The sequence below is a fragment of the Coturnix japonica genome, chromosome 2 (assembly GCF_054131305.1).
Source record: "Coturnix japonica strain WE chromosome 2, WE-NBRP24, whole genome shotgun sequence".
Lineage (NCBI taxonomy): Eukaryota > Metazoa > Chordata > Aves > Galliformes > Phasianidae > Coturnix > Coturnix japonica.
The window spans coordinates 104,300,766-105,443,355 of record NC_140664.1 but is presented as its reverse complement, the minus strand read 5'-3'; the positions used below and the strand labels follow the sequence as shown (position 1 = coordinate 105,443,355).

The following is a 1,142,590-nucleotide window of genomic DNA, read 5'->3' as shown; positions in this document are numbered from 1 at the left end:
TGAAATAAAAGAATGGGTGGTGGTTGTTTACGCGGATGCCCAAAATGATCTGGAAATGAGTTTAACTAAATCAAAGATAACACGTTAAGACTTTACGTAACCTGTTTGGAAACGTAATGTTAGTCACTTAAAAGATCCCTTTTCCTCTGCTGTGCTTAAAGCATGGCTGAGTCCTGAGTGTCCAGAGGGTGAGTGAGCAAGCCAGACTTGTGTGGCCCAGCCCCTGCAGACCACAGGTGACGTCTGTCCCAGCAGACCTGGCCAGGAACTGGTCATCTCCATTCCTTCCATCTCCACAATTTAAGCTAATTCCAACTGGTTTCACTTGTTGGCCCACACTCCCTTGGCTCAGGGGTCAGCCTCGCTGACAATGGGTAGTTAGCAGAGGTGTTCTGTATTTGGACTGGTACGTAGCTGAATCAAGGCCTTCCCTGGTGAAAGGAAGCAAAGCTGAAGAGGAGGAACAGCCAATTCTTCATTGTAAAGCTGCAGCAAACAGGTGAACCTGCTGCCCTGAAGCCGCCCTGCTTCCCAGGCACATGGGCAGATTCTGTGCACGCAGTCTGCCGGGTGGGGAGAACCACGAGTACACGTGTACTGTAGGAAATGAGTGAGGAGGGAGTGTTGTTCTGCAGCTGGGGATGATGACTATTACTGGCCAGGCTGGGGGAGGTCGTGCTGTAGTGCTTACTCAGCTGCAGTGTTGCAACGGAGGCAATTGTATGTTTCTAGCAGGGCATTACAGGGGCTTGCTCATTCCTAATTGCTCTCTTATCTGACTTGGTGGCCACAGCAGTCCAAACTGTGTTGAGCAAAGCACGTAAACAGTTTCATCTAGCTTCATTATGGAGCTAGGAATACTTGCTTAATTTTCAGTGGATTGTACTGTTGCTCTGGCATTAGTAATGCTGACAGAGTTTATTTGCCAGGATTCAGGAAGAGCAATGCTATAAGCACACAGCCTAATTGTGATCATTAAGCACACTATTTAGCAGTTATGATATGACAGAGCAAATATTGCTTGTGGTTTTGCTGACTCACAACGAAATTCTCAATATTTGTTCAAAGCAACATTAATCTCATGGTAAATTAAGGAACTGGGTACTTCAGTTTGCTCTCTTTCCCCGCTCCTGCCTTCAAATGCAAAGAAAAACTGCTATCAGTGTATTAAGGTTGTTAGAGGCCAAAAGCTGCCCCCTCGCTCTGTGAACAGCCACTCATTGTCCCTTTATAGTCAGTTTTATTTGGTTTGCTAACAGGCTGACCTGGAATAAGTGCCATGGATCTGAAGGGTTGCTTCCCTCTGTGGTTGTACCTGGGGACAGTCTAAGCCCCTGCCGAAGAGGTGAGACCCTGCCTCTTTCCCACCCTCTCCTCCCCTCCTCAGCCTTGTTGCAAAGCAGCTCTCGTCATTAAGTGCTTTTTAAGGCTTTACCACCAGTGACTTTTTCAAGCCAAGTCCACGAGAAGGAAGAATAGCTCTTAGCCATAAGCTTGCTGATTTATTGCTGAATGGGATTATTGCTTTAAGTGAAACCGCGTGAAGTGAAAGGCGTAGAAAGGATTTAGGCTGCACCTGGCTACAGCAGACAGCATTAAGAGGAGCTTAGTTATCGCAGTTATTCCCTTTGCTCTTCCTTCCAGGCAAGGGAAACGTTGATTTGTTCTGGGACTGGGAGAGTTTGCTCGCTAGGAAGGTGAATGGCTCAAGCAGTGTTTTCCGATCTGTCACAGTCACTTCCCACAGTCTCACTTTCTCAGCCCTTGCCCATTGCTGCGCTGCTTCTGTTTCCACTTGTCTTTGCTCCAGGAGGTCCATTTTGTTTCCCAAGACGATAACTGTTACCTACAAATAAAACCACGGGGTGAGCTTTGCGCAAAGAGCATCCACCATTCACAGTGCCTTTAAACAAACAGCAGGCACGCAGCAACACAGTCCAGGCCTGCTCTTTAACTTAGAACAGGCACAAGGCAAGCTGCGTATGATTTGAAAGAGTAGGGTCTGGGGTTCAAACCTGCCTTGTCTACTTGTGGCCTGGAAGCTGCTGTAATCATAAGATATGCAAGATTTAGCCCACAGGCCGCTTAAAAGGAAGCCGTACCTAAAAGAGCAGAAGTTAAACAGTCCTATTCTCCACTTACTTTGCAATTGAGCTGCCCTAGAGAAATAACACGAGCGTGGCATCTGAGTCAGTCAGAGCTGTGGATGCTTGAGAAATGAAAACAGTATATGGCAGCAGGGAAGGCCTGGGTACAAGGGTTTTGCTCAGCCTGTTTGTGTCCCAGCCCCAGGCAGCAGGTGCAGACATCCCTGGGGGCTGCCGCTGCCTCTCCTCCAGCCAGCACTGAATGTAGTCCCTTACAGCTACCATTCCTGCTTGGTTTAAATTAACCCCTTCTAAAAATGTTTTAACAGCATCAGTCAATGGGGGAAATCATGCCTGTATTTATAGTGCAAAGTCCTTACTTGAACTCTGGTCTCATCTCTGCACTGCATGGTGGTTTGACAAGCCAGAAGGAAGTCCTCTCCCCATGACTGGGCTTTTGGCCATGGTCACACCCCCTGGCCCTTTCCTACTCATCAGGCTGCCTCTGGGATGTCTCCTGTCTAGCTAGAGATGTTTGTCTTGTTCTTGTGAGCTCTGAGGCTCCCTTTCCTTCCTACGGCCTCCCATACTGTTTGAGTAGGCATTTTCCCCTCTGTAAGAAGGAGAGAATGTACTTTTACCAACTGAATTTTTCCTATGGTCAAACTCTGCCGTTGTGAAAGAACACAATCTCCATTCAGAACAAAAACTGGCCATGCTTTAAGGAGTGTGCTGAGGAGAGGCAGGAGGCTGCCACCTGTGCTTTCCATCCCCATGTGGCTGTATGGCACAGGGCTGTGCTGCTTGGCGGGGCAAAGGCTCGCCAGCTCAGTGGCATCACAGATGGAGATGCATCCTGAATCTGGCTATGGCTGCAGAGACCTTAATGCTGCTGGTGCTTCCTTATGGACTCTTGATTTCACCTTCAGAGAGTATTTTGTATGCAATAGAAACTGGAGGAATAAAACTGACTGAGTACTGCCCAAGAGACTTTGGAAAGTCTCTCCCTACCATTACCCAATTAATTCCTCATGCGCTTCTTTTCTTTTTCTAAACAGCATAAAATAGACATTTGGAGAGCTGTAGGCTAAAGACATTTAGCAGGGAAAGCTACTGGAGAACACAAAGATTCTGTAAGAAAAGCCATAATGCTAATGCCACATGCAAGTTATATTTGTTTAGCTAAGCTGGAACGCTGTCAGCTGAAAACACTAGCTGCTTTCTGAGGGAAAATAGAGCAGTCATTTCACACAATTGAATTGATTCAATATGGTTGTTAAGATACATTAAAGTCGCTTTGCCAATTGACTAATATCTGGGAAACCCACTGTCAATTACACTAGTTTGTAAGCCATCAAGTGTGTGAATACTAAACAAACAGAAATAATGCCCTCCGTTACATTATGCTGTGCACTTGACTTCCCATGTATAATACCTAAGGAAAAAGAAACCATAAGAACTGCACTGCTGTATGGTTTACAGACCATATGGTTTATTAGTCATAAGCGTCCAACCTGATGCATTCAGCTAACTGGATTTTAGGTGCAGTAGAGGAAGTAAGAAGGAAACAACAACACTTTCCTTGTTTGAGTTGCACAGCATGTGAATGAAGCTTCCCCAGCATGAGAAGGCTCCCTCTGGCTGGATTGCCCAAGGCTGTGGGTATGTTTGTTTTCCTTTCTATGCAAGTTTTACAGAGTCCAACCTTACGCTTTGTAACATTACTTCCTAGCAGTGATACACCAGTAAGCCGAGCAGCTAGGGCACCATGACACCATGCTTTTACCTCCTTCTTGTCTCTGAAGATATCAATCTCTTTTTTGAGCTGTTCAACTCTCTGGAAGGCTTCGAGGCTGGTGATGGCATACACGAGAATGAAGCCATCGGCAACAGAGAAGTAGTGCTTTGGCAGCTCTACGCCCTCCTGCAGACCCCTGGTGTCATACAGCCGCAGCTGCTCCTTCACACCTCGGTCCGTCTCCACCGATGCCAAGTACACGTCTTCCATTGTGGCACCCTCTTCTAAACCTGTTTTAGAACAAGCAGGAAGAGTCAGCTGGTGTAAGCCCAGCACCGCTATAACAAATGCTTGTGGTGCGGCAGAACTTTACCCTGCAATAGCTTTCAGCTCATATTTTTTCCAGGTTGATTTGACCTGCATTCGACCTCATTGTCATGCAAGGGTTGTATCCATAGATCACCTCGCCAGCTATTTACAGCAGCGACACTATGTAAATACAACCATCTCAAATACAAGCCCGTAAAATTAATCTATATGACACGTAAGCACAGGATGTGATAAGATATATGGCTCTTCCCCCAGGTTTCCCTAACTCCAACCACCCAGTGTACCAGCTGTGTGCCAAACACACTGCACACGGGCCTGCCCAAACGTACCCTTAGGGAAGAGCAGCCAAGGAACACCTGAGAGGCAAGTACTGACATCTTGAGCCTGCTCCTCCGCTTCGTGCTGGGCTGGATTGCACTGCAGAAGCAGGAGCCAAAGGAGCAGTTCTGGAAATGAACATGCCTTGGTGGTACAACTAACCAACAAGTGAAACCAAGCCCGACAGGGGAGAGGATGTTTGTATGCAAGCAAAGCTGTGTGCTATATTTACCCAAACACATAGTGAGCTTTTTTCATCCCTTAGGGATTTAACATGACTCAGATTTGCTAATAGGAGAGAGCTCATTTACTGCAGGGTAAGAGCAAGCACGAGGTATCAAGCTCCCATATATATCACCTGCTCCATGGTAACTATCTGCATACTAGCTCTCCTTCCTTCCCTTCCCCATGGTAAATGGGAGGTAATATGAGGTACCTTACTCTGAATTAATTAAAACCTTACAGACCCAAAAACACATGGATCTCCTTAGCTTTGTGGTCACCCTGGCTGCGGGTCCATATGGCGGCACGTACCAACACAGTGCATGATGCAGCTGGGTTACTTTTCAGGGTTAGTTTGAAGAATCCACATAAACCCTCTGCGTATTTTTGCCTCAACTGCATTCCTATACACAGGGACCGTTTGCTGGTGCAGGGCTACAGTAATGAGTACCGCATTGTTCCCTTTGTCTGCCAAAAGGGGACCATATTAGTGCATTGTTTAAGCAAACACCAGGGATTATGTGGCCTGTGAAAATAAGGGTTTTGCTATATTCAGTGACAGCATTCAAAATACTCTGCATTGACAAACAAGCTAAAGAATTCCACCCACGCGCATCATTTCCCATGATATATGCAGCATTCCTGAGCAGGAAAGTGGCACAAGCTGTTCTCTCTGCCCCTCTTTGTGCAGCCTGCCTAGATCAAAACTCTTATTAGGTTCGCAAGCAATGAATTTATTTTGCCTCCAAATATAGCCATGCTAGCATGCAAGAGCACAACTAAGAGCAGAACAAAACAAAGGTTAATAGAAACAGAAAGGGTGAGCACACTGCGCAGCTGGAGAATGTGTTACAAGGGCATTTTTAAAGACGAAAGTAGGTCTTCTGGATATAGCGCTATTTTTTCTTGCTCTGCTTCATCTCATTGTACAGACGGGTCAAGGAAGAATCTAGCATCAGTAAATACCGCTTTGGCAAGGAATGAACCATAAGTACCTGCGTTTTCTTTTTAGAAAGCCATCAATAACGTTGGGCGGGTTTTTATCACCTCAACACTGCGCTGTAATTCAGCAGGCTTTAATATATCCGCATTCTCCCGTGACAGTCTCTTCCTAACGGCATTAAAAGTAGCAGTGGAAATTATGTCTTTTAACATCCTCCTTGAAAATGAAGAGGAAAAATTAAGACCTGTAAAGCAAGTCAGCAGAACAGAGCAACAAATTTGGATGTTAAATGGCAGAGCGGGGGATGGGACGGAAGGAGCTGGAATTTGTGCATCGGGATCAGCTTCCAGAGGTGAAATTTCACCTGCGCACGGAGGAGGAGGAAGCACTGCAAGTAGGTTACTCAACAAACACAGTTTTCAGTCGCACCCGTGTCACTTTGTTCTAGGCTTTACTTCTAAAGCCCAGACTGTGTGTTAGCCAAATCCTGCTGACGCCGCTATCTGCACTTCTGGTTAGCACATCCCATCCCAACACTTTCCTGACCTCCATTCAGACATGTGTTGGGCAAGCTGTTGTATGAGCAGCACATCCGATGAGGGAAGCCCGGTGCCTGGCACCATCTCCCCCACCACTCTGCAGACTTCGCGGGCATCCCCTGCCATCCTGCCCCGCTGCCAGGGGGGAAGGCAGCTCTGCCACCGGTTTTCCTAAACTTACTGAAACAGATTTGTAAGTATCCACTGTTGTGATGCAGATGAATGGGCAGATGGAACCAGCTTTGAGGTTTGGAAGCCATGGGATTTAGCTGCTAGTTAGGTACTGGTCCCACCTACCAGAGCCATGCTTTCTAACCTTCTGTTACATAAGCTTGGCTTCATTTTCATGCAGTCCTAAAAGCCAAAGCTGACTTCATCCCTATTTATTTAAGAAACAAAGTTCTATGTATGCTTCACTTGGTTTATGGACTCCCACATCTTTGAGCTGTGAAAGCCTTTCAGCCAAAACCCCAGGTCCCCCAAGTTGAGACCTGACAAGGCAGATTCTCTCTGATTGTGGGTTCTAACCAGTACCATACAGTTTTGATTCCCAGCTACCTAGATGACTTGAAGCAGCTGGTCATGAGCAACCTGGCCACACAGCCATACAGCCATAAGGAAAACTGTTTTCTTTTGGAAGAATTCTCACCTCCTCCCCTTTAGCTGATCAGCTTCACCACAGGTTGAGGTACCAGAGGCATACCCAAGGCAGAATACTACTTTCTAAGCCCTCACTGAGCAGAGGCACTGCTGAAGGAAAAGCACCTTCCTTCTTTGCAGACACACTGAGCTAGAGCTGTGCAGGTAACTTCCCTTGGGACACACATTGCCAGGTACCACTGATGTTAGGTGGGACCAGCTTCCTTTGCCAGCCGAGGACTAACCTCATCCTTTTCCTGACACCCAAACTGCCTGTCCCCTGACACAGCTCCATGCCGTTCCCTTGGACCCTGTTGCTGTCACACAGAGCAGAGCTCAGCGCTGCCCTCCCTTCCCTGTGAGAGCTGCAGACATAAGGTCTCCCCTAAGCTCCTCTGCTCTGGGCTGAGCAAACCCAGGGAGCTCAGCCACTCCTCAAACATCTTGTCTTCCAGACCCTTCCCCATCACTGCAGCCCTCCTCTGGACACTCACTAATAGTTTAATGTCCTTTGCAGTAGTGCTAGCTGCTGACCAAGTAGGGTCTTCATCCATGACAAGTCAGGGAACAAGCCCAAGGAGCAAACTTTCCTAGGAAAAACCCTGCAGTGCTGCTGGGCCTGCAGCACCATTTTCAATTCAAAGCCAGGAGCACGGGCTCAAAGCCAAGGCTCAGTATAGCAGTGTGAAACCTCGGAGGACACTAATCACTTCCTGCAGCAGCTGTGCCACCACTCCTTTATGAAGGCAACCCGCAGCAGGATCACTAGCACTGACAGGCTTGTGGCTGGAAGCGATGACAGAGCCATGGGGAAAGAAAGCAAAGCTCCTGGGAGAGGAGGGGAAGGTCTGTGCTGCTCAGTGCTAAGCCAGGCAGAGCATCAGGGCGTGAGCGGGGACATGCACATGGCCTTGCCCGTTATGTCAGCGAGCATCCTGCTGTTACGCAATGCCACACTCAGGAGCAGCCAGAAATAGCTGCTGGGGCTCAGCACGGGGAGCAGCGGAGGGCAGCAGGGATAGCACAGCACTGAGGGTCACCTGGCAGGGCAGGTGAGAGGAGGGACAAGGGAAAGCTCACAGCCTGCAGGTACTGCAGCTCATACTGAGAGCTGCAGGAAGCTGTGCAGGATGCTGGTAGCATGCTGGAAGCAGGTGTTGCTGCAGCACTAAGGGAAATCCTCCTTTGAAACAACGGTATTAGCACACAGCTCAGTGTCACGCTTTGCAAGCAAATTCCTCCCATCCATGCATTTTAGAGGCACGATGCCTGCCAAGCAGACAGCTATAAATCCTAGTATTTATCCAGCAGCTCAGCCCAGCATTGCATTTACCAGCCTAGAGAACAGATACTGGACACCCTCTGTCAAAGCCCTGAGATCCCCCCGTGCAGGTACCATTTGCTGCCCTTCATTTGATACCTGGGGGGAGTGGTTCCATGCTCCCCCTGTGTAGTCCCCAGAGCCCAGAGAGGGACCTAAAACAGAACTGTTTTCCTTTCCAGCACTGATTAACCGTGAGCCATAACCAAACCAAGTAAAGTTCTAAGAAGGTGTGACAGAAGTCTAAGCAGTCTCTCTTCTTATATCTATTTACCTTTCAGGCACCAGAAGCACCTGAGGCACTGCTACAGGCTGCCCTGAGAGGCTGTGGATGCCCCATCCCTGGAGAAACCCAAGACCAGGTTGGATGGGGCCCCGGGCAGCCTGAGCTGGTGGGTGACAGCCCCACAGCATGGAGATGGAACTGGGTGGGCTAAAGGTGCCTTCCAGCCTGAGCCATTCTGTGGTTCTGTGACTCTGATCTTTCAAGGAACAACATATTTCTTGTTTGCGGTCTCCTTGTGCAAATGGGCAGCGAGCACAGAGTCTGCTTATGTGCCTGTTTCTATTTAAGCTCTCCTGTAGTTTGGAACTGGGAACACCACAAAAGGGCTCTTCCAAACCACTTCTGGAAGGCATGAGTGGCCTACGAGTCCCAGAGAAGGCCCTGAGATGAGCTGAGGCCACACTCTTGCTCAGTGAGTGTCCCTGGGTCACCACTTCTGTGTCCACACACGACGTTCTGCTCAAGGAATCGATCCACAAACAAACAAATAAATGAATAAAAGAAAGGTAAAACCACCTCACCGACAGTGTGCTTTCCATAGAGAAGCTGCTCCAAAATGGCAGTTTTCCCCACAGCCGCCATTCCGCAGACCACCACCTTGTAGCCCTTCCCCATCGTCCGCAGGCCAGTAGGCGCTTGTCCGAACGCAGCCGTGTGATGGGTCTGGTAGTGGCGGGGATGAGTGTGGGACACACACAAACACACACACATATACACACACACATGGAGGTTCTTGGCCTGCACAGACAGCTGGGAGGCACTGCGGTCAGAAGCACTGGGCAGACAGCGCTAAGGCTTCGGGGTCTGTGTGCAGGCAGGCAGCCTGCGTAATGCAGCCGGCTCTTGCAGGGCCAGTGACATCAGTGAGATGCTGGGATCTGAGGGGCACATTGCTGGGAGCAAAGCCGGCCCTGCAGGGCACACGTTGAGGGCAGGAAGGGGCTGGCTGCGGCCAGGGAAGGCCTAGATGTCACTGTGCTCCTCACTGAGCCCCGCGTGCACCCAGATCACTGCAGCCCCGGGCCGGGCCCAGCAGCAGGGCCGGGGTAGACACAGGCAGAGCGAGGCTGCCAGCCTGCGGGCTCGGGACAGGGGCTGAGGAGCCAAGATTCTCCCTTGGGATGCTTTATGTCATTGTAGGATTTGCCCTCTTTATTCTTAGGAACCCTCTCGCTTTCTTTTTAGGATTCACTCTTCCCACAGGGGCTCTCAGAAGGGCTCTCACAGGGTTGTTCCATGCACTGTCCATACCCCGCCCCCATCCCCCGGCCATTCCCGCCCCCTCCCCCGTCCCCATCCGTCCCCCCGCCCCGCACCTGACTCACCGTCCCACGCCGCCCATGGAGCCGCCCCGGACACTCCCCCGCCGCTCATTGGCTGACACGGGGCGGCTGCGGGGCGGATGAGCCCCCACGGGACTACGTTACCCATGAGGCGCCGGGGCCGCCGCCGGAAGCGCGGTGCCGCCGCAAGGGGTTGTGGGTGGCGGCCTTCTTCCTTTCCGGCGTTGGGCGCCATCGGTCCCGGTATGTCCGCGTCGCGCTGTGTCTCCATCCGCCGCCATCCCCGTTCCCCGCTACCCGTCCGCCCGCATCGCTGCCCGCACTGAGCGCTGCGGCCATTGCCGAGCGGGATAAGGCCCATTCGGAGGGCGGGCGAGCGGCGGGGCCCGGCTGGATGATGTGGGGCCTGTGGCAGCGCCTCGCAGTACGGCTTGATCAAGGGCTGCGGGCGGGAGAAGCTTTGATGGGGAGGGACGGGGCTGCGAGGGACACGAAGATGATCAGGGGCTGGAGCACCTCCACTACGAGGGCAGGCTGAGGGAGTTGGGTTTGTTCAGCCTGGAGAAGAGAAGGTTGCGGGGTGACCTCATTGCAGCCTTTCAGTACCTGAAGGGAACTTACTCCCAGGAGGGGAGTAAACTCTTCGAAAGGGCTGACAATAGCAGGACACGGGGAAATGGTTTTAAGTTAAAAGAGGGAAAATTTAGGTTGGATGTTAGGGGGAAGTTCTTCACTAGGAGAGTGGTTAGGCCCTGGAACAGGCTGCCCAGGGAGGTTGTGGATGCCCCGTCCTTGGAGGTGTTCAAGGCCAGGTTGGACGGGGCCCTGGGCAACCTGATCTGGTAAATGTGTATGTTTGGTGGCCCTGCCAGGCAGGGGGGTTGGAACTACATGATCCTTGAGGTCCCTTCCAACCTGGGTCATTCTGTGATTCTGTGAGGGTGGTCAGGACGCGGGTCTGGATGGAGCAATGGGTGTGAACCTTAGCAATGGGTCTGCTGTGATGCAGCACCGAAACATGATGGCTGTTACAGCTGGGATCATTGACAGGGAAGAGCACGGGGTGCTTTTCGCACGAGGAACGTTTTGTTTGTTAGTTTTTCATTGTGATTTGAGTTGTAGTTTGATGGTGTTGACTTATATCTGCCAGCTGCTGGAATCTTGAGTATTTCAGGGCTCCAAGGAGATCCTGGAGGTCCTTAAACCATCTTAATAGTAAAGATTAGGCCACTCACAGTCACATTCCTCTTCAAAGAGCTCCATTTGACATGGGTCAGGTGCTGACTCTCCATTCTGACCATGGCTGCAGTTCACGAGGCAGCAGCTCCTCAGCCAGGGAGTTCGACACAATTTACATGTTCTTTAAGAAAATGAAATAAGTTCTTCACTCAGGGCTGTGAGTCCCTGACACAGCTGCACAAAGAGGCCATGGATGTCCCATACCTTGAGGTGTTGGAGGCCGGGTTGTATAGAGCTCTCTGGTGGGTGGCAGTCCTGCCCATGGCAGTGGGGTTGGACATAGATGGGCTTTAGGGTGCCTTCCAACCCACAGCATTCTATGGAATGGATGAAAGTTACTGACAGTTGTGACTGCCATGTGTCTCATTGCAGGCTGCTAAATGTGAGCCGTATTGCCAAGTGCACTCATGATTCCGAAAAGCGTATTATGCACCTGTGGTGTTGCATGTATGGTTTAGTGAATCACACAGAATCACAGAATGACCCGGGTTGGAAGGGACCTCGAGGATCATGTAGTTCCAACCCCCCTGCCTGGCAGGGCCACCAAACATGCACATTTACTAGATCAGGTTGCCCAGGGCCCCATCCAATCTGGTCTTGAACACCTCCAAGGACGGGGCATCCAAGTGAAGTATCTTTTTATTGGAGGCCATGCAGTTCTGCAGCCAGATTTACTGCCCTTTTTCTCACTGATCTCTTGTCTCAGCAGGTAACCAAACATGGGTGCCTACAAGTACATCCAGGAGCTGTGGAGGAAGAAGCAGTCAGATGTGATGCGTTTCCTCCTCCGTGTCCGCTGCTGGCAGTACCGCCAGCTGTCGGCTTTGCATCGCGCTCCCCGGCCAACCAGGCCAGACAAAGCTCGCAGGCTGGGATATAAGGCCAAGCAAGGTAATGACACAAGGAGATATGAAGAGTGCCTTATGTAGAGTGACCGTGGTTTTGTCAACTTGCTTCCTTCTGTAACTGATAGTAGAATGACCAAATGAGAAGCTTGAATGTCCTGGAAAAGCCTGAAGTGTCCTGAATTAAATAAACCTATAAGTATGTTCAATTAGTAGCAGTGCCCACAGCCCAAAACTGTATTCCATGTAATTTGAGTTAATGTCCCCTGTGACCAATTAGGCAGATGAAGATCAAGTGGATTCAGGCTGTAATTCTCCTTGTGCTGCCTTATTATGGCAACGCTGACCAGTGTCTTTAGTAGGCTAAGTTTGGAGCAAAGGGCTTTCTTCTTCAGGCCAGACTTTGTCACAAGTGACTTGATAACTGACTGTGCTTGAGCAGATACAGGTACTTAGTTTCTCTGATCATTAAGAAACAGTTACTGATTAGAGAAACAAACTAGCTGAGGGAAAGTGGTCATCCATCTGTAACTTAAGCAAATCCTTGAAGCAAGTCACCCTGCTTGTTCGCTGTTATAATGTAGAAATAAAGAGTATAAGCTTCTGTTCCTGCTTGTGAGGTTTGCTTCATTTCCTCACATTTCAGTAGTGTTTATGGGTAACTTGTGCTTCAGTGCTTTTGAATGGTGCATTTACTGCATGGCCCTTCAGTTTTGGGGTGATTTTATTGCTTTCTGGAGATGAGGGGTTGGGGGGGATTTTTGTTGTGTTATGGCATTGGTGTTATTAGTTTATATGGAAATGCAGAATGGAAAGGTGCTGTAAGCTTTGGTTTGGATCTAAAGAAGTCCTGACAACCATACATCACTCTACTCATTTATAATGGAAGTAACACAAATGTTCTGTGCTAACGACTTAAGAGCTGTACATTTCACTGGAGATAAGTATAAAGTATAAAGATAAGTATAAACTGCTTTATTGCAGCATTTCATGCAGAGCTTTTGGGGTTGGAAGTTCAACGTGATCATGCAGGTTGCCTTAGCATAACGTGTGCTTGCTACACTAATATGGCCATTTCTTCTAGGTTATGTTATCTACCGTGTCCGTGTTCGCCGTGGTGGTCGCAAGCGCCCTGTCCCAAAAGGTGCAACCTATGGGAAGCCTGTGCATCATGGTGTCAACCAGCTGAAGTTTGCCCGCAGCCTTCAGTCTGTAGCAGAGGTGATTGTTTTGGTTATTGCTCGGAAAACTGGGGTTATGGGGGTCACACTTAGTCTGTAAAAGTGGAAAATGCTTTGTGACCAAACAGTAACCATTCTGTAACGTATTAGGTAGAAAGTCTCAAATATTGATGGCAGGAGAGCACCAGAATATCTTGAAAAGCTGTATTGAGACAGATGAGAGAAACCTATCACACTCTGCACGTATGGGATGTGGAAAGAGCCACTGAGGTGGTTTGTTGAAGTTGCTGAGGTTATGCCTCTCAGAAGCATGCTGCAATACTTAGAATGAAAGACATATGACTGACAAAGGCCTGAAAAACAAAGGGCTGGGGATGAGAAACTGGAATTCAAATATGCTGAACTGTGTGGCTGCAGTCACCGCTAAATCCCGCCTTTGTGTTCCCCACCATGTTGTGTGTGTTACCAGCTTCAGACAATGAGCCCTTCACAAAACACGGCTAAATTCCTGTCTTAAAGACTGTAGCACCTGTTTGTATAGTAGGAGTGCTGAGCAGCGTGCTTAGCTGTATCATACTATCTGAAAACAGCATGACCGAGGTGTATTGAGGTTAAAAATACCTCTGGTAGCTCATAAGCTTGAAGATTGGGAGTTCAGATTGTTAAACTATGTTGCTACCTGCTAAAATAAAGTGGAGACTTTCCATCCAGGAGAAGTTTTAAGTTTCCTAACGCCGCAGTTGTACATCTTGTGTAGGGAAAGAAACCAAAATGCAAGAGCAGTACTGATCAGCACTGCCTGAAAGGGGCATTGTAAAGGCAATGAGCATTCCCAGTTGTCGCACATCTCTAAGCAGATGGCTTCTCCCAGAACCAAAGAGCAAGTGTCAGGAAGTTGCATACAGGGTGGTTATAGCATTCATTTCCTTTTTATTTATTAACAAAAGTGATGAGTTTTAATTAAAAAAGCTCTATTTGAGTACTCACGGTGTGCTCTTCATATATGCTATTCCCAAATGTCTGGTGACTGCTTGGTTGTGGTGACAGCTCATGCAAAGAGGTGGTTGGCCCTTTGATTTTAGTCCGAACAGTTGTGAATCTGGCTTGTGTTCTCCTAGAAAGCTTCTATTCTTCAGGTAAAACTGTTCTAGAAGTGCCAAACCTTGATTGTCACTGTCATCCCCACATAGGAGCTAGCTGATGGGGATTGGTCACCATCAAATTGGTTCAAAATGTGTCACTGGACTTACTCGCTAGAAGAACTTGAAGAAAATACATGATATATGTGAGAAGTTGTAAGCTGATGGACATCTGTAGTAATAGGTTTGGGATAGAGGCTGGATGGATCTATAGTGATGATGATAATGTCCTAGGGTGAAAAAGGAGGTCATGACAGGAGAGGCAGATGGAGTTCTGTAACTCAACTTATTTCCTGCTTTGCATCCTAAACAAGGGCTGTTTCTTTCCAACCACAGCCAAGAATTGGAATAGCATATTGAAGGCTTCGTACAGCAACTGTTCCTCTTTTTTCTTATCAATACGGGCTTCTGCCCTGCAGGCCTTTTTCCTTTATAACTTTGGACATTCAGATTGATTGGTCTTTTGCAATTTTCACAAGTGTTCCACGGCCCCAAGTGTGGCTCATGATCTTAAGTTTTAACTCTGCATTTACTCCCGGGGCTTTTCTGCATGTGGAAGAGTTCTTTATTTTGCCAACCAAATGCATTCATTTAAAACCCGTCTCACTTAAGAATCCCAGCAGCCTTTTTTCAATACAGCGTTTCTTTAAACGTGACTTTTTCAGGTGTTTTTGTTGCCAGAGACCGTGTGGTTTTTATCAGGAGAGCGTTTAGCTCAGAGCAAATGAAAAATGCTAGAAAACAAAATAAGGTTTGGGTTATATATATCGTTCTGCATGAAGAGCGCCCCTGTTTCCATGCTTGTACAGCATTTGGCATTTCTTTTTCTCCTGTAGGAGCGTGCTGGCCGTCACTGTGGGGCTCTGAGAGTCTTGAACTCCTACTGGGTGGGTGAAGATTCCACTTACAAGTTTTTCGAGGTGATCCTGATCGATCCCTTCCACAAGGCCATCCGGCGCAACCCCGATACCCAATGGATCACCAAGCCCGTTCACAAGCACAGAGAGATGCGTGGGCTGACGTCAGCCGGGAGGAAGAGCCGCGGTCTTGGCAAGGGCCACAAATTCCATCACACCATTGGTGGCTCACGTCGTGCCGCCTGGAGAAGGCGTAATACCCTGCAGCTGCACCGCTACCGCTAATTCTTGTAAACACAACGGTCTAATAAAGCTGATGTGGGTTGTCGAATTGAACCAGTGCTTCTGCTTCTTGCTTTATGTGGAGAAGTGTGGGATTCTCCAGAATTTCACTTTGTTTTTATATATTGAAAGGTGTTTTGAAAATGTGATGTGGTTTTTGAGAGGATTCTAGACCACAAACGTTGACTGTGATGGGCTTTGCTTTTGGTGAGACTGAAAAGATAGGTGCAGTGTGAGTTGAAATCCTGATCCACATCCCTGTTCTGGTGGCTTGAGTGTATTTCTTCACCGTCCCTTGAAGGGTGTTACTGTGTCCTGTGTTAAAACTGAAGGCCTGCTTTGATCGTGTACAATGAGATGTAAACTAGAAGTGCTGGTTTCTTTTTTATAGATGATTAAATATTAATGACGATTAGATCTTACTAGTTCTGTTTGGGTTTGCTTTTTTGTCTTCAGCATGAAACCAGGTCTTGAGCCCGTTTGCCTGCAAACGTAGGCTAAACCAACAAAGCACTGAGTGAAATGGAGCAGCTCACTGTTCATTGAGGCCGTGTTTTACTATTTACTGTAACAAAGGTATTCATTTGCACAGTATTCCAGGACACTCACCTTGTATTGGAGACAGTGTCTTAGCTCTGACTTGTGGTATAAAAAACAATATTTTTCTGCAGGAGCTGCATTTAGTTTGCCTCTGCATGGGTAGGTGATAGAAACAATTGCATTGGGATGATGTTTAAAGAATATTTTCTATGAAAATACAATCACCAAGGTTGGGGGAAAGACCCACAGCATCACCCGGTCCAACCATCCACCCGTCACCAATAGTTCTCACTAAACCATGTCCCTCAACACAACGTCCAGATGTTCCTTGAACACCTGTGGGGTTGGTGACTCCAGCACCTCCCCAGGCAGCCCATTCCACTGCCTGACCACTTTCTTTCAGGCTGCCATTGGGTAGTGATGGGAGTCAGGCTTGATAGAAGACCAGAGGAGCTTGTAATTTGCCAGGGTTTCAAACTGGGTTGTGTGGAAAAGAATGAAAAATAATAATTTCAACTGAGAAATTAAAGTACTTCCTCATTTGCTGTTTGATTTAGTTCTTAACAGGAGGGCTATAATCTGAAGATGAGATTTCTTGAGATGAGATGCAATCCTTTCATCCTGTTCTCTTTGGCTCAAGCAAACAAAAACTTGTTATGCTAAAAAGTGCTATCTGCTCCTTTAAAGACAGGAGTTTGTTATTAATACTGATTTTGTTTTTTTACCTTTTCTGTGATGAAGGAACTAATCGTCAAATTCAGTGAATGAGGTCTCCATTGAGCACAATGGGAGTGAACTATGGAGAGGGAACTGGTGCTTCCTTGTTGCTTAAGGTATAAGGGCTGAAGTGGTACAAGGCCAACATCTTATTTTAAGGTAACAGCTTTGGATTCAGTGATATTCATCTGATGCTTGTCAGGCTGTTCAGTGGCCCTTGCTATGGATGGGGAAGATGGTACCAGATGTCAGAGCCATTGGCACTAATGCTGTATCATCTGCTAGAGTGCAAAATTGCATGTGCAAGGGATGTTGTCTTGAGATAAACTCGCCTTTTCCCTCACCGTCTTGTAGCTTCTTTAACTTCAAACTAGAGGGGAAAATACCATCCTCTTCAGGGAGTTCATTGTATTCTGCCAGTAAAGATGTAGGTGAAAGGGCATAACATGTACCAGACAGGCCAAATAATTTGAAACAGATGGTGGTATTTTCAATGGGAGGTCGGGGTACGTACAGCTCATCTCAGGGCTCCCTTAGCATCTCCTCACGCTGGAAGTTTCTTAGCTCTGTTTAACTTAGTGTTTGGGGTTGGAAGGAGTGGGGAATTGCAGCATGGCATTCGTGTGAAGAGGAAAGGCAAATGATCATCTTAATTAAAATATATTTTAAAAAGGCAAAAAAAAATCAAGGGAAATGTTGTTTTGAGGGGTTGGCAGCTTCAGAATTCAGGCTTGGAGAGGAGAGGTTACGTGATTTCTGCCTTTGCTAACTGCTGCCTTTTTTTGAACCTGCTATATAAGCTCAACAGAGTGCAAATCTCTGTTCCTCCTGAGTTCCAGCTGAGGCTTAGCAGTTGTCCCAGCCAGAGGCAGCCTCTCGAGTCCAGCCCTCCTTAAACTTGAGTCTGCTTGGAACACATGCTGAGCTGTAGCTTGGTGAGGGTGGCAAGGGAAGAGGAAGCTTCAGGAATTTCACTTAAGCATCAAGGTATCCTATAATTGATTTCCAAACCATCTTCTCTGTGCTTGCTGGACCGCTTATTTCTTGCTCTGAACGGGCATGTTTTAGATGTAATTGAAAGAGCTGTCTCTTTCCCAGGCAGGACAAAATGAGTATCACAGCTACACTGCATAGAAACGGGGCTGCATGCCAACAGCCTATTTCAGCGTGATGTCAGGTGCTGATGGAAATGGTCAACTGTAAGCCTTACTAGACAGTGGATCTCGCATCTGTGCAGCCATGTGGATTAACTAATTAGCATTCAGTAGATGTTCAGGAGATGGTGAGGATCTGACCATTTTTTTCAGCTGCCGTTCAACATTAATTCTGTCCTCCTAGGGGGCAGGATGCATTAAAGCAGACTGTGTAATTTAGCATGTTCTCTAAGTAAATAAGCTGTAAACTCCTTTCCATGTGGCTCATAGAGGTGTGCTTGTCACTTGGCAACACCAGCTAAGTTGAAAAGGGCAGATCATACTAATCAACAGCAAGCGTAATTGTTTCCATACATTGTCTGCAGCTCTGGGAGTCTTTCAGCTGTACAGCAGTCACACAGCTGTGCATGGCAGAAGGCCTGGATGATTCTGACATGTCTCAAGGCATGGACTGCTGGGTGCTGCCTGCGTTAGGCACGGGTGCTGGCAGAGGGGCAGTCAGCTCCCTGCAGCAGCAGGTCCTTGAATGTCACCACTGATGTTGTGTGGGTCTTAAAGTGAAGCAATTAGCAGCAGAGGAGAGTGGTGTCTGGACTTGCTGACTTATCTCTGACCTTGAAATGCAGTGGTTGTTCAGCAGTCTCAATCCAGTGAAAACTGTGTGAGCAGTCTTATCCACCTGTGAATCAAAAAGCTGGGCTGAAAATCAAGCCTAATCCCTTCACCTGCATACTCACTCTCCAAGACGGCAAAAAAACCCTTTTTTGCTCTCAAATGGCTCTTTTCTTGTGTAGCACATATAGGCATTATTCTGAGAATGTCATGCCAGAGTACCCAGCGTCCTGGAAATGCTGCTTTGGCCACACACACACACAAAAAGATGATTTGGAATTGAACTGGTCACTGTTTTCTGTGCCTCTGAAAAACAACCGGTGTTTTGATCCAGTCCTCTCAAGTAATTGCTTGAAATCTATACACGTGTAAGAGGATGGTGAGCCCGTGGGCTGTTCTTATCTTCATATGTCAAGGTTCTGAATCAGCCCCCATTTAATAATTACACACAAGAGTGTGTAGGTTGCAAAGCCTTGCTCCCCGAAGTTAGGAAGTGCTTGGGCTATGTTGCTTATGCAACATCTAATTTGATGTCTCTCATGCTCCAACGTAACGCGCCAGAAGAGGCCCCTAGGGAAGCTAGGATGGGCACCCAGTTCTTCTTGTCACTGCCTGAACTTTGAAAGAGCATTCTTTTCTTTGGTATCGAGTGATATCCAATGATATCATATAATTAAAGGCTCTTTTGTAATGAAGATGACATTTAATCTCATTCAGTGCCATCACCTCTCCATCATTCAGAGAAAATGCAGAGCTGGGGTATCCTGGTGAACAGGGTGCTCAGTGGGAGACAATGACTGACTACAGACCGGCTCTGTTAAGATCAATACTGACTTCAAGTGCTCTCAGATCAAAGGTAGCCCCCTCGAGGCTTCCAATGCTGCCTGCCTGGCACCAGGCTTCAGAAAATACAGCTAACGTGCTGTTAACCAAGCAGACTCCTTGGGTTGTGCACCCACATCATTGCTGTGGAAGGGCTGCAGGGGCACACCTGTGGACTCTTACTCAAGGCTCTTCTCATGTGAGCTGAGATGTTCCCTTGGAAGAAGAATTAAGATGAACACGAACAAAAATAACAAAGAAGGAGGTCAGGCCAGCTGGCTTGCTGGTGCTGTAGCAGGAGGCACAGCTGGCTGGGGTCGGTCCACCAGCCCTGCCACTGCTACCCCAGCCATGGCTGAGTAGGGGTGCACCTTGCAGGCTGAAGCAGCAGCCAGCAAGCTTGGCATGGTGCAATGCCCACAGGACAAACCTGGCCAGACTCCGCTTTCCTCAGAGAAGCAGAAGGTTAGTATGTCCGTAGTTTTAGTCTGCGCATGAACCCAAAGCAGAAGGATGGTTCTTGGCTGGTGCTAAGAAATGCACTGTGAAATGCACACCTTGCAATGATCGACCCTGCTTTCCAGGCCTCATCGTGTGTCACAGCCAAAACAGCAGATGCAAATTGAGGCCTTCATACACTGTATTGCATTCACACATGTAATGAAAATGAGTTACCATCCCAGTAGAGCTCACACGCTAAGTGTAGGAAGTAGCTCATTAGTCCGGTGTTCACTCATTCATTTATTCATACATTTTTCTTCCAGCATTGTTTTAAAGTGACTATCAAGCAATTATCCGGATCTTTTCCTTGTACGAGAATTGTGGCCATTCAGCTCATCCACAGTTACAAACCACCTGTCTCTCCCATGGTTTCATTGTTAGTCAGATGAGTTTAGATAGTGGGTTACACAACCTTTATAAACCACCGCATAGATGATGTGTTTTGAGCTTTCTGCCTTCAGCTCATCCAGAGCTATATATAAATGTGACGTCTTTGCTGTGCCGTTTACAAGTATTTGCACGGTGGTTTTGTCAACGTGTGGTCAAACAACGTCATAGTAAAAATTCTAAGTAGAAAATCTCATCTTATTTTCATGTTGCTTACAATGTACTGCTGCAGCGTTCAGTGGAGAACATTTGCTTACAGTCTTTTGGCAGAAGACACAAAAGAAGGTTCGGCTACACGGTAAAATCCAAGGACGGGGATAAGCATGTCAGCAACTAGAAGTCTAGGAGAAGAGGTAGAAATAAAAGGAACCTTCTTGATTTGCATAGATTCATGCGTTCATTATTTATTCCAAATATATGATTCAATCGATGCTATTTAATCTGTAGTATCCAGATGGAAAACATATGGTATGCAGAAGTTCTCTGTTCTCCAGGGATCACAGAATCACAGAATGACCCGGGTTGGAAGGGACCTCAAGGATCATGTAGTTCCAACCCCCCTGCCTGGCAGGGCCACCAAACATACACCTTTACTAGATCAGGTTGCCCAGGGCCCCGTCCAACCTGGTCTTGAACACCTCCAAGGACGGGGCATCCACAACCTCCCTGGGCAGCCTGTTCCAGGGCCTAACCACTCTCCTAGTGAAGAACTTCCCCCTAACATTCAACCATGGATGGTCCTCTAGGCCTGGGGCTGAAGACTTTAAAGTATCTTCCTAATAAATCGGCTGACCTTCCAGCAGTGCCATCATAGTGTGTGCCATCCCGGCAATGCTCGTCACTGATTTTAAGAAAAATCCTATAAAAATAAGGAACTAAGAGACTGAGTAATGAGCTGCAGAACTGGGGCTTCGTCCAGATCACAAGGAACACAGAGAATTGATGTGTTTTGCAAGTGAAGTCATATTAATTGTATTACAGGTTGGATATTGGCTGGTACAACCCTTTTGTAGGAACTCCGTGACAACAGAAACAGCTGAAGTTGTGTTGTGCATAGAGGCAAGGGGCACCAGGGAAGGGACTACCTTTTGTCTTTCCCCTCCTTGCCCCTTGAAGAGCTTCTATCCGTGGACTAGCTCCCAGCACCTAGGAGCCGACCTAACCTCACCAGCCTCATTCCTCCTGGCTTTATCACAGCTGCTGAGTCAGTTCTTTGGGGTTATTTTGGCGGTGATGCTCAGGATGAGTGAGATTGCCAAAGCTGCACTCAGTCGGTTTTGTGAAAAATAAGCTCCTCAGCTTTGTGTGCCCAAGCTTTGATGGCAGCATTGAGCCCAGCAAGGAGGAGAGGCCAGGCCACAGCAGCTCAAGCTGGACTGCTCTGAAGCAGGGGATCTCCTCACCCAAAGTCAGAGCCAGTGTGCTGCATCCTGCTGAGAGCTGTCAGCCAGGCTCAGATAACCACTTGGCATTGCCTCAAAGGAAAGAAAGAGACATGAGCTAATGAAGCCTCTCGTACTAGTGACGTGTGGCATGGGGGATACAGTGCTCAATGGTGCCCAGCCCCCACCAAGCAGGTCACTCCAGTGGCTGAGTAACAGCAGGGTGTCCTTCTGACAGGAGCCAGCGATAGGTACATCAGTATAGAGCAGATCTGGTTCTGTGTGTGCCATCTCAGGCTCTCTAAATAGCAGGGAGAGGAGTTCCTTGCCCATGGGCATTGTGCTGTTGTTCTCAGCACCCACACCAGGCCCTCCGTGAGAATGGCACCAGGAGAGCAGTGAGCCCAGCACCACCAGCAGCTCTCCCGGTGTCCAGCTCAGCACGAGGCAGGCTGCATCCGGGCACGGGATGGCATCTGAAGGTGGATGAGGAGCAAATGACTTCCCTGAGTCATCCGTGTCTCCTGTAATTTGAAATGGGAAATGGAAACACAGCCTGTTTTGATGGTCTGCTCCTGGAAGCTCACTGAGCGAGAGACTTTCCGGATGACTCAGAGCAAGACGACTGCTGGCTGAGAACTGCTGCATCAAGGATTTGGCAGGATTATATAATGAGCAGCTGTCCTCCTCCACCGATTATGTGCCTGCTCTGCAAGATTTATGCTTACAATTGACCGTTTTTGAGGAGCTGCAATAAAACACAATGGCAAATGTCTGGAGGCATTCTGAGATGCAGCTGAGCTCCTGCCAGGAACAGACCTATCAGTTGTTTCTGGACGTTGTACTGCAGTTGTTCAGCAAGAGCAGATAATATTTTCCTGCTTGCTTCATGATGCCACACAGTCCTTCAAGACAGTCCTGCTCACATAGCTCTATCCAGCTGAAGTACTACTGGAGCTCTTACTGTGGCATACTGTAGAGAGTCACACATGAAGCTAGCAGCTCGTTCTGACTAGCAGCCTGTCTGACTTCATTCACGAGGCTGATCACATCCAGCTCTGTTCCCATCCCATCAGACATGGATGTCCCTTAGGAGGAACATCGCTGCATCAGGGGTGATCTGGGTGATCTGTGAGGCAGAGAGACCCTGAGAGTATCATTTTGGTCTGACACTGGCACTGTATGATTATAACCCTTTTCCTTTCAATGGAGTTATTCCAGATTTACCTGGAATCTAAGTTATATTAAGAAGAAGGGTTTTGTGCTGCAAAACAGTTTGGATACCAAAGGTTTTTAGCAAGGTTTCTCCCTCACTATGTATGCCTTGCACAGGATTTTATGGAAAACTACATTTGTTTTAACGATCAAGTTTTATAGCTGGAAGCAATTTTCTTTAGTGTAGCATTTCAGAAGCCCTTTAAGGCCAGCAATATTTCATTGAAAGCCTGAAGAGTGAGAACCACCGCATGACTTTATCATGTATAAAGCTTATTATCTGACATAATTTGGTGCATAGCAGGCTTATTTATTTAAAAGGTCGCACAATCGTATTTCACCACTGGTAATGGCATTTTTATCCATTTAATAGGTTTATCCTAAAGCATATTTATACCGAACACATTTTATTCTGAAGCCAGTTAATAACTTTAACTCTTTGGAGCCTAGCAGAACATAGGAGATGGCACTTTGGAAATGAAATTTCATCACTTGGGCTTAATCCACGAGGATGCGAGGTCTGACTGGCTCTTTCATGCTGCCCCTCCTGAAGCAACCCAGCACCTTGTAGCACCTTCTGACCTCCAACCTGGGGCTGGGCTCAGGGAAACTCTGTGCTACAACTACGAAGCTGTCCTGGCCCTTAAGTCACAAGCTACGCTTTGGGTACTTTTGTGGAGTAATTCTCTGGGCCAGCACATGCTTTGGTTTATTCCCAAGTGAGATGTTATTGTTTTGTCTGGATGTAAAAAGGCAGCGCTCTCCCTCTGGAGCAATGGTACTTGCAACAAAAGGGCTGGTCACTGTGACTCTATGTCTCAGAGCTTCAGTGAGAGCAAAGGGCAGCTTTCTGTGCATCCTTAGCACAATCCACTCTGCTTGCCTTCCAAAAATTGTGAGTGGCCCAATCAAGCCATAAATACTCCCATCCTCATTTCATTAGCTGGTGGTTTCCCCTCTGGTTAAGCAGATGGTGCACCAGCAGATTAGACAGTTTATAGCACAGAAGGAAAAGGTAAACAGTGATATTATGACCATACATTACGGGCTTCGTTAATGCAAGTTCACGGAATCATAGGATCATGGAATCATAGGGGTTGGGAGGGATTTCTGCAGGTCATCTAGTCCAGCTCCCTGCTCAGGCAGGTTTCCTGGCCCAGGTTGCACAGGAAAGCACCCTGTGACGGTTGGTCTTTCTGGAATAAATGTTCAGGCCCTCACCTTTGATTAAAATCTGTTTCCCACAGTTAGAACCAGCCTAGAAGCCCCTTGTTTTACCCATTTCTGTGAGCAAAAAGCATACCTGCAATAATACTCGGTCAGACAGGAGAGCATAAGTGTTGGGCGCTTCAGGCCATAACCCAGCTGCTAAGAAGCTGAATCAGGAAGAAAGTTGTCCTATGGGCAAATTAGCATTTAACCAGCTATTATGAGCTCTTATATCCTCCTCCAACCCTCTGATACTTGGCTCAGAGGGACAGGATGTGTGAGCGGGTGAACAAGCTGTGAGCCAGTTCCTCTCTCTCAGTTATACTTAGCTCCATGACTACCCTGCTCCTGGTACCCGAGCTGGTTGCTCTCGTGCCATGCAGGCATGCCCTTAATGGGTAGGCTCTAACCGCTCTATATTTAGCTTTTGTTTCTTCCCAAAGCATTCTGCACATATTCAGCCCGTTCAGGGATGCAGTGATAAGCTGAAGACCCCCCGGGACCTCCTTGCTGGGGTTTCACTTCTAGAGAGGAGACAAAAAATGCAACCAGCTGAACAGTGAGATGCACACGTGGAATGGAGGTGGGAAATAAGTAGGGCAAGGGGTCAGGATGCACTGTGTAGGGCTGAACAATCGATAGGAAAATTTCCACTGGCTTCCAGAGGCTGGGATTCATTAGGAGAGTTATTTATATCACTAATGTGGGAAAGAAGTCAGGGCCGTAGCTGTCATCACAGCAGCTATCAGTGAGCAGCATGTAAGCTGCTAAGACAGAGAGGAAACCTTTGCTTTAAAGAAGCTGTAGGTGCAGGGGTGATGCCTCAGCCAGGGGAAGCAGCCTGCCTGCATGCATTGAGTGCAGGCAGTTCTGTGCCCTGTTCTGTGCCCTTCACTTACAAGAAAGACACTGAGGCCATGGAGTGTGTCCAGAGAAGAGCAATAAAGGTGTGAGAGGACTGGAGCACAAGGCTTAGGGGGAGCAGCTGAGGGAGCTGGGATTGTTCAGTCTGAAGAAGAGGAGGCTCAGGGGAAACCTGATTGCTCTCTACAACTGCCTGAAAGGAGGCTGCAGTGAGGTGGGGTTGGCCTCTTCTCCCAGGTAACGGTGATAGGATGAGAAGGAATGGCCTCAAGTTGTATCAGGAGTGGTTCAGGTTGAATATCGGGAAACAATTCTTCTCAGAGTGGCGATGCATCAGAAGAGGCTGCACAGAGAGGCCTCCATCCTTGGAGGTGTTCAAGGACTGTGGCACTGAGGGACATGGCCACGGGGCATGGTGAGGATGGGTCAATGTCTGGACTAGATAGACGGCCTTAGAGATCTTTCCAACCTCGGTGATTCCACAGCTCTGTGATTCTGTGCGCTGCTTCCACCCGCAGCCGTGGAGCACAAGATCAGCACAGACAGCACTGTGCTGCAGCACCTCAGGGCACAAAGGGACAGAGAGTTTTGTACGGGGCAAGACAACTTGCCCTATAACTAAACTGATGGTGATAAGCTGCGAGTTAGCAGGGAAGAGTCGGGAGCTCCTGTAAAGGTGGATTTGCTCCAGCAAGGCGGGAGGCGGCTGGGATTGCTCTGAGGTGACAGAAACAAACAGAGGATGCTGGGGGTGCTGAGGTTGCTGAGGAGGGATGCTGCCCTCGGCACTCTTCATGTCAACGTACTTTTCCTCTTTGCAAAGCGCGGTGCTCAGCTGCTGAGGCACCAGGCCCACCTGGACCCACCCGCCCTATAAGGAGCCCCCGGTGCCCGCTCCGGAGCCGGGAGGGCCTCCCCACACGGGCAGGAAGGGGCGGCTCCGCGCGATCCGAGCACCGGCCGTGCCGAGGGAAGGAGCCGCGGGAGCACAGCCGAGATTCGCCCCGTGCCGCCGTCCCGTCCTGCCGCCATTAACCCCCCCGCTGTGCCGCCTCCTGTCCCCGCGTCACCCCGCGCCCCCCCGCCACCCGCACGCGCCCGCCGCACGTGAGCGCCGCCGCCCCGCACCGCGCGGAAAGTGTGTCACTGGGTGAGGGGGGCGGGAGGGGCGGAGCGGGGCGGGGCCTGGCGGGGGCGGGCCGGGCTGTGCCGCACTGTGTGTGCGCCCGGCCGCCAGCTTTTGTTGGAACGGGGACGGCGCCGCGCGGGCACGGCCCGGGGAGGCTCTGACAGGAGCGGAGCAGCGGCGGGCAGCGGGAGCGTATGGAGCGCATGGAGCGCATGTAGCGCGGCGGAGGGCAGCGCGGAACACGGCGGCGCCTTACGGCCGAACGGCGCCATGGAAGTCAGCGCGGGTGAGCGGGGCGCCGGGGGACGGCGGTGGAGGGGGGGCGCGGGGACGCGGGGCGCTGGGGGGGGCGGCGGTGCCGGGCGCGGCCCCGACCCCCGGTTGGTTGTGCGGCAGCGCGGCCGCCTCACATGGCCCCGCCGGCCGGGCCATGTGCGCGCTGTGTTTACGTTCCGCGCGGCGTGCGCAACCATTGGCCGTGCGGGGCGGTGACGCGGGCATTGCATAATAGCGACGGGCGGCGGCGCGGGGCGGCGGGCGGCGCGGACACGTGAGGCGGGAGGGAGGAGGAGGAGGAGGAGGCCGCCGTTTGGGTGACCTACATTCGGGGCGGCGGCGGGGCGCGGGGGGACACGTGGGGCTGCGGCGGCCCCGGCCCCGCCCCGACCCGGGGTGAGCGGAGGAGAGCGGAGCCCAGCCGAGCCGAGCGGCGGGGGGGCCGCACGCGCGCGGCCGTGTGCTCGGCGGGGCGGCCCGCGCGCCCCTCACGTGGCCCGGCCCGGTGCCGTTGCGCGGGGGAGGCGTTGTGTAACGTGGCCGTGCCCGGCTCTAACGGGGCCGCCGAGCCGCGTCCGGAGCGGAGCCGGGCGCTGCGGGGCCAACGCGGCTCCTGGAGGGTGCTGGAATTCCCTGCGCGCCCGGCAGCGCCGCTGTCCGCGTTGTTGGGGCCCGTGCTGAGCGCCAGCACGGTGCAGAGGGACACGATTCGCTGTGAGGCTGAACGCGCCCCGACGGGCTGCGGGGCTGCGGGTCCCCCCGTGGGCTGGAGGGGTGTGAGGCTGCACCGAGGATCACGGCGATCACGGCTGCGGGGTGGCCGCGCTGTTGGTCAGCTGTGAAGGACGCTGGGAGCCGGGCACAAATGGGCTGTGCTGCTGGGATAGCCGGGATGGCGGGGCCTCCAGCTGTCTGGGAAACCACAGTGATGTCGGAACAGCCCGGCTCCCTGGAGCTCCTCAGGCTTCTGAACAACAAGGGATAAAGAGGAGCCCTGTCATCGGTGTGCTCCTTCTGTGCCCTCCCGTGACATCCCTCGGGGAAGCCTGTCTCTTTCTGTTACCCGGGGTTTGGTGGCACTGGGCTCATTGCAGAGAGGCGTCGCTTCCTGCAGGAGATAAGGCTGGCGCCCGTGTCTACCTGCCTGCACCCGTGTGTCCCTGGCACCTCCTGCCCCGTGGCACCATGAGCCTGAGCCTGGCTGCCTGCTGCCCTGCCTGGGGTGCTCCCAGAGCACCTGCCTGGGGATGGCTGCAGGGCTGAGGAGCAGGAGGAACAGCAGGCACAGTTGTCAGGTGGCTGCCTGGGTTGACCCCTGCTCATTAAGTGGCACATGGGATGTGAGGCCTTTGGTAGGGAAAGCGAACTGTTAGAGGGGGAACAGGCTGGCAAGACTGGCATCAGAATGCTGAGAGGGCTGTTGGAACACTCCATTGCTTTTATCAACATTTCTTACCACAAACACCAGCTCTTCCTGGGATCCTGGGACTGTATAACAGTGCAGCAGCTTTGGGCTGTGGGGAGGGAGGCTGGTGGAAGGGCTGATGCACAGACCCCTGACTGCCTCTGTTCCTTGGGCAGGGGCTCCGCTGGCACAGATGTCTCTTTCCTTTGAATAAAGTCAGTGTGTGGCCGTTGTTGCAGTTCTCCATTCTTCCTGTTGTGTGGCACTCCTTGCTCCAGTGTGATGAGTTTTCTCTGCAGGGAGGACACCTAGATCAGTATGGAACCGAGGAGATAGAATCGTGGAACTGTTTGAGTTGGAAGGGACCTTTAAAAGCCATCTACTCCCATTCCCCTATAGTGTACAGGGACACCTACAGCTAGATAGGTTGCTCAGAGCCTGGTCCAGCCTGACCTTGCTGGCTGTCATTTGTTTAAACAGTTGCATGGCTTTTGCTGCTGGGCTTGTGTGTGTGAAATATCAAGTGCTTCTGAACTGACGTTTGAAATAATGAGTCTTAGTGACAAACTCAGGTGAAGTGAAAACAATTCTCATCTTAACAAGCGAGAAAAAAGAGCAGAGCTGCTTCCATGTCTGCCTGAGGACAAAAAGCTGTTTCATCCTCAAGTGTCAGCCTGCAAGCAGTCTCTGTCCTCCTGTATCCTGTGCAGAGCAAGCAGCTGGAGTTCCTTTGCTGCTAGAAGTGCTGCAAGAGCTTGCAGTAGGACACATGACATTAAATAGGCTAACCAGGCTGCAGTGCTGTTTCTTTCCTTTGCCTGCTTCTTCCCTTCTGCATCGTGAGCACCTCCCAGCCCTTCCTTTCTGTGCCTCTGGCTTGCAGCCTGTGTGCTCTGCCCTATTTCTGTCCCTAACCCAGCCTGTTTGCTTTCTGATCTGCAGCGATGTAAGATCGTGTCTTCTCCCCAGCCTCCACGTGCGCTCCAGACAAGGTCTGCTCATAGGGCACCCGGGGAACCCCCCTCCCTGGGCCTCGTGCCCTGTCCCCGTTGCCTGTCCTGCCCGCTCGCTGCTCCGCCTGTCGCTTTATCTAATCTCAACCCGAGGGTGGCTGCTGCAGCAGGGAGGCGGATGGGTGAGATCTGGAGGTCAGTCCGCTGCACACGGATGGGGAGGAAGGAGCACGAGGGAGCGCTGGAAAGGAGTGCGTCCAGGAACACGTGACAGCCGGGTCTGGCGGTGCTGGGTCATGGCGTGGCTCACATGGCCGTGGTGCATGTCTGCTTGTTATGTCACTACATGCCGCCTTTTTTTCTTGCCTTAGGGGGTGTGATAGCTTACATCAGCTCCTCGAGCTCAGCATCTAGCCCAGCCTCATGTCACAGCGAGAGCTCAGACAGCGGTTTCCAGTCATCCTCTTCGCCTGTACCATCTTCTCCGAACAGCTCCTCCTCGGAAAGCAGCTGCAATGGTCGGAGCAGCGAGGGGTCCGATGGGGCACCAAAGAGTGAGCGGCTAGAGGAGACTGTTAAACCCAGCCAGTCGGGTGTTGCTGGCTTGACAAAAGGCCATAACGGAGTCACAAGTATGTCTGGTGCCTGTTTGTGAAACTACTGTTTTCCCCCCTTTACATCCCTACAGTGTGGATCTATACGTTCTACTCATTACAAGCAGCTCCTCTCTGTGGCTTCCTCTGACAGCATGTACCAAAGTCTTGTCTTTTTTTTTTTTTTTCATTTTTTAATGTTTGTGTTATATGTATGGTACAGTACTACCATACAAGTGCTGGTAGACGAGAGGGTCTCCTTGCTGCTGGATCAGACAGGCCATAAATACAGTCCTGCTCTACTGCCAGTTTTCACTAATGAGAATTGATCTTAATAAAAACTGAACCCTCGCTTAAAAAGATGTGATGAAGTAATCTTGTGTCACCTTAAAGTCTTTTAATAATGGGATGATAGTTGTGATTGGAGGCTGCCCGAAGGAGTATTTATGGAGCTGTCTTGCAAATCTGGCTTCCTTTTTATTTTTTATACTCCCACCTTTGCCCGCTGATTTTCCATCCCCCTGAATTTCTCTGAGGAACAAAATGAATGAATTACCAGTGTTTGCTCATAAGCTGGAACTAAAGGGTAGCCTCGCAAAATGTGTTTAGCAGTGCAGCTACCACTATTTGCTTTATATTATCTCTGTTCATCAGAAAAGACGACAACAAGGAAATATATTGGATTGGCTTTGGAAGGGCAGGGCTCAGCATTTATTGAGTGTTCCTACAAACACTCAGCTGGAGTTCAGACTGGACTTTTGGAAGCTGGATTCTTTAACCGGCTAAATTGTTTTATTGCTTTGAATTGATAGGAAACTATAATTGGTATACAACAGTTCTACCTCAAAAACGTGTCATGTTTTTTCCCTTTCTTCTCATGTTACTACACTAACTTCTTACTAAGAGCCTTTACTTGCCCTTAAATGTACTGGCAACTAGGTTGTTGCTATAAGCAGAGGTTCCTGAAGATGAAAGCTGCTGTAGACTGTAGGTGTATAGGTAGGTCATGGGTTTAGCTCAGTATCAGTTACATGAAATATGGAAAATCTGTGGTTTGGTTCTTTTTCAAAACCATACGAGGAAATAAATTCTCTTCACAAGTGAAACCCAGGTGTGAAAGAAATTTGCTTTTCTGATAGAACACGGTTCTGCTGGAGTAATTCCAACTGTGTCTGTTACTCAGCGTTAAGGTAACTTTGTGCTTATTGAAGTCATTGGTAAAGCTCCCGTTTGCTTTGGTAAAAACAGTGTTAGGCCACTGCTAAGGATCCGCAAAGATTCTTTATTGGTAAACTGAATTAAAATGAGGCAGAAACTTGGAAAGCCAACCCGTAAATGTTTGCAGAGTTAAGAAGGTATTTTCAGATTGGAGCGTGTGAGGGAAGATGTCTGCTCTCAGCTGAGGAAACTGCAGCCATTATATTTGCTTCCTTGTCCTGATGGAAAGACAGATTGAGCCAAAGCTTCGGTGGCCTAGTTACCTAAATGATCCTTTTAAAATGCTAAGTGTAAGCAGACTCTTTTTCTACAAATGCGTACAGTGCTACAGTGATTCAAAGTCCAGTGAATACACGCTTTCTCCCTGTTCTGTTGAGTGCTTCATGGTTGTTTGCTTTTTTTCTTCCCCCCCTTCCGGTACCTTCTGAACTGTTCAAGGTTTTCATACTTTTTTGCTTTCTGTTGATCGTTCTCTGTGTTTGGTTTTTGTATTTTTTTTTTTTTTTTTTGTGCATTCAACTGAGCTGATGCATTTTGCTGTTAGTCCAGGTTTTAAAAAGCTGGAAGTGTGTTCCTGCAGTTGTCACTGACTTTCTGTATCCTTGAATGTTCTGTTCTGATTCTAGAATTCAATGGAATGGTTCTTCTTTGCAAGGTCTGTGGAGATGTTGCTTCAGGATTTCATTATGGTGTTCATGCCTGTGAGGGCTGCAAGGTGAGGTATATTTCTTCTCATCTTCCTGCTGGTACAGGGCATTTCCTCAAGGTTTTTTCCTCAAGGGAAAAGCAGCGATAATGCTGAAAATCATAAAGCGTAGCTGTGCTTCTCTGTTAAATCTGAGAATTTTCTAGCAGTGGACGAGCCACTCAGTGATTCACAGTGTTTTCCAAGCTCCAAGCTCTGCAGTACTTTGTGTTCTCACTCTTTACCCAGTATTGCCTGACATGGAGTGCATGGCAAAGAACAAGAACTGGAGACAGGTGGTAAGGACCGTGTCAGCCAAGACATGACTGTTAACTGCATTAGGAGATAGTGGGTATGTGAGTTGTAACCTGGGATGACACAGAACAAAACAGCTTTGGAAAGGCAGTTCTTTTACCATGGGAATAAAACCAAAACTGGATGCTCATGCATCAAGAGAGATATATTTTCCGATACTGTAATGCTGCAGATGTTGTGTTCCATGATGGAGTTTGTCAGTTTTGGGCTAGAAGCTGTATAAGAATTACCTCCTGAATGTAGTATGGTGCAGTGAGATAGTCTCCATAGTCTGGAAACAGAACTGAAATTAAAGAAACTGATTCTGGCTTTCACCTTTGTGTTTGATGTCATAGGAGTTTGAGGACATATCTCATAAACAGGCAGTACAGCAATGAAAGTAAGGTATTTAGCTTTTAGATGTTGACTATGCAGGAAGCACCTTAGCATCTCCTGTAGGTAGAAATCGTAACTAGTTTACTTTATATGCGGATCACACACTGAAGGGAAGTAAGTCATTAGGAATAGCAAGGTTCTTTTAAATTCACTTAGGGCTGCTGGCCTGAAGCAGCTGATGAGGTGAGGTGAAGTTCTCTGTGCTTACAGAGGGGTGTATCTTGGCAGGAGGGTTTGACATGCTCTGTAATAAAAACTGTGGGGGTTTTGTTGCTTGTTTACAGGGTTTTTTCAGAAGAAGCATTCAGCAAAACATCCAGTATAAGAAGTGCTTGAAGAATAACAACTGCTCTATAATGAGAATGAATAGAAACAGATGCCAGCAGTGTCGTTTCAAAAAGTGTCTGTCTGTTGGAATGTCAAGAGATGGTACGTTCCTGAACTGTGCATCAGTCCTCTGCGAGTTAATACGCTGCCCACCACAAAACTCATTGCTAAGAGTCTTAATGACAGAAATGCTGCTGATCATATTATCAGGGGCAGATTCCCTATCAAAGCGCACTTAGATCAGTTTGCCACCTTGCCCTGTAAGTTTCCTGACCTGGTAATGTAATACCAGCCAAAGAACCCTCCTCCCTTCCCTGGGGATTGACAGAGCGAGGTGTGCTACAGTGGTCTTTTAGGGATGCAGATATAACAGGAGTCTTGACCTTGTTTTACTGAGGTAATATTTTAACCCATATCCTTCCTGAATCCTGGCAAGATTCTTTGCTGGCATTATTGTTTTCAACAGGAAATTCTGCCTGGGCAGGATGTTTGTTTCTTTGTTTTTTAACTAAATGGGACAGCTTTTTAGTATGAGTTGGACCAGGTCCATTGGAGTTCAGGTAGTTGGGATAGGCTAAGAGTAACCATTATGGAGGTGAAGGTGTCGGTTTTGGGAGCATAGGTCAAGCATATATCTGTATTATTCTTCTTATTTTTCTTGAGGGGGTGGGGAGGAAGGGATAATGCTGAGCTGAGTGTCTGGTCACCTTGCTGGCTGTCTGCTCCTCCTGACCTATTTTTGGTAAGTGTAGTTTGTCAGTCTGCTGCAACTTACTGATATCAAACAGAACTCTGTCTTCTGGGCCACTTTTTGGTTTAGTCTGGATTTTTATTTCACAAGAACTAGGAATCTTGGACTGTTAATAATTTAGTGGGTGGAGTGTTTAAAACTTATTTAAAGTAATTGTTCTGAGTTCTTGTGCACAGGAGTTATTTCATCCCCTGGGCGCCTGTTTGTGCACAAGGTTGCACCTGCTTTAATGAAAGGGGTTTACTTACTTTAATGAGGGACTACTGTATGAATGTAATTGCATCAGTCAAAACTGGTTATAAGCCCTTGTAAGGCTGTGGTTGGATAGGGTGGCAAAGGCAGTTGTAGGTTTCCCAGTTCAGGGTCAAATGTGCTGCAGCCACAGTGATGCCCGTCCCCTTGCAGCAGAAAATGTCCTTGTCAAGGCAAAGTTATCAGGAAAGTTTGCCCAGGTAAGCTCAATTCAGCATCAATTCTCTTCGTTGTTTTTGCAAGTTGGATAACTAGACCATAAGGAATTGTCTTGTCGGATCTACATTCAAATACTGTATGAACCGTGCTTAAATTGAGCTGATTGTCAGCACACAGAATTGTTCTCATTTAATTGATCCAGTCTTAAAGCCTGCCATTTAATTAACCAGCACAACTGTGTGTGTAGTCCTTGGGTTTGTAACAAAAGGGGAAAAGGCTTGACAGATTGTGCTTTATAGCTGCTTTCTTTCTGAACATAAACAGCAGCATATAATTCATATCTCATGCCTGTCCTGTGCCCAGGAGCTCTTTGATTTCAGCGGTAATACTCCTTTTGTAGTGTTAGTGAGATCAGTAAAAGCCCTTAAAACAGCGTTATTGGTTGGGGTGTGTGTGTTTTCCATTTTGGTTTGATGGCTGTGCCTGTTCTAACACTTTCAGGATTGACTTAAACTTTTTGTTTCTCCTTGGTAGCTGTTCGATTTGGCCGCATTCCTAAACGTGAAAAGCAGCGGATGCTGATTGAAATGCAGAGTGCCATGAAAACCATGATGAACAGTCAGTTCAGCGGTCACTTACCCAATGAAGCGTTAGCCGAACATCAAGATCAAGCACCTCAAGAAGACCTTTCCTCTAAACCCAAACAAGAGCGGGAAACCCTCAAAAGCCCTTCTCCTCCTCCTAGCTCTGACATGGCTAAGGAAGAGGTGATTGGTATGGTCACTAGGGCCCACAAAGATACTTTCATGTACAACCAAGAACAGTCTCAAAACCCAGCAGACATGATGCAGTCCCAGAGTGGGGAGAGGGTGTCAAAGAACACTGAACAATACATGTTGAGCAGCGAGCACTGTGTTAGCGGGCTCAGTGGCCCTCAGTACCCTGAAAGTGAGCAACACCTAGGCGGACAGTACAAAGGGAGAAGCACAATGCATTATCCAAGTGGGCACGCCATATGTTTCACAAATGGCCACTGCATGAACTTCGCCAACGGTTACACTCAGCGACTGTGCGATAGAATCCCAGAAGATGTCTTTTCTTCAAACAGAAATACCACTTATTCATGCAGCACTGGAGGAAGAATGCATCTGGTATATTGACCTTATATTTCACTTGGTGAAAGGCTTAGTGGTGTTTGTTTTTTTTTTTAAACCTCAAATACTAATACTTCACAATAGATTCAGCTGTGCCCTTTTAAGTCAGTGAAGCTGCACGCAATTAATTGGCATCACTGCTGGAGCTTGACATAATCGTACAAGTTTAATAGCATGACCTGTGATGAGGGAGAGCAATGGCTCCAGTTGTGTACAGGATTTGAAATGAGACAAGTGATGGAGTTTCTTGACTCAGTTTCTGGCCAGCTGTAAATAGACTAATATCAGAGGGTACTGCTTGAAGAAAAGTCAATTTATTTTTTTTTCTAACTGCTTTAAGAATGAAAATGGTTGTTATGAGTTTGTAAGTTCCCTTCTTCTGTGAAACCTTCTGAAGACTTCATTTTAAAGTAATCTACACAGTCAGATATGCTGTATTTTCTGTAAAGGTATTGCAAACAAATTTCTGCAGTGAAACATCAGGGCTAGGATTTGAAGTTAGTCAAGCTGTGCACCTTGCTATTGTAATCTAAAATCTCTTCTTGGGTAGGCAGTGTGTTATTTATTCATTATGGGAATGAGCTTAGTTCACTATAGGCCATGTAACATAGGGGTTCAGTGGGCATCCACAGGCTGAGCATCCGTCTCCTTTAGAACATCTTCAAATCTGAACAGAGGCAGAAGGAAGATACGCTGCTAAGCCACTTGAGAGAAGTTCAGGATATTCATAGTACTTGCACAGGGGAGGCTCTGAATACGCTTCTGGGTAGACCATTTTCTAACTCGGTTCTTAAGAAAAACTATTCTTGTTTTATTGCATTTCCTTAACAAAGGTCCCTCCCCTTTACATTGCACCTGCTGTTTCTCTGCTATCCAGGTGACTGGTTCTTTAAGTCTTTAAAATAGATTGTCCTTCTCTTTATCATTGGAACTGCCTGGGAAGAGGGAACATCCTTGTGCTCATCCTGCATTGCTGGTGAGAAGTGCAGACCGCTGGACTTCATGAAGTGGTTGAATCCAGTCTTTTTCTTCCTCCTAGTATGTAAAGGTTGTTCACAGGTGCTTGTGAGCCTCTGGAAAAACCTCCATATTATAAAGGTTGTTTGTTTTCAGGCAGGATTTTGGTGTTTCTCTGTCTACTGCATATGTGGACCATCTCTAGCAGGCTCTGACCTCTAATTGCAGACTCTGGGCACTGCACCACAGCAAATAACAATAATTCCCAACCTTTCTTCCTTGCAGGGAAAGTATTTGGAGTCATTACAACGGCATTCTTGGCACTCCTAAGAAGCAGAGGTTAAACCTGTCAGCGTGGGCAGGCAGGGAGTGGCTGTGCCTGCAGAGACCCAACCAGTCAGTTTGACCTGTGTATAGCAGCTGCAGGGAGGTTTAACATAGCCTGCAATGAGGAAACAAAACCGAGTCAAATGGAGAACTGCACTCTCCCACTGCACCCCTGACATTAACAGAAGTTTTGCCAGAGAATTCAGTGAGAGCAGGATCTGACCAAAATGAGTCAGTAGCTGCAAGGGAGTGTGATTTGTCTCTGAAACAGTACAGAGACACATTTTGGGCATGGTGTTTTTTGTTTTGCTTTCTTTGCTTGTTGACATTTCCAATGTGCTCATGCACATGTGTGCACACACAAACAGAAAAGCACTGCTTATAGTTGTTCTTGAAAAAGCTTCTCTCAGAAGAGCTTGTGATTGCGCGAGCAGCAAAACTTCCTCCATCAGAATGACATCCAGGTAGATCTTTCTGAAGAGAACTTGGAACTTTTGTTGATGATCCATCCTGGTGTGCTGAACCTAATCTTAAGTGAGCACTACATTTGTAACAGTAACTGCATGAAGTTCAGCAGTGGTTACTGTCGGCTTTGCTTCTGACTGTATGCCAAGATCTTTTGTCAGAAGTATTTCCAGATGAAAAGCAGTTTTATTTTGGTTCAGGATGATTTTCAGTTTATCAAAAAGGTCCTCTTCCAGCCTAGAGGTAAAAGTTGGATTCTGGGGGTTGTCCTCAGGAATACAGCATTCTGTATCACAAGTGAACCAAGAAATCTGCAGTTTTCTTGACTGCCTTTCAGGGGAAAGTGAAAGGCGAGAGCTTTCTGCATGTTGAATGCCCACTTAGTAACTGATACTTGGTGGGAGGAAGTACAGAAATATCTATCTTTATCTTGGTTTTCCTGCTCTGATGCCATATACACCCAGTGCACTATTGAGCATATTCTTGTAGCAGATCTTAGGATGTCAGAACCAAAGAATTGCTGGACAAATTCAAGATGCCCTGCAAGCAGTAAAACTTTGAGCAATTACTGTTCCATTGTTCTATCCTTGCTTTGATGATATGATGTAGGGTTTCCCATACCATTTGGTATGCTTCTGAAGAATACTTAAAGGAATTCTTGTCCTCGGTGGCAGGTAAAGTAAGGCTTAAAAGCTTTAAACTTTGATACGAGATGTAAGTTTTGTAAAGCAGAAATGAAAATCTCTCAGAGCATCTCTTTGCAAGGGGAGTGTTCTGGAAGTCGGCTTTGATGAATGTGTTGATCTCATTAGATGTGTTCAGACTTTCCTACAAAAAGTTAATGTACGTTTATTTAATAGAGAGCATTTTGTCATCTTCTGATTGAGCAAAACTGGAATACAAGTTCCTTGGTCTTTCCTCAGTGGTACAATTAAAAGCAAACACATAGGGTGGGAAGGTTGTTCTGGTAAGGAAGGTGTAAGCCTGTGACTCAGGAAACCATAGCTCAGTTCCTTGCTCTGTTGTTGACATCTTGGTCACCTTGACTGAATCACTTGAAGTGCCTGTAAAACAAGAAAGATCTACGAGAATGAACATAGTAGTGATGGGGAGATTACAGGTGATTTTTGAAATCATGATGAATTGCAAGGTTATATTGATAATACAAGTTAGAGAAATCCAGATATCAGCTATGAGTGAGATCAGGAAGAATAACACAACTTCAGTTCTCCAAGGTCTTTAAACAATGTTTAGAAACACTCTGCTAAGGACTTCCCAAGTTTGTGTCTTTTAGGGGGGATTGGTTGGTGGTTTTTTTTGGTTGCCTTCTGTTGTTTTTTAAGGAAGAGGGGCAAACATTGCTTAGGGAGTTGACTGAGGAATACTGTTGTGTGTTTTTTCTAATCTCTGTGAATCATTGTGAAGCTTTCTTGGAGAATAAATCTACTTCTTTCAACAGTTCTTCACTATTTGGAACGATATCTTTATGAGTTGTTCTCTCCGTGTGTTTTGTAAACATTAGGTCTGCCCAATGAGTAAGACTCCCCACGTGGACCCAAACAAGTCTGGCCATGAAGTCTGGGAAGAGTTCTCGCTGAGCTTTACTCCTGCAGTGAAAGAAGTGGTGGAGTTTGCCAAGCGCATCCCAGGGTTCCGAGATCTCACACAACATGACCAGGTTAACCTTCTGAAGGCTGGGACCTTTGAGGTGAGACCACTGTGTATTGCAGACTTGACAAGCTGTCAGTTTGACCTCCTTAAGAAAAAAAATAAATAAAACTGTGTTGAATCAGGTAATAATTTTTTTTTTAATGGATGCTCTGAGTTTTCCTTAAGCTGATGGTGTCCAGTGCTGTCCAGTCAGATGATGAGCTATCCTTGTTCCAGCTATGTTCGAAGTACTCAGTCCTTCTATCATTCCTGCTTCCCTGGGCATTAATAAACAGTTAATGAGGAGCATTTATGTTTTGTGTAGCAGCAGTTGATTTGATAGCTACTTTTGCTTAGCCTGTAGAGGAGCAGGCTGCATCTGGAAGGGTGGATAGTTTAGAAAGCCATCAATTGACTTAACGATTCTATAGAGGAATATTTTAATCAGTCTCCATGTCCTTCATTCTTCCACTGCATTCCATGCCAATGCCAGGGCATCCATCTTCATCCACAAGTCTTTGCAATTGGGGATTGCTGAAGCTTCCATAATCTGCCAAGGCACGAACACTTATAACTGTTAACTGCTGATAACTGCTGCAGTTCTGCAGGTACCATGTACCAGCTGCAGCCTGACTTACTGTAGGCTTCAATCCTACCAGGTCCTCATGCTTAATTTCACCGACGTGCAGTTGTTACATATATGTGAATTAGTGGTCTTAAACTGGAAATGATGCCAGAGGGCTTTGTGCTGTTATATAATTAGTGACCTTCGTGAAGGGAACCATTACTTAGGGATCTAGTTGCTGTTCCAGACTCTATTGTCTATTTGACAAAGTTCACATTTTATAAGTACATAAATGAGAATTCAGTTACAGAGATAAGTCTCAAGTATTTGATGTTACTGTGCTTTCCTGAATGAGTTGGGTTTGGTGATGCTTTTGCTCTCGTTTACTTGATTTAATCTTTCAAAGAAGATTACTAGATTTTGCATTTACCTGAACCAAAGACATTTCTCTTTTTATGGGTTAGGTCTCTTACACAGCTTAGTTGTAAAATGGATAATTGTTGGGTTGGAAGGTACAAAATAGACTGGAAAATTTGGTGCTTGAAGTGTGTCAGTTTCTCTGTTTATTCCATTTAGCTGTTGTGTGTTTGGCTTTTTTTTATTAGCTGTTGGATTCATCATTCACTTTTAATGTGAATCTAAAACTCTTCTCTAGCTAGGAGCAGTGTTTTTACTACTTCAGCCTCAGCTGTGCTGTTAACACAGAAATGTTGGTTCCTTCCTCTGCAAAGTTGGGATACTGTCCAGTGCCTTCAAAGAAAGTGGAAAATCAGGCTTGAACTGTTCATGTAACTTAAAGCCAAACTAATATTTTGCAAGTAAAATGTTTTGTCTTGGCACTTCTTCATCTCAGGCTCTTCTAAGCCTTATTTCATATGCCTTTTAGCCTGTTTCAAGAACTGCTGATAAGAAGGTTTTTATATCCAGGGGAATTAATTCACTCATCTATAAGGAAAAATTAATTATTACTGTTAGTGAGCTGGTACCTGGAGTTAAAAGCCTATGTGGCATTTTAGCAAGAGAGAAAAAATCAAAAACATTGCCCAGCAATTTAAAAACAAAAGGATAAATGAAACCATTTCAGTAGAGGCAAAAGCATCTTCAAAGCCTGGTGTCTACAAGGTCACTTTTGTCTTCTGGGTAACTCAGCTATAGGATACCCTTGTCTGCATGTTGATAGAAAAACCTGAGTAAAACTATTGCTGCCAAGCCTATTTTGGCTTCCCCAGGCACTAGTGTGTGGCTGTCTTGGCACTGTGCTTAACAGCAGCTCATATTTGAGGAATGCTTCATCATTTGAAGATGAGAAGGTGCATGGAAACAATGTGGGTGCAGAAGCAACGTAGCTATATATATTCACATGCATGTAACTAAAATTCCGCCTTAGAACTGGGAGTGTTGTGGAGCTTAGTATATCGTAGTGGCATTTGCCTGGCTTTGTGTGGGAGTTCAGGAGAGTAGCAGTGAGCCTGAAGTGGGGACCTCAGCTGAACTTGAACTGGTGCTGCCCTGCCTAAAATGTAATTAATACTAGAAGAGTGAGCCCCTTGGATCCACTGGGCTAGTAGCTCAGTTGATGTACATACAGATGCTTGGCAGTTTGGCTGCAGGTGGGAGGGAAGTGAGCAAGTGCTCGACTGTGTGGAGTTTTAATGTGCTTATATTGCTACGATTAGGTGAGAGGATTCATCAGGTATGTCCTCGACATGTACGAGTTGGAGTCTGGCTTGAGATGGAACAGGAAGAATTAATCATGTGCTTTATTGTAGTCTAAACTATTCTTCCTTGAGTTAGAATTGCATCATTGAAACTTCTTTGTGAGGGTTTTGCCCTACTACAAATCACAAAGTTTTATGGGCTTCAGTTTTGAAGACTAGTGTTAATTCCAGTTGCTCATTATTTGAAGTTAGTGATTCATGTTTCTAAAGCCCTGTTCTTTAAGAGGAATAGCATTTTGAACTGAAGAGCTGAGTTTACATGGGTTCCTGCTAATGCGTGAGTTCAGCTTTGTTTGTCTGCAATTCCAGTCTCCTTTTGTTGTATTTTGAGGGCTTCCATATAGCCTAGGTTACTGCTCCCTGTAGTAAATGCCATCAAAAGACATACAGCTTAGGTGACTAAGGTGAATAATATATAGTGCTCACGTGTCGATCCAGATTGCTGCATGTCATTTGGCTGTTTAAATTTAGCAGCAGGTCATGTAACGTGCATGAATGATGTGTGAATTCTCCAATTTCTTCTTTTTTTTCTGAACCCTCCTGTTTTTTAAGCTTGTCAGAGGCTCTAGTGTTTGCTGAAAACCCAGTTTTTCTCATTCGTAGTAAATGTCATTTAAATCAATGCAGTTATTTAGTGTAAGAAAGAAAAGATGGCATGCCAAGAGCTTACAGCAAATCTGAAGTTTCAGCTAGTGTGAGTTGGTTCACTTTCTGCAAATAAGAAGCCTGTTGTGTGCAACTTAAACCTTGAAAATGTAAATGAGGTTGTTGAACATGAGCAAATGAAACTTTACAAGCCATTCCACAGGGAAACATTTCACAATACGGCTGAGAAAACCACAAGAGAAATTTCAGCCCAGAGGGGTAAGTTCAGCATATGTCAACTGCTCCAGCCCAGGTGCTTGTACCAAAGGAGTATTTCGAGCTGCAGCTACAGACCAGGTGCTGTTTCAAGCCCTGCTTTCTTAGCCTTTTGAAGGCTGTACGTGCGGCTCCTTTCTACCAGAGCTCATTAACATTCCTGTGGAAACAGTGATGCAGCATGGTACTTTCCTAAAGAATGCCTAGTGGGCCAGATCACCAGGTGGTGTAAATCAGCATTGTTTCAATGGAGTTGCTCCAGTTTACACCAAGCGAGAATCTGGTTCAATACCTTTACTTTGCCGCTCATTAAGCGTGGCCAAGAAAACAGTTCTAATGCTCTGTGTGCCTTTGGCTGTTCAGCTGCTTAAGCAAGTTGTCCTAGTGGCATATTTATGAATGGCATCGTCTTTGTGGCTCAAGCTGTCTAATGCTTAAATTTTGATTTCCCTCCCTTTCGTGTTCTATAGCCCCTTCTCTGTCTGTTCCCTATTTTATTTTTTTGCTTGTTTCTCTAATACAACTGGGGCAGAGCTTGCACTGTTTTCTGCAGCTTGATGGCTTGCTAAGAGTTTCTATACAGAATGCTTGTACAGCGATTGATAAGAATGAAAGTTTGAATTATGTTAAATTGCTTAATTCTTCTTTCTCTAGAAATCCACTTATATTTCTCTGCTTTTTATTTTTTCTTCCACCAGGTTTTAATGGTACGGTTTGCATCTTTGTTTGACGCAAGGGAGCGTACTGTCACCTTCCTCAGTGGAAAGAAGTACAGTGTGGATGACTTGCATTCAATGGGAGCTGGTGATCTACTCAATTCCATGTTTGAATTTAGTGAGAAACTAAATGCCCTGCAACTTAGTGATGAGGAGATGAGTTTATTTACAGCAGTTGTCCTGGTATCTGCTGGTAAGGAGAGAAAATTAAATTTACATCTTTGCTAAATTTTGAATATGATTCTCTACTAAAATATTTCTGTATATGGTATATCTGTAAATGGCATATATTACTTCAAGTATGAGTCGGATCTAGTAGGTTTCACACTACTAGACTAGCAGCCTGTAATTTACTTTCCTACACATCTGTTACATCTAATACTGTCTTTTGGAAAAATGTGGCCAAAGGCTTATGCTTTCCTGCTTCTTTCTGTGGAATTTAAAAATGCATCTCATAGCTGCCCAGTGACTATATAGAAGCTACTTGTCTGACTCTTCTAAGTTTCACAGGGCGCAATCAATGAAATTAGTCCTGACTTGGACAGCCTAAGTCTTGGGATAAAGCGGTATTTTTACTTCCAAGTACGGTCATTGAAGTCTACTGCGTATCTTACTTAAGTCTTAAATCCAACAGTTTGATCTCTGCCTATGTCAGCATAAAGCCCTATTAATGCGCATCGTGACTTCTTAGAGCTAAAGGTCTGCCAATCCACTAACATCTCCACCGGCCTCATATCTTCTTTCAGTCCCTGGATAGATGGAGCACCCTGGTCCAGATTCAAAGGATTAAGCACTTACTTCTGCAGTATTATGTAAAGGCTCACAATTAGGCACATTAGCTCTGCATATGATGCCTGGAGTACAAGATGTAGAATCCATGCTTGCTGGATAAGGAGCTCTCTAGAGGTTGCTAGCAGGAGTGCTGGCAGTGCCTATTTCTTACACAAAAAGTCGATGTCTGGGACCACCTATTTACCTCCTGAGCAAGTGCTCTTCAACATGAGTCCTTTAGATCAGTGTCTCTGTTATCAGTGAGGGATGCTACAGGCTCAACGATGGTGCATAGGAACACAAGATCTCTGTAAACAGGGTGGGACAGTTCAATCTAGTAGTTTTATACACAGCCTAAATGAAATTTGATAGCAAAGGATGGAATGCAGCTGTGGCCTCTTTGCTTGTATGCAGGGGTGATGAGCAGTGGGTGGTAGGGAATCTGCAAGCTTCAAAGCCAGAAGGAAGGGCAGTGTGAAGGAAGTGTGGCACTGTAGTCTGTTAGTAAAAATGTTCAGGTAGCAGAGAGAAATTGGGATTTCAGTGGCTTTTCCAGACTCTGCTTTACTTTTTTTTTTTAATTTCCCAAAAATAAATTGGCAAGAACCGAAGACAAGCTTCAAAACAAGGAGTGAGAACTAGGCCTCCTCCCTCCTTGTGCAATGTCATAACTAGGCCGCAGCTGTTCTTCCTGTTGTTCAGCTGCAGGGCCCTAGAATACCATAAGCTCTGGACTGTCTGTTTTGAATATGATTGGCTCTATCTGCTGTTAGACTCTGTGTTAAAAGCACACTTCTCTGCCTTTCTCCAGCTTTTTAAGCCCTGCTTCATGCTCTTGCTGGCACCCAATAGAGCTTAGCTTAGAGACAGTACCTAGCTGGAACATTTCTAATTTCTATTAGAAATTAATTCTGTTTTTGCTGTGGAGGCTAGCTTCAGACTGCACTGAGCAAGGGATCTGGAGTGAAAAAGGCCAATTAAAAAAAAAAAGCTATTTATAAGACTTTTTTGAAGCCAGCAACAGCGCTGCTCTTGTGCTGCAGGCCTGGCAGCTTGTGGGTGGGCTGCTGAGCAAGCAGGAGTGGAGCTGGCACATTAGCGGCAGTTTAAACACCCTGTGAACATGCCATCACCTGCCCTCGACCTTGGCACCTGGTGGTAAGCTTTAAATAGCCTTGGGGAGGAAGGTAGCTTCTACCCACAGAGCACACCAGGTGAGTGACTATCGTTGCTGCCCACTGAGAACAGGAAAGTTCAGTGAGTGAACACAGCCTGCACTGCCCATAGGGTGCTGCGGCTGTGGATGTCAGAGGTGGGTCAAGTGGTGAGGAGTGTAAGTGTTGTTCCTCTTTGCTCAGGAGACCGGCTTTCCTCTTGGCAGCCTTTGAGACCTCAGGCCTAAACATGGTCTTCACTGGACAGCAGGCTTCTTCCAAGAAGACTGTGGCGACCCAGATGGAGGGCCTGCCCAGAAATGTGGCTGCTCAGGTCTCCATTTGGATGGAGCTGGTTGGATGAGCTGCTCTCCAGGTGGATGAGCTGCTCAGCCTGGTAGTGGAGCTCAAGGAGGAGGTGCAGAGGCTAATGACCATCAGGGTGTGTGAGCAGGAGGCTGACTGATGGAGTGACTTGCTGGTGTGCCAGAGGGAAGGGTGCCAGGGAGATAGCCCCAGAAAAATGGTTGACCCCCTGCCCTGTCACAGTCAGACAGTTGGAAGGGAGTTCAATGTCACAGGAGTCCCCCCTGCCTGCTTACCCTGGTTTCCCCAGCTCCCACTAAGGAACAGGTTTGAGATGCTGGAAATTGAAGGGGATGTGAGGGAGGAGGTGATGGAAGATCTGCCTAGGAGGGAGCCTAAGGTGAGGCAATCACCCTCACGCCTTGAGACTGCCTCTGTCAGGAAAGAAAGGTGGTTGTGGGAGGTGACTCCCTTCTCAGAGGATTGGAGGGCCCCATACACAGACCAGACTTGAGCTGTCGGGAAGTGTGCTGCCTTCCTGGGCCCGGGTCAGGGACATAACTACAAAACTCTCAAAGCTGGTTAAGTTCACTGATTACTTTCCACTACTCATAGTTCAGGTGGGCAGTGATGAAATAGCTCAGAGAAGCCTGTGAACTATGCAAAGAGATTTCAGGGGTTTAGGGCATTTAGTTCAAGGAATGGGAGCACAAGTGATTTTTTTGTTCTAATACCTTCAGGGGCAGTGAAGGACATAGAACAGGCTTGGAAAGCACAAGTAATGAATAATTGGCTCAGAGGCTGGCGTTGAGGAAGAAACTTTGGGTTCTCTGATCATGAAGTGGTTTACTTGCCCCCTGGTGTGTTGACCATTAATGGTACCCACCTATCCCAAAGGGGGAAACAACTCCTAGTGCAGGAGCTAGCAGGGCTTATTGAAAGAGCTTTAAAGTAACTGTGATTGGGGAAGGGGACAAAACAGGGCTCACCTGAGATGATCCTTGGGGAATGATGATTGAGCTGGGAGTGAGGCACATGACTTGGCTGAAGCGTGTCCACACCAGTGCATGCAGCATAGGCAACAAGCAGGTGGAACTGGAAGCCATTGTGTGGTAGGCTAACTATGACATAGTTGCTATTACCAGAAGGTGGTGGGACCACTCCCGTGACTGGAGTGCTGTGATGGATGGCCACAAGTTCTTCAAAAGGTAGACAAGGAAGGAAGGGTGGTGGTTTGGCTCTTTATATTAAAAAGTATTTTGATGTTGAAGAGCTTGGTGTTGGGAATGATAAAGTTGAGTGTCTATAGATAAGAATTGGAGGGAGACAGTTACAGAGCTCCTCCTCCTCCATCTGGACTGCCAGAAGTCCATGGGAACAGACAGGCTCCACCCTTGGGTGCTGAGGGAGCTGGTGGGGATGATTGCTGAGTTGCTCTCCACAATCTGCCAGCTCCTGGTTATCTGGAGAGGTCCCAGAGAATTGGAGGCTTGCTGATGTGATTCCAATCTACAAGAACCATAAGGAGGATCTGGGAAGCTAAGGCCTGTCAGCCTGATCTCGGTACCAGGGAAAGTTATAGAGCAACTCAGAGTTTTTATAAAGGACAGCTTTAATTATCCTTAATATTTGGGCCCAAACCTACCACGTTTCAGGCTCAGTGGTAACCTTGACCGTCACTGCCAGTTCAGAACATGCAAAAAATGCAATGATTTTCTGACATTACAATGTAGCTTGCGATAAAACGAAAATGATTGTAATCATAACTTGGACAAATAAGCGAGCAAGCTTCACAGGTGAGCAAATGCCTAAAAAGTGCCCCCTGACAGAGCTCATAGAAAAGGAAGGACCTTGTGGCATTCCTGGGGAAGATACCTGCCAGCAGTAGAAGGGGCTCAGAGATTGTGGGCACGTGCTGATTAAGAGAATATTTAAAACCAGATCCTGTGCATCCTATCCCTCAAGCAAAAGCATGGAGTCATTTGCCATAATGTGGGGAAGGAGCTCAATTACAGAAGGAAAGAGAGATGAAGTATAACATTAGAGAGAACGTGGAGATGCAAGCAAAGGGGAAAAAAGCTGTAGCTGGAAGAACAGAAAGTAGAAGAGTAAGGCTGTTGAGATTTTTTCACCTAAGAATGAGTGTTACAAAGAAAATGAAAAGGAGGATAGTAGTCAAGATGCACATAATTTCCAGAAGCAGACAGGAGTCTGTGATTGTTGAGTGCTGTTTGAGTGATCCAATATGAAATACTGTACTGCACGACTTAAGGTATCTTTGAAGAAGACTTAACTTTTGCTTATAAAAATATCAGCAGGGAAAAAAGAAATACTCATAAGCCTATAAACAGTGCTAGCAGGGAGAAAGCTTGTCAGAAGTATCTCTACATGATGCTGGATGAATGGATACTTTGCCTATGGCTTCAGTTAGCTGGAATTGTTGAAGATGGAGGGGAAATTGCATGATGGATCATTGGTGCTGAAGAAAGAGGAAGCAAAGCAGGAAGAATGTTGTTTGTGTGGGTCTAGTGATCAGATAATCTTTCAGCTGTGGGTGATGAAAAGGAAATGCACACCCTGTATTATTCTTTTATTTGGATAGTACTGAGGGAAAAACTTCAGCTGACCACAACCAGAAGTAGTCTGAAGAGGGGGAAGAAAGACTTGAGTTAATTGAGCAGAGGAGACTACAGCAAGTGACCCAGGGGAGGCTGGACTGCCTTTACCTCCCTGCTGAGGTGAGGGAGCTGTGGTTGCACAGAATTATTGAGAAAAGTCACCTGGTGATCTTCGTTCAGAGATTTTCATCCCTGCTCAGGTATAGAGCAAAGCCTGAGGTTTTGCAGAGGTGGTCAAGTTGGAGTAGTTTGCTTAACAAAGGCAAAGAAGCTTTTTTTGGCTCAGTATTCCCATACATTCTCTTTTGAAGAGCAACCATCAAACTAATAGGCAGTTCTTACAGAAGAATGGAATGAATGTTTATAATCATGTTTAGATATTAATTAGGGTTCGTAATTCTTAGAACAAAAGGTTCTGGAATGATCTTTCTACAGGAAAAGAAAAAAAGACAAGTTAACCGCTTTTAGATGGATTAAGTGGGCTGTATAATGCTACTTCCCATAATGTTAGGGAACAGTACTGAATAGTCAAGAAGGACTTTGTGGACTCTTCACCTGAGAAGTCCAGTCAGATTGACACTGACAGCATAACGATGGTGTTCCCACCCTGACTGTATGATCTGACTTGGTTCTACTCCAGAAAGCTGTTGTAATACTGCATCCCAGTTCTGTGTCCCAGTGTTTAACTACATGTATGCACTGAAGCACATTTCTGGTCATGTCTGTCATTTGTGTATGTATGTATCCTGCTAAATTTACTTGGGATTTAAGAACAGCTGGCTACAGCTTAAGAAAAACAACGAAAAATCAACTATTGTGCATGATTAGGCAAGTCTCCACCTAAGGAAAACAAGCATATACTAAAATATTGCTTTCTTGAAAGAGATGCTTTAGGTGCAAGTTGAGTGCAGCCTGTAAAAATGCAATATTGATTGATGTTGAAATTCCTCCTCTTTTATTAGGATTTTTTTGGGGGGGTGCATTATGTTTCATTGTAATTCCTTGTGGAACACTGTCAGAGTTGGTGCTCAGTCACATTAAGTCGTATACCTTCTATGCCCTGTGGAGTCCTGTTAGGCAAAAACAAGTTTGACTTGTCCTGAGTGGGATTTCCATATCCAAATAGAGCTCTGCGTCCAGCCTTGAGAAGCACTTGAAAGGTCTACTTCCAAGTGCTCTGTGTCCCTTCTTTGTACTGAAAGTTGTGATTCAGCAGAACATTTAAGTACATGCTTCAGTATGTCCTTTTCCGGCAGCATAGGTAAGTGAACAGAAAAGGTGACTGAATATGCCAGTTCAGCATGAGATGAATACTTTGCAAAGCTGATACTAAATGATGTTTAAGAAGATTTCTGGCATTTGAGTTTGAAACTTGTGGCATAAATATGTATTTTTCTGTTCTAATGAATTAGATTTTAATGTGGCTTTGTATTGCAAACTACATCTGTTCAGTTTTTTGTCTCTTCTTTTTTCTTTTCTCTTGTCTACCCTCTCTTCTTTAGATCGCTCTGGAATAGAAAATGTCAATTCTGTGGAGGCACTTCAGGAGACACTAATCCGTGCATTAAGGACCTTAATCATGAAAAATCACCCAAACGAAGCCTCTATTTTCACAAAACTTCTTTTGAAGTTACCTGACTTGCGTTCCTTAAACAACATGCACTCTGAAGAACTCTTAGCCTTCAAAGTTCACCCATAGGCCTTTAGGTTTCATTTGTACTTGGACTTGCCTCGTGTTAAACTGTTTCGTGCTATAATACGTATTTATACAGTTGTACCACTTGCTGGAGAGAGAGTTCACAGACTGTGAGCAATTGATAGCTGTTCCATAACCATGCAATAATGCTTCAGCAGGTGCTTTCAGCTAACATCAGTGCAGCATTCAGAGTCCTCCAAGACATCCAGACCCGGCTGTGCTGCACTTCCATAGAAGAGGTTGCAATGAGCCTGAGTAAATATGAACTGTTCTTTCACTTAGAAAAAGAACCACCACTGCCCTCTCATGTAAACTGAATGCAGAATAGCTACGTGTGTACATATGGAATGTGGAATGGGGGGAACAATCCTGTGTTAATAGGAAAATCAAAGAGCTGATTTAATTGGTCTTTCCCTTATCTAATATATGTACGTCTGTGTCTCTTGGTAATTCACTCATGGTTTCACTGTTGTTATTCCATTAAACCTGATGGAATGATTTCAGCCTGCACCAACTCTTCACTGAGTGTGTTCATGCCATGTGTATATAATATAAATAGCTAAGTAATGGGTGTTTATGACTATAAAGTACAGAGTTGTGTGTATATATGTGTATGTATATAAATAGTTCTATACATAAAGTATACATATAATTTCTTCACAATATTTTAAACTGTGAAGGAATTTAAACTTACAAAAGAAGGTGATCTATGGAAAGAACCAAATAGATGCACTTTGCATTTTGCTGAACTAATAATCTGAGCATTTCTAATTTTTAGAAAACATCAAATTTGCATTAATAAGCTGTGTTTGTTAATTTGGAAAAAAAACAACATAGAGTGGCACCAAAGGGGCAGAGTCAGATTCAACTTCTGGAATGGCTTCTAGAGAACCGTCAATGGAGATGACAGTTCATGGCACTACTGAGGTTGGCTGTCCGTGGCCACTGAGGTTCGTACACTCTGTTAATGTTTAAAGAAGCACCAGATGCTCTTCAAAAACTTCAGCACAGCCGGAAAGAAACTATCAGATGAATAATAGCATTTGAAGAAAAAAATATGTTCTAATGCTTACCCATAGTTGCATTTGGGTGTGTGTGTGTGTGTTCTGTGACCATTTATTTCTTACCGTGTGTCATTTTGCTGCTTCATCGCTAAATGAGAATTTAATATAGGAATGGGAGATTCCCTGTGTCTCTTCACAATCCAGGCTTTGTGGTTCCCATGCCTGTTATTCTGGAGCTCTCCACTTCTGTGTGTGCGTATGTGTGTATGTGCAAGGAAGGTGCACTGGATGGTCTGGATATTTTTCTTAAAAAAAACCAAAACATACAAAAAAAACAACCCACAACCCCCCAGATGAGACTTTTTGTTCATGCCAGTAGCAAACTGCAAAGCAGATCCTTGAGATTCTGCTGTTTTTTTTCCATCTAGGAAAGCAGTTGTCCATGGGTTTTCGCCATTTGTAGCAGGACCTGATGCCAGAAAAGAGATTAAAACAAGTCAAAGCAGTTGTGTTAAGTACTTGTGTTAGTTTTGCTAACATGGGAAGAAGATGCTCTGTTACTCTTGTGTTTAGTTAGCCTACCTGAGAGAGAAACCCTCGGGGCTAAACTAAGCCATACTAAATGTCTGGTGATGTCTAGATGTGTGCATTAGCTCAGGCTGTAAGCCAGGAAGCCCTCTGACTGCAGGAGTCCTGCTGGCCATGCAGGAGCAGCTCTTGAGCAGCAGTGAGAGATAGGAACCCTTGCTGCTGCAGCAGGCCTGGAGGAGCTGCAGACCTCCCTCCATCTCCCCAGGAGCATGAGGAGCAGCTCAGGCCCCCACTCTTGGTTGGTCATCCTCGGACTGGGATTTCTGCTCAGAAGTCGGTAAGCGTTCTTCCCAAAGGATGGGGAGCAGATGGGGGCAGGTGCTGAGTGAGAGGGAACTGAAGGCAACCAGCTTCAGCCTTGGCTAAATCAGAGGAGCGCGCCTTCACCCCTCCTCAGCTGCTGCAGGGAGTGTTGTTCCGCTTCACGCTGCCTGAACCACTGGATGATAGCCCCCTAATACCTGTAGATTGCTATCCAAATATGCTACCAGGGCATATTGTCCTAATATCTGTTAACAGTCTGCATCCTACCAGTATTACTTGTATGAGAGCTTTACTGAGTTACGCATCGAACCATTCAGACTTCAGAAAGGACACAGTTGTGTCTTGTATCATCTAGGAGCTGGAATGACTTTGTAGGCCCATTTCAAATGCAGAAAGTAAAGTTAACCCTTGGTTGTTTGGGGAAGGAAGGAGGCTTCTCACAGAGGTTGCCACCCTACAACTGTGTTCTCTTTAGTTTTGTTTTCTTTTCTTAAAACTGTATTATTAAGCCTTTAGGAATGTATAACCAGGACTGAGTAATTACCGCTTATTAAATTTTTAGTTAGAATGACCATTTATGCCTATAGATAGATAATTGAACTTGTACAACTTCATTTGATATAAATCTTCCTCTACATAATGGAAAAAACTCATGTAACAGAAAGAAGCCCCAAACAGATTGACTGAATGCAAAAGCTGATAGAAGTACTGTTCAAAAGTGACCTGCGTACTGCAAACCCTAGCTGGACTCTTAGAAGCAAATCAGAACTCCTTGTATTAGCCATGTATCGTGAGCTCTTCTTTTCCTGTGTCACTGGTTATACACTTGTTAAATGCTGAGATAATAGACTTCATGGCAGGCATTTGAGTACTGTAGATTGGGTCATCGCTGAAAGATTAATGTACTGTATGACTTCAATGAAATTTTTATTCTTGATTTTATTCTTGATTTTTGTTCTCGTTTTAAAAGATTAAATATGGGCATTATGTCAGCAAGCTGAAGCTGTGTTTGTGTTCTTTGTACGGAGTCAGGAGGGAAGGATAACACGTGGGGATGAGCAAAGCGGTGACGGGCATCAGCTGCTGCAGGGCACAGAAGCTGGGCATCTCTCCTGTGGTGCAGCTTGTCTGTACCCTGTCAGTGCAGCTGGGTGCTGGATGGGGTTTGCTGCCTTCACTACTAACAGCCTTGGCTGAGCTATTTCATTAAAATAGGCAGCGATGTGAACACCCTCACTGCATTTCAAGAATATGGCTTCAGAACTCTAAAAGAGGCCTGGTGGAGTTTTTGGGAAGGAGGGTCCTTAAGCAAGATTGGAAGAGAGCTGGGTGGAAAACGGCATATGAAGGCAAAGGTTTTTGCTTTTTTTCCAGCTTGATTTTCTTGTTGGAAGCATTTGCTGCGTTAGAAGGTAAAAAGCTTTTCTAGGAAACGTATTTTAAAGAAAACAACATCCCAAAGCTAAAGCTTCCAACTAATGATACTGGGAAAAATATGACAGCAAAAAAAAACCCCACAACTTAACTTTTTTTTTTTTCTTTGCATGCTTTTGGTGGAGGCTTTTGTGCCTCCCCTGGCAGCTGCCATGAGCAGGGCTGGGAGCTGGGAGATCAGGCTTCAGGGCGGGGTGGCTCCTGGCTGCCCATAGCTCATGAGGGGAGTTGCTGCTGTGTATCTGCCCTCACCACCCTGCCCGGCTGCTGCGCACTCTATGAGGAAATGGTGGATTTTTGCAAAGAAACAAAGGAATTAGTGTGGCGATGTGAAAGTACAGAGAGAGGAGGGTGCGGACAAGTCATTGCCTCATCCTGCGGCCTGTGAAGGACTAGCTGTACACGGGCAGGAGGGAATGATCATTAACTGAACCGCAGAGCGCTTTGATTCCAGAAACAGCTTGTACCAGGAAATAATCAGAGCTTCCTTTTCCTTGATGAGAGCAGCAGGCAGCTCCCAGGGCTTTAATCCCTACGTGCCTTTTTTTGTTGTTGTTTTACAGTTGAGGCGTGGAGTGGGGAGGAAAGGGGACAGCACTGCCCAGCCCAGGGCTGCCACTGCTGGCAGTGGGCGGCTTGGGAGAACCCTGTGGGGAGCTGCCCTCATGGGGCAGAAACGTTGGTCAAGGACAGAGAGCGTCTGGAGGGCAAGGTGTGTGAGGAGCAGCTTGAGCTCTCTGGGTTTGCTCAGCGCAAAGCAGAGCAGCTGAGGGGAGGCCTGATGGCAGCTGCAGCTCTCAGGGTGTGGACGGGCAGTGCTGAGCTCTGCTCTCTGTGACAACATCAGGGCCTGATGGAACAGCATGGAACTGAGTCAAGGGAGTGGCACCTGGGGGTGAGGGAAAGGGTCTGCACCACAGGGCAGTGGGCGCAGCACTGAGCTTTGCGGAGTGCAAGGAGTGTTTGGACAGTGCTGTCAGACATATGGTCTGATTTTTATGTGGTCCTCTGTGGATCAGGAGTTGGACTCTGTGACCATTATGGGTCCCTTCCAGTTCAGCGTATTCTATGATTCTCTGACTCTATGTCACAGTGGTGTTAGCAGTGAGAGAGAGGCACAGAGCTGGTGTTACAGAATCACAGAATCACAGAATCACAGAATTACCTGGGTTGGAAGGGACCTCAAGGATCATGTAGCTCCAACCCCCCTGCCCAGCAGGGCCACCAAACATACACCTTTACTAGATCAGGTTGCCCAGGGCCCCGTCCAACCTGGCCTTGAACACCTCCAAGGACGGGGCATCCACAACCTCACTGGGCAGCCTGTTCCAGGACCTAACCACTCTTCTAGTAAAGAACTTTCCCCTAACATCCAACCTAAATCTTCCCTCCTTCAACTTAAAACCATTTCCCCGTGTCCTGCTGTTATCAGCCCTTTCGAAGAGTTTACTCCCTTCCTGGGAGTAAGTTCCCTTCAGGTACTGAAAGGCTGCAATGAGGTCACCCCGCAACCTTCTCTTCTCCAAGCTGAACAAACCCAACTCCCTGAGCCTGTCCTCATAGGGGAGGTGCTCCAGCCCCCTGATCATCTTTGTGGCCCTCCTCTGGACCCTTTCCAAAATCTCTATATCTTTTTTGTACTGAGGGCTCCACACCTGGACACAGTACTCCAGATGGGGCCTCACAAGAGCAGAGTAGAGAGGGACGATCACCTCCCTATCCCTGCTGACCACCCCTCTCCTGATGGAGCCCAGGATCCCATTTGCTTTCCGGGCTGCCAGAGCGCACTGCTGGCTCATGTTAAGTTTCTCATCTATCAGGACCCCTAGGTCTTTTTCTGCCGAGCTGCTCTCAAGGACAACTCCTCCCAGGCTGTACAGGTGCCTGGGGTTCTTCCGGCCCAAGTGCAAAACCTTGCACTTTGCCGTGTTGAACCTCATTAGGTTCACCCGAGCCCAGCTTTCCAGCCTGTCAAGGTCCCTCTGAATGGCATCCGTTCCCTCCACCGTATCGACTGCACCACTCAGCTTGGTGTCATCAGCAAACTTGCTGAGGGTGCACTCCATTCCCTCATCGATGTCATTAATAAAGATGTTAAAGAGCACCGGTCCCAAGACAGACCCTTGAGGGACACCGCTCGTTACCGGCCTCCACCTGGACATAGAGCCATTGACCACCACCCTCTGTCTGCGGCCTTTCAACCAATTGCTTATCCATCTAGTTGTCCACCCATCAAATCCACCTCCCTCCAATTTGGAGATGAGGATGTGATGGGGGACCATGTCAAAGGCCTTGCTCAGGTCCAGGTAAATGACATCGGTCGCCTTCCCTTCGTCCACCAACGCCGTCACTCCATCATAGAAGGCCACAAGATTAGTTAAGCATGACCTTCCCCTGGTGAAGCCATGCTGGCTGTCTCGGATCACATGCTCGTTCTTTATGTGATCAAGCATGTTGTCCAGGAGGATCTGTTCCATAATCTTCCCAGGCACGGAGGTGAGACTCACCGGCCTGTAGTTCCCCGGGTCCTCCCTGCTCCCCTTCTTGTAAATGGGAGTGACGTGACCCTTCCTCCAATCATCCGGGACCTCACCTGACAGCCATGACTTCTCAAATATGATGGAGAGCGGCTCAGCAACCACCTCAGCCAGCTCCTTCAGGACCCTGGGATGCACGCCATCCGGCCCCATAGACTTATACTCATTCAGTCTAAGGAGGCACTCTCGGACTTGCTCTACCCTTACAGTGGGGAGGGATTTACCTCCTTGGTCCCCACATAGAGGTATGGGGGTGCAAGACTTAGGGACGTGAAAAAGACTAGAATCCTGGCCACCAGTGAAGACCGAGGTGAAGAACTCATTCAGCACCTCAGCTTTCTCTTCATCTGTTGAAGCCATTTCTCCTTTTAAATTTACCAGAGTAGGTATGCCCATTTTGGCCTGTCTCTTCTGGCCAATGTACCTGTAGAAAGTTTTCTTATTGTTTTTGGTGTTGGTGGGGCCCTCGTGGTTATCAGGAACAAATGGCTCTGTTGGCTCCAACAAAGCACTGCTTTGTGCAGCTGCTGCTCTGCAATATCGGGGCCTTCATGGAGCAGTGGAGATCTGTTGTAGGCATGCACACATCCCAGCACCTCTGGTTTAATGGCGGAGGGCTGAGCTTCTGCAGCTCTGACTATGGCAATGAAATGACGGGTGCCTGGAGCGAGCTGTGTGGCTGTGCTGCCATGGCACAAACTGCTCTGTTCTCTGGGACGGCCTTTTACTTTTGGCTGGAGGAGGAACCTCGGGTGGCTTCTGCTAAAACAAATGCTGCTTTGTTTTTTGTTTACTTCAACAGAGGTATTCACAGTGATGGTTTATAAGCCGGGACTGCAATGATCGCACCCCTTTGTGCCAGGCACAGTCTCAGCTGCTGACACACCCTGAGGGCCGCCCCAGGCTGACAAGGAGCCGGCTCCTTCCCTGTGCAGTCCCACAACAGGGAGGATCGGACAAATTTACATCCCCCTTGGCCCTCTTCTCCCTCCCACTGTGGGCCAAACGCGGTGCAGAAGCCCTGGGAAGCAGCCCAAGTCCAAGCACTGACATTCAGGTGGGTGACTGCTTATCTGCACAACGCTCTGGGACAGAGAACCTCCTGGACAAGTGGCCCTTAACGTATGTGCTGGGGCGCCTGGAGGCAGATGGAATAAGCTGTGTAACCCTGCTTTGTTTCCACAAGTTCCTGTGTCGGCTCAGCCCAGGCTCACGGCTCCAGGAGCTCTGTGAGCAGCTGGGCTCCAACGAAGGCCGTGTCATTGCCAGCGCAGCGGGCAGGGGGCACTCGGGCTCCGGGATCACGGCCGGCAGCAGCCGCGGTGCGGTGACGGCGGCAGGGAGGGCTGGGATGGGCTGGTGGAGGCATGGGGAGGAGGGAGCTCTGAGCCCCTGCTGGGCACAGCTGGCAGTGGGGCATGTGGGATGGGCCTGTGGGGCTGCATCTCTATCTTTAATGAAGGCCCCCACCTTTCCACCACCCTTTAGAATAGCTGAAGGCTGATGGAGTAGGTAGCTCTCTTTTGTACTTAGTGTGTCTGGGAAGCCCAGGTAAGCAGCCAGAAGTGTTTTGTTAAACACAAAGTGATTGAGAAGTGTCAAGGGATGCAGGGTACAGGATAAGTGTCCTGGGAGCAGGACAGCCCATGGCTGACAGCTCTATACAGCTTTAGTCTGCCTCAGTTAAATCAATCATTTGAGTTTCTCTAGCTGTTCATACCAGATTGCTGTAGTAGGCAACTCCAGGGTTATCTGTTTGGGTGGGTGGCGAGAACCCACTTCTGCAGCAGGAAGCTCCTGCCAAGACAGCAGATTCAAATTATGACCAGCTTCTAAAGAACATTTCTAAGTGGTTCTGCAGGACAAGTTTTGTGTTTAAAACCTTCAGGCTTGATCTGTTGCTGCTTGGGAAACCTAGCTTACTTTCTTCCTTGTTTGCTTACAAACCTGATTCAGTGCTGAGTTGAGCAGTAGCAGCAGATAGAAATGTCCTTCCAAGCAGCCAGGAAGGCTTTTCTTACAGGGAGTGGAGGGGCAGTGCTGAGCTCTGCTCTCTGTGACAGCAGCAGGGCCCAAAGGAATGACATGGAGCTGTGTCAGGGAAGGAGCAACTGGGGGTGAGGGAAAGGTTCTGCACCAGTGGGTGGTGAGCATGGAACGGGCTGCCCAGGGCAGTGGGCACAGCACTGAGCTTTGCAGAGTTCAAGGGGTGTTTGGACTGTGTTCTGTCATGTGGTCTGATTTTTGTGTGGTCCTGTGTGGATCAGGAGTTGGACTCAATGATCCCTGAGGGTCCCTTCCAACTTAGGATATTCTATGAGTCTGTTCTGTGATTCAGACACTCTAGTTTGTCCCCAGGGTCTGACATTCAGTAATGGTTTTAATGACAATACAGCATATGCAAGTGTGAGCAAGGTCACATCTTCAGAAAGAAATAATAATTATTGAGGCTGGGAAAGTACTGGGTAAGATTTAAAGGGGCTGTCAGCAATGCATTGTTGGGCTGAAGGATATAATGGTGCAGTGGGCAGCCTCTATGGGAGCACTGCCAGCCCGTCTCTGCTGTGGCATCTCCAGCTGCAGTGGTGTCTGCTCAGGGCTGAAGAAGACTTGTCGTCTCTGCTGCTGGCGTGTGGCTGGGCAACAGCATCCCAAACTGAGCATCAGGAGCTGTTATCTGAGGTTAGCAAGGGGATCATTTAAATTCATACTTAATGAATGAAATCACCAAAGGTTCAGCAAGTATGGGTTCTCCAGCTGTGCTGCAGTGAATCACGGCCTCATATCCTCATTCTGTGCCTGACAGAGATTTTACATCAACAGGAAGGGTTTTACTCCATCACCCTAAAGCCACTGTGGACTACCTCAGACATTTCAACGCCCTCAGAGCTGGACAGCCAAGTCAGGGAGAGGATGCTCGGCTATTTAGCAATGTGTGGATGTGGCAATAGGGTTGTATAAGGACAAGAATTTCTGTCATACTGTTATCATCAGTGTAATAGAAAGGAAGATCTAGTCAATCAAATCTAGTCGTGATTATGACCGTAATTCTTGTTCAGCCAAAACAAACACTGAGGACAAGTTATTCAAGAGCCCTTGACAATGGCAAAGAAGTGCTAGCTTTATTTTTTGGCTGCTACTCTCATTAATTAACATGACTTGTGCTTCCATTGTGATGAGAAGCACTTCAGAAAGAAGCCAAATGTAAACATAAAAATTAACAGTGAAGTGAGATGAAGCCAGAAAATGGTGGATGGGGGAAACAGCTAAGCTTTCCCACACTATCACTTCATTGTATTGTATTTTTTTATTCAGCCCTTGCCTTCACAGATCATAAATCCCCAGAGAAGAGAAAACTTTACTGTTGAGGCTGTTAATGTCAATAAAGCTTTGTGAATGGTGCCCCCAGCAACATATCTGGAGAGCTGGGGCAAAGGAACAAAAAATACACACCTGACGGCTCAGATTTAAAGCTCTTCAAAGGTAGCTCTTTTCTCTGAACCTTCTGAAACCACAAAACTGCACAGGAATACTATTTATGTACAGTTCAAAAGCATCCAAATCTCTCTTCAGACTCCAAAGGATGCTACTGGAATGCCACACATCACTTAAACCCATGACACAGCTGCATGGGCCCATGAGGCACCTGCCCCTTGGCATCCCTCCTAGGCAGTAGCTGGAACCTCAGCAATGGAACTCCTCCAGAAAGCCGTCTTCTTAAAAACGTTCCCTGTAGCACTGGAGTATGGCACCCTGAAGTCATGCAAATGACTCACATCATCCTTATCAAGAGAGAAGGTAAATAACGTTTAACGTGGGGCCTAAAGACTTAAAATTGTAACTCATTAACTTCCTCTTCCTTTCAGCTAAGGCATATATTTCCTTTTTGATAAAAAGAGTTTTAGAATCATAGGATGACTTGGGTTGGAAGGGACATCAAGGATCATCAAGTTCCAGCCCCCTGCCACAGGCAGGGTTGCCAACCCCTAGATCAAGTACTAGATCAGATTGCCCAGGGCCCCATCCAGTCTGACCTTAAACACCTCTAGGAATGGGACAAACACAGCCTCTCTGGGAAACCTCTTCCAGCACCTCTCCACTTTCTCACTTCCCCCTGACATCCGATCTAAATCTCCTCTCTCTCCCTTGTCCTGTCACTTTCTGCCCTTATAAAAAGTTGATTTCCCTCATGTTTATAAACTCCCTTTAAATACTGGAAGAGCACAATTATGTCTCCCTGTAGTCTTATCTTTTCCAGGCTGAACAAGCCCAGTTCCTTCGGCCTGTCTTGACAGAAGAGATGCTCCAGGTGCTCCAGACCAGCCCTCTGGTCATCTCTGTGGCCCTTCTCTGGATGCTCTCCAAAAGCTCCACATCTTTCTTGTGTTGAGGGCCCCAGACCTGGACACAGTACTCCAGCTGGGGTCTCACACAGACAGAATGGAGGGAGGCAGTCACCTCCCTCACTCTGCTGACCACCTCTTATGATAAAACTCAGGATACTGTTGGCCTTCTGGTCTGCAGGTACATGCTGCTGACCTACATTAAGTCAATGAGGACCCATAAGCCTTTCTCAGCAGAGCTGCTCTCAAGGACTCCTCCACATATCTATACATATCTGGAATAATCTTGACCCAGGTGACAAACCTTGCACTATGCTTTGTTGAAGTCCAGGTAGATGACATCAGTTGTCTTCCCTTTGCTCACCAGTGCCGACACTCTGTCATGGAAGGCTACCAGATTGGTCAGGGGCTGCAAAAGTGTTGACAGTATTTAGCTATGACTTCCTGCACTCCTTGCATTACTGCAATGTGGGCATTCAATCACTCTCTCACTTCTCTCCCTCTCATGTGGAAGCCTTTCGGTTGGAGAAGCTCTAAGCTCCTCTTACACAACAAAGGGGAACAAGGCCTCTCTGCTATCTTGAGGCCTCTTAACAGGCACTCAGGAGTTCTCTCCTTCTCTTCGAAACACCCAGATTCAGAAGTTGTTGATGGGAGAAGAGGATAAAAACCAATACCTGCAAAAGCGCACATAAAGAGCATTACTGCAAGCACCTCAAGGAGCCCTTCTGTAACTTGACCTGTGAAAGCAAAGCATCAAATGTAGCAGAGACAAAAGAAAACCTGTTCCACACAGCTTGCTCCTGGCAACAAGATGTGCCCTTAACACTGGGGTACACTGAGATAGGTGAACTACAGAGGTCAGGATGCACTTGTCTGCTGCAGACATGGCAAAGTGGCTGGAGCACACAGACCAGAGCACTCTGCCTGGACAACAGCGGCCTTTTCCATTTCACTGCTTCTGTTTCTGTGTCAGAAGAACAGTCCTCACCAGCACAACACCTGTGCTTGCCAGAAGGAGAAATCCTGACCTCACAGAGACTGTTAATTGAATTCTGCTCAATTAATTCTATTAACACTTTGTAGACTCAGACTTAAGTCTACAGGTGACAATGTTCCACCATGATGATCCTTTCTGACCAGGAGCCATGCAAAACCTTGTAGTGCTGTGTGTGCTGCTGTTAATTGCCCTGTCAGGACACCTAGAAAAGCCTGATAAAAAGAACTGGGTTTAAGCCTCCATCTAGAGGAATTCTTTCAAAGCAGAAAACCTGATTCAGAGGACTACAGGGGGCTTTCCTAACAGAGTTATATCCAAAGAGTGATATGCAGTTTGACACACATAGAAGAGATTGGTCTGTCCTACATTGCTCTTAAAGGTGTAAATAGTGCTCTCAGTATAATGCTGTTTCTACATTATCACTGCTCCAGGAAGGCAGGGATATGTTACTTCGTTTCTGCAGGCAGTTTATCTCAAGACACATGCCCAAGATCCAGCAGAGAAACCCCGGATAAGGTGAGAATTTACTTTATGTTTCCTGAATTCCAGTTCCCACCATCATCTCTTTCCTATCTCAATTTGAAATAATGCCAAACAGAGTTGACACCCAAATGGCCACCATAACATGTCACAGAGGTCAAGGGGAGACAAGGGACAGGTGGGGAAGAGGTAGTGTAGGCTTCACCTCCTACTGTGCCTCAGATGAGCAGAGAAGCTGCCCACAGGTGCTCTGGGAGAAGGTTCTCTTGGGTTTGTCAAGGCACATGGGCAGCATGAAGAATACAGGAAGAAACCCCTATGCAAGGGATCTCCCACTGAACCACAATTCTAGGCTCCCATTTACAAACAATATATGTGAGGCAGGACAGTCCCACCTTGCCATCCAATGCTTATTTAGGGGCAAGTGAGGGAATGAACATCAACTCTCCGAACATGGAGTGCTTTGAGGGGTGGGCATGATCCAGGGTGCAGTAATCAATGCGTATTCAGCATGTGGAATGCTGCATTACTGATGTGCTCAGCTGAAGATTTTGTGGTGTAGAATACATCACTTTTTTAGCTCTCTGGTACTTTTTGTTACTGGCACGGGGAAAACTCTATTTAAAATAGAATTTGTGATACCAAAAGATTGCTAGGAGGTAGCAGAGGGATAACCCTGAGCAGGTGATTTCTAAATTCTTTTCTTCATATAGTCTGGCAAGCTCCCTCTCAGGGTTTGCTGTAGTTTAGATCATCTTTGGTTGCTAATATTGATCTAGGGAGAAAGAAATAAAAACTATCTGAGCTTCTCTAGAATCCACAGAGGAATACTTGAATCCCAGTGGCCCTCTCTAAAAGCTGATTGCTTTCCCCATTATGCCTTGGTTGAAAACCAAGAAACATTCCAAATTGAGTTGGGAAAATACGTGCAACATTTTGAAGCAGGGCAATCAACCTGTTATGAAGGAGGTAACTAACATTTGAATCATGAATGCTGGTAGGCTGATGTTAGAATGATAAGGAGATGCTGATGCTGTCAGGCTTGGAACAGATACAAACACAGTGATGCTGGGGTGCTTGATTTGTCCATCTTGGGTGTTCTCTTGCTGGCCAGGGAATGCACCCCAGGCCTCCTGGCTGTGGAAATGTGTGGTATCATCAGAATAACAGGTTTGGCTCATTGTCCTGCTCCAGGCTGAAAGGGATAAAGGGCAGGTACCACGAACAACTGGGATTACATCATTTACATCTGTTACCTCTTTTCCCATGTCCTGATCCTCCCTTTCTCCACCCGAGTCTCCTCCCTAATAAACAAGTTGTCCCATATTTCTTTATTCCCCTCAATCCAAGTTTGGTTGCACCTGTACCCAAATTCTGTGTTTAATAACGAGATGTTGGTAATCTTGACTTGATGTGACATGGCTGACACGGTTACACAGGTGCTATGGGCCTTACGTGATTCCACTCCCAAGAAGGTCCCTAACAACCCCTTCCAAATGTCTTTGAAGTCTGGTTATCCCTCACTTAACTCAGTTCATAGCCATCTGTGGAATCCAGCCATTCCTCATGGCACTATACACAACTTTTGTTGTCATCTCATGCTGGTACCTGTCATTGTTTGGCAATTGCTTGTGTCACATCCAGTGGTTTCTTGTGTCCTGTTCAGTCAGCTCAGAGACAGATTGGGATGTAGTGATCTGTCTGCATCCTTAACGAAGCACCGCATGATTTTCAGGCAGCCCACGATGTGCTGAAGGAACTATGGAATGATCCAAAAAATGTCTGAACCTTTCAGAGGCTCTGACATGAACTCAGGCACACTGAGAACCATAGCCAGGTTGCATTTCTCAGCAGGCAGATAGTTCTCTGCATTTGTTTATTGGTACATCTGTCACAAAAGCTATAGTTCATGCTACAGATGTGCACAACCAACATGAACACCATAACGAACCAAGCATTACACGTGAGGAGATCATTTTGAACAACAGCAGTGCAAATGCTCTGTCCCATAGCTGCCATGGTCTGATCAAACACCTCGACATGAATCACAGTCTCAGGCCAAGGGCAAAGTCAGGGTTCAGTAACATTCATACTTTTACTTCCTTTGGCTTTCTACAAAAGCAGCAGAGAAATTCTCATTTGTGACAATGTAAATTTTTGCTAGTGCAGATTGTCTCCATTCTTCACAGGGGACTGGGCTGTACCAGCAACATCCTCTCTCTTACCAAACCTTGGCACTTGGCCTCTGACCCAAATGTAGGAGTATCCCTTTGCTAAGGAAAATGTCCAGGAGTCAGGGTGTGCAGGTGGGTAAGGTGTAGGAAGAAGCCTAACTGGCCAGCACAGGAAAGTGTCTCCCCTACAAATAAATCTGCAAAATGTTCACAGTGAGCAGGAGGAAAGTGTTTCATCTGCATCAGATTCACCACATGAAGGATTCCTCCCATCTCATAGTTGACTGTTACAAATAACACGAACCTATCGGAGCTCACCAATGGAAATCAAACATCTTCTATGTCTCTTCCTGAAGATCAGAAAAAGGGAGAAAAAAAGATACAGAATCACAGAATCACAGAATTACCCGGGTTGGAAGGGACCTCAAGGATCATGTAGTTCCAACCCCCCTGCCTAGCAGGGCCACCAAACATACACCTTTACTAGATCAGGTTGCCCAGGGCCCCGTCCAACCTGGCCTTGAACACCTCCAAGGACGGGGCATCCACAACCTCACTGGGCAGCCTGTTCCAGGACCTAACCACTCTTCTAGTAAAGAACTTTCCCCTAACATCCAACCTAAATCTTCCCTCCTTCAACTTAAAACCATTTCCCCTAGTCCTGCTATTATCAGCCCTTTCGAAGAGTTTACTCCCTTCCTGGGAGTAAGTTCCCTTCAGGTATTACAGGTATTACATTTTCTTCACTTCCTTAGTAAAAGCAGGGGAATGCAAAAGTAGTCCTGATGGTGTTGCAGGGTTTGACTTGCTGGTCCAGTTGAGTAGACATACAGTGCTGCAGTTGCTGGCTCATTAAACTGATGCTGAAACCTGACTTGTTTGTCTGGCCTCTTGTCCTGACCTGGACACCTATCTTGTTATGGGATCACCCAATTGAAGCTCTTACTGGCATTTCTTTTCATACTAAAGGGAAAAAAATAATAAGAAAAAATGGAGTAGGTAGCTGGCATTGTTCTGAAGCTGAAAACATCGCCATCATCCCCTGGTAGAGAACAAACGTGTAGGAATAATGGAATGTGTAGGTGCATTCAGCTATCTGAGGCCAAGGCCAGAGGCAAATCAGATCAAATCAGCATAGCGAGAAATGTGACGAAGTGTAATTAACACCGAATGATGCCATAATGTCACCACTGATTGAATAGAACTTCATGTAAAATAAAATAGAGAGGGATTCTACGCCAGTACGTACTCCGGAGTGGTCTCTCTGTGCCCTTTCCCTCTGAGCCTGCTCAGCAGCCAGATCCCAGCCACTGCTGCAGGGCACCAACAGATGCTTTGGCTCTCTGACTGCTGCCCAAGGCTGGCTTGTATTGCCATTTGTGTTTCCCAGATTCTGGAGAGTGAGAAGGATAAACTAAATCCACTGTGCTTGTTTTCATTCTAAGGATTACCTGGACCACTTGAAGTCCTTGTGAATGTTGAATTGCTCTACCCTGGGCACACACTGTATCTGATCCTTGTGTTCTAACAATGCTCTTTCCTCTTCCTCTCCTTCATCACTCTCTACTATTTTCATATCTTCATCTCCTTGAAAAGACTTGACACAGCCTATGATATTTTGTATTGGTGTGGGTTTTTTTTTCAGGTCTTTGGCTCATTTTTTTTTTAGCCATTTTCCTGTTCTCTGCCTTAGTGTGGAGAGTCTCTGAGGTTTCACTTTGGTTTCCAGATTTAGACAATGTTTGTTTGGTCAGGCATTGGAATGGGCTGCCCAGGGAGGTGGTGGAGTCACCATCCCTGAGGTTTTCAAGAAACATTTAGCTGCTGTTTTGAGGGATATGGTTTAGTGGGAAATACTGGTGGTAGGTGGATGGTTGGACCAGATGATCTTGGAGGTATTTTCCAACCTTGGTGATTCTATGATTCTATGATTCTTTCCTTCCCTTTTTAATATACATATCCAGGACTCTTACAGCTCCAATAAAATGAACTTTTTCCTCTCTGCTCAACGTTGTCTCTCTTCTCCAAACTCATACAATATCTTTACACATGCAATCAGATATGCATTCTCATCTCCATTTGAAATATCACATCAGGCAGTGAGCATTGCTTCCTCTAAAAGGTGAGAAGAGAGATACCAAAAACTGATCTTATTGGCAACTGTGCAGCATTCCTCTGAACAGAAGCATTCAAAGCTGTGCTTTCTTCCACATCCACTCAGGTAGCCTCTTGCAAGTTCAGATTCCACTGGCATTTGGTAAGTGATATGTTTATGGTTTTGCTTTTGAATTGTATAGGCCTTTTAACATATATATATATATATATATATATGTATATATATGTGTGTGTGTGTGTGTGTGTGTGTGTGTGTATATGTATATATATGAGATGCAGCCCACTGTAAAATGGGGAAGTAGAGAAAGGTGGTGACTATGCATATCCTCTCAAACCCTTGGACAGCCCAGTTTATGAGCAGAAGTGGCCAGAGGCACAAGTCACTTCCCACTTATATTTTCTACAGTACACTTTTCTTCACAAGGAGGTGATCCCTGCCCCTCTACTCTGCGCTGAGGCCTTACCTGGAATACTGTGTCCAGATGTGGAGTCCTCAGTACTGGAGAAGCATAAACCTGATGGAGTGTGTCCAGAGGAGGGCACCAAAATGATCTATGTGATGTGACACCTCTTCTACAAGGACAGGCTGAGAGCTGGGGCTGCTCCAGGTAGACTTGATAGTGACCTTTCAGTACAAGAAAGAAGGGAATAAAGTCTTTAGCAGGGTTTTTAGCTTCTGAGATAGGACAGGCAGAAATTATTTCAAACTAAGAAGTTTAGATTGGATGTAGGAAAAAAGGTTTTTTTGTGATAGCTTTAGTGAAGCACTGGAACAGGTTGCCCCAAGATGTGGTGGAGGAGTGGCCCTTAGAGATGTTCAAGGTCAGACTGGATGGGGATCTGTGCAACCTGAAATAGCTGTAGATGTCCCTGTAGCTATAGATGTCCCTGTTTGTTGCAAGGGAGATAGACTAGAGGACCTTTAAAGGTCCCTTCCATCTCAACTCCTAGACTTCCACATTCAACTTCCTTCTGCTTAGAAGATTCTGTTGTTCTATCAGGTGTCTCTGAATGGTCCAAGTCAGATCTATCAAGCACATTCTAAGTTTTTGTCTTTGAATAGTAACCCCCAGCAGATGTGCTTTTTAGTAAGGGATTAACCAACCTCTGCTCTTAGCTTGAAAAAAGCATTTTCCAGTTCAGACACTGCATTGTCCAGATGAAAAATCTGATGCACGCCTCTGTAATTGAAAGGAAAAAAAAAGAAAAAGCAATTGGAAGCAACTAATATAGTCGTTGTTTAACCGGTCCTCCAGAAAGCAGCTTGTAAGTAGACCTGACAGAGAATTCCACTAAACTGCAGTTGGAAATTCTAGCTGCAGGCCACGTCTATTTTCCTGAATAAGTTTTCTAAATCTTTTACTTTGTAACAGCTGTTGACTACATAAACGCTAATTGCACCGCTAAACAACAGCCGTCTCTTTTGAACTGTTTGGTACATAATGAAAATAGACTGCAGAGATAGGAAAACAGTCTTCAAATCTTCTATTCTGCTCACAATTCAATTCAAAAGGTTTATCCTTTAGTGACATTAATGTATACTTTTGATAATAGGTGAAAATTACTTCACAATTACTTCGAAAGCAGTAATTATGTCGTAAAGACTATACCTAACTTCTACTTAGACTTGTTTTCTTTTGTCTGGACCCATTCTCACTGAGGAAATGATATTGTCAGACTACTGGCGGATCTCTGAAACAAAATGAGAAGGCTCATTTCTATTGCTATCAGCCTCCATTTCTCTTTCTTTTTGCTGGAGTATTTCTCCATCAGCATGTTTGAGAAAGTCCTTGAAAGTAAAAAGCAGAATTTAATGAATGACAGTATTTCCAGGACAGCAATCAGTTTCAACAGCATGAAATTCCTTTGCTTTTCCAGTCAGAAAAATAAATGTACTTCATGGATCTTTTCAAATGTAACTGCAGGTCTCTAAAATCATCTAGTTGACTAATAGTTCCATTAGACTAGTTTTTCTAGCCAAACAGTGTTTGCTCTAACCAAAATAATAATTTTCCCAATAAACTTTGCCTCATTTACAGCTAACACATTTTGCATTTGGCCAACCAGCCATTAGTGGTTTCTAGCAATGCTGATAAGGTCTTTTAGCTATTACTCATCCATGTGCTTGACACGAATGTACTGACTATGATTAAATGAACTGTATTTGGTTTCTTTCTTTTTTTTTTTTCCATCCAAAAGTCATTCCTTTAAATGACCCCTTCTTTTCCTGTGTACCTAACAAGGTAAAATAACTTCTTATCACTTTATTTTTACTTCTGCTTTTGGTGGCACTGACAAATGTTATTACAGCCCTCAAACACTGAGTTTTGTTTCTAAACACCTATGTTCTATTTTCTGATAATCTCTTCTTTGCTTAAACTATTAAGAAATTGTGCTTATTTCTACGTTACTTATATCTTAAAACATTTGTGTTTCTTTCTTACCATGTTAACTTATAGGCAGTCTACTTCCTCTTTATTATCTGGTACTATTTATAATGTCTCCTCGAATCACAGAATCACCAAAGTTGGAAAAGACCTCCAAGATCATCTAGTCTTGCCTAGTAAGTGAATCTTTCTTGCTCATGCACGTTTTACTGTAATCAAATTCGTGTTTTTGTCTATGAAGATTGATGCAGCATGATGTCTCGGTTAGTTTATCACACATAGGTGTATCCCTGTGGCAAAACAGTTGTTACAGTGACTAGAGTTGGAGGATTAAAAAATGCAATCTCAGGTCAGGTTTGACCTCACATCAATGAGGCATGTGGACAGAGTTGCATCACATGTGTATATGACGTTAGAGGAGTCAGAGCTGTGGTTGTGGGAGCATTCTAGGCTCTTCTCATTGGATTTTCTATCTGGGTGTGGTGCTACGTATTCTTATCCAACACGTTGTGTTAGAGGGCTATCTAATAGGATTTTAAGGTTGATTTTCCCATCTAAGCTAGCAGTTGGATCTGGAATACCTTATGTGATATTAGTTGCTTGCTTTGGTTGATTCCATGATCTAAGTCTTCAAACAAGAGGATCTATAATATTTTTATTAGATTTTTGTAAAACAAATCAATAATCCAGTCCTTGGTAGAAAATAGGTTTGGACTGACCAACTTCATCAAAGGAGCAACTTAAATGACTTTGCCAGATCAGACAATTACACCCACTGTGTTTGCTTTTGTGAAGTCACTTTCAGTCATGCCCACTGATCACGCAAGGAACCGCTAGGGCAGAATGGCTGCCATGTTTGTGGACCCAGACTAAGTTCGTGTTGTTGCAGCAGAGCCCCGTAGTCAGCCCCTGCATGAGGCAACTGTGTGGTGATGATGTAAAACCATGAGTGTAGCTCAGCTTGGTTGGAAGGGTAGATTTAACCTGTATTTCACTACTTCTATCAAAGCAACAGGTGGGTTGAAAACTATGATGGTATGAGAAGGTGTGTAGTGTGAGAATGGAGGAAAAAAGTGAATATAAGATGTCATGTAGGGTAGCAAATAGAATTACACTACAAAATATCCTCTTTGTTCCTATCCTTTGGATAGAAGTAGAGACTGGTTAGTGAATGGCTTTCTGGGCTGTTGTGCTTTCAGTCACCTTTGGAGTCATAGAATGTTGTTTTAGCTCCTCCTGCTGAAATTTTTATAAATAGGCATCTTCCTGTTTTTCACTTTCAATGAAATACTTTTGAATATTCAGAAATGAACCTGCACACAGTATATAAGAGAAGCAAACAAGCATGAGTTACATGAAGATGAGCCAACATATGTCTTGTTAAGGTAACATTCATGTGCTTTAAATCGTCACCGCTGCGTTAAATATAACACTATCTTCTTGATGTGGAGATTTGTTTTGAAACATTTCCAGTTATTCATTAGAGTAAATAAGCAGGTAAAATATTAATCAATACTTTGATAGATTTATGGATGAAAGTCTTCTAAAGCAGTCTGCTTCATTGCCTCATACAGAATTTGTCCCCGGCCTTCAGCCTCCTCACTCTTTTCTTTTAGAGCTCCTTTTCTCTCAAAAACGGTTATGTATGAAATAATAGATGTGAGAACATCCATCTTCCTGGCTGTATGTTAACAAGCTTTTCCACTTCGTTTGAGTCTTTTAAAGCATGTTCTTTCAGACTTGTATAGTGACCACGTCGTGTGGTTGTTTCTACACTCTCCTCATGTTCCCATCACATTTCTAGAGATACAGTGGATCTTGCCCATCATCTGGTGCATTCAGAACATTCTGGAAAACATTTTGCTTCTCTGAAACCCTTCTACCCCACTGTGATATGTTCCAGAGGTATTAACTGTTGTAATGACAAACAACTTGGTCACTTCTGTAGAACGGTATTCAGTATTGTCCAACATAAATGGAGAAAAATAAATAGTTCACAGCTCCGTAGCACCTTCATTTACAGCCTAAACCACAGCAAAATAATCTGGAGGGTTGAATGCTTCAATTTCTTCAATTTCTTCAATTTCAACAATGAAGAGTTGAAAGCTTTTCAACGAGATACCATCGTTAGTTACTGCCTTATTGCAAAGTCTAGGGTCAGATCTGTGCAATCTTCGCTCCAGGTGTAGACTAGCAATAACAGCAATTGTCACTTGGTGGAGCCAGATCACTCCGCAAATGGAAAGTGCCTTAAAAGTGTCTTGCGAAAAGGTCTCGATTTGTGAAGAATTGTGTTGAGAAAGAAAGCTGGGCATTGGGGGACTTAAATCCTTTGCGAAACAACAATATTTCGCCCTTTTCCCTGTAGTTAGTCTGGCGTAGGAGAAGTAAAGCTCTTATCAGCTGAGGGAATGCTGTTTGGTTGGAAAAGGGTAGCAGTGCAGTATTGATGCGTTTGGTAATCTATGTGCAACTGTGTGAGGTGCAACCAAAGCTGTCACTTTTCGGTTGTGTATTCTTTAAAGGAGCTCAGATGACTGATGCTAAACTGTGCCAGTTTACATCAATCACAAGTCTTTAGAGACTTTTGACTCTTCTTCTCACCTCTCTCTTAGATTTTCTTTATGAAAGAGAAATAACCTAATTTATTTACAGTGTTAAACAGTGTATCCTAAGAGGAAAAAAAATGAGAGGGTCCCAAACTATAAACACCTTCTTTATACTCTTCTGATATGAACAACTCATTCCTCACAGTATGTTTCTCTCCTTTCCTGACTGTCTGTTTGGGGTATTTTAATTAAAGAGGTGTTATTATTAGAAGCTCCTCTGGCTTCTGATTCTGTGCTATATTTACTGTAAATGCTGTAACAGAGCTCAGGCAATTTACATCTTTGTCTTCAGTGAGCAGGAGGGTATAGATTCTCTCTGGCATTTTTGTATCTTCTCATTACACAGATTTTCTTTGTACTGAATTGCTCCAAACCAGACAGATAATGCTAGAAGGAGGGTCTGCTTTTGAGGACATGTGCTGACTGGAGCTTAAATGAAGTCTTACCTATTCTTTCCATATATTTTTTAGATCCACCAGATCCCACGTGTTGGGAAAAGACTGTTAGTTTGCTCCAGCTAAGTGCTTTTTTCAAAATATACTGAAAACCATGAGAAGAAAGCCCTTTTTTGGTCAGTGACTCTACAAGCCAGAAGAGGCAAGTTGGCTTAGTCTGATGCCAGCAACAAGATGCCCAGCATCCTGGTCCCATGTGTTGTATGGCTGGACTCAGCTCTCATACCCACCTGGATGTGCATTTCCTTCCATAACTTGCTGGATCAGATGGAAGCTGAGGTTTTCACATTCTCAAGATACTGGCAAGCCTGGCACTGAGTCTGGTTCTAACAGGTTCTGTCCTATTATACAGAAGGGTGAGAAAGAATAGGAGGAAATTCTTGTGTTACAGCTTTGCAGATTTAAAGTATGAAAGTCCATTAAGGATGTTATTAAATTCTACCTAAGATTTCTCAGATGAGAGTTAATTTTCTCAATTATTTCTACATAAATCCCACTCTTCCTAGGTGGATGAGAACAGAATAATAAACTGTATGTGATGAACAATGTAGTGTATTACTACAGGCAGTAGCAGGACTTTTAATGTGGAGTTAATAGCTTTAGCATTATGCCTGTCAAGAAAAGCACATACATATCACAGAAGTTACATCTACATGTATGGAATACATCACATACTTTAGAAAAGCAGAATAAGAGAGAATAAATTGAACTAAGGGAAATAAAGATGTGATCTTCCCATGTCTAGAAGGGCAGCATGGGCTCTCTAAATGCTGTGAGATAGAGTAGGGGCAGGAAGAAAATTGAAAATTGGCGTCCACGATGGCAAAGACAAGCTGGGACTTAGTATTCTCAGCTAGAATGTTTGTAGTTTGCTCCCTCTTGATGTGTGGCTTGGGCTGAGGAAGGGGCTGGGATCTGGGCCTTGGGTGAGAAGGGCAGCCCCTCAAATAGCTGTGAGAGCAGGAAGGATCAGAGAGCTGGAGCTGGAGATGTTTCTTATTTGACCTTGGCCTGTTTGGGATCCTGCATTTCTGAGGAAGGTGGTTGTGTCTTGATGTCAATCTGAGTTGTAAATTTGGTAAAGGAAGAGATGATGAGCTATGTTTATGCATGATCTCATGCAGGGAGCACAGCAGGATGTATTACAGGAGCTCCAGGCTGTCTCTGTCTCCGTTTCCTGGGTGCAGTAATAGATGAGGACAGTGCTGCCAGGCCATGCAGGATATGGAGCTCTGAGCTCAGGTGGGCTCTTCCAAAGGACAGTAGAGCTCAAACTTGGCTGTGTGCTTCAGCTTTCCTACTGACTTTGGGGATCTTCAAGCATCCAGGCATCTGCTTAGCTTTAGGGATATAGTCTGGAGAAGAGGAGGCTTAGAGAAGACCTTGTGGCTCTCACGGCTACGTGAAAGGATGTTGCGGTAAAGTGGGGATTGGCCCCTTCTCCTGGATAACTAGCAATAGGACTAGAGGGAATGGCCTCAAATTGTGCCAGGGGAGGTTCAGGTTGTACATTAGGAAATACTTCTTATCTGAGAGAGTGGTCAGGCACTGGAATGGGCTGTTCAGGGAGGTGGTGGAGTCACCAACCCTGGAGGTGTTCAAGGAAGGAGTAGATTTTGTACTGAGGGACATGGTTTAGTGGGAAACATTGGTGATGGGTGGACAATTGGACTGGATGATCTTGGAGGTATTCTCCAACTTTGGTGATTCTATTCTATGATTCTACTCAATTCTGTTCTATGTCCTGAGAGGACACAGCAATGACTGGAGCTGTGGCAGGCATCTGAGGTCTGCTCCTATTTCTGGAGAGCCTGTCTGGCACTTGAAGACAGTAACTGGACACTTTTTTTTTGCTTTTATGGCTCACTTTGCTGTTTTTCAAGCTTCCGAGGCAGTATGAAACTCGGCATTTAATTGAGTTCCTCAGTTTGGAGCTCTCATCATATATCACACTTTTTGCACAGTCACAGGATTTCAGATTTCCCCCATTGAAGGGCAAAGCACACATTTAGCTGGATTGCTTCACTCTTTGTTTGAAAAAATTGATCTCATGTCTTCTTCTTCTCTGAACTTTTATTCCTTTTATAACCCTCAAGTCAACATTTAGCATTTTCCAATCAGTGAATCCTTTTTAAATTGAGTGTTCTGGATTCCTGTGGTGGAAGAGTTTCCTGTTTTTCACTTCATGGGGTTTTCAGCTCTCTGGTCCTTTTTTGCTGTTGGTTTGGGCAAAATTCGTCTGTGAAAATGGCAGCATTCCTTGCAAAACTTGTGAAAAACCGAAGACTTTGCAGAGGAAGGCAGAAGGGTAAGTTTGAGTGGTTAATTTCTAAATCCCAGTCAACATATATTTTGGCATATATCCTTGTCCTGGGATCTGCTGTAGTTTCAATTAGCTGGATTTTTCCTCTTTCTGTGACTTTTGTAGTCTTGGCAAAAGGCTTTGGGCAAGAAGGTGGCTGAAGAAAAATCTTTCACTTCCCCTCTCTCCTACAGTTTCTCTCAGAAATGTCAGCGTGCTCTACCAGCGTGTGGAGCGAGTGCTGCGTCCCTTCTTTCCTGCACAGAACAGTTATTAAAACAGCTCCAAGGCTTGGATCTTACTGTCAGTGGTCAGTGACTTTATGCACAACTTACGTCTGATGCCCTACTTCCAGGGCAGGAAAAAAAATGGAAGAATTCAGTACAAACCACTCAGGATTTGTTCTGGGGATGCCACAGAAGCTCAGAAGGAAGGCAACAAGCAGATTTCTCAATACAATAATATTACATCAACTGCTAAAATTAAGATCAAGCAAATTAAAGCTCTGAATATGCTCTTGTGTTCAGTGCTCAACTACTTTAAATTTGGTCCAAGAATAATGCAGTCCTGAGCCATCCCACAGCTCGCAACAGCAGAGGAGAGGTTTTCCTAATTGGTCGTGAGCTTTTGCAACTGCAAAAATCTCACCCCACTTGTTCTCACCGAGAATGTAACTTTGTGTGGTGTAATACTTGTAGGGGGCAGATGCATTGTAGAGAGCTCCAGCATACTCTCAGAAGAGCCCTCACTCCAGGGAGGTGGTGCAGTCACTGCCCTGGAGGTCTTCAAGAACCACATAGATATGGCACTAAGGGACGTGGTTAGTGGGCATGGAGGGGATGGGCTGACAGTTGTTCTAGGTGATCTTAGAGGCCTTTTCCAACCTTAATGGTTCCATGATTCTAAGAGTCTATAAGACCTCAGCCCCTGACCTCTGGTAAGGGCAGGAGTTACTGCTGCCTGCAAAAAGAAGGAAAACGCCTGGGGTTTCTGCTGTGCGTACGTGAAGGTTGCAGGAGCGATGGCCAACTGGTAGTGCAGGGAAGTGTTCCCTTCAATAATTGAACAACCTGTCTGCTTGAAAAATGCCTCGACTGGGAGGAGAGATCTTTGTCTGCAGTAGACGCACCACAAACCAACAGCAGCTGAGGGGGATTCACCAGTGGAAGTCGAACATCTCCTGAGTCTTTTCTGAAGCCCAGAGAAAGGAAGATTTTTTTGCTTCCTTTCATGTCAATGACAAAAATACCCCTAGGGAGGGGTAAACATGCAGAAAATAACTGAAAAACCTGGCTTATTTGTTCAGCTGGTTGCTCTGTCCCAGGCAACTCCTGATTAAAATCCCCTGTACAGCATTCTTTCTTATCATAAATAAATAAATCTGTTTGTTAGCTTTGTCTTGGAGCTGAAACATTGTCATCATTCTCAGCTCAGGAAAAAATATGTGGGAAAAACAAAGTGTGGAGGTGCACTCAACTGCCCAAAGCCTGGAGGCAAATCAGATCAGCAAAGCTAGAAATGTGTCAAGGTGTGGTTAATGCTGAATGATGCCTTAAGTTCATTTTTCTGCACTTCGATTTAAAGTGAAATTGAGAGGGGTCCCACCCCAGTACCTGGGTGGTCTGGAGAAATCCTGGGCACCTGAAATGAGTATCCAGCCCCAGAATAATATTCATTCAAAGGGCAATCAGAAGAGTTTTAGTCTGTTTTATCAGGGTTGGCTGTTAGGGTGATGGATCAGGTCGGTTTGGGTTTTTAGCCCAGTGCTCCATCCGAAGTTACCACACAATCACAGTGTCTGCAGTGAGCTCAGAGCCCTCAGTCTATTTTGGAATGGCTTCTTCCTTTGAACTGACACTCCCCACAGGGGGCTGGCAGCACCACTCACACCTTGGGAGCACTGCTGACAGGAGCACAGACAAGTGGATGATGCAAAGATTTGTAACAACCATTGACTCATTTTTATCCTACTCTCCTGAGAAACAGTACTTGTTACCTGAGCTTTGCACAAAGGGTTCAGAGGCAGCAGCTCTGTTCCTGCTGTCACCATCCATTTTCTCCAGACTCATGTTGGTGATGGTGTTTCCAGCCCTGTACCTGTAAGCCTGGTGAGGAGAAGTCTGCTCTGGTGCCCCTCTTCCCATCTCTGGTGTCAGCATGACTTTCAGGGATGGTTCATGCCTCTGGGCTATGTTTATTCTGCACACACACAGAGATGTTGGCAATTTCTCTGGCTCAGCTGTCTATCCAGAGGGTGCTGATGTACTTTCTGCCATCCCCGGACACTCTCATGGAGCTCCTGGGCATCATGACAGCTTCACAGGCATCCAGCACTCCTCCATGTCTGCTACATGCCTCACATCCCCAGTATCTCAAGGCACACATGGAGCACAGGGCCCTGTCTCCACCCATCGGCACAGTGCAGGCCAACAGCAGGCCCCTGGCCGCTGATGTATTGGTCCTCCCTTGCTAACAGGCAGTCTCACATTGACTTTGGTGGAACAACTATGACTTGCTGAGCTGGATACCAGCTGTGCTCTGCTCTGTGGGGCCAGGCTGCATCTGTGTGGACATGAGCAGAAGAGCAAAGGCAAATTTGGTGCCTTGGGGAGCTCAGCAATGTATTTGCCATGTATTGCTTCATAGCCAAAGCGTGTCTGGTGAGGGGGATGTGATGCACATGGAGGAAACGCCCAGATGTGTGGTAAAAAACAATCACCAGGCTTCAGCCATGTAGGGTGTCTGTTGCTCATGCTCACCATTCCAGGCACGGAATTTATTTCTGCAGTAGAGCAACAGAACACTTTCTTCTGCATTTTGTGAAAGCAACTGATGGGATCTGCGAGCTCTCGTACATCCCAGGAGTAAGGAACAATCTTACCATGCCCAGAACCTGGACCTCACCTGACTTCAGGCTGCACAGGATTTGTTCTCTAACACTGTAATGCAAAAGTGCTTCTGCAAGAGGTTTACAACCCCAAATAAAGTAGGTGGAAGCAAGTTAGCACTCAGTTTAATAGAGAGGTACTCATGCTACTGGCTGGTCGGTCTCATCCAAGTTCTTGGTACTGGTGGCAGCTGACTGGTACAGTGTTTGCCCTGGGATTACCCCTGGCAAATATCAGCAGCAGCAGGCTGCCAAGATGTCTCTTTCACCCCCTTAATACTGTGGCCATATGGATCAAAGTGGGAGACTATAAAGCATCACATATGAGAGTAACCAGAGTCACAGACTCTGCATATACTGCATATAATACGAATTCTTTCTCATAGGCAACTCATCTGTTCAGGCTGTGATGTGCATTTTTTCCACACGCTCATCTATCACTCCCCACTTTGTGATAGAATGAGGCCACGCAGCGTCTCAGTACAATTCACCCTCAAAAGTGGGTTCCAGCCTGAAGCACTCACCTGTAGCTGAGTGGTGCCAAACCAGGAAGCGAGGACTGACCCTTCAGCATCTCCTAGCCTCACAGCTCTGCCTCAACACAGCCCCTGGCTAATGAGGCCCCACTGCAGGCTGTGCTCAGAGACACTGCCCAAGCTGCAAGACGCAGGACTCGCATTGTCACAGGCGGCCCTTTGCAGTGTGCTAAGCACTGAGCCATGGTGCGAGGTTAGCTTGCATTATTTTTTGTGCTTCCCAGATTCTAGAGGGATAGAATGGCAGCCTAAAGCCACTATGCATACTTTCATCCAAAGCAAGCAAACCTAGGATTGCTTGGGACCACACCAAGTCCTTGTGTGTGTTGAATTGCTCTCCTCAGGTATGCACTTTGTCTGATCTTTGCGTTCTCCTAACAGCTTTTCTTCCTTTCCTTCATTGGCCTCCACTGTTTTTAGATCTTCATCTACTTGCCAGGACTTGCCGCAGCCTCAGATATTTATATTGGTGCTTTTTTTTTTTTTCAGGTCTTCAGCTCCTTGTTTTCCTGTTCCATAAGTGGAGAGTCTGTCTCTGATGTTTCACTTTTGGACGTGCTTTCAGCATTTGACAACTGCTTTGGTAACCTTTAGACATACATTCAGGTATGCACAGCATGCACAGACTCTCATTTCCGTATCACCATTGCAGCAGCTGGCGAAGCTTGCTGCCCTCATACTTATTCCAGCAAAGAAAACTTCCTCACTTTCGCTGCTACCACTGAACAGGGAAATATGAAGGGCCTTACAGCTACAAAGCACTTTTTTCTCCCTTTATGTGCTGTTTTCTTGCCGAGTTTGCAACACTGTTTTTTGCTTCTTGCAACTCAGAATTCCTGCTCAGGTGGACACTGCTCTGATCTACTTCTATTCCCCATCATCCACTCACGCCATCTCTTGTGTATTCAGATTCCACTGACAATTGGGGTAGGACTCTGTCATAGTTTTTGCTGGAGTCTCTGTTAGTTGTTATTGCTGTTGTTGTTTTTAAACAGTGTTTTCCAAGTAAAACCCACATACAGACTGACCCACCTTCCCTGTGAAATCCACCCTGGTTCTGTACATCAGTGCTGAACTTGTATCACCTTTCCAGGCCTTTGGCTTCCCAAAGCACCCAAAGGTCAGGGTGAGATTTCTGTCTCCTTTGGGCACCTCACAAATATTTTACTATTACTTGTGTGAAGTCGGTGAACCTGCAGGCACTCTGAGTATAAACACTTACTTTTTCATCACTGGTGCTATTGGGCATAGCACACCGCACACACAACCATGAGGGTAAGATTCAGGTATTTAATGTTGGACTTGTAAATCCATGCTGGGATTTATGATGCATGGCCCATTTTTCAAGGGGAGAGCAGTCTCACCCACTGCTGCCACAAGGCAGAATATGGTGCAGCTGTGCGCAGAAGGGCTCAGGGTGCACAGGGTGGCTCACAGCAGCCCGCTCTGGTCACAGTCATTCTGGCAGTGCCTGCTGCTCACCGTCAAGAACCACCTTTTATTTTGCCCTCTGCAATGATGTGCACATACTGGAGCAAACACAGCTGACAGACTTCAGCTCCTCTCCACAGGACCACAAACCATTTCTGGGTGAGCACGGCCTCTATCACCACTGCCAACAATGAGGCCTGAGGACATCACAGCCAACAGTGTGAGGTCTGCAGCAGCAGAATTCCTTCTTCCCTCCAGCCAGCAACTGTGCTGCAGCAAATCAGTGCCTCACTCCACGGCGGGACCGAGCAGCCCACAGCTCCCACATCCTCAGCACAGCAACCCGCCCTGGGGCTTTGGCAGCACTTCCACAGGTGCTTTAAGGGATTTAATTTAGGGAGAACGTGGATTCATTGCTTTCCCCCAGGCTCTTCAGCATGAGCCTCGGCCCTGGAAGGCAGGCTGCATTCCCACAGGTTGTAGTGCCCAGCGCCTTCCCTTTGGGACACGCCAAGTAGCCACTGTGGATCTGGGGTCCAGGCCTTGCTTTACCTGCTGAGGGAGTGAAAGAACCCTTGAGACCACCACAAAGGAGCATGAGAGCAGAGGGAAGATTTGACCAAGGAGATCTCCAACAGGCAGCGGACTGAGGTATGGAATATGTGAAAAGACGGGAAGACTATTTCTCTTGTCACGGCAGCCCCATCTAGACTGGGAACAAACACAGACAGAAAGGGCGTTCCCTCAAGAACTGTAATTGAATGAGACGTAAATCACGGCTCACCAAAGTGAGTTAGGTTTGGCTGATGTACAGAGCTGGGAAGTGAAAGTCACTGGCTGGGTGCCCAAGGGAGGGGAGGAGATTGGGCACGAGATAGGCAGCGAAGGGGTGCAGACGGATAGAAATGTGAGCAAGTCAGTGCCAACACAACACATCGCCCTGGGCCCTACTTCTGCCATGCCAGCATTGTGAGGTGTGCGGCAGAACTGAATACACAGCCTGGAACGAAGAGAAGGAGAGACCAGGACCACCGTTCAGTTATAAGCTTTTTCTTTTTTAGAATTGAAGCTTACACAGTTATCTATGCCCACTATATTCATAATTACATTTTAATATCTGCATACAAAAGCTATGTAAAAATTATTTTCTTCCCCCAAATATACAAATTTTCTCTTTAGATAGTTTAAAACATTTGTGATCACAGATTTTTAATATATTTTAGGCTGAAAAAATATTACCAATCTAGCATAACTCTTAACACTGCTTGCAAAAAAATACATCATCCAAGGTAATTTTTTTGTACTGTACTGCGTGACGTTTGCCTTACCCTCAGGGCACGAAACCGGTATAAAAAATAATGAACCAAATAAGCAAAACCCACAAACCTCACAGACAAAGTAAGAAGTCCTCCCACCTAACTTGATAAAAACAACCAACCAACCAACCCAAGCCACCCTTCTCTTAAAAAAATAAAAGCCTGAATAACTAACGTGATGTATTCGTGAGCAAACTCAAACTGAAGAGTGCTAAGGAAGTAGGAAAAGAGCAAAAGAAATGACAGTATGTCAGCTAGTTCATGCCCTGATACTATCTCCACCAACATTAAATGTGTAATTAAATAAAGTGTCCTTTAATGTTTTACATTGTGCTCAGTAATTTACATGAACTTAATCTACACCCGGGTGCTGATGTAGATTTACATTTGATTGTCTTGTGCATAAACAAGGTCAGCTTTTGAAGAAGGTAAACTGTGCAATGGACGGTCACAAACAACTCATTACCTGCACAATATTGCTTTTTGAAGGCGACATCAGTCAATGTGGATACACACAAACAATGCATACTCTTTGCATTTGCTAACATCTATACGACACACTAAAACTTCGTGGTAAGGCCAAACCTTTTTATTTTTCTATTTTTTTTTTGTTTGTTTTTAATTTTAAAGCAAAAATATACCGTAGTAAAAAAATGTGCTCACATTGTTTTTGAGTCCTTAAGTGGAAAATAAACCTCTATCACACTAGAATAAAATTTCTCTCTATAAAATTTAAATACGGATCACTTCGTCGCTCTATCAAAAGGAAACGTCTGGCAATCATTTCCAGATGATCACAACAAGACATGTCAAGAGGTCCTACTGCCTCTTCCTTGGAGAAAAGATAAACGTTCAACTCTTCCGACTGCTCTCACAGTGAGAGGTGCACGTTCCTTGGTTGTGGATTTTGATTCAGTCAATGAAAAAGGTTTAGCCTTAGGAATGCTGGCTACGTCTCAAAACCATAGGACTGATTTTTATAGTTTATGATTCATGCAGCAAAAAGTCAATATGACACATACAGGTTAGAGTTCCATAGCATAAAAATGCATTGCTAGCAATGACATGCTCTGCTTGTGATCAACAGCCTTGTCTTGGCAGATTTCGGATACAGCTGATCGTTCCGGACAGGTTTTTTTTTCCACTTTCCAATGCCTGCCTCTGAAGAAGCAGCATTTTGCTCAAAAATGGTTGTGGATCTCGGAGGTCTAACTCTAACGCCTACATTTTGGCAGAGTGTAAACAAGAATCATTATTATGCATGTTATATGTCGTCATAAAAATCATAACTTAACTGAGATGACACAAGAAATGAGTATCTAAATGCATACATTACTTGGGGCAAAACTGTGAACGATGACAATCGAGTTTGATAGGAAGCATCTCCTATGCAAGACCCACGTGTAGACCACAAAGCAAAAACAAAGGTTATGTGGCACCATCAGAAACAAGACCCTGAACCGCAGTGAGAAGTGCTGTTTGTTGTTTCTCTCTGTACAGGTCCTACAGACTGGCTGACCAGTGCCTGCCACTCAGATGGTAAATCCAGTGGCTCAGTCCTACGGTGACCTGAGTCATGGCAGAACAAAGGTCCTCATTCACCAGAAAGAGCCTTTTTCAGCATCCTCACAGATTCTAGTTTTGCTCTCACAGTCACGTAAATAAGGAGTCAGACTGAGGAAGTCAATGAAGACACACAGAGTAAGACTGGTAGGAGAAGAGAGGTCATTACATGTCAGACTAAGAGCTTGGTCTTAGTACTCTGCTGAGGAATGCTACCAATCCCCCTTGGTTAGTCAAAACCAGACTCCAATATAATCTAAAAAGCTAGAAAAGCACACTGATACTATCCTTACAGCTTAAAGGACTGCTGAACCTCTCCAAGTTGGTTTGCCTAATTGCTCATCTGCAACCATCTAACAAAGGATGCTTGTTGTTCTGAATCCTGATTAGCTGCATCCCCAAGATGCTTCAGTACCAGGAAGTCAGGCCGTGAGCCTGGATGCCTAACAGCAGCTGACATGCCTGAGTTCAGACATCCATTTGTGTAGGCTGTGTTTCAAAACTTCTTGACCTGCTACAGTAACCTTGGCATACAAATTCCTGTATGAGCAATGATTTTTGCAGCAGCCTGCACAAAGTGTTTGTTCTCAGCGCTACCTCAAGCTGCAGTTCTACCCAACGTGTTGTGAGTTTCTTCACCTCTTGCTGCTTCCCCATGTCGATCCAGTAACTCTCGTATTTTTTTCTAAATTCTGATCTTTATTTTTTGATTAATGCAGTCCCGACACTCCCAAGTGTTCAAAAGCCAGTAGTGTGGGCCCCAGTAGTTAAAGGCAGCAAAAAGTCACTACTGAGTATTGACTTCCAACCTCAACATTTAGGCTGCTGATTTTCTTTATAACCCAGAGGATGAGAAATGTTGACCTTAATGAGAGACTGAGCCTCTCAGGCAGCAGTGTGACTCTAAGAAACTGAGATTCTGAGCAATACATAAAATATGGTGGAGGCTGTAGTGAGGTCGCTGTGAATACTACCAGGAGAAAGTGACTTTCTCCTTGTCCTCATCCACAGCACAGCTACAATGTTTTTACACTACCTCAAGCTCACATTTAGCAAATAGATGAGATACTCAGGTTGGTTTCAGAAGGAACTCCGTGATTCTGGGAGTACAAACCTCCAAAAGATATCTTCTTCTTGAGAGCCATTTGCATACAGATGCTGTTTTTTTGCTTTCCCGTATACTACCAGTGCCCTACCAAGCCACCCTCAAATCAGATGTCTAATACACTTCACTTACTGCAGATGCTGTTCATCTGAGACTGTGCAGAACTGAATATATGTGAGCTTTTCTTGTCGTGTGATCTCTTGTTCCAGAGGCTAGAATGTTTCCTGATCCTTGTCCCCAAGATGCAGTGCTCTACATGGAATCCATGTAGCTTGCACACGTTTTGATATTGAGCAAATAGAGCCAGCCCACAATGGGGGTTCTTCAATTTCAGCAAGCATTTAAAGGCTTATTTCCAAAGGCCTGTCTACTTGGTACCTGCAAAAAGCCCTCAACATCCCATTGTGTTTTATATTCTCATGAAATTACAGGCATAACCCCCAAGGAATAACATCAACACTCAACACTCACCATGGGTACATCATATGATATCAAAGAGCAGGCACAACAAGATTCCATATCCCTGACAATAGAGCCAATAGCACTCCAAACACTTCATCAGTGTTAAAGGGAAACAGAGGTGAAAAGAATTTCATCCCTGGCACAAAGATACTGTGCTCCACCTATATATTTTCCTGAGTATTGTGATCTTATGAGGGAACAAACATATAATGTATGGGTTTGGACACGGGGCATGAGCTTTGAAAATCAACACATTAGTTGTAGCAGTGCCCACTGAGTTGCCAGGCAAATGTATCAATGAATAACAGAGACAGAAACTGGTACAAATGAATGCACAACACAAAAGAATGTGGGATCTGAGGAAGTGCAAAACAGGTCTCTTGAGTTTCCAGGAAGAACAGAAGAATGCTTTTGATGTATCATACAAATTCAGAGAATGGTTTAATATCAAGTTTATAAAATACAGGGACAACAACCCTGAATAGTGATGGATAACAGAAAGGAATCACTCTCTATCAATAAAGCCCTCATTACAGGCTTCAAACATTCCAGCATCACTGAGTACTGACTTGCAGATTTTGGCAGCTGGACTTCGTATCTTTCAGCTCAGTTCCTGCTAGTGCAGTTAGTGGAAATAAATTACGTGAAGGAATCAAGTAAGAAACTAGCCAAACAAAACACATACACACACTGAGGAGGGAGAACCTAGCTGATCAACACACATACACACACAGGAGAGGGTGAGAGAAGGAAAGAGAGAGAGATGATAAAAACATGGAAATATGTTTAAGACATCTGCTGAAGATTCATAATTATATATATATAAAATTATATATATACGTGCATATAAACTTTATATATATATATAAAACAAAAGATTACTGCCAAGCAATACTATTTGTACTACTGGGACAAAGCTGTACAGTCTTGAGTGACATCAATAGCACAGTTGGTTTCTGTTCTCTCTGACGGTCATCCCATAGGTTTCATTCATTCACATCCCTGAATAAGTCGTAGGAAATACTGCTATTCTGACAAACAGCCGACTTCTTCAGAGCACTGAATTTACCGCAAACCTCAGAAAAAGCAGACTTCCCTACTCAGGAAAAAGCACATCAGAGGATCAAATCTCCCTCCTTCCCCCAGCAGAGCTTCCAGTGAAGTTACCTGGAGTAGTAAGAACTGAACAATCTTACTTTCTGTACACATGGAAAAAAAATGACTCAGTCCCTTCCCTCACTTTGCATACACTAAGTACTTGATTTATGGGGCACCGTTAAACTGCATCCATTGGAACGATCCAAAGATAATGATGGGATCATGACAATGATGGTCCTAGATCCTAAGGGTGATCGTTACGATAGAAACAACCACAAAGACTAGATATTTCATCTCACGAAACGGTCACTAGTACCCTGCAAAGTGAGGTAACAGCAGACAGAATTGCCAGGATCAAATTATCAATTGCTGTTTTAACTTGGAGGCCAATTTATTTTCTGCCACTTTGATTTATCTCCCTTATTTTCCAAGCAATGATGCATGTGAGCTGGTGACCACGTAAGTGCTGGTGAATGAAACTGGTCTGTTTCTATTTCACTGTTAAGCTGTCAAAGCATTCACATCAAAGGACTGAAGAACAAATTGCAATAGTCACAAGTACCAGCAGAAAGGGATGTTTTCATCCATGTGTATACAACTGCCCCCAGCAACCCCAAAGAAAAACTCAAACGAAAGCCCAACCCCACCTCAAGAATCAGAAGAAAACAAAAGAACAAACAGGTTTGAGAAGAGCTGGGCAATGGAATGAAATGACAGCCAGTAGTGCGACAGGGGTGCAGAGGACCGCTCCAGTCTCTCTAGTCCTCAAACACCTCCAGGAACAACGGAGGGAAGAGTTCTGTGGGGCACTCCACCTTCATGTGCAGGAAGCGGCTGGCATGGCAGGCTCCAATCATTCGCAGATCTGTCACTTTCATCAGCAGTTTTGGCCAAAAATGTGCAACATGGTGTTTTCTGTAGTTAATGTAGTGTTCAAATGCCAGGAGGAAACCCTCTTGACATTTTTCTATCCTCTCGACGCAAACAAGGCCTGGGCGATCTGCAAATACAAAGAAACAGAATTATGTTTAAAATTCATTTACTTTATGGAATATCTGATCATAAGTTAGGAAAAATAGAATTATTCTGTTGTAAGAAAATGAATCTGGCTCTGGCACAAACAATTTCTTTGACCCTGAGCATATCGCTTGCGTGTGCCTCAATATTATCCCCAGTAAAACAAGAAGATAACCCCTTCCTTCTTCATCCTTTGTTTTTTTTACCCATTTAGAAGATAGCTGTTTGGGAACTGTTTCCTCGCAGTGACTGGAGCAGCACATTCTTGATCTTGAGGCTTCTATCTATATCTTACCATAAAGCAACTAATAAATAGAAAATGTCCCTGTCAGATACTTGCAGTTCTTTCCTATCCTTTCCACCACAGTCTGGCCAAGGCTTTGATTAGTCTTTGACCCACAGATGAGTATTGAAGGAATTTGTTACAGAGCACCATGGAACAACAAAAGCCACAAGTTAGGCAGACTGTCTGAACTGGGTCCCACGTGAGTGCTGGAAAAGCTTCTTTCACAGGTCACTCTTCAGGAGACATTTCAGGACAGCTGGTCATCTGAAATGCCTTCTGAGGCTCTCAGTTATGTACAACTGTGTGGGGAACTACAAAAATCAGAATGTTTTGACTGGGAAAGCCAAGAGTTGAGTTGAGATGAATGTGGAAACCTTTCTGCCACAGACACAGTTAATCCTTGTTAATCACTGTCTGTGTACTGTTATCCAGTGCTCAATCTTCAAAATGGTCTTAAAACAAAACCCTTCTGAATCTGCCACTGCCCAAGAATGGAATTTCCTCTTTGGGCTGGCACAATCAATAGCGTAAAGGACCAAGGGGCAAATGTGGTCACCCCTTCCCTCCCCTTACAGGCAGGACGTGACAAGTTGAAGCATATTTGAAAACATATTTCATCTGAGAAGGAAATAAATTGTTTGGAAATGATATGAAATGGTCTGTGCTGCTCCTGTATGACATCACTGAGAGACCAGCTAAAACGGTCCCAGTGTAAGGCAGCTCTCAAATGCCACGTAGCAAACAGTGGTTATTTCATCAGGAAAACAACAAAGGTTGAACTATACATGTGAGACTGCTGGAAATGTGTGTAAACTGTACTTCTCACCCAGTGCATGACAGTATATAGAGGGAATGGGAACTTAATTGTAAGGAAAACTGTATCTAAATAACTAGTTTTTCAGTCAAGGCAAAATGGCTCTAAACAAGATCTTTCTGATTTCTGTTTGATGATCCCCCCCTGCCTCCTTGTTAAGTCACTAAACTGAGCAAGATGTACTACCAGTGCCACTTCTATGCTTGCCTCTCTGATTTGTTTTTCCCACCTGCTCACCAAACTGATTTGACAATGCATCAGGATTTTGAAAGAGAATTTCATTTGCGTTACTCCATTTAGCAACACGAGATCTAATATGTCCTATTTCTTCTGAAGAGAGATTTCTGACGAAGCCTGAAGTGTTTCAAAATGGTTGGGATCCCAATATATTTCTGTTCTCACCTGACGACATGAGCAGAACAGCCTGGAGAAGGGCAACCTCGGTGTCATCCAGGTTAAATGAAGAAAGAGACATGCCCAGGTCAAAAATGGCATCAGACACTACGCCGAGACCCCCATTTTTCAGCTGGCCCCTTGTCACGGCCATCTCCCCATTTAGCGTTAAAGTCTCACTCTCGGGGTCATAGCGAACTGCTGCTCGGAGGGACATTATCTCCATACAGCAGCCTTTCAGAAGGATGATCTGGTCTTCACATGGCAGCTGCAGCAATTATAAATGGCAAAGAAAAAGAAGTGTTTTTCAAACTGAGATGGTTTATAACTACAATAAATCCATGATCATGAATTCATGGTGAACAGCCCAGGACACTACCTAGCAAAGTACAGTCATCCTGGAAACATATCACTTACCAGCTAGTTCTTGTGCACAGCACAAAAGCCCAAGACTCACATTCCTGCTTTCAAAAGTCCTGGCAGGCCAACATCCCCACATATCCTTAGGAAATCTAGTGATGACTCAGCTGCAGGGAAGTGGCCCTGGGCAAGATATTCACAGCAAACCAAAGTAGTGCAGGTGCTCAGGAGAAGTGGCCCAGCCTTCCAGTTCCATGGGATCTCTTAATTCATGGCAACATTACAGAATTAAGTCCAGTAAACCTAAAGGACATAGCTTCCTGTTTGCAAACCTTTCACAAGGTGTGGAGAATGAGGCAGACCTGTCAGTTGCCAGGCTAGTGGTAACACACACTGTCAGCTTTGTCTTGTATAAGGGTAGCTGAACCAAGATGGCTGAAATCGTCACTGTTCTCAGCTGTTTACCCTTCTCTCTTCCACTCCTGAGCTCTCTCAGCTTACAGCTTGGCATAACCTGCAATTGGGACTGGTAAAGGTATCAGCCATCCCAGTTAGATGCACTGTCAGCTATGCTTGATTTTCACCTGACCAGAGACGAAGAAAGATGCTTGAGAGAGCCCATCAGAGTAGACTGCTTTTTAAATAAACAAAATGAAATATATATATATATCATATTTCACACACGTATATATATTTCATATATATATTTCATATTATATATATATATTTCATATATATTTCATATATATATATATTTCATATATATATATTTCATATATATTTCATACATATATATATATATATTTTTTTTCATAATATATTAATCTAAAAGACACACGTCAATCAGTAGAGCATATGTTGTAAATTCTCTGTCCATTTTAAACAACAGACAACTTATTAGGTACGTTTAGCCTATGACAACTGATCTCCATAGACTCTCTATATTACTGTTGGATGGACAAAAAACAATCTATGGTGTAGGTCCAGCTTTTATGCTGGTGCGTAATTGTGGTCTTCAGGGCATATGGCAAAACTCATCTCCTTCATACTTCAAAAAAAGTGGTAAGCTGTCCAAATTGGCAGATGTAGGTTCTGTTTCTGTAAAGCATGTCTTTATGTTTACATAGGTAATCCAACGATAGCAAAAAGAAAAAAAAAAAACAAAACAACCCACCAACACCATTTTGTCATTAAATGATCAGCAAAACATCACATACATAGAAAAGTGATTCCAGTTTCTTTGGATCATTATTATATCTACATAAATTGCAATTAGAAATTAGAAATAAAATAAAAACAAACCCATAACAGTAAAAACAATCATTATAATTTTATGTGGCAACTTGCATTCACAAAGTAATTACTCTTATTTGGTGTAAAACCATGTAGGGTGGATGCCATAAAATTACCTGACACGAGTGGAAAGTCTGTTAGAGAACAGTTTTAGGCACAAAGACAGCAAAGCTGTTGAATCATGCAGCTATTTTTCCAGCAATGACAACTTCAGGTGTAAAGTGTTTGATACATAAGAAAAATGACTCATCCTGTTCAGGGCAATCACTCTGTTGGAGGATCATACTCAGTTCAGCAGTACAGTATAGAAGGCTGCACAAGCAGTGGCAGTCTTGCTACCAGTGACAAAGCCACTGTGACTCTGAGATTGAAGTAAGAAAGGAATACAGTAAGAAATAAATAACTCAAGAAAGATACCTGAGAGCAGCCATGAGAGATAAAGAAAAGGCAGTGACAGAGAAAAAGTCAGCATAAAAAAAGAATCATAGAATCGTTCAGAAATGAAAAAGGGGAGAAGAAAGGAAGGGACCTGGAAGAATTGGTTGATGCGATTGCCAAGCCACTCTCCATCATATTTGTAAAGGCATGGAATCATATTTGTAAAGACACGGCTCTCAGACAAAGTCCCCTGTGACCGGGAAAAGGGAGGCATTGTTCCCATGTACAAGAAAGGGAGGAAGACACAGGGTACTACAGGTAGGTAAGCCTCATGTCTGTTCCTTGACACATAGTGGAAGAGATGGAAGGGATGTTAAAACACATGCAAGAAGAGGCGGTTTGAGGCAGCCAGCCCAACTTCAGAATTGAGATCATATCTGAATGCTGTGTAGGTCCCGTGGGAGAAAGGAGGCTTTTTATTTTTCTTATAAACACAGCCCGCACAGTATTCCTTCTAAGAAAAATATATGGATTAGAAAACAGATGTATGAAACAAAGTTAACAAGACAGTGCCCTCTGAAAAAAGAGCAAACATTTGTCATTTTCTTTATGCTGCAGTGGGAACTGTATGACAACTCAGGACAGCTGTCCTATCCCTTTCCATTCACAATGAGTTGTCCTTCTCTGCTGTCAAACCTTGCTGTGTACGGGTGTCAGGTTTACACAGCGGTTCAGCTGTAAACAAAGCCTATCCGAGCTGAACTGTGCAGCCTACAGAGGTGATGCCAAACAACTCCTTGACTTCTTCAGCCATGCTTCCTGTTCAGCTCTGACACAAGTGGGCCCACGGTAGCCAGGAGGGGTAGAAGATGTCAGATGGGCACTGCAGTCTATGTGTGACTGGCAAAGCCTTCTAAATTGAAAAGACTACCTTGTTATGCCAGTGCAACTTCCCACCAACAAACACCAAATCAGAAGAGACAGTTTCCCTCAGACATTGGATGCTGCAGGGGCTTCCTGATCTATGGATACGTTCCTTGTACTTTAAAGTCCTCATGCTTGGTCACTATTTCATGCTCTGGTGGAGCCAATGTTAAGGTTAGCCAGAGAAAGCTATTTACACTACGGCAACTATTGATATTTACCACTTTTTGCTCTGTAGATGCTAAGGGATGCTAAGACCATTAGCTGACATAACTCTCCTTGAATGACCTTAAAGAAAAGCTGTCAACCACAGAAGAGGAAAACACTACTTAGACATCTTTCCTGGCTGACTGTGTGTAAGAGGGAAAAACAGTCCTCGTCCTCGGGAGCCCACTGAACTCCCCAAACATAGTCACACTCCAGCAGAAGCAGGTGCTTCTCTGCAGTGTGGGAAGGAATTCAGGTATCCTTCCACAGCTGGATTAAGAATAAATCTGAATTAAAACTCCAACGATTGTGGATATTAAGGGACCCACAAGACTTAAAATTATTAAAATTATTAAATCTGAGATACTATTTCAGTTATATTCAGGCTGCAGTTACGATAATGTTTTTTAATCTGGGGAAAAAAAAAAAAATCATCAGCCATTGCTTCTGCTCCTCCAATAAAAATGTGGCTTTGCTGTAAATGAAATCAGCCTACAGCCTCTCTACTCTTAATGTGCATCCAAGCTTATTTCAGTCTATTTAGAGTATATTTTACATGTGAATACCTACCTGGAATGACACCGTATTATTTTATGCACTCCCTCCTATTAAGGAAAAACATGCCTAGGGAAAACAATGAAGCAAGTGTCACTCCTGGGTAGGGATGCATTCCTGAATTTGGAGCATTTATTACTGCACAGATCCAACTCCACAACAGTACACCTGTCAAGGAGCTGGGAAGTGCAGAAAGAAGCCTGTGCTAAAATATCTGATTAAGCATATAACATATAACTTTAGATGGTCTCTTTTTGTTCATTGCTCTGCTCAAGGCTACCTCTGAAGCCACTTTCAGGTCTCTAGTGAATTGTGATGAGTTCCAGATGAACAAAATCAGGAGTCTGGCTGTCATGGGATAAAGAGAAGTCATAAAAATACCAATGATTCTAATCCAGTTTTTTCTGATTTTAAACACAGTGATTTTTGGTGTTTTTTTTTTGTATGATTCTTCTTTTTACAGTTCTTTGCCAGAATTTTGAATACAGCATAACCACAGCTTAGTAAATGAGAAACGCAAGGAGTTTGTCTTACCTCACAAAACATAGGCAACTTTTTGGCAAAATCCACCACTCTTGTAATCGCTGGTGTGATAATTTTTGTAAACTGGCTGAAGGCTTCTAAATCCACTTTCCCCCCTTCTGGGGCATTGACTATTGGTGCTTGCCCAATATCTTCTGGCTAAGGATATAAACAAAGATATTTGAAGGAACAATCTATCTTACAGAGAGCGTTTGACATTCTAACAAATTCTGTTTGGCTCACGCTACAATCACAAACGATAACGATACTATCTGCTTTTAAGTGATGATCCATTATGCCACAAAAAGTGAATTCTGTGAAAGAGAAGATCGCACACAGAAATGAGGGTCTGGTGCACCACTATCCGTGCTGTGTGGACAGCTGCATTAGAGGCACAAGTAGTCTCTTCCTTGTGCCTCCTTCCGTATACTTTGTGGGTGTGGCTCATGTGGGGTATTTTTTGGTTAAAAATATAGGCCTGATCTTGCTTCTTACAGTGATGAGAACTCCCAGGCTGGTCTAAAAGCAAAGGGAGCTGAGGTGACTCACTACCCCCAGAATATTCTCAGAGCTTTGCAGTACAAGGCAATTTAACCCACTCCAAGTTCTGAAATCCTCCCCAGAGCAGATTTCCTGGTATCACTGAGCTCCAGACAATTGCCAAGGCCTGTTTCCAAAGCAAGGCTAAAACAACAGATGACTAAGAACAAGCAAACACAAAGCTTGTCTGGATAAAATGACTAGAATTCGAGCTTGTCTGGGTAAAATTCTTGTTGAAAATCACCTTCTGTGTGATTTCAAATCAAGGCTTCTCCAAGTGAGAAAAAAAATCCAATTTTCAAGCTTTCTACAGGAACACAGAATGTAATAGGTATGATCAATATACACAACGAGTATTTTTTATTCCAACTGCATTTCAACTGGCTCACCTGATTCTATGACAGTTTGTCAATGTTACCGTGTGTTTTTAAAAGAGACATATCAAAGCTGTTCCTCTGTTTGCTAAGTGCAGCTTTGCAGCTATAAAATACCTGCCAAACAGTATGCAGGAATTCCATTTTGTTCATGTTAGACAGTTAAAAACTGGGTAAGACTCAGAGAAGAATGCCTTTTAAAGTGATGGATTTCATGACATTCATGTAAGGGCACTTAAACAGGAGAGGTGCTGAAACTGCTGTTGATAATGAAAACTTGTGTTCAATATTTTTTTAAAGCAACACATCAGAGAAGTGCCTTCCCTATCTTTGTCACCAATCTGAATCCAAACCTAACTTCTTTTATGAAAAAACTCAGCAGTGAGCTAATAAAACAAGCACCAATTGTAGAAGAACAATGAAGAGGACTGGGCTCAATTATCTAGGAGTTCCTCCTGCTAAAAAGCTGAAATAATCCCAGTTTTAGGCTGACCCTCCCCATCCCTGAATCTTGGGAAACTAAACCACATTGTCTGTGTGCTCATGATAAACAATCTTCATCGCTTCCAAGCACGAAGACCCAAAGCAAAAGCCACACATAACAGTGCGTGTGCTAGCTACAAAAAGAGAGAACACAGAATTGCCATGGGAAAGCCAGAAGAATTCAGGATGACTAGCTAAAACCAACACACTCCAGAAAGGCAAGCTGCTGGAAAGCCCTTGCCACCTATCTCACCTCAATAGGGAAAAACCATCCAGACCTCCAGGGAGCTCCCACTATTGAAAAATCAGCCTCAGCTGCCACAGGGCCGACCCCCTGCTGCTGGGGCATGCAGTCAGCTTCTCTTGCTCTCCAACAGCTTCTGGCATGGAGCTTTCAAAGCCCTCGGCCTGAAGTTGTCAGGCCATCCTGGACTTTCCCTTCTGTGCTCACTGCAAGGTGTCAGTGAGCTCCCTACACTTACCTTGAAACTGTAGGGCTTCACACGTGAGCCCTGAAAAAAAGCAAGGAGGCCCTAGAGCGCTGAGAGCAGTTTGACCTGGTCTAGGAACCAGCTGAGGAAATCACAGCTGGCTTCTGAGCTGCCCGTTACAGCTGCCACCCCTGCCTTTGCCCTATCTGACTCCTTTCCCAGTAGTCTTGTCCTCACATCACCTCATGCCCCCCTTTTTACTCTAAAGCAAGTGACACCAAAATCAAATAGTACTGAGTAATCAAATATGCTAGCACAGCTGATGTTACAGTTTCAGTTTCTTGGCCTGTTAAAAAGAAATGCAGCAAACCTTGCTTTGCGGGAAAACTGGAAATTTCTCTTTTGCTTCTTGCCAGCAGCCACTGGTTGCGTGTTCTTGACTGCACACTACTGTGAATGTGTGGCCATTCGTATAGAAATTGCTACTAGAATTAACAGAACTTTATAAAAGGGATAAGCTGCTTGAATCCAAAACTTATCTTAGCCATTTAACAGGGGGTCATGATTTCTATGGTGGATTAGGCAGTAGGAGCCTACGCTTGAAAAAAAAATGGATATTTTCTATTTGATTTGCTATATACAGACTGTTAAGCATGCCTGTGAATTCCTGACATGTAGTCTATAATACCTCTTCTGTGCTGCCTAAACATCCCATATTCTGCACAGATTTTCCTTAAAAACTGAGTTAGGAAAATAAAGAAAACAACCCCACACATTCTTTTTCCTAAGCTTAAGCATCACAAATCACCACGCATTTTCCTTAGCAATGCTCTGGAAATTCACGATTTGCAAACCTGCAATACTACAGTTCAAATACCGTCCTGCTTTCATTTAAATTTATTTTTTCTAGTCAAATTTAATTAATGTTTCCCCTTTGGAACAAGGAAACAAGAAGTACGAGTTATTAATTAAAAATGTCAGCTTCCAATTGAAATTTGTTATTGTTTTCAACATTTAACATACTTTGTATGCTAGTCCCTAAAAAGACAACGAATACTACGTATCATAAATAAATAAAAGATGTATTATACATCATAGATGGATATTGCTGTTAAACAGGAGAGAGTCATTTTTCCCCACTTTTTCTTACCAAAGAACATTAAAAATACCCAGCTAGGTAAGCCTTAACTCATCAGAAAGCTATTTATCTGTTAAATACCCGGTCTGATCAAATATTGAGAATCAGCCAAGAATCAACAATCATCAATTTTTCATATAAATCAAAACACTGGCACATACACCAGTGGTTGCAATGCTGGGCAGGGACTTCAGAAGAAATGAAGGAACTTGACTTCAAGAGCAGTGTGAATGTCTGCAGCCCCTACCAGAAATTTCCTTTTCTGCTTCCAGTGGCTTCCTTGTGCATTGGTGGCCACATGTGCTTCAGTGACAATTTTGATCAGCTCCCATTCCTCATCTGTTGGTTCAGGCTTGTGACCAATTGTTTTCTGCAGCTCCTCCCGACGCCTCTTCTCTCGATTTTCTTCTATCAGCTTCCTCTTTGCCAGCCGCTTGCTGTCATCCAACACCACTAGCAAGGATAAGAGCATACAAAAACGGCAGGAAGTTATTGAAATTGTCTGAACTTTGGTCTTTCCTATCTATACCAGATGTACTAATTGATTACCAACACCTTAACCAATCATAGAATGGTTTGGGTTGGAAGGGATTTTAAAGATCATCTAGTGCACCACACTGCCGTGGGCAGGGCTGCCACCCACCAGCTCAGTCTGCCCAGGTCCCCATCCAACCTGGCCTTGAAAGCCTCCACAGATGAGGCATCCACAGTTTCTCTGTGCAGTCTGTGTCAAGGCTTCACCACTCTCCCACTGAAGAACTTATTCCTTATATTCATTCTAAATCTCTTTTGGTTTGAAGTCAATATCCCTCATAAAAAGTTGGTCTCCCTTCTGTTTATAAGCTCCTTTTAAGTACTGGAAGACCACAATGAGGTCTCCTGGGAACCTTATTTTCTCCAGACTGAACAAGACCAGCTCCCTCAACCTTCTTCCATAAGAGGTGCTCCAGCCCTCTGATCATCTTAGTGACCCTTCTCTAGACGTGTTCCAAAGGCTCAGTGTCTTCCCTGCACTGGGGGCCCCAGGCCTCAATGCAGTACTCCAGATGGGGCCTCACGGGGGCAGAGCAGTGAAAGACAATCCCCTCCCTCTGCTGGCCATCCCTCTCCTGATGCAACCCAGGATACGTCTGGCTTTCTGGGCTGCATGCACACACTACCAGTTCACACCCAATTTTTCATCCACCAGAATCTCCAAGTCTTTCTCTGCAGTGTTGCCCTGAATATATTCATTCCTCAGTCTGTACTGATGTCTGGAAATAGCTGGCTTGTCTTCCAGTCTCAGTGACAGCTCCTCTGACACACCTGTATGTGCATTCTACAGACACCACTTTATGGTACCATAAAGTGCAACTGCTGGTCAGAATCAGACTCAGACAAACTTCTCATTCTGTGCAGCTCCTAAATGGCTGATGCTCAGTATTGCCTGATGCATCAGCGTGGGCTGGATTTGAACTGATGATCCAGAGTCATTCCATTCCCTCTCTTTAAGTACCATCTGCCTTTAATGAAACTGTTTCACTTCTTCTGTTTCATTTTATACACAAAATGCCACACGTTACATTGCAAGTGAAAAATGCTAAGTTGGAATATTTTTATTTTCCTGATTGGGTCTGGTTTTGGTTTTGGTCTTTATTTATTTATTTATTTGCAGAGGATTACAATGGCAACAACCATTAACATCAATGCACAGGGGGATTTACATGAGTTCCTCTCATTGCACTAATTGAAGTTATTGGTGTAAATCCCTGTGCAGTGGCAGGAAAAGAAGATCCCTAAGGGTTAATCTTACAGCCATATGTTCTAGCTCTTTAGAATGAGAGTCAAATTATTTGCAGATAACTTCTTCAGGGCTAAAAATAAAACAAACAACTGCAGGATGACTCATACAACGGCATTCAGTTTCACATCCTCCAGAATTTTCTAAACAAGATGTTGTTTTTTTTTCCAAGCAAAGTGTCCATCCAGATGCATTCCTCCCTCCTTTCCTCCTAAGAGTTAACATTCCTATTGTTACTCAGTCCAGAAAGGCCAGGAGAAGGTGCAGCTTGGTAAAGCGTAAACAAAATATTACAGCGTTCAGAAGTGGGTTGATGCAATGAGCATAATTCTCCAGAACAAATGGTTAAAAACAAAAGACGCTGTCAGTTCCATTCTTTTTTAACAATCTTCACCAACCAACGTACTTTAAGCAAATAAATACATATTAAAAAAAAAAGAGAGAGAGAGAAAATGAAGAAAAAGAGAAAAATATACTTACAATCTGTTGCCATGCCAACAAAGATACATTTTTTGAAGCGACATTCCTGGCACTGATTTCTTGTTACTTTGTCTATCACACATTTTCCTTCATATTTACAGGAATAGGTTGGATGGAGGTTTTTCTGAATGGTTCTTCTGAAAAATCCCTAAGTGCGATAAATAAATACATTGGGAAACAGAACTACTGCGTATTTTTTTCAAATTGGTGGCCAATTTGGTTTGGTAGAAACGTACCTAAGTAAGCAGCATAAAATACTCCATTAAACTCTCAAAGAGAACAAAACAGACTTATAGATTATGGCATTTTCTCAGATTCAAGAAACATTTCCTCCTTAAAAATTAAAACATACAGACCCCTGAGATAGGTAAAAGCGTAAGGAAAGCTGTCTTGAGGAAAAAGATACTGATTACGTGTTTTCTTCAAGTCCTGCATTTCCATGCATAAATTTTATTGTTGATTGGAACTAGAGTTTATTTTGAGCCCCTTTTTAAATTACAGTGATTTCAAAGGGAGGCATATGTGTACTCTTAATTAAAGGACAGCCTCTGCTAAGGGCAAAAATGGTGGCGTATAACTAAGTGTAAGTAGAGGGCAAAGAATGAGCAGTTTTACTCGTGCCCTTCCTCTAAAGTGAAATAACCAACCAATCAAATCTGGGCAAGACTATGAATTCTGCAGTCAAACACAATTCACTCAACTTCTCAGTTGGGCCCTAAATAATGGATCCATAATTCTGAAAAAATATGCATTTCTGAGAAAAGGAATTCCTATTTCCCATAAGCATCTATATTCAAAACAAACATCACCAACAAAGAGCTCTCTATGTATATTCTATCTACCTACAATAATATACATACAGCCAATTGCAGTTGACAGGAGGTCAGATCCTCAGCTCACACCAAGTACTGTAGCTCCACTGAAGTCTCAGATTTGAGCACACCACACACCCTGGCCTTACGTAAAGAAATCAGATACAGCTTCTCTCCCAACACTGTAGACCTAATCCTGATATAAATTTCGACATGAGTTCTCTCACAGACTTTGGCAAGTGCTGGATGAAGTTCCCAAGAGCAACACAGTATGAACCAGACAGATTGATAAGGGCAGAAATTTACTTCACTTACCACCACTGTTTAAGACTGCCTACACTTAGCAACACAGTTTGGAACTACCTTGACAGAAAGAACACGCTGAGATACCAGTCCTGTTGACTGGGGCCACAGTGAATAGCTTTGGTTTCATTGAAAACAATGGTAAAGTTCAAGTGAGATGGGATTTTATCTAACATACACTCTCTTCAGCTTGGATTTTAGTTACTGAACATCTTTTCACTTCACTAAGCAAGAAGTCTCTTTTTAATCATATTAAATAACACAGTGTAAAATCTTACAGCAGTGATATATTTCAACACAGAACATTTAATTAAGACATACAGATAAATCTGCATTTCAGCTTGATCTCCCAACACCTTCAAATACAGTGAAGCACATTCTCATTAGAATTTTATCTTACAGAAACCACCTTGAGCTAAGGGTAGAATTCTTTCTTCCTTCATAAAAAAAGACCTAATATCTCAAACTGAGCAGCATAAAGCATGGATATGAGTATTTATAAGAGTGGTATCTGTGGGGTTGAGTCAAAATCCAGGAAGTCAATGGTAAGATGTTCTTATGTGGAGTCTGGATCTTGAATTCTCATCCTCCCAGCTGGACTTGGATCTACTCTCTACCCTGTGTAGAGCATTACCAGTAAAAGAAAACATATTTTATTGTACATTTTATCTACTTTCCTAAATTCCTTTACATTTTAGTAATAGATCAGTGGGTCCAACTTGGAGAAATATTTCAGTGACATCAGAATTTATTTATGTTTAAGTAATAGAATCATAGATTGGCTTGGGTTGGAGAAGACCTTAAAGACTGCCTAGCATCTGTCACCCTGCCTTGGGCAGAGTTGTCACCTACTGGATAGGTGGCTGGGGCCCCATCCAACTTGGTCTTGAACTCATCCAGGAATGAGGTATCCACAACCTTTTGAGGCAACCTCTTCCAGTGCCTCACTACCAGCCGTGTTAAAAAAAAAATTTCCACTGATATCTACATCTTCTCTTTTTTCAGTTTAAACCCATTCCCCATGTTTCTATCAATATGAGACAGCGGGTTCCTTTCTGTTTGTATGCTCCCATCAAGAACTAGAAGGCAGCTATTTGGTCTCCCCAGAGATACCTTCTCTCCAGACTGAATAAGAAGTTCAGCTTCCCGAACTTCCCCAGCTCCACAGGAGTGGTGCTCTAGTTCTTTAATCACCTTCATGGCTCTCCCCTGCAACTGTTCCAACTACTACATGTCTTTCTCATGTTGGGGGTAAGCCTGGATGCAGTATTCCAGATGGAATCTCAAGAGGGCACAGTAGAGGAGGGAATCAACTTTTTTGCTGGCTTCCCCTTTTTTGATGCAGCCCAGGATATTGTTGGCCATGCAGACTGCAAGCACATACGTTCAGCTCATATTCAGTTTTTCAACAATCAGAACCCCCAAGGCCTCTTCAGGGCTGCTCTTAATGAGTTCTTCCAGCTTGTACACATATCTGGGATTGCACTGATGCAAGTGCCCACTTCTCAAGCCTGTCCAGGCTCCTTTGGATGGCATCCCTTCCTTCTGTTATATTTACTGCACCACACAGCTTTCAATGTGCTGAAGACTTGCAGAAGGTGCACTCAATTCCACTACCCAGGTCACTGACAAAGATGCTGAAGATTATTGTTCCCAAGACAGATCCACAGGGGATACCACTTGTCTTTGGACTCTACCTGGACACAGATCTGTTGACACAGACCCCTGGCTACAACCATACAACCAATTCCTTATCAAGTGAATAGTCCACCCTTCAAATCCATACCTTTCCAATTTAGAGATATGAATGTGATGTGGGACTGTATCAAACGCCTTGCAGAAGTCCAGGTGGATGACATCAATCACTTTTTCTTTATCTACTGATGCTGTCTCCTCATTCTAGAAGGCCACCAGATTGGACAGACATGATCTGGCTTTAGTGAAGCTGTGCTGGCTGTCTCAGATAATCTCTTCTTCTTGCATGTGTCTTAACATCTCTTCCAGGAGAATCTGTTCATTGATATTCTCAGGAACAGATGTGAGGCTCATTGGCTTGCTGTTCCCTGGGTCTTCCTTTCTTCTTTTCTTAAAAATTGGAGATATGTCTCTCTTTTTCCATTCCCGAGGCTTTACATGAGAGCCATGACTTTTCAGATATGATGGAGAGTGGCCTAGTTCCTTCAAGCCTCTGGGATAAATGTCACCAGGCCCCACAGACATTCAGTCTCATCAGGTGGTCTTGATATTGCTCTTTGATTACAGAGGGATGGATTTTTCTACCCTAACCTTGCCTAGAGGCTCAGGGACTTGAGAGAAGTGGAAAGCCTGACTGCCAATGAAGCCTGAGTCAAAGAACTTGCTGAGTACCTCTGCTTTCTCCATGTCTGTTGTTAGCAGTTTACCCTTCTCATTTATCAGAGGGGAGTCCTGGCCTGTCCTTGGTCTATTTCTGTCAACCAATGTACCTCTTCTAATTTTTCACATCCCTAGCCAGTTTCAGTTCCAACTATGCCTTTGTTTTCCTGATCCAGTCTCTGTATGACCAGATTACATGCATGTATTCTTCCCAGACCACATATTCCTACTTCCATTGCTCATTCATTTCCTTCTTATCCCTCAGTTTGACCAGCAGATTCATGCTCAGCCATACCAGTTACAAAATACAAAATTAGTTTCCAGTGGAAGCAATCAGTAAATGCCAAATTTTTGAGAACTGATTACACGCAACTTTGCTAATAATAATTCATACAACTCAAAATACTTATGCAGATCCTCCAGAATGTGAGTAGAAATTGTCCACACAAAAGAGCTGTCAAATCATCTTGTACAGTTAATAACTTTGCAAAAATAACAGAAAATACAGTCTGGAAGCTTTCTGTAAGTTGGGAGAAAAAAATTAATTTCTTGTTGCAGATTGTCAACTTGGTTCTTTGTGCGTAAAAGCATTATTTTAAATTGTACATCAGAAGATATAAGTAGATCTGTTATACTATATTTTACAATAGCTGGGGGGCATAAATAATAAATACTTCTATTAGAATAACAACAACAAAAAAAAATCTAAGCAGGAAATACGGCAAGAAATACTACTGTTCAGCTGGGAGCAGAAGCTATTTCATAATGCCACACTATTGCTTACTTGTCATTGTATCTGAATTAAGCTATATTACTGAGTTTCATGTGTTGTTATTATCTGGTATATGTGATGTAAATGTGTAAAAATCACTTGTTTGGTTCCACAATTTTTCTCACATATAAATATTTTTTAATAAATATGTATGTGTATAAAACTGTGATGAATATTACTACAAACCTCCTACACACAGGATATTTAAGTCTTTGCACATCTCATCAGTGTATGAAAGTGCAATGCTGTGCAACAGAAGGAATTACTTCAATACTGTTACTGTGATGTGGGGATCTAATACCAACACAAATCCAACATTTCATATTCAAATATTCCTGACTTTGGAAACTAACGAAATATGACTTTTGTGGTTCAGTCCCATGACACTAGTGCATGACATGTGTGGTTCTATTTGTTTAGAAAAACATTTCTTTTTCTGCAGGAAAGAATAGCTTTCTTACAGGATCTCAAGCCACACAGGCAAATTTATGGCAGTGAAATCACGCAAAATGTGCCTGATCGTGTTATTCATTTATGCTTTTCATTTACTTGCCCAAAGCAATTTTTTTTTTTCCATTTTTCATGTAGCTTTAGAGATGAAAAAGACTGAAACCATATTTTAATATGGTTAAGTTAAAGAAATAAAAAAAAAAGAATTAAATCTGTTTTAACTTTGTGTTGATGCTTCCTGAAGTGATGGATGTTACTGCTGTATGAGCATGTGGAAAAGATTTTTGGTTTTTGTTCTTTGCAGTGATAATGAGATACACTGGAACACTGTTAATCACCACAGACTCGTCATGGCCATAGGCAGAATCTCATCTATTGCATAAAGAGTTTCATTGAAGTTCTTGGGAGGATGCTGATGTACACTGGCTGAGAACACGGTCAGAAAAAAACATTAAAAAGGGACTGAAAAAGCTAACAGTTAAAAACAAAAGATCGAAATTCCCTGTCTTCTTTTCAGAAGCAAACACTGCAAAAATCAACTATGTTCCCTTATGTATATGTAGATCAGCAGCACAGCCAGATATGGCTTATCATCAGAACTGGATGTTCTTATTTGCTTCTAATCTGTCTTTGTTTTATTTGATAGTACAGTTCAGGAAGTCTGTATAAATGGAGAAGCTCGAGAGCTTTTTCTGATTCCCACTTTCCCACTATGCCATTTACCTTGCAACCTTCACAAGTGATGCAGCGATAATGATATCCAGTGGCTTTGTCCCCACATACTACACATAGCTCATCCTTGTCTAAGTAGCTGGGTATATACCCTGAAAAGAAAAAGAGGATGTGGCATGTAAACTCTATATAAAATGATACATTTGATATAAAAATACTGTATTCAGATTCACTGCAAATATTGTCTACTAGCCTCACACTTCTCAACTCTCTGGATTTCCTGAATAAAAAGCTCACGCTAACAATATCACAGAAGTATTTAAACATTGTATGCTACATCTTTTACTTTTCAGATTGTTTCAACACTAGCTGGTCACGAGGGAACAGGCACAACATGACTGCTTTCTACTGAAAGGAAATAATAGCTCAGAAAAAGAAATACATTTATTTTTATAGCACTGGCTTTGACATGAAAAATTAAATAACAGCAAAACATACAGTCCATTTCACTTTTCTGTTTCAGAGAAAAAACTGATGTGCTTGTACTCTGAGATAAGATGCCAAGTTGCAAAGTGACTCTGGGACATGCTAGTAAGGAATATTTACTGACAGTGCATTTGTTTCAAAACAGCTCTGAAGATGTGGTTGAGAAGTACCAACAAGAGATCACAAAAGCTGCATTGATCATACCTTACCTGGGTGTGTTCCACTGTTGCATTTAATATAGCTTAAATTTAGGGCAAAATACGTGGGCATTCAAATATGTGTGTGTGTACATATATGTGTGAGAATGACATTTTCTCTTCTGAAGTGGTTCATCAGACACCTAATGAGTGAAATCAAATATTTCTACTACAAAAAACTGTCAGGAATGCTTGGTTCTTTCTCACTACACCATTTGTTTTGACAATATAAACATATTTTTGCTCTTATGTAAAAAACAACAACAAAAACCCAGAACAGTTCTGATGACAACCAATGTAATTCTGAGCCAAAGAGAACTTTCAAATGTAGTAAAATACAAAGCTTTCAAAGTTCGTGTTCCCATAATTTATGATTCAATTGAATTATGGTACATATTTTTTCTCTGTACACAAAGGTCTAAGATTCATTTTGAGAGGAGAGAGGAAGGGCAGCTATTAACCCTTTACAATTCTTGAGGTACAGTAAGTACTTCAGAGAATGACCGAGAGGCTGAGGCTGGAAGGCACCTCTAGAGATCTCCTGGTCCACCAGGGACACCATGGGTCAGGGTCATGTCTGGTTGGGTTCTGACTGCCCCTATGGATGGAGACTCCATAACTCCTGCTAGCAATCTGTGCCCTCACAGTAAAATAAGATTCTCTTATTCACTCAGCCCTGTCAAGCATTTTTACACATGGCTAGGATTCCAGTGAACGTTCTCTGTTCCAGGCCAACCAGTCCCAGCACTCCCAGTCTCTCCTCTTATGTCAGACTCTCCAGCCTTTTCTCCACCTTTGTGTCCTTTCACTGGACTTGTCCCACACTGTCCACATCTGTCCCACCTCTCTGAGTACAGACTCGATCCCAGCAATGCAAGTACACCTCAGCAGTGTAGAGCAGAGGGGAGGTTCACCTCCCTCATCCTGCTGGTGATGACGCTCCTAACTGAGACTAAGATGTTGCTGGTCTTCCTTACCTCAAGGGCATTCTTCTGGCTCACATTCAGTTTGTTGCCCACCAGGAATTCCCAAGTACTTTTCTGCAAATCCCCTCCTAGCCATCAGGCATCCAGCCTTTATTGATGTATTTATTCTTCTACAGGTGGAGGAACTTCTATGTCCTTTTGATGGACCTCAACAGATTTCTCAGTCATTTCTACAGCCTCTGAATGGCAGCACACCCACCTAGGGCATCAGCCATCCTTCCCAGCCTTGCATCATCTACAAACTAGCTGAGTGCAATTTATAAGTACAGTGTGGGACAGCCCTTTGGATGCTGCTGACTGTGACATTATCCGTTCCATTGCCTCGCTGTGACACATTAAACCAGGCTCAAAGTTTGCTGCCCTGCCATTGGCACAGCTTGGTGCAGCTTGGGGACTCGCAGGGAGACCAACCAGCACAAGGACTCAAGCACCAGCAGGCTGTCAGAGGATGCTGCCAGGGGAATGGCCGTCATCTTCCTGTGACTAAAACCCAGAGAATAAGCTCAGTAACAGGCGGCTTAAAGGAGAGTGCTTTTGTAGGACTACACTTGCTACAGGTTCTCCAGAAAGGAAAGCCCTCATCAGACAGGAAATACTTGAAATTAATTCAGCTTAAATTAAATGAACTTTCCAGGGCTCATCTGGAGAAAGGAGGATGAAACAAAGCAGGAAGTAATTGTAATGCCTACATTATATTTTTGAGCATAATTATAAGAACTTAAAATTACAGGAAATAAATACACCTCTTAGGTAACACTGGGAAACAGAACACAGGTGCCTCCATGACCGATTTACTAATACTCCTACTGGAATCTGAAGGGAGACTGGGGAACAAGCAGAGAGATCTTCCGAGGTACCATATCTGTCTACAGTATGGCAAAATACTAGACTCACATTTAGGTTATATTTCTATATTATAAACTTGAGTAAAGACTGGTGGACACATGGATCTGGTTCCTGACCTTGAGGGAAGAGAGACAGCAGGGTTTCGGTTCTAATTTACATCATGACTGCTAACGGACATTATGCCAGTGGAGGATTAGCAGAGGCTATTATCCCCGTCCTGCCCCCCTTTTGCTCACACAACACACACTGCATGCAGCTGACACAGGAGGAAGCAGGGTCAGCAAAAGGATATGGGATTTTGTACCAAATTTTTTGTCACAGTTAATGACTTCTAGTAACTGCTATTCATAAAAGGCAGACTTAGTTTATCATAGGTTATGCCCTCTAAAATTCAGCATCGCCAGCTTTTGCTTCCTTCTAAATTAAATGCCTTGATATTTCATTAAGCATATAATCTGGTTAGCACTGCTCATGTAATGGCAGCTTTGTTCTATTGGAATAGCAGGAGATGACTTGTGTAAACTGCTTCCTTAAATATATCCAGCAGCCTGCACATGTGACCAGTGATGTCCATCCTCTTCTTGGAGTTTCAGGACTTTATCCTGCTCAGGAAACAGTCCTCATTCTGGCTGGAAAGAAATCCTCTACAGGCACTCCAAGTTAGAAATTAAAAATGGAATCCCTATATGTAAGCACATTCCTAATTGTTCTTTCATCAGCAGTATTAAGTAACTGAAGTAGAACTGTTCAACACTTCTACAGGATTGTCCCTGTGTCACATGAAAAACACATACCCTGCCCTCTTTCACTGACTCAGAGGGGAACAGGAACATGGAAAGAAAAGCTTCATCCCAAGAAATCACTGGCAATAAAAGTACTCAATAAGCACCTTCTTATTTTTTCTTTAAAAAGATTGATGCTTCAGACAAGCAGACCACACCAGGAGGGATAAGGGAAAATAAGCTCTTGCAAACTGTAACATCCACTGTAAATGATACCTAGTATTTGCAGTTCCTGAGTAGATAGCAATTAGCTAAAAGAATCATTCAAGAGCAATGCTGATATCACTGAACTGTACAGTAACAACCAATTTTGTTCCCTTGTCTTCCAAGCCTTAAGAAGGACATGGACTTGTTGTCTGTAGAGATAGGACGAAGGGAAATGGCTGTAAACTGAAACAGGGTAGACTTAGGTAAAATATTAGCAATACACTGTTTACTGTGAGAGTAGTGAGGCCCTAGCACAGGCTACTCAGAGAAGCTGTGGATGCTCCACCCCTGGTGGTGCTCAAGGTCAGGTTGGATGGGGCCCTGGGCAGCCTGATCTGGTGGGTGGCAGCCCTGCTCACAGCAGGGGCTGGAACTGGTTGGGCTTTAAGTTCCTTTCCAATCCAAGCCATTCTGTGGTTCTAAAATACTATGCTGTGTTTGGATTTTCATTTGGTACACCCAGTTTGATCCTCAAAGTTAAGCACTGAGATTGACTTGACATCACTGTTCACTGTTGATCTTTGCTTTGAATGGAGATCAACTATGAACAACTTTGATCTGTCTTGTCTACGGTTTCTTCTACAGCCTAAGGCAGCTCCTTTGCTTTCCAGACTTTGGCCTACCAGCCTGCCCAATCTTACCTTCTTGGCAAGGCTAAATGCTCAACAGGACCAGCTGCCCCTATCCTGGAAGAGAATGTTGAGTATGTTGTATAATCCGCTGAGTTTTGATGGCGATCTGCGGTAACTTTAAAATTGCAGTTGTAGCCTGTAACACTCCCTGTACTGGTATGGCAAGAAACAATTTCCTTCTGCAGGAAAACGTTCTACAAATGTAAGGGCAGATGAAGACCTGCTAACCTATCCAGTTATCCAACACAGTCTGTACCTTTAACACTGTATGCCTACATTCTCATCTGTAGGAGTGACACCTCAATGCACAGTGTAACATATTGGTAGGACTCAAAAGAGACAATGCATGGCTATTCCTGCCCACCTGCAGCAAGCCAAAGAAAGGCTATTTAAATGAAAACAACCCCTGAAAAACAGTAATGCATTTTTTCTTTGTATGCTGTACATATTAGACAAGCATATTTTGAGAAAAGCAAAAAGCAAACGTCAATTTTGTTGAAGAACTGTTGCACAGACTTCCCACTTCAACTCTCTGCATGTATACTCAATATGAACTTAGGAATCAAACTGGGATCAAACTGTGATTGACTGTCCAACAGGGATACGTGAGATTGACACCAACAAAAAGTGTTTATAAACCAGATGCTATCTGGCTTGCTCCTGATCCTTCAAAGGCTTATTCCTTTCAAGCAGGGAAAGCCATTTTTGCAATTGCAGAACACTTGTGTTTTAAGACCATTACGCAGTATTTTTTCACTGTACATTGGCACAGTCACGTAATAAATGTACTCCCTGAAATCTTTTTTTCTTCATGCAACCCATGTGACTGGAGACCACTCAAGAAAATGAGGAATTCACATTTATTCCTAAGCTCGTATTCACTTACTAGACACTGCTGTATGAAAATGCATAAGAAGAAATTAATTACTACCTTGGGAATCCTGAACCGCATTAGAATTGAAAAGAAAATTTATACTGCTATAATGTTAATTTTATAGTCATATTGTTACGCCTCGCAAAGCATAAGAAAAACACAAGAACCATCCAGTTATCATCCTTGGTATACTTGTGTAGAAGTCTACAGAACGTCTATTGGACAAAGCACAGAGCCAAGTCAGAAAAAGCATACTCCATTCTTGTTTGTTTGTACAATCATTGTTATTCATCTGAAAGGCTGTGCTGATACACTGATCTTTATTTGCCACCTTCTTTAATTTATTCCTCCTGAGAAAAATTGCTTAGCTCTCCACAGGAAATGTTGTTAAAGAGATTCTCTCTTTCTGACTTTTCTTGTCAGCTAGCTGGCTTTCTTGTTCACAATTTTATTAACATTCTTTGATTTATCAAATTACTAAAATTTGGCAAGAGATTTTGCAAAGACAGTAGGAACAACTTGTCCTACAGCCTCTCTTTTCTGAGTGACTTTCCTAAATATTAGCCAGCTCTTTGGGTTGAGTTAGAATCCTTGTCAATGGAGCCCAAACCCTGCCATCACTTGAACTGCTGTGATCAGTACAGCAGTTGCACCCATTACAAGCTATATGTACAAAATACACTACTGTATGTAACACTTGAGTGTTGGACCATTCAATTTTTTTCCCCCAAAAATTATTAAAGTGGTTTTAGAGAACATGGCATAGTATAATAAACAATTGATTTATCTAGAAATCACAGCGAACATCAGTTTTACTACTGATGCAAAAGCAAAGCATGACAGAATTTACTCTCCCATCCTTCATTTTGTTGTGCAAAGGTTAGAGTAAATGAGGTGAAAAAGCATTTTCCACTGACATTTTTCTTAAAAAAGAAAGAGATACAATTCCAACTGCATAATAATTTGCTGAAATAGATGCCAATTCTCTGATCACAGCTGCTTCTTTATTTGGGTGGTCAAGAGAGAAATTAATCATTCTTAACCTCAAAATAATTGTTAGCATAGTTACTCTCCTGTAGGAGCCAAAGATGAAAAGAACTCACTCTCTCTGTAACTTCATTATACGTACACTTGCACCCATGCTGATTAAGAAGACATTTTTACATAACCTCCATGTTGTGTTTTCTGAGGTATTCAAGAGTACCCTGGTGTTTTCACACTGCTAATAACACAGTCTGGACTAATTCAGAAGCATAAGCTAGCAGTCGTTTCCTTAGCTGCATACAAACTTCCTGAGAAAATACAAAGGGAAATAACAATGACAATTGCAGTAACAACAATAACTTTCAAACCCTATCCGCCACTATACCAAGAGCACTCATAAATATCTCAGTAACCTCACCTGGGGAAAAAAAAGTGGCCAACAGGGCTAAGTACTGACAGTGCTATTACACAACTCAAGAATCTGAGCCTGCAGATCAGTATTTTTCAGGGCAGTTTCCAGTTACTTCTGGCCTCCTCCACAGTGCCTGAGGTTAAAGCCTAAATTCACAGACAGCAGCCAGCATCTTTTGTTAACTTTGTCTGTGAAATGACTCTGTGCAAAGGGAAGTGAAATCCAACCCTCAGCCCACACTCAACTTTGCAGACCTATTTTTCATGTTGCCAAAATATTGCTCATGAAGCAAACGTGGGGATACAGAGGATGCTGGGACTCTGTAAACAGCTCTTTCGCACTTTGCAGACTGCGCTACTTTCTACTTTCAAACTACTCACTGTTCCCCTTATGTGACACCTTATTGGGGTCTTTTGTTCTTATTTTTTGAAGCTACTTCGGGAATTCTTTTAAAGTGACATTAACACAGAGAAATAATTAAATTCCCCTTTAGAAATGTTAACTTCCTCAGCATGAAATGCTGGTGTTTCTTTCTGCTTCTCAGATGGAAAGGAAGACTTTAAACATCTAAAAAACTAACAAAAGTTTTGATATGAAAAGCCTCCATGTGCTACTGTAAAGTACAATCTGATTTGAACAGCTGGAATCTTATTGAGATTACTACAAATTTCAGGGGACTAACAGAAATACCAAATGCAACAATCAGGACCCCTCATGGACACCTGCTTAGGGACTTAATTTTGCTTTAATGGGCTTTTACTGAGGCTTCTCTTAACAAACTCCCTCTTCGCCCCTCAAAATCAATTCTGGATCAATACAGGCACACATGCCCTGTATGTAGCCTTCTGTTCTTATGACGGGATTAAAAGACTCGTTAGTTTTATGACAGCTTGGTTAAAAGATGGAAATTGTAACAAACAACAACAACAACAAAAACAACACACAAAAAAAGAGATAGAGAAGATGCACATGTCCCACAGTGTTTATATCTGTCCTGCTTAACAAACTCAGCACTTACAAAGGTCTGACAGAAGGTACGCAACTCTGTATTGTCACAGCAATGCGGCTCTAAGGAGTCCCAAAGAACGGCACTCAGTCTCTGTGGATGATCAATTAAAAGCCTGCTAGAGAGTCGCCTTCCATCAAAATTCACTGCATTTTTAGGGAGACCAAACTAGTAGCAAACATGGGCAGACCAGCAGTTTTAGAGAATAACTCTGTTCCTTTAACCAAACAAGTAAAAAACTTTGAGCAGAGCATGAATAGTATGAGATATCTGAGTACTGAAATAACTTATTTAAAGCTCTGATATATGTATATCAGATACTATTTAAGAACCTTTAGCACTATGAAGAATATGTTTCTTAAATAACTTCGCAATAGTAGGACTATTTTCTTTAAGTTGATTCTGTGCAGGTTTTATTTTTTTTTAACCATTCCCAAGACACAAAAAAAGTCCATAAAGAGTTGTAAGTTCATTAGTTAATTCCCAATAGTAAGCAGACTTAAACAGCATTCAAAATGCTGAACAATACAAAAACATGCATTATCCACAGCTATTCTACCTATAATTTGCTCATCTTACAGCTTCCAGACATAGGATGTTTTAAAAAAATATTTCCTGCATTCTGAACTGCAATGCTGTTCAAATAATAAAACTAAGAAGACATTTTTCTACCAAATATACAGATTTACTGCAGCGAGCACTGCATGAAGGAAAATACTTCAGATTTTTGTATTATTAACAACATCAACCGGTCTACTTTTGACTACAGAGCCACTTTAAAAATAGTAAATAGTGTTTTATCTACCCAGCTAGTTATACTGCATTCATTTCGATTTTGGATAACTACATACAGGAAATCTGGTCTTAATAGAAAAAGGACATTATGTTGCTACAACAGACTGTGTATGTTTATTCTTTAATTATGTGACTGTACGAAAACAAAAGGATGTATATTCTCTGTTCATCAGTTTGCTTGTCTGACTTCAAAACAAACAACACTGAAAAGATTTTCAAGCGTTTGTTGGTATTTTGGGCTCTTTCCGAGAAGGGATACCTGCTCTGATTATATGAAACTAAAACAAGGAAATCTAAAAGCAAGTAACGATTCAATCCTAAGAGAGCTGATGCTGCACTGATATTCTCTATCACAAACATATTGTCTATATCAACTTTTTGGATGCAGAATAGTCATTGTTGCACAGAGGTATGCTTGAATTCTCATTCTTTTTTGCTTTGCACAATCAGAAAGTATATGGTTTTCATTTAAAAGAGTCACTCTACCAAATGCATTCATTTTTCCCACACGTATTTACAGTTCTATTTTCAACATACTTTGCCTGAGTTGCTAAGTAAACAGAGTTCACATTTACTGGCAACAAGGACTCACACAAACCGTATGCAACTAGAAAACACAGCTTTAGATGAAGAATATATAGCGACGACATTTCAGACGAGAAACTTTCTTATCTAGCTCACTGCTAAATAGTACATGAACTTAATTGCCAGAAAAAGCAGAAAGCAAGCAATAGAACTGAAAATGTCTTATACAGATTAAGAAAAAGTGCTTGGAAATCCTCATCGCTCATAGAAAACCTTACAATCACCTAGCAACCTCTGTTACTGCTGCTTTCAATTTTGAACAGGCAGCCTTCACATTCAAAGATGTATCTGAGCCAACTGATGCAACTGTAAGTTTAAAGCAAAACAAAAACATAAACAGAGATTTTTTTTGTTGTTATTTAAATAAATTGCCCCTACCTTTCTTCTGAGAGTACGATGGCGACTGCACTTGAGAAAAAGTAGGTTTTTCTTCGGTGAAATATTCAGGTTGGTTGTACTGATTCAGGGCCATGTCCATGTCAGAGTACTCGCTTTTAAACACGTTTCCAGGGTAACTACAGGTATAAGGCTGATTCACCGCCCAGGCCTGTTCCATATATATGTTGTTACTGTGCAGGACCTGAGCATCACAACTGCTGTAACCCTGATTATCTTCGATATATGTGCAATAATCAGTGGACTGCATGTAGCAATTGCTACCAGCAGCTGGGTGCACTTCATATATTTCTTGCATACAGTAGTTCATTTTGTTAGCCTATCTCAGCTCCTACTTTACGTACGCACACACACACACACAGGCATGCATACACATGGGACGGGAAAGGAGCACTGAATATACAACACCGACAAAGTCGACAGCAAAACAGCCCTTTTTACTTTGGAGCGGCACCCGATGTGCTAAAATCCTATTTATACTGGGATGGCTTCTGAACTCCCCTGCCAGTCAAACATATTGGGAAGCAGATTTATGACAGTCAAAGGTCTTAATCTGTGACTGTAAGTTAATTCCAAGGGAAGATGGCAGACAGGTAGCAATGAGCACCAGACAAAGAAGCGACGTCCCGACAACCCTCCTGTTCCACTGTTTGTAATAATCATTTTATAAACCGTTTTCAGCCCTTCCCAATATGATTAGAAAATGATTACTAAGGCAAGGACACAGTTATGTCACTGTAGTTGTCAACTTAAGTGTGAAGCATTATAAAGACTGCTTAAGAACTCCCAGAGGGGACATGCTGAAAATCCTAAAATCAATAATCCTGTTTTTCAGCATTAAACCACAGAAAATCCAATAGTGCTGTGCTGATGACCCAAACAGAAGTCTAGTTTTACAAAATTTAGCAACTTAATCTGTCATCAGCTTTATTGATTTTGTTTTACAGAATTACATGCATGAATCTCCCCAGCCTTCCACACGCGGACAATCCTCCCTATTGCCTGGTAATGCATTTACGGGAAAGCAGCTTTTTTAAACTTCAGTGATTTGTGGAGGTAATTTCTATTGAGTTCAACAGGTGGGAAACTTCAAAATATTATCAGTTAATCAGCAAAAGGAACTCTGCTTAAACCTCATCAATAAGCTAATTGTTTGGCTATTTTGCTTTGTTATCTTTTATGTTTCGGTAAAGAAGCACTTTCAGAAACCCGTCTTTGTGACAACATACAGATGAGAGTACGGAGAGATTTTTGCTTGTTTTGGTTCATGTATGAGCTGTGAACCTTTAAATGCTACTACAACAAATACTACGTGCTCTTACAATTGCCAACCATATCCCAAACATCATTGCAATTACTGTATGTAGTTTAAACAGCCATTCCTTTTTTCATTCAGAAGACACTGCTTCATTTTTAGCTCAAACTAGCTGCCTTTTGTCTTTTTTTGTCTTTTTTTTGTCTTTTTTTGTCTTTTTTTGTCTTTTTTTGTCTTTTTTTTCACTAGGCAAAACACGTTTTCTTTACAGCACAGCTGAAATGCAGTAAAAGTTGTGAAGTCAGAAATAAGATGGCATCTCTTTTCAATGTCAGTACTTATTATTATGAAGCAGAAATAGTGGTTTGACAATGAGGTCTCAGCTTTGCTATTTCACTCATTTTAAACAATGCACAAGATTGCCAAAACAACCCTGTAGATTGGCCCTTATAATATGAGATTTTAAGAATACATCTAACAGACTAAATCAAGATACACCTTAAATGGTCCTCACTAGTTCTCTTAAATACAGAAGAATTGGGCATGACAAGTATACATTTCTCCTTACCCACACTGTTAAATGTTTTAGACTACCGTGAAGAGCCCACAGAGAAATGGTCTCCCTTCCAACACATACGCAAACTAACTCAGTTGAGAGAGAAGCATTGCCTGTCAGTATTTAACATCCAGGCTGAACAGAACTCAAGCTTCTGAAGATGAGAGAAGTCATTGTTTATGCTCGGAATACTTTTAACTATGAAAGAAGCATTCCTCATTAACACATCCACAAATAGTTCTACATTAAAGAAGTTGAAATGTACTCTATCAAGATTAGTTCTACAGAAGTCTAACTTCTAATGAAGCTACTTCCAAAACAAACTTTTTCTGATAAAACTGATAATTTAAAATAACAGTTTACTTCACTAAAAGCACTAACAGTAAAATCCCAGAAGTAAGGCACTGGTGAACTCACATTCTCCGTACTCTTTTTAACACAGACTGAACTCAAACAGAGTTGTGAAGCAGTGCAACGAAGCTCACATAGAAAATTTCATTTGAGTTCCAGTTTATGATCCAGATTTTACAAACAGTGAAATTGTCTATGATAAAAAGCATGTTTCTGGCAGGACCTGATTTCTCTAGAATGGATGTTCAGCATTTCCTATAAAAACATGCCTTTGTTTCCTTAGAAAATATGTAATAGCTGTTTACGTAGAAACCATCTAACCATGCCCATTTATGTGATCAGCTGGTAATTCTGTACTACATACAAATGTGATGCATACAACCTGCCAAGCTTACTTCTCCATGCTTCCCAGAAAGAAAACATTCCACAAGTGAGGCTGCACAAAGGTAAGGCTGTATTTTACAGGACAGCAGAGCAGAACGCTTAAGAAATTTTTGCGCCATCCAGAAAAACCTTTTGAGGACTGAACTTCAAGTTCTCAGTGGGCATTTCTTCCCTTGTGGATTTGTTCTACCAGATGAAGCAACATGTTCTTCTTCTTTGTTCTTCCCTTTCATTGTTATAGGTTTGTTACTGAAAAACTAAACAGAATTGCGACCGTAGGCAGACAGAGCCATCCCAGCCAGGATTAAACCTGAGGATACAGTATCATGATGTGGCACAGTCTGTGAATTTCATTCTGTTCCAGGATCAATTCCTCAAAACATTTGTTTTTTGTTTTCTGTTGCTCTGTCAATAATATTTGAAGTGTGTCACATGTGCCACTTTTCACAGAGTGGCTGTAATATCAGAAGGAAATTAATTTAAAAGAAATTGCAAAGAACGAAGAGAAAAAGCAAAGGGGATGGATCAGAGTCTTTCCTTACCAAGAAAGAAAAAAGAAAAAAAAGAGAGAATGATAAACATTGCCAGGGAATTAGGTTTCTACCTGTAATGTGCTAACATTGAAAAGGTTTATAGAACTGTGGATTGCTGTTCCCTTGGAAACAAATCAGTTCAAAAACACTGTAAAGATTTAACATCACCATTTAAAACTGAAATATTCCTATAATATTTTCATGTTACTCTCAGGGTCCAATCCTGCAGGCCCCTTTCATGCATTACTTTGAATTAAATCATCTGATAAAAATGCAGTCAGACAGGTCTTTTCAAAAGTCTGAAACTAGAGTAGAAAACAATATTTACAACTGTTCTTCATCTTGCATTCTGATTTGAACATTAGAGTCTTAAAACATGTCAAGTTGAGCTTTCACTTCTTTCAGCAGTGTAGTATCACATTTAGAATTTTCTTAGTTCACAGGTGTCTGCTTTTGGTAACACACGGAAATTGACTGCTAATGGAACAAAACCTCAGCTGCAAGCAGAGGGCAACGGTAGAACCTTTGACATACTGGCAGAAGACGATTCGAGATATGAATCTTAGAAAGAAGTTGGAGGTGTCGGTTCATTGTATCAAAAAAGAAAAATATTAATGCTAAACCCGAACCCTGAATGCCCCAAATGTATTGAGATACTCACCTGATGTAAATCAGAAGTAAGTGCAGTGCAGTCAGCGATGTTACTGTGGCTGAGCAGAACTACACAGCCTCGCGGCATATGCCTGAAGGGAGGCTTCTGCAGGCAGACTGCCCTACAGTACATCACGCTGCTCTCCACAGACTCATGTTTTACAGTCTCAGCCTAAAAACTTTAATTATGAACAAACAAATGCCCCAACAAGCTGCACTTCTCTGGTGACTGAACTCAGTTACCAAAATATCAAAATGAACTCTCAGAAGTTTTAAGGAAAAACGATGTTCCTGTGGATGACACTCAGAATGGAATACCCCAAACAGCTGAGATCCTGAACACAGAAAAAAACACCAATGCTCAATGTAAACCATCCCATCTTGAACCACCACTTCCTGTGGGACTGTGGCACACTACCCACAGGAGTCACCTTCACCTCATCGCTCCTAAACTGCGCTCCCTGCTCTACCGCAGGGACTATCTCAAGGCAGGGCTGCTATGCTCCAATTCCAGATATTCAGCATATGTAGCAGGTACTGTAGAGCATTCAGATTGTTCAGGGTTCTGCAGGACCAAATTCAGGATCGTACCGTGGCTCTGTTTATACTTTATGCACACAGATGGAAAAAACTGAACTATTTAGTCACAAAGAGCTTTGCACATTGGAGTATGTTGATGCAAGGATTAACCGTACCTTTCTAATTCTGTTATCTATGTTCATATTACCAGTACCTAGTTTTTAATATACATCTTTACATGTTACAAAATAAACTGCATTTCCTATTTGTAATTTGCCTTGCCTGCATTCTCTCAGTTACTTCTAATGAAGGTTATGTGAGAAAAAAAAAATCAGATCACTGCTTTCCAAGACGAATGCAAAACTGACTTCCAGGACTCCTAGTGCTTGACGCGGAACACATCCCAGTCTGTTACTTCTGCAACACATCAAATGTCAAAATTCAGCTATCTTCTTGCCCACAAATTACAGCCATGAGTTAATGTATAGCTTTGCACTACATTACAATTCATGTACTTTACACTCTGTGACCAGAGAAGACTCAAAATGATGCTTCAAAAAATACAACTTGCAAACTTCTTGTTTGCGGAAGCTGGGTATCTGCTTATTGAACTAGTTCTGACCCTCATAGATAACATTACAAACCTAGACAGAACAACTCAAACTTCAGAATCCAAAATGATACCAAACACAAGAACAGAAAAGGAACCCTATACAATATTTATCTTATTTTGAATACTCTACTTCTGACTGAGTCAAAAGGTATGTAAAACTATGCAATTTTATTGCTGTAAAATTACAATTTGATGGTTCAGAGAGAGTGTCTCAATGGAATCAAAGGCACTAAAATTGTCATTTTGTCTACCCTGCATTTGTAATGCCAGGCAAATAGAGTACAGGGAAAAAGAGCTGAAACTTTCTGGCATAAGAGTTCCTTTGTGTTTGGAACAGATACAGCAAGCTTCAAACTAGCTGCCTCTGGCTTAAACCCGATGAAGTGCTCACTTACACAACATACGTCTCTTTTCTCAACACGTGTCAGTTTACTCCTTCTCAAAAACTGCTTCACTCACAAAAGGTGCTACAGCTTGCTTAGGACACACCACTAGATTTGGAGGTGACTCACAAAATACCGGATCGATATGCCTTTCCTTTAAATACTTCAGATTCATTAGCCTGTTTTGGGTAACAAAGAATGTCATAGTTTGTATTTAAATTTCAGATTCACTAGAAATCCAGCCCTTCCTTAAAATATTTGACATCTTGAATTTGGCATCAAATGAAGAGAACAGAGCCTGCTTTTTCATGACCAAGAATCTTCCAGGTTTTGCTGTGCTTTTCTTACACTATGAATAGAGTAGAGTAGAATGGGATGGAACATAACTTCCTTGCACCCTTTATGACATGTAGAAGTAGTAGCTGTCTTTCCAGAAGGGATTTGTTCCTCATGATGTATGCCAAAAACCTGTCTAACAAAGTCCTTAAATAGTGTTGGACAACTTTTAAGATAGTGTCTGAATAAATATTGCTAAAAGCAATCATAGGCCTGTGACCCAGACAACCCAATTTGTTAAGTCTCCCCATATCTCATAATTGGAAGACCCTGTTAGCAGACATCACTTAATTTTGGGGCTTATCTCGCGAGAAAGTAACTGCCCGCGCTTAAAATGCAAACCTTTTCTGAGTCATTCCATTCCCCAGCTCCACAAGAAAAATTTGAAATAAAAAGCTCAGTTTGTTCAAAAATAAAACAGAACTGAAAAGCAGCTAATACAGCTTGACACAACATGATTAAGAGACTCTTGGTTGGGACCGTCTGGGTTTTGGCAGCCTCCTGACAGCCCCAAGTAAGACGTTAAAGCGATCAACACCTGACATCTGTTAGCAAGGAGGCATTCTGAGGTGAAGAGCAACTAAATCTAAAGAAATCAGGTACTTAGACCAGTTTAACTTTTTCATGAGGTGATATCCTTCCTGACACTGTAATCTTTCTTCCTGGAGTGACGCAAGACTTAAAACAAAACAACTTGTAGTCCCTCCCTTCCTCCCAATATGCAGCATTTATCTCTTAGGCAAAGAAGAACAGAGAACGATTTATCCCACTTTAAAAAGGAATAAAATAAACGTAAGCACTAAATTTATGCTAATATCTAAACTGCAATTCCCAAAAAGAATTTCCTCAATGTTGCTCTAGCATGAACAAAAAAAGCTATCTGAAAGAGGATGGTGATTTTTTTCTCATTACGGAATCAAAGAATATTCAGAAGCTGCATTTATCTGAGTTCTTAATGTGCAGTTACTGAAGCTTTGAGGGATGGTTAATAACGAGAAAGAAGAAAAGGCAAACAGCACAGTCAGGTGAGAGATGAATGCTCTGAGAGTAGTAAACAAGTGCTTTACTTTGTCTACGCTTTTTTAAGGCATTAAGGGAGTGCTTTATTCAAAAAGTCCAGGTTCAAAAAAGACAATCTGCTTATCACCACAGAGAGAGAAATAAAGTTTTAAAGGGCTAAAGGAATATAAATGATTTTAAACTAGATAACAAATTAGACAAAACCCCAGTAAGTATTTATCACATTGTCACTAGGGCTCCCTGCAAAGCCAACAAGTTATGTCAAAAGGAATACTAAAAATCACAATTATCCGTGACGCAAAACACAGCAAAATAGTAACAAGAAAACTCTCCCCACATAATAATGCTATTATCAATGGCCAATCTCTCAAATGTAAACAAAGATATAACTGCCTTTTTCCTTTTAATACACTGTTTGCTGTGCTTTGCATAGTAAAGCCAGTTACCTTTATATTTTTTTTCTTCTTTTTGATATTCCTGGGAACTTGATAGGACTTGAAAGTTTGCTTTTGCATGGCCTGGCTGGAAAATTGTGCTAGTCCAAGTTGAAGCACGCCGACACTGTGAGAGTTGCTGTCCATTCCTCTGGATACCATCACTTTTGGAGAACCTTTTCCTAAACAAATCGCTTTCTGCTATGCCCACTACATTCCACTTCGGATTTTTTTCAGGAGGGTGAATCAGCCTGTGCCATGACAAGAGGCCACTTTCTGGATGGCTGGCAAATATAGTTGGGCTACAGACTGTTGGCATTGCCAGAATCTTGCTCAGGTGTGGAGTTTTGGAAAGCAAGTTCTTCCCCAGCTCTCCTGCTGGCGCGGTACTCTCATCCACTTGGCTGCACCGGTACAACGCAGAGCCTCTCAGCCATGCCCATTCAGCCACCATAGTTCCCCTCCGGTACAATTAAATATAAAACATTCCCATCTGTGAAGCCTAAAGAAGCAGACAGATCTATGTGGACTAACACTAGATGTTACTTTCACAACTCCACAACCATGACACGGGGCCCTGGGCAAGTTACCACCAATTTATTGCCCTGCTCATATGATCATTTGAGGTCTTGTAGGTCGAGGCTGGTCGTGAACAATTTTCAGATACTTAAAACACAAAACATCACGGATTCAGCCTTGTTTGACTTTGCTCTTATCGTAGGCTGACCTGAGGGACACTCTGTTACCTAAGTGTGACATTCTTATGTGGGCATGCTTAGCAGTTCCGCTTTTGCTACCTACTGCCTTTCTCTAGTTGTGGCCACACTGGAGTACCAGACACTAATTTTATCACAGGAGTTCAGACGTGTGGGTCCAGTGTCAGTCAGAAAAGGGACTAAGGCAGCATGACTTGACCTAGTTGGTCAAAATACTTAGGTGAATTTATTTATCCCTTCATATAGAAGGGACTGAGATACCACTAATTGATAAATCTGTGAAGATAAATATAACCCCATCTTCTATTTTTGGGAAGCAAAATTATATGCTATAAGAATTACACATTTAAAGAAATTTATACGACGTGCATCAAAACTCAAATTCAAGACAGTTTTCCAAATGGCATTTAGTAAATAGTAAATTCCAGTTATTTAACAACTAATATGCACTGTGGTTTTAATCACAATAAGATTCTGTTATTTTATTGAACCTGAGTAAATTTCACGTACGTTTCACTTCACAAAGTCATTCATTTACATATTAAAAACACTTGCATGCCAGATTAGTTATTTCCTGATAATAATCTACAGAAATAACTAGATTTCAGTTACCAGATCTATCATACCATTACTATTTTTGAAAGATTTGCCCTAAGAGTTAAGTCAAACATTACTAACATAGGGCATATTTAGTTATAGTTAATATTAATTTCTGGTATTCTATATTAATTCCTGCTCACATTTATAGCTTTGCTCAGTGTATATTCACTTTTTTTTTTTTTTCGTTTTTTTTTTTTTCTTTTCTTTTTTTTTTTTTTTTCTGGTGGCATAAACTCACCTGATATTTTAAGTTTAAGGTGTGCTCCCTCTACCCACTTTATCTCAGTTGGACTTTAATAGCACAGATTTGTCTGAGACACTGTCTGGCATCACAGCACTCAGCGTATCAGACATGTCCAGACAACGACTGAATTTGATCATACCCACTTTCTTCAGACTTGTTTTTCTTAGTAAAATTAAAGACTGACTTTAACTGCAGGCAATATGGTAAGAGTATATCACTCGTAGGTGGACAACTAAATTTAAAATAGAATAGTGAATACAATCCAGAAAATAATAGGCAATTGAAAACAAATTGGCATACTTTTTTTTCTATATTCTTTTTTTTTCCAGTTTTAACACTTTTCTGTCTTCTAGACTCCATAATAAGCTCAGACTCAGACAGAGAGATTGGATTATTCTGGTAAAACCCTCCAGGAGCTGCACGGAATTTCCCTGTAAGATCTGAATCTAACTTGGCCATTCATTCTTCTCGGCATGGAGAAGAACCATGCACTGTAACCCACCTTTCCACAGACAATGGCAACAGCAGATAAGGGATCCTTCAACACAACTCTGCTCTCCTCATTTTCCATCATGTTCTAATTATCTCCCTGCAGAACTAGTGCTGTCTCTTTATATAAATCTGGGAGACAAGTGCAATATGCATGTAACAGATAAAGTAAGTTCTATAGTTCACTCATAACTAACTAGATATTTCTGTGTTCTGTGAGATTCTCAAGACCACTGACCCCACATAACCCTACACCTTATTTAAAAAAGTGATTAGCTATATCCTCTGTTACTCAGTTGTTGCTATTATTACTGGAAAAGAGATCAATGATTCATAACCCAGGCTGTTCAATCTTGTTTTGTTAGGCAAAACTTCCTACATCTTCTTCTCTGCTTTATTATTAAAGGCCATCTTTGCTGTTTTTTAGCCTGTGTTATTAGTCTTTGCCTTACCTTTGATTTTAATTAAAGACACACACTCATCACAATGGTACATCTTTCCTAAGGATTCTAAGAGGATGTCAAATGAGATTTACAGGTTTTTAAATACAGCAAGAAAGTTGAAGGCCCTCCTTAGCTTAAAAAAGAGCATTAAAACAAGTTTGCTAATTACTGCATTTGCAAATATCTCTGGGATTTTTCAAATTGACACATTTCAACTATGAGAATAAACAGATTATGTTACAGCTCCCATCATTCAGAATTTGCCCAGGCAGTTTCTCAAAGGCTAACCCCTTTCAAGCTGCTTTGTCTATTCTTTCCTTTTAGCTCCCTCTGAAATTTGTCTCACTATTTTGACTCCTATGTTAGCTACAGTTTATTTAATTTTACAAGTCTCCATTGTATTTGTCAAATTCGCCCCAGTCATCAGGGACATTCCACATTCACATTTATCTAGAAGACAACTAAGCAGTAAGGAACTGAGGGATCTCACATTGTATCTCTTTTTCCTATACTTCTGTGGTGCAGAAGATATGCATGTCCTAGTTTACCATTTAGCTTATTAAATTCTTAAATTACAATTTTACTACAGGACTATATTATTTATTCTACTTTTCCTTCCACACATCTTGCTTGATTTTTCCTAAAGCTGTGTTTTGTTGTTTTTCTTTTGTTCGCTTGTTTGTTGTTTTGCAACAGAGGGCAGTTTAAATCTTCTACATCTGATCTTGATTTTGTCAAACCAAAAATCTTTATAAAGGATGATCATGTAATTTGTAAAAGCTCCCTGACTGCATGAGAATTATCTCTCTCCCGACCCCTAGCCACTGTTAAAATGGCCCTAATCAAAGTAGAAAGCAGCACAGCCTATTGGGATGAATCATGACTAAAACCAGAGGCCCTATTTCAGAATGAAGAGAGACTAATAAGAAGGGCCTAGAGCTTTTCTTGTCTATGATAGTAAAGGAATCATCAAGTAATTTCAGAGGTTGAAATTATCACTGTAGTGATAATTGGCAAACAGTCAACAGTGAAAAAACAAATTGTCAAGATCCCATCAGTGTTTTTAAAGATAAGTCTGTTTTACAGAAGAGACAGAATTTTAACAGATGAAGGGCCTTCTGAGCTGAACAAGTACAGGCTAGAAGAATTCCTCAGAAATTATTTACTACAGGCCAAGCTAAAGACACCTAATGGATGAATCTGAAGGTTGGCCAGTTCACAGCTAGGCAATGCTGACTGAATGGCAGTACATAACACACTATGAAAACAGTGAAATAACTCCTTTCTTTCCATCTATTTCTCACCTATTATCTGCCCAGAGTTACTTTATATTCAAATACTGCCTCAGCTTGTAAGCATTTCAAGTTGTAGTTCATAAGAATTACAGCGATAGGTGAACATACAAGTAGTCTCTGAATTGTCACTACCTTACCTGACTGGAAAACAAAAGATTAACAAAGGTTTACCTATTCTCACATCTGAAATCTAATGAAAACTGAGCAGCAAGTGCAACAGCGTGCTTGCTGTTTTTTTTAAATGTAGAACTATACAAGCATCTAAGGACATGGAAGTGGGCTGGTTTCAGGGAGATCAACTAAGGCAAATGTAATCAGGATTAGGACTAGGGGGTGCACAATAGGTTGATCAAGCAGCCTAGATTTGTGTGGACCCAGTCCAATAGCACTAAATGATATTTTTAACTAATGACTTAATACAAAAATAAACAAACAAAAGCTACAATTAAAGGACATCACCCCCTTCAGGCAAAATTAAAATGAGATTCTTACTTTGTACAAGCATTTTAAAGCACAGAGTAACAAAACCTAAGAGCATACAAAGTTGACATATGCTTGTACTGGGAATGATAAAACTGTCTGTGCCAGACAGGACAAAGGTTTCATTTCCTCATGTTGCTGTTGCATCAGTTCACAGCATTTTCTTTCCTTTGTTCCCATTCATTCCCTTTCCTTCTCTTTTCTCCTAAATAACACCATAACATCCTATTCACCCTTACAAACACCTGAGCTACTCACAGTGGAGTTTCCCAGTTTTTAAACCAGGTCCACGAGACTCCTGAGTAAGAGGAAGGATGGGGCCAGATTCTTATTCATAAATCGCAACCCATGCTACCATACAATATGCTAAAGAACTGAGAACAAGTGATTTTGTATTAATTTTAATATGTAAGAATAAAATGGTAAGAGAAAAACATACCTTGAGTGACAAAGGGCTCTAAGCAGAAGGTGGAATTAGTGACATCTACTGAAACCAGCAGGTATTGTCAGCATCTCAGATATGTTTGTATGTCTACTTGACCAAGAAAACAGTGCAAGGATAACTTAATCCCAGACTGTTACACTGTCACTCCCTTCAGCAGTGACAATATTATAACATGCATAAATGTTACATAGTAATATGAAATACTGGTACATACTAAATACTAAACATTTTACAATGCACTTTTGAATATAGTGTATTTCAAAGATTTTCCAACAAGTGTTTGGACAAATATTAAATCACTGTGAAAGAGTAAGGATACATAACTGTTGCAACATGTTCTTAGTGTGTAAGAACAGAGAACATTGAGGAACATGCACTGTGAAATGTAATAGCTTTATCCTGGTTCTTGCTGACAGCAATCACAATGAGCTCTGCAGTGTGAACCAGTGTTAACCATGTTTTAAATACGCACTGGATTTCTATTAACTAGCAAAGTAAAACCAGGCATACTTTTGTCTCATCAAGAACCTGGGATTCAAGTTACACTTGGACACATGATGGAACTGGGAAACTGGCATTAAGCAATGCAGTCATGTAGATGTTACATGCATGTGGCCCTTTCTTAGTTCTGTACATCACAGGGAATATAGTCTTTCTGGGAATGAGGCGTATCAGAACATGCCAGCCAGTGCTTGAACCACAGGGCTTGTGGTACTACTGTTCTCCAACAGCAGCCACTGCTGGATGGATACCTGGGGGCATAGTAAGGACAAATGAACTGAATGGGAGCTCTCACTGCCAGATGTCCAGTCACTGCTGGCCCAAGGGAGTGCCTGAGGCCCTGCAGCCTATCTACACACAGTAGCACCCGAGGGATCTCTCTCTGAATTCTAGCCCAGTCTCACAGAACCACAGAATCACAGAATGACCCGGGTTGGAAGGGACCTCAAGGATCATGTAGTTCCAACCCCCCTGCCTGGCAGGGCCACCAAACATACACATTTACTAGATCAGGTTGCCCAGGGCCCCGTCCAACCTGGTCTTGAACACCTCCAAGGACGGGGCATCCACAACCTCCTTGGGCAGCCTGTTCCAGGGCCTAACCACTCTCCTAGTAAAGAAGTAACTAACCTAGTTACCACTAGGTTACCTAACCACTCTCCTAGTAAAGTCTCCCCCATGTATATTTCATCCACTCACATCTCTGCCAAGGAGGTGTTCCAGTGTCCATCTCTTACATACAGAACCACCCCTCTGTTTTGAACCAGAATCAATTTGTTGTCAAAACAGTGATCTGTTTCTCCAGGACTCATTTTGAAGACCACTGATTGTGTGAATATGGGCATGTTGTTGATTATTACCTTCTTCATATTACACTGCGTAATTGTTTTCAGTAATTCTCGCAATTGCCTGGAAATCTACTAATTATTTATTGCCTGAGAAAGGAAAATACCATTTACAGATTAAGGATAAAATAGCATAAAATATTCCTTTTTAAATGTATAATTGCAATGGAACCATTTGGGAAACCAAATTGCCCTTCAACTCACCCCCCACACTGTTGGAAAATCCTGATATACTCAGAGCTGCTTTGGCCACAAACCCTCAAATCCATTCACATGATATCTCCTCTGTCCCACCCTGGATCTTCAATCCCTGTACACTGATGAATGAGCACTGTTCAATAACAGCAAATACTGGGGAAACATGTGCCTGATTGAAGCTCTTTTTTTCCCACTGTGAGGAAATAGTTGAAGTTATTTTACTTCTGGAATACTTAAGGAAACTTAGTATCTTGAAATAGGACCTCCTGTTTAAGGACAATCATATGGGCAATATTCAGTTAAAAAGAAGGGTACTAAAACCAGCAGTCTTGACAAGCACATGTTTTAGAAAGACAAAAAAAACAAACCAACACAAACTAATATAAGTTTCCCAAATAATGCAAAGAAAGACATCCTCAGAAAGAAAAACAAAGTGGGATGGGAGTTCTTTAAAACCTGAAACAAACTCAAGTTTGGTAAAAGCCTAAAAGAAATTATTTTCAGACAAGTGATTACATACACAATAAAGCAGAAATCTGACTTTAAACATTCATCTTAGATTATGTAAAATGCTGTAGCAAATCCATTTTAAAGAACATCAGAAACGCATTTAGGGAATGTAAAAGGCTGTTGGTGATTTCTGAGTTTTGTTTGTTTGTTTTTGTTCTTTTGTTGTTGTTATTTAAAGTGGAAATAACTGGTAAATACCTGATTGGATAGTAGCTCCCCATAGCTCACAAGCAGCTTTACACTTGGCATAAAAACAAATATGCTCCTCTCTACATATCAGACTACATAGGGCACAGAGCGTGAGCTCACTCTTCTGGCGCAGACAGAAGAAATGAAGAGCAGCCTGTGGTCAGCCTAATGAAGAACAAAAAGTGGCAGGCTGCTGCTCCAGTAGCAAGCACAGCAAACAAGTATTTTATTTTATAGGTTAGTGGAGAAGGGTTAGAAAAAAGAAAATTATTATTATTATTATTATTATTATTATTTTTATTAACTACTTTAGTAGGCTGCTTCCCGCAAAATCAACACGTATGTTATATATTGACAACACCGTTCACCCCCTTTAACTGATGGCAGCAATATAACATACAGCATTACACAGTCTAGGAATGATAATCAAAATTTCAGTCTGCTGCCATCAGAAATACATTCAGAGAGATGTGTTAACAAAAAGAACCTTCTCTGGTTAAAATACAATTACTATAGAAATGGGCTAAGTATACTTGTGGATTATGTAAAAAATAGAAAAGGGAAAAGTATCAGGGCTAACACAATGAAGCATACTTAAGAAAATGGCTAGCAGATGTTGCAAAGCTAAAATAAATGCATGTTTGCTTTCTCTGTTCATTGTGAAATTTAACCAGACCTGAATGCTTTAAAAAATGCATGCAGCTTTTCCAGAAAATACAGCAGGTATCCATGAGTTGTAAGTAACAAACTTAAATATCTTTAGAAACACGCAGAGGTAAGATCTACACATTTACATGAAGAAAAAACACTCCTTAAGGGAGCCATCTTTATGCCCTCGTGATGAGAATGAAAACCCTAACACATTATTACACATTATTAGGGAATTGAATGAACATCAAAACACTACAAAATGTCACACAGGCAGACGACTTGCTTTCAAAACTTTTTTAAAGCATGTAAAATATTAAAGTTGAAAATGTAGAAGTTAAAATTAAGCCAGAATGTCTGTAACCCAGAACTTTCTAAGTGTGATATATTTAACTGCATATTCAAAAATACGTTTCTAAGTAATAAGAGCCGTCATGGAATGATTCATAGCTTCATGCAAAAACATCCCACAATATAAATCTTGTTAACCTTTTGCAAATCCCCAAATGCTCATTACAAAGCTGCTGAATCCCAGTTTAACAAAACCTTATATTAAAATATTTGCTGTCCTTCTAGAAAGTCCATTACTTAAAAGAAATAGTACAGTTGGATTTTATCGTGGTCCAGTGGAAGTGTCAGACATATCTTAAATTATATTATCCTAGGAAAATCATTATGGAAGTTCAGAAGAAATAATTTCACAGCTGAGGTTACTCAATAAACTGCTGTCCTTCCAAATTAACAGCAAGTTTACAGGGTAATTAGCATTGCTGTGAAAAGATTCATGAGGAAAACATGATACATTTCCTACTCTATTATTTTTCCCAGTTCTTGGAAACTACATACAGCACCTTCATAGGTACTGCTCTTCAAATAGATTTGTCTGCATAAGGGCTGGCTAATTTTCTTCTTTAAATGAGCAACCTGTTAGAAGAAACGTTGCATATTACATCCTGCTTATTGAAAACATTAATTTTTGACATTTAAATTATATTCCCTAATGTAAGAACTTAATTTTATTATAACTCCTATCTTGATCTAACTTTACAGCCATTACCAAACAGAACGCTGTGAATATTTGAGAGTAGAAGCACAGTGTTTGGGTCTATTAAAGAACACAAATCACACTCCGAGCAAAATCAGAGGAAAATTCTGGCCTTGGTGAAGCTACTGAAATAAGTACTGCAGACTTCATGAAAACCACTACTCTGCTCATTATAATTTTCATCTACAATGAAAGGGAAAAAGATTTACAGAATTCTACAAATAGTGCTTTCTGAGTTTTAGACCCTGTTCTTGAATTCCTTCTTCAGTTCGCACTCCAGTAAGGGGCAGTTCTGTCTTAGGGCTCAGAATCTTGGGAGAGATGAGACAAAGCTGCCTTCAGAGACTGTGAGTAAATAATAACACTACAGGCAGAAGCTTCACTGGAGTGTTTGGATAGCAGGAACTTTGTTATGAACCGTACTGTACATTTATTTGAAACTACTGTATAATACCAAAGCAAAAATACTATTTTCCAGATTCAAAAATGTCCTATTCCATTGTGCAAATGAATGGAAGAAAGAACAGTAGTTCTCTCTGAATTAAGACTGATATTTAAATACTTATGGCTTTTTTCTTCCCCCAGGTATTACTCCATGAACAGTAATTGCTCATGTCATCTGTAAAGCTGCTGATGAACTCTGGGAGTGCTACCACCGCACAGGCATTTCACAGTTACTTCCATTAAAAAAACCCAACACACTTAAGTCTTTTAGTTCTCAAAACACATTACTGCTGGTCTTCAAAAGCATCACATTTGCTACAGCATTCATCAGAACAGACTATTAATATTAAAAAAAGAAACTGTTACAAAATAGGGAAACTATACTCCCAGAATTTGCTTTGTTACACTTATGTATGTGACCACTTGTCAGAAAACAGCTTATTTTAGGGATTACCAAGCTTCAGTTTATGAGAACAGAATGTCTCTGATTTAGTACTCAACTGCAAGATGTACGTTATGTCCAGCTCTTCCCCCTCCTCAGAATAATCCTTTTATCTCAGTGTTTGGCCATCATCGCAGTCACGTACACATAAAACTGCTTGGGCAACTTCTAGCCCTCAGAGCTGGCATAGCTGCAGAAGTGCACTGAGAAGCACAGTGTTTACAAAGCCCTCCGGTCCTGCTTTTCACTTGTCACTTCTGATGTCATCAAGTACACAACATTAAGTGCTCATTAACTCCATCTGCGTTTGTGCGAACTCTAATTTGATTGCATTCTGAGAAAAAGCAAATGTAGTTCAGACTTCGTTAACTGAGTATTTATTTTTTAGTTTATTTTTGCATGAAAAAAAAGCATCTGGTACATTTTTTCCACTTTTTTTTTTTTTTTTTTTTTTTTTCATTCACTGTTAAGCAACAGCTTCTTTCTTCTGAAATCCTTCTACGTTATCTGCAACTTAAATTCCCAAAACAATTTTGGAAACCTAACTGTCTCCTTACTTAAAGCCCTCTGCACATACAAATACAGACGTGTGCCAGAAAACAATCAGACCAATAAATACTTTTAAAGTCAAAATATGCAGAATATTTTTCCTGTGGCAACTGCGAAAAGGAGCAAAGCTCAGCTTTATTAGCAAGGGCCAAATTACACAATCTTCTGCCCTAAGAAGTTCAGCAGATTGCACAAGAAACTGGAGGCTTTGGGGCAGTGCCTACAAGAGAAAAATCCTTACTGCAATAAGAAATATGACATGGGCAGAGCAATCATCTGTCAAAAATCTGAATAATACAGCCCATTATTTTATGCAACTGGTTTTGTTTCGGATGTGATTTTTCTCTCATATTGCAGTAACAAAATCTGAGCTTTCTTTTCCATCCATTAGAGAAGGACTGGCTTTGGAGGGTGGTATTTATGCAGATTTTATAGTTTGAAAGCTTTTTTTTAAAATTTCAACTATGTTTCTTTTCACATTCATTCTCATGTAGGAAATTTCATTCGTATAATCAGAAACAGGAAATATAAACTGCTCATAATGAAAAGTGCCGGACATCTACAGCTGTACCAATTGCCATCTTCTACAATTAATCTTTATTTTTTTCCAAACCATGATTATTTTCTTTACGCATATTGGTGCTACTCACTTCCTTCTAATGAAATGCAGGCCCTTCCATTACTCTCTGAGTTTCTTCCATGAGCTTAACAGACCTGCCCTGCAATGGCGAAGTCCAGAGGACGGACTTGGTCTGCCAGCAGGAATATGCTGCAAAGCCCCACCCCAAAGGAAGACACACCCCAAACCACTAAGGAGAAGATAAAGAAGGTACACTGCTTTTCCATTGCCAACACAAAGCATTAGATGCTAATCACTCCCTCTAAAGGCACGGCAAAATTAAGCCCTGTAGTAAAAGGTCAAAAAAACATAACAGGGGACAGAAGAGAGTACGTGACAGAATTGATGAGACTGAGTTACATGTCAGTGCTTCACATTGTTCCTGAAATAGGTATTTGTTAGATGAAATTGCTCTGACAGCAAGGATACCAATTCCCTCCAACCCTCACACAGTGTGATGTTACCCGGAGCTTGGCACACCTATCACAGCTCAGGTAACTACTCCACCAAAAGCCTCAGCTCCATCTGCTTCCAACTTATATTCATCCATGCCTAAATTCTGGTTGAAACATCAGCAAAGACTCCATAAAACCAGAAGTCAAATATCATCTCTGCATGTTTTCAAATTATTCATTTTACTACAAAAACATCCATTTAAATGATATTTTGTTTTCACCATAAATTTTACTCTGCTTCTCATATCTACGACCCAAAACTCAAAAGACCAACTCAGTTGCTGAATAAAAGCTGTTACCATTTTCTGGTCAGTACAAAAGGAGAGCAATGGAGAGATTATTCCATCTGCTCAGCCAGTAAAAATAAGCTATTCCTTGAATAGGAATTTGGCCTTGTTTGTGATGAGTTTCTCTATGTAATACACAGTACATTTTACAGAGAGGCTTTAGAGGTCCCAGTTATGCATATTTCAAGAGATTAATGTCATTGACAAACAGTATCAGCAGAACATTCTCTTTTCTTACGCAAATAATAAAACAGCCTGAAAGTTTTAACTCCTCTGTATGACCTCCATGTAATAACGGCATCTTTGCAGACACACCATTCCTGGATTAGAATACATCATTTATTTTAAACATGAGTCATGTATAGCCTTCAAATGCTTCACAACTGACAGGGCCAAGAAGGTGAAGAGGACTTAAAATGGTTAATGGTTATTTCAATTTGGATCTTTTGCCCACCTGCACCCTTGGTCAATCATTACCTAAAGAGTACTTGGCAATCTGCCTAAAACCAATTGGATCTTCTCACTTTGAACGTCAGAAGATACATTCCTGTTACAAAATAACTTAAGCCAATATACTCAGCAGACATGGCCACTGTACTAGCAGTTTTAGCAGGAGAGTTGAAGTTCCGGTGTTTGTTTACAACAAAACAAAACTTGGTGGATGAAGGAAAACAGAGGAGGATAAGAGTCTTGAGGAAAAGATGTTGGGGATGATTACTGCGTGTCCTAGAACTCTATGCTGTGAACAGAGGATAAACCTTAAATTCTCAGCATTCCCAGCAATGCATTCATAACTCGTGAAGCACAATTTTGTAGTAAATATTGAATAATAACAACTCCAGCAAAGAGGGAAATACTGTATATATGCTCTTATGGATTATGGTTACCTGACATACTGCTGAGAGTTACAGATATGTAATCATTCTTGTTCTTCTTCTGTCACCACTGCCACCTGATAAGAAAAAAGAAAAAAAAAAATCCCACATGTAATACATCCATAAACACAAACCAGCAGAACACAGTCAGTATTTAAACAGAATGGAATATTTTGGATCTTGAATACCGTGCCAGAGCCCAGCAGACTGGAAGAGCTGTGGGCAACTTCGCTTCAGAAGCAAGGTCAGAATGCTGACAGCAGCAGAAAAAAATGCTTCTGCTCCTTTGTGGATCACTTTCCCCTGACTTTTTGTAGGAGTTATTCAGGATTAATATGTAACTTCAGAAACCGTAAGAAAAAATATTGCATTCCTGATGATACATGTGGATTATTTTCATGTTTAGTAACAACGTAGCATTCAAAGGAATTACAAATTCTCTGCTGACAGTTACACTGATTCTTCCTCAAGTCGTCTGAAACACAGAAACCCTTTAACTTTTACAAAGTCTTGAGATACACATCAGTCATTTTACTCATTAGGTAGAATGGTAGCTTATGTGTGTACTCCTGATGTTCTAACAGGAATTTTCAAATGATGTTTAAACAAGTTAGCACTGCAGAGAATCAGTGTTTCTGAATGAAACATGCCAACAATATGCCTAAGCACTGCCCTCATAGCTGCTCTTTGGTGACAATGTACGAATCCAGATTGTCCTCAGAGGTGTCTTATTTACTCATGACCAGAAATGAGAAATGTCTCCTTAGTAGGAATAATGGTTATGGGACGACAGTTGGACTAGATGATCTTGTAGGTTCTTTCCAACCTTGTGATTCCATGATGATTCTATACTTTTCCCTATTGATACATAAACCATCATTGTTCAATGCAGTGGTGCCATTCTGAGAACCCTCTTAGGGTATTATGTAGGTCAATCCAAAAGTAACACTTCCCATTTATTTCCATGGAAACTACAACAAAGAGCACAATAACACTATTTGATATAGCAGATTCTCAGCTACAAACAACTGTTCTTCAACACAGTCACCACCATCAGCCAACTCACACAGATGAGCTGATTGAGATGTTCTTCATTTCGTGGTGTGTCAGCTGTGTGAACGACACGTTACACATGGCTTGTGTATCGCAACTGAAACGCACTATCCACCATCTCGTTGTGTTTGCATCCACTGTTTGGTCTCAGCAAGTGTCAACGAGTATCAATCAGTACCATTTCTTTTTTCACATGGAAGAATTCAGTTCCGCACCTCTGCTTCACTGCACTCCCAAGTCAGACACCTTTGTGTCAGTCTGCCCCTCTGCTGCCATCTGCCACACAGCAACAACCTGTAACAGAATTCTGGTGGGAGGATTCAACCTCTACTGCCATACCACCACCACCACCACATGACCCTGACATCATGGGCCAATGGAACAAAATGACATTACTTTTGGAGCAGCCCTCAGAGAACTGCAGCAGTAAGGATCTGGATTTGTTATCTGGAAGCAATGTTTTTAATATTTAGAATGGTAAAATTGTTTGAATTGGAAAGGACCTTTAAATGTCATCTTGCTGCAATGAACAGGGACACCTACAGTTAGATCAGTGTGCTCAGAGCCCTGTCCTTCCTGACCTTGAATGTCTCCAGGGGCAGGGCATCCACCACCTCTCAGGGCAATCTGTTCCAGTGCTTCACTACCCTTAGTGTAAAAAACTTCTTCCTTATGACCAATCTGAATCTCTCCTATTCTAGTTTAAAACCATTTCCCTTTGTCCTACCACAACAGACCCTGATAAAGAGTCTGTTCCCTTCTTTCTTACAGCCTCCCATTATATGTGGAGAGGTTGCTCTCCAGTCTCCCCAGAGCCTTCTGTTCTCCAGGCCTAACAGCCCCAGTTCCCTCAGCCTTTCCTCCTTGCAGGGGAGTATCATTTCTGTGGTCCACCTCTGGACACACTCCAACAGGTCCACATCTCTCCTGTACTAAGGGCTCCACATCCAGACACAGTGCTCCAGGTGAGGTCTCACCAGTGCAGAGCAGAAGGGCAGGATCACTTCCCTCGACCTGCTGATCATGCTTCCTTTGATACAGCCCAGCATACAGCCGGCTTCATGGGCTGCAAGGATGCATTGGTGGCTCACGTCCAGCTTGCCATCCATCAGTATATCAAAGTCTTTTCAGCATGGCTGTGCTCAAGCCTTTCATCCCTCAGCTTGCATTGACAATGAGGAGTCACTGCAACCCAGCTGTGAGACCTTGCACTTGGATCTGCTGAATCTCAGCATGTTCTTCTGGGCCCACTTCTCGAGCCTATCTAGGTCCCTCTGAGTTGCATCACTTCGTGTTGGCATAGAAGTGACATTTTATATGGGAAATAAAATCCTTCTTTGCTTGTCCTGATCAATACTTAAACACTCTGCACTTTGGTCTTTATTTCTCTCTTATCAGTGCCACCATGTTTCTTCTCAGCTCCCTTCACATCAGGAGCATTTCCCTTCCTTGTCCCTGAAATAGTGTTCCACCAACAGCTGGCTGTGAAAGGACATCGAGTGCATCTGCTCTATTTCGGCACAGGCTACGAAACCAGAATTAGAAAGCAGGTGAACGACGGGGATCGCATGTATCACATAATTAATGTATCTGGGACGCAGCCCTCCGGTTTCACCTCAGCTCATCAGCCCCAACTGCACGGCCCGAAAACCCTGCGGGCAGCTCCGCCGCGCCCCGGACATCTGCGGCATTACAGCCGCTCGTCACACACCCTGCGGAACGACCATCTACTTTCCCTCCCCGCTCCTCGACGCGGGGGAAGGCCGTGCTCTGGAGCCTCCACGGGCCGGGTGCCGGGAAGAGCCTCGTCCCGCCCGACATGGGGCTTCCTCACACCCCCTCGGCCTCCCCGGAGCGGCCCGGCCTTGCGGCGCAGTGCTGTGGTGCCCCCAGGCGGCCGCACGGGAGCAGCCCGCGACCCCTCGGTGCCGGCGGGCTCAGACCTCGACCCGCGTCCGTCAACCCCGCCCTGCTCAACCTCGGCAGCTTTTCTTGATTATCATTGTGATTATGGTGATTATTCCCTTCCCCTCACCCCCCCCCCCATTCAATCCAGCCCTCTGAATTAACATCTCTCTTATCTCCTCTGTAACGTTTTCCCTATCTCTTCCATCGCTTCGTGCCTCATTACATTAATTGGGCAGATCTGGTAAATCTTCAAGCGAAATGAATTGCTGCTCCAAGACTTAACATTGCTTCGTGATTCAGAAAACAACAACAATAAAAACAAACCAAAAAAGCCCAAACAAGCCAAAAACAAACCAAGCAACAACAACAAACAAATAAAAAACCCACAAACCTTCACGTTCTCTGTGTCTGCAAAGCAAGTGCAAAGTACAGCCTATGGAAAGTTTTACAGCAGAAACTGCTACAATGTCCTCCGGCGTACATGCTGTAATGTGTTTTTATCTCCTTGTCTTTTCTTCCACAGAAACTACTCAAGACTCCACCAGAGCTCGTCTCAGAAATACAGCATCTCCTTCAGCTCTTAGGGGAAAAGCAAATACTCTGCTTGGTATTTGCCATCTACAAACAGCACCACCAGAGGCAATAAAACAAGAGTTTTCTTTGCTACTGACACCTCGTGGAACTTCATAATCCCCTACAACCTGTCAATCAAAAGAGAAAAGGGGATACAAATTTAGCTCAGCCCTCCAGTTATAATCAGCCTCTTCCCCATCCCATGTCATGGGACCCCAGGAACCTCAACAATAAACCGGTTCCCAGAATTTAATTGTGGTTTGGTGACTCACTGACACATAAGCACTCTTGAAGTAAACAATTCAGTGTTTCATTCTGGCCCTCTTGTAAATAATTAGCTACTAATCCCAAAATTATTAGTTTTGCGCCAATCTATTTAAAAAAGAGAGAGAGAGAAAAAAGGAGAAATATAAAATTCCTCAATGAATTCTGTATAAAGAGAAGAATTTGAGCCCTGCTGGGAGCTCTGCCATTTCCCTCACGGGACCAGGATTTGGCATGGAGGAAGCTGCCACTTGTGTAAAAAGTCTAATTACGAAACTACCGTAGGAAAAGACAGCCCTTTGTTTAAAGTGCTACACCAACACATCTGGCTTTGGCACAGTCTTCCCGCATCCCGCAGCTCGAAATGGAGAGCGCAGATCCTTTCTGTGCCTACTGTTTATGATTAAAATAATCCTCCATTCTGGTATCCAAAACCTGGGCTACCCTCTGAGGGCCCAGCCTGGCGTGCTGCTCTATGTCAGCAGCAGGAGTAGGCTGCATCTACGTTAATTACAGCAGTCGCCTCTTACAGGCATCGATATGGAAGGCAGTGGTGGAAATCATATTCTTTTTCAATGTCTGTGATGGGACACGAGTGGGAAGGAGACAGATGAGTCACCACATCAGGCCAATAATACCTGTGAATCTTTGCAAACTTTGCAGATGAAGTTTTTCTCTTGCCAGAAGTGACACAACTTTTATGTGGGAGCTTTGCTACCATCAGATCAGTGTTCATTAGATTATCCTTTATGTGCAGAGCACTTGCCTGCTCACAAGGAGCTGGCCAAGGTCTCATGGCTCTGACTCATGAGCTCCGAGAAGCAGGAGGAGCTCCAAAGGCTGCCTCATGAGGCACCTATGTACCCTGGAGGCCAAACAGCAGAGCCACAGGCCAGGCAGTGTTCTCCTGCTCAAATCAAATCTCCAAATCAAAGAATACCTGTCTTTGGGATCTTCTTCTCTGGCCTGAAAAGGTCATACCTGGAATTAATTCTCAGGCTTCGGTCTTCAATTCAGCAATGGTGTCAAGCCGTTTTGCAAATTACTACACTTACTTTCTTCTCCCACAATGAAAGGTGATTAACCAATTAACACTAATCACTGTGGTTAAGCATCCTCCCACTCTCACCAAGCACCACCTCCTCCATACAAACTCACTGCATTAACCAATGAGCACATAAAAGGACTGCATCCTCACACTATCACTTCAGATGAAGATTGTCTTTGCTTCTCTCTATCAGGCCATAGGCACAGTAATACTATGCATTGAATCCTGGATTCTGTACACATCACAGACCATATGCTGCTTGGTAAGCCTCAGACCTTCTTTCCATGTGGTCCTTCCTATTTGGCCAAGGCAATAAAGGGAGACTGGCACTGTTTCTGCTCATCTCTTTTCAAGACAGGTGAGAGCCAAAGCTGGAAAAGGGGGTTTTTGTGTCTCTCAGAAGCACTGACAAGCCACCCAACTCCTAACCCTTAACTGGGACCATCCCTTGGTGTACCTTTTAAAAAGGGAAGACCATGGTGTGACATAGCACATCCACACAGATGCCTCCTGTTACTGAATTCATACCACTCTGTATTTCTGACTCTTCCCAAAAGGTGAGGAATAAGGGTGTAGATTGAGACAACAGGGAGCATAAGCCTCTGGGCAATGAAAGAGAACTGACAAAAATGGAAGGGGCAGACGATCCTTGAAGGTGTGAGGCAGTACTGACGGTATGTGGGAGAACATGGTGTGTATCTGATGGCTAGAAGACAACGAGGAAATGGGAGACAGCAGAAGAAGTAGGGACTGTGAACATGGTAAGCAGAATGATAAACAGTGTCAACTGCTGGGAGAGAAAATAGTGCAGAGGACATGAGCACTACTCTCTAAGGGAGAGTCATTTCTTTTTTCTGAAAACATCTTCCACTGACTCTTGAATCTGGAAGTTTAAGTTGAAGCTTATTTCCTCCAAAGGTTAAAAAAGAAGAAAAAGAAAAGAGAGGGAAAGAAGAAAGAAAAGCAACTTTCTAATTTCTGTCACATTCATCCATTTTTTTGGAAGCTAGCTTTAGTATTTTTTGCAGGCAGCATCACTACAGTACCTGAGGGCATCAGGCCGATCACATGGACACAAGACCAGGCCTTACTTTTGGGAAAAACAGTGTGAAAACTGGCCAGTAAAGGGAGAACGAAACCCTTGCTAAACCTCAAATACCTTAGTAATAACACGAGTAATGGCCAAAGGCAGTAGATTTAACATCCTGACCTGACCTGAGGATAGGACAAAGGACATCAGAGCCTTCTTTGGGATATGGCCATGAAGTGAAAAAACTAGCAATGCCACATCAGAGAAATGACCAGGTAGCCTCTAGGCTGTGTTTGTACCAAACCGAACCTTTAAATGTTTTCAATATTTAGCAGGAAAGCAAAAGCACTATTTTGGAGCATATTCATACAGAGAATTTCTAGTGAAACATATTCAGTGGAGACTGTACTAGGCTATGACAGAACGTGGTACATATATAATAAGCAAGCTGTATAAAATACACTGAACAACTGCACATCACATGAAAAATAAAAACTTATGTAGTTTGAGATATGTTTAATGAAAAGCCCCCATCAGAACTGGCTTGCAGGCACAATCTTAAAAGCAGGCTGACTCATGCTTTTTATTGCTAGATTAGTTCAACCCACAAGGACATAAAAAATGCTGAAATGCTTAATCAAAAGGCAAGGAACTACTAAGTTTCCCGATATGAACATTCAGTAGTTCTGTGTGATCCTTTTGTCCTCACACAGACCTCACAGTGGCTCAGATTTGTTACTGTTCAAGCCCAGAACTTCCTGTTTTAACTTGCTTCTTGAACACTCCAAAAATTGCAAAGCGCAAATAGCTCTGCAACAGTCAGGATCAGAACATAATATGGTATGTGCTCAGTGCTAGGCAGGCTTCAGCAGCTATTTTACAGCATAAAAGCCAGAAAATTATTATATGCAAGCAATGAGCCTGATAAGTTGTAATTGTAACCTTGGTGTTTTGCAGGTTTTTGAAAGCACTTGGGCTTCAGTGAGCAAAACTGTGGGATGAAAACGTTAATTCAATGGATAAAATCATTCCTTCTGTAGTCCAGCACTGGTGGGACCCCAGGTCTGGAACACCATTTGCAGAACAGATTGAATGATAAAACCATTGGGCTGAACATTACCTGCAGGAAATGGAGTTGTCCCTGGAAGTGTTCAAGGCCAGCCTGGATGAGGCCATGGGCAACCTGATCTGATCTAGAGGCTGCCAACCACTGCCCATGGCAGGGGGTTGGAATTAGATATTTTTGAGGTCCCCTCCAGCCCAAGATGATCTACAATTCTATGATTACAAAATGCAGTACTGCAAGTAAATATTGTTTTTATGGTTTCAACACAACTTCAAGTCTTACTGTATTTAGGTAAATGCATCTTTTTTTTTATAAAACAACAGAAAATACAGGAATTATTTTTGCCTTGACAAAAAAGGAAGGTGCAGAATGGTGTTAGTAATGCAAGGAGCTCCCCAGCAGTCAGGTCACAGCAAAAAAAAATCAGTTTCACAAGAGATTTGTCAAAATGCATCATCAAAACAACACAGGAGAATAGTACAGCATTACCTTTAACCCACTTAAGCATCAAGCATAAAACTGTGTATGCGACGCTTCTCTCACTCTGTATTTGTTGAAATGAAACATCATCTAACTGTGCACAGTTTCTCCATCATTTGTAAATGATGATCAACACGTGGAGCCATGGCCTTTCCCTGTGATGCATACACCCAAAGAAATCTGAGTGTAATCTGCTTAGGACTGTGTCAGATCAGTGAGTGCAGTGTCCCCTTTGCTTTACGTCAAGCCTGGCAGAGACGTCAGCAATCTCACTACTTCACATCACTTTGGCCTACTGCATGTGTACACAGGAGGGCATGCGAGGAGCACAGAACTGGCAGCAGTTCTCTAGCCACTGGCCTGATAACCAATGCTGTGCTCTCACAAGCCAGCTCTCTTACAGCTTAGCTCTTCTTGAAGGAGATCCGTGTCTCTGATGAGGGTATCAGCAATGAAGTTGCATGAATGTCTTTATATGGCGTACAGGAACTACACACAGCACTAAAACCCTGCACACACTTTTGCTGTTGTTTGCAGTGGGGGTGAAGAAGACCTAGTATGACAGGCAGTGAAGTGCAAAACTTCAAGGGAAAAAAGAACGTATTTGGAGCATTAGTGCCAAATATTCCTCGTGGAGCTTCTTAATATGAAGTGGTACAGTGGAAGCTGCAACTGAGTTGCAAAAGCTGATCCATAATTGCTCATAAGGAGAGATTTAGCCTTAACACAGAAAGGCCTCCGCAACCTTGTTATAAACATCCAAGTGAGCAAGGGTACTGCAGGGCTATTGATAACAGAAAAGCAAAAGTGATTGCATAAAAGGTTTCATATTCAAGCAGTTATTCCTGTGTTTTTGGAGAGCCTTACAGACACTTCATGGCTTATGTTTGTTCTCCTGTGCATGGGAGTTTCATTTCGACAACAGCTTTGACATAAAGCTTTTCTTCTTTTTCTTGTTCTGTTAGTTCAGGAAATCGTAGCTCCCACCCAAATTTCAACAAGGGACAATTTATCTTTGATGCTAATTTCTCTTATTACTCATTTTGAAGTGTGTATTGCACAGTTGTCTTGAATGACCCAGCAAACCTCCATAACCAATTAACTGAAGATAAGCCCAAAGATACTGAATTTTGAAGACTTTTGTTGGAACTGGTGTTTTTCCACCATCAACATGATGGTAGTTAAGAAAAACGTTTTCTGAAGGTCAGGAGGGAAGGTACCTTAATGAATTTTGTTAACACAAATGAATTGTGTCAATGCACCATATATGTACTGTGTCTAAAAAGTAAAAAGAATAAAATAAAATCAATGAAGCAGAAATGAGTTCATTGCAAACACAAATGTCACTCTCCTGAATGGGGATAAGCATTATCCTCAGGACTGATAATGGCATTTGTTTGAGCTATTTCAGGGGTTCAGATACAAACAGTAGAATTAATGCAGCTTCAGGCACTCTGTTTTTCTTAACCACAGCTTCAGAGGGTTCTTAGTTTCAAAAAGAAATTCTGAATACTGTAAAAATCATTGTCTGTATTGCAGTCCTTCAGTTACAGTTACGCAGACATACAGAATTCTGCAGAAACCTTTGGAAAGTTGATCAGAGATGTGGTCAGAGATATAGGTTTAGCCCCACTGGAGTTTGCATATCGCACTAGTTGAGTTTCCAAACACAAATCCTTATGTCCTAAAAACTGATAGCCAAACTGCAAAACCATTGAGTTCTGCAATGTCCAACATGGATTCCAGACCTGAAATGTATGGCTTAAATTCAATTGTAAGTGGAAACCACCATAAAGAATCTTATTTCCAACAAAATTAAGGTAACAGATGAGTTAGCTGTTTTCTGAAATACATATCCCTAACCAGCAAAGCCAATGCTACGGAGATAAGGACAAGCTAAAAAAACTACCCAGATCATTTCCCAACCTCTAAAGTCAAATAAGTGGTCCTGGAGTGTTCATCTGCCAGTGCAGTAAGAGCTCAAAAGAAGCGGGCATTAGACATAAGCTCAAAGTATGCTCTGCACCTGAAGAGGACCATGCAGTGCTGGATCGGTGCACTAGGGCCCTGTGTCAAGCAGCAAGGCATGGCATGGGCACAAAAAGAATCAATCACAGAAAATGGGAGACAGACAAAGTTAAAAGACTGAGAGGCTGGACAGACGTATCAGTTCAAAGTTAACTGTAACTTGGCAGGAAAGTGAGCAAACGATAACCCTGTTCAAAAGAGAGCAAGGACTGGTGGAAGAATGAGACTTATGGGAAAATCAGTTAACTTATGCTAATGGTTACTGGTGGACATGTAATTAGGTTAGAGGGCAGCTATATTTAAAAAGTATTCTTGCCTGGTTTTAATTGATATTTTGAAATGGAGAAGCCCATATTGCTATTTCTGAGGTTTACCCAAAGCTTATTTTTCAAAAGAAAAAATTCCATGACTTCAGTAATAATTAGACTCAAGTTGGAGAAACTTTTCTGCAAACATTCCCTCTGAAAATTCAAAATACAAAACATATGTTTCAAACATACATAAATATATTTGTAATTATTACAGATAAATAAAGAGTTTCAAGTTACCTGGCAATAAGCTGGTGGTCATAAAATACGACTGTATTAGAACTATATAAATGCCCATTTACTCATGGTTTTGGGCAAAGGAGACTCATGGAGAGAAAGAATAATACTTGTGAAAATGAAGCAAAAGCTCTTATTTTGCTCATTTTAACAGAATACCGCTTGCATCCTCTATACCGGGGTGCAGCACTGCATGAAGTTAAATGATTTCAGCTGAGAATTTTCACAGGTCAGAAGTTGCCCTGCTCAAAGTCCTGTCCCTTTTTATCCTCACTTTTTGAGAACAAACACATGATGGCACCTTTCCAACTAAATAATTCACTCATTTAAATCAGGCAGTTTCCTATGAGGTGTGCTCTAATCTCTACCACTCTTCATACCATTTTTATTGACTTCACTGGGGCCCTGGTGTGGACAGCAGTTTTACCAATGTCACTTCACCTCTGAAAAGCGAATGTCTTAGCATGGCACAGAAACGTTATGGGTGCAAACCTACTTTTGGGTACGAACTGGAAACAAACCACACAGCTTCAGTGCTAACAATGGCCTTTCAGTATGTCTGATAAAATAGAGATATTTTTTAAGCCTATATTCTTGTTTGCTGCCTCATTTACAGCTAACAATAGTACAATCAGGCCCAGAAATTAAAAGAAAAAGTTTAATTGCTGATGATTTTGCTATCTGTCCCAAGCACACAACAAAAGTCCACAACCTTTTAACCTTTTCCATCCTATTTGCTAATTACTTATTTTGTAATTAACCCATTATGCATCTGTCATTGTATTTTAAATTAAATCACTTTAATTGCTACTAAGTAGGGTCTATTTGGTTCCTGGTACGGTTGCATGGGGTCATGAATGGGGAGCTGTTGAAACACTGAGTTACAGGTGGCTCTCTGCAAAACTGCTGAAGTTGCTTAAGATAAAGACGAGTTAAGCTGCTTTCCTTAGGTGATCTGATTTTAATGTCTAATGGCATATTTCTAAAGAGGAAAAGTTTACTGCGAATACTGCTTTTATTCCTCACACATACGTCACATTGAGCACTTCATTTTTGTTTTGCAGGAAAAAAAAAAAAAAAAAAGAAAAGGAAAAGTAAGTAAAATATGATTCATGATAACTTCTTCCAGTATTTGGATTCTCAAATGCCCAAGAAAGATACTGAAGAATGCATGTGGCATCCTCTATAGAATGGTGGTATCAGTGAGTAAGATCAGTTTTCCCTTTAATACTAACCAAAGTCAAGAACCTAGTAACAATGCTTTGGACATGAATATATATTTCCAGTAAGAATTGAAGCCCACAACTTTGCCAAGCATTTGTTTGACTGGTAGTTACATTTAGGTAAATTAAGTCCACATAAATGAAAGCTGGTTTATTTCGTAAGCTCCACAACCCATGCAGACTTTGTTCTGAGAATTCATTAACAATATTAAAATCCATGATTAGCCGAGATGTTAAACATTTGCTTGCTCCTACCAGAATAAAGTAAGTACATGAAAAGGAGCATAACCTACATAACCCTTCCAAAAGGCGATCTCTGACCAGTGAGGAAGCTGCAATTAAACTTTTAAGCTTCCTAGGTCATTTCTGCATTTTTACCACCAACTCTCTCAAAGCATCGTGCATGGCTGGGTGCTTATGGTACATGTGCAACATTTTGTTGCTGCCAAATGTGTGCTGCTGCTTCCATTCTGATGAGCAACTTCTCAGCTCCATGGGCAGCACATGGGGCTTGCCTTGTCACGATCCTTTTCTCATCATTGTGCCATACTTCAGCAGAGCAACCCATATTGGCATTCCCACTGCTAGCACTGCAAGAGCAGACTTGTAGGTGCAGAGGAAGAAGGTTAGGTACAGCAGAATGATGCAGAGGGGAACGGGAAGCAAAGCGGAGACTTTCAGACTTTGAATGAGGAGCCTTTGGAGAATCTTCTTGTCATCACAGTCTGTCAGAGGAACACCATCAAAAGCTCAATAAATGGATAAACTTGTACAGAGCCAAATGATGATATTAGAAAGCTGATAAGTGATTAGAGAAGGGGAACAGAGGCAAAGATGCATCCATGGAATTAAATTACAAACCAGATACAACTGACAGCTCTATTCTGAATATCCTTAATATGTTGTATGACTCATCTTGATCCTCTCAGCAGGCATTCTAGAAGTTCTAGAACACCAATACAGAAAACCCAAATTATAGATGACAACAACTTGAGAATCACACAGCTCTGAGGGTGACCTGTGTATAGATGCAGAGATAGACTCATGCTGGAGAGAACCCAAAAACAGCCCCAAGCCTATGGGAGAATGGCAGGGAAAGAATGAGGCAGGGTATATGCAGTTGTAAAGCTGTATTCTGCACCACTTACTTCACTTGAGGTTTCAGGGCGACATTTGTACCTCTTTTGCTTTTCTTGGTTTGCCAACCATTGGCTTGGTACCCTCAAATCTTCCCAGTTTCACCATCACTTGCATTCAGCCCCCAAAAGAGGTAATGTGCTGGGACCTCAGAAACTTATCAAAGCACTAATTAAAGTTCCTCAAAGGGCAGGAGGAGATACATATGGAAACAGCATCCTTCCAGTGTACTGAGTAAAACCATAGTATAAGCAGACATGCCAAAAGTTACGTGGTGGAAAGCTCATCTTCCCATCCCACTAAGCTAATTAAATTGTGAATACAACCCTGCCCCAGTGCTTCATAATGCCTGTATGACTGAGGTCACACGAAGGTATCAGCCTGAACTTCTCTGTTCTCCTGAGTTTGTGGAATGGAAAAATTTCTCGTAAAGCACAGTTTCTTCTCTCCCTTTCCTCCCTGCCTGAATTTTTCTCCTGCTTTCCACTCCGCCTTCATCTTCTCCTGTTCTAGTTTCTAGCTGTGTTTGTATGAACATGCAGACAGGAAAACTGCATTTCATTCTGAAGGAAATTAGACCTATGTGCTTTCTGGCCCATTCAAATACCAAACATCAAAGTTACAGCCCTGATTACTCAATCTTTGTCTACTGCTCTTGTGTATCTATCTGCCATTTGAAGAACAAAGCCAAAGTGAACACAGATGCTATAAGGGTCAATCATTCAAAGAAAACTCAACTTTATAATACTAAACTTAGCTGGCTTTCAAATGCTAGAAGGAAGACACTGAATCTGACCCAGGCTGGAGCCTTGAGAGCTAGGCAGCAATTAAAATGGTGTGTGTGAGAAGCATATTGGGCAGATTGAAAACCCAGCAGCGCAGAGTATTGGGCAGATTAAAAAAAAACAAACAAAACAACAAAAAACTATTTCAGAATTTTCTGTTATAAAGTTCTATGAAAATGTGTTGCACAAAACAAGATGGAAATCACTGCTTTCTCAGTAGATATCATTCCTCCATTTAGTGTCATCTCTGTTTAACTAACATGGAGTTTGATTTTAGCCAGGCACTCAGAGATAGCTTTTATGCCGCTTGTTTCAGAAGGAGATGCAGAATGGGATGTTGTCCTTGCGCTGCTGATAACCAGGCTTCTCCTGATTTATCTCAGCAGCATCACACGGATACTGAAAAGGATAGCAGAAATGATCCCACAAGAGATATGGCTGACGGAAAGCATGTGAATTACCTGGACCCATGCTAAAAACATATGAGAGACATCTTTATTCTTTCACTTTCCACAGTGTCTTGAGCAGTAAAATGTTGAAAGTGTCAAATATGATGCAGCAATGCAAATTAAGGATGCAGACATCCTCCCATCCTGTGCCGGGAAGAAGCTAATCTATCAGAACAATTTCAGAGTGAATCAGTTTCATAATTATTAATATATGGATCTAATCTACATTCAATTCTGTCCAAATTACCTTCTGCTGAAAGAACAAGTTCTGTGTAATGAAAAGAAACAAATGAAGCTCAGAGAAAAATAATTAAAGCCGGCAGTTGGAACGGGAATTGGAATCAGCACGTCTTCATGTTCCGTGTTGAAAATATACTCTTACAGTAACCCGGCTTCCTCACCCATAGGTGGAGATGATAATACTCATCTAAGTTCCAAGAGTATGCCGCAAAGATCTACAGATAAGCCATCAGAACTGCTATTATTAATACTATATATAGCTGACATGCAAATTGAAAACAAACAAACAAACGAAAAACCCAACTTCAAAGCAGTTTCACAGACTGCACTTCTGGTGTACTCTCTTTTGGAGACTTGTTCTATAGGTTTCAGAAAAGGGAGAAATTATTCTTTATTTATTTACTGCATTTGGGCATCTCTTTTGCTATTTTTTCTTTTACAGCTTATTAGTTTTATGGTATTTTGTTCTCTTTATGATGTGGAAACGCAGTAGCACAGTGATTCAATGAACACCAGTTTTACCAACCAGCCAGATTTAACAGGCTATTTCTTGTTGTATCCTATAAACACAAGGAGCAGCCAATCTGATATTTAATGATACAAACCATAAGCAGAGGTACTGCTTTGTGCCAAGATGCAATACGTGGCGATTGCAAAATCTTACAGAGAAATTTACTTGAGAAAAAAAAATAGAAAAATACAGCATGGAGTTTCTGAGTTGTTCTTCTGTGGGTATCAAAAACAACTATCGTTAGTATGAGAAACAGATAAATAGATTAATTAGAAAGCTTCCAAAGGTTTTAGCAGAATGAAAGAAAACTTCTTGTCCTTTTAATCTATGGGAAGAATCTGTAATTAATTGTACCTTTTATGGGAAAACTTTATCAGAAAAAGATTCATATTTTCTTGTTCTGCTGTCTGCTAAGCTAAGAGACTTTGGTATGAACAACAAAGCAGTCTGATTATAGGGTAAGCACTAAATCTGCTACTATCTAAAAGATGAGTATTTTTCAGATTCTTAAACGTTTTTCAACAACTTCATGAAGTTCTTTATAATGACACAAAATCAGATTTTCTTTGACGTATCCTAACCAAATTATAACCTACTCTGTTAGCTTTTTTAGTACCTCTTAAGAGGAGGTAGTTGTTGGTTTGTTTTTTTTTTTCCTCCTTAAAAACATCTTTGTACTACTCTCAGAAGAGAGATTTTTCTACCATTAGGATTTTCTGAACTGGCATAAAAAGTACAACTTTATAGTCCAGGGTATGTGCTGCAGTGCTGTCCTTGCTCACATTCAGAGACAATAAATAGAAACAAGAAAAGTCTTAAAAATTCGACATGAAAAAGCGGAGTTGCCAGTAATGACCTGGTTCACAGCTCCTAAGTGCTGGAAGTGGACAGTACTGGATCACTGGAAATCTTTTAATGATACAGAAATCTGTCCCCTCCTGTATCAGTATCATCCATTAACTTGTTGGAATTCACAGCCACATAGATCTTTATTTCTGAGCTACTATGTTAAAAAGCTATAGGCAAAACATGCGTTTCTCTTCCAGTTTTCTTATTTCACTGATATCCTTTGATTACATTTTACATGTATCTTCATCTCAGTTTTATTCGTCCCTGCACTTTTTGTAGACATGTACTACAACCCTACAGAGTTGTACAAACAAATACTCTTTCATGCTCCAGGACAGATTTAAGCTGTCACTGTCAGCACCAGGATATCTGTCAGTATTAGCCATCCTGCCAGCTTTAAGATAATAAGAGAAATGATAAGAGTCTGTTCTAAGGCCCATAGAATCACAGAGTGTCTATTGACATCAGCTATTTTGTACCACATTCTTCTAGCATGGATTAGGGCACAAAGAGTAGCTCCTCATGCCAAATTCCATACTTAATTCTTCACATGCACTCAGCTTTATTGAGCAGACTCAATGAAGTCTACTGGGACCACCATTCCTGCAACCTTTGTACAACTTCTACCTTACTTTATGAAGTCTATCTGGGCAAGTAGCCAGGCCTTCATATTTTACAAAGGAAAGCCTCTTCCTCTGCCAGTTTGAGTTCACTCCTTTCCTTCATTCCTATTTACTGTACTTCCTTTACCAGGTTCAGAGAGGTTGGTTCTTTGTTGGAAATTTACTCTTTGGAAACAATAAAACTGGTAGCAACGTGACTTTGTCAAAATTGAGCCCAAAATATTTGTCCACAGGAATACATCATTAGAGACATTATCTCTGCAGACAAAACAGCCTGCCTGCTGAGCACCACAGCCCAGCTCTCCTCTGACAGCCTGCCAGCTGGGCTCATGCCTGCTTTCAGGCAGACTGAAAATGGGTCACATGGCAGCCAGCAATATTCCATCCTCTGCCCTCCCAATCCCATTGCCATGTCCAAGGATTGTCCAGAAAAATGGTAGATGCCTCATATTGGAGATGTTCATGGCCAGGTTGAATGGAGCCCTGAGTAGGTGGCAGCCCTGCCCATGGCAGTGAGGTTGGAACTACATGATCTTTAAGGTCCTTTCTAACCCGTGCCATTCTGGGATTTTATGATATAAGGCCACAGTTACCTAAGTAATGGTGTCCGAAATATAATCTGAGAGCTGCCATGGTGCTCAAACCAGTCCTGACAACACCAACCCCTTCCTGACTTCTTCCAGGTGTGCACAGCAGCAGCAGAAGCCCTCTCACACCAACCCTGCATCATTTTCCCAAATAGCTGCAGCTAAATCATCAGAGATGGTGGTACTTCGACACTGGCATAGCTTCATATATATTAGCAACTTTGCCAGGATAATTCCACTGGCTAGATGGGGAAGATTATTTTTCTATGCCCCTACACAACATATATACACTGTCAAAATCATCAAAAGCCACTTCATTGCTTGCCCAGTCACAAAGGAGTTAGAGCCTGCGAATTAAGTAAGTGGCAGAGTGAAGAATGAAATTGAATTGCACATATTTCCTCACAAAAATGCTGCATGAAACAACTGCATTCCTGTATTCAAACATTATATTTCTGTGGTAGTAGGGAGTGAAAAAGAGAAGTCTCTTCCTTTCAAATGCTGTTTTTTCCACTAGCACTTTTTAAATTAGATCTTTTTCCAGCTGGTTTCATGCAGATAGGTTTTTCCTTACAAATATTAGTCTTTACATACTGCACAAATTAAAAGAGTGCACAATGTATTGTCCTCAGAGATAGACAAAACCCACCACCAATTCCAAATGTTGGCTGCCAGTGCTGATCGGTAAAAACAACCATGGCTTAATATACAGCTGAGTGCCAGCCGGGCTTCTGGGTTTTTTATTTCAAAGATGAAGTGAGATAACCAAGAAGAAAATGCATTTGTCTACGAGAGCCAACAACCTCCAAAATAAGAGGGGAGTCCTACAACTCTCAACTGAACATAGATAAGAAGAAGGAAAAGGGGATATTTGAATAAGGAGAAGCCTTAATAAAATCCAGAGACCAGTCTGCTGAATGACATCTGATTGGCTCCAAACCAAGACATTAACTGTGGATATAAACCCGGAAACTTCACTAAATAGATGGTCTCTTACTCACCATGGGGTGTTTACAAAAAGCAATTCCATTTTCCCAGAGACCATGACTGAGCAGCGCAGCACCTCCTGCATTCATATCACATTTACATTTCCAACAGAGCAAAGCAATGATGAATGCTACAGATGCAAAGAACTGCACAAAGACATGCAACACTGGAGAATCTAGTCACTCCTAAGAAGGATCTGGGATAACGGATGTTCACAGTTGCCAGCATTTTCTGTAGGTTTAGCAGCCCACTAGGATATTTAAACAATACAATACATTTCTTTTTTAAACACACTGTCATGAGGAGCAGTATTTTATACATAGTTCAATTGTAATAATATTCTGAACTGCAAAGGAAAAAACTCCATTTGCTGGGATTTGTGCATCAATGAAAAAGTCAATAGTTTGGAAGCAAATCAATGTACACACAGTGTCAAATGTCTCACTTACAAGCTAAATTAAGTAAGATCTATATGCAGTTCTTCATTGCTGCACTGTGAGGAAAACTTCTGACACACAGGTAGAACAATCTTTATTTCTCATTAGAAACCACTGAATTCCAAACAGCTTTTAAAAATTTATAAAAAAAATGAGATGGGAAGAAGTTGTACTGACTCCAGTTTAAAAACCAACATGATGGCTGGTGTGACTGCCCATCAGAAACTGAGATTCACAACTGGAATACTCTGACTCTGCCAAAAGCACAAACAGACAAGCAGCCTGACCCTGTTCCCCTTTATCTTGAGAGAACTTCTACTCACTGTTTATATTCTTTCACAGGAAAGCAGAAAGCTCAAGGCAGCAGGCAAGGTAGGCAGCAGCCTGGAGCCAAAAGCTGCCTACACCCAGGAGAAGATGGAGCAAGGCATTCATTTGCAATTCCACAGCCCTTCCTAGCGTGTCTCACTCACTCGCTGAGACAAAGGCCTTCATCCGAAACTTGACATGGATAAGAACAGGCATAAATTACAAGTCTAAACTGTTCTGGAATTGGATAGCTGATTCCTGAAACATTCTTACAAATCTGTATTACTGTGTAATTCAACTCCTGAATAAATCTATGCTTTCACAAAGTGACTGAATCAACCCTTACTTCAGGCAGGGGAATATTTGTTTCTCTCAGTACACTTTCCATCCTGTTTTTAAAATTCATGTAAGGCTCTAGGCTGATTTCTGTTCCATCCTGCACAGATTTCTCCCAGACAAGACTGACATTTTTTTCTTTGCAGTTATAGGGAATATTTAATATATATAAAGAGAACAGCAGCTTCAGCTGGGATCCTGAGAGACCTTGCCCTGGGCAATGCTACCTATCTGTTAAGGAGGTGCAAAACCAGAGCTCACATCAGAGAGGAGATGAGGGACTACAGGTGGGAAGTGTCAGAGCTACCTCCATCCTGCAATGCACATGACACTTCCTTCTGGTTTTGGGAGACAGGGTCTGACCTGACTTAGCTGGCCCCAGAAGTAATGCTGTGGATGCAAATCCTGAGACATGGAAGGAGCAGTCCACTCGAAATCATTAGCCAATAAGCAGGACTTGGCTTCAATTCTTGCCAGTGTATTTCTCCTGTGGGCAGTTGGACCAGATCTATGTCTAAGTGCCATAAACTGACTTTCATACTCTGAGGAACAGGTGCCACAGAGCAGAGCTTCCATTCCTTTACCTACAAAGGACTCTTGCACTGTACTCAGCATTCTGAGCTCCAAAGTTACTGCCTCCTCCTTGAAAGAATACAGAATACAGCTTATTTCTATTTGATAAGAGTTGCTTCGTTCCGTCTGTGTACAAACTCCTAAAATTTTACCTTCCTGGTCTTCTGTAAGAGTCAGGAAATAATAATACAAAAGAAATCAGTGGGTGTTTTTAAACATTTTAGTTGCCAAAGTATGATTTGAATGCTTACAATCTGTGATTCACCTCAAATGAGTTTCTCTATGTCCTTGACATTTAAAGATTTCCCAAAAGACTACACTCCCTTACAGCTGTTTGTATCACCAAATCCAAAAAATCAAATCAGTATCTGGCATAAGCAAATTCTTAGTCAGAAACCATAGCAAGTGTCATCAGCTTTCCAAGGAAAGGTATACAGAAAGCAAAGTTCACCAGTAAGGAGGGAAACTTCAGAGGAATCCACTGATCAGAAAGCGTTAGTATCACATTCAGCATTTTCATGCAATAATATGTTTCTGTTTGACAACAGCAGGAAAAAAAAACAACACAAAAACAGAATGACAAAGATGTCACAAAAGTACCATCAAGGAGCCCAGCTAAGAAAAAATATTCTTGGATGCTGTCATGAGAACTGGGAATATTTTTAGAGGGAAGCATTCCAGTCTGCTTTCTTAAATGTGAATACTTGCCCAAAATAAAGGCAATAGCAGATTCCCCCTTTGTGGCTTCAGTCTTTCAGCAGTGGTCAGTCTATCATCACTTGCACGAACTCTAGCTTGCAAATAGAAGCCTTAAATTTTTGCATACTTCTATAGCTAGTTGCAAAGGATTTCAGTACAATGCCACACTACTGAGAATGTGCCAACACACTCCATCTTTCTCTACATTGCCATTACAAGTCAGCCTGCTGTTAAGGAAATCTGAGTTAATCTTGCGAATATTTTGTGCTGTGTCATGTGCTGCTTATTAGGAGCTGCGGGCAACCAGACAGTCTCAGCTGGTCAGCTGCAGGAGCTGCAGAAGTCTTCCCCATCTCTTTGGTGGCAAAGATGCCAAGTCTGCCACTATCTCAGTTCTCTTCAGGAGAAACAAAGCAGAAAGCACTAATTACATAAGGTGCCATGGTGGGCAGTACAGCAAATGTCATTCAGAATGAACAGTCGAGCGTGAAGGACAGAAAGTTTGCTTTCTCTTTCCAAGAAACACAGTAGAAAGTTGAACGCTGGATACCCTCTCTGAAGTAGTACAATCTGAGTGCATTTTTTCCCAATTTATGTATAGCAATGAAACACCCTTAAGCCTTCCATTAGGAACTTATTTGCATCAGGCTGTCACTATTCCAACAAACCTAAAGTTCTCAATGCAGACATCAGCTAACATGCAGCAGCAGATCTCCTTCACCAGGCCATATGGACGTTCTAGTGGGCTGGGTACCACTGCAACTAATTCACAAGCAGGGTTTACAGTAAGTGGTTTTGGGGGCAAGCGAAGTAGTGGAGGACAGAAATGTTTTAAAAAAGGTTTTCGCCTGACAAGGCTTTATATAAATTCCAGTATAGTACAGGTTACCAATCAAGACTACAGCAAATGTCTTACATGAGACAAATCACACACTTCACCGCACAGGACCAAAGGAGACTTGCTTCTTGGTGGATGTCTCCTGTAAATCAAATGTTAGCATCAAACTCCACACTTACCCTAAGCAATTTCTTCTATTGCTCATCTCTTTCTTCAGTTACAGCCTTTCCCCCCCAATATGGAGTTTTCCTGCTGCAAATTCAGCTCTTGGTATTCTGCTGTATTTATGAACAGTGCTGGCCTTCTCTCTCCTTCACAGCTAATTATTGTGCATTTATAGAGAAAAAATATCACGGTCTTTCAAACATTCTTCCTGAAGAACAACAGCTGTACTTCTCTATCTCTTTACTCAGAACTCCACTTTCCTAAGCCTTCAGTATTTCTTGCTGCTATCATGTAGCCACTTCTACTTCTCCCTACTTCTCCAGCCAGGATATCAGCAGGGAAGCATCACGATGTGCATGTCTTCGAGCTATTACTGAAAGCAACCTATACATTAATCATACTGGATAATTTCCTCTGGAGTAAGCCCGTTTCCTTCAGTTCAAATCAAACTATGCTGAGATTACTCTGAAAAAAGAAGTGTCCCTTTATATAGTACCTCTGGAGTAGCTCTGTCTCATGTATTTATTGACATTTCCAAATTAATTTCTGGTTGCACTCCTTAGTCAATACGTGCACACGCACCAACTTACACATTCCTCCATTTTAGACTTGGTGCCTAGATCCATACTGTAGTAGATAGTTAGACTTCTAGCAGTTCTGCATTTAGTGAAGGCTACTGAAAGCAGAAGGAGAATGTCAGTGACAATTTCTGAAAGTAAGACCTACCTTTGGATCATTTTTTTCCAGCTACCTAGAAAGCAAATGACATATTTTTATTCTAATAATGGATCAGATATCATTATTCAAGAAAGAATATATTTAAGTGAAGTCCTAAATGTTACTTTATGAGAATAACCAACACATCACAGCCACAGTTTTCATTCACAGCACTGTAAAAGGTCAGCATGCAAATGCCGTATGCTAAAAACGGATCTGCTCTGCGTAATGCCCAATAAACTTAATGAAACTAAATCCTGAAGACAAAGTTAATCTTTTTGTTTTACCTCTGATATTTTGAGTTTGTTCTATAGACTAAGGCTTGATTCAAAATGTCAGAGGAAAAAAGAAGAGAAATTAAGTAATGCAAAAATAACATTTTCTTTCATTACGCACAGTCTATTTATACAGTAGCTATCTCCACACTACTTTTTCCAGGAAAAGCACCAAAATGATGAGCAAAATGTATCCTGCTTTTTTTTTTCTTTTTTTTTTTTTCCCTTCTTTTTTCAACTTCAGTCTTGTTCTATTTCAATTTGAGTAATTTGAGTATGTATGCAACCCATTACATGAACATTACAGCAATGTTATCATGATATACCCTCCTTTCTGCCAGGCAAGAAATAAGCCTTTAAGCCATCTGAAAGCAACTACAGGATTTTGAAGAGTAGTTTCACCAGCATAACCTCTAAACCTTTGTGGCTGACACACAGAATTTTGCCATTTTATTTTTAGTAAAAACGGGTCACATCAAAGATAGAATAAAATATAAAGCTGTTGAAATGATCCAAACACCACTGAGTCCATAAACACAAGATTAAAACATATTTTTTTTTCTATTAAACACTTAGAAAGGGGGGAAATCATTAAGCAGAGTATGAATGCCCAACTTAATGTGCAGGTTTGAAACCAGAACAACTGAGATACACACACACGACATGTAACAACTGTTGTATCTGAAAAGTACCTCTGGCAAAGTAATTTGTTACATCTCTGCGCTTAACATTTACAGGCACAAGTTCTGCCGGGTTATACTACTCCTCAGTGAAAGGAATAAATACAGGATTTGATCAGTATAATAGCTGTATGCACAGACATCTGAATACCCCCGTTCAAGAAGCCCTTTGAGACTACCACATCCTGGAATAAAACTTAATGGAAGACACAGTACAGCAAAGTACATACAACTGTAGCCAGCCAAACTATCCTTATTTACTAAAGATGGCTTCTGCTATGCATGAAGTTATTTCTATCCATAATTCCTGTAATTCCATCTGTATGAGACTTCATACAGATAAGGCTTTATTTATTAGATATCTTTTTCATATTTTTCTTTGTTATTCACCAGTAAAATTAACTGCCACTCTTCAGTATTACAGGAGTTTTAGATCATGGTAAAGCAAGGTTCATCTATGGTTTGAATATACTGTGTTCTCCCACACGCCTTTACAGAGGGTGTTTTACTGAAAGATGTTGCATGTGCCCTGATGTTACAGACAAAATTCCCATAGGTCAAAAGGGACAAAGATCCCATCAACTGAATGCAGTCATATGCAGACAGAAATATGGAGAATCTGGCACTTTCCTTTACTCCCTTCCTAAAAATTTCCAGCGCTTGTTTATGACCTTTGATAGGCACTCAGCTGTTACTTTTATGCAATCATCTGTTAAACACTAGCACCTTTCCCTGACTGCTAGCTCACCGGCCATGACCCTAACTCTTCTCTGTGTAAAAACCTTATTTACTTTCACTGAGTTTCCTTTGTCATCTCAGTACACAGTCACACTGTCAAATCCCTTTGCAACAGACCTTCCTGGCTGATGCTAGGGATGTTGGAAGGTGTTACTCCTCCAATCTGACCTTCTTCCATAAGCCAAACAACACAGACTCTTGGACAGTTGCCGGCAGGACTTCACTGGTAACTTCCCCCAATTGTAAACCTTGACAACTTCCTCCCCTTGGCTTCCTAATGTACAACCTGCTGAAAATTTGCAGCAGGAGCTTCCCTTTCATTTTACTTCTGTATGAGCCTTAAAGAAACTTACTGAAAGCTTTTGGAAACTAAAATAGATAAGTGGATTCCATTTTTTTCCCTAAAATCTTTTTCTCTCTTGCAGAACCAAGACTCGATTGGCTGAGAGAGAAGAAATGGTTAAGAATTATGGACTTTTTACTTTTTAAAGACCATTATCTCCCCTATCCACTTCTTACATGCTTCTTTCTCCAGTGAAATAGAAATTAATGGGGGAAGGGAAAGAGGAGAAAGCCATCACTGTGGTAAAGGGAGCCTTCTTGGAGTTCATGGGGAAGGAAGCCAATGAGCCTCAAGCAGAGCTGCCCAAAATGAAGGCTTCCAAGATGATGGATGACTTCAAACCTTTGGGGGACTGGGAAGGAAAACTGAATGTCTTCAGAAAACAAGGCATTGAGGAACTCTCTCCCTGAGACTAGCAGAGACTTATCTCACTGGAGAAGCTTTGAATTGAACCTTTCATTCAGTGAATGGTAGTTTTCCATTCAAAATTTCAACCCAGGGCTCCTAGCTAGTCCAGCTACCAGAGCTAAGATGCTGCACTTTGTGCTCTTTCACAGTATTAAAGCTGTACTGCCATACTTCATGACACTGGGGCTGAAGGTATAGGCTGATGATTTAATATTGTGTTTTAACTGTAATGTCTGAAGAATTTTGGCTGGCTGGTAAAGAGGATAGTAGACAAAAGCCAAAGCACAGTTACTCACACCTTGTTTTATGGCTTGGTTTTCCTCATGTTATGACATGAGATGTAAGAAACACAGTACAGAGGTTTCTATCAGCTAGAGCAGATAAATGCATGATCCCTTACAGAAACAAAGTCTATAGTGATATCCCAACGAACATTGCTGTATTTATCTTTGAGACGCCTCTAAGTATTCAAATATATTCATAGGCACACATATATGCCTACACAGAGAAAAACAGAAAAAGCTTACGTTAGTCTAGACAATAATTGCAATATACTGAAAATAGTTCAGTTGTAACATACCACGTACAACTAGAATGTCTTTTAAAATGTGATTACATTGTTACAGTTCAACATTCGACCAAACTATACACAAATGAGCTACAGCTTACTTACAAGGGTAATTTTTTTCCCTACTGTTTTTCATTGTTACTATTTTGCAAAATAATTCCTATAGATCAAGGTAGCAAGAAATACTTGAAAGCAAGGAAGTAGGAGCCAAAGCTACTGTTTCTAAAGCTGTTTCCCAAGGAAAAGCCAGTTATTCCCAGTGTTCTAATGCTGGCAGTCTGTTACTTTTCCTCAAACATCCCAAATCTGATAAAAATAACAAGCTCTAAGAATATTCAGGTCTAGAAACATATGCTACACACAAATTCTACTGTAAAATAGCCTTCCTTAATATTATACGTTTTCAAAGAAAGCCAAGGCAAATCAAAGCAGAAACGTGGAAGGGTAGCAGCAGAGGGAAAAGCTTCCACAACTTGAACTATCATTCACTCCAGAATTTTGCAAAAACCCATAAATAGGTAAGACAGTGAATGAGAACATGTGAAGGAGATGAAAAATGAACAGTGCAGTTCTCATGAGCCAGAATTAATCATTGCTCTTTCTTTTGAAAAAGAGCATTCCAAAAAAGCATCACCAAAATGTAAGTAAGACACCACAACAGAAAGACATATTATGTACCAACAAATAGGAAGTGTTTGAAGAGGCATCACAAAAACTGCACTGCAGACTTGAAATAGATATTTAATCCCACAGCAGACAATCCTTGGTTTAACTGGGTACAAAGAAGGGTGGCTTAGATGTCAGTTTGTCCACAGTCAGCTCACAAAAACAAGAATTTGCTTTCATTTTTTTGCTGCTGCTGTTAAAAAAACCAACACAGCAAAACAGAAGAAATGAGTTTTCCTCTTTCTGTACATCAAGGAATATCTTTGCTGTGTTAACTTGAAAGAACTTTTCATTCTAAATCTCTGAGTTTTCACACATAAATATCAGAGAGGCAATACAGATAAAAATGAACCTGGCTTAGCCCTGCCAGGGCACAGCACAGATAGCAAGTTAACATTTCCCTCACCAAATCACAGCATATTAAGTTTTGTTACATTCTTTGAAACATCAATTTTTAATTCTCTCATCACATCCTTTACTACTCTCACCTAATTTGAGGGCAATAGGTTACAGTAACTTTTATTGCTGCAGTGGACATTTTTCTTTTTTAAGTGTGGGCTTTTATGTTATGCCAAAATTGCCTGAAGTGCATACGAATACGGTGGGAGGTTTTTGTTGTTGTTTTTTAAGAATGTGTGTACATTCAAATGAACAATTTTGCTTTCTGCTTGGATGCTCAACAAGCAGCATTTCTGTGCATGTCAGCATCTCACTATTGTTCCTGTCCGTACCCACCGCATCTGTTTCACAGAAGTCACATTTCTCCCAGTCTACATCATGTTAGGTGTTGCAGGCAAACATCCCAAGGAACCGAGGAGGGTTTAAGGGCCTGCCCTACTCATCCCATGGCAGAGTTCTGCCCCATGCGGAAGGCAGCAGCGGCATGAACCCAGCTCAGCATGGGCTTTGCCTTTCCCTGCCTGGCTGGCTCTTGGCTCTGGCAAAAGGGAGCCCACAAGAGAACTGCTGCCTTCCAACAAGCTTTCTGAATGCTGTATCTTGAAAAGCAGAAAGAGCATGTTTAGGAACTGATCAATTGGCTGCTGCTGAGCCTGCAGAGGAGTGAGGGAGAAAAAGCAGAGAGGACTCACCAAGATGCATCCTCACGTAGGGAGCAGGGCTTTTGTAGGACCCCTCGACAGTCTGAAGCCAATATGCTTTTTCTCTGGTATTGGCCTTTCTCAGTCCCCCTCACTTCTAATTTCCCCATTTAAGGCAGAAAATAACAAGGCAGAAGATGCCAAGAGACTTTCATGACATAAACAATAAGGCCTTCCTGAGCCAACATTTCCTTTAAAAAAACTTGCCAATAAAGCTCCTGGAGGCCAGTGAGAGAAAGAAATGCCGAAACAGCCGTGACATGAACTTGGCATATTTTCTGACTCACTCACTTCCCTTGAGACAATCCCGCCAAGAGAATGCTGAAGGATAATGGGAAAAGAAAATTTCTTCCTCTGCAGAGGACCATGGCTACCCGTGCTATAGAAGAAAACTGCCAATTAACTTTATTTCTGTTTACCTACAGGCGCGCTCACGCAGCCATCTCGGCTGGCATGTTTCCTGACTCACACGCTTGCGTTCGTGCATTGATCTCACAATTCTCATGTCTGGAAAAGAGGCTTCTTTTTTTTTTTTTTCTTTAAATACTAGAGAATCCCTGACTCCAAATAATTTCTGCAGAGCTGAAAAAATGATCAATAATTTACAGACAAATGGTCGACTTTTTCATATTACATCCAATTTTCCTTTTCCCTTATCCCTGCTATTTAGACTTCTGTAGAGAATCACAGAATGGCTTAAGTTGGAAGGGAACTTAAAGCCCACCCAGTTCCAACCCCTTGCCGTGGGCAGGGCTGCTACCCACCAGATCATGCTGCCCATGGCCCCATCCAACCTGGCCTTGAGCACCTCCAGGGATGAAGTACACACTCACTCACTGCTCGGGTGAGGCTGTCCCTTGTCCGTAGCAGAATTTTCTCACTGCAGGGGGAGATGTTGATTACAGGTCTCAGCGCTGCAGTGGCAAAACAGCTTATCTTCCTTTTCCTCACACTCAGTGGCAGGGACTGAGTGAAGGCTCAGCCATCCAGTCACACAGATATTTAGTTCTGCTGCAATGTGAGTTCGTGCTCCCAAGAAGGCAGCTGGTGCTGCCAGGCACTCCTCGCTCAGTGGAGGTTGTTGTTGTTTCTGAGGTTTCTCTGGTTTTGCATTCAACTTCTTAGATTAGCATCAGAGTATCGCATATCAAAATAACCACTAGTGAGGATTTGCTGGCCGGCTCACAAGTGAGGGTTCACCGTACCTACACCTGCATAATTTCACTGCAATGTAGTCTGTACCTCCTACTTTCTAATTTCTAGTAACTTTCTTGTTGCTTTAGCACTTCACCTTATATCGGGGCTCAGGAGCCTCCTGATGCTCCCTTAGGAGCCTGCTGACCACTGAAGACAATTACACCTATGTTACCTTTCCTCTCAGCACAAGGGAACTGCTCTTCTGATGGCACTGCTCTATCCTCCCGAGAATCTGCTGATACAGCAACAATATCTAGAGTCCACTGTTGTGTTGCTATTTTTGTATGGACAGCTAGTGTGGTTCTTCTTGCAAAGTAATATACTATGCTTTAATATATATAATCAACACTGCAAGCTCTCTACTAGCTCACCTTTTCTCCTGCTAAGCGCCTTGTCAATGTGCACATGTACTGCAAGCCTTTTTTTCCTCATTCATTTTTTCCTGTCCACTGGATAAGCTAACACTGGCTTGTTTTAGGTTTGTTTTCATCAAAACCTGAGAAAAGAGGTGTTTTTTGTAATGACACGGCAGCAAGCTGCCTGTGGTTGGTTGGCAAACTCTGAAATTCAGGGCTGGGGCAGAAATATTCAGGAGTCAAAAAAAGCTGACTTGCTCAAGAAATTAAAGCCCTTCTGACAATCTTCCAACGAACCCCTGAGGAAAAGGGAGGGAACCAGAGAGACTCAAGGAAAATGGATGGGAGCCCAGCGTGGAGATTCAAGCCAGAGCAGTTCCCGGCCAAGAAGGAAGGCTGGCAAGTAGACAAATACAGGCTTTCATAGGCAGCATTGTAAACAAGACATTAAAAATATTAATCCATTTAGATTTCAAGCACCAAGATGAGATTTACTTAAGAAGCAGAATTTTGCTGCTAATGGCTCCTCAAACATTTCAGCTGAATGTCAAAACTTTTGCTCAGCTGTATCAAGTGAAAACACCCGGAGCTGTTGACACTCTAATATTCAAACAGGCATTCGTATGGTAGAGCTGGAAAAACACAGGGGATGGCAAAGGAACACTTCAGCCTTGGGCGAAAACTCAAGCCCTCAAAAGGAAACTGCATTCACAAATTATTTTTACCTTCATTTCTGCACCAAAATAATAAACCGAAGGAGTGAGATGGTTTCTCAAAGCCAAACTTCCTTTCAGAAATCTTTTCAAATAAAGTGTAAATTACTTCTGACAAAATACTTTGTTTTCAAGTAGGAACAGACGCCTAGAACAGAATGTCTTTTTGTGTGAAAGAAAGTTCAAGCAGACTTTGAACACCTTGGACTTCTTTTCATTTTAAAAAGAAGTTTTTTCTCTCCTAAAGGAGCCATTACATTTTTTTCCATTAGTAAAGGCACACTTACTCGATCATTTAGAGTATTCCAATGTTTTTAATGTATTAGACAAGACATCTCCATACAAAGTAAAAAGGCATTCAGGACAATCCTGAATCCATGCTTCCTACCACTGTACAGGAGGCCTGAAATACATAACACGAGTGCATGTTTTTGCTGAACATGGTAAATGTTTAGTCAACTCAAGCCTGTCATGGCCAAAGAACCCATAAGTTGTCTTCTACAAGCTGGTGTAATGAGGGGTAAGCATGTTACAGGAGATTACATGGCACAAAGCATAAAGCAAGTGCCTTGACCCAAGAGAAAAATGGGGGCTGCAGTTGCTATAAAAGGCTGAGTATCTGAGAGACTCAGGAATTGAATGGTTAAATGAAAGTCCAGTACTTCTTGACTCAACCAGGCTGCCCTTCATCCAAGCCTCTACGCAAAGGAGGTCCTCTTCCCTCTCAGTAGCACCAATGAACATTTTAAATGACATGCACTGAGAGAACAAGATATTTCAAAGCACTAAAAACATTCTAAAGGAGAAGCTAAAATTCTCCATTATCTTTAGTTGCTTAAAGAAGCACTAACTTAGTTAAAAGGATAGAAGAAAATCCCATGGCTTGCAACCTAAGACATAGTGCACAGCCCTCAGAATGTGACTTCTTATCAGGTTCCTTAAAAAGAAGAATGAAATGAAAAAAAAATAAAAAAGCCACTAAGCTCTTTTCCCTACTTATATCTTCAGCCACCCATAAACTTATCTCAAACTTTCCACAGCATCTGAAATGGAAGATCTGAGCAAAGGAAAACCTCAAAGCACAGAGTTGAAGGAGGAATAGCTTCATTCTGGTTAGGAGTGCAAAGAGAAATTGATTAAAGTTTAAAGAACCTAAAATTTTATAACATTTTAAAGATTCAAATGCAAATGTAAGTAGCAACATATGAATTATAGAAATACTGTAGCACTGCTGATCTCATGAATCATACTGTGAAACGTGCTTTCTGCACTCTTAGTGCAACCAGAATGAAATACTGGCTTCTCAGATATCTTGAAGCAATACACAAATAGCACATTTAATAAAATGCCTAAGTTATTAAAATTAATACTATATCAGATATATCAGTTTCAAAATGTTCTAGCTGCAGATACCTGCATTAAAGCTGCTTGCCCTTTACATACCACAACCAGCACAGCTTCACGGTCTGGGGAGCCCTGATCATCCTATGAAAGGAGCAGCCCGGAGCAGAATGCTGCTTGGCAAACAGGAGTTCACATGCTGAAGCTGCAATATTATCCTGGCTTCCCTACACATTAAGCGTAGGACTACGTTCAAAGTAAACATGTGGTCATAATTAAATAATAATTATGACTAACATTTGTGTAACACCATTCATCCACAGAGTTTAAAGCACCAGGTAAATCTACAAACAATAGGCCTAATCCTGCACCCTTTACTCAAATAAAACCCTTCAGCCCAAATGGCCTACATAGATCTTGTCTACACACACTTAATTGCTCTCAATTAACTTCAATTCATAACAGTCTTTCCAGCCTGTCTTGATCCCATTTAGCTTGATTCACCCACGATCTGCCACGGGTGAATGCTGCTCCTCCATTCTCGCTGATTTGAAATCCCTATTACAAATCCTTTCCTTAACAGATCCCACAGTGCTTTTTCAAACTTCAGCACTTCACGTGCATCTTCCACATTTCTAATGAGACAAATATTTCTTTGAAGATGAGGATATGCATTTCATCACAGTACTTAAAGGACTGATCATCATCCAGACTTGCATCCATAAGCTCAAGATGTACAATTTCTATTCTCATACCTAAATCACACAAATAGCCTTCTTCATGCAACACACACTTCAGAATAAAACCACAGGAAATGGTTAAGAACAGGGGAAAATTCTGCAGTTTCTAAAAATATAACATATTTGGAAGCAGACATTATACAATTATTTTTATGCATCTGTGGTACAAATGATGTCTGTTTCAGACAACCAAAGTTTCTAAATGAGTTCGAAGTCGAGAAGAACTCATAGACCTTCTGACATTTTGGTGTCAGTCTGCCGTGACAGTTGGGGAACTGGAGAGCACGATCATCTCAGTCAGATCTCATTTTGGCTCTGCTATGGACAGTTACTGTTTTGCTTCAGCCACAGCATCTGTGAACCAAGCCAGGCCATGCCCCCTTTAGATGGATGCAACTCTTTATGGCCCTCTGAAGATAAATACTGCTTACTAGTACTAGCTATTATTCACCTTTTATCTTTTTTTCCTGTCTATCTTAAATTTTGCAAAGAAGGCTACTGCTACATCTCACTCACACCTTGATACGGTATATACTTCCTGCCAATTCTCATCTTTCCTTGCAAGAAGTATGCTCTTATTTGTATTCCATGCAACTCTGGCATGGCAGACATCTGAAAAGACTGATTTCAGCAATGGACAAAAGCACTGCGACTGTCAGCAAAGCTCACACTAGGGCAACAGTGAGATAAGGTTTTCCCCATAAAATCTAGTGATAGGGTTATGCATTTCTTGGCTTTTCTCATTCAGGAAAACAAACAAACAAACAAACAAAAAAACCTGCAGTAATTGTGTTAACTAGACACCACGTAGTCAAATCTTATAAGAATCTAATGGCATAACAACAATCCTTATTGTAGAAAAAATCCCTGAAGAGTCTCCACAACTACATACACAGAGCATAAAGGTTTTTTATGAAGTCATAGAAGGTTCAAGGCTGCTCGCTAATCTGGACACAGCTGTCCATGTTCACCACTAACACCTAAAGTTCTGCACTCTTCATCCTGTATAGGGGTAGTGCCTACGGACTTTACATGATGTACAAGACTACAAAGAAAGTGACACTCAGCTCTGCCTCTGAGCACAGCTATAATGCAGGAGAACTTGTCCATAGGAAAAGGCCAATCACACTACGCTCCAATGTAACTCATGGTGCACCACTCAGCACTGCAACAATCTGTGCAGGGCTTTCCTAGGGCCGTCTCACAGGCTGAGGTTCAGCTTGGAGGGCTGAGAAGCTACCTGAAGTGAAAATAAACAGTATATTAAATGCAGGCACACAGGGCAAACATGCTTGGTCATTCAGCTTTCCAGAGCTGCTTCTCAGTAGAAGGTAATGATCAGATTTGATGCAAAACTGAGACAGTCCATGCCTATAACTAGTGGTTGTAACAGGTATTTGCTTAGGAAGTTTCTGTGTTTAATGCTGGAAATGCAGAATCAAATCTGCTTGAATACACAAGGCATATTCATCAAAACAGCCATCAGTTCTAGTTTATTTATTACATTAGGCTACAAGCTGCACCAGCTCAGGTGTGCTCCTGATAGGAAAAGCAGCAGCCCAGAGCATGAGTGCCATTTCAGGCATGTTAGCTGAATGCCCCTGAGTCAGAGCTGAATGCAAATGCATCTAGAGAGGATACAAATAATGTCCAGGAACAGAAAGCAAGTCAAAACTTTTTCCACATCCAATTAGGACAAACAAAAGCACATACTTCAATTCTTCTTTCATTTGAAAACAGACCCCCCTCATAACTGCAACTGCATCTCACTGTCTCTCTCATCATTTATTTATTATATGATTCACTTATATACATACCTTAGTTTTAACTGAGTTTACCATACCATTGACTTTAAATTTTAATGTGCTGCTATTTTAGGGCTGATATTTCCCCAATGTTGCAGTACTCCAAATCTGTGCAAGCACCATGGATTCTGAACAATCCCATAGTATGAGTTTCTGACATCATGTAAATCCAGTCCAATAAAAATGCAACTAATATCAAAAATTTTTTCAGATCTGATAAAAATGCTTTTAACATTGAATTTAACAGTTGCATTTAACAGTGAATAACAGGAGAGTGACTTCTATCTGTTTGAGAGAGAGGACTGTGTAAAACACAGGCCAGATTCTGCTGAGATCCTTCTGTTAGCCTACTCACAATCATGGATACATTTTTTTTAATGGATGTTGCGACAGAATTAAGAGTTAAGATATGAGCTCAATTCAGCTGTCCCCACAGGGCCACAGGTATCCATGATGTGAGAATCATGAGACAAACAATGATACTTTCATACTACACAAGCTTTTGAGTTTGTCCTCTTCCTGGAATACACTCCTGCAGCAGTCAAGCAAAAAAAAATCTGACCAGAATCTTCAGGTAGTTTCTACCATGCTAGGGTATACCAGAAGTCATTGGCAATTCTTTGCTATCTGTCCTTGAAATGCTGCATATATAGTGACACCTTGGGCCTTTAAACTCAAAACTTTTATTTAGGACAACCTGATGAGGCTCTTTCTCCTTGGAGGGATGTATTTTGACTTGAAGCTTAAAATAAACTTTCTTTCCACTGATAATTCTTTTTTTTTTTTAAAAAAATACATTTCCTCATCCTAAAAAGGAAAAATGAACTTCGGGCTAAATTTCTATGTAAGCTGTAAAGTGTGATGCAACTACGTTACAGCTGCATCACCTTCTAACAAGCGTAATGAAGCAGTGGGAGGGTGTTTTCTGAAGGGAGGAAAGTCCTAGGAAACAAAACGCTCTTAGTAGAATGCTGAATGGTTTCATTGAGTATTTTTAGTCTGGCCTCTTGAGATGCTCTGCAAACATTTGCAAAACTATAAAACAGAGCCAGGCTTATGTCACTATCTTTGGTACAAATAACTTGTGAGGAACTACTTTGTTCTGGCAAAGGGATATATCAAGAGAGGATGCGTGAACTGGCTTGTTTTCTTTTGGATTAGCGTTGTTTGTCAACTGAAGGCTGCCTTTATAAGGAAAGAGCAAGGTGCCAAGAAGTACATTCTGCCATGCCAAAATTAGAGGGAGGAGTTCAGAAACAGGCTTTTATTACTTAATTACTTTTATCAAACAACACAGATCAACTAACAGGAGATAACTAATAGGAAAAAGGGGTCTAATGAAAAAGTAAGTTATCAGCTGGATCCTCTCCAGAAAACAATTATCTCTAAGTAAACAAGTGCTGCGGTTGGGAGGTCAGACACACAGGGCAAGGAATGGAGTTCTTCTCAGGATACCGGCCTTCAACTGAGATGAAAAATGGGGAGCTGAAGAAAGCAGTGGCACTGAGAAAAAAGGAAGGCACCTGTTATTGAAGAAGCTAGTATTTTTAGACAGATTTATTCCTATTTATACTATAGATATCCTACAAGTCTGCTTTGTCACTTCTGTGTTTTGTTTTTTTAAAACACAAATCAAATACAGAATAGTATCTCTATTCAAAATGAAAATTAGGACTACAGTAAGAACAGCCATGTTCACTTGCTCCAGAACAAATAATCAGAATTACATTTTCTAGCAAGCAAAGAAAATGGATGCTCACAGGTCATGTTTTATCTTGACTGTTCTTGTAATAATGGAAGGGATGATAAAAAGCAATGATGATACTCAGCTTTACCCAGAACAGCTAGATGTGGTATCTGAAAGGTATTTCAAATATGTTTATGTTGCTTTTTCATCATTTTTCCTATTGTATGATGTAAACCAGTCAGACAATGTGGCCCACATTCAGATTACATCAACTTTCAATTCTCAATCTGAACAATACTTTCAAGGTTTTCATTTTTACTTATCTTCTATACATCTAAAAACATGCAAAACCTAATTATTTTAGCTAGTAAAATGACACCAGACACATGTAACAGCGTGAAGGCATTTAATAAGTATTGCTGGGGAAAAAATAAATAAATCCCAAATAAGGATTTAATTGACTAAAGATCTGTGCCCCCCAGCAGCTTGAAGATAAACAACATCCATTTTTATAAATGATCTTTGAGAATTATGAGTGATGCAACCAAAGAATTGTATTATGCTATTCTTTCCCTGCACTCTCTTCCTCCATCCTCCATCATCAGTTAATCTGAAAACAGATGGGGTACAGAAATTATGGGAAAACGCTCCATCTATTGGGATCCACAGCTTGCTGCAGAACAGGGAAAATAAACAAGGAAGTTTATTTCAAGTAATGTATGTAATAATAGCAATTCTGTGGTAAGAAATGACAGAAACAAAACTAATGAAGAAACCTGAAAACTAGCCACTGTAATTGAAAATACCAACCACTGTTATCCCAAAACTATGCTGAGAATAGGCATAAGATTTACGAGGCCTTGGCACGGTGCAGGGCTGGGTAATACTGCTGGGAAGTGCTGATCCACTGCCAGGATGCCTTTTTCTTCATGGAAGGACTGAGCTAAGTATGAAGTTCTCATTAGGACAAATTGTCTACACGGCCCCACACCTTACTGACAGCATCTGCTGAGACAGGGACCTCATCCTTGAGTGGCCTCTTGTGTCCAGGGTATCATAGCCCTTCTCCATTTGGCTGCAAGTAGAAACAGATATCACCACCCTCCTGTGTCTAAATGGAATCAGGTCTGATAATGGATTTGGGGGCTCTGCAATAAGAGAGACGTGGAAAAAAATAAAGAGCACAGTATTGGAACACAAATGAATGATCTCACACAGGCACAAATAGAAAGCAGGTTTAGCCATGGAATGAAATAACCAGAGAATGAACTTCTTCCATCTGCCATCTACCTTTAAGGCCCTGCAAATGGAAAGACTTCAAGATTCACGGCCTTTGTAAGTCTCTAAGTGATTCTGTGAGGAGCAAAATTCTCTGCCAGAAGCAGCCCCAGCCTTCATTTTCCTCCAGTCAACTCTTTGCTAGCAAACCTCAGGCACTTGTGCTCTCCAGACCTGCACATGGATGAGGTAACTGATCACAACTGACACACGTGATGCAAATCTCAATTCATGTATCAGCTTTTCCCCACTGCATGATCCTTTATTCCCACAGAACAATGCAGGACTCCTGTTTTCTTCTCTCCCTGCCCCACCACCTCCTTGTTCTTCCTTCCATCACTTCCCATCACACCAGGGCTGACTGCAAGACGTAGTGTCTTCCTACTGGGGCAGAATGCTGCTGAGCTCTGCCCACTTGGAAAGCCTACTGGGGAAGGAAAACTTTGGCAAAGCTACTATTCTGTGCTAGGACAGTGAGTAAAACCAGAGAAGCACCCACCATTTTCACTATAACAATCAAGAAATCCAGTGACATACTTTTCCTCTCTATATAGAAGTTCTGTTGCCAACAAACTCTAGCTGCTCATCTTTATAAAGGGTTTCCATCAGGCTTTGATCATATGTGCTGAGCAATGATGACGAATCTCCAAATACTCTGCTAACTTTTATTCTTTTAATCCTTTCCCTTATGTGCCCTAACCAGCAAATATCAACCTGAGAACCAAGTAGGACAGGTTTCTGGAATCATGTCCCAGATCTAGTTATTCAGTGCTGGGCAATGATTTAATGGGTTTGATCAGATCAACCACAGTACCCAGCTCTACTGATGACACTGTGAGAAAAGTCCCCATGAATGGGTGTACATCACAGCTGCAGTGAGAGCAAGGCACTTGGGAGGAGGGTTATCTGTGCTCAAGCTGCAACTAACACACAGATTCATATGGTCCTTTCCAAAAGGAGAAGTTGTCATAAGGCAACAAATGCCTTTTTGTTTTGGACCAGCTTATTGTTTAAGACACACACAGGAAAAAAGAAAAAGGACTTTTTGAAATTAACAGTGAATGATTATGTGAGGCAAACGTAATGAAAACACAGCACAGTCTCTTAGCTAGGGTAGAAAATACTCAGCCAAACCCTTCCTCTGCCTCCTGCTGAGAACAGCAAAATATGGAAATAACCAAATTATGCCATTAGAAGAATGCAGACAGAAAGCTTTCTGATTAGCTATCACTTTCCTGAAACATAAATTGCAATACAGCTTTCCGTGTCATAATAACATTTCAGTTACCAACTTTTACGTGACAAATTCACTGTACATTTTTGAGGATGGTCAAACATTTTATAATTATTCTATTACGTCTAGAAGTAACATTTGTAAAGGACACTGAGATTTGGTCCCCAGTTGTCAAGTATAAAACTTACCCCAAACCAACAGCTGGTAGCCAATTAACAGATCTAGCAATGTACAATTAGCTGCAGTCATATCATGACAGAGGGATTCTTGAGCAAAAGAGGACGACTGAATTAAATGATAGGAATTTGAGCAGAAGCCATTGGATAAGGTTGTGTGCTGTTTGCATGTATGCTGAAAAGGTTTTCTTTCAAATTCAGTTCACATAGATGGGAACTGTAATACAGCCCATTACCAAGGATTATCCATTGCTTCCCATAAGATCCAATTTTCACTTGCTTACAGTTCCACCAGACTAATTGTTTGGGCTGAAACATTCCATGTTGGATCTGTGCCTCATGCTATTTTATTTTATTTTTTTTTCTAACACCAGCCAAAACTGTTCAATGATTTCCAAGATAAAAGCCAGGAAAAAAAGACACTGTTTTACAGCAAGAAAACAATATCTGGTAGCCCCTCCTTCAAGAATCCCAATATCCTCCTTGTTTTAAACAGGGAATATACGTTCTTTGGTCAGGGAGGTATCTTTTGCCAGACCAGTTGAAGCCAGTTAAAACCTGGTGTTACTTCAAAGCTCCACAAAGTTGGTGAGAGGTGCTGAGTCTACTTACAAAGAAAACCAAGATAAGGATCCGCTGAAGATGTGGGTAAAATGAAAAGGTTTTGATTAGCTGACTGAAGTGACTTGGAGAGCTGCAGCCTGCTGCAGGCAATGCCAGGATGCAGTGGGCCTGAGCTCTGACCTCTGGCAGAGGAGCAGGGTGAGATCTCAGCCTCAGCAACGAAGGGCTTCTGAAAGTTTTCACCAATTCCTGCAGTGAATTTTGTGTTATAGCAGACAGGAATAGCAAGGGTTAGTTGACTGTTTACCTCTCTGGCATTGGTTGTTCAGTGCTCACGTACCTACACTGTGGTCCTGAAGTAAAACAGGACAAAACAGGGCAGATGAACATCTGTGATTGTAGGCTCAAAAAAGGTACCAAGACATAATACTTAGAAGTATGCATAGAAATGAATTAATTTTCAAAAACTGCCATTGATAGTAGCATTTCTTTTTTTTCCCCCCCTTCTATCTTCATTTCGTGTTCTATGTCACTTATTTCTTCTCTTTTAGCAGTGGAAACCACATTGCACAACTATCTGGTTATACAACAACTCAGTCTAAAGATCGAAGAAAGGGAATGCTAGCTGAGAAGCTGGACCCCTCTTTTGTTTCTACCCTGTTTGTTATCATTTATTCTGGCAGATATAAACTTCCATTCCCATTACGACAATACTGTTGTCATTGATTACATGCTTATTAATGCCAACTTCCCTGCAACAAAGAAAATCATCTCCTCTCAGGAGAAAGATGATTTGCAATTTCAGAATAATTGCAGTGTCTCTTAAGTAGATCCAATTTTAAAAGGACAAAGTACATCTTGTTTCACAAGGATGGCAGAATCATTACACAGCACAGTGCTACAGACTTTGCAGAATACAAATATTTCCATAGAGACAGAAGAAAAGGAAATCTAATTCTGCCCGAATTATTATTTTTCTAAGTACTGAAGAAGCATATTGAGATTCTACGCATCTCAGAAGACAAATATATAAAAACAAGACATTCAGAAAAGTAAGGCCCATGAATAATCTTCCTATGTTGTTTTCCTGCTTGACTTTCACATAAGTAGACAGCATTTTAAGTATTTTGGTGGTGAAAAGGAACACAACAATAACTTCATTTGTGTAGCACCCAAAGTGATATATTTATCCAAGACATATTCCTTATTCCCCAGCCTTGTTCCTCCAGTACGTAAATTTGCTCTAAGGAGTGCTGCCCAACATGGCACAAGCTTCCTGTAATGGGGTAGCAGAGTGCCCCAGTGGTACAGAGCTTTTTCTCACTCTCAGTTCTGCTGCATTCAGTCCTAACACTTGTCATTGACATCTGTTTCTTCTCTATGAAAATTAGCTCTAGAACTAGCAGGCGAATCAAGAAAAAACACAAAATTGATTCTACTGCTACTATTTGAATCATACCTGATCCAGCTGCTAAACGCTCTATTAGAGACTTGCTAGATCTGGCCCAGAAGTGACCATCAACAAATGATGACAAAAAATGTGTTGATACACATAAAGTGAAAGGAATTGCCTCAGAAAAGCAACACAAAGCACCAAGTGAATTGGAAACGGTGAATTGAAAGGCAGAGGGCATGCACTGAAGCTCTTTCATGCTCTTTCAAGCAGTACATGGTAACAACCAAAACATGCTGCCACAGAGCGAGCCCAAACGCTCCTCCAGCACAAAATCCCATCCTCCTGTCTCCCCTCTGCTCCTTCTATCATTACAGGGATGAAAGAAATTCATAAACTGCAACTCCAAGTCTAATACTGCCTTGGCCAGAATTCAAGCTCAATAATTAATTACATTCTGCTTGTCCAAATTCCCACAGTAGGTTGACAAAGGGAAATAACTCTTCTTTTCCCCTCTGAGACGAAGTTTTTATATGGCTAATGGAGACAATATTCTACCTTGGAGAGAGCTGGCAGGTGAACTGGAGAGAAATAAGAGGTATGTATAATATTTGGGTAAGATGACAGCAGCAGATTAGAAGAGAATAATATTGCATTAAGTTTGAAGATTATGTCAACCCAAGAGCTAAATCATTGTTCTCTAATTACATTTTTCGTAAGGGAATAAAAGCACAGACGATCACACAGGACAGGTAGCTGTCAGGACTTGGTGTCTACAGGACTGTAACACAGACTGAATGACTTGGGATAGCAAGCTATTGAGACAAGCCAGAACTCGTTGTGAAGGATGATAAATCTATGAGGCAAAATATATTTAAACGTAGCACCAGACTGTCACAAGGCACAGAAAGCATCCAAACCTCTTATGCCTAAAGAACATGGAGAATTAAAACTATGCTATGTCCTTAGCCGCAAAACAAAACAGTACAGGTTGATAGATGGATACTACAGCCTTAAATAGCATTCTCTCAAGGTCTTATTTGTAGTATATTGCACGTGTATTTCTAAAGGACTTAATTAGCTTCTTTCCCTTCTGGAACCAGTAAAATAAATGAATAAATAAATGAAACCGAAGGCAAGGTGAGTGTGAAAGGTCTTGCTAACAGTACATTTATTTTGCAGTGACAAAAGCTGGCACACCGTTCTCTGAAAACTCCCTTTGTATTCAAATACTTGCACTGCTCCTTCCTAACTTCAGTCTGCCGTATTTGCTGCCTGTGCTGCTCTTTAAAGGACGGCCTACACCTGCAGCCCAGAGGCTGCATGTGTGCAAGCATTAACATATTAATAAATAGTGACAAACTACTTTTTGTATTAACCAGATTACTACGGAGAAGACAGACCCAAGATATTGCCAAAACTACAGGACTGCTCTCCATGAACCAGATGGTAACTTTCAATCCTCTGTTTCTATTTAGTTTTGGTGCCTAAAACCTTCCTCTATTCTAAATCAAAAGCAGGGTGATTTAAATCCTCCTTCTCTTGAAAGCTAGTGTTGGAACAATTAATTCAACTGTGTTCCAATTGTTCATTCATTCCACTCGTTTCTGATTTGCAAGGCTTGATGCTCCCACATTTTTCTTCAAATAAAGTCCAAGATACTTACAAGCACATCATCCAGTGCCTTCTGCACATATGTTCTCATGCACCCTCTGTGTGCAGCGCTTAGATTTACTGCAATAAACTCAGGGCTTTACTGCAATGAATTCAACACACCTGGAGTCTGCGTCACCTTCTCCACGTCAACAGCACATCACAATAACTGTGCAGAGACTCAGCAGAACAGCTCAGGTAGAAGGATTAGTACTGTGGACTGCACTACAAATCAGTCATCTTTAGTGGCAAATATATGTACATATATTGGCTGAGAGAAAATTATAATCAGTTTTCTGAGCATGGAAATGGTAAACAGTATTATTGGGAATGCTTCAAATGTATGTCTGCAGGCTCCTCACAACACACAGCTAAGAGAACTACAAATAAAAGACCATCACTGCACCAGGACACATAAAAGAGGTGCTTTATTTGAAATGGCTTTCCCACTTTGAAGAGGATTCATGTCTATTTTAGACAATGCACTGAACTACCCCACACTCCCACCTGTCATCTCAAACACACTCCATGAAATTTACACTTCTAAACTCAGGATAATCAAAGCAGCTTGAAAATAAAATGAAAAGGCTGTTAATTTACTGAGGATCTGGCTGGTTATCCCCATCAGCACGAAGGCAGGTCACAGTAGCCATCTCAAACTCCCTTGTACCAAGGACATGTGGAAAAATGCCTTTACTTGGAGGGTTACATGGCACCAGAAAACAGGGTGCCCACAGGGGTTGTCGAATCTCCTTCTTTGGAGATATTCAAAACCTGCCTGGATGCTTTCCTGTGTGCCTACTGTATGGAGCCTGCTTTACCAGGGGGCTGGGTTAGACGATGGCCAGAGGTCTCTTCTGACCCCTATGATTCTGTGGTAAAGAGTGCTCAAGTGCAAACATGCATTTTCAAGGCATGTGCACAAAGTAAAATATCCCATACAAAGGAAGAAGGACTGGTCTGGTCACATCCAGATAGCCTTTCATAAGTGTTGGACTTCTCAAGATTTAGCATTTAAAAGGACGGATAGTCTTGCTATTTAATGTATTGCACAGGCCACATCCCTTAAATAAACCACTCATGCATATGTCATGAACATACAGATAAAACATAGATGTAACTAGATAAACCAATACTAAATATATCAATATACAGCTATAGTAAATACTCATGCACACATACAAATCAACTCATCTACAACTTCAGCACATTTTCCTTAGTAGCAAAATGCCTTTAAAGAAAATCTCAAAGGGATGGAGAATCAGGGGCTTTGTAGTGGTTCCCTATACATCTTCGACATTTTTGGTCACAGCTGCTAGCTCTTCCCAGTGCTGGAGGCAATCCCTGGAGCAACTCAGCTGCTTAGCAAGCAGAGTCCAAACTACCAAATACCACTCAAGTCTTAGAACTTCTGCTAACTAGAAAACGCAACATGAATGCTGTCAAGTAACGCCTGATTTTTTAATTGAGTAGCAGTAACCATGTTGGGCAAATGCTATAGCCTCCATTTCCCAGCTGTTCATGAGCTTTAGAAAATATTCAACAAACATCCTCTACCTTTCTCCTGGGATTCCAAATGAGTTTGATGATAATCAACTCAATGGAGCTTTAACCTAAAATAAGGATGGAGATCTCAAAATTTCATAAAAATTTATTAAAAATGTCATAGTGCTACTGATGAAACACATTGCAGTAAATTGGCCAGTCCATTTCTCCAAGATTTCCAGAGTATCTGAAACAATGATGGACCTCAGTAATTTAACTAGCAATAGTCTGATGTAAGTGATATGCATGGGTTTAAAAAGCTTTCTTGATCTTGAAGAGCAGACTGAAATGTCACCTGGAAAAGGGACTCTTCAGTAGTATAACCCTGCTGATTATTTCCATTTACTAAATTTATTTTTAATGTGTATGATTCAATCTCTGTTTCCTCATTACGGCTATGGACAATAGCTGGTTACCTTAAGCGCTTGGTTATCACTGTGAGTAAGAAGTGAATGAGATTTGCAGATTTCAGCTGAAAAAGAGTGATAAAAATATACAAATATCTGTATCAAGAACAATTCAAACAGAAAATCTGAAGAGCCTCGCAAACAGTGGAATCAGTACCTTATCAAGTTACTGTACATTAAATATATTACATAAATGTCACTTATATTTTGTTTTGTTGGCATGGTTTTAAATGATCTGTTCAAATTTATCAGCAGAACTAGATTTATTACACACATGTAGACACCTGCTTTATAAACCAGATAAACTGCGCCAGAACAACCATGCTGGAATCCTCTGGCTTTCATCCAAGAAGAAATTCATTACAAACTTCTCCGAAACTCCCTAAGAATCTTCAATTTTATAATGAGGAGACCATCAGTCAAACTAAAGGACATTTTAGCATTTGCTCATCTTCATGTTAAATAGGATAGGCAAAAATACTAAGTTTTGGTCACCCGAAAGACAAAACGAATGCCAAGTTTTCACCTCTACTGAGAAGAGGCTGATATATTTTCTGTCTATATTGTCCCCTGTAGAATAGATATATATGCCATATGACATTGGAAAAAGTCAAAGGCTTGAAGGCGAAAAAAACAACAAACCAAAAAAATGAAATTAAGATACCAAGATAAATTTCAATGATGTAATGACCTTACTCTGCTCCCTATTTCCATACAGCTTCTCAGCACTCTTTAGTGGTTAACTTCCATACAAGACAATCTTTTGCAGCCACTGCCGGAGACCAAATGGGACCTCCTGTGACATCTTACAGCATCACTGGCCATCAGTATACTGGCAGCTAAACTGAAACACCAGTTATATCCCAACACATGAGACTGCTGTCACTCAAAGGCACTCTTCATGGTTCAGATTTGTTGCTCATGAGCCTTCTATATTAGGAGTCTAATTGGGGAAAAAAAATAGTAAAAAAAAATAAATGTGGTGGTGTCATATTAAAAATAACCTCTGAGAACTCCACACACTGTACTACTCAATGAAAGGATGCTTCCAAAAGGTTTTTGCTCCTCTACCTACCAAGCTATCTATTTTGACTGCGGCACACCTTGGTACTGCAATAAACAGAGTGGCCAGTATCAATGCAAGTTCAATAAAACAATAAAACAAATGTTTTAAGTTCAAAAATCTGTATTCAGTTTGCTTTTATTCATCGTTGTGAAGACTTCTAACAGGTAAAACTTTGATTCAGGCCATCTCTACCATGTACAGATTTCAAGGTCTTCTTCAACTCTGAAGGTTAGTTACTCCTGCTCTACACCCAACCTCTCAAACTAAGACAAAGATAGCCCATTAAATTTCCAGGGATACATATGTACAGAATACCTTCAAACACTGTTTCCAGGCCAAACTACTTGGAAAAGCCTCTCCTTATATTCAGAGCTTTAGGATTTCACAAATGTGATATACAAGTACGGTACTGATACTTGTTCAAAGTCAGTTGTCCAGAAAGGGGCACACAGGGAAAAAAAGCATTGGTATAGCATGGTGTAATGGACTTTATATAGAACAATGGCCAACAATGATGCCAGTTATCCAGACAGCGCCAACAATACTGAGTACTGAGCAATTGTATTCCTCTGTAGCTCATGAACATGGAAATACATTCCCATTCTGACTAAGCAAGAAGATTTACTATTTTTCAAACACAGTGCTAAGTGGAATAATAGACAAATTCTTTCTTGGGGAAAGAGTCGTTTCCAGAGGACTTGAGAATAAAGACATCAGTAGACAAGTATTTTGTCTCTGTGTACAAGAGACATAAAGTACAGACAAAGGTAGGAAGGAAGTGAAGACACTCAGGAGACACTGTTATTGCAGGACATTAACATAAAAGATTTTAATAAAAGATAATTAAAACTAATAAAAGATAAAAAAAACTAAGAGAGGAAGATACTTTTGAGTAAAGTGCTGCTTGAAGTATACTTGTAGTTGAAAACCAAGAAAGTTCTTAAAAGTTTATGAAAAATGTTTCAGGGTGGTTTTGTGCCTTTCATTTTACTTTATTATTGTTATTATTTTAAATAATGCCGCATTAAAGATATAATCCCTCTTCCCTCAACAGTCAGGAAGACCTTAGAAGCAAATTTTGATAAGCTACCTACCTTATAGCACAAGATGATGACCGGTATATATTGACTACTGAATGCGTCACAGATAGTAATGACTTTCATCTAGCAATGAAATGCTTCAGCCTTAGGCAAACTGAGATTTCCTGCTTTACAGTGCTCACAGGGGAAAGAATTATCACATTTCTCAAGATAAATATTTCAAAGTTCAGTCGAGAGCTTTACTTAGATTTTGGACATAATGTTTTCTTTTACTTGAAGGGCTAATTTATCTTATTTTCCTCCTTATTCTCACTTGTTAAGGCTGTGTGTTTAGGTCCCATGTCTTTTTTGTCTGGGACTTGAAAAATAAAAAAATGTTTTGATAATAAAAATAAACAGATTATTTTGGAATGCTACAATGACAGAATAAAACAGTAGCATTATTAATAAATTTAACAGTTCATAGCCACAAGCTTAAGGATTATCATCGTCTGGTCTAGCTTGAGCTGACAAGTAGGATAACAACCCATTTCATTTTTGAATGGCACTGCCAAGCAATTTTGAGAAAATGTTTTTATGGGACTATTCATTTTTAAGAGTTTTGTGGAAACTGGAAATGGAAGGATTTTATTTTCAGCATTTCTGCTCTTGTTGTAAACATGTAGTAATTGTTTAGTGGTTCTGCTGAAAAGAGTTTAACATCTGGTACTTGCTGTAAAACTATAAACACAAGAGAGCTATCTGGACCTTACAAAACACAAGAAGAAATAAGAAAACCTAAATCTAATACATAGCAACTCCAAGGTGATTTTTTTCCTAGCTCTTTGCTTCCAGCTTTCATGTATCACTAGAGCTGCAATACACCTATGACTCATTTTGCACTTTCACAAACAGAACAGAGTGTCAAAAGTCAGCGCTTGATATTGTTTGTGGCATCAGTAATGGTCATAACCAACATCAAAGTCTTTGGGCTTCCTCAAGCACAGCACAGGAAAAAAAGCAAACTATTATACTAAGTAGGTAAGTTCTGATCGCAAGCGAAGTTTGTAATGCTTTCATAGAAATTATTTCTCCACAAAACAAGTGGAATTTTTTCTTTTTAGAAAAGACTGCCATATGAAGGAGTTCACTGAGAACACGACCCTGAAGTTTATTTGGTTCTTCCTTTCCATCAAAAATCAGTCTTTTGCACTAAATAAAAAGATAGCACTATATTAACTTTGCATTAACTTTACATTAACCTTATATTAACTATTATATTTGCTAAAGCCTGCTGAGCTACGTGTAGTGCACTGGATCTGCCTCTTCTGAGCCATCCATGAGAGGCATGCAATTCTGACAAACATGAACAGTGAACTGTCACTCCAAGATACTTGAAAAATCAGCAAAAAGCACCACATTTCCAATGACATCTGAGAAATTTCACATGGTCTCAGCCAACTCACACGCACACATGGTCTAAATCTAGATGAAAAGTCTGCAATTTAAAGAGCCCTGATCTAGATCTGAGAAGACAGTAATCTGTAAGCACCCATCTTTTTTCACTGTTTAGGGCAAACAATTCTGAAAGGTTCCTACCCATTTAATCTCATTTCCAAGAGAGCGACTCTCAAGATTTATTCCTGTTCCAGTATATTAGATTTGACTTGCTAAGATGACAGTGAAAGCGCTTTTGCCAGCTGCAACTGAAATGGCTAAAATCCAAACACCTCTGGAGATCATCAATCTCATGGTAAAAACAAATAAGTAAATAAATATAATTAAATACTTATATTTGATTACCTTCCAAGTGTCTCAGGAGTAACAGTTGTTTTATTACTTGCTATAGGATAGGAAACACTACACAAAATTACAACTTACACAAGGCAGTGGGCTTCAGACCACTGCAATTAATAAAGAAAATTGTGCAATTGCCTGTAGAAATGCAGGCAGATAGTATAATGTAACATCAGCTCACTGATGTATAATTTGAACATTGTTCATTCAAAAGAGATCTGTCAGGATGCCTCATACCACCCAGAAGAGTCAAACACTTTATTCCTTCTGTCAAACAATTAACTGCTGCTTTTTCTTTCATTGAAAGTGAGCGCATAAATATTATGCTAACTTGGAACAAAATCACCTGAAATTCAGATTTATATTTGGGCTGAAACTCCATACCTAAATAGATAACCTAAACAATGTCTTAATTTAGAATATTTAACTGGGGGGGGGGGGGGGGGGGGGAAAGACAAACCAACCATAGTACATTTTTTGCTCCTGCAATGCTTGTACTGAGCCTATTTTGAGTCTTGTTCACCTTATATGAGGCAGCAGGGTTTCAAACAAAACCATATGGAAATCTATGATTTCCAAGGATAAAATCTGGCAAGAAAGTCTTAAAACCAAAAGGACAGTTTCAGCTGCAGTCATGCTTTTTAGGAATGGAACTGGATCTGCAGGATAAATAAGTGGTAGGACAACAAAGCAGCACCTCTCTGCCTCCTGTCCCCAGGCCACCTCTGCTCCTGCCCACCAGCCACAAACCAAAGCACTTCCAATCTGATGCCTGAACCCACACAATCTAACAGCTGTAATTGCCCTCTCCCAGTTTCCAGCCTCAACACACAGCAGATCGGTCTGCAGATCCTCCCATGCCTATGCTGGCCTTAGTCAGCCAAAATAAGTGGTGACTTTTCTCCTTCCCTCATGTCTCACTGCATTTGCGAATGTGGGGAAAGGCAGGAAGAGGAAGGGGCAGATTAACTTCAGCATGCTCACACACATACAGGATTATATTAATGCCTACTTATGGGTGTACAGTATATCTAAAATTAGATTTACAAATAAGAGGTGTCTATGTATTCAGAAATGAAAGCTGGAATTATGAATCCACAGGCTATGCTGCCTTGCCTAATGGCTAGAAGTTTTGCTCCTGTTCACATGGGGTAATCCTGGAGAAATGCAGCACATATTGACGTTCACTGGCTGACTTGACCCAGTATGTTGGGTGAATCCAAGGATGCCCCCTTAAACCACCATCAGCAACACCTGATGCTCAAGAAGTAAAGAGAAGATGTTCATCTTACAAGTAACAGAGATGCTTCTGTATAATTCTGTAAAATAATACTTCCCCGCGGAAGTATTAGCAGATTATCTTTCCGCTTACGAGCAAGTTTAACAACGAAGAATTTAAAGAATTGTGGAAGTTTCAGACTAACGTTTCTTTGTGTTGATGCATAACATAACATCCAATTAAAATTGCCAACAAAGTCTTAAGTACCAAAACGCAGCAAAATGTCCCCAAACTAAATGAAACAAAAATAAATATATGGAGTTATGATGAGATTTCTTAACTCCTGTCATTAGCTGTGTTAAGATCTGTAGCATATTTGGGGTATTAAGTAGAAAATGGTTTTATTTACGTGTAAAAAGTTTGGGACTTGCCTCATGTGACCTCTCTGGCACACCACCAAAGCTTCGCTCTTGCTGACATTTAATCTGAGCGTAATCCCCGAAATCTCCGTGCCATTGCTGGGCTGCGTGGGAATGACTCCCTGACAACGTACACAGAACTGTATTGCAAATTTTGTTTTCAGCTCATGGCTGTTCACTTTCCCCTTCCAGACACTGCAAATTACGTTTTCTGAATATAAGATAATAAGATGACAGTCCCTTTATTGGTTACAGGGCCATATAGGAACTAAAAAGAAAAGCAAGCCCAACCCTTCTTATTTCAGTTGTTTTTCTACTGGTGTCTACCATATTTTTAAGCGAACAAGCTCTAAAAAGCAAATAAAATTCAGCAGCTGATGAACACCCCAGGCAATGGGCTGAAGTGGCTCAAACAGCCTCACCAGTTCTACACAGGAGCAGGACCACACTGTAGCAGAGGAATGAGGGCTCCAGCTGGGGGTATTTGCACTTGACTGCGGTCTTCTGAATGAGCAATTGCCATTACAAAAAAGCATACACTTAAAGAGCCTTTTCTTATTCAAGAATGTCTCTGATCTCTGAGGCCGACTTCATTTTTGTCACGAACACTGAAAAATTGCGGTGTCCAAGATTTCCACATCTGTGACTTTTGGCATTTGTGCGAGGGTAAGGACTGAAAAACTGGTGTTTAAACAACACTAAAGAAACTGAAGGAACACAGTAATTTGTAAAGTGCAGAAAAGCCCCACAATCATTTCAAGAAGATGAATCTCTCACTTTTTTCTGTGCGTTCAGCATTTGCTAAGTATATTTTCCCTGATTTCAGAAAGGAGTGAGTTAGCCAAAGCAGAGCTGACTTGATGGTTGTTAACGCAGGTCCTACAGAGGGAGGTCATACAGCAGCATGCTGCATGTTTTTTTATGGGGTAACCTCCCCACTATCTGGATCCTTTATTCACTGACAGTTTAAATGTCATTACACTTCATCTGAGCTAGCAGAGGTCCATCTACCTTCACCATGGTCTAATTTCTGTCTATAGAAAAGCCTGGCTCTTATTGAGATTTCTCACCTCCTGAGTGATCCCAATATTTGCCCCTCTGTATGTAAAGTCAGTAAACACAATCACAGAATCATAGAATCTTACAATACCCCCAGTTGGAAGGGACCCATAAGGATCATTGAGTCCAACTCCTGGCTTCATGCAGGATCACCCAAAAATCAGATCGTATATCTGAGAGCATTGTCAAGATGCTTCTTGAACATTGGCAGGCTTGTGGCTGTGACCATTGCCCTGGGGAGCCAGTTCAAGGGCTCAATCACCACAGAATCACAAAGGTTGGAAAAGACCTCTAAGACCATCGAGTCCAACTATCAAGCCATGTCCATCATGCTGACTAAGTCCCTCAGTGCCACATCTACACATTTCTTGAACACTTCCAGTTATGGTGACTCAACCACCTCCCTGGGCAGCCTGTTCCAGTGCCTTTCACTCCTTCTGAGAAGAAATGTTTCCTAGCATCCAACCTGAATTTTCTCTGGCACAACTTAAGGCCATTATCTCTCATCCTATCACCAGTTACACAGGAGAAGTCAATTCCCACCTTGCTACACCTCCTTTTAGGCAGTTAGAGAATTATCAGGTTTCCCCTGAGCCTCCCCTTCTCCAGATTGAGCAATCCTAGTTCCCTCAGCTGCTCCCCATAAAACTTGTGCTCCAGACCCTTCACAGCTTCACTGCCCTTCTCCAGGGCGTCAATGTCTTTCTTGCAGTGAGAGGCCCAAAACTGAACACAATACTTGAGGCTTGGCCTCACCAGGGTAAAGACAATCACATCCCTGATCCTGAAACCCTCCTGATGAAGAGTTTTTTCCAATATCCAACCTGTACATCCCCTATCACAGACTCATACCATTCCATCAGGTCCTATCACTGGTCACCAGAGACAGGAGATCAGCACCTGCCCCTCTGCCCCCCTTTTTAGTTAACAATAAAGATTGGTCTCATCATTCATAATTGATTAAGTAAAGGGTAAAAGAATGACAGAAAGTAATTTTCATTTTTTAACTCTTAGTTTAGAGCAAAAAGCTCACCATCATCAGTACAGCAGGTTCCTTAGCTGGTGCATTAATCTCTTCTCACAAGGACATTTCTTACACAGAGGTGATCAAGACAGCAAAGGCCACAATTCTGTGGGAAAAGAGAAAGAGCTCCGAAGCATTCATAAAGAATGTAAAGTGTTATTACCTCTAATTTATCCCTAATGCCAATCTCTTCATACATATCATACATACATACATATATATTCTATTTCAAAGGTATAGTTTTGGGTTGACATGCAGGAGACCTCTCCATTCTTCTGCTGTTAAGAAAACTAGCTCAACAGGAAAAATAGGAGCTCCATTACTTCCTACAGCTGAGCAGCCTGATGCAAGCAATAGCCACTTAAGTTACTGGGGAGAGAAATTAATTAAGAAACATGTTTTGAGCTGGCTTCAGCCAGGTACACTGCCACTATTAACCAGTGGCTGCTCTAACAAGACTTTAGGAAGTGTCCCATGGGAGATACAGATCCATGAGAACAATGAAAAGCCCTCAACCCCATGTCAAAGAGGGGAGAAATCATTGCAGCTTTACGATGAACCTGTTTAGGTGTTCTGGCATCAGCCTACCAGCACAGAAGCCCACAGAGCCGGGCAGGGTTTGTTGCAGAGCTGGCCTTCCAGGGGCTGTATGTCACATCTCTCAACGAGTCTTCACAGCACTGCAGCTGCCCCACCAGCCCCACCACTGCAGCCAGGCTTGTCCAGTTTTGCAGCTGGCATCACTAAAGGCTACAAGAACGTGTGGCTAGCACAATCCCCTCCAGACTGACTTTTCAGTTTCTTCAGCTAATAAATACCAACAGCAGTACATATGCTGGCATCAGCTGTGAACAGTTTATACATACCTGGCTCTGTGCCTCTTTAAAGCTCTTCTTAAAAATTTCTGCATGATGATTGCTATAATGCTCTCACCAACCTCAGAAGAAAACTATTTACCAGACTAGCTTGCAAAAACCTCATTTCACTAGTACCAGCACAGCAAAATCCTCCCCACAATAACAGCGCTGTACACAAAGCATCACAATGAAGAAGAGCTCTGCTGGTTTGCTCACTGACTCAGCAGTGGGTTCTTGAATGGCTGTTTCAGAGGCACCAGAAACTAGTTCAGGAGCTTCAATCTTGATGCTAAATACACGCTCACTGTGCAGCCAGTCCTACTGTTTTCCAGACAACAGCCTACAGCTACCAGTGATGCATAGCCTAGCAGCTGACACGTACTACCTAAATGAAAAATCATTTTCAGCGCTGACTGATGGAGAATCTGGTTTCAGTAATTGCAAAAGACTACCGTATGTGTAGGAATAGCCTGTATAAGCAAATTTTTGAAGAACATATTCACCTGTGGTGCTCAGAAATTAAATGATGCCTTCCAAAAGAGAATCACAGAGGTCTTAACAAACCAGAAATACCATAGAGACAAGGCAATAATTCCTATTTCCATGTACATTGTTTCCATCCAAGCCTGAAGAATGAACTTATGAGTGTAAAGTTCAAAAAAATCCACATATCCAAACAAACATATGATCTTTGCAAGCAGTTATAATGGCCCTGTGGGACAAATAAATACAAGCATACCAGAAAAGGAATTATTTATCACAGTTGCTGCAGTGGGCCTTTGACAGCACTTGTACTTCTGCTGGCAGGTTAGCTGCAGTATGGAAGACCACACTCTTGGAAACTCACTCAAACTCACAGGGCTTTTGTTGTGTTGCTACTTTGACAGAAAGCCTAAGTTGTGTTCCTCATCTAACTCCTCTTCAAAGAGGTAAGATTTTAGTGCTGTGAAAGTGGTGAAAGCAGGCCTCAGCAGATGGCCGACGGGAGGAGGCGGCGTGGGCCAATGCTGATGCTGATAGCAGCACTTGCAATGCAGCTAGGAAGCAGAAGCTTGCATTTTACCATCCTTCTCCAGTGCTAACCCTGAGGAGACTCCAGTCTCTTATATAAAATGCACCAAGATCCAGTAGTTCAGGGGACTCAACCAGCTCCAGGCCTTCAGTCTGAGCTCTGGTGCCTGCCACAACATAGTCACTGTCTCCATAAGGCCTGCAGAGAACAGTCCCCCTCCCACACCAGAGGCATCCGCAGTGAATGTGCTAGTTGGTATGGGTCAAAACCTTGCCAATGAGTGTGCTAGAAATTAAACAATACGGATGATCATAATACAATCCTCAAATACCACTCCTGTCCCTTTTCATTTACTGGTGCAGACAAAGCCCCAGTGAAGCGGATCTTTTCAATCCCATTGCTGCAATTAAAATACAAACATCAGGAACAGTGCAGTACAGCAGGAACAAAGACCCAAATTTTCATCCCATAGCCACAAGATGATCCTACTACCACCAGAAGAAAGCAGGAAGCACAAATAACACAAATAACTTCTGAACACAAAGTCAAATGCTTCTCAGAAAGTGAAGGAGCCAGAAGATGAGTGCTACAATAGATAGCAAAGCACTGGCAAAGAAGAAGTGTGAAATGGATGCTTTCCAGCATTCAGTTTAGGAAGACAAACATTGTTTCAGAAATTCACTGTAGTCCTGCTTATGTTCCAAGCTCCTTAATTCATGCCAAAGGGCTTGGACTTTCTGAACATCCTGTTCTGTTTCCCCCACCACTGGTCTGACTCCTCTGTGTTAAATGTCTTTATTTCAGAGTCCTATTTTCTATCATTTTACTCCAGACTCCGTGTTCTGTAGGTTTTGCATTTTACTTCTGGGTAAGAGTGAAGACAAGCAGATTAATGAGAAGTCTGAGCAGCACATTAAGCTATACCTATTTTAAGAGCCTTCTCCAGTTAGCATCCCAAGGCACAGTACAAAAATTAAACTACACAAATCACATTTAAAACTAACAAAAAGCTCACAGATGCTGGCATGCCTTGAAGCATAAATACAAAGATCAGTGATTAAATGTTTCAATGATTCTCCAAAGTCTCGAAGCCACATGAACACAGACCATTTTACCTGTCATTACTAGGACACGTTAGCAACCAGATCAGATGTGAAGTCAAGGCATCTTTATGACAGCTTGCTGGGAGGAAAAACACCCCCCTGACAAGGAAAGGAAAGGGCTTTGGTGTATGAGCAGCAGCTGGCTGTTCCAGGGATTTCCTGACTGAAGGCAGTGCACTCTGCACCTCCCAGACACAGCTGCAGAACATACTCCTGCTCCTTTCTCTGCCTTGCTACAGCTGCAAGGACTTGAGTGGTCTCATGAAGGGAACTACAGTAGCAAAGGCTCAGGCAGGAACAGCAATGTTATCCCTCATCATGATGCATAGGCCCCAGATGCCTGCTCCTGGGGCTTCACAAACAGCACAAGAAAAGGTTTCAGCATGCCTATCAGTGGCCCAAGCTTACCCATATATACAGGCACACTCCTGGTGGCTAGGGTGAGGTGGCACAGACCAAGGCATTTATCTTGGTAAAAGAGAATCGCTGCTGCTCCAAACTGTGAGAGAGACTGCAGCTGCTGCTGTTGATATGAACACAAAAGTAGCCTACTTACTTACTAATGTTCTGCCATAAGACTTCCCATCTTGCTTCCTTCCTCCCCACAGCGACACTGGAGGCTGAGATCAAAGCACATAGCTGGAGATACAAAGAACCAACTGTGACCTTATTTGCTTTTATTAACTTCATTTTTACACTGTCCACCTATGGCACCCTCACAGCCGTGGGGCAAGGCAAAAGCTCCTGCGGAAACTTCAGACTTTATCAATTCCAGAAGCCACCTCCAGAACCTCCCATTAATGAGCACGGGTGACCCTACACTCAACCTAGTACTCACCAGGAGCTCTGGTTGATTATTCCTATCTCCATCTCCAGAGCCCCCAGGCCCCTCTATATGACCCTCTGTGGGATTATTCCAGGGTGGATCCTCACTCCCAGATCCCACACTGCACACTCTGCTGTCTGGTAAACATGAATTCTGTGTGAAACTGCCATGTAACTACTTCATCTTACCCTGCTAGAGTTAGTGCTAAAACTAGTGGGGCGGTTTTATCTCAGAGGTTCATCAGCAGCAGATGTGTTGAGCAGTCTATTGCCTGGAGTTTATGCCAACCCCTAGCACTTCTTAGGAAACTGGGATGGGCAGCTGGTGTTTTCAAGGACTATAAACACAACAGAGAGCTATGAGTAACTTTCCAAATTATTTTTTTCCAGTCTTAAAAGTCATCCCCTTTACTGTCTCTTCCCAATTTCTTGTTTGTCTCAAAGATCCACCCTGCACTGCTACCACACTTCCAACCCTATGGGAAGGTCCTGAAAAGTGAGGAGGGATGCACAGTTTTGGAACAAGGCAACCTCAGTTCAAATGCAGTAGTGTTTAAAGTACTCCATAGATAACTAGCTGGTCCTTGGTCAGACTCACTTACCTTTCTCCATTCTGAACAAATAGTTCAGGATAAAAGGACAAAGTAACTCATCAGCCATCCCTTTAAGTAATGTTGGAACATTGGCTTTGGCCTGCAACATTACCAAACAGCAGTGTGGTTCATAGTAGATTGGAATCTACCTTAGAATTAAGTATATGCTAACACAGACTCACACACAAAAGAAAAATGATGTCAGGTCCAAGAACCATTAAAACTTTACCTGGTTCAGATCTTTTTCATGAGCAGCTGAGCCGATCAACAGAACCTAGAATTTGTGGAGCTGATTTGTGGACCAACAAAAATAAATAAACGGATAAATACCTGACATAGTGAAATTTGTGAAGATTACTGACCTTAGTAAGTTAGAGAAAACCAGACCTGTAAACTTATGAGAAGGACATGGAATAGTATTAGCATAAGAAGAACAAGAAGTTCTCAGTAATGCTGGAATCACATTTTGAAACCAACTGAAGAATATGTATGTGAAATCGACCAACCAGAAAAAGATGATGGGATAAAATGGGTTTCATTCTACACTGATGCTTCAATAAAGGAAGGACAAGATTTAAATCTCACACTGCTCAAGCAAGGAACACTTTCCTCACCAGCTGGCTCAAAAATTACTTGGATTCCAGAGTGGTCTTCTAATCACCAATAGGAAAGCTGAGAAACTATTTTAAGTAAGCATCACTAAAAATAAAATGGGAGATGCCATGAAAGGAAAAAGAAAGTGGTCAATGATAAATACAGTATGAAGATGTCACTATTTATATTTTTAAGGCTATTTATATTTGAAATATTTCCCTTTGAAACACTGACAAGGCAGGCTTCCACACTGATCAGTCTCACTCAACTGAACAGTATTTATAGAAACATGTAAAGGCCAAGAGAAACAGAAAAGACATTCAAATTACTTTCTGTCACAATTTGGCGTTGTTATTATCACCTCACACGCAAGTTCAGCCACATATAAACAAACCATTACACAACACTATTCTGCTGCATATTTTGAATGATCTACACAAAATTCTGCTCCATCAAATACTACACTATGAAAAAAACCTACCACTTCAGTTTGACTCAGTCTTACATTGCCTGGAGGTAAGCTCTTGCAGATAGACCTGCTGTTTGGGCTTGATTTCTCAAAGACCTGAACACCTTATGTCATTCAGGATATCTGTGACAGTAAGACCATGAAGTTCCTATACAAAACCAGCTCACTGCAGCACAGATCAGAACAGCAGTGCTGAAGCAGAAAGGATCTGTGGGAGTAGGATATCTGGTGAGAGGATGATGATGATGGAGAACCACTGAAACATCCCTCACCGTCCATTTCCAATGAAGCTGCATTTGGCTCTTTAGAAACTATCTGAAGATATTTGAAGAAACACAGCTCCTCTTGTGTATCTCTGAAGGTTATCAGAAAAAAGTCTGTGCTTCTGCTTAAGAACACACCCCATTCTGAAAATACCAAGAGACCCATGCTGCTCCTCCAGTGACTTAGATGACTGAACTTAGTTTCAGTGTCAACTGACTACTTTCTGCTAGAAGCTTGTTACTCATAGGTTTGTTCATGTGTCAGCACCATTCAGGTATATTAGCTAGCCTGTCTCCCTAGCAGTCCCTTCCCTGACGTATTTATTATCTCAGCATGTCTCAGCTTTCACTTTGCCAGCCTGTTCAGCCACAACAGCAGCTTTCAGAAATGCTCTTCTTTCTGTGCCTGTTCTAGTTCTAAGTTGTCTTAACTTCAAACTCCAGAGCTATACACAGTGAAACACCTGAAATTTCATTCTGTATATATATATATTTTTAATGACAGCAAAACTTCCATGTCTCCACTATCTTCATCTTATCCTCACTCTGGTCTAAATCTATAATTACCCTTTCAGTGACCACACTGCTCACCTACTTCAGTCTGGAGATTCCATTTGTTTTCGTACAAGTTTTAAATATTTTTTATAATATATATATATATATTTCCACTTTTAAAGATCAAGGCTTTTTACTCCAGCCAATTTAACTACCTACCAGTTTCAGTAATTGTTTAATTAATTTCACGCTTTGCTCTTCTGTAAGAAAGAGCTTTATTTTTGGACTTACTGCTTATAATAGTATTAATTTATATGGAAACAAATTCACTTTTCATACAAGCTTATTTTCAATAACCAGATCTTCTATACCGTCCTCTTGCTACATCAGAATGAAATCTAAGAGAGCATTTCCACATCTCAGTTCAGTAACTTTTAAAAGAAATCCTATTTATTCACGGTCACAATTTGCACCTAAGGTAGTCGGTGTCCAAAGTTTCCAAAAACTGCCTCTACTGAAGGGAGCCATTTACATCTCTATTTCTGCAAGCACAACAAACATGCCCAAGGTGGCAGAGGCCAACTGGCACAGAAAGGTGCCATGCTATTAAATTCTCTCATCCTTCAAAACAAGGTGATTGCTTCCAAACTTCCTGTTTGGAATAATCCCAAGGTTACTTTCAAACTTTACCTGGGAATAATTCAGGTGAGTTCCTGTATGTATAAGCCAAAACTGTGCCAGGAACAGTTAACGGTAGATACAATTGATTTTCAGAGTCTGGGAATGCTTCCTAGCGCTATTTAATTTACCAGTACAGACACGGCTGTTGTAGCTGTTGTACGATATTAATATGATATGATATATGATAAACTTAGATATTAAGAGGTTATTACCCACGACCCTAAGTTTTTCATAGCTGTTCGTAGATTTTCATTAGCTTGTTATTTTCTCACCTTTCTTCTAAGGGATCAAAATAATTTAGGTGATAATACACCAGCCACACCTTTTAGAAGAGCTTTTCTCTGGCTTGGCACATTAATCTTCATTCTGTTCTGCTGAGATCTTTGTTTCAACATTCTTCTTTAGGAGTTTCTCAGCTTTAGGTTCATACAGCGTTTCTTTGCTTCCAGAAAACAGAACATTGCTGAGCTCTGTTGACAGATCTTTCTTTCCACCTAAAGAAAACAGTCTTCACACATACACATCTGTGCCTCCCTCATACTGCTATGAATTAAAGATAATCATGTTTTTATTTGTTTTGGCTTTTTTTCCTACTTTTTCCCTGTTGCAACTCAATCATTTTCTAACTATTCCCTCCCTTCAGTTCTTTAATAGTACAGTTGTTCCTCCTCAGCCTCAAGTCTCCTCTCTATATTGCCTTTATTTTCTTCATGGTGCCAGCTTCCTGCTTTGTAGTCACCTTATTCTGACTTTTAATCCTGAGAGCTCCTTCATAACAAACATATTTCTCCACCACCAAATAGTGTCTGCCCCTACACTGTAAGTTCATGTTCCACACAGACCTCCCACTTCCAACTGCATTTTTTCTATACAGTTATGTATTCAGACCATCTCAACTGCTTTTCCTCTTCCCTCACTTCTTCAGCTCACTGTCTCTAGCTGAATCTAGACTACATGGATATTCCCTCCCCTGAGTTCCGTCAGCTGACATTTCTATGTAAAAATAGATCCTATAAGGTAACACTGAAGAAAGTCCATATCCTTCTGTTCCTGCATCCAGTTTCACTGTCTTCTTTGCTATCCTTCACTCAGTGCTGCATCACTGCACATCCTTCCTTGACTCTGCCTTCAAGGAAAAAGAAAAGGCCCAGAAAAAAAACGACACAAACACTGAGTTGTCATTAAGTGCCAGATGCTTTCTCTGGCCACTGACTTTCTAAACTTTTGGCCTAAGGGCAGTTAGGTGCCCAGCCTAAACTAAGCTCACTTAAGTGAAAGGTTTTGGTTGTGACCAAAGGCAAAATATATCTTTCATATCCTTCAGCTAGAAGAATATTAATCCACAGACAACTGCAAATAGGTTCCACAAACTGCAAGACAAAATATGTAAATAGAAGCAAAAGGAAAAGCAGGTAAAGTAATTGATATATAAGGAAGGAATTTCTGAATGTAAAACATTACGACTACTTAAAGAAAACCTGATCCCCACCTGGAATCTATGTCCAGGTCTGGGACCTCCAGAACAGGAAAGATGTGGAGCAGCTGGAGCAGGTCCAGAGCAGGGCCATGAAGATGAGCAGAGGGGCTGCGGATCCTCCAATATGAAGAAAGGTTGAAGGAGCTGAGCTTGTACAGACTGGAGAAGAGAAGGCCCTGAAGAAACCTCAGTTGCAGCCATCCAGTACTTGAAAGGAGCTAATAAGCAGGAGGGAAACCTATTTGTTATACGGTCTGATAGTGATAAGGGCAATGGCTTAGAACTAAAGGAGGGAAAATTTAGGTTAGATGTTAGGAAGAAATTCTTTACTTGGAGGTGAGGCCCTGGCACAGCTGCCCAGAGAAGCTGTGGATGCCCCATCCCTGGAGGAGTTCAAGGCCAGGCTGGATGAAGCCCTGAGCAGCAGCCCTGCACAAGGCATGGGGTTGGGGCTGGGTGGGCTCTAAGGTCCCATCCAACCATTCTATGGTTCTATGATCCATCCTAAATAGAAGAAAATGAAAGAAGCAGTAGTAGGAACTTCATGTCAGAGGTTAAAAATTCCATAGTCTTCATTTTCTACTAAGGGGCTAATTACCAATTGTTACCCCATCATGCTTGTGGAACAAAAAATAAGTTTATGTGAACTCTAGATACAGACCATGCCTACTTGAATTTTCTGCAAAACTGGAAGCAATTGCAGAAGCACATAGCTAAAAATAAAACACAATTTAAGAACTTAACAAAAACGTCTTTATGCAGATTGGAGTACTGACTACAATCTCTTATCACTCCTATCAGTGTGAAATCATACTAAGAAATGCACCATATAATCTAAACTGCCATTTACTGGCCTTTTCCCTTGAAACAATACGGAGTTTACAGAACAACTAATAAGGGCAGATTTTTAAAGGACATACAAACTTTCAAAAAGAACTACAGAGTATCATCTTAAATGTCCATTGAAGGGCCACAAAGATGATAAAGGTCCTGGATTACCTCCCCTGCAAGGAAAGGCTGAGTAACCTGGGGCTGTTCAGCCTTGAGAAAAGAAGACTGAGAAGGAATCTTATTAATGTTTATAAATATCTTATATGTGGGAGACAAATGGAGATGGCCAACCCCTTTTCAGTGGTCTGTGAGGGCAGGACAAGGGAAACAGCCATAAACTGGAGCATACAAAGTTCTGCACCAATACACGAAGGAACTTCTTCACAGTAGGGCGATGGAGCACTGAAATGGGCTGCCCTGAGAAGTTGTTGATTCTCCTTCTCTGGAGATATTCAAGATCTGTCTGGATGCCTAATTGTGCAGCTTTATATGGGAGCCTGCTTTGGCAGGGGGGCTGGACTTGATTATCTCTGAAGGTCCCTTCCAGCCCCTATAATTCTTTGATTCTGTGACCTCTTATGAACCTTATGACTATATAATAAAAGCAGCACTTCTATTTGAAAATTGAGAGTCTACAAATTTCACTTTCAGCACAAGGCTTTCCACATGTATACAAGAAGACAGTGAAATGGAGGAAAGCCTCCTGACCACAGCACTTAGGTTCATCTCCAGAACTTAAAATCCAGCAATGCTGATAAATAAATAAGACACAGTGAGAAGCAAACAGAAAAAGAGTGCCAGCTGCTTTCATGTAAACAAGCATCCAGGCATCAAATTTAATTGTTAGTAACTGGGAAGACTTTCAAAGGCACAAATGGACAAGTTCAAAAGATTTTCAAGGCTGGCCTAAATCACTTATTTGTTTCTGTAAATCTGTAACTCCTGAAAATTACAAAATCTCCTTCACTGTCGTTACAGATTTTGGAACACGTACTCACTATAAATACCATACTAATTATAATTAATTACGTCAATTTCCTCTCATGGCTTCTGCTGCAATTTTCCTAAAATGAAGCAGGCCAAGAACACATCCAAACACACACCTCCTTCACAAGGCCACCAAACACAGTGCTATGTTCTGGCCTACTGGCCTCAGCGAGCTGCTGCCTGGAACCCATTTAGGACACCAGTGAAAAGGAGAGTGAAGGTTTTTTTTTTAATTTTTCTTTGGATTCACCATAAAACCACCATGCAAACTGAAGCTGCTTGACATTTCTTGCCAGAAACATCCCTGAGAATTGAGCAGCGCATGACCAGTCAGGCTGGAGGTATAGCCAGTCTTACACTTCCCCTGACTGCAATGGCTTTGTTGCAGCAGCTGGAGAAAGCCCATTAACACCTTTCCAGCAGATCACGTTTGCTGGTGACCCCTACAACAAAGTGCAACGTGGAGACTGACTGAAGGATCCTGGCCAAAAATTAAAAAAAAGGAATCTTTTAGTTGGCTTTAAATTGGAGCCCTTCTTTCCATTAACAATGCAGACGGAGGTGCAGTCTTTGGCTCTGACTGCTGCTGCAATGAATGTTTTTTAAAAGATATTATTTCTAAACATACTTTTAAAGCATATTTCTGAAAAAAAAAAAAGAAAAGAAAAGAAAAGGTATATCAGAGTGAAAGCCTACATCTTTAATTCTACAATCAATATAACATTTAGAGATGAATCAAAGTGTAATCCTTTCACAGTTCCTTCTTAAAATTCAGAAATCTTCCTCTGAATTCCCAGTGTGGCTTTGACTTGCTCTCTACACTAGTTCTTTGCCAGAGGTGCTATATAATTGTTTATGTCTCATCTAACCTGAGGTGGAAACAGAAATTCAATAAATAAATATGCAAATATCTGCTAGCGATTTGTACTTGCAAATTATAATACAAATATTTATTATTGTCCTACTTAAGAAGTTCCCAGAGACATATTTCAAGCTACAGATTAAATGCCAATAGGATTTTATTTCCTAAGAACCAACAGGGAAGTGCTGATAAACCATGTAACGAAATTTATGAACAAGATTCCAAAGATAAAACCTTTTGTTAAGAAAAATATTTGAAGAAGTACACCTAACAGGGCAATCTGAATGCCTATGTCAGTACTCAACTACTTGCGACATATTTACACCAAGGAAAAGCATTTTTCCCACCAGTGGAAGAACTGAATTGTGTAGAGTAAAGGGAAAGGAAAAAAAGGCATTGTGAAAGGGCTCTTTCACCATCCTAGTCAAAGTGGATGTCTCAAAATACATCAGCTGGACAAAGAGAAAATACAAAAAGATGATTAAAGATAGTGTATCTTCACCTAGCAATTGGTACGTATGTGTTCCAGCCAGAGAAAACACTGGGAAAGCTACTGGAGGAGTTTTCCTTTGGCTTGGGGAACAGATGAGCAAGAGTTCTCCTAAGGCACTGCTTTACAAAGCCAAAAGCTGTTAAATTCAGTGGTGGCTAAAGCAAGTTTCAACTCAGTCAACTCCAGCCTCTGTGGACAGAGCCAAGCTGCAGTAGAACAACATTTAGGGGAAACGAGAGAGAGAGGAAGGGAGAAAACATACCTTACAATTTTATCCTAAGGAAGCTCACAGAGCTGCCTTGACCAAGTCAGAAGACAGAGGTGAGGATCCTTCTGCTCATATGGTGCTCACTTCCAGCAGCGCTGATCTCAGAGTGGTATTTTACAGGGTTTATTCAATTGAGTTTCCAATTCCAAAAGACATGTGATGCTTTATTTGGAAAATCACAGCATTTACTGTCCCTGGGGATGGCTTTTCCAGTCCAATGAATCTACTCTCTCCTGACATGCATTCTTTCTCAGTTTATCTAATTTTTCCTATATTCCAGTTTACCATCCCAAGCAACTCTAACTGGTGCATTTTGATCAAAGCACTCCTGTGGCATTGCTTTCTTTGCGCCATTATCCTACATGAAATCCCTCTCATCATCTGTCCTTGCACTGTCCTTTGCATCCATAATTCATTTTCTCAGAATTTCAGTTAAATCATATAAAATAATGCAAAGAGTAGGGGAAAGTTTAAAAAGCCAATGAAGTGAAAAACTTGCTCAAATTAAGAACAGCAGCTACAGACTGTTTTCTGGTCAGTTGTGCGGCTCTATCTCATTACATAAGCATGTGTGTAAAATTATTTTGCAACTTCAAATAACTCTCATTTGTTTAATTTCCACCTAATTTAAGAATTAGCTTGAGCAAAATGTACTGGCATTCTAAGGAAGAGGGAAAGTTACAAGAACCTCAAAGGTTTCAATACAGTGGCCGAGATGCTCCATCAATCAACCAAATACAAAGATTTCATAAGAATAATGATTTTGCCATAAGAACACAATCTCCCATATCTCTAGAAGTGCAGTGCTAAAGAACATCTGCATTGTGGCTACTTATTAGGAAATCTCGATGTGCTCTCAGTGTCGTCATATTTTAACGTGGCTTTACAATGAATGTTTTATTGCCATACTTGCCTCTCCATCTGATAAACCCACTCTGCAATTGTCAGAAACAAGGCGCTCTGAATCAGCCACCACTGGGGGTGAAACTAACAGAGTGTAAGGTTAATGTGTTAATACAAAGGAAGCCAGAAGTGTCAAAACTTGTCACATCTGCTCAATAGGATTCTCTCTCTTAGTACCACACATCTATTACCATTAAAGGGCTAAGACATGTTTTAATCCAGCTTCCTCACAGTCAGCACAAATTCAGTACCTTGTTTCTGTGGTAACAGCCAGACGTGGCAGAGTGTTCTCTTTGGTTTCTGGATGACCTCTGTGAGCACGTGCTGCCTTTCCATGATATGCCCACACATCTGAAGTGCAAGTTCAGAATGTACAACTTCCCTCCTTGAAACCTTTTTGTTTTTCTTTTCTTTTTTCCCCTGTGCTTATTAAATCAAAGAAGGGATGTTTGGTTTTTAAATTAATTTGCTAAAGGACAATCAGGGAAAGATGCTGATGACTAGAAGGATGGGAGTGAGCATCTAACAGATCAGAAGAGAGCATTAATGGGCAGACGGGTCTGGAAGGTTTTCTTAAATGCAAGCATGACTGCCTCAAGCCTGATTCATTACAAATACAGGCCTGCCCGTCATGTGCCAGGGGAAGAGCTGTTAGGCTTTGTTGAGGGTACTGCAAACTACTGTTCTGCAGATGAAGGGAAAATGGCAGCAGTTCATGTTTACAGGAAAAATACAGAGCACTCTGCTCAGTTTTGGTCCCTCTGCAAACAAAACCATCCCCAGTTAAACAAATAAACAAAACAAAAAATCCCAACACACAGAAACAAATGGAGAACTTTAAATCTTTGTCTTCTGTTCTGCCCAATTAAAGCCATGGGAGCTGAAGCTCCATTTCCAATGCATTTACCAGCACCCATAGCCCACCGTGAGACCCTGTGGGGGCCAAACTCCGCTCTTTGCAGAACAGCTGGGATCAGACACACTCTGCACACAATAACCTGCAAGTGGGGCCTCTGAATACAGAGCTCACTATATCACGTGAGATCAAGGAAGCAGGAAGGAGTCAGAAAATGCAGCCCCCAGGAGCCCCTGGCCCCTCCACTTCAGGCTTGGGGAGGTAGCTTTGCAACTGAAAAGAAAAGCACTGGAGGCTGTATTTATGTTTGGGATTTTTGCAATGCAATTTTAACTGATCCAGTTCATCACACAACCCAAATCAATCAAACAGGCATGCTGGCTTTCAGCTTGGTTTACATTTATCTTTCCTTCTGGCTGGCTGCACCTAAATTTCATTTTCAGAAACTCCAGGATATGCACACATTTTACTTTGAACTTCTTGCTAGACTGCTTTTGCACTTACTTGAGTGAAAAGTCAGAACTTCTACATCTCTCACTGCCTGAGGGAACCAAAAATATTAGTGCTGATTAAATATTTATTTTGCAGAAACATGAAATCTATCATGCTACAGAAAACTATTTTGAATGATACTTCTTCAGCAAGGCTGGGACTTATGGCTTTTTTTCTTACTAAGTTACATATTCAATAGAAATACAGCTGGGCCAAAAAAACTCTGTTTTATTTTGGCAAAGCATCAGACAGTATCTTCTGGTTTGCCAACACAGGCAGAATCTTGTCTAGCTGTGGGATGCTCTTGGGTTTACTATTAGCAAAACTATTAAGAAGCACTGAGAAGTTCCAGTCCCTTTTACTTATCCTTAGTCAAATCTCATTAGTTTGCAAGCTCTCAATTTGCACCAAAACACAGCAGTCTTTTCTCACCTCTCAGGGAAAATTTAATAGCAGTGTTAAGTCTCATGTTACTAGGACTTCATTACTTTTACAAGATTTGCTAAATAATTAAAATGCACTTGTCAAATAAGTGATTAGAGAACATTTTGTGCTTCAGCATCAGGGTTTTTTTTTTCTGTCTGTTTACCTTGACTGTCAAAACTGAATAATTCACACTGAGTCTCCAAAACAACACTATAAACAACCACAACTCTAAAGCTGGAGAGGGGGAGAGCTGTGGGACTCAGAGAACAAGTGTATATAGGATGTGATTAAAGAAAGAATGCTGGATTAAATCTGCGGATGAGGAAATTGAAACAACAGAGCTTGCTCCAAAGATGCTGTTGAACAAGAATGACCTAAAAGAAGATCTAGACAACACTATTTACATCTGCAGTAGCTTCTATCAGGTTTTCTGTGGAGTCTCAGATCCTAAAAGTGGGCAGAAAGGCAGGGAATGGGTGCATGCTGTGTAGACAGAACAGGACTAATGATTTTCAGACACCATCGACTTTCTCTAACTCTGATTACCTTCTTAGTCATTATTCTGTAACAAGCTGCACATTTGAATGGATACTACAGAGAACAGACTACATTCTCATATACTTTTACATTAATATATTTATCCTGTGCTTTGCCTAGTGCTACTAAGCATAATACAGTAATCTGAACTATCCTGTAATAAAAAGAATCCCTCTGGGCTGAAGTAGAGTCACAGAATCATAGAATCACAGAATATCCCAAGTCAGAAGGGATCCATGAGGATCATCGAGTGTAACTCCTGGCTCTACACACATCCACACAAAAATCAGACCATACTGACAGCACTATCCAAACACCCTTTGAAATCTGCAAAGCTCAGTGCTGTGCCCACTGCTCTGGGCAGCCTGTTCCATGCCCACCACCCTCTGGTGCAGACCCTGTTCCTGACACCCAGCTGCCCCTCCCCTGGCACAGCTCTGTGCTGTTCCCTCGGACCCTGTCGCTGTCACACAGAGCAGAGCTCAGCACTGCCCCTCTGCACCCCGTGAGAGCGGCAGCTGCCATCAGGCCTCCCCTCAGCTCCTCTACTCTGGACCGAATAGACCTAGGATTCTCAGCTGCTCCTCATACACCTTGCCCTCCAGAGCCTTTTCCATCTTCATAGCCCTCCTCTGAACACTCTTTAATAGTTTTATGTCCTTTTTGCACAGTATGAACAGAGTGGGAGAGTCCCTTCCCTTGACCTGCTAGCAGGACATGCTTGATGCACCTCAGGATACAAGTAGGGGGGCTGCTACCATGTGAAATGGCAAACATAGAAATATCAGATGAGTAATCTCCAGCAAAAAAGGTCATTTCCAAATGCCACAAGACAAAAATGATTTCTGACCCAATGCCCATTGCTCCACCTGTCCCTCTTTTCCATGAGCAGGTTTTAGGAGATCAGCCCCAGTCAGCTGGATGACCCATAGGATCAAAAGGAGCAGCTGGATCCAAGTGGACTGCAGGATGTCTCTCCCAACAGGGGAATTTATCTGCCCAGCCAGCTTTTCAGAAGCAGCTCAGAGGGTGCTCAAAGTAATGCACCTTCCAGATGTGAATCCATTCTGCTAGCAGCTACATGTATGCTGTACCAGCCTGTCATCATGGGAGCCACATCTGTCCTCCCAGTGCAGCAACCAGCAGCAGGACCCCGGTGCCTTGGGATTTTAACACCATCTCTGTGTTCATGTTGCACTCCATCACTGCCACAGTCACACAGTCTGCTACTTCTAAATGCACTATTCACCAAAAGCCACGTTTCCATTAGGTGGAAGAGAACGTTCCCGATGCTCCCGCTCTCTCACGGCATCTGAATTTCCCTGAATCGACACTTTTGGCAGAGTTACGTAACAGCGAGCACAGCACGCTTAACTCTGATCCAAGCAGACACTGCGAGCACAGTCTGAGCACCAGGGTACTTCTTTACACTGAACTGTGCTCTAACCCGGCCTGTGAATTACAAATAAAAGGGGTACATTTACTCCTTGGAACAGAACATCAAGCTACCCAGACAAAACTGGAGATTCTTGTCCAGGGGTTATTAAGTAAACAAGGTACAGGACACAACATTCAATACTTTTTAAATGCAGTAAAACTGGGCTTTTAATGCAAGCACAGTTATTCAAAATAAATACAAAATTCTGGGCTAGCATTGCATTGGAATGGAGCCAGAGGAACTCCCCAGGCCTCAACACAACTCCTCTTCTGTCATCTGGAGTGCTTCCACAGTGTTGCCTGAACCAAATGAAATGCCACAGAATCTCCCAGTGATACCCCAAATTTATTCTACAGCCTCATCTATCACTGTCCAGTTGAGGAGCTTCTTCTGTGGTATAGAAGACTGCTTTCTTTTACACTAAATGACTTAGCCACGAGCTTTCACACAGAAGAAGACAGCAGCATTTTGATGCCTCAAATCCATTTGCTAATGGAGACAGTAATTTTGTTCCACGGCACAACCTCCTCCCCTCCTTTTCAGAACCGAGGTATCCAGTAAGAATGACTCTGTGGCAGCAAAGGAGAAATGTGAATAAAGACATCCTGAAGCCTGCTTCGAAATGCTCTCCATAGCCAGTATCATGGCTATCGGGAACTTGTGAAAACCGTAGGTATGTAATAGAATTTCAAGACAGATTATGCCCATGTAAGCAAGCGTAGCCTCCATGTGCAGGAACACAGACTTACTCATCCCAGCCACCTTATTTTGGGTTATCAAACCCAAGGATATTTCTCTTCTCCATTTTTGCTCTTCTGTGGTTTTAATCTAATAATTTTCCTGATTCTACTTTAAACTGCAGGTATTGAAGTCAGCCTCCACCAGAGAGACCTGAATGACCAGGAAGGAGATGTGCTTTTCTCCTCAGTGTAACTGTAACCCAACTGCATTACTCCAGGCACCCATGTGCCAGCACTGCACCAGACTGCCCTGTCTGCTTCTGTTAAAACTAATAGGGGATGGTTGCCATCACTCTGACTGTTCCACAGCCACATACAGAACAAATATAGGTGTTATTCCAGGAAGGGAAAGCAGCAGGGATATTCAGAGTGCAGGAAGAAAAGAGGTATGTGGTGCCAGCCACCTGTCTGCAAGCCAGCTATCACCTGTGTTGGAACACATATTCTTCTGCTATCCCTGGCTTCATCCTTGAATCACCCTGGTAAACTCTAGTTTCCAAAGGTTTTACAGAACTGCTTTTTTGCTAGTTTTTAAATGGAGGCAGAAATACATGAAAATGCTTCTAAGCGGTTTTTTACAATCTCACATGGTCAACGCGATAGTTTTATTATATTCTGTTTTATTATATTCTGCATTCCTGTAACAGATGCTGTGCTATACAGGTGCAGTAGGACGATGCCATTCTGGTCTCAACATTTTTTCCATTTGTAGTATTTTGTGTATTAATTGCCAATTAATTTTGGGTGATACAAAGTAAAGCAAAGTTAAAAAACAAAGTTTAAAGGTTAAGCAAAGCAACAAAAAGGAGTCAGGGCTATCCTTATTCAGCACATTGTTTTAAGTTCTTCTAATGTAAGACTAGTTTTTGATCAACCATTTTCAAGTATTTCCCCTGAAAAAGATCTGTTGTCTACTTCCCAGTAAAATAAGGATGCACTTCCCTGCAACAAATGGGAACTGAAAGACAAGTATCCTCCACACTCTCAATATCCTATGCAGAGCAAACAGCAAACACACAAGCTACTTCTTATCTTGCTCTTTCTACTCATATGGATATTAAGATTTCAAATGCAGCCCTTGACTATAGAAAATCCCGTGGTAAAGATGACATGCTCACAGATATCTGAAGAGAACTGGCCTTCCAGTACTTGCAGGGAGCTTATAAACAGGAATGGGAATGACTGTGTACACGCTAGTGACAGGACAAGGGGAAATGGTTTTAAACTAAGACGGGAGATTTAGGTTAGATGTTAGGAGGAAGTTTTTCACACAGAGGGTGGTGACACACTGGAACAGGTTGCCCACAGAGATTGTGGATTCCCCATCCCTGGAGGCATTCAAGGCCAGGCTGGATGTGGCTCTGGACAGCCTGGTCTATTGGCTGGCCACCCTGCACATAGCAGGGGGGTTGAATCTAGATGATCTTTGAGGTCCTTTTCAACCCAAGCCATTCTATGATTCTATGAAAATTCTGAATTTAAGAAGGATTTCAGTTATATGACAGAAAGAATTCAATAATCATCACATATAAATAACAGCTTTTCAGTGATCTTAATACAAATGCAATCCACTAAGGAAGTCTGGTGAAATTTATAAGATGTATGTAGAAAAACATGCCTGTGGACCAAACAGTAAAAGAAACTGGTTCATCACCACCATGTATCAGTGCAGACAAAAAACCTGCCAATTCAGTGGTGGTGTACCCACTGCTAAGCTTCTTCACCAGTCTGCTCAAAGACTTTTCAGCCTTTCCACGGTTCCTGGTAAGTCACCACTGAAACAAGAGAGAGCTGCTCCAGTGGTGATTTTGGAAATTCTGCGGCTGCTTGTACCACATAAGAGCCTTTGTTCATGGATATGTGGATTTAGAAGGCCTGAAGGAACTATTATGGTAATCTGGTCTGACTTCCTGCTTGGCACAGGCCATAATACCTCACGCAGCAATTTCTTTACAAAGCACAAGAACTTGTAACTCTACTAGAAGATATCTCAGAAGGAGATCTAATCTTGATTTAATTACTCTAAGTGATCTACCACATTCCTTTCTAAGCTTTTCCAATGGTTAATTACACCTACGGTATCACATTTCCAATGTGAACTTGCTTATCTTGCTGTGTTTTTGTCTGTTGGAGCCCTATCCTATCTCCCTACATAGATATTTTTAGATACTAACCACATCACACCTCAAAATTCTCTGACTTGAAATAAATAGTTTCCCTACTGCTTGGCAAATCAAAACAGAGATTCCTGAATCCAACGCACACAGCTGCTGGGGGGTTAGTGTTCCTGGTGGTATTAAAGAGAGCTTTTGACTAGATAGATTTGAAAAGTCAATTCAAGTACAAGGAGAAGGCATTGAAGATCTTTAAGAAACTTTCCCTGCAGTAACATGTTTATAAAACCTAGAAATTTGGGACAAATAGAACTGCAATCTGGAGAGTTTCCTCTATACTCAATTGATAATTGCAAGCTCCAACCAGATCGCTAGTTACTGCAGCTAATTCATAAAGTAATTGATGGCTTGTGGCAGGTGGTTTTCTCCTACTCATATGTCAAAATCACATAAAAATTCTGTTAATGGTATGAACCAGTACTTCTGCAGGCACTGGCAAGGCAGGAATCTAGGAGTGAGCAATATGTACCCTGAACTACTTCCAGTTGTGACTCCGGGAAAGAAAACACATAAATTTCCACTACTGCTGTCATGCCGTATTACCTAGGCATATTACTTGGAAGTTTACATTACTGTAGCATACAGAGGCTCCTCATAAGGCTCTCCTGTGTTAGGTGATCAACTGAAAACAGAGCGAGCTTAATTCATTTTTGCAACATTTGCTCAGCCCTCATACGGATGAATCCAGGTAAAGAGACAGGAGGACTTGTGTGCTCTCTAGAACATAGAAATTGATGAGATCAGTGTACAAAGACTGCTCAGAATGAGAACTGCTTCTGGAATTTACCGAATCCCTGTACTACCCATGTGATTCTCAACACATTATTAAGTTCCATAACTGACTGTATGCCAGAAGGGCTTTCAGTCCTTTGCACTGGTTTGGAGCAGAACAGCAGCATCTTTCTGTCTCTCAGATGTATTATATTTGCATACACCTTCGTAACTGCAAATACATGCACACAGACATATACTTTATGCACTAATACAGAGCAGGAATATCCAAACCTAGGTTGTCTGCTATTTACCACACCACTTAAAAATTTTCCACAACAAAAAATGTGGTATGACACCTCATTATTTTTTCACAACACTTCTGTTTTTTCCCATTAATATTTCACATCTCTACTCACTTGTGGTTTCAAACAGTTTCCATTCCGCACAGCCTAACTGTTTTCTAGTCTTCTTCTTCTCTATTCCAAGGATGCCCCTCTATAAATCAGGAACACATTTTATACAGATGTATCACGTTTTACTGCTTTAAGACTTCAGTGATTTAAAATTTCTTCCTTTTCATTGCACTTCTGTTAGGAAAGAGTTGGACTTGAAATAGGTGCACAGAATCCAGATAAGAAATCCAAAGGCTTTTACTTGAACAACCAATAAAAAGCAAATCTGACAGATATGGCCAGAAGGGAAAACGATTACAGATACAACACCTTCCTTCCTCAGTATTTCAAGTATGGCCACAAAAACTAAGAAATCACCTGAAAAACAGTGACTGAAAAGTAACTATGTATTTCTGTTCTTCTCCAAAGGAGTTCATGCTGTCAGAACAACCTGCTGTCACACACCTGGTTATTTGACATTTCTATTTCGTGGCATAAGCGTACAGTATTCTGGATGATGCAACAAATGATTGTCAGTATCCTTACTGCTGATGAAATAAATGAAGATTAAAACTCCATTTTTGTAACACCTCTTCTAGCTGGTAATGTACAGGAAGAGCACTTTCAGGTTTTGCTTATCAGCAAGTGTATACAGTGTCTTCTTCCAGAACGCAGCCTGAATCATTTTGCATAGAAGAGAGTAAAATACTCCTAGAAGAGTTTGCTCCTTCTTTACAGACCCATTTATTTGACTGTAACTCATAAACTCTCAACACTACAACTCATAAACTAAAAATTTGGTATAAAGTTACTTATTTTATCAGTATGTACATCGACGTTTAATTTTCAAACTGCGAGAGTTTTCCTTACAACATCTAAATTGACTGAGTAGTGAAATAATAGTCTGATGAAAAATAACTGTCTGTAAATTTTCCATAGGCAAAAAGACATTTCCAAATCGATGCAGGTGATTTATTGTGCTTAAAAGATGAAATATTGGCTCAGTAAGAGTGGTGAGGCACTGGAATGGGCTGCACAGGGAAGTGGATGAGGAGCTACGAGATATGGTTTAGTGGATTGTGGTAGCAAGGGTAATGGGAGGACGGTTGGACTAGATGATCTTGTAGGTCCTTTCCAGCTTTGTGATTCTATGATTCTATGACTCTATATGATGGAGTCACCATCCCTGGAATTGTTTAAGGAAAGAGTAGATGTAATACTTAGGGACATGGTTTATAGTGGGCAGTACTGGTGGTAGGTGGATGGTTGGGCTATATGGTTAAGATCATCTGTCTTTTCCAACCTTAATGATTTTGTGATTCCATGAAATATTGTTTGATTCATGCCACAATGTTATCTTTCCTTTTTAGTTTGTTTAAACATTCTGTAACTAGGATGTCATTGGAAATGAGAAAATGGAAAATCACCTGTGTTTAACTTGAATATTTTACTGAAGTGGAATAAAGAAGTCTTACCTTACTAGAGCTTCATTTTCTGTTCTCTCACTGAAAAGAGTAAAGAAATCTGTATTAAAGATCCATGTGGTAAAAAGGTACTCTATTTCAGTTTAACACAAAAGTTGTGGGTGTCTTTTAATATAACGGAAACAAATTTCCATTATTTTGGAATGTTAATCATTCTCAGCACTTTGGAAGGGAAGCGTTTTGTTTATTTGTTTGCAATCTTGGCTAGCCATTGTTTCACAACAAGCATTTCAAATATTTGGGAAACAAAAATTCAAACAATTGATCTAGTCAATTCACTGCCCAAACTGCGGGTTAGTCATGCTTTGCAGGTTTGTTTTCACTGCAAGCAGAACTTTATGATCGGTATTTGTAGTATTTGTATTGCTGCTACTTTCATTTGACAGTGATATTGTTTCTTGTGAGACAAACACTCAAAGCCTGGAAATGGTTTAATTATTTGTTTCTTTTAAATAAGGTAGGTTCTGCTCCATCCCAAAACAGGCATCAGTTGGAAAAGAATAAAAAATCAGTCCATTTCATTAAACATCTCCTTCAGCTAATCCACTCTAAATGACACACGTGCCAACAGCTTCCCAATGTACATCATGAAATCCCCCAAAATGTAACCCATGACGCTATGCTGAAGAAGTTCCAGCATGACTCAGAACAACTGATGGATTTTGAGGCCTGCAAAAATAATACTTCATTTACTTGTGACTTGTTCTATTCTTTACAACCAATGAGAACTACTTACATGTATCAATATTACAGGTGGGAATCAGATTCTGGTAACTCTGAAGTAAATAGTAATTTCTGCCACAAACATGTATATGCAAGAAATGAATCACATTATCTGATTTCATTTTCTAAATCAGCACAATATGCAGCATAGAGAGCAAAAAGTCGAGTCTAGTGAAATGACTAGTAAATGGTATTTGTAGAAAAGGAGAGAAAATCACGAAGACAAAGGGTCTCAGCCTCTGGCACCTTCTGTACAGTTCCCTATCCATCAAACAATACATCTACAATTTCATGGATGAAGGGAAATCTGAAGATAACTCATTACTCTTTGTCAGTGACTAACTCAAAGCTTGGCCTCTAACCACTGGATCTGTGCAATGATTGAAGATAAATTTCTCAGCTCTACAATTAAAATTCTACTCTGGAGAGAGAAAGAAGTGTCAATAATGATGTCTTCTAAGAATGGCTGTGAATCTGTCAGTCTAAGACCAGTGTCAGGGATGTCATCTGCCATTCCAAGAAGTGCATGTCACCAATGACTTAGTTTTTAGAAAAACGCTGTGGGAAATATGATATATCCTGAATGTACATTGAGTAGGTGGAGGCTGCCAAGCTTCAAGCTGTGTAATGTACTTGATTTGTACTGGCATCCTGAAGAATCCCCTCTTTCCATAACTTAGATATGTTCAGCCAGTAATTTGAGACCAAATATGAGCCTATCTCAGAAACAGCAGAGTTAAAAAGAGACATTTCTGAAGTGCAGAAGTTCATTAAACTAAACATCCATTTTGTGAAAAAGGCGTGGGATCTCTGACTTCTAGGCATCAGCTCATCAGAGCTGACATTTACAAAGTCTGATTTACTACAGTTGAGCATCTGCACACGTATACCTTTAAAGGAAGAGGAGTAACTGTAAGTTCATTTTATCACTCAGTGAAATATATAATATCTCATAGATTTAATTTTCTACATCTCCTTCTGACAATCATCTAGTAAAACATGCAGATTACTTCACGCTTACCAATCTGGCTTCAGGTCACCATTAGAGATAACTTAAGAAAGATTTTACATACATTACAGGAATAAAGGGACAGGGCCAGTGGGCATTGTATCACTGGATAATATGCAGGGTTTCAATAGGATTGAATGGGATTTATTACAACACGAGCCAAATCCTTCTTACCTTTTCTCACGCAGAACATCCATTGAAGCTAGACAGAGTGCAATTGAGGACATCTTACATCTGGTTCATTACTCACCTGTCCCTAAACTACACTGGTCCACAGCACAAAGTTTATGGGATCAGCATGTGACTTTGTGGACAAAGAAAAGAATATCTTTCAGAATGGTCTGCTTTAACCACAAAGCAGGTTCAGAGGCAAGTCTGAAGAAGACGAGAAGTCATTTTGGACCTGTGACAAGATCCACAGCTTCTGAGGCAAAATATTTCTATGCTTGAAACACTCACAGTGCAGATTGCTTTGAAGCATATTTAACTTATCCTATGTATTTTTAAAAGAAGAATGAAATCTGACTGGTGAGTTTTATGACACCCAAAAGAAAAAAAAATACATCCTAGCATGCTTAATGAAACATTTTGCATAAGCTTATCTTATCTGATCTAGCTGTTGATAACAAGGCAGCCTATAATGATGCCGTGAGCATCTCCCATCATATGTTCTCACGGCTCTCTGGAGGTTGTCAAAAAAAGGGTGGATGTGGCACTGAGGAACATAGTTCAGTGGGAATGATGGTTTGGGGTCACTGGTTGGACTGGATGATCTTTGTGGTCTTTTCAAGACTTAATGATTCCATGATTCAGTTATTTTGTGACAATACCTGCTTAGCTTGATGTCAGTAGACATTTGACCGAATGGACCATGCCCCAGAGAAATAAAGGCATGATACCACACTCCCTCAGGTAGAAGGGAGCTTCTCTCCATCTTCACATGCTCTGTTTCTATCCAAGCAGAAAGAACCTTCACCCCAGTGTGCCCCAAACCACCTTGGTGTTCCTTGCAGGAGACCTGTAGGGATTCCTGCCTTACCTGTCTCTGACACTCTGGCAGTATTTCATGTGGGCTCTCAGCATCCATGTTAAAAATACAACATTTCCTGTCAAATTTCATGCTTAATGACTTGCTTGCTTAGACAAAGGGGAAGATCTATACCAAGAAAAGATTTTGATAGCAATATTGATATGTCTCCTTGTTCTAAGTATGTCAATTTACAGTAAAAACTGTACTTGTTGCCTGTCACCAACTGTATTGACTTTGGATGTACTCTGAAGGGTTTCTAATAGACTGTCTCAAAAGAAAATCAATATCATTATGATAAATAAAGTAGACATCAATCCATGCTCAGTGACATAAGGCTCTGTAATTTCAACAGTTCTTGCAAGCTCCATCTTTCTCAGAACTACTCCTTATTAATTTTATAAATACTAAAACTAACACTGAAAAACCTTAATGACAGAATCTGCTTTAATAATGAACTTTGCTACTGATACTGTGCCTAAGTCTTCTCTCAAAAGATCAACTCCAGTCAAAACACAGAAAATTAACACTGCCAAACTGACTGAACAGCAGAATTAATGTAGAGGAAAATTTCCTTCTTTACTATGATTAGATGCCCAGGTCAGACGTTAGGAAATACTTCTCCAAGAGAGTGGTCAGGCCCTGGGATTGGGCTGCCCAGGCAGGTGGTGGAGTCACCATCCCTGGAGGTGTTCAAGACAAAGATGCTGTACTGAGGGACATGGTTCAGTGGGAAATACTGGTGATAGGCAGACAGTTGTACTGGATGATCTTAGAGGTCTTTTCCAACCTTGGTGATTCTATGAGTTTGTGAAAACATTTCACAGAATGGAAATGTATGCATTAAAGTATTCTTTCCTGTTTCAACCATTTTTATTTTACCTTTTCTGTTGCATATTGTTGAGTAGATATTGCAAAGCTGAAGCTATGGAAACATTTTACCGTGAAGCAATGCATAGTTTTGATCCCTATAATGAATACACCCGAACACCTAAAACAAATTCTTTCCAAATGATTCAGTACTTATCCAGTACACAGTAGGACAAAAGGCATCCAGGTGCACTTCATCAAATTTAGATATAAATGATATATTCTGCCTAAGTCTTTGAACATTTATAGGGATGAGGGCACTCCTTTCTCTCTTATACATTTATCCTTATCCAACAAAATCCCATTAATCCTATTACAAATTACTTTTAGGCTCCTGAAATCCTTCACAGATCTTTTCAATTACAGAGAAACACCTAGGTAAAAAATTATTAAGTTAACAAAAGATCCAAACACAAACTCACCATCACCCCAGACTTTGCTTCAGTTTACTTCTATGGTCCCTGCAGGATGTTTTGATACTCAGAGTTCCACAAGGAGACTGAATGAGCAAAGCATCTACCATGTCCTTTTTCACAAAATTCCTAAGGAGGCTGATTGAGCCTGGAAAGGCCACTGATTTCTCACTCCAGAAGAGTCGAGGAAGAAAAAAGAAAGTGGTGGGGGATGAAGAATCCCGAGCAGAAGATAAATTAATTCCCAAAGACATTCCATTAAGTTTAGCTTTCAGTTCTATACTACAGCAACTCCCACTATGAATAAAAACACCTAAGAACTGAAAAACAAATAACAACAACAAAAAAATACATGGATAATCTCACAAACCTCCTTCAGAAAGTTTTTCCTCTACAGGCACAGAAAAGTAATGTAATCCTTACTGTCCACTGCTCTTGACTCAAGGCCATCTGATTTCACAGTTCTAACAGTCACAGTAGTTAGCAAGTTGTGCATACACTTTGTAGAGAGAAAAGCCATGACTGCAGCATGCCGAAGTCTGAACGGTGACAGGCACTTTCATTTCTGGAATTCTACACAACACTTTGAATTGCTTGGTGTTTCCTTAGTGTGAGTCAGTCTCTGTGGGTATGGGAAGGCAGTAGATGTGCCTGTTTGCACAGCCTGCAACATACAGATGCATCCTGAGAATGTTTACTCCCAGTGCAATGCTAATCATAATTACCATGCTGGTATATGTTATCTGCAGGATAAAAGGCTAGAAGAAAGCCCATGTTTAGATTGGACAGCAAAGACAAGATCATAGCTGGAAGGCAGACAACACATAAAACAGCTCCATGTAAGGCATATGTACAGATTAAAAATTAACCATCATTGCCAAAAAAAACCTGAATGCAACCCCACCCATAGCTATAGATGCTTACACATAATCACTAACTGCAAGAGAAACACCAAGTCCCTGTTCTGATTCCCTACCAGCACAGACGGGCATTGAGCTTCCACTTCAAGCTCATTCCTCTCCCCAAGAACACCAAGCATGAGCCTCTTTCTTCAGTCACCATTTATGACTGCTTTTGATGACTGGCTGCCACCAAAATGATAGAATTCAGTGATTTGCAAGCCAGTTCTCCTCCTGGGTCTGAAGAAGACAACTTTAAGCCAGGTACTTTGACCTAGTAGTTCAGAGGTGAAATAACGAGGAACCAAAAATTACCACTGCTGTCGTCACTGTTACTGTTATTGCCTGAGACCATCCAAAACAGCCAACATTTCACAGCTACTTTACTGGTGAAGATACAGAAGTGCAATGAAAGAGCTGTCTAGAAGCTATTGTCCTCTCCAGTACATGGTGAATCCACAGACTGTAAAGTCCATAGTCCTGCTTTCACAGCATTTCAATTACAAATCTCCGTTTTAATGAAAAATTAACAAGATCAAAAGATATGTTGGCTAATAAGCCTTCAAGCTCAGTTACAGTAAATTGTGTTTCTATTATAAACATAAACATCACAGTGTTCCTAGACAAGGATAAATTGATTTATTTTTAGAATAAAAATTGTATTTAAAAAAATTCTTTCAAATCCACACATTTTTCTACTCTTTTTACAGATTCTGTTATTTGTGTCACTTAATAGAAAGGCTAACGTGTTACTCTCAGGTGGGACTTTCATGAAACTCAACACAGCTAAGCAGATCTCAGATAAAGGCAGCTGTTCTCTCTGTGCATAACTTAGTCATATGCCATAAACCAGCTCTCCTTCTGAAAGATACTTTTCTAAGGATGTCATCCCTGCAAGGCCCAACCCAGGGCTACCAAAGACATGGCCGTGATTCATGTAATAAATGTAATTCATGTAATAAAAAGTAACCTTCCATTCAGCCTAGACTTAAAAACCTGGCCTAGGCTCAAGAATCCCATTAAGAAATGCATCAAGGTGATGAGAACAATCCTTTGGGCATGTTTTTGAACTATCAGTGTTCATTGCTTTCCTGACTATTGCCCCAAATGGCACAGATCTGACTTCAGGCTTTCAATGCATGACAGTGGTGAAATGTAAAGTTTGGGAGACTGTATGGGTACCCATCCCACATGTGTTTAACCATGCACTGCAGTTAATGGTGGAAGAGGCCACTTCTGAGACAGGTGGTGCACATAACAGCCTGGGATTCCACCATCAGCTTACTGAAGAGAAACCCAGAGAGCAGATGGGCTGAGACAGCCAAATCATGGCAAGACAAATTTCATCCTTAGGTTCAAAATAGATGCCCCATTTTAATCATTGTGAGTTTGGGTAAAAAACAAACTATTGCAGAATTAAGACTGGGACCTTCAAACCCTTGATCAGAAAGCACAGATGTTTCTGCTTATAAGCTCCCTACTGTAAGGAGAACAATTAAGGTTGGTTTATTTGTCCTTGGTTTCTCTCCTCTGAAATGGAGATGGCTGGAACCTTCAAGAATGAATGAACAGTAAATGCCGCTGCCCAACATCCGCAGCCAGTGAAGGTCACTACAGAGTCCTGGAATGAAACATGACGTGCCTCACCACAACATCTTCTCCAGGATGCCTGTCCCAGTCCAACATGTTACAAAGCCTGAAATTTGGCAGCCTCTACCTACTCAATGTGCATTCAGGATATATCATATTTCCCACAGTGTTTTCCTAAAAACTAAGTCAGTGGTGACATGCACTCCTTGGAATGGCAGATGACATCCCTGACATCAGTACACTGTAATGCAGCTCTTACAGTAATTCCCGTTCAAAATCAAAGCAAAAAAAAAAGCATTATGAAAGTAGAGGTTTAATGTGTTTTTAAAGAAAAGGAGAAGAAAACAAAGTACAACGAATTAGCCCTTAGCACATTAACTGCTTTAAGATCCCAATGAACTTTTGGTTGATAAATTCCTTTCTTCAGTTTTCTCTACTGGTATGGCACATGCCCTGATTAATTCCCCTGTATAGCACATGTCCCAGTGCAACTCAGAGCCATGGCCATAGGCTGCACGCCTTGAGTGAGCAACAAGTCCCTTCAGCTTTGCTCACAGCTTGGAAGCTACAAAAAAACCCCTAAGATTTCATAAATAAAATGCTAATCTGTCATGCAAAAGTGCAAAGCAAGTTTAAAGTAGAGGGCTGCTGCTTCTTGTTTACGGCACACCAACAATTTTTAGAAGGCCAGCAATTCTGCAGGGATGTGTTTCTCAAAAAGTACGTTTGGCTGCCTTTATAAGAAATAGACAATGAAACTGCCATTCCTCAATAGTATTTTGGAAAACGTCTCCCTATGCGCAACACACACAGCACATTAGTCAGCTGCCTAACTTCTCTTCGTTTTTGGAGAGCTGGTGGAAGGCGCTGTTACGGACAATGAAATCATTTGCTAGTGATAACCAACTATGAGTAAATTCAAAACATTGCTTAGTCAAGACTCTGGCTAAGCTAACAGGATGAAAGCCCTAAGAAACGATACTTGCTTTATTTTCTGGAGCTAAGGTCAGTCACGGTGAAGCTCCACTGCTTTTTTAAAGGGTGGAACTGAGCTAAACTCTGATTAAGAGACAAACGGACAGATTTAAACATTAGTTTACAAAGTAATGTAAATTTGATACATACGTAGGCATGTATCAAAACCATTCTATTGCAATAGCCTTTTGCGTTTATTTCTACCCAGGGAGATCGGGAAAAATTCTACCCAAGTACTCACATTGAAAACTACAGCCATCCGCACCGAAAACTTCTAACTGCTGGAATAGCAGAAAAGTGACATTTTTTACATTTTGGATGCTCCACAAAAAAATTTAATCTACATTTCTGTATTTTTAGATAGACAATGCCATTGGAATGTTGTTATTTCTTTCCTCCAGTGTATCGCAGTAATACCAGCTGCCAGGTTTATGAGGTATTTGCAGCTGTAACTCAACAGACAAATCCTTTGTTACTAATAGAGAACAAACAGAGGGGATTTACAAAGCTGTAATTACACTGAGAGGGTTTATGCACAAGGATGTATTAAAGGAAATGTTATAAGCAAAAATCATATCTTAAAGAAATCCTCTGAGTATTATCATCGTTTATGCTACAGATCCTTTTATGACATTGCCATAAAAGGGGTTTTAAGTGCATGCCATCCTTTAAAGGATGCCTGCAGGCTCTTACATGGTCCCTTAAGAAGGCTGGATTTGGTACCATGTACCTGTTTCAGTTAGTACTCAGTGACAGCAGAGCAGAGCAAGCTTTGAAATCACAAAGTCAAGACAATCTTAGAACAAAGAATCAATAAGGTTGGAAAAGACCACTAAGACCATCTAGCCCAACTGTGATGTATCCCCACCACGCCCACTAACCAAGTCCAAGTAACACATTTCTTGAACACCTCTAGGGAAAGTGACTCCACCACCTCCCTGTGCCGCCTATTACAGCATCTCACCATATTTTCTGAGAAGAAATTCTTCCAAATATCCAACCTGAGCCTCTCCTGGCACAACTTAAAGCCATTACTTCTCATTCCATCTCTGTTACCTGGGAGAAGAGGCTGGCCTCTACCTTGTCACAATCTCCTTTTCACATCATGGTCATCTTAGAGAGTGATAAGGTCTCCCCTGAGCCTCCTCCTCTCCAGAAATCTTAATAAATTTTAATAAAGTTATACTGAGATCCTTTTGATCTTACTGGCTTACTCCTAAAATTACTAAAAATGGGAGAATCTGACCGTCATTCAAGAAACAATATAATAACCTGTAGTCACTTCCCCAAACCTCTAAGATCAGTGATTCATGGCCCTAGTTCAAACTTTGTAAGTAATTAATTACTGGTAGACAGTATCATAAGACTTAGGCACTAGATTTTTACCCTTCAACACTCAAAGCAATTACTAATGCTATACGTGATAAAAAAGTCTCTTCAGCAAATGCATCAGAAGAACAGTATGATGAAGCAGCTGGATGTTGCAGTTAAATTACAACAGAGGAGAGATCCACGTTTTAACTTTGCAAACCAGATAAGCTTTTCTTTCATATAACATTTCAACTTATTTATTTATTTATTTACTTTTTTAGTTTCAGGCTTAATTTACAACACTGGTATTTGGGATTGTTCATAAGGACTATGTAATGGAAAAACCCTACAACGTATATGAATCATGCTTTTGTTTTGTTCTACTGTGGTTCCAATAGTTCACCATTAATTAGATCCAGCAACAACATCTCATTGTGCAGAAGACATATACTCTGTTTTAATGAAAATCTTGGACTGCAGTTTGGATGGCATCTTTAACAACTTGGACAGAATATCTGGTGGTTTCCTCACCGATGAAGAATCAAAACAATTAACTATGAGCATGTCTTCCGCTGAATGCTGACAGCTATAATCAGGTTATTCTGACAAATGTCTATCTATTACATGGAATTATTTTAGATTTCCTTGTATTTTTTACACAATTTCTTCCTTCAGAACAATAATGAAATGTAAGCTTGTCACACAGGATGTATCCATGGTGAACTCCTAAATCACTTTTGGATTATTCATTTTATGCTATCTTGAAAGACACGCTGTAAACACGGAAGATGACTGCACTAGCCCCATCTACTTAAAATCAGATCCCTCCTTTATGATTTTCAAATGCTTTTTAAACAAGTTAGCACTGCAATGAAACAGTGTTTCTGAATGAAACATGTCAACATGACAGTGCATAAGAAACTGCCCTCGTAGCTGCTCTCTGGTGACAATGTACGGATCCAGGATATCCTCAGAGGTATTTACTGACGACATGACGTGAGTAATGCCTCCTTGGTAGGAATAAACACTGCTCTGCTTTTCCCTGTTGATACATAAACTGTTGTTCAATGGCACTCATGATTGCCGTGCTGCTGTTCTGAGGTTTTACGTGTGTCACTCCAAAAGTAATGCCTTCTATTTATTTTCATGGAAACTACAACAGATATGAAGAGCACAATAACATTGTTTGATAGAACATATTCCCAGCTACAAAGCACTATTTTTCAGCACAGTTACCACCACTAGCTATGCATTTTGGCCTGCCATGAACAAGAGCCCGCATGCTGCACTCATAAATACCTGCAGCTGTGGAGGTGATCCACTGTCACTGTTGCAGCTGCTGAAACTACCCACCACCTCACTGTACTCACATCCACTGTCTGGTTTTCAGAAAAGTTCCAACAAGTGCTGGTGAATGCTAGTGGGTGCTATCTTTTCCGCATGGAGGAATTCAATGCCACTCCTTTGCTTCATCCACACTTCCATGTCTGACACCATTTTGCCGAGTGCCCCTCTGCTGCCATCTGTCACATGGTAACAGAATGGAACAGAATACTGTTGGGAAGGCTCAGCCTCTACTGCCATACCACCAACACCCGCCTCTGACATCATGGGCCAACGTAATAAAATAGGAGGCACTATGTTCCATACAGCCCTACATGTTGCTCCCCATTCCTCACATGCCGCTCTATCTAACATCCTGAATCCACTGCTTCCTGATCATATGCAGCACTGCCACTACTGACAGCCAAAGGAGGAAGAGCCACTACATCATTCAGTGCTGTCAGGCCTGCAGCCAGAATCGTCCGGAGTTTGGGAAACCAAGACCACAATAGCTCATGGCTGTGCAACTACACCATCTGTCAGATCGTAGCATAAAAATGAACTACATCTAATATACTGTCTAGCTATCAGTTACTCCTTTTTGCCTTCCCTGTACAATAACACAGACAATAATGCAGTTGTTTTATAATAAAATACATTACATAATAAGCTATAATACAATCACATCACATTGTGTTATGTAATTACAAGTATATGCACTCATTTGTTTGCTTTTAATCTTTTTCAAATAATGAAAAGCATTCAATCACAGTCTGAAATGAAACCCAATAAGCTATATTTGCACATAACACAATATCGGAGTAGTGATCTTGGATGTCTGGGCATTTCACAGACAAACCAAAATATCTGTAGTGGAACCCTGTTTCCAGTAAGAACTGAATACCATCTTTCAGATGTTTTATGTTACACACTCTAAGATGGACTCAGGCCAAGTCATGACTCACGACTCACTTTCAAAGATTTGAGATCCTGTATTTGGTGTTGAAAAACAGCAAAATAAAGTAATCCTGTAACTATTATCAGAGGGGCATCATAATTTAGAGAAAAAGAAAAGCCCACTTTCCTTATTTGTTTGTTTTCCCTAAGACAAAACGGAATGGCAGAAAAGATTTTCCATTGAAAAAGTAGGAAAGAAGACACAAGCAGCAACACAAAAAACAAGCCTCTGCCTTACTTAGGGAAATATTACAGCTTTCTCACAATTAAACACTTTCTGCCTGTATTTTAGAAGAAAAGAAAACAAAACAGCAGTCAAATAAAAGCTCACCTACTTTACAACAAGGTGCTACATATGCTTCATCAAGCACTGTGCCTCTGGGAGTTCAAACCAAATAGATCATATTTTTACCACTGCATACCAATGCTGAGGGTCAAAATCTCCAAAGAGCACTCAGCAGCAGTATCATAAGCAGCAGTTTGCCTTGTGAGGCTTCAAGGACTGACATTTCAAAACTCACATTCTACACTGCTCGAATTTGCTTCTGTTGCACAGCAGCAAATTCTGCACTCGTGCTCAAATGAAAAAGGAAAACCAAGAGGAAAGCAACACACACCTTCTATATTGGTCATTCTAGTGAGTACCATGAGTGGTTGACAGACATAGGCTTTTCCAAGAACAACAACAAAAAAGAATAAGACATCATTGCAGCTGAAATAGTGTTGGTTTAATGCTGCAGCATGGAAGACAGCAGCTCCATAAGCCAGCACAGCAAAAATAATAAAGTTAGTAGACAAGCGTTTAGTGCAATTTTTATGATCTGCACTGACATTTCCCGCTTTGCATTCTCTATGCCAACAGTTAAACTTTCACTTTTATACAGTATACTGTGTGTCTCTGACAAAGAGGGCAGGGTGCTTCATCAGCTTACGCTCCATTTTTAAGCTACTCTAGCAGCAAAAGAGGCAAGAATTATCAGACACCTTGTGTTCTTTCTAGAACTGCTGTCTTCTGCTGTTCTGTGTCTACGCTGCTATGCAGTCCTTAACTCAGTGGTTTTCAGCAGGGACTGTTATTCATTTATTTAGCAGGGCTCATATTTTAAGTCTAAGAACCTCTTTGAGCAGTTTAACCCTTCACATAGAACAGTTTAAAAAGTAAAGAAAAATACAGGAAATTCCAATGAGTTGGGTCAATACCTTTTGCTTGTATAATCCTACAATACGTCTTCTAAATTTAAGAAAAACAAGGAAATCAGTAGGACACCACAGTTTTTTGCAACAAACCATGCACCATGAAGAATGCGAGAACATCCAGAGAATGCCATCTAATACATCCTAATAAGCAAGGCGTCTGCCTTGCCTTGGATTTCCGTTGGATACGATGCCTGACTCTTTGGGGCACGATCAGATTCCTAACCTCGATAATTTTTGGCAGTATGGCTGCAAAGATAACTTCTCACCTGTGAAGAGCCTGAGCCTTGATTCAGAGACTTCAAAGAAACCCCACGATGCCCCATTCACTGGTGTGGAACCTTCGCAGCCCCAGTTGCATGCAGAAAGACTCAAAATGGCATTCAGCAGTAGATACAGAGGTCAGAAATAGCAGAACAGGTAAAGACAGACCTGCTCTGTTGAAAATTCAGCTTATAACCCCAAGATACATATATTAATAGTTAATTCCTTCCCAATCTTTCTGTCCATCTACCCACCATTATCCACCTCAGCGTTGCCACAGGCTAAATCTGATAACCTAATCCTAACCCTTTCAAGATAGCCAGCTCTGACAGACTTAATTGTTTTTGGTAGACAAATAAAGCTCTCTAAGTGCCAACAAGTCTGCATATTTCAGAGTTAGCACTCAAAGAAGCACATGAGAAAAATGTAGTGATTTTGCAAGGTGAGTTCATCAGGGCTACACACAGAGCACACAGCATCAACAGATCTCATCAATCAGAAACACCTGAGCACAAGAAAGAGACATGAAGCATAAAAGAAATGAAACCTTCAGAAACAACGAGTTCTGGACAAACTGATTAGGCCACAGTGGATGAATGAGTTATACAGGAGATGCTTTACAGTGCAGATGTGCTCAGCATGTTTGTGATTTCTCTTAAAAAGAACCATCCTGCATTTCCCTGCTAATAGCAGACAGCTCATGTCACATCTGCCTCCCCACACAGTGTATTCCATCATTAATGACACTGCTGCTAGCAGACAGCTCACTCCTCCCAGCACATCTCACCTCCACTGAGGTGCCCCATGCCAGGCTACCAGCCTGCAGCCTCCTCTGCCCAAGTCCTGCCCACACCACACAAGCAGACAAGCACAGACGGCACTGCGGGGCTTGCCACGAGACCTGGGCCCATGGAACTGGCACCAGACTGCCCTTCAGCCCCAAACTCCTCTCCTGAGCAGACACCAGGCGTTTTCTGAACCCCACTGCTAGCGCTGCCATGTGCTCTGTAGGCAAAGTGACAAGGTGCTCCCATCATGAAGCACCACTGACATTTCCCCATCTAATTACTTAGTTTTACCCAGTTTTACAGCCCAGATGTCATACAGCAAAGAAGTTTATATGCTTAACTGGGATGCCTCCTTATAAAAAGAATTATACCGAAAAACTTCAATTCAGAATTAACAAAGCCTCCAGTCCTTTCTACAGAGGCTTTCAGAGCTCTGTAAACAGAAGAGAGTTTTCCATTTTTCAGGCTGTGCACAGGGAAGGGCTTCCCATGAGGTGATTTTGAAATTCGTGGTCAAAGGTTAACTTGGTTTGTAACTTCAAAGTGCAGAAAATAGTGGAGACTGAAAGAATACAGGGGCAAGGGCTGCCCTAAACACAAAGCTCCGACGGCATATTACAAACCTGAGCCCAGCCCATGTGTGTCTATGAAGCTGCTCCCTGCGCTTGCCCAACTCTTTGTTTCACCAAGAAGAGAAATGAAAAAGTCTAAGAGTTTAAAACATAACCACATTTTTCTGGCTCGTGGCACAGAAGAAGGAAAGGCAGTTTCATTAATTAAGATCTGAACTACTGCTCTGCCTCCAGTTTTTCTTGATGTTGCTAGATATTTGAAAATACAGTGCTCACTCACTGGAGGGTGCAGTTCCCGCAGGGCAGGGAGTAATGGTTTTACTCTTCCTCCAGCACTGGCAGCAGCGTGTTGGACTGGAAAACGAACCTCTACTTCCTATCTATTGTTACAACCAGTTTATCCATTATCTGCTTGATTCTTACCCCCTCATGTATGACAGAAGCAAAGCACTCTCAGTGCAATGCTGAAATACATTTGAGAGACTCCCGTCAACTCTGCCATCCAAGGATGGGATTTGTCCCTGAACAGCAACTCTGTCATCCATAGGAAAAAAATCATGAGTTAAATCTTGTCACTTCTCTTATAAACAGGCGACAAAACGAGAGAACATTGCAGGGAATTATTCAAAATCTAAACTGAGAATATTGCTTTAAGGAAAGTAAGTGGTACTAGACACAAATTATTACATCATTTTCTTTTTATTTGCTGTTTTGTGTGTGTTCGTTAACTGAAACAACTTTAGAATACCAACTAAACACGGTCCTGACATTTTAGACACAAGATAGAAAACTGTACTATTACATCTGCATCTACTTGGCTGTAGACCTTAAATCTTACATGTTACTGACTTGTTTTATTTGCAGGCTTTCTGTTTTCTCTAAATACAACCATTATTTGGGTATCTAGCAACTAGCTGTGTATGACGAGGTGATGTGTGCTGTAGCAGTGACAGCTGGCAGGGACTTTTGAATGGAAGGGTCCCTACTGATACACACGCAGCTCTGTGTTAGCACTCACAAGATGCACTATTTACTAAAGATGATTACCCATGAGTAAATAATGAGTCATGATACTCTTAAAAAAAGCAAACACGCAGAGTTAAAGAATAATTTCCAATGTGGGTAAACAGACAGAGCTGCAAACTGAATCACCCCCATGCGTTATTTTCACAATAAAGTGTTAAAAATTATAAAAGCTATAGAAAATAACCAAATCAGATGAAAATGAGATAGAACATCTTGGAAGGAATCTTTTCATATGTCTGCAAAGCATAGTTTATGGCCAAATTAAAACATAAATACAATCTGAAACATATGCAGGAGCCAATGGAAGAACGGCTCTTATTTGGTTGACACAACACAAACACTCCATGACCATTTCATCATTCTCAGTGGGTTACCATACTTACTAACGACAACATAGAGGCAGTGGTGCTTTCACCCCTTTCTCCACTGTGTATTTCTCCTCGCATATTGGTCCCAGAAAGTAGTCTCCCGTGCTTTGACCAATCTACAACCTACGTATTATAATACCTACCAATATACATCCTACACAGTCCGAGTTTTCAAAATGATGAAGAGAAGAAGAAAAGAACCACACAGCCAGTGCAATGGGCAACCACAGGTGGGATCACACAACCTGTCCTACAAGTTTCTTAAATTACCCACACTTGCACTTCTGAACCAGGGTCATATGTGTACGTAATACATAGTTCTAGGAGGTACAGCTCATTTTGTGGCTGACTGATAGTTGCTAAGACCACTGAATAGGCACCGAGTAGCTTTCCCTGCCAACAGTCTTAGCAGAAAAGATGACACTTCTTCCCCAATAGTCCTCAAAACTGAAAGTACTGCCATAAAGAAAAGAAGGAGGAAGAGATGAGTGTAGGCTGAGCAGTTCAACTAGAAAAAAAGACCCCTTTAGGGCACTTAACTGTCACAGTTTAAAGCTCAAAGGGAAAATGAAATAACATCTAAAATGCCTCATAGTTCTTACAAGATTATACACATCTACATTAGGCAAATACAACAGAATGACATTTTTTGTTCCGCATTATTGCAAATGTTTTTTGTTAAGAAAATTACAAAACTAAAAATAGGAAATACTTCACCATATTTCCTTTTATTTCTTTTCATACCGTAAATAGTTTGTTTTCTCACTGTTGTTATACTGCACTTAAATGAGGTCACAGGCATTGTCTTGCGCTCAGCAGACATAACACTGAAACACATCACAACTATCAAAATAATCACACCAGAGGGAACTTCAGTAGCTGCCTATCGCTCCTCCTATCAAAGCAGTTCATACCATACAGCTGCTGCTGCTTTACACAACTGAGATTTAAAGGCTTCCTATCGATCCTTTCCAAGGTAACAGCACCGTCACAGACCAAAGTCTTATTTCCATTCCTTCCAATAAGAGATCACAGTACTAAAACTAAAAAGCACTTTCACTTTTTACAGTTACTCTTTACAAATATTTGCAGGCAATTAAGATGTGTTGCCAACATAATTGCACAGGTACCTTTTCATCTTTACCAGTGCCATTTTCCTTTCACTCCCTCTATTTTTCCAGCTCTTCCTTGAACTCTCTCCTATTTAATCTGTTCTGGTCAGAAAAAAAAAAAAAAAGAAAAAAAAAAAGCCAATAAATCGTGAGGAGTACGGAACAGGGAACGCGGTGTTCTAAAACTGGTCCTGTGTGAGACACAGGGAAATGGTACAAAGCTGAGAAAAGCTGTGATCTGCGCTGAGTGACATCATGACCTCTATTTACAGCCATAAATCTTATCAGCGAAGAGACAGTGTTCTGCATAACAGCGCATTGCTTCATTTTTCTTTTTTTCTTTTTTTTTCCTTTCTGTTTAATAAACCACGCCAGTTTTTGCTTTTCTGATTCTAGTTATGTCCTCCACTTCGATACTTGGATGAATGTTTCCTATCATCTGCCCAAGCAGAGAACCAGATTTTACTGTCCATGCAACCAGTTCAAAGCAGCTAACCTGTTATGGAAACATCAAAGCCGGGGCGTACTCATGATCTTCCCATTTCCAATGCTAACCAAAGTGATAATCTTGTTCCTCATTAACAATAGGTAATTCAGCAGATAGCTGAATTTCAGAATAACTTTGGGCAGAAAATGAAATTTACTGATTCAAAAATATAAGGCATTTACTGAGAAATTCAGTTATTGATCTGTAAAATATTCAAAAGATATTAAAAAAAAATAAGTCCAAAATAGAACAATACGCTGATTTGATAGTTTTTGTTACATTTGTCAGATTCCTTAATGTTTATTAGAAGATACCGGCTTGGATTAAAAAGGGAGGAGCATGAGTTGCTCTCACTGAGTGGCTAAGTGACATGTAAAGGTGCAAAATGGACTCTTGAGTTTTCACAATCTTCCACCATGTTTTTCATAAAGATAGCAGCAAACAAGAAACGCACCAAAATTCACTAATGAGATTCCACACTCCCTCATCAGAAAAACCTACAAATGATATAGAAAAAATCTGATGAAAAACCAACAGGAATTTGATATAGATTTAATCCTTAAATCAAGATATTAGGCTTAACATATATACAAATGCAGATGGTGAGGTATAATGATTCCAAATTTAGTACTGTAGATAAAATGATTTCTAGCTTAAATCACACTGTAGCAGATCATTTCCCTCACAAAACTTTGGAAAACATTAAGCATCCACTCAGCCTACTTTTATTTTCACCTTTCTCAGTTTTCAGGCTGTAGGAACCACCAAAGCCAATCTCAGCCCTAACTCTTATACTGACTTTCATTTTTGGGTCCCAACCCAACTTCAGGTACTGCAGGAATTTGTACATTTATTTAAAGATGATGCATAAAGCAGATTAAAAAATCATTGTTATTTTTCCTGACTGAACACTCTGGGGCACCATTTGAAGTGGTGATCTGTCTTTGATGCTCACCGAGATTTTTTCACTTTGAAATTAGATACAAATTTCATCCCGTTGCCAACATTAACAGTTAACTCACTCACTATTAGGAACATTATTGAAGAATGTATCTTATGAGAATTAACAGTAAAATATCTCCAAGTCTGTGGGAATCTGCTGGATACATCCTCATAGCTGAGATTTACCATTCTGAGGTTGTACACAACGGGCATAGCACCAGCCATCATTTTTTTCTGACCTGATCGAAAAGCATCTATCTAAAATTTTAAAAGGTATACAACAAACACGAAGCTCCAAAGATTATCCTCAATTAGTGATAAGCTCTCTTAAAAACTGAGCTCATTAAAAGCAAGTATTTTAACTATAACTTATGATCTGCCCATCTGCTTTTCCCACTTAGCCCTTCTCTCCAGATGAGAAAACAGGTGAGGTCTTCAATTACTCATACATCGCTCTATAGTTTTGCCCACACCCTTCTTCCTCTTACACCATTACCTGAGTGTTGTGAAACTTGGATCTCCTAGCAGAGATTGCAGCATTTAACCTCACACGGCAATAGGAAAATTTCAGACCTATTCCATCTGAAGCCTTGCAACATCTGATGAGCTGAATCTCTCAGATTCCTTTTGCATGCTGCTCTGAGTTTAAATACTTTTTCTCACAAAGACAAGAAAATGATATTGAGGTTTTCACACTCTTTTAGATTAGATTACATTACAAAGCAAACAGTAATACTGTATCACTATCATCTCCTAAAAATGGTCTGGCTTAGGGCTGCATAAGGCTCATGGTGCATTTGCTACTTTCCAGCTACCTGTGTTCACAGATGGCATTGATTTCAAGAGATCTTTGCAAAACTATGGGATGCTCCACTCACCCAAAGGTATTTAAAGGAGCAAGACCTAAAGAATTATTGACAAGATTAGGCACGACATATCAGGAAATCTTCAGAAACAAAACATTTACATTAAAAAAATCAGACTGTAGATTTGATCTTGTAGGTCTGCATTTACATGAGTGGTAAAGGTCTTTCTTTACATACCTTTCTTGTACTATCAATTCATTAATTCAGCTGCAGAGCTATGATAATCAACATGGACTACACCTCTGTCTACACAGATACTTTCTGAAGAGACTGAACTCAAGTTATAACTTGGAGTGGAGCTGAACACCATGAAGAGGAGCCCAAGCCTTACATCTTACTGCATGTTACACTTGCCCAGACAGCAAGCAACATCCTATCAACAATTCATTTCCCCTTTACCTTCCACCTCCAAGGTGAACTTACATTACCAGCATGAATATTACCTGCTGCTTGTGGATGATCTCAAGCTATAGGCAGAGGTAAGGAGATGTCTAGTAAATGCCTTATCTGCCCGCCAGCATCCACATGGTCCCCACAGGGCTGCCTCACTAAAAGGTGTGGTAATAAGAGAGGGAAGATTGTCTACTCGAATTCAGGTTCTGCAGGTGAAATTCCACCACTTTCTTGCTTTCAGAATTTGGATTTCTCACTGGAGAGAGACACGTAATCCAAGAAAAAAACCTCTGGCAAAGTTCTGGAAGCCAATCTGGACAGCAAAGGTCAAGGGAGAAGAGAGGGCAATGGTTCACAGAGTAGTTTGCTTATGTAAATTTAGCTTTTTACACTTACTTGCATTCCTGTGAGCAAAGCATGATCAAAAAACTATTCCCAAGCTCAGTCAAGTTCTGGCTACTTCTTATGCCAGTATGAGTCTTTATATGGGATCAAAGGCATTAATCTTGAACACCGGCCCCATATGTGCAAAGGCAAGAAAATTCTGGTTCTAAGTTTTAAATAAGCTGGCAGCTTCTGCATGTGCACGGAAAATGTGTGTAGGACACTTCTCACAATTATACAGCAGCTCAAGTTGTTTGCTTCAACAGAAGTGGTAAGATGTGCTGTTGTTTTGGTGTGAATGCATAAGATTTTTATCGACTCCCTGAATTTATTAGAGGCAGACCTGTAACACTGACCTATTTAAAACTGTTTCTTACTTCACTCATCTCTAACCACGTGACCTGAGCTTCCTCATATCAAACTGTCCATCTCAGGACACAATTCTCAGAAAGTTTCAGTTACAGAATGGCTGTAATTGGAAGGCACCACTGGAGACCATCGAGTCAAGCACCCTTCTCATTCCCCTCATGCTCAGACTACTTCCAGTTGTACTTTTTAATAACTTCAAGGATGGTGATAGCACAAGCTGAAGGAGCTACAAGTGCTAGTCAAAGTGATTCTGGTATTTCTGCAGAAGTAGCCAAATGAAAAGCTGAGTTTCTGTTTTGTTTTGGTTTTATTTTTTATCTATGTGAAGAACTTCAGACTCTTTCAACCACTCTAATTCTGCTATTCCTTGAAGCAGAGCTTGTAATTTGGCAAGTAGAGCCCTTACGTCAAGAATTAACCTCCTCCTTTCCCTGAGAAGATCTGCTCAGAATGGGAAAATGATGGAGGCAGGCTTGCCGAACTTTGTGTTCCATAGAAACTCTTCCAGTATTTGAAAAACAAACACCCTTTTCATTCAGTTTCTCAAATTTAACAGCTGTCTGGCATTCCAGAAGATCTGAAGACATCTGAAAATAGAATAAAGGATGCTATTTGTTATATGTATGTTTCTCCACACTTATAGCACCATGTTATTTAACGGGTGCTGCAAGGACGGTCCAAGGTATGGCCCCGACTGGGCCTGCCTACGGAGAGACTGGCGTCACGTGCAGAAAGCCAGTGCCTTCACAGCTAGCCAGACACTTGCCTGCCCTATGAAGCCCTTCATGCAAATGTAAATGGACCAAAGAGAGGTATAGCCTGGGGCAGACTGGAGAAAGCCTGCTTGTCCCCCCACTCTTGACAGGCCAGAAGCGTGGCCCAGACACAATGCTTCATCTAATTCATGCCGTCTGGTTTAGAGTTATGAAAGCCCCTCACCAACAGAAGTACTGCCAAGGTCTGGACATGAGGCACCAACCCTGATTGTATCTCTTGAAAAACATAAAAGAAGGTCTTAATAATGTGGAACAGGATTGATCACACCCATGTTTGACCATATATGGAGAACACAAGCAGCAGGCAGAGCCATGCCTCAGCCCACAGCATCTCACCCACACCTAACTGCCTAGCACAGGAAGCACTGAGCAAAATCCAAGAGCTTTTTGATGCAAAGCCTCTTGAAAGCATCACAGCAGCAGACCTCTCCATCTCTCAAATCACAGTCCCACCATCCACTGTCTGAAAGGTATGGTCAGAGCAGCTGCAAGGACATTCCTTGCATCCTACCAGGAGAAAGGCAGCAGGAAGCATCTGTCTTCCCCAGGCAGAGGATGAAAGCAAGAGTGCATTCCAGGAAGCAAGAGCCAGCACTGCGCTGACAAAGCCATCTCCAGGTTCTCCCACAGCTCACTGGAGGGGTAGATGCAGCTGTTGACTTGAAAAAGAGGATTCTCATATTTCTGAGAGAATCACCATTTTCACCAGAGTCTCATTTCATGTCCCAGTGGTCACATACACATACAGCATAACTGCAGAGTGCAGGGTCTGGTGACAAAAAGCGACAGGACTGGGGACAAAAAATACCCACCAGAATCAGAAGCCAAATACTCAGTAATACAAAAAGATGAGAAAACAAAAGATTAGGGTCTGGCCAGCACAAGCAGAAGTCCTGGCATCACTTCATGCCTGTTGGTGGAAACAAGGCCCTGTCAAAGAGAGCCAGGCAGCAAATGACTCCTGGAACAGTAACACCACTCTGCCAACAGCAGGAGCATGGCAGCTGCACTCAGCACCTGGCAGATCCAGCACCACAGCAACTGACAGCACATCCTATGGGGAAATGAGGTTGAGGGTGGCACGTCTCTGCGTGGGACTCTTCAAGGAAGGGGAGCATCTCTACAGACCCTGTTGAATTCCTGGCAAAAGAAGACAGTGAGGAGTATCCATGGCAGGGGGCTTTGTGTTTAAAAAAGAGAAGTGGACAGTTTACACCTGAATGCTGAATTGGAGAATAAGGTCTGATACTTTCATGGTGCACATTTCCCAAGTGTGCACCATTTTCAACACAAAAGTTACAATAATCAGTGACAAATTACAGTTATATGTTTCAATTTGCAGACACATACTCCATGCTCATCATATTCTCATCATATTCTCCCGAGTCAACAACATTCCCTGGCATCTAATGTTGAGAAGTTTGATAATTTCAAAGAAAGTCAATGGGATCTATAGTTTTCAAACACAACTATTTCTACATACTGTTAAGCAACCTGAATAATGAAGCTGTACTGTCCATGAACCTTAATTTACCTGCATGTACTCAAAGATATCAGAATTAAGGCTATAAAACTTATCTTAATTCTGGCATTGCTTTTCCTCAGTGCTTGACATTATAACCTTAATAATCAGCAACTTACGCAGTTAAACAGGTGACCCAAGTCATCTGGCTCAGACAAGCTGTTTAATTCTAGTCACATACAACACTTCAATAACCCAAATCACTTCAGCAAGTCACATCAGCCAAAGGGTACAACATAACTTATGTACAGTTCAACACTCCGTGTGAAGTACTTCATGTTCCGGTTACAATTTTCTCTATATTTGAAGAAATAAAATCATACATTAATATTTAATGAAAGCAGTTATTTTTCTTCAAAATGAAATTTGTCATAAATGTCACACAGACTAATACTCTTTTTAATGCACGTGTGTATGTATATTTCTGCATATACACAAATAGGACTGTACAGAATCTTTCTTATCTAACCGGATGATGCGTATCACCTCATCTTTTTTTCAGAGAACAAGCACAGTATGGAAAGTAAGACATCTGACTTAAAGAAGGTTCAGGATAAACTATTCCATCTCCTGAAGCCATAAACAAAGTTACTTGAACCCTCATACTATATATGAGGCTACAGCTCCTAACAACACTGAAGGAGTATCTTCAATTTATTATTGCTTATTCTTCTTCTAGGTAGGAAACCAAGCAGCAGTACCTGCTGATATATAGCTTGGCTAGAACATGTGGCAAGTAGCTGGCACAACTGAGTTAAAAGAAATGATGCGAAGACATACTGCAGATTTAACAATTACACTAAGGAAGGACAAGGTGCAAGACCAACAAGATAGAAGAAAGACGTGAAGGTCTGCATGAGAAACGAAAAGGCTCAGAGTTTAAGAACCCTGTATGGCTGTAGGGACTGCAAGGAAACATGACACGCCACACAAGGAAGCAGTCTTGCAGTGGTGATAAAAGCAGCTTTTCTTACCCACAGAAATTCATTTTTATTAGTATTTGCAGTATGGTTCATCCATATGCATGCCACTATAATATGAATTATCGAGTGATTGTTCAGTGATCCAGGTACTTTTTTAGTTGGAAAGTACTTCCAACTTTCCTCAATGAGTGCCTTCATTTTTCCACACCAAAGTTGTTCCAAAGCACATCCTACAGTTGGGTAATGGCGCCATACCTGCGTGTTACAGCTCACTCCTACCAACTCCCATGAAGTAATCCAGAAGGCATTCAAACATCACTGTTAAAATAGGCAAAAATATTTAGTAGGTGAGGAGGATTAATGATCTTCTCTCCAAGATGAAAGGGTATGCATTGTGAATGCCTACATGTAAGTATGTGCACTAAATTCACTCTCGCCTCATTCAGCACAAGAAAGACTCGCACTTTGACTTGAAATTCACTTGAGAAGACATTGAACTCCTTGCCCCATTTTCTACCTTCCTACTACACAGCTTGACAATCGGTCCTTTTATTTCTTCCAATGGAAAACAGAACCCTAATTTATTGGGTTAAGTTCACCAGAGGACACAGAATGACTCTATAATCTAGAACGATTACACTGCTTTCATACATATAATCTAATTATAGCATAAGAGTATTTGCCATTTTGGTTCATCAGTAAAAATTCGTACAGTTCTGTATATATAAGACACCTGAAGTTGCATAGTAATTTTCTAAACTGCAGTTTATTCCCTTATTCTTTGACTGTTTTATTGGTATGCATTTCACAGGACCCTCAGTTTCCCATAAGCTACAATAGAACAGAAGAAAATGAGACTTTAATGATTAAAAGCATTCAGAATTGGATACAAAATTTAATACTAAAGTTTAAAAAAGGCATTTCATATGCTCACAATTTCATCCTGCCTACTTGCATGCTATTACATGCATCCTGGCGATGTGACCATAAACTGAAAAGGTTAAGAGCAGCACCACAGAGCTTTTTCAATCAGTCATTTTACTTGCATTGTACCCCTACCACAAAAAAAGAAAAAAAAAGAAAAAAAAAAAAAAAAGATTAAAGTGAAGTTGTGATGAGTACTGGAAACGATGCTGTTCACATGTTGTGAATTACATGAGAGAAACAACTTATGCAAGATTCATTGACTTCATTCAAAATGTCCTCTCGGACCACAAACAGCTGATGAAATAACAGTGAAAAAATACTATTCTTTAAACTTTGCACAGAAAGTAAGTTTATTTACAGCCTGCATTTCATTTTCATAACAAAGCTTCTTGTAATACATGTGTTACTTGTTTAGTTGTCCATGTAAAATATGTAAAATGCCAACTCATCCCAGAGAAGACAGAGTGCTTCTACTCGACACAATGACAAGTTCCAAAAGCATCAAAAGCAACACTACCACACTAATGGCCATGTTGACTATTCTGCTCACCTCTTTGACAGGTTAAATTAGCCCAGGCAAACTGCCAAACTCACACACCTAAACTGTATTTCCCACTAAAGATTACCTCAAAGTCTCACAGGCCTTTCTTCAGGTTAGCAGATATAAGAAGGAATATTTATTCATCTGAATGGGGCCGCATAGGAGAGAGTCAAGGAGTGCACACAGAACTCCTTCTAAAGTCTGAAAAGGAGGGAATAAAGAACAGTGTAAACAATGGGAAATTTTTTCCTGACTGATCCTATCTGTCAGAATTGGATCCCGACTGTACCCTCCAGAATCCAGCACGTGTGGCCAATGCATGTGTGTTCCACCTCGCCTCACAAGGGCAGAAGGGCAGACAGCTCTCAGCAGAACTTCTTCCCTTCCTCCACCTACCAGACCCTCACCCATTTTTGAAATCTAGCACACTACAAGGCAAGACATTAGGAGTTAAGTTGGATATTAGAAAAAATTTCTTCTCAGAAGGACCAGTGAGGCAGTGAAGTCACCACCCCTGGAGGTGTTCAAGAAACGTGTAGATGTGGCACTGAGGGACATGGCTCAGTGGGCATAGTGCAGTTAGGCTGATGGCTGGACTTGATGGTCTTCATTGTCTTTCCAACCTTAACAATTCTATGATTCTATGAAATGTTCATCTCTGCATTTCTGCTCTTGTGCCCTGTAGTACAGCTCTGCCCTATGCTTTGACAGGGATCTCCCATTAAATAGCAAATTAGTTTCACTGAAAGAATAAGTGCTTCCCAAGTCCGACAAGGAAATGCAAGACAGAAGGATGTATAAAAATTGTGCTACCTTCCTTCTAATACCTTCCCTCATCCCACACTGTTTATTCAAGTTTCTTTCATATTCATGCCTCTTTTGCCTTCCTCAGCTTTTAGTCATAAGCAAACCCCAGATCAGTAAACCAGAATATCACGGAGAAGAGATAACGAGCTCCAGAATTTCCATTCCCAGCAAGCCAAAACTCCTGGACTCACCCTTCCTGTAGCAAATGAGATTCTTGCTGGAGGATGTCCTGCCTCAAAATCAGGTGGCTTTGTTGAGGTTTTATCTTAACCCCCTTCCAAATAGAATCAAATTTCAAGACAGGCTACACTAGACAATGAACTGCCAACTCGCATGATTTACGTTCAGTAATCCTCCTCCTCCCTGCTTTTCTCGTGGCTTGGTTTTTACATATAGCCAAGAGGAAAAATGCTGCTCATCATCAACAACAGGGAAGCAAGAAGGATGTCTGTCTACCACAGGTATGTGTTATTCTGCGAGCTTCTGTAAGGAGCACCCTATCTGTTACTACTAATAACTCTCTCCCCCTCACCTCAAAGAAAGAAAGAAAAAAGCAAACAACAACATACCGAACAGGGGCAGTGCAGCATGCACGTCACAGAAAGGACATCTCAGGTCTTCGGGTGCCCTACTGCCACAAACTCTTTGAAACATCCCTAAAAAAGCTGTCCTCAGGGCAGGCAACCATCAGCGCAAACAGAACTGCTTAGAAGTCCCCTGTTTGGGGGGGGAATTTGGAAAAGGAATACACAGTGTTCTCGCGTGCATAGAGATGACTGTATAATAAAATGACACCTCATCATTTGAAAAAGTGAACCAAATCAGCACTGTGTAGCAAACAGAAAGACCATTCCCACACAGGAAAAGAGGAAAGCACGGTAATTTTCTCATTACATAATGACTTTGATAAGCAAAGAATTCCAGAAGCACGGAAAGTTGAGAGTAGCCATGCTGTGCTTGCTCATACCGGCTGGATCCAAACCCAATGAATTCTCGAGGGGTTTTCCATCGGCTCTAGCAGACGCTGGTTCGAGCTGTCTCAGCTCCCCATTAGAAGCTGATGCGGATACAGTTAAATCCTCCCTCCTTCAGTACAGAGTCATCACTTTGATTCCTCCGGGACCACTGTGTGGTGGAGACCTCAGTTTCACAATGGGTCCGTCAGGACCAGGTTGTTCCATAGCACATAGCACTAATAGCACATAACAACTAAGTGCACAACCTCACCCAAAGGTCATCGACCGACAGAAAGCTGCGCCTGACTGAAGGGTCCGGCACTGATAGGAAGGGTGATGTGAGCCGGTTAGCAGGGGAAAAAAAAAGCCCGGAGAGGAAGGAAGTAGGCATATCCAGTTTCACAGAACGTTTGTTGTTGTCCCTTAACAGCTGTTCTGGGAGAAAACGAAGGGTTGTACTCTGCAGTGACTTAGTGCAGCTCCTGCTCACCACCAGGTCACTTTTTATAGGCTATACATTTAATGTATCGATACTACACAGTAAGGGACAGAGCTCACACCACCCACTGTATGGCAATACTAACTAATAGGGACACATCAATCGTAATACAGTCTCCTGATAATTACCTCTTTGCTATGGAAATATCTCATGAAGAACAAGCCATTTGCTCTGGTTTTTACCCTCAAATTTTGTCTGCTCAGAAGCTGAGCCGGGAAAACGGGAACCAGAGAGTCGAGTCAACTGCCAGCTGCCTCAACAGACAAGCGGCACCGAAACGTAAAAGGAAAACAAATCCGTTTATGAAAAGATGCAGCCTATAGATTACGCAGACACGTCTTTCTGACAGCCCGGCGCTGTAGCCACGAGCCCAGCACGCTGCCTGGGCTGGCAGATGGCTCCGCTCCGATGTACGAGCTCTGAGCTCCGCGGCCGGAGCGAGGCGCGGACCCTGCTGCTGTCCCCGAGCCGATTCGAGCCGCCCCGCTCCCGGCATCGCTCCGCACGCAGGTGCCGCTCAGCCGCCGCCCTGCCCGCACCGCCGCTCTCCTCTACCGGCTCCGCGCGCCCACCGCAGCCCGCGCCCTCCCCTCCCGTTTGTAGATAACAATTAACGCGTCGTGCTCTCCGCTGCGCGGGCGCCTGTTTGTTGTTGCGTTAGAAAGTCAAACGCAACTTCGGCAGATAAACTTCGGGAGCGAAGCGCGCTGCCGCCAGCCCCCGCGCAGGAGCGGCGCACCGCACCGCGCCGGCCCCGACCCCGCCCGCCGCCCCCGCCGCCCCGACGGGCGCTGCCGGACGGGCACCGGGGGCCGCCCGACACAGCGCCCGGACGGCGCGGGGAAGCGCTGCCGGGCGGCGACTCACCGTGCCCGGAGCCTCCCGCCGCTCCCCGCTCCCGGCCGCCGTCTGCCTGCGGACGTGACCCGGATTCCCCCCGCCCGCGCCGCCTCCCGCGAGGCCGCGCACCGCCGCGCTGCGCCCCCCGGCCCCACCCGCTCCGCTCACCTCCGGCAGCGGCCACCGCCGCTCCTCGCCCGCCGTCGGTCCCGGCGCCGTGCGGAGCGCGTTACGCAACGCGGCCCCTCCGCGCCGCGGAGAGGGTCGCCGGGAGGCGGGCGCGGGGCGGGGGGAAGCGCGGCTCGGCAGACGGCGGCTCCGGCACCGCCGCCGCTCGCAGCGCCGGACCGGGGCTGCCCCGGGTCACCGCCCTCCGGGAGCACCGCCGGGCTCGCGGGCCGCGGGGATCTCGGTGCCGAGGGAGGGGGAATCCCGCGCCCGGAGCTCGGCCCGGAGCCGTCCTCGCGGCTCGGCACGGGCACGGGGAAAGGAAGATCGCCGCGATCAGAGGCTTTCCCGTGGGCACCGACGCTGTGCCTCAGCCCCGCCGCGGGCACCGGGGTCAGCGCAGCGCTCTCGGCTCCCAGGGCCGCAGCCGGCACACGCCCGCCGGCATCGGCCAGGGCAGCGGCGTGGGCAGAGCGCTGCGGGATCCCCGCGCTGCCCAGCACTTGTTCTGGGGAACCGTCCCTGGGCACAGCGCTGGGAAATCGGCGGGTGACGGGCCCTGCCCTACACGGCTGGTGCTTAGAAGTGCACCACTGACGGCTGTCCTCGCTGGTCGTGGGGCACGCACTGGTTTGGTTTCAGTCACGCTGGGATGGGTGGCAGCGCATCCCCACCACCAGGCTCTAATGCACGAGGTGGGAAGGGAAGGAGAATCACCTCGAGCCTCGCAGACAGCTGTCGGCTCAAGCAAGGCAACATGCAAGCAAGGAAGATGGCGTCTGGAGGCACAGGCGCGAAGGCAGCAGCTACCTGAAAGAGTACGATCAGATTGTTTTTCCTCCAGGAATTACAGGAATATTAAACCATCCCTGCAGTTGTAAATCATTTAATGCAAATCATTTAATCCAAACAGAATTTTTACAGGCTCATGAGGCTCACTCATTTTGCCAAGAGTGAGTCATGTACAAATAAAATGAAACCAACAAAGAACTCTCATACCATGTGTATGTGGGTGATCCTTTGAAAAACTGGTAATTATTTTTTAACTCTGCTGCAGCCAGGAGGACAGGTCTGGGAAGGAAGGGTGAGAGGATGCTGAGCTGCAGCCCCTCGGCTCGTGGCTTCCCATTGCCCTGAGCAGAACAGTGGGGCCATGCTGGCCAGCAGTGACCATGGCCTCAGAGGCCCCCAGACGGCCCAACCTCAAACCAAACTGTGCACTGCCGTACTGCGCAATCAAAAGACTTGTAAAAAATGGAAATAATGTTAAGTGATTAATACTTAGTAGAAGAATGCAGTAGGCAGTTAATCCCTCACTTGAGGGTTAGTTAAGGACGTGAGTTAAACTTCATTCTTCCCTCAGCATGTCATAAATATCTGCTGCTAAACACAGGGCACCCAACCAGCCAGCGGGGTGGTGATGCACGGCTCTGAAATGACTGAAATGTGGGGACACGGGGTCATGTGATGGTGATCAGCTTCAAATGTGTCATCAAACCTGGCACACGGAACCACCCCCGTACCGCCATCCACTGACAGAAGCTCAGGTACGTACGGACACCCGATAGCTCAATGCTGACATGGGTCCTTGTGCCACTCCCCACCAAATATGAGACACCGGCAGGAAGGCACACATCACAGTGTCCCAAAGGGCTGGCCAGCCACCGACTTCACATTCAACACAAGAAATATGTCCACCACTGAGGTGGTGAAGTCACCATCCCTGGAGGTGTTCAAAAAACATGTAGATATGGCACTTAGCGATATGGTTCAGTGGGCATGGTGGTGATGGGTTGGCAGTTGGACTAGGGGATCTTAGTGGTCTTTTCCAACTGTAATGATTCTGTGAGTCTATGACTTTCTATTGAACTCTGATGCCACACACAACACCGTTTGCTACACTGTCCCTTCCTGATGTCCCAGCCCTGGGCACTTAAGTGCCCTCAAGGAACTTCAGCTTGCCCTCTTGCTACCAGGATGTCTCTTTGGATAGGCAAGCTGCACCAGCCATGCATTCACATAAACTGCACATACACGGATATGCTTTTCTTAGGCACAAAACATCTGTCTGATGGGAATTTAACATAGCTACTGCACACATCAAGGACCAGCAGTGAGCACTAAAGAGGGAAACAGAACCATGCAGCTCATGTGGCCAAGAAAGCAGTGACAGCATTATCCTCCTCCCTTGAAACAGATTTGAGGTCATCTGCAGGCACTCCCACTGCATCAGCTGCCCATGGATCGTGGTTTGTTCACAAACACAAGAGTCATGAATTTCCTTCAGTTTAAAAGCAAAAGCCAACCTCTTTACATGACTAGGAGCCAGAGAGCATCTAACATAATCCAGCTCCAAAGTGAACTAGAAGAGGATCCATAAATCTTTCAAGGCATAAGACTCAGTATTTTTTTCATTTTAACAAAAAGAGAGAAGTTGACACATTGGTGGATTTCAGCTTTGTTGTTGTTGTTGTTCTCAATTTATTTTTCCTCATTACTACTTTTTGCCTGGCTTCCAGCCAACAACATATCAACACAGTGGGGTGGGTGGGCAGGGGAGAACAACAGTCCAGCTGATCCTCCCAGTGGTAATGAATGTCTTGCATCTCCCATCAACTTACACATTCCCTCCTTGCTGATTATTTTCCTTGTTTTTCCCTGTGGGTATTTGAATTTACGCTGCCCGCTTAGCAGATCTGTTCATATACAAATGCGTTTGTCTTTCTCAGAAATGTTACAATCTTCACGTGTTTTGTTTTGATGTTTTTTGGGGGAGAGGAGCCACTCATTTGTTTATACACATCAGTCAGATAGCACAGACCAATACAACATCAGCTAAGGAAGCAGCTGAATCACATGGCCGCATAGCACACATCATCTGGTGGGCAGAGGAGCCCCCAGCCACTTGCCCATGGAGAGTCTTACAAACGTGCCATTTTTCCTACTGTTTGCAGTTTCCCAAGCTGCTAATTTCCCCAAGCCTCTGAAATAATGTGTCACAGTGCACAAGAACACACGGATTGAGGATGAGAAGAGTTACAGTAAGACAGCCAATGGTCAGTAGTTTAAGACTGCTGTGGAGTCTCGCGATTAAACAAGACCCTCATCTTCTGGGAATATAATAATCATAATAAAAATAAAAATAAATTAAAAAAAATCCAAAATGTTTCACTTAAAAACCCTTATGGTAAATGTGGAAATCAGGGAAGCATGCATGTCCTTTTTCATGCTTCCAGACTAGCAGCTGTGACTCAGCACAGCAAAAAGCATTTTGTGTGTGTCCCTCTTTACACCATAAATGACCAGTGTTTTTCCATACCTCAAAACTACCTGGCAAGATGCAAATACAGTAACTGTAGAGTAACTCCAATTTATTATTAATGATAGCTGAGACCAGTCTGTTCTAAATGCCATGCACGGCTTCAAAACTTAGTGGCAGCTGAAGGCATTTGGCCAACAACCTACAGACTTTGTTGGGGGCAAGTATCCATTTACTGTAAAAATATGATATTAAACCACTAATACAACACATTGTTTAATATTTTCCATCTTATCATACAATATAACAATCTCTATCTGTTTCAAGACTTCTGGGGAACCTAAAAATACCCTCATGTAATACTTTGTATTCTATTTTTTTTATTTTTTTTTTTTTTCCAGACATCTAATTCCATTCTATTATCAGAACTGAGGGGGAATCACAGTGGATGTGTGAGAACAGAAGAGGCATGTATGAAAATCCAGGGAAACCAGAAAGAAAAATAAATAACGAAGAGGAAAGCAAGAGAGAGAAACAAACCTAGAGGCACAATCTAACCTCCAACGCACAGTTCATATCACTGCATATTTCAACAAATATCCGTTTTTGATCTTGCATGAAAAATACAGCTCGGAATTTTTTCCAAGTTATGCAGGGATGCAAATGGCACCACAGGACATCAGTGCTTGGTCCACAAAACCAAATGAACGAGGGGAAAAAAAAAAAAAAAAAAAAAAAAAAAAAAAAGTGAACGGAAAGAAAAACAGCAAGATTAAGTTATCAACAAAAAAAAATTAAAAAAATAATAAAAAAAAAATTGAAGATCTGCATTTCTAAACTGCAATAACAAAGTCTTTGAGAAGACAGACTGAGCCCTCCTACACTGAAACAGGCTTCCAGACTAAATAGGGATTTGTGGATATTCTTCCTTTTATTGCAAAAGCTGTTTTACTATAAAAGACTGTCTGGACTGTCATCAAAGGATGATGTGGAGGTTCAGGAAAGTTCAGAACGGATCAGAAAATTTATGGTCGATAAGTCTATCAATGGTGAGTAAACATGATGATGCAATCCCGTGAAATCTCTGGCTCAGGAAATTCCCATAACCCCTGACTGCCAGAAGTTAGGAAATTCTACACTTATCCCATTTCTTCCAGTCTTTTAGTAAGCATCCTCTATTTGTTAGCATCAGTCGAAGGCAGCTGGGCTAGATGGGCTGCTGGAATAAATAAAAGCGGTGATTCATACTTCTTATCTTCTGACAAGATAATCAAGGTCATTCTTGTCATATTCTGCTGCCGCCTGTGATGAAAATTTTTATGATCAGTGGCTCCAAATCTCATGAAAATGGCAGTGGGCCTAGTTTGGATTTCATACAAATACACAACAGGGGCTGTAATAACATTAATGGAAAAAAATAGACGACGAGTGACAGACTTAGTTTGGATGTGTAGCTTTCTTTTCATACTGAATGGAACACAGGGTGAGACTGGGACAGTAGTGAGGACATCCTGTCAGGCAATAGAAAGCTCCATTTAAGTGACCCGCAGAAATGTCTCTAGTTTGGAACAGGTGTGACACCACCACAGCTTTCCACAGAGCTCTGTTTTGATGATGGATACAGGACATCTCTTTTAGGAAAAATCAGAGTGAGCATGAAGGTAGCTCTGTAGGAGGCAGAGTAGTAAGATGGCCTGTATTCTCACTCAGACCAGATCCTGTGTCCCAAACCACTGTGGTTCCTGTTAAAAGATTAGGGCTTGGAAAGACTCTGGCAGTTGTGATAGTGATAGTTGGGTTACTTTGAGGGAAAGTTAAAACCCACAGGGCAGAGATTTGATTTTGGAGGCCTGACAGAAGCAAGAGTTTACCAAGTTCTCTTGCTCCTAATGGAGGGCCATACAGACCTCAAGTAGCAGGTGGGTGGGTAGGAGGATTAAGCAAGGGAATGTGCAGATCACTGCATTCTAAATCAACTTGTTATTTGTAATTAACAGTGGAAAATATACATATGCCACAAAACATAGCATAAAAGTGTTACAAACTACAAATGAAGATTCTATCTTTCTACTCAGAACAAAACTTATAAGTGTAGTGTCTCTTCCTTGGACATCAGGACATCTGCCCATTTCAGTAACTAAAAACATAAAGTATTGCACTGTCATCTTTCTGTTTTGCTGTCTTTTGCTTTAGCAATATTTTATTAAGCTTTATCTTAGCAGGCCTGAACATGAACCAAATGAGCTCACTTTCTCTTTTTTCATCCTGAATCCACTCATAGTTGGATATTTGGAATAATTTAGACATGTATAGTTTTCATCAAAGCGTTTTCATTCCCAAGTTCTCTTCAAAGGTATGGCAGATAAATATTACCACGGTGCTAGCAGAAATGCTACAATGGCATAGTACCATAATTCTATTACTTTAGGGTGCACGTTGCCATTTTTTACTGCAGGCGTAGCACATAGCTTAGTATGAGTAGATATACCTGATCAGTGTGATGTGCAGCACTGGTACAATTCCAGCAGTCTTATTTCAGTAAACATCGACTGAAGCAAGATTTGCCTCCTGATTTACAAGAGGAAGGTGTCTTCTGAGTGTCATTACAACCTTCATGTAGTGATACTTATGCTAATAGTGCTTGAAAAAAGCAGCAGTTCCTTCCCCTAGAGCACCTGATCTGCCAGGAATCCTCAAGAGGTGCTTTGGAGGCCAGTTTGAAAGCTCTTGCTGTAGAACCTGCAGAGGAGGAGTCCTATTTGAGTCAGACCTCTGGTTCTTCTAGTGACCTTAAGCAATACAAGCTTGCTTAGAGCATTTGCAGTGTTATCAAAAGTGCATCAATCTTTGAAGAGGGAAGTACTTCAGAAAAGGCACTTGTTTTACTCCTACAGAATAAGTACAGCAAGTCATCACACAGCAGTTTGTGTACTCATCTTGGTAGAAACCACTGCCAGAACAGTGGCATTAAGGAGGCATGAAAAAATGACAGATGTAATCATTTGCACTCTGAATTCACTATGCAAAAAAGAGCATAAATGTAATTTGAGGACACACTTTTTATAGTTCCCTGGTTTGCCAAAACACAAAATCACGAACATTAAAGAGCTACATATGACCCAAATGCAGTGAGCAGTAGTATATAGCCACCTACAGATCCTACCTGGTGCGCTCAGACTCACAGCTACGAACTCTTGAAACAAATTAGAAACTGGAGCAACTGTAACAGCTGGAAATCTCATTTCTTTAGGATACGTTTGAATGAGCAGAACATGAACAAACAAGCAATGGGCGAGATAAGTAGCTAATTCCAACATGTAGGAACCTCCTGCTTGTTAATGTATCAAGTAGAATATCCAGCCCAATTTCTTCAGAAGAAACTTTCTGTCAAATCTATACTTGCGTACCAAGGCTACAGACAAATTAGAAATGCACCAAAACAGGCTGAACAACTTGCACTCGGTCTTTTAATTATCTCCATAAAAATGAGAACTCGAGGAGGAGTTGAGGATGATTAGAAACTGATGATGGCATGTGCTGCTTGCTTTTCCTCCCTCCCAACACATCATTTCTTCCCATTCACTAGTCTTTCAGGCTACACAACAGCGGTTACTTGTTCTTTCTGAAGACTTCTAGAGAGCTGGTGCTTACACTTTTAGCACCATGAAGAGCAAACAAACTTCTTTGAAGTAGTCTTACCTGCTAAAACCACTTCTTAATGGTCTAACGATCTTTTAAAAACAACACCTTGAATTTTGCCAACAGTGTCGTTACAGAGCAGAATGAAGAAAAGTTTTTCTCAATCCTGGCTGTAGAATTCCCAGTACAGTGTAATAATCATCAGAAGGGAGGAGATTCTCTAAAAAGAAATGTATGTTTATTGTTCATTGCAGTGCCATTTTTCATAATTCAGTGCTGAAAATGCCCATTGATAAAATAGCACTCATTATAACAATTCCAGTTCAAAAATTGCTCTTTTGGAACTCTAATAGATCCTCCAAATGAGCCTTAGTAGTCATTGATGGAAAACTGGCAAAATCCTGGCCTGTACTTTGGCAAACATTCAAAATGTCCAATTAGGTCAAATCAAGAAAGCTCTAGAAACCAATTACAGAAGCACTTGAAAGCCAAAAAAACACAACAACAAACCACCACCAAAAAAAAAAAAACAACCCTTGCAACAACTGCAGCATTATAGGAATGAAAAAGCAGCAATCCACCACCTCACTCATAAGCTGTGTATGAACCTGAGGTACCACCTCCATAGAAATGTAAGAAATAGCCACTCCTTGAACCACATCAGTCAATCCTATATTTGCTCACAGGTTTTCTGTGTTAGTGTCATGGATGTCATTGGGCAGCTCACCATAAGGAATGGTGCCAGCCAGGTCCTTAGAGTCAAGTGAACACTGGTTTACCTTCAACATTTTTCTACACAGCTCATCTTCAGCGCTCTAATTTCACAGGTATATGAAGTCTTCCCATTGTCATGAGTTTCATGAGTTCTGTGTACTCCACCAACATGTTTGTACATTAACACATATGTTGACAACATGATAAAATTAATCCTGGCAACAACAACAAAAGTTACCTTTATCTAACTTCCCAAGAATTTGATCTTTGCTTCTGCAGGATTACTGCAAGTACAGCGATAGGTTCTGGTGGGCTGCTTGAGGTGAGTGTTGCTGCCAGCCCTAATCCCACCACCCACAGTTATGAATTAATTAGGACTTGAAGGTGCCAGAGGGAGGCAAACAACACAAAAATAGCATTGTAATCGACTGTAAACAATAATTAAAATTCTGCATTATGTTTAGCATCTGCACATTTCTAGACTTACTGCAGTGAGTGACTCCACATCTAATGAAAACATACAGCTCAATCCCAGAAGACTGGGCAGATCTCAGATCCTAAGTACATCTCCTATCATAACTCAAAACAGTAGGTAAGTCGTGCATCCTTACTGCGAAAACTAATAATTAAAGATTCAACAACTGGCATGGTAAAAGAACCGAAATCCATCTACCCCGGCCAGACTGAAGAACAAAACATTCATCCACAGTAACAACTTAATTTTCCATTCCAGATGTGCTCTCATTCTGCAGTTTCACACCACAATGGCCCCACTTTAATATGCTTATTTATTTATTTAAATCTAAATTTATCTATTTCGAAAGTTTACTATTCATTTGTTTATTTACAGTTATTTACAGTTCCCTTCCTTCCTTTCTTTCTTTCTTTCTTTCTTTCTTTCTTTCTTTCTTTCTTTCTTTCTTTCTTTCTTTCTTTCTTTCTTTCTTTCTTTCTTTCTTTCTTTCTTTCTTTCTTTCTTTCTTTCTTTCTTTCTTTCTTTCTTTCTTTCTTTTTAACTCATCTTTTAAAATTAACCTGCCACTGTACTAACAAAATTAAGGTTACTTCTCACATTACTTCTGACTCCAAACTCCATTAATTTACAATGTCAACACAGACCTCTCTAAACTTCTTACTGATTTCACTTCTCTCTGCCATCCAGCCCTCAGCTGGCCAGGTAACAAACTGGACCTTATCAGTTCATCTCCACATCAAGTGCTGTATTCCCTGCACTCATGTTGGAAGCAGTCACTTGTCATCCAGAAGTCATATTTCTTAACAAAAATCTCCTTACCTTCATCAGGAGGATGGGCAAACTTCCTGAAGTTTGACTTTACTGTGAGCTTGACCAAAGGTAACCACGAGGACCTCCAGTAACCTAAAGAAAAACAACTCTGAAATAACCACACAGTTTGTGTTCTGTCATTTCCCAGGGATGGCGACACCAAACCTCTTAACATTTATTCGGCACAGCCAACATGAGAATTTACAAAAGAAAGACAATCGCTTTCGTAACTCCATTTACATAAGGCATTCCAATTTACAGCCCCCAATATCTTTTTTAAATTACAGCCAACGCATGGCAGACAATTGCAGCATGCTAACTAATATGCTGAAAGCTTTGTGTGGATCCTTCTTCTCCCTCCTGTTATTTGTTTACTAATCCATTAATATAGCAATCACAACATGTTTGGAAGATATGATGTATTTCCAACCCTCTTCCAGCTCATGTTTCATAGGTTCCTCAGGTTTCATAGGTTTCTCCCTGACATGCTAACTGCTAGGTACAGAAGATCAACTGATTAGAAATTATGTAATTAATGTTTTCAGTTTAATGCTTTTTTACAAAAAAAATCAAGTTTAAGAAACGTAATGGAAGTATCGGGAACTTCAGAAAAGCAGCCTGCTGTGCATTCAGGAAGCCAAGCCCAGAACTAAATGTAAAGCCACCTTTGGATGCACCCTGATGAAAGAATACTTTTTGTTATCAACGGCTGCCATTTTCAGGACTGATGGCAAATACAGCTAAATTGCTTTGTCGACCTGGAAAGTGTAGGAAGCTTACTACGGGTATCTTGCTTTTCTCATTTTATTTATTTTTGCCTTTCCTTTAACCGTTTATATTCATGACTTCCGTGCTTCAACACTTGGTTTTCTCCTTAAAAGTTTTCCTCACGTTTTCCTTTTCTTTTGAAACATTATTCAGTATCAAGCAGGTTTTTCTGGCTTCATCATTTCCAGCTCCTGGACGGGCAGCCTTCAGTGCATTTGAGAATTTCTTAGGTTTCTCCAGAGCATCTTCATTTACACAGAAAACAAAAGAGGAAGATTCAGGGCCTTCCCAGCACCCACACATGAGGCCTACAGCTCCCCAGGGCAGGAGATTTGCGACACTCCATCCCAGCAGAAGTCTCAAAGCTGCCTGCAGCAATGTGGCCACCTGCTGACTTCCTGCATCCCACTCCCATTCCACCATGCTTCTCCACAATTTTTCTATGAGCAGTCCCTCTTCTGGGGCATTACTGGGGCTGACCTCAGCTCTACACAACTGCTGGAATGTAGAATGTAATGGAAGCCAACATCTTCCCTTAGTCTCAGCAGCTTGCTGAGTAATACAAACCTGCCACTGCTTTTGTTTGGCTCCTCTATTGCCAGCCAACCAACTCAAATACAACCTTGTGAATACTTCCATCTTATCTGGAGCACTTCAACTTCTTTTTAACCAAATGTTTCCATCATTGACATTTCTTTGGATTTCACTTTTTTAACCAACCCTTTTTTCTCTGAAGTTCCCCATTTCAGTTTGCTTCATAAACTCAAAGCAATGTTGCAGGTTCCCATTCTTTCTTTCTTTCCAGTAGGCCTCGTTCTTAAGAGATTTCCTTTTTATACCTGAGACAATGTTTTTTCTCATTTCTCCAGTAACTCCTGATACATTTTCCCAGCCTTTTTTGTTTATTTTTTCTTTTTTTTTCTTTTTATTTTTTAACTAACAATGACTTCTCCTTTGTCCTGCTCAAGCTTTTTGTCAACTGATCAGTTTCAGTTCACATGAGAAGCTGTGAATTTTCATCTTATCTGTACTGATACAATGAAAGAGACCAAGACCTTACTCTTGTGCACATCCCATTCTGCTTTGAATTCCTAACCAAGTCTTGCTCTTTTTGGAAACCTTGCTTCTCTAGACCCTACTAACTTTTATTTAGTGACAGCATCTTTCTTTCCTTTTGCTACTCATTCAGTGTCAGCAACTCCATGCAGTCTTTTCTTTCAGGCACACTTTGTTTCTAGGGAAATGAGATCCCTGCTGGGTGGAACTTCTCCCTTTCCATCAAGGCCTTCCCACCCCTTCCTGCTCGCATACCACCAGCTGAGCACACCTTCCTCCTGCCATGGCAGCAGTCAGCCAAGCACACAGGGTGGCATTCACACCCCAAAATGGCACAACTTCCTCACAAGAACTTTACTCCCCAGGTTGTAGGGCTGATGTGCAAGCTACATTTTTTCCCAGATATGCTTTCATAGTATCACGGAATCATTAAGTTTGGGATAAGGTCACTAAGAACATTTATTCCAACTGTCAACTCAACCCCATCATGTCCCTCAGTGCCACATTTACACATTTCTTGAACACCTCCAGGGATGTTAACTCCACTGATGCCTCTGAAACACTCAGAAGAAATGTTTCTTAATATCCAACTTGTACCTCCCCTGGTGCAACATAAGGCCATTCCCTCTTGTCCTATTGCTTGTTACCTGGGAGAAGAAGTAAGGTCTACCCTGAGCCTCCTTTTCTCCAGATGAAACAATCCCAGTTCCTTCAGCTGCTCCCCGTAAGACTTGTGCAACAGATCCCTCACAGCTTCATTGCCCTTCTCTGGACACACTCCAGGACCTCAGTGTCTTTTCATGTAGTGAAGGGACCAAAACTGAACGCAGTACTTGAAGTGCAGCCCCACCACTGCCAAGTACAGGTGGACAGTCACCTCCCTGCTTCTGCTGACTGCATTCATTCTGATACAAGCCAGGCTGCCATTGGCCTTCTTGGCCACCTGGACACATGGCTGGCTCAAAAGTCTGACAAAATTAAATGGATCTCTGGTTCGCTACTGCATCCCTGTAAGCAGGGCCAGCCCTGCCCTTCCTGCAGGCAGCAGCACTTTAGCTGTGGTTTCACTGAGAAGAGGCCCTGCCCTGTGGGAAGAAGGCACAAGGCCAGCAGCCACCTGTTGCCCTGGGCCTCGGGTTGGGTTCCTCCATGCTGTTGCATTCCCCCATCCCTCTCTGCCTCGAGGCCCTGTCCCAGCACACACTGACAACTGTGTGTCACTGCTACGAAGCACTCAGTAGCCTTGACCAGGAGGTCAGTAGTGACCACTGGTTTTAAAACATCGGTCAATCTGCCTTTCCAGTCACACGCACCGTGAACAGGCAGAGTTAGGGCACACACAAGGAGCAGCTCACAACTTGTATCCCCACGTGCATGTGCTGACAGGCTGATAGCTCACATCAGCGACCCCCGGGCTGTCAGCGCAGCATCCCCATAGGCGCCAGGGTAGGGACAGCGGTCCGGAGCGCTGCCGCACGGCACTGGGACGGACCCGGCCGAAGCCCCGGGCACGTCCTCGGGCCGTCTGCTCCCATAGACATCCATCCGGGGGGCGGACGGGGGAGGAGAGGAGGACGCAGAGGAGGACGCGACCCGACGGCAGAAGGGTGACCCCGCGACCCCGCGCAGCCCCGCCGTCCCCCCACCCCGGCCCCCTCCGTCTCCCGGCTGCGCTCGACCGCGGGCCCCGCCCGACCCCTCCGCCCCGGGGCTCCCCCTGCCCCTCCGCCGCCGCCGCGAGCGGGAGGACGCGGGCAGTCTCACCTGCCACCGGCGAGCGCCGAGCGGGAGGCGCCGGGGCGGCTGCGGCGCTTCCTGCGGCGGGAGGCGGGCGCTGTCCCCGGCTGACCCCGCGGGAGGCAACGCGGGGGGAGCGGAGCGGGAGGCGGCGCGGCGGCCGGGCGGGAGGCGGGCGGGGCCGGGCGCCCGGTGGCTGTCATGGCAGCGCGGCCTGGAGCGGCGCGGAGCCCCGAGGGGAAAGGGGGACCGGGGGACAGCGCGAGCGGCGGCGGAAGCGCTGCGGCTGGGAGAGGGGTGGCAGAGCGGCACTGCGGAGCGCTGCCGGCTCTGCTGCACCGCAGGGCATGGCGTTGCGTAAGAGCAGAGCGCGGTCCTTCGGCAGGGAGCTCTCGGGCACGGCACGGCGCTCTGCCCTGCTTACTTCGCATCCCTGCGCACCGGCTGAGCTCTGCCGCAGCCGAAATACACGCACGTCGGGCTCACAGGTTTCAACCGGCTTTGGAAATTCAGCTTCTTTATGTTCGCGACTTCCTTAGCGGTATGTTCGGCATGTAACGAGAAACGAAAGAAAAAGAGAGAAGGGCGAGGCGGGGCTGAGCTGTCACCGCGCTGCCTGCCCTGGGAGAACGCACGGAGCGCCCGCCTGCCTGCGGCAAAGGGATGCCATTAGCATGACCAGGCGGTGTAGTAACGGCACAGCTGAGAGCGAAGCGCATTTCCAAGGTGGTAAAACGATTAAAATGCCATTCTAGTTAGTATCCGAACCTCCCGAGCGCTGCTCCCTAATAGCGCCGTCCTGCTCTGAAAGTACAATCCACGCTTGCTGTGTTTGCAGCATCCCAGGCTCAGCTGACACGTAAAGATGTTGGCACTCAGTTTCCATCCTGCAAAAACATCCCTGCTGCTCAGCCATCAGAACAGTTATCTAAGTACGGTGTGCTGGAATACTCTCAACTCTGGCTTCTCATAGGCACCATTTAGTTATTACTACACAAACACCGTACAACATCTTTACAACCCAGCTAAAACTTAATATTCATTTTAAACTAGATTTAATTCAATTACATAACTGAATGAATGACAGCAAAACTCAACAAATATCAACTGATTTCAGCAGGAAATAGCACAAGCAGGCAGCCAAGATTCTCCATTAAGATCAGAGAACCTCAGAACCACAAAACGGTTTGGGAAAGAAAGGACCTTAAAGCCCATCCAGTTCCACCCCCTGCCATGGACTGGGCTGCCACCCATCAGCTCAGGCTGCCCAGGGCCCCATCCAACCCAGCCTTTAGCACCTCCAGGGATGGGGCACCCACAGCTTCTCTAGGCAGCAGTGCCAGGGCCTCACCATCCTCTGAGTGAAAAATTCCCCCCGACATCCAATTATCTGATACTTTGGTCCTGACTCTAGGAAGCACATTGCAGGGAGCCTCCGCTAACTGTTGGATTTGAAAGTCACCATACTCAGCAGTTGCCTGGAAAAGTTTCAGTGTCTTCTAAAGCCACAAGGAAGGACTGTTCTTGCACTGGCAAAATCAAAAATTGCACACTTTTAAATATCTGAAGGTAATGAGCTGCTAAATTCTCTATATTTAAACAAATTTTCAGTTTTTCACCTAGTATAAATTTGTAAGATGTGATTGAACTGCCTGCATCTCTTACACCATCACTTCCCATACCCAGCGGGGCTGGTTGCTCCACATAGGAGAAGCTTTGTAGGCCAGGACTGAAACAAGTCAGCAGAAGAGCTGATGAGACTGCACTGTTCCTTAGCAAAAGATGAGGGGAGGAGTAGTGCTAAGATTAAAAATAAAGAAATAAATAAATAAAAATCAGTGATGAAGGAGAAAGGTGATGAGGAATAAGGACAAAAAGGACATCTTGATGTAGGAGGGGAGGGGAAGCAGCTGGGCACTGAGATGAGGTGAACGAGCCAGGAGCAGCAGCAATTCTGGTGACCATCAGGGTAATGGATGACATTGTTTTTAAGGCCTCTCTGGAGATACATCTTAAAGGTTTTGGACTTTGTGGCATCATTTGCTTCAACCCAGAAGCAAGTAAACACATCTGACCTCAGAAAGGGTGGTCAGGCACTGGAATGGGCTGCCCAGGGAGGTGGTGGAGTCACTGACCCCGGGGTGTTCAAGGAAAGATTGGATGTTGTGTTGAGGGACATGGTTTAGTGGGAGCTGTTGGTAATAGGTGAACGGTTGGACTGGATGATCTTTTAGGGCTTTTCCAACCTCGGTGATTCTATGATTGTCTGTATTGTTTCATCAGCGGGGCAGTTGTGTGTTTCTGTACCAGAGATCTATCCGGAGGAAAGGACACATCCAGCTGGAACTGGGAAGTACTTGGGAGTAGATGAAGCCCACTGTGTTTGTAGAGAAAGGCAATAGCAGATAACCAGTTCCTAATTACCCAAAAAAGGGTGATGGCCATAATCCAGTTAAATAAAGATTTGCCTACTCATTGCAAGGATCAGAGCTTGCCAAATATTGCAAGAGGAGGAAACTCCGGGTAGAGATCCTTCTGTTGTGGCAGCCAGCCCTTAAATGAGATTAGGTGAATTGCTTTCACCTGTGCTCCCAGGGCTGGCTGTGTCCCCTCACCAGGCGCTCAGTTATTGGTTCAGGCCGTGACTTAGCAATTCCCGTATAGCGTTGAAAAACAGTGTCTGGAGGAGAGCCTAAAGCTGCGCTACTCATGCTCCCTTAAAGACTGTTGCAATACGTTCTATAGTGCCACGATGATTTCTTTAAAGAATAGAAATATAAATGACCAAAAGCCCATCTGTGTATTTTCATGGGAAAAAAAAATAAAAATAAAATAACATGTACATATATATATATGGTTTCCTATTAATTTCTCACACGTCTAAGTAAGACCCGGCTACGCACTTCCCGGCAGCGCCCAGCAGCGGCTGCAGCCGGCGGCGGAGCTGTCCGTGGTCACGGCCGCCAGCGGCGCTGAGGGGCGGCACGGCCCGGGGGAGGGTCCCTTCCAGCGCTCCCTGCATACAAATACTTCTGAGTACGTTTCGACCGCTGTAATTTCTTCCTTCTCGTTATGAACGCATATCCCAGATACAGCCTCTTTTCCTTCTTCTTCTTCTCCTTTTTTGTTTTTGGGAGGAGAGGTGTTTCATCAGGTTTCCTGCACAACTGCCTATACTTTTGGTAGATTTCCAGCTTTCACATCCATCTGTCAAGTTGAAAATAACATGAATTGAATATTCAGTTTGTTCCTGAAAGTGAAGACTTTCAGGGACTGAATCTTATTTAAGCAGATAAATGCGGTTACTGCCTTGCCAATTTATGACATTATTTCCTTCGAGATGTCCCCACTGGCTCACACAGTACTGCCAAGGTATTCAGGTTGACTCATCTCTTATTCTCCTTTACCTTGTAAAGCAGTGCTGGAATTTTACACTTTTTGCTGGAATACTCTTTACATATGACTGTTAACCCTATGTTTATGTGTAGCCTTTTAGTTCACCTCTTCAGACAGTCCCACATCTTGTCTGAGTGGACATTTAAGACCTGTGTTACTGGCAAAATAAAATCACAGCATTCTCTGTTGAGCCCAGTTATCCACACCTTCTGATAGTGAACAGGTGGAAAAGCCAAAGCATTTGATGGTTTGGCACTGTCAGCTTTTGTGGATCAGCCCTCATGTGCAAGAACTTTGGCATCTCTTTGTTCACAGAAACCTTGCTCAGTGTTAATAATCAAGCAGAATATTTTGTCTCTTTTTGCTCATGCTTAATCTGTGCATGCTGCACCTGGGTATAAAGCTGTGTTGATAGTAATTACTTTCCTTGACAAAACACATCGCTTCAAGATTCAACAAAACAAATAATGGTAGAGACTGTCAAATGCTACAGTGATGTGTGTGGTTCATATTAGCGAGTTTTTGCTATTCAGACTTCTGCCCTTGATTGCTACACAATGTAAGAAGTTAGAGTAATGGTAGATTATTAGAAAAATGCTATGTGCCAGAAACTGAGCAAGAGAAATGCCCCCCTTGGCACTTGCAAAACTTATATGCTGCAGATGATGCAGATGCTGGTGTACAATGGCTAGCGGAACGAGCTTTAAACACATTTGCTTTAAACCAGAAGAGACTGTCATGCAACAATCCTTTGAGTAAATTGTGTTTACAGTCTAGCACAACTCTATCCAGATCAATGCTTCCTCCATGAGTTTTGCTTCAGCCAGCTCACTATACACCGAGGTCTATCCACAAAGAAATAAAGGGACAGACAAATGGATCACTTAAAGATTATCCTGGCACCAATACTCAGAGAAAAAGAAAAAAAAGAAGAAAAAAAAAGAAAGATTTTAAGAGCTGAACATTTCAGAAAGAGGTAAGCTCTCAATGTTGCAGACATTCCTATTGAATGAAAAGGAAGTGGTCTGCATGGACAGCTCCTGTCTTCATATGGCTGCACTGCTCTCTGGTGTGTGGCCCTCACCCTCTACCAGCAACATAGCTCTGCTGGAGCCATTCCCCCTGGCCCAAGCCCAGTACTTCTCGCCTTCCTAGTTAATTCTCTGTGTGAGTCCTGGGTGAAATCTGCAAGAAGAGCTGTTGTAAGGCTAAGACCTAAGTGATCTCCTGCTTGTGCACATCTGCTCATGTATTGAAACATGGATTTCAGAGAATAAATAAGTGTGATGTTTCTAATAGGTACAGTTCAAGCATAAGTGATTCAATTACTTCTTTCTGATCCAAAATGAACTGAAAAATTCCTTGGTTATCATTTTTGTCAAGGGGCATTACTGTTTTAAAATCAGTGCCAGACATGTAGTGGTCAAAATGGCAATTTTGTTCAAGATTTCTTCCATGGTAATCTGCTGGCATACGTGTTCAGAGTGCCCATATGGCACACTTCCATATGCTGCCACATTTTAACCAAAGCATAGATATATTTCTTTTTCTAATTCTGCAGAAAAATTAAGGCAGAAAGCCTTACAGAAAAAACTCATTTCACATATAGGTGAGGAATTCACTTCAGAGAAGACATTATTTTCTTACTCATGGGTAGGGAACAGATTCCTCAGTAACAGGAAGAAAGAGTAAGAAAAAAGAAAAACAACAACAAGAGACATTCTTTTGTTTGGTTATATTCTCTGCCTGCATTAAATGACCCAAGTAATGAGTAGAGAATGATTTAGATCCAGTAGTACACAACCGTGTTAGGTCAGTAACTGCTCGCTGCTGGCCGACAGTGTGAACTGCCCATGAGCAAAAATGTGCTGCCATTTCAGAACATTTTTTAGACTTAGCTATGGAAATATCTCCTAGAACAGATTCCTTTGCTACACAACAATTAACACCAAGAGCTTAAAAATGCAGAGAGGCTTGATGTGTTTTTTGAGAGCTCAAATGCCTCCGGGGTTGGTCAATGAAGCATGAACGGCTGATGTAAGATTCTGTCAATACTACTTGAAGATAACTTAAAAACAAACAAACAGAAAATTACTTCTGAGAGCTTTCAAAATGTACTTCTGGCTAAAATAGCTTTACCTGAGTGTATTTCCTACCTCTTCTATTTGCTGCCCTGATTTGCTGTGAGCTTCTAAATTTGCAAATTCCAAAGGGCATGAGCTATGACCGGGTTTGCATCACACCCAGCTCAGAAGAAATACACCTAGGACTGGAAAGCAGCATTTCTTATGGATAATGAAAAAGAAATTGAAAACAAACAAACAAACAAAAACAACAGAGAGAGAAACTTGATTAATCACATCTTAAAACCTGGTACAGAGAATGGGTAGGTGTCCTGGTCCAGTGATCCCTGTGTTTTGAAGAATGGACTTTGAATAGGCACCAAGGATCATGGTGACACTGCAAGTCTACAGTGGGAATGTGGTCCCATTTGGGCATGTGCCAAGGTAATCTCAGTGTAGTGTGCATAGAGAGATTCTGGGGACAAAAAGGTTTTTCTATAACACACTGTTCAGGACTCTTCTTTTGGTTTAGGTCACCTCTCACAAATCTACCTTTTGTGTTACTATTTTTATGGGATACATGGACAATTAGTAAATGTTTCCATGGCAATTCATCGACAGTTTCTCCAAGACAGATTTTAGCACTCATAGACAAAGACTCTGTTCTTCCTTTCTATTTTTAAACTATTTTTAAGGCTAACCAAGTAGGATCATGTAGGAGTATGTTCTGCTACAGTAACAATACCACTGTGAGGATATGTAGGGATTTCCAAGTTAAAAGTATACTATTAATACTTTCAACATACATGTTAAAGACACATTCACATGAGACTGGGGTATACCTAAATCAGGTTGGTTTTTTTTTTGTTTTGTTTTGTTTTGTTTTTTTCCTGCTGTAGACAGAGAATCAGCTTGTGTTCTTCTCCCAGCTGAAGCCACAGTCAGAATAAAGCTGAGGAAGGATTCAAGACTTTCTGACAGTGGTCAACACTAGTGTCAACCTCTTCACCTCTTCTGGAGGTTTGTCTCAAGGTTGATTCTGGTGTGGTGCCCAAGCTGGAAGCAGACTGCTCCACGGCTGCGTTTAATCTCATGCCTGCACTCTTGGATCCTGCTTGGAGCTATGCCACAGATGTCCTGCACTTGGCTTTCTGACTTCTTCATTTTGACCCCAATCTTGATCCTGGCCTGCTAACTTGACATCTGTGCTTGGCTTCAGACTTACCTAATCATCAAGAGTTTGCCTGGCAAAGTGGCGACTGTCACCTCACTCAGGGACTGTGGGATCAATTCCCTTACTGGTCAAGCCCCTGCCCAGCCAGCCTTGCTGTTACTCTTGCCTCACATCTCTTCTGCATTTGTGGAGCTCATCATCACTATGCCCTGATGCCTCTTGGACCAAACAAAGCCCTTGGCAAAATACCCTCATAATGGTGCAAAACTGCTCCATTAAATTGTCTTAGGGTTAGGGAGACAGTGAAAATGTAAATGTAATTGGTTCAATCATTCCCCAAAACTGTTATCTGTTTACACTGAGAAAGGAAGGCTGACAGTGGACTAACAAGAAAATTAGCACCTCAAGATGTCCTAATCATATCGTAGGTGATATCTTCTTGCATGTGCCAGGACTGGAGTTCTACTGCAAGAGAGGTCTGTGATACAAAAAAAAAAAAAAATAAAAAAATTCTCAAACCTTCAAAATAAGGTTAAATTTTGGAGCTTCAGAAACGATTAACAGTGCAAACCCTGGCACAGCTGGGAATGGACTCAAATAGCTGAAGAGCTATGGATTGGTCATTTAACACCTTTCATTTCAGACAGCCAACATACAGCGAGCTGCTGTGCAGATAGACTTAGTTTTCACTTTTGAAGAGCAGTTGGACAGTATACAGGAAAAGTCTTGGAAATGAGAACTGCAAAAACAAAGAAACAAAAGAAACACATGCTAAGCAGTTTAATAGGGGTCGGGGGAAAGAGCCTGATCATTCCTCTTCCAGTGAAATGGACATCCCTTTGTGCAAGGAGAAAGGGAAGAACTGCTGATACTTATTGCAAAGTGAAATTCTGGCAGTCTAACCTATGTTTATGACCCATTAATAATTTTCTCTGTGAGCAACTCAATAAAGGGAGCAAATAGCAGGGGGCATTCATAAAATGCCATCCACAGCTCAACACTTTAATCAAAGTTTCAATCCTATTCATAAATCATTCGAGTATTAATGTATAAATGTACAAAGCTAGTTTACCATGTTACCTTTCTAACCATCATATTACCTAAGCTTGCTTTTTTTTTCTTATAAGTAAGATATAACATTTTGCAAATACTGTATATTATAAACAGTTCTCCTTGACCATCCTGCAAATGTTAATCATATAATCTGAAAACAGCAGCTCTTTCTCAGCTCATCGTATGATGTGTTTTCCAGAACCACTGCATTTATTTTTTTTACAGTTCAGTGGACTCTGAAAACATCCAGAAGAGTCATTGCTCTCCCAGGTTGTGGGTGTGTTACACTTCCACATATGATCAGCTCATGCTGGCACCATAGGCTCAGTGTTCAGGGAAGCTGAAGCACAGCAGCAGGGTATCTTGCAAGCAATCAGGTGACAGACCTTGCTGTTCTGAAGAAAATCCTAATTTTGACGAGTCTTAAAAGTAACTAAAAAAAATACGAACCATTCCACATTTTTGAAACATGGAATCTTTTTATTCTCTGTGAAAAATAACTTCTGTTGCAAAACTGGTGATGCCACTTCTAGTAGGAGCTGTTGCAGTGCAAAGACATTTGTGCAACAGTGAGTTCCCACCTGAAGCCTTACAGCAAAAACGAGGAGTCTTAGACTTGTTTGCACAGCCTATTCATCTTCTCAGAACATCTCTTTGACTCTACATTTGCCCTTGTAGAACTTCATCTGCCCACCTCTCTCTGACAATAAACGGAGCTGAGGCTGTTTACTCACTTCAACAGAACCATTTGAATGTAACAGGTAAAAGACAGTAAACAAAGCTAATTCAATACATTTAAGTGCAACATCACTATAGTGCTAAAGCCTAATAGACAAAGTAGAGGATTGAGAAAGCAACTTAATGTTCTGCATTAGGTACGTAACAAAGACTGCTGAAACAATTTGAATTTTCTGAAGTTCAAACCTACTTCTAACAAACTCAGAGTGGTAAGAAAGAGAAACAAAGTCAGTTCTGGCATCTGATATCTCACTTATCAGTAATAAAATAAACCATTGTAAACAGTCATGAACACCTTAAAACAAAATACACAAGTACAAACAGAGCATCTGACAGGGTGGAAAGAAAAGAAATTACATAATAATTTCAACACGCAATTCTCAGATTAGATCTGCATGATACACTGCTGTTATTTTTTCACAGTAATAAACAAAGGTTGGTACTGACAGCAGATGCTATTCCTCAGTATTCAATATAATACTGCAATTCGCTGCTGCTGCATCTCCAAATTACTGAAGGTATTACCAAGAAAGCTGCTACAGAGGAAAGAAAAAAGATGGAAGGAATATTATTGCTTCTATGCTAAGCTGCTGTGAAGGCAGCCTTCTCAGTAGTGACCAAAGATAAAAACAATTAGGTAGTTTTTGCCATTCAATTCCTGTGATGTTTGTTTTAAATACATAACACTTTGGTGTCTGTGTATGTTTTGTTCTCAAGTATGGGCTAAACAGATGCGTAGTGAAAAAATAGACTGACTTCACGTTGACTTCAACAGATTTGAATTTTACCCAAATGTTCTTAACTGTGTGCGTCCCTCTGAAAGAGCACTACTGACATTCCATTTCTTCCTCTCAATATTGCGAGCAGAAGTGTGGAGAGCAGGATAAATTTCAATCCCATTAGAGTCAGCAACACACCTCCAGCTAATTTACATGTGCAGAACACAAACATATGGCTAAGTTAGAAACAGAGGAAGATAAGGAAATGCTCTCTCTCTGGATGGAACCAGGATGCATGGGCAGTGCCCAACTTGCCCATGCAATTCTCTGCTCTAGTGCCACCGTGGTCCTGAGGAACTGCTCCTTCTTCCTCCAGAACAAGGGTTCCCACCTCACAGAGCTGGTGGCTGCCAGCTGTGGGCACAGAGATGAGGAGGGAGCCAAATATAGGGTACCAAAGCAGGTACTGATGGCTGTGGAGAACCGTGCAGAGGCGAGGAGAGCAAGAGTGGCCTCTTTATCTCAGCTGGCTTGTAAGTCACGTCTTGCACATAAACATTCTGGAAGATGTCCAGTTGGAGAACTGGGTTGATATATTTTAATACCACTATTTTTAGGTTATATGAGAGAAGGCTGCTGGGAGACTAAGTTTAAAACAAATGGTAGGTTGCTTCTTTCTGTTGCAGGCACAGAGCTGTGTCACGACTGAAAAAGAAACATGTGTTTGAGAGATTTCTTGAACTCCTGCACGGTGGTTAATTTTTCAGCAGTTCTTTTAATGGATATGTGAGCATAATACAGCAGAATCCACAAAGTCAGCTCTCACCATCAGTTCCTCAGTATGATTCTGGAGAAAATCCCATCTCTCTTCCCAATGTTTTAATTTTTAGCTGTGTTCCTTCCCTATCATTCTGGTCAGATTTTGAATGAATTGCAGATTTTGAATCAGATTTTTGAAACAGTCTACAGAAGCACTGCTTTTTGAACCATGCTTGTATAACTCTGCATCTGACTAACCTGCTGAATTCCTAGTCCCAACAGACATGCAGAAATGACCCACTTTCAGCGGTGCTCTACCTTCTATAAACAGAAGTCCTATTATATGTTATATGTATTATATGTATATACTTACATACATAAGTTTTCATGACAAGACACAAGCAGTCCTCAGCTGCCTCTTGATAACCTCTAATTATTTTGTTGTGCTGGAATGAAGCTTTTTTTATTATTATTATTTCTCAGAGCAATGGAAAGAAAATAAATAAATGTAATTGAAGTAGATTGGAATGCTTGATGGCTTAGGATTTAAAATCCAAAGCCAGCTCACTTACACGTGGCTAATCACTCTTGGTTTATGATGGACTATGGAAAACTATAAAGTTCTCCTACTGTTCCCAGTGGCCAGATATTCATATCCCAGCCCCACCAGCATATCTGAATTACTAGCATGCGTTTTGGCAATCAGCAAAAAAACACTGCAGTACTGAACGTGTGCCAACACGTATGCATAACATGAGCCAATACTGCAGGAAAATTCAGGTCCAACCTTGCTGAGTGGACATCTAACTACGGAGTTTGAGGAGTAGAAAGGGGGAAAGGAGAGAAGGGTGGACTCTGCCCTTTCAAGGTAGGGCACCTTCTCATCGGAACCTGCAGAAGTTTGGACATTATTCTTGCAGCCTTGGGTCAAGTGTCTTCTCAGATAATGATTTATGTAGATTTGGGAGTTATTTTTCATCCCTGTTAGCTCTGCGTAGCTAAGCCAGCCAGAGGAAGTAGAATGGATTCTGTTATTTATTCTGTACAACATCAGACATACACATGCTGCATGCATGCCGAGCTACTGAACTCTATCTGACCACCTAGTGTTACTGATGGCAGAGCTGGCCTGCTGGTGACAACACGCTGGAAAAAAAAAAGAAAAACAAGAGAAAGAATCCAAGCTAACAGAGCCAGGTTTTGGCAGCCTAATACATTAGGAGAAGGAAGATGGCTTTTTATTTTCCACTTGTAAAATCAGATACAATTTGTCTGGAACAAATCAGAACAACATAAAAATGTAACATGGCTGTGTCATTTTTCTAGCACCACTTTTTAGAAAGTAGGTTTGTAATTTAAGGCACTGTGTAGTGCCTGGGACAAGCTCCATCCAAATCAACAGGAGCTTCTTCTGATTTTTATGGAAATTAGTTTAGGATGCTGGAAACCCACTTCGCTGCCAACCACAAAAGCTCAGGAGTACAAAGTCTTATTGATCTGGTTATCAGTTGAAGCTTTATTTATTAATCTCCTTACACAGATTTGTGGGAACACGGTGGGAGAAAGAGTTAGATGGGGAAGAAGTGTTTAGCTGTGCAGTAAATACAAATAAGAAGATAAACTTAAGCCTCTAAATGAGTCCTGCTGAGTGGGAGGGATGCTGCGCTGCTCCTCACGCACACAGCAGCCTGTGGTTGTTGCACTGAATAGAAGCCTTGTACCTGAAGGAAAATTGGCTTTGAAAAGCAACTAGTCAGATCCAAACAAATTATTTTAGTAAACGGAGGTGTTTTGTCCTTTGTATTCTGAGGAAAAAGCATCTGCCATGGCTGCTTTTTACGAACCTGTTTGTCAATTAAAAAAAACATGTGCACTGATAGATGTTATAATTTCATAACTTTTGCCACATGAGTACTTTACTCTTTGGGACACTGAGCCCCTCAGCCTGCCAGCAGCACACTGAGTTGGACAGGTTACTGAGCAGTGACCCAAGGGAGAAATGTAACTGCGTTAATAAAGACAGTGGCTAAGGAGATCTGGCAATAATTTATCTGGCAAGAGTTTATTAATCGAAATACAAGCCACATCATCAGTGATTCCTCACGCTATTTTTCCAACAAGATAGCAGAATAATATCAAACAAACAAAAAAGCAAGAAAAAACTTCAAAATTTTAGCTTTCTTTGGAAAGAACATTTCTTTTACTGACTATGTCTCTTGGGTTTAAAGAATTTAATAAAGAAGGATGAGGGCTATCCTCAGTAATGGATTTTAAAACATAACCCTCTTAGAAGCAGACAATGTAAAATAGCTATTACAACAGCAAACATCAGAGAACACTCTGTACTAGAAGGAAATTTACAAGTCAGAGTTAAGCTCAACAGAACAACCATAAAGCCAATATCCAAGTCACTCTCTGTTGTATAACGGGAATATAATTAAAGAGATGAAATCCCACAGATGTGCAGTATCTTCCTTTAAAGTTGCTGTATTTCAAAACCAGGCATCTCATAAAAAATACTTTAGTTCCATGTTAAATGTATTAAGGGTGTTTTTTATTGTTGGGTTTGTATGTTTGTTTGTTTGTGGAGTTTATTTCACTTTAAAATATATGGTAATTTTAGGCTTAGGTTGGGTTGGGATTTTTTCTTCAGGGACAGACTAGTACCTGTGCCTAATAACCATGCCTGCAGTGGTTTCAGCACTAGGCAGCTGAAGCTGGGCACTCCTCCCCAGCCAGCTCCACACCTCATCTTGCCCGTGGGGGGCCAAGAGCCAGGGCCACTGAATATTCTCTGTAGTTGTAGCAGACGGCATAGGAAAAACATGAAAGTTTCCCTGATAAGATCTATACCTGGAGGTGTTCAAGTAGTGTGTAGATGTGGCACTGAGAGCCATGGTTCAGTGGGCATGATGGAGATGGGCTGATGGTTGGACTATATGATCTTAGAGGTATTTTCCAACCTTAATGGTTCCACAATTCTATGGTTTGCCGCTTTCCTCAATAATTCGGACCAAATTTGGCCAGCCTATTCTGTACGGCATATACTATAAGAAATGAGATTTCTCTCATGCTTAAACTACAATTTAGCCATTGAATTAAGCACTAGATACCACTAAAGGGTTGAACATTTCCAGTACTCCATAATTATTCACAGGAGCAAGCCACTGAATTGGATTAGAGTTAGGCTGTGTTCCTCATTTCCATCTGAAGCTCTGCTATAAAGGGATTCTTGGAGTGTGCTGTATCTTGAAAAACAGAACAAACAGGATTTGGCTCAGGCTACTTCAGAGCTAGTACTGAATTTGCAATTGAAGAGAAATCCAACGGTAATCAATGTCATTAACAAAAAACAAAAAAAGAAAAGGTTTACATGTTTTATATTTGCCCTATGATATATTTAATTGCATTTTACCCATCAGAGCACATAAGAGGAAAGCCCACAAATGAACTCAACAATCAAAGGAACTACAGAAAAAATGTTTCAATGCACATTTTTTCCCTTTGTAAACATTTGCAAAATAAATCTGTCCTAAGCTTCACTGTATCAAATGTTTAACTTTTTTTTTCTAACATTGTTTTATCCTTCCTGCTTCTGAAGCAAAAAGTCTTTGTGATGCTCTGCAATGAGTCTGTGTCTAGGGCCAAAAAGAATGATCTGGAATTCATCCAGAAAAGCACCTCCTTCCTCAAGATCTGGGTCAGTAATAATTATGAATTGCAATTGTCATATAGTAACTCAGCATGGGCTACAATATTTATTATTAATGTCATGATACATTTGTGTGATTCCTACATTCTGTGTACAGGAAAGATTGAAGAAATCATCTGCCCAAATTCATTAAACAGTAAACTTTTATTCTAATATATTCATTTTCTTCACTTACAACTACGTATGTAGAAATCTAACCATCTGATTCCCCAGCAGCATGATTCATTTGACAGATCTAATAACTGGTAAGTGTAAGATTTCATCATACCTTGTAATTTTGTTTGTGGGACTTGGCAGGGAGTTTTCATGCACTGAATTTGGAATGTATCAGTTATTCCACTTCAGTGTTTAAGTATGACACAAGGGAAATAAAAAGTTGTGAGAGAAAAGTGCAAATGGAGACACTGACCAAGCAAGACCATGTTGGGTTTGTCAAGGAGTCCAAGAGGGTGATAGCCTTCTTCACAGTGCCCCATGCAGTAGTCACTCCTGGACTGCTCACAGAGGGAACGACCTTCATGGTCTCCCTACCTACTGGGTTGCATACAGCCTCAACCAGACTCTCACAGGAAGCAGCCTGGGACTCTTCATGCCCATGTTACTGTCCTAATAGACAATCAGTGTGTATTAGGTGCTCACAGGATCTGATGAGGAGTATAGCTTACTGATTTTCTTTCTTTTCCCTCCTATCATTAAAGAGAGACTGTACTGACATCTCTGCTCATGAACGTTTTGCCTAAAAAAAGTTTACATATTGGTAAAACTTCAGTTTTACAGAAGGATGGCAAAACACAATGGAAAAAATAAAACAGGTTTTTCTCAGTATCACAATGAGCTCATTTCTGCCCAAGGAAAACTGAGAGGAATTCTGTTGATTTAAATAGAAACAGGATCAGGCCCTTTCTCCCAAGGATTTATTTAGAGCCTAGAAAAAAATGACTAGAGAATGCTATTACTAATATTTTAATATTTCTGTTGATATTTGTACAGATGCTTATAGGGAGATGTAAAAGGAATTTACTTACAGAAATTAAAAATAGGTGGATCATTTATAAATGACAAAAGGAGGTATAAGGCAATCTAATTATTGCATAAGAAAAACCAGCAGGAAATACTTAAGCATCGCAGAACATATTTCAAACAATTTGATTTGGCAACAGCATGAGAACTTAAGAGACTGCAGAAAGGTGAGAGATGCATCTTTCCAGTGGCGGCATGTCTGAACCCCAGCATTCAGGTTCTCCTGTCTCCCATATCAGAGGTGGGACTCAGGAGCAAAGCAGTACTTTTCCATTTCATTACCTCCCATCTTGTTTTCACAGCAACCTCAGCACTGGGTCCAATGACCATGTGCCTGTATATCAGCCACTTTTTTTTTTTTTCTTTTCTTTTTTTTTTTTTTCCCTGAAGATCGCTCATGGGATATCCATGACCTATATCCAGATTCTGGAAACTGAAAGCTTTCAGTCAGTATGGAACACAATCAAGAAGTGAGAGATCCTTACATTCTTTGGGGGACTAAATGTATCCTGACTGCCTTCACAGTGAACAGTTTTCCATGGATGCTGATGACTGATCCAGCTCACCACACAATGTAAAAACTTAACTGCCTTTCTAGCAATAGAAATAGAAAAGTGATTTTCTCAATAGCTTAGTCTGAGACTGATTGTGAAAGCCAGCATCATTACAAGGTTTGTGAAATGTTTGATTTAAAATATTTCTGAGGAGGTTAGTGCATGACTGCTGAACTCTTGGATAATGCCAGTTTGATCCAGGGATTTGAAATATGCAGACACATTTATTACTAGATGTTTCAATCACAGAGATAGTAGCCTATCATTAGAATATTTACAAACTCTTGCAAAGCTGAGAAATATGATACTTAAAATTCTTATTACATGAGTAATCGAGGGAGTTACAATTTTTTTAAAAATTTATTTATGGGTAACATCCTGTCAGCATTGGAGTCGGTAGAAGGTATTCTATGGAATTACCTTCAACACTGTGCTACAGAATATGCTGCTACGTGTTTAATGCCAACAATGAACAGTAGCTAATGAGACGTTTTGATAGCTGGCAGTGCTTAAGTGATCTACAAAATCTGAATGTGTGCTCAGCACGGTAAGGAGTTCTCTCTGTCTGATTTCATATGATATGTGACACAGGGAACTGCCCTTTCTGAGTCTACTTCATATTCATTCCATCATATTTCTCTCTAAAGTACATGAAATAAAATACTTTTTCTTCCAGCTGGCAGAAGGATTCATTGCAACCAGCCAAAATTATGAATTTCTTAATTATAATGAAAGAACTTGTAGGGAAGACTAAGCTAGGTGTGATGGTATCAGAATGATCTTCTTAAGAATCTGTGTGAAGTAAATATATTTGGATGGGGACTGTTAGAATCCAGTAGGCTTAGTGTAGGAGGACAGTGACATTACAGATTGTTCAAGTCAACAACTTCCCAAGCTGTCATAGCCTTACTCATTCTGAAGAGGACAGATATCTTTCACTGTTGAAGGTTTAATCCTATCAGAAGATAGACAAGAATTTCTTATTTAATGTACCAGAGTTATTTTTTCTGGCTCCTGTTTTCATAAATTTTAATTAAAATTAAGAAATGGAAGAAACATGGCTTGCAGCTATAAGCAATTCAAGTGTATGAAATTTCACTAGACAATCAGCAAAGAAAGCAATGTTTTTATATCCTTTCAGAGTAATTCAGAAATACCACGTATTTATTCAGTTATGGGCCATCACATAACACAATCTGGAGTTGTTAAATACTGGGTGGCAAATCTTCATACGTCTTTATTGGGCCACATTTGCAGATGGCAAATTGAAGGCTTAATTCAGCAAATCTTACTGATGGAAGTAATTCTGATTTTTGCATGTCTTCTCATGGTTTTCAAACTCCCTATTATCTTGAATGTTTCTATTGCCCTCTGTAGTACTAACTGAGAGAGTAGAATTACCAGTATCAGTCCAGATGTCATAAACTGACTATGTAAATAAGCAGTCGTTGATTGCTTAAAGGATATGTGTTAAAAGATTGTTCATTGGCACCAGAATTATTCCCTATTGTTTTTTTAGTTTCCCTGTGGCAAAGCTTATGGAGTTCTTTGTCTTCCTACCCTAAAGAGCCTAAAATTTATGTGTAGGAGAAAAAAAAAAAAAGAACATATGCCTAGAATAAACAGGATTATATATAGTTACCACAGAAAAGACAGGATAGACTAAGAAACAATAAGACTAAGTTAACTGAGGCTGTATATCCAACACAAGCACTGGTAGTGAGATTAATCTCACCTACCTTTAGATGTGTAAAAGTTAAGCATTCATTTTTTGTCATTTAGGTTGTTGCTGCAGTCCAAGGAGAAAGACAGTTATAAGAAATGATCCATCCATCTGACATATTTTAAGGTGTGGTAACATCCATTGACTGCAGGAGGCACCTAGATAGCTAGTCTACATTTACCACTTAAATGTCTTTTAGATGGCTAGATTAGGTAAAAGAACCCAGCCAAACTGCTTTGCAAATATCACCTATGTGTGAAGGTGAGTTTTAAGAGAAGATTTAAGGACAGTAAATTCAGTTAGACAAGAAAGAAATTGTGAATGTTGTATTAGTGGTCCATAGGTCAGAGCTGAAATATACAAAGTGTGTTTTCATTATCTGATTCCCCATCCATTCTTGCAATTCCAGACATATTATTTTGGCTTTTAAACTTTCTGTGTGCAAGGGAAGAAAACTTGGGCCATTTAATGAAACAGTAAAACTGAAGTCAAGGTGCTGGCAAATGCTCAGCACGAACAGCTTTTTCTGTATAATTATATAGGAGACAATGCATCATGAGTAGATTTTAAAAATGTTTTAGGTGTAAATGAAAGCAGGTAAAGTCAGAAAGTACCAGAACTGCAGTAGATAAACAATACTTCCAAAAAAACAACAGTTTTCAGAAATGTCGATGGATTTCACAGGTCTCCACATTGCTAACAAAATAATCACTGCCTCTTTGAGAAATTTATCAAAAATAATTCTTGCATGATGTCTTTGAGCTCTTGTAGTCATAACTTATATGGAAAAAAATATATGGATAAACACAAAAAAAGTATGTGAGATCTATTATGTACTACATTTAAAGGAAGAAAAAATAACTGCTTAAGTTATACATTGTTTTGTCAGCTGAGATGTATTTGTACTCCCATTACTTGGTTTAGTATTTTTGCAGTTTACTTGGTGCACGTAAAAAATCCTTAGAAGGAGTAATTTAAATAAAGAAACATAAGATTTGATGTACTTTAAAGGAAATAGTAATTCATAACTATTATTATCATTTGTATTATATACATAATGATTTAAAAATACCATCGTATTTTATGAAACGTTTACAGCAAGGAGCCAGTCCTGGAGGCTATGGACTCAGCAAGAGAGCAGATAAATCAAAAGAAAGAGGACTGCCAAACTTGTATGTGACATTGAAATGATCCTGGACACCCTTCAGGTCTTAAATCTGCTTTTGCACTTCCAGATGCATCTTGATATTAAAATGGTTCCTATAAATCTTTCTCTCAGTGTCAACTTTTAATAGTACTGAAGAATAATAACTTTATGTCAATCCATAAAATGCTACAGACACAAGTCCTGTAATTTTTTCCACTTTCACTTTCACTCCAGAGCTGATAAAAACATCTATCACACAAATCACACAAGCTCCAAAGCCTGGGTGACTGGTAACAAATATTCAGACAGAAGTTGGTGAGGAAAGAAAAAAGCCTTCAGTAGTCTGATGCCTTCTTAATCTAATGACACACTTAATTTGATTCCAGACACGTCTTCAAATTAGACATAACAACTGCGTCTACTATTAACAGTATTTGTTTATTCTGTTAAAAATGTACTGACTGTTGCTATCGTCAAATTTGCCTGTCAAAATTGGTAGTGAAGCACTTTGCCTTGCTGCAATTTCAGAACAGTGTTGTCCCAGCTTAGAAAAACGTACTATAATTATCCTTGAGGAACAGCCAATTTTCTTGCTAGTTTAACTCTAGCTCAGATGCTTGTGGCACAAATGAGGAACCTGAACTCCTTCTCCATTCCAATGTCATGAAAAAATAAATGAAGAACTCATATATTAGGCAAAGGCAGCCTTGGTCAGTTATGTGTATCATCACCTAAAAAAACAGAGCAAGGCGAAAAGCAAGGTCTGTCCACCACAAAGTCAGGAATTTGCTGACTTTTTTCCAGATTAGAAAGAAAACAATACTTGGAAAGAGCTAATTTGATAAGCAGCCCTCTGATGCTCTCCCTCAAGCAACCTTGAGCTCTTCAAGGAATGGGCTGGAAAAGCACAGGATCACAGAACTGTAGGAGCTGGAAGGGACTCCTGGAGATCCCCCAGTGCAACTCCCTGCTAAAGCAGGTGCCTGTCAGTAAGTTGCACAGGAAAGCGTGCAGGTGGGTTTTGCGTATTTCCAGAGAACAAGACTCCACAGTCTCACTGGACAGGCTGTTCCAGTGCTCCAATCACCCTCATAGTAAATAAGTTTTTCATCATGTTTGTATGGAACTTCCATGTTCCAGTTCGCGTCCATTGCTCGTTCTTCTGTTGCTGGGCACTACTGTAGAGAGTCTGGCTCCTCTCTCCTTTAAATACTCGTAAGCATGGATAAAATGTCCTCTCAGTCATCTCCAGCCTTTCCTCTTAAGTGAGATGCTTCAGGCCCCTGATCATCTTTGAGGCCCTCTGCTGGACTCTCTCCAGTAGTTCCATTAGCAGGTTGCAAGGCTCACTTGAGAGTTAGCATTACACAAATGATATTAGAAGTCAGACGTAGCCTATGGTAACACAGAACTAGTCAGCAGAGGCTGATTCCTTGTGGCAGTGGGATGGACCCTTGTCAGTGAGGTCCATGTACTGCCTGCCTCATTGCCAACCTGGACACAGCCATCTTCTGCCATGTCCTCACATCAGCAGCCTTCTCTATTTTCCCATCTATTCTTCAGCTAGCAGGTAAAGTCTCCTCCTGAGGTAGTGGGCATGGATGTAATATTCAAAATGAAAGAAGCCTGAACTGTGACAGGAAAAGATTTATGTGAGCCACTGCTTGGGACTGGGCACAGGCAAGCTGCATGAGGAGACACGAGCAAGGACCAGGGTGTAGACAGAAGGAGGAAGAAAGCCCAGAGAGAGAGAAGATAAGCAACACAGTTACACAGTTCCTCAAATAGCACCAGAAAACAAGTGCTGGACACAGCAAAAGAGAAGCTCCTTCCCAGATTCAGTGTCATTCACTTAGGGCAATCGCAACATGAGCTACAACCTGCTGCCTGAACTTTCATACCAAAAAATTCCATGGGAAAAAGAACAGTAGATCCCTGTGTACATCTGAACTTTTATGTGTGTTTTTGCTGCTCGTGAAGCAGAGAAAATCTTCAATGGCTTTTAAAAATGAATATTTTTGACTCTTGTGCTTGGTTTTCACGGTGTTATATATTGCTAAGTAGCAGGCACAGGTAAGCCCACAGATCTGTTCTTCTTGACTATTGTGGCCTCACCTGTATCCTCTGTATCACAGAACTGATCACTACTATACCCATCACAGGTAGGTGAAAAGTTTCCCGGTTCAGTATTTATTCCACATGCAAGATTTTTTCAATTATCTTTTTTTCCATGGGGTCCCTCTACAGACCTGCACACATAGATTGAGAGAATATTCTGGGGTGGGCGCTGGTGCCCTACATGACTGCAGCACCACCAGATGTTAAAGCAATACCACAGCTGGGCCATGAGGATGATTTTGCTGATAGCAAAGCTCTACTTTTTGCACGTGGGCTTGTTGCCATAATACCTGATTACTCTGGAATGCTGTGGGTTAGGTACAAGTGCTCAGAGAAAACATGACAAAAACCCATATGTACTCATTAGTGAAAAAGATCATCATGACAGATTGTAGTCCATATGTGGAAATTCTTTCTGGTAATCTTGCTATTTACAGAACACACGATAAATCTATCGTTTTCTGTCAACAAGTTTCATCTCAAATAATATCTTCTAAATCATAACGACATGATAAAAAGGTTATTTTGTTTATATTTATTCCAGTAGGTGTGATCTGACAGAAATGTATAGTGCTATATTTGCTGCTTTAGCTTTAGTGTATTTCTTTATATCACAGAGAAACATAGATATTGCAATACTGGTTGGAACCAACAGAAATTAAACAGGACAGTGTAACCGATGCCTCTAATTGATGTCACGAAGATCAGAAAATTCAGTATACTTCAGAAATTCGCCTCCAGCAGTTTTCTAATCTACTGTATGTGGGAAAAGGAAAGTATTTATTAGTAAATCAAAGAAGCCAATTAAATCTTGCAATGCAAATGCTAGAATTTACTTATATTTAATTAAACCTTACTGTATAATTTTAATTACATTATTTATTTTCAAAATATTAGTAATATTGAAATATTAGTCAAATAATTCATGCTTGACATTTGAACATTTTAGAAGTGAAATACTTACACAGAAAAGTTTCATTTAGGGGATCTGAATAGTAAGAAGACATAGCTGAAATGTGTGCAGTCTGGAAAGCAGATGACCTTATTTCAGTGGGCTTTTTTTTTGTTTCTTTTAAGTGCTGGGATGTTCAACAAAAAATGTTAAATGGAAATTTCTTAAAATAGTCATTTTCTTAATTTCTTAAAATAGAATCATTTTCCTGTAATCTTTCCTGAGGCAGAACCTTAACTGAGTTGAAGACATGCACAATCTGTTCCAGAATTCACGTAATCAGTGGAAACGCTTCCATTTACTTCAGGGAATTTTAGAGAAGGAAAGTATTAAAAAGTAGAAGACTGCTCTGTCACGTATTTGGACATCACATCTTTGTAACTGTGTCAGATCTATTCCCAACTCCAGCACAGATTATTGCACATGATATTCAGATACCCAAATTTCCTCTTCAGACAGAAACAAGGAAACAATACCTGAAGCAGATAATAAGCAAAAAAAATTTTTTTTTCCAGATGCATTTACTGAAAAAAAAAAAAAAAGAAAAGAAAAAAGAAAGTGAATAAACTGAATTTGTGTGGTTCTGTGGCACTGCCTTACAGAACTCTTTATCTTATGGGAGCAACTTTCCTTCAGGGAGCTTGAAAGATACCGCAGTGACAGGAAGGAATATACCTGTATCCACACTGAAACTGTGGGTAATGATTATTTACTAAGGATTTTGTACGGGAAGAAAACACAAACAAATCCACATTGAATACAATGGGCAAATTGCTGTATTTTTCCGAAGTGACAAATCCAGAAATGTGGCTGCCCTGTGTATTTGATTATCAGCGTGTGCCTTTCAAAGACATGACCTATTTTTCTTCTAAACAGACAAGAATTTGGAGAAGCTCCGTCCTTATCGGTTTTCTTTTACTTTCTATTTAGTGTACTTGGATAAATACATAAATAAAACAACCGATTACCAAGAAGTGATTTTATTTAACTTTCACTAAAGTTCTCAGAAAAGCACCTAAGCAATATCAAGGATAATGTAACCATATTACTTAATGTGCCTCTAACACAAGAATTCATTGTTTTCTGGATGAATGTATTTATCTGTTGTAATAAATCACTTTTTTTATATTACCAAATAAGTATTTATGGCACCGTTAATTATGTAGTTTGGCTGCGGGCATTTTTACATGAGCTGTAGAGATCTGTGAAAACAGCAAAGAACTATATTAAACATACATTCTTTGTAAAGCACCTGTTAGTAATTCCAATTTTTTTATGCGATACTCCAAAAGGACTCGATGTGCACTTTTAGCCTCCATTTTTATGGAAAACTCTCTGACAATAGCAGCTCACTGCATGAAGCAAAGCAAAATGCTCTGCCTGTTTGGGAATGCTTACATACGGGTTCTTGTTACACCAGCAGAGTATTTTTACTGATACTTACTACTGGTTTAGAAACAGGGCTGGATTTTAGGAAAAATATCCTACTTGATCACAGTAATGGCAGTAAATACAGCAGAAGAAGACAAAAGGGATGTGACAGTTGACAGAATTTGGTCTCATGGTACTTCAGAATTTCTTGTACATTCGAAGACGCAGCTCATGAATTATTATTTTTGCTTTTTAATTTTAACAATTTTTGGCTTTGAAGAGATCCTGTATTTCAAGTTGAATGATCAAACACTGCCAGACAGTTTTCTGGCCAAAGTTGTCTTTGAGGAACAACTGACAGATACGTACTGTCACTGTCTTACCACTGACTAGCAAAAAATTACTAAGTATTTTCAGGAGACTCTTTGATCTTATTAGTTATGAAATAATCCCAAAGTTCTTTGTACAGAATTACTGCAATTTATTGGAGTTTAATTTGAATAAGGACTGATGTCACATTTATTTCTCCCACGGTGAAATCTACAAGTTGGGTTATTGGATGTAATTTCCTCTGTATTGCCCTCGGAAATCAGAGCAAAGTATTAAAATACAGAAATAAAAATAAATTTGTATCAAGGTGGGGGTTTCTTTTTCTTTTTCTTTTCCTTTTCTTTTTCTTTTTCTTTTCCTTTTCCTTTTTCTTTTCCTTTTCCTTTTCCTTTTCCTTTTCTTTTTCTTTTTCTTTTTCTTTTTCTTTTTCTTTTTCTTTTTCTTTTTCTTTTTCTTTTTCTTTTTCTTTTTCTTTTTCTTTTTCTTTTCCTTTTCCTTTTCCTTTTCCTTTTTCTTTTTCTTTTTCTTTTCCTTTTCCTTTTTCTTTTCCTTTTCCTTTTCCTTTTCCTTTTCCTTTTCTTTTTCTTTTTCTTTTTCTTTTTCTTTTTCTTTTTCTTTTTCTTTTTCTTTTTCTTTTTCTTTTTCTTTTTCTTTTTCTTTTTCTTTTTCTTTTTCTTTTTCTTTTTTTTTTTCCCGATGTGTCAAAGAAGAAATAAGGGTCAGAGAGTCCATGGAGCCATTACTGCTGTGGTTTTAATGAGGAAATGGATGCTTGGATGAGAGGTGACCAAAGCAGAGGCTCTGCCTGGAAGGGTTACCACGGCTAATCACTGTGACTCAGATTGCTCTGTGATGAGGGCAGCCTGTGATGTTTGCCTGGGAAACCAGGCAGGCAGGAAGGGTAGGAGTATTTCACACAAGTTGGCTGTTTTTGCATTTCTTTTATCTTGTCCATGATCAGCTACTAAGTGACTGTTATGTATGTGTGGTTTTTTAAACATCCTATTTTGCAGCTAGTACTAATTCAGCCTTAGTAATGTTTTGTTTGGCTGTGATTCACTTTGAACAAAGCCTTTCAGGAAACCCCTCCAAGCAGCTGTTTTGTTCTGAAGCTTTCTGGTACCAGACTCAAAATCCCAGGCAAGTTTCTTTTATTAAATTATTGAAAGATATTTATGAAATTCCAGTATCTGACAAGGATGGGTACAACTTAAGTTGGATATGAGAATGCTACTAAATATTTCTGATGATGTTCATCAGCAAAACTTGTAGTGAGAAATGAATCCCTTGAGCAATCCCAAAGCTGTAAAATGCACATTCCTTCTATCTGTCATCTTTTTTACTTGGCTCCACTGAAATCAAGACTTTCACTGACCTTACTTGGCCCTATATGTTACAACAAAGACACGATGTTTTGATTTCAATGCACTTGGATGACCTAGGGCTCAAGATTTCTACTTGGAATCTCCATTGTTGGGTTTTGCCTGGTCAGTCCGGATCCCTAAAATTACTGGTGTTTTCCAGAAGGAATCCATTATTTTAAAGATGTTAGTTATCTATCAATAAGAATATGTATAAATCAAAGCAAATGTACATTCTGATTAATATGTCTCAACACATTACACAGGAAATATAGTGGGTGTCCCTTAGTGATAAGATAATATAGTTAATATTACTCACACAAACCACCTGACAGAGGAAAGAGTCTGTGTAACTTTGCCAGACTTACACAAACTTAAGGAAATATCTGGGTTTAAATTTGCATAAAGAAAATTAAATTAAGAAAATTCACTGAGAATCCAATAAAAAAACCAACTGTGCTGTATTCTGTACAAAAAGGAAGAGATTGTTATGCAGACAATAGCATTATCTCTTGAATGCTACAGAGGTCTCTTTTCTAGGAGCCGCATTCTTCAGCTTGAAAAGTTACATGTAAAGTTTTCTCAGACAGTTTCAGAGGAGCATCTCCAGGGAAAAACAAAATGGACTTTTTCACACCTCGGTTCCTTTTTCATGAAGAAAAGATTTTTCAGACCTATGAAGTTATGTCAAAATTCAGGGATTTTTTTTCCCATTGCTTTCAGACAAGATGCAAACAACCAGCTGCATTTTCTTACTCACAACAACTACTATGTGTATTTGTAACAACAAAGACTACAGCCTTACGGAGACATGAACAAAGCCTACACATAACCTTGTCAACAGTCTTACTTTGCCATCAGTTGTATTTGAGAAAAAATTAATTTACCTTCTTTATCTGAACATTATGAGAAAGTAATAGGTATCCCTCCAGATTATACTGAAGCAACTTTCCACTGTTGGTTTGAATTTGAAATCCATTCATATCCTTCTCCCTTATTTCTGAAATTTTGGCTGCCTTATTTTATTTAAAGAACGGGGCTAGTATTTGAGGGCAAAAGTATTAGCTTCCCGCCTGGAAAAATTCAGACAAGGACCAGATCTTCATCTGGTGTTAATGAATCTTGAGGTTTCAGTTTCAGAGAAATAAAGTGATATTAACCAGATGAGGATTTGGCTCATGCTCTTTTGTACATTAGCTTGTCATCCATTATTTGAAACTTTCCCAAACATTTTTGTTGATCCACAATGGCTTCTTCTATCATACTTGAATTTGCACACTCCTTTGGCTTTGCTTAAAAGAAGGCTCTGTAATATGGTAGGAAGTTTAGCCTTAGTTTGAGCAGTAATGTGAACTGAAGAATCCTGAGAAGTGTTATTGGACTTCTTTGTCTATACTATGGAATTCTCTACTCTCATGAACCTCAACATAATGACCACGCAGTAGGAAAGGAGAAAATAGGTATGTATCACCTTTGTTCCTCTTGTAATCTGAGGGCTCCCTTATCAAATCCAAAGCTGCTATAAAGACTATGTGGAGCACAATAGTGCCCAGACTCATCCACGTGCTTTGTGCTACTAAGCCAGGGGACAGAGGAGATGCCAGCAACTAAGGCTGCTTTTATCTCCATGGACCAATTTGAGAGCAGGCAAAGTACCAGTTATCAGCCTTAGATGAATCATGCTTCTGAAGCAACATGAAGACTACAGATCACAGAAGATCCAGTTCATAAAGATGGCAATGACAACAAATGGCAAATGTCAGCAAAGAATTTTTTCACTAACCATCAACCCACCTGACAGTTATGAAACAACTTCTTACTGACTTAGTTTTTTATTTACAAGCTCAAGATCAAAGTTTGCTTTCTGGATGTCAGCAAAGTATTTAAGAGTTTTATCGACATGAGATTAAATGCTGTTTTGCCACTTATTCAGATCATTTCAAGATAAGATGAAGTCTTCTATCAGCCATAGATATCAAAACCAGTAACTGTATCATCTTCCCACCATCAGATTCTAAAAAACAGACGTACCCAGTCTACAAGGTCCTTATTCATTTTCTGTATTGTGCATTCTTTATGTCTTTATTAAGTACATTTAGAACTGTATTTAATACAGTTCTACGAAAATATACCATGTCTGCATAGTTGCTGTGCAAAGCACAGGATTAGACCAGTTTTTAAGACACTGACATTAATAATGCTGTGAACAATATGCAACACATTCTGAGGCAAAATGTCACTTAGAGGAAGGTGGAGAATGTTCTAGATGCCAAGATGCAGATAATTAATTTATTTTTTTTTTCCCTAAACAATGGTAAGAAGAGCAATGTGATGTCAAGTTTTTTTGTTGTTTCTTTTTTAGTTATGGGTTGTTCTTCTTTTGGTGGGTAAGTACTGATAAATGAGGAGAAAGCAAGCAAAAAGCAACTGTCCAGAGACTGGGGTAAAAAAAGCTTCCCATCTTCATCATGAAAAATTGAATAGCCACAGACAGGAACTGTCTGGGAGGAAGTAGGCATTTTCCTTTAAACAGCAAAAGAAAATAAGCTTGTTGAATAAAATGAACTGGCAAAATGCTGCATTCATGCCTTCCACTGGAGGCTGCTGTCAAACATATCAAAGATCTTTCCCAGGGACCATTTGTGTGAGCAAAACCAGACATGCACAGCACACATTGAAAAATCTGGTGGCCTACTGCTTTGTAACATCAACAGCAGCAGCAGCAGAGTTGGCCCAGTAGCTTCTATGTGCAGATGGTGATCTAGACTACAGCTGTCTCCTGGGGTTCTTCTCTGTTTTCTGCTCCCTGCACTGGGGACATGGTTCTGTACTCCAGCTTGAAGTACTGTGACAGTGGGTGTGTAGCCACACAGGTAGCCTTTCCTGGCCTGGGGAATGGATAGCTCAGATACTTCACCGTCACCCACACTCTCTTCTAGTCATGGAGACTTAATGATAACGAGGCTTAAAAAATTCATATATATATTGTAACACAAAGTTGCAAGAAAATAAAAGCCCTTCTGCCCTACTCAACAGCATAATTTAACCATGATTTTTGGTGTCTCTTCTATAGTTCTTTTCAAGTGTCCTACATATGATGTGTCCCAGATTTTGTAGCAAAATCATGCGTCCCACTGCCCTGAACTTTTGTTACTTCAGTTTTCATTGATTTCCATTTTTATTTCTTTGGATACAGCCTTTTAGATAGAAATGCAGCTTATTCTCTCTGGACAGCATCTTGAGCACATTACTGTTATTTCTCCTCAGTTCACCAAAACCACCAGTGAGTCTACAACCCATCTGTGTGATTACCTAATTGCTATTGCTGCTTTTCCTAGGGCTGAGTCTTTGAGCTGCCTGGAGGCAAAAAACCCGCTCTCCTCCCCTTAAGCCCACTGCTGGGTGGCTCCCTACTCCTCTTTTACAACTGAGAATCAGACAGAGCTGCTAGTACACTCAAAAGATTACACAAAACAAATGTTACATCTATATTTTCATGGGAACACTTCATCATACAGCTTTGTGTGGAAAACACAAGGCATGGCTCTACGGCAAATGTCAGACTTGGTCACAGGGGCCAGTTCAAGCATGAAGACTTGAGTCACTTTCTGGTCACTGCTTTTCCTGAGGCCAAAGGCAGCTACAAGCTCAATGCGCACGTGTTGGCTGGGCACCTGCAGTGAGACAGGGTGGCTGCAGGCCCTGTCACTTAGGCTGCACACATCTGCAATAGCAACTTCTCCTCTCCTGCTTTTACCACTATTTCTGTTGGACCGAAAGGATACAAAACCAATTAGTAAAGTTATTTATTTATTTATCTATCTATCTATTTATTTATTTATTTAATGGCAGGAATACTATTCTAGACAAAAAACTGAAGTGAAAGGTGGAATGCGGAAGCATGCAAGGGGCCTGTCTTCCATTCCCATGTCCTACCAAGGTGATCTTTGCTGCCTCTTTACAGAGAAGACCCTAAGGGAGGTGACCGTTCTCTCTCCTATTGGGGTTATCCAGAGCAGGGAACAGCTGTACTGTGGTCAGTGTGGGGCCTCCCCCCGCAAAAGGGGAAGTGCATGTTATCTCCAGCCTTTGCTTTCTCTCGCACACAGATGTCCCACAAATGGCATCCTGGATTACCTGTCTAAAGCTACTACAGATCCCAGGGTGCTGCAAGATGGCTGGTGCCTGTGAGAGAGTGAGGGGGGAGCAAAGGAGGCTTGGCTCTGTTAGGTGAAGTGCTGGCTCAGTTCTGGTGACAGCAAATGTCTGTCTCTTCTTCTAACCACTAAACATCACTGCTTTTGGCCAAGTGACTATAGAAGCAAGAATCTTTAACCAAAACTCATATTTCTTTCCAAAGTTTCCACTGGACTGGTTTACACATCTTTTGCTCATTTTTAAGGGTGGGGAAAATCCCTCAGTGTAGTCAGTGATGACTGCTAGAGGAGACTGATGCCATTTGCATGCCTTATTGCCAACAGCAAGCACTGAAAGTCATGAATAAGAGCCCAAACATCACAAGCCTGCCTAAAAAATTTAAAGTAATAATAAAATTTAAAATAACATTTTTAAATTGCAAAGTGATGTTCTTCTCATTACACTTCAGATGTTGGAAATTTGGGTTCATTTTTTTCCACTCCTTTTCCACCATCTCACAGCCTGGAAACACTTTGCAGAAATGAAAGCTGAGATTTACGCACTTCTGACTGCTGGTACATTGCAGCTTCTATTCAGTCTCACGATAAAGCCTTGAGAGCTGACAATGCCATGCAAATTACTTTTTAAATAATTATTTTAAGCTTACAAACAAAAAATGGGAAATAAATCCAATAGCGTCATTTCTTAGCATCTTTAAATAATGAAACTATTTACCATACATAATAAATGATATATTCAGCAACAGAAGACTTGACATGGAGTTTTGTATTTCTATAGCCTGCCATAGCAGTGGGAAGTAAAAACATGGGTTATTTAATTCTGAATTTCTCATGATAGATGTGTTTACAAGAGACCAAAGAGGTATCCAAAGCCTTGTTTTCACATACAAAATAACATGCATGCCCATAAAAAGGCAGCAGCAGAGCAAGAGATCTTTCCAGAAAGGAGGTTGGTTTTCTCACTATTGTGAATACAATACTTAGAGCAAGAACTGGAGCTCTTGCACTTTCTAACCAACATATTCACATTTGTAAACAGTACTACATTCACAAGTTTTAGTTGTCCTTAAGTAACAAATTCCAGAACTGTAAACTGCTGTTCATATTAGAAATGGTACTTTTAGTGTCTCATTTTGATTATGTTTGTATCTTCTCTCCATTTCACATCTTCTAAAAATGCAGACTTTCCTTCACTACTCTGAATTTGCAATAGCAAATAGCACTCCATTCTTTTTAATTCTACCCTGGAAAAGTCCCAGGAAATCTGGTTCTTATTCATTCTAAACAATCTGGTTCAGGATTGTCTATTAAGAATGACTAACTTCTCTCAAACTGTCAATAGCAACATTGAATCTTCTTGCTGTTCTACTGAAAGACTTGCCTAGGTCTTAAGAAACTCCACTTAATTTCCAGTTTCCAGTTCTAAATGGCTCCACTGTGGTTCTCAGTTGGAACTTTGTCACCCTCTAGTGTCACGACAATGGAAGTGAGAAGAAAAAAGGTATAAAAGTGTGAAGATTATCTAAAAGATACCCACAGAGACCTAGTACTGTGGCTACTAAGATAACTAGGATACAAACAATAGCCATATTGACAATAGTCATGTTATTGCCATGTACTCATAAAAGTGTCAGCTTCTGGTGTGGATTACAGGGCCAATGAGGACTGAGTAGCAAGCCCTGGGCAGTATTTCACAATATATAAGTGGCCAAGCACAGAAGTCTGTGAAACCTCTTCTTGTGTTTACTTATCTGTGGCTCACAACATTTTTGAAAAGGAAACGTTTTTGCATATGAAAGCCAGTCGACCATATCCAGAAGACTTCTGCCAGTGCTGACTCATATGATCTCCACTGGAGGTTGCAGATTATAATCTTCATACTGGCCAAACACTTGTCTTCTAGTACAGCGTAATGCTGTTCAGTCCAGGTTAGGTGAAAGTAAATTAAACCCTACTTTTCCCTTGGTCTCCCACAGTAACAGGTGACAAACAGAATTCCCAAGGTGCCACAGCACATCTGTTTCCTTCTACTGCTTCATCTCTGATCTCAGCAAAATCATCTGAACTCTTGGAACCCTATGCCAACATTCATGCCTTCTCTCAGGTTCTCAAACTACACCTCTCCCATGCTCACTCCATACATATTCTTTGTGGTGTTGACTTTTCTCACTGTCATTTTTCACTATTGCTCCTGCTTCCTTTCATGCTGCAGTGAAATTTCGCCTTCTAAGTCCATTACCTGGCTTCTACAGTGCTGCCCTCTCCTTTTTGTAAGCAAAGTAAGATTTCTAGTTAAAAGACTGGAGCTGCATAAGGTGAGCCAGAAGTTCAAGTCCAGTGAGTTAATCATCCCAGAAGTTTCAGCCTGATCCTGGGCTGCTGTTGTTTTGTTTTAATCTATCTTTAAATTGCATATGTATTTCCTGTTTGTCACTGAACATTTGCCACATTTCACCATAGAAATGTTCCACTGATCAACACAGTAGTTTGTCCAGCTCTTTGTGATCCTTCAGATGAAAGAAAAAATGATATAATGTACATCATTTACAGTAAGGACCTGGGAAAATCTACAATATATCGATCATCTCCTACTGAATAATTCACTGTGTAAAAGTGTTTCAGGCAAATGATCGAGTAATAGGTCACTTTTTTTTTTTTTTTTTTTTTTTTTTTTTTTTTTAATATTGAATGATTATGCTTAAAGTACGTTTTTGGATCTTGGTTTTTAGAAACACAAGCACCATTCAGTTAATCCACATCTGGTATGCAGTATATAATGCTGAATGCTTTACTCAGAGTCATGCCAAAATTTTAAGTGATCGACAGAAATAGTGTCTGCAAAGTGAATATATGAGAACATAAATTATAGTGACAAAAGACTGGAAATTTAAGATGCCGAACACAGAATCCAAATAAAATTGATATATAGAGGATCTGCACTCCAGGGGTCAAGAAACCAATTCACATAGTTTTGACACACTAGGCAGGGGCTTCCCATAGAGGGCAATTGAAACTTTGCAGGATCAGGACCAAAGAGAAAGAATTATCCGTGTTTTTAAAAGTGTAGATGAAACTCATGCATTTGGCAGTCTAACAAAACGTTGATAGATGAATGGATCAGAATTTTTCACAGCGTTGTATTAATTCTATTGCTGTTTACACTGCGCTAATTTTAAAATGGTAAACTCATATTTAAAAAGAGGTGGTACTGATAGCATCAGCTATAAATAAGTTTGTTTGACACTTTCTGTGTCAAGCATCCTATATTCTGTTGCTATAACTCAGCAGTACATTGACTATTTGCTATTTTTATGTTGAAATTTCACATCTTATTTTATTCTATGCGGTCACACATACCTGCTGGAAATCACCTTTCCTTTCTTTCTCCTTCTTCCCTCACTTACTCTTTCTGTCTCTCCTCATGTTTTTCCAAAGCCAGGGCCAGATTACACAGGCTTATATTTGCTCACCACCTTTTCTCTTTCCCTACTTTACTCCTCAGAGAAGTGAACTGAGATTTGTAAGGGGACAGGTTTTGTGTCGTGAATATGCCCTTTCCTGTGCTTAAATGAGAAGCTCAGCAAGCTTAACCAGGGTCCAAGACTTCAAAAGACGTCTATATCAGTGCTCAGGAGGGACTGACTTGCTAATGCTTTGTGGCTGGAACTCCAAAAGGCGCAATGACATTCTCAGCCAGGAGTGACAGAACTTTTCCTACCAATAGCTGCATTTCTGCAATGTTACTGATTAAGACCAAGAACTTATTTTATCTGGGCTTTTAGTCCTCCTCCCCTTCCCTCCCCTCCCCTTCCCTTTTCTCCTTTCTGTTACAGGTAGAGGATGGAGCTGCAGGTTACAAATGGATATGTATGTAATACATGAGGATAATATTGGGAAAACACGATAGAAAGAACAGAAAGTTTGTGGAAAGAAAGAAAAACTGGCTCAAGAATTTATGATGGATAGACAGTAGGAGGGAGGGTCAGGGATGAGAGAGGGAAGAACTAATGATAAAACAAGGGATTTAGTGGTGACATCAAGACTGGACCCAGAATTCTGAGTAGGATATGCCACAGAAACAATGGAAGGAATTATAAATCTCTGGGAAACCATTATTTGTGAGTACATAGCAGTACTCGTTAGTCTCTTCCAAACTTCACAGATTTTATTAGGACTCATCACATTCTCGCAAATCCTTGAGTCACATGTTAGGTCACACACTCAACACTAGAATTCAAGTGACCGTGGACATGGTTAAAATTTTTCTTCCTGTTTTACCCTTGAATTCACCCTTTGGCCCAAGGAAAGTACACTGAGTCAAGTACAATCTGGGAACTGCAAGTTCCAGTTTCATATGCAAGTAATGTTTGTTACTGTTGTTGTTACTGGGTCTTTTCCTCAGCAAGCCAGCCACATTACAACTAACATTGCTTTGTACTTTTGTTGTGTACAGAAATACCCTGCAGAGACGTGTAACAAGATTTTTACTGATGCAGCATGTAATTACAACACACAAAAAAAGCATAACTTCTTGGATGCCAGTTCTCAAAAAATTACTTGCAAGATTTTTTGTGTGTGTACATAACTCTTTTAACTCAGAAACACTGGCCCAGCAAAAGCTCTAGTTTGCAAGCCAGCAACGTTTTGAACAATACCTATAAGTTCAAATGGCTGGTTGAAAGTAGGTGAAAGATTCTGAATAGCCATGAACCTAAGAAAGAAGACATTTAGTACTTGGCAAGACTAAGTCCTCTGTGTGTAGCTTGGACAACGCTGGAAATCAATGCATCCTGGATCCTATCCCTCTGCAGTAACAACAAATTACATCACACTGCCTGCTCAATCATTTTACAGTGCTAAGCTAATTTTTGGTTTATGCAAGCAGAGTTCCCAGAGTTAGCTGTCTTTCCACCACCTTCACACCACAGCCAAGTATCTCCTCCCACCACCAAGCATCACAAGAGTGTATAATACATGCAAGGCTGTGCTCTCCCAGCTTTCTCCCCACTGGACATGCAATTAACATCCTTAAAATCTAGCACGTTTAAAACCCCATCAGCACTGCCTGAATTCTTTAGTAGCTGCCTAAGATTAGAAAAGGAAAAGTAACCTCATTTATACTAGTTAAATTAAAAATAGTGGTTATGCTGTGACAATAGCAGCAAGGGAAATCCCAGTTGGTCTTTTGGAACATTTCAGGCTTCCTGCTTCATTGCTTCTGCTCTAGTATACTCAGTTACATAACCCAGTGAACAGCACTGACATACTCAACTCAGCAGGAACGTTGCCAAAAATATTTGGTCTATTGAACACCCTTGGTATACAGCCTGAAGACTTTTGTGACTCTCCTTCATATGAACTTCAGCTTTAAATGGCAAAGAAGTGTTTGTGCTGCTCTCCCTTGAGAAACCTATATTTACTTCTATGAAGCCATCAATATTAATGTTCACGCAGCATTAAGAAAAGCTGTTTTTCTTTTCCCCTTATAGTCCCAAACATGAATGAGAAAGTAACTTTGTAATCAACATCTACTCAGAACTTCTTGTTTCAATCCCTTGTTTCTCCCTATCTCTTTGTGGGGTACTTTTGTTTTGTTTTTTTGATTGCTGGTCTCTATCTTCACTTTTCTTTCTAATATTTCTTTCAAATATTTAGGTGGCCTTCTTAGCCTTGTGCTTCCACCAAGAAGGGAGGAGAAGAACACTTTGAAGCGAATGCATTCAAGACTCTGGAAGGTGCACGTACCCTATAAAATCTTCCAGAACTACAACCATTATTCTGTTCAACACAGCTACTCACTAGAGCAGGGCTCCCACAGACTTACAGGTTCTTTCTTCCTTCTCTTCTGAACTATAGGAAAATGCATTTTCCAGAAAAGATCTCTTAAGCTTCATCCAAGCAGAGTTTGTGTTTCACTGGAGACTGATTGTTCTACATCAGTCTAATGACAGAATTTTCTACATTTTCCAGTACAAAGTTTTAACTGCAATATTTTTGCAGACAGTTCCTATTTAAAAAAATAATCAAGCAGAGAAAGCTGTTTTACTCTCACATAATACTTTTTAAGGAACTCAGAAAATTTAGAAACTAACCTATCTTTTATGAGTTCTACCAATGCCCACAGAATGACTTTCATGTAAGTATTGTATTCAACTTGCTGTGGCTGCTTCATGGCAGCTGGGAATAAGTGCAGCTGACAGCCAGCTTGTGTCAGCAAGCTGGGAAGGGCCTTGGTCCAAGCTATACGATGAAGGCATGTCTATGTAGTCAGGTGGAGACAGTTGTGGAACAGCTTAGCTCATTTTCTAAGCTGCAAAATGGAAGATAGGTTCAGTCCAAAGACTGTTTGGACATGCTAATGTGGAACTGTGCCCAAGCTAATAAGTTCTGCTCAGAGGCAGGTTATTCTTTTACATAAGTTGGCTGGTCCCTTATTTGGTGAGGTATATATGCTACAGCTTGAAATAACACAGTTCAGCCTTTAGCATGAATGTTGATTGCTTGAAAAAGTCTGCTCAGAAAGCCAGACCTTCTTCTCCTTTTTCTTGTTCACCATTCTGAAGATCCCAGGAAATTTGTCAACTAATATAGGATTATACACAAAATACATAACTTTTGCTTGTGTGTGTGTGTGTGTGGCAGAAGCTAAACTGAAATTAAGATGCTAAATATCTTAAAGGTTTCTCTTTCATACTCATGCTGTCTTTCACTTAGCAAAACCAAGCGAAAGCAGAGGGAACTTCTAACCATTCTCTCTTGTTACATTATGGCAGCAATGTATTTTACAACACATTTGGGGTTTATCATTTTTTAAGTTAAATATTACAGTCTTGAACTAACATGTCTAAAACGGTTTCTGGGCTATGCAGAACTTCATGATCCCTGCACATATATACATGCATACATATATCCTGATTAAAACATCTTGCAGGCTACATCTTACAGTGTTTAGTACTTTGTCTTTACAAAATATGTTTAGTACCTTAAAAAGTAAATGCATCCAGATACGGAGCCCTTGGTTGAGGAGAGACATGGACTGGTTGGAGTGTACCCAGAGTAGGGCCACAGAAATGATACAAGTGATGGAACGTCTCTCCTATGAGGACAGGCTGAGAAAGCTGGTGCTGTTTGGAATTGAGAAGAGGGAGACCGGGGAGCTCCAGGGAGACCTAAGAGTGACCTTTCAGTGTTTAAAGGGGGGCTTTAAGAAGGAAGGGGATTGACTCTTCGGCAGGATCTGTAGTGATAGGACAAGGGGAAATGGTTTCAAGCTAAAAGAGGGGAGATTTAGACTGGATATAAGGAAAAAGATTTTTTGTGATAAAGAGGCATTCAAAGTCAGCCTGAATGGGGCCCTGAGCAACCTGATCTAGCTGTACATGCCCCTGTTCATAGCAGAGGAGTTGGAGTAGGTGACCTTTAAAGGTCCCTGCCAGCTCAAACAATTCTATGACTCTATGCAGAGACATATTGTGGGAAAAAAATGATACTGAAATTGTAAAAGTTGTTTTCACTGCAGAGCTAAATTGCAGTCCACATTGCATGACTGACTCCTGCACTCTCTTGAACAAAAACTTCCATACAAAAAACACAGAAATGCCTCAACAAATAACTGAAAGCTGTAGCACAGTGGATTCTGGTGCTTAACAAATTTAAATGCTCCCTGTCTCTAGTGGACTTCCACACAAACTGATGAGTATAATTCAGTACTGGCACACTGTAGACCTGGATTGTACTTCATGATGGGAAAAAACCTGTGACAGGACCCAATTCTGTTGTATATAGAAGGAATACAGGCAGCTCCCTTATGCCCAATACTTGCCTACAGTTCACAAATCTCAGCTGGGATGCATCCCATCCAGCAATAACAATTCACATTTTAATGAAAGAATTATGTGTATTCACCTGGGATAGTGACAAGTTTTGACTTAGATATGACTATTGCAAAAAGGAGTGGTAAAACTGAAAAGTGCAACCAACAGAGAGAGACTCCTTCCTTGGGGGCACACAACCCACCATTCCCCCAGGCCTACAGACTCCATTCCACAGCAGAGCACCCTGAAGCTAAAGTCTGTCTGTCATGAACAGCAGACGCTCACGCTTGTTTATGCTCAACTGACATAGAGTTTGGCTGTGTATCTAATGTCCTTTTGTCCTTATTGCCTTTTTCAAATCTCCATAAAGTGGGAGCTACTGCTGAGACAATGACTGCTGTGCCACGGCAACCCCTTTCAGAACAGATATGTTCTTATATTGTGAACACATGAATTAGTTTTCTCTCCATTAAATGTTCTCCTCGGATTACTTCTTCTGTGTTTGTTTCCTTTTTCTAATAATCTATGTGACCTTTGCAGATCCAGATTATCCCATGGCAGTGAGTTCCACAGTTTTGTAACCAATGTATGAAAAACTACTCGCTTCCCTTGATTTTGATCCTATCACCCATAAATGGCATTTTGGGCAAGCCAGCTTTTAAACTGTGAAAGACAGGAAAGAACTACTCCATATTCATTCCTTTTATGCCACCACTGGTTTTATGTTATATTGCCAACAGTTTTTTCATACCCAATTTGAAGCACCCTGAACTTATTCATTTTCTTCTTTTGTGGAGCCACTCCTTATTTTTGTTCGTATGTATTTTTATTATCAGAACACTTCCCACTTCCACAAGCTTATTTTTCTTTTATAAAAGCATAGCCAGAATAATGCAGTTTTCAAAATATGAATCAAATTTATAAATCTGGATCTAGAAACTGCCTCATAGCTATAATTGCATGATGATTTCTGTGTTATTCTCCATTTCCTTCTTCTAATACTTTGTTTGTTTGCCATTGCTGAGCAGTAATCTAACATTTGCATACAGTATCACTCCAGGAACTCAGGCACCTCCTTCTGTAGTTGTTATGACTTATTCAGAGTTGCATTTGTATAATTAGAATGAGGACTTTTTTCCCCTATGGGCGTTATCTTGCATTTAACATTGAATTTCTTCTACCATTAAATGCCAAATTGCTCTGTATTGAGAGAAATTTCTGCACCCCATTGTAACTGGGGTTTGATTTGCATCATCTACTGATCTTCACTCCTCACCATTTACTTCTTTTCATTAATTTACTACATTTAAAACTCAAAGTGTAACCTGTCATAGGTCTGAGCGTACAACCTTGAAGAGCACCTCAAAGTCAAATAACTCCCCTGTGAAAGAGGAACGCAACCAATTCATTCTCTACCCTGATTTCTGAAGTCTATCTTTCAACTGTATATTAATGCCTGAGAAAAAGTGCCATGTCTGATGCTTGCTTTCTTTAGCACACTCTGGTGAATGACCTTGCTGAACATTTTTGTAGATGCACCTACACTGGATTAACCAAATAATTATCATTCAGTTTGCATTCTGATCCTTTCAAAGAACTGTGCTTATTTGTACTTCATACCATACCTTTGCATAAGCTTTATAAACTTTTTCCTCTCATATCACGGTTACCTCTAAATCTGCTCATTTTTCATCAGTCAGTATCAGCTTACTCTGTGCAAAGCTCAGGCCTATTGGTATATAATTCCCGAGATCCCCTGAATTTAAAAACAAAAGCAATGTCATATTTGTCACATTCCATTCCATTGGAACAGAGGCCAAACTAAGTGTTGAGTTACATCACAGTTAATAATTTGTCACATATATCAGGCTTCCTTTAGAAGTGTTTTGAGAACCTGATCTAATCTAGGTGATTTGTTACCATTTGGTTCTATCTAATCTGAAATTGCTTCTCTGACACTTCAATTTGAGATAATTTCTTTGACTTGGCCCCATAAAAAAGGTTTTGCTGTGGAGACCTGCCTAAGCTTGCCCACGGTGATCTTTAATGTGAAAAATTTATTTTGCATTTTTGCTTTAGGCTTATCTTCTTTAAACGTTCCTTTTATATTCCAAACATTATAGAATGCCTATAAAGTGTCTGGCACAACTCACGCTTCTGATGTGTTTGGAGAAAGTTTTCATATTCATTCTTATGCTTATCACAAGTTATTCCTGAAAATATTTTTGGCCCACTTTATAAGGAGTTTATATTAAATGTGGAAGAGTTTCTGTTCTTTTCTGCTTTTCTCATTTCAACGTGATTTCCACTTTTTGAAGACCGTCTTTTATTTCTAACAGCCTCTTTCACATTTCTGTTTAATCATGCCAGCTTTCTGTGTGCGTGTGGTCCTTTTAAAGTCTCTTCTAATAAGGAGTAAAGGTTTGCTCTCAGTCTTCAGAACAGTATCTTTAAACAATCAGCATACCACCTGCAAACTTTTTACCCTTTTGGCTTCTCCTTTTAATTCCTTTATAATAGCCATGATTTGCATATTTCAATAATATACTTGATAGCCTAATAATATACAGGAGACACATATGCTTTGATACTGTCTTCTGGTTTCTAGGCAAATCCTCATAAGGTAGGAATTTCTTTTATATTATGATTCCTAATAACATCTGCGTGTTGTTAGCTTCCCTCAGCCCCCTGCTTTATTTCTCAGAGGAATTCAACAACTTATTGATAAAACAAGTATCAATCAAATCTCAGATAATACAACACACGGCAAACCACCCTCCTGCTGCTCTGAACCCTACAAAGTAGGTTGGCAGAGCCAGGCCTGATGTAGGCTTTCTCATAGGGCTCACAAAGAGCACTGTGAATGCAAGCACAGGCCTAGAAAGCAAGGGTGGAGTGCTTGAGCCCCCACCTTCCACTGATGTCTGCCACTGGGCACAGCTTTATATCAATGCAAGTTTACAGTTAGCTGCACAGTGGGGTTTTTTGGGTGTACAGGGGGAAAAATTAAAATGTTAGATAACTCAGTGGTGCTGGACCCCTGGCATTACCAAGTACAGTCCAGAGAGGTTCATTTCAAGAAAAGTAGCATCAGCTGAAGCAAATAAATAAAAAGAAGGTGAGATCACAAAACTGACTATCACCTAGTGAATTCTTATGGGTTTGCTAGGGAAAACAAAACAACTTCAGATCATGAAGTCTTACAAAGAGCTCCTGCTGAATGTGGGTCACATCCAGATTTCAAGACATTATTTTCTCTCCCAAATAACTTTAAAGACCAGTAAAATTAATAAATGACCATATAGTCAGGTAAAATTTTGATATAAGAGAGCTGCATGCATACTAGTAATAAAGGGACAGAAGAAAATGGAAATGCAAACAGAAATTCAGCAACAGGAGTGTTCATCACCCTCGTCGTGGGCATGTCAAACATTTTCTCTCCTGCACTGCCACCCGGTGGTACACTATACAAAAAGCTGGTTCTCATCCAACTGATTTTAGCAGCGCTTGTGCTAGGAAGACTTCTAACCTCCAATTCTGTTTCTCACAGCTTACCACGATGAAGTGTTTGGAATGGCTTGATTGCTGTTTTTCTAGCCATAGGTGTTTTTAATTCTAGTGTACATTATATTTGAATTGTACCTATGTTTATTATTTCAAAAGCTTTGCTTCCTTAGGGCTTAGTCTTCATATGCACACAATCACCACATTAAATAATGAAGTTATGTTCTTTTAGGAAAATACGTGAAATCTTTTTTGCATTGGTAGTTACTAATTTTCTTTTTTCCCATCCAACAAAAAAAAAAAAAAACCTCTATAAAAAGGAAAAATAAATGGTACATTTCAATTTGTAGAAAATAATCCTTGTCACAAAAAAACTTATGGGAAAAATGCCTTTTTGGAGGTGAGACCATAGCTCATAAAGTTTTCTTCCCTTCTGGTGGAAACAGGAAAGGAAATGTTTGTCTTGCTTGCTGTAGAAGAAAATGCATTACATCTCCGGGAGCAACTTACACCTGCCATCTTGTCTCTGGCTGACTCTCGCTCCAGATGTACGGCAGCAATCAAGAAGAGAGCTTGAGGAAGTCTCAAGAGACCAATAAAGTCAACAAAATGGCTTATGACCTCTTTTTTGTTCAATATTTCATGACGTATAAAGAAAATAACAAAGCACTGAGGTTTTCCATTTGATTTTCCATTTAAAAGATAGATACTGCAAGAGTGTAAGGTTTATCACATCAGGGAAATGGGAGAAGTGTAATTCAGTTGAGATGTTTTTCAGCTCAGGCTGTTTTCAGCCCTTTAGATTGTTCCTTTATTTTTGTACAACTAATTCACGTATCTGGAAAGGAAAGTTCAATATCCCTGTTTATCTTGACAAGGAGAATAGAGAACACTCTCACCTCAGATCTCTGGGTAATCTACATGTCTGCCATGACAACAAAGCAAAATAAGCCTTGAAATTTTAATGTAAATAATGAGGTAGGTGGGAATACTTTAACAAAATGATACTGTTTAAATCAAAGCTTTTGTTGTTGCTGTGAAAATCCAAGTAGTTCAGCTAATCACATTATTTTATCACTGCCACATTTAGGGTCCGTATGTTATTATCAGTGAAAATGCTGTAGGGTAATACAGGGTTAGTACAGCCTCAGCCTAAATTGGCTTTTGTGTCAGATTACAAATTATCTAGAAAGTGAACTGTCTCAGCCTCATCTTGTTCAATTCCTTACACTCCCATTTAATCCAACTTATATTCTGAACAGGATATTCTGCTTCTGTCTTGTGTACCTAATGCTTTTGAGTTCAAAATCTTTCTGTGGGAGCTGCTCGGTGTGTCTCTTCTGCCTAATTTAACTGTAGTTTATATGGCTATAAGATAAAGATATTTTATACCTCACTAGCCAACTGTAAACTATTACAGTAAATCGTGTTATTTTCACAAGTTTGGTAACAAGTGCTAGCTGGCATTATAAGTGTGGAAGTAACACTTTTATTTCCACTTTCCTGCTTTCATCATTCACATTTATATCTTCAGGGGAAGAAGGATACTTGATGTCACATTGAGGAGTGTCTCTCTACAGCATTTAATTCCTGGGCTGGGAAAAAAATATTGCCTAAATACAAAAGGTCACAATTAAAGTCTCCAGTATAAATGTACCACTCCCAATTCCTCTGTTTTATTAAGCCTTAACAGCATCTGACTGAAACAGAACACTGTCCTGAGGCCACAAGGAACATTTTCTCAAGCACTGCTTAAGTCTGTTTTTTCTTTGTTTTCCTTCAGTTGCTTTTTTGAACTACTACAGCAATGAGGAGAGGAGCTGTGTGCTTGTACCTAGCACTCACCTACTCACATTTACACCAGCAGCTAGTTACAGAATGATTTAGGTGAAAGTTATATAATTGCAACAAACCCACACTTAGACCTGGCTGTGTTTCTAGGCCTGAGAAGTATTTTTAAGTAAATAAAAAACAAAATGCAGAGCAGATTCTACTAAGGAAGAGAAATGGAGAATACACTATGAAAGGAAGGAAAGGCAATTCCTTGTTGTTTCCTACCACATTTGTGATACAGTTTCTCCAGCAAAGAGTCACAACATTTATTTTAACACAAAGGGGACAAATTGCATTTTCTATCTTAAACCTGCTTCCTTCAACTTTGATGAGCTTAACTGTGTTTGGTATGCTAAGCCCTCTTTTTGCTGCTAAAAACCAAGAGCTGATCATTCTGCAGGTGGGATATTCTCTCACTTCTTGGGTGTTCCAAGAATGCTCAGTGCAAAATGGTACTTCCATGAATATCTGAAAACAAATCAATGGTTCTGATTCATCTCAATGGCATTTGGAGTAAGCAGGCCTATAGTCAGAATAAAGGATAAACAGAATGTAGACAGTTGTCTCACAACAAAAATTTTGTTCTTGAAACAAAACCGAGGCTTGGAATTTGCTGTCAGTGTCACTCAGAATAATATCTTTTGGAAATAAACCTTGGCAAAAACACTCCTGAATCTAATATAATTCTACTACTAAATTCCAAACAATATGCTCCATCTTTTGAGAGGTGCCAGAGCTCTGTTGCTTTCCATACACAAAGAGAAAGCAGCTCCCAAAAAGCTATCAGACTGAAGCACAGACGGTGAATGCAGCGTATTTGTGGGGTGCTTGGAGACAAATGAGATTTGGTGTAGTGGTGACTCATTTAATTGCACAGCTATCACAAGATAATGTGATAGTATTAACATAAGTAACTACGTGCTACAATTATTCCTCTCACAGCATCGTATGTTAGCATTTATGATAGTGTTCACCACTTCCAGCTCATAAAACAAATCCTGAAAGTGTTCTCACTGAGATTACTTTGAAAGTATTCTGAATGAGCTATTAGGTTTTGTTTGTGCTTGGTGCAGAGCTAGTGGTCACTCATAGGTAGGCGTAGGCAGCACGGTGCCCAGAGCTTGCAGCAATGGCAGTTCCAGTCCGCCAAGTGGGAAGTCTCAAAGCAGGCATTCCCAGGCAACAGCACACACCAACAGTGGAGCACTGCCAGAATGCAAAAATGTAAAAGGAGGTGAGCTGAACTGCAGCTCTTGGCCGTACGGATTTTGAAAGCTGGGCTCTCTTCAAGAAGACAGGGAACATCTGACTGCTGAATGCTGCTGGTGTCTGGGGAATCTATGTGTGTCAAATGAGCAAATGAGGCACAGTTACATCCTGATTACAGAGCAAAGTGTGTAGGGTGGGGAATGCTGGTTTTGCATTAATTGCACTTTCTGTGCATCTTACAGTCTCTCTCAAGGAAAGTAACAGAACAGAGAAAAGAGCAGTAGCAGAGCTGAAAAAATTATGACAAGCAGAGCAACAGCAAGTAACAGTAGATGGCAACAAAGTATCTCCTGCATTTTCTTGGTTTTAACAGCAACTGCTGCCTTGATTTCTTATTTTTCCTATTTTGTAAGACTTCAAGCACAGTCTTCCTTCTGTGTCACTTGGTCACTTGGTCTCATTATCAAAGACTAAATTCTGCTCAACTCCATGCGCCAGTTAGGGAGATAGCAGCACAGTGATGTAAATGATGAACACAGGGCTTGTGATACAGCAATGGGGTAGGAGGCATTTGCTAATGGGGATGAAAGCTCATCTCCATATGCAGACCCCTCTCTGCACCTGACTCCATGCAGTGGCTGTGCCCTGTGATACAGCCCACAGGGAAGTGAGATGGACACAGCTGTCACATTGGGGTTGTGTCCCTGAGTTTTTAATACCAATTTTTATTGACTTCACATCTGAAGTCAAGCACTCTCTTGAGCCTCCTGACAGTAACTTTTATTCACCAGCTATGGACTTCAGCTGTATCTGATGGAGATACAGAGGCCATAAAGATGTTATGTTCCTGCGGGTATCAAGAAAATAGGTGGCTACATGTAGAAGAATCCCATCAGAGCACTTAAGAGAGAATACACGGAGCACGAGTTTCTTCTTTATCACACACTAGTGAAATTGCATGGAAAGTCTGAGTGCACAAAACCCTCACCTTGTCATGGACACTGCAGAATCCAGCCAGGAAGCACAGCCAGAAGCCCTGAGCTTCTCTCTGCCTACACAATTAGCTGTGCAAAGAAGCTGTTTTCAGCCCAGCAGGCTATACTGTTTTGATCACTCGCTGGCTGCTATCCCACTAATTGAGTAACAACAGATAGAAGATCCTCTGATGACATTCATTGCATCCAACTCGATAATAGCCAAGGGTTCATCAAAATAGTCACAGTGAAGAACACCCAGGCAAATCATTTCTAAGCTGGATAGGTAGCAAAAGATCCTGGTATAACAGAAAAGCACAGTGGTTATGGCTGGGTTTGGCCTAATTTTGGTGATGTGTGTGTTTTGATTACATTTTTTTTAAACACTCTTCATTCACTCTATGATTTATAGTAGGTCCTAACCCATGTCTTCACCTTCCTAAAATGACATCTGAATGGTGATATTACAAATTTAAACAAGCAGTCATGTGTAAATCAGTTAATAGAGCATCCCCTTTGGTAGTTTGGCATGCATTATTCAGCTCTGGGTATCTTCTTTTTCCCCTGTGGGCTGCAGCCATGATTAAAATGTTACTTTAATATGAATGTCTCCACAGAGACAAAGACGGATTTAATATATAATGGATTCTCTCTCACCAAGCTATTAGACAAGAAAGTTACCTCAGCATGAAGATTTCATTACATCTCAACAAAGGTACTCCATTGCCATCTCAAAGATTCCACCAGGCCCAGATGGATTAAAGCTCAGAATCTCTTCAGAGAATATTCTCTTAAAAGTAAATACATAAATAAATCCAAAAACATAACAAGGTGACCTCCTTTTTTGTTTAAGTTTCCTGTGGAGGTGGCTGTCAATGCACATACATAAGTTTTTAGAAAAATTCAGTCTATTGGTCTGGTGTGTTTCTATATATATATAGTCTGGTATGGTATAAAGTCTGCAAGAGCACTGTACACAGTGCAGTTCAATGTGAAGTTCTCAACTGCATATTTTATTAAAGAGGTCACTGTGGTCCACTGGGCAGAGCTCCCTTTTAGAGCACCAGATGACTCAGAGGTGTTGGGGTCATCACAACACAGTATTTAGAAGAGGAATTTGGACCACATGGTTCCAGATCTCAGCTTGTATTTTGGTACTTTCTGCACAAGTAATAAACTACATTCCACCAGTACTGCCCATGGACACTGCCTACGGAGATGTTTCAGACACACTGTGGTTATATTAACTACAATCCTAGCAGTGGGAGATGACAGTTAAATAGAAATAAATCTCCATATATTGCCACTCAGGTTTAAGCATAGCTGTTTTCTTAATCTAACCAGAGGAAAAATACATCCATGTCCATGTTCGTTTCTAAAGAAACAGGCAACAATAGACATCAGTGAGCAGAGCAGCCTTAGGAGCTGTCCCAAGCTGCAGAAACTCATCACCTCCTTGTCTCTGAAGAAACTCCTGCCTACACTACCACTGCACACAAAAGAGACTGATTTTTCATTGGTGCAAGTAGAAGTCAAGGTCATTCTCTCCAAACAGCATCAGTACAAACAGCTCTAGATTAGAGCAAGCAAATGCAAGTACGACTGTTTAATTCCTTGAATTCCAGGTTTCTTCCTAACTCTCCCATTAGTCCTTGCAGCGGTGCAATTACAGCAAATTCACAGTGTCTACAGTTTTGACAGTAAATTATTACACAGCTGATTACTAAGCACACATATTTATGTGTGATGGTCACACAGGCATTCCCTAGGACTTCTCTTTAACTATCTTTAAATACTCCAGTGTCTGTCAGAATTGCTGATGTCTGTAGAGATCATATATGAAGCATAAAAAATATACAATAGGAAAGCAGTATTTACAAAGCAGTGTTTACAAAGCAGTCTTACAAATTCAAGTACAAAATGATCTATGAAAACTCTAAAAAACATATTGAATTATAATGGGTGAAGTTCTTTGAATTGTATAGCATGCAACATCAAACACCTTTATTGCATTTTTTTTTTTGCTGAGGATGAAAACTATGTAAGAAAAAAATCAATCTCAAAAATAAGAAAGTTAGATAATCAAGGCTTTAGGAGATTTTGCAACTGTATATTACCTAGGCAAATAAAGGAGGTCGAATACAGCTGCGGTTGTTTTTATTTTCACTGTATGTTAAATATGAGACTTTTCTTTCTTAGATCTGAAGTTAAAAGGCTGTGAGTGGAGCCAAACTAATACCTGAGATGATTTCCCTGTTACCAAATACACTTGATCTGGGTTTGCTTTCCATGGGCTTCTGTCAGTGCTTTAGTAAACAGGTGTACTGGAAGATGGCAGGGGAACATTTTGAACTCAAAATAAGGTAGAATTTGCATTTCTGTCTGGGTCCAAAAATTTTTACTTAGAAGAGACAATACAGAACCACATGAATGAAGCATGTAATCAAAATAAGCAAAACTGACTCCAAATACATAAAATTTGATCTGCAGGTGTTGTTGATGAGTCTAACAATACATAGTTCTGGTCTGCTTACACACAGTAAACGAGTACAGAGATGGAGACAAGGGCAAAGTTCAGCAGTGCATAGTTGTAGAAATAGATCTGCAGAGAAAATGCATTAGTCAAAAAGTTGTGCTACAGATGAAACACAGCTCAGTTATTTATCCAGATTTGTATTGCAAGCAATATTGCAGAGGCCCATGAGCAGTCCAGAAATAGTCCCCCAGCTAAACCAGGGAGAGATCCAGATTAGCATAACCACTATACAGTTAGCAAACAGCATGTGTGATACAGTTGAAAGATAAACAGTGTGTGAGACTGGAACTAGCAGTCTGTGGGACACCATGGGGCACCTGTGGGCAAGTGTCCTGGGGTCTCTGGGGTTGAGGCAGACTAGCAGGAAAAATGGATTAAATGTAAGGGTAGATGTGAACTTGGGGATGGTATCAAGGTTTATAGAGCTCTCTGAGTGACTACAGATAGAGATTTAAAAACTAATGCATTCTCCATTCATTTTGTTCCATTATAAAACAAGAGTATCTATGGAGATAAATGCATATTGTTCTTACATAACTTTCTGACTAAAGCATTCTCCACTACGGCTGGAGAGAAAACAGATCAGTAGCTTTAAGTAATAATATCCTGAGCTCCAACAACATGGTCCTTTCAGGGAAGTAAAGAATATAGCCAGGATTATTGCACAATACCTAGGAATAGTTCGGTGATTTCTCTAGACTATAAGCTCTGTTTCCACCCACAAAAAAAAAAAGAACTCTTCATGTCAGTGGTAATATGATTGCCCAGAAATACCCTTGTTCTCATCCCATTTTGTTTTACTGTAAATGTTGCTAAAGAAAGAAGAAATCAAGTAATTTTCATCTGAAAGGATATTAAATGCATGACCCTTCATTTGTCAGAATTACTAATACCAACAGCAGCCCAGCTGGATTTCCTCTGTTCCCAGAGGAAGACTAAAATTAGGATGAATTAGATCTCTTCCATACCATTGTACCACTTCTGCCTGTAGGAGGACGTGGGAGGAAAACTGTTAATGCTGAGGCCAATTTATTGTTTATGTCATATATTTGCATGCTTAATTAATGTAATTTACCAGCAGCTACAGAAATTTACACAGAATCGCAACACTGCCATTTCTGTAGCTAGAACCTCCAGGAGAAAAACATCGTCTTCTCATACCCCACTATATCAACAATAGCAATTTCCAAGTTTTATTAATTTATTCTACTTTTGGAATTAGTAACCAGGCAATAATTATTTAAATAGGGAAAAAGAGATTATAATGAGGCTCAGACTCAGGCGGATGGAAAACAGTCCTTGTTCCCACTGAGCAAAACATGAGTAGGTCTGTTTTCTGGGCATGCCCTGGAAAACAATATTGCACTGTGCAAAGAAGCCGTTTTGGTGTTACTGGCTCTATTGAAGAAAAAAAATAAACAAAAACCCACAAAAAATACCTCATTTTCTAAAAACAACACGATGTGAAAGAATTTCCTAGTACAAAAACTCCCAGACAAAGACCCAATAATGGAAGCTGTGACAGGGCTTTGCAAAACAAGCCCAGTGTGTGCAGCACTAGAACGAAGCGCGCGATGATTAGACTTCTGAATAATCAGGCAAACAGCCCGCACTGTAACAAGCACTGTTTATGGGGCTGAAGCAAACACCGACAAGTTTCATTCACATGCCTCAGTAAGCGCAAAAACACTTGTAACAAGGAGCCTTGCAGACTGAGCAATTAGGGCTGTGGAAGCAGCCTCTGCCCTAGGAAGCTCACAAGCTCACTGAGAGGCACTGAGTGCTCAGCCAAGCCGGGATGCGTGAGGGATGGCTCAGAGCTCCCAGACAGGCAACAATGGCAAGAGCGGCCCTGACTGCGGCCACGGCTCCCATCCAGCTGCATCAGCAAAATGTGCCCCAAAGGTCTGAGCTGAATTACATAAAAGTCATGCAAAAGAAAGCCCCACAGAAAGTAGCACCGAACATCAGAGAGTTTCTAAAGCTGTTGCAGAAGGTATAGTTTCAGTAAACAGCACTTTGTTGGCCTTATGACAAAACTGTAATATAAACTATCCCAGCTGCAGCAGCTGAGACACAGGTTTGTGCTTGTAGTAAAAGTGGATGCACTGGGCATTACGTGGATCTAGAAGTATGCGTATCATGTTGATCCCCTCACAGATATGTTTACTCTGTGTAAATACAGACCCACTGCACTGCTTCTCAGATCCTTCTGTGCCACACTTCTTTTAAGAACGAAATTATTCTCAGCACAACCTCTTCAGGGTTTTGCTTTATGGAAGGCTATCACCTAATAGGGCTGCAGCCACCGAAGTGTTACTGTGGTACAGCTGCCAGAACACTTCCCATTTCTTGGGGTCACTGCCGGTACCTGGGTCTCTCCATAGTCCCACAGGGTTTTAATGCCTTTGGCTAGCTGGACTTGGTCCCACCACACTCCAAGGGAAAGGCTCACCCTGGTCCTAGGACAGGTCCTGAGCTGGAGCACATGCGGAGTAGGAGCACTGAGCTGTCCAAGCTGACAACTCTCCTATGCAAGAAACACATCATGCTCCCAGGTTGAGCTAAAGAAAACCCTACAATCATTTCTGCTTCGATACTTCTGTCATGGCTGATTGCAGTAAAAAGCTCCTTTTCTAGGTCATGGACTTCATGGGCTGCAAATGACCTATGACCCTTTTCTAGGGCCACCTTCTTTGGATCACTTGCTCTCTTCTTGTAGGGTCTTTTTACAGAAGAGACTACAGGGATAAGCTACACTAACTACACTAGCAAAGCTTCAGACAATATTAAATTAATGTCCTGAAATGCACATAGCTTTTTACATCTTACACGTTGTAATAAAATTGATTGTTCCTATGGTGTACAGTGTCATCCTTTTACTACCAACTCCTGTTTCCGAAGCCCCAGCTGCTCTGACATCTTCAGATCAGCCTGCAGCTTGTGGCTGACCTCCTTACACTTATGGCTTGGCATCTTGTGTGAATTTGACTGTGTCAGAGATCACACGATACAGGAAGACACAAACAGCTGTGCAGAGACGCCTGCTCTTTGTTCCCTGTTTTAACATCGCTGAGTCCAAAAGGACTGGGAAATCCTGAATGAACACAGACTGCAGTTAGCTGGAACAACCATCACTATTGTGCTTGCTTCATCTTTGTGACAGAATCAGTGTCACGTGTCTCGGGAAGGTGCTCTGCTGAGCACCAGGCAATCTGTGGGTCAAAAACGATTGCTGTATGTCAGAAGTGGGAGACCCCATGCCTGTGGACTAGACAAAATTGTTTGCTGCTTAGGAGATGCTACTGGAATTCAATAATTGTTTCTGAAAGGAAATTGTATATTCTAAACACAACCAAATCAAATAATACTGGTTTACAATTAACCCACTTTCTTTCGTCACTATATGTTTGTGTTTCTGTACCCAGTTTCTGTGCTAGTCAAGACTCGTTTCTCATGAAAATCACTACACTTTGTGACTCCTGCTTCTCCTGTGTATAATTACACAAGAATTTGAAGTTAAGTTTACAATTCCCCCTTAGGGATCGAAGGCTAGATCTGTTGTTACAACTGAACTGTTGGCCTAAGAGAAACATTAACCCCCTACCTGCAAACTCTGTCATTTCAATCATTCCAGAATATTATATATGTGGATTTATGTCTTCAAACCATTAAATATTGTTCTTTACTACAAGACTATCAGGAACGGTCAAGCAAACAGCAGACCATTCAGCTATGGTTCTGAATTGTTGATACTTTCTATTCAACTTCAAGGATGTATTTTTTTTCTTTCATGTAAACAATTAATAAGAATATTTAACAATCAATCAGCTCACTGTAGTTTACTGCACCTACATTGTGTAAGATTGGTGCTTATTTCCAAAAATGACATTGCCAGAAGATGGCACCTGCTATACATATTTGATGCTGTTAAAACAACAAAACTGTGTAGGCTGCCATAAAACAGAGGGGACACATCAGTGATTTTGCTCACTTGGTATTTCAGGGTTTAGAGAGTGGAGGACATATCCATGATGCAGTGACACTCAGTGACATTTATAAAAGCTGAATTTAGACACAATCTTAAATACAATCATGATAAAAATCAAACTTTGGTGAACAATTATGGGGTATTACAGAACAATCATTGCCTTTAATCCATAGCTATTTGATTATTGAATAACTATAGTTAGATAGTTAACCATGCATAACTTAACTTATAACTATATATAACTATGGTTACATAGTTATTGAATTCCTTCTGTCCCCACTCACAATTATCTGCTGACTTTTCCCAGTTTATAGTGATGTGCATGTTGGAAATACTTCTTTTTTAATTTTTTTTCCTTCAGAGCAGCTAGAGTGACAAAAGGAAGAAAGAAGAAAAATGAAAAGATTAAAAGTGTCAGGAACCTTAACATGATCATTTTTACTTCACTCAGTCACGCAAAAGGAAGAAGTGGAGGATTCTTTAGAATGAATCTTTCCATCGGTACCAAATACCCATGGATCATATTCAATTATTTCTGCAGGTGGGCTGCAATCTCTGAAATTTGTACAAATATTTTCATTTTGACACTAATTTTTTAACATTTAGGGGATACTTCAACTTGGAGAGTGAAGCTTTTATTGCATAGAAAGATTAATTGACTGTTTCTGGAAAACTCTGAGTTAGCAGGGAGACAGAGGCATTCCAGGATGTCAGCATCTGTGAGATTTGAGGTGAAGCTACAGGAATTAATGACTTCCCTGTTTGCTTGTGTGTGTCCTGCATACTGGTAAGAGCTTTCAGTAAAAGAGAGGGCCATGGGCAGGTCAGGAGGCTTTGGGAAATACAGTTCTTGCTAAGTGCTATTGGGAGGGAAGAAGAGCTATAAATCAATCTTTTGGGGATACCTTGAGATCTGTGAGTTTTTTCTTGCAGAGATGCAGATGCTCAAATGACTCAGTCTGTTATTCACCTTCTGGGAAAGCAGAAATCCACTAGTAATATTTTCTAAGCTATTTTTTCCCCTTAAATCTAAGTATTTCCTAAATCATTATATTCAGAGCAAAAGTATCAAATAGTGGTGGAGATTTTTTGGGACTTGGTTGGACTGTACAATTTAAATGTCAAGCCAACAGGCATTAAGTCTGGAAGGTCTTGTGTTACACAGGAGGTTCAGGAATAAAGGCATGTCAAACCCTCTTTGTCAGCTGCAAATTTTTAAAAACAAGAGAAAGTTACAATAAATGGTTCTTCACTGTCTGCTGCTGTTGCAGTCCTCAATCAGTAACTCAATCTCTCCATTTTATAGAATCATTAAGGTTTAAAAGACCACTAAGATAATCTATTCCAACCATCAAATGGTTCATACTTCTGAACCATTGTTCTCCCAGATCCAGACATGAAGCTACCACTGCCTCCAGGGCTTTGGAATCATCATATACATATACTTGATTATTAATTTCTGCTTATGTTCTAAGGCTTGGTGCGATCTTTTCAGGTTTGCTGGGTTTTTGCACTACTATTTCAAAAGTTTTCATACAGTCAGAATTAGAATTTTGTGTTACTTCTATTAAAATAGTAATTAATTCCTTTTAAGTCACTACTTCTAGATGCTGGCATTTTCTCACTACATTAGGACAACTACTTCAACGGAAAAGACCTGAGGCTCTTTTTTAATGCAAGGAAAATCTGTGAACTAACAGTCAAAAGAGTTTTCATTAGAATCCATGTATATTAAGAGGCTAAAACATTCAAATTAGTAGACAAGGCAATCTTCCTAGGGGGGAAACAACAACACAAACATTCATGCTATGAGAAGCATATAAACATGGGAAAATACTGGAGGTTTAGCTTTAACAATATACTGAAAATAAACAAAATGTCAGTGGTGAGTATCTGAAAATACTGAGCCATTTATAAGCCTCTCCAGTAGCACTATAGACTTAGATACCACATCAGAATAGCACAGAATGTGAAGTCATGTAGTTTAACACTGTATTTGGAAGGTCTCATGCGTAATTCCTACCAGACTTTGCTCAAGATTACACAGATGATTAGCAATTAGGTCAAAAAATTGTACAAATATTTTGATTTCCTGTCCCCCAAGTCACTTATTAAATCACTGTTACTTCTACAACTAATGGCATTTTGCTTTTGTCTCTTCCATTTACAAGCCTTCCAGTATGGGTACCTGTCTACTGCTTCTACTTTTTCCCCTGGGAAATTGAGATTCATCTCAAGCAATGTAACTACTTGTGAGCAGTTTAAGAAGTAACACTGAATCCCGGTTTCCAGTCCAGTAACTGTTGCAATTAAATGATCACTGAGGCAGGCAGGAATCCTAACAGGCCTTCAACCTTTTCTTACAGCAGAAAGAAGAAATACCAGAGCAGATTTCTTTACATTTCTATTTCATGTGTAGATGTGCATTCACGTACTTATCTTTGGGCATAAGGTTCAATCTCCTTAAAAAAATAGCTCCAGTGCCCTTGATGTAAAGAGATCTTTAACTAGTTACTTCAAGTGCTAATCAGAATACTTAAGTGTTAACTCATTATTAAAACTATAACCAGGTCTTTATTGTCATTGTAATCAACGGTTTCTTTCTACACCAAACAGACAAACAATTTGCATATTCATAAAACTCAGTGGGTGCTCTTCTAAAAGTCAACCCAGTTTAATAAACATAACAAAAACTAGTTTATTAAAGGCAAACTAAAGCTGGGGAGTAACAACTGAAAATTCACCCTGGTTTATATTGTTGGGTTACTTCATCAAGGATTATTTCTCAAAACAAGTCCACAAGACTTCTAAACAACAGTCCCAATGTGTGATGGGGAAATGTGAACACCAGAGTGATAATCACTGTGTCATTTATAAGTAATGTTCTGTAGAGTAGCTCACTTACAACAAGCCAAGTGCTCTTGGAGACAGTGGTTTAACTACCTCCACAGGTCAGGAGTTTCCTATAGGAATGTCATATTTTAAATGTAATAAATCTCTGCATTAGTCTTTAATTACTGATAAGAGGGAAGGTCCTCTCACAGATTAATGTCTAGATAAATAGCTAACAAGACCAAGCATGAATTGCAGATCTACAGTGGAAGAAGTCTCCATGTGGGAGCTTCTTAAGGATCTGTACTTCTCATTATTTTTTTGGAAAACAGTATGAATCTGGAATGAATAAAATTGCAGGTGATACTATGTTATCTAAAATGGTTAAAAATAAAGCTGAATGTGAAATTTATAGAAAGTTATAGAAAGATTTTGCAGTCCTGAGTAACCAGATAACTAAACTGCAGATGAATCACAGTTTCTGACAATATGAGAACTAGCAGGCATGGAATGAAATTACCAGGTGACAAACAAAACAAGTGAAATACTTTTTCACAAAGCATTTCAGTAAAATATGGAATGTACTCCTACAGTAAAATACAGACAGCAAAATACAAAAGGCATCAAAGAGTGATATGTTAAATTCATGGAAGATAAGAACTTTGGTGCATAGGCTGCCAGGCAAACAGTGCATTGTGAAATAGAATGAATCACCCTGAGATCCTGAATCATGATGATTGGCTCCATATCACTGAAGGTGTTTGAGCTATGGACCACACTGACCATGTAATGTTCCAAACTCCACAGAATGCCATTATGAGTGTTGCTTTTGCTTAAAATATGAGTGAATCAGTAGTGCTCCTACCATTACCAGCTTAGGCTACAAAAAGGTAGTCCTGTCCTCTACACCACAAAATGCCCATATTCCTCTCATACCTTGAAGATCAAGTAGAAGTGGACACTCTGAAATGTAACACTGCAATCTAGAGGTTACAGCAACTCACTATATTTAACACCTCTGGGTTAAAAACCTGGCTCCGTAGGAGCTATGGCAGATTGACTCACATCCGGCTCCTAAAACCTGGGACCCTAAAAATAACATTCTGGCTGTATACTTTTCACAGCCACATAAAACACACATTGGCTTTCATTATTCACTAGCACTTGGGCAGGATTTTATACTAAGAGGTTTCCTACTTCCTGAAACGGCCTCTGTCTGGTGTGATTCACAGAGACCTTTTTCTTTCTATCAATTCATGTTCTTGAGGCCTCTGCTACGGTTTTTATTTTCACATGCACTGTGGGAGGGCAGATTATGGCATACAATTTGTTGTGGAGGGAGACTCCAGCAGAAGTGAGCCCAGTCCCTGACAGGGGCTTCTTGCCTGTCTTGGGAGCATGAGCTGGAACCTCAGCCTGTTACACAGTTTCTCTGATTCTACGCTGTTCTTGAAGCCATCACACCGGCCGGTGGGGTAGCTTTTAATGTGAGAGCATTGCACAACCTTGTGATGTGACATACTAAGAAGCTATAATTTTCATATTGTATCTCCTTACCAATTGTAAATCAGTCATTTTAAGGATGCTTTCCATTCTTGCTTCCCTTCAGGCATCTCTTATTTCTCTCTGGAAAAAGAAAAGATGTAGTTTATAGCTAACTGCAGGACTGAAATGACATATATAATAGCAACAGCAGGCAACAAATGTGTCCCTAAAGTGGCAATATGGTGCCTTTTGTTTTGTTTTAAGACTTTGGAGTGAAAAGCAATTTGTCTTTCTGAGCCTTTACTTGAATAGTTACTGAAATTTAGAAGATGAAGTTATGCATGTTCAGCATAGTCTGACCTCGGACCTTTGAAAACTGAACGACAGAACATGACAATCAAGAAAATATACTATTTATTATGCATAGGGTTATTGGCATTAGAGGTTAATAATAGTTTTTACTTTAATTTTCTCCTTGCAGTCCTATCCTGTCATGAAGACAAAACAAACACATTCTGATCACCAAATATTCTATATAAATCTGAATTCTGCCATATCATGTGGGAACAAACACAGCCTGAGTGTAACCATTTTGCTAGTGGGAAAAAAAGGTGATTTAGAATTTCTAAATATAATCATAGAATATAATGGTTTATAATATGATAAGATCCAACTCTTGTGTAGCTCTTTAAAGAACTGGTGTTGCCCCTCTGCCCACACATGTAACACACCTCACTTTTTCATATCTCTGCAGGTGTGAGGATGCAGCAAGCAGGAAATGGAAGAGCACAAGGTGTTTGATGCTCCCAAGATCTCTCTTCCCTTCCCTTCTACTGAACTCAGTGAGCCTCTCACAGGGACAGGTGTGGGGAAGAGGATAGGGGACAAGACAGCTGAGCACCTGCAGCACTCACTGACTTCAGCTGCAGTTGCATGAGCTCACATTTCTAACATCGTGGTGCCAGGAAAACTGATGCCACAGTGCAGACCTCACTGGCGGCTGATCTGAAGAAGGGATGTCTGTCTGCATACCTTCTTGCTGGGAATTTAAGCAGAGGCACACCAGAACCCTGGCAGAGATCTCCTGGCAATGGATGGGGCAAGAGGTGCAGCAAGCAACACTGATAGCTGTGAGCCACACTTCGTAGCTTTTGCCCATGGCTCACTTGGCAGCCTCTCTCCTGCTTACTCCTTTCAATGACTCCAATTTCACTTTTCTCCCTCCCTCCCTCCCTCCCTCCCTCTCTCCCTCCCTCCCTCCCTCCCTCCCTCCCTCCTTCTTTTCCTTTTCCTTTTTCTTTTTCCTTTTCCTTTTTCCTTTTTCCTTTTCCTTTTTCCTTTTCCTTTTTCCTTCCCTTTTTCCTTCCCTTCCCTTCCCTTCCCTTCCCTTCCCTTCCCTTCCCTTCCCTTCCCTTCCCTTCCCTTCCCTTCCCTTCCCTTCCCTTCCCTTCCCTTCCCTTCCCTTCCCTTCCCTTCCCTTCCCTTCCCTTCCTTTCCCTTCCCTTTCTTTTCCTTTTTTGTTCCAAACTTCTAAATGCCTCCTTACAACTCCTTTTACTTCTTAAAAGAAAAGTCTGGGGTGATCAAGCTGGGTTTTGTGTGCTATTTTTAAACATACACCAAAGTTTCAGCAGTGTCATGGGCGACATTTTATCAAACTTATTAAGTAAGCTGATTTGGTTTTATTTGTGTTTTCTTAGGGGGACAACTCTCATTAACCAAAGTGCAAAAATTGAAATTAAAACAATAAAATCAACATGAAAACCTCATTAAAATTAATCCCTGAATACAATATTTTGTGATATAAGATCATTTCAACATTTATCATTATCTTGGGCTCCACATGCTTTCAATACTAAACTTCAATAAGATGGAGTCAAATTTAAGAATACACATCAGCATTTCAGATTAAGATGACTTAGGCAGATGACGTTATTCCTGAGCCAAATATTCTAAGTGAAAGAAATTACAGGTAAGGGTTATACTCCCTATATTTTAAAGGCAAAAATGTGTAAACCATGCATTTAAACCACTTTACTTTTGTCCTTCTTTTCTGGCACAAGGCTACTCAGCCTGCTATCAAAATATTTATCATATGTGGTCTAAGTAAGACTAAACTGATGTATGCTAGAGGGAGTAGCCTAAAAACCATCACAGCTTGATGTCAGTTCTTTTAAGATATGCTGGGTGGAGGTTCTCACTGCCAGAAGGCTGAAGGCAACAAGGCAGCAGGAAAACAAGTATGTCGAGCACAGGGCAAAGAGGGAGATCTCCTCTGGTGGTTTCCATGGCAATCAGACAAGCCGAGCAGTTTGCACACCCGGCTCTGGTAAGGGGAGCATCTCCTGCTGAGCCTGCACTTCACACCTTCGCTTGGCACTCCTTCAGCTTGCTTAGGATGCAGCTGCCAGAGGCATCTCCCCCACATCCTAAGTAGCTTGCATGTATCATTGTATTGTGTCCTGTCACCTGTCATGGTGACATCTAGAGTCCCCCATTAGGATTCATACAGATCTAGACATACGTGATTGCCCAAATTCTCACACCTGTCTGCAGCTAACATAGCACAGCAAAATTCAAAACTGTAACAAATAGCCTTAGAAAAAAGTACTGTAGGTCTTACATTTCCATTCAAATTACATGAGCAGTTTGCTATGAAGCGCAAGTATTTTTTATTTTCTTCTGGAACAAAGTTCAAGCATTTCTACTACCTGTGTGTAACATAAATCACATTGTCAGCATTTATACAAGTTTTGGATATGATTTTAAGCGATCTTTTTTACTTAAAATTACTTCAGTAGGTTCTACAAATATCAGTTCTTTACATGAGCTTTCTCACAGGCTCAAGAAGATTACAAGATTATTATGGCATAAATGTATGGGTAATATATTAATGCTTTGCTGTCATTTCACTCAAGATTGTAAACTACTTACTGACCTTTGCAATACAAATAAATGAAAGAAAATTCTGATAGTTTGGATTTCTTGGGATAGTATTCTGTGGAAAATACACCAGTGGGTCACTTAGTTTGCATAAGAAATCACAGAAATATTAAAGTAAAACCACTGCTGCGTTTCTTAGTGTATTACCGTATTACAAGGCTTTCAATAGATGATCTTTCCCATGTTCTTAGACAACCTTGACCTTCAGTTCTTAGCGAGGTGAATAATATTACATCACATCTAAAGAGAACAGTGTAATCATCTTTTCTATTTGCAGCACTAAGACAGTCAACAGTATTTGATACAATCAGCATGTGTCTTGATACCGAAGGCACATGGTGACAAGTCTAACTGAATGTAGTTATTTGGCTGTCATGAAATGCACCTTATGGTGATAAACTTCAGCCATAAAATTGGAAGACTATCACATAAACATGTTTCATGAAGAAATACACTAGCAGAATTCACTGCTAGTTTATAGTTGGAAAACTGTGTTCTATTTATTATGCTGCAATTTTTACAGTACGTCAGGTTGGAAAACTCATTATATTTTACAATGAAGTAATTACTGGGTGTTGATTCTTCTCCTTCAACCAACGGGTCTATCTAATTAGTGTACAATGAATTGAAATACTGCGATTAAGGATGTGTGAAAGTATGCTACAATTGGATGCAGCTTCAGTGTGCTTAGAAGCTGGGGGAATTCAACAGCTGTCCCTGCATTGTATGCCTAGGGTAGGTGCCTCTTGGGCCAGTGCTCATGGGGAAACTTCCTCTGCTTTGCATCCCCTCCTCCATAAACATATCCTAACAGAGACACTACAATAAGCACAGGAAGGCAGTTCATTTCACACTTGTGCGTATTAAAACTTAAACTTGGTAGAGAAACAGCATTTTCTTTTCATTACTTATCAGATTTTTTATCTTTTAGATAAATTTGTTCTCCCTGTAGTCTTAAAGGATATGTTGTTCATAACGCTCAAGCTATAAAACTACCCAAAACAATAGCTTCAATAAACTCAGAGACATTGTCTTATCTTCAGCATAAGTCAGACTCACTACTGAGAAATCTTTCCAGACTGGTATTTTATTGGTTATGGGAGAAGTTCTGAGGCACAAGGAGCAGGAAGGTTTCTCAGTCCTACTGAAAGTCAACAAGAATTGGAGGCTTCCCTCCATCTGCATTTTTGAAGATCTCTACTGTGTCAGTCAGCTGCCTGTGAATGAGACTGAAATACGGGGTTACAATTACACTAGATTAACCATCCAGCCTCTAGCAGTAATGGGATGTGGATATAACTGTGCTTGTAAAACATTCCCCGAAAGAGATGTGGCCATCTGTATAGGCGGTGTTCATCTGATCTTTTTGCCCAGATGAACAGTGGAGCAGAAATGGTCTTCAGGGATATTCCCAATGCAATGGATTAGAACACATTTGCTCTGCTCTACCTTGAAATCTGTAAACTGGGCAGCAAACATTAAAGTAGAGATATTCTGGAATGGCAGCAGAAGAAAAAGACTGATGCAAGCTTTGCTTTAACTATTCAAGTAGCAAAGTAGTTCCCTTTGGGCCATTGTAGCTCAACATAACTAAATCTCAGATGCCGTTCACATATCTGCTAGAAGAAGAGGAAACAAATAGATAATCCTGACTTTTTTTTCAGATCAGAGAGGTTGTCTTTCTCTCAAAGTTATTTAATCTTTTCAGAACTTCTGTCACCGTTCACAGCATTAGATAGCCTCAGATAATACCTCACTTTTAAGTAAGACTTGTCCACTATTAACATTACTAGGTTAATTCAACAGGCAAAGAAAAGTAATAGCCAAGTTTCAAAGAAGCAGGGAATGTTTTTATAGGCCTACTAGATCTACACATTTGCTAACCCCACTGGAGCTACTGAAGCTCAACAGATGTGATTAATACAACTAAAATGAAGCTTCTCCAGCCTTAACTTTGACATTGTTGTGTTATTCCTTGCTAAAAACCAGATGCTATTAAGTGAATAAAAATTATTTTTCTGATTTCAGAGAGTTCAAGCAGTATTTTCTGTTGCCAAGAAAGGAAAAAAATGAAACCTCATGTTGGCAATACTTTAGAAAATTTAACGAATTTTAACGAAGAACTGTTAAAAAAAATAAATTGTAATTTCAAAACTGCTAAGAAGATTATTTTTCCTCAGGCATTTTCTTTTCTTTATTATTGATTCATATCTTGTTATTAGCATGCCAAAATCCCTTCCCATTTTGTACAGATAACTATTGAGATAACGTATCTATGTTGAAATGAAGTTCTGCATTTTGACTGCTCGTATTTGAAAAATGTGCATCAGCTTTCATTTAAAAAAATAGAAAATTGAATGTGCTGTTGTTCACAAAGTGGGCAAAATCTTCTGTTTCATTTATGTCCTATGATATATATTAAAAAAAAATCAGACTGAAAAAGTGTAAGAAAAATTATACTACAAGACAGCATGACTATAGATAAGGGTTTCAGAAATATGATATTTCTCTCATAGAACTGCATACATTCACATGGAGTAAGTCATTAGAAAATGACAGATAAACACCAGGACAGAGATCACTGGGGAATTATGGTAAATTTCTTGTTCTCCTGATCATTAATCAAGAGATACAGGTGTTGTAGATCTCCTGAGATAGGGGAATCCTGCGTTGATGCCTCTGCTCCACAAATTATTTATGTGTTCTTGTGTTACAACCTTTCTGTTCTACTGTAGATTTGAAGCATTCCCTATGGTTAGTTAGAATAAATGAAACATCAATAGATTGAAAAATCTGCACACATTAAAACAGTGGTTGGACAGGGCAATGTAAGACCATACATCTGCTAAGAGAACATGATAAGCATCAGAAAGTATTTTTTGTACACTCCCTACTAAGCCAAGTGAAAGGTTTTCCTAGGTAATGATATAGCAGCTTGGCAGGGCTTTTTTTAAGTGGGCTTTAGTATTTCAGAAAGATTTTTGAATTTTGGCTTTCAATTAATCCATAGTCCTAGGGGCATTAATTATAAATATGAAACGAATGTACATTTAACAGATAGGTCAGGACACAGTTTGAATATTTTAAGTATGAAATTTTAAGATAAAGTCTAGACCTGGTTAAAGATAAAAAACAAACACGATTAAATGACCAAATCTCATCATGGTGGTAGATTAACTGCCCCAGGGGTTTCTTATGATGTGCCACAATGCTAAATGAGTTCATTAATAATTTGGAAATGGGAAAGGACAGCATGGCAACAAAGACTTAGCTGTATAGGTGTACAAGAACTGAAAATGACTGTAGAGAATATTAAAGAAACTTAAATAAGACAGACAGGTGAAAAGTCAGTATGATAACAGAGATTCAAAATCAGGCTGCAAAGATAAATAAAATCTAAAGGAGACCTGGGACATTACTATATACAGATCAATATGCAAACACTGTCCAAAAAAAAAATAAAATTAAAAAAAAAAAAATATCAGATTTGGACCATGCAAAGGGATGGAATGATCAAGAAAGTTGAGATCACTGTAACATCAGTATATATACAGCAGTACAGCATGGGGTACCACATGCCCAAAAGGGTGCTCAAGGGGAAAGGAAAGAATTTTCCCAGAGAGGTGGAGTGCGATGATAGAAATTGATACCTTACAAACAGAAATCTGTGCAATAATGTGTGTTCTAGACCAGGCATTTAGCAACCCTCACCTTTTTTCTTTTCTTTTTTTTTTTTTTTTTTTGTGAAGTGAAAGAGGCATTCAGCATAATAAATAAAAAGAAAGTTCAATACATTTTTAGGCCATTTCAGCTGTGAAATTCCCTGACACAGAAATTCATTGACACTAAGAATTCAATACGATAAAAGGACTGAATAATCATATAGATATCAAGAATATATGGACCTATCATAATTATTGATTAAAAAAAACAGATAAATAGCTGTTGTATAACATTTACTAGCTGTGAGGTTTTTATAGCTTCCCCTGAAACTCCTTGTGCTAGGCATATCACTTGGACAACAGATGCTGAAGAGTCACTTGCATCTCTGAGGTTGACACAGAAAAAACACTTTTAGTCATGACAAAACATAATAACAGTAGCAACAAAAATGTACCAAGCTACCCAACTTCATCTTTAAAACTAACTTTTGTGCTTATGCCTAGCTAAACGCAGACATGTAATCATAAATTAACAAAATGCCACCTCCTTTTGGCAGGAATATCCGCAGCTACAAATGCAGTCAATAATCATGCCAATCCTGCTTTTTTTTTTTTTTTTCTTTTTTTTCTTTTCTGAATTTATAATTTCTAAGTTAGTTTTTGTAGGCACTCATGCAGGTGTGCTCACACATGGGCACAGGCATGCATGTGTTCTCACAATTTTCACCTTGCATGGTGGAGGCTGAAAGGGATGGTGGGGCTGTGGGAAACATGGCCTGCACCTGTAGGGTGGGGGGGACAGACAGGGAGGTGGTCTTCTAAATGTCTGCAAGACCTCCCTGTGAGAATGGGCCTGAGGGGAAATCCCCAGGTGGGAATTGGCCCTCAGCCTGCCTACGGAGAGCAGGCAGCTGGCCAGCACGGTCAGCATCTCCCCAGTAAGCTGACAGCTGGGCTGGAGAGAAAGACTAATAGGAAAGCTCTTTATTCTCCAGTGCAGAGTGTGACTTCTCGTATATTGAGATACTGAGGTGCTCAAAACCAATAAATGCTTTTATGCGAGTAGAACCAGCAGGTTGTTGGCCTGTGGGAGGCAGAAGCCTTCCCTGCCACAGCTGGCATTGCTACTTTTTCATATTAAAAAGAGTTTCCAATGACATTTTGCTGAACATACGTTTCACATAAACCAAAGTGGGGACAGATGACAGTGTTAGGTGAGGAGGCAATGTTTCCTCAATATTGTACTTTGTGGGTTTTTTTTTTTTTGACACAGCTACTTCCTTGAGAGGCTCCAACCTGTCAGCAGTGTGAAAATGTCTTCTGTTCACGTCTCAGAAAAAGATGCACAGCTGAATCGAAGAATGACTGCGTAAGTAATTTTATTTTTTATGATTTGGGCCCCAAAAGGCCTTAAACTGTCAGATTTATTGTCTATCCAACTTTATGACTTTCAGTTGTATTTATTCTCTGATATTTACCATCGAATGTATCTACACGAGCTCCAGTTTGTAGGCTTTCACACTGCTAAATCATTTCTTAAGCTTTAGATGTAGTTTCTGCTCAGCATCAGTCCCCTGAGATATACCATTAACATGAATCATTTCTGAAAGTACGTCGTGCAATTTGAACTTCTTGTTGAGTCAATCATTCACTCTGATCGAATGAAGTGATGACCTTCACAGAAGAAGCGTAACACAGCTACATATCCCAGGACCCTCTTCACTACTGTCAGTCATGTCTGCTTTTGGAGCTCATGCAGACTTAATCATGGTACAAAAATAGGCTGAAGATTATTTTCCTTTATGTGGTTAGGTCAGCAGAGCTTTAAATAAAGGACTGAAAACAAAGCCCCGCTATTGAGTCACAGAGAGCACTCTATTTCATGAACATTGTTTCCACAGTGGACTTCAAGAAAAATTTAAGTTGCACTTTGGCCAGTTTGTTTCATTTTCCTCAATGCCCATCAAATAAAATCTTTTTTAGCCATTACAGCAGATAGTTTTAGGTCCTCTTAGGCAGTGAGCATAGATTTGCAATAGTACCTGGGCGTATCCCTCCACTGATTCTGTGAATCTGGACTTAAAGCCTGGATCCCACAGATCTAAACTTGCAACCTGGGATATAAGCATAACATGATCAGCCGATTACTTTGATGACTGTTTAAATTATGCTTTAGCAGAACTGCCTTTGTAGCAGCCGATGCTATCCTAAATTAGCACCTATTCCTATAAGACTACTTGAAAGTTAGAATACCAGATAAAAAAAAAAAAAATAGTTTTGCTGTTAAAGACACGGACTTTTATAACTAGTTTCATGTTGGATGTCCTTTGGGATCTTGGATTTATCATTCAACCTTCCAGTATATCAGCTCTTTCTTCTGTAGATTAGCCTAATTATATGTTCCTGCTTTATAAAATCAATGGGAGGCCTAATTCAGCTTCATTCAGCCTGGTTCATTCATTAATGATTTAAAGTGCTTGGAAATTACTGAGAGTAAAGGAGCATAAAAGGAAGAGTAAATTAAATAAAGATATTCTAGTAAAAGGAAATAAAAAGAAAATGGTGACAGTTCCACCCACTTTCACAAAGTTATATTTTCCTGCTCCTTGTGTGTTGCATTCTTCAATATAAAATATTACAGATATTCTCTTTTTCATTTGGCAAGCAGCCAAAGTTTGGGGATGCTCTTTTCCATTTGTGAATATATAATTTTCTTCTTAAGATAATCTGATTTATAATAGCAATTATCTGCATCCTAAGCAGAATTTCTGCTGATAAAATACTCAATTTCAACAAATAGTGCAGCAAGACAAAATATTCAGATCATATTTGTGTAAGTTCACATTTGCTCTTCAAAGTTTATCAGGCACTGCAATAATGTCTAGATTTGCATCTCTGCAAGAAGAAACTAACCTGTTTCTTACTGAGATTTACCTGTTGCATTCATAGGCTCAACAGAAGTAAGGCAAAAGGAACACACGGCCTAATGGCCCTACATAAAATTTCAGTTTATTTTGTCTCCTAACATGATATTTTATCCACCTCATTTGAAATGATTATGAGGAAGAAACACAAAAAAAGCTCTAAAATGGCAATTACTGAGTACTTATTCTCAGTTTCTTCTGCTGAATAATGTAAGACAACACAAGAGTTCTGAAGTTCAAATTTTGAGGAAAATATATTATTAATGGGAATCTGCATAATCCTATTAGTTGCATAGTTGGAAAAGCTGGTAATATTCATGCAAATTCATGTTACTGACAATTAAACACTAATATGCTACAACTGAATTTGGAAACATATTTTCTACTGTACGGATGATGTAATAGTGAAAAAAAATAAGATGGATGATAAAGAAAAATAATTGACATGGCATTTAAAGTAATGAAGTGAGTGATGTTTCTAGTAGGAAATACTATGCCCAAAGGTAAAGATTTAGAATTGAGAATGTTATCCTGTTCATTCCTCACTGTGCAAAGTAATTGTATAGATATGTCCACTGTGTTATGTCCATTGTACAGATATGTCCACTATCATACATACTGTTTATATCCATAAGCAATTTCATTTTTTTCTAGTACATATTAAAATGAAGGAATATTCTTTCTACATGTTCACTTACGACTATGGCATTTAAAGGTCATCGTGAAAAGCATCTTTCAGGCACCTACTATCAACAGCAACCTCTCAGAGTATTGACTGATAATGATTATGTATTGTTATAAGCATTTTCTGTCAAATAGAAATAAATGTTTTTCATATTGTTCCCTGCAACGTAGACAAATTGAAAAAGATAAGATTTTCAGTGTTTATTCTACTGTCTGCTCATTTATGTGAGCAGCCCCTTTAGAATTTAATCTCTACAGCAATATTTTCTTTATAGATATTACAACCTTGAGTTGAGATTTTAACATCAAAACCAGTAAATTCTAGTGTTCAGAACTGACAACAGTGATAATAACAAAACATCCCTAAGGCTGTGTGGCAGCTAAGATTTCTGAAAGTAACAAAATATATAACAAATCATCATAGACAATTGTCTCCTTCAATTTCATGAGCCTCTGTTATCATATTTTCAGACTGCCCATTGAAACTAAGAGGAAGCACAAGAGAGCTAATTGATAGCAGCTACTTTGGGGTGAAAAGGAAAACTGAAGCACAATCCAACAAGTGTAGGAAGATGCTGATTTACTGTTATGCTGGAGGTTGGCTGGTTCCCAGAGAATGTCTTTGATCTTCTGGCCATCGCAAACCTTATGGGACCTGTAGGTGTAATTGCTACTTTCAAGTGAGGCTAAATCAGGAAACAGCCACGTTATTCTTTATTTTGGAATAATATCAGTCTGTGTCCAAACCACAGAGTAGCACACAAGGCTTGGCTAAGCACCGAGCTGTGAGGGTTGAGGGTGTACTTTTTTCTTTTGTAGTAGAAAGTAAAAGGTGATTAACTACCAGCACGTCAGTGATCAAGGTTACTAGTAATCCCACAAACATTTGCATTGGCAGTTCAGAGTGGACTAACTGCATCATAGGCAAGACTGAAGCAGGCCACAGAAACAAGTGGAAAGGAGCAAAAAGTGGAAGGATGCTTTTAAACTGGCATTGCTTCTGGAACTACAGACTTAGTTTTTCCAGGGGTCTGAACAGAAATACAGAGACTGGGTTGTTGTTCTAATGTATTTGTAAATAGTTGTGAGTCAGACACCACCACCACCATGAAGGCAGCAGGAAGCCCAGAGGGTAGCAAAGGAATCACAGCAGCATGGCTAAAGAACAATATTTTGGAGTAAGCTACTGAGTAGAAAGATCTGGAATTATGATTAGGGATTATGTACAGTCTCCTGTTGATTGATTCCTAATGTGTTCAGGCAAGCAAGAATTGATGACTATTCTCTGAGGATAAACAGAAATATGAGGCAAATTTCTAATTATATTTCATTTCTTCTGCTGCTGGAAACAACTCATAAAACTCTAAGAATTTAATAGCTACTTAGCCTAAAAGATTTCCATTATTACATGCAGCAGAACTGACAAAGAAAGTTAGCCCAAGGAAGCAGCTTCATTATTAATTACAGTAATTATTTATGATGTTTTTGTTAAGCAGTGACAGTGCACTTAGGACTGCATATAGCCTGAACCAAATGCCTGAAGGATGCTATGATGGAAAGCAGGTGCTGACCATATGCATCTCGTGTCTTCAGTGGATACTGAAAGTGTTGACAATGGACCCTAAGCTGAAAAGGAAGCTATTCATACAATGATAGAAGATGCTTAATACCTTGGAATACTTATATTGTTATAATATCTAATTGTTACAAAGTCTGAGTGCTTCATAATCATGTATTCTTACAAACAGCTGTATTAATAAATACATGAGGAATTAGAGACCTGAGGTTTAAATCCAACTCCCTGCAGTCCCAATAGATTCAACACATTTTTAGGTCAGATAAGCTCATTCCTGTTTCTTTCCCAGCACTGTAACCCCCCCTTCTCATCCTATCTTTTCCCAAACCCTTTCAACAGGCTGCCTACCTGCTTGACCAGGACTCTTGTTGCTGCAGTGCTGTAACTGAACTCTAAAACTGATGTCAATTGAACTGTTATTCATGTACTGGGAAACAGTGGAATAACCAATTAATTTACTGATCTACTCCTCATCTAAAAGGGTTACATAGATTTTGTTAAATGCTGGGGTTGTGACAGTGTTTCTTATTTCAGTGAATTAACAAAGTGAAGTTTCTGGAAGACCTGAAGAAGCAATTTGAATTATCAGAGGATCAGAACTGGAAGGAAATTCCACACTAAATAGATTGGTAGGAGAAATAAAGTATAATTACAGATACTGGAAAAGACTGCAAAAGTTTTATTTAGGATGTCTGAGAATTGCAAAGGCCATATTCAGTTTCCACAGGCAATGAAAGAAGGACATACAAGAAAAAAATGTGTGTTAATACAATAAATAGCTTTTTCACAGGCTCAGATGCACAGCTGACTTACCCCAACTGATTGAGATACTTTATCTCAGCTGAGACATGATAACTGACTATGTGCATACTTTTCACTCATGGGAAGCATAAAGTAGAATGAGATAATATGTTCAACCCTTTTTAAGACCTCTGATACAGATTTTCAGCAGGGTAAGGATATGCTTATGGTCATATAATCAGCAGTTCTTTAAGTCATCATAAATCTGTTGTCTGTTTACATGCTAACACACAGAGGCATGGGCACATCTAGTTCTGCTGTTTGCTCTCTTCAGAACATGGGGCTTTGCAGCCTCACCTTTCTTTAGCATAAGCATTGAAAAGGAACATTTTGATCAATGATTTATATAAATAAACTTACTTTGGGCATCCAGAGAAAAACAAGTGGAGTGGAATCAAATGTAATGAGTACTAAACAGAGAGCTCCCTGATGTGTTAGGCCTTGAACTGCCCTGGAGAGGCAAAATGCCTCAGAGCTTTTCTGCTCAGTAGTCTGTGATGGCTGAACACCATCAAACTACCAAGGGAGGAGCAAGCGCCAACATTTTCATTGGCACTAGTGCATTCCACATGCATATTCACAGTGACTGCCATATGCAAAAGATAAATCCAGCATCAATACTGTTTTTTTTTTTTGAAAGGCCTACTGGACAAGATAAATTAAATACACACTGCAGCATTCTTTCTGAATTCACATAATAGGGGAATTTCAAAAACTGTAACATTGCCTCTGTTACCAAGGATTTGTAACCCATAATTACATTGATACATGTGCTATGTCAGCAACAGCAGTGAAATTCACAGTATTTTTTATGTGAAATGTACTGTTTTATTGCATTAATTCACATTTAATGTGTACACAGTAATAACCATAAAGTATGATAACCAAAGTTATATATTTTCTTCAGAACCTTCATTTAGAGAGCTTTCAAAAGAGTCCAAGGAAATTAAAATATCAGCCAGTTTACCTGCAGGATATAGAGGCAAAGCAGAAAGCACTATAATTTCTTTTACAAGCAGCCCCTTACTCACAAAATGCCTCCACCTCTGACTGATAAAATACAATAGTCATAATGCTTGTACATATTGTTAAAACTGCTGTGCACAAAACCAAGATTTTAGAACTAAAGAAAAATACATCACTGGAGTAAGTGTGTTACTCATAGCACGCTGAGGAAAGGAGAGATGTAACGAAGGTATGAAATTCCAGAATTCCTTCTCAACAGCATACAGAGATGGCACCCATAAGGAGGGGTGTCACACTCAGTTAGTGAACACTGCTCTCCTCAGTAAGAAGGAGTTTAAGCAAATGTATAGGCACTAAATGGAGCCAAAGTCCTGAAATCCTTTCTTTTGGGAAGAGAAACAGAAGTAATAGTGGGTATGGATGATTTAAAAGGAAGGGATATATTTTAATATTTCTTTTATCTAATTCTGCTAGCTGTCAGAGCTACATTACACTGGCACTGATCTAAGCTCAACCACAAACTCATTTTCATTATTAAAAAAAAAAATAGTAGGACTACAATGCAGTTCAAGGACTGTACGCTCATTAGGCAAAGAAACAAAATCAGTTATAGCTTTTCCAGACATTGGCCAAAACTTTGGGTAGAAATAGCACAGTAATTAACGCTTCCCTACAGACATAAAGTGAATTTTCAGGGATTTCCTTGTCATTTAAATTTAATTACACATGTTAAAAAATAAAAAAAAATTTAAAAAGTGAGAAGTTAAATAGTTCAGTAATAACTCAACATAAGATTTATAGTAGGTGTAGGACCAAGAAGCTGAGGAAAAGAATAGATACCACTGGAATTTGAAAGATAAAAGAAACCTTGGATAGATTATGATTCATGAGTTGGATGGATTTACTTAAAATGACAGAAGCACACAGAACTTGATGGCAAGAAACAGGCATAATCAGAGCAGGCTTTTATCAGCTTTGGTTTGCCAGAACTTTGTGCCAGTAGCTGTCACAGATCAGAAATAAGAGTTCAGATTTCTCTCTATTGCAACAAAGTATTCAGTAAAAACAGTGCCTTTTTGCCTTTCAGTACCTCAACATTTAAGACTGGCATAAATAGAGGAGCTGACTTGGAACAGAAGTAAAGTAGCTTCCCTCCTGACTGTGAAAAAGACCAAATCTGAAACAAGAAAAGGGTTTCACAGCAACCTCTTTCTAGGTTTTTAGATTTACATCTAAAAATGCACTTAGCTGTATCAGAGAATCCCTATCACATCACATGAGTGGCTATATGTCAGACACTGTACCAGAATTAAATGTGCGTTTCATTTGGAGGAAATTTCTGTGATCTGTTAGCATTCTCAGCTTCTCCCTCTCTCTTTCTCTCTGCTTATCATAACCAGTCCTTAAATCATAGTTTTAATTTGGAATTTCTCAAATAACTGCCAGGTTCAAAGCTTTTTCTGTGCATCAGTACACGGTGCTGTGATGCCTGTGATGACCGAATGGGATTCCTGGTAAAATATGCCAGTGAAGATTTATGTCCATTGGCACAAAACATCAGCAGGAAGCACTTAGTACAAGGCTGTAGGGCAATGACATGGATAAACTCCTGAGCAAAGCACTGAGATCTCTTCTGCTTTCAGAGCAGACTCTTGATTCTCTTTGGAGTTTGTTAGTCACCCTTGTGTTCAGCTGATTAAATTTGGTAGTAGACATCTTGCAGATTATATTGACAGCTATTCCTGCTTACATCTTAAAAGGCAAAAGGTTGAAGAGTCTGAGTTGACATGATATGACAAATGGAAAAATTAAATGCACCTCTGTGCAGGACTTACATTCATCTCCTGTTCACCCTTTGGCATTTTGACTGTGTTTGAGACCGGAAGTCAAACGAATGGATGACATTTGATTTTGCTAAGATAGCTGTGTTATCAGTGATTTATAGCTGAATTCCTTCATAAGCACACAAATTAGCAGGGAAGGTGGAAGTTGGCCAGTCAGAAGATTTGTAGAGTTCTTGATTCTCAGTGGTAATTCCATTGAAAAGTAAATCATAGAAGCCATAAATTTAAAACAACTAAGAAGGCGGGAAGCAGACAAAATAAAAGACTGTTTGAAAATGACCACACAGTGCACATGTCTGCAGCTAGAGCAACAGACACTGTCTAGGTGTATCTGCAGATTTAGGATCTGATTCTCATATTACTCCTACTTCAGTATAAATCAGATAAGCAGATCAATTGAACTTATCAAAGTTAGGTCAAATAAATAAATAAATAAATAAAAAGCAGAATAAAACCAAGCTTAGAATTTAAATGTCGATACGTATGTGGTCAATTTATTGGAGTGTTAGATAGCAAGAGTCAATATCAATGTATATTGTTTTTTTAATAGACTTTTTCTATTGCAAATGATAGTATGTTGACTTCTTGAAAACGTTTGTTTACCTAAAAGCTGTTAGTTCTGGGCACATTATTTGTAGGTATCAGAAATGACTGTGGAATAGCTGCTCAGAGAACACTGTATTCCTTCATAGAATACTCTAAAATTCTTCACATTTATTATCATTATAGAAAGGGAAAATGATACAGATTTGCCACAGTAACAAATTATTTCAGAATAAAAACAACATAAAATGATGAATCAGTGAAAGAAAAATTGAAAGGAGTAATTAGTGGGATAAAATACTTGCAGGTTACAAGGGAGATCACCTAGAGCTTTTTCATGTTAGAGATACAGAAAAAAACATACATGAATATTAAAAACATAAATTAGAAAGAAAAGCAACTGACTATTGGAGGGAAAAATTGGGAGTTATATCCAAGCAAACAGAATAGAAAGGAGTAAAAGCTGAAGCAGCCTAAGTGTAGTAAAGACACCATATGACAGGCCAGAAGGGATTTGAAGGAGTAACAGTAAGGACAAGTAACCTATTAATAAAACTTTTCTCAAACATACAGTTACCAGAGAGCCTGACAAAGAGTCAGATGGGACCAATAGACAATTAAGGTATGAAAGGAGCATTCAAGGAAGATGAGGCTATTGCAGGAAAGCTAAATTAATTTATTGCATCAGTGTTCATTACAGAAGAGAATGAGGTTTTGATATCAGTCATTCCTTATGGGAGATAAGGCTGAAGAACTGGCTCAAATTCAAGTGTCAATAGAAAAGGCTTTAGAGCAAATTGACACACTGAACAGTAAGAAATCTCCAGGAACAGATGGTGTTCACTGAAGATTTATAACAAATACAAAATCGCTAAACTGCTAACTGTAGTGTCTAACCTATTGCCAGAGGAACAGAAGGTGCGAAATGTGACACCAGTCTTTATGAAGGACTCCAGAGAGATCTCGGGCTTATAGACGGTAAGCCTGATTTCTGTACAGGCAAAATGGCAGCACTGTGATAAAGGATGAGATTAATAGATGCCTGGACAAATGCAACACATTGCTTAATGCAGTTTCTGCTGGGGGACAATGTTCCTTAGAAAGGTATTTGAATTTTTTTAAAGTGTCAACAAACGTGGATTATAGTGATCCCAATGCTAGAAGGTATTTCAATTTTTAGAAGGCTTTTGACACATTTCCTCATTATACTCTTCTACATAATAAATTACCATGAAATTAATGGGAAGTTGTTGCCACATGTTACTAATGACTTAAAGGCAGATGTCAAAGCATAGCTGTAAGTGATCAGCTTTCTAAACTAACAGGTTTCCTAAATACAAGTATTGGGATTTAGGCTGTTCATCATTCACCTTTACTGCTTGGGAGAGGAGCTGCCTGGGATATAAGACAGCAGGAACTTCTAGATCTCACTGGAAAAGACTGTAGAATAAAATGCAAAGAAAATTCAGAATCAGCACGGGTAGAATAATGCATTTAGAGGAAATCATTCCTAATTGGAAATAATATGGACTCCAAACAAACAAGGCATGTTCTGGATGGTGAGCAGAGGCTACCGGGGCTCATTCTGTAGGATCACCAACCACAGGTTCACAGATGTAAACTGGAGTGTTGGGACTTAGAAAAGGAACTGAGAAGAAGGAAGAAAACTTCTTAATAAAACTCACACGCAACAGGTTAAACATTGAAAGCAGCTCTGGTGACACTTCCAAAAACCTTTCAGAAGAACTAGAAGCAAAGACAGCAATAATCTTGGTATTGCATACTTAGGAATTAATTGGAAGCAATACACACTAAAGCTTTTTTTTGTGCTGTACTGCAACAGTGTGACTTTAGCAGTGAACTGAGGTGTAACTTTGAATCCTGAATACTTGCCTTTTTATCCGCTGCTTTCAATATTTAAATTTATTATGTTCCCAACTGAAGAAAGGTTTTTTCATTATGTTTTTACTTCTACTACTTGCTCTCATTTCCTCAAAGGTGTGGAGTGATAAGAGCCCTTCTGCATATCTTTTATGATCAAATGAGTTCAGCATCTCTTTGACTGAGCACATACAATTTGTATGTCTACAAGCCACATAAATGTTTAAAGTAAGTTAAAGAGCTGAAGAGCACATTGTGTAGACTTAGAAATGCCTGAAACTGGTTAAAGAGGTAAATCAGGCAGGAGCTGTATTTGTTCACAACAGACATGATGCAACCAGAGACAGCAACACAAGAGAGAGAAGGTGCCAATGAATTTGCTGCAATTCCTCAGGACTTAAATGGCTAAGAAACTGTATCTTCCACACTTGCTAATGGTTAATTCTAATGAGCAAGAAACAAGGTTAGCAAATTTGTTTCCTTATCTGACTCTAATTCCCAAATTCATGTTTGATAAATGAGAATGGCTTAATTTTTGAAAATGTGTCTCACAAGTACATAGTTTCTCCCTCAGACCAAAGCTCCTCTCTTAATTTGGCTGTCAGGCAGTTTTCTTTGCAGCTTCTCCTTTGTTTGGATCCTCTACTTTAGTTCAGCCCCTGTAAAAGAATAAAAGATATGCTCTAGCTTTTCCTCTATTCAGGGTGGAGATAAGAGGATATAAAGAGAATCCTTAACGTTTGTCAAAAAACTGTAGAAGTTTTGGCATAACATAGACACAAATGCAGAAGTGCAGAGACCACAAATCCCATTAAGGGAATATTGTGAATGCAAGTAGTAGAAGCCCCTTTCATGCAGCACCTTCCTGAAAGAGCTTCAGATCTTGTAGCGCTGTTCTGAAAAGAAACAGTTCCTAACACTTCAACTACCTCACTAAAAGCTATTTGCCTACTCATGGATTAATTCTGTAATTACCGACTGACACAATAGGCAAGAAAATTATGCTGTTTTCCTGACCTACGTCTGCTTTGCAAAGCTAGGGTAAATTCTGCCATATGTCCACAGAAATGATGTGCTCTGCAGTTACAGGCAGTTGTGGTGGGTACAGCACAGCAACTAAGAGGATCGCAGCCTGGCAGCACTAATCTCATTTCATACTGCTCTGTAAAACAGTGTGTAAAATGTGTGTAAAACTCTAAGGAAGCCCTTTCAAGGACAGGCTGGATGTTACTCTGGGCAGCCTGGTCTGACAGTTGGTGACCCTGCACATAACAGGGAAGCTAAAACTAGATGAGCATTGTGGTCCCCTTCAACCCAGGCCATTCCATGATTCTATTATTCTGTGAACTGCTTCTATAGTCTACAGAGAAGGACAGAGCCCCCCATAGGGAGATTAATCCACTTTTTTTAGACACAATTAAGAATGGGATTAATTGGACTCTGTATAAATTGATCTGTTTCTCTCTGTTAGGTATAAGAAGAAGCCTAGATGAGGGGTTTGCATCATGTGTCTTACTTAGAGACAATTAGATGAGATGAATCCTATTCCCCAATTTAAAGAAAGAGCATAGCCTGTATCATGGAAATTGCTGTGAGTAGAGCTGATAGGGTTTGTACCTTAGACTCTGGCATTCTCAGATGATCCTAGATAAAGCATGAATAGCAGTGTTTTGTAAAAAGAAGATGTAACGGTATAGCATAAATGCTGAATACAAACTGAATGGTCTCAGAAATAAGGCTGCTGTAAAAAGCAGTTCAATTCAGTGAGGAGCCCAAAGGTAGCAATCACAGAGTACTTTAGTTCTTCACTTCAACAGTTATGTGAAGGTAACACTGCTACCTTCCTTATCTCTTCCTGCTCAAAAGTTACTGTGACATAATGACTACGGTAGGTGGCTCAGCAGAAGTTGTACATGAGCATCTGAAAAAACAGATGATCCCCCTTATTCTAAATTCTGCTTTTCAGGAACTTTCCCAAAATCTGAAACATGTTTAGCAGATAGGAAATAAACTATGCCATAGTCTGAGGAATTAGTAAAAATCTAACTGCTGAGAGAAGCGCAGGAGCTGCATCTTATTTTAGCTTATGGAGAGCAAAAACAATCCCTAATTCCACATCTTCACTAAGCTTTAGGTTTCAGTGCCAATAAACTGTGAAAATGAGTGCAATGAAGTTCAATTTAAAAATAAACAGTATGCAAAATATGCATGGCGGTGTACCATAAATATAACATCTACTATGAGATTTACACTTCGGAACTGTGCACTTGACAAACGTTTTTCATTCTTGCTTGCAACTGATACCCAAGTATGTTTTCTGAATGTATTTTGGTCTCAAGGAAGCACAGTGCCATGTCCTATTACGTTCCACATGCAAGCAGTTATAAGATTATATGCCAGCCACCAGCATTGTACAAGTCAACAGTGATTTACCATAGATACATTTGCCTCTTGATGAATATTTCTAAGATTATACAGCTGTTGTTTATCAAGTATCATTTATAAAGCATTACATGACAGTAAGCGATAAAGAATGCATGTGCAAGCTTGTAAAATGAAACATAATGCTTGGTAATTTAAAAAATATATTCATTGTAGATTTAATTGTTGAATAGTTATGTTGATTTATACCACACGCGAATGGAGACTTTATGATTCACAGTGACTTAGCAGACAGTGAACTTCCTTGCATCACTAAAATTGGTTTATGGGATTGAGTTGCAAAAAATGTTAAGTGTGTTCTTAGGGTTCAGTCCTGTGGTCTCTGCACTTGAAATTTTGCACTACTCTCAGTGATATGTATTCAATAGGAACACCACTGTAATCAACCCCGTGAGCCTGACTAATCCTGGATGGTTATGAGATAGGCAGTCACAGACTTGTGTTAAATCAGGTAGTAACACTAGTCCTGTTTCTGACAGGTCTGTGAGAATTTCTTCAGAAAATTATTTTGTAGTTAAAAGTACAGCCAACTGATAACCAAACTTTTTTCAGGAACTCACAGTTTTAGTTAAATCAAATCATTTATAAGCAAAAATTTAAATAGCGGGAGAAAATTAATGGAACAAACAAAATAATGATTTAGTGATTGTGATACATTTGTGCATCATCTCTACTTTGTACTATGAGTTGGACTCCTCAAAGAGATGGGAACTCCCAGAACTGCCATACTATGTCAAGGCAAGACATTGCTGATGTCAAACTGACGTACCATGAGAGAAACAATCCAATCTCATTGATAGATCAGGGTTACTCAAGCTTAGTGCTCATAAAACCCTTGAGACAGTGTGGTAGTTTTTCCAATCAATTATTTTCAGTCAAAAAGTCTTTTATTTTTGATTTTTTTTAATAAGATATCTACATTTCTGAAGGACCTCTGATGAAAGTCCACTTCCTGACTATCTCTGACGTTGCTGTTGGCAGTCCTAGCTGGGAAGCCTGGGGCTATTTGGGAATGGAGAATGTCTTCCTTAGCTATTCCATGAAAAAACTGATTCAGTAACTTGTCTGTCTCAACTCACAGAAGACTTCAGTCTCAAAGTCTGCACTCTTCCTAAATGATAAACTCAGTAAATGAGCAGTAAATGTTGTTTCTTTAAAAAATTAAAAAGTGGGTCTGACAAGGGTAGTGAGCCAAGAATAATCCAAGAATGTCAGATCCCAGGTGAGCGTATAAATGGATGCAGTTCATCACAGTGCCTGTCTACCTTTTATTCTCGTAAGGAAGCAGTAAAAGAAAACCTGTTAGTTTTCTGAATGAGCGAGCAGTAGTCTTGTAAAATGTGTGTAACCACTTGCATGCAGAGAATAGTAAGTATACACTGCATTCATGCATATGCTTTTGTCATATGTTTGCACCCCTGGGATTGTAAAAAAAAACAACACCCAACACAATATTATTCTAAATACTCAAAGTTAATGCACAGTTATTACTTACTGAATGCTCGTAATATAACTTTAATGTAAAATACAGCCATGTGAAGAGTGAAATCCTTGCAGCATACATGGGCAGGATTACTGGAGTTTTCTATTTTGTCAGTTTGTAATCTACCTGCTTTTGACCATTTCTTTCAGATATGAGGAATTCTTCATAGAGAATCTGCATAGTTGTGGATCTTTCTTTTGTGTATTTATTTTGGAAGATTAGGTGTGTATTTACACTCAGACATTTGAAAAATACCAATGCTCCGGATCAGCCCACAAACCAACTACTGAGTGAATGTAACACTCCTTTCCTATAAATGTGTTAGATGATGAATATTTGGCTCACATCTCACAGGAATATGTTGAATAGAAAAATCAGAAGTCCAGGAATTCAATTATTATGATAGTCCAATTAACCTCTATTGAACAGATGTAGAAATTATACCTAATTATACATGTAGCTGTGACTTCAGACATGGACCTCTGCCCACCAAGGACTAATCTGAGATCACTGAATTCATTTCACTTCAGACCTTTGCTCTCTGGAATGAGTCTACGGTAAGTGATTTCACCATTAAATATCCCTCTAGCATCATAATCTTTCTAAAAGTCTGCTCAGTGCTCCATTTTGTAGTAAGAAACTTAATGCAAAATCCCCAAGTGTTATCACAGAAATTCTAAGGGAAAGGTCACCGATAAAAAGGTTTTCTTAACGTGAGCTTTGCTGAGTATTGCTGTAAGCCTACCTCATTTTGGCTCCACAGACTTAGACCATAATGCATGAATTTGTACCTCAAAATTTAATACACCCTTATCTGGTTCATGAGAAAAAATTTTAAATTTATTCCTTAGCATGAAGGCCTAGTGTAAGGTTGTATTCTGAGAACCTAGGTTGTATACATGCTATGAGATTTCTCTCTAAAAAATGGTATTTTCTCTGAGCAGAAAGTATATTTCTTTAGGGTTCAGCAAGTTCCTTAATTTATAGCAGCCTTTTCTTTGCACAGCCATAACAAAGCTTTGTCATCAGTTACACAACCACGAATACAAATTCTGCACTAATATATTCTAAGAAAATATGGCCTGTAATGTCTGTGCAATGTAATCCTTACTGTGCTCATACTAAGACTATTGAAGAAAAAATGAGCGCAGAGTTTAAAGTAAAGTAGTGGTTCTTTCCCCCATAAACATTTACCTTTACCACCATCATAATTATATTGATTATGCACCTACTGCATCCACTTTCTCATGCTATCATCACTCTTTTCTATTTTTCCATGACATTTCTTTATGTTGTAGAGATTGCCTGCTCTGATTTTCTTGCTTTCTTCAGTTATTTTAATGAATACCCTCATTTTCTCACAGCAGCCAATTTCCAGAGGGAGTTTGTGAGCTGATATCCAGGGAGAATATCCCGAAATATTCAGCATTACCTTCTAAGAATGACATCCACTGTTTTGTTCTAACTTGAAACCTTGTTGATACATAAAAACTTCTGTCATATACCTAGATTCTTTGTCAGGTGCTCACTTTCAACAGCATCTATCTTTTCCACCTGAAATTCTGGCAAATATCACTTAATGGAGCACATTCCCATAGAAATCCTCTTTTTATTTTTTATTTTTTATTTTTTATTTTTTCCTGGATCTGTGCACATTGGATTTCCCATAGTTTTAACATTTTGTTGTCGCTGTCCATTTCTCCTGCCTTTGAAGTTTCTTGCTTATTTTGGTTTCTTTTGGCAAGTACCATCTACCTTAGACAAGCAAACCAACAAGCAAAATAGAGTGGAAGAGATGGGGAAACAGATGCTCTTCTGTGACAATGCTGTATCTATACAGGGTCTCACAGGTCACTTCCTTATCACTGCCAGCATTTCACTGGAGGAGGAATCTATTCTCATTGGTAAAGTAAGCTACTGTTAATGGGTCTAAGTGTTTACCTTGAACTAAAGAAAGGACAGCCTAAGTACATTGCCTAAATTTGTACCTCTGAAGTAGAGTTACAGGAAAATTAATATTTTTTCAATAATTAATAAAAAAGTGTAATGTCTTTCAGTCTTTTCTACTGTGTAGTCATTTTAATGAGACTGTTTATCAGACCATTTTCTTTTCTACATGTGAATGCACTGAACACCTTACTTATGTTCATTGCAGGATAATAACTTAGTGGAAAGCCAAGCAATTCCAGCTTTTGAACACTGGGAAGTTTTAATGTAATTATGGCTTCTTTTAGAACAATAAACTGCTTGGAAATATGGAAAAACTGCAGAGTGGATAGCTACTTGAATATTGCTGCTATGATTGCTTTTCCCATAATGTATCTCTTTTAAATAACGAAGCTTCATTATTGGCATGATAATCTAGTAAGACATTAAACTTCAAGCCTGTTAACAGGGACGATATTGTCTCATACTATACATAAGCTACAGTTTATGCATTGCATTTTGTAATTTGCAATTATTGTCTTCTATTGTCTACAGGCAATTACATTTACAGTAAGCAGGTTGTAACAACTGTACTAAGGCAGCTTTGCTTCCTATAAGCTTGTGTCCTACATCTTCTCCAAAATCACCCCCTCTGGCCAGGTTTCCTCTTACACAAACTCTTCTGTCTTTGTCCCTGCAGTTTCGTCTGCTTGAATTTACAGCCTTCAACCACAACACACTCTTATTCTTCTCATATCATTAGCTCATTCCCTACAAAACTTCCCTGATGTGTCTATCAGTGCTTCGGCTCCCCCCTGTGCCTTGCTTGTATGCTTTGTTTATGCTGCCAGGTGAAGCAGAGACTGTGAAATGCTGGCTGGCATTTGCTGGCTGCCTTGGCTGGGCACTGGGCACACGTGCCACTAATCTCATGTGGGCTGGCTTCCCAAACCCCAGCAGCAGCCTCTAGGCTCGTAAAATGCCTAACAACCTCTGTCTTTGACATGTCTAACAGATTTCACTTAAGTTGGCCAACAGATTAAAAAATTAGCAAGGAAGGAGTGCTGGCAATAAGGCAGTGCAGCCGAGTCAGGTTTGTATGTGGAGAAAATTCAGCTAAAAGTGCCTAAATGTCACTTTAATGATTGTGAATTAAGATGTGAAGCGTGAAATGGAGAAGGAGGAGGGGTTTTTTGTTGTTAAAGATGCAGTGAAAACTTACATATCCAGTGTGGTCAAGATCTGCTCCCCAGAAGATTCATGACTGCTCTACTGCCTGCCGTCCTGCCTGGAAATTCAGGATATAAACTTCTGAAATCTCCCTTATTTTTTTTTTTTCCTCAGCTGAGGAATTCTAAAGACATTTTCTCTGGTGTAGAATAAACCCAAATGGAGAAGACTAAATGATAAAGACAGCACTTCCCATTAATTTGTAAATGTAAAAATACAAGACTGCAGAGTTGCCTTGAGCTCTTACGGTCCTGGAGGTTTGGTAGGCTGAGCATGAAGCACATTTTGTGGCTGTTAGAACTAAAACACCGTGGGAAGGCAGATAAATTGCTAGTTGCACAGTCCAGAACTTTCAAACATAACGGGATAAATATTCAAATAACTTGTCTGTACACAGCATTGTGTTTGAACCTCCTCGCAAATAGGTTCTCTCTTTCTGAGTCAAACACACAAATGTTTTATGCAGACACATCAGTTACTGTTGCAGTTGGACTTTTTGAGGACAAATGCATATCATAAAGCCATTTTTATACATGGCACTTTTACTAGCATCGTCTCAGCAGAGGCCTAGAATTGTATAAGCGTGAAAATTGAGGTGCCTTCTTATTCAGAATGGTGCTCGCTCATCCTTGGCCAGGGTTGAACGAAGCGGGCTCAGAGAAGCATGCACTGCCAATAGTACTGAAACTGACTATGGATAAACAAAGGATTTTTGTTTTCAGATGTTTGCTACCCAACAGAGTCCAAATGAGGGGAAAATGCCATCATAGTGGGCCATTTGTGCTGTTGTTGCAAGTCTCCAAAATGTTACAGTATTTCCCCAAGTCCTAGGGTAACAACCATTATTCTATATAATCCCTATCACAACTGTATTGCAGAAGCTGCTGCATCGTAAACTTGACACTCTGAGGGCAAGTAAGTCAAACTCAAATGGGACAGAAAATAACCTTTGATAAAACATGAGAGAAATGAAAATTATCCATGATTTATTACATACCAGAACAATAAATAATAAATTCCTTGAAAATATTCCAAGGCCGATGACCACTCAGGTCAGGACCTTCCTGTGCTATGGGCTGTAAAAGCATTTAGCAGATGACTGTTCTTTCCCCAAAGAGCAGGACTTAAGCAAATGAACCAGTCAGTCCAGGGAAAAAGAGAAAGACATAATGCCACTGAAGGGGGCAGATTAATGAGAAATAATAACCAACTTCCAACACAAGTAGTTCTGACCAAAATTATTCTTTAGTGCACTTGAAAGCCAAGTGCTGCAAGTTCATGCTTGCGCTTGGAACTTGTCAGGGAAACAAGTTTCAGACTCACATCACGAGCATATTGGAACAAAAGAAGAAAATAAATAAAATTAATCTTGTGTGTATAAATTATTCCAAAAAGTATTTTCTATGTTTACATAAAATTATTAAACAATTGATACAAAAATTAACTTTGATCACAAATGTCAGTGATGACCATAAAGAGAGAAGGCTGGTCGTAGCACGTTGTGTTCCCCCCCCCCTTTTTTTTTAATTCACTTTAATTTAAATGGTGCCCTGATGATCAGACTATTTGCATTCAGCTTATTCTGATTTTTTTTTTGTGGATGAGGTATTGATTTTTATCAGTGGCAAACCATGGCACAAAACAATAATAAGCAGTAAAAGAAAACACCTGAATAATGTTCATTTAAAATGGAAATGTGAGTTAAATAGGGTGATGACAAAAGCTAGCTGGGAAGCAGATGATCGGGTTAAAATGAGAGCTGTCCAGAACAGAAGAGGGAGCTCCCTGCACAGCCCCAGAACATGGCAAAGGGTAGGAAGGGGTGGGAAAAGTGGGGAAGGTGGGATGTTGCTCTTAGATGGTGCACATGCCTTCCCCTTCACTCCAATTCCTCATGGTGATTCAATACCACAGCAGAGCACTCCAAAGCACACTGTAGTCAGAAAGGAGCAATGGATGGAATTCTATGCTTGTCAGCTCTAGCTGTCAGAGGGGGATCTTCTTGTGTTAGGAGGGCACGTTTCATGCAACACGTCTGTTTCTTCCAGTCTCTGCACAGACACCTAACACTCTTGGAAAAATCTTACAGCATAAATAATAAGTATTGACTGTAGTTATGACAATCAGGAATGCAGACTGAAAGCTTGACATAAAACACTGATTTTAATTACAAGACTCTAAGTGACTTCTTTGGGTGGCAAGAAACAGTGGCAACCTGATTCTGCAAACATCCTTTAAGTAACTGTTAACCCTATACATCACTCTTTCTTATTTTAATAAGCTGTTCCACGTGACTAAGAAAGCAGTCAAAGGTTAACAGAGATAAATAGCTGTGTTTTATCCTTCACAGATAAACAATTATGCCTAAGGTCTCTATTACAGAAGCCCTGGTGGTCTTGTTTGTTTTATTACTTGTTTATATAGCTCAGGAGATAATTATTTCCAAACAAGCATAAAAGAATGACATACTCGAGTCAGAGTGATCCTATCAAAAGATGTTCAGAATGCATTCAATTGCTCAACATACATTTGAGTCCAAGTTAGACCCATTAAAGGCTTGAATCAAGTGCCATGACACAGGTGTTGAGTGCCATATGAGATGCCCGAGGGTATCCTGCCAAAACACGAACTACCACTCCAAGGACTAGGATCCTATGTGTTCAGCCCATGAATCATGGCCTTCATTCAGCAGTGTCTGCAGGACTGCGTACAAATCTGAAGCAGATCTTCTGATGAAACAAAGATTTGCAGCAGCAGCAGAGCTATGGCATGTTTATCAGTCAAGGATCTGCCTAATCTTTTCTCCAATTAATGCCACCCACATACAGCTTATCCAAGCATTTGTTAGATGATAGAAGAACATAGGCCACTCTTAGCTCTATATTACAAAAAACATTTGCTGCTAATTTGTAAGGTCCAGGGGAAGATAAGCGCCCTATATGCAATCATGCAGCGATCAACTTGTAGAAAGACTATAGAATGTATCTGTGCAAATAAGACACCAAAAATATCCTTCTATATTGTACTCCATCTTGTCCTCTTAAGGAGTCAGGTTACACAAACACCATTTTATGAGTGATTGCAGGACTGAATACCTGTCCTAGTGGCTAAATGTACACATAAACACTGCAGATTTGAACTTCTACATGTGCTGGTACTCCTCTCTTATATTCAACCTTCCATTATTTACTGTAGCATAATTGCACTTTCCTGTTTTACTCTCAGGTGGACAAATTCTTCTATTTTTTCTTCTCCTGATATCCTGTGCTTGGGATGCTCTCATCTGACCTGTATATCAGTCCACCTTCTGAAACACTGTCCCAGATCACTGACATAGAAGCCTTCTGTATCTGGCACCTGAGCAGGTGTACAGGTCCTTACAAGTTTTTTGATCTCAGGATGCATTAACCTCAATTTGTCAGAACTGTATTGGATTGTTGAGGGCTGAATGGTACAGTATAAACAGATGACACAGACACCTTTATAACACAGACTTATTGTTCTTCTCTGATCAGAACTCTAAACATAGATCACCAGTGTGATTATGCAATACATCCCTTCCATTACTTGTGGGACAGATGCTAGTTCATACTTGTCTGTAGATGTCTAAACTTTGCCTTATAACACCCATTCAGGTTCCTCTGCCAGAACACACAGCTTGTAAGACCAAACTGCAGTGTTTCATCAATGTGCATGTAACTACACTGTTTCATACTACCAGCAGAACTTACATTTACTCATTTTTTTCTGCTAAATCAGTAGGCATTATAATACATGTGCTCTGTAGGTTCCATACCCACCGTGATCAGCCTCAAGGACCTCTTCAAGAACGAAATACTATGGTATATGGTTCAAAGAAATGCTCCACTTTTATAGCCCAATGCAATTCTCCATCACTTAATTTGTGACTCCCAAGTAGCACTGACCTGTGCCTACAAGGCACATCAATTCTTCCAAGAAAAGATCTAGCAGAAATCTTGGAGGAATTATGTTATCAGAAATGTAAAGACAAACCCAGAAATGTAAATACAGCTTGATTTAGATGTAACCTGTATTTTCGTTCTTTCCCTAGGCAAACCAAATTTCTCCTTATAAGCAAAGTCCATAATGTGTTAGCTGGATTTCCTATATAATTACCTCCACGGGAGGAAGAACCTTTCTGCTTTATACATCAAGTTTCCAGCTCATTATCACAGACTATATGTCAAGATGATGTGATTCCTTACAAATCAGCATTGTTTTCTACATTTTTACATCCTAACTCCTTAAAGACCTTTATAGCCCCTCATACTCCCACCCAACAGTCCACCTACGTTCTTTGTATTGTTTTATCATTACACTTGCTACCTAACACTCCCTACCAATCCATCATGGGGACTACCTTGTGGAGTGCCTCTTTAAACGTGATGCACCTAATTATCTCTCCCAATCTTCTCATTATCATTGAAGAAAACTCTCAGGTAACAAATGGGTTAGTTGTTCGAACTCCTTCCTTATCTTTTATGCATGCTCTTGTTAAGTCATTATGTGTTGCAGTAGAGGTGGTGTTAATATATCAGTTATACTGGTTGGATTTTTTCACCAGCTTATTTTCTTTTATCATGCATTCAGAAGTCATGGCACCCATACGTTGCTCAGTACAATTCCCATTGAAATAACAGCAGACCAGTTGATAGGCAGAAACCTGAAGGAGTCCCAGCTGCAGACAATCTTACAATCTTGGCTGCCATCATCATTTATTATTGCACGATGGCCTGATTGCACCACTACATTTATTTCTCATCTCCAAAGATGTACTATCATCTCTGCTACCTAGTGAGCATAGCAGAGACAAAATTCATGTTCTGAACTCTACCCATAGACTCTACATTCCCTCTTAAGGAATCTTTGTAGAAAAATATGAATATCGCTAGGGATTGAGTTTCTATTATTAAGATTTGGGGATTCATATCATGTTCTTAGGTGAGTGCTGACATCTAATGCTCATTTATGTGTGGAGAAATCCCCCCAAGCACTGTAGGATTCTGGATTTCTCTTGTCTGTTGTCTAATGTTTCAAATCCTGCAGGACATTTTTTGTGCTTTTTTTTCAGCACGTGATGCCTTTCATTAAGGAAAGTCATTTTTGATTCCGAGTCTCAAGCATTTTTCATTTTTATATGAGCTGATGTCTCCAAACAATACTATAATAGATAACCAGGAGGCTCTTTGTGTCACTTTGTTTTAATAGCTGTTGATGTTGGCCCTAGTCGATCAGCACGTGCTATTTTCCCCATTTAAGCTTCCTTCTGTATAGGCAAATTTGTATCAGGCAGAAATTATTGCCTCCATGTAGCCAAGAAACGTTATCCGGACTGAGATCTTCCCAAGAATCATAATCTCTCTGACCTCTTAGGTCTACATCAAGTAATCTGGACATGAAACTCCTTTAAGGTTTTATTCAGCTCAGCAGTCTCTCCAAGTGTATGTCTGCATGTGAGGCTGGCAATTAAAAGCTGCTACTTTCAAGTTTGTAAATACACAGATCAAAGCACTGTAGACTTATCCATCATGTTATTGACCTTCAACACCAGACTGTAAAATTATCTGTATTAAGTTGCCCATCAACTGGCTTTTCATAAGAGGCTTGCTCAGTGTTGGCACAATTTCCTCTTTGCTACTAAATTCATATTGGTGCAAAAGTCATCAAGGAATCTCCTGAGCAAAAAGTAGGGAAATTGAAGTTCATCTGCTCAGTGTACACAAGTATAAACTTTCCTTTCAATATCAAGAGACTGCACAAATGTTTTCAAAGCTGCATCTGATCACAGGACTCAGCACAGTCTTTGCTGTGTCAGAAACATTTCTTTGGTCCAGAGCATTTTGAAATGCTTTGTTTTGACCATTTTTTTTCCAGTCCCAGGTGACTTTTCTAAAAATAAATCTGGGCTGTATGCCTGGAAATTGGCTAATGGTAGAGAAACTGATAAATAGAAAATGACCAGAAAATTCACTTTCAACATTCACCTCGCTCTATTTTCTTTCCTCTTTATACTTTAAAGTAGGAGTTTGACTGATCTTTCATGAACTATAGGGAAAATAGGAGAATTTTGAATATTCAACCCTCTCCTGTGAAGATTTAACAAGCACAGTCATTTCACTTGAAGATGGGAAGCAAGTACGAAAGGATTACAGAGTTCTTTGGATGATTTAAGGAAGTTCGCCCTACTTAATAGGATAGTTAGCCCTTCTGCTACTTGAACTGGAGGACAGAGAGAGAGAAGAAAGAAAAAGTATCCAGTGATCCTTAGGGAGCTACTAAGAAATCAATAAAATGCTCAAGAGGTTCCTCTAAGATTTGAAAGAAAGCAAACTTCTGGAAAAAAATAAGGCCCCGAGAGGAAATCTCTTATGTCAGCCCAGATGACAGCAGCATTGATGTCAGACTCCTCTGATCTCAACACCTAACTTCTTAATGGGAGAATTATGGAATGGGAAAAGAAAAATGTATGCTTTACTTGGGTATGCTAAGGATAGAATCATGATGAGAGCTTTACAACTATACATGTCCAGCTCCTACTTACCATCGCAGTTACATGTTGTAGACCAAAGTGAATGGAGCTGTGATGGCCAACATGCTTCCTGTGGGCAACAGGGTTCGCCTCATGGTGTTCCTGACACCACCACCTGGTATTTCATCTTGCAGGACCTCTGCCTCCTGAGCTCCACCTCCTTCCTCACCTCAGGACCATCAGGAAGAACAGCCTTCTAGGATTCCCCCAGACCAGAGTGAAGGGCCGGTGTCAAAGCCAAGCTACCATGTGATTAATGGACGAACTGACCTCCTGACCTTCAAGAAGACATTCAGGAGAGTGGCATCCAGGGAGGAGGAGCCCACTGTGGGCAGCTTAGGTTGCCTGGCTTTGTCGAGGCATGGCACCCTTGCCAAGAAAAAAGGCATGTGGGAAAGATGGCTGTAGGCATTTTAAATAAGAAAAGAGAACAGTGCCTGAGCTTTGAAAACTGATTAAGCAAGTAGAACACAGAGCTGAGTCACTCTGTATTTGTCTCTGCCTGTGAATATGCACATATATAGATATGTATTTTTGTGAGCATGTGCGTGTGTTTGAGTGAGGATATGCAAAAAAGAGGCATACGGTTCCAAAAGCCACTGCAATAACGACTTGAGAGCTGAAGCTGTCACATCATATGAAACAGACCCGGAGAACACGTGAAGGCGCAGTCATAGATATTTTAAAACTTCTCTTCAGCATTTCGCTCACATTTGGTAGCATTTAAACACGATATCCTTCATAGCTGCTTTTGGTTTTGTTTTTTTTTTCCTTGAAATCACCACCACCCTTTTGAAGCAACGTTTGATGAAAATGCAATAACTCTTGGCTAAAAAAAGGTATTTTTTTTATCTCCCAAAGTCACATCATTCGGCTTTGCACGGTGAAAGAAAATGCTGATGGTTTTTTTTTCTGAATAAAAGAAGGATTAGGAAGATTAAAACGCACACCACTGGACTTTCTGAGGAAGGCTTGAGTATGACAGACTCTTCTGCACAGCTCTGCTTCGCGGATCACAGCTGACTCTATTCTTGTCTTCACTTAGGAGTAGTTCAGAGAGATGCCAGGTCCAGATCCCCCGTATTGAGCTTTTTTTTTTTTTTTTTTTTTTAATGTAAGACTGCAGTAAAAAGGACACTGGAAACAGAACGCTACTGAGTGAATGATCAAATTTTATGTTAATTATTTATTTTTGTTATTACAGCCAGATGTTGCCTCGGGAAGTGGAAACAAGAAGTCAGGAACTGACAGCTTAATAATTAAATTGGGAAAGTTGGCAGGCCTCCCACTACTTCCTCTCGTATGCCGCATCTCCGAATGAAGGCGAGCGGTACCCCAGTGGCGCTCCTTGTGAACCGGCTCATCCATTACTCTGTAATGATTTTCCATCGAGGCAGGAGCGAAGCACAAGGCCTATTACACAGGCTACATAAAGTTAAAAAAGCATTAGGAATAAAATGTTCAGCGCAGCTTTTACCAACACTTCTACACAAGACTGCCTAATGCTGACGTGTGTTTATTACACTTAATAACGTTTACATAACTCCTCCAGCTCCTTATAGCTGTCACAAATATGAGCGGTGCGCTCTGGTTCGTGTTTGTCTCTATAGGACTTTGCAGTCCCCACATGAGATGGGGAGGATGGAGGCAGAAGGTCCCAGCAGCACAACTCGACCCAACACCTTTTCTCCCTCTTTGGGGATTCCTTCCACAACTGAACTGTCCATGCTGCAGGCCCCACTGCTTGACTAAGTACAGAGTTGTGCATAGTGGCATCAGAATTGAAGGTGCCTATGCTGTGGCTACAGCTGTTTGAGTCTGGGATGGGAGCGTGCTGAGGGACAAACTTCATCCATTAGCTGCATGCAGTGCAGTAAGAACACAAAGTGTGGAGGTTGTGGCAGCTGTGGCGGGTTGGGCCGCGTGTGGTACAACGAGCTCCGTAACTCGGTGTGTCCGCGCATCTCACGGGACCCCTCCATCCTTCGAGGGGGCAAAATGGCGGAGAGCACCTTCTCCCTCAGCGCCCCCCACACTCCGAGCGCGGCAAGGGGGCGCGCGAGCCCCCGGCGGCTCCACCAGGGGGCGGGCCGGGGCGGGGCGGGGCGGGCCGGGGGGGGCCGAGGCTGCCGCCGCCGCTGCCGGCTACACTGGTGGGGCGGCGGCGGGAGCGGGCGGCCGCGGAGGTAACGGGGGGCCGGCGGATCGGAGCGGCTCGCGTCCTGCCCCGGGGGGGAACGGAGCGGAGCGGGGCGCGGTGCGGCGCCGCGCGTCCTGGGCGCCGTGGGAAGTTGGCTGCGGGCGCTCGGCTCTGCGTGCCCCGCTGGCGGCTGTAAGTCAGAGCGAGCGCCGCGCTGCTCCGCTCCGCCCGTCCGCCCGCAGACAAAAGCGCGGCCGGAGCGTCCTCGGTGCGGGAACGTGGAGCCGGGAGTGGGAAGCGCCGAACTGCGCTCGGGACTCTGACGGGGCAGAGCGTGGGGCGGAATAGCGCTGTGCCGCTCAGTACCTCTGTGCTGCTCAATATCAATGTGCCGCTCGTGTCCGCCGCCGGTACCGCGGCACGAGCGGGGAGTTATTTCGGTGGGAAGACACTTGGTTTGTTCAGAACCGGTTCCGTCTCGGTAGCGTTCGCTGCGAAAGTGACTGGAGCGACAGGGGAGCATCCCGAGGTGCGCCAAGCAGCCCGCTGCTACATCTGTCCTGGGGCCGAGGGGGCGGGTGCCGGTGTGTGCGGGGCCGGTGTGTGCGGGGCCGGTGTGTGCGGGGCCGGTGCTGCATCGCTGCGGGCTTGGGGTCTGCGGCGGAGTTGCGCTGATTTGCTTGTCGGTGAGGTTCGGCCTTTGGCTGAGGTGTGCTTCGGTGCTTTTTAGCAAGGTACCCGCGGAACGTGAAGTGCACGGAGCCAACTTGGCTGCGGCGCGTGTGATGCTGAAAGCACTTTCCCTTGGCGCTTTGAAGAGAGACAGAAATAACAGTCCAGATCTTGAGAAGAAAATATTTAGAGGCGCGACGCAAAATGCTGCTGTTTGAACGGTGCCCGCCAGGGTCGAGGGAAATCCAGAAGAAAGAAAAAGTTGCTCGTAAAAGTGCGGCGTTTCTCGTTTTCTCTTAACGAGAATGCTGGTTTTGATTTAAAATATTGATTAAATCTGTTCAGTGTGAAGCAAGCCCTGGGTGAGAGCTTGATGTGTCAGCATCTGTTTGCATCTGATTTTAACGATCAGAGGAGGTTGATGCTCTGCCTGTGTAGGTGAGGTAGCACAGAAGTAGGTTTTGCTGAATGAAGGGCTGCGGGAAAGGTCTCTGTTAGGATGTTAGTTCAGAGAGAGCAATTGCCCAATATATAGCCTGCCTCAGTCCTGGCTGTCATTATTCTGTACTTGAGCGTGTTTGTGAGCAGTGCAGCCTCCAGCTGCAGAGCAGATGCTGTGTTTTGGGGCACTGTGTCCTGTCGGTTCCCTCCTGTGCCTTCTTGCAGAGCTGAGGCCTTGTGGCCCACTGTCAGGCTGGTTTGCCCTAACAGCAGCGTGAGAAAGCATCTCCATCCCACCTTAAAACCTGGTTCTTTGGAGATTAGTTGAATATTAGGAAAAACTTATTCTTAGAAAGAGTGGTGAGGCAGTGGCACAGGCTGCCCATGGAGGTTGTGGAGTCACCTTCTCTGGAGGTGTTGAAGAACCATGTGTATGTGGCATGGAAGGAGACATGAGCACTTAAAGGGCATGATGGTGGTGGACTGATGGTTGGACTAGATGATCTTAGAGATCTTGTGCAATGGTGAAGCTTCTGTGATGCCACCCACAGCTGCTTCACTGTGATGCCTTGGTATTCTGCTGAAGTAGCTTTATGTGTATCTCTGTAGTAAAAGGGATTTACTGTCACAAGAATGCTGTCCTGTGCTGTCCTGTTCCAGGACAGTAGAGCTCTCATGTGAGCAAGGTGTACTAGACTCAATATTTTCTCACATCTCCACATGTGTGTGGAATGAACTAATAAAGTATTCTGTCAAATTCCCTGTTATGAGTTACCCATGGATGTGCAGGGCAGGAGCCTAGGCCAGATCTGCCTGAAGGAGGTCATCAGCTTCACAGTTTTAAATGCATGGATATGGTGGGAAAAGTCCCTGCTGACTTCTGTGCATTCACACGTGTAAAACCAGAGTGACGAGGAGGTTCAATTGGTTTTGTGCTAAAACTTGTATTCCTTGCATGAAATACCAGTGTTTTCAAGCCAAAGATATAATTTTCCACTACTTTACACCCTAGGACATGACTCTCCAGCATTCATTACTGGCAATGCTTTAAAAAGCTGCTGCTTCTCTGTGGGGTGCAGAACAAAGTCAGGCTGGTGTTCATTTGCCAGCAGTTGTGGGGTACTTTTGTCATGGTGGAAGCTTCTTCTAATGCTGCTCAGCCAGCAGCTACTTGCATAGAACATTACTATGTTTGTGCTTGTTCAGTAACCTGTTGGCTAACTGGTGTCCTGTGGCACTGAATCTCCTGAGTTACCTGCTTTGTATCTGTTGTCTCTCAATATCACTGATGCTCTACTTGTTTATATATTAGTGACAACAGTTACTGAAATACCCTGATACAGCTTAGCTAATCTTAATTATAATATTAACGGGGTTTATTACAAATGTATATTTTAAGTACAAACTAATGTTAAAGCTTAGGCAAAACGTATGAAAGAAGTAATGTCAAGTTTTGCTTCTTTGTGGGTTGTGTGTTCCAATTAAATATTCAATGCCATAGGAGATGGCCTTTATGTGTCCCAAGGTAGTGATGAGATGACAGTTAAATCTTATTTCCCTCCTTCAAAGCAACGTGCAATATGCCACTTGCTACCATAGTGGGAAAACTTGAAGTGTTCAAGAGTCATTTGACTTTTTCTTCTCTGTAATCTACAGTTTAGTTCATATTCATGGAAATATGTTGGAAAATGCTGGATGTGAAGGAGGTACATGAGAAAGGCCTGTGCTGGAAAAAGTGATCATGTAAAAAAGAAAACGTAGAGCATGTATAGAATGTATTCCTTTACCTACAAGGAGTACACTCTTTAGGAGCTGCTTATATTAGTGAAGGCAAAAATACTTCACTTTTATTATATATTTATTTATTTTGCTAAAGTAATACTTTGGGGATATTGAGTATATCTTTTACATCAGCCTAATCTTTCTTTGCTGTTCTGTCTTCTCGTGTGCTGATGCAGTGAGATGGTTGTTGTCACCTTTAATTAGTCATACATGTTTTTGTATACAAATACAGAAAGATATATGCAAAAAACTAATTGTATTCACGACAAACTTGTGAGGCAACAGGCCTTCTTATTCCTCGTGTCTAATTTATGACTTTTCTGCAGTTCTGACCTTCTCAGATCAAAATTAAAATAATTTAGATGTAATTAAAGCGTGCCAGTATAAATGAACTTACTGATGAAATGCATGTGACCTCATTCAGTTTTCCTTTTCACTACATTTTTTGGACTACCTTTGTTTTTAATACAGTGTACAAGCTGTTGCTGATTAGCGTGGCACTCTGGGGGTGGTCTTTGTAAGCTAAATGGGGAGGGTAGGGTAGAGGGGAAAGAAGAATTACCTGGGGAAGTTCTAGCTTGAAAGCTTTGAACATGAGTGGGTTTTGTCCCTCTCACTGGACCATCAGTGGCAGCACCTTTCTGGGTGCTGTGCAGGACACCCAGCCTACACCAGGCATGGTGTGGCTGCAGGGGCATTTCTTGACAGAGTTTCTAGGTTCCCTCTTGCTTCCAGTACTGTGGATCTCTCTGGGTTGGTGACCTGGGCTGGGGACAGGTCAGCTGCATCACAGGTCTGGGAACATGTGCATTTCCCACACTACAGCAGGTTAGTGGAAGATGTACTATGCTACCACTGTCACAGAATCACAGAATTGTAGGGGTTGGAAGGGACCTCTAGAGATCATCAAGTCCAACCCCCCTGCCAAAGCAGGCTCCCTACACCACGTCACACAGGTAGGCGTCCAGGCGGGTCTTAAATATCTCCAGAGAAGGAGACTCCACCACCTCCCTGGGCAGCCTGTTCCAGTGCTTCGTCACCCTCAACGTAAAGAAGTTCTTGCACACATTCGTGTGGAACTTCCTATGCTGAAGTTTCATCCCATTACCCCTAGTCCTGTCCCCACTCACTACTGAAAAGAGACCAGCCTCGCCACTATGGCCCCCACACCTCAGGTATTTATAAACCTGGATCAAAGCCGCTGTCAAACAGCTCTGCTGTCCTTGCTGTTGCTTTTCTGTCAGGGATGCAGAATATTACAGTCTCTCATGCCTGTTATTGGTAGTAAGTTGGTGAAAGCTTACTTTGGATGTGTCTGCATTATGCAGAGCTCCTGCCCTGTAGTCACAAACAAATAGAGCTGTGTGTGTAAATATTCTCCTACATATATTTCTCTATGCTAGAACGTACTTAATGCTGTTGGATGGAACTTACGCAGCTGCTACGGTACTTGCACAACGTAGGCTGCTGAAGATCCAAGGCTCAAGTGCTTGGTGGTGGTCAGGATTCTGATGATTTTAGCTCTTATCTGGGCAGATATGAAAAGGTTGCTCCCTGCGGCAGCAATATGTACCATAGTAATAGAAGACAAGCTTTAAATAAATGATAAATTGAATCTTTATTAAACCCATTCTTCCATATGGGGAGCATCTTCTGGCTGTGCAGAAAGCTGCCTTCCTTGGATCTGAATGAAATCTGGTGCATCCCTTGTAAGAGCACTCTTTGTGCTGCCAGGCACAATTTGCGTGGCAAACTGCAGTCCAGTCCAGGTAACACTGTCTTCCTTTCCCACATCTCCTTGCTTTCAAATCTGTTTCAACTTATGTCCGGCTTGTCTGTGGATACCTTGGATTCAGTGCTGCCAAATGAGTGGTGTACACTTGCTTGTATCATCATCCCATCTCAAAATAATAATGTTAAGAAGTGTTCCTCTGTAAGTGGGCGCACGTTCTCCTATGGCACTGCTACACGTAAATACATTAACATTAAATTCTATTCAGAAATCTTATTTCTTGGTAATAACTAATAATAAAGTTCTGCCTTTCAAAGCTTTCTATCTGGAGTTCAAAGAAAAGTCAAAGGAAGTTACAGATCATATGTTTTTTATTTTTTTTCTTGGGGTCAACTGCAGGAAGTTGTATACATTCTAAACCACATTCAGTTTTCTTGAAGTGCAGATATTGCTTTGTTCAGTCACCATAAAAAAATACATAAAAAATGCTATTCCACAGTGATCTGTGATTAGAGGATCGGAGGTGCTGCTCAGGAAGCAATGCTTTCTCCTGTTTAATGCTCTGTGTTGTTCCTGTGAGGTAGATCCCAGAAGGACGTACTCTGGGATGAGAAGGTATGGCAGCAGGTGACTCATAGGGCGATGCAGTCTGATCAGAGTGAAGTATGTGAAAGGCTATGTGGCATATTTCCACAAATAGTTAAATAATTCTAACTTAGAGCAGCCACTTTGTTTCAGCTATCAGTAATGTTAATATTTCAATTAAAATATTTCCCTTTCAAGAAAGAAAAACTTACTGGAAAAAAGAAGAGATCAGTTTTCAGGTTTACTGTATCTTCAGATTGGGCCTTATCCTTTCTCAGGCCAAGTTTTGGCTGATGTCAGTAGCTGTAAGGTCACATTCCATTTCTTTCTAAGCTTTTCACAGAGAATATCTGCTGCAGCATTAGCTTCTTGTTTCTATTGTAGTGGTGCCCAAGGGATATTTGGTAATCACATTTTTATTTTTTAAATCTTTACTTTTATGAAGGGGAAGCATAAAAATGAGAGAATACTGTGATGCAACAGGGTGTTGAGTAGGAATCATCAGTGCTCTTGCAGTGGAGCCTAGTACATGCTGAGTTGTTCTTACCTGAAGGCATCAGCCATTCCTTGTGATGTGGCTCTTCTGGGCATAGTGCTGTATTGGCCCCAGCATAACAAAAGGTAGGGGTGAACAGAAGAGAGCCCAAAGGAGGGCTGCCCATGCAACTGGTTTCTTGAGCCTGTGACACACAAAAAGCTGTGGGACCCAATGCAATGCAATGGAAAGTACAACGGTGACAACAGGGCAGCAAAATTCTCAAGCAACAGTTTACTCAAATGTGACAGCAGGAGATGCAAAAATAAAGGAAAGAAGCTGCTTACCTTCAGAAGGCCCCACATCCTCAGGAATCTTCAGCAAGATACTCTTGCTTCCACTACTAACCCTTAAATGAGGTCTGGGAAGGGATGGCTCCTCACTCCATTTCTTCCGGTCGTTCAGGTGCATTGAATGCACCTGAGCTCCCCTGGATTGCCCCTGCCTTCTGTCTAGGTGCTTAGTCACTCGTTCAAGCTGTGACTTAGCATTTCCACTACACCTGGGTTACCTAGTCTGGAGAATGGAAGGTGTAAGTTGCCTGCAGTCTTCTGTATCTTAGCGGGCTGCAATCAAAAGGAGCGTGTTCAAATGCAGCCCTGTAGGGTAAGTGCTTCTACAGGGATCTGCTGCTACCAATGGTCTCCATCTTGCTGCTGGGCTGGGGGTATCTCTGAAAAAATAAAAGTAATGCTTTTCTGACAGTACGCTCAGCTGTGCTTTGTGTTCTTCAAAAGTGGCAAGGTGTGTATCGTGTTCTGGATTTGAAGCCTGTTGTGGTTTGGTGGAATAAAAATGCCTTTTTTTGGAATGGCTAATGGAGATCTCCAAATGATTGTTGACGTTCTTAGGCCTGATGGGAGGAGAGTATCCTCACTCTTCTCTTGTAAGGGCACTCTGTGGTATCGCGTTGGCCATTTGTTGTTTGTAACATCCATGCTTGAAAATAAGCCAGGCTGTTTTTCTGAAACTGTCTTTTCCTCAGAGGTTACGATGATCTCACTGGAAATGCCTGCAGCTTTGGCCCTAAGAGTGCAGTGTTTCCTGCACTCAGGATGACCAAATAATGTATGCTTTGTGAATGGTAATTCATTTAGTGTTGGTCTTTCAAGCAGTGTCTCACTCTGAATATGGAATAACACAAGCTGTGTACATTGGGGCCTGTGTGTTGGAATGAGAAGATTTACCAGTGGAGAACAAGTTAATTTGTCATCCTGTGTCTGTGCAAACTTGCTTACAGGTGGGAGGAGGAAGGAGGAGTTAATCCCCAGCTAAATGCTGGTGCCTCCAAAGACAACTTATGGTTTTTGGTGTTTTTTTGTGTTTTTTTTTTTTTTTTCATTAATGACGATGCTTTTTCCAGTACCTGAGGTAAAGGTGGTTACTGTGATGTAGACTCAGAAGTTAAGAGCGTTTCAGAAAGGCTGCCAGAGATGGAATAAGCAGTCTGCGGTAGTCTAAGTAGATAACATCAGTCTCAGCTGCTGTGCATTCCCTGCGGGCTAGACTGCATGGCCTTTCTGCTGAGGTACTGTGGGCTTATGTAAAGCTGGAGGGACTGCTGTTGGCTTGTGCAGGGGCATGGGCCTCAGCAGCTTCTGTCTTAGCAGTATGCATTTTCTAGCATGGAGGTTTTCAACCCTAAGACAAACTCCCAAAAGAACTGGAGGATGACTTAGTAATTGAGTAATATAAGCAGTTTTAATTCCCTTTTAGCATCTCTGTGCGTTTGAATCATACTTAGGATGTGTTTTCCAGCATTGTACACATTTAAAAGAGTCAGGCGTTTTCCTCTCTTTTAAGCTAAATGCTGAAAGATGTTAAGCTATTGTCAATGGAATCTTAAGAAGAAGGCCAAAAATCACTGGGTCCAGATTAGAAACATGGGAGCACCATTGTTAGTTCTAGTGGAGTTGAAGTACAGAAATTGCCTTGCTGCTAGAGCAGTTCTTGGGTGTTCTGCTTTGGATTTTACAGGCCAGGTAACTGGTCAATCTTGTTGAATATATATCTTTGATTTCTCAATTAAAGAAGCCATTAGAGAAGTATTTACAAAGTAATATTATGAGTACTAAAGGCTGGACGGGGAGAGCACTTTATTAGTTCAGTTCTCATTGTTTTGTAGTGCTGCTGCTGTGTAAGGGAAGTACCGTATTGTCTTCTCTGGCTATTTTCTGCATTTTTGCCTGGCCATGGACAGAGTTTTCCATTTTTTTTTTTTTTTCCCCTGAAGATTTTTATCTTTTTTTCCTTCTCCCCTTGATATTTTTCTTGTCCTGTTTTTCTTGCTGGGTAGAAGCAGGTTGACAGGAGTGGTGCCTTCTTGGATCTGAAGGATTGGTAGAAGCCACATAATTGAAAACACATCCATTTTTAAAAAGAGCTTAGAGTTTTGTTATGTTGATGGTTCAGCTGCTGAATGTTTCAGCTGTTTTCGCAGCTGGTTGTTTTCCTTTGTTTATTTGTTTTCAATTCCCCAAAACTTAAGTTGAGTAAACTGGGGGAAGTTGGTTACATGTGCTCAGTGTTACTGCGCTTCTGACCAGCCCTGCAACTCTTAAATGCTAACTGAGAGTTTTGGTGTGAATACCTGCTTTTTCCTTGTGTTGGGACTGAGAAGCGTGTTTGCATTGTGATCTCTTGGAGCATTCAGTGGGAGCAGGAGCCTGAGATGTCTATACCCAAAGACTTCAATGAAGCAAGACTGGTTTATGATTTATTGTTTGTTCATGCTGGAGCTAGTATTAGATGTTTCCTTATTTTTTCTGTGTATCAGTCATTGTTCTAGTGATGAGTATGTGGCATTATTCTTTCAAATCTATTTTTCACTGCTCGTTCCCATTTTCTTCCAGGATGTCGAACTGGCTTAGGTCTTTGAAAACTACCCCACTGTCAAGCTCCCTCTGAGTTGCTTCCAGTCCTCAGGAGTGAAGGTAGAATTAAGGGGGTAAGTTAAAAATCCACTCACGGAATCCAAAGAAATTAAGGATTGTAGTTAGTTCCTTTTCCTTTGCATGGCTGTCTCCAGTTCCTTTTTACCTTGGAGATGCTTGGTCCATGACAACAGGCTATCTGTAATAGAGAAGGGGAAATCTAAGGGTGGGAGTGACTCTGAAAATACGGTAAAAACTTAATGAATGGAGCACTTACTGGGAAAATACCAATGTAGACTATATCAGGTAAGCACTTTAAAAGTGAAAAGTGCCCCCCTGTTGGTTTGTTCTCCTTTTAACTGTTCTCTTTGAAAAAATCTAATTGGAATCACAGTTGAGCTACAGTGATAAAATATGTTTTTGATAGATAAAGTGGAAATAATACACGCTTCTCAATTGGGAATGTTGCTGGAAATGGTAGGTGCATGTAGAAATACAACACAAATTCCCGTTTCTTTTTTCATCCTAAGGGCAAAGTACCCTTGGTGCAAAGCCCATGGGACCTATATAGTCATTAGCAGATGGAGAGGAACATTAATCTTCTACCCAGAAACCTTCCCCAGCTCATAAAGGAGGGAGCATCTCTGTTGTGAGAATTGCTAGTAGTTGCATTAAATGTGTTTAAAATCACAGTGCCAGCCACTCTTGCTGCTCATTGTTGTGTTTGTTTGCTCTAAGTCTCTAGATTTCACTTTTTCTATCCATATGTTGTGGAATAGTGGCAGTATTTCTGCTTCTCAAGATGTGGGCACAAGCTTCTTCCAGCCCTTTTAAAATCTTCCTCTTGCCATAAGCAGTAGAGTACATTAAGATACTTAAAGTATGTTGTGGGTTTTTTTTTTTTTGTTTTTTTTTTGATAGCGGAAACGTATAATTTTTTCTGTGTCATTCAGTGTTTCTTATTTGGCAGCAAGCTAGGAGACAGTCATTGTTAATGAGGTATCTCAGCAGCACATTTTTATGGGAGTGTAGTTTAAGGTTAGGAGTATGTCCAGCATCCAAACTGCCTAGTGAGTATTCTGTGTTTGGAAACAAATGCCAGCTGGCAGTGGTTGAGGAGTGCATGCTTATTCTGCTCATGATAGCCAAAACATGCTCCTCGCTGTGTGCTTTTGGCAGCTTTACATTGGCAATATGTCTCAAATGCCACTTGCATGTCCTCCTTTCTTCCTCATAAGTGTGTCCCATAAGGCGTGATTTAGCCTAAATAAAAGTATGCCTCTGTTAGAGTCAGTAACATATGGAAAGAGACTGGTTCAAAAATCAGAGTCTTTCTGAAACACCTGTAGTACATTATTTCCACTGTGGAAATAAAAAGGTAATGATTGTGTCTTGCTATCCTCAGTAGCAAATTGGCCTTAAATTCCTGAAGATTAGATGATTGCTATGGCACTAATTTTTAGACAAACTGCGTGGAGGGGGAGGGAGAAAGCAATATATTTTCATGTGAATAGTGGGTGGAGTTTCACTCATAATGTAGCTGTGTATTGAGATTATTTGATGCCTTATCTAACCACGTATATGATTGAAATATTAATTACAATTTTAGGATCTGGGTACAATCATCTCACGTATTTCTAACTATTTCCTGATTCTATGAACTTGTTTTAAGTCAATGAATATCCCAAATATGTTACATTTTATTGACAAATACTTGATTGTATATGTGAGCAGCCTGACTTTTACAATTATAGCGAATGTGCTTTGCTGAAGTATTTGAAGCAGCTGGTGAGTTGTGGTACATGGGGTATGAGTTCTTAAGAAACTGAAGGTAAACAATTCCAGTCTACATTCCTGTGCTGTTTTTATCTCCAGCAGCAGTATAACAGGTAAACAAAAAACAAAACACACCCAACCCTCCCCTCAAAAAATTTAACAATGAAGCTTTTCAATCGAGTACCCCAACAAGTGCATTTAAAGTCAGATCCACCCTAGGGTAAGTAACTGGTGTCTAGAAATTGAACTTAAATACATAAATATTTCTAAATCCCAAATTGCTTTTTCTTTGAGATGATTTTACACCTCCTTTGTTTGCAGTGGATGTTGATATTTGGCGGTATGGTAGTTCTCAGGCAATTGAAATACCTTTCTCCTCTACTAAAGCAATGAACTTCTGTTAAGATCTGATCAGGCACGGAAGTTTAAAAGTCAGTTACACTTCTTTGAAGTCCCTTAGGAAGGAACTGACGCCTTGTCCAAATCACGAGCCTTCTCAACACTGGGATCACACAGTCACTGAGGAGGGAAAAGAGCAATCTCTGTCAGGAAAAATGCTAGTTTTGTGGGCACTGTGCTCCTGCATTTCTGTTGAAGCTTGCTTTCAGGGACAGATTAGATGATCTAGTTGCCTGTTCTCCTGACAGAGTAAAAACCAGTCTGCATTTCCCAGTCAGGAGTAGGAGAGTGAAATAAGAAGGAAGGCCTTACTGTGATCCCTACCTCAAACTCATGCGCTTGCCTAAGCAGCCTGATACCTCTATCACTTTATTTTCTCTGGCAAGAAGTTGCTTTCAACAGCTGCTCCAGATGGGTACAGGTCTCCTTGTAAATTCTGTGCTGTACCTGTCAGCTCACGATTTTTTGGATATTCAAAGAGATGGGCACTGATGTTCAGGTAATTGCTTGTCCCACAGTGATTTTGAGAATCAAGTCTTGCTGGGAGTTGAGTTGAAATAATACTGTTGCACGCTGCTGATTCATGCTGTAAAAAATACCTGGGGTATGACATGCAAAAAAAAAAAAAAAGTATTTTGGAAAGTAGGTTGCAAAGCTAAATCCTCAGAAGTTACGAAACATCAGATCTATGTTATTTTCTTCAAGCCTATAACTGGTGCAGGAAGATAGGTCTTGCAACCGTAATTTCATCATATCCTTCCAACTGGGCACCTGAGTGAGATAATAATTATACTGCAGGGGGAAAAAAGTGTCATGGTTGCAGTATGTCGTAAATAGCATGTTAGTATCCGTGTCTGAGGAAAAACAAGTTTTGTAGGAGGCTGATCATATAAGTTGATGTTGAGGTATTTGTGTAGGGGATGAACACAATTGGTTTAACAGAATTTAAATTCCACTTTGGCTTACACATTTGCATTATGTAAACTTAATAGAGAATCAGATCTGCAGTAAGTGACTGTGTAATGTTATTGATTTGAGTGAAGTTTTTCCCACTTAGGCTAGTGTTGAATTCTACCTCTAGTCAAAAAGTTTTATGAAAGTTCTACCAATGCATTTCTGTTTCAGAACAGCTTTGGGGGCTTGCCAGCAGTGTTATTTCTTCTGCATTATAGGAGCAGCTCTAGTTACATGCCAAAGTAATATGGTCTTATTTTTAAACTGAAAAATAAATGAGACCTATGTAGAAATGGAAACTTGTTGAATGCCAGATTCTGACCACACTATTCCCATTGGAAAGAACCAGTAGGACCGCTTGTGCAATCTTCTATCTTACAGCATTAAGAGGTTCAGAATGTGGGAAACACTGGAAAAAATGAGCACAAGAAAAGAAAGAAACTTGCCAATGTCCATGTCCTTTCAAATGAGTTCTTATGGAGTAATTGCTGAGATACATTTTATTTAGATATCAAATTTAATGAGTCTTGTTAGAGCCAGCCAGTCTGCAGTTAATAAGTGGTACTCTGTGGAAAAAAGGCAGAAAAAAAGTTTGGATACTTAAAAAAACAACAGTGTGATTATGTTATGAATATATAAAAAACAAAACAAAAAACAGCTCACCTTTGGCCTGTTTTCCTAAAACAGTGAGGCTCTTGAGTTTGAAGGTTCTGTCTGTCAGGCTTCTTCCCTTCTCATTTTCCTTGATGTTGAAACTCTTTGTTAAATCTAAGCAGGATTTTAAAAAGTTAGTTGTAGTAACGTTGGAGGCAAAATAGAGGGAGAAGTGTGAGGATGAGAAATACAGTGCTAAGTGTACCTTCTTCAGATGCTAACCCAATTAAAAATAAAAGTTTCAGATACTTCGCCATCGTCAGTGTACAAGCATATTCATTAAGGACTTTGATGGGAGACCCTAGTGACTTCAGGCAGTCGCTGAGTTTCAGTTTATGTGAATCGGGTATCGTCATTCCACCATAAATGGAAAGCAGATATTTGCATTATTAATCCCAAAGACTTCCTGAGTAGATCTCGCCTTGAGTCTCAACTTGGTCTTGTGTTGGAGTCTTCAGGGCAGTTAGAGGGATTAGTGTAACTGAACTGAGCTTTACAAGTGTGTGAGTGATAATAAAAGAGATGGCAGTTGCTGTTGTATCATTTTAGACGTATATTCAGCCAGGTAGTATTAGATTAGAAAAAAGCCTGGTGAAGCCCAAAATGCTCACTAGTTTGTTCAGTTTGATATCCCATCAGGCATCTGTAGTTTGCTAACCTGTAGCTTAACGATAGTGTATTGCCTTGCACAGTTCCTCTTGCATTTGACATTAAATTGTTTTGTAGACTGGTATAGCTGGGTGCTTTTAACACTCCTGACAAACAGGTTTTTATCAGCATTTCTCAGTGATGATTCATGAGCAGCTTTATTAGCAGCTCCTCTGCTAGGGAATGTGTAGTACTTGAGGCCCAATTTACTAATTCATAGGCTTGCAACATAGATGCTGTTCTGGTGTACTGCCCTTCCAAACCTGTTGTCAGTAGCAAACTGTTGATCAGGGGTTAAAAGCCTTTCGCCAGCTTTGTTGTATATGGAACTAAAGCTCTTGCATGAGGAAGTGAATGAGTCTTGAGCAGAGCTTAGTTCTTTTTAATCTGGGAGGTGGAAATGATGAATTTACATGCTGTGCTAGTATCCTATTAGCTTAGATGGTAAACTTTATTGGGTGGGCCTCCAGCTTTTTAGGTTTATGCTGCTTTGGGGGCTGGAGTTGCAGTACTTGCTTCCACTTATAATTGTCTATCTCTACTGCTATTTCAATTCCTAAGATGGATCTTCACCTTGTACTTAAAATGAATTAATAGTCTTCTGTAGGCCATGGTCAGGTGTAGGAAACTTCACAGTAGACAAAGATGGAACACGCCACAAATTGAATTTCCTCCTTCTGAAGCCTAAAATGATCCTGTCTTTACAGTTATTGAAAGATGACAAAGATTAAGGGTTTAAAAAGGTAGACACAAAGCTCCCCTGACTGTATATGGTGCATAACTCCTATCTGAATCTTTACAAATATCCTTAATAATTTACTTTGTGTATGTGGTAGGTGTTTAAGGAGGTGCCAGAGAAGCTACTTGTTTCTGCTCAAGTCTGTAATTATAAATACACTGACTTTTGTATGAGAAACATCAGACAATAAGTCTTGGTGATGGTTAAGTTAATTCACTTTTAGAAGTTCAATAATTCATCTATGAAGTGTCAGCAGCTGGCTCTTGTTAATGGTAAGCCTTTCATTTCTGTTAAATCAATTGTGAATAATAGAATCCTTCAGAGAAAAATGATGAGGTAAGAATTGATTTCCAAATTGGGTGCCTGATATTGGAGCATTAATAAAATCTGGAGCAAGCAGGCAACTAGTACCTAGTACACTCTGATCACCTAAGTAGTAATCAGAGAAAATCAATGGTTTTTGTGTATGGTGCTAGATCTGTTAGCGTTCCATCTGTCACCATTCATCATTGTGTCTATAATTTTATTTTATAATTGTTTTGATTTTTTTTCTTTTTCTTTTTTTTTTTCCTTAATAGTATGCATTGAATCAAGCACTTACTGTCAAGCTGCTGTGAAAAGGAAGTGGCTTTGTCATATCCGCTACTATTTGCTCCCTGTCTGTTATTATTCAGGGATATATTCATGGCTTTTAATAGTGATGGTCAAAGTAGTGTTTACGTTTTAATAAATTTAATTTTTTAGGGGGGTTTGTAGTACTTTGTGTAGAATCCTCCATTATAATCTCTCTCTAAGTTGTAGATATCATATTCATAACACTCTTAATATGTCTTCCTCTGCAAAATCAGTGGGAGATTTGATGGTAGAACATCCGACCGAGGCATAGTAGGCCATAGGTGTTTGTGTATGGGATGCCTGTACGACTTCTACCTTCAGCCTTCATGTCAGTGAACGTTACAGAAGTGTGTATTAAATAACTCTTTGTTTTTTAATCTCTTACTGAAGTCTGGATTCAGTAGATTGATTTTGTTGTAGTCAATTTATTTATTTATTTATTTATATATTTTGGTGCTGGTAGGAGCTGTCTTTTTCTGTCCAGGATTGTCCTTACTAACAATCCAGTTTTATTAAAGCTGTATTGAGTTTGTACGGAAAACCACATACAATCACATCCACTTCCTGTTGAAGTCAATGGGAGTTTAGGCTAAAACCGGACCAGGATTTGGCCCATAAAGCATAGCAAGAAAAATTAACAGATGTAATAAAACTCTTAAGGCAAATAAAATGTTCTAGCAGGTGTTCATAAATGTGCTTAATGCTCATAGACTCTGTTAAATGTTAATGCTAAGGTCCTGCAGAAGCTGCACATAAGGACTGTGAGAAGGAAGCAAATGTCTGTTAAATGTGCTGTGCAATATTGTAGCAAAGGTGGGTGGCAGTGCAATGCCATGCTACCTATTAGACTGAAATATGAAAGCTATTAAGGATTCTGCTGAATTTTCATTTTGTGAAGGAGTAGTTTTCGAGAGTGAACATATCATATAAAAAAACCATGTGTTGTGCAAAACTAGAAGTGTCTTTGTCGGTGTATGCAGTTTTCTTGGATGTATACAGAGCTTATTAAGGACAACTAATAATGTACAATATTAACAATAAATTGGATGTAAGACAATACCTGAAGGGAAAATAGCAGATGGAAGGCAGTTGTATTTCTTTTAATATATTTCATTTTCCTTGAAACAGTTGTTTTTGTTTTTCTTTTTTGTCACTTAAGCTCATTTGTGGGCAGAAGTGCTAGCATAGTCTTAAACATGTTTTAGAGGCTAATAAGCATTGGTGGGATTTTAAATTTAGATCTGTCCTACTCTTAATATTTTTTTTCAATCAATCATCTGACCATTGAGGCACTTGTCAGATAAATTGGGTCGGCACAGTACGGTCCGTTTTTAATTTCCAGGAGCTTTTTGGTCTTCCTCAGCCCAGATTTGTAGGGAAGCATCTTATGGCTTTTTCAGCAGGTTTTGCAGCATGTCCTCAAAAGCAAGTGGCTTGCACTGGCCTTGATTTCTTCTAATAGTTAATTTCATTAGGATTCAGGTCAAACCCCGGAACAAAATAAGTCCATGTGTACGAGAGTCAGTTCCTAAAATGACACCGTGAATGTGGCAGTCATTGTTAGAATGTGTTTTGTTGGTGTTTGATTGACTGTGTTATCATCTCATCAATGCTCAGTCATTGTGTTGGAGGATAAAAGCAACCGCATATTACAAAGATACTCTCTTTCCCAGTTAACATCTTAATTTTCTGTTCTAAAAGAGTGCATTAGGCAGTCAGTTTAGCTTGGAAAACCATAAGATTGCTGAGCGAGGGAGGGTCTTTCACACGACATTTAAATTTATCAAGTTACAAACTGCTCTTCTATCACATGCTGCTATTAAAATGTCCAGATAATGCCAGAAATACTCTTCCAGTCTTGCCTTAGTCTTGTCCTCAAGTGTTTGTACTCAGCAGTGGCAGTGCTGGCGTATTTTTAGCTGATGGGGATCTTAAAATTTGCTGCAGTCCCCCTTGTACAAAGGATGTAAGTACTCATGCACAGCGAATTCACATTGCTTTGTGAATGAAATTGCAGGACTAGCAGGATGGTGAGACCTCTCTGCTTTTCCCTCTCCAGTAATGCTGTGCTACAGTGCTTATGGGTTTTCAGATCAAAGCTGAGAATCAACAAGGAGATTGGAAGCTTCAACACATAGAAGGGTATCTCTTATTGTAATTATTCCAGGGCAAGGAGGCCTTATGGGCAGGGAGAGGAAGGGGGGCAGGGGAGACACCTAATTTTAATCAAGTGGAAAATAATGTCAGTACTTTTCTTGTAAGTTGTGGCGCTTCTAGAATAGTGATATTCATGCAGAACTTTTAATACTTGCAATACATTACAAATGCATTGTGTGAGAATTAAATGTTAATTGAGGCCATTATTTTATGAGTGGACTATTTATATAGTAAAGTTATTTGAAGTAATGGGCCGTGAATGCATTTTGTTTATTAACTTCACTAGTGCTCATTCTTCTGTATCTCTTCTATCACAGAGCAGCACTTTGAAATGGAAGGCTATCCAGTGACATTAAGACCTGCAAAATGCAAAGCGTGTTACTTCTGAGTAGTGTTTGGGTTGATTTCAATCTGTTTAAGTCCATACAGTCGAAGCTGCTGGAAAATTGAGCTTTGGGGTGTCTTCCCATCTGAGAAGAAAAAAGATGCAAACAAGAAACTTTTTTTTATTATTTATATTTATATATTTTTTTTCTTTTCCAGTATTTAATATTGAATTGATTCAGGTATCTAAATGGTCTCCATTTTAAAAATGGGAAACTGAGGTAAGGGAAGTCGTTTACTCATGCTTTGTGTGGCACTAGGAAGGACTGTCTGTCAGAGTAGGAAATGGAGATGCCCTAAATGTCAGACCAACCCCATAACTCTCTCTTTGCTTTTCTAAAATGTCTTTCAGAAATGTATAGCACAATATAGATTTTGTGGAGTTTCCATATGACAACGACTTCAGGCCCTGAGGGTGTGAATTCCCACAATTTGTATACATTCATTGCCCTTTGAAGTTCAGAGTGCTCTATCTGTTATTAAATCTGGAGAAGAGAAAATGTCAAGCCAACATACTTGTAATAATATTTTGGATTTCCTACTTTAATTGTTTAACAAAATTAATATGAACATTTTAGCTATGAAGTTGGACAGCTGCAGCAGGATGTGATTTAATTGGTGCTTCTTCTTTCAACACATTCTGGCAACCTTTACAATATGCAAGTGTTATAAAATTCCCATTTATCTGTCATGCAGCTTTCCCACACTTCCCTTATTTCCAGTTATTTATCCATTGTTTTTTAAAAGGCTAAGCTCAAATTGCTCTTCGGTTCTTGGCTATGATAAAATGCAATTCAAGGCAAAATCATTGCATGCCTTATTCTGTCTCATTAAAGATGCTTGGACTTGTGCATGAGTGGTGGTTACCCTACAGGCTGCAGAACCATGTGATGCAGTGTGTAACCATACTGCCCCTTTTCCAATACATCACATCTTGCCATGGCTTGTACTTTAGGAGACTATTTTTGCAGTTCAGTCTTTTTGCTTGTAGTGTCTGAACTCTGTTCCAAGTAGTTTTAAACATGTAAGAAAGTGCTAGGAAGTTGCCTGCGTATTCACGCCAAACTCTCATTTTCTAGTAAAAACTGTTGTTTTTCTTTTTTTTTCTGACCTGCTACATGCATATGACATTTTGTAACATTTTTCTTTCTTTGATGTCTAACAGTACATTTAGGCTGTGGACATTTGAGCATTTCCAAATGAGTCATCTGAAAGAGCCATCTGTTTACCAGAGGGGAGGTTTGTATTTATATAACAGTTGCATGTTAATAAGCAGTAATGTGGAAGGAAGTATATAGAGGCTGTATATGACAGTTTAATGAGGTTTAAATACCATTGGGTTTAGCTGGCTTTTATGGCAGTCTGTAGTGCTCTCTTAGAGCAAGGCTAGAGTCTCGCGTGCAATTTGGGACAGAGCAGTTAGGAGGGCAGTCATCACAGTGAAGTCCTGATGCTGTTGCTTGCTGAGTGTGCCAGCACAACCTTGCTAGGGCACGTATGGTCTCCCTAATTGATTACAAAATTGACTGTAGTCTGTTTTTTTGTAGATGTTGGTTTCTACCCCTTGGTGATGGTGCAGTGTCCAGACTCCCTTAGCTGGGAAGTCTTAGAAAACTTCTGCAGGCCACTTGGTACAGAGTCTAGAAACAGCTTGAATGCTGTGATAAATGATAACTTCAAAACAAAGCCAAAAGGAAGTCAACAACAAATTGTGTATGTGAGTGCTGAATGAAGTAAAGGTTGTAAAGATTAAAGTAATTCATTCTGAGTGACTTTAACAAAAAGGCAGTTTCTATCATTACAAAAGAGGAATACCTAATAAACTAACCTCCTAAAGATAAAAGCTGTCAAGCACAAAACCATATTACACCAGATACCAATTACTGTGGTTTCTTAATGTGCTTGGTTTTTGTTTTTACATTTATTAAATATTTAGAAGTTCAACTGTAGATATTTTTAATCAAAATCAGAATTTTTTTACAAAATGGGTGATTGCATCATTTGCACATTTATATTGTAAGACATTTTAACGATATAAGCATTTTTTCATTTAGACAGCAACCATAATAAATTGAAATAAAATTCAGCCTTGATTGATGTTCTGTGTGTCATGTACAGGGCAAGTCCCATCTATTAAATGTGGTTTGCCAAGGCAGCAATATTAGTAGCATTTGAATGTTTTTCTTATTAAGGAGAAAAATGGTCAGCAACATCAATACCGTCTTCTCCAAAGACCATGGTAAATGGAAACTGCCTGCAGCACATTTGAATTCCTCACTGTATTTGGGATGAAGGTAGGATGCAGGCAGTGAATTTTTTTTTTTAAATTAGGATAGACTATTACAGTTCTTAGGATGAAAGAGAGAGGCTGATTACAACATAATGGAGTGTACCATATTCATCTCTTTGAAATATGACCTCACTCGGCCTTTTCCATTTTACAATCGATTCTCTCATTCCCTTAATGAACCTATGCGTTCATGAGTCTTCCTTGGAAGTATGCACATGAAGTATTACAGTAGCAAAGAGTAATTGTCTGACAAGCAAGTGCAAGTAAAGTGTCTCTCTTGTAGTCTTGTTCAATAACATTATGGACCGTTAATGCATCACATCAGGTACCATATTGTTTTGTTAAAAATTATGCAGCTGTATTTTTCTGAGTAGTTCATGGTTTTTCTGAATTGATAGCTTGAGAAACCTGGTTTGGCATCATCTGGCTTTATTTCTTTACAGAAAAGTATGTATGTGCAAGGCAAGAGCTATTAGAAAGGTGCTCTTAAAAAGTCAGTGCTCAGTTACCAGGTGTAGAAATTGAATACACTGTAATAATATGTGAAGGAGAAGAGAAAAAAAGAAAGTATAAAATTATGTAGGGAGTCACTGAAGGTACCGTTACTTGGAAGATGCAGTTTTGAAAGTATCAAATAAATACCAAATATGTGGCTTTCTTCTCTACAAGTATTAACATCTTTTGGCTATTGACGTGATTGGATGTAATAAGTGAAAACTGTTGGTTATTCTGTATGTATTTTTATTTAAACACAGTTTATATGTAACTATAATATAAAATATTTACATATGTATTTAAGCTATATATGCACACATTTATTGTCTACGCATAGCTGCTAACTGCCTGTTGACCTTTTCAGTTTGCTGCAAAATACAGAGCCTCCTGTTGGGCCATACTCACAAATGCAAAACAACAAGGATTGGCACACAAGCATGGAACTCACTCTGTTAACAACTAGGAAATCTTAGGAGTAGGGGATGTTGGGCAGATCCCTTCTCGCCCCAGGCTCGTCCTAGTAACAGAACTGCCTAGAAGATCGAGCTGTGATGGAAAGTACACAGGAGTGGTGGCAAAACCTTATGGAAAGGCACCAAGACTAAACCACAAGCGAAATGCGCTGAACTCAGAAAATTTGCAGAAGTTTCGCAGCCTTTGTTATAACAGTTCCATTGAAATTCTAAGTGTTTGATGTATCATCACCAGCACTGATTGAGTAGAAATGACCTGAGCTCAAAGAGAAGCAACAGCCTTTTTGGTTATGTCAAAAACATAACTCCTCGTGTCTGAAAGCAGAGGTTTTTGCTTTCACAAGTTCTTCAGGTTCATGCATTTTCAAGTTTTTTATGTGTCAGTTACAGCACAGAGAAATAGTTAATTTCTTGAATTTTGAAGTGCAAATTGAGGTGGTTAAGTAGTACCATTCCAATAGCAACTTTGATCACTGAAAATGGCATGTAATTGGTGAATTGTTTCCTAAAATCTGAGGGGACAACTTGCAGTTGTGAGATGGTAGTCTACTGATGAAAGGAAACTATATTCTTGCTCTCAGCTCTCAAGAAGTAACTTTGTATTCCTCTTCTAAAACACTTTATTCGAATTTGCTTTTTGTAAGATGTAGGCCATGACATCCTGAAGTGCTTGAGTTCCTGGGCTGTTTTGTTTACTTAATTTCAGTAATGTGTGGTTTATTACTTATTAAAGTTCTGATACTTTATAGCTGATAACAGGTATTGGAAAGGTGAAATGTATACCTTCTTTGGGTATATTCAGATGTTGCTTATACAGCTTTAAAGATCAATGCTATTTTTGCTTTGAAAAGCTGTTTCTAAAGGTAGAAATGACCATCTGATACTGTGCTTTTAGAGAGAAAAGATTCCCATAGGAGTATTTCTGAATCACTGGTTCTAGTGATTTAATATGGAGGTACAGTAGCTGAAATGAACAAGGACAAAATGTTCTTGAAAGAGCTGGAAGAAGTTATAAACAACAATAACAAAAACATCTGAAGAAGATCATTTAAAAAAACATCGAGAAAGGAATCTAAATGTAATATTTTTCTGCAGTAAAATTGTCTGACCCATTGAAGCAATTTCTTCCTAAAGCCTGACTACAACTTAGTGTACCAAAGAACACTAAAATCCCAAAAATTGAAGTTCAAAAAAGCATATAAGATGTGTAAAAATGATGCAGTTTTGTGAGGGGCAGATGTGAGCTTGTTTATTTTTATTTTTATTTTCAGGATTTAGAAGTTATACAGTTGCCTTTTGGAACAAAAATCTTTTGAACAACAGAAATCAGTTTGACTACTATGTACTATTTCAGGCTGTATTGCTGCTCTAGTTTTGGATTGCCCCACCATGGACAGGGAAGGAAGATGTACCTGTTGGTGGTAAGAACAGATAAACAGGATTAAGTGAAGTATTTGAGAATTTGATGAATCACATCTGAGCATAATTTCTTTTTTTTCCTGGGTTTTATTGCTGCCTATTGTAATATTACACACTATTTTGTATAGGATCTCTTGCAATAGGAAGTGTTCGTTGGATTCCATTTTCCCTGCTCAGAGAGGAGCCTTCCTAGGAAGAGCAGTTGTGCAAGATCATGGAATCGTAGAATGGTTTGGGTTGGAAGGGACATTTAAGATCACCTGGTTCCAACCCCTCTGCAATAGTCAGGGATACCTTCCTTCTAGACCAGGTTGCTCGAAGTCTCTTTCAGCCTGGCTTTGAACGTTTCCAGGGAAGGGGCATCCACAACCTGTCTGGGCAACCTGTTCCAGTATCTCACTGCCCTCACAGTGAAGACTTTTTCCTAATATCTAGTCTAAGTCTACCCTCTTCCAGTTAAAAGCTGTTTCCCCTCATCTTGATGCTATCTGCCCTTATGAAGAGTTCCTCCCCATCTTTCCTTCAGGCACTGGAAGGCCACTGTAAGGTCTCCTTGGAACCTTCTCTTCTACAGGCTGAAGAGCTCCAGCTCTCATCCTGCCCTTATAGAAGTGGTGCTCCAGCCCTCTGATCATCTTCATGGTGCTTCTCTGGACCTGCTCTAACAACTCCGTGCCCTCATGTTGAACCTTTCATCAGTCATCACTCCCAAATCCTTCAAGCCCTTCTCTGCCCAGCCTGTATCTGTGCTTGGGATTGCCCTGACGAAGGTACAGGGCCTTGCACTTGGCCTTGTTGAACAGTCAAATCTGTATTCCAATTTGGAGAGAAGGATGTTGTGAGGTACCATGTTAAAGACCTTACTGAAGTTGAGTTAGATGACATCAGTGGCTCTTCCCTTGTCCACTGATGCATTGAAACCACTGTAGAAGGCCACTAGTTTGCTTGAGCAGGATTTGCCCTTGGTGAAGCCATGCTGGTTCTCCTCTATCACCTCCTTGCCTTCCACGTATCTTAGCATAGCTTCTAGTTGGATCTGTTCCATGATCTTCCCAGGCACAGAGGTGAGACTGACAGGTTAGTAGTTCCCGGGGTCATCCTTTTTACCCTTGTAAAAAATTTATTTTTTTAAAGAAAAAGCAGATCATTTTTAAATTAAAAGATTCCTGTTTAGTAGTTGCCATGGGTTTACATTGTGATGCTTTATAACAGGAATGATACACTACACTGTTTAGGAAAATTCAGAAGAAATATGAGAAGAAAAAGTGGATGAACAGAAGTGTGTGGTGGCATTAGAAGGATTTTTTTATAACAAGGTACTGTAAGCGTTAGGACTAGCTTAGGTTAGAGGATGAGCAGTCAGTGGGCTGTGTGTATGTTTAAATAAATCATGTGCTTTAACTTACAGCAAGAACAAAGCACTACACTGAAAGGCAATAAACTGAGATAACTAATTGAAACAGAGTTAGCTTTTCTTAATGTATTCAATACATAATTCATTTTGGGAATTTGTACCTTAGTCTAAATACATAAATTAAAAAACAGAATAACAGACATTTAAACGTGCGAGTAGAACTTAGATGTTATTGTAAATCGGGCTAATACTCTCTATGTCCCTATCCCCCATTCAAGGCATAGAGATAGGAAAGAAACACTGTAGGCAGGTCACTGTGGACTTGTGCATTATAATATATATTGTGGTATGTGTCCCTATTCAGGCCAGAGGTTAGGTTGGACAGATCATAAATCTCTTTACTCTGTCTGTCTGCTTTGATTCTCACTTTTTTCCCAAGATTCTTACATTTTTGTGCATCTCCAGTGCAAGAAAGTGTGTAATTCTTTTGTGATTACTGAAGTCTCAAGGTTCTCAGAATTTAAAAGGGAAGAAATGGCAAAAAATAAAGGCAATTCTTTTTTTGCGTCCCCATTCACAGGAGATGAGTTATTTCTGAATAAAGAAGATCTCTGATAAATATCTAGTGATATGCATTTGTCTAATTGAGAGAGTATTCATGGAAGTGCCCTCAAGAAAAAGCAGATTTTGAGTAACACCGAGTAGCATGTTCAATCAAGAATTCACTGCACAGTTGTTAAAAGTATATTACGGACTCGAGCATGTACTCAACTGTATGCACATATTAGCTGAGTATGGAATTTCTTTTCCCACAAAAAAACTGACGCTGATTTGGAGAAGCCTTAAATCCCAGACTGTGCTGTAGCTCGTATATTCTTCTGAAACAAAGTAAATGTGTGGAACTTATTCAAGTCCGCTAGCTGTTATGAATATATATGCTTCTCCTAGGGCAATGAGCGCAAGTAGCTACTGCCCATTCATAAATATCCTTGTTCTTCCAATATGTAATGGGACTCAAAAGACATTGCTGTTCTCAGGGCTAGGGCTGCATTTGCAGTGAAACGGCATATATTGTATAGTTATAGTTTATTACATTTGTTTTTGTTATGGCTTCTTCTGGGTAATCAGAGTTTCAGCTACAAGTCCCTTTATTTGGAAAATGCAATGCTTGTACAGAGGAACCTGAGTTTTCACAAGGAAAAAGCAGAGTTGGAAACAAACGATTGCAGTAAAAGTGATACAGAAATTTGTTGAGGGTGGAAGTTGAGGTGTATGTCCTTCCTTAAGGTAATGTTCCCATAAATTCCTCCATAGCTTTTCATCAATGTACTGGGCTTACAGCTTTTTGAGTGTTGGGGGATCTTACATTCAGATGGGGTGGAACTGCCTTAAACAGACATCCCACTTTCATCTTGAAAATAGCTGGAAATTAGGTGATACCTAATTCTCCTGCTTATCCAGTGCCAAAGCGGGGTTTTCAACTTGAGTATGAAAGCCAAGTCTGACTCCAGTTGTGTCTGTTTCCTGTCCCTATGTTCATAAATAAGTACAGAACTGGACTTGCAGTGAGCTGATGTTGCTAGACCCAGCCCTGGGGTTGATTAGCTTAGCAGCGTGCTTTGTGAGCTTACAGCCTTTCTGTACACTGCCTTCTTTTAACTTTTATACACATAGAGTATTTTTGTCCTCAGAAGTGACCACGGGTTGAAAACTGTAAAAACAGAAGGATGATACCATGAGAGGTTATGGGCCACATTCTCCCGCACGCATGTGTAGCTTTTAGTATTAAGGGAAGCTGTGCTCACACTGAGGATAGAGCTTTCTGTTAATATCCAGGAGCCAATCAAGGAGAACTTTTTGTATGTAGATAGATAGAAGAAGCCTCCTGCTGCTTCCAGAGAAATTCCTTCTGCAAAGCACAGTGCTGAACAATCTTACCTCTCAGTCTCTGCATTACCAGGGTTTATTGCTTGTGCCGTTGCGTTTGCTGAGACTCGTGAAAATTCAGTGCTGTTTCAGACGGGATGGTGGCACTTTAAAAGGCAGTGTGCTGTGCTGGGTCTCTACAGACCTAAACCTCAGCTGGCTTGGTTGAGTAATTTCCCAGCACAAGCTGCTGCTGGGCAGCCCCTGCAGCTGAGAGCAGGAGTGGTGAGGGCTGTGCCTCAGGGGCAGTGAGAGTGTGGCATGAAGGCTGCATGACAGACCTTCCTGGGGAGTGCAGTCGTTCCTGCCTCATCCTACTGTGTGCTTGGTGCACAACGCTTCTGCTTACTCTGCAGCCACTGTTGGTGCTGTAGTGTATCAGTGAGGTTCTCTTTCTCATTGGAACTGTAATAAGCATTTTAGTATAACGTTTTTTGAAAAACAAAACAACAACAACAAAAAAAGACACCAAAAAAGCCTTCATAATTTAACTTGTTTTGAAGATATTGGTCTTCAAGAATCGATCGATTCATTTCGGAAAACTTTTTTTATTGGCACATGGAAGTATTTTAAAGAAAGTCCAATGGCATAAATGGTTCATACCAGTAAAACTATCGGAGGGGCGCTTTGGGAATTCCTTTCTCTTTGAGGAAATTTCAGTGAAGGTTGTTGCAAACACTGGTGCTGTTTGCTGGAGAAAGTCAGGTATAGAATGCCAGAAATGGGATCTGCCCGAAGAATGGGAAAAAAATGCAAGTGTGGGTTTGATGTTGCAGCAGGAATATAGATCCTGCTGCAGAGAGCTTACAGATGGAAATAATTTTAAGCTCACGCATTCCTCCTTGGTTTTAACAGAACTAAAAAAGGGCCAGCTATACCTGCACTCCTGGCTGTGGCCAGAGTACAGTGGTTGTCACAATGAAGTGCTGCAAACCCAGAGGGACTGAGGTGGGACTCAGTGACTGCAGCCGGAGCATGAGTGATGAGCAGAAGGAGGGAGCTCAGCTGGGCATGGAATGGGTTGTACCAGGTGAGGATATCAGCTCTGGGTCAAGGATATGGCTCAGGCCTTGCACCATAGTACTACAGCTGTGCAGGCAAATAGTGATGTGTAGGAAAGCAAAAGAGAAAGCTCAAGGCTGTTTGTGTTGTTCAGGCTGCCACTGAATGCCTACGTAGACTTCTGCTGCTGTTATTTCTAAGATGTGCTTCTGCTCTGGAAACTTTGTGTTGCATAAAACATATGTAGCTTTGTCTTGCTTGTTCATTAATCACTTCCATCACTGCAAATAGGAAACATTACAAGGTTTTTGATTTTGGCCTGCTAGCTGTACAGTTATTTTCATGCATGAGTTCTGTTGGCTGTACTTATCTGGGTATGTGAAGTCACCAACGTAAGGTCAGGTTTGCAGGGCTTTGTAACCCCGAGGGAAGCTGGAGATCATTTCAGCAAATGGGGATTCAAGACTGTATGCAGTAATGAAGAATGCCCCAAATTTCCTGAGAAGTTCATTTTTGTATTATGCTATTGTATTACATAATATGTAATATACAGAAATTCCTTTTTATTGTTGGTGTTGTGAATATGAAAATTATGTTCCCATTACACTGACAAGTATCTTTGAATTATCATAATCTGACTACAGCTTCCTGTAGTATTTCCTTATACTGTTAAACTTTTTTTCCCTTTGTTTTAAATATTCAGTGTTTTAAAGTTAAATTTTAAGGTATTTTGAGGTGGTATGTTCTTCTCTAAATGGAATGAATTTGTGTAGTGATTTAAATAATCAGAAGGTTGACTTCATGCATTCTGAAATAGGCAGTAACACAGCTAATTAAATAATCGTCATGTAGACTGGGCTATCCATAATGTCCCGTGATTTGCGTGTCAAATGTATGCAAGCTATTTGATAATGGGAAGTAATGATGAATCAGGAGAATTGAAAGGATATAACAACTGGAAGAAATGTAATCTGAGCTGAACAAGCTCCTTTAGCTTATAGAGCCAGATTTGAAAATACGAGAATTCAATTTCATGTGTTTATTTTAAGTGACTTGGAGCATCAGCATTCGCAGTTACTGGTAATTCTGCTCCTGTTTTGGATTTCAGGGTGCAATCTGAAAAATTCTTTATTCCTCTTTGTATTTTAGGAGTGGAACGAAGACAGTCATTGACTATCTGCACTGAGTGCCTCGCTCTGAGTATTACATTCATCCATATATAATACATAACCTATGTATATGGATGAATTAAATATATATAACATTGTATAATATTAAATAGTAATAATATATGTATTTATTATTTTAATAATGTATAATTACATGATTTTCCTTTAATTTAGAAACCTTGCTAGGTCTGGTTCTCACATTTGTGTTAAAGGCATTTTGTTCTACTCTTGACATCTTCGCAGTGCAAAGATCTTAATGATCCTTTCTTCTACTGTTGTGATTTTGGATAAGGTTTTAGGTTGCAATTGCTTTTGTGCTTTGTCTCTTTTAAAGAACAATTTGATTGCAGAAAGGATGCACATCGTTCATTTACTAGGAGGCTAATGTTGCTTTTTCTTTGCAAAAATGTCATTTGTGTCACAGCATATTGTGCTCTTAAGTAATATCTAATTCTTTGACCTCAGTTTAACATGCCTTGCCAATTGTTCATTAACTCCCGTGTTCAAGTAGAGGCAGTTTTTTGCTGTGTGGATACTGGGAAAAGCATCTAATAGAATTGAGATAGGTTTCAAAATTACAGTAACCTGTGTATTTGTTTCCTATTATCCCATTTCTTTTAATAACGCCAATTAATGTGATACAGCTTAAAAGGTGAGTCAGGAATTGAAGTGAGGGGTGAGAAGAGCTGAGGAGAAAGTAAGAATGAGTCTTTGAAATGCATGTACTAAGAAAATAAAAGGTTGAAAGTTGTATCACTTTACCGCACAATTACTCTCATTTATTCAGTAATTAAGTACAAGTATGAACATTTTGGGTGTGTTTCATTTCTTGTCACAGCAGACCGACATTCACATTCAGCTGTTGTACAGCCCTTTGGTAGAACAGCGGTAGTCGTTTGAGAAAAAACTGAGTTGTCTGAACAAGTTAAGGCATCTTAACACATTCCTTCTTCCACCTTTGAAACCTGTGAGAGACAGATCAGACAGAACTTTCAACAGCCAACACTCTGCAAGGAGGATCTGGATTAAAAAGGGGTTTAACTTGAGAACAGCTAGAAGAAAAAGGAAGGCCCCATGTACTTCATCGCGGTAAGGGAAAAGTGGATTACGCGGATTTTTTTTCAAAACCACCGTCAGTGGTTTTACTTTTCTTTTTTTTCCTTCTCTAAATAGTGCTGTTCTCCAGACTTAATGGCTGTGAATATGTAAGCTATGTACATTGCGAATTAGTTTTGCTGTTACACACACGGCAGTCAATTCAGGTATCTTTAAATCATGTGAAAGTCAGTCAGGATTCATGGAGAAATTGTCAACACTTGCAGTGCTACAGAAACTCTGTTGGTGTTCAGCTCATCGTTATCACTGGAAGATCTTTGTGTTCCTTGTGGTGTTTTATCTTGATCTGTATGACTGGTTAGATAACGATTCATTAATAAAGTATCAGGCACAACTGTTGGTCCTGAAGACTTATCTTCTGGGTGGTGAGATAACCTGGTGCAGATACGTAGCCAGGGGCTCTCATTCTCTCCTTGCTTACTCCTCATGTCAACTGGAGTCAGCCAGTTCCCAGGGATGGTGACATGCTTGAGTTAGAGACAAATTTCCTAGTCAGAAACTGGTGAAGAAGACTGAAAACAGTTCAGGGATGGTTAGAGATGAAATGGTTTCCCCTCTGGAAAAGTAATTGGAGTGGGCTGCTTGAAAGTGTTCGTTGATAGCAGGCAATGTGTTATTTGCTGGAGATGCTATGGAGGTGACCCTGTCCAGAGGGCAGCTGAAGTTTTTAGAAGGATATGAATTAATGGGATCTACCATGAAGCTGTATTCAGACCTGTGTGTTCACCATAACTGGCACTGTAGTGGTGGGTTTTGGTTTTATCTACTGTATGGATTTCCACTGCCTTCTAAAATCTTGATAAAGTTGTGGCCACAGAACTCTGTGAAACCTGTTCTGGTTTGTACTCGCCCTGGAAGATACATACAGAACAGAGTAACCCTACCCTTCATGTGAGCCCGTCTTCTGGGCTAAGCAAGCACACCTTGCTGTCCTTGTAGGTAGGATGTGCATACTTAATTCTTTTCCCTTATTGAAATACATGTCCCTTTTGGTTTGACAGCTTTCCAAAGAATATTTTAGATTTCCCACACTGATTGTAGGCCATATGTTTGTGCTAATTATATAAATGAGACATCATAGAATTGTGACGTGCTTAAATGTTCAAGTGCTGTAAAGAATTACACAAATGAATGCTAGCTTGGGTAAGTACTGGAAGAACTGCAGAATGTGAGCAGGTAGCAGCTTGGCATGGCTGTCCATTGGCTTTTATCTGTCTTAGGGTGGTGAGGCACTGGCACAAGCTGCCCAGAGAAGTTGTGAATGCCCCATCTCTGCAGACATTAAAGACCAGATTGGATGGGCCCTGGCACCCCTGCCCATGGCACTGGTTTTAAACTTGGTGGGCCTTAAGTTCCCCTCCAACCCAAACCGTTCTGTGTTTCTATGATCTGCCTGCAAGAAGCTGCTGAAGGTTTGAAGGTTTTTTTCAGAAAACTTTAAGCTGCCATAGTGCAGGGAAAAAAAATATCCTTTTTGCACCTATGGTTATGCCAGAGATTGATTCTGTGTTAAATCACATGAAGCAAATAGTTGGGAGGTGAGAGCTGAAACTGAAAGCTCATGCACTGAGGAAGGGATTGTGTAAGGTGTTTTTCATTAAAATTAATGGGGCAGAGTGCTGAGTGTTATCTGTGAAGTTGTTTTTTCTTGCTAATTCTATATTTATTCAAAATATTAAAATCCAGTGAATGATATTAATACCATTTTTTAATTTTTATCACTCCAAAACCGTGATGCAAACAATAGTAACACAGAAAGTATATTGCTCAAAAGTTTTGGCTTAGCTAAAAATGAAATATGTATGCAGGCTACGCATGCTGGCCTGGTAAGCCAAAATTATGTCTGGTGTAAGCTATTTCTGTACATTTAGCTTTAATGCTGATGCATATTTAATTGCTTGGCCTGCTTTCCCCACAGCAAGATGTGGCTGTCTTCCACTGAAGTCAGCGCCTGAGTTCTGCAGCGGCCCAGTTTGGTGCCTGCGCTTTGCCGCCGCGGGCAGCAGCGCAATTCTCTCGGCAGAAACCAGAAAATCCCCTCTGCTTTTAAAGAGGTGTTCCTATGCAGGGGTTCTCTGTGGGACTGTAAATGGCGGAATTTATAGTTTCAGTGGCAGTAGCTGCAATTTCTTTTCTGTGCTGGAAACGGGGTTATGCTGTGTTATTCGCTTGGGTACATAGTCTTCAACACATTAGATTTATATTGCTTATCTACTTAAACAAGCCTAGAAGAGCATTTCCTTAATGTATGAAATTGTTTCATAGTTAATTACTGGATTTTGGATTTGGATTTTTGGATTTTTGTTTCATTGTGAAGTTAGGAGCAAGTAGATGTGGAATGATTCATGCTACTCTGTTAGTTTATACTGTCCTGTCAACTAAAGCATTACTTTGATGCTTTGATGGTTGAACTAGATGATCTTGGAGGTCTTGTCCAACCTTGGTGATTCTATGACTTTATGCTGGAGATACTAGAAAACCTTACTGTTCTGTTGGGCTTGTGTTGTGTTGTGGTAATTTGCATAATACTATAAGTTCTTATTACTTTATCAAAGGATAGCAGATTGTTTTCATTTTAAATGAAGAAATCCCTTCAGATTATACATTTTCTGCTCAGCTGCAGATTAATGGAGTTTTTTTTCCAGTCACAATTGTAGGGTATACTGCCAGAAGACAATCTGTTCCCTCTGTGCCTCAGTCATGCTTATTACCTTTATTTTATTATATACATTGAGCCTGTGAAATGATTTCTTAGCTGTACTTAGAGATAATTTGTGTAGCCAGCAAAATTACTGTTCCCGCCCTCAGGATCAATTTGTAACTTGCTTTTATATAAATATTATGTGCCATACTTTAATATTGTTCATAGTCCAGAAGATATGTTTGCTGATGAGACTTAAGAAGCAAATTGAAAACGTGGAGTATGGAGTTTGAGGGAAAAGGTACTTCATTGGCCATGAGCTCCTGCTGCTGTCCTTTCTTTAGCAGGATTGCCAATGCCTGAAAAGCTTATTTTTGTGAGAGGGAAATTCTGGTTTTAGTATGGATATTTGTAAAATGTGTTCTACTTTTTGGGGGAGAGAGCAGTCATACAATGGGAATTTTGTGAACTTGGACTAGCAATTAAAAAATCAAGAAACCAAAACCTCTGATTAGAAAGACTCACAGGAGAGTGAATGGGAGAGCAAAATGAGAAGCTGGAGATATTGGTGGATATCCAGGGAAAGAGGCAAAGAAGGGGAAAACAGACTGACACGATATTAAAGAAGGTAGAAGGAAAGAAGGAAAGGTCAGAATACGGAACAAAAATGAGTTGTTCTTTTCCTCTCCTGTCACCTATGCCAGAAAACTAGTTTACTAGAATGAGATCATGAAAGAACTGAATACTGCACCTTAGAGGTGTCTTAACATCTTTATGTCATCTGCTTATGTACATTTACTTAGGTTACCAAGGAGATACTCACTTGCACTTAATTATTTCATTACTATCTTTCAACTTTACGCTGAGTAAAACTATCATCAGAGCCTCAACAGTGCACTCCTTTAGGAGCTACATGTAATATCTGAGTGGGAAGAGAGGGTATACGGAGAGAAACCTGATGTCTGATAGCCCTGTCATTAGGTTGCCATGCATCATTCCTACCTCACTTTTTCCTGTGTCTTTTCACAGTACCTGCTGAGTGGATGTCAGATTTTGAAGCACTGGCGTATGGGAACATCAGCCTTTACTTACCTGGGCTAGAATAACTTTTGTAGCTGTTGGAGTCAGAATCTAGAGGGATAAGCACAGTGCTGCATGCCACCAATTGATGGCTCAAAATAAGATACAATGAAAAATCTTAAGTATGTGTTGCTCCCGGGGAGGTTCAAGTTGAATTTCTTCTCCGACAGATTGGTGAGGCAGTGGCACAGGCTGCCCAGGGTGGTGGTGCAGTCATTGTCCCTGGAGGTGTTTCAGAACTCTGTGAATGTGGCACTGAGGGACTTGGTTAATGAACGTGGTGGGAATGGGTTGGTGGTTGGACTAGATGGTTTTAGAGGTCTTTTCCAACTATAAAGAATCTGTGATTCTATGTGTTTGTTTGTTTTTTATCATTAGCTTTGTTATGAATAAAAACAATTTCCCAGTATTGTATTTGAGAAATGAACAAGATCTCCAAGGCCTTATTTGATAATAATAAAAAAGCAGTATGATATTTTTATCCGTGTGACTTTCCTTTCAGTTACTTTTAGATGCTGTACTACAGATTTCAAGACAGACTCACCCTGTATAATGCTCTAACAGATACAAGGGAGCCTGAAAGTCATCAAAAGTTCCACTCCTTAATGCATGCTGGAATGATACGAAATCTGTGTTGTTCGGTACTGTAAGTCCCACTAGCCTTATAAATATTTGTGGCTTTGATTTCTGTTTAATGTAAAGATTCCTTATACTCTTTGGCAGCATAAGTGAGCCTTTAACTAGGTGTGATTGTAACTTGAACCTTGGAAGCATATAACAGAGGCCCTCGGGTGGGATCAGAGCCGCTGTGCAGATATGGGTTGGGCAGCATTTTGCGGGCAGCTCAAGCAAGGTCTGGCCTGCAGTGCTCCAGCCCAGATTCTTTTCTTCTCTCTGCTTTTTTTTTTTTTTTGTTGGGCACAAGGATCTTGTTTGTTCAGATTCAGGAGCTGCTGTGTTTGGTTGGACCACATGTAGGGAACTGAAAAAGCAGTGTCCTGGGCACCTCTTTACTCTCCATCTGCTGGCCTTCTTGCTGCTGCCATGGGCTGAGCTCTGCTTCTCCTCAGCTCTCTGGGGCTTTCTGCTGTAAGACACGAACTATCCGTAGATATATTGTGCCCATTATAATTGGTTTAATTCTTGGGACTGGGGATAACATCTTTAGCCTGTTGGTTACACTTTAAGATGATTGGTGTAATTTCCTTTTTATATAATGCTCCTTTTTTGTTTACAGGTGTTTATATTTTGTTATGCTATCAGATAGCGCATGCTCTGTGTTATGAAGAGTAATTTGTTCAAATAGATGGGATTTTGCCTTCTAATGGACTGAAGACAAAAGGAGGGAGAATTCACAGATTTAAAACAAATTTATGTTTCAGTCTCATGAACAAAATCATGGAATTGTAGTGCTTGGAAGGAACCTTTGGAGATTATCCAGCCCAAACCCCTGTTCCCTATAGCAGGTCACACTGGGAGGCATTCAGACAAGTCTTGAATATCTTCAGAGAAGGAGACTCTACAACCTCTCTCAGCACCCCATTTCAGTGCTCCATCATTCTGACAGTAAATAAGTTTCTCCTTGTATTAGTGTGGAGCTTTCTGTGTTCCAGGTTCTCTTTGTTGCCCCTTGTTATATTGGTGCTCAGCATCAAAAAGTCTTAACTGTACAGTCCTAGTAGAGTGCTGGTAGTTTCCCAGTAAACTTGTTTTCCCTGTAGGATGTGCTAATTACTGCATGCTTGCTTTACAGTACATTTAGGACTGAGAGTTGTTGCAGTTTACTAAAAATTACTTCTACCCTTGGTACTCATCCTGAAAAGCATGTGGTTCAGTGCTATTTAGTGTTCTACATGCTTCAAAACCTACATATTTGTTCTCATTATGGTAGTCTTCAGTGAATGTCTTGTTGACCCATTGGTCTTGTCTGAAATCTTTGAGATTAATACTTCATTTTAACTGTGGGTTTTCAAAGAACTTGAATCTTTGAGCTGGTACTTTGCTTTTAAACCAGTACAAGCAATTCAGCATGCATCCAGAAAGTGCTTTACTGGAACTTTCAGGTGGTGAGCTATGTTAAAAGCAAGACTTTTGAGTATTAACATGTAGTAATTGCAATTACAGTTTAAACTCCTTTGTTAGCTATCTGTTCTTGTGAGAAAGTACCACAGTGCAAGTTGTCTTCCATGAGATATGATATCTCTACATTTTTTTCTCCTAAAATTAGTGTTTTACAATGAAGTATTCTTCCAGGCTGGTCAAGATTTCTCTTTCCTATAAAACTGCATAAAGCCCAGTCCTCTTGCATGGGTACAATGCCTTTTGCTCTCATTTCTTTCTCTGTAAAATGAGGACAAGTGCACCTAGGAGGATTGATGGACATGAGGATGGGAAGCCAGGACAGAATAGACAGGCAGAGTTGGTGCCCACTGGAGCCAGTTCCTGTCTTGCATTGGAGCCTGTAGTAGCTGTGTGTGCTCTGAGAGGAGATCCACATGCACAGCTTGCCCAGAAAGCATCACCTTCCCATCTGGTTATAGTCCAGAGGGTGACAGCATGGTAGGTGACTGTTGTCACTTAACAGAAAATTCTTCACTGAAACCAAAGAATCAGCCCAGCTACTGACCCAGGTGATAGAATAGATCTGATAGAAATCCTGTTTGTCATTGAAAAAAATCAAGAAAACCTATCAGAAAATAAAATACCAGAGGGGCACTGTCACCTGAGATTAAAAAGTTAAGTGCTAAGAAATAAGAAAATAACAGATTTAAGATATCAGCAACTTGAATTCAGTGCACGTGAGTAGTGTTACTGTTTGCAGCTGTAACAAGTAATAACTTGTTAAAATACCCAGTGGACTGGATGCTTCACTGTAGTTCATCCAGAATATTCAGCACTTTTTCTTCACTTCAGCTTCTCTAGCAAGACCCCATCTTGCTTATAGTCCTGTATTTATTTCATAAGTGGAATAGGCTTCAGCTGTTGGCAGTGCTTGGATAGTTAAGCAGAGTTTAGTACATCTAAGTGTGAAGTTAGGAACTGGGTTTATGAGTGTTTTGGTAGCTGATAAATGCTATTGCTGGACAGGCACAAAGAAAGCTCACAGACAGTCACGCAGGACCTTCTGCAGATTCGCCAGCTGCTTGTGGTTAAGAGTGGGGAGAAGTGCTGTACTCTGCCATACCTGTCAGCTTTTTTTTCTTTTGGCTTCTGTAATTAATTTATAATGATGTTAGCTTCATTTATAAGGATCCTGCCATGCTGAGCTTTAAAATAATTCTAGGGTTATCTTATTGGCAGGATTTTTTTTGTAGCCTTGCTCTATTCCATTGATTTACTGTTCAGTTGTTGGTATAGACTCAGAAATACACTGCTTCTACCACACAGCAGAATTCCCATATGTAGAACTGTACCTAATTGGATATCTTTTATATATTTTCATTGATTTTCATTATTCTGGGTAGATTTACAGATTCCAAGCATAAGCACGCTGAGCTGTAAGGTTTGGTATGGACTAAGGTGTGTGAAGAAGGTACATTTTTTCAGAGGTTTGTTACAACCCAAATGCTGAATTTGCAAGGAAAGCTACACAGCTGCAGGAACAGCCTTTACTGTTGTTAGTGCATGAGTGAAGCACCAGACTGTAAAGTCTGCTTCTTGACTGAAGTCCCCTGGCATCTCAGTAATAACAATAAATAAATAATAACAGCTGTAGGGTGGCGTGGAGACGGGGGATCATGTGTGTGTTTGTGTATTTGTGTGCATGATAAAATCTGTGTATTCAAAGATTGACTTGTCCATTGAGGCTCTCTGTTTTTGGTTTGTTGGTGTTTTTTTTTTTTGATGTGGAACAAGCCTTCGATTTCTTGTAGAAATCCAAAATTAATCCAGCGTTTCCTTTTCAACCTGAGGCGTGAGTTTAAAAGGTGGTTACTTACAAATCTTGAAGGAAAATGACCCCACTTATGCACAGGTAGCAAAAAGAAAATGTCTGTTTTTTGAGCATTCTGAAAGCTAATTAATCTCTGTACCACAGGCTTCGTTTGGTTACCTTTAATGCTGAAAAATTCCAGTTTCTTATATTTTATACCTAAACACAAATTTTGAAACCTAAATGCAATTACGGTGCTCAATAACAACGTTAAATATCAAACAAATGTAAGCAGTTCATATAAATATTAAATACCTTGGCTGGTGTACAAACTTGCAGTGATGCGTACTTACTGCAGTACATTGATCTATTCTGAATGGTTCTTGTTTGTTCATCAGTGAGGAAGTGTTGAGTGTATATGTGAGGACTGGTTAAGCCATAGACATTTTAAAAGGAAATGTGTATTTAACTATGGGGTGAATGGCATTTTTTGAAATAACAAAACAGGCTGCCCAGTTTATAAGAATAGAAAGTGAATTTAACATGGTGTTTGTATCTTGCCTTTCCTTTTAAGAAATGTGAATGATGTTTTTGCGTATCTCATTTGTGACTGGTTTGATGAATGACTGCTGATGAATTAAAACCCCTGTGGATTTAGTTGTTGTAAATCATCTTCTGGGGAGCCTTGACCAGCAGAGGGCTTCTGTCCCTGGGAAATGATCCTGGCTGGGCAGTGTGAGTGCCGGGGCTCCAAGTGGTCACATGCTGTGCTGGGTTCTGTCCCGTTCTCCTGCATGCTGCCTGGTTCTGTGCACCCTCAGGTGTACATGGTGCATAGTGATCTCTGTAGGGCTGGGAAATGCAGTCTGCCTACAGGTGCCCAGCTGTAGAGCTGCAGAGGTGTAAATGTGGGGGCAAGGCAGGAGGGAGGGATGCTTCTAGTCTACACTGTTTGGAGTCTACACTGTGGGATAAAATGCAGCATTGAGGGCTGGTTATGAAGAAATCTCTCTGGTTTTATTCTGTTCCTTCTGCTGTGGCACAGAGCAGCATCTGATAAATTCTCGCTTTGTTATAATGTGTGTCTTCAGTCATGTGGAAGGTTTGTGAACGTGGTTGTGCTCGGGCACGTTTCTTTAATGACAGGAGAACTGATCTTATTTGCCCATAGAAATGTATTTTGAATCCATCTTGCTGCCTCATTACAGAATATGCTTCCTGACACATTGTTTTGTGTTTTACCTGGCAGGCATTAGTCTTTCTCAGGACTACGTTTCACATTCTTTTTATCTGCTTTATCTAGAACTCTCCTCTGTGGCTTACTCCGGCCACGGGGCACCAGGCAGCCCTAAGTCAAATATTGCCACGTCTACCCCTCTCCTCCAAGCGCTGTTATCCCAGCTGGGTGCCGTGAGCCACCCTCTCATAACCAGGCCTTTCCATGGGGTGACTGGCAGCATATGGAGGGACAGCCCCTTTTGGACGCATTTGGTTAAAAAGATAGTGTTTGTTCTGCGTTTCCATGTTCAGCAGTGCCTTTCATTTCCTCGGTAGAATTGGAAGATAATAGGATTTTAAAGGGTGAGTAATTGACTGACGACCACGTCCAGCCACAGCATTTTTCTTCATACTGCGTGGCCTCTGTGCTGAGGTGAGGCGCAGCCGCGCTCCTGATTTCCACAGCTCAGTGCTCTGAGTCCTGCAGTGGTGTGGGGAGAACAGGCGTGCAACCATTTGGGTGGCTCTTCTTCTTCTCCACCTGCACTCTGTGTCAGAAGGATGGCCTGTGCCGTTCACATTGCATGGAGTGAATGCAGATTTGATTTTGCTTCCATCACCGACCTGAAATTTGTTGATAATCCAAAATGTTTTACTATTATCTCATTCTGGGTGGTTTTTTTTTTCTTTGTGTGGATACTGGTGTTAATTGCTGGTGACTGCACTGCAGGAGGATTAAGGCTGGAGGTTACAGAGGCTCGGGAGCACACTGCCAAATGTGGGCGTTTACAGCCAAGGGAAGCCTGGGGACTTGCAGGGAAGATGGCAGTAGCAGTTTAAAGCTTTGGTCATCTCAGGAGAGGGTTTGCAAGAAAGAGTCAAATGTTTTAATCACTCAGGAGGGAGCAAAAGAATACTTGTCTCTTTTTTTTTAAAATTTTTTTTATTTTTATTTTTTTATGAGCATCTATTTTTTATTAGACCATAGTGGCTGTTTTCCTGTTCTCATTTCATCCTTTCTACTTTCTAGCTTTTTCTCCCCACCATGCTTCCCTCCTTCTCTCCCTCCTCTCTACTGATTCTCATGTGGGGCTTTCACAGACCATGCCCACTTGATGAGCCTTTCCTTACCACTCCCCTTCTAATTCTCCAGGAGGGCTCAGTGGGCAGTGACTCACTTCTTGTCTCCATGGATGGAGATTCGGGATGCGCATGCCTGCAGGTACTGTCCTGCAGCTGTGGACAAAGGGCTCATTTATGGAGAAACAGGGGAGCTGAGGACATCAGCACCCACTGGCCTTTGAGTGTGCCAAGGATGTGCAAATGTGTAGCAGTTCTGGTGCCTAAACTTCTTAGAAACTGTCCTCAGATTTAGGTTAGATGTTAGGAGGGAATTCTTCATTCAGAGGATGATTAAGGCCCTGGCATTCAAGGCTAAGTTGGAAGGGGCCCTAGGCCCTGATCTGGTGGGTGGCAGCCCTGCTCACAGCAAAGGTGGTGGATCCAGATGGGCTTTAAGGCCCCTTCCAACCCAAACCATTCTATGATTCTTCCCTTAGTCTGCTGTGGATTTTAAAGATCATACTGATGGTGTATGCATTAGTGTTACGTAAAGTTCTTGCATATTAAATGCAATGTAAATAGACTGTGCCTCTTCAGAAGTAATGTACAATAAACAAAAGCACTTGCAGCTGAATATTTTAGTGTTTTGGTAGAAAAGAATCTGAAAGCACATTTTTGTAAAAATGCATGATAATGAATGAAGTTTGTTCTCTTTGCATCCCTTACTTCGGTGAGTTACTTGCTCAGTTTAAAAGGTCAAATAAATTAAAGGACAAATTAATGTTAACATGTTGGTGAACTACTTACTGGCTTTAATTGTAACTGTAAAAGCAGACACCCAGAGGCAGATTTAAGCAGGAGCAACTAACATTGTTATGATAGCCTCAGGAAGCAAGTGTAACAGACAGGATGTTTTGTAATAAAACTGTAAAACAATTAAAATAGCTGCACAAAGCATGCTGCTTTTTAGCTGTCCAAAGGAAAGGCTGTGAAGAGAATGTCAGCCAGCCACAGCATCACAGTTGTTATAAATTGCCATCTACTTTTGGAAGGGGCAAAAGATGGATAACAAAGTCGACAAGTAAATACATGCTACATAAATATGCATAAATCCATTACCATCTGCCACATTGTCCAATTTGACTGGGTTGTCTTTCTGTGTCTACCACATAAATCAGTTTAAAGCAGTTTCCCTCAAGCAATATTTTCAGTAATGAATGGGTGAAAGATCTGCATTCTTGGGTAGTGACTGTAGTTCTGGTATATAACATAGAAAATAGCTTATTTACAATTTTCTCCAAAAAGAAAAAAAAAAAGAAAAAAAAAAAAGAAAAAAAAAAAAGAAAGCTGCAGTCAAAAGATTTATTTGGCAATGCAGCTACTAAACTTTGCATGAGTCTTTGGAAGCCAAGCCAGGAAGTTAAATTATCAGGCATTTTGCTTGGCTAGGAATTTTTACTGTTTTGTTTTACGCAGTCACTACTGCAGACAGTAAGTAAAGATTAGAAACATCATTCTCGAAAAGTACTGTTTTTGTGTCCTAGCATTATGAGCATTTTAAACAAGTTTTTTGTACAGTTTCATTTCTTGCTAGGTAAGCAGACATAGCTCACAGCTCACTGTTTATTCTTTGTGTCACTGCCATGATATGTCTCAGTTTAAGTCTTAAGTAATTTTATTTTTCTGCCCTGTCCATGCGTAGCACACTAGCATTTAATCTTAAATCCAGATGTGGCCTCTGTCTTTTTAGATACAGCTTGTACCATTTTCCTACATCCTGTTCTGGATTTCTCCTAATAGCTACACGTATAGCATCGCTGTGCTCTGCTACACATTCGTCTGGTCTTCGTTTCTGCTACGCAGAGTCTGCCTTACACTGTTCTGGCAATGAAATGGGGCCTCGGTGAGAATGAGACTAAAGACCCAGCTGTCTTGTCTTATTTTTTATGACTTACCAAATAGATTGCATTCAGGATGGATCATTATTATTGTTTTTAATGTAAGAAATGTGCATTATAATTTGCTTGATTGTTCAGCTATTTATAGATTCAGTCTCTTCTAGTGAATCTTTTCACATGTATTTATGTGCCTTTTTTTTTTCCCCTCTGCAATTTAAAGATTTGTAATTGCTATTGGAAGACTTAATGTTGTGTGATTAAGTATATATGTGTTAAGACTTTACATCAAGATAATCTTTCTAGTAAGAAGTTTTACTATTAAAGTGCTCATTCAGGATGGAAAAAGACAAGATGGATTTTCTTTAGCATTCTTAAAATCAGCTGGCACAAATTTATATACAGAACAGTCAGATAACCCATCTACTCTCTGCAGGTATTTGCCTCCAGTAAGTCAAAAGGTGAAAAATCTAAAACATGTGTCTGGTACTTCTGTGGAGCTTTGTACATCCCTTCAGTGTTGTTAAAACTATTTGGTAGGAGTTCTTTAGTTGGTTAGAAATCTAACTGCAGACTTCTGTTTTTCTACAATCATGGGCTCACAGTTCCATTTTATTAGTGAGTGCATTGTTAGTGAAAGGAATGTGTAGGTAGTACTGAAAGAATTTTTTTCTTTGTGGTAAAGATTTTATAGCATTAGAAAAAATAGCTCCTAACAAAAAATGAACAAACAAACAAAAAAAGAGGAAAAAAACCTAAAAACAGCTTTACCTCTCAATTCAACTCATGGAAGAAATTTAATGTTAAAGCTACGAACAGGTCCACTTGGGAAAGGGAGCGTGAGTTGAACTTGTTTATCTTTGCATTAGCTTCTAAGCACTAGGCATCTCCCACAAGCTGGTTGCCCAACCTTTAGCTCTGTCACTGAGGAAAAGGTGTCCCTGGGGAAGGAATCATCTCATCTCAAGAAAAGTCTCTGGGAATGGTGGGATGCATTTCTCATTGGTGGCATCCTGGCTGGATGCTGCGGTGGGAGCTGACAATTTTGACTAACTTGTAGCGCCAAATTGAATGAATCCCATCCTGAACAATAAGAGCCTCCATACCCAGTGTTTTGCTTTTTTTTTCTTCTCTGTGTGATCGCTGTGATCTGTATGATATTTGTGAGGCAGAGAGAACAGTGTGCTTATGATTTAAAAAAATCTATATTTTTTTATAAGTAGAATATTTCACAGTATGCCAATTTGCACGTGTGTTTAGTACTACTGGATCTTCTGTTTTCTTTATCAAGTCACTGATACATGAAATAACAGACCAAAGCATAAAGGGTTTCTTGAGAATGGCCCTTTCCTGGTATAAGACTGTTCTTTCATCAGTTCTGTATGTTAGCGGGTTTCCTTTAGCATGTTGTGTGTGTTTGGAGGAGAGAAGATAGACTTGCATATCAGGGCAGGAAACCCTCCTTCTATTTCCAGATCTGCCACAGGCTTCCTGTACAGCTGAGGAACTGATCCCACTGACCTGAGCTGAGCTGTTAGGTTTTGATTTTGTGGGTGGGTTTTTTATTTGCCTTTTTTTTTGTTTGTTTGTTTACAGTAAATATAAAGAAAAGTTGTTTTCATTTAATGCAGTGCTTTCTTTACCAGTATTCTTGTCCATAAGATCAATACTTACCTTTCTAGCAAGATCTTTAATGAATTAAATTTCTGACCGGCTACAGCTGTTCCCACGTAGGATGCTGTATGCGTCTGGAAAATATTTCATGCCTGTTACTGCACTATTAATCCTTGAGCAAGACTTGAAGAAATTTGCACAGGGTACTTACCTCTGAAGCTGTCGTGCTCCCTGGCCTTGATAACAAAGTAAAGAGGTAAAACCCTCCCTAGAAATGAGGCAATTTGTTATTATTTTCCAGTGGCGGTGGCAGGAAATAGGGACAAAACAATTGCTCTGAAAACAATCTGAATGTTGCTCCAGACAAATAAAAGACTGAGGCAGTGGCTGACCTCTCCTGACAAACAACTGGAGCCAAAAATGGCCACCAAGTTGTCGCTTAAGGACTTAATGGAGGAGATCTTTCAAATCAGAGAAACAGTAAACAAGGTAGATGGAGCTTTTACAGAGGTTAAAATTGAGATAGCTCAAATGAAAGCTGGGCTAAATGAAATTAAAGAAAAGGTGAATCAACAGCTCCGCGTGTGTGAGGATGAATTGCTTACGTTAAAAGAGACTTCTAATCAAATCAAGTTTCTGGAATGATCTTGGAAGAATCAAGAGAATGAAAGGAGGAAAATCAAATTTGAGACTGGGTACCTAGAAAAGGCTTGAGGGACATCACCCAGAGGGGGGTTTTGAAAATATTGCACTGGAGCTGATAAAAGTGAGCGCTGAGAGGTCTTTGAAGTGGAAAGGTTACACCTGTGCTTCCTTGGATGTGTGCAGTAGATGTCAGCCTTTTATATTCAGAATGTTGCTCTCTTCTCATCTGCCGCAGATGATAGTGGCAAAGTTTCCTGCTGTTAGTTTTCAGATCATTCTCACTAGATCTTAGCTTGACGCAGGCTATCCGCAATTGACAGTTTTACAGCCTCCGTGAGTGTGGGACCTGATTTATAACGCCCTCATAAAATGGGGAGAGGTTATTGAATGACAATGCAGCAATAACAGGATGGGCCAGTCAGGCAGTACCATTTCCCTACCTACCAGACGTGAATGCAAAGGCATTTTGTTTTGCAGAAACATGCTGGCTTCTAAAATGTGGTGACCTACTTAGGAATTACTGTGATCGATAGGCTAGATTATCTGTGTGCTATTTTAAGAAATACTGGGAAAGAGGATGTGGGAGGGTATTCCTCTGGTAATTTTCCAGATTTGGTGCTGCTTCTGCCATTGAGGTGAAATACGAACAAAGAGTTTGTTCTAGAATTGAGCCTGAAGTTCTTAGTTTGCAACAAAGTAGGACAAATGCACCAATAATGAGAATGGGAATGAACATTTTTTGCAATGCTGCAGAAATTCGGGCAATATGGAAGGCAAGAAAAAAGTGTGGTGAAAGTGTAAGATTATGGTGAAATTAGCATCTGTGTTGTTAATTTGAACTCACCACCAGTTGTCATCCTGCTAAGGATACATAATTCAGGATAAAGGAGTTTAATATGAGCGTTTTGTGCTTTTTTTCCTCCTTATAGATTTTTGAATGTATGCAAGACTCTTTGTTATTCCCCATTTCTAATGTGTTTCCTTTTAAATATTCTCTTAGTCCATTTTTGCTGTTATTTACAGCAGTAATTTTTTATTTTACTTTTCTACCAGTTTGAACTAAAGTGGGTAAACTGGTTAAGAAAAAGCAAACAGTGATTAAAACTTCTAGCAGTAGCTACCAAAATTATGAATATGTCATTAACGTGGTTTCAGTTTTTGTGTTCATCTTTGCTTCTCTTGGCCAAAGTCTGACTGTTCTCTAGAAAATCTATAGTCATCTTACTTTTAGATTGTCTTTTTTTTTGTGTGTGTGTGTGGTTTTCCTTTTGTGGTTTGGTTGTTGGGTTTTTTTTGGCCACTTCTGGCCAAATGTAACTGCAGATTCCTTTAGATTTTGAGTGCTGAGATAGATGAAACATTTGAATTTCTTGGTGCTGGCTAATCACTTGCAGCTAAATTGGATTCTTGGTGAGGTAGTATTTTATACATCGAGAAGTGAAAGTCCTCAAGTGGCGAAGAATGCAAAAAGCAACAGTCTGGGAGGAGCTGATACTTGCCCTGTTTCTCTTTTCACAGTCATTATTGTGTCTTCCAACAAACCGGTAAGAATAATGAGACCTTTTAGTGCCATTGCTGAACAGGAGCCTACTGGTAAGGATTTTCCCCAGTGAATCAAATTGAGAGCCTAGCTTGCGGATTAGCAGTTGGGAGATCTGTTGTTGGTAAATGTGCCAATTTGGATGGCTAAGTGAGAGTTTAGCCCTTTTTTACAGAACCCCAATCCATTAATTTGGTTAATATGAGGGTTGTAAATATTCCCTGCTGGAGATTCTGATGGGCTTTTGTGTTACACAGCTGGAACCCTGGAGAAGTTGAGTGAGGCATCAGAATTTTCCTTTCAGCATCTTCTGATAAAAATGTACCTTTGGCAGTTAACTGCGGTGAAATTGAACTGTGAGACTGAAGAAAATAGTCTTCAAATATTTGTCTAGATTGGTTTGTTTCAGTGAACAGATACACAGTGTATTGTGTTTTTGGGGGAGTGCACTAAAATCTTATGCTTACAAAACCGAAGACTTCACAAACTTCACTCTTTTAAAAGGGTCATAGGAAAGATCAGTGCATTTCTAGGTCTCCATTTGTAGGAATGGTCTCGTAATAGAGTTTTTCTGTTTGTATCATTCCCCCTGCTCTTACTTGCAGAGCATGCAGTCTCTTGAGTGCCTTGAGAATTGACTTCAATCAAAATGTTTTTCTTTGCAGTTAACTGGCTTCCAAGTTAGTGTTCCATCTTAGGCCAGAAATAGATTTAGGAACATCTCTTTGATTTACAGAGTTCTGGATATGCACCATAGTTGAAGTATTGCAAGGAAGTTCAGTTTTCTGAAAATAAAATAATAGTGTAGGATTTCTTCACCTGAATCTTGACTGTAACAGACAAAACATGATTGCATGGTAGACAGAAATTTACCATTGTGGTTCCACTCTAACTTTGCAGGCAAATTACCCTGTATCTACCTGTCTGTGAGCTATGTGAGAGATTGTATATAAAAATATATATATCTGTGTTACATAGTCTTTATTAATGCTTGGATTATAGCTAAATCCTGGGAACTGTTGTAGCCAAAAGTGTAAGTGGATAGATGGTGGTGTTATTTGGTTTTGCTTCTTTGCTAGCCATTGCCATGAAAACAGCAACTGTTCAGATCTTTATATAAATGAATTAAATACCATGTTTTTAACTTAGATAAACCGTGTTCAGGCTACATTACTGTACATATAGCTCTTTCTGTTGGCTATATTCTAGAACATTTGGGAAGACACTGTTACAGTGGCTAGATCAGTTTTTGAAATAAAATTCCTAGGTTTCAGTCAGTGTCACAGTAGTTCCTATTTAGTATAGTTATGTCCAGGAAAATAATGCATTCATGAGCAGTTGGTGTGGAAATGCTTTTCACTGTGTGGTCTGAGCTGCAAGATGAGTTATTTCAAAGGTGCTTTCTTTGGGGTGTTGCAGATGATGTTGCCAATTCTATGCAAACAGTTGGAGCAGTCTCCCTTATTTTTCTAGTTCCTTGCTGTGAGCTGTGGTTAACCATAGCTCAGGAGGTAATCACAGGCTTCAGTGATTCAGCTATGCACCAGTAGTCCCAGAATAATGATGTGATGGGAAAAGATGGCTCTTCTTCACAGCCAAAAGAGAAGAGTTTTCTTCTAACGCTCAGACACTGTAAGACCATGAGGCAAAGCCTCAAATATGGTCTTGGCATTAGCTTCATAAGGTAGACATGTCTTAACAATAGGTCTCTCCAACACTGATGCTCTGGAGAAAACGCTTGGTGGTCTGCACCAAGTACCTTGGCACCAGTAGTTCAAATGCCCTCAGTCCAAGAAGCACTGAGAACCCCATCAGTTCTCGATGGAAAATGCAAGTGGAATCTGACAGCCACTTAGGAACAGTGAGTGGTTGCTTACTTTATGTCACTGACTTAATTTCTATCTGGTGAATGAGCAGAATGTCGATGAAGCTGTTGAAGGTACTGTGTCCCACTTGTCCCTCTTATAGTGGTCATGAAGGCTCCTCAAATATGAATATATGCCAATATAGTTTTTCCAAAGTAATTAACAAATTTTCACCCAGATATACCAACAAAAGCATCTACACGGACAGCAGATCTTAAGAAAACTGAGTATGTAGCTATTCCCTGGATGTGTCTAAAAACCGTTTGGATGTGGTGCTCAGGGACGTGATTGAGCAAAGGGTTGTTAGTTAGAGTAGTATGGTTAAGTCATGGTTGGGCTTGATGATCTTTAAGGTCTTTTTCAAGCTGAGTGATTCTATGATTCTTTGTGTTGTGCTCTTTTCAGTGGTACAACTGACTCATTTTGTGGCACAAGTAATATAATCTACAGGAGACAATGTAAAATTATATTTAATGTACTGTAGTGAGTGTGTAGACTTTAAAACAAAAACCATATATATTTTCTCCTTCAGAATGCTGCAAAATGACTGCTTGAAAAATATTTGTTTTGTGGGGGGTTTATCAGGGGCTTTCAGGAAAAGACAATAACTGCTTGTGTTGGAGGATGTCACTGCATTATGTCTTATGCCAAGATAAGGGGAATCACTTTTAAGCATGGATACTGTAGAAATAGAGGTTAAAAAAATAGTTAAAAGCACGCTGTCATGAGGGAATGACTGCTGTTGCGTTTTCTGATTTTGTTTCAGATAGATGATCTAGTTTTGCAGACACAGATGAAGTGCCAAATTCACCAAAGACACAGATGAATTTAAAATATTTTTTAAAGTCTTCTATTATATTCTACAGTGTCAAACTGAATAGAGGAATCCTGTCAAAGCACACAGGACTGTGTTTCTGCATATTTTTTTTTAAAGCAGACTTTATTTGTGTTTCAAATTCACACTATAATTTTTTGTTTTTCCAGTCCTGCTTTTCAGTATGGCACCATTGCTAGGTACTTCACAATGTAGAGACAACAGCTGTGTTAATTAAGTAGATATGTCACAGCACTGAAGCCAGTGCCTGCTGCCATTGTGCATAGGCAGCCAAGAGCTACAGCAAATAGAGCTTCGCAGCAGGATCTGTAATGTAATACCAGTTGTAGTAAAAACAAACAAAGAAGTTATGGTATAAAAAATAGGACAAAGGATTATGCTTTGAGGGCATTAATTGCAAGTAAATGCAAAAGATGTGAATTATGCATTCTTGATACCATGATGCAGTTATTACTGATTATGATAAATCAATAAACAGCATTGCAGGTAGATGTCAGCAATCTCACTGTAGGGTTTGTGCAAGATTTTCTTTCCTTGTAACTCTGTGGATCTCCCTTCCTCTCCAATCTCTTTTTTTTTAATTTAATTTAATATTTTTTTTATTTTTTAATTTGATATTTAGAGGTTCAATATGTGAAAAAGATTCTTTATTATTCTCATAAGGCAACTTGTTAATCATCTCTAGTGTCTGGACCAAAGTTAGTGACATGGTGCTTGTGTCTTCCTATCTGTGGAGGGTTATAATGGGCTATACAGAGGCCCTAGTTCCTCCCTAAACTGCAGGCAGAAGTTGCAGTGTGTTTCACATCTGCTGTGCTCTTCTCAAAGCAATGTATATTTCAGTGACTGGCAAAATGCTGCTGTTTTTTTTTAAACGTGGGACGTGCTTTCACAAAGGTTCATGTTAGCTCTAACTACTGAGGACAAACTGTTCTTCAATGGCTTAGGTTCGTTTCAGACCCAGCAATGCAGATGTGCTGTAGCAGTGGAGGCGAGGTGATCTCTGTGAGTATGATGGAAATTGTTGGTAGAATGCAGTTGTTTTTTCCCACAAAAGGATCAAAGCTCTGCCTACAGCTGCTGGGAGGGCTACTGAGGACAGGAGTAAAAGCCAAACCTCCAGAAAGGATGGGAACAGAGTAAATCCCAACACAAGCTTCTCTGTGGTTATGAGGCTGACTGGCAGGTTTCCAGGTAGCAGATGGTGCCAGCAACATTTCGTTGTTTGTTTGTGAGCCACTTGCAGCATTGCAGAGGAAAGGCAGTGTGTGGCTGTTCAAAATGGCAGTACCGCCGTGGCAGCAAATGGAAAGAGCTGTGGCTTCTTCACAGCAGTCGCTGCGACGTTACATCTTAAAAATAATTCTTGGCACTCGCTGTTTGAACTAGCATTAACCTGCTTGTCTTAGAAAGTAATGAAAAAGCTATATAAACATCATTAATGCTCTAATAAATTGTTCAGAGTTGTACAATAATATGGAGCTATTATTTTAAAATCAAACCCTACTGTGCGTGATGTGGGGATTCCTGAAGCATGTGGAGCTGTCAAACACCGAATCTCCAGATACCTTTAGAGAATCTCTGTGTAAATGGATGGAAAGCCAAATTAGAAATCTGGTTGCTGAGTCGTCTTAGCTATGGAGCTGTGTGGGTTGGCAAAAAACATTACATTTGATTTTATGAAGTACCTGGAAGTCATGACTTTTTGGGGTGCTTTTCCTGCCATGTGTGATGGAAAGCAGAGGGTGAGAGATAAGAATTCTTTCACCAGGCTTTTTGGTACAGAGCATTGTTCTTGTGCAAGGTCGCCATGTCTCTCATAATTATAATAATAGTTCTCTGCTGACTCACTGTCTCATTTTCATTTATGCACCTCTTCTTTAGTTCAGTGTGTGAAAAGCATAAAATTGCAAAAAATACTCTTTTAATTAGCTGCAGAAATACTTGCACTTACCTCTGTTTTGAGGTGCAGTATAATCTTGATGCTGTGACTTTTGTCTTCTGCTTGGTGATCTCTTATTTTTGCCATAGTTACTGTCATACCTAAGCTGCAAGCTCTGCATAGGTGACTCTGTGCGTTTTGCAAAGCAGCCTTCAAGTTTTTTTCACATGCTGAGGCAGATTGTGCGTTCTCTGTAGCAAAAAGAACCACATAAAACAACCAGCTCTTAGCTGGCCCTCACGTCTTGCAGACTTAAAACTTGTTATGCTTTAATTCAATGCCATGATGAATTTTTAGCAGTTCCCATTTATGATTACTTTTTCCAAGTAAGTAAGAGGTCTTTGCCCTTCTACCTTTACAGCTGCTTTACTGGGAGATACTCTTGAATTTCTTTGACATGTAACACAGTTTGTGATTATATGAACTTGGATAGGGTGAGGAGAGACAGAAAGAGAAGAGGCAGGTGTTCTTTATCTGTGAGCAATTTCTATTTCTGGAGAAGGGCAGCATTTTAAATTAACATTTTCTAACATGGGCTTTAGTATTATTGCAGGCGTTGTAGATTTCACTAGGCTTCAAGTTTATCTTTTTTTTTCTCACCCTCAGTTCAGATCTGTAGCAAACTTTAGTGTACTGTCCTACACGTTATACTGAGTTGTGTCTTTGGAGATGTGATACAGCTGGAGATTATTCAGTGTGACAACACTTAACCTAACATAATTCAGTTCAGTGCACTGAGAAGTAGAATGATGTATGTATTTTTTTTTCCTAGAATGGGTGCCCATCCATTGTCACTCTAGTTACTGCAGATTATCAGATAGGAGCATGAGAATATAGAAGTTGCCGTGCCGGATCAAACCAGTGGTCTGTCTGAGTCGTTGCCCTTTCTCTCCAGACAGACTGGAAGCTGGGTATTTCAGTCAAAGGTGTAGAGAGCCCTGCAATAAACTTTGAATCATCTTTCACATTGCAGTATCTTCTCAATCCCCTTTATTAGACTTTGGTCTGTGCCATGAAGCAAAATGACTTAAATCCCTTCTGTTTTTTAAATCCCCTCTGATATAACACTTGATTTTCAAGTTATCTGCCTACACCTTATCTGAATCCTGCTGTTCTTTTCATATCAGTGTGGTGTGGTAGCAATGACTTCCACAAATGAATTATATGTTATAAATAGGGATGTTGAATGTATCTTGCCTTGTTTTGCAAACCTCAAACGTGCCTTCTAGGAGGCATCTCATGTTCAAACTGAAAAGATTCCCATCAGCATCTCCAGTCTCTGCAGGGCTCTTCCTATGCCTGTATTAAGTTCAGCAACTTTTCATTTATGTATCTCGCTTTTGTCACAAGAATAGATCACACTATTTCATATATAGCTTGTACAGTCATTTTGTATGGAAGCAATACTTCTATAACACTTTAATGTTGATATGAGGAATTAAGGGGAAAAGAGAGATGCTTATACTCATGATTATCTTTCTAATTTGTTTGATTTCAGATACCTGAAAATGGAGCTAGAATTATTACTACAATGAGGGATTGGTTCTTAAACGTATGTCAAACCTACACAGCATTACTGAGAGTCGCTTTCATTTTAATGGCAATTTTGCCTTTTAAGTTAGGATTTCTGTAGATTAATTTGTGCACTCCTTAAATTAACACTTTTTCTTCCTGCTCTTAATCAACTCAGTGAAGTTCATGTGGGATTGAAAACTATACTTAATGTAAACCTGACTCAGTAGTTTCCTTCTTCAGCAAGCTCAGCATCCTTAATTCAGTGGATGTGCTTTTGTAAGGATTATAAGTCTGTGCTTTTGTCTCTTGATGTTCCTTCCACTCAAAGGTTTTCAGCAAATAATGCTCTGTAGATTTTTCTTCTATCCCTCTTTCGTTTGTCTCATAAACCCACATTTTCTAAAATTAATCAAGAACTGGTAGTCTGTTATTCATTTGCATGTATACTGAAATGCCATCCCTCAGAATGTCTGGAGATAGCAGGAACTCCTTATGGTACCACTTCAATCTGGTGGTTGATAGTAGTGCCCTTGAATGCAGCTACACCGGTGTGGTGAGCTCTTAAATTCACTGCGTGCACTCAGCATTGTAGTGTAAGGCCTAAAACAATCACATGAGTAACAGTATGTAGACTTTTAACAAAAGCATTCAGTTTATGATGAGCCATGATGAATTCATTTGTTGGCTGTGGATGGTTTATTTTGTAATGAAATGTTTGACCTGTAAATCTGGCTGCAACTTTGCTGTGTTCTTTCTCCACAAAAGTGGCAGCATCCACTGTCCACTTTCTTGGACTCTGAAATAAATAATGAAAACAACCATAAACACAGGATTTGATATTGATTTTCTGGAGTTTAAGATAATCTGAGGTCTTTGGAGATCAGTATCCTTTACTGTGTCATACACATATGTATGCTGCTGCTATAAAAATAAATAACTGAAGCTCTTTAAGGTCTAGTTTGTGAAAAAGATGAAACATTTATTGGCCACTATATTTTGAACATTGTATTTCTGAAGCTGAATTTGATGCTTTGCGTCCCATAAAATAAAAATGATGAGATTGAAGTCAGTAATCAAAAGAAAAGGGCTCTGTGTGCCAGTCTGTCGCTGGAATACATGAGGCTGGTTGAACCGAGCTTTCTTTCTAATATACTTCTGTAAATTTTTAATGATGGCTAATGAATCAAAAGTTGAGAGACCTTGGAGATGAGTTTTACCAGAGATTTGTTTTTCCATTTTGGCATGAATCTCCTGGATCCCTCTGCTCACAGCCTGTCTGTGAGATGTGGCATGGAGCTGTCTGCTCTCCGCACAGTGCTTTGCGTGCCTTCAGTACACACTTGGGTAGGGTTTGGTGCTGCTCCTTCTGCGCTTTTCACATTGCGAGATGTTACGAAGGCACACAGGAACAAAACGCTGCTTGGTTTTTATTTTGTTAGGAACAGTGGGGAGCTCTCAGGGAGGCAGAGCCCTGCAGCCCTGCTCGCTCAGCCCGAAGCTGTCCCACCAGGTGCCGCTGTAAGGCAGATCTGTGGTGAGACAGACGTACAGCGGACACACGGCTTCTGATTAATGCATAGAAAAAGGCAAAGGAAATTGCAGCCTGCACCCTGTGACCTGACCGAGCCATTGTAAGTCATCGAGGAAGCCTTGATGAATCAGGAGCAATCTCCTAAATATCAGAGGGCGATGTGGCTCTGCGGAATATCGTACCTACTGCGATACAGATTTCTGCAGTGTGGCCGTATTACAGCATTAATTTGAAAGGAGAGGGAAGGGGAACTTAGGAGTCAAACTGCAGAAATAAAAATGATTCAGAGGGAAGCGGCTGAGCAGCTTACAGTTAGTTTTGCCTCTCCAAGTAGCTGATGGATGCCAGCAGGCATGTTGGTATGTCGTGTCCCTGCCTGCTCCAAGCACGGTGGTCCCCTTACACAACAGACCCTGCTGGTGGCACCTTGGAGTGGCATTTTGGCAAGAAGGGAAATGTGTGAGGGAAAATCATGATTTAAATGGAAAGTGAGCTTTCTGTCAGCCACCCAAATGGAAGTTAATTGTGCCATGAATTAGGTAACCCAGATTACTCCTGCTGGTGGATCCTCCAAGTCAGCACGCTGTGTAGCAGAACAGGACAGGATTGTATGATGCTTCATAGAACAGCATGCAGGTACGAAGTGTGGGAGGGAAACCTCCCAGTGCTAGATTTAAGTGGCCAAATATAGGAAAAAAAGAAGGTGATGGTGAGTGTATTGTAAGAATTGACTGCTATATTGTTTGTGGATTGCTGGGTTGTTCCCACACTCTTTCAGTTGAATGGTGTCCAATAAGGTAATGAGAAATAAGGCAACAGATATATTAGCGGACCCCAACTCAGTACCAGGGCTCCTATTTTCTTATACACAAATATTTCAGCTACTGTTCCTGGAGAACCCAGAAAGAATTAGATTCTTGCTGGGAAAGACAGCATGTTCAGGGTAAAACGTCTCAATTTCCCCAGCTTTCAACTCTGTATCCCACCCAGAAAGATATAAAGATACAGTATTTTCTTTGATTCCCATGTAAGGTTGATTTCATGACTGTGTCTAGCACTTTGCTTCTTCTTTTCATCAGTTTATAATGACATGAGGCTTCTCCAGTTTACTGTGCACAGTAGAAGAACCAAAACTTAAGAGGTGATTATGTGAAAACTCAGCTAGACTCATCAACTAGATTCATCAGCTATTCTTATGGTGTGGTGTTCTGTTGCTGAGGTGTGTTTGTATAATTCTTCTCAAATTTTTGCTAAAAGATACTGCTGTATTTCTTTGAATAGAAGGATGTGATTCAAATTGAATGGAAACAGGATTTGAGAAAGATGATAATTGTTGAAGTCATTATTCACTGGTGGATATAAAGGGCAGAAAGTGCCTGAAAACTTGTGTTGAGATGGAAGAATCCTTAGGCAGAACAGCTTTCTGATACTTGTTTTTCTGCCTTCCTCTTCCCCAGTCAGAGATAGTAGAGCCACAGTAATAGCAGCCTTGGAATATTGTTGTTGGGGATTGTTAGAAAAAATATTTTTCAGATGTTTCAGAAGATATTTTAGAACCACCTCTTCCACTCATTCATCTTATCTGACAAAGAAATGAAAGGTATTTGATTTCATCTTTCAAAATAAGTTATACAGACTAGCTAATAATACCATCTTCACAACTTGTATGCTAAATGAAACAAGATTTACTGTGTTTATTTATTCCAAACAGCTTCAAATGTTATAGAGCCCTATGTAGGAGGGGATAATACTCAGTCCCAGTATTGTTTTCTTTTATGTTTTTTAAATAGACTTACACTACTGGCATTGTATACTAGTGTGGCCTGCATACGCTTTATGTGCCAGACAATTGCACTTGAGGCTGTAAGCCTACATGTTGCATTTCTTCTGGCAATTATATTGGAAACACAGTATTTTGACAAAATTATTCACGATGTACAACCCTATCAGTACAATCCTGGCTGCCTGAGTGTAGACAGTTTACATTCATAGAGTTGGAAGGTCTAACGTGGTATAAGTAATTGGATTGTTGAATGCTTGAAATAGCTCTGACTGGGATATTTGGGCCAGATCTTCTTTTGACTGACTTAGCACAATATTCAGATCATTGTATTTCAGTAGGCACGCTGTGCATGAAAGTGTGCAGTATACGTGAATGAATGAAGTCTCGTGAGTAAACTTTATTAAACTTTATCCTGGAAAGTTAATGGTGGGATCTGGCTGAAGTTAAAAGTGAGCTTTGTTGCCCAAAGCAAAACTACTTTGAACCTAAATATATGTGATATATTCTGATTAGCAGTTGAGATTTATAGGGTATTTTAATCTATTAATTATAATTATGATGTTAATTTATTATTTTTTTAACTTAACAATTGCAACAGCTTCTTTAGCCTTTTCTGCTCTTCTAGCCGTATCAAAATACACTGAAATTGGGAATTCATGACTGCACCCAGACATCTGGAGCCAGAGGGTCAGCTGGCATGAGGTGAATTCGAGCAGACTTCTTGAAGTCAGTGGAGTTACTCTGATTTACACCTTCTGAGGATCTTCCCTATGAGATCAGTGGCTCTCCAGACTTACGTATTCTGGGTCAAATTTAGTGAACCTGGAAGAGTCAGAGGGCTTTAGAGGAGAGTACTGTTTCTTTTAAAGATTGATCGGACCTTACTCTATGCTGAGTGCTCCCCATAGTCTATTTAGTGGGGGGCATTCATTCCATATTTCTGGGATTAATTCAGTTTTGCTTTCAACTCTGAGTTTTTTCTTCTAAGAAATCAGATGGCTTTATAGTAATTCCCTGCTGACCTCTAAATCCTTAAATCTCCTTCCTGTTTCTCACTTCTTTAAAGTATTAAGTGTTACTCAATAAAGTAGAAGTTAGCGTGTCTGGCTCTGTGTGTTTAATTTCACTCTGTTAAGCCTAAATGATTTTAAAATCTTTGTATTTCAAAACAGCTGTATTTTGCACAACACACTACCAGACATAGTGGTAAGCTAGGTTGACATTTGTTGGCTTCCATCTACTTTGAGTACCTCAAAATATTATAACCCAAATGTAAAATTGCATCTTCCTGCAATGCTGCAGAAGCTTGGCCATGGAGAATCTCCAGGCTAATGAACTTTGTCTGAAGATATTTGCTTTTCCAGCTGCTGAACTTGAAAATTGAAAGTGTGAGCTCCTAGTATATAGGTCCCTAACCTATAGTAAACCATCCTTATAATTCAGGCAGACGAAAGGAGAACATAGTAATGCCTGTAGCACATTGCTTGTACAGTATGTGTGCTGTACTTTGTGGGACCGTAGACTTGCTGAAGAGTCTCACATGAGATTAACTTGTGGTGCTGTGTTTTAGCACATGCAGCTGCATCCATTTAGGACTTATACAGCTGCGATATGGCCAAGTACCAGGCAAAAGCAAAAGTTCATGTGTCTGGACTAGAGCCTCACTTTATTACAGAGGGTCTGTAGTGGACAAAGTCAGGGACTTTCTGCATGTTGTGTGTTAAACCTGGTAGCCTCTCACTGGCGTGCTTTTGGGAAAAGCTGAGAGAGTCATTGGTGAATCCATTGGTCTCAGATATATTGACTGAGGTCATGGAAAAGATTATCTGCTCTGAGCAGCATCTCTTATTTTTTCTACCAATTAACTTAGGCTGTGTGAAAAAGTGACTTAAAGGCCACCGCTTAGAACAGAAAGAGAAGAGCTTTGTTTTAAATGGGTGTATTTTCTTAGGAAAATACTCATGGGAGTTTTTGCACTGGCAAGGCTATTGAGTATGCACATGAAATTGTTTTTTTTTTAAATAGTTACATATGAAGCTGACAATATCTCTGTCTTCTGAGCTCACAAGTCTGAACTATCTGGTATGTTATGGGATATGTCATAGAGTTTAAACTAAGCAATCTAATAGGTTATTTACTGGGAAATGTGCGTTAGTGGGAATATTAATGTGCTCTTAATATTGAAACCAGGTTTGACAATGTTTATGTAGCCCATGGGCTGAACAATGGTGCTAGTATGAAAGAGGCGGATTGTTGAGCTGAAAGGATAGTTGAAGCTCATCAAGTTTGTACTGCTGACATGAATGTTTTATGTTCTCAGTGTTTCTAGGACTGCAGCTCGATGTAGGATTATGATCATTCTTGATCATTTGTGTCTTTGTAAGAAAATAAAACTGCATAAAATAGCTAAAATGCAAGGTAGCTCTTTATTGCATAAAGACCAATTAGAACATAGTTTATTGCCCACCAGAGATTTAAAAAGACAAACGTTTCAATAAAAAGATTCTTGATCAACAAAATGTGAAAGGACTTAGCAATTTTAGTTCACTGGGATTTGGCTGATGTAACTGTCCTCATTTCAGAGCCGAGCATAAATCCTTTACATCGATGTACAGGCTTCAGTTTCTGTTGCATGAAGACATCTCTTGGTTGGGTGGGTGGGGGTGGAGGGGCAGAGCACTGCCCTGCAAGAGGAGTATGGGTCTTCCTGTGCTCAGCTGTGCCTGGCTGTGGTGAGCATGGAGGAAGGGCAGCAGCACAGATAGTTTGCAGTTGCTTCACTCTCTTGATCATAAAGCCATAGAGAGGAAAATAAGAGAAGTGAAGGTTTGGACACCATAGTTACTACTGATTTGACTAACTGCCATGACTTGATTCCATTATCAGACTTTTGCACTGGTTTGTTTATTTGTTTCTTTTTCCCCAAGGCAGAAATGTCTTCTACTGAATTTATTTGCAATGTTTTGTTTTGAAACGGTAAAACTGATCTCATTTATGATTTTTATCTTGGCCACCCGTCATGTCAGAGCCCAGCCCAGTGCTTTAAAGCAAATCCAGCATAGCTTGCTCTATTGATTGCTGCAAGAGTTCCATCTTTCTCTCATTCAAGCGTGTTTACTTTGCAATTTAAAGATCAAACTTTGGAAAAGTAGGTTTAGTTATTAATAAATAATAATATATATATATTTAAACACACTAAAAATTCTGAATGAATATTCTAAAAGAACATGCATGACAGTGATGAGGAATAGGAATCCAAGAGTCTGGGAGCTCCTTTTGTTTCCCACCCACTCCCCCAGCACTAGAGTGACACAAATTCACTTATGCACACGCACATTTACACACAAATAAACGGATGAATAGATAGTGTAGATGGAATGAAAGAACCCTGCTATTTCAGATTGAAGTGCCTGCCACTGACATTAATTTAGATGTAGTATTAGGGAGCCTCTTAAAGGTCAGGTTTCCCCTGGAGCGTTAGTTTACCCTGGACGTTTTTACAGATGATGTGCTAAAGATGTAATGCATCTAATAACTACATCTTGGCTTCATCTACTTGATTCATCAAATACCTTCCTGCTCAATACTGAGTTTTCAATGACATGTTATATGTGAAATATTAGAAGACATGTTAATATTGTGTCAATTACAACAGAATATTTTGTTTGGAGGTAGGTAAAAAGAGGAGGGGGAGAGCACAGCTCATTTATTGCATGATGCTAGTGCTGAAAGTATGTTGTTCAATTAAGGGAAGATGGTTATGAATGGCAGCTGCCCTTTCCTGAGGAGGTGGCAGGCTCAGATGCCTGCTACTTAGTGCTTCTACTCTGTGTACAGCATGATTGCTACCCATGGAGGTGGTTTTATCACGTTGTCTGTAAAACCTGCTGTATACCCCCAGATAATGTTTCCTGGAGGCCTGCAAAGCAGTAGTTAGGTAAATACATTGTTATCACAATGTTGGAGCCTCATTTTTGCAGTTACACTGTGATCTCCTCATAGTATACACATATGATCCATTTTAAGGGTCTTTTAACTTGACTGGGAAGTTAGTAATTGACCAGAAATGAGACTAAGGCAGCCGTGAAGTTAATACTTCTGTCTTTCCTATTCGATAAGTCTGTTTTTACAGTGTAATGCTTTCATTGTTCTGTATGCCCAACTCTTGGCATTTGGAACATTATACGAAGTTGAGAAGAGCAAAAGATGATTTTTAGAAACAAACTGCATCTGGAGTTAGTTGGATTAGAGTGGTGTGTGCCAAAGGGCAGGGCAGTGGTGCAGTTGCAGAGTCATGCATTCACCTCTCCGTCAATGTGGTAAGTTGCCCGTCTCTAAAATGGCTTTTAAGGGCAGCTTGGGATTGAAAACAAACATACAAACAGAAAATGCGCTCACCCAGCTTTGAAATCTTCATATGAAAATGAAACACGGGTGTGAGATATTCCTACTTCACCACAAGAAATTGTTTTTTTCTATATAACAGAGCTATGCTGTGCATTTCTGCAATGCTGGCCAGGGTGTGAGGCTGCCGAGGTGCTAGAGCAGTGCTGGGTGAGGAAGAGGACTGCATTGGGAGCTGCTGGTGAATGGGCTCTCTGTTCTTCTGAATTGTGGGTCTGTTACTCAGTTAGGAGCCCTATCCCTAAATGGGGCTTACTTTTTTTGATGATTTCCCACCAGCCATCTGATTTTCCTTGCACCCAATAGTGGTGGCATAATGTGGAATTACGGTTTCGTACTTTGAAAAGTACCCATACCAGATGCATTTACTTTAGTTTGGGTGGAAGACTGGGCTGTGTGTTCTTTGTCCAAACTTTGTTCTTAAACTCAGAAGTAAAGCACAGCCTCGCCTTTGTGGGTTTTTTTTTCTTCTTTTTCCTAGAACTGCCTTTTGTATGTATTGGCAGAAAAATGGCATTGCTCTTAAGGATCTTAAAGTCAATTCTGCCTCAGCAGCCTGGGAGCTGCTGTTACATTAAGGAAAAAAAGCATTTAAATATTGAAACAGTTTCTAAAGCAAAGAGGTTTGAATTTATGATTGATTTCGAAGTGATCTGTGTTTAAACTTTGAATGGGAATAAAATAGTGTCTTGTTCAAATATTGAACTAGCTTTAAAGTTAAATGGCTCGAACACAGAACTCTCTCATGGGAAATGGTATTCTTGTTTCTGCCTCTAAGTTCTCTTGCACATTGTCCTGTATCTCCCTGTACTCATACTGCAGCATTTGCCTGGGCTGCGCTAAGAAGCATTCTGGTATGATTTTGTTAGTGGATTAAAAAAAGAAAAAAACACGTACAAAATACGTTGGAAAAAAAATGAAGAGCGGCAGCTATTATGCTGGAAATTCAGCAGGGCGATGTAAGCGAAGACTTAGGATAGCTTTTTAAAGCAGAAGAGCGGAGAGAGAAAAGAATTAAAAAACACTGACATAGAGATGTGGTCACCGAGGTATGGCATGATGAGAGAGAACTATGTAATTGGGGGAGATTAGTCTCTGGAGCTTGGCTGATAAACTGATGAACAAACCATTACCTATTATTGCTCACCAAACTCCTCTTAATATTTTGGGGGGCGGGGGGACAGTTATTCCTTATTGACTAGCATGCTTCAGTAGTTATTATTTTGTGACTCATAGGAGAGGCCCGTGGTTATATTTTATAACACGTGCTGTCAGCTCCTTAATTTGTCTTTGTGTTTGGATGTATTTGGTTCTCTGGCTTGGCTTTCACATTTGGCCATATAATGCCTAATGAAAATCTTACATCAGGAGCAGTGAGGGCTGCCTTCAAGGACTGGATAAATCGTGGCATGAGTAATGTGTGCGCCGTTGTCTTACTGACCATAACATTAAGGTTCCTTGTATATTTTATAGCTAAAATGGCTTTTCTGTTTCCTAACACTTGAGGGCATAATTACTTCAACTGACTAATTGAGTTGATAGCCACTTTTGCATATTCTCAGAGCACATTTTTCTTTAGTGTGGGGTCACACAATGGATTGATGTATCACTGGTACTGCTGTTAGCCTAACCCAGTCTGCTCGCAGTTTGTTGTCATTTGAGAAGGAGAGGCTGCAGATAAGCTGCCACTACTGCTGTTTCCATCCCAATATAACCCATGGAGCACGAACCTGATTTATGATGGCTGGAGATTTCCTGTAGCTGGGAAGTCTCAATGGCAAAACAAGTGCATTGTATGCATGTATTCATGTGGTTGCAAACAAGGGAGGTTCAAGGTAAACCATGTATGCAGGTAATAGTGTGACAGATGACCTCAGCGTTGATCCAGGTTTCATGAACACACAGTGGAATGTGACCTTTTTCTTCCTTTTTTTTTTCTTTTTCTTAATTTTTTATGCTGCTGTGAATTTAATCCCCTGAAAGAAAACCTACATTTTTCAGAAAGGAAAATGTTCTTTTTTTGTTTGTTTGTTTGTTTGGTTGGTTGGTTTTTGGGGGGGAGGAGGGTGGAAGGAGGACAGTTGTATTATAGGAATGACTTTCAGTAATATCATTTCATAAATCAACTACAACTAGTTTTAAGGACTTGAAACACATTATAAGAATGGTGCTTTTTTTGAATATTACTGTTTTTGAAAAACCACTAGAGAATTGGCAGAAGCTTTTCTGGAACTCAAATTGATGCAGACATAACTGAGAAATGATGATAAATGTAGAAATAAGGATAACTGATATATTCCAACAGGTAGATGAATTACAGTCAGTGGAGACTATCTAATCGAACGCTACTGTTTGGCCCCTTACTCCCAAATTTTAATAAACAAGAGATATGGATGCAAGCTTTCCTAGAGAGAGTCATGTGCTGCACAGTGACCCTCCATGTGGGTCAAGAGGCATTTCAACTTGGCTACCTGAGGTTTTGGGGCAGGATGGGAAGTAAAAGATTTTGGCCCCATAGGAAGGTTGGTAATTACTGCTATGTGATAAATAGAAATTTTGAATTTTCTGCATTAGAACTGTGTTTTCTCATGCTGTTGGCACTGAATGGCACTTTCCTGAAGACAAAGCTTTCTATAAAGTCATTAAAAGAGAAGAGGAAAAAAAAAACAACAGAAGACCAACAAATGGTTGGCTGAATGGCTAAATTCCTGTGTGGCTGGAAAAAGTACAACAAATGGCTAAGAAGCTTAAATCAATTCTGAATTTTTCTACTGTGCCTGATAAGACCTTTTAAATAGACAATTTTTTTTTAATTAATTAATTTTTTTTTTTTTTGTAGAAGGGTAAAGAGAGATTAAACTCTGTCTTTTTGCTTGCTCACAAGCAAAGGCTTGTAGTAAAGGAGGGGGGCTGTGATGACTGATAGACAATGTCAAGTGCCAAAATTTCACTTTTCTTCTTTAGTTTTTGAGATCCTGTTTTTTCTACTGCAGGTCGTATTTCCTCTGGTTCTTTGGCGTTCAGGACCTTGCCCGGCTCTCATCTTGGGTATGTGACTGTTATCTTTCCTTTGCCTCCTTTTATCATGAACTCTGGTACACTCAGGGTAGGCCTACCCGAAGCTCAAAAATGAGGATTAGGACTTCTCCTTTACTGGCAATTCTGTAAGATCAGCAGAGAGGCTTTGCCAGTGTAGGCTCTCTTGGGTAAGTGCCTCCACCTAGCTGTGAATGATGTGGAATGTCCTTGCGTGTAGGAAAATGCTGGTGTTTGGCTCCTAAACTCAGGAGCAGGACTGCATCCAGATGAAGTCAGAGATGAGTTGGCCTACAAGGAACTTGGCACTGGCACTACAGTGTCTTGATTTTTCCAGTAGTTTTGCATCACAAGAGTGCTTTTTCATTGGATTGGAGAATAGTAGTCACTAAAACAAAAAATACTGTTATTTTCATGTGCTTATTCTTTTTTTTTTTAACTGTGAAGGACCTTGGAAACACTCACCTTTATTATGTTCTGTAGACTCTGAAAGAGTCACTGGACCGTAAGCCCCATTTACTGTTCGTAGGTTTTGTTATCTGTTGTAGCCTCCATTGAATTTAGTGAAATTTATCCCTTGCAGATTTTACCTTGAGATGTATGTTTGCACATCTGTATGTATATACATGTGTATTTGCGTGTGAGCCCATGGACATAAGGTAGTATGTGCACACACGCTCATAAGAATATGGAAATAGAAATATATTGAAAACAACCCAGTGTCTGGAAGACTCTTAAATATATGAGGAGTAACATGAGACTCCCAAAAGGTTCCCGTTAGGGACATTCTACAAAAAAAGTCAGCGCAGCAGTTCTTGAAAGAGTATCGGCTATGCTGAGCATGCTCATGAAACCCGGAGAGTGCTCCTGAGCCACGCACAGCCATGCCACATATGTCATTGGGTGTTTTTGGAGTTCTTTCCTGGCTGAGAATCAAATTTGGAAAAGCAAATCCATTTGAGATAAAGATGGTAGAAAATTGCTTTAATGAAGTCTCAGAAAGGAAAGCAAAAACTTAGAAATATGATGACAAAAATGATGTATAGTTTATGCAACCTTAATTTCACCTCAGTTAAGCTTTTCTTTTTCTTTTCTTTCTTTCCTTCTTTCTTTCTTTCTTTTTTTTTTTTTTTTTTTTTTTTTTTTTTTTTTTTTCAGGGGACGGGATATATAAAATAAAGTATTGTATGGATGAGTGTAATCCACTGAATGGTTTATGGACACACTCCTCCAGGGAGTGTTATAAGTTCACCACCGAGTGCTAGATTTTGCATTTGGGTCTCTGATTTAACTGCTAGAGGTGTAAAAACTGATACATCAAGCCAACTCCCTACTGGTTACACATCTGAGACTCAAGTGCTTCATTTGTTACTTTTAAAGCTGTAGTAAATAATTTTAAACGCACAAGATCAGTTTGCTGGGTTGTTCTTTTGTTTTTTGGCTTTTTTTTTTCTTTTTTTTTCTTTTCATTTTTTTTTTGGAAGGATTATTGTTTCCAATAAATGACGACAAATCTAAACCAAATGAAACATTGTGATATCAGTAGAAATTATTACATTGGCTCCAAATCCGTTTGTTTGAAACAGTAGCTGTAAGGGACTTGTATATTTTGGTAACTTTACTGACTTTTGTTCTTCTGTCTCTTTTTGGGGGTCAGCCATCACAAATGCAGAAGCTATGCAGATCTGGAGATATGGTGCTTTTTGTTGGATGAGGAGGATGGGTTAAATTAATAATCATCTAATATGTAGGCTGCTGGCAGCACCTTTGGTGCTTCAGCAGAATCACAGCGCAGCTGCAAAAGCAGTAACAGATTGTAGTGTTTGAGGCCAGTGATAGTGATTGGTGTTAGCTATTATTATTGACAAAAATATTTGTTTTTTTGCTGTGTCCTGCAGCGTGGCTTATGCTTCGTTAGAAGTCTGTACATAGTAGACCTAGGAAGTGTGTAATGTAAGTGATGAGCTTGATGCACAGGTGAGGGGAGAACATGGTGCTAGAGAAAGAGCTTTTGCTAAGAAAGGATAGTAAGAAGTACGTATATAGAATAAATGCAGATGTTTACTTCATGTATTTATGTGTCTTAAAGTAACCTTTTATTTTAAGATGTTTGAGGGCAGTGTGAGGTGTGTGAGGGAGCGCGTGTGTCTTTGGAGGCAGCACTGCAGGTTGGATGTGCAGAGACCTCCTGTATGCTTTCTAGTTGTCTGAGTTTATGTGATAACATAGATTGAAGTGAAGAAAAATTGTGGGGGAATAAGGCTTATGATGTTTACTGTCATCTCCTGGGTGGAAGAAAAGGAAGCAATGCACAAACAGTGAAAAAATCTCTCTGACAGGAGCCTGGATTAGAGATGCATGAAGGTAGGTCAGCACAGTGCTGGAAGCTTGTGCTTCACGGAGCATCCCTGCTCTTACAGGGCACTGAAATCTAACAAACTTCTCAGCACCCACTGTGGAACGATTTTCCTCCCTCCAATCCTGTGGGATGGCTGCTGCAGCACTTCACCCTTTGGAGTGCTAGAGATGTGTCTGTAAATTCCAGTCTAAATGAATTTATGGCTAATTCTTAATCATCTGTTCTTATGCCAAATTTGTCTTTCAACTCAAATGACTTATCTGCTTCTGTGTTGCTTATTTCTTCTCCAGTCCCCTTACAATTACACTGAAATTACATTCCTTCAAAATAGGTTATAAAACCTTGCATAATATTTGGGCCAGACTGACGGCTCAGTAGCTCACTTGTAGATTCCTCCCCCATTCTTAAAGACAGACATCAGGTTTGCTGCTTCTGTACTCATTCATGGAATCTCTGACTGAAGAGATTTATTAAAACTAAGTTTTCAGTAAGTTGAAGTAAGAGGACAAATCTTGTTGCATTCTCTTAGTTCTACATGTATATACAATTTGAATTTTAGACCACTTTTGTTAGGTTTGCATCCTTTGTCTGGAAACACGGAGAAGATCTTAGGAAATGTGCATTTGTAGCCATTGTTTTTGTCACGTTGTTTGGTGACAGATGACATTCAGTGTTACGGCTTAGCTTGAAAAGAAGGAATGTTTCTCAGCTTCATGTTGGGATGCTCTTCTGAACTTTGGAGAAGGTAAGGAACTGAAGGGAGGCAGGGGAAATCTTTAGAGTAGAAAGCAAACATCAAGGGAAATAACACTGAGAAAGTTGAAGAAAACAATCATTACATATTATGATTTTCTGCAACATTTTTAATTCCCGAAACTGCAAGTAGTGATAAGAAAATTCCCTCTCGTCTTCTACTGACAAAAAGCCAACGTTATAGCTCTGAACATTTATACGTAAATTGAACTGCAGGTGCACTTTTGCAAGGGGAAAAGAAAACAAACAGAAAAATTCTGTGGAGACAACACAAAATTGATATATTTTCCTGAAGTAGTGTGGGATAACTCCTCAGGTCATCTTTTCATCTAAACGGTGGTTATTCAGTTTTCCCAAGTGAAGAACACTTTGATTCTGCTGGCCGTGTGTCGCATGCAAAACAATTGATTAGGATATAGTTTCCAATTTTTATTTTTTTTTCTTCAGCGAGAGTATTTTTTTTCCCAGTGCCCTGGAAGATTACTGAATAGAGGTATTATTGCAGTCAGTGTGTCATTTTACTGTACTTCAGTTCATTTAGTCCCAGGTGTACTACGTGTGTGTTCAGTCTAAGGGAGGGCATGGGAGCCTTGCCAAGCCCTTCAGTTATTCTTGGCTCGTAGCCTAAGCACTACATTTTTCTAACTTATGAAATGAATTTCAACTTGTAACCCGTGGCACTTTCAAGGTCATGATTGGAAGGTGTCAGGTGTGCTTTAAGAATAGCTCAGCAAGGAAAGGATCTATTTTAAAAGTTTCTTCTTTTCTTTCTCTCTTTCTTTCTTTTCTTTTTTTTTTTTCCTTAAATAATTGCTGGCTAACAAATAGCCCAGAAAGCAAACTAGGCTGAACTCTTCAACACCTCTCCAAATTCAACAAAACTGACATTTATAGCTTTATTGTAGCAGAGACATGGCATTTGGATTCAGATTGTTTGGACTGCGGAGTGTCAGTATAAATAGCTATGATTGACTTTTGTATGGAGCACATCTGGAAGCAATTTATGGCATTCCAGCTAGATTAAAGCATGTTTTAAAGGCATTTCACCAGTCTTTTTTTCCTCTTTTTTTTTTCCTTTTTTTTTTTTTTTTTTTTTCCTGGCTATGGTGAATAAAGTTTCAAAGACGATTTAGCTGCTGTTTCTGTTAATGCGGACCATAGTGAAGTCAAGTTAAGGGCAACTGGGGAAAATGGCACTTTTGTTTGTTTTTGTTTGTTTTGCTTTGTTTCCCAGAATAGAAAAACACTGAAGTGAGTGTTACTGGAACTGCATTCTCTGCTGGAAGGTAAGATGGGGCATTTGACACCAGGCAGCTTGCACACTGAAAGCCAGTGAATGAAACAGTTAAGGCACTGGAAGTACTGACTTAGGAGAACAAATGTGAAAGGTTTAAATATTTGCTTACGGTGACTGAAATGGTGGGACATAAGAACCAGCTAGCTGTTTCTGAAGTATATAGATGCCAAAAAAAGAGGAGAGAAAACTCATTTGGCATTGACCCATTGAGTCAGAATTGGGATAATCTGAGCAAAGTGAACATACGGAACGTGAAGCTGAATGGGAAAAGTTCACCTAAAAAGGCTTTTGTACTGTGACACAGAGGTGAACCCAGTGCTAAGTGAGCTTGTGCTGCAAGGTGTACCTGTGTTAGCTGCATTTCTAACTCTGTCTCAGCAGTAGACCTGCCTGCTCACCTGAGCTGGCTCATCTAAACCTGATCTGGAAGCATGTCTCACCTCTGGTTGCTTTCCAGATATTCCATAAGTAATAGCTCCTTAGACCACATTTGCTTGCTCTTGCAGGCGAAGGAAACAGTACACACTGTCTGAATCAATCCCTCATATCTTTGACCACTGCTGTGAAAGTAGGAACCCCTTTGAGTCTAGCTTGAATAAAGTATGTAGGATGATAAAAAGGGGAAACAAGAAAATTGGCTCTGAAACCACTGGTAGATTAAGTATAGTTTTAGATGAATCTAGGGGAAGACCGTGATGTGTTGGTAGGGGCTGTCTGGCATGAGGATAAATCAAGAAAAGAAAAGAATTGTAGAAGTCACAGAGGTCAGATATTACTTTGGCAGCCAACTCAGTGACAACAGTGCTTGGTAGATAATTTTTTTCTAAATGCTGTAACTTAATTTTTTACTACACTTCTGGCCTACCTTATGGCAAATACAGGGCTCTCTTTATATTATGACAAATTTAATTTTATTTTACTTTATTTCATTCTAGTCTTAATAAATCCCACTTCTAATTAGACCATATGAGTCTTGAACTGCCCTCTAGGAATTTTATGCAGACTACAGGGGAGAGGTTAAACAATACTCAGCCTTCAAGATGTGGCAATGAAAATGAGCTCCTGAAGCTTAACCCACTTGGATTATTTCCCAGCCAAGACAGGACACAGACAGAATGCAGGAAAGAATTCCGGTGCTGCAGGAGGGTCGGCAGTCTGGCAGGTGTGTGGTTCTGGTAGGACTGAGCCTGAGTTCACTGAAATGTTGCATATATGTAAAGAGCATGTGTTAGTGTTTTTGGTATGTACTGAGAAAAGCAGCCCTTGGAAAAGAAATGTATTTTGAAATACATCTTCTAAGAATCCATCTGTTTTTGAAGACACAAAGCAGGTGGACTTTCTTTCTGCTCTGGTTTTGTTGTTAGGCAGAGAGTATCTATGCCATTTTGAGCATTGCTTTGGCTCACTTTTATGTTTAGGACCAGAAGCCCAAACTGCTTGAGATTTTGCATCTGAATAATTTGCTGTGAAGTTCTGTGCTGTGACAGTGTGCCTTGCGCTTCAGAATCTGAACTTTATTTGTTAAAGTAAATGTCTTTCTGGCTCACTTACTTGCGAAGACGAACACAATGCTTGAAGCCAGAGGTGCTAAACTAACGAGCCGTGTTCCTGGCTTTTCACACAGCCTGGAGCGTCTGGCTTCAGCTGCTCTGTCCCCGTTCACGTGGAAGCTCTCAGTTGGTGAAGCTGATGGTTCTGCTGCTCGTTGCACATAGTAGAAACATAATCACTATTGGGGGCTTTCCTCAGGCACACAAAATGGTGGTCTTTCAGGTGCTCCCCTTGGAGGTGTGTTGCAGAGGGAAAGTACACTGGTGCGTACCCACACAAATACAGAAGAGTCACATCAGCTTACTGTAGCTTGTCTTTTTTATTTTCCTATCTCCCTCATCTCAAGAGGAGATAAAGACTTTTTTGGACAAGAGTGGAAAGTTCTTATAGAAAAAAGAGATGTTAATTCATAAGAAATTCATGGGTTTTTTTAGTCTGAGGGCATGCATGTAAGCTGGCATGCTTGATAGCCCCTGTGTGCTGATGGTGGGGATTGGGCTGGAGCCATGGCTCCCCAGAGCTGTGCACAAAACTTACTTTCTTTTTCTGGTCAAAGGAAGAGGAGAGATGCATTGCAGCTGGGTGCTGCTCAGTAGAGCGCACCCTCTGGTCCCCTGGGGTGAGCTGTTACAGTCAGCCTGATGTGCCTCTCCCACTGCCACATTTAATGTCTAGTTATATCTACCAGTCTATTACTGGTAATTACAACATAGCTGTTGTACTATGTAGATACTGTAGATACTTGGTCACTCCTGACAGCTGGAAGGAGGCTTTGCTGGACTTGCAGACATGTCCAGCTACATGAAGTTTTCACCACTTTATCTTCCAAAGTGCCTGCAAAGCTTGGGTTTTATTTAGAGATGCTGGCATCTAACCTGTTCCAGCACCCTGATTCTTCTGCAAACCTGGCTTTTGGCAGCTCTTCTTTCTACTGACTTAAAGGTTTGAAGTGAAACAAGCTTTTCCCCCCCATGGCAGTCCGTGCTGCTACAGATCCTACAAATCCCATCTCTGTTGTGGAAGATGAGTTAACAGAGAGCCAGAAACACCTAAAAAAGTGTTTTTCTCCTCTTCCCAGCCATGCTGCTTTCACCCACAGCACTTCCAGGCGGCCTGTAGGGCTGAGCCACACAGCTAGAGCTGTATTTGGACCCAGGCCCCGACAGAAAACACACAGAAAATGACTGTAATTGGTTTATGCTGCTTGATTAATTTATTACTTATTTCCTGACAAGTTCATTGAAATGTAATTTTCTGAGTGGTGATAATATCCACAGAATAAAATATGGAGGATGGACAAGTTCAGAATACTAAATCACAAGCGGTATTGTTGCAGTGAGACTTTGTTAGGCTTTTCATTAGAGATTGCATTCTGTTATTATATGGCATCATTAGTTATGCTGATTGAGGCAGGGAAACTTTAATGACTGCTGCGTTAGGCCTTGGAAACATATTTTAACTTAGTGGTGTAGAGTACAGAAAGTAATTGCTGGAGCTGTATTAGCAGGATTGATAGAGGCACCTTCGGCTCTATTACTCTCGTATGTGGAGAGCCTGGAGATTGTTCTTGTTACGGGCTGTAGTTGACTTTCCTGGTGCTTTTGTTTCTGAAGGTTTAGAGCATACACTTTTGATTCTTCCTGATAGCTTTCTTCTTTCAATGCTCAATTCACACGCTGCCTTGCGAGTGCACTGTGTCATTACTAGCTGTCCTGGAACGTTCACAAGCTGTCATTGTGTAATGTAATTATTTAGCAGTCTCATAAAATGTGTATCTGGTCATCTCTTATCAGGCTCATTTAAACAAAGATATTTAAAATTGACATTCTTCCACAAGCGTCCAATTTACAAATAGCAATAAACATCCCAGGCAGTGTGCCAGAGACACCTCGGAGGCTGTAACCTGACGCTGCGTGGAGCGGATGAGGACTGTGACAATTCCATGCTTTTTTAATAATTAAAACATTGAACTGCTCTTGTACCCGATCCAAACCAGTGTCGGTGGTGAGTTGGAGTTTTGTCACTGGCTCTGATCTTTAAATCAGACTCTTTACGGCTGCAGAGCTACCTGAGGCCTGGTGTCAGCGCACCAGCAGCATCTGAACTGTTTCCTGCTTGTGTTTTCTTCATAGTAATTTTCTTTGAGATTGAAATTGATGTGCCAAAACATGTTATTTTATACATGCCTAAGTCAACAGGAAGTATTATTTAGTGTGTATTAACGGAACAGCAACATTTATAAATGTAAATTTTGTCTGTTCACCAGTAGAAAGTGTAATGCAAATTAGAAGCAACATTTTATAAGTAAGTAGTTGACAAGAGGTATGGAAATTCGCTTAATAACAGGCAGGTTGGTTGTTTTTTTTCAGTATTTCAAAGAGACTGTTTATAATGTCAGCCAAAAAGAGGGAGGCAATAGACTTACAGCAGAAAGCAGTATAAATTACAGCGACGATGATGATTACCCATTTCACTGACAGGCATGGGTAATGTTTTATTTGTGTTTGAACTGAAGGAGTTTGATGGTGTATTTTAGAAATAGATAATGAAGAATTAATTGTTTCTTTATTAATATTAGTGACGTTTAATGGTAATATATCCTCTCGCTCTTAGAATGGATGTGTGGGTGACATTGTTCAGAAGTGCTTTCCAATTATTTTAACAGAAACCATATGTACAGAGGGGAGGCGAAGTGCAGGATATCAAGTCTAGGTTATTGATGCTATGCAGACTTTATAGACTTTCTCATTTTGTTTTTAATTAAAGTTTCAGTGCAGTAGAATCCTTTAAAGTAAATTAAAATTAATCATTGGTAGGTAAAGCTGCTCTGTGGGGAGCATAAAGCCGCCAAAACTGTTTTTCATATTGTGCATATATTGATCGATCAGTCAATATTAATTGATTTATATGTAAGCGTGCCATGAGAACTATTTGTGAAACTTAAAAAATACTAGATGTGAATCCTATTAGGGCAACAGTTATTTTGTCATGGGTGTCAATCAATAAATACTTAAGTGGATTACAGATTTAAGATGATTGTCCTGGTTCAACTCTGTGATTGCATTTCAAAAATGGTTTTGCTGTCTTTCAAAGGAAATTTTAGGCCCTTTCCTTTTTGTTAATGTCTCACTGTTCCTTTCTACAGTGATGAACATTGAGATCATTGATATTAAATGCTACATGAAAATTAATGTTAAAACTTCTTTTCATACCCATGTATGAAACTTATTGTCCAGTACATCTTTATTTTAATTAAGATCTTTATTTTCCTCTGGATGAGATTCCCTTTAAATGTAGTAGTAGAACAAGTTAACTTTTTGGTAATTCAATGGTATGTGATAAAATATTGTGAATTCCTATGAAGGAAGAGTCTCAGATTTTATTTAGATAAAAATCCTAATGACATTAGAAGAAGAAATCCTGATACTGTTGAAATCGTTGTAAAATATCCTGTTGAGTTCAATGGCATTAGCAGTTTCACCTTAGGAGTTTTGTTGAAAGGAAGGGTAACATGTTAGGAATTAAGATAAGGCAATCAGGGCATTAAACTTCCTTAGAACCTTTTGCAAATCCAAACCATATTTCTTCAGCTTCAGCTCTCTGGATGTAAAATGGGCATGATAATTTCTTACGTCATAGGAGAAAAGTTACGAATTAAAAGCTGACAACTTTTTTTCAGGGTCATGCGAGTTCAAAATCATGCAAGTATGTAGGCGGAGTCAACAAATATCCGCTGCCTTGGTACCAAGATGTTGTAGAAACTGCATGTGCCATCCGGATAACTGCGTGGTTGTTGGAAAACTAGAAGAAAAATAAAAAAGAAGCAACTTTCCGCCTAGGAAATTGTCATGAACTTCACTGAGTGACACAATTTAAGTATGTAGCGAGACATGGTAAATACTTGCTAGGTGACAGCACCTTCTGTGTATTTTTCACATTTGTACACTCTGCTGACAAGAAGGGTGAACAGATGATGAGCTAGTTCAAGTATGTGCTAAACTTTAAGCCTATACCTAAGCTGTGCATTTGATGGCATACTTGCCTGATCCGAGAGCCAGCAGCCCTGGTCAGTGAGCAGGAACTAAAGAGAACCTAGCCACAAGAAGACATAAGGACTCAGCAGGCAACACTTCTCCGTAGAAGACCTAAGTTGTAAGGTGAAAAAGAATTTCACTGTGCAAGTATGGTTTTTCTTTGTCATATTTATAAAGCTCTCTCCGGGAATAGTAAAATACCTCCTTTTTGTTCATGCACCTGTGAGAGGTTTAGCCCAGGATAGACAGCCTGAGCGCTGTGGGGGTTTCAGGTTTTGTGGTAATGAAAAACAGATAATCTGCGCAGTTTTGTAAAAACATGAAGGGCATGCAGATGGCGTGTGAATGAGTGAGTTGGTCTGACGGTATTTTAAACGACACAAAAAGAATAAAATAATCTTTTACTTTCTCTTGTCAACCATTTATTGGGCACTAAGAACAATTAAATATGGGAAATAAAATCGATTGGCCTTTTAAGTAATCGATGTGAACTTCTGTACTAAATTACCAAAGAATAAAAATATACTGTGTCATCAGTCTTTAAATGCCTCCCCCATTAAAAGGTTGTGCACCAGCCTCTGATCCCTAATCCTCTGGATTATTAGTGTTACTTTCTTTTTTTTTCCATTTTTTATCGGACACTGGAAGTCTGTTTCCACATCCATCAAATTAGTGCACGGTCTTAAGAAAACAAGCTAGATGACTGTCTTAGTTCAAAGTGAAAAGGAACATGATTCTTTCTGTCTACATTGACTCTATGTCACATGCCTGGATGTTTAATATTTTAAGTGGTTTTATGTAAAGAGGAAGTTTTTCCACCCTGACTTTCTCAGTGTGTCAGATGCCCATCAGAACAAGGTTATGAATCCAGGTTTGACCCCATTCCCCTGTCTCCAAGAAGCTGGGGGCAGAGGAGTTGGTTGCTTCACTGGTCACAGAGGGGAGTCCAGGAACCAGAGCAGGCATCTCAGCAAGAGGTTTTCCATCCTGCATGCATCTACCGCTGCGTGACCCAGCTACTTGGATCCTCGGTGAACTACGGGATGATGGGTCACAGCACTGCAAGGAGCAAATCTTCAGCCTTAGTGAGATCTAGGTGACTTGCAAGTATGCTGCTGCTGGTTGGTTGAAATCATGTTTTGCAAGCCAACAGCTCACATCAAGTTTTTTATTTTTATTTTTGGGTGTTTTTAAACAGCTGAGTGTTGCTTAAATATTTTGTAGCTTTCCACATCTATTTCTATCCAGTTATCCTATTGCAGCAGTATCAGCAGCAGAGTGAGCTGATCAATGCGTGCATCTCATGCTGAGCCATGGTACGGAGCTGCTCTGCAGAGGGATTTGAGGGAGGTCACAGTCTCCTCCAGAAAAACCTTTCTTTGTGCAGCCACCTAAGTGTCAAGGGGAGTCTTCTGTTGTACAGGAAACCCATTTTCACCATAGTGGACAGTACAGGAGAGCGAATTGCACATTTAGGATAGGCATGGCAGAAGGTAAATCTGCTGTTGTATTTCTGGCTTCCAGAAAGTAGATGCTGGTGATGGTATTCTTTATAGAGACCCATGTGCTATCTATACCTGTTTCTGCCTTTGGGCTGTGTGTAGAAGTTTTGAGCTATAGCCCTAATTTTGGATGAAACTGTCCTCAAGTTCATTTTTCTGGGGAGCTGGGATTCGTAGCCCTTCTGCTGTCTGCCTTGGTACCTCAACCGTTTTTGTGCCCATCGCTTATTTCCCTTTTCACCAGCAAACATGCTTGACTCTAGTAGGTACTGAGTTGGCATCCATGAACCTAGGTCCTGCTACATAGGTGTCTTTTTAGCGACTGCAGTGGGCTTTGTGATGGGCTGGTGCTGAGGTGCTTTGCAGTAATTGCTCAGAATCCATCAATTCATCTGGTATTTATTTTGGTGTCCTTAACAATGCTGATCTCATGTCATATTTATGTGACTGTTCATACGAATTTCTCTATAGGCTTTTCACTGTAATTTGTAATGGTTTAACAGGAGCATTGCCCCCAAACCATTTTGCTCAGAGGGAAATCTGGAATTGTCTCACCACTGTTTTAAGCATAGCAGGTTTGTCTGTCAGGAAAATTCTTCACTGAAGCACTGACCTTGATGTGAGAAGCAGATGTCATAATGAAATCAGACTATGAAGGAAAAGAAGTTTGGTTTTAGCATCTAAGAAGTGAAAAAGTAGGAGACAAACTATGTTGAAGTTCTTACAAAGATGCTAGCAAAATAGTTATAAATCTATATAATTCACTTCTAAAAGGTATCTCACTTACTTATCATTTCATCATCCACGTTCTGAATTATAATGTAAGACATTGCCTTTCTTGTCTACCTCCTGGTATTTCCGTAGGTCGATGACTTGATGGTAAGTAATATTTCAGAAATTTTGCAGGCTAAGAGGCTAAGCAGTTGTAATGCCTGTCACAACTTCCCCGTCTATTTTACTTTCCTTTTAATGACAACAAATTGTTTCAGTTTTGCTTATGAGAGATTTAAATGAAATATTCTAAGAACTCTCTCAAAATACATATAGTAATATTTTCATGTTATTTTCTAGACCATTTTTAAACACACGTGAGGCACTTCTGGAAATTCAAAACTGCCCCTTTTCCTGTTGCTCGTACTTTTATCTATTTATATGGAAACTTGTAATTCATGTGTTGCATTATCCAAGTATCATTCCTCTAAGTCTTCTGGGCTGTATATTGTTTATTTCAGTTTTTCATTTAACTCAAGTTTGGGATCACAGTCTGTGGACTGTATGCACTGACTGGTTAAAGCTTGGTGCTGGTGTAACCAGAGAGAAAATTCCAGCTGACTGCAGCTGAATCAGGACACTTCCCTCTCTCCTCGTCCCTCATACAATGGAGTCTTAAATAGGGCCTGACACTAAGTCTCTTAAAGTCAGTTCAGAGGCTGACATTGACTTGAGTATGTTTTCCATCAGACCAATAATGGACTGTTTGTTTTAGGCACTTTCTTTCCTTCGTGCAGGCATCACTATAAATGGATTTTTTCTATAAATAGAAGTATTACCTGCCTGATATGCTTTTCCCTTGTAGTTTGACAGCCTTGTGGTATAGAACAACTCAGAGCCCAGTGGTTTCTATTGTATGATGCCTATTTTTCTTCATTTTCTGCTGTCTGAAGCACTCCAGTGTCCTTTATGTTCTGTTGCTTGCACTTTAATTTTCTCCAAAATAATAATTATAGGAAACAAAAGGTGTGCTTAAAGAGGAGACTTACTTCAGCTTTGGGTGTATCTTGTCTGAAACTATGTCAGGATCTTATTTGGAAGTCTACCAATGGCAAACCATTTTCTGCTTCGCTGTTGTTTTGTTCCATGTCTGATTTCTGCCCATTGCCTCATTGCTTGGGGATATCTTTTTTTTTCCCAGGGCTGTTCTGCTCATGGAGGTTTCATCACTCCACATTCCTCTACAGAAGTTTCTTCCATCCATCACTGGTCTCTAGTAGGGTGACCCAGAGGTCCAGACTACTGTTGTAGATGTTTTGTACCCTCCAAGCCAAATCTTATCTTTCTCTCTTGCTTGGTGATAACAAAGAAAAGTGGTAAAATTGCAGTTGTGTGTTAAGATCCTGGTGTACAGTATACCATCACCTACATAAATCATAGATAGTTGATAGTAACTTTCTTTTTTCCTGAACTTTGAGGCACAGAGGCACGGGTAGGTTCTGGACATAATTAAACATAACCCTGTTTGCTCTGGGTGGGCTTTTGTGCCACCTGAAAGCCTTGACTTCATCTCTGGCTCTAAGGATTTCCCATACCATGGGCCTGAGCTGAATTGCTCTACGGTATGTGTGAGAAGTTTGCTTGCAAATCTGCAAGTACCTCAATTTCTTCTGGTTCAGTCACACTGTAGTCAAGAGCTGTTACTGAAAATCACATCAGTTTTTCCCCAGGCAAGTTACTTAAGCTGCTTTTGGTGTGCAATTAAACACTGCTAAAATCAAGTGATGTGATATTTATATTATGCTGCTCTTGTGCTGCTACTAACTATAAATCATGTTAAACATGTTTTACAAAAGAAAATTATCTAAAAGAGCATTTCTAGAGCTGCTAAGTAATGCCAGAATTTGTATTTGTAATGAAGATAAATAGCCCCGTGCTGATTAGAAGACTGAATGTACATGTTAGCAAGGGCTGAGACATCGCAGCTCGATCCTCTCAGTGGCATGATTCAGTATTTAGTATTCTCCCATGCATGTGGTGGGGTTGTGAAAGTCTCTTTTCCCAAAAGCCTGACAAGTATTTGTAGGCACCGCTGGTGTTATTGGAGTTGACAGGAAGTAGTAACTTTTCAAATACTTAATATTTTAGATGTTTTTAATTTGTCCCTGTTTCTTAGAAAGGCTAAAGAAGCTGGCAAATGATGCAGACGTGTTAACGCTTCATCCAGAGTCCAGGAAAAACCCAGTACAAGTTGTAAGCTGGCTTTCACGTACTCAGTTGCAGTCAAGGCTGTTCCCTGCATTAGCAGTCCTTAGCTCAACTCCCCTGGCTCCTGCCTCAGCAGTAAGTCACTGCTGTGATGATGTGCCTCAGTGATTTTACTGTCTATGAAATAGAGACCATCTTCATATGAACCTCTAGGGGTTCTTTGTAATAATATTGTATTTTTTAAAAATGGCAGTACCACTCTACATAATCTCCACTAATCGGTACATAAACCCTGTTTGGCAGTTTAAACTGTATGCACAAAATATGAGATTTGGCTCTGCTTATTCCAATAGTTAAAAGCTTTACTGTGGTGCAAAATGCTTACTTAATTGTTTTTAAGCACAGCACATAGGCTTGCCTCTTTGTATGCCAGATACACGGTTTTGTGTCGTGGCATCTCTGAGCGAGCAAAACCTTGGCTAAATGAAAGGATTACTTTCTGAAATAAAGCCTTGTTCCAGAGGGTTTGCATAAACTAATCTCCTCTGTCCTTTGGAGTTGATCGAATACAAATTCTGTATCCATTATTCCAGCATTTTCACCAAGTAATCTTGTGTCTGGAGCCAGTTTTCATCTATTATTAATATAGCCTTGATGGATGGGTTTATTTTCTACCTACGTATGTCAAAAATGTATTCTTTTAAGCAAGTTACCCTGCTCCTTCTTTCCCCATAAATAAAAGCACTTTCATTAATCTGCTTTTAGAAGCCCGAAATGAGAAGTTTCTCTTCCTGTGACCAAGTAATTATAGGTGCACTGTGGATTAAATAACCCACTGGAAAACTTCCTTTCCTCCACAGCATGGCTGGGAAGGACTTTGAGAATGAGTCTTGTGTATTCAAGTCTTTGTGCTATGGGAAAATGCAGAAAAAAGCCAGAGGGAGGTTGTAAAAAGAGGTTATTCTTCACTGCTTGGCCATTTTTGCCCTCCATGTTGTTGTTGGCATTTGTAGTGGATGAGGGAGTTGCATGGTGCCACTGCTATGTACAGCAGTTCTTCTAGCTTTGGGATTTTAGATGCTTCTCTTAAATATCTTTAAGTAAAATATAACTTCAAAAACACTAGCTTCTTTACTATGAAAAAGAAAAGTAGCCCTCCAGAGTTTCCACCATTCTCCTTCAGAAATCAGGATTGCCAGAGGCTTTCTTTTTTCTTTCTTTTTAATTAATTAATTTATTTTTACCTGGAGGAACATACTTGAATTTTCTAGAAACTGATTTTCCTCCCTTTTCACCAGCTCTTTTTCACCTGACTTTTTTTGTACAGAAGTTTTTTTGTGGTGGTGTTTTTTTTCCCCACTGAGGCAGGGTTACACAAAGGCAGCTGCCTCCCATCTCCTGAGAGGCCAGCTGCCCCCACTTACTGGTGGAGCTGTACCTTACCCAGGCACTATTCATCTTATAAACACTTGCTTTCATCAGTCTGCTTTCATCATGCTGCCATGTCTGATGCATCTCAGGGCTTGTTCGATTCCAGGTGACCGCCCCCAATGGTGTCAGACCTGAGGTAGCTGAAGGTGGAGCTGTGTTCCTTCTTGCTCAAGAAGTACCGTTACAGTATAAGTTCTCCAGGAGGTATCTCAGAGCACTGAAATGTGGGCATTAGTGGGACTTTGTACCCAGAGTGCTCAGGACAGCTTTCTGAAAGCACACATCTCTTTCCACCCACTAGTTAGGGAGGCAGTGCTCTCACCTGTGACATTAAAGTTATATAGATGTTATCATCTTTTCTTAACGACTGCAGAGTGAGACCCCCGGGCAAGGTTTGGCATCATTTTGATGATTGACCAAGATGTAATAAATAGTGCTTTGATATCACTGAGAGCAAATTTGCTTTTCACTCTTTGGATATCTCCCATAGACGACTGCTTTCCTGCTAATTACTGCATGTTCTGCTCCTTGATTTGTGGTATACTATTAATGTGCACAGCTGCAGCTTTTGTAGATGGTCCTTTCTGTATCAAATCTTGTAAAGATTTTGTTTTTATTAAAGAAATTGCGCATTAACATGTGGTCTGGCTGGCAAATAGCAAATCTTCAGAGAGAAAACAAGAAATGTTTTGGAGTTCTTCCCCCATCTGCCCTGGACAAGCCAAATGTCATTGGATTAATCCCATAAATATGTTTCACATCTGTGAATTACCAGACTCCTAACAGTTACCTGCCCTGTACTGTATCTTGCCAGTAATTCAGATGGTAGTGAGTGAGTATGTGTAAAAATAATTAATCGCTCTGTTGATTCCTGTTCTGAGTGATGACACTACAGAATAAGGCTAAGTAGAACTTGCTTTTTGTCCTGCCTCCTCAGATGATTTACACTACAAGGCAATTCTCATTAAGGAAGTCGATCAAATAGTTTGGTTTATAGAAAGCTCACTCACAGCTGGTAAGGATCACGCACAGAAAACCCAATGGTTGTTTTCATGTGTTTAGATCTCTAAAAGCCATTAAATAGACTTAAACTATGTTTTGGATGCTCTCTTTGTAATTAATACATAATACGGATAACAATAGAAATAAAGGACTGCTCATCTTGCTGTCAGAACCGTTCATGGCAATGCGATTAGCATGAAGCATTTCCAGTTTTACATGTAGAAACTGGGACTGGCCTTGCAGCATGCTTCAAGCACTCACAAATGTAGAGCTCGATAGCCAAGCATCTGATAGATCGCCACATTGAGACTGGAAGGGAGAACACCCTGTCAGCAACTCCATCTGCTTCACACTGAGAGATTTCTTGCTTAGGACTGCTGACTGGTTGTGTGGAAGGGCACTGAGGGAGAGAAGCAGGCAGAAGAAAAGGAAAGAGGAACAGCAGTGCTACAACTGTTCAGCAGTATGCCAAGAGCATGATATTTTGTTTGAAAATTTCCTGGCAGCCAGCACAGGTGCAGCTTCTGTGCAGCTGGGGTTGCACCTGATACACCAACTCTGTAAGCAGCAGCACTCTGCTCCTCCGTGCAGGTGTGTTACAGCAGTCTGGTGCTGGGTGGTGAGGAACAGCTGCAGTGAAGTTTGGATGGGAAAGAGAGCATTATGTCATGCATGTGGGGAAAAAAAAGTTGGCTTTGATGCTTGTTGGGCACTGTGGAGCAGTGTCATCCCACCCTGTTTTGTAACTGTATAGAAGGACTACACAGTGTTTCTGAAGGTGTTCTTCCAACCCAAAACTTGGAGCTGTTTTGTTTAGTCCAGATCTGTCAATGCAGTCATCATCCACTCCTCAACTGTATGTGTTTTTTTTTCCCCTATTGTAAATACATTTTATAAAGGTGCAATTCAATGTATAATGCCTCTTAAGCCAAGGGTTCAGCCATAGGAAAGAATCATTTTTGTGTGAGTCCGAATGAGAATCTTTAGAGATCAGATCATATTGAGTGGGAATTACATAGAGATGAGATCTAACTTCTGAGTATGTACTTCTCCTTGGAGGTACTAAACAAACAGGAGTATATTAGTGCCTGTTTCAGATTCATGCAGGGAGGAAAGGAAGGGCTATAAATGACAATTAATGAAGTAGAGAGGAAACTATTTTTCCCACAAATATTAACTGATAATTCAAGTTCAAGGGTTTCGATTTATGGCACCTGGTGACTAAGACACTTGTTTTTCTTTACTGAAGTATAAACTGCTTTCCTTGCTTGAGAAGCATCCTGTTTTGTTCTGGCTGAAGTGTGTTTCGAACCTGTTTTCACCCTGAGGACTCACTCTGCCTTCATAAATTCTGTTCTGCACCAACTGCAGATGTTGAGGTTGGTGTCACAGCGGTGAGGATGTTTTCTTTTTTTTGTATCTCCCTTTGCCATTCAAGCTTCTATGTTTATTTTTAAACCCTTCCTTCATGGTATTTTCCGCAGGGGAGAAATGACCACCTCTCTTGCGAAATTCTGTTCTCACACTGCTTTGTGAGTCTGTATTATTAATTTTTTTTATTGTATACTGTGAAAATACTGCAGGCATTTTCTTCTCTAAGAGGACAAACTTCTCTCCCAGATGACCTCTCTTCTTGTCCAACACGACACTACCTTGCTATGTGATTTCCTGTGGATGAAGAAGATGAATATCAATGAAATGAATATGAATGAAAACAATACAGGAGAGATCTTTTTGTCTTGCATTTTCATTTAACACCAGCTACTCTGCAGAACAGCGTGCATGAGTAAAAATTAACTTTCAGTTTTTAACAGTATGTGGGGAGGGGCACAGAAATGAAATGATGGCAAAAACCCATTTGGGGTCTGCCCAGTGCCTTGCAGGGTAGGTCGAGCTGGTTAGTGCAGAAGCTGACTACTTGCATCTGTAAATGTGGATGCCCAGTTATGCACTCATCAGGGATGGACTGGGCTTAAATCTTCATATCAGCAGACAAATAAATAAAGCTGTGGTTAGCAGCTAAATGTCTTAGATGTCTGTTAGCTAAGGCTGAAAACACAAGCTGAATTCCCGCTTTTGGAATGATGTTGGGAATGGTGCAATATGCCTGTACTAGACTGGTCTGTTTGTATGCTAAATACTACTCACATCTGCTGTGGCTGCAGTTACAGCAACCTGTTAGATTGTTTAGAAAGTCTAAAAAAAGAGAGGATGTTGGTTTCCTTTGGATGATCTGCATTAAAAATAGTAGTGTCCCTACAGTGATTCTCTTTTTAGTACAGAAATTCTTCTATTACAGGAGGTCCTTTTGTGCCAGACAGTGCACAAATATCATATAGCAAATAGCATCTGTGCTCAGAGAGATTCCATTGTCAATAGACAAGGCATGCTTTGGAAGAAGGAACTCTTGATTCTTTCTTGGACTGAATAAATATGTGATGGCAACAAGCACCTTACTGGGGCAGAGTTATTTTTTACTTTTGTGGGATTTTTGAGTCTGCAGTTATGTTGCAACAAAGAGAAAAAGTGAAATTCGGAGAAGCAACTGTGAAAGCATTGCTTGTTGACACAAAGAGAAAATCCTAGAGCAGTGTGCTGGGAAGTTGGGAGAGGACAGAGGAGGGCAGGAGATGAGAGGGAGAGCAAACTGATGAGGCAGCCAGTGGGCATGGGGAAAGAGAATGAGAGGGAAAGCAGAGGTGAGCTTGTCTTGAACAGAAGAAGATCAAGAGTTTTACTTCATATTTTGCTGGATTCATATTCAGGGGGGTACTTTGCTGAATGCAAGGTACAACTTTTTTCATTTAAATAATGATTTACTGATCACTAAAACTAATGCTTAAACAAAACTAATCCCAGTAAGTGAAATCCATTATTAGAGTACATCTACATTGATTGTCATGCTAGATCTTTATCCTCTCCCAAGTGTAGGATGGCACATTATCTCAGCCTTCTTCAGACTGATGGTTAATCCATAGTCTTTTGCTGCCTCAGCACACAGGTTGGTGATGAACTTGAGGTAGATGGGAATATTGAAGTTGAGTCCTCTACATAAAGAAGCTTATGTTGGTTAGCTCTGTGGAGGCTTTTAATTTTCTTAAGTGAAAATAGCTTGCCAAATGTTTGATAGAAATATTCCTGGCATCTGTACTGCAAAAAGAAGCCCAAGCAGAGGCCAAAACACAACAGTCTGTATTAAGCAATAAAAGAGGAAGCATTATCAGTTATCCCATTGGGCTTGCCATATTTCGTAATCCATCTCATTCTGTAAATAGATTTAAAAAAACAAAATGCTGACCACAAAACATGCTACCAGGATTGTTGATCTGTGAGCAGACGGCTTGCATGACTTTCTTCAGACGTAGCTTTCCATAATTCATGTAGACTTCCAGTAGCTGCTAAAAAGTGTGTAGATGCATCTTCTTTTCCTGTCATATCACTTGGTCTGAACACCAGATATAACACTGTTCTGTAGGTACCTTACAGCTAGCTTATACGGCAAGCCAAAAACTATGCTTCCAGCATTTCAGCATCATGAAATTTGTCCAATGAGATTTTTGGGTGTTTTCTTCCATTTACATTTAGTAATGCTAGCAATGCAACTGAGAACACACTTCCCAGAAAAAGGTATGCTGACTGTTGTATATATTTGGCACTGTGGTCTTGTGGTGCTTCTGCTTTTAGTTTTCTCCAGAATCTGTCAGTGGTACAATCACATTTTCCTGCCAAAGAAGCTAATGGTCATCTGTGGAGGACTTTGTTCCAGTTGTTTGTTAGGAATTTAAGTAAGCAAAGAGCTAAATTGTCCTTTGAGTCAAGATGGGATTTCAGTGGACTGTTACTGTAAGTAAGAGAAGAATTTGCCTGGGTACACTCAGGGGAAGAGTTTGTAGTCAGTACCATTACTAATCTGTAGAGAACAGAGTATCGGCGTAGTGGTGGTCTACTAAATCTACTGAGTATTAAGTATGTGTAAATGTAACATTAGTAATGATAGGCGTCTATGTAGGAGTGCCTTTTTTCCACGATTTTGTAACTTTTCTTGAGGTCTTGTAGTGAGCTTTGAATGTACAGATGCAAACAGTAATGTTTGGTGTTTTGGTGTTTGCAAATAGAATTAAATTCTGTTGTATTATTGAAGTAAATTCTAAAGGACACTCTTGAAATTGGCTGTCTGAGACACTGTATGCTGCACCTTAACAGCACTGTTCCTTTAAAAATATTTAGAGTACATTTCCCTGTGAAAGTAGTTTATAATATGAAGCTGGAAAAATGGTTATACTTCACATTTGATTTTTGCATATTTTCCATCCTCAGAAAATGAGGTGATGCTTCATTAAAATGAAGTCAGATTATCTAGACATTAGGTGTAAATGTTCGCAATATGTTTAAATAGCATTTTAGCTTAGAAGGATACAATATTTTAACAGAAGACTGAGTTGCTGTCTCTGCTATTATCAGTTATCTGTAAGTACATTTAGCTCTTATAAGATGCTATACTTGAATATAACTCACCTTTCTTTTAGTCAGATCAATGTGAAATAATGTGAAATGATCTATTTTCAGCATACTAATGTAGAAAGAGAACTTAGTGCTGGCTAAGGATGAGAGTATTGAGAAGGTTTAGAATGTGTACGTGGGATAGCTTCATGCCTGCTCTTGATCTTGTCAAAGATCAGAGAATACTGAATAGAAAACAAAAGGGATGGCCTAGGCTGACCAAAATTGTGGATGCTGTTGTAAACAAATGTCACTAAAAATTGTGCCGCAGAAAATAATGGCAGCCCCTGTTTTCTCTGCTACTGGGAAGGAACTTTGCTGTGATGGATGGGAATCTGATTTGGATGGATTATGCTGATGGTCTGGTCATCAACTTTTTTGTTGTTCTTGTTGCTTGTAAAGTACAGATCAGCATTTTACTGTATAAGCTACTCAGAAACAGCTTGACACGCATTCATATTTAGTGCTATCAAAATGACACTTCAGCTTATGTAAACTTACATGCTTATTACTTATGTCTCCCAAGATAATTGTTCGCTAAACAAGGCAAATGTAAACAGGAGGCTATTTTTTCAGAAAGTTGCTCCTTCAGCTTCCTGTCCATCCCAAAGGTCAAATCCTTTTTTGTGAGACCAAAAACAGCTGCTGACGCAGTGGTGACAGTGAAGAACGACAATATTATGATCTATGACATGGTTAAGAACTTGAAGTTAAAGGTTGTAACAGAGAAACATCCTTTCAGCATGTTTCTGGAAACCTTAATAAGAAGCAAAAGAAAATGCTTTTGGAATTTGCTCTCAGAAAGAGGTTTAGAATCCTTATTTCTTCGCATTTTATTCTTTAATCACTCTTTCCCATGGAGTTCTGCATCTGATAGCACTCATTTGTATTGCTCACATTTTACAAAATGTCTGAAGTATTTAATAAAGCTGTGCTGCAGCAGAATCTGAGCTGCTGAGCAGTGTTATCTTTAGTTCTGTTCATAACACCACTGTGGGGTGCAAAGCGCTATTAACGTTTTGCAGCACGCAGAGACATGCATATGCTTGGTAGAATGCTGATGGTGGTGGAGTGATTGAACCCCGGTCTTTGCCTCTGATTATCTCCCACCAGCTTCATCCTTCAGCTTTACTGCTCAGAGAGATTCCAAGCTGTAGGAGTGTTTGGGATGGAAGCCCACGCTGGAAGTGCAGTGGCCAAGGTGCAACTGTTTTTTGGTCTAGTGGCTGAAATATGGTGGGGAGCAGAGGGGCAGCACTGATCTCTGCTCTCTGGTGACAGTGACAGGAACTGAGGGAACAGCATGGAGCTGTGTCAGGGGAGGAGCAGGCTGGGTGTTAGGAAAAGGTTATTCACAGAGGGTGGTCAGGCACTGGTGCAGGCTCCCCTGGGCTGTGGTTGTGCTGCTGGAGTTCAAGGAGCATTTGGACAGTGTTCTCAGACGGAATGTTTGACTGTTGGACAGGCCTGTATGGAGCTGGGACTCGATGCTTGTGGGTTCCTTCCAATTGGGATATTCTGTAGTTCTATGAATAGTCTTAGTATCACTGTTGTGAGGAAGGTTGCTGAAGGGGAAATGAAATCACACAGCAAGAGCTTTTCACTGATGAGGTCTGGCCAGAGATTTTCCAGGCTGACCATAGAGCAGATACTTGTGGTGCTCAAGCTTCAGTGTCTGCACTGCGGTCTTCCTCAGCTCTCAAATTAATTTCCTATTTGCGCAGGAGAACTGTACCAATTTCTTGTGTTTACTCATTACTGTCTGTTTGTTCGTTTGTCATGGAGCTGAGGGAAGTTTGTTAAGCATCAGGATTATTTTGTTTTTAGCTTCTGATGGCCTGGGTGCCACAGTTCTAAATTATTCACTGGGCAGTTTCTGTTGGGTTTTAAGAATCCTTTAATTAATTCTCTCCAGCTTCCCTCCCATCTTTTCTCTTTTATTTCTTTCCATTTCTTGAATTTCAAAGATGTTTGTCTGAATAGGCCATTAATTAATTAAAACAAAGAAGCTTTTTCAGTGTGTTGATTATTTTCATAAGAGTTAAGAAAAAGAAGGTGACCCGCCAGGTCCTGGAAGGAGAATCAGTTTAGCTAGAGTCAGAAACTGGTGTCATCTGATGGTAAAATCTTGTGTTATGCATAGCTCTAAATGGAGAATGCTGAGCACTCCTGGTGTTTTAGATGGGGACAAAGGGGATGCTCACTGGTAGCTGAGGGAAGCAGGTAACTGGCTTTATTACAGTGGTCATGTTCAAGGACAGGAGAGCCTTTTTCCATCAGACAAGAAATATGTTTGTTTTACATGGGAAACTTCTAGGAAGAATGCAGATAAAAGAGAACAGGAGCCTGTGTAAGAAATAACAGTGTCAGAAAAGAAAAATAGGGATTTCCTGGGAGAACGTATTTACAGAACTGTTACAGTAAGAAAGAGAGCAAAATTGTGGACGATGTTTCCTTTTACTTTTCCAAGTTATTTGTAAGTGTGCTCTTTTTGACAAAGTCAGCTGAATTTCCTGGTGCTAAACCAATACTTAAGACTCAAAGACTGGCTACAACCAAACCTTTTGAAGTAGGGAACCAGCTAGTGATACAGCTGCCTCAGTGAGGTGTGCTGCTAAGGCTAGAGGACCTCAAAAGAAAGAGTCAGCTAATTCTCAGTAGAGGGTAGCAATGGCAGGTAAAAACATTGTCAGTTAAAACATATTTTATCATGATTACCGCAGAACTCATTATTATGATTAAAGATGTACTAGCCATGACATGCCAGTTCCATGCTGGTAGCAGAAAATACCTGCTGTTTGTAGGTTATTATCAACCTCCTTTGAAGAAAATCAGTCTTTACATTTGCAATGCAATGAAACCCCAGGCATTTCTTTCCATCTTTAATTTAAGCATGTTTTTCAAATGCAGATACCCAGCTGCAGTAAGCAGCATAATACTTGTCTCACCAGCACATGGGTAGGTGGGTTTATCACGCTTTATGGCATCCTACAAAGCAAAAAAAAGGAGTGTTTTGTTGTCGGTGATATTGTTGTTTTTCTTTAATGGAATCTGCATGTTAGCATTTGGGGCTTTTTGTAATACCTGTTGAAATTCTAGTGTTAGATGGACAACAACAAAAAAAAGGAGAAAGAATTGATAGTGGTGCTTCCCAGAATGCTCCATGATATTTTGAACCGTAATTGTAAATACCATTTCAAATGTTACATGGTACAATATATAGCATTAGGGGAAATTGTTACCATGAAAAAAAGTCACTAACAGCTGTTTCAAAGTCATTGGTTTTAAACTGCAGTTTATCTATTATAGAGTGTCATGGGAAAATGACAAAAATGCAAGTAAAATGCAAGTTCAGATATGACTAGACCCATTCCAGAGTTTATTGTAAGTGTTTGAAGCAGTTATTTTCATGGAGAATCATATGTTAAATACTAGTTTCAGTAATCTCAAGTTACTTGCACAGGTAGGTACTGTGCAAATACTGAAATAACTGCTTTGCCAGTGAAATAGCAGATATATGTTTCCTCCTATCTTTATTATTTTTAAAATAATTCAGTATATGAGCAGTCTTAGCACTCTAATGTGAGCATTGCCATGCTGGGGATTTTATTTTTCCTGAGAAGAAAACAAGCATTGTGATTCAAAGGGAGCTGATACCTCTGGCTTTTATGACCAACCATTGTACTGCCATGAACACATCTCTGAACTTTGGTGGTACTGAGCATAAATGTTACAGGTAAAGAAAGCTGGCAGCTGTATATTTATGAATGTGCTTAATGTGCTAACTACAGAAACTCCAAGAGTTTGGCTTATGCCTATTGCTTCACATAACATTGAATCACAATTTATATTGCTCTTTACAAAGTGCTTTAGTTGTTTGGGGTTGGTTGTTTTTTTTTTGAAAGAAAAAAAATATAAAAATTTCACCAAATTTCTCCTTACCAGCTGATGTAAATGCAGATTTCTATCTCCATTTTTTTTCCTGTGCCTCTTGCTGTTGCAGCTTACCTTGGATGGCAGGTTATTGGTTACTGCCTACGGGAGCCTTTTCCATGAGCTAATTTAGCTGTCAGTCTGAAATTGGTAAAAAGGATGAAAGATGGATCATAGGCCTGGGGCATGCCTAGACCAATATCTAGCATATCTCTATCTGGAAGTACGCTTATTAAAACAGATTTAAGAAATATTTTTCCCAATCTTGCATTGCCATCATTTCATCCAGCTAAGAAAAACATTTTCACAGTGACACTGCTGATTCTTTGGCAGCTCGTTTTTTTGGTTTTGTTTTGTTTTGTTTTGTTTTTTGAGAGGGAGAAAACAGTATTTAGATACAAGATCAATAGAAAAACAAATAGACTGTTATATTCCCTGGAGAAACCCCTAGAGAGAAGACAGATGCACAGAAATTTAATATTCTTGTAGGCAAAAATCACAAACACAGGGGTTCTGTTCAGCTGAAATGAACTGTGCTAAATGTGTATGAAATAAACATTAAAAATGAGTAACAAATAGAAAAGAACAACAGAAAACCAACGCAGGAAAGCTTTCAGGCTAGCCTGTTTCAGTTGCTGTCTTGATGAGGTGCTGTGTTTGAATTTGTGGCCCCTTTGAAAAGTCATTTGGTAACTACAAAAAAAATGTTTATCTTAAAATTGTATCACTCAGGCATAACTTCATGTAGAGAGTGAAAAGAAGCTTTCTTTTCGTCTGCTCTTTTCAGATGAACTCATTCATTCAGTAAGTTCATACAGAGAACTATGTATTTAATATTGCCTCATTTTTGTAATGATTCTATTCTTCTGCATAGAATCATAGAATGGTTTGGGTTGGAAGGGACCTTTAAGATCAACTAGTTCCAACTCCCCTGTTATAGGTAGGGACATCTCCTTCTAGACCAGGTGGCCTGAAGACTCATCCAGCCTGGCCTTGAGTTCTTCTGGCATGGCCTTGAATGCTTCCACAACCTCACTGGGCAATCTGTTTCAGTACCACTCTCACAGTAAAGAATTTCTTCCTAATGTCTTGTCTAAGTCTACCCTTGAGCTTCTTGTTTTAGAAAGTGGGTATGCGCTCCTTTTCCACAATAATTTATAAAGAAAATAAGGAAAATATCAGTATAATTTTCAATGAAAAGTTAAGTGTACCTCTCCACATTCTGTTGTTGTAAGTCAGATCTTGTATCTGTTTGATGAAGGGGTTTTATGGTTTGGTGGCATTAGTAGTAGCCATTTGTATGGCCAGTCCAGCCTAAGAGCCGTTAAAGGCCCATCTGTGCAAGCCCAGAGGAGCTCAGGGGCAAAAGGGTGGTGGGGAGTCCAATCTGTGGAATTTGAGGGTGGGATGCCCTGCTAAGGCCCTTACCAGGGAGGTCCCACCAGGAAAGCCTCAGCACCATGGTCAAGTTGTGACACCTATCATCAAGGTGAGTCAAAGCTCGAGCACCTTTGGCTGCACAGTGGTATGGGATGCTTTAGTGGGTACAGGGGAAAGGCATTTTGGAATTATGCAGGAGTTATTATGGGATGTTTGAGTGAAACATTATAAGTGTAACACAGGAAAGTCTACCAGTGTACTGTAGGTGAAACTTCAGGCTCAGTGTTATCAGTGTAATCCTGCCAATATTGCTTGCCCAGCAAAATTTTCGTATGTTGGGAAATGAACATTTTTTTTCCAGTCAAATTTCACAGAGAGGAACGCACTTGTAGAGTCCCCCTCTGTGTGTGGTAACATGGTAGGGATTCTAGATCTGTGTGTCTGAGGGCTGCGAATTTGTGGTGTCCACTGAGAACTGTGTAAGACATGTCATTCCTAAAGAGCTGAACAAAGTGGAAAGTGGAAACACTGACACACTGGGTGTGTTGTACATGCCACAAGAAGTTGAAATCTCAGTGCAAGAAAGTATTATTTATTAAAAATATCAAAATTACTCAGAAGTGAAGGGTTATAAACTTAACTGAGAAAATATGTGATTTAATTTTAGTACCAGAAACTAAGAAAGAAGAATAGATCCTTCCTGTGTGTTTTTATATATTTTGGCAAATGTCTTTATTAGTGTGTAAATACACAGTAAGAGAGGTCCATTAGTATGAGCATATGAGCTTGTGGGCACCAAATTTTGTTGTTATTTGAAGGTAGTCCTTTCATGAAAAATCATGTCAGTTCCCTGAAAGATGGGATATGTAAAACTAGGAGAGTGCCTTTAAAAAACCTCTTGCATAAACATCTTTATTTCATTTTCTCCAGATTCAGAAATCTGGAAAAAAGGTAGTGCTAAAAGGTGGAGTATTACTAAATATTAATCACTGCATACCTGCAAAGCCCCTTTGAAGTTGATGTAAAAATTACGATCAGTTAAGAAAACTGAGGTTTATCCAGAATAAACAAAGCTAGGATATGCAAAAGAAAAAACGGGTATGTACTGATTTGTACTGTTTTTGGAGACACAGATCATCAAGAGTTTTGTTTGGCTGCCGGAGTATATAGACTTTCAGTATTAGAGTTTTGAACTGGGTGGTATAGAGCTCGCAGCACAGTTAAGATTAGAGCTCAAGACATCATTGTCACTTCTTTGTTTGCTAGTCATTTAGGTTTGTACAGAAGAAAAGGAGGAAAAAGCCTGTTTGCTTAGCCCAGAGCAGAGGAGCTGATGGAGGCCTGATGGCGGCTGCAGCTCCTCATGGGAGCGGAGGTGCAGCACTGAGCTCTGCTCTGTGTGACAGTGACAGGGCCTGAGGGAACAGGATGGAGCTGTGCCAGGGGAGGGGGCAGCTGGGGGTCAGGGCAGGGTCTGCACCACAGGGTGGTGGGCATGGAATGGGCTGCACAGGGCAGTGGGCACAGCACTGAGCTGCCAGAGTTCAAGGAGCATTTGGACAGTGCTGTCAGACACAAGGTTGTACTGTTGGGTGCTCCTGCATGGAGCCGGGACTCAACGATTCCAACTTGGGATATTCTGCGATTCTGTTCTGTGTTACAAACCTGCAAGGCACATATAACTATTTCAGATTTTTCTGGGAATTGCTCATTCCCTCTTCTGTGTGGTGGTCCACATATCTATACATGTCAGTGCCTTTGATTTGCTTCTGAGAGGGATGCCCCTATTACAAATTCTGTACAGTGATGCTGCAAAGATGGAAATAACTTGAACCTAACAATGGAAAACAAGAAAAAGCAATAGCGATACAGAAAATAAAGGCTTCTGAAGATATTAAGAGCTTCCCATCGCTGGTAGTATTTAAGAGCATCTTAGACAAATGTCTGTCAGGCCTGATGCTGCTATATCACTCTCCTGGGATGAGATAACCACTGGCAGTTCAGTCTCATCCTCATATACCGTGTTATGTGTGAAGTTCCCCATTATGTTACGTATTACGTCAGTATCATACTACAACTGCCTCATGAATCATTAGGCTTGGCCATCTCTTAAGAGGGCATGTTGAGTAAGGATTCCACCACTGTGCTTTTCCGGATTTTCAGGAATGATTCCTTGGAAAGCATTTTTTTTCCAATAAAGAAGGAATGATTTGGCAGACAGACTCTGGCATTGCTTACTGTCTCTTGGAGGTGGGGCTGATCATCCTTTGTCTCATTAGCCCCTAAGAAGCCTTAAAACCATAATCAGTGGTGATTTTACACAACTCAGAATGCATCAGGCCAGTTTCAAGAGGTATTTGAAGAAAAAACAGGAGCTTGTGTCTATGTTAATGTAGGTCGGGACATATTTCTTACATGAAGTCTGTTCCTCAAGCTATCTGTGGAAAGAACAGCCATGTTGTGTCAGGCCAGAGATTTGTCTAGCCCGGTATCCTGTTGCCAGCAGTGTCCAGAAATGAATTCCTGGGAAAGAATACAAAAGTAGAGCAAGTATATAGCAACGCGTCCCTAACTCAGTGCTGTTGCTTCCAGTGCGGTGTGATTCTGTGCTTCTCCTGATCGTTTCCAGAAGACCTCAAGGAGCCCTCCCATCCAGGTAGGAAGGCAGCCTCTACAGGCACCCCTCTCAGTACCTTCACTGCTGGGGGGATAGTAAATCTGTGCATAGTAGTGATATGGTGCTATCTGTCTAAGCATTATGCTCTTACTCCTTTTAAAAGGGCCATTTTTAACCAGGTAGCATACCCGTGGGTCTAGACAACAGAAAGTTTTGCCTAACTATATTTTATGCGAGACCATCCTTGGTATGAGATGCACTATCTGGCAGAGAAATTGTGCCATTCTCTAGATTTTATGTGTTCATGTTCATGCAAGCAGAGGCACTGTAGCACAGGAACAGACCCACAAAAATACAATATAAGATTAAGGCTTCTCTCACAGGAAGGTGGGGTAGTCCTGAAGGTGCTTGTCTGCAGCTGTGCAGCATTAGTTAAAACTGTCAGGAGCTGGTGTTTCTCAGACATCTGAGGAGTTCAAAGTCTAGCTGAAAATCCCACAACTTCCTAAAACATCTCTTCCTTCAGTGAAAAACAGGCTCTATGTTAAATGCATTCTTCAGTCAGGACTGGGTGCAGTAGCAATTGTCAGCTGATTTTTTGTTTTCTTTTTTGGATAGTGTTTACTTGCATTTTGACTGATATTATATTCTTTGGCTTTCCAAACATTTCTGTATTTTGAGTGGGGTTTTAAATGCCTGAAAAAAAAGGGGAACACAACCCCTTGCAGGTGATTCGTGTTATCCGGAAGGGAAGAGATGCATGAAGAGAGATGCTAAGGTTTTTTTGTTTTTGTGTTCCCTACTGTTTTTTTTCTACTATCTTGTTCGAAAGCAGATTGTGTGTGAAGGGTATTTAAAAATATCTAAACCGATCAAAATCATCTATGGCACAGAGGCAGAAATAGCCAGGAAAGCAAACAGACCGGAGATGAAAAATGGATGAGGTAGACATACCAGCATTTCATGAAAGAGAGAGCTTAAGACTAAAAGCCAAGAAACACAAATACAGAGAGTTAAAGTACAGATACTTTATGATTCACATTACTATATTCAATTAACTATGATATAGAATTGCGTGATTTTTTTTTTTCTTTAAAAAGAGAAATCCATCTCCTTGCTTATTTTTCCACTTGCCGCTTTCTGTTTAAGTTAATTCAGCAGTAATTGGATACACTGTGTCTAATTCCTAATAAATCAACAGAACTTTATAGTGATATTGACAGTGGCTCTGCTAACCCCATTGTTTCTATCAAGAGTTTTATTCTGCCTCAAAACAATTTGCAGTGAACGCCCTTGTTTGTTTGCCACACTAGTCTTTGTTCTGGCTGAAAACTTTGATTTATAACTGTATATAATTGATGGCTGTGGGGTAGGTGGACTATAGCCATTGCTCCTCCTCTTTTAATCTAGCTTTGCGTAGAAATCCATGTAGTGGAGCATTCTCAAGGGAACCAGGCTGGGAAATTTTCCGTATACCCAATGGGAGGCCATTAATCATAGTGAAGAGTCTCTTACTGGCTGCAAGCATGTTTGTGAAAGTAAGGAAAACAAAAGTGGACCACCTCAAAATGACTTATCAAGAGAATAGATGCTAAAGCCAATGTATTCATTGTGATACATCAAAAAATAAGTAGTTTGGGCATTGCTATTTACACTGAAGCATATTTATTCAGATGCATCTGGTACTTTGAAAAAGATATTTTATACACTCATAAAACAGGATAATTGTTGGTGTTAGAGATCAGACTCCTAGGAGGAAGAAATAAAAGACCTGATCACTGTTGTTGTTTTGAGAGACACGCTTTTAAGGCAACAGATAAAAATGCCAAAAAGCATTTACTGAACACATGTCAGAGCCAAGCCGGTGAAAGAAACATTCTAAAATTCTAAGCTCTGCAGTGAGATTTTGATGAATATTTAACACCAAAAGAGAAAAAAATCCTTAGGAGAGTTAGCAGATAGTTTTTCCCTGCAGTTTGACGACACCCAGTGTTCTGGCTGTGACCCGGCTGAGGGGAGGGAGCGTGTGCTTACCTTGCAGCCTGTGCAGCCGCTTGAGGGGGGCACTTGAGTGCTGGGTGGGAGCCCCACAGACCTGCCATCGGGTTTGGGGTCCTGGTGTTCCTGTAGGTTCTGCTGGTTTCTTGTGTTCTTTGTAAAACTCTGCTTCTCAGCGGCAAATCTGATGGGTTCCAGTTGTGACTGCTCGGAAGATATTTTTACAGCAAAGTGATTGCGTTAGGATTTGAGTATAACTAAGTTGGATTCCAGATGGACTTTCAAGAGGTATTTTTGTGATTAGAAATTTCTGCCCAGCAGGGAGAAATAAAGGAAGTAAAGAGGTGCTCATATGCAGTTTTTAAGCACTGACATTTTGGACCTTTTCCCATATAAATAACCGTAAAGTATAGGAAAAGAGATATTGTAGTACAACGTAACAACATTAACTTTATTTACTAGTTGTTTTTTGTTTTTATTTTTACTTTAATGACTAAATTTAATGTGGGCCAATGTAATGCTGTGTTTTATTTTCTCATGAATCCAGGATACAGCAGCATGCTTAAATCAGTTATGTTACCTCACTAAAGTACTTGGAGCGATGCTTCCTACTGAACGAGTCCAGCCCATGTACTTTTAAAGGACTGCAAAAATTCATGAATAATTTCCATGCCTAAATATGAAAAATACTGGAATTAGTACTTTCATAAACCAAAATGTACTGTTTGGGGAATCTGATAATGTAGGATGGAATTGAAGTATTTTCTCCAATATGTAGAACAGTAAAACTGCAGGTTGTACTGGCAAGGTAGTTAAGAAGTTAAAAGTAGCATTGCGTGCAGTAATTAAGGTCTTAATGCAACATACAGATACAAGAACAGAGGCGGAAGGACCAGCGTTCATCCTAAAATGTTAAGTTATTAATTTCAACAAAATTTAAGGAAATGGAGAGTAAGGGATAAGAGGCTGACTTACATTGGGTATTTTTTGAAGATGAAGAATTAAAAAATATAATATCCTGTGACTAAAAGGGGAAAATAATCTTGGTGTTTTGTTTCCACTATTTATGGAAAGGGATTAATTTCTGCTGTACGTTCTGCAGTTTCCAGTATTTTCATCCTCCCATGTTTATTCAAAACTCTTATACATATTAGTATGACTTCATTTTCCTCAAATACTAATATGAAATCAAAATACGGTGTGTGTCCCAAAGACTTATATTCCAACTTGACATACAGCACATGTTAAGATGATGTTTTTTCAAGTTAAGCATATGCTTAAGTTGCTCTCAGCAGTGATGTTCCTCTGAGCTGTAACTTAGACCCCAGAGTACTTTCTTAAGTTACAGCCTCATCAAGCCGAATGCTATCTGCTATTTTTAATGGTGCTCCACATGTGGATATAATGCTGCCTCCAATCTTAAATCCCTTTTAATTACTGCTCCTTCACTTGTTTTCTTGTTTCCTGGCATGGTGGAAATCCAAGTGAAATGAAGTCCAGGCAGGCTTAAGTGTTCATCTTAACTATTCATCTTAGCTTTCATTATTGTTATGTTTATGCAGAGTTTTATTAGACTCATGGGATCAAAATGTATTCCCTTAGTTTTACAAAAAATGAATAGCCTTTGTACGTCCTTCACATTTAAAGTAAACAGAGCGAGTTTTTTAAAGTGTTTTTTTCAACAACTAAAACACTGTCTCATATTCCACATATAAATCATAATTTCATTATCAACAGAGTGAGGTCCAAAGCAATATATACGTATAGCTGAATGATGAGAGTGGCGTTCGTGTGTAAAATGTATTCCCTTGCCCAAGCAAACACTTCATAACAACTTGTGTGAAAAGGTGTATTTAAAAAACGAAGACTTAAAGCATGTTCCTTATAAATTACATGGAATGCAGTTTTTGTAAAATATGAAGCTTACTGGATATGATCCAGAGCAGCTGAACTATGTTAAAAGGCATAATAAACAGTCATAGCTTTGCATGCAGTTATTTAATTGGCAAATAGATTTTTCTATCACTGTCACTGGCAATAGCAGCCATTTGATACCTGGGCTTGGATTAAATGTTTCATCAGTAGTGCCTATTTAAGGATCTTTATGGAACAACAAGTTAGTCCCCTGGGCAAGCCCATGTCAACTGCAATAAAGAGATCCACACAGTGAACGAGATGTATTTTTGCAGGATTTACAGGGAGGCTGAGATTCTCTTTTCTGTCTCAATGCTTTCAAGGGCTGCTTCCCATTTTGTTTAAGAATGGTGTCTGTTGATGGCAAATAGTGAATACCGGGCATTGCATATCCAAAGGATTTTACTATTTTCTTGTGCAAATGGATTTATGAGCGGTTATCGTCTTTCTGCAAATAGGTGAGTCTCCGATACAAACAGATGTTGCAGGATTTAGGTTGGTTTGATATTCCAGCAAATATACTGCATCTCGACTAAACCCACTGGTAATCCAAGAAACTGTTGGGTTTTTTCCCTCCCTCATTCTGAAAAAAAATCCCCCAAAAGCCCCCAAGATCATCCCCCTCTCACTCCTAATGCCGGGAAAATGTAATGTCTGTGGATTTCAAAATTGCTTTACTTTATTTAGTTCACAGTCTTGCTCCCGGGGTGCTCATAAGATCTGTGCATGTAGTTAATCCTTGCTGCAATATTTTATAATTGGTGCATATAATGTGTACATTTGTCATTTTATAGCGTAATGGTTGGATTTAAAAGCATTTTTAAAGTTAATTTTGAATGTGCATTTATGTTTGTCGTGGAACCTGAATCTGTGCTTCTTAGCAGTTAGATTAATTTTTCCCTGTTGATTTTAATTTCAGCCTTTTGTTTTAATATTTGTCTTGCAGAGATTCTTAAAAAAAAAAAAAAAAAAAGTGAAAATGTCTATAGCTAGATTGCACCTTTTATTTGTTTTCATGTCTGTGTAAGCATGTGAGGCATGAATTTATATCTCAGCTGTTCATTGGCATCTTTTTGATCTGAACTGATGATACTGTGTCTAACCTCCTTAGCTACGTTACTGCTTTCTAAGGTTGAAAAGTGGAGAGCGAATGCCTCTGAGGTTGAATTAAATGAGCCATTTGCAACAGATGCAAACTCCGGTGAATAAGCATCTCTCAGGCTCACTTGAAATGGTTCAAACTTTTGTTCACTCGCTGTTCTCCAGTGGGAAGCAAAATGTGAATATTACCATTATTTAAAGAATTGTTTCCAGGATTCTGGCGAGAATTCGACTTGTACAAGTACACACACTTGGCAGCTGGTGTTCTGAAGTAGTTTTATTATATATGGATATATACTCACACATGCATATAATGTTTTTGTGTATATATTCATACACTTTGTATATTTTGATACATATTCATATATCAATTAGTGTTTTTCTCGTTCTCTTTGTTTTTACTTAGCCTCTCCACTGAGTTTTTTCACTGTGTTTTAATCATACATAGGCAAAGCAAATCCCTCAGGTAAGTAACTTGTAAAGATAGAGTTTCAGAGTCAGATCCCTTTGTACAAGGTTTTCTGCACCCACTGGTATTACAAAAATGCTTCTAAGCAGTCATGTTTTATTTTCCACCCCTAGAAGCTATTTAGAGTATTGTCACTGTAAAAAGAGTATACCCCTAAATGTGCACTTAGAGTTGTTCCTGTATGATTTTCTCTATGCAAAGGGAAGCAAGTGAGCAGGTGCACCTCCTTCTCTCCCCTTAGCTCATCTTGGTCCCCATTACTCCCTGCATCATCTTGAAGAACCGACAGGCAGTATTAACTCAAATCATGCATATAGGATATATGGTCATGTGTTTAGATGATTAATGTAGTGCTGTTCTGACTTTCATAGTTTACTTCATGTGTGGTTCTCTTTGTGCTATACTTTGCAGTAAATAATATGTGTTTTCATGATAGAAACATTGCCTGTAAAACACATCTTTCTGTCCCGCTTAGGGACCACAAACTGGAAAGACCTCTAAAGAAGGAGTTAGTTTTTATGTAGGACCTACAAAGATGAATTCCCTTCATGCCTGCAGAACTGCCATTGTGACTGTAGTTGTGGAAGATGAGCAACAGCTGGTGTGGCAGTTAAACAGAACCGAACCAATTGTTTCTGGTTTGATCCCAAAGTGCAAACACACCCGGTAAGAAAGCTGTTACTCTGTCCTCAAAATCAAGTGCTCAGGGCCCTGTCCTCCTAGAGGCATGGAGGGAATCATCAAACTCATCAGCTACTGGATAGACTGGAGGTAGAGGTCACTTTGTTTATTGATAAATCGTCAAAAATAATGCATGGAAAAAAGGCGCTTGTGGCTAATTGATGCGTGTCTGTGTTCTTCAAACCTCAGATTTCTTTGCCTTTATGATTCTGTGGTGATTGGTTCAAGTTGGAAGAGGTTTGTGTTACAGCAAGAATGTTTTTAGAGCCAAGCTGTTTTAGGCTTTGAACATCTCTGAAGACGTTTGCAGTCACAGAAGAAATAATACCAAGTCCTTGTCATAATGACCAAAAAGATCTGTCCTGTCTGTTATTCCTTACCAAGCATGCACATCCGCCATTGCTCTGTACGCTCCCCTGTAGATTGGTCGTGCCTTCCTCTGTGCCTGGGGGAGGCCTGAGCTGCATATCAATGTATGTGATAGTTCAGCCTTGTAACCTGGAGCGTGATGACTGCTAATGTGTTTGTTGGGGAGGTTTTTCTGCTTGTACAGATTAATGATCCGATTCGGAAGCTGCTCTACATGCTGGACTCCTGCTGATTTCTGTTTGTGCAGAGCTGCTATGGAAGCTAACTTTGAGCATATATCCTGGCATAATTTATTCAGGGTCCAGCCCTAGTGCCTTGTTGGATTTCAAATAATAAACTGGCCCTTGCACAAAATCTCACTGTCTCTCTCTTCTTGAAGCAAAACATTTTCTTGCCTGCTGGAGGAGCTGTGTCTTGAGCTTTGGGAGCATGGATAGACACCCCTGCAGAGACCTGGTCCTGCCCATGGAGCTTGTTGCATTGACATAGAGGTGGGGGCTAAGCACTGGCTTCTCTGTAGGCTGTTGTGTTACAAAACAGGGTACTTATGGTATTTTTAAGAAAATTCTGGCATTTCCTCTGTAAATTTATTACAGCTTTAATTTGAATAGGAGTTCACGTCAGATGCATGGCCTTGCTTTAATTTTCAATAAAACGGAGTTCACTCTTGGCTAGATGAAGAGTAGTATGAATTTTATGTAGGCACCATGCTGTGGATCTGGCAATACTCATCACTCTGAATTTCCTTGATACTCAGCAACTGAGGGGCCTGTTCCCCATGTTGAGGCCTCCATTTTCCACCCAGCTGGCTGTTGGTGAGCTGCCTTGTATATCCCCTTGGCTTTCAGGGGCAGTCATGTGATGGGTCACTTCTGCTTGAGGAAACAGTAGTCCTGCCTGTAGATGAACCATGAGTAGCTGTGCATGTGTTGACTCTTCATCTGCATCTTCTAGGGCTTCTCTATCCAATCCCATCCTCAGCTATATGTAGGTGTCCGAGTGTCTGAGTTCCATACCACTCTGTGACTTAGTGTACAATTTTTACTGTCAAAAATCCTGATTTTCTGTCTTGTAGAAGTAATAGTAATACTGAAGATTGTTAGAAATTTAGTTTTCTAAGAATTTAAAGATGCTATTTCTAAGCAAGTTGAACTACAATATATTTCAACTTAAATCTTTTCTGGCTTCTAGCCAGGACACTCTTGAGGAAGAATTCTTCCTCACAGAAGGTGGTTGTTTGAAGTGCCTGGGAGATTTGTAACGTTAGAAGTAGCCAAGGTGAGGATGGATTAGTAGGCAGAGTGCAGGTGTGTGTTAAATGCAATTTATCACATGGATACCACCCCAAGGTATGTGGGTAGATGGATGGGTTGAGAGATGCCTACCTAAAGCTTTAGCTTGCTCAGTCAACACTTAATTCAGTAGATTTTCACAGTTCTCACTGCTTCTAACAGCATTAGCGGGGTCATAGTTTCACACAGATTAGCTATTCTTGAACAGTTTTTCCATTGTGTTAGGTGCAGGCAAGTTTCTCTACAGGCTCATTCAAGCATGCATGCCTTTTCTTCCCTTCTAGTTTTTGCAAGCAACATTCCTTTTGTGAGCGCTGAAAGGTTATCACTGCCTGGTAGTATTGTGATTTCTCATACGGGATTTCAGAAAGAGACATGGACAACCTTGTGCTCCATGCATACATTTATTGAGAAAACTTATGCTGTGAAAATCCTAGTGTGTTTACATTACCATTTTCCAGCAGCACAATTAGGTTTGGATTTTATGTGTTTATTAGTGTAACTGTTGAAACTTCAGTAGGTTTATTTGTCATGAAGTCCTTAAGACTGAGATATCTGATCTTGTGACTTGCTTTTGGCTTTGTACTGTCTCCCAAGAATATTTTTTTGCTTTATCAGCAGACACTTCAAAGTCAGTATCTTTTCAGATGTGAGAAGTAACAGCAATAAACCGTATTAGCAAATGCTCCAACAAGCTTCTTCTGTTTCCTTAAACTTTATGCTTAATAGTTGCTAATAAATAATCACTTTTCATCAAAATAATTGGTAAAGAACAGTGGTTTTTAAGACTTCAGTGCGCTAAAACTGCATGGGTCTGCTCGGTCAACTGTATTATAGATAGTGTTTGTCTGCAAAATGAAATTAAACAAGAAGAGTTCAAATATGAGTTGAAAATACAGAGAAAGTCTAAAGAAAAGTGACTGTGATTTTGAAATGACACTGTGTCCTCTTGGTTATTGATGGGTCTTGTTTAATGCCAATAGAAAAGCTTCACTGTGTGTAGCTGGTCTGAGATTTTACTGTAATGGGTGTGGTTACAGAGATCTGATATTTTACTTTGATACCTGAAACCAGAAGAAAAAATGTGGTTTCTTTTTCAGTTGCCATGTAGAATCTACCTCTGTTCTTTTCCAAAGTTCATTTCATCCCTCAGAGCAGAGTTGAAAAATCAAATACCAAATCTGATACGCTTGCATTCCATGTGGAAAAGAAAGCTTGGATCTGGAGTAGTTTCTGCCTCTGAATAAATAGAGCCTACTTTTCAAACAAACCCGTGCTGATTAATAATGCATTTCTATATTCTTCCAAAGTAAATTTTGCATAAGGCCTATGAGAAAACACATGAAACTTAGTGATCCAAAGAGAGTTTTAATTTTAGTTAATGTGAACTTGGAATGTAGGGAGTTGGTGCTGTACTAGAACAGTAAAGAATCTGCATCTGCTGCTGTATATGGGAACTGCTGCTTTTTGCACAACTTTTGTTTGGTTCATTTTTGCTCTTCCAAGAAAATAAATGAAGCCCAAATCTTCAGTTCTTCTTTTTCTTTTCTTCCTAAGCAATACACCTTTTGTATGAAAAGAAAAAAATACGATATTTATTTTTCCAAACAATAAGCCATGAATGTGTGTTGTTTAAGATACATTGTCAAAGTGCATTTCTCTTTGTACCAGCATATTTCTTGAGCCAGACACAAAGCCCGTGCAAGCAAATGGGCATGGGTTAGGGCTTAGGCATTGTGGGAATACTGAGTTATGATGGTCTCCATTGGGAACTTACATGTCTGCTGAAATTCTGTACTTTGAGCACAGTGTTGTCGTTGGCTCCATAGAGTCCTGATTTTGTTTCTTTGGATGTAGGCATGCATCCACTATGAGAATGCAGTGGAAAGGAAAGTGAGTTCAGATGAGTGAGATAATGTGGTGACAGCATTGGGGTAGTAGGAAGAAAAAGGAGTACTTTGAAGCAGATGTAAACAGTTAAAAATGAATACATTTGCACATTGTGATTTTTCACGGTTGGTCTGATGATAAGAATGCTAAATGCAGTACATGGTGGTCATTTCTTTTAATGCTTGCAGCACTGGCCTTAGCAGAAGTGAGGAATTGTTTTGCAACTCTTTGTACAGCAGTTTGTCAAGCTTGACCATGCTTTGTGTTTATCCAGGAATTATTGCAGTGTAACAAAAGGTGAAATTTTTGTTATGATGTGTAATCAGTTCATCTGGTGGCTGGTGGCTCAAGCTATGCAGAGGCGCAGTTAAGACATTGCTTTCCTCGTGTCTGTTCGCATTAGTTGTACATCCAGCTGCTTTGCTTCAGCTAGTGCCCAGTTCTGCTGCGCGCAAAACAGTAAATCATGGCTAATACACAGCAATTTGTTAATGTGACGACGTACAGAAATATAACAGTATATATAGGGCTATGGTTTTTACATGGTAATGAGCTCTCCACTCGGTTCCTTATTGTATAATTCTTCCCTATTGCCTTTCTTTGATGGAAGTGCTCGGTTCGCAGCTTCTACTGTGTGGAAGGTCCCCATGGAGACCACACGCTGCCTGCACCTCCTTTTTTTTTAGCTAATAAGAGCCTAGGTGTTGCAGAGGCTTCTCTGAGATATGTTGTAAGTTGCCACTGAAATGGATACTTGGCTAGATTAACTACTGTAAAAAAATAGTGGAAGAATGAGAAGAGAGACCTATTTATGATACTGTGAGATTTACCAGCATACTTCAAAGAAATATATTTTTGCCTGGTGAGGATGCTGTCTGTCCTATTTGCATTATTTTTCTTCCTGCCTAGAATTGCTTTCTTTTGTTAAAGAAGGATGCTGTACCTGCATTATTGACTGGTGAGGTATCCAAGTGCTAAGTTTGCAGTTTCTATGAGAGCTGTTTGGTGCTGATTACATCCAGTTCAATCTGTTTTGTAACTTTGTCTCCTTTCCTATTTGTATGCCTTTATTTATAAATATCTTTTTTGTACTCCTTTTGTATTCCTGGCTCATAAAATCACAGCCAGAAGTACAAGCTTTATGACTATAAAACAAGTCATGCCTACCTCGTAGACTGTGTCATCTGCTGTGATGTTGTATTCTATGTATTATCAATTTTACTGTAAGAGGAAAATTAGAGCATGCATTTTCCACATGAAGAAATCAAATGTAATCTAAATGCAAACCACAGGTTTTATTGCACAGTAATATTTGATAGCACTGCTATTACTAATCCCAGCATGACAAGAAACACAGCATAGTTATGAAGTTCACAGCACTCATTTTTTAATGGTCTTCTTTTGGTTAGGAAAGCTGCAAAGCCAGGATGGATTATTCACTGGTTGTAGTCTCAGACTTGAAGAAATGTTATACCGTATGTTTTACCAACAATTTCAGGTATGAGGAGAATAGGTATGCCTCATAATTTCCGTGAAAACATTACATAGTAAAATTACAGTGAGATAAATAGAGTATATTCTGTATTATAAGTACTTTTGTTTCTAATAGCATATTCCATTGGAAATATCACTTTTTTATGTATTTAACGTTTTAACAACAATAATCAAAGAAATAAAAGACAAACTGTTGCATTACAGTAGGCCGCACACACCTCCCAGGTGTGAAGCACACTGATACTTGCCTGGTAGGTTATACAAAGCAATTAAGATGAAAGTGAATGGGCCTCTTTCAGTGCCCTTGCTAAATGTGTCACTTTATTGAAGCAGGGAATGTTTTTAGTCAGGTTGAGTAGAAGTGCCAGTGCTGACTATGTCATGCAGTGACCTAGGAGTATTAGACAAGCATGCTGTTCGGGAGTATTGGGTACTAACTGGTGCTGTCCAGCTCAGATTATATTGTGCTTTCTTGAGATGTGTAAATTTTCCATGACATCTACTGAACATTGAATATCTGGGCATGCAGCCTGCAAAGGCTAAGTTGGGCATAGCTGTGATTAGATCAGTTGCAATTAAAAGGGCATTTAGTTCTTAAGTTTTCTTAAGTTTTCTGTTTCATTCCCAGAAGAACGCTTGCTTTGTGTAGTTTTTCTCCTAGTGTATTGTCTTCTCATTGAGTCTGTCTATACTTTCTGTAGTATATATATAACTGTATGTATATATATGTAGAAAACTGAATTAATCCAGCTTTGGGGAAAAGTACACAACCCATGTATATAGTAGGCCAGGCTACATAATTATAATAGTCTTTTGCTGAACAATGTATAGGAAATGTTAGCTATCCCACAGTTATAGTGCCTTTCCATCTAGTTAGCGTTTTCTTGCCTTTTCATTACTCAGTTTCTGTCTGGACATCCAGTCATGTTCTTGTTAAAGGGATATTAGCAAGATACCTGGAAGGAATTGGCTTGCTTAAACGATATACACTGTAATTTAAGATAAAATAAATCAAATTCAGAAGTAATATCACTGGTACTTATGTACATGCTACTTTGTGTTTGATCATATCTCCTTGGTTCAGTGTTATTTATTGTTGGTGATCATGTTTTGTCTGTTTTATCTCATTTTCTCTGCCAGCAGTTTTGCCTCTGTCCACATTCAGTTGTCTCAATTAATAATGCTTTTAGTTCATTGATTTTATATTCCAGGTGGCTGAACTAAAGCTGGCCAACTTACTTTGTACAGTTTTCCTAAATTCTACTTTTAGGCATTCTTTTCTTCTTCTGAAAGGGAACTAAAAAACTTGAATTACCTCTGATAACAGCATCTCATTGGAAGACAAAGAGATTTTTTGAGAATTAAGTAAGTTCTATTCATTCCATTAGAACTCCTTCTACTTCCAAAAGAGCTCTTCATTTTTAAGTAAGCTGTGGTTGTGTCTTGCTCTTTTGGATGCAATTATAAAACTTGCATTTTGATCGTACTGATAAAGCTGAAATGATGAATTGCAGTCTTTTTGTCTTTTTATTTTTCTTTTTTGTTAGCTTGTATTATTAGCGTTCCAGATTAAACCAGAGAAAACTGAGACCATGTGTGCATGATTTGTGTGTTCTGTGTGATGAGCGTAAGCTACACTGTGGATTTTAGGTCTTCCTTAGATGGCTTTTTTGTTTGTTCCTGGAAAGTTGAGATTTCTAAAATATTTCATAAGAGGCTGCTAAAAATGCTGCTGTAGACATCATCAGGTAGAGCACCACCTCCAGTGATTCCCTGGGTTACTCTTTAGTCATGGCAACCTCTACTTCCCCTAAATATGCTTTCAGTTTGAAAAGTCAGCTGACCATGCAGCTTGATTTGTACCCTTCTGTACTCGTTTTTATTGGCATATCCTGAAATATATTACCTTCATATTGACCTTGTGGTGGTAGGCAATTGTGGGAGCGGGTCCCTAGACCCTGAGAAAGTAAGGTAAAATGCGCACATTTACTAGTTATGCTGATTTTCAATGTGATTTATTTTATCTGAAGTTATGTTATATAATGTTGTTCAATTAACTCAAGGCATATTTTCAGAGCCATCATCTCTTTTACAAAGCGTAGAGATAACTACTTGTGCTTTAACTTTTCAGTTGTCTTCTGTCACCTTCAAAGACAATTTTGCCTAATCTGGGCTTGTGTAGTCTTTTTTTTTTTCTTTTTCTTTTTTTTTATTTAACAGTTCTATGTATTCTGGGTCTCTTGGATTAAAGGGAGAAGAGAACAGAGCATTTGGCAATGTCATAATACCAATCTTTATTTCATTTCATGATTAACATTTTGAAGATAAGTTCAGCGGGCGGTGATTGGAATCAGCTGAGGATGTCCGGGGTACAAGAGGAAGCAATGCTTGATTATAGCAGTTTACAGTTTTACAGTTAAAGATATGAAAAAAACACAAATAGTACCTTTGGGATATGAAATATAATGGAAGTGTGGTTATTAAAAACTAGATATAATGTACACTAGTTATTACCTATTACTGTAAATCACCATTAGATGGAAGAAACATATCAGACAGATAAAGTAGCCCTCTTGGAATATGCTGCCTTATTTTTCAGTGGATTTTTTTTTTTTTTTTTTCTTCTTAGGCATTGAATTGATTTGGGGTGTGGAATTCATTTAGGAGCAGGTATATTGCCCTTTTCTAAATGGCTATTGAAATGAAGTTGTTATCTGTTCTAAACTGTAAGGCATGCTTCCCAGTACCCCCAGGAAAACTGCTTAAAGAAGCAATTGTGTGGACCAAATACTAATAGATATTAGTTAATGATGTTGCTGGCCTTCACTTTTTCACTTATCTTCAAATGGATGTGCATGTTGATCTTCATTTCACAAATGGAAAAACTGAGTCATGCAGAGTTCATATGACTTTCCTGAAGTCACTAGCAATTCACTGTCAGATCTGAAGATAGAACATATGCCTTATGTGGTTATGTATGCTTTCACAGTGTGTAACTAAGTCCTTTTGGTTTGCTAATGCTTTTCAAAGAGATAAACGACTTTACAACTTTCTAAGTGACAGAAGTTTCCGTGATACCTGCTGGAACCCTGTCCATCATCAAAAACCTTGCTTTTACTGACGCTCTGATCAGTTGGGGGTCTTGATGTTCCAATTTCTGTTGTGAGTGAAAGTGGATGAAAGCTAAGTCTGGTTCATATTAAACATAGGTATTAGAATCATGTCAGTGCCATCGCTGTCTTCCATTTTCCTATGGGTTACCTGACAGAAGTCTTAGAGTCTACAATGTGATGTTTGTCCCATGGATTAGGGAGGACAAGGCTAGCATAAGTAGAGCACCCAATTTCAGCCAGTGACTTTACATAAATCTGTTGTGACTCCAGCTTCATAGTGATGCTCACAGTCAGCTATTATGTCAAGAGTTTTCTTTGATCTGCTAAGTAAATACACATTAATTAGATTAATTAAAGAAGATAATTAGAGGCAAAGATCAAGAAAATGTTGGCAATCCTAGCAAGCGCAGCAATAATTTTTTACAGTATTATCAGCTGGAGAAGGAAGATTCTAGGAACAAAGATGCACAAAACAGGAAAAATGAAATGCATCTGTTGTGGGTGAGACTGGTCTAACAGCCAAATGCCCACCCAGCTGCTCACTCACTCATTTCTCCTGTGAGACAGGTGGAAAAAAGAGGGGAGGTGAGAAGACTCATGGTTTGAGATTATTATAGCCATAAATTTTTGAGTTTGAGGCTATGAGGTTAGTGGGATACATAAGCAAGGATCGGATTTCTTCCAAATGCTCTGAGTTTGCTCATATAACCATGGGAAAATGCATGCTCCAAGGACATGAAGTGTGTAAAACACAGCTATTTGCACACAGGTTTTCATGTCAGACTTCTCTTTGTGGCCCAGATCTCGGATCACTATAGAGTAGACAAGAATGTAGGAAAGAAGCCATTGGGCCTTGGTTATGAAGGAACAGACTGGGCTCTGTACCTCACCACTGTGTGAAAAGTCCCCTTACCTGTATTAATAGCAAGGTCATTTGTAACATCCTTCTTAATAAAGTATGTTTCATTAAGCATGTTTTCTGTTTCAGTCTGAGTTTTCTGGGAGTAGGTCATCTGCTGGATTATGGACTCTCCAAAGTCCCTTGGCTTTGGGCACTCCAGTAATTTTACTGTTTGCTTACTTTTGTGCCTTTGTTTCTAAACACAGTAGTCTTTATGTCTGGCGTGTATAATGTGCCTGCTCAGAGAGGTTGTGGAGTCTCCTCTGGAGATATTCATAACTCGCCTGAATGTTTTCTTCTGCAGCCTACTCTGGGTTACATTCTTTAGCAGGGAGGGTTGGACTAGATGGTCTCCAGAAGTCCCTTCCAACTTCTGTGTCTCTGTGACAAACAGCAGTGCACAAAGAGGAGCCATTCATGGCACGGAAATGGGGCAGAAAGCATTGAGTGAGTTGAACAGGAACAAATTGCCCACGATGACTGGAGTACACTCTAGGAGTACACTCTAGGAGTCTCTGGGAAGTGAATAAGAAAATGGCAAGATCAGAATCTCTCTGAAATGTCATATGATGTAATGGTGGAAGAACTGTGGGTGGCTGGAGAGAGACTAGGTTTGGAGAGTACTGGGTTTTATTGTCAAGTGAGGGAGTACTCGTTTCTAAGAAGAAAGGCAAAGGTGAAATTGGTAGAGACATTTTAATTAGTTTATGTGCCAGTGGAGTTTTTGTTTGTTTGTAATGAATATCTTATTCATGACATGGTTATAGAAAGGCCAGTGTTTGGGCAGCTAGCGAGAGAAAGCAGTGGAAAAACCCTATTACTTATTTCAAGGCACTTACTTAATTAAAATACAAAACAGGCAATATGGTCTCTGGATTTATTTTTCCCATGTAGTCTGTAAGCAATAAGCTGAAACTGCAGAACAGAGAAGTGCACTTGTACCTCTTGTCAAGACCTTTGAGCTTCTTCGTTTTCTCTGAGATAGAAGTAATTCAGATCCAATGGTATGATGCTGTGAGCCTGTTGTCTGGTAGTGGAAGTGACTAACCACAGCTAGGAATAACCTCCCTTGGGTAGTCCTTAAATCCCACTGGGGATAATCAGTCTTGAAGTTCATTAGCCCGCCAGTGCCTCTTTTCATGTCTTTTTGAGGTGAGATGCAGGCATAGGTTCCTCTTTCCTCATTAACACCTAAGAAAGTTAGAGCTGTTTGCCTATTCTCTGAAATATGGTGATATTCTTATGCAGAGAATATCTGCTCTGTAAGTCAAACAGTTTTTCCTGCTGTACAACCCTATGAGCTATTTCATTTCAGTTTTTCTTAAGTTTTCTTTGTTGAACTCTCTTCATGGAAGCTGCAGTTGCAAGGATTACTTAACTGGGTGTTTGCAGCTCTGGTTCATACCAGCTGTTGGTAGCAGAACAAGGTTACAGCAAGAGCGTATGGATCAGCACTGGCCGTCCCTCCCTGTCCTCCCCTCCTTCCCCAGCTCCATGGCATGGCTTTCCAGACAAGCTCACCTCTTAAAAGTAATACAAACAATGATAGTTGCTGCATTATGGCTCTAAATGTTTATCTTGTAATTAACAGATCCAAAAAAAAGTTTCATTAGTTAGTAGGTTCAAAATAAATATTAAATCAACATTTAAAATTGAAAATAAATAACTTATTATTATTATTTTTTTTAACCCATAGCTCTGTTTGCCTTGGTGAAATGTAAAATATTTCCATCCTGTAAACAAACCATAAAACATTTAGACTTTCTGCAATTATTTTGTGGCCTGTATTTATAATAGAAGAACCCAGAGCTTCTTTTAAAGTCTGAGAAAAAGCTGTTCCTGGCTGAACACTTCTGAAATGGATTTGTATAAAATCCATTTCTCCATAAACAATTAATTAAAACGCAGTGCAACCAGTCTGTAAAGGAACTCTTGGGACACTTGGAAGCATGTGGTTGTGATATAAACTGAGGCTAAAATGGTGGATTCACCGTGTCTGAGGAACTAAACTCTCTTGTGAAACAGCGTGTGTTCTAAAGATGTATGCAAGGTCAAATCTGTCTTGGAGGACTGCATGAGGCCTGTGGCTTCAGGTGTGTTTTTAGAGGCCTGCCCCCACTCCCTGCAGCTGCTGCCTGCTCTGGGGCTGTAGGGCCCTGCGGGCAGGCACAGCTTGTCACTGTATGCTGGAGGTCACTGAATTATAGAATAGCTTAGGTTGGAGAGGACCTTAAAATTATCGAGTTCCAACCCTCCTGCTTTGGGCAGGGACACCTCCCAGCAGATCATGCTGCCCAAGGCCCCATCCAACCCAGCCCTGAGTGCCTCCAGGGATGGGGCACCCACAGCATCTCTGGGCAGCTGTGCCAAGGCCTCACTGTCCTCTGAGTAAGAAATTTCCTCCTATAGACTGGCTTTGGTTTCTCAGCAGATTTTCACCAAGGCAGTTTGGTGCTCTGGAGAAAGGAGGCCATGAGGAGAAAGGAGATGTATCATGGAGCTTTTCATCAGCCTAATTCTGCCAACTGGATTCTGGAAGCTGCCTAAACTATGAGCAAAAGTGTGTGCTGAATGAATGCGTTTCTTAAGGTTGCAGCTATGTTTGGCTGTCAGTCACTGCTGGGTTTCTTAATATCCTTATGTTAATTGCTGTAAAAAAACAACTGTTATTATCAGAGGAGACGGGATTAAACAGTCACAGAAGGGCGAGTGTCTTCAAAAGCTGTGTGCTGGAAGTAAATGTATGGCTTCCAGAAGTTATCCTTCCTGAACTGTGGCACAAACAGAGGAGTGCGTGTCATTGTCTCTCTGTAACATTTCACATGTTTTTAGGTACTGGTTTCCATTAATGAGCTTTTGTATTCTCTCTGCTAATTTGATGTATGTTTTTCTCTATCCTTTTGATTGTGAATTCAAGCTTGTAGGGGGGACTTATGCTGGTTTTACTGTTAGCTGCTGAAACGATACTGTTCAGAAAACCTGCAGGGTTTGTTGATTACTTTTGGTTTTATGTTAGGTTTTTTTTTCTCTTTGTTTATTTATTTTTTTTTCAGCTTTGTACTCCTTGCTGTATTTGACTTCTTCATAGGAAAAATTATGGGAAAAGTGATTTTAATGTTTGCTGAAAGACCTTATTCCTGCTTGGGCTGTGAACTCTGACTCAGCGCAGCCACTGTAAGGGTGAGGTGGCTAATGTTTAATCAAGAGGCCCTTTGTTTAAAATACTGATTGTCCTTTGAAATGCAGAAGGCTTTAATCAACACAAAAATCTTCCCAAAATTCCAGATGAGCTTACAGCTCCCAAAACCCAGCGTTCCCTGTCACCTCCCTACATCTCCTTGTGCTCTGGTCCTCAGAACCACCCAGCCAGTTTGACGCAGTGCCCTGCAGCACCCAAGGCACAAAATCCCCATCCCCTTTCTTTCACAGACCCATACAGAAAGCCTGAGGTGTGTACTGAAATCAAGCCACTTTTCTACTGCATACTTTCTTTTTTTTCCTTCTTTTTTTTGTGAGTGTGTGTGAAGAAAGGAGGTCTATAAGAAGGCTTAACAATGCGCTTACTGTTCTGTCAGAGGCTGCCTGACTACATCTTGTTTTATTTGGCCATCGCTGAATGGCAGTTTCATTTATGTTTTGGATGTTTGGCAGATATTTTATCTTTGTCAAACTTCACTTTTCACATTTGTTTAGATTACGTGTCACAACGCTTTTCATTTTTTCAGACTGAGGATTTCAGTTGGCCTGATGTTACTCAGAAGTGGACGGTGTTTCTGGCATTTTGAGCTTGCCTCTAACATGTCGTCCCTCTGAGTTGCCCCAGTGTAGTCTGTTGATTCATACTCACTTTTTCACACCTTTCCCTTTGCTGGGAATAATATTACTATTCTGAGCCTCTGACTGCATTGATGGTGACATAAAAATCTCCTAAATCCTGTGAATAATAGCAAGAGATTATAGCAACATGTGTGAAAAATTGAATTCATCCATTTTGTTGCTTGCCTTGTCCATAAGACATAATCATGCTGCATGTGTTTGGAGATTAGGAGCATCTTTCCTCACCATTCTGCCTGAGAGGTGATAGTGTTTACTTTTAGTATCTGTGAGGAAGTTCTTCAGATGTTCAGCAGTGCTTATCTGAGCCATCACTCCCTGAAAACACCAGGAGCCTGAGCCATGGGTTCCTTACACAATGTTTTGCCAGATGCTTTCAGCTCCACGGTATCTCTTTGATATTTGTGTGGGGCAGATCATATAAGAACATGAGCTTGGTCACAGACCTGTGCAATGCCTCTTTTCTGCCTGTGCAATGTAACCTTTGCGTTCATTTGATTTGGAAGGAATTATGGTGGGAGAAGAGGAAAATACCACAAAGGCTCCCAGGTTCTTTATCAGTTATTTCTGTTCATGAATTCAGCCTTCAGTCCAAATCTTAAGTAATGACCAGATTCTTACAGTTTCTGCCTTGCCTTTTGGCTCTCTATAAATGGAACTGAATGGGAGAAACTGAATGGGAGAATGGAATTTAAAAATGAGATTGGGAAACTTGAGGTATGATATTCACGTTATCCTGATAAGAAATAAAAACATATTTTCCCACGTAGCCATTCTACAGGTGTTCTGCCACAACTGATTTCAAAGGGCTGATTTGCTCACACTAGTCTTATTCACAGCAATAGCAAATTGCCATCATCCAACTGTATGAATTAATGCACTTTTCAAATAAGTTTTGAAATTTGGAGGTCATATTACTGAGTAGCAAATGCTTTGCTTCAACAAAGAACAGTTTACCAAAAGTAATGTAATTGCTGAAATAGTTTAGATTAATCCTTGCCCAGGTTCTGTTCATTTCCATGCTTAAGCTGACTTGGGCATCAAGACATATGGACATAAAATGCGTGAAGAAATTAACAAAAATTGCCAATGTTCAGCCTTCTCCAAAATCAGGAGCCTGCGGATTTCAGGCGGCATGGATGTACCACAAGTGAACCTAAAGCCACCCAGAGGTCAGGCAGTGGGGCAGGCTCTCTGAGGACTCCTCATCCCTGCTGCCCTCAGCCACCCCATTAGCTGCTTCCTGCAGACCAGTGGAGAGGGTGGCAAGCAGACTGGTAATGGCTTGGTGTTTACAGAGCGTAAGTGTTTAAGTGCAGAGTTTAGGCAGCTTGGGTCCATGCTGTTCCTCTTCTGCCTTCATTTGTAACCTGGCACAGTGTTTGTCTGGGGAGTTAATGGAATTCTCTTTGTAGTGTTTGTCTGTCAGCTGCCATTATTAATTGATGCAATTGTTTCTTTGCTAATATTTACTTAGGATTTTAGCATGGAAGTGACTATACATATACAGATAATTCTAGTGCAGTCTTAGAAGGAAGTCAGTGCCTTAATCAGAGAAAGGACTTGCTACTCTTGACTTGTTATTCAAGAACTGGGATTTTTATGTGTTTTTTTTTCTGCCCTGAAAAGTGTTTACCCTGAAATCTAAGGAAGTTGTTAACTAGGTGGGTAACATTTGAAGAAATATTTACAAGCAATTAAGATGGACGAATGAATTTGACAAAGAAACTAATATTTATCCTGAAGGAAACCTGACACATCCGAGAGAGAGGGAGGAAGAGGTAATGTGGAGATACTTCTGCCTTCTCAAACCATCTCTTGTGCTTCTGAAGAGCCACTGCAGTGTGCTCTGTTGAGGAGGAACTGAGTACCAGAGACTTTTGAAGAAAGTGAGTTATTTACACTTAACTTCTCTTTACCGTGCTGCACTAGATCCTATAGCTACACAGAACCATGCAGGGAAAATGGGAATGATTTAAAAACAGCAGAATATTATTTTAAGCAGTGCATTGGTTATGTTGGAAAGTCAGAGCCTCTGTATTTTTAAGGATTAAAAACATGCGGAATTGAGATGCAGAAGATATCCACAATGCTTGAGTATTATTTAGCGTTATTCGTATTATTTGGTCTAGTAAAAACAAACAAAAAGACTGAGAGGAGATCTCTTGTTACAGAGTATAAGCCATCCAGTAGATGGGAGCTGGAAAGAAATTTTATGGGAAAGTTTTTCTGTAATTGCTTTCCTAGAGATTTCTTCATCCTTTCCCCAAAGCATTTGATACTGGCTGCTGTCAAATGAGAGGTTACTGAGCTAAATGGACTATTAATCTGACCCAGTACAGCAATTCCTGTGTTCCTGTGTTTACAAGCAGACTTTGTCTGCTGAGGGTTGTCTCCCTGGAATAAACCATCCATTGGAGGCTAAGGAAAGGGAACTGCCCAGAAGCTTTTATGCTGTTGCTATGTAATTTTGTATGTTGTTTTGAAAAAGGGTATCCTTGATTTTTTTTTTTTTTTTTTTTTTTTTTTTTTTTTTTCCTTTTATGTGTGTGCATGTTTTAAATTACAAAATTTAGCTTTCTCTTTAAAGGTTTTGCTATTCAGTAATATTCAACATGGAGTAATGTTGCTATTTAGAATTATGTGCTTTTAAGAATTGAGGGACAAGGTATCCTTGGTGGGATGGTGTTGACTGGTTGCTCTCATCACTAATTGCCAGACGTTCTAGCAGCTCTTTTTTTTCCTCACAAGTAGAGAGAGGAAAGTGTGCTCTTGTTGGCGGTGGTGTTCAGTGTAGGCTATGTTCCATTGAACCCAACTTTCTACCTTCATCCATTTTTAATAGAGGGCATTTTGTATTGCTTGTCCCAAAGAGGTTCAGTGAGTGGCCTGCCTTTACAGTGAGGTACATCAGGTGCAGTTGTAATGCTGGGGAATGGCGTGTGTGGAGTCGCTGTGCAAATCTTACATTGGATTTCCTTATTTTCTTAAGGCTTAGCAATGTACAAGGCAGTCAAGCTGTTTAATTCAGATCTTTTTAGCACGTCAAACAATATTGTCTCATGTAGATAACTTTCAGTTCTTTTTACTGCTCTAAGAGGTACATGAGAGACATAGGATACAAGTGTGCTTTGTTTCACCCAGAAAAATGTGAACTTCATATGGGGAGAATGTGTTTCATTTCCTTACCATGTGTCAACAACTGAATCCTAAACCTGTGTTTATCAGATGCAGAACTGTTTCTGAAGGATTATCACTAAATCAAATGCTAGACTGGAATTTAAGGTCTTGCTAAAGTATTTCTCAAATTTTCTTATTCTTCTTACAGGCCATTTGGTCTTTGATGCTGAGATCTGGCATTCAGCGGCTCTATTTCTGACTTCATCTTTGTACAAGAAAATAAATATTTCTCCTTTTCAAAACCTTTATACTCTGATAGTGAAGACAATACACCCAACTTGTTGGTTGTATTTTATTTTTGTTGTTGTTTTTTGCTTTTCTTTTTTTTTAAGGCTCATCATTATTGTGCAAATGCATGCAGAAAAAGAAATTGTCTTAGCTCACACATGGTAAAATCAGTGTAACCAAATTACTGTAGCTATAAAATGTGTTAAAAGAAGGAGATCCTATTGCTTTCTGTAACATGTAGCCTCCCATTATTATTTTAGGAGCATGTCTCTTCATCTGGTTAATATATGCTAAAAGTTAAGGCACGTGCCTTTGACAAAGGAAGAGTTAGAGCGGTTACATGAATATGAGGCCTAACCTGTGTCATAAATGTGACAATTCATACAAAGGGATGACTTAGAAGGTGTGTTTTTTTTTCTCAAATTCCTAAATCTCAATCTTATCTCTCAGTACATTAGAACAAATCAACATTTTTCTTGGAACCTTCCTTTCATTTGGAACCTTCCTTTCATGTGTCACTCGGATGGGTATGTTGCTTGTAATACATCCTTGAATTTCTTAGTATTGCACACGGTTTAGTTGCTTTCATTTTAAGTAATTACTTTAAGTAGACTGGAGTGTCTTTTCAGATCACTGTCGCTGTTCCTCTCTGATTGCACACATGAGCTTTGTATTCAGGAAAAGAGTCTTCACGTCTGTCATCAAAGTGCGCCATAAGGACCATACCCTGCATGCTTGTTTTTCACAGAATCATAAAATCATTAAGGTTGGAAAAGACCTGTAAGGTGATCTAGTCCAACCATCCACCTACCACCGATACTGCCTACTAAACCATGTTCCTGAGTCCACATCTACGTGTTTCTTCAACACTTTCAGGGACGGTGACTCTCCTTGCATTTTTGCTCTCTTTGCTGTCTGCTTGGGCACAAGGCACAGTGTAGCTCCCTTCTCACCAGTGCAGAGTGCCCACAATCATGGACTTCACGTTTGGAAACAGAAAACTTCTTCTTTGGATCTGTATGAGCAAAGTATCCACCAGAACCACTGCTTATATAAAGCAAGCTGGAGATCTTATAGAACTTAGTTCTATGCAGTTAGAGTAACAGTGGGCATACTAGGGATGTGGCTGAACCAACAGTGATCATCTGTGACTGGACACAGTGCTTGAGGATTTGTTGGCCTGATAATAATCACAAGTGGATTCTGGATGGCTTTGTCTTACTTGCAAAGGTCTTTCTCTTTTTTCTCTTCCTCTTCCTCTTCTTTTTTCTCTTTTTATCTTTTTCTGGTAAGGGAGTAACCTATTTTCTCAGTCAGTGAATGCAGCTTTTGAAGAAACTTCAGGTGCTGTTAGGAAGGTGCTCCCTGCTGTGACATGTCTGCTTTGACATTCCTAGTTCAAAGATACGCTCTACTTGGCCACTGGTATTTGCATGGTTAAGTCAGATTGTCTTATCAGCCTTGGGCACCCAGCTGTGCTTCCCAGCTCCACAGCCTCTGCTGTGTCCTTTGCAGTATGCAAGACTGCTAGACCCTGGCTTGTGAGTGCTGCTGTCCTGAAAATCTTGTGGGGAGAGCCTTGATAAGGTCACTCTGGCAGAGAGCTGCTGCAGGGGGAGGGTGATGACCAGACAGGGCATAAGGTGGTATGGAAAGCGTACCTGTCTGGCTGCGGTACAGAGGATAGCCTGAGGTCTGAACAAGAGTAGCAGTCAGCATCATATACAGCAGGCTGGTGCTGCACCATGTGGCAAGCATGAAGGAGAGATGCAGCAGGGATTGTAGTGTTCATACCAGCAGGTGGGTTTTGCAGAGTGCTCTTTGCCAGCCTCCACCTGTGACAGGTAGGATGCTCCTTTCTTTTCTCAGGAGCATCACCTGGTTTTCCAACCTGAACATGACAGAGTGGGGAAGCTGCCCAACCATTTCCCATTTTACTGAGCTATAGATTTATTATTCCCAGGAGAACCCTTAGAACTGCATTCCATATTACCAACAAAGCACTGTCATCCCTTGACAACAGTAGCCACGTTTTCACATCTTGCCTGGCACAATGTAGCCTTTTGGTCCATGGCTGGGTCCCATGGTGACACTGCAGTAAGAGTTCCTGAAACTCATACACTAAGGCACTACTGCATTCACTTACAGGAGGAATAGTTCCACGTTTCATTTTCACGCATGAGGACTGGCAGCTTCAGATCTCCTGCCATTCAGACCTAAAATCCAAGTTATGGTTTGATAGTTAGGAAATGCAGGAAAATGTGGGCCTAAGCTTTGCTTCAGCTGCAGTTCCTCATGGCGTAATTATTACAGTTAACTTCTTGAATGCTTTCAGAATTAATGATTTTTAATACATTACTTAGCCAGTCAAGCTGAAAGATCAGTGTTCCAGATGTACTGGGAGGCTAAGTGCTGCCCTGTTGAGTCTTTGATTTGGGCTGAGGTTAAACTGATTATGGCTAAATGGCTTTAAAATGACAGTAGGTTTGGTCGGATCTAAATTCCGCATGGTGGCATATTACTAGACTGCATCCCTAAGAGTCTACATGGAACTTCTTCATCTGCACTGAATATGAAGTAATTCAGGCTAGTGTACTTACCAGTGGAAAGCTGCCTAGCAGCTAGCAGTGGAAAGATGCTTTCAGAAGTGAGCAACTGCTGTGAATTCACACTCTTTTTCTGCAAGAATACCTTTGCTCTGTGTTTGAAGTACTGCTTTACACTGGTGGTGGTGGCATGTATGACAAAAGTCTTCTTGACTTTTTTTGGTGCTTAGGCTCCTGCATGGTTGCTTTTGAAAGTGAAAAGTAAGGTCATAGTTCACATTGGTCTTTCTCATAATGTTATCCATCTGTCCAGCACCTCTCTCAGAATAATTCTGGGACATAGATCTTCTAAATGTGTTAGGATGTGGAAAAGATGTGCTGTTTTTGTGGCTACCATGATTGATTGTTGCACCTCTGTCCTTATGACCTGACTGATAAGATTTTGCAACATTTTCAAGTGATTCAGATGACAAATCCAAAAGTGCTTACATGAGCAATGTTATCTCAGCATATTAATGGCATTTTGCAGTTGCCTTATTGGCTCCCTGTTAAGCAAAATACTGACAATAAAAAAGCTATTTTTGCTTTGCCATCCACTCTATAGCTTTGTCCCCTCCTAGCTAATGGCTGTGCTTGTTCCTAATTTTGCTGCCCTATTGTTCCTGTGACAGGGAGCTACAGAGAATAGAGGCTCTAATATAAACGTTCATAATCTCCACCAGCCCTCTGGCATATTCTACTGACCCTAAGGGAGTCTTACTGGGAATATATTGGAACGTCTGATATGTAGTAAGTGAAGGCTTAGGGACCTGAAGTAGGCAACAGAAATTTTGTCTTCTGCGTAAAGTAGGACTGAAGACTCTAATAACTCAGAGGAATTACAGAACCTTTCAGCAGGCACGCTGTTAGACTTGCCGTATATAACAAAAGATGATAAATTATGTGTGTGAGATTATTCTCTGTTAGCACAGTGTCTGCACTTCTGTGCTACTAAGATGACAGATGGCCTTCGAGTCCAACAGACAGAGTTCACAACCAATGCTTGAATCCTGTTTTTCCCTCGTTCCACCTTCCTCACTTGACAAAGGGGTACAGCAAGGACCTAAACTGCCCTTGCTCTGAGGAAGCAGAAATTCCAGATTTGTAGTGCAAAGAAATTAGACTGCTGACAGATTGCACTTTCATCCTGAACATGGTGTCTTGTGTCCTAGCTGTGGGATCGAGAGCCCTAGATTATCCTTTCACATCCTTTAGCACATCCCTGACGTAAACTTCCATCACGTTTCTCAGAGACCCACCTGAATAAAATATATTCATCTTTTGAGTGAATTCACTTTCTTTACTTAACAATCAGTTAAATTGCTCAAAATAGGAAAATTTTCTTTGTGGTATGTACAGAGTAGACTCTTGCAGGATCCTTGTCTGTTTTGCATATAAAGTCAACTGTGCTGAACTGAAACAATCCTCCACTGCAGCACATATTTTGCAAATGAAATGGTGTTTATTTCCTTCTTTATCTCCTTTGACCTGCGAGTTCCGTTCTCTGTTCTACTAAAGAATCCCTGCATGAGTCCATGCAGAAAATGACTAATCAGCTAATCTGAGGAAAAGATTTGATGTGATGTTTTGCTTTATTATGCTGATGCTGCTAAGACCAGGACTTCTCAGGACCTGGGAAGATACCCATAAGGGTGAATGGACGGAATAGTCCATGCTGCAGTGAACATCATGACCACATAGCATTGGCCTCCCAAAGAGATCTGCTTCTTTGTCAAGGAGCTGCCCTCCAAAGTTGCTTTTCTCTTCAGCTTCTAAGCAGATGAAGTACTCTGTTCTTTAATGATTCCCAGGCCCCCATCATTTACTAGGGATCTTCATTCCGTCACCAAAACAATAACATCACTTGACCCCTCTTACTAATCTCAGAGGCCTCTTAAAGGTTGTAAACAGTCAGTAGAAGTCCTGTTTAGCAGTTGCAATGATGGAAAGTGCTGTTTTTGCCATTGGTCATCATGACACGTTACCCATTACCTACCAGATTGAGGATAGGCATTCCGAAAGTATGACTGGGAATCTTCAGATGCATTCTCAGTGTCCTCCTAGCCCTAACACCATTTGGAGGTGACTTAAATACTTGTAAACATCTCCATGTCACATAATATTGGATAATGTTACTGAACATAGTCAACAGGGTGGGTTTTTCCTTGCTTACTCAGCCTTCTGCATTTGCTCAGTCTACCTTTCCCTCTTTCTAAGAGTCCTTCTGGCAGAACCTTGCTTTGGCTGGAGATCAATATGTTACTATCTTGAGGTTCCTTGTAACACAAGTTAAAGAATCATTAGATGCCAGTTAAGGAGAAGACCTTTAATAGAAGATTTTTCTGTCGGGCAATAAATGTGTCTTATTCTGTACTCAACTGGAGGTCATGCGTGCTGCCTTTCTTTTACAAACAATAAAGAATAAAGTTGGCTTTAGATGCTACTTGTCAGCATATAGATGCTTAGCAGTTTGTTGGGGCTCATCACAGCTCATCCTTTCTGTCTGTGGTTCTTTTTCTCTGCCTTGACTGACTGATAAAGGAAAGTCCAAGGGTTTAGGTTACTTGGTCACAGAAACAATGATTTTACTCTTCATGGATTGCAACTTCACAGAGAGGTAGGTTGGATCAAAATAGTGTGCTTGGACAGATGGGATGGTAAAGGATGGTTTGGGTCAAAAAGCTCAGTCTGATTTTTCTGAACTGTAGGAAAAAGGAGCAAATGAAGCATGAAAACGTGGTTAGAGAACACGATTAAAAGCAGTAGGAAGAGCTGCTTGGATGAAAAACCCTATATTTGACTTCCTAGTTACATATGACTTGAGTGAACAGCATGGGCATGTGCTACTTAAATTGTGGATCATCCGTGTTATCTGTTTGGGATAAGTGATGTATTTTTTCCTTCAGTTTTTGGAATTAACGAAGAAAACATGTTCAGCCTAGAAAAACAAATAAGTTTTGTCTGGAAGGTCTCCAGTCTCCTAAAGTGTTGTAGCCCATGGAGTAACTTCTTATCTAGGGTATTCTCAATGTGAAATTACTGTTTTTCGTCTTTAAAAGCCACAGTAAGGACCAACAGAGGTGACTATGTAAAAACAGAAATTTGGATCACAGTGAATAAGCAATTCTGAATGGTAAGAAATCACTTCTAATATTGAAGAGGGAAATGGGTATAAAAGTTCATTTTAACTCGAGGAGCAGTAGAAGTTCAGTTCCCCTCCTTTTGGTTTCCATAAATAAAAGAGAACAACTTCTCTTGACAGTCAGTTGGGATTTTTGAATGTGGCAGAATTAAGTAAGGAATGCATTTAGTTTCAAAGCGGAGTACCCTATATGCCAGCACAAAATGTATTCAAAGCTCCTCGAATTCTCTGTAGGGAACCGTAAGAGTCCCTTATAGAGATGATTGAAAGTCACTGCGCAGGAAATCAACTTCTCATCCTGTACATAAACATGAGCCAATTCTACCATATCTGGGTCTCAGGGCAGTACACACAGTAAATTGTTAACCCCACCACCTGACCTAACCATTTATCTTCTCAGCATAGTTTTGGCAACTGCTGAGTAATGAAAGAAACATGGAATGCAGATAGTTTTGGAAAAAAAAAAAAAAGAGAGAGAGAAAGAAAAAGAAAAAATACCAACCCTCTGTTACAAACAGCCCTTTAAACAGCAAACAACAGGAGAGAACGAGAAATTGCATGATGCGATGGGAGGATCTGAAATGTGGTTAGTATAGAACAGAATTAATATCTCTGTAGAATAACAGACATAAGAAACATGGATTTTCTATCCTTCACATGTCCTCGTTATGCTAGCATTGTGCTAGCACTAATAAATTAATAAATCCCCTGGACCTTTGTGAGAAAAGATTTCCAAGTGTAAGCCGTGTGTTTTTAATGCTGTATGTTACACATGAAGGTTGGCTGAAATAGGTTATTCTGCTTATAGAGTATTGTTCCCACATGAGGATTCAGGCTATGTACTCACAGCTGCTGCACTCCAACATGGACTCTCAGTTCCACTGAAATCAATAGCTGGCACAGCAGGGTACTGTTGTGTGGTGTGTAAATAAATGGGTGTCATTGTGTCTCCTACTTTTTTTTCCCCCTTTTCAGATTTAGATTCCCTTTTTTTTCAGGGTTTCATCAGTGTGTGTTTGCAATGCAGGCAATAATAAGCAGAGCTGCTTAGGGAAAAAGAAGCTTTATCTTCCTTTTTTTTTTTTCCCCCCTTTTTATACTTCCCCATAGGATTTTTCAAATAAACAACAATTTCATTAATGATGTTAATTATCTCCTAACAGTCTCAGTCAGGAAAAAACAAAACAGAAACCTATTTTGCACGTGTCACTTTTATGACAAAAAGGAATTTGCAGTTGGGCAACTGTAGACAGCCATCTCAGATGCCAAGACGTAGGAGAAGTGTCGTAATCGTAGCGTCTTCATTTGTTACGATTTATCTTCCCTCCCCCATGGGGTCTTGCACCTTTAGTGGAAAATATATGGCAACTGGAGATGTAGGAGCTACAGCTCCGCTGTTCCATAAACTGACTTTGAAGTTCTGTTTCATGCATTTTCTTTTTTATTCCTGCATCTGGTCATATAGAGTGGTTTACTTTTTTTGGCTGCAGACGAGGCAGATACAAAATGCAGATGTTGTTCTTCTGACTTAAGCTGCTATTTTAAACTTTTTGGCCATCAGCTGAAAATTTTAGGGCTCAGTTGTTTATTTGCTTATCATCAAAGTGGTTTTTGTCATATAATTCATATGCAAGTATTAGCTTTCTATGTGTACTTTCGGAGTTTGAGATTAACAGTATGGTCTTTTTTTTTCCTCTCTCTTTTTTTTTTGAACTGGCATATTCTTTTCATTAATAATATAGCAGAATATGTTATGCTTCAGAGACCTTTTATTTGCCAAAAAAACAAAACTAAACCAAACTCCAAAACCCTGTCACATTGTGCTGTAGTACTTTCCCTTTAAGAAAAGCATATCTCTCTCCAGATGCCTGCATCTCTTTGATACAGAAGGGTACACTAAGTTCCATCTATAAACAGAATCCACTAATTAAGAGTAATTGCTTAGGAGATTGGTACAGACTATTCAGAATCAGATGCATGTTCCTCTCAGATATCCATTAGCCCCTAATAAGATAATGCAGATGTGCCAGTCTGTTTCCTGTTTCCTTCTATTGTACCTTTATTGCCATATATGGACCAATGGGATGGGCTGAACAATAAGTGGATGTCCTTTTGCTCCCTGAACAGTTCTCAAAGGAATGTTTGTTATTAGATTGCTTTTTCTGTTTAGTTTCACATCACTATGCTAATAAAGGAAACATAACACTCCAAAGGCTTTTTTACTTCTGCCACTGTAACTAGTTTATTGTTTAATTAAATCTCTTTGTATAGGCAAGAAAACAAAATGCAACATCCCACGGTTGACAGTGACTTGTGAAAAGCTGAATCTGCTCCTTTTCCAAGTTAAATTTTCCACTCGTTTTTAGTAGTTTAAAACCAGCAGGGTGATCATGTTACTGTATCTGACTGATTTACACTCAACTCTCGCTAAATTTGCTGAGTTATTCACTACTACTCAATGCAGTGTCATCAGCTTGCATAATAGAGAGCATATGCATAATCAGGGAATTCAATATGAACTACAAACTATACATTAAATGTAGTAAGTATTCTTGGGACTATTGTATCTTGACTTGTTTTGAAAACAACATTAAAATATGCCTCAAAATTGCCCAATAAATAAGGACTTGGTCAACTCTGTCCCTTGGGAAAATATGCAGTATCTTGTTGAGGGTTTTCATGCAAAATTTCTTTGGGACTGTTTTTGTTGCTGAGAAAGGAGCAACTTGCCTCTTCCAGCGCACTGGCCAGGCTGCCCTCACAGTCAAGAGGTTCCTGTTGTAGGATTCAGCCAAAGATTTAAGAGAGGAGATTTTGGCGTTGGCAAGAAAACGGGAAGTGAACTTAGAAGAGACTTCCTCCATGACCCTGTAAACTTCAGGGATATCTACACACGGCTGGGCAGGCTCAGAGCAGCAAATTAGCCAGGGCTGAGCTCGGTGCTGTGGCAGGCGTGGCTGCCTGCAGCACCAGGCACAGTGTGCCCAAGTGTCCACGTGTCCCTTCTGTGATTGGGATTTCATTCCTCTGTTGTAAAGGAAGAGTGGCACTGGTTCCATGTGAGAACAGTGTCAGGATGGTGAATTTAGCTTAAGGATTGCTAAGAAGTTTCAGTCACGGATATCTTAGAATGACTTGCAGATTTTCAAATGTTGCTTCAGGTGGAGCAAAACTCTGCTGATCTTTTCAGAAAGGAAAGGAAGAAAAAGAAAAAAGGCAAAAATCCAGTTTTACTTGTAATACAGCTTAATTCCATGATATGGACAGTGAGAACAGAGGAGTATGGATGTGGTTAGCCTTCAAAGAAACTTTCCTGTATGATCCATTTGGCTATAGCAGGGGCTTTGGAACTAGATGATCTTAAAGATACCTTCCAAGCCATATTATTCTATAGTCCTGTGGTCCTTTTCCATGTGCTGTTTGTATGATGGACCTGACTGTGTAGCAAGTGACAACAAGGGAAGGCCTGCCAAAGCTGGTGCTGATAGTGTCTTACAGTGCTCTGCTTTGTGGCTCATATTTAGCTGAGGAAAAGAAGTTTTTTCACCCTGAATCCATCTACAGCCCAGACAGATGGTTGGTGTCAAATGATAGGATCTTTGTCAGTAAACCAAGAAGTGTGAGCATCTGAATCCAGTGATGTGAACAAAGGCTTTCTTTAGGATCTTCAGGCTTTCCTTGAGAGATGTTGAACTGGCATGAATGGGTACAGCTGTTTTCTGGGCTTCATGTAGCAAGTTCTACTTTCTAGTGTGCCCTGCTATGCAGCAATGGAGGTGATCGATCTGTAACCTCTTTTATCAGAGCCAGTGACTTGAAATCCATTGGTAAGCTGAGAAGAACATTTGCTTCTTTGTAGGAATTGCGTTACTAGAATGTTGGCTTTTGTCCATGGTTTCCACATTGGCCATCTTATAGATGTTCAATCACAGAAACATTTGTAATATCCTGCTGCTTGTAGGAAACACTGTTCAGAGTCAAATGATGCACTGTTTAGAGTGTTGTACCTTTTACTGTCTCCCCTCTCTGCCTTTACCTGAGAGGAGACCAAAGGAATGAGTTCTGAGTGTTGATGTCCTTCATGCCGATCTGCAGGAAGTTTCATTCCACAAAGGCTAAAATGAAGGTGACTTTACACCTCACATGAAATAAAAAGTATGTTACATAAATCTATAGATTGATAAAGCAGAAAGTTAGCTGTTGTGTTCCACTTTGTGCTGTTAGTAAGTCATCATATTTTGGCTGTTGAGATTCCCTCACAAGCAGTTCCTGGCTTCACCCACCTCTAGGCACATGGTCCTGGATATCAGGGTGACAGACACAGCTCCCAGGAGCTGTGTGCTGACGTGGTATGTGTTGTTACACTCTCATCCCTTCACATGTCTGTCTCCATTAACATTAAAGGTATTTTGTGCATAATTTACACTGTTATCAAATACTTACAACTACATTCCTGTTATCCCCAAGCAGTCTGTACTCAGCACAAATTGCTTTCTGAAAACATGCACAGCTGGTAACCTTTCCTGGTATTCCTCACAGAGCAGAAACACTCCACTGCTCTGTGACAGGCAAACATATGCATTCGTGGTTTTTTTTTTTCTCTTTTATTTTTTCCTTGCTTATTTGAATTCTTACTGACAAATGGCAGACTGAGTAGCAGCAGTGATAGTAAACACTGTGTTGTCACTGCTTCCCTCCCTTGGCACTGCTTTTGGTTGTGACCTTGACAAGTCGTTTCACCTCAGTGCCTTAATTTTTCCACTTCAGAATTGTCTTGCCTTTTCCTTTAGGTTATATTCTAAGAACTATAAATAAAAATGCCATATAGGGGTTGAATGCTGCTGCCGTTCACTTACCATAGCAGATGTAAGGGTGTAACATGTTCTCCTTAGAAAACCACCTTTCGGCGGCTCTGGACTGCCTCGGTTTGGGGTAGCTAGGTTTGCCTTATGGCACCTACTGCCATCCTCCAGCAGCATGTGTTGCGACAGCCTGGTGGCTCCTGCTGTAGGAAAGTGCTCAGGAGACAAGAGCTGCGCTCACTGACTTCTGACTGAAGCACTGCACAAAGAAGTAACCAAGCAGTGGTCACACTATAGAGTGGTTACAGCATTTCCACCAGCTCCCCATGCCACCAGCAGAACTTACTAGAGTTGCACGATCAGATTGTTTCTGAAAAGAGACAAGGTCTGCAGTATGTGAAGCTAAACTGCTCTTGTTGGGAACAAGTTTAACCGTTTGATATAGCAGAGACTGAGAAAAAGAGGACCCTTCAGTAGGGGCTGCTGTTTGGATGAAACCTTGAGGAAGATATGTGTAGCTTTGGCAGACTTTGAAGGTGGTGCTCATGAGAACAGGAGAGATTCACTGGGGCAGTGTGTGGCCATCAGGTCCCTCACACACTCTGCCTATGAGATAGATAACACATTTTGGATTCTTCCTGCAGAGCAGAATCAAGAAAAGCAAAAACAAGAGCAAAAATACTCACAACATCCAGAATGTGTGCTGGTGGATCTGTTTTGACAGCTTTTGGCATGTTTACCTTACCTAGGTAGTTAGCCCGCTTTCTAAAATTGTTTTCCTCAGTACCCTAAGTTGCAAGAAAAGAGGAGCAGTAGCCTGTGAAACACAGGGTTATTAATTTTGCCTTGTAAACATAACTGGTGGAAGAAAAGCACTAAAATAAATTACCCATTAAATGGGAGGGTAGTGTAAATAGCTTCATGGCGCACCACCACTGATTAGATGATATAGCTTATGAACAGTTGGTTCAGTCTTTGGAGGAAGTAGAGGACAGAAACCACTGACACATGGAATGGGGAGGTAAGGCAGTGAAGGGGCTATGAAAAGCATTAAGAACAGGAGACACTGATGGAAAGTTCTATTTTATTTATTTATTTGGTAATAGAAGAAATCTACTCCCCTAAAATAAAGAGCGAGTGATCAGTGAGATCATTTTAGTGGTGATAAGACAATCTAACTGTCTTTTGTGAGAACAACCATTGGTAAACCAATTAGTGTTTTAACAACCTGATACCAAATTACCCAGATCACTCACACCCTGTGTGAGAGCTGAGACCTGGCATTGAAGCAGAGCACAGAGCTTCCTCAGTGTAATTCATTGTGTTACTGGGAAACTAAAAGCTTTCATGTACATGAGAAATTTTTTAGAAGCTGTTCTCTCTCCTCTAGTATCAATATTTCAGGCATTTATTTATGCATAAGTTTTAAAACTGGCTGCTTCCAAAACAAGACTGTATCTGTCCAGAAATTGCTTCTGATGTAAAATATTGGATAGAGAAATCAAGTTAATGGATGTTCTGCTATTAGCTTCAATGAAATAAGAATTTTACCTGCAGGTAACCATGAAGCTAATATTATAGGACACTAACAAATAGGTAATTGTAAATAAGTATCTGTAGTAGCAGAGTCGGAGGTAAGAGAGTTTTCTGTGGCTAAAAATATAAAATGCATTTTATCATCAATATTTTGTTTTCTTCTTTCTACAGACTCTATCATCATGCATCTGTAGAGAGCAACTGTCCTCACAGAAAAACATTGGAATAAACAACTGAACTGTGGTCTGAGACATGAACTAAGACAACTATCTGTCCACAGTCTTCAGAGAAGGAATGTCTGGAAAAGAGAACAGTAGGAAGCAGCAATGAAATATAGGACGGGATTGATCTAGTGAATTGCCTCCTCATCATCACACAGTCCAGCTCAAGCCACACCTGCTGGCTTGACAGCCCTGTCCATTCACAGGTTCAAGTATCTGCTTGCTGGCCTGGAGTGATGCAACATATTATTTATACACTGTGAGCTATTAACATGACAACCAGCAGCCGCACATGTCCAGTGCCGGCAGTGAATGGACATATGACTCACTACCCAGCAGCTCCATACCCGTTACTTTTTCCTCCAGTCATCGGTGGACTGTCACTGCCTTCCCTTCATGGACTCCAGAGTCACCCACCAACGAGCGGATGCAGCACCCCATCACCTGCAAGTAAGTGCTCAGTATTATAGCTTTTATTGACCACTTTTCTTTTAGCGAAGGCCAATCTAGTTCATTCTGCCCATGTTTCATTTATTATTTTCATTATTTTATTTGGGCAAAGAGGGTCCATTTCTTCTGAAATATCATTTTCACTTAATCTTGCTTTTGTAGAAATAAACATGTAACTAAATGTGATACCAGAGCACTGGAAACCGAGGGTGATAAAACTTACTATGGATTTTGACATATATTAGCACCTTGGCTGCAGAAACTCATGTTGTGTTTATAGAAGGTCCACATAATTAGCCATTGCGTATTGATTAACAATGATTCCTCAGTACAGAATTCCCTTCTGTGGCACTGTAATTATTACCGCTTATGTTTTTGTTTAGTTAGTAACTACTTCCCTCCTGGACAGCTTGTGAAGAACTGTTCTTGTGAAGCTCGTTGGGTGGCAGCCCAACAGACAGCTGGCAGCTGCAGCCTGCTCATGGCCATAGAGTTAATACTTCAACCTGTGGTTGTATTTCGGTGCACCACTCTCACATTTGCAGCACTGCTGAGTGTGTTAGCTGGGTAAGGTTTTTTTGTTTGGTTCTTTTTTTGTGGTTTTTGTTTAATCACTTTGATTCTTGCTCGGACTAAGTTTTATTTATCTTTAAGTGGCTCCAAACACAGTTGGCCCAATTAAATAAACTCTTCGAGTAGCATCACATAGACGAGATGCTTTTCTAGAGATCTTTGCGATGAATGACTGAATGGTGAGGAAACCTACAGTGCAAACAGCTTTGCAGGTCAGTTGTGAAGATGTTTGTCTAAATACTGTGATTGCCCAAAAAGGTCTTGAACAGCAAATTTGCAGTACTGCACTTTCTACTTAAGGTGAAAGAGACTTGTAGCTGTAATACAAATAGACCTTTCAGTAGAAAGCACACAAACCTAGAACTCCAAACATGAATAGGAAACCACAGTGAAGAAAAAGCTTTTGAAGAGTAAAGCGGTGGGGTTTTGTGCTGCCTAATGCTAATTCTGGCTTTGTGTCTCACATACACATAGCTGAAAACTGGTCAGTCTTGACTAAAGTCTTTTGTAGCTTTTTTTTTCCCCAGCTGATGCAAGCAATTTTCATGCATTCACATGTGGGAATAGGTGTAATCTGGTCTGGCCTTTATTTACCCTGTTTTATTGTGCCAAGTATATTTTTTATTGGAGGTGAAAAACAAAACATCTTGAGATACGAGGTCTACAAATAACTGACTTTCCAATCTTTCCAGACATTATCCTAGTTACTTTTCAGAATTCTATAATATGAATTTATCTCCTCATTTTACTAGAACATTCACCTTTTTCAGAAATAACATTTGGTATGAACAGAAACCTTTATTTGAGGTGCATTTGTAAATGCCGAGTGTTTATGATCAAATATGCTGGGTTTTCTTTTCCATCAGTTGTTCGTGTGGAATTAAGACTGAGTGGCAGGTGAGTTACTAATGAGCAATAGAACAGTTAGTGTTCAAACTGTGAAAAAAAAGTTGTATTAAGTCTGAATTTCTGTGGTTATGCAAAATAAGAGCCTAATTCTGGAGTTTTGGGGTCTGTATCTTTGTCTGCTGGTTGTAGCATCTTCAGAGCAGTGCTTTTGCAGAGGTGCTTTGCAGCACTGATTTGCAGCCCTGACTGAGCATGAAAGTCTGGCAGCTGGAAGGCTTAATTTGAGGCAACATGTTTGTATCTATGAGCTAAAAATTCATGATATTGGGAAGGGTGACTTGAATTAGAATTTCATCTCAGCCCCCTGCAGGATGACTTTTCTGTCTGTGTTACTCTATTTGCTTACGTTTGGCAATGACAGTCTCTTTTGTCTCTAAACCTGTAGACTTCTGATTTTAACATTCAGGGTTGATACCACTAGAATTATAGAGGCTGATTATAGGGACTTAGAAGCAAGAAAGTTGAGCTTTGGGTTATAGTTTGGTCATTTTTGTTGTTCTTTTTTTTCATTGTGGACACGTTGAGTGTGATTTTATCATTTTGCAATGAAGCCACTTTATAGTCAGAGGTCAGTGTGATTGAACTTATTCTGGATAGTGGGAAAATATAGCTCTTCCTTGAAAAGACAGAAAAAATCAGAATTTGGCCAAACACACACACTGTATATGCTTTAAGCTGTTGTACTTTTTATCTTTCATACTCTTTCCATTCATGCTAAATCCAACAGAAATGATTTTATGTGCTAGGAATGCTATAAAGATCTCTCTACTGTTTTTTAAAACAATGCAGCTTAACGGTTCTTTTAAGTTACAGTCATTTAAACCTTCACATAATTATTCTGTTCTATTTTAGTCTGTCTTTATTTCAGACTTGGTTATATCAGAAGGTTGGCTTAGTCTATATTTGGATTAGCTACCTCCAGTCTTACTGAACAGAAAGCAACATTTTAGGTGTGTTAATTTTGTGAGCACTGGTAACTTAGAGGAAGAGTTTGAGACAGTGATTTAGTTTCATTGATGTTAATAATGGTGTTGCTTCTGTGACCTATGACATGACTTCTGTTTTTATACTGAGATACATAGTGCAAAATACTTAATAATTAGAGGGTTGGTCACGGTGCTAAAGAGGTCATAGATGAAAAAAAACGTCACTTTTAAGCATACATGAACTGTGCATTAGCACTGAATGAGTAAAAGGAGACCACGGTTGAAATCGTTACTTCTGCAAGTCCAATTGATTTACCTAGCACTGTACTTGCCCCATACGGCACAAAGGTGACGTTTTAACTACTGAGATCAGATGGTGCTCAGGTTCTGCACTGGCAGTGATAATGAAGAATCTCTTGTATATTAAAAATAAATAAAATAATAATAATTAGCAAAGATTGTATGGGAGGATTATTACTTAGCTTACATTTAGAAATGCTATTTTCTGCTTCAGTGAGTGGATTGTGTAATGCTTGGACCTGATTCCTTTAAAAACCCCTGCAGGTATTGTCTGGGGATATTCTCTCTAGAGCTGATTCAAATCCTGGCAAAAAGGAAAGATGAAGGTGAGGCCTTTCTGTGCTTTCTGGACGATGCCACAGCCTGTCCTGTTTAGATTGCTGCTGGACTCCAGGAACTGCACTCCATGGGCTTTGCATGGCTTGCAACAGGAAAACGACAAAACTGTGAAATTCTTGGGGGAGGGGGAATAGATAATTTTTTTTCAAGGATTGTAGCACAATATTTTATTAAAGTAAAAGCTGCTTTACTGAGGTTCAGGTGAGTAGATGTGATGTTGACACACACAGGCAGTTCTCTGTTGTTCCTGGAAGAAGTGCCCCCTCCTGCCATCATGAGACCAAGCACTGGTAATGCTGTTGCCAATATCAGCTTAGGAAGAGTTTATCTTCTTCATAAAACATGTTGTGGGTATAAGCACAGCTTCGAATCTCCAGGAAAAGAATAAGTATACAAAAATAGAATAAAAAAAAAAAAAATAAAAAAAAGAAATACCTTAAAAAAGAGTCTCTCACCAAGTGAAGGACCACCCAAAATTTGAGAAAGTATGTAGAAGCTGTGAAAATAGGTGTGGTCTATCTCCCCATTTGAGAACCAAGAAAGAGAATGTTGTCTTTGTGTTATGACTAGTGGGGCCACAGAGCATGCAGAAGTGTTGAAATTTTGCAGGTGAATCACAGCATACGAAAGATGAAGCTTTTCTGTCCATTGGTACAGTGTGTTTTAAGATCTGTTGCTGTAATGTTCCTCTGCCAAAGAGGTCAGATTGTTCTGGTTTAACCCAGTTGAAGACTAACACAGGCCAAGGCAGTTTTGGAGCTACAGGGAGGACTGGATGTGGGAGGAAATTAGTTGCTCACTCAGACACCTATCTGTCTCAGTGTGAGCTTGAACACCATCCTACATTCAGCCTGCTTAAAGCCAAATGGTGTGAGTTGGAGGCCTTGGCATGGGGAGGAAAAAGATTAGTCTGAGCTAATACTGTGATTTACATAATCCCCAAGAGTGTCCTGAATGAAATTAAAGTAGAGCCTGGACAGCAAAAACGGTGGGAGCCACTAAATAATAAAACACCTTGGCTGGCAACGGTTCCCTTTCTGCTTGGTTTGAGCATCCTGCTTCCTGCATCCTGCCTGCCCTGGGTGATGCTTATAGTCTGTGGCATTCAGTGGGAGCAAGCCTTGGTCCTCAGGCTGCAGGTGGGAGCCTTTGAGATCTCTGTATTCTCCATCATTTATTGCCAGGAGAAAATAGGAGTATCTTGGTAAGGGGGCAGAGAAGGGCGGTGAGACAAGAATGTCCTGAAATTTATATAAACTGAGTAAGATTGCTTCATCCAGATAGTATTAAAAATAACTTAAAAAAACAAAAAATAAAATTAAAAAAACACCTGAAAGCGTTATTTAGAGGGCTTCTGGGATGTCAAGAAAAAAAATCAGCACTAAGGTCACTTGTATTTTAGACAAGCTTTCTGTACTGTGCAGCCTAGGGTGCTTTAAAAGTGCACTGTAAAGAATAAAGGGCTTTTTGTTCTGTTTTATCTAAGTATTTTACGTATGTGTGTAGGTATGTGTGGAAAGTAAAGTCACCTCAGAATCCGGAAGAGGTAGACAAAGAACTAACAATGGCATTACTTTTTGGATAATGCTTTGTAAATAATAATTCTTATATTTACATTTCTTGTGTATATTTAATAGCCAGTATTTCATCTGAGACATTTCAGACATACTCAGGCCAGACAGATTGTGGTTTTAAGCATTGTTTTTCCTTCCATTACTGTTGGTTGTTTACCACGTGAACTCCAACTTAGAGATTGTTTGTTGTTTTTTTTTTTCCTTGGGATATGGATTTTCCACTGGTATCGTTAAAAGTCCAGTCAAATCCAGTGTTGCTGGTGTAGTATTGGAGGATATTTTTGCCAGCCCCACCCGTTGTAGGAATTCATTTGCTTTTCCAGTTCTGTTGTTAATCATTATATTGACACAGAAAGTCCTCCCAAAAGCACTCTTTGGCAGATTGCATTAAATATGAATAGCAGATATTCATTACGATGTGTTGCCCCCAAGAGAACTCTAAACTATCTGCACTACTCATGAACAGGCAAATACACTAATTCTCCAGCTATTCAAATTATTTTCAAATAGTTTACTGTCTCTCTAATAAAAACAAGAATGTCTCTGTTTCCCTTAATTGCTTAGAAGGTCAAGGACTCCCACATCTCACTTTACTTCACCAAATGGGGAACATTTCTGTTGGAGGTTGGGGTATGGTTAAGACATGATGGATTTTCTTCATTAGGCACAGTTACGGAGGCAAGTGCTGTTTGTAATGGACTTAAAAATAAGAAAGAATACTCTTTTAAACTCTGAAATAATAATACTTGAATTAGAAAAAAATACACGAATTAACTTTTTAAAGAACTTCTCTTTCTTGATTACATCACTGAGCTTTTTGAAGTCTTCTAAGTTTTATGTGGCTGTCCCTTTTTTTTCCATTTCCCCCTCCTAGTCCTGTCTCTGTTGAGGCTTTCTGCATAGTCATTTACACATCTTCAATTAACAGGTTGACTTTAAAGGCTTCTTTACTTGTTCAGTACATGTGTTACACATCTTTATGGAAAAGAGAGAACATGTGTTTGCATTCTGAGAGAGGGAGATAAACAGAATATGAATATCAGATTTCTTAGCTACAGCCAAGGTTGCCTCATGCTGGCAAATCTGAGGAGAAATGTCCAGATGATCCCCTGCAGATATCATTCATGATCTTAGAAACCGTCATTGCTTTTCAGATCTTCAGTTTATTTTATTGCTGTTTTTTGTTTTTCTTCTGGTTGGTCGCTTTCTGTAGCACAAAAGCATCCACGCTGCTTTGGTCAATAAGGCTATATTACATTGTCGTTTTCTGATTGCAGTTAATCTGAAATTATCAACAATTTAATTGTATTTATCAAGTGTGTTAGAACTTCTTTCTGTAGTCCTGCTGCTTTCAGAAGTGAATGGGAGCACCGCTGGGCTCGGACAGTGGGTAACTCATTCTGTAATGCTGCCCTGTCTAGGTGAATCCTCGGCACTGTGTGGATGCCCTCTTCTGTGGGTTTTAGTAGGCGGTGTGCACATCTGAAATAAATCAGTTCTGGGTGTGTAAAGGCAGGAATTTGCTTCTTGGGAGGAAACTGAATTTCGAGGTTGTCTACCTCCCTACACTCATACAGGGAGCGGATCATGTAACTCTGGCATGTGCTTCGTAATTGCTCTGTGCATCTCTTGTAGATTTGCTGCGGTCTGAAAGAGCCTAGCATTTGGAAGTTGAATAGGACCTGTCAGAGAAATGCTCCTTCCCTTATTATGGGCCCCGGAGCAAGGAAATTCCCCAGCAAAATGCTGTCTTACCTAAGGTTGGAAATATGTTTCTGTGGAGTATTGCTAATGACCTTTTTCCTTTGCTGTTGCCCAACGAAAATAACACCCTGTCCCTCCCAGGGCTGGAAAACTAGTGAGGAGCAGCAAAGGGCTAGTTCCAGTCCTCACTGCTTGGGTGCGCTGGGGACCATGCTGTTGCATAGTGGGGCCTACTTCCTCTCTCCTGTCTCACATGGGATTTACACCCTCCACCCATGTGCATTCGTACATATGAAATGAGTGGTTGATCTCTCAGAAGGAGTGTAATGGCAAACTTCAGGTTTGGTAACAGCTGGAAGTTTGAAGAGTGTGTGTTGCATTTCCAGTCCAAATTGATAGGTGTGATTTTCTGAAACTGTTTATGCTGTGTCCAAAAGACACGTCACTGCGGACTATTTGTAAATCACTTTTTTTAGTGCTAGCCTTGATATGGTTATTCCTCCTTTACTTATTTTTGGGTTGCTATTTCATGTTATGCTTTTATCAGCATTTAATTGCAAAGATTGACTTAAGGGCAGTTTTCCATCAGGAGAGACATTTTTTTTCCACGTCTAGAGTTCTTCTTTTTTGCCTGTGCAAGGAATATTGGGAACAACTTGTTTTATGTAGATCTTTCAGCTGTATCAATGACACCATGTTTCCCATTTAAAATGATAAATACCCACCATATCTGTTGAATCCTGAAAGAGTAGGGAATCCTTTTTCCCTTCCTTTGTCCTTCAGCACACTGTTTCCTTTCTTACTGCCCAGAATAGGCCTACATCAGTAATATTCATAAATGATTTACAAAAGTAATTCCTGTGTAATAGCTTGGGACGTCAAGATTTTATGATGCTGCCAGATGTGCTATCAAACAAAATTATCTGGTTCAAAAAACTTGTGATAAATCTAGTCAGAGCAAATTCCCCCAGGCAAACTCACCCTCTACAAAAGTAACTATGTCTCATAAAATTGTTAGGTTCTCCTTTACCACATGTTTGAAATCAGACTTAGAGGAAAAGTTTTATTCATGTGCAGAATTGCAATTGGGATAAACCAACAAACAGGAAGGACTGGCCATAGCAGAAAACTCCTTTCCTTTCAAAACACTATGCATGTTCAGAGGAAATGTCAGAGTAAATATGAGAAATATTCAGAAAACTCAAATGAGCATCTCTAAGATACTCAACTGTTTCATCTGGGTAATGCATTTTTAGATAGTGGCCATACCCTACGTATAATAGGCCAGATATTTTCAGTGGCTGGCCTGCTTGCCACTCCTCTGGGTTTGTAGCTGTGTCTGAGCACCTTGATGTAGTGCATTGAGCAACATATCTCATGTCTGACATGTGTATGTTCTTTGATATGCTCCTGTAGGGGGACTGTGCTATCAATGGGGAACACATTTTGGTGAGGAGTTTGCGTTTTGAAAGAGGGGGTATGTTGGTTGCAGTCCTGGCATTTGTGCTCTGTAAGTATAGGTACTGCTGGAGAAAGCTTGCCAAAGAAATGCGCCTGTGGCTTTCTCAGTCTCATTTGTAGTGGTGCTTGCTTCTCAGGAGAGCCTCCAAGGAAATCCAGCCACTTGGGAGGAGGAACTGAAAGTCCCAGCTGAGAGTTTTTACAGGAGAAGAACTGAGTTCAGGTGATGGAATTACGACTGGAAGGGAGGAAGAACTTTGTTCCGTGCTTCAGGGAGAAGGTGGATCTGGAGCACTTATTTTATTCCATGGTTCTGGGAAATATGCTCCAGCACCTGGAATTAGTTTGAGATGTTTATGGAATCCATGTGCAGCCTGCTGCTACATAACATGTTTGCTTACAGTTTAAATTTAGATAGAAAGCAATTAATGCATGCAAACAATAGGAGTGAACCTCCAGGTAGAGCTTGTTTGCTCTTCTTCAATGTTGAAGATCAGTCAGGTATAGATTTGACTTCAGCATTAGTTTTCCTCAGTTTCATATGTTTAAATCTGGCCTAGAATTTGCACTAATGCTCATGCAGACTTTTTAAAAGAAGTCTGAACTGCAAGAAATACAGACACAACATGTTTCAAACTACTGTATCATATTTTCCACTGTGTATTTGGAAGTAGGGGGAAGGATGTTCTAATCCTACACACTCCAGGGGAGGAAGGTGATGTCTTGCCATCCGGTCTGCACCACCCACAGATGCTACTACAACGTTCTCCACAAGAATTGGCTCCACTGTATTATTTATTTGTGGGAGAAAAGGCTCAGCTCTCTTTGATTGAAGATTGAAAGTACCAGAGACAAAAGAATCACAGAATCTCAGAATCTTTTGGAGTTGGAAGGGACCTTAAAGGTCATCTAATATAACTCAACTGCAATGAACATGGATACCTACAGCTAGATCAGGTAGCTCAGAGCCTCACAGAGCCTGATCTTGAATGTCTTCAGCCAGGGAAGTAGCTTCCACGATCTCTCTGAGCAACCTGTTCCACTGCCTCACCTCCCTTATTGTGAAAATCTTCCTTATATCAAATAGTTTGAAACTATTTTCCATTGTACTCTCACAACAGATTCTGACAAAAGAGTCTGTCGTCTTCTTTCTCATAGCCTCCTTTTAGATACTGAAAGGCCACTCTCAGGTCACCCTGGAGCTTTCTCTTGTCCGGGATGTACAGCCCCAGCTCCCTCAGCCTGTCCTCGTAGGGAAAGTCTTCCATCACTTGGATCATATTTGTGGCTTTTTTCTGGAAGTGCTCCAACAGGTCCACATCTCTACTGTACTGAGGACTCCATGTCTGGATGCAGTACTCCAGGTGAAGTCTCACCAGTGCAAAGTAGAAGGGCAGATCACCTCCCTTAACTTGCTGGCCATGCTTCTTTTGATGCAGCCCAGGATACAGTTGACCTTCTGGGCTGTGAGGGAATGTTGCTGGCACATGTCTAGCTTTCCATCCACCAGTACTCCCAAGTTCTTTTCAGTGGGGCTGTGCTCTATACTTACACTCCCAAGCTTTTTCTGACAGTAGGAGTTGCCTTGACTGAAGTGCAGGACCTTGCTCCTGGATTTGTTAAACCTCATGAGGCTCACCTGGGCCCACTGCTTGAGCCTGTCTAGATCAAGTGTTGCCCTGTCACAGTCAGTAGAAAATACTGTGCAGTTTCCTGTGTAGTGTGATTTCATTTGGGTACCACTAGCAGAGCTAGAGGGAATCCCTGCTGTTTCTGTGCCTATTCTGTTCTTTATGCTTGTTTCTTCCAACCAGTAAGCAGTACGTGCTTGCTTGTAATGATCCTGCAGAGAGATGCACAGTTGTCTGCTGTCCTGAAACAAGACCATATTGTAAATCTACGGTCTTTGGAAGAATTCACCTGCATACCAACATTACCTGAAAGCTATTGGTGAAGACATTTGGTGGGAAATTGAACTGTATCATGTAAACAATTCTGTTTATTATATATTGCTTTCACATAGCAATTCAAGGATCAAGAGTTGTGTTATTTGAGAAATTAAGTCCTGTGAGAATCATTACAAGTACAGAAATAGTGATGTCATTGCAAAATTAACTAGCTATAAACCCACGAGGTGACATATCAATTCATAAAGGGAATAGCAAAACATAATGCAGGGCACATCTGCTGCTCCGATTCATGCACAACTATAAGCCTATTGGTATCTGCAGACCACTTGAAATTGAACATCTGTTAGAAGCACTTGAAAAAGCAGCATGAGAAGCTGTACACCTTGCAAAGCATTTTGCTGTTGGTAACATCATCATTTTGATTGCATATTCTTGCAGAAACTGTTTTTAAGTCCCCTTCTAGATCTTCCTGGCATTGTTTCTTAAATAGCGACAGCATGAGTAACTGTAAAAATAACATGGACTTTTCTAAGGACTTTCCTAACATTTTTATTACTTTTTATTTATTATACTGCTGCAATACACAAACTGCTAGAGAGTTTCCAAACAAAGAGGGAGATACAATCTCTGTTCCAAGTAGTTTGGAATAAAAAAAAATAAGACAGACGTACAAAGAGAAAGGGAAAAGGATGCGACTTCTGAGCCAAACGATTGAGGTGAAGGAAGGCTCACATCCTAGAATGCAAATCTGGTCTTGGTGCTTTTTAAAGAAATGATTGAATGCTTAAAACCAGGGCAGACTCTGGAGGCTGACGTGATTTTTGTAAAGAGCAAGAGTAAGATGCCGCAACTTGCTTCACAAAGCCCGCATGGGCAGTCGGTGATCGATTAAGTATTGTAATTGAACTGCAATTGAACTGTGTCCTCTTAACTCTTAACTAAGCCAGTCAGTTTGACAGTATGTTTCCCCTAGCTGCACGGTCTAGCAGAGTCCACCTAATTGGCAATTTTCTTCTGTTTAACAAAAACAGAAATATAGCTAAACCACAAAGAAAAAGATTTCGCTATTGATTAACAGTGGTTGGTTTTGCTAAGTAATCTGACAGACATTTGGAACACATCAACTGTCTCATACCGCTGTAGCCAAACATCTTGGAGCACGATTTGCTCTCCTCCACTTTTATTACTTGCAGAAGAAGCAAGCTCTGCCAGGATGTTATTTGAAGGGATGTCTGCCATTTTAATATGTAGTTGCTTGGACAAAACTTGGTGGAAACATATTGCAGTATCTTTGATTTTGCAAAAAGGTAACCGTATTTGTTTACAGTAAAAAATATGAATCGTTGCTAGATTTGGGAAAGTAAATTAAAATATATGGCACAAGTCACAAAAAATGCACCACTTTGTTGAACTCCGCAAGTATTGAAATGTTATATGGGAAATACCCCGGTTTCACCTTTTTTTCAATAACCAAATAATTTTAACTTGCTGTCCAAGACATAGCTGAAGTGTTCTATAGCAAAGGTGAAAGTCTAAATGGATCAGTCCATTGACAGTGCAAATATAGGAAAAGTCACTCCTAACGGCAGTTTAAAATGGGCTTCTGCCAAATCTATGTCAAAATCATAAAGCACTCTACAGATGTGTTGTTACGTTTCTAACACTGATGAAAATATACAGCGGTCAACTCCAAATTTGCCAAGGTCATCAGCTGTACAGAGGATGACTATTTGCACTTAGAAATGTGAGATATGTGCATTTCTTTTCTAAGTTGTCACTTACTACTCACTACTAATCATTTCTGGGCTGTGATACTTTTTTTGATGCCCAGAAGTCTCCATTGCTGTAGTCCTAATGTGAAAGCAAGGAAAATATAAGAAATGCATGTCCATGCTAAGTAGATGCTTTCTTTTGGAACAGAACATTTAAGAAGGTCTAAACAGTGTTATTAAAACTGTTCTCCTGAAGTTCTGCTTGTGCAGTGACTCCGTGATATTAGTGTCTCTGTACTCGTGTCTGCTTAGATTTGGGAAAAATGCTGATCCTTGTCAACTGTCTGATGGTCCAGAAAGAGGGGAACCATTGATCTAGCATGTATCTCTGAAGTCAGGCAGACTTGTGTCCATGGATTTGTGCCTGGGACACTAGCCTGTTAGAACAAGCATGAAAAATGGTTTCTGTCAGAACAAAGTGCCCTTTTTTCTTAGGAAGGACTACTTTTCCTTATCTTTTTCCCCAGAATGCTTATCTTACCTGACCTCATTTCAGAATATCTTGTACTGTACAAGGCACAATTATGGTTCTGATCAAAACTGTGTAGTACAATATTTATCTTAGGATGAACGCGGATTTCACGAGTTTAGAACTAAACAAAGGGCAAACTTCTTCCTGAGCCCATTAATCTCTTTAAACAAAATTATTCCCCATATCATTTGGAAGCACTTGTACACTTGTGGCAATGCATGCATGCACAGAGAGTGAAGAAAACCCTACTGCTGTGCTGGATTGCTCTTCCTGTGAGCATCACTGGCTGCAGAGCAACTGGGGCTGCAGCGAACCAGGTCCATCCTGTAGATGTCCACCATGGGTCTCTTTAGAACAACCTTTGACTGGCCACCTGTGATATTTTGTTTGTGTGTGTGCATGTTCAAATGTGTTTTTAATAACTTATTTTCTAAAACATGGAGCTTGCTGGTTAGAAGCATGCACTTTTTTCCCCAATTTTCTGAGCCTGTTTTTTGTTGGAGCACAGGCACCAGGAGAACAGGGGAAAGGGGTGAAGGAAAGCAGTCAATGCCTCTAGGAGAATTGCTGGTATTTCTGAGGGACAGAGGGAACAGACTTCACCTGTGGCATAAATTTGTTATAGATTCCCTTTAAGATCAGGAAATGAGTACAGTCAGCGCTTCATAATTAACTGTGAGCGGAAAATCTCTGGAGATGGCTAAAACAGATTTGTCCACTTACAGAAGAAACGCCATGACTTAACAGGTGTATAGTGCCTGTAATATGCTACTTAGGAGTTCTTCAGGCTCTGCTGCAAACAAAATATTATCCGACTATAATAACATTGTGAACCCAAAGACCTTAACTGGTTTCATTATCAAGTGAGCGCCTTAGGGGAAATACACAGATGGAAAGACATTCCTTTCAGTTGGTATAATGCTCCTGTGCCAGAGAATTTATGACCAGAATGTAGTTGGCCTCTACATGGGCGCGTTGTGGAGGAAATGCATGAATCCATTCTGGTCTTTTTTTTTTTCTTTTCTATTTTTTCCAGCTTCCTTAAGGGCTGAGTTTTCACTGCCTGCTCCAGGCTCTGGGACAGCAGAGCTGCTTCCTTTGTGTGGGCTGTGCTTTCCCCTTCTTGCTGCATTGGTCATGCAGAGCATGCTGCCTTCTGACCCCTCTACCCTGATGAGTAGGCTCATGCCACTCTCCAAGGCATTATGATGCTTGTCTGGAATAATCTTGTTCATATAAATTCATTTATCTCAGCATGTCTTGGAGGTTAAACAAAGCTGGGAGACTGATGAGAAATAGTCTTCTAAAACAGTGCTTTTCTTTGCTGGTGCAAATGGAACTGGGTAAAAGATGGGAACTGGAAAGATCAGATCTCTGTTCTCAACCTGTTTGTTAACTGGCTGGAGATAGTATCTACGAGGCAGAGCTCTGTAGCTCAGGCAGTCTGAAAGGCTACACATGAAGAAAAAGATCGGATATATTAACTCATCATTTAGATAGCTGGGATGGCTGTACTCACTCTGATTCATTAAATATCCTGTGGTTTCTCAATTACAGTTGTCAGGAGAAAGTTATGAAAGCCAGTATTTTTCTTTCTGAATTTATGAGCAGATAAGCTTATGTTCCCCAGAGAGTCTGGGCTGTCCATCATGGATGGTTGTTATTGAGGAGAACCTGGGAGCCGAACCTGCGAAGCGCATTCAGCAGTTGTCTAAAATACCGCTGTTACTCAGAACTGAGTAAATCCACGAATTTGGAGATTGCAGGCAGAATATCTGATATTTTTTTGTGTGCATCTATGGACCCTTGGTCAAGAAGTACCCCAAAGTTACTGAAAAGAAAACTAAATAATAATGAAATTGTGGTTCAGTTGTAAATGTTAATGGTTTTGCAAGAGACTCAAGGGGGAGTTCTTCTCTTAACCAAACTGGCTTGTTTGTTCGTTGTTTATGTATCAATTTACCATCTCTTTGAACATCATATATAGCTTAACAGTGAATAGTTCACAAATCTAAAAATGTTGCCCTCTAGTCAGTGATGCTGATCACGGTGCAGAGATCTTTTCAGTTTTCATACAGATGAAATAGCTCTGTTTTTCAGAAAAGGCCAGAAAAAAAACCTCACTGGAATCTTTCCTTTCTGGCAAAACTATCTGTTTGTTTCTTTTTCTGAGTCTGGTTCATAGAAACAGCCGAATGAAACTGATTTCATTGAAGTTACTGACTAAAAGTAAAGGGCCAACCTCTTCCCCCAGCTTCATTTTCCTTGGAACAGACATTTGACATGGAATACTTGGCTCAAATATTTTTATCATAGCTGCAAGCTACCAAGCAGCCTCCTAGCATGGCAGCTGCAGGCGAGCATAAAGATAAGTGACCTCGGCAGCCCTCTCTGCAGCAGCTTCTCCTAGTCTGAAGATGTTATGCACAGGTGTAAAAATGCGATGCCAAAGTAAATCGTGATATTAGCACACTGTATGATGTATCCTGTAATTAACAGCACTCACCTGTGTGTTGGTGTTTCTCTGACCATGCCATCCTTTATGCTGTGTGTATCTGAGGATCTAATCCATCTCAGCCTTGGACACCCCGAGCTGCAAATGAAGTCAGAGAGCTGCAGGCGCACAGCTCCTGGCAGGATTATGCACCCAGTGAGCTATTGCTCTCATTATGTTGCACTGTAATATATCATCAGTGCAAAACATCATCCTAATGATGCATTAGTGTAATACATCATCAAGGGAGTCCCACTAGTAATGTATTACTCAAAGTATGGTGCTACTCAGTAAGAAAATCATCTTGCAGTCCTTGTGTTGTTTCAAAACAGCATCAGCAAAGGCAAAACATGTTGGTAAAGATGGATGTGGCTTCCTGGTTTCATAACTATGTAATGGAGGTACCTTCTGTACACTCTGACTGTGTGATTGTATTTTTAAGGATGTGTATTTGGCCTGTCTTTGGTTGCATTACTGTTTGAAAGTAGCAGGAATTGATTCTTTAGATTGATGACCGGGGGGCTTGAATAGAAAGTTGTAAATCTCTCCTCCAGAGTGCCTGTCACATAATTCTTGGTGATGGTGGAAGGGATCTTATGAAAACATGGTGCCAAAATTTGCAGTTTTAAGGATTTTTCCATTGTCATCTTGATGCACCTTCAAGTTTCAGTCACATGCACTGAGATAAATATGTTTAAAAAACACTCTTTCAAAAATTAAACCTTCCCATTTTCCTTATCAACTCATTGATTTTATTTGGTCTGCAAGATCCTATGGCAAACAGTCCTTCCCCCAGGAGTTGTCTCAAGTGCAGGATTTACTTCAGCGTGCAAGGGAATTGGATGAATTTGCTCATGCCTTTGAATCATGGCAGTGATACTGCAGGATACACAGCACAGGTTGTGTCAGTTCCAGGCACTGCCACATGGCGAAAAGTGGTCCAAGGCATGTATCACAAGGACCATGCTACTTCATAGGACACTCAGTGAAACAGCAGTGAGGTTGGAGAAAGAATTAGCTATGAAACAGAGATTTCCAAAACATGACTTTGTATGTGGCTTGTGTTTTCTGGAGTAGTTTTAAGTGCATCCCTCTCACAGGTGCAAAATAAGTAGACTGTAAGTTGAGAGCCTGAGTGTCACTGTATTCTCAAGTATGCATTGCTGGATAAGCGGATCCCTTTAGGGACCCTATTTTTATTGCTGCAAAGCTGCACACATAGTGTTTTAAGCAGCAAAACAAAAACCCAACAAAACCTCCCCAGTCACAGGAAAACCTCAGCAAAAGCAAAGAACATTTCTTGAGAAGGTCAAGCAAAATTTGGCCTCCCTTTGCTTTTTTTCTTGTTCTCTTGTATTACCATATAACTACTGGACTGAGTGGTAGGATTGCAGCCCTCTCAGGATTTGAGCATCAACCATTATTTTATTTTATTTTATTTTATTTTATTTTATTTTATTTTATTTTATTTTATTTTATTTTATTTTATTTTTTCTCTCTGTAAGTCTCTTCTAAGATCTTTACCAAATGCTTCTGCCTGCATACCTATGTCAGTGAGGTATGACTACAGCACTGTATTCACATGAGCACCTAGTGAGCCTCTGTTATTGCAGCAAAATGGTGGGGTTTGCTCCTATAGCTTGTTTCATTCATTCATGATGTTTTTTCTGTACTGATTCAAACCATGCACGTGTTGGTATAACACTAGGAGCACTTTGCTGGCGTCATTATTCTTTTACTGGTTAAGTGCTCTATGGGCTTATTTAGGCAGCAAAAGCAGTACCCCAAGCCAAAAGAACTCCAGTTGTAACTTTCTTGAAGCCTTATTTGGGCAAAATATGAATGGCTCTAAAAGACAGTAACTAATTTATTTCTTTAAGTGGTGTTAGGTTAAGATCATCATCACAAATCACACCGTCCTTAATGTTAGAGTCCCCGTTAGTGCTGTAACACAAATCTGCTCTTTATGAAGCTTTCTTGGAGCTCCCAGAGGTCCCGGCTCACTCTCCAGGAGAACAAGGCACTTGCTGTCCCAGCATAGGCTCACCATGGTAAGGAACGGGCAGCTGGAGGAAGAAGACTGACTGTGTATCTGTAGAAGCAAGAAGTCTGGTTGCTCTCTCCCTGGTGCCAGCTGTGTGAAAATTTGTTTTTAAACTAAAACAAAGACTGGACTTGCTGTGTGCAAGAAATAAGCAAAATTCGATAAAACTAATGGCTGTTTGTCAAGAAAACAGGAGGTAGAAGGCACTGTTGACTTAATGAGTTGATCGTGACGCTGTTCAAAGCTACTCTGAAATCAGGATTTCTCTCCCAGCCTGCCTGAATTACACCCTAACACATATTTTTCAGCAACAAAAATAACAAAGTTGATAACGTGATTTGGCTGCTGCTTTGTTCTCTACCTTAGAAGTAGCTGCTCAGCTCATGCATTGGATCATCCTTATTCCAGAAACACTGCCCTTCCCTGTGTGCGCAGGTAGTGCAGTGAATCAGGCATTGCTGCAAGAACTGTTTGCAAAGTGAAGTCTTTCTGGCAAATCCTACCAGCTGATTGCATTGTTGTGGATGACAGGTTATTACGTTAATAGATTATTAAACTGTGCGTACTCACTTTAACCTTCTGTGAACTTTGTTCTTGTGTTTTGGAAGGAATTAACTACATCCAAATTACTGCTGAGCAGTCAATCAGCGGTGTGTGAGTGTTTTCCACCTTACCAGAGTGTCCTGCCACACTGTGCTGTGCTTTGTTCTTTCACCAGGTTGCACTGTGACTCAGACACAGATGTGACATGTCAGAAACAATGTGATGTGACACGTCCAACAAAAAATACCAGTTAAGAGTTACGTGGATAGTTTCAGTGCACTCTGTTCATGGATTATTCGCTGCCCATTCATGTGCTGATAAAGGGTCCGATAGTTTTCAGCATGCTAGCTGGTAAATGAAGGGGAAAAAATAAGCCAAAAAGCAAAGCAAGAATAAGAAACACCCTCCTCCTCCAAACTCACTTTGGTGCCTTCAGCTCCTGAGCTGTACTCTGTGGTTCCAGCTGGTGGTATTTGAAATCTGTAAGTTAATTAGAAGGAGAAATTTCTGTAGCTAGCAATGTAGATATTCTGGGGGGAAAAAAAACCAAAAAAAAACACCATTGCCCCAGGGGAGGGATGATATTTGAGCAGATTTATAGTGCTCTGAGTGTGCATATGAATGAGATGATGGCCGTCAGTGCAGCTCACTGCTGTGGGGAGCTGTCAGCTTTGCTCTGGTGTAGGGAGATCCAGGGAATGAAGCAGTAGAATCAAAGGGAAAATAAAGACACGATTGGTTTTGCAGTGTGTTTTTAAAAATCCTCAAGTACTTGAAAAAAGACTCTCTTTTCCTTTGGAGGGTAAGGGAAGGAACGAATATTCCATGTAGACAAGCAACACTGATCAAAATCTGCTAACCTGGAGGAGAATCTCCATGCACGTGGCAAAGGGAGCGCCAAAGCCCTGTCTACTTCTTGGGTTTCCATAGAACCCACTTGAACAGAGCTTAGAGGATCCTGGCTTGTTCTGTTCTGGCCAAAGAGTGTTTGCAAGTGTGGCTTGTTCTGATGCATGTGGGAACACTGGTGTGGCATGGGACAGCAGAAGCATGCTGAGAGCCTCAGCCTGGCCAGAACATGGGATGCACGCTTAGCTCGTCCTGCTCAGTGTGCTGCAATAGTTTGCTGCCCCCTCAGCTGACGTGTAGTTCCCTGCCATTTTTGCATTGTACCCTGGGAAGCAGGCAGGTTCCCTGGATGTTCCACTGTGCCAGCTGCAGTCACACGTGGTGGCAGGCAGCAACAAACCTCCGCATGCATGTGGGAATGCACTGCTGCCTTGCTTCCTGAGAGATATAGTTACAACCTGCTTAGTAATTACCTTCAGAAGGACTGCATTTTCTTTGTAGACACTCCAAGGAATATAAAGCTTGTTGGCCAGCATTTTAAAAAATGGCTTTTGTATCTATTCCTTTCAATTCTTCAGTCTTTCTCCCAGCTTGAATAAGTCTCTATACCTTGCTAATTGCAACACGTTTTCTGTACCACTTGAATGGTAGGCAGCACATTTTTAACCTTGCCTTCCAGAGACATTTGGTGTCATGTGATGCACACGTTGAGGAACAGTTTTGTGTTGCTAAACTCTGTCATTCAAAGGCCCTTCTGTTTTTTAAATATTTGTCAGAGCAGCCTGCTGTCATTTACAGTGGGTCTTTATTGAAGTCATTAAACGGAAAGTTTAAGATTAATTCCCTTTCAGGGCAAGAGGAGGAGGATAAATAACTAGTCCTGCTTGGTGTTCATCCTTAATGACTTCAGCACAGTGTGAAAGAGTAAACAGTTTTGACAAAAGATGTAATTGATTGTTTAGGTTTGACTGATCACTCAAAAATGCAGCGTGTCCTCATTCAGAAGATGCTCTGTAAGGTAATGAATGTGATACTGTTGGAAAACAGCGGCTGCTATAGCTTCTTGGGTTGAGCAAGGATGAGGCTTTGTGCTGAGGCTGTGTGGGTGAGCAGGGTGGTGAAGGGAGCTGAGACAGACTAATGACAAAGTTAAGCATTATGGTTATTCATAGGCTTTCTGCATTCTGCAGCTGACACTTCTATCTCCTCCTTGCATCCTTGGATACCTCATGGGTATATTTGTTCTCTTCACATCATGTCGAGGTATAACCTTGTATTTTTCCTTCCTCTTTTCTTGTAGGATTTTTTTTTTTTCCTAAATGCTTCTCTTTCGTCCTGTAAACTGCTGTTCTGCATGCTGATTTGCCATGATTTCCTTGTCAGAAACATGGGTGATGAGCAGTTCAGCAATGTTTTTAGAGGTGAGGTAACTTGTTTTTCTCTGTCTTTAGAAGAGTGCTGCGTATCCACAAAGGGAGTGTGCAGCAGTGAAGAAAGAAAATGCAGAAGTGCATGAAAGACTGATGAATGAAAAGGCCTGAGAATACAAGTGCTTGTCAGTTACATTCATGGCTTAGGAAGACAGTAGAATCATAGAATCACAGGGTTGGAAAGGACCTACAAGATCATCTAGTCCAACTGTCCTCCCATTACCGTAGCTACAGCAAACCACTAAACCATATCTTGGAGCTCCTCATCCAGACCCACATTGTGGGTGCATAAAGATGGAACATATGTTGTTGTTTTAGGGTCTTTGAAAGAATACAGGACTGTTTGAAATAGAGGCTAGCACATTCCCATTTTGGCTTTCTAATGCCAGTTGTGATTCTCTTGGGCTTAATTTATTCTTTCATCCCCTATCTCATGAAAGGATATGTGGAGCACCTGCAAAGGACCTCAGGGAAGGACTTAACAATTATCCGAGCAATGGTATCCATTACATGTTTAGGTGATAGGCTGAAAAGTACACATGAGAATTTTCGTGAAAAATTAAAGCAATGCAGTTATTAAATAGCCTGTTATATTTTTGTTGCTATACATTTTGTCTCATAGCATATTTTTGAAGCAAAGGAGATTTGATACTCTGGGAGTGGCTGAGGGTAGTAGAATTATCAGTCAATGATGTGGAGCAACATCATAAAAGCTGTCCAGGATCAAGGGTTCTCATAGTTGAAACAGGTGTTAAGGGCCCACTTTCCTGGGTGATCAAAACCAGGCTGTGTAGCTGTGTTTAGAGAGGAGCTCCTTCTGGAAACTGACTGTCTAGGGGGTGCTGATGTCTCTGTGTTAGAAGACAAAATAAATTACAGAGTTTTCATGAATGAGAAGGCTCAACAGATCAAGTAAATTTTCTGGAAAAGAAAGTTGAGGGTACAAACTACTCTGAGCTTCCTCACCAGTCAGTACATGCACATACATAGTATTTGTCTTCATTATGGATAGAGATTACATTCTGTGGCTAAGAGTATGTTGATGCCTTAGGCAAAGGATTGTCAAAAGCAAGCTTCCATGTGTAGTGTGTTGGAGGGGCACTGTCAATACCCTGCAGTTTGTAGCATCAGCACTTATGCCCGATTAGCTGCATCATCTTAGTGCATGTTGCGTTGTCTGTCCCAGTGCCTTCTCCTCCTGATCATTACTTCCGAACCTTAAAATCTGGACCATGAAAAGTGTTCAGATAAAAAGACTGGTATTAGAGGAGACAGGGTGAAAAGTGTTATTTATCTGTTTGCGTTTCCTTTTCTTTCATTGGTGTGTTCATTCACTTCTACTCAAGCTTTCATTGCTGCACAGAGCTGGGATTCTTCCTGCGGATGATGTGAAGTGTTGCCAATCTTTTCAACAAAGTTAGACTTACACTTATTGCTCTTTCAAAATATGACAAGGTACCCAGAACACGGGGGGTTATTTTTGCTCTCTTCTGTGTCATTTCCAACTGGTTGAGTTTCTTTTTAAAAAGTGGGTTCCAGAAATCTCAGTGTTGCTTCATTAACATTGTTTACAGCCACTGGGTACTTTCTGCTGCAGTTTCCATATGTGAAAGATGGTAGTCTCTGTGACTGGATTGCATTGTAATTATACATTGAACTCATCAGCTGTGATGACCACTGATCTGTTTAAGTCACAGCTTTCCAAGGACATCCTATGTCTTTTCCGACTGACATATTTTTTATTTCTAGATGTGTGAGCTGGAATGAGATGATTCTGAGATGCTGCTTATTTGAAGTTTATCTTACTTTACCAGTTGTTGTAGCTTACTTCCTAGAACTGATCTATTTTCTTACCCAGTGCCATTCCTGTATCAGTGACATTATTACTAACTTTATCCCCTGATTACTGATAGAATTTGGGCATCATTGGATTGAGACCAAATCCATGCGGAATTGCCTTAGAAATGTCTGTAATTACTGATAGTTCCCCATTTACAATTACTTTTTGAGATAGGTCAGCCAGCTTTTAATCTATTTTTTCTCCATTGATTATGTCCACTGATAATTTTTAATTGGAATGTCATGTAAAACTAATTTAAATGCCTGACAGTAGTCCAAGTGTGTTATTTCTCCAATAGTTTTTCCAACCATGCTTCTAATGATATCTAGTTTATGTGATAAGACTTCTTTTCCATAATACTGTGTTGATTTTCATTAGTTATTCTACCTCCCGTAATTCTTTACTAATTGCATTTTTCAACAGCTTTTCTATTATTTTTGCTTGAAATCAATACTGAGCTGGCTTCTCTATAAACACCTAGCTCATCCTGCTTGCCCTCTGAAAATATTGGCAGAAAATCAGCTTTTTCAGTTCTTTGAAACTTTCCCCCCTCACTCCTGGGAAACTGGATGGGTTGGCAGACAAACTGGAATTGTGTCCTTCCACACCCTCCAAGAGCTCTGTCCCCTCACGAGGACCTTCCCCATGGAAGCATTCTCAGTGGGAAGTACAGAAAGCAGAAGTGCAGCTATGGGAAGGAGAACCATCACCTGCAGGAAATCACTTCACTCGAGTTTTAGTAGCAATGCGTGTGCAAAGCAGTAGTAAAGGAGTATGTTATGATAATAATCCATACATTCATTAGCATTATGATGCTTTCAATCTTAGAAACCCGATAACTTCTTTGAAAAGTCATGCAAAGCATATAGGATAAGAGAAAGGATAGAGAACAACCAATATAAAGTCACACAGCCTTGCCCACTGGCGTATGAAAGCTAGTACAGTAAAGAGCATGCTTTCATGTGGATAAGAGTGATTTCCATGATGAAAGAGGAAACGAGACTAGAAAATGTGTGGGCTTTGATGTCAATACATTTCTGTATTTGGCTTGAGGAAAACTTGTGTAGAATTTGACACATTCTTTTAAGTTGATTGGAAATTTGTCCTCCACCTTATTTTGAGAGCAATTCTGAACTGGCCCATAATTGTCAAAGTGAAAAAAAGGAAATGCTATCGTCTCTACTATTATGGCTTAAAGCACTTTTTCAATTAAATTATCATTAGGGTTACATCATGAAAGGTATCAACATAATCCATTTAAGTATATCTTATAAGGCTCTTTACTCCCAAGAAAAATCTCCTGTCTTTCAGGTACCAAAGTTAGAGGAATTAATCAATCATGGACTCCAGGGGAAAATTCAGCCTTGATGCAACTCAGTTGTAGGCATTCATTTATATCATGGTTTGGTGTCTTCTTTGCCTGTGTAAGGATTTTGTATTTATATTATCACAGGGCTTTCGTGCAGCTCTTTCATCAGGCTATTACTACAAACACAGTAAGTACTTAATATATCAGTGTTCCTCGCGATTTTGGATTCTATTTGATTGAATGTTTTTACTTTAGCTGGGAAGTAATTTTTGCCTGGAGGAAACAATTGGGAGAAGAGACATTTTGGAAAATCAGGAAGCAAAGGAGTGATAAAAATGCATTTCTGAGCACAGTGAATAATTAATTTACTCTGTTACAGATTAAGAACATATATTGTACATTATCAAATACTTTCTCTTATTTTCCTAAGACCTTTGTGGGACAACCAATACTGATGTGCACTGACTGGGAGCCTCAAACACATACATTTTTGTTTTCAGAATACTAAAGTGTGACGAGGAGCTTAATTGTCTCCATGTTTGGGGAATGAGGCACAGAGAGACTTAAATATAAAAACAAAAACCACCAAAGTCTTGTTTTTAATGTTGTGTTTGGAAGGCATTCAAACTCATGTGGAGTTTCTCACTGGAAGGGAAGCTGGGAGCTGCATGAGGCCTCGAGCAGCAGCACTGAGATTTCCAGCCCTGTGAAAGAATAGACTTTCTCTTTTCTTTCCCCACCTTTTATTTTTTCCCCCCTTTCCCTTCCCCTGCTCCCCATCAATAAGGTAGCACTCCTTCCATGCGGGAAATCATTGCCAAGCACTTCCCAATGACAGAAGGTGGTTCTGCAGCAGCTGGCCCAGAATTTCCCAGTAGAGATGGGTTGTTGTCATCTGTTGCCCTTACTGTCTTCATTATATACTGTTCTAGATAGCGTAAGCTTGTCTGCGTTTCAGGGATTTGAATGTATGGATAGGACACAGTTTCAAAGTGTGGCTATTTATGTATTTGTTTCAGCTGTGTAAGGTTATCCATCAAAAGTGGAAAGGTTTTTGATAGACTTTATCTTCATGTACAGCACAAGTACAGTATGTTTTGGTTCTTCCTGCATCATCGTTATTATTATTTTTAATAGAGGCAAGCTGCCAAATAAAAGCCAAAACAAATCAAAACCTCTATGATTTCCTGATGCAAAATAACATTTCCAGTTTCAGAGAACAAATGTTTAATCAGTGAGCATCATGCAATCATGGAAGAGGAGAGCTAACATTCTTACCTTAGAAAATATGTGTTACTGGTGGTGGCCTAGAGCTATGACAGTGTTCCTGGTACTACTGGGGAAAAAGGTTGTCAGAGCACAGCAGCTCTACACTTGGTGAGAGCAGGTTTGGCCTTAAAACAGGCGGTATTCTGAGTAATGCTGAGTGTTTAAAGCTGCTGACTTGTAACTTTATAGATTTAAGGTTAATGTCCAGCAAATGATGATGGATAGACTATCTTTGGAAGTGGGAGGTATGCTTTAACACAAGAACCTGCTTCCCACAGGAGGCAAGAATTGCTACTGTGGTACAATCCACATTCAGACCAGACTGCAGCTCCCTACTTTAGTTATCATTACTTATCATCTCCTCCTTCCTTGTCCCAAAGTCCACAGCACATTCTGTCCAGACACACAAGTCTTGCTCAGCAATGTCTGATAATTTGAATGTGTATTTTCACCATTGTCTATAAATTACATCAAGATCCTCTTGGCTTGCCCTATTTACCTGAAGGAATAAGAAGTGAGGGTATTGGGGTCAGCATGGTCAGTGGGTGCTGATGAGCATCCTGCTGTTGTGTGTGCAGCCCAGCAGTCCTCCTCCTGAAAGTTACCAGCTGAGTGAAGGAGGATGCCAGCAGCGTTCGGCGCGCTCCTCATTCCAACTTCATCTGTGTATTTATCTCTCAGAAACACCCCAGTCTTTTGCGAAACTGTGTAAGCTTAATTTTGAGTCTGTGGCTGATCATTCCCTCTGTTTGAAGTAAGCTGGTCTCTTGGGGTGGCCGGCATCCTGCAGTGAGGAGATGGAAGTGAGAGATCTGCTAAATCTGCTGCTGCTTAGAGTCTCTGTCTTTGATACTGTCTCTAGAGACTGCACTGATCTCTCCTTTTCAGTCAACAGTCTGCATCCTTGCTGTGGTTTTGATAGGAGATTCCTTTAAGGCATTTTGTACTGACAAGGTTATTTTTTCTGTGCATGTGCTGTAGAATTTCACAAAAACCTTCAAAGAAGAGCTTTCTTTTTTTTTTTTCACTCCACATTTGAGTTGAGTTCACAGTTGTTCAGCTTCTTTGTAAAACTACCAAGACAGAAATGATATGAGAGACTTAATTAACAGTAAGTTAAGATGAAAGATGCGTGTTGTTTTTCTGCTGCAGTTACACAATATTTTTAATAGATATCCATGTATGTTGCAAAGTGACAGCTAGTAGAGCTGTCTGCTTTTTGCCAAACACAACCCCTGGTGAGTGCTGGCATGTGGCGTTTGATTCGTGTGTTAAAAGAAGAACCAGTGTGCTGCACAGGATTGCTGCCTTTGCAAACTTCTGCCTTTGTTTATGAATGAGATCATAGGTGTTGAAAACTCCAGTAAACCCTTTTTTTCAACAATTTTCAAATTCTCCTTTGTTGCCAAGCCTGGGAATGCACTTTCCCTGTTCCCCTCACCTTTTTGAAAGGTTTTCTTTCTCAAAAAAAGACAAGAAAAATCAAAGATGCAGAATCCTTTACTGACTGTTTTTCAACTAGAATTCCAGTGAGAAGAGTCTGTAGCGTCTTTGTCACAAGTAGGTAATTTACTTGGCTTTTAAGGAGAATCTTAGTATTTTTGCCTGAAGTAAGACTCTGGTTTGTGGTTTTGCTGAAATTTTTTGCGATTTAGATCTGTGATATGGTCACGTTCTAGCTCTGTTTACAAAGACTTGTGTTAATTCGCCAGATCTCTTTTGAAGTTGTTAGATTTCCTCCATTATGGGTAAGACCCAATAATGACTATTCTAATGTGCTAATTAAATTAATTTATTGATCTACCTTTGACTTAGAGAAGAAAATCCAAACAAGGAGCTGTGGCATGTGTTGTGGAGGCATGTGTCAAAGCAAGCCCCTGCTTTGATATGTCAACAATAGAGGATAAGCTGCTCTGCGTGAGGTTTCATTTCAGCATAGCTCAGAGTGGTAATGCAGATGAGTACATTAATCTCTTTAACTATTCAGAAATGAAAGATCAGGTACAATAACTTATTATTTATTGCCTTTCCAACATGTCTATTCCATAAGATTCGCCATTAAAATTAAAATATAGGCGCTTCAACAGCTAGTTTAAGAGAGTCTGTGACTTTGCTGTAAGGTGCCAGAGCATTTGTCACTGTAGTTTCCAGCAAGTTTCCTGCCACCCTGTGTCCCCTGCTGACTGAGCAGCACAGAGTTTACGCTGAAATGCGGCACCTGGTTATTTAAGAGCACCCAAGGGCAGGGTTCGGCAGCAGACAGGGAAGTGAGGCACACACAGCATCACTGAGCCACTGACAGCAAGAACAGGCAGCAGACACGATTCCGTTCATCCCTGCTGTGCAGCAGTTTCCCTGAATCAAATGGGAGCAGTTGTTTCGGTGCATAAATAAATTCATGTGTTTCTCATTTCTTTTCTTCAGTAAACAACTGACATTTATTTTTGTGGTCTTGCAGAGAGCTTCCCAAACCCACTGCTCTGTTCAGCAATGAAATCAGAATTAGGTGCGGAGGCAGTTTGATAGCTATTTGTGCCTCAAGGAGGCTTTTGTGTGTAATACTTTTACCGTGAGTGGGACAATAACTGCTATTCATTGTGCAGAACAGGTTTATACGCATAACTTCAATTTCATGTTTATTACAGATTTAGGCCTAATCTTTCATTATATATTTAAGTCAAAATTATCCTTAAGGTTCTTGGAAACAAAACGAGAAGCTAAAGGCAGACTCTGTAGCGTACTTAACTGTCCACGGTGTGCTGGAATGTAGCTCTGCTGACTATTGATTGATTTATTTCACTGCACATGAATGTGCCAACTCGGATCAAGCCATACTGCTTTAAATACCATATGAACACACAGCCCGGGCTTTGAGAGTTCAAACTTTAATCAGAGGAGACGGGCAGACAGGAAGAGTGGAGGTACTGGAGAGGGGAGGCATGATGATTGAGTTCCTGTGCCCAGAGTAATGTATGGAAGCCATGTCAGGGCTAGAAGCCAAACCCAGGTATCCCCAGCTCTGCTCCAGGGTGGGAGGATGGAGGCTCACTCAGCCTCCCTGCCCCACTGGCTTCCTTCCCTGTGCTCAGCCACAGCAGCCTCTCTCCCGTCTAACTCTGCAAAGAAAGTTTGATAAAACACACGTGGTATTTCCTAGGCCAGAACCAGACCTACCCTTCACCAGGTGTTTGGAAAACAAACCATAAAAATGGATTTGAGAGAGCCCTTTTGTTTTCAAGGAGAACCTCTTCCAAGTTCCCTCTTGGAAATGACAGCTGGAGGATGGATGCTACTTTTTCCTGCCAGGCCATTGTTATCTCCCTCTGCTTCCTCTGCAGTACCACTTTCCCAAATTTAAAGAAGGAGAGAAGTCAGTTTTCTGCAATGTGCTGTTCATCTGTTGGTGGTTATGCTATGCTGGCGTTAAGCAAACTAGATACTAAAATAACTGATGTTTATATATAGGTCTGTTTTTATATATAGATCCCTGTATAACTCTCCTTCTTGAGCTGCCCTTTTATTCCAAATGGCTTTGAAATTCAATTTATCTTTAATTAGAACACATGTATAAATCCAGGATTAAGGGTGAGGAGTTCCACTGTTCACTTGACTTTTTTTTTTTTTTTTTTTTTTTAATTTATACTTTCTTTAATGGGATTTGTGGGTAGTCAGCACTGTTCAAGATTTTGTTCCTGTTGATTCCTTTCTTCCAGTGTATAAAAACTTGTCTATCAGATAAAGGGCTTTTAATTTCTTTTTTTTTTCTTTTTAGCTGTCTGTTGAGGTATGTGCCCAGAGGGGTCGGGTTATGTGGAGGTTGCTGTCACCTCCCTCTCTGTGCAGCGAGGCTTTCCTCAGCCAGGAGGAAGCTCACCGCAAAGACAAGCTGGCATTTAACCCTCAGACCTCAAGTCACAGAATCACAGAATTGCAAGGGTTGGAAGGGACTCCTGGAGATCATGTAGTCCAACCTCATTCTAAAGCAGGTGCCCTAGAGCAGTATTGGCATCCAGGCAGGCGTGCATCCAGCACAAGCCCTGAGAGCTGGACCTGCCCATCAGGTGCACGCTGCCAGGCCTGTCAGGTGGCCTTAGATGTGTTTCACCAGTGAAACCCTGGGCTGCTTAAATTTAGCTGTGAATAATCTGGCAAGGATATTGGAAAAAAAAAAAAAAATACAGCTGACAACCTCTCTGTTATCTGAAATCTAATATTTCACCTCTCCATCACACTCCTGCTCTGGCAACAGGAGGTGATGATCTGTGAGAGCCTCTGAGAGCTGAGCCACGAGAAGGGCCATGAGGTCGAGATAGGGGCCCCAGGTCATGGGAACCTCCTAGACACTGCTGGGGTCTGGATTAGCCAGTAATAGCTGGAGTTGGGCTGGGTTAGTGTAAGATCCCGCACGCAGGATGGGCATGACCCAAGGCCTTGTTTGGATGCACATTTGTGTCTCACAGCCTCTGGACCCATAAAAGGTGTAGTTGGTACTGGTTTGGGGTGTCAGCTGTGCAGAAAATGGGATGGGTCAGAACTGCAGGGCTTCGTCTCCTCTTTTGCCCTAGGCCTAAGAACAGGGCCATCACACTCTTTTTTTTTTCCCCTTTCTTTTGCATGTTCATGCTGCATCCCCCTGAGAAACACCGAGCTTGGTGGTTGATGGGTCGCATCCATACTTGGAGTTTTGCTTCATGTTCTCTCGCCTCCTGTGAACTCCAACAGATTAAATTCTCATGAAAGAGCTGTTGTTAAGCTCCCGCTTTCTTCAAAAAACAGTCAACAAGCAACCTGATCATAGAGTGGGCACGGGTAGAGTCTGCTAACAAAGTCAGCGCAGCAGCTGAGGGCTGCAGGAGTCAGGCCTCTCTCCAAAGGGAGAGCGGGACTCTTCTCCAAACCCAGACCTCCTGCACTTGCCAGTATTTGTTTCCTTTCTGATTAGAGACACACTGACTAAACCAGATAATGTTCTGTTTGGTGTTTTTGCTGCCAGCCTGCCATTTGTTGATGAAGCATTGGCATGATGAGCAGCTGCAGGTCAGATTTGTTGCCGGGCTCCCTGAAGTCTGCAGCTGCTAAAAATAAACATTTTGCACAGGTGGAGGCTTTGGCTGGGATTGTGGTTTGGCTTAATTCACAAAGTTTGGGATCTTTTCTGAGGTATGTAAATCGCATTAGAAATATTTGGCAAGGCAAGTCAGTGCCTGAACATAAAGGAATTCCACCTGAGAATCTGGAGCAGCTATGATGGGCGTTCTGGCACCACAGTGGCTGTCTGAACTCAGCACTGTCTTCCATATTATTCTGTTTTCATTCGTCCTGATAAAACACTGTCTTTTTCTGAAAAAAAGAAATGTTTATAGGGGTTGTACTTGGTCATTCAGATTCACTGATTGGCTACCAGCCTATTTGTATGCTTATCCTGCACTCCCTGCCCTGCTATTTGAGCATCTAGCTGCACTGATGGTATCAGCAACAGAACTACTTGCCACAGCAAACACATAAACATAAAAATTAGCAGTTGGAGGCAGAAGGTTGAGGTAGAGCTGCCATCCAGGTCAGTGAAGAGAGAAGGATCATCACTGCAGATCAGGGGAGAGTTCAAGGCAGCCACGAGGAAGGGATGGATGAGTGCCAGACCACCAAACTTTTACCTGGATTTTTAGGCACCAACGGTGCAGCCCTTGTAAAATAAGCACCTGAGTTCTGTGTGCTGGAAAGAAAAAGGAGCTTTTGAAAAACTGGAAATGGGATTGCCATTAGGCAGCTAACATTTAAGCTAGATTTAATGGATAGTGCTTGTGTGTAGTATTCCTGTGCAAGAAAGTCCACCTAAATTAGGTGAATTGGATCTCACTTTCTGTTATCTGATGGGGAGATGATCCATGAGCTTGTAGAGACCAGAAATAGATGAAAAATGATACGTCTTGTTCCCCTTGCTCCCTACCTCTGAGCCAACGACTCCTTGTCCAGAGGCACCTTTGCATATTACATTCCTGGGTCCCTAGAGTTGGTCAGGGCCTCTATTCTTACACTGAACTTTCATATATTTTAAAGTGTATCAGATCAGGCTCACACCATTTCAATAAATACATGCTGTAGAATTCAGCATAAGGTAGATATCCAAACTAAGCCCCTCACTCCCAGTAGCAGCCGGCAGCATAGATAAAGAGTGATTGAAAAAGTTCCTGAAATTTCTTACACTTTTAGATAAATAAATAGGGGCATGTGGAAACTTCAGGTTCCTTCCAGCACTGAGAATTCAACGTATTCTATTACAAATAAAAATTCAAAGAAATCTCATTTTGTCTCGTTACTACAAAATGAAATAAAGCCATTCACCTTTAAGAAGCAGGCTTCTAGGAACATGGATCTGATTCATTTGTGTTTGTGAAATGGCATGTTCAGCGTGAGATTTTATAGCCAGTTTAATAAGAAAGAAAAAATATACCTTGAAATACTTTTTATTATATTTCCTTATGTTATGGCTTTGTTCCGAGAGCTTTCTCTCCTTGCTACCTGACTGCACACTGCGTTTCATTGTTCAATAATCCAGTCCAGCTGTTCCAGCTGTTAAATATTCAAGCAAATACTGAGTGTTTTTCTTAACAATTCATTTGTATTTGGTTACCTTATTCCAGTGCAGATTAGCTACTGAATAACCAGGAGTTGGAATAAGAGCTTGTAATTTTAGATGCTTCCATATGTACTTGGCTTAACACATTATTCTTCCTCAAAGACGGTACTCATAGGTATTTTATATGAATATTTTTCTAAAGTCTTAACTTCTGGATACTTTTTGTTTTAAGACTCATCTGTACCTTCAGCTAGTACCTAATTGACACCACTTGCTCTCTGATATTCTACTGTTTGAACAGACTTTGCAAGAACAGTATTGCTTATTAATTTAGAGAACCACTGAAATTCTGCTGTATTTAAACTTTGTGGGGGAAATCATGCGAATTCTGTGCTTTAAACCCAAGGATGGAAATTGCTCTTGGATTGTTTTTTGTTTTTTTTTTCCTAGTTGCATTGTACACTCTCCTGAAGCTGTAAAGGATTTAGTGTTTATTTGATTTTCTCTCTCATTAGTAGTAAAAATTCTTATTAAACAATTCTGGTTCTTCTTTTACAGCCTTAAAGAGAAGTAATTCTCTACAGTACAGCTGTGGCACGGCTGCGATAGCATCTCCTCTCCATGATGTTTCTGTGTCCTTGAGCATTTCCTGTGTTTTCTAGGAGCTGCTTTGCTTGCAGCCAGACAAGCCAGTCTGGAGAGCCTGGCAGCTCCATGCCGCTGGGATGCTTCACTGTAAAGCCTGGCTTTACTAAATCTGACCACATTCTAACCACTCTGTATTTGCTACTGTGTTGTCCAGTGTGTGTATTTATGTGTGCTACAGAGAGCATGCTGTCATTAAGGTGAGAACAAATTGCGTAGAGTTAATTTGTTGAAAAAATCAGTTTCGGTTGAAGTGAAAGAAAAAAAGAAATAACTCAGTAATCTGGGTCGTATTTATGTAAATAATTCTTTCATTTGGGGGAAAGAAAAAGAGCTTGTACTCTCTGAGCTAGCAGGCTTGTTTTCCTCTGAAGGTTAAAACTGATCTTTAGGAGGGAAAGCGCACCCCCTGAGGAGGAGGTGTTTTTCACAGGTTTATTGAAGGGTTCATGGGAGATGAGCCAAAGCTTGCTCCGTTCTCCTGTGTTCCCCATTACTCTGTGGTTGCAGTAGTAACCTGGCACGTCACAGACTGAAGTTTAAATTGGAGATTTTAGCAGATGTTTCTGGCTGAGTGCTCTAAGCATGAGGTATTTTCATTTATGTCTGACTCCTCTTGAAGTTGTATTAAACTTTTAAATTCTCATTGGCCAAAATAATGTAGGAATTAGTATAAAGCCTAAGAAGTGTGTGCTTCCTGACAGAGAGATGGGATATTTGGATTTATCCACAGAAGTTAAAAGACTTTATATTGTATTACAATTGTTCTGTTTTACACCTGGCTGCTGAAAGTAGTCCTTGCAGTAGGCCTTTCTTACTATAACCTTCATAAATGTTCACCTTTGTAGGTGAGCTACTATGTTTGAGATAAGACTTTTGTATTTGGATGTAACTGTGCCTTTTCACGCTCTGTAATAATTCACATTCAAATGAGATGTGGAGGTGGTAGCTCTCCAGGGCAGCACATGAGCCATCACACCAGTGCCCCCAGCACATCTGCCCATGCTGCTGGGAACAAAAATTGAGGGGCTGTCCACCTGTCAGGCAAAGTCTTTGTCATCGTTCCTCAACTCGCCTCTTGTTTACTTCAGCAGTTGCATGTTAGAGAAGAAAGAACTTAAAGACCGTGTCATCTTTTTTAGGGCTGGTTTGGATCCAAGATCATGCAAAATATCTACAGGGAGATTTCCGTTACTTTCATACTAAGGCTATAGAAATTTCGTAAGTCTTAAGGCTTGTCTCATGTCAATAGAAAGGGGAGGAAAATATTCACTTGGTACAGTTCCTAGCATCATTACCTCAATAGTAGACTTCATACAGCCAGAAGAAAGAAAGAGCAAATACTTTCTGCATTGCCTGTGACATGGTAGTGCAGGAAACATATTGCAATATGGCAGTGTCAGAGTGGCTTTGCCGGTTCAGACTGAAGGTCCGTCTGGCCCAGCAATTTGTCTTCCACAGTGACCACAAGCAGACACCTAAGAAAGAATAGGGAAAGGAGGAATCAATTTGTTTATGATCTGAATTTAAACCCTGGAGAATTGCCGCTGCCACTGAATGTACATGAGGATTTCAGATAGTCTCAGTCGCTGGGAAGAGTGGGATGCAGAGTGGGTGTCCTGTCTGCATTCATTCTCTCCAGCATCTTTCTTAAGTAATTTGCTCTTATGGTTACAATAGCATTTTTTAAAATTATATTTATTTTTTTACCAGAAATCCCCACTGGATGCTTAGTAAAATATTTTTGTTGCAGTGTTGACAGTGGTGCTGGAAATGCTAATTGAAACTGCTCCCTGCTCTCAGAAGCCATTTTGTTCCCCACGCTGATTGAATTTGCTTGAAGCAGGTTTAATTAAGGTGGTGTTGAAAACCATCATTTGAGTAGGGTCTCATGCATGCTGGTGTGCCTCCATGTTAATAGTATTGGTTCCTGGAATTAAAATGGAAGGACTTTGCATGGTTTCTTATATGGCTCACTTGTTGAGGGAGGATTTCTAGGGCCTCAATATTTATGGGCCAATTTGTATTATTGGTGCCGACCGTGGCAGACTTCAAAGTGTTTTGATTTACTTTGTAGCAGGAATGGCTTGTTCATTTACAGTAGGTATATAAATGGAAGGGAAGACCACTGAATAAATAGAACAGCAAGAAAAGATTGCTTAGTAGCTTTTGTATCCCAATAGACAAGAAAATATTAGACAAGTTTCCAGTGCAGATGAGCCATTTCCTGATGTGAATAAATATTTCTCCCTTGCAGTGAAGTAGAACTGTAGGCTGACCCATGGCTCTCAGAAGGGGCTGAATCAGCACCACAGGTCCCCAAAGCCTGGGCTTTCTGAACAGCTTCCAGCCCAGCAATACTACTGCATTAGCTCCCACCTTCCCTTTTGCCCAGTTCAGTCTTTATGAATTACCTGAGAAATAGAATAATTTTAAATGCTTGAGTATTTTTATTTTTTCCAGGGTAAAACCTGTACTGTTAAATCCATTATGGTTGTTAGAGCTATGACAGCTGGAAAGTGGGATATAGCCCATAACTTCGTGTGTGCTCTCAAATGCCAAAGGCATTTAAAAATCTAGACATTTGATTTCCTCCATACTTGTAGGTGTCAGTCAGCCATGTATTTTCTGAGTCTTACTTCCATGTGTAGGTACAGAGGAGCACTGTGGGCAGAAAACACACCTTTGTTAAGAGATTCTCATCCAGTGGAGACCGGTCCCTCATTTCACTGAATGGATGAATGAGCCCACAGATCAGGCCAAGAAATACTAAGCAGGACCTTGTATGATGCTACAGGGCAGAAACTGAGAAATTTCTTAAACTATACCTAGAAAGTATATTTTTACAAAATATGTGACGTTAGTTATCAGCGTAACCAATGCAGTTCATTGCAACTTCCTCGTGCAATTAGTTTGATGAAAAAATTGTGCGTACCTCAGTGTGATCCTGGGTGACAGCCTTGGGTTCAGTTGTGATTTTCCTGTGGCACTGTATCGGCTCTACAACTGTTTACAAGTAGTTGTTGGACAGACCTTGATGATGGTAATAACGTGTGCATGTAGTTGCTAATTCAATTAGTATGTGCTGGGCTTTGAGCAGTTAGTGCTGAGCCAGTGCCGAAATGCAGAACAACAGAAGAATGCCAAGTTACTGGACAGTTACTATGCAAACAAAAATATGTTATGAAATATAAAGCTGACATCTTGCTGGAACAGAAGCAAGCTGTGCTAGCAGCGTTACTGGAAGTTTGGAGATGTGTTTATGATTCCGCGCCTGTATTGCATGGAAACTACCTGAAACCACAAACATTGCAAAAGTGACTGTGAAATGTTGACAAGCAGCAGTCCCCCAGTGCAAAAGGTTTAGTGCCCAAGCAAGTGAAGATGGAAGAAGCTAAGTCAGAAATCAGAACTGTAGCTCTTGACCTTAACAGATAACTTAAGCTGATGTTGGAAGTAAGTGCTCTCTCGTGGGTTCAGTGTCAGGTCTGGAAAGTAGGACTCCCGTTCTGTTTTTAATGTTTTTTTTGTAGGATCTTTAGTCATCCAGTCTGGAATATAGATTATTCTTTCTCTGTATACCTCACTTGAATTTAAAATGGAGATTGCACTTCTTAGATGATCTGCATGAGTCTAATGTAAGCATCCTGATTGAAATCAACCATCCCAAGGCAAAACAGAAGTGCAAAATGATACCATATTCTGTGTTACTGTCCTGTAATCTGATGCAAACTAAAATCTGCCAGGAACAATATATTTATGCTCAGTCATCTCTCTTTGTTTTTGTTTGTTTTTGTTTTGCTTTTTCTTGTGTTGTTTTGTTTTTTGGTTTTGGTGGTTTGTTGTTTTTTTTTTGGACACTAATAAAACACTTCATTCTGAAAAGGCAAAGAGATCCAATTACTTCTAAGAGGTTCTGCCTCTCCAGCAAGCTGCATTTCCTTCTGTGTGAAATTCTGTTGTCTCCTCCTACCTCTTTTCTTTCTAATGCCCCACTCTCCTTGTCATTGTAAGGAAATGACCCTTTGTCTCATGCAGCTCACATTCTTGAATTCACTCACTGCCTGACTGATTAGCCAAGGACACACTCGGCCAAAGTACTGGTCGTGTAGCTCTTTTGCCAGACAGCTCGTTCAAAAACACTTCAGAAGAAAGAGGAGAGTGGGAAGAAACCCACTTGCCAGTTTAAGGACAAAGCTTGTTTGCTATTAAAACTTCTACAGTCAGCAAAAGCAAAAGCAGTACCGACTGCAAAACTGCATTTGCATTTATAGTACAAATATGAAAAATGAACTCTAGCATGAACATGTCCTTAAAGAGATTATAAATCCACTCTCTTGACTCAAATGCAGTGCGGTGTTTTGATTGTTATATCTGGGTATGTTGCACTTGAAAGCATGGTATATGGAGTACTTGGAAGACACTGAAGTAAAGATTTTGCAGTAAAAATTATTTTACAGTGGAAGATGCGGTAATGATAGCAGCTCTGCTACTATCCCAATGCTGTCTTGTTTTGTTAGATATCTGTAAAGTTTGGCATGCGGTGGGTTAATAATTAGATACTCTTTGTGTATAGTTCAAGTGAAGGCCACCAGCTATGACTTCACTTTGGCTGGGGTTTCCCTGTAATCCATTTAGCAAATTAAAGAGATTACTTTGATTGGTGCCATTATCTCCTATTCTCTTGCGGTTGAACCACTTAACCTGTGCTTAATTGAAAGAGATAGAGAGGGTACAGTAACAAATACAATCAAATGAAAGGGGCAATAGGATCTGTAGGCCAAACAAATGATCAGCACTAGGCTAACAATAGCAGATTAGAGGTGAGATCAATTAATTAGAAGCTATTGTAGGCGTTGGGTGGCTGCCAAGCTTTCTAATAGCCTAAGCCATCATGCCGTTCTGTTTAGGAGGATTTTAATGACTGGGAGTTGATGTGGTTATTTCAATAATTACCTATTTTAATAATTACTTCATTAGAATATGAAACATATTATTCGGCAGGCTTGGTGGGAAAGATAGTTTTATGAGCAGTACACCTGGAGCTAGGGACGTGGCCATGCTGGTGCAAGTTGTGCCCCGTCACCTCGACATACTGGAGCTGCCAGCAGGAAGGTCATGGCTGTCCTCAGGGCACAGCCCCAGGAGACATGGACCACCAACCCCAGGACATTTTTTGGAAGTGCTGTCTGCGTGCACTCGACTGAGGAGGGCCCAGACCTCTTCTGAAGCTCAGCAACTGCTGACATGGGGCAGGTTTAGCTTTTTCGGGAGATGGCTTCTTGAGAGCCTGCCCCCTGAGGCCTGTCTCTCAGCATCCACGTCCTTGGGGCCAGCCCTGGGTGAGTGCAGCAGGAGCAGGAGGGCAGAGGAGCCATGGCTGACTGTGTCCTTGCCCCCTTCAGCAAGAGCAGAAGTAGTGGCTGGAGGATCCAAAAGTGCACAAATGTTGTCTGCTGTGAGACGAGGTGTTTCCTCAGCTAACACAGGAGTGTCACTCCTTTGCACTTCAACCTGGTGAGACTGGAATGCTCTTAGTCTTCGTTCAGCCTTTCAGGGTTATCCTGTGCATACACAGTGTGTGGAAGTGATGTTGTCAAAGAATTAACATCAAAGTATCGAATGTTACAATTTATTAGGATCATCCTGCATGCTGGAATTAGGCTGTTAGTGCACAACATGCTTTTCATGTGTAGCTGCACGTCATTTTTGAAGTTCTTTTTTGGGAGTCACTGAGCTTTGTTTTAGAGGCACTTGAGGATGTGAAATCTTCTAAGTTTTTGAGGGAGAAGGAAATTGCAATGAAATGAGTACCATTTACAGCCATGCATGGTGTAAGTACAATGGCAGCTTTACACCTTGTTGTGTGTGCTACTTCCTTTTATTTTTGTTTGTAATTATTTTTTTGCCACACACTATAGAAGGCAAATTTTGACTCTCCTGAGACTAATATTTGTGTACTTCAGAGTAAAATTTGGCTAAAAGTTAATGTTTGAATGCATCAGCTTTACACTAAATGTAATTTGTTTCATTTGTTTTGGAAAATGGACATGGATAACATTTTCCAGGGCATTTGAGTGACTTGGAAGCAAAATTTCAACTAATGCTTTTTGTTACAGAATTTTTGGGGCTGGTATAAGTGATAATTTTATCTGGATAGGAACTGTGCCAAGAAGTGTAAAGATATTTGGATTATTATTTTTTTATACATATAGCTTTAATTTGCGTTGCTTATGTTTCTGCAAAATGGCTCTTGTTTTGCAAGTGTGCATGAGTAGCGTTTGATGTGAAGGGGAATGCCAGATTCCCTAAGGATTAACATGTGAGAAAAGCCTGTAATAGAATAATAGCCAGTGCTGCTCGGAATTTGGACAACACTGAGTGGCAGATGCATACAGAGATAAAGAGGAGTGCATAGTCTCCAGGAAATACAAATTCTGGTCATATCATTACCCAGTGGTAATGGAGTCATAATGAAGAAAATGAGCGACTGGCATTTTGGTAGTGACAGAGGAGGCTGCACGCTTGAGGTTGTGAGTTAAGCACTCAAATGTCTGGGTGTTTTCCAAACTATACAACCCGTTTGGAATGCTCTGTCATTAATCTCCAGATGTGCGAGAGGATATCACAGAAATAGCCTTTCTGTGCCATTTTCCATCTCTGATCTTGATCAGAAACAAGTAAAATGCACATGCTTATGATAAAATACAATCTTTTTTTTTTTTTTTTTTTTTTTAGTATAACTGAATTTATTATAAACTCGGTTCAGATCGGTTTTGTCCAAAGAGTCGGTGAAGTCACCCTCTTTATTTTCCAATGTGAACTGCCCACGATTCCATGATCCTTTTAAGGAAGAAGTCTAGTCAGTAAAGAACATAATATTTCTGTAGGGCCTTGGTTCCTCAGAGGCGCAAGATATGTCTGCACTGACACACAAAGTAGATGTACTAAAGTAAACGAGACAACTGAAAGTAATAAGCAATCAAACAGGTTCTTAAATCTCGTGATACTTATGCATTTGGCACTGTCTGTCCTAATTAATTCAGCACAAGACCACTTGTGTTTTGATATTGATATTTTTCATAGCTAGAATCTATGTTTCTAAGCAAATTTTCTGAACAAACACACATGCTGTATGAATGATTTATTTTGGAAAATAAGATCTAAGACTTTTAACCTGGATGAAGTGATTTCTTCTAAATGAGTTGTATGCTGAACTGGCATCAGAGCCGAATATCCTCTTACTCCAAGAGATACTAACCCCCCAGGGCAGCATTCAGGTCATTAGCAGGTCAGTTTAGGAAAGCATATACTATTGCTGCCTCCATCCGTCCTGGGCTGAAGATAAACATAAGACTCCAGTTTCCATTGTTACCAGACCAGGAACCTTCACAGGCCATAAGAGCAGCTTAACAATTGTAAAAGTACAACATTTGTGAGTTTAAAAGCCTTAGAGGTTTTATCAATGATGGAAAATATCATACTTTTGGTGGATTTACAAAAGAACGCATAAATCAAATCCTTTGTGTGCCATCAGAATTTTATATGCAAATATCTACTTACATACTTTAAAAGAAGTATGTATGTATGAAGAACAAATAATCCATAGTGGAACAGTATGTTCAAGATTTATCAGCATGAATTTAAGATGGACTGCAGTCTAAGGTTACTCACTAAAAGGACAAGTAATCTGGCCATACCAACTGTATGCCAATAAACTTGCTGTATAGCACTGTCCTCTATTCATTTATATGCCATATGGGTTATAGGAATGGTACTTAAGAATATTTTGGAGGGTTTTAAGTTTTATTGTATCTTATTTTTCATGGTCCTTCTCCTGCAAAGTGAGGAGGTATGCTTATTAAACAGCTAAACACCTTTAGAAATGACCTAAGGACTTTCCTTTTGCAAGGATTGATATTAAAACTTGTAAGGTTGAACTGGTGGACATTCTGGAACCTTGGTGCTTGCCTGTGGAATTGAAGTCAATCATTAAACTTGTTGGGTTGTGAAGAATGCAGATTTCCAAAGCTGCCCCTTTTTGCATAGAGCAGGGAGATGTGCTCTTTCCCCACCCTCATTGCTGTTAATGGAATAAAGCGTGCACCTACTGAAAGGGCTCTAACTGCATTGCAAATATGGAGGACTCAGAGTTAACAGGCAGAAGTTAGAGGATGTGTACAGTAAACTCATATACTGTGTGACTTAGCAGCTTACCTTGTAGGTATTACTGCTGTGTTGTGTCTGAGTATACATATGATAAAGGGCAATACGTAACATGCTGCAACTTATGGAATAGCAGAGGTTAAGGGATCTGTTTAAATGCTGTTTTCTGCACTATTTAGGACCTTTCTGCTTTTGGGCATATCCTTGTGCATTTAGAGACTGAAGATCTAACATCGGTATTGGTTTAGTGCCAGGCCTTATGTGATGCCACTTGCTCTTACCTGCTCTTGCAGAAGATGTGGGTGCATTCTTACATGCACAGGTGCAGAGGGATGTTGTCTACAATGTGTTTTTAATAGCAGTATTTCTGCCTCGAGTTTTTTTCCTCCCAGACTGACATCACCAAGCAATAGGTGTGTATTTGAGAGATAGAAATGGAAATGTTTTATTATTTTTAAAAAATCTGTTAGTAATCTGGGCTGAAATCCTACCCTGTGGACATCAGTGACGAAAAAACCTATTACTTCATCAGGGCCAGGATCTCAGTATTTGTGCTTTTCGTGTTTATAAGATTCATGGAAAAGCCAAGTTCAACGCCAAAAACACATGCAAAATATAAAAACAAAATGCCGACATGCAGACTTTCAATAAAACAGGCTTTAATAAGTTACTGTCCAATCTGGATGACAGATATTGTGTAATACTACTTTAATGGTCAAATCTGCCATCATCATGATTTGGAGTTCAGGAAGGAGATGGTCAAAGTATTGCCAGTGATTTTAATGTAAAAAATAAATAACAGGAAGTAAAAGAAATGTGTCAAGAGCAGGCTGAGCCAGAGTTCAGCAGCAGAGCGTAATGGATTTGATCGCTTCTGCTTTCCTTAGGAGGAGTCACTGTGTGTAAAGTATTTGGAGATAATCTGAGTAGAAGGGCTACAGCCAAAGTCCTGTATTTCTTTTTCCAAGTCTCTGATGCAGAACATTCTTAGTTCCTTCACTGCCCCTTGAATTCAAATCCTGGCTTTGCTAGTCCAAATAAAATATAAATCCAGGATATATTTCAGTCCCATCTGTACGTGCTGGGTGATGTACAACAGGTGGAATCCATTTACTGTATAATTACTAGGATGCAAACAACCACGAGCTTTACAAGGAAGTCATCTCTCTTCATCACAGTTCTGGTGTTAGGGCTGTATTTGTTCCTAATAATCAGCAAACTTCCAAAAGACCCACAATGAAATAACTCGGAGCACTCTTCCCAAAAGCCATGTGTTTAAACAATGAAAGATTTGCTGTCCTTTCAAGCAGAAATTAAAACAAATCCTTTGAAGATTACTGCAATTATCCCACTCCCTTCCCTCTTTCAAATGTAAGCAACCTTTTGCAGCTTTGTCTTTCGAGAGAGAGGTGAGCTGACACCAGACCTTCTTGATGACAACTTCATGTCATTGAAGTCAAACGTTGTTTAATTTAGGCTGGGTGTGCATGAGGAAGGTGTTGTGTTTCTGTGAGCCTTACCAGCCCGGCTGGTCTCTTCTCCCAAGAGGAGCTGGGAGCTGTTAGCCGAGAAGATTGGCTGTGCCTAGGAGTGCCTGACAAGGCAAATGCATGGGGTGCGCTGCTCCCAGAGGGCTCTGTGTGGGACTGCCCCTTCCCAGGCCACACCATCCTATGCCCTCTTATTTCTTCTGTAAAATATGTGGAGTCTGCATGCTTTAATTTCTTGTTTTGTTTGGCCTCCACTGTCAACTGATGTAAAATTTTTAATAGTGTGGTGCTAGTAATGCAGAAGATGTTGATAGCTCTGTGTCAGTTCTATTTCACTGCGCTCTGTCAAAATTTGTTACTTTAATCAAATCACTGGTTTATGAAATACAGATTCCTTTCTGATAAGGTATGCCAATGAAAATTTCTTGTTGAAATCCAGGAGGCGCATAGGAATAATTGAATTTTTTCCATTTTAAGTACTATAAGAGTTATACTTCTGTTTCTGATTTTCTCCTTGTCTTCTTCTCTTCTGTATATGTGATATTTTATCTGTAAATGCAAAGTACCAAAGAAAAGCTGGCATACTCCAAATTTTTCTGTTTCATTCTCTGGACTTGAAGCATACTCTGCTTTGCAGATTGGACGTTCTCCCCCAGGCTTCTGTCTGTAGAGAATCTCCTCAGCCTCTAATTGTGTTGCCTTCTTCTCTTCCAGGAGTCCGTTTGCATACAGCTACTTTTTCATGCAGTTTAGGCAGAAGACTTGTACTTATAGAGCAGCATTTCTCAGACTGGGTCTTGGATCACTGATGACCTACTGACACACCAAAAGTTTTCCTTCTGACCCAGCATAACATGTTTTTTTCTCAGCTGTACACTCTCCAGGTTGTTTTGTTGCTCATTGCAGAATGATTTTACAACAGCATTGTTCATGCTGAAGAATATTTTTCTTAGTGAATATGTTGTGTGCTTTTGAGAAAAAAAAAAAAGAAAGAAAAGATGCCCCTGCAGTGCTGTGAGGTGATGTACAGGAATCCCTCTAATCAGTAATTACCTGCAGAATAAGAAGTGTATCGGTAACAAAATATAACAGAGCTGAAGCAGCTCACTGTGATTTTCTCAGGTTGTAAAATATTCACAGCTGTATTAATAAATAGTAATAATTTCTACCATATTCACTTCAAATTCTTCGAGAGCCCTAAATCTGGTCTGGAAGTTTGACAGATGCAGTACGTTTGCGCAGCGGATTTTGCCTACTGTGGCTCCCTGTCCTCTGAGTACAGATAAGAAAGACCTGTGAGATTGTTAAATGGGAGCTTCACCTGCCAGTCTGTACTGCGGGATCTCTATAGCAACCAAACATAAATCAAGAAAATGGCCCCTTTTGTAAGTTGGTTAATAGGCACAACATGCTTCTTTAGAAAATCCAACTATTCTTTCAATAGACTTTGATTGAAAGTCAGCCTTTTCTACAGACACATTCACATTCACATCTAGTAGCAGCTTGTATGGCTGTCCAAGGTCTAATTTATTACCCTTTAAAGATTGGGCAAAGAAAAAATGGTTCTCGGAACAATGTTTACATTCAGAGGCATAAGCACAGTGCCACAAAAGAGCATCCTTTTGTTCTAAACCCAGAATATTAATCTTTAACCTACTACTTATTTCAACTCCCCCTGCTTTTATTTGGTTAGCCACATTCTTCCCTTGTAATTGAAATCTTAACGATTTAATACCTTATTTATTAGCGGTGGTGGGAGAACAGATTTCTGTGCTGTTGTTTCTCCTAAATGTTGATATGTATTGATACATTCCTCAGGCTCTTCTGCTAGCCCTGTAAGCCTCTGTTTCTGAAAAGGTTTCTGATAGTGGAGACGGGCTCTTTGACTTCTAGCATTTCTGACACAAAATTTTGGTATGTTAGGCAGGGCATTCCGGTGTGATCTTCCTATTTAATTTAGGGCAGTTGTGTGCTAGCAGCGTTTGTAAGAGAGACTGCACTTGGACCCTCATAAATACCACAGGGAAGCATGCAAATGCTATCCAGAAAAGAAGAAATTAAATGTAGAGGTGCTTTTATGAGAGGGCTGGAGTTGACTCAATAGCCAAAAGATAGATTTTCCTTCGTAGGAGAAGGAAAACATTGCAATTCCCCTTTTCCACTCTGGCTGTGAAAATAAAACTACATGTGGTTCAAACTCATTGCAACAGGAATTAACCCCTTTCCTTTCAACTAAGACAGCAAGCATGGAAGAAGCCACGAGTGGATTCTGTGCCTGCAGCTCGGTGTATGCAGTTGTAGCACCTTGGTCAGGTCAGATCGGGCAGCATATGAAGAAGGGATGCTCTGGTAGGTTTCCATTGGCATAGTCCAGTCCCTGGGCTGCAGGGGATTCCTCTCAGGACAGAGGCAGAGAAGGGGAATGGATCATTTCAGGGCAAGAGGGATCAGGCAATGCTGTCATCTTCTGAAAGCAGGCTGGAGAGATGAAGAACAAGGGGATGAAGTGCTTGAAGAGAGCAAACTGGAAGCTTTGTGCAGCAGTGGTGCCCCTCCAGAGCCTCCTGAAACAGACACTTCTAAGCGCTCATTGCCACAGATGCGTATGCATATGCACAGCACACAGCAAAGTTACTGCTGCCTGCTTCAGGCAGAGGCCCAACACAGAACTTGGCTACTTGGTCAGATTTTCTTCTAAAAGTTTTGCCAAAGTGTGGAAAGTTGCATGTGAAGCTATCAGCTTGTGGGTGATGTGCCTGTCCCTTCTGGATTTAGTGCATGATGTTATCTGGAGCCATCAAATAGCATCCAGTGATGTAACCAAGCATGTGCCAGTCATCAACAAGTACCAGAGTAATTTTCATCCCTCTTGTTACTTTTTCCGTGCAAAAATATTATGTGTGTTCACTTCATTGTATTAAAAGATTGGTATGCGATATTGGCCCTGGATGTCCTTACATCATTAATTTCATCACTAATATCATAGCAGATGTTGTCACATGGTCAAGAAAACTGTAGGAAGAGAGCAACACCACTCAACGTTGTGCCACACGGAAAATGATAACAGCTATGGGCTGCTTCAGAGTAATAGACATATGGGGGATATTTCCTGCCATATTGAGGGAGCTTTCATTTCAACTTTGGTACTGCCTACCTGGAACACAGTGTGGCAGAAAGGGTGGTCTGCTTTGTGCTTTTAAAAATCTTGTTCTTCAGAAGCAGCTACAATTCCGAGAGACTGGTCAAGTGTGTTTGTCTGAAGGAGATCAGAAATCCCTTTCAGAAACCATTTGTTTTTGTATTTTACATATTAAAACCAACACCTTGCTATACCTACGTGGCCTCCTGGGAGGGTGGATAACGCAGATCCTCACACCTTAGGGCAACAAGCTCCTGGCATGAAACTCCATTAAATCAGCAGTTGACACATTCTGCATTTGTTTCTGCATTTTGTTTTGCCCTGTGGAGAGTGTGTTACAGCAGTCTAATTCTGAGTTGACAAAAATGTGGATAAACTGTGACAAGGTTTGCATGGAAGGGAATAGGTCATGCCCTTTTCACCAGTCTTGAGCAGAGGAAGTGCTCGTGGGCATGACCGCTCCGTAGGTACGCAGGAGTCGTCTGCAACCTAATATACTGATTTTTAATCTCTTAGGAACTGACATCTTGTTTTATTAGTGGTAACGACATAATTTTCCCCAGCTTTTCCAACTGTTTTCTTCATCTACACTGCTAAGATTATCTCAGTCTCATCTAGACTCAGAAACAGAGTCCCAGATTAAGAAGATGACGTGAAAAACGGGGTTTGAAAGTAAAGCACAACCATAAAGCATTTCTGATTCTTTTGTACTTCTGAAGCTTCCCAGTGAAAGTAATATTTTGTACCTAATTTTTTTTTAATGCTCCAGTCTGGTCCCACATGTGGGATTAATTAGACAAGACAAATGGCTACAAGGAAACTCATCTCTTTCTGGGAGGTTGTTTTCTGATGTTGTCATCCCATTATTTCCACTTTTCAGTTGCTTGTTTGAATGAGTGATGGACTCAATCGCTTCTTATGTTTGATAGGCAAATACAGCACTCCACTTCGCTAGTGTGTGTATGTGTGTGCCTATGATAAACATTCATTTTTAATTTACTTTGTTTACCTTGAGAGCCTGCCAAGAAGTGATTCAGATATTCCAGTGCAAAGGGTTTTTCTATTGTGATGTAGGACAAAGGAGTGTTGAGCATATGCTCTTTCTTCAAAGAAAAAAGAATATTATTTATTTGTGCAGCTACAAGAGTGCTGGTTTTCCTATGTAAACACTTGCTTGATTTTGTTTGTCACAGAGTCTACAAAATCTTTTGTGTTTGAAAAGTTTTGCTGTACAATTACAGGGCAGTTCAGCACAGCGTGCTAACGCCGTTGCTCTCTGCATATTGCTGCGCACTGAGTATTACAGTTTTCATCCATCTCATGCTGGCAGCAGTTTGCTTTGGGGTAAACACTTTCCTAAGGGACTAATTCATGAAAAAAAAGCCTTTTGCAACAATGTTCAGTCCTGCAAACAGCTGCATGTCTTGCTGTTGCCTCAAAAGGCAATACTGAACTCCTTGAGGGCTGCCTTTTGTGTTTGGGTGAGAATTTAGGAAGGGCTCTCTGCCCAGCTGGAGATGTATCTTGATGTCACTGGGACACAGGAGGTGAACTGAATGTTTTGTACATGGGCAAGCAGTGGGACTTGAGAAGGTTACAGATTTAGGGACATTTGCACAGCAAGTCTGCCTGAAGCCTTATCAATGAATGGTGTTTGCAGTGCTTCTGTGCTATTCTAATGTGGAGCCTCCTCAGCATTGCAGACCCAGGTTCTTTCTGTCCAGAGTTTATTTTGAACATTTTTCATGTAAAACATGTTTCGGACCATGTTTCTCTAAATAGCCTTTTTATTTATTTATTTATTTAATTTTCTGGAAATGAGAAGCAAATCCTTTCTTGTCTTGCATTCCATTGTGTACCTGGGGGAGGAAAAACAACCCTCCTCAGAGTCATTTAAAAGTTGACTTTAACGTGACCATTGAAAGTATCCTGCAGTAGTACAGCTTAGTTGCTTGCTATTGCTGAGAGAAGGAAGTAATCTTTGCTTGGAGAGCGTGGAAATTGATATCACTAATGCCTGATACCAATATTTATTTAGAAGACAAAGGTTGTCTGGGTGACATTAAATCTCCCAGTTGTATACCAGAGTGGCAATGGCATTGCATTGCCTGGAAGCCAGTCAGGGTGAAGCAAAGCAACAATACTTCTTAATAAAATCTCCTGACTATAAAGACTTTCCTGATGTAAAGACTTATGAAATGATGGCAATAAAAATAATACATACACTGGAAAATAAATTTGGTGCCACAGCCAATCCCGCTATCGTTTTATGTGATTATGACATTCATCGACTTCAGTCAGAAGTTCGAATTTGGGCTGATGGTTGTTCCTTTTTGCCTGACACAGGCCTGGCTTTACACTGCAGATTGCTTCTTTGCACTTTCCCTTGGCTTATCTACCCAGGAGGTGATACAGCAGATTAGTAATGTTTAGTCAGACTGAAGAAAGGCTTCCTTAGTGTATTGGATAATAGGTTTTTCAAAAAAGATTAATTTCACCTTTATCTGGTGAAGTTGTATGAAAACCTTTATTTGAATGGTGCGTAGAGTCTTTATGAACTGTCCCCAAGTGTCCATTAAAAACTGTCATTACGATTTGTTCAGCACAATTAAGGAAGAAGGTTTCTCTGAAAATTAAAGAAATGTACTGTTCAGTAACTGTAGGGCCACTGTAGTTACTTTAACGTGCTACAAACGAAGTGATGGATGGAGTGAGATGGTGACATCTTTTCCTTTACATTGATTGGAGAGAATTTTTATATAAAGTCTCCATTAAGGTAGGCACTGAAACAAGAGCTGCTGGAGAACTGGAGAATGCAGGTAATTTTGAGACAAGAGTTTAAAACATGTACGCCAAAGACGTGAGTGTTGAGTCTTAGACTGAGAGTGAGAGCCTGATCTGCAAAAATACAGCAGTTCACTTTTGGTCTGTTCTTCTCATACGCTGAGATTTTGTAAAGCTGCAATATGCTGCTGTGGCCAACCACAGGCTGCAGTTTGGAGTTAAGTTTAGTAAATTTTCCTTGGAACATTTGCTCAATAGCAATTATTGTTTAAGTAGGAGGGTGATAATCAGAAAGATACAACCAGGTAAAATTTTGATATATTTTCTTCAGATAAACCAGAAGTATCTAAAACAAAAATCCATGACTAAATTAACAATGAAGTGAAGAATTATGTACTTACCGTGTTTTGCTGGGAAGCCCTAAGATTCCCATAGGTGATTCACTCAGCTGAATATCAGCAAATCCATAACATAAATTTCAAGTCTATTCTACACTGAAGAGGTGAGGATAATTAATTACCGCTGCTGTTCTGTTTTCTCATTGCTCAGTTAATCACCTTCCTTTCCTTCTTTCTTTTTTTAATGTAACGTATCACTGTAGTTACAAGTCAAATAAAATCCGTTATCTATAAATGACCTATCTTAGCATATACTGTTGAGGATTATTTTGAAGGTCCTATATGCATCTTGTTCTTCCTACTTTTTAAGCATATTTATAATATCAAAAATTATTTCTGCAATCTTAGTTACTGTAATACAGGTTTTCAAATACATAAATGTTTTTAGAGGTGGCACTGTTAGAGTCATGACCATCTAAGGAAAAATGAGTTCAAATTTGCACAGTTTTTTTGTTGTGTGATATTGTTTGCCTTCCAGAAGCATTAATGGTGGTGGATGCAGAAGAATTTAAGGTGAAGCTTACTGCCACTAGTGTGGGAGAATGTTCTGAAGGTAGTGCGTTCTGAGCTGCAATTTGTCACATGTGCATCCCTGACCAAGAGTAAATCCTCTGGAAGAATGGTCAAGCCTTTCCTTGATTGTTTTCAGTTTGTGAAGGAGAGTACTTTCTGTTCCAGTTTTAGGAGACATGAAGTACAAAGAAGTTCTTCTTTTGCTGCATTAAAAAATGAACTGGCACAACAGCAGATAGGTTGGAATATTTTGCCATTTAAAAGTCTTGTGATAATAACTTGTCCATAGTGATAAATGCAGTAGTCACATGTGAATATCTCCAGTGCTCCTGAAGCTACCTATTACTTCCATCTCTCTGAAGTCCATGCTAGAAGAAGGTCTGGGCTTGGTACAATGCACAGAGGTGGGAGGAAAGCACCTCATCCCTCCTGCTATCACAAAGGGCTTTGTCAGAGAACAGCTCGTGGCATGGTGCTGGGGTGCACCCCCACCTGATCCTACAGCAAGGGATGCTGGCACTGGCTGGAGCCTGGCTGCATGTGTGGCAGGGCCAGGTAAAAGTTGAATTCTGCTCTGGCTTTAAAATAATAAAAGTAATGAGAAAAATGTGTGGATAAATCGTGTCATTAGAAGTTAATTAGAGAAATGTGGGTAATATTACACCCACAGCTCTGGATGCTGAGTGATACTAAAGCAGATGTTTCACTCAGGGGACGCGTAGAGGAAGGCTAAAAACTGATTAGTTAAGGAGAAACCACAGTAAGTTTAGTATAAATCGCTACCAAAAATAAATTTGTTGCAAATGTTTATTTTGCTTGATTGCCTTTGATATGTGTGTACTTGTTAGGGAAGGGGAAAGGAGTTGCCTGCAAGGAATTAGGAAAGTGACATGGCAGGGGAATTAGCCTGCCTCAGATCCCCGTCCTAATGGCTCCAGCTCCCTTTTGGTGCAGCCCTGGCTGCACATCTGGCCGCCAACTTGGGCGGCTGCTTCTCATTAGCGCTCTGGCCCCATTGCTAGAGGGAGTGAGCACCCAGCAAGTCCTCTGCCTGGCCTCTGGTCAGAGTGGGGCCGAGTCCAAAGGTGAAAAACACTTTCTGACTGCCTGAAACTGCTTTTTAAAATTATTTTTAAGCCATTCTTCTTGCAAGAGATGTGCAGAGAGGAAAACAAAAGAGGGATGACACAGTGCACGATGCACTGTGGTCATTTTCCAGGCCGGACCCTGTGAGAGACAGCTTTGTTGGCCGTGCAGCACGGGAAGGAGCCGACAACAGATTTACTGTGGAGATGACTTAGCAGCCTCCTCGCAGCGTTATGAAAGGAGTTTAAATGTTTACGTTGCCCCCTCCTCCACATACAATAAATTGTTACCCCAAACAATCGAGAATAAAGCTGGGAAAAGCCCTGGGTCCTTCTCAGGAAGCGGCAGGGCGGCCGTGGTGCGCAGGAGCGGGAGGGCTGTGTTGGTGGGGCCGGAGGGAGGCTGGCGGGCGGCCTGCCCCGCAGGAAGGCCACGCGTTCCTGTCCTCTCGGTGAACCTGCCCGAGAGGAGCGCGGGAGTTATTGGGTAATCAGAGCTTGTCAGCACCTTGGTTATGCAGCGCGGCGCGATCCGATAATGTGAATGGAACCTGTAATAGCGCTGATGAAAAGCACGCCGGTTTGAAAAGGGCCGTGAATGATTTTTTTGTTCATTTTCTGTTTACATGCGATGCGTTATTGATGTCGTTACCTGCTGATACGCTGGCTTGTTTCTTGGAAAAACTGGGGATTATTCATTATTTTAAAAAAGACGGGCAGAGAAAGGAAGGGAGGGAGGGAAAGAGTGAAAGAAAGAGCCCTGTTACGTGAAGAAAATTGCATTCGAATGCTGCAACTGAAACATATTGATTTTCTGGCACAGACTTTTTAGATTAAAAATGCCAATACTAAATCCTTTCATGACCTATAGTTCATATGAAGTTCACGTGTCATTTACTATTATTCTGGAAAAAGCAGAATCTTTAATGAAAACACGATTTGAAGGAGTGCTTTGCCATCCCATCATTTGCATGCGGTAGTAATAATACTTGATTAAGGGCTAAACATGCTACCAGGGCGGAGGTTTACGTTTTTTTTTTCTTTTTGGTAAATTGAAGTCCATTTATCTTTTTTAATTGCTTGCTTATGTTTACCCTCATCTTGAGCTTTACATTCCCTTTCTTTTTCTTTCTTTTTCTTTCTTTTATTCACTCTTTGTGTGACGATAGGCAATCAAAGAAACTCATTTTTCCCACTGCTAAGCACAAGGATCCCGCCTCAGATTTTATGGCATTCAGGGGATCAATGAGTCAAAATGCTATTTTGATCTGCAGTACTGCAAACATTTCTAGTATAAATTCCCAGAGATGACCCTGACTTCTCTGGCCGTTTCTACCCTTTCCTAATAGAGACTTTAAAGGTACTGATGTTGTGCTAACGTCAGATTGTAAAATTTAAGGCCAAATTCCTGGCTCAGGTGATTTCAAACCCTTGGCTATTTCCTGCTTCTAACATGTCTATATTGCATTTCAGTGTCTTTAAAGAGGACCTTCCCCTCGGGAGGGGTGCTGGGAACAGGGATGGGGTTGCTGTGGCCTCCCTGTCCCCATCAGCGCTGAAGGATATGTCCATCTCTATTCACTTCTCCCTCACTTCAGTCTGTGTTGGGCTCATGCACACTTCTGAGTGAGAGCTTCTTCACACAGGAGCTCCTTTTCTATTTCACTCCAAACTCATGTAACGCCATATTGCATGTGGCTGTAGTCACTCAACCAGGCTCAGGATAGCGTATTTATCATCATTCAGTGCACTATGGATCTTACTCAGGAAAGCTGTTGAGCACTTCCTTATTTAAAGAGGGGCAGAGGAAATCTGGGTGATAAACGTATTTACTTTTCCACAGGTTTGTTTGCCAGCCGGGCTCGCAGGAAGTTACTCTTTAAATGTGATCAATAGACTGTTTCTCTGGGAAGGCAGAGGAGAGGGCCTGGGTGCGGCAAACACTGGTGAGAGGGACTGGGCATTGGGGCCTCTTTGCCTTTCCCACCATTCTTCCATAGCTTGCACACTGATTAAAGTCCCTGTGGATACTCTGGGAGAGTGAAAGGCTCATCTGAGGCACTGGAAGAGAGGAACGGAGTTGCTGTAGGACATGTCTATCTGTAAAATGTCAGAACATGTTTTTCTCACTGCATACTTTATGGAAAAATTCCCAGTGTTTGCTTTCTTTTGAGGATCTTTAGAATGCTTAGGCTTTGGGCTGGAGCTTGTATAGATCCTGAAGGTTCCTGTTCACTCTGAGGAATGTTTAATGAAGAAAACTTCTCCCACTGTAAGGAACTGGGAGCATTTCGGGTGTCTTGGCAGCTTTACCTGGTAGATAAGGCTGTTCAAGCTTCTTGGCTTCCAGTCATGACTTTTGGGAGAACTTCCAACCTGAAGAGCAAAAAACATCTCTGTTTTAAAACTGTGCTGGTTTAAGCTGGGACAGAATTCATTTATTTTCTTCATAGTATCAGGTATGATGCTGTGTTTTGGCTGCAAGAGGAAAGCAACATTAACACACCAGTGTTTTAGTTGTTGCTGAGCAGAGCCAAGGCTGTTTCAGTTTCTCAACTTCTCATACTGTCCTACCAGTGAGGGGGACTGAGGGGCTTCGAGGAACTGGGAGGAGACAGAAGCAGGACAGCTGACCTAAAGTGGCCACAGGGATATTCTACACTATGTGACATCATGCAAAAACAAACAAAAAACCAACAACAACCAAAAAAACAGTTTGAAAGACTCTGAGGATTTGGCCTGGGAAGCAGCCATTGCTTGGACACTGGCTGGGCATCGTTAGGTGGTGAGCAACTGCTTGTGCATCACTTCTTTTTTATACATATGTGTACATATATGCATATGTTATTGTCATTACTAATATATTTTTTCTTTTTCTGTCTTAGTAAATAACTTTTATCATGATTCAGGAGTTCTACTTTGTTGAGGTGTTGTTTGGTTTTTTTTTCCGATTTTCTCCCCCATCCCACTGAGAGGGGGAGGAAGGTGAGCAAACAACTCTGTGGTGTCAGGTTAGACCACAGCAAAAATATACAATGTTTGTACATGAATACAATCAATACTTCTCACTAGTAAGCTCATTTGCTAAATGCTTGGTATTCTTGCATGCAATTAATATCGTGGAGCCCTATTGTGGTGCCTTGGACTATATTCCTTCTCATACCTCACTGTGGGTAGGCTTCTCTCCAGCCTGCAGCTTGACAACAGGCTTGAGTGGGGTGGCAGCAGCTGAGCAGGCATTTGCATGTCATGAGGTATAGCTAGTAGGATGTGAGGCTCAGCAAAGGCAAGGGCCTACCTGGGAGCCAGCATGGCAGCATGCTTGCCTTTCCTTGCCATGGTGGCAACCAGGCCTCCAAGTGGCCCTGTCCTTATTTAGTGTGGGCAACCCTGGCCCAAGGACAACACACACTTTGTCTGCCTTTGATCAAAGCATGTTATGTGACCAGTTTTTGTTGCAATTGCTTTCATCTACCTCTTCCATTTGTTCTCCCAGGGAGGGACAAGAAAGAGGGGGAGCACCACTTGATCAGCTTGTGCTCTGTGAACGTACCCAGAACAGAACAATGTTTTTCTTGGCAGGACTCTGCAATGGCTGCCATGACTCGGGAGTGATCAGGAGTCCTCAGTGTGCACCATTGTCTATTTTAGTGCCAGATCTGGGAAAAAAAATCAAATAAATGCACATTGAGGATGTCAGATACAGGTTACACTTAATTAGTTATTGTGTTCTCCTGCTTATGTTACCACATTGTTGTAATTTCTTGGACACTGAAAACAGAAAAATGTTGCAATTAGCTGCATTCAGACGTTTCAGAAGTTATACAGAGACATAGAGTAGCTTTTCTGCAACATGAGATAGGGGTATTAAGTCTCACTGCCTTCGGACTGGTCCAGAGCTAGGAAAAATGGTTCTGCTGCAGCAGAAAGGGCAACTTCTATCTCTCACTGAATTGTGGAAAGATAGAGGCCTTGCTGCTCCTGAGCCTACCAGCAGCGCAAGTGTGAGCGTGACACTTGAGGGGAGCACATCACACTCGGACTGCTTTCTGCGTGCTGGCAGCTCGCAGACGTGACTTGCTAGCTTCAGCCCTGACAGGGAGGCAGAGCACAGCAGAGATGGGGAAGAAACTCAAGTTCATCTGCAGTTTGCCTCTGAGGCTCCTGTCCTACTTTAGACGGAAATTTGCAGTGACTTGGTTAGATGCACACCTTTCGTTTCTCCTTTCTGCTCCTGTATCTCACATGTGGCTGAACACAAGAGGCATAGGGAGCAAGGCAAGAGCAGGCAAGCAGAGAGTCTCATGTCCTTTGCACTCCCAGCTGCTTACTAGAGCTCTCTGCCCAACCCCTGTGGTGAAAGGTTATTGCTGGGATTTGAATTCTTCTTTTAATATATACAGATTTTTGCTATGTATTTATAAAGAAGGGATTATTTATTCAACAGTGAATGTTACATAAAATGTTTACTTTCTCTTCCAAAGCACAATCATTACGTTGTTCTTTTCTTGGTGGCACCGCCACAGCTTTTGTCAGTCAGAGGTTTCTAAATAAAAATAGATTAGCCAGGTAGAGCATATCTGGTCTATTGGGAAATAGGAAGAACATTTAAACTAGGACTGAGATTTCTTGAATTCATCCTGCTGTTTAATGCTATAGCTTTTCTGCTAGAAAGTAAAATATGGAGACATCAATGGAAAGCAGGCTTCTGTCTTTAGTCTCTTCAGATACCCGTTATTTTTCTGAATGTATTTCATGCTTTTGAGCTAAAGCAAAATTTCATGTTGAAATTGTTGGAAGTAACCTGGATGTTTTCCTGTATTTCAGTAAAGTTTTGTGCAAGGCACTGGAATGACAGCTGGGGACTGTGCCACTTTGCCCCTCAGCCTCCATCTAGGCCAGCAGGATGGCTTTCAGAAGCTGTGCAAATGACTGAACTCAATGTCTAGCCTTGATATTTGGCCTCCATGGAAAAAAAAAAAAAAAAAAAAAAAAAAAGAAAATGATGTAAATAGACCTCCGGATAAAGCTCATGTAACAGAATAATTGGGAAACGGGAGATCCAGTGTGCGTATCTGCAGAGGCGGCTAATATGCCCCCTAGGAAATTAATTAAGAAATGTAAGTTAATACTAATTATTTTGGAAGCATCACAGAGAAACTGAGTGTTATAGAGAATTAAAAGTAATAGGTAAGAGCAGCTACACCAGAGGCATCTACTTCTGAGTGTAATTTATGTTACAGGCAGTAAAAGCAGGAAAATACGTGGAGAGTAATGGAATTTATGAAGTAAGCAGCATGGCTTTATGAATACAAAGACGCACTTGTGAAATTTGTGCATAGTATACCTCAGTGTTTCATACAGATGATGTCTGATGGCCCCTTGTGCCCTGCTTCTCCTGTGCTGGGCCAGTGACTGGCCCTGATCCGCTGAGACCAGTGGTCTGTGGTGCTGTGTGCTCCTGGTAAAAACAACCATGTGCTTCAGCACGCTCTTACTTCTTAATGCTTGGAGAGCATTGATTCTGAACAATGCTAAATTGTGTTTTCAAATCTTTGGGATTTTCTTCTTGGTTGGGAGTCAGGAAGTTGCCAATGGCATGTGTGGAGACATTACGTCTGGAGAACTAAGAGACAAAGAGGCTTTTCCCATGGTCGTTGGTGAGCCCAAAGCTGAGAAGGCACCAGGATGGTTTGGTTGTGTTGTGTAAACTTCACTAAAAAATGTAGAAAAAGGCTGGAAGGATTCTGGAGAATATTTAAGAACCCCAAACTGGCTAACTAGACAGCCAGCCATGAAGAGCTCTATTTAAATGTGTAAGTAGGATGTAAACGCCAGGAAAATATAGGAAATTTCTATATGATAGGAAGGTAATCTTACCAGTAATCATAGAATAATATCTTAATGGTCACTGGCATATAAGCATAACACCCTCTCCCCTGTAAGTAGGGCACATTAAGCTATCTGAAGTATAGAGAGGAGCCTCTCATTTTCCTCTGTTGCTTGTTTATTCCAGGACAGTTATCATCCTCCCTAATTTTTATTTAAAGTTCACAGCAGTCTATTCAGCTAGTGCAGTTTTAGGTTAAGCATATTTTATCCATAATTGCTATATTTGGTTCTCAAGTTATTATTGCAGTTCCTTGGGGTACATTTAAATCCACCTTATTGTAATAGATTATGGAATATAGTGGCTAATGTGTCTAATGTAAAATAAATGACTGTAATGATTTATGATCCAGCACTTCAGTTTTATTGAACATAAGGATCATTGTACTAAAATGGATGGTGTATTGCTGGTTTAGCATAAAATACTGAATAACATATTCAAGAAAATGAATGGATTGGCCAGTTCATAATATTCTGCCCCTTCAGCTGAGAGGTCTTTAATAAGCAAGAGTGTCATTACACTTGAAAATGTATGTGTAGGTAATCCATTATCTAGAACAATGACAGTGATCGGATGAAGCTCATATTAGAGAAGGGCCTCCTTACAGAGAAATACATGGCCCTGCTGTGTCTGCCAGAGGCTGATGAGGGGGCTGTTTCTGTTTTTTGTTGCAGCCTTATTTAGAGTAGTTGAATTTATAAGTCTGCATATATTTGAAGATAAATCTGGAGGGGGTTATAGAGCACTTTTAAAGGTGGGAAGGAATGTCACAAGGCTGTGATTTGCACAGGCTCACACTGAAGTGCATCTTCTCTGATCCTTATTACCATAAGCTGCATGTACTTGTATGATAAATATTTCAGCTCTTCATTTTTATCCCATTTGAAGGCCGGTATAAATTATATTTTTGCATGCACCTTGCTACTGTTTACATCCAGGTTTAGTAGTGTCATCTCCTGCTAAATGTCAGGAAGATGGATGGGTGTCATAAGGGATGGTACTACTGGGAATATTACTGTAAGTGGGTGTTCTGCTTGCTTCAGTGTCACCAGAAGCACTCGCTTGTGGACACTCACAGCCAACAGTGTCCTGACTTAAACTCTAGATTTCCTGGGGTAAAGGCTCAACTTGTCAACTCCCTGACCTTGAAAAAGAAGAAGGTTTCATTGGTCAAGAGAAGAAATTAGTAGAAGTTGTAACATGGACAGAATACTTGAATTTTTATCTGATTAATGCACTTCTCTAAAAATGAGGAAACAAAGCTAAAAATATGGGGAAAAAATATGAAGACAGATAACGCTGTTTTTAAAAACATATTCCAAGGAAACTGTTAAAGGAACATAAATGGTTGTACATCTAAGTACTTTCACAGAGCTGACAACACCTTTTCCTGCAGTCAAAATAAGACAGCAGATTATAAAAGACTGGCTTCCAGCAACTTGCTTATAATATTTATTTTTTTTAGTAAAGATCACATTTTGTTATGCATTGGAGAGAGAAAAAGAAATAATACATTTTGGGGATGTTATCCTGAGGTAACTCTTAATTCATTTTCTTAAGAGAGCTTGGATAAAGCTGAAAGAAAGAAACTGAAGGCAAATATGCATTCATTATATCCATGGTAAATGTGAATGAAGAGCTCCTGTTGATATATTTACAGCTTCAAGTATCTTAAAATAAGCTTGGTCAAAGTACAAGAGTTCTTTTAGAGTAGTTGCAGACAAGTTATCTCTCCATTTAAACAAGATTTCACTGGCATTTTCAGTGGGAAGGAGTTTGATGTTGTTTTGCCATTTATTACTAGCTTTTTCTGTGAGTAAGCACATCCATTGGCAGCCATGCAGGGAGACTTTGAAAAGGCTTCAAACTTACTTTGGCAAAACTGAAACACCTATAGTTGCAAAAACACATACTTAAAATTTTTATGCACCCAAAACCATTCAGGCTGGTTTCGACATGTACTTGGATGCTGTTTTATAGCTGAGCTGTTTCAAGTTACTTATTTCTTATATCTCAATCAGCTTTATAAGTAGATCAGTTGTACCTGCACGCACAGAATATCCCAATCCAGCTGTGCTTACACTTGTGAGGGAAGCACAAATTGTATCAATAGCTGTGGGGCTGTTCTGCTGCCTCAGTGCAGTTTGGGTGAGCGGGCTCCCCACTGTATTTTAGTTAGTCCTATGATTTTGATGGTAACAAAGGTAGGGGTGTTACTTCGTATTTAACCATGCCATTGAAGTTTCCTTGTCTTCTTAAGGTTGGTAAGACATATGTATTGAGCAAGGAGAATCAGAGTAGCTGGAAAGAATGTTGAGAAAATTACCTCCTCATTGATGGTGAGCTTGAGGTCTTTTTAGTGCCAGCACAGCATAATAATGTGTGTAGCTCTGTTTTAGTGGCCTAAATTGGCTTCAGTATAGGTACTCCATAACTTTTAAAACTAAACATTATCCCACTGGTTGCTCTCGCATAGTGACTCAGTCTGTGCAAAGAGCATGGCTGAGTTTCATTGCATGCTCACACACATAACCCTGTAAAGCCTTGTCCATCACTGGGATCTGCCACGGGGGTAGGTTGGGTAGGAGTAGTTCAGGCTCTGAAGCCAAGTTTCTCTTCATTCCTGAAAGCCCTTTGAATCTTTCCTCTGCTTTGGGCATCTGGTTTTCACATCGCAATTACTTCAGCCCATAAGCATCCATAAGAATTTTAAATAAAATATCACTGCTAACCAGCTCCACAGGGGAAAACAGGCACTTTGCTCACAAATGGGCACATTGTTGAAGCCGAAGAAAAGGGGGTTTCTTTCACACTGGGTTACATCGCTGAGCACGAGCCAAATGACTGAGAATGGTGAGAGCTGTTATAGGAACAAGTTTATGCGCTGTAAATGCAGGAAACGTCATTGCTAATGGTGCACATCTGATGCGTATTCAGGCCTTAAATCTGGCATTTCAGGAGGAGGAATGGACCAAGAGATACCTTGGGAGCTGTGGGCATTGCGCTTCAGGAAGGCAGAGGTGACTCTCAGGCATGACCTGCAGGACTTGGTGGGTCAAAAGGAACCTTTCTGACACGTCTGAAAAGGCCAACATGAATGCTTGTATTTACCTCACCTAGATTTAGGTAGACACCTCTAAAAAGTATACACTGAGCACTTAGAGGGTGCTCGACCTGACAAGCCTTAGGTGCCTGTCTAGACAGGATGATACAGTGAACCTACTTGATATGTGAAGAACTTTTTTGGCTAGACTTCCAACTTCTAACTGCTCAGGTTAGGGCGCATAACTTCACTCTCTTTGTGGTTATTGGTGCGTATCTAACAGATCTCAGTAAATGCGCATAGAATAAATTACAATTAAGAGTATCTGCACATACTTATGGTTTTGAACTCTTAATGAGACCCTCCCAAAGGCAAGTAGTGTCACCTGCCTAGTGAAGGTTGGTGACATTCTGTGTATGTCTTATCTATCTATCCATATATCATGTTTTTGCATGTCCATTATAGAATTTCTCTGCTAGCTTGTTTTTCATTTTAATAAGCTTAATGTGTTCTAAGTTTACTATTCTGGATGAATACAGAGCCCTGGTCTTCCTGTCCACCCCAATGCCAGTCATGTTCTCCCAAAGGACACGTTTTCTCTGCAGATTCTGTTGTCTGGATGACATCTGTCCTGGCTCACAGTCCCGGCAGCACTCCAGCTCCGGGAAGGACAGACTGTGGGGAGCTGAGTTGCTGCCCTGCTGACCTGGGCTGTGCTTGCTGAAGGGAGGCAGCAGCTCTTCCTCACCTCCATGCTTTCTGACACAATATCAACAAGATTTTATAAGGTAAACACTGAAATTTCCCAAATTCTCACACTCCACAATTGCTACACACTTTGCCTTCACATTCGGAGATGGTTCTGATCAGATCAGTGCATTTTCCATCACACTCAACTGAGGAAAATAAAACCAGAGCAATGTTGTGTGCATACACAGGAATTGCTCATGGCTTCGTGGTGCAGATGAGAGCTTGGTAGGTCTCTGTTACTTCTCTGCATGGCTTTATTTCAGGCTGGTTGGGTGCTCACCTCCAAGACCTGGCTGGGTCTTTTCCAGGATGCAGAGCGCCGTGCAAACATGGAGTTAAACAGTTCCACATTCCTGAGTAGAACAAGAATGTTTTCACAGTGCAATCTGCTCTGTGTGAATTACACAAGTTTATTTTTTCAGGACGAACTCCTTGGACAGTTTTTTTGTTTGCTTGTTTTTTAAAGAGGAGATGATATGCAGTGAAAATATCTACTGGAGTAACCAACTATGTTGTTGTTAGAGCACGACTGGGAAAATTTAGGTTAAAAAGTCTGTCGACTGTTGAGGAAGAACAGTCACAAAAGATTTGTGATGTTTTTTCCTTCTTGTTCAGCAAGGAAGTGCATCTGAGATAAATACACACAGGGGTCCCCGGTGCCAGTTGCCATTGGCATTTCCTGCTGCAGGCATGGTGGGCAGTGGGCATACCATCCTTCATTTCAGGGGTGAGCAAATCCACGCTTCACTTTGTGTGCTGCAGCTCACAACGGAGGTGGAATAATTCCTACCTTGGTGAATGTTTTTTGCCTGCACTGGTGTTGTTTTTGGGATCAGATGAAAGTGAATGCGTATTAAGGACAAAGCCTACTGAGTCTGTCCACTGGGATAGGAGCCCAGGGTACGTCTGCAACCACATGCTGTTGTTGCTGGGGCTCTGCCAGTGAAGGAACTGTGTGTCACTCAGGTTCCTTAAATATGTTTTCCAAACAAGATTTATTTGCAAGTTAAAAACAAAAAAAAAATGTTTTACATAAAGCAAAATGTTAGTTTTTATGTATTTCTGGCAACGAGACCAAGAAAAGTGAGCAGTTCTGTGGTCTCTTGCACAACAAGGACACAGACCTTTTAGAAGGGGTTCAGCAGAGGCCATGAGGATGATTAGAGGGCAGAGCACCTCTCCTATGAAGACAGGCTGAGGGAGCTGGGGTTGTGTAACATGGAGAAGAGGTGAATAGCTTGTGTATGCAACCAGTTGTACTGAGGCATAGCTTAGGTCCACACATGCTCAGAGGCAGTGTGAACCTGACGTGCAACTGATTCCAGAGAAATGGGTGGTCACTGTTGGGGACCTCAGGTCCCATAGTGAGAGAAGCCAGCAATGTGTTCGTGCCAGCTCCAGGCCAGATGGCTCTAATCTCACTATCTTCCTTTGGATTGGCTTCCCAGACAAACAGCAGGAGGGGAGGAGAAGATAGAAAGAAGATATAGGTAGCAATATGTGAGAGCCAGGGACTGTTCAAAATCCATGTGAGAAATACCAAGCTGTGGTATGTTCCATGGATGGCAAAGATGACAGAGGTCTGGGCCTCAGAGTCAGTTTCTTGTAGGTATTTTCATTTCCTGTTCTGCCAAGGGAGAAGTGTAGGAGAGTTGTCTTAACCTTCTCTTGAGAAGGAGTGAGTGAAGGAAGCTTAAATATACTTACATGAGAATGCAGGAGCTCTTTCTTTAGGGACTGTCTTGTGTATCACATGTCAAATCCCCTGTATTCCGTTCCTGTCCTTCAGCTAAGGGTTTTGTGTGCTGTCTCTTTAACCAGACCAGTCTACTGCAAGAACTGGCAGAAAATAAATGAGTTATATTGTGTATGATAATCTTTTCTACATTAAACTTAATATACATTTTTGAGGCAATGGCAGAAAATGTGGAGAATCTACACTCTGTAACTTTTATACATTAAGAAACAAAACAAAACAAACAAACAAAAAAACCCTTTGTAATTCCAGGCAGTACCATGGACAATATAGAGATGTACAAATAAAAATAATTAATTGCATGAGATGTGTTAGATGAGCTTTCATGTACAGAGGCAACATAATGCGAACATTTGATTTTGATGCATTATATAGCAAAACACACTGTCTTAAGCAGATGCTTACGTAAAAAACAACTTGTGGTGAATATTAGTTTCTATTCCAGATCAGCACATGCTTTACATTTCACTGTGGAAGCAAATGGTCTTTAGAATAATTTACATATCTGTAGGGTATCTTCACTAGGTTAGGTTGTTTTAAATGTAAAACTTGTTAGCAGACTTTTGCGAGTGCATGATCTAGTGGTAGTGATTTATTTATTTCTCTTTAAAACAAAAGTGAGAAGTTATGAATGCTTGGTGCTTTCCACACATTAAAACTGGAACAATCTAAATGTTATGCAGTACAAGACTGCAAGTCTGCTGTGCAATAGGAGAAGGGGTGTCAGCTAGAAGCAGACATTGAGAGGGGAAGACTGAAAGAGCCTGACTTGTTTAGTCTAGCAAAATGAAGGCTGAGCAGCAATACAGCATGCACTAAGTACACCAGAGGGGAAGGCTGCTGGATGCGGAAGGAATTAGCTAAGCCCAGAGGACAGTGTTTGCACAAGAGTAACTGGGTATGCACAGGTCAAAAAATAAATAGAGTTTATAAATGAAAGGAGTGCTTTCCTGACCAGCAGAGGAATGAGTTTGCAATTCAGCCTCCTGGAATCAGCTGCAGGGGCATAGCTTCTTGTGTTTTGTGAATGGGCATTAAAAACAAGATTTCCTTGCAAAGATGGTACTTGGAGTCTATAATCTAGCATCTCCTATATGGTCCTGTAAACCCATGAGTGCTTTGTTGCATGTATTGTGTTAGGGCACACAAATATACATAAAATCATAGAACCATAGGATCTTTAAGGTTGAAAAAGACCCCTAAGATCATCTAGTCCAACTATCCACCTACCACCAATGTTGCCCACTAAACTATGTTCTTCAGTACCACATCTGCATATTTCTTGGACAATAACTCAACTACCTCCCTGGACAGCCTGTTTCTGCCTGACCACTCTTTTGAAGAATATTTTTTTCCTAATATCCCCTGGTGCAACTTGAGGCCATTCCCTCTCGTCCTATCACTGTTATCTGGGAGAAGAGGATGAGCCCCCACCTCAACACAACCTTCTTTCAGCAAGTTGTAGAGAGCAGTAAGATCTTCCCTCAGCCTTCTCTTCTTCAGACTAAATAATCCCAGTTTCCTTAGCTGCTCTCTATAAGACTCCTGTCTTCTCACCAGCTTTGTTGCCCTTTTCTGGATACACTCCAGAATCTTGATGTCTTTGCTGTATTGAGGGGCCCTAAACGGAATGCAGGACTCAAGTTGTGGCCTCACCAGAGCTGGTTACAGAAGGACAATCACCTCCCTGCTGCTGCTGGCTTCACTATTTCTGTTACAAGACAGGATGTCATTGGCATTCTTAGCCGCCTGGGCTCACTGCTGGCTCATGTTCAACCACGTGCTGACCAATACCCCCAGATACTATTCCTCTGCACAGTCTTCCAGGCTCTGTGCCCCAAGCCTGTAGTTTTGTGTTGGTTGTTGTGGCCAAAGTGCAAGGCCTGGTCTAGTTGAATTTTATCCGATTGGCCTTAGCGCAGCAATCCAGCCTGTACAGATCCAACGTAGGATATCTTCTCATAAAACTTAAGGTTCAAGGAGAAGAGCAAGTCCTTGGAATATACTTTTTTTGTTGTTATTATTTTTGAGGAATAGGTGTTTTTTTCCTCCAGAGGTAGCTTTAGCCTTTTGGAGGAGGAAGTTGCAGATGGAAGAGGGAGATGTCCTCTGCTAATGACATAGATGAGGCTATGTGTGTTGTGTGCGGGTTTGTGTGGGGGTGAAAGCAATTTTTACTGTAAGGTTGTGCTCCTCTGTAGCTTTGGACTGTTTTGTTCTCCAGTGTCTTACATACAGTGCAGAAACACCAGCTGCTGAGAGTGGGGAATGTTCTCAACCATTCAAGTGGTAATGAGCACCAGAGGCTGCTGATGGAGGCATGGCTGGTCTGTGGCATAAGTTTTTTTCACAGTGATGTGTGGATAAATCCAGAGATATCATAGCACCTCCTCTTCTTGTTTCCATGCAACTATTCTGAGCTGAATGGCCTAAGTTATGGTCCCAGTTACCTAAAGGTTAATGCCTGTGCTTCAATGATGGAGCTACTAGGGTTTCCCCACCTCCACCCCTGCATAGCACCAAGAGTGCTCAGTTTTCAAATACAGAAATCTGTCTTTAAGAAATATGAAGTATTCTGAAGAACATCAGTGGAATCAAACTACTCGTGCATGTAGAAATACTGTTTTTGCTTTTACTAAAGAAGACATCAAGGATATTTGCATTGCATCATGGTGTAATATTTAGACTATCTTGTAAATTCAACTTGTGATACATGGTTGTCATTGGGAGGTTCTGCAGGACATTTGACTTTGCCACCAGGGTCCCATTCTTTTTACCAAGTCAATTACACTTGAGTTCTTAGGGAAAACTGGAGTGATTTCTTTCAAAGGTGGAGTGAACGTGTGGAGATGGACTGCAGAGAACAAAGGTAGAAAGAGTTGCAGCGTGTCAGGTCCCACTCTGCTTGCTGTATCATGTTTTACTGGGGCGTCTGGTATTGCTGTGTACATGATGAGCATATCTGAATTAGGCGAAGTTGTGATGTATTGATTTCTATTACATATGACGTAAACAGTAGATGAAACATTCAAACTGTTGCTTTTCTACCAAAATATGTGTTTCCTGTGTTCCAAGAATTTGTATCATCTTTATAAAATATAATAAAAGTAATAAATAGTTCGGATTTTTTTTTTTGTTTTGTTTTGTTTTTAATGTGCTCTATCACAAAGACAAGCTGAATGACATACAAATAATAAGGAAAGACTTGTAGGGCTAAAACGCTAACCATATTTTTTCTCAGCCATATCAGTGGAGAGTCAATGGCAATTTTCAAAGCAGTCAGAGAGCTACCAACATTTTTCTTCAAAAGGGCAGAATTTGACTTTTACCCTTTACCAGGGCATTTATGTCGCCTGTCTGAGGAATCTTCACTTTGTCTGGAATCAGAAGGGGCACTGTGTGGACTAATGTTGATGTCATTTCTCGGTTGAAACTTGTTCTGTCTAAAATATTAGAGCCCAGACATCTTCACAGCAGAAAAACAAGTGAAAATACCTAGCTTTATTTATGACTGCTCAGTTGCATTCAGTGTCTCAGTTTTTACAAATAATTTCCAGATACTTCAACAAAAACATACTCTGTAAAGGTCAAGCTCTGAATGATGCTTGCTTGGTATCATATGCGTGATTCTATACATTTACATATACAGTGACCCGAATGTAACCTCGGAAAAGATAGTAAAGCACTGTGATAGGCACTGCTTGCACAAGGATTGCATTTGACATGGTATTTCATAGATCACTGCAAACTATGGGAGCCGCTAATTTTCTGTGGTTATCTAGAAAGATAAAACCTGTAGCTTCCCTACCACCCCAGGCTGTCTAGTTGCAGCTGGTTAGTATGGGATGCCAGTATTATACAACATGGGTAAACTTTACAGTGACAAATGACTTAGAGCCATTTTCAAGGTGACATTTTGATCAGGGAGCTTGTGCCAAGTGTTTTCTATTAAGCATTTCATTTCACTGCATGGTTAATCAGCAAAAGATTCTTCCAAAAATCCATTATGTCATATGTAATATGTCAGGACCGTTTTTCCTTGTTGAAAATGAAGGAGGACTCACAAATGCTTGAAAACTAACAAATCTTATTTCTGTTATAAAGATTTAAAAGTAGAAAATATAATAAAGCAAACATATAGCTTTGCTTTTGACCTTGTTCAGAAGTTGTTTAGATGAGAAACCAAAAATGTAAAGGTTTACACTGCTTGACATCTTATTCATTAAGCAAATTATTTCAATAGCAATACTAGCCTGTGTATTTTTAGGATATTTCATAAAATCAGTATTAACTGTGTGTGTCTTTTGAAGCTATAATAGGTCTGGGTCATTTTATATGACTGCAAAAACCTTTTGGTATATAGACCAAATCCTTAGAATGTTTTTCTTTCTCATGCAAACCTTTTTCTACATTTAGAAGGCTCAAGTACTAAGGGGACCTGCAAGGTTTTATCACAACTTTTTTTTCTTTTTTGTGAAATAGATGAATTTTATTCATGGCCACTAAAAAAAAACACTTCTCTTTCAAGTTAGCGCAGTCAGTGTCTTTTTGCTTGAGACTTTTTCTTGACTAGTTGTTTCTGACAGTGCTACATATGCATCTTGTTTGCTTAAGGCAGGAGGTAGGCTGAAACTTTGGTTTCCTCTTTCTGACTGTGTCAGTAAGGATATCTTACAATTTCCAACTTGCAAGCTTTTCACTTGGGCTAAATTCCTTTGAAATCTTTGAGAAATGTACAGTCCTTGAATTTGTTTATAACCATCTGTTCTCCCAGTTTGAATGCTGTTAACTGTTCAAGTAACAAGCAACTGGATAGACTGACAATTTGTGAAATGGGGATACAGAATACTCAGTCTTTAAACCTCACCCATCCCACTGTGTACTATTTGATCTGGATGGCAAAAGGAGCTTCTGCCTCAGGAAATTCCACACACCTAGTAGATGCTCTGGTGTCTTCTGAGACCTGGACAGAACCAGGTGCTTCTCAACAGTAGTTTAGCCTCACTGCTGAAGGCACATGGTGCTTCAAATCCATTGCTGTAACATCTGTTCTCCTATGTGTTCCCCAAATGTCACCTTTTTCCTTGTATCACGGCATCTGTTCTCTCTGAGATCTTTGACTGACATAACCAAGATACCTGAGCTCCCACACAGAGCAATCTTGAGTGCTGACATGGCTCCATCAATTGGGTAACCTAGGAGTCACTCATACTTAGTTGATGCTACTATGGTCTTATTTGCAGGGTTGGCTTCACCTCAAGTTCTCTTTGCAGTTTTGGGCACCACAATATAGGTTATAAAGCTTTTAGCATACAGTCTCTGGTAATGAAGAATAAAAGCCAAAGGCAGAAGTTTCAGGCCTGTTGATTTGGGAGCTTGGGAAAGACCAGCATGGGGAGGGACAACAAGCTCAACTGCGTCATCAATAACAGACAATTTCTTTTCTAAATATCACAACAGGTTGCGTGCTTACTCTTTTCTCTGCAGCCTGCACTATGGGAGCTGCTTCAGCAGGGGGTTGGACTAGATGATCTCCAGAGGTCCCTTCTGACCCCCGTGATTCTGTGATTCTGTTAAACAGGAAAGTTTATCAGTGAAATGCCAAGTAAAAAAAAAAAAAGGGAAGGAGGATAGTGACTTGGAGGAAAGGAAATCTAGGGATGCACTTCTTTTTATCCTTGCTCATGGCTAACAATTTTTCACCTACCAACAAAAGTGCCTACGGCATATACCCTCTTGTTTGGCAAATGGCGGAAAAGGGCATGTTCATACACTCACTTATCATTTGTTTCCTCCTTATAAATCAGATGTTTTCATTTCTTGGTAAAGGTATTACTGTATATCTCCTCAAATACCATTACTGAGATACCTTAATTGATGCAGGTGATAATTCTGTCTGAGCCTGGTAGGGTGAATGAGAAATCTTACTGCAGTCTGCAAAGGTAAGTAGCAATTCACCTTCCTCCCTTCTGAGCAGTAAGCAGGAAAACATACACTCGCATCCACCAAAATGTTGTTTCCATAATATCCCTGTCTCTGTTCTCAAGGATAAGATTTGTTTCTTTCTGGGGATACCAGAAAAGCATTGGCCATATAGATAGTTGTATTTGAAGGTTAGGATTCCATTTCTGTAAGAGAAGTGAAAGAGGTTTCACTGAGTAGGAAAGTGAGTAGGTACTGCGAAAATAAAATAAAATGGGGAATTAAGGAGCTGCTTTGGGTATATGATTGATTATTACTAATTTTTGCAGCTATGAGCAAGAAACCCTTTTCTTGAGCCTGAGAGAGAATAGGGATTGAGCAGTTCACGCTGTAATAAATAATAGATTTTCAGCAGCTTTACCAGGGAAGGATAAAATATATGTACATGATGGCTAGATAAAAACCTCTATTAACCAGATCAGATGTTAATGAACTTTTATTTCTGTATTCGTAAATAAACATAAAAGCATAAAGACGTTTTCTTGTGTTGACCAATGTATCTTCTAAACTATATGGAGGGAGAGGCATGTGAAGAGTGTGTCAGTAGGATGAGATGGTGGGTGTGAAGAGCACAGATGGATAATCAACCATGATGCTTATCTTTAAGGGAAAGTATAATGTACTCATTAACTTATTGTTATCCACATTTTTTAATTATATTGTACGCGTTATAGAGGCTGTTGTTACTGACAACTTATAGAAGAATATATTTGAAACAGCTTCAACCTTTAAGACATGTAAACTTTTAATTCAGTAACCTGTATTTGATTATTTTTATTTTTATTTTTTAATAAATCTATATTCTGGGCTTTAAAATAGTACTCAGATTGTTGAAAACATCTTTTATGGTTCATGTGAGTTTTTGCCTTTTACTTCATCGTTGTTTTTTCTTTCTCTTGGAAAAGTAAAACTTGTATTACTGTTCTTGTTATATAGATGGTTGATTCGTTTCCACATGTCTGGAACTGATTTTGTTCTCTGTGTTTTTAATGGAGCTGAAGTGAATGCAGCTCTTTGTTTAACTTTCTTTTTGTGCCACAATATCTGTAGGTGACAGAAAAATGTAGAGCTTCTGTGGCACTTCACAAACATTAACTCACTGACCATGACTAGCTTTGGAGCCATTTTAGTGTTGTTTTTTGCCTTCATTTGGCACTTAACTCAGGCTTGGTCCAGATGTGTTTAGGGACTGTTTGATATCTGATAGAAATGTAGCCCTGCTGTATAAGCCTACATAACCAATATTTTCACTAACATTATCGGCCGTGATTCTAGTGTCTGCTCTGTATCTCTTGCTTTCACAGTACTGATTTCCCACTAGTTTCTCCTTTGCAAGCAATACTCAAAGGACCTCCATTCCCATCATCTGCCTCTCCACCCTTCCACCCCACAGCGTACCTCTTAGATGACACAATTTCTAAAAATTACATTTAAAAATAGCACTGTGTTAATAAATATATTTTATTAGGAGAACACATTCAAGCATGTGGAATTTGAAGCCTCAGTGCTTGCCAAACAACTGTTTTTCACTCATCTCCTTGGCACCAAAACTCTGAGACAAAGGCTGCCTTCTGCAGGTTGCTGGATGGTGTCAGAGGGGATGCTAGGAGGAGGCCAGTGTTGCTGTTTGTGTAGTATTTGCTATGAGAACTGTGTTCTGGACATTCCTCAGTGACATGAGCTATACCTTCTTTCCATGTCATCCTCCTCATCCACCTCTCCTTCTGTTGTTCTTTCCCCTGCCTTTCCCTACTTCTCTGTGCTTCTCCACTCTGTTCCTGTTCCCATTCAAACCTTTCTGACTTGATCTTTCATCTGATTCTGCCATTAGTTTCCTTACTCTCTTTTTTCCAGGACCTCTGGCTTCCAGTGACAGCTCCACTGTCACTATGGGTTTAGTCTGTCTGCCCTAAGTCAGCAGCACAGATGCCTTTACAGCAGTTCTTGGATGCACATGGAAAGTGTAGGGAAAAAAACAAAAACACTTCAGTTTCCCTTTTAAGAGCAATTAAATTCAATTGCAGGGGACAAGTGGTGTCTTGTAATGCTCTGCTTCTTTGTAGTGATGTTAGGGGCTTCACAGAGACAATATGAGAACTTCTGGCCTGCCTGATTGCCTCTCTAAAATAACTCCCTTTAGAAACCTTGCTGGTTGTTATCCCATGGGCTGTAGGCCTGTCAGTACTAACATGAGATGGCTCGTGGTCTCTGAGGACACTTTGTGATTCTCCCAGTTGCAAGCACTGTGCCGTCCCTCAGAATGCTGAAAGCTGAACAGTGGATATTTCCTTCTCCATTAGCTGAAGGTGGTTGTGATTCTTTGCTTCTTCTGGTATCCTTTTCCACCTGATTGTCCTTTTCTACAAAGGCTCTTGAGCATTTGTCAACTGAAGAAAGAAACAGCAAATTTTCTTAGCAGGTTCATTTGCCTGTGGCTGATGGAGTGATAGGTGCTCTTCATTTTTGCTGAGTTTCATGGAATCATAGAATGGCTTGAGTTGGAAGGGACCCCAAGGATCATCAGGTTCCAACCTGCCTGCCACAGACAGGGTTGCCAACCACTAGATCAAATAATAGACCAGATTGCCCAGGGCACTGTCAAACCTGGACTTAAACACCTCCAGGGACGGAGCATTCACAACCTCTCTGGGCAACCTGTTCCAGTACCTCACCACTATTTCCTTATATATTGGGGTTTGGGGCCAGGAGCCTCTTGTGTTTGCTGATCCAACTTCTTCTTCCGCTTTGCAGTCCCAAGCAGTCTCAGATCACCACACTGTGCTGACACACAACTCTCTGACACAGCCTCAGCATCCTCCATGTGCTTGCCCAAGATCAACGTCTGTGTTCTGCCGTGCTTCATTTTTTCACTCTCTTCCCTGTGTATATATTCTAGAGTTTCCTTAATGGACCGTTTCCCCACAAACACTTGAGAAGATGGGCGGTTGAAGGACTGTTTGGACTTTTTGAGTAATGTTGTTATGAGCTTGGCTATACTCTCCCATAGTAAAAACTGCTGTCCACTGTGTTTAAAGGCTTGGGCCTGCTGGGGAACATCTGATTTATTAATAGCCTCTTTTCAGTTTCCTTCTCATCTTAAGAAGATATAAGCAGGTAATTAGCTAGTTGCCAAGAAGACGGTGGAAATAAACTTTAAAATTCCTCCTTGTAAAATGATTTATTTAACAGTTTTATTCTGACACGTGTATTTTATTCTTTCATCATCTGTTCATGGCTGTGAAACAGGCCAGGTCTGTTCATCTTTCCCTGTTAAATTTTAGAGCGACAATCTTCTATGTTTTTGTTTTCCCTTTTGTTGCCACATGTGAGTGTTTATTTTGGCTTTCTGGTAGGCACTTAATTAGATTGTAACCGATTTTGCACTAAAGATGAATGTTCAGTTCTCTTTTGGTTCTGTCTAGATTGTTCTGGCTTCTGGAAGGAATCAATATTCAGAAATGCATCGAACTGCTTTGCTACAGTTTCCTTCAGAGACATTATTTATATTTGATCATTAGTGTCCATTGCACAGGGTGATAGAAGCATTCAAGTCCTGCTCCTTCTAAGGATGTTGTTTTGGACTGGAGTTTTGATATCCGCAGAAATCTCCACTTGAATGGTGATTTAAAAACAAAACAAAAAAGTTGTTTTGTCAGGACTCTTCCAAACTCCTTCCATTCCCTTTCATCCTTCCTGACAGTTTCCTTTGATGGTAATTCTATTTTTCCAGTTCCCAAAGCTCATAATCTCAAAGTCTTCTTTTAGTCTGAGCCTTCTTCGAAAGCTCATGTTAATCAGATTATTTGTGAAACAGCCTTAGTATCGCCTCCAGTAATCTTTATAGGTACCAAATGACCTATCCTTTTTGTCAGAAACTTATGCTAGGTGTACAGCTCTCTTGAATCACCATTTATCATCTACAGGCTCCCTTATTTCTGCTTCATTTGAGCATTTTCAGTTTGTATCGGTTTCATTTGTCTTTCAGATCATCAGGATCTCTAAACATCTTTCTCCTCTGCTGAAACAGACACAGTGGTGTTTGAAGAAAAAGATTAATGTATGTAACTCATCACTTTCCACTTTCATTCACTGTGAGAGCGAGACCATGACATGAGTTCACCAAAAAGAAAAATCTCTTCCTTAAAACTGGAGCCTGGGAAGCCCTGCATTTGAAGGTCCAAAGCCTCACATCTACAATTACAGAGAAAGCCAGAGGGATTTACAGTAAATATCTGGTTTTGCATGCAGAACTGCTGACAAACAGGCCTCCTTTTGATAGATGGATTCATTATCACTTTCTAATTACAAGCAGATTTCCAGGTGTGTTCAGCATGTTATAAATGAAACCTGTCTATTGTTATACAGTGGTGGCCTCTGGGTCAGCTGTAAAGAATCTATAGCTCCTCTTCTGTCATTGGACCAAATTAATCAGATGTATTTTTAACAGATAACCTTTGCAAAAGTGACTGATTAATCACTTGGTAATGCTGACTGCTATCAAGTTCATCATCTCCAAATAAAGGAAGGAACCCAGCAAGCCTACAATATGTCAAAGGCATCAGTCTCAGTGTGTTAAAATACTTTCAGGGCCAGATGCTACTCTTCTGAAGGAAAAGAAATCTGCTGCATCAAATATGTACATTTGCCTGCATCTGTGGGTCAGATTCTGTGCTCATTGAAGGCTTTCAGGCTAGATAGGCTCGTGGTCAAACACAGCCCCATGTGTCTACATCTGAGGACAGAATTTGATCACTACAAAGTAATATAATTTCCACCAGATTCTGTCATTTGATTTTTCAAACAATTATTTATTTTTTGGAACTGTGCTTTTAAGAGGGTATTGAAAGCTGAACACATCAGTCAAACACAGCCAGTCGCTATCTAGTCCCGTATCCAGGGATAGATTTAAGTGTGATTTGCTGTGTTCCAGTCGCTTCTTTTGAAGATGAAACAGCCTGTCTTTTAATTTTGTACTGAAGAATATGCTTGACATCTTTCATGCTGAGATTAGGTTAGCCGAGGCATACTCTCGCTTACGCTGGAAAATGAAACAAGTTCCTAATTGTCGAAAGATTAATCTTTGGCAGTCATCCAGGGCAATATTTGCTGTAGCAACTTGGTATCCATCACAGTTAGGGACCAAAGGTCTTGTCATATATGTATTCCTTGCAGCAGTGCCGGTGCAGGGCAGCACAGCCTGGCTACCCTGGGCTGTTAGTCTCTCAGAAACCCTATCCATTCCTCAGTTAGTGCCCTCGCAGAGGTCGTGGTGTCTGATGACTGGGCTGCTTCTACAGATGGAAATACGAAGCTCAGGGATATAAAAAAAAAAAAAAAGGAAAAAAACGAAGGTATTTTGTGCACAGCAGTGTTTCTTGTTAGAGGCTTCACAGTCTACTAGAAGTTTGGTCCATCAATACTAATACCATTAATATTACTGAAATGTGAAAGCTTTTTTTCCCCTGTGATAATCACTGTTTTATGTAGGGATGCTGCCCCCCGTATCCCTCTTTCTGTGTAGGCAACCTCTGTTGTGCTTTGAGTGATGGCTTACATGCAGCTGTAGGAAATTCTTTGAAACAGTGATTCAGAACACTGTCTTGTTCAATTCAGTATTTGCCGACACTGATGCTGTGTACCCTTTGACTTTCCAGATTGCAAGCTGTCAGGAAATTGCATATGGTTTTCAATTTGCATGGCAGAAAATAGTGCAGAAATCTGGGTCTGCTGCAGGATAGAAAAGGCAGTTGGTTGAGAGAAGGTTTAAAAAATGGGGTACAGCTTTGTTTTCATTGTCTCCCATTCTGCACTGCCGTGGCAAGTGGGAGTATGGGGTGCACGTGAGAACAGGACTTGACCCATCATCACCAGTGAGCCTCTGTCCATTTTGTGCTTTGTGGGCCCAGGGAAAAGGGGCACATTGCCACAATGTTCTGGCGTGCTTGAGCCTATATTTGGATCTCTGATTTAAAGCTGACAGATGTATAAAATCATATGTAGCCAGGAAACTCCCCAGCGAGGACACAGCTGCATATATCGATGAGTCAAAGTTATTCCAGTTAAGGTTGGCATTAATTTATATGTGGCAAATTCCCTCCAGATCGACATTCCTGGTAGTGTAATATCACTGAGTGTGCTTTTGGGCTCATTCCACCCGCTCTGGATCAAACCATGTGCTGTTTGGATGTGAATGAAGATGATTTGTAAACCTGAAGAGCTGCTTTTCTCAGGACCTGGGACAATGCCATCATGCTCTCATTTAGATGTGGCAGCTGTTGACAGTTACTTAATCTTATAAATAAAATAAAGCCAAATTTCCACAAACTGAATCTGCCTCTATCTCATGGCCTCCTGCAATGCAATAAATGAATGGCATATTTTTGTTTCTCAGGAATCTCCCTTTATAACCCACTATACTGCTTGATTATTTCCTCCGTGTTGTACAGGAAACTGTGAGTAAGTGATTAATAACCTGCCTCAGTTTTACTTTCCCCTCTTGCTGCTGCCTTGTCATGAAATAATGTGACCCACAGATGTCTGAGCGAAGCAATGCATTGTGTTAATGACAGATGCTGCTGGGGCTTGCTCAGTGAAAGCGAGCTATCAGCAGTGGTAGAAGCTCAGGTATTCCTGCTACTTTGATCATCTTTTTTCTCTCGCATAAATTTAAAGCATGCCGAAGTCTCCAACAAAGCACAACATACATAACCATTGTGAAAAACACAGTACCGGCCCCTGAGGCTCTGGAGGGAGCTAGGAAGAAGTTTTGCTGAAGAAATAGGTAGAGCTAGCACTAAAAATTAGCATTTGCTAGCTGTAAGGATAGCAGGAGGTGCACCGTATATGTAAGCGCTTACCTTCTTTTTTACTGAGAAGATGATGATGGAAAATAGGGCCTTTGCACTTAAACAAATGAAAACTATCAGTCATATGTAATTGTATAAAGTATATCACCCTTCACAGTGTTTAATGTCTGGAGTAGGTGAGTGATGGAAATTAAAATCTCAGAGCTAGTTTTATTAGGATTTAGTTAGGAGGCTGGTGCATGGGGATAGCTGATGAGCATATTTCCCAGCAGTGGCACTCACAGAGTAGCGGATATCCAGACTGACATTCATTTTCACAAAGAATGAGAGTAGACTGAAGCAAATTACAAGCTGATTGAATCTTTTAAGAATTGCTAATCGTTTCTCCAGTCAGTCTATAATACGCTCTTCAAGCATCAGTTAATGCACAGGCATCCACTGGGCTTGTTGCTGGAGTGAGAGGCAGCCCTGGTGTGCTGCACTGTGCATGGAATCGTGTCTTGTTGCCTGGTCAATGATAGAATAGTTCCCTATCATTTTGTTTCAACTTTTTAAAATAACAAGAATAAAATGCTTATAATTATGACAAGGAAAACCAAAGCTGAGATGTAATTCTGCAATGGAAGGAGTTACAGCGCTCTGCAACCCTAGTTTCCTGCTATGGTTTGTACAATCCAATCCTTAATAGAAGTAGCCAAGGTCCCACTCTCTTTTTTGTTTCCAAAATAGTGTTTTTTGTTTTTTTTTTTTAAAGCCCTTAGCTTGGGGGTATGGAAGATGAACTGCTTCTGTGTTCCTTCCTCTCACCCTTATCTTAAAGCATACTATTTTCTTGCGGAAAATAATGGTAAAGAGTTAACATCAAGGACTTCAGCAAAACCACCAACAAAATACCCCACAATCCTGTTCTAAAGAGGTTTCTATAGAACATCTGATTTAGGCATGGCAATTACAAAGAAGCTCAAGTGGTCTCCATTTGAAATTGCAAATGTACCACATTGTATTATCACAAGAATTCGCATGCAAGAACAGTTTGCAGATGGTTTGCATTGGCATACTTTATGTAAACGCTCTAGGGAACAGATGGCATCATGGGTTCTTGTGGCAAATGTGAATTTATAGCACTCACAACATGCTAAAGTCTTTTGCTTGTAGCTGAAAAGCAACAAAAATGAAGTGTAAGTTCAGATCTGTAAATCAGCTTGCCAGTGCCTTGGCCACTGTAGCTGTGGATAACATTTAGTTTAGTCGTTATTGCAGAATTTGGGTTCTTTTATTTGCCTTCTATTTGCAGTTGGGTGCGAGTGCATGCAGCATGTGCATATGTTTATTTGAGTACACATATGCAGCTTTTAAATTATTGGACTGACATCATGTAGCAATCAGGAAGTTGAGGTCTCAACCATCATTTAATTCGAACTTTTTGATCTTTTTTTATCTAAAATCAGATGCATGTAATTCCAGCTTCCTTTGCATGCGTAGGTTGTACCGGGTACAGTAATTGATTTTAAAATGATGGCTTTGGCAAATATTGTTAGAAGGGGTAAAAATAACAGTCTATGTCAGAAGTGTGAATTGCTGATCTCTTGGTCATTTTCTAGGTGAGTATATAGAGGGAAGAACATTGGGGTATGTTAGCATTAGAAGTAACAAGTCCTCCTTTTTTGGATTTGCTTTGGAATCAGCATTTTCTGTAAAAGTGAAGTGCTATCTAAGAAGCTTGAGCTGTGGAAAAGAGGCAGAAGTAGGTAAACAAGCAAAGGATTCACTGAATTCCTTTGGAACTGTTACATTGAATTCAGAATACAATTATTATTGTGGTATATTCCCTAATTATTAAGATGCTTGTAAAAATTGATTTTATGTAAACACAGCTCGTTCTGAAACAGCCAGGTCTTTGCAGTGAACATAAGTTGTTTAAAATTTATTGACCTGTCGTTCACATGTGTTACTTTACTAGCACTTAATGGTCTGTTTAGATAGTCTTGGTGTGTATGAACTCCCAGTGCGCTACTCCAAGCACCACACGTTGACAGGTAGCTGCCATGTAGATAAAATAAGGGGCCCTACTCCAAAGCATACAGGGACACACAATCATTAGTTATTTTCTAATCTAAAGCAGGGAGTTCCTCAGCAGCCAGAGGAAAAGAAGTACTCTGTCTTTGCATTATCTCTGCAGCCGAGACCAGCCCTGAGTCCTGAACCAATATGCGGAGAGGCCAAAAGCAAACAAACAGGAAATCCAGCACTGCCCTGAATGCAATTGATTTAAGCAGCTATAGCTCTCCAGGTTTCTTTTTAAATGTGTCACGCAGACAATATGCAAGATTAGAAGCTTAACTTGGTCTTTAAAACTCTCCTGAAAGATTAAAGACTGATAATGCAAAGGTAAATTGCTTTTGTAGTAGATAGGAATCACCATTAAAAACAAAAACAAAAACAAAGAAACAAAAACGCATCAAGAAGCCATGTTAAACCCTTCTGCACTGTTCTATCCTATTTATAAACAAAACAGTCCAAAAAGAAAAATAACAACAAAAAATAGCACTGCTTCTTACAATGTCCTTCTTCATCTACTCAAACCTAATTGCTATTCTTTTTTATTTTTATTTTTATTTTTAGGGCTCTCATTCTGTGAGTTGAGTTTTTGCTTATTTTTTTATCCTTTAGGTCTCATGAAAAAGTGATATGCATGATAATTTCTAGATCTCTGTAGCCCAAATTAAACGAGCTTTGTTACTGGGTTTTCATTTTTATGAAGTATCTCCAGAGACCCCATTTTTCTGGTAGTTTTTTCTCATTGTGGACCAGCAACAATGTTATCTAATTTGATGCAGGCAGAAGGTGCATCCCTAAAAGTCACTACTAGAGTGTCATCTATCCTGCCCACCTTAGTGGTTATCAATGTATATATGCAGTATGGACACTGAGCAACCATAAAGCTATTTATTTTAACTTTAAGTGCTTGGTTTGAAAATGGTGGTCGAAATTCATACTAATTCTATATCTTACCATCTAAAAGCCTACTCTCAAAATGTTTGCAACACAGGGAATTAAACAGCAAATCCTCATAGGCTAGTACAGAAATGTATGTGTAATGTTGTTATCTTAATTCATATATGCATTTGCATATTCATTTTCCTGCTTTTGTGTTTGGCCAAATACTGCTATATTTGACTATCAGTAATTCAGAGCTGCTGTTATTTCCAGTGGGTTTACATCTATGTAACTTGATATGACATCTGCAGTATGAATCAGAAAAAATCAGTATCGAGTTTCATTTGCTGTGACAATAAAGATGTTTGTCCATCCACTTTTCAGACTCCAGACTTCCCTATAGACTGAGCACTTCCATTATTCCCAACTCATAAAAACAACAACAACAACACAGCTCTTAAATCTTTTGCTCCTGTGGAAATTACCCTGGCTTTGAAAGCATATGAACTTAAAACACAAATATCAATGAAAAATGATTTAAAAAATGAAGGAATCCTGCACATATAGCTCTACTGTTATTTATTTTTGTCAGTACCGCAGAACTGCAGATTTTCTTACTAATCATGCACTAAAATTGACCATTAAGACTTTAAACAAGCAGGGATATCTGAACATAATGTATCAACAATGGAAATGTCATGTAGGCTCAAGAGATTATGTATTTGGAGATCAGAATCCATTTCACGAAAGTGATTACAAACCTTTACTTGAAAAAAGATCTGCTAGATGACTCCACTGCACTCCTGAAAATTCTGGCATTTTTGTACTTAACTTTTGTGTTATTTTTTATAGTTTTTGCCCTAGGAGCAGCATGGTTAGCTCAAGAGAGTGTTTAAGCCAGGATTGTCAACCTCCAGAGCTGCCTTGGTTTGAGTGCTTGTATTTAGTGATAAAGTATTTGCCATCAATCTTGTTCACCTGCAGGTCTCACTTTAATGTACTGAACATGAGAAATCCTGAGAAAGATAAGGAAGCTACAACAGCACTCTGACAGCTTTAGGTGCAGAGATTTTCCTGTTAGAATTACCTTTCACTAAAGGCACACAGTTGTTACTGATTACAGTAGCTTTTTCCTCTTTGAATATCAGGTAAGTGGTAAAGTTGATTTTTTAAGGTTTCTACTCTGGGATGAGACCATTAAAAGGATTTCCTTCTCTTGGCTGTAGCTCTCAGCTCTACGCCCTCATGCTGTGCTGCATTCCATGTTGTCCCAGGGAGTAAAAGGGTAAGTCCAAGGACTGCCTGGCCTGGGGTCTCTTCACTGATGCTGGGAGGTAAACCTTCATACCATCTGCATGGGACCGTACTTCTTCCCTTCTGGCATTTTCAGAACAAAGGGCATTCAGGATGGGGAAACTTATCTAGAGGTGTAGTTCCAGAAGTACATAAGCAGGTGTGTGTGTCTTGTCTGGATAACCAGCATCCTTGTGCTCGTGAAATTCTCCTATCCTTATTAACAGAGAACATTCAGGGCAGGGTAAGGAGTGGATACCAGGCATGTGAAAAAAGTTGCTGTTCTGGCTAAAGTTTTTCCTTTAGCTAGAAAAAGGCAAGGTTAATGACAACTGTGGTGACTAATGATTAGACACAATTGGGAGCCAACTGATGAGGAAAGATGGGCTAGGATCCTCACAGACAATAGTGTGTTACTGGTGTGATAACCATGGATATTTTGGTTAAATGTCACACTTAGTTGTAGGGGAAATTTAGCATTTCTTAATTTCCAGGATGTAATTCTTATTCTCCTTGATGAGAAATAAGCAAACATTTCACTGTATTAAAAACACTAATGTGCCCTTTTTAATGAAGTTAGTAAAGCATGACAAGCTTGGCTCCAATTCAGTGTGCCAGTGGGAACACTGAGAGACATTCTGTGATTCCAGTTAAACTCCAGATAGGTGACCAGAATTCCCATGTTATAAACTGTCCTATTCATGTGCTATAAGTATATTTTCTAAATCTTTGTAAGAACATAATCAAAACAGCCGTTGCATCACTGCTACATAAGTTGAGGGCATTTGGGAAGTATAGACAGCGAACAACAAGATCCTTTCTACCTTTAATCAGATCTGTGTCAGTAGCTGAACACAAGAAGAGGATGATGCCTCTTAGGGCACTGTCATCTTGCCAATATACCCAAATATTTTGCAATGCAAAATGCCATAAGTAGAATGGACTGGAAACTTTCAGAAATTTTTGGATAGGTCCTCAGGATTCCGCATCAGATTCCTTGGGTAGGTCAAATGAAGAGATGAAAATACTGCATGTCATTAATCAAAGAGCCATTTCTTCAAACTGAATGATTCCAGAGATGGCAAAGAGCACTTATGAATACAGGTACAGTCAAGAGGGAGAGCTGGTTTTGTACACAGACCTTCCGAAATTTATGTGTAAGACTTTGAGCTAGGATAATGTTTGAACACAGGTTCCCAATATGATCTCAAGATCAGCAGTGTTGCAGAATGGTGGCTCTAACTTGGCTAATGCCAGGGCTGATAGACAAGACAGGCAGTCTTTGATAAAATGCCAGCATATATCTGCATGTATTTTCTTGCAAAGTAGGGCTATGGCAGTGCGGAACAGTGAATAGAAAATAAATGTATTTTTTGCCTATCCTCATGTGTCTATTGCCATATGGTTACTCATAGTTTAGAACTAGGCCTAGTGTATTCACATAAGCTTTGAGCATGCTGTCATGGTCACGACTTCAGTTCTAGAGGGGGAGGATGTGGAGCATGGACATACCACCTTTAATAATATTCATGTTTTCCTACGTATTTAGAGATACTTATGTCTGTTGTTAGATTCAAATCCCACATCTATAAGCTTTTTATTAATTTTTTACTGGAAAAAATTTCTTCCCACACTGAAGGCCTTTTTACTATAAATAAATGGTTCTGGTTCCATTGACAGGACCTTATTAGCAGCATTCAGGAAGCCTCCTGACAGAAAAACCATGAGCCCTGAAGCTGTAGCTTTAGGTATATAGTCATTCTTTGCTCCCCCTCCATCATTTTCAGGCCTATAAGATCTTCCCCTGTGCTGTTTTTAGGATTATGTTTGTTAAGGATAGTAAACTGAGGGATAAATCAAAGGGATTTTGTGATCATCAAGATTTACAATCATCACTATATTACATACTTGAGTAGGGTTAAAATAACAATTCAGTTTTAATTTAAAGAGAGATGGGGGAGAGTATAAAGAATACTATTTTCTTGTAGTTATCTAGTAAAACCACAATGTGCAGGGTAGAACAGAGCGGGCAATAATTAGTAAGGCATACAGACTTTCCTGTATCAGGGCATTTGCAGTACATTTGTGACGCCTCTTTTGCAGGTTCTGAATTCATTCTTGTACTTATGACTTCCCAGAAGGTAAAATAAATCATAACACTGGCATACAAATTAAAGTACTTAATTATAGTAATTTAGAGTATTTCTTCCTTATCCTTTACTTTCTTAGTCTTTCAGCATGCCAGTCTGGTCATGTCTAAGGCCGTCCTTCTTAATCCTGAAAAATGAATTCTTCTTAAATGAAAACTAAGATCCTCACTTGACTGCTGAAGCTTATGAAAAGAGAAGAAGCTTTTTTTAAGTCTCACCGTGAAGTTGAGCAATTTGGCAAAACTATTTAAGATTATTCACGTATTTTAAAGTCTTTCTTTAAGGGAGCGTGAGGGTGTAAGAGGCAGAGCTTTAACAAAAGCCTTTCATTTAAAATCATTGCAACATCCACTGTAAATCAGCTTTGCAAGAGCCATCGCATATCCTCTTCTTTGCCATTATGACCCATGGCAGGAGCTCCGGTGAAGCAGAAGACTTTGTCATGGCAGAGGTGCAGTTCAACTTCACTTCCCAGTCTAGCATGTATTACAGAATCACAGAGGCACCAAATCATAGAGGTTGGAAGGGTCCTCTGGAGATCTAATCCAACCACCCTGCTAAACTGAGATCCCTGTAATAGGATGTCAATCTACCGGCTGTTTTCCTACTTGTCATCTTTTCTTCCTCTTTTAGTTGGGCATGCATTTGAAGTTAGTTTTAAAGGAATAAAATTACACCCCTTTATTTAAATAGCAGCTGTCAAAGCATGATATTCTGTTCTAGAAAAGTAAGCAAAATTTAAAAAAAGTTCATCCCCTTGTTTGCTATCTTGAAATTGCAGGGACGTGGGTTTGGTAAACCCCTTTTTTTATGAGTAGTGATTAAATGGGAAAAAATTCTGCCAGGAGCATAAAACCTCGAAGTTACTGTCACAATTGTGTTGCTTACTAAAGCCGTGTAATAGGTTTGTGAGAGAGACCTTCAGAAGAGAGAAATGTGTCTGTATCTTTCAGTGGGTAATCGGACTAGGAAAGCCATGCCTTAAATCCTTATGGTCTTTACTTGGCATCAGCCCTGTCTCCCCAGCTCCTACTCAGGCTCACACAAAAGGTTGTTTTGTTTTGTTTTTGCAAAGAGTGAAATAAAATCTTAACTGTGTTTTTCTTTTTAATATCGGGAGCATAATGAGGTTGCTGAAGTATAGGAAAGCCAACCAGTAAGCCTGGGATATCTCTCATTTCTTTAACAGCCACAGAGTGTGTGCAGCTGAGAGCTGCCAGTTGGATCTTAGCAGAGGAGAAACCACTTTAGTTTATTTGGTTTGTATATGGAATAACATTTTTCTTGCCTTGGAATACTTGTTTGTCATCACTCGCCCTTTGTGTTTATGTTCTGCTTAGAAATAGTCTCTGTGCTGTATATGCATTTGCCAGGATGTGCACATAAACAATGTTCCATTATGGTGTGTTCTGCATACTTCTTATTTACACCATATACGTCCAGCAGTAAACACATTTGAGAATGACAGAGAGCAAACTTTTCTAGGCCCCTTTTTTCAGTTAGTCCAGACTTTCTGCCATATGCTTACTGAGGTCCCACTTCTATTCATGTTTTTATTAGGTAGAAAAAAAAGTGTCCAGACTTCCAACAAAGCAGCTTTTGTGTTCTCTGTCAAAAAAAATCTTCTCCTATGAAATGTTGATAGAAGTACCCAGAGCCCTTGGGGGTGGGGGGCAGATCTGAATAGCCCCATGGTTAACACACAGGAGAGGGAAGCAGGAGAGCTGGGGTGCGATTTTAGCTTCTTGCATGCTGTTAATGAATATCGCTTAACACTCTCTTTCTTTAGTTTTCCATTTGGCAACCAGAGGTCATAGCCCTCTTCCTGGAGCCTGTTACGAAGACTACACTTTTAAAGTGTAAAATGCTTTTGGAGTTTTATCTGGAAGACACAAAAGAAGCAAAATACTGTTCAGTGTAGCATAAAATGGAAGTTTGACTTAGAATATGCGCTGTTAGTAAAACTACAGGAGCATGGTAAAAAGTTTTACAGTGGCATAAATCATTTTTAGTGACTCTGTACTTGAAAATGGTCAGATTAGATCTTTTTCTCATTGATTTTGTATTTGGTTAATGATTCCAGTCCTGAGATCTTAAAGCCGTGTAAGATGTAAAAGATACGGGAAAATATCTTTAACCTCTAGATTTAAACTATGTGTTTCTTCTGACATTGAAATACTGCAATGACCTGGTAATGTTTTTCAGTGTTTTAATTTTTGCTGATGTACAAAAATATCACAGAAGAGCTGATTCGTAATTATTACACATGGTATTGCATAAATTTCTTCCTAATTAAAAAGCTTCTAAATTCTGAATAATCAATTTATGAAGGCATGTGGTTTTGACAAATTATACATTTAATTTCTAAGGATTTATTAGACATTTGACCTGCAGGTAGTTAATTATGGGTATAGTACTGATGCGGTAATACTGGAGATTGATATAGTGATACAGTTACAAATTTATTTTGATATGTCCTACCTTAGTAGTAATGAGACATTGGAATACACCTATATTTTCTACTGTCTTGCTCATTATGCAGGAAAGCATTAGTTTAATGAAGGGTACAAATATTTGAGAGGTGTCAAGTAGCATTTGTACAAGAAGGTATTTTCAACAGAGTATGACCATATTGAATCTAGTCCTTTGGGTTCAAAACTTTCCATTTAGAGACCAAGTTTCCAGTAGTGCCAGTGGTAGTTTTAACTTCACAAATATAGAAAAATATAGACTGTTTTCTTAATCCAGTATTAGAAATGGATTCTTATTAATTAATTTTTAACCAGAAAATATTTTAAGCACCTGTTTTTGAACTAGCCTCTCTTACACTATATTGATTACCTGAGTTTTATGGAGAGAGCAACTGAAATGTTCAAGAGGAGCTTTCAAATTACCCACATGTGAAACTAAATTAAATAATGAATATAACTTAAGATGCTATCTATCTGTTCTATCTATATTTATAAGCAGTCTATGAGGACCAAACAGAGAAAATACAGATGAACTTTTAGTGTTTGAAATGGTTAGAAAAGGAATGTCTTAAACATATCTGTAAGTTCTTTTGCTAATATACTGTGGTTATGTACTATTTCAAAGCAGTGAAGACAAAAAGAAACTTTAAAATGATTCTCTGTGTATGTGAAAACAAGAATTGAGATACAGAGTTTGCACCTATTGTGACCAGAAGAAAGTCAGAAATAAGTGTTTATCAGTCTGATCATTTATTTTCTCCATTGGAAGCCCTAGTGAATCCATTTCCTAATGTTATACAGCTGTGGCTCACAGTGGAGAAGTGTAATCACACAATGCATGCCTTGAGTGAGGACATTTTCCTTTCCAGGTCCCCCTGTCCATCCCACTCTTTCAAAAGGGAGGGAGAACCAACAGGTTTGAAATGCGAGATTTAAAGAGAGTGCTTTAGGAGTCTGTTGTCTGAGCTTTCAACATTTCTAGAATCAAACTCTGTTATCCTCGATAACCAAGAGAATGGCACTATCATCACAGTTGTTTGTATATCCTACTTAATGTTTATATTTAATGCATGTATGCTTACATTTGCACTTAGGTTTAATGCATAAATACATAAACTTAATGCACTTATTTTAATGAGAACTGAGAATCTCATGTAATTACTCGATGGCAGTAAATAGAAAAATTTACTAAACAACTAATATCATGAAATTTGCAGTTTTTTAGCAGTTCACAGTGGTCATTGTACAGTTTGGGATGAAAGCAATACATTCTGTGATGGTGAAAAATTCCCATATAGATTACTTAAGTTTTATCTACATCAGCTCAGGATTTTTTAATGCTTCAATAATTATCCTCACAGAAGTTGATGAGCAGGCAGAATTTAGGTGATAGAAACTACTGGTGCTTGTAAATGCAGTCCATATAGGACCCCCACAGAGTAAGCATGAACAATATTATGAAAAGTATGTTCTATGTTTCCTATACATCACAACATCCAGTTATATTAAATATAATTCAATCTGATCTAAACTCCCTTTCTTGTCTGTTTGTTGTGCCGTGGGTATCCCATGGTGAGTTAGATAGTTTTGCTTTTACTCTAGTAGCATTAAACTCATTTTTTCCAAATATTTTTGGCAAGCCTACAGAATTATTTTGAAGCAGAAGGAGGAAAAGATGTTTTGAATCATGTCAAATACAGTTACTGGGAAAGGGTTAATCTGCCCTCAGGAGTTGCTATGTAACTGAGTCCTGCTGGGAGAGTCAGGGTTCCAGCCAATGAGGCTCAGATCGACAATACAAAGCATCTATCTTCTGTTTCTTACATGTTGTCAGTTATTGGACATTTTCTGAACTAGAATTACACTTTAGCTCCTTTCATACTCTCCTGCAGAGTCTTAAATAATTGTATTCTGCACCAAAGCCAGAAAATAACAGTACAAAGGCATGTATTGTACTGAAAATGTTACTTTTAGACAACTTTTGAGTTGTGTGTAGAAAAATCTGCCTTGCATCAAAACTTGAAGATTCATAGAAGATGGTACTTCCAAAAGAACTTCTCTTTTGATTCTCAGGAAAACCTTCTCCCACCTTTATGTTCTCACCTGTGTACGCAGCCTTCAGTGTATATTTTGTGCAGAAATGGTAACTAAACATCTGAACCTTAAGCTGTTCCTTCCTGCCTAAGATATTTCAAGAAGCCAGTATTCATTTTCTCTGTGTCCTGATTAGACTCTCTCTTTAGCTCTTCCTCTTCTTAGGGTCACTCAAGGCTTAAGAGCTGAAGCATGAAGTTTTCTCCTTCAGAAGAGCCAGGTGTGTTTTCTTAAAGTTCTGCAGCTCAAGGAAAGCCCCTGTGATTGCACCAGCATATTTGTATGGAAGAGGTGGAACGTCTGAGTTTTTTGTTGTTTTTCTCTTTCTTTTTTCCTGGAGGAGATCCACCTAAAATCTCTTTGAAGTCTACTGATAAGATGACGGGGAGACTAAGCCTGTAAAAACACTACTTAGAAATCTTTGCTTCGGCTGCCGGGTTCTGATAGGAAGAAAAAGAGTGGAATGGTATTTGTCAACATGTCATTGAATTCTCAATATGTTTTACACTTCACTTGGATCTTTGTGCCTCATTTTTTCCAGTGAGGTTCTGCCTGATAACTTGTGTTGGCAAAGCTCATGGCCTTTCTTACATGCTTACGCAGTTCTGTCTCCGAGTGACATAATGTTCCAGTATTGTTCATCTAGCAGAATAGGCTTAAGCATCAGCAATGAGCATTTGTACTCCTAGTAAGTCTGGTTCTATTAAAAACAAATAAATTAATGAGTTTTAGACAAATTTAGGGATCCAGCAAATGTGACTTTCTGACATCTTCAAGTGACACATACTTGCTAACTTGTTATTTAGGATCTTGGTGAAAATAACATGATATGTAACAAGATTATATAACATGAAAAGATGGAGCGTTTATCAGAATTGGGAGTGTTCATATGCCTTCTGTAACTAAACCTTCTGTGGACTGTGGCTTGTTTCCCTATCCATTTTTTTATATGGCTCCTTGAAAAAGTCAGGCCACAGCTCTGTCTCTTGGCATGTCCTTTAGACTACTTAATGCTGAAGACAGAATGGATGGATGCAGTAAGGGCTAGACCTCAGAGCCATCTTGGGGAGGGAAAGGGATTCCTTCCATACCTTTTTCTTTGTACAGCTCTGTGTAAAGGCAGGCAAAGTCTGTTCTTCTGATAGCCTACAGCTGATAAGAGTATGTGGAAGATAAATGTAGCATGGATGAGAAGGCTGTTCTTAAGGAGGTTTGTCCAAAACTACAGATGGATTAATAGGAATGAGTTTGTTTTCTTTTTCAGTGCAGCAGCAAGGTTTAAGGAGAACTATTTAATCAGAAGTAGGCTTGAGATATCAAAATGAAGGATTTGGGTCTGTCTTAGGCAAAGCAGATCTGATAGCTTTATATACCTGTCAAGCCACACATGTATTAGGTTCTTAAAAACCACCTTGAATATTTTCCACTACATATGGTCCCAGAAGTGAAAAGAAAAATGATATTGCACAAGGACTGAAACAATGTGCTGTTGACCACCAGTCTTCAACTGCACCCCAGTGCTGTTTATTTAAACGCACACACACACACACACACATATATATATATATTTCAGTTATGATTTCCTGAGCATGCCCATAATCTACACATTCAGTCTCTTCTATTCGTTTCTGTGGGCATCTTGCTAACTATGTGTATGGGAATTTGAGGGTCTCTTTAGCCACTATGGGACTAGCTTAATCAATCTGGTTGAGACCAAGCAGGTTTTTTTTGTGAATTGTGAACTTAAATTGCAGAGGTCAAGTAGAATTTGAGGAATGCGCCAAAGTACAACTTGATTGCTGTATTCTAACGGAGTCTGAAAATCAGAAAGCACCTTTGCAATGTTTTGGACTTGATATCATTTATGCTGCCATTGCTTGAACATAATGCAAGTCCAGCTTAATTTTTGCTGTCTGCTGAGATCTTATCTGTGTTTGAACGTTAATGTTGATAAAACAAGGGAGGGTAAGGAAATGGTCTTTCCTCATCTGAAAGAGTTGTACCTGCAACAACCTAATTATGGACACAGTTGGTGTACCATAATAGGGATGCACAGAATCCCTTACCTACTCAGCAGTAGTTACTCTGTGATAACCTGCTCGTAAAACTGGCCGAACTAGCAGAGTTTACTTATCAGACCGCCCCAATGTAGTTAACATGATAACAGTGTTCCTGAGAGGATGTGTGTCCTCAGTTAATTTGCGCAGTATTGATGACACATACCCTACAAAGGGAAATAGAAGCCAGTTTTCCAAATAGTGACCACTTTTCCTTGGTGATTCCACATCATTTACAAAAAACAAACAAACAAACAAACAAACAAACAAAACAAAACAAAAACCAATCATACATGCTGTTCCCCAGTCTGTTTCCTTTCCAGACAGAAAGTACAACTCCACAATAAAACAAAGGTGCAATTGTGGCAGTACCTTAGAGCAACAGGCAGGCTAGAGGTGTATGCTTGACCATCATTACTAGGGCCATTCAGACTGTATCACCAAGTTGTCATTGCTGTCCTTGTACCTGCTAGGTAGGTAGGTATACCAACACATTTCCCTGTTATTTCCTCCTTAATTTTGCTGCTTGAGATACCCCCAGGTAGGATATTGGACTATTCTTTCAGTATTTGATGTGGGCATGATGGGGAGCTAGCTATGCAGATGTTGAATTGTCAGGAATTGTCCCTGTTCTTTGCAGGGGAGTTGAACTAGATGACCTTTAAAGGTCTCTTCCAACTCTTAAGGATTCTGTGATTCTGTGAATCAGTGTTAGGCTGCCAAACTGTGGTTCTATTCTTTTTTATACTAGCAACAAAATCCAGTCCATCTACGATGAGGTTTTATGTGACCAGAACTCTGTGCAAGCACATTTCTGCTATTTGTGGGCATCTGGAATCACCCTGTATAGGTTAACCCTGCAGCAGTGCATGAACACAAGTCCCAAATGTTACTTAAGTCAGCCTTAAACATTAGTTCAGCCTCAACATTATTTATATTCACATCATGAAGTGCCATTCAGGGTATCAGGACATCAGGAGATATTATACTTTTGTCAGGTAACTTTTCATTTTTTCCTCTTTTAAAAGGTCAGATACAAAATAAATGCTCAAATAAATTTTTGGAACCTTTTAATATCTATCTTTAAATGAGCTTTGTGCACTTTTGTCTTCTGCCAACCATGCACACAATCAGCATACGGGAAACTATTGTTAGAAGCATTAACATTCAATATTTCAACTTACTCTTCTACTTCTTACCTCTTGCTTCTTCTTGGAGTTTATAGATCTCCCAGCCCTCGTTCTCCCTGGATTATATAATGCAGTGTATCAGTGCCATGCATGGCACCGTAGTTACCTCAGCATTTCCATTATGACTTTCTGTTTTGAGGGATTTATAAGCTAGCAGTAAAAATGTCTTTCTTGGCAAAACCCTGAAACAACAGTTTCTGGTCATTTAAAAAGAAAGCAAAATGAAACCATCCTTTTTTCCTTCTTTTCCTGGCAACCATTTAGCATGGTGTTTGCAGGATCTCCCGAGCAGCAAACATGAAGAAGGCTATTCAGTATGCAGCCAATTTTAAATGTAATAATACTTTCTCTTTTTATATCTTTCAAAAATGCATGTCATCCAGCCTTTGGGCTGATGATGTCATTGCCTGTTTGCCAGCCTTTCTGGAACCGGCAGCAGTCGGCCTTTGGGGCCTCAGGGAGGTGCGGCTTGGGCTGTGTTTTCCTTTCCTTGCAACATGGATGAGTTCTGCAGTGTTCTAAAAAAAGTATTTATCCCTCTTGGTTCACTAAAGTCTAATGACTTACTGTCTCCTTTTGTGTCACAGAGCTACAGATTTATCACAATCTAAAAAAAAAACCCACATTGGATATATATGAATATCTAGAATATTATTAATAAAAACAAATTTGAAAAGGATAATAAATCTCATGTTATAATGTGTAAGTGATTTTCTGTTAGAGAAGAGGCTGTCAAGGGACCTGTGGGTGAGTTACACTTTGCCAATCACTATGGATTCCTGTGTTTTCCTTAGGAAGATCTAGTCATTCTTAGAAATGTGCTGCTGAACCAGATACACTTCCAGTTCTATCAGCCAGGGCAGTTCTGTTTCCCTGGCTTTGGGCCAAAGGAATGTAAACTGCAGAGTGGATTCTAAGAAACATGGTAGCCTGCTCCAGTTTGTGAGATGAATTACTTTTACTTTAAATTACTTTAAGTTAAGCAGTCAGCTTTAAAGGCATCTTTACAATTACATATCCACTGATTAAAACAGAGAAAAAGCCTTTATCCCTCATAGGTGACGTGCAGGCTGGTTGTATGCCCAACTTCTGGATGTGGAGCTGATTAACTCCATTTTTCCCATCTGAAATCAAATATTGTTGTGCACTGAATACTCTTTCGCCAGTTGCTGCTACGTTTCAGGCCTGAAGTAATTCTTCCTGTTACATGCAAATTCCTGTCTCAGTCATTGTGCACAGTAGCGTACAACAGTGACAAGAAGCTCCTTTTTGACTTAATTTTGCTGTACTTCATGGTTGTCCATGCCATTTGTGTCATTTTGTGCCAGTAATTTTACTGGTTTAATTTTCTTGTGGGCCATTCTTGCTCAGGATGGATCTCCATTCCCTCAGAACAGCCTTGGAGTTTTAAATATTCAGCATTCTCCTGTGTCCCAGCAAGTTTTTTTTCCTTACAATCTTTTAACATCATTCTTGTGCTTGAGATTGGAGGAAAACATCCTACAACATTAATATATATATACATATGCATGTAGTGTTAGGGGGATTCATTTTTTCAGGTGTGAAACTCTGTATCACCAGTTGTAGAGGGAGAAAAAAGAAAATACAAAGTCAAAGCTGACAAGTACTGTTTCATATTAACATCTATTCTCAATGAAGAGGTAAAAATCAAAGCCCCTGTGTGTGAGGCAGGGTTAGTGAACTGCCAGTGATTCTCCCAGCAACTGACACAAAGGAATCTGTGAGTATCAAAGCTGAGGCAGCAAGCTTAGTGTCAGCTCTTGCCTAGGGAGTAGAAGAAAACATTACTTTGTCTCTGCTTTCACTGCTTAAACACACACATCATTCACTAGTAACCATTTACTCTGCTGTCAAAACTGTTTCAAGAGAGTGCTACATTTGATTAATAGTAAAATGCATGCATGCAAAAAAAACGTATGCCTCCCCTGAGGTACTCGTTTTAGAGATTTTTTGCATGTACTTCTTAATTTTTCCATGCCGTAAATATGCCTGCAATACTCCAAGAGTACTGTGTTGCTTGTAGTAAAGCCCTTTTTATTTAGAAAGCCTAGTGCGCTAACCCTAATTCTAGTTAATGCCCTTTCTCATTGAGGCATGTTACAGCATCCTCAGACTCTCGTGCTGAAGAAAAAGTGACCAGCACAAACGTGTGTAGCACATGATTCATAGTGCTTCTCTCCGAATTGTCCAGTGGGTAATTGCAGTACAAAAACCAGAGAAACAGATGTAGACCCTAAACCTTGGCTGTAAATTTTTGTTTTATGATTATGGGTTTCAAATGTGCTATGTCACACTGACAAATATACAGTAACACCAAAGGAAATAGATTTCTGACTTGAACTTTTGCTTTTTATTTCGCTTATGGCTAAGAATATGTTTATTGTAAAGTTTCTGCCATTGCAGTCTGAGAGAAAACAGATCAAAGCGGCGATGTGAAATCATGATTTCTTTGCATGGATAAAAGGGAAGATATCAGAGCGAAGTTTCCTGCTTGCTGCACCTCCGTATGAGCTGGGTAGACATTTAAAATATGTGGCATTACTTAAAGTTTCATTACGTTTGAATTAGAGGGCTATTAGTTATCACAATAATTGTGGTTAGTCCTGATCTCAATTAGGAAATACCCACCGCTTTATGAGTGTAGCTTTTCCTGATACTCTGTTTAAAAAACCGCAAGTATCATGCTATTTCAAAGTGAAATACGAGATACATCAATTACCGTATTGTAGAAAGAGCATGTGAGCAAATGATGAGACTATTTGAAGAATTCATTAATTACATGTGGTTTTTGTAATAAGTGTAAGCATTAGCACAACTATTATTCGTAATAAAACATGATGAGCTACCTGGCTCATTTAGATACGGTGTGAAAAAGCAATCTTTTTCAATTCAAACGCAGCTACGCTTGACTTCCTGACGTTTACTTTCAGAAGTTGCCAGTCTGCGTTTTGCAGCAAAACGGGCAGGTTTTATTTGTAAATTCGGTTTTAGAAGACTGGTAATGGAATAAACAGAAAAGTGAATTTCTGTTTGTATGATTTCATTTATTTTAACTCACACGGGCAATATGTTTTTCTTGGCTTCAGCTTAAACTGTTCCAAGAGCCCTGGTCTGCACAAAATGCTATTTTCTCTCTAAATCAGAGACTGACAAAACATACTGTGTTTTGTATGATCCCTTCAAGTTATTTTTGTGATGACACACTGCATATTCCAAACTTCTCGTGCATGCTGTATCATTTGGTTAGAAAATGCTGCCTTCTAATTTAGCTCTGTTACTCAAAACAAACCAAATTGCAGCAATATAGCCAGCTGAGATTGTAGAGGAAATTTAACCACTTTTTCACTTGTCATTTTACTACGGAGAATTCTGCTTGCTGGGCTGAAATGGTTTAAACAAGCTTTTCCTAAAAGATGACTTTTTTGGATAAACATGTGCTGTGCATAATTTTCAGATTACTGAGTGTCAGGGACTTAATCGGCCTGAGGACTTTCCAGCATGGGGGAGGACATCCTGACAAACTTAGAAAGTCCTTAAAAACACAGTGTTAAACGGCAGTTTTGTCACTCTTCTACCTAGAGGGAAGGTGGAAAGAGATGCTGCCTGCTGCAGGGACAGCTCGAGTTCTGCCATCCGAGGGGGAAAAAAATGTTAAGAAAGCTTTTGTTTTTATCTCTTCCAGATTACAACAGGTCTTTCTCTGGCTGCTTGTTTGCAATATGGATGTATCAGTTTCAAGGGAGCAAGTGTGTGGGGGTCGTCTTTGTTTTTTATTTAAATTCTTGAACCTTTGTGAAAAGTTTTGTTAATACAATCTACAGGCATTGTCACAGAGCTCTCAGTTCATCAAAGGACTTTTTGTAGGGAGGACATCACATCCATTAAACTGGTTGCACAGGTCCCAGAGTGAATCTCTCTCCAGTATTTCTTTACAGTCCTCAATTGTGTGCCTTTACCCTGAACAGTGTCCCCTGCTCTGCCAGGCTCGGATTTTGGGATTTGAGAAAACATGCAGTAATGGAGTGTTTCATTTTCCAGTTTTCCAACCTGAGCTAGCTTTTGATTTTCATGAAATACTGAGAAGCCACACAAGTGACTGCAGGGGAGAAGGGAGGGATGGCTGAAAAGCAGAGAAAGGAATCTTGCCTCTCCTGGAACCAGGCTCCTTTGTGCCTCTGGAAATCTCACCCTGGGCTCCTCAGGGCTGTGCACACTCACTCTGCCAGATACTTGGCACATTCACTGAAAGTAAAAGCATATATGTGGTCATTTAGCTTGTGTCCTTTCCAGTAGGGCAGAGGGAGTGCTTCCAGGCTCCTCAATGTTATTTTCCACTTTTAAAGTGTCTGTAGGAATAAGGTCTCTATGGAGTCTCTTTGGAAGCAAGACTTTGCAGAGGGTGATTATTTACAGAAGGCGGCTTTGCGCTGGCTTGATGCAAAGGGTAGGCCAGAAAAGAGCCATGCACACAGTGCTGGCTAAGGCTGGCCCTGGCAAGGCTGTGCAACCCATCATGGGACCACAAGGGAGGGATGCCAGAAATGCTGCTGTGTCGGTGTTGGGGTGGGTCTCTAGCCACGAATTGAAGGCAGGGGTAGCCCTGTGCCTTCAAAATGTTGGTGAGGGATGACATGGCAGCCTCTGCAGTGCACGGGTGTGAGGGACAGCTGGGTGCTCTGCCTGGGGGCATCTGTGGCCTCCTCTTATCAATATCTGTGGGGAGCAGGATGAGAACCGGGTAGGTCCGGACCCCACAAAGAAGCCCATTGCCTTTTTCCCCTCTCACCCTCCTGGTAGCTGGGGCTCATTAGCTGTGTGAAAGCTGATACAGCCCCTCCGGGGCCAGGCGAGCCAGCCCTGCCCCTCTCAGCTAATCAGAGACAGGCAAGACCTGGGATGGCGGCAGCCAGGATGGGAGAGGAGGGAGTTGCCTCCTGTCCCAGGCTGGGCTGTGGTCTCACTGTTCTGCACCTACATTGGCATACTGCAGGGACAAACCCCAGCCCAGTGGGCAAGCCTGGGAGCACCGAGAAGCATGGCCTGGCTCCTCTGCAGTTGTAACACACTGATGCTTGTTTTGGGAGTGAGAAAAGTGCTGGTGAGGAGAGAAGGGGACCTGCAGACCCCACTATGTCAGGGATGGGCGCAGCAAGAGTAGGGCTGTGCCAGTCATCCCTCTGCGGGCAGCACCAAGCGGTGGTGCCTCTCCGGGGTGAGGCGGCTCCGTGCTGCCCCAAAGCTCGGGTGATGCCTGTGGCTGTGGCTCTGCTGCAGCAGCAGACGCCTGGGCGTTGCTCATGGACTCTCCAGGGGAGCAAAGGAATGTGGCGGGGGGAGAAGGGAGCGGGGAGGGGGCACAGAAGTTTCAGCAAATTGAGCTGAGATGCGCAAACCCCCGCTCGCAGCAACCACCTAAAGCGGTGCTATGCAAACAGCCTCCCAGCCAGCACAGGGCCTGTTTCTATTCCCGGCGTGATTCTCCTCCTCCTGATTTTTTTAATTTTTATTTTTTATTTAATTTATTTATTTTTTCTTCGCCTCCTCACTCTCTTTTGCCAGCCCCAACAAAGCGGGGCGACCCAGGGAGGGCCGCGCTCGCCCTCACCGCCCGCTGCCTGCTCGCTGCCGGGCTGCTGGGAGTTTTTAAGCCGTGTGAGAATCCTGGGAGCTGGTGATGTCAGACGCCTGGGTCATTTGAAGGTTAGCAGCCTGGGAAGGGTTCACAGAAAGTTCACTCGCATATATTAGGCAATTCAATCTTTCATTCTGTGTGACACAAGTAGTAGGAAGTGAGCTGTTCAGAGGCAGAAGGATCTATTCATGGCTGAGGGGGATCCAGAGGTCTTACCGGAGCTGTTTCAACCCCGGGACTCGGCCGTCCGCACCGCGCGAGGAGCTGCAGGCAGCCGGCAAGAGTCTGAGGAGCAGGACTGGTTCTAGAGAGATTTTGGGGGATATTGAACGGAGCTAAAACTTGGAATGCGGCTTGTTTCCCCCCATCTTGCTGGATTGGCTGGGCAGCCTGGAAAATGGTAAATGATCATTTGGATCAATTACAGGCTTTTAGCTGTGTTGTCTGTCATAATTCATGATTCTGGTCTGGGAAAAAGACCAACAGCCTACGTGCCAAAAAAGGGGCAGAGTTTGATGGAGTTGGGTGTACTTTTATGTGCCATTTTCCTCCACACCTAGAGGAAAGCACTTTTGCAGGCATTCTGTACAGGGGGAATCATGTTTGACTGTATGGATGTTCTAGCAGTGAGCCCTGCTCAGATGCTGGATTTCTACACTGCGAGTCCGTCTTCCTGCATGCTCCAAGAGAAGGCTCTCAAAGCATGCTTCAGTGGATTGGCACAAACAGAGTGGCAACACCGGCACAGTGCTCAATGTAGGTCCCAACTGTTCTTTTTCCACTTTAAAGCAATTATTATTATTTGCATGTATGTAAAAAAGTACTTTTAATTAAGTGCAGGGGTGATGAGGGGTGGGGTGGGGGGGTGGGGGGGCGGGGGTGATTTCTGTGCAGAATGTGCTTTGCAAGCCTTTTTTTCTCCTTTGGCCAGGAGGGAAAAAGAAAAGAAAGCGCTGAGCTGTTTTCTGTTTATCCCTTTCTTATGTAGTATATTGATCCTTACAACAGTTCTGAAGCCAAGAAGGAACACATAAAATTGTAATATTATACAACACTTGTAAAACTCCAGCAAGGGAAGGATGAATTTACACAGCATCTCCGTAGTAGTTTTTTGTTGTTTCTTTTTTTCTTTGCTTCCTTAATCTAATTTTGCACCACGTTTGATAATCTGGATGCTTGTTGTCTTGAAGTGCATTTCTGCAGAGCAGCCAAGCAATTAAAATGCTGCTCTATGCAGTTCTTACAAAGCCATTGAATTGCACTGTGTAGGTGCCATTCCAAAAATCAGACAGTAGTTTTAAGTTCCTGAAGAAAAGGCAATATTTCTTTGTACTGACCTTGCTGCCACCTTTCTTCTTCACTTTGTTGCTCTAAGAAGTTGCTGTTTTGCTAGAAAACTACTCACTGTGAGCACCCTTTGAGTTTAGCCATCAATTATTTCTATACCTTGAGATTCAGGCAGTGTTACACCAGTAATGGAGGAAGAAGAGTTAGTGGTGGGACAGTTAAGAAAACATGTTATTATGTTAGAGAGTCTTGATTTTGTGCTGAAATACATAGGTAATAAACTGATAGTATTTTAACTCCACAATTTCAAGTTTGAGAAAGAAGTGCCAGAAAGCATCCCCTTATACTCTGCATAAAAGCTTGCAGGATGCTTCACTGCTCTGACGGTGATTTAGATAAATGACTTGGCTATCTATCAAAATGTTTTTAGCACGCTCTCAGGCACTCCAGTACACCATTAACTGTCTGATTGTTTGAAATTTTTGTTTTGCAGTGTGTTAAAAAGTTGCCTGGAATTAGAATAGTTCTCCCTCCAACACGGTTAATCTGAAGGCAGGGGGGATGGGATTGAAAAATAAATTTAACAAATGGTCGATGAAGTAATGCGTTTTTCACTCTTCTCAAAAGTTTTCAGTCAGCAAATGACATTTGTGTGGGTTGAGTAAGGAAAACAGAACTGCAGAAATCAATGACTACCAGCCTACGACACTGCAAATATTTTGATGTCTTTACAATTAAAATTAGACTGTGAAGTTCAGTATGGGATGTTTATTTTCTCCACGCTGATCTCAAAATGCTTCAAACGAGATATGAAACAAAGCTCTTTCTTCAACATAATGTTACTAGCTGTGGGCAAGCTTCAGTTAGAGAGGAAAAAACAAACAAACAGATTTTTCACTAAAAATGTGGGGTTTTTTTCTGCTATGGAAGGAACTTTCCTATAACTTCAGCAGCGATATCATGGAAACTCAGAATTAAACTTTCCTGAAGTAGGAGGAATAAGCTATCATAAAAAGCCTTCATTTGCAAAATAATCTTAAGTAACTTCTGGTTTAAAAAATCTCTAGTTCATTCTCTTTTGTTTTGTTAATAACTAGAGGCACGATTCTTAAGAACAAAATATATGATGTTTGTTCTTGGACAAGTTAAACATGGGATTACCCTTATCGGAATGGAATGAGTGGTAAATATGTCATTTGCTTAGGGCCTGCGATAAGAGACAAGTGTTGATAACAGCAAAGTTTAGCTAGTCAGAGAAACTAATATTAACATGAGCAAATAGAAAACTACAAGGCAAATGCATTCAGGAATCCAGACTCCTAACTTTCTGAGGAATGGGATTAATCTTCACTGCATGGGAATCTGAAGTCAGGCTGAAACCTGAATTATAATCCGGTGGCTGTAATTTGAACTGCGAAATTTAATGGTATGTGAATATGGAAAAGCAATTGAGTTAGTTAGTCTAAATGAAGAATTATGTTTTACTTCTAGAGCAAGTGGTGATTTTAATTTTGGAAAAAAAAGTAAGTACTTTATGCGTGTGGGTAAATATATGTATGCGGATTATAGAATAATACAATTCTGTCAGTGTGTAAGGTTTGATGTTGTATCTCCTGAAAACGAGGTCAAAAACCAGATTTTTTTTTTGCGGTACAGAAAACTTTCAGTGGTTTAAAGGTTGCTCTAGTAATTACAAATACAAGGATAACAGTGGTTAATTTGAACTGAAGTGTTTCCTGATTCTCCCTTTTTATGAAGACCTCGGTGATTTAATGAAATGTAATCATAGCCAAATTTTGAAATTATTAGACATGTAATAGGCTTTTTTTTTTTTTCTTAGTCTGGTTTGTTGTTTTATTTTTGGCTCTCCCATAAAAGCAGTACACCTGCAGCCATAGCTTTAGGCCTGAGAAATATTGCTTTGATAGGGATGTGATTGCAGAGTAAAAGGTAAATGGTTGTTAAGGGAATAATACCTGAACAGTGCAGCCTCAGAACAGCCCAGCAACAATCCCAGCATCAAGGTTTCAGCTGAAATATTCGCAAAATTGGCTATCGCAGAGGTTAAGGCAGAACGCTGTGGGTCTCCAACTTCAGCACATCTTCAGGATGTTAATCCCGTTACAATTCACTAAGCCAACGCACTCCTGCAGCATCACGAATTTTGTAGTCCACAAGGGTCTGCAAAGTGAAGCAGAGGGTAAGATGCAACCCAAACATGACCTTAACTTGTGTGGCATTTTTTCCCTCCCCCTGTGGGAGGAAAAGCATGCTACGGGTCTGCAACCCAAACGCTAGCCACTGTGTACTGTAAGATGTGCTACGAGCACACACAAATTGTATACATTTGTGTGCTCACACATGTTTATATTTTATCTGATGCTTCTTACCTTGTTGTAGGCTTAAAGAGAAGTTATTTATTTACAAAGGAAATTGTGGACTCAAGGATGACACTAGAACTGACTGTGGTTTTAATCATAAGTAATTCTTCTTTTCTCCTAAGATAAAAATCAGGTTGATAAAATCAAATTAGTGGAGAACAGTTCTTAAGAGGACAAAAATGACTGAAGTTAAGATAGCAGGAAAGATTAATTTATACTTCAAGACAGATGGAATTTTTTGCTCCCTTATTGTGTAGTAACAATTACCAAGAGAAAGCAAGTAACTTTTGGTGCAATGCAAGCTAACTCAGTAGTGCGGAAATAGGAATGGGACAAGCCCTAAGAGGGAATGAGCTCTGCGAGGCAGAGGGATTTTCCTTCAGCCTTGGAAAGGCATTAAAAAAAAAGTCTTAATTAGTCTTCATTAATTAAAGAAGTAAAAAACAAATGAGAAGGCCCAAAGCCAGAATAAGTTTGCTTGGTAGTATGTAGTGTTTTAGCTGATACTATCATGAAATAGTACTACCTGCTGGGTTTTGCCGCGTTTAGAAGACTACGGAGTATGAGGAAGACGAAAGTTAGAAAGATGGCAACAGAGTGCGGCATGATGTGGGCACTCCTGGGGCATGCAGTTGTTGTTTGTGTCCTCTGGGAAGTGTTCATGGAGAGATCTAGAAGGTATTAACTTCCAGAAAGTTTGTGAAGATGGAAATCCACAAGGCATGCCTTTTACTTCTGAATTCCGGATTATTGAGGCGTTTGGGTCGGGTTCATGTTCCCTGCAAGCACTGGGAGTACTGGAAACATCTGCGCTCGACAGCAAAAAAAAAAAAAAAAAGTGCAGGACTGTTTCTTTCATCTTTCTGAATTTAAAAACAAACATTTTGAAGTAAGGACTTGTAATCTGCATTCCCAGGTATCAAATTGCTGCAGGTGTGTTTGCTAGTGCCCAAAAGGCAAGATCTGTTTGAACCAGGTTATTTTCTTTAAAGTTCATGTATAAACTTTACATTGTAATCATTAGGAGCGATATGCTTAGGAATAGAGGTTTTATTTAATTTTTTGTACTTGTGGCTTAATGCCCTGAAATATGTGATGAGAAGTATTTGTTTCTGATCCTCTTCAATGCGCAGATTTTCTCACTCAAAGTGTCACAGGGGGATATTTTTCTTCCAAATGAATTGAAATGAGAGCAACCGATCCTCTACGTAGGCTCTGATCTAGGTCGCCCGATTCATCTGCTGGTGCAGGAAAACTCTAATGGACGTACACTGCTGTCAAAAACTCCTGCAGATAAAAATGATGAGAGGCATTCGCTGGTGAAGCCGGGGTGGGATAAGCTTGGAGGAAAAGCAATGTATCTTTGGGTGACTCCCTGCTTGCCTAATGCGTCTGTGCAGTGAAGGTGTAACTTGTCAGAACAAAGCTAGCCTGCTGCAGCGCTGCCTCGCAGAGGTTACGCTGAAGTTAAGGAGTTGAAAGGGAGAGATAATGTTTCAGACGGCCAAGTTAGTCATCCTCACATCCAGCTAAATCCCCACTTACTGCTGAGCGCGCTTCCCAGAGCCGTGGGTTTGCTAAGTGTGCCAGTGTTGTGCCTGCACGGCCGCCAGCGCCACAGCCAGGCTGGGGGCTTTGCCTGGTTGTGTGTGGGGAGCCGGGCAGTCTGCTGGGGCAAGTTGGGCCCGCATGGTCCACAGTGCTCTGATCTAATTCACACACCGCCCCGCACACTGCTGAATTGCTGTGACTGTGCTGCGCAACCTGCAGGGTTTGGGGGGCCTGTTTGTGAAAGAGATGCCGTGCTGGAAAGGGCCGTGGCTGTCAGCCTGTCCCATTGAAACCTTAAGGGCGAGTGGGACTGCAGTGAGTTCTCAGGTCCTTCTGGCCATGGGGGCCAGCACTGGAGCTTGTGTGAGTGGAGGGCCCGTCCCTCACCCCTTCCCTGCTGTCTACCCTGGCAAGGGATCCCACAGTGGGTGGCTCCCACCCCGGTGAGGCAGCGGTGTGCAGCCCCATGAGGAAGGATATCGGTGGATGTATAAAATGGCCAAAGAACTTCAATAAATAGACTTTATCCTTCAGGATCCACGGATCCTGGCAGCAGCTGCAAGGGAGGGTGGGGTTGTACTTTTCCCCTTCCTGTACTTGGACACTTTTGATTATCCAGACTTTCTGGGACTGAGCAGGGCTGCCTAATAACAAAGCCTGAATAATATAATTACCTAAATAGGCCTATTGTCCTTTTCAAGTTACTGCACTGTGAAAACCTTAAACTTTATAACTGGAAATGTTACACGTAGCGCATAGATAGCTAAATGGCTGTTGCAGGGAGAAGATCCCCTTCCCTTGTTTCTTACTGCTGTGTGGTTGAGAAGCTGATTATCTGCCTGCCGCCTATTGATGTTTACTCCTTTTGGAAAGCAAATATTTTAGCCCCTTCTGGCAGGGTAAACTGCCAAAAGTAATAGGGCTGGAAATACAAAGCTATGATTGATTTCGACCTTTGCTCACGTGCATGAAGTCTGTCCTCATGCAGTGTGACCCATGCCACTTCGTGCTGAAATCCAAGCCCTTTCAAACCAAATGGAACCATGAAAATAGAAGCCATAAAATGCTCCAAACTCTTCTAAAATAACAGAATAATCATCTCCTCTGTACTGCAAGAAAAAGTATAACAGGAGGGCAGCAAAACTGGGTTTTAGTAGCAGGCGAACCAAGAGTAATGTCTTCCGTCTGCTGCTGCCTTTTTATGAGAACCATATTCTAGGTACAAAATAAACAAACTGATACGATGTGGGAATGAATCTTCTGCATATTCTTTTGGTCACCGTAATCTCAGCTATTCCTCCTAATCATGGTCAGTAAACAACCATCATCCAGAAACGTGGATTTGAAATTATCTTTTTTAAAAATAATCTCATGTTTGGGATTTTATTAATCCGTCGCTGCATGAGCAAACGTGTTTCAAAAGTTAAGAATGTCAGAAACAGTAGCCTGAAGTTAGCATCCTAAATCCACATTTCATGGCTTCATTTCCAAAAATGCAGAGAATCTAAGAGCTCCCTCAGCACTTTTAAAAACAGGCCACGTATTGAAATGACCAGATATTGTCTAGAACTTTTATTTAATGTGAAAAATTTTAGAGGATTTTTCCACTTCACCTCAGCTACATGAAAAAGCAATTAAACGACAGAGTTCACAACACTGAGTGGAAATAGAGACGCTTACAGGGACAAAGCAGGACTTGTTTTAAACAGCATATTACTCTTTTTCTGTAAATTTACAAGTGGAGTTTTCAGAATTGAACTACTGAAGTACTAGGCTAGGGTTTGGGTTTTTTTTTCCCTGTGTATTTTGCCTGTCTTGCTTATTTCTCTGATTCTCTATTTGCTTCCATGCATATGAGTGGACTTTTTCTCAGCTTCAGTCTTCTCCTCCTGATTTAGGTTTTAATAGTTAAATGATCTTCATTTTCTCACCTATCATTTGCAACTGCTCTGTGTTGTTTTCCCAGTGACAGCGAATTGATGTGGTTGTGTTCGCTGCAGATTTTGCTTTTTCTAGGGAGGGGTGAGGAATCCAGCTTCCTTCAGTTCATTTTAGTGATCTGAATAGGAGCAGAGAGCTTGCATCATGTGATGGGGCAGCTCACGGCAGATCACCAGCATGGGGTCCGTGTGTGAGAACTTCTGTTGTACATGACAATCTGATAAGGATATCATGTGGTTTAGGAACACATTCCCACAATGTTAACTTCTTTGTCCTTTTATTCAGGAGTGGGTAAGGAAAAACGTAACAAACTGATGCCAGCTCTTATATAACTGACCCCACTTTCTTTTAGCATTCTGTTTGAGTTTTACAGCTTCTTCAAATACTTTTGTTGAGAGATGGAAATACAATCCAGCAAGTCTGTGTAAAGAATCCTGGACACAGAGTATATAATATACCTTCTGTTCCCCTTGGACAAGGTGATTTTTCTTTCCCCTGCTTATGCCGTATATAAACGGAATATTATAAAACTATGTAAGTCAAATATATACACGCAAGTGACACTTGTATAGGTTTAATAGGTTAAAGCTTGAGTGAGTATTTATAAATTCTCAAAGTGCTCTGGATCTTCACCGCTAAGGACATGGTGTTAAAGTCCATCCATAGTTTGGAGGGATTTCCGCTTCGTGCACTTTCAGTGACTTAGACTTTACCCTTTAAGTGCATCCCCTAAGATAAAGAGCGGAGAAATGTCTCACAACAAAGACTTTTTTTAGCACCGCTTTGTTTCATTTAATGATTAGGAGGATGTCTTTCCACTGAACCATAATACTTTTCTCTCGGCTCACATTGTATTTTTAGCAAGGATCTTTGAACAATAACAAGACAAATTAAGTGTATCTTTGTCTTTTAGAGCCTTATCTTGTGAGCCCCTTCAGTGCACTCAGCGCTCCACCCTTGAATTTAATAGGAGTTTCAGACACAGGGTGCTTCTGTGACTGAGCCTTTAACATGTTTATGTACCATTGCTTTACTGAAATACTAGTAAATGCTGATGCCATTGTGCTGGATATTCAGCAGGAGGAACAGCCAGCACTGCTTTTCTTCTTAGGAATAAAATAAAATAAAATAAAATAAAATAAAATAAAATAAAATAAAATAAAATAAAATAAAATAAAATAAAATAATAAGAATTATTCTCCTTTTGAGCTCCACAGCAGGGATGTGGAGCAGCTGACTGAGTTGCCCAGTGCTGCACCAAGCAGAGACAAATGCTGCCATTAGATCCAACTCAGGTTTGCATCAGTGGGTGCTTCAATGCTGGAAAGCTATTTGTGCCCATAATGCACTCAGAATGGAAGAAATGGTTCAGTCAGGAAAAAACAACAACAGTGATGTGAAACAAAAAATCTCTTCGAATTCTGTCATTTCTTCTGTCTGAACACAGCTTGTGGTGAAACACGCACCATTATAGTGATGTTCACAGCATTTTGTTACTTCTCTGCCAGCCTGTTGGCAGCACACAAGCCCATCACAAAGAGGTTTATCTCTCTTTGCCTCTATGGTAGCACTTGCCTGTCATCTTCCAGTCTTGCACCAAAGCCTCTCCTCTGCCAGCTGGAGACCAGTGTTAGGAAGTTTTACTGGATCCTGTGTGATAAACAGACCAAACAGGGCCTGAGATGATTTAAGGTGGTGCCAGCCTCCTCCCAGCCCTGCTCCTCTGCTCCTCACCTCACACCAGAAAAGCCACCAGGAAGGCCAACATTGTCTTTCCAAGACTGAACGTTCACTCGAACAGGAAGGAAGAGGACTTGGAAAACTGTGTAACAGTGCCATCTGGCGATACCTGCCCAAACCTTGCTGCTCCCAGGCACTGCCTTTGGTCGGGGGCTTTTCCCCAGGCTCAGGGAAACGCTTGTGAGCCCCACAGCTTGTCTGTGCTTTCTGCACAACTCCTAACAACGGTTAACCTGGTCAGAGGTACTATCTTCTCAACAAACCTTCCAGAAAACACTAATCCATCAACCTGCATTTTTGGCTTGGGGTGTGAATCAATGGCCTGGCTCGCAGTCTTGCACGTGTTTGCTTCTTATTGTTAGGATCTGCTCCTCGGGGGACTTTGTTTGTTTGCTTTTAAACAGTGCTTCATACTTGTTTATCTCAACCTTTGATTTGAGGGGATTTTTCTTCTTCCTTCACTCCATCCTTCAGACTGTTCCTTTGCATTGCTTTGCTGTTTGGTTTGCTTTTTTCATTCTTTTGTGGAGAAAAAAATGATGAGTTACTGGATTGATGTATGTCAGATCCTCCTTTGGGGCTGGCTGGGAACCCTTGGAGACCTGCCTTTTCTACAAACACTCCCATTTTCACTTCACGCTTTGAACACCAAGCCTTAAGATGTGGAATGAATGTTGGCAAATCACCTATGTCTCTCAGGTGTTTGTGCAAAGTATCTTTGATGAGGGGGTTGATAGGAGGATGTTCTTTTCTCAAATCCTCGTTTGGCAGTGAACCTCAACTTTCCTTTCTCCATTTTGAGAGCACATTCCAGCTGTGTGTTTCTAGTTGCACGTACTGTCACAGGCTGTGTGGGTTAGGTATGTGAGCTGTTTGCCTTTCTACGTTTTGCATGCATTGCCACATTCACTTCTTTGAGATCCTGGCAGAAAGGAGCCATTATCTTTCTCAAGTTTTGCAATGAAGCTGTCAGCTGACTGCAAGAAGTCTGAGCTGACTCACATCCTTCCCTGTTTCTTCCTTATCCAAATCCTTTTATTTCCCTGTGTTTTGAATAGATCCTTCAGAACTTCATGGGTGAAGTATGAGCTTCATGTTGGGAGGGACTGTATGTCTGGGTGCTATTAGAGAAAACAGCTCTACCTCACTCTGAAATGGAGCCCAGTATGAAAGGTGCAACTGCTCAACATTGCTGTTTTCACCTTTACTAAAATGTCAAAGCAAGGCTTACTTACAGAATTTTACACCGACACTGCCCAGTAATAGCATGTCTGTTACGCTTCTGCTACGCTTAATTTCTTTACAGAGAAAGAAAACGCTCTGACCAAAGGAGGTGAGGAAGGAGTGACACAATTAGATGAGATTAAATCAGAGTATCAGGTTTCCTGAAACAGATATTTGGCTCTTTACCAACCGTCTTTTACCCCATTTTTCAAATAAACACATATTTTCACGTGATAACTCTATCTGAAATATTAATGCTTCCAGGGCTGCATTACCTTTGTTTGTTCATCAAAGTCCATTACTATGGGAAGGCTGCTGTTCCTTAGGCTGTTTCAGCTTCAAAAGAATTTTAGGGCCTGGTCTATTGGAAAGCTTGGGGGTATAATTAGTGAAAATGGAAATAGATGCAAGAGAAATTTAGTTCCTGATGTTTTAATTTAGTGTAGTACTGCCATGTGTTGTTGAAGAGGATTCTTAAAGGCAAACATAATTATTTCATTATGGTCTTCAGAACGCTTTCATTGGTCTTAATGACAAGAAGCTGCATAAGGAGTCATACATTTTAATTAGACCTTCTTATATTTACATCAGATAAATAACAAATAATTGATGAAAAACAAGTCTTCTGAATGGATGACTTCACACAGAGCTCTGGTTACAGTTTAATGATAAAACATTTCTCTTATTGCTTTGCATTTTAATTATCTAGAATTATTGCTCTTGCAGAAATCCCAAAATACTGTTATTTCCGTGCATTTCATTAGATTCACAACAAATTTCTATGAATCTCAAGCTAAGAGAAAAGGTGTTTTCCTATGTAAACCACTTACAATCCATTTCCAGCTTTCTTTGTTGTTGTGGTCGTGGACTCTTCAGGAAAAGCCAGTAGGAGGATGAATCAGACTATTTCATTCATCTTCGGTTCCCTACGCAGGAGCAAGCCCTGCCATTATTAGCAACCCAGAACTCCTTTTGAGGTCAAGTGACCGTGGACTTTTCTAAGGAAAAATGTGTTGCCTTTTTCTCACCAGCTTAGCTGAACGTGGTATGCTTAAATAGTTTCCTTTTTTTCGGAAAATCTTATCATTGTCCCTTTATAATGTGTGCATTGGGTACATTGAAATTACTCATATATTTTTAAATATTCTTTACCCTCTCCCATATTGGGAACTTTATAATACAAGGATAAATGTTTAGTGTTGTTGCTTGCAAGAGTCTGTTGTGTTTTATACGCTCCCTAACGTTTCATTTTTGTAACAAAACATATTTGACATGATTCATTCCTGAGAGTATACAGAACACTAATTGTTGTTATTGATTTTAAATTTTGCAACCATTACAAGTAAGCCAGATGAGTGGCAGATAAAGAGTAATAATCCATGGAGTTCTGGAAGTGTTTCATGTTTGTCTGTAGTACTTTACGTGATCAATAGTAAGTGCCCCATTGAAACTAACTGCTGTATCAAATAACAGTAAATCAAATGAATGTGCTTACAGATTATTTATTGAAAGCTTTAATTGTTCACTGGGGCCCTGCTTATCTGAGGAAACAATAGAACTTAGTGATCAGACAAACTGGTTTGCAAATGCTGGGGACGCCATCAAACAGCGGGATATCCCTTCTGCCTGGGGAGGTGTGGGAGTTTGCCTAAATGTGACCCTGTCCCACCAGCACTGCCTGTATACAGGGACTGCCCGTACTGGTTGATCCCAGAGTAAATTAGCCAGAGAAAAGTCTTTTCAAAGAGGGTCTCCTTCTTTCACAGGGAGCTCTTATAAAATCTCTTTGGATAACATGCCTGGTGGGTTCCATGTGTGGAAAAAGCACTTGTACAATTTCCCAAAATTTCCAAAGGAATATGTATGTAGTGACAAACTACACAAGATCTGATCTTAGAAGGGGAAGTGGAGAGAAATCACAAGAAACCTATTGTGTGAAAAGCTTAAGTAGGTATAAAGTACAGTTTTGGGCAACTGTAAGCTGCTGCACAGCTAGCTGTCAAGACATTTACAAATACTAAGGAATGGGGAAAAAAAGAACTGTTTCTTGCTAACAGCTCTGTGCTGTAGCAGTGTTGTACTTACTCCTTAAAATGACTGCTCTGCCTTGTGCCATGCACTATGAATTACCAGTGCCACAGGCTAGAGGTTTTCTGGACCTTAGGGTAAAAGAGGTAGTTCTCCAGACAGTTTCACTATGCTATCCCCAGTTTTTTTGTGCAGCCTCAGTATGTTGTCAATTACACTTTGCTATGGCTTCAGAATCCTTTCAGTGTCTGCTGAGATACTAACGCTGTCCTGCAAATTCGGGAAGATGGCATGGAAAGAATTTACATTAAATGGCATATCTTTCCAACCATGACAACTGGAAAAGTGTTTGTACAAATAAGCTTAATTTCTACAGAAAACGATGGCCCAAATCCCTCAAATATGGCAAGAAAAGTGTTTTCCTTGAGACTGCTTATTCTGTGAAACATACTTATATGCATATGTATAATGCTGGATAATCGCATTATGGACATTAAAAAATGATTAAAGCACAGTAGTCAAAGGTCTTCTAGAACTGAAACTCACTTGGAAAAAGTAATTTCCTATTTTCAAAGTGTAAGTTTTTCTTTAAGTTTTTTGAATTCACGTGTTGAATTTGCTTCTAGGTGGGTCAGGATTGAATGTTGCCTGTCTTGCTCTTTGGAGTTCTTCCTGTTATCAAATATTTCCTTTATGTCATATACTGTTTAAAGTGCAGTTGACATCTTCCCTGTTTATAAGTCTGGAATAATGCAGTAAAGCATGGCCAGAGTAGCTGGGCAAAAAAAAAACCCTAAATCAGGGCTGAAGGTGGGTATTGAACAGGAAACACCAAGCGACTGGGAAACACTACTAGCACAAGTCTGTTCATCAGCATTACAGTGTGTGCATATCTTTTTCTCTTCTGAGTGAGGATGGTACTCACAGATGGCAGAGGTAAAATTATGAGCGTTCCTCGCTCTAAGGGATTAATAGGAAAATCCACCACAGGTAGAGAGTAAGAGAAAAGAATATTGGAAAATGAGCTCTTCAGTCACGGTTCTCATCTAGGCTCCGGTCTCTGGTGAATTTCTTATTTTATTGATCTTTTATCTTCCAGGCAGAGTACAGATCTGCTCACAGTGTTGTTACCTTTTTGCTCTGAGGCACCAAGCCCCTTCCTAGCTTTTAGCTTCTGTGGCACCAACTGCCAGGGGGACGTAGTGATGCTTTCCAGGTTAGCTGCACCAAGGGAAAGTAAATCCCACCTATAAACATCCAAAGGGAGAGAGATATAAAGCAGCATGTAAACACAATGATGAGGATACTGATTTTCAAAGAGAAGAAAAGCAGTGCTGTCTTAGATTGTCACAGTATCTTCCCCACAATGTTATCATCTTTTGTCTAGCAGGCATTCAGTTGAGAAATACTGCAATTCTGCTCAGGCGAGCATTACAGCTTGATAAAGTGTGTATTTCATTTTCTCCCCTCAACAGATATTAGTGATACTCAGTTCTTAAATATTCCATGAACTTGAATTTCTCATGTCAGCATAGGAAGTGTTGAGGTGTGCTGCTTTTAGTAGAGCACTGGCCTGATCTGGCTGAGGAGACAGAGTTTGTCCCTGTTATGGTGTGTGTATGTGCGTTGGAAGATGTCAGTAAGGTTAAGATTTCATCTGACTGCCCTTCTTGTTGCAGTGATGAAGTGATGAAAGCCATTTTTTACAGTTTTATGTCATGTCTAAGTGGAAATAATGTATTGTTTTAATTAAACCCCCACAGCTGTAGCAGTGTAGCAATGTGGGTGCAATTAGGCTAGTGTTAAAAATAGTCTTATGAAGTCTTTACAGTTACTAGGGAGAAAAGCTAGATGTATGTAATAGACCTGTGAAAGCACAGGTACCCCAGAGACTAACAGCAATAATGCCAAGAGCATGGGAGATGTTTCCTGGGACACCTCCTTGCTTTAGAACTACCTTTCAAACAGGTTACCTTTCTCGGTTTGCTCTGTCTTGTCCTCTGTAGGAGGCTGCTGTTCCACTGCAAGAGGAAACGCACAGCTCCATTTCACAGCCCCAAGCATCACCATCCTCAGCAAATGGCCCTGGTTTTGCAGAGGTCATTGCAGAGAAGCTGGACACATGTTCCTCCCTCTGCTCTGCTGGAGGGCTGGGAAGCTGCAGCCCTGCAATTGGGCTGTGGGTGGCTGCTTCTTGGGGTTTGCTGGTTCAGCAGATTCATACTTGAAGAAGAAACATACCTCTGAGCGGCATCATGCCAAAAAATCTGCAGCAAGGGCCCAAGAGTGAGATCTCAAGCAGTGAGATAAGCTTAATAATTGTCTGATGCCTTGTAAAAGGAGGCGAGGGACTGTGTGATGAGACTGTCAAAGAAAATAAAGGGTAGGCTTCCTTTTCTAAGGATATCAAAACTCAGAATTAGCAGAGCAATAAGTGCCTTCTAAAGTGAAAGCTGGAAACAATACATTTTTAATAAAATGGGCAGTTACTCTAATTGCTGAACCCCTACTGTTCAATTTCTTTTAGTGCCCTTATTCATTAAATGCAGCATACTTATACTTATTATTTACAGATGTATGCGTTTTAACTTGTTTATAGAAACCATGCTTTCCAGAGAGTAGTGGCTGGTATAATACTAATTTCTAAGTGTTTATTGCTGCCTATAATATGCCATTTTTAAAACAATTAAAAATACCGTTTGAGCTCATCATCGGAGTCAACCCCAAACTGCCCATGAAAACTGAAATATTAGTGCCGTGTTCTGCCTCAAAGGTTATGGGCTGTTTGTAGCAGATTGATAGCGGGCCCATTAGAGAAGAGTTCACCTGTTCTTAAGGACTTCAAGCTCAGCAGTCCAGCTTCTAGATATTATCGTAATATAACCCATTTAAACATATGTGATAGAGTTCATAATTGCCCTTGTAAATGGGAATAGAAAGGAGGGTACATAAATCAATTAGTGATATCCAGCAGTGTGGCTGTAATACAAATTAATTGGGATGATAAGCATTTTAACTGGACTGTACTCACTTGAAATAGTTTCGATCAATGAATTGGCTCTTGCTGAGTCACTCTATTAATTTTAAGATCTAAAAATACCTGAAGATCAAAATGGCCTAAATTGATGGTCCTAGAGTTTGAGAAATAAAATTACATGTAGAATACTGCATAGCCAGTTGGTTTTAGGGCATCGGCAAGCAGAGCACAACAGTTTCATTATGTCTGTGTGGTACTGAACAACTGTATAAAAGTAGTACATGATTAAAGATATGAAAACACTCATTTTCTTGCTGGATTCAAGCCACAGCAAAAAAAAATAAAAAATAAAAAATCATGATAAATAGTGCCATAAGAACACGCTGAATATATAGAAAATAAATTTATTTGGCAGATGCAGTAACACTGAAACCTAATACCAACTTGGATAAGAGGCCAGCTTTCTGGAATGAAATCATTCCTTCGTTCCTGTAGTATAATGCTCTGGATTATTCAGTTTGGATGCTTGAAAAGATTGGAAGGTAAAAGAAAAGTGCTCAAAGTACTGTAAAGCTTTTGATAACTGTAAATGAGGACTTTATGACTTAGTAAAATATCTGGATGTGTATAGAGATTGCAGTAACGATTTCGTTATCCTTGCAATTTTTATTTATTATTGAAGAGACTGGATTTGAGCTTTCTCCATTTTATATGTTTACAAATCAAGGGTACTTCTTGGAATTGGTGTGTTAATGGCACTGTAAAACTGGTCTGAAGAAAAGAATCTCACCTCTGCTATTTTTAAGTGTTTTATCCCTCACAGTGTGACTTTTTCTGGTTATTGATCCTGCAGGGAAAACATGCTAAATTTGTGACACAGTTTTATCAATAGGTCACAGAAAGAGGCTCTGTTTTCATAAATAAAGAGGCCTGAGTCCTTGCCCTTTCTAAGCCATTGCAGCTGCTTTGCCTGTGCTGCTTTGCTCCAGATGAGGATCTGACCTTGGGAATTCACTGGGAAAGCCAGCAGAGCCCCACTTGTAAGAAAAGCTCATTTTCAAAGGAAAATGGAGCTTCGCACAAATGGGAGCATGATTGTCTTTGGTAAAGAAGATCCTATTTTTCACTTTTACAGTGATATGAAAAATTCACTCCAGATTGATGGAATTCTGCATGGTAGTGGCCAGGCGGAAAATCACCGACCTGAAAAAAACATGGAGCTAGCATCTTTTGGATGTTTTCCTTCAGTTTTCCATACGATTTGTTTTTCTCCCTGTAACATGTTTTCCTTTTCATAAGGTAGGCTCTTAATACAAACTGATGAGCTGTTGCCCTGTAAGCTCCACCATGCCCACAGCCCCTCTGGCCATCCTGTCTGCATGTTTGCTTTCACCCCCGCTCTCCCAGAAACACCTCCTGGTGTCTGTCCAACCATTTATTTAGCGAAAGACACTCCTGTTCTCAGTTCCTAGCGCATCATTAAGTCTGTCCTGAGAGTAGCACTGGTGTAACCAGATGTAGTTCTTGCCTCTAATACGATTAATCATAGCAAGCTTCCACCTACAGTTGTCAAGTGTAAACGTGTCTCTGTAGCTACCCATATGGATAAAACCAAATGTACAACTCTGTGCTGACACAAATGTTAAAAAATACAGACCCCAGAACAGTATCATTTTCTTTGAGGAAGTCAGGTGAACATAAATCTGCTGTATTAGATAGACCCAATTCCCCATATTTTTAGTGGATGCAGGACTTGAGAATCAGGCTTTGCAAAGCTGGCAGTTCTGGAGTAGAAGCTGCTCTTGTTTGAGAAGACCATGCTGAGCAAACCTACAAAGCTTGAATGATCTCCTACAGCATGGCTGCATCCTCCTTGCTGTCCTGCTCACTGCAATTAATGTGTGTGTGGAGTAATTTTGTAGTTGCTAGAAGTCCTGACTTTCCTGGGAGAAGCACTAGAGGTGCATGCAGTCACAGCTCACCTCCAGAACACTTTCAGGGCATGATGTGCAGCATTTTCAGGAAAAGGTTTTTATTTAGAAATATATGGTTGGGCAAATTGGTGATTTCCAGACCAGATGAGCTCAGTATGTAGCAGACACTTTTCTTCTATCCTGGTAGATTCAAGTTTATGTCTTGTTGGTAGATGAGTCTCCTGGTGGCTTGGACAGTAGAGCCATGTGTACAGATTGTTGTGTCAGCTTCTATTGTTGCTTCTGCCTGTGTGGGGACAAAGCACCAAAGCATGGGGGTTGCTGAGTAATAACCATGTTTGGGGACAAGAATCAGGAGGTGAAGGGCACAAACAAATGCATCAGGCACTATCTGAACATAAGAAAAACACCTTGGTGAGGGATGACTAAGCTCTGGCATGGGCTGTCCAGAGAGTTTGCCTCTTGGAGGTAATCAGAAGCTGCTGGGACATGGTCCTGGTCAATCTGCTCTGAGTGTCCCTGCTTTAGCAGGGGTTGGGCCTGATGGGAGCCAATGGTCCCTTCCCACCTCAGCCAATCTGTGATTCTCTCAGGACAGACCGCTTGCTGCTAGAACTTTCCTGCGTAGTTGAATATGTGGTGTGGTCATTTTGCTGAAAGTTGATTGTCAGTTGTCTGTGGAAGTCACCAAGTGTAGATGAGCCTCTCACCAGCCTCCCGGAGCTCCTGCCAGCAGTATTGGTGGCTCTTGCAGACAGAGGGCCTCTAATATTGCAGCTGGCTGCTGAGTGGGATGCATGCTCAGACTTGGGAACTGGGCAGTGCCTCAGAGGTGTCCCCTGTTAGAGCTACTGCGCACTGATTTAATTAAGTTCCCTGCTCTGTGTTGTATGCCATCTGTAACTTGGGGCAAGATATGTAAGGCTGCATTTGAAAGGCAGTGTGAGAACTACAGTTAGTTGGGATCTTGGTTGCTGTTGAAAATTCTAGTTGGGTACTGCTTGCATTTTTTCCAGGAGTTCAAGACTTAGGCAAATCAAGCTGTTAGGCTGTCAGTGCTTCTGTTTCCTATCTCTGAAGTAAAAGGAATAGCCTTTTCCTTATCCCACTTGGGTGTTACAAAGATAAACATATGAGTGCTCATGGGATATTCAAGTACTGGAGCATCAGAGACCATGCCTGTAGATTAGATATGTAGCGCAGAGCAGGGTCTCATGCCGCTAAATATGGCAGGGTCAGGAGTACTGCAGGCCTTGCTGTGTGCCAGCGGGTGGGTGGAGGGGGCAGATCTGTGCAGCAGTGTTGCTTGGGAAGGCCACTGGCATGTGGGGCCCTTGGAGGGTATATGGCACTGTGAAGTCAGGTAACTCAATCTGCTTGCTTAACAAATGGATTAATTAAGAGACCAGACTATTTGTGGTGGAACAGAAAAGGGTATTGTCAAAACACACCCATCTTTCACTGGGCAACCAAGAGAAGATGTTTGTGGGAATACTGAATCTGTTCAGCAAATGAAAAAAGGAGTATGCTGTTGAGGAACAGAAATTGCATTAGACTGGAAAAAAAGGATAAGCAACTGGTAGACTGTCTTGCTTTCTGATTTACTGCAACCAAATCCAGATAGCTCTACTGTGTTGGTAGTAAGAAGCTGAATTTTACGTTTTGGCCCTAATCAACTGACACAAATAAAGACGTCAGCTATCCTGCTGTCATAAGACTGAGACCAGTATCCACTGACTCCATTGACTTAAGTTACTTTACTCTGCTGGTTAATATTACACATCTGCAATTGAAACCTTGCAATTTTGTTGATGAAAGGCCAACCAGTGGCCTGCCCCAAAGCAGCCTGAAGTCTAAACACTTGAGATGCAGAAGTGTAGGGGGAAGCAAATACTGTCTTGATTGTGTGCTTGTCTACAGTGGAGCACAGCCAAATTTGTAGCTGGAACTTCATTAGGGTAAGAATATCAAAGCATGCGCTTAACTACTCCTTGTACTTGCTAGGCTGGGGACAGAGTTCAGCAGGACCACTCTTCTCCCAGCTGTGGCTGGACAGGAGCCAGCTGTCCTATCACTGCTTTACTGACAAAAGTCCTAACAGCAAAAGCACTTCAGCTTTAGAGATTTCTGCCAAGTGGGCTGCCCCTATCAGGGCTTGCACCTTATCTGAGATAGATGTTGGCAGCAGGAGCTGTGCCATAGGAATGGCTCTGAAAATGACCTCGGCTGAGGCACCTTCTGGGTGACCTTGTGGTGGTTTGTCTATTAGTTAGAACTTGCAACTTGGACTTTTGATCTCCACAAGCTCTACTTCTTGTAAGCTTGGTTGTTTTTTAAGTAAGTTGTGTTGTAGGATTCCCAAACTGTACACAGTAATCTTGGCTTTTTAAATAGCGAAGAGATTATTTGGGATTCGGCACCCTCAAGTAAAAGCCCAATCATAAAGTACAGACTTTTGATGTCCCTGTTGGAAAAGACCCTTTTTCATAGTAAAACCAAACCTGAAGAGTTGGATGTTTTTTTGTCTTTCAAGGCCAGAACGTGCCTATTAAGACCTAGACTGTCCTGTAGAGTTGAGCTATGGCTTGATTAAAATTTAAGCTGGAAAAATTGTAATGAGGAATTAAAGTAGAATAACTTACATTTTAACATCATGGATTTAAGACAGATGTGCAGAGTTAGCAAGACACGAGTAATGAAAAAGAAACCCTAAAATGTGAAAGACATTTTCTTAAGTACTTCTGAAAACTCTGATAGTAATATCTCAATCTGGAGTTATTGTGACAGCCTATGTTTTATAATCCAGGTATGTTGTGTTCTCTCTAATGAGAAACATTCCTTCCTCAACCTCAGTGCATACCTAGCCATACAGGGGAAGATTTTTGATTGTGGTTTGGATGTGACAGTTTGGTAACTCAATGCAAGTTGATCAGCATTTGGCATGTTGTTTCCCCTAAGCCTTTTCCTTACTTCCAGCCCTCAGCCCACTCAACCTCCCTGCACTCAACCTCCCTGCAGTAAATTCTCATGTAGAACAGCGATCAAGTACAGAGATGTCAATAAAGTGAAATAGTACCTCGACTTCTTTGCTTTTGCTGTTTGCTTTGAAAGAGAGAAAATCAGTGTCTTCACGCAAAGCGAAGACTTTGTTTTCGTCTTTCTGTTGTCTCTGATCTGCACCTGTTGTATATATGGTAAAAATATCTGGGACTTATAACCCAGCAACAGTCCGCAGCCAGAGTCATGTGTGACCGGGTCAAACACACACTCGCTGGAGGGTCATGGCCAGGTTACTAAGTCAAGGCTGGCAAGTCTCCACCATAATGTTTTCTTTCTCTCGCACTTTTTTTTTCTCCCCTCTTGTCTGTCTTCCAAACAACAGTTTAAAAAAAAAACACCCTCGTAACAATGCAAACTATTTAAGCATGACAAATTCAAAGAGGTTTTTTATTAAAAAAAAATTGGGGCAGGGGGTTGAGTCAATGATATTTTGGATTTAATTTTATAGTATAGTTTTATGTGGCACATGAAAGAGAGAAATTTGTATTGAAACAATTGAGACCCGCTTTCCCAGTTCCTGGCTCTTTCCTGGAAGATGATTAAAAGCAGACTTTTTTTTTTTCCAGACTAGACATAAAAATTAAATGATCTACAGTATATAGTTATTTTTTCAAATGTTTGGAGGCTTATAAATAACTTCTACAATCAAATGCACACATACAAGCAGCAGAGAATCTGGTTCTAATTACTTGTACTTTAGTTGAACTTTGGCGTTTCCTTTGACTTTCTGCCTAATGTATGTGAGCTGTGTGCCTTGCACTCCTGCAGAGAATTCATAAAAAAAAAAAAAAAAGAAGAAGAAGAATTAAAAAAAAAAGCAAAAAATCCAGACTCTTGTTGGTGCCAACAAAAATGAGGGTTAACAGAATGTTTTGACCAAATGCAACACTTTGCTATTCACCCTAATTAGCTGAAATTGCTGCTTCCCACCAGGGACCCTGAGCTCAGTATTCACAATTCCCTTGAGGCTATCCAGGAAATGCCATTTGCTTTACAACTTCTTATTCTTTTAAGACTCAACTGTCCAAAGTGTGTGCTAACATACTAGCTTAATAATCGAGGTTCTTGGTGAAACGAAAGGCATTTCATAATGCCTGCTTCTACTTGGTCACAAAGTGAAATACCTCTATCTGTCAACATGGTTTAGCTGGCAGTAAATTAGCTCTCACAAAGCACGCTGTGCTTTTCAAGATCTTATCTGCCACTTTATCTAACCTTTAGAAATATTTCAGACATCTTAGGAATGGTGAAGTGACCTATTGTTTGCCAGCCCCTGTGTGCTTGGGCAGCATTCAGGTGTTCTGCGCTGGGCTGGGGCTCTGTTTTCTCAGGTGGGTGATGTCACAGCCCACAGGATGAGGCTGCAGGGCATCAGAAGAAGATGATTTGACTGAACTGTTCCTAAAATTCTAAGACTTCTTGAAAAAATTCCAAACTTTGACTTTTTGGAAATGTCATCCGTGTCCCCCTCTCCGTTTCTTTTTTTGTTTGTTTGTTTTTGGTTTTGTTTTTTTTTTAGCTTTCATGTGCAGACAGGCATAGATGAAAATCAGTTTTGCTGCTGGTCTTCCAGTAGCCTTTCATGTGACAGAAAAGTAGCGCTCAAAACCCAGTGAGCTTCAGTTACTACAAGCTTCTGCACCTGATTTCTGCATTTCCTCGCTGTCAGTACATACATTTTCAAATACAGATTTTAAAAGCCTATATCCAAGGAAGAACAGTGAGTCAGAAGCCAACTAGGAGTAGAGTTTGTGTAAGCAGAGTTGGAGCCTGCTCCAGAAACCTCATATATCTTGCCTAGGACCAAACGTTCCCAAACTCTCCAGGCAGTTGTTCATCTGACACAAGTACTTTATCAAATAGGTTCAGCTTTTCCAGTAGTATATCTATCCGAGTGTTTTGGGGTGCATCTTCTGGTTTTCCCTGGGCTTTTCACTCTCATTTTCAAGTTTTCCAAAAAAAATGTAAATCTGCAATGGCGCCTTCAGATAGTCAGTTGTTGGCCACTTTTTCTTTCTTCCTTTGTGGACTGAGCTGGTTGCTTTATCTCTTCTGACCAACCCAGGTTGCTGGTGCTTGGCCAGTGACTGACAGACCTGCACTGTACATATGGCTTACGCTCTGAACATCACTATTAGGTGCTGAAGCTTGTTTACAATGAGGTTGTTGAAAAAACAGAAGTGTATCGGCATTATTCCTCGTAGGCTGCTTTTCACAAACCAAAATCACAGAAGGATTGCGGGAGTGTGGTTGTTTTATTGAATGACACAACTTTGTTTTCCCAAGGGAAGCCTAAAAACCGCCTTTCAGACTGTCTGGGAGAATTGAATGAGCTAATACAAAACACATTGTCTGCTGATATTAGAGTTTTAAACTAAAATTTTATCATTCTGAGACTGATTGGAAACCACTATAATACTTGTGCTAGCGTGAAATAAGACGCAGAATGTTTGAGGACTCTCAAGGGCATTTGATGAATCTAACTTTAATTTAGAAGTACTAATAGATTATTGATTTAAGCAGGATGACTGTGCAGAAATCAATAACGGAGCACTCCGTGTCTCTCTTAAATACCAAAAATTACTATTGAGAAGAAATGATTGTTCTCACTTCTTTTTTCATTAACAAAAAATCTCATTAAAATTTTCTTGGGCCAGTAGGAAGCTGTAGGTACTTGATTTGTCAAGGTTCAGCATGTTTAATGCTGAGACAGTTAAGTATAGTTCTGGACATTGTTTTAACATTATGATTTATTGAGCCACGTGTTATTTTACTTTTCTGTTTTTTCCACACAAACCTTCCTATTGTTACATATATAAATAAATTTGTCTTGTTGAAAAGATACTTCTGTGCTTAGAATCAGTGCCCTTAACACTTCACTCCAGCGTTTATTTTCTTCTAAAAAATGTGTCCTTGAAGTTGATAGTAGTTTAACCCAAGTAAAAATGGTAGAAATTGTCCCTTCCCTAAAGAGTAATCGGAAGTTGTATCACATGCTGTGATCCTCTCTGAATTTTGAAGAACACGAGTTGACAATGAATCATAGGTTTAATACGAATGTATCATCTCAGTAATCTGAAAAATATCATGTACAGTAAATCTTGTCTCGGATTTTCCATTGAGTAATATTCTTTAGGGCCTGCTGTTAGTGCTCTGGAGATTTAGCTGTGCAGATAGTGCCTAATATTTCTGGATAGATCTGAGTTCACAGATTCTGTCATTTCTGTGTATCTGTTGAAAAGTTGGAGGGATTTATTTGAGGAGCAGCAGAACAGCTAGGTGAAACATGAAAATGTATTGCACATCTACAATAAATGTGAGGAATGATGACAGCATATCACAGAAAACTAATGCAGATGTTCCGAAAAGATCTAGTTCACGTGTCTTATCTCACATCGTAGAGCTTTCATGTCCTCTCACCGAAAAGGATGACTGGCTCTCTAGCAAGTTCAAAACAAATGGCTATCCAGAAATATTAAGGCAATAAAGGACATGGGGTCATAATATCTAATAGCTTTTTCTTAGAGAGGTTTCCTGATGTTACCAATTGTAGAGTTGATAAGGAAGTGTTCCTGGATTGTGCTGGTTTTACTGATGAACAACAACAAAAATTTCTTATCCAGATAATTTTCACTTCAGATCTTATTCATTCACCTCCTCATATACGTCCTGATCCATTTTTGTATCTTTTTGTGGCAGAATTGCACATGGGAAATGTTACCTTTTGTAGACAATTGCAAAAGATATAAGAGTTCCTCCAAGACTAGCGGTGGATTGGAAGCATTCATGCCACAGTTTTCCATTTAAGTTTGATGTTCAGAGTACACACACGGATCTCATGTAATTCAGTATGCTAAATATAAAATTCAAGCCCAAGTCTTTCCATTTCTGGGGCCTTGTAAGATAATTAAGCTGCATATCTGAAGTGAGATGAAGCTTGTTTGGTAGCTGGAACATGACACTTTGCATCCCAGATAGTTTAAAATACACTGTTGAGTGTGCAGCGTATAGTTCTGTCACTATTTGTCTTTTTTTTTGTTTCTAGTTTTTTACTCAGCAAAGACAGATATGGGACAGTTTGATCGTAGTAATACAGTAAATGACTGATTATTTGAAATTCATAAATGAGTCATTCATTTATATTCCTTTTTTTTTTCTTTTTAGCAGTTGAAACTCAGAGCACCAGTTCTGAGGAACTTGTTCCAAGCCCTCCTTCACCTCTTCCACCCCCGCGTGTTTACAAGCCCTGTTTTGTCTGTCAAGACAAATCATCTGGATATCACTATGGTGTCAGTGCTTGTGAGGGATGTAAGGTAAGTGCCACTGTCTCCCTTTCTTTTTATAGTAATGCATTTTGGTTTTGGGAGGGGCTAGGCAATGAAGTTGCTTGTGTGAATTAATTCTGATCCTTGAGTAAAGCCAAATAAATGACCATCGTTCCTGGAATTCTTTTCCTCTGTAACTCCTGCCAATGTACGTCTTTCAGGGGGTTCCATAAGCACTGACTAACATCAGAATGTGGTTGCAGATGCAGAGTTAATCAAATAAAAAGTGATAATGCTGTAAGGCTCTTCATTATCCATTTATAACTGTACCTTGAGAACTCATATGGTCACTGTCTGCTCTGAGCCTTGCTTTTTCTGTGAGAGAAGGACTTGATTATCTGGAAATTTTTGGCAGTGTCTAACTAACTAATTTCAAATCAAATTGGGAGTTTGAAGATTAGCAGAATGGCATTCACAAAATGTAATCTGGCAGTGCTGGCACATCTACTAGCTACTTTCTAGTCCCATGATTGTCAGAGTATGAATGAATGTTCCGTAGGATGCAGTAATATGATATGCAATTCCAAAGTAGAGGATATATTTAAAGATGAGATACATATCAGAGAAGCAATATCAATGAAACCATGTATATATGGTGTAGTTAAATGAATACACAGTGAACGGCATGTGTGCAAGGAAAAATGTAGTGCAAAAAGTGATTAAGAAAAGATATGTCACAAGTGGTCTCGTGGTTGTCTTTTTTAGTTATGGTACCCTGACATGATGTTCTTTTCTAATAACTAGACATAATATCTGTACTTTTAATCCTTCAGATTAGAATAGTTATCTAGTGCTTAGTGCATTGAAGATCCTAAGGCTTAATGAAAATGATAGCTGTGTACATGTTAATAAAGTTACTAGAATAAGTAGTATAAGATGTTTTGCTGGTTTATTTGTATCAAGAATAATAACACCTTCAGATACTGTGCAGTTAGTTAGGCATTTTTACTTTATCCTTTCAACCTGCAACGTCTTCCATGCCACTGGCCTTTTGTAGTGACATTAAATATATCATAGTTCTGGGTTTGTGTCTTTAGGCAGAAAACTATTGGATGAGAATCTGGTTTTCCCTCTGTTTTATAACCTCAGATACTGAGACATTGAAAGTAACCACTGAAATACATTTCTGCTTTAGAATATCTTTTTCATATTGAAGAATAACCTTCATATTGAGGTTTTCCTTGGATATTATCTGTATCTGTTTCTTTTACATGCCACAGAACTATTGAATTATGAGAAAAGCTATGGTAAGAATATGACCCACCTGATTTCATTTAATGGGGGGGTCTCATCATACACAGATGCTAACACACAAATGTTGGTGTCATTTGCTCACCTTCAGATTTACTCTAAGCACAAGTGTAATTGCAGACTGTGGCAGAAAGGTCACGCGTTCATAAGACTTGATTAGTTTTAAAAAATACACTAGGATATACGGTGGGGCTTTTATTGGCATACTGCAAAGTGTTTTCGTAAATAATTAAGACCACACTTGTCAAAATACATGAAGAAATCCTTCTTGTAAGGTAGTAGCTGTTATTCACTGCCATTCACCAACAAAATTGTGTTCATTTATTTACTAATTTGTAGAATGGAATAATTCAGCAGTTAGCAGTAGATGTAGGTTTTTTCAGTGCTTTTTTTCTTTCTTTCTTTCTTTCCTTTTTTTTTTTTTTTTTTTTTAAGAGATGAATTACATATAAAGCCTCCAAGTGTACAAGAAACAAATAGGATTCCAAATCAGTAATGTGACTGCTTAAGACTGTTAATATTTGGATTAGCTGACACTAGCTCTTCAACATGTGTGACTAGGATTTTAGAAGTTTGTGCCACTTTTTGAATCACCTTCCTTTAGTGAATGCCAAGGGCTGGCAAATAACATGGTGAGCCAGCCAATGGGCAGTCAAGTGCTGTGTTTGCTGTTCAGAGCTGTTTGAGCTTTCAGATCAACAGAAGGGATGTGCTAGATAACAGCAGAAGAGATGCAGATGCAGAGCAGCAGAAATGTTTATGCTGACAGTTTCTACTTTTTTCTCCAAAGAACATCACTCTTTTAGAGTCCTTTTAGACTGCTTAGTTTATTTTCCTTTAGCTTTGCTCTGTTTGCTCCTGTACCTCGCGAAAGCTGCCTCCTTGCAGCTTTCTAACCACCGAAGCTCCCACCTGTACCCAAGTCTACCTTCACCCTCCGTTCCAGCTGTCAGTCCTGTCTTCTCACTTCTCTTTGCCCTTGTGCAAAAATCTATCCAGTTACTTTGTGAGTTTCAATAAATGCTTATAATTGACCATCACTGTTGGAGAAGTCTCATTTTCTATGGATCTCTGTTTTTCAGTTGGTTAACCCTGGTTTATTGGAAAGTACAAGTTCCACTGGAGGCTTCTGCTCAGCACAGTGTTGTAGTTTCACACTGCTTCTCTGATAAGTCAGAAAATAATAATAAGAATTCATGTTATAGCCGTTCTTCTCATTAACAAACACATACATTTTTTTTTTCCTTTTCCTGAACACATATTTCTATGCACTTTCAAAAGGACTTCATTTTCTTGCAAATATTTACAGTATTTGCAATTTCACTGCAGTTGACCAACATTTCAAAATATGATGGGACATGGAGATGTAACCTTACTTACTGATCGCTGTGTTACATTTCTTTCTGCACCTGATTTACTAGACTTTACCTTCATTTGATTTTTCCTCTTGCATTGGACTTTCCTCTTATCTGAGATCCTTTTCTCAAGCCCTTTTGCTTCCTGACTTACTTACCTTTCCTTTCAAATTCCTGGCAGTCTTGTTTCTCCTGGGAAATACAAATAGAAAACTCCTCTCATACAGTATTTCTCTCTAATTGGGGCCCTGTTCCTTTTGTTTTTCTGTGATAGCTCTCCCTTAGTTTTCTTCTGGTTTTCTGTCTGCTCCTCCTTTGCCTTTCTGCTCTGAGTTGCTGTGAAGCTGCCGTCAACATAATCATTAGCATCTCCTTCTATTGCAAAGAGACAGCTTTCTGTCCTTGAGATTTTGGGTTTATTATTACCTTTGGTTCAGCAGCCTTTCATTTTCTTGGTTTTCAGGGCTCTCTTTACAGTCTCCTCTTACTTAGTTTACTGTTTATTTAATGGCACACCCCTCCCCACTCCCCCCAAAATTACTTTTATCCATTTGCTGATGCTGTTCCCTGAGGTTCAGTTCCTTAATTTTCTGTCCCAAAAGCATCAGATACTGAACTGTTTTATAGTAGTCCAGTGCCCTGTGAGCCAAAAGCAGTATTCTTCTAATGAAGGGCGTGTACTCAACAGAGACCCTTCTAGCCATGAGCCTTTGGAGAGCTGTAACTGGCCATTATGACATTGAGATGCTCCATTGGAGAACAAGGGAAACATTACAGTGGAAACTTTAAACTTCTCTTGGCTGTCACGTGCCCATGGATAATTTCCTAAGCTACTCCCCGCTCTACCTTCTTCCCTTACTGTCTGTACCTGTTGTGGCTCTTGCTTTGCTGACTGCTGCTGCAGATGCAGATTTCCATCTCTGTTTTTCAGACATCATGTCATGATATTTCTGATCTGCTCTGTAACTCACACAACACATTGTCCTACTTGTCGCAGGATCTACACTCAGCTGAGTGTCACAGTGCAAAAGGCTGATGTGCACTGTAGCCTGCTAATGGCTTTGTATATATTGAAATCTCAAAATCAAGCCTATCTTCACAGTGCTCTTGTGTTCTGTAGAAATTCCAGAGCCAACCCATCATTTTATGTGTAAAATACAACACATTTACAATATTAAACTTATTTACAGCTTTTCCATTTTGTAAACTGTCAGGCATTTCAGAGGCGTGTTTTGGAATTTGTGTGCTTTATGACCTCAGTCGAAGACTTCTAAAATCTTTCTTTTTTCCTGGTCTCTGAGTGTTGCTAGATAGCATGCAAACAAATTCCATACAAAATGAGCAACTTGGATTTATCCAGCTGGTACAAGTGGTTATAGGGCTGCCACTGAATGCTCAACTCTTTGGGCCTAACTTTACTCGTCATTGTAGCTGGGTTTGCAAAAAGAGAGATTGAGTGTGGTGGGATGGTTTCTCATACAATGCCATCATTGTGTGGGCAATGAGGAGAAGCCGATGTTCTGGCAAATTCAGCTGTCTCCTAAAGCCTTGTCCCTTGTTCTGAGCATTTAAAAGACAGCATTCCTCTGCTGGCAGCCCTGCCTGGATTTCTGGTTTGAATTCAGTGAGCAGCAAAGATACCCAGAGGAGTTCCGAAGAGAAAAGAATGCAATAAGACAGAAGGTTTATGGTCCAACAGTTTTGCCTGAACGATCAAGGTGCCACTCTGCCCATTGCTGGTGCTAACACCAAAAATGGACAAAAATGCAGAAAAAACTAATTATCTTCTGAGTGTTCACAGACTATCTTTTATCGTAAAAGAATAACATCAGAATCTTCATAAGAAAATGCACCTAATGTAGGATCATTAAATTAAAAGGGTAGCCACCATATTTTTGGGGGTCTTTAGCTATGACTCCTTCCTGACTCAAACGCTTATTTTTTTTTTAATTGCAAAGATTTAAAGCAGTTTGGAGAATAGCCATTGATATAAACTGTGAAATTTAGGTCAATAATTCTGTAGGACTAACTTAAAAAAAAAAAAAAGATAAGGCACACATATGAGGGAAGGGAAGGGAAGGGAAGGGAAGGGAAGGGAAGGGAAGGGAAGGGAAGGGAAGGGAAGGGAAGGGAAGGGAAGGGAAGGGAAGGGAAGGGAAGGGAAGGGAAGGGAAGGGAAGGGAAGGGAAGGGAAGGGAAGGGAAGGGAAGGGAAGGGAAGGGAAGGGAAAAAACTTAAACAGTTTTTGCTTTACCCAAATTTGCTGATCCATGTGGGAGAAAAGCTGTCACACTGTTAGTCCTTCACTACTTGCATACCAGTGCACTGGGAGTTAGCCCCATCACTCAGCTGGGCGACCAAAATCAGTTACCTAACTTGGAAGGTTTAGCTCTGATTCTCTCCTGTCAGTGGAGAGAGAGAACTTCCTCTGCTGAGTCATTCAGAGCATCTAAATTAGATCTGCACTGAAGCAGCCTGTCCCCATGAGCCACTTGGTTAGGTACCCAAATAATAAGTTGTATCTTATTATCCAGGATGTCCTCCATGGTTTTGTCCCTCTGGACTCTCAGACTGTTGTGGTTTCCCTGCTGCAGTCCATGAATCTATGGCCATTGTGGGTCAGCAACTAATGTACAAAATTATACAGACTGAAAGTGGAAAGTGTTTTGATTTGATTTATTTAGAGTTGAGTGGCAAGGATATGCTTTAGTCTGCAGGAAATGCTGATGAGTGGCCTAAAATATTTTAGGGACTGTTGTATCAGTGTTCTGTTTATGGAACAGTATCCTTCAAGACAGATGCCTTTTTCTTTTAGTAATGCCTATTGCATCATATGAGGACAGATGTGCATTATTTTAGGCAGTTCTGGTACTGTAGAGAGATCTTAAGCAGCATTTCTTTTGATATCCACACTTCTGCACATGTTAGCTTCCAGCTATAATGTAATCACATTTTTGCTTGTATTTATGCCCCTTTACTGGAAATTAAGGATCCAGACATCAAATTTTCTGAGTTACCTAGCACTAAAAATAAAAACAAACATCTTAAAATGAGTTTGCCAATGTTCTATAATTTGCTTGTGTTTTGTTTTTTCTCCTGGTATGTTGTAATCACCTACAAATGAAAGAAAGAGTAAGAAACAGAAAGTTGAAAGTGCTTTTTTTCTAAGCCTCAAATGTTTGATTACAGAAAGCATATGATTTGTATCAGGGAAAGAAGTAATATTGTTTGCAGTAATGCTATTGTAAAAGCTTCCATCAGTTCAAAGAAAAATATAGATCAGCTTGAATGATCAAGCTGTATTCGTCTCCATTTAAGCTGCATTAGTAAGTGACAGTGCAGGCAGTAGAGATGCATGCTGTCACTCATGCACAGCTATGAAAAATTCCTCAAATCATGGAAAATTGCTCCTAGTTTTAGCTATATCAACTATCATTTTCAGAAGATGAAAAATGTATTTTGAGTTATGTTTCTGCATACTGTTAATACCAACTGATCCTAAACCCTGAGCACTTTGCAGCATAGCAATGCTCAGAGCTATTTGTTTGCAGTAGGCAGTGCCAGTTGCAAGAAGCAGGACCATGTGCAAGAAGATGCTGAAGGAGTTGCAAGTGATATAAATGCAGTACCTGGAGTTTAGGCATAAAAAGGACAGGATCAGGTACAAATGTTTTGTGCTACCATATATTTTAAAATCCTTTTCTGGCTTCTGTGAATGACACAAAAAGAAGAAAAAATAATACTAATTGCCAACCATGACAGATGAGAAAAATTATACATAGAGTATTTGAATGTTGTATTTGATTTCCAGTGCTTTGGGTTCGAGTCATGGATTATATGTCTGACGCTCTGCTGCACTGGGTACCAGTTATCCTCAGTCACAGACCAGAGGTTCATGTTAAGCTGTGAGAATATAGTTGTTTTTACTAATTATTTTAATTCGTTTCTGGCAGCGATGCTGATGCTATAAAAGTGCAGAGATTATCCCAAATTAGTTTATAACTGTGTTAACCATGCTGTTCCAGTTATTTGCTAGCATGAGGGCTAATGTCCTGTGGAAACAGGAATTGGAAGCTACTCTCTTATTTGGCATAAGCTGTCACAATAGTGACATGCAATCATTTGGACTATGTCTTGCACTCTTTTTCCATGCAAAATTCCTGTCCTAGTTGATGAAGTCAATAAAAGGAGAACAGCATCTGACTCTTCAAAATGTGGTAAATTAAATGGCTCCAGACAGAGTCTGGGGCATTGCTTTGAAATTCTGCATACCCCAAAGGACTTTGGCTGAGCCAACCAGCACGCCTGCTGGTTACAACTTGGCAAGCCATCCTTTGGCCATCTCCAGTAACAGGTCTGGATAGTTGTAGAAGCCAGAATGGTTAGCTGCTGTGGGTGAGGACTGTTCTGTTATATATCTATGGCTCTCTCCTGGAGTATTCCTTAACAGAAATGTAGCCTTTATGCGTGCTGACCTTGGCACATCTTTTCGTAGGTTCTTTGTCCCGTCTAGAACAGCTACAAATTGTTATTAAACACAAACTGTCAAGTCTTACTCTTCCATCAGTGTCTGTTCCTTTCCATACCCAAAAATCCATACCATAAAAAGAAGAAATTTGAAATCTGTATGCACATATGCCTTTTACTGTGATCGACTCATAGCTGAGGTAGGTACTGAAACCCCATGAGTGTGTTTATCACATTTCTGGCCATCCTTTACTGCCAGTGGCTCTTTGGCTTACTAGGATATGGCTGAGAGCTGAAGCTCACACCAGGCTCATAGCCTATACCTGGCTTCCAACAACTACAACCAAATTAAGTAAATTAAATGTAGGTGTAAAAGTACTGTCTATGCAAATCACATCACGACATATTGACAGGAAGTGTCAGCAGCAGGTGGGCTGTGATTTGATCTGGTATGACTTCTTTCTAAGGAAGTCCGGCAATTTTTATGCAACCAGTACAGGGTGTGTTTTTCTGTAAGTAGAGTCTAATGGATTTTACTTTTGCATTTTCCTTCACTAGAGTGGGGGAAAAATGTGTTCTCACCATCTTAATCTGCTTCATAACTCTCCTTTAATTTAGGAACAACATGTGGCCTTGAATTATAGATGTGGAGTACAGGCTGTCCTGTGCTCGCCCAGAAATTTGTTACAGTGTGGAAAATAAATCAGTTTTTCACCATATGCAACACAACATTTTATACTGTTCTCTTTAAAAGTATTATTTACAGAGGTAATGCAGCTGATAAGGGAATATGCGTATATGAGTAAGCATCCCAAAAATGAAATATTTTGAGAATTTCTATTAACAGCAACAGCCTTTTGGTTTTTGCAGTATGCCACATTATTTATTTATGCTTACTGAGCAGCAAGCACAGACTTGTAAAATTACAGTGAACTAGATTTCACTTTTTAATTTGGAACTTTCAAAAATGAAATTGCATAATGAGACATTGATAGAGAAGGAGAGACAAGCAATCAATCTGTTGAATTTAGTTTTGGTAGCTTGCTGAAGCCCACAGTAAAGTGCATTGCTTTCCAGTGTTTTCTCTGGAATAAGTGGGGAGATTAGAAGAGTTTGCTGAGTTTGGCTCTGGCTGAGTGTTGACTTCAGCATTGGTGAGGTGGTTGGGGTCACTGTTCTGCTTGCTTTAAGCAACTTTTTAAGCTGCTGTTTACATTTTTCTTACCAAGTATACTTAAAGATTTTCTGATTGGCGCGTCTTAGAAAGAGAATTAAATCCAAAATGAATGGGTTTCGTAAGTGTACCAAATGGGATTATTTGTTATCTAATTCTGTTTACTTACGTGTTAAATATACATCCAGATGCTCTTAGTTTGCTCCTTACTGAGTTTATTTTGAAAGATATGCCTATCTGTATTTTCTGGTTATTGTAAACCATCACCCTGTCCATAAGCAGTCAGGTTCCCAGTTTGCAGCAGTGCTCTGACCGGCCTCAGAAAGTGACCTTCCATTGCTCTCTGCGCTTACTAACTGACCCGCTAATGGAAACAGAGGGTCTTTCTAATCCCGAATGAAGTGTTTCTTTGAGGAAATTTCCTAAAGGGGTATTTTCTTTAGCCTCTACTGGGAATGGAGTGCAGTTGAATTTTCAGCCTGGATCCCAGAGCTGCTCAGCTTTGCAGAGCTTTGTGAAATTGCAGTCTTGTTCTATCCCGGGAAAGCCAACAGGATGTGGTTTTCCAAGATTTGGTGTTTACAGTAAAGGAAGCTTTATGAGTCCTGTAAGTTGTCTGTTGCATACATTCTACTCTTTCACCTCCCCAGAATCCATTACTGAAAAAAAACTGTTCTAAATTTTCTATTATCAGAAGCTGCTAAAGTTTAAGATCACAGCCATGCAGCTTTCTTTGCTTCTCTGGATCTTCATACTGCTACAGTCCTTAAGTATCAGTGCTTCATTTCTTGAGTTCACTGTAAACTACATACACAGACACTGTGCCCCTTACATTTTATGTTATTTTGGTCATTTCACATGGACTTTCCATACACAGGACTCACTTGTCAATGTGACATCTGAGATGCAGCTCAATGCACCGCAGAAAAAAACTTGTAGCGTTAAAGAAGTCACACATACAATTCTGTAACTGGGTATATTGATATAGTCAATGTTTAATTCAGATATTACTGCAGCTGCTCTGCCAAATATTCATGATCTCTACTCATAAACCCTTCTTTCCTTCAATAATACATAGCAGTTGCAGTTTTGACAGATCAGTAGACAGCTGAGAAGTAGGAACAGGTTTTTGCCTATAAAGTCCCTTATGATTTCACATGTCCATGCTTAAAATTTCTCATTTAATATATTTCAGTGGGAAAAGTTACGATGCAATAAAAACTATATCATAATACCTGTGTTTAAAGGGGAAAAGGTATATTGACTCTGGATCCCGTGTCCAGAATAACGGATACATAAATTGCTAGGTGAGAAGGCAGACTAGAATTGTGCCAAAAGCCACAGGTTTGAGGGGCTGTAGCTACAGCCAACCCTTGGGACTGCTGTTCCCTTCCAGCCCCGGGGCCATGTTGGGCCCAGCAGGCTGCCTGCCATGGGCTGCAGCAGGGCTTGTGAAGTGCTTATGGAGGAAGTTTGCTCCTGCTTCAGACTTCCTTTAATAGTGATGATTGGATGGGACTCTTCAGTGTCAGCTGCAACCAGTTCCTTGTCCCTCAGTCCATGTTCTTACCAAGTAAATTGGAGATTTGTAACTCTGGTATAACACTGTGCTGATTGCTGTGAGTGCCCTGGCTGATTGCTCTTGGATTGAGTCTTCGCAGTAAAGAAGAGGGTTCTCCCATCTCCAGGGTACTTGGCTTCATGTTGAGCTCTGTATGTATGATAAATGCATGCAAATGGTGAGGATATCTCTTCAGAGTGTTCAGTGACCCTCGTGTGCTTTCTGCTGGTACAAAAGTGTGGCCACATTCCACATTTAGGAACTTTGAAGCAGAAGATTTTAGGGTATATTCTGCAGCCCAGCACTTACGATCTTACAGTTTACCCTTGGTGATGCACAGCAACTGTGACATGTACTTTCAGGAAAAAAATATACATATATGAAAAAAAAAAAACCAACTAATTATTATTTTCATGGCAAGAGAGAGAGCATTAAGTGAGCTGGAGAGATGTAAGAGCAGCACCCAGGAGCCACATGGATGAGCTTCCTAAAAAGACTTTTTATCTTGCTCTATTCCATGTGATTTTTGTAAATTGAAAGAATGATCGTCTTGTGATTATAGAAGCTCTCTGTTTGAGTCTGGCAGGGGAGGCAGAAAACAGGAAAAGATCTTGCTAAGATTTTCCTGTGTTAGATTAATCAGCCGCAGTCCATTCGCTCGCCTCCCAAAGGTCGTGTTTTCTCGTTGACAGAGCACTCTGAACTGCCCTGTTCCAGCCAGGGCTCGCTCTCACATCCCTGTGTTCCTGAACAAACAGCAATGCCCAATTTGGGCACAGTGGAGGTGGTGTGGACCCTTCTTTTCCAGCATCTCAGCATCATTTATTCCACTTTTTGTACAACATGATGCCTGTCTGTGGTTAGCATGTGAATCCTCATCCCCACAGCATGGATGAGATAGCCAGTTGTTTCCACTGCCCTGCACTTGCACAGAGGGGATTCATCCACCTTCCTCAGACTCTTTTTCCATACTGCCATCACTAGCTTGTATGCTGCCATCCAGCACCAGCAGTGCAGATTCTGCTCACAGTGATCGCCTGACTCCATTTTCTGCTCAGTGTAATGAAGAAATAGGTGGCAGCCGCACTGTGGAGTGTGCACATACTCTGAGCACATTAGGAGCAGCAGAGGCATATGCCCCCCATGTTGCCCTTAGACCTGGTGGCTTTGCAAGGCTGTTCCAGCTCCAACTCATCTCTCTGCTGTCGCCTTCAGTAATGAGTTTCAGCTGCCGTGTGGAAAGGTAATTTTCCTTCACTACTGCCAGTACTGAAGAGCCAGACTTAAATATTTCTGGGTGTTTACTTGAACTCTACTTTCTAGTCTCCAGGCAGCTGAGTTTTGCTAAACTCTGCATTTTACAAAGTTTTAGAGGGTCATTCTGCATTAGCAGAGTTTGTTTCCAAATGTGGGTGAAGCAGCAAGTACAAGATACTGCCAGCCAGGTTTCAGGGCATTTCATGCATTGTATTTGTTTAGAGATCAGTTGTCAAAACTGCTTGCAGAAGAAATGGTGAGGAGATAATGACCACGTGCTGATGAGCCATTCAGATGGATGCATGGAAAACTGACCAAGAAGCATAATGTTCAAGACATCTGCTTCACTTTGGCGTATTTACATCTTTGTCATTTCTTCTGAATGTTTTTGCTTTGTTTTCATATGTCCTTCCTTGGAAACTCATTAAAACTCCTCTCAGGACAAAGCCGATAGAAAGCTGCTGGGTATGAAGGATAGAGGCAAGCTGCATGGGCAGCCTGCAGCAGGTGCACCCAGGGTGGTGCAGCTGGACCAGGGGCAAATTTAGGCTGGAGCATTCAACTTCAGATGGGTGAAGTCTGCTTGAAGCCTGGAAGGCCAGCAGTATCCTGGGCTGCATCAAAAGAGGGGTGGCTGGTAGGGACAGGAAGGGGATTGTCCCTCTCTGCTCTACCCTTTTAAGTCCCCATCTGGAGTACTGCATTCAGGTCTGGGATCCCCTGCCCACGAATAATGTGGAGCTGATGGAGGGAGGGAAGGGCCACAAAGTTGATCAGAGGGCTGGAGCACCTCTCTTAACAAAGAAAGGCTGAGGAACATGATCTTGTTCAGTCTGGAGAAGACATCAAGAAGAGTCTTTGCAATACTCAAAGAAAAGTTAGAAACAGTAGGGAAAATGGCTTTTTACATCATCTGATAGTGATAGGACAAGGGAGAATGGTTTCAAACTAAAAGATTTAGGTTAGATGTTAGGGGAATTTTTTTTTACTCAGAAGGTGTTGAGGCACTGGAACAGATTGCCCAAACCTGTGGATGCTCCATCCCTGGAGGGGTTCAAGGCCAGACTGGATGTGGCTCTGGACAACCTGAGCTGGTAGACGACAACCCTGCGCACTGTGGAGGGGGAGAAACTGTATGATCTTTAGGTCCCTTCCGACCCAAGCCACTTTATGCTTTTGTGGTTCTGTGATTTCAGGTGGCATAGAAGGGCAGAGATTATTCCTTTTCTTTCTGATTGGCAATTAGTGAAAGTCCCCATATCTATAAATAACTGCAATGCCAAGTATGGGTGGGAATGCTGAGAGCCTTCTTGGTTAAGTCTGGAAGGGGAGGAGGAGGCAGGAGCCCACCCATGCGGGGAATTTCCTTGCAACATGCACATACCTCTTTTCTCCCATGTAGGTTTTTGTCTGAGCTTGCCCTTTCTTCACATACTTCCATCTCTGCCAGCAGGTAAATGGAGTGCTTGATCCTGAGAAACACTTATAAGTAACTGCAGCATAGTAATTGCACAGCTGACATGAGCCTTTTCCTTGTCCTTTGCACTGCAGGACTCTGCATGTCACCGCACGAGTAGAGCTTGGTGGGGATTTTTTTCAGTTGTTTTTACCGAGGGGACTGCTGTTTTGTTAGGCTGGCTGCTGCTTAAATTCTTCTCTTTGTATTCTATTCAAGAAACGCCATGTATGTCTAGGAAAAATGTGACCTTGTTCTTGAAAGATGGTTTCCCCTGCTCCCACTACCCCCGAACCATACACAGATAAAACAGAGACCTGAATTAAGAGAATAAACCAAAATCTGTCATACGTTTGCGGGATAACTACTTAGAAAGTCTTTCCTGATACTGTGCTTCCATACAAGGGTTTGGAAAAGTGTCATTCTTTACCAAGAAATACTACGCTTAATTAATTCTTGTTCCTAGGAGGTCAACCTGGGGCACTCATTATTGTCTTAATTGGTGGTATAAATCCTGAGGCACTGAAGGGGAAGGGGGGGGGAAGAAAAAAAAGATGAGTACTTAACAACACATATATCCTTTTGGATAAGTGCTAGCCAGTTGTACGACCATCCGAGTGATATTTTATGGTTCTATTGGGTTAGGGGTCTGGTCCTCCACAAATTAGGTTGAGGGAAATTGATTTGCATAAACAAAAACAGAAGAAAGTAGCAAAGTGCTATAATTAATTCCTGAGTTCTGCACTGAACCGTGTGAAGTAACTCAGTGCTCTGCCACTCAGAAAAATGTTTCTTTGATCTCCTCTTACTCATATCAAATTATATTCATTACACTTCCCATCTGGAGTTTCCTAGCAGGCCAAAAATCATCCCACAGACATTACGGAAAGGAAGTTAACTGTAACTTTTTAATTGTATACATTTCATCTTTTTTTTAACATTTGAAGAAAGCAGATGGAAGTGCATACAGCTCTTTCCTCTCTTTCAGTTGCTGAAGTGGAGAAGCAGAAAACCTAAGCAGTTCTTTCCCCTTTACTTATTGTTCCAAGGTGATGACTGTTCTGTCTGGAGACTTTGACATGTTTGCTAAAAAGGTCAGGAGTTCAATGAAAATCGAAGTCGTGGAGAAATCCGTGGGTAGGCTTATGGATACCGTTGTACCCTTGCTGGCTGCAGCTTGCAGCCGAATGAATGAACCGCGCACGCTTCACGGCAGATCACTCTCCTTTACACTCCTTGCCTGTGTTGGAGGTCACACTGTCAGGAGCTGCTTTCTGCTAGTGGAAGTGTTTCAGACTCACTGAACATCTCTCATCTGCCTGTCCCTGTCCACCAAGGCCTTTTCACTTTCTAAGAAATGAGGGAACCCTAAAGCCTTTTCTATTTGTATAAACATAATGAAAAAGAGAATAACCATTTTTCCCCCTCTGGTATTTGCTCATAGGCCCACAAGTGTGTATTCCTGTATGTTAGTGCCTCAGGTTCTGTTAGTCAAAAAAATCCCTACTTCAAGTAGCAAATGTTGCTTTTTCCTTTGGCTGCAGAAGGTTATGACTGCTCCTCATCTGCAGAATAAGTGGCTAGATAAAGTGATACTTGAATTCCTGCTGAAAAAAAACAACCAGGACCATATAATACAGCACACTCCCACTGCGGGCTGGCATGGAAACTGTGTCCAGCCCCTTTTCTGCCAGCCAGCTATGTTTACTAGGTGTTCCCTACAAGCTATGGACATGGAACAGTGTTTATTCATGTTTCCGCAGAGATCTGGCTGTCCTACCCTGACATACATAATCAGCACAATTTCTGGGCTTCCTGGCAGCAAGCCTTCCTCTACTTATTGTTGTAGCTGCTTCCATTTTGTGCAGGCGCTGGTTTCCAGCCACAATATCAGACAATTAATTTGTTTATTCTAAAAGCCGTGACTTCCAGAGCATGATAGACAGTGCAGACATCCCGGAAAAGTGCTGTGCAGCTAAGAATTTGCTCATTTTAGCTTCCTTTTAGATAGCTGCTTTTGCAGCTTTCATTATTTGTGGGATCTCGTGTTCTTGTTGCAGCCATTTTACAGCCTTTTATACAGTACAGAATCACTTAACAGCATATGCTGTGTTTTTTTAGGTCTTTCATAAGCCTTCCTATGCAGCTCTACTAATGGGACTGCGTGTTATCAAGGCCTTTCAGAGCAATTAGTGCTTATTAACTACTAAAAAATTGTGTTTTCTCTGCCCTAACCTGCCCACCGATCCTACAAGAAAGGTGGGTTTTGTTCCTTGGCTGCTGCCTCTTGTAATAAAAATACTGCAAATCAAATTCAGTTCCTGAATATACCTGTGCAATTCCCTGTACGTAAAGCAAAGTTCTTTTGTGCAGATATGATCACTGGGAGCTTAAATGTCTTTGCTGATGCTTCAGAGGCAGCAGGAACTTTGTCCTTCTTACCTATTTTTCAGTCACCCACTTTTTACTTAACCATTTTTACCTGTTTCACAGGGCTGGCAAGGATAGAGGGTTACTTGAATGACTAGGATAAATAGATTGAAAAGAAGCTATGTATCACAAACAAGTTTATTCTGTGAAAATGTACATATTTACATGTCCCCTGTGTCACGGTTAAGCTGGTAGCAGAAGTTTCAGGTATGTCCTGAGCTGGGTTTTCCCGTCTGAGTTTATGAATGACTGATAACACAGAAAAGCCTTTCCTATTCCTTTGTTTCTTTTAGGGTAAAGTATCAGTACACTTCATTCAGAAGCTCATTTTGCAAATTTACCAAAGAATAGCCTCTAAATCTGCAGGAGTCATAGCAGGCTGGCTGTATTTGGGGGTAATCAAAGCTGAACCAGATGAACTGAGCAGGCTGTTTAAACAGATTGAGCTAGCAATAGCCCTCCTCTGCTGATTACCCTATCGCTTGCAGTGCAGTTTTTCAACTTGTAAGCTTGCTGTATCTGTGAATAAGAGTTGGCATGCTCTCTGCTGCCAAAATATTTTTAAGAAGCTGTTGAGACCAAATGATCCATTCACGTGATATGCTTAAATTCAGCTTTCAGTCATGTGACTTGCTGAAATCAACTGGACAGTGAAGGACAGACATGGGTATAGATTCCCTATCAGTTAGGTAAGAGTAGCAGTTCATGCTAACAATTCTGTAAGACTTTATCTGTTTGAATATTTAACATCGTTTTCAGGGCTTATCCTTAAGCCTTCCTTTGTGTTCAGATAACCAGTGGCATGATGGCATTCCAAACAGAGTCAAAATGGTTAATGTTCTCTGCAGGCAGTGCTGCTCTGTATGGAGCTCTTTAATTTTTGACACACTAACAGATAACTACAAAAATATGTGGCGAATGGGCTAGAGTGGTTTTTTTTTTGGCATTGTTTTGAAGTTGCATTGACTAAATCTGTTATCTAGTTTTAAGCAATAGGCCTAGTAAACTGGGTTTATTTGCTGCTCGGTACATATGGTTTCACGTATCCCTCTCTGCTTTCAGTGCAGCAGATAAGATATCAACACAATTAAAAGTGAAAAATAATCTGTCTGCTCTGCCAGTGGTGAATGCTCAGAGAACACACGCTGATACAATAGATTTCTGAATAATTTATACTCAGCATTTTTTCCTTGCGCTGGGTAAATGAGGACGCCTAATGTGGCATGGTCAGAGTGATACTCTATCTGTCATCCATTAAGATAACAAGATTGGTGGGCCTGGGAGGAGCACGGCATGGTGTGCGGAAAAGATGAGATTAAAAATTGAAATATCTGTCCAAAATGCTTTGTGTAAGGGCTGCCAGTAACTGCAGCTCAGAAGAACAGAATTAATTCAAAAGTGTGATTTTTCTGAAGCTTTTTTTTTTTTTTTTGTCTTTCTGAAAATAAAAACACAAATTCTATGCTCCTTTCAAAAGTTGCAGATAAAAGGAATATTAGAGCAAATCACTGCTCCTGATAGGTCTTGGTAGGTTCCTATACTTGAAATTCAAGCACTTTGTAGGTGCTGTCAAAACCAATTATGTATCACAGTAACGTTTTATGTCTCACAGAAGCCTTTTGTCTTTATATTCATAACACATTTTAAATTACAAAGAATCATCTGTGCTCGTTTTTTTGGCACAGGAGTGTCTCATCTCCCATCACAGGGTGTTAATTTGGAAGAGATGCTCAAATATTTGCCTAAAAAATTGTGCGTGTAAATATTGATCAGAACAAATTCCTTTTGAGGCGAATGTATTTATTCTCCAAAAACCCAGAGGCACTTGAAGTCCATTGATATACAAACAATGACTGTATGGTTTGCTGTCTCCAAAATTTCTGACATCTTAAGGTTAGGTTGCATTCAGACTTTCTGTTGTGTTTTTTAAAGATACTGTTTCAGTCGTGTCACTTGACAAAAAGTAGACTCATTTCCAACTTTGCTATTGTAGGGTGGTGAGGCGCTGGCACAGGCTGCTGGGAGAAGCTGTGGGTGCCCCATCTTTGTAGACAATCAAGGCCAGGCTGGATGGGGCCCTGGGCAGCATGATCTAGTGGATGGCAGCCCTGCCCACAGCGGGGGGTTGGAACTACCTGATCTTTAAGGTCCCTTCCAACCCAAGCCATCCTGTGGTTCTAGAGTTCTTAGCGAACATAGAGCAAACAAGCTGGATATAAGCAGTACTGGGTGGTGTCAGCCTCCCACCTTAATCTGACAGGGAGCCTGAAGAACTGTGCACACGGTGTGCAGGTCCCTGCTATTTGGAAGGCAGCCATGGTGTGGTTTACTTGGGCTTCTCTGTACTGCAGGGCAGCAGGTTCCCAGACGGCCCATTACAGTGTCCCACAGCGAAGTGAAGCAACAGAAGTGAAGTGTAGGTACCTATGCAGGGGCAAAGGCAGCCTCCTGTCCTGTTTCATTCCCACTCTTGCTGCAGTCTGTGAAATGGGATCAGCAGAAAGCCACACTGCCACGGGCAGTTTGTCACATCCTCAGTGGGGCAATGAGTCAAATACTTTGGGGATGAGGAGGAGCCACAGTCAAGTGCAAACCTGTCACATACCCGCTGGGGGATATGCTCAGCATCAATTGTACTTAGGTTTTGTTTAGCGCAGTGCAAGCAAGCAGAGCAATGAAGTGGTGCAGCCCTTTAGTTTTGGAGGCAAGCAGCCATTTTTCACAGTTGCTGGCAGACTGCCTTCCTGTTGTGTCCAGGACCTGTGTGCAAATCACCATCTTCTGTGCTCATCCCAGAAGCCTTAGGCTGGCCCCATGTGTGCACTATCTCAGATGCCTGGAGTGTGTCTGCTTGTGTTTATGGCCAATACCATAAACCCGACACTTGAGGTGAGACAAACAGGAGGGAGAAAAAAAGTCCCCAAAGTTCTGAGCAGGTTTCTGGCATAGCGGTTTTCCTTGTGAGCTATCCTCAGATCTGGGAAACTATCAGGGCATGACCCTGCTGGGCTGTGTGCCACCCCACACTTGTGTCCTCACAGTGCAAGGCTTGTAGAGGCGGCTCTTAAAACCAAGCTGCAGAGCTACATAAAAGCTGCTTGCCATTTTGTACTTGAAGAATGGCCTATTGCTCCCTGTTTTATGGTTTTGTTTTGTCTTTCATATGCAAAGATACAAAAAAGTATTTATAATCTGCACATTTTCCATAGTGCATGTCCAGACAGTTCAGATCTTTTTAGCGACAGACTGCTGAGGTTTCAAGATGATCTTGCCACAAATAAAAGTAAAAATGGTATTCCACTGTTGTCTTGCAGAAAAGTACCTAAGGATTGTGTCTCTGAGAAACAGGTCCTTAGTTTTGAGCATAAACACTTTACAGCTTTTTTAAAATTAAAGCTTTTACGTTATCAAATTCACTTTTCCTTCTGTTTTGTGAGTAAGCCCAGGAGGAACATCAGATGCAGGTGAAAGAGTTTGTAAAACAGCAGTCTAAGCTTCCACAATACTCTCTTCTAAATCTTTCATTCTGTGTAGGATATTTCCTGGAGAGCTTAGGATCTTGAAGAAACTCTCAATTTCAACCCGGATATCTGTTTTTTCTGTGTTTGTTCTCTTAAGCCTTTTATATTAGTAATGAGTTCATGAATCCTTTATGCTTGTCATCTGCAGAAGTCAGATCGCCTTTTTCTGTTTGGCTTTGTGGTCAACTCTGTGTGCTAAGGACTGAAGTAGCCTTCTCTATTTTCCTTCGTGATGGGTTGTAATTAGACCCTAGGTTAAAAGAGCCTGTGTCTAAATATGAGAACAAATGATCACTCAGTGGATCACATGAACCTCTGACTATACTGGATGAGGTACAGGTATATTTGGGGGAACTCGTTCACCCTTTTCTGTGTATTGAGTGACACTTTTGACTTCTGAATTTTGAGTAGTTCCTCTCTCAGTAAACCTGAAGTAGCTTGAGCGTGGATGACTGACAGCTGATGCCCAAAGGAACATGCAGGCAACAGGGAGGCTCTGGGAGCTGCTTATATTAAATTACTCCAGTTGTTCAGTGTGGTGAGACAGTTGATGCACAACTGTTATATTTGTTCTTTTCAGGCCTTTCTGCTTCCTGCCATGTCAGGCTGATGTTAGGAGTTTTATTTGGTCAGCGGCGTTTAGGAATGGATTAAACCAGAATGACTTCAGAGCAAGTTTCCAGTCTGGGCTTACCCTGCCTCCTGCCACCTAAGATATGGTGACCAAGTAAGCCTCATGGAGACCCTTGAATCAAGACAGTTCACAGCTTCTCTCTGTTGAACTCAACGGTAGCAGACGTCAGGGACTTCTCACAGTTTTAGTTAGCATCATCAATTACTAGAGAGTCAGGTACTGCAATTAGGGGAATATCAAAGCAAGAAACTTGTATGTAGATATTAGCATAAATTTTCTTCTCTGCAATAAACAAAGGTACACTCTTCCATATTTTCCCTTGCAAACATTAAAGCAATGTTAATGATCAAAGTGGGGAATATAAGGTAGCAGTACTATTGATAACTTTTAAAGGTTTTATTTATCCAAACAAATCTTTAAATACTTCTGCTGCATTCTGTAGCTTAAGACATAAGTGAAGTGTTTCTGGTTAGTTCTTTGATGATTCTGTTAACTATCTTCTAAATCAGTGAAGTTAACTTCAGGATGAGGCTTGCCTGTGCAAGAACAGCAGAAAACTCTTGCCAGAGGTTGCGTGATTAAGGAGGCATTTTTCAGTTCTGAGTGAATTTGAGGTATTTTCATAATGTTAGCATCTATAGCATGTTGGGTGTGCAAGGAATTTATGACCATCCCTTACTGACCGTGCCTGCCCTACCACTCCCTGATTGTATGGCCAGAAACTCTCTCAGTTAACTCTGAATGATAGGGTTTGGGGCTTTTGAACTACTTAAATATCTCTGTGATTCCTTTTAGAAGAGCCAGTTTTATAGCTTACCATGATTAACATCTTCAGACACACGCACTGTGGGTACAGAGCTATCATCTGTGGCGTCGTGTTTACCACTTCCCTGTGGGGTATAAACATGTGACTGGTTGAAGAGTCTTAACCTCTCAAGCCCTCCAACAATTATTAGATTGCTAACTATTCTTCCATAATGCCATGATGTTGGCTGAAATTTGACCATGGCACTTGATGAAATGACATTCAAAATCTGAGTGAGAAGGTTAAATGGTACTGTCAAATGTCCAGATGTCTGCTACAGAAATACTTTCACTGAATATCTGGGGGTAGATCTCCAAAATGCTTAAAGTAATTTTCTTTTTTCTTCTTCATTATTATATGATATTATCTACAGCTTGTTTTTTAGTTCAGATAAAGAAATTAACTTGGTTTTGCCTTTTTTTTCTGTGCCAGCTAACCTTGCCATTTATGACTGTTTTTTACTTGCCAAAGGAGGAATCCAGGCAATTGTTGTTCCTCGAGTATAAACCAGACCTCTAGTTCTCCCTAATTTCTGTTCAAGATCATTATAATTACATGATTATTTTCACAGCTGTATCTAAATAAGAAAAATGCTGTAATTGGTGACTTTTACAAGTTCACAACTCAATAACCTGATGCTGGAACTCTTCCACCTGCAGAAGCCTAATTAATTTCTGCAGTTCAGACAGCAAAAAGACCTGGGTTTCAAATTATTTCACTTAACATGCAGCATTCAGACTACACGTTATTCAAATATAATAATAAAAAATGGAATCTTTAGGCTGAGAGACTTGGTTGTTGGATGAGTATTTGACTTCCAAGTGGATCAATTAAGAAAGCATTGTTTACCCAGCTGAGTTACCATTTGAACCTTCTTATAAAAATCTAGGGCTCCATTTCCTGAGTGGTGTTACTAGTTTAAGTTTCATTTAGTTTGGCTTGCAGTTGCATTATTTAATTAGTTTTTACTTAAGAGATGAGCCTTTATGCTGCAAAAAAAATAGTATTCAATTATAAGAGTGAGTCTTTAAGGATGCCGTACTCCAATTATAACTTTGAATTTATTTTGTTATTTTAAAGCAATGCTAGTGCCTGTCTCTAAGAGTTATGGGAAGCTCAAAGGTTTATTTGATTTCTTTTTTTTCTTGATTTCAGGGCTTTTTCCGCAGGAGTATCCAGAAGAACATGGTTTACACATGTCATAGAGATAAGAACTGTGTTATCAATAAAGTTACCAGAAATCGCTGCCAGTACTGCAGACTACAGAAGTGCTTTGAAGTGGGAATGTCCAAAGAATGTAAGTCGTCTTCAGAAACAATCTATTCTTTGTCATAACTTAAGTGTATATGACAGTCCCAAAGGAAGAAAAATTCTATGCAAATACACAGTTGAAGCCAATGTCTGCATTCATATGCACAGAAAGGAGTTTGAACTTTGCACACAACCTACTTTACTAATTTCTGAGCCCTCAAATTTGCAGCAGGACCTCCAGATGGCCTACATGCAGTGCATAACAGCCGTCTTCAGCCTTGCAGCTTCTCCCTTGTCCCAGTGTAGATGCTTCTGCAAAGAGACTCTTCTTCTGGTGTTAACACCAGCTTACACTGGTGGTACTGTGTAAGCTGATGTTACAATAGCCGTGAGTCTTCTGTTCTTACTTGTTGGAGTCCTTTTGAAAGGTGAAAGAAGCTGATTAATCCTCTTATAAACCCACAAAGCCAGTAAACTTGACTAGAAACAAGTGCTGTCAAATATGCACCACAAAAAAAGACTTTTCCATGTCTTTTTTTCTAGAAATCTCAGTTATGCTCTTTAAATTAGCATTTTAAAATATACAGATAGAAGTTTGCAATTTTTCCCTTTTTCCATGTTATTGATATCACTGTCAATCAGGAAAATCTAGCTAAAAAAAGCTAATCTTACATTTCCAAGGGAAAATGCTTAGAAGATTCTCATTTCTGAGACAACAGTGAGAAATGTAGTGATGGCAGTAAGAAAATATCTTTCGCATAGTGACTTTCTTGAGGGTTTTTACCTCTGTCAGGGATGTTCTTGATTTCAGTAAATTAGCTGCAATAATAAACACTACAGAAATGTGGAGTTTGAGCAAAGACAAGAAAAAAACTTCCCAATAACAATTCCTTACTTTCCTTCACTCAGTCTCTCCTTAGTGAGACTTCAAGATTTAACAAAAAAAATTAACACAAGACATTTATGATGGAATTATGACTTAAAAACATTCTCATTGTCAGCATTTTTCCTTCCTAAATGGCATTACACTTCTCAGTAGTTCAATTCTGCATCCTTGGGTAGGAACAGGAATGGAAACAGGTCCCAGTGCCACACTGATCTGTCCTGGTTTCTCTCTTTTTTTTTTTTCTCTCCCACTCTCTCCTTCTCCCAAAGGAGCCAGAGAATGGGCCAGATACAAGTTTAGGATCACTAAAAATGTTTCCATTTCCTTCCACCAAAATCTGAAAACTCTGGTTGCTGAAAATGGCCCAACATCAAGTCTCAAGGAACTGGAGTAGCAAAGTGATCCTAGGTTTTCCATGACTTCACTGTCCTTGCTGTTGGGGTTTCTAGTTTTCTTGTGTAGTAGAAATGCAGCTTCATTGGAGTACATGTCTAGGAGGGAGAACACAGTCTGCTGAGAGTATTCATGCTGAAGATTTCTTGTGTTCAAAGATCTACGTAACCTGCTATGGGCACCAGTGACCACAGCACTTCCCTGCATGTCAGATATTTTAGGGTGAGAAACAGAATACGAGAATATCAAAGATTGTCACAGGAGTCATCTTAGTGCTATTATTTACAGTAAATGAAGTGTCCAGATAATCCTAGGAGGCAGCCTGTAGTAATAGCAGTAGTCCTGCCCAGAAATCCTTACCTTTTCGCAAAAAGAGTTGTTGATGATAACAAGCACTCTTGTGTAGGTTTACTGAATGGAGTAAAGGAGGAGGGAGACATCAGTAAGCTAGAAATAAAGATGCACAGAGATGCAAGATGAAATGAGAAGGACTTTATTCTTAGGTATATGACTGCAGATATATCGTACATACAAAACTTCTTTGTTGACAAAAGCAATTTGATATAGTTTGGGAGAGAAGAAATATTTCCTTACCTCAGGGTTTGCTGGCCTTGGATTCTGAAGGATTTTATTGCTGACGTGAAATGATAATCTTATTAAATGCTGTTACGTCACATCAGAGCAGGCTTTGGAAATACCAGCAATGTTGCTAAAATGCCAAGTAAAGTTACTTATGATAACTGTAAAGTGCCTTTTAGATAATAGATGGTTTTCTCTCGTGGGATGAGTGAAGTTTTACAAGCAAGAATTAAGGTCTGCCTATTTCCTCGGGTTAACAGAGTGAAATTGCCTTTTGGCAGTTTCCTTTATCTGAACCACTACAGGCTCTGAAAGCAAGGATGCCAGACTGGAGGGGCAGCTCAGAGGATACTGGGGGAACTGAGGGATGTCCTCCAGCTGTGTTTCTGTAGAAAGTAAATGCAGAGGGGTAGAGAATTATTTTAAATGTCATCAATTTGCAAAGCATCTCGTCTTCTTGGTTTAAAAACTAAGACTGAAGTGATTCTGTGTAATCCCTTCATAAACAGGAGCTTCTCAACTCTTAAGAGATTTGACAAACTATTTTCTTATCTGATCTTCTTTCATATGTGTCTCCAGGTTTCAAGTCTTATTTCTTTAGAAGTTTATGTAAACGAAGGACTAGTTGTCAGAGGGCTTCCTTTCCCCCTTTTTTCTTTTTTTGTAGGAGGTAGTTATCTCCCCGAATAACTTACTGGCATTTTGCTATTTTGCTTTTCTTTCTTCTTACAGTTCTTTTACCTTGTGATATGAAAGCTATGAACAAAGGATAGAAATAAGTTTCAGAGAAGTCTCACAGGGAAACAAGCCTACAGTGTTCAAACCAGTCCCAAATGGGGAAGGTAGTCACAGTGGTCAGCTGCAAATAGGAACCACAAGGGTCAGTTCCCAGGAGCTGAGGAGGAGTAAATGCGCAATTTCAATATACGGAGTAATCCATGCTTAAACGCTATGGTCGTGTTCTTATTTGTTCTGCCTTTAAAAGGCATGCTAAAGTACTTGCATATGCAGCACCTTTTGAGTTTAATGAGTGTTGCACGCAAACATCAGAGATCAGAACTTGCTGCCTAGCCAGCCTTGTAAGTAAGATTTTAAGGATGGAGATATGGTGTGTTGGAAGAGACACTGAGTATTTCTTGTATGCTTTTATCTTGTTTTGGAGAATGAAGTGAGACAAAGGAATGCACCAAATTTGCATTTCTTTATAGGTTGTTTTGTTCGTGGAGGGAAAAAAAGCTATCTTCGACCCCATTTTAGTCCCCAGATCTGATCAAGAGAGGTCAATAACAAGCCTGCCTCCGGGGCACGAATGGAGCTATTTGTATTGTGATCATATCTGCAGGACCCAGCTGAAACTGGATCCCACTGGCACAGGGACTGTCTTTCATTGTGTAGTTGCTGTTGCAAAAAGTTTGTGCTCCAAACAGACAAGACAAAGGGTGTGAGGGGAAACGACTCAGTGATGGCAGGCTTATCATCCTACAACCGGGCAAAACAGACTTTGAAACAAAGCCCTGCTGTCTTTCCTCAGATCCCTGCCTTCAGAAACTCCTGAGCTTGTGTTCCTGCAATCCGAGCTGCACCTCTAGGTAGAACAGCTCAGAGCCAAACCTTCCAATAGCAGTGTGTCACACTTAGGTCTTGTTGTAAATTCATTTGTGAGTGCTCAGAAGCTCATTCAGAAGTGTGTAGGTGCAGCTGAGGCTCTGAACCCTACTTCAAAACATCTCTTCATATCCTTCCAGCCTGTTAATTTTTATTTTTTTTTTAATTGACCTGTAGAGACAAATTGTGATCACATAAGATTATTATTTTTTTTTATTTTTTTTTTGCGGTTACTGAAGTGAGAAGGCAGTAAGGCTGACACCAGCTTATTATGTGATGGAGAGCCCTAGGAAACTAACCTCTGCCCTTTGATTACGTGATCTCTAAGCTAATGTTGAAGCACCATCCTTGGCCTGACCCCAGGTGTCAGCAAGAAGCACTCTGTTGTCTGAATGCACGGACCTCGGTCCTCGGGAGTTAACGAGAGGTCACACGAACACTGCTGCCTTGCACAATTAAGGGAGCACGCGGGAAGCTGGGCAAGAGTCTGACATGATAAAATAGTCTCTTTCAATCAGGATGCTGGAATGTATAGTTTGTAAGGTGAAACCTACCCTTAAGGAAAACCTAAACTGGATTTATTCCAGGGTACAGGGGAAGGAAAACAAAGCTTCCTTCTGCCACAACTGCTCAGCTTAGCATAGCAACTCTTCCATTTCCATCCTTCCTCTTTTACAAAATGTAGCCTGCAAGCATTTTTACTGTGCTTGGTGAACCACTGGTTCCATCTCGGACACACACCCAGCCCATGTACTGTGGTGTACTGCAGAAAAGTCCTCTGTGCTGGCATCAGCCTCATCTGCAGTGAGCTCTAATAGAGCAAAATTATGTTTATAAAGGCACGGAGTTATTGTTCCAGATTGCTTCAATGCACTGAAGCAATGTTCAGATTAGTAAATCTGCTTACAATTAACCTCCCTGGAGGGAGAGAAAGGAGGAAGGCAGGGAATGCTGGGGAATTACCATGAAGTGGAAAGAATCCAGGTTTTGTGTTCTGTATTTGTGTTGTTTTTTTAAAGCACGCTCAGAAACGTGTGTTGCTTTTTGTCACAGACTTCAAAGTCTTATAATATTTAAATGTCCATGCTTCTCAGAACATATGATTACATTCTGCTACTGAACAATAGATTGAATTGATTTACTTACTTTAATTCTGGTTTAAATCAGCAACCAGGAAACATCAACTTGAAGAACTGGCATGTTTATATTTTCTACTTTATATTCCTCTTTCATTTTCTTCCAGACTCCTTACTGAAGTGCAGTTCCATCTCCAATGAGTTGCTGAGTAGAGAGCTAGTCTGTGTAGCTGCATTTCGGAAGCTCATGCTGATGACCTAATGTAATTTTAACATGCACTAATTAGAGCACATGGAATCTTTGTTAAAGTGCTTTAATTCAGAATTGAAGTGGGTTTTTTTTTTATTTATTTCATTTTTCCCCCAACAGTAAGTACTAGATGTAAGAATTGCTTTGCTATGGGCTAGATTTTTAACTAGATGTCTAAATACCATACAGTGGCTGGGGGCTTTTTCAAACATTCCAGAGCAGTTACCTCGCCTGCTGACTCGCATTGGTTCCTCAAGAGGCACAACTGAAAGATCAGAGTAGAAATCAGAAAACTCTGAATTCAGTTCTGGGACTTCTCTCCAAATGTTACCAGCTCATTAGGCTCATTTTTTTCTGTCTCAATAGAAGAAAATGATGACTCTTTTTACTGACCTTGTATTATAAGGTGAGAGATATAAACTGTGAAAATAAAAAATATATATATTTAAGAATTTGAGTATGCAGATACTGGATGGGAATAATTGTGAAATCAGAGCAAAACTGGCACAAAGGGTCTTCCTGCTACAAAATGCTGTTTTCTTGTGTCATTCTGTCCTCTGTTAGAGATAACGCACACTTTGCTGTGCTTGATAGCTGAAAATGATTTATATACAATTAATATTCTGACATAAAGAACTGATTTCCACTTTTTTGCATGCTGTTTCCCCTCATTAAAGGAACATCTTTTTCTTTCTACGTCGATTTCATGTCTTAAAAGAAGCACACTTGCTGTTCCTTTTTTCTCTTCCAAATGGTCTCTCTTCTGCGCTTTAGCCTTTCCTCCTGATTTTGCATGGCTTTCACTTGCCAGCTTTAATGTTTGAAGGAGCAACTCAGGTTGAATGTTATTATTCATAATTTACTCTATGTTCTGTGAAGATGGTTATGTAATAGCAGTAATTGCATCAACTCACCTAATGAGCTTTCCCTCCAGTGCCATGTACAGCAGATTAATAGCCCATGAATTCATTTGCAGCTCGTTGTGTTTCAGAAAAGTATTTCAGGCAGCAATTAATAAACTGCTAAAGAAAATAACGTAAAAAATGATTTTTTTTATTATGTTAACTCTCCAGCTGAACAATTTATTGGCACCTTTCATGATGCGGCTAAGTAAATTCTCTCCTGATTTCTCAAGCAGAGCGTGATTAGTGAACCCTGCTCAAGTCAAGACTGTTTGGTAATTAGTCTGATCTTTATATCCTAAAGTGTTAAGAAGTACAAATAGAGTCCTGAAGTTCTCTTTTCTCTTCTGCTCATTGCCTTTCAGGCATTGCACAAATAACTGCAACTTTAAATGGTAGCATTCTAGAGCTGCAACATTTTATTTTTTTCTTCCTCACATAGAAAATTGTGTAAGCTAAGAATTGAAGACCCCAGCCAATAAACAACCCTTGGCACCGTTTCTGTGTTTCTTTTTGGCTGCTCCAAACCTCCCAAGTGTTGGAACTGAGCCTGGAGGCAGGAGCAGGGACCTGGAGAGGGGCAGAGGTGCTGCTGTCCCCGGGGAAATTACCCAGGGGTCAGATGCCACTCTGGGGGGGGGGGGGGACATGTCAGCAGAAAGGCATGGAGAGAGGAGGAAGAACAGGGGACCTCCTGCATTTGATAGTGTCAGGAGGAGTGAGGCAGTTAGAGCAGGCTGGGAGAAGGGCAGCAGCGAGATGCTGGACCCTGGGGCCACCTCTGTAGGGGATTGTCTGGGGAGAGGGAAGACAGCATCGTACATGGCCAACAATGGCTGCCCTGGAACTACTCTTTTTGTCCTTTAAAAAAAAAAATTATTAAATTGACTGTCAAGTTTTTGATTTTTGATGCTTCGCATAATTTCTTGTTCAAAGGAAACAGTTATCTTTTTTTTTTTTTTCTCCTTCCTTTAATCCAAAGGAAGCACTGGGTCTTGCCTCATCTTTAAAAGTAATAAAATATATATATCTTAAAACCTTTTCCCTCATTTTGGGCTCTTGAGGACTGAGTAAGCATAAAGGGAATCCCTTCAATAAGCTCACACAGAGATTGATTGCACGTCCTCAGCTGGAAGTTGCATTAAGACTCACTCACTGAGGTATGGCTGCCTCAGTGAACTTGCCGCTGCTCCCGGCGGTCTCTATGACAACATGGACCCTCGCAGAAGTTACCAGATGCTCTCCGCAGCCTTTGTCTGCGCCCGTAAATCCTAATCCTGCGGGACTGTGAGTGTGTACCTTTCTTACCTTCTGCTTAACAAGGTGTTTTATTAAAGTTGTGGCACTTCTGGAGGTACTATGCTAACTGCTTTCCCTGCAGGACCCAGTAATGCTCTGAAACAGATGCCCCTTAAGAAAAGAGCGTCAATTAGATGTCAGGAACTTCTGGACTTTATAAATGCTTCTTGATCTTCTTATGGAGGAAGTTCAGCTGAATGACATGGAGACCTTGTATGCATAACTTGTCTGTCAGTATAGGTGAAACTCGGAAATAATTACAGCCAGAGAAAAGCATAAAGCACATACAGTCTAATTTCTTCAAAGCAGCCAGGGCCTACATCTGCTGCACACACAAGTGAAGTACGTGTTACTATTCAGCAGCTTTATTAAAGCCCTCTGACCTGACTGAACCCTTTCTTACTTTAAAGAGAACACATTTGATCCAAGCTCACAGTCCAGTCATGTCTCTGTTGATATTCAGTTTCTGTGGCAGCCCCACGGCACCTCCTCCAGAGGTCTTTCTGTGTTGTGGGGACGGTTAGCGGCACTGAAACTTAAGCATTTTTGTTTCACACCTTTGTGTATTTTCACTTCACATGAGACTGATTATTTCTGTGGTCTTTTTCTGTTATTTCTTGTCCCCCACTTTGGTTTTTTGGCATGCGTGTGGGGCAAGGGGGGTGTGGGAGGAGAGTTACTGTAGTGCACTGACTCTGCATTCATTGTAGATGGCCTTTACCACCACTTGAGTTTAGTATCCAAACTGCTGTCATGCAGAAAAAATACTGTGTTATCCTCTCTGCCTTGTGCCAGGCAGTGTTGCTATAAGAGCAGATGGGAAATCTGGAGGTAGTCTGTCCCTGCCTGGCTCATGTGCTCGAAAATGCAGGGCTGAGGCCACGCTTGCTTGGTCATGCAGACATAACGGCTGAGACCCCAATCCCATGACCTCAAAAGCTTTGTTTCAGAGCTTCCATTCTTTCTTTATGCACTCAGTTCACTGCTTCCTATTCCTCATTCAGATCATTTTCTTGTTTGGGGGCATGGGGCATCTTTGATGCATCTCTTTCTCCTAATTGCCGTTGTGCCATGCGATTGTGCTTTCTACTGGCACCTTGTGGTTTCTCTGCTGACTGTAGCTGTGCTTTTTTTTTTTTTTTTCCTCCCTTTGAATGCTTTTCTTATTTTTGGATGTTGAATCTGACCAAAGGAGAAATGTTGATGAGATAAATATCAGTATGGGAACGAGCAAATTGCCAGTGTCCTGGACCTTGAAGCTAAACATGGCTTATTTGGTTGTCAGGCCAACCTGAAAATGTTATCTGCAATAATCAAGGTTCATGAGAAGTGCCATAAATTGTTCCCAAGAGTTCTGGGAAGACTGAACTGCAGCAACCTAAAAGTGCCTGTAGGACTCAGTATGAGAGGAGACACGTGTTTGGTCCTTACACATAGGAGAACATATGAGAATGCACACATCCTCCTGATGATTTGTATCTGCAAACTTACTCCTCCGTTTTCCTGGTGATGTTTTCTCTGGAGATGATTTTGTTGTAGGATGGGTTTTTCTGCAGACTGCAAAGAAGCAAAGGCTGTGCTGACCTCCGAGTGGGAGTGACTCCTGTACTGATAGTGTGGAAGATAAAAAGAAGCCACTCGGAAACTAGTAGGCTCTCAAAGACTCATTAAGAAGATCTCTACATAAGTAGATGGGACCGTGGATTTCCCTCTGCTGCTGTCAGACTCTTACAGCTTGCTTTCATCCAGTCAATGAATTGTCATAGCAGAGGGAGTTTTCCATTGCCATGCCTGTGATAAGCCAGCTGACACATTGCAACTCCTGCTACGGGGATGCGAGCTCTAGGACTGTGCTCTAAAAATAGCCCTGATTTGTTTTCAGTTTGACTTGGTATCACATGCTCGATTTAAAATACATTGGAACAGTTAATCTCCTGTTTCTTAGTGCTCACATGGAAGGTGTACGGGATTTTTTAAAGTTAGATGACGTACACAGTGGAGAAATAACACCGTCTTTATCCTAACTAAAATATCATTCTGCTGTTAATAGCAGCAATAGAAAGATCATAAGGCATGGGGATGTTCAGTTTTCTTTGGCCCTGTAAAATTTAACAGGAACAGTTTTGCCCCAGCTTTGTTCTAGTAGTTGTTCACATGTCGACACATTTATGATAACTCTAAATTTTTAAGTCTTAAAAATTTAAGTCTTAAGTCAAATGTGTGTCAATCACACGCACTGAAACTGACTTAAAAAAAATGGTAGCGTGGAGCCTTGCAATCTGTGCCTAAGGCCAGTGAGCATTTTGTCATCTACGGGATTGTTCTCAGTGTCATTAATCCATAACCAGTTGCTCATCATCGATACAAACTGATTTGGTAGGTAAATGTGAGGAAATTATCCGACCTCTTGAGACATTTATCTGAATTTCAGAGTTAGAGCTGAGTGGAATTCTTCCTTTCCCCTGGCAAAAAAAGTGCAACAAAAAGCAAACATGCTTTTAGTTGGATTACAGGCTTGGTTAGTCATCTGACAGACAGTTTTAATGGAGTCAAAAATACATGCTGGGGAAACACGCTGACCTACTTTTCTTTCTTGCTTTCTTTTTTAAAACTTTTAAGCAAGTGAAATGTTAATTTAAAAACTCCTCATAAAATTGAATTTTGCTGACAGAGCTCACTTGGTAATTAATTTATTTACGCTTCTGCTTCGGGTACCATACGTGCTTTTAGTAACTGGATTTCATCAGGTTGTTTTTGTTTCTGTTAGGGAATTGGGTTACGTTTGAGAAATTCATGTTCTTCTCCCTTTCCAGGACAAAGCCATCAGACTCAAGTTAATGAATGATTTAAGTCAAATCCTCTGAGGAAGGACTTTACGAGCCATTTAAAATGATGGACTAACAAAGCGTGGTACATTTGTATCGTTTTCAGTGCATTATATTTTTAAACATTTTTAGTCTTCAAACTTGTGGGAAGAAGAATCGCTGGCATAGTGGTGTGCATTTTGCATTTGGGACTGTTTTTTACTGCATTAAGTAGGGGGATAACTCTACCTTCAGTGTTTTCTTGGAGTCAGAACTCAGTGAATTTAAGCAGTGGAAATTCTTCCCATATGGCACAAAAGTCAGAAAAGAAAGCATTAAATCAAATGGGAAAAATTATTAGTAAGGACAATTTATAACACTTCAGATAGATAGAAACTGAGTGATATTGAAAGATGAGCTTTTTAAAAATGCTGCAAGAATGACCACATCTCTTCTTTAGAAATGTGCACACCTGCAATTAATCAAATGATGTGGGGTACCATGTTACAGTGTCTATGGCAAAGGGACGTGCTTCATTCACTGGGCAACAGCAGACGGTTTTGATGAAGAGATCACAGTGCAGCTGAAAGAGTGAGAGAGAACATCTTACTTTGGTTTTCTGGTCAGTCTGGAGACACTATTCTCACTTGTTACCTCTCCTGTTTTAGTCATTAGCAGATTTAGCAGTGTTGGTCAACCCTGGTACAGGGAGTGGTGCTGCAAATCTCCTGCTTCTCATCTGTTCTGAACAAAGTTCTGGTTTCTTTTATTTAACTCCAACCAGCCAATTACACTTTGCACTATTTCACGTGTTGTGGAAGTAATAACACAGTGGATGAGATGAGAAAAAATGGAAATTGACAAGAATCGTATGGGTTTATGGGAGTACCATTATGTTTCATAAGAATCCATTAATTACATGTTTTCTGATAGAGCACAGTACTTTTAGTCACTTCCATATGTTGTGTACATTTAGAGTCCCAGTGGCACAGTAAATATAGAAAATTATTTTTCAGAGATTTAAATATAATATGCTTGTTTGTATGAGTTTTCTTTACATACCAAGAAAACTGAAGCTGGTACTGCATAGGTTTTATCCATTTTGTGGCACAGATGCATCAGTGGAGGAGGATTCAGAAGATGAATCAGTGAGCATCCTTCATGATGTTGCACTTTACATGGGCAGCATCCCTCACTGTGTGAGCTGTTCTTCCCATACAAGGATTACCTTACCCCTGCTCTGCCTGCCATAACACTGCTTCAGGGTGATCAGTGAGATGGTTTATTTGGATTTTAGTGGACAGACAATGGGGAAGAGCTACTCAAAAAAGTATGACTTCTGAAATTTCATTAAAGAGAAGTTTGTTCTGATACAGAAGAATTGTTGATACTGGAAGATGGAATATTAAGAGTTTAGTCAATTTTGAATCATTCTCTGATGACACTGATCTACCTTAACTGGGCAGGGAACAAGCCAGAGTACTTGAGCTTCAAATTAGAAATCTCGTAAAGATGAGTGCAGAAGACAAGAGCTCAAAGCTTTTGGTCTTGTAGTCCATGTTGTACAGTGTTGCAACATTCCATTGAGAGCTCAGGAATCAAATTCATGCAGTCAAGTAACAAGTGACACAGAGAACTGTTAATTTGATATGGAACCTTTTGACAGCTTCCTTCTACAAGAAGGATGCTCGCTCAATTTGCCACTTTCTGTAATTGAAAGAAAAGCTGAATATGTAAGTACTTCTTTACTCTCTTTGAATACCTCTTCACTTTAACACTGATATTAAGTCAAAACATCCAGAAAATAATTCTAAATTGAAAGAGATGCAAATAATAATAAAAGTGAAAACAAATAGAGGCAGGGAGATAGCTGTTACTGAGGGAAAGCAACTCCATTATGTTCAACTCTCTACCATAATAAAGTGAAAAGTACACAAGGAGAGATAAGCAGAAACATTTTACTCATTTAAATCTACTGAGGATTGTACTTAAGATAGAGTCAGAAACTTTTTTTGGCAACTTTTCCTGCTATTTTCTAAGTCAGTTATAACCATTTCATTTGTTTACTGGGAGCATTTTTCCTACTAGTATTTATGCATGGCAAAGCCATATAGCTACACTAGCTGCCTCCCCCAAGGATTGCAGGATTAATCCCTATGAGTTTTGGGGTCTTTTTTCTTGGCTGGGGGTATGAGGTGGGGGGATGACCCAATGGTTAATGAGCCTTGCAATAATGGACGAGGAACTTTAAAAATACTCCCTGGAAACCAGGAAATGTAGAAAAAGTAAGACAATTAAGGGGAATCATTAGATATTCCTGTCTTAACAGTTCATTATATGTTTTTTTGAACAAGTATTTAATCTAATGCTGTGCGATGGATTAGAAAAGAGGGGGAATCTGGCCTCTTTCTGTTCATAAGTTTAGCTTTTCCCTCCATTGAACATTGAACATTCACTCAGGGCAAATTGTTTAACTTGAGCTGGTTGGAGGCATTCCAGCACAACAGCGCTTTGCTGAAAAACAACACTGTGTTGAATTCCAAAATGCATAGTTGTTAACATCGAGGTTTGTTCAGATTTGCAAAACCTTGAGATGAGTTATAAGGGGGCTGGGATGGGTCCTTGTCAGTTCCTGTCCTCCAAGCTGTGCCTCCTGGGCCCAGCCGGACTCATCTGTGACATGTCTGCCGTGCGGCCTGCGGCTCTGGGGCAGTCCCACAGCTGCTCATCGGCTCTTTCATGATATGAAGAAAGCTATGCTTCTGAAAAGCCCAACTTTCAGTCCATGCTAACCATCAGTGGTTCCCTGGGAGCAATATCCTGAGGACTTCTCCTAAAAAGGCTATTTAGAAGCCCAGCCTTACTGGGAGGAGCTGCCCAACTGGTGTGTGATGAGTCCCATGCTGTTGAAGGAGAGGAAGACAAGGTGTGAGAAGAAATCTCCAGTAATGCCAATTAATACTGTGCCGCCTCCTGTGATGCAAGTTTCTGTCTACTGGGGACTACCACCCTCACTTAATTAAGGGCTGGCTATGCATCGAGCCCATGCTCCTTACCCAGCCCTTGGCTTCCATTTCAGACGTCATCTCGTGTCCAAGTTGCATCCTTTGTTTTCATAGAGAAGTCTGGGAAAACTAGGTCAGTTTATCCAAGTAGAAATTATTATTTTATTGAGTTAACTCTGTGGTGACCTGCCGCCTGTTTGCCTTCTGAAAACAGATTCCCTTGTGTGCAGCAAGGGCTTGCAGTGGTAGCTGCAGAGGCCACATAATCACTTTGATTTCAAATCAACAATAAAAAGGCTTCTTTTTTTCAGTATGTCGCTGTTTCCTGGAAACAAGCGTCTGTCTGGCTTGCTCCTTCTATGATCACTAGCTCTGACTGGTCTGGTGTGCTGTGAAAGCACTTAATGTGGAAAGGTTATGTGTTGGCATAACTGGAGATATTTTAAAAAAACCTTATGAAGAAATCAGGATTTGATGTTACTTGACCTTGTCTGGCAGAATTAAGTTCCTTAAGCCAGTAGTTGCTACCATGCCTTCTTTTTTAAGTAATCCAGTCCACTTACTATTTCAGAACTCAACTCCCCGGTAAGAAAGTAATTTATTTTTTTTAAATGCTAGAATAGTTGGAACACATTTTAAAGAACTCCTTTGTCACTGTACATAAAAGATAGAATATATCAAAATAGTCAGTCTGATAATTAGGTGCAGGCATGTGGAGTGATTCATGTCCTAACACGAGTGTCAAAGCAGCTGGGGTTCCTGCAGGTGCGTTGAGGGAATTAGACCCTGTGCTGCCACAATGCTCCTGCCATTACATAAAGCACGAGTGCAGATGTCTGGAGGAGCTGCGTTCATACATGAAAAGCAGCATTTCTGCATGTGAATTATGGATAGAACAGTATTTATTAAACACACAAGCAGCAGCCTTTGCCTACTGCATATTTCTTTGAAGAGTCGCAGTAAACCTGGTGCTATCCCAAACTCAGAGGCCCCAGGCACGATGGGTGGCTGAGAGGCAGGAGCATTTATAGAGCCTCAACTTGCCTGTACGGCATCTCAGAGCGGGCAGCAAGATGTCAAAGTTTTGAATTAATTTGTTTACCTGTGTCAGCCGCCAGCTTCAGCCCTGCATTTACGGGAAGCTGGTGATGTGGCCAGCCAAGCACTCCCAGCCCAACACAGCCAGCATGTGTTATTCCCATTGATCAGGGAACATGCTGCAGCTCAGGCTGGCCTTCTACAGAGGGCTGAAGATCCTGTGGCTGGGAGTAAAAAGCAACCCCCTGACCTCAGCCTTAGGTTAAGGCTTCTTACAAAGGACAGTGTCATTTAAAAAAAAATAATAAAAATTAATAGCCTTTCTTTAATTTACAGCTTTTTTTAATTCCAATTGCTCAGCTTTTGGGAAGAAATTCAAAATGCACTTTTTGAGCATGTCATTCTGCCGTTTTAGCATTTTTAATTAAAAAATTCAATTCAGAACAATCTCCATAGGCAGATGCTGGCACATGCCCGCCAGCTGTGCAGGACTCCACGTCCGTGTGAGACCTCAACAATATCTTTGTTAACTGCTTTTCTGGTGCTCTTAGGTCCACCTGGTTAAGTAATGCAGTGCTTCCCTCCTGTCTTATGGTCTTATACTGCTGGGCTGCCTCCTGGCAGAGCAGGTCATCTGGCAGCAGCAGCCCTGGCAGGGAAGTTGAATGCTGCCTTCCCCACTACAGAGGCACACCACCTTCCTCAAAGCTTCAAGAGATGAAAATAACTTCCCAATTTTTCTTTTTTTTCTTTTTATTTTTTTTAAGTATCAACAAGCATTTGTCCTTAGGAAAAAAATTCTGTGCGGGTTTTCTGTATTACCTTCAGAGGAATAGGTAAATAGTAGCTGAGCTCTTTGTTTGAGTTTATTATCCCTGGCTTAGTGGGAGGCCGGGGCTGCAAGCTGCCTAGGCTGTAACACAGACTAGCACTGTGGTTCAGGACTACAGCTCCCTTTCTCAAAACACATCTGGAACAACTGTTCCTCTGCTTTCATGAGCTCAATTTACGGTTGCACGAGGCAATGTATTCTTTGTGCTTGATGAAATACACAGTGCACGCAAGCCTCTTCAGATGTGTTGTCAGTTGGCAGCTCTCTCGCTAGATGCACCTTTACACAATTGCACAAGACACCAGGAGGTACGAATGTGAAATTTAGCCTTGAGGGCTAAACAAAGAAATGAAACTTAGCTATGAATGCGGTATTATCCATCTGCAGAAACAGATATTAGATCTGATCTCTCACTACGTTACTGTAGTTTTACACTAATAGGACACTGCTGAGATCACTGGAGTAGCACCGCTACACAACTAAAGCAGTAGTGGTGATAAGTTGGGAGTGTTATTTTTAATGCTAGTGAATAACACAGGACTGAACCCTTTTGGGGTTCAAATTATACTCACTGCATGAAACCAGCCTTAATGAAAGGTAAAAATGCAGGCGGCACACAGTCTTGGTGTTGCTGCTCATCCTTTTCAGGTGGCATTGCTTTGTGGGCTGAATGGTAATGTACAAGCACAGGGAAGGGGTGCTTCCAGCTCACCTCCTTTTTTAACCCCCAAAGGAACTGTAGCCTTTTCGTTTGTTGTCCATACAATTTGTTTTATTGTGTATAATCAGAAAGCCTAGATGATACAAAGCTGGGAGGAGTGGTTGACACACCAGAAGGCTGTGCTACCGTTCAGCAAGACCTGGACAGGCTGGAGAGTTGGGCAGGGAGGAACCAGATGAGGTTTAACAAGAGCAAGTCTTGCATCTGGAGAGGAAAAACCCTGTGTGTCAGTTCAGGTTAGGGCATGACCTGCTGTAGTGGAGTGTGCCCTTGTGGTCAAGAAGGCCTGTGTTATCTTGGGGTACATTAAAAAGAGCCTGGCCAGCAGGTCGAGGGAGATGATCCTTCCCCTCTCTGCTGCCCTGATGAGGCCACATTTAGAATACTGTGTTCAGTTCTGGGATCCCCAGATAAAAAGTATGGGGATCTCCTAGAAGGAGTCCAGTGAAGGACCACAAATATGGTAAAGGGCCTGGAACATTTCCCATATGAGGAAAGGCTGAGTAAGCTGGGAAGTTCAGCCTGGAAAAGAAGGTTGAGGGAGAACCTGATTAATGTTTATAAATATCTAAAGGGAGGTGGAAAACAAATGGACGAGACTAGGCTCTTTTTAATGGTGTGTAGTGACAAGACAAGAAGCAATGGTCCAGAACTGAACATAGGAAGTTCCATACAAACATGCAGAGGAACTTCTGTACAATAAGGGTGACAGAGCACTGGAACAGGCTGCCCAGAGAGGTTGTAAAGTCTCCTTCTATGGAGATGTTCAAGACCTGTCTGGATGCTTACCTGTGCGATGTAGGGAACCTGCTTTAATAGGGAGATTAGCCTCAGTGATCTCTTGAGATCCCTTCCAATGTCTGCAGTTTTGTGATTGTGTGTGATTTATATGATAGCTGAAACTCATTCATTATACTGAATGTGCTTATCATGGAAAACTGTTCTGTTAAAAATGTTGGTGGTGTCAGGAAAGAACTTGCAATTTGACACGATAGGTAGCTTTCCAGTTAAGCTGCAAGCAAATCAAGTACTTTTTGCTTGTGCCTGTTAGGAAGAGAAATAAAATAGCTGCAGCACATAGTATGAAGTGCTACAGTCAGGCCAGATAGCGGGCAGAAACACTGCAGTGTCTGGTTTCAGTTTACAGCAGTGCACTTTCCTTGCCATCAGCAATTCTGGATAATGTCCAACAAATTGAATTGATGACATTGTATAACCCAAAGTTCTCCCAGTTGCAAGCCATCCTACTACCATGACTGTCTCATAAGAGAAATTAATGTAATATTTGTAGATGAGTAGACTGGTTTACCTTTTGGTGACCCTAAAGAAAAAAAGGTCAACTTTGGGGGATTTTTACCTGTAATCGGTTATCCATAAAGAGTCAGTGTACCAGACTTCAAGACTGTAGTCAAAAGGGCAGTTGCTTTGTGTAGGTAGCTCAAAAGGGCACTTGAACAGCTAAAATCAGATGTGACAGATTTAATGGCCTCGTAGTGACTTCTGACTGAAAGTTCAGATTTTGAAATTGAAATTGAGGAGTTTTTTTTTACCCAGCCTGTGGAAAGCAACTGTACTTTTTTATTTATTTTTTTCCTAGTATAGCTTAATAGAAATTTAACATCAAACGGACTATTTAGAAATGTTTTTCAACCGCTGTCTATGCATTTAGTCACTTGAGCTGTAAGGAAGAGAAAGAATGATCACATTGCATTTGTGACTGTGTGTGTGTTCAGCTAATGTATTTAGACACCACTGTTCCATAAAAGGTGCCCTGTTCCCCACACTATTTCAGTTTAACTTGCTGCATACCGAATTTTATCTAGACAGCTGAAGAAGTTTTGAGTAAATCCATTGGGATTCTGGCAGATGAAAAAGTAGACAGTAACCACAGTGATGCTTCATTTCCTTGCATAAGCCCTGCAGGTTTCAGAAAGCTCTCAGGATGGAATGATTGATTCCCAAAAGTCCTTCCAATTTCAGCACTGATCAGGGAACGGGATAACTGGTAACATCCAGCAGATGATGCTATTACTCTGCAAAGCCTGTTACAAGTGGCATGGTAGATCTTAATAATTACTTTTACAGTTAGAAAAGGAGGTGAACGATTTTGTGCAGAATACTGGGAGATAGTTGGGGCAGGACATGAATGGGAAGGGAATGACACTTGTGTAGATTCATTCTACAGCATCAATAGCTGAACGGAGACACTGTGAGACCTGCCCAGGGAGAAGATCCATCTCACAGATGGGAATTTCTGGCTGTGTTATGTAACCTGTAGGTTATGTGAAATACACACGGAAATGTGTACTGTGACTGATATATCAGTGGGTATGACTAGGTTATTTCCATTGCAGGCATGTTGCTGGGCCTTCATGGGAAATACTCATGATTTATTTTGCCTGAAATTGTTAGTGCTAGACTTTGGTAGTTCTTTAATCTTCAGCTTCTAGAAGCTTCTGGATTATGCTATTTCATGGTGGCAATCCACTGATGACATTAAACCACACTGAGAATGGAAATCTCAGGGAAAATGCTATCTAAACAGTTTATCGTTAAATCTGCAATCATATTTCTCCATCTAGTTTGATTGCAACATGCAGGGAAACTATAAGGGAGGGAAAGGAGACTGGTTTTGGTTCAGCCCATGATACGCATTTTGCACTCTGTATCCTGTCTCTGACTAAGCTGTTCCACTTATTGTCTCATCTGCCTACCACACCTGCATGCTTCAAAACACCGTATCTGCTGGTTTTGGTTCACTTACTTGCTGTCTTTCTATCTTTAAGGCTTTTCAGATTTTAAATTTCTCATTTCTGTTTAGGATCTGATTTGTAGGGGGTGTTTCCATTTATATTTATGGAGTCCTGATTTTTATGCTGTATTATGTTGGCCATGTTCTGTAGAACTGGAGCCAGGTACAAAATGACACAGTCAATATACAGGTAGAATTTATTGGTATATTCATGGGCCTGGAAGCAGTTTTGGTGTTTTTGTTTTGTTTTGTTTTCCTAGCTGAGACACTTTAAGGAGCCTTCTCTAGGTTTCCTTCAACATTCAAGCCAAATCAGCATTTACAAACAGATGGATTTTTTCTTTTGGTTTCAGGTCTTTCAGTGTCAATTCTAGATATGCAAAGTATGACAGTTGTTTTTCTTTTCATATATGTCTTAAAAGCAGAAAGGAAGTTGTTTAAGAAGCAAGCAAATATATATAAATATATATATATATATATATATTCCATGCCGTTCATTATTTATCTTGAAAATGACAGTCAAGTAAAATAGAAGAAAAAGAATACCAAAGTCATGCCTCTCTGCTGTCTTCAGTAGGTTTTTTCTCTCAGCTTATTGTTCTGCACTGTCCTGGCTATTTTGGTACTACATCTGAGTTAAATTAGTATTGTTTTTCTTCAAGAGAGTAGAAACTCCTTTTTTGCTCATTCCATCTACTAATTTTTCAGGGCTGTGACAATAGCAGGTGCCAAATTTCATGTCAAGAATAAAATTTTCAGGCTGATGGAATCCTTGAAACCACAGATCAAGTTTCAGGCCATTTAAATAAAGCTGTAGAGCATCCATTTGTATCATTCGTTCGTATAATGAAACCTGTTCTTTTAACTCAGTTCTTGATATATTAACCCTGCAGTTATCCTCATACATAAATGGGAGATGTGTTGCTTTCGTCGGTTATAATAGGATATAACCGTATAAATCCCCTGTGCATGAATGGAAAAATAGAGCCCCTTAGGCTATAGGTATCAAAGGTCTACCCTACACTTACAATAGCCTAATAAGGTTATTTTGGAGGCATAGGTAATTACTCATGGACTCCCTATAGCTAGTGATTCATTGTTCACTGCTGAAACATTTCTACATGAATTATGTTTTAAACAAGCAAATCCTTGGCCTTCTGTTTCACAGGGGGAAAAAAAAAGAGGAACTTAAGGGACAAAAAATTGCACTGTTTTCCATGTTAAAATACATTGTTTGCTAGTTAAAAGCAAACTGTTATTTGAACCAATTTAGATCCCGTGTCTTGCTGTTTTGAATATGTGTTTCTGAAATTCACATTTCGATGAAAATATTATTGTTGTGACTAATTTGATATTTAGAAACGAATGTGGATACAGGATCTCTGTGCTTTGAATAAAACAGTCGGAGTTAACTGTCCCTGGGGAGAGAATCAATCACCGTTGTAGAAGAGGGTGACATTTAAAAAAGAAACTCAGAAGAAAATGTCATGCTTAAAAAATTAGATTTAAACGCACTAGCTCCTGATTGATTTTTATTGCATTCAGACGGATACACTGATTGATTATCAGTCTTACAAATGTTTAGTACCTTTCTCACTTCTCTAATAATCAGAATAATCTAATTTTCAATGTCATTTAAGTTACTGTATTCAAGGTTATAATAGATCATATTTCTAATAAAACATAGCAATTATGTAATGAATAATACAAAGCTTCAAGGCAGAGTTCAGATTCACCTTCTTCAGGAAAAAAGGCTGCCACCAGTGACTGGAGGAGCCTGCATAGGTGAAGGCAGTGTGCAGGATGATGCCCTTTGGGCTTGTGTTGCTGTCTCGTGTAGTGGAGCTGAAGGGCCTAATGTCAGAGGTTCCTGGAGTGTGCTCAGGGCACGCCTGCCATAACTGAGCAGTATTTCTCAACAGGAAACCAGGGGGCAGGTTTGAAGGCTTTAATGGATGTCCTTGTTCTGTGCCTGGGGGAAAATGGTAGCATGCCAGGTTCTCATGAAATTTCCTTCATGGTTGTTCCTCTGTGCTCCCTTGCTAATTTCGATACGTGTCTGTAGAGAGATACTATCTCACTTAACTCTAGATGTTTTCTTGTGGCAATTGCAGCAGACAGCTAACCTTATCGGTTTCTCTGAATCAGCCACAAAATATGTGATTTTCAATGTAGTTTGTTTTTGTACTCGAAGCTCCTTGCGAGACTGTGTACTTGTAACTGGCTTTGTCCATTAGGAAGAACAGTTTTTAATGTGAAACGTGCATTGCCTCCCATCATTCTCCATATGTCAAAGCTCAGCTTTGGCATAAGAATTTGTTTTAAGATAGTTTCCTGTTGTTTTTAAAGACCGAGCAGTTCTGCCTGAAAGAAAACATTATTTCATCTGGAAATCATGACCTAGGAAGGCCAATCCATTTATAACTACCTAGTGCTCTGCATATTTTAATGCTATGTTTGGCTTGCAATTGTATTGCTGTGAAAACATGAATAGGATTCTTATCATTCTAAATTGATGGCATCTCCGTTTGTCAGGCGTTATTGTATAGTTTTCAAGATGTTTTTTCTGTTCTTTTTCTTACGATGGGGATGGCTTGGAGCTTATACAAGATGGCTGTTAATTCTCATCCTGTGTTAATCCCCTTGTGACAGGAGCAGGCTGTGTAATATTAAAAACAACCTCCTAGATCACCACATGTTAGCAGGTCCCCCATTTCTGTGCCTGCAGCCTGCAGCCATCAGCTCTGGAACTTGGGAGCCTTCTGTGATGTGTAGCAAGCCTGGTTCCTTGTCCTGTTATGGGGTGCTAGGTCTTTGGATTCAAGATTTGCTAAGGTGGCTGTTGGGAGAGATGTTCTTGCATTGTGCCATCAGTTACAGGGAGCACAGTTTATAGAAGGATGATAGGGGAGAAACGAGATGCACAGTGTCTGGGGAAAGTCAACGTTTATCTTGATGGATTAAGTAAGCAGCACTTACTTAAGCATTTTGTGTATTTGACTGAAATGGTCCACAACTGTGAACCTTTTAGAATTAGAAATTTTTAGTAGCTAGAATCTGGATGTCAGGATTTGGGTGTCAAGATGCAAACCTTGCATGTTTGCACGCTGGAAGCCATGGCTGCAAGGCTGAGCATCAATCTCATCATGCACACATGGCACCACTTGCCTGCCATTTCCAGCCAAGGCTGCTGGCCTTCTGCAGCGGATCAACTGATGGCTTCCCAAAGTGCCATGACGCCAGTGGAAAAGCAGCCCCAATGGTGGCAATGGCAGGCAAATGGTGCCATGTGTGGGTGGTGAGGCTGACGCTCCACCTTTGCAGCTGAGCGTTGTGCAATTACCGACTTGCTCCCTGTGCTTTGTGGCGTTTCTGAGATTTGTTAGCTTAACAAATAACTTTGAAATGTTTAAGGACAGGAGAAGTGTGGTTTTGCAGGAATGCAAACTAACTGGAAGCACTAGTAGTTGTTAGCACAGGAACAAAAACAGTTAACTGGTACACAAAACTGTAAAAGGTCACGGGGATCTCTAAGAGGAAAAACAGCAATGGTAGCATTTCAAGTCACGAATCTATTGCTGATTAATCATTATAATACATGAAAGGTACTGTCAAACTATCATCTGGGCATCTGGGGAAGCAAAGGTTATGCAAGCAATTGGAAAAATGGTGTTGTGAGCTGCAGGATCTTTTCCATTGCATACGTTTCTGCCACCTTTGACAAATGGGAGCACAAGAACTCAGCATGCCATAATTTTACCTGATGATACAGAAACTGCCTGAATCTTTTGGGCTAGATACCAGATTCATCTGGCCAAGTGATGACTGAATTTGCTGGACCTGAAGGCACTGCTTTTGAGACCGGACAATACCCAGCGTTATGACATGCTTGAAATAAACCTGCTCAAACACAAGAATTGCTGGGTGGTTGCTAAATGAGTGAGCTGGAGTCCTCCAGGAGAAAATGTTCGTGCCTTTCCTATACTTAGCTTCACCTACAGCAGACCCTGCTTTTCTTGAAAAATGGCATCCATCCCTCCTACAGCACTCATTCCACACCCATTGCTTCAAGCAGAGGAGGGAAAATGTATTGAAGACAGTGGGAGACCTAGGGTAAAGGGAGCAGACCATCAGGGGCAGAGAAGGGGCAGCCCCCTTGTTCAACCCCTTCTTTCATCAGACAGTAGGGAAGTATTGGAGGGTAGGTCTTTAACATGAAGGCATCAGAAAGGGCCTTCACCAGCTTACAAAGTCCTGCCAAGGTTTCCTGTAGTTTTCTGGGTGTGGAAATACCTGTACCAGCATGTGTGGAGGTGACATGGAAGCTGTCAAGGGAAGACAGATGGGAGCAGACATGCTGAGGCTTGGGCATGTGTCACTCAGCTGTCCAAGCATTATTGAGATGTGTGCTGACGTGGCCTACCCACACACACACAGGTACACCTTCTTCATTCTCTTTCCCCTCACACACCTCATTTTTGTTTAGATTGTGTAACTTCCAGTATTTCTCACGGGGCAAGTGAACTTTCATACTGTCCCCTATTGGGAGCTCTTAAATAATGCAGCCATGGAGTCAGAATTTAGTGCCCAAGTAATGAAATTCATAACCTGAGTTTTCCACAATGACATTAACTGTGACACAGATTCATCTCTTGCATATCATCATTAAAAGGCAATGGAATTGCTTTGGGGATTGATGTGATCATATGCATGTGAAGACCAAGATACAAAAAGGTGTGATTTATGTAATATAAGCATAAGCTGTAATCCAAACCTATTCCAACATGCAGTGTGACAGTTCCTGTTCCCCAAGCAGTGATGGCTTTGGTATTTACTGTGCAAATGTGTGTGTTTATGTGTTTTGATTTAACTCTTTTAAGCATAGTACTGTCTTAATCTTTTTCTCTCTTTATTCTTTTTTTGAGTTGAATTATAGATGTAGTTGAATCTACTTAATAGTTCAACATTGTTGAAATCCTGTATATTTTTGGAGCCTGGGTGTTATATGTCAGATGCACTTTATTGTGTTGTCTTACAGGGAATATAGAAATACCACTCGGTCTGGTGCAGCCTTAGACAAATGTAGAAAATAGAAGAAGTACGCATAAAGCAAGAAGATAAATGTTATGTGGGTTATAATGTTATTGCAAAGACCATCAGAATAATAGAAAAAGCTGACAGTGAGCAAGAACTCTGTTCTTAGTTCTCAGAACGTGTTAATTTTCCCCTTCTGTCCTTCCTACCCTTCAGTGATTTGTGTCTGCAAAGAAAGAGGACAGATCTGGGCCAGTCTGGTGTGAACTGACCAGCAACTGTCTCTCCTTGGCTTTTGGAAGGGAAAAAACCTCAGGTCTAACTGAAGGAAGAGCTACATGGTGTAGCACAGGAGCAGTGGCTGGAACCCTGCATGAGTTATCTCCTTGTATCTGGGAGCTCTTGGCAGCTGTTCTGAGGACAGGCCTAAAATAATGTGTTTGTCTTCCACGAGGAGTTCAAAGCTATTGAGATAAGTAGTTGCTGAGGCCGCCTGTTAAGCAAATTTGTCAGTCGTAGAAGTATAAGTAAATGGGGCTTTATTACAAAGGCTTATTGCTTTTTGCGGTTGTGTAGGAGTTTACATAATTTTCTGAGGAGCTCTTTTATCTCCTAAGTACAGCAGTGATTAGGATTTACTTCTGGAGTGCAGTGGCAGTTTGGAGCACTCAAGATGTACATGTCAGTCCTGGATGTTTTATTCAGTGCGTAGGACTGCATTTGTTCTCTGCCTTGAGGTCCAGTGAGCAAGTCGGGCAGGACATTGGCTTCAGGAAAATAGCACAGAACCTTCCCAACTGCCTGAAAGGGTGCTGTGGCAAGGTGGGGGTCAGCTTCTTCTCCCAGGTGACAGTGATAGGGCAAGAGGTAATGGCCTTAAGTTGTATCAGAGGAGATTCAGGTTGGATATTAGGAAAGGTTTCTTCTCAGAAAGAGTGATGAAGCATTGTAACAGGCTGCCCAGGGAGTTACCATCCCCGGAGGTGTTCAGGAACTGTGTAGGTGTAGCACTGAGGGACATGGGTTAGTGGGTATGCTGGTGATGGGCTGGTGGTTGTACTAGATGATCTTGGGGGTCTTTTCCAACCCTAAGGATTCTATGATTCACAATAAGGCACAATTTTGCCTTTTCTTTCCACTTTTCTTGGCATCTTTAGAGTCTGTTACTGCAGACGTATGAACTGATGGTATTTGAGGTGAGACTGTAATCCATGGAGATGCTCAGCATCCCAGCAAAGCACATAATTGACATCAGTGTGAGGCTGTTCACACAAATGAAGTCAAGTACATCCTGAAAATATTTACCAGAGCAGGGTCAGATTTCTCTCAGTTGGAAAGTCAAACCTTCAGTCAGGAAACCAAAGCCATTTGTGCATGAGGTGTGTACCTCATCCACTCATAAAAACATTCAGTGTCCTACCCTTTGTTTTCCAGTGCATGCCTTGCATTATTTCTGTAGACACCCCTGACTCTGCTGCTTTTCCACTTTGCCATTTTCCCATATTGCGCTTAATTTTCTCTCAGAAACAGTACCCAGAGGAACATTTATCTAGCTGTGTGTCATTCGGCCTTTAATAAATGCTGTAGGTGACACTGAATCCAAACCTCCTCCTATTCCTGCAGTGTCCAGTGTTTACCTGCATTTTTGCCATCTTGTATTTATAGACACAGTGCAAGCATCCACAGAAAATGGGGTACTGTGCAGATGGGCCTGTAGAGCCCACTGAGAAAAAGAGCCAGCTGTGGGCTGCTGCTGGTATGGGTAAGAACCAGCAGGTGCAGGCGGGCCGTCTTCATGTGTGCCATTCTTCAACCACACCCTCAGAATTTGGGGCTCTGGTCTAAATATTGGAGTTTTGAGCCCCAGTGAATGTTAGTGCTGTTTTGTTTGTCCAGCAGTGGTTCATCTTTGCAGTGTTTAGTGTCAGTACTGAGTCTCTGGAGGAAAGGACTGATTTGTTTGGCTTTGTTGTAAAGCCTGGTGGGTTCCTCATGCATCTGGTTACACTTAAAATGTTAGCTTTAACTAACAACAAGCCTCTTGATAAAATTCACGAGTACTGGCAATGCTGCAGACATAGACTTATCTCCTGGGCACATTTTGTAAAATTAAGCTGTTTTCATTAAAAGAACAGAGAGTAGCGTGGTGATGGAGCAGCTGTCATATTTTATTACAAAACACAAATATGTGGGAAATCAATTACTGAACGAATGCAGCACAATGCATATTTCCAGTAATCCCCCACAGCCTGGGGAAGGTAGAAGGCTGATCCGAGGGCAGGACCAGATGGCAAGTGACTTTAAGATAGCTTCACTGCAGTTTTTCCTCTTTCAAGTGTTTGTGCTTCTCCTTTGATCTTCAGAGCTTGAGTTCAATGCATTTCATCTTTTTTCATTGGCTGTTTTCAAATCTAACTTTCCCCTTAAATAATTTCTGCTTGGTGGAGTTTGTATGAAGTATTGGGGTTTGTTATATTCCATATTGTGAAATCTAAAAAGAGAAACCATTGCTGTCTTCATTTAGTGTAGTTCACAGTAAAATACCAGCTACATCACTGCAGAGAATTTCTCCATTCACCATGCACAACTGTAATGCTACAGTGAAAAAAATCACATCTCACAGGGTTAATGAGAGACTCTAAATGCTTGTGGAGTTGTGATAGAGTCTCTTGGAGGGTAGGTACTGGGGGGTTGTGATAGCACAACAACAACCTATGGAAGTCAGTTTGGTTTCATCACTATTCCATTAAGTTCTGTTCTTATGGATAAATAATTAAGCTTGTGTAAGTATTCTCTGTGAATATAATGTTTCATCTCCGCTTAAAATAATTTACGCTTAAAGTAAAACAAAATACCTTGTGATGTTTTGAAGCAGAGCAGCAAGCACAGCATGGGGTGATCTGAATCTTCTGTGCCTGTTTTTTTCCATAGCTGTCAGAAATGATAGGAACAAAAAGAAGAAGGAACCTACAAAGCAGGAGTCCACAGAAAACTATGAAATGACAGCAGAGCTGGATGATCTCACTGAGAAGATCCGAAAAGCTCACCAGGAAACCTTCCCCTCGCTCTGCCAGCTGGGAAAATACACTACAGTAAGTATGATTTGGAGGAAACATATTCTGGAGGCTGGCGGATGATATGAATTTTGTACTGGAGGCTTTAGGTGGTTGAAATAGATGCAGAAGTCTATTGGCTCTTTGAGTCACCATAGCCAGGAAGAAACTGCATACGTGCACAGAAATATGTGCGCTTAACTGTAAAGCATTACTTAGCAGCGTTATGAGAGACTGAGAGCCTAAACCAGCAAAGAGACAAGTGTGGTGTCCACCAGTGAATTACATACCAGCATTCATTAGAAATGTATTGGTCTCCAAAAATGTGCTCTCTGCTTTGGTGTCAGCAGTTTACAGCATTGCAGGTGTGGAGTTCTTAAATGCTGCTAGTGATGGTCCCAAAGCTGCCATGGTTAAAGAAAATAGAAAATGCTAAAATAAGCCAGTTTTCAAAATGCTCATTTTACACTTTATTTCTCTTCTCAGTCTAAGTAAATACTGCAGAGCAGCAAATGCTTCTGCGGCTTTTTAGAAGTGAAAAATCAGCCTTAAGTCAAGATGTAGGAACTTCTCTAGAGGGGCAATTTTGGGCAATATGTTTTCTTTATATACATACATGAGAGGAAATCCAATGCCAAGTTTACCAGTGCACTGCAGAAAGAGACACTGAAAACTAAATGTTAGGTAGTATTTAGAGCCCGATCAGCTGATGAATAACTTTGTTGGGTCTGGACTGGCTGCCAGACATAGCTATACTGGCTGATACAGAGAGATGTGGGAAACGTCCTCCTGTAAAGAGTCTGGGAGTGGCGTGGCTGGGCCGAGGAGCTGCCTTCCTCCATGGTCCTCTGCCCCTGTTGGGCACCTAGAACAGAGACCTGTCATCCTGGTGCAGTTTATCACTGGATTGCACTCTGTTTTGAGTACGTGCTCTATTCCTGAAACAAAGATTAAGCTTCTCAAATTGTAACTTATGCAAATCCATTCCTGGCATGAATGTTCGGTGAGCAGGGTGCTGCTTTGTGGCATACTTGCCTGTAAACTATTTGCAGTGTTCAAAACTCTCTGATCTCGGTCTAAGATCTTGTATTTAAGTCCCAGAAAAGCAAGCATATATGTTGTGCTGTTAGAATAGAGCATATTTTTCATGCCACTGAAAGTATTTTCACAAGCATTTTTCACGTTTAATTCTGAAACCTGCATTAAATTGTTAGTACTGGGGAAGTCATCTGTCCTCTGCATGCTTCTCTGGTGTTTTCTCTGCTTGCATTAGACGTAGTCAAAACAATCCTTGTAGGCATGCTGATAAATACTACTGCAGTAGGCAAGCACAGCCAGCCCCCTGGGGACAAGTGCAGCATGCGAGGCTGGAAGCTCAAAAACAACCAGCTGGTGATGTAACTAAAGGCAGGGCTGGAGGCTGTGGGATTCATAGTGTGTCTTTTCAGGGAAATTCCTGGGCTAATGCCTTCCACCCCTCCCCACAGTACGTGTGGTTGTGTCCCCAACTTGAAGGGAATAAAATCTTCCAGGCAGGCTCTCACACTTCCACTAATGCAAGAGCACTTCTGAACAAGTGTGAAAGATCTTCACAGTTCAAAGACAGTGAGTTTATGCCTTGCAGAAGAGGTGATCGGATGTCCGCAGCTGGGACACGTAGCCAGACTGGTATGCATGCCAGAGTTTATTGCTCACAAGCTGTGTTGCAAATGACTTGGCTATCCCAGAATAATGTATCGGTATACCTCCAAATGTGAACGTTTTGTTACAAACCTTTGTGTTACCTCTGCATTAGAAAAGTGCACTGCAGCTGGTGTGTTGATATTTAGTACTGGTAACTGTCCAAGTTCCTGATGGATGAAAGATAAACCTGGGCACCTATGTGCCTGCGTGGATCAGGCTTAAGTTTCATTAATACTTTAGTTGTTGAAATGATACAAATGGAAACTGGAAAAGGTACTGATGGATATATTATATATACTGTTGATGCCTTCATTCTTGGGTTCCTGCTGAACCTGATCATGTGCTGATGTCCTCAAAGAAGAATCAGAGCTTGTACTGAGAGCACCTGGTTTTCAGAAATGGGCAAATCTGAGCCATCGAGGGGTCCTGAGTTGCCCCAGACTGACTGTGCTGACTCTGAGGCTGAATGTCTGTCTCAGGATGGGACAACTTGGAGAAAGAGAAGTCTTTCTTCTATATCAGATATTTCAGAAGCTTGTAACAATTAGCTGCACGTGGCTAAAGTCCCTGCTTCTTTGTCATGGTTTGGAACAATTCAAGTCCCAATAACAAAATTATACGGAAAGGGTTATTTTTGGCTTACCTTGAATCTTGAGAGCTCTACATCTTCCTTCAACAGCTGCATCAAAGCAGACAGTGGTGGTGCTAAATATTAACTGTCCTCTGGCTTTGTTCTCATAATCTCTTTGCGAAATGGGAAGTACTTAGATCTCTCATCCAACTAAGGTCTGGTGACCACTCCAGCATTTTAGATAGGAATTCTGTGTAACATCTCATTTGTGAGAGCTGTCTTTGCAGGGCATTGAAAGGGACAGAGTACAGCTGTCAATCATATGCTTGCACCCAAGAAAAAACCTTGGGAAATGAAATATTCCTAAACACCCCTTTGGCTGGAGTAAAAGGTCTTCATCTCCAGCTGACTGCCCGGCAAAGGAGTGGAGGAGAAACCGCACTGCAGAGATCCGTGATGTTCTCAGGCTGCAATGAGGTCTTTGTACAGGACTGAGGGACACAGCTTCAGTCCTTGGACAACATCATGGCAGGGTTTGGGTGGTAGTTGTCCCTTTGGAGACACCTGAAATAGAGATCAGAAGTCAAAAACAGAAGCACACAACTCTTCTGCTAAATGCAGAGCCCAAGGGGAGCTAGAACCGTGTGAAGCTTTAGTTTTCCTGATAGCAGGAGTTTGGTTACAGGTAGAATATATAAAGTCACATTTTCTGTTTGCTGCTGCTGGCTAATATTCGTGAAACATGGTGCTCTCATGCTGCAAACCATTTTGTAACCTTAAAAATGTTGATCTATTTTTTTAACTGAGAGGTGAGAAATGAGCATATTGAATCCACGTGGATTCACTGGAGTTTCACTACGCTACTTGTGTAGTGATGGGACCTGTGGACGGAAGAGTCTGCTCCCTGCGTGTGATTCCTGTACGCCTTCGGTTATGTGATCTTTCAGACTAATTTAAAACAGGGTTTTGTTTGCTGCTAAAAGGAGCAAAGAATGTCAGTGTAAGAGAGTGGAGGAAAAAAAGAGCTTGCCAGAGATATGGTCATAAAAAAAACCACCTGTGCAGACATTTGGTTTGCATATCTGACCCCTCTTCTTAACACTGCAGCCTGCATTTCCTGCAGGGAAGGTTACGTGGTTATTTTTTTTCCCATTGTGTATTTTTACCTGGTCAAAGAAATTGGTTTTGGAAAAGCCAATTGCATTTTTTTATATCCATCTGCTCTTTAAAAAGAAAAAGTGCCCCTATCTACAATAATTACTGTACTTTGCATAGTTAATAAAAGTCTACTTAAAATAATGAGGGAATGTATTAAATTCCCTGAGTCATTTGCCTTAACAGTTGCATTTGGTAGGCAGGGGCAAGTACAGTTCTGTCGGTGATGAGAATCAGCAAGCTCTTTAAATGTAATGGATTTCAAAAGTCCATCATAAATAGATCTGTTTTATTACTGTCATCCAGGTAAGAGAAAGTGCCGTAGTAATTTCTCTAGAGATGTCATACTTTATAGTATAATTGAGTGTAACTATACTGCTTGTCCCTTGAGACTGGTACTATTTGTAAGTCTGCAGCTGTGTTACATCCAACCTCGTGATAAAGGGAGGAGGATAAAAAGGAAAAAAAAAAAATCACTGTTGGACCTTTGCTTCAGGTTCTCTCTGGTTGCTCTTTGCCAGCTGCAAGTAGAGAGCATCATTTTGCTCTTTGTAAGTCCTTGCCTTAGAAGTTTACATGGCTGTTGTTCAGTGCCAGTGTAGAGGAAAAATATATCTTGATGCTGGAATTGAGCAAAGAAGAGGGCTGTGTTCCTCAGTGAGCCTGCAGGAGCTGGAGCGCATTACTGCTTTTACTAAGGAGGTATAGCAAGTGTTCCTGATTAGGGCATAGTGCCCCTGTGAGCCTTGTTTCATTTGTAAAGTGGATTTTAAAGACAGTGGGGATTCTGCTACTGTGTATGTTTCTGGGAGTAACTCATCCTATATTGCTAATGTGGAGATAGAGCAGGCTGCGATGAAGAACAAAAATGATGGAAAAAATGGGATCAATTTATGTGGCAAAAATGGCTGTTTAATTGGATTTCATAGCAAGGTTGGGCTTTTCCACTGATAAAGATGTCACCAGGGTGTATTACAGTATTGTTCCACCATATGTGCGCTGGTGCAAAGGCCTGAAAAGCATGCAAGGCTGATCCTGGAAAAGACACCCAAAAACCTCCTGCTTCAGTACAATATCCAGGAAAACTCATAGCATCTGCATGTTTTTCACAGCGTGGTTACAGGAGATCCCCAGGCAAAATTTAATCAGAGTTTCTAACAGGCATTTTATTAACCCCGTACTTTATTGTTCAACCTATACATCAATATTGAGTCCATTCTGTTTTTACATATTGAGAAATGCTGCTAAAAATCTCGCTACTTTCCACGGCGTTTGTGACTAGCATTCATTACCAAATGAAATGTTGAAAGTCTTCCCATTTGTGGCATCTCAAAGACAACATGTAAACCCCATTAGATCCAACGCTGAGGAATCTGGCAACCCGCACAATAAAACACCAGGTTATTTTGTATTTTATTAACTGCCCCTTCTTTTCAGTTTGCATAATGGCGAGTTAGATTTACATTTGTTAAGACGGCTGTGCATTACTCTTAATAGAAGACATGTCAAACTTCCCGTTGCCAGTACTGCGGCATGATAAAGTAACCTCATATGATACTGATGAAGATTTCGTTCACACTTGCTGGTTTCATGCAACGTCTTTTTTTCCAGATGGATACCCTATTGTAAAATGATTTCCTGCTTTAGGCTCTGCTTTGTGTAGCTCTACGCTATGCCATCTTTCTATGAACTGGATAAACTGCCTATTAAATTTAATTACAGCCTGAATGACTGCACATCTTGATCTTATTTTTCCTCCAATGTACTGTATTTCACCAAGGTCCTTGAGGATGAAATAAAATAAATCTGAAGGATGCATACTCCAGTAGCCGAAAGAAATGTTTCAAAGGGCATTACAATGACTGTTAACCCATTAGTTTGGGACCATTTTGAAGGCAATTCTTTAGGCTTAGCATTATAAAGACATTTTCTCCTATTTTAAAATCTGTCATTAAAAAAAAAAAAAAAAAAAAGAGTTGTTCCCAGAATAAAAATTCAAACAGAAGTGGTGAACTTAATTTCTTATCCCTTAGGAAGAGAAGCAGGGAAGGATGTATATGTGCATTTAAACACTTCTTAGCATTTATTCTTTGCAATAGTGGCCTAGTATAAATATCGTCGGCTTGAATCTCTACTCAGCTGTAAGTGAAGGTGAGTGTCAGCTGATGGCTCCCCTAGGACTGCCATGACCTTCCCTATCATGATTGACAGTGGTGATGGCACATGGCAGTGCAGCACTGGGACAGAGCAAGGGCTGCAGGAATATGGGTGTGGTGACAGCATCCATGGCCCTGCTGAGCTCATCCCATGCCCCACATCCCATTCTACCTCTTCAGTCTGGCCTTCTCATGAACATAAAGAAGCCAATGGCACCAACGTGACAAATGCCTGGGTACAGCTTTTGCTAGCTAAAAAACTGTGGGCTTTTGGATTAAGTTACGTGAATATTCACTGAGAGATGCGACCTGAATGACTTGGTGGCACTTTGAATGGGAGGATGTATATTGGATGCCCAATCCAATGAGCACACAGCATTTGTCATTGCACGTGGTGTTTCTTGTAACATTGTGCAAAAAAGAATGCTATTTAATTAATGTGAAACCATAGCTTGAGAAAGCTGTAAAACTCTCGCAGAGCCACAGAGCAGATAAATTAAGTAGAACTAATTTGCTAAGATCTTAAGTATGTGACGCTATGTTCCAGATATTGTGCTGCTTTTTCCAGATGAAGACCCAATATTCTTGTTCAACTATTCATTTTATTTTCTGGGGTACAACTGTAAATTGTCTCTCTCAATGCACTTATTATACAATGGCAAGGAAGAATAATGATAGTGGCATTTGGAAATGTTTAAGTTCATTTGTATTCCTTGTACAGATGGCCTCTGCAATCATAAGTAACAGAGAAATATCCAAGGAATTTTCAGGCGATTAATCTAAGTTTAAAAACAGCATCGTCTCAACAGCAAGCTGCAGAAATTGCCTGGAATGTTAATAGAGGGCACTTCTGGAAGGAATACTTTGGTTGTTGTTTCTTTCCCTTGAAAACCACTCACTGAAAGGGATGTTACTGATTTATGGTGCCTTCTTGCCTTTCTTTCCAGAACTCTAGTGCAGACCATCGGGTTCGACTGGACCTTGGGCTCTGGGACAAATTCAGTGAACTTGCAACAAAGTGCATTATTAAAATAGTGGAATTTGCAAAACGATTGCCAGGCTTTACGAGCTTGACCATTGCAGACCAGATAACTCTACTTAAAGCAGCCTGCCTGGACATACTGGTATGTATCTTTAATATTATTTCCTTAGTAGTCATTTATTTTCTATTACGCTCTGTTACTGCAATTGACAGAAGGTCAAACGCTGTCCCAGCTTTATGGTTGCATAATTAAACTCACCAGCACAGTCATAAGTGGATTCTAGCTTGCCTACTAATGCTTGTTATTTAGGATGACTGTGTTCTTCAGAATTCATAGTGAGACCTTACAGTTTGTGGATTTCAGTATCGCTGCAAGAAAGGCATGTTTTGAAATAATAAGAAAGAAATATATGCAACTCTGGAAAAGTTTCCCCATCATTAACACTGAAGAGTGGTCTGATTTTAATTTCCTGCTCCTCTTCCTTCTCCTCCCCCAAAGCACTGCAGTCAATGTCTGCATAGAGGGCTTCCAGAAGGAAGTCTGCTGCCTTTGGTCATGAGATGGTTTGAGGAACCAGATCCAAATGTTTGCAGTGAGGATTTTACAGGCCATAGTGATGCACCTAGAGCCCTGCAGCTGCAGAGCCTTTGGTACACAGGATTACTTGCTTTTAGGAATGCTGTAGATACCGATGGAAGTGGACTCCTGTTTGTGGGCTTTGTACAGATTTGAGCAAAAATGTGGTTCAATTTTAAATAGAGAAGAATACAATCTACAGTAGAGAACTATGCAGATAAGCTTGAAATGTTCCTCTGTGCCATGCCACTAAGTGGAAAACTCTTCTCCCTCTCTTTGTCTCTGGTTGTTTGTGATGCTGACCTTCAGAGTTGCCCTTTGGGATCTCGTCATTTCTTTAGACAGACCTACAGGCTTTTAAAGGCAAATATGCTCTTCATTACTGACTATCACAATGACTTTTAGCAAAACAGTTAATGCTTTAGATGTATTTTAAACATTTCAAGCATGATTTATACATCCTCTAAGCGTTTTCTTCTGAGCATAAGCCTACTGGTCCTTACTGAACCGGGTGATTTTTCAGCATGACCAAGAAGCCCTTTTTAGGGTGAATACTATAGATAGATTTCTTGGCCTAACCTGGGAGTTTGAGCTAGAGAATTTCAAGTTAAAGTAGTTAATCTTGGAATTTCTAGAAGTGCATTGCTTCCAACAGGAGCATATTGAGGAAGATGTTAACTGCTGTGACCTTTTCCTCTTGTGCTGTCAAAAGCTGTTTCAAAGAATTGCATCCAGAGGACACTGATGCAGGAGGAAAATGGGGTAGAAGAGGAGGAGGGAGGTTATTCTTTGGCCTATAAAAAAAGGAAAGCTGAGGTTGCCATGTGGTCTTTGATAGTCATTTCTCCTTGTCCCCTTCTTCCAGTCCCATTCAGACCAGGCCATCTCATCATTGTCACGTGTGGTCCTTCCATAAGACAGGGCCATTTGTTAATGATTGTGTGCCTGTCATCATTAGCTCCGCTATGAGAAGGTGCAGTTACGTTCCTCTTACACCAAAAGGCATACAGGCATATGGTTGGACATTTCCTCAAAAGTATTCTCATAGAGGTATGGGAAGAGAATTCCTTTCTATTTGCAAAGCCTACAGACACTACCCACAAAATGGTGGCTGGAAGAAAGGGCTGGAATATAGCATAAACCTGTTCATCCAAACACTTTAACCCTAAAACTTCTTGCTTTAAGCTGCATTCCCTTCTTGGAGCTGCCATTTTCTGGCTCCGTAGCTACCAGGGAAAAAAATCATACTCTAATTCTGAGATTGTTAAGGATCCTGTGGGTTCCTGGAGCTCACAGTATCACAGAATATCCAGAGCTGGAAGGAACCTGCAGGGATCATCGTGTCCAACTCCTGGTTGCACACTGGACTAATAAAGGTCTAGATAATGGTACAGGGGCAGATAAAAGCACTTCACAGCCTCTCATCAAGGTGGATAAATAAAAGCTTGGTCCTTAGAATATTAATGATAAGGTGGGTGGTAAATGATAAATATATTTCACCTAATTCATGTACAGAAAAGGTTGATTCTTATTTTAAAGCCAATTCACCACTTCTGTTCCTGGAGAGTAGGCAATATCCAAGCTCTACTTAGAGCCTTTACCGAGGCCTGTCATTCCTGTCCACCTGCTTGCTGTCTTCTTTATTTTTCACCAAACTGAAGAAGGTGACACATCTGTGCAAGCAGAAATGCAAGTGCCATCGCTGCCTGGAGTAGGCAAGAGAGGAAGCTTTTCCAGACTCAGGATAGATAAGACAAGCTTGCTATGAGAGTCCTAAGTTTCCAGTGTGACATGTAGACAAGCTTTATGTGACTACTTTATGTGCTGCTTAAAAAGAAAAAGGGATAATTACCACCACCACAGTTATGCGCACGGTCTGTGAAATGCCCCATATCCTTTAAATCCACATCACCTGCACATATAGTCTGATTGGAGTGCAGCTCTGTATCTTTATTTAAGCTAAATAACAGCACTTTTAGCAGTGTTTTCATAGAGTCTGCTTTCCCCCTTAGTTTTCCTAGCCAGGCATGGTGTGTGCCTGCCTGCAGTTGGCCATGCGCCTGTATTGCCCAGCAGTGCTGCCCTGCACCTGGGGACCTGCTCAGGATTTGTGCTTATGGAACACCAGTCAGGGCACAGCTCTGAGCAGGTACCAATCTTCACGACCACAGTAGAGAAGATTTCTGCAAATCCCAAATGTCTTCATTTCTTTGGCTTTTGGAGCTAACCCCTCTATATTGCGGATCTGTGCCTGGGGACCTCGTTCATGTTTGCCCTCTAGACAAGGGGCAGCATCTTGGTGGGGCTGTTGGAGCCCTGTGCTTTAGGCATGAGCATGGGCACCCCATGTCCAGCCCTGGTTCAACTGACCTGGGTCTAACTCCTGGGCAGGGGTGAGTCCCAAGCATTTACAAGCCCCACTGAGGGCTTGGCTTAGCTGGACCTTGCAGCCTTAGATGCCTTAATCCCCTGACACCCTGAGAAAGGAGGTGCTGCCAGGAACTTAATGAACTCCATTGGATATGGGTCAAGTAATTGTTTTATATACAAACAAACACAAATTCTATAAGGGAAATAACATCAAGCCTTGCAAAATAGTTAAAGGCGCCAACTGAGGCTGGTGGAATTTGTATTTGCTCTGGAGCCAAAGGTTCCAGGGCTAAATGTTACTGAAATGCAGTCTGTAACCCTCATAAAAGTGACTGCTTCTGTCCGCTGGTCTGCTGGCCCTAAGGCGGGAGAGCATCAGATATGGAGGGAGTCCATAGTTCAGTCTTTCTCAGTTCCAATGGGAAAACCCTCGAGTTCTCAGCCCTAGTAATGCCATTCTTAGTTTTTGTTGTACGATCCCACAATTGAGCACCAAGCAGGAGCTTGTGAGCACAGGTAGCTCGTTCCAGTGAGCATGGCAGTGTTGGGAGGATTATTCATCTGCTGATGCCCTTTCAGAGGTTGAGTTTCTCTCCATGGGAAACCATCTTGGCTGTGGTGGTGAGCGTGTGGCACCAGGAGTTCTTACCTTAACAAATCTGTGTAAAGCAGGTAACAGCTTAATGGTAGCAGCAATTTTATTATACATGCAGCACTCTGGATGGTTGGGTTTTGTGTGAACTGGAAGGTGGGTTTGTTTTCTTTTTAGCTGTTTGTAACTGAGTCATAGACACTTCAAGATGTATTCTTTAAAACAAAGGGTCCTTTAATCATTGGCAAGAACCTTATTTATGGCTGCAAGTGGCATTTAAGAGCAGAGTGACAACTAAAATACTTGGCTTAGTTACAAAACCTAAACAGTACTGAAGACATTAGGAGGATGTCTTCTAGACAGTTTAAAATGGGGAAAGATACAGTGATTTCTTATTTTGAAGTGCTGACATTTCCCATATGTTCTTCAGTGACTATGAGCTTGAAATTGACTTTACTTTGACACTGGAAGTTTGCCCAAGAAAGGTTTAGCAGCAACTCAGCAATATCCTTAGCATTTCACAGATCTTGATGAAGGGCATAAATTTAAAATAAATAAATAAAAAGCCACAAGAAAAAAAAAAACAACACACACAAAAACATTTTAAATGATCTGTCTCAGAGTTTAATAACAGTGTGTTGTGGGATAATGTAGAAGGAATGTAGGAGAAACCTGAGACCTGATTGCTCCAGTCAAGTTAAGTGCATTGCAGAAAACACATAGTTGAGCTTCAGCTGTGCCAGTTGCCCCGTCTGAGCCACTGCAGGCTCATCCAATTAAAGGCTCAAGCGGCATTTAGGCACAAAAGCCTCAAGTCTGCCTTTTGTGAAAAACCTTCCCAGTTGCCGTCTGTGCCTGGAAGTAACTACATTCCATGGGACCCGAAGGTTTTAATCACGAATTGTGCAAGGCTCCCTGTGCCTGCTCACTGGGGCTCTGGGCTCCGTAACCCAGCACTCGACTTGCTCCTGCTGTGGGTGCAGCTTGGATGACTTAGTCCATGTCAGCACTGTGGCAGCTTCAGGCTGCTCCGTGTGTCCTCAGCAGAGCGAGGCCAGCTCACAGGCAGCACTGGGACTGTTGAGGAACCCACAAAATGTGCTCAGCAGGAGGCAGGTTGCTTGGACAATTCTAAGTGTGTAGTTTCTGTTCTTCTAGGTAGACTCTAAGAGGTGTTTGTTGTTCCAGCAGCTCCCTCCATGCTCCTTATTATTCCTTTTAAAGATTACAGAATTTTAGAATAGCCTAAGTTGGACAGGTGAGGACCATCGAGCCCAACTCCTGGGTGTAAAGGTTAAGAAACAGTGAGTGTGTGGGGAGAGAACCTCCAGTGGTTTCTGTCAGTGTAGGGTACGGTAACCTTGCCATCTTCTATTGACAAGGCACCATGCACTGTAACATTTCCTTCCAGTCACAACCCTGAGGTGAGTGTTGGCCAGCACACAGAACCTCTGCGTTCCTCATGGCCAGCAAAAAGGTGTGAACTCATGTCTTCCCTGGAACGCCCTTATCTGTGCTCAGGGTGGGCCAGCTCATCTCACACAGGTGGACCTGCCAAAGCCAACTCAGCCCTTCCCTGTGCAGCGTCAGGGCAGCACTGAGGCCGCTTGGCCTGGGAGATGCTGGGCTTGGTGTGGCTGCCTGGGCAGGTGTGGTGCTGCAGAACGCGGCTGTAGCTGAGGGGAGAAGAGGAAAAGCTGGGCGAGCTCCTGAGGCTGCCGCGTGCTGCCACGTGAGGGTTCAGAGCCTGGTAATCGGCTCAGAAGGAATGTGCAGGCCACAGGACAAGCAGCGCTTTGTGGAGCTGCTGGTGGGGACGGATGGGGATGAGTCAGGGCCCAGGGCAGGAAGATCAGCACTGAGGCAAAGCGCAGGTCAGGCCTGATGAGTGAAGTAGGAATTTGTGCAGAGATCACCTTAACCGGCATCTGTACTATAGCTCCTTGTGGGTGTTCTGAAAGGCAGGAGTGCAGCCCTGGGTCTGTGAGCAAGGAGTAGCCTGATGCTCCTTATGTTGGGCTTCCTTTCCATTTCTTTCTCCCGGCTGAGCATTTGTTCGCTTGCTGATTGAGTTCTACAGTACAACTTTGCTGTCACAGGAGAAATGAAGGAGCCTCAAGAGCTCAGGCTGTGTTCTGCCTCGTTCAGCAGTTGGGGTTTGTACCTCCCAGAAGGCAGATATCCCTTGTCCTACCAAAGTCACAGTGCAGAGCAGCGCTGTCACACAGATGTGACCCCCAAACCAATGAGCAGTTCAAGTATCATGAATGATCTTGCTGGGATCAGAGTGGCAATGCAGTAACGATAGTTTGATGTGTAGAGAGTACTAATTAAAGTGCCATTTATGGGATTATTACAGTAATGCTGATGAGTGAAGTCATGGGAACGGCACAGGATTTTTGAGTATCTCACAACCAAAGGGAAAGCTTTGAAGTGACCAATTTCTACTACAAAAACAATCGTAGACAGTCAAGTGTTTGTTTATGTGGAGAACTTCAGGGCTACTGGAACTGAACGTACCGGAGTTTGGTTTCAGATTGTTTTGACGTGAGCACGTACTTCAGTTCCACGGGTAATTTGCTACGTCGGGAGAAGGCAGCAAACCTCTCAAGGGCTGAATTCTTCAGGTTACATCTTTATCCCTCCACAGATCCTCAGAATTTGCACAAGATACACACCAGAACAAGACACCATGACATTTTCAGATGGCCTTACCCTGAACCGAACTCAGATGCACAATGCTGGATTTGGCCCCCTGACCGACCTCGTGTTCACCTTTGCCAACCAGCTCCTGCCTTTGGAAATGGATGACACAGAAACCGGTCTCCTTAGTGCCATCTGCTTGATCTGTGGAGGTACCGTACGGCGGGGAGTCAGATGCCTTTAAAACAACAGACGCATTAAGATCTTCATTTATGCTTTACTTGTTTTGCTTTCCTGTACTAAAATGTGTATATATAGAGCGAATATGTATATGTAGTGTTAGTATATATTATATATATGTCACCTAAACCAGCTGCACTAAAGGTTTGTTTTCCACTGATGGTGGTTATTGTTTTCATTATTGGTGGGGTTTTAAATAAGATCAGGCCCATCTTATTGACTGCCTCGTGAGGGACTACTGCAGGATATATCCCACTGCTTCTTCCTGAGCAGTGTTTGGGTACCTGCATAACTGACCTGCATTAGGGCAAGAGGCTGGTTGTGCAGCTTTTACTCATAAATACAATTGCATGCATGTGCATAGGGTTACATTCGTATAAAAGTCACTGGGGATAATTAAGAGAATGCAGGCTGTGCTTCCAAGTTAGCAGAATAGCACTGGTAATGTGAAGGGGGTTCGGGGGGTGGGAGGGGGAGGAGCTGATTCCACCTCAAAAGGGGCACTGCCAGTGAAATCAGGTAAAGCTGTATTTCTGCAACACAAAAAGAAAGTCTCATATTGTTTCCATAAGACTCTTTTGCTTCTCTCAATTTAATCACCCAGTCTCTGTTCCGCTGTGCAGATTCTGGGCTAGCATTAGAAACCCTGTGTTCAGATGGGCCATTCCGTGCAAATGCAAACTCAAAACCATTTTCTTTTTTATTTTTTCTTTTTATTTTTTGCATAATTATGCATTGTGGTGCTTAAAGCGTTATTAGAGAATGACTGTTTTGAAAACAAAAGTCAGTCTTTATTGACGGTGGCCCTTTAGTACAAAATGATTCTGCTTTTATGTCTCTAACCATAACCCATCAAAAGCAATGATGGGTTCTGAGTCATCTCTAATGTCTCGCTGATGCGTTCCCTTTTATGGCTGACGTTTGTTGTCACTCAAGCTTGTACTGCCATCTGCTGATCGATGGTGGTAACTCACTGTGGTTCAGCATTGATGCAAAGACCAAATCGACCATAGTCAGTTTATAAACCTGGATGAATACGAAATTAATTCAATGCTACAGGGTGTATTTCTCCATATATGTGGAGAAAGGGATGAAATTCATGGAGGTTTAATCAGGAGCTTCTGTGATTTAAAAAAATCCCCATGTTTAAGATCATAGAGTGACATGCTGCTTCCTACAGATCGCCAGGACCTTGAAGAACCAATGAAAGTCGATAAGCTTCAGGAACCATTGCTTGAAGCACTGAAAATTTATATCCGAAAGAGACGACCCAACAAGCCTCACATGTTCCCAAAGATCTTAATGAAAATCACAGATCTTCGTAGCATCAGTGCAAAAGGTGAGTGTCCCACACTCGCAATGGCTCAGTGTGTCACTTCTCATAGGACACTAGCTTGAAGACGTGGGTGGTTGGTCCCGTGAGTGTTCTTAACACAGCTGAGAGGTCCTGCTGGCTTTTCTTTTCATCTTATTCATGTAACAGCCTGTTGAAAGTGGTTCTACTTCAAACATACGCAATGCCACATTTTCCATACAGTTCCTGTAAAGTCATTAATTGCTTCCCAGTTGTGCTTGCTCCTTTGTTCCTGGCAGCTTAAGTCAGTTATGAAACTACTCCGACAGCATTCACCTGGAAAGTTATTAATTGCCTTTGTAATGGTTTCTGAATCTTCTCAGCTCAGGCATGAATATAAACCCTCCTTTCTTACCTGGCGCTGTGCAGTGACTGAGTGCTCCCTCCAGCACTGGCACTGTTGTAGTGTGGAAAAGCAAACCAAGTCTACAGGTTCTGTTTTCTGGAATCTTTCCCCACTAATTGGACTAATTTTTCTCTTGTGTTGTTTACTCTCCTTGCTTTCTCTCACTTTTAAAAAGCAGATTCCCATTCCACTAGGCTAATTTTAAGATGATTATCAGGAATCTCACGAGGTGCATTGTACTGGGTATTTCAACTCTGAGGTTTATGGCTATAAATCGTCTATAAGTAAGTAAGCTGTTATAGGACATCCATTCTTCACCATGGAACAGAATCTTTATATACTCGCTGTTTGACATTTAATTCCAGATGTAGTGCTGAGTCACAGCTTGAACCAGTAATTAGGCACCTGGTAGGAAGGCAGGATCAGCCCAGGGGAGCTCAGGTGCATCCAGTGCACCTCAGTGTCCAGAAGGAGTAGAGCCAGGATCCACCCCTTCCCAGACCTCATTAAAGGGTTGGCAGTGGGGGTAAGAGTGTCTTGCTGAAGATCCTTGTGTACCTGAGGCCTCCAGGGATGAGTAGATTCTTTCCTTCATTTCTGTGTCCACAGCTGCTGCATTTCAGCATATTCTCACCTGCTGCAGCCTAGGGCTCTGCTACTATGCTGTCATTGCTTTGCTTTTCATCATATTGTAGCATTACACCAGAATATTTCTGTGTCTTTATGATCTTCACCACTTAGTGTAGGATCATGGAATGGCTTGAGTTGGAAGGGACCTTAAAGATCATCTGGTTTCATCTCTTCTGCCATGGGAGGGCTGTCACCCACCAGCCCAGGTTGCTCAGGGCCCCATCCAACTTGACCTTGAGAGTCTCCAGGGCTGGGGCATCCACAGCATCTCTGGGCAGCTGTGCCAGGGCCTCACCACTTTCTGAGTAAAATAATTCCTTCCTGACATCTAATCTAGATCTTCGCTCTTTTATTTTAAAATTATTTCCACTTGTCCTGTCACTATCAGACCATGTAAAAAGTTGTGAACCTGTACTGTTTCTGAACTGAATGGCTGCAGTGAGGACTCTCCAGAGCCTCACCTTGCACTTGGCCTTGCTGAACTTCATTAGGTTCGGGTGTGCCTATTTTTGAGCCTGTCCGGGTCCCTTTGGATGACATCCCTTCTTTCTGTTTTGTCATTAGCTTGGTGTCATCTGCAAACTCGCTGGGGGTGTATTCAATCCCAATCTCTGTGTTATTGATAGAGATGTTGAAGGACTCTGATCCTACAACAGACCCCTGGGGGACACAACTCATGTCCTGACTCCACCTGGACAAAGCACTTTTGACAGCAACTCTCTGGCTGTGACCATCCAATTATTTCCTTATCCACCTAATGGTCCAGCTCTCACATCCTGCTCTCTCCAATTTAGTTTTTTAAAAAAGTTGATATTAGCCAAAAAGCCATTTTAGGAGCTGCATGCCGTATTGTGGGGCTTATTCTCTCCATAAACTAGTATCACTTACTGGCTTGTACTCTGGGTAGTCCAGATTAGTTTTGTAACTTTGTTTAACCCTGTACACAACAGCCTGCAAAGCCATCTCTACATAAGAACGCCTGCTGTTGTTGCACTTGGGAAGTACTGAACAGTCCCTTAACTTCAGTTACATCAGATGTAGACAGGGTTTCTGTGTAATTCTGTGATTAACTGGATCAAAACACCTGCACCCCACAGAGAAGGCAGCTTCGCCAAAGTATCCCTTTGGCTGAGTTTCTTCTTTTATAAGACAAGGGCTTGTTGACTGCTGGTCCTTACTCCACAGTTTGCAGTGAGGCAGTATTTACTTCTGGCATTGCACTGCACCTGCTTAGCACGGAGCCCCCAACCTTTTGCCCTCCTGCAGGATTTGCAGATCCCATCCATGTCAGGAACTGGGAAGTACGTTCTAATTTATAACGCCTTCCAAGTGATCTCAGTTGCCTTTAATTTCTCAGCATCATTTGGTACCATTTTGGTTCCTTCTGGGAAAAGATGCGGTTCATCTAACTTACTGTACTGTGCTGTTGGCTGCTGTGAGCACCATTTTAAATCAATTTGTTAAGGAGAGCTCATCTTGCTCCATTTTCCTGCCATGAATTGAAGGAGCTCCCTTACTTATGTAATTTTGTATGCAGAACTATAGAGGGAGACATCAAAGCTGTTGAAATAACGTGCCCTGAAATTACTACCAATGATGCTATGGAAAAAGAAACTTCAAAACTCATCCTAATAGAGAGGACTTCTCTTTTATTTTCTTCTTTAAGGTGCAGAACGTGTCATTACGCTGAAAATGGAAATTCCTGGATCCATGCCGCCTCTTATTCAAGAAATGTTGGAGAACTCTGAAGGACACGAACCACTGACACCAACCTCAAATGGAAACACTGCAGAACACAGCCCGAGTATCTCACCTAGCTCGGTGGATAACAGCAGTGTCAGTCAGTCCCCTATGGTGCAATAAGACATTTTCCAGCTACTTCAGACATTCCTAACACCTTATGTACAGGGATGAAAAGCAAGAAAAAACATTTTTACTGCTGCTTACTTTCTGGACTTAATATATATCTATATATGTATATATATAGATAGATAAAAACTCAACAAGGACCAAGACATTTTCATATGTATCAATATATACTCCTTGCTGTTTAAACTCTTTCAAATAGAAAACCTTTTGAAACTCTAAATCAGCCATTTCATGCAAAAAGAAAAGAAAAAAAGAAAAAAAGAAAGAAAAAAAGAAAAAGAAAATAAAAATAGTTAAGCTTCTGTTTTCTGAACATTCAAGACTGCATGGTGACAAGACAGATCTCGGACTTTCAATTCTGGTTGCATTTCTGATGACTTTGTACATACAGATGTATGGCTGTACTTTCTGTACTGGATGTTTGGTGCTTTCCTTTTGTCTCTTGTACCTAAAACGATCAAGACACCAACCAGATGAAACGAACCTACTGTACACATCCAGAAAAGGAAATTTCAAGGACCGTCTGATTAGTTAATATGAAAACTACTCTTGGATGCCCTCAGTTTGCATCTCCTTCCTTGTAAAAAGTACACGAAAATCCCTGCACTCGCAGAAAAGACATCGGTGTCAGCGTTAACTGCCAGATCAGTTATTCAGATGTCATTGGTTCCACTGTTAAAGTCACTTTAAAATTGAAAAAGTGGTTTAGTACCTGGCTGGTGGCATACCTACACCATTAACTGCTACATTTCTACAGCAATGATAGCCTCCAAGGCAGCAACACTTCTCAGTGTTACCATGTTTTTGTTTACTTATTCACAAGCCATTAGGGAAACTTCATGGGATGATAACCAGCCGACTCATGTACAGCTTTCGAATGGGTGAGTCCAGGGTATTTCCTTAAGAGTCGACCGCCGGGAACGAGCTGGGCTACGCGGCCTTCCAGGTGCTAGGGAAGTACAGACAGGACATCCAGAAACACGAGGAGAGAATCTGCCTTCTTGGCCTTGTTAAATCACCATGAAGCAGAGTGAAAACTGTGGTAGAATGGTTAACAGATTTAAAGTGTCAGTTTCTTAGGTTTCATTTAAAGCACTAGTGGATTTTATTTTATTTTTTTTTTTTATATATTCTAGCAAGTCTGTGATGTACTTTCACTGGCTCTGTTTGTACATTGAGATTGTTTAACAATGCTTTCTATGTTCATATACTGTTTACCTTTTTCCATGGAGTCTCCTGGCAAAGAATAAAATATATTTATTTTAAAAAAGCACCCGTGTGGCAGTCGGTCCCTCCGCCACAATGTTACACACACACACACACAAAACTGAGAGTTTTCCATTTTTTAATATTTAAACTTTATTTAAAAAAGCAGATTTGCTGTTTGCAACTATAACAATTAAAATGTGCTCTAGCACCGCTGTCTAGAATATATCTAAGAGCCAGTCATCATCATCTTCATCAGACTCTGCAAAATAATTTTCTTCTTTTCCTGCCCGACCTGTCCGAGGGTTCGGGGCAGTTTAGGAGGCAAAGCCAGACTGGAAGATTTCCTCATCAGAATCCTGGTCGGAATTGGCTTTCTTAGATTTCTTTGAAAAAGAAAAGACAAATCCTTTGTGAAGCTCTGTGTGTTTTGCATCATGACATTCAGTCCTGAAGAAAGTCTTCTCCAACAGCTCTAACATAAGCACAGCTACACCCCGGTTACTACATCAGCACCCCACCATAAGAACATGTATCTTTTACTGAATGCGAAGAACCACTAGGTTATTTTTACAAGTGGAAAGGACCATTGAGAGGACTGACCTTGCATGGTGTTGATTCAGGTGCCTTCTTTCCAGGGTTGTATTCCCCTTCATTTTCTGACCCAGATGCTCTCCTTTTCTTTGCCTCTCTCCCTTCTCCTAGGTGAGAGAACATAATTTCAATAAAACATCAGAGTTCGGCTCGCTGGAAAAAACAGCAGGGACATTGATACATCTTATTATGTCTGCGTGTAAAGTTGAAGTTCACTTTACAGTTCAAGCTTCTTCTCAACAGGCAGAAAATACAACATAACAGTTGATTTTCTCAGTTTTATCTCTCTTTTTTATGCTACTTCTGGAGTTCACTGGAAACACCAGTGAACTCTTTCTGACAAAGAAAAAAAGGATGAGCCTCCTACACTTGAGGATAAAACAGGAATCCTTACGGAATTTCTATTACTGCTACACAGCCTATCTTGCCATTTTTAAAACACAGCTTTTGTATTGCTCCGAAAGCAATGCCTCCTATTTATTCACATGGAAATTACAACGAATACAAAGAGCTCAATAACAGCATTCAATAGTGTTTTCATTATCTATGCATTTTCATCGTTGATGAACAAGAGCCTACATGCTGTGCTGGTAAAAATCTGCCCCAGCAGAGGCAACCCACTGTCACTGTCAGCACTGCTGAAATGCACCCCCCTACTGCCTCACTTTGCTCACTGTTTGGTGTCCATAAACATTCAGCAACTGTCAGTTAATGTCAGTGGGAGCAATTTTTCCACATAGAAGAATTCATTTTCATCCCTTTCCTTCACCTGCACTTCCACATCAGACACCACTTTGTCAGACTGCCCCTCTGCTGCCACCTGTTACATTACAATGAAATGGAATGGAATACTGCTGGCAAGGTTCAACCTCTGCTGCCACACCACCACTGCCCACCTCTGATATCGTGGGCCAACAAAATAAAACAAGAGGCATTGGTCTCGGGGCAGCCCTCCTACATTCACACCACAGAGAAGTAATGCACTCCACATGTTGGAAGACAAACCAACCTTTAACAAAACCCTCTGCTTTGCTACTGGCCTACGTGTAATTTGTCAGCCCTGAATACCTTAAGGAGCATGTAAAAGCTCCAGATAGCAGCAATGTGGACACTGGTAAGCACTCAAGCTTTCATCTGTGATACTGCTAAGGAAATGTCTTCAGAATGATGAGCATCTCCAGAATCTTTTTGGCTGTGTTGCCTTTAACTGCTCCCTGCTGGAGAATCACTGTACTGCTTTGTGTGATGGATGATACCTACTAAGTAGTCTAAGTATCATGGCCTGCTAATATTAAAAACAAAGCTTTCTTTGGCATCAAGGAGAAGCTCCGGCAGCATTTAGATAGATCTTGAGAGTGAAGAACTGATACTTAGGTGGGAACTCAGGGACCATATTTGAAAACAACAAATTGGTCTCTATAGATATCACTATTAGAAGACAAAAGAACTATATAAGCATAAAGAAAATCAGATGAAATACTTATTGTGGTATATTTCCCTTCTCATAATGTCTTAAAAATACAATTAATGCAAAATTAGTACTCATTCAAACTTAATGATGACCGTGTAAGGATATCTCACCAGGCTCCTCCTTCTCTTTCTTTACGGATTTTAGCTGCTGAGGCTGCCGTATTCACTAAGTGATCCCAACCACTCTCAGCTTTCACAGCACCAAATTCTTCATCATATTCCATTTTTATTACAACAGAATCAGCACCACCCTAAAAATATTAACAAGTTGGTCAAAATAAAATTTTACTGCAATACAATTTTTAGAAGAGAATAAATTAGACTATTATATTGAAAATTTAAATAGTATTGGAAGGAGAGAAAACAACAACAAAAACACTCCAGCAATAAGTAGTTATAACAGGCTTTCAAATATAAAATAAGTCCAGCATTAATTTCTTTACACATTGAGTTAGGAAAACATCATACATACATACAGTACTAATGGGGTCTAGTGGGGTCTAGTGTTTGGATCTGCATTATCAGCAAAGAAAAATACAGCAGTTAAATAATGTAACTGTATTAACCGCTGGTTTACCATTTTCCTTTTCAGCAGTTTTCTGCTGGCATCAACGTTCATGGCTGATGTAAGCCGTGGAACTATTCCTCTTCCATCTTCAACTTTTATTGGTTTGTCAGTCATGCCAGCCAGAATGTCGTTCCTTTCCTGTATTTCTACTTTCTAACAAACAACCAGGGGCAGGAGGGAAACATGTTCGTTTTCAGTAAAGGCAAAATGGAACATGGTGCTTTTTCAGTATTTATTAACATGGAGCAGAAGACTGCCCTTAATTGTCAGCTGAATTATAACACACATTTTACTAATGGAAAATCAGTCACTTAATTTTGGTGAGTTCTCCCCTACTTGATGTGGTTAAAAACTACACTTTTTTTCAAGCCCAAACAAATGAAAACTTTTGGACACTTTGGAATATCTTCCTTTCATCAAGTTTCTCTTCCTCACTTGTATCTCCAGGAACTGATATAACTTTTCAGTCCTTCAGTGTTTAAAGCAAGCAGTGAGCTTTCAGAGTAAGTTTTATAACGCACATTTTCCAGTCCTTTCCAGTTTTTTATTACAGAAGTTGAGGTTTCAGCGCAGAATAATTCTAATTGCGTCTGCACCATGAACGTGCAGAGAAATAAACATCTTATTTGTATTATCCTATGTTACTCCAAAAGATTACATCAGCCATTTTCAGGAAACACTGAAGGTTGAGGCTCAGCAAGTTACCCACCAATACGCCTTTACTTTTTGCCAGAGACAGTAATAAGGCAAGGTAAAAGCCTTTTGTCTAGCACTTCCTGTCTACATGCTTTGTTCCCAGATTTGTGGCTTTGAATTTGATAATGCTTACTGCTTCCCAACTGGTTAGATCACTTAGAATTGCAAGTTCCTACTCCCAGTTTTTTTGTCATTTGGAAACAAATTTCTTCCTGGTAGTTTTTCTTTCACTGACTTGGAAAAAGAACTGTACTGTACAGATGCAAGAGACAATCCCCGAGGACCACAAATAGGAAGTCAACTACCCAAAAAGATTTCCCACTTGCCCCTATATTTGGAGATTAATCTGTTTGGGTTTTTTTTCCTTGTTTTCTTTCTTTCTTTTTGGTTTGTTTGTTTGTATATTTTGCTTATTTTTAATATATATTTTTAGAAATATTTGTAAAACATACTTCAAGCTCTTCAACAAAAGCTGCTAAGTCTTCTTTCCAGAGATCCGATGGGGATTTCCTTTCAAGGTCAATTAGTTCTCTCTCCTAAAATGTGAAAGTAGCATATAAATATAAGTTTATAAGTTATGTGTCAGCTGAATCATCAGCTACAAGTAACTTAGTACATACTATCTGAACTGAACATTCACAATTGGGCACATCAGTAATTATTAAAGCATTTCAGAATAAGCCTCTCACAGCACACCAACCTTTGAAGCTCTCTGCTTCATGAGCTCTTCCACTTCCTCATTTGTGAGTGACCACGGAGACATGTTTAAGATGTAGTTAAAATCAGGGCCAGAAGTCGATCCAGAAGCAGAGGAAGCATCACCATTTGGGTTTTGCGGGTCTTCCTCTTCTGCTGCCTGAAGTGAAATATTCAGAATTAGACATATGATTAATCTTAGCTGTGTTAATGAACAACAGCAATTCCCCAAAATACCCTGATGGATTACTAAGGTGTTTCCTCATGGGTTCAGTAACAAGAAATTTTTACTTGTCTTTTCCAAAAAGCCATGTTCCTGTCAAAGTCCTATAACAACCCTGAACGTATCAACTTCTCATTCTCATCCTTTATATTATCTAGTTGTCTACTTAGAATTATCTATGATGAATACCACCATTATGCAACAATATTTGTATGAAAATTTGTGTTTGTAAGAATGAAAGCCAATGATAAGTAGCAATGAATAATCTTGTTAAAGTGTTGTGTCATAAATTAATCAGACTACTACAAAAACATACATTTTGATAAATGAATATCACTTATAACAACAGCATCAAACGTATCCAGAGATTTCTGATCATCACCTTTTCCTGCGCTTCTTTCCAAGCTTTAACTGGATCGGATTCATAGCCCCTCTGAACCAACATTTGAATCAAGTCTCTTTTTGATCTATTCTCTGCAACACAAACAAACAAACAAAATCAATGCTGTGAAAGCCAATGTCTTACATACAAATACATTTTACTACGTTTAAATCACTTCCAGATTTCCTCCCAGTTCTATTTTAGAGAGTGTTTACTCACCTATGGTAATTTTCCCTTGTATCTTCTCTAGAACGAAGCGAGCTTGGTTGTTTAGCTTTGTAGATTCAGCACCCAACATTCCCGCAAGCCATTCCTTACGTAAACTATAATAATGTAATCGCAAATCAAAGAACTCCTTCAAAATGTCTTGTACAGTTTCATACTTCTTTAAACATCCCATATGATCAAAAAGCACCTAAAAAAGAGATAGCATATGGCTTGAGAGAGATTTCTTAACTCAAGATTTTTAATCTTCCTGTATAAGTTCATTTCTATAGCTCTCACATGCACACTATATGAAGAATAGCCTTTCAAGACTGAGAGCTCAAACCTTCCTCTGTGACTATGCAGCACATTCAAGAGGATGCATAATAGACTCACATAGACATCTAACTTTTTAACATGTTTACACAAGGACAGATTGCTTCCTACACAAATACAAGCCTTACAGAGAGATTCTAGCAGTAGTCCTTACACTTATGGAACCTGTGAAAATTAGTCACCTCGATCTGGTGCATTTGCTTTTCAAAAATAATCTACACAATAGATTGAGCAAGGCCATTTTCAACACACGCATGTGTGTATTTTTGTTTGTGACAATGTTTGAAAGTAGTACCTGCCATAAAAAGACTAGAATTCTAGACAGTTACAGTGAAGTTTCAAAATTCAAGTAGCCCAACAAGATCAAAAAAGCAAGACTTGCATTATCTCCAAGACAACTGAATTCAAACAGTTCACAATTACTTTTTGTCAGCAGCAAGTACAAAGAGATTTGTTCAGTTGTGCCAAATTCACTACAAAAACATTCAAGTTTACAACAAGCAACTGTATGTATTCTAATAGTCAAACAGAAAAAAGTTACCATAGAATTACAAGTAAGACTTGTTTGAAGCTTAAAGACTTTGTGCAATCCAGCAGCTTCTGCCAGTGCAAGTTTTTCTTCTGTCATCTTCACAACAAATTTCACAGTCGTATCCGTGTGGTATTCCTTGTAGTCAGAAATTAATGCTGGAGTTTTTTCAGTTCCATTCAACATAGGTTCCAGAACCTGTTCTTTGTACACCTATTAAGAAAAAGATAGCAAAAAACCAGAAACACTTATTCCAACTTCTTTAAATTCCTAATTCTTTAAACCAAGCTCACAACCAAGCTAAGATTTCAACTTGGGTACCACAGGTGAAACCAGTGATAATTTACAAAACCAATGTAGCCTAAAAATGAAAGCAGGGATTAGAAAAAAACGTAAGAGCCATTCTACAAGGTCAAGAAAGTCTACTGAAAAAAAAAATAAAGGAGGAGGGGGGAGGATTATGTATTAACTCAGCAGAAGCAGCATTTATTCTTTGTAGTATGGACAGTAGATGAGATGGTACAAGTAGAACCTTCTTTTACGAAGGCAAAGAAAAGAATGAAACCGTGTTTCTTTTCATGTATATAAAACGATCAGAAGTGGACTAAAATGTTCTCCTGCATGTAGGATAAAACTGTTTAATATAGAGCTTTTTTTCTTCACTGTAACTTACCTGGGTCCATGTCCTTACAGGTAGCTCTGTAATTTCCACAGTGTTTCTGTCCACCACAAATATTTCACCACTGACCACATACTGGTTCTGACCAAGTTCCTGAATGGATCCTTTGAAGTTTTTGTAGTTTGGAAGCTGAAATTGTAACAAAAATCAGTGGAATGCTAAGAAACTTCGTAGTAAGATAGAGAATATATTTTTTTTCCCATGCACCCTACAGCTCTCACTTTATACTGTGCTAATCTCATGCTGGTAATAATCTCATGTCATAGTAAAAACATTACCAAAAAAAGTCCAAAAAATACACATGTGCAAGTGACAGAAGCAATTACCCTATTACCTAAAGAGTAGGTACATAATTAAGAAGATGTAGCTGAATCCAGGAAAATGGTATTTGTCTTTCTTTGGTTTATTGTCCAACTTTCTACTCTAATGCAAAATCTTTCTACTCTAATGAAAAATTACTATCTTTAGGACTTGAAACTTCCAAGTCTTACTGTCAACAGAGAACAGAAAGTCCTCTGAAATAACTGGAAATACACAAATTGCACTGTTTCTTTTCTTCAAGATGAACTTCTCCACAGCACTTTCCAACAGTCAAGTAAGGCTCCCATGCAAAATTACCAGACAATTCAACCAATTCAACTACTTCAATAATCAAGCATTCATGGAGTTATATGACTACATTTCCTAAGCACAAAATTAGATTTGATTACCAAATGTAGAAAATGCTAGTGTATATTATTATTTTTACCATGGGATGGGGATCTAAACCATCCAGCATTCGTCTGACGTTGTTTACAATCTCTCTGGTATCATAGTTTGGAAGTTTGCAAGCCCATCCAGTACCGATTCCTTCAGCTCCGTTTACTAAAACCATAGGAATGATGGGCATATACCATTCAGGCTCTACACGCTGGTTGTCATCATAAAGGAATTTTAGCAAGTTGTCATCCACGGGTGGAAAAAGAAGCCTGGCTAAAGGGCTTTAAAAAAGAAAGAAAATAAAATTCTGTTTAACTGAAGTCCGACTAGTTTCGCGTCTAAGTGCTTTAACCCTCAGTGTGCCCAAATATGACCTATTTTTTTCATGCCTTCTATTCTTTGCCATTCTGAAGCTGAAATTACAATGTACACACCGCCTGAGAAAACAAAGTTCTTCCCAATGGAATGGCATACTAATAACAGATGATGTCTGCTTCCTTCCCAATTATACATGTATATAACACACTAACAACTGATCACACAGCACACAGACCTAAGTCTACAGCATTTTCAATCTTCATCTTTATAATTCAGAGTTTAATTCCTTGAATGCTACATTTTCTACAGCAGTTCTATGCAGAGAAAATCTCTGCAGAAAACTCAAGATGAAAAACCACACTTACAAACATAAGGCAAAATTTGAGCACTAACAGCTATCAAAACAGACCAATCCTCTCCTATTCCTTTCACATAAAAACATAAAAATAAAATAAAATAAATCCTTTACTGTGTGAAAGGACTACTTCGATAATAAAGCTTTTCAAAAGCTTAATGTAAACCATTGACAATATGTTTACCTTAGCATAGTGGAAATACAGCGAGGGCTGGCAGCATCCTTTCCACCGTGAAGCCTGGTACCAAACTGACCAATAGGTTGTAGAAGATTAACATTGTTACTTCCAACAAAGTTCTGAGCCAAGTTGACAATAGTCATCATTAATGCTTGCTGCAAGAAAATACGTGTTCACAGATATAAACATTAGAAGTACACTCTTTCCTAATCAGTCAAGAATGCAGATTTCTAATGGCCAGGAATTCAGTGACTAACCTGACCTCAATTTCAAAGAAGTCAAGTTGAGCTAGAGAAAGGAACATAGCCTCTTACTAGAGCTACTGGCAAAGCATAATGCTCCCTCTTTCGTAGCCACATTGCCTCCCTGAATTAAATGTCCTTGTGCTCAATGCTTAGAAAAACCCAAAGTTTTCTCAGTTTTTTTAACGCATATTTCTGGAGTAATTAAAGGGGCAAAAAATGATTGCACCTGCTTTCTCGTGCACAAACTACTTCTCACTGCATTCAAAGGCAAAGATGAAAAGATGGAAAGAGAATGAATTGATATTCCAGATAAATATAAACAAAAAAGAGATAGAAGCAACCATTCGTTCAATACTGTATCAGGTACTGGAGAACACTGTACCCTTCTTACCTTAAGAGACTCTAATTTTTGTTCAACACCAAAAATTTCCATTGCACATAGTTACTATGATTAAGAATCTGGAAGAAGCTTACTATGTCATTATTTACTTACCATTTCTCCATAACCCATAAACTATTTGGAATACCATCATGCTTAAATAATTGGACATTATGGAAATATATTTTCTTTTTAAAGTATTTACTGCTCAGCTGAAACATTTTAAAATGAAATCTGTAATTAGTAGATTGAGTCAAAAGATTTGGAATTTTAATACAGTAAACATTGTACACAGGCTACAAATTCTCACAACTTTTCTACTCTTCGTACTCACCTCCCCATGGTGATAAGCTGACATTTCAGCAACGGAACCAGCCAGCTGAGCAACCTTTACTTCACGTTTATCATTTCTCTTAAAGCTAGTGAACAAAACCTTGCGCTGCTCTGGTTTTAAACCTAGTAAGAAGAAGATCCCATTTTCAACACATAAGAAAGCATTGGTTTGTAAGAAAAAAAAAAAACCAACTTGATTTTGCTTTATTCTCATTTCAAAATTCTGGAAAGAAACTTAAACTTTAGAGGGAAATAAATGCATAATGTAATTTTAGCAAAATAAACTATTTTCAATTATTTTAAGATAATAGAAATACTAGTAGAAATGAATATTTTAACAAAAAGTTGTCCGAAGAATGGAAACAACCCTTTAAGCCAGTAGCACACACACTATTCTAATAAGTATAATTTCATCCTAAATGTACCTCTGCAAGTCAAGAGTTGTTTCTTTCCAGTATAGTGAGCAAAATCTTTTTCCTAAGAATCAACACAAATCCAGCAGTGACAACTGATTGTAGCTTACACTGATTTTAAAGCACTCTGAAATTTAACTATTTCTGATAAAACAAAAATACATGCTATTTCTATCCCTTCTAGATCTTTTACAGTTTTAAGAAGCCATTCTCTTTATCGTTTAGGTACACTTGATGTACCTGTACACTTGAACTACACCATCTTTGTGGAAGGGACCATATAACTTGTCTGCATATCATCCAGTTTGGAAACTGGAGATAAATGCTTTTTCCATTTTGTCTTATGAAACCTCAAGGTCTTTGTACAATATCTTAGTAAGCATATTTATACTGAGAAAAGTACAGGCAGAAATTTCTTTCCATGCTTTCTGCAGACATATATATATTGGCTTTCAAACCAAATCACAAGTTTAAGAAAACAATAAAAGTGAATATTCCAACAAATCATAATAAACTGTCAGCTTACCATCAACAAGGGAGGGAATAGATCTTTCATCGTCTGAATTTGATAAAAGGATCAACTCCTTGTTAATGAAGTCATTGTAGGTCAAATGTTTTGTCGCTGTACCATATAAATATTGCTGTAAAAAACCCACAGACATTATTCACTCAATACAAACACCTTGTTACATTTAAATCTCATCCACAAGATTTGTTACTATTGTTTAGGACTCACTTCCGGAAGGCCATGTAGTCGACGCTGTCGCCTGTCCTCCATGAATTTTGTTAACCACTCTTCAATCAACAATCTTCTTACTGAACGCCTGAAAAAATTTCAGTTTCATAATATTATAAGTGTAGATATATTTGTATAAACATATAAACTGATATGTTTGTACAAACATCTGGAAACCGGAGCACATGAAGTTCTGCACAAATGTGCACAAGAACTTCTTTACAGTGAGGGTGACAGAGAACAGGAACAGGCTGCTCAGGGGGGTTGTGGAGTCTGGAGATATTCAAGACCTGCCTGGACGCCTACCTGTGCGACCTGGTGTAGAGAACTATCTGATCAAGTACTCAGTATTTAAATAGATAAACCATGTGATTAATGCTTACATTTGTGCAGCAGTACCGGCTTGTGACCTATTGGACATTCCCACAGAAGGTTTTTCTAACTCACATCGCTCTCACTGACATCATTTAAATACTACTTTGAAAATCTGCATGCAGTTTTAAGGTTGGGCTCACCACTTATATCATCAATACATCAATACCACTTATATCATCAATACAAGTATCTGAAGGTATTAGAAAAGATACTCCATTCCTGTTATCCTCTCCATTTCAGCTCCACTCCATGGCAGCCACAGAATGCCGGTAATCTGTAGCTGTTCCTGCGTGGCTAGAACAAGGCCTCAGAGGAAACTGACTGAAATTTTAACTACTTTGGGAAAAGTCTGAGAGTTATTGAGGTACTACTTCTTTTATCATGGAGTGAAAGACAGAGCTACCATTATTTCAAGCGCTCTCCTGCATAAGAGAAAGGGATAAAGTAATATCACCCCGTTCAGCTTCAGCTTGGCTGCCTTTGTGAGCAAAGCTCAACAGTTTGAAAAGTCAGAATGTTAACAGTTTTTGGCTCAAAGCTTGCTCAGCGGCAGCCACCTGAGATATAACCCGCTCAACAAACTTTTGGAGTTAATGGTTAATTACCTTGAGCGCAGTGTAAGAGGATTGGATTGGCTGTTCCTCCTGATCAGCAAAAAGCCAGTAGCTCAACAGCTGAGCTCAACAGCTACCTGTCAGTGACGACAGAGCACAATGCCCCCGGTAACTAGGCTAAGCAGGAGCTACCCAACAAACAGCTGTTGCCCCGGTAACAGAAAGGATGCAATGGAGGTACCCCTCTGCCCAACTGCATATTAGTGGGATAGCACTGACCAACTTGCTGCCTCCCTGCAGACCAACAAGACGCCGCTGGATCCCTGATGGGGACTATCCTTGCTCTGCAAATCATTTTCTAGAATTTTTCTCTTTTCTCGCCAACTTTCCCATCTTCCCATCTGTCGCTTAGAAGTTGTAATAAATCTATTGGAAAATATTGGCTTTGTTTGCTGCCTTCATCTTTTTCTGGGTATATATATATATGTGTATGGATCCATCTCCTCCAACAACTGGAGTGAGACACAGACCTCTGAGGGCTTCAGCTTAAGCTTTTTAAAAGCACGTCTAAAATCCTTTAGTTTTATTCTGTGTCCTTTCCATGTGTCTATATAATTCCTAGACCAATTGAGTGACAAATGACCAGAAGCATTACTAGGAAAATAAGTCCTTACGAACGCTGAAGAATGTGAAATAATATTTTTCTTGTCATGAGACCTGGTAGGGCCTACAATCTTAAACCCCATTATGCTTAAAGTTGAGCTTGGGGCTTGGATTATAGCTTGCAGCAGCAAAAATATGGATGGGAATACAAATGAAGTTTCTGTTAACAGCATTAGGAGTAGTCAGCAGTTCTTCGCTGAGTAATAGGCGACTGATTTCATACAGAATTGTCAGGATACCATTTTAGACAATCAGTATCAGTCTTAACAAGTTATTTGGCCTCAGACATAATTTAAACTAATACAGACCATTCTGTACATAAATAGGCCAAGTTTATACAGCCATGGCATGTATATTAATAGCACCATACTGTGGGGCTTATTCTATCCCTAAACTAGTATCACTTACTGGCTTGTATTCAGGGTATTCCTGATTAATTTTGTAACTTTGTTTAATCCTACATACAACAGGCTGCAAAGACATCTCTACTTAAGAACGCCTGCTGTTGTTGCACTTGGGAAGTACTGAACAGTCCCTTAACTTCAGTTACATCAGATGTAAACAGGGTTTCTGTGTACTTTTGTGATGAATTAGCTCAACACAAATTGAACCCCCAGAGAAGGCAGCTTCGCCAAAGTATCCCTTTGGCTGAGTTTCTTCTTTTATAAGACAAGGGCTTGTTGACTTCTGGTCCTTACTCCACAGTTTGCAGTGAGGCAGTATTTACTTCTGGCATTGCACTGCACCTGCTAAGCATGGAGCCCCCAACCTTTTTCCCTCCAGCAGGCTTTTCAGATCCCATCCAGCTCAGGAACTGGGAAGTGCATTCCAATTTATAACGCCTTCCAAGTGATCTCAGTTGCCTTTAATTTCTCAGCATCATTTGGTACCGTTTTGGTTCCTTCTGGGAAAAGACGCGGTTCATCTAACTTACTGTACTGTGCTGTTGGCTGCTGTGAGCACCATTTTAAATCAATTTGTTAAGGAGAGCTCATCTTGCTCCATTTTTCTGCCATGAATTGAAAGAGCTCCCTTACTTATGTAATTTTGTATGCAGAACTATAGAGGGAGACATCAAAGCTGTTGAAATAACGTGCCCTGAAATTACTACCAATGATGCTATGGAAAAAGAAACTTCAAAACTCATCCTAATAGAGAGGACTTCTCTTTTGTTTTTTTCTTTAAGGTGCGGAACGTGTCATTACGCTGAAAATGGAAATTCCTGGATCCATGCCGCCTCTTATTCAAGAAATGTTGGAGAACTCTGAAGGACACGAACCACTGACACCAACCTCAAATGGAAACACTGCAGAACACAGCCCGAGTATCTCACCTAGCTCGGTGGATAACAGCAGTGTCAGTCAGTCCCCTATGGTGCAATAAGACATTTTCCAGCTACTTCAGACATTCCTAACACCTTATGTACAGGGATGAAAAGCAAGAAAAAACATTTTTACTGCTGCTTACTTTCTGGACTTAATATATATCTATATATGTATATATATAGATAGATAAAAACTCAACAAGGACCAAGACATTTTCATATGTATCGATATATACTCCTTGCTGTTTAAACTCTTTCAAATAGAAAACCTTTTGAAACTCTAAATCAGCCATTTCATGCAAAAAGAAAAGAAAAAAAGAAAAAAAGAAAGAAAAAAAGAAAAAGAAAATAAAAATAGTTAAGCTTCTGTTTTCTGAACATTCAAGACTGCATGGTGACAAGACAGATCTCAGACTTTCAATTCTGGTTGCATTTCTGATGACTTTGTACATACAGATGTATGGCTGTACTTTCTGTACTGGATGTTTGGTGCTTTCCTTTTGTCTCTTGTACCTAAAACGATCAAGACACCAACCAGATGAAACGAACCTACTGTACACATCCAGAAAAGGAAATTTCAAGGACCGTCTGATTAGTTAATATGAAAACTACTCTTGGATGCCCTCAGTTTGCATCTCCTTCCTTGAAAAAAGTACATGAAAATCCCTGCACTCGCAGAAAAGACATCGGTGTCAGCATTAACTGCCAGATCAGTTATTCAGATGTCATTGGTTCCACTGTTAAAGTCACTTTAAAATTGAAAAAGTGGTTTAGTACCTGGCTGGTGACATACCTACACCATTAACTACTGCATTTCTACAGCAATGATAGCCTCCAAGGCAGCAACACTTCTCAGTGTTACCATGTTTTTGTTTACTTATTCACAAGCCATTAGGGAAACTTCATGGGATGATAACCAGCCGACTCATGTACAGCATTTGAATGGGTGAGTCCAGGGTATTTCCTTAAGAGTCGACCGCCAGGAACGAGCTGGACTACGCGGCCTTCCAGGTGCTAGGGAAGTACAGACAGGACGTCCAGAAACACGAGGAGAGAATCTGCCTTCTTGGCCTTGTTAAATCACCATGAAGCAGAGTGAAAACTGTGGTAGAATGGTTAACAGATTTAAAGTGTCAGTTTCTTAGGTTTCATTTAAAGCACTAGTGGATTTTATTTTATTTTTTTTTTTTATATATTCTAGCAAGTCTGTGATGTACTTTCACTGGCTCTGTTTGTACATTGAGATTGTTTAACAATGCTTTCTATGTTCATATACTGTTTACCTTTTTCCATGGAGTCTCCTGGCAAAGAATAAAATATATTTATTTTAAAAAAGCACCCGTGTGGCAGTCGGTCCCTCCGCCACAATGTTACACACACACACACAAGACGGAGAGTTTTCCATTTTTTAATATTTATACTTTATTTAAAAAAGCAGATTTGCTGTTTGCAACTATAACAATTAAAATGTGCTCTAGCACCGCTGTCTAGAATATATCTAAGAGCCAGTCATCATCATCTTCATCAGACTCTGGAAAATAATTTTCTTCTTTTCTAGCCCGACCTGTCCGGGGCCTCGGGGCAGTTTAGGAGGCAAAGCCAGACTGGAAGATTTCCTCATCAGAATTCTGTTCGGAATTGGCATTCTTAGATTTCTTTGAAAAAGAAAAGACAAATCCTTTGTGAAGCTCTGTGTGTTTTGCATCGTGACATTCAGTCCTGAAGAAAGTCTTCTCCAACAGCTCTAACATAAGCACAGCTACACCCCGGTTACTACATCAGCACCCCGCCATAAGAACATGCATCTTTTACTGAATGCGAAGAACCACTAGGTTATTTTGACAAGTGGAAAGGACCATTGAGAGGACTGACCTTGCACGGTGTTGATTCAGGTGCCTTCTTCCCAGGGTTGTATTCCCCTTCATCTTCTGAGCCAGATGCTTTCCTTTTCTTTGCCTCTCTCCCTTCTCCTAGGTGAGAGAACATAATTTCAATAAAACATCAGAGTTCAGCTTGCTGGAAAAAACAGCAGGGACATTGATACATCTTATTATGTCTGCGTGTAAAGTTGAAGTTCTTTACAGTTCAAGCTTCTTCTCAACAGGCAGAAAATACAACATAACAGTTGATTTTCTCAGTTTTATCTCTCTTTTTTATGCTACTTCTGGAGTTCACTGGAAACACCAGTGAACTCTTTCTGACAAAAAAAAAAAAGGATGAGCCTCCTACACTTGAGGAATAAACAGGAATCCTTACAGAATTTCTATTACTGCTACACAGCCTATCTTGCCATCTTTAAAACACAGCTTTTGTATTGCTCCGAAAGCAATGCCTCCTATTTATTCACATGGAAATTACAACGAATACAAAGAGCTCAATAACAGCATTCAATAGTGTTTTCATTATCTATGCATTTTCATCGTTGATGAACAAGAGCCTACATGCTGTGCTGGTAAAAATCTGCCCCAGCAGAGGCAACTCACTGTCACTGTGAGCACTGCTGAAATGCACCCCCCACTGCCTCACTTTGCTCACTGTTTGGTGCCCATAAACATTCAGCAACTGTCAGTTAATGTCAGTGGGAGCAATTTTTCCACATAGAAGAATTCATTTTCATCCCTTTCCTTCACCTGCACTTCCACATCAGACACCACTTTGTCAGACTGCCCCTCTGCTGCCACCTGTGACATTACAATGAAATGGAATGGAATACTGCTGGCAAGGTTCAACCTCTGCTGCCACACCACCACCGCCCACCTCTGATATCGTGGGCCAACAAAATAAAACAAGAGGCATTGGTCTCAGGGCAGCCCTCCTACATTCACACCACAGAGAAGTAATGCACTCCACATGTTGGAAGACAAACCAACCTTTAACAAAACCCTCTGCTTTGCTACTGGCCTGTGTGTAATCTGCCAGCCCTGAATACCTTAAGGAGCATGTAAAAAGCTCCAGATAGCAGGAATGTGGACACTGGTAAGTACTCAAGCTTTCATCTGTGATACTGCTAAGGAAATGTCTTCAGAATGATGAGCGTCTCCAGAATCTTTTTGGCTGTGTTGCCTTTAACTGCTCCCTGCTGGAGAATCACTGTACTGCTTTGTGTGATGGATGATACCTACTGAGTAGTCTAAGTATCATGGCCTGATAATATTAAAAACAAAGCTTTCTTTGGCATCAAGGAGAAGATCCGGCAGCCTTTTAGATAGATCTTGAGAGTGAAGAACTGATACTTAGGTGGGAACTCAGGGACCATATTTGAAAACAACAAATTGGTCTCTATAGATATCACTATTAGAAGACAAAAGAACTATATAAGCATAAAGAAAATCAGATGAAATACTTATTGTGGTATATTTCCCTTCTCATAATGTCTTAAAAATACAATTAATGCAAAATTAGTACTCATTCAAACTTAATGATGACAGTGTAAGGATATCTCACCAGGCTCCTCTTTCTTTACTTTACGGATTTTAGCTGCTGAGGCTGCCGTATTCACTAAGTGATCCCAACCACTCTCAGCTTTCACAGCACCAAATTCTTCATCATATTCCATTTTTATTACAACAGAATCAGCACCACCCTAAAAATATTAACAAGTTGGTCAAAATAAAATTTTACTGCAATACAATTTTTAGAAGAGAATAAATTAGACTATTACATTGAAAATTTAAATAGTATTTGAAGGAGAAAAAACAACAACAAAAACACTCCAGCAATAAGTAGTTATAACAGGCTTTCAAATATAAAATAAGTCCAGCATTAATTTCTTTACACATTGAGTTAGGAAAACATCATACATACATACAGTACTAATGGGGTCTAGTGGGGTCTAGTCTTTGGATCTGCATTATCAGCAAAGAAAAATACAGCAGTTAAATAATGTAACTGTATTAACCGCTGGTTTACCATTTTCCTTTTCAGCAGTTTTCTGCTGGCATCAACGTTCATGGCTGATGTAAGCCGTGGAACTATTCCTCTTCCGTCTTCAACTTTTATTGGTTTGTCAGTCATGCCAGCCAGAATGTCGTTCCTTTCCTGTATTTCTACTTTCTAACAAACAACCAGGGGCAGGAGGGAAACATGTTCGTTTTCAGTAAAGGCAAAATGGAACATGGTGCTTTTTCAGTATTTATTAACATGGAGCAGAAGACTGCCCTTAATTGTCAGCTGAATTATAACGCACATTTTACTAATGGAAAATCAGTCACTTAATTTTGGTGAGTTCTTCCCTACTTGATGTGGTTAAAAACTACACTTTTTTTCAAGCCCAAACAAATGAAAACTTTTGGACACTTTGGAATATCTTCCTTTCATCAAGTTTCTCTTCCTCACTTGTATCTCCAGGAACTGATATAACTTTTCAGTCCTTCAGTGTTTAAAGCAAGCAGTGAGCTTTCAGAGTAAGTTTTATAACGCACATTTTCCAGTCCTTTCCAGTTTTTTATTACAGAAGTTGAGGTTTCAGCGCAGAATAATTCTAATTGCGTCTGCACCATGAACGTGCAGAGAAATAAACATCTTATTTGTATTATCCTATGTTACTCCAAAAGATTACATCAGCCATTTTCAGGAAACACTGAAGGTTGAGGCTCAGCAAGTTACCCACCAATACGCCTTTACTTTTTGCCAGAGACAGTAATAAGGCAAGGTAAAAGCCTTTTGTCTAGCACTTCCTGTCTACATGCTTTGTTCCCAGATTTGTGGCTTTGAATTTGATAATGCTTACTGCTTCCCAACTGGTTAGATCACTTAGAATTGCAAGTTCCTACTCCCAGTTTTTTTGTCATTTGGAAACAAATTTCTTCCTGGTAGTTTTTCTTTCACTGACTTGGAAAAAGAACTGTACTGTACAGATGCAAGAGACAATCCCCGAGGACCACAAATAGGAAGTCAACTACCCAAAAAGATTTCCCACTTGCCCCTATATTTGGAGATTAATCTGTTTGGGTTTTTTTTCCTTGTTTTCTTTCTTTCTTTTTGGTTTGTTTGTTTGTATATTTTGCTTATTTTTAATATATATTTTTAGAAATATTTGTAAAACATACTTCAAGCTCTTCAACAAAAGCTGCTAAGTCTTCTTTCCAGAGATCCGATGGGGATTTCCTTTCAAGGTCAATTAGTTCTCTCTCCTAAAATGTGAAAGTAGCATATAAATATAAGTTTATAAGTTATGTGTCAGCTGAATCATCAGCTACAAGTAACTTAGTACATACTATCTGAACTGAACATTCACAATTGGGCACATCAGTAATTATTAAAGCATTTCAGAATAAGCCTCTCACAGCACACCAACCTTTGAAGCTCTCTGCTTCATGAGCTCTTCCACTTCCTCATTTGTGAGTGACCACGGAGACATGTTTAAGATGTAGTTAAAATCAGGGCCAGAAGTCGATCCAGAAGCAGAGGAAGCATCACCATTTGGGTTTTGCGGGTCTTCCTCTTCTGCTGCCTGAAGTGAAATATTCAGAATTAGACATATGATTAATCTTAGCTGTGTTAATGAACAACAGCAATTCCCCAAAATACCCTGATGGATTACTAAGGTGTTTCCTCATGGGTTCAGTAACAAGAAATTTTTACTTGTCTTTTCCAAAAAGCCATGTTCCTGTCAAAGTCCTATAACAACCCTGAACGTATCAACTTCTCATTCTCATCCTTTATATTATCTAGTTGTCTACTTAGAATTATCTATGATGAATACCACCATTATGCAACAATATTTGTATGAAAATTTGTGTTTGTAAGAATGAAAGCCAATGATAAGTAGCAATGAATAATCTTGTTAAAGTGTTGTGTCATAAATTAATCAGACTACTACAAAAACATACATTTTGATAAATGAATATCACTTATAACAACAGCATCAAACGTATCCAGAGATTTCTGATCATCACCTTTTCCTGCGCTTCTTTCCAAGCTTTAACTGGATCGGATTCATAGCCCCTCTGAACCAACATTTGAATCAAGTCTCTTTTTGATCTATTCTCTACAACACAAACAAACAAACAAAATCAATGCTGTGAAAGTCCATGTCTTACATACAAATACATTTTACTACATTTAAATCACTTCCAGATTTCCTCCCAGTTCTATTTTAGAGAGTGTTTACTCACCTATGGTAATTTTCCCTTGTATCTTCTCTAGAACGAAGCGAGCTTGGTTGTTTAGCTTTGTAGATTCAGCACCCAACATTCCCGCAAGCCATTCCTTACGTAAACTATAATAATGTAATCGCAAATCAAAGAACTCCTTCAAAATGTCTTGTACAGTTTCATACTTCTTTAAACATCCCATATGATCAAAAAGCACCTAAAAAAGAGATAACATATGGCTTGAAAGAGATTTCTTAACTCAAGATTTTTAATCTTCCTGTATAAGTTCATTTCTATAGCTCTCACGTGCACACTATATGAAGAATAGCCTTTGTAGACTGATAGCTCAAACCTTCCTCTGGGACTATGCAGCACATTCATGTGGATGCATAATAGACTCACATAGGCATCTAACTTTTTAACATGTTTACACAAGGACAGATTGCTTCCTACACAAATACAAGCCTTACAGAGAGATTCTAGCAGTAGTCCCTACACTTATGGAACCTGTGAAAATTACAGTCACCTCGATATGGTGCATTTGCTTTTCAAAAATAATCTACACAGTATATTGAGCAAGGTCATTTTCAACACACACATGTGTGCATTTTTGTTTGTGACAATGTTTGAAAGTAGTACCTGCCATAAAAAGACTAGAATTCTAGACAGTTACAGTGAAGTTTCAAAATTCAAGTAGCCCAACATGATCAAAAAAGCAAGACTTGCATTATCTCCAAGACAACTGAATTCAAACAGTTCACAATTACTTTTTGTCAGCAGCAAATACGAAGAAGAGATTTGTTCAGTTGTGCCAAATTCACTACAAAAACATTCAAGTTTACAACAAGCAACTGTATGTATTCTAATAGTCAAACAGAAAAAAGTTACCATAGAATTACAAGTAAGACTTGTTTGAAGCTTAAAGACTTTGTGCAATCCAGCAGCTTCTGCCTGTGCAAGTTTTTCTTCTGTCATCTTCACAACAAATTTCACAGTCGTATCCGTGTGGTATTCCTTGTAGTCAGAAATTAATGCTGGAGTTTTTTCAGTTCCATTCAACATAGGTTCCAGAACCTGTTCTTTGTACACCTATTAAGAAAAAGATAGCAAAAAACCAGAAACACTTATTCCAACTTCTTTAAATTCCTAATTCTTTAAACCAAGCTCACAACCAAGCTAAGATTTCAACTTGGGTACCACAGGTGAAACCAGTGATAATTTACAAAACCAATGTAGCCTAAAAATGAATGCAGGGATTAGAAAAAAACGTAAGAGCCATTCTACAAGATAAAGAAAGTCTACTTAAAAAAAAATAAAGGGGGGGGAGGGGGCGGATTATGTATTAACTCAGCAGAAGCAGCATTTATTCTTTGTAGTATGGACAGTAGATGAGATGGTACAAGTAGAACCTTCTTTTATGAAGGCAAAGAAAAGAACGAAACCGTGTTTCTTTGCGTGTATATAAAATGATCAGAAGTGGACTAAAATGTTCTCCTGCATGTAGGATAAAACTGTTTAATATAGAGCTTTTTTTCTTCACTGTAACTTACCTGGGTCCATGTCCTTGCAGGTAGCTCTGTAATTTCCACAGTGTTTTTGTCCACCACAAATATTTCACCACTGACCACATACTGATTCTGACCAAGCTCCTGAATGGATCCTTTGAAGTTTTTGTAGTTTGGAAGCTGAAATTGTAACAAAAATCAGTGGAATGCTAAGAAACTTCGTAGTAATATAGAGAATATATTTTTTTTCCCATGCACCCTACAGCTCTCACTTTATACTGTGCAAATCTCATGCTGGTAATAATCTCATGTCATAGTAAAAACATTACCAAAAAAAGTCCAAAAAATACGCATGTGCAAGTGACAGAAGCAATTACCCTATTACCTAAAGAGTAGGTACATAATTAAGAAGATGTAGCTGAATCCAGGAAAATGGTATTTGTCTTTCTTTGGTTTATTGTCCAACTTTCTACTCTAATGCAAAATCTTTCTACTCTAATGAAAAATTACTATCTTTAGGACTTGAAACTTCCAAGTCTTACTGTCAACAGAGAACAGAAAGTCCTCTGAAATAACTGGAAATACACAAATTGCACTGTTTCTTTTCTTCAAGATGAACTTCTCCACAGCACTTTCCAACAGTCAAGTAAGACTCCCATGCAAAATTACCAGACAATTCAACCAATTCAACTACTTCAATAATCAAGCATTCATGGAGTTATATGACTACATTTCCTAAGCACAAAATTAGATTTGATTACCAAATGTAGAAAATGCTAGTGTATATTATTATTTTTACCATGGGATGGGGATCTAAACCATCCAGCATTCGTCTGACGTTGTTTACAATCTCTCTGGTATCATAGTTGGGAAGTTTGCAAGCCCATCCAGTACCGATTCCTTCAGCTCCGTTTACTAAAACCATAGGAATGATGGGCATATACCATTCAGGCTCTACACGTTGGTTGTCATCATAAAGGAATTTCAGCAAGTTGTCATCCACGGGTGGAAAAAGAAGCCTGGCTAAAGGGCTTTAAAAAAGAAAGAAAATAAATATCTGTTTAACTGAAGTCCCACTATTTTCGCGTCTAAGTGCTTTAACCCTCAGTGTGCCCAAATATGAACTATTTTTTTCATGCCTTCTATTCTTTGCCATTCTGAAGCTGAAATTACAATGTACACACCTCCTGAGAAAACAAAGTTCTTCCCAATGGAATGGCATACTAATAACAGATGATGTCTGCTTCCTTCCCAATTATACATGTATATAACACACTAACAACTGATCACACAGCACACAGACCTAAGTCTACAGCATTTTCAATCTTCATCTTTATAATTCAGAGTTTAATTCCTTGAATGCTACATTTTCTACAGCAGTTCTATGCAGAGAAAATCTCTGCAGAAAACTCAAGATGAAAAACCACACTTACAAACATAAGGCAAAAATTGAGCACTAACAGCTATCAAAACAGACTAATCCTCTCCTATTCCTTTCACATAAAAAAATAAAAATAAAATAAAATAAATCCTTTACTGTTGTGAATGGGCTACTTTGATAATAAAGCTTTTCAAAAGCTTAATGTAAACCGTTGACAATATGTTTACCTTAGCATAGTGGAAATACAGCGAGGGCTGGCAGCATCCTTTCCACCGTGAAGCCTGGTACCAAACTGACCAATAGGTTGTAGAAGATTAACATTGTTACTTCCAACAAAGTTCTGAGCCAAGTTGACAATAGTCATCATTAATGCTTGCTGCAAGAAAATACATGTTCACAGATATAAACATTAGAAGTACACTCTTTCCTAATCAGTCAAGAATGCAGATTTTTAATGCCCAGGAATTCAGTGACTAACCTGACCTCAATTTCAAAGAAGTCAAGTTGAGCTAGAGAAAGGAACATAGCCTCTTACTACAGCTACTGGCAAAGCATAATGCTCCCTCTTTCGTAGCCACATTGCCTCCCTGAATTAAATGTCCTTGTGCTCAATGCTTAGAAAAACCCAAAGTTTTCTCAGTTTTTTTAACGCATATTTCTGGAGTAATTAAAGGGGCAAAAAATGATTGCACCTGCTTTCTCGTGCACAAACTACTTCTCACTGCATTCAAAGGCAAAGATGAAAAGATGGAAAGAGAATGAATTGATATTCCAGATAAATATAAACAAAAAAGAGATAGAAGCAACCATTCTTTCAATACTGTATCAGGTACTGGAGAACACTGTACCCTTCTTACCTTAAGAGACTCTATTTTTTGTTCACCACCAAAAATTTCCATTGCACATAGTTACTATGATTGAGAATCTGGAAGAAGCTTACTATGTCATTATTTACTTACCATTTCTCCATAACCCATAAACTATTTGGAATACCATCATGCTTAAATAATTGGACATTATGGAAATATATTTTCTTTTTAAAGTATTTACTGCTCAGCTGAAACATTTTAAAATGAAATCTGTAATTAGTAGATTGAGTCAAAAGATTTGGAATTTTAATACAGTAAACATTGTACACAGGCTACAAATTCTCACAACTTTTCTACTCTTCGTACTCACCTCCCCATGGTGATAAGCTGACATTTCAGCAACGGAACCAGCCAGCTGAGCAACCTTTACTTCACGTTTATCATTTCTCTTAAAGCAAGTGAACAAAACCTTGCGCTGCTCTGGTTTTAAACCTAGTAAGAAGAAGATCCCATTTTCAACACATAAGAAAGCATTGGTTTGTAAGAAAAAAAAAAACCAACTTGATTTTGCTTTATTCTCATTTCAAAATTCTGGAAAGAAACTTAAACTTTAGAGGGAAATAAATGCATAATGTAATTTTAGCAAAATAAATTATTTTCAATTATTTTAAAATAATAGAAATACTAGTAGAAATGAATATTTTAACAAAAAGTTGTCCGAAGAATGGAAACTTAACCCTTTAAGCCAGTAGCACACACACTATTCTAATAAGTATAATTTCATCCTAAATGTACCTCTGCAAGTCAAGAGTTGTTTCTTTCCAGTATAGTGAGCAAAATCTTTTTCCTAAGAATCAACACAAATCCAGCAGTGACAACTGTGATTGTAGCTTACACTGATTTCAAAACACTCTGAAATTTAACTATTTCTGATAAAACAAAAATACATGCTATTTCTATCCCTTCTAGATCTTTTACAGTTTTAAGAAGCCATTCTCTTTATCGTTTAGGTACACTTGATGTACCTGTACACTTGAACTACACCATCTTTGTGGAAGGGACCATATAACTTGTCTGCATATCATCCAGTTTGGAAACTGGAGATAAATGCTTTTTCCATTTTGTCTTATGAAACCTCAAGGTCTTTGTACAATATCTTAGTAAGCATATTTATACTGAGAAAAGTACAGGCATTAATTTCTTTTCATGCTTTCTGCAGACATATATATATTGGCTTTCAAACCAAATCACAAGTTTAAGAAAACAATAAAAGAGAATATTCCAACAAATCATAATAAACTGTCAGCTTACCATCAACAAGGGAGGGAATAGATCTTTCATTGTCTGAATTTGAGAAAAGGATCAACTCCTTGTTAATGAAGTCATTGTAGGTCAAATGTTTTGTCGCTGTACCATATAAATATTGCTGTAAAAAACCCACAGACATTATTCACTCAAATTACAAACACCTTGCTACATTTAAATCTCATCCACAAGATTTGTTACTATTGTTTAGGACTCACTTCCGGAAGGCCATGTAGTCGACGCTGTCGCCTGTCCTCCATGAATTTTGTTAACCACTCTTCAATCAACAATCTTCTTACTGAACGCCTGAAAAAATTTCAGTTTCATAATATTATAAGTGTAGATATATTTGTATAAACATATAAACTGATATGTTTGTACAAGCATCTGGAAACCGGAGCACATGAAGTTCTGCACAAATGTGCACAAGAACTTCTTTACAGTGAGGGTGACAGAGAACAGGAACAGGCTGCTCAGGGGGGTTGTGGAGTCTGGAGATATTAAAGACCTGCCTGGACGCCTACCTGTGCGACCTGGTGTAGAGAACTATCTGATCAAGTACTCAGTATTTAAATAGATAAACCATGTGATTAATGCTTACATTTGTGCAGCAGTACCGGCTTGTGACCTATTGGACATTCCCACAGAAGGTTTTTCTAACTCACATCGCTCTCACTGACATCATTTAAATACTACTTTGAAAATCTGCATGCAGTTTTAAGGTTGGGCTCACCACTTATATCATCAATACATCAATACCACTTATATCATCAATACAAGTATCTGAAGGTATTAGAAAAGATACTCCATTCCTGTTATCCTCTCCATTTCAGCTCCACTCCATGTCAGCCACAGAATGCCGGTAATCTGTAGCTGTTCCTGCGTGGCTAGAACAAGGCCTCAGAGGAAACTGACTGAAATTTTAACTACTTTGGGAAAAGTCTGAGAGTTATTGAGGTACTACTTCTTTTATCATGGAGTGAAAGACAGAGCTACCATTATTTCAAGCGCTCTCCTGCATAAGAGAAGGGGATAAAGTAATATCACCCCGTTCAGCTTCAGCTTGGCTGCCTTTGTGAGCAAAGCTCAACAGTTTGAAAAGTCAGAATGTTAACAGTTTTTGGCTCAAAGCTTGCTCAGCGGCAGCCACCTGAGATATAACCCGCTCAACAAACTTTTGGAGTTAATGGTTAATTACCTTGAGCGCAGTGTAAGAGGATTGGATTGGCTGTTCCTCCTGATCAGCAAAAAGCCAGTAGCTCAACAGCTGAGCTCAACAGCTACCTGTCAGTGACGACAGAGCACAATGCCCCCGGTAACTAGGCTAAGCAGGAGCTACCCAACAAACAGCTGTTGCCCCGGTAACAGAAAGGATGCAATGGAGGTACCCCTCTGCCCAACAGCATATTAGTGGGATAGTACTGACCAACTTGCTGCCTCCCTGCAGACCAACAAGACGCCGCTGGATCCCTGATGGGGACTATCCTTGCTCTGCAAATCATTTTCTAGAATTTTTCTCTTTTCTCGCCAACTTTCCCATCTTCCCATCTGTCGCTTAGAAGTTGTAATAAATCTATTGGAAAATATTGGCTTTGTTTGCTGCCTTCATCTTTTTCTGGGTATATATATATATGTGTATTGAACCATCTCCTCCAACAACTGGAGTGAGACACAGACCTCTGAGGGCTTCAGCTTAAGCTTTTTAAAAGCACGTCTAAAATCCTTTAGTTTCATTCTGTGTCCTTTCCATGTGTCTATATAATTCCTAGACCAATTGAGTGACAAATGACCAGAAGCATTACTAGGAAAATAAGTCCTTACGAACGCTGAAGAATGTGAAATAATATTTTTCTTGTCATGAGACCTGGTAGGGCCTACAATCTTAAACCCCATTATGCTTAAAGTTGAGCTTGGGGCTTGGATTATAGCTTGCAGCAGCAAAAATATGGATGGGAATACAAATGAAGTTTCTGTTAACAGCATTAGGAGTAGTCAGCAGTTCTTCGCTGAGTAATAGGCGACTGATTTCATACAGAATTGTCAGGATACCATTTTAGACAATCAGTATCAGTCTTAACAAGTTATTTGGCCTCAGACATAATTTAAACTAATACAGACCATTCTGTACATAAATAGGCCAAGTTTATACAGCCATGGCATGTATATTAATAGCACCATACTGTGGGGCTTATTCTATCCCTAAACTAGTATCACTTACTGGCTTGTATTCAGGGTATTCCTGATTAATTTTGTAACTTTGTTTAATCCTACATACAACAGGCTGCAAAGACATCTCTACTTAAGAACGCCTGCTGTTGTTGCACTTGGGAAGTACTGAACAGTCCCTTAACTTCAGTTACATCAGATGTAAACAGGGTTTCTGTGTACTTTTGTGATGAATTAGCTCAACACAAATTGAACCCCCAGAGAAGGCAGCTTCGCCAAAGTATCCCTTTGGCTGAGTTTCTTCTTTTATAAGACAAGGGCTTGTTGACTGCTGGTCCTTACTCCACAGTTTGCAGTGAGGCAGTATTTACTTCTGGCACTGCACTGCACCTGCTAAGCATGGAGCCCCCAACCTTTTTCCCTCCAGCAGGCTTTTCAGATCCCATCCAGCTCAGGAACTGGGAAGTGCATTCCAATTTATAACGCCTTCCAAGTGATCTCAGTTGCCTTTAATTTCTCAGCATCATTTGGTACCGTTTTGGTTCCTTCTGGGAAAAGACGCGGTTCATCTAACTTACTGTACTGTGCTGTTGGCTGCTGTGAGCACCATTTTAAATCATTTTGTTAAGGAGAGCTCATCGTGCTCCATTTTTCTGCCATGAATTGAAAGAGCTCCCTTACTTATGTAATTTTGTATGCAGAACTATAGAGGGAGACATCAAAGCTGTTGAAATAACGTGCCCTGAAATTACTACCAATGATGCTATGGAAAAAGAAACTGCAAAACTCATCCTAATAGAGAGGACTTCTCTTTTGTTTTCTTCTTTAAGGTGCGGAACGTGTCATTACGCTGAAAATGGAAATTCCTGGATCCATGCCGCCTCTTATTCAAGAAATGTTGGAGAACTCTGAAGGACACGAACCACTGACACCAACCTCAAATGGAAACACTGCAGAACACAGCCCGAGTATCTCACCTAGCTCGGTGGATAACAGCAGTGTCAGTCAGTCCCCTATGGTGCAATAAGACATTTTCCAGCTACTTCAGACATTCCTAACACCTTATGTACAGGGATGAAAAGCAAGAAAAAACATTTTTACTGCTGCTTACTTTCTGGACTTAATATATATCTATATATGTATATATATAGATAGATAAAAACTCAACAAGGACCAAGACATTTTCATATGTATCGATATATACTCCTTGCTGTTTAAACTCTTTCAAATAGAAAACCTTTTGAAACTCTAAATCAGCCATTTCATGCAAAAAGAAAAGAAAAAAAGAAAAAAAGAAAGAAAAAAAGAAAAAGAAAATAAAAATAGTTAAGCTTCTGTTTTCTGAACATTCAAGACTGCATGGTGACAAGACAGATCTCAGACTTTCAATTCTGGTTGCATTTCTGATGACTTTGTACATACAGATGTATGGCTGTACTTTCTGAACTGGATGTTTGGTGCTTTCCTTTTGTCTCTTGTACCTAAAACGATCAAGACACCAACCAGATGAAACGAACCTACTGTACACATCCAGAAAAGAAAATTTCAAGGACCGTCTGATTAGTTAATATGAAAACTACTCTTGGATGCCCTCAGTTTGCATCTCCTTCCTTGAAAAAAGTACATGAAAATCCCTGCACTCGCAGAAAAGACATCGGTGTCAGCATTAACTGCCAGATCAGTTATTCAGATGTCATTGGTTCCACTGTTAAAGTCACTTTAAAATTGAAAAAGTGGTTTAGTACCTGGCTGGTGACATACCTACACCATTAACTACTGCATTTCTACAGCAATGATAGCCTCCAAGGCAGCAACACTTCTCAGTGTTACCATGTTTTTGTTTACTTATTCACAAGCCATTAGGGAAACTTCATGGGATGATAACCAGCCGACTCATGTACAGCATTTGAATGGGTGAGTCCAGGGTATTTCCTTAAGAGTCGACCGCCAGGAACGAGCTGGGCTACGCGGCCTTCCAGGTGCTAGGGAAGTACAGACAGGACGTCCAGAAACACGAGGAGAGAATCTGCCTTCTTGGCCTTGTTAAATCACCATGAAGCAGAGTGAAAACTGTGGTAGAATGGTTAACAGATTTAAAGTGTCAGTTTCTTAGGTTTCATTTAAAGCACTAGTGGATTTTATTATTTTTTTTTTTTTTATATATTCTAGCAAGTCTGTGATGTACTTTCACTGGCTCTGTTTGTACATTGAGATTGTTTAACAATGCTTTCTATGTTCATATACTGTTTACCTTTTTCCATGGAGTCTCCTGGCAAAGAATAAAATATATTTATTTTAAAAAAGCACCCGTGTGGCAGTCGGTCCCTCCGCCACAATGTTACACACACACACACAAGACGGAGAGTTTTCCATTTTTTAATGTTTAAACTTTATTTAAAAAAGCAGATTTGCTGTTTGCAACTATAACAATTAAAATGTGCTCTAGCACCGCTGTCTAGAATATATCTAAGAGCCAGTCATCATCATCTTCATCAGACTCTGGAAAATAATTTTCTTCTTTTCTAGCCCGACCTGTCCGGGGCCTCGGGGCAGTTTAGGAGGCAAAGCCAGACTGGAAGATTTCCTCATTAGAATTCTGTTCGGAATTGGCATTCTTAGATTTCTTTGAAAAAGAAAAGACAAATCCTTTGTGAAGCTCTGTGTGTTTTGCATCGTGACATTCAGTCCTGAAGAAAGTCTTCTCCAACAGCTCTAACATAAGCACAGCTACACCCCGGTTACTACATCAGCACCCCGCCATAAGAACATGCATCTTTTACTGAATGCGAAGAACCACTAGGTTATTTTGACAAGTGGAAAGGACCATTGAGAGGACTGACCTTGCATGGTGTTGATTCAGGTGCCTTCTTCCCAGGGTTGTATTCCCCTTCATCTTCTGAGCCAGATGCTTTCCTTTTCTTTGCCTCTCTCCCTTCTCCTAGGTGAGAGAACATAATTTCAATAAAACATCAGAGTTCAGCTTGCTGGAAAAAACAGCAGGGACATTGATACATCTTATTATGTCTGCGTGTAAAGTTGAAGTTCTTTACAGTTCAAGCTTCTTCTCAACAGGCAGAAAATACAACATAACAGTTGATTTTCTCAGTTTTATCTCTCTTTTTTATGCTACTTCTGGAGTTCACTGGAAACACCAGTGAACTCTTTCTGACAAAAAAAAAAAAGGATGAGCCTCCTACACTTGAGGAATAAACAGGAATCCTTACAGAATTTCTATTACTGCTACACAGCCTATCTTGCCATCTTTAAAACACAGCTTTTGTATTGCTCCGAAAGCAATGCCTCCTATTTATTCACATGGAAATTACAACGAATACAAAGAGCTCAATAACAGCATTCAGTAGTGTTTTCATTATCTATGCATTTTCATCGTTGATGAACAAGAGCCTACATGCTGTGCTGGTAAAAATCTGCCCCAGCAGAGGCAACTCACTGTCACTGTGAGCACTGCTGAAATGCACCCCCCACTGCCTCACTTTGCTCACTGTTTGGTGCCCATAAACATTCAGCAACTGTCAGTTAATGTCAGTGGGAGCAATTTTTCCACATAGAAGAATTCATTTTCATCCCTTTCCTTCACCTGCACTTCCACATCAGACACCACTTTGTCAGACTGCCCCTCTGCTGCCACCTGTGACATTACAATGAAATGGAATGGAATACTGCTGGCAAGGTTCAACCTCTGCTGCCACACCACCACTGCCCACCTCTGATATCGTGGGCCAACAAAATAAAACAAGAGGCATTGGTCTCAGGGCAGCCCTCCTACATTCACACCACCGAGAAGTAATGCACTCCACATGTTGGAAGACAAACCAACCTTTAACAAAACCCTCTGCTTTGCTACTGGCCTGTGTGTAATCTGCCAGCCCTGAATACCTTAAGGAGCATGTAAAAAGCTCCAGATAGCAGGAATGTGGACACTGGTAAGTACTCAAGCTTTCATCTGTGATACTGCTAAGGAAATGTCTTCAGAATGATGAGCGTCTCCAGAATCTTTTTGGCTGTGTTGCCTTTAACTGCTCCCTGCTGGAGAATCACTGTACTGCTTTGTGTGATGGATGATACCTACTGAGTAGTCTAAGTATCATGGCCTGATAATATTAAAAACAAAGCTTTCTTTGGCATCAAGGAGAAGATCCGGCAGCCTTTTAGATAGATCTTGAGAGTGAAGAACTGATACTTAGGTGGGAACTCAGGGACCATATTTGAAAACAACAAATTGGTCTCTATAGATATCACTATTAGAAGACAAAAGAACTATATAAGCATAAAGAAAATCAGATGAAATACTTATTGTGGTATATTTCCCTTCTCATAATGTCTTAAAAATACAATTAATGCAAAATTAGTACTCATTCAAACTTAATGATGACAGTGTAAGGATATCTCACCAGGCTCCTCCTTCTCTTTCTTTATTTTACGGATTTTAGCTGCTAAGGCTGCCGTATTCACTAAGTGATCCCAACCACTCTCAGCTTTCACAGCACCAAATTCTTCATCATATTCCATTTTTATTACAACAGAATCAGCACCACCCTAAAAATATTAACAAGTTGGTCAAAATAAAATTTTACTGCAATACAATTTTTAGAAGAGAATAAATTAGACTATTATATTGAAAATTTAAATAGTATTGGAAGGAGAAAAAACAACAACAAAAACACTCCAGCAATAAGTAGTTATAACAAGTTGGTCAAAATAAAATTTTACTGCAATACAATTTTTAGAAGAGAATAAATTAGACTATTATATTGAAAATTTAAATAGTATTGGAAGGAGAAAAAACAACAACAAAAACACTCCAGCAATAAGTAGTTATAACAGGCTTTCAAATATAAAATGAGTCCAGCATTAATTTCTTTACACATTGAGTTAGGAAAACATCATACATACATACAGTACTAATGGGGTCTAGTGGGGTCTAGTCTTTGGATCTGCATTATCAGCAAAGAAAAATACAGCAGTTAAATAATGTAACTGTATTAACCGCTAGTTTACCATTTTCCTTTTCAGCAGTTTTCTGCTGGCATCAACGTTCATGGCTGATGTAAGCCGTGGAACTATTCCTCTTCCATCTTCAACTTTTATTGGTTTGTCAGTCATGCCAGCCAGAATGTCGTTCCTTTCCTGTATTTCTACTTTCTAACAAACAACCAGGGGCAGGAGGGAAACATGTTCGTTTTCAGTAAAGGCAAAATGGAACATGGTGCTTTTTCAGTATTTATTAACATGGAGCAGAAGACTGCCTTTATTTGTCAGCTGAATTATAACACACATTTTACTAATGGAAAATCAGTCACTTAATTTTGGTGAGTTCTTCCCTATTTCATGTGGTTAAAAACTACACTTTTTTTCAAGCCCAAACAAATGAAAACTTTTGGACACTTTGGAATATCTTCCTTTCATCAAGTTTCTCTTCCTCACTTGTATCTCCAGGAACTGATATAACTTTTCAGTCCTTCAGTGTTTAAAGCAAGCAGTGAGCTTTCAGAGTAAGTTTTATAACGCACATTTTCCAGTCCTTTCCAGTTTTTTATTACAGAAGTTGAGGTTTCAGCGCAGAATACTTCTAATTGCGTCTGCACCATGAACGTGCAGAGAAATAAACATCTTATTTGTATTATCCTATGTTACTCCAAAAGATTACATCAGCCATTTTCAGGAAACACTGAAGGTTGAGGCTCAGCAAGTTACCCACCAATACGCCTTTACTTTTTGCCAGAGACAGTAATAAGGCAAGGTAAAAGCCTTTTGTCTAGCACTTCCTGTCTACATGCTTTGTTCCCAGATTTGTGGCTTTGAATTTGATAATGCTTACTGCTTCCCAACTGGTTAGATCACTTAGAATTGCAAGTTCCTACTCCCAGTTTTTTTGTCATTTGGAAACAAATTTCTTCCTGGTAGTTTTTCTTTCACTGACTTGGAAAAAGAACTGTACTGTACAGATGCAAGAGACAATCCCTGAGGACCACAAATAGGAAGTCAACTACCCAAAAAGATTTCCCACTTGCCCCTATATTTGGAGATTAATCTGTTTGGGTTTTTTTTCCTTGTTTTCTTTCTTTCTTTTTGGTTTGTTTGTTTGTATATTTTGCTTATTTTTAATATATATTTTTAGAAATATTTGTAAAACATACTTCAAGCTCTTCAACAAAAGCTGCTAAGTCTTCTTTCCAGAGATCCGATGGGGATTTCCTTTCAAGGTCAATTAGTTCTCTCTCCTAAAATGTGAAAGTAGCATATAAATATAAGTTTATAAGTTATGTGTCAGCTGAATCATCAGCTACAAGTAACTTAGTACATACTATCTGAACTGAACATTCACAATTGGGCACATCAGTAATTATTAAAGCATTTCAGAATAAGCCTCTCACAGCACACCAACCTTTGAATCTCTCTGCTTCATGAGCTCTTCCACTTCCTCATTTGTGAGTGACCACGGAGACATGTTTAAGATGTAGTTAAAATCAGGGCCAGAAGTCGATCCAGAAGCAGAGGAAGCATCATCATTTGGGTTTTGTGGGTCTTCCTCTTCTGCTGCCTAAAGTGAAATATTCGGAATTAGATATATGATTAATCTTAGATGTGTTAATGAACAACAGCAATTCCCCAAAATACCCTGATGGATTACTAAGGTGTTTCCTCATGGATTCAGTAACAAGAAATTTTTACTTGTCTTTTCCAAAAAGCCATGTTCCTATCAAAGTGCTAGAAAAACCCTGAACGTATCAACTTCTCATTCTCATCCTTTATATTATCTAGTTGTCTTCTTAGAATTATCTATGATGAATACCACCATTATGCAACAATATTTGTATGAAAATTTGTGTTTGTAAGAATGAAAGCCAATGATAAGTAGCAATGAATAATCTTGTTAAAGTGTTGTGTCATAAATTAATCAGACTGCTACAAAAACATACATCTTGATAAATGAATATCACTTATAACAACAGCATCAAACATATCCAGAGATTTCTGATCATCACCTTTTCCTGAGCTTCTTTCCAAGCTTTAACTGGATCGGATTCATAGCCCCTCTGAACCAACATTTGAATCAAGTCTCTCTTTGATCTATTCTCTACAACACAAACAAATAAACAAAATCAATGCTGTGAAAGCCAATGTCTTACATACAAATACATTTTACTACGTTTAAATCACTTCCAGATTTCCTCCCAGTTCTATTTTAGAGAGTGTTTACTCACCTATGGTAATTTTCCCTTGTATCTTCTCTAGAACGAAGCGAGCTTGGTTGTTTAGCTTTGTAGATTCAGCACCCAACATTCCCGCAAGCCATTCCTTACGTAAACTATAATAATGTAATCGCAAATCAAAGAACTCCTTCAAAATGTCTTGTACAGTTTCATACTTCTTTAAACATCCCATATGATCAAAAAGCACCTAAAAAAGAGATAACATATGGCTTGAAAGAGATTTCTTAACTCAAGATTTTTAATCTTCGGGTATGAGTTTATTTCTATAGCACTCACATGCACACTATATGAAGAATAGCCTTTGTAGACTGAGAGCTCAAACCTTCCTCTGGGACTATGCAGCACACTCAAGAGGATGCATAATAGACTCAAATAGGCGTCTAACTTTTTAATATGTTTACACAAGGACAGATTGCTTCCTACACAAATACAAGCCTTACAGAGAGATTCTAGCAGTAGTCCCTACACTTATGGAACCTGTGAAAATTACAGTCACCTCGATCTGGTGCATTTGCTTTTCAAAAATAATCTACACAATAGATTGAGCAAGGCCATTTTCAACACACGCATGTGTGTATTTTTGTTTGTGACAATGTTTGAAAGTAGTACCTGCCATAAAAAGACTAGAATTCTAGACAGTTACAGTGAAGTTTCAAAATTCAAGTAGCCCAACATGATCAAAAAAGCAAGACTTGCATTATCTCCAAGACAATTGAATTCAAACAGTTCACAATTACTTTTTGTCAGCAGCGAATACGAAGAAGAGATTTGTTCAGTCGTGCCAAATTCACTACAAAAACATTCAAGTTTACAACAAGCAACTGTATGTATTCTAATAGTCAAACAGAAAAAAGTTACCATAGAATTACAAGTAAGACTTGTTTGAAGCTTAAAGACTTTGTGCAATCCAGCAGCTTCTGCCTGTGCAAGTTTTTCTTCTGTCATCTTCACAACAAATTTCACAGTCGTATCAGTGTGGTATTCCTTGTAGTCAGAAATTAATGCTGGAGTTTTTTCAGTTCCATTCAACATGGGTTCCAGAACCTGTTCTTTGTACACCTATTAAGAAAAAGATAGCAAAAAACCAGAAACACTTATTCCAACTTCTTTAAATTCCTAATTCTTTAAAACAAGCTCACAACCAAGCTAAGATTTCAACTTGGGTACCACAGGTGAAACCAGTGATAATTTACAAAACCAATATAGCCTAAAAACTAAAGCTGGGTTTAGAAAAAACATAAGAGCTGTTCTACAAGGTCAAGAAAGTCTACTTAAAAAAAAAAAAGAGGGGGGGTGTGGGGTGGAGGAGGGTATTATTCATTAACTCAGCAGAAGCAGCATTTATTCTTCGTAGTATGGGCAGTAGATGAGATGGTACAAGTAGAACACTCTTCTACAAAGGCAAAGAAAAGAACGAAACCGTGTTTCTTTCCAAGTATATAAAACGATCAGAAGAGGACTAAAATGTTCTCCTGCATGTAGGATAAAACTGTTTAATATAGAGCTTTTTTTCTTCACTGTAACTTACCTGGGTCCATGTCCTTACAGGTAGCTCTGTAATTTCCACAGTGTTTCTGTCCACCACAGATATTTCACCTCTGACCACATACTGGTTTTGACCAAGTTCCTGAATGGATCCTTTGAAGTTTTTGTAGTTTGGAAGCTGAAATTGTAACAAAAATCAGTGGAATGCTAAGAAACTTCGTTGTAAGATAGAGAATATATTTTTTTTCCCATGCACCCTACAGCTCTCACTTTATACTGTGCTAATCTCATGCTGGTAATAATCTCATGTCATAGTAAAAACATTACCAAAAAAAGTCCAAAAAATACGCATGTGCAAGTGACAGAAGCAATTACCTTATTACCTAAAGAGTAGGTACATAATTAAGAAGATGTAGCTGAATCCAGGAAAATGGTATTTGTCTTTCTTTGGTTTATTGTCCAACTTTCTACTCTAATGCAAAATCTTTCTACTCTAATGAAAAATTACTATCTTTAGGACTTGAAACTTCCAAGTCTTACTGTCAACAGAGAACAGAAAGTCCTCTGAAATAACTGGAAATACACAAATTGCACTGTTTCTTTTCTTCAAGATGAACTTCTCCACATCAGTTTCCAACAGTCAACTAAGGCTCCCATGCAAAATTACCAGACAATTCAACCAATTCAACTACTTCAATAATCAAGCATTCATGGAGTTATATGAATACATTTCCTAAGCACAAAATTAGATTTGATTACCAAATGTAGAAAATGCTAGTGTATATTATTATTTTTACCATGGGATGAGGATCTAAGCCATCCAGCATTCGTCTGACGTTGTTTACAATCTCTCTGGTATCATAGTTTGGAAGTTTGCAAGCCCATCCAGTACCGATTCCTTCAGCTCCATTTACTAAAACCATAGGAATGATGGGCATATACCATTCAGGCTCTACACGTTGGTTGTCATCATAAAGGAATTTCAGCAAGTTGTCATCCACGGGTGGAAAAAGAAGCCTGGCTAAAGGGCTTTAAAAAAGAAAGAAAATAAAAAGCCGTTTAACTGGAGTCCCACTAGTTTCAAGTCTCAGTGCTTTAACCCTCAGTGTGCCCAAATATGACCTATTTTTTTCATGTATTCTACTCTTTGCCATTCTGAAGCTGAAATTACAGTGTACACACCTCCTGAGAAAACAAAGTTCTTCCCAATGGAATGGCACACTAATAACAGATGATGTCTGCTTCCTTCCCAATTATACATGTATATAACACTCTAACAACTGATCACACAGCACACAGACCTAAGTCTACAGCATTTTCAATCTTCATCTTTATAATTCAGAGTTTAATTCCTTGAATGCTACATTTTCTACAGCAGTTCTATGCAGAGAAAATCTCTGCAGAAAACTCAAGATGAAAAACCACACTTACAAACATAAGGCAAAATTTGAGCACTAACAGCTATCAAAACAGACTAATCCTCTCCTATTCCTTTCACATAAAAAAATAAAAATAAAATAAAATAAATCCTTTACTGTTGTGAATGGGCTACTTTGATAATAAAGCTTTTCAAAAGCTTAATGTAAACCGTTGACAATATGTTTACCTTAGCATAGTGGAAATACAGCGAGGGCTGGCAGCATCCTCTCCACCGTGAAGCCTGGTACCAAACTGACCAATAGGTTGTAGAAGATTAACATTGTTACTTCCAACGAAGTTCTGAGCCAAGTTGACAATAGTCATCATTAATGCTTGCTGCAAGAAAATACATGTTCACAGATATAAACATTAGAAGTACACTCTTTCCTAATCAGTCAAGAATGCAGATTTTTAATGCCCAGGAATTCAGTGACTAACCTGACCTCAATTTCAAAGAAGTCAAGTTGAGCTAGAGAAAGGAACATAGCCTCTTACTAGAGCTACTGGCAAAGCATAATGCTCCCTCTTTCGTAGCCACATTGCCTCCCTGAATTAAATGTCCTTGTGCTCAATGCTTAGAAAAACCCAAAGTTTTCTCAGTTTTTTTAACGCATATTTCTGGAGTAATTAAAGGGGCAAAAAATGATTGCATCTGCTTTCTCATGCACAAACTACTTCTCACTGCATTCAAAGGCAAAGATGAAAAGATGGAAAGGGAATGAATTGATATTCCAGATAAATATAAACAAAAAAGAGATAGAAGCAACCATTCTTTCAATACTGTATCAGGTACTGGAGAACACTGTACCCTTCTTACCTTAAGAGACTCTAATTTTTGTTCAACACCAAAAATTTCCATTGCACATAGTTAATATGATTGAGAATCTGGAAGAAGCTTACTATGTCATTATTTACTTACCATTTCTCCATAACCCATAAACTATTTGGAATACCATCATGCTTAAATAATTGGACATTATGGAAATATATTTTCTTTTTAAAGTATTTACTGCTCAGCTGAAACATTTTAAAATGAAATCTGTAATTAGTAGATTGAGTCAAAAGATTTGGAATTTTAATACAGTAAACATTGTACACAGGCTACAAATTCTCACAACTTTTCTACTCTTCGTACTCACCTCCCCATTGTGATAAGCTGACATTTCAGCAACGGAACCAGCCAGCTGAGCAACCTTTACTTCACGTTTATCATTTCTCTTAAAGCAAGTGAACAAAACCTTGCGCTGCTCTGGTTTTAAACCTAGTAAGAAGAAGATCCCATTTTCAACACATAAGAAAGCATTGGTTTGTAAGAAAAAAAAAACCAACTTGATTTTGTTATATTCTCATTTCAAAATTCTGGAAAGAAACTTAAACTTTAGAGGGAAATAAATGCATAATGTAATTTTAACAAAATAAATTATTTTCAATTATTTTAAAATAATAGAAATACTAGTAGAAATGAATATTTTAACAAAAAGTTGTCCGAAGAATGGAAACTTAACCCTTTAAGCCAGTAGCACACACACTATTCTAATAAGTATAATTTCATCCTAAATGTACCTCTGCAAGTCAAGAGTTGTTTCTTTCCAGTATAGTGAGCAAAATCTTTTTCCTAAGAATCAACACAAATCCAGCAGTGACATCTGTGATTGTAGCTTACACTGATTTTAAAGCACTCTGAAATTTAACTATTTCTGATAAAACAAAAATACATGCTATTTCTATCCCTTCTAGATCTTTTACAGTTTTAAGAAGCCATTCTCTTTATCGTTTAGGTACACTTGATGTACCTGTACACTTGAACTACACCATCTTTGTGGAAGGGACCATATAACTTGTCTGCATATCATCCAGTTTGGAAACTGGAGATAAATGCTTTTTCCATTTTGTCTTATGAAACCTCAAGGTCTTTGTACAATATCTTAGTAAGCATATTTATACTGAGAAAAGTACAGGCAGAAATTTCTTTTCATGCTTTCTGCAGACATATATATATTGGCTTTCAAACCAAATCACAAGTTTAAAAAAACAATAAAAGAGAACATTCCAACAAATCATAATAAACTGTCAGCTTACCATCAACAAGGGAGGGAATAGATCTTTCATCGTCTGAATTTGATAAAAGGATCAACTCCTTGTTAATGAAGTCATTGTAGGTCAAATATTTTGTCTCTGTACCATATAAATATTGCTGTAAAAAACCCACAGACATTATTCACTCAAATTACAAACACCTTGTTACATTAAATCTCATCCACAAGATTTGTTACTATTGTTTAGGACTCACTTCCGGAAGGCCATGTAGTCGACGCTGTCGCCTGTCCTCCATGAATTTTGTTAACCACTCTTCAATCAACAATCTTCTTACTGAACGCCTGAAAAAATTTCAGTTTCATAATATTATAAGTGTAGATATATTTGTATAAACATATAAACTGATATGTTTGTACAAGCATCTGGAAACCGGAGCACATGAAGTTCTGCACAAATGTGCACAAGAACTTCTTTACAGTGAGGGTGACAGAGAACAGGAACAGGCTGCTCAGGGGGGTTGTGGAGTCTGGAGATATTAAAGACCTGCCTGGACGCCTACCTGTGCGACCTGGTGTAGAGAACTATCTGATCAAGTACTCAGTATTTAAATAGATAAACCATGTGATTAATGCTTACATTTGTGCAGCAGTACCGGCTTGTGACCTACTGGACACTCCCACAGAAGGTTTTTCTAACTCACATCGCTCTCACTGACATCATTTAAATACTACTTTGAAAATCTGCATGCAGTTTTAAGGTTGGGCTCACCACTTATATCATCAATACATCAATACCACTTATATCATCAATACAAGTATCTGAAGGTATTAGAAAAGATACTCCATTCCTGTTATCCTCTCCATTTCAGCTCCACTCCATGTCAGCCACAGAATGCCGGTAATCTGTAGCTGTTCCTGCGTGGCTAGAACAAGGCCTCAGAGGAAACTGACTGAAATTTTAACTACTTTGGGAAAAGTCTGAGAGTTATTGAGGTACTACTTCTTTTATCATGGAGTGAAAGACAGAGCTACCATTATTTCAAGCGCTCTCCTGCATAAGAGAAGGGGATAAAGTAATATCACCCCGTTCAGCTTCAGCTTGGCTGCCTTTGTGAGCAAAGCTCAACAGTTTGAAAAGTCAGAATGTTAACAGTTTTTGGCTCAAAGCTTGCTCAGCGGCAGCCACCTGAGATATAACCCGCTCAACAAACTTTTGGAGTTAATGGTTAATTACCTTGAGCGCAGTGTAAGAGGATTGGATTGGCTGTTCCTCCTGATCAGCAAAAAGCCAGTAGCTCAACAGCTGAGCTCAACAGCTACCTGTCAGTGACGACAGAGCACAATGCCCCCGGTAACTAGGCTAAGCAGGAGTTACCCAACAAACAGCTGTTGCCCCGGTAACAGAAAGGATGCAATGGAGGTACCCCTCTGCCCAACAGCATATTAGTGGGATAGTACTGACCAACTTGCTGCCTCCCTGCAGACCAACAAGACGCCGCTGGATCCCTGATGGGGACTATCCTTGCTCTGTAAATCATTTTCTAGAATTTTTCTCTTTTCTCGCCAACTTTCCCATCTTCCCATCTGTCGCTTAGAAGTTGTAATAAATCTATTGGAAAATATTGACTTTGTTTGCTGCCTTCATCTTTTTCTGGGTATATATATATATGTGTATGGATCCATCTCCTCCAACAACTGGAGTGAGACACAGACCTCTGAAGGCTTCAGCTTAAGCTTTTTAAAAGCACGTCTAAAATCCTACAGTTTCATTCTGTGTCCTTTCCATGTGTCTATATAATTCCTAGACCAATTGAGTGACAAATGACCAGAAGCATTACTAGGAAAATAAGTCCTTACAAACGCTGAAGAATGTGAAATAATATTTTTCTTGTCATGAGACCTGGTAGGGCCTACAATCTTAAACCCCATTATGCTTGAAGTTGAGCTTGGGGCTTGGACTATAGCTTGCAGCAGCAAAAATATGGATGGGAATACAAATGAAGTTTCTGTTAACAGCATTAGGAGTAGTCAGCAGCTCTTCGCTGAGTAATAGACGACTGATTTCATACAGAATTGTCAGGATACCATTTTAGACAATCAGTATCAGTCTTAACAAGTTATTGTGCCTCAGACATAATTTAAACTAATACAGACCATTCTGTACATAAATAGGCCAACTTCATACAGCCATGGCATGTATATTAATAGCACCATACTGTGGGGCTTATTCTATCCCTAAACTAGTATCACTTACTGGCTTGTATTCAGGGTATTCCAGATTAATTTTATAACTTTGTTTAATCCTACATACAACAGCCTGCAAAGCCATCTCTACTTAAGAACGCCTGCTGTTGTTGCACTTGGGAAGTACTGAACAGTCCTTTAACTTCAGTTACATCAGATGTAAACAGGGTTTCTGTGTAATTCTGTGATTAACTGGATCAAAACACCTGCAACCCACGGAGAAGGCAGCTTCGCCAAAGTATCCCTTTGGCTGAGTTTCTTCTTTTATAAGACAAGGGCTTGTTGACTTCTGGTCCTTACTCCACAGTTTGCAGTGAGCCAGTATTTACTTCTGGCATTGCACTGCACCTGCTTAGCACGGAGCCCCCAACCTCTTGCCCTCCTGCAGGCTTTGCAGATCCCATCCATGTCAGGAACTGGGAAGTACGTTCTAATTTATAACGCCTTCCAAGTGATCTTCGTTGCCTTTAATTTCTCAGCATCATTTGGTACGACTTTGGTTCCTTCTGGGAAAAGACGCAGTTCATCTAATTTACTGTACTGTGCTGTTGGCTGCTGTGAGCACCATTTAAAATCAATTTGTTAAGGAGAGCTCATCTTGCATTATTTTCTAAAAAGAAAATAAAAATAGTTAAGCTTCTGTTTTCTGAACATTCAAGACTGCATGGTGACAAGACAGATCTCAGACTTTCAATTCTGGTTGCATTTCTGATGACTTTGTACATACAGATGTATGGCTGTACTTTCTGTACTGGATGTTTGGTGCTTTCCTTTTGTCTCTTGTACCTAAAACGTTCAAGACACCAACCAGATGAAACGAACCTACTGTACACATCCAGAAAAGGGAATTTCAAGGACCATCTGATTAGTTAATATGAAAACTACTCTTGGATGCCCTCAGTTTGCATCTCCTTCCTTGTAAAAAGTACACGAAAATCCCTGCACTCGCAGAAAAGACATCGGTGTCAGCGTTAACTGCCAGATCAGTTATTCAGATGTCATTGGTTCCACTGTTAACGTCACTTTAAAATTGAAAAAGTGGTTTATTACCTGGCTGGTGACATACCTACACCATTAACTACTGCATTTCTACAGCAATGATAGCCTCCAAGGCAGCAATACTTCTCAGTGTTACCATTTTTTTGTTTACTTATTCACAAGCCATTAGGGAAACTTCATGGGATGATAACCAGCCGACTCATGTACAGCTTTCGAATGGGTGAGTCCAGGGTATTTCCTTAAGAGTCGACCGCCGGGAACGAGCTGGGCTACGCGGCCTTCCAGGTGCTAGGGAAGTACTGACAGGACGTCCAGAAACACGAGGAGAGAATCTGCCTTCTTGGCCTTGTTAAATCACCATGAAGCAGAGTGAAAACTGTGGTAGAATGGTTAACAGATTTAACGTGTCAGTTTCTTAGGTTTCATTTAAAGCACTAGTGGATTTTATTTTATTTTTTTTTTTATATATTCTAGCAAGTCTGTGATGTACTTTCACTGGCTCTGTTTCTACATTGAGATTGTTTAACAATGCTTTCTATGTTCATATACTGTTTACCTTTTTCCATGGAGTCTCCTGGCAAAGAATAAAATATATTTATTTTAAAAAAGCACCCGTGTGGCAGTCGGTCCCTCCGCCACAATGTTACATACACACACACAAAACGGAGAGTTTTCCATTTTTTAATATTTAAACTTTATTTAAAAAAGCAGATTTGCTGTTTGCAACTATAACAATTAAAATGTCATCATCATCTTCCTCAGACTCTGCAAAATAATTTTCTTCTTTTCCTGCCCGACCTGTCCAGGGCTTCGGGGCAGTTTAGGAGGCACAGCCAGACTGGAAGATTTCCTCATTAGAATCCTGTTCGGAATTGGCTTTCTTAGATTTCTTTGAAAAAGAAAAGACAAATCCTTTGTGAAGCTCTGTGTGTTTTGCATCGTGACATTCAGTCCTGAAGAAAGTCTTCTCTAACATAAGCACAGCTACACCCCGGTTACTACATCAGCACCCCGCCATAAGAACATGCATCTTTTACTGAATGCGAAGAACCACTAGGTTATTTTTACAAGTGGAAAGGACCATTGAGAGGACTGACCTTGCATGGTGTTGATTCAGGTGCCTTCTTTCCAGGGTTGTATTCCCCTTCATCTTCTGACCCAGATGCTTTCCTTTTCTTTGCCTCTCTCCCTTCTCCTAGGTGAGAGAACATAATTTCAATAAAACATCAGAGTTCATCTTGCTGGAAAAAACAGCAGGGACATTGCTACATCTTATTATGTCTGCGTGTAAAGTTGAAGTTCACTTTACAGTTCAAGCTTCTTCTCAACAGGCAGAAAATACAACATAACAGTTGATTTTCTCAGTTTTATCTCTCTTTTTTATGCTACTTCTGGAGTTCACTGGAAACACCAGTGAACTCTTTCTGACCAAAAAAAAAGGATGAGCCTCCTACACTTGAGGAATAAACAGGAATCCTTACAGAATTTCTATTACTGCTACACAGCCTATCTTGCCATCTTTAAAACACAGCTTTTGTATTGCTCCGAAAGCAATGCCTCCTATTTATTCACATGGAAATTACAACGAATACAAAGAGCTCAATAACAGCATTCAATAGTGTTTTCATTATCTATGCATTTTCTTCGTTGATGAACAAGAGCCTACGTGCTGTGCTGGTAAAAATCTGCCCCAGCAGAGGCAACCCACTGTCACTGTGAGCACTGCTGAAATGCACCCCCCACTGCCTCACTTTGCTCACTGTTTGGTGCCCATAAACATTCAGCAACTGTCAGTTAATGTCAGTGGGAGCAATTTTTCCACATAGAAGAATTCATTTCCATCCCTTTCCTTCACCTGCACTTTCACATCAGACACCACTTTGTCAGACTGCCCCTCTGCTGCCACCTGTTACATTACAATGAAATGGAATGGAATACTGCTGGCAAGGTTCAACCTCTGCTGCCACACCACCACCGTCCACCTCTGATATCGTGGGCCAACAAAATAAAACAAGAGGCATTGGTCTCGGAGCAGCCCTCCTACATTCACACCACGGAGAAGTAATGAACTCCACATGTTGGAAGACAAACCAACCTTTAACAAAACCCTCTGCTTTGCTACTGGCCTGTGTGCAATCTGCCAGCCCTGAATACCTTAAGGAGCATGTATAAAGCTCCAGATAGCAGGAATGTGGACACTGGTAAGTACTCAAGCTTTCATCTGTGATACTGCTAAGGAAATGTCTTCAGAATGATGAGCATCTCCAGAATCCTTTTGGCTGTGTTGCCTTTAACTGCTCCCTGCTGGAGAATCACTGTACTGCTTTGTGTGATAGATGATACCTACTAAGTAGTCTAAGTATCATGGCCTGCTAATATTAAAAACAAAGCTTTCTTTGGCATCAAGGAGAAGCTCCGGCAGCATTTAGATAGATCTTGAGAGTGAAGAACTGATACTTAGGTGGGAACTCAGGGACCATATTTGAAAACAACAAATTGGTCTCTATAGATATCACTATTAGAAGACAAAAGAACTATATTAGCATAAAGAAAATCAGATGAAATACTTATTGTGGTATATTTCCCTTCTCATAATTTCTTAAAAATACAATTAATGCAAAATTAGTACTCATTCAAACTTAATGATGACCGTGTAAGGATATCTCACCAGGCTCCTCCTTCTCTTTCTTTACTTTACGGATTTTAGCTGCTGAGGCTGCCGTATTCACTAAGTGATCCCAACCACGCTCAGCTTTCACAGCACCAAATTCTTCATCATATTCCATTTTTATTACAACAGAATCAGCACCACCCTAAAAATATTAACAAGTTGGTCAAAATAAAATTTTACTGCAATACAATTTTTAGAAGAGAATAAATTGGACTATTATATTGAAAATTTAAATAGTATTGGAAGGAGAAAAAACAACAACAAAAACACTCCAGCAATAAGTAGTTATAACAGGCTTTCAAATATAAAATAAGTCCAGCATTAATTTCTTTACACATTGAGTTAGGAAAACATCATACATACATACAGTACTAATGGGGTCTAGTGGGGTCTAGTCTTTGGATCTGCATTATCAGCAAAGAAAAATACAGCAGTTAAATAATGTAACTGTATTAACCGCTGGTTTACCATTTTCCTTTTCAGCAGTTTTCTGCTGGCATCAACGTTCATGGCCGATGTAAGCCGTGGAACTATTCCTCTTCCATCTTCAACTTTTATTGGTTTGTCAGTCATGCCAGCCAGAATGTCGTTCCTTTCCTGTATTTCTACTTTCTAACAAACAACCAGGGGCAGGAGGGAAACATGTTCGTTTTCAGTAAAGGCAAAATGGAACATGGTGCTTTTTCAGTATTTATTAACATGGAGCAGAAGACTGCCCTTAATTGTCAGCTGAATTATAACGCACATTTTACTAATGGAAAATCAGTCACTTAATTTTGGTGAGTTCTTCCCTACTTGATGTGGTTAAAAACTACACTTCTTTTCAAGCCCAAACAAATGAAAACTTTTGGACACTTTGGAAGATCTTCCTTTCATCAAGTTTCTCTTCCTCACTTGTATCTCCAGGAACTGATATAAGTTTTCAGTCCTTCAGTGTTTAAAGCAAGCAGTGAGCTTTCAGAGTAAGTTTTATAAGGCACATTTTCCAGTCCTTTCCAGTTTTTTATTACAGAAGTTGAGGTTTCAGCGCAGAATACTTCTAATTGCATCTGCACCATGAACGTGCAGAGAAATAAACATCTTATTTGTATTATCCTGTGTTACTCCAAAAGATTACATCAGCCATTTTCAGGAAACACTGAAGGTTGAGGCTCAGCAAGTTACCCACCAATACGCCTTTACTTTTTGCCAGAGACAGTAATAAGGCAAGGTAAAAGCCTTTTGTCTAGCACTTCCTGTCTACATGCTTTGTTCCCAGATTTGTGGCTTTGAATTTGATAATGCTTACTGCTTCCCAACTGGTTAGATCACTTAGAATTGCTAGTTCCTACTCCCAGTTTTTTTGTCATTTGGAAACAAATTTCTTCCTGGTAGTTTTTCTTTCACCGACTTGGAAAAAGAACTGTACTGTACAGATGCAAGAGACAATCCCTGAGGACAACAAATAGGAAGTCAACTACCCAAAAAGATTTCCCACTTGCCCCTATATTTGGAGATTAATCTGTTTGGTTTTTTTTTCCTTGTTTTCTTTCTTTCTTTTTGGTTTGTTTGTTTGTATATTTTGCTTATTTTTAATATATATTTTTAGAAATATTTGTAAAACATACTTCAAGCTCTTCAACAAAAGCTGCTAAGTCTTCTTTCCAGAGATCCGATGGGGATTTCCTTTCAAGGTCAATTAGTTCTCTCTCCTAAAATGTGAAAGTAGCATATAAATATAAGTTTATAAGTTATGTGTCAGCTGAATCATCAGCTACAAGTAACTTAGTACATACTATCTGAACTGAACATTCACAATTGGGCACATCAGTAATTATTAAAGCATTTCAGAATAAGCTTCTCACAGCACATCAACCTTTGAATCTCTCTGCTTCATGAGCTCTTCCACTTCCTCATTTGTGAGTGACCACGGAGACATGTTTAAGATGTAGTTAAAATCAGGGCCAGAAGTCGATCCAGAAGCAGAGGAAGCATCATCATTTGGGTTTTGTGGGTCTTCCTCTTCTGCTGCCTAAAGTGAAATATTCAGAATTAGATATATGATTAATCTTAGCTGTGTTAATGAACAACAGCAATTCCCCAAAATACCCTGATGGATTACTAAGGTGTTTCCTCATGGATTCAGTAACAAGAAATTTTTACTTGTCTTTTCCAAAAAGCCATGTTCCTGTCAAAGTCCTATAAAAACCCTGAACGTATGAACTTCTCATTTTCAACCTATATATATCTAGTTGTCTTCTTAGAATTATCTATGATGAATACCACCATTATGCAACAATATTTGTATGAAAATTTGTGTTTGTAAGAATGAAAGCCAATGAAAAGTAGTAATGAATAATCTTGTTAAAGTGTTGTGTCATAAATTAATCAGACTACTACAAAAACATACATATTGATAAATGAATATCATTTGTAACAACAGCATCAAACATATCCAGAGATTTCTGATCATCACCTTTTCCTGCGCTTCTTTCCAAGCTTTAACTGGATCGGATTCATAGCCCCTCTGAACCAACATTTGAATCAAGTCTCTCTTTGATCTATTCTCTACAACACAAACAAACAAACAAAATCAATGCTGTGAAAGCCAATGTCTTACATACAAATACATTTTACTACGTTTAAATCACTTCCAGATTTCCTCCCAGTTCTATTTTAGAGAGTGTTTACTCACCTATGGTAATTTTCCCTTGTATCTTCTCTAGAACGAAGCGAGCTTGGTTGTTTAGCTTTGTAGATTCAGCACCCAACATTCCCGCAAGCCATTCCTTACGTAAACTATAATAATGTAATCGCAAATCAAAGAACTCCTTCAAAATGTCTTGTACAGTTTCATACTTCTTTAAACATCCCATATGATCAAAAAGCACCTAAAAAAGAGATAACATATGGCTTGAGAGAGATTTCTTAACTCAAGATTTTTAATCTTCCTGTATAAGTTCATTTCTATAGCTCTCACATGCACACTATATGAAGAATAGCCTTTGTAGACTGATAGCTCAAACCTTCCTCTGGGACTATGCAGCAAATTCAAGAGGATGCATAATAGACTCACATAGGCATCTAACTTTTTAACATGTTTACACTAGGACAGATTGCTTCCTACACAAATACAAGCCTTACAGAGAGATTCTAGCAGTAGTCCCTACACTTATGGAACCTGTGAAAATTAGTCACCTCGATCTGGTGCATTTGCTTTTCAAAAATAATCTACACAATTGATTGAGCAAGGCTATTTTCAACACACACAAGTGTGCATTTTTCTTTGTGACAATGTTTGAAAGTAGTACCTGCCATAAAAAGACTAGAATTCTAGACAGTTACAGTGAAGTTTCAAAATTCAAGTAGCCCAACATGATCAAAAAAGCAAGACTTGCATTATCTCCAAGACAACTGAATTCAAACAGTTCACAATTACTTTTTGTCAGCAGCAAATACGAAGAAGAGATTTGTTCAGTTGTGCCAAATTCACTACAAAAACATTCAAGTTTACAACAAGCAACTGTATGTATTCTAATAGTCAAACAGAAAAAGTTACCATAGAATTACAAGTAAGACTTGTTTGAAGCTTAAAGACTTTGTGCAATCCAGCAGCTTCTGCCTGTGCAAGTTTTTCTTCTGTCATCTTCACAACAAATTTCACAGTCGTATCCGTGTGGTATTCCTTGTAGTCAGAAATTAATGCTGGAGTTTTTTCAGTTCCATTCAACATAGGTTCCAGAACCTGTTCTTTGTACACCTATTAAGAAAAAGATAGCAAAAAACCAGAAACACTTATTCCAACTTCTTTAAATTCCTAATTCTTTAAACCAAGCTCACAACAAAGCTAAGATTTCAACTTGGGTACCACAGGTGAAATATAATAATTACAAATAATTTACAAAACCAATGTAGCCTAAAAATGAATGCAGGGATTAGAAAAAAACGTAAGAGCCATTCTACAAGGTAAAGAAAGTCTACTTAAAAAAAAATAAAGGGGGGGGGGATTATGTATTAACTCAGCAGAAGCAGCATTTATTCTTCGTAGTATGGGCAGTAGATGAGATGGTACAAGTAGAAACCTCTTCTACAAAGGCAAAGAAAAGAATGAAACCGTGTTTCTTTCCAAGTATATAAAACGATCAGAAGTGGACTAAAATGTTCTCCTGCATGTAGGATAAAACTGTTTAATATAGAGCTTTTTTTCTTCACTGTAACTTACCTGGGTCCATGTCCTTACAGGTAGCTCTGTAATTTCTACAGTGTTTCTGTCCACCACAGATATTTCACCTCTGACCACATACTGGTTCTGACCAAGTTCCTGAATGGATCCTTTGAAGTTTTTGTAGTTTGGAAGCTGAAATTGTAACAAAAATCAGTGTAATGCTAAGAAACTTCGTTGTAAGATAGAGAATATATTTTTTTCCCCATGCACCCTACAGCTCTCACTTTATACTGTGCTAATCTCATGCTGGTAATAATCTCATGTCATAGTAAAAACATTACCAAAAAAAGTCCAAAAAATATTACCCTATTACCTAACGAGCAGGTACATAATTAAGAAGATGTAGCTGAATCCAGGAAAATGGTATTTCTCTTTCTTTGGTTTATTGTCCAACTTTCTACTCTAATGCAAAATCTTTCTACTCTAATGAAAAATTACTATCTTTAGGACTAGAAACTTCCAAGTCTTACTGTCAACAGAGAATACAAAGTCCTCTGAAATAACTGGAAATACACAAATTGCACTGTTTCTTTTCTTCAAGATGAACTTCTCCACAGCACTTTCCAACAGTCAAGTAAGGCTTCCATGCAAAATTACCAGACAATTCAACCAATTCAACTACTTCAATAATCAAGCATTCATGGAGTTATATGACTACATTTCCTAAGCACAAAATTAGATTTGATTACCAAATGTAGAAAATGCTAGTGTATATTATTATTTTTACCATGGGATGAGGATCTAAGCCATCCAGCATTCGTCTGACGTTGTTTACAATCTCTCTGGTATCATAGTTTGGAAGTTTGCAAGCCCATCCAGTACCGATTCCTTCAGCTCCGTTTACTAAAACCATAGGAATGATGGGCATATACCATTCAGGCTCTACACGCTGGTTGTCATCAGAAAGGAATTTCAGCAAGTTGTCATCCACGGGTGGAAAAAGAAGCCTGGCTAAAGGGCTTTAAAAAAGAAAGAAAATAAACATCTGTTTAACTGGAGTCCCACTAGTTTCGCGTCTAAGTGCTTTAACCCTCAGTGTGCCCAAATATGACCTATTTTTTTCATGCCTTCTATTCTTTGCCATTCTGAAGCTGAAATTACAATGTACACACCTCCTGAGAAAACAAAGTTCTTCCCAATGGAATGGCACACTAATAACTAATAACAGATGATGTCTGCTTCCTTCCCAATTATACATGTATATAACACACTAACAACTGATCACACAGCACACAGACCTAAGTCTACAGCATTTTCAATCTTCATCTTTATAATTCAGAGTTTAATTCCTTGAATGCTACATTTTCTACAGCAGTTCTATGCAGAGAAAATCTCTGCAGAAAACTCAAGATGAAAAACCACACTTACAAACATAAGGCAAAATTTGAGCACTAACAGCTATCAAAACAGACTCATCCTCTCCTATTCCTTTCACATTAAAAAATAAAAATAAAATAAAATAAATAAAACTACTTTGATAATAAATCTTTTCAAAAGCTTAATGTAAACCGTTGACAATATGTTTACCTTAGCATAGTGGAAATACAGCGAGGGCTGGCAGCATCCTTTCCACCGTGAAGTCTGGTACCAAACTGACCAATAGGTTGTAGAAGATTAACATTGTTACTTCCAACAAAGTTCTGAGCCAAGTTGACAATAGTCATCATTAATGCTTGCTGCAAGAAAATACGTGTTCACAGATATAAACATTAGAAGTACACTCTTTCCTAATCAGTCAAGAACGCAGATTTTTAATGCCCAGGAATTCAGTGACTAACCTGTCCTCAATTTCAAAGAAGTCAAGTTGAGCTAGAGAAAGGAACATAGCCTCTTACTAGAGCTACTGGCAAAGCATAATGCTCCCTCTTTTGTAGCCACATTGCCTCCCTGAATTAAATGTCCTTGTGCTCAATGCTTAGAAAAACCCAAAGTTTTCTCAGTTTTTTTAACGCATATTTCTGGAGTAATTAAAGGGGCAAAAAATGATTGCATCTGCTTTCTCGTGCACAAACTACTTCTCACTGCATTCAAAGGCAAAGATGAAAAGATGGAAAGAGAATGAATTGATATTCCAGATAAATATAAACAAAAAAGAGATAGAAGCAACCATTCTTTCAATACTGTATCAGGTACTGGAGAACACTGTACCCTTCTTACCTTAAGAGACTCTAATTTTTGTTCAACACCAAAAATTTCCATTGCACATAGTTACTATGATTGAGAATCTGGAAGAAGCTTACTATGTCATTATTTACTTACCATTTCTCCATAACCCATAAACTATTTGGAATACTAGCATGCTTAAATAATTGGACATTATGGAAATATATTTTCTTTTTAAAGTATTTACTGCTCAGCTGAAACATTTTAAAATGAAATCTGTAATTAGTAGATTGAGTCAAAAGATTTGGAATTTTAATACAGAAAACATTGTATACAGGCTACAAATTCTCACAACTTTTCTACTCTTCGTACTCACCTCCCCATTGTGATAAGCTGACATTTCAGCAACGGAACCAGCCAGCTGAGCAACCTTTACTTCACGTTTATCATTTCTCTTAAAGCAAGTGAACAAAACCTTGCGCTGCTCTGGTTTTAAACCTAGTAAGAAGAAGATCCCATTTTCAACACATAAGAAAGCATTGGTTTGTAAGAAAAAAAAAACCAACTTGATTTTGCTTTATTCTCATTTCAAAATTCTGGAAAGAAACTTAAACTTTAGAGGGAAATAAATGCATAATGTAATTTTAGCAAAATAAATTATTTTCAATTATTTTAAGATAATAGAAATACTAGTAGAAATGAATATTTTAACAAAAAGTTGTCCGAAGAATGGAAACTTAACCCTTTAAGCCAGTAGCACACACACTATTCTAATAAGTATAATTTCATCCTAAATGTACCTCTGCAAGTCAAGAGTTGTTTCTTTCCAGTAGAGTGAGCAAAATCTTTTTCCTAAGAATCAACACAAATCCAGCAGTGACAACTGGGATTGTAGCTTACACTGATTTTAAAGCACTCTGAAATTTAACTATTTCTGATAAAACAAAAATACATGCTATTTCTATCCCTTCTAGATCTTTTACAGTTTTAAGAAGCCATTCTCTTTATCGTTTAGGTACACTTGATGTACCTGTACACTTGAACTGCACCATCTTTGTGGAAGGGACCATATAACTTGTCTGCATATCATCCAGTTTGGAAACTGGAGATAAATGCTTTTTCCATTTTGTCTTATGAAACCTCAAGGTCTTTGTACAATATCTTAGTAAGCATATTTATACTGAGAAAAGTACAGGCAGAAATTTCTTTTCATGCTTTCTGCAGACATATATATATTGGCTTTCAAACCAAATCACAATTTTAAGAAAACAATAAAAGAGAATATTCCAACAAATCATCATAAACTGTCAGCTTACCATCAACAAGGGAGGGAATAGATCTTTCATCGTCTGAATTTGATAAAAGGATCAACTCCTTGTTAATGAAGTCATTGTAGGTCAAATGTTTTGTCGCTGTACCGTATAAATATTGCTGTAAAAAACCCACAGACATTATTCACTCAATACAAACACCTTGTTACATTTAAATCTCATCCACAAGATTTGTTACTATTGTTTAGGACTCACTTCAGGAAGGCCATGTAGTCGACGCTGTCGCCTGTCCTCCATGAATTTTGTTAACCACTCTTCAATCAACAATCTTCTTACTGAACGCCTGAAAAAATTTCAGTTTCATAATATTAAAAGTGTAGATATATTTGTATAAACATATAAACTGATATGTTTGTACAAACATCTGGAAACCGGAGCACATGAAGTTCTGCACTAATGTGCACAAGAACTTCTTTACAGTGATGGTGACAGAGAACAGGAACAGGCTGCTCAGGGGGGTTGTGGAGTCTGGAGATATTCAAGACCTGCCTGGACGCCTACCTGTGCGACCTGGTGTAGAGAACTATCTGATCAAGTACTCAGTATTTAAATAGATAAACCATGTGATTAATGCTTACATTTGTGCAGCAGTACCGGCTTGTGACCTATTGGACATTCCCACAGAAGGTTTTTCTAACTCACATCGCTCTCACTGACATCATTTAAATACTACTTTGAAAATCTGCATGCAGTTTTAAGGTTGGGCTCACCACTTATATCATCAATACATCAATACCACTTATATCATCAATACAATTATCTGAAGGTATTAGAAAAGATACTCCATTCCTGCTATCCTCTCCATTTCAGCTCCACTCCATGTCAGCCACAGAATGCCGGTAATCTGTAGCTGTTCCTGCGTGGCTAGAACAAGGCCTCAGAGGAAACTGGCTGAAATTTTAACTACTTTGGGAAAAGTCTGAGAGTTACTGAGGTACTACTTCTTTTATCATGGAGTGAAAGACAGAGCTACCATTATTTCAAGCGCTCTCCTGCATAAGAGAAAGGGATAAAGTAATATCACCCCGTTCAGCTTCAGCTTGGCTGCCTTTGTGAGCAAAGCTCAACAGTTTGAAAAGTCAGAATGTTAACAGTTTTTGGCTCAAAGCTTGCTCAGTATATATATACTGAGCAATATATATATATATATATATATATATAACCCGCTCAACAAACTTTTGGAGTTAATGGTTAATTACCTTGAGCGCAGTGTAAGAGGATTGGATTGGCTCTTCCTCCTGATCAGCAAAAAGCCAGTAGCTCAACAGCTGAGCTCAACAGCTACCTGTCAGTGATGACAGAGCACACTGCCCCCGGTAACTAGGCTAAGCAGGAGCTACCCAACAAACAGCTGTTGCCCCGGTAACAGAAAGGATGCAATGGAGGTACCCCTCTGCCCAACAGCATATTAGTGGGATAGCACTGACCAACTTGCTGCCTCCCTGCAGACCAACAAGACGCCGCTGGATCCCTGATGGGGACTATCCTTGCTCTGCAAATCATTTTCTAGAATTTTTCTCTTTTCTCGCCAACTTTCCCATCTTCCCATCTGTCGCTTAGAAGTTGTAATAAATCAATTGGAAAATATTGGCTTTGTTTGCTGCCTTCATCTTTTTCTGGGTATATATATATATGTGTATGGATCCATCTCCTCCAACAACTGGAGTGAGACACAGACCTCTGAAGGCTTCAGCTTAAGCTTTTTAAAAGCACGTCTAAAATCCTACAGTTTCATTCTGTGTCCTTTCCATGTGTCTATATAATTCCTAGACCAATTGAGTGACAAATGACCGGAAGCATTACTAGGAAAATAAGTCCTTACAAACACTGAAGAATGTGAAATAATATTTTTCTTGTCATGAGACCTGGTAGGGCCTACAATCTTCAACCCCATTATGCTTAAAGTTGAGCTTGGGGCTTGGATTATAGCTTGCAGCAGCAAAAATATGGATGGGAATACAAATGAAGTTTCTGTTAACAGCATTAGGAGTAGTCAGCAGCTCTTTGCTGAGTAATAGACGACTGATTTCATACAGAATTGTCAGGATACCATTTTAGACAATAAGTATCAGTCTTAACAAGTTATTGTGCCTCAGACATAATTTAAACTAATACAGACCATTCTGTACATAAATAGGCCAAGTTTATACAGCCATGGCATGTATATTAATAGCACCATACTGTGGGGCTTATTCTATCCCTAAACTAGTATCACTTACTGGCTTGTATTCAGGGTAGTCCAGATTAATTTTGTAACTTTGTTTAATCCTACATACAACAGGCTGCAAAGCCATCTCTACTTAAGAACGCCTGCTGTTGTTGCACTTGGGAAGTACTGAACAGTCCCTTCAGTTACATCAGATGTAGACAGGGTTTCTGTGTACTTTTGTGATGAATTAGCAAATTGAACCCCCAGATAAGGCAGCTTCGCCAAAGTATCCCTTTGGCTGAGTTTCTTCTTTTATAAGACAAGGGCTTGTTGAATTCTGGTCCTTACTCCACAGTTTGCAGTGAGGCAGTATTTACTTCTGGCACTGCACTGCACCTGCTTAGCACGGCGCCCCCAACCTTTTTCCCTCCAGCAGGCTTTGCAGATCCCATCCAGCTCAGGAACTGGGAAGTGCATTCCAATTTATAACGCCTTCCAAGTGATCTCAGTTGCCTTTAATTTCTCAGCATCATTTGGTACCGTTTTGGTTCCTTCTGGGAAAAGACGCGGTTCATCTAATTTACTGTACTGTGCTGCTGGCTGCTGTGAGCACCATTTTAAATCAATTTGTTAAGGAGAGCTCATCTTGCTCCATTTTCCTGCCATGAATTGAAGGAGCTCCCTTACTTATGTAATATTGTATGCAGAACTATAGAGGGAGACATCAAAGCTGTTGAAATAACGTGCCCTGAAATTACTACCAATGATGCTATGGAAAAAGAAACTGCACAACTCATCCTAATAGAGAGGACTTCTCTTTTGTTTTTTTCTTTAAGGTGCGGAACGTGTCATTACGCTGAAAATGGAAATTCCTGGATCCATGCCGCCTCTTATTCAAGAAATGTTGGAGAACTCTGAAGGACACGAACCACTGACATCAACCTCAAATGGAAACACTGCAGAACACAGCCCGAGTATCTCACCTAGCTCGGTGGATAACAGCAGTGTCAGTCAATCCCCTATGGTGCAATAAGACATTTTCCAGCTACTTCAGACATTCCTAACACCTTATGTACAGGGATGAAAAGCAAGAAAAAACATTTTTACTGCTGCTTACTTTCTGGACTTAATATATATCTATATATGTATATATATAGATAGATAAAAACTCAACAAGGACCAAGACATTTTCATATGTATCGATATATACTCCTTGCTGTTTAAACTCTTTCAAATAGAAAACCTTTTGAAACTCTAAATCAGCCATTTCATGCAAAAAGAAAAGAAAAAAAGAGAAAAAGAAAGAAAAAAAAGAAAAAGAAAATAAAAATAGTTAAGCTTCTGTTTTCTGAACATTCAAGACTGCATGGTGACAAGACAGATCTCGGACTTTCAGTTCTGGTTGCATTTCTGATGACTTTGTACATACAGATGTATGGCTGTACTTTCTGTACTGGATGTTTGGTGCTTTCCTTTTGTCTCTCGTACCTAAAACGATCAAGACACCAACCAGATGAAACGAACCTACTGTACACATCCAGAAAAGGAAATTTCAAGGACCGTCTGAGTAGTTAATATGAAAACTACTCTTGGATGCCCTCAGTTTGCATCTCCTTCCTTGTAAAAAGTACATGAAAATCCCTGCACTCGCAGAAAAGACATCGGTGTCAGCGTTAACTGCCAGATCAGTTATTCAGATGTCATTGGTTCCACTGTTAAAGTCACTTTAAAATTGAAAAAGTGGTTTAGTACCTGGCTGGTGACATACCTACACCATTAACTACTGCATTTCTACAGCAATGATAGCCTCCAAGGCAGCAACACTTCTCAGTGTTACCATGTTTTTGTTTACTTATTCACAAGCCATTAGGGAAACTTCATGGGATGATAACCAGCCGACTCATGTACAGCTTTTGAATGGGTGAGTCCAGGGTATTTCCTTAAGAGTCGACCGCCAGGAACGAGCTGGGCTACGCGGCCTTCCAGGTGCTAGGGAAGTACAGACAGGACGTCCAGAAACACGAGGAGAGAATCTGCCTTCTTGGCCTTGTTAAATCACCATGAAGCAGAGTGAAAACTGTGGTAGAATGGTTAACAGATTTAAAGTGCCAGTTTCTTAGGTTTCATTTAAAGCACTAGTGGATTTTATTTTTATTTTTTTTTTATATATTCTAGCAAGTCTGTGATGTACTTTCACTGGCTCTGTTTGTACATTGAGATTGTTTAACAATGCTTTCTATGTTCATATACTGTTTACCTTTTTCCATGGATTCTCCTGGCAAAGAATAAAATATATTTATTTTAAAAAAGCACCCGTGTGGCAGTCGGTCCATCCGCCACAATGTTACACACACACACAGAAAACGGAGAGTTTTCCATTTTTTAATGTTTAAACTTTATTTAAAAAAGCAGATTTGCTGTTTGCAACTATAACAATTAAAATGTGCTCTAGCACCGCTGTCTAGAATATATCTACGAGCCAGTCATCATCATCTTCATCAGACTCTGCAAAATAATTTTCTTCTTTTCCTGCCTGACCTGTCCAGGGCTTCGGGGCAGTTTAGGAGGCAAAGCCAGACTGGAAGATTTCCTCATCAGAATCCTGTTCGGAATTGGCTTTCTTAGATTTCTTTGAAAAAGAAAAGACAAATCCTTTGTGAAGCTCTGTGTGTTTTGCATCGTGACATTCAGTCCTGAAGAAACTCTTCTCCAACAGCTCTAACATAAGCACAGCTACACCCCGGTTACTACATCAGCACCCCACCATAAGAACATGCATCTTTTACTGAATGCGAAGAACCACTAGGTTATTTTTACAAGTGGAAAGGACCATTGAGAGGACTGACCTTGCACGGTGTTGATTCAGGTGCCTTCTTTCCAGGGTTGTATTCCCCTTCATTTTCTGACCCAGATGCTTTCCGTTTCTTTGCCTCTCTCCCTTCTCCTAGGTGAGAGAACATAATTTCAATAAAACATCAGAGTTCAGCTCGCTGGAAAAAACAGCAGGGACATTGATACATCTTATCATGTCTGCGTGTAAAGTTGAAGTTCACGTTACAGTTCAAGCTTCTTCTCAACAGGCAGAAAATACAACATAACAGTTGATTTTCTCAGTTTTATCTCTCTTTTTTATGCTACTTCTGGAGTTCACTGGAAACACCAGTGAACTCATTCTGACAAAAAAAAAAGGATGAGCCTCCTACACTTGAGGAATAAACAGGAATCCTTACAGAATTTCTATTACTGCTACACAGCCTATCTTGCCATCTTTAAAACACAGCTTTTGTATTGCTCCGAAAGCAATGCCTCCTATTTATTCACATGGAAATTACAATGAATACAAAGAGCTCAATAACAGCATTCAGTAGTGTTTTCATTATCTATGCATTTTCATCGTTGATGAACAAGAGCCTACATGCTGTGCTGGTAAAAATCTGCCCCAGCAGAGGCAACCCACTGTCACTGTGAGCACTGCTGAAATGCACCCCCCACTGCCTCACTTTGCTCACTGTTTGGTGTCCATAAACATTCAGCAAGTGTCAGTTAATGTCAGTGGGAGCAATTTTTCCACATAGAAGAATTCATTTTCATCCCTTTCCTTCACCTGCACTTCCACATCAGACACCACTTTGTCAGACTGCCCCTCTGCTGCCACCTGTTACATTACAATGAAATGGAATGGAATACTGCTGGCAAGGTTCAACCTCTGCTGCCACACCACCACTGCCCACCTCTGATATCGTGGGCCAACAAAATAAAACAAGAGGCATTGGTCTCGGAGCAGCCCTCCTACATTCACACCACGGAGAAGTAATGCACTCCACATGTTGGAAGACAAACCAACCTTTAACAAAACCCTCTGCTTTGCTACTGGCCTACGTGTAATTTGTCAGCCCTGAATACTTTAAGGAGCATGTAAAAAGCTCCAGATAGCAGGAATGTGGACACTGGTAAGTACTCAAGCTTTCATCTGTGATACTGCTAAGGAAATGTCTTCAGAATGATGAGCATCTCCAGAATCCTTTTGGCTGTGTTGCCTTTAACTGCTCCCTGCTGGAGAATCACTGTACTGCTTTGTGTGATGGATGATACCTACTAAGTATCATGGCCTGCTAATATTAAAAACAAAGCTTTCTTTGACATCAAGGAGAAGCTCCGGCAGCATTTAGATAGATCTTGAGAGTGAAGAACTGATACTTAGGTGGGAACTCAGGGACCATATTTGAAAACAACAAATTGGTCTCTATCGATATCACTATTAGAAGACAAAAGAACTATATTAGCATAAAGAAAATCAGATGAAATACTTATTGTGGTATATTTCCCTTCTCATAATGTCTTAAAAATACAATTAATGCAAAATTAGTACTCATTCAAACTTAATGATGACCGTGTAAGGATATCTCACCAGGCTCCTCCTTCTCTTTCTTTACTTTACGGATTTTAGCTGCTGAGGCTGCCGTATTCACTAAGTGATCCCAACCACTCTCAGCTTTCACAGCACCAAATTCTTCATCATATTCCATTTTTATTACAACAGAATCAGCACCACCCTAAAAATATTAACAAGTTGGTCAAAATAAAATTTTACTGCAATACAATTTTTAGAAGAGAATAAATTAGACTATTATATTGAAAATTTAAATAGTATTGGAAGGAGAAAAAACAACAACAAAAACACTCCAGCAATAAGTAGTTTTAACAGGCTTTCAAATATAAAATAAGTCCAGCATTAATTTCTTTACACATTGAGTTAGGAAAACATCATACATACATACAGTACTAATGGGGTCTAGTGGGGTCTAGTCTTTGGATCTGCATTATCAGCAAAGAAAAATACAGCAGTTAAATAATGTAACTGTATTAACCGCTGGTTTACCATTTTCCTTTTCAGCAGTTTCCTGCTGGCATCAACGTTCATGGCTGATGTAAGCCGTGGAATAATTCCTCTTCCATCTTCAACTTTTATTGGTTTGTCAGTCATGCCAGCCAGAATGTCGTTCCTTTCCTGTATTTCTACTTTCTAACAAACAACCAGGGGCAGGAGGGAAACATGTTCGTTTTCAGTAAAGGCAAAATGGAACATGGTGCTTTTTCAGTATTTATTAACATGGAGCAGAAGACTGCCCTTAATTGTCAGCTGAATTATAACACACATTTTACTAATGGAAAATCAGTCACTTAATTTTGGTGAGTTCTTCCCTACTTCATGTGGTTAAAAACTACACTTTTTTTCAAGCCCAAACAAATGAAAACTTTTGGACACTTTGGAATATCTTCCTTTCATCAAGTTTCTCTTCCTCACTTGTATCTCCAGGAACTGATATAACTTTTCAGTCCTTCAGTGTTTAAAGCAAGCAGTGAGCTTTTAGAGTAAGTTTTATAAGGCACATTTTCCAGTCCTTTCCAGTTTTTTATTACAGAAGTTGAGGTTTCAGCACAGAATACTTCCAATTGCATCTGCACCATGAACGTGCAGAGAAATAAACATTTTTATTATCCTGTGTTACTCCAAAAAATTACATCAGCCATTTTCAGGAAACACTGAAGGTTTAGGCTCAGCAAGTTACCCACCAATACGCCTTTACTTTTTGCCAGAGACAGTAATAAGGCAAGGTAAAAGCCTTTTGTCTAGCACTTCCTGTCTACATGCTTTGTTCCCAGATTTGTGGCTTTGAATTTGATAATGCTTACTGCTTCCCAACTGGTTAGATCACTTAGAATTGCTAGTTCCTACTCCCAGTTTTTTTGTCATTTGGAAACAAATTTCTTCCTGGTAGTTTTTCTTTCACTGACTTGGAAAAAGAACTGTACTGTACAGATGCAAGAGACAATCCCTGAGGACAACAAATAGGAAGTCAACTACCCAAAAAGATTTCCCACTTGCCCCTATATTTGGAGATTAATCTGTTTGGTTTTTTTTTCCTTGTTTTCTTTCTTTCTTTTTGATTTGTTTGTTTGTATATTTTGCTTATTTTTAATATATATTTTTAGAAATATTTGTAAAACATACTTCAAGCTCTTCAACAAAAGCTGCTAAGTCTTCTTTCCAGAGATCCGATGGGGATTTCCTTTCAAGGTCAATTAGTTCTCTCTCCTAAAATGTGAAAGTAGCATATAAATATAAGTTTATAAGTTATGTGTCAGCTGAATCATCAGCTACAAGTAACTTAGTACATACTATCTGAACTGAACATTCACAATTGGGCACATCAGTAATTATTAAAGCATTTCAGAATAAGCCTCTCACAGCACACCAACCTTTGAATCTCTCTGCTTCATGAGCTCTTCCACTTCCTCATTTGTGAGTGACCACGGAGACATGTTTAAGATGTAGTTAAAATCAGGGCCAGAAGTCGATCCAGAAGCAGAGGAAGCATCATCATTTGGGTTTTGCGGGTCCTCCTCTTCTGCTGCCTGAAGTGAAATATTCAGAATTAGATATATGATTAATCTTAGATGTGTTAATGAACAACAGCAATTCCCCAAAATACCCTGATGGATTACTAAGGTGTTTCCTCATGGATTCAGTAACAAGAAATTTTTACTTGTCTTTTCCAAAAAGCCATGTTCCTGTCAAAGTCCTATAACAACCCTGAACGTATCAACTTCTCATTCTCATCCTTTATATTATCTGGTTGTCTTCTTAGAATTATCTATGATGAATACCATTACGCAACAATATTTGTATGAAAATCTGTGTTTGTATGAATGAAAACCAATGAAAAGTAGCAATGAATAATCTTGTTAAAGTGTTGTGTCATAAATTAATCAGACTACTACAAAAACATACATCTTGATAAATGAATATCACTTATTACAACAGCATCAAACGTATCCAGAGATTTCTGATCATCACCTTTTCCTGCGCTTCTTTCCAAGCTTTAACTGGATCGGATTCATAGCCCCTCTGAACCAACATTTGAATCAAGTCTCTCTTTGATCTATTCTCTACAACACAAACAAACAAACAAAATCAATGCTGTGAAAGCCAATGTCTTACATACAAATACATTTTACTACGTTTAAATCACTTCCAGATTTCCTCCCAGTTCTATTTTAGAGAGTGTTTACTCACCTATGGTAATTTTCCCTTGTATCTTCTCTAGAACGAAGCGAGCTTGGTTGTTTAGCTTTGTAGATTCAGCACCCAACATTCCCGCAAGCCATTCCTTACGTAAACTATAATAATGTAATCGCAAATCAAAGAACTCATTCAAAATGTCTTGTACAGTTTCATACTTCTTTAAACATCCCATATGATCAAAAAGCACCTAAAAAAGAGATAACATATGGCTTGAAAGAGATTTCTTAACTCAAGATTTTTAATCTTCCTGTATAAGTTCATTTCTATAGCTCTCACGTGCACACTATATGAAGAATAGCCTTTGTAGACTGATAGCTCAAACCTTCCTCTGGGACTATGCAGCACATTCATGTGGATGCATAATAGACTCACATAGGCATCTAACTTTTTAACATGTTTACACTAGGACAGATTGCTTCCTACACAAATACAAGCCTTACAGAGAGATTCTAGCAGTAGTCCCTACACTTATGGAACCTGTGAAAATTACATTCACCTTGATATGGTGCATTTGCTTTTCAAAAATAATCTACACAGTATATTGAGCAAGGCTATTTTCAACACACACATGTGTGCATTTTTCTTTGTGACAATGTTTGAAAGTAGTACCTGCCATAAAAAGACTAGAATTCTAGACAGTTACAGTGAAGTTTCAAAATTCAAGGAGCCCAACATGATCAAAAAAAGCAAGACTTGCATTATCTCCAAGACAACTGAATTCAAACAGTTCACAATTACTTTTTGTCAGCAGCAAATACGAAGAAGAGATTTGTTCAGTTTTGCCAAATTCACTACAAAAACATTCAAGTTTACAACAAGCAACTGTATGTATTCTAATAGTCAAACAGAAAAAAGTTACCATAGAATTACAAGTAAGACTTGTTTGAAGCTTAAAGACTTTGTGCAATCCAGCAGCTTCTGCCTGTGCAAGTTTTTCTTCTGTCATCTTCACAACAAATTTCACAGTCGTATCCGTGTGGTATTCCTTGTAGTCAGAAATTAATGCTGGAGTTTTTTCAGTTCCATTCAACATAGGTTCCAGAACCTGTTCTTTGTACACCTATTAAGAAAAAGATAGAAAAAAACCAGAAACACTTATTCCAACTTCTTTAAATTCCTAATTCTTTAAACCAAGCTCACAACCAAGCTAAGATTTCAACTTGGGTACCACAGGTGAAACCAGTGATAATTTACAAAACCAATGTAGCCTAAAAATGAATGCAGGGATTAGAAAAAAACGTAAGAGCCATTTTACAATGTAAAGAAAGTCTACTTAAAAAAAAATAAAGGGGGGGGGGGGGGAGGAGGATTATGTATTAACTCAGCAGAAGCAGCATTTATTCTTTGTAGTATGGACAGTAGATGAGATGGTACAAGTAGAACCTTCTTTTATGAAGGCAAAGAAAAGAACGAAACCGTGTTTCTTTGCGTGTATATAAAATGATCAGAAGTGGACTAAAATGTTCTCCTGCATGTAGGATAAAACTGTTTAATATAGAGCTTTTTTTCTTCACTTACCTGGGTCCATATCCTTACAGGTAGCTCTGTAATTTCTACAGTGTTTCTGTCCACCACAGATATTTCACCTCTGACCACATACTGGTTTTGACCAAGTTCCTGAATGGATTCTTTGAAGTTTTTGTAGTTTGGAAGCTGAAATTGTAACAAAAATCAGTGGAATGCTAAGAAACTTCGTAGTAAGATAGAGAATATATTTTTTTTCCCATGCACCCTACAGCTCTCACTTTATACTGTGCTAATCTCATGCTGGTAATAATCTCATGTCATAGTAAAAACCTTACCAAAAAAAGTCCAAAAAATACGCATGTGCAAGTGACAGAAGCAATTACCCTATTACCTAAAGAGTAGGTACATAATTAAGAAGATGTAGCTGAATCCAGGAAAATGGTATTTGTCTTTCTTTGGTTTATTGTCCAACTTTCTACTCTAATGCAAAATCTTTCTACTCTAATGAAAAATTACTATCTTTAGGACTTGAAACTTCCAAGTCTTACTGTCAACAGAGAACAGAAAGTCCTCTGAAATAACTGGAAATACACAAATTGCACTGTTTCTTTTCTTCAAGATGAACTTCTCCACAGCACTTTCCAACAGTCAAGTAAGACTCCCATGCGAAATTACCAGACAATTCAACCAATTCAACTACTTCAATAATCAAGCATTCATGGAGTTATATGACTACATTTCCTAAGCACAAAATTAGATTTGATTACCAAATGTAGAAAATGCTAGTGTATATTATTATTTTTACCATGGGATGAGGATCTAAGCCATCCAGCATTCGTCTGACGTTGTTTACAATCTCTCTGGTATCATAGTTTGGAAGTTTGCAAGCCCATCCAGTACCGATTCCTTCAGCTCCGTTTACTAAAACCATAGGAATGATGGGCATATACCATTCAGGCTCTACACGTTGGTTGTCATCATAAAGGAATTTCAGCAAGTTGTCATCCACGGGTGGAAAAAGAAGCCTGACTAAAGGGCTTTAAAAAAGAAAGAAAATAAAATTCTGTTTAACTGAAGTCCCACTAGTTTCGCGTCTAAGTGCTTTAACCCTCAGTGTGCCCAAATATGACCTATTTTTTTCATGCCTTCTATTCTTTGCCATTCTGAAGCTGAAATTACAATGTACACACCTCCTGAGAAAACAAAGTTCTTCCCAATGGAATGGCACACTAATAACAGATGATGTCTGCTTCCTTCCCAATTATACATGTATATAACACACTAACAACTGATCACACAGCGCACAGACCTAAGTCTACAGCATTTTCAATCTTCATCTTTATAATTCAGAGTTTAATTCCTTGAATGCTACATTTTCTACAGCAGTTCTATGCAGAGAAAATCTCTGCAGAAAACTCAAGATGAAAAACCACACTTACAAACATAAGGCAAAATTTGAGCACTAACAGCTATCAAAACAGACTAATCCTCTCCTATTCCTTTCACATAAAAAAATAAAAATAAAATAAATAAAACTACTTCGATAGTAAAGCTTTTCAAAAGCTTAATGTAAACCGTTGAGAATATGTTTACCTTAGCATAGTGGAAATACAGCGAGGGCTGGCAGCATCCTTTCCACCGTGAAGCCTGGTACCAAACTGACCAATAGGTTGTAGAAGATTAACATTGTTACTTCCAACAAAGTTCTGAGCCAAGTTGACAATAGTCATCATTAATGCTTGCTGCAAGAAAATACGTGTTCACAGATATAAACATTAGAAGTACACTCTTTCCTAATCAGTCAAGAATGTAGATTTTTAATGCCCAGGAATTCAGTGATTAACCTGACCTCAATTTCAAAGAAGTCAGCTTGAGAAAGGAACATAGCCTCTTACTAGAGCTACTGGCAAAGCATAATGCTCCCTCTTTCGTAGCCACATTGCCTCCCTGAATTAAATGTCCTTGTGCTCAATGCTTAGAAAAACCCAAAGTTTTCTCAGTTTTTTTTAACGCATATTTCTGGAGTAATTAAAGGGGCAAAAAATGATTGCACCTGCTTTCTCGTGCACAAACTACTTCTCACTGCATTCAGAGGCAAAGATGAAAAGATGGAAAGAGAATGAATTGATATTCCAGATAAATATAAACAAAAAAGAGATAGAAGCAACCATTCTTTCAATACTGTATCAGGTACTGGAGAACACTGTACCCTTCTTACCTTAAGAGACTCTAATTTTTGTTCAACACCAAAAATTTCCATTGCACATAGTTACTATGATTGAGAATCTGGAAGAAGCTTACTATGTCATTATTTACTTACCATTTCTCCATAACCCATAAACTATTTGGAATACCAGCATGCTTAAATAATTGGACATTATGGAAATATATTTTCTTTTTAAAGTATTTACTGCTCAGCTGAAACATTTTAAAATGAAATCTGTAATTAGTAGATTGAGTCAAAAGATTTGGAATTTTAATACAGAAAACATTGTACACAGGCTACAAATTCTCACAACTTTTCTACTCTTCGTACTCACCTCCCCATTGTGATAAGCTGACATTTCATCAACGGAACCAGCCAGCTGAGCAACCTTTACTTCACGTTTATCATTTCTCTTAAAGCAAGTGAACAAAACCTTGCGCTGCTCTGGTTTTAAACCTAGTAAGAAGAAGATCCCATTTTCAACACATAAGAAAGCATTGGTTTGTAAGAAAAAAAAAAACCAACTTGATTTTGCTTTATTCTCATTTCAAAATTCTGGAAAGAAACTTAAACTTTAGAGGGAAATAAATGCATAATGTAATTTTTGCAAAATAAATTATTTTCAATTATTTTAAAATAATAGAAATACTAGTAGAAATGAATATTTTAACAAAAAGTTGTCCGAAGAATGGAAACTTAACCCTTTAAGCCAGTAGCACACACACTATTCTAATAAGTATAATTTCATCCTAAATGTACCTCTGCAAGTCAAGAGTTGTTTCTTTCCAGTATAGTGAGCAAAATCTTTTTCCTAAGAATCAACACAAATCCAGCAGTGACAACTGTGATTGTAGCTTACACTGATTTTAAAGCACTCTGAAATTTAACTATTTCTGATAAAACAAAAATACATGCTATTTCTATCCCTTCTAGATCTTTTACAGTTTTAAGAAGCCATTCTCTTTATCGTTTAGGTACACTTGATGTACCTGTACACTTGAACTACACCATCTTTGTGGAAGGGACCATATAACTTGTCTGCATATCATCCAGTTTGGAAACTGGAGATAAATGCTTTTTCCATTTTGTCTTATGAAACCTCAAGGTCTTTGTACAATATCTTAGTAAGCATATTTATACTGAGAAAAGTACAGGCAGAAATTTCTTTTCATGCTTTCTGCAGACATATATATATTGGCTTTCAAACCAAATCACAAGTTTAAGAAAATAATAAAAGAGAATATTCCAACAAATCATAATAAACTGTCAGCTTACCATCAACAAGGGAGGGAATAGATCTTTCATCGTCTGAATTTGATAAAAGGATCAACTCCTTGTTAATGAAGTCATTGTAGGTCAAATGTTTTGTCGCTGTACCATATAAATATTGCTGTAAAAAACCCACAGACATTATTCACTCAAATTACAAACACCTTGCTACATTTAAATCTCATCCACAAGATTTGTTACTATTGTTTAGGACTCACTTCAGGAAGGCCATGTAGTCGACGCTGTCGCCTGTCCTCCATGAATTTTGTTAACCACTCTTCAATCAACAATCTTCTTCTTACTGAACGCCTGAAAAAATTTCAGTTTCATAATATTATAAGTGTAGATATATTTGTATAAACATATAAACTGATATGTTTGTACAAACATCTGGAAACCGGAGCACATGAAGTTCTGCACAAATGTGCACAAGAACTTCTTTACAGTGAGGGTGACAGAGAACAGGAACAGGCTGCTCAGGGGGGTTGTGGAGTCTGGAGATATTAAAGACCTGCCTGGACGCCTACCTGTGCGACCTGGTGTAGAGAACTATCTGATCAAGTACTCAGTATTTAAATAGATAAACCATGTGATTAATGCTTACATTTGTGCAGCAGTACCGGCTTGTGACCTATTGGACACTCCCACAGAAGGTTTTTCTAACTCACATCGCTCTCACTGACATCATTTAAATACTACTTTGAAAATCTGCATGCAGTTTTAAGGTTGGGCTCACCACTTATATCATCAATACATCAATACCACTTATATCATCAATACAATTATCTGAAGGTATTAGAAAAGATACTCCATTCCTGCTATCCTCTCCATTTCAGCTCCACTCCATGTCAGCCACAGAATGCCGGTAATCTGTAGCTGTTCCTGCGTGGCTAGAACAAGGCCTCAGAGGAAACTGACTGAAATTTTAACTACTTTGGGAAAAGTCTGAGAGTTATTGAGGTACTACTTCTTTTATCATGGAGTGAAAGACAGAGCTACCATTATTTCAAGCGCTCTCCTGCATAAGAGAAAGGGATAAAGTAATATCACCCCGTTCAACTTCAGCTTGGCTGCCTTTGTGAGCAAAGCTCAACAGTTTGAAAAGTCAGAATGTTAACAGTTTTTGGCTCAAAGCTTGCTCAGTGGCAGCCACCTGAGATATAACCCGCTCAACAACCTTTTGGAGTTAATGGTTAATTACCTTGAGCGCATTGTAAGAGGACTGGATTGGCTGTTCCTCCTGATCAGCAAAAAGCCAGTAGCTCAACAGCTGAGCTCAACAGCTACCTGTCAGTGATGACGGAGCACAATGCCCCCGGTAACTAGGGTAAGCAGGAGTTACCCAACAAACAGCTGTTGCCCCGGTAACAGAAAGGATGCAATGGAGGTACCCCTCTGCCCAACAGCATATTAGTGGGATAGCACTGACCAACTTGCTGCCTCCCTGCAGACCAACAAGACGCCGCTGGATCCCTGATGGGGACTATCCTTGCTCTGCAAATCATTTTCTAGAATTTTTCTCTTTTCTCGCCAACTTTCCCATCTTCCCATCTGTCGCTTAGAAGTTGTAATAAATCTATTGGAAAATATTGGCTTTGTTTGCTGCCTTCATCTTTTTCTGGGTATATATATATGTGTGTATGGATCCATCTCCTCCAACAACTGGAGTGAGACACAGACCTCTGAAGGCTTCAGCTTAAGCTTTTTAAAAGCACGTCTAAAATCCTACAGTTTCATTCTGTGTCCTTTCCATGTGTCTATATAATTCCTAGACCAATTGAGTGACAAATGACTGGAAGCATTACTAGGAAAATAAGTCCTTACAAACGCTGAAGAATGTGAAATAATATTTTTCTTGTCATGAGACCTGGTAGGGCCTACAATCTTAAACCCCATTATGCTTAAAGTTGAGCTTGGGGCTTGGATTATAGCTTGCAGCAGCAAAAATATGGATGGGAATACAAATGAAGTTTCTGTTAACAGCATTAGGAGTAGTCAGCAGCTCTTCGCTGAGTAATAGACGACTGATTTCATACAGAATTGTCAGGATACCATTTTAGACAATAAGTATCAGTCTTAACAAGTTATTGTGCCTCAGACATAATTTAAACTAATACAGACCATTCTGTACATAAATAGGCCAACTTCATACAGCCATGGCATGTATATTAATAGCACCATACTGTGGGGCTTATTCTATCCCTAAACTAGTATCACTTACTGGCTTGTATTCAGGGTATTCCAGATTAATTTTGTAACTTTGTTTAATCCTACATACAACAGCCTGCGAAGCCATCTCTACTTAAGAACGCCTGCTGTTGTTGCACTTGGGAAGTACTGAACAGTCCCTTAACTTCAGTTACATCAGATGTAAACAGGGTTTCTGTGTAATTCTGTGATTAACTGGATCAAAACACCTGCAACCCACGGAGAAGGCAGCTTCGCCAAAGTATCCCTTTGGCTGAGTTTCTTCTTTTATAAGACAAGGGCTTGTTGAATTCTGGTCCTTACTCCACAGTTTGCAGTGAGCCAGTATTTACTTCTGGCATTGCACTGCACCTGCTTAGCACGGAGCCCCCAACCTCTTGCCCTCCTGCAGGCTTTGCAGATCCCATCCATGTCAGGAACTGGGAAGTACGTTCTAATTTATAACGCCTTCCAAGTGATCTTCGTTGCCTTTAATTTCTCAGCATCATTTGGTACCACTTTGGTTCCTTCTGGGAAAAGACGCAGTTCATCTAATTTACTGTACTGTGCTGTTGGCTGCTGTGAGCACCATTTAAAATCAATTTGTTAAGGAGAGCTCATCTTGCATTATTTTCTAAAAAGAAAATAAAAATAGTTAAGCTTCTGTTTTCTGAACATTCAAGACTGCATGGTGACAAGACAGATCTCAGACTTTCAATTCTGGTTGCATTTCTGATGACTTTGTACATACAGATGTATGGCTGTACTTTCTGTACTGGATGTTTGGTGCTTTCCTTTTGTCTCTTGTACCCAAAACGATCAAGACACCAACCAGATGAAACGAACCTACTGTATACATCCAGAAAAGGAAATTTCAAGGACCGTCTGATTAGTTAATATGAAAACTACTCCTGGATGCCCTCAGTTTGCATCTCCTTCCTTGTAAAAAGTACATGAAAATCCCTGCACTCGCAGAAAAGACATCGGTGTCAGCGTTAACTGCCAGATCAGTTATTCAGATGTCATTGGTTCCACTGTTAAAGTCACTTTAAAATTGAAAAAGTGGTTTAGTACCTGGCTGGTGACATACCTACACCATTAACTACTGCATTTCTACAGCAATGATAGCCTCCAAGGCAGCAACACTTCTCAGTGTTACCATGTTTTTGTTTACTTATTCACAAGCCATTAGGGAAACTTCATGGGATGATAACCAGCCGACTCATGTACAGCTTTCAAATGGGTGAGCCCAGGGTATTTCCTTAAGAGTCGACCGCCGGGAACGAGCTGGGCTACGCGGCCTTCCAGGTGCTAGGGAAGTACAGACAGGACGTCCAGAAACACGAGGAGAGAATCTGCCTTCTTGGCCTTGTTAAATCACCATGAAGCAGAGTGAAAACTGTGGTAGAATGGTTAACAGATTTAACATGTCAGTTTCTTAGGTTTCATTTAAAGCACTAGTGGATTTTATTTTATTTTTTTTTTTATATATTCTAGCAAGTCTGTGATGTCCTTTCACTGGCTCTGTTTGTACATTGAGATTGTTTAACAATGCTTTCTATGTTCATATACTGTTTACCTTTTTCCATGGAGTCTCCTGGCAAAGAATAAAATATATTTATTTTAAAAAAGCACCCGTGTGGCAGTCGGTCCATCTGCCACAGTGTTACACACACACACACGAGACGGAGAGTTTTCCATTTTTTAATGTTTAAACTTTATTTAAAAAAGCAGGTTTGCTGTTTGCAACTATAACAATTAAAATGTGCTCTAGCACCGCTGTCTAGAATATATCTACGAGCCAGTCATCATCATCTTCATCAGACTCTGCAAAATAATTTTCTTCTTTTCCTGCCCCACCTGTCCAGGGCTTCGGGGCAGTTTAGGAGGCAAAGCCAGACTGGAAGATTTCCTCATCAGAATCCTGGTCGGAATTGGCATTCTTAGATTTCTTTGAAAAAGAAAAGACAAATCCTTTGTGAAGCTCTGTGTGTTTTGCATCGTGACATTCAGTCCTGAAGAAAGTCTTCTCCAACAGCTCTAACATAAGCACAGCTACACCCCGGTTACTACATCAGCACCCCACCATAAGAACATGCATCTTTTACTGAATGCGAAGAACCACTAGGTTATTTTTACAAGTGGAAAGAACCATTGAGAGGACTGACCTTGCACGGTGTTGATTCAAGTGCCTTCTTTCCAGGGTTGTATTCCCCTTCATTTTCTGACCCAGATGCTTTCCTTTTCTTTGCCTCTCTCCCTTCTCCTAGGTGAGAGAACATAATTTCAATAAAACATCAGAGTTCAGCTTGCTGGAAAAAACATCAGGGACATTGATACATCTTATTATGTCTGCGTGTAAAGTTGAAGTTCACTTTACAGTTCAAGCTTCTTCTCAACAGGCAGAAAATACAACATAACAGTTGATTTTCTCAGTTTTATCTCTCTTTTTTATGCTACTTCTGGAGTTCACTGGAAACACCAGTGAACTCTTTCTGACAAAAAAAAAAGGATGAGCCTCCTACACTTGAGGAATAAACAGGAATCCTTACAGAATTTCTATTACTGCTACACAGCCTATCTTGCCATCTTTAAAACACAGCTTTTGTATTGCTCCGAAAGCAATGCCTCCTATTTATTCACATGGAAATTACAACGAATACAAAGAGCTCAATAACAGCATTCAGTAGTGTTTTCATTATCTATGCATTTTCATCGTTGATGAACAATAGCCTACATGCTGTGCTGGTAAAAATCTGCCCCAGCAGAGGCAACCCACTGTCACTGTGAGCACTGCTGAAATGCACCCCCCACTGCCGCACTTTGCTCACTGTTTGGTGTCCATAAACATTCAGCAACTGTCAGTTAATGTCAGTGGGAGCAATTTTTCCACATAGAAGAATTCATTTTCATCCCTTTCCTTCACCTGCACTTCCACATCAGACACCACTTTGTCAGACTGCCCCTCTGCTGCCACCTGTTACATTACAATGAAATGGAATGGAATACTGCTGGCAAGGTTCAACCTCTGCTGCCACACCACCACTGCCCACCTCTGATATCGTGGGCCAACAAAATAAAACAAGAGGCATTGGTCTCAGAGCAGCCCTCCTACATTCACACCACGGAGAAGTAATGCACTCCACATGTTGGAAGACAAACCAACCTTTAACAAAACCCTCTGCTTTGCTACTGGCCTACGTGTAATTTGTCAGCCCTGAATACCTTAAGGAGCATGTAAAAGCTCCACATAGCAGGAATGTGGACACTGGTAAGTACTCAAGCTTTCATCTGTGATACTGCTAAGGAAATGTCTTCAGAATGATGAGCATCTCCAGAATCTTTTTGGCTGTGTTGCCTTTAACTGCTCCCTGCTGGAGAATCACTACTGCTTTGTGTGATGGATGATACCTACTAAGTAGTCTAAGTATCATGGCCTGCTAATATTAAAAACAAAGCTTTCTTTGGCATCAAGGAGAAGCTCCGGCAGCATTTAGATAGATCTTGAGAGTGAAGAACTGATACTTAGGTGGGAACTCAGGGACCATATTTGAAAACAACAAATTGGTCTCTATAGATATCACTATTAGAAGACAAAAGAACTATATTAGCATAAAGAAAATCAGATGAAATACTTATTGTGGTATATTTCCCTTCTCATATTGTCTTCAAAATACAATTAATGCAAAATTAGTACTCATTCAAACTTAATGATGACCGTGTAAGGATATCTCACCAGGCTCCTCCTTCTCTTTCTTTATTTTACGGATTTTAGCTGCTGAGGCTGCCGTATTCACTAAGTGATCCCAACCACTCTCAGCTTTCACAGCATCAAATTCTTCATCATATTCCATTTTTATTACAACAGAATCAGCACCACCCTAAAAATATTAACAAGTTGGTCAAAATAAAATTTTACTGCAATACAATTTTTAGAAGAGAATAAATTAGACTATTACATTGAAAATTTAAATAGTATTGGAAGGAGAAAAAACAACAACAAAAACACTCCAGCAATAAGTAGTTATAACAGGCTTTCAAATATAAAATGAGTCCAGCATTAATTTCTTTACACATTGAGTTAGGAAAACATCATACATACATACAGTACTAATGGGGTCTAGTGGGGTCTAGTCTTTGGATCTGCATTATCAGCAAAGAAAAATACAGCAGTTAAATAATGTAACTGTATTAACCGCTGGTTTACCATTTTCCTTTTCAGCAGTTTTCTGCTGGCATCAACGTTCATGGCTGATGTAAGCCGTGGAACTATTCCTCTTCCATCTTCAACTTTTATTGGTTTGTCAGTCATGCCAGCCAGAATGTCGTTCCTTTCCTGTATTTCTACTTTCTAACAAACAACCAGGAGCAGGAGGGAAACATGATCGTTTTCAGTAAAGGCAAAATGGAACATGGTGCTTTTTCAGTATTTATTAACATGGAGCAGAAGACTGCCCTTAATTGTCAGCTGAATTATAACACACATTTTACTAATGGAAAATCAGTCACTTAATTTTGGTGAGTTCTTCCCTACTTGATGTGGTTAAAAACTACACTTTTTTTCAAGCCCAAACAAATGAAAACTTTTGGACACTTTGGAATATCTTCCTTTCATCAAGTTTCTCTTCCTCACTTGTATCTCCAGGAACTGATATAACTTTTCAGTCTTTCAGTGTTTAAAGCAAGCAGTGAGCTTTCAGAGTAAGTTTTATAAGGCACATTTTCCAGTCCTTTCCAGTTTTTTATTACAGAAGTTGAGGTTTCAGTGCAGAATACTTCTAATTGCATCTGCACCATGAACGTGCAGAGAAATAAACATCTTATTTGTATTATCCTATGTTACTCCAAAAGATTACATCAGCCATTTTCAGGAAACACTGAAGGTTGAGGCTCAGCAAGTTACCCACCAATACACCTTTACTTTTTGCCAGAGACAGTAATAAGGCAAGGTAAAAGCCTTTTGTCTAGCACTTCCTGTCTACATGCTTTGTTCCCAGATTTGTGGCTTTGAATTTGATAATGCTTACTGCTTCCCAACTGGTTAGATCACTTAGAATTGCAAGTTCCTACTCCCAGTTTTTTTGTCATTTGGAAACAAATTTCTTCCTGGTAGTTTTTCTTTCACTGACTTGGAAAAAGAACTGTACTGTACAGATGCAAGAGACAATCCCTGAGGACAACAAATAGGAAGTCAACTACCCAAAACAGATTTCCCACTTGCCCCTATATTTGGAGATTAATCTGTTTGGTTTTTTTTTCCTTGTTTTCTTTCTTTCTTTTTGGTTTGTTTGTTTGTATATTTTGCTTATTTTTAATATATATTTTTAGAAATATTTGTAAAACATACTTCAAGCTCTTCAACAAAAGCTGCTAAGTCTTCTTTCCAGAGATCCGATGGGGATTTCCTTTCAAGGTCAATTAGTTCTCTCTCCTAAAATGTGAAAGTAGCATATAAATATAAGTTTATAAGTTATGTGTCAGCTGAATCATCAGCTACAAGTAACTTAGTACATACTATCTGAACTGAACATTCACAATTGGGCACATCAGTAATTATTAAAGCATTTCAGAATAAGCTTCTCACAGCACACCAACCTTTGAATCTCTCTGCTTCATGAGCTCTTCCACTTCCTCATTTGTGAGTGACCACGGAGACATGTTTAAGATGTAGTTAAAATCAGGGCCAGAAGTCGATCCAGAAGCAGAGGAAGCATCATCATTTGGGTTTTGTGGGTCTTCCTCTTCTGCTGCCTAAAGTGAAATATTCAGAATTAGATATATGATTAATCTTAGATGTGTTAATGAACAACAGCAATTCCCCAAAATACCCTGATGGATTACTAAGGTGTTTCCTCATGGATTCAGTAACAAGAAATTTTTACTTGTCTTTTCCAAAAAGACATGCTCCTGTCAGAGTGCCATAAAAACCCTGAACGTATGAACTTCTCATTTTCAACCTATATATATCTAGTTGTCTTCTTAGAATTATCTATGATGAATACCACCATTATGCAACAATATTTGTATGAAAATTCGTATTTGTAAGAATGAAAACCAATGAAAAGTAGCAATGAATAATCTTGTTAAAGTGTTGTGTCATAAATTAATCAGACTACTTCAAAAACATACATCTTGATAAATGAATATCACTTATAACAACAGCATCAAACGTATCCAGAGATTTCTGATCATCACCTTTTCCTGGGCTTCTTTCCAAGCTTTAACTGGATCGGATTCATAGCCCCTCTGAACCAACATTTGAATCAAGTCTCTCTTTGATCTATTCTCTACAACACAAACAAACAAACAAAATCAATGCTGTGAAAGTCCATGTCTTACATACAAATACATTTTACTACATTTAAATCACTTCCAGATTTCCTCCCAGTTCTATTTTAGAGAGTGTTTACTCACCTATGGTAATTTTCCCTTGTATCTTCTCTAGAACGAAGCGAGCTTGGTTGTTTAGCTTTGTAGATTCAGCACCCAACATTCCCGCAAGCCATTCCTTACGTAAACTATAATAATGTAATCGCAAATCAAAGAACTCATTCAAAATGTCTTGTACAGTTTCATACTTCTTTAAACATCCCATATGATCAAAAAGCACCTAAAAAAGAGATAACATATGGCTTGAGAGAGATTTCTTAACTCAAGATTTTTAATCTTCCTGTATAAGTTCATTTCTATAGCTCTCACGTGCACACTATATGAAGAATAGCCTTTCAAGACTGAGAGCTCAAACCTTCCTCTGGGACTATGCAGCAAATTCAAGAGGATGCATAATAGACTCACATAGACATCTAACTTTTTAACATGTTTACACAAGGACAGATTGCTTCCTACACAAATACAAGCCTTACAGAGAGATTCTAGCAGTAGTCCCTACACTTATGGAACCTGTGAAAATTACAGTCACCTCAATCTGGTGCATTTGCTTTTCAAAAATAATCTACACAATAGATTGAGCAAGGCCATTTTCAACACATGCATGTGTGTATTTTTGTTTGTGACAATGTTTGAAAGTAGTACCTGCCATAAAAAGACTAGAATTCTAGACAGTTACAGTGAAGTTTCAAAATTCAAGTAGCCCAAAATGATCAAAAAAGCAAGACTTGCATTATCTCCAAGACAACTGAATTCAAACAGTTCACAATTACTTTTTGTCAGCAGCAAGTACAAAGAAATTTGTTCAGTCGTGCCAAATTCACTACAAAAACATTCAAGTTTACAACAAGCAACTGTATGTATTCTAATAGTCAAACAGAAAAAAGTTACCATAGAATTACAAGTAAGACTTGTTTGAAGCTTAAAGACTTTGTGCAATCCAGCAGCTTCTGCCTGTGCAAGTTTTTCTTCTGTCATCTTCACAACAAATTTCACAGTTGTATCCGTGTGGTATTCCTTGTAGTCAGAAATTAATGCTGGAGTTTTTTCAGTTCCATTCAACATAGGTTCCAGAACCTGTTCTTTGTACACCTATTAAGAAAAAGATAGAAAAAAACCAGAAACACTTATTCCAACTTCTTTAAATTCCTAATTCTTTAAACCAAGCTCACAACCAAGCTAAGATTTCAACTTGGGTACCACAGGTGAAACCAGTGATAATTTACAAAACCAATGTAGCCTAAAAATGAATGCAGGGATTAGAAAAAAACGTGAGAGCCATTCTACAAGGTCAAGAAAGTCTACTTAAAAAAAAATAAAGGGGGGGGGGGATTATGTATTAACTCAGCAGAAGCAGCATTTATTCTTTGTAGTATGGACAGTAGATGAGATGGTACAAGTAGAACCTTCTTTTACGAAGGCAAAGAAAAGAATGAAACCGTGTTCCTTTTCATGTATATAAAACGATCAGAAGTGGACTAAAATGTTCTCCTGCATGTAGGATAAAACTGTTTAATATAGAGCTTTTTTTCTTCACTGTAACTTACCTGGGTCCATATCCTTACAGGTAGCTCTGTAATTTCCACAGTGTTTTTGTCCACCACAAATATTTCACCACTGACCACATACTGGTTCTGACCAAGTTCCTGAATGGATCCTTTGAAGTTTTTGTAGTTTGGAAGCTGAAATTGTAACAAAAATCAGTGGAATGCTAAGAAACTTCGTAGTAAGATAGAGAATATATTTTTTTTCCCATGCACCCTACAGCTCTCACTTTATACTGTGCTAATCTCATGCTGGTAATAATCTCATGTCATAGTAAAAACCTTACCAAAAAAAGTCCAAAAAATACGCATGTGCAAGTGACAGAAGCAATTACCCTATTACCTAAAGAGTAGGTACATAATTAAGAAGATGTAGCTGAATCCAGGAAAATGGTATTTGTCTTTCTTTGGTTTATTGTCCAACTTTCTACTCTAATGCAAAATCTTTCTACTCTAATGAAAAATTACTATCTTTAGGACTTGAAACTTCCAAGTCTTACTGTCAACAGAGAACAGAAAGTCCTCTGAAATAACTGGAAATACACAAATTGCACTGTTTCTTTTCTTCAAGATGAACTTCTCCACAGCACTTTCCAACAGTCAAGTAAGACTCCCATGCAAAATTACCAGACAATTCAACCAATTCAACTACTTCAATAATCAAGCATTCATGGAGTTATATGACTACATTTCCTAAGCACAAAATTATATTTGATTACCAAATGTAGAAAATGCTAGTGAATATTATTATTTTTACCATGGGATGAGGATCTAAGCCATCCAGCATTCGTCTGACGTTGTTTACAATCTCTCTGGTATCATAGTTGGGAAGTTTGCAAGCCCATCCAGTACCGATTCCTTCAGCTCCGTTTACTAAAACCATAGGAATGATGGGCATATACCATTCAGGCTCTACACGTTGGTTGTCATCATAAAGGAATTTCAGCAAGTTGTCATCCACGGGTGGAAAAAGAAGCCTGGCTAAAGGGCTTTAAAAAAGAAAGAAAATAAACATCTGTTTAACTGGAGTCCCACTAGTTTCGCGTCTAAGTGCTTTAACCCTCAGTGTGTCCAAATATGACCTATTTTTTTCATGCCTTCTATTCTTTGCCATTCTGAAGCTGAAATTACAATGTACACACCGCCTGAGAAAACAAAGTTCTTCCCAATGGAATGGCACACTAATAACAGATGATGTCTGCTTCCTTCCCAATTATACATGTATATAACACACTAACAACTGATCACACAGCACACAGACCCAAGTCTAAAGCATTTTCAATCTTCATCTTTATAATTCAGAGTTTAATTCCTTGAATGCTACATTTTATACAGCAGTTCTATGCAGAGAAAATCTCTGCAGAAAACTCAAGATGAAAAACCACACTTACAAACATAAGGCAAAATTTGAGCACTAACAGCTATCAAAACAGACTAATCCTCTCCTATTCCTTTCACATAAAAAAATAAAAATAAAATAAAATAAATCCTTTACTGTTGTGAATGGGCTACTTTGATAATAAAGCTTTTCAAAAGCTTAATGTAAACCGTTGAGAATATGTTTACCTTAGCATAGTGGAAATACAGCGAGGGCTGGCAGCATCCTTTCCACCGTGAAGCCTGGTACCAAACTGACCAATAGGTTGTAGAAGATTAACATTGTTACTTCCAACAAAGTTCTGAGCCAAGTTGACAATAGTCATCATTAATGCTTGCTGCAAGAAAATACGTGTTCACAGATATAAACATTAGAAGTACACTCTTTCCTAATCAGTCAAGAATGCAGATTTTTAATGCCCAGGAATTCAGTGACTAACCTGACCTCAATTTCAAAGAAGTCAAGTTGAGCTAGAGAAAGGAACATAGCCTCTTACTAGAGCTACTGGCAAAGCATAATGCTCCCTCTTTTGTAGCCACATTGCCTCCCTGAATTAAATGTCCTTGTGCTCAATGCTTAGAAAAACCCAAAGTTTTCTCAGTTTTTTTAACGCATATTTCTGGAGTAATTAAAGGGGCAAAAAATGATTGCATCTGCTTTCTCGTGCACAAACTACTTCTCACTGCATTCAAAGGCAAAGATGAAAAGATGGAAAGAGAATGAATTGATATTCCAGATAAATATAAACAAAAAAGAGATAGAAGCAACCATTCTTTCAATACTGTATCAGGTACTGGAGAACACTGTACCCTTCTTACCTTAAGAGACTCTAATTTTTGTTCAACACCAAAAATTTCCATTGCACATAGTTACTATGATTGAGAATCTGGAAGAAGCTTACTATGTCATTATTTACTTACCATTTCTCCATAACCCATAAACTATTTGGAATACCAGCATGCTTAAATAATTGGACATTATGGAAATATATTTTCTTTTTAAAGTATTTACTGCTCAGCTGAAACATTTTAAAATGAAATCTGTAATTAGTAGATTGAGTCAAAAGATTTGGAATTTTAATACAGAAAACATTGTATACAGGCTACAAATTCTCACAACTTTTCTACTCTTCGTACTCACCTCCCCATTGTGATAAGCTGACATTTCAGCAACGGAACCAGCCAGCTGAGCAACCTTTACTTCACGTTTATCATTTCTCTTAAAGCAAGTGAACAAAACCTTGCGCTGCTCTGGTTTTAAACCTAGTAAGAAGAAGATCCCATTTTCAACACATAAGAAAGCATTGGTTTGTAAGAAAAAAAAAACCAACTTGATTTTGCTTTATTCTCATTTCAAAATTCTGGAAAGAAACTTAAACTTTAGAGGGAAATAAATGCATAATGTAATTTTAGCAAAATAAATTATTTTCAATTATTTTAAGATAATAGAAATACTAGTAGAAATGAATATTTTAACAAAAAGTTGTCCGAAGAATGGAAACTTAACCCTTTAAGCCAGTAGCACACACACTATTCTAATAAGTATAATTTCATCCTAAATGTACCTCTGCAAGTCAAGAGTTGTTTCTTTCCAGTAGAGAAAGCAAAATCTTTTTCCTAAGAATCAACACAAATCCAGCAGTGACAACTGTGATTGTAGCTTACACTGATTTTAAAGCACTCTGAAATTTAACTATTTCTGATAAAACAAAAATACATGCTATTTCTATCCCTTCTAGATCTTTTACAGTTTTAAGAAGCCATTCTCTTTATCGTTTAGGTACACTTGATGTACCTGTACACTTGAACTACACCATCTTTGTGGAAGGGACCATATAACTTGTCTGCATATCATCCAGTTTGGAAACTGGAGATAAATGCTTTTTCCATTTTGTCTTATGAAACCTCAAGGTCTTTGTACAATATCTTAGTAAGCATATTTATACTGAGAAAAGTACAGGCAGAAATTTCTTTCCATGCTTTCTGCAGACATATATATATTGGCTTTCAAACCAAATCACAAGTTTAAGAAAACAATAAAAGAGAATATTCCAACAAATCATAATAAACTGTCAGCTTACCATCAACAAGGGAGGGAATAGATCTTTCATCGTCTGAATTTGATAAAAGGATCAACTCCTTGTTAATGAAGTCATTGTAGGTCAAATGTTTTGTCGCTGTACCATATAAATATTGCTGTAAAAAACCCACAGACATTATTCACTCAAATTACAAACACCTTGCTACATTTAAATCTCATCCACAAGATTTGTTACTATTGTTTAGGACTCACTTCAGGAAGGCCATGTAGTGGACGCTGTTGCCTGTCCTCCATGAATTTTGTTAACCACTCTTCAATCAACAATCTTCTTACTGAACGCCTGAAAAAATTTCAGTTTCATAATATTATAAGTGTAGATATATTTGTATAAACATATAAACTGATATGTTTGTACAAACATCTGGAAACCGGAGCACATGAAGTTCTGCACAAATGTGCACAAGAACTTCTTTACAGTGATGGTGACAGAGAACAGGAACAGGCTGCTCAGGGGGGTTGTGGAGTCTGGAGATATTAAAGACCTGCCTGGACGCCTACCTGTGCGACCTGGTGTAGAGAACTATCTGATCAAGTACTCAGTATTTAAATAGATAAACCATGTGATTAATGCTTACATTTGTGCAGCAGTACCGGCTTGTGACCTATTGGACAATCCCACAGAAGGTTTTTCTAACTCACATCGCTCTCACTGACATCATTTAAATACTACTTTGAAAATCTGCATGCAGTTTTAAGGTTGGGCTCACCACTTATATCATCAATACATCAATACCACTTATATCATCAATACAAGTATCTGAAGGTATTAGAAAAGATACTCCATTCCTGTTATCCTCTCCATTTCAGCTCCACTCCATGTCAGCCACAGAATGCCGGTAATCTGTAGCTGTTCCTGCGTGGCTAGAACAAGGCCTCAGAGGAAATTGACTGAAATTTTAACTACTTTGGGAAAAGTCTGAGAGTTATTGAGGTACTACTTCTTTTATCATGGAGTGAAAGACAGAGCTACCATTATTTCAAGCGCTCTCCTGCATAAGAGAAAGGGATAAAGTAATATCACCCCGTTCAACTTCAGCTTGGCTGCCTTTGTGAGCAAAGCTCAACAGTTTGAAAAGTCAGAATGTTAACAGTTTTTGGCTCAAAGCTTGCTCAGTGGCAGCCACCTGAGATATAACCCGCTCAACAAACTTTTGGAGTTAATGGTTAATTACCTTGAGCGCAGTGTAAGAGGATTGGATTGGCTGTTCCTCCTGATCAGCAAAAAGCCAGTAGCTCAACAGCTGAGCTCAACAGCTACCTGTCAGTGATGACAGAGCACAACGCCCCCGGTAACTAGGGTAAGCAGGAGTTACCTAACAAACAGCTGTTGCCCCGGTAACAGAAAGGATGCAATGGAGGTACCCCTCTGCCCAACAGCATATTAGTGGGATAGCACTGACCAATTTGCTGCCTCCCTGCAGACCAACAAGACGCCGCTGGATCCCTGATGGGGACTATCCTTGCTCTGCAAATCATTTTCTAGAATTTTTCTCTTTTCTCGCCAACTTTCCCATCTTCCCATCTGTCGCTTAGAAGTTGTAATAAATCTATTGGAAAATATTGGCTTTGTTTGCTGCCTTCATCTTTTTCTGGGTATATATATATGTGTGTATGGATCCATCTCCTCCAACAACTGGAGTGAGACACAGACCTCTGAAGGCTTCAGCTTAAGCTTTTTAAAAGCACGTCTAAAATCCTACAGTTTTATTCTGTGTCCTTTCCATGTGTCTATATAATTCCTAGACCAATTGAGTGACAAATGACTGGAAGCATTACTAGGAAAATAAGTCCTTACAAACACTGAAGAATGTGAAATAATATTTTTCTTGTCATGAGACCTGGTAGGGCCTACAATCTTAAACCCCATTATGCTTAAAGTTGAGCTTGGGGCTTGGATTATAGCTTGCAGCAGCAAAAATATGGATGGGAATACAAATGAAGTTTCTGTTAACAGCATTAGGAGTAGTCAGCAGCTCTTCGCTGAGTAATAGACGACTGATTTCATACAGAATTGTCAGGATACCATTTTAGACAATAAGTATCAGTCTTAACAAGTTATTTGGCCTCAGACATAATTTAAACTAATACAGACCATTCTGTACATAAATAGGCCAAGTTTATACAGCCATGGCATGTATATTAATAGCACCATACTGTGGGGCTTATTCTATCCCTAAACTAGTATCACTTACTGGCTTGTATTCAGGGTATTCCAGATTAATTTTGTAACTTTGTTTAATCCTACATACAACAGGCTGCAAAGACATCTCTACTTAAGAACGCCTGCTGTTGTTGCACTTGGGAAGTACTGAACAGTCCCTTAACTTCAGTTACATCAGATGTAAACAGGGTTTCTGTGTACTTTTGTGATGAATTAGCTCAACACAAATTGAACCCCCCCAGAGAAGGCAGCTTCGCCAAAGTATCCCTTTGGCTGAGTTTCTTCTTTTATAAGACAAGGGCTTGTTGAATTCTGGTCCTTACTCCACAGTTTGCAGTGAGGCAGTATTTACTTCTGGCACTGCACTGCACCTGCTTAGCACGGAGCCCCCAACCTCTTGCCCTCCAGCAGGCTTTGCAGATCCCATCCATGTCAGGAACTGGGAAGTACGTTCTAATTTATAATGCCTTCCAAGTGATCTCAGTTGCCTTTAATTTCTCAGCATCATTTGGTACCACTTTGGTTCCTTCTGGGAAAAGACGCAGTTCATCTAATTTACTGTACTGTGCTGTTGGCTGCTGTGAGCACCATTGAAAATCAATTTGTTAAGGAGAGCTCATCTTGCATTATTTTCTAAAAAGAAAATAAAAATAGTTAAGCTTCTGTTTTCTGAACATTCAAGACTGCATGGTGACAAGACAGACCTCAGACTTTCAATTCTGGTTGCATTTCCGATGACTTTGTACATACAGATGTGTTGTAGAACGGCGGGAGAAAAGCAAACGACCACACCTGTCATTGACATATGATCAGCTAATCTTGTTTATTCCTTGGCTGCGTGTACCTTTATAATACGGATAATTAGCTCATACATATTGCAAAAGCGAAGCTCATCATTGGTTCCCAATTACATACCATCCCCAAGTATCTTTGCAGTTTGTTGTTATCATCCTGAAAGTTACTCCCTTGCTGAGTTCACAAAACCATGGCTAGTTTCTCACCATCACAGGGCATCCTGTTGTTCTTGCTGTCCTTGCAGGTGGTACGGCTGCTTGCTTAGCTGCACTGTGTTTACGACCCTTCTCAGGTAACCAGCTGTAAATAAAACTCTCTACATTTCCCCCATTTTCTTTTAGGCTGAAAAGGCTCAGTTTACGGACTGACTAATCATATCTCACAAGCAATTCAGTTGCTTTGTTCAATTAGTTCTCATGCTGTTTATCCTGCTCCGTAGCTGCTCTGTGAATTCCTTATCTCAATCCATGGCGGCTGCTCCATAAAATTCTTCTTGTATTACAATTTCAAGATACTGCCTATAGAATAACAGCACTACTAATATTAATAACATAACTATTATAACTCAATCAAGGCCTCGATTGGCAATACTCTAAAAGTGAAAAAAGAGACAAGTCAAATAAAACATAACAACATTACTGTTAAACCTCCTATAAAGGACAAATGCATTTGCTCTGTTACCTAAGTTTCTGCAACCTGAAAATAAATCTGTGAGGGTCCCATTGTGTTAATCTGTAACTGACTAGGAAAAGTCTTCAATTTTCATATACTCTGATATATTGATTTTTCATGATCACTAAAATTTGTGCAATAAATGCTTTTAAGATGCTCATAACCATGCTCTACTGACTGAGTTATCCAGGCTAATAATTGATTAAAGATCGCGCAATTTTATGAAGTAGCATGTCAAATAGATTCAATTTTAGAGGACAAATGTACTAGAGTATCACTAAGGGCATTATTACTTATTGACCCTTGAGAAACAGCAAGCCATGTTGGTGGTGGATGCGACAGGTAGTGCCAGCAGGGCGTCCCCTGCTTCAAGGTGCACATTTCCTCTCTCACCCATCACAGATTCTCTCCTGCATTCAGGGTCTGAAGGATTTTTTCCAGTTGTACACCACATCCGCATGGCCAGTGCGTGATATAGAGCCCAAGTGGAACACCTGCTTGGAAAACAGAATAAACTATCAAATTTAGTTCTATTAGTGTGCACTTTTGTCTAAAATGATGCATGGTTATATTTCAAAAATCCCAATTAGTTGGATGTAAGAGAGGTATCTATTCTATGACACAGGGTAATTTCTTTGACTGGGATTCCTTTCCAGGTTTTGTCTTTGCAAATTGAGAAAAGCTAATTAATAGGCTTATAACATCATAACCAAACAGTACTAAAACATTAAAAGAGCTATTCCTGTAGATTCTAGCATTGATTATATCAAATCCTGTTTAATACACATCTGATCTATTACTAAAATAGAAGATGCACACAACATCCTAGCTAATGCCTTAAACTCTAATTCTTGAGACTGCATTGATAAAACAGAAAATCACACACTATGTCAAACTACTACTAATATTATCTATAACACAGCAAGTTACAAAGCAATACCACTAAGTAAGAAACACACAATTACAATTACTATAAAGGCTGGATGCTATTTTCTGCCTTCAGATGAGACCAAACATATCATACTGGAAGCCACGTAGGGCCAGTCCCTGTGGAAATACGGGCATATTCATGACCCCAAGTTGTCAGTGGTAGGGGACAGTCCCAAAGTCCTGTGGCCATATTCCAAACATTAACCATAGGCTGTTCCTTTAGCACTGGGGAAGCCTCAAAATGACGATCCACACAAGCTGTATCTCTATGAACACGATTCAAAAAATTCAACACAAGCAAAACCTTACATAATATTTTCAAAAAATTTAGCACAAGCAAAACAAGCAAAACCTTGCATAATATTTCTTGTAGTGTGTCTCCCATATTCTCCCTTTTTTGTTTAATAATAAGAATAATGGATTTCAATGTTTGATAAATGTGCTCAGTGATAGCTTGTCCAGTGGGAGAATGAGCAATGGCTGTAGTATGTTTAACACCCCCTTCTTGGAGGAAAGTTTGAGTGGCCTTAGAGGTATACGCAGGCCTATTATCTGTTTTTGTAGTATGTGGGATTCCCATAGCAGCATAAGCAGATAACCAGTGTTTACAGGTGTCATGACTGCATTCACCTGTATGTGCTGTGGCAAATACGTAAGAAGAGTGAGTATCTATCGTTACATGTGCATATTTTAGACGACCAAATTCAGGAACGTGAGTGACATCTGTCTGACAGTTGAAGAGGTGCTGTGCCACATGGATTTGTCCCAGTTTGAGGCAAAGAGGTATCAGTCATATTATGTAGTCAGTATTCAGTCATAAACACGGTGTATTGTGTAGGAGGATCATTCTTAACACAGTTTTCCAGTCGTGAGGGGTCATAGTGTAACTGTCACTGTTTGCAACCAAAAGATTGTATGTAAAGGCTGACTGAACTCCGTATGTTCTCACTGACTTCCTTAGCTCCTTCACTGCCTCATAAGGCAGGGATTCCCAACGGGGGGCCTGATTCGGCTGATACAACACAGGAAATGTTTGCAACGTGTCAGCATCACCCCTTAATATCGCTTCTTTTCTGCACTGCTCTGAGACACCGCAGTACGCTGTAGGGAAACGTGTCATTCCTGCTCCCTTCAAAGTACCATCAGGAGGAAATGCGTCCGATTCTCTTTCTGGATCTATTGGACCGGGGTCACAACGATCCCCTGGTTTCGGTCCGTCCGTGTCTTTAACCACGTTCCACCACGAGGGGGGGCGGCATGGCGAGGCGCAGAGAACGACGTGGGCGGAGCAGAGGGCGGCATGGCGCCGTAGAGGCCGACAAGGCGGCGAGCGACGTGTGAGGGGCGGCGGGCGGCCGCTGTGTGGTAACGGCTGCTTGTGTCGGAGCGCGGCCGGTGTTCTGTCGTGCGCTGGGCTGGAGGTTTCCTGACCGACGTCGGCAGGTGATGAATAAACACACCTGCTTTATAACCCATCTCTGGATTATGGAGTTTGATTCCGCAAGTCACATAAATATTGCAAAGCAGAGCTCATCATTGGTTCCCAATTACATACCATCCCCAAGTATCTTTGCAACTTGTTGTCAACATCCTGAAAGTTACTCCCTTGCTGAGTTCACAAAACCATGGCTAGTTTCTCACCATCACAGGGCATCCTGTTGTTCTTGCTGTCCTTGCAGGTGGTACAGCTGCTTGCTTAGCTGCACTGTGTTTACGACCCTTCTCAGCTAACCAGCTGTAAATAACACTCTCTACAGAGCTCTGTGCAAATCACAAACGCTGCCCTTACACATACAGGAAAAAATGCACATCTCTTTCAACATTTATTTCTCTAAGGAAAAAAAAGAAAAACAGTAAAAAGCCCTCATAAAATGTATATCAAAGTAGAACCCCTGATTTACTGTGTTAGTATGGAAAGCAGTGCCAAGCCTTGCAGAAAACCGGTGTTTACCAAGATGCTTTAATGACTGCTAGTCACGTAATGCCAAAGCAGATGATTCAAATTGGTTATTTACAAGAAAGCCTCCTGAGCACTAAAACAAGCAGCATAAACTCAGGGGTGCCGGGGGTGGGAATTGGGATTGCTGGGAGCCTTGTGGTACCGCAGAGCTCCCATGCTCTTCTGGTGCCAATGTTGGCCCTTCCCAGTTCCCAAGAAACTTAGGCTTGCTGCAGCTCCCACCTACATGCACCTTGTACCCCACCAGCCCCAGGAGGAGCATCTCAACCAAAATGTTGCTAACGATGGGTTTGAGGTCTGACGACTCTCTGTCTTATCAGTTCTGGGTTAAACGTCTTTTGTCATCGTTGCAAAGGTACCAGCTCATAATTGATGGTTTCTTGAATCGTCGGTTTGGGGTTTGGGTTCTCAGGGACAGACAACTCAGAGCGTCCAATGGCCTTGAATTCTTACATCAAAGAGCTAAAATACAGGAGAAGGATTTAATTCTGTAGTGAGTACAGAATATTAGCTTTCCTTTGCCTGTCCCACAAAGCAGCATTGTGTCCATGTGTGCAGGGAACAGCATTCACTTTGTGAAACCAGGCAATGGCCAAAAATTGAGTTATCGTGGAGCCGGCCTGCAGCAAGGGCCCAGCTCCTTCTCACTGCTCCCCATGGATGGGAAGATGGTTCATCCATGCATACTGCTCATGGCTTTCCTGAATGGTTTGCTGTTTGGGCTGTGTTTTGAGCCACGGATGGGTTCTAAGAGCTGCCTCAGAGATAGCTCTTATCCTTCATCAGCTTGGCTCACAACTTGCCTGGCTCCATTTTGCTGCGTGGTGCTGAAGGTTTCACTTCCCTATGTGAGCGAGGCCTGGTCTGGCTTGTCAGGGCACAAAGAAGGCACATGTAGGGCCCTCAATGTCCCTGCTTAGTCCTGGACACAACCAGTCGACCGCCAGGAACGAGCTGGGCTACGCGGCCTTCCAGGTGCTAGGGAAGTACAGACAGGACTTCCCGAATCACAAGGAGAGAATCTGCCTTCTTGGCCTTGTTAAATCACCATGAAGCAGAGTGAAAACTGTGGTAGAATGGTTAACAGATTTAAAGTGTCAGTTTCTTAGGTTTCATTTAAAACACTAGTGGATTTTTTTTTATATATATATTCTAGCAAGTCTGTGATGTCCTTTCACTGGATCTGTTTGTACATTGAGATTGTTTAACAATGCTTTCTATGTTCATATACTGTTTACCTTTTTCCATGGAGTCTCCTGGCAAAGAATAAAATATATTTATTTTAAAAAAGCACCCGTGTGGCTGTCGGTCCCTCCACCCCAACGTTACATACACACACACAAGACGGAGAGTTTTCCATTTTTTAATGTTTAAACTTTATTTCAAAAAGCAGGTTTGCTGTTTGCAACCATGACAATTAAAATGTGCTTTAGCACCGCTGTCTAGAACATCTCTACGAGCCAGTCAGACAAATACATGACATTTCAATGAGTAAAAAAGAGCATAAAACTGTAGGTGTAAGAACAAGATGTTAAAATGCCTACACACAAGAATAAAAACCATCAATTACATTTATCACATAAAATAAGTCAAATGTACAAAAGTTGGCGACAGAAGGGACCAAAAAGACAACACAAGATAGTCGCTGGAAAACAGTTGTGTGCTCTTTGGGCACTTAGTTAAACATATCAAAATCATCATCTTCATCAGACTCTGCAAAATATTTCACTTCTTTTCTAGCCCGACCTGTCCGGGGCTTCGGGGCAGTTTCGGAGGCAAAGGCAGACTGGAAGATTTCCACATCAGAATCCTGGTCGAAAGTGGCTTTCTTGGATTTCTTTGGAAAAGAAAAGACAAATCCTTTGTGAAGCTCTGTGCTTTTGCTTTGTGACATTCAGTCCTGAAGCAACTCTTCTCCAACAGCTCTAACATAACCACAGTTACACCCCGGTTACTACATCAGCACCCCGCCATAAGAACATGCATCTTTTACTGAAACACTAGGTTATTTTTACAAGTGGAAAGGACCATTGAGAGGACTGACCTTGCATGGTGTTGATTTAGGTGCCTTCTTCCCAGGGTTGTATTCCCCTTCATTTTCTGAGCCAGATGCTTTCCTTTTCTTTGCCCCTCTCCCTTTTCCTAGGTGAGAGAACATAATTTCAATAAAACATCAGAGTTTGGCTCGCTGGAAAAACCAGCAGGGACGTTGCTACATCTTATCATGTCTGCGTGTAAAGTTGAAGTTCACGTTACAGCTCAAGCTTCTTCTCAACAGGCAGAAAATACAACATAACAGTTGATTTTCTCAGTTTTATCTCTTTCTTTTATACTACTTCTGGAGTTACCATTCTCTCTAGCAATTCAAACTGTCAGCTCAAGACAGGGACAAACTTTATCAGCTCAACTTCTTGCAGACTTGCAAAGTACTGCAAGTCCTCAGTAACTTTTTGTGCTGGTAACACAGCATTCACGCACCTTCACAGCTTAGGAATTTACTGTTCCTGGCAGCTATCAGCACTGGCACAACATTTTCTTTACAGTGTTCCGATGAAATCACTGGCTGTGCTGCCGTGCTTCTTAGGACTGACAACTGGGATACCAATGAATTGGTTTAAAGAACCAGAAAACCTGACTTAATAGAGCTACCAACAATCAGAACTTCACTGACGTGTATAAAGGTGACCTCACAGAATGAAAATAAGCAGTATCCAACAGAATGGATGAGCAATTAAAAGGGGTTTGGAGTCATTTAATTCCCAACAGCAAAAGTCATTTAACAAGTTCACAACACTGATTGCCAAGAAACACCAGTGAACTCTTTCTGTCATAGAAAAAACTCAGGGCTGATTAATCCGCTGGTGATTCATTTAGTAATAAGTCAGTGTGGTTCTTTTAGAGACTATCTTTGCTTCCCTTGAAATATAATCTTGAACTTGTGTAACAGAGAGCAAAGACATCGTGAGATGATAATCGTCACCACACCGAAATTACTACCTTTGGGTGCCGCAGTCTTCTTTGGAATGCCAAATTCAGAATCCGAGTCAGAATTTACAGTTTCCATCTTCTTGGCCTTGGGAGCCCTTTTAGGTTTAGGTGGTACATCTACTTTTGCTGTTAGAAGTCAGAGATAACAAATATGTTACATTCACATATTGCTTAGAAATATCAAATTTTAATCGATTACAGAATAAATGGCAGATGTTAAAATGAGATGAGCCTCCTACACTTAAGGAAAACATACTTCAACTTTTATGTTAGAACTGTAAGGAATAAACAGGAATCCTTACTGAATTTCTTTTACTGCTACACAACCTCTCTTGCCATCTTTCAGACACAGCTTTTGTATTGCTCCGAAAGCAATGCCTTCTATTTATGCCCATGGAAATTACAGCGAATACAAAGAGCTCAATAACAGCATTCAATAGTGTTTTCATTATCTATGCATTTTCATCGGTGCTGAAATGCACCCCCCACTGCCTCACTTGGCTCACTGTTTGGTGTCCATAAACATTCAGCAAGTGTCAGTTAATGTCAGTGGGAGCAATTTTTCCACATAGAAGAATTCATTTTCATCTCTTTCCTTCACCTGCACTTCCACATCAGACACCATTTTGTCAGACTGCCCCTCTGCTGCCACCTGTTACATTATAATGAAATGGAATGGAATACTGCTGGCAAGGTTCAACCTCTGCTGCCACACCACCACCGTCCACCTCTGATATTGTGGGCCAACAGAATAAAACAAGAGGCATTGGTCTCGGATCAGCCCTCCTACATTCACACCACGGAGAAGTAATGCACTCCACATGTTGGAAGACAAACCAACCTTTAACAAAACCCTCTGCTTTGCTACTGGCCTGTGTGTAATCTGCCAGCCCTGAATACCTTAAGGAGCATGTAAAAAGCTCCAGATAGCAGGAATGTGGACACTGGTAAGCACTTAAGCTTTCATCTGTGATACTGCTAAGGAAATGTCTTCAGAATGATGAGTGTCTCCAGAATCTTTTTGGCTGTGTTGCCTTTAACTGCTCCCTGCTGGAGAATCACTGTACTGCTTTGTGTGATGGATGATACCTACTAAGTATCATGGCCTGCTAATATTAAAAACAAAGCTTTCTTTGGCATCAAGGAGATGCTCCGGCAGCCTTTTAGATAGATCTTGAGAGTGAAGAACTGATACTTAGGTGGGAACTCGGGAACCATATTTGAAAACAACAAATTGGTCTCCACAGATATCTCAATCAGAAGACAAAACAACTATATTAGCATAAAGCAAGTCAGAGTCAGATGATGCCAGAGATCGGAAAATTTCATACTGAATTGATCAAGGTCTGAGAAGAAATTTAACTCCTAACTATTCCTTTATTGTCCCTGGACTGAGAATGGAATGTGGCCATACACATAACAAGACAGAACAAGTAGTCCTTCAGTATCAGCTTCCTGTCCTCCAAAATTCGAAATCTGAAGTCACAAAAAAACCCCACATATGACTGTTTGTAGTAATTGCTTCAGCTACACAATAGACATTCCCCTGTGAGGCACTCACCAGAGGGTGAGTGGATGGAATATTGCAATACCAGATTATGAACAGTGAACTAAGGACATGAGTAAAAGAATACCAGCTGGGTAATAACTAAGCTATTAAGATAGCACTACAGTGTCAAAGAAATGGTGATCATGTAGAGTTTGGGCAAAGGAGAGATGATGAAAACTGTTGAATGCTGTGAATTTTCATGCACTAAATAGGAAACTGTGTCCCTAAGACTACCATGGAGACAGAAGTAAACTCTTCTTCCTTGAATGAGAGCCTGTTTATACCTATTTTGTAAGGGTAAAGGTTCATCAGCACTCAGAAACATCACAGCTGTGTTTTGAAGTGTCAAAGAATAACTATGCCAATATTCTCCAAGGTACACCTTATTCCTACAAATATCCATGCATGACTAATGAAACCAAAGCAACCAATGAACACACTCTTGGAACTGTCCTGAATTCCACAGTTTAAGAACATGCAAGTTGCCACTTCTAAAAGCCTGACTAACAAATGAAGAAACTTCTAACTCTGAAGTGTGAGGACACAGTTAAGTACAACTATGCTAAGTACACAGTCTGCTTAGGACTTAAGTACTTCTTGGGGATTCCTCCTTTGCACTGTTGTTTTTACTTCTAACGTTAATAAGTTAGATGCATTACAGAAGACTATCTTCAACCACAAGGACATCACGTCTCATTTATTCCCTGAGTGTTAAAGCCTTCCATTGGTTTAACTAAAAGGCTGAAATCTCTACATAGTAAGTATTGACATTATGGTAGAAAGAAAGAAATTAATATCATTAAGAAGCTGGAAGAAATTCACACCTTCTCCTGCAGTGCCACTGAATCTGAAATACATGAATGCTATTCCCACTTTTAAGATGACGATGGTGAAGAGATGATGCAAAGATGGAAGTGAAGAACTTGAAAAAAAAGGCTTGATTTAGAGGGTAATCCTACACTTACCTTTTTTAGCAGCTACTGTTTTACTTAGAATTTTCTCTGTTTGTTTTGGGGCGAAAGGTGATGAGAAAACAGGAGTAGAATCCTCCTCATCACTGTCCAATTTTGTTGTATCTATAACCACAGAGTATGTTCAGAATAAGATTTGTTCACTGCATATTTTAAATCATCCTTATTGGTTACAGTCAACATCAATCTCACAGATACACCTTTATGATACTACAGCTAGGCTATGCGTTCCTCAAAGCATCAGAACCTATCATTTCTTTTCCCCTGCATAAATCTCAATACCATTACTCTTAAGACTACTGCATTAAGTTTCTATTTACGACATAAAACCCCATACATATTCTGTAGAAATTGCTAATGGTAATCAGATCAGTGAAAACAAGCTCACCATCGTCTGTCTTCTGCGAGTAGGATGGGAATGAGAAAATGTTCCCAAAGTCTTGATTTTTCTTCTCTTGAGACATTTTTCTACTTCCAGACACAAGAAGAAATTGCATTAATTGCATTAACTACATATTGAAATATGCAGACATTATAGCACCCATAAGAGAATAAATTATTGTTTTCACACTGTAACACGTATCTAGCATTTCAACAGACAAATCCTTAATAAAATCACTATCCTGTCATGCATCGTAACCATCTTAAATTAACAGCACTACATTTTTATCAATAGTTCTGTATGCCTGTTGGTACAAGAAGGAAAACAGAAATTTTTACTAAATACATTTAACAGACGACATTACTGACACTCTATCTCAATTCGGTGAGCCATGTCTTCCCTGCCCAAGTCAGTTGCAATGATGAGATTATAATATACACTTTTATTCCTCCCCAGAAATGTATACATTTTATTTTACATCTTATGTGTAGATTAATATTAATATTCTGTCAGTTTTCTTTAGAGGTTTCTGTATACAAAAAAAATTATTTAAAAATATATACTGCTGAGTTACAGTACTTACTCTGGAGATGGCTTTGTTTTGACTGGAGAAAAGTCATATTCATCTTTTTCTAAACTGTCAGAGGGAACAAACTCCTCCTCTCTGTCATTTATACCTGGAGAAGATTTTACTTTAAGCTCATCTAAGTCATTGTTATTGTTGGCATCATCGTCATCATCGGCATCGTCTTCTTCTTCTGAGAAGTCAAATGTGTACTTGGGCCTCTCAGCTAAAAGAAAAATACATTTTTACACATTTCAATATAGTTATGTTACCACATAAATAAATGAAAGTGGAAGTCACTCAGCAGGGCCTGCCTCAGATTACAAAAGAACTTGAGTCTAGAAGAATGGAGGCACATAATTTAAACTGCTACTAAACATCAGAAGTAGTGCAACCAGCAGGAGCAGGGAGGTGATCCCCATGTACTCAGCTCTGGCCAGGCCGCATCTTGAACACCATGTTCAGCTTTGGGTCTTTCACTACATGAAAGAATCCAGGCCTTGAAGCATGTCCAGAGAAGGACAACAAAGCTGTAAGGAGACTGGGGCAAGTCTTATGGCTGGCAGAACTGGGATTGTTCTGTCTGGAGGAGGCTCAGGGGTGATCTGATCACTCTTTACAATTGCGTGAAAGGAGGTTGTGGCGAGGTGGGGGTTGGCCTCCTCTCCCAGGTAACTAGAGATTGGATGAAATTGAATGGCTTCAAGATGCAGCAGAGGAGGTTCAGTTTGGATATTAGAAAAAACTTCTTTTCCAAAAGAGTGGTCAGGCACGGGCACAGGCTGCCTAGGAAGGTGGTTGAGCCACCGTCCCTGGAAGTGTTGGAGAAACATGCAGATGTGGTACTAAGCAACATGGTTTAGTGGAAAATATTGGTGGTAGGTGGATGATTGGACTAGATGATCTTAGAGATCATTTCCAACCTCAAAGACTCTATGATCTGCTGCCATCTGTGGCTAACTTCATAATGGCATAAGGAAGAAATTACTGCATAAGTATTTTTTAAGGAATAAGGATCCTTCACTTGTAGTCCAAGTTTCCTTGATGGCATCAATTGAACATTCCTTCTAATTTAGTGTTTGAAAAGTTGATCAACAGTTTTCCACAAGAATCTTGTGCATTTCTTAGTCTATCAAATATTTCTATATTTTTCAAACTTTAAGTCTTTGATTGTTTTGCCTATTAGAGACCACTCTGATTTTTTTAGTTATATATATATATATTTTGCAGCCTTGTTGGACAATATAACTTCATTAAAGTTATTTTTCTGTAATGGAGAATATTTTTTCAATATCTTTTTTTCAATATCTTTTATTAGTAATTCCTACTCTAGTAGTTTGGATAAGGTGCAAGATATCTGGATCAAGTTACAAAATCTTTCACAGCAACTCTTGGTCTTGTCATTAAGGGCTTTTTCATAAACATCACAGTGAAGAGAATGCAATGCAAGTTATCTGCAGCAGATAATGTCCTTAAGGAGCGCTGCGGTCAAAGGAGAACACAGGTTAGCAGTTTAAACTTTCTGCCACAGTGCACGTTTCACAAAAGCTGGAGTACCTGCAGCTCTCCTAAGCAGAGAGTCTCTTGGAATAATCACAGGTTCACTCTCTTCTAAATCACTTTCAGACTTGGATTCATCATCTGACCAGGGGTTTCGTTTCTTCACTTTTTTTGCACTCGATTTTGTAGATGATGGTGTTCTTCTTACTCTAGTACCTGTAACAAGTTAAAGCATCTCTAACAGTCAGGGGTAAAAAAAAACCAAACACAACTTCGGCCTTTTCTATTTTTTTTTTTCTACTCACATATTCAATGATTTAGATCCCTCCCCCTCAAAACCATACGTAGGAACCAGAAGATCCCCAACCCAAGAGAAGCAAAATACTCAACAGAAGTTTCAGTAAGTTTCTACAACTACAGAACCATAATAGACGTGTCCACATGTTTAACTTGAGCGTTGAATACCTCTGCTTTTAATTTCCATGTATGCTGTAAGTAATACAGAATTGTTTTGAAGTACTTCTACACATCTCTTTAAGGAAGAAAATCAGATGAAAAACTTATTGTGGTATATTTCCCTTCTCATAATGTCTTAAAAATACAATTAATGCAAAATTAGTACTCATTCAAGCTTAATGATGACTGTGTAAGGATATCTCACCAGGCTCCTTCTTCTCTTTCTTCACTTTAGGGATTTTAGCTGCTGAGGCTGCTGTATTCACTGAGTCATCCCCACCACCCTCAGCTTGCACACCACCAAATTCTTCATCAAATTCCATTTTTATTGCTACAGAATCAGCATCACCCTAAAAATATTAACAAGTTGGTAAAAAAAAATTATACCTTTATATTTCAACAATAAACTGCAATACAATTTTAGAAGAGAATAAATTAAAGTAGACTGTTATACTGACAATATTAATAGTATGGGAAGGGAAAAAAATGCAACAGAAGCACTCCAGAAATAAGTAGTCATAATAGGCTTTCAAATATAAATTAAGTCCAGCATTACCTTCTTTACACATTGAGTTAGCAAAACATCATACATACATACAGTACTAATGGGGTCTAGTGGGGTCTAGTTTTTGGATTTGCATAATTAGCACAGAAAAATAAAGCAGTTACATAATGTAACTATAGCAACAATTGGTTTACCTTTTTCCTTTTCAGCAGTTTCCTACTGGCATCAGCTTTCATGGCAGATGTAATCTGTGGAACTATTCTTCTACCAAATGGTGATGGCATCGTCTCTTCTAACTGAAGCTTCTTCATCTTGGGTTTACCAACTTTACCTTTTATTGGTTTGCCAATCATACCAGCCAGAATGTCATCTCTTTCCTGTGCTTCTACTTTCTAACAAACAACCAGGGGCAGGAGGGAGAAATGTTCATTTTCAGTAAAGGCAAAATGGAACATGGTGCTTTTTCAGTATTTATTAACATGGAGCAGAAGACTGCCCTTATTTGTCAGCTGAATTATAACGCACATTTTATTAATGGAAAATCAATCAATGGTAAGTAAGGTCTTCCCTACAAATCATCATAGTATCATAGTCTCGTGCACGTTGGAAGGGACCTTAGAGATCATCGAGTCCATATACCCCAGATTCGAGCCTCAGTGTAGCAGAGCGGCACTTCTACCACTTGCGCCACAGGGGGATTCGAACCCAAGGTCTCCGGTGCTGCAACGCGGCATTGCTACCACTGTGCCACCAGCATTTTCCAAGATGGAAAAACAGTCTTGGTAAGTAAGTTCTTCCCTACTTCATTTGGTTAAAATAACACTTTTTTTCAAGCCCAAACAAATGAAAACTTTTGGACACTTTGGAATATCTTCCTTTCATCAAGTTTCACTTCCTCACTTGTATCTCCAGGTACTGATATAACTTTTCAGTCCTTCAGTGTTTAAAGCAAGCAGTGAGCTTTTAGAGTAAGTTTTATAAGGCACATTTTCCAGTCCTTTCCAGTTTTTTATTACAGAAGTTGAGGTTTCAGCGCAGAATACTTCTAATTGCATCTGCACCATGAACGTGCAGAGAAATAAACATCTTATTTGTATTATCCTGTGTTACTTCAAAAGATTACATCAGCCATTTTCAGGAAACACTGAAGGTTTAGGCTCAGCAAGTTACCCACCAATACGCCTTTACTTTTTGCCAGAGATACTAATGAGGCAAGGTAAAAGCCTTTTGTCTAGCACTTCCTGTCTACATGCTTTGTTCCCAGATTCGTAGCTTTGAATTTGATAATGCTTACTGCTTCCCAACTGGTTAGATCACTTAGAATTGCTAGTTCCTACTCCCTGTTTTTTTGTCATTTGGAAACAAATTTCTTCCTGGTAGTTTTTCTTTCACTGACTTGGAAAAAGAACTGTACTGTACAGATGCAAGAGACAATCCCTGAGGACCACAAATAGGAAGTCAACTACCCAGATTTCCCTCTTGCCCCTGTATTTGGAGATCAACCTGATTGTTTTGTTTTTTTTTCCTTGTTTTCTTTCTTTTTTGTTTGTTTGTATATTTTGCTTATTTTTAATATATATTTTTAGAAAGATTTGTAAAACATACTTCAAGCTCTTCAACAAAAGCTGCTAAGTCTTCTTTCCAGAGATCCGAAGCAGATTTCCTTTTAAGGTCATTCAGTTCTCTCTCCTAAATGTGAAAGTAGCATATAAATATAAGTTTTTAAGTTATGTGTCAGCTGAATCATCAGCTACAAGTAACTCAGTACATACTATCTGAACTGAACATTCACAATTGGGCACATCAGTAATTATTAAAGCATTTCAGAATAAGCCTCTCACAGCACACCAACCTTTGAATCTCTCTGCTTCATGAGCTCTTCCACTTTCTCTTTTGTGAGTGACCAGAGAGACATGTTTAAGATATAGTTAAAATCAGGGCCAGAAGTCGATCCAGAAGCAGAGGAAGCATCATCATTTGGGTTTTGCGGGTCCTCCTCTTCCGCTGCCTGAAGTGAAATATCCAGAATTAGACATATGATTAATCTTAACTTTGTAAACGAAAAACAGCAATTCCCCAAAATACCCTGATGGATTACCTAGGTGTTTCCTCATGGATTCAGTAACAAAAAATATTTTCTTGTCTTTTCCAAAAAGACATGTTCCTGTCAGAGTGCCATAAAAACCCTGAACGTATGAACTTCTCATTTTCAACCTATATATATCTAGTTGTCTTCTTAGAATTATCTATGTGGAATATCACCATTATGCAACAATATTTGTATGAAAATTCGTATTTGTAAGAATGAAAACCAATGAAAAGTAGTAATGAATAATCTTGTTAAAGTGTTGTGTCATAAATTAATCAGACTACTACAAAAACATACATCTTGATAAATGAGTATCATTTACAACAACAGCATCAAACGTATCCAGAGATTTCTGATCATCACCTTTTCCTGAGCTTCTTTCCAAGCTTTAACTGGATCGGATTCATAGCCCCTCTGAACCAACATTTGAATCAAGTCTCTCTTTGATCTATTCTCTACAACACAAACAAACAAACAAAATCAATGCTGTGAAAGCCAATGTCTTACATACAAATACATTTTACTACATTTAAATCACTTCCAGATTTCCTCCCAGTTCTATTTTAGAGAGTGTTTACTCACCTATGGTAATTTTCCCTTGTATCTTCTCTAGAACGAAGCGAGCTTGGTTGTTTAGCTTTGTAGATTCAGCACCCAACATTCCCGCAAGCCATTCCTTACGTAAACTATAATAATGTAATCGCAAATCAAAGAACTCCTTCAAAATGTCTTGTACAGTTTCATACTTCTTTAAACATCCCATATGATCAAAAAGCACCTAAAAAAGAGATAACATATGGCTTGAGAGAGATTTCTTAACTCAAGATTTTTAATCTTCGGGTATGAGTTTATTTCTATAGCACTCACATGCACACTATATGAAGAATAGCCTTTCAAGATTGAGAGCTCAAACCTTCCTCTGGGACTATGCAGCACATTCAAGAGGATGCATAATAGACTCAAATAGGCGTCTAATTTTTAATATGTTTACACAAGGACAGATTGCTTCCTACACAAATACAAGCCTTACAGAGAGATTCTAGCAGTAGTCCCTACACTTATGGAACCTGTGAAAATTACAGTCACCTTGATATGGTGCATTTGCTTTTCAAAAATAATCTACACAGTATATTGAGCAAGGCCATTTTCAACACACATATGTGTGTATTTTTGTTTGTGACAATTTTGAAAGTAGTACCTGCCATAAAAAGACTAGAATTCTAGACAGTTACAGTGAAGTTTCAAAATTCAAGTAGCCCAACATGATCAAAAAAGCAAGACTTGCATTATCTCCAAGACAATTGAATACAAACAGTTCACAATTACTTTTTGTCAGCAGCGAATACGAAGAAGAGATTTGTTCAGTCGTGCCAAATTCACTACAAAAACATTCAAGTTTACAACAAGCAACTGTATGTATTCTAATAGTCAAACAGAAAAAAGTTACCATAGAATTACAAGTAAGACTTGTTTGAAGCTTAAAGACTTTGTGCAATCCAGCAGCTTCTGCCTGTGCAAGTTTTTCTTCTGTCATCTTCACAACAAATTTCACAGTCGTATCCGTGTGGTATTCCTTGTAGTCAGAAATTAATGCTGGAGTTTTTTCAGTTCCATTCAACATGGGTTCCAGAACCTGTTCTTTGTACACCTATTAAGAAAAAGATAGCAAAAAACCAGAAACACTTATTCCAACTTCTTTAAATTCCTAATTCTTTAAACCAAACTCACAACAAAGCTAAGATTTCAACTTGGGTACCAGAGGTGAAACCAGTGATAATTTACAAAACCAATGTAGCCTAAAAATGAAAGCAGGGATTAGAAAAAAACGTAAGAGCCATTCTACAAGGTAAAGAAAGTCTACTTAAAAAAGAAAATAAAGGGGGGGTGGGGGGGGGCGGATTATGTATTAACTCAACAGAAGCAGCATTTATTCTTTGTAGTATGGACAGTAGATGAGATGGTACAAGTAGAACCTTCTTGTACGAAGGCAAAGAAAAGAATGAAACCGTGTTTCTTTCCATGTATATAAAACGATCAGAAGAGGACTAAAATGTTCTCCTGCATGTAGGATAAAACTGTTTAATATAGAGCTTTTTTTCTTCACTGTAACTTACCTGGGTCCATGTCCTTACAGGTAGCTCTGTAATTTCCACAGTGTTTCTGTCCACCACAAATATTTCACCACTGACCACATACTGGTTCTGACCAAGTTCCTGAATGGATCCTTTGAAGTTTTTGTAGTTTGGAAGCTGAAATGGTAACAAAAATCAGTGGAATGCTAAGAAACTTCGTAGTAAGATAGAGAATATATTTTTTTTCCCATGTACCCTACAGCTCTCACTTTATACTGTGCTAATCTCATGCTGGTAATAATCTCAAGTCATAGTAAAAACATTACCAAAAAAAGTCCAAAAAATACGCATGTGCAAGTGACAGAAGCAATTACCCTATTACCTAAAGAGTAGCTACATAATTAAGAAGATGTAGCTGAATCCAGGAAAATGGTATTTGTCTTTCTTTGGTTTATTGTCTAACTTTCTACTCTAATGAAAAATCTTTCTACTCTAATGAAAAATTACTATCTTTAGGACTTGAAACTTCCAAGTCTTACTGTCAACAGAGAACAGAAAGTCCTCTGAAATAACTGGAAATACACAAATTGCACTGTTTCTTTTCTTCAAGATGAACTTCTCCACAGCACTTTCCAACAGTCAAGTAAGGCTCCCATGCAAAATTACCAGACAATTCAACCAATTCAACTACTTCAATAATCAAGCATTCATGGAGTTATATGACTACATTTCCTAAGCACAAAATTAGATTTGATTACCAAATGTAGAAAATGCTAGTGTATATTATTATTTTTACCATGGGATGAGGATCTAAGCCATCCAGCATTCGTCTGACGTTGTTTACAATCTCTCTGGTATCATAGTTTGGAAGTTTGCAAGCCCATCCAGTACCGATTCCTTCAGCTCCGTTTACTAAAACCATAGGAATTATGGGCATATACCATTCAGGCTCTACACGTTGGTTGTCATCATAAAGGAATTTCAGCAAGTTGTCATCCACGGGTGGAAAAAGAAGCCTGGCTAAAGGGCTTTAAAAAAGAAAGAAAATAAAATTCTGTTTAACTGAAGTCCCACTAGTTTCAAGTCTCAGTGCTTTAACCCTCAGTGTGTCCAAATATGACCTATTTTTTTCATGCCTTCTATTCTTTGCCATTCTGAAGCTGAAATTACAATGTACACACCTCCTGAGAAAACAAAGTTCTTCCCAATGGAATGGCATACTAATAACAGATGATGTCTGCTTCCTTCCCAATTATACATGTATATAACACTCTAACAACTGATCACACAGCACACAGACCTAAGTCTACAGCATTTCCCGTCTTCATCTTCATAATTCAGAGTTTAATTCCTTTAAAGCTACATTTTCTAAAGCAGTTCTATGCAGAGAAAATCTCTGCAGAAAACTCAAGATGAAAAACCACACTTACAAACATAAGGCAAAATTTGAGCACTAACAGCTATCAAAACAGACTCATCCTCTCCTATTCCTTTCACATAAAAAAATAAAAATAAAATAAAATAAATCCTTTACTGTGTGAAAGGACTACTTTGATAATAAAGCTTTTCAAAAGCTTAATGTAAACCGTTGACAATATGTTTACCTTAGCATAGTGAAAATATAGCGAGGGCTGGCAGCATCCTTTCCACCATGAAGCCTGGTACCAAACTGACCAATAGGTTGTAGAAGATTAACATTGTTACTTCCAACAAAGTTCTGAGCCAAGTTGACAATAGTCATCATTAATGCTTGCTGCAAGAAAATACATGTTCACAGAAATAAACATTAGAAGTACACTCTTTCCTAATCAGTCAAGAATGCAGATTTTTAATGCCCAGGAATTCAGTGACTAACCTGACCTCAATTTCAAAGAAGTCAGCTTGAGAAAGGAACATAGCCTCTTACTAGAGCTACTGGCAAAGCATAATGCTCCCTCTTTCGTAGCCACATTGCCTCCCTGAATTAAATGTCCTTGTGCTCAATGCTTAGAAAAACCCAAAGTTTTGTCAATTTTTTTTAAGCACATTTCTGGAGTAATTAAAGGGGCAAAAAATGATTGCACCTGCTTTCTCGTGCACAAACTACTTCTCACTGCATTCAAAGGCAAAGATGAAAGGATGGAAAGAGAATGAATATGGCAACTCATGTTGATATTCCAGATAAATAAAAACAAACAAGAGATAGAAGCAAGCATTCGTTCAATATTGCATCAGGTAATGGAGAACACTGTACCTTTCTTACCTTAAGAGACTCTATTTTTTGTTCAACACCAAAAATTACCATTGCACATAGTTAATATGATTTAGAATCTGGAAGAAATTTACTATGTCATTATTTACTTACCATTTCTCCATAACCCATAAACTATTTGGCAATACCACCGTGCATAAGAACATGGAAGGGATGGAAATATATTTTCATTTACTGCTCGGCTCAAACATTTTAAAATGAAATCTGTAATTAGTAGATTGAGTCAAAAGATTTGGAATTTTAATACAGTAAACATTGTACACAGGCTACAAATTCTCACAACTTTTCTACTCTTCGTACTCACCTCCCCATGGTGATAAGCTGACATTTCAGCAACAGAACCAGCCAGCTGAGCAACCTTTACTTCACGTTTATCATTTCTCTTAAAGCAAGTGAACAAAACCTTGCGCTGCCCTGGTTTTAAACCTAGTAAGAAGAAGATCCCATTTTCAACACATAAATAAGCATTGGTTTGTAAGAAAAAAAAAACAACTTTATTTTGCTTTATTCTCATTTCTAAACTCTGTAATTTTAACAAAATAAATTATTTTCAATTATTTTAAGATAATAGAAATAATAGTAGAAATGAATATTTTAACAAAAAGTTGTCCGAAGGATGGAAACTTAACCCTTTAAGCCAGTAGCACACACACTATTCTAATAAGTATAATTTCATCCTAAATGTACCTCTGCAAGTCAAGAGTTCTTTCTTTCCAGTATAGTGAGCAAAATCTTTTTCCTAAGAATCAACACAAATCCAGCAGTGACAACTGTGATTGTAGCTTACACTTATTTTAAAGCACTCTGAAATTTAACTATTTCTGATAAAACAAAAATACATGCTATTTCTATCCCTTCTAGATCTTTTACAGTTTTAAGAAGCCATTCTCTTTATCGTTTAGGTACACTTGATGTACCTGTACACTTGAACTACACCATCTTTGTGGAAGGGACCATATAACTTGTCTGCATATCATCCAGTTTGGAAACTGGAGATAAATGCTTTTTCCATTTTGTCTTATGAAACCTCAAGGTCTTTGTACAATATCTTAGTAAGCATATTTATACTGAGAAAAGTACAGGCAGAAATTTCTTTTCATGCTTTCTACAGACAGCTTTACACATGAAGAACAAACTGTGCAGTAAAAACTGCTTCTTATCATACTCACGCCATTGCAAAGGAAGAGTTAGTAAATCTGATTAAGAGAACCATAGGATGACTGCATGAAGGATCAGTAAGCATTAAAAGAGTTTTTGTGCTACATGATGGGAGAAAACATTTCATCCTTTCATTTTTATCTAAATTCAGATACAACTTGAACAGTAATTATTATAAGCACCTAAAAGACTTGCTTTTTCTGACTGCTTAAGCAGAAGCAAAGGACATGTAATGTCCAGGGTAGAGTTCTGGTTAAGCTAAAAGGCTACAAAGCATCAGTTTAAACTTCTTCAAAGAAGAATTCTCATAACTCCACAGCATATAAATGCCAATAACAAAAATATAGTAGTCTTCTAAACTCTATATAAATATATTGGCTTTCAAACCAAATCACAATTTTAAGAAAACAATAAAAGAGAATATTCCAACAAATCATAATAAACTGTCAGCTTACCATCAACAAGGGAGGGAATAGATCTTTCATTGTCTGAATTTGAGAAAAGGATCAACTCCTTGTTAATGAAGTCATTGTAGGTCAAATGTTTTGTCGCTGTACCATATAAATATTGCTGTAAAAAACCCACAGACATTATTCACTCAATACAAACACCTTGTTACATTTAAATCTCATCCACAAGATTTGTTACTATTGTTACTACTCACTTCAGGAAGGCCATGTAGTCGACGCTGTCGTCTGTCCTCCATGAAGTTTGTTAACCACTCTTTTCGATCATCAATCTTCTTTTTACTGAACGCCTGAAAAAATTTCAGTTTCATAATATTATAAGTGTAGATATGTTTGTATAAACATATAAACAGATATGTTTGTATAAATGTCTGGAAACTGGAGCACAGGAAGTTCCACACAAAAATCAGGCCCCCTAAGCAGCTGTGAGACACCATTTGTTTGAGCTCTATTGCCTTTCTCAGACCACTCTTTTGTGTGTTCTGACTCTAAAAGCAACTTTGAATGTAGTGTTCCTTGATCTTCACACCGCATGAAAAGTATGAAAAGGCAGTATAAATTTTGCAGCATGGATAAAGGCTCTCATTCCAAAATTTGAAATATTTTCCAATTCTTTTTTTTTCTTGCAATAGTGTGTTGTTTTTTTTAGTCATGGCAAGAAAAGCTGATAAGACTTCCTTGTGTGCCATTTTCAGTGAACACTGGAAAATAAAATATATCATAGAGAATTACTTTTACACGTTCTCACCAGTGTAATGGCAGCATCATCTTCAGGACCAGCATATCGAAATAAGATTCGATGTCTTTCCATGTCAGCAAAATATTCTTTCGCTTCTTTAGCAGTGCTGGTACCCAAACCTGTACAATAAAATGCAGCAGTTACTCCGTGTTTTTTAAATTTAATTAATTTAACTTAAGAATTAAGTTTTAACATTTTACTTCTTGTATATTTAAGCTTTAACATTTTATCCCTTAAATAATATAATTACAGAAGAAACTGTCATGAATACAGCTACAAATAAAGCTTTGTAACATTAATTTATTAAGTATTTTTAGATCCATGAGGTTAACTTATTTATTTTTAAACAAACCTTTGTAATATTTTATCTTCCATGCTTTATGATTTTCCATATGTTTCTTCCACTCGTCAAATTCAGGAATACTATAGAATGAAAGTTCTTGCTTATTTTTGCTTGCCTTTAAAAAAAAAAATCAAAACAAAACAAAAAAAAATACAAATCAACTTTTCTGTTGCACAGTATATAAAAAATAAAATTTCATTAACAGAACCCATACCTTTACAATAGGAGTGATGAATTCCTCAAGAAAACCATGTTTCAACAGTGATGGCCAATTGTGATGAATAAAGTTGATCAACAAGCCTTTTATGTGAGAACCATCCTGATCCTAAATCAGACATGAAAATATGAAGTTATCTCATAAAATGTCAGATCCCACAAAGCAACACCCACCACAAGACCAAAACAAGAGGGCTAATCAATGAAGAATTCTAGTTGCAAGGATAAACAAATCACACTGGCCAGGATACACCAAAACAGTATTTGCTGACAGAAAAAAAGAAGGGAATAATTAGGTTTAATTTGGATTCTGAACTAAACCTTAGAATAAAATAGACACTTATGGGCATGGTCCCTTAGCTAACAAATAGCTCTTCCAAGCCACATGCACAGCTGTGATTCACAGAGTTCTTTGCCTAAGACATGTTTTAGCAGAGAACTAGACAGCTTTCCTGACCAGCCCAGAGATGAATCCATGGGAAAAAAAACAAGCCTGGCCCACACTTCTCATTAGTAATAAAATGTTTGATAGTTTGACCACTTAAGGAAAACAAAACAAAATAAAATGAAACAAAAAACATAAATAAAGCATTCGTTATTATCTGAAGGATAGGATAACTAGTCTTTTACAGATCAGAACAATAGACACACACTTCATGAGAATACACAAAAATAATTGTCCTCATTCTTATCACTCTCAGGCTACCTAGCATTGTAACTTCAGCTACTGTTCAATTTTGTAAGTATTTTCAACATATTTTTGATTGATCAGAAGCATTCTTGTTGATATGCATTTTTATTATTGCATTGCTTATTATTTATGTTTGGTTTCTCAGTGCAGCAAAGTTCAGCTGTTCATTTGGAGTAACAAAGACAACAAATAGATAAATTATTCCCTAAAAGAAATCTCATACATGAGGGATTTCCTCCGAATACATCCATATTGTTGTAAAACAGTTTCAGGCTACAACGCACAAAAATGGAGCCTACAAGACTACAGCAAAACACATTTTAAGAAGCCCTGTATATTAAAACCTGTGAAATTCAGACTAACCTGATCTGTCATTATCATAATTTTTCCATATCTCAGACTTTTTAGAGATTCTGGATCTTCATAGCTTTTCTTGTATTGCAGTCCAACTATTTTGATGATGTTGTTGATTTCTGCGTTTTCCATTATCTGTAAGAAAAAGTTAACTTTTGTGGTTAATACAAAAAGCAGAAATTCAGAAACATCCCAATCTTTTTAATACAGGCTTAATAGCTATTTTATCTCAGTACCCCTACCTCAAAATCATAACTGCTTCATCCCTAAGCCCTTGCAGCCCTCACACATACAAGTATTTCTTCTGTATATGAACATCCCTGAGACTATACCACTACATTTCTCCTCCACAGTTCCAGCACTTTGGATTCAGAAGGCAGAGAGAAATGTGGATATTGACAAAAAGTCATCTCACAAAGCTGCCTTCTCTTTCCATAATTTCTTTAGGGATCTACAACAAAACTCTTAAGAAAGAAAAAACATGGAAGGCAGCAGAATCAAACAATTAATAGTGCTACTTCCTCATGTTGGAAGTCAATGAAATTACTTGTCAATAATTATCGTATTTTTAAAGTGTTCATGCAGGCTGTTAGTCATAGCATAGAAGTTTATCATCTCAGTATTCACTTAATAATTCCAGCACAGGATTTTATCACAGGCTTCAAAGTAATCGGTCCTTTACAAAATCTTGGCCACAAAATTTTCATGACAAAATAAAAATGAAAACGCAACAATGTGCCCTTAGAAATAATAATCACAATATATCCAATCATCAGCTAAAATGAATCGACAAGGCTACTTACCTGTTTGTGAGAAGCTTCTCGAACATTGAGAATTTTACCCCTGAGTGGGAATACTCCGTATCTGTCTCGACCAATAACACCTAAGCCAGAGACAGCTAAAGATTTGGCAGAGTCTCCTTCTGTTAGTATTAGTGTGCAGTCCAAGGAATGTTTGCCACCTGTATTTCAGGAAGGAGTAGAAGCAAAGCAGAAAAACAGTTCAAGTTTTTTCAAGTTCAAGTGTTTCAGTTCAAATGATAGGAATAAAATTGAGCCTGTCAAGATTATTCCTAAGCTGCACGTTAGATAATTTTAATTATTTTCTATTTAAGGATGACTTGCCATACTACTAAAATTATACTACAGGAAGGAGTATCTCTGCCCTTAGCAACACACTAAAGATCACTCTGGGACAAGGAGCAAATAGAAATGCAATGGCATGTCTTATGTAGTGGTTCCAACAAATCTACACACAAAAAAATTACAATAACAAGAAAAACACCACCACCAACTACAACCAGATTGTTTCTGTACCTTTACTATAGCACAAACTATCTGAAAATTACTCACACACATACATCATGCATATCTGAGATATATGTGGGAGTTATTTCACGTCCTGCATTTGCTCTTTCCTCACACTATTGTTTTTTTTTGTTTGTTTGTTTTTTGTTTTAGAATTCTGCAGAGGCTGAAGCCAGGAAACTATAAAAACAAGTTTGGAGTTTGGCATGAAAGCTCAAGTTCAGAACACTGTAGCTTATTAAATATTATCAGAAATAAATATTAATTTTTAGTGCAATTCTGAGCCTCTAAAACTTTGTAATAAAAACAGCTCACCACTTCCAACTACACAGAACTTACATTCATGATCTTTGGTCATCTAAATCAGACATATGCCTTAATTTAATCTACATTATACATGTATTCACATTCTGTCAAAAGACATAGTTATGATGCCACCAACAAAGTGGAATCAAACCAGAATATACGTATGAACCTTTTTTCCCTAAAAGAATTGCAAACAACAAATGTGATTATCATCCAGGTGCAACATGTTATGAAATTACGTGATCATTAGTGATCAATTTCATGAAAGCACTATGTGTTCTTTCTGGTATTTTTTCTGGACACATATCTAAAAATATAACAGAACTTCAGAGAAAGATTAAGCTTCCAGTCAGGCACAGTCAATACATTCACTGCGATAACTTCTTAAGAGCAGAGCAACTGACACATCCTCAGTCACACTGAAGGAATCAGTCCTCAGTAACATGTTCCACCTTTCTCAACAACAGCAGCTTTTTAAGGAGCTTAGATCTTGTACAAAAGAAAAAATTCCTATAGATTTTCAAAAGCAAACAAGTGTCCCATCGGGCATCTTCTATCTTTAAAAAGAAAGTTCTGAAGAACTTTTACTAATTCTAACATGACAATCCTCTGGTCTAAAACTATTCTGCCAGTACATGCAACGTTTCAGAGAGTCATGCCAAGTATGAGTATGACAACACACCTTATTTAGAGACTGAACATCCCCCTGCCTTGTTTGATCTCTCCTGAATGTGCAATGCCTTCGCAATAAGAAATTTAATATGTCCTAAATCTTCAATAAATCAATACCTGGTTAAGACTCCCTAGGAGATGTAAAATTCCTGCTCCTCAGCTAAGAACAACTAAGCAAGAGAGAAATGAGTAAAAGGTATCCAACTTTATGGAGTCTGATGTTTTTGTTTTAAAAACCACAACCTGAAAATTCACGCTCTTCCAATATGTAGCTATGTTGCTATTTTCGTTCTGCTACGCTAATTCTCTAATGAAAAAAAGATGGCATTCCTAATATAAAACTCATCATCATGCTTTAATTCTAGTACTACATGCTTCAGAAAACTAGTTTAAGAACTATGAAGATTTTTTATTAGAAAATATACATACATGTAAGAAATAAAGAGAGGTTTAAAACAATAAAGCCTGTGAAAAAATCTGTGAAAAGCAAAAGATGGTAAAATTAAGTGTTCTTACCTGCATCATTAGCATCATCCAGTTTTGGAATGCCTTTGATTTTACTGTGTTTCACAGATGAGCATTTTTTGTTCAGCTGAGTCTGCGCCTTAAATTTGACCCAATTCAAAATACTCTCTATGATACCACAGTTAGAGGCCTATAAGCAACAGAACTGTGGGTGAGAAAAGTAAACTTCACATGGTAGATTCTTCTCTCAATTTTAAGCTGATTCTTTACATTTTAAAAATTGCAACATATAAAATGCCAAGGAATTAACACGCACCTTACTGGCTAGCACATCAATCACACAAAACGAAAGCACAACACTCTCTCAGCTGGTAAGGAAGGAAGAAAATCTCATGGAGACCTAATAAGAAGCTGTCCTATGTTGTGTGGTTGATGTGCTGAAATGCTATAAGTACTAAGCATCTGCTTCCTGGATTTTGCAGCAAAAAGTAACCTTATAATATGTCATATGGCTATTTAAGGTTTATTTGAAAATTCTGAAAATGGCTGGAAAATGCAAAAGCATTTGAGAATATGGCTCTTCACTGGCTGTTAACACAACCACTTAGAAAACTGATTACACTTTAGGAAATGTGCCTACAGCAAAGAGAGAATTTAGCACATTTTCTAAAACAAAACAAAACAAAAAAAAAAAAACCAAAACTGTTTTAAGTTTATTTCACATCAAAAGAAAAGGAGTAAAATAATATGAGCTTTGGCTTTTCACTATCCACCACAAACAGAACTCATCAGTTAGAGATTCTTCTGCACATGTAAGACCTCTGGATTTCACTGTTCAAATGTCCAGGAATACCAGAAACACTGTAAACTAAACACACTGATAGAAATACAATACCTATCAAAATCTGGAGAATAAATGTTTGTAAAGACTGTTATTTTCCTGTAAGTTCTGCAAGAATGTCACCAGTAACAAACTATTAGAGGAATACAAAACAGTGGGTTAAGTTCAAATGTCAAGAGTACTAGCAGGAACATTATTCTCCTTAATAAAAGACTCAAATTCATTTTACCAAAATAAATATTGGAATCTTTAAAAAATTAGCCTTTCAGTTAGAGCTCAATTTCAAACCTGGGGCAAAAATCAATATACAGTCACTGCATCCATTATAAAGGCCAGAGAATAAACCAAAGTTCCTCCATCCTATTTTCATAGTATGATAATATCAGTGGAGTACATAATACACCAATTAATCTTCTCGTACATAGCATACGTGTAGCAGAAGATTGTACGAAGAAGATCCAGGATGTTAATTATTGCTTCACTGAAAAAAAAAAAAAAAAAAGAAAAAAAAAAAAAAAAGAGGAAGCGACTTTACTCACTGCTTTAAAAAACTTCTCAGATAGCTGGCACTTGGACCCAAAACTTTTAGGCTGCAATGTCATGTTTTCCTTTGTCTGGGAATCAAAAGATGGGTTCTCAATCAAGCAATTAACAAAAACCCATATATGATTCTTCACCTGTTGAGAACACAGAAAGCAATTCATTTAACAAAATTACCATCTTCATCTTTACCAGTACATTCATGCATATAACATCTTTGTACAAAGTTACTTGCCTGAAATGGTTTCACTGAAACTCCAGCTTTATTCTTCTTTTTTACCACTTCTATCAGTTTGCCCACAACCTGATCCACCACGTAATCAACATGCCTACCGCCCTTAAGGAGGAAAGAAAAAAAGAAAACACTAAATCTCCTAACAGATTTTAAGCTTATTAACAAAATTCCTTTACTTTTAAGGCTGGAAATCAATGTACTTTGTTAGTTAATGAAGGAAATTTTGCTTTTAAATTTCTCTTTTATGTCATTCAGTCTTACAGTGAGGAGGATGGATGTGACATGGAACAGAAGAAGCAATATGCTTTTCTTCTCTGTACTGTGGTAGGCTGCTTACAGCTTATAACTGGATATACAACCTTAGGAGTGTGCATGGCAGATCTGAAGATGACTCTGTAACACTGACATGGTACCTGCAACATCACATGGCTGTCCATGGAAATTTTTCTGACAGGCACATAAATAACTTTCAATGGAAAATGTTACACATTCTTTCAGCAAATTAAACTCACCTATACTATAAGGGTTTGATTCGTAAAATAAAAAAAGTTCAGAAGCTGGCTCTCAGATATAGAGCACCCATTTCTATTCCTTCCCAAAAGTCACTTCAACATTTTAATAACTTTATTTACAGGAGTCCTTGAATAAATGCTGTTATCATTCTTTGCTAGTCTGAGGTGAACATAGTGAACTACGCACAACAAGCCACAAGATCTAGAAAACTAAAAAAGAACAGAGCAAGATTATGTTAAAAAGATTGAGCAGTCCTACTTAAAACTCATCAGAAGCTGAAATTGCTACCTAGTCCTATATAATGTAGCAACAAGAAATAAATACAGAGCATGCTGATAACCGCAAGCTGGCACACCAAGGCAATAGGAAGGGGCAGTAACTTGTAGCTACATAACCATGTTGCCACCTGTCCTGAAGCAACTGAGGAATCCAGTAACATTTCCAAGTATTGCAAGAAAAGCTATTACAACTGATGTAACTCAGTCTAACTAGGAAAGAGCTAAACATCTGAACAAAAAAGATTACGATCCACTCGCACACTTCTACTTCGTGTAGTTCCACAAGGTGCCCTCATGCTTCTACCATATCCTCTAGGTACAGTTCTCGTTGGATGTTAACTTTAAAGCAGCAATAAAAAGAACCCAAAACATACTGTTAGAAGACAAATCGTTTTGAGATGAAGGCATTTCACATGAGCTTTCTGGAAACAGGCCTATTGCAGATCTATTACATCATAAAAAAGGCTATTGATTTACATGTGCAAACCTAACAATTATGGGGTATGCACTATAATTCAGAAGCAATCTGAATCAGAACTACCAGTGAAGACAGAAAAAATTCAAATTTTATCAACTAAAGAAACAATCACACTGTCCACTACCTAAAAGAACAAAGCTACTCTGTATTCCATAGGATCTGGAAGTATTATTTTTTTTTAGTACAAAGAAAATAGAACAGTATAATTATTGAGTAATATCATCTGACATTAATAAATGCACACAGAAAATCATACTACTAGTGGCAAATGCATCTTAAAAGGATTCACGTCATAGGTTGAGAAAAAGTAATTGTATTAAATGAGATTAAATGATCATAAACAAAACATTCCAGATCAGGAAAAACAACTAGTATTTGAAGATACGTTTCCTGCAGTCTTTAATCTATAGAACACTGATTATTATAAACCAATGGTGGTAAACATATTAAAATATTTACAAATCCAAGATGGCATCAATTCCCTTTAAAGGTAAAATAGCAGGTTTTCTTTGAAAAAATATCAAAAGTATGAACAGACCTAGAGCCCTAGGTATCTGAAAGCTGAGAACAATGATAAAAAAACCTACATCAATAAAAAGAATACAAAAAAACCCTATGAAGGAGCCATTTGCAGCTACTGTTTTCTCTCAGGATATGACACTAATAATGACAAAGCAGGGAGGCTCAAATCACCCCAGTAATTCTTCATCTGCTACCACATTCTACCATACATCAATTCAACTCAATGTAAGGAAAAGCTAATCCAGCTACAGCATGAGTACAAAGAGAACAGAGAAGAAAAGAAGATGATGTGTTCTCTTGTGGTGACAATATACCATTAGGTTAGTTCAGCTACTGATAAGGCTACAGTCTCAGTTTGTTTGTTGTTTTGTTTGTGTTTTTTGTTTTTGTTTGTTTTTTGAAGATAATAGTCTCCAGAAGTGGAAAACAAGTATTAGAAAGAAACCTAACACCTAACAGAGATGAGTTGGGAATGTGTTTAGTTGTCTTGTCAGGTTAGTTTCTCTTCTTCACAGTATCACAGTCTTGTGTGGGTTGGAAGGGACCTTAGAGATCATCAAGTCCAACCCCCGGGATTCAAGCCTCCTGTGTAGCAGAGCGGCACTTCTACCACTTGTGCCACAGGGAGGATTTGAACCCGGGCCCCGGTGTTGCAAAGCGGCGTTCCTACCACTGCGCCACCGTAGGCACAAAAGTGAAATAAATATATTCGGGATTTCCTCTTGGTATTTTAAGAGGAGATAAATATTTGCAGAAACTATTAGGAGAGCAAAAAAATCTTATCAGCGCTTCCTTTCACCTCTTGCTAAAAGAAAAGGAAGAGGTATATGATAAGGTCAGAGCTCTCAGCTAAGTTTTAAAACCTCTTTCAGAACTAGCATATACAGTGATTTAATTGAACCAGACTGCTGACAGTTCAGAGAAACTGAGTTTTTGAATGATCTGGAATTTGCAATAGCGGGACAAAATAATCTTATGCCACTGTTAAGTAAGACTAGCAGGAGATCTAATGCAGATGAACAGAAATGGCTGTAAGTAGATTGTAAGACCATGAATTGGAACAGAATCTCAAGGGAGAAAACAATATCAGCAGGAGGGAACTTCTCTCAGGAAGTTTGACTGACAACAGGATCTCAAATCCTTTCAAGCAAACAGAAGTCAGTGTGTTCATATTGTTTCCTTGAAGGAAAGCTTTCCATATTACATGAAACTCTGTAAACCACTGGAAAGGCTGACAAATCTTGCACTGAAATAAACAATAGAAAGGGGAACGGAGAATGGCTTCATTCTTGCTTAGATTAGTTTTGCTTTGCTTTTCTTTGTATTCTGCAAGACTACTGTTTTAAAACTCTCAGTAATAATACAGCTCAGTGCCCACTAATTTACTCAGAAGACCGCCTTTGATTAACATTGACTACTGCCTCTCAAAAATGCAGAATAACTAAAGGTTCTTGTTTAGACTAATCTGCATTATGGTGAAAAATGGAACCACATCTATGGAGACACTGATTCTTAGATAACAAAAAAAATCTCCAACCATTAAAACTGTTTCTAATAAAGAACCAAGGAGGAAGAAAGCTTTCCATTGGCGGTGAGGAAGTATAAAATAGTAAGAAATAAGAAATGGAGGGGGAAAAAAAAAAGAAAGAAAAAGAAAAAGCATCAGGAAAAAAGGAAAAATAACAAAAACAAAAACAAGAAGAAAGCCAAAAATGAAAGCTGGGATTTAGAATGTGAAGAGACAGGAGGTGACTGAAAAGACTAATAAAGACAAAGTGGCTGGACTGACAGGAAAGGAGTTGTGTTTTCAACCTCATGTAGAAGGATAAGATATCAACAAAAAAGAGAGAAGGAAAAAATGGCTCAGGGCGGTTAATATTATTAAACACGAACAAACCGGTATGTGCAACTTCAAAGAAACCATATACAGTTTCTGTCAGTTCTCAAAGCCACCTATTGAAGAACAACACAAACCACCACTGTGACTTAGAAAGCAGCACACTGTATACGAGTATTTTTTCAATTGTCAATATCATTTCACAACATTTCTTTGGGAAAACAAAACAAAACAAAGACAGGTTTTTATTCACATATGGATGACAGTTTCAGCTATCACAGAAATTTATCATAAGATAGATTTCAGAAACAATCCACACTTTAATGTCAATTTTAAATACAATGATTTTGCTTATCACACTGCTAAAAACTTATGCTTATATTAATATATCTTATTTCAGTGAAACACTGCATGTAGAAGTGGATTAGAAAAGCCTACATTTAGCACTTCAAATATTTTGGAATAACTAACAGCTGACATATCAAAAACTGGTTACTTACCAGTAATTCTTGTTCTTAGAAGATATTAGTTTTTATTAGTTACCCATTCCTGTGTCCATTCTTAGTGTGTAGCATTGAGTGAGGGATGTTCAGAGCTCAAAGCTGGGAACCTTTCAACGATTTCACCAGTAGGTGGCACATTTACCCACTATAGAAGCATAACAGCCTATAACTGCCCCAACTGCTGGTAAATTTTAATACAAGACAGAAAAATAGCCTCTAAAACTAGAGGGCTGCTAATGATTATTATGGCTATGTAATATGAAAAAGAGAACCGTAATTACAAATTATTATTTTTTTTTCCCAGAAGGCAGCTATTATGGTAGAATCTGCTTTAAAAATTTAAGATGAAAGCAACTAAAATCTTCAAAGTGAAACAAAATCTGTTTCCTGTACACAACCCACTAATACTGCCATCAGCTACCTCAAGTAATTCTGAGGTAAGCTATAGTTAAACTGTATAAGCCAATAAACTTTTCATGCAACAAACAAATTCAGAAGCTAATTATGAATTTGAAGTTATTACTGAATCAGCGATATAAAGTAAACCCTATTTTATTTTGCATTATATCTTTTTCTTTTTACATTACATGTAAAAATTTGTATGGCAAGCTCTGTTATGGTCCTGAATTTCTTTCTGAACTCCAGCAAATTTTAATAGGTAGGGCTGCTACCTGCATCCAATATTCAGCACTGCATCCATATCAGCTGAATTTTTCCCACTACAATCAGTGGTGCTGTCATATTAAAAATATCATTAGATTGGTAAGAAGACAATTGAAGCTTTACTACAATTTCTGCTGAAGTTAAAATTTGAAATTGAGAACTTGGGAAGACAGGGTTTAATTAGTTTAGGCACAAGTCTCACTAAAAGGTTATCTGCAAACCCATAATAGCTTCAAGCATTCTTTCAAGCCTCAGAGTCTGAAAGTCAAATTCTGTGGCAAAATTGTGAATAGGCAGGGACCTGATCAAGGTAACAAATTTACAATAACAAAACAATGGAGTTGTGCCTCACCGTACTGCCTGACTTTCTACCCACCCCTCATAAAAAGCCCACAACCCTGTCAGCCTAAAAAACTTGTTTGGAATTTAAAGCAAGTTTTAAAAAAAAAGGTTGAAGGGAAGTTACCACTGGGTGAAATTTATCCAGAAACAGAAATGAAAAGCTTTCAGCAAACAGTGATAAATAACCAAAAAACAGCTGAAATGAGCTCCTCACCTGTTAGCAGATAAGGGAACAGGTAGTTGACGCAGTTAGCTACTAGCCATTATGTCTCATCAGTGGGTAGGTGCACATCAATTGCTGGTGAGGTGGTTCACCGGCCCGAACACTCCACATCCAGTGACACACATAAGGCATGGATTGGGAGAGTGGGAAAAACTAGAAATTACAACACTTACCTTTGAAGAATACACAGTACTTTTTCTATGAATTTTCTTAACAAATGATTATAATGTGCATGTGTAACTGCATGATGGATGAAAATTGATCCAAAGGAGTCACATTCATTATATCTTGAGTACACGTATGCAATATATTTACTTTGGAGTCAGTTAGTATTCATTTTTCCCAATATATGTTTTTAATCTTTCTCCACATAGCCAGCATCTTCATAAAGGTATGATATACATCATTAAGACCATGCTATTTTTCTTCTTTATGTTGCATAAATAGGCCTGAATTAGAACTAAGTTTTAACCTTTTAATCACCAGATATGTTCACTGTCGCATGTTTTGAGTAGTATCAGATAAACATTTAATTAAAATGTAGATTTAAAAATAAACATTGTTCACTGAAATAATTTATTACTCTTGGCACTGAACATTAGTTCACCTACACTGAAAATGACAGTGAAGGAAATCATATAGTAAAAATTTTCTATCACCTAAACATTGACAACACAGAACCTACCACCAAAATGAACACTAATATTTCTGAGCATCCGCGTAGACTAGGGACGCTATTTATTGCAACCACTGGGGCTTATGAAACACTTGTGTTACCATTAGAATTTCTTGTTTGACTCTCTCAGAGGAGAACTGAGCAAGGAGTAATTATTAAGTGTCTGAATACAAATTCTTCTCATTCTGATCTTCCTGGGAAACTCATGGTTAAGGTTCTCTAAAAACAGTCTCACAAATCAATATAATTACTTGACTCTTTATAGGTCAGTCACTCATCTGGTGTAAACAGTGAACAGTAAAAATCAGCAAAGACTTTCTTTCACCTCGATGAATCCCAGATCTCTTAACTTGAGCCATACTACACTGACATAAACAAGTTACACTAATCAATTTCAGATGACTGCCTCAGTGCCTGACCACCCCAATACCCAGGAAGTACAAAGACTGTAGTTTAGTATGTTGCGCACATTCCTTGCTTGTCATAACTGAAGATTTGCTACAGTAACATATGCTGCTTATATAGTTGCTAATAAGAACAGAGAACACATAGATCCTTTATGTAGAAACAAAGACGAAACATAATTAATCTCAACATTTCAGGCCAGTTTTATACATCATAAAGAAATAAATGGAAAGCCATCTTTCATGACTATCAAAAGCCTTTTTTTTTTTTTCTCTACAAAACTTGCTACCAGCTACTAAGTGCTTTCTACTTACTCTTTATTAACCTTAATTTCAGAATTATTTCACTACTATGTGTTAAAAAGGAAAGAATAAATTATTTTGACTAAACAATAGTCCATTTCATTCAATTTATCATTAATCAGTAATGTGGGTTCATGTAAGACATCAGTATGATACTGATTACTAGTATTTTAAGAAGTAGTGCATATGCAGAAATACTGCTGTGATTGTATTTTGCATCTAATTGCTTTGCCGGATCCTCTCATGCAAAAGATTATCTCACCTCTTTTTTTTTATATGTCTGACTAGGCACATATTTTTATCGTTGTCATTCTTATTACTTAAGGTAACTACAGCTACTCACCTTTGTGGTAGCTATACTATTTACAAAGCTGATTTGCTGAAATCCTTTTTCACTTAAAGTTAGGCACACATCCCATCGTTCATTCACGACTTCGTGAATAACCTTGAGTGCAACTCCAGTTTCATCCAGCTTGTCCTTTACGTAAAGATCTACGTAACTGCGAAATCCATTTACCTATGAGCAATACAGATAACAATTACTATTATTCACATTAAATACTCAGCCTACTTAAAATAATTTGAAAGAGGCTCTCACAGGTAACTTCTTCCCATTCAACATAACTTTGACTCCTTTGCATGACCCAGCCAAATCATATGCTCTTCTTGTCATCAGGGACACGATGTCCTTGTCAAGCTTTTCCATTTTAAATTTAGATAGATCTGGTTGGAATGTAATGCATGTGTAGTCATCACCTTCAAAATGCTTTATCTTGGGTTCAGAAGTCTTCATCATATTGTTCATCCAAGTCTTTGGAAACAAAACATTTTAGATATTAGTTTAAGTATAAGATGTTAACCTCCTCCTTTGTTCCATTTTCCAGCTGTGCTAGAGCAGCAATAGCTATACACAACTACAGTTTCACAGGTGCCTTTTAGAAGTTTCCCCTGGTAAAATGTTAAGCATATAATTAATCTTTTGGTTTCTGTAAATACATAGGGATCATTTACATCAATAGGCACAATTTAAATGTAAATACAGCCCACCACAAAACTAACTGAAGAACAAGTGAATTAGCTACATGGTCTTTATTGCCATCTACTACACACTTCTGTAGAGAGGCTTACTAGTTCCCATAAGAAGACTCACTGGTCACTGACACAGCAATTTTGTGGCTGTGCTTTTTATTAAATTGCATTTAAGCAATTAGTATAAAATATTACATTATTAAAGAGACAGATAAAGCATTAAAATGTATTGTTTTTTTGTCAGTAACATGACAGCACAACTAGAAATTAACCTGGGAAAAAGAGAGAGAAGCTGTGAAAGACTCCAAAGCTGAGGAACTTTAGTAACTGCCCAAACTTCTTCAAACATTTACAATGGTAACCAGCTCGAAACTAGATAGAGTAAATCAGGTTAAAGGATCTCACGCTGATGATTTTAATTATGAGCAATAGGTTCATGTGGAGTATTTCTGTACTGAAGTACAGCAATGCTGATGTAATTCATGACCTATACATTAAAAATTCTTTTTTGTGAAAAAAATTACATGAAATGATCTAGGTAATTGCGTTAATGTTTACACCACTAAGTAGAATTCCTTTCTGACAAATTATACAATGACTAGAAGGTGTTTCAATTGCACATTCTTTTTCACCTGCATGTGGATAAATCTCAGTTTTAACAGCAGAAAATTTTCAGTTTTAGTCACCTAATACTTCCAATTAAAATAGTAACTAGAGAAAATGAAACAACAACAACAACAAAACAAACAAAACACAAAAAGCAACACAAAACACTGTACTAAATCCTAGTATGCAAAAACACCAATTTAACTGACTGAACTAATCTGGCCTGCATCACCTACAAATCTTTTACCATTCAATGTTTATGATTCACTTTATGAAATATAGAAAAAGTGCTAAATTTGAATGCAATAACTAGAGAAAAGAGAAAAAAAAAATGAGACTATTTCTGTACCTGCTTAAAGCTGTGTTTGTATTCCTTGCAAGCAGTTTCAACTGTAAACTTTGTACTAAATATGTTACAAAGTTTTGCACCATAGCCATTACGACCACCTGAAAAAATAAAACACAGTACATTTCTATAGTAGAACTTTATCTATGATACACAGAGTATGTGAATGAAGTAAAATGATCCTATGGAAGATAAAAATTGGGCCATAAGTAAACAGCTATCAAAGGTTGCCAGAGTTATAGTTTCCCATCACCTACAGTCTGGTAGAACTGCTTCTGCTTCAAGAAGAAGCTCTTTGCTCTTCCCTTATGTTGACCTAGAAGTTGCCTGCTGAAAGGCAAGTAACCTCAACATCCCAAAACACCTGAAAACTAGTACACACACAGAGACAATTTATTCCATAACCACAAACTCACTAGCTCTGACTATAGAAAAGCAGGGGGAGTGGAAGTTCGGAGGTTAATAAGTTAGGTCACCTCTTCCTGGCAACAATTCACAGTCAAAACCCATTAATTGACTGAAATCATGCTTTATTTCCACGGTAATTCAGAAGAATTTCTAATACACTATATTAATCTTCAATTAAATTCAATTAATTGCCATACACTTTCTGAAAACAAATTTCTAAAGTCATCACAATATGGGCAAAGATATATTTAGCCCCTGTTGTGATGAACTTAGGTAGGGTTAAACAGAACTCTCATTCATGATCTTACATTTACTTCATAATTAGGATAACAAATCATACGTTAGTTTACTGAAATTATTCTTTCCTTCACTTCAACAGCATAAACGTTTTAATGCTTGCATACATTATAATTAAAATGGATTTTTTTTAATTGAGTAATGATTATTGGCAGTAAATATGCAAATGTAAAATTTTATGTAAACACTGTTATTAAAAAAAACCCAAACTTTATTCTAACAAAGAACTCTGGTTATGGTGACTAAGTGATCATCCATTACGAAAGAGTAGAAAAAGAGAAAGGAGAAACCACACTGATGAACAAACTCATTTCACTGAATTATACCAAGTAATTTAAATAGCCTTGCCTGTAACTTTTTTCTCATCATCGTCATAGTTGCTGGATGTTAACAGCTGCCCAAAGATTAAAGCAGGAACATACACTTTTTCTACTTTGTGTTCAACAACTGGGATACCCTTTCCATTATTCCATATGCTGATAATGTTTGATTCCCTACAAAATAGTAAAGAAAGATATTAAGCCAGTGAATGTAATCCTAAAAAAAGACTCCTTGCAAACATTTTACATGCTTCAATAACTGCATAAACTACAATAAAACACCATATTCTTATTATCTCTATTCACAGTTTTAATAACTTTAATTAATAATAAACAGTTCTTTTTGCCTAGTATATGTCTAAGGGGAAGCATCACTGCCCACACATGACTGTACCTGGTATCATTATTTTAATGATCCCCCCCAAATTTCTTTGAACAGTATTCATTGTCATTCTGATCTCCAACAGAATCTCAAGGTTTTGGGACAGAATTACTATTTAACTTAGATAACTTAACTAATTTAACTTAGATATACCTTTGCAGCTTTCAAAGAAGCCTACACAGACAAAACCAAGTTATCTTCTATTTAAAACTTATTCTCCACTAATGATAAAAATTGTAATTTATTATATGCATCGGTACCAAAATTCCTCAAAATCTGGCATTGTTAACACTTGAGTGTTCTTGCATTATTATATCAGAGAGTTCAAAATCATGATAGATCACAAGTATATCACTAACATTTCCCTCCCAGTTCATGACAGAAGCAATCTGGTCTTACAGGAACTGACACTGCTGTGAAAACATGCACAACAATGACTTCTCAGCATATTTATCCCACAGATTAAGTGTGGAAATTAGGTCTCCAAAATATTAATTATTCATTTAAATGCAACTGAAAAGGTACACCAAGGGAATCCAATCACCAAGTAGTTAACTAATTCTAATTAGGAAGTATCTCTTCATTTCAAGTATTAAATTAAGAAAAACAGTGGTAATGATGTATTTGCAGTCTGCAGCTTCAGTGAGATGCACCTGACATAAACATAACCTTAACCATGTGCTAAAGGATTTATCATACAAGTTCATGAGGTACAATGTTACGTTACAGGATCCTGAGGTTGGTATTTATGATTTACACATAACCTTGCTGGTTACAGTTATGTACTGGCAAGCTTTCATACAATCATGGATTTTATAATCTTCTAAGTCTCAATCAAACAGTAGGTTTGTGGTTTTGGAAAGCAAATTACTATAAATTTATAATGGTAGCAATTAATGCTAACCACACTTAATCTTAAAAACCTTTTAATCTTAAAACATGAAGCTAGTGGAAATAATCCCAAAAAGATTAGTTTTGTTTTTAAAAAAATCCATTTTCATTTGGGAAAATCATTTGTACAAGTCAAAACTACAGTAGCCCAGGCAGGGAAAGTAAATGACAGCATGATTTTACTTACGGATCGATGGATATTTTAATACAGGTCATATTCTTGTCCCTCTGCTTATTGTCAGCGGCATTTACTATGAAAAGAAGTAACAAATCAACACTTTCTAATAACAATAATACACGTTCCACCAGAAGTTACAAGGGTCCAGGTATTTCTTAATCAGGGAACTTTTTATATACTTTCTATCTTATTACTGGCATCAGAAAATAAGATCGAGAACCTATAAGAAGGTATTTTTCTGCTTTTTTTTTTTTTTTTTTTTCTTTTCCTTAATTCTACTTCTATCTGTAGCATGTAAACTATCACATAAATAAATATTTTGTGAGCTTGTTCTTCTACTGTTCTTAACATATTGAGCACTTCATTCATCTTTTGCTGCACTTCTTTGGATATTTATCACACATATTATGCCATATATATTAAAAAGCCTAGGAAATGGTATGTATGATCAGATGTACCACTTTAAAGGTAAAATCCAATCCCAATGAAGTCACATCCAATAAAAAGTGTTTTGATACCAGAAAGTTTTCTCTGAAGTTTTTGTGAGACTTGTAACTACTCTCATTTTACACAACTTAGGATTGAAAGGATAAGTGGAGGTTAATATTTGATTACAATTTAACTAAGTTATACTCCAGCGTATGTTAAATGCAAACAATAGAAATTAGAAAACATTAAAATCATATTCAGCATTTGTCTTATCACTCACAAAACAGGCCAAAATAAAACCCTCTAATAGCAAGGGATATGAAGAGGAATCCAGTAAACATAAAGTATCTTAATAGGCTGTAAGGATTTCTAGATATGGTCAGATATTTTGAATGATTTCCCAAAAACATTACAAGCATTTTATTTAAAAGCAAGCACAGCTGCAGTCCAGTTTTCACTATGCTATTACACTGACCCTAGATCTCAAACCATATGCTGAATGGCACACATCGAGAAGCAATAAGCCATACAGCACTGCAATAATGACATGATAGCAATTTTCCTTTTGAATGGGGCAATATAAAACTGTGAAAAGCCTGCAAATTCCACTTCTGGGGCAGAAAAATAAGTGATGAAAGTCTTCAGTCTCATACTTCTCACATTAGGGAATGAGTGAGAAAACAACAAACCAAAATCCTTATTTTCCAACTGGCCAAGTTACTGTCCTGAAAACAGCAACAGTGTAAACCACAGTTTTAGAGATGTGCATATTTTCTAAACCCAATGAAGGCTGTCATAAAATTTCCACAGATTTAAATAGTTTCTAAGTTCATGATGCTTGCCTGCCAGTCCTTAGACTTAACTTTGTAAAAACTCATGAGTCAAAGGAATAAAGTCAATTAACCTAAAATCTCAGTTCAACAGACAGCACACTGTTCACACATAGCATTACTCTATCGCTGGTCATGCTTCAGTGTATATTTATCACAAAGAGAATATCATAAGCTGATTGATGAAACGATAATATAACTTAACTTTGAAACCTCCAGCTGTTTTCCAGAAAAACGGTCTTCTTTCATATGTTACACAAAACTGTTAGTCTGAATAACCTCACACATTAAAATATCTTGTGATGATATTGATCATAAAGAATGACCTAGTTTGGATGTTTAGTTATTAACAGTAATACTTTCTTGCAGGTTCATCTGAAAACACTCCTTCCCTATTCTAAACTGTTCTACAGAGCTGGCATGCACTAGAACATGCATTGAATTTAAGTGGAACTCTTAAGTCTGTGATTTAAACCTAGATGCAAATAAAAATGCTTTGAGAGTTCTCAGTATAATGTATATATTATAATGGTAAAGCATTGTTATACATACCAAGGATTTCATCAAAGATCTTGTATAAGCCAGGGACAAAGGTAACCTCTCTGCAGTTCATTCCAACATCTTCATCATAAACCCACATTAACTACATGTAAAAAAATAAAGATATGAATATATGCTGTTCTAGTCTCAAAACAAAAACAATCATACTTAATATTACAAGAAATAAAATCAGAATTTTTTAACTCCATCACTGTTATACTTTTAGCTGATACAAAAGTAATAAGCTCAACTTCACAGGACGATGACAAAAAGCCCAGTGAATGCTTCTATTAATATACACCAGGAGTTGTAACTCTTTCTACAACATCTTATCTTTGTAAGTGATGCTTAGACTCAGTTATAGACACATTCACATTCTTCTCATTCCCCTTTAAACTTGTTAAAGGGACAGCATTTCCTCTTCTCAGAACCTTGCCATTTGGCAACTAGATCAGAACATTACAACACAGGGAAAGAATTCTTGACTAAAACTAGAAACAGAAAGGATAAACGTAAGGTCTACAAGGTTCATGGCATGTAACATAAATGCCTGAATATCTTATACAGAATTCACGTGACATAAAGGTTGCTTACATGTCAGTCTTATTTTTCTGACAGTTTTGATTCACAAACATGATATAGTTTTTTGCTTACTCGCATCTCTGTTCTCTGAACATATTCTAAATTACGCCTTACCTTTTAGCAAACTAGGAGAACCAATAAAACAATGACATTTTAGTTTGAAAATGGTAAATCATCAACTAGAAATCTAGTGTGTTTTTCAAAATTTTATATTAAATCAAATTTCCACATGAAAGCCCAGTAATTGAAACATCTATATTAACAAAGCAGCAGAAGAATAAATCCTGTAAATATCAACAAAAACACATACTAAATACCAACACTGAAAAACTGTTCATCATAAATACATACAAAATGTGTAATCTAGGATTTATTAACTGAAGAAATAGTAGAAGTTAATGATAAAATGGACATTGGTAACAAACTTGCATGTTCTCCAACAGACAACTAAAATAACGTATCCTGAATAAAATAATACCTGTTTCTACAGTATTTAGCTTTATTCTTAATTTCTTTATTAAATGTATTTCCACTTTTTTCCCATTGAATTTAGTCTTCAGCCACATTTTTCACACAAAATGGTTATATGGTAATTCTGCCATTTTATTTTGAGTTCACACAACTAAACTTATTCACAAAGAAGCGCCATGCCCTTTAATTTTCCTCATAATTTTCATGTGCCGTACAGCTATTGTGATTCTTCCTTTTTCAAGGGAGCTGCTAGGTATAATCTAAATGGTAATGTAAGGACTGAGATTTACCTACTAGATGCACTATTCCAAATGCTTTTAAAAATTGAAATACATTGATCTAATTTACCTATATGCCACGTAAACACTTGCTGCAGTCTATACGTAGCAATGCAAACACAAGCAATTAACCAGAGAATAAGCAGACAGTTATTGTGATTGCTGTACAGGTCCAACAGTTTGTTATTCAGACGGTAGTATGAGGGACTTTCAGAATCAGACACTAGGAGAAGGTAGCAAATAAAGCAAACTCTCCAACATACACTCTCTAGCTTTCACTTTAGATAGTTGCTTTTAAGAAACACACATTTAAGCTTTCCCAAAGGAGATATTCGAGGAAGGTACCTCATAAAGGGTACTTCATTAATTGTAAATGTAAATGTGTTTTGTTTTGTTTCATTTTTAAATATATCAAATAACATACAATTGAGCAGTCAAGGATGGTTTTTCAGGGCTTGCTTCTCTCAACCATGGACAGTGGAAGGAAATATATCTCACAAATACAGGAAATGATTCTATCCAAACAGAATTGTATCAGTAAAATTAAAGGTTGCACCAAAAATACATCTGTGTGCTTACCACCATTCATTAGCCACCATTCAGAGCTCCTCTGGTGACTTAAACATATATCGTTCCCGTGACCAAATTCTTTCATTTAGAAATATTAGCAGTCACAGCTTATGAACCTGCCATCAAAATTCTCTCAAGAACCCTTCTTTCCTCCTTCATTATCTTTTTTGCAGACATATGAGAACAAGAAGTTACAAGATAATCAGTTTGAAGCATGACAGTTTGGCCATGTCACTAAATACAGACTCTCTCTTTAGCTTTTCTGCAGCTCTCTTTTCCATTTTCCCTATCACAGTATCACAGTATCATAGTCTCGTGCGGGTTGGAAGGGACCTTAAAGATCATCGAGTCCAACCCCTGGGATTTGAGCCCCCCTGTGTAGCAGAGCGGCACTTCTACCACTTGCGCCACAGGGGGAATTCGAACCTGGGCCCTACGGTGTTGCAACACGGCATTCCTACCACTGAGCCACCAGGGCACACTATGTCCTTCTCTATTCAAGTTTCAGTTCTTCAAATCTTCAAAAGAGACAATACTACCTTATCTGTACTTCTGTAGCACTTAGCACCAAGGGACTCAAATCTCTGCGAAGTGCCTAAGCCCAGAACAGCTGTAGCACTGTCCTTTTTTCCCAAAGAACCAGTGTCTCTGCAGAGGTTCAATGAACCACAGCATTGTTACTATACAGGTTGGTGTTACCACTAAATCTCATGCAAACCCATGTTAAGACACATTACAAAAGGTTTATGGTTATGATAATCAGCAAATTAATCTGCATAAAAGCTGGGGTACTCCTTTTTTCTAAATGACTCTCTTTTTTTACTGAAAGACTATAAGACTATTTATTTCAAGGCAGTTAGTTATTATCCTTAATTCTATCTCCAGGCATCTCACTGGAGAAGCATCAACACCAATAGAAAAAATGCATAAGTAAAAGAAACTGCCACATGGACAAAGCCACGATTTAACTTCACTGAACATTACATTAAAAAAAATATAAATACAAGCATTCACAAAATTTTGTTCACTTCACAACGAGCAGAAGAAGTGATCTTAGCTGGTATTCTCATACCTTATTCATTTCACATTTCTATCAAAACCAACCTATGCTGAGTTCTTCACTGAACTACCCAACATTTACATGATGACATCTAACTCAAGTTCTGAAAGAGTAATTAAAAAACAATAGGTATACATCTTGTGTGTATATCCTGCTGCAATCAGGCAGAAAACTCCGAAGAATTTAAACTGCTTATGCATACATATATACATATAGAAGGACATATATTTGGAAAGCTTATAGTCGTGCAAACAGTGCTTGTAATATCTTCTTGTAAGACTTGATGCTGGATGGACTGCAGAATACTACTAATAAAAACAGATGCTGTAGCCCTTCCTTTACTTCTTGAACAATGATGAAATCAATTTTCAAGGTCAAGTTGACATTAGTGAAACATCTGACTGCAAACTGGTAATACTACATCTAGCACTGTGCCCAAAGAACAAAAAAATATCTCTGACAGAAATTCTGGGGTTATTTTTCGTACACTCTAAAGATTTTTTTTAGTGGATGCGAATAGACTAGACCAGAGAGAAAGCCTTTTCTATCAAGTGAACACAGGATCAGAATCAGGGCTGGGACATTTCTCCCATGAACAACGACTGAGAAAACTGGGACTGTTTCGTCTGGAGAAATAAAGTCTCTGGGGAGACCTTACTTCAGCCTTTCAGTACTTCCAAAGATAAACTTTTTACAAGGGCCTGTAGTCATAGATCAAGGGGCGAAATCTTTAAACTATAAGTGGGTAGATTCAGATTGGACATAAGGAAAAAATTCCTCGCTATGAGGATGGCAAGACAATGGAATAAGGTGCCCAGAAAAGTTGTGGATGTCTTCTCCCTGGAAGTGTTCGTGGTTGTGCTGGATGTTTCTTTGAGCAGCCTGATCTACTGAAAGATGTCCCTGCCCTTGGGAGGGTGACTGATATCTTCCAAGTCCCTTTCAACCCAAACCATTCTATGGCTCTTACACATGCAGACAAACTTAATTATAGTTTTTAGCATGATAATTTTATAGTGACTGAAGGAACCGGGGCTGTTTAAGTCTGGGGAAAAGGAGGCTAGGGGAGACCTTATTGCTCTCTTATCTGAAAGGTGCTTACAGCAAGAGCAGGGCTGGTCTCTCCTCACTAGTAGCAGGTGACAGGATGAGGGGAAATGGCCTTAAGTTGCTCCAGGGTAAGATTAGGTTGGGCATCAGGAAAAACTTCTTTACTGAAAGGGTTGTTAAACACTGGAGTAGGCTCCCCAGGGAGGCAGCTGAGTCATCACCCCTGGATGTGTTTAAAAACTGTTTGGATGTGGTGCCCAGGGACATGATTTAGTGGAGGGTTGTTAAAGTTAGGGTAATACGGTTAGGTCATGGTTGGACTGGATGATCTTTAAGGTCTTTTCCAACGAGAGCAATTCTATGAACCTAGGAATTTTGAGTGAATATTTTTAGTAGCAGTAACAGTAATTTCCTCATTAAAATAACAAAAGGCATGAAGACAATTAACTTAATAAAACTTACCTGGGTTAAAGGTTCAACTGATCCAATATAGGTGTCTGGACGGAGGAGGATATGTTCAAGCTGAGTCTTTTTCTGATAAACTCTCTCAACAGACAACTTCTTTGATGTGTCATTTTTATTAACACTTTCTGATTCTTCCTTTTTTGAAGCATTGATTTGATTATCAAATAATGTCTAAAATAAATAAATAAATAAGTAAATAAGACAACAATCAGCCTGATTAATTCAAATTCTCAAACATGCTTCAAACAAATCCTGACAGAGATTTAAGTTACAATCTAAGCTTGTCATATAACTTCAGTGTTACATTTTTGCATGTACTAAGATCAAACTATCCTCTCAAGAGAAACACTGTAACACATTGCAGGACGGTTTCTTAACAAATTGGCACACCTTGTAAATTTTGTTACTTACTAATGCTATGTTTAAAAAGATATCCAGCTTCTTCAGATCAAACACTTCAAACATCCATTTTGTGCTTGTGTATTTATCCAAGCCATTAAATACTGTTCAGAACAATGACAGTAAAATTACTCTTATACATGTTGTTTGGACAACTTATTCCATAGAGCTTAAGAAACACTAGCAATGCCTTCCCTATGGCTTCTCACTTATCACCTGCTATAATCTACATTACCAATCTAAATTAAGTAATTAAACCCAATCTAATCCCAGTATAGAATGAATCATGACGAAATAAACCAAGGACTATAAGAACAGAAAATCATTCAGGTTATTGCCAGAATGCAAACTGAATTCCAGGCTAATGTGTTTGGAGTACATGGCAAATATCTTGAGTGAAAGACCAAGAAATGTTACAGAACACTAATCCACTTTTTGGAGGAGGGTACAGGGGTTTAATGATTTGTTTTTTTGTTACTGATAAAATGTCTCCTCCCACTCAAATAAAACCACACCGGAAGAAGAAGCCAGAGTAAGCAAAGGTAGAAAAGCCCTGATCTCAGACAGTAAGAGCATATCTCCTTGGAATGGATGTGGCTTTTTAGACTACACATTCTTGCCTATAAATTGGAATTATCTTAGAAGTACCAGTCAAATCTGAAATCACATGATGTATCCTGCCTGGCTAGGATACGTAGAAAAAAATTCTGACACCTCCTGCCCAACACTTCAAATAGCCTCTTCCTTCTAACCAACTTTGAGGCAAGTATACATAGATAAATGTATAAGAGGTAAAATGAGAACAAAAACTACTTGTTACTCAAGTAAATATTACGCTCCCATTTAGCTGTTCCCATTAAGTCTCCCTATAAAGTATATAAAGGCCAAACTCCAATCAGGGATTAACCAGTCACCAGGTAAGATTCTCAGATGAAGGGAAGTATCATCAGTTCTTTCTCTGCCTCATGTTGCAGCCTTGGACAGCAATGAAAGCAAAGGGTAAGGAAGTATATAAGCATACCGGAACTAGGAGTACAAGAAGCAAAGCATACTGAACTCACCCTAAACCCTAAACCTCAGGAGTAAGATGCCAAATAAATGCCAACCTGTAATATACAACTAACAAGGACAATTCTCATTGTACTACTCCAATTTCTATTTTCCAGCTTCTGTCATTTAAGCTTGAATGATTCTTTTTCCTCTTAGCAGGCATAGGAATAAAGCATTTAATTCTACTCAGAACAGTGGAAATTGTTAGTCCCTAAGTGAACCTGAACAGGTCAAATGAGAACTGATTATTCCCTCCCCAGTCCAGTAAGTGCCAGCATCCAAAGTTAAGAGTGGGACAGAACCCAGGGGACCCCATAATCCTCCACCAGGATTACACGTCCTAGAGCTGTAACCACAACATCGACTCTCACAACTTTTCTTAAGGAGCATATCATGATCCAGAGCACATCACTAAACAGGAAAGTTGTCTATTTTGCAAAACTGCAAGCATGTGTGATTAAAGTGCTTTGGCATCCAAGTCATTTGGTCTTAAAGCATGACAGCACTCCCCTACCACAATCACCATAGAAATACACACTATTCAGCTAAATAAGCAGAAAAGAAATAGGATCTCACAAACAGATACATCTAACTGACATGTAGAAGATGAGAAATAAGAATTGCTATAACAGAAGCATGTCAAACAGTCACAATGTGATCCTTATCTCATTAAAGTTGTTCTGTGAGGCTTCCAAATAACTTCACCATATTTTTCATATCTTTCTGACCTTACTGATTATGACAATCTTTGATATAATCTTTCAGTCTTCTGTGAAAAGATGCCACAATTCATAGGAGTCATCCTTAGTTCACTTAAGAGTTCCTTAGCCACATTACCTCTGATTTACGTTTAGATTGTTCTAAAGGTGCTAGTAATTAGCAAGGAAAATAAAATGATGTATTGCTTTCCTTGCTTCAGTCAACATTAACAAACCCTACGATCCTTGAAGAACCCATGGGAACTCCTGCATTCTTCCAGGTTTTACGCTTCAAGAGTTGCAAGAGGTTTCTTTGTTTGTTTATTTGTTTGTATTTTAAGCAGGCAAAGTACATGATAGGCAGTTATTACATTCTGGTTTTGCAGTCATCACGTACATCAGTATGGCATTCTTATGATTGTTTTGAGACAGCTTTCCAAAATGCACTTGTAGTGAATTTGCAGTATGGCCATCTGAGGACTTGAGTCCTAACCTTGCATCACAGCTCAATAATATGTGAACAACAGAATAAGAACTCAAATCCTACTCTGACAAAATGAGATCACAGATATCCTATTTCCAATAGCCCTACTTGTTCCACTTGTTTGCAAAAGTCAGTAGATTTGAAAAGTCAATTTTATAATGAATAAATGAACAGCTCTGTGTCATGGGTACCATGGAAAATTATTAAAGAATGACTGGTAAGGAATTCCTACAAGCTCTAGACTTCAATACAACACTAGAAAATGTATTTCTAATTTCCACTGAAAGTCCTACAGATGACCTGCAGAAGTCTTATAGGCAACATGTCTGACATCAGTAAGATGAAGATGAGTGAGTGCAGGGAAAGGCTGCATATGTAGCCTTTGACTCTGTCTCCCACAGTATTCTGGAGATGCTGGCAGCCCATGGCTTGGACAGGTACACTCCTTGCATGATTAAGAAGCAAATAAATGGCTGGATGGTCAGGCCCAGAGGGTGTGAATGGAGTTAAATGCAGCTGGCAACTGGTCACAAGTACTGTTGCTGAAGGGTCAGTTTTGGGGCTGGCTCTGTTTAGTATTGTTACTGAATATCTGGATGAGGAGATTGAGTACACCCTCAGAAAGTTTGCAGATGACACCAAGCCGGGAAGAAGCATTGATCTGCCTGAGGATAAGAAGGCTCTATAAAGGGATCTGGATAGATTGGATGTATGGGCTGAGGCCAATTGTATGAGCTCCAACAGGACCAAGTGCTGGGCCCTGCACTTTGGTCACAACAACCCCATGCAACACTACACGTTTGGGACAGTGTCTGGCAAGCTGCATAGAAGATAAGGATCTGTGCCCAGGTGGCCAAGGAGGTAAAAACATCCTAGCTTGTATCAGAAATAGTATAATTAACAGGACCAGGGAGGTGATCATCCCCCTCTAATTGGCACTGGTGAGGCTACTACTACTGAGCAGTAGCAGTGAGGCCTCTCACTTGAGAAGGAAAGACACTGATGCACTGGACCACATCCAAACAGGGGCAACAAAGCTGCTGAAGGGCCTGAAGCACAAATCTTATGAAGAGTGGCCAAGGGAACTGGGATTATTCAGTCTGAAGAAGAGAAGGTGCAGGGGACATATCAGTCTCTCCAACTACCTGAAAGACAGCTGTAACAAGACTGGGGTCAGCCTCTTCTCCCAAGTAACTAGGGATAGGGATGAGCGGTAATGGCCTTACATTGCACCAGGGGAGATCCAGACTAGGAAAAGTTTATTCTCAGAAAGAGTGGCAAAGCATTGGAGCAGCATATTTTGGAGCTGTCTCAGAAAGACTTTTGTATTCTGTCCTGTCTGGGAAATATTCATATTACTGGAGCTTCAGTAACACTTTTCAAAACAGCACCAGCTGTTGTTTCAGAAGAACATCCCTGAAAAGAATTAAACAAGTGTCACAAGGGGCTCAAGTCTGCTGCTTTTTGGATTTAAAAATTAGTTGATTTATTGTGAAAAATAAATGTATACACACACACACCCTGATATATACATTACTCAGTTTTCAGGGTCTGTTGCACTACCTTAATGTGGCCAATTTTCACCATGTTTTTTAAGAAGTGTTTGACTTTTCCGTCGTCCTTGTTACATACAAAACTTCATAGATTCTAGAGAGTCATTCAGCTACCGTCCAGGTTGGTCATGAATATACACACACCCATGTGCTGCATGTAAGCCAGCAAGGTGACCATTCTTATTTACTTTGGAATGTAATAATTGATTGCGCTGCCCAACCTCCTGAAGTCAAACTTCACACTGCGATCTCAGATGTAGTTGGCATTTAAGACGTAAATACATGCCGGTGGTAACTCTATAGAAAAACATAACAGTTCCAACTGATAGCACTTTATGGTCATTCAACATCAGACAATGAAGTGTTATCTCAAGCATGTTTTACTACGATTAATGCTTTCTCCAGTAGGATTTTAATGTTGGCATTGTTTCTCATTTAGAGCTGGTTTAGCTATGAATTTTTCTAGTAGTATTCAAAAGCTATGTCATTCTTTCCTTCTGTGATCTTGAGAGTCAGAATCCAAGTAGCTTTATTAGGCTACAGTTTGGCTACAAAACTTCTACTGTCTACCATCAACCTCAGACCTCAGGTCTGGTGTTTGCATCTTCTTTCTTCACATTTTACTTTTTTTCTTTTCTTGCAGTCCCTTTTGATGAAATTCTTACATAGAACAGAACACGAATGATGCCACAGACTTTTTATTGCCTTTTTTGATGAAAACTGGGTTGTGTGGTCTTCCTTTGTGTTTAAAAAATGTGTTCATCCATAAAATTCTGCTCTGGGCAAAAAAAGAAATGACATCAGACAGAGACAATTAAAAATTATAGCATTTACTTCATGAAAGAATTTGTCTATCATACTAATCTCAGCAAAGTAACAGATACTTAAGTAGGAACACTCAAGAATGGTACGTAATATAGTAATAGTCTCGTGCGGGTTGGAAGGGACCTTAGAGATCATCGAGTCCAACTCCTGGGATTCAAGCCTCTGTGCTGCAGAGCGGCACTTCTACCACTTGCACCACAGGGGGGATTCGAACCCCGGGCCTGGGTGTTGCAAGGCAGCATTCCTACCACTATAGAGCTGTTTGGTTGTTTTTCCCCATGTCTTTAGCACAGGCTACTTCAGCTTCAGCTGAGGCCAAGTGTTTCAAACACTCTTTCTTCTTTTCCTTTCCTTCTTCTTCTTCTTCTTCTTCTTCTTTTTTCTTAATCTAAGTGGCAAAAAAGGACACTTGATCTACATCAATAGAGATGAACAGAAGAGATATATCACTGACTCCACCTGGGTTTTGCTTATTTGACTTTAGCCTCCTGAAACAATTACATGTACTTGCAAGGATCACTGTCCTGTAAGGGAAACGCAGATTTGGGACATAACACTTTACAAAAGCACATGGCATGTGTCCCACATTCCCTTAACACAGAGAATTAGTGGGACAAGACAGTAAATTTTGAGTGTAATTATGCTGTAAAACCTAGGGAGGTTAATTAAGTAATGGAATCCGGGGATGCAGATTTTCTACCACTTACAGTTGGGGAAAAACAAAAACAAAAGTAACATTAAAAAATAACAACAAACCAAAAACAACCAACCAGTTCTTCTAAAGCTATAAATATGCTATACCTCAGAAAAAGTTAGAAGTTCAATATGGTGATCACTAGGTAGTTCTATGGATAACATACACACAAATGTAGTGTGGTGCTACATACCAGAATTTAATGCCCTCTTCTTGACTTCGTAAAACATGTAATTAATACATTGATACCTACACATTTAGCAACTTTCCAAAAGAAAATTCTGACTGAGAATACCTCCCACCATGAAAACAAAGGCAGTGAGTTTCAAAAGAAACCACTCCCCTGCTGTGTTAAACAAATGCTCTGGCTCTCCTCCCAAAATGAAAACACAGAAGTAACAGTTTGCTGTTACCAGAGCAAATCTGCATAAAACATGGCATCCCCTTACCACATGGACTAAATCTCTCTATCCCATCCTCCCTAGAAGTAAATTAGGAAAGAGCACCCATTAACCTCATCCAGAACTACTCTAACTCTAGCCTACTAACAAGCCTGTTTACTTTCAATTCCTAATTTATTTATTATACCTGCTCCTCCTCCTCACAATTTGCTCTTGACTCTGAAAGCACCACATTACATCAATTCTGTCATAATAATTCATTTACAGAATAACTTGTAACAGATTTCCTGGTTACAGAAAAGACAACAGTTAATTGTTGCCAAAAATGATAACTCCTTTTCTTCTCTCCTCTCTTTTCTTCATATAGTGGAACCAAAAGTGGCCTAATAACAAACCAGCTAAAGGAGCAAACAGAATCTGCCCCCTTCCCATTTTTCATCCACTAGAAGCAAGCAGTTGTCTGCTGGACCATTTTCCTGAGCAAGTCTGCAGGAGAATCAGACAAGTACTGATGCAAGAGCAGAATGATAAGAATGGGAGGATAAGATAAAAGGAGAAAAGAAAACATGTTTTTCAGCAGGTATCATTTGATTGTTTAGCCACAACATCAAACCGCGCTCTCAGAATTATAGAGCTTTCTCCTCCTATTAAATAGCTAGATTAAATGGAAATATAATTATTGCTATTTTAGAACTTGTGAAGTCCAATATACTACAAGTACACCAGATTTTAAGGAAAACTGAAGGATTTTGCAACAAAATTTGAGAAATGAAAGAGCACTTTTGTGGAAAATAATAAAAAATGCTCACTATAATTACTTCTGACCAGTCAACTGTGTATTTCCATCACCAGCCAAGAAATAGAGATACTTATATAAGAACTTTCTTGGCACCTAGTAACACTCCTTTATAACTCAACCTTTCCTGTATCTTTGCCCTTTTTAATGCCGTACCACATCTGTTAAGATGTACGCTCATTTCACATCATAAGACAAAACATCAGGAAAACAAACGTGTGCACAAAGCTATTGCAAATGCCTTACAAGTCTCATGTCTCAAGACTTTCTCTAATGAACTTCCTCTCTCCCAAACGCTGCTCAGTATCACCAGTTTGTGCAGCAGGACACACCTTATTGCTTTGTATAACTGAATTACTATCAAGCTCATTCTAAACTTCTCATCTGTACTTGTGTTGCATGTTTTTCCACTGAGACAGTTTTCACCTAGATGGCCTTGTGCTACAAGACTTGAGCAAGCCCAAACCAAATTTGGAGGCTTTAGCCCATCAGCTTATTCTAAAGTAATGGAATTGCTGGTACAAATCACCAGTTTGAGTGCTTTGAAAAGTATTCTAGACTTTACAACTGTTTTCTAGCATCTTGCAAGTGGTAGAAGTGCCGCTCTGCTACACAGGAGGCTCGAATCCTGGGGGCTGGACTCGATGATCTCTAAGGTCCCTTTCAACCCGCACGAGACTGTGGTACTGTGTGATCTCCAACAAAGCTCAGACTCACAGTTTCTCATAGGTGAAGATCCTCTGTTTAGAAGCTGACTCCGAATTACAACTGCTCCTACAGAAACATTATGTATCAAGTTAGTGCATTGCAAGAGCTTGGTCATTTTTCTACTTTATCTTGGATTCTTTTGATTTATAGGAAAATAACTTGTCCAGTGTTATCTCATCTTACATCTCCTGTCATGACATAAAATGCTGTTTGTTGCCATCTCTGAAGATGCCCTCACAGAGAAAGCTGTGATGAGTTTTTGGCACCTCACTAAGGCAGACATTTGTGCAGCTTTTCATACATCTGTTCTGCTCACAGTTTCTCAATGCCTTAGATAAGGAATAGGAAGCCTCAGCAGAGCCATGCCCACTCATCCTCAAAAAAAGTGCCAGACATCATAAGGTACCTCTTAAGGACAGCTTAGTACCTCATTCATGTTCTACCTCACAAACCAGAGGGAGAAAAACATACAGAGTGGATTAAACAATTGAGCCCTCTTTTGAATCTTTCCATAAACCTTTCAAACACCTCCTAACTCAGGCAGCCTTTACACAAGCCGTGCTAGCACTCTCTTTCTTGCTTGCTTAAAAAGAAAACCAATTACTTCGGAGTGAACTCTAACAAACACCCAGATTTATCACTTAAACAAAATAAAAAAAATAAAAATTAAAAGTAGTGCTTTAATTTGCTCTCAGTGATGAAGCACATTCATATGTAAATTGGAATTGCATTAAGATGCAAGCGGTATTTTAAAATAGCTTTATTAAATGAAAGCAGATGAGCCGATAGCACAGAAAAAAGTTTAATAACTTCAGAAGGTAATTTTAAAAGGACTCGTTCCACAGGAGTCAAAGTATTTATGATCACATTGAAGCTTTAATACCAGCAGATCTGATCCTTAGGTATGAGGCAGTCAAACGACAACGTAAAGAGCAAGTCTATCGCTTTACTTCTGAGCAATTACTCTGTTATGTCTATACGAACACTTTCATCAGTTGCTTAATTTTATATTATCTTTTAAAATTTTAACATTTCCTTTTAGAAGTTCGGCAAAATCACTTCATGTACTTTGACCTAAAATCCACTGTATTCAAATCAGGGATATGAGCACTAAAATACATTCTTCCAAAATCCTTCAGTTTCGCTACATGTGTGGAGAGGATGCTGCAAAGTCTCCAAACACACAATTTGCATCAGAGAACTCTTAACATTTAACATTTAACCATGTTTACAGGTACATATTTTTGCTCAGACAAAGACACCAGTCTCAAGACACCAATATGGAGCAGAACAACATTGTCTTTGTGGGTAACATTCCAATCAATTTAATATTTTTAATTATCCATGTTGAGAAAAATCGAGTTTTCTGTACCAGCTTTCATTTCCAAGTTCTCTCTACATAATCCACATCAGTTTTGGTAGTGTTGTTTTTTTGGTTGTTGCTTTTTGTTACCTTCCCAAAGCAAAACCTATAAAAGAAATCCTAGGACAGAAAGTGCTATTATTGTACAGCCTTACAGCTCAGTAAGTAAAGTGACTCTTTATTCCTAGCAGTGGCACTCTTGTCTCCAGACAGTGCAGTTGAAGTGACAGGGGATTCCCCAGTCCCTCTAGACTAACAGCATCAATAAGTTCAACACATTTCAACACATAAGAAACACATTTCTGTGAACCGAATCTCTCATATCCATCTGCTAAATGATTCCCATTTACTTATTTAAGTTAACTGAAATATAAATGTGTATTTGAAGATGGCTTTAGCACGTACACACACAGTTTATACGTGAGGCAAAAATCTATTTCTGGAAAATTAAAACTGTTATTTGCAAATCTAAACTGCCTACCTCAGAATACCCTTATGGTCTGTTATTCAAAAGGTGACTGAACGCGTTCAGAGGAGGGCTACAAAGCTGGTGAGTGGTCTGGAGCACAGGCCTTACGAGGAGTGGCTGAGGGAGCTGGGATTGTTCAGCCTGGAGAAGAGGGGGCTCAGGGGAGACCTTATAGCTCTCTATAACGTCCTGAAGGGAGGTTGTAGTGAGCTGGGGGTTGGCCTCTTCTCTCATGTAATCGGTGATAGAACTAGAGGGAATGGGTTTAAGCTGCGCCAGGGGAGATTCAGGCTGGACATTAGGAAGTATTACTTCTCGGAAAGGGTAATCAGGCATTTGAATGCACTGCCCAGGGAGGTGGTGGAGTCACTGACCGTGGGAGTGTTCAAGAAACGTTTGGATGTTGTGCTGAGGAATATGACTTAGCTGGGAAGTATTGGTAATGGTTGGACTAGATGATCTTCTAGGTCTTTTCCAACCTTGATAATTCTGTGATTCTGTGACTTTTGAATAGAAGTGGTGTGCCTGAAGTCTTCAAGTACTTCCAGGAGTTTCACTTTCCCTTTATAAGGTTCATGCAGCTCTCAGAGTTGAGGAAAGAGCCTTGAAAACATTGCCACAAATAACCACTTTGCTTGTTTAAAATCACTTCAATAGCTTTGCGTGCACTACTACTATATCAGAGCAACACCTCATAGGTGTGTGTTTGTACTTGAGGTGATTTCACTTTCACTATACAAGACATACTTTAAAAAGTATTGTTACTGTACCATTATTACAGCTCATTATCATCAATTCCTAAACACACAGATGTTGAGGATCACAGAATGTCTAAAGATCATCTAGTCCAATAGCCCTGCTGCAGCAGGAACACCTCAATCAGGTCACCCAGGTGGGTTTTGAATGTCTCCAGAGAAGGAGACCCCACAAGCTCCCTGGGCAGCCTCTTCCAGTGTTTGGTAGGTACCCTTACTGGGAAGAAGTTTTTATTCATAAATATGTGGAACCTCCTATGTTCCAGCTTGCACCCATTGCCCCTTGTCTTACCATTGGACGTCACTGAAAAGAGCCTGGCTGGGTCCTCCTGACACTTACCCTTCACATGTTTATAAACATTAATAACAATGTCTTAGCTGAAACAAGCTTTCCTAGCATTATATATATATACATGCCATTATGTTTCACCACCAGCAACTTCTCTATTTACAAATCCACACATCTGTAACTGACTCCCAGCACACTTCTGAGTCATCTTTGGAAATCATTCACAAAAAATAATTACTACAAATCTGCTGGCAAAAACTCCACCTTTTGCCAACTATTACAGACTTACCACAACAGCGAAGAGCTGCAAGTTGACTCCAACAAGTCAGCAAGAAGACCAAAAAAAAAAAAAAACCAAAACCCAAAACTCCTCAAAAACTAGCTAGTACCAATGATAAATCTGAGGTTAACTGGAGGTTATCTGCAGTTTTATAATGATAATAGGTAATAGTAATAGGTAACAGTCTCGTGCGGGTTGGAAGGGACCTTAGAGATCATTGAGTCCAACCCCCTGGATTCGAGCCTCTGTGCTGCAGAGCGGCACTTCTACCACTTGTGCCACAGGGGGATTCGAACACCTGGGATGATACACCATTTCCTAACAAACACATTGATACAAAATGATACACCATTTTCCTAACAAACACATTGAATGGATACACTGACCTGTGTACAGGTCTACAACCTATCCTTGTTCCCGCTTACCAGCTGGTTACATTTCCCAAAGCACTGGTACTAAGCTAAGGTTAGCTACTAGGTAGCTATAAACTGGATGGCTTGCTGTGTGTTTCCATGACCATGTAATCGTAATGACCATGGAATCACAGAATCACAGAATGACCCGGGTTGGAAGGGACCTCAAGGATCATGTAGTTCCAACCCCCCTGCCTGGCAGGGCCACCAAACATACACATTTACTAGATCAGGTTGCCCAGGGCCCCGTCCAACCTGGTCTTGAACACCTCCAAGGACGGGGCATCCACAACCTCCCTGGGCAGCCTGTTCCAGGGCCTAACCACTCTCCTAGTGAAGAACTTCCCCCTAACATCCAACCTAAATCTTCCCTCAATGAAATCTTGTTTCTACAAGCAGATAGCACCTAGGACTTGCAGGACCTTCATAGCATGAAGTTCACTCCAGGGTAAGTTCTGTAACTTAAAGAATACCCTCTTTCCTAAGCGCATGTAATTCTTACCTAAGGAGTAGAAACTAAGAACATGAATGCTGTTGAAACCACAACTATGAAATCATACAGACAACTCCTTTAAAGATGTGGGAACCAGACTGCCCATATGAGACTTGCTACTTTGAAACACAAACATCAATTTTTAAATATATTCCCCCTTTTTGGAACTAGATTTAATTCTGGCACAGTTCAATTGTTTAACTCATGTGGTCTTAAAAAGAAATCGCTAACAATAGAAATATATTACTAAGAAAATAAGCGTCCCAGTGATTTCACCACAGTAACAAGAGGTGTAAAAGACAGAGGGCAAAGCAGATTAAAATCTGTCCCTAACTCTGGACACCTCACCCCCAAAGTCAGCGTATCATATCTATTAATGAACTGGCACCTGCCTCATTTTATCCCTGCACACTAAGCCAATTGCTAATCACTGCCCCATTCAACTCTAGCGCCACAACAACATTGCTCTTCTGTATTCCGGCATCCTGTAGATGACAGCGAGCAGACCTGACTTTAGGAACCGTCTCAGGGGCCCTATCTCCAGCACTTAAAATGTGTGTGAGAGAAAGAAGTCCTACTGTTTTCTGAACAGTCAACACATGGTTTTAACTGGAATCTAATTATTTCTCTGCCACTACTCTGATATAACAAAAGCACTTAAGCCTTACTGCTTTTGGAGAAGGAAAACTGATCACTTCCAGTGGTAGGAAACGGTTGACTCGCCATACTTTCATCCCCATTACGTTTAGGAACATGTTTAATTAAAAATGCCTACTCAGTGATTTTCACGCTTCATTCTGCAGTTTTCTATGAGCTGTGAAACTTTCAATTACTTCACAGAATCACAGAATTGTAGGGGTTGGAAGGGACCTCTAGAGATCATCGAGTCCAACCCCCCTGCCAAAGCAGGCTCCCTACACCATGTCACACAGGTAGGTGTCCAGGTGGGTCTTGAATATCTCCAGAGAAGGAGACTCCACCACCTCCCTGGGCAGCCTGTTCCAGTGCTCCGCCACCCTCACTGTAAAGAAGTTCTTCCACACATTCGTGCGGAACTTCCTATGCTGTACTTTCATCCCATTACCCCTAGTCCTATCCCCATGCACTACTGAAAAGAGACCAGACTCACCACTATGGCTCCCACACCTCAGGTATTTATAAACCTGGATCAAGTCCCCTCTCAGCCTTCTTTTCTCAAGGCTAAACAGACCCAGTTCCCTAAGTCTCTCCTCATAGGGGAGATACAGGGGAGATGCTCCAGGCCCTTCACCATCTTAGTGGCCCTCCGCTGGACTCTTTCCAAGAGATCCTGTCTTGGTCCAACCTATACCATAAAAAAAAAACCCTTAATTCTGAAGAGCTATACAAGACAGCAGTTGATAAAGATCACACACTATTGCAGAATGCAAAGTAGAATAACTTTAGCCTCTTTGCTTACGCTGTTCCCATATCTAAACTGTCTAATTTCAAATGACGCACCCAGAAACTTGCACGTTTTTTATCTATCTTTTCCTACCACTTGCTTTTATAATGAAAAAGCATTAATATTAAGTGCAATAATTAGAGCCATAGGGTCCACCACCGGGTTACATGGGATGTTTTTCATCTCAGTAATGCAGCTCAAAGATACAGGAAAACACAACAGAAAAACTACTTTGTTATTACCCTCTTAAACAAGAGAGTTTAAAGCTCCTAACTAAGTAAAGCACATGTCTGATTAAAGATGCAGGCACCTCACCTCTATCAAGATGGACCATGTTGTTAAACATTAAATAAGTCATGCTAGTTTGAACTCCACACTGACAGGGAAGTTACTGACTAGATGAATAAGAGCCCTTCAGGTCATCTTTGGTCTTCCTTCCCAAGAGCAGAGAGCATCCTCAGTTACTACAGAGCACAGCAGAGCTCCTCTGCACCATACGTCAAGAACAATACACTCTAAAGACTTTAAAACTTCTCAAGATGATAACGGAGTCTAGGATTGAGGAACCATCTGCACCCTCACAAACCTTAATCTGTTCAATCCACGAAAAGGATGTCAGAAAGGGGTTAAAAAAAACAACAGCAACAAACACACACACAAAACAAACAACAAAAAAACACCACCTTCTTGGCCCCGTTATAGAGTTGTAACTTTTGGAAGACGACAAAGTTTAACTTCAAGAGGGATCTGCAAGCACACGACTCCAGGCCGCCCCTCGTTACTCGTGTCTATAACTTACAAGCTTCAGCTTTCACCACCCCAGACGATTGGGAAAGCAGTTGGGACAGAGGTTCAGTGGCTCCGGTGCCCACAAAGGCATCGTTCCGCTCTGGTCTGAACGGTGCGGGGTAGTGCTTCCTCCTCCCGCACTACCCCGCATCGAGCGGCTCCCTTTCACCGGCCCCGTTTAAATGCCAGCCCCGCTTCCCACACACGCTCAAAGGACGCAGAAAGACAAAAACAAACGCCGACAAAAACAAACGCCAACCCCACAACTTACCACCCAGGTCAGTCCCCCGCTGCCACCGCCGCCGCCGCCGCCTCCTCCTCCGGACTTTGCCATTTTCCACCCGTTTCTCCTCAGCCGAGGCGATGGCGCACGGAGGCAGCCGAGAGGGCCGGCCCCGACCCCGCTCCTCCCCGCGCGCCCTTCGCGCTTCGCCCCGCGCCCCTCAGCGCCTCCCGCCGCGGCCCGCTCCTACTTCATGCCGGGAGCGCGGCCCAGGCGAAGCAAAACAACGACGGAGCGCTGAGCGCGGCGGAGCGGGGCCCACACAAAGCGCCCGTCCGCGCTCCCGCTGCAGGCCGGGCAGGCAGCGGGCGGACCCGGCCGGGCCTGCGCTTCCGCTATAGTTTAAAGGGACGGCCGCTCCCCGCAGCGAAGCGCCGCCGCTCGCCTCGCCCCAGGCGAGGCCCCGCAGCCACAAAGGCCCCGGAGCGCGGAGCGAGAGCAGGATCGCCCCGCTCCCCTCCCCCGCCTTCACTCCTGCGCGCACCCGCCTGCGCGTGCCCGCGCGCTCCCGCCGCCGGTCCGGCCCTCCTCCTCCTTCCCCTCGTTCCCCTCCTCTTTCCGCCCCGTCCCGCTGCCGGGGACTCTTCTCCGACTCCTCCCCTCCCCGCGCCGCCGGCTCCAGGCCCGGCGCTCAGACAATGAACGCGCGGCCCCCGGCCCGCATCGCCGCCGCCAACTCCCGACGCCGCCGGCCTGGGCCGCGTCCCCGCGCCCACCTGCCACTCAAGCGAGGGAGGCGGGGCGGCCGCAGTGCCGCCGGCCAATGGGAAAAGCGAGAGGGAGCAGATGAGACCGCGTGAGACGTCACTGCGGGTGGCAACAGGGAGGGAGGCGGGGCGCCGCCAGGGGGCGCTGATACGCGCCTCGGGTTGAGGAGGGGGAGAGCGGCGTAGCGGCTGCGGGGCGAGGGGCGGGATGGAGCCGTGCCTCAGCGGTGGGCGCTGAACACCCTCGGGTAGAACGGTGTGGGGTGGTGGGGCAGAGCTGTGCAGTTTCCCCGTCTCCTAAGGGACGTGCTCCCTTAGGAGACTCAACATGATCCAGCAGTGCGCTCTGGCAGCCCGGAAAGCAAATGGGATCCTGGGCTCCATCAGGAGAGGGGTGGTCAGCAGGGATAGGGAGGTGATCGTCCCTCTCTACTCTGCTCTTGTGAGGCCCCATCTGGAGTACTGTGTCCAGGTGTGGAGCCCTCAGTACAAAAAAGACATGGAGATTTTGGAAAGGGTCCAGAGGAGGGCCACGAAGATGATCAGGGGGCTGGAGCACCTCCCCTATGAGGACAGGCTGAGGGAGTTGGGCTTGTTCAGCCTGGAGAAGAGAAGGTTGCGGGGTGACCTCATTGCAGCCTTTCAGTACCTGAAGGGAACTTACTCCCAGGAGGGGAGTAAACTCTTGGAAAGGGCTGACAATAGCAGGACTAGGGGAAATGGTTTTAAGTTAAGAGAAGATTCAGGTTGGATGTTAGGGGGAAGTTCTTCACTAGGAGAGTGGTTAGGCCCTGGAACAGGCTGCCCAGGGAGGTTGTGGATGCCCCGTCCTTGGAGGTGTTCAAGACCAGGTTGGACGCGGCCCTGGGCAACCTGATCTAGTAAATGTGTATGTTTGGTGGTGGCCCTGCCAGGCAGGGGGGTTGGAACTACATGATCCTTGAGGTCCCTTCCAACCCGGGTCATTCTGTGATTCTGTGCTGCGGGTGGAGAACCAGCTTCACTTCGGACAGGTGATGGGAGGGGAAGGAGTCAGTGAGCACTTCCCCCGCCGGCCCCATCGATGCTCCGAGCACTGCTCATCCACGCAGTCATGTGTTTTTAAACCACTGTCCTCTTCTGGGCTGCAGTCATCAGCCTGAGGTAATCACCTCCTGTAACTTTCACTTTCCTGTTATTGTGGTTGCGCTGTGTCAACCTCTTCTTCTGGCCAGTGTTATACACCCTTATCCCAAGGTCACATAATCTCCTTCTTATACATTTGCAATTTGGGAATAAACAACAACATCCTTTGATGAAACTTAACAGCTACTTCCTACACATGAATGGCTTAAAATGCACATTATTTTAGGTATGAGCATAAATATATTTGCAGTTGAAGATGCTTTCACTTCCCACCAAAAGTAAAATTAAATATTATGGTCATTAATTTTTATAATCAAAGACTGGCTTGGGTTGGAAGGGACCTCAAGGACCTCAACCCCCTGCCATGGGCAGGGCTGCCTCCCAGCAGCTCAGGCTGCACGGGGCCCCATCCAACCTGGCCTCGAGTGCCTCCAGGGATGGGGCATCACAGCTTCCATGGGCAGCTGTGCCAGGGCATCACTGCCCTCCATTCTGACATGTTCAGTCTATGTGCCATGCTGCGTAAATAAAGGAAAGAATGGCTGAAGTACACTCCTCCACTCTGCGAACATACACTGACATACCACTTACCTAAATAAGTGATCAGAGGTGGTTTTTTTTCCCCTGTATAGTATGCAGAAAAGTGTAATTTGCAATGTTGTTCTAAAAACTTATGTCACTGAGTCCAAACCAATGAAACAATACATTTCGTGTTGTATACAGCTGTAATAGTACACACTAACTTCAAACATTAACAGTTGCAATAAAATTTCCATATTCTACAGCATTTTTAAAATGTCACTGTGATTCATTAACATTTGCTAAATAACTGACCAACTCTTGGAGTAGAATTGTGGTAGCACCCTATGATAGTAATCAACATACTCATACTTGACTCTAACTGAATTTCAGATTATAGTTCTGTGACAGTTAAGGAAAATCTACCTATTGCTTGACTGCCTAACAGTATAAACTCAGTTGAGGTTGCCATTTTCATCTTCATCCCCCAAGACCAACGTGCCACTTCAGGGGCAAATTTGCATAGGGGTTGGACTGTTTAAACACTTATTAGCCTCTGGTTAGTTCCATTTAACTGACCTTTTAACTAATGCACCTTTGTCATGGTGTGGAAAACTTTCTGGAGGGAAAGCTGCAGGCACCATTGATGAGGTCTGGAATTTCTGGACCTAGCAGAAGGCACACACAAGGTTGCAGAAGTGATTCAGTGTTAAAAGTAGGGATGCCAGGTAATCATGCCTGGATTTCTGAACCTCACAGCTGGGATGACTGCACTGACCCACTCGACTTTCTTCTAGGCCGCATCATCTTCCCTGCTGCAGGATAGTAAGCTCATGTAACTTCTTAACGTTTATCTGTGACTAGAAATGCATTAGTATCAAAGTCCACTTAGCCTCCTTACCATTAATTTGGTCTTAAACCCACTTACTCAAATGTGTTGTTTCAGATCACTTGTGTCTGTAGACGGTTCTAAGGCTTTTGAGAATAAATTTGTAACTCTTTGAGAAAGTGATCACAGAAATTTGATGCATACTTCAGTAATAATAATAAAAAAGCAAAAAAATACTGCTGACTAAGCCACCTGCCTGAACTTCAGCAACATCTGAACTTACAAACTTATAGCAATTACTTTTTTCAGACCAGTTATGCAACTGTTTCTCAAGCGGTCTGATTTGTAATAAAACTCAGCACCAGCAGTTCCTATTTATTTCAGTATGAGTTGTGCAATTCAGCAAAGATTTGAATACCTATGTCAAAAAAAAAAAAAAAAAAAAGGTTAATACCAGCTGCTCCACTTTTCAGTTTCCACTGGAATTTCATATGAAGCAAGGATGATCAGAAATGCATTTAAAAGATTCTGATATCTCTTAAGTCCTTTAAGAATCTAGTATTTCTGCCTTAAATATTTTTCCTCAAGATGGCATGCAACTGTCCTTATAGTTATTTGTTTCTATGGTGTGTTTTTACCCTCAACATTTAGTTCTTGCTGTATTTGTTGGGAAAACAGGAAAAAGAAAATGCCAAACACGTTTTGTGTGTTTGGGCCATGGTCTTTTGTTCCCTTTTCAGCTAACAGGGCTTATCCTTTTCCACTGCCTATTTATGCTGCTTTCATTAACTTCTCCATATTCTTCATGCTCACTAGTGTTCTTTTCTTCTTCTTCAAGTAAGACCACATTACCTCAGTCAGCAGTTGAAGTAAACACATCCAGATCAGTGGTTCCCAAATCCGTCTTGCTCACTACCCACTGCAGCCACTGTAGGTAGCAGTAGCAGAAATTGCTGTATAAACAGCTTTCAGTATCAGCCAGGACAATGTGCTTGGCTGCTCAGGAATTAACTGCACAGAGCTTTGCTTCAGCACATATGTTAGAATCTGGGAATCTCGGTCTAGGTCATCCTCAGCCCAACGTGGTTTCAAGAGCATCTCTTCTTTCTTGAGAGACTATAAAAGCTGCATCCTGATTGCAGCATTTCTTGGATGCAGGATTTCCAGCTGTCACCTATGAGAGAGGGAGGAAAACAGTTTTAAGTGACTTTGAGTAGACATGCTTAAATACTGATTGAATTCATTTGAGGTTCTCATGGAAACTTAATAATCTACATGAAATAAGTAACTTTATTATACCTATTTTCATTAACTTAAAGAATAATGGGAAGCAGTAGCTCTCATTTTATACATTTCCTTTTGAAATCTACTGTGCTTTAAACTTATAATTCTGTGAAGAAAGGTATTTTTTTTCATTGATGCACTTCTTGCAGAATATTCCTACATTTCTTACAAGATTTGAGGAAAGAACCTTTGAAAACTACTGAAATTTTTGACAGTAAGCCTAAAACAAAGTATGAAAAAAAGCCTGCATTTCTATTGTTTTACAATAACCACACTCTGCAGTGTTTTAAAACTCATTTAGCAAAGATCTACTTTGTTACATACTGTGTTCTTATATGACAAGAAACAGCTTTTTTCTCCCCCATGTACTATGTCTCATAGTAAACTCGTGCCAAAATTGTTACCATTCTGCTATAGAATTGCAATAGCAACTCACCTTTGGGAGTTAGTTGCTTTCCACTGAGCTTTGTTACCCCACATATGTTCTTCCGCTGAAACCTTTTATGTCAGAAAACCTTTGAAGAGTGGGAGTAGCTCTTTAAATTTATCTGGAAGCAGTGGGGTTTCCTTTTACAATTGGCTGTTGCTGCTCACGTAGGTTTTATTTCGTGGTAGTAAATGCTAAGAATTCATCAGATTTTCATGAAAAGGTAAGACATACAACCCATAAATTTCCAACACAGTATCAACTTCTGTTTGTTCACCTTTAACATCTCTTCCAAAGTCAGAAAACACAATTTTCTCAATGTCTTTTCTAACATTTTTGGACACTTTATTTGATGTTGAGTGTCAGAATCCTACTTATCCTGTAGCAAGTTCTAAAAGATTAGCTCTTTACACAAAGGCATAGGTGCTCTTGCAGCTTCCCTGTGTACCTGCACCTTTAGAGACATACCATATACTCAACCGAATACGACATTTTTTTCTGCTGAGATTGTCTCTTCCTTGCAAATCTGAATGGGGAAGCAAGGAAGCTCCTAACATCTTAGTTTATTGAAAAGGTATTTGTTAGTTCCAAAGACATGCACGTGGACACCTCAGGTTTGTTGCTTTTTATGTTCCCACTTATTATTTCTGATCGCTCCTCTCAAAACGCTCTGAACTGAGTTCTCTGGGATGTAAGCAATGATGCTGGAGGAGCGCATTAACATAAGGACTGAAAAGGACAGCGAAATCACTTGAAGCCACACAGCAGCTAAAGTTTGAGAGATTACTTAGAGGTATTGTTCCTGGTGATATTCAATGCTCAAAATAGAACATAAAACAGTACAACTGTTCCCTGAAATAATTATGTATACGGACATATGGTGAAGCACAGTATAGTAGTAACAGCATCAGTTCTCAGAGCACCATAAAGACAGAGCACAGTTACAAGCATTAGAGACAGGTGTGTTAACCACCCCATGAGAACGCAGCACAAGCTACAACAATCAAACAGAACGCTAGGCACATACTTTAGCTCTCAGTTGCTTCACCAGACCAGTACAGCTGCTTTCAGCCACAAAACCAAATGGCTGTATGGCATAGCACAGCACACAGCCCTCCCAAGCCTCTCATTAGGATAAACACACTCCCACTGAGCACACATGCAAAAACACAGCACTCCCAAGCCTCTCTACAACTTCTGTTTAATGTTTAAATCTTCCCTGCTACTTTATGATTGCTTATTAAATACTGCATTTCACAAGCAGGACGATCGCAGTATCTGTCATCCTGCCCTTGATCTGTGCTAGTCCCACGCTGTTCACGAGGGGCTGCCACACTATTGGTAAGGTAGGTTTCCCCCCAGGGTTTCTAACTGTGCCAGGACCAGGCCTTGCTTAACAGGTTCTGTAAGAGAGTAACATGAAGATGCAAGCAAGTGAAACTACTTTTTACATTCCCTCTAAATTAGCATGTTAATATGTTGGATGCTGTGCCTTGCATTTTCCCCCTGCAAGTCTTTGCAGTTTATAAAAAGCAGTAGTTAATCCTTCAAAAGGAGAGCAAAAAAAATTTCTTACCAATTCCTTATGTGCTTGTATCATCCTACAGAGTTAAACTTCCAATTTCACAACATTAATATCCTTACAACAGAATTCCATAGCATAGCACGTAACAACATTCAATCCTCCATTTGGTTCTTTACATTTTTTGCAATTTCTACAGCTGTCCTTCCTGTAATTTTTCTGTGAGATGCCAAGCAGAATACTCCCCATACAATCTGCTGTTTTAATTCTGTTGGGAATCTCACCGCCATGTTGAATTAAATACATTAACATGCTCAAACATAAGGTTCTTACCTTTCTGATCTTAACATCCTGCCCTTAGAAGGACAGCTGCTTCTCCTTCCCCCTGCCTTGTTGACCCCTTACATCACCTCCCTCACCTCTCAGATTTCTGACATTAGTCAACCTGCTGGTAACAGCAACAATACTAGGAACATGGGAGATAAGAGAGTGAAAGGCAGTTACTGAGGGTGATACTGAAATGGTACTAGCTGAGAATTCAGTTGTTCTGTTGTGAATATCCTGTGGGTACAGAAGTGCTGCAGACAAAAAGCTGGACAGTCTCCAGCCACAAGACTTTGCAAATTCGAAGGGAGACATTAAAAGAAACTCACTCAATAGACTAAGTTACACTTATCCTCATGGCTTACTTTCTGATTGCCCAGAGAATAAACAACGGCTCCAGCTGAGCTGAAGAATGCATAGACACATTATGGGGTTGGGGTATCAGCTTGTGATACACAGGGGACGTGAGAGAAAGACAGAACATGGTGCTGGCATCTAAACATACTGTGACTCACTGAAAGTTGCCTTGATCTCTGTTGCAGAAGCTGCTTCCAAGGATGAAACCCACTGAGTTAGAAGGGAAAGTTAAGAGGATTCTTAATCATGAAGACAGGAAGGGATGACACAGGAGGTAACTGATATCACACACTGATCAAGAAACATCTGAAACTGTGGAAAGGCTAACAGAAGTATTTGGCTAAATCTAAGATAGTCCAAAAGATGACTACACTGTAGGGCAAATTCATCTCACTACTAATGTAACGAATCCTGTGTCACAGAGCTGTTTTGCCTATTCTAATACACATTAAATACAAAATCCACTGGTCAGTACTGTTAGTGGTGATTTCTGTTTGACTGACAAGTAACTCAGTTACTGGAGTGCCTGTTCCATACAACCTTTTAAGTAAAATGTTCTCTAGTTATGGAATTGATGTTGAATTCTTGGTTTACAACAGGGCCTAGCTGACTTCCACTGAATTCATCATCTACCAGTAACTCTAATCTTTAAATCAGATTCCTTTCTTTCCACATGCCCAATCTTTGCATCACTGTTTCACTAGCACACATTCCCTCAATGCTCTGTTGGCAGATGGACTTTGTCTTATTCACTGAATATTTACAAAGAGCTGCATTTCCTCACAAGGTTGGTAATGAGTACAGTATGTGAAGTAAATACAATAAAATACCAAGTTTAGAAAAGCACATATAATCTGGCAAGTGCTGGTTTCTCTTCAGCGTCTGTTTCCTATCATGAATTTTGACTGTGTGAGCCAGAAAAGCATGCAGATCTTCCTGTCTCTTCTGAAGTTTATATATTGGGACTGAATGAACGCCCATTCTTCATATCATTCTGTCATCCAAGAATCCATTTTCAGCAATAAACTAATGTACAGATATGAAGTACTGATGACTAAAATTCTGGTGACAAAACTATGAAGTTGCAGAATATAGCCAGCTGGTGTAGCATCAAATAAACTCGCAGTATCCTATTCACTGAATGCAAACTCTGGGGTTTCATCCTTGTTAAAAAAAGGAAAATAAATGGATTTGTAGTAAAACAAAAAATTCTTCCCCTATCCCTCCCCGAAAAAAGAAAACCACCTCAAATATTGACTGTGAGTGAAAGAAATAACCAGTATCAGTAACAACATTGTCAGGGGCTGAGACAACCTCTTATGAAGGAAGTTCATGCTTAGTTCTGACAGTTGAGCAAAAAAATAATTTAATTAATTTGCATTCGTAAGGTTCCATTTTAATTCTTTTTAGAATGATTTGATTTATAAAGATTGAAACAATTGATTTTGCTTGTTAAGCAAGCATCAAATAAGAAAAATTTGGCATTTGTTTCTCAGCATTAAGTCGATCTTGCGTTTGTCTACCCTCAGGTATGAAACTTAAATCATAGGTCCCAACCCTTCCTGTTTGTACTGCTATATCAACTGCAGACTTTTTATGGAACTCCAGTTTGTTACTTTAATATTATTCTTTTGCCCATTTTCTTTGAAGCCATACTTGCTTATGGAAACCATAAGTATACTTCAGCAGGAACTCCTTACTTAAACAAGGGAACAAAACCACCTGAATCAGAAACAGTTTTTTGACATGCTTCTTACTACAAGAAAACAGAATACCTTCAGAATTCTTAATACAGTCCATCAAGAGGCACTTTCCTTTTGGCCAATGAAATTTTACATCTTTTGGCCAGTGCTGTACTTCATTTTGAATGTATTATATATTTCACTAATGCTTTGGATAAAAGCAGCTGTATGGATACACACATTCTGTTCTATTACTTCATCTCTTTCTCTTCACAGGGGCAATGTAGAGGGAAGAGGCTGTAACCTCTTTCCATTCTGTACTTTGCTGCTCTTTCCATCAGCTCTAAGAGCCTGTTATCAACTGTTCCACCTACCTTACTAAGATTTTGCTCAAATGTTGTTCTTGGATGCCTTCATTTTCTTTTGCTGCTTTTCTTATAGTTGCTGCACAAGGAAGTCTGTATATTGTTATCTGAAGTGCATGTCTAAAATAATTCTGCTATTTCCTCCTGATTGTGACAATTCAGTTGCTAGCTGATTGTCTATGGGGGGGGGGGGGGAAGAGTATGTTCCCCTGATACAAAGACATAGGAGTCGTACATTACATTACCACAACTCTAAAGGTATGAAATAGCATATAGAATTTTGCAGTAAAAGGAACAAATTAACAGAATATGCTTTGAAATGCTACACTCAATAAAAATCATAGAATAACAAACACAGAATGGCCTGGGTTGAAAAGAACAACAAAGATCATCCAGTTTCAAACCCCCCTGATATGTGCAGGGTTGCCATCCAGAACAAGCTGCCCAGAGTCACATCCAGCCTGGCCTTGAATGCCTCCAGGGATGGGGCATCCACAAACTCCTTGGGCAATCTGTTCCAGTGTGTCCCTACACATATGAATATATACGGCAGTACTGTCTTCTATCCTTGTATAAGATATTTGGATGGTCATTGGCTATCCAGTGATTAGACCCAGTCCTTCCAGTCTATGCCAGACATTCAGCCACACTGAAATCTCATGCTCATTAGAAGTAGTGTCCTCTTAAGTGCATTTGTTACAATAGGTCACTAAATAATTTCTAAATACTTCTTTTTCCCCAAAAAGGACCTCACAAAGCATTTTCCATGATAAAAAAAGGAATTAATCTACATCAAGCAGGAGGAGTCCGTTGCTAATTTTAAAATGATTTCTACAGCTTAGACTAATAAAAATAAGAAAACGTTAAAAATAAATGGATATACCTTAAATCTTTTACTGCTTCTCAGAAATGCTGTCCCCTATTCTGAGCACTTTTCTCAGTAACCTAAATATAAATGAGCAAATAGGAAAATGTCTCAGTGAAAAGGGTCACTAGCTTATGAGTAGTCCATTAAATTATTTTTCCTCATTAAATGTTATTAAGCCCTGCCATTTTTGTTGCTTTATGGGCACCATCCATTTTAATGACTATTGCTTTGGGTTTTTTTGCTGAGTTTGAGTATCTTTATCCATTTTGTTTCCTTGTAGCATTAAAAAAAATGAAGAAACTAACTTAGTTTTTGCAACTGCATGATAAAATATTGTGACAATCGTCTGAACGAATTGAAAACAAATTAAGATGCATTTTAAATTAGGTAGAAAATGTGTAGAAAAAAAGACAGCGCTGCAGAATCTGAAGTAGGCTAATAAATGAAGCTAACAGCTTAACTACAAAACTTAGAAAAGGCAAAGTGCAGGAATCAACATAAAAATCTAAACAAGGGGAAGCAAACAAAGAAACAAAATGCCCCTCTTATTCAGTCACATTTATACTCCTTGTTATTTCATAACACCTATACACATTGAACATAGATATTGAAGCTGCTTGACCTTGGTTTGTTATAACAGGAGCAAACCAGAGGTTTGAACCCACAGTGGGTACCAGAAGATTTATTTAAAATGTCTATATTTAATAAATGCTAAATTTTGACAAATACTAAGAATCCACAGTAATTTAACTGGCAGCATACTTTCATTTTTAGCTTAAGCATCTACAGGTAAAGAGACTGTGATAGACTAGAGTAGACAGAAACACAGATAAGAGGACAGAGATCCTGGTATCTCTGGGCACAATCTCTGCTCCCCCTTGGTGTTCCTTTGTTTTGGCTTGTTTTGTTCTAAGCTGCAAGAACTCTGTAAATGGGTGTTCCCAGCTGCTGGCAGCCATATGTGCTGCCTACCATCTGTTTTCATTCCACTGTGCTATGGAGACAAATATACTTTATTTTTAGTGTTCTACATTTCCTGATGTTACACACAGCGTGGTACAGACATAAGACATAATCCCTATTATGTGAAAAATCTGTGCAAAACTGATGAATAAAGGCAGTATCATGCAGGATCAGGTAACTTTCTTTACCTGCATCTTACTACAAATACATAATTTATAATCAAGATTATCTGCTTGATTCTTCTATATAAACCTGAGCTTTTTCCCTACACTGCCTATAAAGGGTTTCTGTAACGTTTTCAACATTTTCTGTCCGCCCTCCCAGCAGGTTCCTTGGTTATAGAAGATTACTCCTAAAATTTCTTGCGTTGCCAGCTAGCGTTTGTTATTCTGCACACAGTATTCAGAGTTTGAACAGGATATGGAGAAACAAACATCTGTATGATCAACTGTAGAGAGACAACAGTACAATAAAACACGTTTGTTTAAAAGCTACATATGCCCTGACCAACATCACCCACAACTCAACTGGGATCATAGCATTGCCAGCTTAACTTAATACCCACACTTGTAGAGTACATTGCAGCACAGATCTCTCTACCACACACTATTGCAAATTCAGGATGCTGTAAATTATTAAGCAACTATAGCTGAAAGAAAGCAAAATATCACAGGAATTACCTCTGGTTTCAAAAACTAAAGTTATAATAATACTTCACTTGCAGTGAAATAAATACTAAAAGAAGATCTTACAAGTATGAAAAGTACTTATTGTTTAACTAGATTTATGGAGCTTAGTTTAATAATGAGCATTACCTATTCTCCCGTTTGAGTGGATGACTGACTTCAATAAGTTATTTCAAGTTATTTCTCTTCCCCCAAAGATTGTGACCAAAACTGCGAGAAAATTACTTTCATGTTACTACTATTAAAATTATTCTGCCCTGTTTTCAAATTATCAAGTGTAGTTAAGCTCCTTTACAGTTCCTGATAGTCCTCTATTTTAAGAAATAAAATTAAGGAAATAACTTCTCATAATTATGAAACAGAAAGGTGAGAGGTTTTTTCTTACTACTTTCTTCCACTATAGCAGACTGTAATACTTACTTGTTTGGTTCCCACTCAAAAATTTTCTGAGCTACCATTTAGCTGAGCCTAAAGCAAGAGAAGATCTGAATGGAAATGGGCATTAGTCAAGTATAGACCAACATCCCTCCATACATCCACCTGTCACTCAGTCATTCTGTGTTAAGGGAGCAAGATTCCCTCTTTATTCCCCCATTAACTGGCAATCTGCATTCCAAAGAAAAGCATATAATCTATTGCGTATCATTCTATCACTCCTAAGCTGTTATAATCTACTATTTTAAGATGTCTACAGCATAACTTCAGTGCCTACATTCACCATGCATTTGCAGTTTTCTAATAGTACTCACACATTTTAATATACTTGATTTGTTTCAACACAAATGATTTTTGAGAATAGTTTCAAGTCAATACAGCGGTTGGAAGGGTCAGATTTAATAACAAAAAGAAAGAAAAAAACCTTTAAAATCACACCGACCTTAGGGATATCATCCCTAATTTTCCACTTATTTTAAAATAAAACTATAGCTTAAACTTTGTATTATAGCCTTATAATAGAAGTAATCTTATATCTCCCAGTATCTCTCCTCAAATTCTCTGATAAAGACTATCTCATCTGAACATTCACTCCATAGTTTATTCACAGCTACATCTGAAATCTCCTGGGTGGCAGTTTTATTATCCCCAAAGAAACTTAAACATTGTATACAGTAACAGAAAATCGTATACACTTTTACACCAAATTTGGGAACAGTATTCAAAGCACCTCAAGACAATGGCTTAAAAAACAATTTCAACACCTACACGCTACATAAATCTTTTTAAAGGTGCATAGATTTAAATTTATATTGTAAAACAGTATGTATAATGAATAATCTTTTTCATAGAAAAAAAATCTGATATTCATTTTTAAGTCTCGATTTCATATCACAAGCCAGGACAAAATCTTAGGAACATAATGAACATTTCTTTCAAAATTAGTCTATTATCATAACTCCAAACACTTTTAGGTATTAAACACAAGTTTAATACTTAGATGTATAACAAGATCATTTTAAGATCGCTTTCTTATTTCTCTTAATTTCAGCTAATTGTTACACAAAAACAGATTATTCCTTGAAAATATTTGTCTTCTATTAGTTTTTAAAATATTTTTAAAATCATCACAATGTTTTAATCAGAAAATGGAATTCACATTGTTTTTGCAAGAAGTAAATTTAAAAAAAAACAACAAAACGAATACCCCAATAACTAGTAAGCTAACCACAGAACTCCAAATTAAAACTGCTCTGTGCTCTTATGACCACATTTTGGTTACTAAGAAATGCTTTCCTTTCTTTAGTTAAAGGAAAGAGCATTAATTTAATGGTTCAATCCCTTAATTTTTAAGTTTCAAAGCAAAGAAGGCTTTCATTGTGATGGTTACCTACTCAGTACCCATGCAGTTTCCATTTGGCAAAATGGAAAGACTGAAACAGGAATAAGCTGTCTGCAGGATAGTCATGAACTGCCAACCAAGACCTTGGGTTGTTTCCACAGTACAGAGTCTTCAAGGAATCCAATGAAGTTCACCTTATTTCAGGTTCTCAGAGGTCAGCAAGTTTAATAATAATCTCCAAGCAATTTTCTCCACATCCTGTTAAGCTGTTTCTGAACAGCTGCGTGTGTTGCCATGCAGTTTTACCATCCCCTCCACTTAGAGTTGCTTCCAGTGCAACTTCTGTTGCACCGCAAAAATCCGAATAGGAGGTAAGATTTTTATCTGTTGGAAGAAAAAGATTAACAAAATAAGGGTCCACTCCAAACAGTACACAATGCTAGAACTCATATTAAAGGGGTAATGTGTCATGAATGTTCAAGAATCTGAGTCACCACTGTACAAATCAGTCTATCAGTAGCAGAAAAAAAACCTAACAGCTGCAGAATTTTACTGTATTTTTCACATTCAGAGGATCTACTCAAGACTGACACCACCACATACAAACCTCTGTCCTTACTTGTAAAACACACAGCTTTTATTCACTGTGTTTTTGCTAACGCCACGAATCTGCAAAGTAGTATTGTGAAGATTACTAAAACTTGCTTTTGTTCCTTTTTCTATACCAATTCTGATTAAACAGCAGTTTTTTTCACCTTGCTACAAAAGACTAAATTAGAAATATCAACATATGTTTACATTTCATTCTTAACAGTTGCCTAGTGTTCTCCCCATATAAACTACACCTTTGCAATTACACTTTTGCTGCATGATGTAATTTCACACTTACCTCCTACCACAATAACTTCTGCTGCGGGAGAGTAAAGTCTCCACTTGATTCTTCCACTATGAAATGTCTGACTGCTCGTCCTAATTGAAATGTTATCTATTTTTAGACCAACAGATTTGCATTCAAACTTCCAGCTGATAGAAGCAGAGGATGACCCCTCTTTTCTGGCTAAATAAACCTAAATAAAAACAAGACATAGTCACATGAAAAATTGAGACGATCAACACATATTTAATTAATCCCTGTAACAAGGTTATTCAATCTTAAGGATATACTTTCATTCTTTATTAAGCTTTAAAACTGTTCACATTACTGCTTTTTATATGATTTCTTTCTAAATCATTAAGTTTATTCAGCAGTTAGGTAACTGTACACAATTCATAGCCCTTCACTAGGAACACTACTCTATTTCAACATTTTCATTAAAGCTCATTATTTAAACAAAAGCAGACTTCTGGCTTTTATATAAAACCATAGGTCCACAGTTTCATTTTTGTTGCTCAGTATTCTGGATTCTGCAGATGTGACTCCTTGCCACACAGCACTTCTCCTAGGACCTCATGCCTTGAATAAGGTAAATCATACATACTAGCCATAAATACATCCTTTACAAACACCATTTGAGCCCAGTTCCTTCAGCCTTTCTTCATAGGAGAGGTGCTCCAGCCCTCTGACCATCTTAGCGGCCCTCCTCTGGACCTGCTCCAAGAGCTCTGTGTCCTTCTTGTACTAGGGGCCCCAGGCCTGGACACAGTATTCCACATGGGGCCTCAAAGGAGCTGTGTAGAGGGGGACAATCACTACCTCCTCCCTGCTGGCCACCCCTCTTTTAATGCAGCCCAGAATAAAGTTGGTCTTTTGGGCTGCAAGCACACACTGCTGGCTAATGTCCAGCTTTTTGTCCACCAGGACCCCAAAGTCCTTCTCTGTATGGCTGCTCTCAAGAGGTTCTCCTCCCAGTTTGTATAAATATCTGTTGTTATATATAGACCCAATACAGAAAACGTTAGAAGAGAATTATGCCCATTGCTCCATTTTTTATTACTAAAAACCGAACTATTCCTTAAGATAGACATACATTTGGCCAAAGACCCTTCAGGCCACTAGGATGAGAGAGGGAACAGAACAATAACAAGCTGCAGTAGCTCAGAGGAATGTTCAGTTCCACCATTGGTAGCTGTTGCTGAAAAAGCTTGTTAGTAAGTGACCCCTTCCTATTCTACAGGCATCAACTCTTTTCTTCCTAGATTTAAAGCATATGATTCTTCTGCTGCTCAGTGTCCTAACAGATGGGAAAGAGTCTGGGCAGGGTATACGATAATCTGGACGATAAGATTTTTTGTGTTATTGCAGATGGAACCATAATGTTTAGGATGACAACTTCTTCCTTTGGCTGTGCATCAAAGAGATATGATACACGCTATAAAGCTATTCCCCAAAGCAAGTGTTGTTGTTTTTTTTTTTTGAGACAAGTACTGCTTTTCACTAAAGCAGTATCACATGCTTGCCCAGAAGCATAAGAAGGAAACAAGTTTTTAAGATCTGATGCTCTAGCAGGGATTCTAACGCTCTGAAAGGCAAGCTAAATTTATTCACGATTTCTTAAATCATCTGGCAATCTTACCTGAAACTTTCCAGTAATATTTATGAGCATCCGCTAAATTCTATAGGCACCAGAGAGGTTTTGATGCCAAACACAGGCAAGGATTTTCTACTTTACTGACACTGTCATACTTCCATGGTAGATTTAACAGTTGATAAATCCTTACCATCTTCCAATCTGTTTCAACTTTTCTCCAAATAGACTCTGCCTTCCAAACACCTGTTCCCCAGCCACTTATTTGCTCATTATTATTGGAAATCCGTGTATAACTATCTTCCACAACATTGTAGATGAGGTGGAAAAGTTTAGAAGCCTTCTCTTTTTCAGAGGGAATAAAAACCACTTCTTTTCTCTCCTGAAAAAGACATAAAGATGAGCATGTTAATTTCCCAAAACATTTCAAGTAATATGATGTTACTTTTAATTAATGTACCACGCTTTCTCAGTTTTTATGTCAACTGAAAAAAGCCCCAAAAATCACGTCATAGTTTTTAAAGAGTTTGCATAAATCCTTTTGTTACAGAAAACAGAGACCTCTGAACTACTTTCCTACAACAGACTTGCCACTTTCCCAGACAGGAGCAAAAATATTATTTTTTAAATAGTCACACAATTACTTTTGCAAGTAAATTATTAAGCAAAGAACATAAAATCTGCAAATTTAAGGAAAAAAAAGTGTAACATGTTAGGACTAGAAAAAGTATTGAGTATATTTCTATTTCTTGTACAATCAACGACTGTACGGTTATTCCAAATATCAAATGTAAAGTCTGTGACTGTCATATTCAGGTGCTTGTACATGTTAATGAATCAATTTCAAAAAAGCTAAGTTACAAACTCCATAACCACATACTTTTTAAAGTCTTCCCAAAAGCTTCCACCTGCCCTAAAACTTCCTAGCTCTGTTGCATCATAACTAATCAAAATGGATTATTTTATTAATTATAAAATGTAATACTTTAGCATGACTCAGTTATTCCCAAACATTGTTTGAATCAATGGACCGCCACCAATCCTCATCTTTCTAGTGTACCACTACTGAATTCTACTTAACTTGCCCCTAATGTTTTTACAGTTTTCACTGTTTGAACATAATTCTTAGTTCACCTACCCCTGACTCACAAAGCTCTATTCCTCTGCAGACTGTAGTCACAGAAATTCTAATTAGCTACCCATATGGGAAACTGTTGATCACAGCCTGAACCTCTGAATGACCACCTGAGGCAAGCAATGAGTCAGCTGCAGGAGTACAGGTGAAGGTAATTCAGCTATGCTACCAGAAGGGGTGGAGCCTGGTTCCACCTTTCCTAGATCCCATTTTTACCTACTGAGGAAGGATCTTTTTCTCTGGAGATTGCTCCTTTGTGGAGTATACTGTGTGCTTTCAACATCAGTGAGCATTTCCATTTATTACAGGTTATCTTTCCATCATGATAATCTTTCTTAACGAAAGATCTGTCTAAACCTCTGTTTACCTATTGATTGTACAACTGTACACTACCTTTAGGATGGTCACCAGTGGAAAAGTTAAATACCTCTGAACCAGTTTCACCTCTGGCTATTCTCCAAGCCATCGAACCTGATGTCCTTCCACCAAATTCTCCAGGTTTAGGTGTTTTAGGAGAAATGAACTCAGCAAGTTCCACAATTGTTCTTTCCAAGAGCTCTTTTTTTCTGCTTTCTGTCAAAGACTGTTGTTTCTGAAAATAAATATAAGAAAGAAATAAAAAGTTCAGAAAGAAACATGCATTCAATACAGCCCTAGAGTGACACCAGCAGGAAAAAAAGAAAAAAAAACAGGCCAACATTTGAAATTCAAAACCTTAATGCATGTGTGCCAGATACAACCAGTTCATCAACCAGTTATAACTATACAGTTATTTGACAACAGTATTTAGTGCTCGTTCTGTAAATTTCCATGAACTATGCAGATTTAATTCAGGCTTGTGCTATGTTTATAATATATTTGCTTGGATGATGAAAAACTTAATGTATTTTAGAGTTATTCATATCTATTCTGTACCTCAGAGAGAAAACAAGCATAGTTATTGGGTCACAATTTTCTTTTCTAAAGGTGGAGTGATTTGGTTAGCAGTTGTCTTGATTTTGTGATTAAATCCAAACAAAAGATTCAGTTGGTCAGTGAAAGAATTAATTCACAGTGACTGATTCCATCAGAAAAACTATTACATACCTATTTTTGCAGGTATCAGAAAGCTGATTAAAACAAACAAACAAACAAAAAAACATTCTTCCAGGTAGATTAAACAAAATTTAGAGGAAAAGAAAGATAATTTTATAACGATCTTTGACCACATCGATAAAACTAGGGGTGTCTTCAAACACAATTAAAAAAACCAATCATTAAGAGGCTAGGTTTTAGTCCCCATGGCTCTCACATCAACCATACAGAAATGGCAGGTGAAGCCTTTTTCCTTAACTGCGGGTACATTTGCACAATAATGGAAAGTTAAGTTCAAGACTGAGTACATTACACACGTATTTTCCACTTCAGTGACCATACAAGGCATACACGCTGAGCCCATTAAGACCTGAAACCTGGTCAATAACTATTCTAGTCATCTCAAAAAGCAGTCCTGAGCCTTGAAATTTTTTGCTATTAGGGAACAGAAAAAAATTGATAGGCCCTCATTCCAGAAAACAGTGTAGAATTGGATGTAAGAATGAAAAGCAGACATAGAGAAATTATGAGAAACAATGCCAGTTGCAGGGATTCCAGCTGCCAACCAGCAATTCTAACATAACTAATGAATGATGAGCGGTGACTCCAGAATTCCTTACTGAAACACTACATCTTCCTGAACCTGCCACTTGCCTAGGTATCTGGGTATCTGCTCACTCCAGCTCAAGAGGAAGTTTGATATTGCCTACCCTAAGTTATTAATTCCACTCCACTATTTTCTTTCAGCTGCCTTGAGAGAAGCCCAGTGTCAGGGGTAACCACCACTGATACTGGTGATACCACGGCAAGAATTGGCTGCTGCTTTACAGCCGTCCTAACAGTGTCTGGAAATTGCTGATGAAGAACACTGCTTTTACACAAGCAGGGTGTTTCCAAAGGCAAGCCACATACAACACAAGAATCACAGGAGTCTCTAAAAAGCAGAGTACAAGTATGCTTAATTGTTGTCACCACTCCTTCCTTCCACACTTTCCAACAGACTTTTGCATACAGCTGCTAACAGCAATAAGATACACATAATGCTCAGACTCAGAAATGAACACTGCTTATAACTGGGAAAATCCATAACTAAGTCTCCTATAAATGATGCTGTTGGCAGTACATTTGTGTACTGAAATGGATTCCAGGAACCCCATTATTCATTATCAAGGCTCAAACTTCCTGCTTTTGTTTCTTTTATCCTAAAAAGCTGCTGAGGAAAAAGCAGGCAAGTGGGAGGCAGAGTGCGAGTATTATTTAGCCTGGAGAAAGGGAGAGCAATTTATTCATCAAAATAAGAGCTCATCAAAAATGATTGACAAAGCTGTTCTAGTAGACCAATGAGAAAGCTTTAACAGTACTACAGAGAAGGAAAGCATGCAGCATAGAAAATCTCAGACCGTTTTTTACTATGTGTGGAAAAGGAAACATAAGAGAAATCCAGGGGTGTTTGGGAAGCACATCTATATTTCTTCCTTGTACTCAGTTCTTAATGAAAATTTTATCTGAAACACATCTTTCTTGTTCAAAAAATGCACACATCAGCTCATGAGCCGCATCAATATAAACATGGATAGAATAATAAGACCAATAGACCAACATACACAGCACTATCTCTTGGAGATGCCAACACACATCTTTTACTGGAGTTCTCTAGACTTCTGAAAGTGAAACTGTGTAATCTAAGAGTGACATCAACAAGATAAGGAGGAGACCAGGAAATCCAGCCCATGAGACATTTGTACAGAATTTCCTCATTCCAACAATTCCCAGGAAGGAATTGAGCGACACAAATTAAACAGTTAATGGTACAGGTAACATTATTGTATTTTCCATAAAGCAAGGACATTCCTAACAGGTTACAAAACAAACATCTTTGTTTAAGGATGCCATGACCTGGAAAGACACATTTCACTTGCAGAGGTCTATTTAAGCTACATACCTTTTTATTGATTGCATTAATTGTTTCACGCAGTTTAGCTTCACTGAGTGCTGTCCTTCTAGTGAGTACTTCTGGATGCTTACAGCTGTATCTCCACGTGACATCAACCACCTCAAACAAGACAAAGAAAACAGAGCAATCAAAATTCCCAAATATCTTGATTTAAAGAGCTTAACTATTCAAAGTACTTTCTTAGATCTAATAATTCTGGAAATCACGTTAAGATGGAATACTTCACACGCTTGCCCCAGGGCAACGCGTTGGGATTTTTGTGAGGGGAGGGAGCAGGACTGGTTCGGTTTGGGTATTTTTTTGTTTGTTTCTTTAAATCACCACTCCCACCTCATCTTTGGAGAACGCAATTACGTAGGAAAGCTTCTTTCCCCATCCAATTTCATAGAGGAGAGGTTTATCGCAAACATTTTCACAGGGATCACAGTGAAGCCATCTTTTCTGAGACGCAGAATATACTTCAGTCCATACATGATCTAAATAACAAAGGCCCAAAGTAGGCAGTGAGTTATAGGAATAGATCCTCTCTAATGGCCCAGAATAATGAAACTTTTCCTTACTTATGAAGTAAACATAAAATATGAAATAATTATAATATATGAAATAATCATTAAATATAAAATAACATAAAATAAATAAATCTATATTCAGACAAGTTAGCAGAGCCTTTTCTTTCTGCCTTAGGATCACATTCCCTTTGATTCAACAAGAGACTATCACTCTGAAGTCAGACATCTCTCCTTAGTTGCACAACTATATTTCACTTTATCAGACAAGAGGGGAAACAGAATTTATATTCATTTGTTAGCTAAACTACATAATTTTACACAGTGCCCAAAGGACTAACACAACCTTAGAGCCCAAACATTTTGTCTCATTTTGCATACACTTGTATTAAAATAGTATGTTCTCTTATAACGTTACCTGTCCAATCCCTGACATATCTTGCTTCAAACCCCATAGCTCTGCAACACAGTGTAAAACAGTTTGCCCACTCGCCACAGCGTCCACATCTGGTTTCCAGAAGTTTCTCTGGATTATTATACCTAGCGGAGGGAAAAAAAAAAAAAAGTAGAATAAAGGAAAACATATTTCATCTTTCAAAATATTTACATCATGACTGCCCTTGCAATGATTTAAACAGATTTTTGTGCCATTCAGTCCACAGAAGACAATGGAAATGATTGCTGTACTGCACAAAACTAGTATGAGCTGAATACTACTTTCACTTTGACTCTGATGAGTCTATCACCTGTTCATAGCAGCACTGAAATTCATCTGATTTTTTAGTTTTCTAGATTAACTCAGACTTAAGCTTAAAATATGACTATTGTATGGTGGCCCTTTTGATTGTTTGCAAAAGTACCTAGAAATAGAATATTTGCTCTCTTCTGCTACAAAGTCAGCAGAAGATCTGCTTTTATCTTCTCTGGGAGATGAAAAAAAAAGTGAAATAGCATTTCTTAAGATACTTAAAAAAATAATAATATAGCAATATTGACATACTTTGCTTAGAAACTGAAATTATCATATTAACAGTAAAAAAAAAAATCAGGCATACATTCAGAACAAAGCCATGTAAACGAAAGCAATTCATTTTCTTTAAAAAAATTCTAAACTGAGAGATGCTGCTGTTTCATCAACCATCTGATCGCGGTACTTATAAAAGCTTTCCAACGTTTGATCCAACAACTTACCACTTATTCATAAGGTGCATAAATACAAAGCCATTTCACAAAAGAAATGAAAAAAACAAACAAAAAAAAAAACCCAGATCTTTGTATGCTCACCTTGGAAATCTATTACTGAACTGACACTGGCTGCAGTAATGATTCTCCACTCTATCAGCATTCCACCTTAGATCATCATCAGTTGGTGACAGGTAGTCTCTTTTAATTTCAGTCTGACCACCACACCTGCGGCAAGGCAGGTTATCTACCCAATGAAAGAAGTCATTCTTAAACCAATTCAAGAGCTCCAACAACAAGAAGTCCTCCTGATTCACATGTTCACCTGTAGGATTTACACAAAGTGAGATAAAATGGTTTGCACGTTGCTTAAACACTTGAGAGAGAAAATTTAAGTGAAGACTGAATAATGGCAAACTATATTTCAGGAACAAAAGTCTGCACTCCCAGCTGCATTCCCTAGTTCTCACTACAGCTAGAGTGAGAACTGGGAAATTCTGAGAAGAACAAGTTGAATATACAGTGAAGCCAGATGAATTTCCTCTCTCTAGGGCTATGGAAGAGGCACTACACTAACTCTTTATCTGCTCCCAAGTATTCTTTTCCTGTTCTTTGCTATTAAATTAGGAATAACAATTGCTTTGGATCTCAATCAGATACCAACAGCAATATACCCAACCAGGTAAAATATAAGCTGTCTGCAGAATGCCTGTTCAAGTACCATAGAACATGCATACATGTTAGGTAAATAAAGATAAGCTCGTTTATAACCTCAGCAAGTGACAGCTTTGTCAGCTTACTCAAAATGACATGGCATGTCTCTATTTTTCTACTCTGATTCTACCGCATCAGACTCTTCCGTCTCTTTGTCCTGTGCTCACAACAGGTGTCTTCTCACATATTGTTGCTCTTCTGTCATTTGGAAATGATCTCACTCTACCTGAAGTTATAAAATTCGGCCTTCTAAAAGAAGAGATCCATCATTTAAACTCTTCAGTCTTTAAATGTATATCCTGCTCTACTGTTCAAAGCACATCCTCTTCCTCCTCAGAATCATAAACATTAAAGCAAGTCTTCCTATTAACTCCACCATCTAGGTGGCCATGCTGCAATCATATATACTAATATATGATTACTTTATGTACTAGTTTGCTGACAGATCACACTTATGAAGACAAAAAGTATTTGAGAAAAACAGTTTAAAGAAAGTTGTACCAAATTTGTGCACTGTTCTTTCTCAGGACAGTGAGGAAGGAATAGACGAAATGCATATATTTTATCTAAATTCAATTTGTATCTCCTGAAGTACTCTGCCTACTACAGAACACTATGGACTCCTAACTTCATTAAACACACATTGCCAAGAGAAGATCATCTGCTAATCAAAACCCAAAAAAACTGAGACTTTGGACTGACTTTAATTAAGTAACAATGGAAATTTTACTACATTACTGCTTTCAAAATGTAGACTTATGTTTTCAAACTTCCCTCTAAGAACAGAAGATTTTGAGTGCAGCCTACATGCTCTTTTCATGGACAGCAAAATATAAGCCAGAATACACCTATGCAAATTCAACCACTATTATATCAGTATTCTTCTCTTTGCCTGTAGATAGGTCCTTCATGAAAAGACTACAAAGAAAGAATGACAAATATGATGTACATGAACAGAGAACAACTCTCTCTGCTGCCCAGCTATTTTCAACTGCATAATTTGAACAATCTCATTCATTTTAGCATTTGCAAGAATAGTGTTTCTTCTCATATCAGATCGTGTTTTGGAAAGGTCAAAAGCAAGATCTCACTACCATGATTTTAAACAGAGAAGCAGTATCTTGGAATTTTTTCTGAATTTGGAATTGTAGGACTGACAGAAAAGCAAAACTGCCATTTCAAAATGATAACTATAAATGAGAAAAGGCTCATTTCCCTCTTGTATTTATTTCACTCTCGATGCTCATTCGTCTGCCATAGCTTGCTGCTATTCAAAAATCAAGACTTCAAATTTTCTACATGCAAGTAGTAATGGATGGATGAATAAAAGCAATCAGAAAAATAAAATCAGTAGTAAAATATATGAAAAGAACAGATAATTTGAAAATTAGTAATGAGGAAGAAGGCAACTGTAACACAGAAACATCATTTGAAATCTGCATATATATGACTTGATATCCACACCTAAAGAACGGTAGATGAGTAGAGCAGAAAGAATATTGCTACTTCCATATACATTGCAACATTACCTTTGTCCAGTCTTGTAGCCTGTGCTAGCTTTTTCTGAGCCTTCTCTTTCAATTGCTGGAGGGGAATCAAAGCTAGTGCTTTCTGCTGAAGAGAAGTATTTTCATACGCTAAGATAAGATGCTCACATTTGCTTTGAAGTGTTGTCAAGATATCTGCAGCCTGCAAAAGGATTTTCAGTTACTAAATGTCTTATAAGCCTCCACCTTTAACCAGGAGAACCAAGCTTCTACATCTGGCTCAAATCAGTCACAATCCTATACTCACAGTTGCATTATTTTTATCCTTAGTAAACAATGTAGTCAGAACAAAGAGGAATGTTTAAAAGACAACTCTGCTGACAAATTTCTGAACTTTCTTTAACACATCCTCTCCCTCCCACCCCACTTTGCATACCTTAAAGTGTAAAAATCACAAAACCACAGTTGCAGGGGTTCGAAGGAACCTCAAGAAATTGAGCCCAATCCCCTGCTAAAGCAGTTTCCCTACAATAGGTCACACAGGCAGGTGTCCAGATGGGCCCTGAGTATCTCCATAGAAGGAGACTCCACAACCTCTCTGGGCAGCCTGTTCCAGTGCTCTGTCATCCTTTTCAAAAAGAAGTTATTCCACATGTTTGTATGGAAATTCCAGTGTTCAAGTTTTAGATCGCTGCTCCTTGTTCTTTCACTACAAACCACTGCAAATAGCCTGGCCTCATCCATTTGCTTACAACCTCCCTTTAGATATTTATAAACATCAATCATATCCCCACCCCACAACCCCACCCTCAGTTTTCTTTTCCCCAGGCTGAACTGACCCAAGTTACTCAGCCTCTCCCATTCTCTAGCAACAGATCATACTTCAGCCTTTAGTTTTATTAACCTTATTAACTAGCTTCTTTGCGTCATCAAAAATTCCATTATCTCTTGAGATACAATATAGCAAGAATCCCATGAATCACAGGTGCAACACATAAGAAATAAAAATGCTTTCACTAAAAAGATTGTTCTAAATCTCTAATATCAGACAAAATTGCATACAATAATATAACAGCTCACTGAAGAAACAAAACACCTCTACCTGTGCACACAAAAATCACCAAGGCAAAGCCAGAAGGTATCTTGCAGACTTCATTCTACATAACGCAGCATATAGACGAAAACTTAACAGATTCAGAGCGTTATTATTATAAGTCCTTGAAAAAAAAACTCAGCAGTAATACAGATATCTAATTGAGTACAAACGTTGTACCACTTATCTCTGAACTGCAATGTGTTTTGGTCCCACAGCTCATGCTGAATCACAAGAAACCCAGAAAAAAGCACTGACTACAGCAAGTCTCTCCAGAAGTTTCATAAAATTTTCCTACCACTATTACAAAATTGGATAAAGTAGTAAACATAAGAAGCAGAACTGAAATACCAAAAGTAAAGTACATCCAATCATTCTATCTACTTATTTGAATCCATGTGGTATCATTTCCCTGCCACAAATCTTTAGATAGGTAAGAAACAGCATGTCACAGTTCAGCGTCCAACAACATACTAATAATTTCATTTAAAATAGACACACTCTGTTGAAGGATGCTTTAGAAGTAAGCTTACGGAAGAATTCATCTTGCACCAACTTATTTAAGAACAACGTCACAATGGTTCTAAGGGAGGAAGCTTCAGAGTTAAACCAAAGCACTCTTCAACATTCAAACAGTATAACTGCTTCATTTTCTAAAGCAATGGGAGGTCTTAAGAGTCACAGAATCACAGAATGATCTGGGTTGGAAGGGAGCTCAAGGATCATGTAGTTCCAACCCCCTTGCCTGACAGGGCCACCAAACATACACCCTTACTAGATCAGGTTGCCCAGGGCCCCGTCCAACCTGGTCTTGAACACCTCCGAGGACGGGGCATCCACAACCTCCCTGGGCAGCCTGTTCCAGGGCCTAACCACACTCCTAGTGAAGAACTTCCCCCTAACATCAAACCTAAATCTTCCCTCTTAAGGGAAGACTCTTAAGAATCTTCTCCCTTCAGGCCAAGATAACTTCAGCTGAAAGGAGGACTCTGCCTCTTCATCACCAGAGAACTTCATCTCAGCTTAACTAAATATAAAATGTATTTGCCTTGCTAAATTACTGTCTCTCCCTTACAGCCTACACACGCAGGTCATGATGTGTGAACTGAGATGTCAACAATAATAAACATATGCTGTAGTTTAACTCAGCAGGTGGCTGAGAACCACCAGATCTCCCTTCCCAGTAGGATGTGGGTGAGAATTGAAAGGAAAAAGAAAAACAAAGCACAATTTGTGAGTTGAGATAAAACCATTCACTAAGATACAGAATAAGAAAAGGATAATTATGACAAACACATGTGTGTGTGTATATATATATGTGTGTGTGTGTGTGTCATATATATACATACATATGTCATACATAAATATATATAAGCATATAGAAGAAGTGATACACAAGCAATAGTTCACCACTGACTGACACCCAACTAGCCCCCCAAGCTGTGGAAGAGTGAGATGAACCCTCACCCCCTTCAAAACTCTCTTTCTTCACTATATCACATGGCATATAATATCCTTTTGGCCAGTTTTAAGCCAGCTGCCCTGATTCTGCACCCTCCCAGTCCATTGATATTATGAGCTGAGAAATTGGAACAGCTTGGCTCTGTACAACACTGCTTAGCAAAACCTAAAAACACTGATGTGCTATCAACATTGTTTTTCTCCGCAAACCGAAACACAGCATCACATCAGACACTCCAAAGGAAACAGTCCCAGATAAAATGGAGAAAACATGCGAATTAGTTCTTTTGTTGGCTTCCACACAAATACCACAGATTTAGCCTCCCTATGCCTCTTTGCTCCCCTGTATTGCTCTTTCCAATACAAATCAGCTACTTCTCATGATGACGTGATCAATATTGTATAGTCCAATTGGGGTTGGACTTGATCTCTAGAGGTCTCTTCCAACCCCTACAATTCTGTGATTCTGTGTAATAAAACACGCCTATGTACATATTCAACAAAATCTTTTGCTAATGTTCTATTTATGGCATGCCTCGTGTTAAAGATTTAAAAGAACAACCAACCAACCACTAACCTAAGCTCCTTCTCAAAGCAATGTTAGCTATGAGGTCAGACCAACTTGCTCAAGGCTTTTATCCAGTCAGTTCATGAAAAAAAAAAATAAAAAAAAAAAATCACATTTTTGGAGACTATACAACCTGAGCAATCTGTTCCAATAGTTGACTCCTTTAATCTTTACATTCAAAACTGGTGCTTCTCTAAAGTATTCAGGCAGTAATTACCATTTTGAGAGACCGCAGAAGTGATGTTTCTGGCTGCTGACGGTCAGGGGCAGGAACAGAGTCAGCAGGTCTTGAAGGCTGACGTGCACTTGTCTGAGCACTGGCTACAGTTTCAGAAGATCCTGATCTGTGGACTTGATTTGATTCATTCAGCCTGCTACTCCTCTCTACAGCAATTAAATCTCTGATTTTACGTAGTTGCTCCATCGATGCCTCCTTAGGGAAAACCATGTGAGTTTCTCCCTGAAATTTGGGCAAATTAATACAGCAGTTAACACAGGTCTAAGCGTGCAATAGATACAGATACCAGTGACTAACAGCTATATCATTTAAAAGAAGTTAGCCTACTAAGGCTCCACAGGACTCCACCTTCAGAATGGGTTCCTTACAGCAGAAACTTGTAGATCCTTCAAAGCAGAAGCTATAAAATCAAGTACCTACGGTCACCCTAAAGGAAAAGCAGTCACAATAACACTGTGTTACATTTAACTTAAATAAGCAACTTATTTTGCAAACTAACACACAGACAACAAAAGCACAGTCTGGCAGAGCAAGCAGCAACAGAAATAAAAAGAAAACCAAACAGTTCTCACAGCACAGCAGTGAAATGCCACACAACACAAGAGGACAGCCTATGTTTGGAGAAGCAGCCCTGTATAATTATCTTCTATACTCATATTTAAGTTTTCAGATGAGAAATATTTTTCTTATTAGAGCTGTACTCCGCTGGAGGGCTGGGTTCCTATCTTTGATTGCAACGTGATTACTGCTAACTATAACCAAAAAAAGCCAACAGTAATTAGGATGGAATCGGTAGCAGTACACTTAACAGGTACTAATAGGTTACTAAAAACAAAAAGACCCTGAAACGCTCATAGTTTTAAAAGTTTCAGTTTCTGAGGCTACAGCACGTCTATTTGTTAAGCCAAGTAACATTTTTACCAACACTGTTACCTTAGGTCACCCATCACTGTAGATGTAGTGCTTTACTTGTAGGCACAGAATCACCACAAAACTAAATGGATGGTACCAATCCAGAAGTCCTCTTTTTTCTTTCCCCCCTCTTTTTTCTTAATTTCTAATTAAAAATTAAGTTAGCTCACCAGGCAGACAAAAGAAGGAACAATTGTAGCTATTGAAGTTGAAGAAAAGTTTGTTAACTCCAGCCTTAGCTGGCACTATAACCAGAATACTGAGCCAATACACTCTTAAAGATCTGACAGAAGAGGAAGTAGCATTTTACAACAGGCCTGAAAATGACTAAGCTATTACTTCTTGAGTGCTTCACTCCCTGCTTGCCTAAAACACCTTGTTTCAGAGTAATCTCCCATGAATCAGTCTGCAAATAAACCTACAGACCATTTCTTCCTCTGAAGTCACCAATTATTTCCGCAAGCATTTATTTAGTTCCTAAAATTAGGATAAATAATGGACTTCACCAGCATTGAAGACAGAGGTGTCTCACGATAACCGGACCTACATAACAATGTATGTTACCCACACACCATTGCAGCATGACACAAACAAAATAAAGCAAAGCTAGAGCAAGATCCTTGCACTATTAAGCAAATGTTGTTTCTTTCCCCCCAGCACTGCTGTAAATACAAAGCTTGATATTGGCTCAACAAGCTTTGGCATTAAAATATATTACGACAAAGACCATTCCAACACGCAAACCAATCTTTGAAATGCATCTTTAGGACTGCAACAGAATCAATATTCACTTGAGACAACATTAAGAAGCAGTTTCACAGTCATTTAACCATGTAAGTCCCACCATCCCGCTACTTTAATAATCTGCTGCCCTTCACAGCTGTCACAACAACACTAGTTCTTGTGCAGCTGCACTGTGAACTGGCTACAAACTAACCCCCCTTCCAGAACAACGTAACAGAATCACAGAATGACCCGGGTTGGAAGGGACCTCAAGGATCATGTAGTTCCAACCCCCCCTGCCTGGCAGGGCCACCAAACATACACATTTACTAGATCAGGTTGCCCAGGGCCCCATCCAACCTGGTCTTGAACACCTCCAAGGACAGGGCACCCACAACCTCCCTGGGCAGCCTGTTCCAGGGCCTAACCACTCTCCTAGTGAAGAACTTCCCCCTAACATCGAACCTAAATCTCCCCTCTTTTAACTTAAAACCATTTCCCCGTGTCCTGCTATTGTCAGCCCTTTCGAAGAGTTTACTCCCCTCCTGGGAGTAAGTTCCCTTCAGGTATTGAAAGGCTGCAATGAGGTCACCCCGCAACCTTCTCTTCTCTAGGCTGAACAAGCCCAACTCCCTCAGCCTGTCCTCATAGGGGAGGTGCTCCAGCCCCCTGATCATCTTCGTGGCCCTCCTCTGGACCCTTTCCAAAATCTCTATGTCTTTTTTGTACTCCACACCTGGACACAGTACTGCAGATGGGGCCTCACAAGAGCTGAGCAGAGAAGGACAATCACCTATTGTCTATAAATTACTACAGGCACAAACAGCTTTAAATCTTATTTCACAAAGCAATGGAGGAGCCAGAAATGAGCAGGTTCCACTCACCTCTTGAAATCCCATTTCGAACAAACACTCAACTGCTCCCCTGACGGGCAACAACCTCGTGGAAAACGCTGGATTTCCATTTCGAATCGACCTGTATTTTTCTTCATAAGGATTCCTGAAGAAACCGAAAGTTTTAATTGAGTTTGCAAATCACAGGAGCACTGAGAAGCGGGGCACCTACACTACGCGGCGTTAGTCGTTTGCAAGCTACTTTATAAAGCGTTTAGTTTCATCCACACCCTATAGGCGACATACGACAGAATTTAGACACCAGTGACGGCCCCCACCGCGACAGGGCGCCTATGGGGGAGGGGGGGAAGAGGACGGGACGCCGCTCACCTCAAGATATTGTCCGCGTAGGTGAGGAGCAGCCGAGAGGCCTCCAGGAAGGTGTCCCGCGCGTTCTTGCACAGCTCTCTGACGGCAGGGGAGCTCGGCGATGAGGACAGACCCGCAGAGCCCGCCATGGCTCCGGCTCCAGCCCTGAGCTGCACCAGGCGAGCGCCGCAATGCGCCGGCGCAATCCCAGCGGTGAAGTCGTGGCCTGGTGGGAGGGGACACATCAGTGGCAGCACATCGTCGAGTCACCGATTCGCTCCTTCCGCCGATCGTGACGTTGGGGATCGACTAGGAAGCCGGCACACGTCCTCCCCCCTGTCCCTCCATAGTGGAACGGGGGAGGGAGGAGGAGCCAAGCATAGCTGAGCGGCCGAGGTACCGCGAGGGATCGGCGGGAGGGAGGGAGGGCGTTTCGCTGACCTAAATCCCACGTCGAATATTGGAAATGGGCAGGGGTGTAAAGAGCGCTTTGGCTGGAGACAAGTCATTACTTCTGAAGAGAGTCAAATCCCTTCTGCTTCCGTGTGTTGGATGCATGTGACTGGGACCAAGGTGGACACAGCGCTGCCTCGTGCTGCTCAGCCTGCTCCTTGCACCCAGTGTGTCCTGCATGAAGTGCTGCTCTCACTTGGCATCACGGGCAGTTCCCGTGGTGTTACATCCAGGGGAGCTGGGAGTGCTGCAGGCCGTGTGTTACCTGGCTTCTGACAGCAGTCAGTCCATAGCCAGACTGCAGGGTATGGCGTAAGTGCTATGGCAGTGTTGAAAAGCAGAGCGGTGTTAGTATGTCATTTGTCTGCATAATCGTTATGTTTCTATGAGATTATAAGTGTAAACCTCACAAGGTAGGCATGTCAGTCTGCACAACTGAAAAATGATTGCAATCGAAAATGATGTTGTTATATTTTTTTTCCCCTTCAGTTTACAGGCCTTTCAAAGCACTGCTGTGGTACACCCATTGGAAGTACTGTTCCCACCCTACTCTAAATACCCTTAGGCTGATGAAGCGTGGGTGGACATAGGGTGGTGAGGAGACCTGTCCAAGGTGCCTGGTTGTGTTAGTGTCAGGAAGAGATCCAATCCCTAACCTGTGGCCTAACAGTGCTGTTACGTTGTTTCCTATCCAACCCTGGCTGACATAAGGGTTAATACTATGGCATCCTTAGCACGATAATGCTGGGACATTTTCAGGTCTCTCTGAGAAGGATGAAGTAGTGTATATTTATTCTTGGTATCTCCAGACAGCTGGTAGTTAAAGCTCTGAGGCAAGTTTGCAGCAAAACCAGTGAGTGCCTTGCAGCCCACAGAGGTGACATGTACTACTCCTGATGACAGACACAGGAATTACGTCCCTTCCTGCAGTGTTCACACTAGGGTGCTGTGTAAAGAGCAGCTTATTAACTCGGCAAGATCAGACTTGGCGTGTGTTGTAGTTTGAAGAGTTAATCATGAGATACTTCTCCCTCACCTTGGGAGAAGAGGAGGGAAGGAAAAGTGCAAAAACCTGATTGAGATAGAATAAAGTAATTTATTAAAAGAAATAAGAGATAATACAGAATAATTAAGAGAAGTAAATCAAAATGAATAAAAAATAGAATCAGAAGAAAGCGAGCAAGCCGAATTCTTTATAGGCAGACTCTCCACTGGATACCTACTGGAAAAGACAAGAGATCTTTTCTCCCATCACTCAGAATCAGAAAATCGTGTGGAGGATCCTGAGAAATGTGGTACATCCAGTGTGTCTTCTTCTTGGAGAGTTAAAATTCACATGAGGCTGCTAGAGAAACCAGGGGACACAGCTCCACAGTCACATTGCCTCTGCCCCCTAACAGCCTGTCGCATGATGTCATGATATGGATTACTGATAAAACCAGGACAGAACGTTTCTCACATTGTCTGTTCTATTGTTTTGTTTGTGTCTTGTTTCTTTCTCCCCCCTGCAGCTACAGGAATGTGCACGGATTGATTGGTTCCCACCATGTTCTCACAGTGCTCACAGGAACTGTTGAAGACTGCAAATCTTCATCTCCGGAGTCTGAATCTGAATCTGCTTTTAAGAAATCACAAGAGAGCTTTCAGCAAGTCACTGCCTGCATGTCGAAGGAAAGTAGTTGTTACGGGTATTGGCCTGGTGTCTCCTCTTGGTGTGGGGACTCAGCTTGTGTGGAAGCGCCTTCTCCAAGGAGACAGTGGGATTGCATCACTAGATGGGGAAGAATACGCAGGCATCCCATGTAGAGTGGCTGCCTGTGTGCCGCGGGGAGATGAGGAGGGCCATTTCAAAGAAGAGAGCTTTGTTTCAAAGTCAGAAATCAAGTCTATGAGTTCTGCTACTGTCATGGCCATCGGTGCAGCAGAACTAGCAATAAAGGACTCTGGCTGGTCTCCACAGTCTGAACAGGACCATTTAAGAGCTGGTGTGGCAATTGGAATGGGAATGGTTCCACTGGAAGAGATTTCTGATACAGCTTCTTTATTTAAAACCAAGGGTTATAGCAAAGTCAGTCCGTTCTTTGTCCCAAAGATTTTAGTCAATATGGCAGCAGGTCAGATCAGCATTAAATACCAACTGAAAGGGCCAAATCATGCAGTGTCAACTGCTTGTACAACAGGTGCGCATGCTATTGGAGACTCCTTTCGATTTATCGCCTTGGGTGATGCTGATATCATGTTGGCTGGAGGGACTGAGGCTTGCATTAGTCCTTTGTCCTTGGCTGGATTTGCAAGAGCTCGGGCACTAAGCACTGGTTTTAATGCAAGCCCTAAAATGGCGTGTCGGCCATTTGATTCAAAGAGAGAAGGGTTTGTAATGGGAGAGGGTGCTGCAGTGCTGATCTTGGAGGAGTATGGACATGCTGTACAGAGAGATGCTAGGATCTATGCAGAAGTTTTAGGTTATGGACTGTCGGGTGATGCTTGCCACATAACAGCACCTAATCCGGAGGGAGATGGTGCATTCAGGTAAGATCTCTATGTTGATTACAACAGCTGCCTCATGTATTAATTATAAAGGCTACATATATTTCTCTTGCTTTATACATTTCCTAGAGAAATGCTGTTCAGTATTGAATTAATATTCCAAAAGCTGAGAAAATGAATTTTACCAGGTCTTAGTAAAGTGTTCCACAATGTTCCTTTTTAAAAAGAAATTGGATGAAGGTCAGTTCTTGTGAGAATCAACCTTTTTGTTGATGCAAGTCTTCTCTATGTGGAAACATTTTATATTTGGTGCCTTCAGCTATTCACATAAATGAGTCCCAATGGAAACCTTTTGTTTATCACAAGACCTTGTGAAACTACAGAAAGTTTTGAGGTTCTCCTTCACCCTTTGTTGTAGAGAAAAGAAACCTCACTGCAAAAGTAGGCCACATCATTTGTTACATTCTTGAAGGGGAATAACATTCCTTAAGAAATACCACGTGATAAGAGCACTTGGAGGATCTAATTTATTATAATATGCTTGGAAGATTTTACTAGAGTAATTACTATTAATGTTTGTAGCATTAATTGTGATTATTGGAGTTTAGGAAAGTCTGTGTCTTTTGGTAGGGAAAGTATTTAGACTGTATGGCTCTGCTACAGTCATGATTGAATACTTAATTCTGGTTAAGTGTTGGTGAAACTGCATAGCAGAAAGGCATGATTTGGTAAGATGGTAAAGCTTCATTAGTGTTAATCTCATGAGAAGTAGTTAACAAGTAGATAGTAGTTTACTCACCCTTATCACTGGACTAATTATCAGTTGAGTTAGATATACATGTATTGTTTGCCAGCTTTATGTAGGCCAGATGTTACTGCACGTTTGGGAATATGCAGGAGTTTGTGTTTCTCTGGATGTACGTGAATATTCAATAACAAAATTCCATCACTCACTGTGCAAATAGATCAAGCAGAAGCTTATGTATTATCTATTGTAAAGCTGACTTTGTATTTGTATCTTTATTAGATAAACAAATTTTTCAGGAGGTGTAATATACCAGATTTCCCTCTGTACTATTTGATTCATAGCTTATTGTTCTACACACTTCAGTGGGAATTGAGTAATCATGAGTTTCTTACCTGTGATTTTCAGACTTGTGTTTACCCTTGAGATGATACAGCAATATTTTGTAATAGACTTTTTGCATATTTTATGATTGCAATAGCATATAAATTGAATTCACAGTGGGAAGTAGCTGAAAGTTAATCTTACTATCTCCAAAATATGGTGCATTTCTACCCTTGAGATGAGATAATATATTTTAATACAATCTCCATTCTGATATTTGGTTTTTGCAGCTGTGTGCGAATCAAATCTGAAATGTACATGCATTTGATTTGCCATGTCAGAAAATTTCAGGGGAATGTGTATTTTGTCCTCTTCTAATAGCTGCTTCAGTTGGAGATTAAGACATGTTGGAATGAACCTAACAGGACAGGAAAAGCAAGGCCAGACTCAGAAGTGTGTCTATGAAGTGTGTTCTACACAATAATCTGTTATCTCCTTGAGTAATTATGTTCCTTGCAGCTTTAATGTATCTTTTCCCTCAGTGTAGATCAGTAATCGTTTTTGTCTGAATGTTGGCTTACTGTCTAGTGACAGTGAGAATCACCGAACTGCAGCCTAAGATAACATGGATGCTTTTGGGAGTTGAAGGCTATAATGGAAGATTTCCATTTCTCTGGGAGCTTTTGCTGTCTTTTGTCTTGATCTTCCATTTTACTTTTTAGTTTTCATGAGTTTCAAGTGCTAGTGATCCTTTGCAAGGAGGGTTATGTGATTGGTCACCTTTCGGTGACAAACTGTGGTAAAAATCCACTATGGAGCTGTATCTTCCTATAGATTTAATAAAATAGCATAGTTTATCCAGGCAATTCTAGTACACAGGTAATTAGGAGCTAGAATGGGACATGTGGAATTGGAGTGCACGAGTGTGATATTCAGTAACTACCATTTTGATATACAGGAATTAGACTATCACCTTGCTACCTTGCTATCACCTTGGGAAAGAAAGTAGATGATACCTTCTCACCTCTAAAAAGCATGCAGAAGTAACTCACAAGGAGTACAACTTTATTTCTTTCATCTCCAGATATTTTCTTTGGGTAGAGCATTTTCATTCCGATTCCCTTTACTCTAAATATAATAGAATCACAGAATTACTCAGGTTGGAAAAGACCTCGAAGATCATCAAGTCCAACCTCAGCCTAACCATAGTAACCATAGTAACTCTAACAACCCTCTGCTAAATCATATCCCTGAGCACCACATCCAAACGGCTCTTAAACACATCCAGGCATGGCGACTCAACCACCTCCCTGGGGAGCCTATTCCAGTACGTGACTACTCTTTTTGTAAAGAAGTGTTTCCTAACATCCAACCTAAACTTACCTTGGTGCAACTTGAGGCCATTTTCCCTTGTCATGTCACTTGTCACCAATGAGAAGAGACTTGACCCGCTCTCACTGTAAGCACCTTTCAGATACTGGAAGAGGGCAATAAGGTCTCCCCTCAGCCTCCTTTTCCCCGGACTAATGATAAATAAAAGGTCAAAACTGGGGAATCTTCCTTAACAGAGCTGAATGCTTCATTAGTATCAGCTACACTACAGAAACTTCACTGAAAGGAATCTTTATTTTTGTAATAATTTCAGATAGTTATTCCTTTCAAATGTTTCACAGTTTTGCTTTGAAGAGGAACCTTGACCTACTAATGCCATCTGCAGAGATGGTTTTGTCTTCTTTCTTTCAGCTTGTATTTTTCTCAACTGTAGAATTTAACCAAGTAAGTTTTAGTAGGAAATCTGATTGTGTAGTGGGCCTCACCACTGTTGTCTTTCTCAAATGGCTAGATGCAGATGTTCGTTTAGTTAGGTGAACCCCATCTCTTCTCACATCTGTAGTAAAGTATGTCATGCAGATTTATACATCTGCTAAACAGCTTCCAACAGTCTGTACTTTTGCTTTTGGTTTGAACGCATGACAAAAACATAATGGGAAATTCAGCATTCTGGTGTTGTTTTTTTTTGTTTGTTTGTTTGCTTTTTTTCCTTAGGTGTATGTCTGCAGCAATAAAAGATTCTGGAATCAAGCCTGAAGATATAACATATGTCAATGCACATGCAACTTCTACTCCTTTAGGAGATGCTGCTGAGAATCAAGCAATCAAGAAACTTTTTAAAAATCACTCACGTAATATTGCAGTTTCCTCAACTAAAGGAGCAACGGGACATCTTTTGGGAGCCGCAGGAGCTATTGAAGCAGCTTTTACTGTGCTGTCCTGTTACCATGCAATTTTGCCACCTACTTTAAACTTAGAAAAAACAGAGCCAGAGTTTGATCTTAATTATGTTCCATTAAAAGCTCAGGAGTGGAAAACTGAAAAACGGCGTGTTGCGCTTACAAATTCATTTGGCTTTGGTGGTACTAATGCAACTTTGTGCTTTGCAAGTGTTTAACTTGTGCTGTGCATCTTGTGAGGAACGGCATTCAATTTTCTGTACCGCCATCTTTGCTATATAGTATAATCATTTCTCAGCTTTGAGACTTGATATGTAACTTTATTCGCTCCAACATTTACATCAATAATTCTTTCAAAAAGAGGGAATTTCTTTTACTCGTTTTAATAAAAATAAAGATCTACTTTTCATGTGGTAAAGAAGTTTTTATTTCTGCTCAAAAAGAAGACTTGTAGCAAGTAATCTGAATAGCACTGTTTTGTGAGGAGGAAAGTGATAAATTCCATATTTCAGTGTAATGATACATTTATAATTACCGAGTCTTTGCTAGTCTCCATCACTTTTGAGGCCAAATGATTATCCTCTTGTGAACTCTGACTTGACTTGCTTATTGACTGAGAGGCAGGTTTTTTTCTTCATGTCTTCTCCTTATGTTTGTCTAAATTTGTTTCCTGTGATGTTCTTTCCAGCACTCAGGATGGTATGCCATCTGGCTGTGCATATGGACATGAATTCTATGTAGTAAAGGGAAAAAGTGGACATTCATGCCTTTGGCAGGCTCTTATATCTCGCCTTGTCTTACCTTGTCCAATCTCACATAATTTTGAATAGATTTTGAATAAATTAATTGTGAATGCAGAAGTGCAGTTAAGCCAGTTCTCTTTGAAGATGAGACGTTTCAGTCTTCCATCTCCCTGCTCACTTTCCCACTGGCTAGTGATATCACCTTAGTGCTTTTACCAGCCTTTGTGTTGTGATGGAGGGAAAAAAAATGATACAAGTATATAAAAGTCATTGAAATGCAGGTTAAATAGTGGAGTTTGATAATTAAGCTGGATAGGAAAATTATGACTGCTGTTTCTTAACCAGCTTATTTTTTTGGTATTAAAAAAAAAAAAAAAAAACTAAAGAAAAGTATTTTGATACTCTTTTCTTCTTTAATTACACAGAATTCAAGTTATCATCACCCAATTTCTAAGTTTGTTAACCTCTGCAATAGATGAAATATATGCACAATTAAGGGAGAACCTACTGTGTGTCAACCTCATAAAGTGTTCATTTAGAAAACAAGTAAAAAAGCCTACTACTGAAACAACGAGGCACATACATGTGATGATTAAGAGGTCTCTAATAAAGAAGTTGCATTTTACTGAAAGTTTTATAAGCATACTGTAATCTATGCAACTGTAGCAATCCATTGATCAACTGCTTGATCAATTGATCAAATTTTACTTAATTAGAATGGATATTTTTTTCCCCTAAAATTTGGTACAGAAATTACTTGGAAACATTTACACAAAAGGAGTGTTGCCTAACAAGTTAGGACCATACAGCTGTTACTTGATGACTTACTGTATAGTGGTAAAAGATTTATGACATTGCTCCCATTATCTGTTGCATTTCTAATTCTGTTTTTTCCACCATCAAAAGGCATTTCAAATATTGTAGACTTGCACACATTCTTCCACATAGGTGATACTCGGGAAATTGTAACATAGGTTGATAAGATTTCTCACAGTGGATCATTTCTTATTTGATTTTTGTTTTCATTTCCATGTGTTGAATTGCTTCACTAATGATGTTGAGCAACAATAGGAGTGAGTGGAAAATGTTAAGTCACTGCTTGAACCAGAGACTGAGCACCTGGTAAGAAGGCATGGCCAACCCAGGGGAATTCAGGTACAAGCAGTGTACCTGAGTGACCGGAAGGGGTGGATCCTGGCTGCACCCCCTCCCAGACCTCATTTAAGGGTTGGCAGTGGAGGTAAGGGTGTTTTATCTGGAGACCCCTGACTACCTGAGGATCTTCTGGGCCTTCAGAAGGTAAGTAGTTTCTTTCTCTTATTTTTGTGCCTGCTGCTGTTGTATCTGAGCAGATCCTCACTTGCTGTAGCCTGGGGTCTTGCTGCTCTGCTATCTTCTAATGCAATGGGAAGAACAAGTATATGTAACATGTGGCCTGTGTATCTTCCATGCGCTATGAGGACAAAAATAATAGATGACAATGTATTTTGTTATAAAATTTTACACAAAGATAGTGAGATAGATATTCAAGTATTTTAGTACGTGTTTAAAAATAATTACATGGCAAAGATTCTTGAGCAATATAGTTGTTCTTCTGAAATAGCAAAATAGAGCTAACTAGAATAATAATCAAACTTACTGATGGTGGTTTAGGTTATCTAATGTAAAGAAAACGTAAAGATGGATTTGATTGTTCCTTGTAGCGCCAGTCAGCATCTTAGTCAGATACTGTCTTGATAGCGCAAATATATGTGAAGTTGACATCCTTATAGCTGTTTGACTTTATTAAAAGAATTTTCATGAGTGTTATGTTAGCCTTAAACCCTTATGTGGGGAAGCAGATTGGCTTGCTGGATTTAAATGGCACATAAAGTAGCTATATCACAGGTAAATTTCATTCTGGACAGAGATTGCTAATGGGCTATTATGAGGTTTAGCTATACTCTAAAACCTCATTATTTATAGTAATGGTCTTGATGATGTGAAACAGCATAAATTTAGCATTTGCTGTCTTCACTGGGTAGAAGAAGAATGATGAGAAAAATACAGACAGAAAACAATTAAGACTTTCAGAAGCTGAGCTGGCACAGGGCAATGCAGTTCAAACCAGATTGATGTGAAATAAGCCTGAAAAAAAAAATGTTACCGAAGGGAAAATGAAAAAGCATACTGCCAGGAGAGCTGGGGAGTTTGTTGTGGGGAAAAGCATCTAGAAAACCTCTCAGCTTACGGTAATTAATAGCAGCAGTACAGTGAATGAAAATCTGGATTGTATGCAATATTAAAAGGCATAATATAAAATTCATCGTTACTCTCTGCAAATTACATGCAAAAAGAAATTAATTTAAGGAAGTCAGCCTCTAAGAGCAAAGTAGCAACAGGATTGTAAATTTGGAGGAAATCATGTAGTTTCTTCTGGAGATTATATTTTTTTCAGGCTTCTGTAAGCAGGGGTGGAATTTGGGAAGACTAAACACTGCTGCATTAGTGAGGACCTGAAGTGCAGTCTAGCTAAATGTCTACTCTTGCTACATAGCTACAGATCTGTAATTAGTATTGTGACAGAGAGAAATGCTTCACTTTCCCTCAGCTAGCAGAGATCATGGCCTCAGGAGTGCTGGATGTGAACACTTGTGTGCCAGCCACAGAAAGACAGATGATACTACTGCTTAGAAAAATAAAACAAATTGGAATGACTAGAAGGATGATCTTTCACCACACTTAATCTCATTGCAATTTAATTATTTGCTGGAGGTAACCTTTGAAATATGAAAGCTCTGTGGTGATAGTTATCTTTCATAGTCTGACCATGGATAATTTTAAGAAGCCTAGGTGAAATGGCAGTGTGCCTTCTAATCAAGATTGAATAAAAAAAAATGTAAGTCCCAAAGTTGAATCCTGTCAGTCTGAATTTTGTACAAGTTTCATTTTTAAGTACTTTTTTGGAGTAGTCTCTTTTTTTTCCACGTATCCCGCTGAGCTGAGCAGGGACTACTTACTGCTAATTACTGCTTTATTATGATAGCTACCCACATAAGAGGAAAATAGATCTGTCTCTGTTGCTGAACTATGAAACAGGCAAATTGAATAACATGATAAAACAGAAAGCTTTCCCTTAAAATGTACACTTAATAATGAATAATGGCCCAGGGTTTGGCCTTTTAAGCTTGGTGTCAATAGTAGACAGGCCAGCAAAGCCTGGAAAAGCTAGGAATGACCTTGTTATGATGCCAGCTAGCTCCCTCAGAGCTTGTAGGTGTGTATCACCAGGGCCTATGTACAGTTTAAAATGTTCCTCCTGATCCTTCACTGAGGTTGAGTCTGCCTCACCGTACAAATTGGCATGTTTTCCTGCCTATCAGCTGATGATTGTTTGCCTTTTTCTAGCATGGAAGCTTTAAATGTAATTTGAATGGCTTTTTTAAAATGCTAAGTCATGGATCAACTTGAAAACTCACAGGGTGATTGCTGACCACTCTTTATCTATGACCCATCCCACCCTACCTAACAGCCACAGATGGGACAGAATCATGTTGAAGTTTTCAGAGCACTTTGTGTTGAGTCTCTTGGCTTTCTCAGAGCATTTGAGGTGGCCAAAGGTGAAACCTACCTTTTAGCTTTGGGACCAGTTATGGAATAGGAAATCAGCTGGCACAAAAAGCTCCAAAAGCTTGCTCCTATTTCCTTGTAAAGTAAATTGTCTTTCCTTTTGTCTTCAGGTATGTTTTCATGAAATACATTTTCTGACACAGGAAAAGAAAAAAAAACATGATAAAATATGTAAGAAGCGTTACTGTCTTGTCTGGAGTAACTACTCTTGATTTGGTAACAGTCTGGGACCAAACTCATTAGTTAGCTTTCATAATGTAGGGAACTGAAAATGATAAATCCATTTTCTATATTTAATACTATAGTGAAAACATTCTCTCCTTCTAGATATTTCTATCAAGATCAGAGCCTCTTCAGTTTGATTAGCATAGATTGCTTTGTCTATGATTATAAATCTGTATATATCACATTTTAGGAACAAATCTTTAATTGGCTTGTTTTTTGAGAAGATGGGCTCCCATTATATTTCTAAAGCTAGCATCAGCAACAGAAAAACTGAATGAAGGCAGTTTGATAAACTAAGCGAAATGAACAGCAGTTACGTCTTGGGCAGTAGATGCCTCTCCAACTTTTTTAACAATGGAGATCAATGTTAACTTGGCAGCAGAGCATTTTTCTACCTGCAGTTATAGAAACGTGAAGAAATGTGCTAGTATCAATTGCTTATAGTCAGTACCTTCGTGTAGAAGGCACAATAATTTTAGTATGACAGCTCATATACATGAATACCAACTGGTACCATATAAGGGTATAGCAATACTAGACCTTTGAAAAAATAGGTTAAAAGAAGTCTGGCTAAACAGTAACAAGAGGGATTTAGAGAGTAGCTTGTATTCATAAGGAGCAAAAGAAAGGTAAAATAGGAACTGTAGTTACATAGGTTGTTCTGAAAGTAATACCTCCTATTTATTTCCAGGGAAACTACAATGATTACAAAGAGCAAAATAACAGTATTTGATAGAGAAAATTTTCAGCTACTGAACACTTTTTTTCAGCACAGTCACCACTGTTACCCATGCACTTTCTCCAGTGACGAATAAGAGCCTGCATGCCATGCTTATAAAAATCTGCACTGTCGGAGGTGATGAGCTGTCACAACTCCCGAAATGCACTATCTGCTGCCCTACTATGCTGCCATCGTCTGTTTGGCCTCCATAAACCTTCAGCAAGTGTCAGTGAATGTCAGTGGGTGCCATTTTTTTCCATGTAGAGGAACTGAATTCTGCACTTTTGTTTCATCCATGCTTCTGTGTCAGGTGCTGCTTTGTCAGACTTCCTCTCTGCTGCCATCTGTCACATAGCAACAAAATGGAGTGGAATACTGGTGGGAAGGTTCCACCTCTACTGCCCTAACACTAATATCTGCTTCTGACTTCATGGGCCAACATCATAAAATGGGAGGCATTACTTTTGGAGCAGCCTTCATAAGATTTTTATTTTTTTTTTCATGTGGGTCTTATTTGTTTGGAATGTGATAAAGCAGATCAGATGTTAAATGACTGGACATCCATAAGTTAATTGTTATTTTGTTGTTTTGCTTCTTTGTTATCATCAGGATGTTGGTGCTCTCTTATTTTTATGAGCAGTGACTGTTTATTTTCATAATGATGGACTATTTTCTGGAGTTCACAATGCCATCAAAAATTCTCTGGGCTAAAAAAAGGAAGGCATAGAAGTTATTCTGGAATTAACACAGCAGTTAATTCTCATAATGTTTTTTGGAAGAAAGAAAAAGAGAAGCAGCTGTGTTTCTGACTGAAGGCTTGATATGGAATACTTGTAGAATATAAGTTCTGAAAGAATTGCAGGAAAGAATATGTCTGCCATTAACATTTTTAGAAGCCAATAGGATTTCTGGTTTTCCCTGATGACTGTTTTCCTGGGAAAATGGCTTGTCTGGGGGCTTACTTGTACTTTGATATCATCTGTATTTACTGTGAAATTTTTTGAATGCTCTCTTAAATCATCTAGGAATTCCCTGAAAATATAATAATTTAGTGGTGGTCATGGACAAATATTGCTTCTTTGGTTCACAGTGAGCATCATAACCTGGAAAACAGCTTCTGGAGCAAGGTTTATCTCAATGTTGCCCTTTTGCCAGCTCATGTTTATGTTATTAAAAAAAAAATACAGCCTTGGCACACATCCCAGTGATAAGTGTTGTCTCAGCTGTGTCTGTTGGGATATCAGCATCTAGAATGACTCATCTTGGAGAGAGAATTGCCTGGAGAGGCTGTGGATGCTCCAGAGTCTCTGGAGGTGTTCAGGACCAGGCTGGATGGGGCCCTGGGCAACCTGGTCTAGTACCTGCTCTGGAGGCTGGTGGCTCTGCCTGTGGCAGAGTGTTGGAGCCTGATGATCCTTGTGGTCCCCTCCAATCCAAGCCATTCTATGATTCTTTTGTGTGGGAAAATATAGACAACAGCTATGCTGGGGCTGGGAGGTAGTGAGGACACTGTAATCATGAATTCCACGCTCATTCACTCAGCTGGGTGGACAAGCTTGTGCTGGGCAGTGGGAGAGGGAATTAAAATATATATATATGTTAAAAATATGGAGCTAGCTAGGAAGAGACATTTTTTATCAGGTATAAAAACTAAAGTGGAGTATAAGACATAAAGTTTGAAGGACATGTAGTATGGAAGGACCTCCAGAAACAGAAGGAGATAAGTAAGTGGTAATCAGAAAATTAGTTCAGTGCTTATTACTTAAATAGTAAGTATAAAATCATATAATCATAAAATAGCCTAGGTTGGAAGGGACCTTAAATAGGCCCTAACCCACCTGTGCACAAGTTTGCCGCCCACTAGATTAGGCTGTTCAGGGCCCCAGTTAACCTGACCTTGAATGCCTCCAGAGATGTGGCATTTGTAGCTTCACTGGGCAACCTATTCTAGTGCTTTACCACCCTCTGAGTTAATTTCTTCCTAACAGCTGACCTAAATTTCCTCTCTTTTAGTTAAAAGCATTCCCCTTTGTCCTATCATTATTGGACTGTAAAAAGTTGGTCATCTTTGTGCTTATAAGCTTCCTTCAAGTGTTGGAAGACTGAAATGAGGTCTCCATGAAGCATCTCTTCTCTAAGCCCATCTCCCTCAAACCTTTTTCATAGTATGTGTGCTCCAGCCCTTTGATCATCTTCATGGCTCTCTTCTGGACTTGCAACAGTTCTGCATCCTTCTTGCACTGGGAGCCCCAGGCCTGGACAATCACCTCCCTCACTCTGCTGGCCACCCCTTTTTTGATGTAGCCCAGGATGCAGTTGACCTTCTGGGTTCTGGTTCAGGTCCAGCTCTTCCTCCATCAGGACCCCCAGGTCCTTTCCTGACAGGCTGCTCTGAAGTAATTATCTGTCTGTAGGCATATTTGTAATCACACTGACCCAAGTACAGCATCTTGCACTTGACCTTGTTGAGCCTTGTTAGGTTCAGGTGTGCCTGTATCTTGAGCCTTGCATCTCTTCAGGTTCCTCTGGATGGCAGCTTTTCCTTCTATTGCAGCAACTGCACCACTCATCTTGGTGCCCTCTGCAAATGTGCTGAGGGTGCATTTGATCCCATCATTGATAAAGGTGTCAAAAGATGTTGGTCCCAAAACAAACCCACTTGCAACCAGACTCCACCTGGACACAGTGCCATTGAGAACATCTCTCTGACTATAACTATCCTACCAATTCTTTATTCACTGAATAGTCCTGCCTTAATCCTTATTTCAACTACACAGAGATAAAAAAAAGTACATGGAAAGATATGAAGCACATGTTCATCAGAACAAGATGATGTCTGTGAGCTGCAAATTTGCCAGTTGCAGAAGAATTTCAGTGCTTTTTGGTGTATGCTAGTACATAATGAGGAACTAAAGTCATGTTCCTTGTTCCTAACAGGCCCAGCTTAACATTATTGTCTCCATTGTACAGAGGTAAGATTTGTGAGTGACTGAGAGTCCGAAAGGATTGGCTTGAATTGGGAATATAATTCCAGAAGTATTGTTCTCTAGCTTGTGTGTGGTTTGTTAGGGCCTAACATCTGCCCTATCAGCTTTTCTGAATAGAAGCTCATTGCCTGGAACTTGAAAGTGGTTTATAAGGATATACAATGCATTTCTTAATTTTGATTAAATTGAGTCTGATCTACAGCTTATAAGTAAATGTTTTTTATACTTTTATTTTGAGCATATTCCTAATTTAACTGCTAAGTGGAGGATGTTACCAATTTATACTGTTTGTGTCAGAAGGAAGGAACAAGAGGGAATTGTCTGTGCTTGTTCAGGAAATATCTCCTTCTGTTTGGAAAAGGAGGAGAATGAGAACCTCTGTTGTAGTTACAAGTAAGTTTTTGTCAGTGAGTTTTCTGAGCTAGAGTTAAGCAAATTACTCATAGTGCATGTCCTTCCTGGCAGAGCACATGGGAGTGGAATTTGTAGATATATCATTTGTATCTTATTTCTTTCAATAATTGAGAGAGGAAATGACCTTTACTTGGAGGATTCAGATGAATTTAGAAGTTTTTAAAAAGCCAGAATTGCCAGGAGAAGCAGATTCCTGAGACTATAAGCAAATTATACAGGGAGTTTACCACTGCAGCAAAGTCAAGGAGAAGCAGTTCTTCTATGCACAGCTGCTTTACAAGCATCCGCGATTCAACAATATAAGGTAAAAGGAGAACGTGGGACATCTTTGTTCTGTGTTAGGCAGCTTGGATGTGTGTGGAAGACAGTGTTCAGAATAACAATTGTTCAAGCCCTTGAAAATAAGCGTAACACGCTCCCTCAGAGGCAATTTTAATATCTGACAAACTAGGTGAAGTTGCTGCTGAATGCATTTTGGATCCTCTCCAATGTCATCTTTATTGCAAGAGAGAATAATTTGGCTTCTATTCAATTAATTAGTGCCTGTTCCTCCTCAGCCCAGCAGTGAGGGTGCTGGTGGCAGTGGTTGCATCTTGAATGTGAATGTCAGTCAGTTGGGAAATGGGCTGTCACAAAAGATTCCACTCCCTTGGGACATGGTGCTTGAAATAATTCTGTGTTCTAAAGACCTTAGCTCAGAGGTTACTGGCTCTGAGTCGAGTTCATTTGCCAACACACCCATCTGTACTAGTGTGTTATGGAACCCAGTCCTACATGGAGCTGAATCAGTCTGTGCCTGGGGGTGCCGTGGAGGAGATTTTGGAAGAGGATTTCTGGAGAAGTTTACTGTCTTTTGGAATTAATTATAGCAGGTTTCCTGAGGAAACTTTAAAAGTCCTCCATTTAAAAATGGTGTGCTTGTTTTTCTGGCCACGCTGAGTTTAACAAATTCCAGAGACATTTGTCACCGCTATTTGCCCTTCAAAAGATGGGCAGACCCAGATGGGTGTTGTCTGTGACACCTGGAGACAAAAGAGTGTGTCAGAACAGCTTCAATTACCTAAAAGCTGTTCCTTATGCCCCGTGATGCCTGAAGAGCCCCTCCTACAGACAATACTGTAAAATATTCCCACTGATTTCAGTTATGAAGGGTATTAAGCATTTTCAGTCACCAACTACTCAGTCCTGTGAGAGGAAGTGAGAGACCTGTTTGAAACTGTTTCTTTGTTAAATAGCTATTTCTGTCCTGAATGTTACCGTTTGTCATTTGCAATGACAAATGATAATGGCTGACTGTGCAGAGCCATCAGACTACAGAAGAACCCATTCTGAAACCGGCCAAAAATGGTGAGCACGTGTCTGATGAAAACAGTCACTGATGCTCTATCAGAATTAGGTTGTACCAAGAGCAGCTTTGCTTGGGGACAGCTTGCCTTCATCTCAGAAGGGAGACCCTGCGCTATCGTCACGTGGCGTTGCCTCTCGAGCAGAAAATCGTGAGCGAAATGAGGGTGAACACACGGTGGCAGCCGAATCTCAGTTATCCGAGGAGCTCTATGTGCTCGCATTCATCTCAATGGTTGCCCTTAGTCATCGCTTTCCTTCCCTAAACCACTAGTGTACGATCTCTTACTGAGGAAAAGGAAAATATAATCTAAATACAGTTCTTCCAACCCCTACTTTTTCCCTTCTAAAGCTTACCTGGCTTTCTCTGTGAGTATAAAACCAAGTTTGGACCTACTTGCTTAAGTGCAATCTTTGACAGAACTAGTAGTAAAACCAGGATGTTACAATGTCTGGTGGGAGAAGGAATTAAATAACAGCAAAGAGGGGACATTCTATTGTTCCTGAGCAGCATGCACTCAAAGCATTTGCTTGAAGGAAGGAACCACATTATTCAAGTAAATGAAGTAATTGGAATAAGTTTTAGTACCTGAGTGTCTTTGTTGATCCGTGTGGAGGATCTCTCTCACCTACCTTACCTGCCCTAAGTGAATGGTAATGTTTGGAGACACATTTTGGGGATAGCTCAGTATTTGTTGTGATTCAGCTTTCTTGTTTCAGGCCTTCATAAGTACTTCAGGACCACTTATTTCCCCACCATAAATTACAAGTGAATCAAGGCAGCTGGAGTCTTCCCGCACTGAACTATGTATTAAATGTGATTAAACAATGAATTCTGCTTGTTTCCTTCATCCTCTGGTTCCATCTTCATGAGCCCCTGCTCTGCATGGAGTAGTGCTCAAAGCAGGAAGAAAGTGAGGTATTTTTTTGTTGTTGTACTTCAAAAGTAAATTCTAAACTATATGTATAGGGAAATGATGATATTTACTGCTGTGCTATGTTGCAGCCAGGCCTGGCTATCTCAGCCAACTTCTGGAACCAGAATCTGGGCTGTATGACTCAGAGATACCACCACCTGAAGTGCTGCTGACCTGGAGGGATGTTCTTCTCCCAGAAAGGCCACAGATGATGACTGTGCCCTCTCATAGATTGTCTGTATATGGAAGTGTACTAAGACTAGGTGAACACCTGCAGGTTAAGTTGCAATTGGAGATGGTGCCGTGCAAACAGCCTGTGCTTTGCAACACCTGCATGTAAGCTGATCAGCCTAGGAAGACTTTGGATATGTTTCTGTCCTTTGTGGTGTAATCCTACCTTTGCTAAATTGCAAAACTGCTGCTCCCTTCAGTGGAAATAAGGCTAATGGTCTGCTGAAGAGCTCCTGTCCTTTCTCAGAAACCTGCCTGTTGCTGTTATTGATGTGTGCAAATGTCACTGTTTGCACAGTGGTTTGCATTTCCCAGAGAAAAAAAAATCAATCACCTGAGAAAGTAAACCTTTTTTTTTTTCTCTCTGTATTTCTGGAAGACATAACCCAAATCACTCCACTTTGTGCTGATACAGGTAACAGTAAAATCAGGACATAACAACAGCTTTTTTATTGACTGTAAGCTCTATCTAATCCTTTGAATGTGGATACATGGCTATGTGTCAGGCCCCTGAGGGTGCTTGTAGGCTGTGATTGCCATGAGTGGCACCAGCTAGGACTACGTGCTCCTGTGTCCATGTCCCACAAAACCATTTAAGCTTAGTCCCAGCACCTGGACAGAGAATCATAGAATGGCCTGGGTTGAAAAGGACCTCAAAGATCATGTAATTTCAACCTCCCTACCACAGGTGGGGTTGCCAACCACTAGGCCAGGCTGCCCAGAGCCACATCCAGCCTGGGTATGTGACATGTGGTACGTGACTTGAGTATATACATGTCTACCGTTCTATCCCTGGCCTTTCTTGCAGTGCTGTTTGAGTATCCTGCCTTGGTGGGAGATCTAGCCTTTGGCTGACAATTGCTGGATGGTTGATGGGATATTTTACTGATCCAAAAAACTATTAGATGTGGTCTGAGACAGAAAATCTTTGCTATGGAAGAGTCTAGCTTTGCTATACATGCAAATAAGATCAATTACAAAAAAGCAGTAGAATTCCATATTGATTGCAGTTTCAAAGAATCTTAGTAAATATGGAAAGAGCTGCTCTTAGTCCTAATCACTGTTCAGTTATTGTCTCTAAATCTTTGGGTAGACTGCATCAAGTAAGGTGTTAGCAGCTGTAGCAGTTTCTACATTTCCTTAATAATAAAATAAGTTAATTTTGGATACTGCTGAAGGATACAGAACAAGGTCAGGATTATTGCAGTAGATGCTGAACACGTACTGTATTTTTTTCCAAGATCTAAGCAAGCGCCGCTGTTCAGATAGCTCTTCAAAAGCTGTGATAGAGATGATCTTAACAGTCCTATTGACTTTTTGTTTTTTTGAAGTAACCAACTCTCAAAAACAAAATACCAGCAAGCACTTTACATTTTCTGTCTCATCCTGAAGAGTAGCACTAAAACTTAAAATACTGAGTATTTCTCACTAATAGCACTTCAAGACATTCAAACACTTGGTTTTTGCTTGTGTCTAGATTCTAAATTCATGAGAACTTAAAATATATACATTGTATAATGTCTCTGGTATTACAGTTACTTGTCTGTATGTTTTTCCATTATTATGAAATACGCAGGGTTAGGGTTTGCAAGTCAACAACAAAATAATTAAACTGTTCAGTATCTGTTTAAACAGAAACACAATCTGAAACAGATGGAGGTTTTCAAGACCGTTTGTGATGGATTCTCTTCGCTTTTTAGAGGGCAGATACTTAATTTATTTGCCAGATACACAAATCAGGAATACTTGTCTGAGTAAACAATGCTAACTGTTCTATTCTTATTCAAAAAGCCAGGCAAATAAAGACGTGAATGAGCTGTTAGTAGTGATGAAGATTGAGAGGCAAAGTACTGATTAACTTTTTAATTCCTTTAGACTGCTTTTTCTTGGATGCATTTTCTCTTCAATACATTTTCCTAAAATCAAGTAATTGCTTTGTGATAGCTAGCCTGCTGTTGAGAGAAAACACAACTTTATGTGCTGAACTTAAGATTGAATGCTGCAGGGATGATTACAGAGGGATGCAAGTAGGGTGAAGCTTTAAAAGCTGGTCTCCAGAGGTTTCTACCGATTGGTATCATCCAGACCTTCAAGGTATACAGGAGACTACTGCAGTGTGACACAAGTTCTTTCTTTCCTCTAAGTATGCTTTCCTCTAAGTATTCAGCTCTTAGCTTAATACTTCTAGTTAGAACAGGCATGGGAACAACTAAAGACTGAAATAACTGGAAAACTCTACCCTGTTTTAGGACACTTAGGGAAATACATCTGGAGTAAAATTTGGTCTATTGTAAATTTATTAAGTGCAAATAAAAAATAATGTTATTGAATAAGAAAGCTGGAGAAGGGATCTTTATCAGGGTGTGCAGTGCTAGAACAAGGGGTAGTGACTTTAAACTAAAAAAAAAAAGGTAAATTTAGATTAGACATTAGGAAGAAATTCTTCACTATGAAGATGGCGAGGCACTGGAACAGGTTGCTCAGAAAGATGATGCCCCATTACTGAATGTTTTCAAGGCCAGGTTAGATGGGGCTTTGAGCAGTCCTATACAGTGAACGGTGTCCCTGCCCAGCACAGAGGGATTGGAGCTGGGTGATCTTTAATGTCCTTTTGATCTCAAACCATTCTACAATCCTATTGTTATAAATTCAACAAAGTTTATGTAAAAACTTGTATGCAAGCTATTTTTCTATTTTTTTCTTTCAAGATACCAACACTTGCAAGGTAATTCTTCAACCGAAATGTTTTCATGTAGTTCACACAAATGAGGCGTATATGTTAGAAGTGAGATCTCTTACACCTACCCTCCATTTCTTTTTCATTCTGACATAGTTGCAAAGCGCCACATCTATACACTTCTTGTGCACCTCAGGGGACAACAACTCCACTGCAGTCCTGGACAGCTTGTTCCAATGCCTCACCATTCTTCTGGAGAGAAAGTTTTTCCTAATGTCCAACCTGAACCTCTCTTGGCACAGCTTGAGGATATTCTCTCTCATCCTTTCAACATTATATGTTGAATAGTTAGAAAGTTAAAAGTGGAGTCTCTGACTGTCTGGCTCCACTTAGTTTTTGTGAATTTGGTCACAGTAAGCTAATTTCTGATTAGAACGTTCTCCTAGAGTAGAACTTTAGAAGTCACATTTTAGTTGAGCTCTTCTTAGACATCTGATGATGGGATACATCAAGGAGGGGAACAATAACAGTTACAGTGAGAGCAAGAGAGTGATTTATTATCTTGTGCATCCAAATTTGAATCTTAAAAGGGTCCATTCAAAATTATTTTTAATCCCAAGCAACAACCCATGTCTTTTTACTATCAGATATTGCTGCGCACTCACTGTGGTTCAAGTCCTCTTATTCCGTAGTACTAATGCTTTTTTCTCTTCCATTATCTGAGGTGTTTGGTTTTTTTCCCCTTTATATCCCTAAGCATTTATTTTACAGTAATCACAGGAACAAATATTTCATATGAAAGGAATCAGAAGCTATTAGGACTATCTAGTGATACTACTATAAAAACACTAAGTGAATTAACAGCATATAAAACATCTACCAAATACTAGCAGACTGTAATTACTTTGTAGAATAATCCAACATTAATGGCTGTGATTAATGTATTAGATCAACTGTTTACTGTCCTGATCTCTGGTCATAGCCTTTAAACATTATCACTGCTGTTATTCTACCATTTAATGATGATGTATTTCAAAATTAGACATGAAGTAATTCTTTAAACTGCACACTCCAGCTAAGAGCTGGATGTAGGAACAACAGAAGAAGTAAGAGAGTTCCTTGACTTGTTTCTGTCACTATTCTCAATTTTTTCTTTGTATGTGATGCTTTCATAAACATTTGTTCATGAGGTTCAGTTTTCACTGTCTTGTTAAAGATGTGTTTTAACAAGGGACTTATTGAAAGAGAATTTTTCTCAACTCCATCATCTCAAAAGTGGATCCAACAGATGGAAGAGCAACAAAAGGCAAGCCAAGTATCTTGAGCGATACCAGGGGACTCATTGAAGAGCAGCATTTGAAGACAATAGCTCAAATGCTTAATCATGACACACCTTGAAAACAAGAAATTAAATACATTGCAAAAGACAAATAGTGGCTTTTGCTTCCATAGGTCTGCCTGGAAATCTTATGGAATTCTTGCTCCCCTTATGAAAAATATTTTCATATTTTCATGGGTCATGAAGCAGAGACCAAAAGTTATTCTAGGACCGAAGACATTGAAGACTTAGGTGTGATACAAGGTTGTCTTTCTTATGTAAAGATCTAGATCTAGACAAAGATGGAACAAGGGTAATAACGTAGGAATCTGATTATGGATTGGGAGAAGTTTCAGATCTCCAAGGAATTCCTCCAGAAGTAGTTTTATAATGGCTAACAGCCAGGCCAGTGGTGAGGCTGTTTTGTCAATGATTAATTTTCAGAGGGGAGGCTGAAATACACATGCGTTTATGCAGAGCTTTAGGACCCATGTTCTTTTCTTAAGGTGAAAATGAGAAAGTGACATTTTGAAGTATCTTTTGTAGAAAATAGTTTATGTGAGGAATGATGTTTGCACAGGGATCCTTGAAGATATATGTGCATAAAAAAAGGATTTCTTTCCTGAGACTATTAAATGTATTTGGATGGCACAAGCTCTAGAAGCTAAACTGTCTGAAAAAAAAGATGGAATATAGAAAATATATAGCGTGTTTGGAGGCATACATTTCCCTTAGACCCATGCAGCACATCTCTGCCAATTATTGTGCAATGGTGTTGCTTGTTTAAAACCAAATAATTCATTGTAAAACAAACAAAAGAGTGAGATCTTAGATCTGCTGATCTTGGTGTAAGCTTTCCTGATGAAATTTCCAAAAGCTAATGTTACCCTCCTATCAATTTTGAGCAGATAATTCAACAGATGGTATTTATCTACGAGGACTTAATGTCAGAAGCTTCATGTTCTGCTTTTTCTCTTTGTGCAGTAGATGAAATATTTTTTTATTTTTTAGCAGGCTTACCTGAAAACATAAAGCAAAATCTGTTTTATATCGACTATATTCATTTTCCGTAACTTTGAGAGGAAAATAAAAATGAAATAGAGGAGAAAGATCAGAAAATCAATATAAGGCCACAGAAGATCAAAAGCTGGATCATAAAAATGAAGCAAAATCAGGTGAATTGTTGCCCCTGTCTCCAATAGTATTTTCCTTTCTGAACCAATGCTACCTTTTACCTAATTTTTTTAATAGCTTTTATTTTGATATATCAAACTAGATAGAATCCTGCTATAATGAATAAGATCAATATGACAGCATCACCATACCATTATTAATAATATTACAGTTGCTATATTTTAATCATGAATTGATTTGAACTGTCGAGTTAATTAAAAGCAATAACTACATTCTAATATTGGTAAAAGACTATAAGTTCAAGTGCCTGGCATTTGGTTTCTACAAAACTAAAATATTCAATAGGAAAACACTGTTAGGCTGAGGCATACCAATTTCACACCTGAGGAAAGTATTTTGAGTGCTTTAGTTAGTCTGCCTGAAGTGCTGTTGTACACTGCGTAAGTGTATTTTCCCCTACTTCTCCATGGTATGGCATCTCCTTCTGTACAGAATAAATCATAACTTGCTCCAATGTTTAGCGAGTACACATATCAGGGGAGTCACAACTGCAGCATTCCCAGGAAATACTCAAGTCAGAAGGTCCAGGCAAAGAGGGATGTCAGCTTCACCACCCAGAAGGCATCACTCTATGTGCCTTTAAGACCAGAGCCCCTGACTGTGTAGTTTGACACCCTCAGTTTTGGAGGGAGGGAGGAACTGGACATTCTTTAAGATCTGGAAGTTCTTCACAATCTTACTGAGAATGGAGATGGGAAGAATTGCTGATTGATCAGATTTTCCTAGTGGAAGAGAAATTTTGGTTTTGGAATGACTGTTTTATAATATTGTCAAGAAAAAGAATTTTATTTTGGAAATAAAACATTGACATAGTATCTTGACCTTCCTGTATTGATTGCTATCTCATTCTGCTTTCTATTGCACACACTCTGCTTGTACTCTCTGCTCAGACGTTAGTAGCCATCTCTCTGCACTTGGACAAGATACTCCTTTTGGCTCACGAATGAACAACAGACTTTATCAAAGATGTCTCATGATACTGTGCTGGCTGGATGCTTGTGGATCCCTTTATGCCTCTACCCTTTCTGGCATTTTCAAAATCTTGGAACATTGAATCTTATAATTCCTTTGTCATTTGTCTTCATTCTTGTGGCTTTTGCTATGTTAGGGTGAAAAAAGAAGCCTTTCAGCCTATCTCCAAATAAAGTATTGAATAATTCAGTTCACTCTTTCCACTGGCTCTGTCATAGGTTTCTTGGTCATCTGGACTAACTTTATTGATTTGAGAAGGTGTGTTTAACAGGCTTTTTATAGAGTTGTTAGGAATTTTTAAGGATCTGAGTAAAGAATATGCTGTTTATGCAACCTGGCGATATTAACGAAATTGCCAGAATTTCAACAATGTATTTTTAGGTGAGGATGAATGGCAGAGGAACAAAGTCAATTTATTTTTGTTTTTACTGGAAAATACAGTGCACGTGGCACTACACTTAAATTTGGAGAAGCAGTTCAACTCCCAGCTATAAACTGGAATTCATCTCTTACTTCCCAGAAATCCTGACTCAAGCAGGAACTGCAGAAATTGAACTGGATTTTTCTCACCCCAGTCTGTAACTCCTTCCTGCTAGCAAACGCTCATCTTACTCTATATGAGTTTGGTATGAGTTCTGAGATTCAGTCTTGAAGCATACCTGTATGCAGATACCTTAAGAATGACTGTAAGGTTTTAGTATTGACTCAGGCAGAACAGAAATGCATCTCTAAACCTTGAAAGGGGTTGCAGTGGAAACTGGCTTCTCCTTATGCTCCTGTTCTCATACAGTATGCAACAAGCCTTTAACAACATTATTTCCAATATGTATAAAGTTAGCATATATGTCTGAAATATATTTGACAGAGGTCTTGTTAACATGGAATGAAATCCATGGGTTGGTGCCTGATGGTTAAATCTCATTGTGTGCACATCTGTTCTGTTTTCAGGGAAAGGTTAGTTGATCTCTGGAGTCTATCATAGAAACATAGTACATGTCTGTGAATCTTAAATAACCAGAGATTGAAAATGTTTGGCTCGTGAACAGTGATTGGAAAATGTACTGCCTCTGTCAATTTGTTTCTATCTTTGGAAAGCTGTGAAAAATCAGAGTTGTGCATCACTTCAGCTTTATCAATGTCATGCTGTGCCGTTTGGTTTTATTTCCAATGGAAATGTAGCAGTGTCTTGTGAACCACTGGGTCTGGAGATTAAGGATCTGTTTTTCAGGCAGCAGAGGTCTGACTGTGTGTTAATGCTCATTTTGTTTGAGGTAAATGCAACTGTTTTCATAACTTTGGTAATTTCCATTTAGAGGAATTCCAGATAAACAAATTTTCAGATTAAGTAGAACTAAGCTTCTCAGACTGCTTTAATCACAAGTTTTTAACTCTTGTTCTCTGGGTAACTGGAAGCTAAATGTCACAACTCACAGCTTTTTCAGTATCACAGAAACTCTGATGTGGTGTGCTCAGTGCAAAGAGTTGAGAATTTTGTTCTCCTTTATTTTTGTATGCTTTGACATAATCAGCGTCATGTCTTATAGAAGTCTGTATTTTTTTAACAGCTCTAGGTCAATTTTCACTGTTTTAAACCTGAAGCAGAACTTGTTTGAACTTATTTCTGTAAATTGTACTTGAGCTTGACTATGCTCTGCTCAGACTCATGGAAATTCATTCAAGGGCCAAACAAGCAAGATGGCACTACATCAGAGCACTATGAAACTTGTCCTACCCATAGATGTAATCTGAGCAGCTCCTGAGAAATGAATAGGAATGGACCTTTCCTAGGAGCAGTCATGGAGAGATGCTCTCTTCCAGAAATAGGAAACTCTGCTAGTTCTCTTTCTTCCTCTTTCCATCCCTGAGGGAGAGGAGAAAGCAAATGAGTTTGGGAAGCTCCTTTTTTCCCAAGATAAAACTGTTGGTGTTTGTTGAGAGGGAAGATCTGAGAAACTTCCTTCCCTTGTTCCTGAAAGGAAAGCTTTGGCATCTGCTTAGTGGTGGCAACTAAGCAGGGCTTGTTCTGATGAAGTGAAGGACAGAGGCACATCTTTGTAGTAATGCTGCAAGCTCCATGTTAGGTGTGATGGTGGTGCGGTTGATCAGCCACTCCTTCCCTCCAGCTGTGACCTGGCAGCAATGGGAAAACCTAAAGCAGCACCTTCAAGTGAACACTAAGGCTCAAGCTTTAGATTCAGGTAATTCAGGAAAAACAGCAATGATGTACACAGATATGTGATGTTGCAGGTAAATGTTTTCTTCTGCTAGGGAGCTCCGTTCACTTCTGGTAGAAGGCAAGTTACCAAGTTGCTTGGTAGCAACTGGAATATCATTTTCCAGCTTCACTGCTAGTGCAAAGTCTAGTTTTGTTTGGATATGATACGGAGTGACTATTTTTGCAAACTGAAACATCAAGGGGGTGGATGAATCATCACATTTACCTGAGAAGGAATGATTTATTGTAGGACATATCTCCTTTCTTAAAATACGGACATTCAGAAAGCTTGAGAGAAGAGAGTAATTCTACTTTCCTCTGTCTCCCAGTGGTAGAGATGGCTTGTCAGAGTAGAGATTATCTAGAACCCGAATGCTCCTTTTCCTGTTTTATAACTTGATTCAGAAGTACAAGGAGGAAATATTCTCATTGATTCGTATAGAGGTGGTTCTAGTTCATATTAAACAAATAAATGTTCTTTGGGCGGAAGAAAGATTATGACGACTTCTGTGTCTTCATAGCTGAGCCTATGCTAAAGGACATATTGAGCTCTGTTTTTTGTTTCTGTGGGCATGCAATATTCACCACAAAACAGTTTGTACACAGGAATATGAAAATCTCTTAATGTAAGTGTGGAAGAAGGCAGAAGAAATATGAAAGATGCATGAACTAAAATACATATTAAAAAACGTAAGTTTGTCGAACACTAAACATGGAAACAATATTTGAAATTACCTTTTGGATCAGGAAAATAATTGTCTTCTGATTTTGTTTTTATTAGAGAGATTCTTTTTAATATAAAAGATGATTAGCATGATTTTTAATTATGTCTTGTTTTTCACACCTTCCATCATTAATTAAAAATGCTGAGTTCAAATCTTTACGGGATTTTTGCAGATGATTCACAGGATCTGGCCTTGATAGACGATTATATAGTTTTGAACACTTGCTTGTGTTTATATTTTCTGTTAATTAGTATGCAAATGCACTTGCACACTATGTTAAAAGACCCCCAGTAGGGTCTTCAAAATCAGTTTTAAACTCAGAAAAGCTCCAGAATTGAACTTTGCATTAGAAATAAACAATGAAATAATCCAATACTGTCTTTTTTTCATCCATCAGGACACAGGATAGGCAGTGCTTATTTAGGACAGATTAATTTCACTTCAATTTAGCTGCCTACCAATTAGGCATGTTACTCAAGCCAGATGTCTAATTAGCTTCTGTAGTGTGAGGAGAAAGACTATGGATGGTTATTCTTCCTGCTCATCTCCAAAGACTGTCTTGGGATGTAGTGAATCCTCTCTGGACGTGCCTTCATCTTTTCAGTGAGAGCAGAGTCTGCATGACTACATTTAAATGTATTTTACATAGCTGAACTTAGGTGATGTTTATCCTACCCTTAACAGACCAGCTATCAGTGTTGTATTACTGTCTCAGTGTTCACTATGCAGTGCTGGTTTTTCCTGCATGTTGTGTAACATCCTATTCAAGCCCAGCTCTGAAGGTAGAATTATTCATTTCCTCTGACCTTTTCTACACAATTGTCAGTATATTATCTGTGAGCTTCGCAGATATGAACTATTCTTACAGCCACCTTGTGTGATAAGGATATACTATTACCCCATTTACAGGCAACCTTTATTTTGGCATTTCCTTAGATTTTGAATATATGACCTGGCAACTTCAATAGTGTACCTTTTAATTTAGATTCTTTATGTAACAAAACAAAAGCAAAAACAAACTAAGCCACTATGTGGTATTTCATTGACTCAACAATCTGGTGATAACCCAGATGACTTCTTTCTTTGCCACTCCTTGTCAGGGAAGGCTTCTCTGCCTGTCAGGGAAGGCTTCTTTGAAACCAGTGCTTATTGCAAGAATCTCTAAGGGCTACTGTCAGTTTGGAAGAAGTATCTGAGCTCCCGGCAATCACTCAGCTTGTATTGCAGCTGTCCCTTAAGATCTGAGTGGGAGTACTTCTGATTTTTTTTCCACTTTTATCCAGATTTTCAGTCATTAATCTACAGACTTTAGGGTACAACGTAGTATGCTAGTAAGGAAAATATTTCAGTACCCGCAGCAAAGTTAGGAGCAAACAGCTAATACTGAACTCCTTTTCAGGCTCCCACAGAGAAGTCTTGAAGCACAGAAGTGAAGGGAATGGCTCAGCAGCCACCCCCAAAATCCTTCTTAATCTAAGAGGGTTTACTGCGTGGCAGCTTTGGTTGGTCTGTGAGACTGCAAATTAAGCATCTGTTAAATTATAGAGGAATTACTTTTATACATGAATGGCTCTTCAGAAAGAAAATTGCAGCCATAACTGGATGTTCTTGCTCTTCTGTAAGATTTTGGAGATCCTCTATTATCAAAGTTACCAACTTCGCAGAGACTTCATGTTATGGCTTTTTCCAGGCTGCTCTCATACACGTTTCTGAAACAGATGCTGGAATGGGAGCATGGCACTTAAAAAGCAATTCCTTCAGTTTGAAAGTGCTGTCAGCTGTAAGGGGGTCATTTTTGTTAGTTTAGAAAAGTTAAAAACTTTAAAAACACAGTAAAGATCTTTTATGCTAACTGATAACAAGTATTAGGTCCAAACATATTCTGTCCCTCATTGGTAGTCTTTTTCCAAACCCTATGATCTTCGCATCCACATCTGACATACTTTATCCTATTTCAATCAGCGAGAGAGTTTCTGTTTCGGTGTTTTTTGTTTGGTGGTGATTGTTGTATTTTGGCTTTCTAACCCCACTGAGCTTTTTCTCAAAAACTTATGCTGAAGAAGATGTTTCATATGGAAAACTTTATCCTGAACAGTAAGAGCTATATGCAACTGAAAAAAGAGTCTTATTATAGGAAATAATAGGCAAGAACTCATATTAAGTCTGCTAAGTCAGGCATTTGCTTCAGAAATGCACACGGCAAATTAATATCCATTGTGAACATCGTGGTTCTTTAAAAGTGTCACTGTATGTGTCTGCACAGATGAAAGCATTTCTTTATAACACCCCTACAAAGCCTGTATTGCTGACTGAACAGCAGTCTTGAAATTCACACAAAGATTGATCTTTTCCCCTGTATCTGTTTTGTAATGAATGACGATAAATGGTGAGGGTTACAAAGCTTTGTATCTTAAGGCTGTACAAACCTGGCCTCTAATTCCATGAATGAGGACATCGAAATGAATCAGTTTTGCACCTACTATTTATTTTTTTCTGGACATAAGCTTTTGATATGAATTGATGAAACTGCTTGCTTGCTTTTGCATTCCACTTTTCCCACAATAATGCATGCAACCTCTACTTAGAAGATGTTCTGAGTGAGGTCAGAGAGACATAATGTTCCTGTCTCCTTCAGGATGCAGTTTAATGTGTCTCTGCCTCTGGAAGATGTAGTAAGGCTTACAGTTTGTAAAATGGGTGAGTAAATATAGTCAGACAGAACACACGATCTCTGAAAGTGAAGGGTAAGATCAGCAATTTTTCAAAAGGTGTGTATTAAGAGAAAGAAGCTAAGGCCTTCATTTTGCACCCTGAACAGGTCTAGGTGAAGTTTGGATGTAATTGCATACAGTTTTTGGAAAAAACATGATCATTTTCACCTCCCATTGTTAATGCACGTAGTTATACTTCTAACTAGCATAATCACAGCTGATTTTTCTTGTCACTCATTTGCATGCCTGGGAGGCTTAGGCAATTATCTCAGGAAATAGACCAAAGAAATAGGGACTGTTTTCTTCTTACGTAAACAGACAAAGCTCTTTGATATGTAAGTAGTTTCCTTTTCTATGATGAACTGCATACCCATTTTATGTGAACACATAATCATGCATTAAATATGTATTCATTCTGCTGTTTTAGTTTCATATAATTTTTTATACATTTGGATGTGTAGTATTTGAAAATCACTTCTTCCAAATTACAATATAGGTTTATTTTTTAGTTTAGGAAACATAAGAAATATGTTGAATTATATCTATTTAATAAAACAAAAAGGCATAATGTAAAGAACTCCTGAACATGTTTGGTTGTCAGTCTTTTATGGAACCAGTCTTAGCTGCTTTGAGCTAATTAAGACACCAAGAATTAATTGCACCTTGCACAAGGATCAACTGTCTTGAAGGAAATTGTCCTTCTGCTTCAAAAGCAGGGAAAATTTTCCCCATTTTCTTTGGAAAAAACATTTCCTTGATCCCTTTCCCTTGCTAAAGGATCCTAAGAACTGTGTAATGAACTTGGTGTTGTGGATGACAGTAAGGGTGTATACTGCATTTAATCTCTGAGCACAATTGGATTTTGGCTTATTTTGTACTTTTTCAAGGATACATTTAAATGTAGAATTCTAGAGAAAGCGATGAGAGAAAGTGGGGCCTTTTTCTTTTCTTACCCTTGAAATTTTATTCCTTAGTCATGAAACTGTGTAAACTCAGAGGACAGGTGGAACAATCTCCTCTAGTTTATTTCAGTGTTTTATGTGCAACAGTTCAGATTATCAAATTACTATTATCAAAGCTGCCAGATTATAGATGAACACAATTCCACCAGTGGCTTTTTTGATCTTAGTGCTTACAATATCAACAGTGTTTAGGATCTGAACATCATAATTACACATTACCTGTGCTTGTACTACCATTCAAGACAGAAAAAAATACAAAGACCAGTTACTGAACTGAACTGCTATGAATCCAGCTATGTAAAAGAATCTGGTAGGTCAGGCTGCTCAAATAGTCAAAATTAATCTATTATGACCTTGATCTTTTTGTTGTTTCTTGAAAGTGCCCACCAGTACAATACAAAAATATATATTTTGCATATAACCACAATATTATGAGCAAGCAATTCTCACCTAGCAAAGACCAAGGTCACTGGGAATTTATACCCCTGAAGAAGACAAGTAAGAAAGGATCTTCATAGTAATTAACATCATGACACAATGTCTGCGACTGACAATTCTGCACAAAGAATACTGTGCTTAGTTAAAGGCAGTGAGGAACTTAAACATCCCTTACACCGGCAAAGAGATGCATAAAGAGTAGGATGTGTATGAAGATTTCTATCCTTATCTTGTTAAAAATCATTTTCAAAAAGCAGATATGTTTGTATAAGTCCAGCTAAATTAATTTAACTTTCTTCCTAAGGAAGGATGAACCTGTCATGGTCACACCAAGGGAAGTTTAGAGAAACACTGAAACTGCGTATGTATCCTGGCAACATTTCTGAGAAGCTTTTTTTAATGTCAAGCTGGGTTTGTGAGTGATGGCAACTAATATCACTGGCAAGAACAGGAAGGGGAACTTAGAAGGTGTATTTTGTGAAGATTCTTGTAGATATCCTAGTCAGAAAAGAGATGAATGCCTTTGTTAGAAATTCTACTTGAGAAAAGCTAACTCTGTCAGGAATCAGTAAGTACAGTATTATATATAGTGGTAATTATCAGGTGCAAAGAGAAATCCCTTCAATAATTACTTTCTTTAGAAATGTTTTTAGCTCATACTAGAAGATAAATAGTCCTTCAATGATTTCTCTAGCATAACACACATATGCACAGAAATCACCCTGATGTCAGAAATAACGTAAGTTACATAAGTTATTTTAAAACACCAAGGCTATTTGGGGTTATGTTGGAAGCAGCTTTGAGAAAATAATCATGGAAGAAAGAGGAGTCGGTCATTTTAATGGAAGACAGCTAGGTAACATATTGCTTCCTACAGCTGGTCAGTGGGAGATCTGATGTTTAAACCTGACAATAAAGAAAAAAGACTTTGGAGAACGTTCATATGTTGCCACTAATACTTAGAAATGAATATATGTAATTGTCTTTTTTATTTATACTTGTTTGTTCCTGACGTTAAAGTAGTTGTTCTGACCTGTAGGAAGTAATAGAAATGGTCATTATTTCAAGTTGCAGGCAGATAAACCTTTAGCTTCAACTCAAGGTTTCTATACTACATAACTCATCAAAACAAACCTTAGGGAAATGAATATAAGTGATGTAGTCTTCTACCTTCTTTTTTATGTACAATTTGTAAGACATTTGCCTTCAACAGTCCAAGATCTTTGATACTTAGAATACATGTTATTGTTCACCTACATCTGTCACTGAGATACAGTTTTTGGACTAATACTCAACTGTCAGTCTGAAATATGCACAGAAGTGATATGATGTGATGCCTAAAGACTACTGGAAAAATATATACTTTGTATAAAAACCAGCATGTACTCAAGCAGCTCAACTAGCATTAGATGTAAAATTGGCATGTCTCTCTGAAGAGTTCTTGTATACACGTAGCTCTGACATCAAATATTATCCTTCCTTTTTAAACCTCCTTGCAGGTGTGCTCTTTTCCACATCTGTTACCATCCCTTCTTTCCACCTTACTTCCTTATTTAATACTTTTGTCAGTGTTATACCAATCTTATTGTTTATAATGAATTGGAAACACATTGGTCACCGTTGGAAGTAAGTGGGGCAAGAACTGCTGTCTGAAACAGAAATGTTCAGTGGGTAGTTAGAAGGCCACTTGGAAGTAACTCTGTCATGTACAGCTTCTGTTCTTCCCTTTCTCACTTTCTTATTCTTTCCCTGCCTTTTCTTGGGAATGTAATTCAAGAGCTGACACCACAGAAGAATGGTAGATTTACAAAGCTAAGTGTGAATTGCTGCCATTGTATAAAAGCATTGCATAGCAACTTTCTTAAATCAGGTGAGGTATTGATTACTTTCCTGAAGGGCCTAATTGAATCTGATAACTCAACAGAGCATGCAATTTTTTGAAACACTGCCTCAAGAACTGTATTATCTAAAAGAGGCATTAGATGGATGAAGCAGTCAACATTTTTGTCAATAGCTCAAAGAACTGAGAATGTACTTAAAAGCTGTTTGTTAAATCATCTTTTTGCCTTTCTGTGCAGAAAAGATATGTGTTGAATAAACTTATAAAAATGTTAGGTAAGCATGTTAAAAAGTGCTCTTATTTTCCTTAACTGCCTATATTTTTCTTAACCTTCTCTCTTTCAAAAATAGCCTGTTCTCTCTAACATTTGCAAAAGACTCATGTAGAAATCTATGTAAAATCAGGACTCCTGATTTAGCGGTTGCACTTTACACCTGAGCTTAAGGCTAAGAATATTTCTGAATGCTCTACTGAATATGCCCAGGAAAAACTGGCATGGTGTATATACAGCATCTGATTTGAAAATAAGCCAACTAACTTTCCAAACTCCTGAGGGAAGTTTAGGTACCAAGTGTACTAAAGTAGAACAAAAACAAAACAAAAAAAACCCAAACCCAGATATATTTTATAAATGTGAATCTGAGCACTGAATCCTCTTAATAGATTTCTAGACCCTTCACTAGTCAGCAAGGAGTGATGGCTCAGAAAACAGACTCTATTCTTCTTTTCTTATATTCTGCTCTCCATTCTGACCATGCTCATGTTGGCCCTTTTGACGGTAAGCCTGTCTGCCACCCTGTCCAGCCTGCTCCTTCCATGGAAGCAGTGTGATTGCCTCCAGTGTAGGGCTGCTTACAGGGCATATTTAGAATTCAAGCTGTCAGCTTTGATTTCTTGATAATCAGGACTGAGCCTTTCTTATTAGTGGAAAGAATAGAATAGAATAGAATAGAATAGAATAGAATAGAATAGAATAGAATAGAATAGAATAGAATAGAATAGAATAGCTCTGTTGGAAGGGACCTTCAAGAACCATCTAGACCAACTTCCTGACCACTTCAGGGCTAGCCAGGTAGTAATGTATGTTAATAAGAGCATTATCTAAATGCCTTTTGAGCCCCTGATGGGCATGGGGCATCAACCACCTCTATGCCTATTCCAAGACAGTTTGATATGCCTGTTACTGTTGGCTGTAACAGATCTCTATATAAAAAAGTAGGTTCTGCTTTGAGTCCAGTTTGAAGATACGGTGACTGGTTCTTGTTCCTGCAGGCTATTCTAATAAATGGAACATTTATAGAGGGAGCCCGTGTGACTTTGGTTACATAGCATCTGCCCACTAATTTCTGCAGAACACTCAAGAACTTATCCCCTTACCATAATATATCTTGTTTGAAGTAAGTTTCGAAACACTGACCTTTTAGACTTCTGCATTATATATTTAATTTTATAACTTTTTTTTAACTTTGTCTATTAATGAATCATAGAATAAAATTGGAACATAAGTTTGCTTAATAAGGTCCTGTTATTGTCTTGATTAAATATTCATAAACTGTCTTGAACCACTTCCAAATTACACCAGTCTGAAATGAAAATAATATTGTCATTAATGTGATTTTTCTCCACATTTTTGTCTTGTTTTGTCCTTTCTCAAGGTTGTGAAGCCTAAGATAGGGCTTGTTGGAGCTCCATCGCCAAAAGGGCACAGGAAATATTTTCAAATACTTGTCTGTTTTTTGATTTGTGTCTTTAAAACTACTTCAGAGGAAGAAAAATAAAAAAGAAATTACCCAGTAGTACAGAACATAGCCTCTGTCTGATTTAGCAGTTCTATTACCTTTGTGATTCATGGCTAATTCATGTGAAAAAAAATTAGCTTATATATTACTATTAGGAAATTAACATTTCATGAATTTAATAAATGCCCTCATGGCTACTTTGAAATCTAATTCCCTGGTCTAAAATGTCACCAATGTCTCCTTGTTTTAGGTAAACCAATTTATTTCAATTTAGTAGTGCTGGAGGAATAGGTTAGCTGAGATTCATTTTGAGTAGAGTCACTGCCCTTTTCCTTCACCCTCTGTCCCCTTGATAGATCTAAAATACTATAATATTAGAATGATGCAGCAAAAAGCTCTGTTAACCGACTTCACATAGTCGAGAATGACAGCTTCTTAGGAATAAGCTTATTAGATATACATGGAAAAGTTAATTTATAATATTATATATTGCCAGTGGTCATATTCTAATGACTTGAGTATACATAGCCAGTGGTCATATTCTAATAACTTAAGCATATGATCATTGTACCACTTTCTATGACATAATATAATTTTCTTTAATGCCTTTGGCAGTGTTCACTTCAGGCTCTGCACTGGTAATATTAGACACTTTATTCAATTGTGGCAAATATGTTATTTTCTCTCTACCTCAGATTCAAATTTACTCATTTTATGGATAAAATAATAATGTCTTTAGCTGTTAAGTTACTGCATTTGAATGCAAAGCTTGTTTTCTTCGTGCATCAGAAAGTTTTTGCAGTCTGTGCTCAACCTGAAGTAAGATTCCTCCTCCCGCAAAGATTTGCACAGTGATGTGGATTTATGGACTTCTCCATGTCAAAGTTCTGCTCCTGCCCATCTCTGGTTTGGTTTTGGTATGGCCAATATTGTAAATGATAATTTTTTTTTCTTTTTTTCCTTTTAATTAAGGGGATTTTTTTTTTTAATTTTTTTTTTTCTAAATACATGGGTTATGTACCAAATATCAAGAAAATAGCCAAGTGAACTTTGAAGATAATCCAAAAACCTGGAGAAAATTCGCTGTATTTAAACTATTCTTGATGGTCAAACTTCAAGACCCAACTAAGACCCATTGTGTTGATGCCTGTGTCTACCTGCAATTGAATTGACTTTCACTACAGCAGCCCATACACTGCTGTGTTCTTCAGTTGTAGGTAGAACAGTACTGATATCACACTGGTGTTTTGCCCATTGTTGAGCTGTGCTGGCACAGCATCAAGGCTCTCTCCAAACCTCCCAGAGTCAGTAATCTGGGGCAGACAAGGGATGGGGAGGAGATGTCATGAGGGCAGCTAACTTAAATGCACCAGATATACTTCATACCATATGATGTCATATTCCTCAATAAAAGCTGAGGAAAGAGAATATCTGTCCTCCTGAATGACAGCCACATACAAGGTCCTGCTTCCCAAGGAGTGACCAAACATCTGTTGCTGATGGGAAACAGAAAATAATTGTTTTCTGTTGTTCTTTGTTTCAGCAAGCCTTTTTTGTTTCTATTGTATTTTCTGTCCCCTCTTCCTTTGAGTATTGTGACTGAGGGAGTGGCATGGAGGAGTTTAGCTGGCCACTGGTTTGAAACCACCGCAGCTGACATTTTACACCTAAAACCATTAGCTCCAGGTGCCACTGCCAAGTCACAGTCCAGTTCTTCTGAACTGATGTGCCCGAGGAGAGCTGCAGGTGCTGAGTTGGTGCCTGCTGGCTTGCTGCTCATTGCTGTGTCTCGGAGTTTCTCATCACTCACCAGCTCCCATGGTAGAGGCTGTCTCTCTGCGGTTGGTCCTCCTGTCTGGGTTTCCTGATAGCAGCAGAGGCCTAGAAGGGAGGTAAGATCAGTTTCTGAAACAGCTTGACCCTGATTCACTGTGACATAAATCTGCATACTAATATATGATTCATAGGTAATGTAAGATACTAATATACTTACATACTAATGTAAGATTCATACTAATACTAATACTTACATACTAATCTAAGATTCATAGTTTGCATTTACAAAGATCTTCTTGCATTATTGATAGAGAGCTTCTTTTGAAAGGAAGAACTTTCCTTGACAATTCCTTCCACAAAAACTTCATGCTTTAAGGTGGATCTGCAATTTTCCGTGGTAGTTGTTTTTTTATACAGGAATCCCTTCCCAGCTGAATTTCCAGGTCTAAATGATCTTTGAACTAGGCAGAAGATACTAACAGATAATCACAGCTGGTGACAGGTCTTACTGTCTTACTGTCTTTCATTTCTGTGCCACCACAAAGTATGCTTTGCTCTCTGATGCTGCCTCAGTGCTTGTTGTGCAAGTGGCCAGAAGATTCAGAGCCCATGAATCTCATTTATGACTCCCTAATTATCTTAAACATTATTTTGCAACTTAATTGCATGTTTATCACCTGTTTATTTTTATCAGAGTAAGAGATATTCCAGCTCTAATTTTGGGCCATACACATATTTGCATATATAAAGATATGTGAGCCCCCCAGAAGCATATATTTGTTAAAAATAAAATTTCCCAAGTAAAAAGAGTTCTGAAAACAACTTCAAATGCTCAGAAACCTGAACTGTTGGACTCTATAGTCAAAGTTCTAAAAGTCTTATAACTCTATGATGTAAACATCTGATTATCAAAGAGCAAGAAAGATGTTCAAGTGGCCTGGGATTGCAGTTCTGATAATAGATAACTTGAGTTCAAAATTAGAGTAAATACTTTAAACCTGTCACATTTCAACTGGGATTTCAGTAAAGTTGATAATTAGTTTCTAGACTTTGCAGACAGGTTACTACCTAAGTTAATTTTGTTGATTTATCGTCTTCCGCAAATGACTCTTAATTCTAGACGATTGCTTTGATATTAAATTTAGCAGCATAATTGGTATATTCTTGAGTTAATGTTGGTCATAATTAAGTTGTGGTAGTATTTCCCTATTTTATCTTATTTTTATCATAATTGTTTCAATATTTTCAATAACATTCATGCAAAGAAACAAAATCAGATTTCTTTCAGTAAGTAATTTGGATATTAAATCCTCTAAGACTAGCTCTGCTTTGTTAATACTTGATTCATACACAAAACAATATATTACGATTGCTAAGACTATGTTGGTTTTAAATTTGATGTTTTAGCTGTATGAGGAAAGGTTTAGGAATACAGTTTCAGGCAGACTTTTACTGTGCTTGGAGCAGAGCCTTTGAGCTCAGTAGGGGAATGGCTACACTGCATGGGGAGGGCTCTCAGCTCTCCACCATTAGCAGTACTGATTTTGGACAGTGCTTGAGACCATGCACTGCACTGCACTGAGGTTTATGTCTTATCGTTGACTTTGTTCTTGTATCCTCTCAGGCCTTGGCTAGGCTTGCTTTGGCCTCCTCCATTTCATCTGTTTCGGGGAAATATCAATATCAGAAAAAACAACACCACAAAGCAGTTCAAGCTGCTTAGCTGTGTAGGTTAATAGAGAAGACATGAACTGTGACTGTGATCTTGCAGAGTTTATTCTTCATTTCTTTGTGAATGCACTTTCTGCTTCCACTGCAGCTGTGAATAAATCATTTTCCACTACTAAATACCTCTTTTGCATTTCGGTATTCTGATATTTCTTTCTTTCCACATCCCTAGTGGTGGCTTGTTCTCATGTCTCTTCTGGTTTGTCATTCTGCTCCATTGGCAGGATGTTAAGACTCTTATTCAGAGATGAGAAACTACTTGCATATCCCACTGATTTTAATGAAAACATATTTAGATTATTCCAGGCTAGATGGTGCCTGGCTGCTTCTAGAAAATACTTTCTCTTTGTTATCCATTCACGGTTTTTGTTCAAATGCAATTCGATTGCTGTGTGCTTTTTGGAAAGAATATCTGCTTTTCCAAAATAAGCTTAACGTTGTTGAATATTTAAAGATATGTTTAATTTTCCAGCTGGAAAGGGATTTTGTCAACTGATTAGAAATCTTGAAATCTGCAAAAGCTGCAAAGGTAGAAAACAGTAATGAAAAAAAAAGGTACCAGAAAATCCTGTTATTTTTCTGGAGTCTATTTAATCTTAGAGCTTGCTCTGCCTGAACGTTAACAGTTTGGAAAGCCTTTTCATTAAACAATCCCAGGAGACTCTGCATTTTTTCTAAAACTACAGAACCGTGAAAGAAAGATTTGTCTGTATCCTTGATTGATCTGCAGTGCTGTTGAGTTATTACATGCTAAATGTGTGCAGTTCAAGGCAGGGTTACTCCTTGATAGGAAAGAAATTCAGATACAGTGAGTATGTGAATACTTAAGTCTGCTGTTCCTTTACATATGCTGCTTGAATTGGCATCTGCAATATCTGTTGTTTGTTTGTGGGTTTTGTTCTTTTTTCTTTTTCTTTTCTTTTTTTTTTTTTTTGCAATAGGGCATGTGCTAATAATAACTGTGCTAATTTCTAACTCCTCAAAAACATTCTATCCTTTACCATCTTCCTTTGGCAGCTTTCTGCTGGTTTTTCTTCTGATGTAATGCAACTTTAAATGCTGCCTCTGATTATTTTCCTCTTATAGGAGCAGAACTGCATTGTGCAGGCCTTGTTATACCTTTGATGAACTATGGGAGTTCCATTAGTCTATGTTCTAGCTGCTTATCAGTCATATTCTCAAGTTTCCTGTTGCTTGTGTGGCACAGCTGGGATAATTAGACTTAATACGTTTCAGGTCTGCAGCACAGTAATGTTACATAGCTAAGCAAAAATGGCTTAGAAGTCTTCAAGGGATTTTTTGTTTGTTTGTTTGTTTTTCAAAACTCCTTATCTAATAGAACTTGCATGGGCTTTAAGTTTTTCAGTTAATTCATTAGTTAATTAATTTACAACAAAGAAGATACATTAATAGCTCTTTTCAGAGAGCTGAAAGTGTTTTACTGTTGTGGAACAATACTGAAGGCATCTGTAAACTTGCTTTTGTTTTCCTCTATTGTCAGGAGAAGAGCCTGGGAGAAAAGTATCTTAGAACCATAGAATGGCTTGGGTTGTAAAACACTTTAAAGCCCATCCAACTCCAACCCCTGCTATGGGCAGGGCTTCCACCCTGCCATGTCAGGCTGCCCAGGGCCCCATCCAACCTGGCCTTGAGGCCTCATCGCCCTCTGAGTAAAGAATTTCTTCCTGATATGGGATTTTTTTCATACTTAGTCCATGTAAAGAGTAAGTTTCCCTCCTGCTTCTAAGATCCTCTCAAATAATATTGCCAATTAAACAATTTTCTAGTACATACATGTGTGTATTCTGTTCATTACTTACCATTCCTTGATTAAAGTGTCATCAACACAACATTTTGTTCTGTGAGCTGAATAGAGGTAACAGTGGGTATATGAATATCTCTTTGGAGAGGCATGGCTGGTCCTGTGGCATAGGCTGCTCTCTGAGCTGGGCTTCTCCTGGTTGCACACTGGCCAAGGAAGGGCAAGAAGCTTCTTAACTGGGAACTTGAGGTATCTCTGTCTCTTTGGTGCAGAGTAAGAAAGAAAGTATGTTTTTAAAGCTTTCATAGTATGTATTCCCTCTTACTTCAACTTATGTCATCATATTGTTTATAGGTTATCTATGTAATATTGTTCCCTGCATTCTGAGATCTTCTTTTTTCATAGTCATAAGCTTTTCAAAGACCAAGTGTTGGTGCACTTAACTCTGTTTTTTTTGTGACTTCAAGATTTGGCTTTGAGGATTCTGTCTTGCTTTTTATTGTCTGGTTTTTAATATACAGTTAGGAAAGGATTCTTTTTTCCTGAAGAAATAGCTGAGCTCTGCAGCTTCCAGAGTACAGTAATACAGCAAACTGAGGGAGCTTTAGAAGTGCACGCTTCTTTTAATAATTGAGCACTTTTCCAGCAAAGGACCAGAAAGATGATTTATCATTTCCCATGGAGAGGGAGGTCCTGGAGCATCTCCCATGTGAGGAAAGGCTGAGTAACCTGGGTCTGTTCAGCCTGGGGAAAAGGAGACCAAAAGAGGAATCTGATTGATGTTTGTAAATATCTAGAGGGAGGTGGGGAAGGCAAATAGATGAGGCCAGGCTCTTGTCAGAGGTTATAGTGATAGGACAAGAAGCACAGGCCTAAAACTTAAACACAGGATGTTCCATAAAAACGCGCAGAATAACTTATTTAGGGCATGGGTAAGAGAGCACTGGAACAGGCTGCCCAGAGAGGTTGTGCAGTCTCCTATGGAGATACTTACGACCCATCTGGATGCCCGCCTGTGTGACTGTCAAACGGTTTATGGGCTGATTTGGCCCAGTTACAGTGTTATTGATAACTAAAAATCATAAAACCATGACAGTAACCTATTGTATAGAACCTGCTTTAGCTGGGGGGTTGGAGTCGATGATCTATTGAGGTCCCTTCCATCCCATGCGACTCTGTGATTCTGTGATTCATTTCATTACAATTGAAAGGAAATGTGCAAGCTGTAAAGCAAAAAACTGCAAAACAGGCAATCTGTGTTAACATAAATTACAAAAGCAGTGAACTGTAGCTAATTAAGAATAGCCTGGATATTGTGACTCAGAAAGCAATTAGAATATATGATAACTTCAGTTTATTAGTGGCTGCAGTTAAACCTAAGATATTTTCAAAACACTTTATATCTTGCAGTAGTGAAACTGGACCTAAGACCTCATGTGCAAATTAACTCATCCACTGCATTGCATTTACATCTCAAAGTCAGTGCAGGACTGCTCTTCCCTTACCAGGATACAGGCTTACCAAACCTCAATTTATTTCCTTCAGAACTGATACTGTGGCATCTAAAACCATGATTCTGTCATAAGATGGCTTCTGCATCCGTTCAAAGCACAGTGATCACTACCAGATCTCTCACCTAATTCTTGCTTGTACATACAAGAGAGATCTTTCTGTCTTACCCTGAAATTTTGCTGCTGCTGTTTCACTTGTGGTTTTCCTTGAAGCTGTTGTGAAATGATATAAATGAAAGATATTGTTAGTTGGAAAACTGTGAAGAAAATATTTGCAAACATTTGCCCAAAATATGTTTGGCTTTTCCTAAGTGATGATACTGGTGGGTGTGTTCAGGAGGTGAAATCATAAGGAAGGAGGAAAAAGAAGTTGGGACACAGGTGGTTTTTTCATTTTTATTTTTGGTTTCTATTTTCCTGTGGATAAGAATTTGATCCTAGAACGTGTGAAAAATAATTCATGTAGGATAAATTAAATAACTGAAATCTCTCTATGTGAAAACTTGGATGAAAAGGCCTTTTTTTTGGAGCATCATCCTAATGCTCTGCTGGAAGTAGGATGGAGACGTTTAGTTGGCCTGGCATATACTTACAACTATTAATTAAAACTGCCTAATATTCTTATAACTGAGACCATTTTATTGCTTCCCATGTGCATAGTCTAACATTGTGACAAAATGTAATGTTCTTATTTGCATACCTAAATAGCTTTTTTTTTTTTTAATAGGTGCAGTAAGAAACATGAGTGCACCAGTAAACTTCCACGCATTTACGAGCCAGCTTTACAGCAGACACAGCTGACTGATTCTCCCTGATGCTCAAAAATGGAAAGAGAAAGAAGTGATTAAAGAGGGCAGTATATGTGTTCCAGGCTGCTGAAGGTACTATAGTTATTTTAGTGTAATCAAAAGTGTTTGCCTGGGACATGGGTATCTTAGAAACTACCCTAGTGGGACAACTGTGAAAAGAAATTTCATTCCCATTTGGTGGAGAATAGTTTTAGCTGCATTACAGAGATGATCCCGCTGCCTTCTAATGTCAATCCCAGATACCAGCTCTGTACATCACAGCTATTGTACTCAAGTGTGATCAACCAAACAATCATATTTATGTACAGTATGCACAGAAAATATTTAGATGTTGTTGCAGTGGGATTGCCAGGTCATGGCCTGAACCAATGGTTAAGCACCAGGTGAAAAGCTGTGGCTAACCCAGGGAGCTCAGGGACAAGCAATACACCTGAATGGCTGGAAGGGTGGAGCTTGGATCCCTCCTCACCCACATTTAAGGGTTAACAGCTGGATAGAGATTGAGCTTTTCTTGGGACATCATTGATCTTTGAAAGGAGTCATCCAGTTTTCCTTCTTAACCTGCTAATTCTCTGTAGGGTTTGTATCCCTCTAGAAGGCATTGTCATTGCCTTCTTTTGCCATACAGGTGTCTATTATAAGAGCTGAGTTTTTGCAGGCTGAGTTGTTATCTTTGGTAGAATGACACAACTTCTGTGTGAGTCAAATTATATCTGTTAAGCTTAAGTACTGCTGCTGGGCTGGACTTGTGACCTTCAGCTGCTTGGCAAAGTGAGTGCAGTGTTCATCTGTATCTAACATTGCTTAGTTGTATTTATTTTCTTTAGAGCAATAGGAATTTCTTTTAGAATTATTGGAGGCTCCGCTTATCCAGCACACTGTTTCAAGCTACAAAGTATGGCTTTTATCTATATACATTTTATTTTTTTTTTAATTCACAGGACAAGAATTACTGTTTTTTGATGCAAAAAACGTGTCATAAGGCAATTTTATAGAACTGGGTATTATAATACTGATAAAGAATGAATAAAACATGCTTTGATGTCATTCTAATAAATCATGTGTTGTGTATTAGGCTATTCAATATATGCATCAGATGTTTTCTGAGAACCTGTGGAAAGAAATACATTCTGTATTTGTATCCAGCTAGTGTATGTCTTAGGAATATTTTTATTGAATTTTAATCCAGGTGTATAGGATACATGACTGAGTTTTCCATATATGAAATAGTCATACAGAGTGAAACTGCCTCCTGGGCAGAGCAAGTAAGCAGTAATATGTATCTACAAATCATACGAATAAAATGTGCTTGAAGGGCTCTTAATGCTGATTTTCTTTTCTCATTCCATTTCAGCTTCCAAACTTCTGTCTTTACAATAGCAGAGACTGGAATTATTGCTACTGGGGTGTGAGATGAATGTTAACAATCACCTTCCTCCTGAGATACTTATTTAACAAAAGCAGGCTGCAATAAGTAGTTCTGTTAGTTCATAATGATTTTATTGATTTCATGGACTACTGCACAAGTATGATACAATCAAACATCCTTGCACCATGCGGACTCACCTCCACTTCTTAATTTTTTTCATAAGCTTATTTGACTTCAAATTTATTTTGTTCTCTTCTGGTGGGCTTGTTTATTTGTTTTTATTTTTAAATATGAGCATTTATTATTATGAGGGCTTTGGGTTCTGCATGCTCTGTCCTAACCTGACTCAGGTTCAGATGGGACAGATGCACGCTACTGAACGTGGAAATAAGTTGCCAAGCTGGGATCTGGGGCTAAAGTGAGTGCACCCAGATTCCTCAGCACTGAGTACCACTGGCAGCTGTGGCTACTCATGGAGCCATGGTACATTTCTACGTTCACAGACTCATAGAGGCTGGAAGGGGCCTATGGAGATCATCTGGTTCAACCTCACCTGGGTAAAGCAGATCCTCTCTGTAGCTGTGATGCCAGACCAACACCTTCTGGACTAACTGCAGGTACCTGTGCAGGTGATGGACTTAAGGAACAGTAATATCTGTAGTACCCCTACCTCCTCATTTTTCTTTTCTAGTTGAAAATTGCTCATAGGAGCAACCTCATGTAGGCTTACAACACTGGGAAAATAGTATAAAGGAGACTTTTGGGGGAATTATCCTAAGACCCAGCATCTGGTCTCTCAAAGGCCTAATTTTGCAACATGGGGACCAAAAGTTTTTTGGACTTCCAAAGTTAAGACTGCCTTTTCCAGTAAGACAGTCTGCAGTGACATAAACATTAGAGGAAAGAAGATGTGAGTCCACTGCTGAAATGTGCTAAACCAAAGTGAGTGCTGCTGCTGAAGTAGAGGCCAAGCTGTAGTGTCAGAAGACTGGGATTTTAGCAGATCTAGTGATTTGATGTGCAGAAGTCCCACATTAACTTCTTATGGTTGAATGCCTTGCCATGTATCTGAAAGTCCGCATGTTGAGTAGCATTTGGGCTCCATGTGGAAGCAAAAAGAAAGAGAAAAGCAGGAAGTGTATGGAGAGGTTAGTTACCTATTTTGATATTGATATTTCTGGTATGAAATGATGATTTAAAGTAATATATTTTAATTTCCTTCCTTTTTCTTTTGTGAAAAATAGACCTTTACACACATGAAGAAACTGAGATTTTTTGTTCGGAGCCTTGTCTGAAAGCGAAGCAAACGCACTGTCCGTGTACAGGTTCCTATTGGTCGTTGAATGGTTGTTCATAAAATGTGCTTTACTTTTTTGGAGACCCGAGCGAAATTATGGTTTCCTTGCAAAATCTCTACCTTGGTGATCAACTTTGAGGAGATACCTGAATGTTGGATGGGCTTGTATGACTGCAAAAAGGGGAAGAATTTGTGTTTATATGGCAGGAACATGGAATTAGACGTCTTAGCTGTTCATGCTGTTCTTATAGTTAGACATATTAAAAAAAACCAAACATGTTTTAAGATGCAAATTAGATGCCTTTATTATGACAGAGCCTCGTGAAGGAATACATTTGGGTTAGGGATCACACAAAGGAAGTCTGGCAAGAACTTTCTAGGGCACCTTGTTCCATTTCATCTACTCTAGCAAGTGATTCCCCAAAGTGGCAGAAATCTCTCATCAAACGTTTTTGTATTCCAAAGGCCCTCTTTGTCTTGACAAGGAACAACTTTACTGAAACTGCACTTGTGCATTTTTGCCTTGAAAATTGTGTCCTGATGCTGCCAAATCCATCAGGTGAAGGTTATGGCAACATTACTTGGCCTTTACCCCAAGCAGGAGGACAGGCATAGCTGCACTGGAACAAAATCCAGATAACCCGCAATGCCATCCTTGGGTTGCTAGGTTTCCGGGAAGACGTGCTGTTGTCCATTTGGGCAGAACATAAACAGGCTTAATGAGTACAGAACTGGCAAGAGCCAATACTTCTTCTCAGTGTGAGTTCTGTTTATGAGCAGCTACCTGAGAACTTTTTAAAAACTGTTTATTCATGAGAAATCATGAAGAGAATACAGGTGAACTTTCTGGAAGCCTGCACTTTGCCATGAGATTATTAATAAGCTTTGCTTCCTGGGCAGCTGTTTCTCTTCCATGGTGAGCAGGTGAGCAACGCTGCTCAGTGCAAAAAACAGAGAGTCAGAATTGCTCTATGTCCTGAGCTTTGGCTTTACTGACTCTTATGGGCAAAGTGGCAGAGTTCAGCTCTTGTCTTCCCTCCCTGCTCCTCCAGTGAGTTGAAGAAATAAAGGATGGTAAAAATCTAACTTGTCAGAGAGTTTATTGGGCTGTAAATCAACTCTTTCATAACAGGAAAATCTAGATGTTGCTACTGAAGCTTGGGGTGTCAGTACAATAAATAAAATGGTAGGAAGCCCATTGCATATGACACTGAGCAGTAGAGATGCATTCCCATGCTCTTAAAGGACTAATCAGAGTACTCAGTTCTAGGCCAGACTGTGGTTCTCCTGGATGACACTAGCCCCTTCACCTTCACTGGAGGTTTAAGAATTGGAGTATGTTCAGGAAATGATCCAAAGATTGGAGCAAAGATGTCAAATTATAACTACAGTTTCAGTTGAGCTCAGTGGTCCTTTATAGTCCATGCATGTCTGTGTCAGGTTGTGAGCTTAAAGTTGTTTTCTTTCTAAAGAAAAGAAGGGTGGCTGTGGTAATGAGAGAAAGACTGGGCACATCTATCCTCTCCCTGCTATCATGAGACCAAAAGGATAACTGAAGTTTAGAGTAGAAGTTCAAAGTTAAGATACTCAGAAGCATTTTTTTTAGATTATTCCATTCAAATTATGAAGAAGCCATGAGAAGAGAGGGGAAGTAGGTATCAGACCTCAAATAGGCACTGAAATACTATATCAAACAAATGAAAAGAGATGATTTTCCCTCTAGGGATATAGCAATACTGCATAATATACCTGTTTGTAAGGAAAAATCCTTCACAGCAAGTTGGTGTCATTAGTCATAAATAATCTGAATACAGCTCTCCTTCAGCTACCAAGCTTGGGCAGCCTCAATAGGCTGAAACACTATTCCATTTTTTAAGTTATATTCTAAAACTGGTTCTACCCCTCTCTCAAAAGCTTTTTGTTTTGTTTTGTTTGTTTTTTAAGTGACCTATAACTTGCCATTTGTAATTTCTATTTATACTCTTACAGTCTCTGGTGCCTGTACTTTCAGTATTGCTCTGTCTGGTACTCTCACGGATCTTCACCACCAGTTGCTCTTCTTCCTCACCAGGCTTTAAAATGTAACTTCTAAATAGCACAGTTATTCTGTTTGCTCAGCTTAGTCCCTGTACAAAAATAATGGCTTGTTAGGACATATGGTTATAAAGCAATACCATTGCTTTGCTAACAAAATTGTTTTATGATGGAACACATTAGATTGTCAGAGGATGCAATTACTGCCAAGACTAAGATGGGTCCAGAGAAGTCATAAATATGTAAGAATCAAGGCTATTTAGAGATGTCATTAATAACTATAAGTTTGGAAAATCTGTCAAGTAATGTAGATGGATAACTAATTTCATTGGTTAAGCAAAAATTGGTTGGAATGTGGTCTAGTATTAGAATGCAAAGATTATCCCCTGAGAGAAGCAATTAATAGCAACCCCTGGGAGAGCTCAGTAACATTTTCTGAACATAACTTGGCTCAGGCTGCTGCCTTCTGGTGGCACCTGTAGGGCAGTTCAGCTGAAGTCCTGCCAGATCTCACCCATTGCTTGGAGGTGTGAGAGCAAGCAGGAGGCAGGCTGCAGACACCTGACTCCAAAAAAGAAAGAGCTGCAGGGATGCTTAACTTGTATGTTATGGAACGATATGGGAAATAGAGGCATGGCAGTAGTCTCCAGTCTTGTAGAATAAGCTACAAAAAGAAAAATAAGTCTGTTGGATGGTGCTAGAGAAAAACAGAGCAAAAAAATTAAGGCAAAACATCCTAAAAGTAACAGCAGTCAGCCATTGGAACAGTTAGTGAAATGGTGAGTCCTTCGTCTTTGCACAGAGATTAGAGTTTTTTCTTTGAAAAGATACTTTGATTCACTCATCCATTAATTGTGGGTCTTGATTTATCTGGTTTAGACCAAAGAATCCTCAAGGTCCCATCCAGCTATGGGTAAATGTTAAGTAGAAGTGTTTGCTGCTGACTTCTGCTGCTGCGTCTGCCTTCACACTGCACTGCAGGAGGGAGAAGGCAGCTTGCAGCACCTGGAAAAAGTGAAACAGAGGGAAGTGGGGTCACCAGGAAACCATTTCTTTTGCTGGCAGGGATCTGTAAAAGAAAACTAGATATAGAAAAGAAATAACATGTGAACACTGGAATACAGATGTATATATATAGTGCCTAGGAAAAGCGTTTTGTCTCCCTGTGTTTAGGGCTGGTAGATAGTTCTGTCAGACCACGGGGTGGCAATATTTAGACTGTGTGCAGAAGTTAGTCATTCAAGGGAAGCATAGTGTGCTCAATATGCAGAGGAGATAGAAACAAAATGATTTCAGTTACGGTCCCAGTTACTACTTCTTTTTCTTTATCATATTTCACACAAGGCTATCACCTCCCTCTGATGAAAACTGTAGTATTTCCGAGGGTATGAGCTGTATCCTTCCTGGCCTTCTTTCTCGCAAGAAAATTTATACCTGTGTTTATGTATCATCTACTGTGTCTTCCCCCCAGGAAAGCTACTTTGGGTGCAAATATCATTGTGTTGGTTTCTTTGGAACAGTAACTTGTGATAGCAAAGTCAAAATTTTCAGACAGAGTTAAAACCTCTGTGGCTTAAAATAAACTGTTTTCTATTTTCTTTTTTATTTTTATTTTTATTTTTATTTTTATTTTTATTTTTATTTTTATTTTTATTTTTATTTTTATTTTTATTTTTATTTTTATTTTTATTTTTATTTTAGAGAGATTAAAAAGATGTATATTTTTGCTAATGATGTCAACTACGTAGCCTCCTGATAGTAAATAGGAGCTGGACAAGAAATCAGGTTCTTCCTTTTCTTAAATTAGATGTAAGACTACAAGAATTCCTGTCAGTATTAACCTTTGATTTTGGTGCATTCATTTCCATTACTTAATTTTGTTTATGCAGAAAAATTAAGGATGCAGTAGGTTTAAGCCCTGTTTACTTTTGCTACCCAGCCTCCATTACATTAACCTGAATGCTCGGAGTGTGCCAATAGCTATAAGCACCCTGGCAGTTTTATTTCCATCCTGAAACCTGTGAATGTTTGCCTGTGCTGACATACCTAAGGGAAGAGCTTAGTGTTGCTTAGTAAAGGACAAAAGTTTTATTAACTATTCAGGCTTCAAACAGTGTTTCATGCAGTGGAGAATAAAATAAATATTCTTCTGAGCTAAATAGCAGAGAAGTTATTGTGTATGGTAACAGAGCTGAACCATGCTGTAAAAAAAAGCAGTATATATACAAAAAAAGCTCGTATATTCTTATGTGCTTGTTCTTTGTTACCTTAGAGAGAAACCTGCAACAGATCAAGGGTTTTAGATGAGGATGAAAGATCAGTACTCAGCTGGCCGGCTACTTCAGGCATCTCCCCATGTTCTGCATCCTATGAGAAGTTAGCACAGTTCTGAGTTGAAAAGATGGCCTGTTTTCTTTTCAAGCTGTAGGGCTGTGTCTGAAATCTAGCAAGCTAGCTGAGTTTCATTGGAAATTTGGTGCCTAATTGCGATCATCCTTGTGGGGCAGACAATCGTTTTCTGTCTCCTTTGGGTTTCTATAAAATGCCTGCTGTTTTAGAGAAACATTGTATGTAATGAAGCAATAAAAGGTTTTTGGTATTTACTTTTTGAGGAATGCTGTTTTAAAAATGGAGGAATTGGAGTTGTGGGATGTAAATGCAGTTCAGCATAATGGGGAAAGTATGTGCAGATGAGGAGTAGCTCTGGATTCCTCATATCCCATAGAAAATGACCAGCATAGCATTCCTTCAGCAGCCATTACAATGACAAGGACTAATGTGCTGGATTTCCATTAGAATTTATTATGTGGATTTACAGAAGAACAGTTCTTGCCCTCTCTATACAATTTAAGTCAAATTTTCACACTACCATGGTTTTACTGGCTTGCCACTGAACTAGCAGAGCAGGAATTTAATAACACAGGCTTTCAGGCTGAACTCTAAAAGTACAATGAAAACTGAATTAAGCCTTGCAATAAGGACATTCATTAGCTAGGGTGTAAGGGCATCCAGCAGGTAATATTGACTTAATTTGCTTTAATAGGAAACTCTCTCTCAAGGTCCCTGTAATATGGACAGAAGCAGAGGACCCTGGGTGCATATTCCCAGTGTGGACTGTGCTCTCCTCTAGGAATCTGGTGGTTCCACCAAAGGCACTGGTGCCAGAAGGGTGACTCTTGATCCAGGGGGACTCCTTTGGGTGACAGAGGAGTAATACAAACTCTGCCATGTCAGAACTCTTGCTTTTGGCACAGAGAGCATCTTCAATTTGATTTCTATAGGATCAGATGGAGTCTGGGCACAGAATAGACGCATGTGATCCATGTCAGCTCCAGTTAGGGAGCTGCTGCTCAAAACACTCAGCAGTGGGGAGATCAAGTGGCTCCATCCAGGGAGAGATGAGGGAAGTGAAACCTATTACGTTAATGTGACAAGCCCAGCTGTACTTGTCACCTGCAAGCTCTTTCGTCTGAAAGCCTCTGACAGCAGCTGATTAAAGTGACTAAAAATGACTTCTTCAGAAGCAAGAAACTGTTATTCACCAGAGATACCTGATGTGCACAGATGACAAGATGTGGATGTGAAGAGGAAGGAGACAGAGTACCTGCACACCTTTTGTGGGTTGGCCTTACGGAACATCTCCACAGATCCTTTCTCTTTAATTCCAGCCTTTGTTGTATGCCTTAGTAATACCCCCTCAGCTGAGTCACTGCAGTCTCTGGCTGGGGCAAAACTCTGCTTGCTTATTCTTCCCTCCTGCTGTATCTTGGCCAGCCTCTTCCAATGGATGACTCCTCCCTCTCCTAGTTCCTGTATTCATTTTATCCTTTTGTCATCTTTATCTGTACTGTTGACAGTCGGATCCTTCACCGTGTACTGTTGCACGAACTTCCCCATCAAACATCTCAGACTTCCTTGCATGTCTTCAGAAGAATACCTCAGGTATCTTATTTCTACTATAGTTTTATTTCCTGTTGCAAGTAGATAAACTGCAGTGCTCAGTCCTCATAAAAAACAGTACAGCTAGTTTTGTTAACTCCCTGTATTGCTACAGTCCTGTTCCATGCTGATTTCCAGCTCAGTTCTTGTCCTGGGAGTGACTGAGCAGGGCAGCCTCTCTAATTCATGTAGATAGACTTGCACACACTATCTCTGGTACAGGAAGAATAAAAAAGGGAGCTTGAAGCAAACTTTCTTTATTACCAGTCCCAAATCCTGCTGGATCTTTTGATCAGGGGATTTGACAAGTACTTTTTGCACTGTTATAATAAACAGCAACTCTATGTTTGTGCTGCAGGGTTGCAGGATGTCCCCATGAATCCTGCTTAGCAGGGGTATTCACTTTCTATTTCCAGCTATCATGTCAATTTGGCACATCGGTTATAAGGAATCTAAAGTAATTTGTGTTTGAAGAGCACCCTGCTTTTATTTACATAAAAAACTGCTAAAGTGAAAAATGCTTTAGACAGATCTGCAGCAACACTCGGATTCAGACAGGTGGTCTACAATGACACATGGCAGGACTGCCAGTTCCTTGGTTAACTCAGAGATGCCAAACCTCCCAAAAGCTTTCTTTGCTGCTGAAGGAAGTGAGCTCTGGAGGAATCAGTAGATCTGTAGTTTACATTTAGGAAGAGAGAAAAATGGAATTACAAAGTCAAGAGTAGTTCATGGGGTGTTTTATTTTTCAACTTGCATCTCGCTTATAATCAAAACCACGTGATATTGACATGCTGTTCCAGGTTATTCCCAGGCTGTTTCCATTGATCAAGGTAAGGATGTCAACATCTGTTGGAAAGCTGAACTCTTCAAGAAAGGGACAATGTTATGTTCAGCTCTCATCACAGCTGGATTCTGGATTTCTGACCAGGATCCTTGTTAATACATCTGACAGCATAATGCAGCTACAAGCAAAAAAACCCTCTCTGAGCAAGGCACAACCTCATTGCTGATGCAGCTGCCAGTATCAGAGCAGTGACTGGTGGTTAATTGCAATCCTATATGTTGCTGAATCTCTATGACCAGTGCCAAGGAAAGGACTTGCTGAGCAACTGTCCATGCTGTGCTTAGTGCAGCTGAGCAGGCCCGAAGCCTTTGCTACTGTTCAAATGTGCACACACCTGCTGTAAACGTGAGTATTTCTTGGTCTTCTCAAAAGGAAATGCTTCATTTCATCTGATATCCCATTAGTTAGGAAGCTCAGATCTCTCAGTGCCAATTCCTTCCCCCATCAGTGTTAATTTAAATTTCCATTTTTCCCTTTTGGTAACAGGCAACAACCAAGATTGATTTCTCTCATATTCCTTTTCCTGCTGACACTTTGACTACCACAATTAAGTACACTTCATGTGTTTTCAATTCTCTTCTTCAGGTATGGAGACTGAAATTGTGTAGAATATGAGGTGAAAACTGATGTGCTATTTCAATAATAATATAGCAGAGTGAGATGGAAACCAGTTCAAAATCTTTCCTCGGATTGTTTGTCTACTCTGATTAGGTATAGAAAGCCAAAATAATAACAAGCAGATGTGAGATGAAGGAACTCCAGTCTTTTACTCCTGTAAAAAAAGAGAGGGAGTTACTGAACTGAATAAAATGTGTGAATAACATTGATTATAAGCATGGAGGATTTTTAATTTCTAAATTTTGGGGGGGTTGTAGCCGTATTTTTTCATCACTAGTAGGTAACAAGTGGAGTTTGAAATGAATAATTAATCTTCTTATCAGTATTCTCTAGGTCTGTTTGCCACAGCTTTCAAACAATCCATAATGTTAATTGCTAGGAAGCTTCCTCTCACTAGAGGGAATATTGTTTTCATGGTGGAATTCTGCTCTCTCTTTTTGTTACTCCCCTTTCCTGTCTGGAGGAGAAATAATAATGATAAGACATCTGATGCAACTTTTGATGAGATCATTAAACCTTCTATCATTATTATGAGCATTTGAAACCTGATTATATTCTCTGTTAAAACAAGAGAGCATTGCTAGAATTTGACTGTTTTCTTTTTAGAAGCTGGAAGATGTGAAGGGAACTTGTCATTGGTAGTAAAATTGTATTGAATTTAACATGCATTCTGAATAGAGTGGTGCTTGAAGTTTACAGCAAATACAAAGGTAACTATCTGATTCAGAACAATAATATGTAATAACTATCCTATCTTTCACACACAATGATCACAATAACTGGAAATAACGCATTTTTAGAGACTAGGAAAACTTAACATTGAATATAAAGCAGCAGAAGCTCTCCCTGTTCTAAAGTTGTTGGACTTCTATCAACCGGGGACTTCAAAGAGCTTGGATCTTCTTTCATGGATTTCCTCAGGGAACCCTTAGAGGTTAAAGTGAAACAGGTTTATAGGATGCATATTGGAAAAAAAAAAAAGCAGCACATAAGGTGAGATCAAGATTGCATCCTTAAAATGCAATAGAAATTACATGTGAGATACACTTCTCAGGTATTCATTCCTTCTTATGTTCTCCAGGTATGAAATGAAAATGCAATTTTTATTCATGGCTGCTCTTTTTTTTTTTTTTTTTTTTTTGCCTCCTCTAACTGAGAATTGTTTGATATTGTATATAATATGCTATAATTTGCTATTATAAAAGATACAAGTCTGCTGAGAAAGATCATATAAACATACTATCAATATTTCCATCTTACAGAAATAGCAGAAGGGAATAATGCAAATCCATAAATCAAAATACAGTTCCTGTAGCACCAGAAAGATTCTACACTTTCCCCTAATGGTAAGATATAGCCTGGTTCAAATGACACTTGCATTTCATTAAGCATTGCTTCCATAACTTTAAATTTCTTAGTTTGAAGGAAGAGCTAACCTATGTGATTTTCTTTTTTTCTTCAGGGAAGAAATGCAAAAATAGCTAAGTCAACAATTGTAGTAAAACTTTAGTGATACTTCAATTACTTTGTCTGTTGGCTGAAGTCAGGAATGTTGCTGTCCATAAAAGAGCATAAATTACTTTTTCATATAATGGCCAAACCAGATAGGAATTCTCAGTCTTCATTTCAGTGCAGTACATATACCACAAATAAATACTCTGTTACAGAGCAGCTTGTTAAAAATATTGTGCTTATGCAGTGCTTTAAGTATATACTCTTTCAATAACTTATCATACAGATTTTCTTAAAATTATCATAGGAATGAATTAAAGCTAGAAATACTAACAAACCAGCTGCCCTTATTAGTTAATTGTTAATTTAGTTACTTAAAACTAAAGGAGAAAAGCTCTCTAATGAAAAATGCCGTGTTGATAATTGATGACTCTCTATAGTTCCTCATCTTTTCCCAGAAAAGGCAAATTTTGGAGACCCTGGTGCTTTTTTTATGTCATGTTTCAGGTTGTACCCTACAAACTACCTGTCCTTTTCAAACCAAGGCTTTATGATCATTTGTACTCTGGAGTCTGTTATGCATCAGGATACATTTGATTCAACTGTGGGCATGTAACTGGGTTTCTTTTGCAGTAGACGGTTTACACAATAGTTGACGTTATCGTTCTGGTTTTTCATCTGCCTCAGTGGCTGCTGGAACTGTTTTCAGCATTAAAACATCCTAAAAAATAACCCTTGGCCAGCAGAAGTCTTTGGATGCCTTTGAACTAGAAGGATGTATCCCGCAATCACGGTTTTGTCTTGTAGCTGGTATACTTCTAATTTTGCATGGGGAGCTCTGAAACCCAATTTACAGTTTGGTGAATCATGCTACATCCCTGCCAGCAGATCTGTTGGTTAGCTGGAAAATGTCTGTTTTCAGGTAGTCCTCAGCTTCTCTTCAGTTACTGTCAATGAAACACATTGTTTGGTCTCTGAAATTTATCTGACGCCCACAAACCACTGAATCACATTTACCCTGTGATGATGTTTATATTGACGCTTTTCATTTTATTAAGAAAGTACCAAGAATTTTGGAGATATACATTACCTTCTCCAGCTTGTCTCAGGAGACTCTTCCTGTTATCTACTACAAGTTTTTGAAGTTTTCATTTGAAGAATACAGTGCAAGGGGCTGAGTTAAAACCCAGTATGATCTTCTGTCTGCCTTTAAGCAAGCTGACTGCTGTTTTGTTGCAGAACAACCCCTTGGTAATTTGAAATGACTGTATGAACTATCAGATGTTATGACAAATAGAACTGACTGTATTCCAGCTTTATAAAAACCAAAAGTAAAGAGTAACTTTTAACTTGTTAAATATTATTTACATACAGTTTTATATTTATTGTATTAATTAACAGTTTGCTTATATTACCAATTTAAAACTAATTAAAACTTTTTTTTTTTTTTTTTTTTTTTTTCCCAGTGCTTAAGGGGGAATATGTATTCTTATTGCTTAAGATGACAGTACATATCTTCTTATCAACTAGATGCATGGTATCAGATGCAGTTGATGAAAAACATGGAGAATGCCAAATTAGGAATATGGTATTTGATAATAAATTCATAGAACAAAAGACTGCAGTATGTGGAATCACAGACATGGATTGTAGAAACCCAATCTATGGATAATACCATTTGTCTGATGGATGAACAGACTAATCAAGCAGAGCACACTATACTAGGAAAATATCCACATGGTAGGTGGATATTACAGATGACAAATGAGTATTTTGGAAGAAATGGAGCTGACTGGGCATCAGCTAAAAGAAAATGACGGTACTTGTTATGTGGAGATTGAGCTTGGGAGGTATTACTTCCATGATAAACTCTGTACCCTAGGAATTATATTGCCAAAGGTGATAGTAACAGATCCATTAGTAGAAAGGCCTAATAGTTTTCATTCATCCATCAGGTGGTTTCTTCCCCCTTTAGAAGCTGTAGGACTAGAAAAGACTGTAGTAAACATCTCAGCAATTATGGAGCACCTAGAAAATTAAACATTGGATAGTATGTAGTAGCTATGTGTATCCTTGCTTGTTGTATGATTTGATTTTGGGGATGTATCCTGAAATGTGAAGGACAAAGATAGTGAGGATTAAAATATAATCATCATAATCCTCAAAGGAAAAGGAGGTTTGGATATATTAGTTTGTTTAGCAATAGGGGTCAGTATATCAGCTTAAGGACTGATATATTAGTTTAGCAAAAGAAATCAGTGAGTGCTTATTCTAAAACTTTCCGTTTCAACTTTACTTGGTGTGTGAACAGCCTTGTTTTCTCTTAATTCTGCTTCACAAAAAGCACTGGAGTTGTAATGATCTTTGCATTTCACCAGGTGCAAGGATCTTTTCCTTGGATTTTCACTTACATTGTTTTGGAAATTGCTCATTATGGCCTAACAAGCAAAAGAAATTTGCCAAACTAGGGTAAAACAAAGAAGTCTCAGTGATGAAGCTGAAGGCGGAAAATGGGGATAAGGTAAGTGGGCATATGACCACCTTATATGCTACTGCGTAGACCCAGAGGGAAATCAGCATTTATTAATGAGTTATGGGAAAAGAATGATTATATATTCAAATTGTACTGCATATGTATGTCTTATCTGTTTAAATGTAGAACCTGAAATCTGAGAGCAAGTGCTTGTTTGTCATTGCCTGATATGTATTGTGAGAAGTAAAGGAATGCCACTTCCTAACACCACGTTAGAGAGTTTTCTTCCCAGATTTCAGATGATAGTAAGGTACTTCCTGTGTTAAGGTTTTGGGTCATTGCTCCTTGTCCTGCCTCTACACGCTACCGAGAAAAGCCTGGCCTCATCCATTTGGCTCTCACCTCCCTTTAGATATTTATAAACATTAATCCGATCTCCCTCAGTTGTCTTTCCCCCAGGCTGAACAGACACAGCTTACTCAGCCTTCCCTCATATGGGAGATGCTCCAAGCCCTTCATCATTATAGTAATCTCAGCCCTCTGCTAGACTCCTAGGAGATGCCTGTGTTTTTTGAACACTGAGCTCCGCTGCTTCATTGCTCCATGCTCCTAACTGGGAATCCTTTTGAGAGAGCTGTGTTTAATTACTTGCTGTAGTGGCAGCTATAAAAAGCTGTCCCTTTTTTCTTCTTCCCTGAACTCCCTCTCCTGGCTGACAATGGAAGATATATGTGTGCTGAGTCAGTTTTTCTGTATGCTCAAGGATTAGGTGGATGATGTGGAGGATGGTTTACAGCTGGCTCACAATAACTCTTACATGGCAGAAAGCAGTGACGTTTGCAGGGGAGCTGCAGCTGGCTCTGAACAAGGTGCCCAGTCTTACTTTCCTGTCAATATCCTAGTGAAAATGGAAATTATTATTTATTTCATTGAACCGAACTACCTTCTCCCCCGTCCTCACCTGCACCTCATCTCGTGAACATCTCCCTCACTCCAGCGGCAATGATAAATGCAGAGCAGTAATTTCTGAGCTGACTTTGCCAGTGCAGATCTGACAGTTTTTCTGCTGTGTTTCTTCATTTTGCTCATAAAAAATTTGAGCCTACCTCCTTGGCTGGGAATCACTGCTACAAATAACTCTTTTTTTTTTCCTTCCTATTCTGAAAATAATCTGAAAAAGCATTCTTAATGAAAGACGGTATTAATATACCCCAGCTGATGGCTATGGACAGACAGTTGTAAGTAGTCTGACTGCTTTACAGCTGAGCCTCACCTCCCAAGCCATGTTAAGTGGTACCTCTTTTGGCCATGAGGATGGCTTAAGCTGTGGGAGCTGTAGGGATAGGGACCCTTAGGGGACATCACTGGGGACAACTTTGTATGGGCTTTTTTCTCAGCCTCTCAGCTAGGGTTGTTTGCTTGAAGTCTGCCTGACAGTGGTCTGCTAAATGAACAAGGAGACTACTCCAGGAGTGCTGTATTTGGTTGGCCACAGTAACTGAAGGCATTAGATATCAAGTCTCTTCTTACTAGCTCTGGTCAGACAGAATGCATGTATCCTAATGTCGAGTACAGGTCTCCTGAAAGGGCAGAATTAATGGATGGTTTATGGCTAAGTCCTGGGAAGTGTTCCCAGCAGAAAAAGCATTGTGGTTATCCTGATGCTTTAATGGCTCTTGCAGTGTACACAGTAATGCTCAAATCCCTCTTAACACTAGGCAATAGGCACTCAGTGGCATCCTGGAGCAATTTGTTTTTTGAATTCTCCCCTCTGCATGAACTGGCACACTGTAACAAAAAGCAGCATTTCTAATCAGGTAACTGATGACTGCATCACACAGTAGCAATCGAGTGCACTGAAGACTGCTTACTCTAACTGGCTTCACAATTAGATGCTCCATTTTGTCCAGGATCATCTTTTTTTTTTTTTTTTTTTTTTTTTTTTAAGAGAGTGTGTTTGTATAATCTAACTTAGTCATCACTTAAGTTACATGAAACTCTAAAATGTACTTGAGTATTAACATATCCACTCTCAGAAATACCTTTGAGGGATGCTTTTTCAGATAAATTCCCTGCACAGCCATCTCTGCAATTTGTGGCTCTCTGAAGTGCATTAAGAGAATTTATTCTCCTGTTCCACAGATTCAGGAACTTTGTGCTAGTCCCTCACAGGACATGAGAAATGAGGGATGTGGAATAGGATTCTGATGCAGTAAATAGATTAAGATGTCTGAGCTGATATTTGGCCAATTGTATATTTCTACATTCAGATCTCTTAAAAAATCCATCTCACTTGCCACCTAAACACCACACAGCTTTTCTCTTTGATAAGTTTTTCAACTTTGCTGTACCTAAAGCTTGTTTTCACAACCATATGCAGAGTGCCTTCCTTGTCGTGAATGCCAGAGAGCTTGATGTTCAGCCCAGAGCTGGTTTGCAGGAAGGGGTTTATCTGGAGCTTCTCCTGGTGACATGACTTGGTGGTTCACCCGCAGGAGAAGACCCATTCCTTCCATGTGGCTGTCAGAGGGGTATGGGAACTGTTAGATTAGTGATTGAGCAACTGGTGAATGGGTGTAGCCAGCCCAGAGAACACAAGTGGAAACAATTTACCTGTAAGACTGAAGGGGTTAGACACTGGCTCCACACCTCTCTAACCTCATTTAAGGGCTGATAGCCAAAAGAGGAACATGTGACTCAGTGTTTGTCTCCTTTGGAGTATTTGGTAAGCCCTCATCCCTTGGAAAGGAGTAAGTGATTCCTTTATTACTAGATTGTGACTTCTACCTTTCTTGGGTGTATCCTTACAGAGGGTCATGTTCCCCATACCGCCCTCTCCCTGTTTGTCTTTTAAGACACTGCTGGGTGAAGAGGTGGACAGTCAGACAGGGCAAGATACTGCTTTGTACCTATGCCTTCCCCTCTGCAGGAAGCTGATTTGTGCAGAAGGTAGTTGGGCCTTGTGACCTGGATAGGAAGAGCAAGATGCTCCGCTGAGGTGTCTCTTACCAGGCCTGGCTGGGAGCAGCCCTGTTCTGAGGATGCTCATGCATTTTGTATGGTGGGATGGAAAACAGAAAAAAGTTGTTGCTGCTATTATTGAATTCAACTTGTTCATATAGTCTTTCAGAAGACTTTCTGTACTCATTTAAAAACCAGGCTGTGTTTTTCATGAATAGCATTTACTGTTTCTCCCCTCCCACTCTATTTCAGAAAATACCTGTTTTAATGTACATTGCTGTCAGACAAATACCACTAATTGCTGCAGGTCACAATGTTTCATAAATAAATCAATACAAACAGAAACAGTGGCTGAAATGAAAATAGAGGAGCCTTGACAGCAAAGCCCATTCTTAGTTAGAAACAGCTGAAAAAGTAATTACTACTTGTGTAGGAATGTGGTTTTTTGGTGTTTGTTGTTGTTTTTGTTTATTATTTGCTTTTAATTTTTTCCTTGCATACAGTAGCAAGGACGGAGGGCATTACTGAGGCAGAATGAGCAGATTGCATTTCCACCTTGCTCAACTCTGGAATCCTCCAGATGTAGGTGGGATTGATGTGATGTGGGTGCATGATGAACATCTCCACTGTGAGAGCAGTGGGAGAGCTGGTGTTGGAATTCATGAGAATGGCATGCATTTGACTTAGGAAAATAGGAAGAAGAAGAAGAGGGGAAAAATGATTTTACTTTTTGTTATCAGAGAACTTCTTTCCCCCTGATCCCTGTTTACTCCTGGTAGCACAGTTACTGAATGGCAACGTTTGTTTCCATATTGATCTGCATTTATTTCTGCATGAAACGTGATGAAGAAATATTCTGGATCCTATTTTTTTCTTCAAACACTCTACATAATTTACTGTGGCTTTTAAAGACTTTCAAGTTCCTTGATTTACAAAACTGTAGCTTGAATGTCATTGGAAGTATATCAAGGAAGCTCTGAGAATAAAAGTACTCCAGAATGCCAGCTCGTATTTTAATTTGGACAGGAATTGTTATTTATACAAAATCTAATTTGGAAAAGGCAACTAAAACAGAATATAAACAGTCTTACAGTCATCTATCTACAAGACAGAGAATCCGATCAAAATGCACTTGTGTATCACAAAGCAGAGTGAGAAAAGCCATCTCAGCCTTTACTTGTTAACAGCATCCATAACAAAAATCCAGGAAAAATGTTTCCATATAGCATGGCTTGTGGTTTACTGCCTAAGCGTTTGCATCTGAAATACTTGGCTGATGTTGCTGCTGGCTCCAACAAAACAGCTGTAACCAAATATTAGAAACAGGCTAGACAGCCCACAGTTCTGTGGTAGAGAAGAGCAGTTCTCCTAGGTAACCATATTTCATGTTTTACTAGTGAAGGAAATGGACAAAATATTACTATTTCTCCTCTTTGGGTGCAATTCCACTCTTAGCACCAAGAAGTAAGCAAAGCTGGCAAAGATTCCACCACTCTGGCAAGCCCCAGAGCTCAGGTCCTACCTCCTGCAGGCATACTCAGGCTCTCCTCTAGCAGCACTGACCTTTATCTGAAGGAAACCTGTGCCTGGACACTGGCCAGGAGATTCTTCATTTCAACAGAAATGAAAACTTTTCAAAATAGTAAGTGCCACTGCAGTGTTTGTGCCATTATCAGGTTAAGGGAAAAAACTTATGAACCTTATTTGTCTGGACTTAAGAATTAGACCAACCTTGTGGAATCTGTGTGTACTTGCTAAGAACCAAATAAAGATGATCCAATAATTTATTAAATGCGAAGCTGAGCTGAACAAATAAATATCCAGTGAACACAAATGCCTCCTGTTTACAAGTTGGCTACAAACAGATTACAGACCTGACACCCTCTCTACCTGAAATCAATTTCCAAGTAATTTATATGAATAATACCTACTTTTGAAAAACAGGTGCTTCTTGCGTTTTATTATCACTCATAAAAATTCAGGTGTAATCATACAATGCAAACAAAAAGACCCTATATGCAATTTTCCCAGGTCAAGTCTTGTCAAATCAGGCCCTCACCACAGATTCAGCATTTAAACCTCTTCTATATTATGAGGAGACAACATCTGTTCAAATAAATGCACTGGAGAGGATTCTACCTAGCACAGGTCATCTTTTTAAGCTACATTACCCATTTCCACACGATGTGAATCTGTATCTTGGAGAAGCACTTACCTGTTTTTGCAGATCTACTTCCTCCTTTCTTTTCATACTGGTCAGCTGGTGGTTCCTCTGTGCAATTAAATTTGGCAGGTGGAAGTGTGTTTGTTTAAGCTGTGCACACACTGGGGAACGCTGTTTTGACAGCTGATAGGTCTGCAGCATCCTTGGAGACTTCTAAAAACACATTGAAGGCTTCATTATTTACAAAGCTTTACAGCTGGAATGCACAGATCACCCATGGCTGATTTGTCATAGGAACGTTTGACCATATTTTTTTAGGCATCCAGCTCTTATAGACTTCGAATAAACCTAGAACAGGATTTTGTCTCATCTTCCTGTGTAGCTACCTGTGCAGCCTGCTGTAGGGTGTCTGCTTTGCAGTGGGGCTGGAATTGTTGATATATATAGGTCCCTTCTAGACCCTACAATTCTGTGATTCCTATTTTTAAAACCCCCTTTATTTTTCCCCTGCAGCAGATTTTCTTTTTCCATTGGATTATTTGGGGGAGTTGGGATGAGGGGGGGAGGGATGATATTTTCATTTCTTGTTTTTTATTGTAGCCTTTTATTTGGACATTTTGTTCACTACAGTGGCTAAAAGACAAATTCCAAGTCTTCCTCAGTTCTACATAGAATGAAGACAGTCATTGGGTGGCTGTGATCTCTTGAACACAACCAGGGTTCTGCATCATATTTCAGCTTTTCTTTTTTTTTCAGTGTTTGCAAAATAAACAAACAAACAGATTTTTTTACAGTGCTTGAGCAGAGCATTTTGTATCAATCCTAATCTGTTTCCCCGTGCTCATTATACTTCAGACCATACTTCCATTTCTTCTTTCTCCTCCTTCAATCAAACAACATTATATATTCAGATTAAATTGCTATTATTTTAATTTCCCTTTTATTTCCATTTCTCTAGTCTCCCTTAGTTTAGGAGAAACACTAGGGGAAAGATTTTAGGGAACACCAATAGTCCATGTAGAAATCAGCAGGAGCAGCAGGTGTTTGGCATCTCTGAACATCAAGACCTATCTGCATATTCCTGCCAAGCTCATTGCCCAAGAACCTGAACACCTGCATCAGATTGATGTTGCCAGCTCTTGTAATTTTGTTTCCACTGTGAGACTATGTACTGGCTTTAAACTGCACTTCTGGATTTACCCAATTACATGCAAATCTCAGCACTCATCACAGAACTCTGGTCCTTGAGATCCCAGAGGAAAACATGAAAACACCATCCATGTGCCATCACAGGTGAAAAAGGTATTGGAAAACAAGTAATTTTGCAAAGCATTACCATAATTCAATTCCTTAGCTATAAGAGGATGATTATAAGGATGTTCAAGATTTACAATTTGTTCCCATTGCCAGCAGACAGTACGCAAGATCTGTACTAGAGGATCCAGGAAAATATTCATTGTGACTCTTTTCTTTTTAAAATGCACTTAAAATAGGGCTGTGCTATGTAACCAAACACTCCATAAAATCTCTAACTAGACGCTGACAGTAAAGTTCACTGTCACTTTCTGAAAGGTCTTCAATTGATCATCCACATAAATCTCCACAAAAGCTGAATTTTGCTCCAGACACGAAGCTTTATTCTGATGCACTGACCCACTCAGAACTTTGAGCTCCTATGTTATGCTCCCAAATATGTTATAGTAATAACAAGCCAGGTATATATAAATGCATGTGTGCGCACAGTAAAAACAGGGTCCTTTTTTTTGCATTGTATGATTACACCTGAATTTTTATGAGTGATAATAAAACACAAAAAGTACTTGTTTTTCAAAAGTATTCTTGGATGCCTTGACTTATATAAATCTGATTTTGGCAGAGATCTTGAGAACTATTGAACACGTGTGTCTGGTTTGAGGTATTCATGCTTTCTTGGATCTACTGAGGGTGAGAGTTTTCAACATGGGCTGCTTGCAGAGTAGAGATCGCTTTGTCTTTGAAGTGCAGAATTGGAGCTGAGGAGCCCGGATAGCTGCTGGTTGTATCACTTGAGTGGACTGAGCTGTATTACCTTTGAGTTAACCAAACTCAATGATTAGTAATGATTTAAAGCTACTCAATTTTTATGTCTACTAAATCTTCTCTTTTGTTAGAATCAGAGTGAATAACTGATTGTAAAATAAAGATGCTATGTTCTGTCCAGGACAAACCAGGTACAAATACTCAGTGGGGGCCAATGAGAGGCAAGAGATCTCTGCTTGAAAAAGACAGCTAGTATTCCATGGAAGGTAAAGTGCTGTAGTTGATAAGGGCATGTTAAAAGCTGGTGAGATCAAATAAGAACAGAATACCAAATGCTGCACTTACACCTAGATAAAGTGCAATTAATCATTCATACTTGACATAGCAGGAACATAAAAAGCTTTATTGTATTATTAAAATCTTAGTCCTTAGCTGGTTGCTCTCTAGAACCATTCACTCAGGCATCAGTAATTCAGGGAAAAACAAAACCAACCAAACAAAAAATCCAAGTTTTTACCACATAGGTTTATATTACTGTTGTATCTACGCATTAGTCTTCTGTTGTGTAAGGTGTGAGGAAAGCTCAGAAAATGAGACTGGATCTGTTGGATTGATCTGACCTTCAGAACAGAGGAAATGAGGAAAGTGGAGACCCAAAGAGACAGAACAGCGCAATCAGTTTCAGTGGCCAAGTGCGTAATGAAATCCATGGTCTGCAGAGACTGAGTCCAGAATGCTTTCTTTAGGAATACACAATGTATGTAAAGGAGGTAAAGGAAGACTTGGAACATCGCTCATATATTGTTAATCCAAATGAATTCACTTTAGAGAGGCAGAAATACGATGATACTTCTTTTTAAATTTCTTTTTTATTTTTAAATACAACTCAGGAAATGCCCCTACTGAGTTTGTGTTTGTGGTGTTTTGTATTTTTTTATGATTCTGTTGTTAACGTTGATTGGTGGCATAACAAAATATTTAAAATAATGTGCTAAAGACTTACATATTCTTATACAAAATTAAATATTTCAGGATAATTCTGCTGGATACCAAACAAACAATAGGTCTAGCTATTTCTTGTAAGCTACATATTCATCAGATGTTCATTTGTCTGATGATTTATCATGTTCCTTTCTGTAGTACTTCCTTTACGTGGCAGGCAGGCCTTCCAGACTGTTCAAATGTAGCTTAGTTTATGTATCTGCCAGCCTTCAATGAGCCTGAATCAACTTCCTTGCCTCCTGGCTTTTCCGATACTCAGTAAAAACAACTTTGAATTACAATCTTTCGATACACAAGCTACAAGTGTAGATACTAGAAATGCACAGACCCAGAGAAGGAAGGGGAGAAGTTATTCTTGTTATGTTCAGTTGAATGTTATTTCAGTATAGAGGAGTTTTTCTGGAATGTCTTTGCTGGGTTTGGGAAATTTGTATTTCATTATGCCTCTAAAGACAATAATCATAAATATGAATGAGGTATTCCAGGCATCTAGCAAGCTGTTAGTTTTGGGGATGTTAAAATGACTGAGCTTTTTAAGTATCATTAAAGCCATGAGTAGCTTATGATGTTTGAATAATTTGAGTGAACTGCCTTATGTGACGTTCTGATCCATGCTTTTCGGGGTGATAAGTTGATTACAGTTTGTTAATAGAGCATAGGATAAGATAAATAGCCTTGAACAGTAACTTTCAATTCCTGTATGTAAAACCATACCGTAATTCTATTGTTCTTAAAAGTCAATTACAAGGTCCTTTGTTCTTTTCTGTTGCCAGGAGTTTTTGGAGCATAAAATTGTGGAGGATGTTATTGTCTGATAACAGGACACATGAAAGGCAAGCTTTATTTCTGAACTTCCTCAGAGCATGGTGGAGATCTTTGAGCAAATACCTGTGGACTCTAATCACTCTTGATTAGATTTAATTGGTATATTGCTGTGCAAATATACTGATGAAACTAGAAGGCATCTGAATACACCTGGAAAATTGTACACAATAAGAGTTTTGGGGGGGAGCAGGTAGTATTTGAAAGCACTCACTGAGCAGCACAGACCCAAACATTTCCTGAAGAATGAGCATCTTACAGAAACTGTCCTCCCTTTCTTATCTGCTGAGCTTGTTTTCAGGGTACATTTAAGCAGCTTTGTCAGTGGGTTAGCACTGCCATCCCTTCAATGATATATGCAAGCTTAAAATAGCTGCTACTAAGGTGCTTCTGAAATGAAATTTCTGAAGAGAAAATGAAAAGCTAAATACAGTCTGACTGTGAGAACAAGACTTAAATAAGCTGCATGAATGTGAAGATTTTCTTCTGTCCATTTATTCTGTCAAAATTACCAAAAATATTTATTTTTAGAGGTCAGCTGTATGAAAATTATAGCATGTTTTTTCCCCTTCAGTCCTTGAGCCAGGAAGCAGAATAGCATTTTTTATTTTTTTTATTTATTTTTTTAACCATACATGATGATGATTGAATGGTGAATACATCGGTGTGATTTTTTTCATCCTCTCTGAACTCCAGTAACACAAAAAAGGGAGCTACTAATCATTTGAATAAAGTGAATTCATAAACTTGGGTTATGCACTGTATATCTTCATTCAGAAACTGTCTGCTACTAATCTTAATTATTCCTCCTACAGTTTTAAATCATGAGTGGCTGTTATTAAATTTATTTTCCTTTATGGATTATGTGGTAAAGATGCTGATACAAAATGAAATTGAACATGGATAAATGTAGTACTGTCTGTGATACTCCATGATGCATCCCAAGTTGTTTAATCTCTGGCACCATCTTGATATTGAGTGGTGAAAAGGAAAACAGCCACAGCCAGTTGGTTAGAACTTCCAGAGAGAATTTGTGTTAGAATATAAAAAGCTTTCTAATGGTTTCCAGCTTCTTCTAGAATATACCTAATGAGGCACTGAAAAAAGGCAAAGTATAGGGCAATCCATACATGTAATTTTTTTAAAAAAATTTTTTTCATGTACATAATTTGCATTTGTAAAAGTCTGCAAAGCTGAAAATCATAATCTTCTGTAGCTGCAGTAACCCACCATGATGAGGGCTGCCAGTAGAAGAGCTGGTGTTAAGGGATTAATCATGTCTTTATAGCATATTACACCCACAGTATGCCAAGTTAAGAGTGGAGAAATCCAGATTCCATGGGCACTGAAGCTTGTTAACACTACTGAGATGAGACTTATCTTCAAGAAAAGAAAATATGGCTGCTGCTACACTGATAGCTTTCATTTGTTATTCCTGGACATTTTCTGTTTTCACCTTTTGAGGCCCATCATGTTTAATATGTTTTTTGATGAACTGGATGATGGAATTGAGTGCATACTCAGTAAATCTGAAAGTATCACCAAGCGGGGAGGAAATGTAGGTCTGCCTGAACATAAGAAGGGCCCTGCAGAGAGATTTGGACAGGCTGGAGAAAGGGACTTAGGCCAATTGTATGAGCTTCAATAAGACAAAGTGCCAGGCCCTGGACTTTGGTTCAAACAACCTTATGAGTCACTGTAGGCTTGAAGCAGAGTAGCTGAAAGTCTGTGTGAAGGAGAAGGACCTGTAGGTGTTGGCTGATGCTCAACTGAACATGAGACAGCAGCATGCCTAGGTGGCCAAGAAGGATAACAGTGTTCTGGCTTGTGTGCTAGCAGGAGCAGGATGCTGATTGTCCCTCTGTACTCCATTCTGGTGAAGCTCTACCTCAAGTTTTGTGTTCAGTTTTGGGCCCCTCACTACAAGAAAGTCACTGAGGCCCTGGAGCATGTCCAGACAAGGGCAGTGAAGCTGTGAGGGATCTGGAGAACAAGTCTAATGAGGAGGGTCTGAAGAATTTGGGATTGTTCAGTCTAGAGAAAAGGAGGTTGAGGGGAGACTTCATTGCCCTCTACAACTTCCTGAAAGGAGGCTGTAACAAGATAGGCATTGTCTTTATCTCCCAGGTAAATGGTGATAGGATGAGAGGGAATGGCCTCAAGTTATGCAGTGGGAGGTTCAGGTTGGATATTAGGAAAAACCTCTTCTCCAAAAGGGTGGTCAGGTACTGGAATTGGCTGCCCAGGGAGGTGGTGGAGTCATTATTCCTGGAGGTATTCAATAAATGTGTAGATGCGGTACATAAGTATATAGTTTAGTGGGCAGGTGAACAGGACTGGGTGATCTTAGAGGTCTTTCCAACCTTAATGATTCTATTACTTTTCTCCATACTTCTGTGAAGGTTTCCAGAGTGGTTTGTATCACTCATTTGATCAGCCTCATACATACTGAAAATTATGGCTATGTAACACCGTTAAGTTCAGCTCAATATGTTAGAGACAAGCTATCTCATAAGTCTTAGTGTTTTTATTGATGTGTGGAAGTTGCTTTAAATTTCATAGTCTGTCTTGCATGTTTAATATCTAGATTAACTGAGTAGTATAGAGAATAAAAAATGTCTAAGAACATGGAGATTATGTTGATGTGGAAATAGAAAACATAACCACTGCTCCCAGAAGGGCTTTTCTCTGGTGTGCTGGATGTGCAAAGCAGTATTTTACCTAGATAGAGCAACAGCCTACCCTGAAAACTTTGAGAACAGAAACTACACACCAAATGGCTGGAGAAAGTAGCAGGAATAATAAAAAGTGTAGAGAGCAGATTAGCTGTCAGCAAAATGGGTGAACTGACATAATCTTTTCTGGTAAATAGATGCTCTGAGAGGCAGACACTGTAGGAGAGACTGACTAACCTCAAACTGATGTGGAAGAAAGACAAATATGCATATGGTTTAATCAAGATATATTTTCTAAGTTATACTTGCGTAATATGGTGAATTTACAGACCTTCTGGAAGGCCAAGATAGGCTGCTGATTGCCTTTGAAAGAAGATGTCACTGTTTCTCACCTGTGATCAGTCCATAAAATAAAATCAAGTCAAGTGATCAATAAAGAATTAATGTTGGAAATGGGAATAAAGATAACTTTGCCCTGATGAAGGATAACTATGCTTTAGAGGGTGGAACATAAACCTCTCTGGGAGAAAGTTAATTTGCTGCTCAGATGTCCTCTTGAGGTTTTTGGCCTTGGGGCACAGAGAGATAAAATGCCTGGTGTTCCAGGTGCACAGCCATCACAGTTCATTCCACAACCAAAAGTGTGCTGTGACCTTGGCAAGTCCTCTATAACAGACCTAGTCCAAACTCTTAATTGCTTTCTTCTTTATGTATTCACATGCAATCATTTGTAGCTGTCACCTGTGAATCAAGTCCAGTAATTTCACCTGGGTATTAAACCCATGTTTTACATTATGCTTGATCTTAGATAAAAGGCCTAGAAGTGATGTGGAGCTGATGGAGGGTCCAGAGGGGGGCCATGTAGATGATCAGAGGGCTGGAGCACCTCTCCTTGAAGAAAGGCTGAGGGAATTGGGCTTGTTCAGCTTGGAGAAAAGAAGGCTCCAGAGAGACCTTACTACAGCATTCCAGTACATGAAGGGAGCTTATGAACAGGGCTTTATACTTCAAACTAAAAGAAGTGAAATTTAGTTTAGATGTTAGGAAGACAGTCTTTACTCAGAGGGCAGTGAGGCACAGGTTCTGGCACTGCTGCCCAGAGAAGTTGTGTATGCCTCATCCTGGAGGTGTTCAAGGACGGGCTTGATGGGTTCCTGAGCAACCAAATATAGTGGCCATAGCATGGGGGTGGAATGAGATGGTCTTTAAAATCCCTTCCAACCTAAGCCATCCTGTGATTCTTTGACTCTGTTTTTTCAGTAGTTGGGATCGAAAACTGATCTTACACTGAATATTTCTGGAAGCAACAAGTTCTTTTTAATATGAATTTTAAATACATTAATTACATCTAAGTTTATTATAATAAAATTCTATTTTTTTTTGTAATTTAGATGGTGTTTTTATAAAATATGAATTTTATGGGATTGTCAAATTATTAGCACATAAAAATTTACAAGCTGATTATGATTTTCTTAATAAATGTTGATCCTTCTGAGATGTGTTATGAGCACACATATATATACAGCATACTGTATTATGTGTTATAAAACACACAAAAAAATTGCAGTCAGACAAGACTTGCAGTCATGAGCAAGAAGAGCTAGACAATTGCTATGCTATAAAGCCACTCTATGAGGGAATGTAAAAAGCTTTTGTTTAGCTATTAGGAATAGATAATTTCTGTTTAAGGCTAAATTTATTGAATAACTGTTCTGTCCTAGTTACTAAACTATTCTAAGACACTATCAATGATGACAGAGAAAGGCCTGTCTAATTGGCAGTGTGACTTAGCTGCTGTGTTACATCTAAGCAGTCATTTACAGCTCTTAACTAACATTCAAGTCTTTGGGAGAGTCAATGACTTAATAATATTACCGACTAACAGCAAAAATGCATCAGAAAATGTCAAATGTAAAAATCAATTGTTTGCAATTCAGGTAATTGTCTGAATCATTATTGCCCCTATCATTTCTCCTTCTGGAACAGTATGCTTTTAAGTCCATAGCTAAATATATATAAATGAAAAATGAGTGAAGCTTTCACAGTTTGACACTATTTAGTTTTGAGGAAATGTATGTTAAGCTGCTTTAGTTCAAGCAAAAACATGTGTTGTATTTACTATTGGTAAAATGCTGCAATACAGAAGGTAGTAGAAAGAGTTTTGTTCCTACTTGTTTTTTTCCCCCAAAAAACTGTTTGTGTTATAGATTCTCTGTTTCTCATCTTGCCCTTATAAATAGATTTCAGAGCACATTTGATATGAGTTTCTCTCTCTTCAGTAAATAACTAAGAGAAGTGTCAGACTTGGTTCAAGTTTTGGTGAATGCTTATAAATTATTACTCAGTTCCTGATAGCTGCTTTTATCTAATTACTCATCTTATTTTAAAAATATCTGAGTCAATAAAAGCAATCATGGTGGAAGATGTGGACATTTTATAGTACAGAGGTTGCTCTGAAAGCAATGCCTCCAATTCATTTCCATGGAAACTATAACAGATATGCAGAGCACAGTAACACTATCTCACAGAGCAAATTCTTAGCTATGAAACACTACTTCTCAACATAGTTATTACCATTAACCGAAGTGCATGGGTGCACATGTGCGTGGTCAGTGTGCTCTTCATTTTGTTGTGTGACAGCTGTGCATGTTTGCCTGGAATGTGACTTGTATTTCATGTTGCTGTCACCGCTGTTGAAACACACCACATACTGCCTCACCATGCTAATATCCACTGTTTGGTCTCTATAAATGTTCAGCAAGTGTAGACGAATGTCAGTGGGTGCTATGTTTTTCTGCACAGAAGAATTTAATTATACCCCTTTGCCTCACATGCACTTCCAGGTCAGACTGCCCTCTGCTGCCATCTGTCATACAGTGACAGAATTTAATGGAATATTGTTGGGAATGTTAGTGGTATGGCATGAGAGGTTGAACATCTGTCTCTGTCATGATCCAATGTAATACAATAAAAGGTTTTTTTAATATTCTATTCTATTCTATTTTATTCTATTCTATTTTATTCTACTCTATTTTATTTTACTCTATTTAATTCTACTCTATTTTATTCTATTCTATTTTTTTAAGCAGTCCTTGTATTAGAAAGATAGATCAGATTTTCCACATAGGAAAAAAAAAACTTTCTTATGTTGTGGTCCCTGAATTGGCAACGATCCTCAGGGACTTCCTCAGCTGACTCAATGCTGACATCTTTCTTTCACAGGGGGATGGGTCAGGCACTGGAATGGGCTGCCAAGGGAGGTGATGGAGTCACCAACCCTGGAGGTGTTCAAGGAATGTTTGGATGTTGTGGTGAAGGACATGGTGTAGTGAGAACTATTGGTGATGAGCGGATGGTTGGACTGGGTGATCTTGTGGGTCTTTTCCAACCTTTGTGATTCTATGATTCTATGGAGGATGCTCCATACTTGGAGTCATTTAAGGTCAGGTGGGATGCAGTTCTGAGCAGACTGATCTAGCTGTAAGTGTTCCTGTTCATTGCAGAAGGGGTTGGACTAAAGGACCTTTAAAGGACCCTACCAGTTCAAACGATTCTATGATAATCTAAATTAACTAGAAGGAATTAGCAATTTAGCTTTTCTGAAACTAATGTCCATGTTCTGTCCTGAGGATTTTTTCCATTAGCATGGTTGCTGACAAATGAAAGCAGAGCTGTGTTTGTCTGTCAGCATCTTTAGTTACTACTCTTACAATCTGAATTCTGTCATCATGTCTTTTATCCTAACACGAGTATGTTCTCAGCAATGTTCATTTCAGATTAGCCAGAGTTTACTTAATAATTGTGAGGCTAAAACTGGAGTCCCCAAGCTCCAGACTGTGATGAGATTTTTATGATGGACTGTTGCACATGAATTCTTGATTTTGGAGGTGTGAGTTTCAGATGATTTAATTAGGTTTGATTATCTGGCCTTCTTAAAATCACTGTTATGAAACTGAGCTTTTGTAAGTAGCAGGGACAGATGTTTTGCAGCTCAGGTTACTTTGGTCAACTTTCAGCAGAAGTGGGCAGGTCAGAGCAAAAGCTCCAGTCACGCACCGCTAAGCTGTCCTGGATGTGCCTGCTTCTTTGATGCACAAATAGTTTTGTTCTGAGCCATGTCACACTTGGTTTTCAGAAGCATTGAACTTATGCCTGCACTGGTATGTGGATCAGTGTGATTATTCTTATGCCACAGTGGCCATTAAATCTCTCTTGCCTACAGCTAACCTGATTTCTGAATGGAGGATTTAATGTTAGCATTTAATGGATATCCTGGCTATCCCATTTGGGGCCCTGCATGCTTTCCTCCACCTGAAAATCATGAGGTAATACCTTATCTGAAACCTTTGTTGCAACCAGGTGAGATCAGACTCCTTTGTTTCTTTATCCTGCCTGGAAACTACTCATTGCCTCTAGGGAAGGGATTATGGAAAGCTACAGTGGATTTGGGGCAGTAATTGTTTAGTATGGGCTAATGAATTCAGAGGCATGAACTGCTTGGATGGAAAGAAAGCAAATTCAAAAACCTTCCAAATTCATTTTGTTATGCTCCAGAGGAGAGCCGTGGGGAAAACCACCACAACGGGTGAAGCAGCAATTTGGTTTTAGAACTAAAATGAGAGGTTGAGGAGGATGAGTTGCTGCAGCCAGGATGTCCCTACCTGAGGAATGGCTGCTGCCAAAACTTTCCTCATCATAGAGAGGAAGAAGAGCCATGAGCCTGTGCCAGAGGAATGGTTGGGAAAAATCAGGGAGAAAAAAAATTGCTGGCAAAAGGGCAGCAAAACAGGTGGGCTTCTGGCTTCTGAGGTAGATGGCACTGCTGATTACAATAGCTGCAACTGCAAATCCAGGAGACAACAGGGGTAGCTTACAATTATTTAAAGATTGCTACCAGCTATTGAGCCCCAACCATATCTCTTCCTCTACAGAGGAGAAAAAGCTTCTTGCTAGGACTTTATCTTTTCTTCATCATTCTATGGTAAAGATGCAATTTTGATGCTGCCAGCCAGAATTGTCAAACTTCTGGATGCCAGCAGTGTGTCATCCTGCAACAAGATCCTTAAATCCTGATAGATTTGCAGCCTCCTCTTTTCATTTCTTTTCTAAAGAAGGTAAGATGTTCACACTCCTGCATCTGGCTCTGAAGGCAGGTGATCTTCTCACCGCTACTTCAGCAGAGTGGCTATGACTCCTCTGGTGTAATGGGGAGAGAGAAGTGTCCTTATGTGACTGTAGAATAATAGAATTATAGAACCAGTAAGGATGAAAAAGATCTTTAAGATCATTAGTCCAGCTGCCTGCCCACAAATATTGCTTGCTAAATTATGTCCTTATTTACCACATCTACACGTTTCTTGAATACCTCCAGGAACAATGACTCCAACACCTCCCTGGGCAGCCCATTCCAGTATCTGACCACTCTTTTGGAGAAGAGGTTTCTCCTAATACCCAACCTGAACCTCCTGTGGCACAACTTGAGGCCATTCCCTCTCATCCTACTGCCAGTGACCTGGGAAAAGTTGTCACTATCCACCTCACTACAGCCTCCTTTCAGGGAGCTGTAGAGGGCAATAAAGCCTCCCCTTTTCTCCAGACTTGAATAATCCCTGTTTCCTTGGCTGCTGCTCATAAGACTTGTTCTCCAGATCTCTCACAGCTTCCTTTTCTTTCTCTAAATACTCTTTAGGGCTTCACTGTCTTTCTTGTAGTGAGGGACCCAAAACTGAACACAATACTCGAGGTGTGGCCTCATTAGAGATTAACAAGTACAGGGTAATCACTTTTTTGCTCCTGCTGGCTGCACTGTTTCTGATACAAGCCAGGGTGCTGTTGGTCTGCTTGTCCACCTAGGTATGCTGGTATTCAGCTCATATTCAGCTAAGTGTCAACCAATGTTCCCAGGTCCTTTTCTTCCAAACTGTCTTCCAGTCACTCTGTCCCAAGCCTGTAGTGCTGCATGGGATTGTTGTGACCAAAGCGCAGGACCTGATGCTTGGTCTTGTTGAACTTTGTCCCATTGGCCTCATCCCATTAATCCAGTCTATTCAGCCCCCTAAGTAAACAAACCAACCAACCTTCCGTCGAATGTATACCACCCTCCAACTCTGTGTTCTTTGCAAACTTAGTGAGGATTCACTCAGTTCCCTCATCCAGGTCATCAATAAAAATACTAACCAGGTCTGGCCCCAGTACTGACCCCTTGGGCACACCACTCATGTCTGGTGGCCAGCTGGATTTAAATGTATTTACCCCCGCCCTTAGGGTCTAGCTTTCTAGCCAGTTCTTTACCCAGCAAACATTGTACCTGTCAACTAGCATGTTGGTTTTTGCCTGTAAGCTGTTGGTAAGAGAGGCTTTTAATTAGATTTCTTCCGGATCCACTTGCCATTCTTAAATGGTAGATCAATGGATCAATATTGGGCATTTATCTTCCCTTCCTAATTTTGTTGTATGGTGTTGTTTCATCTGAAACTTAAAAAATATACTTGACCTGAGATAGGGAGGCAAACAATTGAGTTTTTATGAATCTACAGGTGACTGCTAGAAAGGAAAGTGGAGTATGGGATATTTTCTAACGGCTTAGTGAACTGAAAGCAAAGATGACAAAATACATTGTTGAATGTAAGAACACAAACGGATACCAAAGGACACTGCTGGGCATTGGCATGAGCAGAGAGGGCACTGTGGTTTGCCAAGGTGAGAAACGCTAGTACAAGGTTATATTTCCTGTCATATATTTGCCAACCTGCAATTCTTAGGCTACTGCTGTAGAATTTGCATTGTTTTCTTTCATAAGCACAGTGAAGTGAAAATATAGAGTGAACAAAACAGATAAGTACACTGTGCAAATATACCAACCCATTGGTTATGGCTGTGAAGTATTTTGGAGCATGGGCTTGCCCGTTTTCTCCTTGATCAGGAGGAAACAGTTGTGTTCTCTGAACATCCTGCTTTGCTGATGCTGGAGCAGTGAAGGTTCAGTTGCCTGAGTGTTTATCAGGCATTACTGATGCCATACCTCACAGGGCTCTGGAAAGCTACACACAGAAAGGAAGAACTGTGTTCACAGCTAAGAGCGCAGATGGGTCCAGCCCTAAGGTAACACCAGCACAGCTGCATCTTGCCCTTGCTTATTCTATCACTAAAATGCGTTCAAAATCAGAGGTGCAAAGGCTTATACACACTCATGGCCAGTCTTGAAAAGCCTTTAAGAAAAATCACCTTGCTAGAAGTATGAACATATAACATATAACATTTGTTCTGCAGCAGTGCATCGAAGCTAGGCCTTTAACTGTGCAAACCACTTCCCAAACACGTGTGACTGTCTGTGATACTGACAGCTGATGGCTGGCACTTAAGAGTGTCCTTGCTGCAGTCTGTTCAGGGCACAGGCCCTTCAGTATAGGCAGACCAAAATATGTTGGTTTTTTTGGAGGGAGATTGTATTGACCTGTGAACTCTGTTCTTCTCCACATGAATAACTTCTACCAAGTCTCTCTTGTCTTTTCCTTTGTTCAAGAAGTATTCCTAACAGGGTTTCCCCAGCACGGGACCATATCTGGCTTTCCTGCAATTATCTGATTAAGGTTGTCATAGCTTTTCTGCTTGATTATACTGCAGTGAAGTGTGAATGCAGCAGGGTACTAAAATGATTTATTTATTTATTTTTTTCCCAGACAGGGGCATTTGGGGCTCGGTGGCAGGCATTGGCTTCTTCATTAGGTAATTTTAGCATTCCTAAAGTTCCCGTACAGATTCCACTGCCAGTGCCCTGCTTGTTTGTTGACGTTTTCTTTACTATAGTTTGAAACTTATAGAAAACAACTGGTTGGAAAAGCTCAGCTGGAACATTTTATTTCAGGTTTTAGAAAAGCAAAATTATTCAAAAATTATGGGTTTGTTGACATGTAAAAAGTCAACAGACATTTTTATTGAAGAGGTTGATGTGGCACAAAACGTTTTTGAGGTCTAATGATAACTTACCGTTCATTTTGATTTGAAAACATTGAGAAAAATCGTCCAAATGATTATTTCAGTGAGTCTAAGTGAGTATTTGTCTGAGTTTTGTATGGCTATTGTATCTCTCATTTTATAACTGTCATTTCACCTTGTTTGCAGGTCACTTTCTTGGCAAGTACCGTAGCATGTTTTCAATCTGCTTTGTTAAATCAGTATGGTGCTAACTTGTGAGGAATTTGCAAACATTTTCATAAGGAGCAGTGTGACAAAGTCATGAATATAAGAACATTTGTGTATGACTACTGAAGACTCTCAGTGGCCATTTGAAGAGTTTGTCACAGCTAAAGAATAATTCTTAAATGATGGCTTCCATCATGGTTAGTTGCATATTCCACAAAGCTCATAAAGTCCTGGGGTCTTTGAACTCCATGTTAATGCAATACTGGGATCTCCTGAGATTCTGTGGGCTGATGGTGTTCACAGCCCCTTGTGCCATTAGTTCACTCTTGTGAATTTCAATTTCAACTTGGGAAGAGTATTAGTGATTTTGAAGGCTAAGAGCATCCTTCCTAGACTAATCCTCAGCAAAATGCAGGTTTTTATTCCTGACTCATACATTGCTGTGTCCTGGAACATTTATCCCACAGTGTTCTGAAGAAAAAGCATCTTCTTCACATATTTACTTCATTTTACTTCTGGGAATATGCAGAACACTCTGTTGTGCTTCCAGTGGCATATCCAATTGCTGAAGGTTTGACAAGGCGTTGCTGTGGAAGGGAAGTTCTTATTCCCATTTTTACCACGAGCTTCAGTGGTTGTGTCTTTAACTAAGATACTGTGTTTCACCTGTTGTGCAGTAGCAGGGTAAACCTGGCAAATGTTGTGTTTGAGGCCTGCTGGTGTCTGAGGTAATGTGAATTACCATGTTAGCATTTACTTAGTGGCTCCCAGTTGCACTGGGAGGGAGACCAGAAATAAATTCTTTACTTAGCCACCCTAGCTGCTTCTCTTTAAAAACAAGTTGTTTGAGTACCCAAAAGTATTATTTGTTCTTTCCATGAACAAAGGGAAATAAAATTGACTGACACTGTTCATCCTTTCCTTGGCACCATAATTTTTCTGTTTCATCAATTTGGATTTACTTAGGGATGATCCTGTCAATTATTTGTATATTTGTTCCTTATTTTTGCTTTTCATCTGATCTATTTCTGGTCTTCACTTGAATTTGCAGCAGTGTTGCCTGGAAAGCATGGTGACATGTCCAATTTTGTTTACAATAAAAGGAAGAATAATACTGGGCAATGTAATTACTCCAGGGAGGAACTTAGCCTGCTGTCCTGCCATTGTTGAAAGCCAGCTGCTGCTGTAAAGCACTCTGTGACTACTGATCCTCACGCCTGAATGGAGGAGACTGCTCTGCATGCAGCAACTTCCCTGGACCTCAGGGTAGAAGCGCCGTAGCAGCGTGTCCTCTGCTGCAGAAGCATAGGTTGTGTATACATAATTGGTGCAGGGATGTGACCTGCCTGGTCTGGTACAGCTCCAGCTGTGAGTTTCCATTGCATTTGCAGTGTTCTCCCACAACTTTTTAAACATGTCACGTTGTTTTGTGGTGTGAAAATTCTGGCACCCAAACATGACAGCTATACAAGGCATTTCACAGCTTTCCAGTGCCATGTCAATTCCACAGTTACAGGCTGTTATACTGAAATCCTAGTTAACAAGGATATCACTTAACAAAGGAATGTTGCAGTGAATGAATGTTGCAGTTATGGCCTTATATTAAATTTATATATTTGGAATCATAGAATATCTTCAGTTGAAAGGGATGCACAAGGATTGTTGTGTCCAACTCCTGGTTCCACACAGGACCACCCAAAACTCAGAGCGTCTGAGAGCGTTGTTCAATGCTCCTTGACTTCCGGCAGCCTGAGGCTATGACCACCAGCCATGGGAGTCTGTTTCAGTGCCTGACTATCCTCTGGTAAAGAACCATTTCCTAATATCCAAGTTCTTGTTTTGCTAAAACATATAAATGTACATATAAAAAAGTTGAAAATATAATGTTCTATGTTTATTAATTTTAAGACTCTCATCTAAACTTCTCCATCATAAATACTGGGGGTCGGCCTCTTCTCTCGTGTAATCAGTGATAGAACTAGAGGGAATGGTTCCAAGCTGCGCCAGGGGAGATTCAGGCTGGACATTAGGAAGTATTACTTCTCGGAAAGGGTAGTCAGGCATTGGAATGCACTGCCCAGGGAGGTGGTGGAGTCACTGACCATGGGAGTGTTCAAGAAACGTTTGGATGTTGTGTTGAGGAATATGATTTAGCTGAGAAGTATCGGTAATGGTTGGACTAGATGATCTTCTAGGTCTTTTCCAACCTTGATAATTCTGTGATTCTGTGATCATAAATACTTTATTGAGCACCAGGAAGATATTATAATGATTGTATTATAATGAGTTGTGATCCAGTCTGTTTTTTGTGTGGGGCTTTGTGCAACCTTGTCTACTGGAAGGTGTCCCAGCCTATCGCAGGGGGGCTGGAATGAGATGATTTTATTGGTCCCTTCAACCAAGCCATTCTATGATTCTAAAATGGAAATTCAAGTCAAGCAAATTTAAGCGAAGTAATGTTGGCTACAGTAGGAATTACAGATTCTGTAATTTCAACTGGTTTTATTTCTGCAGATTTGGTTTTCAATTTGTATTCCAAATTAAATTTCAGCTGAGAAAATATCCCTAAACTTTTATTGTTATGAAGTCAATTACAATTTTTAAAGAGCTCAGTTTTTTATAAAAGTTAAGTGAAAATTATAACTAACTATAGTATATATACCAAATATGAAAAATGAATGCAATTTTGAAAGGTATTTATTTTAGAAAGCTGAATGTTTTAGTTTGATTTAAATGATTTATTTTCTGTTGTCAAAAAATTAAGCTTGTTTTGGTAAATGGCAGATTTTTTATGCATGTCCTACTCATTTCTTATTAAATTATCAGTGTATATAATGCTGTATTTTAAATGCAAGTAGCTTTTTCAAATTATTCAACTTGAAACTTTTCACTTATGTCTAAACAGAAGTGTAAAAAAACAAGCCAAAACATTTAAACCTTTTCAATTAAAGTAAAATAATTAAAAGTGATCATTAAGAAATTTTTTTATCAGCTTGACCAGTTTTTTTCTTTTTGGTCCAATTCTATTTTTCCCTTCTGAGCTAGCAAAAATGCTGATTCTCAAAAGAATCACCTTTCTTGATCAGCTCAAGCTGTTCTTCTGATCTTTTAAAATCCCCAAACACTGATGAACCCTAAGGATAGCAATAGTATTTCTCAATATCTCAGACATACAAATGCTAGCATACATAGAGAACAGATTATCTCTTTTTTGGGCTCTGTTGTCAGTGCATATCTCTACTGTCATAGATTCAACTGGAGCTTCAAGTCTTGGACAAAGTGTAGCTTCAAAACTTCAGTTAAAAGTCTGGCAAACCCAGTAAGCTCGATTCTGATAATATATGAGTTCTTTACAAGAGATGTACGTATGTATCCACAAAAATAAGATGTATTTTTTGAATTTTGTAAGCTCGTCTCTTTATTGGTGAATTCTCACCATTCATGTAGTGAACCTCATTTGTCTCTGCTTGCATTTGGCTTGCTGAAGTCACACCTGATGCTAAACTGAATGACCTGCTGTAGGGAATGAGCCTTAGCAGGGGATTGGACTCAATGATCCCTGGAGGTCCCTTCTGTCCCCTACGATTCTGTGATTCACTGTGGAATTTAACTGGATCGTGGCTTCTATATTTGGTGGCAAAGGGACAAGTGTTAAGCAGACAGTTGTTACCGTAGATTTTGCCTGTAATAAAAGCATGCAGAGCCATTACTTCCTCCCTCTCTTTCTCTCATGGGAGCAACACTCGCTGTCATGTTCTTATGATACCAATCACCTTATTATGGAAGGAACAGACAGTGATGAAACCTCATTTTCTTTTTTTTTTTTCCTTTTTTTTTTTTTTCCCCTTTCTTTCTTTCTTCCTTCCTTCCTTTCTTTCTTTTTCCTCTTCTTTTCCATTCATGTAATATCTGCATTGCTTTATTTGATCACTGTGAAAAGATGTTTTGACTCCAGTTCCCAAATGTGCCTGTGTTACTGACAGAATGAAAACACAAAAAACAGACGTTACATTTTTATTACATATTGTGTCAAGGGATAAGCCAGAGTTATTTATGGCATCTGTTCTGGTCATTGAATTAAATCCTATTTTAATCTAGGTGGAGAGAAGGAAAATTAGTAATGTTTGTTCTGAAATATGGTACTGGTCTCAACACAGCTGAGAACAGACTGGAAGTTTTCTCTTTCTGAAAAAACAGTTTTCTTACTACATATTACCAATATGAATTCAATTTGCAGAGTAGCTATAGTCCCGGAACAGTACAATCTCAGAAATAATAGCTTTCTGCTTTCCCCTTGCCAATCGCCACTCCAGCTCGTGCTGGTGCATCACAATGTGTGGTGCAGAGATGCCTCCTCCCTGCTCCAGCACAAAGTGCTTTGTCTATAAATCATGAAGGAACAGGCTGTGCTATCTAATATCCTTTTTGACCTGGGTATCTCTCTACCACAAGAGACCATAATTTACTCTCTCTCAAGCAAGCGTGAAAGAGGTGTGCGTGTCACCTCCAGGTTAACAAACTCAAACTCACTTGGATGAGCTTGTTGTGCAGATCTTCTCCATTGTTGTCCATTCCAAGACAAAGGTGATTACACGAGAGGGTCAGACAGTCAGACACCAAACCAGCTGGGGACCTTAGGTCAGCTCCTACAACACGAGCTCCTGCATCTTAAGTGTGTGGATGATATTGTTTCTGCCTCACTGCTTTAATCACTGGTACAAGTTTGGAGTGAGACATGTGACCAGCATCCTGGATACCTCGCTCACCTCTGAGGTATGGTACAGCACTTTAAATTCGTGGGCTGAGTTAGGGAAGGAGACTCTCCTAACACGTGGTTGTTTACCCGCGGAGAAATCGGAATGCCACGCAAGCGGGGGAACCGGTGTCATCTCCCTCTGCTTGTGGACTGTCCAGCCTTTCTTCTTCTCGTGCAATGCCTGCTAAAGTTATGTTCTGATGAACTATTACCAGGAAAACCTCTCCAAAGATGGCTACATTTTTCTCTAGGTTCTAGTAGCCCTTTATGATTTCTGGGCCTTATTTACTATTTCTGTGCATTTCACATGTCAGTCAGTTTTATTGGTCTTCTCTTCATTCTTCCTAATATATTGCTAATATTCTGAGTTTTCTGTTTTCCACTTCCTTCAGGTTGCCTGTTCCATATACAGTTCATTCAGTTTCTGTCATCAGATAAGTCTTTGCCTTATGCATTTACTCTATTATTTATGACATACTCAATTTGCTTGCCTTACTCTTCATATTCTGTGCTCAGTTACAGTGATCTAAACCTGGAAGGAGTTCTTTGTTTCTTATCCATAGGTAATCAGCTCAATGGCTGACTTCACACTGAAAACCTTGCCATTCTGTATATGAAAAAGTTTATGTTGCTCATTGTCCTGCATAATTTTTCTTTAAGTCTAAGAGATTGTTAGGAGATGAACTGTTTTCTTCTGCAATATAAAATTGCTGTCAGACCCATGTGATGACCAAACATCTGTTTCCCTGACTCAGTGATCTGACCAGGCTTGCCCTGGGCACATAGATTTAAAGCATCATTCAGTTGTGTTACGGTGACCGTGTTGAGTGATAGAGGTTAGGTTAAACAAATTATGACTAAATTATTAATGTAATTGGCCAAATCCAGCCATAGTGGCACACCTAGTTTATGCTAAGACTGAATTGAATCCAATATCAATAACAGTGTACCTTCTCAGATGTATTTTAATTAAATACTGTAACAAATTTATTCCTTGTTTTGTTTCCTCAACAGCATAAGAAAAATAATTATGTTATGAACCTAAATCAATTGGCTGGCATGCATGTTGACAGGTTCAGTGCTAATTATGCAGCTTAAGTATATTCAGAATAGAAAAGGGTTGTAAACTATGTAAGTAACTCTGAAAATAATACTTCCTATTTATTTTCGTGGAAACTATAACAGATACAAAGAGCACAATGACACTATTTGATAGAGAAAAATTTTAGTTACAGAGGTTATGTCTTTCAGCATAGTCACCACCATTAGCTGGGTATTTTTCCCACTGATGAACAAGAGCCTGTGGGCCATGCCAGCGGAGGTGACACACTGTCACTGTCACCACTGCTGAAACACACTGCCTACCACCTCACTGCACTCACATCCACTGTTTGGTGTCCATGAATGTTCAGCAAATGTTGATGAATGTCTATGGGTGCCATTTTTTATTTTTTTTTCTGCACGAAGAAATTCAGTTTCACACCTTTGCTTCCTATGCATTTCCATATCAGATGCCATTGTGTCTGACTGCTCCTGTTCTGCCTCATGGCAACCAAATGTAATAGAATACTGGTGGGAAGGTTCAGCCTCTACTGTCATACTGCCATCTGCCTTTGAACTTGTGGGCTGCCATAATAAATTAGGAAACTTTATTTTTGGAGCAGCCCTGGTATAAATCAAATCCTGATACCAACACTTGTAGTAAAGCTTCTACCTTTGGACCTTGGTGCTCCTAATCCTGAAGTCCTAATAGTATCCTTGTTGTCCATCACTCCTGACACAGAATCATAGAATGGCCTGGGTTGAAAAGGACTTCTAATATCATTTAGTTTCAAGCCCCCTGCCACGGGCAGGGTCACCAACCACTAGACCAGGCTGCCCAGAGCCTTATCCAGCCTGTCTTTGACCATCAACAATTTGTCAGTGGTGCTCAGCAGAGAAAATAGCTGTCTAGTGTTCTTTGGGGGACATTTAGTCTACTACGTGGAGCAAACTGCAGTGAATAACTTCCAGATGACCCATGTGCCACAGATAGTGAAGCATTTCTTAGTACCAGCACTTGTTGGGCATTGTGTACTGCTTACACTTTTCTTTTTAAAAGCTCTTTCAGAATTACACCGCTGAGAGAGTTTGAAACCTTCTCTTAATTTACAGCCCAATGTAGTCATGCTTGTTTTATATCCTTTTGTTCTTGGGCCATTATAGCCTTGCTGCTTTATTAGATGCATAATTGCTGATGTTTATTCATGCCTTATTCATCAAGCTCTTGTATCTCTGCCCAGTCTTCCTTGTGCTGGCATGTATGCCAAGTTCTTTTGGAGATTTCTTCTAACTGTCCTACTAGCTGTTTACTGCACTTCTTACAGCTCAAGCTTATTTTTGCTGTAGAGTCTTTTATTGCTATGTGAGGAGTAAAGTGAAAGGTAATTCTACTTCCAGCAGCTATTCTCATGTGTAGTTTTATGTGAGCAGTGTTTAGGACTGTGGTCATTGTTCTTATCTACTTTGCAAAGTTAAGAATGGCTTGAGAATAGGCTTTAACAAGGTGAGCTATATTTCTGCTGTTTTATTTCTAGATGTTGGGTCTACTGTTGCTTAGATTCAGAACAACTGTGATGTGCACAGTCTTGGGATGTTTACATTTGCATCAAATGCTCAGTCTTGCTGAGATCATCCAAAACACAGTCATTCTAATCACTGGGCATTACTGGGATGCCCTCAGATGTGGTCTTGAGGGTATAATCATGCTTAAAAGGAAAATCATATGTAGGTGAAAAAAAGCTTAGATCCACCCTGAATAAGGCATATGCAGTCTCTGGGGAGTGCTTGCAGTCAGTCTTACTCCCTTTCAGTACTGCTCGGCATGAGGCTATGCTGGTGAGCAAAAGCAGCAAAGCTTTCAAAAGCCTTTGAGGTCTTGTGTGGTGGAAAACCAGGGTGAGGATTCAAAGCTGCTTCTCTCAGTGTCTTGTGAGACACTGCCACATTCTGCTGTTTTGTAATCAGTTACACTAAAGGCAGTAGAAATTAGTCTCTGCAGAGAGCCATGCTGAGCATATTAGCTGCTCAAAGTCCCTTACTGATGCTTCAGAAGTGTTACTAACTCTCTGCACTGGGATAACTTTCATCTCCTGCGCAGTGAAATGTGGATAAGGAGTTCAATTCGGAGAGTCTGGAGGCTGAGAAAGAGCCTGGGCCGAGTGCAAGTTCCAAAGGCCTATTGGGCAGCTGTCCTCCACGCTGCCTGCTGCAGTTCCCATTGCTGTGTACTTACCTGCCCAACTCCTTTTCCCTACTCCCCTGCACACCCAAGTGAGGGTGATGCTAAGGCAGAGGAATGTCTGTCCTACTGCTGATGTTGGGATTTAAAAGTGGTCTGGAAACAATAGGGTAAATTTTTAGCAGGGTGCAGTCAGTAAGTTTCATTGAGCACTAAGGTCATAGGTGGGAACTATGGGGCTCTCAGACTCTTGAGTCACAGGAGTCTCTTAATTCATCTCTAAAGGTTTTTAAGATGTGAGGGTTGAAAAAAAAAAAAACTGGGTAGGACATAATGATGGGTTTTTACAGATGCTTCATATCTCTGAGGACTGCAGAAATAGTAAGGGAGGAGAAAACAGATGAGAAATAATGGTGAGCATTAAGAAGAAATTGTTGTTTTTGTTGTTGTTGTTTTTTCTTCAGAAGTCCTGTAAAATCTATCTCACAGAGCACAAATATTAATTCAACACATTTACTCACTTGACACATTGCTACCTGATCTGCCTGTCTCTGCTGATATATATGCTGCAGATACAGATTTATTTCTGCAGATATGTATTTTTGTATTTTGATTATATATATATATTTAATGAGTGACTTCTCAGGATTTACATCTTATGATCTGATTGATTTAAATGTTTGTATGAGACTCCGCTTTTGCTGTCTGGCAAAACAGATAACATAAATTTGACTCTGGAGCCAAATAAATTGAAGAATTGCACTAAATTTTCCTAAAGAGGGAATACGGATCTTGAAACAGTGAATAATGCATACTTAGGGCATAAGATGTAACATAAATGAAATCCTTATGAATGTGGAAAGCTTGCAACTGACTGCAGAATCCCATGTCTGAGAATTACCCGCTACATACACTGCCTCATATACACCTCTGCCCATTTGGCAGAAACTTTAAATCAGTGTGTGTGCATGACCATATGTCCTTTTGCCAGAAGAACAATAGAGAAGTATAACAAATGGAAAGTAGCCATTGTGCCAAGTTACAGTCAGTAAGCAGTAGGCTTTAGCACCTAAGATGAAACATCCTAAATGTAACACACTGGACCTGTTCTAAGTTTTAGAACGTTTGGCTACTGTATGTAAAATGTTGATCTGAACAGGAGAGCTGCTGTCATTATTGTGTTCCTGAGGCACAAATGGTTCTACAAGAACATCAAAGCAAATTGCTCAGTAGCATCTATGCTTAAGCAAGCACTTTTGGGGAAAATTCTGTAATAAAGAGGTTTATTGGCAGCAATGGAGATAGGGAAAGAAGACAAATCTGAAGGATCTCATATTTCATGTTTGTTTTATGATACTTTTCCTTTTTTTTTTTTTCATTCTGAGTTAATTATGGAGGATTTTCTTTTGAACAGTCTTCTTCCTAGATTCTGTTTGTTACTGGAGAGTGTTCTTGGCTGTAATCTGCATTTTCAGCTTAAATGTAATAGTAATAGAAATGTTAGAACTCTGCTTTATAAGCTGGGAGAGTTCTCTGAAGGTCTAAGCTTTAACACTGTGACCATTTTAAAAACTCAGTTATAGCAAGACTTATTTGTAGATAAAATAGTAAACCAAGTACAACAAATTCTGTGCCTTGCAAGTGATATCAAGCTGTTTCTAAATGAACATTGTTGATATTGATCAAGAAAATGACAATGCAGAAGTGCAAAAACATTTCTTCCTTTTCTTGCAATCAATGGCAAAATTCTCTGACCTTCAATGAGACAAAGACTGGCTCAAATGTTATAACAGTAGCAATACCAAAGTAGCAACATTAAAAACATAGAGACATTAAAAACATAAAAACATTTAAAAAATAAAAATCCCAGTCATTTGTTTGATTCAGTTTCATGTCACTCCAGGCATACTTCCGAGAAGCAGCTTTCTTCTGCTTTAAGCTGAAGCAGCGCATTGTTGGAGAAAAGCTAAACCAGAATAATTCTTAACAGCTCATTATTACAGAGGAAACACAGGCAAATACTCTTCAGCAAATTTTCTACTTAAAAAAAAAAATGAAAGTAATGGAAAAATCTTTTTTTTTTCTCTTAATTTCTAATCATTTTCCTCATTATTCGTGCACTACTTTCTAAGAGCTGTGTGGTTGCATCAGAAATATCGTCATTTTTATCTGAGAACCGTGAAATACTTCAGTCCTGCAGCATCTGTGTGCAGCAGGGATTTGAAAAGGGAGCTCAGGTCCTGAAGTCCAGTTGCTTTCTTTAGCAGGAACTGGAGGACGCTTAAGCCTTTTCTTGGACATCCAAGTGAAGAGCCTTGTAGAACATTTAATGAGAGCAGCCAAAACTGAGTGCATTGGACTGTGCTTATAACTCTTTTATCCCGAGAGGTGACTCCTTAGCAAGTAGGATGTGCAAAGGCTAGATGTGTGTCTGAGTTATTCAGACACATTCAGATCTCTGGTCTGTTATTCAGATGCATTTCACTGACTCTAGATGTGAGCTTACAATTCATCTTTGAATTAAGTGGCTTAGTCAGATGTGAGAGGAAAGATGGCCACAAGTTGGAAGCAGAACGGGACTGTGAACCAGTCCAATTGTAGCATTTTCTTCTTTTAAAATATGGAAAAGGAAGTTAGGATAGCATATCTAAAAAGTCTAGTTTTAAAAATTAAAAAAAAACAATTTATAAACAAATTTACAGTGATGTCTCAGTCTGCATCTTCCTTGCTTTTCACAGCCTTAATACAACATCAGAAGTACTTCACAGCTTCTCTCTATGGTGTGTGCTTATTGCTTGAGTTGAATAATACCTTGCACCTGCTGTAAGGAAACAAATGACATGATCTTTAGTACTTAAGTTAGAAGTCACTAAGGAAAACACAAAAGCAGCTTTTAATGTCATGAGCATGAGAGACAAGAGGAGGATCTTCATTGTCCTGGAAAGGATGTTTCTGTTCCTTTAGTTTGTAGATGTGATGGGTCAAACTTGTGTTTTCTGGTAACCACAAATGTCTCTTGTTTCTCTGTTGGTCCATCTCTCCTCCCTAGTAACTATAGGAGAAGACTAGAGAGTATCTGACAGGAATTGTGGCTTCGTTGGAAAAGAAAAAAGCATAGAAGCTGAGGAAGATTCTGTCTGGTTGATGCTGACAAATTAAGCAGGGTAAATAGTGTGGGAGGATGGAGATTATCAAGAAGGTATACTTGGAGATCAGGAATGTGAAGGCAAGGCACAAGGCTAAATATAGTGAGAAGGCAGTTTGCCATGGAGTTCAAGGCTTTGTTCTCCTGCTGCTTTGCTATTCTGGCTTGTCCCTGTGCTCTGGGCTATCTTACCTTCTGCCATCAGTGAAGGTTTGATCAGTAGTGTTGAACTAGACTACATAACCTTAGTTAACCTGTCCAGTTTTGAGGATGGTATTTGATGTTTTTACATGGCAAAGGAAAGAATGAACCTGATCCACAGGGGAGAAAGTGCTCTATGAGACAGTTTGAGAGTTGTTAGTTGTTTTGGCAACCAATATTAGACATAGCCGGTAATTACTTCAGTTGCTTTAGAGGACTGCAATTTGCTTTTAATTACTGTGTTAGCAAATATATCAGTAGGGGAACCAAAAGGAAAAAAAGAAAAAAAAGAAGTTACTGAGTTTCTTTCAGTCCTGTTCTTTTTGACTCTAGGAAGACAAAAATATTTGGACAAAAAGAAATTACTCTCTAATGAGTTCCATACAGACAGGGATTGAGAGACTGAGGGGAAAATAGCTACTCTAGGTAGCAGAGAGCTGCCTTCTAGAATGCTCCCACAAAGTGGAAATAATAGCCTCTTTCCATTGTAATTTTAAAATTGTACCTCAGTGCTGTTTCTCTGATGCTTTGTGATAGATGCCAAGACTGGAGACTGTTCTGCTCCAAGTGTGAGTCAGATAATAAAGCAATTTCTGAGCTGTAGCAGCACGGCACCTATTCTTTTGTTTCATCTGAGAGATACTGTAATGCTGCATTATAAAGATTCAACCTTGCAGCACAACATTTTATTTTTAAATCATCCTTTAAAATAATTTGTGATTCTTGAAGGGGATGTCTTATCTCCCATCATAGGCAAGTCTCCTCAAGAATCTGAAAAGCGAAATGTTGCATGCATTTTCTTACCTTGAATCTCTAACAAAGGAAAGAAATTCAGTGGATTTCCTGACCTCTTAATCTTCTCACTGAGAAACTGTTCTGAACACTAATGAACATTAAATTGCTGTTGCCCTGTTGGTGTGTAGCACTTCAGTCAGCATTCCTTCCAGAATCAATAGCGGCAGGCAATTGGCAGGCAATCTACTGTGGTTTCTTCAGTGTTTACTCTTAAAGATAATACCTCCAATGCTTGAAAAATGAAACAGTTCATTTCAGAGGTGGCAGAGCTGGAAAAGCTCTTGGAGATGCTTTTACAGCATGTGGAATGCACTAAGCCATGTGAGCTGCATTTTAGCTTCCCTGCTGCCCAGCCAGGCACCGAGCTGCAGAGCAAGCATAGCTCTGGATGGCAGCCGGTGCTCCCGTGGCTTTCCCAGTGAGCAAAGCACAGAGGGCTGTGTAAGTGCAGCTGTCAATAGGAATCACCGAAGGAGGAAATGAGGTGGCTGAAGTGAAGGCAAGCGGCAAACGATGATAAAATCTGAAGACCTTGTTTTAAAGTGAAATCCTTCATGCAGCCTGCTGTGCTGCAGTAAACAAGATGGCCTGGTTGTTCATGCACCTCTACCTTTTCCTTAAAGGAGAGCATTAAACCAGCTAAAAAAAGGCTTTTCCAAACAGATTGCAGTGGGACTCACTTAAGATTTCACATACAACTCTGGTATTTCCTAGTTTCTTGCTATTTGATTTCAAAGCCACAGCAGTCTCCATTCAACATCATTTTTGTTGTATTCATAGAACACATTTTCTATCAGTGGCATATTTGCTAGGCTAGCAGTTCCAGCTGAAATCTTTACTGCATCCCCCAAGGAATAGCTGGGTGGTTTTTTTCCCCCCTATCTGACAAGTTACAGACAAAATGCTTTGGCTGATTCTGAGTTCAGGGGAAGATGTGTCATTCTGTAATGTTAAAATTTGTGACAAGAAGCTCTAACACTTCACAGAATTTAGAATTGGAAACCAATGAGAACAGCATATGCAGAGAGAACTGGGAGGCAGTGGCAGGGGTTCAATGATATAGTTGGGTTAGAAGGCCTTCAAGGGTTTGGTGCACTAGTGTATGTCATGTAACTATCTTTTATACAATTTTTTTTTTTTTTTTCACTACAAATGCCTCTGTCTCTGTATTGTTTACCTCCTTTATCAAATGATGCAGATAAAGAGAGAAAGTGTGTGGACAAAAGAAAAGCTGCAGAGGCCGGAAGCCTGTGTGGCACCAGGGAGGCCCAGAAAGCTGTGACCTTTATCTCTGTGCATCCATTCTCCTGCTGGAAGGAAGGTGCTATTATCTTTCCTTGTAGAAGTGTTATGAAGATGCATGTGCTCAGACTTTGTGGAGCTCTACGAATAAATGATAAAATAACATATTCAGTTTGGGTGTGTGGTTTAAGTAAGGCTTGCAAGCCACTGAGTGAATGCTGCGAATTGAAAGAAGTCTTCACTGAGCAAGGCCAGCACCCAGTGGAAGACATAAGAAAGGAGCATGTAGATAAAAAACACATGCAAATGCACACACACATACACACAAGGCCTCCTTTAAGACTTCTTGTGCATCAGTTGTTCTTGCGTGTCTCAGTTTTGCAGCATTTGATTTTGCATGTCAATATTTTAAAATTTCTGTATGTGGACTAACTGATCTTGGAGGTCTTTTCCAACATTGCTGATTCTATGAACTATAAGAAAGACATCTATAAGCACGTGAATAGGGTGGAAAAAGATACATAGGACAGAAAAAGCCAAATATATTGACTAACTCATGTGCATCAGGTGAAGGAATAGCTCAGGGCTTTGGCTCTCCTTAACCATTTGAGCAATATCTCAAGCGGTCAGAAAAGATTTTGGGCAGAAGAACAAGTTCTTTGCTACTTCTTAAAAACATTCAGAGTCTTTCCCTCAATTTCTTTTCCACCATCTGGAATTTCATTTACTTCTGCTTCTTCTCTCAGGGACTCTGATTTAATTCCTGTAGTAAACGGACACTGCTGAGCACCTTCTCCCTTGCCTTGTAGAGATAAGGATGTCACAAACTCCATGCTCCTTCTAAGAGAGAGCTGGCAAAGCAGCACAGGACATGAGCCCATTAAAAAAATAGATTAGCAAAACCCAAGAAAGTAAGAAGGAAAGTAAAGGCAGACAGCCACTAATTGAGTGCAAATTGCAGTCTGTTATTTCAGTTCTGCTCTATATTCAAGCTGACAGAGTGGTGTCTTTTTCTTGATGTCTGTTCCTTCCAAATATCCCTGTGGGATATTTGTCATTGCTGCAGGGGCAAGCCAACATCCTACAGACTGTGAAGATACAATGAGAATAAAGATGGGAAAGATTTAGCCTTCTGGCTGAAATGGATAGCAGCTCTCAGCTGCAAGTGTCTGTGCAGATAAGGTTGCAAACTATGTTTGTGTTCAAGTAGGTGGCTCAAACTGGTCATGTATGTTGGTATCTTATCTCCAAGATAGCCCCTTCTCTCCTGCTTGCCAGGGACAGTAGCAGTGCCAGCTCTCCATAGGTTTATCTCCAGCCAGTAATGTCTCAGGTTTCCCAGCCACACTCTGCAGTCACAAAACCATTTGTGAGAGGACACAGGATCTGGAGTTCCATCTACGTGTCTCCCTGGGACTGCTTTGTGTTCATGGGCACTGTTAGCCAGTGAGTCTACTGCTCCTAAAAGTTTGTCAATCACCTCAGTGCCCCTCTTCTGAGTGCCTGTAGTTGGCTAGATGGGAATGCACAGACCACAAATCTGCAGATCATAGAATCATTTGAGTTTTACGGGACCCTTAAAGGTCACCTATTCCAATTCCTATGTGATGAACAGGAACACTTACAGCTAGATGAGGCTGCTCAGAGCCCTGTCCAGCCAGACTTTGAATGTCTCCAGGGAGGGGGTATCTACCACCTCTCTGGACAACCTGTTCCAGTGCCTCACCACCCGTATTGTAAAAAATTTTTCTAAATCTCCCTTCTTTTAGTTTGAAACCATTTCTCCCTGTCCTGTCACATCAGACTCTGCTGAAGAGTCAGTCTCCTTCTTCCTTACAACCCCCTTTCAGATACTGGAAGGCCACTGTCTGATCACCTTGGAGCCTTCTCTTCTCCAGGCTGAACAGCCTCAGCTCTCTCAGCCTGTCCATGTAGGGGAGGGGCTCGATCTCTGAGATCATTTTTTGTGGCCTTCCTCCATATGCACTCCAATAGGTTCACATCTCTCCTCTACTGAGGATTCCAAATCTGGACGCAGTATTTCAGGTGAGATCTCACCAGTACAGAGTAAAGGGTCAGGATCACCTAACTCAACCTCCTGGCCACACTTTGGATTCAGCCTGGGATATGGCTTCGTTTCTGTGCTGTGAGGGCACATTGCTGGCTCATGTTCAGTCTGCCATCCACCAGTATCCTCAGGTCCTTTTCAGCAGGGCTGTGCTCAATCCTTTCATCCCCCAGCTTGTATTGAGAGTGGGGAATGCCTTTTAATGAAGCCAACTGTGTCTGCCACTTACTCTCTGTTATGTGACATACTGAAGTTTTGCTAGGAGCTATTAAAGAAATCTAAAGCCAATATCTTGAAGTTTGGCTTTTAATTTTTTATTTAGGTACTTCCTTAAATACCTTGGTATGTTTAACTGGAGCATATCCATGCAGCACTTATCACAGTGGGGTGTAGCTTCTTGACAAAAAAAAAATATGCTTTTGCTGTACAGACTGATTGTAATGGAGAATTAAACAACTGTAAACAATAGTTAGAGAGAAAATCCCTTCATACTTTCTGCTGGCAGAACGGAAATCATACTGTGTTTCAGTAGCAGAAAATTTCAAAGATCTTTTGGAGCTTTACCTTGCAACTGATTAGAACGGTGAAAAATGAAATAATGTGCTGATTTAAGGGACTCAAGATCATATTCTCAACAAATCCATTACTACAGATATTGATTGCTCATGGATAAGCATCTGGCAGAGAAATGAAAAATAATTTCCCTAAAACAGTGCTGTGAGAAAGGAACTGTGAGAGGAGTGTAAAGATCTGGAAACCTAAGGGTCTTTTTATCTGCCTGGATGTATCTATTACCATTAAGTTGCTGTTTAGGTGATGGTAAGTTCATATTTTGATGATGTATTCTTACAGATAGGATAATTTCCTCTGGGTATATCTGGGGGCTACATATAAAGACAAAAAAATTCTGGTGTTCTGAATAATGACACCACTTGGAAAATGTAATGAAAAAAAAATAAGCCAATGAATAGCAAGAAACACCTAAGTGTTCTAGCTAATGTTAACAGGCTGAAAACAGATTTTATGCTCAATGCTTGAAAGAGAGAACTTTGGACATACCTGCCTCTGAAAGCTATTTTAGAGGAAAAAGAGGATCATTAAGCGTGAAAAATGTCACCTCAAGGCCTCTCATCTCTCTCTAAGGCCCGCTGGCATGCATGATCATTAAGGACAAGGGGAAGTGGTTTTAAACTAAAGGGTGATTTGATTAGATGTCAGAGGGAAGGTTTTTACTGAGAGATTGGTGAAGTGTTGGAATAGGTTGCCCAGAGAGGTTGTGGATGCTCTATCCCTGGAGATGTTCAAGGCCAGGTTGGATAGGGCCCTAAGCAGTCCTATCTGTTGAGTGGCAGCCCTGCCTGAAGTGTGGGGATTGGAACTGGATGATCTTTGTGGTCCCTTCCAACCCAAGCCATTGTATGGCTTTATATCCAGAGTAGGGCAACAAAGCTGGGGAGAGGTCTGGGGCACAGGCCTTATGAGGAGAGACTGAGGGAGCTGGGATTGTTCAGTCTGGAGAAGAGGAGGCTCGGAGGAGACCTTACTGCCTTCTATAAGTGCCTGAAGGGAGGCTGTAGTGGGACAGATGTCAGCCTTTTCTCTCAGGTAACGTGATAGGACTAGTGGCAATGGCCTCAAGTTGCTCAAGGGGAGATTCAGGCCGCATGTTTGGAAATACTTCTTACCTAAATGAGTGGTCAGGTGCTGGAATGGGAGGCCCAGGGAGGTGGTGGAGTCACCGACCCTGAAGGTGTTCAGGAAGTGTTTGGAGATTGTGTTGAGGGACATGGTTTAGTGAGAACTATTGGTGATAAGAAGATGGTTGGACTGGATGATCTTGAAGATCTTTTCCAACCTTGGTGATTGTATGATTCTGTGATGTTTTCCCTTCTTCTTAGGTACACAAATGTATAAGGACTTCTGGATGTTTCATATAAGAGACTTCGTTGGCCAGAACCATGTTTTTTTTTTGTTTTTTTTTTCCTGGATATTTGTATACACATAACATTGGTTTCCTATTATGCTTCTCATGTAGCTCTTATTAAACATCAGGAATGTATTCTGTTCCTGAGGGCAGTCTGTTAAACTGAATCATTCCTTATGGGCTTTCACTGTGAACAATGCACCATGTTCAGGGTTATTGTCAATTTTGAATGAACATAAACCAAATCCAGTTTTGTGAAAGTCTTTGCTTACTGTGTGTAGACATATTATCTGTACAAGGCCCTTTGTCTTTAAAAAATGAGGTTAATCTTCAGTTTAAAAACATCACAAGTAACTGGTATACCCAGATGGACCTACTTGCTCTGCTGGATGATTTAATTTTTTGTTATTTATTTTTTTTTAATAGGTCCATTTTATTTGTCTCTTTTATTGGCATGGTGAACAGAACCCCTTGATGAGATAGTTATTCCCCTTGTGGTTTTGACTGAATTATTTAAAATTAACTTGCTTATTACAGAAGCATTCCAGTGTTGTTTTATATTCAAGTCTGCTACTCTTATTTGGATTGCAATAGTAATTCCTTTAGTTGCATTCTCAGTTGACACAGTGACTTTCCTATCTTAAGAATACAAAAAGATCAGTATTTTGTAGCAGAAGTTTCTTTGTGGATTGAATGTCTCACATACTGATCTAAGTTGTCAGTTGTTAATTCTGAATTTATGTTGCTGGTAAAGCATTTAAAGCTCCTCTGTACTGCATGAACTGCTGAGTATTTTAGAAGCACAAGAGGTAGAGGATTTCTAATCCTCTAAATTCTAAAAAGTCTGTTTTACTTCCCAAATTTTCAGTGGCAATGATGATATGAATCTTGCGTTGTCATTTGATGGGATATTTTTATACATGCAAGAAGGCACAAAGCTATTTCTTTAGCATTAGTTGCAATACTAACATAAAAAATGCCACAGCCTTTCAATCTGATTCAAATGATTTCAGTTGATCAAGAAAGCTCTATGCACTCCAGGCCTTTAGTGGCCATGTAATTACAGTGAATAGAAAAGAAGACAATTTCAAAAAATAGCTGGTTACTGTAGTTTCTTCACTAATCACTTGGAAAAGTGATAACACATGCTGAAGTCTTGCCCTCACTGCCAATTAATGGCATCATTAGGTTTTACTGGGAAAGCCCCATGCTAACTTTGTTTCTTATGCTATGTGAACTTAGATATGGCTATGATTTTGAAAGTGATCTCTACATTTCTGTCTTAATTTTCATAGTTCAACTTCACATTTGTGGGCTTTGGGACTGAAAGATGCAAAGTATTCAACATCTATGAGATAAGTACCTCTGTAAGTTAACATCTTAATGCTGGGCATGGCAATTTTTTCTATTGTCAATAATTTTACCACCAAAAATGCAATTTTAATTGACTTAAATCTGCTGATGTCCTTGGCCACTTAGTTTTTATCAGAGCAGGTGAAGATTTGCACAGTTGCTTGGGCTGTGAGGGTCTACTCTTCTGTCCAAGGAAAATGTGAACCTCAAACTTCAGGACCAGTGGCTTGTCCGTCTGGGTAGTGGTTGCAGAGGGAGAAACAGAGGCATGAATAAAGTGCTGCTGAATGCTAGCACCATCAGATTCAGTGCTGTTGGGACTATGGGACTCAGATTAGAAAGCCCTGCAAAAACAGACAACATTCCCCAAAGTTCAGGATGGAAAAACTCCTTATTTTGTCTTGTTTTATGTCTTATGTCAGTTCTTAGTGCTGCTTTTATCTAATGGATTGTGGCAATTGCTTATCTAAAGCTCACTATGTAGCTGTTACCTATTTTTAGAATCCTTTAAAATGATTCCTTAATACAAGGAAAAATCTTTCTTATTTAGGCTTTCATTTTGCACTCTAAATGTGTAACAGAAGTTAAATAGCAAAAGTGAGTCATTTTGTAAACAAGGAAATCGCAGGCAGTTCCATTTGCCTTTTTCTGCATAGTATTCACATCAAATTTGCATTGTGTTTTGTATCAATTCACTTATAGTTCATGGTGATAGACCGTCATTCTAGCAGTAATTTAAAAAAAAAAAAAAAAAAAAAAAAAGCACAGAAGAAAGTTTGTGCTTTTGTGCTTTCAAACTTACTTTTATTTTCTGATTTATGTCTCAGCCTTAATCTCGCATACTTGCTATTGTGGGCTTTTTTTTTTTGCTTTTTTTTTTTTTTTTTCCCTTCCATGTAAAATGCTTTCTGCAACACACAAGCTCATAAAAAAATAATAGGTAGTGATAGCTGCCTTTCATTCTTTATTTTATAAGCCATTTTAAAGTGAATGTAATATCTGAATTGCAAAGTCAGCTCTCGCCTTCACCCAAGGAACAATGACAGTGGCAGACAAAGAACAATGATAATATTTCATCAAAGTGTTTTAACTCCAGCCCTTTCAGCTTATCTCCCAGATAGCACGGTAGGACAGTCTCTGTTATTAATTAGACAATACTTACAAAACTGAATGAAGATAAAAATCTTTGGAGAACTGTACAGTGCTGTATATTATTAAAACTATGCAAAATGTTCTCTTTGCTGTATGCATTTGGTTGCATTAGAAATCTTTGGTTCCTGCAAACTACAGACAGAAACATTGGGAGCAAGCCTACAGGTTCCTCTTGCTCACAAAGAATCAACATAATGAACCATTTTTACTTCCTGCAAGAATATTTTAAATTTATCTTGGTCCTAAAAACATGTATGAGATGAGACAGTCTTGAAGAATTTTGGAAAACCCAAGCATTTCACCCCATCACTGCCCAGCTTCTGTAGGAATGGAGAATAGGAATATACTGAAGGAATAGAGAATGCTGAACTTGGGAGGTGGTAAACATCTTGCTCCTTTTCTTCTAATTGAGAACAATAAGTAACGGAAAGTAATTTCTAAACATCTTTCAGTGTGAAATGTCAAGAAGTTGGCATGAACCTCAAAATATTTCTTTTAGAATCTTAAGCTCTAGAAATGTTATTTAATATTAACCCATTTGCTTTACCCAGTTTCCTTAGTGAGAAATGTGCCTGTGCAGGCATGCTCTCGAGTAGGGAGTGGGGAGTAGTTGGCAGGGAAGCCATGAAGGGAGGGGATCAACAAGCATAAGTTCTCTTTTTCTGCTCTGAATATATAGTTGATACTGTTTCAGATTCTCTTAAAAAAAAACAAAAAACAAAAACAAAAAAACAAAAAAAAACGTAATATTTTCCTCAAATGAAGAAAACACTTTTGACCACATTTGTTATGAAAACGCAAGATATAACCTAGGTCTTAGGTTGACTTAGTCTGAAGAGCTGAGCGCATCCTTGTCTATCCAGTGGGAGGTGAATAATGTGTTTCAGGTGGGCAGTTCTATCATGACCTGTCATGTTCTTTGATGCTTAAATGTGCATGACTGCAGGATATAGAAAGGTGTTTCGTAGATCTGGCTACTGTGGTGGTCTATCCTGTGGTGCTCACATTACACACTCACAGGTGTACCTCCCTGTTCAAAATCATATGCCTCAGACATGTTTTCTTTCTGCCTGCACAGATTTTGCATGGAAGGCGTTGCTTGTAGCAAGTCTGCCAGAAGAAATATCTCTGATGCCAAAGCAAGATGTTGCTTAGCCTGTGGGATGCTGGGCAGGGAAATTAAAGGGTAGCAGATTAATTTGTCTCATTCACAACTTCAGTACAGTATACTTCAAAACACAAAGTAAAGGACAAATTCTGAAGGTTACTGATCATGCTTGGTGCCCACTGAAGTAAGTGGGAACTGCAGCTGCTTTGGACCCTGTAAGATCTGACCTAAATGAAGTACAAATGTCAAGCATATCAGCTGAAAGTCTTGAGGCCCTAACAGTGTTACACACAAGTCTAATTGTGTTTATCAGCAGAGTGATGCTACATCTCTTTTGCTGTTGATTTAGGAAATCCAACTTTTCATTGACTCAACAACAGCTTCAAATGCCTCAAGCACTTAAATAAATCTAATCACAGGAAATCCTTCCTCTCCATCATTTCACTTTCATTAATCCTCCTTAAAGTACCATCTCATCAGCAGAGTGTGAGGCAAGCGTATCTTGCTTCTTGCCGGTAGCGAGGAACAAATTACACACAGGGGAATGAGACATCCTTTCCATACTGCCTTTTTCTTGTGTACTTTATCTTCCTCACTGCAAGACGCAAACACTGATGAGCCCTGTGGGTCCTAAGGATCCGAACACAATCACAGAATATGAAGATTAAGCCCAGAAAAAAAAATTGGATCTCACTTCCTTCAACACTGAAAAAAGCTCATTTTTCCGCTAAAGAAAATTTTCCATTAGAGTGTTTTCCATTAAAAATTGCTTCCTGTGGAAAACTGGGTTTCTTATTAAAAGAACATTTTCACAGCAGGACTTTATTCTTTCAGGAAAATAATATGCTTTTCATTAAAATCCCCAAGTGCTGAGGTTTAAATACTGGGTAAAAACTCAAGGTTTAACTTCTTCTATCTTTTAGTGCAAAAATAACAACTTTAACAGGGATTCTCTCCTCTGCATTTTTTCGTACAAGCTTCCCAGGGGCCTAAAGGCATCCATAGGCTATGACTAACCTGACTATTCTCAGTTGAGATCCCAGCCCACAGACCAGGGCTCCATTTAAGCTCAGATCTGGCACTTGGCCTTATCCTGAGTTCCATGAGAATTGTACTTGTGCTCACTTTTGTCTGCTGCTCTACTGGCTTACTGAGTGGTTTTCCTAGGTCACCTCCAAAGCAGTGTTGTTCCTGGCTTTGACTTTGGTCCTTTTTCTGGCTATGTGTCTAGGCTGGACCTTATGCCTGCACTGGATCTCTGTTTCCTGCTTCGAACTGTAGTCTTTCATTACCTTGTCTCATCTGCAGATGTCAGTGGGAACCTGTTGGCATCCTGGTACTGTTCAGATCCTACAAAAGGGCATTCTGATGGTGCGATCCCTGTTGTGCTCATTCCTGCTCTTGAGAAGTCACACTGCAGCTGCAGTGTTGGAAGGGCACAGCTTTTCACTTGTACATCAGAGAATAACAACTCTTCTCTTCCACTGGTTTAAGTCACGTCATTTTAGTATAAGAGATGTCCCAGAGGGTAACATGAGTGTTTCATGAACAGGAGGCTGCTCAATAATACACGATTTTTTCAGTAGCTGCAAAGAGGAAAGTGCTCCCTCCTCCACCACTTCCTAATAACCACTCTTTGATAGAGCTGCAACATGTACAAACCTGCTTATATCTATATTTGAACACAGAACAATGTGTCTATACAAGTTATATATTCAGGTGTCACTGTTCTTTACAGTGCTATCTTCTACATACATTTTCAGTTGAAGCTTCAAAAAATACTGTAGAGTTAAAGCTGCGAGATGAAAAAGCTGTCCTTCAAGGACTGTATGCAATAACAACTGCTTAGAATTCTAAGTTGTCATATTTTCTGCTTCATTACGTTTCTTGCTGTCCTTCCAGTGTTTTCAAATTCTGTTTAATCAGTATGTCTCTAGATCTTCTGTACATCCAGTTACTCCATCTGGGCAATATATTGGGGTTTCTGATGGTGATTAAATTCTGCATCCATTCCGGTGGTGATGTGTACCAGATGCATAAACAGATAAAATTATTAGAATTCTGCCTATCACATTCACCACAAAAATCACTGCCACGGGTAAAAAATGTTGTGCAATATGATGCAAATTTGCAAAATTTATGAGAATAAAAGCAGAAATGCCAATAAGTTATTGCAATAGCTTGAAAGGAGAGCAAAAAAAAAAAAAAAAAAGGAATTTTACCTAGTAGGCAAGATGAAGACTCTTGGTTGCTGAGTAATTAATTTGTAAATTTATACTTAATAATTAAAACAGGCTAAAGAACTGATACTATGGGATCACTCTAGTAAATAGTAAGTAATTTATTTTGCATTATTTATTGTTCTTGGAGGAGCAGGTCAGTGACCTTTTCTGACAGCATCTGGGCAAACTGCAACACTACACAGTCTGCTCTTTAAATTAAAAGAAATGTCTGTTTTAGCAATTTCCTCTGGCAGGAAAGCAAACATATCTTCTTGTTCCATTCTTCTTATTGAAAGGGCACTATCAAGCTTAGAATCCCCATTTAAATTTTTAGCCTGGTTTCCTAAGGAAATGAAACATACGATAACAGCTACTTTCTCTCTGTTACATTCTCCTAAATAACTTTTATAACTGTTAAAAAAAAATCTGTTCAGCCAAGTGCAGCTAAAGTTGAAAGTGGATGGAAAAGTGTCAGCTAGATTTATGTTCTTAGACTTTGCCATAATCAGAATCTCTGTAAAAGAGAGATGTGATTAGTGCTCACACTGGAGGAAAGTAGCAAAACTGGCAGCCTTTGAGCACCATCAGGCCCATCAGCACACATGTGGGTTCCCTCTTGTCTTCTGTGGGGCACCTCTCCAGCAAAGTGGGTGAAACTAGACTAATTCAGATAGGGAGGTGGAGAGAATGACAAAAGTGAGAAATCTGCAGGAAACCTGTCTTGATTTAGTTCTCCTCAGCATTGCTGCTGCTTGTGGAAATGTTTGCTGATTTGGGGTGTGAAATTAGGTTAAGGTAGTACATACACATCAGCTTGCACATTCACTATTCAACTGGACATATATATTCTACACACCAATATATATTCTATACACCAATATTTTAAAACCTGAAATGCAAATACATGGGAGGATAAAATGTCATAGTGTGTAAATTTCAGTCCTGATTTTTGTTACCAAGATTGTCCAAAATCTGCAGTTATATCTGAAGGAGCTGGGGATATGTTTCAATTTCTCTGAATTAGTACAATTGGAGATTAGCTTTTCCAAATTGAGGAAGGTTATTGCTGTGTTAATTTACACTGCAAGTGTTCATAAATTCTACTTTGACTATTGGACCTGGATGAATCATTTTCATCTTCTACCATGACCTGCTCTATAAACAAGAAAACTATTTTGAAATAATTATTTTTTGGAACAAATGGGAAGAACTGTCTGTTATTGAGCTAAGCATCACAAGAATATACTACTGCACTTGATAAGATTGAAGACAAATTATTGTTTCTGCTCTTTAACAAAAGCAAAAGAACAACACAAAAGACCCCATTCTAATTTTTTATTCATGAATCTTTTGTTTCTGGTCAGTGGAATCATAGAATCATAGAATAATTTGGATTGGAAGGGATGTTTAAGATCATCTAGTTCCAACCTCCCTGCTATAGGCAGGGATACCTTCCCTCTAGACCAGGTTGCTTGAAGCTCCATCCAGCCTGGCCTTGAATGCATCCAGGGAGGGTCATCCACAACCTTGCTGGGCAGCCTGTTCCAGGGTCTCTCCACACTCACAGTAAAGAATTTCTTCTTGATATCTGGTCTAAATCTACCCCCTTCCAGTTTAAAACAATTTTCCCTCATCCTGTTCCTACCTGCCCTTATAAAAAATTCCTCCCCAGCTTTCCTGTAGGCACCCTTCGGTTATTGGAAGGCCACTATAAGGTCCCTTTGGTAGATCATATGGTACTCTTATCTATTACAATTAGCAGGCATTTGAATTGTTTTGTTTGATTAGCACTGCTATTTTCTGTGAGCATCTCCCATAAATCCTTGTCTTGATATCTGATAAATTATTTTCTTGTGCCTATGGTACCTGTTGATTGCAGCTGTTCAGCATCAGTACCTTTTCTCTGGTGAATATAATTTTTTTTTCCATTTGGTATCATTTTACTTTGTATCATTCCCAAGGCTATATACAACTGGTAAAAAGTGTCCAGGCTAAGGAGTAAATCCCTCTTGGACCCTGTGGAAGACCAGTTGATTATTTCTCATTTACAATTACAAGATTAATTATCCAGAGGTCAATCCACCTAATGTTGCCATTCTATCTTTGAAGTGATCTAATTTGAAAGTGTACTGTCTTGGTGTACAAAATCAACTATACAGAAGTATTAGTTATTACAGCAATGCTCCACCTTCCCCAGCCAACCTTGTAATCTGTGAAATTAGACTAAATAAATCTGTTATCTAGAATGTTATTCCTTATGTTTTCCTCCATTATTGGTTTAATAGTCCAATCCTGTACAAACTTCTGTGGTACTTCTTACATGGTACACAAAACTCTGACAAGCTGGACATTGAAATAGTTGAAATCCAAGTAAAATTATTATGTAATAAATATCCCTTTTATTAAATGTGTAATAAGATATTATATATGTGTGTGTACATATGTACGTTTTAAGATCTAGTATGTAACTGCTAGTAATAATTCCCTTTGAATGTTCTCTGTTGTATGTATGTTACCTGCAAACTAGAAGTTGAATAACATTCTTTGATGGATACCCAATCCACTCAACCTTGTGGCATCTCTTAACCTTTGTCCATGAAGTGCTAGTGGACAGTGATTTGTGACAAGGGTGCCATGTGTTCGTGTTAAGCTAGTTAGTGAAATCTTTACTTCTGAAACCGCATTTCTAAACAAAGCAGAAATTTTTACACTGTTTCCACATTCACAGCTGTCTCTCTTCACATGCATGGAGGAAAGGCAATTTAATCTAATGCTGCTATCCAGATGCTATTTCTTATTTAATAAAGGTACTTAAAGGGGGTATTTAAAGGAGGTTTTCAGATATGGCTCAGGGACCACAGGTAGCTGGAAAAGGTTTCTTGGTATTTGGCTACCTGAGAAATAAACAAATAATTGATGGTAAATTTTGTGGTGCAAATCACTGAATTTATTTTAGTAATACCGTTGTGCTGGGAAAAGAAAAATCATGAATTTCAGTGTGATATTTATTCTAGTGATTTATGAACTAAGGCAGGAATGGTTCTTATGCTCTGAGGCAGTTTCCTGAACAAAGTGATACTTAATGGCCTCTCCTGCCCTTCATAACCTTTTGGTATTCCTTACCCTATGTATGATTTAAATTGCCCAATTAAATTCAAACTTCATAAATTTTAAGTCAATTTTAGCACACACACAAAAAAAGGAAGTTGTCTGAAATAGCTGAGCCTCACTGCAGCAGAGGATTTAGAAACACACAATGATATTTCACTAAAGGGCACTAAAGGATACAGACTTTTTTCTCTTAAAAGAAAAAAAAAATAATTTCCCTAAGAGATGAGATACCGAGCCTTTGAGAAGCACTGAGTGAGAAAAGACAAGATGAAAACTGAAATACAACAGAATACTTCCAAACAGATAGCGAAAGATTATGGATGTTAATAGGCAGCATTTAAAATAATATGACATATTAATGTTGTTATTATGCACATTTTCTTACCGTGACTGTTTCCATTGTTACCTTTCCAGTGTATTTATCTATTATTCCAAATATCATTAAGATTTTTTTGTGGTAAATTAGCATCTAATTACATTTATTCTGTTCAGGGGAGTAAAGGTTTAGTTGCTAATAGACACAGCCTACACACTGAAAAAGTAATGGTTGTATACCCCCTTTTTGTATAGGTAACATAAATAGTGAGAGTCATGTTAGCTGTGAGGATCTGTAGAGTGCTTTAGGTTTTTATAATAGGGAGCAAGAGTAATCCTTTTAATTTTGATGCCCTAGTAGAGTTTTGTTAAGTATGATCAGAGCTATTAATTCATAATCTACTAAGATGCCTAAAGCTGACATGTCTCTAATATAAATAGCAGCTCATCTCCTAGCAAAGTAGAATTTGAGAATCCTCTGTCCTCCTTAATTTTGTCATGGAAATATCTGAAATTTTTTGATATGGGGCAGAAAAAGTAGGGTACTGCTGGTATTTCACTGTCCTGATCTTCCTAGAAGATTTAAGATGTATCAGTTAACAACGTGGGTTGGTAGTGATAGGACAAGGGGGAATGGTTTTAAACTAAGACAGGGGAGGTTTAGGTTAGATATTAGGAGGAAGTTTTTCACACAGAGGGTGGTGACGCACTGGAACAGGTTGATTAAGGAGGCTGTGGATGCCCCATCCCTAGAGGCATTCAAGGCCAGGGTGGATGTGGCTCTGGGTAGCCTAGTCTACTGGTTGGCAAGCCTGCCTATGGCAGGGGGAACTGGATGATCTTTGAGGTCCTTTTCAACCCAGGCCGTTATATGATTCTATGATGATTCAATGATCTTCCTTCTCAGCTGCATGAGATCTGAAAATGCTTTCCCTTTAAATCAGCACAACAAGGCTGGACTCCACCCCCTTGGAAGCTGAGAGGCAGCACCATACAAGGAGACTGCTTTAATTATGTTCTACGTTCCTATTGAATGTTCATATATCTTGAGCAGTAAATAGGACACCAATAGGAAGAAAAATATTTCCCTGCACTTTGCTGCATTAATGTTCACTTTATCTCCTGGCACGCTTAGATTAAAGGTACCTTTTACTTATGAAAGGGACAGAAGAGCTCTTTATTCCAAAAGGTTTTAATGGCAACAAGATTGAGCAATTTGTCGTGTAGGCTGAGACCTTCTCAGGGTAATGTCCCTGCTGATATATATGCATCCTATCCTGTCTCATATTCCATGATGGCTAAAAATCTTCACAGAGGAATCTGTTACATTGAACTAAGTAGAGAGGCAGAAAAGGGACCAAACCAATCTTCAGAAGATTGATGGAATTAAGTAGTCTATACTTTAAAAGGCTATTAATTCTTCTTGTAAAGGTTGCCCTGTTCTGCATCCTTGGTATTTGAAAACTCCTATCTTTCCCTTCCTGCACTACAAATGCTTACATGTGCATACACAGATGCTTTTACTAAAATGTGTGGATGACTTGTATACTGAAATTTGTATGAGTACACAGATAGTGGAACGTCAAGCAATATGCTATTAAAGATTGTATTTACAAGTCAGTGGACTGGCTTTGATGAAATGCCCTTACAGATATGCAAGATTGAGCTCTTCAAATAAATTTTTGTCATGCCTAACTCAAGTTAGAGTGAAAAGATGAAAAAATTTACTTCCACAGCAAACATTTTGGAAAGTTTTCATAGGTTAGAGTAAGTTGAGTGGAACTCATTATCTCATCCTGACTGCAGGACTACAGTTGGTGTCCCTTTAAACTGCAAAATGGATTTCTAGACTTCATTGTGACTTGTCAGTTTTCCCTGAGTAGCTGTTTCAAGTAGAAAGTCAGCCCTGCAATATGGGGAAAATTAGAGTGGCCTGTTTAAAATTCAGTACTACCATCAGATGGAAGGAATGAGTTACTTTCAACAAGGTCAAGAGACTCATACATGTACTGCTCTCTCTTCTCTACAAAGATTTATTGCTGTTAAAAGTGGTGGCATCTACACTTTCTGTCAGTTAGATGCCTCCCTAATATAATAGATGTGATTGGAACTTTCTTGTTATTTCTTTCTATGTGGGTTTGCTATCATTCATTTTCTCATGATGATTGGACTAGCAATCATATCACCTTGGGAGCATGGAACCTCTGCTCAGCTCATTATTGTTAGGGTAATCTCATAGGTTAAGCCAATATCAGAAGACATGAAAAAGAAGACTAGATAATTTCATTCTTTTGAGGTTCAACAATAGCAAGCGTAGAGTCTTACACCTGGGAAGGAATAATGACATACATCAGTACAGGTTAGGGGTTGATCTGCTGGAGAGAAGCTATGTAGAGGACCTGAGTTTTTCTAAGTGGCCTGGTGGATAACAGGTTGTCCAGGAGCCAGCAGTGTGCTCTTGTAGCCAAGAAGACCAGTGGCATCCTGGGGTGCATTAAAAAGAAGATATCAAGCAGGTTGAGGGAGGTGATTCTCTCTGCTCTGCCCTGGTGAGGTCACATCTGGTACAGTGTGTCCAGTTCTGGGCTCCCCTGTTCAAGAAAGACAGGGAACTTCTGGAGAGATTCCAGTGCAGGATTGCAAAGGTGATTAAGGTCCTGGAGCATCTCCTGTGTGAGGAAAGGCTGAGAGACCTGGGATTCTTCAGTGTGGAGGATTGGTTCTGTATGTATTAGCATATACTGGCTCAAGTGCTCTCCCAGAGCAAATGCATAAATATTGCCCTTTAAAGTAAGCACTAGATTGACGTAGAGAAATCTTTAGGTGAAAAAGTCATATGTGCTAGAAACTGTCTATAGAAAATTTCTGTTGCAGGTTACTTGAGAACAGCACTACCCATGGATAAAATGAGAAAAATAACTCTGTCTAGAGTAGTATTAATTAAGCAGATTTCATTGTTTCTCCAATACTTCTACATTTTTATTATTAGTTTTTTGATTGTGTTGGTTTGTGTGTGTGTGTGTGTGAGAGTATTACATATACATAATATATATATATATATAATGGATTTTTTAAGGCTTAGAAATATCCAAGAGTTTTCTGAAAGTAAACAATGTTGATGGCTTCATTCATCATATAACACAGGAAATTTTGTACCATGTAAACAGGGAATCATTTAACCACAAGGAAGATTTAGCATTAGTATTTATGTCCAGTTCTGGCCTTCAGATTCTTCCTAAGGAATGACTGGAGTTATCTTTGAAGTATTAAATGGTGATAATGTTGGAGAGTCAGTGCTATTGAATCACTGGTGTCATCTGTATGCGTGTTGAATACATTTAAGATGATGACCTGTAAACTTTTATCATTCTGTCAGACATCATCTCTTTCACATCTTTTGAAAATATATTTCTGCCTGAAAGGTTATATATTAAGTGGAGACTCACGTTTTTTGTTGTTTTTTTTTTTTCTGTGCCTATGGATGTTATTGATGCACTCAGAAGATTATTATATGACAATGAATTAGTTCTCTTTGTATTTGTGCTCTTTGGAAAGTAAATCGGCTTTGTCAGATGCAGGCATTGCAAGTTTCCTACTGGGAAGTACAAGTTTTGTAAATAAGTAGGAAGATGTAAATTGGCCAAAAGTACTGTCTCTTCTAGGAAGGAAAGAGACTTCAGCAAATACTCAGATTCATTCAGATTGTGCATGTTAGAATTCACTTCTAACTAGAGAGTTTGAACAGACCCCTAGAAGATGTTGAGGGTGACCCCAAATAGCCTGGGTGTGTCAGCATTGTATGGAGAATGGACAGGCTGCTACCACCAGTGCATTTCCCGCTATCTCATCCCATCAGTCCTACCACCACCATAGTCATTGCACAGTTCTGCCTCACTAGCTATGTGTGTGGGACATAAGTGCCCCATTAACTTTCTTGGGATCATTGGGTTTCTCAGTTCCTTCTCTGTAAAGCAGTTTGAGGTTTCCTAGGAAGCTCTTCCCTTGCTGGTGTTTTGCTCACACCCACCTGATGTATGAAGGGGAACTTCAGGTTATAACTTTCTAAGACATCTTGACAACACTCTTATTCTCAGACCAGCTAACGCAGAATAGCTCTCTTTGTCTCCCAGTTAGGATGCCTGCAGACTCCCAACTAGAAACTGTCTCTCCTTTGGTTGGTGGTAAATCCTGCTCCATGCCCAGTAACTGCTTGGAAGAGAATATCTTGGCAATGGCCAAAATTCTGCCCCAAATCATTCTCCAGGTGTAAGCCATTGGAGTAAGGAGTATAGAATAATTCAGTGTTCAGTTTACCAAGGAGGATGTAAATTTGGACATACCCCTGCACCATTTCAGTTCCTGGCCAAGTTTACACTGTCAAATAGAGCAACAGTGAGGTTTGTGCTTTTTGACTAAAAACTATGCAAATTTGTGTTGTTTCACTGTTCTCCTTTTCTGTATTCATAGGTTGCCTAAATGACTGCTTAAAGTAGAATCTGACTGGCTTATTCAAATATGACTCATAACTCAAGTAAGGAAGATTCAAGCGATGTGGAAATAAATCACAAAGACTTAGAAAACAAAACAAAACCAAAAATACCTGTCAGCTATTGGGAATTGGAGAGGGCAGAATATTCTAATTTAAATACAAATTCTGGAATTTTAAATCTATAATCATCAGTAATGTTTTTGTATCATTATTGCAGACTGTTTCTCTAGGATAGAGTGTTGTCCTTGATCAAAACTTCACAACAAATTACAGTGGAGTTTCAGTGTTTTGTTCAGAAATGCTTACTGTAATGGAAACTGACATTGAACATATTGTTCGTTCCTTTTCTTTCAATCTGTGTTTAGAGATGAAAAGTTTCCAAACACTGGTGATCTACAATACCTGTTGTTCAAATAATTTCATACACTGGAATCTTGTACAAAATAAAACTGTCTTTCCCCCAACCCCCATTGGAATTATTATTAAAATGTGCACATCTGAACTTTTAGATTGAGAGGCACAAAGCTCTAACCTTGAGCTAGAATAGATAACTATAGCCAGCAACAAATGCAGATGAGTCCAACTGATCCTCTACTGACATTGCTACTCAGTTCAACAGAGTATGGAAGGTACTGCTTGATTCTGAGTGAATACATCTAGTCTAACATTCGCTACCCAGTAGCTGTCTAGCCTTAGCTAACCTTTGAGGTTCTGTGTATAGCCAAACATATATCAAACACTTTCAGAGGATAACTGTTTTTACATGTCTTAGACTCCTACTTAGCATGAGATTAATTGTCCTTTAGTAGCTTCTAATGCATGCTGTTGAAGCAAAGACTAGACAGTATGCTTAAGTGAGATGCCTAACTTTTGTTTGACTAAATTTGAGATCATAGAATCATAGAATTACCCAGGCTGGAAAAGACCTTGAGGATCATCAAGTCCAACCCCAGCCTAACCATAGTACCCTATGTACTATGTACTAACCTATAGTACTCTAACATCCCTCTGCTAAATCATATCCCTGAACACCACATTCAAACAGCTAGTGTTTTCCTGCAAGGTTTTCCTTTTCTAGCCTTCCTGAAAGGGCAGATAATCTCCTGAGGGAGAATCTGTGTTGTAGACATCCGCTATCAATCATGTTTCTTGTAGGTGGGTAGGTGAAATAATGTATTATGGTGAAATTCCTTGTTCCTGAGGCTATGTATCACTGTCAAACTTTGTTCATAGGACTTGACACTTTTCGATTCATCTACTGTTCCATATGGGAGTTCTCACAAATGTGATTAGAGTTCCATTTTTTTTAATGCCTATTATAATCCTATCTTATATCATTAGCATCACTGCATTTCCAATATTGGGACTGTAATGCCATTCAGTAAATATTCCCTGGTGATCAAGTACAGTAGGAGATCTGCTTAGAAATAAAGGATGAGGGGGATATAAATAACTCAGATCAGAGAACAGTGTAAAACCTTGTCTTCAAAGAAAGTTCAAAGAATATAAAAGTGCTCAGGGAATAGCAGGAATGATTAAACCATTAGTTGCACTGAGAGAATGAGCCATTTCCTATGCTGATGCTATGAATCAACCCTACCCTCCAGTGGGTCTTAAATGTATAATGACAATCCAAACTTTCAACATCATTAAAATACCATGAGAGTAGAAGAGTTAACCGTTATTATGTATATAAAATCTAAGCAACATATTATCAAGGCTAAGAAAACCAAATGGAAAAAGTTAAGCAATGCGAAATTGATATTCCAACACTGAAAGCAAATCCAGAGACTAATCCTGCTGACTATCCTTACTATTTCTCTATGAATTGATTTTCCTATCTTCCTGAGACTTATTTAACTTATTTCTATGAAGCAAATTGTCTGTCATAAATCATGCAGCCTGATCAAAAGGAGAAATGTTGCATGAGAAAACTGCACTGTTTGCCATGTTACCTCTTCAATTTCTAGACTTCTCTCTACACAAAGTGGAATTTAACTTCACAGAATTTTACATTTTTATGAATTCAAGCAGAGTAAGCTATTAATTGATGAAGACAGACAGAAAGATAAATGCAACATTTCATTCATTTTGGTTTAGGAGAAAAGGCCAAGACTTTGGAAATTCTATAAAAATTCCCACTCTAAGTTATGGGCAGGTCTCTGCATGAAAATAATTTTTCCCTCACGTTCATTTATTTGTGATCAGTTTCTCTCCGGAGAAAGATTTTCCTTTTACTGAAACAGAAGTTGCTGACCAGGGTCAGAAATTGAACAGTTCACTGGCTCATAACAATTCCTACAGTTCAAGCAGCTTTATAACCTCCAGTATATCACGCAAGCCAGAGATATTGGCAGAGTAAATTGGATCTCACACAAAGATCATCCATAACCTCAGTATTATGCAACACTTCCTTCTTTAATAGAAGATCGGATTTCTACTCCTCCCCCCCAGCTACAACAAGAAGGTGTCACATTTGCTGTGCACAATAGACACTGCAAGCAAGCTCTACCAGCACGTAGTTAATTATTGTCGCATGATGTCATATGCATCAGGATTGGAAATACAGGTGACTAGCAAACTTTCGTGTCATAACCACATTACTGCTGCCTTTGTAGAGGATAATTCCTGTGTGGAGTATTGTGATATCTATTATATTTAGCATTTATGTGTGTATTTTAGGAAACAGATCAAATGAAAGGGAATTATTATTTTTTTTTTCCCCTTATTCTTTTTTCTGGTATTTTTAGTTCTATTCCTTTTACAGGCAGTCATTTTCACTTTTGAATATCCATTAGAAACAAGCTCTAAAGAGCTTTTTTTTCTTTTTTATTCCTTTCTTTTTCTTTCTTTTTTTCTCTTTTTTCCCTGTGTGTGTTCCACTTAATGGAGGAAGGCATCCTTTGAACTTTGCAAAATACACCAGGTCTGACCCCCTTATTTCCCAATACAATAGTGGCTACTGACAAGTTGCCCCTTTGTAGCCCAGTCAGCGTTCAAAAGGAAAGGCCAAAAAGAAGGCATGGATAAGCTCCCTTTGCAGCACTCCTGAGCTCTGAAAGTCAATGAAAGAGCACAAAGAGAGAAGGAGAGAGAGACTTAAAATATTTGCTCTGGCGATCCCTGGTGCACTGAGCGTTTATAAGTACTACCTTGTAGCCTGGAGCTTTGATGTGCCAGACAGGAAAATAGCCATGCTCAGCTTGCAAACCTCCAGACAGACAGGAAAATAATTCCTCTTCAGAGCCATACAGGGGTGACAGCATAGCTGTCACTGAAAACTAAAGTTGGGATGGTTTCAAATGGCAAATTTCCTTTTACCTGACTAAATTCTAATTGGTGTCTTGTGTCATATAGTGAGTGTTGGACAGAAATAGTTACACAATTGGTCCATCAACAAGTTGAAAATATTTTCCCTGTGTTTATCATTATGTAAAGCAAATATTATTAGAGTTAATGGACTCAAACTCATTTAAAGACTGTTTCATGCGTGGTAGAAATTACTGCTCTCCTGACACAGTAATATTTTTTAACTGAAATTACAAGTGAGATAATTGTTACCCTGCTGGTAGGAACACTGCCTGAGCATTCTGAATTTTGCTTTTATATGCTGAGGTCCAAAGACTTTTAAGCACTAACCCTAATGCTTTTTTTGTTTCTGTCACAGAAACAGAATTTGCTCTGTTGGTGGTGAGGAGTTGGCTTTAAGGCCACCTCTTGCTGCACTGTTTTTCTCCTGAGGCTCATCTTCTACTTCCATGTGGTTTCTAGACCTCAGAGTTGCTAATGAAAGCAAACAATGTGCAGAACAACACTGTCAGCTGTGCAAACCCCCTAATGTTTCCACAGACCTTTAACTGAACAGGTGAGCTACTCACTTAAATCAAGGACTGAGTTAAATAAGGGTATAAATGTTTCAAGCAATGGAACATAAGCCAAAAGCACTGGGGAAGGGTTGAATTGCTCCATTCATCACCAAAGGAGAGATTGCTTCTAAAATTTAATAATGTTAATTTCTGTGCTGGATAATTCCAGTACTGATGGCTTAAGAGCTTATGTAATATGTGTAATTCCACAGATCAGAACTGCTTCCTGTACTCGTAAAAGTTACTGTTCTCAATTCCATATCAAAATTACTTCTCTCTCTGACAAATTGTGTAATATGATGTAAAATTTTGGAGTTCTCCAGAAACATTAAAAATGTAGGAGAAATATAAAATAATCGAAATAAATATTGCATTAAATAACACACTGGATACTGTAGTGATTGGTTTCTTTATTAAATTCAGTAACAGTCTTCACTTCAATATATATCTGAAGGGGCCTTTGAATTTTCACCATCAAAAAACCCAGTGTGAGATTTTATGTCAAACTTGCCACTAAGAAACCCAAAGTCTCAGTCGTGACAGATGTAGAAAGTAGTTTTGATTTTCCTTGTTGACATTTGCTGAAATGATGTTTCTGGATGAAACAAGTATCAAAACATTTGATCTTGCAGCATAGTAGGAGTATTGTTGAGCTAAGTATGACACCAACCTTATTCTGAACCTCCCTGAGGATATAGATGTGATGAACTAAATCTTGAAATATTCATGTGAATATCCCACTTGATGTAGGATAGCTGGGAAACCCTTGTGTTTTGCAACTATAACAGGTAGGTTTTATTTTTATTTTAATTTTTCTAAATTTTCATTCAACATTCTTTTTCCAGTTCAGATTTATCCAGGCTTAAGGTCTGTAGAGAGGACAGCATTGTGCCCTACGTCCTGATAATACGTTTGGCAGGGTAACTTCTCAACATTTGCCCTTGTCTATGTGCCTGCTCTCTTGGGTCCAGCTTAGCACAGGATGCTGCTGCATGGAGAGAAGTGCTCGCCCCACCTCTCTTCAGGCTGTCTATATGGACAGAGGCAAGAGGAAGGCTGCTCTCTGCTGCCTTCTAGATGAACAACTCTTTTGTCTGTTGATTTGGAGGTATCTGAAATAGGTGCTTTAAATTAAATCTTCTGAGGTAATCCTTCCCCATACTTCTGTTCCCTGTAGAAAAGGTTTTGACTTTTATGCTGGTATTCCCAAAAGTAAAGGGGGGCCGTTATTGTGAGACTGCAGTGGGTTTTGTTTTACCTTTTCTGTCTTTGGATACTGTATTTCAAAAGTAAGACATGCTTTGCCTGCCTTCAGTTTTTTGCATCCTCTGGAATGGTGTATGCACTGAGACAAAAACAGCCACTCTAATCTTTTTTGATGATTCCCAGTGAAAGAGATCCCACAAACTCCTAGGCAAATGGTTCCAGTATATTCTTACCCCCTGTTACTTGCTTGTTTTTTTCCTCATATCCAAAAATGTTTTTTGCAGAAATTTAAATGCCCTACTTTTGCCCTGCCTTGCTCTACCCTGCCCTGCGCATAATGGAGAATAGATTATGTCCATCCTCTGAAGTCTGAACCCATTCCCTCTGAATTCTCTGTATTATAGTCCATGAGCTTCCTGGTGTGCCCTCCCCACAGCTGAAAATGCATCACTTGTGATCTTGTTGGTAGAGAGCAGCTTAGAATTTATTTTGGTTTATACATTACAGTGTGGTATCAGTGTTTGTACAAAAGCATAGTCTCTTTTGCTTTAATTCTGCCTGATTTCCTAGCACTGCTCCTGGAGGAATCCCATTACTGCCCTCTCTGGGCTTATGTACATTTTTTCATGACAGCAGTGACTGAAGGAAACATTAGTTTGAACCAGGACTTGCCTGGTGGTTTGTGCAGGTGGCACAGATGATGGGAAGTAGAGTTTGCAATCTGGATGAAAAGCAGTAGTCAAATACAGCCTGAGGCACAACTGCCTATTAGCACGTGGTCCACCCATGACAAGTCTGGATTGAAGAGAAGCAGTTGCTTTCCCCTTAGCTTCCCATCTGCTCCTGCTTCTTGCTTCAGTCCATGGTCCTTACCAAGACTTCATCCCATCTCCATGCTCCATGGAGAAGGCAAACTTAGCTTCCCAGGGTCCTGCTGCTGGGAAAAGGAGACTGTCTCAGTATTGCGAAACTTCATTGAGAACTGCTGAAGAAGTGACCTGTTGTTGGAAGGAACTCTTTGGCACAAATCCTTCTTTCTTCCCCAGGATTCGTGTCACTCTTTTAGTGCTGGTTCTGGTCCCATTCCAGGGATGAACTTCAGTGTAGGCTAAACCTGTGCTACAGAATGGTTTGGAAGAAATTCTCTTGAGGGAAGGAGACTGGTGTTTCCATGTTCCAGGGAATGGGAGGAGACAATCGTAGGGATGTTCATCCAGAGATCCTGGGGCACAAGAGAGGAATATTTGTTTTTTCCAATATATGTTGTGAGAATGAGTGTTTTCCTGTGTATGCTGAGAACTCAATTTTGCCCACAGGAGCTATTAAATCCATGTGTGCTCCCAGAGCAGACATGAGAGAGAAAAGACAGAGAATTGCGTTTCTTTGTAGTTAGATTTTGGCCATTTGCAGTAATTCTTTTTTCCTGTTATGGGTTTTAGTTCTTTGTTTCCTATGTTAGCTGAAGGAGCTTTGCTAAAGCTGTTGAGATGAGGAAATCTGGGTGAACACTGGGTGTAGGAATGCACACTGACAGTTAGGAAATGTCCATATAGCTATTAGCAGGGTTTTTCGGGCCTATCTCATTCACTGCTGTTTTGCAAATGAGCGTGTGGAAACAGATGTGATAAAGAGATATTTGTGTATTGTGTGTTGGCATATGGAGAACTAAATCTAGGAAGTTCTGCCGAAATTATTCCAAAGAAGTTTTTCATTCACCTTATTTTTCCATCTTGCTTTATGTGAATTCTGAGATGATAATTCTAAGATATCAATCTTAATATTTCCCTTTTTGGAATGAGGGAACAGAGAAATAAGTGAAAAGAAAAGAAAAAAATAGCTTTATAATGATTAGGAGATGTATGAGGATGACTGATTTGTCTTTTTCCACATTTTCCTGTATCTTTTTTTGTACTGGTACCAAACTTTGCCTCAGATAAATGAAATCAAATCTCAGACTTATGAGATGTTATGCAAAATGTGATGAAAATATCATCCTAACTTTCTGACTTGCTGAAGGTCATGTTTTCTCTTCTTCATACAAGTTTTCCTTTTGAGATAAATTCTGGACAGTTGTGGATAGGATTCTCAGTTGGTGGGATTAATGAAGTGTATAAACTTGTCACATACAAAACAATGGAAACTGAAGTAACTTCTTAGGAGACTCAGCAATAGTATCTACCTGTTTCAAGATTTCTTCCCCTGAACTCTTTGGAAATCTGTTCAAGGATGTGACTTTTTGAACACAAATGGATATGGTGATGAACTCAGTGGGCTCACTGCCCTTCCAGGGCTTTGGGCTGACCTTAACCATCTCTTGCTTTCTCTTCACCAGAGCTACAGGCCATTCAGCCCCATGGCCAGATATCTGCAGTGTCCTTCACCACAGCACCTGCAGGCATCCTGAGACTTCTACCTCATCCAAGCACTCTCTTTCTGTGTCTCGGATGGGAAATGTTGGCCGTGCAGTAAGCAATGAGTAAGTGCTCTTTATTGTCCCTGGTTCAGAACTGTTTCCCTCTTTTAATCCCATATTTTGCTGGTCAGCACTAGGGGCTTGAGGTTTAAGGCCCCGAAAAAGGTGAAGCAGAGTAAGTACTGATCATTGCCACATAGCAGATATACCCTGGCTGACCACAAAATTATTCTGAGTTTGAGTGGGAAGGTAAGGCTTACCTGACTGATCTCTTGACCTAAATTAACAATACAGTGTTTATTAAACACCTTACTATTATGTAGTGTATGGCTTACAAGAACGATTTTATTCAGGACATATTTTCCACCAAATCATGTATATTCAAGCACAAAAGGAGGGAATGAGTCAGGAGTTTGTATCTAAAAAGCTGGCAGTTTTCTGAAATCACACAGATATTGCTTTTCATAGCAAAAGCTGAAAAATATTCTAGGTATGTATTTGGGTTTGACACAGCGACCATGAACATCAGTTGCTCAGAATGTTTTATTTGTGGAAAATCAATGGGGAGGAAAGAGACCCCTCTCTTCAGACATGTGAAGCTGACAGGAAATAAATCAATCTGCATGTGTATTGTTGTGGCTTTCTCTTAAAAATAACACATTTTCCCTGTGCTGGAGACAATAGTTTAGCGTGTTAAATTATGTGCTGCAATCTGGAAGGTAAACCTTTCCATAAAACTGTCAGTAGATCATAAGCCTGCTCACTGTAATAGCACATTTTTCCTCTTCTACAATATTCATCTGGTACAGCATGCACTACACACTGCCCATAAGTGTTTTCTGTGAATGATGCTTTGGTTGTGCATCCCCAGATTATGCTGTCCTTGAGAGACTTGTAGTCATGGCACCTCTGACAGTGTGAAAGGTGGCTGTCACTAAAAGCAGCATAATTAATGGCAGGCAGATGAGCCTTGATGTGAAGATCTTTTATTCCACTTTCCCAGTTGTGAGCACAGTGGTAGCATGCATCATAGGTAAAAGCAATCACTTTCAAGGCATTGCTAGAGAGGTATTTCTGAGGATAAACATAGGATTAATTTTCCATGAGAAAAATGCAGGACCAAATAAAATGTGCTAAGGGATGAAATACGTCCGCTATTTCCCTTACAAAATCATTTATTCTGCAACCTTTATGTACACACTTGAAACAGATGAGTAAGACACTTGCAAGAGAGAATGCCATCTTTCTGTAAGTCTTCACTCCTAAAAAAAAATATTGCAGTTATGGAATACAGCGAGTTCTTTTTTACCTTAAGCTTTAAGCTGGGAATGAGTGCTGAAGTCAGATTTTCACCTTAGCAATTTTCACTTAAATATCTTAAGTCTTATTCAAGGAAAGTCAAATATTATATCTGAAGTGAAATAAGCTCTAAACAGACTTTCAGCTTTGAAGTTTTTAGAGATCTGTAATAATAAAGTGTACACTTTCAGCCTACTGAGCCTATTGAATCAGGATGAGAGAATTCTTACCGTCAGTTTAAAAATAACAGGCTGTTAGTTTGGTGCTGCAGATCCTTTCAGCTTAAGCTACTGAATCACAAATTGATGGAGAGGTTGAAAAGATGTGGATTTCATGGATGTTCTCATACTCAAAAGTATTGCAATTAATAAAAAGTATTCAGAAGGAGGAAAAAGTCACTGAGTTATATAGGCTATTTCTAGAGAAAAATCTATCAGTTGCAAAAAAATTGCTGTCTGAAGTGAACATTCCAAAAGCAGAAGGCTATTATTTCATATAAATGTGAAGCCTAAAGTAATGTTTAGAAAGCTGCATTTTTTTTCTGCCTACCCATAAATTAGAGTTCATCTCCATTCCGCTAAAGGACTAACTGTGATTTCAAAAGAAAAACTTGGAGACCAAGATGATAATGAAGAAAGAACCTGTTTAAATTGCAAGTAACTACCTATAAGTATTTCCAGAAAACTGCCATTTTGCATAAATGCTATGATTCTTTTGCAATATATTTAATTTAAATATGATATGATTCAGTTAAGAAAAATACAATTCTATCTCTCAGGTAAATGTTGTTACTTACTTCTTATGGAAGGAATTTTCTGCAGGATATGATCATTAAACCACAATGGGAATGGAGACCTTAGCAATGACATAGAATCATTCAAGTTTGAAGGGGCCTACAAAGGGCATTAGTACAGCCCCTCTGCAATAAACAGGGACACCTACAGCTAGATCAGGTCACTCAGAGCCCTGTCCAGCCTGACCTTGAATGTCTCCAAGGTCAGGGCATCCATCACCTTTCTGTAAACTATTTTAATTTTAATTCCCTCTTTTAATTTTCTCTTTTCCTATTTCAACAGACCCTGCTAAAGAGTCTGTTGACTTCTGACCTCCAACAGGTCTTTGTTTCTCTTGTATTGAGGACTCCATATCTGGATGCAGTACTCCAGATGAGGCTTCACCAGTGCAGAGTAGAGTAACAGGATTACATCCTTTGCCTTGTGGGCCACACTTCTTTTGATGCAGCCCTAGATATGGTTGGCTTTCTGGCCTGAGGGCATGTTGCTGACACGTGTCCAGCTTGCCATCCAACAGTACCCGCAAGTCCTTTTCAGCAAGGCTGTGCTCAATTCTAACATCCCCCAACTGCTACTGATAACAGTGATTGCTATGATCCAGGTGCAAGACCTTGCACTTGACTTTGTCAGACTTCATGAGGTTTAACTGGGCCTGCTGCTCAAGCCTGTCTGGGTCCCTCTGGATGGCATCCTGTCTCGTGGACATGTTAATTGTACCCCACAGCTTCTTGGCGTCATCTCCATACTTGCAGAGGGTGCACTCAATCCCACTGTGCATGTCATTGATGAAGATATTAGAGTATTGGTCGTAGCACTGACACCTGGGAGACAGCACTCATCACTGATCTCCCATCCAACCATTCTCTGAGCTCAGTCCTGCAGCCAGTTATTTGTTCATCAAATAGTTCACCCAGCAAATTCCTATCTTTTCAGTTTAAATGCAAGGATGTTACAGCAGGCTCTGCCAAATGCCTTACTGAAGACCAGGTAGACCACATCAGTAGCTCTACCACTATATATACCAATAATTACATGTTGTTACCAATTGCAGCCTCATAACTTAGGTATTCTTCCTGCAACTGTAGCAGAAGCTATGATTCAGAAGCTTTTGAAGGTTAAACGATCTCCTGATTCTTAGAGTTGATCCTGCCACTTCAGCCTTGTTGCTTGGTGGAAATGTGTGTTGGAAAAATTTTCTCAGTGGTACCCTTATTGTTAAGTGTTCTTGTGTCTGGACATCTCATGAACTTCCTAAATGTATATCTAAACTTTCAAAATGCATCATTTTTGAGATGTCCATGTAGGATGTCTTGAAGGAAACATTTTTGCAGAGGTATATGTGTCTGCATCTCTGAAACTCATGTTGCCTTTAAATATTAGAAGGTGTTAATAATGCTAGGACATTTTGAAAATATAGGCTTAATATTCTAAGTCAGAGATATATTTGCCATTGGAAATACATTTCAAGTATTTCTACAGGGAAGAATTATGTTACAGATACACTGTGGATAATACAAACCACTCTTGATGTAGTTTTTCAAAGTGTTTTAGAAAGATGTTATTTTTTTAAAAAAATGGAATTTTACCGGCTAAGAACAGCTTTGAGTTGCACATCTGTTGATTAAAACATGCAATTCTACTATAAAAATCTTGCTGTTTTATGTCACACGTGACAAAAAAAAATTATTGTTCTTTCTCAGGGAACTTATTTGTTTCTTTCGAAGTTCTATGTAAGGCCCTAAATTCATATCTGCCATGCATATCCCTTCTGTGCTGCAGTATCAATTTCAGTAACATCAGTTGTACAGTTAATAACATGTTAATGTTAACATATGTTTAATAGGATCTTCCTTCAAGAGATAATGAGTCTTATAATTTTGTGTCTTTGAAGTCATGTCCAATTGCTGTTGTACCTTAGTTATTTTTATCATACAGTTATCAAAATGCCAGTTATGACTGTTAAATAAAATGATGTTTCTTCAGAGCTCCCCTTCTTGGTTGGTTGACTAGGAATGTCACAAATGCATGCATATATTTCAATGATTCCTTGAGAAAGCAGCTGCACTTCGGCTAGTGCACTAATGGCACAGTGGTGTATAGCTTGTTTCAGTGATAGTCTATAGCAGTATTTACGTTGTGCCAGTGATGTGATGTGGTCTTCCATTGCATATCTATGAGGCATAGAACTTTAACTGAACCATTAAATGCTCCTATAACTTCCTTTATGTATCAGAATGTCTTAGTCTAATTCTCCTAGGGAAGGACAGACAAGGGCAATGCACTTACTGGTTTGCCAATTTTCCTTTATATTTGCACTCTCTTTTCCCAAGAATATCATTATGTATAAATGCCATTTTTAACAACTGAGTGTAAAAATTTGGAGATATCCCCTTACAAAGGTCCACTCATGAGTTCTGCAGTAGATGATTGAAATTTGCATTTCTATAGGTGTTTTTTTGTTTTGTTTGTTTTTTTGTTTTGTTGTGATTTTTTTTTTAACCCCTAATAAACTAAAACTGGTCAGAACTTGATGTAGGAAAAGTCTCACACACTGAGATGGGAGGTAGCATGTAACAACCTTGCAAACAGAATCACACCTTTTTCTAGGCTAGGTAATAAATGGGTTTAGGCTTATTCATTTATATGTGCACAGGTTACAAAGAAAGCAAATATGCAAAGTTTCCACCCTGGTGGCCTTGAGGATGATTGAGATGAGTAGCATATGGATGTGGAGAAACTTCCTCACTTGTTAATGTTACTGAAAGCATCCGTGCTTTTTGACAAGTTACATCACTTCTGGAAGAGGAAATTATGATCTTATTGATGTCAGTGAGAAGTTATCCGATGATATCATCAGGTCATGGTTCCTGAGCTATGTGACAGACATTAATTGCATTGTTTGATGGAATTCTGCATAGCTGGAAAATGTGTTTCACTGAAATAAACTATAAGCCAAATAAGAATTGCAGGAATCACAGTAAATATGTTTTATGTGTATTTTACTTCTGCTCTGCATTAATAATCAGTGTAACACCAATTGGCAGCCAGCTAGTATCATCAGAAAGGAGAAATAAGTACAAGTATTTAGTTGCCATGCCCCTCATACAGCATGACAGCAGAAGCAGCATTGTAGAGAGCTCTTTAAGTTTTAGTACACACAACTGGGTTGCTGCAGAAGGTATTGGAGGAGTTCTGACTGGCTTGCTTGGATTTTGTTTTCAGGTTTCCTCGGAGATCCCACTACCCTTTCCAAGTTCCTTGGTTCACCCCACAGGGTAACTCTATTTTTGCCTGTGTAACAGTAGAAAAAGACTATCGTCCTCAACTTGGATTTGGAGCTAAAAGAAAATTCAGTGATAATTTCAGGCCTCTGGCTGCTTTGGTTGCAATGGCATGTCTTGTAGGAAATGCATCTAAAACACAACTTAAGTTGAAGCAACTGCAGTCCTTGATAATGAACACAGCATCATTAAACAATGACATATTACTAGTGTGGCCTTACATCCTTCCACCCCTTCAATCAGGTTTCATAATTTTCTTGTAATTTTTTTTCTCGTAATTTTGGTGTAATTTTCTTGGCTAACCTTGAGGACACTGTGTTCCTGTGACTTGCATACAAGTAGGATCACATTTTGAAGTTACCCAAAAGTATCTGCTTCTGAAATCACAGCATTTCTTTAGTCAAAAGTGGATGCTGGGTTGTACTCCAGACTGCTTACGTCAGAACACAAGGTGGGACAGGATACATGACCCACTTCACAGACAGAGGTTTTTGATGGCAATGGAACTGTGATTGCAGCTTCAAGTCCATAGTTATGAGAAAAATACACTATCCAAATTTTCAAAACTCACATATAATTCTCACAAGGCTGATCTTTTTAAATAAATAATTTCAAAAAAATATATGTATAGTTAGGACTATATATAGCTTTTACTTGGGTTTTTTGAGCTTGAATACTTAGGTGGACATAGGTGCGCATGGTCTGCATGTGCATATTTCTCAAACAAAGGAGACTGACATCCTTCTGTCAGTGACGTGTGTTCATTAATTATGGTGAGATGGAAAGGAAGAAGAGCTGCTCAAATAAGGAAAAGTGTCAGGCAGTGCTGATGTCCAGTAGCAAAGTAGATACCAGCTGTTTTTGTAATTCCTATGTTTCGGTGCATCTGTGCATATTTCAGTCCACAGGTGGTGGCACTGAGGGAACTGCCCTCGTGAGCTCAGGGCAGTGCAGATATTCTCCATGGAAACATTGTCCATCTTTTAAAATTAAGCATGAAATGCCCCGCAAGGTAATTTAACAGGGAGTTTTCTTACTTATTCCACGGAAAGGATTATCAGAACATAAAAGTCTGCTTGTGACGTGATTCCCCAAAATTTATTGAAAGGTAGGATAGGGCCTGTACCTCATCTTCATATCAATATTTTGTTAAGTTTACTCTTGGACAGCAGGCTGTAAGTGAAAAACCTAACAATCATGATCACTCCAGATGTACCACTACTGCTTCTCAAAAGTTGCCATTCCTACAGCTGCATCATTGTGTTCTGGGGTAGCTGGAAGCCAGAGAAGGCAGCTTGAATTCTGTAGCAATAAAGGCACACAGTAGAAAAATAACATGGGCTGGGGAGAAAGAAACAGTCTGTGAACCTCTGGTCCTGGCTTCTCAGTGCCAGGTTGGAAGGATGAACAGGCAGGTAAAATGAAAAAAGAGGGATCCTTAAAGCAGAGTTCCTTAAAGCTCATTCTACTGGGCATTGAACTGATCTCCTAAACTAGCTGAGAGGCTAAAGCCTGGGGAGAAAAAAGTATATTTTGGAGGCCAGTGTTAGCAGGCATGCAGACAATACTAGGGGACAGCCGTGATCTCCAAAGGGAGTTCCAACTGCAGTGCCAGGAATATCTGATGTTTCTGAGGGCTGGTAGAGCTATCACAATTTAATTGTGGCATGCTCTGACCAAATATTCTTTTAATATATTAAACAAGTCTCTCAGTCTTACTAAGTTTTGCTATAAACATGTTGTTCTATTGCTAGGTTACTGAAAAGATTTCTTTACCCTCAGCACTTGTGGTACATTGTGGCTATTAAACTGAAAAGAAACAGAGCCCTTGGGAAGGTAACTAGTATGAAATAAGTCAACATGCAAAAATGGCTTGATTTTTATTTTTCATTTTTGCTGAAGAGTAAATTCAGAGCAGCCCAGTATTTTTTTGCATAGCTTTTGTTTGTTGTGAGCCTGCAACAAAGTCTGCGGGTAAACTAACTTCACCATCAGTTCCTTAAAGAACTGTTCATTGGAGCACTCTGCATATCTTCTCTGAAGCTTATTTCTGTGAAGAAATGAATACTTTCCTTGTGATGGGACTCTGTGTGTGCATGGGAAAATGTTACTTACAGTTTGTTCTTGTTAGCAGGATTTTAAATGATACAAATATTTCACCTCTGATCATCTGTTCCAGAAAGTAATTTAGGAGATTAACAAATAAAACACCAGAGTTATTGTGTTGGGATAAACTTCTTCCAGCTGCTAGTAAATAACTTTCAAAAGTAATATGAATCTGCCTATCCCAACTCCCAGAAAAATTTCACTGAAGTTAGGGATGGCTTATTTTACAATATTATTTCAGCTATTATGACTAGAGCATGTTTCTTTCATTGGATGACTTAGTTTTTTGCCCTTTTCTTAGCTACAGAAATGAGTAATCCTCTACATTGCCAAACAGCAGCGAGTTGGGTTTTTTTTCTGATTTTTTTGTTCAAGTTAATTTTAGAGAAATTGAAAGGTTATGATGAGAGCAACAGCAATAAAAAGCTTAGGAAAATAATTCTAGCTCCAATTAATTAGCCTTAAAGCATTAAAAAGGCTTCAGTTTCACACCTGAGAGAGAATGCCCGGGTCAGTTGCAGCATGTAACCTTAATGTTCCAATCCACAATTTATGCTGGCGGGTGTAGATTAGATTAAGAACAGATAAAACAAAGTCCGACTTCTTTAAATCAAGTGATTTTGGAGGAGTCATTGAGGTAAGCTTCTTGACTGCAGCTGCTCTCTGTACTAATTTGGTGAACTGAGTACCAGCTTAAATTTAAGCACTGGATGCTGAATTTCAGAGTGGGGAGAACCCTTACAGGCAGATTGTCTGAGGCCTGTGCTGAGAGCAGCCTTGACAGCACTCGGCTCAGCTGCTGAGTAAGCAGGTCAATAATTAAGCTCCAGTTCTCTTTGCTGTTTATGCTCATGCTCAAAATTAAAGACAGGCTAATTATTCTGAACTTTATTATAATAGGCTTAACCTGTCAGGCCAGAAAGGGACTAGTGATTCCTGATCCTGCTCCAAGAAAATGCGTTTTGATGGTTTCGCAGAGCTGAATCCTGGCAATGAATTTTAGGCTGATGAAATGATGATTTATCTCATTCTGAATTAGTCTAATGATCAAATTCAGAGAAAATCTTACACTGTAATTACATGGAAAACTTTGCATTATGAGATGTAAAACAGACTTCTTTAGTTGTAAGCTCTTACACAGTTCAGGGAAGCTGTCTTTTCAGCAAGTTGTGAATGTGGATATCATGGTATGTGGACAACACATGGTAAGTTTTTCATACTGTTAATATATATCCCCTTAGCAGCACATTAACATTCCTTGCCAAGCATTGCTCATGTATGTGCTCCAGCTTCTGAGACTGTGGTTACACTTTAAAACTCACATATTTTTTGCATTTGTTTGTACTCTTTCATTTTATCTTGTCCATGAATATTCAAACAACGATTCTACTGGCAGAAATGTACATGGAAACAGCAAATTGTAAACTTGTATTAGAAGATATTGCAGTGATTTTAGAACCTGACCATGGGAGTTACCTCTATTTGGGCTCAGAGAAGGGGTAATTCCTTGCAAGAATCTTAAGAAACAGTCAAAAATTCAGTTTTGATTGTGTTTTTTTCCCACAGTCATCCTTCAGGAAAAATAAAATCTGGTGCTTTCTCCAGTATTGAACTGGGAAAAAGAAACTGGCATGCATGTCCATCAAAAATTTCTATTTCCAACAAACCCTTGCTGTTACAAATCTACCAACATCTGAGACTTATAATCATTGTCACAAATTTCATGCAGATATAAGAATAATGTGGAAGAAAATGCAATACAGCCATAACAGTACATCTCCAATGCTGGTTTCCAAGAACGGTTTCCAAGGCTGCTCCTTTGGTGTGTTGTTGGGAAGAGCAGCAGGGAAAAACTGAGAAAGAAATTACTTTGCACTGTCATGGTCTGGATGCAGAGTCAGGAATTGTTTTTCTCTCAGTGGGTCATAGTCTACAATAACCCAATAAAATGAGATCCAATTTTTTTTTAAATTTTATTTTGATTTTTTCTTAGGATTTTCCTACCCTTCTCCATCCTGTCTTTTCATTTTCAAAGTCCACTTCCATAGGTTTGTACCAGACACATTTGTACCAGAGAAAGTTAATTTTGCTTGATTGTTTTGTCTTCACTATTTTGACTCTTTTGTCCCTTCTCACTTTTCATTCTTCACGAAGCTGAATGTTATTGCTTAGCATTCTCTTCTTACCAGTCTGATTTCATATCTTTCCATCAGCATTAAACACATCAAACATTGTCAGTTTTAAGCTTCTGAACGATCAAAACCATTGAAATTTCTGCTGCTTGTTTTCTTTTGTTACCCATCCTTTCATTTCCATCATTTTTGCAAGATGCAGCTGCCTTTTCAGCCCTTTATGGGTTTTTCATGCAACTCTGTTTAAAACATTCCAGAACATCTTTCTATTCATTTTGTAATTCCCACACCTCTGATTTTGTTATTAGCCTTGACTATGAGACTTTATCAAAAGTGCTGTCTGAAGTGAAAACAACATCATCATGTAAGAGGGAAATCTTCTGATACCTGTTAAAGCATGTAATCTTTTTAATCTTGAAGGTCGTTGTGTTCTGTTGAAGCATAAAGTCTTTTTTAATCTTAACAGTCTTCGTGTTCACTATCTGTAGCCACTGGCTTTTTGGAGGCAGCTACAATAGACAGAGAAAAAGTTGCTTGAAAGTAGAAACCTCAGAACAGTGAGTGTCAAGTCCCTCTTCAATCCCAATAAATCAAGCATCTTTCTTGTTATATTTGAAATGAGAGCCATAGTATCAGTGGTCTCATCTCTTAAAATTCTCTTCTCCCCTGCCATCAGGACTAGTCCACCTCTTTATTGTCTCTATGGATATCTGCAGGTTTCCCAGGAACTAGATAACCTCTGCTGTGCAGGGAATCAGCAGCTCTTGCTCATCTGAGATATATTTTGAAGGGACATCCAAAACAGTATTTGAGTCTCAGGTATGTCAAAGTGGATGTCACCGTGTCTTTCAAGGTCTTCATGAAGGATCTTGGTCAATTCCGAGAAGGAAGTTTAGGTCTTTAATACTGCCTTATGTTCTTCTATGTTATTACAGCCTATTTACTAATGCTGCTGAGAGGTGAAGAGAGAGGCTGAATTATTTTGTCCTTTGGTACTTACTCCAGACTGGCTAATTTATGTAAGTTAGCCTTTAAAGATGGAAGATATTATTTATTTTTCATCTTTGGTTTTCATATTTAACTGCAACCTAGACAGCCTTGTCCAACTCTGCTTTATTTTGTGGTGCTGCATGTCCAGGTATGTGTGAGCAGGTTTGAACTTCCAGACTTCCCTGCTCTAAGTTTCAGTATGCCTCTTGGCTGAAAGTGGCACAGTAAAACCCAGAGTTCATAACAACCTTACTATAACAAGACACTAAAGTTTTATATTTGACTAATGTATTTCTAGTTGGGCCTTAGTGCTCTCATAAAGTATTTGCTCATGTCACCAATTTACCTGTTCTCCTCTCACAAAGAATCCTAGTTATTACTTTGACACTTTTGGGCAGTGAATCTCGTGGTAATTATTGTTCTCACACTTCGCTTTCTTCCCTCATATAACGTTGCCTGACACTTTCTATAATTAACCAGAAAAGCTGAAATCTTATCCATGAGCCACTGTTTTCTACCAGAGCCAAATTTACTCTTCTTTCCGTGTCTGACTGATTAAGATGCTTGGACTTACATGGATGCTGTGACACATGTTTCTGTTTCTCAAATTAATTGAACAAATAGCCACACTCTTAATGGAAGATGGTAAGGGATGAGAACCACTGAGTATTGTAAAATCATGTAAAATAATGTTTGAGGATAAATACCTTGACCATCTGAGAATGAAACCAAACACCAAAAGTGGTGTGTAATGACGAGACAAGGAGCAGTGGCCTAAAACTTGAACATAGGAAGTTCCAAATATGTGTAAGAACCTGTGTAAGAACTTCTTTAGAGTAAGGGTGACACACTCTGGAACAGTCTGCCCAGAGAGTCTGAAGAGACTGCTTTTTTTTTTGGTATTTACCTGAACATGAAGTTAAATAAAAATGAAAGTCTGGAAAACATCTTTATTTAGACAGAGATGAAAACTAATTTAGGGTCTTGTTATGAATGATGTCCCATCTCAGGAAAGCATTTTAGCAACATGCTTCACTCAATATTATGATGACCTGCAGAAGCTGGATGGTCTTTTGCATAAAATAAAACTATTTTATTATTTTATTAAGTCTTATATAAATGAGCCAGATGTTACCAGATGTTGCCACCAAAAGTATCTAAAGTTAGCTACAGATTATAGTTAATAGGGATGGGTGGACAAGGCTGGTACAATATGTACTTTTTTTCTTCATTTAGCCATCAGTGTCTGATGAACCTTGGCATATCACCCATCTTACAACGCTCCCAAGATACCGATCATCATAAGTGAAATAATATGTCTAGAACCAACCAGTCTCTTCAGATTCAAAGGGAAAAGACCTTTGATTAAACCTATCATGGACTTGATATTCATCAAGAAGCAGGAAATTTGCTTTCTTAGTCATATGCCAAGGAAACAATGCAAATGTGGCTTATACACTGGATGCATAATGCCTTGATTTTAAAATAATCAAGAAGGCAGTTTTTTTATTCAAAAATAAATCTCTTAATATAGATTTTAATCAAATTAATAGCATCTTCATTTGTGTTTATATTCACTGTAAATAGCTTAATAATTTTTCTGATGCCAGAGCGCCTCTAATCTGATGACTTTTAATAAGCACGTTAAAAAAAGAAGGTGGTATATTTGATAATTCTGTATCACTTCCCTAAGGAGGGGAAAAAAAGAAGGGTTGAGGAATTAGAAGTCTGATTAGTGCATAATGAGATACTTTACTTTCAGAAATAAAATTAGAATGATTATGAAATGACTTATTCACACATCAATGCAACGACTTTACTTGGGTTGCCATAGAGCTAGAGATCATAAATACGTGGAACCACCATAAATACTGACACTCTAGTGGGTTTCAGGGGCTGAAACAAGCTTGTAGAGAATGCGTATATTGAGCTCTGAGTAGTAGCTGAACCTCCTTCCTGACAAATGGGGCTGGGAAAGAATATATTCAGTATTAACAGCGTAAGCATCGCTGTCATCTTGAACAGGACTATTTCCCAAGGCACTTGTGTTAGGCTAAATACATTTGCAAAAGGTCTATTCTGTATTTTGCAGTTGTTTGACTTCACTGTTCGTAAATCTTTATCTATTTTGATTCCTCTGTCTGTCTCTGACTCTTCTCTACATTTTAATATGTCTTCATGAACGTACAGACCAATAGTATCTCTGTTGGGCTGCAAATGATCCTTTGATAAAGCCACTAATATGAACACCTGACTTAGAAACTGCAACTAGAAAGTCATCTGGCAAAGGCTATGAGATGGCACCACTATAAGAATATTGAAACAACGCATTCTGCATTAATGTTGATCTTGCCCCCTGGTCTGAATGCGGACTTCACTTTTTTCTCTTTCTTCAGGAGGCACAGTTGCATCAGAATCAATGTTCATACCCAAGTCTCACTCACTTAACTCTTCATAAACAAAGACAGCAGGAATGGTCAGCACTGCTGTCTCCAGGAGAGTCTGAACATGAGAAAGGGAATTGCTAATTCTGTGTCCAGATAAATGACCTGCCTCTCTCCATAGGGAAGAAAGGATAAGGTGACTATGTTCAGGATGAATGCAGTAAAGTGTAATTCTACTAATTCTACTTTTTGTGTGTTTATTAACATTTTTTTAAGTGGGACTATATTTTATACAACAGACTATTCAGTTTTGTTTGGCATAGAATACATTGTCTGCATCTGTGTATTATTATAAACTTATTATGGCTCTGTAATTTTGAAGTAGGACTTGGATTTACCAAGGTCTTCGTTAGGCCAACAACGAGGGAATTTATGATCTTTTCATGCTAAGATTTCAGTTCATGCAACCCAACCACCAGAAATACTTAGAAAAATCCTTTTAGAGAAGAGCAAAAACTTTTGTATACATACAAAATGTGCCATTAGAAAGGCAAAACAGTAAGAGGTAGTCAGTGTGTTTCAGGATATTCTACTTTAGAAATAACTGAGAAACCAAACTGTTTTTAAGAAATATGCATGCACAACAAGCTGCAGAAGACCATCACAAAGATATTTTCCAGTGAATCAAATTCTCTGCTGTTATTCAGGCCTTAAATCCTCAGATCATTTTAATCTTCATGGCCATTATCACCTGTTTCCAGCTCATTCCCTAGAAACAAAAGACTGAAGCAAGAGGTAGTGAATTAACTGACTGGATTCAGAATTGTATTTTTAAGGTGAAAGAAAGGATAGTCTTGGATTATTCAATGAAGGTCTGGGTTTTTTTGCACAGTTATACTGTTCTTAGGCCCCATGGAGCCAGGAGCAATGTGGGGCTGGGAAACTTTCTCTCCCAGGCTGATCTGTGATGTCACTATCATGCTCCTATGGAAGCAGGCTGAAGAGATATTGGCCTTGCTATCTTCTGAAATACTCAAGATCAGATAGATGATCAGTCTAGGCTGTGTTTCCTCCTTGTCTTCAAGCACAGACACCTTGTATTGTCATAGGAAATCTAGGAATAAAACTCTCTAGTCCAGTGTGGTGTTAGAAAGCCAACATTTCTTTATTCCTCAAATCGGGCAACTCAGTAAATTAAGTGCCTGGTCTAAGAGATCAGGTTCTGCATTAATACGTACATATGCAGCACATTAACATACATACTCATTATTTTCCAAGAACTCATTAGTATAGGCTAATGTCCCCTTGGGCATGCACAGTCGCTTGCTCCTCTTTATTTCTCCTTCAGCTTCATGTCAGTGACTTTTGGCCAACCTGTAGCTGCAGTTTGGCGTATTTCCATTGCTTGTTATGCCATAATGAACAACTTTCTGTGTTGGTGCACTGTAACTCAGAACAGTTTATGTGGAACTCATGAAAAAGCCCTTGCACCTGGTGGGTGCAAGGATAAAAGTAATCTTATTGTGACTTCAGTGCTTCTGTGAAGCAGGATCTTTGAGAAAAACAAGGCTATCTGCACATCAAGCAAAGCTGAAATAGAAAGTTATAGAATTAGCACACACCAGTTCCTTTTACTAGATTAATATATTGGTCTTTAATCTAATATATTGATCCCTATTAATAAGTCAGTATGTATCAGCATGCATTCTACATTGCTGCAGTTCATGGTCTGTCCCTGGATGGCTTTTTGAACAGCCTGCTTATCTACTACATGGAACTGGCAACATAGCTACTCCCTCCTCCTGGGACAGGACTTACAGGTTTTAAGAGCTAGCTAACAAATTCTAACTAACTTCTGACCTAAGAAATAGGAGAACTAGGACAATTCATTCTGTTTTTACATATGATGTTATAATTATTTAATTATAGTCTTGTAACTGGCAGTCCCACCTCTAATTAAACAGCTGTACGACATGAAATTTTTCCCTCCTAAACACAGAGATTTGCTGCAACTGCAATACAGAGTAACACTCACATAAATACGTGATGAAATTTAGGTCTTATAACTAAAAAGAAACTGGAAAAAAAAAAATCATAAAATATGCCCAGATACACAAAACGAATACTTCAATATGCTACAGCATTCTCATGTTTTTTTATGCACACAAAAGGTGTAACATACCTAAGCATGAAATACTTCCCTGCAACCTCTTTTGTTTCTCTTTACAATGTTAGAAAACTGGTCTTTTTGGTGGTGGGTTCCAAACATATGGGTTACACTTCTGAATGTGCTCTATGTAGAATCACCCAAATTGTTCCTCGCTTCAGCTGCACCCTCTCTGTAAGGAAACTGATTGGATGGGTTTGCCCTTGACAGACCCCTTACATCACCTTAATTAGGGCTTGCATTCCCTCATCTAGCTTAGTTGATGAAAGAAGTCAGTTTGGAGAGAGCCATCTCTACTGTGAGGTACCGCCCTGCCCTCTGGGTGCTGCTGAGCTGGGTAGAGAAGCTGCTTTATTTTTGTTATGTTTTCTTGCATTGCCTTTTGGAAGGTGAGGTAAAGTTTGCCAAGCATAGAGAGAGAAACTAATGGGTTCATCAGTGTTTTTGGGTTGTTTGTTTTTTTCCCTTTTCTCTCCAGTTTCTTTGAACTTTGTTCAGTTAAAAGGGAGGGGAGAAAACAGTGTTTTATTTTTGCTTAAAGTTTTTCCTGAAAACTGGTTGGCAAGACTAGGCAATCCTTAAAGCTGTGTGTTGCCTGTAGAAGTGGAATATGCTGATTCGAGCCCTAGACATAGTGGTTGCTGAACCACAGGCATAAGCTGAGGCACAAATGTGTGAGGCCTATGGAATTGGCTTTGGTTACAGGAGGTTGTTCTGGAGGCCGCTCAGTTAAATCTACTATTGCACTGGGCTGCTCTAAGAAACCTCCCACTTGCTGGCTCTGGGCCTGCACTTGGCTCATCTCCTTTCCTCCTGTCTGAGGTATAGGCTTGGAAAAAGAGTTCCTTCCTCCTCCCCATCTGGAGAGTGCAGGAGGAGCAATGGCTGTGCTGGGCTTCTGAATCCATCTATAGGCTAGAAGATGAAGTGGGGAGATGCATGTGAAGGCAGGAGGCACCATGCAGCACTGGCGCAGGCAGAGCCTTCCGTGCTGTCAATGGGGCTGTGCCAGTGACAGGGTGAAAATAAAATATTGCCACTTGTGATGGTGGTGGGTTGTTTTTATGCCTAGGGGTGCCTAGATTTAATTCGCAGCACACTTGTACATATTTATATGCTCAATGAGTTCTTTAAAAAACAAAGGAAACAGGATCATACTATGGCACAGATCTGCCTAATTAACAAGACTGTGAAGTAAACGGAGAAAATTAGCTAAGACGGTTAATTTACCCTGCATCAAAATGCACATTGCAGTGCTGCAGAATAAATGCATAATTCTCATCTCTGATTACTCGAAAGAAATTAAGAGATCTGATATTTAGATTCATTTCCCTTGATCCCTGAAAAGCATATGGAGGCTTCTGCTGTTTTCAAATTTTAGTGCATGATGAGTGGAATTTACAGTATTCTTTCAGGATTTTTGCTCTACAAGTCAAGAATGTAATCGGTGTGAAGCAGTGGATCTGTAACATTAGTCCCTCCTCTGCAAGGCTAAGACTTGATAATACGGTGTTGCATGAGGAAGGGGACAGGGCAGCAGAATTCTTTATGATTCTGTAGGAATTAGATTATTTTGGTGCACAGTATAAGTAAGGCATGAAGGTTAAATAACAGACTGTTTGACCTAGGCCAGAGCAGGTGGTGCAAGAGTTTGGATCTCATGGCTTGAGCCTGGGCTCAGCTGTACCCTGAATGCATTAGCTGAGTCCAGATAGTGAAAATTTTGCACTATATCTGCATAACACAGAAAGGACCTATGATTACTGTGGTTAGGCTGTAAATTTAGTGTTTTACGGATTTAAAACACCACTCTTTTTGCCTCATAAACTAGCTCTCTGCCACTAGAGGAGGCTTGTTGTGGTTATAAATGTAAGTTATGTCATCATTATAGAGTTTGTTGGTGATATTTACTCAATTTTGCATCCAGGTCTTAAAAAATACTGTCCTGAAAGATTAACAAAGTACACTTCAAAAAGGTACACCACTGATTGCAGACCAACTAGTTCCCTTCCCTGCATCACCTTATTTTTCATTCCCAATTTAATAATGGCAGTTTTCTTAACAGTTTCTCTTCATTTAATTCTCTGTACTTAGAAGACACGTGTTAAGGCCAACTCCAACCACCATAATGAGCAAACTTAAATCTGAAGTGGGTGTAAAAGGCTCATAAATATCCACCAGTAGTAAATGTTTGAACAGTTTGGCTGGCTCAGGAGAAACGTGTTCAAATTGATGGCATGGCAGTTTCATTTATTTGTGTATGAGCAAATAATTCAAGGTGCCGGCTGTTTCAATGATGGCTGGCAAGAGTAAAGGAAAACCCCATCCTTCAGTGGATTAAATGTTTGTTTTCACAGTGAATGATGAAATAAGTGCATTCAGCTTGAAGGACCTATGCTACCGTCTCCCCTAAATGCATGTCTTTGTAGCTGCTACTATAAATTATGTTGGAAAAAGCTTCTATACTGGTAGACTCAAATCATTTTCTGAGTGTGAATTTGTTGATATATGTTAAGTGCTTTGTAATTGAGGACATCATCTTTGGGGGTGCCCTACTTACTATTTAAATGAGGTGCTTCTGAAGAAGGCAATTAAGAAGTGCCTGGTTTTCCTTATTTGAATATCTCTGCAGGGGATCTGAACACTGGAGTTACCACTTGCATGTTAATGAGAGGCCAGGACTTTAATTATACAAGCCTAATGTGAAGTGATTGTATATAGGTATCAGGGGCAAGAAAAAAAATGATTGCTATGAATAAACACTTATTCTTTTTCATTTCTTCACCGCTTTTTCACTCAGGCAGAGAAAAGTATATCAACATAATGCATAGTTTGAAAGTATCAAAATATTAATTTTATTTGCTTTTAAATAACTCTCTACTTTTATCTTCTGAAATCAGCATTTTATTTAAAGTTAAAAAAAAAAATAAAAATGGGAAAAAAAAAGCCAAGATATTTTCCTTCTTATTATTTCACCTTTGTAGTGTCTGATAATGTCTTAAGAAATCTCTTCTGGATACAATCCTTTCTATTCTTTATCAGCACTTCACAGAATTTCAGACTAAGGGTTCCTAGAAATCTGTCACCAAGGCTTTGGCTCTGTCACTGAAAATTACACTTTTTGCTTTTTTTTCCCCTAACCTATTTACTTTATAGTAGGGGGAAAAAAACAACTACAATAAGACTCACAGAAGATAACTGGGTGAAGATTTTGTCTTTAGGTAAAAATTAACTGTATGAATGTATATAAATGAATTTTAGGTTTACATCATTAAACAAAGTTTTTTGGTTTTTTTGTTTCCCCCTTAAGAAGATGTAGAAAAAAGCCAGGATGACCTTTGTGGGTCTCTTCTAACTAGGAATATTCAGTGATTATGTATTGAATATCATTATTTAATTGATGTTCTAATGCTTAAAGTATAAAAGATTTCATAAAGTTAATTTCAAGTATCGTTGTTTAATAAGCTTTAGCATGGATGAACAAATTCAAGTGGAAAGGAGAACCTACTTCAACCAGTTGCAAAAGTGTATTCTTGAACTTGATGCAAGGCTTGACCTTCTTCCTCTATGCTGTTCTCATTTTGCCATCTGTGCTCTGGCACAGAACAGAAGCAAAGGAACTGTGATAGTTCTGGGAAATCCTCTTGAATATTTGATGTGCATATTTTAGGAGGTGGATGTATGCAAGTCAACAAGTTATTCTGTATGCATTCTCCTGAATGAAAAAGTGCACTTTACCAAAATGGGTTAAAAGCTTCCACAGAAAGCTGTCAGCTGATGGGCAAACTGTGTAGGTTCAGACTTGTGTTCCTGGTATGGTGGTTTGAAAAGTTGTCACCCCCAGTCTATGTTTTACTTTGTCCTTACTGTAGATTTCTGCAACTATCATCAAGCTAGTCAGAGGGAATGTGTGATTTTTATTTGCAGGTTTAGTGAATGGAAAAGGGGGAAATTCAGGCACCTCATCCTGCGGTTGCCTGCAGTAGAGGTGAGGTGGGAGCCAGCACAAAGAAGGCGGGATTCAGCATCTTGGTCCTGAGAAAGTTCCTTTTCTTTTTAATATCCCATCCCAGATAGGAATTTGAGGTCTACTAGGCTACACTTACCAATCTTTCATCCACCCATATTTTGCTAGGCAAACAGACCTGGGATAAAAGAATGGTAAAAACAAATTGTGCCCCGGAGGCAAAGGGTATGCAGTAGCCTTCCCAGATAAAGCTTGCTTGAGAATGAGGAATGATTCCTGGGGAATTCATTTAGTTTTGTCTAAGTAGTCATTGTAGGTGGAGAAAGATACTGAAAGAAACACAGATATCAGTCTGTTACTGAATATTTCAGATAGAGCATCCCTTACAGCTTCCTGAAAGTATCTTTTCACACAACCAAATGAAGCCAAAATTGTTCTCAGCGTTAATAATCTAAAAGAGATAAAATTGGACAGTTACTTTTGGGTTTTAATCTTTTTGATGACATCTCTGGCAGGAGGAAGATTTGTATCACATCTGAACTTGTCAGGTATTTTTCAAGGGGTTTGAGAGGAAGGAAAAGGTAAGACACAAAGCCTAGTGAGAGTCTCCATCATTTCCTTTGTTTGCACTTCGACGACATCTGATTATTTAACATATTAAGATATTCAAGAAGTTATCAGTAGTTCAATGAGACCTTTTGTGCCATAGCTGCATAAACAGTTCAGAGGTGAATAGTTACCACATCTTTTAGGAACCATGAGCTTGTCCTCTTGCATCTGCTGGTGGTTCTGTCTCAGTCATGCAGAGGCTTGTGTTGCTGAAATGAAGAACAGATTTCCCTTGCTTGTGCTAATGAACTTAGAAAAAGAATGACAGGTGGTCTGGGGGAAGACTGGGTTATTTTACATTGAGGCATAACTGAGCTGCTTCATTGGGTCAGAGAACTTCAGAAAGCAGTTCTGGCAGTTGATTTTAATGTCAACTTTGCTGTCTCTTTCAAAAGTTCATTCTTCTTGTTAAGTATTTATTCAGAAGCTCTGTCTAAATTGGGAGAACTGATTAATTGTTGGTTTCCTTCCAAATTTACCTTCCTTTTCTGATTTGTGTCTGTAGATAATGAAATGGCACTAACAGAAGTAGCAGACGATTCCATTTATAATGCTCCTAGGGATCCAAATCAGACAACACAATGACTTGTATGCCACTTTTTCTTTCTGTCTTTTATTGGGAACATTTCCTTTCTGGTCTCATAGTGTAGCTTTAGCCCTTGCATTTCACCAGCTTCACTATTGTAGTGTGTGTGACCCTGAGTCACAAATCACTCTCAATACATCTTTAAATTGCATTGTGTGAGTGCATAAGCAGATATTTCCATTGCAGATGTATCATCACCTGCTTTTTCTTGATTGTGCCTGAGCAAGTGTACTAGAGTGGTCAGCACCAAAAATAAAAAACTTGTGAGGATTTCACACCTGTACTGCAGCCCTTGCAGATTCTGTGCATTGCTAAGACCATCCAAGAGCATGTCATACATGCTAGGACTTTTTTTTTGGATGTACTGTATGGAAAACCTTATTTTACTGTCATCTTCTGTTGTGAGAATAGAAACAATGATGCTTCCTTAATGGTTACTTTGTGATGGTTCTTTGCTTGCCCATGGGCTTCCATCATAAAGTTTGGAAGAAGAAAAACCCTGTAGCTGAAGAACGCCCATAGCATATGTCAAACCACAGTTAGTGCAAAGATGTTTTGAACCACCTGTGGCCTGAGTAGTTATTTTCACAACCATTTCTGATAACTACAGTTAAGGAATAGGTCAATAAAGCCAGAAGATTGCAACCATTTCTTTATTTCCTTCCTTCCCATGTGTGGAGAGAAAAAATAAATAACTGGTGTTGTTTAGAGAAGGACAGTAGTAGAAGCTGTGTACAGATTAGTCATGTAAAGCAAAAGTTTAAATCCATCAGAGTCATACCAGTAACTAAGCTGTAATCTAAGTGATAAATCCTGACTAAGGTGGGGGGTGAAATGGAGAGGAAAAGATCACTTGCTGCTCTTATTAGGCAGCAGTTTCTGAAAAGAATTCACTACAGCTGTAGTTCAGCAAAGCACTTGTATATCCTTTTCATCTTCAGTAACAAACCCACTGCTTATGTATGTACCTATGGGCTCTTGCATGCTTAACTGCTCTGCTAAATCAAAGCTTATGTTATGAGGTCTTTCAAAGCGATGTTTGTAGACTGACATGCTCTGTTTATCTAGATGGGAGAACACAAAGCAGTATCTATCAGCCTTTTGTAAAGCATAAATAGCTTCTAGAAACAATCTTTGTTTTAAGAGTCTTTTGTGTGTATGTATATAAAACATTAATCTGAAGCCTTTTTTTTCGCTCTTGCATCCTTCTTTGTGTCAACAGTCTCCCCAGCATTTGTCATGGTTGTCTGCAAGTTATGGGAGAATTCTGCACTGTGGTGCAGAATTTTTGCTACCTCATGAGGAAATGCAGGAAGAATTGACACTTTCTCTTCTTGCTCATCATCAGTGAAGTAAACGTGGTTTAGAGCATACAGTATTTGCATACTACAGTGTTGTGTGCATGTGTGTTGTTTGTTTGTTTGTTTGTTTTTCCTTCTTGTTTGGAAGCTTAGAGCTTAACAAAGCTGATTGTATATTCACAACATCACACAGAGCCCTTGCAACTCTATTCAAAACAACGTGTGCAAACAGATTATTGAGTGATGATACTGAATCTGAAGTGCATGAGGGAAATGCCCTCTGCTACTTATTCTTATGTGGATCCTAAATACTAAAATACTACTACATGGTGATATCAAACAGCTTTTATTTCTCTTTTTTTCCCCAAGTGCTGCAGTATCTTCCTCTCATATATTTACTGATTAAAACATTTAGGTTTACATTAGCTGGAAAACTAATTTTAGAATCTCTTCAGGATCATCTTCTGCTCAAATGCAGATTGCAGCATTCTGTAATATCAGGATTCTTTTAGATCTAGCAGCTGCCTTGGATAACATTGGCCATACGGCATTGTTTATGTTTGTGCTCCCTACCAAGAGCAGATGGAGTCTCCTTCCAGCAGCTTTGCTGCTTCTTTGCGTGGGAGGCCCAGAGAGAAACTGTTGGTAACTATTCATCTGCCCCCAGTCCTCTTTAGTCTTCCCACCACTCATCTATGACTGCTAGTGGGGCTGTGGGTGAAATATAACTTTAGTGGAGCCTTGCCACCGGCATCAGTGTGGTGAGGACTTCTGTGCTGTGCAGTACCTTCAGCCTGCTGCTGTGCTTGCATTTGATCCTGCTGTTCCCAGGCTGTCTCTGTGCAGGGAAGAGGTTGATGGCTGAATCCAGTTGTGGCTTGAAGTAGGGTTTCCACAGTGTCTTCGCAAAGCAAGCTTGGGTATTGTTACGGTGGGTGCCTTGGCAAAGTGAGAGGAAACGTGATGTGGTAGTCTGTGTTGTGCTCTCTGTTACCTCCTTAAGTACTTCCCATCTTCCTGGGTAGGTTCTGGGACTGCAGTGAGCTCAGGGCTGCCATGGCAACCCTGCTAGGAAGGCAGAACTATCTATTTCAAATGATCGGGTTTGAATGAAATAAGCAGAACAACTTTCTGGGAGGTTGCTATAGGAATCCCCTGGGGAAAGTTTTGCTCTGAGAGTTGTTTTCCCATTTAAGAGGATGTTATATTCAAGGCTGTGCCTGGGTTCACAGGTGATTTCTCCATTTCCAGCATTGCTTTATTTCTATTTAACACCAGTGAGGCAAGGTTAACCCCTTCTTGGCACTGAGGTGTTTGAAGACAAAGATCAGTGCAGCATAAAACACAAGCAGTGGTCAAATACCACTACTTTACCCTCCAATAAATGTAAATTATTCCTTGAGGTTTTTATTCCCTAGTTTGAATGTAGCCTGTGTATGGGATGCTGCTTAGAGTAGCACAGTGTAGTAAGGGAAAACAAAAAGGATATATTTTTACTTTTCTTCTCCAATAGTTTAAATCCATAAACTTATCAGGAAACAATATGTATTATTACATTTCTTTTTCTACCAATTAAAGCTTTCTCCCAAAGCAGCTGGGTAAAACATTCCAACTGTGGCTCTCTATGTTTTGTGCTTATTTTTATCGTGTTTGGTGTCCATGAAGAAAAGCTGCTCCCTGGAATCCAGCAGTGGCTGTTCACATGAGAATCATGTCCTTCTCTATCTATAATGATTATTTATTGATTAAGACACAATGCACTGAATTGCAAACTATCCCTTGGGTGGCTTGAACCACCGTATCATTTGTTTATAGCATTTAAGTATAGCAATAAATCTGTAACACAATGTTTGAACTGTATCTGCCTATACTCACCTAACATTTATAAATTCTAAAGCTGTTAGTTTTTGGTTAATGGTCAACTCTACGTCTTTATAGTGCAAAACTTTTGTAATTAAAAGTAAATAGAATATTTAGACTGAATTTCAATTTTTTTTTTTTTTTTTTTTTTTCTTTTTATTCTTTTTGGGAAACATTTTCAGTGACAGTTTGAAAACAAGCAAGGGAAGCGTTCCTAATGTTCTCATTATCTATTCTTGTCCCAAATAAAGGACTTTTTTGATACTGTTATCTAAGATTTACATCAACCACAGTGACTTTCAGTCTTACTATACTTCTGATGTTTTAATTCAGATGATGCTTCTAGTGAATTTAGTCTCTTTAAGATTCACTTGGAGCCCATTAGAAATGAAATATAAGTTGCCCATATAACGGATTAGAATATTTTAAAGCTTAAATGACATGTATCCATTGGGCATACTTTAGTGCTAACAGTCTTGTTTGTTTGTTTTCCTCCTAGGGATTGGGAAATATGAGCTGAATGATTTAAAAGACCAGGAATAGTAGAATAGGCTTGGTGCATATAAACGTCTTTATGACTACTTGTGGTTTAGGAATTTATTGCAGCTGCTTTCAACAACTTGATTTAAAAGTGCATGTAAGAGAATGTTGATGAAACATTAACTAATGGCTTAATGGAGCACAAGTGCATCATTTTACTGTAATGACCTTTATTAACAAATGGATGATAAACATGTTTATATGGTGTTTGCCCTGGAGCATTAATAGTACAGATAGTGATAAATGTGTGCAATGAATACAACTCTCTTCAGAGGTTAAAGGAGGCTGCTTACAAAACATGTAAAATATATTTTTATTTTTATTTTTATTTTTTTTAAGCAAAATGTAGTTTTACTTGGATAATAACACTCACCTATCTTGGATTTCACTCTGCTCTATCAAAAAGTGAAGCACCCATGATAAGCTGCTCTGCACCAGGTCAGGTGGTGTCACTTCTGCAGTTTAGGGATGTTCTAGGAAATGTCTGTGTCATTATTAAAGCAGATCTAAGCTCCCTGGTGAGGGACCTTGCCCAGAATAGCAAGTGCAAACCTGAAAGAACTTTGGGTGAACTAGACCTTCCAGACTGTTCTGGTTCAGGACACAGTGGTGACAATACTTACTGACTAAAATCAGCCTGTTATGCTTTAAAAAGAAAGCCATAGTTTTTCTAAATCATAATGGTTGGTTTTAATCCAGTATTACAAATGTGGACTCGTAATACCATTAGCTAAATCTACTCACCAATGTGGAATGATGTCTACATTCCTTATATGCAAAGAAGTCTTATTCTGTCTCATCTTGGAACCAAAAGTGTCTAACTGTATCCTTCTTTTTGTATGCATTATGTTTAAATAAGAAAATTTCAATATCATTTTTTACATGTATGAATGATATGTAATGCAGTGTAATGGAAATGAAATATCAGATAATCATATACATATTTTATGTATTCATAGTAATTTTACTAAAGAAGGAAACTGCTTATTTTAAATTTTGCTGGGAGTAATAGAACAAAGGCAAATGATCCAAGAATTGTGATGTTTCATGCAGAACAAAAGCACTTATAGAGATCTAATGAGAGAATATTTTCACTGTAAAGTACTTTGTTGAAACAGAGATGTAGTACAAGAGAAAAATAATCATGATACTTCAGGAAAGCCTGGTGCAGAAATAGAAGTAACTTTATTTATACTGTTCTTGTTGAATATCTTTTTCACTGTATGCAAGCCTGAAAAATCTAAATCATGGGAAGACTACTCAGTTCTGTACTTTCCTAGCGATTTTTTCCTCGATGCCTTTTCTAGATCCTTCTTGACAAAAAATAAAAAAAAAAAAAATTGTTTATGAAACTTCTAAACACATCTGCACTGCTTTACTGCCTTGAGTTTAAATAATAATGCAAAGTTTCTTTCTTCCTTGAAAGTGTGCAAAAGAATTCAGAATTAATTGCTCCCTGCTTTTAAGCCCTTCATTTTGACACTGACCTATGTTGTAAAGAATATTCATAGTGTTCTTAACAAAGCTTTTAGTAGACAGGCTTCCACAGTAATCTCAAAGTCTGCATATCAGCCTTTTTTATAAATTCCCTATCAGAGGTGTCAAATCAAAATAGTGGAAAAAACAGATCTGCTCTTTCACTTGGTATTCATCTTTCCAGGCTTCAGGCAGGTATTCATCTTTCCAGGCTTCAGGCATCTGTCTGTTGCATATACCACTCTGAGACTACTGATGCTATTATGAGGTGCTAGAAGTTGTCTGCTGGTTATACTCTCCAACAAAGGCAGCAGATTTTAGGGCTGAATTGCTTAGGACTGCTGTTGGTATATAACTACCATTGCTGCTCTTGAATAAATTCCAAACTGGGCATGTAATCTCTGTAGTCTTAGGCATTGTAAAAATGAACTTAAGCATAGGCCTTTTCCAGAAATAAAAACAAGATATGCTTTTTTTTTTTTTTTTTTTTTCCTTCTTCCTCCTAACAACACAGTTTTCTGAGGTGCTGAGGCTGAATTTCTGAAACTGAAAGGACCAAATCCCTAAGTAGCTTTCTAGGTGATCTTATGAAGCTACATTTAGCAACCATGCAAGAAGACTTTTGATTATTTAAATCCAGTTGAAGTAGTAAGAATGTCGTATTTTAACCAGTATAAAGACATTGAGACATTCTTACATACAGTCTTGTGGAATAAAAACAGTCAATAAGAAGGTAAATAATCTGTGGGTTTGTGTAAGTCTATAACCAACCATAAAGAAGATAAAACCTGAAAAGCAAGATAACTGTAGCGTTTTCATGTCAGATCCCCAGCTGTTGCAAAATACATGTTATTTATGTGTTCAAATTAAGGATATTAGGTTGTTGTAATCACTTGAAAAAGTTTAGGTGCCAGATAGCCCTCTTCTTATGTTTGGCTTGAACAAATCTTTCTCTCTTCTTGCTACCTATACATGATATAGAAGCAGCATGGATTTCCTAATGGTTAGGCTCCTCATAGACATCCATGTTTTCCAGAGGTGAACATAAGTATCACTTCCCTTACCTGCTGGTCATGTTCTTTTTTAATGCACCCCAGGATACCATCAGCCTTCTTGGCCACAAGCAGTTTAAAGGCCTTATACCTTGGCCTGCTGCTTTGCTCCCAAATAGAGTCTCTATAGAGAGTTCTTTTTAAGCACTGCAAGGCTGCTACAAGGTTGTCCCAGAGCCTTCCCTTCCTTAGGCTAAATAAGCCCAGTTTTTGCAGCCTGTCTTCGTAGGAGAGTTGCTCCAGGTCTCTGTCTTCCTCCTCTGGAACCACTCCAACAGGTTTCTTTCACTGGGGCCCCAGAGCTGAATGCAATATTTCTGGTGGTGTCTCATGAGCACAAATTAGAGTGGGAGGAGAGTTACCTCTCTCAAACTACTGGCCACACTTTTAATGCAGTCCAAGCTATAGATGGTTTTCTGGTTGTAAGCATCCATTGTTTGAGTTTTTTTCACGTGCCAACACCCTTAAGTGCTTCTCCTTGGGGCTTCTCAGTTTGTTATACATAACACTCACCTAAGCTTTACTCCTGTAATAGTTTTGCTACAGAGAAATGAGATTAAGAAAATGAGCCATACTCTGCCTATGTTAATCCCATGTAAAACAAAAGGAGCTCCATTCAGATCCACTGCAGGTTAGAAGCACTGTAGCTGGTAACAGGATGTATCCCATGGCTCCCTTTTGTAATTATATTCTAAGCTAATCATTTAAATTTGCAGCTTTATGTGCCATAAGTAGGCATTTGTATGCAATGACCCTGTACTGAGTTGACTCTTCTGGACAGAAGGCACAAAGATTTATTTATCCAGAATTACCTGGCAGAGAATGGTAAAAGCTTAATTGTCAAAGTTTGAATCATCATTATTTTAGTTAGTCTCTTCAGATTATTTTTTTCTTTTAAGATCTGAGTGCTTTTTTTGTTAGAGATCAGTATAGTTAAACAAATAGTATTTCAGCTGATTAGTACTGAAGGAGTAGGAATAATTTATTTATTGCCTACAGCTATTGTGCAACTTTGTGAGGAAAATAAGTAGAAGAGAAGATATCTCAATGAATATTTTATGTTCTGGTTGTGATAGTGTCCATCATCCATCACAGTGCCATTGGTACATGCTGAAGATGTGTGCAGTGTTTATCATAAAGTATCACATTAGGAACAGATAATAGTGAGATGAAATCATATGCTCTGTATATATCCATGAGTGTTTACAGTGTGTGTATATATATATATAAATAAAATTTTCCTTGACCTTTCAGAAGTCTAGCTTAATTGAATAGAAACAGTTACAGTGAAGAAGGGTTTTAGTCTTGGTTTTCAAACTGATTCAGTGAGTTTTATCATCTCTCTTCCGGATCACTAACTGCATCTCTAGATGCAAATACAACTGTGGTAGGCTCTCATTGGGACACCTCCATCTTGGATCCTGCTTCTGAAGAGGACAAGTGTGTAGGAGAGGAATTAAATAGCCCTAGAGGGAAACAATACTTTTCTCGTTTTGTTTTGTTTTGTTTTTGTTCTTTTTTTCTTTCTCCACATTGTCTTCCTCAGTTTACCTCATCTGGTTTGCCATAGGTCAGCACATGCCGTATTTACCAGCACTAGACTTCTGAAATGGATTAGCTAGCACTTCATGAAGCTTCTTACGTTTAGTTTGCCTAGATTAACATTTCTCTTGCCCTTGCTAGCCTGCACTGTCTGCCTGCTCTTCTAGGACAATGTCAGAAATCCTTTCTTTGTCCTTCGGATTTTCGCTGAAACCAGACTAGCAGGTTAGCTTTCAACTTTCTGTTTTTCCTAAACCTCTGATAAGCATCACAAGGAGGCTAAAAAGACATTCAATTTTCTTTTGAAGGGATCACTGTATCGTGCAACTTGTTTATTGAGGTCTGGCTTCATGTGATTATACAGACAGCTGATTTTTTTTGTTTGTTTGCTTGATTTTTAGTTACTTAGTTTCTCTGTTAGGGAAATGACAAGGTGAATTTTCTGTAAAACCCTTCGAAGTCTTTATTTTAAATAAGCCACTGTACTACATCAGAAACACTGAAGTCTGAAGTGATTCTTCCCACCCTCTCCCATGTTCCACTTTCCATTTGCTTGCTTGCCCTTCCCTCGTTGTTGTTCTTTTCAATTTATTCACTATTTATTTATATTAATTATTTTGGAAGTGTTGAGCAGAGCTAAACCAAAACTCGGACTATTCCATTGGTGATTCTTAGGGCAGTTCTCAGTGCAATTGGACTGATTCTTAACAAGGAAAATTTACCTTTCCCCTCTTAGTAAGAAAAGATTTATTTTAGCAGCACAACATCATGTCCAGGAGATAATCCCCTAGCTCAAAGGCATTTTAAAAAGCTGAATGTGTGTGAAAGTGCATTCCTGTTAACTGATTCTCTCTTGATGCTAATGAACTAGGAGAAGCTTTATCCTGGCAGACAGTGCTTGACTGCCTGCTGCTCTTTGGAAATTGTTACTCTGTCCTATCTTCTACAGCTGCCTTCAGGCTATCTGCAAAAGTTCACATACAGTAATTGTTTGGGTCATATATTAGCTGTTTCTTTACAACAGAGACTAAATAATCGGAGAAATTCTATGGCACGGCTGCTGACTTTAATAATCTATTAAGGATTTTGGGTAGTCTGTGCTTTACCTTAGTGTTTCTGTACTAATAATAGGAAAAAGTCAATACGTCATGAATTTGCAATGGAAATTGGCATGAATAATGTGTTGGCAAGGCAGAAGTCAGGACTGCTGGCAGAGAAAAATAACACCTAATTTTTGGAGGCAGTGTGCCTGAGTGACTAGAATGGTGCTCTGGGGTTAGGAAGGTTGGCTCTAGTCCCATGAATATGCCCTTCAGTACCAGCTGTCCAAAACTCTGAAGGTGAGGTCAGGAGCATCTTTCATTAGGCACTAAAAACCCTGGAGCAATTAAACCCGTAGGTCTTTTACCTCTTTGACTTAAGGTGTGTTTTGTGTATAGAATGTGTCTTATTACAGCTTCACATTTTTGTTAGAGCTTTCTAAGGAACAATGAATTAAGAACATTCTAGCATATGATTTACTAGCTTTCTTTCTTTCCTTCTTTCTTTATTGTTATTTTAAAGTAAGAAATGTGATCTTAGACTGAAGAAGAGCTTCAACTCAAATTGATTTAGCTTTTCTACATCTGGCCTTACAGAAACATGGGATATAAATAGCTGTAGTAGAGAGGTACCATTGGGGAGCCATGGCTTGTAGCAGAGAGGTGCTGCTGGGAAGCCATGTCTTGACGACAAATTATTTCTTGAGAGAGACTGTTCATTCAATAGTTCCTCAATTCATCAGTCTGGCAGCAAGTTTTTTTTTCCAGATCTGTTTTTGATTTCCACAGCAAGTTTCTTTTCATACTGCCTTCGTTGGTTAGTAGAAGGACCAAGGGACATCAGACCAAAGAAAACATCAGACATGGGAAATAGGCATCTCATGCTGAAGATATAATCATGTTAATATTTTTAAGTAGGACTGGCCACACATGTTTCAACTGGAAATTGTCCATCCTGAGGAAAAATGCCAATGTGCTGGAAGCTTCTGAACAGACTTCTACTAGCATTTAGGTTAATGATATTTTTGCTGGGAACATCTGATAGATAAACTCCTGTGGCAAGTGTGTCTTGTTGGGGTTTTTCAGAGCTTAAGCTTTTGCCAGCATGAACTATAATCAGCAATCTGGGAGTTGGTATCTAGTTGTATTGCGGTTTTTTTAGGCCAACTGAGATCAGCAGTGTATTATCTAAGTTTCTGCTTTACAGGTTAATTTACGATTAAGAGAGTGTACAAGGGAATCCACCTCAGCTGTGCAAATATTATTTTATTTATACTTTTATTTCCAGTACTTGTGTTTTTACGCTGGCTGGATTCTACTCTTTCCTACTTTAGATATCTTCCTTCACAGTGTCATAACCTTCTCTTTGTTTCTCAGTCTTCACCTTTTGAGTTTAGTGCAATATTCTTAAAATTGATTTCTGGGACTGTAAACTGTTTTAATACTACCTTACTGAAAATAAAAATTACAATTATATAAAACATAGGTGGTGTGATCATTAAAGAGTGAAACCTTAATGCATGAGTAAGTTAGATTTTAATATTTGAAAGCATTAGGATATATATGGAAGTTTTATCAAATAAAAATCTTTCTCCTTTTTTTCCAGGGAAAGATTAATGCTGAAACTTCCCTCCATCCTTCCTTTTATTCTAAGATAAGCTTGAGCCAAATTGATCTTTGAGAATGACTTGCTCCATGAAGATGATCTAGGTAGTAGAACTGGTTTGTCCACAAATGCAGGGACATATTTTCAAAGTAACTCTATTGAATTTCTGTAAGAAACTAGCCTCAGTTCTTGGGCTGCCTAAAGAGTAGGTGTGGCTGTGTAGGTAAATATATAACTCCAGAGTTTTCACATCCAAATGCTTTTTAAATGCAAAATTTATTCTGAAGTCAACAGAAGCATCATCAGTCATCATGATAAATTCTAGACAACTTGCTTTGAGTAGTTAATCTCACTTATTAAAATGATAAATGTAGAGGAATATGGAACTTGTCATAACGGGGTAGACTCACTTCTGCATTTGATTCAGTATCCTGCTTCAAAGCACATCATCGGATACTACAAATCTGTTGTGCCTGGCCTCATCATGACAAACAAGTTTACTGAATGCCTTCAAGTATGAAGGTGTCCCAGACATGTTTGGAACGCTTTATTTATGTCTTTGAAAGGACCAAAGACTTCTGCTTCTGGACATCATCCCACTGAAATTCACCTCTGACGTTCCTGTGAGTTATCTCCATGTCTTAATGCAACTCCCACCCTTTGAATGAGTCTTACTCACAAAGTGTATACATGTCATGTCTGACAAGGACACATCTGGGATATATGATGTTACTTGTGTTTTGGAATAAACACTTCAGAAACATGGACCTTTTCCAGCATCTAATCTCTGAGATCACACAAGGCTGATCTAGGGGACAGCTTTAAACTTATTAGAGAGACCAGTGAGAGAATAGTTCTTTCTGTGGGTCTTTTGGGAAACTGTGGCAGATTAAAAGCACTTGGAGGTAAATTTTAATGCCACTGACAGCACTGTCCTCTCCTAGAGTTAATTAAGGTGCTGTCAGCAAATGACAGTTGTAGCCAGTCACAAAGACTGTCTAAAATGAAATATTACACCCACAAGTTTATAGTAATTACTTATACAACTATAGACTGTTGTTTCCAAGCTTTTCTTTTTCCCTTTCTCTTTTTTACTGCTCATCACTTTCATTTTAGTTGAACAGAGATGGGCTTGTGGCTGCTATAGGTTGACATCACAGCTACTGGAGTTCAGCACTGCTTCTTGCTTCTCTAAGGCTGTGGCCCAGAGTTGGGGTTTTTAAATGTTTCTCTAGACACCTGTACTGTAAAAACAGTAAAGGCCAAGCAGAATTTGTTATAACAAGAATAGAAAACATAACTCCTCTCTCCCTGCCACCTTTATATGAATGTCTTTGTAAGTAAAATCTGAATTTGGGTTGAGATTGAACTTGGTTCTGTTTCATGGTTTCTTCCTTCTTTAGAAAGCACCAGATGTTACTGAAAGGCAATGTGTGTTTAGTTCTGAGAAATGTGAAATGCAATCCACAAATCCTCAGGCTCTGACCAACAAAACTTACCCTGGGAAGACAAGAGCTTCTGCTTCTTGACACCTCTTTCTGCTTGCCCTTTGCACCACAAACAAGTTCTCTCTCAAATGAAAATATCCTTGTGAGATAGGATATGGATACTATTTTTGAGGGGGAGTGGGGGATAGAAGGAGGAAGGAAAGAGTTTTTTATTGTTGTTTTTATTATGCTGTTGTTTTCTTTTTAATTTGTTACTCCCCCTTTTTTTTCTGCTGAGACTTTTTACATTTCAGCAATTTTATTTCCAGTATTTAATTCTCTGTTATTACTTAGGCCAATATGAAACAGCTACACTCTTGTATTATGTATGGAAATGAAAGTAATCCTGATATATCTGCCATAGACTTTTTAATCCATATTAAAACTGAAGGAGGAAAGAGAATTTGTGCTCTGCAATCTTGACTTATTCCCCATTAAGTCAGAATTTTTCCATTTCAGAATGCCCATGCTTAAGTTTAAGCCTTTCAGCCTTCCTCATGAGTAGCGGACAAGAAGGAGAGTCTGGCGGTTTCTTGGGAGAATTCAAGGTTCTTCTGAGCTATGAAAGGGAACTTTCATTGTCAATATTGACAATGTGGCTGATCACAACGCTAGTAAGCCCTGTCACCAGGAAGGAAATAATATACGTGACAGGAAAAGAAAGAAAATGATTACTTCACAGATAAATTTTACTTATTCCAGCTATCCATGTCTACATGTATTCTAACTAATTATTTGGTAAAGTAATAGAAAACTGAGAGAAAATCAAATGAAAAAAAACAATTCAAGATGCTCTTAAATTTATTTCACTGAATAATTATGAGATGAGCCTGTGAGAAGGAGCTTGCAGACCTCGGGAAGGGAATGCAGAGCTCATTCCCAAACTATCCCCCTTTACATGCTGTGAAATATCATCAGTTACTTTCAGGAGACCCTAGAGAAACTTTGATTAGTGTGACTCATGTTAAGGTGTTTGGGATCTGCAAAATATCCAAGGGCTTATCTGAGCTTATCAGAACTAGCTGACACACTTTGATCTGCCACTTGAGCCAGGAATTATTTCAAAACAGGTGTCCATGTGAGGTTTTCCATTGCATTATGATTCTGGTCAGCTTCAGTCTTTTACTGCAATTTCAGTTTGATCTAAAAATACTTTTATCTGATGTGTGTTATAAAGCAGTTGTAGATGAGCTGGCACTGTCTTTACTAGTTGTGAGATTTAGTTATTTGTAATTTCAAAGGTCAAGAGGTTAATCTCTGATAAAACAATTCACCAATATATTTGAGTGCATTTAACACAAGTAGATTTTCCATAGAAGAAATAGAAGATGAAAGTAATTTCTGTACAAAGAGAACTTCTGTCTCTGAATTCTGAAGATCTTCTGACCCTCTATTATCCTTTTCCTTTGCTTGTTGAAAAAAATATCTGTGACATGATAGAGAATCACAGTTTGTAAAGCCAGTCACTCCCCAGGCTGCTCCTACAGCCAAAGGAGGCAAATGTGAAGAGTCTATACTGACTTCATCAAAATCTGAATCAACCTTCAAAGCTTCAAAAATGGCTGAAGCTTAAATAAGTTGAAGGGATGGCATAAATGGATGGCCAGAATGTAAGCAGATCCTCTTAATCTGATGAGCACTACCACAAAGGACGTTTATCAAGGTGGGGGTCAGTCTCTTCTTCCAAAAAACAAGAAATGGAGAAAGAGGAGATGGCCTCAAGGTGTACCAGGAAAAGTTTAGGTTGGATATTAAGGAAAATTTCTTCATTGAAGGTTTGTGAAACATGGGAACAGGCAGCCCAAAGAAGTATTGAGTTAATGTCCCTGGAAGTATTTAAAAGAAATTCTGGTTCAAAGAGAGAATGGTTGAGCACTAGAGCAGGCTGCCTAGGGATTTCTTCCATCCCTAGGAAGAAAGTGTTGAAGAAACGTGTAGATGTGGTACTTAGAAACATGCCTTAGAAGACAATGTTGCTGATAGGCGGGTAGTTGAACTAGTTGATCTTAGAAGTCTTTTCCAGCCTTAAGGAATCTATGACTCTATGTATAGGTGTAGTGCTAAGGGAACACAGTTTACTGCCTCTTTGAATTTTGAGCTCGGCTGTGGCGATCTTAATACCTACCAACTTCTCAACATTCAGAGTACTGAGGACTAGGATTTAAACCAGATATCTAGATTAGAAAATAATAATAGAAATCAGACTATCAGGAAATCAGATTTGAGTTTCTTTCATCATTGATTTCAATCATGGATCACCTATACACTGCAAAATGTCCAAGCATTCCTGGGTCTTTTACAAAATTAGGAACAAAACCTGCTCTGAAGTTCTTCACTTTAATTTCATGGGTGAATCCATCATAGGAAACTATTAAGGAATTTAAGCAGGGATGCAGTTAGAAATAAATTTGTATGAGGCACTAGATCAATTCTCATGTGCGAAGCTATTTGAATAAATGGCTGTTTTTCAACCTGGATGGAAGTTGTAGCTGCTATCCAAAGCCTCAAAATAATTATTAGAGCTGTGGGGTGTGAGCAAGCAATAATTAAAAATGTAAATCAGATATAATTTGATTAAATTAAATTTCATTAAAATGTTAAGTTGGATTTTGCCTATCCAGAACCTCATCAGTTCAGGCTTTTAGGTATTACAGCTCCAAGATGCTTTGAAAGGTCTATTTTCCAACAGATGAAGTTGCTGTTCCCTTTCAGGAATGAAATCTGAAAGAACTTAATCTTACACGTAAAGCATGTAATGCCAATTGCCCTGTGATTAAGACTTTTTTAGAGCACTTTCAACTAACAGTACTTTTAGATCAAATTGAAATGGTGAAAGGAGGGAGAAAATTTGTATGAGGCCTCATTCTGAAGTGTCATTTATGATCTGGAAAACTGGCCTAAAAGAGAGGCTAAAACATAGTATAAGCCGTAGTGTCATATTTTCAGCTGAGATGGAATTGTTTTCTTCATTGTGTCTGGTACGATGCCATGTTTTGGATCTAGAAGAAGAACAATGTTGATAACACATTGTTTATGGTTGCTGCTAAGCAGTGTTGTACAGAGCCAAGGCCATTCTTAGTGAAGGGCCCAAGGGAGCTGGGAGGGAACAAAATTAGGGCAGCTGACTTAAACTGGACAAAGGGATATTCCATGCCATATGGCAGCATGCAGAGTTTTGAAGGGGGTGGGGATTCATCTGGCTCTCTTCCACAGCTCAGGAGACTAGCTGGACATTGTCAGGGGGTGGTGAGCGATTGTTTGCTCATGACTTGTAATATACATTTGTGTATATATACATATATATGATATGTATATATGTGTATGTATGTATATATATATATATATATATATATATGTAGTCATAACTATTATCCTTTTCCTTTTCTCTATCAAGTAAATGGTTGCTTTTTTTGCATTCTCTCCTCCATCCCACTGGGAAAGGGTGAGGGTGAGGGAATAAACTACTGTGGGGTGCTGAGTCACAAGCCAGGTTAAACCCCGACACTTAGCCATGAAGAACTATAGAGAAGTGATGAAGTTGAACATGGAAATAACTAATACTTTCCTGTGTTTTGATCAAGTTTTGTTTAAAACTATAAAAATGATAAACTCCTTCTCAATAATGTTTCTTTTTCCTTGCTCAGTTTATTTTTGTTTGCTTGTTTTTCCCATTTGGCAAACTAGATCCCAACAGCAATGTGAAAAGACAGGTTGCAACAAGTAAAGGGAAGTCTTTAAAAATAATTTTTCTGGAAAGATAACTGAGACAACTTACATGTACTTCTGAATTCTTAAGTGCTTGCAGCTCAGAGGAAGTGCTGTGTAACTGCTGGTCAGTAAGTCCAAAACGTTACTGTAAGCCATCGGATTTTACTATTGAGGAGAGTTCATGTTAAGTGACCTTCAGGGCAGGGCCCCAACTGCTATATCTGGCTTCTCAGAGGGGGGAAAAATATCTAGGCAACAAAATATTTTGCACTGTTTGGCTCAAACTTGAAAACAACATCCCAACAACAAGTAGCTTGAGGGTTGAAACTAATTGGTAGAAATCTTATCCCATAAGCACTTGTCTTATGAAGGACAAGAATTATGAAAGATAGGAATAGAATTTCTCTATATAAAGAAGTGTGATATCTATATGGATCAGCAGAGGACTGTTTCTCCCTTCCCCACTGATGAACAAATGAGTTGGTTGGTTTTATTTTTTTCCTCACATAAGTTCTTGGTTGCCTCAGATCTGTCCCTTGAAGCATCATTTACACCATGTTTTGATTGTCTGCCAGGAAGCTGCTGAGAAGTTATCTTACTGAAAGGAAAATGAACAGCAATTGAAACCCAACCTATTGATGTGGTCAAAGACCTTGTCACACTGTCATAATTTAGATTTTCTCTTTCAGCAGGACAAGCATGTTCTCCATCAGAGCAGGTGGTAAAGGGGGTCTCATGTTGGTGTTCAATTGCCATTATTGCCTCCAAGGATGTTACTTCAGTACCTTTTCATTTTACCCATGATTCTTCTTTCTTGAGTAATTTAACTTCTGAGTGCCAAAAAAAAAAAACCAAACAAACAAAAAAAAACCCTGGACAACCTAAACTGAAGCATAGATTAGCCCCAAAAAAGCCCAGCTAATGTTTTCCCTCCTTACCCTTTCTTACCCTACCCCACTAGTTAGTCATCAGAAATCAATATTTCCTTAACAAAAATTAGATGCAAAAGTCTTTGTTTGTAATTTGCTCATATGTCACTTCATTCTTACCTCATGGCCACATTTTGCCCTGCTTCACTTTATCTTGCACTCACAGGTAGTTGGTCATGGTTGACTGTTGATGCTGATAACAGCTTAAGACATAAATGACTCCTCACTGTCAGTGAACAGTTGGGGAAGGATTTATCTTTCCCAGTTTTAAACAATAGATTTTAACCCATCATTTTTTTTCATCTCAAAAGCAAGTCATTCCGTCCCACGGTGGGCACCTCACATAGGGTGAATGATTTTCCTTCTGAAAGGCTCTATCATTGGCACTTACTACAGGGGGAGCAAAGTAACTTGGTTATATAAGGCTAGACCAGCAGTCTTTGTTTAGATGTGTCAGGTTATGTGACAGGAATTGTACCCCTGTTGTGGTTTCAACTGGCAGGTTTGTTGTTCTTTTTCGTTTCTTGGGTTTTTTTTTGTGGTTATTTTTTGTGGGTTTTTGTTTTTTTTTTCCAATATGAATTGTTTAATGGATGCACTTAGGTTACTATACTATATAAAACAACAGTAGGTCGAGCTGCAAAAAAAACCAAAAAAGCCGGACAAATGCTATGTAAAATCTTACCGATATATTTAAAAACAAGAAAGGAAAACAAAATTCTCCAAAGTCCTGATTCTCAAAGCCATGTTTCCTTACAGCATTAGATTAAATAGGAATTTCAGAACTGGAAGGAACTAATCCTCTTTCCTACAAAGTCCTCAACAATGCCACTTCAACCAGACAAACACACAACCTGCAACAGGCATGCTACACATTTAATACAAAAATCAGCTGTGCAAAGATGATGCACTCATACTCATGAAAACATCCTCAAAGCTGGCAGTGTAAGAAATAAAATTTAACTTTTCCACTCTGAAAAGTGTGCCCTTCATATTATTAAAAAAATAAATAAATAATAGAGCACAGTGTGGCTTGAACTGAGTATTGCTAAGCAGCGGAAGTGAGTAACTTGGATTTCATGCAATCTTTGAGATTACTACAAGGCTGTATTCCAGAACTAGAATGTTGTGGTTTAACCCAACAGGTGGTTGAGTACCACACAGTCATTCACTCACTCCCCTGCTTCCCAGGATGAGGGAGAAAATTAAAAAAACAAAGTAGAACTCATGGATTGAGATAAAAGGAAAAGGATAATAGTTATGACTATGTTTATATGGATGTACATGGATGTACATTATAAGTGATGTAAAATTGCTCACCACCCCCCTACTGATGCCCAGCTAGCCCCATGAACTGTGGAAGAGAGCCAGATGAACTCCCAACCCCTTCAGAACTCCTTCTGCATGCTGCCATATGGTAAGGAATATCCCTCAGACCAGCTTAAGTCAGCTGTCCTAATTTTGTTCCCTTCCAGCTCTCTTGGGCCCTTCAGTGAGAAGGGCCTTAGCTCTGTACAGCACTGCTAAGCAGCGACTATAAGCACTGTTGTGTTATGAATATTGTTTTTCTCTTAGATCCAAAACATAGCATTATACCAGACACACTGAAGAAAACAATTCCATTCTAGCTGAAACTAAAATACTTCAGCCCCTCTAGGATATAAATCATCTTCATGTGTGGAAAACACAGGTGATTTCAGATTCAAATCCATGTACAATGTAATACTGAATGAGACGTGAACCTTCAGCTTTAAACTTCATCAAGTTTTAATTAAAAGCACAGATTAAGTACATCTAATTCTTGAGATAATTACTTATTTGTTGCATGTCTTTACTGAGTCCTGGAAGACTTCTGAGTTGAGGAAATTGCACAAGGCAATTGTCTTCTAGTAATGACTCTCTCCTATATATTTGTTGCTTCCCTTTAAAAATCCAGCCACTCTTCATGATCTTCTCAGAGGTACAGTGCATTTCTTGGGAGCAGGAAAAGTCACTGTCTTCAATCTGCAACTGAAAATAGTCAATATAGAGCTCTATAATTTGTAACTAAGTGATGTCTGACAAAACCAATGAGTCTTTTCTACTGTACCTACAAAAATCAGAGCTGCTGTTGTTAAGCCATGAATGGAAAACATCTCTGGAAAGCCCACTTAATTAATCTTAAAGCAGATGATAATGTGGTAATTTTCACAAAGGTGAAATAATTTACAGGTATATAAACTTCTAAATAAGAAATGTATATATGTTATCATGCCACTAATAGGTGATGTGGATGTATCTTAATTGCTTGCTTTAGATTTTGACATTTAAATGGCCAGGTTTAAGGTATTTTATATATGTGTGTGTGTGTATGTGTGTGCATTTGTAAATTAACATAACCATTGGAAGTAAAATGTCAGTACAAATATTCTCTCCGTGCTCTTTTGAGTCATAGAACACAGTACAATCATGATTCCATGGCACAGTCAAGCATTGTGTAAGAAATCCCCAAGCTGCCTTCAAGCAGTCGGCTGTGTCGATATAGCAAAGTAAAACGTCATGAAACAAAGCTAGTGCAGGTCCCTGAAGTCATGTATTCACATTACATATTCTGCAGCTATCTCCTTCCAGCTTGAAGGAGCCCTGCTAGCACATGCATAGGGATCTTGGCATCATGCTCCATTGCTCACTGTAGTTACTCTTTTGTAGTTTGGGCAAGGCAAGGTGAGCCACACAGATCACAGGATGTTGCATAGTTTCTCATGTGACTAGTACAGCTAAAGGCATGGTCTGAATTACTAGGATAACAATTCACTATAGAGCTCTATTCCAGAGTGTGTTGATTCATTCGTTACTGTGAATAGTAATAAAACTGGTTGCCACATGAACATATTACTGGGCCAACTAAATATTAAAACATCCTTAGACTTCTATTTATGGCTTCTGCTGGAATCTGCCTAGAGATAAGCTTTATCCAGAAGACTTTCATCTCCCGAAAATCTGTTATAAAATAAACCAAAACAGAGTCTGAGCAAGTGATACATACTTTGCATGTCTAAAAGGAGGTAGTTTTCACTGAATGCTGCTTGTGCTTCTGAAACAAGATGTAATCAGCACAGTCATATCTGCGTAGAGACATATGGATGCAAAAAATGAACGTTAGAGTTTCAATCATACATTCACAAGTTTATTTACTGCCCCTATTTGATTCAGACATCATTGAAATTGATTTATTTTTATTTTTTTAGTATTTTATTTTAATAACATAGGTATCACTTTCATCCTTCAAGTTTCTGCAGGACACTGAACCTTACATTTTGAAACTATGCTGTGTGAGGAAGGAAATCTGAGTTATTTCCACACTTTCATGTTGTAGCTCAAAATTTACATTGCTACTTTTTGTACATCGGCATTGCAGCTATAAATGAAAGCAAACATACAGTGCACTTGGCACCTCCCAAAAGAAATAATTCTTAGCAAATAAAAGTATTCTGAAGTATGATCTTAATTAGCTTTTCTGAAGTAAGAAAATGATTTATTCAGACCTCTTTTCTCTCAGCTGCTATTGATTTAGCAAGAGCAGCACAATGGAGAGTAGCCAGCTGATGCTGTGGGTTAATTTGGGTTGGGTGCTGAGGATTATGGTTGTAATTTGCAGTGCCCTCTTTTTAATATTTTGCTCACCTTTTGCACCAACAAGCTGTGTTTGCAGCTGGAGTCTGACAAGCAGGTGTTGTTCATATGTAGATATACAGTTAAATTGTACCTACAAATCCCTCAGGAAAAATCTTCTGACAAAAGTGCCTTGAGGAAATCACAGGCTGTGATGTAGGGTCTGTCTGGTGAAGAAGTTCAGTGGCAGGCTGACTGAAAAGGGCTGGATAGTGCCTTCCATAAGAAGTCACAAGTCATTCCACTTTTATTTTAGGATTCATCTCACATAAAACAATTTATCAGTAGCTTCAGCATTAGAGAGGACTGAAAGCCCCCTGTGATATGTGCCTTTCAGCAAAAGTTGATGACGTATTCATACATGTCCTGTGAAACTGAACTGGCCAAGCTCATTCTGCTTCTTCCCCAAGGAAGCAAATAATGGAAGCACAAAAAATACTTCATTTTTATGTTATACTCATGCATCTCCAGATCAGTGGAGAGCATTTAGCTGACAGTCAGATTTAGTTAGCCCTGGCAATGGTATCCAGACTTTAAGGCATTTACTGTTCCCTGAGGAGGGCTCAGGGACTTGGAAGCCCTGTTTCAGAAAAGGATATTTTTATGGTCTCGAGAGCTCCAAATAATCCCTAAAATCTTGAGAAGTTAATTTTATTTCTGTTTCAGAGGCAAGCAGGCTCAGTTCATGCCAGGCAATGGGGAAGGGAAATTTCCAACCAGAAAGCTACAATGAGCCCAAGAAAGTACAGGAGAATAAAAGAAGCTGGAGAGAGAGGAAGGAGGGAGAAAGGGCTTTTCCTTTTCTGCTTCCCCTCCCTTTAATGGCAGGAATTGTTCAGTGTGGTCTCAGATGCCATCCGTGAACCACTCTAACACTTGACTGAGGGAGGCAAAAGATGACCCAAAGAGACATTTCATCTAATAGCAACTGTGATGGGCACAAATCTTGAAAGGGAGAGATGCCACTTGTACCGAGTATTGCTTAGGCTGAGGGACTGGTGGATTCACAGTTTCACTAAGTGGTGTCCCAGAAATTGACACAATATTAGCCTCCGAGCCTTTCTTTCATGCTTTCCCAGGTGAATTCTGCTCATTCTGCTCACAGCAGTTTGCTGCACCTCTGTGTCACTGAGTCACTTGGAGCACTGCTCACTACTGATACAGGGGAACTGTGCTGCTCTGCGCATCAGATTTAAGCTGTACAAGTGGCAATAATGAGTAGTTTTCTCTTGAGAAGAAGCAAGGTTAAGTGTCTGAGTCATGAACTTTTAAACTACACTTTCTTCAAACCAGTATGCTACAGGTGACAATGCTGCACTGCTTTCTCAAGTTAAGCATCATGTCTCTTTGCAAAAGGTCAGGCTGACCTGAAAAATACCAGTTAATGCACCTCTCAGTTAATTTGCACATCAAGTTCATTACTTAATTCTGCTGGAGCCATAATACATATAGAATGAGTTACATGTGGTGATGTGGGAATAGGTAATAACAAAATATCTATTCCTGTTACTAAGTTGTGGCTACAATATTTCTATTTTTTGCTCCCATCAGGTATGCCAGAAACAACAGGGAGGTTGCTGGCTTGAATGAGAGTGGGTGACTGCCCTTGGTTTGTGGGACTATAGAGCAATATTGGAAAGACATAGCCTTACTTCAGAAAGGATTTTGGAGAAGGAGAAAGCATACAAAGAGCTACAAGAATGTTTACCCTCTTGACAAGTTACATAGCAGGACATTAGTCTCCAACTTTTTGGGTTATCCAAATAAAGATATAAGTAGTTGATAACAAAATACAGACTGCTGCTTTATTCATCAAGAGAAAGCAGAAGTTTTAAAAGCTAAAACTGAACACATTCAATTACAGGTGAGGTGAGTTTTATTTGTTGGAGTGAGAAAGTAGCTGTGCATGAGCGCATCTGCCTTTGGACTTATTCATGAGTTGACTAGCATCACTGTCTGCAACAGTCAGTCTGGCACTGATGCAGTTGATCTTGCCTTGGAGCAAGAGAAAGCACAAATTAGCATTGTTCCACATTTATTTTCTATTGTTTCTTCCTCTTTTCTTCTTTTATTCCTTTATTGAGAGAAGCATAGTCTTGTACCTTTGCAAAGCAAATCCCTATGAGCCCCGTTCAATGTAGAAGTCTTTCAGCATGTGTTCTGGCTCTCACCAGTCCATTCTGATGTAGCTGAATGCCTTCTGAAATTGCCTCAGGTGCTAGTTAAAATATTTCACTGTAGTGTTACGGTTGTAGGGCAGGAACACTGCTTTTCTGAGTGGGTTGGTCAAAAGCTTGTTGTACCATCCCTTTGAAGTGAACTCAGATGTACTGCTCTAGCTTACCCTGCTGGCCCCCTCACTTTGATCTTCTGTTTTATACTTAGTGCCGCTACTGAAGTGATTAAGAACTTCAGCCTGAAAAATGGTTTGCATGGTAATAGAGTCCTTCATTCAGACTATAAAGGTGCAGGCTCTTTTCTGAGAGGGAAAAAGGACAGTGTAAGGGAAAAAAAAATGAAAAGTGTGGTTTGAAAATGCAGTACTGTTGAGTAAGTCCATTGGGATATCAATGCTGTTGGCTAGAATTCCACGGCATTTGAAAGCAGTTGGAAAACAAAGTAGTATGTGATGGTATGAGGCCACTGTAGAATACAAGCAGGCAGCGATATATCATTTTGATGAATGAAAAATATGTAAGAATTGGAAGTTACTGTCATCTAATGTTTGTCATCCTCTTTCTGATTTGTGGTATGCATCAGTTGGTGTTAGCAGTGGGCATCACTTTTTTCTGCTGTATCCACTAGGGCTTTCATACATATGAAAGTCACTTTATTATTTTCATCATTAGAACTGTAATGGTTGTTGTTGTTGTTTTCTGTTTGTTTGTTTCTTGGTTTAAAGCAACAGATATCTATCAAGTTGCAGAGGTTTTATATTTTCTGTTTCAGTAAACTTAATGCAAAGATAGAATCATATTTATATCGCTGTGATTCCTTTTCCACAGGCAGCTCTATGGAAACAAACAGAGTCTGTATGCAGGCAGCTTGGCTGATCTGATGGCATTCTGATTTGGATTCTTGCTAATTATCTGTGCAGCTAGCCTTCAGTATATTTAACAACAGACTCCAAAGAGAAATGTTCAAGTTATTCTCTCCTGCTCTTGTTGTAGAAACGATTATACTTTCTTCTTATACTCCACCATATTTCCTACTTTGTCATGACCCTCATCTCCTTATTATTATTTTTTTCACCTGCTTTCTTCTGTAATAGGCTGACTTTCTATTTAATTGTCCAATTTCTGATACATTGCCTGTGAATCTTTACTGTTTTTTCCATCTGTAGTATTACTTTGACTTCTGTAGGCTTTGACAGGAAGGTACAACCTGGAAAATGAACCACGACTTTCCATGTGTTCTATCTATCCAGTCAACAATTCTTAATTCTTTGTTTAACAATAGCGTTAAATACTTTAAGTACCCAAAGAGCTTGTTTGTTTGTCTTATTGCTTCTGGATGCTGATGAAACCAGAGGAGACAGTCAGATTAGGTGTCAACTGGCTATATCACTAATAAACATCACCAGCATCTCTCCACGAATATGCATGTGCTGTTTTTATTCAGATGGAGTAATGTATATGAAACTGAAAAGTATGCTGCACATAATGGAATCTTTTTGTTCTTGCTTGCTTACTTGATATTGAAGAGGAACATACATAGCCTCATGAATTTCCACTGTATCTTGTTTCAGATGCAGAGATTTGCAGAAATCCTAAATAGTAAGAATTCATGCAAAATATGCAAGACCAAGGTGAAGTTTACAATAACCAGGTCAGTTTTCCAAAAATGTTTAGAACTAAGAATATATCTGCCAGCAGCTGAAGCTGCTGTATGGAAGGCAGTGATCACAATTCTTAACTAACAATAAATTTGTATAAATATAGTAAAATTAGCTTAAAGCAACAAAAGAAGGTTAGGATGTCTGTTTCATCTTCGCTCGAGATTGTTATTTCATGCAGAGGAAAGGACACTTGGCAAACTTATTTCCTTCAAAACTCAGTAAAATGATATATACTGTTCCTGGCAACTGCCAGCTCCCTTGGATGACAAAACTGAATACCATGTGCATTGTAAGCAATAAGAGTGTTTGATCCAGAATTATAGTTCAGTTAACTTTGTAGTACTTTATGTATATAATAATGGTAGGCCATTGCACTGGTTATCAGAATGAATTAACCTGTCTTTCTTATGTCTGTACATGATTTGTATGCAGAAACAGAAAAGACTGCTTTCAGAAGCATGTAAGATTTGAAGATAAAAGTTGAGGAAGATTCTATCTTCTTTTTTTGTTAATGTATTTTGCCAAGATGTATATTTGAACTTCTGAACTATTTTTAAATACCCATATGCACATTTGCTGAAATTTTTTATAGAAATATGGATACAGATTCATTCATGGTGCTCCTTGCTTATATATATTTTGTATTACTAAAGGAGGTGAATTACTAAAGGTAAGCAGCAGAATTGGAAAAGCAGCTGATGACATAAAGCCTTGCAGGCTTGAGTTTGGCACTTGAGGCTCCTCTTAGAAATCTGGACCCAAGTACTGAATGAAAACATAATGTTCATAAGCTTAACCTTACATGTTAGATGATTCATTAGCAGTGTAAAAAAAATTAGTCATTGCCTGTATTTTTGTAATCAGAACATGACATTTGACCTTAGTCCTGTAGACTCAAATCCACTGTGTTTCAAGTGGAAAGCGAAATGTTCATCTAAAGAGTAACAAACACACTTTTGCTTTGTACCAGAGATGCAAATTCATGTGGTACCACTGGTTGCCTAAATTGTCTTGAATTTATAAATTCAAGTGAAATGGAATAACATCTGAGTGTAAAGACATAGGTATGGAAAGCATGCTTTCCCTCCAGAACAGTCCCATGATCACATGTGGTCCAGGTGACGATACCTTTAGGCCAAAGGGAAAATGACAATTTTTTGAACCACTGTTTATCCTGAGGATAAACTCATCTACTGTTGTGTGGGTCTTCTATGAGGGTGTTACTATGTGTCAAATTTCAAGTGAAATTATTTGAATCTCCACTGCATTTGTTGTTTCACTGATTCTTTTCTGTGTTTCAAGAGAAAGGGTAAAAAGAAAACACGAAAATCCTCAGATGTACAGGGAAGGAAAATGTTTGAAGTTAATCTCTAGCTCTATTCATCCACTTTCATGCAAAATGACGGTTGAAAGTAGCTGATGAGGTTGGAAATCTAGTTTCAGACAGGCAATATTTTGGGCTGATGGAAGCAGTTCTGCAACTTGGTGTTCTGGGAACTAATGAGGTTTTAGAAATTTAGAGTGAGAGGAAGACTGATTTGCCTCCATCTTTCCCTACCAGCAGCACATATTACAATACATACTACCTTTATTTTTCACGTATTTAGCTTAGGTAAACTAAATGACTTTTTTACTTTTTTTTCTTTTTTTTCTTCTTTTTCTTTTTTTTCTTTTTTTTCTTTTTTTTCTTTTTTTTTCTTTTTTTTCTTTTTTTTCTTTTTTTTTTCTTTTTCCCTCCGCCAACTCCTTTATTCACAGAACAAGACTCGTTGTATCCATCTCCTTTTTCTGAGTGGGGCTTCCAAACAATTTTACAAACTTTGAAAGAATGTAGTAAAATAAAGATATTTTTCAAGCTGAAAAAAACATTAAATTATTTGGAAAATAAGAGTTCAGATTTGGATTTTCAACATGTAGAGAAGTAATTAAATACAAGCTGTAAGGCTAACTTTGGAGGAAATTTTCAGCTTTTGCATCTGGAAGGAATCCCACACCTCCATCACCCTTAACCTGGTGCCATGTTACATGCTACAGAGCTATGTCAAGAGCATCATGAATAGGTGGGGTCTATTCTTGTTCTTGAGCACCATATACACAAAGGCCAAGTGAGGGAGTAAGATGCTGACATCAGCTTGTGTTCCTGGAAACTTGTACCACCAGGGGGAGGTGCTGTTCCTAGGAAAGGTCGCTCATTTTTAGTAATGCCTTTTATTTTTCACTTGAGTATTAAGTTGATAAAATCTCAGAGGTGCTCATTCCAAGCTCCATTTGCCCTAGAAATTTAATATAATAAGATAACTCTGTTGTAGAGCTAATGGAAGTGTAAGTTGGTAATGCATCTCTGTCATCTATAGACATGTTTGGGTCACTCAGGTACGTCTCAGTTAACTGATAAGGTCTAATGAAAGGAGCTCTAGTAGTAGAGCCTGTGCTTATGAAAGAGAATGTCTCATGGAAGATAAGTTAGATTAACCAGGAACAGAGAATAAATTAATGGAAAATGACTAAATGGGATATGTCAGATGGTGTACTAATATAATAACCTTTTAAGAAATGTTTGTATGATTTTTCAGGAAACTCTACCAAGAAAATAGATAGTAAAAAGAGTAGAAACAAAGGAGCTTAGTACTACAGTAACTCAGAAGTTTTGATGGGGCTGTCCAGATAGTGAGCCCATGATAAGAATCACAAAAACTCCCCAGCTGACCGTACAGCAAAGTGAAAACTTCATTACAGGGGACTACAAAGACACTGACTCTCTGAAATAGTTGGAGTACAAATCTGTAGGATGATTTTACTGTTGTGTTTTGTTTTGTTTCGCTTTTTTAAAAATAGAAAGCACAGATCAGTCCCTAAGCACTGCAGCTGCACTATAAGTTTGAGGAAGGTCTGTCATTAGCTCCCATTTTTCCTGTCACCTCATGTTCTTTTGGTCCAAGATACTCATGGGGAAAATGCTGCTTCCTGCATTACTAGTCTTGCTAATTGATATAAAAAAGTTGCTATATTATTTTCTTGTGCTTGTGTGTGTTATGTGACCAATCTCCTATCTTGCTGTTGAGATAAAAGTACTTACTATCCTGCCAAGCAGAAGGCTTCTATCAGGACTGTGATGAAGTGCTGCTCTACTCTGAGGCATTCCTGCATCACGTACATCTCCCTGCTATTCCACGAGTGAAACCAAATCACATCAGCATCTCTAGTCAACACTGTCACCCTTATTACCTGTATCTCTGTCATGGTTTTGTAATTTTGTAATTTTGCTATCAGTATTCCACATCATAACATCATGTAAGTATGGATACTTCTATTGAATGTGCAGTCCACAGAAGAAGACTACATATCCCAGAGAACAACAGGGGTAATGATAAGTCACGGGACCAGGACACTATATAATCTTGTTCCCAGGTTGGAGTGCCCTCCTTCCTCTCTCGAACTTCTCGGAGAGTGGGAAGCGTTCCAGCCGTGTCGCCTAGAGTTCACAGTAGGCCTCTCGGTTTTCAGGGACTCTGTTTCGTTCGATTTGTTAGCCTCAATTATATTATATTGTGTTATCTTGTATTTCGATATCATATTTAGTAAAATAAGTTTTTCCTCCTTAGATTGCCGCTGTTTTTATCCCATTCCCCTTTTCCCCCTCCTTTCCAGGCCCCGAGGGGGGGGGCCCATGGGGTGGCTTCCCCTGTCACGGGCATAGGTAAATCTAAGTAACCCGTGACAATTTCCAGAGCCCCTGCATGCAGCAAAGTGTTTAATAAGTGCTGTGCTTCTTAGAGAATATTCCTGTTTTCTCCTTTGTGACTCCTTACATGCTGAAAACCAAGTATGGGTTTTAGCATGTTACTCAGCCCCCAGGCAGAAATCAAGAACAAGAAGTAAATACTTCTGCCTCATCTGGGAAGTAACTCTCCTAGTTCATTCTCTCAGTTTTGTAGGAAACTGAAGCCCATTGTCATAAGCCAAGAGGGAGACACCTACTGAATTTATTGTGCTATTGAGCACACTTCTACAACAGTTTTCATATTAAGTTTGTCCCATTGTGATCTCTTTGAAAGAATGATTGCAACTTAGAGCAAGTAAGGGTTGCAAAATGGTCCTTGAAGACCCTTTCATGTTATATTTTTATTTTCATCCTGATAATGGCTAGTCATCTTTATAAAGTTGTGATTTCTGTCTTTGATAAACAAAGTTCCTTTAAAGTCTTTAAACACTTTAATAACTTCTCTGACAGAAACTCCTATTTATGGTGCTAATCAAAACCCATCAGGATCCCTGCAGACCAAATGCCTAGGCTACTATCTCTGTGGCCTTCTTGCAAGTTTGTTTATTCACAGCCAGGGTCTCCAAGGCATCTTATAAACATATTCTTTATGAAGTACTTTTCACTTTGTTGTATTTTGTTAAAGCTCATAAAAGACCTACCAATGAAGAAGTTGTTCCAGCTCACCTATCACATAAGCATACTGATGCTTTAATTACCCTGCCAGATTTTTAACATTCCATTATTTATTTATATCTGATTAGATGACAGATTTTATTTTAGTTTTTAATTAAATGGCCTCTCCTTACATCCCATTATACCAATTTTTCCATTGATGATGGCAGTAGAAATTTGCATGAAAGGAGGGTAGAATAATGGGTCTGCTGAAGACTGTATAACAATAAGGTCAGATTTTTCCTACAAAAGAATATCATCACAAATTAAATAATATTGGATATCCTTTGCTACTATTTAAAATTAAAGCACCTCACCCAGGGGGCTACTGGTGTTTTGAAGACATACATAGACTTTTTTTTTCACTTTAAAGGTACCTCTCCATTGGAAACAACAAAATATAACTAATGTCAACAGAGTCCAAAAATCCAGATTGTTCAATCCGGTGACACTTTCACAGCATGTTGATTGTTGAATTGTCTCCTTGAGATGTGCCTAATAAATTACTTCCTTTTCTCCATATAGTCAGATGGTGTAATCAGAACTTGCATACATACTTTTCTTTCTCTTGGTGTTTTATCATATTGCTCTGTTCTTTCATCTAGAAACAAGTACTTGCCCTTCTTTGTAAATGTACCTATCTATTCATTAGCCTGTCAGAATGTCTATAAATATTAGATTGTTTTGAGGAGGCAGTGCCTAATTTGTCAAATTTAAACATTTTTTTTCTTGCTTTCTAGCATATGAACTGTGATGAGTGCAATTGTGTTTTGAGACACATTAAAACCAGAAGTTACAGCCATTTAGCTGGTGGGTGCTTTGAAAGAGTGTTATACAAATTACCCAGCTGAAGAGAATTGAAGCCACAGTGAAAATTCTGTTACTATCTTTGGAAATATATAAACAAAGACTTTATGAAGCAGTTCAAGCCCATCCCTTTATGGATTTTTTTCAGTGACTGGTACATATGAGTTCAGTCAATGCGCAAATGTACCCTGAATGGTATTTCAGTCCTTACATTTCATTGAAAATCTATTTTCTTTTTTTTTTCCTTCATTGAAACCCCTCAGACTATCCAGTTACAAAATGTCTCAAAATATCCTCTGGCAGCCAAAAGAAAGGTAGTAAAATGATTTTGTTTCTTTTACCTCTTTTCCAAAGCACAAGTACTCTGAAATGCATCAGGCAGTGTAATAGTAACATGTTGTACATACCCTGAAATAGAAAAGGTGTAAAATGATGTTGGCAATGAGAGTTATTATTAAGAGTGCCTGTCCTTTGTCAGATAGTTTTGGAAGAGGAGAGAGGCACTGCAGGGAATGATATTCACACCCACAACCACATGTCCATTTGTGCTCACACATGCGTTTTTCAAAACACGGCAGTATGTGCTGACAGCTTGAGAAGGATCAGCATCAAAAATTTCCTTTGAGTCATTTCTTAGCCTCCAGCAGTGGCTGGAAAAAGTGTTTGTGATGAAACTGAAATGTAAACCTGATGTACTATAAATAGTAGCAAGTTCTTCTTGTTGGAAAAAGGACAATATCCTTCCCCAATACTACATGGAATTTCTCCTGAAAAGAATGAAATTATGTTAATGAGAACATTCCTTCTGTTTATTTTTGGTATTAAAAATGTAGGTGTTTGACTAATGCAACATTTTTTGCTTGAGCTTAAGTACTGGTAATGCCACTGGAAGAAAAGTTTATTTTCATTATTACACTGGAGCATGAATCAATGTGTAATTGATTGATTTTAATTCTGCTCTAGACTGTAGTGAGTCACACTGGGCTACAGACTTTGTTGACTTTAGTGGAAATACCATCTTGAGTCACAGGTATCAACATTTTGTTGTCTTCCAGTTGATTTCTTCCATATTTTAGAAGCAAAATTCCTAACCTTCCTTGCCTCATTACTTTTCTCATTTGCAGATTTCTGGTTCCATGCCTCAATCTTAGTATCAGTTTTTCCAGCTTATTCTTGTCCCAGTTCCTTCAAACTCAACTTTTGCGATATGAAAATAGAAATGAAGACCTGCTGATGATATCTGTGTGCAGTGCCTGAAAGGTTGCTTGAAGAGGTTTGGTGTGATACTAGAGGTACTGGGAGTGCCTTTTCTAAGTCATATGTCCTCCAGCAACTACTGTCTTTTTCTCTTTTGACAAAGAGTTTAAAATCAATCAGATCACACTGTATCTTGCTTGTCACCGTTTAAACGAAAATCCACCTGCATCCGTGACAGGGGGCCATGAATAACCTGAGCAATAGCGTCCATAGTTAAGTCCACGATCTCGCAATGATAAGTGTTATGTACTCACCATGGTGGAGGCAACCACTGGGTGGCTCGAAACATACGCAGTACCCCATGCTACTGCCAGAAACACCATATTATAGTTGGAAAAGCAAATCCTGTGGCAGCATGGCACTCCAGAAAGAATTGAATCAGATAATGGGACCCATTTCAAAAATTCTCTTGTAACCACTTGGGCCAAAAATCATGGCATTGAGTGGATTTACCATATTCCCTATCATGCACCAGCTTCTGGTAAGATTGAACGATTCAATGGGTTGTTGAAAACTATGTTGAAAGCAATGGGTGGCGGAACAAAAAAAAATTGGGAGAATCATTTAGCAGAAGCCTCCTGGTTGGTCAACACTCGAGGGTCTAGTAATTGTAATGGTCCTAACCAATCCAGCTCCCTACGTACCGTGGAGGGAGATAAGGTTCCTGTAGTACACATAAAGAGCGTGTTGGGAAAAGCAGTTTGGGTCCTTCCAGCGTCTGGAAAGGGCAAACCTCTCTGGAGTACTGTCTTTGCCCAGGGACCTGGGTGCACTTGGTGGGTGATGGACAAAAATGGGAATGTCCAATCTGTACCACAAGGGAATTTGATGTTGGGGGAGTGCAGCCAATGATTTCTTGTAGATATATAGGTAGAGTCTCAGAAATATTTGACGAATGTCCAATTAGGTACAGGACTTAAGATAGAGTGGATTAATGTTAAGGAAACACTTTTTCTATATACCTTAATTAGGCATTCTGTAAGCAAGTTTTCCATCTGGGCTCTATATCGTGCACTGGCCATGCATGTGTAGAGCACACATGGAAAGAAGTATAAGTCAAAAGGAAATCTGCTGTGGCAGCTGGGAAAGGATGAGTGCAACTTGATGTGGGGGATGCCCTACTAGCGCTGCCTTTCTCCTCCACCGCTGACATGTTTTCCTTTTTCTGGCAGTTTTGCCATTTTCCTCAAAATTAATAAATAATAGTGGGTTAGGTTATAGAGTTTTGTTCTCAGCTTAGGGATTTGTATGGAATAGATATGGAATAGATATAAATTGTTAAGAAAATAAGGTTGCTGATTACTCATAACTATATATATGAGTGCATATGTGTGTATAAGCATAATGTAATGATGTAGAATAAGGGGTGGAATGTCATGGTTTAATAATTTTGTAATTTTGCTATCAGTATTCCACATCATAACATCATATAAAGAATGAATAATTTTACTGAATCTGCAACTTACAGAAGAAGACTACATCTCCCAGAGAACAACACAGTCAGAGATAGGTCACGGGACCTGGACACTATATTATCTCTGTCGCAGGCTAGTCTGACGTCTTTTGAGTTCTGGTGTTCAGGGGAGTGTGTGGGAGCCTTCACCATTTTGCCTAGATTCACAATAGGCCTCTCAGTTTCGGGACTCATTCTCTCTCCTATTTTGCTTGATTCGTTAGCTCAGTTTTCAATTATATTGTATTATATTGTGTTATCCTGCATTTCGATATAGTATTTAGTAAATAAGTGTGCCTCCTTATATCGTTGCCGCTGTTTTCTTTTCCTAACTAACTTTTTCCTTTTGGCCTAGGGCCCCTGCGGGGCCCACAGCCCCCTGTCACGGACACAGGTGGATTTTCGTTTAAACCGTGACATTGCTGATGTTTGAAACTTCCATTCCTAATCGGGGAGTTCAGTTGTCTGATCACAGGTACCTGGCACTAGATACTTTTGGTAACTGCACTGTGCTGTAGAGGCAGCTGGATGGCTGGTGGCATTCCTATGTGTGTCTATGATGGTATGAGACACTTGAGTCCTATCAGTAATGTCCAGAGCTTTTTCTAGATTTGATATTTTACTCCCAAGATTTTCAGAGTCTAAAGGAGAAATATGAATAGTGTTTTGGTTTTTTTTTTTTAACCCACAGTTCACTTTTTCTTTACAAAGTTTGGACAGTGAATTATTTTCTAGAGTATGAAGTTCTGCACTAACTTCTTTCTTATTATTCCACACTGCTTTCTTATTGTAAGTACCCAAAATGGGAGAATTGAGAGTTCTGAAATTCACTGTATTCTATTCTTACAAGAGAACCTCATGCATTGTGATGGCTTTATTATTGAAGAATTAGGGTTTTATAAAGCTTTTTAATGGTAAAAAACTGGCTTACTCACTAATGGGTTACCAAGTACCTGCTTCAGTTTACTGTGAAGACTGGCTTTGAGAAGATGGAGACATGCATTTTCTTCCTTGCCAGAGTCTCTGCCAATGATTTGAGGCAATGTGAGACTGCATCTCTGGAAGAAACAATTTGAATTGCTAGCTGCCATTCTCCAGAGTAATTTCTAATTTTGTATCATCAAAATTAATCTTGCCCCTATTTACAAGTGCAGTACTAGATGTGCACAGGAAACAATGACATAGATAGTTCTGCATATGACCAGCAGATAAATTGTCATTTTCAGATGCAAATGTGTGCATTAATTTACCGGGTAGTAGGTGACTTGTTTTTTGGCCTCTAAGATACAGCTTGTGTCAAGCTATTAACTTGTGGTAACAGTTGCAAATAGAAAAACAGTGGGAATAGAAAAGGGAGCTGTGTGCTACTCCTATCACACTCTTCTAATAGCAGTACTTTCCAAATATGTGATTTCAGTTACATTTTTGCAGATAATAAGCAGCCGATCTGATTGTTTTCACAGCCTAGAAGGAAACAGGCCTTTGAATAGGAAGAGAGCAGTAAAATTTGCAAGTAGGAGTTAAATCATCCAGTTGAGTTAACAGTGGAAAATACTTAGCAGGCTCAGGAGATAAGCCTCTTTTTTTTTTTTTTTTTTTTTTTTTTTTTCTTTTGGTCTTGTAAAGATAAATTTTGGGGTTATTAAGAGACTGGGTTACTAAATAGTACTGGGGGAGTGTAAACGGTGAGATGTGGCTGTAGCTTCTATAGACGTATTCAGGCCAGCTTTCCTCTTGTTCATGAACAATCCAGGCTGCTGTTAGATTGCCAATAAGCTACTCCAGCTAAAACCACGTTTTTAACAGGAACCTGAAAAGAATACCGTGGACGTTTTATTCAAGATTTGCAGCTTTGAAGAGATGCACATTAGTGATGTCCTTGCAGTGGGTGTGTTCACTTTGATACTGTTTGCAGCTGATAGTGATAAAATACAGTCTAATTTCCTGAGGTGGTGTAACACCCCTAGAATATGATCAGACCTGGCTGCTTCTTGTTTTCCAGCTAGAGCTCAGGGCCTTGGTTTTAACACATAACATTTCAAATAATCTACTTGGGAGACTCTGTCCCATACACCTGAGCCATTTAATGTGATTTCTGTTTTTTCTGTTTTAAATGAGTTTTCCCTACAAGCTCTTTTTTTTTTTTTTTTTTTTTTCTTTTGGGGGGGGGGGGGTGGGGGCTGAGGGAAGGGTGGGGGGGGGGGGGCTGGGATTGGGGGTTGAATAATTGGTATTTCTTGGTAGGGAGTTGTACAGTGTTGTATGTTCATTTTTCTTCCTCAACGATAAATACATTTAAAGAAAATATGTTTCACACAAAACATGTGCATATGCAACAGCAAAGTGGCAGTGCATGTAGTGATGTGATTTTAGGATCTAGGTGAGGAGGAATTGATTACAGACAGCATGTGATGAGAAGGCCCTACTCCAAAACCCTGCTATGCCTTAGACTTAAGTCAGTAAACAAGGCCTCCTGATCTTGAACACATAAGAAAGCCTGCTGTGCTAGTTAACCATGCTCTATTGTATGAAGTATACACTGGATTCATTAGGCATTGATAGCAGTGGATGAAAAACTGAGGTATGGTTTAATTTCTTCATTCCTGCTGCCACATTACTTTTGTATCTTTGCATTGACAGCATTTCGAATTTTTTAAACTATTCCTGTGTTTCTACACAGTTTCAACAGCATGAAGTAATGTTTCTTTTTGGCAAAATATATGTTTAGGCTGTTGGTACGCACTCTGTAGTCCTAGAGTGTTAGTGTTAGTCCTACAGTCCTAGTGTTCTAGTGTTTCCGGGAGTGTCTTTCTAAATATCCACTTTAAACATCATTCTCTGACTTTCTCATCTGAGAAAATAAATACTGGCTGGGACTGGCTAGACAAGCCCACTGTGCAGAATTGATTTTCTTGTTTCATAGGGTACTGATGACATCCATACTTTTGCTGTGAGATTTTTTGCCTTTTGACACGCTTTCAGACCAGCAGTAAGCTGGTCTACATGACAGCATCACCTCTATTCTTCTCCATACATTAACTTTGAGATTGGAATAATTGTATATGATTTCCTGAGAATATTAGATTGTGATACAACTGTTTTTAAAGTGGGAAGGAACAACAAAAACAAACAAAAAACAAACCACCACCACCAATAAAACCAGCAACCAAACCCACCCTGTAAATAAAGGGTACAGAGACTGTTGATTTAGAATTTCACAGTAATTATTTGTTCAGATTTCCCATCACATATTACTAAACTGAAATTACTAAGAGGTAAATGTTCTCAGGTAAATGGAGGACAAAAGCATGTCAGGAATACTGTCAAAGAGGTAAAATGACCTCAGAGCCCTGTGGAGTGATGTCACCAGTATTTTCCTTAACACACAGTGAAAAATGAATGTTTTCATCCTCTTCAAGCATTTATTATAAGACTTTGCTTTTCATAGTTCCCTACTTGTCAAGGCTTAGTGAGTAAAAGTCTGAGGCTTTAAAATCTTATCTCAGCATGTGTCTTTGCATCCATCCTTATTTAACATCTATGCTGCTTGTAATCTTTTCTCTCATTTTTTACACTTCTTTTTTTTTTTTTTTCCTACAGGTACATTTATTTTTGTACTCTTTCATGTGTTACTTACCTGTGAAGGTTATGTTTTTAGACTTCTTTAATGTAAGCATTTTTACCAACAAAAACATTAAATGCGAGGTAATACTATTTTCAAGACAACATTTTTAAGGGGAAAAAATCACAGCCTGTCATTTTGTGGTTAAAGGCTATTTAGTTACTCTAACTTCTCAGGGGTCTGAGTGTTCCTCTGTAGTACTGAAAGAATATCTAAAATATGTGACATTAAGAAACCAAGTACCTAACCACAATCCAATACTGCGTATTGGATACCAAAGCCATTGGTAGGAATAAATGAGATTGCATACATCCTTTGGCTCATCTCCTCTCTTGAAAACTTTCCAGACCTTGAATAGCAGCTGTTTGTCATCCCTGGTAGAAACAAATTGATCCACGATCAGTGAAGAATGGACTTGGAAATAATGTTTTAAATTTCCTGAGATAAATCTCTGCTCCTGAGCATTGCACTGAGCATGAGAAATACTTAGGCTTTAACTCATTCTTAGAACTTTCTTTTGCTCTTTTCTTTGTTTATATGGATTAGAATGAAATTACATGACTTTATTGAGCTCATCCCCTCAGATGTTTATTTATTCAGGAAAAGAATCTGGTGCTGAGTTTTTCTTCTTGTTCATGGAAACAGTATGGCAGAGAAAATCTCTGCCCTCAAAGGGTAGTTAAGTACTGGAATAGGCTCCCCAGGGAGGTGGTTGAGTTGCCATCCCTAAATGTGTTTGAATCTGTTTGGATGTGGTGCACAGGGATATGATTTAGCAAAGGGCTGTTAGAGTTAGGGTATTATGGTTAGGCTGTAGTTGGACTTGATGATCTTCAAGGTCTTTTCCAACCTGCGTAATTCTATGATTCTATAATATTGGGATGGGTTTGTGGTAGGGCTAGATGATCTCAGAAGTCTCTTCCAACCTCAACAATTCTATGATTCTATGATATATTTGAGTTTCTATAGTATTTTGCACATCTAGTCCATGGAAAAAGGGTTCAGTGAGACTTACTGTGTTCATTCTGTTCTACAGACCATTCCCACAAATCTCCCTGTTTTCAGTGACTGCTTCTCCAAGCATGTAATTCCATAATGAGTTTATTGCTGACTGAGAGTCTGACTGAAAAGTGATTGTTGGTGTGGAGCTGATGTCTTTTTTGCACGTTCTGGCTTCCTTGTAGTTGTGTTGCTGAACTGCTGGTATTCAGATGCATGATGAGACATTCTAAGGTATGCAAGAGATAAGGATCTGGGATGAGAATAATATATATCCCTCACTTTTTCTCAGTCCATCCAGTGGCACTGAAAATGCTTATAAAAGACTCTTCTGATTCCAGGAATAGCTCTAGATAACTGCAGTGTGGACCTCCAGCCACTTGACAGATCCTGCAATGTCTGTATAGCTCCACCAAGGGCAGAAATCCAGTAATACTTCTGTGTGGTGAGTCTGGTCTGGAGCTGGGTACCTGAACAAAAAGGTTACTCCTCGAGAAGGAAGTGTTAAAGGCACAGGAGTAGGAAGAAGGCATCATTGACAGATCCCATTAATTAGGTAGGAGAATGGTGGATTGAATAGGGGATTGGGTCAGATACCAACTTCTTAATTCACAGATGGACTTCTTTTTCCTCTGTAATCCACACCTGCAGGACAGCAAGTATGAAACAAGAGGGAGGGATTAGATTCTTAAGCCAAGAGACTGTGAGATGATATTTTTTGAGATTGTGGGTGGTTTTAATTTGTTTTCCTCCTCTGTATTGTAGGAGCAATTCATGGTGTTCTTTTTGAATTAGAAGATTAGATCCTCCCTGGCCCTTTGTGTTCCTGTACACCAAATACAAATACACAAAAGTGAGACCTGGATTTGTCTCCTGGGTACACAGTCACTCCTCTTGGTGTGCTGTAGAGGTAAGGAGGGAAAGAAGATACATTCTTTCTTATTTAAGTGTGTAGAAGTATAAAAGTTTTATTAACAATAAGAAGTTTGCTCTACAAGACTGATTATATGGAAAATGTAAGGATGCTACAAAGAGTATTTTTTCAGACCTACTAGTGATAGATGACCAACATCTATCATATGTTACAACTTAACACCTGAGCAGAAATGTGATGACCAGAAGCACATCCTCATAGCAGACATACAGGTCCTTAGAATCATGATGGTCATTGCCACAGGGTGTTTGCCTTTAACTTAGTAAAGAGAAGAGATTACATCTTGCATAGTTGGAATAGATACAGAATTCCCAGTGGAGTCCCAAAAAAGGCACAGATGTAGCTATAAAAATGCATTCACTGTGTTGATATCTTCCTGTCTAAACACATGCCCTCAGATTATTCTTTACACCTGATTAGGAGCTTGTTAGTGCTCGGCACGAGTCATGCTAAATCTTTTCCTGTTATTCCTTGTTAAATATGAATTTTCAGACTGACTGTGAAAGGGACATTTTAAGACATGTCTAGAGCTTCAGGGGAAAAAAAAAATAGATTTCCAAAGAAGGAAAGATCAGAGAAAAGAAACACAAGTAAATAAATAAATAAATAAATAAAAATAATAAAAAAATAGATCTTAAGGGAACTTGAAGAGTAGGGGGAAAGAACACTGTAAAATAGAAACTATCTCTTCCTTGTAAGATTTCTTTTCCAGTCAGACTTCAAAACATACTTGAACCACTCCATGATCAAATCTTAAGTCAGAGTCTGTCAAACTTATGACACACTGGAGAGTCAGAGTTCCATTCTACACTGTCTGTGAAGTTCAGTCTTGCAGCTGCACTGCAGTCATGCACTGAAGGGACAAAAGAGAAAACGAAAATTCCATCTGCTTTCTCTCATTCACTTCCTTCCTCTGATAATACCTTTTGATCGACAGTGACACAGTCTCATGCTTTGGACAGTTAGCATCATCTTCTTTACTTTGAAAATCCACATGTTTGCCACTGGGATAGTCTAAGGACCCTCTTTAATATCAAATCTTGCCAAACAAGAGGTGAATGTCTGAGTGGATAAGGAAAGTGAATCTGTCCATGTATTAGTCATAGAGGACTAACTCAGCACTGAAAACCCTTGAAGTGTAGATAAGAAGGAAGTGTAGGAAGATTTGAGCTTTAAGACAAACAGAGCCAGGCCCAGCAACCACAGTCCTATCAGCAGATGCATGAGAAGATGGTAACATTTTTAAAAGTTTGGATACTCAGTGGATATTCACCAAGTCACTGTAAATAAAAAGATATCACCCTCAGGAAAAAAAAAAAAAGTTTGTATCCCTAGACATGCTTCCAGGAAAGATAGCTCTTTCTATTTAAAACACTGAAGGCTGAACAGGTGTCACATTTTTCTGTAAGTATTCCATGTAATCACAGAATCTTCAGAATGGGAAGCAACACTTAAAGGTCATCTAGTCCAACTCCCCTGCAATGAACAGGATCTTCTACAGCTACATCAAGTTGCTCAGAGCACCATTCAGCCAGACCTTGAATGTCTCCAGGGATGGGGCTTTGACCACCCATTTGGACAATGTGTTCCAGTGCCTCACCACTAGTACTGTAAAAGACTTTCCTTATATCCAACCTAAATTTATACTTTTTAGGTCTGAAACCATTTCCCCTTGTCCTATCACATCTTTTTTCTTGTAGCTCCCCCTCACATACTGAAAAGTCACTCTCAGGTATCTTTGGATCCTGCTTTTCTCCACACTGAACAGCCCCAGCTCTCTCAGTCTGTCCTTGTAGGCAAAGTGCTCCATACCTGGGATCACATTTGTGGCCCTCTTCTGCGCTTCAACAGGTTTGTGTCTGTCCTGTACTGAGAACTCCACATCTGGATGCAGTACTGCAGGTGAGGCCTTGCCAGTAGAGGGATAGGATCACCTCCCTTGCCTGCTGGCCATGCTTCTTTTTATGCAGCCCAGGATACGGTTGGCTTTCTAGGCTGACACATTGCTGGCTCATGTCCAGCTTGCCATCTACCAGGATTGTCAAGTCCTTTGTAGCAGGGCTGCACTCAATTCTTACATCCCAGATCTTCTGCTGATAGTGGTGATTTGTCCTTGCACTTGTCTTTGTTAAACCTCATGAGGTTTTCTTGGGTCCACTGCTTGAGACTGTCTAGGTCCCTCTGGACAGCATCTTGTCCCTTGGGCATGTTGATTGTACTCCACAGCTTGGTGTCAACCACAAACTTGCAGAGGGTGCACTCAACCCCACTGTGCATGTCACTGATGAAGATATTAGAGTATTGGTCACAGCACTGACACCTGGGAGACGGCACTCATCCCTAACCTCCATCCAGATGTGGGGCCATTGACCACCACTCTCTGAGTTCAATCTTGCCACCAGCTCATAGTATCACAGAATCACCAAGGTTGGAAAAGACCTACAAGATCACCTAGTTCAACCATCCGTCCATCACCAATAGGTCTCACTAAACCACATCCCTCAACACCACGTCTAAATATTCTCTGAACACTTTAGGTTGGTGACTCCACCACCTCCCTGGGCAGTCCATTCCAGTGTCTGATCACTCTTTCAGAAAAGTAGTATTTCCTAAAGTCCAGTCTGAATCTCCCCTGGTACAACTTAAGGCTGTTCCCTCTAGTCATCACTAGTTAAACGACTTCCAGCTCACTACAGCTGCCCTTCAGGTAGTTACAGGAGCAATGAGATCTAGTTCTTTGTCTATCAGACAGTTCACCCATCAAATCCATATCTTTCTAATTTAAATACAAGGATGTTACAGGAGACTCTGTCAGAGGCCTTGCTGAAGTTCAGGTAGATAACATCAGTTCCTCCTGCATGTTGCCCATGCTGCATGCATGCATGGTTGTAGAGGCACTTCAGCTGAGCCCCTTGCCTCACCCCCAGTCCCATCACTATTCCTCTAGGCTTCCTTCCTAAAAGGAAGTGTTAAAGGCACAGGACCGGGTAGAAGGCGTTGTTGATGGGTCCCAGCAGCTGGGTTTACAGGAGGAAGGGAGGTGACAAAACCACGGCCTTCCTTCCAGCCATAACACCATTCCTCAACATGGCTAGAAGGACACTCTCTTTCCCGTTTATTACCCACAATTCCTTTTATATTGTATCATCTCAGATTCCTTTACCATTTCCAGTAAATCAGTTTAGCTCAATTGAGTTCTTCCTTTTCACTTCTCCACTGGCTTCCCATGAGGGGGAGGGGTGTGAAGAAGCCTAATCTCTTGCTGCAAGGGACAAAAGACCTTCAACCCATGACAACAGGTAAGGAGGTAGATGGAGACAGAAGAGACATAAACCAGCTGAATCCAGGAGATGAAGTCATAACCTTGCTTTCCAGCTGGGAAAAAAAAAACACCCCATGTGGATTCTGAACTGGTTTTTGTTACATACCAGTCTCTTCCAATAAAGACTGAGGTCAGCTGCTTCCCTGCAGAACATCTGACATGGAGCTGAAGCACAAAAATGGCAGCTTCTGATGCAGAGCATCCTGCCAGCTCAGAAAACTTTCTGCACAGAAAGTCAGATTTTGTAGCAGGCTCATCACCATCAATGCGTGAAGAAGCCACACTGCCCTTACTGTCACATAGAGCTGACGTTCTGCATATGCTCTATTCTGCAAGAGTTTTTACAGCTTTTGAGAAGTTGTAAAGGACAGAGCTGTGACAGAATTTTAATTAGGACATTCAGATTTATTTAAATTCTTGACATTCTGAGTTTTTATCAGTTTAAAAGGTTACATCATTCTTACAGATACTCTTGTCACTGAAGGTTTTTGAAGTCTCCAGGAAAGGAATTGACATTTCTTGTTTTCTCCCTACTACTGTCTATAATAATCTGTTGAATATTAAATCCATTAATAATAGCAAGCAAGCTCACTTAGATCTTTCATAATGAAATTTTGAGAGTAGCTTTGACTGCATATGTAATTGATTGCTCAAAACCACAATGAGGAGAATGTAAGGTGCGATTTATCACCTTGGATATCTACCAGAATCCTGTATGTGCTAGTAGAATCTCCAGTACACCTTCCTGGTTTTCAGTTTTGTCAGAAATGCTTTGGTTTAGCTGTGGGTGCATGCTCTTTCTATTTTGGTATTTAGCTTCACTTAACCGTGGCATAGGTGACCTGTGAAATATAGGAGAACAAATCTTTTTAAGAAATGAATTTTCAGCAAAGTAAGTGGTTTCTCACCAGTATCAGAAACTTTCTTTTGAGTCAGCTGAGTTTATAGGTATTGTGTCTGAGCTGAAAGAGATATCTTAGGGATTTCCTTGCCTCCACTATCAGGCAGAGATGCTTTGTGTAAGGGGTCTGTTTATGTCTAGCAATTAAGAAATTTTTCAGAAGAAGTGTGAGTGAAGAGAGCTTGTGGAGTGCCTCAGACTGTATGAAGTCACTTTCAAAGTCCAGGATGCTCTGTGCAATAGTCCTCTTCTTCTGTATCTTCTCATTTGCTGCATTAATATCCATCAAGAGTTTTTCAATTTGGAACCAAGCACAGCTGAAGAAATGATGTCAATAGGTATGTGCTTCTTTGGGAGTAGATAACATTTTGAAATATCTCAGGTGGACGCTTTCTCTGTTTTTTATCTCAGTGGTTTCAAGCAGAAAATATTAAAGAACAAATGGTTTCTAAGTATTGAGAGCTTCAGAAACAATGAGCCGACGTTCATCACTTCCTACTGTACTGTGCTCTTTGCAGCTGTTTATGTTCTTGAATTTAGGCTTTACAAATATCAGAAATTTCTTTGTGATGGGAAGAAGTATTTTTATTGATAAGCAATCCATTGACTATTCAGAGAGAATGAAAAGTTGGTTCTAATTAGAATTAAGAAGATTAAAAGGTATTTGGCCTCAGAGATTGTGCTCTGAGGATTAGATCTGTTTTATTTGCTATTGTCAGGATGAGTCTGATTTTACAAAAATGACTCATGGAAGCATGCTGTTCAACGTCAAACTTCAGGAGTAATTGTAGTGATCTGCCAGAAGGAATATTAACTAGAAATTATGTACCTTGTTAATTTATGGATCAACTTATCTCGCCCAACTAATCTCTTCATAATTCTGTTACCTTAACCGAGAGACTGAATCTTCAAGGAAAACAACAGAGCATTTGTAGATTGGAGGATTTGTTCAGATATGATATCTGAGCAAATGAAATTGCACTATAGAGCACAGTCTTTCTTTTATTCTTATTTCTACTGTAGAGATATTTAATCTAACTACTACTAATAATTGTTACTGAGATCAGGTTATCCTAATCCATGTAATGACAAAACAGTCAGCCTTTCATTCTGGATTAGGCCTTTTAAAGGCTAAAAAATCTCCAAAGTTTTTCAAACACTTTATTGCCTATTACGTTTGAAGCTATACTGAGGTGTAAGTTATACCTGGACTATATCATATTATATGTGTTTATATTGATTTAAAGTATTTATAGTGTTATTTTTTACTACATATTTTTACATTTCATTCTATATAGTATACTAAGGACTGCTGTGTGAGTTGTGGCTTAGATTAGCCAACTGACTTTTACCTGACTAAACACAGACAAGGTCTGTTCTATCTTTATAGACTAAAAAAAGTTTTCTGCCATCACTGCTTTTGGTGTGTCCTGGCATACTCCATCTTCTTTGATTATGTTCTGTAGCATGTTCACAACATAGCAGGTCAGGGAAGATACTGTACTATCAGTAAGGTGTCAATACAAGATTGGCACAGCAATTTAAGGCATACCCCACATTCCCTTCCTGCACATAGCTTCTACACCAGAGCTTTAATTTCTCCACTCTTCTGTTGAGAACTTCTTTCCTTGCCTGCTTCAGAGCTAGAAATGATATCCTAATTCCTCTGTCTTCCCCACATGTCTTTTGGGTCTCTCTTTCTTTTTAAATTCTCATCTAGTAATTGTTGAACTTGATGTTCCTATTGAGAGGATGATTCACCATCAGGTAACATTTCTGTACAACCAAGAGGTGACTGCAAGTGTTCTATGTTCTTCTGTGGAGCTCAGGTTCTATAGGAAGGAAAAACACAGTGGAGAATATAACCAGCCCCACATTCAAAGTGCAGAGTGCAGTTTTATCTGAACATCCATATGTGAAAGACCATGTTAGGTCAAGTTCAGAAGCTCAAGAAAATCTGCAAAGTGTCACAGATTTTCTTTGGAAAATGACATTATTATTGTGCTCTGAACTTAATTTTCTTTCATCTATCTTTGCATAATGAGATATGTCTTAAATAGGAAGCAAGGAAGCAGTAATTTTAAAAAGGAAAAACAATTGTATGGTAACATAAGGGCCAATAATAGCAGGACAAGGAGAAATGGTTTTAAGTTGAAAGAGGGAAGATTTAGGTTGGATGTTACAGGGAAGTTCTTTAGTAGGAGAGTGGTGAGGTCCTGGAACAGGTTGCCCAGGGAGGTTGTGGATGCCCCGTCCTTGGAGGTGTTCAAGGCCAGGTTTGACGGGGCCCTGGGCAACTGATCTAGTAAACATGGAAGTTTGGTGGCCCTGACAGGCAGGGGGGTTGGAGCTTCATGATCCTTGGGGTCCCTTCTAATCCGGGTCATTCTGTGATTCTGTGATATATACTGATAATCGCTTTTTTTTTTTTTTTTTTTTTCTCTTAGTGTTGGCTGATGGTACATTTTATTTTAGACTTTCTAATTATTCCTTCTAGATTTCCCCTAATTATGGTTTATTTGCACTCTATGCTATTTTGCTTCGTTTTAGACTTTTCTTAGTAGTACTTCCAGCAAAATACATAGTACAAATTGAGGAAAAATGGCCTAAAATAACGTAATGTCATTAGAAGTCTCTTGCCTGCATTCATTACTGTTGGTATTTTTCAGGTCTGTCACAATGTTCTGTAGTGCTCTCTTTGTGCATCTGACCTTTAAAGCATTCATTAAATTTAATGAGTTTAAAGTGTAAAATCAAAAATAATCTTGTGAAGCACAATCATCAGAACTCCTATTTAATAGGGAAAAAGGACCAACTCTGCAAATATTAACAGGTCTATACAAAACTGCTTTGCACTGTTTCTATCTGCTATAATATTCTGTTGATATAGTATGCTCAGTCTGATAAATGTATAAGGAAAAATAGCAGTAGACAAATAAGTACTGTTCTGTCTAAATCACATGAGTGAATTTGCTGTTTTTCAGTCTGACAAGGCACTACTTATATTCAGTAGTGCACATGTAGTCTATTACAAGAAGGAAAAACAGTATTCTCAGAAGGTGAAAACCTGATTTTTTTATGCATCCCTTTTCATTTTTCAAGAATTTATTCTATACTGCCTTAGTTATGATTACCAGTGTTTCTTCCAAAATATGCCAATATAAAAATCTATGACAAAATTTTCTTATATTTTCCACAAAATTCTTACTATTGCAACAGGCTACTGTGGCACCCTAAGCTTTTTGGGTGTGGGATAGGCCTCCTGTGCTACATTACACTGAGAGGAATTACTTCTGCAGTGTCACTAAGAGGAACATCTCTCATTTGAGTGCTCATATACTTTTTGCCCCTACTCTTAGCAAACCTTCATGTCTGAGCTCCTGCTCTCTTGCTGAACAAGCTCTGCTCTGCATTATTGTACAAATAAACACAAGCAAGAAAAAAACAAACAAACAAACAACATGGAACAAAATGAGATTTGGCACTACTGGATTGATCATTCTGCATATAAGGAATATTTTTTCCACTTCTATTTGCCTAGACCATTTAGTCTGCAAACTCTTTTGGCACAAGGACTCACCTGCAGAATACCAGTTCTCAATCTGACACTGTAGCATGAGCCAACACTTTCAGATTTGGGTAGACTGACTGGTTTTCATGTTTACAACTTTATTTTCTCTCTTACATCCTAAAACAACAATTTTTCGTTGTTTATTTTTGAGTTTGTACTTGGGAAGATGTCATTGAGATTTAATCTTGAGGAGATTTATGGAAAAAAAGGGTTCTATATGCATTCAAGCATGGGGTTTGAAACTAGACAATCTTTAATGTTCCTTCCAACCCAAGCTATTCTATGATCCTATGAGTCAGCAAGGATTTTGTGAACTGGCTCAGTAATGCTCAGATAGCTTTACAGTAGCTATTGTATATTCCATAATAATGCTCTGAAAGTAAACTATGGCATTATACTTGAATTAGTTAGCTTGCCAGATGACTTCAGTCTTCTTTTGAATACAATGACTGACATTTCATTTTGCCCTGACAATAATAATGGGATTCTAGAAGGAGTCTTGAACTTTAAACATCAAAGAATTGCTCAGTTCACCTCATTAGTCTTCAACCTTTCAGATACAATTGCAGAATACATTAAAGAATATTTTTGTACTAGGTGATCATAAAGTTGAAATTATTATTTTCATGGATATTTGGTATTTTAATTATTTACTATCTCCTTTGCTTATGTTATTATCTGAAACTGCAAAAAACCGCATCACGTGGTAAATTAATAAGAGCAACTGAATTTCATATCAGCTCATACTTCCTTCCATTGCCATCAGCCTAAGAATGAGTAGCATAATAAAAGAAAAATTGAAAAGATTTTTCATCATATTTTACAGAGTGAAGTAGCTGACAGAAGGCATTATGATAACATCAGCCTAGGTTTGCCCTTTCTCTTCTCCTAGAAGTGGTGTTAAAACAGGTTGTTCCCCCTTTTCAATTTGAGTTACCCAATTATGTCCTAATGTACAGTGCTGCAACTTGTTCTATACATAATGATTTTCTGACGAGTCCCAACTGTTTTTTTCGCTGCATAAATATCAAAAGGCTTTTGGCTCCTGCATAACTGTCTTACCTCCTTATAACTTTCCCTCTTTTCTTTTCCTCTTTTCTTTCCCCAGAACCCATATGTTTAATGTCATCTTTTCCCTTAACTACAGAGTATCAGGAATAACTTGTGTTAACGTTGTTGATCATATTACTTTAAAAATATTTTTGGAAGTACAAAAACAGCATTGCGTGCATTTGCCATGGATCTCATGCATCCACTGCTGTTCTCCTTAGTATAACTGTTTTTTAAGTAACTGGTAATTTTAAATCACTCAATTTTCCATTCCTTTAACAAAACATTTTCTTTTTATAATATAAGGAACAAGAAAAATGGACAGTGGCTTAAATTCATTTTCATCCACTGTGTAGGAGCAGTTTCCATCAGCATACAGTAAGCAAGGTGTGCTCACAATCCTTCACAGATAAAAAAAAACATAATAAAATCTATACAGGGAGAATTTGTAACTTGTCTTTGTCCTACGAGGAAAAAACTACATTAGGTTTGATGATCTCCCTTGAAATGAAGCAAGCCAATGGCAGAGTAGCCATGGATGTTAAGGGAACTGGCTTTCATTAGTTTTGTGGTGATGATCTGGAAGCACTTCTCAAAGCCCCCAAACCTTTTGTTCTTCTTCAGCTACCACTGAATACTGGTTCTGTAGGAGAACCTCCACACAGAATGGTGATCCATGTTGGCAGATATATCATCACTAACACAACTCACTGTGTGAGTGACAGTCCTAAACACAGGCTTTATAAAAAGATCCTCAATTATATATCAGCAAGTTGACATTGTTCCCAAGACAGGCTTTTGTTTGACCTATTGTTATATATCAAGGAAGGTGCATTGGTGGAATACTAAATGGTTGGGAAATCCCCACTGTACCTCAGTTATATGATAACCTACTGGCATGCGCTTGTACCCTATTCTTCTTTACAACTGTGACATAATTGTAACTAAGCAGTTCAGGGTTTATTTCATCACTAATGGGATTTCGTTTAGAAGAATGGCGTATGCTTTGTTTGGAACGCTCTGAACAATACCAAATTATGTTTTCTGTAGCACAAAGATTGCTAGTGACAGACTGGCAGGAACAGGGCTATATTCTGTGGCTTAGTACTACTCTGATGTGGGAGGATGCTAATTTTTGTCATCAAAGATTGGTCACACCACTTTCTTCTGCTGTGTGACAGGAGTAGAGGCAAAGCGTGAAATTGTTCAGACATTAAGGCATAAACAAATACTTCACAACTGCATCTTCCTCTGAGCCAAGCATTGCTGCAGTGGCTTGGCACCTCTCTTGCTGAGTCCTCCAGTGTTAATCTGGTGATCTGCTGCTGGACTTTTTAGAGTTAACTGAGCCCCTTTGCAAGAAAACTTGGCCCTGGAGGAATGAAGAAGCTTGCTTTTGGTTGAGCTTGGCCTGAGCTGGCTCATATATAGCATGACTCGCAACAGATTTTGCTCTCCTATCCTATGATCTAATGTTTTAAAAAAAGATTATGTCAGTGTTGTCACAGGATTTGTACCCACTGAGACATTTGACAAAGAAGAGACGAGTTTTGATTAGACTGCCGAAGTGGTGTGGAGAGAGGTCAGAGATATGATGATGTTCAGCACCCCCTCTAATACTCAGTAGCACTTTGCCAGACTACAAAGTGAAGAGCTTGCTCTCCCCCATTTAGTTTTATGAAGATAAATATTGTCTCAGTCCTTATTTCAAGGAATCTCAATGTCATGCAGTGAAGCCCATGATATAAATCACACTGTCACAGTCCTCAACTAGGCACAAGTACAGAATGGCACAGGAGCTGAAGCCAAAACACCACAAAATCCAGACAGTTTTGTGTATTTTTCCCTCCCTCTTCTGAAGTGTGCATCATGTGTACATTAAGTCCCTGTTTGTTTCAGGGGAGTTGGACTAGACTGACCTTCAGAGATCCCTTCTGACTCAAACAATTCTATGATTGCTCACTCAAATACTAAAAACTTTTCCTAGATCAGAAGCTATGATACAGAACTGTATACTTTTAAGTGCATGCAACAGCAGCCATTTGTAGCTTCTCATGCAAAGTCATCTTTATTTGCCTTTCTGTAGTCTGGGTTTGTCCTAGACAAAAGAAAAGATATTCTGTAGGGCTTTTCTCTTTGAGCCATGTTTTCTCTCCTTTGAGTCATGTCTGCAGTTGAAAAAGGAAGCAAGCAACCACAGCAAAAACAAATGGTTCAGACTTCTCTAAAGTTGCTGCCAGATAAGTGTAAACATAGAATTATATTTCAACATGATTTCAGCAATTATCTGCATAATACTCAGTATTAACCTGCATAATCAGTCTGTGTTCAGTGATGGTGATATTTTGGGAGCATGCTTACCTGAAACTAAGAGAATCCTGTCCCTGAGAGCCTTCAGGTTTCTTGACAGGAGGAGAGAAATCTCTGCATGAAGAAAAGTGAAACAAGACTTCAAACAAAATTTGGAAGTGATTAGAGGGAATATATTTTGTGGATCTAGATAAGAATGGTTGCCAAGAGGTCTGTGGGAAAAAAAGAGAGAACAAAATGAATACGGCATTGATACTGATTTGGGTTTTGTTCTTCAGTCTTACCTGTATTTTTTTTAAGAAGGAAAAAAAATGTGTCATGAAATGTAAAGTAAGTGTTTCCAGCACAACAGTGCCCTAAAGCTCGTTCTACCCTCCTTACTCATTAAAACTGTATGAAAAATGCAAATTCCTGAACTCAAAACTCACAGCCTCAGTAACTGAGGTAACAGGTTTTGTTTATAAGAATAGCATAGCACTCTGCAGCACAAATCTTCAATTAATTCTTTGGTGCAACCTATGATGATAGACTGCTTGGCATTATCAGGCTCTGTTTTAGCTGTAACATGTACACACTAAGTTAAAAGTGCTTCAGGCAGTTAAATTGACACATCTGAAATTTGGTGCTGTTTTTCATTTCTCATTCAGTTGTACTAATGGGGGGAAAAGGTGAGGCAGAGAGATCAGAGGAAACCCACAAGGATTTTAAAATAGGTTTTGAAAGGCAACATACTTTATTTACGTACTTTGCTTTTGCTTTTCCACTGTGTATGCATCTAATCACTTCAATTTCTGCCTCTGTATGCACATGTAGGTAGACATCTTTACCTAAAGCAGGCAAAATGGAAGTTGATGGGAGCAGTGTAGTTCTAGAGCTGCTCTAGATACAGATTAGACATAAAGGCTCATTCTTTGGCTGGCTAAATTTTGTGTTTTACCCTGGATTCAGGCCAGGTGCATAGGATGTCAATGCACAGCAGTTTTGGAAAAGCTGCATCCCTGTTTACTCAGGTAACACCTGCACATGCACCAGCCTCTTCTCCTATTTTATGGTACTGCAGTACCTAGGTGGGAAGCCAATATAAGGTACCAATCAGGTCTTTTCATCTGGATAGTCAGGATGACCAGGCATGCCATGCCATACTCAGTGTTTGCCTTTGAGATGAAACCATACTTGCCGTAGATTTTGTTGTTAATCTTCATAGCTGTCTGCAGAATTTAGCTCTTTAGGGAAAACCTGTGCCTTTCTTTGGACTACAAAAGAAGCATTAACTATATATATTAATGAAGTAGACTGCTCAAGAAAACGTGTAATGTTATGTGGGGAAAAAAAATCACTATTGAAAAGCTCTGTCTTTTAAAAGAGAATATGTACAGGGGGAATGATTCACACTATACCTTTCTTAGTGCTTAATTCCTAGTGTGCAGTCTGAGACTGAATCCCACCAACATCGAACAGGTGTGTATCGTAAGAAAGATGCACTCAGTGCAACTCAGACATGCTGAGATATTTCTTGGTCCTGTTTTTACTGTATATATGACAACAAACAGAGCTATGTTTCTTTACTTTATTGGTACATTCTGTATCTTCTCAGTGAGGATTTCTTTTCCCACCTTCATCAACAGCATTTACTGCTCTGTACTAGTATCTAATTTTAGACTCTTCCTACTTTTTTTTCACCAGACATACAGGCATATATGCATGTTCTGTGTGCTGCACTGGGAAATATTGGTTTACCTGAATAACAGTATTTGTATACAGCAGGCCCAGTAGAACCTTATGAGGTTCAACAAAGACAAGTGCAAGTTTTTTTTTTAACCAAGTTGCAGCAACTCCCACTATCGATGCAAGCTGGAGGATGAAAGGATTGAGTACAGCCCTGCTGAAAAGGGATACTGGTGAATGACAAGGTGGACATGAGCCAGCAATGTGCCATCACAGCCCAGAAAATGAACTGTATCCTGGTCCACATCAAAAGAATCATGGCCAGCAGGTCAAGGGAGGTGATCCTGCCCCTCTACTCTGTGCTGGTGAAGCCTGACCTAGAGTACTTTGTCTAGATGTGGAGTCCTCAGTATAGGAGAGATGTGGACTTGTTGGAGCACATCCAGAGGAAGGCCACAAAAATGGTCCAAGGGGTGGAACACCTTCTCTACAAGGACAGGCTGAGAGAGCTGGGAGCTGTTCAGCCTGGAGAAAAGAGGGCTCCAGGGAGACCCGAGAGTGACCTTTCAGTACTGAAAGGGGAGCAACAAGAAAAAAAGGAGATAAACTCTATAGCAAGGTCTGTGGTGACAGGACAAAAGAAAATGGTTTCAAACTAAAACAGGGGAGATTTAGACTGGATATTAAAAAGAAAAGTTTTTTACAGTGAGGACGGTGAGGCAGTGTAACAGGTTGCCCACACAGGTGGTGGATGCACTGTTCTTGGAGGCATTCAAGGTCAGGCTGGATTGGGCTCTGAGCAACCTGATGTAGCTGTAGGTGTCCTTGTTCATTTCAGGGGAGCTGGAGTAGATGACCTTTAAGGGTTCCTTTTGACTCAGACAATTCTATGATTCTATTCAATGGCAGGGATCCTTAAAATAGTTTGTTTTATCAAAATAAATAAAAATACCTGAAGGCTCAGAAGAACATATGACAGATGTTTTTTATTCAACCACTTTAAAACAGCACTGGTACTGAAATGTCCTGAAGCGATGGCTTTAGAGAGACAACTCCTCAGCATTACAATACAATGATGGCAGTTCCTATGACACTTTGGGCTGATTACTGCTGTGTAACATTTTGGAGTATGACAAGAGAAAAAGAGTGGTTATAGCTTTCTCATATTGTCAGAAGGTAATGGTTATGCTTTCTGCAGTGTAGACTTCTCAAGCTATTTTGTGAATGATTGTATCAAGGAAGAAGTGCTAGCATTACCTTAGATAAAATTAACTAGCAGAGCCACAACCATCGTCCTCAGGGCATTGTTTCTGGCATATAGGATTCACCCCTGGCATGTCCAGCGGGTACTGAGTTCTGAGGCATGTTAGGTTTTCAGGCAGCTAGTTGCAAGCATTGGTTGTTGAGGTAAGTGTCCCCAGGTCAGAAGATTAAATACTTGTCTTCTGGTTTGTTGAATGTTCTCTGTGCAGGTAAAACAGATTTTTAAAAACTGCTGATGTGTCTTCCACTGAAAAACAATTCTGCACTGAAAAATCATTTCTAGATTAACTCTGAGATTTTATCTGTGTGTGTTTTTTTTGTTTGTTTTTGCCAAACTGATGCAGTGTGCTCTGTGGAATTTCATTTTACCTGTAGTGTTTCTTTGAAAGATAAACTCTAGAATTGTGTGAGGGGTTTCAGCAAGATTTTATTTTCTTTCAGCATTTTTGTCTCTCCATTAGTCTTGGCTAATCAAAGGTATGAGTTTAGTGCTCCTTTTCTCCCCAAGGAGCAGAAAGAACAGTACATACACTTACCACTTGCAATCATGATTACAGTATATCGCTCCCTCATTTCTCTCTCATAAGTGATAATTCTTTTCTTTCACCCTTTATCTTCTTCAGACCATTAACTCCACTGTGTTGCAACAATATTTCTTTGCTTTGTGTTTTTACTGCACTAGCATAATAAAATACTGATCTGTCTTATAGTTTATGGGAAAAAACTGAACTACTGTGAACAGCGTATTGCAGGATAGTACTGCACTGTGTCTTGCAAGAAAAGGATGTGTTGCAAGCTAGCAGTAAAGATGCCAGACAGACATTATTTTGCTCATTCAAGTAATGGAAAAAGAAAGATTTTTGTTGTTCAAAAGGCTCCGTCTTTCTTTTGCATTACCTCTCCTCTCTTCTTCTCCTCCCCTCCACTACTCTCCCTACCCCTCTATCCTCTCCCTTCCTCTCTCTTCCTCTCCATTTTCTTCCTCCCCATCCCTCCTCTCTCATCCCCCCCCTTTTCCTTTTCCTTTTCCTTTTCCTTTTCCTTTTCCTTTTCCTTTTCCTTTTCCTTTTCCTTTTCCTTTTCCTTTTCCTTTTCCTTTTCCTTTTCCTTTTCCTTTTCCTTTTCCTTTTCCTTTTCCTTTCTTGAAGTGCTTCCTGAAGCAACACTTAATGGAATGACCATATTATTAAGTACTCACTTCTAAGCACCTGGCTATGTTCTCATTCTCTTACTCCCATTCAGCTTTTCTCCCCTTTTTCTTCCTTTCCCTGTGTGAGTGATGCTGACTGAGCTACCAAGACACTTCAGTCCCTGATAACCTAGCTAGCACAATATCCATCAGGGAGCTCATTAAGTGGCTAGCTGTCAAAAGTCCCCTTGTGCTGTCTGTGTTTGGTGCTGTGGCATATGCAGATTGGTTTAGCTTAAATAATATTTCTCTTTTTTTCTCAGAAAAATGTAGTTGAGTAACAGGCACAGTTCTTAGGAGTTTCTCCTCCAGGCTTTTCATTCATAAATCCTACTTTTAGCAGTCAGAAAAAACTGACAAGTGATAATCTGGGGTAGTTGATGCATCCATGAACTTTGGCAAGCTGAAGTGGGGCTATCTTTACAACTTTGTATCCCCTTTGTCACCCCGGACATGAGAATGTGAGAAGATGGTGTTTACAAGAAACATGTAGATGTGGTGCTGAATGACATGGGTTCATGGGCATGATGGTTATGGGTGTATAGTTGCACTAAACAATCTTAGTTGTCTCTTCCCACTGTAATGATTGTATGTTAATGAGAGCTGTATGTTCTCACCACCTGCCTGATGACTGTGTGAAGGGGCAGTGGGGAGGGAGCCTTTCTTTGCACATTCCTTCCTGCTGTCTTGGCTGTGTGAAACAAACAGTATAGTGAGACAGTGGAAGAGCTGATATGGCAGTGGTCTCCATCATGTGTGTACTCATACCTTTGTCATATGACAAGTGGATGTGCTTACTGATAAATTACTTTTGTCCTATATCTGAAGTATTCCACTGCCAGGAGCGGAAGATATATTCACTACTGAATGGATCGACCCCATACCATATTCTGTCTTTTAAGTTATAACAGAAGATGGCTGTTCTGGAAGAAATAAATAAATAAAAATTGGGGTTTTTTTGCTGCTTATTCAGGCAGGGGTAGATGAAAGCCTAAGAAGAGAATCAGTGAATTCTGGCATCTAATGACATTAGGTTCCTTTGAAAAGAAATTAGGTGTGCAGCCTCACAGGTCTTTGAATTTCATAGGAAGTACTTGCCATAGTGTCAGGTGTCAGACCCATGCTTCAGTATTGTTATCTTTTTTTTTTTTTTTTACTTGTTCAGTTTGTGTATGTAGTTTTATGTATTTTTATATTAATATTTGCATGCTTAATTTGAGATCATTTGAAGATGAAATGTAATGAAACAAGGCTCATTTCGCTGTGTATGTCTTCTCTTTTTTCTGCAAGGAAAATTACTAAGTACAATATATAAAAATATCTGGAAGTCCTGAATGTCACTTTTGCAGGAATTACTGAATGCTGCAGATGAAGTCTTTGATCTTTGAGAGGCTTCTTCAGCTAAGCTCTAATGAATGTGTTACCTAACTGTCCTTCAAGGAAGGCCGTGATTATTACTTTGTTGCATAACATTTCATAAACTGAAATGATGCTATTCTTCCCCAGAAATGTTTGTTCTCTTCAGTTGCTGCCTCTGATCTGTAGTGAACTAACATCTTCTGGCTGCAGGAATAAAGAAAATGCTTTATTAACTTTTGTTTCTGAATGACCAGCTCTCTACTAGATGTGATAGATTTACTTGAACAGCAGAGAAGGCAGAGTGCACTGTCTGACCTGGCTGTGGGAAATGCAGATATGCACAAGCTGTAGAAATTCTGGGACTAACCAATGAAATATTTTCCGCTGGAGGTATCTGAGTGGAATGAGATGAGTATCAGCAGGAAGTATGTAGTGCCCACCCTCAGCAGAAGCATGAGAGACCTGCAAAGCTTTTGTAAAGAAAAAACATCTCTTTCACTCAGGCTTCCAGGGCAATGCAGAATCCACATGGAGTCTGGAGAATTCCTTGAAATCCAATCCTTTGAAATCCATTACCATGGTAGTTCCAAGTCAGCATACCAAAAACTGAAAGTGTATGTTTATGTGGCATTTTCTGGTTAGTTTTTTCTTCATAGTTAAAGGCTTGATTTCTTGACACTGCCTTTCTCTAGTTGGGATACTCTGTAACTACCCTTCCCATACTGTTCACTTCACTTTGGCTGATGCTCAACATTACCTGAGATAGAACAGATTTTCTCACAAACAAGCCCCCCATTTTATTTATTTATTTTTTTTTAATTTTTCCACTCATGGTTTAGTATGTTGCCTTTAATGTTTCCCCAAAAAATCTTCAAATGTATGTTTTAAAGCAACTTCAAGGCTAAACAGGGAATGCAAGAGCTGTGCTACTTATGAGATTTACACTTCAGTCTGCTGTCAGACAGACAGATTGGTGACTTACAGGTGAGACTGATTAAAGAGAAGTAATGAATCATGGGTGCAGTGCCCGATCAAAATGTCTCCAAAAACTCAAGTAGTTTTCTTAGCAGCCATCTATTCAGGGCCTCAGCCTGCAGCTCCCACTCTGTGAATTTTACTTCAACTTGTTCATGAGAAACAAAACACTTGGCTTAGCAGATTTGTCAGCAGTGCTGCACCTCCATTTTCTTCCAAATAGGAATAAATCCTAAAAGAGAGCAACAAAATGTTCTCACACATCATATGGCAAATGATGGCCCAAAGTCAGGGTGTGATATTTACTCACCAGAAGGGAAATGCATATGTGTGCACACCCATGCTGAGAGAATGGAAAATTGTTATTTTATTTGTGTTTCCCTATTAATTAAAGATTAAAATTCTGATCCTGATTTGGCACCTGTCTATCTAGCCCATCTCCTGTAAAGATTTTACCAGTCTCAGAAACACATACTGGGCACATCTAATGCTCAACTGATTGTTAAATACTGCAGTCACAGAAAAACAAGATCACCCTAAAATTGCATTTGGATTATAATTTTAATTTTAAAAACAGCTGCCTCAGTCACAGGCTAGAGATCTTGATGTGTATTGGCTCTTTGAGAGCCCTCAGAGTCTGTAGTACATCTCTGGATGTGCACATGCTGCTCTTATGAGCATTGCTGGCTTTAGTGTGGCTGCCTTAGGGGCAACATCATGGGGTCCTCCCACCGTGGGATCTTCATTTTAGTCTGATGGTTCACTTTAAAGTTGAGGGGACATCTGCAAGATAAGTTATTTAAAAAAAAAAAAAATAGCCTCTCAGCATACTGTGTTGCTATAGGAAATACCAGAGGAAGCTACTTGGGTGTTACTCTGCACAGGTCTGGATCTTGATGTTAGATACCAGTAACTGGCAGTGTATGCAAAGTATTCTTGGCAGTTTGCAGAAGAGCTAGAAGCTCTGTGCTTTGTATTGGTTGCTATCCATCATTGCTGACGTTCTATCAAACCCAGTTCCTTAGCTGCAGGTATGTATTCCTGAAGATCTCTTCTGCCTTGCTAGTGTGCTGATGGCATCTGCTCCTAATTTACTTTAACAATCCCACATTTTCATTGCCCACTCCTTTCCTGGAGTCAGTCCTGTTGTTCTGATGCCTATTTCTATGAGTGTGATCCTGGACCAGGTTCCCAGCAATTTTACTCTTTGGACTGATGTCTTTGTGACTTCTTAGTTCCTCATTTTGAACTGTCTCAGTTGTGGTCTCTGCCAATTTCTTCCAGCTTATAGCCAGTGCAGCCTACAGAATAGCTTTGTTGCTTTGTCCAAGTAAAAAATGAAATGATCTTTCTATAGTTGTTCCATAATCAAGGTTTCATGTGCCTTCCTCCATTACAGAACCTGCTGTTTGCTGGTAATAAGTTGCAGATGGAGCACTGCACATTGATCAGTTATAACAGTGTCTTCATTCTTGCTTTGTGTGGCTAGTAACTTCTGTAATAGTTGATGTCAGATAGAAATAATGAAATCGTAGCTAATAAACCAACAATATTATTTATCCAAAATACCTTTAAAAATTATTATCCCATTGAATATGAAACTAACCCAAGAATTATTACCAGTGAGACTCAAATGACTTTAGATTAAAGCATGTAACTATCTATATTCATGACTTTTTCTTGATTTTGCACTTCATATGCAAGATGATTCATAGCTTTGTACTCGATTGTATAAAACAAATATTTGTTGTACTAGAAATACTGGCTCTGAAAGTGTCTGACAGTCTGTTCCTCTGCCATGTTGTTCTTTCTTTATATAAAAGATGACAAACTTCTCCTACCAGAGATTTTTGTGAGCTTTGTTAGCATATACCTCATTTTAAATTTAGATTTTTATTGTCACGGGACCAAATCCTGCTGCTCTTATTCAGTCAAAGCTGCCATGGGTTTCAGAAAAAGCATTGCCTAAGTAGGGTGTGAACATCAGGTTAGTCCAGCCTTTTGCCCATATATGATATTTAAGAATTCACAGTCATCCCACAGTGTTGCTTATCACTTTTCATAACATCTGGGGAGATAATTTTACTGGCATTGCCCTGGGTATCTAGGGACACTGAGCTGGAAATATGTGCTATTATCATAGGGTCTTCTCTCTTACTTCACTGAAAACCATGGAACAGACATACCCTAAGGTGACACTATAGGCAAACTACTAACTGCTCCACAACATCATATCATAATCTTAAGGCCTTCATACAGGGAAAAAAAGCAACCAACAAAACACAAAATCAGTAGTGGGCCATAGGAAGATTGTAGACAAGGTCAAGAGTAACAGCTGCTGAAACTTTGCTAAGTTTGCCAGTTTGATTTCTAGTTGCAATGGGAATAGTTATATCATGCAAAGTGCTTCTGCACTCTGCCCCCTGAATGGTTTTATGGTGCATGTTTGAATGCTAACTCACCTTTGTTGTTTAAAATGATTCTTGAAGGACAAAGCTGCCCTTAAGGCTCAATTTGCACATCTTCAGCCACTTCTAACCTACTGTATTTTTAATAAATTTCAGGGCAATATCCAGGTTATTGAACAAACTGGGAGTGTCAATTATCTGTAGATGTGTTCTTTTCCTGAAAACATTCTAGTGTTTTGTAATTATTTAATAGAACTGGCTTATGGATATTGGAGATTTACAAATTCCTTCCCAGTGGAAGCTTTTAGTATGTCACAAGAGGACAGCTTAAGGTTACAGCTCATGTTCTGTTTATTTGCTCCTTACAGGTATGCTTAGGTTAGCCCACTTCACCCACAGAAGACTATCTGAGGTAGCAGCTCTATTGCTATAGGCAATGAGAATCCTGTAATAAAATAATAGTGAAACAAAGTTTGATGTTTTCCTGGAAAAGCTTGCAGCCTGTCATTTGGACAGATACACTGTTTGCAGAATGAAGAACTGGCTTGATGGCCAGGCCCAGAATTTGGTGGTAAATGGAGTTAAAGCTAGAATGTGGAAAATAGTTGGACAATTGAAACATTTTGGTTTACCTCCAACACAATTGTTATAATTGAGAAATGGTTCTCTTGAAAAAGCTCAGAAAAAGTACTCCCTGGTCTAGAAAATGGCAAAAGCTGATCTGGCTCAAAAGAGACAGAAACACCATTAACTCATTCCTTCACAGTGAAGACTGTGAGTGAGAAAACATTTTCTAACCTTGGTGAAGGAAAATGTGGTATTTAAAGTATATCTGATGGTGGTAATGCAGCATGAAGCTGCTCCTGTTTCAAAACCATTGCAATTTCCTCATCTAATGTGTGTACAGATTGCTTATAAGGCACCTGTGAAATGCATTTTCTTGACAGCAGGTTGGGCTGCAGTGCGTTAAAGGATGCGCACAAATGATTCCTTAGCAAGCAATACCTCGTATATCCTCTGTTTCAGCAGTAGTACGTCAGGAAGCTAATAGTAACAATCACCTTGGAGCCTTCTAGTGATGAAAGCTCTTGTGTATGTCCAACACTGCTGATGTGGTTCAGTCCTGAATGACAGCACTGAGTTTCCAGACACGGTGCCATTCTGCTTGCATATGCGGTCTTCATTCAAAAGTACTTCAGCTGCAGACTGATCTGAATTTCACCAGTAGCAATAGAACAGTGGCTTCTCACAAACTACAGTGTGGTGTCTTGTGACATCTTTATTTTTTTAAAGCACCGAGTCTTCCACTCTCGAAACTGTGAGCATATTTAAATATGAATAAGAAAAAAGCGGGAGAGGAAGGATCTACCTTTTGCAATTGCACTGCTAGTTAGAGCCCTTAATGATTTACATCGATGGACTTGTATCTTCATTACCCTTCTTTAATGAAAAACTACCAGAAGCAAAATTAACAACGTTAAGTAAAAGGTCATTGTCAAGTTAGTCTCAAATCTAGCCGTGAGCAGTGGCTACATCTCCCCACCAATTAGGAATGCCTTGGTTTCTTTTCCATTAGTAAAACTCTGCAGATGGCTTTGTCCTCTGAAATACTGTTGGAACAAACAGCAAACAGGCTTTGATGTCTCCTTTTGACAGGGGCTGGGGGCACAATGGCAGGTAGGAGAAGCTAAGCACCTGTATGATTCCAGATGAAAATCTGTTCTGAGGTTATCTCATTAGAAGCAACTGGGGGACAAGGGAACATGTTGTTTGTCATCCTGTTGCATTAAGCTTTTTCTAAACCTGAAAAATAAAAGTTCTTATGCTACTCCTGCAGCTAAACCTGGCACCCATCTATTATCCTGGCCCAGGCCCAAGGCAGTTTTTATTAAATCATAACTACAATGATGACTCTCTCCTATAAACATGTAGAAAATTAGAATAAAAATGTTTTCTTTTCTGTAATGTAAGCTGCAATGACATGAGGGTTGATACAGTAGGACTGAGGAGCAGAGCAGTATGTTATTCCTCTCTGATGCTTAACTGTCCAAATAATCAGCATCTTGGGTAAACAAAGTTGAAAGGAAAGCATGGCACAATCACAGTCCATCACTGCAGCTCAGAGAGTTGTCAGCTGTGGCGTAGGGATGAGAAAATGAGAATGAACTCTCCTCCCTGCTGCTGTAATAGCTACTCATATATTAAAGTCATGTGCACAGATGCAGTGTCTGAAGGAGGTCGGTGTCTGCCTGACTGCTGGTTCTTCAGCACAGGTACTGGTGCTTTCTGTGGTGGGAGATGAGAGCAGGAGGGCACATGGCCTGACCTCTCAGCTTTCAATGGATACTTCAAGATTCCCATCCTGAGAACTGTGTGTGCCTGAAGATACTTGAACAATGGCTTGTATATTTGGCACCCTATCTGTGCTGTCTAGTTCACATGGATGGTATAGGAATGTTATGCATCTCTAGAACACTTGCTTTGTGTACAGTCTTGGACCCATCTGAGTGCAGCAAACTTAGTGCCATTTTTCAATCTGCAAAAACAACCTCTCTCACCCATATGTGTAGTTTGTTTGTATGGATCACATTTGTAAAATCATTCTTCCCTCTCTCTCTCTCTCTCTCTATTTTATTTTATTTTATTTTATTTTACTTTATTTTATTTTATTTTATTTTATTTTATTTTATTTTATTTTATTTTATTTTATTTTATTTTATTTTATTTTATTGTTGCTGTTTTTTTTCCCCCAGGGCTTATAGTCATTGTTCAGTATGTATAAGCAAATTATAACAGTGAAAAAATAATGATGAAATCTCTCAGTGAAACTGAAATAAAATGGTACTTGGTCACTCTTCAGTATTTGTATTAAAAAAAAAATCCTGAAAGTGTGAAAATATTGTGAGGCACAGTGGAAACCAGGTCCTTACAGTTTCAATCAATAAGAAACAATTTGCAGAGATGTGAGAAGAAAAGAAAGGAGAAGTAAACGGAAGGAAACAGCCCTCCCTACAATTTTTTGCTGAAGAACGGTGACACCACTATTAATTGGCTTGCCCAGTGTCCTGCAGGGTTTGTGTGACTGATCAAAGAACAGAAATCAGGTCTCTGGAGCCCTGTTCCTCTGCTCAACCACAAGATAATCCTTCATTTCAAATGCCTGCCAATCTGCTCTCCTGGTGAGAATGCTGGCTAGAGTGCTATCACTGCAGTATGAAAACAGAGCTGCTCAGTATCCATCAAAAGCCGAAGAACAAATGAATCTCTACCTGCCCCAGCCTCAGGACTTTGGGTGCTGGTTCTCTTATTACTCACAACAAAATTGTAGAGGACAAATTCTGTGAAACTAAATGACAAAAATGGAACAATGTAGATAAAGCAAATACCCCATGTTCAATAGGCATTCTACACTTTTGTTACTTTTTCAGATCTAATTCCATTTTCAACAATGACTGTAGATTTGATTTCTTTTGTTGTTGGTTTTTGTTTGTTTGTGTGTTTTTTGTTTTTTTGTTTTTGTTTGTTTTTGGTTTTGTTTGGTTTTTTTTTAATGTTTTTTTTGCTAAGCACAAAATGACACATCTCAAGATTGTTCTTTGTACCAAAGGTGCTTGCCGTTAGGATGGGCTCTTGGTTTTGTCATCTAAAACCTCCTTCCTCTAGTGCATAGGTATCCAACCATTCGATTTGCCTGGGCTGCACTGAATGAATAAGACTTGTCTTGGGCCACAGGTGAAATATATAGTATAGTTCATGTATATAAGCTACAAAACCTGTTTTATTGTCTGTTACATTTTTTAATAAAAACATCAAAAAAAAAAAAAAAGAACAAAAACATAAATCTATTGGGATATTTGACCTTGTTTCTAATACAGACTAATACATCAGTCTGGTTCAATGGCAGTGGCTGCAATTCTCAGTGAGCTCTCGAGGCATTCATAAGAGATTACTGAAGAAATTTTACTGTTCCTTTGCTTTATCCTTGGAAACACTTGTTCAATGTACTGCTAGAAAGTGATGACGTGATCAAGGCGTGATTGTGAAGGGAGGGATATTTCTCTCTGCTAAGACAGGGTTTATCAAAGTCTAGTAGAGAGATATGATCAATATTTTGAGTTAAATATCTGATTGCAACTCTGTATATCACACTTGAAAAATGGCAGCTAATGTATTTCTGCCAATTAAAAATGGAGTCACATATATACAAAAAAAATGACATTTTTTTTCAGCACTTGTCACCTACTCTCAAATTCCTTTCTCACAGTGGAAAACATGGCTGCATATGTTTTGCTGTTTGCAGGGCTGTGTTTCACCTGTGTCTCATTAAAGACTTTGCTATTACTGACTCAGCACAGTCCTGCTACCTCCCCATGTCCTGGTTTCAACACAGGCAGTACCACTTGCACACTGATGTTTGTTTGTCATGAACCATTGGTGCACACCGAGGGTGGGGCTGGGCCTCTTGGCAGGGGCAGAGCCGCTGCCATGATCTTCTATTAAAAAAAATAAACACAAAGTCACAATGTTCTGCTTTATTTATTTATATGTTTCTATATGGCACAAACTGAAAAACAAATCTCTTGTTCTCTGCCTACAGTATTTATCTGATTGCATACTTAATATCTGTAGAATGCTGTTCCCAAATTACTGGCTTTGATCTGCTCACCCAAGAGTAATTAGGATAAATTTGGCTAGTCTACCTGAAATTTCAGTTCTGGAGTCATTGCAGAAAGCAACATGCTTTTCCTCCTCTGAGCACCACTCACTAATAGGTGGCTTAGAACTGCAAGTTGAAATTTTGCTATGATTTTGGATTATTTATTTATTTTATTAAATCTCTTCCTCTGAGTGTTAAACAACATACTGTGTCAAAAAGAAGGAATAAGAATCAATTTACAGCAGCTTGGATTATCTCAGAGCTGGCTTTCAAGGATGGGTTATGGTAGTTCCAGATCCAGCCAATTTCAGTGTATATTCTCAGGGTCTTACCAGGCTACCTCCTCATCCAGCTTAATCACAGATGTCAGACATAGGTGTTTAATTCAGATTGATATGGGATTTGCTTTAAGATGACTTCACCTGTTGAAATACTTATTACCTGAACCACCCAATCTCTTAAGAAACACACCACACATGGAAGACATCAAAAAGTAATGCTCTTCCTTTATTATATGTCAAAAGATTATGCTGGCTTCTTGGATAAATTGAAAAAAAGAAGTTTAGTTACTTACTCTTTTGCCTCTCTAGATCGTTTAAATTCATGCTAGAATTTCAGAATGCACAGTGCATTTTATTAATGAGTGTTGCCATTTTGAGATTTCATTCATAATGAGCCTGTTCAGATCATGCTGGTATTTCACTCCTTGCTGTAATTGCACTCTTACATGGTTTCCCTGGGGACTGCCAAGACTCAGATTGCAGTAATTGCTCCTTTTTAGTCATACAACGCCTATAGGCACAGACCTACAATTGGTCTGAAAACTTCTCGATACTCTAGTTTCTTCATTTTTGTTTGTCATGTTCCTAAATAAAAACAAAATGAACAACCTTTCAGAGAGAGTTGTGGCTCTATAAAATATGCTGGTGAGTGTTATCTAGGCTTAGGAAATGTATCAGATCTATTTACATGTTCTCCCTTCTTATCTCATCCTCTGAAAGACTACGTTATTCCCAGTGAAAGACTTCAGTGATGGTGATCTGTCATATCTTTTGCTGTGCCTCATTATCCTTAGTGACATAAAATATTTCCTAATTTTGCCTCTGAATCTTTGTCACAATGTAATGCTTATATGTCTTATCTATACGGACAATAACAAGTTGTTCCTGTCCCCTTTGCAATTGCCTTGTATATATTTTAAGACTTCCTTTGGACTAATCAGATTAGCTCAGTCACTGTCTACTGGTGATGTTTCCTAGATTTCTGATATTCCACTGTACATTTTTGTGCTCTCCAGCTGTTCTAGATCATTCTTGAAGTGTTCTGCACTAATGTGGACAAACTTCTCCAGCTGAGAGGTTTTACCAGTAGGATGTCTTTCCGTACTTACTCCCTTTTTATTTTTTTGGTAGTGCATGGTGATGTTTTCCCTTCCCAATAGCACTGACTCATATAAATGTCATAATCTATTTTAATTATTAGATGCAATTCTAAATCTTGCTGTTATCTTGGTGTATATTTTTTTTTCCCTGACTGACTGTGTCATATGAATACTAGAATATTTGAATACAGAGAATATATCCCTGTGGAGAACCATCTTATTTTTCCCAGGAACCTCCTTTAATTTACCAAGAACACTTTGTATTCTAATTCCATCCAACCACCACTTCTGTTACCAGTAGAAGTGCATCTCCAGAGTTGCTGCACTACAAGATTTTGTGTTGAAGGGCACTTGCAGGCTGCTGAAAGCAGCAGTGAAGATTTGAGCTTATGGTAACTCTATGTCATGCTGTGCAGATATACCCTCAATTTCTGGGCCTGAGGATCAACACAGGCCCTTTTTTGCCAAGCTGTAACATTCTCGTTAGGCACAGTTTTCCCTTAGAGTTTTTTCCCTAGAGAATTTTCACTAACTCAGTGATGCTATTAGCTTTTCCCAAAAGATTCCTCCATTCTTTACAGCTTAAATTCTGGCAGTCAGGTTTAGCAACAGAATGGGTGCCTAGGGAGGGCTGCCACACAGCCACATCCTCTGTCGCAGGACATGGATCCCAGGCTGCATCAGCTACTGTTAGCTGCAGCATCCTTCTCCCTTTTCTCTGCCTCCTTGCCACCTTTCTCCCCTTCCATTTCTCTTTTCACACATTGCTCTCCTGTTGATTCGTTGTTTTTCCCCATAGCTTCACTTCCAGTTAAGGCTTGGTAAGAAGAAAAAAAAAAGCTGAATGCCTAGAAACTGCAGCAGTTCTGGGTGGTTCTGCCTCCCTTTCCTTACCTGCCCAGCAGAGTGCTTAGGTTACGGTTCTTTGTGTCAATTCTGTCTTCTCATTACAGACAAAAGAATCAGAGTCTGCTGAAAAGCTCTCCTAAATAAAGAACAAGTAGAGATTTACAGATGCTCAGAATCTTCTTCTAAACATTGCATAGCTCCCTCCTTCCCTATCCTGACCCACTGTGAAAGGGACCTAAGTTTCTAAGTTACTCACCAAAGCATATTTTTTTTCTTTTTGCATTTATAGCAGAGAGGATTTGGGGCCAGCGAATGCTCCCATAGCTACTGTACAAATAGCACCCAAAATTCAAGTTTGCCAGAATGGGGTATATCACAGCTTTGAAGTGGCTTGATGGGTTGGTTTGTAAGTTAATGTTTTTACAAGTGTATTTATGGCCTAGAAGTTGTCCCTTTATTGAGGAATCTGGAAGAAAAACGCTAAAATGATACAATCTCAGTATGTCCCTATGGCAACCCTTACACGTGGTAAGTTTAGATTTAATGGGTTAGACCAGTTTCTCAGAAGAAACACTGTCAGCAGTCAGTAATATTTAGACACAGCAGAGAGGTTCTACTCTTTTGTGAATACTAGTCTTATTCATGCCCTTTTGCTAAGAAGATGTTTATGTAAGCGCCATTCAAAGCTGGTTTGATCTTTATTCATTATTTTCATCCTGTTTCTCTGGATATACATCAGTAAAGAGCTGCCCCATGTCCTGCCTGTGTCCAGATTTGTCACCCATGGGGCATTAAGTACTATATTGCGTCTCCTTAAATCCTCACATCCACTAGCATTTCTGAAGATTATTTGCAGTGGAAGTTCTGATGGAGCAGTGGGATGTGCTACTTCCTATTGCTTGTACTGAGTGCACTTTTTGCTGTTTGATTTCTTTCCTGAAATCCCTTGTTAAAATAGGACCTCACCCTTCTGTTCCCAAAAGCTTGTGCCAGCAGGTGGATCAGAAATGATGACTAGAAATGACTGCTGAAAATAGACATTTCCTACCAGAGTTTCACAAAGTCAGTGTATTCTGTTAAATGCCCCAGCTTTGAAAAGAATAGCAGGAAAGCGTGGGGTGCCAAAATAAATGATACTGCACCCCTTATATTCTCCTGCTGTCCTACCATCACAACAGTAGCACTGACTGTGGTGGAGTGTTTTGAAACAGAAAAGTGTGAGTACGGTGCTGCTTTCCTGCAGGTCTTAAGGAAATTAGAGTCATCCTTGGGAGATGGCCACGAGGCATACTTCACAAGGAGCGAAGGTTGAAATGGGGACTGTGTATGAGATTGATTTCTGTTGTGTTTTTGGTCTGATTGGAACTGGCATATCTGTCAAAGAGAAATCTAAAAGGCTGTTAGCACCTGGAGTTCTCTTGCCAGGTACTTTAAAATCTAGGCAAGAAACACATAGCAGCAGGACCAAAGGAATGCTGTTACATAAATAAATCTGGTCCAGGGAATTCAAATAGAATTCCTGAGGAAAAAAAGCGCAATGGCCTGTCAGAATCAAAGCACCATAACTACCACTGTGAGATAAAATAAAACAAGATGACAAAGTTACAGAGCACAACAGACATAGGCTGCATCTTGTTCTAGGTATAAACTTTGTACTTTGAAACTCTCAGCCTTTTCCTTCTTTCCTGGAGTTCTCAGTTTTACACTGAAATCTCATAATGCTGTCTCTGAGCCCTTGGTTATGCTTACATACGTGCTTCTATCTGTACACATCCTGGAGTTTAGAGCTAATCAGATGGAGCAATTAAGTAGACTTCTATGCTATGTTAGGAGATGCCAGGAAATTACCGCTTCTCTGCCCTCCTGACAGCTACTGAGCTGCAGATCTGAGGGGAGTCCCCCGAGACAGGTAGTGGAGGTGGCTGTTTGGGACTTGTTCTCCAGACTGGTTTTATGGGGAGAAAGACAGAAAAGATGTAGAAAACAAAACAGCAAGAATCTGTCAGAGGAAATGGAAGTAGCAATATTTAGCACAGACTCCTTTGGGAAGGCAAACTTAGGGATCTCTAAGCACAGAGACTGATGCTACTTTGCTTCTGCTGCAATAAGATTCCCTGTGCTGTCTTTGTAAACAGAGAGGAGGGCACCAAAGAAAGTACTTGACAAACATTGTCTGTTTCTCTTTGTCATAAAAACAAGAGAGCTAGATCCAAAATACTGTCTATGCCTTTAGGCAAATGATGGCAAAATACATGTGTAATTATTTTCCTCACTTTGTGCTTTGCTATTACCAGAGAGCATATGACTATTTTTCCTTCCTGCCAAGACCTCTCAAAGATGAAGACAGAGGCTGTGTACCACAAGCACCTATATTAAATAGCCTTCTCATCAGATTCTTGGCATTTATAACAAGAATGGAAAAGCTCAACAACAGCAATGCTGCTAAAGAGTAAAACATCCTTGTACAATCATGAAAGGCTTATTGTCTTCATAGGAGTTAATTTACATACTATTTTCCAATTTAACATTTTTCAAACCTTTAGCTCTTCCTACATCTTCTTATTAGGTAGGTACTACACAAATATAATCTAAATCGTAACAATTAAAGAAATAGCTATTAATCTTTTCATTTTAGTGACTGAATAGAGATAGGAACAATTTCTGTCTTACTGACATGGACTGGGCCAGCTGCTCATCCAAGTTCAGATTTGGCTGGTTAGGGTTAAGGGCTAGGCTATGAGATGGGCAGAGCAACTTGATCTCAGTCTTCTTAAATAGTGATACAGGAGCAGAGAAAAAACATGTTTGTTCTCAAAGTGGGAAGAAGAAGGGATTAAACCTTAGTGCCACTTTCTATCCTTTGTTCTACAAGTACCTGTTTTGGATTAATGAGGAAACACCATAGTGATGATTTATGCAAGTCTAAAGAGTGCGTGGAGAAGAAACTTCCATATTCCTATTTAAAAGGGACTTTCAGAGGCTTTTCTGTGTTGGTGCTGTTTGGATATGTTGTCTTGGTCCTGAATCCTGCCTGATTCATGAGACTATCCCTAACTGAATTGACTGAAGTCATAAATTTATCAGCAAAGGGATGTTTAGGGCAGAAGTGGGCACCTGGGGCTCCCTAGGTTAGACACCAGGTGTTAACTCATTAGAGGTATATTTTCTCACAGAAATATGGGTCTGTCTTTCTCGTGTAATGAGATCTGACACGTTCAGGGAAAATATTGAATGCTCCCAAAAAGTGACGAAGATCCTTGGTCAGCCAAGGAAGAACAGCACAACAAATGTATGTCTGAACAGTCTTCTACATCAGGGTTTCACTTGAAATAAATCTGTCAATTTACTTTTGAATCTTTACCAGAGAGCACATCTGATAGAAGGGGAAGGGACAGCAGTGACCGCAGGGGTCACTTGGGAAGTCTGTGAGCTCCTTGTCCGGTATACCGGCTTCTACCCAACAGCTCCCTCCTTTTTTATTTTTACTTTTTTTTTTAGAAACAAACAAACAAACACAACAGCAACAACAACAACAAATTAAAAACACCCCTAGTTGGGTTGAAAGAAAGACTTTTGCCTATTCTGTGCAGGTGGGCCAATGTGCAGGAAGGTATGTGATGTACCTGGGAGTCACAGCAAGACCAGACTGTGAGGAGGATCCCCTGGCAGCACAGGGCCAGGTGAGGGGCAGGCTAGAAAACAGCAAGAAGGCATGTAATGGTAATTTTCTTGACCTACTTTATTCATCCATATTGCTCTTTGCAAACAGGGTTCCTAGCAACAGTGCTGCAGATGTCTCCTGATGCATCGCGGTGGAGACAACACTAGGTGGTTTTGTGCTGCTGTTCCTCACCCTAAGCAAAGTAACTTGGCAGCTGTTTAACTGGGCTGTTGCCAGAAAGCCTTCCTCTGTCATCCGTGCACTCTCAGTCATTCATGAATTCAGTACAGAAATGTGTAGGAGAACAACTGTGCTACTTTAGAATGTTTACAGTAACCATGTTTGGGATGAAAAAGTAAACAAAATGGTATGCCCCATGATAAAATAAGGGAGGGGAAGAATGCTATATGCTACTTGAGCTGATGTGAGAGTTGTTCTTTGCTTCTGAGCTCATGATCCTGCACTTAGGTACAGATAATGAGTCAGAGCTGAATGCTTCCCATAGACGTAAATTTTCCATAATATGACACACTGCTGGGGTGGTTTTAACAAGGTAAGCACACACAGGAATACATCAGTATCCTTGGGGGAGTAGAACATATCATGTATTTGAGAGTATCTTACTAGTGGAACTTGTCTAGCAAAATATATATAATCCATAAATGCCACTTGAATTTCTTTCTTTCAGATGTTTGCTTTCTAGTTCATTTTATTTTTTCCAGGAACTCCAGGAAAAAATAAAATGTCACTGAACATTTTATCTTTAAGTTCCTGTTGGCCATCATGCTACTGATGTAACCAAACTGATGTCTGTGTTTTATTGGCCATGTGAAATGAATTAATGGCTTCAGTTCAGCCTGTTACAGACTGGAGTGATGTTGAGTCAGGGCACAGTCACCCTCCTCATCCTTAAAGGCAACCTTCAGTATTCGACAGTATCTTAAAACCCTGGTATGTCAGCTGCAGAAAAAACTATGACTCCTGTCTGCTCTTCCATTTTTCTTTGGCCTTTCCCAAAGAATAGGCAGGTATATCTTCTTCCTCTAGCCGAAGACCCAAAGCAGAAGTTATGCTTGTTTTCATCCTGTGGTCTCTGATGGGTCTCTGAAGCAGAAGATGCCCTGAGGGATGTTAATTCTTTAAAGAACTGATCCCAGACCTCTCTTCCATTTATAAACCTCAAAACTGACCCTTGGGATTTCTGTTAAAACTGTACCTTGAAAGACATTAACCTAATGTCTTTTCAATACCACAAATATATTCTGTGTTTCAGTTCTACTGGCTGTAACTGTTACAACCAGTAACTGTTTGGATGCAAAGCATCCCTTCCCATCTGACTTTATCTTCTTTTATTTTTTAAAGAAAGGGGAAAGTATAGGTTTTAATTATTATTTTTTAGCAGAAAAACAGCTTCTTTAATCTGTCTTACTTTCCAGAATTAATGTCTTTCAACAGTACCACTGAGAATACTTTGTTATAAATCATGCGACAATGGGTGCATTTTAGCTGGGCTGAAATAGGTTATGATGCTTTATGCTAGTGTTACAGCTCCATTGTGAGCTGTGCTTTCCTTGTTGTGTATGCAGAGCATGAGAGCCTTTGAATGTCCTGAGATATCTTGCTCTTCCTTTTTAGATGTCTGTGGCAGAAATGTGATTGATTTGAGGATGCGAAGGATAGCAAGGTGATGAAAAATTACCTGAAGTTTGTGTTCAGCTCCAGAGTCTATGAGAAACAAGGTACTCATCATTATTCATAAGAGGCAAGATACTGGATGCTATTTTTCAAGGTTTTAATTGCTGTTGGCATTACAGACGTGTTGCTGGTGGCAGCCATCTTGCTGAAATGTGGTGCTTCTGGGACTAAGTGCAGAATGGAAATCTCATGGAAGGAATTGTCAGCCAGTTTCCAGCCGGGTAGAAAAGTGCAGTCTGCAGTAAGAAGCAAACTTTATCTTTTGTTTCTGGAGATACAGACAGACTGGAGTGTTAAATTTCAGCAAGGTTTCTGTTAGGATGGACTTCTGTTGTGCTGGTGGCTGTTACTGATGGCTGGCAGCCAAGTGGTGTCTCAGAACATGAACTGGGTCTAGGTAGGTCCATGTATAAAATATGAGGAAGTCATAACCCATGTGGCTGTCACAGGTTGTCATCTCAGGGTACGATGCCTTGTGAAGGGATGTTTTCCTGATGCATGTCACTTCAAGCCATGCTACTTTTCTTGATGTCTCTTTCTCACCGTTGATCTTCTTATGAACACTAATTGCTCAGCAGTTTTCCCAGGGTTATTTGTTACCCTGAAAGCGTATCTGAAGGTTGCACTGAAAGTAATGCCTCCTACTTTATTATATAGGTCTGTGACATCAGAGGTGGATGATGGGGAATGTTTATGAACATCCAAGAGTAGATGTGAGCATGGTGAAGAGGTGAAACAGTGAAACACATGGTGAAACAGTGAGTCACCTGCACTGGTGTAAATTTTGATGAGCACAGCAAGCAGTCTCTTGTTCATTGCTTGCAAAAATGTGTAGCCAATGGTAGTGACTGTTGAAAAATAACGTGTTATAGCTGAGAATTTTCTCTATCAAATAGTGTTATTGTGCTCTTTGTATATGTCATGATTTCCATGGAAATAAATTGGAGACATTAGTTTTGGAGTGATCTATATACATAGTAAAAGTTACATAGGGTCAGATATTCTGAGTTAAATGTAGACTTCCCTCATGTTGCTTTCATGACCCTGGGGAGCTGCATAACCAAATGCAGAGTTAGGCATGATTTGCACTCCATCCTCTGCTGAGAGATGCTGCATGGACATATGATTCACTTTGGCTGGATCAGGCAAGTATGAGAGGCAAATGCAGAGTAATAGCTCCACATAAAAGGCCCTGTTGACAGAGAGATGCAGTCCCTGCTGAATCTTTGGGGAAGCACAATTATTTCCAATAAACAATCAGGACAGAGTCATTGAGGGTAGGCAGAGGAGGTAGGAAAATGCTATCAGCTATAGTCATGTTCAATTAGTAGTTGTAAAAGGGACATCTGCTCTGCATATTCTTCGTAGGATCAGCACTGAGAGCACAGCTCATCTATTAACACATCTGACAAGCCAGTTTAACCCACTTTCTCAGCATCTTGCTCAGGAGAATAGGCCATTCTGCTTACTGAAATATTTTTTTCAGCACATTTTTCTACCAGTGCTGAGAAAGTGGTCATATTTCAGACAGGGAGGCCCATTAACATTTTTCAAACAGAGGCAATTCTCTGCCTGATGCATTAACCATGGCCAGTCAGCTCACTCATTGTCCAGTGCGAGATGGCACCTGCTTGTGCTACAGTTATTTAGGAACTCCTGATGGGTAGAAAAAAGAGGCTAATTCATAAAAAAGGTGGTTCAACCAAACATAGTCTATTCTGTTCTTTTAGATAGTCTCTTGCCACATGAACAATTAAGATGACTGCCTTGTACTAAAGTCCTGAATTCTCAACCAGCTGATATTACACAAGCTGGGAAAAAAAAAAGAAGAAAAAAAAAAAGAAAAAAAAAGTTATTAGAGCAGGATTTTTCTCTTTAAATAAATAAGATGAATAAGAAATGAATAAGATGAATAAGAAAGTGTCTGAGCTGTTTGGAAAACTGTAGTTAGGATTTCCAGTAGATGGAGGCTGGAATAGATTAACTAAATGGTTATGTGATATGAAAGCAATGGGAGAATAGAAACTTGATGTGTCATGACAAGAGTAGCAAAAATGCTTTAAGAGAGTGATCATTGCTAACTGCCTTGATGCCTTTGCTTATATTTGGTATCCCTTAGAACTGTTCCAACTAGATCTTTCCTGTTTTGGATCATATGTTCTACAGGGAGGGACTTGTGTTTGGATTTGTTATTTGGAAAGCACCATGCCTAGGACTGGGCAGCCAATAATGAGCAAATAACTAATGTGCTTTGGGAGCCTGTAACAGTAGCTGTATGGAAAAATGGCAAGGCTGCCTGGCTTGCACTGCTGTGCCTCTGCTTGTGTACACAACACGTGGTCTCTGGCTAATGTGACCAATGGTGACTGTGCAGAATTGTACAAAGAGAGCTGAACTGCTAGGAAACAAGCAAGTACTTTAAACAAACAGATCGCAGAGAATCTTGTCCCTCCTGCAGCCATCAGACTCCTTCCCAGCCCCTGAGGCTGATAAGAAATGCTTCTTTGACCCCATTCTCAGTACAGTTTACAACAGCAGATCCTCATGATGCCAAGCCTGCAGATATCCCTGTCTTCCCTGTGTCAGGATCAGTTACTCACTTTCATCGTAAGGACTATAAACGTGCAAACTCTTCCTCTCTTTCAGTATTTTGGGACAGTGGTCTCCCCCGGGCACCTGTTGTGTTTTGTTTCCTTTTCCTCACAGTCAGGAAATCCTGAACCACTACCTTGTGCATCTTGAAGAAGTTTGTTAAGATGAATGTAAGTTCTCAACCGAATATCTCCTGACACAGTTTACCTAACAGGGTGTGTTATGCCTCTTGCTTGCAAAGTTGTCATTTCTTTACTTTTAGCAACATGAGGATGCAAAAACCAAACATATAAACTGGGTTATTTTGCTGCTGTCACCTTTGAAAATTCAAAGGCAGGGGAGGACAGTGATTGCAGTTTCAGCCCAACACTTGGTGCAGGCAGGTATCTTTGCCATACTGATTTATAAGCTGATCTTTCCCATTAGTAAAAGTCTTGCCTTCAAAGTCTTCAAAGCCTTCAAACTGTATTTTACCAAAGGGTTTTCTTTTTTCTTTTTCTTTTTCTTTTTTTTTTTTTTTTTCTTTTTTTGTTCAAAAATAATTCTTCCAGTTTGAGAAATAAAGCGGCACACTCCCAAAATCCCATGCAGCATTAGGTTGGTGTGTATATTGAAAATTTTCCTTTTGCTGAGGGCTGGAAAGCAAAGAATGGAAAAGCTACCTGTCAGTGCTTGATGTGCTTAAAATAAGGCTGACTGCTCAGTACCTAACACTGGGGTGGAGGGGTGAGGAGCATCACTTCAGATGGAAGCAGTCTGTCTGATCTCTTTACTGTCCTGCATCTCCTGCTTCTTGAAGTCCACATGGAAAATTCATATGTAACATATGCTCTGTTCTTAAGATATATTTTTGTTCTATAACATTGCCTGCACTTGCCGTAATCCTGATGGCCTTAATCCCAGTTTAGTTACTTTGGAGAAAGCAATTGATTTGAAGTGGTGATGGGTGCCCTAGTACAGTATGTACTTTCCTGCTGACACGTTTCCAGCTACAATCTGGCCACACATGAGTTTAGTTGTTTTTCACTGGTCTGCTACACAAGTATTGGCTGTGGGCCATTTGCTGCCAGCATACAGTATTAACACTGCAGTTATAGTATAATTTCCCAGAGACCAGCTTTGATAGTTTCCCATCCAATTAACTCAGGCCACCTCTGCTCCTGCTGTCCTTGTACTCTGCTTTTCTTACTTCCTCCTTTGATATCCTTGCCTCACCTGCACCAAAGATATCAGAGATAAAAACAGTGAACTTCCAGGCACCTTGAATGTTCGGTCATTTCAGTATATTAATGACAGTGATTAGGGAAGACTTGTTGAAGTTTTAGAAATTCTTCCTGTTCCCTCTGGGCTTCTTGATGTTTTATCTGAACTTGGACAACTAAAGCTGAGTTTGAACTGTGGCAGTATCTTTAAATAGAAACTTGACTTTGGTATATTGTTTTGCCTTATTACATGCACAAAATAGTGTTTTCTGGCAAATCTCACGCAGTGAAGAACTTGCAGAATGAGACCAAAATTAATTAGTATAAATAATGCAGTGACTGTAAACTGGTTTTACAGAAACAAGAAATCACTGGCAGATTAAGGCTGGGCTCACACAGAATTACTGCAGTCAGGGAATTCAATTCAACAGAGACATTTCCCATGCTGTAAAACCATACGCTTTCTGAAAACATAAATCATAACAAATGAACTGGGGAAGGCACAGCACTGACACACATACAATTACAGAACAAAAGATATCTCTCTTGGTTTTACTTCTTTGATTAAAAAACCTGAAAGGGTAATACTTGTTTATCACCTTGCATAGGGTCACACTGGATCTTTTCATTCAAGGATTTTTCACATATATGTATAGATGTGGCACACTCATGCTTTAGGCACATTAGTGCTTATTGTAAGTACTTAATAGGTATCCATGTAAGGTCAAGGCACTATGAACTCAGTGATGTTCTGACTTGAAAGGCAAACACCTTGTAGGGCAGCCTGAAAAAGTCTGCTCCCATCAGCAGATGAGTCAAAGACTTGGTAGGGGTTTGGAGGTGAATACTGTGACTTCTGATGAAGTCCTGAGGTGTAAGTCTTAAAGCTTTGCTTGGTACAAGTGACAGTGGTTTGTAGTTCAAAGCATGGCTCAAGGCAGCAATTTCATTTTCTCTGAATTTCAACAGAAGAAAAATGTAGTGGCTCACATAGTTGTTCTCAGCTTGCAATGAAAAAGGAGCTCTTGTGCTATAAATATATTTCAAATGCCAAAACAAAGCAGATGTGTTCTTATAAACAATCTTGTATAGGTAAGTAATCTATTCTGTTCATTGTATATTACACCCTCCTGGCTTCACAACTCATGAAGTTAAGCTTAGAATAATAGCTTAAAATGTGAACACCCAGAAGTGGAATAGCAAGTATTTACAGCTCGGCACATCTAATCTATTTATTCATTTAATATTTTCATTTTTAAATTCTGTTAATATAAAATTGCAACTTGCTGCTTCTTCTCTGTTAGCCCAAGAGACAGATTTTAAAGTAATTCAAAATTGAGGGACAACAGAAAAAAATCTGATCATGGCCATGGTGGTGATGACTTGTAAGTAAAACCAATAAATATACCCATGTTACCATCCCTAAATGCCCAGGGACAAAAAATGAGCATCATCCAAGAAGGCAAGATATGCGTTGGCTGAGTTTGCATGGTTGTAGTAGGAAACAGTTACAGCACTGCACAAGTTATATTTATACATCTTGTTTCCTATCAAACCAACCTGTGAAACATTTGACTTACCTCTTTTTTTTGCTATGAATATTTAAATACTTCATTTTTTGAGTGTGTGCAGCTGAAATGTCATGTAACTAGCTGGTTGCATTTGTTAAGTCCACTCGAAGATGATCTCTCTTACAGATGTAAATCTATATATTTAATTTCACAAACAAATAGCCTTGACAGTCAGCCAAGAACACTTAATCACACATGCCTACAGGCTGGCTCCTTGCATGAATGGTTCTCCCTGATGCACCAGTGAAACTGAATTACATTCTGGGAAGAACAACAAACCTTTGATAAGAGAATCCAGAGCATCATTACCTCAGTTGCACTGAATATGCTGAACTCCTGTAAAAGCAAAAGAGTGTGGAGTTCTCTTGAAAGATGTGCTTTCAATTGCGTATTCATTGTGGGTACACTTTTTTTTTTTTTTTCTTTCCCGTCAGGCTTTCTTTCATTATTCTGTATTTAAATATATAAATCTAGTTTGTTTTGGCCAGTATTAATGACTTCATATTTTATCTTTCTTTTGTTAGTAGATTGGAACTTCCTATATGTGCCACAATGGAGACAATCTTCTTTTTCTTTGTGAAATGAGTAACATTAATTCTGTTCATTTTCCTAATTAGTAGAGCTCTCCACAGGAGTGTTATTTTTAAGTCTTGTTACCAGAATTACTCAGGAGAGCTTAGAGGATTAGATTACTGATGTTTAAATTAATTAAAGAGATCTATCTGTGAATTTTCCCATCTGAGTTAAGATTCAAAATCTTTGTTGTTGTTGCTGGGTTTTGTTTTTTGTTGGTTGGTTTGTTTGGGTTTTTTGGTTTTTTTGTTTGTTTGTTTGTTTGTTTGTTTTGGTTTTTTTGGGGTTTATTTTTTTAAATGTTTCCAACAAGAACAAATTTGAAGAAAACCTGATTTAAATGTTGTCTGCTGCACAGGAGATTACATTAACATGTCAGTTAAAAATTGCATGTAGACAATTGCTCATTTATCCCGATGTCCCATATATCTTAGCCTTGGGTAACTAAACATGGACAAGCTGAAATCAGTGCCATCACAGTAACTTGTGTGGGGCAGATCCTAACTCATATATATTTGGTGGTGATAAAAGGCAATGGAAAGTTTGGACATCTGCATATATTTTAAAACATTAATAGATTTACTTGAAGTTGTCTACTGTGGCTGGGTACAGTAGATATCAGTGTTGTTTTGGACTCCAGTTGATGGGAGACTCCTAAGTATGGCAGTGAACCAAGACTCACTGTGGTGTTGTTACTGTGTAAAAAACACTTGAACTTTTTAGGTGTTAACAGAAAATTCACGTTCCAATAAAGATAGCTACATAATTCCCATGGAGGTCAGGATCTGAAAGCAGGCATAAACCCACTGAGCCCTGTTCGCCCCTCTCTTCCCTTCCTTGCTGCTGGCTGTAGTTCAGCCTTGGCTCAGAGCAGCTGTGCTCTGCTTCAGGGCAGAACTAAGGCTATTTGCTGGCAGACTGGGGCTGCAGCACGCCCTTGCCAGCTTAAGTCAGTGTTGGCCAGGCAGTATGACACACAGAGGCTCTTCTCCAGAACACTTGGGGCCGGGCTGAGCTATCTCAGAAGGAATTTAAGCCATGGATGCTGCACGAGGGCAGCCTTCAGCTCTGACACAAACTGCTGTGGACCAGAGCCAGGCTTTGGAGACTGTGACAGACAACTACTGAACTGTAGGAAAAACAAAGTTCTGAGCTTGGAACATAGCTCAGATAAGCTCTCCTCCAAAAGCAGTAATGACTCAAGAGCTCAGTCCTATGCCATGACATTTCATAGCAGTATTTACACTGCTGGGCATGCTAGAGATCAAATGGACATTTAGGCAGGAGCCACTAAGGAGGACGTGACTGTGGGTGGACTATGGATGGGGAAGTACTGATTACAGAATTTTAGGAAAATATTTCCAAGTTTGATCTCACAAAATTTGTATATAGCAAAAATATTCTTCTGAAAAGAATCATCCCTTGATGTAGGTCAAGTCATCTGGAGCTGACATTTGTTCAATTTGTATTAATTTCTGTTCCTTCCCTCTCTCACCTTCCTCCTATTATATATATATATAATAAGCAAAACACTTTGAAAGCATCAGAAGTGTTAAAAACAGTACTTCAGTGAAACTCAAATAGATAGAAGCTACCCACTAAAACTCATTTAATAGAGATCCCGAAGGCTTTCCTAAATGAAACCAATTATGAGCTCTTCCTGAGATAAGGTGATGGACCCCTGGGATGTTTATGTATAAAACATTTTCCATTCATAAGAAACCATTCTACCTGAAGGCATTGTTTGTTTTTTGTTTTGTTTTGTTTTTTTTCCATTTTTTTTTGGGGGGGTATGGGGGTTGGTTGTTTTTTTTTGCATGCTGACTTTTACATCATCATCTTTATTAATCATCATCTTTATTATGTTTGTGAAACACCTTGAAAATAATTCGAGGATGCAAAGTATATTCGGGTGGGATGCTGAACTAAAAATGGAGTGATCCTGTTTTATGCAATCTCACTGCTCCTTTGCAAAGCTATTAGATTTCTGGTTGTGACAGTTTTAATGGTAAGACTTTGCCAGTTTTCAAGTTCAGGTTGTATCCTGCTCTCCTCTGATAAGAAAATCAGAATGGAAAGTGCTTACTTTATACAAAATATTATCTGTAGTTGCCAAAAATAGCCCCTTACAGATGCTTTTGTTCCTTTGCAACTTCTTTCTGAGGCCTGGCACCTCTCATGAATAGGGAAGGCAATTTTAACATACATCTCAACCTTTAATTCCTCAGTGCATCAGTTTTAGTGACAATCATTACAATCAAGTTGACAAGCCTACGAACCTGAGAGGCATTGTCAGAAACTGAAGTGAGCACACCGCCTGAAATCACAGCATTTGTTCCTTGACAGTTCTGGCACGGTGGCAGCCAGATAGGGCTGAAAAGAGAGAGAAGGCACTGTAGTTCCTCCTCGCTGATCTGAAGCCTGCAAACAGAGATCGTTTCAGATATAAATACTTGGAGCAGCCTGGTTGCCTGGGAGGCTGTTGTAAGAGTGAAGCATACCGATCCCTTCTCCGAAGGTTTGTGTTTCATGACCCCATTTTCATGACTGATCGTTTCTAATGTTCATTCTCTGCAAAGATTCTCACTTAGAGAACTCATTTATATTACAAATGAGAGGTTTTTGAGGGGGGCTGAAACTGTATTTTATCTCTTTATCCTTGCAGCTGACAAAAAAAAAAAAAAAAAAAAAGAAAAAAAAAAAAGGTTTAATGCTCGATCTGCTACCAAATTTTTATATTTTACATATATTATGTTATATAAAGCCCATTTGATATACTCACTGTTTCAGGTTATTAACATATTTTACTTCATATCCATAGGTGTTTTTTTTTACAGTGTCTGAAAATTTGCTCAATGTTTTACAAAATGACTACAGGCTTAGCATTAGCTCATAAAATCTGACAGTCTTCACAGGGTTGGTGTTAGGGGCTTTTACTCATCAGTCATGATTTCTGTCATAGCTGTGTGGAAAAATAAAACACATGACAATTAGGGCGGTCCTGAAAATAATCCTCACAAGTCAGTCATACACTGTTTAGAACATTTAATTTTAATTATGAGGTTTGAGTATGTATTACAAAATATATTCCTCAAATCATAAATTGTCCTCCACCTGCATCTTTTAAAATGAAACATTTCATGCAATAAGTTACTGAACATACAGAACTGAGCCGTTTGCCACCCGTGTTAGTGATTAATGTACCTCTATTCGTACTACTTAGCCTGGAATACTACCAAGCCTCTCCAGTGTTTATTTCACAATAATCTCACCACTGAAAAATGCTGATCATGAAAGCTCAGACTTGGAAGCTCTGCATTTCCCCCCACTTTTTTGGTTGTTGTTAGAAACGCAAACTTAGTATGCCAATACTCTGCTGGTCTCCACAGGGACAGTGGGACATGGAGGTGAGGGGCATTTCTAAGATCCCAAACCATTTATGGTATACTAGGTTAGAGCTGACTTGCAGAGTTGGCATAGCGCATTTCCAATCACTGTTCCGTGTATAGAAGAGGATAAGCATTCCTCCAACTGCACTGACATCCACTGGCCCTGATAGTGATGGATGGCACTAATGATTAATAATAAATGGCTATTCTAATTGCTAGAACATAAAAAAAAATAAAAAATCCTTTTGAACAACATTTCTATACCCCAGTCCACTTATTAATAGCTACTCTTATGATTGGAAGATGATTATCTAGTATTCCCAGGCATTATATTTGAAGTTCATTTACTCCCAGGCTGGTAACATAATTATAATAAAACCAGATTTATTGGTTTGCTTCTCCTTCTAGCCCAATTAGGTAAAGTGTGGAATTTTATAGGATATTGAGGACACTGAAGCAGATGCTGAATAATAATGGCTAATCTCTGTTCGTTGTGATATATCCCAGAACAGTTGCAAATGATGGCTGAGCTCAGTTATTATCCTGGATAGCATGAAAATTAAGGATCTCTTCCAAGTACTTCCTCTGCATTATAGACTTACTTTCAGCTTCTACTTAGTCCTTTCCCTCAAGTGACTGAAACTCCATGAATCTCCACAGGTAAGGGCACCTACTCCCCATACTATACTTTCTTACATGGAATTACTCTATCTGGATTATCCCAACACACATTCTAATGGGGTCAAAAAATACATCGGTTTCAAGAGGTAATTAGAAGTGTTGATTCACTTGTGTTGATTATACTGAAATGTAGGTTTTAAAAATATGTTTGATTAAAAAAGTAATAATAATGACGATGAGACTGCAAGCACCTTTGGGGGTATCTATGTAACCATGTTTTTTAATCAACAAAATTTATGTTTCTGAAATATTCCGTCTTCTGTTCAATGGTGCTTTTCTTGTTCCATCATCTTCTGCTTTCACATTCCAAGAAACTGCAATGAATATCATTTGAGGGACTAATCATCACTAGAATCAGTGCCTGGGAAAAAGTCTCATGAATGCCATCATCCGTACTACAAGCAGTAAAGCAGTAAGATAGGGCAACTACAGTGTTGTATTTTGAAGAGTTACACGTTATTCCTGCAGGCTTTTTTGTGCAGCTTCTTGAAGTGTGTTAGATAACTCCAAAAATAGGTATGAGTGTAATTGCCAGGCATCTGTAAAGGAACTGTGTACTAATACCAGAGATATGAAGCTCAACATTTTGAGAAAGCTGAACTGGGAGAATTTCTTTTCCTTCATCCCACATGTAGTCCAGGGGGATGTGAGGGCAGAGCATTTGTCCACGCATGCTGCAATACAGCCATGCCAGCAATCTGCAGCAAAGATGACTGCAGAGTACACAGTCAATGAAAATGGTGCTGTTTTATGAAATGTTTGCAGCCTCTTTCAATAATGTTCCCCTGAAACACAAATGTAGTGTTTATATGCATGTATTTCAATGATAATGAAAATACTGTCGTCATTACTGGGCCCCTTGCTACAAGAAAGACACTGTGGACCTGTAGTGTGTCTGGAGAAGGACAGTGAAACTGTGAGGGGTCTGGAGAACAAGTCTTATGAGAAGTGGCTGAGGGAATTTAGTCTGAAGAAGAGGAGGTTCAAGGGAGGCCTTGTAGCTCTCTACAGTTGCCTGAAATGAGGTTTTGATGAGGTGGGGATCATCCTCTTCTCCCATTTAACTAGCAATAGGACTAGAGGGAATGGCCTCAAGTTGTTCCAGGGGAGATTCAGTTTTATCAGGAAAAATTTCTTCTCTGAAAGAATGATTTGGCACTGGAATGGGCTGCACAGGGAGGTGGTTAAGTCACCAGCCCTGGAGGTGTTCAAGAAACATGTAGATGTGATACTAAGGGACATGGTTAGTGGAGAAGTATTGCTGGTAGGTGGTCAGCTGAACCAGATCTTGGAGATATTTTCCAACCTTGGTGATTCTATGATTCTAGGATTCCAAAGCTACCAGTTGCAGATACTGACATAGACTCCTAGAGCTCTCCTGAAGTCAGTGGAACTAAGACAGCTTTTATCCTATAAAGATTAAGTTCATTCTTTATTACAAAGAGGAGAAAAAAAAATTGTGAAGATGTGCCACCTTCTTTTGTACCAATATGATCCTGTTCTAGACAATTCCACGCCACAGTCCAGCAAAAGAGAACCCAAATACCTCCCCTGTCTGCACCATCTGTCCAACAGCCCTAACCTGCCTGCTTATTTGCAATGTGGAAGAGAGGCCATATAGCCCAGAGCACTTGTTCCTCAGGGCTACTCATCAGCCCTCTGCAGAAGCTGGGTGATCACCCATACTTCACACTGACTCTTAACAAGTGACCGCAGTAAGGACTGTATAGTCTAGACCAATTTCCTGAGTCATCCACTCATTTGAATCAAAGGCTCTAAATTAAAATTGTCACTTGAAGGCTTTTAACACCATGACTCCCACTATACTTCATTCTTAGTTTTGAAAATGTGAAAATGTATTGAATAACTGGCACAGGAATAAAAAGTTAAATATATTTCCAATAAAATGTATAACATGTATGATTTTTCTTGCACGTATATTGCAGCACCTTTCAAACTCCTCTGTTTTGTAATGATTTTAGCTTTAATAAGCACTTCAGAAGATGAATTCTTTGTTGATCCATAATGACAAAAAATGCTTAGTTTGTTACCGAACTACATCTTTCTCAGTCAATGACAATTAAACTAACACTCAGGTGTGAAGTGCTCTTTAACACACCTCAGAACTTTACAAAGGACCCAAGCATGCAGTTCATCATCACACCTCTCCATGTCAGATGACTCATCTTGTGATAATTTAATCATCGCTAGATATTTAAAGATAAATTTCGTGGAATTCTTAATGGCTACTGTGCAATCTTTGAACATTATTTTTACCCATTTGCATGCCAGCCAATATTTTAGCAGAGTTTTTGCTTAATTTGACAAGGAAATTACCTCCAATTAAGGAACTTTTTTTTTTTTTTTTTTTTTTTTTTTTTTTTTTTCCCCTCAAAGGCAAAGCTGTCTTGTGAAATCTGAAATCATGCACATACATTTTTGCTTGTCTTTGAGCCTGGCAACTGTTGACATATTGAATTTTATTAAATTGTCCAAACAAACCATTACTCTTGTACTGGTGGTGGTGTGAGCCAAATAGTAGCCTGAAGCAGAGCTGCTTGGCTCTGTTAAAGCCCTGAACTAATAGGTTCATAATGAAAGCAACAATTCAGACTAAACTGTAAGAAACATGGAAGTGCCTGTGTAGCTCTTCATGGAAGCAAATATGTTGTTTTATTACAGTTCCATCGTGGGAGGTCACATCTTTGCTCACCCTTAAAGCATGGTCAAGATTTGCATGCAAAGACCCTCTATGAAAATTCTCAGCACATTTAACCCTCTATGAAAATTCTCAGCACATTTAAGAAGTGCTTCTCAAGCCCTTCTTACTCATGAATGTAAAGGACCAGGAAAATGAATAGAGTGGAAATCACTCCTTGACATTAGGGTGAAGACATTACTTCAGTTTTGTTTTGAAGACTTAAATGAAAGACAATTGTACAAGTCTGCACCAGTCTTCGGCTTCACAGTGAATGCTATTCCAAAATACAGTGCAATTTTGCATGCCCGATGGGGAATGGTGGTACATTGCTTCAAAAATCTACTTCTTTGTAGATCTGATTTAAATATATGACTTGCCTCGGTGATGACTAACAAGAGTTTAAAATTCAGTTCTCTTTTTCCTTCCGTACAAAGTTCTAGATTAATTACAATATTTCTTTTTGCTGTTTTTTACTGAATCATATTATTCCCAAGTCAGTGATCTTCTCAACACATGCACACTATGATCTTGCCATTCAAATAACTGGATTTTAATCACTCAGTTCCCTCAAATTCAGTTTTAAAATCAATTTCATACTGTCTCTATGTGATCTAGAGAATTGTAGTATTTTTCCTCAGATGGAAGATTGAACTGCAACTGATTCTCCAAGCTCCCTTGCTGGCTCTCCTTGACTTTTGAAGCTGATCTGTCCTCTGTTTTAGACAAATAATGCTATTTCAGAAATGTCTCATTAATATAAACAATAACAGTATTGATGTTTTTTCTCCTGATGCTGTAGCAGCCATATATAAGATCTGTTGTTACTGTGATCATACTGAGTTACTGTAAGCACAAAGAATGCATCATCACTGGGCAATAATTTTGCCAGACCATGGCTGTGACTTTGCCCTCTGAGGACTGTCTGTAAGCAGATAATACTGTTGAACTAGACAGAAGGATTTACAATGAGCCTCTTTTTAATTATCATGTGTAACTCTAGGGAGCTTTTCAACAAAATTCTCTTTGAGTAATTTTAGTATGTTTCTAAAAGACTTAAAGTGATATAGGTCCAGAAGCAGAATAATATGTGTTGCTATTTTTAAATGCTGGTATAAAACCCCAGCTGCGCAGCTTTGTCTGCATTCGTATTTTATTAATCAGTCCATTTTAACATCCTCACTTTTCTCTCTCCCTTTCTCATTCTCTTCCTCTTAAGTCCCCGCTCAGCTTCTTCCCAGAGACCATTTTAAAATTAATTCAGATGATTTTAGACGATCATTTCTCCTATGACTATCATTACAAGACTATCCTCTTGGTGAACCAGTACTGGAGGCAGTAATTATTTGGAGACCTTGTCTCATTGCTTCCTCCAAGCTAACAATAGTCACGCCAAATCCTGTTTACTTATTTATAATTTAAACGAATTTAAATGAATATATCACAAGATAATTGATTTTTGTAATATATATTAAAACAGAGAAGTACTAAGCTCCAGCTGTTATTTCAGAGAGGGAGATGACATAGATCATTGGTACCTTTAGTAACGAACTTTTCAACTGAGAAAATGATGCATCTGTGATGTATTTGCTTTGGCCTGTTGGGCAACTGAGGCAATTAATCTCCTGTGATCAGTGGCCAGCTCTAACAGGTTTAGATATTCCACTGAGCCTGAAAGTGTTCCTGGCAGACCACCAGTTTTAAGTGGGTCTAACATTGGTTTAGGTTAAACACTTTGGATGACAGTCATTAGTTCCATTCAGCGCAACGGTTAATGAGACATCTAGCCATAATTTGTGCACTCAACTAGTTAAACAAGAGCAAAAAGTCTGATTTTATTGACAGACAAAAAGGAAGCAATTACATTTCAAATGTTTCTGCTTACTCGATTCTCTTTCTTCTTTTGTTTTCTTTTACAGTTGTCTTGTGGATCACTATCTATAGATTGAGAGCCAGTAACATCAGTGTTGGCAATTAGCCTGAGATCGGTAACAAAAAATCACTTTCTGAGCTTCCTTAGGGATAAAGTCATGCTTGTCTCCCTTCCTAAAGGCATGGTGACAGTGTTCATACTTCTCATTTTCCCAGGACCTCTGGTGTGTTCATGGTGCTTCTCCACCCAGCCTGTACTGACAAAGCTTAATTCAATGAGAGATTCCCATTAGACTTTCTTTAGTGGAATGCTCCTAAACTGGAGGATGTTGAAGAATATTTATGATACTATGTTGAATCTCTGACAGCTTTTCCTCAGAGTATAGTTTACAAGTGAGGAAAAATGCATGTCTTCTTAGTGTTTCAGTCATCTTTCTTGAAATCCAGCACTGAAGAACAGTAGTACTAAGGAATAGCCGACAGCTGATATCTAACGTGAAATGAGGGAAATCTTAACATGTAGGATATACATATGGTACTACCAGGTCATTTCCTCAGTCATACCTGTTACTGCACCATAACATATACACCCATTCTACTATTACTTAATTTTGAATAAATATAAAATAATTTCTATTCCAGTGTTTAACTACCCTTTCTGTAAAGAAGTGCTTCCTAATGTCCAATCTAAACTTACCTTGGTGCCATTTCCCCTTGTCCTGTCACTTGTCACCAGTGAGAAAAGACTTGCCCTGCAAGTTGTTGTACACAACTTAAGAAATATCTTCATTGTCCTCTTGAACAGTGTCTCAGATGTTCAAGCCTAGAATGAAAACCTTACATGCTGCTGTTAGTTGTATCTGAATTACTTTTTCCTTACATCTTTTTTTCTTCTATTTCAGGAAAATAATAAATGCACCAAAGTTTCCCATTTGCTGCCTAGATGTCCTACAAATAGATTGCGAGACACTGCTGGTTGCTCCTTGTATGTCCCATCATAACCAATGATTCTTAGTGCTATATTTTTTTTCCATCTAGCTATTAAAAATGGCAGGCAGAATTATGCCACAGAGGATTTGTTTGGGAAACCTCATTCACAGTCTGCACATATACTCCAGGAGACAAGCCCATTTCTTAAATAAATCAGTAGTTTAGAAGGAACCTGTGATAAATCTCAACCATGAAAAATATTTTGATGAGCTGAGGCTAATAATGCATCCTTGCCTCTTCTGCTCCAGCAGAAAAAGGCAGCCACAATCTTGTGACAGTGAGCATTAGATGAAGCTATACTTACTGTGCTGCTGCATGTTGCCAGGTGTAAACATTTTGGAACATTACAAACCATCACTCATTTTGATAATGGATAATTTGCAGTGCTGCACTATTAATTACACTTATAAGTGATTAATACAACATTCTCATTTTGTAAGTATGCAGTTGAAAGGCAATAAGTTGAGGAGATGTGTGTCTCTACTGGTGTGATAAGTATTTACGTGCTTTCTGTCCTATTTCACCAATATGAGTTGGCTTTTTTTCAGTCCTTTCTGTGACTATCTGGGTAAGAGGTTTAAAGCAAGTTACCACCAGCTATGTTAGTCTACATACAGGATCAGCTGCTTTCCGTGTATTCAGTTTTCCATATGGGGCTACAGTAGAACACCACAGCGCCTTTATGAATGCTTTGCCAGACAAGGTGTTAGATATCTGATTTCTCACTCAGGGATGCTGAGCACACTCTCATGCTATGAAAATGAACCACATCTCAGCAATCCCTGTTGCTTTGAACAGGGCTTCTTCACATTGTCTAGCTGTCCTGTCAGTGTAGGCAGGGAGGTAATGCAGATGGCGGAAGTCGTAGGCCAGCTCTCTGCTACTAAAGGCAGACACATCTGAAGCATTCTTCCCAAGCTTGCAAAAGCAAAGTCCTTCAAGCAAAAGGCCATATTTTGTGTTTCTTTTTTCTTTTCTTTTTTTCCTTAAATTTTTGTCAGGTATTACTTTGTTTTTGAATTCTCCATGGGTCTATTTGTTCCTGACCAGTGGTTTTGGAGACTGCTTGGCATTTGTGACTCACAATGTGAACGCCTGCTTTTTTGCATTCCCAGGGGCACTGGGAAAATTGGAGCTGTTATATACAAGCTCTGTACTTCCCCACAATTTAGGGCCAAGAGAGATTATTATATTGTCTAGTCTGATGTTCTGTGTGCCAGTGGCTATTAGATGCTGTAGATATACCTGGAGGCTGAGACAGTTACTTTCATTAGCGCATGGTGTTTTATTCCTTGAGAAGCCGAACTGCTGTGTGTCTGAAGCAGTATCTGAGACTCTTGCAATTCTTGAGAACCGATTAGTCCTTATATGCCCAGATAATCACAGTCTCTGCAAAAATCCACCATCCTTGCCAATTTGAGCTAGAAAATTCTCTACTCCTCTTGGACTTGACTAAATTCAGACCTGGGCATCAGATGTCTAAGATCATTTTCTGCGTCAATTTACTCTCTTCCTGGCTACAGCAAAATGAATAATCCATGCTTCAAGGGAATGGAAAAACTTCTACTGCAGAATATATCAGGCCAAATATCCTCTGGGAGGAATGGGAAAGGATTCTTCCTCACCTCTGTAGTCAGCCAACTGGAGCCCTTGAGTACAGAATTTGATTATACTCATTACCTTAATGCCAACCTGCAAATGTCTGAGTGGGAAGGGTGTAATTCAAGCCATCTTGTTTCAACCATAATGGAAGAAGTTGCATAGATACAACATTCTAATGGATGTAGGGTTTGAGGGATCACTAGGGAATGTTGCCTGATGTGACCCTCCTTCTCTCCTTGTTTGAAGCTCCCTTGGCCTTTAGTTCTCCCAGAAGCTGAAGTATAGCCAATATTTAAGAGAGAAAGACAGTTTTTAGGACAGTATCAAGCAACGGTGAGTGCACCACCTCCCTTTGTAAGCTCTTACAGAGTTTAATTACCTTTACTGCTAGGAAATTGCATCTGATTTCAAGGTTGATTACATCTAACCTTAAACTTCCAGTCAGTGGATTTAGTTGTGCTTTTGTCAGCAAGAGTGAAAAAGCTCACCGCTGCTTGTTGTCTTTTCCGTGTATCCTCTCAACCTTTCCTTGGGTAAGTGGAACATGCCCAGCTCCTTAAGCCTCCCATCACAAGACATGTACTTGACTTGCAAACTATTTGGATTTTCTCCAATATTTTCTCATCTTCTTTACAGTGCAAGTACCAGAACTCTGCTTGTTATTTTAGGAACATGCAAGTACTGTGCTGGGTCCTTGCCATAGCTTTGCACTGAGATCTTGTGTTAGGAGTGATTATCCAGGGTAATCACTTTTTGTCATTCCTCAAGTCACTGCTTTTTGAGACAGTAACCATTCCTACAAGCTTTTGGTCCCCAGAGGTATTAATTTGCATTTGAATGCATTAAAATAAATTTAGTGTGCAGCCTGCTGGACAGTGATCATTTAGCCAAATCAAATCACTGCAGAAGTAATATATCTTCTTTATTTACTGTGCTAAAATACACTGTGTCATATACAAGCCTTAAAAGCACAGATTTTATCTTGGCCTGTACTGCTGAAAACAATATAAAATTGTACTAGATAAATACTGTTTCTGGCTCTGCTGGGACAGCTCCCCACATTGAACGAAACCTCCCCATTAAAAGGCTACATTTTAAAATTTGTCAGTGAGATGCTTCTTAATCCCCATAATGTGTGAGCTGTTAATTCTGTGTAATGCAAGACTGGAAATCAAAATGTCATGTGGTATTAAGCCAAGTGCCTTGCAGAAATCCAAGTCTGTCCTATCCGTACAACTACTTTTATTTTATATAAATCTCCTAAATAACCAAAAACTCTGCTGGAATGTCTGACGAGACCTAACCCCTACTAACTCAGTTTGATTAGCATGAAATATATCTATTTTCCAGTTCTTTCTCTAATATTTAAGCATCCCAGAAATGCACATTGTTTTGTGAGCAGCCCAAGCACCAATTTCAGGCAGTGGATGGTGCATAGCAGAATACTGTTTTTCACCACTTACATTTTTCTCTAAATCAGAGCTAGGTGGAGTATGAGCTGTACAAGTTGCGCTTATTTACAGCTGCTGTTTCTCTTTCAGAGCTAATGAATTATTGACAGTCTAAGGATTTTGTATTATATAAACCAGAAGCTCTATTCTTTAATACAGAACAGCTCCTCACTATGTAGAAAGGGGAGTGTGTGCAAAGCTGGCAAGATCGTTCAATATGACAGAACTTGTCAAATACAAGAAATCGGGAACTACTGGTACATCTTGAAGAGATTATTTCAGATCCAATCCTCCAATCCTTGTAAGCCCAGCATCAGGAAGCAAGATGGACTCCAGAACAATGCATATTACTACCAGAGGTACCAATGGAAATTACAAGATGAAAAGCATTTGTGGTGGCCCTCCTCAAAGATCACTTCTCTCCATTATTCTTCTTGGGACAAAACCTCAGCATCTACAAATGCAGTGATGGTGCCCATGGGCTGAGAGGAGCACAAAGTCTGATGACATCACTGACCTACGGAGACAGTAGAAGCAGATATAGGAATTTAGGAACACGACTATAGTGTGAACACTGGAGTTGGTGTTGCTTTTAGAATTCTCACAATGCATAATTTCATGCCTTTTGCTGCTGTTATGTCTTGGTGCAGATTATTGCTGTGGGCCCTGTCTTGGGCTCTGTCTGTGTCTTCCTATTGAGCACAGAGTCACGTCAAGGAGAACGTCCCACTGACACACGTATTTGCACTGTCCGCTACAAAAATTTACAATGGCCCATGAACAGAAAAAAATACTCCTTCTAAACTCTTACATACATACGGCTTAAGATAAGGCAATGAAATGATTTAGTTCTTGGATGTATCTACTTTTAGCATATGGATTTCATATGCTGCTGGCTATGAAAAGAATGAACCCTCTAGTAAAAGAAATATTAGTAAATGGATAAGAAGAAGGTCACTCAATTTATTTCAGCACTGGAAGAAGAGTTGGTTTTACACAAGGTTGTGAATATGTGGAAAGCTTTAAGGACTGGTAATACCAGATCATCCTTTGATTTAGCCATTTAAATATTTTGTTAATGTTCATAATTTTTTTAGAGTCTGATCCTGTGAAGTCATATTTGTATGAATAAACCTTATTCACAAACTGTCTCAGTGTATTACGTTGGTTCATTTGCATTGGAAAAAAATAACCATGATGGTAGTACTGGGTTATATATATATATTTTATTTGAGTTTATATTTATAAACTCTGCTCAAAAGTATTTTATGAGGTAAACTTAAGAACCATCTGGCATCACCTGTCATTTCATGCTGCTTAATTTCAATAGCTATGCATAGAAGTCAGCAAGTATTAGCAATTTCTTTCTTATCTGAGGGCAGCCAAATGACCTTCTCCATTAGACTTATATTCCTTCCTAAGAGAGGATTACTCCTTTGACTTCTATTTATCATATGAAATGGACGTGTGAGACAATAAGCCTATGAGAAATCCACTCGTGTGGCTGCTCATGGTGCATGCTCTCGAGAGTGAAGTTTCTTCCGCCTAGAAAAATAGCACATCCTTCCTACAACACACACAGCCAACTGAGGGGGAGCATGACATCAGCTGTATTTCAGTTCTTACAAATCTCTGACATTTTTAACAGCAAGTAGCTGTGCATCACTTTACAGTAATCTTCCTCAGAAAAAAAATTACTTCCTTTTCCTTTACAAAGATATACTAAACACCCATTAATTCCAGCTGAAGTTACAGATGTTTAGCTGCTCTCAGGAGCGACTCTTTGAATACAAACCTGCAAACCAGCTACTCACATGCTGCTGGTCAGAAAACTTGTTTTAAGAACTGCAGAACTGAGATTTCATCAACAAAAATAAATATTTCTGTCCTTGGGGATGTTCTTTTTTCTTAGTGCAAGGAATCATGCACAAGTCAACAGGATAAATAACACCATGGGTAATGTGGCAAGTAAAGTCATGCAAGCTGGGATCCATCTTCCCTTATACTGTTACAATAATTATATAAATGATTCAGTCCACAAAATGCTTCTAGAGATTCAATTTTAAAGGGAATTTACCACAACGGAGAGATGGGAGTTTTATCTAATCAAAGAATTACCTTTTGCTGTTTACCCAAATGAAAAGATCAGCCAATCTTTTTCGTTTAAAAAATACTTTTGCAGCAAGTCACTACAAGGAGTTTTTCAATGCCTCTGATATGAACACTGTACTGTGGCTACGGACTAACAAGTGCATCCACCCTGGGTGTTGTACCCTGTTGTCTGATGCCTATATTCTGAACAGTAATAAGTTGAATTTGAAAATAAATGGCTCCTGCATTACAGATTTGAGGTTCTCAGCAACTATCTAAATGAATGTCATAAAATGAATCTAAGACAGCTTCAGTCAGAGGAATAAAAATCTCAGAGCCTGAGAATCTCATTGTGTCCCATTGAGAAACTCATTGTGTGCCCCTCTGTAAACAATACAGGGCTGGCAGCCTGGTCATGGCTCCTCCTGGTGCTGCCTTTGGGGCAATACCCAACCCATTGTCAGCAGGAATGTGGACTCGTGTGCTGAGCTTTTGGGTTGTTTTTTTTATGTCCTCAAAGCTGAGTTGAGTCAGTCAGAGAATGAGAGGAACACGTAAGAAACTGGCAAAAGTGATTTTATCAACTTCTGTCATATTTGCTATTTTCTCTTATACCAATAAGAATGTAAAATGGTGACCATGTATAAAAATTTTTATGAGCCAATTTGCAAATATTCATAAGAGCAAAGAAGGCAGAGTTTAGTACAATGCAGAGGTCTGGTCCTACATCATCTTGTCGATATGATTCAGACAAATTATTCAGGAGGGTATTTACTTGGTTAGCAGTTCTCAGGATTGAGTCTTAATGATGGAGAATGGCATTTAGCAGCTCATTTATAGTGTATTTTTCCTTCTTATTCTTGAAATAGACCATCTCTCCATGGTCATAACAATTGTCCTTCTGACCCAGCAGTTTCTCTTTAAAATGGCCTACATGAAGATAACATGGGTTTGTTTAGTTAGAGGCAAAAAACACTACTGAGGAAATTCAAGCCAATTCCTTTTCTGCTCTGTATAGCATTTAAGAAGACTTTCACCCTAAAGCAAATAAACCAGATATAAAATGAAGACGATTCTTTCCCAGATCCTGTTTCTGAAGGCACTGTCAGTGGGAGACAGCTCAGACGAACCCTTCCTGCACAAGGTAAATGGGAAGTTCACTTTTCATAGCTCACATAGAGAAGTGCCAAATGAAGTCTATTTGAGTGACAGAAAACCACTGGTAATGTTCCATCAAGCCTAATCTGAATGTTCATTTCACAGAAGCACCCCTCTGGGTTAGAGGATAAGCCCGCTCTTGTAAAATCAAAGCAGGGATTCTACACATGACCGTGGCAAAGTGTTGCTTGGGTTAGGTGCAGAGCAGGCTCGTTTACTGCAGCCAAAATGGTGTGGCAGCAATTTGGCCAAATCGAGTATTATCAGTTGGCAGTAGGAGTTTAAATTTTTATTCTTTCATTCACATTGGATACGCAACAACCCTTATTCAGGATCTGTGGAGGAACTGGGAAGGCAACGGGGCGAGAGCTGGGGCACCCCCGGGAACCTCCCCTCACACCAGCCCCGGAACCTGCGAAGAGAACCCAGAGCATCCCGGCCTGGAGGGGAGCGGCATCCCGCCGGCATCACCGCTCCGGGGGAGCATCTCCCTCCGTGCCTGCGGGAGCGCAAGGGGAGTCTCCTCCTTCCCTCCCTGCCTCCTGCTCTGCTCTCTCCTCCCTCCCGCTGCCTACAGCCGCAGCGCAGGGCAGGAGGGAGCGGCGGCGGCGGCAAGGCAGAGCCGCCCGGCCCGGCGGAGGCAGGAGGGCGGGCGGGCGGTGGCTGCTCCCCGGCCCCGCCGCCCCGGCCCCGGCCCCGTCTCGGCCGCGCCGCCGGCAGGCTCCGCCCGGCGCTCCCATGGCGCGACGGCTCCTTGCCAGGTGAGGCTGCGCTGCCTGTTGCGCCGCGCCGAGCGGAGCCGAGCCGCACCGAGCTGAGACGCACCGCGAAGTTTTGCGGGAGGCACCGCCGCTCTGCGATGTGAGTTGCGGGGTCCTGCGGGCACGGTTTGGGGGAGGCGGCACCACGAGAAAAGTCGACGGGGAGGGAGGGAGGCGAGCAGCGCTGCTACTGATACTGCTGCCGCTGCTGCCGCTGCCGCCGCTGCTGCCCAGGGGCTGCCGTACTGTGCCGGGGCTGGGGCTCAGCCGAGGCAGCGAGGGAAAGGGGGAATTAAGGGGCGGAGGCTGCGGGGAGTGGGGCTGCCACTCGCAGCCCTGGGAAGACGAAGAGGGGAAGCTCCGATCCCCGATCCCGAAAAGCAAAGGAAAAAGCGCCCGCCGCCCTGCCCGGGTTTCCAAGGCGCCCGCTCATCGCCGAGGTCGCGCCGATCCGCATGCGGGCGGCGGCTGGGGCGCGGAGCGGAGGGAAGACGCCGTTGGTGTTGCCGTGGGATTTTTCCACTTTGAGACCTACCCGGACCAGTTGCTACGGAGCAGGCGGCGGTGATGGGGAGGAGAGCTGCTCCCTCCGAAAGCGAGCAACAAATGGCAGCGGGGGTGGCGAAACTGGCCATGGCCAGGTGAGCTGCACCGCCCGCAGCCCCGTAGGGCAGCGGAGCGGGGGGCGCTGCGGTCTCCGGGCGCAGCCGCAGCCCCCCAGGTGTTCCGTGTGCGCGGCGTGGGGCTGCGGGCGGTGGGGAACCCCCGGCGGAGCACGGCCGGGACCTTAGAGCGGCACGGAAATGTCAGGCGGCCGGCAGAGCGTGTGTGCCGGGTGCTGTGCGGGTAGCAGCAAGATGTGCCCTCGCCTTTCTGGGAATCTGTGCGTCCAAAATTTCCCCTCCCCAAAAATTCAGGAGGTGTATCGGATGTGCCAGCGGGAATTTTTCTTTTCCTTCTTGGCTTTTTCCCTTAAAAATTAGAAGATTTTAGAGAATTGGTCAGAAAATCGCGAAGCCCTTTAGGCTGATGGTTATCACCCAGTCTTGCTGAGCGTCCCTAGAGAGCAGAAATGGTGTGATTATGGAATGAGAACAGTCGGATAACTTGAGAAGCATGGAGAAGCCAACTCCTCACAGAGTCAGAATGAAGACCGAGCAACCAACATATAGTGTTTGTCTCAAAGAAATGAGCCCAGAGGTATTTCCATACATATGGAAATGACAAAATAAGAAACATGAGAGGTCTGAAAATATTTAAAAATTAATAACAATGACAAATAGTTATAAATTTGTCAAGGAAAGAAAAATGAGTGTTTTTAGAGCTTCAGACTCTTCCTAGGATGGCCTCATCTGAGTGCTGAACAGTGGCAGGGAATAATTTCTTCTTGTGGTAATCTATCTAACAATTTGTGCATTTAAATTGCAAGGTGTGTGTGTCATACAAAGCAGTAACTGGAAGGCTTTGATACAGGAAACTACTGCGTTCCGTTGGCTTACGTGTTGCTATTTTTCTTAGCAATTTAATTAGAAAGGACAGACACATAATGGGCTTCTGGTTTGATTTAGAGGGAAAGAAGAAAGTGATTAAGCTGTAGAATAAACTAATTTGCAAGACCTTTGCTGCATTCAGAGTCTAGTTTTCTAGTCAAGTTTCTGTATCTTACTTGGAATTAACGCTAGCGGTGTGATTGCTGAGCTGGTTCTGCAGCCGTCGCTTCTGTGAGTTGCTGTGGGTTTCTGCGGGATCACTCCTACAGGTAGTACTACAATGACTTAAGGCAGAAGAATTGGCCCCATTGCCAGACAGTCCTGCACACAGTGCGCTGAGGGAATGTGCCTCTTGGCCCTGATGGGAGGTCCCTGGCTGTGGTAGGGGAACAACTTGGGTCTGAGTTTGAATTTCTTGCATTTATTCAGCTATTGCTGCTGGAGTTACCACTCTGAGGTCTGCTGTAAAGGAGCACTGCCTATTGTGAGCAGGGTGAGCTTTCTGTGGCTCATTGTGGCTTTCCTTTGGCTTGGAGCGAGCTGAAGCTGCTCAGCATTTCAGAGAATAGGACCAGAGTCATCAAGGAGGAGGATCAGATCTGCAGCTGTCAAGAATCAGCATGTTTTGTCTCAAATTAGTTAAAAAGAAATATCTTTTTAATAGTTGTAGATGTTTCCATGGGAGCTTTGCTACTACATGAAAAGAACAGCAAGGTGTTGTGGTTTGCCTCTGCCATGTGCTTGCAGGGTTTTATTTAAAGTCTTTTGGAAGAGAGGAATCTTTTCCTGCTAATGCTGAAGCTATGTTAGAACCTGGCTGGCTACCTTCAGAACAACCACATCATAAGACAGCTCAGGAAATAATCTCCCAGCAGTGGAACTGGAGCTTATGAAACTGGTCTTCCTTACAGTGCAGACTTGGGTGTCAAACCCCAGAGAAAATGCATTGCTCTACTACAAACCCACCTTTAGATGCTCACTTTCAATAACAAGGCTTCACTTCTAAACCTTGCTTTTAAGGAGTTTCATGTTACACTATTCCAAATATTTATATGCCTCAAGCAAGGGATTATCTCTGTCAGGAAGGATTCAAAACTTTTAATGAAATGAATCATTTAAGAAGCAGGAAAATGTAGGAATCAGTTGATGAGGTGGACAAAGGAAGAAGCATTTCTCAGTGTAGAATATTGCGGGTTTGATCACTTGCAGGATTTACGTGTAGCTACCATCCTTGTTGTTGGTTGCATGTGAGTTCTTTGGATCAGTCCTGACTCGAGAACGCAAATTAAATCAGTGTTCTGTGCCCAGCAAAATCATCCTTGTGGTTTTGCTTCACCCAGTGATTTTTTTTAGTAGGCACGAGAACAACTCTTACAAAGCTCTGAAATCCAGAAACTTATAATGCAAAGAGAACCTTATTTAAAAAAAATACTATTTGAGCCAAGAATAAATTATTGGAGTTCATGGAATGTATAGCATTTACCTTGGCCTGTTTGACCAACTCTTTTTAAATATTAGCTTATTTACTAAAAGTCATCTCCTGAAAGTGCAGACTGGGTTGGATACTTCAGCACTGGTATGAATCAAAAGTTGATACATCTACAGGAACTCCAAGCAATAAGGATATATGAAGTTCTCAGCGCACTCAATTATTTTTAGATAGATTACTGTCCATAAGTGCATGTATGAGCAAGAGTGCCTTCTGGTCTTAAATGCAGTGTGCTGCAGGTGAGGTAGCATCACATTCAGAGGTCCTCTCTCCTAGCAAATTTAAATTTCTGCTTCTAGTTTTAATCCAGTGCCTTTCCTTAAAGAAGTCTCTGTACTTCTGCTGTTCTGGTGCAGTGTGTTGGTCTGGGTGCACACTGAGGGAAAGCAGTGCAGTGTGGAACTGGTTCTACTCTTGGCTTTGGTTGTGCTCATGCTCTGGATAAGAAGTTGCCAAACACACTGTGTAGGAGGTTCTTGTTATTTCATAAAGATTAAAGATGCATCTTCCTAATGAAGGTTTCTGTGGTAGTTGGTGTCCATGTGTCCATATTTGCTGTTGATGTTTGACATAGTTTATCCCTATTGATGAGACTGTGTTTGTAGCCTATGCTGCTGTGTGTTTAACAGGGACCTAGGCTGAACTTGGAACAAAACAATACTTACTGCTGCCGACCAAGAAATAACTTTTATTCCTGTCCCCTTGATAATTAAATGCTCTATCAAGTTCCTTCAGCAAGCAGGTTTGTTTTTAAGTTAGTTTCATTCTGTACTGACTTCAGCACTGGACATGGGGAAAGCCTTTTGCCATTTGGATTGCTACCCCTCACCCCAGTCTTGCTTCCCATCAGCAAGGAAGTGTCAACGGTAGCTGTATTAACGTTTTTGTGGATGTTTCTTTTCTTTGTTTTTTCTCTCTGGTGAACTTCTTAAGGATGAAAAGAAGCGAAAAGAGAGAAATGGGAACAGACAAAGTAGGCCAGATGCCTTAGAAATAGGAGAAAAGCAAAAGACAGCAAGGAAAAAAGCTCCAGGTGAATGGTTGAGTTGAGCCTTTCAGAAGGATGAAGCATTTGGTGTTACTGTAGCACAGCCCTTTGGTTTGGCTCGCTGCTGCACTGGGGCTCGCCCAGAGACTTTGGGGAAGACAATGTGGTTGGGCACATTTGCGCATTTACTTGTTTTCATTGAGCAGGAGCCTTGCTGAAGGAATAGGCTGAGCTTTCTGTGCCTCAGTTTCACAGACCGAGAGGAGATAAAAGTGCCTCTTGAGTAAATGCTGCTGGAAAAGGGCCTTTTCAGAGAGACATTCAACTGAGTAATTGGAATTTTTACTTAAACGGAGTTGAAAATTAGCACTACAGATCTTTATGTGCTTGACCGTGGTTTACCTTTGCTTTTCAGGATCAATCCAAACACTTTGTGTGTGTTAAAAATACATTTCGTCCCACGTTAATAGCAATTTTGTAAAGCCGCTAACTTGTCCTTTGAAAAGAAGCAGAAAGTTGAACTCTGCCTGCTGAGTAGTGCTGTAAAGGTACAGTAACAAGAGAAAGGGAGAGGTGAGAGGTGTGAGTGATAGCACAGAGATGGATTGCTGCTCTAGCTTGGAAGTAGGAAAGCAAATGGAAACTACTTAATTATTTAAGGAACAATAAACAGTCTGATTATACAGTGAAAGGGGAGACAAAAAATAAACAGAAATCTATAAGAAGGAAATAAGGCACAAGGAAAGTAGAATATGGATGGACAGAGGGTGGGCTTTCATTGGGAAAATGCAATCTGTATAAATCAGTGTAGTGCAGTGCTTCCATAGCAGCCTGACTTCTCCTCAAATGGTGGGAGGAGTGCAAGACAGCACATTCTTCTCTTAGGGGTCGCCTCATGTTCCTGTTTTTCCTTTGGATGCTCAACTGCAGCTAATAGGGCACATGTTTTAAGGTGCGTGTGTTGCTAATAGTCTATCCTAAGAGGTGATGTAGGTGCTCTTTTAATGGTGTTATCATTTTCTCTTCTGTCAAAGTTGCACATGGAAAGTATGTGTTTCTTATTTTCTTTCATCTAGATTGCAAATGTATCACTTGGGTAGGACTTGCTTCCATATATACTTTGTTGAGAAACACTTCTGTAATAGTTAACAAGTATAAACTTCTATATGCATGTGAAAAATAGGCAGCAAAAACCTTTGGACATTCAGATGAATCGATGCTGTTTACTATTGCAGAAGACATCTTAATTAAAAATAAACAAAAGCACCGGGTGTGCAACATTTGGTTCCTGCCAGCATTCTTCCTCCCTAAAGAATGGAATTTGTAACTATACTAAGAAAAAGAACTGCAACAAAACCTTCTGTGAGCATTCTCACTACATTGCATGTCATTTAGTGAGCAGTGGTGGTTGTATATCTGGTTGATGATATTCCAGCTTATGGATATTAAAAAGAACACACAAAAGTTTAAGCAACAGATGTTAATGTTACTGAACTTAGAACCCATTTGTGGTCCATGTTGAATAATGACAGTGGATTCATTTAGACTTCCATTTGTTTTTTCAAATTCTTCATCTAGCAGTACTGAAGTATTGCGTTAACTTTACAAAACCCCGGACTTCTCATGTGCTGCTGAAAACAGTCTGAAGTTGCTCTGTTGTTGTTGTTTTGTTTTCTTTTTTTACCTAAAGTTGTGGGTTTTTTTTTTGTTTTTAAATATGTATCTTCTATTTCCCTTTGTCTGGGCAAAATGGTGTTTGCTAAGAAGAAAAAAACTGAATAAATATGTACAAATTTAGGAGGTCCAGAAGAAACTAAAAACTCACGGGCAAAGGCTACTCAGCAGGTCAGGACTTGATAAATCCAGGACTCTCTCTGTCTTATCAGCACGAGTGGCCAGGCTTTGCTGCTATTGTTTTTTCTTTTTCCTTTTTTTATTGTTTCTAGAGGTGCTGCAAGCGGTCTTTAAAATTTATTGTTATTATTAAACATAATTTATCCTTATTAGTGTCAAAAGAGAGATTGAACCTTGGTTCCTTCTTCCTGAAGTGAACAGAGTGCAATTGCCACTGCAACCTTCATGTAGTCTGACAGAGTTTTTAACCAACCATTTTGCCTTTGTTTCCAGTGTTGTTTACAAGTCCTTGTGATGAAAATTGGTTGCTCTTTTTAACAAAGTTCATAATAGAATATTACTGTTCTCACATACGCATCATTGCCAAGCTGCAGCAGCAATAAAAGGGAAAGCACATATCAGAGGATATCTGCTTTCAAGTACTCATTTTTGGATTTTGCTGTTCCCTGGATATGTCTGGTGTTGTTCTGAAGATAATAGTACGTGGATCTTCATTCTGTCCTGCAAGAATATATCCTCCTTTTTATAGCTGAGAAATTCCAATCTGTATCAAAGAAAATGGTCAACATGACTTTGTGAAGAGGGATATGAGTGGATAATTGTCCTTTTCTAGAATCTTCAAATTAAGAATGAAACAACTCCCCAAACAGCAGATCACGGCGTACCTTGGAACTTTGCTTGTCACCTGTCAAACACCACAGATGACTAAAGCACACAAGTTCAAATCGAGTAAAAACATCTCACCTTTGATTTAAAAGCAGTGCAGGGATGAAATTATACACTCAGAGGACAATCTTTCCCCTGTGGGTGAGAACTGAGGCAGCTGAGTGGAGATGCTTTGCCTGTGCAGACCAGATTCTGTCTCCTATTCTTGTTCTAAGCATTGTCATTGAAGAGTTAATGGTTACTGTTAAGAGATTCTATCGGTCACTCACTGTTTCTAGAGTCTTTTGTGGTTTTTGCCCTTTGACAGACATCACTGTATATGTATTATGCTCATCATTTTCATCAATTACATGGTATGTTTATTGGTAGCTCTCATGCATAAATAGTTGTTTCGTTAGAGTAGGAGATGACAGGATTTAAGCGTGTAAGAAACCTCAGTCTTTGGCTCAGAAAAAAAAATTGTGATGGATACAAATGGTATTTCAATAACTTTCGATCCAAAAACTTTTCTTGCAAAGCGACACGACTGTTCTTCTTGCCAGTCACGGCAGGTGCTCCATCTGTACAAATACTGCCTAATTTGAACCAGCCAAGCTGAACGGGTTTTTTTTCCCACTATCTGCCACATTCTCAACAAATTTTCTCAGTTCTTTAAACAAGTGTGAGGCAGCAGTGTGGAACAAAATGGACAGAGGCCAAGCAATTCCCTTAATTATAGCAGTTGTGTGGTTTTGTGTTGTTTTTTTTTTAACACGTTGAACAAGAACCGTCAACTGTGCAGTGTCAGTATCATTGCAGCTTCCCTTGGTGGTGTGCAAAAAAAACCACCACTTACATGAATCTGTTAAAGATTGAATCCATGCTGTTGCATCATTTACTATCATCTCAGCCCCTCTCATTGTCATGCTGCATGAAGAGCTGTGGATGTATCAGCTGCACGCTGCTCTTTTGATCCGGTTTGCGTGGCAGTAACTGATGCACTCCTTTGCCTTCTGCCTGTGCTGCCCAAGAATGGTTCTTTTTCACAAGTAATAGGGATATTTGCTGTTACACCTTTGCCACTGACTTCAGTTCACAGACGCGTCTTTATTTCTTTTTTTCCAGGCAAAAAGCTGCTGTGCTTAGTGCCTTTATTGTTATGGAATCAGACTGCAGATTGGATACAATCAACAATTTAGTTATTTAGTTATTTTGCATAAATTTCAGTGTTAGTTTGAGTGAAAACACCGTTCACAATTAGAATGTTTGTGTGGCTGTTTCACTACACACAAATGTACCTCTAGAAACTCTACCTTCTCCAAAGAATGTAGAGAAATTCTCTCCATGCAGTGTCATCTCTGTGCATTTTCTTCTCTTTATTTTCACTGTGACATGCATGACTTGCCAAGCAATGCCTTGGTGATAAGTAAATTGCTTTAAAAAGTTTATGGCTGTTTGAGTTAGCTTGGGAAGTGATTAGAAAACCATAAGGTGAATGAGGAGTCTGCAGGTTGCTCAGTTCCTTTATTTTCCTCCTGCTATAGAGATGCAGAGCAGGTAATCGGTGGTTTCCATAGGTTCCCAAAAACAGTCTTGCTGATTTCAGTTACTGTGTCTTGGATGTCTGATGTTTTAACAGAGCAGTTTTAATCATGCTTACTAAAGTTACTAGTTTTTAATTCTGCTTCTAAAAGATGTGCATTGCAGCTTTGAATCCTACGTAATCACTTGGACTCATGCAGATGGACACGAATACTCTTAGGCTTGTAGAACAGTGCTTTCCACTTGCTCCATGCAGCATCAGTCACACTTCAGCAGTGGTGAGGGGGGAACAAGAGGCTGATTCTGTGACCATTTGCCTTTCCATTCACTTGTCTCCTGTACCAAGGCCTTCCCAATTTCTGGTGTATCTGCTGTTTCCTCACTTATATATATACGTATTAGTAGTATCTTTCTTCTAAAATATTTGAAGTATATGGTTAAAAATGCTGATGAATTCAATGGTATCTGTTTTGTATCCAAATGTGTAAATGCAGATGGGATTTGTATGCAGGAGCTAACCAAGCTCTGCTGGCGTGGAGTCTGTTTCTTCATTTTGGAGCACTCAATTGCAGGTAAAGAACAGTGACAGCATAACTTCTCAGTGACTTAAATACCGCAACTGACAGAGATTTAATTGGTAAGGATCAGCTATTAGTGAAGTGCAATTCAATATTTCTGCCTAGGGGAAAAAAAAAAAAAAAAAAAAAAAAAGCATGTTTGTTTTTAATTGCAGATAATGAGCGTGTTGTGGTTGGTCGGTATGAGTCAGTGCTGGCTGACTGCTGAGGTGAAAGGTTTGTGATAATGGAAATCAGAGACTGGGGAAGGGGGAACTTCTTGATACCAGCAGTCATCTGCAGTGTTGTCACCCACACCCTTTGCTGTTCATGGAGTTCCCTCCTGGCACTTTTGGATAGAAGGCTTGCTCCTGGAAGTAGTTGTTTTGCTCTGAGAAATAGGCTCTAAACTGTATCCCTTCTGCAATATAACTTAGGCTAGACACTTTTATTTGACAACTTAATAATTGTACCTAAGCTGCCTTTGAAAATATTTTGTGCTTGGATTTTATTAGACTTGAATGTATTACTTTCTCAAAGGATTTTTATAGTTCTTAGTAAATAAAATATGAATCTGGAAAATATATATATATATATATAAAAGGGAAATTAAAAGTAAGTGTTCTTTGTCCTAACTTCCCAAACAAAATCAATAGAAAAATGTGCTAATTATATTCTCCTTTAATTTCCACACCAGAATAGGAAAAAAAGAAAAGCCCCTATGTGTAAGCCTTTTGAAACCCGTTTCCTGTGCCATAGCCTTTGCCTTTTCCGATTAGAGAGGAACACTGTATTCCTCAAGAGTGATCAGGAGAAAATTACTATTCAACAGCTGTGATAACCAGTGAAACATGGGACTGAAAGTCAAGTAACCTGCTGCTCTGCGGCAGGAGTGGTTCTGGAACCTTGATTTCAGTGTTGCAAAGGAAAATACCCTCTGTCATCACAAGGGTGATACATCTATCAATATGCCAGAGCACCACTTCAAGGCACACTTCTTTGCTTCAGGGGCTCTTCTTGGTGTTGGAAAGCACACCTTGTGTCTTTATGCTGTGCTGTAGTTCCTCTTCCTGGTGGAAGCTTTTACTTTTAGTTGAGTGTTTGACCTCTAAGGAAATATGGATTCATTTGAATAAGGAACTTGATTTCTTTGCCTGTCCAGAATAAAAACCACAGCACAATCACCAACCAAACTTAAAAGCCAGCCTCTGACAGCTATAATTAACCAGATGAGAAGGGGTTGTTGTTCTTCAGTTTCGTCTTAAATTTTTCAGGCTTGGTGTGACATGAAAGGACAGTGCTCTCTATGAAGAGCTGAGAGGGATGTACCAGGTCAAACATCTGCCTAAGCAGGCCTAGCTGAAGAAAAGGAGGGCATAAATATCAAGGCATTCTGAAGCATTTTCTGTTAAGTTTGCAATTATTTGGCAAGAAATAAGTGATAAAATATCCTGCTAATGCATTTCCTTGCTAAGCTTACAGATTCTTTCTTGGTGGGCTTGTTGGAGATGTATTCCTTGTCCAGGGAAAACTGACATTTTGGGTGAGCATGGGATGTGGGTATTTGTCAGGGGATGAGGCAAGGACACTTACAAGGAGCAACTTGTGGAGCCTGTAATCCCAGGGAAGCTTCTTGGTGGAGAGCTCTGTCTCTGCACGAAGGACTGAGGGCCATGAACAGCAGCGAGCTTCCATGAGAAGCTGGTGTCTTAGAAGTCTGTTCAAGTTAAAGCCTGGACTTTTCTATAAACAAGGGATTTCTGTATGGCATGTACTACCAGTCCTGGATGTAAAAGGAATCATGACCATTTTTCAGTACCTTCTAGTGCCAAGCTTAGCTATGTGTACTGCACTGTAACATACTTGCATTTGAGTTATTAACAAGAATCAGCAGCGTGAGTCAAAGATGCTTTAAATTGTGTGGTTTACACAAGGCCTTCAAGGTTCTGACTCAGTGCTCCTCCAAAACCTCACTGAGAAGAAGTGCTCAATTCTTTTCTCTTAGTAGCGTGGCTGTGGGAGGGTGGGTTGGTGAGCTTTCAGTTTCTGGGAGCGTAGGAGTCCCATGTGACTGTTGTGTGGGGTGGGTCTATAATCTCTACCTTTCCCGGTATGTCTTTCTTTCTTTCTTTTCTTTTTTTAATTAGTTCTCCCCCTCCCCCCAGCCTATGAATCTTTGGTCTAATTTGTCTCTGAACGTAAGTCGTGTTTAAAGAACAAAGTCCATTAGAGATATTGACACAACCAAGAGAAATAGTTCTAGAAGATGCAAGTCACCTTAGGAGATTTGAGATGTATGTCTTCCATTTCTCAAGGGAAAATGGTCATTCTGAACAGGAAAATAAAGCATTCTAAAGTGATAGTTGAGAATAGTCTTCAGAAGGCTTAAACAAGTGCAGCACCTCTGCATTTCACAACTGGTGCTGCAGAAATGTTCTATTATAGCGTATCAGTGTACTTGGTTAATCAAAAGCAAACTCTGTGTAATTTTCTGAGCAAATATTTGGATACTAATGAGAATGTTTACAGTCCATAACCTTTTTACTATTTTATTTTTATCTTACTCTCTCTTTTTCCTTTTTTATTGCCGCTGCTTTTTGAAAGCCGTAGTTTCTTCTGTATTGAAGGTGTCCATTTCAGGCATTTCTTATGGGGAGAGGAGCCATGGGAAAATCTATAGGTTCAAATATAAGACTAGGAGTTGTTTGGAGGTGTTCTCATTTGTCATTCAGTAGCTATTTGTTTTGGATACCTCAGTGCCTCTTTTCTTGCTTGAGGATCAATTGCATTTAGAGATTTGAGGTATTCCTGCATAAATCTGAGCTCACTAAGGTTACTTTGATTACAGTGGGTGTAAACCATAGCAGATTTAAGACTGTAATGTGCATGCTGTCTCAGTTTGTATTAGTTGTGTGAAAAATCATAATGAATACACCTTAAGAATGAATATTAATCACACTGATTTGGACATACTATATACCCAAATGGAAAGTGAAGAAGTATTGTTTCTAATTTGCTATACAACAATACTTGAAACAACTATTTTTGGTACTTCGGTATTATCTACTGACTTCATATCTACCCTTGTCATCTGACAGCCTGCTAAAACAAGATTCTGCTCAAAATGATAAAAGTGACAGTTGTACAATGTGTTTTATTCCTGCCGAGCCCTGTTATGTAGTTAGTTTGGGGAGATTGGGATCTTGCTTCACTTGTTCAAGGACAGTCCTTTGGAAAGGATTTGCAGAATTTGTAATTGTGCCCATAAATTCTCCCTCCCCCCTGCAAGCGTGGTACAATTTCTATTGCGGCCCTTCTGTTCTGAACTGGGTAGAAACAATTCTTTAGTTTTTTGCTTATTGCCTCTTTTTGAAACCCCAGTGGTTTCATCCGGCTTGTGGCGAATCCCTCTGCCGCTTCAGCAGATCTTCCCCTTTTCTGTAACATTTTTATGTAGAATTGCTTCTGTGCTGTCAGCATTTGACCCCTTGCAGATGACAGTGAATAGAAGAAATGTACATACAGGGACCTGAACTCTGCCCTTAGCTATGCTTGTGAAAACCTGTGGCATTATACAATTGGCTTGGAAAGACTTAAAATATCTCATGGAGAGTCGTTCTGTAAATGTTAGACAAGGCTGCTGTTTTTTCACTGGTACATTTTATTTTAATGCCATACCTGAACTGCAGTCAACGGTACTGTTTCACAACATTGAAACAGAGGGACAAATTTGGAGTATGAGATGTACTATGCTGACAGTGGATCTTGCTACTAAAACTACCTTGGCAAGGCACAACAGCATGTGCAACTGTGGTGTGAGACAGACATGTTTCATGGGCTTCTGGCTCCCAGCCATGTTCAAATGGTCACAATCTGACCTCCTCTGTTGTCTTTGGGAAGGGGCCAGACCCTTCTACTGGATATGGACAGCAGTGGAGGTACCCAGAGTCCCCACCCTATCTTCCAGTCTGTGCTGACCCTGTGGCATAGCAGGTCTGAGGCAGCACAGTCTTCCCTGGGCCAAGAACATAGGGCTTAGGTCTCAGCCTGGTGAGGCAGTGGCACGGGCTGCCCAGGGAGGTGGTGGAGTCACCATCCCTGGAGGTATTCAAGAAACTTGTAGATGTGGCCCTGAAGGACATGGTCAGTGAGCATGGTGGTGATGGGTTCACAGTTGGATTAGATGATCTTAGTGGTCTTTCCAACTTTAATGATTCTGTGCTTCTATGACCCATGCTCCTGGCACCATCCAGTACAAGACAAGGACAGGGTTGAAGAATGTAAAGTAAAGATTCTACAGCCCCTTGGGTTTCCACGCAGCTGGGTGAAGATCTGGGGTCTGGCCAGTGGTGGTGTGGCTGATTATTGTGCTATCTGCAACTGTAGTGTGTGGCATACCTGGAGATGTATGAAAAGGTCCATGTGACCTTTTTGTATCATGGTCAATGCAGAACAATAGGAAACAATGTTCATCATATAGAGGGATATGAAACTGACAACTGTAATTGCACTCCTTTGAACAGAAAACATCTTTGCCTGTTACACTCATGGAGTGTATGCATCTGAGATAGTCAAGACCAATCTGGATACCTTCCTGTAAAACCTGCTGTAGGAAACCCAATTTACTGGAGTTGGACTGAGTAATCTCCAGAGGTCCCTTCCAATGCCTACGATTCTGTGATTCCGTGATACCGTTCTTCATACAGCTGGTGCACAAATAACCAAATAGCTTGAAAAGCTGTCTCATTCTCCTTAAAACTGAACAGAACAACAATAAAGTTATTACAAAAATAGGCATAATCAGATTAAAGATACATTCAGAGAACTCTGCCTTGAGTCATTTACTTCTTGTTGGTTTGTATGTTGTGATCCTACTGACACAACAAAACAAATTATGAAAAGTGAAGCAGAAGACATAATGAGATGTATTATGCACACCTCCAGTACCATCACTGGATGTTTTTATCTACTTCTGTTTTTTGGAAAATTATCAGAAAGAAGATGCTTTTTCTTCTCCTAGACTGATTGGATTGTAGTACATTAATCTTCACCGTTGCTTAATTTGGAAGTAGAGTAAGAAATAATCTAAATTATATGTGAATTGTTTATGTGTCCAATTAGCTGTTGTGAATGAAGAGGGAAGGGTGTTAAAAGCTGTTAGTCGCGGTGATTTCTATTGCACTGACTACATGGTCTGTGGTTAGAACTGTAGGCTCTGGAGGATAACATCATGTCAAGTACTACAAGGGCGCTTCTGGGAGGAAGGTGCCAGTATCTGCCAAAATGCTCACTCTTGAGCATCGAGGTTACATCTTTGTTTTGTCATGTTACTGGAGAACCAGTGGTCTGGTTTTTTTTTTTGGTTGTTTGGTTGGTTTCTTTTTTTCTTCTTTTTTTTTTTTTTTTTTTTTTTTTTTTTTTTAATATCTAAAATAGAAAAAATAAGAGAACAAAAATTTATGATGGTATGGTACAGTGTCTTCATGGGTTTAATTCTGTTTCCTGTATTCAAGGGATTTCCTAGCAAGAATAGAAACCTCTGCAATAAAAATTCCTGTTTATGTTAATCTTCTGCAATCAGCGTGCAGTCTGAAATAATTACAATGAAAACACCCTCTGTTCCAAATGCTCACAACTTGCATTTATTTCAGGCTTTTTTTGCCTCAGAATTCTGAAAACATAATCCCTCATTCTGCTCTGCTTCATCTCCTTTGCATGAATTTATCCAACAGAACCTTTTTTGAGCTCCATTAACAATGGTCATGCCATAATAAATTACATAATTTGGGAAGTTTTTAATTAAATAAGTTGAAAAAAAAATCAAAGCATAATAAATTAAATTAGGTAACATTTTACCATAATGAATTTCCACATGAGGTGTGTAATGAAGTAGACCAAAGTATAATCTATAATCTGAAGCTTTTAGTCTTTACAGCTTTACTAGTCTAAGCTACAAAATGTTTTGGTTTGGTTTGGGTTTTTTTTTTGTCTTTTTTGAAAAAAAAAAAAATTAGTATGTCAAACATAATTTGCTCTTCAATGGATTGTACGAAGGTAGCAGAAAAACTTTAGCAAAGACACAACCAAGAGTCTCTTTGACTCTATGAAGACACATCTTCCAGCCTTCCCTGTTCCTTTCAGACCTGCTTGCCCAAGCAGCTGTCCTTCATGTATTCTTTCAGCACTGGGCAGAGTAAAGAGGTTTTTTTGGTAGAACTGTTTGATGTGTTTGGAATGAATCATAGAATCACCAGATGTCCAAGATCATCCAATCCAGTTGTCCACCTACCACTAATATTTCCCCACTAAGCCATTCTAATGTCAATAAGGGACATCAGTAATGTCCCTTAGTACAGCATCTAAATGTTTCTTGAGTAACTCCAAGGATGGTGACTCCACCACTTCCCTGGGCAGCCTGTATGAAGAGCGCACTGAACACCAAGGCTACATGCCAGTGCTGTGTGCATTTAGCTGGGCTGCTTGCCCAGGCATATGGGAAGGAAATATAGGATCAACTCATATGTGCAGTGCCATAGTAATTCCACAGACATCCTCAGCACCTACCAGCAACTGCCTTTACTTTCATCTTCTCCTTGGACCCAGAAATCACAAGATTCCTATATGATTTTTTTATTTTATTTTATTTTATTTTATTTTTTTCACACAGAGGGTGGTGACACACTGGAATAGGTTGCCCAAAGAGGTTGTGAATGCCCCATCCCTGAAGGCATTCAAGGCTAGGCTGGATGTGGCTCTAAGCAGCCTAATCTACTGGTTGACAGCCCTGTACATAGCAGGGCAGTTGAAACTGGATGATCATTGCAATCCCTTTCAACCCAGGCCATTCCATGATTCATTTTATGATGCCCTGCCTCCCAGCCTCCTCCTCTACTTGGCCTATGCAAGTCCCAGTCTTGCTATTGTGTCTAGGCCTGGGGACCCTCACACAATGATGATGTGGAGCTGTTGGAGCAGGTCCAGAGAAGGGTGATAAGATGAGCAGAGAGCTGGAGCACCTCTCCTATGAAGAAAGACTGTGGGAGCTGGGCTCATTTACCTGGAGAAGGCTCAGGGAAGATGTAATTGCAGCCTTTCAGTACTTGAGGAGATCTTATAAGCAGGAGGGGAACTGACGTTTTACAAAGTCTGATAGTGATAGGACAAGGAGAAATGGCTTTAAACTAGAAGAGGAGAAATTTAGGCTACTTGTTAGGAAAAAAGTTTTTATTCAGAGAAAAGTGAGGCTCTGGTGCTGCTGCCCAGAGAAGCTGAGGGTGCCTCATCCCTGGAGGTGTTCACGGCCAGATTGGATGGGATCCTGGGCATCCTGATTTAATGGGTGGCAGCACTGCTCAAAGCAGGGGGTTAGGAGCTCACTGGTCTTTAAGATCCCTTCCAATCCAAGCTATTCTGTGATCCTATGATTATCTTACATGGCACAACCACGTCACTTTCATGTTCTCCATCTAAAGGATTTGGTCCCCAAAGGCTTTCTTTTCTATGTACAGTATGCAGCTTTGTGGCAGTGAATGCTGCTTTGATTTTCAGATTGTGATGGGATTAAACAAAAACCAATGGAAGAGGACAGGAAAGAGAATTTTTATAATTATTAATATTGATTTGTGTTTTTCCCAGTATCTCCAAATAATTACAGGAAGCAGTGCAAAGGGAGTAGGTTTGGACATTATATTCTCTGTTTTGATTTGATGATGCATAGAGGCAGAATAGTGTTTTGTAACCATCTTTCACAAGTGCAAATGACTGTGTAGAAAGCTATGAAAAACAATGATTAGTATTTGTATCTCTGGGAAGCATCCTTCCTTTTTGATATTTTAATTTAGAGCTGGTTTAAATAGGTAAGATTGATGCATGCAATGTCAGGCTATATCTTGGTATTTCTGTTTTTTGAGGATCTCACATTATTCGCTGCACCATCATTGGGATCATTTTGGATGTCCCATTGAAGAAAAAATTAAAAGGAACAGGTTATTTGATTTGTGTACTTACATATTAGGGCATGCAGATTGAGCAAAAGATGTGTGAAGAGGGATATAAGGCAAAGACAGAGTGGCTGTCACATCATGACAACACTGCCTGTGGTACCATTGAGAGTGCAGAGTCTGTCCCCTCTGATTCAGCTCATCTTGGGTCACTGCAGGGCTAGCTCAGTGTCATGGGAAGAAAATAAAAAAGAAAAAAAAAAAATCTGTTGCATTTTAATGGTGCTTCTGGAAGTAGTTCTGCTTTCTGCCATATGCATATAATACTTAACCAAGCAAGGTGTGTTGTAAGGATGAAATGGCAGCTTGTCTGAGGTAATGTACAACACATGAACCTGTTAGCAGGTGGATCTCTTACAGCTCACTGACTCACAGACTATAGTTCGTTTTCCCTCAGAAGACTTTATATGGCGTTTAAGTATATCTAGATAGCCCATCTCCCTCTTTTCTTGTCTTTTTATATCAACAGAGTAACTGCTGTAAATCTAGAGAAGGTATGAGGGCATAAAGTTTATGTAGCAGAAGAGCATCTGTTTTACAGAAAGTAACCCATTTAGGTTTTAAGCATCCTGAGCCGTTGCCAGACAGGATTCCTGGAAGAGAACATTGCACAGAATCACTACTATCATCCTTTGCAAAATTTTGGGTATGTTCTTCTGTAGTCTGGTGGTAAAGACAAGGAGGGACACAGATCCAGAAAGCACAATCATGGTAAGAGAAGCTGAAACACAACTGTAGGGGAAACATCAGTGTACAGAAATAGAGGTTAAAGTGCAAAGTTAGAGTATGAAGTGTTGGCACAGAAAGCAGCTTGCTAATAGTGACTTGGGTTGAGAACATGCTGCCTTCAGCAAGAGGCTCAGACCTTTCCTCTTTGGGTGGAGGACCTCGCAAGTGGAGGATCTTGGGGCGAGAGGAAAGAAATTCTTGCTCTGCAAGTGGTACAAATTAGATGGCTAAGGTAGAGAATTATAGTAATTGTATCTGGAAAAGAATATATTAGAAATTAGTCTTGATGACAAGAGTGTGTCAAATTAATAAATTATGTATTTTTGGAATTATACAGTGTGTCATAAGCCAATTTTGTTCCAGGGAAAATGTGACATCTTTTCCCATTGTGTGTGTTTCCAAAAGGATGAAAAGCAAGGAAAATGTAAAATGTAAAGCTAAAAGAGAAGCTGTCAAATGGAGGAGCATGCAGAGAAAGGAATTGACTGTGCCATTTAAACTGTATAAATCAACGGTGATGTGCCCTATCTCTCAGACCCTTCCGGTATCTCTGTGTGTTCAGACTGCTAGATCTGTTTTCCATTTTCGACAATAGATTTTACCTTGACCTGTGCAGACAGTCATATCCTTTTACATAGCAGTGACTTCCCAGAGAACATAAGCATAAATCTGCTCTGTTGCCATGAAGTACACACTGTGCCTCACAGCAGATCTGTTTTTTAACTCACAAGAATGTGTGCGAGGGGATTTTGCTGCACTGTGGAAAATATTTGAGCTGCATTTTTACATACCAAAATTTTATTTCTTCTTCTTCCAAAATCTGAATAGTTTAAAAAGGAAACTTAAAGCTACCATTGGCACTCTGAAATGGTTTTGCTTTCAGAACATTATTTCTGTAACCCTACAGGGGAGGAGCTACCTGTTCCAAGGCAGTGAGTATAGTTAGGAAAATGTTCAAAGAGTTGACAATTAAGAACTATCATTCACTGCTGCTGCTTTGTTTCTAGTGTAGTCAAACATATTTTTTGGAGTGGGATTAAATCCAAGTCCCTCCAGGGGCCACTGGTATTTTGCAAATACTAAATTAAAGCGTGCCATGTGCTGTGCACGAGGGGTGGTCAGTAGTGGCTTGACAGAATTTAATTGTGTGTGTGGCAGGGATGCTCCAGCTCACTGCATGAGGGTGCAGTCACAATCTGGTGGGAAAACAACCTTTCACAGCCCCTTTTCTTTTTGTGAACAAGAGGGAGACATTACCCAGCTGTTTTCTATGCTGCCCTCTGGTGAGGTGGTCCTGGAGCAGGCCTCCTGTACAGCCACTTCTTGGTTCTTCAATTCATCACCTTCCCTTTGTTGTTTTTTGTTGTTGTTGTTTTTTCCACTTCCAAACTGCAAACACATGGAATGAGGAACAAGTTAATTAGAAGCCATGAAACAGGGATGGAAGCTGAGCTACCTTAAAAAACAGTAGGTGAAGAAGCAGATTCAGATTATAAAGAAATAGTCTGTATGCCCTTCAAAATTATCTTCCTATTAAGTTATCAAAGTATAGGTTTGGAGGGACTGATACAGGAATCACAGAATTGCTTGAGTTGGAAGAGACTTTTAAAGGTCAACTAGTTCAGTGTAGTACTATATCCTTTTGGGGATCTGCTGGTGTATGTTAGAAGTCCCTAAATGGTGTATTGTCGTCTACTGCTCCATTTTGATCACTATCCTTATATTTTTTACTTAGTGAGATCCTCACCTTTCCCAGCTGTGTGCTTTGAGCTTGTTCACCCTACTGAGGCCAAGGACCCTATTCACATGCTTTCCTTCTTCCCATTCTCTTTCCATGTGTCTCTGGAGGGCTAAGTTGATCAGGCAACCTTCTGTTGGCTACAAATAGGGTTCATGGAGAGGGATAAGCATGGTCTATGTAGCATGCAGTAACTGAAGGGGTAATTTGTGGGACGATGCAGTGCACAAAGCAGTACAAGTGTAGGTAGAGGCTTGGGGGAAAAGTAATCTGATGTGTACTGTGCCCACAGGATCCTCAGGGAGGAGCATGCTGTCCTGGGGAAGGAGCAAGAGCTGTGGTTGGTGCAGGTGGTGTGGCTGGTTCCGTGACAGCAGGGCAGAGTAGCTGGAGGAAACAGTGAAGCATCTGAATGTACTTTTGGCTTGTGTGATGTTTGGAAGTTACTGTGTGGAACAGTGGTATTTTGTTAACTTACATAGTAATTTGTGATGGCTGTAGCTGAATGTTGAACAGCTTAAATGTAAACAACTTGCATTTTGTACTTTGGTGAAGAGAGAGTTGTTGAGTGAAACAACAGGGGTAAATTGTGAATAAAAGAGAAGCCAACAAGTGCAGCTTTCTGTGAACCTTACCACCTCCTCCTTCGTGCAATATTGAGTAACTGGGGCTGTGCTATCTCAACTTATCATTGGTAATCAGAGTATAGATCTCTTGGGATGTGTTTTGCTTTCAGTTGCTTTGGTGGAAATCTACAGTTACTAACTAGATTATTTGCATATAGACCAGCAATACTGCAAAGAGAATTTGAACAATTTTATCAGTGCGGTGAGAAGTGCTCTCATTTTCTGAGAGCCTGCTGTCTTTGTTTAATCAAAGAAGATACTATTTGAATATAAAATGAGACAATTTGCACTGTTGTCTTTTTTTCTTCCATGGGGAAAGAACTAATGTACTAATTCTTTTAGAAGCAAAACTAATAGAGTTCTCTATATATTAATTAGAAGTACTTTGTTTATTAAAGAATGCCATTTTCTTAATCCATAATATTTATGAGACCTGTAAAAACATAGGACGCAGTACTTTGCCAATTTAGTTACAGAGGTGTATATTTCTGTTATCAGATTTCTTCATCTGATTTGAATGTTTTTCAGGGAGATGTTTTGTCCCTTGAATGCCGTAGAGCTTTGTTCTCAGTGGTCCATTGGATTCCATTTATGTTTTTTAATGCGAGGCCAGGTAGGCATGTTTATGAGTTGCTGTCCTACACAGCTTTCTCCAGAGGTGTAATTTAGAAGCTGGTACTTCATTCATTATTATGCTTGCCTTGGTCTAAATCTACAAGTTGGTCTGTTGTTTAGGTTGCAGAATGATGACTCATTCCCTTCCTTCACTGGGTAGTTGCACTTGATCTTATTGGGATAAGATACTTAGATTAGTTTTTGTGGAAAGCTAGCAAGAAGTGCTTACAGCATTCAGGGTGGATTGTAATTCCACTGATTTAATATATTCCTTTTTTACTGAAAAAGACAAAAAGGGTGGTTGTGACTAAAAAGTTGTGTATAGATTATTTAATTATGCCTCTTTGGGGCTTCATACAGTGTAGGTAAGAAAATGTCCTCTGCTCATTTCTAGTATGCATGAGAAAAGTCAGCTTGTAAGGAACAACAGTGGTTATATTCAAGTGCAGGGTGCAGCGAAACAATGGGAGACATCCATCTCATAGTCCATGGAAATCCATGTAAAGAAAATAATCTTAGTGGAATGTCTGCTGTATTTGCAGTTTCTTGTATAAGAGCGGTTTTCTACATGGAATGACCCCAGGTGCCTCAGCAGAAGCCTGCTGGAGTGAACACATGTCTCCAAAGAGTTGGATAAAGAGAAGTGAGAGATGAATAAATAGATAGGTGGTGGAGAGAGACATGGTGACCAACTCTTTGCTCCTGGAATCTCACCCTTAGTGTTGAGGACAGCATTAAGTGTGTTCCAGATAGGCTCCTCTAACTCTGTCTTTACTGCGAATTAAGATTATCTCCCAATGAATCCTGTAAGAGAGAACTCTACAATAAGGAGTATTGTGTCTCCAGAATTAGACAGAAATCACCACTTGGGTAATGGACTATTTCTTTTTTATACAGCAGTTTCTTTTTGTGCTTTAATTTGGTTTTCAGAGACTGCACGTGTTGATTTTCTTCACTTGCCATGTGGTCCTAACACATGGTGGATGAAGGACATTCAGACCTCAGTTATTTTATCTCCCATAATCGGTCAGTTTTCTAATGTCACTTTTTTTCTTCTTGGTATCACTTCTAGTATTTTTATTTAGTTTTTAAAAACAGCATTTAGGGCTCAGATTGTTGCCTTAAAACTGACTGATACCACTCACTGTTAAAAATATCATAGTGTACTACAGCTGAAAGAACTGTTAGGATATAATTTTGCCTTCTTGTAGATTTTTTTAAAATGGGATTATTTGCCTATATTACTGTTTTTTACTTTGCTAGGTCTGTGTAGACCACAAGCTTTAATTTATCTAGGCAATCCTAGCTTGTTCATTTTTCAGATATTTATCTACTAGCTTTGAATGGTAAGGAGGAATTTGCAGAGAGGAGCTATCATGGAACTTTGGAGAGTGCCTTTATGCTCAGGGTAAATAAGGAATCTTTTTTTTGTATTTATGTAAAGGTCTCAGCCAGTGACCTAGCTGACAGGGTCATTTTGAGCTGACCTGGATTGTTGCATTGTGCAGACTGCAAGCAAGCTATTTGAAGCAATATTTTTGTTCTTATCTGCTTATAAGTGGTGCCTCTATGGTGCCTTTAAGAGTAAGATAGAGTTAACACTGAGGGCTCTCAACCTGTTCTCCAAATGGTGTGTGCATACCACTTCTCTGATAACCACATGTGATCAGTCTTCACCTCGTAAACACTTCTTGTGGCCATTTGGAGAGCATGCATCACCACAGTTTGCAGAATCTTTCTTCATCCTGGTTGCTGAGCTGTATTTGCAGAAGTTAACAGTTGAGTGACAGGATTCAGAGCCAGAGTTTCTCTTAAGTAGAGTTACTAGTTCCCTTCAGGGCACAGGAAAGACAGCCTTGCCACCAACTGTCTGCTGGATTATCACTTAAAATCAGTTTCCTTCTCCGCTGTATTGAATAGCTTGACTGACATTGAGATTTTCCAGCAGTGAAATCAGTTGGGTGATATTCTACCGAGAAATTTTTGGCCAACAGAGATTGGTGTGAAAGAAGAGCATGGACTAATTCTGTTTAACAGCTTGTGCAAAATATATGTAGGAGTGTAAGGAAGAAACTGTCACTACTGAATTGCAGAAGAAATGACTGATGGAAAAATGTTTAGAATATAGGAAAAATGAGAGAAAATGGTGTGCAAGGGTAGAATGTGAAGCATCAAGTTCAAAAAGAGAAGCCATCCACATGCTTCTTGGGAAATCAGTAGTTTTCAGGGAGCAAATTGTGTTGTATTTTACTAGTGACTGTAAGGTCACTGGAATAAGTCTGTAAAGTTTTGGTGTGTATCATGACTTTACCACATGGCATTACAGCTTGCTTACTACAATTAGTGGAATTTGTTTCTCCCAAGAACAAGTATCCTAACAGGGTACTGGCGGATCATCTTTTTTCACCTTTTTGAGAAAGAAAAAATATCAGTTAGTTACAAACAACCCATAAAATGCAAACGACATTACACTTATAGTGTTCTATGAACACAAACTTTTTGTGTAGTTTTTTATATATATTTAAAAAAAAAATAAATCAGGGTAGCTTGCAAGGAAAACCTACAGCGTGCCTTTAAAAAAGCGTGAATTGCACTTCTTTGAAGACAGCAAAATATTTACTTAAATGAATGTGACCCATTTCATGTTGTACGGGAAAATATTTTTACACTTCATTTTCTCTCTGTACTGTAGTACTGAATCTTGCTTACCTTCTGTAGTCATGCATGAATATGCTATTTCAAGTAGGTTTTTGGATTTTTTTGAGTTATCTGAATTTCTTACAAACTGACCTATGAATTAAAGACTGATTGAAAAAATAATTTCAGATGAAATTAAATTAAAAGATCAGAGCAACTCATTATTTTCTTATTCTCATACATACTTCAATTGTATTTTTCCTCTACATAAATAAATATGTTCCCTCTGCTTTTGTACCTTTCTAAAATAATTTCCTGCAGGGTTATTTTCTACATTATTTTTTCCACATGCAATTTTTTCTTTTCATCTGTCAAATAAAGTGAAGATACTATAAAGTGGAATAAGTAGAGGGAGAGGTTAGCATACAAAAACATAGAACATTTGTCCAGAAAATAGGCTTTCAAGTGGACTTAATCCTGTTGGTCAAAGTAATGAGGCTGAACAGAAGAGAATGAACGTTTTTGTGGTGAAAGAAATATTAAGAAAAAAGTATGAAGCCCTGCGGAAAAAATTACAAATAACCACTTTTAAGCATTCTAGCATTATGGTTAGAAAGAACTCTCTCAAATAAAAAAGAAATAAAAATTCACTGGTACTCCTGTACCAATCTGCATTGGCAGATGTGATAGGTAAAGAGCAGCCTCATCTTGCCACATGATGATTACTTGGAATTGTGTATTTAATTGCTTCCTTGCCATCACCCCTTTCCCACCATGAGCAGCAGCAGGCAGTGGTTGCTCACACTATGAGGCAATGGCTGTGCGCAAAGATGCCTTTTTTAGGCTTTGTGCCTAAGGGAACTCCTACTCAGCATCCACAAAAAATAGAAATTAAACCTGTTGCCTTGGAACTTAAACCAAAATTGTTTCAAGTATTTAAAAGGAATTTCTCTGCTGTCAGTCTTTTGTTAATTTTAAACATATTTTTGTTACTGCAAACTTGGAAATTAAGATCATGCCTTTTTTTTTTTTTTTTTCCCCAAAACATTAACTACATGGTCCCATCATGTAGCCTTCATGTAGAGATCATCCTCTTCCACAAGTCTCTCCCTGGTTTGGTCTGCATTGCCACTCCCCTTCTCAACTGCAGATCATCTGGACCTGCAGAAATATGGAGCAGAGGTAATAACTCTTGCTTCTCCAATGGTTTGGAGTACCTGAACACCTTCAGTGTCTGGTGCTCTGGGAGCCACCAGGATTGCTAGTTTAAGCAAATGTCCTGGTAGAAAATGTAACTGATACCAGGAGATGAAATAAATTATATTGGCTTCACTGGAAGACAGCAGGAGAAAACCATGGAGAATCCTTCAATGAACGCAGTCACAAGACAAGAAGTCAGACCCAGTGATTTTCAGTTTGGCAATCTGGAGACCAGCAGGATAAAAAGCCTTTTTTCCTTTTAAGGCTACGAAACCCACCAGGAGACTTCAGGGGAAACCTCAATGGCTTGTTTCTGTGGAGTTGTTCTTTTCCCTTGACACATATTGCATCTGTTTCTGTAGAAGGACACAAGTTGGCCTTAAATTTTCCAAGACAGGATTGTAAATGAAGGATGGAAAAATGTATTTCCTGTTACAATCCATTTGGCTGACTTTTTAAAACTAATAACAATTAATTAAACTAGATAGGATTTTGTTCTGTAATTTGGGTGCAGAAAATGGAATTAAAATCTCTGCTTGTTTTCTGGTTAAGTGTCATTTTGTTGCCAAAAAGCTTTGTACAAAAGGCTTATACTTAATTTTCCATTCCTTTCCTTTTTCTCTCTCTCTTTCTCTCCTTTTTTCCTTTCTTTCTCATCTCTTCATTCTTTCTTTCTTTCTTTCTTTCTTTCTTTCTTTCTTTCTTTCTTTCTTTCTTTCTTTCTTTCTTTCTTTCTTTCTTTCTTTCTTTCTTTCTTTCTTTCTTTCTTCTTTTTCTCTCTTCTTTCTCTCTCCTCTTTCCCTTCCTTTGGCAACATTCTTCAAACAGATTGTCTGAAAGGAGGCACTCAAATTAGCGTTTTTAATGCATTGATGTCAGTTAACTGGTTCATTAGGTTTATAAAAATTTGTTTACCAGAAGTTTGGCCATGTGTGACTTGCCGTCGTTTCTAAAATCTCCTTTCAAGAATTTCCAGATCCTTTTTTTCTTTTGTGTGCATGTGTATTCTCACTTATTAGGGGCTATTACCATATTATCAACTCATTAACTTCTACCAATTTGTTGATTACAATTTTTGTGACATAAATGAATAAATATTTACAGATTTGGTCCTTAGGTTTACATTTTGGTGTAAGCTAAATAGAGGACCACTAATTTTCTCTACAGTATAATGTCACCAAGCAATAATTCTGTACCTTCAACATTTGTTTGGTAAGATATGCATTTCTTAAGGAGCACTGTTGTGGAAACCAGCACAATTTTAATTAATGTTTTCCACCATGTGCCTTACAATTAATATTCTAAAAACAGAACAGCTTTAATTGGTAGTTTTTGCCCACACAATTCATAGTGAAAACTGCTCAATGGTTAGATATTTTGTAAACCCAGATAAGTAATATAAAACATATACATCCAATTTCTGCTTTTAGAGTATGCACTTATAATTCCCTGTTTCAAGTGAAGGCACCCTGTGAAGTGCATCTCTTCTGTAAAGACAACACAGACTGTACAACTATGTATAACATAAACAGGAAATAAAAGCCTTTCATTAGGATTTAAATGTTGTGCTGCATAAGTTAGAATTATCTCTGTGTTAAGTTATATACTTCATATATTTTTCCCTTGAATTTTCATTCTTACAAATGTAAAGGACAGTAATTACATTGTGTCTCAGATTGGAAGGCACCTCTGGTTATTGCTCTGCTCAACCTACCTGCTCAAAGAAGGGGCATCTGCAGCAGATTGCTCAGGACAAGCAAGGTTTTGAATAGATCAAGAGATGGAAATTCTAAATCATCTCTGTAAAACATGTTCCAAATTTATTCATTCATAGTAAAAGAAAAAGATTATTTTCTTGTATTCAAGTAGTATTCCCTGTATTTCAGTTTGTGCTTGTTGCCTTTTAGCGGCAGCACATCCACCTGGTCTGTCAACTGCTTCTTCCAGTTCTGTATCACCAGGAAACTTGCAGAGAAATCTGTCCCATTGTCTAGTTCATTCACAAAAACACTAAATTATGCTATCCCTGTTACTGACCCCTGGGGTACTCTACTTGTGGCTGGACTCCAGCTGAACTTTGCGCTGCTGACTGCAGCTTTTGCAAGTCCTCAGTTCCATCAAGTCAAGATAAATAATGTTCACTTCTCTCTTGACTCCATGAGATGGGCCAGGCATCCCATCAGGGCCCATGGGTTTGTTCATGTCCAGTTTGATTAAACATTCCTGAGCTTTATTCTCCTCTGATGTCAGGGTGTCTTCATCACATGAATTTTTTGTGTGCACTTCCCTCTCTTGTGCTTGACCTGGCTATGTGCAAGCTAGGCTGCATATAGGCATGTAACCGAGCAAGTACAGGCAGTGCAGGGATTTCAGAGCTAGTTTGAATGTGTCAGAGCAGCGAGGTGGATTAGTCTGTAGTCATGTTCCTGTTGCAGTCGAGAGCTGTCATCTGTACCTGAGCAGGGTTATTTAAGCTAGCATGGCTGTAAGAGTCCCAGTCTACACGTATTTCTCTGTCAAGCAGGAAAAAAAAAAAAAAAAAAAGAAAACCTGAAAAACATGAAGATACTGTTTCCAGCTCAGCAGGACCCTGACAGCTCCTGAGCTCAGCAGGACCCTGAGCTGTTGCCTTGCAATGCTACAGATGCAGAGTTTGGGCTCCCCACTTCTGACAAGCTCCAGGCCCAGCAGCAACTTGGCAATCCTACTGCTCACGGGGGCGGATGGCATGGCTCATCCCCCTCCTGCTGCGTGTGTGCTGCTGGTGGGAAGCATAGGTTAGTCAGCCCAGGAGGAACTGAACATTCCCACTGAGTGGTGTGAGAGCTGAGAGGCTGCCCATCCTTGGCAAATCTCCTCTGCTCTTCCAGCATGGCTCCATCAGCTTTAGATTAATAATGACTTTTAAAATCCCTTTCATTTCTCAGGGTTCCTTAACAACCCAGCAGCTCTCAGTGGGTTGAACAACAATGAGAACTCAGCCTGGCACGGCCTACCAGATTTACTCCTCTTCCTGTGTGCAGAGTGGGAACCATGGCACTGCCTCAAAACCAGCGGAAGATCATGGGTGTTGTGATAATCAGACCCAAGAGAAGCTGTGCTATTTTCTGGGCTGCTTTCTGCTGGCAGTGTTATGTAGAGAAGTTATTTTTCTTTCCTCAGCATGTCATCTTCTGTTGTTAAGGTGACTTGTTGAGTCAAAGTTGCAGTGTGTGTTTGTTTCATGTTAGGAATATAACCTGTATTGAGCATCTTGTCTTACAGACATATCCAATCCCCTTCTCACCACATCCATTCAAAGTTCAGCTTCTGATCACTGCTAACATCCTGAGCCGAAGTCCAGACAAGCAGCAGTAAACAGGGCCACTTTGTTCTCCTACACGAGGGGTTTGTGACCTCCAGTGCACTGAAGAAGCAATTTACTTTTGTTTTGAAGAGGGCTGACTAAAAGCTACAGATGGAAGTAAAAAAGTAGTCTTTTTAGAGAGAGGGGAAAATACAGATAAGATTGAAAGTTTGCATTTTGGTTGAAATTTTGCATTTTTTGTGGCATTTTACACTGGTTTATCTCTCAGATGTTCTAAATTTTTGTAAAGTTATTTGTTTGTTTGTTTGTTTTAAAAGTTGTCTCAATAAGAATGTGACTTACATATAATTCATTGTTATGAGAGAACATGTATTCCAATAACACTGAAAAATCCATTGAGATATCAGTAACACCTTCGATACAAACATTATGAAAAATGCAGCAGGACTAAGAAATGACTTAAGTGAAAATGTGTCACTGTAAAGGGAAGGCTGTGAAATTCTTCTTCTCTTTTTCTCTTCATCCAGCTCAAACTTTGAGCGAGTTGCACATGTTAATGAGTAAAATGTGGAATATATAATTTTGCCTGGGGAAAATTTTACTAACCTTAAATAAAATAATTACCAGCAGGTTTTAAATAGAACATTTTTTTCTCTCATCTTACTACTAACGCTGATTCTAAGAGAAGTCAAGTATTTTTTTTTATATATAAATAAATGATTGCGCTATTAAGACAGCTGTTAAAATAATTGATGGAGAACTGATCACTCATTAAGTTGTTTGTGCTACCATAAAGGTAACTCAGAATGAAGTAATGGTCTTGTGGGTTAATGTAGTAAAAGTTGCGCAACATTTGGGTCTTCACCTCCTGATGGCTGTGAACATCCCAAAGCCACCTCGATTTGTTTCTTCCTATTCAGTGTAGCATGTCATGGAGATAAGTTGTTATAACTCCAGAGATTTCTTTACTGAGCAATATTCCCACTAGAGTTGAGACTGTGCAGCTTTCATGCTAAAGAGGCATATCCTTGTATTTGTTCTTTTCAAGAAAAACAACTGCTGTTTTATTTTTTTGCAAAGGTAGTTGATTTTTCCTTTATCTAGAGACTCATTTTGGAGAGAGTGTTTGACTGTTTTGAAGGGGGCAGGGCAACTGATAACAAGAAGCCAGCGATTGAAGAGTATAGCACAGAAATGGGCTGAGGTCTGAAGGAGTGCTGTTGATGAGGGTCTGCATCTAACATTTACAATATGCAGTGTCTTACCTGTACTGTGGCTACAAGTGTCTCCTTGCTAGCCTGAGGAACAGTCTACTATTAAGCCTCAGCTAACACAGCATCTCCCAAAGGAAAGCACTTTGGAGTGCAGAGCATTATGAGAGCCCTAGGGGTGCTGTAACATTGCTGTTGTCTGCTAGACGCTGTCTACCTTCAAATTCAGCTTATCTATCATGAATCAGCTTGAAAATTAGTTGTCAGCGCTGTGTTAGCTGAGGCTTAATAGTAGACTGTTCCTCAGGCTAGCAAAGGTTGCAAGGTTCGACATTATGGTTTGCAAAGACAGGATTCTCTGTGCAGCTGCAAGAAATGTAAAACGTAACATTTTCTGTAAGCATTCTTGTGGGACACAGAAAAACTGTTCCTGAACCATATCCTGACTAGCACTAGAAGTGTGTGTGCCACCACTGCATTGTGAAATTGTTTTATCACGTATGAACTGGTCCATTACCTTCACCATCAATAAGGAGGGGCAGGGTGGAACTGGAAGGTGCCTTTGGCTGACTGAAAGCAAGAAGGGAAGGACTCAGAAGTGCAGGAGGTGCTCAGATACGAACCAGACTCTGGAGGAAGGACCAGCGTTGGTGGAACACTGTGGTACTACATCTATGACAACTCAGAGGTAGGGGAATGAGCAGTGTGGTGCTTCTTGTGATGGAAAGCATAAATTAAAATAGAGGAAGATTTAGATTCTTAAAAGAATACCCATTACTTATCTGCTCTGCTGATACATTTCATTGTTTCTCCACATTTTGGTTTTTTTTTTAAGAAGTTGTTGTGGGTGAGGAACTAGCGATGTTTCACTTATCACAAACCAGAATGTTTTGAGGGAGTGTGTGGATGCATGAGATGTGTACTGGCAGACAAAGCCACTCTTGTAATTATTCTAAACACATCTCACCAAGATGTGCTGTTTCAGGAATGAAAGAAGAACAGAATACGTGTACAAAGCGCTGGGGACAAATTCATTTCAGCCAGTGTGATTTTTATTCGTCTTGTTAGAAATGAATGGATTAGCAACTGGGCAGGGATTGCAGGTGACACAACAAGACTTGGCATACCAAAGAAAACCCAGGGCCACCTGGAGTCTTGTAGTGAGTGAAAAAATGCAGTTTTATGACTCTCCTGGAATCAGACTGAAATGAGAATGGTAATAAACAACTTCTGTGCTAATAGCAGGGTGCCTTACCGTGCAGCTGGTTTGGAACAGAAGTGAGTGCCTTTAAGCATTGTTTTATGGTGTTACACATTTTGGGCTGAAAAATGGCTATAAGCTTTATTACTTTAATATTAACACTTTTTCATTACTCTCTCTTTCTCCCTCCTGGAAACTGATGCATTCATCCATTATAAAGTGGCTCGCACTTTTCTCTCCCCTCCTGCCATTTCTCACAGCGTGAGCAGGGAAAGGCAGGTGGGTGGCAGGAGGTACAGTCAAAGACGTAACAGCATTGCAGCCCTTCCCACCTGGAGCCAAGCCCATGCTGCTGCCAGCTATCATCTGCTGGGGAGCCATGCATAGCCCTCAGGGATGAGGCACAGAGCCACTCTATGGCCAGTGCTTTCTGGTGACCTGTGAGAGGACTGCTGCTGTTACACAGGCTTTTCCCATTCGGGTTTTCCATTCTTGGTCTGTGCTGGTGGATAAGGGATTGGCAGTGATCAAGTGCCCGTGCTGAGGTAGCAGTTCCTCATCTGTGCTGTGTTAGGGCTTCAAGCTTGCTGGAGAGGGGCCATGTTTGTTTGTTTTTTTTAAAAAAAAAATCCTGAATTCTTTTTCCTGCTCTAATTACATCAAGTTAAGTTTCTCAGTGCCATTACCAACTGTAACTGGAGTTAAGTTTTCCCTACTATTGCCTCTGCTTGGTTCTCCCTTTTTAAAAAGCCTTAGTAAAATAAATCATGCCCTGCATGTCTTTAGATTTCATTATCACAACCTAACTTAGTTTACTATAAATTATTTCTCTGTGAGTTTCTTCACCTGTGAACTTGCAGCCCCCAGTGTCTTGCTCATTGGATCACTGCCCAGCTAATCAAGATTTTTTTTCTTCACAACCCTTGCTTTTTGTATCAGTTAGCTTTGCCAAAGTCAACTTGGCTGTGTAAACTCTGTGGGGACACACAGAAAGCTGATACATTCTTGTCTTTAAAATAAGAGTTTTATTGAACTGAGTTTGACTCTCTTCCTGTTGTGCTCTAGTAATTGCTAATAAAGACCTCTCCTCCCTTAGAAAATAAATGACTTTTATGCTTTGTTCTCATCTTGGAGGCAGCCATTGCAGTGCTTTCTTCTGACTCTTTCTTCATTTTCTTTTTTCCTTGGGAAGAATGGCTGTCTGAGTGGAAAATCTCTGCTCACTCAGTACTGAGCAGCTGTGTCTTGGTTTTGTTTTTTTAGCACAGTTAGATTTCAAGTCTGATAAAGGCTGGTGTTTATTTCCACTGAGAAATGCCAATCCATTTTCTCTTTAGAGCTGTTCCTATTATTTAGCAATTGTTGATAAACAACTTTTATTTCAGCCCCCTGAACTCTGAAGGCTTGCCTCTCACCAAGCTGCTGGGTTGCAGCCAGGCTCAATACTTTGCTGAGTAAGGGTCAGAGAACCCTTAGAGGATTTCAGCCTCCCGTGTCAAGCTGTCATATCAACTTCGTATGATCATACATCCTCAGATGAGAAACGTAGACTGCAAGTTTTTTATGACTTAAAAAAAATACTACATGATTTTAAAAAATAAAAGAATTCTACCTGACTTCCTGGGAAGGATTGAGGCAGTTATTTAGGATGGAAGACATACTGATTGTTGCTTAGTTAGAACACGTAATCTGTAGAGTCCTTTAATGGCAGCCGAGGGCCTAAGGTAACTCACTAGCACATCACAAAAACAACCAGTGTTCTTGTTCTCATCTGGAGACAAGTGGTAGCAATCAAATGTTTCTGATGAGCAGCAAAACAGAATCTTTCAATATAGCCTTTTTTTTTTTCTTTTTTTTTTTTTCTTTCTTTTTTTTTTTGAAATCGCTGTTATTCTTGCTTACTGCCTAGGTGTTAGTGGAGCAGATGTATCAGCTAGATGAATTTCTTGATGGAGAAGTATGCTTAGCTATTACAGCAGGTGTTGGTGGAAGTGAATTTTCTGGGTGAAGTCTCTGTTGAAGGCATCCTGTTACCACTTGGTGTGGGATGGTACATGTACACCTGGTGCAAGAGGTACTGCCTTGTGCACATGGCAATCTCCTCACTTCAGCCATGCTCTAGTCTGACCTAAATTAGTGGGCTCAATATGGAGTTTACTGGTAAAACAGCACGTCATAGGATAGGCAGGGGACCTATCCTAGGCAGGGTCAGATTAGATGATCTAATGGCTCCATCTGGCCTTAAACTCTTAATTAGGGAAATGCTGCCAGCACAAATGGCACTGAAGCTTTCCACTGCTAGACTTCACTTGCCTGGGAGATCCTCAGCTGAAACGCAGCTGTGGAGGTTGTGTGTGAGCTGGCCTTCTCCTTGGGCTCTAATGCTGATGGAAGCCAGCAGAGCTAAATGCTCTGGGTCTTGATGAGAAGCTGCTAGCCTTGCTTTCACAGAAATGCAAAAGCTCCATTTCTAACTCTTCCAGACTGTTGCATGTTCAGTTTGTACAGCTGCAATGATAGCTAAATATAGGAATCTATTATTAGCCTGGTACTATTGCATATGTTGAAAGAAAATAGATATGCTTCTCTGGCAAGCTGATGAAAAAGAAATGATAGTTATTTGAAGCTGTTAGTGGATTAAAATATTAAAAGTGAGGATGTGGTTATGTTGGTGGGTGGTTTGATATGGCAGAGGTTTATGATACTTTGCTTGACATCTTTAGTGCATAAACATGAAGTATATATTTGTGCATTGCTGCAGATGTGCTCTTTGCTCTCTCAGCTTTGCAAGTCAGTTGTGCCAGCTGAATAACCACTGACCCAGCAAAACCAGCATCGCCGATCAAACTGTTTCTTCAGCAAGCCCAAATGGCTTGTAGTTAACTCAGTATGTTACTTGATTCCAGAAGGTCATTTCAATGCCATCTCACAGCTGCCTAATTGTTTATTGATAATAATTATTCCATACTTACACTCTCTTTCACAGTTTTATGAAATTTGTTGAATTTAACTACTTTTGGTGTTAAAACACTGTGGTATTGCAGTATTTAACCTTCACTTGAAGAATTTGCAATTGGAAATTTCAAACACTACAGGATTTCTCTATATAAAAATGCTACTTTTATTTTTTAATGAGATTATCTACTTTTGAATGCCTCATGGATGTCCTGTTATTATACACCCAGCATATTTCAAAGCACAAGGAGATGAATAAATATCTGTTGTGGTGCTCTTCTAAAGCACTGTCCCCTACAACTAATTTAGCTTGTGGTTTCTTACCACTGCTTCCAGATTACTTTCTTACAGAAAAATTGCTCTGGAAGTATGTTCCTTTTATTTGTAGTCTCATCTTAGGGATGTTAATCATATTGTTTCATTTTATTAGTAGCTTCTACTGTCGCAGCTATTTTCCTTGCAGACTCCTAGTGCCATGGATTATTGCAGTTTGTTTGGTTTGGTTTTTTTTGGGTTTTTTTTTGTTTTTTTTTTTTGACACAGGGCAGTTGTGCATGGAAAGAAACAGCCTTGGTTTCCTGTGGTTTGAGACATTAAGGTAAAACAGATCTCAGTCAGCAACAAAGATATGTGGAAATGGATGCTAAACTATCTCTATGGCACTGTCCCTGCTCACGTCTCTATCTCTTTTTGAGGTACCTTACCTTAGATGTGGTTTCGACTGCAGTGACCCGTAGCAGTTCCTGGAGACCTTTTCTATGGCAGAGAGAAGCAACTTTTAGTTATGCTCTGCTTCATTCTTCTCCTCCCTTCACTGTCTTATTTTGAAGTCTATAACACATCTTATTTCTTCTAGGGCTCCCCAGTGCTTGGGTATCAGCAGCCAGCAGCTGTCTTGCTGGATGCTTCGTGCAACTGTTGTCAGCTTTACAGAGCTGCTAGCATGTTCCTTGCTGAATGGTCCCTTCAGGTTTGCAGGCTTATTTCTGCCTTGCTGACTTTATTATCAGCCCAGTTTCCCCAGCCTAATTACAGCTTCTCTCTTCCCACTGTCTGGTAAACTGCAGGAATGTTTGGATGAACCTCTAAGTGAGCCTGAAGATAACAGTTTACAGAAAACAAATAAGTACCCTTAAAAGTAGAAAAGTCTCTAGACGATCTGAATCTTGCCTGTCTTTGCAAGATAGTACCTTGAAGGCTTGTAAGTTTCTGATAACACTTCTCTGTTACACTGTGCAAAGTAAGAATGAGATTTTCATTTGGACAAGGACACCATCTGCAGTCACCAGATGCAGTTATCAAGATTAAATTGCAAGACTTGTCACTGATTATGCTGGTAATCATTGAGGTGATCAGTGTAATTATCATGAGATCAAGACATTTGCTCTGATATGGTACTGTGGAATTGAGCTGAAGGAGCATCCATCATGAGCTACTGGGTAGAGTCAGAACATGGCACTTTTCCTCTTGGACCATGTTCTTTTATAAGATCACAGAGTCGTAGGGGTTGGAAGGGACCTCCAGAGATCATCGAGTCACCTCCTGCCAAAGCAGGTTCCCTACACCAGGCTGCACAGGTAGGCGTCCAGCTGGGTCCTGAATATCTCCAGAGAAGGAGGTTCCACAACCCCCCTGGGCAGCCTGTTCCAATGCTCCATCACCCTCACTGTAAAGAAGTTCTTGTGCACATTCATGCAGAACTTCCTATGCTCCAGTTTCTGGCCATTTCCCCTTGTCCTGTCACTGCTGAAAAGAGTCTGCCCTCACTACTTTGCCCCCTACACCTCAGATATTTATAGACCTGGATCAGGTCCCCTCTCAGTCATCTTTTCTCAAGGCTAAACAGACCCAGTTAACTTAGCCTTTCTTCATAGGGGAGATATTCCAGGCCCTTCACCTTCAACTCTGTGGCCCTCCGCTGGACTCTTTCCAAGAGATCCCTGTCTTTTTTTGTACTGGGGAGCACAGAACTGGACACAGTACTCCAGATGAGGCTTTACCAGGGCAGAGTAGAGAGGGAGGATCACCTCCTTCGACTTGCTGGCCACACTCTTTTTAATGCACCCCAGAATGCCATTGGCCTTTTTGGCCACGAAGGCACACTGCTGGCTCATGGCCAACCTGTCATCCACCAGGATGCCCAGGTCCCTCGCTGCAGAGCTCCTCTCCAGCAGGTCATCCCCCAACCTTTACTGGTGCATGCAATTGTTCCTCCCTATGTGCAAGACTCTACACTTGCTTTTGTTAAACCTCATCTGGTTAGGTAGAATAAAAAAGATCAGCAAATACTGTGAAACTGGCCATCTGTTTTGAAAACATTTTCCATTGGATTCTATCAGTTTTGTTGAAAGCCTGCTTAATTGCCTGTCCATGAAAAGCACCAGTCCACTCAGTTCATACCCATGCTTTAGAACAGATTTTATTCTGAATCTTCTTACCTGAAGAAGATGAAATATTTATATTGTTTTAAACCTTCCTAATAGTTTTTTCCTAGTTTAAATCATCTGGAGTTTTGGCTTAGCTACTCCTGGAACAGGTTTTCTTGCTAGAACAGAATTGTTTTAATGATGTCACAGAAAACGTGACTGAGAGTGGATAGAATATGATCTTAAATGCTAAACAATAGTTTTGAGTGTAATGCAGAAGAATAATTAATCAAGAAACAAATTATAGGGCTTTGGAGAACACATCAGATCATTATTTGTCTGTGTTGGAGCATTTACGTTAATCATCTGTAATATGGTTCTTCATGTCCTGATGTAGTGGTAAAACAAATCCATTCTGCAGAGGTGTTTGCTGAAGAGTAGGCCTTTTTTTCATTCACTTGTAGATTATCATGCTGATTTCTTGCAAATACAAAGATGAATGATGTTCAACAGTTGATGATATTCAGCTTATATCTTCTACTTTTCATTTTTCACTTACTTCATGTTGCCACTCAAACACACTAGAAGCGTATGTAATGTTTTGGTTCCTTTTTCTGACAGCATAGGTGTGCAGTCAGAATGTTGTTCATAGTTATCAGCAGTGTATTGCACAAGGAAAGAATGAGAGTTTTTGTAGTCTAAATCATCTGAAGATGATGCAGGTGAAAACTGAGAAAAGTGGGCAGCATTAAGAGTTAAATCAAAGAATGGTGACAGTGGAAGAGTAAAACTGTATTCAGACTTTGTTAGGGCTAAAAGCATCCCTGACAGCTGTTGTTTTAATTTCTAACAAGCATATCAAATTTGATTCCAAAGAATCTGTTGTCACAGAAAACTTCCAGAAGAAAAGCATCACAGGGAAGATAGGAGATAACTGATAATATTTTTCTTTTGTTGCTGATCTGTTCTTATATCTGCTAAGCTTCACGTAATTATTTATCGTCAGAGAGTTATAAAATAATTTTTTACTTGAGATGAAAAGGGAGAAAAGTCAAATACAATTTTACCATGTGTACAACTCATCAATCTTAAAGTGCTGATTCATTTGCCCACACAGTATAATTAAGTAAGCTGTTAATCTATAATAAAGAGTAATATATTTGGTGATCTCACAATCAGAAAGTAATTACAGCTTAAAATGTTCCTTTGGCTTTCCTTAACCATTTTATCACTCTTTAATTGTTTAGAGAGAATATTCAGAGCTGTAAGATCCATAAACTTATGCCTATGCTATTTGCTCTGTCACTAGAAACATCATGTCATGAACAGCTGTTAGAAAGATGTCTTCACTGGAAGATTTTGGGGAACAAAATATTGATGTGCATTTCATGTGCTGTCTTGAGGGAGAACATTATAGCTTGAGTACATTTGGTGTTTCATTAGATGATGAATCCATTCTGTAATTGAAGTTCAGGCTCGCACTGATTAATCATGGCATTTCAATTATTCACTGAATCGGTGATCTTTTGCACCCTCATTCCCCACCTCATTTGCTGTTGGCATGTATTCATTTTTCTGTTACTGACTTAGGATTTCATTGTGGCATGCTCTGAGATCCTGAAAGACTTCCCCTGCCACAGACATTCTTTGGGGAATTTAGATCACCTGGCACCTTGCAGGCAGTTCTTGGCTTCTCCCTGGTTTGATGCTGTCCTGTGGCTCCTGCTCAACTCCAGCTCACAGTTATTCTTGCTTTCCAGCTCTGTACTTAGAGTAGCCAGGCAGGATGTCCCTCAATGTACACAGACCCTGTTGAGAAATATCTTTGTTTTCAGTAAAATTGGGTAAAATCGATCAGGCCTCAGTTCTTCAGCAAACTAGACTGCTTGGATAGGGGAATTACCTCTGAATCTTAACCTCCAGATTCCAGCTTATGGCTGTCTTTTTAATACTAATTGCAAAGTAATATATTTGGATATAAGCTAGTGTATGTCTGTATTAATTGTCGAAGAGAAAAAGGAATAAAAAGACGTAAAATACAGCTATCAATACATGTGGACAGTATGACTGGTTTGTGCTTATGCTGTAACAAACACACTGGTGTCACAAGAAGATGAGTTGAAAGAAAACAATTCATTCAAAAGAGTATTTGTTTTGTCAGAGGGTAGTTTGATAAACCTGACTTAAAGCAAGGGTATTCGATATGGCAAGTTTATGTCCCATTTTAATAGAGAAGTAAGAGACAAGATTTATCAATGAGCGTGTCTTTTCTGAATACCAAGGCAGTCAGTGTCTTGAAGAAAATTGTAATAATAGTGTCAGATATTTCAAACCTATAAAATTTCTCAGTAGTGGACTGGAAGTCAGATAAAACAGTGTTCCCTTTTAATGGATTTCTAGTTGTAAAATTTTAATATTTATTCAAAATTCTAGTTTATCTTAATGGATAACTAAGAAAAGCGGTCTGTAGAAAAGGCTTGTATAGTTTTTAATTCTCCACACTGTTCTTTCTGGAGCTCAGAAGTGACAGATCAAACAGATTGAGTGCAATCATGACACAGCTGACAAGTCACCTCCTGGGGTTGGTCGGCTGGCTTCTGTCTTTTTCCGCTTTCCATTCTTACTTCCTGGTTTAAGCATATAAACTCCAGCAACAAGAAATTCCTCTCTAATCTTGGCACCTTCAGTAGTAACAACTACAAGCTAGCCCCAGATGCTGAGCACATCTTGTTAGCACTGACCTGAGTGACATTGCTGAGATGAGAGATGCAATATTTTTCATCAGGGAATCCAGTTTTGAAGACAAGAGGAGAGATCAGTCTAGCACATTTCTGATAAAGAAAATGCTTTTAGTGAATTTCCTTCACAGTCAGATGTGTGTGCCATTTAACCTTTGTGGCACACAATTAAGATGGTGCAGTTGCTCAAATGCCAAAGAAGACTTAATTTAGCTTATGGAATCCACACAGATAATCATGCCTGAGATGGAGCTCTCTCTTGGTGGAAGAGATCAGCAGTGAAAACCCTTTGTAGCCAGACTTTCTGACCCTAGGAGCCACATAAAAATCTGTGAGTGACTGACTACGATGCTCTCTACCTTTCATACTGTGCTCCCAGAGTCAACTCCACAAACTTGGCTTACTCCTTTGCCCTCCTCATCTTCCCACAGAGCCCAGTACTGTGGTAGCTGACCCTAGCATCACTCATGTTTTTAGGACAGCATTGCAGTCCTTCTTCTCACACGAGGCACTTTGCATGCTTCTGCCTTTTGTTTTTCTTTTTTAACCCTGTCATACCTTTGTAATCATGTGCAATCTCTGGAGAGGATAAAACTTCTTGTATAACTGGGACGGTATTTGCCCATTGGCAGGGCTACACTCTCTTGTTCTTGGGATATGACTCCAAGGGGCAGGTGCAGCTAACTATCCCAGTCAGTTATCAGTCAAATAGATGTGATGAACCATCTTTAGCAATATATGTGATATCTTATTGTGCCTTTTGCTGTCTTAGTACTGTCATAAACAAAACCTCTCAATCTGTTTCAGTGTCACTTTTATGTTGTTCTCTGTGATGTTTGTAGGATTTCCTATATCTTGCTCTGAAGACACAGTGGCATAAATTATATTTAAAGTAATCTTGTCATGGTTTTTCTGTATGACTTGGCTAAGTTTTCAGGCCCTTATTTCCAGATGGATATCCAGCAGCACTAATGCTTCTTTACCTCACTGAATTTTATGTAGCGAAGAGTTATTAATTGAATACTTGAATTAGTAATATCATAGATGTTAAGCACTCAGATGCCAAGATATGTTTATACGCTTTGTTTGTCTGAAAGGCAGACATCTGCAAGAACCTGACACCTGGGGCTTTGGTTGAAAACTCACTGTGTGTTAAAATCAAATGTACACATCTTGAAATCCTCAAGGAAAGCACATTTTCCCACGTTGCTAGATGCTTGTACAGAATGGCCATGGGGGATTGCCCCCTCCCCCCCCAAAAAAAAGACAGTTAAAATAGCAAGGTTGTAAAAAGTTCTTTTGTGTCACCTGCACTCTGGAGTTTTATTGCCCTGCAGTATTTGACTTATATGTCAAGTTTTCTATGTGTCTGCTTGTATTTTAGAAATGTACACAAAATATCTTTCTATGCCATGCTGTTATCTTTCCTTGAGCATTGCTGTCATTTTTCCTGCGCCTTTATGTAACTGATAATTAATTTTTCAGTGTTTTTTTTCTTTATTTACAGATTTTCAACTAACTCATATGTTTATTGTAATTCTATCTTCCATCTCTTTCTGCAGTCTTTAATTTTCCTGTCTGCTATGTATCTCCTGTCTTTATTCCAATATCCATTAGCTTCTTCTTTATTTAATGCATTCTAGGATGAGAAAATGTGATAGATGCTCCAGAAGTCAAAAATCTTCCTTTTAGCATTGCTAAAGGTAAGATCCTAGTTCTCTTTTCTCATGTTACAGTTGGTAGAATGCCTGACAGTAAAGGATGTGTTCGGTATGGATTTGATAGTGGATCTCAAACCACAGATGTGGGATAAGATATTCTGATTATGGAAGTTTTAAAAGCTCTGTTTTCCTTGACTGATGCTCAGACTCATTGGATTGTTTCCAGTTAATTTACTGAGAATTTGCTGAGCTTTATTCTTTCTCAGCAAAGTTTTTGTTGACTAGACTGTTAATTACGGGTTTAAACTTGTATTTGCTCTTTTTAACAACTTAAAACAGTGGGAGTTTTTCTCCCTCTTTACCCATTTAGTCAGTATTCTCTTATGAAGAGGCATTGCTTCATTAAACATTTTCCTGCTCAGTCTGTAATGATCCTACTCCTTCCTCTCTAAATACATTAATATGTTGAAGAAAAAGAACTTCACTTGTCTTCATTGGGCTGAAGACATCACACATTTTCTTCGGTGCATAAGGCATCTTTGACACATTACATTTGCTGTGGAGGTCTCAGCAGGATCTGTGGTGTAATTTGGGTTGGTGCATGAATGTTTTCCCACACTTCTATAATATTAATGAACACTGTTATGCAGAAAAGCTCAAGTCTGGTAGCAGAGATGTCAGTGTTACATTTCTCACGTCTGGCTATTCAGGAACTTATTGTGATCAAAGCCTTCAAAGTTCATCAAGCTAATTCTGATACATTTATAACTGTCACTGATACTATCTTATGCTAACAAAGGTGCTGGTATAGACGTAGAAAGATGCAGTGTTAAAACACTATCATTTGGGTTATTTTTTTTCAGCACGGTTCCCGTAGTCTTCATTTTTAGCCTGTAAAAAAGCAAATACGATGCATAATCCTCACAGTCTGGTGAAAACAGCAGGATCTTTATGCCTCTGCAGAATTAAACATCTGAGATAACTGCGTCTTTTTGCTCTTTTACCTCAGTCTATGCTGGCAGTAGGACTCCCAGTATCACTGGTGGAAAGCCACTGTGTACAAGTAGTAGGTGATGATATGATGCCTACTACTTCTGTGATGGACCACTCTTCTATTCTCTTGGTGCAGCATGGTAGTGAGATCCGTAAACATGAAGGGAAAAGAAAATAGGTGCTATTTTCCCTGGGGACAGCCCTTTTTGCTGCAGCACCCTGGGCTGTGGGAAGGTGAAGCAGATTGCCAGCACTGAGTTGCCAGAGCGAACTGTCGCCGCCTCCAGCTTGGCCTCCAAATGGGCTGCACATTTTAGCAAGTACTTAGCACTTTTGGGCAGGCTGGGAAAAAACAACTTCTGTAGCTTGTCTCCTTCAGTAGCAGATTTCCGTCTGATCTGAATTTGTGCCACTGCATTGACCAGAGAGCTGCAGGGAAAAATGGCACCCAGCACAACGGTTTTCATTCTTGTGAGGCCTGTTTTTTAAGGGCTCTCTGTTGACTGTGGAGATGCTGCTCCCTTTTCTCTTCATGTTCAGCTTTTGAACATGATAATTTTGTAATGATTTTACATTGCTAAGTTTAACTCTGCAAGAGAAATTGCTATTTTCCTTTCTATTTAAGAAAAGAAAGAAATTTCAGGGTAGGGGACCTTCATGCTATAGAGCCCAAGCATAAGCTTTCTGCTTATGTTCTAGGGCAATCTCGCTCTTGATCAGTAAATAAATGACAAGTAGTGATATGGGGAGTTGTAATGAGAGGTGGGCTTTTTTTATTCCCAAACCGTAGAAATGAAGTAGCTGCACATAATATGCATACTCTTAGGATTATTATTTTTTTCCTGTAGAATTACTGACATTCTGACAGTCATCAAGAAGGGTTAAGTAAAAATTGAACTGTAGGTTTGAAGTACTCTGTGACACATTTAATCCGTATTTCTGTGATGTGCCAAAACTGCAGTTAGTATGTGAATTCTGCAAGCAAATATGATTGCAATACAGTTTCTTCATTTTTTCCTATAGAATTGCACACATCCTCCCTGCAGGGATTTTGTTGTTCAGTAGACTACGCTGTGTGCTAGAAAAAAAAAAAAAAATTCATTTATATGTAAATACAACATGAAGGCTGCAAATATCCAAGCTGCTACAAAGACAGAGGGGGCATGTGCATGAAAACAAATGGACCTGTTGTGGTTAGAAATTTGTAGTTTACCATAATAGGGGAAAAAATAAATGAGGTTGTCTTTGAAACCTTATAGGTCAGCATTTCAGACTTCTGTATTTGTGTTCCAATTAAAGAAGAAAATGGAAAAGCTTCTGGATATTTACTATTTTTAAGCCAACTTGCAAGGAGGAGAAGAAACAATATTTTTCATGCGTTCTATTAGAAAATTACATGCCATGAATAACTTTTTTTTTGTTTGGCTTGCACATAGTTTTGTGTGAGAATTATTTAGTGTGGGGAGGGTGAGAGTTTTTGGCAAGGCTACATTTCTTTCTTTCTATCTTAAATGCAAAGAAAATTTTCAAGAAACTAGTGGTGTAAGTGAATTCTGTGGGTCTCAACAGTAGCTCACAAGATACTGAGAGGTACAGGAAATGAGCATGCAGCAAGAAAGAAATGGGCAGGCAACAGGGAGATGATGAATGTTTGTGGTATCTTCCAATATTATTTGTTTTACTGATTTGTTGATGATATTGTTATGGATATAGTTAAAATATTTCCCTGCTGTGATATTTTGGTTTGGACCAAAAATAACATAAATTTTTTTGAGATAAGTTCGCATTATCCACCACTGTTGCCTCGCTTACCTGTCACCGTTTCTGGAGATTCAAATTCCAACTCCTGCTAATGCATCCCCTATATTAGTAAGGGAAAATGTGATTTATTTTTATGGATGTTTTAGAAAAATCTGGTTTAAAAAACAAAAAACAAAAACAGCACCTCCTCCAGTAAGTATTAAAGCCTAAACCAGTGCAGTTTTTACTGAGTGTAGTCTATCCTCCTAAAAATGTCTCAGGGATTTATGAACTAAACTCATATTAATACTAATGAGAGGTAGTTGAATAAATACTCCGTTGCACTGATAGGATAGCTGATCACTTATTTAGTGTTGCAGTGTTGCCTTTCACTTTTACTTCATTTTATTTCTTTAAAAAAAAAAAAAGAAAAAAGTTGAGATTGGAGTTTATGGTATAAGAAACTTTTCTTCTTCTTTGCAGGCGTGTTTTTAAGAAGAGTATTGACCATGAGGAAGTTCACATGTTAGTCAATTTTTACTAATCCCTCTGAAGAAAATGAAACCACACTTCAGCTTTGCCGATCCTTTCCCACCACTGTTGGCTGAATGAGAAATGGTCGTGTGATTATGCTGACACCCCAGCATGCATTTAGTAGACCTTTGGTTAACTCGTTCCCTCTCCATGTGTCTACTCTTACAAAGTTTTGTCCTCATGATACTGTGCTTTCATTCTGCCAGTATGTGCCCAAAAGGCTGCCTCTGTTCTCACTCCGGAGGTTTAAATGTCAGCTGTAGCAATGCAAACCTCAAGGAGATACCCAGAGATCTTCCGCCAGAAACAGTCTTACTTTATTTGGACTCCAATCAGATAACCTCTATCCCCAATGAAATTTTTAAGGATTTGCACCAATTGAGAGTCCTCAATTTATCAAAAAACGGGATTGAATTTATAGATGAACATGCCTTCAAAGGGGTGGCAGAAACTTTGCAGACTCTGGATTTGTCCGACAACCGGATTCAAAGTGTGCACAAAAACGCTTTCAACAACTTAAAGGCCAGAGCCAGGATTGCAAACAACCCATGGCACTGCGACTGCACGCTGCAGCAGGTATTGAGGAGTATGGCCGTCAACCATGAGACAGCCAACAATGTCATCTGCAAGACCTCTGTGCTGGATGAACACGCTGGGAGACCATTCCTCAATGCTGCCAATGATGCTGACCTCTGTAACCTTCCCAAAAAAACTACTGATTACGCCATGCTGGTCACTATGTTCGGCTGGTTCACCATGGTGATCTCATATGTGGTTTATTATGTCCGGCAAAATCAGGAGGATGCAAGGAGGCACCTTGAATACTTGAAATCCCTGCCAAGCAGGCAAAAGAAACCAGATGAAGCTGATGACATTAGCACTGTGGTATAGTATTCCGAATACAATGACTGTCTTTGAGATGGAAACTAGATTTGGATGACACTAACACCAGAGGTTTACTTCTAACATTCATTGTAAACATTAAGACTTTTTTTTTCCCCGTTTAACTGAATTACGCCACTGTTGAGCTTTCTAACCGAGAGTTTTGTCTGGGCGGTATACTCTACTTGTTTCTCTGGTATTCTAAAGCAAGTGAATTAATATGTAAACCTTAGTTTAGACCCATTCCACTATTTAATAATGAAATTTATTTTTTTAATTTAAAAAAAAAAAAAAAGTAACGACAAATAAAAGCGTAAATTTGAACCATGTAAAAGAGAGTTATTTATTGATCAGAAATCTGTCTGGTGCCAGGGCACCTTGGGAAATGATCAGTGCTTGTGAGGTGGAGGATGAGAGCGATGATGAAGTGGGCTATGAGAAGTACAAGAGCAGAGAATTCCCAAAAGGCACTTCTCTCCCCAGGGCACAACGTGAAGAGCTGGTGAATGGCAGCTGATTTTTGGGATTGCTCCTTGTGATAGCAGAGGGATACGATATGGAGATAGCGGAGTGCTTTGAGTTCAGGAGAAAGGGATGGAAAATTGTGTGGGAACCTGGAGGGTGTTTCAGCAGTGCTGGGCAGAAACCAAGATGAAGGAGAAACATTTCAGGATACCAATGAGAGGTAAGTGGGGAAATGAGGACAGTTTTCATCATACACCCACAAGCTTCAAGTGGGTGTCCTGAGGACTGGAGGAGACAGCAGGATGACAAAAGCAAACTTAGTCATACTGTTCAAACTGAAGGACTGACAGTGATGGGAAAAAAATGTAAAAAATTCATTTAAAAAATCTGTATATGGCCTCGTAACTCCAAGTGGCATCATCTTTTTAAAAGTCCGAACAAAGGAAATGAAGATGTAGGCTGAGCATATTCTGTTGTGTGTTAAACAAATTATTCTTATATTATTTTATGGATTAATGATTAGCGAAGTAGCAAGCTAATGATGTTAACTCAGCCTTGAGTATAAAATGCTTATTTTGAAGCCCTTCTGTTTTTATCATACGATAGTTTTCTTTTTTTCACAGATGAAAGGAACAAATTCACAGTTTTTCTCATGTTCTTTATCAACATAATGAAATGATGTTTATTTTTCAGTCCCTATAGATCTAGTCTAAGTTACACTGAAAAATGGATTGTAGCAGTATGTGTTTAAAAATGTACAAAATATTGCTTTGCAAAAATAAGTTTTAAAGGACAGACTTACATTTAAAAAAAAAATAATAATCCAATGTAGTATCTGCCATAAGATTATCAGAAGGTTTCTGTTGAAGGTGTAATCTTTTACATTTTAGATGGTACATGGTTGTTTATTTTTATTTATTTATTTATTTATTTTGTTCAGGAGAACTATTAAAAAAAAGAAACCACTTTTCAGATTTGTTACAAAGCATTGAAACAATTGGGACTTTTTTTTTCCTTTTTTTTTTCTTTTTTTTTTTCTTCTTTATTATTATTATTAGTATTTTTTCCACGATGAACGCGGGCTGGTGGTTACACATCTTGTTAAGTTTACATTTTATATGATCAGTTTTTCATGCTCTGTCTTAGCAAATCTTCCACTGCTGCAGAAGTGCTCTGCATGACCTCTTGCAGGAGCCAGTAGTGGTTGGGATAAATACAAATGTGAATCTCAAGAGATCAATCAGACAAGATGTTTTACTGTACAGACAGCATACCAAACCTTGTCCAGTAGGACATCTCTGTGTGAGGACACACACACATCTCTGTGGTGCTTCTGTAGAGGTGGAGCCAAGTTCACGCCTTGATATAATTCTCTTATTTTCTGTAAAATCACCTTCAGGGTAAAATTTATATTGTTTCTATGCTTTGCTGCTCAAGTGGCACTTTGGGTCTTGGCTGGTGTACTAATTCTGAAAAAGCGGGGGAACTCATAGAGGAAGAGAGTGAACAGGAGGTGCTAACTCAGTGTTCTTTGTTCACAACTAAGTACAGGAATTCCTCCAGAAATTTTGGACAAAATTACTTAAATAGCAACATTTACAAAATTCTTGAGAGTCTGCCACTTGTAGGTTTTGACATTTGTTTTCAAGCAGGGTTTATTTAAAACGTAAATGAACAACTCCCCCAAACTGACTGAGACACCAAAAGATTTTTAGTTTTTCTGTTTTTTTCCCCTCTTTCACATGGTTCATAAGGACCTTACTGGACAGTACTGTTTCGCACCAGCTGAGCTAATGACTCCAGGTTTTATAAATCCTGACTGAAACCAATTTAAACCCAGTTCAGCTGTACTTTGTAGAATGGCTCACAAAGGCTGGTTTCATATCAGTTCTCTGGGTGTATTGATTTTCTGCTGTAGATTCCCCATCAAACATCTCTTCACATATTTTTCTCTTTTCTTTTAAAGCCAGTAGTGAAATCTCTGTTTAAAATCTAAGAATCAACATAGTGCTCTGATAGCCAGTAGATGCAAACTCCTCAAGATGAATTTAGCTGATGAGGGAAAAGAATTAAATCACTGTGCCTCAGCTATGTGGACTTGGTAGTGCCTGTATTCACAACTCCAGTATTTGAGTTACATTTGTTTATTTCAATGAAAAGAAGCAGAAAAAAAGGAAAACTTTAGACTAAGAAGATACTTGTTTTTTTCATGTTTATTGCACACCTTTCTGCCCAAAATTTCTGTGTGTCATTGGCAAAAGCTTTTTAAGGTTTGATGGTATAACATTTTAAGGGGTTATTTTCCAAAACAGTTTCACTCAAAATTGAGCAAATCAGTCTGTTTCTAGATGTGATGTCTTAGCACATAAATACAGATGATAGGAATTGGATGTTTCCATAGTCACAGGAGATTGTATATGGCAGAAAATAAAGAAGGAAATGCATAACACAGTGACTGATAGAAAAAGCAGGGCTAGAGTTCAACAGCTTAAATGTGATTGATTTCACTTTCTTGATTTAAATAAAGTCCCGGTTTCTGTTTCCAAATGGTTAAAGATACCTCTCTCAGCTTGATTCTCCTTAAAACTAATTCTTTTTCTCTGCTAATTTTGTACTGTTACTATGCTTTGTGGGTGAGAAGAGCAATGGTGCATTTGGGCTGCATTATTTAGACTAGTATTTTATTCTATATATTTTATATATTTACTCAATCTTTGCTTTTATTCTGATCTCAGCTTTATGTGGAATTAGGTAAAAATACCTTCCTTATTAAAATATATTATGTTTTAAGTGTCTTCTGTGAGGTAACAGTGAAAGAATGAGAGATAATGACCTTTATTTACACAAGAGGAGGTTCAAGTTGGATATTAGGAAAAATTTCTTCTAAGAAAGAGCGATGGAGTATTGGAACAGTCTGCCCTGGGAAATGTTCCTGGATGTGTTCAAGAAATGTGTAGTTGTGGCACTGAGGGACATAGTTTAGTGGCATGGTGGTTATAATTTGTGAAGTTATTTTTTATGTTCAATTCCAAGTTGATGGTTGGACTAGATGATCTTAGAGGCCTTTTCCAAACTTTGTGGTTCTTCAGTAGCAACATTTTGCATCAGCACTGCCATAACTTTCAGGGGCTGCCCTCCCTGCAGCAGTTTTCACTGAGCTCAATGCTGCCATGGACTCCTCATCAAGGGGCAGATTTTATTCCAAGTAAGCCTGCATGAGTCCAAAGCAGGAAGGAGGAAACCGACAGCATTAGTAGTGGGTGGACATGTTGACCAGTCCTTTTGAGGAGAAACAATTTCCTGATGGGCAGAAGATCTTTTAGTATGCATTGCTGAGGAAGGAATGATTTTCAGTTGTAGCATCTCTTTTCTATGTGCATTTTTCTGAGTATGCAGCTCTGATACTTATGAAGTTTTATTTATACATTCAGTGTTCGTCCTCATGATCCTTTCTGAAGGGACAAACTAATTGTGTAGTATTACAGTGCTACTGAGGCACTGCAAGTACACACACAGCATACAGCGATGGGAAGACCAGTGAGGAAATGTAAAAGTTCTGATCTAGTAAAGAGATGCCATGCAGAATATCCACCACAGTATATGTCAATTTGAAAGGTTTAGTAACAGGATTAGTTGTAGGCTAAAGTGCTTAATGGTGTCATGGAGTCTTGCAGCATGTTTCTGTATGATGCTTAGTAACAACATAAATCTAAATCAATTAAAGGGAGTGTCATTCTACTTCTACACTTGGAAAAAGAAGCTAGCATTGCTGAACAAGAGTAAATGAGACTCTTGGGAATAAAAAATATAGTCATTAAATTGTAGGAGTGAAATCTATAAGAGGAAGGTAGAAGTGGGGCATAAATTGTGGTAGGATTAGATATAAAGGCAATGTAACAAACAAAACAATAAGGGATTTTTTTTTTTCCAAGCACACCAGAAATAGGAATAATATCTTAGTAGGGACCAAGAACTAATCTGGTTACTGGAAGAGCAGTTTGGGTAGCTTGGACAAATGATATGGAAGAAGGCTTTGAATGATAAACACCAGAAATTATTACAAGGGGAATATACCATCCAGTACCATAGTTGAGGAGCGCTACAAGCCACTGCATAAAATCTGTGTGAAACCCACATTTAGAACATTGCTTTCATTCCAAGTTCCTCTCCAAAAATCTGTCATGTAGAACTACAGAAGATGTGAAGAAGGGCAGTAAGATAATCAGGAATGTGAGGTGGTTTTCATAGGAGATGAGATCAAACAGGGCCTCTTCAGCATGGAGTCAGAGGAGAGAGGATGGGATGGTAGAATCATAGAATCATTAAGGTTGGAAAAGGCAATAAGACTATCTAGTCTGACCATCAATTTGGAATAGAACACAAAAAATAACTTCTGAAGGATTTATCTCTGTTTCTTGCAACAGTGATTATAGCAGTTCTGATTAAAGATGAAGATGTTTTTTTAAAAATACATATTTTGTTACAGCACATGCATTTAAGTGATAAAACACAAGATGCTGTAGTGGGAAAAAAAAAACCACAAAAACAAATATTCAAAGATGGGATTGTGGAAAGCGTGATTTCTTCAGTGATGGAGAAATACCTGGGCATCTCTCGTATCGATTAACCCACAAGTCAGTTAATTTGAAGAGTGAAAATAACCAATAAGTATCAAATACAGATTGCAGATGCCATTCCATGTCAATATATGAAGTATGTGTTTTGTGCATGTGAAACATAACATGAGTATGCATGCGTGCAGTTCATCCATATGTCTCTCAAATTCTTTAATGTTTCCCCATCTATACATGTGGATAAAACATGAAGTATTTTGGATGTTTCCATTGCCCTGTTTCCATGAAGCAGGTTGCTTTGTTGATTGTAGATGCAATTGGTGCTGCTTCTGAGCTGAGCAGGCTGTGCCTCCTGTAGTACCAACACGAACTGCACAGAACAAGAAAGAAAACAGGATGAGTGGCATAGCTCCTCCTTTCTTTCTAAATCCTTAGTTGAACCCATCAGTTACCATATAGAGCTGTTACCAACCTTTGTTAACAATCTTCTGTTTTCCTTCTGGCTCACAGAAAGTGATACAAATTTCTAGAAAGAAAAATGGATGGGTGAATGATGTAATGACTTTTAGCTCGGTCCCATTTGTAAAGGCTTGAGTGTGGAAATGTGACTAATATCCCTGGATCCGTTTTCCCTTCTACACTTATTAATGAGTAGGTTTTTGGCACTGCAGTGTGTTTGGCCATGTTTATCTCCTAGGAGATAGCTATGCCCCTTGAAGGAGTTTTCTTTAGATGGCTGTGCATCTGAATACAGCTGCTAAAGCTTGCATAAGCTCTGGAATGAAAACTGGATGGTTTTAAGTGTTCCCTATTGGAGGGAAACTTGAGAAATAGTCAATTATTTGGGAATTCAAATATCTGTATTATTCTTAATGCTGCTTTGAAGTTTCAAACTCTCATTTTGATCATCTTGCTGGTTCTGTGGAGCAGTTTGCATGCAGAATTCATAGAGAGAGCAATTTCCAAAGCCTGTTAGTGGCAAATTAAACTGGCCATTGATGTGAAAAAATAAAAAATCCATATGTTGAATAACCTGTTTAGATATCTCTATCCATTGTAAATATTAGTCTTTGTCTCATAATCATTTATGATCACTAGCCTTTTTAAGGCTCCCTCTTCATTTACAATAAATAAATAAAAATAAATAATAGATCTTCAAAGGCAAACCTAATCTACCAGTATTAAAATGACAAATTAATTTTAACATATTAGTTAAATTGTTAAATTTTGTCTTCACTATGGTCTATTTTGTATGTCTGTGTTCACAGAAATATATGTAATATTATAATATGTCAAATTATAATTTTCCATACGTAGGTATGGCTGTGAAACTGTGCACTTTTTCAGATGACTCTGGAAGTTTTTAATATAAAGAAGCAAAGAGAAATCTAGGGGGAAAAAAAATCTAGAATTTTCAAATCCTCTTCATAAATCAAAGCTCAACAAAGTCAAAAAGAGAAACAAATAAACAAGCAAACACCCATTCTTGTTTCTTCCTTCAGTGATCAGGTTTGTGCTCAACACTGCATTTCATGGTCTACCAATTTTTCATTTCTCTACCTAAGACAGATTAACATTTGCTCTCTGCAAAGACTCTGGGGGCTGTCGGCAACAGAGAGGATGGAAGCATGTCACATTGACTGAAGGAAGAACTGTGAGTGTAACAAGCTCTAGACAATACTTCTGTGCCTGTTAATTAAGCTTAGTGGCAAAAGAAAAGAGATGCTGAATTAAGATTCTGCTGGGGTGATTTCAGATGCTCAGGTAGATACTAACATTTGTATTCTTAATGTGGTCTTCTGAAAGGCAGCCCACACATCCTTTTGCTACCTTAATTCAGGAGCTACCGGCAGACTTGGTTGCTGTTACTGAATACAAAACCTCCTACTCTTATCTGCGTGCAGTCACTGTTATTTAGTGCAACTATTGTTACTGTATAATGCTTTAAAGTACCTTTCATAAATCTTTACACTTAAACTTCAACAAGTTTTTTTGTTGTTTTTTCTTTTTTTCACTTATTAAGATTTTTTTCCTATTGCTATGAGCAGTGACTCCACTAGGCAGAGTTCCGCTCTTTTCTCACGGTTTTTACTAGATTCTTGAGCTGATGAATAGAGTAGAATTTTTGCAATGAAAATGAGATTTATGTCTACACCATGAATTTTTAATATAAAATGGCTGATCAATAAATGAACAAAGTGTAATTTATTATTTCTGCATAAGAGAATCTCAACTTTTTAGAAGGATATAAAGGTATAAAGGTACTCTTTCTAAAGACAAGCTCTGCGGTATCTTGAAACACTTACTTCTCTTCAAAAACTGACATATCTGTAAGTATATTTGGAAGCCTCATGCCAGATGCAAATTGTTATGCTGAAAATTATTTTTATATAATAAAATAAATTTTTCTCTTGTGTTCAAACATTGTGATGTAACAAAATTCCTGGCCTAAATTGATATGGAGCTTTCTTTGTCAGCAGACTTCTTTCCCAAATCCAGGAAATACTCTGGGCTGCATTTAAGTTAGCAGTTTTGCCAGTGCCTTCAGTGGGATCAATATTTCTCCAATAAATGAATTATTGATAGAGAGCACAAGGAGTGATTATACGTCAGGTATTAATGTGGATTTACCTCTAAGTAAAGGCATTGAACCATTTTACAGTGGTGCATCTTCAGACTTTGTAGTGACAATGAGGGACTATCTTAAGTTGGTGGTCAATAGCAGTGTCAGTTGTCTTTACTTTGTATTGCTTGTGTGATAAAATACAGATGGTACCACTTTGTATCTGTCTGCACATAGGCCTCTCTGAAATCTGGAAATGAATGGATACAGTAGTGGGCTTTTTCAGCCAGTAAAATAAAAGGATGGTATTAAAGCAGGTTGGCTGCAGGTTACTGGCTTCCAGTAACACGTTCAGTCAGCATCAGTCACAAAGTTACTTTTTAGCAAAATTGCTAGAGTCAGCAGGCTTCTGGAAAACAACTACCGTTATTGGTTAAATGCCTGTATTCCAGTATTTTTCCTCAATTACTGCTGTTCTGCACCATCGTGTCCTCCATGAACAGCACTATGGAGGTGAGCAAAAAGTTGTCTTCAAAGAAATGAGCTCTGAATTTTCTGGCTCTCCTAAGTGCATGGAAGAAAGGTCTTTCATGGAAATTACCTCAATTAGAAACTTGATAGTATGTAATTGTGGACCTGAGGAGACCTGACATGCATTTCATTTCTGACCCCTGACAGCCTCAGTAAATAGAGGCCATGCCTAACAGAGAGAACAGATCATTTGGGCAGAGAAAAGTGAGTCTTTCATAGCTGAGCCACTGTTGCTGAAAACCCACAGAGATACAACGATTAAATACACTTTACATTTGGAAAATCCTTCAGGCAAGTCTTTGAACAGTGTTGTAGTGCTTTCCCTTCTGATGCAGTAGATTTGTTATAACATAGCATGACTATAACTAAAGGTGTGGCAGTCAGTTCTTAGCCCGTGTGGAGGACTGCTTTGGATCAAGACCATGTACTTCAGCTCTTACAGCCTCCTGTCTGACACGTGTGTGTACTTGCATGGGCACAGCCTCATCTGACTCAGCTGGGTACTGCTGGTAGCAGAGTGGGAATCAGAATGCCTTGCATTTTAACTAGTCGTATTTAGGTGACAAGCATGGGTGTTAGCAATATCCCAGGGAAGCTATCCTCAAGCATGTAGGCATGGGTGGGTAGAGGGACAGTGTGCTACCATGATTGTGCTACTCCAGTATTGATACAAAAGGTTATTGATTATTTTAAAAGTCTTCTGTTTTCTTAGCAGCCTAACACTGGAACTTTTTCTGTAAAAATGAAAGCATAGTAATTAAATGATTACTTATCACTTCCATACCAAAGACACACTTAATTGCTCCTTGTTTTGTGTTATGTCTGAGCCTACCATGTTGGTTTTGCTTGGGGCCACTTCTTCAGGGAAAGAAGTCAGCCATGTCCTCCATGCCCAACCATGGGGCACCTGCCTCTGAGCAACCTAGTATGTCTGACAGTTGCAATCAGAGAGCTCTTTGTGTCCTTTAATGTCAAAGTGGGCATGGCAACCTATCCGCTTGTTTGTCAGACATTGTGTGTTTCCATGCATTGACTTCATCTTCTATGAGAACAGAGTGGTCATGCAGTGGGCAGGGTAAGGAGTGGTAGGAATCTGGTCCCTGTGCTCCCAGGGAGAGAGGAGCAGTTGGTATGGATGAAGGAGGATCTGAATAGATGGAAGAGGTTAGGAGAATGACTGGGAAAGCCAGAACAGCCCTGTAACCTGGTAATGTGCATACGGGAGAAGTCCAGCTGCCTGCAGAGAGGGAAGAAATACCAGCGAGGATGTTCTGTGTGAGGAATTTTCATTCAAGGAGCTTTGCTGGTGCTGTGACTTGTTTTCTACCTCCCGTAACACTACCGCCATTATTTCTCTTTGGGAGCAAGGCTGTGCTGGTGGGGAAGGATACTAGAATGCCCATGCTCTCCATGAAAGAGATTAGTTGCTGAGACTGACCTGTCCCAGTCAGGGAGTTTCTCTCCAGCTGCAGGTTCTGAGGCATCCTTAGCATGGGAACCTGGGCCAGAAGGATATATCCCTCTGCCCGGCCTGCTTACAGCCCCTGCAAGGCTGGATCCCAATAAGCAGAGTGGTGGGGATGATGTGCCAGCCTCTGTGGTGGCTGCTGAGTCAATCAGACCCAGCCACTTTGCCACTGCAGACTCTTGGGTAAGGCTTGGATCTTCCCTGCCTGATCCCCATCAGTGCTGAGGAAGAGAGATATTATTTCTCTTTCCGGGCAGTGAATTGTAAATAATGCTCCCACATAAGGGCATTTAAACCAGCTATCCATGTTTTGGAAATGCAGAGAAGATGTAGGGCTTTGGCTTAACTTAAAATCTGTACTTTTGAACCAGAGGTGAATTAACTTTAATGATTATAACTCCAATATTATGTCCTTTTTGTTCCTATGAGGAATTTACAGAGAAATAGATTACAAGCAATCATTCTGCATTTAAAACCAACCTTGTTTTGCAGGCATACATAACTTCTTTAAGATACAGATATCAATTCTACCTGTGATCCTTATCGTTGTTAAGGAAATGAGAATTTCACCAGGGCTGTTATCACTATAATTCCATGAAATATAATCAAGGACTGTAAACATAGGCCATTGTCACCTGCTGCCTGCCTCTCCCTTGACCTTATCATTCTTAAACGTGAATGTTGTGGATGTGATAGCTGTCTGCTAGGGTGTGTGATATTAACAAGGACTGTGAACATCCAGATGAAATACAGGACTGTTGCTCAACTTTTAGACAAATGTACCTTGGTAAAGGTCACCCGTAAAGGAAAAGATGTATGGCAGATGCCTGGAGAGGTGTTCAGGAAACAGATGGCTCAGTTTTATTTTCTTTCTCCCTTGCCTGTTTTTCACTTTTGAAATTGAAGAACTGCATAAGTTTACAGTGTCTGGAGAAATAGTGAAGTGGTAAATTGCCACAGCCAACTGAGATGATGTTAAATAAGAGTCCGGAAAAGGTTTTTAATTCAAAGTATGATAGCACGTAATTCTTCTCGGTGATTAATTAACATCAGATAAAAGAGATCTTAAAGTTTCTAATAAAAACCGTGTTTCTTCAAGGAGGTGGAAGAACTCAAAATAAATATCCTTTATGAGGGCTGGGAAGGACTTAAGAACTACAATCAAGATATTTCAGATAGGCCTAAGGTAAAAAGTAAGACTAAAGCAGGAAGATTTTAGCTTTATACTATTCATCCATTCTCTATACAACAGCTGTAATTTATCCACCAAATAGATGAAGGAGACAAGCTCAATGCATAATATGCTTGTTCTTTCGTAGCAGCTACAGTGGAGGAAATATTTGGTGCACAGGCTTCATCTGCTGCCTTAATTTTTATTTATTTTTTAAGTTATTTATTTTAATTTCCCAAAGTTCTGAGTGGATCTGTATTACAGCTCAGAGTACCTGAATTAAAACCAGATTTACACAGTCTCAAGCAAGAATTTGATTAAGGTTTTATAAATCTGGCCTTAATGAGGAGACTCAGAGCTGGATTATTCAGATTGTTCCAGAAGTCAGGGGGATTAAGAACTTGTCTTGAGAAATGTTCCTTTAGAAACATAATAAGGATCCTAAGTTTAGAAATGTGTGTTCATAGAGAAAATAAAAGACAGAAAGCAAAGCAGCACACTTTTAAATAATAAAAGCTAGTCTTCATTTCAAAACTGCAGAGTAGCCTGGAAGAATGAAGCCGAGCCCAGGGTCCCTTCTATGTGTGCTGCACCCGGGAGCTACGGCAGTCACAGTTACTGAATGAACTTCATGGACATACTCCTGTCAGTGGACAGGATTTGGATAGCTCATTGTAGCTACAAGAGGGGCAAAGGCAATGTGCAGGGTGAGCTCTGCTAGCCAGTGTGGTGGGTCACATCAATGAGGTCATCAGCAAGAGCTCATATTGCTCCTGCCTCACAGTCTGGAGCCCCGTCATGCATAGGGCTGTTACAGTGCTCATGTATTTATTTTCTTGGATCACTGGTGCAAGGGTATTTGTGTCAAATACTTATTTCTTCCCTTTTCACTTCAGTTTGTTTTTTCCTTTGTTGCTGAAAGCAAGATTGGATCCTGTAGATCAGTACAAGGCAATGACAAGACCTAGTAGGGGATGAGGTCTGCAGAGTGCTCTGAAGATATGTGCAGATCCAAGCCCTGCAGAATGGTCTTCCTTATTTATTCATTCAAATCCGCAATGGAAGGAAGCATGTTTAGAAAATGAGCTGCATGCTTTGAAGATGTTGTTTTCTAAATAAGATGTGCTAAATATATTGTCTGTGCATATGATTAAGTCGCAACATTGTGAGAACAAGACCTAACAAGATCTACCCTCTTAAAGGTAAGCAGCTTGTTAATGTCCACTTTTTAAGGCGAGGATGCTGTTTATGGATTGTATTTTCAAGGACTATCTCCAGACTGTCTCGACATTTGCTTGAATGTCTCAACAAGCGTTAAGGGTTCAGAGAATTTGGATAATTGGCCACTCATTACAACCACAGGTCTTGATGTCAGATCATAACTTAATGGAGTCTGAATTAACCAGCTGTCCAGGAATATCTAGCTTTAGAAATATGTCACATACTGAAATGCTTCCATTTTGCATATCACATTCATCATGAAGATAAACTTGCCTATCTGCAAGCTCTTCCAAAGCAGATGATGACAGAATGACTTGTTTGCTCTGAGACAAACTTCTGAGGCTTGTTGGTGTACAGTGTATGATTCTCCTGTTTCACCTTCCTCATGTGTTTGCAATTATCATGGGGGAAAAAAAAAAAAAAAAAAAAGAAAAAGGGTTGGGAAAACAAAAGAAAGCCTACACTCCACAGCAGAATCTTAGGTTTAAGACAAACTATGTTTTACATAGTCCCCAAATGTAACCACCTATCTAAACTCTTTTCCCTCAGCTAAGACCTATGAATGTTGAGAACATCTACGAAGATACTCCATTGCTGGCAACAGGTGTTCAGATGAGCAAAGCAAGTGAAAAATTTCACATAAAAGAGAATGCAGTATGTCCTTGATCATCTCTAACTACCATAAAAGCACTTAGGTTAATGCAAAGATTTCTGTTTAGTTCGTTGGTTTTGAATTAAGTTGTCAAAATCTTGCATTTTTCTAAGTCTTCAAGCATGTTCACACTTTCTCTCCCTTGTTAGTGTGCTTGTTCTAGAAGTGGGAAGGTACTGTCATTTCTTAAACTTGGGGATATAACTGAGAAGAAAATAAAACAAGGAAGAAAAAACAACAGACAAGCTTTTGCAAACTGCAGAAGCAGCAGAAATTGCTGTTTGTTTGTCTCCCAATTATGTCAATTGGCCTACAAAAACATGTCAGCTCTTCCCACGTACCTTGCCAGAGGCCTTATATCATCACATTTGAGACAATGCTGTAGTTGTTTAAAAAAAATGCGGTGTTTTCAGCTTTTGAGAGCAAATAGTATTCATCATGATCACAGCACTGATATTGCCACAGTGGAGAACTGTTAATTAATCAATTTCTTGTTTTAAAAATGTGTCTCAAAACAACACCAACTCTACTGGCCATTTTGCCAGGTAACCTTGTTCTAGTCCAGTGTTAATACTGAAGATAATATTTTCTATCAAAATGGAGAACACACAGACTGGTGAATATAAAATAAATGAGACTTCAAACAATCTGAATGTGATGTGTTGTTTGTTTGTTTGTTTTTTCACAGAATGGTCATAAATAATTTTATTAACCAAACATGTGCACAGATTTGCTGATAGATGGTGCACTGCTGCAGACGTGCTCTTAGATGTACCTGCTTTTACCAGGAGAGAAATAAACACCCTACCGTGAGGTTTCCCTAGCATTTCTATGCCTCTGTTTGATCCTTAGCCCATCTCCCATAACTGCTTATAAAGTTCAAAGCAGTGTTTGTAATCTGTATTCATTCTGTACTCTGCACTAGTGAGGCCACATTTCAAGTGCTGTGTTTTGGGCACCTAACTACAAGGAAGACATCGAGGCCCTGGAACATGGCCAGTGACAGGCAACAAAGCTGTGAGGGATCTGGGGCACAGGTCTTAAGGGGAACAACTAAGTGAACTGGAATTGTTCAGTCTGAAGGGAAGGCTCAGGGGAGACCTGATCACTCTCTACAACTGCCTGAAAGGAGGTTGTGGTGAAGTGGGGAGCAGCCTCTTCTTCCAGGAACAGTGATAGGATGGGAGGGAATGGCCTCAAGTTGCACCAGGGGAGGTTCAGGTTGGCTGTTATGAAACATTTGTTCTCAGAAAAGCGGTAAGGCATTGGAACAGGCTGCCCAGAGAGATGGTAGTCATTGCCCTGGAGGTCTTCAAGAAATGTCTAGGTGTGGCACTGAGGGACTTGGTCTAGGGGAATAGTGGTGAAGAACTAGATGATCTTAGAGGTCTTTTCCAAACTTTGTGATTCTATGATATCCACCAAGTAACAGAAGACTTTTGTGAAAAGAAGGCAGACTATACACATGCATGTGTGTACTTGCTCATTTTAGACAAGACAAAGTGCTACATCAATAGGATGTAGTACAAGAAACTGTGATGACAAAACATGTGTCTAGCTATGTGGTTTCAGAAATGCATAAAATGCTTAAATATAAATAATCAAAGCATCAATATATTTTTTGCCGCACATCAGACTTTCATTTCACTTGGCACCATCCTGTGAGCTTTGCAGTGACAGATAATGACATGTTTTGTGGATTACAGTAGTTGGTCACAGATAGACTCAGTGAGTATTTCAGGTAAAAAAGAAAACATTTTAAAAATCCTTAGGACATTTCTGGACAAGACAAACCAAAGGATACATATTACAAGAAATGTTATATTATCCTATTATGTGGTGTTTCATGATCATGCAGCAAAAAAAAATCGATATGATGCCAAGTTCCTGCTTGGCTCTTAAAAGAGATTTCCAGGCATTTGAGGAGAGCTCATTCAAAATGATGTGGAAAAAACTACATATCTGCATTTTCTTTTTCTGGAGAAGCTGATGTTTTCCAGATAGTTCTGTCTGGTTTTTGTTTTTGTTTTTTGTTTGTTTGTTTGTTTTGGTTTTTTTTTTGTTTTTGTTTTTGTTTTTGAAATTTGCTTTATTATTATTATTATTATTATTATTATTATTATTATTATTATTATTATTATTATTATTTATTTTGGTTCTGCTGCTTGGAGAAAAACTGTATGTGTGTCACTGTACTGCTCTTTTGAAAAATTATCTTGTAACCTTAAGGCAAGCATGTTAGTTTTATTTCACTTTAGCCTATTCAACTGCAAATAATGAATCAAAGCTGTTGGTTTAATTGGTTTAAAAATGTGTTGGCTTCCATTTAAAGCCAACCATCGTGCTTCTGTAATGCTTTCTGGCTAAGCTAATCCTTTAGGAATAATACACTCATAAAACTTTCATTTGTCTTCAGGAAGGCTGGAATTCTACTTTGTGAATACACATATTTTCAAAACTATTAAAAGTTTGGATTAAACTGTGATTTTTGTGTTATCAAATTATTCCTCAGCTTGGGCAGAATAATTGTGACAGAAAATAGTGCATTTTCTACCATTTATCATTCCTCCATTGTGTTAAAGTATGCCATTTTGAAATGGTTCATAGAAGGCTGCTCACCTATGAATGTGCAAAATGGATGCAGTGACCCAGAAAGGCACCTGAGGAGCTGAGTCTGCTACAGCATCTTGCATTTAGCTACTCTGGGAGAAAACCACCTCTGTATGCATTTATCCTCGAGAGGCATGGAGTCTCAGCAGTCAAATGGTCCTGCTTAAACAGAACTAACAGGGGTGAAATCTGTGCAGCACTGTGAAAGTTCACAGCACTAGAGTGATCTGCAACAAGGGCATCTCTCTATCTATAATGGTGGCAAGGGTAATGCTAAGCTTGGCTTCCTGTAGCATAGCAGTATTATAAAGAAACAGCCCTGTCTCAGATCTCCAGGAATGAAGTTACTCCTTCAGTCACTAGGAACAGTTAAGCTGAATTGCACAAAACATATGTTGCTTGCATAAGATGCATTTCGGGTGAAAACTCTGCTTTTAATTATAGACCGTTGCATAAAATGTCAGCAATTAAATCACAGATTTAGCAGTATTCTTGGCTGGCATGAAAGGCAGAAAGCATGTTTCTCCTGTTTACTCCTTTTGGAGCTGAATTTCTCTTACTTTACGAAACATTTTTATTCAAGTGGAAAAAAGTAAAAAAAAAAAGTAAAAAAAAAAAAAAAGTAAAAAAAAAAAGTAAAAAAAAAAAAAAAAAAAAAGAGTCTACCAAAGAGAAAACTAGCACTGCTTCATTTATTCTCTCTCGAGGTTTCACAACAGTGAAATTGCCCAGGATGGGATCCAAAAGCAGCTGAACTGTTTGGTTTTGAAACAGAATAAAACTGACGTCTATTATCAAAAGACATGAAATTCAGATTTAGATGATCTGAAATGGACTTCCAGTGTCCTTTGGTCCATAGATTGATGTGGAATGTCTCTCCTTTAAAATCAGCAGTTCCTCTGATAAGTAATTTTATTTCTGCAATTCTCCAGAGCCTGGTATAATTATATCCAAGGCAAAAATTGACAAAAGTTTGAAATCTGATCAGGTATATATCCAGCTGAGCATGATCCACTTAAGTATTTATTCTGATTTAGCCATTGTCATTCCAAAAATACTGTCATGGAGGAAAATATAAACATGATCCCTTCTTTTTTAGGATTGTTACCATCTGTATCATAGTTACCAAATGTTTATTGCTTAACGTGTATTTAAAATTAACTGGGTCTATGCATTGCTTGCCTTTACTGCAAGTGTAACATAGTAATCACAGCTCTGTTCACAGAACGTGGTCTACATCAGTAAGCATTTTTCTCTAGCTTTGAGTAATTTTTTCTGACAAGTGCTATTTTTGCCACTTCCATAAGTGTATAAGTCATTATTATGCTGTAGTGATTCACTTCTGTGCTGATTTCTGTGGAAGTACGTTGAATTACACCAGCTGAGGTTGTGGCCTCTACTGAGCTTTTCAGAGTATTTTCTTCTAGTCGCCTCTATTTTTAGGTCAATTACTGAGTCCCTGTCACGTTATATGACTGAAGATAGCACCTGTCCTTTTATTTATATCCTCATATTTACTGAGTTCCTGTTGCTGCTTATTTTGTCTTTCCTTCCCTGTGTGACTGCTTCTGATTACACTATTTCCTTATTTAACCTAGATTACACAATATTTATGTAGGTTCAGTAGTTCCTTGAAAGAACTAATTGAGCAAAAAACACTAATGGGAGACCTATGGGTTGACCCCGATAAGGCTAAAATCCTCTTGTGCGTAAGGAGGAGACTTTTCATTTTAAATGAGGCGATTAATGGTAAGATCCTATAATCTTCCACTGAATCTGTGCACCGACATATTACTTCAGTAACCTTTACTGGGTGAAAAATGACCATGTTTAAAAGAGTGTTTACTGGAAAGCCAACTGTTACCTCCAAGTGGTATCCTTAGCACCAGGAGTGGATACAGAGGGCTGATTTTCCTTTCTAATCTTTGGCTTAAGCATTTCTTGAAAGGGATCACTTGATTCACAAGGCGGCTGCCAACTACACATGACCAGATGCCAGCAGAGTGAGGGACAGCCCTAGAGGTGGCTCTGGTCTCTGTCTTCATTAAGGCCGTCTGCTTGTGACAGGAATGTGAAGGGAACCACAGCAGTCAGCATCTGACCCTCTGAAACTTTCTCTGAGTTACCAAGTTTGTATAACCAAGTGTAACAGCCAGGAGCCAAAAGTCTCCTGTATGGAGTAGTTGATTAATATCTGAATAGGTATTTGGAGTCTTGGGCATATATGCAGAATCTATCATTTGACATTTTCTAAAATAATTTACTGTCAATCATATGTGGCTTTATTTGTGCAGTCTTTTTTTTTTTTTTTTTTTTTTTTCTTAAATTACCATAGTTCATCTTAAAAATAAACATCTGCTCATGCATCTGTACAAGAATAAAACCAGAATCACTCACAAGTATGGTTGGTTTTAAATATACTTTCAATAATCAGATTTAGTAGTGGTAATCCCATATGCACAAAGACATTTACAGTTCAAGAAACAGAAACTCTTCCCCCAAAATCTTCTATTGTACTAGCATGTATAATTTGCATAATAGCAGGCTATTCAATATTCAGAGTTCTCCACATGAGCATTTAGTCTATATTTTACCATGATCAAAATAAGGATATCAGTTTCCTATGTCTTTGATTCTATCTTACTTTAACAATAAACTATTGTTCCTGTGAATTTTGCTTGCGTGAATTCTTAAGATACCGTGATGAAATGAGCATCTAATACCATGGTAACGGATAGAAGAGTAGTAATGGGTATAAATTCTTACCAGTGATATTTGAAGTCTTCTTCCAAGGCATGCCACTGATTTTGGCATGCTAGGAATGTTGGATTGAATTACCTGTTTCTCAACACCGTCACAGACTTATGATTCTGAGTGTGAACTTTTTCTTAATATTTTTATAATATTATATCCTTTCTGTATGCAACTTCCAGCACAGCAGATACCTAATTACACTAAAAACTACTGCCCTGTTAGAAACAGAGATCCTCTCCATACTTAATGAGTATGGAAACATAGTCTTGAAGAAAGATATGTAGTTCAAGTAGCCACCTCCCACTAGCACTAGAAATCTCTAGGTTCCAAAGTAGAGCCATATATCTCAACAAGCTCTCTCCTCAAAATCCATTCCTCAGAGCAAAGGGTCTGATGAAGTACTCACTGATACGAACAAAAAGATCTTATTCATTTTAATGTGCCTAAGATTAGGACTTGAGAGTGAGGTTGGCATGAATTATGTTGTAAAGATAAATGTTTCGCTTTGAGTTCCTGGAGAAAAAAAAAGGGCACTGCTCTGATTTTCTAGTGTTCTGGACAATGAAAGCATATGAAGAACATTTATGCTTCTGGCATTTTGAACTCTCATCACTGGCGTTGCTGTTATTCCTGTTAATTACCCACTCGGGTTTCTTTTCACTGTGTGCTAATTCTTGGCCCTGACAGACTGACTCACTGTAAATTGACTGAGAAAGAAATCTTTCTTTGTCCTCAGCAACTCTGAATAATTAATTTTTTTATCATTATGCTTTTTAGCTGACATTCTCTTCCTGAAAGAAAGAATGGGGCATGTTTCATTAAAACAAGGAAGCACTGAAGTTAAACATTTCAGTCACACGGATAGCTGAATAACATACCATTTTTTCAGGGTAACATGCTTGCCTTTTTGGTGCTATTTACTCTAATGCTAATGCTTCCAAAGCCTGTTTTGTAACAACAGTCTGCCAAAAGTTAAACATTCTACAATTAACAGAGAGGAAGCTCAGTGTTTTCACCTCAAAATACATCTACATAGGTTAATTACTCACAGAGGACTTCATCCCAGGAAGTGCCAGAAAACTTCTTCACTGACCTGCAGAGGCCAAAATCATGCCTAAAGGGTAGAGCTCTGCCCTGGGCAGGTAGTCTCAGTGCAGCAAGACCTGAAAGCTCATATTCAATGAGTTGATGCTTTCTGAATATATATTACCAGCACCTCATTAGCTATCATAATGCAGGTCCCCACTGAATCGATGTTATGGCCAGTGGCAAGTAGGTGGTAGCTTGTAGCTCCTTCAAACTGAGTAGAAAAACACTGGAGAATTTATTGTGCATTTATGTGACTGCATAGTTTCTTCCTAATTGTGATTTCATCAGATTCTAACAATTTGGCCTTCTTTACTAAGATGCTCCAGAAAACTCTCGCTTTCATTGAAGATATAGCAAGCACCCATTTTATCTGTACTGGTTTTTCATGCTTATTTTCGAATGTTTCAACATCTCTTTAAAAACCACAAGGTCAAATCTTGCATCTCCATTTTCATGGGCTCGGCCTAAAGTGAACAACATACTTTGGCTGATCTTTATGTAATATAATGATATCACTGGATGTACTGAATATCATCTAACCACTCCTATTCTGTGCCTAGTATGTGCATTTATGTTTTAGGCAACAACAACTGCTGTAAAGCTCATTGACATCATAACAAAAACTGCCAAACTGGAAGCTCATCATTTTGGCCATGTCACTCTGCTTATGTGTAACAGCAAGATTTTCTCAAGGGTGGCATGCATCCAATCAACAACAGTAGTTTAATGTTTTCTTTCTCCTGTTCCCGGGGCAAAAAAAAAACTGGTATGTACAAAATCCACACTGGTGCCAGTGTTAAAGCCTTCTATTATTACTGACTGGGTTGTTAAAACAGCTGCAGAGTTCATCTGTTCTGATTAGAATAACCAGATTAGGATTGAAAAGGGCTTTATGGGAGTGCCTGGAGGAGAAATATGGGGCACATAATGATCAGTTCCAGTGGCTAGAAGAACATATTAAGGTATGGACATTAGCTGACAGGTTGAAAGAACCTTGAAAACCCTCAGGAATCCCAATCAGGAAACATAATTACTGGATGATGTGATTGAGTTTATGAAAAAATAATGATGGCAGTGAAACTGTAGTCCTGATATGCTGCATCTGAACTGCAAAAAACAGATCTTAAAAGGGATGTAGCGTAATGAACTCTTTTGCACATTTCATTATGCTTGAACCATAAGAAATAACAGGATGTACTGTAGCAGTCTTTTAGAGTAGCGGCAAGGATGCTAATAGCTGTATGTCTGTTTCTTACCACTCCTTTCTCCCTCCAAGTAAGATAATAAAAAAGACCATCAGCCTTCCATCCAGATGTCTCCTCTGACCCTGAAGGGTTTCTGAAATAGCCCAAGAAAATCCTGTCTTTATATCAGCCCAGATTTTAGATCCAACCCGTATAAATGCAGAGAAGGAAAGCTCTGAACTCCTTTGACCAAAAGGAGTTATCTCCCAGGTAGGAGAGAAAAAGTTGCTTTAGGGCATGATTCCTCCTCTTCTGGAAATAATGCCTGAGTGACAGATAAGCTATGCCTATCTCACTGCACTGACTGGAGGGAGACTACAGCGAGTTCTTTATTGTAGACATCTATGTTGTAATAGTTTAAAACTGGTTGTGATGAGCCTTCTTGCAAATACATGGGAATATGCATCTTGGGATAGATGTGGTCAGTGAAGCCTTCTCTGTAATGGCAGAGTGAAAAATTCTCTGCAGATGTGTTGGTATGTTTATGCATGGACAGAGTTTGTATGGACAGTTCTGTGCACTAAATCTATTGAAGGAATCCTAGCGTGTTCCTAAGAATTAAACCTGATGCTTAGTAAAATTATGCCATGTTCTTTTCCCTGCTTGGGATTTTTTTCAGTCATTTGAGAAAAGTAGCAATTAACACTTTCAAATATTCTGTGAAAAAAAAGTGATGCAGTCATAAGTTTCTTACCTACAGCCAAGGGAAATTGAAGTAAATGGATTTGTTTCTGTTTGAATTTCTACCACTCTCTAATGAAGATGAAACCCGCAATAAATTTTCTGATATCCTACATAACAACATTTCTTTAAATTTTCTTTTCACTGAAAATGGGTGTTATCAGCCCCACTCCTGTCACCAACTTAATTTGTAATCATGTTTTCCTAGGTGCTGTAATCTGAATAAATGGATACAATTTCTCTACCTACCTCAAAAGCAAATAATGTTATTTTTTCATTGCAAATTCAGTTCTCTAAAGCATTTTATCCACACAAAATTAAGGTCCTGGTATGTAAATCTGTCTTTACCGTCTGGTTTGTTCATGGACTTCAAACAAAACCCTTCAGGAGAAGAAGTGCATCCATCAAAGGTTAGACTCTGGATGCTAATATGGAAACCTGGCTTGCAGACTGGCACATCAAATGGTAGGATTCAAAGCTAATTTGGGACCCAGACATGTTAAATGAAAGTAATAGATTGAAGCATACAAGAGTGCGTTTCTCTAAGGCTAATGTGTGCTCTGATTCATATCCTGCACTTCTCATTGACCTTACTGAGGCTTCACAAGCAAGGTATGTGCAAGCATAGAATTTGTTGCTTTGCATTTGGAACTATACTTTCAATCCAGTTGGTGAGCAAGTGAGATAATAATTAAGGAAGCAGTTGTTTGGGCCTGTGAAAAGGAATGAAAAAAATGATGATGATGATGATGATCACAAACTAAATGCACGTATATGTGCAAGGACAGATTGTCTTACCTGAATGTTCTTAAAGAGCTGGCAGAGATAATTACAGAGGCACTATCAATCATTTTTGTCACCTCATTAAGAGTGGAAGAATTTCCGGTGGACTGAAGGACAAGAGAATCAGGGTGCAGCCAGTAGTTAAGTACGTAATAAATTGGAGAGAGATGAATTTGTGGATCTTTGAGGCAAGCTTCAATACCCAATGAAAGAATAAAAGGATTTCTTCCTAGGTATAGCTGCTAAGACCTCCAAACATGCAGGTTTCTGAGCATGTGGGAAGGCATGGCCTCAGGTCCCAGAAGATGTAATGAGATGGACAAGAACATATCAAGTGATTGTTTTCTGGTTAAGAAGTACGGCAACACCTACCCCTGATTCCTCACCTGATTCAACTGAACACAGCAGTTTATATTTAGACAGTGTTTGGAGAAACAAAACAAACAAACAAACAAACAGAAGAAATAGTTATGATTAATGATTAATATAAGAAACCAAGTAAAGGATTAGACAGAAACATACTCTGAGATAACTAATATCAGTTAGCACTCCCATTTTCCTCTTGTATTTGGAAAAGATTTAAAATACTATTACTGGATTTTGTTTAGTATACAGAAGCATGCATGCATAGAATTTGGGGTTCAAAATGAGTCACAAACAACCCGACTGAGATGATAAAATAAATAATGCCCTAAATCTTCACTTTTCTTAAATAATAATAATGATGATGATGATAATAATAATAATAATAATAATAATAATAAAAACAAACATCAAAAATAGACTGAGTTGCTTCTGGAACTCTTTAACACCATTCTGATATTTTTTTCCACAAAAAGTGGCATATTGTTTTTGCCCACAGGTTTATAACAGCTCTTTCAGGGATTTGTTTGCTAGAACACTTATGAATGCCTATTAAAAAAATAAAAGGAAATATCAATAATAACAATTTAAAAACAGAACCATTAATATATTGGGCCAGATGCTTTATCGGTACTATATTCCATGTCTAGTTCGTTCATTGGTTTTATAGGACAGACTCACATTTCCAGTGCATGTGCTTTGGACATTTATGTCCACCACTGGCTATGGACAGGAGATAGGTGAGTTTTACTGTCATCTTTTCTATTTTTTTTTTAAGAGTTGGTTTAAGTTCATTTCATTTTTAAGGTGTTTTATATGTCTAAACATATGTCTCAGTTTTATGCATAGTTAATCTATTCTCCTGACATCCCTAAATTTTAATAATGTTCAGATCATTTTGGACACTTTTATGTAGCTTTTTTAGTTTTTAGCTTTTTAATACTGGATTTTCTTAGGATATAGCATTACCTGGCATTTGTCAGGTGACTCTGCTACCATCCTTCAGAGGCCATTGTCAGGCCTGGGCTGTATTTAACTTCTCACTCTTAGGAGGGGTTTTTTTCAGGCTTTATTATATTAGAAAAGCTACTGTTTTCATTTTGTATCTAGGGTGGGCACTAAATTAAGAAGTTCAGCTGCTTTCAATTATGTTCCAGTGTTCTGTATCAAGATCATTTTCATTTTTCATAGTACTGCTCAGTTTTCCTGCCCCCTTTTCTTCAGGCTTCTGCACTCAGAGCATCTAAACATTTGGGAATTAGGCAGGGGAGGAAACTAGCAGATGTCATTTATTTGTCACCTCTTTAGCTTTGGTAGTAAAACCAATTCACTTAATGAAAAAATGATGTTCTTTCAACCCAGCTGAAAACTTCTGTCCATGGGGAAATGCATCAATAAATTGCCCAAAGGATTAGGATACTGTTAGGGAAGTGCCACAGATAAACCCTTTGTAGTTACAGTCCTCCCTTTTTGTGCTATATTCCTCAGTGTGGGAGTTGCTGGGAGAGGGAGGCATTCTGGGTGGGATGGAGGAAAGGCAGGTGGTGCCAACTGCACCTGCAGGGAAAGCATCAGTGTGAGAAGAGGGATGCCCCAGAGGTCAGTACCAGTAGGAGGCAGGAAGACCTGTGCTGGGACCTAGAGCTCTGAACATCAACAGCTCTGAAGCTGACTTGGCAGAAGCTGAGGGATGACCCTCCTGCCATTGTTAATGCTGTGGGTGGGCTATGGTGGCCACTGGCATGGGCAGGCTAATGGGTTTGAAGCAAGATATCACTACAGAGATGGGGAATGGAGCAACACACAGTCTGGGAATGACTGCAAGAGCTACAGAGCAGCATCTCTTCAGAGAAGCAGGAAATAGGCTTTTCCATCATGCCTCTGGTGAAGATGAACTCTGTCTGTGCTCATTTGACACAGGTTTTTTTAGACTCAAGCAAATTAAGGAAAGGGAAATGAAAGCAACATGTAAAAAGCACATTGGTTATTTGGGTGCTCATCCCAGCTTTCTGTGTGTGGCTTCAAAGTACTACTCTTTGGAGATATCCAGATACTGAACTAAATTTTTACTGTCTAGTAGAAGACCAAGGAGGAAGAGTGAAGTAAATCTTCTTCAGAGGGCTTTCTATTGGTTCAGCACCATCCAACATTCATACAGGTCGTATGGGTCATAAAATATAACTCCTGAATTCACCCTGAGTTGTGCCCTCCGTACTTTGATAGATGTGGCATACTTACTATCTGACAGTAAAATTCAGTGCTGGTTTTCAAGGCTGGAGGAAAAGGACTTAGCTCCTGCTAAAGAAAATGTGGTGTATTTGATCCCAGAAATGTATGTGAGGGAATGAGATGCTTGAGATTTTAAGGTAGAACTCTGTCTTATACATGGAAACAAATTAAAAAAAAAAAAAATGCTGGAACAGTTTTCATGTTTGCTGAGAGGATTTTTAAAGAGAGAGCAGACTGCTTCCATGCTAGGTAGCCACATGAGCAAACAGGCATGTTTCTTGCGGGTAAGGAGGTTTCTCCTCTTCCTGAAGCCGAAGATGTACAAAATACCTCTTGTAATTAATCAGTTGTCTTATTTATGACTCCTAAACTTGAAGTTGAGAGCTTTCTAGAAACTTGAAGTACCTTGGGGATAAAATAATGGGCATTAAGCATATTTTATAGCAAGTCAAGCTCTGGGAGTCTGCCAGCATTTGTCAGGATTATTGGACCGTATCTAACCAAAGCAGGAAAAGGCACGAGCTGGAGTCTTTGACTATCTGAAAGTTCAGAGAGTGATGAGCAAAAGGGACCTCTCCCAAGCTGTGAGATAAATAATAAATGGTCAAAAAAGATGTAGAGATCTAAAAATAAAGTCAAGCTACACTGTGAACCCTACTAGGAATGGTAAGGGTCATTTCACATTTCAGCATCTTTCCTACTTTTTTTTTTGCAGTGAAAAATTTGTTCCCAGAACAACCCACTAAGGTATTTTATTTTTTTTTTGTTACTCAACTTGCAGCTCCATGAAAGTGTGATGGACAATTCAGCATGCAAGTAGAGCTGGAAGGCAAATTTGCTCCCCTTAATTCCAAGCCACATGACCCCAAAAAGCATGGTCTTCCCCAGGGTGAAATACCAATGGATTTGAGTACACAACTGCAAGCAATGACTGAACTGATAGGAAGAGAAAGGATATCAATGGTAGCTCCTTTTTAGAAGGGTAAAAGGAAGAAATAATCTGAAAAATGTGCTGAGCACTTATATTTACCTCATGCTAATGAATGCTTGAATGCAACACACAGACAGCTGGACACTCAGCTGACCTGAGAGGAACCATAGCATACGAGTGCATCTTCACTCAAGCATGGGATCTTCTGGAGTCTCACAATGGAAAGAAAGAGATGGAGTCTGAGAGGTAAATCCTCTGGCCTCTGCCTCTAAGCTCTTACTTCACTGGGGATGGGCACGTACTTGCAGTCAGGACAGAGGCACTTGGATTTCACCAAAGTAATGAACCCAAATTTTCCAGGTCAAATTACATATGACTTTGGTGGTAGGGGGGAAGGTGTCAGCAGTATCAGTTCATTTCAGGCCTCGGGTTCCAAAGCCTGGGCTGGCAGATTAAAATCACTGAAATTGCAAAGGAAGGAGTGATTTCAAAGGGAAGAAAATATTGCATGCAGAGATACTGCTTCTAAAAGAGACTGGTAATATGGAACTGTCTTCCTTGCTATGTGCTGAGCTGCAATTTTGAAGGTATCTTCCTTCAGTCAAGGATCAGGGGGAAGATGCAGATTAGATTCATCAGATAACTGAGATTGAGCAGCAAAGATCAGTGGTGAGAACTGCAGAAAAGAAACAAGTCAGAGGCAGCATGCAGAGATGAAGGTCTTTTCACAAATCCTCCTTCATGTGAGAACATCCTCTGACTAGCAGTCAGGAAGATAATGAAAAAGCAGGGTAATTTCAGATATCATCATGCCAGTGAACTCCCTGCAATGATATTGAAAATACTGGGGGATAGAGAAGAATCTGCTGTGGGGAAATGGCAGGGGTGGAAATCATTCTGAGCTAGGCTTTGGGAACAGGAACTCAAAGTAAAATAATTCCCGTGGAAAATGATTTTACCTTTTTACCTTTTTTATCTGTGTATGTGTAGTGACATATTGACTCCAACAAATGTGTTTGGGAATCACTCGAATACTAAAAGCCACACGTGCTGCATTAGCATCTTCCACAGTTCACAAAGGTGCAGTTTTGATGAGTCACTTGTGCTTGCATGTTAGAAGGCCAAGTCCAAAATTTGCTCTCACAGGAACAAAGCCCTTACATCACTACTGATTTGCGTGTATATAGCTTCCCTTGCCTGCTGGCTGGGTCTCACTTTAGGGAGTATGGGGTCATTCACATTTCTGTTAGACACACTGTACTTGCCAGATGCAGTTGTCCTCTTTTATTTGGCGCCATCAACAAGATGCTTTCCACTAGTACAGCTATTGCAGGTTATTCTCTTATCTCACTAAGGAATAATGCGTTCACTTAGATTCCTTCTGCCACCCATCTACTGCATCTAGTCTCGGAAAATGAAGAAAATTTTAGGCACTCAGCATTTCCTTGTCTGTGCAATGCATGACAACAGAAAAAGGATATTTGCAACTAAGTCTTCATTTGGTCTCAGACAGTAAAGCCAATTCTTAGAGAAAGCAGGCATTTCAGTGGAAGGCAGAAAATGAGCCTTGGAAAGAGAAAAATGTTTATCTTAGGCCCTCCATTACTTCTGTATTATGAAGTCAAGGCCCTATTTTATGTAAAAAATTATCGGTGTTCTGGTTTTATTTGAAATGTCTCAAAAACTGGCTTCTGATTTCCTACAGTACATTTTTTAGGCCACTTCAAACCCTGAACATCATAACTGACCACTGAAGTCAGCAGCTAAAATGATAAAATATACATTTATAAGGTATTTAGTGAATATTTTATTGCTGTTATTCTGAAAGGTTTATCAGGTAGTTAATCATTTATTTTAAACGTGTTATGCTCTGTTAGTCACGTGCAAATTCCCTTCTTCTTTTCTATCAAGTTGTAACTGCGGTCTTCAATGTAAAATACAAATACAGATTTATCTGGCTACTGCAAACGCCAGGAATCTTGAATTAATCTTGGCTTCTGTCATACTGCTTCACAGTCCATCCCTGAAGGAGAGGATATTTTTCCCAATAGAAGAAATAAATACTTTCAAGACACTTGACTAGTTTTATGGCTTTCAAAAATAGCACTGCATCTCACAGAGCACAGATACCCTGAGAGCTCTGTGCAAACTTTCCAGTGACGCTGTTACTGCCACTGAACAGCTACAGCAAATAACTCATTGCTCTTTTTTCAGCCACCAGATAATGCCACCAATTACATTTTTCATCTGTCCTACCTTAACTTGTGATGCAGATCAGCTCAGAACAGAGAGAACAGCAAAAACATACCATCAAGTTATCTGTGTGTCTCTGGTGCAAAGATCAAACTTGCTTTCTCTGTTTGTCTCCATTTAGTAAGAGGAATAAAAAAATAGTAGAACCTTAGAGTGGTTTAGGTAGGAAAGAACCTTAAAGATTCTCTGATTCCCATCCTCCTGCCATGGGCAAGGCTGCCACCCACCAGCTCGGGCTGCCCAGGGCCCCGTCCAACCCGAACTTGAATTCCTCCAGGTATGGAGCATCCACAGTTTCTCTGGGCAGCTGTGCCAGCACCTCACCACCCTCTGAGTAAAGAGTTTCTTCTTAACATCTGACCTAAATTTCCCCTCTACTAGTTTAAAGCCATTCCTACTTGTCATCACGCTCTCTGCCCATGTAAAATGCTGGTCTCCCTTCTGCTCATAAGCTCCCCTCTAGTACTGGAAGCCTGCAGTGAGGTATCCCCAAAGGAATGGGTCTGTCATCTTTTGATAACAGTACCTGATAAATGCTCATTCATAGTGAACTGGAAAAAAGTCAGAAATTTCTTTCATGCTCTCATGAGTGGTGTCCAAAGATTGCTAACAAAGGCCAGAGCTTGGACTGATTCCATATGCATCTTGCAGTAAGTGCTCATCAGCCTGGATAAATGTCTTTTGTGCATGTGTAAGACAATGAAATCACATCTGCCCCTTTTCATTGTACATAACAAGCACGACTGTGGCGCATCATAGCCTTTTCCTAGCACTGATATATGGGAGAAATTTAGTTGGGCGTAAGAGCACAAGACTCCAGGAGCTGGTTGAGCTGATTACAGGCAGACATCTGCAGCGCAGTTGTCTGTAACTGAGCTGCTAACAAGCTCCTTACAAAGACTACAGAGAGAGAAGAGAGCACATTTAGACAGTATACTTCTGCCTTATTTTGGATGCCTTTTTAAGGCTGAGCTGAATCACACTTTGGGCTATAGTGATGGCTAAGCCTTGATCACCTGGCAGACCAGGTGACCCCCATTTAGGCAGATGACTCCCATCCCTGTTTTACTCAAGCAATTGCAGTTAAGAGATTCTACTCCAAAACTGAGTAGCATCCATAGTGATACTGACTTTACCTGCCTACTTGTACCTGTGGTCCCTTGAAAGGTTATTTTAGGACACCCAGAAACAATTTAAATTTGCCTTCCCCATACTGTTGCAGCCTCCCCTGGCTGTCACTGAGGTCCATCAGCTACTGCTATTACAAATGCAGTTTGCATCTCACAACATCAATAAAGGTGAGTCAAGCAGTATAAGGGTACCTCTAAAGGCTCATTTCATTGATGTTTGCTGTTATTGAGTACATATATAACTTTTCTACCAGCTGGAGATAGCTATTATAAGGCCAGTCTCAGTTATATGGAGAGGGATCCTTCCAGAGAGAAAGCACAATGCCTCATATCTCTTTCACAAATTGTTTCCTACCTCCAAATTTCAGAAAATTGATTTCTGTTTGCAAGATATTTTTCCAATTGTTCTTCTTTGCTCAGAGGAAGGGAATAGACGCATATGGCCCTCTTCCCTTATGAAAAAGAAGAATTGTGACTATGACAACCATACAGCATGCAACAAAACTTATAGCCAGTGTTGCTAAAGCACAGCCAGCCCCACGCTGGCTGGGTTAATAGTATAGGCAGGAAAGCCAAAAACGTAATCATAAGCATAAGACTGCCTTCACAAGCTCATCCATTGGTCATTTCCAAGAGACTTAAAGGATGATAGGAGGGAGGGTGACATAGTGTCTCTTCTTTTCAACTCTGATACCAGCTTTGCTGCTCCTGTCATTTGGGATAGGTATGTCTACATAGCAAAAGTTTCTCTTCCAGACAAGCTAAGACAGTTAATTTTTTTTCTTTTTTCCATACTGTACTGAGTGATATCTGCCTAAATAAAACCTATTTTTCAAAGTATTTTCTTCTTTTCAAAGATTCATAATTTCCTTTTTGTAATTTCTTTCGAACGTTCAAACCCCCTGGTTAAAAATGTACATCTTGTTTAACACAGTCATGTCTGGCTTCCAACATTTGAACCTGTTAACTAGATTAAGCACTTTAGGTGTTCCATCTTCCCTTTTCTCAGACTACCTGCTATTAATGAACCATGTACAACATGTAGACTGAGACTTCTCAGAACATAGTGCTTTCATCCAGCCATTAGGTCTTATATCATCTATGTGCCCTTTTCATTTTACATTATCTTTTTCAAGGTGCAAGTATCAGAACTTCCTTCAGTATTTCAGTTCCAGTGAAACTGCTTGCCTGCTCCTGCTATTTATCTCGTGATCATGAAGCTAGGCATTATCTTTGCTTATGTTGCCAGAATATCAGACAGTGGGAGCCTGTACTGCACCGTGACAACTCCAAGACTCTTCTTGTTGTTACTGCTCAACAAATCCTGCCTGCAAACTATGCTCATGTACCCTGACCAAAGCTTTGTTTCATCAGACTCCATACACCCAATTATTACTCCACGTAATTTTCTTGTTCTCTTTTTTATTTCTATTCTACCAGCATGTGATGTTCACAGATTTATTTTACATCAACAGGAATGTTACATTTTTTCCAGAACAGTGATAAAATGTGTTGGTCAGTGCTGTTTCTGGTACATGCCACCACGGGATGCCACTAGAAACAGACTCATTCAGAGGAAAATTCACATTAGCAACAGCTTTGCAATCTGCCGTTTAGTAAGTTCTAAATTTATCATATCTGAGCTTTATTGACACTAATTGCTCATTTTGCAGCTTTGCCATGCAGTTGCTCTTTTTTTTTTTTTTTTTTTTTTTTTTTTTACTATGTTTTTTTCTAGCTCAGATTGTTCAATGGCAGTGAACAGAACACATTAAACCACGGAAATCTTTTATGTCTACACAACAGTCATTATCAACAAAAAACATGTAATTCCCCCAAAAATTGGACTTTTCTGACAAGATTATTTTTTTTTTAGCAACATCATATTGACGGTCATGAAATAATATTCACACCTTTTATCTCCAGTTATATTTTCATTAGTTAAGTGTTGCCTCAGTTTTGTCATTCTTTTGTAAGGTGCATATGTCAATCTAGAAAGGTGATTGCATATATTAATGCATTTTTCATGTAAATCTGGAAAGGTGATTGCCTATATTAATGCATTTTTCCTTTTTACCACACCATCACCAGATGATTGAAACAATTTGCTATTTCTCTTGATTGAAGGTATTCAGACTTCCTGTTTGCAAACTGCAGAGTGCCTGACAGCAGCCTACCCCTAAGAGGACAGTGAACCTCCAGGCAGGAATTTTGAGTCTTAATTTCCTACCAAGGAGGAAAATTTTCTGGACTGAAATCTTTGCAGCCCCATATTGCTATCACTGCATTGAATAAACAAAGATCAAGTGACAGAATTCACTTCACAAGGTTTCCTTATTTTTATTTTATTTTTGTGTGTGTTTGTATATATGTACAGGAACTTATAGTCTGGAGGCCTCAGCATTAGCCTGTTGTGATCTGGAGTTAGTCTGATGGCTTCTTCTTTTAGGTGATGACTGAGGTGTTTCTTGGTGGGTAGGAATGTCAGGAGGTCTCTAGCTCAAAGTAAGGCTAGCTCTGAGCTCAGACCAGGTTGCTCTGGGATTTATATAGCTGGGCCTGGAGAAATCTCCCAGGATGGAGAATGACTGCACAAATCCCCTGGGCAGCCTACTCTGCTGCCTGACTTTCTGTGCAACGAAAACTTGGAAATCCACTTTCTCTTGTTTGCCTGACGTGCCCTACTACCAACAGCCTTGCTCCAACTTTTCAGTTATCTCCTTGCAGGCCATTATCACATCTCCTGCCTGAAGAAGCCCCTCTCCCTCAGCCTCTTCTTAGAGGGCAAGTGCTCCTAACCTGACTGTAGGGCCCTTTGCTCTTGGCTATAGGTGCCTTTCCTGTGCTGAGGAGGGGACAAAGCTGGATGCAGTGCTCTAGATGGAGTCTAGCAACTGAAGTGCTGATTGAATGTTCTCTTTAGCTAAATGCTCTCTTTCAGACACAACCCTTTTTCCCCACAGCTTTGCCAGGTCCCTTAAGTGGGTTGCTTGTACCTTGCCTCCATTTTCCGTTCCATTGCCACTTCAGCACAACAATTTGTTGCCTGGCTTTTGAGACTCACACAGCTCTGCCTTGTAGTCTGTCTGAGTAATCAGCATTCTGAAATAACAGTGATATTTTGAACAGATGAGAGCAGGGCTGGTTTTACTAATGCTGACTGCTGTGGCAGACTACACAGCAGAACCAAAGGAATATGAAAAAGCTCCTCTGTCCCTTCCCAGAACTGAGAGTGACAACAATGAATTAGTTTCCTACAGCATCAGCCGTAGGGGCCTTTTCTGTACTAAGGAAATATGCCCTCTCTTCCCAACCTACAGCCATTTGTATCAAGGAAAGTCTCTCAGCACTCTTGTTATTTATTCTGCCTGCATGGTCCCTCTGTGCAGTGGCTGCCGCCAAAGGCACAGACTCAGCACGACACACTGCCAGGGAATGTTAAAAGCAGAAAAAAGTCCCAGGAGCCAAGCAAACAGATGCAAAAATGTACATTCTCTTCCCACTCCAGTAAAATCAGTGACTGCTAGTTGCTGAATGATTTCATGAAGTGCTGAAGATAAAGAGCCCTGAAAAGTCAAGGGAATAATTCTAGATGTTGTGAGAATGGGCATGATTCCATGCACAGATTGTTGATCATTTCATTTTATAGGGCTTGCCTGCATCACTTGCTATGACAGACAAATTGCCCTCTTCATAATCAGACTTACTAGGCAAGGAGCCCCAGTGGGTCCACCAGTTTGATGATCTCCATAGCATGTAAGAACAAGCAAGTGTACTCATGGTGTCAGAAAAACACTGATACAAGCACTGGGTATCCCAGCAAGCTTGAGGAGAAAGTAGTACATATGTATAAAGTTCAATGGCTTGAACCAGACAAAATTCTAACAGCACTTGAAAAATTTGCTCCTCCCTATCGTTTCTATTTTGTATAGCTTCTTTCTTTTAAATGCTCTGTAATGCTTCTTTCTCAGCCTTGCATGAGCCCTCTCTTCCCACACAGTGAACCCTTTCTTCTCCAGGTCCTCTTATAGTTCTTGCTGGCAGGGTATGTGCTGGGCCTCCTTCAGAGCTGGGTGCTCTGAAGAAGTTGAAATTTGGCAAATCTATAATAAACTGGGTAAAATCATGGGTGGGAGGGGGTAGTTATCAGACAATGTGAGTTTTAACATGAAAAAGAAAGGAAAGCAGATGAACCTGTTGCAACTGGCTCTTTCAAATGTTTCTCAAATCAGCAAAACCTATGGGCAACCAGGCCCAAGCACCAAAATACATAATTCATTAAATTATTTTGTAAACTAAGATCACACTCAATGAAACTAAAAACAAATTTAAAAAGGAAAAAAAAAAAAGAAAGAAAAAGAAAAGGAAAAAAAGCTGGACACACCTTGAGTTGGGCACGGCATGTACCCAAAAAAAAAAAAAGATGGCTGTTGTGCACTTTCAATGCCAAAATTTGTAGGACAAAAGCTTATTTATTCAAATACCGGTTTCTTGAGATAAATCTGAATTTTCCTCCTCTGAAAGAGGAAACGTTGGGAGGAATCTGTTACTGAAAAGCATACAGAAATCTGGCCAGAATACTCTCAGCCTAAAAATATATTTCATTTTGATCACTGAAACACAAATATTAACAATTATAGGAAAGGAATAGACTGAAAGCTCAAGCCTTTTTCTAAATGAGGCACATGAAGGGGAACTTAGATCTGTTTCTCACACACTCATCTTAGTAATAAATTATTTCTAGTAATTACATTGCAGTGAATACAGTGAGGTCTGCTAAAATGAAATGGCTATTTTTTGTTATAAGGGATCACAGATCCATTTCTTACAGTTCTGTGCATGTGGGAAGTTGTTCTTGTGCAGGAAGATATTGCTCCCATAATGCTATTGCTCCACAGATGTTGTTGATCTCTGGATTACAGAGGTTGTGCCTGATGATGCAAATTCATGTCTGCTCCAAACATGCATGGATTGAATGTGTGAGACAGACAATACACAGCAGGATGCTGTGACCCCAAAGTTACACCTTGTGGCCCAGAGAGGCAATGTGAGCATGCTTGCCAAAGTTGACAACAGGGATCAGCAGTAGGATCAGGAGCTGACTTACTGAGCTTTTTCATTCTCCTTGAAATAGTCACTTGGAGCCATTTTTCTGTGTTCTTTTTCTGAACATGCTTTATTTTTTAGAAGGTGGTGAAACATAACTAAAGAATATATTTAATACTGATGTTTGTCCGGGAAGCTTTTACCAACAGCAGCCTCTTTTCATCTGCACAATTCCAGTTTCAACGATCCATTTGCATCACATTGGGAAAGTCCTATTCATGCATCATTTGCAATATGAACCATCTGTTTTACTTCAAAACAGAGATAACAGACAGTGCAGTCTCAACACTGAAAGGATTCATTTCAGAATCTTTGTGTGGATTTGTTAAAATAATTTACTTCTGAATGTTAAGCTTTAAAATACTGTCAGACCAAACAGTGACCTGCAAAGATCACAGTGATTTAATTAAAACTGTATAAAATGTCAGAGTTGGCTTAACACTCAAGCAGGAAGGGAAATATTGCCAAGTTCCCACCCCTGTACTGAGAAATCATTGGTTTGTATCAACTGCACAGAGATGAAAGTAATCTTTTCAGTCAGAAGGAATTATGAATTAGAAGTAGATCTACCTTTGATAGCAACATTAGCACTTATGAAAATATAAAAATTTCCAATAATTACTGAAGTTGTTTCATGACTCATTCTCAAGATTTCATGCTGAAGGTACTAAAAGCTTTCTTTTCAAATTCAGTATTGTATTTATATATATTCGCTTTTAAAACAGTTGAACCATCTCTACAGAGAAGCAGCCAGTTTCAATCCCATTAAATCCTCACTGCATCACCTTAATGGTAGCACACAGTTTTCCAACTCCCAATACTTGCTAAGCTTTAGCAGCACCCGTTGCCACCCAATAAACAGGTAGGAGCAGTATAATTATATCTAAGAATTTCTTAGTTTTTAGGTCAACATTCAACTGCTAAACCAACTTCTATTCTCTTTTGCTCCTCTACCAACTTTTTTCTCTACATCAAGCTTTGCAGGTCACCAATACCTGTAATGTCAAATCAGTTACCTGTTAACACTGCCTGCCCACTCAACAAAAAAAGTACAAAACCAAAACCAGCCAAACAACCAATAAATAAATAAATAAATGAAAGCCTTTCTTACACAGTTAAATGGTCTCCTTAATATTAACTGCACTTGCACAGCATTAAGTGTCTCTATTCTAAAGGGTCTCTTTTTAAAAAGGGATGACTGAGCATTTGAACTAATCTAATGTCAATAAATTTGGAGTACTTACATTTTAGGATATAGCACTCAGAGTGACATGCCCTCAGCCAGAGCAAGAGGCACATGCATTTTCTTTTATTTATAATCTATGTTGCTGTTTATTTATGTTGTCTGAAATGGTGCGACCTTTTCTTTCTGCAACTACCCTCTATCTATCATATCATTCTGGAAATCCAGATTGTGTTTCCCAGTTCTCTTTGTCGAGATACTGTGTTCCCTCTGGATAAAGTCTCCTAAGATACTTAGCATGACTAAAAGCTTGCACATCCTTAAGTATCTATTGCTATCTATTGTCAGTATTTCCTAGAATTTTATTCTATTTCAACCACTTGAACTGACGTCAATAGAGTGAAAATCTCCTTGTAGTCTCATCTTCAGCTAATTTCTTCTTCAGCTTTGCTTTCAAGCTTGACAGTAGGTAAATGCTTATTTTAAATCCATTCCATACTAAGTAAAAGCATGTCAACATCTCACTTCTTCCATCTTAGTCTGAGCTGTGATTGGTTTGTCTACTACATTTCACCTTGTTCAGTAGTGTCCTCTGAATTACTTATTTCTTCAAAAAGATTTGATGAATTCCAGAGAAGGAAATACTTTTGTAGTCTGTGTTGAGATTTCGTATGGCACCAAAACAAACAGCAGTGCTTTCATCTGTGATGACACACTATTGCCAGATTTCTCTGTTTCATCTCTACAGCTCACCTTGGATCTCGGATGATCTGTAATCTGTGAAGCAGGAAGGTAGAGCCTGAAAGTCATGTACAGCAGCGTTTTCTGAATCTTTCTTCAGTGTTTTTTTGTTGGTTTTTTTTCTCTTGATTAATCTGAAGCTGTCACTGATGTATAGGTATAAGATACAGTTAAAAGAAGTTCAGTTTAGAAGTTAGAGTACAGAAACTTTCAGCTCATCAAATTTAGCAGGCCTTCTGCTGTTTTCTGGATGTTTTTCAAAGAGCTGGTTTGAACCAGTGTTAATAACAGACCCATGTCAGAAATTTGTACAATTTTAAGTAAAATCGTATATATATATATATATATATATGTATATATATATATAAATTTTATTTTCCCCAGAGGCACAGAAAAGAGACAGAAACTTGCCTACCTTTTGGCTCTTTGCCTTCTTTTTTTTACTTCTTAATCATTTAGGGCATCTTTAAGAATCACCAAGTTTCACACAGGGAAAAACTTATTTTTCATCCTCTAGTTCATAACTGAAGGGGTGCTCTATCTCCTATGTTGCTTTCTTTCTTTTCAACAGAAAGGGCTTCATAAAATAGGACATTAAAAGCTTATGAGTATCTTGCATTTAAAGTAGTTTATTAGGCTGAGCTAAGTGACTGGGGATGAGTAGAATGGAATTTTAGGCCATAGACCTGGAAAAAGTTTACTCCTTTGACTCAAGTTTAATCTTCATTTTCTGCTGGTCTCTCTTAAGTGCATCCATCACAAAGAGCTTAAATCATACTGTAGCTCATGGGTATTTCTGTGCTATTGTCAGAATAAAGGTAACCCCAATGTCATGAAATGCCAGTAATACTATGCCCAGCATAATGTAGATAAGCTAAAAGCAACGTAACCTTTAAAAAATAAGGCTGCTATTTAGCTACTGCACGTATTAGCTACCCAGCACCCCAGGCTAGAAAAGTGGATGATGCAAGCATCTAACTTTTAGTGCAAATGTATTTCTACAAAAAGTATCCTAGCTTCAGTGCCTCTGGCTTCCTAAGCAAGCTCACCTTCTAGGGTAGAATACTGTGGGCTGAGACATTTTACAAATTACAGAGAGAAAAAGTGCATGTTTTGGCTGAAGAATGGGAGAGACAGACCAGCCATGCACTAGTAGTGGTCAAGGAGAGAGTGTGATTCAGACACAACCAATTGAGAGTGGGGTCTGCTACAAAGCGTAATGGGAAGAAATGAAAAGGAAAATGTGTTCATAGAGTCATAGAATGGCCTGAGTTGAAAAGGACCATAATCATCATCTAGTTTCAACCCCCCTGCTATGTGCAGGGTCACCAACAACAAGACCAGGTTGCCCAGAGCTACATTCAGCCTGGCCTTGAATGCTTCCAAAGATGGGGTATCCACAACCTTCCCAGGAAATCTGTTCCAGTGTGTCATCACCCTCTGTGTGAGCAATTTCCTCCTAACATCTAACCTAAATCTCCCCTGTCTGAATTTAAAACCATTCCCCCTTGTCCTATCACTACCCACCCTGGTAAACAGCTGTTCCCCTTCCTGTTTATACACTCCCTTCAAGTACTGGAAGGCCACAATGTGGTCCCCCAGAAGCCTTCTCTTCTCCAAGCTAAACCAGTCCAGTTCCCTCAACCCTTCTTAGTAGGAGAGGTACTCCAGCCCACTGATCATTTTAGTTGTCCTTCTTTGGACTTGTTTCAGGAGCTCTGCATCTTTCTTGTACTGGGGGTTCCAGGGCTGGACACAGTTACATCAATTCAGATCTAGTCAGCTACCACGGACCCAATGTTTTTAAACAGTCTGTGATTCCACTTTCCCTCTTTCCAGTGTCCTGAAAGCAAAAGATTGTTAGTTAAATAAATGCAATTGGAAAGGACAGCATTTAGCTTTCTAATTACCTGCTGGCCCCTGTAATTTATTGCCCCTGAAATCTGTCTCCAGGAAGACGTGAGCAATTTAATTATTCTTCAAATAAAGGCAAACTTGATATGCACTGATCTGTAGCTACTGGTGCTGAAAGTGTTCTCGGGCATATTGCATGAGGTGTTTCATTCTGGTAATGTCTTGATTGGGGTTTCTTGGTAAGATTCAGCTAGAATTATGCTATATTGCTCTGCTCCATATTCATACACGCAGAATTTATTTTTCCTTCTGTTTTTAAGAGAAACCTTTTAACTGCAAGGTGCTGCTTGGCTGTTTCTCTTGAATATTTATTCACACTAATTTTTCTGATCCTAAGCAGAACACAACAGTCTGCAGTTAGTACAACTTGACAAGAGATAGATAAATTACATTTTCTTTTTGCTTTCCAGATGATTGTGTGATTTTTGGTTTTCTACTGTAGAAGAACAGCACAATATCTTAGTAAGCAAAATTAATGATGTGATGGACTAAGCCCTGCTCTTCTCTAGCAAGAGTTATTCTCCCTAGGACATGGTAGAATAAACAGGAAAGCCCCACAGCTATGCCCAAGTGAGGCACTGATTGTCTATGGCAAGTCAGTCTTCTTCGGACTTAAATGTGTTTCTCTACAGGAGTGAAAAGCTGAAAATAGAAAGTCTCTGCAGCCCAGCAGAATGAGGTGATGGCTGTTGTGCAACTCATTTAGTGCCTGGAGCTGCCTTCCAGATCCCTTCTCTCTGGCACAATGAAGAGTTTAGAGGGGAAAGGAATCTAATTCCCACCGTGGCACGTAGAGGTGTGGAGCTGTGTGCTCCACATTTGACTGCTTTATATAATATGTTCCCGAGGTGATAATCCTCACACTACGTATGTACGTAAATAGCTATTTGTTTTTAGCACAGCCTCTTTCTCAGAAAACCATTTGGAACCTTTCAAGTCATTTTCTTGCCAGTAATTCCTTTTCTTTTGATATAATGATGAATTTCAGTACAAACACAATACAAGCCAAAAAGGGAAATCTCTCCAGCATTAGAGTGCTGAATGCCCAGCCTAGGAGACCAACTGCATTAATACCAGCACATCCTTGAAAAGAGCAGCAGCCGGCAATGCACATAGCGTGATAACCACAAACTGCAGGCTACCACCCTGTATGCCCTCTGTACCGACTATTTATATACATCAGTGTTATCTCTCCCAAAAGTGCCTGAAGCAACTTGGCACACAGATTAGGAACCCACTGTCTTCATTACAAACCTCTCTGCCAGATGCAGTGTTTGCAAGACGTGTTTATCTGTTTGCCTGCAGTAAAATGGTTAATCGATCTGAAAACAGAAAGGCTTCTGAGACTTTCTGCCTGAAGTGTTTACAGTACTTGGGATAGTACCTTAGGAAAACATTATGTCCACCTGTCCTAACACAATCAGTTCCACCTTTCACAAGTTTAAGCAGTTCTTTCTTAGGTACCTTTGTTATAATTTATTACTGTTGCACCATTCACTACATATTCAGAGACCATTGGCAGGTGACCAGCTGATAGCAGTAAAGATTTTTTCAGTATTTCATGGACAGAAGTAAACTGATGGGGTCCTGCAGACACCCCTTCCTTTGTTGTACATGCTTTCAAAGGTTTTCCAGGACAAGCATTTGGATAGGATATGGGGAATGAGACTGTGTCACTAGATGGAGCATCTGTTTCCAGTTTGACCATGATGTACCAGACAGGGATTGGGTTTGTGTGGCCCAGAGAGGGAATTAGGAGCATGGCTTTTGCTATTGCATAAGCTTAGCCAAAATATGGGACTTTGCTGTAGAATATGCCCAGCAAGCTTTGATTACATGCAGATCAGCCACAAGTCACATTAAATAGCATATGAAATAAAAACTGACCCGAGGTGCAGGTGTCAGGGTCAGGCAGCTGACCCAGCCGCACTGGCGCTCTTCAGCTGCATCCTAATGTAATCCTAATTTCCAAAGCCTCCAGCTTCACAATCCCTCCTTTGATGTGGCTCAGTGATCTTTTCAGGTGGTTTATTCCACAGCCTGATTTGCTTTATCACTGAGAAAAGTTTATACCTGACCTGAATCTCTGGTTCTTTACACAAAACTGATCAGGCTTCATTTTATCCCTCACAGCTCTGGGTAAGAAAAACTATTTTTCTTTCACTTCTTTTCACATTTCAAATGTTTGTACAGCATTACCATCTTCCTCTGGATTTGGAGCTTTTATTGAAGCTTTATGAGAGGAGGGAAGAAAGAGGGTGTATCAAGACAGAGGCAGATAGAGATCTCTAGAATAAATCATAGGAGAATCTGAATGTATTGTACTATATATAGTATGTGTATATCTCTAAATTTGTGGAGGAGGATATTTATGTTCACATCCATAAAAATGTACAAACATACACATGCACAAGTTAATTCTCAAATAAATATTATTCGTTAAGTAGTGACTTTTTTATTGCCACAAATAACCCCACCCCCCAAAAACAGAAATTTGTGAATAGTCTCTAATAGTAGCCAAGCTTCAACTATAGCATGATCTCTATGAGAGAGCAGCTAGGAAGGATTATTTTTCCCTTCCATGCCACTTAATGGATTTTGTAAGCCTTTTTTGCAGGCCAGCTGGATACTGGTGCATATGCTTCAGCAGCCTGATTCTGCGTGGCAGGCTGTATCTTTTAATGAAATTTACACATTCTCAGGAACACAAAATGTATCTGAATATGAAGGAATACAACAGTATATGTTGGTGCATGAGTAGAAGCCCCATACCCTCCACTCTCCATTAGTCATAAGATCTTTTTACCTCATCCATGTTTTTCTACAGCCTGCAATTCTGGGTCTCTCTGGGGGCACCCCACCAGGCTCTCTGCCAGGCACCAGCCACCCAGTGCTCCCACAAGTGTGGAATATATGATGACAGCTCTGGCTGCTGCCCATGTCCTCAACACACTGAGCTTGTGCAGACTGCAAGCTCTGTGTGGCCAGGTAGAACTCTGAATGGCAAAGCAAAAGCTCTACACCTCTTCTAGGGACCAACTGCTGGCAGTGGGACCCCTGGCTGCTTTCCCCCCTCTTGCAGAGCTTGCCACCCAATCCCCCTCCCAGGCAATGCATGTTCTCAGGTTTCACCCAGAAAAAAAAAGGGACATGATGACACAGTTCTCTGTGTATGAAAAAAAGGCTCCATGGATTTATTTCTATAAAGACTGAAGCACATTTCAAATCTTGGAAACTGCTTCAAAACCAACAGCCCTCTGTGTGATTTAATTTTAAAAGGCACTGACGTTATTACCAGAAGGCAGTGGCAATGCTGGCTGTGATCAAGAGGGCTGTGCCTAGGAAGAGTAAGAATTCCCCTCCAATTAATTTTTACTGAATGGATGCATGAGAGCAGACAGTCTTGGGCAGAAATGCTCCTGGTATGGCTGTGGGATGATTTCAGAACTATTTGCACCATTTTTGCTCCAGAAAGCCACAGTAAGTTTAATTTACTCATATCTCCAGCAGCTAGGTACTGTTTTAGAGCTATGGTGCTAGCAAGTTTTCTTTAACCTAAAAAGGCCAAATGAGGAGAGGGAGATTCTGGGTGAAAAGTAATGATTTCCAGCTATTCAAAGCTGCATGCTCTGGGCGAGTTATTTGCCATGTTTGGAGCTGTGGCAGAGTGATAGATGGCATTTCTAAACCATCAGCTCTGAAAGGCAAACAGTGCAGCCTGCCTGCTGAAATCTGGTGAGGACTGAATTACACAGGGAAGAAAGGACAACCATATCATTTGCACAGCATGCCATATATTCTCTTGTCTCTCTCCACTTTCTGCCTCAGCTGTTCTCTCTAGAGAAGTACTGAAATATAGTCCTTTCTTCTAAGAACATCATGAATAGTTATTTTCTGGATCAACTGATAAATTAAACCCAGGGAAAGTGACTAGTCCTAATGGAACAGTAGCTAATTTAACAAAGTTCAATCAGCCCAAAAATCTGAAGTGCACTAAAAAAAGTTTCATCAAAAGATGTTGGCAGAGTAAGACAATATTTTAAAGCATGTCCTGCTCAAGACCATTTGCTTGCAAACATAAGTTTTGTTAACCAGGATGCTTCTCAGGCTGGTAGGCTCTTGTGCAGAGCTAGAAGTGCAAACTTCATGTCTGCACACTGGAAAGAAAAGAGATTTGACTGACATGCCTAGTCCCATTTGCCTTCTGTGGAGCACGGTACCTCTCCTCTTTATTAGGAATTCATCTGCGTGCATTTGCTTTTTCTGCCCTGTTCCCTCCCTGAATCAGGAAGAAAGGCAAATTTTCTGTCTGGAATGGACTGTACCTGATTTATTACCTCTTTTCCCCTTCTAGAGTCACTTTGTGTTTCTTAAATTCTAGTTCTCTGCTATATGTTTACAGTAATGACTTTAAGTTACCAATTTATCTATATTAACTCTATTTAAATATATACATATATCTGCTTTTCCAAGGGTTGATAGATTCCTCTACAATTTTATCATCTCACTTTCATTTTTCATTCTGATGTTTGTCCATTGTCAGGACTGAAAGAAGAGTTTGGCCACATTAGAAATGGTTTCAGTTCTGCTGAGAGCTGCTGAGAAACAAACAAGTTTATATTTGATATGATTCCGTATTAACAGAGGATGACCTTATCTGAGGGCAGCCTTAAAATGGAAGTCAGTCTCAGGCTTGAGAGTAAACAGACAAGTGGTCCTTATGTAAGTCGTAATAAGTGTTTATGACATTGTTCAGATATCTTCATTGTTCTTAGCTGTACTTGTGCCATATTTTGTTTAATTTCCTTTCTCTACTGTAATCTTAATGCAATCATAATGGATTTGATTATATGTTGTTGTTCTTGGCTTAATACAAACTTCTGGCAAATAATCCAGAGCTCAAATGTGTTCCTGTTTAACAAATCCAAATAACAAACAGATTCTTGGTGAAGAATTTGTAAACTGAACAAGGGGACACATCTCCACAGTGTGCTAAATGAACATACTGTCTGTAGTTAGCAGTACAATTGAAAGAGAGAGGAAAAGAGTAGCAATATAGAAGATTAGCAACATTTTAGTATCTAGAGGGGTGCTGTAAGAAGGAAAGTGACAGATTCTTTAGCAAGGTCTATTGTGACAGGACAAAAAAATGCTTTCAAACTAAAAGAGGAGAAATTTAGATTGGATGTAAAGAAGATTTTTATTATAAGGGTGGTGAAGGACTGGAATGGGTTGCTGGTGGATGACCTCATCCCTGGAGATGCTCAAGGTCAAGCTGGAGGGAGCTCTGAGCAACATGATCTATCTGCAGGTCCCCTGTTCATTGAGTAGTACTAGGCAACCTTTAAGGGTTTCTTCCAAATCAAATGACTCTATGATTCTGTAATTCTATGATTCTAAGATTATTTTCTGCAGCTTACACAAAATATATTTATTTCTATAAAATATGCATCAAAGAAGTAGTAGAAATGCTTCAGAGAAGTACATAAGAAGTATTACATCTTCCTTGGGATGACCCAGATGTCTGATTTCTACTCATTTCATAATTTTTATTAACAAGGTCCTTGGCTCTAATCTACAACAGCACAAAGCCCCATGCATTGAACAGTCTCAAGTCCTGCTTTTGCTGTTCTGCTCCCAGGAGGCAACAGCTTCAACAAAAGACCTTCATTTCCTTTGCATCTTTTCCAAGAATCCATAGCAAGACACCAGTTGAGGTCAGATACAATATTGTGTTCAACCCAAACTGAGAGTTTATTTTGTGTTATTAAATATTAAATAAACATTATTTGTGTGCCCCGGTGGCGCAGTGGTAGGAATGCTGCTTTGCAGCACCGGAGGCCCGGGTTCGAATCCCCCTGTGGCGCAAGTGGTAGAAGTGCTGCTCTGCTACACAGAGGCTCGAATCCCGGGGGTTGGACTCGATGATCTCTAAGGTCCCTTCCAACCCGCATGAGACTATGATACTATGATGAAAGCAAACAAATAAAGATACATTTAGTCTTTAGTTTTGGTGCTGAGACAACTTTGACACCTCCATCACATTTATCTGCTATCTCTTGTCTTGCTCTGGGCTTGTAAGCTCTCTGGACAGACAATTTGTCTGCAGTGTTCCTGATTGCCGCAGCAATAAGAGAAGAAAATAGTAATTACAATCTGCTGAGGTTTGTTCGTAATAATAAGTAGATGCTGAATGTTTCCTCAAGTGAACAAAACCACCATGCCTCACTTTCAAAATGCTTTGATTTGAACTAATCGCTCACAGAGTCATTTTATACACATACGAATGATTTCAGCTTGCTTCCCCATGGAGGATATCTTGCAAGCACAGACTGAGGTTTATTTGATGAAACACAAATACATACTCCTGGTGCTGAACTAGGCCTTCGGAGAGCAAGCAATGGCTGCCCAGTCACAGCTGGGTGACTCTGTGCTGATGAAATTGAGGGGTATTACAGCTACAGCCACTTTTCTAATCTGCTCTCATTCATATTGAGACTGAGCAATGGTCTGAGCTAGGTGACTGCACTCCCCTGAAGTAGAGAGATTGCTGCTAAAAGGGCTAGGATTATAAGTACAAAAAGAGATTTTTTCACCCCTACCTGGCTGACCTATTCAAGGCAAAATCCCTGACTAGAGGACCTCAGCACATAGATTTTGCAGGCATTAGTGTGTTTTCCAAGCAAATCACTGCATCCATTTCAGTTTTCCCCAATATTAGTTGTGATTTTAGGTGCTTTTTATGGGCATAATTAGCCCAATCTGTGAATATTGAAAAGTCATCTAACAGCATGTGGAACTGTGTGAGGCACTATTGATCATTAGTACAATAGACATGTAGAAGGTCAGAAGATCCACAAGGTTGTTTACTAATTAATATAATTTTGGAATAGAGGTCAGGCATGCAGTTACTCTGCAAGGAAAAACTGTCCATACCCCAGGGTCTGTGAACTCCCTGTGCTCCAATAAACCTAGACTATCTTTAACACATAGAAATGGCAAACATACCATGACCCACTTTACTCTGCAGCATTTGCAGTAACTGGTGCCTTTGTCACCACCACCTGGTATTTTCTTAACAAGGTTGTCAATGAAATCTGCAGAAGCTGTGTTTATCTGCTCATATGGGAGATACGGCTACATGAAATATCATTCAATACCTATGCTGCAGAGTGCTTTATCAGGTTCCAGTTTTCTTCCAGGTGAAGCTCAGAGTGCTATACCAGTTGTGAGACCAGCTGTTCTTTGCATTGTGAACTTAGATAACAAAGACATCAGAGAACTTGGCTTAATTAGGCTCTAAGAAAAAAAAACATTGGAGTGGAAGCCAAAGAACCTTCTTTGTTTATAAAGATGCTGAATGCTTATTCAAAAAGTCTTATCTTTGGAGGTGTGACTATCCAGACAGAGCACCCAGTCCTCTGCATGCATGCACAGTCTTGCTCTTCAGATGATCAAGAGCAGAGGCACACTGGCTAGATTACCCGCTTGGCTGATTTTTGCCTAGATGAGAACAGAGAAGTGGAGTGTTCTTCAGCCTATGGAAGGTGCAGTTCTACTCACTGACTGTCCATGAAAAAATTGAAGTTGTTTCAGTAAAAATGTTTCTCCTTCATTGTGTTTTCTTAGAATTACAATCAATAAATTCCATGCGGAGCTCTATGGGCATGTGGCAATGCTTATAAAAATGCAGTAAGGCATCTCATCAGAAGTACAGCTTTACAGACTAAAACACAGAATTGAAGGAAGTCAGCATATGCTGTCTTAGTGACAGTGTATTGTCTAAAGTAGGCCTTCTATCTTTTTCACATCTAATTATTGCATCATCTTTTACATAGCTCAATAAATACGTGAACTAAATGCTTATGTGAGTGCTTCATACAATGTGAAACACAGCAGTGACATTTTTACAAACAGAACAGTGCTAAATGTTCTAAACTCTGAATTTCATTTTCACACAGTTTACAAAAATATTCCTTCGTAGCAAATATTTTTTGCCTCTGCCTTAGTAATACACAATTGTATTTTGCAAAACCATAAAGCATCCATTTAGATTGCAATAAAATGCTGGATACTTTTATCAGACAAAGAAAAGATGGTGAGTTTAATGATCAAAACAGCCATCTCTATTACAAGCATTCAGATAAGCATTCCTAACCTAGCTGTTGCCAAACAAAGACAGATTAAGATTAATTGCAGTAATTAAATGAAAGGACAGGGTACAGCATTAGTAGGAGCAACATATCACATTATTTTTTCCATATACTTTATACAACAGGAAAACAGAAACTCACATGACCTCTAGTTAGGCTATGCACATTTTATACAATAATTAACTATTCGATTGAAACTTATTTACAAGGCATTCACGTGTATAGTTTACCATAGCATATCTTTCTGTTGTTTTTATTTTGGTTTGGTTATTTGCTTGGGGTTTTTTTCTTGTTAGTTTGCTCCAGAGGACACACACTCTTCCTGAAGCCTGTTTTGGTCACATAATGTGCTCGGGTTATGATGTCACTGGTCTCACAGCAGAGCACTGCAAATCAACTGTATTGCATTTACAAAACTTGACTGTATACACATCCAGAAGCCCAGTATGTTAATTGTATCCTCAGAACAGAAACAGCTCAATCTCCCCAAAAACATACTTCGCAAGGGTGGAGGGCTAGAGTACAAATTCTGCTCATATTTAGGATATCACTAGTCCTTGGCTAATGTGGTATGTATGATCTTCTTAGCATAGCTCCTGTGCGTCTCCAAACATCCTGCTCTTCCAGGACAACTCTTCCCATCCCCCCCGCCCTCAAGTAGCTGATTTCAAGAGCAGCCTCAAGAGACAAAGATGGAGTTTATTTCAATGGAAAAAAAAAAAAAAAAAGGAAAAGAAAAAAAAAAGAAAGAAAAAAAAACGTTAAATTCCTCTTATCTCCACTTCAGTGTGGCATAAACACGCACTGCTGTGACAGCACTGACACAACTAAGGCTTTGTCATTGGTCAATAGATGAGAAATACACAGGTTAAGAAATCAATAGGCAGCTTTGCAGGCAGAAAGGAAGCAGAAGATAAAGAGCCATGTTCTATAGGATAAATACATATTTTCCTCATTTAAGCTTATAACTAGAGAGCCAACCTGATGCTGGGAAGAAAGATCTAAGCCTAACTAGGGAAGGAAGAATGTATCCTTTGCAAATAATTTCCCATGAATGGTTGCCTTCTCTGACATCTTTTGATTGAGCTATTTCTAGAGCTAGCCCTTTGCTTGTAAATACTGATGCTAATCTTGTTTCAGAAATGTTTCATCTTGGCAAGACATTAATAAACACTATACCAGAAAATGCCTGGAGTCCAGCCATGAACAAATCTGTTTTTTAATAGATGGATCAACTGTGGAGGTAGGTAAAGTCCAGGAAACAAATTGTTGGATGCCTTGGTGGCTCTTCAGACACCTTTTGATCCAGTAAAGCCCTGATTTGGTTTTCCATAAACACCTGTACAAGACAAATTAGCTTGTGTTAATGCTCGTAGAAAACAAATTCCAGTTTGTAGGCTGAAGTGTACTTGATGAGAAAAGAAAATTTGATTTGGTGGAGAGAACAGGCATTCTGTAATGGTGACATCATTCAGTAGGACAGCACAAGCAGAGCAATGGGATACCTCTTCACAATCCTGGGCTACAAATTCTCAAACTATTATAGAAGCATCCATTGCAAACTATCCACTTAATGCTTACAGAAAGGGAATCAGTTTATAGAGCAAAAGTGATTTGTGATTACAAGCTCTAAATCTCCTTAAAGGGGTCTGATTATCAGGAAATTAAGAGTATTTAAGAGCATCTCATTCTTCAGATGCTTTTGAAACTCGTATCTTATGCTACAGTCTGCTAAATAAGGAGCAACTTAAATAAATTCATTATTATTAGTTGTGGTTTTGTTAAGATAAAGACTGGCAGCCTGTGTTACATAGCCAGAGAAATTCCCAGAGCTTTAGAAAGTTTTGTAGAAATGCAAAGTGTGTTGTACAAAAGAGTCAAACTCTAAAGAGCTTCCAAGAAGAATAATGCATTAATAGGATAGAAAGAAATACTATTTTTATTATTCATATTATAGTCATCAATGAATTTTCACCACATATCTGGTAGTAAAGGCTTTCTAACCCTTTATGTCAAGTGAAGGGTATTAATAGCAACAAGTGTCACTGGAGGTAAGTGGCAAACGGGTCTTTGGTACAGCCTGTTGAAAGGAGTGATTCCTGTCCAACTGAAGAGTGAGGCCCAGATGACAGACAAATTGCATTTGTTTGATCTTGCTACTACAGCCATGTAGGGAAAGGTGCCAAGCAGGATTTTGAAGTAACCTTTTAATGGCAGATAGCTAACATAAGAGATCGCCCTGAGTGAAAACACAGCACACACTGGGGAAGACATTTTGCCTGATTCAGGAAGGCTTACTCTTTTCTAATTAAAGATTATGCATGTGGCGTTCATAATTGAATGAAGAGATTAGATTATTTTTTTGTCTCGGGCAAATGAATTGTGGCCTGATCATTTGTATGTGGTGTCATACAGCCTGTGTTAACAAAAACATAGTTGCAGAGATAATAAAGACAATCTGACGGGGACGAGGTTCACCTCCTTTTTTCCGTAGCTTTTCACTAGATTCTTCCAACTGTCAGAATAACTATAGCAATATATTTAGAGGGAAATTATCAAAAATACAGGTAGTAAATTCATGCTTCTTCTTCATTCTGATAACAAGAGAAATATATTGTAGGATAAAAGTTAACAACTCATTACAGAAGTCACCATCTAGTGGTATGTAAGAACATGTACTCCTCCTATGCAAGTTTAGAGGTTAAATAAACCTGTGGGTTTGGTGACTTGGTGTCTTCAGTTCTGCTCAGGATGAACTTGTGAACTTAAATCTTGCCTCTCAGTGAATATTGTATATAATATTAGAATATAGAATAATATTTTCTTCATTTTATATGTATGTATTAATATATTAGTACAGATATTTCAAGAGCATTTAGTGGTACTTTATGCAATACTTAGTTCAATTGAAACCTTAATTCATATATTTAAAGTGATGGAATACAACAAGCAAACAAATAGCTATATTTGTAGGCTAACTGTTATGGTGTTTTGTTTGTGGTGGTGGTTTGTTGTTTTTTTTTTTTGCCTTCTTGTCCTCTCAAATTTATGTACATTGCAGCTCTTTATGTACATCTATAGTTACACATATTACTGTAACTGATGCTCCACAGCATACCATTGTCTATATCAGGTAGTCTATTTCTGACCAACTAGCTGAGTTGTGGGGGTAAATTTGTGGTTAACTAGTGCTATTCTGTAACTGCTGGAACAAGTGACATTTTCCACAGACCTGTTATCCATTCAGAGTCAAAACTATTAGGACTGACAAAGAGAAGCTCATACTTGCTTATTATATTCAGAGCCCTTACAGATGAGGCAATTTTTCACTTCTCAGTTGTGATAAAAACTGAGGACAAATACAGCATTATACTCTATTCAGCTATATCTAAAAAATGTTCTAAATTTATTTATCCCTGAAGAAAATCTCTATGCAAGCCAGAACTTTCCCTCCCCAACTCCCCAGTCTACCTTTCGTATCTGCATTTATATTTAGCATCATCACTCAGGACCAAAATCAGGGCCAAACCTTTGAGACCTTATTTGACCTTTATCCAGTCTCACTTCCTACATGAGTCACCAAATGAAATTTGTTTCACTAAGAACTAAATTAAAACTTCAAGCAGAGGATGTGCACTAGAACTTCCTCATGAACAACAATTACATGGCAAACAAGATTATAATGATAGATTGTAAAGGTGTATGATGGTAAGCTATGGTTTTGGGGGGTTGGAGCTTCATGATCCTCGAGGTCCCTTCCAACCTGAGTCATTCTGTGTGTGATTCTGTGTGTATTTCTGCTCTTAGACTCCCAAAGCATCGGGAGATATAGGGGATAGATATCTTGGGTGCAGTTGGAGGTAGAGAAATGTTGAAGGCATGATGAGTGGAAGGCTGGTCTGCAAATAAACCACTGTGATTAGAACTTGGTCACATGGAGCTTTTGTTACTGGGACTCCCATGGAAAGAAGATTCATCTGTCACACAAGCTAATACAATTTGCTAATGATGGCTGACTTACCCTGCTTCATAATGCTTTAACTACCTTATACTCTTGGGAGTCATTTCTTATGGAGGCCTCTGCCAAGGCATTGTGATGAAAGACCTTGCCATAGGTGAGTGCTGCTGTGGCAGAAACAGACATCACTGAAGGCAGAAACACTAAAGAATAAAATTATCTAATAAAACAGCTTGCAAAATTTGGGGATATATCTCTGAAAATTAATCTGCAAAACAGACTAAACTTTCACCAGCCTCAGAACAGAACCTATCTGTTCCTGCCTCCTCGTACTGAAGTTTGGGAGAGATAACTATCATTAGATTTTGCTCACGTGGGGGCAGATTGAGTACGGTACCTGCCCACCTTGTTTATGTTATTCTAGATGGAAATTAAATATTTTACCCTAAATTCCTCCATTTAGCTACTGCATTTTAGTACACATCTATCTATGTTATGGAGCAGCCATTTGGCCAGTTACAGCAGTTCAGCTCATGTGAGCTGATTTCCTAGGATGTAGTTCCATCTTTAAAGTTTTCCTCTGTGGCCCTCTGTAAAGTCTAGCAAGGGAAAGAAAGAATAGTGTCTTAGACTCAGATATCTTAAGTGTCCTGGTGCCGATGAGAAGAATACAGTTATACTACCCCAGATTCTTTATTACGCTTAAAATTCAATTCAATCCTCTCCTGGATGCCTTTACTGGGTTAACGTATATGACCTTATAAGTAGCCAAAGATACTTCTTGCTTGACCTCTCCTCAGCAACACTCTAACAAAAAAATTTTTGCAAATGGAAATTTGAAGGTAGAGTACTTAATGATGAGAATCTACAGCACAAGCGTAGAAGATAGGTAGATATATAAACCAGTAACACGTCAAAAGAAAAGTGCTGACAAAGACTCTAAAATAGCAAATTGGATTCAGGGGTGACTGGGGCTCCAACAGCACTATTGTATAACATGGGAATGATAGGCAACAAGAATAAGCAGTGAGAACTGTAGATGGTACAAATTAGCTTTGTTGTGGTGAGGTCAGGAGCACTGTGCTTATTTACACCAACAGGGACTAAGGACTGCAACTGGGAAGGAATGTGTAACAACCCTGTGATTTTCCTTTCTCCGTAGAAAGATGTTTCAGTCACAAAACCATAGAGATTGAAAAGAACCTCTGGATCTCAGCAAGTCCAACCCCATGCTAAAGAAGGTTCCCTACAGTGGGTTACACAGGAAAATACTTAGTAGAGATTTCAGTATCTCCAAAGATGGAGGCTCATCAACATCTCTAGGTAGCCTGTTCCAGTGCTCTGTCACACTCACAAGTAAAGAAGTTTTTTTTTCATGTATGTATGGAACTTTCTATGTTCCATTTTGTGCCCACTGTCCCTTATTCTGTCACTAAGCACTGCTGAAAAGAGTTTAGTCCCATCCACTTAACTCTTGCCTCTTAGATATTTATGATCATTGATATGATACCTTCTCAGCCTTCTCTTCTCCTGGCTCAAAAACCCATTAAACTTCATTAAAGGAAATGCTCCAGGCCCTCACAATTCCTGTGGCCCTCCACTGGACTCTCTCTATAAGTTCCCTGTCTTTCTTGAACTGAGGATCCTAGAACTGCACATGCTATGCCAGATGTGGCCTTTAGGCAAAGTAGAAGGGGAAGAAAACCTCCCTCAACCTGCAGAATGCTCTCTTTTAATGCATCCCATGATGTCACTGACGTTCTTGGTCATGTGGCACACATTAACTGTAATAGAATACTGGTGGAAAGTTTCAGCCCATACTGCCATACAACTATCTCCCTCTGACATTGTGGGCCAACATAATAAAATAGGAGGCATTACTTTCAGACCAGCCTTTGCACCTGCAAACGAATCTTACCCACTCCTTTGTTCTCAAAGCACGTAGGGATAAACCTTATGCTCAGTTCTTGTCATATCTGACTGGAACCAGGAGCCACATCCCCTTTTTCCTCTTCCTTGAAGGAACAGCATGTTCCTTGTCCTCTGCCCTACAGTGAGAGAAGAGTCCTTTAGCTTGTTTCAGGTAATCTTCAGATATGAGGAACTGCATGGTATTAGACTAAAATCAATACTGAGAGTTTGGAGTGTGTCTTAATTTGAGATGGAGGCAATACATTTTACCTCACCTCTGAACATATTCACAACAGAAAGTAGAAATTAGAAAGAGGCTTGCCTTCCATTTTCTTTATGGCCATGGCTGGATGGGTACAGAATGTCCTGAGGGATGAACAGTGCAATGGTTGTGATGCCAGGAGCTGTGGGAAGTGGCCTGTTTCTCCTTGTGATAATGCTGTTCCTAATGAGTGACCAGAATGGACCATTACCCTGTAAGGGTTGGGACTAAACTGGACTAGGGAATTCACTTGATATATTTGCATTTGCTGCCAGTGTACACACACATGCTTACAAGAAACTGTGGATACAATCCCACTAAGATTCAGTCTGTGCTTTGGACTGGGCAGGATTTGCTAAGTAGTTCTGCAGCCCTTCTGCAACATAAGGAAGACAGAATCCAGTGTTCAGCTACTGCTGTCAGATTTAGTTGACTGAGATTAAAAGCTGAATACTGCAATATTAAAAAAGTTAGAGATTGGGCTTTGCTTAGTATTCACAAAGCTGTGTTACAAGCTGATTGGGGCTCAGGCAGGTAGGCTGCAGAAGTTGAAGGTGTCACTTCCCCAACTGTGTATCTTGCTCCTCTGCCTACATCTCTAAGTAAACCCACAAAATGGGATTTCAAAAGCAACAGGAGAATTGCCTTTATACACAAGAATATTCATGAGTCATTTCTCTGGTATATTGGCACAACCTTGCTCAATGAGATGGGAAAAAGTAGGACTTATATTTAAGAGAATAACTTTAAATGTATAAAAGATACGTGCACACTACGTTCCTCTAGTTCAATTTGCATTTGGATAAAAAGCTATTTGTTTTTACTGTTCTCTTCCATTAAAAAGCCATTTAAACTATTGAGATTTGCTTTCATTTCTGAGCTATCTTCTGTTTGTTGGTTTCCAAGTCAGAGGTAAAATGGATAGCCTTTCATTTTACTTAGCAGAAAATGAATTACAAGAAAGTGGAACCTCTAGGAATAAAAAGCCTTCAGACTGTATGTTCATGTAAGTGTAAAATGTACTGCAAGGCAGAGTGCTTCTCCAATTTTGCTACACATTTGTAATAATAAAAGAATGGACTCCGAGGAGAAGTGAGCCATGAGCTGTGTGATTTGAACTGTTACATTAACATACAATAAAAAGGCACAGAGGTTCAAGGCAGTTAATAGGAAAAAAATGCAGAATGCAGAAATGCATTAAAAGGCAGTAAATGAAAGACTGGATGGCATACTTGATAAATGCACATCTAGACTTCCATTTGAAAACCAATAGAAACACACAGTTGCAATGATAGCAGGGAAAGGAAGATACCAGTAAATGAGCAAAGAAATGAAGGAAGAATTCTATACATTGTAACACACAATTATTGGTGCCTGGATAAAATACGGCATGGGGATGAATGGGAACTGGTACATGATGACAATTTACAACACAGAGATGCACAGAACATTCTGTTGGTGTTTGGTTGGAGGGAAAACTAATGCCTGAGTCATTCAGAAAGCACTGACAGTCTGTAATACCCACATCTGTCACACTGCACTCTGTTGCAATCACATTCCCCTTGATGAGAATGGAGAAGATTATGTACATCCCCAGGGAAGGATGTACTCATATGAATCCACAGACAACATTCAAAGAACAGTCCACTAAGAAGCTGCCTAATTCAAGATGCAATAGAGCATACATTGCCAGTGAACCACATCCCATATATAACAACGCTAAAAACAGCGAGGCAGACTCATTTCTGAGTAGGCCTTCAATAACCACCTTAAAGCTAGAGAGCTGTAAACTCAGGGGAAATGCCTGACAAATGCTAATTTCTTCTTCCTGAGTTGGCTCTAGCTAACCAAGTCTTAAGGAGATTGACTGTGTGGCTTTCTTTGGGGGTTTACTCAAAACTAGGTCATATTTTGAACGTAACCCAGACTGATAAGATAGGATTTTGAGGCCTTTGCCTGCCTAGGCTTAACAAAAAGAGAACAAGCTTCAAGAGAGTGAGCTGGTCAAAGATTTGAACCTTTAACATTTCACAGATGCAAAGAGTTCACAACTCCAGTCTTAGGGAATTTGGGGCTTTTGCTTTTATTATGAACATTTCACATAACTGTCACCCTATCTTCTCTTTGTATGACAACCTGGTTGCACAGATAGTTCACAGGGCATGCTTGGAGAAAGAATAGGATAAAATGCTTTAGAAGGAAGTCCTGCTTATTGAATAACTAGAAGGAAAAAAAAAAAAAAAAAAAAAAAAGGCTGACTAAGCTTACTATTCAGCTCAGGTGTTGGGAAAAAACAACAACAACAACAAAAAAAACAACAACAACAACAAAAAACCTGAAGAATCAATAGGATTTTGTACTAATTATGAATCTGTAACAGCTTGAAGTAGCCTGTGCTCTTCCGCTGATTTCTTCAGTGTAATGATAATGCCAAGGAAATGACAAAGATCTGAGCCCTTGCAAGATAATAATAATGATGAAGATTTTAGCAGTACAAGCAAAATGGCAAATTAGAAAGAGGGATACTAAAATTAGAAACTATTCTGGAGTACTGCATCCAGATGTGGAATCCTTGGTACAGGAGAGACATGGACCTGTTGGAGGGCATCTAGTGGAGGGCCACAAAAATAAACCACAGAATGGAATACTTCCCGTATGAGGACAGGCTGAGAGAGATGGGCCTGTTCAGCCTGGAGAAGAGAAGGATTGGATGAGACCAGAGAGAGGCCATTCAGTATCTAAAGGAGGGTGTATGTAAGGAGACAGACTTTTTAGCAGGATCTGTTGTGGCAAGACAAAAGGAAATGGTTTCAGATTAAAAGAGGGAAGATTTAAATTCAACATAAGGAAGGAGTTCTTTACAATGTGAGGCACTGGCACAGGTTGCCCAGAGAGGTGGTGGATGCCCTGTGCCTGGAGACATTTTAGGTGAGGCTGGATGGGGCTCTGAGCAACCTGATCTAGCTGTAGATGTCCTTGTTCATTGCTAGATGACCTTTATGGGTCCTTTCCAATTCACACAATTCTATGATTGTATGGTTTTCTTGGCAAAAAGAAAACAGCCTGGAGTTCCATGTATGTGGTGGTCATGTTTTCCATTTTCAAGGAGACAACCAGACATTGTCATGTCTGCTGTTCCACCCTTGTTGCTTACCTGTGATGCTTATCCCATGTCAGAAGCTCTGCCAAGATCCCTTCCCAAACCAGACAGGGGAGCTGTGGATGTGGGCAGGGCTGCACATCAGTGATTTCCCCCTAGATGAAAATGTCATTACACGATATGGTTATTTCATGAGTTGAACTCCTATGTTGAGGTACATATCTTTACCTGTGGTAAAGTAGCAAGCTCTTTCCTATACAGCAGGTGAATACGTAGCATGCCTGTCAGAGAATTACACCTAGAAAACTTGTGATTTGTCTGGGAAAACAGGTGTACTCAAATAGGCACCTGTAACATATATCTTCTGTGCTCTAGTTGTACAAATGACATGGACACATTTTACAGCACCGTTTTTAATCTTTATCTCAGATCCCCAGACTCCCATATAGAAGGGGTTCCTTGTCATTAGATAGTACTCCAGCTGTCTTCATGCTTTGTTGTTTTATGCATGTTGCATCAGAATAATTACACACTTAGGCTAGTAGAGGGTGACACGTGTAAAGCATCATAGAGAAACTCATACATCCTTCTAGCACCCTTTAACTATTGTCTATTGGTCCATGAGGTATTTATTTACATTACATGGCCAATTTGTTTAGCGTATAGCTGTACAGGATCTTTACTCCTCTCAGACTTCAGTTTATGCTGTTGTCTTATTGTTCCTCTTTCCTCTTATTTTGCAAAACAAAGCTATTGTGTATCTATTTTGTGTCTTACCCTTAAGAAGTGCAGCAAGATCTTCAGCTCATCAGTTACTGTCCTTCAAACTGTCCTTTGAGTAACTTGCAACTGGCAAAACACAATCTTCAGGGAACATGCCCACTCTGGAAGACATTGAAAGATGGAGAATCCGTCACTTCTTCTGATAGCTTGTTTCAATCACTCCCACCAGAACAATGTGTGTCTTGATTTTAGAATTTCCTGCTCTTAAGTTTCGTGGTTCTTTCCCTGCCCTTGCTTGATTGATTAGATAGATGACTCGCTCCCAGGATTTTCTGTCCTGGGTGTGAATATTCTATAACTAAGGAGTTTCTTTATCATGGATTACTTATCTAGAAACAAATGTATGCTCAGCCTTTATTCAATGCTACAAGGGATACTGCTCCTTGGAGAGAAACAAGTTAGACCATCCCTAACCATTTTTATGTGTACAACTATGCATGTTTGTAGCACACAAAATCAGTAGGTTGTTCTCTAGCTAACCACCCCTCTGACTGTTTATTGGAGCTTCACTGACCTGTCACTGTGTGCTTCTACCTGGAACAATATGTTGGTACTGCATTTCTCTGTGAGTTTAAATTGAAACATGTCTATACTTGATAATGTAAATGTATTTTTAATTCCAGACACTATCAAACATGCCAAAACCATGGCTAACCGTGCTGGTGCATGACCCTTTTTTATAAAATCTTAAATAGATTGTTTCATCCCACAGTACTTACATTGAGTGACATGTTCATTGTGATGGTTTACTCAAAAATCATTTTCTATAAATCATAATTTTTCACGTTAGTCAACTAAGTACTTCAGCAGTGGTTAATGAGAATAATCAGGCTTTCCCTGGAACCACATCCATGATCCTTTTAGGTATCCCTTTAGGACCATCAGATTGATACAGATTCTGAGCAATTCTCTTCTACCTGTCAAAGCCCATTGGTGTAGCAGTCTGCCAGGCTAGACCAATGCTGGGAATGCTGGTTGCTTACTCCATCACTAGAGACCCTGGGACACTAGTCTATTGCTGCTGAAACTTCTCTCTAAAATCAACCCTCAGGCTGAGCTGCAGCAGGTCTGGCTCCAGAGACTATCCTTCCTCCAGGGAATTATTTTGGAGATTTATTTTGTCCACATTCATTTCACTGATCCTTTTGGTGGGGCAAGTCACTGTCCACAGTTGCATCTGTAAGATGGGAAGTGCAGAGAAATAAAAGCAAGAATGTGGGAATCAGGGGGATTGCCTTTAAAGAGAATCATAAAACGGTTATTTTAAATCACAACCAATTGTCAATATCGAGTGCTTGAATTTATCAGCTCTACCATGATTCCTTTTCAACATCAGAAAGGCATAAATTCGAAAACACCACAAGTGTTTTTCTAACCAGATAAAAGGTTTCATTCCTGATTATAATGTTGAAAGCAAAAGTGTATGAACAAAGGCAGCACAAAGTCACCCTGTGTAGTATTTAGTGTTGGATCCTTTCTTACCTGATACTTGTGCTTGTCAATGATATTACACTGACTCCATGAATTTTGAGTTCTTAGATTTAAATGCTAGTTTAGATACATATATATCTCTAGTCTTAGAGATAGTCATCTGAACAATAAAGAGCAAGAAAGAACTTTTACAAGAAACTGTTTTTTTAATTGCATGTCACGTATTTTTCTTCAACTGCATACTTTTATCAATCCTAACCTCAACAATTCCATTGTCATAAAATTAAAATTGTAGGTTGAAATTGTATTCCCAAGTTTGATCCTCTTCTTTCTAAATCAGTTCATTGAAATCTTTACATATGCAACTGAGAGTTGCTTTTATTTGAAGCATCACCTCAAGAGAATCAACATTCAGTACTTCTCTCTTAAGTGCCCAAGTTTCTTCACAAAAGGAAAATGTTTTTTTCAAGTGCTATATTTGGTGTTTGATATTGCAAAAATTATAAATAAATAAATAAAATTAACTAATAGGAGAGAACTATGACCAGAAGGCAAAATCTTAGTCTATTCCAAAATACAGGTTTGCGTACAAAGAATGGAGTTGCTCATACAATGTTCTGTATGCAGTAGGCATCCAGATTTTTGTTAAGCTCTGGTCCTTCAGAAATACTTTGTATTTTCTGAACACTATTTTCAGGAAAAAAAAGTCACTGAACTCCATCAACATAAGCCTTGCAAGCTTTCATTATTCTAATTTTAATACACTGTAGAAGTTGTTACTGTGAAAGGAGAGCAAGAAAATTAAATATTCATTTATTGAAAATGTCTTTCCATTATCCATATCTTAAGCAAATAAGTAACTGCATCATAAAATACTGAAAAGCTTCAAATATAAAATAAACATTTTCAGACTCATTCATTTCCAGGGTTTGTAGATAACCACCTTGCCAAGTTGTTACTCAACATTTCCATGCTTTTAAGTTTGACAAAATGAAAACTGCCTTATAATTCATAAAAGCATTCAGAAAAAGTGGAAAAAGAATTTAAATTTTCTTTGCACACATTCAACACCCAACATGAGTCAAAAGCTTCTGCCCTTTCTGTATTATGTAGTGTATGAACAAGAAGTTTAATTGGATTTCTCATGTTAAATTAGTATGTAGATATGGACTGGTGGGAGGTGTGCAAGTTGGGAGCTGTCTTGAACAGAGTGACCACAAAATGGTAGAGTGCTCAATTCTTGGTGAAGTCAGGAGTGGGGGCAGCAAAACTGTCCGGACTTCTGGGGGGCAGACTTTGAACTGTTCAGGACACTGGTACAACAAGTCCCTTGGGATTCAGTCCTAAAGGGTAAAGGGGTCCAGGAAGGCTGGTTACTTCCAACGCTCACAATACAAATTCATGTTGTCTTCAAAGTAAGCAAGTAGGTAGTGGACTAAAGAACTGCCTATCTATCTATAGAGCTGGAAACGTCAACTGAAGTATTTTACTGTCTCTCTGTGTTGGGATATCAGCGGCCTTTTTAATCTGGGGGGAGAAGGAAGCTTTTTCCACTTGCCAGTAATAACTTTGTTCTGAGTGACTCTTGGATAGCATTCACGGTCTTGTCGTAAAGAACTGACATGGCACTGTGGCACTGGGATCTTCGTTGCTTCTGAAGAAGTCACTTCACCTCTTTATAAGCTCATGTTTTTCTTAGCAACAAAAAGTTGATCTTTTAAACTATGCTACACTTAGACTTATTATGGCCTCTACTTTCATGGTATTGTACTTCTGACAGTCTACCACGAGCAACTGAGGTTCTTCACACAAATTGCAATAAATCCTGTAACAATTATTGCTATCTTTACTGATTCTACAACATTATTTTTCCATTTACTCTGGAAATTGCAAAGCTCTTTCTGTTTAGGGAGTATATTGTGATTTACGAAAGGAATTATTATTGCCATCACTGCTAAAATTACAATCACTGTAAAGAGGCAGCACAGCCAATGAAATATGCTATGGTATTTAGGCTCAGACCTAATCTGCTCATTCGGTGCTGATCCAGACATTAGATACTGTATTCTATACAGATATTATTTAGTTATAATAAAAGATCTGTGATAAAATGTTCTTTATTTACTGGAAGCTTGAATACATGGATTAATCCTAACAGTAATTCCTCAAGGCAGGCTTAACTGTTCTGATAATGGCAATACAGAGATGTTAAATGTTATGAAGTAAAGTTTCACCAAAAACAAGTTTAATTCAGTAATTCAGAAGGCCTCGAGTCTTCCACCAAGCCTGAAGCAGAATTTGCAGTGAGTTCATACTGTGATTCCAACCTGGAAACTTCCAAGTTCTGTCTGAAAACTGGTGTTTCACAGTCCCACTATGCACACAGAAGGTACTAATATTTCACAGTAAAACACACCAGTGTCTCTTTTTGTCAAGTATTTCATTTTTACATAGCTATCAATGGATCTCACTTAAAGATGGTTTTCTTTTTTCCTTTCAAACTGACTCTCATCTAAGTCATAAGGAGAGAAAACAGCAAAAGTTCTCACAATATGCCACAGTTATGGATTTATTTAAAGGCAGGCTTGGGAATACAGAAAGATAAAATGAAAAAGAAAGAAAAAAAATACAGATATATATATGTTTTATAGGATTTGAGAATAGTATTCATTTAAAGACCGGCCTTCTAGTCTTCTAATCAATAGAAGAGCCTTGGCAACATCTCTTGACTCGGTCTTTCTCCTGTCATGATTCCCCTTTCCTTGGCTCCTTACTCCAATGGCAGGAATGCTATGAGAATAGGGAACACTTTATCAAAGACAGCTCCAATACATAACATCCTGTCCCTACTCAATTGCTTTCTGGAACTGCGCTCTTAAGTATCAAATGTAAAGTACCTCCTTGCCCTCCCTGAGAATGTCCTGAATTCATAGTCAAGGCACGTTCTTGAATTAACACATTCATTCTGCTTACAAAGGCCTTCCTGGAGGTCAGAACCATTCTAAGATAATTTCAAGATACAACATTTTCACAGTGTTTCATGAAGTATGTATCATAAATTGTGTTCACTGTATGCATACTTTATGAAGTACATAATACTTTGCTCCTTCTGAGACATGGTGCATTAGTAATGCAGATGACAGAGTGCTTCGCCAAAACCACCTTCCTGCTCCCTTTAATTTGTTCAAGAAGTTCATGGCATTGCGATGACCAAAACTGACACTGTAAGATTCAGAAAAATATATATATATATATCACCTAGGAGACAAGACTTTGAGTCCTGAATAAAGATGTCTTTCTGTTACTCTGTTTTTATTGCCTTCCTGTTGGGAGAGGATATTTTTTCTTCCATATGTAAGGAATTTATATTAGATACATTTTCAGCATGAAACTGAGATCTACTTCCCTACCCTCAGAGAATTTCCTCTGAGTAATTACCCAACTAGTGGTCTCTGAGCTGTAATTACTCCAGATGAAACCAATTGTCATTACTCCTTGCAGTACAAACACACACTCTAAAAAGCATTCCCATTAGTCATACCTCCAGCATAACTTGCACTTTTCTTTTTTTTTTTCTTTCTTTCTTTTTTTTTTTTTTTTTTTTCCTGAGAACAGGTATTGATTTGACACAGTGCTGAGATGATACGATATATCACTGATTGTACATTTTGGTACTGTATTGGATTAAACTAATGCAGCCAGATTTTCAATCTAATTATCTCTGCTCAGCTGATGGAGAGAGTTGTACCCTGTGCAATTGCCTCGGCAATTGTCAATACTGCTTTATGATAATCCACTTAAACTGAAAGAATCTTAGCGAAACAGGAACAGGCTGAGCTTCTTCCAGAACTTTTCTAACGTTCCATGTACTTTTAAAGGAACATTAAGTTATTCTGAATTGCTGAAGCAACATTTGAATACTACATAAATCATCCTGCAAATATCCCCGAAGATAGCAGTCAATGTTTCCATAACCTTTAGAACTGCACTTGTATCACACTGCCTGTCTAGACTGCCCCATGGATGCACTCCAGTGTCACTTGGGCCTTGGCAATATAGCACACAAAATACTTAAATTCCTCAGGCTGATCTGGATCTAGTTTGAGGACTTCCTCATCTGTAGGAACAGATAATGCATCTCTCTACACTCTACAAACACCACATATTTGATAAAGAATATAGTCACAGACAGTCGTGCAATGTTCATCAGGAAAACAACTCTGTACGAAACATTTCATTAATATACAGTTGAACAAGAGGAACTAAAGCTCACAAAATGAGCAGAAGACAGTAAGTATTGGTAGCCTTTGGTCAAGAGTAGCTCCAGCTTTAAAGAAAGAAAGATTTGGCAGAATCACACGGATTTTTTCTATTTTCTGTTACCCTCTGCTTCTCAGGGACATATAAATTCCATCCTTCTTTCATAATTCTTGGCAGTGAGCAGCCCATTCATATAATGAAGGTCAGGAACTGGTGGACATCCACAGCCATGTGTGTGGGAAATGGTTCTTGTTAGCATATCTGTAAATGAGATGTCTGTGAAGAACTGAACAGTTTACAAAATTCAATGCCTAGGTAGATCATGGTGGCAGATTGATAGCTTTCAGTACAGACAAATGTAAAGTGATGAGCACTAAAGTAGTCCTAATATCACATCTTTAATGATGGGCTCTAAGTTCAGTGTTAATGCTTAGAAGCAAGATCATTGAATGAACCCATCAGCTTATTGTTCAGTAGCAGTCAAAAAGAACAACAAAAAACAAAAATAAAATGTTAGGAATTAATAGGAAAATGGAAGGCAGAATAGACAAGGTAATTCTACCACTATGTGAATCCACAGTTTGCCCACATCTCAAAAGCCATGCAGTTTTAATCCTCTGCCTGAGGTAAGTTAAATTAGAAATAGAAAATATTCCAAGAAAAGCAAGGAGGATAAACTGGAATGGGAAGCATCTGTACAAAGAGCAATTGAGCAGATTGTGATTTCTCAGTTTGAAAAAATAGTATTTTTGGTGTGATAATGACCATTAAAAATCATGATTGGCATTGAGATGGTGAAGAGGAAGTAACTGTGAGCTATGTTTCCTGCTACAAGAACAAGTGGGTCTTCAAATGAATCTTGTGAGAGCCAGATACAGAACAAAATAGCAGAGGAAATTATTCTTCCTACATCAGGTAATCAGCTGGTTGAACAATTTGTCAAAGGGTACTATGAAATTATAGAGCATTTTTTATGATTCAGAGAGCATCTGAGTGATTATATGATTTTTGGTCAGGACAGTTGTATGAACATGCATGTCCAGTCCTGCTTTTCATTTATGTTGGACTCGGAAGGTTAGTTAAGACCAGGAAGAAGAAAATTCAAAGCAATAGCAAAATGTATAGTAGGAAATAATACTGCAGATAAATCCTTTAGAGTCATTATTTTCTTTTCATTTAATTCTGTGTTTTCTGAATAGGTAAGAGTCATGCCCAGGCACCAAGACAATCACCAAGAGTGAAAATTCACTGGCTGGAAACCCGTAAGCCACTGATGCAATGTTCCAGATGTTTGTAAGTGGTAAAGTAAGAAGCTCAGGGTCCTGAGGCATTGGTGCAACCCATGGCCACACTTTGCACTGTAAAACAGGGAATAAACTTTTTTTACTTCTTAGCATAAATATCCAAAACCTCTGGGTCAGAATATTAGTGGATATAAATTCAAATCAATTTATGTTAGATATTTAAAGTTTCAAAATCAGATTAAAAGAAATCCAATTACAAAAGGAAAAATAATCACAAAACAAGGATAAAAGGGACAATTCCCCCTCTGTCTCTCCTGACAACTACAAAAGCCTGCTCCAGCTTCAGCCAGAATGTTCCAATCCTGTGATGCAGATGTTATTTAGATAGTTACCTATTTTACTGTCTTGTATTCATCTTGTTTCCATTATCCCTAAAAATAAAACATAATAATAATAAACCCATTTCTATTCCATATTCAAGAACTGTGACCTGATCTAAAACCTCTTCAAGCTAGTGCAGACTTTCATTGACTATAATTGACAGTGGAACAGGCTGAGAATTTAAATCTGTAGTTTGCTAACAAACTTAGTAAAGGTCTATTCTATGTTGAACTGAAGTTGGAAATAGATAAGACTTATAGTATTGACATCAGTGAACCTATCCAGGTCTGCAAGCAGACTGGTCTTCATTCTGTTTCTTGCTCTCCAGTTTACTTCAGTAATTCACTGCATGAGGTAACACATCAAAATGACACTTGAAAATGATTTCAGTATCAGTGGAAACATGAAGCAGAAGATTAAATAGAAATAAAACTTTCCACGTTTCCAATAATAATACTCTACAAATGGGAAACGTGGCTTTGCACTGTTTATGCTGTGTGCAGGGTTTCAAAAATCAAAGTCAATCATTCTTTCAAGACAGCATGAAATCAAACTGTATCTAAAAATGGTGCATTTATTAGGATTTCAAGAGAAAAGTATTCTTGCTTTTATATCTCCGGAATGAGATAGACTGTGCAAGAAAGACATAAAAATACTCTTGCTTCCAGAGTTTCATTGGCATAATCTGTAACACCAACAGAATACAATACTGAATGGCAGGAATGTGGAATTGGTCATTTTTAGCAGGAAATATCTGGTTCATCTTGAAGTATGTCACTGTCATATACGTGCCCGTGTATATGACACCTGTTGTTCTTTTGAGATGTTTTCTCTTGCATATAAAATTACTAATTACAGTCTTCAT

General features: G+C 39.9%; 14 protein-coding genes, 4 long non-coding RNA genes and 1 pseudogene across 77 annotated transcripts; 6 read left to right on the top strand and 13 right to left on the bottom strand.

Moving 5' to 3' along the window:
• Positions 1-1,482: 1,482 nt before the first annotated feature.
• On the bottom strand, positions 1,483-9,941 carry NKIRAS1 (NFKB inhibitor interacting Ras like 1). 6 transcript variants are annotated; one of them, XM_015853968.3, is made up of 4 exons: positions 9,740-9,796; positions 8,945-9,086; positions 3,874-4,115; positions 1,483-1,846 (listed from the first exon to the last, which is right to left on the bottom strand). In XM_015853968.3, exons 2-4 carry the CDS (start codon positions 9,036-9,038, stop codon positions 1,607-1,609), a joined length of 576 nt encoding a protein of 191 aa, XP_015709454.2. In that variant the 5' UTR covers positions 9,039-9,086; positions 9,740-9,796; the 3' UTR covers positions 1,483-1,606. The 6 variants fall into 6 exon arrangements, with proteins under 6 accessions (XP_015709454.2, XP_015709453.2, XP_085394526.1 ...); XM_015853967.3 differs by having other exon boundaries at positions 9,749-9,796; XM_085538400.1 differs by lacking the exon at positions 8,945-9,086 and adding an exon at positions 5,691-5,854 and having other exon boundaries at positions 9,749-9,796.
• On the top strand, positions 9,921-15,303 carry RPL15 (ribosomal protein L15). 2 transcript variants are annotated; one of them, XM_015853965.3, is made up of 4 exons: positions 9,921-9,949; positions 11,655-11,836; positions 12,875-13,011; positions 14,947-15,303. In XM_015853965.3, exons 2-4 carry the CDS (start codon positions 11,665-11,667, stop codon positions 15,250-15,252), a joined length of 615 nt encoding a protein of 204 aa, XP_015709451.1. In that variant the 5' UTR covers positions 9,921-9,949; positions 11,655-11,664; the 3' UTR covers positions 15,253-15,303. The 2 variants fall into 2 exon arrangements, with proteins under 2 accessions (XP_015709451.1, XP_015709452.1); XM_015853966.2 differs by having other exon boundaries at positions 11,652-11,836.
• Positions 15,304-25,894: 10,591 nt separating this feature from the next.
• Positions 25,895-50,903, top strand: NR1D2 (nuclear receptor subfamily 1 group D member 2). Of its 3 annotated transcripts, none has more exons than XM_015853972.3 (8): positions 25,895-26,067; positions 28,787-29,047; positions 30,853-30,941; positions 31,886-32,030; positions 33,625-34,241; positions 37,516-37,701; positions 41,486-41,696; positions 47,855-50,903. In XM_015853972.3, the coding sequence occupies exons 1-8, from the start codon at positions 26,052-26,054 to the stop codon at positions 48,049-48,051; spliced, it is 1,722 nt and encodes a 573-aa protein (XP_015709458.2). In that variant the 5' UTR covers positions 25,895-26,051; the 3' UTR covers positions 48,052-50,903. The 3 variants fall into 3 exon arrangements, with proteins under 3 accessions (XP_015709458.2, XP_085394522.1, XP_015709457.2); XM_085538396.1 differs by lacking the exon at positions 25,895-26,067 and adding an exon at positions 26,315-26,453; XM_015853971.3 differs by lacking the exon at positions 25,895-26,067 and having other exon boundaries at positions 28,616-29,047.
• Positions 50,904-54,714: 3,811 nt separating this feature from the next.
• LOC116652875 (uncharacterized) lies at positions 54,715-78,239 on the top strand. The gene is made up of 2 exons (XR_004306053.2): positions 54,715-54,935; positions 75,656-78,239. It is a non-coding gene; the product is annotated as an uncharacterized LOC116652875 (long non-coding RNA).
• Positions 77,632-240,253, bottom strand: THRB (thyroid hormone receptor beta). Of its 23 annotated transcripts, none has more exons than XM_085538383.1 (11): positions 240,225-240,253; positions 236,646-236,729; positions 199,910-199,939; positions 198,459-198,629; positions 128,035-128,099; positions 99,532-99,632; positions 94,117-94,264; positions 92,104-92,309; positions 88,903-89,049; positions 84,661-84,919; positions 77,632-83,141 (listed from the first exon to the last, which is right to left on the bottom strand). In XM_085538383.1, exons 5-11 carry the CDS (start codon positions 128,039-128,041, stop codon positions 82,900-82,902), a joined length of 1,110 nt encoding a protein of 369 aa, XP_085394509.1. In that variant the 5' UTR covers positions 128,042-128,099; positions 198,459-198,629; positions 199,910-199,939; positions 236,646-236,729; positions 240,225-240,253; the 3' UTR covers positions 77,632-82,899. The 23 variants fall into 23 exon arrangements, with proteins under 23 accessions (XP_085394509.1, XP_085394510.1, XP_085394507.1 ...); XM_085538384.1 differs by having other exon boundaries at positions 198,459-198,537; XM_085538381.1 differs by lacking the exon at positions 198,459-198,629 and adding an exon at positions 177,962-178,058.
• Positions 240,254-328,324: 88,071 nt separating this feature from the next.
• RARB (retinoic acid receptor beta) lies at positions 328,325-650,546 on the top strand. Of its 17 annotated transcripts, XM_085538366.1 has the most exons (12): positions 328,325-328,363; positions 336,917-337,011; positions 388,942-388,996; positions 418,238-418,301; positions 452,963-453,462; positions 570,337-570,485; positions 591,564-591,705; positions 617,767-617,927; positions 624,401-624,577; positions 630,625-630,829; positions 632,038-632,196; positions 634,854-636,326. In XM_085538366.1, the coding sequence occupies exons 5-12, from the start codon at positions 453,285-453,287 to the stop codon at positions 635,048-635,050; spliced, it is 1,368 nt and encodes a 455-aa protein (XP_085394492.1). In that variant the 5' UTR covers positions 328,325-328,363; positions 336,917-337,011; positions 388,942-388,996; positions 418,238-418,301; positions 452,963-453,284; the 3' UTR covers positions 635,051-636,326. The 17 variants fall into 17 exon arrangements, with proteins under 17 accessions (XP_085394492.1, XP_085394500.1, XP_085394496.1 ...); XM_085538374.1 differs by lacking the exons at positions 418,238-418,301; positions 634,854-636,326 and adding an exon at positions 649,074-650,546; XM_085538370.1 differs by lacking the exon at positions 336,917-337,011.
• Positions 407,362-420,569, bottom strand: LOC146762110 (uncharacterized). Its single transcript, XR_014942958.1, has 2 exons — positions 420,297-420,569; positions 407,362-407,500 (listed from the first exon to the last, which is right to left on the bottom strand). It is a non-coding gene; the product is annotated as an uncharacterized LOC146762110 (long non-coding RNA).
• Positions 526,069-570,219, bottom strand: LOC146762109 (uncharacterized). Its single transcript, XR_014942959.1, has 2 exons — positions 549,313-570,219; positions 526,069-534,466 (listed from the first exon to the last, which is right to left on the bottom strand). It is a non-coding gene; the product is annotated as an uncharacterized LOC146762109 (long non-coding RNA).
• Positions 636,391-646,383, bottom strand: LOC107309268 (DNA topoisomerase 2-beta-like). Its single transcript, XM_085538365.1, has 15 exons — positions 646,296-646,383; positions 646,086-646,200; positions 645,148-645,269; positions 644,196-644,344; positions 643,388-643,619; positions 642,634-642,768; positions 641,973-642,173; positions 641,111-641,306; positions 640,892-640,983; positions 640,291-640,446; positions 640,043-640,126; positions 638,904-639,047; positions 638,438-638,577; positions 636,866-636,963; positions 636,391-636,648 (listed from the first exon to the last, which is right to left on the bottom strand). Exons 1-14 carry the CDS (start codon positions 646,335-646,337, stop codon positions 636,915-636,917), a joined length of 1,857 nt encoding a protein of 618 aa, XP_085394491.1. The 5' UTR covers positions 646,338-646,383; the 3' UTR covers positions 636,391-636,648; positions 636,866-636,914.
• Positions 650,547-652,341: 1,795 nt separating the features above from the next.
• LOC146762108 (DNA topoisomerase 2-beta-like) lies at positions 652,342-663,082 on the bottom strand. The gene is made up of 16 exons (XM_085539265.1): positions 663,051-663,082; positions 661,505-661,543; positions 660,525-660,612; positions 660,313-660,427; positions 659,372-659,493; positions 658,420-658,568; positions 657,611-657,842; positions 656,857-656,991; positions 656,195-656,395; positions 655,328-655,523; positions 655,109-655,200; positions 654,508-654,663; positions 654,260-654,343; positions 653,121-653,264; positions 652,656-652,794; positions 652,342-652,502 (listed from the first exon to the last, which is right to left on the bottom strand). The coding sequence occupies exons 1-16, from the start codon at positions 663,080-663,082 to the stop codon at positions 652,342-652,344; spliced, it is 2,085 nt and encodes a 694-aa protein (XP_085395391.1).
• Positions 663,083-665,258: 2,176 nt separating this feature from the next.
• Positions 665,259-674,826, bottom strand: LOC146762107 (DNA topoisomerase 2-beta-like). The gene is made up of 13 exons (XM_085539264.1): positions 674,691-674,826; positions 673,751-673,872; positions 672,799-672,947; positions 671,990-672,221; positions 671,236-671,370; positions 670,566-670,766; positions 669,699-669,894; positions 669,480-669,571; positions 668,879-669,034; positions 668,631-668,714; positions 667,492-667,635; positions 666,885-667,029; positions 665,259-665,410 (listed from the first exon to the last, which is right to left on the bottom strand). Exons 1-13 carry the CDS (start codon positions 674,824-674,826, stop codon positions 665,274-665,276), a joined length of 1,929 nt encoding a protein of 642 aa, XP_085395390.1. The 3' UTR covers positions 665,259-665,273.
• Positions 674,827-678,695: 3,869 nt separating this feature from the next.
• On the bottom strand, positions 678,696-688,858 carry LOC146762106 (DNA topoisomerase 2-beta-like). The gene is made up of 16 exons (XM_085539263.1): positions 688,842-688,858; positions 688,395-688,482; positions 688,185-688,299; positions 687,245-687,366; positions 686,293-686,441; positions 685,493-685,724; positions 684,763-684,897; positions 684,100-684,300; positions 683,236-683,431; positions 683,017-683,108; positions 682,417-682,572; positions 682,169-682,252; positions 681,030-681,173; positions 680,559-680,703; positions 678,988-679,085; positions 678,696-678,779 (listed from the first exon to the last, which is right to left on the bottom strand). Exons 1-16 carry the CDS (start codon positions 688,856-688,858, stop codon positions 678,711-678,713), a joined length of 2,043 nt encoding a protein of 680 aa, XP_085395389.1. The 3' UTR covers positions 678,696-678,710.
• A 3,858-nt stretch (positions 688,859-692,716) lies between these two features.
• LOC146762105 (DNA topoisomerase 2-beta-like) lies at positions 692,717-702,722 on the bottom strand (annotated as a pseudogene). Its single transcript, XR_014942957.1, has 15 exons — positions 702,596-702,722; positions 702,384-702,498; positions 701,443-701,564; positions 700,496-700,644; positions 699,708-699,939; positions 698,954-699,088; positions 698,295-698,495; positions 697,427-697,622; positions 697,208-697,299; positions 696,610-696,765; positions 696,362-696,445; positions 695,228-695,371; positions 694,757-694,901; positions 693,195-693,292; positions 692,717-692,977 (listed from the first exon to the last, which is right to left on the bottom strand). The product of XR_014942957.1 is annotated as a DNA topoisomerase 2-beta-like (transcript).
• A 3,535-nt stretch (positions 702,723-706,257) lies between these two features.
• LOC146762104 (DNA topoisomerase 2-beta-like) lies at positions 706,258-717,233 on the bottom strand. Its single transcript, XM_085538363.1, has 16 exons — positions 717,146-717,233; positions 716,166-716,253; positions 715,954-716,068; positions 715,014-715,135; positions 714,062-714,210; positions 713,253-713,484; positions 712,499-712,633; positions 711,843-712,043; positions 710,979-711,174; positions 710,760-710,851; positions 710,160-710,315; positions 709,912-709,995; positions 708,772-708,915; positions 708,301-708,445; positions 706,733-706,830; positions 706,258-706,515 (listed from the first exon to the last, which is right to left on the bottom strand). The coding sequence occupies exons 2-16, from the start codon at positions 716,205-716,207 to the stop codon at positions 706,447-706,449; spliced, it is 1,980 nt and encodes a 659-aa protein (XP_085394489.1). The 5' UTR covers positions 716,208-716,253; positions 717,146-717,233; the 3' UTR covers positions 706,258-706,446.
• Positions 717,234-723,843: 6,610 nt separating this feature from the next.
• TOP2B (DNA topoisomerase II beta) lies at positions 723,844-778,492 on the bottom strand. 7 transcript variants are annotated; one of them, XM_032442350.2, is made up of 36 exons: positions 777,781-778,492; positions 763,625-763,798; positions 759,164-759,254; positions 757,362-757,425; positions 755,930-756,075; positions 754,880-754,977; positions 753,494-753,706; positions 753,239-753,412; positions 746,154-746,255; positions 745,918-746,055; positions 744,589-744,727; positions 742,591-742,748; positions 741,797-741,922; positions 740,741-740,851; positions 740,536-740,641; positions 740,193-740,302; positions 739,642-739,734; positions 739,433-739,547; positions 738,124-738,245; positions 737,173-737,321; positions 736,365-736,596; positions 735,611-735,745; positions 734,944-735,144; positions 734,079-734,274; positions 733,860-733,951; positions 733,260-733,415; positions 733,013-733,096; positions 731,602-731,799; positions 731,108-731,252; positions 730,504-730,662; positions 728,965-729,172; positions 728,388-728,470; positions 727,994-728,104; positions 725,489-725,605; positions 724,536-724,633; positions 723,844-724,328 (listed from the first exon to the last, which is right to left on the bottom strand). In XM_032442350.2, the coding sequence occupies exons 1-36, from the start codon at positions 777,841-777,843 to the stop codon at positions 724,167-724,169; spliced, it is 4,869 nt and encodes a 1,622-aa protein (XP_032298241.2). In that variant the 5' UTR covers positions 777,844-778,492; the 3' UTR covers positions 723,844-724,166. The 7 variants fall into 7 exon arrangements, with proteins under 7 accessions (XP_032298241.2, XP_015709396.2, XP_032298242.2 ...); XM_015853910.3 differs by having other exon boundaries at positions 728,388-728,467; XM_032442351.2 differs by lacking the exon at positions 727,994-728,104.
• Positions 778,493-782,837: 4,345 nt separating this feature from the next.
• On the bottom strand, positions 782,838-784,678 carry LOC146762103 (uncharacterized). Its single transcript, XR_014942956.1, has 2 exons — positions 784,539-784,678; positions 782,838-782,877 (listed from the first exon to the last, which is right to left on the bottom strand). It is a non-coding gene; the product is annotated as an uncharacterized LOC146762103 (long non-coding RNA).
• Positions 784,679-790,249: 5,571 nt separating this feature from the next.
• NGLY1 (N-glycanase 1) lies at positions 790,250-808,129 on the bottom strand. 2 transcript variants are annotated; one of them, XR_014942955.1, is made up of 12 exons: positions 807,963-808,129; positions 807,624-807,738; positions 805,084-805,326; positions 801,787-801,946; positions 799,646-799,868; positions 798,780-798,901; positions 798,186-798,331; positions 797,844-797,954; positions 795,221-795,419; positions 793,886-794,074; positions 792,117-792,294; positions 790,250-791,611 (listed from the first exon to the last, which is right to left on the bottom strand). XR_014942955.1 is itself a non-coding variant. In XM_015853973.3 (12 exons), the coding sequence occupies exons 1-12, from the start codon at positions 808,088-808,090 to the stop codon at positions 791,436-791,438; spliced, it is 1,956 nt and encodes a 651-aa protein (XP_015709459.3). In that variant the 5' UTR covers positions 808,091-808,129; the 3' UTR covers positions 790,250-791,435. The 2 variants fall into 2 exon arrangements, 1 of the variants encoding a protein (XP_015709459.3); XM_015853973.3 differs by having other exon boundaries at positions 795,255-795,419.
• A 150-nt stretch (positions 808,130-808,279) lies between these two features.
• Positions 808,280-814,599, top strand: OXSM (3-oxoacyl-ACP synthase, mitochondrial). 3 transcript variants are annotated; one of them, XM_015853975.2, is made up of 3 exons: positions 808,280-808,337; positions 809,906-810,923; positions 813,997-814,599. In XM_015853975.2, the coding sequence occupies exons 2-3, from the start codon at positions 809,941-809,943 to the stop codon at positions 814,397-814,399; spliced, it is 1,386 nt and encodes a 461-aa protein (XP_015709461.2). In that variant the 5' UTR covers positions 808,280-808,337; positions 809,906-809,940; the 3' UTR covers positions 814,400-814,599. The 3 variants fall into 3 exon arrangements, with proteins under 3 accessions (XP_015709461.2, XP_015709462.2, XP_015709463.2); XM_015853976.3 differs by having other exon boundaries at positions 808,280-808,514; XM_015853977.3 differs by having other exon boundaries at positions 808,280-808,706.
• Positions 814,600-1,034,597: 219,998 nt separating this feature from the next.
• LRRC3B (leucine rich repeat containing 3B) lies at positions 1,034,598-1,091,878 on the top strand. 4 transcript variants are annotated; one of them, XM_085538358.1, is made up of 3 exons: positions 1,034,598-1,034,988; positions 1,074,420-1,074,479; positions 1,077,654-1,078,920. In XM_085538358.1, the coding sequence occupies exon 3, from the start codon at positions 1,077,816-1,077,818 to the stop codon at positions 1,078,593-1,078,595; it is 780 nt and encodes a 259-aa protein (XP_085394484.1). In that variant the 5' UTR covers positions 1,034,598-1,034,988; positions 1,074,420-1,074,479; positions 1,077,654-1,077,815; the 3' UTR covers positions 1,078,596-1,078,920. The 4 variants fall into 4 exon arrangements, 2 of the variants coding, with proteins under 2 accessions (XP_085394484.1, XP_085394485.1); XR_001553153.3 differs by lacking the exon at positions 1,074,420-1,074,479 and adding an exon at positions 1,091,129-1,091,878 and having other exon boundaries at positions 1,034,622-1,034,988; positions 1,077,654-1,079,271; XM_085538359.1 differs by lacking the exon at positions 1,074,420-1,074,479 and having other exon boundaries at positions 1,034,735-1,034,888.
• The last annotated feature ends 50,712 nt before the right edge of the window (positions 1,091,879-1,142,590 follow it).

What these genes read in the sequence shown, in the direction of transcription:
- NKIRAS1 (XM_032442343.2), bottom strand. Translation starts at nt 9,941, where the DNA reads ATGGCGCCCAACGCCGGAAAGGAAGAAGGCCGCCACCCACAACCCCTT. An exon ending in GGCGTGGGACGGTGAGTCAG is followed by an intron (nt 4,116 to 9,739) that starts GTGCGGGGCGGG and finishes GTTCTAAAACAG; the next exon opens with GTTTAGAAGAGGGTGCCACA. An exon ending in TCTTCAGAGACAAGAAGGAG is followed by an intron (nt 1,847 to 3,873) that starts GTAAAAGCATGG and finishes TTTTATTTGTAG; the next exon opens with GTAACAGTTATCGTCTTGGG.
- RPL15 (XM_015853965.3), top strand. Translation starts at nt 11,665, where the DNA reads ATGGGTGCCTACAAGTACATCCAGGAGCTGTGGAGGAAGAAGCAGTCA. An exon ending in GGGATATAAGGCCAAGCAAG is followed by an intron (nt 11,837 to 12,874) that starts GTAATGACACAA and finishes CATTTCTTCTAG; the next exon opens with GTTATGTTATCTACCGTGTC. An exon ending in GCCTTCAGTCTGTAGCAGAG is followed by an intron (nt 13,012 to 14,946) that starts GTGATTGTTTTG and finishes TTTCTCCTGTAG; the next exon opens with GAGCGTGCTGGCCGTCACTG.
- NR1D2 (XM_015853971.3), top strand. Translation starts at nt 28,726, where the DNA reads ATGGCCGTGGTGCATGTCTGCTTGTTATGTCACTACATGCCGCCTTTT. An exon ending in ATGCCTGTGAGGGCTGCAAG is followed by an intron (nt 30,942 to 31,885) that starts GTGAGGTATATT and finishes GCTTGTTTACAG; the next exon opens with GGTTTTTTCAGAAGAAGCAT. An exon ending in TGAAGGCTGGGACCTTTGAG is followed by an intron (nt 37,702 to 41,485) that starts GTGAGACCACTG and finishes TTCTTCCACCAG; the next exon opens with GTTTTAATGGTACGGTTTGC.
- THRB (XM_015853979.2), bottom strand. Translation starts at nt 108,978, where the DNA reads ATGAACTACTGTATGCAAGAAATATATGAAGTGCACCCAGCTGCTGGT. An exon ending in ATCGTACTCTCAGAAGAAAG is followed by an intron (nt 99,633 to 108,650) that starts GTAGGGGCAATT and finishes TTTTCTTTTCAG; the next exon opens with GGTATATACCCAGCTACTTA. An exon ending in TGTTCTGCTCATGTCGTCAG is followed by an intron (nt 83,142 to 84,660) that starts GTGAGAACAGAA and finishes TTGTATTTGCAG; the next exon opens with ATCGCCCAGGCCTTGTTTGC.
- RARB (XM_085538374.1), top strand. Translation starts at nt 453,285, where the DNA reads ATGACAACCAGCAGCCGCACATGTCCAGTGCCGGCAGTGAATGGACAT. An exon ending in AGCTGGGAAAATACACTACA is followed by an intron (nt 617,928 to 624,400) that starts GTAAGTATGATT and finishes CTTTCTTTCCAG; the next exon opens with AACTCTAGTGCAGACCATCG. An exon ending in TCGTAGCATCAGTGCAAAAG is followed by an intron (nt 632,197 to 649,073) that starts GTGAGTGTCCCA and finishes TTTTTCTTTAAG; the next exon opens with GTGCGGAACGTGTCATTACG.
- LOC107309268 (XM_085538365.1), bottom strand. Translation starts at nt 646,337, where the DNA reads ATGGAGGACAGGCGACAGCGTCGACTACATGGCCTTCCGGAA. An exon ending in TATTCCCTCCCTTGTTGATG is followed by an intron (nt 645,270 to 646,085) that starts GTAAGCTGACAG and finishes TCTTCTTACTAG; the next exon opens with GTTTAAAACCAGAGCAGCGC. An exon ending in GTTTAGATCCCCATCCCATG is followed by an intron (nt 642,769 to 643,387) that starts GTAAAAATAATA and finishes TTACAATTTCAG; the next exon opens with CTTCCAAACTACAAAAACTT.
- LOC146762108 (XM_085539265.1), bottom strand. Translation starts at nt 663,082, where the DNA reads ATGGTGCTCACAGCAGCCAACAGCACAGTACA. An exon ending in ACAAGGGAAAATTACCATAG is followed by an intron (nt 655,201 to 655,327) that starts GTGAGTAAACAC and finishes TTTGTGTTGTAG; the next exon opens with AGAATAGATCAAAAAGAGAC. An exon ending in CTTTTGTTGAAGAGCTTGAA is followed by an intron (nt 653,265 to 654,259) that starts GTATGTTTTACA and finishes GTTGTTTGTTAG; the next exon opens with AAAGTAGAAATACAGGAAAG.
- LOC146762107 (XM_085539264.1), bottom strand. Translation starts at nt 674,826, where the DNA reads ATGTCTGTGGGTTTTTTACAGCAATATTTATATGGTACAGAGACAAAA. An exon ending in TATTCCCTCCCTTGTTGATG is followed by an intron (nt 673,873 to 674,690) that starts GTAAGCTGACAG and finishes TCTTCTTACTAG; the next exon opens with GTTTAAAACCAGAGCAGCGC. An exon ending in TGAAGCAGAGAGATTCAAAG is followed by an intron (nt 668,715 to 668,878) that starts GTTGGTGTGCTG and finishes TTCACATTTTAG; the next exon opens with GAGAGAGAACTAATTGACCT.
- LOC146762106 (XM_085539263.1), bottom strand. An exon ending in GACTACATGGCCTTCCTGAA is followed by an intron (nt 688,300 to 688,394) that starts GTGAGTCCTAAA and finishes GGTTTTTTACAG; the next exon opens with CAATATTTATACGGTACAGC. An exon ending in CTGAATCAACACCATGCAAG is followed by an intron (nt 678,780 to 678,987) that starts GTCAGTCCTCTC and finishes TCTTTTTCAAAG; the next exon opens with AAATCTAAGAAAGCCAATTC.
- LOC146762104 (XM_085538363.1), bottom strand. Translation starts at nt 716,207, where the DNA reads ATGGAGGACAGGCAACAGCGTCCACTACATGGCCTTCCTGAA. An exon ending in CAGCTTATCACAATGGGGAG is followed by an intron (nt 714,211 to 715,013) that starts GTGAGTACGAAG and finishes ATTTTCTTGCAG; the next exon opens with CAAGCATTAATGATGACTAT. An exon ending in TGTATTTCCACTATGCTAAG is followed by an intron (nt 713,485 to 714,061) that starts GTAAACATATTC and finishes TCTTTTTTAAAG; the next exon opens with CCCTTTAGCCAGGCTTCTTT.
- TOP2B (XM_032442350.2), bottom strand. Translation starts at nt 777,843, where the DNA reads ATGGCAAAGTCCGGAGGAGGAGGCGGCGGCGGCGGCGGTGGCAGCGGG. An exon ending in TGATGAGAAAAAAGTTACAG is followed by an intron (nt 754,978 to 755,929) that starts GCAAGGCTATTT and finishes TTATTTTTTCAG; the next exon opens with GTGGTCGTAATGGCTATGGT. An exon ending in GGATGATGCTAATGATGCAG is followed by an intron (nt 742,749 to 744,588) that starts GTAAGAACACTT and finishes CCTGAAATACAG; the next exon opens with GTGGCAAACATTCCTTGGAC.
- NGLY1 (XM_015853973.3), bottom strand. Translation starts at nt 808,090, where the DNA reads ATGGCGGGCTCTGCGGGTCTGTCCTCATCGCCGAGCTCCCCTGCCGTC. An exon ending in TCGAAATGGGATTTCAAGAG is followed by an intron (nt 805,327 to 807,623) that starts GTGAGTGGAACC and finishes CCCAAATTTCAG; the next exon opens with GGAGAAACTCACATGGTTTT. An exon ending in TTGCGTTCTCCAAAGATGAG is followed by an intron (nt 797,955 to 798,185) that starts GTGGGAGTGGTG and finishes GTCTTGTTTGAG; the next exon opens with GTGGTTGATGTCACGTGGAG.
- OXSM (XM_015853975.2), top strand. Translation starts at nt 809,941, where the DNA reads ATGTTCTCACAGTGCTCACAGGAACTGTTGAAGACTGCAAATCTTCAT. An exon ending in GAGGGAGATGGTGCATTCAG is followed by an intron (nt 810,924 to 813,996) that starts GTAAGATCTCTA and finishes TTTTTTCCTTAG; the next exon opens with GTGTATGTCTGCAGCAATAA.
- LRRC3B (XM_085538358.1), top strand. Translation starts at nt 1,077,816, where the DNA reads ATGCATTTAGTAGACCTTTGGTTAACTCGTTCCCTCTCCATGTGTCTA.